Source organism: Ambystoma mexicanum, chromosome 7p (genome assembly GCF_040938575.1).
Source record: "Ambystoma mexicanum isolate Mex_15411 chromosome 7p, UKY_AmexF1_1, whole genome shotgun sequence".
Lineage (NCBI taxonomy): Eukaryota > Metazoa > Chordata > Amphibia > Caudata > Ambystomatidae > Ambystoma > Ambystoma mexicanum.
Window position 1 is genome coordinate 755,137,622 of NC_090939.1, and position 1,153,433 is coordinate 756,291,054.

General features: G+C 46.4%; 2 protein-coding genes across 14 annotated transcripts; one reads left to right on the top strand and one right to left on the bottom strand.

Moving 5' to 3' along the window:
* Nucleotides 1–191,246: 191,246 nt before the first annotated feature.
* LOC138526302 (LIM and senescent cell antigen-like-containing domain protein 1) lies at nt 191,247–739,830 on the bottom strand. 13 transcript variants are annotated; one of them, XR_011283543.1, is made up of 12 exons: nt 739,759–739,830; nt 492,119–492,170; nt 348,009–348,168; nt 267,716–267,782; nt 266,636–266,756; nt 238,070–238,219; nt 231,402–231,552; nt 220,805–220,897; nt 220,399–220,447; nt 207,504–207,579; nt 206,516–206,713; nt 191,247–193,807 (listed from the first exon to the last, which is right to left on the bottom strand). XR_011283543.1 is itself a non-coding variant. In XM_069636882.1 (11 exons), the coding sequence occupies exons 2-11, from the start codon at nt 492,139–492,141 to the stop codon at nt 193,693–193,695; spliced, it is 1,005 nt and encodes a 334-aa protein (XP_069492983.1). In that variant the 5' UTR covers nt 492,142–492,170; nt 739,759–739,825; the 3' UTR covers nt 191,247–193,692. The 13 variants fall into 13 exon arrangements, 4 of the variants coding, with proteins under 4 accessions (XP_069492983.1, XP_069492980.1, XP_069492982.1 ...); XR_011283542.1 differs by lacking the exon at nt 739,759–739,830 and adding an exon at nt 560,292–560,601; XR_011283544.1 differs by lacking the exon at nt 739,759–739,830 and adding an exon at nt 550,138–550,213.
* A 196,130-nt stretch (nt 739,831–935,960) lies between these two features.
* Nucleotides 935,961–937,517, top strand: LOC138525994 (myb-like protein X). The gene has a single exon (XM_069636286.1). The coding sequence runs from the start codon at nt 935,961–935,963 to the stop codon at nt 937,515–937,517; it is 1,557 nt and encodes a 518-aa protein (XP_069492387.1).
* The last annotated feature ends 215,916 nt before the right edge of the window (nt 937,518–1,153,433 follow it).

Consider the following 1,153,433-nt stretch of genomic DNA (forward strand, 5'->3'; position numbering starts at 1 on the left):
CATTAAAATCCCAGTTTTGCCTCTGTTAATCAGTTCCAGCATATGATTCTGTAAATCTAGCATGGCAGTTTCAGTACTGTGCGCAGCCCGGAAAACTGATTGCTGCTCATGTAGGGTTCCTAGGACTTCAACATGCTTCTGGAGTTGATTAGTTGCTATTTTAGCAAGAATCTTTAGAATGAAGTTGGAATTTGTAATCGGTTGTAGGTTACCTGTGTCTTTTGGATCCAGGCCAGCCTTTTTGACCAGTTATTTGACCAGGTGTTATAGTCACCTCTTTGATTTGCCTAGGCACTATAACCTCATTGAAAGAGGCATTAATAATCCTAGTTAGAACTGGAGAGAATATTTCTTTATTATCTAGAATAATTTTTGTCGGGGGAATACTCTCTGGGCACGACATAGATTTCATTTTGACAAGTACTGAACATAGTTCTTCCTCTGAAATAGGTGAAAAACTGAAGTTGTCTTTCTTTCGACTTGGGACTATCTACTGAGTGCGCTATATTGCCTACAATTTCTCTGGCAGTGATAATGTTATTTCTGGCTTTCTGAATCTTGGCTGCAAACGCCTCTTGTACAACATCACAGTTCCTTTGAAGGGGCAAAAGAGGGTGTGAGCGTCTTTGGTTTTTCTATGCCCTTAATTATATCGAATATTTTGCTAGTTGCATTTGGTGCTGCTGCTATTTCCTTATTGTAATAGTTCTTATTTGCTTCTCTGACTTCTTTCCTGTACTAATAATTAAGGCGTTTCCAATTTTCTTTATTTTCCAAAGTTGGGGTATGTTGCCATATCCTTTCCATGGCTCATTTTTCCAATTTTAGTTTATTAATGTCCTCATTATACCATTTGCGATCATTATTATTGTCTCTCACCAATTTTGTTTTCAGTGGAGCAATTTGTTCCACCAGATCCCACATTAATTTAGAGTATTTCTGTAGCATGTTCTCACATCCATCATTATCTTGGATAGGCAAGATTTTAATTGCTCTGAGCCCAAATTTTTAAAGTGTCTGCTTAACACCTTGATGTGGGGGGTTTCAATTTGCTTAGCGGGATTATTTAGCAATATCTCGAAAGTGATCAAGAAATGATCTGACCAGATACAAGGCTCAGTTTTTACCTTCTGAGACTTCAGATTCTGGGTAAAGATCCAGTCTAACTGGTTTCCCTGTGAGGTTGTGGGTTCGTCGTTAATTACTGGAAAACCTATGTTCTTCATTGACTTCGCCAGTAATATTTCCTCCTTGTCTACCGTGTTCCCTCTCCATCTATTTATATCTCCTACTAACAAGGTAGATGTGTTAGCGGATTTGAGATTAATTAACTGAGAAGTGAGCTTGTTAACAAACTCGGAGACTAAGGATGGTGGTCTGTAAATGACTATAATATTGAGACAATCATTAGGTGTAAGAGTGAATTTCAAATGTATAGTCTCACAGCCATTGCATGTGAGATTGGCTTTGAATAGCTTTATAGTATATTTGGCTATAACCGCTACTCCTCCGCCGGCCTCACCCTCCCTATTTTTGTTATATATGATGTATCCTTCTAGTACTGCATTTTCACAGACTGGGCCAATAGGGCCTTTTAGCCAGGTTTCTGTTATACACATCAGATCTAGTTTTCTCTCTAAAATGAAGTCATGAATATTATGAGCGTGTTTATTTAAAGAGCGTGTGTTCAACAGACCCACCCTAAGCGTTTCTGATTATATGAAACTTGTGGTGCCCTCGTCTCTCGCTTGTTCAACTGCTGGAATAAATCTAAAAACGTCTTGTTTTTCCCCTTCCTCCTTCACACCCTTATGTCCCAAACTTCCACAGATCTTATTTAGGCTCTCCCCTCTGCCTCGCTTGGTAGTTAAACCCTTATCTGTCTCTAGACTGTTAACCTTACTTATCTGTGAAACAGATGTGACGACATAGCATGGGGGAAGGGCGTGTGAGAAACCAAAGGCTGTCTTACCCACCAGTCCCTGGAGATCTGTCATGCAGATGACCGTACACGGCCATCGCTTTTGGATCTAGTTCCTGGGGTTGGACCAGTGTGGGAGGATAACCTGAGTGAGGGGTCTTTGGGGAGTGGGAGTGGGACACTGGATGGTTAGGCACGGTATCCCCTTCCTTGTAACACCTTTACCCCATCCTACCAGGTAGGATATTTAGGAACTCTTCCCCCCACCCCACACCTTTTACAACACAAACACTTTCTTGTGGACAGCCTGCTATGAGAGAAAACAGACTAACACCCGAGCAGTATACCTGACGTATCCCAAAACAATGGTCAGGCGATGTAAGGCAATTACTGACGATCACTCACACCTGACTTCCATTACACTTCCCCACACGGATAAAAGGCAGAGCACGAGAGCATACCCTGAGCGAGGCAAAGCACTCGAGGAAACAGCAGTTTCGAGATGGCAGCTGAATGAGAAAGGAAAACCGGCAAAACCGAAGGGGATCGCAAGGAGGGAAATTCCCTTGACCTTTTCGACAAGGACCAGTTACTGTAAAGAGACCTCGAGAATAGAAAGCGTAAGACCAGGAAACTAGGCCGAAGAATCCTGTATTGTGTGTCAGAGATACCCCGGGTCCTCCAGCATCAATAATCAAGGTGGGGAGAATCACCAGCCGCTTTGGTTTCGACCTTGGCTCCAAGAACAAAGCAGCGTCAGCGAAATCAACACAGTCGGTGAGTTGGGGATACCGATATAAGACCGGTCTGTGTTGAAGCCAAGGTTGCAAGGAGCAATATTGTATGGCAAGCGCTGGAACGAACATTGTTAAAAAGCGTGTGATAAGAGGTGCAAGTGAAGTTGAACTGCTGATGAGTGATTGAACTTTAAAGCAAGCTACAATACCTTTGACAGAGTGGTCCAGCATCGTGTGGGTGCTCAATCGAAGGTCTCTGTAATCTACCCTGCTGAAAAGTGACAAGAGTAGATACATTTTGTCTGAGCCCAACGGAGGGAGATCAATTGCAAGAGAACAAATAAAGTTGAATCAAGGTGGTCCTGCGACGGGTCAAGCAAAATCATGCGCACAGTCGAATGTTTTTCATTTTGATGAAGTAGAGAAAGTTTGGAAAAGTACATGAATGTGGTACGAGCCCTACAGAGGGAGACCAATTGAAGGTTTTGTCTTAAAGGGGGTCTGAGCCCGGTGGAGGGGGTCCAAGGGCGAACAGTAAAACACCTGAGAAGTTGCATAAGTAAACATTCTGATACGAAAGGAACTTAAATGTTTTGTCGTGTTGCATCAGGCCCTGTAAAATAAGATAGTTTGAATGGCAGCGAGACTTTGACACAAAGGCCCTGATGCGGAAGTATGGAGCTGCATCCCCGTGCTGGAGAAGCCAGAGAGTGTGCTAAGTTCAAGTGTGCCGGCTTGTCCTGTGCTGAAAACGTGGTGCAGGGAATCTTACAGCTTGAATATCCTGACATATCATTTCTTGAATACTTTTCTTTTGCATATCATTGTTTCCCACATTATTTGTATTTAGAGGTAAGGATTGGCAATAGGTTTATTAGTATAGTCCCTTTTATTTTAACAGACTCGACTAGGACTGTGTTATTATTTGATGGTTGTAGCTTGCTCCCATCTTTAGATTTAGGATTAGATAGGCTTTTTTCAAACCTGATTGAAGTTCAATAAACACCCTTGAACTGTCATCACTTGTGTCTGTCTTACTGTTTGATCCCATGCCTTCCTCATAGTCACCACAAACTCTCTACTCTGAGCGTTACTCAAGGCGGCGCCTCTTCTCGCTGCTCCTCCTCTGTGCTCAACTCTTCCACGTCTGCTTCTCCTGCATCAGATCTGATTGAACGGATTCGTAATCTAAGCTATCAGCTCACGGTCGCCCTCCCCTAAATCCTTCACCATTGCAACCATCATCCCTCATTTAAACATGTACTTCTCTAATGTCAGTGCTGTCAATTCTGAATAAAATATTGCCCGCTCTCCATTCGTCGGTACTGTGACGAATCCCAGGGTATTGTCATCGCTTCCATGGGGGAAGCACCCTCCCATGGGGTCAGGGAGGTAAGGCCGCCACCCGGTCTTCGCCCTGGCGGAGGATTCAGCCGGTGGATCCCATGGGGAGGGAATTCCTTCATGGGACTAGTGAGGATGTTCCTGGCAGAACGCAGTATCCATGCACCGCTTTGGTGTCCCCACGCACCTCACCCCCACCTTCAGGTGCCTTTGGTCTTCCACACCACTATTGTCATGATGGCTGCTCCCGGGGAGCCAGGCCGGGCCCAGCGTCCCCGGAAGCAGACCTATCACCCACATCACCGGATCCAGCAGACCGCTACTGGGGCCCTTTGGACCACGTCCTGGCGCCTTTGGCGCCAGGCTCATAAAAGGCTTCAGTCCTGGCGCCAGGCTCATTTGGTCAAAACATGTCATAATGCTTGGGTGGACTTACCTGAGGCAGACCATGCTGCTTACTCACCCAGAGCAATCCAGTCTGGCTGAGGTCTCCAGCCATTTAGGCTGGGAGGAACTATTTTTCCTCTTCAGGAACTCTTTTTCTTACCTGGGTGGGGCCGGAGGAAGGATACTCACCTGAAGCACTCCTCTGCTATTTAAACCACGCCCGAAGGAATTCACGTGCTTCGCGTTATTCTGCATCAGCAGCAGGACGCTCACCGAGTCGGCTCCTGCATCCTGGCTCCTGAAACGCCCGCAGCTCCTGGAACACCTGAAAGACAAAAGGAGAGAAAAGACAAGCATCCAAAGCTTTACTCACCGGAATCCTGCACTAGGGAAACCTTCTTCCGACAATCCTACAAAAGAAAAGCACAAGGTTAGCAGCGCACCACAACGCTCGCCGCAGCGCCGCTTTCTCTTACCTTATCGTGGCCGTGCCACGTGCAGAAACGGCTACAAAGCTTGCAGCACCTCGGCACCTGCAAAAAGGGGAAAGACACGATTAGAAGCGCTCCGCTTCACCCGGTGCCACACCTATTCCACTTACCTTTACGAGGCCTTACCACGAACAACAGCGGTTTCGACGCCGGCAGCTAATCGGCTCCTGCAAAAGGGGAGAAGGTGAGCATCGGACTTGATACAGGAGGGAATACTCACCTAAGGACTTACCAGATTTTGGTTGAACTCAATTCTCCATTCGGGTCAGAAGGGCCTTTCTGCCTTTTCTAGACCCCGGCCCCGAAGGGGAAAAGACATTTAATATAATCTAAAGACTACATACTTACGGCAATCCCGAAGTGGGATCGAACAGCCAGAGGAATCGCGCCCATTAAATACCCCAGTGAAGTAACTGGAATCAACGCGCCCCTGTACCAGAAGCAGGATGGAGGGCTCATCCTTACAGAAAATAAGGTGAGAGCCCACAAAAACCGAACTAGCGACAAGGGGATTTAGAAGGGGGAGATAGGGGGAGCAGATACTCTTTCCAGCAGTTATTAACTCCCTCTTTCCCACCTACAGAAAAATTATCCTACGAGCCAGACAGACGAGATTCGGGGGAGGGCCAGTCCAGTCCATCTTCCGGGCCCTGCGCTTTACTGTAGAAGAATTGGTAGCAGTCCAGAACGGGTCAGCGCCTCTGTGGGAATCAGGTGAGCGTTACAGAACGCGAAGCCCACCAATAACCTCCTACCCAGGCGCTATGGAAACTTCTGAGACAGACCAACTGACTCAGCTATTAGGGGAGCTACGGGCCGAAGTTCATGCTGCCCGCCAGGAGACAAACGCCCTCAGGAGGGAATTGATAGTGTCCAAGGAACGAACTGATGATCTTGCCAGACAGCTGTTACAGAGTCAAGCGGGGCAGACACCTTTACCCAATTCAGGGGGGAATTTCACCCATGTGCCTGCAACTAATCCAGTTCAAATCAACCTGCCCGGAAATGTGCCATTGGCACCACCTGAACGTTTTGCAGGAGATCCCAAACGATTTGCAGTATTTATGAATCAATGTCGATTGCACTTTCTCTGCAGGCCTGGGGCCTTCCCGAATGACCAGACTTAGGTAGCTTTTGTACTTTCGTACCTCAGTGGCAGTGCAGCTGACTGGTCAATTCCATTGGTTACCCAAGATGATCCAATCCTTCGGAATTTTCAAGCCTTCCAGACTAGTATGGAAAGACTGTTTGCAAGACACTCCCAGGGGCAGGCCCTGGACAATGAACTCCTATCCCTACGACAAGGTAAACTGGACCTTTTGGCCTACATTGCAACCTTCAATAGGCTAGATGTAGAAACAAGATGGCCCGAGGACAAAAGAATCACGCTATTCCATCGAGGTCTTCGTGGTGAACTTAAAGACGTCCTTGCCCAGGTTGTAAATCCACCCTAGAACTGTTCAGAATATATTGACTTGGTGGTCCAATTGGATAACAGGCTTCAAAATAGGAAAGCAGATCGATCCAGGTTTGAAACTCGGGTTTTCGCGAAAATCCAGAGTAACTCCAAAGGCCTCGACGCCACTGAACCTATGCAAATTGGGGTGGTAAAAGGCCCCTTGACCCAAAAGGAGCGTGACAGAAGACGGCAAATGCCACTGTGTCTCTACTGTGGGTCGTCGGGGCATTTTCTTCGAGATTGTCCGGTGAAACCTCCCAAGAAGACAGTAGGTGCCTCTGATAAAAATCCTGTAGAGTCTGAGCCGGGAACCAACCTCGCCCGACAAGCATAGAGGTCCGCTTGCCGAGCTTGAAAACCAATTCTTTGACCTCGCACTTCATTATGCCAATGGTTCTCGTAAATCCGAAGCAGCCAGAACGATTGCATGCAATTCAGGCGTACATCGACAGTGGGGCTATAGCAAACTACGTGGATCACGAGTTGGCTTCCAGGATGAATCTGCCTCTTTGCCCAAAAACCATCAAGGATGTCATCACCACAGTGGATGGAACCGAGATCGCCTCTGGGCCGGTAACCCACTCAACTACCGAAGTGACATTGTTAGGTCAAGATGGGCATCGGGAGGCAATAGTGTTTGACGTGATCAAGGCCCCGCAATTTCAAGTAATTCTGGGAATTCCTTGGCTGGAAACACACAATCCTCAAATTGATTGGCGAGCAAAGACGATAACTTTTCCAGAGTGTGCACAAACCTGCTACCTACGAGCTTCGGGCACTGGTCTAGCTACAGTAACGGCTGACTGCTTGCAATTACCGCCGGAATACCGAGAATTTCAGGACGTTTTTCAAAAGGAGCAAGCCAATACCCTACCGCCCCACAGGTCATATGATTGTCAGATAGATTTAATACCCGGAGCAACTCCTCCCTGCAGCAGGATTTATGCTCTCACCGAGCCCGAGAATCTTCATTTACGTCAGTATCTGGACCAGTACCTGGCCAATGGTTTTATTCGCCCATCAAAGTCCCCTGCATCCTCGGCATTATTCTTCGTACCAAAAAAAGAAGGTGACCTCAGAACCTGCATAGATTACCGTGCTTTGAATCAGATAACAGTCAAAAACAGATATCCACTACCTCTGATCCCAGAGCTTCTTGACCAGGTGAAGGACGCCTGCATATACACCAAGTTAGATCTCCGAGGGGCTTATCATTTGGTGCGGGTCAAGGAAGGCGACGAATGGAAGACGGCGTTCCGCACCAAATATGGGTTGTTTGAGTACCAAGTGATGCCTTTCGGACTGTGCAATGCACCGGCTGCCTTCCAATATTTTATGAATGATGTCCTCAGGGAGCTCATTGACGTTTGTGTTGTCGTGTACATAGATGACATTCTCGTATACTCCTCTTCGGAAGCTGATCATCGAAATCATGTCAGAGCAGTACTTAAAAAATTACGTCAACACAAATTATTTGCAAAACTTGAAAAATGTGTTTTCCATGCCACCGAAGTCGAATTTCTGGGTTTTATTCTGGCACCTAAAGGAGTCTAAATGGACTCACGAAAAGTGGACGCTATCCTCAAATGGCCATCACCCAGTTCCGTAAAAGGTGTTCAGAGCATGTTAGGTTTCGCCAATTTTTATCGCCGATTCATTCCGGAGTTTTCACGAGTGGTGCAACCCATCACGGCACTCTTAAGAAAGAATAAACGTTTTGAATGGTCCAAAGAAGCTGAGCAAGCCTTTCAAGAATTAAAAGAGAAGTTTACTTCTGCACCTATATTGAAACACCCACGTCCAGACCTCCCTTACATCGTCGAAACTGACGCGTCCAGCTTAGCTATGGGAGCCGTTCTCTCTCAAAGAGACCCAGAAACCAACCAATTACATCCCGTTGCGTTCTGGTCCCGGAAATTCTCGGCTCCCGAGATAAACTACGCCATCACTGACAAGGAACTGCTGGCAATTAAATCCGCCTTTAAGGCCTGGCGTCATTATCTCCTTGGAGCAAGACACACCATCACAGTGATTACTGATCATAGGAATTTACAGTATCTGAAAACCGCCAGGGCACAATCATCTCGACAGCTCCGTTGGGCCCTGTTCTTTGCCGAATTCGACTTTGTAATCACTTACCGCCCTGGCTGTAAGAATGGTAAAGCAGATGCCCTTTCTCGAATTGGAATGGGGGACGTTATCAGTAACACTGAACTGGTACCAATAATTCCTGAGCAAAGAATCTTAGGCATGACTTCTTCGCAATCACTTGAAGACATTCAGGACAGAGTTAAACAACTCTTAAATTCAACTGATTTGCAGAACTGGATACAAAAAGGAACTGATTTTACCTTAACCAATGGCCTACCTTATTTCCGAGGTCGACTGTTTCTTCCACACTCTGAACTCCAAAAGCAAGTTATTACCTGCTATCACGACTCATTGATAGAAGTACATCCTGGCATAGCCAAAACAGAAGAAAAAGTGAAAAGACAATTCTGGTGGCCTTCGTGGAGAAAAGATATAAAAGTATTTGTGATGTCCTGTGGTGTGTGCGCACAAAACAAGGGTCAAAAGAAAAGACCGGCTGGTCTTCTTCAACCGTTAGGCATTCCACCATCTCCCTGGCACACCCTTTCTATGGATTTTATCACTGACTTACCCCCCTGCTCCGGGTACAACACCATCCTCGTTATTGTAGATCTATTTTCCAAAATGGCACATTTCATTCCGTTAAAAGGTTTACCTTCAGCTTCAGTACTAGCCAGAGAATTCCTTGAAAATATTGTCCGGTTACACGGATTCCCGTCGGTGCTCATCTCCGACAGAGGGAGTCAATTTATTTCCCATTTCTGGCGTAATTGCTGTCAGTTGGCCCAAATTGATGTAAGACTCTCAACCAGCCACCACCCCCAAACCGATGGTCAAACTGTGAGAACGAACCAGACTCTCGAACAATATTTACGATGCATGCTACAACAGTCAGAAAGCAACTGGAAAGACATTCTTTGGATAGCTGAATATGCATACAACAATTCAGTTCACTCAGGAACGGGGCAGAGTCCTTTCTACACAGTATATGGAACCCACCCTCGAACCTCCAACCTCGATCCTCCTCAGGATCTCGGAACATCCGCTGTGGATCAGCTGCACACTACTATTACCCAAGCCTTCAAGGAAGCAACGGCACACTTACAGCAAGCCAAGGAAAGATACAAGAGAGGTGCAGATCAACACCGGAGTGAGACACCTCAATACCAGGTTGGGGACCAAGTCTGGTTGTCCACCAAACACTTATCACTCAAAGGACCACGCACTTTTAATCCGAAGTATTTGGGGCCATATCCTATTACTGCTATAATTAATCCGTTGGCTGTTAAACTAGAATTACCAACTCATGTGCGAATACATCCAGTGTTTCATGTATCACTTTTAAAACCTATGCAACCTGGAACCAGACTAACTAAACCTCCGGGACCCATTCAAGTGGATGGAGAACCTGAATTCGAAGTAAAGAACATTTTGGACTCTAAGGTCATTAGGTCAAAGCTGTTCTACCTAATTGACTGGAAAGGTTATGGTCCTCAGGAGAGATCATGGGAACCCTGTGACCACGTCCATGCTCCTCGGCTGATTAAGAAATTTCATCAGACCTTTCCAAATAAACCAAAACCCCTAGGAAGACAGTCTTGGGAGGGGCCTTGAGGGGGGGTGCTGTCATGATGGCTGCTCCCGGGGGGCCAGGCCAGGCCCAGCGTCCCCGGAAGCAGACATATCACCCACATCACCGGATCCAGCAGACCGCTACTGGGGCCCTTTGGACCACGTCCTGGCGCCTTTGGCGCCAGGCTCATAAAAGGCTTCAGTCCTGGCGCCATAGGCGCCAGGCTCATTTGGTCAAAACATGTCATAATGCTTGGGTGGACTTACCTGAGGCAGACCATGCTGCTTACTCACCCAGAGCAATCCAGTCTGGCTGAGGTCTCCAGCCATTTAGGCTGGGAGGAACTATTTTTCCTCTTCAGGAACTCTTTTTCTTACCTGGGTGGGGCCGGAGGAAGGATACTCACCTGAAGCACTCCTCTGCTATTTAAACCACACCAAAGGAATTCACGTGCTTCGCGTTATTCTGCATCAGCAGCAGGACGCTCACCGAGTCGGCTACTGCATCCTGGCTCCTGACACGCCCGCAGCTCCTGGAACACCTGAAAGACAAAAGGAGAGAAAAGACAAGCATCCAAAGCTTTACTCACCAGAATCCTGCACTCGGGAAACCTTCTTCCGACAATCCTGCAAAAGAAAAGTACAAGGTTAGCAGCGCACCACAACGCTCGCAGCAGCGCCGCTTTCTCTTACCTTATCGTGGCCGCGCCACATGCAGAAATGGCTACAAAGCTTGCAGCACCTCGGCACCTACAAAAAGGGGAAAGACACGATTAGAAACGCTCCGCTTCACCCGGTGCCACATCTATTCCACTTACCTTTACGAGGCCTTACCACGAACAACAGCGGTTTCGACGCCGGCAGCTAATCGGCTCCTGCAAAAGGGGAGAAGGTGAGCATCGGACTTGATACAGGAGGGAATACTCACCTAAGGACTTACCAGATTTTGGTTGAACTCAATCCTCCATTCGGGTCAGAAGGGCCTTTCTGCCTTTTCTAGACCCCGGCCCCGAAGGGGAAAAGACATTTAATATAATCTAAAGACTACATACTTACGGCAATCCCGAAGTGGGATCGAACAGCCAGAGGAATCGCGCCCACTAAATACCCCAGTGAAGTAACTGGAATCAACGGGCCCCTGCACCAGAAGCAGGATGGAGGGCTCATCCTTACAGAAAATAAGGTGAGAGCCCACAAAAACCGAACTAGCGACAAGGGGATTTAGAAGGGGGAGATACGGGGAAGCAGATACTCTTTCCAGCAGATATTAACTCCCTCTTTCCCACCTACAGAAAAACTATCCTACGAGCCAGACAGATGAGATTCGGGGGAGGGCCAGTCCAGTCCATCTTCCGGGCCCTGCGCTTTACTGTAGAAGAATTGGTAGCAGTCCAGAACGGGTCAGCGCCTCTGTGGAATCAGGTGAGTGTTACAACTATATGTTATGGTAAAGTAGAGAGTGCCCTTGACAGGACTGGGACTTGGAAGAGGGAGACTTACCAAAGCTTGAGGCCAAAGACTATTAAGATGAAAAAGACTGAACAAGGAAGTATCAGCCCACTGCGGAACCAACATACACGGTATAGACATCAAGAAAGCACTCTAGGGGGGGTTTGACTGTGATGGCCGCCTTCTAGAGGAGCTCCGCAGCCTGGCATTGTGTAGGAAGGAATATCCTCTCTTCCAGGGTGCGATTGCTGTTCGAAACAAAAATACCAGCCAAAGAAACACACTGCAGCAATATCCCTGGAGTTGGACGTCCCCGTCCCCCGCCACACACCACGACAGCTCCACGACTCCTTGGGGACTGGAGGGAGAGGGAGTGTGATGCTGCACCCTGCCTTCCCCTCCGTGACCACGGCTCTGGATTAAGGGATGGACCGCACCTGCCTCCGAAGATACCCCTAACCAGCGTGCAGCGATTGTGCTGGAATTAACAACATCAGCACTTCCCAGCGAGAGGAGAACTTGCCGTGTCGACCCAGCTGCGCGGCCGGTTCTGCAGCTGTGATGCAAGCCGTCCCCGCCGGCTTGCATGGAGGACTGCACCGCCAGCGGCTTCTGGCCGCACAGAAGCTAACGCACCCTGGCCTCTGGTGCAGCCGGCCCCGTCGGTGGTGGGAGGAGCCAAGGAGAGACATGCACCAAACGTTGAGGGTGGCGATGGTGAGTGGGGGCCCTTACTGTGCGAGGAGGGACAAGAAACATCCCACCCGCACCTTGCCGAGGTTAAGGGTGGGAGATACAGCCACCCGCTAACCTGATAGCCCTTGAGCACTACAGTGTGCCCCACCTCAGGACCATCCAACCCCCAACCCCCAACTCAAACCCTTGCCTTGGGCCCCACATTGCTGGTTGCCAGTAAGCCTGCACTACTGAAGGCCACACTTTACAGCCTGGGACCTCACATCCCCTATTAATACCCCAACAGTACTACATTGATATGACATAGTGCACAGCTGCCCTATCAACACGCCTGCGTTCCCATTAATTAAGTGTCCTGCGCTGAGCCTGCCGAATGCAGCTGTCCCCTGTAACTGAACACTACAGGGGTAACGCAGTCTCCTAAACGGCAGCCTCCGCACCGACATTACTCGAATGGACTTGCGCATTTGCTAAACCTGGACCTGCTACACTTTGCTTCTCCATACTTACGCCGTAATATCCTGCAGCAGCATAACTTGAATGGGCAGGATAACAGCAGACTGTGAACCAAGTGTACATCACAAGACTTATGCCCAGGAATCATTGTTCTGAAGGCAGCCATGCGGAATCATTGAAAATGGTGCATTACTCTGGCTACCAGGGGGCGCATGGATGAGCTCCCCCTCCGTGTGAGCTCTGACTCCGAGGTCCGTGAAGTGGTTTTGAACCCCCACTTCTGGACCCCCCATGGCTGACGTGGGAAGGTGCCCCCCCCCTCCCTTGCCGGAGAAAACCCGAAGATAATTGGTGCTTTAATCCTGGAGAAATCGAGGCGTGACTACAATGGCACCAGGAACTATGGTGGAGTGAAAGTGAAACCGCCGCCGATACATGTCTGACTCTAAAGAGAGACTGTCCGACTCTGCGGCCTTGTCGTGGAGCCTCACCAAAGCACACCGGGAGACCCAGCCCTACAGTTTGCCCAGCACTGTCATTGAGGAGAAGGCAGCGACTCCGGTCGAGGGAAAAAGACGGGTGTTGCAGTAGAAAACCGCAGAGTCCTAGAGGCTGCTAGAGTGGACCCGTGGAGATCCTTCGCCAGGCGCCCCTCCCCCAGAATTGAGCGGACTGCTTCGAGATTCCCCCGGTCGCATGCGGCCACGGTGCACCTGTGAACCAGCGGATGCCTGTCACCGGCTCGATTGCCCCACAGAATGTAGTGTCATCAGGAATATACCCTGTGTACCTGGCCAACCCCTGACGGCCTGTACGGCTCTGCCGGCCCCGTGCTGCACACCCCCGAATATCCTGGTGTGTCGCACGGAGTCAACGCTGCATGGGGATGCCATCGGACTGTGCCGCAACATTCGTCTTGCTACTGTCGGCCTGATTCGAACCGTCTAAGGACACAGTGAGTGCCCACCACCTGCCCTCACTAATCCGTCGAACTCTCGGGACCAGTGAGACCACAAGTGTTACAGTTTCACCTCACATGGCACATTGGGGCGATGGAAAGGATGATTTGGGAGAAGAAAGTGCACTCCTGGTTGTGATATTGCTCACAGAGTATTGTTTATATCATACAGAGAGCTGCGCACCACACGCGCATGTGAGGTGGGAACACACAGAACCATCAGCCCCAGAAGTCGCGCTATTGATAATAGATAGTGTGGTGCACAACGGATGCCTCAACCACCCTGACTATCCGGAGCGCACAAAGGCGCCTGTTCCCCTACACCTGGGGGGAGAAGATAGCCAATTGAGAGCAAGCAGCCTCATCCCTCATAAGGTAACCCCGTTGCAGCAGCCCCTCCCATGAAGTTGATGCCGCTGCATTGTTACAGAGGAAGTAAAGTATAAACAAACTGGATCACCTGTGTTACGCCATGGATCTCGCCCTGAGCAATGGTCAAGGGCAAGTATAGTGGGGACTCTCTGTGTGCTAGCTGGTGCCCCCTACCTCCTCAGTGGTGCTCCCCTAAGGGGCCAATCAGAATGGAGCACCAAAGTTTCCCGGCCCCTGAGGCCTTCCGCCGCATCTGATGGGTGCACACTCCCGACCTGCAGTAATCCTGGAATCAGTCTGGGGACATTCAAACTTATTTACTCAGAGCTGAGGTAGCTTGGATTGATAGTGCCACGTAACATGGAACGCTGTGATCCTTTCTGAGCGTGATAATACAACGGACAAAAAGAGCGAACCACGGAAGACAGGTGACTATTTTTGCAACTCGGAGTCATCTCCGCGGTGCCACGTGCACTTCGCATTTCTCACAGTGTTGCCAAGTGACACCAACACCACGGGAGCGACCTGAGGTGGTGCACATCTCTCCCACGATTGAATCACCCTTACATGTACTACTGTGCTACCGACTGGAGCAGGACTGCACTCCGGATACACGACAGGGTCGCTCTTACACAGAACTCCTCGGATCAAGGCCCATGGGCCCCATGACCTCGCATGACCCTTGATCCCATAGTCGAACCCTACTCATAATCAACAACTCAAGTCTACCCACAGTGGCATGCCAAAAGTCCCAGCAGACTTACTTCTTTTCTTTCTGGACGCAGAGATCAAAGGGAAAATAACTGTCTCCTCTGTTGCCCTTGACTCCACACACCATCACAAGGGTAGAGCCCCCCTCCTTGCTGGGACGTATATCTGCCTCACTCCACCCAGGAAGAAGATAATGGATCGTATGTTGAAGTGCTCCCGCATATCTATTACAGCTCCTCTGACTCCAGTGAAGTGCACTCTACACGCATGAACATTAAAGAAAAGCTGGCTCCTTACAGGTTTTCCCCTCAGCCTAACTGCAACGATCGCCGTCCCAATGCTGAGATGGCTTCCTCTGGTCCCAAAGCCGCTGCAACCAAGGCCGATGTAGCCGACCTACTATCCAAAATGAAGAGCATGCGGGCTGATATAAGTGGAAAGATAGATAAAATAACACACCAAATTGATAAAATAGAGGAAAGGCTGGAGGAGGTGGAGCACAAACTTCCCTGTCCACTCTCTAAACACAAATGGATATCAGAATTGCAAGAATCGAAACGAGGGAGGAAGAGGTCTGCCTGAAAGTTGATGATCTTGAGAATCGTGAGCGATGCAATAATATTTGCGTATTTGGCGTGCCTGAGAGAGAGGGGGAAACAGAGCCTGACCTAAAAAGAACTTTACATATACTCCTGAAGCTGCTATTCGAAGATGATTCTACGGACAAACCCAAACTGGACCACATCCATCGTGCTGGTGGCCCGGCAGGAGGCCCTAGAACAATATTGGCTCGATTCCATAATTTCGCAGATAAAGCTTGTGTCCTTGATAAGGCCAGACATGGTACGCAGATCCTCATCGATACAGCTAGTATATCTATTTACCATGACCTCTCCTCCCTTACCTTGGCCATGAGGAGGAAATGCCTCCCGCTGATAAAACTACTAAAAGAAAAGCCGATAAGATACCGGTGGAGGTACCCCTTTGTCCTGACTTTCGAATGGGAAGGCAGCACAATAAGACTCAAAACCAAAAAAGACATCAGCAGTTGCATTGCGGACCTGGTTGAGGGGCAAGAGGGAGGATCGGCTCCTGAGGACGGCAGAAACAGAGACAGAGAATGGCAAATCAAAGGACCTAGGCGTCGGAAGATTCCTGGCTCGCAGAAGTTCAGGAGGATGAATACTTCCCCAGACATGGAACCCTGAATTTTCTATACCACATCGAAGACGTTGAGGTAATCTCAACCTGAGAGGGTACTCTGTTGCTTTCCACCTGATTGAGAGCTCCCTTCTCGAGGTTGGACTCTGTCCAGCAATGGAGCAGGACCTATAACTCAGTTGTAAAGTAAGATGATCATGGGATAGCAAGCGTTGTGAAACAGGGAGGTGGGAGGGCAGGTTTCAGGAGGGGCTCATTTTTACTAGAAGTGCTATGTTAACGGACCAAAAAGGTACAGTCCTCGCTGGTGGTCCAAGACTAACTGGGTGAAGTTAACCCAGATTGATCGGACGCCGCAATGGAAGGGAGGGTGGGAGGTGGGAAGGGGAATGGGGAACTGGTCAAGGCAGGTAATTGTGCAGGTACACACAGTGTCATAATACTGAGGTTAGAAGTTCACACGGTGGGGCCCACAGAAATACACTCAAATAGCGAATATGTCTACAATGGCTGATAACTCGGCAGGCAGATCTGGGTACATTAAAGCTGGCACCTTGAATGTTAAGGGACTTAATTCACCTACTAAAAGGTCATTGGTTTCTCTGGATTTTGGGAGGGCCAACCTTGACATACTCTTCTTACAAGAAACCAGGTACACGTGAGGAGAGGAACGGAAGGTCTTGCATGCCAAAAAGGGGTATGAATACTGGGGGTCAGGCCCATTCCGAAAGGCAAGAGTTGGCATTCTGATCCGAAAAGGCCTTAAGTTTGAAGTTATAAAGAATTGGTCTGATGTAGGAGGAAGAGCTATAGTTTTGGTGGGTAGATTGCAGAACACTACTCTCACTCTCGCATCCCTCTATGCACCTAACACGGGACAGCCCCGCTTTCTTCAGCACATGATCCCAAAGATTATGCTTGAGGCCGAAGGTGAGGTCATCGTAGGGGGTGACTTTAATATGTGGGCAGATAGACAAGCCGGCAATCCAGCCTCTAATGAACCAGTCGATGGAGGTCGCACGGAAGTGCTCAGAATGATAGATGTATATGGGTTATGTGATATATGGCACCCGCTCCATCCCCAACGTATAGGCTTCACATTTTACTCGGCTCCACAGCCCACATTCACAAGGATAGATTACCTGTATCTCACCTCCGGTTTGAAGAAAGCAGTATCTACCGCTGAGATTTCACTGATTTCCTGGTCAGACCATCACATGGTTACCACTGATGTAAGCCTCCTGGCTCTCCCACGCAAAGACTCGAAATGGTGCTGCAACGAGTCACTGTGGAAGGACCTTGTCTTTTATGAACGACTTGCGAGTGAGATCACTGAGTACTTTGAGCGAAATGATACAGGGGAGGTACCCAAAAATACAGTGTGAGAGGCCGGGAAAGCAACTGGGAGAGGTATATTGATTAGGGAAGGCGCAGACAAAAAAAGAGAGAGAACTCTAATAGAGAATAGGCTACTGAAAGAGATTGCACAATTAGATCTCCAGGCACAATCCAACGATGAAGATAGGAGGGATAGGATAGCTGAGGTTGCCCAAAAGAGGGAGGAACTGCGGCATTTGGAAGAGGGACTAGTCATCCGCAAGCTCTAATTCCTCAAGCAGAAGCATTATGAAAAAGGGGACAAAGCTGGTGTGCTTCTGGCCGCTAGGCTGAGAGGGCAGTGAGCTGAGCGTTGGGTCGCCACCATAGAGAGCGACTGCGACTCCCCACCCACAGACCCCCATAGTATCCCTGAGGCTTTCGTGGATTTCTACGAATTCCTCTATAAATCTGAGACCACACAGGAGGAGACAGACATTGAACGGTACATGGATGGGATAACCATGCCAAAACTCTCACTAGATGAGGTTCAATCACTAGAGTCCCCGATAAGGCCTGAAGAAGTTCAAAATGCTATTAAAAGGCTTCCCTTGGTGAAAGGCCCTGGGAACGATGGGTACACCGCAGGCTTTTATAAGACTTTCCTCGGCCCCTTCCTCCCCTTCATGGCGGACCTGTTCAACAACATCCTACACACGGGAAAAGCACAGAATCTTTTTCACAGGCACTCATCTCTGTCATTCCTAAAGACGGTAAAGACCCCAGACAGTGTGCATCCTACCGGGCCATCTCTTTACTTAATATCAATGCAAAAATCTACACACGAGTATTGGCTGCAAGACTGGAAATCCACATCCCAGCCTTGATACATTGCGACCAAGTCGGGTTTATCTTGGGCCAACAGGGGGCTGACACCATCCGTAAGACACTGCATTTAATACATGGAGCACAGAAAATGTTGTGCGTTCCCTCACTACTGTCTATAGATGTCGAGTAAGTGTTTGATAGAGTCGAATGGGACTTTTTGGAAGCAGTACTGCGCAAAATAGGTCTTGGCCCAATACTCAGGAAAGCGGTTAAATGGGTGTACACATCGCCCCGAGCGTCTGCAATGGTAAATTCCGAATACTCTAGGTGGTTTACCCTCGAAAGAGGTACGAGACAAGGTTGCCTTCTCTCAGTGATATTGTTTTCTCTCTCGCTGGAACCTCTTGACCAGAAACTTAGAGCTGACAGCTTGGTGGAAGGCTTGAGTGTCCACAGCAGGGAATACAAATTATCCCTCTATGCAGATGACATTTTACGCCATATCCAGAACCCATTAACTTCAGTACCCCAGACCATACAGCTTATTGAATCTTACAGCTCCTTATCAGGATTTAAAATAAACCGATCTAAGTCAATTTTGTTCCCCCTACATGAGCTCACTCCCGAGTCCTCTAGAGAACTTTCCTGTTTGGGCCTAGTGATGGGAGGTTCAACGCTGCAATACCTGGGGAACAACTTAAAGAGGAACCTTAATGAAATGTACGAGGCCAACTTCCCACAGCTCCTCTGAGCGTTTCACGCGGACCTGGCAAAATGGCAATCTCTCACAATCTCCTGGATGGGGCGGTTGAACACCATCAAAATGGTATGTGTCCCTCGATTTTTAAATCCTTTTCAGGTTCTTCCCCCGGAAAGACCCTGACAAATTCTTTAGAGAAGTGAAAAATGCCATACTACGCTTTCTCTGGGAGAGAAAAAGACTGAGGATATCCTACGGAGTATTAATACTCCCGAAGGACAAAGGTGGGGTGGGCCTCCCTGACTTAAAATTATATTACCAAGTGGTCCAATTGCAGGTGTTGATTCCCCCACTTGAGGGGTAGGAAAGATTTACAGTGGGTCCACCTGGATAATGATAATTTAGCCCCGGCCACACTGTCGGAATGGTTGTGGGTCCCCTGACCCAAACTCCTGCACAGGCTCCCAAATCATCCCATACTTGGTACCATCTGTAACATATGGAAGGAGGGGGTGGGCATGGTAGGTTTCACAATATGGCCATCTCCCTTAAGCCACATATGGACCCCAGGGATTCGTGAGCAGATACCTGAGCATCCGAAATATCAACCATGGTTCGATGCAGGCCTGGAGAGGGTTGGACAGCTCTGGAAAGATGGGGTATTACTGATGGTCCCGGAACTCGAGGAGGCTCTTCAATTGAACCCTATATCAGTTTTTCTTCATTTACGGTTTAAGGGTGTGATGTCTAGAATTGAAAATCCAGAGGGAACTGACACCGTTTGAGAAGCTTCTCGACTCGCTCACTGAGACCAAGGGCTTGATTACACACATGTATCGTACACTATTAGACACTGGCTCTAGTCCAATCACGAAACTCAAACACAGGTGGGAACAAAATTTTGGTAGGGAATTCGACCAACACACATGGGCCCGGATATGTAAAACTCCTTCACAAGTATCAATTGCCATGCAATACAAACTACATGCTATTAAATTACTACATAGATGGCAAAATGATCCCTATAGGCTATCTAAAATATTCCAGACCACTAGTCCTATGTGCTGGAGAGAGTGTGGAAGTAGAGCCACCTACTGGCACATGTGGTGGAAATGTCCCAGGGTGCAGGTGTATTGGAGTAAAGTCTTGGGTTGGATAAAGCAGATAGATGGGATAACGAGGAAAGCAACGCCTCTCCTGGTACTGTTTGGTCTGGAGGAGGACGAGGATGGGACGTCTAGGATTGGTGGACTCGCAGCCCCTTTGCTGCTTGCGGCACAAGCCTGCCTGGTGAACAGGTGGAAGGCACAGTGTCCCCCCTCTAAAAAGGAGTGGATTGGGGTGACTTCAAACATATGGGCAATGGAAGGAATCACTGCTGCTCTCCATGGAAGGTTGGCCCAACACGAAACGCTCTGAAACGACTTTGTAAACACGTTTGTCACCGTCCCGGGAAGACACATTGCATGAGTGCAAAAACAGCTGTTGACCAAACCTGTACCATTACGTGGCGAATTCGCAATAAGAGGCTCCCAGCAATATATGCAATGCCGAGCCGAAAATAATGGGATTTCCTGTAATGTTAGGCGAGTCTATCAAGGAGTAGAGATGGCCCTGTGTGACGTGGAGATATATGCTCAATAATGTACTCTGATTGTATCATTGATCTACAAGGGTGGGAGTGGGGAGGGATACGGGAAGTTGAATTATTTGTGTGGGTGTGGTATCTTCAGTGAACATTTTAGATTGAAGAGTGGATTGAAGGTTCTAATCTGATACTCATGCCAAGTATGTACTGTTATTCTTCATATTGTGAAAAAGAATAAAATGAAATTTGAAAAAAAAAATGCTGCATTACTCAAACTACAGGACAGTACAGTCCTGCATATTGGCGTGTGGCGTTTGCACAGGACGCAACTGACACGTGACCCAGTGGCCTCAGCAACCTCGCCACAAGCACTCCGTGACATTACTACCGGAGACACCTTAGCCGCAGGCTGAAGAACGCACAATGACCAAGGGGGCCAACAAGAAGCAGAGCTCAATAAATATGTCTGCTAAACCTGCATCTAAACCCGGGGAGGGAGCTGGCGACAACAGTGGTGCTTCAGGCAACACAGCTGAGCAACAGGAACCTAGTGAGCTGAATCGTATGATGGAATTTTTGAGAGAGGGGTTTACAACCATACATACCAAGCTAGACGACATGAGCAGCATGATGAGCTCCATAAAGTCTTGCGTGGACAAAACAGATACTCACATAATGGAGATCAAAACCAGGGAGAGCACCACCGAGGATGAGATTGTCACCCTGAAAGCGGACGTCGTCTCACACACGAAGCAGGTACTGACAATCGGCAGGAAGAATGACGACCGCGAATCTAGGTCACGGCGTAACAACTTGCGTATCATAAGAGTGCCAGAGGACAGTACAGTGGGGCCCATGGAAGAATGCGTGGAGAACACCCTATTATCACTCCTCGACGCCCCCAAATTGTCTACACAATTTGCAGTGGAATGGGCCCACTGCACGCTTACTCCTAAGCCTAAACCGGGAGCCCCACTGCCCGATAATAGCACGCATACTAAACTACAGGGACAGGAATGCGCTACTATGCCCCGCAATGGCCAAGGGCAAACTACTACTGGGCTCCAGTAGGATCCATCGATATCCGGACTTCGGTACAACAAGAACATAAATCCTTCATGACGGTTAAAAAAAAGCTCTGTGGCCACAACGAAAACTTTGCCATGCTTTACCCTGCCAAGCTGAGAGTGGAACATCGCAACAAGGTATACTTCTTCACCATGCCGAGTAGGCCATGAGATTCATAGAAGAGCACTTTCCCAGATGACCTTGCCCCACGCTCTCTTGGAGCCCCACTTGCTCTTTGCTTGTACCCTTGCTATCGATCCTTACAAGGCACTGAAATAAATGACAGCCTCTTGCTACGAAGGGGCCATCTACCCTGTGGTGTCTGCCACTATGTGCCAGACTAGAATCATCTACTTTGGAACATGCACCTGTAATCACCTCTAGAAAATGTAAAGCTTACTGCGCCAATGCTGGGCCGCAGCCAGCCAACGGCCCCAAGCAGAGTTGCAAATGTTATTGGGACGGTTTGAATGGGTTATTCATTCCTCTGATTGAGATGGGGATGCGGGTGGGGGAGAGAAGTTGCGGAAAAGTTATGGGAAATGTGCTTGGCATGGGTGTTGCTCCTGAGAGTAAACAATATCACAGAGCAGCGGCTAAACAGATAACTCTTAAACTGAACACGATGATACTCGGCATCCATGACGGAAAATCGACTAAATGATGCCTGAACCGATAACATTCATGAGCTGGAATGTAAGGGGATTGGGGAACCCAACGAAAATGCACCTGCTTCAATTATATGCCGAGCAACAAGAGGCGTGGGTCCTGCTTATGCAACAAACCCATGCACTGGCCAGTAGCAGCAAAAGGTTTGCTAAAAGTTGGGGAGCACAACGCTATTATACCTCATACTTGGCCCAATGCAGAGGAGTAATGACCCTCATCCACAAATCCATACACTACACACACATTAGACCGCTCCTGGACTCACTGGGACGCTGTGTGTTGTTGCTTTGCGTACTCTCAGGTCAGGAGATAATTTTGTTAAATGTTTATGGCCCGAATGTTGACAATGCTGAATTCTACACAGAAATTATGAATCTCCTGGCGCTCTACCCACTACCCGTCATTTGGGGAAGGGACTTGAACACCATAGTCGATTTAAGCCTAGATAGATCTGGCTCTAAGGGTCGATACCTGACTAAAGCCGCTCTGGTGATGTGCAGGGGCCTGGGTGAAATTGGAATGGTGGACGCCTGGCAGCTGCTCAACCCCTTGCCAGGTCAATATACCTATTATTCCACAGTACACGACTCACACAAACGAATAGACATGTGGTGGATATCAGACACACTCATGAATGGCCTCAAGAGTACTGATATACTCCCCAACACACTCTCTGACCACTCCCCAATGCTGCTGCAACATAGAAGCACATAGACGAAGACTGTGAAATAAATACTGGTACCATTGGTGGCTATGCAACCCTGTGGGAAGCATTTAAGGCACATATACGTGGCGTTGCACAATACGAAGGGATATACATGGCAGTGAAACCAAGCTACGCCAATTAGAGCAGACATACGCAACTGCGCCTGGTAAAGCGACCCTAGGGGATATAAAGATCGAACTTGATAGGTTCCAAGTGCACACAGACTGTGAGTTCAAATTCCAGGATAACACAAGCCTGGCAAGGAAATACGGTGAGGGCAAACATCCAGGCAAGTTGCTAGCTAAGATGGTGCAACAAACAAAGGTCAAGCACAATATACTGTTAATACATGATGCAACAGGAAAGGTGGTTCACACCATAGCTGAGGTTAGCCAGGTGCTTCTCTCATTTTAATCCAAGCTGTACACAAACTCAGATTCAGTAACTCTCCCAGACATAGAAACGTTCCTTGACAGTCTTCCAATATCGGTACTGACAGACAAAGCAAAAATAAACCTTGATCGCCCCATCACCCCTGAAGAAATCTCATATGCTATAGACGCCCTTCCATTTTACAAAGCCTGCGGCCCGGATGACCTTATGATGGAGGTCTTCAAGCACTTAAAAACCCACCTTGTCCCCAAATTGACAGCACTCTGAAATGAGGCCTGCACCTTGGGCACACTCCCGCCCACACTACTGGAAGCAGTTATCAGAGTATTACTCAAAGCTGGTAAGCCTCTTGAACTGTGTGGCTCCTACTGCCCCCTCTCACTCATAAATTCCGACGTCAAGATATTTGCCAAGGTGCTGGCGCTATGATTAGCCCCCTACATGGTACATATCATTCACCCAGATCAATTTGGTTTTGTCCATGGCCGATCCACAGCTCTCAATTTGAGATGTCTTTTGGCATCAACCCCAAAGCGCATGCTGTGGCTGCAGCCCTGTACATACAGAAGGCTTTTGACTTGGTATTCTAGCAAGTCATGGGGGCAGTGCTGAGGAAATGCAACTTTGGACCTGAATTTATATCATGGGTACAACTACTGTACACACTGCCCAATGCTAGAGTAAATGTAAATGGGGTGAACCAGAAATGATCTCGTTATATTCTGACTATGTGTTATTATTCGTGCGCAACCCAGAAAACACCTGGCACCAATTATGCGTGATTACGTCTACTTTGGGACCCTGTTGGGACTACACGTCAACTGTGCCAAATCCAAACTGTTCCCTCTCACAGACGTGACACCCGCTCCTACTGACCTTATAGGCTTCACCTGGTCCCCACTTGAAATCAAATACTTAGATGTCAAGTGACGCGTCACAAATCTTCTCTTTACTCCTGTAACTATGGAGAATACCTGCCCCAGTTAGTGCTAAGTTGTGCTCTTGGGCGAAGCTGCCACTCACAATAGCGGGCCGGGTGTCACTCCTTAAAATGGTAACTCTCCCTAAATGATTATATTATTTCTTAAACATACGACTGTAGCCTATAACAATATTGTTTGATGTGTTGAAAGTTGCGATAAACAACTTCATGTGGCATGCTGGGGCGGTCCGGCTTAAGCGGGGTACCTTGATAAAGCCCTACATACATGTTGGTCTTGCTGCGTCAGACCTCAAAAAGTACTGGATAGCCGCGCAAGCATATTATGCGGCCTACTGGTTCGATGAGAACTCAAGACACCCACACCTGAAGATTGAGCGTCAGGCGACCAGCAAACGCGAGACATGCTCGCTGGTGCTGCCTCCACAGTGGAAGGATCCTGAATCTAATGACCCAGCGGCCGTGATGGCACTAGCCTGGGGCAAGATATGGAAAATGGTGGATAACCCCCACCCATAACATAGAGACCTGACGCTGTGGAACAATTTTGCTTTAGCCATCCTGAAGACTGTTTTTGTTGAAATTGAACAATTTAGCTTTAACCATCGTGCCAAATATAAAAGACTATCTTTCAACATATTTTAACCCTAATAGTAAAGAGAACATTTTGCTTTGCCATCTTGGGGAAAATATCCAGGGAGAAGACACGTTCGTTATTTCTAAAAAGGGAACTTTGATAAAACAGAACATTTAGGAATTTCCTTTCTTGAAGCAGTTTGGGGGAACGGAAGCTGAACCTGGAGACAATGGTTGTTTTGTTGAAACTGTATAAATGTGATGTTTTGCACAATCTAATTGAAGTGATAATAGAAACTGCTATGTACTTGTTCTTTTGTTTCTATGATGAGTGAGGGATAGATGCAATTGGACACAAGGGCAACTTATTTTTGTTTTTGTAGGAAGGGACATTATTCTTTGGTTAGGTGTAGGTAGGCCTTTTACCAAACACCTTTTTATTTTTTTATATTGTGTTTATTATTTTCAAATGCAAACAGTACATTCAACAGTATCAACCTCCCCCCAAATAGGCCTCCCTCACTCCCCCTGGGGCATTATCGTCAGTCTGTAGGGGTTCCTTCTATCCGCTGAATATATCAGTTATTTTGATATAATGGGGACACCACTGTTCCATAAAGTCTGACTGTAAGTAGTCTTGGACCGTTCCCCATTCCTTTGCAAATGTATCACCTGTGCCTTGGATTGTGTGGGTCACTTTTTCCATTGCCATTTGAGCCCATACCTTCTGGAGCCATGTGTACGTCATAGGGGTGTCTTTCTTTTTTCCAGTACTGGGCAATTGTTGTCCATGCCGCTATGAGCAGGCCAATGAAGCTTCTCCATTGTGACTTACTATAGTTCTTGGCTGTTTGCTCTTTCATTCCGCATAACCATACCCTTTCCCCCAGTGGCTCTACCTCCGGAAACATTTTCCCCATCTCCACGTTTACCTCCTCCCAGAATGGTTTAATCCCATTGCAATCCCACCACGTGTGTCTCCATGTTCCCACTTCATCGCACCCTCTCCAGCACCGATTTGATGTTTGGGGGGAACATTGTGTGCAGCCTTTCTGGGGTATAGTGCCATTGGGTTACCACATTTCCCTTGTCTGTGCTGAACGGGTCATTTTGGAAATCTGTGCCCACAAGTCCCTCCACTGTTGTGTTGTTGGTTCCTCCCCCAGGGTATTCCCCCATTTAATCATATATGTCCATTTTATTTCCTCGTCCTAGGAGTTTATGAAGGAGTATAGTGTCGAGACCCATTTCTTCGCCCCTGAGCTTGAGGTGACGCAGGTTTCGAACAGTGTGAGATTTCTCATGGCTGCCTTTGTTATTGCTGGCGTCCTTAGCCAATGTCTGAGTTGCTCATATCTATATTTATCTCCCTTACTGAGGTGCAGGAGGGATTTGCCGGCCTCAAATGATCTGATTTCTTTGTCCTGGAACATTTCCCCAATTTCTGTATATCCCGCCTCCTCCCATTTCTCGAAGGCCCCTCGTTCCATTGTTGGGATTTGGGGGTTCCTGCAGATGGGTGTAAAAGGGCCTACCTCCGTGGTCATTGTACCCCTTCGTGTTTGGTTGTCCCACGCCTCCATTGTGGTCTTCATAATTTCACTTATCCCCAGATTGGGGTGTCTGTGTTGTTTCGGTTTCCACAGCAGTTCCACCAGAGGAGTTCTTGCAACTGCCCTGTCTTGTTTCGCTCATATTGTTTGCGGATCTTCCCCCATCCAGTCCCGTACCACCCTTAATTGCGCCGCCTGATAGTATTTTTGAAAGTGGGGGAGGGCCATCCCCCCGTCCTTGGTTGGTGCTGAAAGGATCACCCTGGCTACCCTCGGGGGCTTTCTTTTCCATATGAAGGATGTTACCTCCTTGGACAGTGCTTTGAAGAAAGATCTAAGTACCCCTACCGGGAGCGCCTGAAAATAGTACAGTATCTTTGGAAGGATGGTCATCTTGACTGATTGTGTTCTGTCCCACCAAGATATCAACAATGGGTTCCATCTTTCCAGGTCTCTGCTTATGTGTGTTTGTAGCTGGGGATAGTTATTTTCATATAACTGCCCTACCTTTTGTGTCAGCCTTATTCCCAGGTGCCTTATTCCCAGGTACATAATCCCATTTTCTGCTATCTTCAGATTGAATGCTGTTGCTTCCCTTTCTAATGCTTCCTTATCTCCTGCCAGTATCAGAATTTCTGATTTTCTGCTATTGATTTTAAGTCCAGAGATAGCCCCGTACATTTCTAACTCCCCGACCACTGCCGCCAGTGTCCTCCCTGGTTCTTGAAGGGCTATTAACATGTCGTCCGCGTAGGCAATTACCTTGTGTTGCATTCCCGCCATTTCAATCTCCTTAATATGGTTGGACTCCCTTATCTTCAATAGGAGAGGTTCTAGGAAAATTGCATACAATAGCGGGGAGAGCGGGCATCCTTGTTTTGTTCCCCTTGAGATAGCTACCTTTCCTGTGACATCGCCGTTGATGGCTATTCTGCTTGTTGGAGAGTTATAGTTGGCTCTAATCATTGCTATAAATTGTTCCCCAAAACCCATACGGTTTAAGATATTAAAAAGCATTTTTACATTCCATCCGGTCGAATGCTTTCTCCGCATCCACCGATAGCAAGATCGCAGGAGTGTGTGAGATTCCAGTTTTTTCCACTAGGTGTGTGAGTCGCCTAATATTGTCGTGTGTTTGTCTACCCGGGATAAAGCCAGATTGATCAAGGTTTATCAGGCTGGGGAGTAGTGGAGATATTCTTGCTGCCAGGACCTTTGTGTATATCTTTGCGTCTAAATTTATCAGGGATATCGGCCGGTACGACGCGAGGGATGTCGGGTCTTTCCCGGCTTTGTGGAAAACTAGCACCTTCGCCTCGTTCATTGTTGGGGTTACATTGCTGCTCTCCTTAAAGGTATTTAGGAGCCTGGTTAGAAAGGGGGACAGAATGGCTGCATACTTTTTATAGAAGGGGGCCGTGAAGCCATCGGGGCCAGGTGCTTTATTCATCGGGAGGTCCGCTATAGCCTTCTTCACTTCCTCTTCCCTGATAGAGCTCTCTAGGGCTATTCTGTCCGCCTCTGTTATTTGTGGGATGGGTAGGGTCTGTAGGTACGCGTCTTGTGCGACCCCATCTGGGGTGTCCGTGGAGTATAGATTTTGGTAGAAATCCCTAAATGCCTCCCCCATTTCTTGTGTGCGCATCAGTAGCTTGCCCTGCGTGTTTCGTATGCTTTTAATCGTCATCTCCTTTTGTTTTGCTCGGAGTTGTCTGGCTAACAATCTATCCACCTTATTGGCCTTAATGTAATATCTTTGTTTGAGATATAGCAGTGCTCTCTCTGCGCCTTTGGTGCGTATCATTTCTAATTGACCCTGTGTATGTCTTAACGATTTTTTTTAATGCCCTTGTAGGCTGTATCAAGATTTTCTCTTGGATGTCTGCTATTATTGTTTCTAGCTCCCTTTCCCATCTGTACCTCTGTTTGTCCTTTGAGCCCCTCAATGCTATCAGTTACCCTCAGATTACCACTTTAAACGCCTCCCACACTGTCCCCAGAGAGACCTAACTTGTGTCGTTTTGCTCGAAATATTCTTCTACCATCTCACTGATTGACTCTTCGGTTACCGGATCTAGAATTAAGTCTTGGGGTAGCCTCCACTTCCAGAGCCCATTTGTCTTCCCAGGTAGATTCACCTCTAGCCACAAGGGAGTATGGTCCAACAATGATATCGACCCCTTGTTCATCCCCTGAATCTTCCCCAAAATACCCACTGATTCCCAGAAGTAGTCTATTCTTGATATGGAATTATGAACGTGCGAGAAGTACGTATAGCCCCTCTGATCCCCCTTAAGCTCCCTCCACGCATCACATAGAGCTAACTGTTCCATCTGCTGCTTGAGGCATTTCGGTGGTGCCCCTTGGCCTCGTGAGTCCCCCGAACTTCTATCAAGTTGTGGGTGCCATGCCATATTAAGGTCCCCTCCCAGGATCACTTCTCCCTTTGCAAAGTCTTCAAGTTTCTGTAGTGTATCCTTTAGAAAGCCTTCTTGTCCTACACTAGGGGTGTATATCAATGCCAGGGTAATGCGGTGTCTCTCTATTACTGCATTAGCAAATGCAAATCTCCCCTCTTTATCTGTGTTCTTGTCTACTAGCCTGGCTTCACCACCCTCCTTTATGGCTATTAGCACTCCTGCTCTTTTTTCAGTTGCTTTCGCCTGCGCCCATATCTTGTAGCCCCTTATGCGTGTGTTCTGCTTGTCCCGGGATCTGATGTGTGTTTCTTGAAGTAACAGAACATCTGCTTTTTCCCTCTTAAGCAACTTCTCGAATTCTACCCTCTTCGTAGGGTGATTAAGTCCCCTAAGATTATATGTCAGGATGCGTATCTTCCCCATGGTATCATGTCCAGGTCCATTGCCCCCTCCTTACTGCGTTAACCTTCTTCCATGTCCCCCCACCCTATCCCCCTCCCCTGAAAGATGCCCGTCAACCAACAACAATGACCCAAACAACTTTCCCCCGAGCAGGGCGAGGGTTCCTAAGGATGCTAGGGTGTTGCGCCTATCGCTCCCTGCCCTCATTAAACTCGGGGGGAACTTCGCGGGGAATCCTAAACCCCACATTTTGGACTGTTCTTACTGGGTTCCAAGTCCAGGGTTTCTCCCCGGGCCGCCTTCTCCAATGTCTCACGCTGCTTCTGAATTTCCTCCTCCCGGACCCCCGAATGATTGACTTTGCTGGGTGCCCATGGAATCTTCATGGCGCTGGCCATGCCCTCACACTTTCTGTTATGGCGACATTCTGCGGCCTTCTTTCCCTGTGTTTTTCTTCCTTTGTTTAACCGTTTCCCATCCTCTCTGCCTTCTCGAAAGTTCTCCCCTTGTTTTTGGATTCACTTTTTCATCCTATCCTGCCTGGAGTTCCATTATGCTGAGGCCTTCTTCCCACGTGGTCACTCTTCTCTGTTTACCCTCCCATGTGAACAGTAGCCCGAAGGGGAAGGTCCACTTGTAGCGGATTTGTCTCACCACTAATGCTTTTATCAGGGGGGCCATCGCCCTCCTCTTTTGCAGTGTCACCAGGGCAAAATCTTGATATAATTGAATGTCTTGTCCATTCATCCTTCTGTGATCCATCTCTCTTGCCCTCCTTAGGATATGTTCTTTTTGCGGGTATGATGAGAGGGCTACCAGGATGTTCCGCGGTTTTTCCCCTGGCGCGCCTGATCTCTTCGGGCCCACCCTGTGCACTCTGTCTACCCCGATTTCTTCCGTATCCTGTGCTTCCAGGATGTCCCTGAATACTTCTTTCACCGCCATCTTGAGATCCTTATCTAGCACGGTCTCTGCCATGTTTTCTATGCGCATATTAGACCTTCTGGAGCGGTTCTCCAAGTCTTCACATTGGATTTCTAGATTGTGTGTCAGACTCACAAGGCGTTCGTGTGCTTCACTGATCTGTTGTGCATCCTCTTCCATGCCTTGGACCGATCTTTCTAGTATGCCCGTTCTTTCCTCTAGCTTTGACACTTCCACCTTCAGGTCTTGGACCACCTGTTTCATGTCAGCCTTCATTGGTGCAAATTGTTCTTGTACCGTAGACATTAACTTTTCTTGTAGTTCCATGAACCATGTTTGCATGTCATCTGTTGATGGTAGCCGTTGTTGTGGCATTGGGCAGATAGTTTTGCCTTGCCTGTCCTCCTGGCTCTTTCCTTTAGTTTTTGTTGCGGTGTCTGCAGACCACATCTATAGGATATCAGTGTGCTGCTTTAAGTTCTGTGGGGGCTGTTGTGCTGTGCCTCCTTTCCCCTTGGCCTTTGACATGATTGCTTGGTCGTCTGAGGACGTCCCTGGGCACTCGGGGGGGATCCTGCCTTATTACTGCTCTCCTTTGGCACCACCACTGCTGTCTTCTCTTTGACGAGCGGAGGGGGGGTTGCCTAGATCAAATCCTAGGACCGGATGTTCGGGTCGAAATTGCCCTCCGCCGTGACCGACCTCCTGCTGACTGTGGGTCTACTCCGGGACCCCTTTTCTTATTTGCTTCCCCCCTCTTCTGTTCCCAGAGGCGATATCGCGTCTTGGGCTCCTTCTCACCTTTCCCAATACCTCAGTGGGAACCTCTGCTGGGGGGAGAGCCTGCCCTCCTTTCTTTTGCAGTTGGTCCTGCTGGGTGCAGGGAGTATGCGCCTCTCCTGGGGGTGTTCACTCGTTCTCTGTAGTGTGGCAACAGATGGAGCCCTCCTTCTGAGTCCCATTATGTCCCCTAACTTTCCTCTTCGCTGCCGGTGGGTAGTTCCCACTAAGCCCTCGCCCCTCCTCTGCCCTCAGTGGGAGGGGGGGCCTGTGTCCTTTTGCTCTGCTGGCTGGAGGTATGCTTAGGGTAGGAGCTGGGGGGACCCACCCCCTCACCTCCCTAGGGGTTGTTGCGTTGGCCTTCTCCTGCCCAGTAGTGGGCTGCTTGCACGAAATATGCCACAATTGCCGGCGCTTCTGCCAGGCTTTGTTTCCCTTCCCGTCGCGGTTAATCTGTGGGATGGGCTGGGGAGACCCCCTGCGGGCTGGTGGTGCCTCCCTTAGCTGCCCGTGTCCTGCATAAGTATCCTCTTATGGCCCCTCTCTTGCCGTCTCCAGGGCGGGGGAGGGGTCGCCTCCCGGTCTCCCCTGCATGCGGATCCACATAGCCGGGCCCATCTGCCTCTCTCCCCGGGGGGCGTGCACCCCCAGTATCTCGCCTCTCGTTCCTTCCTCTTTGCGGGCCACCTCTCACCTCTGTCCCCCACTCTGCCAGCCAGCAGCCGCTGATTCAGGCCTGATGGGGGAGGGGCCGTCTCGCGCACCCGCGTCACTCCGTGGCCCCGATCGCGAGTCCAAACGCACAGGTTAGCCTCGCCGGTGGTCGTGGGGAGGGGGCCGAGGTTGCTCCGCCCTCCCGGCTTCTATTTGCACAGCATTACGTGTGCTTCTGCCGGCGGCCCGGGCGGAGAGTGACTCATTCGCGTCTCCTCACCCCGACGGCCATCTTGGAATGCGCCTTTTTATTTTTAATAAACATGGCAAGTATTGAAAATATATCAACTTTGTGCCCACCTTTCATTGCTGACCACTCACACCTTGCTATAAGAGGAATTTCCCTACTTAATCAAAACTAAGGATCTGTCCGTGCCAGAATGTCCAAAACAAACCTGTCCCATGTAAAATGTTCTATTCTGACCCTCACACTATAAACTAAATTCTAAGGTGAAGATGGAAATGTCTTTTACCTTGGTTTAGAAAAGTCTTCCTAAATGAAGAATAAATGGTTCCACCACAAACGTTCTTCAAGGATAAAGATCCTTGCTCCAGAGGGTGTCGTGAATCACTGATTCCGCCCCTTATGGATGACGTGGTCCCTCAAACACTGTAGTATTGCATCCATTTGTACATCCAAGATGGCCGACGCTGTGGGGAAACACACGGTCTAGTCTCCCAGTAATGCCTTTTGCTTCCTTGAAAAGAGACACGCCCCCACGGCTCAGCGCGTCTCAACGCTAAGCTTGTCTGTGCAGTTTGTTCCGGCAAGTTGTATCCCTGATTCCTTTCCTTGCCCCGCCTTCCCAAATCCTTTGGATTCCATTGCGGTTAGTCTTCCCGTCCTTCCCGGTGTGTTCCGTGCCGCTCCTCGCTACCTCTGCTCTGCAGAGCTGTGCAAGCTACTTCTATAACTTCCTGGACTCATTGTTTTTCCTCCTGGTTTGCTAACCGGCCTTTCCTGGAATCCTTCCTTCCTGGAACACTGAACGCTCCGGGCCATCGTATCCTCCATGGCAGGAACCTGAAATCACATCTACACATTATCTGCCTGCATACTGGCGACAGAGAAGACACGCCCGTTCCTGTACAAGACCCGGACTTCTATAAAGAAGGAGAAACCTGTGAACACAAGAAAGAAAATGTCAAGAAACAAACAGGTGAGCCAAGAGTCTGAGGGCTCAGAGGGTAGTTCCCTTCCCCTGGATTCCTCTTTACCTTCTGATGTTTAACAAACAACAGTTCCTTGTGCCGTCCTCGGCTGGCGACAACACTGACACAAAATGGTTTAGCCTTGTACTTGTGTCTGCTTCAAGATTCCTGGTATACATTTCTGCTAGGGGTTTGCTCCTCCTCTCCTGGTTAACATACTCCATTTCTTAGTCCTGATATTTTGTCTCAGGACATATTTCTGATTAATACAATCCTTTTCCTAGTACTGATGTTTCTTCTCAGGACCTCTCTTAACTCCTGTACAGTTCTTCAAACTGCCTGGTATGCTCTTCAGCTAGGGCTTTGTAATCACTCACTTGTAGTTGCCTGATATATTCTCCTGCCAGGACTTCTTGATTTCACACACTTGTAATTGCGTGGTAAACTGTCCTGCCAGGGCTTCTTGTATTCATATACTTGTAAATGCCTGGTATAATCTCCTGGCAAGGCTTCTTTTAGACCACAAAACTGTATGTGGTCCCTTTTGGATAGATGGTGAACATAATGTTGGCTAGGTATACCAGAGGGATTGGGGTTCACAGGACAAGCTCACCGTTCAAGCTTCCAGGGCCCAACCGCTGTTCCCCCATCCTTGCCTCATTGCGCCTTGAAACACTTGTGTATAGTCGCGTTACAAATGCCATATCATATCAATGAACCCTCTCCCAGTACACAGATGGAGGACTCAGCCAAGGGCAAGTTAGAACTGTTGTTTATTACACAAACAGACGGGGACCATACAAGACATTGAGAATCTCCTGAAATCCCTGCTCCTGAGATAGATTGTGCCAGGCAATTTTGCTCAAATACTGCGTCACAACATGGGGCTCTTCCCCAAAAACCAACAAGGGTACAGGATTCGGTAGTTGGGGTGATAATGCCTATAGACGGCACCTATAGAGATTATTCTATTGGCCCTTGCATGTCAGGTGGCTTACCTGACCCTTCCCCAAAACTATTTATTACATTATTGCAGAGTCAAAGGATTACCATTGGCCCTTGCCCCGTGCAATCTGCCCCTGGATTTGTGTTCCCTGATTGGCTGGAGCGGATCTCCCCAGGGCTGGGACCCAGCTCTGTTCTCAGCGCTCAGTGCACCTTCTCAAGATGATGAGAAAGAATATGTGTTCCCAATGTAACCGTCAGTATTACCACTTTTGCCTTTGAGAGTGCCCACAGGTTTGCAACGTTGTTAAAGAATCCATGTTTCACTTCATGTCTGTTTTCGCTGGGAACTGCTCATCTTCCCACTGTGAGTGAATGCCCATTGCCTGGCTTGGCTGCACCACGTGGTTGAGGGCTATGAAATCAAGCTCCATGGTCTGCAGTTTGTGAGGATTTCTGCTAGTATTTTGCAGGTTGCTCCTTGTCTATGAGGCACAGGAATGTTCTGTTCATCACTGACCTTAGCTGCGAGCCCTGGCCTGCTGCATCATACATCCTAATTCTGCTTTTCTTCGCCTCTCCTCCCGAGGCCTGCGGCCTCATGTAACCTCATTGCAGTTATACTATGATCTCTATATATGTATACCATGCTATGTTTCTTATAGGTTAGTAGTATGTGACTCTTCCATGCTCCTTATATGACCCTGCACTTCTATAGGGTTAGTTGCAATAAGTGACTGCAAGCTTGCTCTGCATCTCTTCTTTGCCTTGCGTTCTGCATTTGGCTAATGAGAGAAATAATAAAGGCTTTCAACAGTATGTATATGTATCTGTTTTCTATCTACAGAATTGTGTAAGCATATTCATGTGTCCGTGTAACTTCGTGTATGGGTGCGGGTTTACTTAATGACTAACGTTGCTATGTTGTGGTGTCACTAATAATTTCAGCACAATGGATTTCCATTATTGGTCAATCTGATCCAGTGAGGTGTTCGGATCCATGATCAGTGTTGTGGTACCTGTATCCATAAAGACGTTGACTGGATAAGGTTTGAATGGTTGTCTTAGAGAATATCTGTTTGCATGTGTGGATGTCACTGGCCCACCTGGGGGCTGTCCAAACAGTAAGTTGCATTGTGCTCTTCAGGCTGTCATGTTCATGTGGGTGAGGAGGGGCATTCCAGGGGGCATTCCAGGGACCCCCTCTTCAGTTCCCACCTCTGGTCGACTTGTCGACCAAACCACCATACTTAGTCAGTGTTGCTTTTGGCAGCCATATCTTTGTCACTCCCACAAGATGTCCGTAGTAATTTGCATGATCATTGAAACCCCATGTCAGTCTCCTTCTGGGTTGCACCATACCCATTTTGCCCCGTATTTGTTGTTGTCAAAGGGATCGTTTAATGTTATAATCTCAGTTGGGAACAGTGGGCACTCCTTTATCTTTGCCTTCAGGTTATTTCTCTCTTCTATTATCTTGTTCTTGTTTTCTTCAACATTTATATCTACCAACACTATCATCCTTATTGTTTTCTCAGTCATTTCGCAACATTGTGTAATGCAGATCTTGATCACACAGAGTCCTACTAGTACTAGGATCAGTGCTCCTAGTAGTACTTTAAATCCATCTTCCAGCCACGATGGCATCCAGGAAAATATGTATGACAGCCAGCTCTAATCTTTTCCTGTTCCTTTAGCTTCCTCCTACATCTTGGCATGCATTTTCGACAATCTTGTTACCACTTCTGTCAACAGGAACTCCCGATCTTGGCGCAAACACCTCCTTCCATTGCTGTGCGACGGTCTAAAACATATCTGTTTTGGATACCTATCAACCTTACTGCTCGGAGCTCTTATTTTGTCGCTTTCAAGCCATTTACTGTTGTGCTTATTGTCTGCATCAGCTCCCATCTCATTATCTGCAGCCATTTTCGTGTTTGTGTAGGTCTGTACAGCTGGAACTACTGACGTGAAAAACATTTCTGTCCTAGTGAACAGCTGGTGCTCAGGTGGCACATCATCCAGTGATGCTTCTGATGCTGATAAGAAATTGTTCTCTCTTTTCTCTATCTTTCTTTTCGTAGTGTCCATGGAAGTCATCTATTTTGATGTCCTTCTGTGGTACTACTAGTGCTGGCATGTTGATGTGTACCAACAAACGTACTCCTCCCCAGTTGGGGTTCAGCTTCCCGTACGCCTTAGATCCGCACGCCCAATAGTGATCCATTATCTACTATCGTGTCCTTGTTCTCTTCAACATTTATATCTACCAACACTTTCATCCCTTTTGTTTTCTCAGTCGTTTCCCAACATTCTGTAATGCAGATCTTGATCACACAGAGTTGTACTAGTACTAGGATCAGTGCTCCTAGTAGTACTTTCAGTCGATCTTCCAGCCACAATGGTATCCAGGAAAATATATATGACAGCCAGCTCTAATCTTTTCCTGTTCCTTTAGCCTTCTCCTACATTTTGGCGTACAGTTTCGATAATCTTGTTACCCCTTCCGTTAGTGTGCCATTTTCTTTGTCATTTGCAGGCACAGACGTGTAACAGGAACTCCCGATCTTGGCGCAAACACCTCCTTCCATTGCTGTGAGAAGGTGTAGAACATATCTGTTTTGGAGAGCTATCAACCTTACTGTTTTGGAGAGCTATCAACCATGCTGCTTGGAGCTACTGATGCAAAAAAAAATTCTGTCCTACTGAACAGCTAGAGCTCAGGTGGCACATTGTCCAGTGATGCTTCTGATGCTGATGAGAAATAGTTATCTCTTTTCACTATCTTTCTTTTCTTAGTGTGCATTTTAGGGAAGTCATCTATCTTGATGTCCTGTGGTACTACTAGTGTTGGCATTTTGATGTGTACCAAAGAACATATTCCTCCCCAGTTGGGTGGCAGCTTCTATATACAGCCCAATAGTGATCCATTAATACTGCCATCCCACTCTTCTTTGCTGGATGCTTTTCTGTGTACCTGCACTCATTTTTTCTCTCCAACCTTTGCTGCTCCATCATTCTGAAAACACAATGCAGTTTTGTTTCAGTGGTGTTATGGGCATTGGCCCAGCTTCATTGTCTATTCAGGTTGGTCAGTAACTTTGTGCTCGCATCCCATTCTTTCAGGCACTTGTCATTTTCTCCTTGTTTACTGGTGCTTGTACTAGGGTGTGTGCCTTGCTACCTACTACTTCCTCCTTCCATCCTTCAGCTGTATATACTTGTCCATACACAAGCATTTGTGGTGTTTCCCAACATCCCGGTACTCCTCCTATTACCTTGGGTCCTTTCTTAGGGCATGATCATTCTTTCAGCGTTATTGTTTTTGTCTCTCCTTTCTGTGGGCCGTCAGTTACATATTGTATAGCTTTGTCTAGTTGCCAGTAATTGTTCATCATGTCAAGTGTCTTTATATAACTGTCTTCATAGGGAAATGTTGCCTTGGACATCCATCTCAATGTTGATGTTCTCCCTTGGAATCTTCCTCCGGTTGTAACCATGGATAGGTAAATAAGGCATTGTGCTCTTGCTGCTGGTATTTCAGTTGCTATAAATGTTCTGGAGGCACTCATGGCAGAGGAGATTAGTGAGCAGACATATCAGCTCTCCCCAGTGGTTTCTTTACCTATGTTGGTCATGCACTTGTACCACATGTTGTTAGATAGTCAAGCAGTATCAGTGAGATAGAGTTCCACCCCCATGTCTGCATCTACCTCTCTTTAGTGTACTTGCATTGCTTAATTGTCCACCTGACATGGTCAGTCAACCTACTAGAGTTGGGGTTGTGTTAGAGGCTACCGCAGCATTTCTAGCAACATAGGATAGTCGCCAAAAGATGAGGACGAAAGTACTACATGGGAATAAGACACATGACACAATAACCATTCTTTTAATAATGCTTTCCATAACGTACATAATTCAAGCACTATAAACAAAATAGACTGCCATAGAAAGAAGGAATAGCTGTTCCCACACAGCTTTTATTCTGGGGTCATGGAGTACCAAGAGTACAGATGGATTTCGATGTGTGGATGTACTTGGGACAAATAATCTATGAAGACGTGGAAATACATGTCAGGGTGGAGTCTCCTGGTACTGTTGGATCTCCTAACAATTTGGACAAATTGGCCTTGGAAAGTTTCAAGGTGAGGATCATGGGGAATCATGGAACAAATACAATAAAAACAGTCACACTTTCACAATGAATGTGTGCGAAAAGAAAAATAATAAGCAGACAGTGTGCCCTCACTCTGGGTGTGTATGAAGTCCTTACTCTATCTCTCCTGCATGTGAACGAGTAACCATTGGATGTCCTCTGCTGGGTTGGGCTGATTCCAAGTATTGTTTTGCTTTTTTATTTGTGGATCATTGACCCTTTTAATATTGGTGCTAAGAGAGGCCATCGCTTTGTAGGGCTTGATGTCGCAGAGGTAGTTCCAAGTATTTTTTCCGACAAGTTTCACAGCTCGCTCAGTGATCAGTTCAACAGTGTGCAGTCCTGTAAAGCGGTATGTGTCCCACTTCTTGAAAAATTTCATAATATTACCTGGTCCCCCAGATACAATGGTGGCTGCTTAAGTAAGTCCTCATTGGCTACGGTATTGCCACTCTCTTCTCTTCCTTCAGGCCTCTTCCGTTGTATTTGCAGTTGATGAGAAATAAAAGAAGCACTAGCAATCAGGGAGCGGTGTACTCATACGTTCATTGACCCAATATCAACAATACTTGACGCTAGGGGCGTATCAACAGGGTTATGCGTTATATCGTCCACCCCACTTGAACCCTGAGAGTCTTCAAGCTCCCCTTCCTCCTCACCTGATGATGGTGAGAAATCCAACTTCTTCCCGCGGGATCGATGAATAGGGGTCCTCCTCTTCTTGTGTATATAGGGTCAGCCTCGGGAGGAAGCCAACGTGACCCTTTGGGAATGACTCAACGGTGACTCCCCCCCGCGACAGACAAGCGGGCAAGGGGAAAAGCCTAGCAGCACAAAAACCCCTTCGGAGCGTAGGAAGCCGATGAAACAGAAACAAGATGAGGATCCGAATCAGCTGAATATGGAGCCGGCGAACCTGGCAGGTATGGACTCCGCAAGGTATGTTGAGAGAACGGAACAGATGGAAAGCAATGGAGGGAGGAGGAGAGCCAGGGAGAAAGATAGATACTCAAGAGGGCAAAGGCAAGAGAGAAGAGAAAAGAGAACGAGCCAACCCAGCGCCCCAAGGAAGAAAAGGGCGCAAGGAGAGGAGAGAGAACGAACGGGATGAGAGTGGCAAACAGGTGAAAAAAGGACAGAGGCGGAACACCGCCAAGCGAGTAAACTACGGAGCGCTAGCAACAATGAGGAATCAGAAGTTGCAACGCGCCGAACCGCCGAGTGTAAACAGGTAAATACACTTGGCGGCGGCCATGATGGAAAAGACTAGACCGCTAACGACGTTTGGGAGCACAACGTGGCAGCACAGTCTGACGACCGCCATGTTTCCACCTCTTCCACAAATGCCAGGAACTCGCGGTCGTGACAGTATGGCCCCCTCGAAGGCGGGTTCCCCCCGGCTTGCTTGGATGCAATCTGTGAAACTGACGTAGTAAACGGGAAGCATGCACATGGGTCCGAGGTTCCCAGGTATCCTCAGATGAAGGATATCCTTTCCAATGAATAAGATATTCAAGGCGGCCTCTGTGGTATCGAGAATCCCGGATGTGGGAGACCTCGTATTCCTCAGAGGTAGAAGCAGGCAAAGTGTGTAGTTTGGGGGTATTCTGTTTTCTGCTTCCCGATACAAAGGGACGCAATTGAGAGGTATGAAAGGTCGGATGAATGCGGCTAAGATTCTTTGGCAGCCTGAGGCAATATGCCACTGGATTGATCTTGGATAGGATTTCGAAGGGACCAATGAATCGAGGAGACAGTTTAGAAGGACGTACCCAGCGGGGCAAAAACGTGGTGGACAACATGACCTTGGAACCTCTGTCCCAGTTGGGTACAGGTCTCCGGTGTTTATCAGCTTGTAGTTTGTTTCGGGTGTTAGCCCTTAGGAGACTTTGGTTGGCGGTGTTATGGGCTTCCTTTAAATTCGCCAGAGAGGTTTCTAAGGAAGGTATGAGAGTTTCAGTCCAGAAGGTGGGTACTATAGATTGAGGATGATACCCATAGGTACAAAAGAAAGGGCTGATACCAAGTGCGCTGTGTACAGAATTGTAATAGGTGAACTCAGCTGTGGGTAAAAGGGAAACCCAGTTATCCTGTTGTTGGTTGATGAAGCACCTCAAATACTGCTTGAGGGTCCCGTTTAATCTTTCTGTCTGACCGTTAGTCTGTGTGTGAAACCCGGAAGAGAGTGCCCTTTAGATACCCAGCAGTTTGCACAAGGCAGTCCCGAATTTTGAGGTGTATTGGCTCCCACGGTCTGACACGATCTTTTTGGGAAGACCATGCAACCTGAAGATATCTTTCATGAAGACTTCCGCCATAAGGGAGGCCGAAGGTAACCTGGGTAAGGGGGAAAAATGAGCCAGTTTCGAGAAAGAGTCCACTGTTACCATGATACAGGTACAGCCCTGGGAAAGCGGTAGATATATGATGAAATCTGTAGATATATGCTTCCAAGGGCCTGAAGGAATAGAGTCTTGTTGGAGCAGGCCAAGAGGACTTCGAGTGGAATGTTTATTTTGCATACAGGACAGACAGGTCTGGATATAAGCCCGGGTATCGGCTCGCATACTGGGCCAATAAAAAGACCTCTGAAGCAATTCCAAAGTTCCTCGTAAGCCTCTATGCCCAGCCACCTTAGAGTCGTGACACCACTGGAGAGCTTGTAATCTGAGATCTTGTGAAGGAAGGATAAGCCTCCCTTGAGTGAAGTACAGACCGTCGCTCTGATTGTTAAGATTCAGTTTACAGAATTATTTGTGGTTACTGAATATAATTAGAACGACACCAAAAAGGATACTCTAGTAAAGGATACAAGTTGAGTTCCTGTAGAGCTTCTCCCGATTGACTATTCTGAGTGTCTTCTAAGGAGAAGAATTTGATGATTGAAACCTTCCAACCAATGCCACTCTCAGACTATAATAAACAAACACAGCCTAAAAGAGTAATTAGTGGAAAGGTCCAGATATTGGATGGATTCACCAGTCTGTAGGATAAGAATAATATGTTTTAATCACTATTCAAGGGGGCGTGGCCTGATGTCCACGGAGTGAGGACGCGAGTTCCCTGAGCTCCGTCTGGGCCGCAGCAGTCCGATCCTTTTCAAGGTGATTCAGCCCACAGACACCGCATCCGAGGAGATCCACCGGCGGCCGAAGCGGGAGACCTTGTCTTCCACCCAACCCCGACGAAAATCGGGGCCTGAGAAGCTTCTACCGCGACCCGGCGCTGGCTCCCCCTTCTTCCCGGGCGAGGCACACAAGATGGCGGCCGCCTCACGTTGATAACCCAGCGGCTCGCACTGGATCCGGGAGCCAGCGACTCGCTGACTCGAGCAGTCCCTCCCTGCAGTCGAGTGCACCCCGGCTCGGGCCACTCGAGGGCACCGTCAGGACCCGGTGCAGCAGCCAAGAAGGGCTAGGAGGAAGATCGCTACGCGGCCGATAGACACGGGGGAGAGGGTGGCGACGGCATCAAAGAGGCAAGATGGCTGCCGCGAGGAACAAAGCCAAGCACGCTACTCTGGACCCCTTTGTAACATCCAAGCCTGCTGCTCAATCCACACCGAAGACCTCACCAGCACAAGATGCCCCTGGGGATGAGACCAGACATAATCAAGTGCTTGAGGCGATCGCGGCCCTGAGGACATTCATCGATACGAAAATCGGGGAGGTTAAGACGGACATACAACTTATCAGGCAAGATGCCCGCAACTTAACGGAGCGCGTCACCATAGTCGAATCCTCCCAGAGGGACATCTCAGATGAGACGACGTCTCTACAGAAAGAGGTAGCGGACCTCAAACGGAAAGTGCACTTCTTGGAGGCGAGATCCGAAGAAGCAGAGGGTCGGGCCAGACGGAACAATATCAGGATCCTGGGCGTACCGGAGGGGTCGGAGACCATGGACCCGACGGCTTATGTGGAGTCCCTGATACAGCAGGAAGTAGGGGTGTCGAAACTCTCGCAGGGATTCGCCATTGAAAGAGCTCATAGATCCCTCCAGAAGCGCCCCCCGCCTGGATCCTACCCCCGCCCCATCATCGCCAAGGTCCTCAATTTCCGCGACCGAGAGGTGATCCTGAAATTCTCGAGGGAAGGAGGTATAATCGAGCGGGGTGACTCAAAGATTACCATCTACCCCGACTATACCCAATCGGTGCAGAGAGCAAGGAATTCCTTTGTCCCCATCAAGGCCCAGCTGAGGACACTGAACATAAAATACATGCTGCTCTATCCATCACGACTAAAAGTAATCCACAATGGGCGGGCAATATTCTTGGAATCACCAGAAGCGGCCACTATGTGGATGGAACACAATAACCTTGCTGAGGCTCCCAAAGAAACCACGCTAGAGGAACGCACTTAGCACGCCCAAAAAGCTGACCGCATACTAACGCGGCTGGAGCACCCATTTCTTTGGTATTATACTCCAAACCGAACCGAGGCTATACCAATACTGAAGAAAAACTACCACATCAGAACGCTAAATGACTGCGGGCTCACTCGACCTCCCGCCCATGGACACAGACCACGGACCCACCGTTGACCAGTGCAGACCTCTTTCCTGCACACAACCACTCGCGCCAGAGACCTGGACTAGGTCGGACGGCGCGAGGGCCCCCGAGCACTCCACCCCGGTGGCTGAAGCTGGGTGCATTAGTTTTAGTTACTTGTTCCAAGTTGTTATTGTTATGACTGTCCCAACCCGGATGAATAAAGATTTCCTGGGCCTAGGCGGGCCTACCCACCCCACACAAATGGCTCATCACCCACCCTACAATACGGCTCATGCAACACTGGGAGAAGGGGTGGCACTCCCCTCATCGAGGAACCCACTTATGCAATGGCAGCAAGACTCAAGCTAATTACATGGAACGTTAGAGGGATGGGAACATACATAAGAAGAAACCGGATTTTTTCTTATCTAAAGAGGAAAAAAATATCATTGGCCCTCCTGCAAGAAACACATCTCACCTTGGAGGCCACAGACAAAATCCTGAAATACTGGGGAGGCCAGGGTAGCGGCGCATCCTTCTCAAAGTACGCAAGAGGAGTCTATACATGGGTGAGCCCGGACACACCATTTCAACAAATGGGAACGGAGCTGGATAAAGAGGGCAGGTATGCAATAGTGTGGGGCATGCTTGAGAACACTCCCCTGTGTATAGTAAACTCGTATTTTCCCCAGCACAATATACCCTCACACATCAAGGACCTATGCGCAAAATTGCTGCACTACCGAGAGTATACGTTCATATGGGGGGGGGACTTCAACTCTATTATGAACCCGGAACTGGACAGATCGACAGCTCCACGCATGCCCCATAGCGCCTCTCCTGGGGCCCTCCCCAGGATGGTGGCAGACCTACACCTGACGGACATTTGGAGAGACCTCCACCCCTCGGATAGATCATATTCATTCTACTCGGCTCCCCATAGCCTCCACACGAGACTGGACTACTTCTTCATCGCCAACGAACTAACCCCGCAAGTTGAATTGGCAGAATACATGGGCAGAACAATATCTGATCACTCCCCCTTGCTGTTGCAGCTCTCCCTCAAGGGCCCCCGCCCCCCCATCCCGACGTGGCGCATGCCATCAGATGCCTTGACCGACCCAGCATTCAAGGAAACCCTAAGAGAAAAGCTGGAAGAATATTTAGCGATAAATAAGGGTTCGGTCGAGAAGTGGAGCACGCTTTGGGAGGCGCTGAAAGTAGTGACAAGGGGGGAGATAATCGCCGAGGCGGGCGGGATCAGGCGACAACTGAGGAGAGAACTGGAGGTCGTGGAGGAGAGAATAAAGCGACTTGAAAGTGGCGCCCCACCAACCACCGAAAGGGAGGCTGAACTGAAACTGATCAGAGAGGATTGCAGGGAGGCATGGGAAAGACTCTCGAAGTTTGACTTCTCTGTGCGCACCTCGAAGGCCCACAGGGAAGCTGACAAACCGGGCAGAATACTCGCATGGCTATGCAGGAAAGAGCACCCGAGACAGGCCCTCAAGGAGATCAAAGATACGAACGAAAAGACCTGCAGAACACGACAAGAGATTAATGATACCTTCACGGAATTCTATAACGACCTATACACTCATGAGACGAAGGTCCCCATAGCAGATATAAAGGATACGCTGGCTGAGGTGGGACTGCCTAGGCTGAGCCAGGAACAACAGGACAAACTTGGGGAGCCTATTACGGTGGAGGACATCACAGATGCAATCAGATCCCTCTCCACAGGCAAGGCTCCTGGCACAGATGGACTCATCCCAGAATTCTACAAGGCCTACGAGGAGATCACCTCTCCTATACTACACGCAGTATATACGGAGGCATACGAGTCGGGCACTCTCCCTAACACTATGAGAGAAACCCTCATCGTCCCGATGCTCAAGCCAGGCAAACCAGCCGATAGATGTGACTCATATCGCCCACTGGCGCTCCTAAACTACGACGGCAAAATATTGACGACCATATTGGCCAAAAGGCTCTCGAGGGTGATCGGTTCCCTGGTACATGAGGACCAGAATGGCTTCGTTCCGGGGCGTAACACCTCCGCCAATCTCAGGAGGCTCCAACATATCATTTCACAGACGTCCGAAAGCGAGGAAGATCTAGCAGTACTCTCACTGGATGCCATAAAAGCCTTTGACTCTATTTACTGGGAGTGGCTGATCGAAACCCTGAGGGAGTTCGGACTTGGCGAACACTTCATCCGCTGGATAGAGGTCCTGTACAGCGACCCATTGGCAAGAGTTAAAACGGGTGTCATGATATCGAGGGCCTGGCCCATCCAGAGGGGTACCAGACAGGGATGCCCACTGTCTCCAATGCTGTACATTCTAGGCCTGGAGCCGGTGGCAATATACTTCAGGAAGCAGTTCTTTGACGCTGGCATCAGCATTGGAGGATCAGACAACATCATCTCGTTATATGCCGACGACGTCCTCCTATACCTGCGCGACCCCTTGGAGAATGCCCCGATTGTATTGGATGTTCTGGACAACTTTGCAAGATACTCGGGGATAAGATTTAGCAGGCAGAAGTCTTGCGCGTTCCCACTAGCAAGACTGAAAAATAAACCTGAGGAGGAGCTTCCTGAGATCGGGATCCGTTGGCAGGTGGACACTTTTCGATACCTAGGCCTCAACATCACACATTCACCAATATCCACCCACAAAGCCAACACGGAGGCCGCAATGGGCGGAGTGCGGAGATCCATACAGTTCTGGTCAAAGCTCCCGCTCTCCATGATGGGGAGGGCGGCGATAGCTAAAATGATAATCCTCCCCAGGTTCCTCTACTATTTCACCAACGTGGTGTATTACATTCCCCCACCCTTTTTCAGGACACTCGACTCTCTGATCAGGGACTTCCTCTGGGGACGAGCCCGGCACCGACTCACACTGAATACCCTCACACTCCCTTACGCAGAGGGCGGCATTCAGCTCCCCGACTTCCAGAGATACTTTCTGGCGGCTCAGTCGACACACCTGGCAAAATGGCTCTCAGATGAACCTTCAGCTGAGCTAGAACTTCTATCCCACTCCTCTTCACCGCTGTATCCCAAGGAGCTACTCTGGAACCCCCGACTTGGACCCCCCAACCCACCCACTATACTAGAGGTTGGAAGGCGGGTATGGAACAAGGTGAGATCCATGGCGGGCCTGCAACGCTCTTATACACCCGACACCCCCATGATGACGGATGTCTGCAAAACCTCCACCGACCTGGCAACTATGAGGAGATGGGAGAACCATGGTCTCTACACATGGGGGGACATGTTTCATGATGGCCTCTTCAGGGACTTCGAGTCGCTTCGAGAAGGAGATGGACTACCACTGGGCCATTTCCTCTGGTACCAAAAAGTGAGACATGTGGCCAGAAAGAACTGGGTCGCATGGCCTGAGGAACCAGAAACTCACCCCCTCCTGAGAGAAATGTATGACGTTGGTGACGGATGGAGACCGACGTCCAGGTTGTACACTCAACTGAACGATCGACCCAACCCAAAGAGCGCCCGGCTGAAGGTAAAATGGGAGGCAGACCTCCGGACTGAAATCACAGAGGCCGAATGGGCGAGAGCCCTGATATATCCAAAGGAGGTATCCAGAAACGCCAGGTTTAGACTGATCCAACTGAACGTACTCTACAGAACGTATATGACCCCTCACCGGATATCCACGTTCAACAACAAAGCGGACTCAAGGTGCCCCTGGTGCTCCTCAGACCTGGCGGACATGATTCACATGTTTTGGACCTGTTCCAAATCTCAGAAACTCTGGCAGGCCGCTGAACGGACCTGCAGGAATGCTGGCCTAGAAACTTACGAGTGGACACCCAAGGAGTGCCTACTGGGCACCTATCCGAGACTTGGTAAAATCAAACACTTGACGAAGCTTATGGATATGGCCTGCCTTCTAGTTAAGAGAACAATTGCCATGGCCTGGAAGGCCCCAGCGGGCCCCAGGTATGACCCCTGGATCAGGGAAATGGAAAGATGGACTACGGCTGAGACTGTAGCCTGGGAGGAGGGAAACAAATGTGGCGGCGACGATGTGAGCAATGTGCTGGAGGCCTGGAAAGCCCTCCTTAGAGACATGGTCTTTGCAACGAGCTACAAACCTCCTTGAACCCAACCCCCTTGCATCCTAGAAAGCAACAGACACTACAGATTAGCCCACCACACCCAAGGGCTCCACCCAGCAACTGTACTGAGGGAGCAAAGCCGATACCCGCCTCCGGACCCACTCCCCGAACCTGGCGACATTGATTAAGAAACCACACCGAGAGTTGGGACAGTCACTGTTACTGTTATTGTTATTTCTTTTCTCTTCTTTTCCCTTTCTTCCTTAGTTTGTTTGTTCTTTATTAATAGTTTTGTCGTTGGTTATAAGCTGATCACCATATCACATTTACGCCAGTTATTGCATTTTGAATGTAACTGCTTTCAGAATCTTATCCTTGTACAAGTTTACTCACAAATGCCAATAAAGACATTTAAAAATAAAAAATTAATCACTATTCAATTTCAACCTAATTCAATTTATGTGTCAGATTAAGGATATGCACTAACCTGTAGTGGTGTGGACTGGAGGACGAAATTGAGTTCCAGGAAGAATATTCAAAATAAAAACCAACGAAGGAAAAGGGGAGGTTAGTAAGGAGACTAACCCGAACGGAACGAGGGCCGCACTATAGACGGGTCGGTGCACACCGGATAGCGTCCATAAAGTTCAGTGCACAGTTCTTGAAAGTAGAAATAACTTGAGGATTTGGAATATGAGGTAATCCTAGAACATGAATGTCCACGATTGACTGAGACTGGCTGGGACCTTTGGAATGAAACAGGAGACCAGAAGAACAACAGCGTGGATCCAGCTAGTAGAAAGGAAAGGCAGTTTAGGAACCACCAGAAATAGCAGCGCGGATCCGGCTAGCAAAGGGTAAGCAGATTGGAAGCTGCTTAGAGGCAAAGTAGAACCAGGCTCCGGAACGGAGATCCAAGAAACAACGATCAGAAGCGTCGAATAGCGGGAGACTTCCGTTTAAATAAGAGTCAGCTGACGTACAATGCGTGGGTAGCGCGTTGACGTCCAGTCATGTGATACTCACGCATACTTATCGAATGGACTGATAATGTGTGCAGCGTGTTTGACAAAGAAGTTCGCCATGTTTTAGCGGAAATGAAGGCGTTTACCAGGAATCTTTCCCCAGAGTCGCCACCGAGTATAAAATGGTCTGGCTGATCTCTGGGCTGTAGATGTAGGGTGCTGAACTCGGACGTGAGAGGGCCCAGCAGGCATGACAGTGCCATCTCCCAAAGGGCGCGCCACCCCCCTGGAAATGTGGAACCGGTGCAGGAGAGCGGGTGCATGGATATTAGCGAGAGGTTCCCAAGAGCGGTCCTCCGGGCCATAGCCCTTCCAATCGATGAGGTAATGTGGAACCCCTGCACGCATTCTCATATCTAATATGGCCTGTACTTCATACTCCTCGGAACCCTTTACAGAGAGAGCCACAGGCCGAACAGGCAGCCGAGTTCCGGCCACGAACGGTTTCACTAAGGACACATGAAACACAGGATGTACTCTCCAATGCGAGGGTAGCTTCAAACGTATAGCCACCGGATTCAACACCTGGTTGATCTCATAAGGTCCAACAAAACGTGGCAGCAGCTTTCTTTTCCCCGGCATTCTCAGGTTCTTGGTGGATAACCACACCGACATACCCACTTTATAAAGTGGAGACGGACGTCTGTTTTGATCTGCGTATTGTTTGGAACGTGCCTGTGCTTTCTCCAGATTCTTTTTAATAGAAGAATGCAAGGATGACAATTCCTTCAATTTATCGTCAGCCCTAGGAACAAGGCCGGAAGACTCAAGGTCCGCTGGAATGGACCTTGGATGCTGTCCGTATAAGGCGTAGAATGGAGAAGTCCCTGTTGAAGAATGTACCGAATTATTGTATGCGAATTCGGCTGCGGGCAGTACTTCCAGCCAGGTAGATTGGTACTGCAAGGTCAAACACCGTAGGAATTGTTCCATTGTACCATTAACCCGTTCCGTCTGTCCGTCTGTCTGAGGGTGGTAGGAACTAGACATGCGTTCATCCATTAGGAGAGCTGTTGATAATGCTTTCCAGAAACGAGACGCAAACTGTGACCCTCTATCGGTGATGACCACTGAGGGTAAACCAAAAAACCGGAACACATGTTTCAAAAACAGATCAGCTAGAAAAGCCGCAGAAGGAACACCCTGACAAGGCAAAAACAAGGCCATTTTCGTAAAATAGTCCACCACGACCCATATCGTGTCGAACCCTTGGATAGGAGGCAATTCCACCACGAAATCCATGGATATCATAAACCAGGGTTTATGGGGTACTGGCAAAGGATGTAAGAGCCCCATTGGTTTCTGGAGCAATCCCTTACTTTGGATACAAACAGAGCAAGTATTGACATAGTCTATCACATTTTTGGACATGTCCGGCCACCAGGCCCACCTCCGGATTAATTCCAGTGTTTTCTTCTGACCAGGATGGGCCGCGACTAATGAGTCATGACCCCAGTTTAATGCCTTGGCACGGGTGTTTTCTGTTGGTAGATACAAGAGACCATTATAGTATGGGAGACCACCACGAATATCTAGATTCAGACGTTGCACATCTTGATGATTCTGAGATACCCAATCTATAATTTCTTGTTTCAAAGATGGTTGAACAAGGCAACTGCAAATCACTTTATCAGCCAATAAAGTCGGTTTGCTTGAATCTTCGGTAACAACCGTATGGAGCCGGGATAAAGCATCGGCTTTGGTGTGTTCTCTGGCAGGACGATATGAGATCCGAAAATCAAACTGGGCAAAGAATGAATGCCATCGGGCCTGCCGTGCAGTCAAACACTTCATCGTTTTAATGGCTTGAAGGTTCCTGTGGTCTGAATAAACACAAACCGGATATTTGGCCCCGAGTAGATGATGCCGCCATGTCAGAAAGGCATCTTTGATGGCCAAAAGTTCTTTCTCCGTGACTGTATAGTTTCTTTCATAAGGGGCCAATTTTCGGGAGAAGAAAGCCACAGGATGTTCTGCTCCAGTGGATTTGCAGACCTGGGAAAGAATAGCACCAATTGCCATGTTGGAGGCATCCGCCTCCACTATAAAAGGCAAACCAGGGTCTGGATGCTGTAGAACCGGTGCAGTGGCTTCTGATTCTGTTAAGATTCAGTTTACAGAATTATTTGTGGTTACTGAATATAAGTAGAACGACACCAAAAAGGATACTCTAGTAAAGGATACAAGTTGAGTTCCTGTAGAGCTTCTCCCGATTGACTATTCTGAGTGTCTTCTAAGGAGAAGAATTTGATGATTGAAACCTTCCAACCAATGCCACTCTCAGACTATAATAAACAAACACAGCCTAAAAGAGTAATTAGTGGAAAGGTCCAGATATTGGATGGATTCACCAGTCTGTAGGATAAGAATAATATGTTTTAATCACTATTCAATTTCAACCTAATTCAATGTATGTGTCAGATTAAGGATATGCACTAACCTGTAGTGGTGTGGACTGGAGGACGAAATTGAGTTCCAGGAAGAATATTCAAAATAAAAACCAACGAAGGAAAAGGGGAGGTTAGTAAGGAGACTAACCCGAACGGAACGAGGGCCGCACTAGAGACGGGTCGGTGCACACCGGATAGCGTCCATAAAGTTCAGTGCACAGTTCTTGAAAGTAGAAATAACTTGAGGATTTGGAATATGAGGTAATCCTAGAACATGAATGTCCACGATTGACTGAGACTGGCTGGGACCTTTGGAATGAAACAGGAGACCAGAAGAACAACAGCGTGGATCCAGCTAGTAGAAAGGAAAGGCAGTTTAGGAACCACCAGAAATAGCAGCGCGGATCCGACTAGCAAAGGGTAAGCAGATTGGAAGCTGCTTAGAGGCAAAGTAGAACCAGGCTCCGGAACGGAGATCCAAGAAACAACGATCAGAAGCGCCGAATAGCGGGAGACTTCCGTTTAAATAAGAGTCAGCTGACGTACAATGCGTGAGTAGCGCGTTGACGTCCAGTCATGTGATACTCACGCATACTTATCGAATGGACTGATAATGTGTGCAGCATGTTTGTCAAAGAAGTTCGCCATGTTTTAGCGGAAATGAAGGCGTTTACCAGGAATCTTTCCCCAGAGTCGCCACCGAGTATAAAATGGTCTGGCTGATCTCTGGGCTGTAGATGTAGGGTGCTGAACTCGGACGTGAGAGGGCCCAGCAGGCATGACACTGATCCACCGGAGTTCTCCCCACATGCAAGAGTGATTCTTCTGGGGAAAGGGATCTTCCCCTCACTTCTTCCAAGAAAGATGATACAGCGGATATGATCTTGATATGAGGAAACATGAGCTCTTTCTTATATCCCGGAGAGGTCTCATCTCTGCGAGACAAAGCGTCAGCAACCTGGTTTTGGGTACCAGGTATGTATGTAATAAAAAAATGGAACTGTGCAAAGAAATGTGCCCATCGGGCTTGCCTGGTGTTATAACACTCTTATTGACGTAGGATCTGTAGGTTTTTGTGATCAGTACGTATCAGGAATGGGTGTAAGCTTCCTTGAAGCAGATACCTCCATTCTAGAGAAGCCAATTTCATAGCTAAGAGTTCTTTTTCTATGAATGAATAGTTCAGCTGACTAGGGTTCAGAGTTTTGGAAAAATAGGCAATGGGATGTTCTTGGCCCTGAATAGATTGTAGGAGAACGGCGCCTACCGCACCAGCGGAGGCGTCGGTCTCAAGTACAAAAGGTAGCAGTTTGTCAGGCTGTCTTAGAATGGGGGCAGAACAGAACCTTCTTTTCAGACAGACGAAACTCTCCTCGACTTCCTTGGACCAGCAAAAAGGCATGGAGGATTTCTTTAGTAAGGAGGTGATAGGCAGAGTGAGGCTGGGAAATTCGGGAATAAACTTCCGGTAGAAGTTAGCCAGGCCTAAAAATCTTTGAATCTCCTTGACCAATGAAGGGGAGGGCCAGGCTAGAATGGCTTTGACCTTCTTAGGATCCATGGTGATCCCATCACTCGACAAAATAAACCCCAGATAGGAGACGGAGGATTTGGTGAAAGCACATTTTTCCGGCTTGACCAACAAATGATGTTGCTGTAGCCTGTGTAATACTTCCTTCACATGTCGGGTATGCTCTTCGGTCTGACGGGAGTAAACCAGAATATCGTCTAAGTAGACAACGGTGTTTTGGCCCAACAGATCAGAAAATATGCGGTCCACAAACCTTTGAAAGATCGAGGGAGCCTTGACCAGTCCAAACGGCATAACCTGATATTCAAATAGCCCATAGGGAGTGCGGAAAGCCGATTTCCATTCGTCGCCGGTCCTGATGCGGAGCAAATGATAAGCATTACGAAGGTCGAGTTTGGAAAAAACAACCGAGCCTTGGACAGCCTCCAGGATCTCCGAGATGATGGGCATAGGATACCGGTCCTTGATGGTGAGTTGGTTAAGGCCTCTGTAATCGATGCAGGGTCTTAGGTCCTTGGAATCCCTCTTGGGAATGAAGAAGAGAGATGCTCCTGCTGGTGATCTGGATGGTCGGATAAGTCCGTTGGCTAAGTTGTCATCTAAGTAGCGTCTAAGGACTTCCTTTTCAGACAGGGAAAGGGGATACATCCTGCAGAACGGAACCAGAGCCTGAGGGACTAGGTCTATCCTACAGTCCTCAGGCCGATGAGGAGGAAGTTCCATGGGTTGTTGGTTTTGAAACACAGTAGAGTATTCCTGAAGACAGGCTGGGATACAATGGATCGTGCTCCTCTCCGGGGCACACACCGTCTTGACGCTTTCGAATGAGGGTCCTGGAAGGCACTTCTCCTGGCAGTAAGCAGAACGAACGGTTAGAAGATTCGCAGACCAATCTATGGTAGGGTTGTGTCGTCGGAGCCAAACAATCCCCAATATGACTGGGAAATGTGCTGCACGGATGATATCAAAGTTCAGTACTTCAGTATGTTTTTGAATGGATACCCGTACCTCCTCTGTGGTGTGGGTGATAAGGCCGGAACATAGAGGGGTACCATCTACACCCTCTACTTTCTGATCTTCCGTCTTGGCTATCCTGCGAAGGCCTACCTTGTCGGCCCACAAGGTGTCCAGGAAGTTCCCTGCTGCTCCACAATCAAGCAGGGCCAGGGTCTCGATTTCCTTTCCTCTGAATTGAAGCTGGATGGATACCACCATTAAACGTTGGTCTTCCGAGGGTTGGGCTGAAGTAACAGAAAGAGTAACGTAGGAACTGGGGAAAGCCCCTCGGTAGTCCGTCCTGCCAACTACCGAGGGCGTTCGTTTCCCTGACGTCTGGGGGGTACATCTGGGCAGTCTCTCAAGAGGTGAGTGGGGGAGCCACAGTAAAGGCAAAGGTTGCCCTCCCTTCTCCTCTTCTTTTCTTCCACTGTCAAGGGAGCTCTGGTAGTTCCTATTTGCATAGGTTCTTCCCGGGAGGATGGACGAGTGGCAGGTGAGGAGGTAAAAGGGTGAGTCTCTAGATAAGAACTAGAGTTACGGGTCTTTCTCTTTTCATTCTTCCGTTCAGTCAACCTGAAATCTATCCGTACAACCGCCTTGATGAGATCTGAGAAAGAATCGGGGCGAGGGATCCTCGCAAGCTCGTCCTTCAGCTCTTCGCGCAAGCCCCTCCTGAAGATGGTGTATTGAGCCTCTTCTTGCCAGCCTGCTTCTGCAGCTAGTCTCTTGAAGGAGGATATATAAGTGAGTAGGTCTGAACTACCCTGACGAACATCCAACAGGTCTTCACTAGCCAGATGAGCGCTTTCAGTGCGAAGAAACGTCTGCTTGAGAAGATCCTTGAATGCTACAAAGTTCTGTAGCATTGGGTCGGACTGGGACACCAATGGGGTAGCCCACGCTAGGGCATTACCAGTCATGTGTGTGATCATAAACCCCACTTTAGCGTGATCGGAGGAAAAGGTGTTCTGTCTGAAAGCGAAATGGATATTACAGGCTTCCAGGAATTCTTTGACTTTTTTTTATCCGATCCATCGAATTTGCCTGACACTAAAGGCAAAGGGGGTAGATCTGTGACTTGCTGTTCTCTGGCGGTAACTCTCTGTTGGAGAGCGGTATTGGCAGTCTGAAGAGCTTGAACTTCCAGGTTTAAGTTTTGTACTGCCGCAACCAATTCTTGAAGTTGCTGGGGAGTTGCCATGTCGGTATCTTGGCATTGCAAGCTATCAACAATGCTTGACGCTAGGGGCATATCAACAGGGTTATCCATTATATCGTCCACCCCACTTGAACCCTGAGAGTCTTCAAGCTCCCCTTCATCCTCACCTGATGATGGTGAGAAATCCAACTTCTTCCCGCGGGATCGATGAATAGGGGTCCTCCTCTTCTTGTGTAGATAGGGTCGGCCTCGGGAGGAAGCCACCGTGACCCTTTGGGAATGACTCAACGGTGACTCCCCCCCGCGACAGACAAGCGGGCAAGGGGAAAAGCCTGGCGGCACAAAAACCCCTTCGGAGCATAGGAAGCCGATGAAACAGAAACAAGATGAGGAACCGAATCAGCTGAATATGGAGACCGGCGAACCCGGCAGGTATGGACTCCGCAAGGTATGTTGAGAGAACGGAACAGATGGAAAGCAATGGAGGGAGGAGGAGAGCCAAGGAGAAAAATAGATACTCAAGAGGGCAAAGGCAAGAGAGAAGAGAAAAGAGAACGAGCCAACCCAGCGCCCCAAGGAAGAAAAGGGCGCAAGGAGAGGAGAGAGAACGAACGGGACGAGAGTGGCAAACAGGGGAAAAAAGGACAGAGGCGGAACACCGCCAAGCGAGTAAACTACGGAGCGCTAGCAACAATGAGGAATCAGAAGTTGCAACGCGCCGAACCCCCGAGCGTAAACAGGTAAATACTCTCGGTGGCGGCCATGATGGAAAAGACTAGACCGCTAACAACTTTTGGGAGCACAACGTGGCGGCACAGTCTGACGACCGCCATGTTTCCACCTCTTCCACAAACGCCAGGAACTCGCGGTCGTGACACCCAATACATCAGATATTTTTTCTGCACCTTTGATTGCCCCATTCGGAGGAGCCAGGGGAAGTCGCATGTGCCGTCCTGTCACCACCTCATGTGGGGTTAAATGGTGGTCAGACGCTGGTTTATTGCGCAATGCTGACAATACTAAGGGAAGACAATGAAGAAGAGTCATTTTAGTTTTTGCTATACTTTCCTTGAGCAAGCCAATAAGGCACTCACACATGCTTTTTGCTTGCGGGTGATAGGCACAAGAGAATTTGAGCTGGATTCCTAACAAGGTCGTAATGTGCTGGAATATTTCATTGGCGCAGTGAGGGCCATTGTCAGACTGAAGAACCTCACACACGCCCCATTGTGGGAATATCTCCCAAACTAGGAATTTTGCTGCTCTAAGGGCATCAGGATGGTAACTTCGATCCAATGGGAAATTGGCATAAAACCACTATCATGTAGCGGTAACCTTGGCATACTTAGGTCATGTTGACATAGTCGACATTCAGGTGTTGGAATTGTTATTGTTATTTATTCAGATTTGTAGAGCGCACGTCAGCCCGGGGGCATCGTGGCGCTTGTTACAGACATATCTTAGTTGCATATACACGAGTAATACATCATTTACAGGAGCAGGTATGACATTTGTACACATTTACAGTGCAGTATATTTACATATGTTAGTGAGTGTCACATATTATTGTGCAAGGAAGGAGGTCTTAAGTTTCCTACGAAAAGTCGGGAGTGAGTTCTCTGCTCTAATGTCTGCAGGTAGAGCGTTCCAGGACTTGGCAGAAATGTAGGGGAAGCTTAGGCCACCGGCTTTAGCTGTTTTGATGCGTGGGATATGGAGTAAATTGGTATATTGTGTCCTGGTGGGACGTGAGGAGGAGGGTTTGGAGGATAGGTAGGACGGGGCGGAAAGAGAGAGGCATTTGTTTGTGAGGGTAAGGATTTTGAGTGTGATCTGCTCTTTGACCGGGAGCCATTGGGCTGAGTGTCTGGCCTGGGAGATAGGCTCTCTTCTTGGGATGCTAAGAGCGGCCCAGAGAGCATTGTTCTGTGTGACTTTTAGTCTGTTTAGGTTTTTGCAGATATGCCTTCTAGGAGGGCATTGCAATAGTCCAGTTTGGCTCCAATGGTTGCTCTGCTATTGGAAGGCAGTTAGGTTTTGAGAGGTATGGCTTGATGGCGTTTATAAGTTTGGTGGTATGCGCAGATGAGGAAGTGATTGCGCTGAATTGTCTGGTCATTGATAGTGAGGAGTCTAGGTAAACTCCCAGTGTCTTGACAGCTGTGGATATGGGGATGATGGAGTTGTGAATGGAGAAGTTGGCATACAGTTTGTCCAGTTTGTCTAGGGTGCTCTGTTGACCTAGTATAATTTTTTCAGTCTTGTCTCCATTACGGCAGAGACCATTAACTGCCATCCAAGCCTGGATGATGGAGTAGATTGTGTGGAGTGCCTTGGCATCTTTGTGGTATGATCCTGAGAGAGGATGAAGTACTTGTGTGTCGTCCGCATAGTTCGTGTACGTGATACCAAGTGAGTCAGAATGGACCCACTGAGTGAGGTATGGCTCCACTCACTACCCCCAATGTATGACCTGCATTGCATTGTTTACACATTAGACAATTAGTTATGAATTCAGCCACATGTTCTGCCAAATTAGGACAGAATCATGTTTCTCCAATATGAGCAGCAAGCACCTCCTTCCCTATATTGGTTGAATGGTGTCAGTGCAGTGTGCAATAATGAGAATAGCATTACCACTTACCCTGTGTTATGTTGCTGCCAAAAGGCATCTGTCACAGACACTGTACATCCCCTCTTTATCCATAACTTTTCTTCCCTGGGTGCAGCTCCCTCAACTCCATAATCTGTCACTGGTAAGGTGTTATAACCTTACTTTAGTATCGTTGTTTGTGCATAATTGCACGCTTGGGACGATGCATCCATTTCTAAAATGTCCCCAAAGTAGGCTTTGTGTTCAGCTTACGCGTCTGCTGCTTCATTGCCCCTGCAGATGGGGTCCTCCCCCTTTGTGTGTGCTTGGCACTTTGCTACTGCTATTCACTGTGGGAGGTCTATTTCCTCTAATATTCTGCCCAATAGGAGTGCGTGCTGAACTGGTAACCCATCAGCACATCTGAAGCTCCTCCACAGCCAACATGGTAGCCCCGAATGCACTGTGGATATCAAATAGGCAGAATCCAAATACACGGTTACTTCCTCCTCCCTGCTGTGTTCTAGTGCCAATAATAAAGCGACTAATTCTGCTGCTTGTGCTGAAAAGTGTGATTGTAGACGTGCGCTTGTCACCACCTTGCTTGTCCCGTCCTCTCTCAATCTCACTACTGCTGTCCCAGTATGTCTTTTCCCAGTCGCTTGGTCAATTGTTGATAGCCTTTCAATGTAAAGCACGTCTCCTCCCCTCAAGTGTGTTCTCCTGTACCTTGCGAGTGTCACTGAATTGTTCTATGTTTGCTGTGCAGTCGTGTGCATAGTCACCTTCATGTAAGATGTCAGCGATGAAAGTCACAGGGTTGACAAGTTTGCATCTCACTATCCTGATAGCTGGGGTTGTCAGTAACACCTTGTACCCTGAAGCTCTTTGTGTTAATGTACTTGTTGGTCTTTCCAGTATTGCAAAGAGAGCATGCTCCACATAAAGAGTGGTGCTGCATCCCATGGTAATACTTGCGGATTTGTCCACTGTTCCTCTGTCTTGCTGCAAATCAATATGTCATCTACGTACTGTATAACTGTGCCCTCTGTCTGTACTCTGTTGAATATGGAAGGTGATTCACAGCCTTGAGGAAGTCTTGTATGTTTCCACTTCTTATTTCTATATAGAAATTAAGGTAAGGCCTGTGAGTCTGGGTGTAATGGTATAGAGAAGAATGCATTCTTCAAATCTTTGACCGTGAACTAGGCAGCTTCTGTGGGAATGTTACACAAAATCTTCACTGGATTCGGAACTAAAGGAAACTCTGCTTCTGCATTGTGGTAAAGAGGCCGCAAGTCCTCTATAAAACACCATGACTCCTCCATCCCATCGCCTTTTTGCCAGGGTACATAGCCGTGTTGCATGGTGATTCTGATGGCTCTAGGATGCCCTGCTTCACTAGTGCTGCAATGGTCTCATAGATGCCTTTGTCTGCCTCCCTCAACAGTGGATATTGCCTAACTCTTAGTAAAATGGCTCCTGGCTTCAGCTACATTTTCACTGCTTCTATCCCTTTTAGATGCCCCTCATCATAGGGACGTGTGGTCCATAAGATGCTGGGGGCCTTGGCCAAGTCTTCCTCAAGAAATGCCAGCAGTGCTTTTTGCATCATCGCCATTCTGTGTGGTACCTCTCTGTAATGTATTCTCACCCAATATGTGATGCTCATTCTGAATACCATCTCGTGATCTGATCTGTTGTCTTTGAATTGTTCGTTTGTAACCGTAGTCAACCTGTATCCTCCTGACACGTCAATCATTGCTCACCATGGTCACCCTCTGTCATCTTTACCATGCACTGCTATCCAGTCATCCCCCACTATTACTGCCTCTAATTCTAGCGGCACTATCGTCCCTTCCTTCTCATCTAATGGTATTTCTGGCCTCAATAAGTGCTCATTTGGAAGGCGCCACATTTTTCCTGACTCCCTGGGAGCCATGCTACTATTATTTCAGTCCCATATTGAAACAGTGCCTCTCCTACCTACTGGCACCCCCCTCTGTACCGTCTGTCTACAATAGGCTTGAATAATCTCACATCAAGAAGGTGTATCCCTGGTGTGGAACACACTATCCCCTTGTCAGTGAATAAAATGGTCATGTTAAGTTTGTTCCTGATATCCTTCCCCAGTATGTTTATGGGTGTCTGTCAAGAAAATAGACTGGGTAAAGCTAAGTCGTGTTCCCCTATAGAAAGTGCAATATCGGTTGTTAAAGGAACCAATTCCGTCACCCAAGAGAACCCTTGAACATTCATGGCATCACCTGACATACTATTCTTCCCCTCCTGGATGCCGGATCTAGTCGCCCCTTTGTCTACAAGAAAGGAAAAAGTGTTGTCACCTATCGTCACCCCTATGCATGGTTCCTCTGCAGGGTTGCGAGTAATCGATAGGATGGAACACATCAAGTCCATCTGTGGGTTGTCCTATTGAGGGTATAATGACATTCCGTTTCCCAAGAATGGGTTGCTCCCCACTACAGTGACCCCCATAGTTTCCTAATGGAAGGCGTCATCATGGAGTCTGTGCGTGCCACTGTCCAGTCGTTTGGTAGTGTGCTGTTCTGCATCTGTGGTGTCTGCTGTGCAGTTTATATTTTCTGCATGTTACCCTGCATCTGCGGTATTTGTGGTTCCTGCGAATATGCGTTCAGTGTTTGTTCTTGTCGCTGTATCTGGTCCTGGGAATAGAACTCATTCTGTTCCCCTGGATATGTTAGCTGGTATTGCATTACCCCTTTCTGTTGCATCCCTCCTCTGCTTCTACATACCCTTGAGATATGTCCTATTTGTCTACACACCCAGCACTGGGGCGGTTCTCTCACTTGCCTCAGATTCCCTCCAGAAAACCTTTCTGGACCCTGCTGCATCTGTTGCCCATTTCCCCAATAGCCTCCCGGAAATCCCCCTTGGCTTGGCTGCATTTGCTGCCCATACCTGTGTCCCTTTAGTGGCCCCCCTCTTCCTCGAAACCCATTCTGTGCATCCCCCACACCATGAACCCTCCCGTCGGTGGTGGTGCATACTGTGTCCGTGGTGCCCCTTGTCCTCCTGTGATTGTTAATACTGCCCCTTTCATGGAGTATTTAGACAGCGTCTCCTGCACTAACTTTGCCTCCTCCCGCTTTCTTTACTCATGCCTTTACCTGTTCTGGTAACCCTTGGCATAGTATATGATAGAATAATGCCACTGATTTATCCCACGGTTCTCACATTTCAAGGTGCCCTAACTCTTGAATAGCCTCAATATATTGTAAGGGTTTTATGTCTTCCCTCATTCTGCATGCCATAATCGCACTAATGTCCGACGTGTCTGGGTACTGCATCCGCAGAGCTTGTCATATGGCTCCAGCAAACCATTGTGCACTGTGCTACTCCTGGATATACCGCCCTTTCCCATACATAATAAGCGGCCTCTCTGAGGGTAACCACTAACCACTACTTCATGGCTCCTATTGCTAATTTCTGTCCTGCCATCATCCTTTCCATCTCATATACCCATTTCCCCACACCCGTGGTCAACGAGGGTAGCCTCAACCTCAAGTTTTCCTTGTCTACATGCTTCCATGGTATGTACCAAGGCTGCCCCCTCCCTTTTCCAGTAAGGGCATCTGTGTGAACCCATTCTCCAGGTCCAATCCTCTTATCAACTTGATCTCCCCCTCTAATCTTCAGGTGTCTTTGGTGGTGTTGAATGCCCTTACTATTTCCCCTCTCCTTTATGCTGGGAGGTCCCTAAACCTCTGTGCATATGGGGTTACCCAATCCAGGCAGTGTGATGTATCCCTGGACCATTGTGATCTCTCGTCCTTGTTTCCCCGCAATTTCCCTGCATCTCTGTCTGCTCCTCATGTCAAGCTTGGATCGGTCTTATTCACTATCAATCGACAAATTGGTTGCCCCATTCCATTGTACTCACTCTCTACCGCGTCGTCTTCTGACTCAGTGCCTCCCAGGTCACTGTCAAAATTGTCATGGAAGCTCAGTCTGCTAAGTACCTTGCCTCCCTGTAATTTCCCTTCTAAGTCCATCACGTTCCTGCCATCTCCTCTCATGGGGGACCCTGTGCTGGTTTTGTCTGCCAGCACGGCTGCCTTATCATACGTCTTGCTGCGATCATGCACCGTTTGCCTATCCCTTCCCGCGTTATCGTCAGACGCAGTCAATCCCTATTTTAGTCTTATGTCTCTTACTGCGCACTCCTCCTCCTTGCATTTGCGCTCTCTTGCGAGCCACTCTAGTTCCCACTTTCTTCTTTCCCTTCTTACCAAAACTTGAGTTTCCTTCTCGTCTTCCTCCCTTTGCCTCTCTATCTCCTCAAGCTCCCTCTTTCTCATCTCTTGCTGCTCCTGCTCTTTCTCTTCTTCCCTTTGCTTTTCTCTTCGCACCCTCTCACTATCTTCCTTCTCTTCCTGCCCTCCTACCCACTCATTTGATGCTATTCTTTCCAGCCCTTCCTTGGCGCTCATCTGGGTCTCGCTGTGTGCCCCTCTTCCACCACCTGCTGGCGGACCCCTTTCTGCCCCTCCTGGTATATGGTGGAGGTTCAAATGTTGGATTTGTGTACCCTCTGTTGCTTTTTATTCCCATATAGGGTATAATCCCTGTGCTTCTGTTGGAGCCCCTTCGTTCTCATAGTCAGGAGGAGGTGAGGGAGCGTTGAGTCGAGGAACCTGCACCCCGGGGGGTCTCCTGATGGCTCAGCATCCATTGACGCCTCGCTACTTCCCCCTCTTCCTCTTGAAACATTTACCAGAGCTTGAGAAAGAAAGAGAGAAAGAGAGAGAGAGAGAGAGAGAGAGAGAGGGAGAGAGAGAGAGAGAGAGAGAGAGTGCGTGTGTGTGTTTGTGTGTGTGTGTGTGTTTTTTTTTTGTAGGGGCGTATTCCCCCCACATTTCCCCATATACATTTCATTATACTCACTTGACCTCAAGTCGAGGCTTTCGACAGTTCCGTTGTTATTCAAACACAAAAATACTTTTAATCTTGTTTTTCTCAAATTCACAAATACCAGTTCTTTTCAATTATCACAAGCCTCGCTTGCTCCCAACCAACCTTTTCAGGCATGCTCCGCGCACCGTCCTTCTACAAGTCTCTGCCTCCTCAGGCACACCCACCAATTATGCGCATGTGCCTTCTGTGCACTGCCACTGAACAGCTTATTCCGTCAATTGTAAATTGCAAACACCGACTTCTGTACCTCTTCGTGCACTCCTAGTCATATGCACAGGCCTTATGACGTCATCGCTTCACTAAATAAGGGAATGATAGAAATCACTAACAGAGCTCACAACGCTATGGTTCCATCACACAGACATGTTCACGAACCCGACATATAACCACAGCTGTCTTCCTGCCTCCTAACAGGGGATACCAATATTTCTCGTGCTCAGTCTGTACCTATGGCGTCACCTTCTAGTTAAAATGCCTCTGCAAGACTTAACCAGAAGAACACCTTCACAATTTAAGCTAGCTCCATTCGCTAAGCCCTTTACACAGTGATACCAACATCCATGACCCGAGCTAAAACGCCCAATCCACAGGAAATCCCATATTTATATAACTTTTGTCATCCGCACCCTTAAGTCAATAGTCTAGGTTATTCGCCTGACCCTTTCACCTCAAGATCGAATGTTCCCTAACCACAAAAATGACATCCACCCCCACTCCTTTCCCTACTAAACCTCACACTACTCGATGATACTCAACGCCAGGGCTTCTTGTATTCACACACTTGTAATTGCCTGGTACACTCTCCTGCCAGGACTTCAGTTCATACTGGGTTTCCGCCCTCTCCCACAGTTGCACATATACTTTGTTGATTATGTATCTTCTTGATAAATTATCCTATTTGGGTGTCCCATATACTTGCACTGCATTCATTCACATATTTTTAAGGGTTTTGCTTGTAGTTCAATTCCCTCTTTAACAATAAGTCCTTTATTTGATGATATTGATTATTCTTACTGATTGTGCCAATTAATATGAACTATTGAATTGTATTGTATACTCTTCTAATCCCAATGATATTATATCATGTATATTGTGTATAAATTATGTATCTGTATTTTACCTTGTGTGTAAAGGTTTGTGTGAACCATAAACACAAATAAATAATCAGTCCTTTCACTTTTTCTCTCTCTTGTGCTTTATTTACAATTAATCATAATCGGCGTGGCTGCTGATACGCCCTGGTCTCCTCGTTGTCTCTGGGTGGACTCCCTGGCTCTTGTTGGTGTTTCTGGATTCTCCTGTGGTCTGCCGGTGAAGCGTTTCCATCTGCTTCCTTCTCACAACTGCTTCCTCTTTGTTTTCCCATCTCTTGAGGATTCCACTCGACATGTCTGCTTCATTACAGGCTCTGGTAAATGAAGCAGTGCTTTCTGTCACCTGCGAACGCCCAGGAGTCTCTAGTTGGCTCTTGGCGTTCCTGCAGCATGTCCTTGTGCAGCTGCTTCTTTCTCCTTGGTCTGTGAGCTGTCTGGCTACACCATGCCGGTCTCAGCCTTTCAGTTTCTCAATCCTTGTGGAGAGACGCAGCTCTCTCCCGCCAGCAGCAGACATTGACTCTCTGCTTCTGCTCTTTAAATTTCCCAGACACAGTTGTATGTGAGCAACAACTAGAGTGCTTGCTGCGCTTGTGGCCTCCTTCGCTCTGCATTGCTTGATGCTTCTTCCTCGTCCGAGTATTATGGTACTTCTGGGAAAGTTAATTTTTGACAATTGGTTCGATAAACATTCTCATTGGTTTTCAATTGCAAGTTAGCCCTGGATGATTGACGAGTGGAACTGGAGCAGGCAATTTCATAAGTTTCACAAGGCAGACCAAAGTTGGAAGGTTGGTCTTTCGGTATTGGGGAAATATTTTCCCTATTCTTCCTAGGAGGATGAGTAGATATATGACAATAGGCAATGAGGGTAATAGATTTGGGCGGGTTATCTTCAAATGGCGGATACCATGGGGAAAATGGGGGATACCATGTCTCACCCGATTAAGCCATGACATCTCTGAGGAGACTGTTTGCGCTCATGTGATCCTCCCTTATGTAGCCGCTCTCAGGCTCAGGATCGGGTAGCGGCTTGCGTCCCCTTGCCACATGGGAGGGGGTGACTGCTGGAAAATCAGTGATGACTCCATCGGATTCATCACATTTCATGGGTTGCAAAGTCTTTTTAGGTATCCTGTGGACTTTTTGCCTGGAAGACCATTCATCATCCATGAACAATCCTGCTGCTTCACAATCGACCACGCTTGAGCAAAAATGGTGGTGCCAAATTCAATTGAAACAATGCTTGAAGAATCAATAACATAGGACCATCTGTGCTGGGGATATGTGCGCATAGATCCCGGGGACAATGCTTATTCTTCCGGTCATGTGTCCCCATTAAGAAAGGGAGGTGGCGTTTCCCAACCTCCAAGGACGTACAATGGGACAATCACAGACTAGATGCTCTAAAGAGGCGCAATACATACTGTGACGAATCAAAGGTATTTGGGCCCTTCTCCCATGGGAGAGCCACCCCCTTTGAGACTAGGGAGGGGAGCCCACTCGGCAAGACCCTCCCTAGGGGTCTGGGCAAGTGGGACATCACTGAGATTGGCTCCCCCTTAGGGGACAAGAACTCTCATTCCCACAAGGAACTCTACAGAACCCACCATATTTGCAGATATTGGCCTGCCTTCCATGAAGAATAACTCTTTAAGAAGAAATCTGTAGACTGCGATGAGTGGATCACAAGAGGAGAGAGAGAGAAAGAGAGAGAGAGAGCGAGAGAGAGAGAGAGAGAGAGAGAGAGAGAGAGAGAGAGAAAGAGAGAGAGAGAGAGAGAGAGAGAGAGAGAGAACAGTGTGACCTAATCACGTCATGGAGAGGCAGACCCGGAGCGAGCCGTAGAACCTGCAACAGTTTGAAAAGCAAAGAACGCCATATCAAGACGCCAGAAGCCCAGCCAAGCAGACAACAGGGAAGCAATTGTGAGGATGGGGAAAGAAAACCTGTCCAACGTGGTGGCGTGACCACGACCATGTTGTGGTGGGCCAGATGTCCATCCAACCACATTGAGACCATTGCAGCAGGGAGCACTGATAGCTCCCACCCGCAACTGTGCCTCGATCACAGGAGCTGATGGACGCAAGGAACGGAACGTTGGAGAAACCCAAGACCAAGAAGTGAGAACGCGAAGCAGGTTACCCGAGCGAGTGCCAAGCCCCGAAACATCACCCTGGACAAACAATAGTACAGGGGTGTACTGAGAGGTGGGAGGCCGCTGGGGCAAACTTCTGCAAAGAGAGGAATGCGTGAAAGGCCTGAGGGCGACATTCGAAAAGTAAACACGAATAAGTCGATATGTGAGGATCAAATAAAGCACTTGACAATGAGGCTGAGTGGGGAAACAAAGGAAAGATGGAAACGATTACCTGGGGACAAAGGAAGAGTGGGAAGACACTCCATATACAAGTGTAATAAGAACTGTGATTTGAAACTGCCAAGTGTAAGGAATGCATGGTATCAACAGTAAGACAGACAAGTGACCACAGTTCACAGGCGTTTACTGTACTTCAAAAAGGGTGTTGCCTTTCTAATTATAAATCTATAATAATAAACCTATTGCCAATCCTTACCTCTAAATACAAATAGTGTAGGAAACAATGTTATGTAAAGGAAAAGTGTTCAAGAAATAATATGTCGGGATGTTCAGCCCATTGGCCTCTGTCATGATCACTTCCAGGGTTTCTGGGTTAGGTTCTGGTGTCTGGGCCAGGAAGGAGTCTTGGTACAGACCTGTAGGGGCTAGATGGGTTTTAGCATGGCAAACATGGCATTCTCACATTCCCCAGTACTAAGGTGACAATGGGCTCCCATAGAGATCCAATGGTGTACCAGTCCCCTTAAGATAGCCCCCTATGGGTCACTGTCTAAGCAGTCTTTGAGAACTAGTTGCTGGGCATAAAGGACGATAAAAGCCCAGCCCCCGAAGTGACACACGCTTTGCGTTAGTTCCGTTGACAGCGGCGTAACGCTACCGGCACTCAGCTCACAGACCTACAGAATAATAGAAAAAAGTCATGTTATGAACTCGAATAGCTAACAGAAAATCCACAGACCTTAGTCGTCAACGTACCTGACCACGGTTTTCTGCAGCAGTAGTCCTCTGACAGGTGACTTCATTCTCTGTAGTTCCGCAGTTCAGTCAGCAGTCTTCGTCCACGGCCGCAGCTTCATCTTGAAACCTTCCGACCTCCGAAAACCTACAAAGACAAAAGGTACCATAGTTAATTAAAGACCATTGAAGACTAGTAGTGAATGAAAATAACCATATGCGCATACGTACCTGAAGCTCTGACGAGCATTTTCCAAGTATTCCAATGCCTTGCCTCACAGAAAAGAGCCATGGCTTAATAACGTAGGCACGCTGTGCCACGTGCCTTTACTGAACTATGCTTGCATACTTACCTCAAGAGAAAACCCAAAGCTGGGTAACGAAGGCAGCCTGTGCTGCGCGCTTTTACCAAACTACGCGCACATATTTACCTCAAGAGAAGACTTCATGTTTTTTCTTGGATGACGCCCAAGCTCCTCAATTGAAACTTCTTTCTTCAGAGAACCTGCTAAAGAAAAAGAGAGTTGTTAAATCATCAAGAGAGATCTCTCCAACCTCAGAACCTTTTTTCTCTCAGAGACTTCAGCGCTCTTCTGACTAAAGACTAAAGACCCCTCCAAGAATATAAACACTCACCTTCAGAGGCTCTTCCCGTTCTACAGCATGAGTATCTTCTGAGCCTCACCACCAACGCACCCCTGCTTGAAAATCAGGACGGAGAGCTCCCTAACAACACAACACAGTTGAGGAGCGTGTGGGCCTTAGGAACTATAGGGGAGCCACTCGGTGTAGGAAGCGGTGAGAGTCATAGTAGATTTACCACATTATATTGATCCCAGTTTCCCCCTTCTATTTTCTCACTCCTTTATGACAGGGGAAAGTCCTATTTAACCAGTGCTGTCTGATCACCAGGGTTCTGGACCATTTACGCTACTGAGGGGACAAGGTAAGCGTTACAGTCTCCCTTCCCCATGTTTTCAGCTCTGGATAGGGTGGTACATTGGCGCTTAGCACTGCCTCTGGCTTCTCTAGCACAAGGGTGCAAACCAAACATTAGCATCAGGGTCCGCTGTGCCCAAGTCTCTTTGCCTTTCAAAGTCTCTTCTTTCCGGGGCCTGATGTGACAAACTAACAATAAGTTCCTTTCCTCTTATGTTTTCACACATACTCAATTTCTCAAGTGATTCACTATCCACCTCGGAATCCTCCTCAGCCGGGCTCAGATCCCCTTTAACACAATGCTTGTCAGATTTACACATACCCAATTTCTTGGGTGATTCGCGATTCACCCCGGAACCCCTTCAACCGGGCTCAGATCCATTTCAACACACTGTTCAATCAGTTACAGTTCAATCAGTGTCCCTCTGCTGGGATGGGACCAATTTTAATTCACTTTAACACAAACCTGCTTTAACCGCAAAAGCTGATCAATTGATCCTCCCCTCGTTTGGGCTTGGACCAACTTACTTGGCAGTATCAACATGAAAGACTTTTGATTGTGCATGTGATTTTGCTTGACCCACTTTCTCAACTCTCAGTTGGATACCTTACAGAGACCTGCAAATGAGCATGCACGCGGGGCCAGACCACTGTCAAGGGTATCATATCTTGGTTTCAAAGTTAAATCAGTCATCTGTTATTCAATTTTTACTTGCGTTGCTTATCACATGCATTTCATCCACTGTTCGCTTCAGCGTTCTCCATACAATGTGGCCCCTTGCAATGTTGGCTTCAACACAGACCAGTCGGGTATCAGTTTCCCCAACTCACCATCTGTTGTTATTTCTCTGGCGCTGCTTTGTTGTAGGAGCCATGGACAGTACCACGGAAGCAAGTGATTCTCCCCGCCTTGATTATCAACGCAGGATGGTCCAGCGTACCTCTGACACACAATGCAGGATTCTTCAGCCTGGTTTCCTGGTATAACGCGTTCTATTCTCGAGGGTTTGTGAAAGTAACCGTTCCTTGTTGAAAAGGTCAAGGGCAATTCCCTCCTTGCGATCCCCTTTGGTGTTGCTGTCTTTCTTGTATTAAACTGCCATCTTGCAACTGCTGTTTCCTCGTATGCTTTGCCTTGCTCACAGTCTGCTCTTGTGTGCTGCCTTTTATCCGTGTGGGGAAGTGTAATGGGAGTCAGGTGTTTGTGATGGTCAGTAATTTCCTGACCCCGCCAGACTATTGTATTGGGACATGTGAGGTATTCGGCTCGGGTGTTAGTCCGTTTTCTCTCATAGCGAGCTGTCTGTGAGAAAGTGTTCATGGTGTGACCGGTGAGTGAGTTGAGTTCCCAAAAATCCTACCTGTTAGGTTGGGTTAATCGGTTACAGGGAAGGGGATACAACATTTCGCCATCTGGTGTCCCACTTCCACTCCCTGAATACCCCTCACTCAGGTGATCCTCCTGCACTGGTCCGCTGGTCCGCCCGCAGGAAATGGATCCAAAAGCGATGGCTGGGTCCTGGCCACCTGCATGACAGATCCCAGGGGAGTAGTGGGTGAGGTACCTTCAGGTTTCTCACACAAGTGAATTAAATAACAAGAGAAAGAAACTAGTAGAGAAAATCCAGGAGAGGGGATTCCGAAGACAGATAAAACCTTACAAAACCTAAGAAGGATTGGATCACAAGAACGTGAGAAACCTGAAAGCAATTCAGAACTCTTCAGGAGAATCGTTATAAGCATAACACCAAAGAGAGTAAAAGACTGATGAACAGTCAGGATGAGCTACACAAGCTCACGAAAGAAATTCCAAGAGGGTGTCACAGAAGATCAGCAGAGGCAACATATTTCTAAAACAGTCACATTTTGTTTACAGATAATATAAAGAGCCAAGATAAAAACCCTGAGAGAAAGCCGCAGCCAAGAAGGCACAAAGGGAAACGACCAGGAGATGAGAGACATTCTTTCGACCGACTTTAGTTGTTTGTGTTAGTAGCAGGGTCAGGTAGAGTTAGGTTTTTTACTGAGGACATTTACTTTGGACTTAGTTACTTTAGTAAGGCAGGGAACCTCCTCTAGCAATAGGGAGAGATCAGCCGTTTTTTTTATAATTTCACTAAATGAATGTCAACATGTCCAGAGCAGAAATGTCCTGATAAAGAGTCTGGCGAATGAGATTTTTTAATGGCAACACCCATTGATAAGCTCCAACCCATAGGGCATTGGAGTATAAAACCATCATTGGGCGGGAACACAAACCTAGTAGTCCAGAATCTGCAGCATTCACTTCCAAACTCCCTAAGCACTCTGACAAGGAGCAAGAAGTGGGAGTCAGCAATTCAGAGGTTTTCAAATCCCATCTAGAGTAAATCATAAGTCACCAAATGCAGTTCGATCAATGTCTTCAAGACACCTTGAACTAACTAAGAGCAGTTCCCGCTCAGAGAATAGCTTCCCATGGTGTACTGCAACCTTATCATGAAGGGGAAACTTTGGTGTGGATTCTTTATAAATTTCGAAAAAATATCCTCCCAATTTAATTGCGATGACAGTTTAAAAATATATTATCTGGCCCCGTTGCTTAGGGGATAAATACAAGGATCATACAAAAATGTCAATCCCCGAGGGAAAACCCTTTTCCAAAATAAAAAAGACCCTCTTAGAATGGGTTTGACAGACCAAGACTTTTTCTATGCTGAAATTTCAGAACCTTCATTTACCATCGAATGAAAGTCCACTTGAATTAGCAAGCCAGTACCAAAATGTTCTTACTCAATGGCTGGTAAGAAAAAACCCTGCCGGACGTTTTGAAAGCACTGACCTTAGACCAGTTCATAAGTGCCCTACCCTCCTCCGTCCATCGAGGTATGCTAGGACAGTCTCAACCCTCCCTGGTGACCACCATTCAAATTGCTCATGCCCATTCAAAGGCCTACACATATCTTAAATATACAGGTAAACTGGTAGACTCAAAAAGAGAATGTAGAACATCCCCCAGGTTCCTACTCTGTGAAAAAATGATGGCTGAAAGGTTTAGAATTAATCTTAACCTCTGGCAAAACTCTGGACAACCCGACAGATGATAGCTTTTCACCTCCCAAGCCATTACAGAAAGGGGAAAGACCATATGTAAATCATGCTTGGTCCCACCCCTAAAGGGGCAGTCCAGCCCAACTGCTTGGTCATATCCCTTATGCACGAGACCACAAGCAACCCAGACATGCTTCGGCTGAAATATGTCTAGGGTTGCTTGTGGACTCGTGCAGAAGGGATGTGATCTAGCAGTTTGGGCTGGACCTGTGCCCCCATTACTGCTGAACCTTCTGTTACCCCACTACCAACGTTTGATGGGGGTCCTCACTTTTACCCTCTGTTGTTGTGACCACCACAGCACACCCACCTACCTTGCACCTCGGCGCTGTAGCGGTCTTCCGGCTCCCCCTTCGGGGTCCACCCATGCTATGACCCTTTTAGCCCCTTATATAACCTCTCCCTTCCCGTGCAGATGGAGGAAAATAAATACTACGAGAAAACTCAGTTTGCTTGGCTGATGGCAACTGTTGCATCACGCACCATCCAGTCAGGTAAAACCAACCTTACCATGGCAACAAATGGCCAAACATAAATACAAAAACATAATTTGAGAAAAACACTTTGTACATTTTATTAGGAATAACACAAATGATTCAGACGTAGGAAGACAACACTAAATCCAATAGTAAGAAGTATGAGCCAGAGGTATCAGACACTACAACACTCGATAGTTTGATGCATTCTTTTAATACACAATCTAGTAACATGAACAAGATATTACGTAAAATACTTCTATGCCAGCATCCTTCTGCATTTCACCAGTGTCATGAAAATTGCACATCACTTGTCCAAATATTGTTGTGTGTAATTGCACCTACTGCTCATCTGCAATTTCTATTTACATTCCCATTTAAGGTAGGAGGACAACAGCGCTCTCGTGCGAATATTGTAAAGATTTGTGCTTTTTTTGTTTGTGTGTGCTGCTAGAGTATACGGGAGTGCTTTTGACTCTGCAGCCATTTTTGAAATGTCAGAGCTGGAATACTCCCTTGTGCCTTTGCCACATCCCTGACCCCCCACGCACATCTCTGTCCACATGCTGGCAGTGTTCTTAGCATGCATGTCACAGGCTGCCTTTGCTGGCACCATCAGGCTGTCCACTGCCTCCAACTGTGGTGTGTGACCCTCCCAAGTGTCTTGCCCCCTTAAGGGAATGTGTCCCTCCCATCTGTATTGCCCTTTTAATGTGGGCCATGACTGTGTCATGGCCCAAGCTAATAAAAGGAGCCCCTGCAGGCACGGGCATTAGAACGGCTGCAGACTCCCAAAGAGGAATGACTGGCCCGTCTCTCATTTAGGCCTGCAGGCCCACGCCGTGTGAGCACGGGCCTGCAGGCCATGATGCCCTGAGACCCTCGAGCCAGCAAGGTGGCAGGAGACTGCATGGTCATGGGTCTGGCCTGCCTCCTGCCCCCACTCAAGAAGACTGGGGGTCCCCCGGCAACCCTCCAAGTTGCTGATGAGACATGGGGCCTGCTGGATGCCCATGGCAGGCCCCCCATATAACAATGGGGACAAGGAAGAACCCCTGTGGGGCTCCCTCTCCCGGCAGTTTGTACGTTTTATTCTTTCTTAATTCTTTTTTTTTCTCGATGAAGTAAAGGAGCAGAGTAGCTGTCCCCTGCTGGGGAGAGAATGCAGCATCCAGCGCCGGGAGGACAGTGCGGCCACATGGCATCCAGCGGTGTGATGAGGAGGGGCCTTGCTGACTGATCTTCCCTGGCCACGGCCCTCTGTGAAGGGTAAGACCATATATGGAATAAAGGCACAATAACCATATACTAATGAAACGCCAATCATTAGGTTCGCTTCCCAAACAGGTCTGGTTTATTTTCAGAGTATCACAGTCGGCCGACCGGGTCTCAACGCCTCACAATGTGTGTTCCCAGACACCGTGCGAGGAGGGAGAGCGAGCCACAGTAAAGCAGTCATATATATACATAATACATTATCTTTCTACAGTATTATTGACAGTTATGCACGTAACGTCAATCAGTCTAAACATCAGTACTTCTAGCCAAGGCTGCAGAGACAGTTTTCTATTATGGGGAAAATGGGGCATCAGCACAAGGAAGGATATCATGTTCTAGCAGGAAGATATTCCAACCAATGTTATCTGTTCGCTGCGCTCATGGGCTAAGGGTCAGACAGTTCTGAAGCAGAGAAATACCACCCTTTGTGAATGAGCATCATTAGTTGCATATAAGTCTCATTTAACTGCCTTTTACAACACTGCTTTCAAGACAGGCTGGCACCTGGGCATCTGATTAGCCGCAGCCTTTGTACAGCTTCAGGTCTTTACCGAATAGAAAACAAAATATTTCTGCAGGGTTTCACATTCCTGTCTGTGTTAGCATTCAGAGTTGAAGCTATGGCCTCGCATCGTGTGTGGGTCTGAAGCACAGAATATGTTTGCAAAGCGTTACAGAAAAGAAAATGGCAGGCATTTACAAAATGGACTCCCAAAGGTCACATTCATGATTCATAGTTTGCAATGTTTGTCACATTATGCGATTTGCTTCTGGCCAACATACTATTTAGGCTATGCAATTACATTTACAGTTTCACAAACCCTCCTTTTGGCCTTAAGCCAATAGCATCATCATTCGAACATTGCGTCCTCATCAGACCAAGTGTCACTTTCCGAACTACCCATGTCGCTATCATAATCATCATCAGAGATATTGATTGCCATAAACTCTTTGATTATTTAATTTTCATGTTTGAGATCACCATTTAACATATGAGGTGTGGGTTTCACAATCTTTGTACTAATTGTCTGTACACATTAATTTGTAATCATAGAGCAAATGGCTGGCAAGCATTGTATGCAACAACAGCCGAATATAAGGATACTAAATGTCATAACCAAAGTTGCAATTAGTTTCCATCCCCAGGACCGTAACAGTTCCCAGAACCATTTACTCAAATTTAGACTCTAGCCACCTGTGGAAACATGGATTTCAAAACTTAGAATGTGTAATTTCTTAATTGCTTCAAATATTGTAGGGGAGGAGCCACTTACGAAAACACAGCACGCTGATCCCACTAATTTGCATACACCTCCACGGTCAGCCAAAATAATATCAAGAACCATTCTATTCTGAAGTGCAACTAGCCTGATTGCTTTTTGTTCCAGTTTCATGTTGTATGGTATGTAAGTGGTTCCATTAATTGTTTTTTCTAACACCCTGGACAGTTTTCTAATATTCCATGAGTTTATTGCCTGTCCCCAAAAAGGTATAAAGGATTTAGCTGTGTCCCCAAACATGTGCCCAGCAGTATCATCTCGTTGTGGCCGGGATCTGGAGAATTTTGCTATTTCAGAGGTTTTGGCGAGGAATATACCAGGTAAAAGTATCCCTAAATAACAGGTACCTTCCCAGTTTCTTGGTAACCATGGGTAAGATTTGTACCTGCACACAAAATAAACAGAACCACATATATATAATGGTTTCTCTTCGTGCTCAAGTACAGCAGTATTCATACATCTGGAAAATGTTCCCACCGGGCGGGAACCTTTTTTTCCATAAACAAAATGGAACAGAATGTGTACTATGGTTAATAGTATAGAAGGGAGGCAAGGCATCTTTGTTTCCAACCAGAGCCATTTTGAAAGTAATTAGGGATTGCTAAGGCCTAGAGAGTCTATCAATGGGACTAATCGATATAGTGTTCATTTTGCTTCTATTTGTAAACACGGAACAACCCAAAGGTGTCAATAACAATCTTTCGAATTGAATTATGTTCGTTCCATCAATATTTCCAGTGACACTGTAATTCCATCTCCCAAAAAATAGAGCTCTTAATGATGCATAACAGGCAGTACTGAGGGGTAGAGTATGTAAATACCAACCCATTCCTCTTTCCCCATGCTGAGGTAAATGCGAACACACCCAACAATTAGATCAATTTAGGATAGCATGTGTCATATTCATAATCAATAATAGAGCACTGTTATTGTAACCTTTTCTGTGTTTAACATCTCGTGAAGGAAGAGTGTAAGAAAACACATGCGCTGGGGTCTTTATAGTGGGAGTACTGACAGTGGGCAATAACGTGTTCATGGGATGTATAATTTCCAAGTACCAAAACATTGGAATTAGTGTAGATACAATACAGATAGATATAATAACCAGGAGCAGTTAGTCTTCGTGGACCAAGTCTTTCTCAAAGTAGATTCAATGTCAATGTCTATAGTTCTATTAGTGTCCTCATTAGCGCAGGTGGCAGCAGGAGCGAATACAGGCATGATCTATAAGGGCTTATTTCAAAAGTTTCTCAATTTCCGTTGAAAAAAGTCTCCCACGGCAACACACGTTTAATCTGCAGAGTTCAAGCAAGTTCAGTTCAGCCTGCTTAAAATGGCAGCAAGCTGGTGTTAACTTCAAAGACTCCAAAAGGCAGGAGCAAGAATCAATATCAACTTTTCATAGTGTCGGTACCTTTGCCCCCGCTTGTCCGTGCTAGGTTGCAAAGCCCTTCACTTTCAATGATAGCACCGGGAAATTGCGTGTCAGAGCTCTCATCTGATACAGCTAATACGCTCCCTTTCCCTAGGCCTCCGTTTCCAGCTCCGTCCGTGAGCCAGAAACAAAGGCTGTTTACAATTACTTCAGAATTTGTGGACGCAGATTGTACCTTAAAGCTCCAGGTAAAGTGTGATCAATGAATAATGCACTATTGTTGTTTGCAGCAAATGCAGAAACAGTGCCAATCAGCGATTCAATTGGTGAGGATGAGGCAGGAGCCAAACAATGTTGAGATAACACTGATGTTTCAATTTTCGTTGTAATCTTCCCAGGCCCCTTTTCTGGCTCAGGAAGTGGTTCTGGCTCGATATCGGCAATGTCTTTGTGATCAATCAAGGCTGGTTTACTCCGGAAGTCAGAATCATCAGTCTCTTTCTCATGTGGCAAAGGGAACAGAATTATTTTTGTGTGTGTTGCATGAATCCAGTGCTTTCGACTGTTCACTCGAACTGCAGTCTGCATGGCCAGTAGTATCTGGTACGGTCCCTTCCACCACGCTGCAAGTGAAGATTTTCTGTCAAAGTTCTTCACTAGGACCCATTTCCCTGGTTGCAGACAATGTCCTGGGCCCGTGTATCTGACAGAAAGAGCCTCCTGCACCTGCTGATGAATCAAACGCACATTTTGAGTCAACTGTTCACAATATTCAGTAAGTAGCGGATATTCTGTATCCTTCAATCTTTTTGGACGTGGCACATTCCATACATTGGCTGGCCTTCCCATGATTATCTTGTACGGGGAAGAGACCAGTCCTTGCTTGCACCAACGTGCGCATGGACAATAAGGTTAGGGGTAATGCATCGGGCCATTTCAAATTATTTTCGGTGCATATTTTTGCCAGATTATTTTTCAAGATACCGTTTTGCCATTCCACAAGACCAACACTCATCGGGTGTCTGGCTGAATGGAATTGTTCATCAATTTGGAGACCTGCACAAATCTGTAATATCACGCCCGCTATAAAATGTGGGCCATTGTCTGACCATATGACACAAGGTAGCCCAAACCTCGGAAAAGATTCCTTTGCTGAACAGTCTTTCAGGAGCTAGGCCTCTACCCATTTGCTAAATGCACAGACCACTACAAGGAAATATTTAAAATTGTGGCATCTCTCCATTTCTATGAAGTCAAAATGAATGACCCCAAAAGGCATTGAGGGAGGACCAAAACTTCCTACTGGTGTCACTGTTCCTTTTCCAATGTTATGTTGTAAACAAGTCATGCAATTTTTAACCAATCTACCTGTAGTTTTCATAATATTGTCATTGTACCAAACAGAATCAAGGTGCTAATAAATCTTTTGTATGTGTTGGACCATTGGACATAGTAACCATTGCCATAACATATGCATTCGGCAACATCCATCTACTGTTTTCTTTGTCTACCCAACAACCCTTGGGATCTAATTCTGCTGGACCCTCTGACCATTGTTTTATTTCCTCAGGAGTGGCCTCTGCTTGTATTTCTTTAACAGTCTCAATTCCATCCTCTGTCATGCAGGACACCCTCTTTGTTGTGTCAGCATACATTTTTGTGTGCAAATCAGTGGTAGTTTGTTTCGCGATTCTGTCCGCAAATGCGTTTCCCTTTCCTACGTTACACGTTATCTTTTTATGGGCATTGCATTTCATTATAGCTAATCACTTGGAAAGCGCAAGTGCTGACAACAGTCTCACTATTAAAGTGCCATGTTGAATCTTAGTTCCATGTAACGTCAGAAAACCCCTTTCGGCCCATAATCGGCCAAAGTTGTGGACCACCCCGAAGGCATATTGATTGTCAGTGTATATGTTCACACTAAGGTTTTCAGAAAATTCACATGCTCTGGCTAAAGCTATTATTTACGCAGCTTGTGCTGAGTTATGTGGGATTCTTTTGCTATCTACAATTGTTTTTAGTGTAGTAATGGCATAAGCAGCAGTTGATATGCCATTCGGTCATTTAAAACAAGAGCCATCACAAAACAGTTCTCCATCTGGCTCTTTCAGGGGTATATCAGTTAAATCAATTCTTCCTTTTGTCTCTTGCTCAGTAATAATCAAGCAATCATGTGATAATTGTTTCTTACTCCCTTTTTCACTTGGAGGAGGCAATAACTTGGCTGGATTCAAAGAGCAACATCTCTTAATTTGAATATGCGGTGCAAATAGGATTAATTCATACCTTGTTAGTCGGGCGGATGTGAAATGTTGCATCTGCGTTCTATTTAAAAGTACGTCTACTGAATGGGGCACCATCACGGTTGAAGAGTGACCTAAAACCATCCCCTCAGTTTGTTTCACTGACGCAACAGCGGCAGCAACAGCTCGCAAGCAACGTGGCAAAGCACATGTAACAGGATCCAACGTGGAAGGGAAATAACCGCATATTCTATTTCTGCCCCTGTGTTCCTGAGACAAAACAGCCAAAGCACATCCATCGCTTTCATGTACAAACAACATAAAACACTTCTCATAATTTGCCGTGCCCACAACCGGAGCTGAGCATAACGCAGCTCTGAGCAGGTCAAAAGTTTTTTGACACTCCATGTTCCATGGCAAAGGTAAGGTAACATCCTTCCTTGTCAATGCCACTATGGATTTCACAATCATGGAGAAATTGTGAATCCACTGCCTATAATATGAAGCCATGCCAATTAAAGCACTGGCTTCCTTTTGTCGTATTTGGAGTAGGCATATCAGAGATGCTTTCTATACATTCTGGTGTCAATCTTTTTCTCTCCTTCGATAGGAGGTAGCCCAAATAGGCCACCTCCTCTCGACAATACTGGAATTTCTTCAATGATGCCTTGTGACCATGTTCCGCTAAATGTGTCAATAATAAGACAGTGCTTTCTTTGCAAATGTCTTCTGAATCTGCTGCTACCAGCAGATCCTCAATATACTGCAATAATATGCTGCCTGTCGGTAACTCAAGCATATCTAGTTGTTCCTTTAATGCTCTACTGCAAATACTTGGACTTTCAGTGTAACCCTGTGGAATATGTGTGAATGTGAATGAATGCCCTCCTAATGTAAATGCAAACAAATATCTACTGTCTGGATGAACGGGAATACAAAAAAAGATGTTTTTCAAATCAATGACACTAAAGTGTGATGCAGAAGCTGGGATCATAGTTAAAATTGTAGTGACATCGGGGACCAGCAGAAATTGTGGAGCAGCAATTTTGTTCACCGCGCATAAATCAATTATAAAACGGTAAGGGATTTCATTACTATCTTTCTTGTAAACTGGAAGAATCGGACTATTGCAAATACTACCAGAAATCTCCTCTGTTACATTTCTGGAAATTAAGTCAGACACAATGCATTTCAAAGCTTTTTCACCTTCAATTGAGATTTTGTATTGCGGAATACGCTGTAAAGTAATTCCTTCTTTCAAAATAATTTTTACTGGTTCTACTTTTAAACATCCTACATCATTATTATTTACTACCCATATACAAGTTGATACTTCACTTAATTCAGTCGCTAATGGCAGAGACAAAAATGGCAATACGGGAGTTTGTTGTGGCGAAATCGTCAAGTACACTCCATCAGGAGAACAACAAATTACTGTATTCAATTTCTTCAATTGATTCAATCCCAACAAATTTTCGCCACAATTTGTCGTCAAAAGAAGAAGAAGAAATTGGCAAGATTCAGTGAATGGACCTAGTGTGATTGACACTGGTTGTGTAACTGGACTGTAACTGGACTAATTACTGGTGTACCTGAGAACCCTACTGAAACATTTCTATGCCTTTACAGTGGTATATTTGGAACCCGCTGATGGTCGATCGAACATTTCTGTGTACCTTTGTCCACTAGAAAAATGCGCTCCCTATTCCCTACCTACATTTCTACGTAGGGCTCTTTCTTTTTTTTAAACAACTTTTTATTAGTGGTAACAGCAGATACAATAGCTCCCTCTCAACATCATTTCCAGCATATCATACAATGGTACATCTTATAAGCACTTAGGTGGTATACAAATTACATGGAGGTTTCATTGTCCAAAAGCAGTTCACATAGGTACACCATGAAAGGGCCCCACATGTCCTTTGGCTGACTCGTACTTGGTTGGGTCAAAACGTACTGTTCCTCACTTTCATTAACATATGTCAATTCGTGCAAAAAAGTGTTCATGCTTGGAGGTGCGGGGCTTTTCCAAGCCTGTAGGATACATCTTTTTGCAACAGCGCATGATACATTAAATAGCCTTCAAATTTTTTCAGAACATTTACCAATATATCCGAACAAATATTTTTGAGGAGTCAGATATGGGGGTATTTGCGTAATTTCCACCAACATTTTGGCCACCATCCCCCAGAACCGCAACACCACGAGGTATTCCCAGTACATATGAAAGGGTCCCGCTTGCGGGGAGCCGCATTTGGGGCAATCGCTTGAGGTATCTGGTGCAAATTTGGCTATTTTAGCTAGCGTGTAATGTAGTCTATTCAGAATTTTGAATTGTATCTGGCGCAGGCCAGCATTAAGTGATATATTTTTCATAAGTGCACAGTATCTACCCCATTTCTCATCAGGTATAGATGCGGCATGTCTGCTTCCCACTTTTCTTTAACCCGATTTGTCGTGGGGGTGTGGGCCTACACTGATACATACAGTTTGGAGATTCCCAGCCCTCCTCGAGTTGTGACCAGTTGTAGGCATGGGTGTGGGAGGGGCTTGTCAGGGAAGAGTGGCCATTGTGCCTGGAATGCAGATCTCATCCGGTAGTATTGGAGTGCCCGGAGCTGTCCTCCTCCCATGGCTCTAGTGGAATCTGTTAGAGTTGCAAACTTCCCTTCTATGAACATGTCGCCCATCCTCATTTCACCATTAGGGTCCCAGGTTTCCTGCAAACCTGTGTCAAACGTGGCAGGAATATTTGGGAAGTTCCATAGGGGAATCTCTGGGTTATAGGGTGTTTCCAGCTTCAGCCTCCTGCATATCGGCCCCCGAGCTTGAACAGAGCAGCTCACAGAGTCATATTCCCATGTGTCTCTGTGCCATGGGTCAAAAATGACCGATCATATATCTGTGGGTGCAACAGTGTGTGTTTCTATCCATTTATGAGGTGAGTTGTCTGTATCATCATACTAGTATTTCGCAAATTGTGCCTGAGCAACCAAGTAGGAAAGCTCAAAGTCTGGGGCTGCTATGTCACCGGCACAATATGGTTCTGTCATCTTTTCCCACCATATTCTGGCCCTTTTCCCATTCCTTAGAAATGTTATTGCCACTGATCGGAGTTTGGAGAAGAAATCCCTGCCTGGCCATATGGGAACATTCACAAATAGATATAGTAGTTTAGGGAGGACGATCATTTTGAGGACCGCAATTCTGCCATGGAGTGAGATAGGGAGGTGTCTTCAGATCTGTAACTTCGTAGTAAGTGATTGTAATGCCTGATCATAGTTGTCAACATATAGGGTTTGTCTATTCCTGGAAACCAACACCCCCAGGTATCTATTATGTATTTCCGACCACTTAAGTCCACATGTCACCTCGGAGCACACCGTAGAGGGGGTAAGCGGGAACATTTCTGACTTAGCATTGTTCACGGTGTAACTGGAATAGTCAGCGAACTCGTTTATGTCTGCCATTATAGGTGCAATGTTTTTGTCGGGCTCACAGATGTATAATAGTGTATCGTCCGCGTATAATGAGATTAATTGGGTGGAGCCCTTCATTGTGATACCCTTGTCCCTGTGTCGCAATCTAACAGCAGCTGCCATGGGTTCTATCGTTAAAGCTGTCACAGGTTTCCCCCTTTCTGACCTGTTTTCGTTGCCTGATGACTTCTTTAGGAGGAGTCTTCTTTCGTATGGTTCGGGTCTTATACAAGCCCACTCGGCCGTCCTCGGCTTCCAGTGTTCGTTCAGCTTCGATGTCCGGGATCAAGGGGAAACTCCAGGAAACTCAGAAAAAAGGATAAGGAGCACGGGGAGGCGGTGCAAGGATTCCAGGAAGGCTGGATAAGAAGGAGGGAAGGTAGATTGGAAGAAGGGTTTCCTGGAACCAGGAAACAACAGAATAGTACAAGGAAGAGTACGGAGCACACGTCCGGTCACAGCTAGCAGCAGCGTTGAAACGCGCGGGGCCGCGGGGGTTTGGCCTCTTTATAGAGCACACTGTGTAGAACACGAAGACTGGTGAGCAACGTTCTGGGCTTGCAGCCATGTTGGTAGTATTATGGAGTGTAGACCCCGACGTGTCAGCCACCAGGAGGCCCAGAAAGGGCGAGTTTGAAGGTTCATGACAGCATGCCTCCTCCGAAAACCCGTCCCGCCGGGTTTGCCTGGGTGTATGAGATGAAACCTTCTGAGTAACCTGGGGGTATTTAAGTTTGAGATAGGTTCCCAAGTGCGTTCACTGGGGGGATATCCCTTCCATTCCACCAGGTACTGGAGTTGGCCAGGTCTATATCTGGAATCACAAATTCTGGAGACCTCATACTCCATTTGGTCATTGAAGAGCACTGGGTTAGGCCGGAGGTTAGTTCGAGAGGTCTGGACGTATGGCTTCATTAAGGATGTATGAAAGACTGGGTGGATTTTCTTCCAGGAGTCTGGTAATTTGAGTCGAAAGGGTACTGGGTTGATGATTTCCTTTATAGGGAATGGCCCATAATACCGGGGAGCCAATTTATTTGGTCGCAGATGCCGTGGCAACAGCTTCGAGGATAGCCATACTTTATCCCCTATTGAGTAGGAAGGCTCGGTCTTCTTTTGGAGTCCGCATACAGTTTGGTCAGGGTCCTGGCCTTCTCTAATTGTTCTTTGGCTTCTCTTTGTACATTAATGAGTGTTTCAATCCAGGAGTCGACTGTGGGAACTGGTGTAGGATGTGGAAGGACAGTAGGTAGAACCGAAGGGTGGAATCCTTGGCTACAGAAAAAAGGACTGGTCTTAACGGCCGAGTGATCCGAGTTGCTATAAGCAAATTCAGCCACTGGTATTAAAAGGGACCAATCGTCCTGGACCTTGGTAGAGAAGCAACAGATATATTGTTCCAGGGTTTGGTTTACACGCTCTGTAGCTCCATTGGTTTGGGGATGGTAGCCTGAGGAGAGGGCACATTGAATTCCTAGTATCCGGCAAAGGGGTTTCCAGAACTGAGAAATGTATTGAGGCCCTCTGTCCGATATAATCTTGGAAGGGAGTCCATGTTGTCGTAATATGTGTTCCAGGAAAATTCCAGCAAGTTCTGACGAGGATGGCAGTTTATACAGGGGTGTAAAATGAGCCATATGAGTAAACAAGTCAATGGTGACCATGATGGTTGTGTATCCCCTGGAAGGTGGTAATTCCACAATGAAGTCTATAGCTATGAATTCCCAAGGCCTTGTTGGTAGTGGAGGTTGTTTTAGTAGACCCGCCGGTCTTTTGTTGTCGTGTTTGTTTTGATTACAGACAGAGCATGCCTGAACGTACAGTTGTACGTCAGCTTTCATTCCGGGCCACCAAAATTGCCTTTGTATTAGTCGGAGGGTATTGGTAATACCACGATGTCCGGAGTAAAGGGTATCGTGACAAAGGTTTATTATCCTATGTTGTAGTTTTTGTGTTGGGATGACCTAAGCGTTATCTTTGAACAAGTATCCATGCTTAGTCTTCAAATTCCACTGGTTCTTGCCCGAGATGTCTTTCCAGAACTCAGAGGATTGAGTTTGCATGCAGACTTCATCTAGGACACTGGTTGCCTGAGCTACAAATATTGTATGGGGAAACATCTTAGGAAATGTTCGGTCTTCAGGAGGTTCATAGTCAGGACGCCGAGACAGGGCGTCAGCGATTATATTTTGTGTTCCAGGAACATGCTGTATCTGGAACTGGTATTGGCCAAAGAAGAAGGCCCAACGGGCCTGACGGCTGTTCTTGCATTCCAGGGCGTGTAATACTTGGAGATTTCGATGGTCCGTGCGAACCTGGACAGGATGTTTAGCTCCTAGAAGTAAATGACGCCACTCGGTGAAGGCTTGACGGATGGCTAGCAGTTCCTTTTCTAAAACCGAGCAATGAGTTTCACTGGGGGTCAATGTCCATGAAAGATAGGCAATAGGGTGTTCCAGTCCGCCATCGAGTTTCTGTTTCAGAACTGCTCTGATGGCATAGTTAGAGACGTCTGTTTCCACTAGGAAGGGTCGATTTATATCAGGTTGAGCCAGGATGGGGGCTTGTGTAAACTCTGTTTTCAAGAGTTGGAAGGCCTTCTCCTGGACTGATGTCCAATGAAAGGTAGTATCTTTCTTCAACAAGGCAATTATCGGCTGAACAATCTCGGAGAAGGATGGTATGAACATTTGATAGAAATTAGCTAGGCCCAGGAAGGACTGGATCTGTTTTACAGTGGTCGGAGTTGGCCAGGATAGAATGGCTTTAGCCTTAGATTGATCCATTCCTATGCCGTCTGGGCTAAGGACAAATCCTAGATAGTGAACAGTGGAAACATGAAAAAGGCACTTCTCGGGTTTTGCTAGAAGCTTGTGCTCACGTAATCGTTGTAATACTGTCTTAACATGTCCTTCATGCGTGAGAGGATCCTTAGAAAATACCAAAATATCATCCAGGTAGACGATGACGAAGAGAAACAGCATATCCGAAAACACCCGATCCATAAAGCGTTGGAAGATCGCCAGAGCATTAGCGAGTCCAAAGGGCATGACCAAGTATTCATAATGTCCAAAGGGTGTTCTGAAGGCTGTCTTCCATTCGTCTCCTTCCTTAATACGGATCAGATGGTAGGCACACCTGAGATCCAATTTGGTGAATATTACGGCTCCTCTTACGGCTTCCAGGATGTCTGAGATCAAGGGTAATGGATAATGATCCTTAAGGGTGCACTGATATAGACCTCGATAATCAAGACAAGGTCTGTGCTCTTTGGTATCTTTCTTAGGAACAAAAAATAGTGAAGCTCCGGCTGGAGACTTGGATGGGCGTATGGTGCTGTTTTCTAAGTTAGTATCTAGGTATTCACGAAGGGCCTTTTTCCTGGGTTCAGACAGAATAAACATCCTTCCAAAGGGAATCACAGCTGAAGGTTCGGTTTCAATAGCACAGTCTTCTGGTGTATGGGGTGGTAAGGCTTGGACAATAGCAGAAGAGAACACATCACTGTATTCCTGGTAGGCTTTAGGAACCTGGACGATGTTGGAGACCGTGAGAGGACCTTGCTGGGTTGTTGAACGTTCTTCCGATGGTGTTGGAGAAGGATCCGGGAGTAGACAATGAGACATGCAAAATTCAGAACCTAGGAACAGGGAACCTGCTGTCCAATTGATGTATGGATTGTGTTTTTGTAGCCAGGGCATTCCCGATACCTTGGGTAATGGGCAGATTTTATGATGTCAAACTTTATCTTCTCTCGATGATGGTTTATTGCAAGCTCGGTTTCCTTGGTCTGAAGGGTTATAGGTCCAGAAGAGAGAGGTCTCCCATCAATTGCTTCTACGGGTTGCAAGATAGTCTGGGATTCATAGGGAATATGATGTTTAAGGACCCATTTTTGATCTTTGAATATTCCCATGGCCCCACAGTCCACTAATGCCAGAATGGGGTAGGTTTCCTTCTTGGATGGCGATAGAAAGGCCTGTAAAATTACCAGAGAGTTTTGTCCAGGAGAGTTCAAGGATGGTATAGATGTGGAACCTACATCTCTCTCCCGAAACTGAGCTCCATCTAGGATCGGGAGCTGGCGTTTCCCGAACGCCGTGGAGGGGTTATTGAACATTCCCTAACTAAATGCTTGTCCGAGGCACAGTACATGCATAAGCCAGTATGGATCCTTCGCAACCTTTCTTGGGAGGATATGGGTCCACGGAAGGCCCCTAGTTGCATGGGTTCGGGTTCGTTTGTAGGGACAGAAGGATCTTCGGATTTCGAGGAGGTCTCTAAGGGGTTCTTCGGGAGTGGTGACTTGGTCTTCCTTTTCTCTGCCTTCCTTTCCTGGATGCGAAAATCAATCTGTAGAGCAAGATCCATAAGTGCCTGGTAAGAACTTGGACGTGCCACCCTGGCTAATTCATCCTTGATATCTTCATTTAGCCCTCTTCAAAAGAGAGTGAAGCAAGCTTCAGAAGGCCAACCCGCTTCTTTAGCCAGTTGCTTGAATCGAGTCACATAAGTGAGCATGTCCTGAGAGCCTTGCTGGAAATCGAGTAAAAGTTCTTGAGCACTAAAGACCTGTTCTGGGTGGTCAAACATGGTTTTAAGTGCTTGGATGAATCCATCATAATCATCCAAAAGGGCATCTCCGGAATTAACTAATGGTGTGGCCCAGGCTATTGCGTTCCCGGAAAGGTGTGAAATAATAAAGCCCACTTTAGCCCTGGGGGTGGAAAAATAATAAGGTTTAAAGGTAAAGTGGATCAAACAAGAATCCAGGAATCCACGGAGGGTTTTTGTTTTTGCAGAGCCATCATATTTGTTAACAATGCCGCCCAATAACTGTCCTTTGTGGCAGAGTCACGGGATAGTACCAATTGTTTTAACACAGCGTTCTCAGCTTTCAGGTTTTGTACTTCAGTCGTTAGTTCTTGCATGCCGCGCATAAGATCCTGGATGGCCGCCTCCATGTCTGTATCGACTTCAGTCAAGTCGCGTCTCAATCTTCTGTCACAGGTTTCCCCCTTTCTCACCTGTTTTCGTTGCCTGATGACTTCTTTAGGAGGAGTCTTCTTTCGTATGGTTCGGGTCTTATACAAGCCTGCTCGGCCGTCCTCGGCTTCCAGTGTTTGTTCAGCTTTGATGTCCGAGATCAAGGGGAAACTCCAGGAAACTCAGAAAAAAGAATAAGGAGCACGCAGAGGCGGTGCAAGGATTCCGGGAAGGCTAGATAAGAAGGAGGGAAGGTAGATTGGAAGAAGGGTTTCCTGGAACCAGGAAACAACAGAATAGTACAAGGAAGAGTACGGAGCACACGTCCAGTCACAGCTAGCAGCAGCATTGAGACGCGCAGGGCTGCGGTGGTGTGGCCTTTTTATAGAGCACTCTGTGTAGAGCGCGAAGACTGGTGAGCAGCGTTCTGGGCTTGCAGCCATGTTGGTAGTATTATGGAGTGTAGACCCCGACGTGTCAGGGACCAAGAGGCCCAGAAAGGGCGAGTTCGAAGGTTCATGACAAAAGCGAATAGAATGGGCGAGAACGGGCACCCTTGTCTGGTGCCCCTGCCCAGTTCAAACATTTCGGAGATGGTTCTATTGGTGCATACTCTTGCCCCTGGGCCATTATATAGCAGCCTGACATATCTGATTAAATTGGGTCCCACTCCAAATGCCTCTAGTACTGAGAAGAGGGATTCCCATGAGACCGAGTCAAACGCCTTCTTGGTATCGAGGGACACAGCGACCGTGTGTCTAGCCGGGTCTATCTGCACCATTACCCCAAAGAACCTTTGTAGATTTAAGGCAGTGGATCCCTGAGGGATAAATCCACTCTGGTCTGAGTGGACCAACGTGGATACTATAGGTTGCATTTGGTTCGCCAAAACTTTTGCAAAAATCTTTACGTCTACGTTTATGAGTGAAAGAGGTCTGTAAAATGACATATCATGGGGCGGGCGAAGAGGGTTGGGCAATACAGTGATTATAGCTTCTCTCATTGTCGGGGGCAGTGTGTGTTTTTCTAGAGCTTCCTCCCATGTTTTCAACATTATAGGGACTAATTCTTCATGGAACTCTTTATAGAATTCGGCCCCCAGTCCATCCAAACCCGGTGCCTTACCAGATGAGAGATCCTTGATTGCTTCGGCAATTTCTTCTATAGTGACGGGCTGATCGAGAGCCACTTTATTTTCGTCTGGGAGTGTCGGGAGATTGAGCATGGCCAGATAAGCTTTTATCTCTGCGGGGGTTTTTTGGTCTTTGTTCGCATAGAGTGTTTTACAGAATTTGACAAATTCGTCGTTTATGCCTTGTTCACTCGTAATTATTCAATTTTGTGCCGTTTGGATGGTAGTGATAGGGGTTAGTTGTCTTTCATGCTTTATCAAATTAGCCAATGTTTTCCCCGCCTTATTTCCTTCTCCTATTTCCTTCTCCGTACCTGCGTGCACGGTAGGGGCCGCAGTGTATCATATCTCTCTTATGGCTAAACTGTCAAAGTTTCTAAGGAGCTTGTGAATTTCGGCCAGGGTATCCCTATCATGAGTGCGGCTGTAGGTTTCTTCCAGTTTGTTTAATTCCCTTTGCACCCCTTCAAGTTCCTGCAGTACACCCCCTCAGAAGGCCCGTGGTTTTCGACATCAGGACCCCTCTAACCCAAACTTTCAAGGTTTCCCATATTGTGGAAGACTGGTCCACCGTCCCCATATTGTCTGCAAAAAAATGTGTTATTTCCAAATGAAGGGCCTCGACCACATTTGCATCTCCCAGTATTCCCCTAGGCATTCTCCATCTTCTCGCTGGTCTAGGGGTATATTTCAACATGAGTCCCAGCAGCACCGGGGAGTGGTCAGATAGCGTGCAGCGCAGAATTTCGCAGCATTTTAATGTATTTGAGATATCTGAGGATATGAACCAATGATCTATGCGTGACTCACTGTCATGCACGGAGGAGTAATACGTGTACCGGCTGCTATCGGGTATAGGGGGTGTAGTACAAGCCATGTAGCTATTAATGACAATTAATGACAATTGTGGAAGAAGTTGACCCAAGGTTACTCCCGTCCTAGTGGGTGCCCTTGTCACCGTGGTGGATCTATCCAGTGCGGGGTCAAGTGCCACATTGAAATCGCCACCCCATATTATATAGGTCATTTCTTGTTTGTTGAGGGCTTCAAATATACTTAGATAAAAGTCTGGATCATCTATACTGGGGCCATAGGTGTTTACCAGGGTCACTTGTTTACCAGCTATTTCCACCATACCAGGACGTATCTCCCCATTGGGTCTATCTTATGTCCTTTGGTCTGAAACCCCAGTGTGGGGTGTATGAGTGTAATAACCCCCCTGGACTGAGAGGAATAGTCTGTAGTAACGCAGTTTGCCCCATTAGGGCAATATGTTTGTGTTGACAGAGCCCTGAGCATGTGTTTCTTGCAGCATTAGAACCTGTGGTCCGTGCCTGGCGACATAGTCCCCCACTTTCCTCGCTTTCATCAGGTTGTTTAACCCCCGGACATTCCTGGATAGTAAGGTTATCTTTAACCCGTCACCTGGCTTTCATGTATATGCACTGTATCATACCACTGTTTCCAGCAGATCCTACATAATATGAGCGGTGGCAGTATCCGCGTGACCCTATTTCAACCAACCTGAACCTTTTAGTCATCCAGCCTTCCCCCCCGAGACCCCAACTCGTCTCGGTAACAACAACATTTTACAACGTTCCCAGTCCCCAGTCCCCAAACCCCGCCCCCACCCACATAATCTGCCCCAACTAGACGATGAACCCTTAGAACTTGTAGGAACTTTCCTGTGGGTGCCACGTTGCCTTCACGAGGCCAAGAGAACGGGCTCACAGCCCGCCTTTAGCTTTACTTGGAGCCCCCCGCAGGAGCCGTGCACTGTTACAGATCAAAAAGTATATGGGTGTGTTCCAGATCACTTAGCAGGGTCTTGACCTCTCGCCACAGGTGGGGATCTTACGTTCTGGCCCGGCCCACGGCCCCTGGGGGGTGGGGGTATGGTGGCCTCTGCATATGCCAGAGCAGCAGCAGGGGTTTTGAAAAAATGCGCCCTTCCTCCATATTGAATTCGCATCTTGGCTGGAAATATTAGTGCGTATGGGACCTGCCGTGCTCTCAGAAGTTTCTTGACCGGTTCATGCGATCTTCGGCTTGCCTGCACTCCTGCAGTTAAGTCCGGGTAGATGTGTATGCGGCTCTCCTCATATTGTAGTGTTCCAAGCTCTCTCGCCATTCTGAGGATTGTGTCTCTGTCTCTATAGTTGAGAAGCCGAGCAATGAGCGTGCACAGTGGGGCCTTGGTACAGGGGCCAGAGTGCCGTGGGCCGGCTCGACCAGAAATTGATTCGAGAAGGAGTTTGCCCCAGAAAGGTTTTTAAGGAGTGTTTCCACCTCCTGTTCCATTGCACCCTTCCCAAATTTTTCCGACACCCCCACAATCCGTACATTGTTTCTTCGGGATCGGGATTCAAGATCCTCGCACTTATTTTGCAGCTTGTTCATGCCTTCTCTAAGCTGGGCTATGTCTCTGTCATGTCGCGTGATGGTATCTTCATTTGTGCCAATCCTGCTTTCCGCCTCAGTGAGTCTCAGGCTCTCCTTGTCCACTCTTGTTTTCAGTGCCCCAATTGTAGTGACAATGTCATCCAACTTAACATTAATGTATAGGAAGCCGTTTTGCACTATGGTGGTCAGGCGTTCAACCCTGTTGCCACCGTCCGCATCGGGGTCAGATACGGATGTTGCTTGTGGCTCCTGTTCATAGCCCACTGCCTGGCTGCTGGTGAACGAGTCCATCGGTCCCTTTTTTCTGGCGCATGCTCCCTCTGCCGCTTTTTCTTGTTTCTGTGTGTTCCCCATGTCGATCGTACCAGCAGGTATCCCACCACGGCCTGTCTGGGGCTATAGCGACTGTGAGTCAGCAATTCAGTTAAGTGGGTGTTAAGCCCTTATAGGCCACACAGGTATTGTCCGGCCAATGCACTCAGGCAACCGGGATGTCGGGCTAATGTTACACAGGGGAACACCCGGACCCTAGCACTCCACTTTCAGTATCTCCTGCAAGTATCTATGACTCCCCGTGTTATCAGGCCCAGTTTTCGATCTCCCCGTATGGCGTGCGATGGACTGTGCCCTCCCACATATACACGTAGTGATTTTAGAACATTCCAGACAGTGTATCGCTCAGCACACTTTGTCCCAATGGATTTTTGTATGCGGCCACCCCGCCGGCTGCCAGCGCTCGACTCACAGTTTTAGTGTCCACAGATGATCAGGTAGCCAGTCCGTGTAGTTCATAGGGCCAGCAGGCATATCTGCGCAGATGGGGCAGCGGACCAAGTTCTCCCGAGCGCAATCCCAGTAGTTTAATGAGTTTGGACAGTGTATGACTCAGTGCAGTAGCCTCCCACTAGCTCCAGCGTGCCGCCTCCACACTTGTTACTTGTGCATACCCCCAGCACAGCGCACATGCATATTTGTGTGTTAATTCAGCGCTGTTCGTGGTGTTAATAGTAATAAGGGGAGTGGGTTTTATTCCCCACCTGCCAGGGTTAATGAGCACCAGCTGGTATGTGGGTTAAGTCAATTGTGTTCCAATAGTTCCACAATGTGGCCCCCGTACTGTTTAGCTGCGCATAACTCACGGTTTTGGTGCGTGCTCTTGTTGTTATGGCCTTTCCGTGTTGTTTCACTCAGCACTCTTATGTAAGGTGATGCAATGCTTGGTGTCACCCAGTCTCCGGAAAAGACGGATTTCTTTTTTCGTTTTACTGCGTCGTTTTTTCGAGTCTGGATTGGGCCAGGCCAGGGCGCCCCTCCGCTCGCCGTTGCTTCATGTCCTCACCCTGGGGGAGTGGGGTCAGGCCGGGAGATCTTGCAATGCGTAGCGGGCACTCTTCTCGCCCAGGGCCTAGCGTGCCCGCTCCGCCTAGCTGAACTCCGCCGCTGTCGCGATTGTCCGGGCGCACCCCACAGGTCCCCCTTGGGGCAGCCCCTGTCAGCAGGATCCGCTCTCGAGATCTCTGCGGCCCGTGCACTCCACCAGTCACAGCCCAGGTATCAGGCACCGAAGGGGAGCTGTTTCCGCCAAGTTGTAGTCCTCTCCACCGCGAGTGCCGTGCAACACTGTATTGTGGCTCCTCCTCCTCTCTATGCTCCGTTAGTCTAGAGCGTCAGCGGTGAAGGGTCATGGATCTCTGAATGTTTACCACGGCGCATCCTCCAGCGTGGTCCCGCTCAATCTGCCGCACAGCATATTTCAGTGGTCTCAGCTCCGACATTCCCAGGATTTTCTGTGTGTGCACTACACAACAACACACCTCGTCCTCAGCTCAGCAACCCACGAGAGGCTCCGAAAAACGGATTAATATGCATACAGATGTTGATCGGGCCGGAGTGCTTGCCTCAGGCAGCCATCACAGTCGTGTGCAACAGCGCCCCCCGACGTAGCGCGCTTTCTGATCAACGGCAACAGGCACTGGTTTCAAACTATGCTTCGGGCTGTCCTAATGGAACAGTAGATAATCAGATGTAAAGTCTCCAGAGAAATATGCATTGGAAGGATTATCAAAAACATTTGCACCATTCATGGTGTTCTGTTGTTGATTCTGATTAACCTGATTATCCTGAAATTGTGACTGCATCTGACTTCGGTTCTGGCCCGCTATTCCAGGATGACCTCTAAATGGTCTTCTCAAAATAGACCTATTTAACCTCTGTAATTGTGGGTACTGTGCTCGCCAATGACCTTCTTGTCTGCAATAGGCACATTGATTTATACCTATCGGATCCCCTTGCATGTTGGATGATAATGCAAATTGGACTCTAGATGGTGTGTTTCCGCCACCTCTGTTACCCTTGGTTACCTGCTGCAGTAGCACTCTTGTTTTCAAATCTCCTTTCTTCCTTATTTCCTTATCCTTTTCTGAATTTACTCGGTTCTCATAATATTGGGCCATATATAATACTTCACTTTGTGATTTTGCTTGCCATGCGCTTTCATAGGTCATTATTAATGTCTGAATCTCCGGTAACAAATAATCTCTTCCCAGGTTCGGTACTTAGATATTGACCACTAAAATCTGCAAATACTTCTTCAAACCGGTTTTAAAAATCTGTTGCTCCTTCCGTAGACAATGTTACGCTCACCTGGTATCCACAGGGACACCACCCAGCCGGGTTACTCGCTGGTATGCTTCTCAGCTTTGCCCTGATGTGGTCTGTGGGGAAGGTTCTGCTTGAAAATACAGGCGGACTGTTTTCAAGACTGACCGACTGGGGTAGGTATCCTCCCTCCACCCTCGTGTGATTTCAGTCCCTCTGGCGCCCTCTCCTCACCTTGTGGTAGAATTAGGCGTGCTCTCCGTCCTGCCTTCTTTGCAGGGGCGCGTTGTCTTTTTTGGGCGAGTGTGGTCCAGTTACTTCACTGACACCGGCCGGTTTGATATTGTTCAGGTAGGTCTTATTGCTGTTCTTTAGTTTTGTTGCTATCCTGCATGCCTTTCTTTGTTTAAAAATGTCTCTTTTTTTCTCCCTTAGGTATGCAGAACTTCAGCGCGGTGAACTGGCTTGGTTGAGCCCCGCTGGTAAAAGATGGCGCATTAAGAGCGCTATGATGTGGTAAGAGCTATGTGCAGCGCTGCAAAGTCTTGTCTTTGCTAACCTGTGTTTTCCTTCCTTGTAGGTCGCAGTATTCTTCAGTGCAAGTTGAATGCCCGGAGTGGTGCCAGCCGAGAGGCGACCAGCCAGGTAAGCCGTTTGAGCAGTTCGTAATTTGTAAATGTCTCTACTGCTTTCTTTAATGTTGCCTCTATCTTCCTCTTTCAGGTCGTTCTGTCCGGGAGGCATGCAGATTCGAGGAAGCTGTTCTCAGTAGCTGCGAGTGTTTAAGGATGAAGACTGCAGGTAAGATGCTGCTGCTAATGATGTTCCTTTTGTCTCCTTGCAGGTTCTGCTTCTCCGAGGTTCGAGGGAATAGCTGGACACGGTGAACGTCACGTTGCAAGCTGTAAAGTAATGCGAAGCGTGTTGTCATGCTCGTGTGTGGTTTAAATAGCCCCAACAAAATAGTCCCGGTAAAGTAGTTCCTAGGCTACCACACCCAAAACACTAGACCGCATAGCTTGGTTCTTCACAAGATTTGCATACATCAGATGAATTGATAAATAAGATACTAAATGAGCGAAGAAATGATCATCCAAGTACTGACCCAGTTGCATCGCCTTGTTATGTATCTCCTCCTGTTGCTATTCCCACGCTTCCATCTGCACCTGCAGTAACCGTCCCATCTGCGCCCATGACATCTTTTCCTCCACCTCCTACAGAGCATGAGTTATACGCTTTAGCTGGCAGTTCTGCACCAATGGGGCCTGAAAGAGGAAGTTTTAGGAACCAAGCAATGTGGATGCCTCCATGTTGGCTGATAATACAATAAAGTAGTTCCCAGGCACATTGTCTTTCATGGTGTATGAGCCTGGCGCCACAGGCACCAGGACTGGCCCCATGAAGACTTTTGAAGAGGATGCCAGGCTCTAGAGGCCCGAATCCTGACTCTACCTGGCCAATGGGTTTGCCAGAGGGGGTTTTGGGCGAGGGTAGTGACAGACAAGCAGTCAATTTATTCCAAACTATTCTCTTTTCAGGCACTAAACTTTTCAATTTCGCTACTATTCGTGAGAGCAAAGTTAAAATTACTTGTGGAGGTTTCTCCCCAGCCTTTCTCACACTATCAATTCTGATCAAGGTTTCCCATGTATCACCTAACATCGGCGCATCATTTATACTTCTAATTTGCTTCCATATGTCAGCAGGAAAAATCACAGGGAACAATAAATCAATGTCACTCAATGAGAAAACAGATGAATTTAAACGGATTCAATTTCCTTATAAAAACCAGCAGGATTTTTCCTAATGTCAGGGACTGTCTGTTTTATAGTGTTCACTTCTTGCCTAGAAAAGGGGACATGTACAAATTGTGCGATATAATGGGCTTCTATCGCTCGCGCTGGAATTTGTCCTAATGCAGCAACTTCTACTTTCGGGACAAACGTGGGAGGCACCTCCCTCATAGGTAATTGCAAAGTAGGGGATTCTACATCTGTGCGTCTATTAAGCAGCAAAGCCAAATAAAGGGGAAAAAGCAGCTGTTTCGGTGTCAGGCGAAAATGCTCTTTTATAAATCGTCATCAAATCGGCAGGACAACAAACTTTCTTCTTCATGCATTCATCCTGTAAATATTCCACCATAACTTGTAACACCTTGCTTTGCATTTCTGGTGTGTATTGACTAAACGTATCATGCACTTCAATCGGGGGAATGGCGACATCCGTAATCCATCTAAGCGCATCTTGCATACATAATCGCATCTCTTCACTAACAGGTTTCAACGGTGGAAGAAATTGTTTCTGGACATATGACGTGGTACACGCTTACTCATTATATCTTTATGCAATCAATCAAGTTCTCGCTTAAACACAAATGTTCGCCCTACATGTTCTCGTATTTTTGCTGCATTATCTTGTGAATTGGAAAGGACAAACAAATCACGCAACTCTTGCGGTACCACTGTATCAGTTAACTCTCTCCATACCTTAACAAGATAATCTCCCATATATTCTAACAATACCTGTTGTTCACCAAGGCCTCTATGATCAGATATGGAACTTTGCACAGCCACTTCAATGCCATCATCAATATACGTCTCAGCCCTCTGTTTTAGTTTGTCTTTTCGTTCCTTGCTAATCGTACTACGAGTCGTTCTAATACTTCCTCTTTCAGGCCCCATTGGTGCAGAACTGCCAGCTAAAGCGTATAACTCATGCTCTGTAGGAGGTGGAGGAAAGGATGTCATGGGCGCAGATGGGACGGTTACTGCAGATGGAAGTGTGGGAATAGCAACAGGAGGAGATACATAACAAGGGGATGCAACTGGGTCAGTACTTGGATGATCATTTCTTCGCTCATTTAGTATCTTATTTATCAATTCATCTGATGTATGCAAATCTTGTGAAGCATATATTTTCTGTATGTCTAATTGGAAGGCCCTATCCATGTTCTTAATGGCTTCTGTCTGCTTCGGTTGATCATGATCTAGCACTTTCTCTATGTTTGACGTGTGTCTATGTGCGTGTTTCACTCTACTCTTCAAGCGTTGATTTGCCTCCTTCCTCCAGTCCCTTACAACGTCGAAAGCTGCAGTTCTGGCCTTTTTCTGTAGCAAAACTGACTCCAAATGTTCTATACGCGCTAGTTTGAAGCTCCCATTATTTGGCCACTAAAGGTCTGATACACGTCTGGTCTGCCTATGCCAAATCGCATTGAACACTATTGCCCCTATACCCTATTTAATGTACATATCATATGCCGGCGACCCCTCGGGTGGCACGGGCTGGCCAGTTTCCAAAGACTGTCTACCGTATCTACCGCAGTGAAAAAATCTCACTGGACAGGAAGACAATGTCCCAGGCATGGTTAACTCTTACCTCTTTTACCTGGGCGTTTGTACTTGCAAGTGCAACACTCAACCAATATCAGGACATTTAAGAATCGGGGCAAGACTCACCTGATCAATCAATTTGTCCCTCAGGATGCAATTCGCTAGTATACAGGCGCAATCAAGAATCGTTACGACCGCGTGACTGGCACAATTTGCCTCGCTTCCAGGACCCTTGCCTTGATGGGGCCGCTCGTCGATCCGGGATCGGCTGTGTACAGATCTGCGGAGGAGTCTCTAATCACTTCTGCAGGGGCGCCCCAAACACCTTCCGATCCAGTCCGACAGCTTCGTCCTTGACTCGTCCTTTCCTTCAAAGTATGCGATGGAACATCACACGGAGGGTCCCTATTCGGACGCCATTTTTGTAAGACCATATATGGAATAAAGGCACAATTACCATATACTAATGACACGCCAGTCATGAGGTTCGTTTCCCAAACAGGTCTGGTTTATTTTCAGAGTATCACAGTCGGCCGACCTGGTCTCAACGCCTCACGACCTGTGTTCCCAGACACCGTGAGAGGAGAGAGAGCGAGCCGCGCTAAAGCAGTCATATATATGCATAATACATCAATATTCTACAGTGTTATTCGGTCTGCCCCCATACGTGACATACAAGCTAGGGTTCAGTAAGTGACAGTTATGCACGTAACGTCATTCAGTCTAAACATTAGTATTTCTAGCTGAGGCTGCAGAGACAGTTTTCTGTTATGGGGGACATGGGGCATCGGCACAAGGAAGGATATCATGTTCTAGCAGGAAGACATTCCAACCAACGTTATCTGTTTGCTGTGCTCATGGGCTAAGGGTCAGACAGTTCTGAAACAGAGAAATACCATCCTCCGTGAAGGAGCAGCGTTAGTTACATATAATTCTCATTTAACTGCCTTTTACAACAGTGCTTGCAAGACAGACTGCCACCTGGGCATCTGATTAGCCGCGACTTTTGTACAGCTTCAAGGCTTTACCGAATATAAAACAATGAATTTCTGCAGGGTTTCACATTCCTGTCTATGTTAGCAACCAGAGTTCAAGCTATGGCCTCGCACCGTGTGGGTCTGAAGCACAATATGTTTGCAAAGCGTTACAGAAAAGAAAATGACAGGCATTTACAAACTGGACTCCCAATGGTCACATTCAGGATTCATAGTTTGCAATATTTGACACATTATGCGATTTGCTTCTGACCAACATACTATTCATACTATTCGGGTTATGCAATTACATTTACAGTTTCACACAAAGTCTGCCAAAGAGGAAGGGGAGCTGCCAACTCAGTGCGTCATGGAGGCAAGAACCTTGTGCCCTCCTCCCGCGCTATGGGGAAGGTGACATCCTGGTCCCGCTGCTGTGGGAGGTAAAGCGGCTCCTGCCGTAAGGTTGATGGTGGGCGTAACACGGGCGTGGTTGCCACGGCAAACCAATTTCTGTAGCGGAGGAGGGACGGTGATTGCACCCCCGCCAGCTGCAGAGTCAGCCTGTGTGTCCCCACGTCGCCGGTGCACCAGCAGTACACCCAGGCCATCCGGCGGTGAACAGTGAGGATCTCTGCCTTGGAGAGCAAGGTGAGTGAATATTATTCCGGGTTGGGCGGTGAAAGAAAGTGCAAACTCTGCCCAAGCCCACTCATCTGGAAGGGCAGCACTCTGCTAAGCCAGCAGTCCCAGCTGCTGTAGGACCAGGCCGCCGGCAGTGAAAACAGCTCCAGCTCCATGTCGGAGCGGTGGTAAAACAGTGTATGGTAATGAGCTCTGTCTCGGAGCGAAATGGAAGATTGAAATCTTCCATGCCGGTGCTCCCTTTTTTCCCGGGCCCACCAGGCGGTGACATTGCGCTTTGTGACAGCGCTGGAAATAAAGGATGCCCCTCTGCAGATCTTGGGCCTCCAGTGGTGTGATTGGGGGCATTCCGGTCTCAGAGCTTGTGAAGAGGAAGAGGTTGATCCCGACCCTTATGATTGTGGGAATACTTGCTGCTGCCGGGGCAAAGCAAGCCTGCACGTTGCCATGTGCCATACTGACATTGCCACACACAGTGATGAATGCAACAGCCCGCAGCACAGGGATATCCCGGGCCGCCCTCTGGTGAGAAAGGTGTAGCGCCTCCATGTCGGCGGTATGGAACACAAAGACAGCCCATGACCCCACGATGATCCGGGGCGCCGGCGGTGAAATCAGCAGGAAAATGCTCGTGTGTGGGAGCTGGGAAAGTGGGAATCTTGGGGCTCACCAGCAGTTAGAACATGCACGCTCTAGACCAGAGCACTGAAAATGCAGAAGGCCCATGCAGGATCCGGGGCCATCGGCAGTGAAGTGCCCAGCAGTTCCAAATTGTCGGAGCATGGAAAAGAAATGCAGAATGGGCTAGTACATCCCGGGCCCATGGGAGGTGACTAGACAAAAGCAAAACACCAGGAGTGGAGCGTGGACAATAATTAAAGATGCCCACTGTGATGAAGGCTGTATGGTCGCAGATAGAGAACTGCAGAAAAGAAATAATGTCACTGGACAAGACCATGGGTGTTCCTCCTACACCAGGTGCGGCAACAACAAATAAGTGCAAGTCTGTATGGAGATGTGCTGCCTTGCGAGACTAGTGTGCGACATACCTGCACAGCGTACTATGCAAATACGGTGGCGCTGAAATGAAGGAAGTGGCGAGAACCTGACAGCCTGCCACCAGTGTCGCCCTGCCTGCCTAGCAAGTGGCCTCATCGCCCTGCCACTGGTGTGCACTCTCTACTGCTGGCAGTGCAATACCGACTACTCCTGCCTGGGGGTAGCTGAAGAAAGAGGTGGCCCTAACACCCTTCCAGCTGTGATACCCTGCCCCCAGTGTCACCCTACCACTGGTGGGTGTCCTCTGCTAATGGCAGCTTCCTGCACACACTCCTGCCTGGGGAAGAGAACTGTGCAAGTGGGCTCATCGGCCTGCCACTGGTGTGCGCCCTGACGGGTCCGCCATCCATGGACCAGGCCGCTGTGGTCCTCAGTACGATCCCTGCAAACCCCGAACTGGGACATCACTTGCACCGTCAGCAGCAATGACTCCTGTCTAGGGGAGGAGAAGAAGTGGACCAGACACCCTGTCATCTGTGTTGGGCAAACCAACGTCTTGCAGCCCTCAAACCCACCAACCAGAAGAAGTGCTATGAAGCAATCGAAGGTTGCAGCTCTGTACCAGTGCTTTTGTGCCCTCCTATCCCACGACAGTGAACAGATACTACTGCCTAGCGGAGTGTGGACAAGAAAAAGGGAGGTGAGTAACATGCCGTCATCCCTGCCCTGTCGACATCCGGTGGCGCATTTTACACGCCCTGCTACCCAAGTCTTGCTGCCTGCCCCAACATCAACGGACTAAGCCGATCGGGCCCTGGTGCCCGAGGTGCAGCTTTACCGGTTGTTGAATTGTAACATCAACAGACCTGGACCCATGGAAATGACTATCCTGAACGGACGCTGGAGCGAAGTGAACTGGTCTCCTGCAGTCCTGCAAGTGCTATGAGAAGACTCAGTGGACATGTGTTTAGATACTGGAGGCCTCCATGTAAATAATGTGTTTCAAATGTGTTTAAAGTGTTCCCAGTTAAATAGATGTGAAGCTGTGCTCCCGTAAGTTCGTAGGCACGCTCTAAATGGTGGCAGCAGCTAGGAATGGCGTCATTCAGTGGTGGAAGTTCTACTGACCGCAGGTTAATAAAGGGTTTGTAACGTGGTCGAACTGCCAACCGTGACTGTCACCTGCGGGTTATGTGTAGAGTATGTCGATATGTGTTTTGTAGGTCTATAACCAAGTGAGCCCCATGTGTGTAGCAGTGGCATATCCTATTTGTTGTCGATCCTACGATGCTGAAGTAGCGCAAGTAATGTCGTTCTGTAATGGGGGGAGGGAATCATTTATGTTTTAGTAACATTTGTTTGTTTGTTATGAAAAAGGAGGAGTGTGGTGTATGACCCTCCCAAGTGCCTTGCCCCTTTAAGGGAATGTGTCCCTCCCATGTGTATTGCCCTTTTAATGTGGGCCATAACTGTGTCATGGCCCAAGCTAATAAAAGGAGCCCCTGCAGGCACGGGCATTAGAACGACTGCAGACTCCCAAAGAGGAATGACCGGTCCATCTCTCATTTAGGCCTGTAGGGCCACACTGTGTGAGTACGTGCCGTGGGACCCTCGAGCCAGAAAGGTGGGAGGGGTCCGCAAGGTCATGGGTATGGCCCGCCCTGCCCCCACTCAAGACCGAGTGTCCCCCAGCAACCCTCCAAGTTGCTGATGAGGCATAGCACCCTGGGGCCTGCTGGATGCCCATGGCAGGCCCCTCCATATACCACCAAACTTGCAGTATCCCGCTTCCCACACTTTAACTACATTAGCACCTTACTAACAAAGCTTAAAAGCTTTTTTAAGTGGTTATTTAGGGTTATTGCGCCCCTGGCACCCTTTCTTCGTTCTGCCGTGCAGAGGTCCTGTAATAATTTGCATCCACTCATCTCTCTCCGTTGCATTAGCTAGGATTTTCCATGAATGAAGTCAAGAGGTGGGCTGATGTAATGCACATATTCCAAAGGGAGGCATCCGTCTTCATAAAGTAAAGACTTCCTTCAAACATGTCTTTGCCAGCTGAAGAAACAGGGGTTATTACGCAGCTTTGTTTTGCCCTGCTTTCAGCTCTTTTGTTTGGGGGTGGGAATACGCTCGGATATTAATGATGTTTCAGGTGTGGCTCATGTTAGAATAAAACCGGGAAACTCACCCCTTGGAACTTGCATTAGGAAACATGCTGTCCGGGACTCGATGCACCTGAACTCGGACTAAGTTTACGCGCTTTGAGACTTTTACGGTGGTCGCTGGCGCGGTTCAAAAACTCCAATAATTATGCATTTTAACAAAGGTCCCACATGGCTGCCTTAGACAAGTGTTCCCAGCTGCAGGCAAGGCGGGCCCCAAACATCATTTTGAAAAGGGCTCCGAGGCATGTTCAGCCGCCCTGAATACTGCTCGCATGGGGCCTAACTCCCCGCAGCGAAATGTATCTGCCCTCTTACATACAGCTAGTTCAGGAAGCATTGCTGCGAACTGCGCGTGTGATGTCAATGACAGGTGTCTGCCACCTGTTCAACACACTGCTAAAAATAGTCTCGCGCCACTGTGGCTACTCCAGGAGCGTCAACAAAATCCACATGGCCCAGATAGAAACCTCACCGGTAGCGGTTTCAGATTTCATCAGAAAGCATTTACACATTAATGGTACCAACTCTTGCTTGCAACCTTTATCAATCAATACTTTTCAACGGGAGACATACCCTGAAGTGGGCCACTATTAACCAGGGAGCTCACAGATGTTTTGCAAGCCCCTGTGCAAAAGATTTGGCGAGGTCCTCGTGCTGTTTTTTGTACTGACCTTGCACCACCAGCAGGAGTTGCTGAAACGCACCCTCTTCGGTTTATGTATGTCTGAATTTAGTTGATTATGACTGCAGATAAAAGAAAGCAACGTTTCTCTTTGCATAATATGCATACGTAGAGTTATGCACATTTTAATTTAAAAAGGGCATTTCGTAGTACCTTCAGATTTAAGCTCAATGTACATGATCTGCAATGGATTACAGCAAAAAATACGTCTAGGAGCAGTGGTGCGTCAACGTTTTCCCCTCTGTTTGTAACAACTTTGTCGGATTCTACTCAATACACGGATAGTGCACCAGACATTCCTGTGCATGAAGAGACCCACAAGTGTAAATGTCGAGGAATAAGGCCTTCGGTCCCACTGCCCAGAATGTTCATTTTTTTTTTATTTGAAAACCCTGTTCCGGTAGTGACGAAAGGCAGGGTGATACTGTTAAGACGAGTTTACATCTTCACATGTAGATGCCTACTGCTTGTTAACGATCTGGTAATTTTATATGATCACTCAAGTAAAATCTTTGTGACCCTGGGGGTGAGCTCGAACCCCCAAACCTACAAGTAACACCCACAGGCATTGATTGTGTCACAGAAAATGCTTGGCAAATTGCAAGGCATGCAATAGCAATCAGAGCAAAGCTCCTTTGTTTTTAACATGCTTGCATTCATAGCCAAATCCACACAGTGTTTATCCAGGGGAACGTCTGGAATCCTCCTCTGCCAGGCTGCCACACACACCTTTTCCCACTACTGAACATTGGTCATGGTAGTGTTGGGATGCATGTACAGCTCCCATGCACAGCCAAGCGATTCAGGCTAAGGAAAATCAATAAGCACACGATAAAGTGAAGGTGCACGGCTGCAGGGGCGGTGGGGCGCGCAGCTGGGACTGACAAATGCATTGCTAACATAGATATAGAGGCTAAGGTAGGCCATGGGTGATGCGTACCAGTAGTGGAATATAATGTGTAACGTTTACGATGTAGACACAGGGCCCTAGTGCGGCAAATAATGAAGCATTGCCATATTGGAAGTGAGGCCAAGCATTTTGTATTCCCTGTTGGAGGTGTAGTAGCGTGGCATAGTGAAGAGTTCAAATAATCTTCCCTTTCACAAGCCCCAGGAGTGAAGCTGAGGACTGCGCCATCCCGAAGGACAAATACACGGGAGCCAACTTAGAGGTCTTGAGCTACAACAACGAGCAGTGTAGATCTTGGGCACTAGCGCCCCCAGGAAAATGCCCGTCCTATTTGAACTGCCAGGCTGCTGGAAAATAGAGTATGTAAATCAACTTGAATTGGTCCTCAATAGAGCAAGGAGGTGTACAACAGGTGGGCAACTGAGAACGTGGCAGCGAGGAGCAGACATCCTGTTATTTGTGATACGAAGAGCAAGAGGTGATGCCAACAAATCTAGTGCAAAGCTGAGGGGCATGACTGGGGCACATACGTTTCTGGTATCAAGAGAAGCGCACTATTATTTCAAAGGGACAATTTGACCTTAGAGTTGTCCACTGAGCTCACACAAACAACCAGGTGCACACCATGTGTATAGGCCGATGGGGTGGGAACATTACAGGTAATTCGCCAATCCAGTAGCTGCAAACCAAGGTGATGGAATAGGGTAATCATGCGCTAGAGGGTAGGGGTAGATTAAGATGTGGCCAATTGGTCAAGGGACTATAGGGGACTGGTAGTATGCACATAGGTGGTAGCCAAAGAGGGTGGGGGAATAACACTGTATATTGTTCACGCCATGAGTGATGATTTCTTTCCTTAATAACCTCGTACTTGCTTTAAACTAAGAGCTCCGTATGAGTTTGGTTCTACAGGACCTTCTGATACCATTTTCCTTTATGTACAGAAAATAAAACTTGTTTTCCTTGCAAAGCGGTGCACCAAACCTTTTTCCCCTAGAGCAGTGTTTTTTAAGGTCTGGTTGTCTGGAGGTCTTGTCTTACAAATTGGGTGCATCCAACAAGATCCCAGACCCTCTGTGGTGAGAAAGAATTCCTGGGCGCACATTCGGAGGGGTCACACCCACCTGCAGTGACCAGTCCCCTGTTCACAAATTGGAGAGGTTTACAGGAGCAGTGTTCCATGAATTTCTGTCTGCTCTGTGGAGCGGGGCGCTGCTCCGGGATTGTGCAGGCCGTTGATGGGACCCTGTGACAGAGGAACTAGGGAAAGCACGTAGATGTAAGTGCACCTTTGTGGGAGAAAACAATAAGGGGAAGGGGCGCGAGTGTTGACGAGTGTGTGTGTGTGTGTGTGTGTGTGTTTGTGTTGATGGTGAAGTGGATTTGGAGTGGAAAGAGCACATGGCATTATATATATGTTTTTAATTATATGAGGTAAAAGGACAAGAGAGTAACCATATCCTCTCTGATTGGGGGAGAAGGCAGTGCTGCAGAAGGAAGGAGAATAAGAGGAATAAGGGTAGAGGCCCAGTATAAAGAGAGTATAAAGGGATGGCCTGGGATCTCTCTGCCCAATATAAAGGGGGCATCAGGACAAATAGTTTTTGTGTGTGTTTTTATTGCTTTTTATTGTGGTGGTGGTATGGACCGGGGAGGGGTCCAGCTTTGTTGTATATATAATTTTGTGGAATGACAGTAATGTGTGTACGGTTAGTGTGAGAGTGTGTGGATTATAGTGGTGTGGTGAAACGAAGTGTGTGTGTGTGTGTGTGTGAAAAGGAGAGAACGGGGGAAGATATCAACAGGAACGGTGTGGGGATGGGGGCGTTAAGGCACCACTGGTCAGAGCCTGGGTGGATTTAAGACGTTATGAGCAAGTAAGGAAAGCCAACATGGCACCGTCAACTCCATTGGAGTATATGTGCACGACTCTCCCCCTTATATCAGGAGAAAATTAAGAAGTACCATAACAAGTGAGTGGACGAGATGAGAGGAGGAATGTATAGGCCATGGCCAGAGCAGGGAACAAATAACCTAGGACATTTTGGGCCATATGTACATATTTCTGGCAGCCATGTGTAAGAGTGAAGAAATTGAGGAACAGAAAGGTGGTACTAGAACTATGGAGGATGGTGGAAGATTGGAGGATGTACCCCCAGCCCCTCTGAAAGTAGAGAAGCCCCTGTCCACTTCTATAGCCCCGAGCATCCAGGGGTGCCCCGTACCTCCTACCATAGCCTCCCCCAGTAGGGTGTTATCCCACATGTGCAGCGGCAGGGTACACAAATCCTTCATATGTGTGTCACGACCCTCGCCCAAAACCCCCTCTGGCAAACCCATTGGCCAAGTGGAGTCAGGACTCGGGCCTCTAGAGCCTGGCATCCTCTTCAAAAGCCCTCATGGGGCCAGTCCTGGAACCTATGGTGCCAGGCTCATACTCCATGAACAACAATGTGCTTGGGAACTACTTTATTGTATTGTCAGCCAACATGGAGGCATCCACATAGCTTGGTTCCAAAGAACCAAGCTATGCGGTCTAGTGTTTTGGGTGTGGCAGGCCTGGAACTACTTTCCCTGGTACTACTTTACCTGGGCTATATAAACCACACCCTGACTGCAGAACATGCTTCGAGTTACTTTGCAGCTTGCAACGTGACGCTCACCGTGTCCAGCTATTCCTTTGAACCTCGGAGAAGCAGAACCTGCAAGGAGACAAAAGGAACATCATTAGCAGCAGCATGTTACCTGCAGTCTTCATCTTTAAACACTCGCAGCTACTGAGAACAGCTTCCTCGAATCTGCACGTCTCCTGGACAGAACGACCTGAAAGAGGAAGATCAAGGCAACATTAAAGAAAGCTGTAGAGACATTTACAAATTACGAACGGCTGGCACCACTCTGGACATTCCACTTGCACTGAAGAACACCGCGACCTACAAGGAAGGAAAACACAGGTTAGCAAAGGCAAGACTTCGCAGCGCTGCGCATAGCGCTTACTTACCGCATCATAGCGCTCTTAATGCGTCATCATTTACCAGCGGGGCTCAACCAAGCCAGTTCGCTGCGCTGAAGCTCCGCATACCTAAGGGAGAAAAAAAGAGACATTTTAAACAAAGAAAGGCATGCAGGATAGCAACAAAACTAAAGAACAGCAAAAAGACCTACCTGAACAATATCAAATGGGCCAGCATCAGTGAAGTAACTGGACCGCACTCGCCCATGAAGACAACGCCCCCCTGCAAAGAAGGCAAGACGGAGAGCATGCCTAATTCTACCACAAGGTGAGGAGAGGGCGCCAGGGGGACTGAAATCATACGGGGGTGGAGGGAGGATACTAACCCCAGTCGGTCAGTCTTGAACACAGTCCTCCTGTATTTTCAGGCAGAACCTTCCCCGCAGACCACATCAGGGAAAAGCTGAGAAGCATACCAGTGAGTAACCCGGCTGGGTGGCGTCCCTGTGGATACCAGGTGAGCGTAACAATGTGCCACTGTCTGCTACTGCCCCTCCCCCTTCAGCGCCTGCACAATACGAGAATATCCCAAACCATATAGCATCTGTTTGAGCACCAGTGCATAGGGAACCAGAGCAGAGGCCACATAAGGATTTAGAGACGGCTTTAAGGAAGACAGAAGAAGAGTTCACTAGTCTGAAGTTGGACAGAGGAGATGGATGAAGGGCGAGAAAGGGAACATTTTGTTTAGAATTAATAGTATGGCAATTAGGGATGTGCATGTGGAAACAGAAGGTAATGGACAGTATTATGAAGGGCAGCATAGACAAAAGCCAGGGGCCGGGAGTTTGGATTATGGATCGGTTTGGTACCGATTATGCCGTAGTTGTGAAAGAAGACGAGTGCGACATGGAGGAGGAGCAGTGGAAGGACGAGGCTGCGCCCATGATAACGCCACAGGTTGAAAGTTTGTGGGGACCCCAATTGAGATCACACCACAGGCGCATGGCATTAGTGAAAGGGGAGGCCGGTAGGGGCACAGTTCCCATCATTGTACAAAGGTTCTAGAAGGGCACAATACGTACCCTGGCCACAAATGGACAGGAACAATCTGATAAAGGTGCTACCATCCCTTACTGCAGGTGCAGGTAAATGGAAATACGCCTTTGAAAAACAGATTGCTGGCATTACACTAGCTGTGGGCGATATGAGAATTTGTTCGCTGCAGTATTAGGAGACCAGGCAGATGACATTTGGTTCAAGGCAGGGTATCTCGGAGTATAGATAGGGCATGAAAGTCATAACTGGCCCATTTTAATGACTGCAGGGCCTGTGTGTGTGGCAGCGCTGCAGCACGTGTACCCTGACATGCCAGATCGCCATTTGATAATGGCACCAACTATGCAGGACGATGAGGACACAGCACAGTATATATTGCAAGCACAGGAGATGTAGAGGGAAGAAACAGGGGAGCCATGGGCCTAATCCATAGTGTTCTTTTACTAGATGATTAAGCAGGGCCTCCCCAATCAGGTACAGAACGCTTTAGATAAGGTGGTAGAAACTGAAGCAAAGGGGTGGGTGGAGATGCAGTCAATTATTGTGCACCATTGTAAGAATTGAAGCAAAGGGGTGGGTGGAGATGCAGTCAATTATTGTGCACCATTGTAAAAGGAGGAGGGAGAAGGAAAAGGAAGTGACAGAGATGGCACAGACAGTAGAACTGAAACTTTTACAGAAGAAGGTAGCTAAATTGATGGTGGAGGGAGTGGTAGTAATTCACCACAAGGAGGGCAGACAGAGAAGAGTGTGATACCGGTAGAGGTATGAGCAGGCAACACTTGGCAAGGATGGTATGACTGGAATATTGGGTATCAGGGTCAATAGCAATGAGGGCCCTAAAAGGGGTGACAGGGGATTTGCAGGATTCTTCGGGGGCAGAGGAGGATTTGGAAGAGTGGGCCCAAGGTTTTGGAGTACAGGGCAGTGTTAAAAATTTGTGAGGATGGGCTGTTTTTCATAGGAATGTACGAGCAGACAAGCAGCTGCATATGACCCACGCATGCCGCATACACACCAGGGGGATCAGCCCCCTATCCCCTGCCATATGCCATGGCACCTCTGAATGTTCCGTATGGTGCACCACTCACGCTCCACCTAATGTCCTGTCCCATTCTCTGCAGATGTCCATACCAGCGGCCAACAGTGCACAAGTTTATGCCCTACATCGGCCACCACCGCAGGTCCCTACAGTGTCCCATAACAATGGACTACCCGACGGGACAGTCACTAACTACCAAGGGGCCAGTGTGGTAAGTGGGAACCCATTTACATTTCCAGGTACGAACACCTACCCAGAGTAGGACAGCCCACAGAGATCCTTAGCGTGTACAGTCCTGTCAATCACTGCCAACTCAGAAGAGGAACCATTGCTGGGTGTGGAGATCAGAAACAAAATTAATTTTCATGGTAGACACCGGAGCAGTGGAGTCATGTATCAGGGAGGGGCATTTCCCCTTATCGGGTGAAGTAATGGACATACAAGGGTTCTCTGAAGCAATAAAATCGGTTCCAATCAGAGACAATACACAAAGGAAGGTAACTGAATAATATGAACCCCGTTGCTTTCAACCGCATCCCCTGTGAATTTGCTAGGGAGGGATGTACTAAGCAAACTCAACATGACAATATCATTCACAGAGGAAAGTGTAGTGTGTTTGTCCCCAGGAATATGTGAGGGCCATGGTCATTGCGCTTGCATTAGAAAGTGAGAGATCAACCCTAGGAGTACCTGTACTCCCAGATTTGTTCACATATGGGGTTACAGTCTTGCTTAATGCAGTGCCAGGTGTGGAGGGTACATCTGAATTTTTATCTCAAGCAGAAAAGCCCCAAGTCTATGAAGCAGGGACGATTATTACACTAGAGCTGGAAGGGGTGGTGGTCACAGGAGACAAAATTGTGTTGATAGGGACCGATGTAGAGGGAGGAGAGTGGCACACAGTCCAATGCATTGAGCCAACCCAACCATTGAGGGGGATGTCAGACAGGCAACTGTTTGAGGACACCGACAATGATGGGGGAAATAATATTGGAAGTATGTGTCCCATGTGAACTAGTGATCCAATATTGCAATGTCCCATGTCCCATCATGATAGCTGGAAATATGTCATCATTTGCCCAGGACAACATAGCACAAGTACCAGACGGTTTATGGAAAGTAATCCCATTGACGTAGGAATGTTAAAGTGTGGCAGCAGTGCACAATACCCTTAAACAAGGAGCAATATTACCCAAAGTAAAGCAGTACCCATTGTCCAGGGAGGCAGATGAGGGGATACATGACACCATCAAAGCTTTACTGCACCAGGGCATTATGGAGCCCACCAGAGCCCCCCTGCAACACAACCAGTCAAGAAATCAAAGGGGTATGGCTGGAGGATGATTTAGGACTTATGTCCCCATGAACAGTGTGGTTCAAGGTGAATTCCCGGTTGTACCTAACCCAGCAACTATCATTTGAAAAATACCTACCACAGTGACTCACTTCAAAGTTATTGATTTAAAGAATGCATTTTTATCCATCCGGATTCACCATACCTCACTATGTTTACCTGTTGCGGGATGAGATTCCAGCATACTCGGCTCCCAGAGGTGTACTGCAAGTCCCCCCAGTATTTTTAACAGGGTACGCCATGCTGACTTAGGGAACATACACGTGCCCAGTATCATAATCCAATATGTTGATGATTTGTTGGTATGCAGTGCAAGCAAACAGCAGTGCAGAGATGACCCCATCAAATTGTTGACATTTTTAGCATACAAAGGGTACAAGATGGACAGGGTCAAAATGCAATGCTGTCAACAGGAAGTGTTATATTCAGGACAACTAATTTCCGTTGATGGCAAGATAGTCACACCTGAGCATGCAGCTGCAGTAAACAGCACCCCACAGCCAGCCACAGTTAAAGAAATGCAGAATTTCATAAGGTTGTGCAACTGAAAGCAGGGCATAACACTTTAACTACAACACAGATATAAGGCCATTATTATTATTTTTTTTACAAACTTTATTTAGTAAGTAATGAAAAACTGAAGCATATTGAGTGCATACAGCATTTCGAATATGGACAGCATTCTTTGGCTCCCCCCTTTGTATCATGTAACTGTCAATGTTCAAAACATTTCATACTTTGTATTCCCCCTAACCTCACATCTCCCTCCCCGTCCTCCCTCTTATCCATCCAAGCCTCTATGTTGGAGGTAGGGTGATAAATCCTCCATATTGCAGTTCTAGTTTCACTTATTGTATCAGGTCCAATGTCATTGAATACTGGCTGTTACAGGTTACTGAAAATGTACGGAGCACCGTAGGCCTAAAGTAGTTCTGCTCTTTATTTGCCAAAACTTCATGGAATGGAGCCAAGTTGCCAAAAAACTTTGATATGTGCCATTAATCTGTGCAGTCACTTTCTCCATTGCCATCACTCCCCACAGTCTCACCCACCACATAGCCACAATGGGCCCCTGTTTGTTTTTCTAAGAATGGGCCAAAGTGATCCTTGCTGCAGCCAGCATGTGGGTGATAAGAGTGATATGGTTTCCAGTGGAATCACAAACTCCTTCTACCGTGATGCCCAGTAACACCACCACTGGATTTAGAGGCAGTTGCACCTTTGTTATATCTTTGATGTGGCTCAAGATTTTTTCCAGAAAACATTTGCCGTGGGACAGGACCACCACATATGTAACAAGTCCCCAGTTTGGACACAGTCATGCCAATATAAAGGAGAATAGAATTGATGGAGTGTAGGTGGTGTGGTGTCATGTACTACCTGAAGCATATCTTATACGCTGCTTAATTGACACACATTTAGAGCTTTTCAGCGCACAGCACCAGCTCTGATCCCACATTTCCTTGGTTATTAGTTCCCCTAGGTCTTGTTTCCATTTGGACATGTATGGTAGAACGTCCCCTGAAGCTGCGCCGTGCAGCAGATGATATAGTCTCGAAACCCCTTTCTTTGCTACCCCCTCCCTTATTGTGAATTCCAGTCCAGTGAGTGCTCTAAAGGCCGTTTCTCTAATCGCTCTGTTTGCAATCTGGGGTCTAATTTGGACATAGTGAAATCGTTTGTGCTCTGGGACCTAGAATTTAGTTTTACAGTCTTCAATGTCAATAGGTTCCTGCCGGAGTAGAAGTCCTAAAGTGTCTGTGTTGGCTGTCCAGCCCAGTGAGTCCAGAATTTGGGGTATCTCCCGGGTGTGAAGTCAGGGTTATAAGTCATTAGTGTGAACCCCCCTCCCCCTAGTTGTATTTTCTTACTTTGTAGTGCTTTGTCCCAGTAAAAGAGTGTTTTTTGTGGTTTCTAGCAAGTTCCCCCCAGTTCCCCTGTGCCTTTGTCCCAGAAAACACAGGCTCTCCACAGGGATGTCAGATGCATCCCTTTCTATGTTGCTCCACCCATTTGGACCTTCTCACTGGGTCCATTGTAGCATCGGGGCCACCAGTGCAGCATCAGATACCGCCTCACCTCTGGGTTTCTTTCCACTCCAAATGAAGTGCAGGATCTCCCACTGTACATTTTTAATGGGTAAGGTCAGTATCCGAATCGGGAGTGAGCTCATTATATATAGACATTTTGTCATCAAAGACATTTTTATGGCTGTTATACACGTGACCCATGAAAGTTCTTGCATGTCCCATGTCTTGAGATCCTCCGATAAAGTTTTCACAGAATATTAGCACCATACAGGCCGTCGTATGTGGGAGTCATGTTTCACCCCCAGATAGTCTATTGCTTTCTGTTTCTATGCTAACGGGTAAAGTTTACACACAAGGCCATTATTACAAGAACTGAAGGAGGCCAAAAGGGCAAAAAGCCCCATCACATGGACAGAAGAGATGGCCACATGCTTCCAAGAACTTAAAGACGTTATCAGTAATGCCCCTGTTTTAGTAACCCCCGACTACAGACAGGGGTTTTATTTGTTTTCCCATTCAAATAGGCAGATGACGACTGTTGACACAGAAAAGTACCATGGGTCATAAGCCCTTGGCCTATTATAGTGGGATGTTGGACCCAGTGATGAAAGGTCAGTTCCCATGTGAGCAAGCCTTGGCAGTGGCAGCTTTCGACATTGAAAAATCTCCCAAGGTAACGATGGGGTGCTCAGTAACTTTATATGTGGAACACACAGTATTCGCAATTGTTGAGAGGTCCAAATCCAAACTCACTACACAGAGCATCGGCATATGAAGTGATTTTATCAAGCCCACATTCACATTGTTAGGTGCAGAACTGCCAATTCAGCTACCTTTCTCACTAAACTAATTAATGAGGGAGACGAAGTGCACAATTGTGCTACCTGTGAGTGCCCAGAGGATGACATACCTAAGGCGAGGGACTGTGCTCTTGAGGAGGGGTAAGTATTCTTCATTGATGGTTCAGCGACCATAGAGCAGGAGACGGGCAAAAGGCACACAGGTGCGGCAGTAGTTTGCCTAGTAGATGGAAATCACGAGGTATTGGTTCAGAAAAAATTTCCCATGCACTACTCTGCCTAAGATGCAGAGTTTATTGCCCTAATGGAAGCACTGGAAGCATCCCATGGGTGCCGAGTGACAATATACACCGACTCAGTGTATGTCACCCCTACTGTGCATTCAGGATTATCTCGATGGAAGAGGAGAGGGTTTTGCAGGGCTGACAGGTCCCCGGTGCATCTTGCAGCACTATTAGATTGATTTATGCCCTCTTGTAGCCTACACATGTCACAGTGGTCAAGTGCACCACCCACACGAACAGCACATACCCAATTTTCCTCAGCAATGAGGCAGCAGATCAGGCTGTGAAAGCAGCAGGTTATCTCCCAGTGCCTGAAATTCCAGTTTATCCAGAATTAGCAAGTTGACAAGTACAATTAGAGGTCCCAGATACTGCTCAACCAGTCACTCAAATTATTGAACTACAGGTACAGGGACCCCAGGAGGAGAACGAGTTGTGTCAAAAAAGGGGATGTATGCAATCGCCTAATGATCTTATCTGGAGACAGGTCATCACAAGTAAAGTAGTGATACCCTGAGAGTTGGTAATGGTTGCTTTTGAGCAACTGCATCACCCAGCGCACGCATCTAAGCAGCATTTTGTCAGTGTCATTCAGGAGGATTGGTTTGTTTCGGAGCTCTAGGAATTATTGAATGTTTTTGTAGCAAATTATACTACATGTCACATGTATAATAAGGGGCAAACATTGAGGACACTTGAGGCACAGCAGTGGAGTGGCAGAGAGTGGCAGTCCTGCAGGGGAGACTGTAAGAGCTGAGAATGAATTCCTGGTAACGCCATGAGGAATGAGCTCTTGAATCTACCTGCAAGGTCTGCAGGCGGCTTATTCGCTCTGCGTTCTACTCATCCAGCCAGAAGCTTGTAGCTTCAAAAATCAAATCCAGCGCAACAGCAAGTGTGGCAGTGGATCACAATGGTGGTGGGGAAAAGGACTCCAGGGTGCGGACTCGTCCCAATAAGGTTACCACTCTCCGACTCCCCTGGCCGCAAGCAAGGACATTCTAGCTTCCAACATCATGCTGTATTCATTTTGTAACTTCTGCCTACAGTTTGGTGGGAACAACAACCACTGTCTGGCTCAACTAAACAGGCTTTGTCTTCCAGGTTCAGATCACTTATGCAGGGACCACAAACTTAATTTTCCTGCTTGCTTTTGTGGGGATTTTCAGCTTTTACTCTGGCAGGTGTCCTATCTCTTTTGTTAACTTTAAACTTTCTCTGTGTCCTTGGCAAGGCTGTGCACGATAGCTGCGCACTGACAGCCTGGCCTGTGTTTTTCAATGATATCAGTGTGCCAGGCCTCTGCCTGTGTTCCTGAGCCTCTTCAGTGCCTTTCATTCCTTTCAATGCTGCTGTGGCTTCCATCTTTATTTATAGGGCAACTCATGTTAGTTGCGTTTAAGCATCAGCAAGCAATGCATATGTATTCTTGTGCAACTTGCAGTTAGTACATAGTGCCGGTGTGTCCGTCCTCCAGCAAAGTGAGCCATAAGCATGTTCTTCGTGTCTAAGAGAAATGTGGCCTACGTGTCTGTGTAACTTTATGCAGGAATGAGTATGTGCTTCATGTCGAACGCATCTACCTGTGTGTGTTCAGCCATGTCACCTCTTCATGAATACCTCAGTGATGTCATTGAGTGGTACTATAATTTGCCCAAAGCAAACATCTTGAGTGGAAATGTGACCAAACCTACTGAACTAGGTTCTGGCTAATTCCTTGAAGCAGGGTCTGGTAGCATGATATGAAAAAACAAAAAACATAATACCAAAGGTAAAATTACGGCCTGTCTTCATGTGGAAGCAGAAGGCCCACCCTTTAGATGCAGGAGCCACAAATAACATAATGGTGGCGGTCCATGCCATTCCCCCCTATCACCAGGGGTAACACTGAACACAATGGATCAAATCTGTGAGATATTCACAATAACTCCCTAGTGGGCATTCACTCTTTCCTGCAGCAGAGCATAGCAGCAGTGGGTATAACATCTGCCCCAACTAACACGACTAACTGATGTGAAGTGGAGACAAGAATGCCAATAATAGAAAACAAAACACTCAGAATAATAGACTCTCAGTTAGCCCAAATCTTTTCCAATGAAAATTCTATTGGAATGATGTGGGAAAATTCACAAAAACCAAAAATGGACACAATTTGCATACTGAATCCACCGGTAGCCACGCACGGAGCCGAAAATAAACCAAGCAATAATGGAAAAGGAAAAACAGTAGAAATTAGGTCTACTAGAAGGGATGCTACCTAAAGTTCAAAATCTGCCGGCCTGATCCTAATAGAAAACACCTCAGTAACATCTGAAACATCCGAGATCCATCTTTCACATAAGCAGAGGCGGATGGCTCAACGACAGCGATTAAGTCGTAATAAAAAAAAGCAAGCTACAATGAATCTGAACACAGCAATAGTGCATCCCATCAGAAACGTACCAAAAAAAAGCAAGAAAAAAGGAAAAACACAAAAAGAAGCAGCTATCCACAGATGCAGGGGGCAAACTAGCTGGCTCTTAATTAAGCCTAATTCTAATACCAGTATTTATCCAGATGATGAAATTGAATATATTGAGGCGGGGGCAATATCTCGGATGATAATAGCAAGGACGGCATAGAACATTTTTCCGCAACCCAATACAAAAGCAATACTTAGTAAAACACTTGTGATTAAAAAATGATGCTAAGGTTAACATGGACATGAAAAAAGACACAAACCGATTTACTATAAAACAGTTGAATAAAAAAAGAAGTAATAAAAGGATCAACTCCTTGGACCTGCTGAAGCTGTTACAACTAGTGCCCTCCTTATGTGTGTTAAAATCTGATGACTTTGATTTTGTGGAGCCGCTCGAGTGTGCAAACTCCAATGTCACACGAACGGGAATGTTCCTACCTAGCAAACTAAAACTGTCCAAATGTATCTGCCCCTCAAACTAACACATATAACAAAAGTGTAGAAGGTAAATGTATCTGATTTCAGTTCAACAAAACTGTGCAAAAGTTCAAACTTGGAATTCTCCCAAAGCACTCTTTGTGACCAAGGTTTGGTTCCCTTCCCCTGGATCAATTCAGGAAAACCCTTGAAAAAGTTCTGATTCAACAGAATTCTGTTCAGTTAAAAAAAATGTCTTTTCCATCTAGTACGTCCTTACACTTGGCAAAGTAAATATCTCTTTAACAAAACACTTGCTCAAAAACCAAAGCAATTGTTTCCTATACAAGGTATCCTTCTCAGGATGTAAGACAGATGTAAGAATATCACAATTATTCTGCCAGTGGAATAATTTTGTCAGGACAGCACAATAATGTCTTTTGTGATGAAACAGTTTGTCAGGTTGATAAAGTTAAGTTTCTTTCGACAACACTTAGCCACAACCACATTTCTTCAAAGCAACAGTTTTTTCCCCAGTATACTTGCCTGCCAGGACCAACTACAACCAATCTATTTCCTGGTTTACTCGCCTGCAAGGAAGAAAAACTCCTACAACTAAAATTGGTCACTTCTGTTAGTGGCAATATTTGTTCCAGGGTTCTCCATACCAGTATCCCATGTGAGGAGGTTTACCAATGGTTGCCGGTCTTTATAGTCTCTTGACTGGTAGCAATAGGTACCCACAACTGGTATTTTAGTAAAGGAGAATTGCACCTGTGTGGTCCTTTTATTTCCCTGTTATAGACTCTTGGCTGTTGGCAATGCAGGTTACAGATTTCCCCTAATTAACATCCCAGAATTGCACCCTTTTTGGCCTTTTATTCTACTTGCTCGGTATTAGAAATGTTCTGTTATTAATAAATGTTCTGCTCAGTGCGCCCCAAGGTTACCTTTTCCTTTAGGCCAACTCACCAGCTTCTTTTGGCATCTCTGCGTCAATCCTTGCTACTGCGGCGTGCCCTCTACGGTCTGGCAATACTGTTGACAGCTCTACTGTAACTGCTACTGCCTGACTGGCCCTTCTCTGGAGCTCCAGCAGCTCTCTCAGGTCTCGGTGTCCTCCAGCACACCTGAGCGACTCACATCGGGAGCACATCTCCTGCACAGCTGGTCTTCTCTCCTCGCTGCTGTCCACGACTCTGCTTCCTGCTGCACATACTCTGCAAAACAGCGTGCCTTCTCTTCCCGCATTGGCTTCTGCTGGCGCTCTCAGTCCTACTTCAGCTCCAACCATTTTTCGGCCATCAGGAGCCTTCCCAACTTCATCTGCCTCTCTCCCGACTGCTTCTGCTACTCCCTTCCTCAGCTCTGGCTCATTCCCATATTTAAATGTCCCGCTTAGGTGCCCTGACTTGTAGCACCTTTGATCCTCATTCTTTGTCCCTCTTCTTGTACCAGTATCACAGGCCTTATGGACCATCATGTCCATAGTGGTTTTGATTCTTTCATGTCTCTTTAGTTCTGATGGATTTGTGAACTGAAAATTATCAGAGTTGGGAGATGTTATGTGAATGATATGTGATTTAACACTAGGGTTAGGACTTCTACCCAAGACAGAATCATGATAATTAGAGGATGTCACATTTGATTAATGAATTCCCGAAGTATAAAACATATTCTGTCTAGGTGACTGTTAAGAAGAATTTGCATTTCTTTGCTAATTCCCTTCACCCTTAGCGCCCCCGAGCTCTTTTGCCGGACTGTAGGACTTTTAATTTTTATGCTGGAGTGAGTGAGACCTTTTTCTCACTCTCTCATGTAGTTTTGATCTGATTTGAACTCTTTTGGTTTTGGAGTCTGACAAACTCCATGGGCATCACCTTTTGTATTTTGACACACAGCACCTTCAGTGCAATGTCACCGAGAAGTCCTTTGGATTTCTCTTAAGGTTTAAATACCTTCTCTTGGGTAAACTACTGTTCCCAAAAGTAGCAAAGGGAAATTTACTTTACTTACCTGTTTTTCCTATGAAGGTCCACTACAACCCATCTTATGTGGAAGTACTGGGGGGTTACTAAGTAGCCTCTTTTCCTACCTACTCATGTAACATTTTTTATGTTACCCTCACGACTTTTAATGGCTGGTGGCAGTGGTTGAATTTTCCTACCAGTGTGCGTTTTTACCGCAGACCAAATCCTCAGCTGCAGTATTGCACCCATGGGTGCCCATTTTGTCAAAATTGCCCCGGTCTTCTTTCTTCACCATTTCTTGCTTGTGAGGTCTTTCTTGGGTTTTACTCAGCATGCCAAACCAGGTTTGGTTCCTTTGTTCATTTTGTCTTTGGCGGGCTTCAACGCTGAATCCCGCCTCTGGCTCTGAGGTGTCTGGCAGGGCAGGAAGCGAGGGTGGTGCCCGAAACACTCTGTCCTTAGTCTCCATGGTAACCTCATTGCACCCAGTGCTGGTTCGCTGGCTGGCTGTCTTTGTAGGACAGCCACCCTGCTTTGTGAGTGACAGCTAGGCTGCAAATTAATGGGAGAAACCTGCATAAAAGGCAAGGTCTCTTGGACAGAAGGCGGAGTAGACCACTGGACGAAGACTCCGAAGAAAGAAACTAGAAGAGAAGCTTGCTGCATCCTCCTGGTCGTTGGTTTGCCCGTTGAGGTCCTGCTGCAGTGCTGAAGCTCTGAATTTTGTATCGGCTAGAGAAGCCCGGAACAGATGACTTCTTCCCTTGGGTTGGTGGGACCAACTGACCCCAATGTTATATCTGTGATATATCCTTAATATCCTTAATAATGCACCAACATATGACAGACTCCTCCGTGGTATGTCTTCAATCCTTTTATTCATCCCACAACTAACTGTCCTTCTCCAGCCCCAACATTCCTTCAGCCCACATAGTTCCATGTTCCACATTCCAATGTACTAGAAATGGTATTACATAACACTGTGACACTCTATGTAACATATTATTATATGTTTATTGTTAAAAAAAGCAGGGGTGAGGCGCGCACTCCAATTCCTGGTCAATATATAACCTGAACAAGTATCCAAAAACAATCACAAGGTTAAATCCCAAAGTGTCCAAAATATTCACAGGGTTAAATCCCAATAAAGTTCACAGGGTTAATTCCCTTCTTGCACTGTTGTACTCATCTAAGCACTTTCGTATCTGCAATACTCATCAGGGAGACTGAGTTGCCATTCAATTCAAGTGAAACCAATATAAATGCAGTTGCAGTTTCTAGGAATTATGGTCAATGTAGTGAACCCATTTAAACAATTCAGGAGACCAGTGAAAGACTCCCCTCCAACACACACATCATACCCTTAGCAGGGGGAGGGGGAAAACCATGATTATGGCTCTCCAGCATAGGGCAAAATAACCCTGGTGCTGCAGCCTCTGGAGTCCGGATCTCCACAAGTTAATTGTTCAAAAAAGCAGGGGCGAGGCACGCACTACAATTCCTGGCCAATATATTACCTGAACAAGGTTCCAAAAAACAATCACAGGGTTAAAACCCAAAGTGTCCAAAATATTCACAGGGTTAAATCCCTTCTTGCACTTTTGTATGGATTCCAGAGGTCCTAGAGTATTTAGAGTCCAAGATTGGACCTAGCTTGGTCCTAGAGTATTTAGAGTCCAAGATATTTGTGACTTCGAATTCTGGTTCTCCGTCAACAAGTATGGGTTTAGCTGGTGTCCCAATCCATGTGCTGGGTTGCATTGGTTTCAGGAGGGACAAATGGAATACCGGGTAGATGTGTAGATTAGGTGGTAAATCCAGTTTCACGGCTGCTGGGTTGATAGTTGCCTTAATGGTATAGGGTCCTAAGAATCTGGGATGAAAGGTCCGGGTTCCCTTGATGGGTACGAATTTAGCGGCTAACCAAACTTTGTCTCCTACTTGATAATCAGGGGCCTTTTTACAGTGTTGGTCGGTGAATCTCTTGTTTTTCTTTGGCATGAATAAGGTGTTCCTTTGCCCTTTTGAAAGCCTGAGTAATGGTTGTGTGTAGAGCCTTTACCGCTGGCATTTTCAAGCTGGCTGGAAGGTCTAGTTCAGAGGTATGTGGATGTTTGCCATAAAGGGTATAGAAGGGCGTTTGTCCCGTGCTTGAATGAAAAGAATTGTTATATACATATTCGGCCATAGGTCTTTCCAATTCCTTTTTTCGTGGTGCAGCATGCACAGTTAATATTGCTCGAGTGTCTGATTGGTTCTCTCGGTTTGGCCGTCTGTTTGGGGATGGTGACTGGTAGATAGCCGAACATCGATCTGCGCCATTGCACAACATTTTTTCCAGAAGTTTGAAACAAACTGGCTGCCTCGATCAGAGACCAGAACCGAAGGGACGCCGTGTAGCTCAACCACGCCCTCCAGGAACACTTTTGCTAATGTGGCTGCATCAGGGAGGCCTTTGAGAGGTATAAAATGGGCCATCTTCGAGAATAAGTCCACAACTACAAGGATGGTGTTGAACCCTTGGCTTGGAGGTAGATCAGTGATGAAGTCAAGAGAAAGAGTGTGCCATGGAACTGGAGGAATGTCAATGGTTGTAGGAGACCAGATGGTTTTTGTTTCTGTGATTTATTTTGTGCGCAGACACCGCAAGACTGAATATACTGAATGATGTCCTTACGCCAGGTAGGCCACCAAATGTTCTCTTTCACCTTAGCTAGGGTTTTGGCGATCCCAGGATGCCCTTCGATCAGTGAATTGTGATAGTTTGAAATAATATGCTGTTGTTATTCCTTCTTGGGTACATATAGGCGATCCCTAAAAAAGGGTAGAAGGTCCTTGATGGTATATTGTTCTCCTTGAGTTTGCCATGCGAGGTAGGCATCAGGATTCATTGTCCGTTGGATTTCTTTTCGTAGTTCTGCTTGTGTTAAGGCTGTCGTGATACCCAAGAGTTTGTCTTCAGGTATAATAGGTACTGGGTCTGGAGTTGTATATACTATTTCATCTATGCCCATGCGAGATAAGGCATCCGCCTTTCCGTTTCTGACTCCTGGTCGAAATGTGATTACGTAATCATATTCGGCGAAGAAAAGGGCTCACTGTAATTGGCGCGAGGACTGGGCCTTGGCTGTTTTGAGATATTGCAGGTTTCAGTGGTCTGTGATGACTGTAATGGTGTGTCTGGCCCCCAGAAGGTAATGCCTCCAGGCTTTAAAGGCAGATTTGATAGCCAGGAGATCCTTGTCCGTGATGGCATAATTAATCTCTGGAGGTGAGAACTTTTTCGACCAGAAGGCCATAGGATGTAGCTGGCCGGTTTCCGGGTCTCTCTGTGAAAGGACAGCCCCCATTGCGAGACTGGACGCATCAGTTTCAATGACATAAGGGAGGTCAGGACGAGGATGTCGCAGGATTGGAGCAGAGGTAAACCTTCGTTTAAGTTCCTGAAAGGCTTCTTCTGCTTCTTCGCTCCAAGCAAACTTTTTATTGTTTTTTCGTAATAGTACTGTGATTGGGTGCACAACCTGAGAGAAGTCTGGGATGAACCGACGGTAGAAGTTTTCAAAGCCCAGCATGCTTTTTACCCCTTTCAGAGACGTCAGTGAAGGCCATTTCAGAATGGCATCTACCTTGTGCACGTCCATTCTGATGCCTCCTGGTGTAAGGATAAAACCAAGAAATTCTACTTTGGTGACGTGAAAAAAGCATTTTTCAAGCTTTGCAAACAAGCAATGTTGACGGAGCTTGGTGAGGACTGAACGAACATGCCTGACATGATCTTGTTCCGAGGCTGAGTATACTAAGATGTTGTCTATGTACACTAAGGTGCACACATCAATTAACTCCCTTAAGACGTCATTCATGAAATACTGGAATGCCGCAGGAGCGTTGCATATCCCAAAGGGCATGACTTGATATTCAAACAAGCCGGACTTAGTACGGAAGGCGGTTTTCCATTCATCTCCTTTTCTGACTCGCACCAGGTGGTACGCTCCTCGAAGGTCCAATTTGGTATAAATCTGGGCATCTTTAACTTGGTCTAGCATCTCAGGGATAAGTGGCAAGGGGTAGCGGTTCTTCACGGTGATCTGGTTCAATGCGCGGTAGTCAATACAGGTTCTCAAGTCTCCTTCCTTTTTCGGTACGAAGAACAAAGGACTGGCTGCGGGGAACTTCGAAGGATGGATAAATCCGTTTGCAAGGTACTGGTCTAAATAGGATTTCAAATGAAGGTTTTCTGGTTCTGTGAGAGCCTAGATCCTGCCGCAAGGGATTTGTGCACCAGGAACAAGGTCGATCTGACAGTCATAGGGCCTGTGTGACAGCAATGTATTGGCTTGGTCCTTTCTGAAAACATCCTGGAAATCATGGTATTCACTTGGCAAGGTATTAGTTGCTCCCATGGTTGATACTGTCGCTCCGGGAGTCATGGGGATACAGACGTCGGGTTTCTCCCCTTGATAATAGCAGACAGGGGAGCAGTCACCGGGGAAGGTTAATTTTCGTGCCCGCCAGTCTATCAAAGGGTTGTAAGTAACCAATCATGGCATCCCTAGTGTTAGCCTGAACTGAGGTGCCTTGATGAGATCGAATGAAATAGACTCCCGATGTCTGTCCTGGCTGTTACCTTGGCTGTGCACTGGGTTACTGGTCCGAAAGCGATTTCTGTCCCATCCACGGTGGCTACCTGTCCATAGTTGGCTTAGAACACAAAGGAAGCCCCATCTCTGCTGCCAGTTCTTGATCAATATAATTTCCAACCGCTCCGCTATCGATGTATGCTTCAACGGCATGCATTCTTGACGACTGTTGGTGGTTAATTAAGATCACTGGTATTGCAAAGTGCAAGGTCAGCAACTCTTTCTTCTCACTCGACAAACTGACCTCTACGTTTGTCGAGCTTGGTAGTTTTCCGATTTCTTAGCTTCATCGTTCTCTGTGGCCCCGACTGTTCTTCTTGGGGGTTTTACTGGACAGTCCCTCAGGAAATGTCCTGGTTTCCCACAATACAAAAAACAGAGCTGTGTTGTCTTCTTTTGTCCCGCTCTTGTTTTGTTAATGGAGGCTGTATCCCTCCAATCTGCATGGGTTCTACAGCATTTTCAGGTACACGGGTGTGTTTTCCCTTGGTCAAACATACACGGTCCGAGGGTCCGTCTTAGAACAGTCTGCCTTTCGGTCCTGCAACCGGTGGTCTAGCTGCACAACCAGATTTATTAATTCTGTACAGTCTCTGGGTGGATCAACCACCTGGGCTAAGACGTCCTTTAATTCGCCTTGTAAGCCTCGATGGAATAACGTGGTTCTTTTGTTTTCTGGCCACCTAGCTTCGGCAACCAGTCTGTTGAAGGTAGCAATGTACGTTAACAAGTTCTGATTCCCCTGTCGGAGGGACAAGAGTTCATTGTCTACTGCTTGTTCCTGGGTATGGCGAGCAAAAAGTTTTTCCATTTCTCTCTGGAACCCCCTATAGTCATGTAATAGAGGATCGTCATGGGTTACCAACGGCACCGACCAATCTGCTGACTACCACTCAGGTATGATAGGACAAAAGCTACCCGAGCTTGGTCGTTTGGAAATGCTTCAGGCCTACAAAGAAAATGAAGGTGGCACTGATTGATGAATGCCGCATACTTCCGTGGGTCGCCTGAGAACCTTTCTGGTGGTGCCAGGGGCACTGTTCCAGATAACGTGATCTGTACCGAGTGGGTGGTATGGCAGGGTTTTGCATTGTTAGATTGCTTCCAGGTAGAGGCGTCTGTCCTGCCTGTGATTGCAAGTATTGCCTGCTAATCTCTTCAGTGCGTTCTTTGGTCACTATTAGGTCTCTCCGGAGGGCATTAGTCTATTGTCAGGCAGAATGAACCTCAGCACGAAGCTCTCCTAGTAATTGGACCAATTGGTCAATTTCTGATGTCTCCATGGCGCCCAGGTGGATTTGTTATGGCAGGCTTCGCGTTCTGTTACGCTCACCTGGTATCCACAGGGACACCACCCAGCCGGGTTACTCGCTGGTATGCTTCTCAGCTTTGCCCTGATGTGGTCTGCGGGGAAGGTTCTGCCTGAAAATACAGGAGGATTGTGTTCAAGACTGACCGACTGGGGTAAGTATCCTCCCTCCACCCCCCGTATGATTTCAGTCCCTCTGCTGCCCTCTCCTCACCTTGTGGTAGAATTAGACGTACTCTCCGTCCTGCCTTCTTTGCAGCGGCGCATTGTCTTTCATGGGTGAGTGTGGTCCAGTTACTTCACTGACGCCGGCCCGTTTGATATTGTTCAGGTAGGTCTTATTGCTGTTCTTTAGTTTTGTTGCTATCCTGCATGCCTTTCTTTGTTTAAAATGTCTCTTTTTTCTCCCTTAGGTATGCAGAGCTTCGGCGCGGCGAACTGGCTTGGTTGAGTCCCGCTGGTAAATGATGGGGCATTAAGAGCACTATGATGCGGTAAGTAAGTGCTATGCGCCGCAGCGCTGCAAAGTCTTGCCTTTGCTAACCTGTGTTTTCCTTCCTTGTAGGTCACGGTGTTCTTCAGCGCGAGTGGAATGTCCGGAGTCGTGCCAGCCGAGAGGCGACCAGCCAGGTAAGCCTTTATCTTCCTCTTTCAGGTCGTTCTGTCCGGGAGGCATGCAGATTGGAGGAAGCTGTTCTCAGTAGCTGCGAGTGTTTAAAGATGAAGACTGCAGGTAAGATGCTGCTGCTAATGATGTTCCCCTTGTCTCCTTGCAGGTTCTGCTTCTCCGAGGTTCGAGGGAACAGCTGGACATGGTGAGCGTCACGTTGCAAGCTGCAAAGTAACACGAAGCGTGTTGTCTTGCTCGGGTGTTGTTTAAATAGCCCCAACAAAATAGTCCAGGTAAAGTAGTCCCTAGGCTACCACACCCAAAACACTAGACCGCATAGCTTGGTTCTTAGGAACCAAGCTATGTGGATGCCTCCATGTTGGCTGACAATACAATAAAGTAGTTCCCAAGCACATTGTTTTTCATGGTGTATGAGCCTGGCGCCATAGGCGCCAGGACTGGCCCCAAGAGGGCTTTTGAAAGGATGCCAGGCTCTATAGGCCCGAGTCCTGACTCCATCTGGCCAATGGGTTTGCCAGAGGGGGTTTTGGGTGAGGGTCGTGACACTACATTAGTAGCATGAGGAGCTACATTGAATGTGCAGGGCTGAAATGGGTGGAAGGTTACACTGTGCATAGAAAGGCAGGGCAGAGGTCCATGTTTAGTAGCTAATAGAGACCTGTATTTGTGTGTTTGAAGCACTATATAGCACCTGCCTTGTAGCATTATGGCACTAGCTAGTGAAGCGCAGGGCCGGTAAAGCTTGCCCACTAGGGGTTAATAACAAGCTTCTCCTGGAATATTCTTTCTTTGTGACCGTGGCGCTGCCCGCCTTGGTAAACAAATCCTCTTTCGCATGAGAAGGAATGGTACGGCCTTGCACGCGCTGATACCAAACATTCCTTAATTTGCAGATGGACTTTGGGGGGAAGGAGCATTTTGGAGAGCGAGCAAGTGGGTTTTTTTCCATCGGTAAACTTGTTTGTGCTGAGCAAGGTCTAGAATGTTGTGTCACACGGACTGATGGCACGAAGGTACAAGAATGCATGCACACATGACTCAGTGAGGTATTCTTCCGTGGACTCGCTTCGAGCAAGTGCCCGGAGCGTGGTGATGCCCCAGGTGGCTCCTTGTGGTGCTGTCATCTACAGAGCTGGCTGCTGAGGAATGCTGAGCAGCAGTTTGTTTTAGATGACCTGGGTCCCACAGCGCTAATAACAACATACAAGGAACGTAAGACTGTGTTTTTCTAATGATGTGTGATTTCTCTAAATTGAATTCCATTATTTCCAAATTACTGCTACTGTCACACCGCGGGGAATCTGGCGGCTGTGGAATAGGTGGAGACTGCGTCCGCCTTTGCTGGCACCATCACGTCCAATGAAAACGTGAGGTGTCGGTCTAGTTGTTCCTGCAGCCTCCCGACACCGGTATTTATACATTTCACTTCCGGGGTCGGGTTGCGTTGCAACGTACAGTTTTCGTTCTGTCTCTTGCCTGCGCTATCTCTGTTTGGTATTCCCTTTCTGATTATCACTGTTTTCTTACATTTTTTCCTCCCCGCCTGTTTTTCTGATCCACTCAATATTCCCTTCCACCCTCCCGTCTTCCGTGAGTGCGCTTCCCTTCGTTTCTTTCAGTTTACTTTTTCCTGGCTACCCTGGTTCCTTCCTCCCTCGCGGAGTTTGTTCTCCTTCCTTTCTCCTTCTTTTCTTTTCTCTCCACTGATTTCCCGGTTCCGACTTTTGCCTGCATATCGGATCGCCCTGCCTCGCCCATTCCTGCTTGGATTTACCTGTTGCTCCTCCCGTGTATCGACCATTGCCTGTTATTCGGATTGCCTTGCCTACCATTTCTGGCTGGAGTACTTACGGGTTCACTCTTTCTGAGTACCGCTATCTGCCTTTCTTGTCAGCACTTCCACCCTCGCTGTGTTGGATCCGTTCCTACTTCACTGCAGTATCCTTTGGAGTCATAATACTCGAGCTCCCTTCAGCTGCGGAATCTCATCTCTTCCGGGGTTTTTTATGCCTTTGGCTTTTTCCCCAGTACTCGGCAACTGCGGAGGGTTGCCACAGCTCACCCTTTGGGTGTCACTGTGGCGTCCTACCTTGGTCGCCTTCATCTGCAAAAAAAAAGGAGTAAAGACTCGAGCAAAAGACAACCCAACGCTGTCACAACGCCGGAAACTTCAAGGTGAGGTGGAAAGGGAGGAAGGGAAGTCGGGGGCATATTCGGAAGAAGAGGATAAGTTAGACCAAACTGACAGTTTGCAACGCCCAGAATCAGATATGGCTACGCCGCAACATGTCCAGGAATTGATCGCGGCGGTTCAAAGCCTGAACTTGGAAGTTCAAAACCTCAAGAGCGCCAACGTTGCGCTACAACAAAGAGTAGCGGAGCGGGATCCACCCACTGCTGACTTACCCCCTTTGCCACTTGTGTCTGGGAAGTTTGATGGGTCGCCTAAGAGGTTACAAGAATTCTTGGATGCCTGCCACCTGCATTTTTCTTTTCGGGCTCATGCCTTTTCTACGGGCCATGCCAAGGTGGGATACATGATAACTCATATGTCTGGCAATGCCTTGGCTTGGGCCACCCCATTGGTTAACAGAACCGAACTGGTTCTCCAGGATTATGAGGCTTTCAAAACCCTGATGAGACGGACATTTCTACGAACCGAAAGCACCTACATGGCCTCTGAGGACCTCTTAGATATCAGGCAAGGAAGCTCTGACCTGATGTCCTACATTACCTCGTTTAAGCAGGTCGCAGCAGAAGCGGGGTGGCAAGAACAGGCCCAGTATGCCATTTTTCGAAGGGGTCTTCGAGAAGAGTTGAAGGATGAACTTGCACGTATTGAACGTCCCCTAAACTTTGCAGATCTGATCACTGCAACACTTCGGATCGACTTCCGACTGTCCGAACGTCGAGCGGAGCGCCGCAAGATCAAGAGTGGTGGTGCCATGCCCCTTGTCCCTCCTTCTTCGATGCCACCTCCCTCTACACGTCTTTCACGAGAAGAACCTATGCAAATCGGAACCACTCGTTCCCCTCTCACTACTGAAGAACGCAGACGACGAAGAGAAGGAAATCTATGCATGTATTGCGGATCTTCATCTCATTTACTTCGGGATTGTCCGACTGTTCCTCCCCGGCGCTCGGGAAACGAGCACCCTCGGTAAACTTAGGGACTTATTACCGAGGGAGTGATTCCAGTCCCTTTGTTACTCTTTCAGTCACTACTTCAGACCGTTCAGATGATGCCCGACTCATGGTAATGGCCGTTACTCTTTTGATTGGCAAGAACTCCATTCAAACCCAAGCACTCCTTGATTGCGGGGCTGCTGGGAACTTTATGGATACTCATTGGGCAGAAAGCCAGGGCTTGTCACGGATTGCTAAGACGGAAGATCAAAAGGTGGAAGGTGTTGATGGGGAACCTTTGAGCTCAGGCCTCATTACTCATGCCACTGAAATCCTCACGATGCACATCAGGCAGCATTCCGAACGTCTTTCTTTTGATTTAATCCGAGCGGCCCACTTTCCCCTGATTATTGGCATTGGATGGTTACGTAAACACAATCCCACCATAGACTGGTCCAGAAACCTGTTGAGTTTTCACTCCGAGTACTGTAAGACAAACTGTTTGGCAAAACCCACCTTTTCTACCATCCAAACCTCCTGTGGAGAAGAAGAAGCAAAGACCATTCATTGTTTACCAGCCTATCTCCAAGAATATACCGAAGTGGTTACGGAAAAGATCCCTTTGGAACTCCCCCCCCCCCACCGACCAGAAGACTGTAGCATTGATTTACATCCAGGTGCTTTGGTCCCGTTTTGTCGGATGTATCCTTTGACGGTATTAGAAAGACAGTATCTACGAGACTACCTTGATAAGAATCTGGCCAACGATCTAATTAAACCCTGCAGGCGCTTCTTTGTTTTTTATACCTAAGAAAGACACCCAGGAGCTACGCCCCTGTATAGACTACCGGGGACTGAACAAAGTAACTATCAAGGACAGGTACCCGATGCCCCTGATCTCAGAAATCATCCATGTGGTAGAGTCAGCCACAGTGTTTACCAAACTCGATCTCCGTAATGCATACCATTTGCTTAGGATACAAGCAGGGGACGAATGGAAGACGGCGTTCAGAACCCCTTTCGTGTTATATGAGTACCAAGTGATGCCATTTGGCCTGGTGAACGCGCCGTCTACATTCCAATGTTTTATGGACAGACTCTTTTCGGATCTCTTAGGACACTCCGTCATCGTATATCTCGATGACATTTTGGTCTTTTCCTTCTCTAAGGAAGAACATGTTGCACATGTCAAAGAGGTGTTCCGCAGACTTGAAGACAACCACCTTTCTGTCAAGTTGGAAAAATGTAAGTTTTCTGTAACATCTATCTCGTATCTGGGTTACGTTCTTTCTTCAGAGGGAATATCGATGGATCCTCAGAAGGTTAAATCTATCTTGGACTGGCCGTCCCCATAAATCTGTGAAAGAGATCCAAAGATTCCTTGGATTGTCAAATTTCTATCGGAAGTTCATTCCGAACTTCTCTCAATTAGTACTCCCGATGACCACACTCCTTAAAAAGTCCTCCCTACCATTTCAGTGGACTTCTCAAGCAGAGAAAGGATTTCTACAACTAAAACAGGCCTTTTGCTCCGCTCCCATACTAAGACAACCTGATCAACACAATCCCTTCATCGTGGAGACGGACGCCTCTTCAGCTGCAGTAGGAGCAGTCTTGCTGCAGGAATATCAGGGTAAAGAACATCCAGTGTCGTACTACTCTAGGACACTGAATTCTAGCCAGAGTAATTATTCTGTTATAGAGAGGGAACTGCTGGCCATGAAGTTAGCTTGCACTGAATGGCGACATCTCCTTCAAGGTGGTGAACACCCTTTCACCCTTCGCACAGACCATAAGAATCTACAAGTGTTGCGTCAATTTGAATGTTACAATACTAGGCAGGCTAGGTGGGCTCATTTCTTTGCTCAGTTTGACTTTAACATAACCTACATCCCGGGAGAGCAAAACGTTGTGGCTGATGCCCTGTCCCGACGTAGTGACTACTTGTCCGAACAGGAAACCACCGTTGAATTGATGTTTGCCAGATCTCCCTGTATCGGTTTGGTATCGACTTTCCTACAACAAGTCAAGGATGATTCTAGAGAGAGATTTGAAGATGAAATGCAGGGAGAGAAGCCGGAGTACGTTCTGAAAGATGGGCTGTATTTAGTCAACGCAAGGTTATACTTGCCAACCCCATCCTTGAGAAGGACGGCCTTGTTCTGGTGTCATGATACCAAGATAGCAGTTCATCGTGGAGTAAAAAACACTCAAGATCTCTTATCGCGTTATTTCTTCTGGCCAAAGATGAGGGAAGAAGCTAGACTATACGTACAATCTTGTATCACCTGTCTCCGTAGCAAGTCTTCTACCCAAAGACCATTGGGATTGTTGGAATCATGCCCGGTTCCCACAGGCCCGTGGACCACATTATCAACCGATTTCATCGTGGAATTGCCCGAATCTCAAGGATGCACCTGTATAATGGTGGTCGTTGATTCTTTTACTAAGATGGCACATTTTACACCTTTACCCGGAGTGCCTTCAGCCTCCAAGATGGCAGGTGTGTTTCTCAAAGACATTTTTAGACTACACGGTCTGCCTACCAAAATCATTTCTGACCGTGGCACCCAATACACTTCGCATTTTTGGGCAGCCTTTTGTCGGCGGTTGGGCATAGAAAGAGCTCTGACCTCTGGGTTCCACCCACAATCAAATGGTCAGACGGAACGTCTCAATGGTACATTAGAGCAGTATCTTCGATGTTTCGTCAATCAACAACAAGACGATTGGGTCCAGTTACTTCCTACTGCTGAATTTTCGTACAATAATTCTTCCCATTCTGCCATCGGTACCAGCCCTTTTTTTTGTACTTACGGTTTCCATTCCCGTATTTTTCTACCATTGACTGACATAGAGTCCTCAGTCCCTTTTGTTGAAACAACATTAGCAACCATAAAAGAGGCCCAAGACCGGGCTAGACAAGGACTCAAAGATACACAAGACAGAAACAGGTTCCAAGCCAACAAACACCGGAGACCTGTCCCAGATTGGACAATCGGTTCTAGAGTGCTTCTCTCCACTAAATTCTTACCACGGTGGGTGCGTCCTTCAAAATTGTCTCCTAAATTCATCGGACCATACAAGATAACACACGTGGTTAATCCAGTGGCCTTTCGTCTCCTATTACCCACACAACTACGCCGAGTGCACCCAGTGTTTCACACCTCCCAACTAAAGACATTTGTTGAAGACAAATGGCTTCGGAAGAAGGGGAAGATATCTGTACCTCCGGATCCCTCTAAAGATTTTTATGAGGTCTCCCGTATTTGCGACTCTCGTTATCATCAAGGTCGATTGGAGTACCTAGTCCACTGGAAAGGCTATCCAAGCTCTGAGGACACATGGGAACCCAGATCCCACTTACGTACCCCCTTCCTTCTACGACAGTTCCATGCCAAGAACCCTTCTAAACCTGGGGGTGTGGACCTGGGGAGGGGGCATACTGTCACACCGCGGGGAATCTGGCGGCTGTGGAATAGGTGGAGACTGCGTCCGCCTTTGCTGGCACCATCACGTCCAATGAAAACGTGAGGTGTCGGTCTAGTTGTTCCTGCAGCCTCCCGACACCGGTATTTATACATTTCACTTCCGGGGTCGGGTTGCGTTGCAACGTACAGTTTTCGTTCTGTCTCTTGCCTGCGCTATCTCCGTTTGGTATTCCCTTTCTGATTATCACTGTTTTCTTACATTTTTTCCTCCCCGCCTGTTTTTCTGATCCACTCAATATTCCCTTCCACCCTCCCGTCTTCCGTGAGTGCGCTTCCCTTCGTTTCTTTCAGTTTACTTTTTCCTGGCTACCCTGGTTCCTTCCTCCCTCGCGGAGTTTGTTCTCCTTCCTTTCTCCTTCTTTTCTTTTCTCTCCACTGATTTCCCGGTTCCGACTTTTGCCTGCATATCGGATCGCCCTGCCTCGCCCATTCCTGCTTGGATTTACCTGTTGCTCCTCCCGTGTATCGACCATTGCCTGTTATTCGGATTGCCTTGCCTACCATTTCTGGCTGGAGTACTTACGGGTTCACTCTTTCTGAGTACCGCTATCTGCCTTTCTTGTCAGCACTTCCACCCTCGCTGTGTTGGATCCGTTCCTACTTCACTGCAGTATCCTTTGGAGTCATAATACTCGAGCTCCCTTCAGCTGCGGAATCTCATCTCTTCCGGGGTTTTTTATGCCTTTGGCTTTTTCCCCAGTACTCGGCAACTGCGGAGGGTTGCCACAGCTCACCCTTTGGGTGTCACTGTGGCGTCCTACCTTGGTCGCCTTCATCTGCAAAAAAAAAAGGAGTAAAGACTCGAGCAAAAGACAACCCAACGCTGTCACAACGCCGGAAACTTCAAGGTGAGGTGGAAAGGGAGGAAGGGGAGTCGGGGGCATATTCGGAAGAAGAGGATAAGTTAGACCAAACTGACAGCTACATTTACTGTTCTATAATATTATACTTTATGTCTAATAAATGCTACATTTATTCTGAAGGTGTTATATCTCCAGTGGTGAGTTCATGGCCGTCGCATGGGAAACCTTTATAGGGGTGTGATAGGGTTTTATTGCAAAAAGGGCTGGTCCCAGGAGGTGAAAATACCCTTTTCAATAAACTGCTTCATGGCCAAACTCATGGACTGCACACCATATAAGCAACTCAGCCACTTCATTGAAGCCAACAACCTCCTTGACCCTACCCAATCTGGCTTCAGACCCCTCTGAGGAATGGGGTCCTCCCTAGTGTCCGTTTGGGATGACCTAAAAAGAACAGCGGACGCTGAAGGATGATGCACTCTTCTCATTCTCCTTGACCTCTATGCCGCCTTCGATACCATTAACCACACCATTCTTCACTCTTTAGGAATCAGAGCCACTGCCCTCACTTGGATCTCCTCCATCTCTAATCGCTCGCAAATCATGCTCCCGCACTCTTCCACCTCTGCATCCCTCCCAGTATCGAAAGGTGTCCCACAGGGAGCATCCCTATTTCCCCCTCATCTTCAATATCTATCTGAACCGAGTCCCTGCACTCATACGCTCCCACAATCTTACCTGCTACAACTACGCAGATGATACCCAAGTCATCCTTAAAATCCCCAAATCACCGGGCTCCACTCGCCAAGATCTGTCATCATGTCTCTCGGATATTGACCACTGTATGATGACCAACCACCTCATCAACCGAAATCCTATTCTACAGGAAAACTGTTCTCCTGCCCCAACCTATCTCCAGGCCGCACCTGCTAGGTCCCCAGACACCCCCGGGCAACCTCCACCTCAGTGAAAAAACCTTGGCTGCCTACTGGACACTGATTTATCCCTAACCCAATGCATCAACTCCGTATCCAGAACACGTTTCTTCCACCGACACATCCTCAGGTGTATCTTCCCATCCCTCGTCTATCCTCACCCTTTCTCTGCCATCATCCTCTCTCACTATGACTATGCAAAATGCCTTTATCTAGGAGTTCCAGCTAAGGAAACGGCAAAGCATTCCAAACGGTGCGGTCCTTCTGCTCATTGGCCTCCCTCCCAAAGAACACATCAGCCCTACACTAAGAGTCATCCACTGGCTCCCTATTGGTTGACAAACTACCTGTAAAGCCATGTGCATCACTCACCATGCCATCCACAACACCGGCCAAGAATTCCTCCAAGACAAACTCACTACCATCCCTCCAGGACAAGCTCCGGCCATCTGGAACTCTCTGCCCCTCCAGATCGACAACATTGACAATCACCTGGTATTCTAAAAGGCCCTCAAAACCTGGCTCTTTCCTTCCTCCTCTTGAAATCTTATCGTACTGTATGCACACAGAAGCACTGGCCCAAACCTGACAACACACCAATTCCCTCAAACATTTGCGGATGCCGCCAGCGTTTGCAGCGGCACACCGTGATAAACTCGGCCTCCCGTCCCTCCGCACCAACAGACTATCATGCATCACTACCCGTCCCTCTGGGCCCCCTTCCACTGCTCAGGCACTCCACCTAGAGTCCTCAGCTGGCGAAACCAGCCAATCGCATTGTACCTAGGAAAGCGACATCAAAGATGAACTCCATCCAAGTTTAAGGTATGTATAACTTGCACCACATCTGTGGACACATGCCGCAGGCATATCCACCCATCCATGCACTATTTTATGCAGCTATGGCTATGCAAATCCAGTCCAGCAGCTAGCATAGCTGTCCACACTGAAACCCCCGATGTGCCTCAACACCTCTGCCATTAGTGTACAGCAATCACCTATGAAAAATGTCCGTCTAGCTGGGCAAACAGTCTACTGCACTAGCACTTTATCCTAAACCACCAACAGCACCCACCCACGTGCCTGACCTCCGGGCTGCTTACTGGAGCCTAGCCAGCCCTCATAAGCCCTAAGGCACAGAAGATGACACAAAGACAGACAACAAATGGGAGTAAATGGACAAACACATATTAACATAAAGCCCTAACCTACCCAACCTGTCAGACTAGAGACAAAGGAGAGAACATGAGGTACATCTTCATTTTTTTTTAACTTGGCCAGAGTTTCTTCCCCCCTAAGCATAGACAGGATAGAATTCTAGAGTCTGGGGTCTGCCGTGTAAAACACACTATTATCGATTTACACCAGTTTGACTCTTGGCACAACTAGCAGATTCAAATTGTCTGATCTCAAGTTTTTGTCTGTAGGCTTTTTCATAATCCTCTCGGTCATACATTGCGGGCTAGAGCCATACATGCGTTTGTGGACTAGGGCCAGCTGCAGAATTGTATCCTGGCATCCACCGGGAGCAAGTGGAGACCCCTCCTAGATTCTGAAATGTGGTCTTACTTTTTAAATCCGATAATAGCTCGTACCACAGTCTGGCAAGTTCACCTTTATTGACTTCCACCAGCAAGCTACTACAATAGTTTATTTTAGAGCCTATTATAGCTCTACCAATCACCTCACTACTCTTCGTGAGGTAGGGGTGTATGTGGTCTAGAAGTCTTGTATAGTAAGAAGCGGTAGACACAAGATTTCTAATGTGCTTTCTCATATTAAGGTTTTGGTCTAAATAGACGGCAATTGTTTTTATTGTGCTTTTTATAGGGAGTTTACACTCAGCAATGCTGAACTCCTCATATTCAGGTCACAGTCTGGTGATTCTGGTATGTGTGCCTATAATAATGAGCTTGGTTTTTTTCATTGTTCTGTGCGAGCCCATTCTCCACCAGCCACCCTTGGATAAGTCCTAATATCTAATTAATATTGCGTGTGTCCTTGCAATAGTTGCCTGAAAGGGGTATGATGCACTGCGAATCATATCCGTAGTTGGAAAAACAAACACCCTTACTTTGCAGTAGCAGACCCAGGGGGGCTGTGAAAATGTTATACAACGAGGGAGATAGGCAAACTCTGTGAGGCACGCCATAAGGCACAGAGGGACAGGACAGGCTTCTGCATCATGACTGCAGACCCTGACCACTCTCATCTTCCAAAAAGGAATGTATCCATACCACTGCATCATCACTGAAGTGGGCAACTTCCTTTAGCCTATGCAATAGGCGAGAATGTTCGACCAAATCAAAGGCAGCTGACGGATCCAAAACTATCAGAAGCATCGTTTGGCCATTATCCATGCTGTGTAACATATTTGTCTTCAGATCCAGGAAAGCTAGCTCTGTACTAAAGCCTGGCCTAAAACCTGACTGCCATTTGTTAAGAATGTCATACTTTGTCAGATGCTCCAATATTTGTTTGTAAGCCACCCTATCCAAAATCTTCAACAGAAATGGTGAGTGTGTGATGGGTTTGTAATTTTCTGGTATACTTGGGTCTAGTCCAGGTTTTTTAGTTGCGTTATCCATACACTTTTAAGATCCCTAGGCATGTGGCATTTGCTCACTGATGTGTTCACGATTTCTGTCAACGTGCATCTGAGCACGCTTTAACCACCACCGCTGGGCATATGTCTCCATTACAGCTTGTTGGTTTAAGGTTACTTAAAAGAGTACCAAGTTCGCCTTCCGTTATTGTTCTAAACTTAAAGCTTGGGATTGCCCGTTTTTGTGGATCCACTATGGTGGCTATACTACCATCTCTAGGCTGCACTTCAGTCTTATTGGTCACTGACCTATCCTTCTGAATCTTACCTTTTATACCCGCTAGTTTTTTAAACATGGCATCCTGTACTAGGGTGCACCAGACTTTTTCTTTCCCAGGCCCTTCACATAAATTGTCCATAGGTTTTTCTAAATATTTTAGAATTGTAAACAGTTCCCTCGAGTCATGCTGGGCTTTCTCAATTCTAGTTTAAAACTAAACGTTTTTGGCCTGAATCACTGCTAATTTATATTTATTTGCATCCCTACTATATGTCAATTTATCATCCTCTCCTTGGGATTTTTTCCATGCATAAAAGCTTTTCCTTTTACAAGTCAGCTTGGCCAAGAACCAGGTATTAGATTTCTTAGGCGCCATCCATTTGGTTGTTAGAGGGGCTTAGGAGTTCATGGCATTCTTCATAGTCTCTTGGAAAGATAGAACTAGTTGTTCTGAGGACTGCATGTTGGGAAGATCATTACTCAGAGGCAAAATCCATTCCTGCATACTCTCTGGATTCACCTTCCTGATGTTTCTTAGGGTGACCCAAGGTCTGGCCACTACCCAAGGTTTAGTACCACAAAGCGCATTGCTGCCATACAAATGGGGAAATGACACTATTTAAATGACCAATATAATGTCTCTCATTGCCTATAGTGAGTATAGTGTGAAGCATCGGTGTGGTTGGAGGGCCTTCTGGTATAGTGCTCCATTTGGACGCAAAGGCCTTTGTTAGCCTTGCATAATTCAGGAATTGACCCCTGGGCAGCTGTAATTTCTCAGCCTATCGCGTGAATTGTAGTCAGTTTCTCACCCACAAAGAAACCTCAGACTGTTTGGCATTCCACTGATGTGCATTTGGCATCACCTATATCTTTTATTATCGCTGCCACCCTAGCGTCTGCTCTTCGGGGTGTATTGCGCCTGTAGCCCTCACCCATCTGCAGCTTAGTGACCGCGTCCTGTTCCATGCCTGTCTGACCGCCCAGCTTAAACAGGATGCCTCTGACCCAGCAGTCTCTCTCCAATGTAGTTCCATCCCAGTATGATGTCTGCTAGGGTTCCCCATTAATATTCGGTCTGCCCCTGCATCCATGACCTCCCATCGGGCGGTGTGTTGCAATTGAAATCCTAATAAGCATAGCTCTAAGTCAGGGAGGGATAGTTCTCCCCCCTCTTGATACAGTCTATGCTGCTTACTAAGAACTGTCCGTGTGTCATCCCCCAGGCCCACAATAAGTCTGCTATCTTACTGTCCAGTATCATGAAGAAGGGGTCCGTGATCATATGCAGGATATTTGCAAACAAATGACAGCAGTCTGAGAAGGATTACCATTTTGCATATCGTCATTTTGCCCATTAGAGACAGAGGCAATTTCTTCCAGAAAGTTATCCTGTCATCTAAGCTGGAGAGTGCCCTGCCCACGTTGTACTGGAATGTGGCGACCCCAAAGTGATGATCTGGATGCCCAAGTATCGGAAAGATCCAGTTTCCCACCTAATCCCCACCACCGTGAGATCCTTTATCGCCCTCTCTCTAAGCGAGCCTAGCGGGAATAACAGCGATTTCTCCATGTTAATTTGAAAACTTGTGAATCCCGCAAAGTTTTTCAACACTTGCAACTTATAAGGAATGGGATTGTGTGGTGTCCAGTCATAATATCGAAAAAATAAAGTCGAATGACAAAAAAGTCGAATCAATAATGTCGAAAAAAAAAAAGTCGAATTTGTTTTTTTATTATTTATATATTTTTTTTGGGTTTGGTAAGTAAAAAAAAGGGGTAAAATCAAAAAAAATAGAAAAAAGGGGGGTTGGGGGGGGGGGAACCCCCCCATTTCGAATAAAAAACGTATTAAAACAAAAATTCGACTTTTTTTTTTCGAGATTATTTTTTCGACATTTTGACTTTCGATTTTATTGATTTCGATTTTATGTCTAGGAACCGGATTGTGTACATAGAGAAGGGCATTGTCTGCACACAGGGAGATCGTGTGTGGTCATGTGTCTATCACTGCATCACAGATTTGTGTGCTGAAAATGTTCGCAAGGGGTGCCAGAGCTAGTGCAGATAGGGGAATAGGGCGAGTACCCCGCTCCAATTGCCATCTGCAAGAAATCTCCCTACTCGTCTTCACCTTTGCCAGTGGTTCCCGGTACAATAGTCTAATCCATTTTAACATATTGGGAACTACCACATTCTTCTCTATGATGCAGAAAAGCCAATCCCATTTGACTGCGTCGAAGGCTTTGACCGTGTCCAGGGAAACCGCTGCCAATTCTTCCTCCCAAACAGAACAAATTAAGGTCTTCACATACTCTAACAGCTAATTATAAAACAGATGCAAGTCACTAGACACAGATTCTACAGGAGGGGATACATGAAAATCGCATTAGTCGTCCATAAAGGACCTCATAGGGGCTGAGCCGCAACTTCTTATTTGGAGTAATTCTCATGCTGAACACCACTAATTTGAGGGCCTCTGGCCATTGCAACCTTATCTGTCGAAAAAGTGCAGCCAATCAGTTTTTTTTAAGGCCATTCCTCCTATCTACTCCCCTGCAAACTAGGGGTGGTGTGGGCAATGCAGATTGTGCTGTAATTTAAGAGTACACCATACTGCTTGTACAATATTTACAAAATATGTGCCCTGGTCACTGTTAATACAAATGGGCACCCCAAATTTCAGAATAAAACCCATCAAAAGTTTGACTACCCTTATTGCATTTGCCCTTCTGCTCGGGAGAGCTTCGACCCATCCAGAAAACACATCTACAACTGCCAGTTGTTATGGGTACATTTTGCCGCACACATATGTGGCCCCCAACAGGTACACTGCATTTCATTTTTTAATACACTTGAACCCACCCCCCACATATATTTGCGGTACATTTCAGTAAAATAAATTTGATGAAATTGAATTAGATTAAATCTTCCACGGCAAAATCTTCCTATCTGTTGTTACCCCACAGCAATTGCATGAAATCTATTTGGAGGCCCATAAATCGACTGTAAAGAGGTAAATGTGCCCCCATGCTTAGGTGTAACTGCCTTGCAAACATTATTCTGCCTACAAGTGATACATCTCTGATAGTATACCTGAGACATTTTAGTCAAATCTGGTGCCAATCAACAAATGATTCAGCAACATCACCATTCCATCCTGCCCACATGAGATTCTCCATGGTAAAATCTTACTAGATTAGAAACTAATATCTTGCAAGCCACTAACTGGCTCTGGCTGCCTCTCGACACCATGCCTTTGTGTTGCTGACAACCTTTTTGCATCCAGTTGTCTCTCAATGGAGGGGATATTCTCCTGAATCAAAGTGAATGTTTCTACTGTTCGATATGGGAAAGCTTGTGGATTGGCTTTAACTGGCAATATGTAAGGGGAGGGGGGATAGCACAGGGGCAATGTATTTGTCTTGCAAGCCACACAATGCAGCGCAACACAGGTTCGAATCCCGCTTCCACGTATAGAAACCAATATCTGCTATTAAAAAACAATTATAATTATAAGCATCCAAAGTGTCAAGTGTAATGCATTATTAAGGCCTTTTTTCTCTGGGCAGTTTCTGACATCACCTGTGAGGTTGTCGAATAGGACTTGAGGTGTGTAGAAGGTGGTGGATTTCATTTGTTGAACTATGGCTTGAATCAACGAAGTGTTATGCCATTTGGGCAGAGCTTGAGGAGCACATGAGTGGGGGGTGCGCGGAGCATGCTCTTGTTGAAGGTGGTTAGCCGGAAAGGTTGTTGGAAAGATTTTTTGTATTGTTATGGTTTGGAGAAATGGAATTAAAAAGTAATGTCAATTATGTAACTTGCAAAGTGACATGTTAAATTGAATGTGGCAAAATTCTGATTTGAGGTCAAGTAAGTATTGATGAGTACAAAACGTGTAATTGTGTGCAGCAACATATGACCACATACTTACATGCAGCTTATAAGGGAATTAAGTAACCGGTTGGCTATATTGGAGCTATGGAAAATGTTTCAGGACGAGTAAGGGGACTCAATTCAAAAGCGACGTGATATGGAAGGCGAACCGCCTTCGGCTCCCCCTCCTTCTCATAAAACAACGGACAAAGCCCCAACAGCAGAAATACCCCTTAAAGGAGTGGAAATCAGCAGCCAGATACACCAATCCTATCTTGGGCGTACACCAGCGAAGGCACACTTAGTGGCGCGAAGCAGGTGAATAAAAAAAGAGCAGGTTAATAGTGCCTAGCATAAGGAACGCAGCGACTTGCAAGTGAAACGGAGAGACAAGAAGAGACGGACAGGACATAGTGGGGATCAAGAGGCGATAGTCCTGACAAATGAATGGGTAGGTGGACCGATATTGCTTCAACTGGACAGGAAGACTACAGGCGAGATGGGGTGTCTAATACAATACTGGCTATGTGGAAGGATGTGTAGAATCAAGTGCAGAATGCAACAGAATGGCGGGATGCCGCATCTGGCAACATATCAGACAGAGCAAACCGACTATTATGCCCAGGATCGCACGCAAGCGCAGGCATATGCATCACACACACAAAACATGCAAGTGTAGCCATATCAGCCCATAACTCATGCACCGCAAGCACAGGAACCCATGCAGCCACCTCAACCAGCACAGCAAGCACTGATGCAGCAGAACATTGTAGCAACAACACACACAGACTCCATGATGCAGAGTCCATATGAAAACTGGGCGGGGTGACTGTAGTGGGGGGCTGACGGGAATCCGTTTATGGGGGACAGGAATGTCATTGTATCCATAATAGGACAGCCCACAGACAAACCTGATGTGTTCAAGACTATCCATTACACCCACCCCGAATGAAGAACCACGTATAGGGGTGACAATACTTTCTCCTTTCTCGTAGATACGGGGGCGACTCGATCCTGTATTAGGGAGGGAAGATACCAGATGTCAGTCATTGCCATGAATGCACAGGGATTCTCTGGTGCTACAGATTTGGTTCCTTTTACTGATGAACACCCGATTTCTGTCAGAGAACACGACGGGTCTACGCCATTTGTGAGAAATCTGACCGTGTTCTCTCTCCTACTCCCCTGGGATCTTCCATTCAAGTGGCCAGGGAAGGGCCATCACTTTTGGATCTCGATCCTGGGGGTGCACAAGCGTGGGAGGATCACCTGAGTGAAGGGTCTCAGGGGATTGGGCAGTGAATACCTGAGGGCGGGACATTGTATTCCCCCTGTCCCAGTTTCCCATCTGTGACCCCTTCCTCAGCTTTCGTGGGGTATCTGCAATCCCATTCCATCTCCCTCTCCTCATTTCCGACAAATACTGGGAAGAAGAAGAGACAACCGAGAGTACTGAGGATAACCTGCATGAAACACCTTGACAAACAAAAGGAAGTCTGCTACCTACTTCCATCAGGTTGTCCCATTAAAAGGGTCAGGCAGGGTCAGCATTTCACACTGACCACTCACACCTGACTCCACTTGACTCTTATGTTAAGTATAAAGGATGTGGTTTTGCACAATTAGGAGAGCGAGCTTTGAAGGGAGCTGAAGTGAGAGGAGTCTGGAGGATCTGGAGGAGAGCTGCGTGTCGCAACGCCAGCATGGAGCCTGTGAGGGGCTGCAGCGTGGCTAGGTAGCCATGTTCTGAGGGAGCCAGATTGAGGCAGCCAGTGCCCTGCTGGCGCTGTGTGGAAAAGTGCTCATTACCTTGGGACGTTTGCCAGTCCCAAGCGGATCTGAGGGGCAGGTGGTGGGACCCTGACCTTGATCCCATATGCCCTGAGAGGACCACTCGCTGAGAGGAAAGCAAGGAACTCAGGGCTAGCTGGAGCGGGAAGGGAGAAAAGGCAGAATCTGTAAGCGGCACAAATCGGAAAGCTAGAAATATAGCAAAAAGTAAAAGGAAAGTGAGAGAGGTGCGCTAAGAGAACAGAAAGGAACAAAAAGGCTTGAAGATAAATGAGAAGGGTGCGAGTGACCCGAAAGTGAAGTGAAGTTGCAAGTGACCACCAGTGAATGAAACAAGTGTGCAAGAGGAACGGAAAGGAAAAGGACAGTAGCAAGGGTAAACAAAAGCAAGGAAATGAATGTGAAAGAAGCACTGTGGAGAGAAAGTGAACTCAAAGGGAAAGTTCCAAGGGCACCGCAAGCCGAGAGAAAGCAAGACAAAGAAGGTGCAAGTGAACACAACAAATTAGAAGATAACCAAGAGGTGCAGGAAGCACCTGGAAGAGGAAAGGATAGCAGAGAAGCAAATACAGTGAGGGGCCAAAGATCAGAGGTGTCACGCTTAGGATAAGCCAAGAACCTAGCGTTTTGAAAAGTCTCTGCTATTACCCCCATGAGAAGGTTGTATGCGAAAGGAACTGTGTACAAGAGAAAGGCACATCTTGACAAGTTGCACTTTTGTTTTAAACTGAAGGGGCCTGAGCTTGGGGAAGGAAACCCCAAGAGGCCTAACAGAGGTGAACTTTTATTTGGGAAAATAAGGAAACATAAGCTTGGGGAAGGGAACCCCGAGAAGTCTGGAAGAAACAGTGTTACATTTTTGTTTGATTTGAAACTGGGAAGGAATGAAGCTTGGGGAGGGGAATCCCCAGGAACTAAAGACATTGGGAACATGTTGAGCAGAGTATACAAACTCTGTGGAGAAGAGCTGATGAACAACTTCTTTTGATTGTGCTAAACTTTGATGACACTACCCAAGCCACACCTGGTGAGAAGACCACCTAAAACCAGCCTTGTTATATATTTCTTTTTGAATCACTATTTTCCCTTTAAAAATACTTCCTATCACATTGTATCAGAGAGTGCCGGCAAGCATAGTTTTAGACACAGATTTTGGTTTTGGACTTTCAGATATCGACGGCTCATCGAGACATCAGTTGAGGGAACCATCCCTTTAGAGTTATGGCCAGTTAGGTATTACACCAACCCCAGCATTGTAGTAAATAATGGTTTGAACCTATAACACTTGAGTCTGTGTCTCTCTTGATACCATGCCTGCCTCACACATTGTTATATTCCCGACAGACAACAGGAAACCTAATGGGTAGGGACATGGTGAGCCGACGCAACATGATCATTTCATTCACTGACCAAGGTACAGTGTGTCGACACCAGGAATTCACTACATGAATTTGAGTGAACTCATCCAGGAATATTGCGGGCAAATTGTACAGAGGGGGGTGCCAGCAAATCGCAAGCTTTTTCAATATGGAGTGGAAGTGCTGATAGAATGGCTTCCAGGGATACAAGGCAAATTATTATGCATACTCAACAAGTTCTTGTTCAGACCAGAGGTTCCCCTAGATGAGAAGGAAAGACAGGTGATACGATAAAGGCAGTTATAGTAAAGGATGAGAGAATAGTATTGCATGGGACGGAGGACACAGGACAATCATGGAGGACAGTAATCGCAGTGGGGGGAAGGACACAGGCTGACTGACTTCACAGATGAGGAACTGTTGCAAGATAATCGCTCAGATCACGAGACTGTGTTCTTCATGAGCATTACACATTGGGTGAGGATTCATGACAGGAAAGTACCATAGAGAATGGTTTTGCTGCAAAATGCACCACTTCTCGAGGAAGACTTGGGGTGAGTACCCAGTGTCCTATGGACTAGCAGTCTATATGATGTGGGCCTGTCAGATAGGAGCTGTCAAAATAAAGCTCAAGCCAGGGCCTATTTTACTGAAGGCAAGACAATATCCCCCATCAAGAGAGGCAGACTAAGGCATTTATGAGACTATCGCCGCTTTAGTAAAGCAAACCATTTTACTCCCTTCAGAGTAACAGTGTAACACAGCTGTGTACTGTAGGGGAGGCATGTTATCCCTAGTATGGCAATGACACAATGGGTACAGTTTGTAAAACCTTTATTGAAATTGTTGGGGTTGGAGAAACTCCTACTTTGCCATATAACCAAGATGGAAGTAGTCTCAATCATCAAATAATAAATAATGCAGTCCTAGTGAAGTCTGTCAAATGAAAATGGCCTATACTGACAAAACCTAATGCCTGCCCTATCTCTTCTACAAAAAAGCATAGCAAGGAGAAATGTATGCAAAAGGAAAAATCAGTGTTCAAATGGAAAAAAATTGTTCGAACCAGCTCTCCAGGCCTCAAGGGGTAAGGCTATCCCTGTAGGCAGGATGAGACAATGGCTCAGCTTCTAACACAAACAGTTCAACAGGTGGATCGAGGCCCATCTGGCCTTCCACTTTTTAAGTCTCTTTTCTTCTGCTTCAAAAACAATGTTTCCTCAAAACAGTTCACAAAGGTCCCTCTCTTTTGGGATCAAACCTTGTACCCCACAGTTCTCATGGGCACCCCTCTGCTGGGCTCAAATGTCTCAAAATAAAGTTCAACACAAACAAGCAAGAGGCTCCCTTTCCCAAGCTTATCTCACTTCGGGTCGCCCTCTGTCGGGCTCGGACCCCTTTCAGATGTCAAAGACTTTCAAATGTGCATGGTTTTTTTCAAAGACCACAAGAGGACCACTTCGACTAAATGTTCACAGTTCAACTTTCACTTTCCCCTTCTCTGGGAGTTTCCGTCTTTATTTCACTTTTGCTGTTCATACGCTTTATCGCTTTAAACAATTCTATTTTCACAGAGACTTTCGAATGGGCTACCTCCCTTCATTGGACCACTCAATTTCTTAGTATTGCTGTGTTTGCAGCTGTCTTTTACTTCAAAGTTCATTCGGAGGTCTGCCTTTCCTTGTGTTCTATTCACACGTGCGCACGCAGCCTCCACTTCCGATATAATGTTGCTACTTCAAATCTTCCAACACACACCGGTCTTTCAGATCGCTTTCCCAACTCACAGGCTCTGTGCCTCTCTTCTTGGTTTTTTATGATTCTCAATTCACAAGCCAAGGTTAGTACCTCAGGCTTGACCTCGCCTCCCCAACTCTGCCATTCACCCGGGAAGGTCGCTGGCATCTTTAGAACACAATGAAATCTTCACTTGCGGGATCTGGCCTTCTCCATGTGTCTTTTGTGGCTTGTCGGCGGCAACAAGCTCCAGTAAGGAGCTCTTGGGGTTTCCAACCCACTGCTCCTGTCCCTTGGCCCATCGTTCTGCTCCAGTAGGTTTGCCTTCATCCCGGAAGCCCTGCTCAGACTTTTGTTCTGCCTTGCTCAGAGTGTGTCTTTGTGTGCTGCCTTTTATTTGTGTGAGGAGAGCAAATTGGTATCAGGTGTATGCATTTAGCATCACTTGTCTGACTTTGTCTGACCTGATTAGTAGGACATGTCCAGTATAATATGTGTAAGTGGATAGTTACTCTCAGTCACCTTCTTCCTCTGCCCAGTGTTTATGTAAAAAGGGAGGTTGGGGAAGTTGGGACCTTTGAGCATCCTAAACCATAAGATGAGTTGGATAAACAAAATACGGGAGAATACTGCATCTCATCATCAACGGCCTCACCCCCACTCCCCGAAAACCCCTCACCCAGGTGATCCTCAGACACTAGTCCACCGCGAGGAACTGGGTCAAAACGTGATGGCCGTATCAAGGCCACCTGGATGACAAGTACATCAGAACTAGAGTGTGAGACGCCCTTTGGTTTCTCATAGTACACAGTGAAGAAAGCGACAGGGGGATCATGATGTTTTATTCAAGATTTAGGTCCTTTGAACCAAATTGTTGAGGCAGAATTTCTGTTTGTACCCAATCCAGTGAAAATTCTATGTAGCATTCCACCTGAAGCTACCCATTCCACAGTAATAGATTTGAAGCACTCCTTCTTTTCTATGCCACTCCACGAAGAGTCACAGGACTTGACTTCCTTCCTATGTAGAAACTGGAAGTGGAAACACACATACACAATTACCACAGGGGTACTGTGAGTCACCCTCTATCTTTAATAGGGTCCTCCAAATAGACCCCGGCAACATACAGATGGAGAGTACCGTTATTCAGTATGAAGACAACATTTTGATTTGATTTGTAGCAAATCTGAAGAGCAGTGTTGAAATAATTCAGTACACTTGCTGACAGTATTAGCAGAGAAAGGTCACAAGGTAGACAAGGCGAAACTACAATATTGCCAGAAGGAAGTGTTGTACATTGGTCAGTTGATATTGCAGGAAGGCCGAAAGGTAACTCCAGATAGGGCGATCTTCAGAACATCAATGCCAAAGACAGTGAGGGAAATGCAGCAATTCTCGGGCTTCCATAATTATTGCAAAGCCTGGGTATTTGACTACAGCACACATACGAGACCCCTATTAAGTGGGCTTTGTGAGGCACAGAGAGGGGACAGTAACCTTTTATGGATACAAAAAACGATTGAAGCATTTGAGGAGCTGAAGAAAGCTATATGCACAGCTCCAGTGATATGGATTCCCAACTACCATGACAAATTCTACCTGTTCTCACACTCCAACGGAGTAGTGATGACTGCGGTGCTCATGCAAAAGTCAACCTTCGGACATAAACCAATGGTTTACTATAGTGGGCGTTTAGACTCAGTGATGAGAGGACATTACCAGTGTGAACAAGCTTTGGTCGCTGCTGCATTCGCAGTAGAGAAGTCGGTGAGTATCACAATGGGGTGCAGCACCACACTTTACGTGGATCATGCCCTCTTTGCAATCCTCGAAGAACCCAAAAGCACCGCCCAGAGAGCATCTGGATAAGTGGTAATTATTTTGAATCCAGCGATAAATGTAGTAAGACGCAGAATGTAAACAGTGACATTTTTAGCTGAACCAGTGGAAGAGGGAGACTATGTGCACAACTGTACCGCGTATATGGAACAATATGACGACATTCCTAAAGTAGGGGAGAATGTCCTTGAGGGGGAGAAATACTTTATATTGATGGGTTTGTGGCGATAGACTAGGCAACGGGAGAAAGGCATACTGGGACGTCAATGCTGAAACAAATTAGATGGCACAGCCAAAGTAGTAGCAAGCTCCGGATTGCCTCCACATTTTTAGGCGTAGGCCGCAGAATTCGTGGTTCTCATAATGGCATTAGGAGCGTGCAAGGACAAGGAGGTTACAGTGTATTCCGATTCGGCCTACGTGACATTTACAGTACATGCTGGACTGCCATGATGGCAGAGGGGAGGCTTCTGACGTGATGACGGCACACCAGTGCAGCACACACCCCTATTGGGCAGACTCAGATGTGCTTCAACTCCCATCAGCCATAGAGGTTGTGAAGTGCCAAGCACACACAAAGGGGAGGACCTACTCTCCCGTGGCAATGAAGCTGCAGAAGTAAAAGCATGCAGCATATTTTGCAGAAATAAATGAGTTTGATACGCCATCGAGCACACGTATACGCGTGTGAAATATGATCTTGAAGGAAGGGTATAGTTCATTACCTGCCACACAAATAATGGCGTTTCAAGGAAAAGCACTGGTAGTAGAAAAGGAACTATGGTGAAGAGGGGTTGTTCAATATCCCTTACAGACACATTATAGCGACGGGAGAGCACAGGCAAGCTAGTGATCCCAGAAGCATTGTTGCAGATTGTGCTTCCGCAATTGCATCATCCAACTCATCTAGTTGGGGCGACTCCCATTTGCTCCTCTCCCACTAGAGCACTGACAGATGCCCACAGTTTTGCTGTTGTCTTAGGAGATGAAATGCATGATTGCATTGCTTCGAGGATGGCTAGTGCCTCTTATCTCTCGACAGCTTCAAACCCAGCGGAAGAGGTCAAAGAAGATTGAGCAAGACAACACACCAGAAACAAAACAAGAACTTTTGAAAGCTCGACTACTTTATCCAGGGGACACTTGCAAAACTTTGTTAGGCCATGGTTCAAGCCAAGATTCGAGAGACCCTATTTTGTTGAGCAGGCCACTAATCACGCGGTTAAGCTGAGTGGCAAAAAGGCCTGGAATTATATTGGAGAAGTCAAGCCCTGCGAAGGTGAGACCTTATCCGGCCAGAAAGAAACCACTTTGATGCAAGAAGAACAAGACAAAGGAGAAGCACCACAACAAAGAATGACTAGGTCTATGGCTAGAGTTAGGGAACATGAACAGAGCGACACGTTGTGAATGAGGCCGCCGTCCAAAATAAAGGAAAGTAAGAAAGTGAATAAACCGGCCTCATCAAAGTTCTCTGATAAAAGAGTAGGGCTTCCTACGCTGTAAGGAAAATGGTACAAAGCTGTTTAATGGCATCAGAATAGAAGAAATTCACCTGAAAACCTGCCCAGTATCAAACATTAAGAATAAGAGTGTCTGTCCTACAAAAGTAGGGGTATATCAGATTAATTCACACATCAAAAAAAAGTTCCGTCCTGATGAAGGCTCATTAAACAAGCAACCAAGAACATTTGGGAAAAATGTATTGCTGCATAGGAGCAGAAACACGTGTAGACAAGATCACGGCTGGAGTTACCAGTCGTTCCTGTTGCTTGAAAAAAAGGATACATGAATATTATTGTTTTTTGACCTTGTTGAAATATGTCAAATCTATTTTGGAGATATGGTGCGTCATGGGTCTTAAAGTCACCTTCTACTAATCCCCGGGGGCAAAATATACGTTTTAGTATGCTGGTGTCTGTCTAAATGCAGTTGTAATGTATTTGTTAGTCTTGTACATTAGTTGTAAACCATACATGTTAATCTAAATAACAAAAAACTATTAATGAAAACAATGAATACATTTATATTTTGAAATAAGAAAATCTTCTGTTTAACCAGATGCTTAAAGTGAGTAAAGCATAAGGTAATACAACTACAAGTGTGTGTGATCCATAGGGAGGGATAACCAGTTTCAATTTATATATTAATAGAGTTAGGGAAGGACAAAATGCACAATTAGATTGGGCACACTATCTTTTCTTCACAGTAGGTATTCATTGTGAAAGTAAAAGGACTGCTTTAAATACATGATTCTGTATCTGCACACAGCCGTTGAGGAGTACTTTATTAGATTTGTAATTTAATCAGAGACTGATGATCACCCCTAGATTGTTCTTTCATGTTTTTTCTGCTTTATGTGCCACAAACCTACCCACGTCTGACCCACAGAGACCCCTCTGTCATAAAGTTACTAAGTATTACTAGGATCCGTTTACTGTGGGAGCGGTTGTTCTATGCAGCGCTCCTCCAATACTTTAGACAAAGAGCTTAACCTAACACACTAAACAATAATCACACATTTTCTAGGCTCTTCAGGCGATTTTTACAGATCTTCGGAATAACACAAGAGGACATTCTGTATTATAAAAGTGGGAACTGTAATTCGAACTGCTGTATTGATGTTTTGTGCCCTCTGTCGTCTCTACCCCTTTACCCACCTTGCATTACGATGGATTTTACTCTCGCATGTACATGCTTTGGCCCCTACTAATGCAACCCCGTCCTTGCTTTTACTTTCTAACTGATTTGGCCCATATCTCTAATAACATGTGGTACAAGCATATGACCAAGGTGGGAAAAGAAACTATGAAGGAGAGCTGTTATATATGCTCTCTCATCCCCAATGCCACGAGTACATCTAGAACATTCGAAGCAACTGAAATTCCAACCGCCAGAGCACAATGACTCGTACATTTGTCGCTCTGCACCACCAGAGGCTGATTTCAAGGGAGATGGGCTACATTAAGATTGATGTCGCAGAAGACGCTCCCGTATGAAGACAGTTATATCAAGACTCAAGACATGATAGATGATTATTGGAGCACTGACAAGACAATAGAATACATCCCTGATGTCCCACACAAAGGAGATGCAAAGATAGTGACACAAAAGGAATTACAAAACCCCAAGACAGGACAACAGTTGGTAGGAGGAATGGCAGGATGCTGGGAAAGACCACAGCTATTAGAATATGGAGAAATCTATACAGCAGAAGGGTGGAATAGGAATGGTTGGAAGTAAAGCACACACGCTTCTAACAGTTCCAGTAGACCTAGTGCAAAGAGCAAACAACTGCCTCAAGGAACGGAAGGCAAGCTCAAAGTTGCTCACATGGGTAGAAAATGAATTGTATTTCCAGAACGATGGTCCAGTCAAGGCTGGAGAGAATAAAGGATGCAAGATAATCTCAAAAGATACCAGACATGAAGGTTGGCACTGCCATACTAATGGACCACTACTGGGCTGTTACGCTCACCTGGTCTCTGCGGAGGCATTGGGACACGGTTGCCGCCCTCCCTGAACTTGAATCACCCCCTTCAGGCCTCTCCCTCAGTAGAAAAGCTGTGAGCGGTGGTACGTGGTGATACTGCTCCTGCATGGAGATAACACTGTGTGAGTGCGCCAATCTGTGATTGTTGTACCTCTCAAACCCTTCATCCCAAAGTACGGTTTCTGTGAGCATACGCTGGCCCATAAAGCTCACCTGTGAATTATGGAAGATAAGCTCTCCGTCCTGCTACTTCTGGCAGGGGCACGTCGAATGGGATCTAGTTCCTTCACTGATCCCTGATAAGGACTAGTCCAGTCCAGCTGCGACTATGATACTCCTTATGATTTGTAAGTCTTTCTTGGGCTCTTGTGATGCTTTTCGTTCTGGTTAATGTCTTTATATGTTGCTCCTATTTATGCCAGCAATAATGTCTCTCTTCTATTTTCTTCCCTTAGATGGAAATGTGTCCTCTATGCAGCTGTGAGACACGAGACGTGGACGGATGGAAGATGGATGCTATCGCAATGTTCAACATCAGGTAAGTGATGGTTTAAGAAAAAGCGTGAAGTGTGGCGAAGCGCAACCTTAAACTGACTGTTTTTTTCGATGTCTAACTTTGTCTTCTGTTTTTCCTTGCAGGCGCTGCTGTCGACGATGGAGCGTGTCATGCTGCGGTGCCAAGATGAAGATTTTGGTATTCCGGAAAGTGTAAAGATGAATACTTGGTTCGCCGAAGAGATGTACAGGTGAGAACAGCTTCCCCCAGTTGGTAAGTATGCTGGCAGGAAGCAGGATGTCCAGGAAGCAAGATCTTCAAAGGTAAGTCTGACCTCAGGTGACGGTGAGCATTACGCTGCTTGCAAGTGCAGAATAACGCGAAGCGTCTGTCTTGAGGATCGGGGCAGCTTATATAGCTGAGATCGTGGGCACGCCTATTAGGGCCGGTTTACCAGCCACACCCTGCCACTCCTAGAGAGTGAGCACGTGCAAAGGCAATCCATTAGCAGCCACACCCAAGAATACACTTGGGGCTGCTTAATGGATGGAATGTTCAAGGTTAATGCAGCCTGCTTAATGGATGGAATGTTCAAGGTAAATGCATCTGAAGTGCTATGTCCATAATAAAAGCTTATTGGTGTTAAATGGATGTTCTTGTTTACTTTTGTTCATGAGCCTGGTGCCAAAGGCGCCAGGACAGTGTCCACTCAGGTCTCCTGTGCATGCGACCCCTGCATGCCTGTGCCCCTGACTTCATGACCATGACATGGGCCTGCGGAGCAAAGGCATACATGCAATTGCCCACCTAACTGGGGAGGGATATGTTCTGTCGTACAGCTAAAAACACCATCTCTAGTAGTACCCTGGAAAGATATACAAGTAGATGGATTCCCTAAGATGGATGCTCAAAGGAAGTAGAGATCTGTAGAGCTGACAAGAGTGAAGAAAGGGAAGTATACATCATCAAAAATGGAAGATGCACTGCACACCATACTGCCAGAAAATAGGCTGTTCAGCAGGACTGAGATGTTCTTTGCGTCCATCGTTCTGGCAATTCAAGCGATTCTAAATGCCAAATGGCTCCAGATCACACAATAGGAACTGATGCAGAAGATAAATTCAACAGTTAAAGGGTTCAATGCCATCAAAGAAGAATTGAGAGCGGTCAGGTTAATGGCCCTACAGAACCGATAAGTTCTAGACCTTCTCACAGCAATGGAAGGAGGCATTTTCACCAAGATTGGGCCTTCTTGCTGTGCATTCACACCTGCCCATGATGAAGAGAACGGGACCCTGACAGAGGCTATCACCCAACTATCAGAACTGCACGCTAAAATTGAGGCAGTGACGAACATATCAATGTTTCATATCAATGCATCTGTCTCGGGAGGATAGATCAGGGACAACGTGCTCGCCTTGGAAACAAGACGACACGGAGCACCATAGGTTCGATCCCTGTGTCTGCGCTTAGGAACCTCTGGGTATTTTGCGCGTTATAAATAACATATCATATCATAACACCATAGGAAAGTATGACGACTTGTTGTCATACATCTTCTACAGGATACGATCATGGATGGCCAATGGACTGAAAGTACTGGTAGCAGTATTGGTACTAGTGTTACTTGCCTTCTACTTCATCAGAGTAGCCATCTCACAGTGCAGGAAGACTACTGAAAAGACTATAGGGATGAAAGTATCACGAGACCGAAAAAGACTAAGAAATAGACACACATAAAGCGCTGAAATCACAGCTGATGCAATGTCCTCTGTTTCCAGCAGGAACAGCGTTCGAGTTTCCTTTCAACAAATGTGAGTATTGGGGACAATGGTTATGGTGCAACCCTAGTGGAGATTGCAGTCATTTCACCTGGAGTTTGGACGGCCATGCAGAGTATCATGGACACCTCAGAGGAATAATCAAGGTTTGGCTCCAGAAGCTGTATGGGAATAGAGAGTCGTCTGGGTAGTGTGGTCGACTTGTCGACCACTGGGGCGATTGAAGACGGATGTCCATGTGTGGCCCTCGTAATCCCCACCTGCCCGAAGGCAGGGAATTGATATAGGTACATCACTCTTGGGGCCTTCACCACCATTGTCGATGTATCGCAGATGTGAGAAACATTACTCGCTCCGGCAGCCATTCAAACCATACCTGACTGATGATATGGAGGAGATAGAGTTGTCAACAATCGAATAAGTTGACAGACTACAACCTTGAAATCTAATGACATCATCACTGTCATTACTGGTATCATGATGTAGGTGCACGTAGACATGAAGTATATAGGCATCCATGCACAAAGCTAAACGAAAACACATTAGTTAATCGCAGATAGACCCAAAACAAATGATTATGACTCACGCAGATATATGACTGACACACACATATATATAAATATATATAAATTCTTTGCTAAAGCGTAAACAGCAAGATTCCAAGAATACATATATCCAGATTGCACATGCTTAACTGCGACTAACATGGAAAACCATAATAACAAAGATGGATGCCATAGGTGTACTGGAGCGAAAGGGGGAAGATGAGAAACTTCAAATACACGGAAAGGCCGACAGACTGATTCAGCTAAAGATAGGCACACAGAGCTTCCAGCGTAGACACAGTGCACATCCAAGCCAAAGACGAGCAGAGACAGAATGTTTCCAGTTTGACATGGCGATAAGACACATGCAAGGAATATAGTTTAAAATCCTCATAACTACAAGTAGGAGAACTCCATTTTGTTGTCTCTATACATGTGACCCGGAAGAACAGGACAATGCTTATTCACTCGAGGTAGATGGAGGAAGGATGTTCCCATCGAACCAGAGATGGAAAGATACAATGACTACACAGGTTCAAAACTGGTTGTACTCTCTCAGGGCTTAGGCGATCAGCAGTGGCAACATGAGGGGAACACACAGCACCTTTGTGATCATTTCCATTGCCTTGAAAAAGGTCCACTCAGCCTTGTAGCGTTCCAAGGTCCCAGGGTTGGGAAGACACGTTTTATCCAATCCTTAGCTACCTTTCACGTTAAGGCAATCTTATGGTTGAAACGGTGACACACGTATGGAGGACGAGAGCTCTGGAAATTAGCTGCTACTCTAGTGTGATCCCTGACATTTTGTTGGATAATAAAGACAGTAAATGTTGCCCTATGGTTGAGTCTTCCATACTTGCAGCAGGGGCCCAAGCATCCACTTTGCTGGTAAACAGTGTAGCTGCTAAGAATGCCCCTGCCGCTCCTTTACACTATAGCAGTAGTGGTATATAATGTGTAACGATGATGACAGACACAGGGCCGGGGTGCGGGAAATACTGAAGCATCGCCATTGGGAGTGAGGCTAGCATTTTGTATTCCCTGTTGGAGGTGTAGTAGCATGGGATAATGAAGAGTTTGAATTATGTTCCCTTTCCCATGCCACAGGAGTGAAGCTAAGAATAACAGCATTGTTTAATGTTATCAAGTTGTAGGACTGTGGAACAAGATTGGAAAGTGACCGGCCGAGTGAGGGTAGGGCTGCGCCCATCCCGAAGTTCAAATCCATGGAAGCCAAGTTAGATGCCCCTTAGCTGCCAAAATGCTCAGTGTAGATTTAGGGTTCTAGTGCCCCTGGGACAACAGCCATCCTATTTGAACTGCCAGGTGGCTAGAAAATAGAGTAGGTAAATCCATTAGAACTGGACCCAGTAATGTGGTCTTTGAGAGAGCAAGGTGTACCGCAGGTGGGCAACTGATAACAGGCTAGCGTGGAGCAGAACATCCTGTGAGTTGTCCACTGAGCTCATGCTAATGACCAGGTGCATCCCATGTGACTAGGTCAATGGGGCAGGTAACATTCCAGGTAATTTTCCAATCCAGAAGCTGGAAACCAAGGTGACGGAATAGGGGAACCACATGTTAGAGGATAGGGGTAGAATAGGATTTTGCCAATCGGTCAAGGGATTATAGGGGACTGGTAATATGTATATAGGTGGTAGCCAACGAGGGTGGCGGAAATAACACTGTATATTGTTCACATGATGAGTGACTATTTCTTTCCTTAAAAACCTCATACTTAAAATAATGGCCACTCTGCTGTTGCCATTTATGCCACATAGTCCACCCGGACCAAACAGGGTTCATCCCTGGGAGGTCCACCACACTAAACCTACGGCGACTCTTCAATATAATGGCGTAGATGGATCGCAGTGTGCAGGCGGCAGCGGCTGCGCTAGACATTCAGAAAGTGTTTGATTCGGTCTCCTGGCGGTTTATGTATGCTGTGCTGTCGAAATGCGGATTTTGACAAACGTTCCTTTCCTACGTACATCTCTTGTACACAAACCCGGTGGCCAGAGTGAGTACCAACAGAACACTATCACTAAAACATGAGCTAGTAAGAGGCACTTGGCAAGGATGTTATTTGTGATTGCTATTGAACCACTTGAAGATCTGGTACAGCATAAACATAGGGGAATTCGGTTGTCAGGGCTGCCTGAAATTATATTGCTCTATATAAATGACACATTAGTTTACGTTAATGGCTCCCTGTTGCCTCCCCACATAAAAAAATAAAATGGTGCCACCCGGGGAAGGGCCTCGGGTGGCTGAAAAAGGCGGGTAAAGAAAGTATATTCTCGCCTGCTGTTCCAGCCACCCGATTGGCTCAGGGCCCTTCCCCGGGTGTGAAAAATAAACACATGGGATTTCAAGGGCAACATAAGCATTCCACTGTGGAGGTGTTCGTGTTTTAGCATTGGTACTGGACTCGATTTTGAGATCAAAAGCAACAAAGAACGTACACATACCATTGGCAGTGGATACAGGTAAATTACCGGGAAGGTGTACAAATCCAAAGATACACTGAAATTAGAAGAGGGACATTTTTTTCAAGGGGTGTTGTCATGAGTGAGCCAAGAAAGAAATGACTATGATGTGGTAAAGCAATACATGAATATTTCACTAGAAATTTTGATCAGCGATGGCTCTACCCAGAGGATGTCGGAGGGCCTTAGAAGGTTGAAAGGATAAAAAAGAAGTTACAAAATGTTTTCAGAATTGGATAGAACAATTAGGATAGACAGGTAGTAGCAGGGGCGATGGAGGTCACTAAAATAACATAAGAAGAAACACTGTAACCAGTTAAGCAATTTACCCTGATCAGTAAATCACTTAGTGAAGAATGTTTAAATATTTAGGGACTGGACATTTTGACAGGTGATACATTCAGATTAAATATGCTGCCCCTGACCATACACTTTGATTATGTGGTAAAGCTGGGATTTAAGCACAGTATACAATGTCGGCACTTGACTACATTATTTCCTAATTCTTGTCATCCAGCAAGGTGCAATTGCTGTCTCTTTTGATGGTTTAAATACACCCAACAAAAGACAGCGTGCAATAAGTTCACATCCTTATAGTCTTCGTTTAACATAGACATGTAGATTGCTAGTAATGAGGTGAAGAACATTTGAAATTCTAGACAAAAGCTAATAGTTTGGGTCAAATAAGCTCACTGGAGGCCTTTGCCATTTGGCCTAGGTGAAAATGAAGCGCAGGCAATCGGCTAAAGAACGTCAACAGAATATGAGAAAGAAAACCTTTTTACTGAAGATAGTCCAGTTCTTTACAACCATTTAAGTGAAACCAACCAAACTGGATGTGCTACAGTGTACAGGGAATGCATTATTGGATCAGTTAATCAGAACTGAACTTAGTTGTGACAACAGCCAGGACAGACTACACTAAATCACCCAGGACACGCATCTGGACAGCATCTTGTCCCGGGGGGATAGCTCAGCGGCAACGAGCTCGCCTTGGAAGCAAGAGGACACAAAGCAACACAAGTTCGATCCCCGGATCCGTGCTTAGAAACCTCTGGGTATTTAAGCGCGTCGCAACTAAAAACCAAACAATTCCTGTAACAGCGCCTCGATGCCCGCGGGCTGTTTGAGCGCTTTAAAAATGCAAAATAAATCTGCCACAATATTAGATAAAGCAGTCACAGTGCACAGACAGCAGGGAGGCCCATCCTTCAAACCACTAGACGAGCTGAACTCCACAGAGAAATGATCTTAGTGTGCATCTGAGGCACTTGATGGGAACTGCCTGTAAACACGCTTATTTTGTAGTGAGCGAGCAGCCAGACATGGCCCGGCTTGAGGCTTTGGCACGAATGGAGAGTAATAAGGTGCTAAGGGCCTCAGGGAGTTGAGAAGGCCAGCCTGAGGAAGCCAGCAATGCAGCGATGACCCCATAACATGCTAAAAAGCAAGCATGCATACAGAATTGTGTGTTCATAGGCTTTTGCATACAACTGCAGAGACAGGATCGTCAGGGCTCAACCTCGCCCCATAATACTGGTGCATTCCCCTACCCCTTCTCCCCCTGTACTCCCCTCATGACAGTCCTGCTTAATAATGTTTAACCTACCTATCAACCTCTGCCCACTCTGGATGCCGAAACTTCTTCAGAATGTATTTTTCAGTCAAATTCAACCCTACCTTGAACACTCCTCCACCTTGGTTGTCTTTCAGATTTGCTTTTACTATGACAGTGATACTGAAACAGCCTTCTTCATGGACCTGGTTGGGGTGGAGTCAGACGCTCTGGTTGGGTTGGACTTGAAGTATGTCATGACATCTTTACCACAATATGATGTTGGTTCATGTTGGCGCCGTTTCCAGAATTCAGGGGATTCCTTTGGGCTGGTACTATTTGTTCATTCGCAACAGCCAAAAGAAGACACAATGTGCCATTTCTGCACCTCATTTATAGACGTCATTCAAGTGGGTTGCATGTTAGACAAGGCCCCCTTTAATGTCCATCACTGCCCCCTTTTTCATTACCGTACCTCTCTTGGCCCCCAGTATTATTCATATGTGAATGACACACAGATCTAGCAGAGCGTCAGTGGTCCCCAAGAGCACATTGGGTTTGTATCCTCAGGCTTGACAACGGTCAGCAAGTGGAGGAGGGACAGCTGCCTTAAACTGGGTGCTTTGAAGACTGAGGTACTTCTGCTGGAAACCTACCATCTCTTCCAAAAATCCTCTTTCAGTACTTGCCCCGTACCCCTAACATCCTTGGACATGTTCTCCCCTTTTCAGACAATGTCAAGCACCTAGGAACACTTAGGTTAGGATGTCAAATGTCAGCTTGGGCCCATAGATAAATATCGCTGTTAAGGGTTATTTCCTCAAGCTCCGACAGTAATGTTGCATCCCCTCTGATTCGCACTCTGCGGCAGGTGTCTTGTTGGACTATTCATGATGTTGGTCTATATACTTTGGTTCACTTGTCTAACAGACTCCGTGCCTCGAGAGTTTACAGAACGGCACCACCGCCTTATTTTTGGTTTAAGAAAAAAAGATTCCATTAGCCTGCTTTGTGGATTTTATGCATTGGCTGACAGTCCGAAATCATATTATGTTCACTGTGCTTCACCTTTGAATGTCTTCACAGGCCAGGCTGCCTCTTAGTTGGCAACTAAATTATAAGTTACTCACCGTAGTGACTAACATACTCTTAGTCCATAGTCCCCTTTCCTGCATACTCTAAGGGCGTCCTTTCCAAGGGACGGGGGACAGAACCTCTTTCACCAGAAAAAACCTTCTTCCCCTTTAAATTTAGAGGCACACGGGGTGCGGCGCAGGGAGCATGCGCTACCCTGACTCCGCCCTCCAGCGCCATACCTCAGTCCACATTGACGCATCGACAATAGAGTTAACATTGCCTATTGACACCAGTATTATTAGGTGGGACGTTGGTGGGACATATGGAGGAAAGGGGACTATGGAATAAGAGTATGTTAGTCACTACGGTGAGTAACTTATAATTACTCTTATTCCCGTCCCCTTTCCTCCATACTGTATGGGTGATTACAAATGAATGTAGCCCCAGGGTGGAGAGGAGGCCCTCCTTAAGCAAACAGGTTCCTGAGAACCGCCTGTCCAAAGGCTGCATCAGACCTAGAGCCAGCATCTAAACAGTAATGCTTACAGAAAGCCGAGGGATAAGCCCAAGTGGCCGCCCTGCTTAAAACCTGCAAAGGGACATGGTGCTGGAATGTGATGGCTGTTGCCCTGGCTCTGACTGCGTGGGCATGCATGTTAGACGGAAGTGGCTTGTGCTGACCCTCGTACACTTCCTTGATGGTAGAGACCATCCAGTGGGGTATGGAAGCCTTAGAGGCCGGATAGCCTGGTCTTGACCCTCCAAAAGTGACAAACAGGGCGTCCGACTTGCGGAAGCCCTTGGTCCTGTCCAAGTAGAATTTCAGGGCATGCCTGACATCCAGGCAGTGCAGCATTCTCTGTGCTTCATCATTGGGATCGGGAAAACACATAGGAAGAACTATTTCCTTGTTCAAGTGGAACGCAGACGGAACCTTGGGCAGAAATGTCGGGTGTGTCCACATGACTATCTTGTCCTTGTGAAAGGTGGTATATGGGTCTGAAGCAACCAGCGCCTGGATCTCGCTGACTCTAAGAGCCGAGGTAAGGCTGACTAGTAAGGCTGTCTTGATGGTGACCAGCCTGATGTCCACGGACGTCATTGGCTCGAATGGTTTGTGCGCCCGGGCGCCTAAGACTATGTTAAGGTCCCACGTAGGGTGCAATCTCTTGGCGGGCGGGTAGAGCCTAGCGAGACCCGTCAGATGTTTCTTGACTATAGGGTTGGAGGAGGAGAAAATGCCCTCCTCCGAGTTCCTGTAAGCCCCAATGGCTGCAGGTTATGGGCGGCAGGTGTCCACCTGCACGCCTGAATGAGCGAGGTGCGTAATAAAGGAGAGCATTTCGTCCAAAGTGCATGCCAAGGGGTCGATACTTTTGGAGTCTGCCCAGTGGCAGAATCTGGTCCATTTGCTTTTGTACTGGGCCCTGGTGGCTTCGCTCCGGGCGCCATGTATGATCTCCAGGTTGGCTTGTGAGAGGATAAGATACCGAAGCATTACCTGCTCAGGTACCAAGCTGTGAGGGCGAGTTTCCCTGGGACAGGGTGGATGACTCTGCCCCCCTGCTGTACCAGAAGATGTGCTGGGCCCATTGGAAGGTGAATCGGGGGCACCTCCGAGACGCTGAGAAGCTCCGAAAACCATGGTCTGGCCGGCCACCAAGGAGCTATCAGAATCATGGGGAGTCTGCGAGACTCCTTGATCTTGCAAATTACCCTGTGGATCAGGGGAGTGGGCAGAAAGGCATAGACATTCATGCCTGTCCACTGGAGGTGAAATACGTCGCCCAGCGAGCCGGGTCCCTGACATTGCGAGGATGCAAACTGGGGATACTTCTTGTGCAGGTGGCAAAGAGATCCACGTGGGGGAGACCCCACATGCTGAAGATCTCCTGAAGAATGAGATTGTTTAGCTGCCACTCGTAATTGTCCGCTCCCAGCCTGCTGAGCCTGTCCGCCTCCAGCTTGGAGTCTCCCGGGAGGTGGACTGCCGTGAGGCAAGTCATTTTCTAGGGCTCACTCCCACATGTTGATAGCCAGGCTGCACAGAGGCGGGGATCTGGTGCCTCCCTGCTTGTTGACGTAGTACATGCTGGTCGAGTTATCTATCTGGGTGAGGACAACCTTGCCCCTGAGAAGCGATAGGAATGCTCTGAGCGCTAGCCAGATGGCGCTCAGCTACAACCAATTAATGTGGTATTCCTGCTCCTGTCGAGTCCAGGTGCCGTGGACTGAGAGGCCATCCAAGATGGCTCCCCAGTCCTCGAGCGAGGAGTCTGTGGTGATGGTGGCCTGCGGGAAGGGCGGCCGAATTGGGCTTGCCCAGCCATAGGTTGCAGTCCCTGGACCACCATGTTAGGTCCGGGTGGAGAGATGGAGGGACGTTGATCCTCTCAGATTGAGAGCCCCTCTCCTGGTTCAGTGAGGCCGTGAAGTGCAGCTGAATCCTCCTCATCCTTAGTCTTGTGTGCGGAACGGCCAATAGGATCGCTGCAAGTAGACCCAGGAGATGTTGGTACCACCATGCTGAGGTCACCTCTCTGCTGAGGAAGTGGGCAATGGCCTTCTTGATGACCAAGATTTTGTCCTCCGACGGGAAGACCTTCTCGAAGCACATGTCCCAGATGAGGCCCAGGAAGGTCAGATTCCTCGTGCGGCTGCAGCTGTGACTTGAGATTGAGCAAGAAGCCCAGATCGTGTAGAATGTTCATAAGGGCATGGGAAGAGTGGTGAACTGCCTCCGGAGATGTAGCCCTGACGAGCCAGTCATCGAGGTTAGGGTAGATGTGGAGACCCTGCGCTCTGAGGAGGGCCACCACAGCATTCATGGATCTGGTAAAGACCCTTGGGGCCGAGTTGAGGCCAAAAGGAAGGACCTTGTATTGAAAATGGTAGCACATGATCCTGAACCATAGGAAAGAACGATGGGGCTGCCAAATCACGACCGACGTGTAGGTACGCGTCCTTCAAATCCAGGGAGCACATGCAGTCTCCCTTGTCCAATGTCTCCGCTATAAAAGCTGGCGTAACTATCTTGAATTTTTGCAGGGGTAAGGAGAGGTTGAGGGTGGAAAGGTCCAACACAACTCTCAGGCCTGCCTGGTTCTTCTTCTGAATGGTGAAAATCCTGCAGTAAAACCCGAAGCCTTGCTGGGAGGCTGGGACTTCCTCCACTGCCTGGCTCTCTACGAGCAACAGGATCTCCGCCAAAAGAGTTGCTTTCCCAACCTGTGGGAGCGGAGGGAGGAGAGGCTGGGATAGGAAGACGGTACCTTGTGGATACTACAGAGAGGATCCAGAGGTTTGAGAAATTCTGGCGCCAGAAATGTGTATGGCGAGCAAGCCTGCCGCTCACCAGAGACACGTGGACCCAAAGGGACGCGCCATGCCTTCTTTCCCTCTGAGTCTGTTGAGGAGGGGGACTGGAAAAAGCCCTTAAACCCCCCCCCCCACCCCTTTTTGTTGCTTGCACCGGTTTTGAGACGGCAAGCGGTCTGGCTGCCTGGATCTGTATTCCTGGAAGCCACAGAACGTTCCATACGTACAACCTTTTTCCGAGCGCTGCTGAGATTGGGTGTACGATTTGGGCACGGTCTTTGTCAGGATAGATACAGACTTTGCTGTTTGAGAGCTGTTTTTCTTTTTGTCCAGCTCCTCATCCATAGAGCAGTGGAAGAGGCCCCCCCTCGAACGGTAGATCTAGAATGCGCTCCTGGACATACGGATTGAATTTTGTTGCCTGGAGCCAAGCTGTTCTTCTCATGTCAGTGGCAATACAGATGGCACGGCTGGAGGTGTTGATATGAGTCACTGTGGATTCCATGAGGTCATGCGCCACCAGCTTGGCCTCTGCTAGCCCGCCTTAAAGCGTGATTGGCTGTGGGTGGGGAGTTTCGGGAGGAAGTCTGCAATTTCCCGCCATAATCTCTGGTTGGCAGCAGCCAGCATGGCATCAGCGTTGGCCTGACATAGATGTAATGAGGCGTTGGAATAGAGTTTCTTGCCAAATGCCTCCAGGAACTTCTCCTCCTTGCCTAGTAGCACCGCAGAGGAAGAGGCCGAGGATGACTGAGGCTTGGAGTATAGTGAGGCAGTCGTGATCACCGAAGAGTGTGGTTGAGGATGTGCCGACAGCAAGAGTGTATCTCACTCCACCTGGCTGTACTTGGCGTCCAGGCGTTGATTGACCAGCTGGGCCAAGTGGGGTTTGAGCCAGCCCTTCTTGGCCAGGGAGATTACATTGGTCTGCATAGGAATCCCCGATTTGGCAGAGGGGCGTCGCATGAGGACTTCAGCCAGAACCCGCTCTGCCAGCTGCTCGAACTTGGGTTGGGATAGGCCCAGGTACTCCACCAGCCCAGCAAGATGTTCGTGGAAGGCCCTGCCTCAGGATGGCGTGTCCAGATCCTCCTCCTCGTTCGGATCCTGCAGATCTGGAGGATCCTGTGGAGGAGAAGTAGATGGCGCCGGAGGCTGGGGTACAGGGATCGCAGCCAGAGGCTGAGGAGGCGGCAGAGGTTGCAGAGTTGGCTGTGGAGCTGGAGGAGGTTGGCTGCACCAGGACCTGGGGGCCCGATGGAGGCGTCTGTGGTGCCGCTAGCATGGTGGGAATGACTTCTCTGATGGCGTCTTTAATGATAACCCCCATCTGAGGTGACTTCATGAGGCCGAGGAACTTCTCGAAGAGCACCTCCTCACTGGCCAAAAAGTTGGCGGGGGGGGGGGCGACGGGGAAGGGGGGAGCTGCATACCCTGTCCATATGGACGCCAAGGAAAGCCGCCTTGCGCTGAGGGGTATACTGTAGTCTACGTACCTGGTTGAGGCCAGTCCCACCTCGACACTCGTTTTTCAGCGAATTCCTGGAATGGCGTCGGACGGGTGCCTCTTTCTGGCACAGCGGCGATTTTGTCGAGCTGCCTGCTACATGTCTGCGGCATGGTGCTCAGCCCGCTGGGCCCGGCCTCGTCCAAGACTCTTGCCTGTGGATCATGAGGCCTACCCTGCTCCTTGGGCCTAGGCATGGTAGGTGTGACACCCTCGACCTAGGGGTTGGTAGAGCTGCGTTTAGGCACCCCCTCTGACGTATTGCCGGTATTAGGGCATAGCCCCTCTGCCATGGTGCCGGTAAGAGGGTGGAGCCTTGCGGTGTAAACCTGGTAAACCTTCCGGTCCCTCAGCACTGCGCCCAGGAGGATCCCAGGATCCCTCGACCAGAAGGCCGGTAGCTCAAGCAGCCTCGGTGCATGTGCCGGTAGAAGGAGCTGATCGGTCCCTCCCACACAGGAGAGTCCCTGGGAAGAAGTATCCCTCGTGGGGTGCGATGGAGAATATAGGTCCTACCTTGGGCCTGGTTCGATGCTTCACAAAGTTCTTGAGATCCTCTGCAGGCGACCTCTGGAAGAGCTCCCTCCACCTGGCTAGTTTGTTCTTCAGCACCTTCAAGGACAGCGAGTCACACGCCGAACATGATTGCTAACCGTGGTCTGGGCCAAGGAGACGTAGGCAGAGGGCGTGGGGGTCTGAAGTTGGGAAGAACCTGCTGCAGGATGGACACCTGCTGAGCCCTGTAGAAGTTGACATGTGCTGTGGAGGAGCGTGACGCCAGAGGACCGAGTACCTGAAAGATAGATAAGACAAAAAAGACAAAAAGAAGAAGTATCCGTGCATGGAATTACATGGCTGAAACCAAACCCAGGAGCGCTGGTGAGTTTAGCCCGTTCCCGTCGACGCGGAAAAGGGGACTGAGGTGTGGCGCCGGAGAGCAGAATCGGGCAGTGCATGCCCCCTGGGCCACTCCCCCGCGCGCCTCTAAATTTAAAGGGGAACAAGGATTTTTCTGGTGAAAAAGGTTCTGTCTCCCGTCCCTTGGAAGGGACGCCCATACAGTATGGAGGAAAGGGGATGGGGCATAAGAGTATGCAGCTTTACCTTATGTGAAGAAGCCCTCAGGCACATGAGTCGTCATTTTATGACTCCCGACCAGGCTGGTGAATGTAGAACGAACCGCATATTTATTATGAGGGAGTAACGGGTGCGACGATTCAGGGAATTCCTTCCCAATGAGGATAGGGAGGTGAAACCGCTACGCAATATTCCCTTTAGAGGTGGTGGAAAGTTGGACCTCACAGGGAGGGACTACACTCCTGGGGATAAGGACTCTTTCCTTTAGTGAACTCCCCAACACCCTCTCATTGTAAGTCCAAAAATAAACCTAACCTCCCAACATAACAATCCCAGAAGCGGTAATGAGGCACCATATATTTCTACAGTTCACAATAGTACAGAGAAGAATAGGAATCCAAAAATAAAGATTATGGTTGGCAGGTAACCATACTGGAACTAAGAAGACTAAGTGAGGAAGAGCGCTCATGAGGGAGACAAAGGACTATGGTTCTACACTGGGGAGGGACTGGTACTTCTTAAAAACAGAAGGACCAAAGTATGATGTTGTTGGAACCCGGAAGGTTTAAAGCTGGCAAGAGCGAGAGACCGGAGAGCTGTGGGAGGTCCTCTGGGTGAGAGGATGCCAGCAACCACGAGGAGGAAGAAGCACAGAGAAGGAAGAGAGCCAAATTGTATGCCCAAGAATGAGAATCGGTGGCGTTACCCTGAAAAGGTGGACTGGCTGATCCTCGAGCAATGCCGAGACCGCAACTGGAAGGCCTCCACTGAGCCACACCCTGGTGCTGGAAGACAGAAGGCACTAGACGTGCAGAGGAGGCCAGGGGCAGCCAGACCCCACAAGAAGAACTGGTGACACCAATCTATCAGAATAGAGGTAACGGGAGTCGGAGACCCGGAAGCGGAACACGGCAGAAGATCCTCAGGGGACTCCTCATACTCATCCCAGTGGTTGTGCATACTGTCATGAATCCAATGGAGTCCTCACTGAGCTCCTGGTGGTGACAGCAGCAAACACAGAAGTGTGCTGCTGTCTCTCCTCTATCCTGGCAGCGTCAGTTCTCTCCCTCTATCATGGGTCCGAAATGGTACCACAGGGTCCTTTTTCTTTTTAAATAGTTTTTTCTTTATTGTCCCTCGCTTCCATTTAATAGAAGCAGGGAAACCCCATCAAGCCCTGACACCCATTACGCCAACTAAGGGGAGCAGGGACACCCCTGCGTCCCTTAGTCGACGTAATGTGATTCACAGTTTTAGGACTGTGCAAAGGCGCAGTAATAGTACTGGTCGCAGTTTTTAGGCGACATTTTGGTAGCAGCCCTCCTGACCTTGGGGGCAGCTAAGAGGCAGGATCACATGAGAGGAGACAACCTTCGAGGAGATGGCATGGTGGTTTCATTGGATGAGACATGGTATTCCTAATTTGCCTGTCAAGATAATCCTCCCATTCCCAAGACCCGTATGGCCTATTGTCATTCATCTACATCTCCCCCTTTGAAGAATGGGGAAAACCTTTCCCCACATCATCAAATGCGCCGAACCTCCAACCTTGATCTATCCTGTAGAAATTACAAGACTGCCTTCATGTCTATTTTTCAAGCATCCAAAAATACTTTGCCATTTAATACTATTTAAAGTGATTATTCAAGCTTTGGAAATCAATCACCAACAATAGACTTTTTGTCACAGAATCACTTAGGTACCGGGGTGAAGAAGAGGGAAAGAATAATGCAGAGCAGGAGAGGCTGCAAGGTCAGCGAGCGCTCTAGTCTTACCCCTCAGACACCTGTGCCCGGGAATTATTATTTTTTAAAATATATTTTATTTTTTTCAAATACAAACTGGGAACTATTAACCGTCCCCCAACCCCAACCCCGCCCCCTCCCCTCCCTTCTCCCATCCTAGAAAATCTTCTGATTGTCTCTGTTGTTCCTGGGAATGTCTATGATCTGAATATGTCCGATATTCTAATATTGTGCGGGCACCATTGTTCCATGTAATCTGATTGCAGATAGTCCAGAACCTCTCCTCATTCCTTTGTGAAGGTTTCTTTTGATCCCCGTATAGTGTGTGCGAGCTTTTCCATGGTCAGTTGTGACCATACTTTTTGGAGACATGTATTTATCAATGGAGGTTCCTGTTTCTTCCGGTTTTGGGCTATTGTCGTCCATGCAGCTATGAGTAGGCCCATGAAACTTCTCCATTGTGATTTCCCGAATTTCTTGGCCGCCTGATCTTTCATTCTGCATAGCCAAACTCTTTCCCCTAGTTATTCCACATCTGGAAAGATCTTTGTGATTTCCATCTTTATTTCTGACCAGAAGCCTTTGATCCCCCCACAGTCCTACCAGATGTGTTTCCACATGCCCACTTCTGTTCTGTGCAGCCTCTCCAGCATGTGTTAGATGTTCGGGGGTACATGGAGTGCAGCCTTTCCGGCGTATAATGCCATTGGGTTACGATTTTTAGCCACATTTCCCTTTTTTGGACTGATCGGGTCATTTTAGGAATGCTATTCCACAGGTCCCCCCACTGCTGTTTATGGATATCCTCCCCCAATGTCTTCGTCCACCTGATCATGTAGGCCCATTTGACTTCTTCTTGGGAGTTGATGAAGCTGTATAGTGAGGAGACCAGTTTTCTTGCCCCTGAGTTGGTTATTAGAAACTTTTCAAATGGCATGAGGTCTCTTGTGGCCGCTGTTTTCACGTCTGGCGTTGCCAGCCAGTGCCTAAACTGTTTGTATTTGTATCTGTCTGCTTCTGTTAATTTTAGTAGTGTTTTGCACTCTTTGAATGTTCTTATTTCTTCGTTTTGAAACATTTAACCTATTTTTGTGCATCCCGCGGCCTCCCATTTTTCATATGCTCCATGTTCCATTCCCTGTGGGAATTGGGGGTTCCGGCAGATGGGTGTGAAGGGACCCTCCACCGTGGTCATGATGCCCCTCCGCGTTTGTTCAACCCAGGCCTCCAGGGTGGTTTTCATGATCTCACTTTTACTGAGGTTGGGGTGCCTATGTAGTTTTGCTTTCCAAAGGGTTTCTTCCAAGGGGGATCTGGCTACCGCCCGGTCTTGTGTTACCCATACAGTTTGTTGGTTGTCTCCCAGCCATTCCCTCAGGACCAAAAGTTGTGCTGTCTGGTAGTATTTGCGGAAGTGTGGCAGGGGCATTCCCCTTGGCCTGGTTGTAGCCGCAAGGGTCGCTCTGGCGATCCTTGGGGGTTTCCTGTTCCATATATAGGACGAGACAGCTTTGGATAGTGCTTTAAAGAATGATTTGGGAACTTTGATTGGGAGAGCCTGAAAAAAGTATAGCAGTCTGGGGAGGATGTTCATTTTTACTGCTTGGATTCTGCCCCAGCATGAGACCATTAGGGGGGTCCAGCGTTCCAGGTCCGTCTTTACCCGTTCCAGGAGAGTGGGGTAGTTCCAATTGTATAGTGCTTCTATCTTGTGTGTCAGAGTTATCCCCAGGTATTTGATTCCTTTTTCAACTATTTTTAGGTCTAGTGTTGCTGCTACCCTTTCTATTTCTGTTCTTTCTCCTGCTAGGAGTAATAGCTCTGATTTTTTCTTATTTATTTTGAAGCCTGAGATTGCCCCGAATGTCTCCAGCTCTCTAGTTGCTATGGGTAATGTCGTCCCCGGGTTCGCTAGGGCCAGCAGCATTTTGTCTGCGTACGCCATTACTTTATGTTGTGTGCCTGCCAATTCTATCCCCGTTATGCGGACTGACTCCCTGATTCTGATTAGGAGTGGTTCCAGGAATATGGCGTAAAGAAGGGGGGATAGTGGGCATCCCTGTTTGGTGCCTTGTGTTATTTCAATTTTATCGGTGACCTCGCAATTTATGCCTATCCTGATTGTTAGGGAATTGTAATTAGCTTTTACCATCTTTATAAAGTGTTCCCCAAATCCCATATACTTTAGAGTTTTCAATAGTATTGACCACTCCACCCCTTCAAGAGCCTTTTCGGTATCAAGTGAGAGCAGAGCTGCCGGAGTGCGTGAAATCCCTGTTTTTTCCACTAGGTGTATTATTCTTCTTAGATTATCAGATTATCGTGTGTTTGTCTCCCTGGGATAAATCCTGACTGGTTAGTGTTTATTAATGAGGGGAGAAGTGGGGATAGCCTAGTTGCCAGGATTTTGATATATATCTTGGCGTCTAAATTAATCAGTGCAATGGGACAGCAGGAGCTGAGGTGGGATGGATCTTTCCTTGCTTTATGGAATACCAACACATTTGCTTCATTCATTGACGGGGTCACATTTCCATTTTCTTTGAAGGAGTTTAAGAGTCTCGTCAAGACAGTGATGAGTAGACCTGCATATTTTTTGTAAAAAGGGGCAGTAAAGCCGTGCCTTGTCATTTGGAAGTCCAGCTATTGCCTTCTTTACTTCCTCTTCGCTGATCGGGTTCTCTAATACTTTTCTGTCTTCTTCTGGGATTTTGGGGATGGGGGAGATTGTAGGTACGTGTCTTGGTCAGTTTCATTTGGGTAATCTGTCGCATATAGTTTTTGGTAGAATTCTCGAAAGGCCTTCCATATATTCTGGGTTTGTGTTTCTCCTTGTGAGTCTCGAATGCTCATGATGTTCGTACATCCGCTCCCTCTTTTATTGCTATCAACACCCCTGCCCTTTTATCTTTGGCATTTGATTGCGCCCATATCTTATATCCCCTAAGACGTACTTTCTGTTTGTCCTGAGTTTTTATGTGGGTTTCATGAAGTAGGAGAATGTTCGTTTTCTCTCTCTTCAGCATGGTCTCTACCTTCTTCCTCTTCACCGGGGAGTTCAGATCCCTTATATATTATATGTGAGGATTCTAAGTTTCCCCATTTTGTATTAGGCCGTTGTGACGTTTAATGATTCCCTGTGAGGTGAGTTCTTTACTTCTTCCGAAGGTTTTCCCTCCCCCACTCCCCACCTCTCCCCCCAACTTCCCACCAACTTTAAACTTCGAAAACAAATAACTTCCAGAGGAGGGCCCGTGTACCTAAGGATGCTAGGGCGTTCTATCGCTCTCGGCCCTCAATGAACTCAGAGTCAACATCGCGGGGGTTCCTAAACCCTGCATTTCCTCAGACCTTCCTGAGTTTCAGTTCCAAGGTCTCTTTGCCGAATGTCTGCGGAATTTGTGTATTCCGCAGACATTCTTGGAAGTTCACTTCTCTACCCGTTTTGCTTCTTCTTTTGACGTATCTCTTCCCAGCCTCTCAGCCTTTTGTGGTACCCTCCGCTTGATTTGTTGGATAATCCCGCCGCTCCCTCTGTTTGTATGTCCATTATGTGTAGGCCTTCATCGCAAGTGGTCACTCGTCTTTGTTTGCCTTCCCAGGTGAATAGACGGCCAAACGGGAATGTCCAACTGTATCGTATTTTCCTTCGCCATAAATTCCTTAACTAGCTGTGCCATATCTCTACTTTTTTGCAAAGTCACCTAGGGAGAATTCTCATAAATGGCTGATTTCCTTTACCTAAAGAGTACCCCAGCAGCTTTGCTGGATTTCTAGGATTTATTTTTTCCACCTGGTAAGAGTGTGAGCCTTTTTCCCACTCTTACATGTGTTTTTCTGTGTGTATTTTCACTCTTTGTGTGATCCTGGGCACTGGAGCCTCACCTACTCCATGTGCACCTTTTTTATGTGTGTTACACAGCACATTCAGTGCAGTGACACAGGGTTGTCTTTGAGACTTCCCAATGACTCAATTTTTCTGGGGCTGACTACTGTTCCCCAGAAACAGGTAAAGTTGCCATTAACTTTATATAGTCACTTTAAACTGCAGACCCAGTACACCCCATCTTACATGGAGTACTGGAAAGGGTTAATTCTTATCCCTTTTGTCTGTGCCTCTTGGAGCCTTATTTCGCTCCCTTAACACTAAGACTTGGCTGGTGGCAGTGGCATCCACCCTAACTTTCCTACCGCGATTATATTATATAAATGTGGTATTGTTCCAGGCTATAATATTAGCCTCGAACATAAACCTGCTTGACCAAAGACATTTTATTTTGGTCCCGGCTGGGTTTATTTGCCATTTCTTTTTGTTAAAGTCTTTCTCGTGTTTTTCTCTGCGTGCCAAACCGGATATGATTCCTTTGTTTGCTGTCTTTTCTGCACAGAAGCCCTCCTTAAGGCACCTGATAGTCTAGGTGGGCAGGATGTGAGGGAGGGATCTTCGGACCCCTGCCATAGGTTGCCTTAGTAACCCAAGTCACACTCTTGTCTGATTGGCTAAGGGGACTGGCCTTGCCAGGCCAGCCGACCTGCAGTGTGATTGACAGCCAGGCTGTATGAATGGGGGAAAACTGCATAAAAAGCAGGTTTCTGGGACTGGAAGAGCAGAGTCGCCACTGGAATGACAGAACCAATGAGGAACTGGAATAAGAGGATCCCTACAATGACTGAAACGCCCGGTGAAGCCCTGCTGCAGGTCTGAATCTCCAAATCTGACGACAGAGAAGATCCTCTAGGAAACTTCTTCCCTTGAGCTGGTGGGACCAACCAGTTTGCCCAAACGCCAAGCCAGGACCCCTCCTCTGGTCGAATTCGCTGTACAGAGCTACAGCGGGCCGGATAGCCAGGAAGGTCGGACCATGCTTGGGTTTTAAGGAGCACACCTTTTATTCGTTGTTTTGCTCTGCTGCTGGTTTCTTCCCTGGGTGGCGCAGGACCCACTAGTCTTCCTACTTCTGATCAGTCCGACAGTCGCTTCAGGATCCGTGAGCCTGCAGGAACCACCAGGAACGTCCACCTCAGCTATAGCTCCCTCTGTGTTATAAGGTACTGTGCAAATCCGATTGTCCGTTTCGGTCAGCCGCTGTGAAAGTGTTTGAAATCTTTCTCCAATCTGAGGGCTTGTCCTTCTCTTCTCTTCTCTTTGAACTAATTTTTCTGCCAACCAACCTCGTCCGGAATCCGTGCCACAAACTTTACTGTGAACTATATTGAACCTATTATCTTGAGCAAAAGACTTTTGAACCATTGACTTTGGCCCTAATCCTTTTCTATCTGATTTAACCTTGTATTCTCTCTGTTTCACTTGCTCTGATTACTTACCTGTTGGTGTTGCCTAATTTCTAATAACTTTGTCGTTCACTCCCTTTTAAATTGCTGGAGTGCCATTTTGCTCCCACTTCATTTTGTAAGCTTAACTTGTCTGGAATTTAAGGGAAGTGGTGTGGTGTATTTATGACTGTGATTTTTAACTTGCTAAGAATAGTGAAATGTTATACAACGGTTGAGTAAATAAATATATATTCTTTTACTTAGAAACCTGAGTCAGTGTTTGCCTGAATCATAGTAATTGCTGTCCTTTGTGCAACTATTTGTACTGCTCACTTACTCTTGAGATAAGTCTGGCTGCTTCGCTACTGCTATCACTATAACTGTGTAGTACAGGCTTGTACCAAAGGTGAAATTGTACTGTCACTTGTAGTCTTAATTTTGTGTAGTGTTCCCAAAGGGGACTGCATATAATTCTGCCTAACAAGGCTGCTGTTTGAGAGACGTTTCACCTCTCCAGGAGACTCGCAGGCCCAAAAAACAGAAGCAGGTGTGGTGGAGCTAGGCGGCTCACCAGCAAATAAGAGATGCTGAGAGAGTGGGTCATGATACTGGGACACCAGGAGTCAAGGAAAGACTCCTGTTGTGCGCTGACCTCCACAAGCATCCCATTTCATGAGCCTGAGGCTAAGCAGGCAAGTGTAAGAGGCAGGTCAAGACACAGGAAAACAAATAGGAAACAGCCAAGGGAACCCAGATGGCGAACCTTCACCAAACAACTGCAAACGAGCCTGAGAACACCAGCAAGAGTCGGTGAGTCAGCCCAAAGACAGTGGGGACCCCGGGGCGTATCAGCAATTGCGCCCAATACCAATAACAGTAACAAGAACCACAGAAAGAGAGAAAGCAAAGAGACTAAAAAAGCGAAAGAGAGTTAAAACCCTTGTCAGTATGTGAATGCATGGAATGTAAATACATGGGACACTAAAATGAAATGTATATGAAGAGGATATATTATTTAACCAGGTAAATAAACAATTGTGGAAAATGATAGAAATCATGTGTGGATGCAAGAAACCCTGGCTGGAGACTACACTAAGAAATTACAAGTTTGTGAATACGAGAAGTACTGGCAGGAAGGTATACAAGGCAATATACAAGTGTGCAAGAACAAGAAGCCCTGGCAGGAGCGTATACCAGGCAATTAGAAGTGTAATAGACCAGGAAGCCCTGGCAGGAGAGTATACCAGGCAATCACAAGTGTGTAGGGAATATGAACTTCTAGGTAGAGGAATTTCAGAACTGTGTTAAGCATATGAAGAAAGCCCAAATCCTGACAGAAGGATTTACACAGCTAGGGAGCTTTGGTTGCAAAAGTGCTTTCATGGGCCAAGAAAGACACAAGGAGAAGGGAGCCCCCTTTTTTGGAACAAGACCTCTTCCTATATAAAGAATGTTTTCATTCAAACTATGTATTCTTCTTCTTTAATGAACACTTTTCCAAGAGCTTCAAAGTTTAAAGACATGTCCCTGTTCACCTTTATAATTTAGTTTTAGTGTGAGGGTCAGAATAGAACGTTTGGACACAAGGACAGTTTGATTTTGATATCCTGACACAGACAGATCCTTGATTTTGGTAGGGAAATTCCTCTTTGAGCAGGGTCAGAGAGGCCTTTTGCAAACCCTTTTATTTTCAATAAAAGTCTTTAACCAAAAACACGGCTAACTTGTGTCTGAGTTTCATTACAGATAACCATATAACAAAAGCACTCCTCTAGGTGAAAAAGGCTTGGTGCACCGCTTTGCAAGGAAAACAAGATTTATTTTGTATACAAGAAGGAAACAGTATCAGAAGGTCCTGTAGCACCAAACTGACACAGAGTGTTAGTTCAAAGCAAATACATCGGTTTAAAGTAAAGAAATCGCCACTCTTGACGTGAACAATATAGAGTTCTCCTAACACCCTGATTGGCTATAAACTATATACATACTACCAGTCCCCTACAGTTCTTTGACCAATTAGCCACATTCTAATCTACCCCTACACTCTAACACATGGTTACCCTACCCGTGGGGGGGCACTAGAGTCCTAAATCTAACACTCCATGTTGGCAGCTCAAAACCTCTAACCTGGCTCACATGGATTTGTCATTCGGGCAGGCTGCAGCCCTACCCTTGCTCTGCTGTTCACATTCCAATCTTGGTCCGGCAAGGGCCTGCTGCTGGATATGATGAAACAGTTATATATTTGGCATGAATGCCACTCACAACTGGGGCTTGGAATGGGAAATCATCCAGAATCTTTGCTGTGCCCCACTACTGCACTTATAACAAGGAATACAAAACTTCCAATATGGATATGCTTTAGTATTTCCCTCATTCTGGCCTTGTGTTCACACAACCAGTCTCACTCTCGCTAGAACTATAATTTCACTAACGCTACACAATACCACCTGTGCCCTATACTTCGGCCTACCCACGACACCTTAAAGATACATTTGATGCCTTCTCCATATTCTCATATACAATCATGTGGCCAGCTCCCAACTGTAATTTCTGCACGTCTGCTGCCATGCACCTTTACTTTCTCGTGTGCTAATAGATTTTCCTCAGTCTGAATTCTTTGGCCATGCTTGAATGCTGCATGTACATCCCAAAATCCCCCCTTTAGTTAATCCACCATTAACCAACCCAGGTGCTTCCCTTCTATAATCATCTTTGGGCACCCATACTCTGCACACATGACGTAACTGTGCCCATCTTGGGCATATTTTTCTGGGGTAGAGCTGAGGTTAAGAGAATCAATATCCCCAGCTAGGTCAACCCAATGTCCCACATTATTTTCCAGATCTAGTGCGGGCGAAGTTAATGTCTGCAGAGGATCTATAGGACTTTCTATTCTCACCATACATGATTGGTTTGTCACCTCTGGGCAACTATCGATAGGAGGAGCTCCACCTGTATCAATACCATCATCATGGCAAGGTTCGGGACAGTCTTGATGCAACATCAAAGGACCATCGTGTATGTGCAAAAAATGAGCAGTGGGAACCAATATCATCCTCTCTATGTTCCCATAATGCCATTTTGTATGTCATTGTGAATCCCTTCTTTTATAATATGTATGTGCTCATGGCTTTGCAATGGGAATGCCCAGATTAAAGTTGGTCATGACTTCCCACATCCCCTGAATTACAAGGGTTTTGTTGTGTGAAATCTGCATAACTTAACTGCACCTTAACTAAGGTTATTTCAGTGAATTTCAAGGATGGTATACCTTCTTTTTTTTATGTGCTACTAACCATGGCCAGTGGCCACGGGCTTAGGTCGTGCCCACTGTACATGTTCTGCCGATGTTTCTTTTGGACCCACTAGGTGGCCATGACCACTTTACATATCTTTCAATCCCACTAGCCAGGGCTGCTTGGCCGTGCCCACTGTATATTTTAAAACACTACCGTGTCACTAGCCGTGTTCCCCCCAATAGGTTTCTTTTGGATCCACTAGGTGGCCAAGGCCTTTCGCCGTGTCGACTGTACATGTCCCCCCCAATATGTTTCTTTTGGACCCACTATGTGGCCACAGCCACTATACATGTCTTTCGGGCCCACTAGTCCGGGACTTTAGCCCTGGCTCGTGAGCATGTTCTTTGTGCTCACTGGCCAGGGCCAAGGGCTCAATTGGTCATATTGCACTCCTTGACATGTTGTCCTAATAGGTTACCTTACACCTCACTGTAGCTGTGAAACTCCACTTTCTTTGTATTAATCTCATTTTGTTAACTCTTTTAAAAAAATTAAAAAACAAAACGTTTTTCACCATAACTGCGGTTATATTAGCAATGGACTACAAATAATCCTGAATATTTCAAAAATATCTGCAGTTATTATATGTGCGACACTCTCTCCTCCCCCCCATTCTACCGTAGCCCTGAATATGCAAAAAGGACCCTGAATATGCGAAAACTTTCAAACTCTGAACTTGGTCCCAGCCACCCCCCCCCCAAACTACCCAATTTCACAAGGTCCTCTCACCCCCATCTCTACCCTTGTGACATTTTATAATTTTCCCAAACTTCTCTCACATTGAACATTAAAAAAGGCAGCTTTTTCATTTCTGATTAGCCTCTATGTTGCAAAGCACCATAGGAGATATAGCTATATTTGTGGGAGAAGGAGTCACCCCCTCAAGTTGCTCCGTACCTGGTCCAATTCTGTGCAGAGGTTTTGACTGGGCACTGGAGTAACACTTTGACTTTTTCTCTGGGAGAAAAGGAATGGGGACTAAGCCGAAACAGCTTTTTTGTTTACTTTGATCATTTTATTATTTTTATTTTATTTTTTAATGTCAAGCCCTCGGGGTGCAGGATGGTAGCGCCGGGGGTTTGGGCCGTGACAAACCTTTTGTTTGCTAAATTTCAGCCGTCAAAAGTTATTCGCAATTAATTTTTTGGGTTCCCTATGTATCTCGATACTCAACTTTAGTGTAGCGACATGGGATACATTACTCACCGTAATCGTATTTATGATGCTTGTATCTGCTTTTATACACACGCTATGCATAGGCCGACATCTAGTGGTAGCCGCAGGGTATTACATTTTTTGTTTTCGATACTTGAAAAGGAATGTCGACAGGGCATGCCAGGAATACTATCCCTTCTGTAACGTCTCCTGTACCCATGGACCATCCCGCGTCAATGTCCCTAAGATTGTTTGGTTTCTGACATGAGGTAGCATGAAGTGTAGCGTGAGTACAGATTGTAATAAAGCAGATAAGAGTAGCTAAAGCCAGAAAACATCTATGCACCTTCTACTCTACAGGGGAGGTAGGGTGGGCGCATGTGAATCTAAGCAGATACAAGCATCAAAAATACAATTATAGTGAGTAATGCATCTCTTTTGAGGCTTGCGTATCTGCTTAGATCACATGCTATGCATAGACTAGCGAGCATTCTCTGGAGAAGGTGGTGGGATGTGAGAAGGTACAGCGGCAAATAGATGTTTTAGCAGTGCATGTCCCACCTGTGAATCTGCTTTAGAATGTGTGTCAATGCAGTACTGCAGAGTAAAAGTATGTATGGAACTCCATGTAACTGCTTTGCAAATGGCGTCCAGAGGAATGTTTGCAGTAAAGGCCAAGGTAGCTCCTCTAACCCTGGTAGAGTGAGCTTGTGCTGTGAAAGGCAGAGTTTTGTTTGATAGGGAGTAGCAGAGTGGTATGCATTTCATTATCCATCTGGAGATGTTGTTTTCGAAACGTGATCACCTTCCCTGCCAGGTGTTATGGAGATAAACAGTTGGTTTGTTTTTCTTTGCGGTTTTGTCTTGTTTACATAGTAAAGAACTGCCCTCCCTACATCTAGTGTATGGAGGTTCTTCTGAGCTGAGTTTGAAGGATTTTGAAAGAAAGCGAGTAGTTCAATGGATTGGTTAAAGTGGAACTTGGATATGAATTTAGGGGAAAACCTAGGGCGTGTTCTTAGTACCAACTTGTCTTTGTGGATAACAAAAAAAAAAGGGTCTTGCACTGACAAAGCCTGTAGCTCACTGACTCTTCTTATGGCGGTGATGGCCACCAGAAAAGCTGTTTTGTATGTTAAGTGATTAAGGCTGGATTTGTGAATAGGTCAGTTCTAAGCAACAGCCTCCCACCACTGTGAAAAGTAGACACTTGTCTGATATGACCCATTCCATGCGCGGGTAAAATGAGAAATGCAATCTCCTACTGGAGAGGCATGGGAGGGGACCTGGAGCGAGTGGTCATAGCTTTGGTGGGCTGGAGCCTCTTGAGGAGGATCTGCCTCTACTTATCGACCTTCTGTTCCCCCTTTGACCATTTTGTTGGCAGGATTGCCCCTGCGAGGAACCCCAGGATGATGTCTGCCTGCCCTGGTTGTAGTTGGAGGACCAGTGGGAGTTTTGTCCTCTAAAACGGTGTGTATTAAATGCACGCCTCTGCACAAATGTTTTGTTAGTGAGCTGCCCTAGGGATGTGAGGGTGTCACACTCCTCCTTCGCTCTTTTTAGTGAGTCCTCGACTGCTTTCCCAAATAGGGTATTATACTCAATTGGCATATTTAAAAGGGTGGCTTGGGTTTCCAGCTTGAAACCTGATTGACATAGCCATGCATGGCGTTTAGTGAGGGTACCCTCAGCTACTATCCGGCCTGCATTATCTGCTGCATCCAGATTATTTTTCAGGTTGCAGCTTGCTATCCATTTACCTTTAGTTACTGTTTGTAAAAGCTGTGTTTTAGGGGCTACGGGGCAGAGTATTTGTTGCGAGATCTTGTCCCACTTGTGGCAATTATAACTCGCCAGGAGCCTAGTGTTGTTGGCTGTCCTTACTTGAAAGGAAGCTACTTTCCAGCACCAGTGTGTAAATCATTTTGCTCTCCTTGTCTGGAGGGGCTTCATCTGAGGCTAAAGGTGTGCCCGTTCTTTTCCTTGTGGTGGTCACCACAAGAGTCAGGCTTTAGCTGGCCCTGGATGTACAATGGGCCTGACGGGCAGGTCTAAACATCTTCTCAATGCGAGGGTTGACCGCCCTGGTCAGGTTGTGGGTAAGCAAAGAAGGCTGAATGTGCCTTTGGATAGATTGTAGCAGTGGAATGAACTGTGCTGCAGATCTCTCATCTCCGAGGATGTCCTCTACACAGTCTTTGTCGACTTGAGCCTCCTTGATATCGATTTTAAAATGTTCTGCAGCTTTTAGGAGGAGCTCATTGCACTGCAGCTTGTTATCCACAGGGGAATCAGCCACAGGTTGGTCAACATGGTCTGTATCCTCTATGCCCTCTTGGTCTGCTATTGAGCCAGGGTCCTGTGAACCTGTGGTGTCAAAATAGTATAGGTCGGATATGTTTTGACAGGTAGCGGTACTAGGCTGTGTCACGTCTAGGTGGGGTCTTTTGGCGTTGGGCTCTGTATTAGCTGCTTCACCGGGGGGGTGGCCCTGGAGGTTGGTATGTTGATCACAGCGTTGATCAAAAACATTCTCCTCATTACTCAAACTGTTCAGGGGTCCATTGAGAGGAGCTTGATAAAACTGTGGGAAAGGCTCTGGTGCAGGTGCCTGTGTGGTGCCTTGCCCCCGAGAGGGTGTCTCTACGGGCAGAATCTTTTTTAACCATGATTTTGATGATAGGGGCGTCAAAGATTTTGAGTTTTCCGATGTTTTGGGTTTCAGGAGAGTGTCTGGGATGTGTTTTTTTTAATGAGTTCTCTCATTTTTTAATTGTTAGCAAGGGCAGTTTATGCGTCTCATTTCCCTGTGGTATCAGAAATAGACTTCAGCGTCTGTTTTAGGGGCCTGTCATGTGGCGAAGGCAATGGCCCAGAGGACAGGGATATTTCAGACCTTGCCTTCAACACTGCGTGTGACTTATCGGTCAACAGCGCGTGCAGTGTGGGTGCTTGAGCCGCCGGGTGTCATCTCCGTAGCAGAACCGCCGGCCTGCCTTTTGGAGTCGGGGGCTTCCATGAAGGAATCGGTCGGGTCCCGACCGCCCTTGGTGTCACTTAGGGCACTGATACTGCCATTGCTGGAAGCTCTCTCAATGTCCATGGCGGCTTAGGCCTGCACGGCGTGGTGGGCCAAGCGTTTAGTCTTCCGGTCCTTTAGTTTCTTGGGCCCAAACAGTTTGCAGGACTTGCACCGTTTTCAGAATGGTCCCTAGGAAGGCAGAGATAACACACCCTGTGTGAATGCTTCCAGGGAAATGTCCTGTTACACGAAGGACAACATTTAAATGGTGTGTTTTCCATAGTATGGAAAGATGGCAGCTCGTCGATGCAAAAGGAAGAATAGGGAAATAGGCATTCTCTAAATGCGATGAATTATGACCACCCCCACTCTCCCTGCTGTGCAGGGCTGAGGCCCGTTGGGGCCTAGATAGGCTGCAGACAAAGTGCGTTGAGACGGGTGAGTCGGTCCCGTCAATTAATGGTCTTGTCCTCGAAAGCCGTTGCCAGAGAACATGCGGTGTACGGACATTGAAAGGATAGGAATAAAGTCTAAATTTAAACTTGATATAAGTAATAGCGTTAGCTAGAAGAAGGAATTCTGCAACTTGCGCCAGACTATGATGGCAGATAAAAACAATCTGAGGGACCTCGATGCGTGAAGAACCATGGGTACAGGAGACGTCACACTAGGGATAGTATTACTGGTACGTCCTGTCAACGACCCGTTTTGAGTTTAGAAAATAAAAAATGTAATACTCCGCGGCTACCACTAGATGTCGGCCTATGCATAGCATGTGATCTAAGCACATCCACAAACCTCAGAGATTATATATTCGCAAAGAAAACATCTTTAGTCGCAGGGATGTTAAGGTGAGACCGTAACACAACAAAACCCCTGAAATTCTGCTAAAGCCACCTTAACTGTGTACCCCCTGTTGCATAACCTATGACCGCGAATGATGACAAAACAGTTTTCAGTGGCCCCTCATTGTGGTAAAATATACAGTGGCCACAGCCAAACATTGTTGCCACTGCTCACAGCTGGTTAGTATTGGAATGTAATCAGTGATAGATTAGGTAATTAGTCGTCATCCGGTATGTCAACTGTGATGTTGTCTATGGGAAAATGAATGGGGACTAGGCAACTGTTTTTTTTGCTTTCTTAATAGCTTATTTTGTAACAAATCATTCCCAAAATGTGCAGTCAGGAGAGGGCGGGGAGGAATGGGCATACCTAGTTGTCTTAATTTCGAACAAACCCGTCGCAAGAGTCAAATGTTCTTAGCAATTCATTTTTTCGTGTTTCCTATGGGAGTTCCACTCACCTTACCGCTCTATAAAATATATACTCTTGTATATAAAAGTAAAATATATTAACAAAGTTACTCACCATAGTGGCTACCTTACTCCTAGTCCATAGTCCCCTTTCCTCCATACTTTTGGGACATTCTGTCCTGTGGGACGGGACCAGAGCACTTTTGTAAAAAAGCATCAAATTGAAAATGTGTCCTTCTCTTTTTACGTAGGGTAGCACACAAAGCCGTAACCCCGCCCTCCTCAACTCCGCCCCACGCATCGCCCTTCAGTCCTTTTCTATCGCCATGTCTGAGATCATTTAAGCAATAATTATAAGTTACTCACCATAGTGACTAACGTACTCTTTGTCCATAGTCCCCTTTCCTCCATACTGTATGGGCGTCCCTTCCAAGAAAAAACCTTCTTTCCCTTTAAATTTAGAGGCACGCAAGGGTGCAGCCCAGGGAGCATGCGATGCCCTGACTCCGCCCTCGAGCGCCACACCTCAGTCCCCATTGGCGCATCAACAATAGAATTAACATTGCCTAATGACACCAGTATTATTAGGGGGGAGGTTGGTGGGACGTATGGAGGAAAGGGGACTATGGACTAAGAGTATGTTAGTCACTACAGTGAGTAACTTTTAATTACTCTTACGTCCCGTCCCCTTTCCTCCATACTGTATGGGTGATTACAAATGAATGTAGCCCCAGGGTGGAGAGGAGGCCCTCCTTAAGCAAACAGGTTCCTGGGAACCTCCTGTCCATAGGCTGCATCAGACCTAGAGCCGGCATCCAAACAGTAATGCTTACAGAAAGCCGAGGGAGAAGCCCAAGTGTCCGCCCTGCTTATGACCTGCCAAGGGACATGGTGCTGGAATGCGATGGCTGTTGCCCTGGCTCTGACTGCGTGGGCATGAATGTTAGACGGAAGTGGCTTGTGCTGACCCTCGTACACTTCCTTGATGGCAGAGACCATCCAGCGGGTATGGAAACCTTAGAGGCCTGATAGCCTAGCCTCGAGCCTCCGAAAGTGATAAACAGGGTGTCCCACTTGCAGAAGACCTTGGTCCAGTTAAAGTAGAATTTTAGGGCATGCCTGACATCCAGGCAGTGCAGCACTCTCTGTGCCTCATCCTTGGGATCGGGAAAGAATGCGGGAAGGACTTTTTCCTCGTTCAAGTGAAACGCAGATGGAACCTTGGGCAGAAATGCCGGGTGCGTCCGCATGCCTACCTTGTCCTTGTGAAAGGTGCTATATGGTTCAGAGGCGACCAGCGCTTGGATCTCGCCGACTCTGCGAGCTGAGGTAAAACAGACTAGTAAGGCCGTCTTGATGGTGACCAGTCTGATGTCCAGGGACGCCATTGGCTCGAATGGTTTGTGCGCCAGGGCGCCCAAGACTATGTTAAGGTCCCACACAGGTGCGGTCTCCTGACTGGCAGATAGATCCTAGCGAGGCCCGCCAGATGTTTCTTAATGATAGGGTTGGAGGGGGAAACAATGCCTTCCTCTGAGTTCTTGTAAGCCCCAAAGGCTGCAAGGTATGTGCGGGGGGGTGTCCACCTGTACGCCCGAATGAGCGAGGTGCGCTGAAAAGGAGAGCATGTTGTCCAAAGTGCAGGCCAGGGGGTCAATTCCCTTGGAGTCTGCCCAGTGGCAGAATCTGGTCCATTTGCTTTTGTACTGGGCCCTGGTGGCTTTGCTTCTGGCACCCTGTATGATCTCCAGATTGGCCTGTGAGAGGCTAAGGTGCCGAAGCGTTACTTGCTCAAATACCACGCTGTGAGGGCTTGTTTTCCTGGCGCAGGGTGGATGATTCTGCCCCCCTGCTGCGCCAGAAGATGTGCTGGGCCCGTCGGAAGGTGTATAGGGGGCACCTCTGAGAGGCTGAGGAGCTCCGAAAACCACGGCCTGGCCGGCCACCATGGAGCTATCAGAATGACGAGGAGTCAGTGAGACTCCTTGATCGTGCAAATTATCCTGTGGATCAGAGGAGTGGGCGGAAAGGTGTAGGCCTTCATGCCGGTCCAATGGAGGTGAAATGCGTCGCCCAGAAAGCCGGGTCCCTGACCTTGCCAGGATGCGAACTGTGGACACTTCTTGTTGTTCCAGGTGGCAAAGAGATCCACGTGGGGGTGATCCCACCTGTTAGACCTCCTGAATAACGATGTCGTTTAGCTGCCACTCGTAATTGTTCGCAGGAGTGAAAAGACGCTAGAAATACATCCTCATAGGGTCAGAGTGCATGAGCATCTGAAACTTTCCAAAAAACTCATCCTCAGCTGGGGGCTTAGGAGGATGGTTGCCAGGAGGGTCCATCCCTGGCCGGGTCCACATAGATCAGAGGAGCAAAAGTAGGAGGGAGCAAGACAGTATGAGGCAGCGAAGCCCAAGCACGCCGATCAAAGAAGTGCGGAATAGGTTACTATTGCCGAAAGGAATGCTCCCAGCACCAGACGTTGCAAACGTAGGTGTAAGGGAGGTATCAAAAACAGCCGCCGTAGGCCATGCAGGTTGGGCCGCCATTTTGTCGTCACCTGAAGAGAACTGCGTCACATGCATAGCTGAGGCAATTGCCTCCTCAGGAGAGTCAGGGGGCTTAACTAACACTTTAGCCTTACAAGGAACCTCGCAGAGCCGATACTGGGTGGTCTCGGGTGCTTAGTCGACATCTTCGAACCAGTCTCAAAATTAGCCTCCAACGGAGGAACCTCGGACAAGCTGGTACCAGAGGGAATGCAGTGACTCCTCCTCTTTGCCCTCTCGACAGAACTGGTTCCACTAAAACCCTGAGCGCGGGACGGTTGAGGACAATACCTCACAGACAAGACCCTCAGAGAAGGCCTCTCAAATCTGTCGATATGGACTTTAGCCTCTACAAGAGGAACCTCAGGTTTCAACCTGGTACGCAAAGATACCTTAAAAAGGGGACTCGAGTCGGGACTCGGTACAGACTTTAGCCTTCACAAGAGGAACCTCAGGTTTCAACATGGTACGTAAAGCTCCCTTAAAAGGGGCCTCGAACCGGGACTCAGTACAGACTTTAGCCTCCACAAGAGGAACCTCAGGTTTCAACCTAGTTACAGCGGGGAAAGCTCCAGAAACTGAGACCTCAGGGTGAACCCTGGTATCCCAGCACTCAGTCGAACTGGGCTTAACTTTAGCACTGTGATGGTGAACCTCGGAACAATGTCTGGTACTGGCAGGTTTGTCAGAACCCTCGGAGGAATCTCTGGTATGCCTGTTAGGCCCCTGGGGCACCTCAGGGGAAACCCTGGAGACAGAGCTACAAGAAAGGCTCTTAAAGTACTCCCTCATGGGGTCAGAGTGCATAAGTCTCTGAAACATTCCGAAAAAGGCATCCTCTGTTGAAGAGGCTGCCAGGAAGCAAGACCGAATGCGGTAGTGGCATCCAAGCATGCCAGTCATAGGAAGGGCGGAGCAGATTCACACTGTCGCATGGAAAAGGTTGTCCACCGAAAAGAAGATTCCCAGCACCCGCTGTCAATAGCGTGGTTGTGCGGGAAGAATCCAAAATGGCTGCTGTAGACCACGCGGGATGGACCGCCATTTTGTGAACATCTGAGGAGAACTGTGTCACATGTGTAGATGAGGCAGTTGACTCCACAGATTGGTCAGGGGACTTTACACAAACTCTCCCTGTGCCCCCTCAACAGAACCGGTGACTCTGCAAGCACAGGAAAGTTGAGGAATCCACCTCACAGACAAGGTCTTAACAGGTCTCTCAGTTCTGTTGGTACACACCTTAGCCTCGTTAAGAGAAACCTTGGAACAGAGTCCGGTCTTAATAGCTCCCCCAAGAGGGGCCTTGAAGCGTGGTTCGGTACAAAAAGCCTCAACAGAGGGCTCAGGACGCACCCCGGTGTCTGTGTGGGAAGCTCCCGACAAGGAGACCTCAGAGCGGTACCCAATGCCTCAGCACGACTATGCTGGCTATTATCACCTGATCAGTGAACTTCGGATGGTGATCAGGTATAGGCAGGCCCCTCGCGGAAACCCTCAGAAAACCCTAGTACGCCTATTAGGCCTGGGAGGCACCTCAGGTAAAACCCTGGTAGGAGAGCTTTTGAAGCCCCTCCCGGACCTGGAGGATCCCGCGAAGGAGTCCCCCGGCCGGGGTGCCCAGAAAAGTAAGGAACTTATTGGGCATCTCTTCTTTCAGTTGATGAAGAGTTGGAAATGCGATGGAGGAACCTTCTGGAAGATCTCCTCCAACCGACGAAGACGGCGCTGAAGGGCCCGGACCGAAAGGGAGTCACAGAAGAAACACAAGTCCCAACAGTGATCCGGTCCCAGACACTGCAAGCAGAGAGAATGGTGATCCGCCCTAGCGAAGCGAAGTTCGCAAGAGGAACAAGTAGAAAATCCCAAATGATCCGGCATAGACCAGGACTACGCAACCACAGAACTGGAGCAGGAGAGAAGGACAACGGGAAGGAAAAAAAGGTCTTCCCGGTGATGCAAGTGCGTCCAGCCCCAACTGCGCGGAGAAAAGGACTGAAGGGCAATGCGTGGGGCGGAGCCAAGGAGGGCGGGGTTACAGCCCATGCGGTACCCCGCTTAAAAAGAGAAGGACACATTTTCAATTTGATGCTTTAACAAAAGTGCTCCGGTCCCGTCCCACTGGACGGAATGTCCCAAATGTGTGGAGGAAAGGGGACGGGATGTAGGAGTAACTCTTACTCATTGGTGCCTTAGCAATTGCCTTGCAAGTCAAAATTGGGTCTGCTTGGTAAAGTCAAATTTACTGCGATTGGAAAGTCAAATTTGGGTGTCTCTCTGTAAATCAAAATTGTCTGTGTTCTTTTTCTCACCTTACTTCAGCCCCCAATTGTAACCTGCTAAGCCCAGTGACTGCGCCATACCTCTGAACTTGTACATTTCTCCTACTGTCTCCTCTCTCTACCTGCCCATGACGTTATCTGTTTCTCCTCTATTCCAACTGTTTTGTTATCAACTTTCCTTCCCTTCTCACTAAGTCTGGTAAGAAGAAATTCAAAAAGGATATCTTGGCTTCCAACCCTGGTCTCCCCATCGCTGATACCTATTCCAGCGCCTCTGCCAGACAAACCCTCACTGACATCCTCTTTTTCGTTCCCTCACCAGATCTCTGGACCCCTCATATGATCTCTATGCTCTGTCTGGTCTCATCCTCTCCCATTAATGTTGGCTCTCGTTGGGAAGTCTGTATGGATCTCTTGGACTCCTCCAGAGTCTTCATTAATGTCCATCTAAATGGTACTGTCATGGTGCAAGGCCCTCAGGCTAATCTCCTCCTCTCTGATAGGAGGTTCCTTCGCATCATCAACTTCCTCCCTTCTCCAGCTGTCCCCTACTCTCTTCCCCTCACTACCTTGCCCTCTTTCTCATCCTCCTCTGCCCCATCTCAAGCTCCTTCTACACCTCCGAAGGGCGTAACTCTGATCTGCACACCTCCCCGGAAGGTCTTTAAGGCTGGCAACCTTCTCCATCTCGCCACTCTCAATTCTCGCTCGGCTGTTAAACACTCCTCCGACATCTGTCACCTCCTTGAAGAACTGGACCTCGATGTCCTCTGTCTCACGAGACGTGGTTCACGGCCAGCTCTGTCACAAGTTTTGACACTCTCCTCCCTGATGGCTACAAGATCCTCTCAGCCCCCAGATCCAACCGTCCTGGAGGGGGTGTAGCCCTGATCTTCCCTAAGTGGATTCCTGCCTCTCTCATTTCCGTTCAAGCTTACTCCTCTTTTGAATGCCTAGTCTGCAGGCTCTCTCTCTCTCGCCTAGCCACTCTCTTACCGCTGCTACTCTCTACCGGCCCCCTGGTCAAATCACCTGTTTTCTCTCCGAGTGGGCTGACCTCTCCTCCTCTCTCTTGGCCTCAACCACTCAACTTCTTCTCCTTGGTGACCTCAATATCCATCTTTTTTTAACCTTTATTTTGTACTTTTATTCACATAAACCAACAAACAACCAATAGAAACCCAATGGAAACCTGCCCGCCAGCCCGGTCCCCACTCCCCCCCCACCCAGCCCCTTGTGCCCTCGATTTCAGAGTCTGCGACCTATGGTCACTTGTTACACTCAGTCACTGCCGTGCCGCCCCAGTTTGTCGGAATATGACCTGCCGGGATACAAGCCGTACTCATGGCGTTTCCGCGTCTTCCTGTGAGGGTGAGCGGTCTGGCCGTGTGAGCAAGTAGTTTACAAAAGGACTCCATATGTCTGGTGGACGGGCACGGAGGGGCAGCATTCTGATAAAGTCAGTCTCTTCGTCATGGCAGTATGCCACATCCCTGAGCTTGCGTTGGAGATGGCCCACAGCCCCACAACATGGCGACCCAGCGTTTTGCCAACACTATGAGCAGGCCTACTTGTTTCCTGGCTGTCGGCTGTATCTCACGGGTGTATCCCAGCATGGCCACCATCGGGTCACTGATGATGTGCTCTAGGGCTATTTCCGACATTGTGATTAATACCTCATCCCAGAATTTCCTGACAAATGGACAGTCCCACGCCAGGTGTCGAAAGTCTGCGGGGGAGCTTCTGCACCATTGACAATCCGGAGAGACAGTTTTGAAAGCGGTGCAGTTTGCTCGGCATGATATACGTCTGATGAAGAAAATTGAAATGGATCAGTTTTAGTCTAGAGTTCAACACAACCTTTTGGGTCTGCCCTTGAATATAGGACCATTTGGCCTCATCTATAGAGCGGGCCAGGGAACTTTCCCATCTCGCTTTCGGGGTTTGTGGTTGGACTGTTGTGGCGAGTAATTCTTTATAGATGAATGAGACAAGTTTTCCCTCCCCATTTGCCTGAATAACCTGATGTTATAGCCGCCAAGTAGGAGGACGCGCCAGAAACATTGAAAACTGCTTTTTGAAGGCGTGACAGAGCTTGAAGTACACAAATATGTCCAGCGCTGTGACTGAGCAGCGGTCCTCGATTTATTGAAACATCATAAAACTGCCGTCCACGAACCAATCGTCTATTGTTATTTGGAGTTTGCTCATTAGTTGGTAGTACACCATTTCGGTGGTTATCGGCAGTCCTGGAATAAATTTCGCTGGCAGGAGCGGGGAGCATCTGCACGGTATACCTTGTTTTTGAGCCATCTTTCTCCAGATCTCACAAGTGATTAGCATTATGTTCATTGTTTTCGGCGGGGCTGGCTGATCTCCGAGGATCACTGCTCTCAGAAGATTGGGGGTGGCGAGGGCCCTGGACATGCGGTCTGATAAATTGGGTCATGTACCAAAAGCTCAGAAACTGAGCTTGCACAGCCCAATAATAGAGTTCCAGATCCAGTAAGGCCAGACCACCTTTTGCGATGGGTTGAATTAGTGTGGTGTACACCACTCTCGCCGGCTTACTCACCCAGATCAGGTCAAGGACAAGCGCCCGCAGCCGCTGGAAGAAATGGTGTGGAAGGAGCAGGGGAATATTCACAAATAGATGATAATAATTTTGGAAGGATCACCATTTTGACAATGGATATCCGCCCCCAGAGTGTTAAAGGTAGGTGCTTCCACCGGGAAATCTTCTCTGAGATCAATGCCACGACCCTGCCATAGTTATCGCGAAGGACCTCGTCGCAATCGCCGGACAGCACGATTCCTAGGTATCTGACATCAGATTTATCCCATCGAAACTTGAAGTCGTCAGTGAATTCTGCCATGCTGGGAGTTAGTGGGAAAATTACCGATTTGCTGTTTATCCTGAGGCCTGAAAATGCACCAAACTTAAGAACCTCACGCATTGCAGGATTGAGATTGGTCTCTGGATCGCCAAGGAACAGGGCCACGCTATCTGCATTAAGGGAGAGTATCAGTTTGTGCGGCCCAATAGTGATCCCTCTGTCCATAAATTTGCTCCCGAGGTTGGCTGCAAGGGGTTCCATGGCCAGGGCAAATAGTAGGGCCGACAGGGGGTAACCGTGCCTGATGCCTCTGCTCAGTGCTATGGGGGCTGATTTAGTGGTTCCCAAGGAAATATAGGCCCTGGGATGCTGGTATAAGAGTGCTACCATCTTTATAAAGAAAGCACCTAAGCCCATTTTGCGCAGGACGGAGAACATGAAAGGCCATCCCACCGAGTTGAATGCCTTTTCCGCGTCTAGTAGAACTGCGATGGCCTGCCTTGATGGGTCCAGAGCTTCCATTATGCCGAAGAGGCGTTGAAGGCCAAAAGTTGTGCTCTGGCTCGGGAGGAAGCCTGCCTGGTCAGCCAGCACCAGACTCTGCATCAAGGGCAATAGTCTGTTGGTCAGGAGTTTGGCCAGAATGTTGTCCATGTTAACCAATGAGATTGGCCTGTACGAGGCACAGTCCTCGGGGGGCTTCCCCGGTTTATGCAGATGGATGCGATTGGGTTCTCTCAGTGTGGGCGGCAAATGCCCGATTGCTGCGGCCTCATTGAAGACCGACAGGAGAAGGGGGGTAAGCAAGGGACCCATCGCCTTATAGAACTCGCCTGTGATGCCATCCGGGCCAGGTGCCTTCGAATCAGGCAGCTCCTTTATTACATTTTGGATTTCTTCGGCGGTGATTTCTCTATTAAGGTGTTCTCTCGCCTCATCTGGAGTCCAGTACAGCTCAGTCTCTTCCAAGTATTCCCGGAGCGCCCAGTGGTTCCTGTGGCTTTGGACTTGTACAGCTCTTGATAAAAGACTCCAAAGGCCTCAACGATTTCCCGTTCTGTGTAGACCAGAGTGCCTTGGTGGTTGCAGATGCAGTCAATGACCAGTGGCCTTTTGTCTGCTGCAAGATTTCTGGCCAGGAGTGCCCCCGGGTTTCTGACCCTCGCCATACTGACGAAATCATATGGCGTCTCGACAGGTAGCGACTTTCACGTTCTGCCTTTGCATTGAATTCATTCAATTTGGTTTTAATAAGGGCCAGGGTCGATTGGTCGCCAGTGGCTTTAAACGTACTTTCTAGGTCTTTCAGACGTGATTCGTTCTTCTGGAGGTCTCTCCGTATAGTCTTTAAAACCGCAAGTTCCTTGGCTATGCAGACTCCACGTGTGTAACACTTCAGGGTTTCCCAGAGGACTCCATGGGTTGGGGTGAACTCCAGGTTTGCTGACAGGAAGAGTGATATTTCGTCTGACAGCACTTGGGCGAACACCACATCTTGAAGGGCACCAGACTTCAAGTACCATGTAGGAGACCGCCTACTGCCGTCCGCCGGGACAGCATCCAGGGAAACCGGGTAATGGTCTGACAGCGTCTTAGGAAGGATCTCACATTCGCCCCACTGTAGTGGCCCTGATCTTGACACTAGCAGGTAGTAGAGTCGGGCGCTCGTCCTGTGAACCCAGGAGTGAAACGTAAACTCATGGACAGTTTGGTGTGTTTGCCTCCATATGTCTACCAGTTTGTAGGTGTTGCATATTTCTTTGATTTGGGAGGAGGCCTTAGACTGTTGTCCGCTAATTGCATTTGATCTATCTAGTGTCGGATCCAGTACAGTGTTGAGATCACCACCCCATATAATCGTGGCGAGACCCGAGTCTGCTAGATTCTGTATTACCCAGTCGAAGGAATTGGTGCCGTCCACATTAGGGGCGTATGAGTTGACTAAGACAATGTCCGTCCCTGCCAGGAACCCCCACACCAACAGCGCTCTCCCCTCCTTGTCGCAAGACACTATCGTCATTTTAAAGGAGATGTTCTTGCTAACTAGGATTGCAACCCCTCTTGCATATGAGTAGGAAGAGTAGTAACGGTGACAACCCCCGAGCAGGGCCCACTGGTTTTCTGAGGAGTGTGTTAGGTGGGTCTCCTGGATGAGTGCAATGTCTATTTTGTGTCATCTCAGGTAGAGGAAGATCTTCCTGGTCTTTGCAGGGGAATTAGCTCCTCTAATGTTCCAGGTAATTATCCTGAATGGGATGCCGGTGGAAGATATTTGCGGAGACGATGTAGAACTTGTGTCAGGTAGTATACAAGTGGACGGGCACCCAAGCGACTGCAGTGACTGTAACCAGTGCAAGTGGGTGGAGGTGGACCCGTCCAGGGCCGAGGCAAACTACTGAACATGATCCCCCAACTTCTCCCTTTCCCTCCCAGCTGGACAACCCCCAACTTGCCCGAGGATCCCTCCAACGTATTAACCTTAGTAACCATTAATAGTGCAGAGCGTGGGGCACTGGTGAGTTCCAAGGACTAGTACCCCCATTGAAAGGATACGTCTGCATGCTCTCATAGCGTGGATGAGCCTACTCAGAACTTGTGGCGGCACAGGCGGCGTCTCTTCACGGGGCACTCTCCCTCTGTCCCGCCTCTGTGGTCTCGGTTGGCCACGTAGGGGGCCGCAGCCAATGCCGTCAAGGAAGGAGTTGGCCTCTTCGGGAGAGGTGAAGAGCTGGGTTTTTTCGGCATGGATAATACATAATTTGGCAGGGAACAGCATGGAGTACTGGATCTGGCTCTCACATAGTCTGCGTTATACTCCGTAAAGGCTCTCCGAGAGGCCTGCACAGCTGGTGAGAAATCCGGAAATATTTGCACCATGTCACCATCATATTGCAGCTCGCCTTTTTCTCTCACCAACCGAAGGATAGTGTTGCGGTCTCTGAAATTAAGGAGCCTTGCAACGATGGGATGGGTCGGGGAGGCGCTCCAGGGACCGGGCGGTTGGAGGGGACCCTGTGCACCCATTCCACTACGAACAGATGTGAGAACGCCGCTTCCCCGAAGATTTCTTTACACATCAACTCCACAAAGTCCTCAATCCTCGACGGGGTTTGTTTTTCACGCATGTCCCCCACCCTTATGTTGTTGCGGCGGGCCCGCCCTTCTAAGTCTTCATTCTTGTCAACTGCACCTTTCATTTGTTTCTCAGGTGTGGCGACTCTGGTCAGTGGGTACAAGGTGTTATCATCGAGATCTGAGACCCGCTGTTCTACAGAGTCAAGCCTCTCACCTTGTTTATCCATGTGGTGCTGTAGGAGATCAACTTTAGATGACAAAGTGTCGATTTTGGCGTCCAGATTCACAATACCCGCCTTGAGATCCAAGAGGATTTTGCGGATATCAAATGCTGGTGACTGCTGGGGTTCTTCAATTTGCTCCATTTCAGGAGGCCGAGGCGACGTTTGCTGCAGTTGTTTTGGGGGTTTGACCACAAAACCAGTTTCAAACGTTAGTTTTTTCTGCTAGGAGGTATAGTTATGGTCGGTGGCTGTCACTCCAGTGGGGCTGATGACTTCACAGCGTGCGTGTCCCTAAGCAGGGAAGAAGACGATCCGGACGCGCAGAGCTGGAGGGTACGCAGAGATAACTTTCTCTTGGGTGCGCCCATAGAGTGGGTGTGTTGGCTACTGCACATTGGAAGGAGACAGGTGGATGCATAGCTGGTAATCCTAACCCTCCCTGGCTGTTGGCTGAGGGTGTAGCACTCCCATGTCCCGCACCAGAGGCCCACTTCACTGGCCAACCACCAGGTGCTCAGGGGTGAGGGGGGATGCCCGAGTCCTGCACCCTCCCGGGCAACGACTGTGGAGGATTAATTCAGGGGCTGCGGAGCGGCAACTGATAACCCATGCCGGGCGGGGCTGCAGTCTATGACTGAAACACCTCACTGTATACTTCGGCTTCCTGAGGTGCAGTGGGAGCGGGATAATGTCAGGTGCCACTCACGCTAACTGGGATGCCGATGTTCCAATGGTCCTCAGGGGGCGTGATGATCTGGCATCTGCTGCTACACGGCAGGCGCCATGGGCCGCTGCAGGGCCCAGGTGGAAAGCGGCGGCGGGGAGCACGAGTCAAACCTTCATTTGAAAGGCAGCAGGCCCGGCTGGGCCCAGCAGCGTCTCCGGCTCCTCCCTAAGCGCTCTGTCACCACTGCCAACCTGCTCACATCCCCAGGCACTGCGCTGCTCGGCAGGTAAGATCCCCGGTGATGCGGCTGCCCTCCACACTGGAAGTGGTGTTCAAAGGATCGCCTAGGCGGGCCAGGACCGGAGCTCCTTCGCCCCTCGGGGGTGCAGGTCTCAGCCAGCCGACGTCACTAGGGTATTGCCCAGCGCACTCCGGTGATCCACCAGCCTTCCGCTTCTTTACGCGGGCACCGTTGGAGCCCGCGTCGCTCCAACTCGGCGACCCACTGTCCCGTGAGCCACCACGACACTCCAGCACCAGTACGCTCTGGTCTCGCCCACACCTTGCTCGCCGCAGTCATAACGCAGGCCCGGTCAGCAGGGCTCCTGATATAAGCACACCGGATTTTGACACAGGGCACAGGGGGCTGCCTAGGTGTCTGATCTTCCTTCACTGATGAAATAGGATGGGGCATCTGCTGGAGCATTATTTTCCAAGGATTTTGAATGGGGCCAGAATGGAGCTCTTAGTGAGCTGCCATCTTGGATGGCTTCCTAGCGCCCTCTACTCAATATCCATCTTGATTCTACGTGTCCCTCATCTGCACTCTTTTGTGACCTCTGTGATTCACTCTCCCTCTCCATCATTCCCTCCGGCCCAACTCACTCTGCGTCTTGATCTCATCCAGCCTCCTCCTCCTCTCTATCTCCCTACCCCCTTACCACTCCTCTCTCCTGGAGTGATCACTGCCTCTTCTCCTCATCTCTCCATCTCCTCCCTAAAGTCAAGTCCACTCCTAGATTGCCACCCACCTTCTCGGATATTCGTCCCATGAAGTGCGTCAGTCGACCTTCTCGGCCCCCCTCCTTCACCCCAGGCTGGGGGCAGACACAGCCCTCTCTCTTCTCTACTCCTCTATTTCTGCTACTCTTGATACTCTTGCCCCCGTCATGAGGATCTGCTTGAAGTCCAAGTGCAATTCTTGGTATGACTCTGACCTAGCTACACTTAAACGTAAGTGTAGGGCGGCAGAGAGGAAATGGAGGGCTTCTTGCTCATCCTCTGACAAACTGGCCGCCTGCTCCAAAGGCAATACCGACTCACTGTCTGCACTAAGAAGAGAGTCCACATACAAGCCCGCGTCTCTGTGGCATCTAACAATTCGGCCGAACTCTTCAAAATCTGCAATCTGGCCAACCCTGCTGCAGTCTCCACCCCTCCTCTCACCTCCCAGGCCCTTTGCAATGCCCTTGCCTCTCACTATCTCCAAAACCCAGGACATCCTGTCCACCCTCTCCCCCGCTGCCTCTCGTCCTCCCCACTCTCCTAGTCTTGCTGACCTTCCTTCAGCTACCCCCTTCCCCTTTCTCCTCCTTTCCCCCTGATGAGGTAGCTAGACAAGTCCGATCTATGAAAACCTCATCAAAACAGGTCCATTCTTGTTCCTCTAAAACCATTAAGGACCAGAATGACACCCTTGCCGATTTCTGCAACCTCTCCTTTACCTCTGGCTCTTTCTCCTCCACTCTTAAGCACTCCCTTGTGCATCCTCTCCTCAAGAAATCCGCAACTGATCCATCATGTGTGGCAAACTACCGCCCAATTTCCATTACTCCCTTTTTGGGTAAGCTCCAGGAAAAGCTGGCCATCTCTCAGCTTTATCTTCATTCCGACTCTGTTGGCTCCCTCCATGACCACCAATCTGCTTCAGAGCTGCCAGAAGCACAAACTGCTGCCCTGAACATCCGTGAATACCTGCTCTCCAACCTCGATTCTAACATTCCCTCTGTCCTCATCTTACTTGATCTCTCCTCTGTGTTCGACACAGCCAACCATACCAACCTGCTCAATCGTCTCCGTGACAACCTGGGTATTACTGATCAGGTTCTGGCCTGGCTGACCTCTTCTTTCTGATCGACCCTCCCAGGTACAATTTGGTTCTTTTCTATCTTCTCTTTCCCTCTCCACATGCGGTGTCCCCCAGGGGGCTAACCTCTTGCCCTGGCTTTTCAACCAATACCTGGCAACTCTCGCCTACTTCATCTCCATTTTCTGCTCAACTTTCCAGTGCTATGCTGACGACACCCAGCTCATTTTCAGGCTTCCTTCAGCCTCCTCCTCTCCTTCCCTCATCTCGGATTGTCTAATCGCCATTCAAAATTGGAGTGCTGCCAACGATCTATGTCTAAATGCCAACAAGACTGATATCCTCCTTATTGGTACACCATCTCCATCCTTTCCTCTCACTCTCTGACCGGCCTCCCTTGGCCCTCCTCGTACCTCCACCTGCGCGACCAAGAACCTCAGGGTTTTCTTTGACTCTACACTTTCCTTCTCCGCACATATCTGACATCTCCAATTTTATTGCACCTCCTTAGAGGTACTCTGCATTTTCTCTCCTTCCCTCAAAAGTCTCCCAAGCTCTGGTTTTCTCAAGACTAGATTACTGTAAACACCCTCTTTCTAAATCTTCCTGCCTCCACTCTCCGCCCTTTACAACTAATCCAGCACAGGACTGCGAGACTGGTCCTTGGCCTCAAGCCCTGGCATCGTATCTCTCCAGCTCTGAAATCCCTTCATTGTCTCCCAGTGGATGCAAGGATTAAATGTAAAACCCTCTGCATTGTCCACAAGACTTTCTGGGGCCTGGGTCCAAAATACCTCCAACTATCCCACTGTAAATACCTACCGCTCGAGCCCTTTGCTCCTCTACTTCTAACTCCCCCAGGGTTACTCGTTTTGCAAAGAAACGAGCTGAGGGTAGATCTCGGTCTTCTGCTGGTGCCTCCCTTTCGAACAGCCTTCCATCCACCTTGAAACTTGAGGAAAACCATCTGCGGTTCCAGAAGCATCTCAAGAGCTTCCCCTTTGCCTCTGCCTTTGGCCCCCTTCTCTCCTGTTGATCTGTTTCTTCCCTTGGCATCGTGCACCTACCTACCCTCTGTCATTCAGACCCAGGTACCTGCTCACCCTGCCACCCTCCTGTACTGCCTCCAGGCCACCCTCTGCGCTAGGGTTCTGTATCTGTACCTATACAGTCCCCCTCCCACTTTTCTTCTGCACTTATCAGATATACCGTATCTGACCATCTTTCACCTGCCACTTGCTGGCTGCACTACCCAGGTTTTAATCACCCTTATTTATTTTATTTAATATTTCTTCTGTTTTTCTCTCCTCTGCTCCGCACTTTCCACCCCCCCCTTTTCCCTTTACCATGCACTTGCGCTTTCTTAGATGTCACTGGGCCTAGAAAGATTGCGGTTTTATTTTTTGTTCCCCTTCCTTTTTGCCTGGTCGCGCTCTGAAAAACACTTCTATACGAGCGCGATATAAATAAAATATCATTTCATTCCATACAACCACTTTCGACCACACAGCCAAACCGCTTTAAAAACCCGCTTTAAAAACAGGAATAATACGAAGGTCTAAAATTATCGGTTTCCATTTTCTCCAGGATGATAAATGTCTGGTATCTGAATTGTGAAGTTTGCAAAGAGCATTTGAAATGCTGTAATAAATATGGTGTTACAGAAAACAATTATCGTATTGCTTGCATTTTATATATTTTATTTCTTATATTGGAAAATATCTGGGAGATATAGATTATATAAAGACAGACATGAGATGGAGAGAAGGACAGTAGAGGAACAAACATGGATTGTATGTGGAGAAGGTATCTGAAAAAAGTTTTCATCTTCGTGTCCGACCCTCTTGAATTAAGTGGTTAGCCTACCAATTTTTTATAAGCATATTTGCTTGCCTAAGTACTTTATTGTATTGTCAAAATAGAAAAATGATACTACCATTATACTGACCATTAGGAAGTACTAGTACCGTAAGTAAACAGATCCTCGAGAGCCATATTAAGGGCTCCGTTTTCTAAGAATACTTTAGTAACGGATACAAAAAGTAAAATACATTGTACAAAAGAATCTTTTGTCTCCAGTCCACAACACACAATTCCAGCAGCTTGTAATAAGAAGTTAAACAAGCTTTAAAACGGTGATAATGCCAATCCAGTTTGAAGGATTTAGTATCAAGGGCACAGAATTGCACAGCTTGTTGAGTCTTCAAGTTTAAACTCATGGACGGTTACAAAACCCATTTTCCAACTCCAGTCACAAACGTCACTTTGGTGCTTAACAACAGCACATTACAAGATCATTGTTGCATCAAAACGTGCTTCTTGTATCACGATGAAGGGCTCATTTAAGTGTTCATCTTTAGAAATGGATAAACGTGAAAGCAGACCATATTGGTTCCGATTCAGTTTCCTCACCAAAAGCATACGCCAAAGATTTGGCAGCCACTTCAAGGAGGAACGTGATTATGGTAAGGCTTTTTCCTTTCGTCACATTCCTACATGAAACCGTATTCCAGAGGAGCTTGTGGCTCCAACTCTATACCTTAATCCCATTTGTAAACGTTAGCAAGGCACTGTGTTTTGCACATGTCACCAACTAATGAGCTGCAATGCGCTCAGAGCAATGTTATTTCCATCATTGGTATGTTAAACACAAGTGGGGGTTCAAAGCTGGGCATCCAGCTAAACATTACAGCACCACAATTTCACTAGAGGTTTCAGAGGGAGATCAGTATAACATTGCAAATTCAATAGCTGGCAGGCCCCATCTAATTCTGCATGCAGGCACCACATGATTACATTAAGTTGTAGTACCTGGAGGTCATGAAATGGCAAAGTGCACTGTCCTAATGAAAGGCTACTATCTAGGCATTTGAAATGGTCTCAGCCGGCGTTGGCCCAAATGGAAAAGGAATATTAAAACCATATTTCCAAAGACATTAACATGAAATTCATATCTGGGAACTGTGCATTATTATCATACATTAGGAACTCTGGCTGCAAAGAGGAGCAGGAGCACTTGGTATTTTTTTAACAGTTTTTTGATGAAGGAAAGGAGCTAAGGCATAAATGTTGAAAGATTTCTAAAACAAATAACTTTTTGTCACGAGTATTCTGGATTAGGAGGCAGGTCTCAAAACTTTGGTTCTCCAGGCGTTTTCAGACTACGATTCCCAGCAGCCCTGCTAGCGATCACAGCCAATCATGATCATGGGCCTCTTAGTTCAAAGCAGCTGGAGAGTTGCAGGCTGCAGATACCCCAATGCATGTGCTCTGCCCGCGAAGACTATATGATTTACATAAGTAAATCGACTCAGAGATGATCTGTAAACATATGTGAAAACAAAAACTGTATATCTAATAAGAAGTCGCATGGACTTAAATGAAAAAAGGTTTAAAAAATATATATCTGACCTTGTACACACTTTAGCTAATATTAGGTTATATCTATAAAAAAAGAAAAGGCAAAAACTGAAAAGAGTAAAGCACAGAAAGCAAACGTAAAACGCATAAGGCATGAGGACTGGATTATTTTAAACACCAGAATACCAGAAATTCTATTAATGCCTTAAATGTGGAACATTTAATCCATGTTGTCCCCGTTTGTGAAATGAGTCCTGATGTACAATACAATCACATTTTCTTTCTATGCAATACGCTTTAAGGCACTAGGTTATGCATAGGTATCGATTTCTGCCAATCCCCATGGCAACATATGCTTCATTATGCACTTTTTGAAATTAGATGTACAATCGTTACCTTTTCTTACAAAGTAACATATCTGCAGAAAATATACACATTCATCGAAATGGGAACGTGAGATGCTGTTTGCATTATGCTTTAAAGGGTTATGGTACTTTTGCAAGCTATGGGATTTTTTATGACAGTATAAAATAGTAATGCATTTTTTTTTAGGGATACAGTGAAATGGAAACCGGTGCTATCATTGTCTAAGTACATACACGTGCGCACATATATATATATATATGAATGAAATATATTTTCAGTTTGGACCCTTAGTGCAGGTTTCTGCTTCAACATATAGAGCACCATGTCCAGTAACAGTTGCGATATTTTAAAATTTCATTTGAGTGGCAACCTTCCAGCGTAGACACACCAGCTGGAAAACCAATTATTTTCTTCCCAATGTGTCAGACAGTTTCTTGAGGCGTTTCTTCAACTCTAAGGGGAACTTCTCGTAGCATTTCTTGCACACTGGTTTCATGTCAAACTCCACAAATTTGTTCCTAAAAACAAAATATGTATGCATTAATAAAATTAAAAAAACTTTGCAGTTAACATCTTCAATGCTTTGAATGCCATCAAGGAGATTACATTTGGCCATACAGAAATTGATGGAAATAAGGACATGCAGGCAAGAGTTACAGTCTGAAGGGCACCTGGTTTGTTTTTCAGTGGTTTGAGATTATTTAATGCTTTGTCCCACTGTGCTAGTTGGGCATATAATCATCTCTCACCATATGACTGTCAAACAGGAGGGCTTCCAAACATGCTTTTCCACATCAATGCCATTAGTAGATGCCTAGCCCGATAAGTACATTCTACACAGCAAACTTTTTTCTAGGAGCTATTCAATTTCCCAGAGCGGATACACATCTAGAATCACCAGGTCAGCCCTGTGCTTGTGTTATGTGCAAGGGATTTAATTTGACATGTCACTGACTGAACGAAGTGTTGGCTCAGTTGTGTTTCCCACACCAGGGTTTGTTTTTATTCATTTGGATGGACCCAAGGCTCATGTGGCCCACTGCACCACCGCCTGCCCACGAGACAGTCCCTGCTCCCAGGTTAAGTGGTGCTGGTTTCAACCATCATCTAGAGTTCAATACCTATTTATTTCAAGTGCAAAGTCATCCAACTCAAGCAATGCTTGGGGAATGGCAAAAGAGCATATAACGACTTTATGGCAGCCCTGCTATGGGGCCAAGCTACTGATGCTAAGCTGGCTATTGGTGTTAGACCCTTGTTAATGGAATATGTTCATGGTATCAATGCTTGACCATCTCAAACTCAAATTAAGCGAAAATGTGATTTAGGGTGGAGGGATGAACAGAATTTAAATATTTTATTTTGAAAGTGTCTGCTCTTAATTGACCATGGGCATCAGATAAGGAGTTTACTTGCCTATTTGACTTTCCAAAATCAAGGAAATTCTCCCAAAAATGAAAACTTCGTCAGCAAGCGGTTTGGTCGGGCAAGGGAAGAGATACTTGTCCATAATTGGCGACGGGACACAGACCGACCAAAACCCTTGCCCATTGTGGAGGCGCCGCGTGTTAAACTGTCAAAGGGAAACTATTTCACTTAGACCGTTTATGTTCCCCAGCGCGTAGATCCAATGGGCCATGCACGGCTGGGGGCGTTTTGCTTCCCCAGGCGTGCATGGTCCAATGGATACGCAGGCTGGGGAACTGCATGTCTGTATGTGTGAGGGGGCACTCCTGTGCTTCCCCACACAGCCAGACAACAGGGTTCTGGCAATGTGTCGGACAGTTTCTTGAGGCGTTTCTTCAACTCTAAGGGGAACTTCTCGTAGCATTTCTTGCCCATTGGTTTCATGTCAAACTAATTTGTTCCTAAAAACAAAATATGTATGCATTAACTTAAAAAAACTTTGCGGTTAACATCTTCAATGCTTTAAATGTCATCAAGGAGCATGTTCAAGATGCTACATTACGTTTGGCAATAAAGAAATTGATGGACCTAAGGACACGCAGGCAAAACTTCCAGTCTGAAGAGCACTTGGGTGTTCTTGAGGGATATTAATAGTTTAGTTTGAGGTGTGTCAATAAAATGAGACCTGTCCACCCTTGTGATCTAATATAACTCCCCTGGTGGACGACGTCCACTATTCAGGCATCAATCATTCTCCCTGATGTGCCATTGCACTGCACTGTAAGATGCTGTGCGCAGTGTGAAAAAGCTACAAAAAGGTAAAAGACAAAAAAGGGAAACAGTTTCTCAGCATCAGTTTCCCCATATTAAATTAGCAAAAGCCACTGAATGCGAGGCTGAAGGCTTCACTTCCCCTCAGAAAGTCAGAACCGGTTAAAAAACAAAGCAAAAAAAGATTGGGGGTCCATAGAAACTATAGAGGGAGTTAAAAAAAATCTTTCCCAACAATGTTATTGATGTAAATGAGATAATTGTGTCAGGAAAGTCAATGCAAGTTACTCACTGCGAGGTCTTCTGTACTACTAGCCACAATGTATTTTCCACAACACTATAGTTTTGTTCCTGGGGAAAGGGATGGCCACCGAGTACCTTGACTGGCACAAAAATCAAAACTGTGATACGTTTCAATATGCCCACGCACGGCAATGCTCCACACGCACATTTCATGCATAGCTTAAACTGACCAGTAGACTCATTAGCAGAGATGAAGTGATGAAAGCTATATGGAGTAAAGGGGAGCTTGAACGAGGAATACAGCAGTGAGTGGAGTGTCCTTATTCCAACACGCTGCCATCTTTGTGCATAGCGATGGGAGACTACCAAGCACTGAAGAATAAGATGGGGTGAAATCACAGCTAGAAGGACTCCGATCTGCTATACTTTTCGACTGACCAAACTGAATGCAAATCATGGAATTAAACCCTTTGCACAAGGCATATAAAGTGGCCCATGAAGGCAACTTGCTCCAGCTGCTAGAAGGGAACCAAAGCTGCCCTGGTCTGCACCAGGTGGGTATACATTTGCTTGGGGGCTGGACAACCTTGGCAGCAAGAGAATTGCAGAATGCAGGAGAAAAGCCCACCATCCAGCCACAGATGCGTTAATTGCCACAGCACCAGGATTTTGATCAGAATAATGGTCAGGCAGTCCAGTCCGTCCATGTACCCGACATGCATGGATTGAGCCAGGTAAAATGTAAAGCCTCTAATCAAATCCAAATTGTAAGTGGCATTTCCACCCTCATTTGAAAAGATGATAAAAAAGCACCAGGGAAACATTTCCTGGTTGAGGTGGAACCTTGGAAGGAATGAAGAAATCATCCTTAGGCTACCATATCCATATAGAAAACGTTAAAGGGTTTGTCTGACCAATACATGGATATAAGTAATATCAAGCTATAAAGTTGGCACATAAACAACTTTAATTCAACAGATGCCAGAAGTTTAAACAAGTTTGTAAAGGATTTTAAAATCATGCAGGTATCAAACTGAATGGGGGCACTTAACATGTGGAAACAAATTGGCAAACCCCGTCAAAATGCCTCCTAACAATTAGGTAACAACTCTGTTTACAGTAGGCTCCTTTGATGGGCAAACCAACCAAGATGATGCTAAACGATATCCCCAAGAACATGCTGGTTAAAAACATTGATTGAGGGGGCAAGGTGCGGTTGAACAGTTCTGCTAGGCAACTAGGTCTGCCCATATTGGAAGCCAGTAGGGAGAATGCTGCACTATATGCCAAAGGTCCAAGAAACAAAATCTGCTTGCCCAAATAGAAGCCACTGAATCTGACAAGAAGAATGACTTTCCCCTCTAGGAAAAGCAGACGGAAAACCTAAATGAGTTATCCATCCCAAGTGAGAAGAGAGAAGAAATAAGTCACTCGAACACCTCTTCCATGCCAGTTTGTGATTCAACCACCAGAGTCCGCCTGACTAGCTGGAAAGCCTGTAGGACGAGTTCTCATTCATGAGGGGTGTGCAGATTGAGTACAATCTTGTGTTGAGGGCACCTAGTACATGAGCAGATACTGGCAAAAAAAAAAATGGCCAATAGCCCAAAACTGATCTGGTCACATATTGCATGATCATTGTAGGACAGAGCAATGGTGCTGTCCGTCAATAAGCAGATCTCTAACTCGCAGAGGATGGCTCGCTGCTAGGAATATATCCTTTGACTCTAGGCTACTTCTGTACATCTTGCTTGCAAATGGACGCCATAGATGTCAGAGTTCCCATCCATGCAGGAAGCAGAAATGAATCTGTCAAAGACACATGATTATTGGCAATACAATGAACACCTCCGCCCCCAACTTGAAAACTGGTTTCTTAAGACCAACATACGCTGTTCCTCCTGACCGCCTTGGTGACCAGAACCAATCCAGCTGGTAGGCCATGGATTTCCTGTTTCCAACAAGCAGATAGGTAAAGTAGCGCTGGTCACATTTAAATTCTGGCATAAGGATCCAGCAAGAGAAATGATTAAATGCAGAGCCAGCACTCGTGACTGGATGAGAACAGGAACAGAGAGATGAGGGGCAATTCTGTTACAGGCTATTTTTTTTTTTTAAAAAATATTTTTTATTGGTTTTACAACATGAACAATCAACGTAACCCCCCTCCATCCCCCCTCCCTTTCCCCCCCGGAATGTCCACCGTTCTATTTAGCTTCTGTTTGCAGAGTCAGTGACTTATCTGAACATATCAAGAATTCTAATTTTATGTGGGAACCACTGTTCCATATAGTCGCTTTGTAGGTACTCCAAGGTGTCCGACCAATCCGCTCTGAATTTCTGATAGTTCCCTTGTAGGTTGTATGTCATATGTTCCATTGTTATTGGTACTATGCTCTTCTTATCCCGTCTATTGCAACGGGCGGGGACCGTTACTTCCATTTTCGGGCGATTTCCAACCACACCCCAACTAAAAGACCCATGAAGTTTCTTTTCGGTGTTTTGGAGAGGGTTTTGTCCTTCGGGTTCCAAATCCCACATAGCCACACCTCCTCCCCCAGAGTCTCGGCCCCCTGGAACATTGAGCTCATGTGGTCTTTCACATCTGTCCAATATTGTTAAAGCTTTGGGCAATCCCACCAAATGTGTCTCCAATTCCCTTCCCCTCCACATGCCCTCCAGCATACATTGGGAGAGTCCCGGAACATTCTGTGGAGCCTCTCTGGGGTATAGTGCCATTGTAGGAGAATTTTCATCCACATTTCTTTTGAGTGGATGGCCCTCGTTAATTTAGATATCATCCCCCACGTGTATTCCCACTGTCCCCTTGGGATCGTCCTTCTCAGGGGTTTTTTCCCATCTCTTAATATATTGCCAGGTGACCTTTTCTCCTACGGAGTTGATGAAACCATATGTATTTGATACAAACTTTTTTTTGGACCCGTCGTTTGACATGATGTATTGCTCAAATGGGGTTAATTCTCTGGTAGCTGCTTGTCTTATTCTCGGTGTGTCTAGCCAATGGTACAGTTGGTCATATTTATACCTATCCGTCCACTTCAGGTGCAGTAGGGTCGTGCAATCTTCAAAGGTGCTGATTTGTTGTTCCCGATATATATATCCCCTACCATGTAGCAACCCGTTTCCTCCCACTTCTGGAATGCCTTATTCTCTAGACCTGGCGGAAATTCTGGGTTTCTAAATAGGGGCATGAAAGGGGCTGGGTCTTTAGTTAGTGTACCTTTCTTAGTTGCACCGTCCCATATTTCCAATGATGCCTGCATGATTTCGCTTATGCGTAGATTGGGATGTCTGTGTGTCTTTCCTGCCCATAGCATGTGTCTTGTCGGGGCGTTCGCCACTGCCCTATCTTGAGCAACCCACAGTTTTTGGGACTCTTCCGGAATCCATTCCTTCTGGACCCATAATTGGGATGCCTCATAGTACCTACTAAAGTGGGGTAGAGCGCAACCCCCTTCTTTTCGTGAGGCTGTTCGTACCGAGCTTGAAATTCTAGGGGTTTTCCCTTGCTAGATGTATTCCTTGACTGCTTTCGCTAGGGATTTGAAGAACGCCCTCAGGAGTCTTATTGGTAGGGCCTGAAATAGATAAGAGTTTGGGTAGGATGGTCATTTTGACGGCCGTTATGCGCCCCCACCATGATATCGATAACGGGTTCCACCTTTCCATGTCCCGTTTGACTTGTTGCAACAGGTTTGGGTAGTTTTGGGAGTATAATTGCTGTATTTTATGTGTTAAGGTGATACCCAGGTATTTGGTCCCTGTCGTAGCGATTTTTAGTTGGAGGGAGCCTGCTACCGATTGAATTCGAGTTGTGTCTCCCGCCAGTGTCAGTAATTCGGGTTTTCTATTTATCTTGAGGCCAGATATAGAGCCATAGTTGTCTATCTCTTGGACTAGTATAGGGAGAGAGTTTTCGGGATCTCCCAGCGTTATTAACATATCATCAGCATATGCCACAGTTTTGTGGGTAATACCTCCCATGTCTATTCCCTTTATGTTTTGGTTGTCTCTTATTCGCGCTAGCAGTGGTTCCAGGAAAATTGCGTATAATAGGGAGGATAGTGGGCAACCTTGTTTCGTCCCTCTCTCGATTAGTATTTTATTAGGCAGGAATCCATTCACCGCTATTCTAATGCTGGGGGATTTGTAATTAGCTTTTATCATAATTATGAATGTTTCTCCTATGCCCATTTTCCTCAGTATGTGGAATAGGAAGGACCATTCTACTCAGTCAAACACTTTCTCTGCGTCCAGAATTAGTATCGCTGCGGGCGTGCCCGTTATTCCTATCTTTTCCAGGAAATGGAGGACCCTCCTACTATTATCGTGTGTTTGTCGTCCGGGGACGAAACCAGACTGGCCTGATGGATCAGTTTTGGTAGCACTTGAGTAAGTCTGTAGGCCAGGATTTTAGTATACAGCTTGGTGTCTAAATTTATCAATGCTATTGGTCTATAGGAGGTCGGAGAATCGGGATCTTTCCCCTGTTTGTGTATCACCAGCATCTTGGCCTCGTTCATCGTTGGGGTGAGGTCGTGTTTTTCTTTGAAGGAATTAAATAATTCAGTCAAGGTCGGGGCCAGTATGTCCCCATATTCCTTGTAGAATAGCGCCGTGTAGCCATTAGGGCCTGGGGCCTTGTTTCTGGGGAGGTCTCCGATTGCCTTATTGACCTCTTCAATCGTTATGTCCCTATCTAATGTGAGTTTTTCTGTGGCGGATAGCACTGTAAAGTCCACCCCCTCCAGATATGTTTTTTGGAGATTTTCATCGGGATGGTCTGTGGAGTACAACGTTCTGTAGACCCGCTCCATTATCTCCCCCATTTCGGTTGTTTGGGTCTTTCTATTCCCTTTATCGTCTCGGAGGGCCAATATGGTCCTTTCTAGTTGCTTCCCCTTAAGTTGTCTAGCTAGAAGTTTATCAGCTCTGTTGGCCTTAGTGTAGTACCAATGTTTTAACCTCAGTAGGTGCCTTTCTGCTTTCTTAGTGCGGATCGCTTCTAACTGACCTTGGACGTGCCTCAGGGCTTTTTGTAGCTTTATAGTGGATTTCAGCAGTATTTCTGCCCGAATGCTCCCAATTTTGGCCTCCAGCTCCCTCTCCCACTGATAGTTGAGCTCTTTTTGGGCCTTCAATGCAATTAGGTGTCCCCTGGTTACTGCCTTTAGAGCTTCCCATTGTGTTTCAATCGATATGTCAGGGTGGTTATTACTTGTAAGGTATTCAGTGATTCATTCTCGGATTTTATTCCCCATTACAGGATCTCTAATTATGTCCTCTGGGAGTCGCCATTTCCATAGCCCAGGCGTCCGTGGGGTTAGTGCTATCTCCGCCGACAAAGGGGCGTGATCCGACAGTGATATGGACCCGATATCTGTCTTTCGTATTTTGCCCAGGATGCCTGGTGAGGCCCATAGGTAGTCTATCCTAGACATCGTATGGTGTACATGTGAATAGTATGTATATCCTCTGAGATTGGTATTTATGTGTCTCCAGATGTCCCCCAGAGCCATATTAGACATTTTCTTTTTTAGGGCCTCCGAGGGAGGGCTTTGCCCCTGCTGTCTGGGGGTCGATCTGTCTAAAGAGGGGTCCCATGCGATGTTCAGGTCTCCCCCAATATTATCTCCGCTGTGGCGAAGTGTTCCAGCTTCTCAAGCATGTCCTTCAGAAAACCCTCCTCTCCTGTGTTGGGGGCATATACTGCAGCCAGAGTTAGAGGGCAACCTTCTATAATCGTGTTGGCTAGGAGCTATCTGCCCAGAGTATCAGCCTCTGTTTGGAGCACTTGTACCTTTATGGAGTCCCTGAATGCGATCAGGACCCCCATCTTTTTGTCCTTAGCGTTTGCCTGTAATATCTGGTTGTAACCCTTCAGCCGCACCTTTCCCCTGTCCTGTCTCTTTATGTGTGTTTCTTGTAGCATAATGATGTCGTACTTGTCTTGTTTTAGGTAGTGTTCCACTTTTTTCCTTTTGACAGGGGAGTTAAGGCCTCTGATGTTATATGTTAGTACCTTGATACCCATCCCATCCATAAATGGAAAGACTCTGGTTGAGCCTTATGATCTGAGCTATGGTGGTTCCCGGTATCCCTCCCCTCCTCCCCAAGGCATGCCCCAACTTGCCTTCCTTCCCCCCCTGCCCCCAAAACTGCCCTGTGATGAGCCCTGGTTCCTATGTTCGCTCAGGCGTTTCGCAGTGTGCGCCATGCTCATCTGACCACAGGGGTAACTTGTAGGGTATTCTAAGACCCTCTGAATTCCAATAGGTGTCGCCGGAGCCCTCCTCCCCCCCTCCGCACCTTATCTTTTGGAAAACATCGTCATCTGCCGTCTTGTTTTCTTCATTTAAGTCTGCATGGGCATGCCGTATTTACCCCGATGGGGGCTTCTGGAGCTTCCCCTTTTGTTGTCATAACTCTTTTGGCGTAAGAGCTCTCCCCTTTTTCTCTACTCTCGTCCAGTGCCATTCCGATCTTTTCTGGGGTCTTTTATCTCTGTTCTCCATGTTCTACTTCTCGATCTTGCATGCCCATTAGTGGTTTCCCTTCCTCACATGTCGTTATTCTCCATTGCTTGCCTTGCCATGAGAACAGGAGTCCGAAAGGAAATGTCCATTTATATTTGATCTGTTTTGATGCTAGGAACTTCACCACAGGACCCATTTCTCTGCGTTTCTGTAGTGCTGACTGTGCCAAATCTTGGTATAGCTGTACCTCTTCTCCATTCATCCTGATGTGCTCCATTGACCTGGCTTTCCGTAATATTAGTTCTTTCTGGGGATATAAGGAGAGGGCAACTAGTACGTCCCTTAGCCGCATGCTAGGTCCGATCCTCTTTGGACCCACCCTGTGGACCCCGTCGATTCCTACTTCCTCTTCCTCGTTTGCGTTTAAGATTTCTGTAAAGACCTGTTGCACTGCTTCTTTAAGGTGTCCGTCCTCCACCGTTTCCGCCATATTTTTTTATTCTTATATTCGCTCTTCGTGATCTATTTTCTAGATCCTCGCACTGTAATTCAAGGTTATGAGTACGGGTCAAGAGTTGTTCTTGGAGTTCCGCATTCTGACGTGCCTCCTCGTCTAGGTTTTGGGTTATTTTTTCCAGGATGTCCGTCCTTTCTCCCAGACTCATGATCTCTGTTCGTAGTTCTTGTATGGCAGTTCGCATGTCTTTTTTCATGGCTTCGAATTGTGACTGTGGTTGCTAGGAATTGCCTCTGGAGCTCCCCGAACCACGATTTCATGTCTTCCTTAAATGCCATCCCTGTGTCCTGCGAATCTGTGCTTCGTTGTCGCGGAATGGACCTCTGGGGTCTTCTTCCTAGTGGATATGGAAGGATTGGGGTGGGTGTTCTGGCCCCCACAGTTGCGTCAGGCTCTGATCCCCTCTTTTCTGTGATGCTTGCTGGTCTTGTTGCGCTGCCCTCCCTCTAGATTTTGACATAGGTGCGGTAAGATTCTTCTGTAGTATCGGAACTGATTCTCTACCGGGGGTATCCGCTTCTCTGTTTCAGGTCTGCCTGGGGTCTCCACCTGCGTACTGTGCGCCCGGTCCCTCTGCCCCCTTCTCTGCGTACCTGGAGTGTAGGAGATGCCCGTGTTCCCGCGCACTGGTCGTCCCCTCCAGGCCTCGAGGCCTCTGATGTTGTCCTACTCCGTCCATTATATGTCCTGCACTTAGTGCCGCCTTGTATACGCTCCGGTCCCCGGCGGGATCGGGTCGCTGCTACTGCTGTCTGGAGGTGGTACTTCGGTGCTGCGTTCTTTCTGGTACCTTCTGGAGCGTTCCTTGCCTTCTGTCAGGGCCGTCTCCTGCTGGAGCGCGACGGCGCCACTCCTCGGCCTGGAGGCGGCGCGTCTGCAGTTCTCCTCCTCGCGGACACGATCCTCACAACTGCTGTCTTGGGAGCCCGGTCCTGGAGTCGCAGAGTCTCGGCGTTGCCCAGCTGGGGAGCGGCGGGGCCTCTACGGTCTGCCTCCCGGGAATGTGCTCCGGCGCCCTCGACGCGTCCCCGCCCCAGGGAGTCGCCTGCAGCGGGGTATGCCACCGGGCTTGGGTTTAGGTGGTCTCGATGTACTCCCAGTCAAGCGTAACGTTTGCTGCCCACGGTGAGTTCTGCCACAGACGAATGTTTCCTCTTAATTGATGTGCTTTGCTGGCGCGGCCTAGTGGGGGGACGGAGCGCGTCTCACACACGTCCGCTTCCCAGCGCCGCCATCTTGGAATCTTATAGGCTATCTTGATAGTTAAAATCTGTTCTGAGGGTGGGAAGGTTTTATCCCTCTGCATTTCCCTGGTGTAGTCAATGAAGCGTATCCTTTTGGAGGGAGGACATTTCATGCTGACAAACAGACCAAATGAAAATGTAATGTCCGGAAGCATATATGGAAGCATCTTCTAGGCTGGAGGTCCTGGGTAGCTAGCCACCAAGAATGGGACCCCAATGAAATGAAGATGCAACTGCAACCACCACTTCAGAGACTACTATGGGAGCCATGCGGATGGTGGAGGAAGCCCTTGACAATTGCGGTGCCAGTCCACCAAAAAAAGTCAGAGGAATATTTGATGCTGTTCCTAATTTGGATGTGTAGGTTAAGGCCATGGGGAGGGAGTATGAATAGCCAATGTCCTACCTGAGGAGAAGACCAGATTCCCACCATCATAACCATCTTGAATTTGTTCTTGAGAAGAAAAGAACAAAGCCAGAGAGGTTCAAGATAGTGCTGAGCCATGCATTGCTTTTCTCCGCTATAAAAAAAAAACATGGGTACATCTCACCATGTGGTACTAGTTCTCGGACTGTCTTAAAGAATAGGTTATCGATCATGCCCATCTGATCTGTCAAAATAGGATTTGATGGGGAATGTGGGAGAGGTGAAAGTTGGTATCACCCACAAACATTCATCCCTGGGTCCTGCTAAATAGTTGAGATCACTGCGGTCCAGTCCACCCTCTTCTCCAACATGTGTCTATTAGGGAAGTAGAACCCTCAAATGTCCTCTGCAGTTTATACTTTGTCCTTTGTCATTGATGGGTTCAGCAGCAGGCCATCCAGTGGATCCCGAACACAGCTGGCCATGAATGAGCTAGGGGGAGTGGGCTGCGAGGTGTTGTGAGGGCTCTGGGCCTGAGACATTGGAATCGGAGGAAACCACAACCAAGGCTTCTGCATCTTTGATCATCATAGTCATTGGCCTGAAAGTCCTAAAGTCTCCCTGCCATCCATGATAGTCATGTCTATGCACACATTCAACTGTTGAAAAGGAGGGCAGGAAGCAGCACCTTCCAGCGAGCAGCCACATGCTGCTGTACAACGGTTGCTGCACCACTCCACTATACGGTCTTCTTGCACATTTAAGCCCCTCTGATCTAGGCCTCGAGCTGACCTGGTTACTGTGGAAAACTTTGAAATATTGGATTATTTCTTATGCCTTACTTAAAAACGATCTCCAAAAACCACAGATGTTAGCCCCATTTTGAAATAGGCGCATTAATATGCTGATCATCTTCATGTTTCAGTCAATGAGAGGAACAGGAGCATAGTCTTTGCTTTTACACATGTCTAAACGCAACAAACCTGGCGAATATGAAACTTTAGCAAAGCATTTTTTTGGTTTAACTTAAAAAAACTGCATAGAAAAATAAACGTCATGTTTAAAGCTACAAATAGATTGTTCAACATTCTAAAGGATGGGGATGTATATGGAATAGGTTTCAGGACATATACAGACAACAAACTGTAGGACTAGAGAATATTTGCATATGGTTTTGCAATTTCAAAAACCTGTCTGTTCGATGGGTTGACCTGCCCCTTTCTCACAGGAGTACCTAGTGTTGCGATTTGTGTTTGTATATGGCCCATTACAATCAAAATCAAATTGTGATAGTTGGAGCGGATTAACATTTCACTGACAACGTGGAATTCAATTATGTAACCAGTTGTGCTTTTGGTGTTGTGAGGTCAAAGAAGACCTGAAAAACCTTGCCAGAGTGAAAACTAGAAGTTCAATAACTTATCCACAAATTGCAAGTGATTAAGCAAATGACGTTCACCACATGAAAACAAAATGAAACCAGTCCAACACACTCCAACACACACACACACACCCCGCCCCTCCCCCCGCCAAAGCTGTAGAGCAAATGTAACTAAGAGCTACATCAGGCAATCATAATTTGACTGGATAGAGCCCCTGGCTTCAGTCGTTCATATTCGGAGTAACCCAAGCATGCCGACTTTTGTTGCTGCGATTCAATACGGACAGTTGTATTCATATTTACAGCAAGGTTAGCAGCACAACAGGCAAAGAAAGAAATGTTAGTGGAAAAGAAACATGAGAATGAAACCGGTCATGCAGTGAAAAACCGTCATAGGTTGAAATTCAATTATAGTGACACACAGAGAAAACATGAATATAGCGTTTCCTCGGCCATTTAACACATTTTGTGCATACACTGTAGAAATGTTTTTGAGTTGAATAGTTGTTTCCGATGGGCAGCGAGAATATAAAACTACCCCTTTTTGGATGCTGTAAAGTTGCCTATGGCCATGAGAACACTGAAGCCGTGTTCATCTGTGTCCAATGTATGTGAAACTTAAAGTCCCACATTTGAAAGTAAATCTGACAGGATAAGAAATGTGATAACTGCTATTTGTGTTTGCAAAAGGTTCATGTCCAGAGGAAACTGCAGGTTTGGGACAGTTTTAAAACGCGTTGCTCAACCACCGATTACCAAGACTCATGCAACAAAACAAATGTACGTCCTAAAGACTAACCAAAGATGAAGGGTGCAAGAACTGGTGATGAAAGTGGGGGAAAAAAAAGTTTACAAACAGAGCGGCTTTTTCTTTTTCTGCTTGTCTTTATCCTTGGCTTCCCGCTCACGTTTGGCAAGCCGGCGCTTAAACTCTTCAGGCATATTCTCATAACAGTGTCTGCAGACAGGTTTTAGGTCAATCTCAACAAATTTATCCCTTCAGACAGGATAGGAGAGATAGAGGAAAGAACAGTAAGAGTTATAGAGTCACAGACAAGTAGCTTTAAGACACAGAAAAGTAACAATATTTCCTTTATGGAGAGGGGCACACTGCCAGCTTTTACTGAAAGCTAGCACTTCCTTAACCCATGGTCGTGATTGCAAAACTAGGACTTAAGTTTGAATGCTTAAACAACCTGTATTAATCAAGACTTATTTAATCCTCTTTCAGAAAGGTTGCCGGTCTTCATTAGACTGAAACATCGGCTAACACCAGTGCTTTGCTGCTAGTAGACATATCTGCTACTCACCTAAATACCTCTCTGGGCAACAACCTATTTATTATCTGTGCCCCTTTACTGAGGTATGCTCCAAATGTGTTCAATTGTATATTTCTTGTCGGAGTGCATCTGTTCCCAGCCACTAAGCCTTGAAGTAGTCTTACTTAGGATGGGATACTCTATAACGATGCGAAAAGAAACAAATATTTCTCAAATGGGGTTCTCAAGAAAGAAACACTGACGAGCAGTGCCAACCAGAACACCTCAAATTTAGAATGCTAATGCTGATGACAACTGGGGGCTTACCCACTCTGCACTGCACCGGTCTCTGTCTCAAGCCTCCCTATAAAGGGTTCGAAAAACTGGAAGGGTAGACCGTAAAACGTGCACGTTGCAACAGGAACGCTAACTGTATTGGGAGAATGGGGAGGAAGTATTCACACCAAGAGCTGTCCAACCCAGTTGCGCAAACCCAGGTTTCAATCTGATCGTACACAAAATACTTACTTGAGTGTAAGCTTGGTGTTGCAAGTTGAGCAAGCAAAACAGTTCACACACCAGGCCTTGTTTAATGCAGATACAACTAGGAGGAAAAATACAGATATCAGCAACTTGCAGGGTACTGCCATTTCATCTTCTATAATAATTAGGACGAATGACATGCTTGATACAGGATTAAGACACTTGGCCTGTGTGTAGAACTGCACAATAGCATCTGCTGCTTTGGCGGGTGATTGATTCAGATACCGGTTGGCCTTCAGAGGTATTACAAAAACACTTTATTTCTGCCAAAAAACACACACAAAAAAAAAAATCACACAACTGTAAAAGTCTAACACACAATAAAGGGTCATTACAAGTTTGGCAGTAAATCCGCCAAAATACCGGCAAACTATTACAGTTACTGCCACTTCGCCTGGTGGAATTTCCACCGGATTACGAGTGGTGGTAGACTGTGTTGATCTCCATTCCATGGAGTCCCATTGGACTTAATAAGGGGGGGGGGGGATTACAGGCGCCTGTAATACGGCCGTTTTTTGCTGGTACGGTAGTGGAATGACCTCCCCACCACTAAACATGGAGTATGCCGGTCCGGAAACATGCAGGTAAACAGAATTACTGGCACGTTAATTTCGCACCAGCATACTTGTAATGAGGCCCAATTAATTAACTTTCAGCAAGAACAATACTGATATAAATAAATAAACTATACGTTTACCTTCAAATCCACCTTCTCTCTTTCCTCAGTAGCCCAAGTAATAAACTGATTAAGCGCCCAACATGCCATGCAGCAATTCAGTATGTCGCACAAACTGCTGTTCTCAAAGTTTAAAGTTGAAGAGAAGCATACTAGGATTCAAGAGGAGGTTCACACCCGCTTTCTCTTCTGAAACGCATTGTGTGGATTAACGCAGAGGGGCTCAAACACAAAAAAAGTTTCTTTTAGGACTTGAAAGCTTTGGGGGCAGAGGAGAATCTTCCTCCCAGACAGATTCCCTGTGACCGACGCCCACCCCCAGGCTATCTGCATCACTGGTGCTCATGAAGCCACCCACGTTGTTCATTCCTTAGGCAGGCAATGTTTCCCATGCTCTCCATAGGGTTTATAGTCAAAAAGTCGAATTACATATTTTCGAAAGTCAATCTCGAAAACAAAGTCGAAAAAAAAAATTCGAATGTATATTTTTTTATGTTTTTTGTTCGAAATGTCCCCAACTCCCTTTTTTGTATTTTTTTTATTTTACCCCTTTTACTTACGAAACCCCCCAAAAAAAAAACATTCGAATTTTTTTTTTCGACATTTTGTTTGACATTTTTGTTGGTCAACTTTATTTTTTCGAGTTTTTGACTGCACACCTCTCCTTAGGCATTCATTCCCTAGACATGTGTGTGTGTCTGGTTCATAAACAGGCTCTCCCCACTGGTCTGTCCCAAACCTAGGGTCTCCAAGTCGGTTCTGCCCAGGCATATTCGTCTGTGACACCACCAAGCACCCACTACCCACTTTACTGTTCTTTGGTTCCATTGTAGTTGGAAGTCTCACCCTAGACAAACTGTATGCTCGAAGCCCAAGGATCACAGTCAGTCTGAACAACTTTGACTTCCATGATGGGCGATCTAAACACCCCCACGAACCCAGGGATATTTGTGTAGCCTCTTCAAACTTCTGAGGATAGCTTGGTGGCTGGATTTGCTCTGCATACTCCCTATTTGACTTGACCCCTTGCAGGCCCCTATTGAGCTGCTTAAGGAGCTATCTCCCATTCATGAATGCAGCTTTTCAATTCAAATATTACTCATCTCAAATGCTTGATCCAAGTTCACTGCACAAAATACCTAGTCATATGTCAACAGTATCCGTTGCAACCCATTCAGATTTGTTTTGCAGAATATTTGTGGATGGGGGAAATGTTGCAATGACCGGTTCAGCACGCAGATCATAAAGACTTCGGTTAAGGGAGCAGATCAGAAGAGCACATAGATTTGCATAAGGCCTTGATCCAAGTTATAATGTGCTGTGAAAAAGGCATTTTGTAACATTATTGCCCATTGATATTGCCAATGAACATGGACATATGCATTCTCAGCATCAATCATGACACAGAGAGAAAGACCATGTTTGTCATGGTTACCTTTTTAGTTCGATTATTAGGTTGCTCTAAAGCGCCGCCTAGAAGCTGAAACTATTGCAGTGCAGTACAGCTAGGGGAAGACGGCATAGGGAGGGACAAAAAGCTTGTAGAGTTTGGTTATTTACCCATCCATTGACTGCCCATGGTCATGCTATGGACCTTCGCACCCACTTTTGGCACCTCTCCGCTTATAACACATCCTACTGGGATCTCTTTGGGCTAGGTTATCAAGCCTTAATATCAACCTTGGCACTCTAATTGCATGCCCGTGTTATTTCAAAGCAGTCTCCTGAGAGTTAATGGCTTAATTGGAGCTGAAAACTGTATTACGGGTGTAAATGTCTTACGCAGGTCGGCCTTCAGCCACTTAAATTATAAGCAGTAGGTGTGTCCTTCACTGAAGTCCTGTAAAAAGAAAACATGCCAAATCCATTATCTTTGGCTTGTGTATAGGTATTAGATCAGCATTTACCAGGCACTTCTATCACATGCCCAAGGACTCACACTGTTTTGCAGCTTCTACAATTAGGACAATGTCTTGGGAGGATAGCTCAGGGGCAACAGGCTCGCCTTGGAAGCAAGACGACACGGAGCACAACAGGTTCGGTCCGCGCTTAGAAACCTCTGGGTATTAAGCATGTTATAAATAACCTATCATAGGTACAATTATGCAGTCCCAGGCCTACCCAAAACTGTTGCCATTGCCAATGCTCGGTTGTTAAAGAACACACTTTAACAGGGTCAGGAAGGTGACATGGGGGGGTGCGATATGGGCACTTTTCTTCTGTAAGGGTTTTTTTGTTAAGTCCAGTCTGGGTCAAGCCTTTAGAAAGCACACCCTTGGTGAAAAGGGGTTATACCCCTTAGGTTTAACCTGAAATACCCAAAGGCTTGGTAGCAATGGCTGAGCAGCCAGGCTTAATCTAGGAGGGAGGAGGGCTGTGGTGGGGCACACACAACTCAGAGTATATACTTAGTTGAATCAAACTCTTAGAAGCTAGGAGTTATATGAAAAAATAGGTATTTATTTATAAGTACGGTAAGTACTATCACACAATAATGTAAAGGAACAGTTGCAATATTCAGAGTTGGATACTTCAGAATAGCAATAAAACACATCACAATCAAATCTGAAACAAATATGCAAACCTATAGAAACGTTGATAACTTTGTATAACTTAAGCTTAGCCTATCTTAGAAAGTGCAGCTCTGTCTTAGGTGAATCTCACAAAGTCAGAGGGTACTGTAGGGTTGGCATGGTATCACAAGTATGACATTGACACAATGGGTACAATTTTAAAAAACTTTATTGAAGTTTCTGGAATTTGGCAAACTCCTACTCTGCCCTATAACTAAGATGGGAGTAGTCTCGACCAACAAATGATAAACAAAACAGTCCTAGTAGAGTCCGTCAAATCAAAATGGCCTATGCTAACAAAACCTAATGCCTGCCCCTTCTCTTGTACAAAAAGTGTATAGAGGGGAAATGTATGCAAAGGAAAATGCAGTGTTCAAATTAATAAAAAAAGGTAGCTAAATCAGCTCTCCTCCCCACTTTAGACCCCACGGAATGAGGCAGTCTTTGTAGGCAGGATGACACACTCTTGCTCGGGGGTTGGGAGGGGGTCTTAGTACAATAAACGGTTCCAAAATGTGGATCGAGGCTCATCTGGCCTTCCATGTTAAAAGTCTCTTGTTCAGACCTCCAAACAATGTTTCAACACAAAGTTCACGTATATCCCCCTCTGTCGGTCTGAGACCTCTTCAAACACAAAGTTCAACAAAACTTACAAAGGGGCTCCCTTCCCCAAGCTGATTACACTTCGGGTCACCCTCAGCCAGGCTCAGACCACTTTCTGGTGTCAAAGACTTCCAAATGTGCGTGGTTTTCTTTGCAGACCTCCACAGGACCACTTTGACTTATAGTTCAAGATTCAACTTCCACTCTCCCCTTCTCTAGGAGATAATTCTGATTATTTTGCTTTTGCACTTCATTTTCTTTATCATTACAAACAATGTACCTTTCACAGACACTTTCGAGTAGGCTACTTTCTTTCACCGGACCACTCCGTTACTCAGTATCACTGATTCCACAGCTGTATTTACTTCAATGTTCATTCAGAGGTCTGCCCTTCTTTGCATCTCATCCACAAGTGCGCAGCCTTCACTTGCGATATAATGTTACCACTTCACATGTAACACACACCGGTCTCTCGAGGCACTTGCCAACTCACCGGCTGTGTGCGATTCTTTCTTGGTTCTAGGTTATCCAATTCACAAGTCAAGTTTAGTACCACAGGCTTGGCCTCGCCTCCCCAACTCACCCGGTAGGGTCACTGGCTTCCTTGAAACACAATGCAGTCTTCACTTGCAGAATCTGGCCTTCTCCAGGTGTCTTTTGTGGCCTGACTGAGGCAACGATCTCCAGTAGGGAACTTTTGGGGTTTTCGACCTGCTGCTCAAGTCCCCTGGTCAGTCGCTCTGCTCCAGTGGGTTTGCCTTTGCCATGGAAAATCGGCTCTTACTTGTGTTCCGTCTTGCTCAGAGTGTTTCTTTAGGGTTTACCTTTTATCCGTTTGAGGAGAGCCAATTGGTATCAGGTGTATGCACTTGAAGTCAAGTGCCTGACTTTGCCTGACCCGATTAACGGGACATGTCCAGTACGATGTACGAGTTAGTCTTGTTCCTCTCAGTTGTGGAATCTGATAAAATGAGATGCCTGGATTTGTTATCATTAGAGAATCAGTACTCTGTTACAGAACCATTACTCATCAGTACCCATTGTTAGAGAACCATTATTTAGTAGTACCCCTTTAGGAATGATTGCATCATGTTTAGTTATCCATTATTGCATCCTGTTCTGATTATTACATGAAGAAGTAGCATCATTACACTATCCACATATTAGACTGCCACTTTTGTATGCATTAGCCATTTGCAATGGAATGACACACTGTCAATTTTGAAAATGCCATGTAGAACCATTTAGAATGACACATTGTTATGCTTTGTAGTTACACATTTAGAGATATGTTTGACACGTATGTATGTATGTAGAGTGTGCACTTAGAATGAGTTTGCATTATGTAGCGCTTGGATTTGTGAGAGTAAGCACTAAATAGAATGAGGCCTAAGGATCCTAAAGCCATTTCTGATGGAAACAGAGAAGTTGTTTGCGCCGTGGTGTGCGAAGATTGTTTTGAGTTAACAGTGTACAAGTATTCATAAACATTGACAGAGAGACACAGATAACACAAACCTTTGTCCGTGTGGAGACAGCCTGGCTAATCAGCTTGAGCTTGTGTGCAGCGGAGACAGCAATGGTGGGGGCAGCGCCATGGAGTGGGGAGATGGGAGAAGTGCTTTTTGCATGAGGAGAGATGGCCTGTTCTCTGGAGGAGAGAGGATTTCGTAATTCAGACAGAGCCAACAGTGGAGTGAATGGAGAAATAGGAGGAATAGATGGTGTTTTACAGGCACCACACACGGAAGGCCCAGGCAGAGATATGATGTCCTATATCAGATTGACACAGAACACGTAGTGACCAGAACACGAGACAGAACATAAAACAGACTGGCAGGCACTGCCTGAATATAGAATGCTGACAGAGTGAAAGACATTCTTAGCTTAGAAAATGTATGTAACCATGGGAAAGAGTGCGTCATTGGAAAGTATAACCAGAAGCCGAGAGAAGACAGAGCTGTTAGTTGCTGTGAGGGAGTTGCTGTTAGTTCTTGCTGGTAGTTGCTGTTGGAGAATGGGGTTAGATAAAGATGGAGCTGCTTTCTGAGAATACGGGAGAGATGTCTTGGTGCAGCAGAATCTGATGGCTTTGGGGCAGAGCTTGGCAGAAGCAGTTCGAGTGACCAGATCTTGAGGGGCCTGCCACTGCTGACTGGCTGATTGTCAGTCTCTCCTCTATGCACAACTCTGCAAAGACAGAGTGGGAAACAGATGCACAAGCAAATGGGAAGTATGGTCCATGGCCTGGACAAACTGATTGATTACAACCAGTGGGGTGGCTTGGCTGATGGCTTTGGGAAGGACATGGCATCTGAAGGGGAGGTGCCTGAGCCAAATGAGTAGGGACAGAATGTTGTGCCATGGAGGTTGGGGGGACGGGCATTCCCTGCTCACCCCCTAGAATTACGACAATGGTAGATTTGCACCAGAAGCATAAAAGGTGCAAATTCGATATTGGCTAGAGTTTTAGCATTGTCTGCATTATGCTTTGCTGTGCATAAATAAATGTATTCCATTGTTATAATTGAATCGATTCATGTGTTTTATTTGTGTCTTGTGTCAATAGGAGTAAGATAGGTGTATGTTATTAGAAGTAAGTTAGGAGTAACACATTGCACATACGGCGTGAGATACAAAAGCAGAGGAGTGTAGGGATCCACACCCCCCCCTGGGGGATTGTCTAAGACCGGTGCATGGTTGCCCAGGGGGGTGGCAAGACGATGGCAGGGATTTGTTTTCCAGACTAACACAGTCACCATCTTCCTCGGTCCAGTGTTTGTGTAAAAAAGGGGTGGGAGAATTGGGACCTCGCAGAATCCTACAAAATAGGATGGGGTAGATTAACAAAAAAGGTGGGAATACTGCATCCCACCATCGGCTGCCCCCTCACCCAGGTGATCCTCCCACACTGATCCACCCCCAGGAATTGGATCAAAAGTGATGGCCGTGTACTGGCCACCTGGACCACAAGTCCCAGAGGACTAGCGGGTGAGACACCCTTTGGTTTCTCACAGGACACTGGGGTACCTGTGACCAAGGGCTGGGGAAAAAAAGGCAAGAAAGCAGAGTTCAGGGATCAAAGAAGCAGAGTCCAGCAGAAAGCTTTGCAGGTTGGTAACAGTTAGGTTTACTTTGGCAAGGAAATTAGCAGTTTCCCTAGCCGGATTGCACCAAGGACAAGTGTCCCCAAGAGAGCACAATGGGTTGTCCACGCCAACATAGCGCAAGGTAGGCTCTGGAGGGGTTCAAGGATTAGTTGAATGCAGCCCCAGAAGCAAGATAACAATGCAGCAAGTCCAAGGTAAGTACCTAGGAGCAGGATAGTAGTGTTTCCAAATTAAGAACAATGTCACAGGACGGTCTATAAGGTACGGAGACCGAAAACCCCCATTCGGGTTTCTTGGCCTTGGTGGCTGAAGAAGGAACTTTGGAAGGATCAGCCGGATGCACTCTTGCTGCAGGATGCCCAGCAGATCTTCACGGCACTGGCTCGCTGGAGCCCTTCGCACGCTTCAGGACAGTGACGTTTCTCGCCCAGCAGACTTCTCTCTGGTTCTCAGTTCTCAACTTGGCTGAGGGGAGGTCTAGGAGCAGGAAAGAGTCACTGCAGTCCCAGAAGGATGCCCACAAGGTTTCAGCCAAAACTGCGCGTCACAAGACCAGGCACCGCAAAATGGCACAGGTCCCAGAGTACTGGGAGTTTGCAGGCCCAGGAGGTTAGAGCTCTTCAAGGAATGGCATAAAATGCAGGTGTCTTGAAACTGGTTAGGCCCACCAGTCCAGGGAAGGAACTGGTCTTCAGGACATCTTCCCCTGTCGCTCAGAATGCAGGGTCCAGCCAGAAGCGGCTACTCAACGGCTCTGGAGTTCGCTTAAAGTTGCTGGATACGTCCTTCTACGAATTACTCTTTGGCTCTTCAGTCCAGTGGTCGACTCAGTTTCTGCTCCAGGACACTCGCCTTTTATGCAGGAAAACGGCCTGAGCCCACCAATCACCAGACATGCATCCATTCACACTTGGGGGCAGGCTGCCCAATGAGGAAAGCCAGCCTCCCAGCACTAACTGATTCCAGGCAGACATACTGCAGGACAAAGACCATGGGAGTTTTGGTCACCTCACCCACTTCTGTCTTGATCCACTCAAAGTCTTGGCAGGCTTTGCAAGGGAAGCCTGCCAAAGACAAAAGACCCATCAAGACACCCCCCCCCCTCCCCACTCAGGTAGGTAGAAGGTGGTGCAAGAAAGAGCAAGCCATCAAGAAAAAAGTATATTAAAAGTTTTAGGCAAATGGTGACCCTTGTGTCCCTTATCGCAGCTGCAAAGGCAGCCTGCGACAAAAGTCCAGAAAAGGTTGTGCACAAAGCTACACTGCCACCAACCCGTCACATGAACTTGGAACAGTAACTAAAAGTTACTGGAAAGGCAAAAAAAGGGAGACAAAGTTCCCCCCTCAGCACTCCACTTAAGGTGGGGGATGCTGATCTCGCAAAATAAAATACAGGAGGGGCAAAAAGTGTCCCCCTCTCCTGGTAACACAAGTAAAATAAAAAAGAGAAGCTCAAAGCAACGATTCACAGAAAATGTAGTGTATTGCAATAATAAAAAGGTAGATGACAGAAAAGATGGAGGAAAAGAATAACTTCATAGAAGTATAGAAGAGGAAAAACGTGTTCCCATGACTAGAGTAAAAGAATGGGTGTGTGCGAAAAATCCCACTCACCCAGGAGAATCAGTCCAAAAATCCAATAATACAGCAAAAATGCAAGTAGGGAGAATTTCACTCAAAAAAGGAAAATCTACCTAAAAGGATTTTCAGCAGAGTCAGTCCTGCCCCAGGGGCGGTGTGAGGGAATTGTGAGGGCCCCAGTCACTGCCCCACTCTATGTGTCTAGTTACAGGTGGGTGGTACCACAGTCAATCCCCAATGCCTGAAGTCTTTTTCCGACGCCATGTGCCAGCACCGCATCATGTGCAAGTCGCCACGCTTTGGCAGAAAAATGAGCCAATGCCAAGTACAAGACAGATAACAGCATGGGCCCTGCAAACCATTTCTCCATTGAAACAAAACTCACTGCATCGCTCAAAAGCAACAATCACCGGAACCCATATCAAGAAGACAAACACTACAAATCAAAATGGGGCAGGGCTAAGTGGGGATTTTAATGTTTTGCATCGCAGTGACACTCCCTCCAGGAAAATAGCAAGATTGTATGGGCTCCAAGAGAGGTCACTCAATGTTCCAATGGAAAGGGGAGCGAAGTGCCACCACAGGAAGGGGCGGGGGATAAAAACCCTGCAGCAGACAAGAGTGTGGGTGGTTCGGGTGAGGTCAGGTGGAGTAGAGGTGGATCAAGAGGAAGTACAGTTGAGATTGTGGCAGGTGAGATGTTGGTCATGAGAGAGAGTGCTACCTGGATATGAGTGCGTGTGAATGGCTGTTGGAAGGTGTGAGCAGGAATTAGAGAGAGTAGAAGAAGAAGTGAGCGAAAGTAAGAAGTGTCTGAGGCAGTATAAGAGGGAATGATTCAAAGTGGAAGGAGAGGACGGGATGACAAAGGAACGGTAGGCAGACAGAGGGCAGCAAAGAGTAGAGGGGAGAGGAGGCAGGAGAGGAAAGTAGAGGAGACTAGACAGTGGGGGAAAGGAGAGTAGAGGGGAAGGTAGAGAGTATAGGGGAGAGGAGATCAGAGGGAGACTGAGTGGAAGAGTGGCTAGATTTTGTGATCATCAGAGGAATTAGCGCAGAGGAGGGGAAGGGGAAAAGGAAGTGGAGTAAAGGAAAATGGGAGGGAGGGAGAAAGGAAAGAAACATCAGGAACACAAATGCAAGGGGGTAGAAGTCTTGAGTCAGAGCAACTGGGCACTTGGAAATGCACCAAATCTTACGGAAACCCATTTCCACGGGGATTCTTGGGATAGGTGTTCCCCAAGAACAGGGGTATGCAACCTTTGTCTCTAAATGTTGTCACCTACAAATCCCATCAAAATAGTCAGCATAGTCAACAGTGAAGGAACCTGTGAATCAGTTCAAAACACCTGGAGAGCTGTAGGTTGCGGAACCCTGACCTAGAAGAATTCCAGAGGGATTCAGAGGAAAGCCAGGAGGGGGTTTTGGCCATCACTCTAGCCAGAACTATAGTGACTGTTGCAAATCTCCTCGACATGGGCAGAGACTGCTTTAGGGAAGCACCACAACATCTGAGCCATTATCAAAACTCTATGTTCCATGCTTAAGCTGCACTGAGTGGCGAGTATTGTAAAAACCACTGGCACTGCATTGTTGTAACACTGATGACATGAACCATTGAAAAAAAAAAGGAAAATTGTAAAAGTATGTTATATTATATTTTTAAGATGAGATAAATCATATACAACTGAACATTGGCTTTTGCCAGTAAAGATTGGCTTACTCTTGCTCTGGGAACATAAAATCACATGGTCCCACTTGACTACTTATTTCATGGAACATGTATAGCTGGGGTTCAAAATAAGGTTTTAATCATATGTTTTACATTGCTCATATTAATGCTAAAGGATATTTGTACTGTGCACCATCACCACCAGTGTGGTCACCTGGCGCTCTGGCGGCTCTGAAAAAGGGAGGGGGGGTGAGTTAGTGGGAATGAGCTGGAGAAGTGCAAGAGAGCAGTGATGTGCTGTTGGCAGCCTCAGCCCGGTGGGTCTGTTGGCTGGGCTTGGGGTGTTTCGGTTGGCAGTTGTATGCTGTTGTGCCAGTCTATGTGTGGTTTGTTTTGTTGTTGCAGTGTAGTGAAGTTTGTGCGGTTTGCTGCGTTTAAGGGTTGTGTTTGGTTTTAGTTTGAGAGGTGTATGCAGAGGAGTGAAATTGTTAGTGAGTTGGTTATTGATTCATGATTGTATGCTTGGTCTAGGCTTGGCAGGAGAGTCGTTTATCAATCATTGAATAACCTCTCTATCTAGATGCGACGCAGGCTACGTTGAGGATTCCAACTAAGTGCGGCATATGCTGACATTTACAATTCTGTCTAGATGTGGCGCATGCTAGGCTTAGGAGTTCCATCTATGTGTGCATATGCTAGTATTCACAATTCTAACTAGATGCGAGGCAGGCTACGTTGAGGATTCCAACTAAGTGCAGCATATTCTGACATTTACAATTCTGTCTAGATGTGGCGCCTGCTAGGCTTAGGCGTTCCCTCTATGTGTGCATATGCTAGTATTCACAATTCTAACTAGATGGGAGGCAGGCTACGTTGAGGATTCCAACCAAGTGCGGCACATGCTGACATTTACCATTCCATCCAGATGTGGCGCATGCTAACGATTATTACACCCGTCAAAGGTGACATGGGCTGATCTTGACCGTTCTGTATGGGTTAGTAAACATAGGCACTAGTTAACATTGGCTGTGCAGCCCTATCAATGATATACAAATGCCAGCAGCATAACAGTATGTTAGTGCATAGTGTAGTGCAACTTTTATGATCGTCAACGTTATGGAGGGGTAGGTAGAGTGGCAAGGGCTTTCTGGAGTAGAGGGATTGCTCTACCCCCACTCATGCCACACTTAGTTTTGTTGGTGTCTGTTAGCTGCTGGCTTCCTTTGCTTCCCCTGCGGACACCGGCAGACATCTTGGAGCCGCCAGTGCTGGAGCCGCCCTTTGCCTTAGGGTCCTTAGCCGCAGGTCTGCCAGGCAGAGGGCTGCCTTGGTTGGGTTAATTAATGCCAGTCAGCCAATCACAGCGGAAGGAGGTCCGGGAGGCGGGCGAGGGAGGGGAAGCCAGGGGAACAGGATGAGCGCGGTACGAGGGGGTGTAGGGGTGGGGGAGGTTGTCTGAGGCAGCATGGGCAAGGAATGGGGTAATGGGTCCCTGCAGCTCACCTGAGGTCGCTGTGCTGGTAATGGCGTTCTCCCAGGTAAAGCTGCAGGCCCAGGCACACAGCAAGGCCCAAATGGCCAATCACAGGGGAGGGAGGTCCGGGAGGCGGGCGGAGGGACGGGAAGCAGGGGAACGGGATGAGCACGGTATGAGGAGGTCTGGGGGTGGGGGTGTGTCTGAGGCCACATGGGCTAGGAATGGGGTAATAGGTCCCTGCAGCTCACCTGGGGTCGCCGTGCTGGTAATGGCGTTCTCCCAGGTGAAGCTGCAGGCACACAGCAAGGCCTGAGTGGCCAATCACAGGGGAGGGAGGTCCGGGAGGCGGGCGGAGGGAGGGGAATCAGGGGCAAGGAATGGTGTAATGGGTCCCTGCAGCTCACTTGGGGTCGCCATAATAAATTAAGAAAACATAAATTACATATGTGGGGATGACCACCATAATTGGGCATAGAGTATGAGACTTATTTTGGTACAGGATTTAGATCCTATTCTCAATGTGTTTGGGTCCACCCCCTTCTTCAGTTGCAGTCTCTGGTAGCTCCCAGCTTCGCCCATTTCAACTTCCTCAAGAAAGCCTTCTGGCTGCCTCGCTTAGCTCCATCTGTAGCCGTTTTACCCCTGGACAGTCTCCCTGTGTGTTTTGTCTCCAGCCAACACTTTCAGAAGTGGCCAAAAGCAGATTCAAGTGCAGGGAGAAGGAGCGCTTTCATGTGCCACAGCTGCAAATGAGCCAAGAGCAAGAGGAGAAGAAGAGTAGCAAATAAACCCTATACAAGGCCAATGATTGCACGTCTGCCTAGGTCTTTAATGCGCTGTTAGCAGAACAGATAGGCATTCAGAAGTGTGGCTAGTCACAACACACCAGTCATCTGTCAGTATAGTTTAAGGGGCTACTAGCAAGGAGTTAGGCTCCAACATCAGACTTGGCTCTACAATGTATAAGACGGTGAAGGCATACTTGCTCCATTCACCACGCTAAACTGCTTTAGCAGTTCTGGGCATTCCAAAATCTCACAATAGCGCATTAAACCACCACCTAAGATGGGACTTGCAAATGCTCAGCACCAACAAGTAGGCGGTGGGACGACGATATCAAGCCCCTCTATTATAAGATGCCATTAAGAAAAGGTCTAAAAGACAACGTAATCCAACATGACTGCTTACCATCGCCTTCAATCACACGGTTACAGTGGAAACAAACATCCCCGAACAACTGTAGAGAAAAGAAAATGAATAGTATACATGAGAATATAAACGCTCACCCATTCCGAGGGTTTAAGTGATTAAAAGTAGACAGTAGGTAGAACCTGTAATAAGGGCATGGACAACAATGCAGGTAAAATCAAGACCTTGTTTTATGCCCATTACAACAAAGTTGCATGATAAACAAGCACCCAGAGCCCATGTACATCCAGTCCAGCTGAGGAACCCTACCAACTCCCTTCCATAGTACATCACAATCAGCTGGCTATAACCCATTCAATTACAAATATTTACAGTAGGGGAGGTCTTCTTATAAAGTTAGTCAATAAAGAGTTGTGTAGTATTGGACGTTGATCTTTTACGTTACCTGATTGTAATGGGTTTCACAGTATGCCAGCCCCTTCCGTTCATAATGGCGGTGCCCAAGGAATGGCTTCTCACACTTGGCGCACACAAAATGCTGTGGAGAGGACAACGTTAAGTCAAATGCGTTTCATGGCGGATGGCAAAACGTCCCTTCTTCCTCCTCAAAGGTAGCGCAGTCCATTTAAAATGCCATAGCTGCCAACTAGAGATTACACTTAGGTCAAACACTCTACTTCCATGTGCCCCAACTTCTAACACCTTTCAAATAAAACAGAGTTTTAGGACCTTTGATTTGATTGATGCAAATCTTGTATGGATATTAATCTGCAAATTTACTTCTGGATTAGAATGGACATGCATGCTTTTCCCTTTACACTTAACTCTGGAAGAAGCCAGACACTTTCAAGGACTCCCGTGCTGCACATTTAGCACCATGTCAACACCATCTTCCAGTTCTGGGATAGGTTAATGACTGTATTCTGCTCTTGTCCTTTTCATTTTGCCTCTTTATGTTGTTCTTCCTATTTTCATACTACGCTCGGAAAATACTTTAACATATTTGAATTTCCTTCTTGTAACCATTAGAGGTGTGTATATATGTGCCTTCTTTTTTCTAAAAGTAACCCATTACTTACAAGAAGATAAACTATCACAAAAAAACGAAAAAACTTGGGCGAACCTTGCGCCGTTCGCTGCAACGTTATCCTTCGGGATCGTATTCTGAACCCGGAACAAGTTTATTCAGTATATGCAGCACTGTTCCCCGTTCTCTCGCAAAACACCAAAGTATGCATGGATTTCATTATGGAGAACGAAGCGATCCCAGTATGCAGAAGCAGCATGCTCGAATGTTGAACAGACACGTTTTTATATAGACAGGCCGTGGAATTGCATGTACAGTCAAAAACGTCCCAGATAATCCCAAAAACGTTTTAAACATGGTTTCCAACAATTTGCAAGAGCTGAATAGTCAATTTCAACTAGGAAGCACACATGCTCCAGCACCACTACCGTAACCTGCATTGTCGGTAAACAATTTTGCTTGAAAGCATACACATTTGCTCCATGTGGATGCATGCTTTCCAGCTAAATTGTATACCCACAATGCACTGCTCAGAGGTTCAGAATTGGAGGTGAACTTCCACGGATGGCATTGGCTACTAGGTGGTGCTGTGGCATTTTTGCTCGTTAGCTGAAATTACCTTTTCTATTCTTGCACTGTAGGTAGGTTTTCTTAAAATACATTTTTAAGCCACCATAACCTTGACGGCGTTAAGTATTTGCAAATCTCAGCAATTTCAACAACCCCAAACCTATGAACCATAGGTTGCTAGAGTGAGCGCCACAATATTTGGTGAATTTGAAAACAGACACTATTCTGCAAAGTTAAGGAACATTGCCTATTGACATGAGAAACCGAATTAGCCAACAGATTAATACTCTCAAATAAAGTAACTTAAGTGTTGCCACTTAACCGTGCCACACGGAAGTCTGGCAAATGTTTTCTTTCGCACGTTATAATTTTTTCGACTTGATAGTGTTAGGCCTCTGTTAGACTTGTAAGTTGCATATGTATTCAAAAGAGTTTGCAAAGCTTGTGTGGTGCATGCCATTAAAACACTACCATCAACGTACAACAGAGCTGGAAGAGATCGTCAAGTTATTTGAGAAGCTCACCTTCCCTACACACCCTTGCCTTCTATACTAATACTACCAACAACTGTTAAACTCTTCAGTGTATTACTCACACAAAAACACTATACACAAAATACTTTAAATGCAACCCAAAAAAAAGTTCGACAAATAAGGCCAGACATATTGGCTTTGTAAAGAAGTACTTACTAGGGGTCAACCTAGGAATGGGTGTTGATCGGCTTCCCCTATGTAAAAGGACAGTGTGACGAATCCTAGGGTATAGTCACTGCTCCCATGAGGGGGAGCCCCTTCCCACGAGTACAGGGAGGTGACGACACTATCCGAGAGTGCTCCTGGGGGAGGAACTCAGTTGGAGGATCTCATGGGAGTGAAGCCCCCTACAATATGATCTGGGACCAGTGACGACTATCATGAGACAACACTGTATTCCCCATCCTCCATCCCCATCTTCCTCATCCTCCTACTTCATACCCACCTCTGTATGTTTCAGCAGGGTAGAGGACTCCATCCTCGTATGACATACTGAGACGAGGAAGAGTAGGGACTATCCATATAGAGCACATGAAGTAACTTAGACAAGGAGATTCCCATCTTACCCAGTGTAAAGTAATAAGGATTACACTGGGACGAAGAAGATCTGCAGAGGAATAAGGAGCACAACTTGAAACGAAGGTACACGTTCCATTCAATATGGACGCTATAAATATGTAAAAAGGGAAGGAGGACTGCAAAGTTCGTCAGATCCTCCCTGGAGGAGCCACGAGAGCCAGCACGGCCCACGAGGGAAGTAAGGCGACCGGGATGCCGAGAAGGAAGCAGGGAGCTCCGGGCCGATCCGGGGTGGCAGAACCACTCGACAGGATAGAAAATTACAAATGAGGGGCACTACAAGTGTAATCAATGTACATACATTCTGAACGTACCCTAGGGTAATATGTAATATGTCTTTATGCGGGTAAAGTAACTTCTGGTGCAGCAGGGTTTTTTTCTCCAGGCCTGTGGAAACTCAATCCAATATGAAAAACACACCCAGCCCGTTGTTGCCAATGGGTAACCCTGTTGCACTCCTGGTGGATCCAAGGTCCCACGTACAAATTTGTTATTTCAAGTTGATGATATCACTAAGTGTACAACCAACCAGTCAGTCTTCAAAAAATGCATTCAAATAGAATACACACCACACTGTTTCAAAAAGACTAATTTCTGAAGGGATGTTCGGCACAATTTATTAGTGTTGCCTAGGTACAAACCCCCTAGAGCAACACACTTAAAACAAAATAAACCCTGATGGGAAACAGAAAAAATATATTCCTAGTAACATGGTATTTCATACAAAACCAGAGGATATGTCAACCAGTACTCCTCGACTTTAAGACATATTTAATGTAACTTTTTTTGTATTGTGGCATTGTTTAGAAACCACAGCCATTAGATATTTGGGCCAACACACTATAGTTCAAATCAATAATTTACAAAACACCAAAAAGCTTTGCTTTTATATACAAAGTTCTCCACCGCGTTTCGGATTCAAAAATCCATCCTCAGGGCTTGAAGCTCAATGTTCATATCATTTAACTTTTTAGATCATTACACAGAGCGGCAGGAGGACTCCATCCTCGTAAGACATACTGAGACGAGGAAGAGTAGGGACTACCGACAGAGTACCTGATGTTTCTGAGACGAGGAGGTTCCCATCTTACCCAGTGTAGAGTAATAAGGATAACACAGACGAAGAAGATCTGCAGAGGAATAAGGAGCAGAACATGAAACCCAGGTTCCACCCAATATTGACACTTTAAATAGGTAAGGAGGGAAGAAGCACAGCAAAGTTCGTCCGATCTTCCTTTGAGGAGCCATGAGAGCCAGCACGGCCCACGAGGGAAGCAAGCCGACAGGATGCAGAGAAGGAAGCAAGGAGCTCTGGGGCTGGTCCGGACTGGCAGAACCACTCGACAGCCCAGCCAAGGGAAGCTCCAGGTGTTCCTTACCACAGGACGGTGCGAGAACAGAGAACCGCAGAACCCAAAGAGAACTTGTTGCCACAGCAAGACAAGACCACGAGAGTCGGGGAAGCCCCACCGCTGATTGCAGACAGCAGGGAGGTTCCGGGAAGATCGCAGACTGCGAGAGAAGGTACGCTTGTCGCTGGGCCCCATAGACGGTGGTGGAGAGCCCAAAAGGAGGAAAGGGCAATCCAAGAATACAGAGTCAGGGACATGACCAAAGGGAAGAGACAAACAAGTTACTCTCTTACCTGGTAACATTCTTTCGATGGGATGGTCCGACGACGTATTCCATATCTATGACAGGTAATGTCCACAGCTGTGCTGCTTCGGAAAATTTTTCGGCGTCTGCGTCCTGCGTCGATGCGCCGTCCCCGAGGACCTCCTCCGACGGCCGACGTCACCCGATGTGATAAGTAGGACGCACGACGCCCGTAGCCTCAGTTGTAGTTTTTTCCCCCAGAATGTGTGACACCAGTTTTCTGCCAGTCAGACACACAAGACCTTGCGGAACGCAAGCTGCAATCGCATAAGAAATTCTGCAGCGGGGAAGGTACGGAGGGAGCGACATGGAATACGTCGTCGGACCATCCCATCGAAAGAACGTTACCAGGTAAGAGAGTAACTTGTTCTTCGAGGGAATTAGGTCCTCCGCCGTATTCCATATCTATGACAGACTCCCAAAGCAGTACCAAGCAAGGAGGTGGGAAAAGAATTTAGAACACAAATTTAGCATGCCCAATCAAATTGCAGAATAAAGGACTGCCTTGCCAAAGGCCAGATCCTGCCCTCGGATGGAATCGAGGGAATAGTGATGTACAAAAGTATGTACCGAAGCCCAGGTGGCTGCATCACAGATGTGACGAATAGGAACACCCCTCTGCAGGGCAGTAGACGCAGCCACTCCCCTGGTAGAATGGGTACGCAAGCCAGCCGGAGGGTCCTTACCCCGCCAAGCGGTAGCACTCAGAGATAGCTAAAATAATCCAACGAGACAAAGTCCGTTTCGTCACAGCTTGTCCCAAACGCTTTCCAGCGTAACCAATGAAAAGTTGATCGTCCACTCTGACCCGGGACATGCGCGAAATATAAAAGCTCAACGCTCTCCTAGGATCAAGCCTATGGAGCCTCTCCTCTTCCTTACCAGGATGTGGAGGAGGATAGAATGCCGGAAGAACAACCTTCTGGCTCAAATGAAATTCCGAAACCACCTTCAGAAGAAAGGAAGGACGAACTCCAAGGACAACCCTGTCCTTATGAAACACAGTGAAGGGTGGCTTAACTGAAAGTGCCTGTAACTCACTCACTCTGCGAGCGGAAGTAACCGCAACCAAAAACACAGTTTTCAGAGTTAACAGTCTCAAAGGGCAAGAATGCAAAGGCTCAAACGGAGCACCCATAAGAAACTTAACAACAAGGATCAAATCCCAGCCGGGCACCAGAAAAGGTGACGGTGGGACCACATTAGTGAGCCCTTTCAAAAACTGAGAAATTAAAAGGAATCTTAAAATAGGAACATTCTTCAGACGAGCGCTTAAATATGGACAGCGCCGCCAGGTAACCTTTAATGGTCCCCACTTGCAAGCTCCTGTGGGCCAAGGAAAGCAAAAAAGACAGAACCATGGGAATGTCACACTCAAAAGGATCCACATTCTTAACTCTGCACCAGTCGCAGAACTTACGGCAACGGTACAGAGACTTTGTTGCCGGCCGCCTTGCCGAGAGCAACACCTCCATCACGTCTTCAGGGAGGTCCCAATCCCCATACCTCAACCTTTCAGAAGCCAAGCGTGAAGGTTGAGGGATTTGACCTCTGGATGGAGAACCTGACCCCCCTCCCGTGAGAGCAGATCGTCTCGGTAGGGAAGACGACGTGGAGGGCAGATGGACAAGTCGAGAAGGTCCGGGTACCACGTCCTCCGGGCCCACGCCGGAGCAATGAAGATCATCCGGGAACCGAACCTCGGTAACCTCCGCAGTACTTGCGGAATAACGGGGACTGGAGGAAACGCATACAGCAGTGGGAATGACCACTCCACCACGAACGCGTCTCCTAAGGCTCCTTTTGGAGGAAATTCCCGCAAGCAGAACCTTTCGCACTTCCGGTTGACACTGGAGGCGAAGAGATCCACTTGAGGGGTCCCCCAAAGGGCAAAGCCTCCAGGAGAATCTCCTGAGCCAGCTCCCACTCGTGAGAGATCGTGCTCTGCCTGCTCAGAGCGTCCGCTGTCTCGTTGTCATCTCCGGCCAGATGAACAGCCGAGATCGAAACTTCCTGCTGGATGGCCCAGAACTCAAACTGCATCGCCTCCCTGCACAGAGGAAGTGACCCTGCCCCCTCCCTTTTTGTTGAGGTAGTGCATGGCCACTGTGTTGTCCGTTAGAATCAGGACACTCTTTCCTCGCACAGTCGGCAGAAAAGCCTTCAGGGCTAGCCTGACGGCCCTCAGCTCCAACAGACTGATATGGAGTCTGGACTCGGACGGAGACCAACGACCGCTGACTGTCAACTCGTTGGCATGAGCTCCCCATCCCGCGAGGGATGCGTCCGTCACGATCGTCACCCCCGGCCAGGGCAGCCAAAATGACAGCCCACCACAGAAGGTCCTGGGCGACCGAGGGCGGCACCTGAACAGGGTCCGACATCCAGCCGGAGGACAGACCACTGGAGCTTGAGTGCCCATTGCAAAGATCTCATCCACAACCTGGCCTCTGGCACCAGAAGAATGCAGGATGCCATGAGGCCGAGCAGTCTCAAGAACTCGGACGCTGGGAGAGTCTGGGCAAGTTGAAACTTTTGCACCATCTGCTGAATGTGAAGAGCTCCACCTGGGGAGGAAAACACAGCCCCGGGGATGTGTCGAGCACTGCTCCGATGTACTGGAGCCGCTGTGTTGGCATCAAATGGGACTTCTTTAAATTGAGGGAGAAGCCCAGCCTGTGAAGGGAGTGGCAGGTGACGGACAGATGATCCAGGACTTGCTCGGGAGAGCTCCCCCTGATCAACCAATTGTCCAGGTAGGGGTAGACGTGAATCCCCCCTTTCCTGAGATGCGCTGCCACCACCACCATGAGCTTGGTGAAAACCCTCGGGGCGGAGGTCAATCCGAACGGCAGGACCCGAAACTGAAAGTGCGAGTCGCCAACCGCGAACCTCAGGTACTTCTTGTGCTTGGGATGGATCGGCACATGAAAGTAAGCGTCCTTGAGGTTGAGAGACACCAACCAGTCCTGAAGTTGAAGGGCCTGGAGGACTTGAGAGAGAGTAACCATCTTGAACTTGTCCTTCCTGAGGAGTTTGTTCAAACCGCGCAAGTCCATGATGGGTCTCAATCCCCAGTCTTTCTTCGAAATCAAAAAATAAGGGGAATACCATCCCTTGTTCCTCTCCGCTACAGGCACCAGTTCTATGGCGCCTTTCTCCAGCAGGGCTTGAAATTCCTGCGCAAGGAGCGGATCCGGACTCTTCAAAGAGAGATTTCCAGGTGGATTGTCGTGAGGCCTCTGCCGAAAAGGAAGACAGTAGCCGTGGGTTATGATCTCCAGAACCCACACATCTGAAGTAATGGCACGCCACTCTACAAGATGCTGCGCCAGCCTTCCCCCAACCGGCGAACCATGGGACCTGGCCTCATGACTGGATAGTAGCGGCTGCGGCGTTGCCCGAGGGCAAAGAGGCAACTGCCCAAGCGGCCTTGACACGTCAAGTACCCCGTTTTCCACCTCTGGCACTCTTACAGTGACCTCTTTGACTGACAGTTCCTCTCGCTTTACTGAAGGACGAGTAATAGCGAAAGGAACCTCCCCTCCATTGCTGTCCCCTAGGACGAAAAGGTGGAGGTTGTCGAACTGCAGCGCCCAACGACTTCGCTGCAGCTTTGGAGGTCTGCAACCTCTCAAGGCTTTCGTCAGCCTTGCTGCCAAAAAGATGTTGACCATCAAAGGGCATGTTGAGGAGCCGGGACTGCACATCAGGAGCAAACCCAGACTTCTGCAACCACGCAAACCCGCGTATTACGGTGCTCGCCGCCATGGACCAGCTGACACAAAGTCCAAACCTGACTGAACGGCCTCACACATGGCATCCTTGCCATCCTGAACCATAGCAAGGAAACCATCCCGTTCGTCCCCTTCGGGAATATGTTCAGCCGCTAATGCAACACAGTTCCACAGAGTGTGTGTGAAATGAGACAAGGCACATACGGAGTTGGCCGCCTGAAGCGCCATACCCCCTTGAAGAAAACACTTTCTTCTCCCAGCCATCAAAACGTTTGTCTTCCCTATCCGGAGGGATGGTAGGATACGACGCCCGCTTTGCCGGGGCCGTAGCCGCCTGCACCACCAAACACTCCGGAGTGGAGTGCCTGGACAAGTAGCAGGGGTCGCTACTGGCTGGACGGTATTTTCGCAACAAAGACTTGCCCACTGCCGGGAGACTCTCCGGAGCAGTCCAAACTGCCGCCACCCTTCCCTGCAGAGCCATATGAAATGGCAGTACCGGGTCAGTGGGGGGACCAAGATCAAGGATGTCCGTGAGCTCATCCTGAACAAACTCCCCTGGGTGAGCCGACCATCCCAAGTACTCGGTGACCCGAGACATAAGGCGCCGGTACGAAGAATCGGCATGAGTGCCAGGCTCCGGCCTACAAAACTCCACCTCCGGAGAGGTGTCCAGTCCACTGGCATCATGCAGTGACTGCCTCAGGTCATCAAACTGGCTATGGCCCGAGAGAAGCTCATCTGGCACCGTAACCGGAACCAAGCCTTCATCAGAGCCTTCATCACCCTTTGAAATGTACTCCAGGCGGTGAGAGGAAGACACCTAGGGACCAACGCTATGCCTGACCTTGACCAGAGCCTTTCTAGGGGCTACCCCCGTGCCATGGGGCCCCTCTGACACCACCGCCTCGAAAGGCGTCGAACGAGTCGGCGCCGGCGTCGAGAGAATCGGCATCGACATCAGCTGCAGCGCCGCCAGCATCGACGGCGTCGACACAGGCCTCGAAGCTGGAGCTCCGAGCGTGTCTCTCGATGGCCTAGGCCCCGACAGCGTCGACGACCCCCTCGGAGGCGGAGCCTCGAGAAAGATCGTCGACTACCTCGGCACCACAGGTGTCGACGTCTTCCTCGAAGACAGCACAGGATCACGCGGTCTCGAGCGTGTCGAGGCCTGGGACCTGGAACAGGCATGGCGAGAACGGCTACCCTTGTCCGAGCGGGACCTCTACCGCGAGCTGTGCCGACCACCCAAGCCCGAAGGCATACGAGCGGTGTCTCTCGACCGGTGCCGACCGATCCCACTCGGAGGCACGGCCGGACTGGTGCCCTGCGATTCGAGAATCACCAACATTTTCTTCCCGAAGGAAGCCCATTCCTCCGGTGTCGCTTGCATGGTGGGATAAGCGACCTGCCGACGGGCGGAGTCCTCGGAAGAGGAAGGCGACCGATGCCGGCGCTTCCGTGAATGCCTCAAAGAGGCAGAGGAGTGGCGAGACCGACTCCTGGAAGGAGACCCACAAGACTTCCGACGATGACGCAGAGCGTCGCCTCTCGAGTCATCCGTCGAAAGCCCCGTAGACCTCGACTTCCGGGGCTTAGACACCCGACCTACCGACAACAACTTCTTGTGCTCCCGCAAGACCTTGGCCTTGAGCGACTGGCAGTCGACACAGTCGTCCGTATCGTGGGCCTCCCCGAGGCACCAGAGGCAGGCGTTGTGCGAGTCCGTGACCGACATCTTGGACCCAGTGCCCGCATTTCTTGAAGCCCGGACGCGGGGTGGAAGACGAGGTAGACATCGTCGCGAACAGGCTTTTTTCACAAAAACCGAACAGGTTCAAAGAACCGAGAGGAATACAACAAACTCCAAAGAGTCGAGCCGTACCGAGATTCACGAAGCGAACACGTTCGCGGAAAAAACGGAACTGAGGCTACGGGCGTCGTGCGTCCTACTTATCACATCGGGTGATGGCGCATCGACGCAGGAGCCGAAAAACTTTCCGAAGCAGCACAGCAGTGGACATTACCAGTCATAGATATGGAATACGTCGGAGGGCCCAATCCCCTCGAAATCATATCTTGGGTCGCATGATACCACTTGGCAGGAGAGTAAACTAGGTCTATCAAAACAGAAGGCCACACAAGAGGAGAGAGTCTGGAACCCGCACCTACAAGAAAGCAGAGAATACAGGGTCTGGGACCCCGACCCAAAGAGACGTGTCAAGCCTTGGGGCGCAGGATAATACTTTGAAGGGGATTAACCAAGTCTATCAAGAAGGAAAGCCACATGAGAAAGACTAGGAGAAGTGAGGCATTCCCCACCAACATTTAACTGTCCAAAGAGCCTGAGAAAGGCCAGGGGAAGGGAGACATTCCCCCAACAGAGACTTGAGCAACCAAAAAAACCAGAGGAAGGTTAGGGGGTCAACCCCCTGGTCAAGAAAGTTGAGGAAATATATATCCCTGAAGACATCATAGCAAAGACAACTCTGATAAAGAAGGAACACCGATTGTGAACTAGGTTTAAGAAACCTATTGAACCTGGAATTTCATGTTACTTTTGAACGAGACTACAACCTGAGGCGGGGAGTTGTCCTTTCAGAATACACTATCAAGTTGCAACTATTGAAAACCACTCCGTTATGTAGTCCCATTCATACAATAAGGGAAGGTAATAGGTTTTTGACACCGAACGGTTGACATTTTACTTTGAACATCCCGATTGAGTCCGTAGTACCTTTAGTTGAGGTAGGGATAGTTAGGGTTTTCCTCCTTTATTGTCATCTAATGAAAGCCTTTGCAAATCGCCATGCCACCACTATGTCAGACTACTACTTCTGCACCCCTTAAAACAATCTTGCATTAAGACAATTAGTGATCAGATTCTTAACATAGGACATATAATAATCTGCGTCATGAATAACAAAATAAAAGAGCTACCTCTACATGCCACTGTTTCCCCATGGCATTGACTACACGTCCTTCAATTGGCCGTCTGCAGGCTCCGCAAATCGGGACACCCATCTTGTCATGGCATGGCAAACAGTATAACTCACCCTTCAGCTCCCGGGCATCTGCCGTAAGTTCTTTGCTGGTAAAAGAAAATAAACCATATCAATCAATCAAGTTTATTTGCAATGCATCGATTCCATAAAATGGCATAAGGAATACGTTACTTACCTGTAACTCTGGTTCTCCAGCATTGGTATCTTTCATAGATTCACATGCTGAGAATATTCCCAGTCGTCAATGCTGGATTCCACTACTACATGACATGATTATGGGCAACAAGTGAATTTATAACTAACGCTGCAGAATTCTCATATGCAATTAAATGTTATTGTACAAAGAAATGGTTTAAATCTTGGTAGCCATCTCAGCAGAAAATTTGGTGGTAAAATCAAAAAGGAACCTCTGGTTCCCTTCATCTATTTTTCACCCGCAAATCCATACTAGTTCCCTGTGAACCACTCCAAGACATTGCAGCCACCCTAGAGACGTGGCCAGGTCAGATGCTCCCTTTTCTGCAGCTAACACTAGCCAGAGTATGCAGAAAGGTTTACACATAATCGCATCCTTATGTTTTGGGAGTTCTCAGTGGCATGACATGAGGCATGCTAGCAATTTACATGATTGTATTAAAAAGTCAATTTTGGTCCTATGGTAATGATATGGTCACACTACAATTGGCACGACATTCCCATGTCGGTACACGGGTGAGAACTGAGGGGGGGGGGGGGGAGGAAGTACCACTGAAAAAATAAAACTGTTCTATAATCCAGAGGACTAATCCATCAGCAGTACATCGTACCAGGGCAAAGTGTGATTGGCTACTGAAGTCAGAAAGCTGATCAAGAGTTTTGCTCAAGAGTTTTGAAAGATGGCGCAGCTGGTAGGAAAGCAGCATCAGACGTTGGGGCACCGAAGTCATCTTTACAGTCCGTAAAGGGCTCAAACTAGTGCTGGCGGGAAGAGAGCTCCCCGGCGAGTTTGAATATTACTTTGCTGACATCAGGCTCGTCTTCTCCTTTCAAGAGAGCAAGACTGCTTATAGAATAAATGAAGCAGCACAGCCCCAGCCCGAGTGTTGATGTGCAATTTCCACTTCAGCACATTAAGAAGTAATGGGGATGGAGGTTGTGGCAATCTCATCAACTCTCAAAGGGATCTGTTGTCTGTACAGCGGGGAAGAGGTTTACACTGAGGGGAGACAAAGGAGGCACCTTACTTTTTTTGTTTTGTTGTTGCAGTAGCTACAGTCCTAGGACTAGGCTGAACGCATGCGTTATGAGCAGGGGCTTAGCCAACATGCATCATATTTCTTGCACCCTTAAGATAGGCAAGCACGTATGTCTAGGGGAGCCATTGGTACTACCTTCACTAAGCAGTCATCCCTTATGCGACTCTTTCCTGGTACAAAGCAACTGGTGTCAAGACAGCCACCCACTCCGTAGACAGTGGGAAAGCTTTCACTTCATTTGTATCCTGAGGCACAGATTTTTCTGGTCGATTGAATGGGTCTTCATTGAACAACAGTATGCAAACTTTCACTAACTTAGGTTAAACTGCATCCCAGAGAACACCAACCGGGCTGTAAAATGCAGTCACAGACTTTGGCTGTAGTGATGATAATCTTTTGTTATCTACAAGTGTCCCATGGGGTGCACCCACTTCTTTCATGACCACATCCAAACATAAGCCCAAACTTTAAGTAGTCACTGGAACTATGGCAAGGAATGACTTGGACTGGTGCATCATAGACTTCAGTTTCTGCACAAAGCGGATGGTCCAATGCAGAGGGCCTGGGATCAGCTGCTTCAAGGGATTACTTAAAACATATGCCTCCCATACCATGACATTTGGCGATCTTCCATATCGGATACAAGATGGCCTAAATCACTTCATGTTTTAAGGCAGAAAGGATGGGAGATCGCCAACAGCATATGGATGTGCAAACAAGGATGATGTATTGACTGAAGATTATAGCTCTCCATTGACGTTTACCTGCTATTTTCTTTATAACATTTGGCCTTTGCTTTTTAACCGTTCAGCTTAGGTTTTGGCTGCTTCATCAGCAGACTCGACTCAATTAGTCCCTCGGTTAAAGATGCTGTGAGGTGACCTTGCCCACTGTAGATGGAGCAGTCACGCTATTCAATATAGTGCTTAGAGTTCCTCATCTCACTGAAATTACGAGTCTCAGGGGTTCCTGAAATATAAAAGCAATTTCTCCTGACTCTTATTAAACTTTCATTGATTAAAGGTTTAAATACTGTTTCTAGGTTTTACTTTTTTCTTTTACTGTAGCACAAACTCCGACTTTTCTCTGTTGGTGACGGTTTGTTGAATATTGAAAATAAAACAGATGACATGAAACTAAAGTGCACTCTGAAGAGGACTGCATCCAACAAGTGAAAATACCTTCCATATGCCGGTTCAGGATTATTTAGTGACTGTTCCAAGGTAAACCTCGTTTTCAAGGTAAACCTCGTTTTCTAGATAAAAGCTACCTACTTTAAAGTGTCTGCTTATTTGTTGTTATATACTTTCAAAAGGTTAGAATTTTACACAAAAGGCTTTCAGCAGTTCACACAAATCTAGACCATTTCATAAAGTAGCCAAACAGTCAAGGATTTGGAAGTTTTAACAGCCGCATCCCGAGATGTTCTCGCAAAGGAATGCGTCAGTCAAAAAATTAGGAAACCTGCTGTGAAGCCAAGTTTAGCCTAAGGGCTTGGGAGGAGAACACATGAATCAAGTGACTGTTAAAACTTCGTACAATATGCTCCAGTCTCCTAAAATAAGCTCCGTCTGGCTGAGGCGATATAAATGTTGTTAGGAGGGCTCCCTTTACCAACAACATTCCTTGCCTTTGGTGCAAATCTGCAGTTTCGCTTGTAATGTAGTGCTACTTTAATAAGGGCATGGCGATTCTTGAAGAGACACGGGTCATCACTGTCACACATGTTAATAAAAGGGGCCACTTCAGGCACGTGCGGCACTGCAGTGGATGCCCAGTTAGTGGCAACTCCTGTCTCCTGTCATTCTTGTGTGACCGTCTGTGTGCCGAGTGCTCTCAGTGACCATAGAGCCTGGCCATTGTGTGCTGGGTGCCCTCAGTGCGCGATCCGCAGCTGGTGATCCCGTGCCAGAGGGTGCTCCCTCTTGTGTTCTGTACAGCGTGGCCGCTGTACACCCAGGTGATCCTGGGACTCAGAGTCCTGCTGCGGTGTTCTGGAGCGCCCCACAACATTGGCGATCAGGTGGCACCCAGCCCTGGGCCCCCGTGCTCGTGGTGCGGGCTGCCGAGGGGCTGTTGGTGCCCAGTGTGCAGGAGGTGTGCCGGCGAGAGACGCATGGCCACAGGAGCACCGAGCATCGCCAAGCCCCCATGCCTGTCGGGCACGGGCTGCTGGGCGCTGTTGGTCGCGAGGTGAGGAGACCTGTGGGCGGAGAGTGCGGCATCCGATGCAGAAGGAGCGCAGCAGCAGCGTCGGCCGTGGAATCGAGGGGCCCGTGGGCAGTGTAAGCGGCATCCGCTGCTGAGGTGAGGGGGCGTGGCCGCAGGAACGGGGAATCCTGCTGCCAGGCGCGCGGCTGTTGCAGTGACCCCCAGGAGGGGCGAAGCCACGAAGAACCGATGAGCGGCACTAGCCGCATGCTGCACAGAAAGGATTGCAGGTCTCCCGGGCCGCGGCGATGATGAGAACAAACGCAGCTGCGTGAATCTGCTAGGCCCTGCAATCCCCACAGAGGCAGAGTCATGGCCTGGGCAAGACGCTGCTGGCGCACATGCGCTTCCCCAGCAGAAAAAAATAAGAAAATAACAAAAGGAGTTGAGCGAGAGCGGAAGCAAAGGGCAACACCTTCCAACCCACAAGAAGCACTCTCCTAGCCCACCAGTACGGGGGCAACTCCTTCCAGCCCACCAGAATTTTTTTCCAGCCCACCAAATCATTTCCCCACCAACCAGAACCAAAAGGGGGCGACAGAGGCATGCCCTTTCTCGATCAATCACCGGAACAGTAAAGAGGGGAACACAGAGGCAGTTCAACAAGGACATCACAGGTGACATACCCAAGCAAACCAGAAGTGTAGCGGCTCCTCCCGGGAAAACTCGTGCACCCTTCCGTCAGCGTGGTGACCCACATCAGGACCCATCATGAGTGTGGTGGACGAGGATGCCCAGCGGTCATACAGACAAAATGTACAGCTTGCCCCATTACGTATCTTTGACATGGTGGGAGCACCTGCCAGCTTGGGCCCTCGGTGGGTGGCGTGGGTCGAAAATCTGGAATTATATTTTGTGGAGGTAAGGGATAAAGCAAAACGACCAACCCTCCTATATTCGGGCGGCCCGCGGTCCAGAGACTGATTAAAACATTGCGTCCCGGGGACCAATCGTATGCAGCAGCAATTGAACCCTGAATGCGTACTTCATGCCCATGGTAAACCGGGACTATGAGAGGTTCAGAATGCGCAGCACAAGACAAGAAGGGGACAGCCTGGACGCATTCCACGGGAGGGGGTTTTGCACCGTCTTGTGCCCTAGGAAACTTCGAGGAGGATGAGTTGAGAGCACAAATATACGGGTGCAGCTCCACCAAGCTGCGCAGGCAAGTTCTCAGGGAACCAGGGCTGAGACTAGACAGAATCCTGGAGTTAGACCATCCCAAGAGCTGGCGGAGGTGCGCGTGTCAGTCATGGATAGCTCGAGGCAGTTTATCAAGCTCGAAGGGCCCTTACAGCGAGTGAAGCTGTAGGAGCCGTGCGCTGTAGGCAGGTGGCAAGGCGGCATAACCGCCAGAAGAGGGGAATGGCCGCGGAAGGAGGCAGGCAACACGTGTCCCCAGTGCGGATGGGACCTGCCGCACGCCAATGAGTGTCCTGCAAAAGGGCACACATGTGGCAGGTGCGGAAAAGATGGACACTTTGCAAGGGTGTGCCTCACACCAGCACCTGCCAGTGCAGGGAAGCCGGCACCCAAGGAGTTAGGAAAACAAGGAAAAATGCCTGGGAGGAAGTCACCGAAGGACGAAGTGGTTCATGTAGATGCAAACCAGGAGCATCAGTACATGCTCGAGGACGAAGAGGATGTGTTCCTCCTATCGTGGGGCGGCACCTACGACCAGCGACAGCCTTGGCGAAGGTCTGCTGGGAAAGGACCCGTCCCGCCGGGACAGTTTGACCCTGGGATACAGTGAGCAGCTGCCAGGAAGGAAGCACTCATGTGAGGGGTGCAAAAATGTTTATTATGAGTTACTGTTGGTTATAAATGGTGCGGACTGGAATACACCAAATATTTTGGCGGCTTGTAGGCCTGTGTTAAGTTAGTTACGTTTGTTTCATCATAATAAAGGAGGGATGTAATGTAGTGCCCGTTTAATAGGGGCGTGGCGATTCCTGAAGAGGCACAGGTCCTCACTGCGTCACAAATGTTAATAAAAAGGGGCCACTGCAGGCACGTGCAGCACTGCAGTGGAGATCCAGTTAGTGGCAACTCCTGTCTCCTGTCATTCTTGTGCGACTGTGTGCCGAGTGCTCTCGGCCTGTACCGGCCCTGGGCCTGTGTGTCAACAGAGCCTGGCCATTGTGTGCTGGGTGCCCCCAGTGTGCAATCCGCAGCGGGATTCTGTACAGGTGAATGTGTTACTAAAGAAATTATTTTGCAATAATGGCTTTTGAATTTGGTTGGTTTTGCCTACTCTTTTGGTTATTACAGGGCTTCGCGCATCACCCTAGTAACCACTATTTTAGGTCTCCTACCGAACACCTTCTCGGAGGAAATCTTTCCTGAAATGTTTTTTTAGGTCGACCATTTTCAGTACAAGCTATTGAGAAAGTCATTCTTTAGAAGATGTTTCGACATGTGGCCCCTCTTGCCTTGAGACTGAGCTCTCAAAGTACTGCTAAAAGTGAGACAACACCGTCGGACCTTTGGACTGGCTGCCTACTAAAATACTCCCAGAGCTGGGTGGACTACTTGTCCTCTGTTCCAATACCTTTGCTGCGCGAGCACTCTAAGCTCCCCACCCGGCAGTGTAAACTGTTATAAAACAAGATGCATTAAAAAATTAAAAGTTAATTGTTTTAATTTTGAATGTTACAATTCTATTGCAATTCTTCTAGAATTATATTAAGTAGAGAGAGTCCAAGTCTGGCTCTGTAGTTGTGCCTAGGCCACAACGACCATCACATGTTATTTAAGGTAAAAGAAGGAATACAAGATATAGGCTAATGGAGAAAATAGGTAAAAGCAGAAAAACTAGTAGAGAACACAATGTTGTATTCTATTTGTGGTAGAAGAGCAATGATCAAAAGGGCGACACTGGACGCATTCAGGGAAAGAAGACTGAATATATTCTGACATGTCCTCGCAAACTAATGCGGTTACTGCTTCCACTCAAATAAATCACTTTGAAGTGGAGTAGTGCACAGTTTTGAAATTAAATTAACAAGCAAGACAGCGGTACTGACACAAGGATGCTGACTGGATGTAAAATGACAAGAGTTTCGAAGGGGAAACTAAGGAAACGGGCACAAACAAATATATTAGCAAGGACACGTGCACTACAGTTGTGCCAGGTATCTGGAAGAAATGCACTTACCCACAGTTGGCACAGTTGAAGTGGTCTGGATGGTAGGGGTCATTTTTGAAGATAAGGGCTTGCTCGTCAATGATGGCATGGCACTTCTGGCAAATGTACTTTCCCAGACCCCGGGCTTTCTCTCGGTTGTGACAAGGGCGGCAGAGATGTCTAGAATGTAGAAAGCAGGGTCATAAACAGGATAGGTAGAAAAACAACTTTAATACAAATTAAAAAACACATTATTTTCGTGCATCTGTTAGGGAACAGGTAAAGTCATGCACACAAAAAAAAGGAACATTTTTGAAAGTGGAACAGATTAGCAGAAGGTGATTACTTGACCTTTGAGCTACCTGTACACATTTTGGTTACACTAGTTCATTTAACCCAATGGTTTGTTTTTCTGGAAAAATAGGTTTCTACATATGCTTCATTAGTGGTTGTGCGCCACCTCATAAAATGGGTGACACAACATACAGCAAACCTTTAATTTATTTTTTAACTTTATTTTTATTGCCATTTTATCGAATGAATATATTTTCAAAGAGACACTCGGTTACAAATAGAACCCCTTTAAACTTATAACAGTCTAGATCCCCTTTCCCCCCTTGTGCCCACCCATCCCCTGTTTTAACTCAACTTTTGTGTTCCTTGGTGCGAGGTATCCTAGAAAATGTCTCAGTTCCGAGGGTCATTCTCATGTCTGTTCGTAGCGCCCATTGGCTCCCCTCCTGGGCTCCCCTCCCCTCACCCTCACCCCCACCATTTTCCCCATGGCATCAGTTGCACCCATTGGATCAGTCTGTTTGGCCGCCTTCCTCCCGCCCCCACTTAAGCAGTAGGGCCTACCACTCAACATGAAATTCCTCCAACCTGTCGTTCACCACTGCTGTGAGCTTTTCCATGACCAACATATGTACTTTTCCTACCCACACCTTCATGGGGAGCGTGTCCTTCTTCCAATATTGAGCTACGGCCAATCTCCCCGCTCTTAAAATAGCTTCCCACATCTTTGGGAGCCTTTGATCCTCCCTGTCCTTATGCGGGAGCCCTAGTACCAGCTGCAAAGGGTCTAGCTCTAACCCTATCCCTGTCACCTCTTCCATCCAACTCAACACTTCTTTCCAGATCATTTGCACCTTGGGGTACCACTTGGGCAAGAAGGGGATACACCATGGAACATTATTGACAATTTCACCAGGTCCCAGTGCCGTCCCATCAGCATTTTCAAATTGTGCTCTATCGCAGAGGTGAACAGCCCTCCCAGGAAGACCACACCTTATATTTGTAACCATTCCTCCTCGGAGATCTCCTCCCCCACCAGCTACCCCCAGTTTGCCTGACCTGTAAACATGATCCATTCATCACCTTGTAAAGTTTGGAGAGTATTCCCTTCCGCGAGACAGACTGGTCCAGGACCTTTTCCACAGACATCAATTTCCTAGACACCCCTTCAACCCATTTAGGATCTGTCGGGATGCCCTTGATGCAGAGGTAATCAAAGATTGGGATGGAGTCCTCTCCCAGCGTAATCCGCATTTTACCCCATTCCAGGAGACTCCGACCTTCGAAGAGTTGCCTCACCCTATCAAGGCCCACATCTGACCACCTCTGCAAGTGCAGGAAACCCTGTCGCCCCAGGTCAAACTGGGGTCCCCATATTGAGGACATTGGTGAGGGTTATGATGTTTAACCCTTGTATATCAAACGAGTCCCTCCAGACTGACCAAAATACTCACAAGCGTTGGGTTTGATGCTGGCGTTCCGGAATTAATCTTGGCGGGCCCCAGAAGTAATCTCTAACCTTCAGGGGGTGCACTGCCAGATGCTCCAAGTCGGTCCAGTACATCCTCAGATCTTCAATCACATGTTCTAATATCCTCCAGATTTGTGCATCCTGACAGTATCTGCGTATGTCCGGGACCCCGAATCCCCCTCGTCTCTCGGAAGGGTTAATGTTGCAAATTTCACTCTTGGAGCCTTATTACCCCATATGAATCAACGAAGCTCACCTGTGACCTCACTGTAGAACTTGCCTGATTCGGGATTGCTGTAAACTGGTACAACAACTTGAAAGTACATTCATTTTCATGGCGGTCATCCTTCCGTACCATGTCAGTATAGATGAGCTCCAACACTTCAAGTCCGCTGACAGCTGTGCGCGGAAGGGCTCAATATTAGCCGTCAATTTCACCCAACTCCCTCATCACCCAAATGCCCAGGTATCGTATGCCTTACTGGTTGACCCTCATGCCCAGGTAACTTCCTTTTGTATCTAAGAGCGGGCTCCTTGCCAATAATGGCAGGATGGCCCATTTCCCCACATTAATTTTGAGCCCCGAAAGGAGGCCATACTCCTCGATCCGTGCCATTAATGCTGGGTGGGAAACCTGAATATTTGTGAGGTAAGCCAATACATCTGCGAATATAGAGATTTTGCATTCAAATCCCCCCCCCCCGCGACACAGCTGATCTTGCCATTCATCCGTATTGCAATTGCTAGCAGCTCCATTGCAACGGATTACAGCAACGGGGAGAGGGGACATCCTTGCCTGGTGCCTCTCGTTAGCTCGAAGGTCTCTGTGAGCCCGGTGTTTATTCACACTCTTGCCTTGGGCCTATTTTATAGCTCTGTTACCTATTTCAATAAATGGGTTCCTATCCCCAGCACCTTCATCATGAAAGGTCACTCGACTTGTCGAAGGCCTTCTCTGAATACAACGTCACTAAACATGCATCTAGCCCTTCCCTTTGCAACCCATGGATGAGGTTGATTGTTTTCCTAATATTATCTGACCCTTGCCGTCCCTTGATAAATCCCACCTGGTCCCTGTGCACTTAAGCAGCATTTCCCCCCTCAAGTATCGTTCCCAGGAATTTTGCCAGGATCTTCACATCTCCATGAAGGAGATTGGCCTACAGGCGGCGCATCTGGGCTGATCATCCCTTCCTTTGGGATAGCAACTATGACCACCACCATCATCATCATCATCATCATCATGTGGGGTGGGAGGGACGGGTTCGCCCTCCAAGCATGCATTCAAAACATTTGCTCAGCGTGGCGCCAACAGGGATCAGTATGGTTTGTAAAATTAACGGTGAAACCATCCACAGAGGCCGACCCTGCTTTCATTCTTTCGATTGCCTTCATCACTTCCTCTGCAGTTATGGGGTTACTAAGACTTTCTGCCATCTTCTTTGGGAGCCCCGTGATTGGTACGTTTTTGAAAAACATGTCTATTTGGCACTCCTCTCCCTCCCACTCCGATGAGTATAGGGTTTATAGTATTCTACAAACTCACTCTCTATGCTCTGGACAACGTCCAGGAGTCTCTTGTCCTGCGTCCTGATAGACCCTAGGGTCCTCTTCTTTTGCTTCCCCTCAGCCTCCATGCCGAGATCTTGTCCGCCCGGTCCACCTTCTTGCGATATTTTTGTTTCAGGAACAGGAATTCCCACCCCCTCCCCCCGTTTCCTGTGTCAGTAGCGCTTTCAATTGGGTCTTATATTTTTGGAGTTCTTTCGCCCTTGCGAGTGACATGTATTGCCCCTGGTTATCTCCCGGCTGTATCTCCTTTATCTTCCTACAGAGCTTAACCTCCTTCTCCTCCCAGAGTCTTTTTCTCAGCGCCCATCCTCATAAGGGTTCCTCTCATGGTAGCTTTCAACCCGTCCCAGACAGATTGGATTCTCACCTCCCCCGCACCATTAAATAGGAAGTATTCGTTAATGCCCCTAAGCAGCTACTGTTGCACCTTTGTCCTTAAGCAGGAAGTCATTGCATCTCCAGTTCTCCCAGGTCGCTCTCTCAGGTTCCCCCTGTCAACTGTGACTGCTACCATATCGTGGTCGGACCACGGAATCAGCGTTACTTGGGATTGTAGCACCCGGTCTCTCAGACTTTTGTCCACCAGGATCAAATCAATTTGCGAGAAGGAATCACGGACGGCTGAGTAGTAGGTGAATGGTCTATCCCCTGTTGGCGCCATACAAACGCAGGACCTCACTGACCCCTTGGATTTACCCGGGTTGGACTTACTCACCCCCCATCCTTTTGCTATCCCTCTGTGGGTCTAACACCATGTTGAAGTCTCCACCAATGACCAGTTGACCTTCTGTGAATTGAATTAATTTATCTCGGACCGTCTCCCAAAAGTCGCATTTCTGCACGTTCGGGGCATAAATCGAATCAATCCTAAACTTAGCCCCACCCAAGAGACCCTTCACAAACAGATATCTCCCATTGGGGTCTGCCAATTCTGCTTCAACCCTAAAACTCTGCCTTGTCGAGACCAGGATAGCTACCCGGGCGTTAACGGAGCCGATGCACATATCACCTAAGCCAGACTTCTTCTTTTCACCTAACCAGCTCTCTTTTCACCTCTATCCTGAGATGGAACCGCTTTCGGGGCCTTTTGACCCCAGTCTCCATACCACACCATTAATTTGGAACATTAACTTCTGGAACCCAACACCCATTCCCACCGTCACTTACCCACCCTCCCTTCCTCATCTCCCCCTCAGCATCCAACCCCATCTGGAAACCTTTCCCCTGACGAGATTGAATCACCAGTGGTTTTCTCCCCCTTGCGTCCCGGCTCACTTAAACTCTTCGTTTCGAGCCCCCCACAACTGTTTCTCCATATCCTACATGAATGATGTTTTTTCTTCCGATTTCCCCCGCCCCTCAGCTTAAACATTGAAATACTTTCTCATTATCCCCTCCCGAGCCATAGACTCAAGAGGGGCCTGCTTGGGGCGAGCCCAGCTTCCTGTATTTTTTGGAGCCTGGGACTTTACGTCTCTTCGGGCCCTTCACACGCCATTTACCTTCTGGGCCTTGTTCGTCGTTTCCTGTTTCGCTCAGTCTCCTTCCAATAACTCTTCCTTGACCCTTTGTATGTCCTTCTCAATCGCGAGTTTATAGTTGTACTCCTCCACCTCAAAGGAAATGGAGAAGGGAAATCCATATAGATTCCACACCCACTTTTCGGCGAGCCACTTCATGAGGGGGGCACAGAGGCACCTCTTCACCAGGGTCAGTGCGGCTAAATCCTGGTATATTGCCACTTGCGCATTTCCTAGGGCCACTGATTTCGCCCCCTGTGCCATCTCGAGACTTTTGTGCTGGTCTGGGTAGTTGTGGAAGCGCGCTAGCACCGAACACGGGCCCCTCACTGTGGTGCCCGCTCTATGGACCCTTTCCAGCTTGGGCTCAACCAAGTTGTCAACGCCGAACAGGGCTTTCACCACCTTATGTATGGTTCTCCTAAAGTCCTTCTCCGTTTCGCCCTCTTTCTCCGGTATTCCGAAAAATCTCAAATTGTTCTTTATCACGGTTTTCTAAATCGGCCATATTTAGAGCAACCTTGCCCTCCCTCCTCTCCAGCTCCGCTATCCTCATGTCCATCTAAGTTTCCAAGGTGTCAAGGGATGTCTGATTATGTTCCACCACCTGTAGTCTCTTGTCCATGTTGTCTATTCTCACATTTATTCTGTCCACTTTTCCGCCAATGTCCATCCTCATTCCTCTAATCTCCTCCAGTAGAGAGGCAATATCTCTTTTATTGGACATCACATCGCTCCCTGCCTCTGACATGCTGGGGTTGGAATTTATTTTCTCCACCGTGGGTCTCCAGTACTCAAATCTCTCTAATTTTGCCCTCCCGTCCATATGCAATTCAGACGCCCCAAGGGTTTGGGGGACTAGGGGGGTAGTGGCACTGCGCCTGTCACCTCGCATTATGTCTCCCTTCTTGGTGTTGGGGTTCGCTCTCCCTAATTCCGTGGGCTCTAGCACCGACATTCACCTTCGTTGTTGTCTATGCTGTTGTACAGGCAACCAGGTCGCTGGAAGGTGGGAGAGGGGGGCCTGTACACTGACCCCCATCCTTCCTTCCTCCGTTTTTCTGGGAGCCAGTTATAACCCGCCCCTATGCACTCTCCTCACATCATGGACCTCCTGCAGCAGACTGCTGAGAAGGGCCGCACACGCCCCAGGAATGTGTCCTGGGGGTGCTCACCCTGGTCAGTTCTGCCTAGCCGCACTTGAACTTCACTAAGTGTGCGGGTGGGGGTGGCTGAACTCCAGTCTGATCCTTCTCTCCTGCCGTTTCCTCACTCTCCACTCCGCGTTGAGGCTTTTTCACTGTGGGTCGGTACCTAGCGGTAGATCCTCCTAGAGGTGGGCACACGCCCCAGGGAAGAGCCCTCACCTCTGCCACCTTCCGGATTGGGATCTGCTTGCTCTGCACTTTTCTTGCCTTCAGCGATGAGCCCTGGGCTTGTGTGAGGTGTTGGGGGAGCTGGGGGGAGCGTGCCTCAGTCCGTTCAAGCCAAGCTCCGGCTAAGGGCTACCTGTGGTTTGTTTTGAGCCTGTTGCTGCCCTGAGTCTCAATCCAGCCAGCTCATCCTTTCCTCCGTGCTGCAGCTAACACGTTGCCTGCTTCAATTCCCCCCCAATTGCAAGATCCACTGGACTGGTTTGTGTTTTTTGTCTAGGGGGAGGGGGGGGGAGACTGCCCCTGTTTTATGCCCAGTAGCTGGGTCCCTGCATGATCTCCCGCCATAAGAGTCGTGCAGCGGGTTGGGCCGGGGGGCAGACAGCAGTGGCCTCATTCCCCGCCCCCCGTTGAGTTTTTTGCGGTGGGCACTGTGCCCTCCAGATCCAGTGCTTGCTACGGGGCCCCCATAAACGTGGAATATCTCTCCCCGGGGCGGCCATCAGGGAGACACCGACCATCCCGAGACCAGCCCCGGGGCCTCCCCCACACACACCACCTGCTCTGCTGGTGGATAGGGGCGCTCCACCAACACCACTTCTCCGTGGGCCAATACTTCATGCCGTGGGTGCAGGTTGGTCTCCTTTCCTCTTCTGTTCAGCACCTCAGTCCCTCTTTTGTTGGCCTTTCTCTCTGAGTTTTCCTTTCTACTCGTGTCCTGGCCCCAGTGTGAGGAGCTTTCACTTTCGGAGGCAGCGATATTCGTGGTAACTCTGCCACAAAAGGTCAAAATCCTCTGCTCTTTCGCCCTCAGGTGCCCCCAGTAGTTGTCTGCTTGGGGGTGACAGTTGCCTTATTGGCGGGGGGGGCTCAATCTACTTTTGCTCTACGCCGCTGCTGCTTTCATCGGCGTGCCCCCTGGTGGCCTCCACCCATTTTGTTTTTGAATTAATCAGGTGAATATGCTAAGATTTCAACCACTCTAAAACTTTTAGATCATACAGTACTCCTTCATAAGATGATTTGGAACAATTGATAGAATCTCTTGCACAAGTATGCAGCACAGCTCCAACATACAGAACATGAAAAACCCCTCTTGCAATTGATAAGTTAGGGGTTAGTAGTGATGTAGCTGTAATCGGGGTCTGGAAGCCCATTTTAGGCCTTCATTCACCTTGTAGTATAAACAGTAGGAGGATATTCTGCCCCAGAATGAACAGGATAGAACGGGATCTGAAGAAGCTACTCTTCAAAGAAACCATGGACAATCCCTAATAGCTCCAACTCCACCCTATTTCTCCCACACTGGAGTCAACCCCCTCCCCTGTTAAGCTAACCACTCCAGATGCTCCGCCACACCCGCACCCTACTTGCAACCCTTTATGAATGTCCCCTGTGCTCCACTGCTTCCCAGCTAGGTTTGCACTTTATAATTTCCATGCATACATAGCACACATATATGCTGTTTTGCTTTGGTTGAAGCAGATTTCCCCCACCTTTGCGATACATTGAAGCTACATTTCAGGGGGTCAGAAAAGCAGAAGGCAGCCCAAATGTCTTTAGCTGCATGCAATTCATTTTTCATGTTTCGTTTGCCACTCTGGCCCAAAGTCATGAAGCCTTGGGCCACAGTGGGTAACATCTCCGGATTACTTTAAAATGCCACAAAGGACCTCCCAGTATGCACAAAGATTTGCTGAAATGCTTACCCCCACCCACAATTAAAACGGATCTGTATTTAAATGCAACATTGTTAAACACGTTTTTTATGGTTTTTCAAAATGGGTGGCTACCCCCATAACCTATTTTGTTTATTTTTCTAGTCCCACATCCCCTTTTAGGAGTCTCCTTTTTTGGTTTAAATATTAAAACATGTTGCTTCAAATACAATACGGTTTCACTGCTGCAAGACTTGCTAATGGCGTTCAACGGATGTAAATCATTCCATGATGTAAGGTTGGATGACAGGAATGCACAGATGAAGGAAGCTTTCCTTCAACACATTTCTAAACCTGCACAAAACGTGACTACCTAGGACTTTGAACGCTCTTTTCAAGCTCAAGTACTTTGAGATGGAAAAGGTAAACCTTAAACAATTCACATCGGACTGTCCCGATCCCTCCTGCAATTAAGAAAAAGGCTGAAGGCTCCTCTCTTCAGAGGATCATCTCACTCGTCTCAGCTCTTCAGAAAAGACAAGATAACCTGGGAAGTCTCTCTGGCCCAGACTGCACCCACGTGTCCCTCCTTAACCTGTATCCCCAGCCTGCAAACCTCACTCTCCCTTCTTTACATATTCTCCTAGCTGTCCCCCCAATACTCTATCCTTCTTAGTGTAGCCCACAATATTATAAACTATGATATATGACATTTATAGCGTGCCTATATACAAGTGTTTCAAGGCGCGACGAGGCCGGTGAGGGGAACAAGACACCGATTTTACTAGGCCAAATGACACAGATTGTGCAAGTGCAGGGGAGAGGGAAGGGGAAACGTGCCTGGGGAAGGGGAGGAAAAGCAAGTGCAAGAGATAGGATCAAAACATCGAAAAACATGAATGACTCAATCTTCTTGTTGAGCAGCGCTCAATTGCTTCCCAGCAAGCTTATTGAAAAAAAAATGTCGACTCCTACATAGCAACATTCAAGATCACCCCTCCACCCCCTGGCCTCCATTTTAAGTATTTCATTGAAGGTTCTTCATCGTCTAACAGTGTTCCATTTTATAACCCCCCCCCCCCTCAGCCTTTCATATCACTGAACAAAATACCCAGCCAACATATACTCGGGCTAGCTCCAGACAGAATGTGTGGGAAAGTGCTCTATAGTGGGATAAAAAAAAAACTCAATTTTCTCCCAACATGTTTTTCACAGGCGATATCATTGGACACCCTCTGGGTCTTTCCAAATAGGTCCACTATCATGTCATCCTTGAATTATCCGTATGGGTCAAGCTATGGATTGATCTTGGTAGCAGGTTTCCCCCAGTAATATGTTTGCTATCTCACCGGCTTGCCCTGCGGTCATAGGGATGGTTTGGCTTTTTTTTGGTGGCACAAATCAGTTTATAACTGATCTCGGATCAGAAAGATAACATGTATTTATGAGTAAGGGTTGGGGGTCTTATACCCACTTAAAACAACATTTCCACTATAGATCGAGGCAAATGAGGAGGGGTGGCAGGTGTCTAAGCACTTCCTTTTGTGGTTTATTATCCAGGAAGGGAAAGAAAATGGCAAGCTACCCCACCATCTTATAGTCAATAAAACATATTTTTATTTCTTAGTTTATGCCTACATTTCTCCCCATTTCGCTTGCTTGCAGCTGTACATAGGCGTGTGCCCCTTTCTTGTATTACCATTTTTTTTTGTCTTTTTCTGCTGACAGTAGCCAAATTGATCAATTCTGACAATTTGTATCTCCTGCACTTTTTCAGACTCAAATGTTCGATCACTTCTATGCTGTCTTATTACACCTGGCATAGGTTAAGCCCCTCTTGTTCACAGATGCTATTTCCATATAGCCTCTTAAAGTAGCTGTTATCACCGATTGTTCAAATAGGAGGCTGCCCTGTAAACATTTGTATATGTTTTAACCTGTCTTGAAAGTGAAGTGCCGATTCTTAGCAAAACAGGGTGCCATTGCAATTTGGGACTGCTGGCTTATCAGGGAACTACGTCCTGAATGAGAATGCTGATGACTCCAATTTAATGTTGATGGCTTGTTTCTGTAGTACAGGAGTCTGTAATCTGTGGCTCCCCAGATGGTTGGGAGTACAACTCCCAAGATTCCCCCTAATCGACTGGGCTGACTTGGGGTGGTGGGAGTTGTAGTCCAAAGCATCTAGTGTGTCCAAAGTCGATGACCCCCTGCTCTAGTAAAACCATCGGCTCTCAAAGTGGGTATGGCCCAATGTAGCAGTAGGGAAATCTAAACTGAAGAAAAGGATTAAAAAACAAACATGTGCACTACATCCTGCGCAAAGCATTTAGAGACAGACGTGGAAATGTGCGATGTTAACAGCCCACCCACAACAAGAGTATATGTACAAATTAACTGACAAGACCCGAAATAAGCCTTATGTCACCAGAAAGGATCTAGAAACAGTTTATTAAATGGAAAACAGTCAATCTGAGATGAAAAGCACATTTTATAGAAAAGTAAAAAAAGCCAAATCAATGGGGGCCTACATTTTGTATACAAGACTGAGAATTAGCTTTGTATGAAGAAACAAACTGACACATGAAATGTAAATTGTTTCAAGGAGTTTGAATGCAAATAAAAGGTTATAATGTTGTCCTGTTTAAAGTGAAAATTACAGTGGGGGAATGGGGACAAGAAAGACATGCTACATTGTGAATAAAACAACTTGGCATAGGGAGTAAAATGGCAATTACGTCCCAAAAAGGCATGTGGGATGCCTTAGCCAAGAGAAATGAAACGATGAGCCTTTGAAACTGGAGAATGAAACCTAATGACACTTCCTGGATTAAACCACTGCCCAAATGCTCTCTCTTCTGGGACAAGATCTTGCAGAGGAAAACACACATACAAAGAATAGATGCTGAGCAGTGGTCTGCCCCTTAGGTAACCAAATCTTCCCATCAGCCAGGTCCTTCAAGAAGGAAACAATTCACACTTTTGGAGACCCTGAGTCTGACACATGGAACAGGCAGATGGTGGAATCACTTAAGTTGGCAGGACCGTGTCAACAAATGGCCCGGGACAACCTAATCTCAGAGAACCATCTACCAATGAGTCCCATGGGAACCACATTCTCTGGAGTCATAAATTGCCAGCTCTGAGCGTCAAACAGAATGACACCAAATGTTCTGTTGTCAGGCAGGGGATGCATAGTATGCCATTTCATATTGTGATGCATCTCATTACATATAAAAGAAAACAGTAAAATCACTATTTAAATTTTACATATGGAATCACATTGTTGTTTGCAACTTTTGAAGGAAATGTCTTAGAAGCTTACTTTTAAAACAAATGTCAGGATTAAAAGCGATCCGCTAAATGTAAAAGGATATTTTTCTGATAATTGTTTAACTATGCAAAGAAGACGAATATAGATATTTTTGCACAGAAACTTCACACCTTAGTAGTTGATATATCCGAGCGGCCGTGCTGGCGAGCCAGTTCTGTTGAGGACAGTATTAATATGTGAAGGGATCAGGCCAGGAAAAGCAAAAATCAGTCACACACACATTACATGCCTTGCTGAAATCAGACTAGCATCGTTGGATTTGCCTGAGTGAGGGCAATCTGACGAACTGATTAGTAACATGATCACATGTGAGGAACATGATGTTTCTGAAAATTACAATTGTTTAATGTAGAAAGCTATCAGATGACATCACATCAAATGGGAGGAAACTGGGTTTAGGAGGTACTCCCATTAGACTGTACTCATTGGGCATGTTAATGTAGAGGGCAAAGGGGAAGGTTTATAGTGGGATGTCACTTTTGAAACAGACTGATCATTTAGATTAAAGACATATTAGATATCTCTAAAGATAGGGGTTTCTACTTGATAAAAGTCAGTCAACCAAACACAGATACTGGGACACACACACACCCACACACATACATACCACACACACACACACACACCCCCCCCAACACACACTGACAGGTGGACTGATTGATGGGATGAAGGAGAGAAAGCAGAATTGACAAAAACAGAAAGGGGAAAAGAAAAGGTTGTCTTACCTGGGACTCATTTTGGATTACTAGCAGTGAACTGTAAGAGAAACCAGGCTGTGGAGGCAAATTGACCCAATCTTGCTGACTGATGCCCATGTGTTACCAGAAGGGAAGTAGGGAACCAGTCCTTAAGAGGGTGCCCCACCTTTCTGTGAGACAGCCAAAAGACATTTTTGATCAAGTATAAATTACTCACTGTGGTGACTGATGTACTCTTAGTCCATAGTCCCCTTTCCTCCATCCTGCATGGGGCGTTCCTTCCAAGGGACGGGAGACGGAACCTTTTTCATCAGAAAAATCCTTCTTCCCCTTTAAATTTAGAGGCGTGCGGCCCAGGGAGCATGCGCTGCCCTCACTCCGCCCTCCGGTGCCACACCTCAGTCCCCATTGACGCATCAACAATAGATTTAACATTGCTGAATGACACCAGTATTATTAGGGGTGGGGAGGTTGGTGGGACATACGGAGGAAAGGGGACTATGGACTAAGAGTACATTAGTCACTACGGTGAGTAACTTCTAATTACTCTTACGTCCCGTCCCCTTTCCTCCATACTGCATGGGCGATTACAACTGAATTTAGCCTCAATGTGGAGAGGAGACCCTCCTTAAGCAAATAGGTTCTTGACAACCGCCTGTCCGAAAGCCGCAGAGTCGGCATCCAAACAGTAATGCTTGCAGAAAGCAGAGGGAGGGGCCCAAATCGCCGCCCTGCTTATGACTCGTCAAGGGACATGGCGCTGGAATGCGATGGCCATTGTATTGGCCCTGACTGCGTGGGCATGCATGTTAGCTGGCAGCGGCTTGTGCTGGCCCTCATACGCTTCTTTGATGGCCGAGACCATCCCGCGCGATATGGAGGCCTGATAGCCTGGTCTTGAGCCTCCGAAGGTGACAAACTGGGCATCCAAGTTGCAGAAGCCCTTGGTCCTGTCCAAGAACTACTTCAGGGCACTCCGGACATCCAGGCAGTGCAACACTCTGTGCTTCATCCTTGGGATCGGCAAAAAATATAGGAAGGAACAAGTTACTTACCTGCAACTGTTGTTCTCCAGCATGGGTCTGGCATGGATTCACATGCTCATGAATATTCCCCGTCGTCAGGCCGGAAATCCTCGGTATAGAAAAAAATCAGTATCAGTTTCGTTTCTGATCTGTCTTTCTTAGTAGTAACCAATCACTGGTCTCTGGGTCATACTGCCCCCAGCCAATGACTGCCCTCTCCCTAAGCCCTGCCTCCGGCAGCCATCCTCAGATTTGATAGCACGTAAAGTGGCAGTATGACCAAGTGAAGAGCCGCAGAGCGGTAGGGTTCGCATGTGAATCCATGCCAGACCCATGCTGGAGAACAACAGTTACAGGTAAGTAACTTGTTCCTTCTCCAGCATGGGGTCTGGCATGGATTCACATGCTCATGAATAAGAGAATATATAGCAGTACACACATGCACAACCACGGGAGGTGGCAACAGGCTCAACATCAAGCAATACAACAACTCAACATTAAGCATCACTTACCTCCTCACCAGGCTCACCTTAAGCGAACAGGTTGCGCAGCACGGCTTGGCCGACCCTGGACTCCTCCCTGGAGTCCCGATCGACGCAGTAGAATCTTGTGAAGGTGTGTGTCGACCTCCAAGTCGCAGCCCTGCAGATGTCCAGCAGAGGCACACCAGACAGGAACGCTGTGGTAGCAGCAATCACTCTGGTCGAATGGGCTCTCGGACGGCCGGGCAGCGGTCGGTTTGCCAACCGGTGACAGTGCATGATGCACCCGGAGAGCCATCTGGAAATGGAAGTCTTCGAGAGAGCCTTCCCTTGATTCACAGTCCCAAATTTCACAAACAGCTGTGATGTCTTCCGGAAACTCTTTGTGCGGTAGAACTTCAGCGCTCTAGCTACGTCCAGCGAGTGCAGAGTCCTTTCAGCCGGCGCTGAAGGAGACGGGAAGAAAACTGGCAACACCAAGGGTTCGTTGAGGTGGAAGTCCGACGGCACCTTGGGCATGAAGGAGGGGTGCGTCCTCAGCACCACCCTTGTGTCGTGAAACGTCATGTATGGTGGCTTGCAAGATAGGGCCTGGATCTCTCCCACTCGTCGTGCGGAGGTGATGGCCACGAGAAACGCGGTCTTCCATGACAGAAATTTCAACGGTGCCGAATGCATAGGCTCAAATGGGGACCCCATGAGCCTGGTCAGCACCACGTTGAGCTCTCACGCCTGGGCAGGGGCCTTCAACGGCGGGATTGATCGGAACAATCCTTTCATAAATTCCTTCACCAGTCGATGAGACCACAAGGACGCCCGTCCTGTAGTTCTGGTGTATCGCGAGATGGCGGCCAGATGTATCTTGATGGAAGCGTGAGCTAGTCCTGGAAGTCCGACGGCACCTTGGGCATGAAGGAGGGGTGCGTCCTGAGCACTACCCTTGTGTCGTGAAAAGTCAAGTATAGGGGCTTGCAGGAAAGGGCCTGGATCTCTCCCACTCTTCGTGCAGAGGGGATGGCCACAAGAAAAGCTGTTTTCCATGACAAGAACTTCAACAGAGCCGAGTGCAGAGGCTCGAACGGAGGTCCCATGTGCTTGGTCAGCACCACGTTGAGCTCCCACGCCGGGGCCCGAGCCTTCACCGGCGGGAACCATCTGAACAGTCCCTTCATGAATTCTTTCACCAGAAGATGAGACCACAAAGACATCCGCCCCGTGGTTCTGGTGTATCGGGAGATCGCAGCAAGATGAATCTTGATGGACGCGTGCGCCAGTCCAGCCTTGGCCAATGACAGTAGGTACGGCAATACTTGAGGGGCCGTAATCCGCAGAGGGTTAATCTTCTGTGCAAGGCACCAGACAGAGAACATCTTCCATTTATGCCCGTAGCACTTGAGAGTTGAGGACGCCCTGGCCTTTGCAAGAAGCTCTCTGCAGTCGGCCGGGATGTCGTACCCTCCAAACTCTAGTGCTGCAGGAGCCAGGCCTGCAAGTTCAGTGACTCCGGGTTGTGGTGAAAAATGGCGCCTCCTTCTCTGGAGAGAAGATCTGCGTCCGTCGGCAGCTTGACTGGTGTGGACACTGACAAGTCCAGAAGGTCCAGGAACCAGATCTGTCTCGGCCACGCCGGTGCGACGAGGATCATCCTGCACCGGGACCACTTCAGCTGGAGCAGCAACGGCAGCGGAGGGAACGCATAAAGAAATAGGCCGTCCCAGGGGAACGAGAAAGCATCGCCCATGCTCCTCGGCTGGGGGATCCTGCTGGCAAACCTCCGGCACTTGGAATTCGTTGCTGTCGCGAAGAGATCGATTTGGGGTTCGCCCCATCGTCAGAAGAGTCGATCCACTTGATCCTGGCGTAGTTCCCACTCGTGGCACGAGCGCAGCTCTCTGCTGAGTGAGTTGGCGATCGCGATTTTTATTCCTGCCAGATGAAAAGGCACCAGAAACATCCCTTGCCACAGATCCTGGGCTTCCTTGGATAGGGCAGGGGATCTGGTTCCGCCCTGCTTCCGGATGTAGAACATCGTGGTGGTGTTGTCAGTGAAGATCCTCACCACCTTGCCCTTGAGGGACAGAAGAAAAGACCCGAGGGCCCAGAACACTGCTTGGAGCTCCAAGATGTTGATGTGGAGTGACTTCTCCTCCGGGAGCCAAAGGCCTCTCGCGTGAAGATCTCCGGAGTGCACTCCCCAACCTCCCAGGGAGGCATCTGTCGGCACCGTCACCTGGTGAGCTGGGGTCTGAAAGTCTGTGCCCGCCGACAGATGAGAGCGGGTACCCCACCACCGGATCGCCTGACGGAACATCTCATTGAGAGGGATGCTGTCCTCGAAGCTGCCCGTCGACTGGACCCAGCGGGTGTCGAGGAACTCTTGTAAGGGGCGCATCCGAAGCCTGCAAAGGTGCACCAGATAAATGCAGGAGGACATCATCCCGAGGAGGGACTTGATAGATCTTACTCTGGCCATGTCCGTGGCCAGCAGACGCTGCACCTTGCCCAGAATGGTCCTGGTCCTTTCCTCCGACGGCGAGGCCAGCCGCGCCACTGTGTCGAGTTTGGCTCCCAGAAACAGGGCGACTTGCGACGGAACCAGGTGGGATTTTGGAAAGATGATGGAGAATCCCAGGTCCGTGAGCAGCTGGACGGTCTTCGCAGTGTGCTCCACGGTGAGCTCCCTTGTCCTTGCCCGGATGAGCCAGTCATCCAGGTAGGGGTAGACGTGGATCCCCTGTAGGCGCAGCCGCGCCGCCACCGGTGCGAGGCACTTGGTGAACACCCTGGGTGCCGACTTCAATCCGAACGGGAGGGCCTTGAACTGGTAGTGCCGCCCTTGGACCACGAACCTGAGGAACTTTCGGTGCCTTTTTAGAATGGGTGTGTGGAAGTACGCATCCTCCAAGTCCAACTACGACAGGAAATCGCCCTCCTCCAGCTGTCCCAGCACGTGCTGGAGGGTGACCATCCGGAACATCTGTGCCTTGATGCACTTGTTCAGTCGTCGCAGGTCCAGGATGGGGCACCATCCTCCTGTCTTCTTTTTTACGAGGAAGTACCTTGAGTAAACGCCGGAGCCCCGAAGCCTCTTTGGGATGAACTTGATGGCACCCTTCTTGAGCATCGCCTGTACTTCCAACAGTAGTTGAGGGACGTGATTTTCCTTCCTGGCCACGGGTGCAAGGCGAGGGCACTTCTTCTGAAACTCGAGGGCGTGCCCTTGGGCCAGGGCGTCCAGCACCCAACGGTCGGTGGAGATGGACTCCCACACGCTGACGAACCTCGCCAGCCAGCCTCCCACCGGGGTGATTCGGCGGGGGCCCGACCCCGCGGTCGGTTCAATCTTGTTTGGAGGCCGCCTTGCCTCCTTGACCTCCCTTTCGACGACGACGGGCACCACCTGACTTGCCGCGTGCCCTGTAGGCTTCCTGGGACAAAGATCTTGCCACTTGGCGGTACGTGGAGGAGCCACTGCCAGATCCCTTGGAGGCACCTTGTCTGCCTCCGGAGCTCCGAAAGGACAGCCGTTGTTGTTGGAGCACTCCCAGTGCCTGGGCAGTCTCCGTGTCGGTCTTGATGGCCTGAAGGGACTCATCAACCGCCTTCCCAAACAGGTTGTTCCCGTCAAAGGGCATGTCCAAAACCTTGGTTTGTACGTCCTGGCGGAAATCCGTCGCCTTGAGCCATCCTCGTCGTCTCAGGCAAATGCCGTTGCCCAACTGACGGAAACCGGTGTCGGCGATGTCCGTTGCCACCGTGATGGCGTGGTCTGAAGCAATCTCACCTTCCTGTAGGATTTCAAGGGCCTCAGCCCTTTTGGCGTCCGGAAGGAAGGCCAACAGAGGGGCGATTTTGAACCACAACTCCCTGTCGTAGCGGGCTACGATAGCCAGGGAGTTGGCCGCCTTGATAGTCGTCGCTGCGGATGAGATGACCCGTCGTCCCATCGTGTCCAGCTTCCTGCCCTCGCCGTCCGGCTGGGAAGTTGATGTCGAGGCCGATGCCCCCCCCCAGCTTTCTTCTTTGCCGCCGCCGAGACGACCGAATCCGGGGTAGGTTGCGCCCAAAGGCACAAGGGGGCAGCGTCGGGGATCTGGTACTTCTTCTGGTACCGGTCCCTCTTTGCCGGCGCCGTGGCAGGGTTCTTGAGGAGGGCGACCCCCTCATCCCAGATGTCATCAAGAAGTGGCACGGCGAGGACCGTCTTCCTTTTAGCCTCGCGCTGTTGGTAAAGGAACCCTTCCTTCTTCTCTTCTGGGTAGAGCTGGAAGAGCTCGGATGCCCTGGAAATCATGGCATGAAAGGATCCAATCTCGTCGGGCGGGGAAGCCCGAGCAGGGGGCGACAGGGGACACGTCCCTTCGTCGCCTCCGTCGTCATCTGTACCTGTAGTAGCTGTGTCCGTGCCTGTATCATCCCCATGGGTAGTAGACCAGGGGGAAGGCAGAGCAGGCTGCAGAGGTGGGAGAGGTGGCGTAGGATGCGTCCTCTTATGCGGTGGACTTTCCGAAGGTCCCGGCTCCGGTTCCCCTGTCGGGTCTGGCTCAGGTACCTCCGTCGGGGGGAGGGGCAACCTTGTCCTTATCTCCGAGCATAAGGACTGAATCGCTGACAAAATGGCTGCCGAAGTGTCCTGTGGCGCCGGAAACGACGGGCGCGAGGGCTCTTGAGGAACCTCGTCAGCGACAACATCGCTCTCGTCGTCGCCCTCGTCGGGATCCTTCCCGATGGGCTGGGCCTCTTCCATGACTTCGATGAGTTCTTCTTCCGAGGTCGTGTCCGTATCCACGATGGCCACCTGCCCCTCCCCCACCTTTTCCAACGAGGACTTTGTGGGGGTCTTCTCAATGGGCCTGAAAGACGACTCCCTCCGCGGTGGCAGGGAAACTCTGGGTCCTGAGGTCGCCTCCACTGGCGTAGCCTCCACAGGCTGAGCCAGGGCCGCTGCGACATCCTCAAGCGAGGTCTTAGCAGGGTGAATTAAGGCCATCGTCGCCTTCTGTACGCCTGGGACCTTCACCTTTGGGGGAGGGTCTGAGCCTCGCTCCCCCTCTGCCGGAATCTTCGAGATCGACTGGGGCCTCTCCAGAAGCTTCGCCGGGTTCTCGGACTTCCTCTTACCCGAGCCAGAGCGTTGGCTCGTGTTTGATGGCGCCGGGAAGGATGCGCCCTGCCTGGCAGCCAAGGAGCCTGACCGTTCGGCGCTCCCGATGCCCGCGGACTCGCGGTGCTTGGCCTTTTGTTGGGCCCCCGGCGCCGGGGCGCCCTCACAGGACTTCGAAGACTGCTCGGACTTCTTTTTCTTCTTCTCGCCTGACGGGCTCTTCCCTTCCAGCCAGTTGGCGAGACGGAGGTGGCGATCCTTCCTGGTCCGCTCCGACATGTTCGCACAAAACGCACAGTCCTTCTCTGTGTGCGTCTTGTCCTCATGGAGACAGTAGAGGCATAACAAATGCTCGTCCTCCTTGAAAACATTCTGAAGCTGGCATCCAGGGCAGGTCCTGAACAGCTTCCTGGGCGTCGAGCTTCCTTTCTCCTGGGCCATGTCCGGGGTAGGCCTCGGAACTTCTGGAATCCTCCAAAAGCGTAACTCGACGAAATCTTCACCCTTGAGGGGCGTAGAAAACTCCGAATCGGATCCCCGTTGATTGGATGTAGAAACGGTGGAGCTTGAGGCTCTATTTAACCAAAAAATGAGAAAAATCTCCCGAAAAAGCGCAAAAACGCAGCAAAAGCTCGAGAGCTACAGCATGAGGACTCCCAATACTTGAACGTGCGGTAAAAATCTGAGGATGGCTGCCGGAGGCGGGGCTTAGGGAGAGGGCAGTCATTGGCTGGGGGCAGTATGACCCAGAGATCAGTGATTGGTTACTACTAAGAAAGACAGATCAGAAACGAAACTGATACTGATTTTTTTCTATACCGAGGATTCCCGGCCTGACAACAGGGAATATTCATGAGCATGTGAATCCATGCCAGACCCCATGCTGGAGAAGGACTATTTCCTCTTTCAAGTGGAAAGGAGACGGCACCTTGGACAGAAATGCTGGGTGTGTCCGAAGGACTACTTTGTCCCTGTGAAAGTTAGTACATGGTTCCGAGGCGACCAGCGCCTGGATTTCACTGACTCTACGAGTTGAGGTGAGGCCGACCAGTAAGGCCGTCTTGATGGTGACCAGCCTGATGTCCGCGGACGCCATTCGTTCAAACGGTTTCTGCGCCAGGGCGCCCAAGACTATGTTAAGGTCCCACAAGGGGTGGATGACCCTGCCCCTCCCCCACCCCCGGCTGCGCCAGAAAATGTGCTGGGCCCGTCGGGGGGTGTATCGGAGGCACCTCCGAGAGGCTGCGCAGCTCCGAAAACCATGGTCTGGCCGGCCACCATAGTTCCACCAAGAGACCCAGGAGATGCTGGTACCACCAAACTGAGGTGAGGTTTAGTTTATTTACTTAAATAGCGCAGCCCACCCAAAGGGATCTGGGCGCTTTTACTTAGGTACATGGTAGTTGCAGAAATAATACACAGGGCCTCAAAAAGCAGGGGAGGAGGTGCGTTACAGATCACCTTACAGGCAAGAGCAATGAGAAACTTAGGGGAAACAACTATGCGGTCAAACATAATTACATACAATCACTAGGCCCAAGTCACAGTTGCAGAGGAAAGAGAGCAGTACACCTGGACCCCCTGGAGACACCTGTCTGCTGAGGAAATGAGTGGTGGCTTTCTTGATGGCCGAGATCTTGTCCTCTGATGGAAATACCTTCTTGGAGCACAGTCCCAGATGAAGCCCAAGAATGTCAGTCTGCGTGAGCTGCAGCTGCGACTTCTTGAGATTGAGTGAGAATCCCAGATCATGCAGTGTTTTCATCAGGGCATGCGAGGAGTGGTGAAACACTTCCGGAGATGTAGCCCTGACAAGCCAGTCATCGAGGTATGGGTAGATGTGTAGGCCCTGTGCTCTGAGGAGAGCTGCCACCGTATTCATGACCCTGGTAAAGACCCTGGGGGCCGAACGGAGGCCAATGGGAAGGACCTTGTATTGAAAATGGTAGCCCATGATCCTGAACCGTAGGAAAGAACAATGGGGCTGCCAAATCGGGACGTTTAGGTACGTGTCCTTCAGATCCAGGGAGCACATCCAGTCTTCTTTGCACAATGTCTCTGCTATAAAAGCTGGCGTAAACATCTTGGATTTTTGTTGGGGTAAGGAGAGGTTGCAGCACAACTCTCAGGCCCGCCTGGCAGGGGAGTTTGCTAGGTCTGGAAAAGACCCGGGGCTAAGCTGATGTCGGTACTGTTGGGACTGGGGGCTAGCTAGTCTTTTGGCTGTAGCTCCTGAGATTCTATCCGGGGCTACAACCAAAAGATCAGGGGCTATAGCCCCCTTAGCCCCCCCTAGCAACGCCCCTGCCGCCTGGTATTTCTTCTGAATGGCGACAATCCTGGAGTAAAAGCCCAAGCCTCAGTGAGAGGCTGGGACTTCCTCCACTGCCTGGCTTTCTACAAGCAACCAGATCTCTGCCAGAACAGTTGCTGTCCCAACCTGAGGGAGTGGAGGGGAGGAGGGAGGAGAGGCTGGCATGGGTAGGCGGTACCCCGTGGATACCACAAAGAGGATCCGGGGGTCCGCAAAATTCTGGCGCCAGAAAAGTGCATGGAGAGCAAGCCTGCCCCCCACCAGAGACGCGTGGATCTGAAGGGGAAGGTCATGCCTACTTTCCCTCAAAAGGCTGTCGTGGAGGAGGGGGACTGGAAAAAACCCTTACTCCCCTGCTCCCCCTCCCCCCTTTTTGTTGCTTGCGCCGGTTCTGAGACAACGAGCGGTCTGGCTGTCTGGATTTCCGTTCCTGGAAGCTGCAGAACCCACCATACATACGCCCCCTGTCGGAGCGCGGCTGTGACTGGGTTTACGACTTGGGCATGGCCTTTGTCAAGATGGATAAAGACTTGGCCATTTGTGAGCGGTTTTTCTTCTTAGCCAGCTCTTTGTCCATGGTGGAGTGGAAGAGACCCCCCCCCCACCGAACAGTAGATCTAATATGCGTTCCTGGACGTCTGGTTGAATTTTGTGGCTCAGAACCAGGCTGTCCTTCTCATGTCCGTGACGATACAGATGTCACGGCCAGAGGTGTCAATATGGGCCATGGTGGATTCCATGAGGTGTTGCGCCACCAACTTGGCCTCAGCCAGCCCCACCTTAAAACGTGATTGGCTCTGCGTAGGGAGTTCCGGGAGGAAGTCTGCAATTTCCCACCATAACCTTTGGTTAGCAGCAGCCAGCATGACATCGGCGTTGGTCTTACGAAGATGAAGGGATGCGTTGGAATAGAGTTTCTTCCTGTATGCCTCCAAAATCATCTCCTTGCCTAGCAGCGCAGTAGAGGAGGAGGAGGCGGAGGATGACCGAGGCTTGGAGTATAGTGATGCCGCAGCGATCACAGAGGAATGTGGCTGAGGATGGGCCGAGAGCAAGAGTGTATCCCCCTCCATCTGCCTGTACTTGGCATCCAGGCGTCGATTGACCAGCTGGACAGAGTGGGGCTCGAGCCAACCCTTCTTGGTCAAGGGGACTACATCGGTCTCCAGAGGAATCCTGTTTTGGCAGCGGGGGCATCGCGTGAGGACTTCAGCGAGAACCCCCTCTGCCGGCTGCTCAACCTCGGGTTTGGGGTAGGCCCAGGTACTCCGCCAGCCCAACAAGACATTTGTGGAAGGGCCTGGCTGAGGATGGTGTGTCCGGATCCTCCTCCTCACTCGTGTCCTGCGGATCAGGAGGATCCTGCATAGGTGGAGGAGTAGCTGGAGCCGGAGGCTGAGGCACAGGAACCGCAGCCGGAGGCTTGTACGGAACCGCCTGAGGAGTCGGCTGGGGAGCTGGAGGCAGATGCTGCTGCACTGGGACCGGCGGCAGAGGCGTCCCTGAGGATAACCCGCATCCGAAGTGAATTTATGAACCAGAGGAACCTCTTGAAGGATCCCTCTTCACTGGCCTGAGAGGCGGGACGGGGTACTGATAGGGTAGCCAGGGGCTGCTGGAGCCGCTACATACCCTGCCCATATGATATGATATGATATGGCATTTGTAACATGCCTATACACAAGTGTTTCAAGGCGCGACGAGGCAGGGAGGGGGGAACAAAGGGAAGACAGACAAGTAAGCTGCCCTGCACATAAGAAGGATAGGCTGTAGGCCACGTACCTGGTTGAGGCCAGTCCCACCACGACACTCGTTCTTCGCCTAACTCCTCGAATGGCGTCGGACGGGTGCCTCTGTCTGGTGCAGCGGCCATCTTGGCGAGCTGCCTGCCACGTGCCTGCGACGTGTTGCTCGGCTCGCTGGGCCCAGCCTCCTCCAGGACTCTTGCATGTGGATCACAAGGCCTACCCGGGTAGTCGGGCATAGGCCCGGTAGGTGAGACACCCTCGACCCGGGGGTCGGTAGAGCTGTGTTTAGACGCCCCCTCGGATTTATTGCCAGTACTAGGGCGTAGCCCCTCTGCCATATTGCCGGTAAAAGGGCGAAGCCCCTAGGATGACAATCTGGTACAAGAACCTTCCGGTCCCTCAACACTGCCACCGGGAGGATCAGAGGATCCCTCGGGCCGAAGGCGAGTAGCTGCAGCAGCCTCGGTGCACGTGCTGGTACAAGGACCTGAATGGTCCCTCCCGCGCGGGAGAGTCCTTGGAAAGGAGTATCCTTTGCGGGGTGCGATGGAAACTAGCAGCCCTTCCTTGGGCCTGGCTCTGTGTTTCACAAAGTTCTTGAGGTCCTCTGTTGGTGACTTCTGGAAGAGCTCTCTCCACCTGGCTAGTCTGTTCATCAGCGCTTTCGATTACAGCGAGCCACACGCTGTACAAGCTTGTCAACCGTGGTCTGGGCCAAGGCAACGTAGGCAGAGGGCGTGGGGGTCTGAAGTTGGGAAGAGCCTGTTGCAGGATGGACACCTGCTGAACCCTGTGGAAGTCTACATGCGCGCGGGGAGGAGCGTGGCACCTGAGGACAGAGTACCTGAATGATAAAAAGACAAAGAAGAAGTATCAGCGCGTGGAATTACATGGCCAAAGCCAAACCCCGGAGCTGGCGAATTTGGCCCGTTCAAGTTGGCGCGGAAAAGGGGACTGGGGTGTGGCGCCGGACTCAGGGCAGCGCATGCCCACTGGGCCGCACCCCTGCGCGCCTCTACATTTAAAGGGTAAGAATGTTTTTTCTGGTGAAAAATGTTCTGTCTCCCGTCCCTTGGAAGGGACGCCCCATGCAGTATGGAGGAAAGGGGATGGGACGTAAGAGTATGACTGAAGGGAAGTAAACTTGGAATAGATTAAACCCTACCCCTTTTTATTTGTGAAAGTACTGAGGAGGGGGTTATAATTTGACTGTACATCCTGGGAAATGATTAACTTCAGAAGCATGTGCGCTTCTGGTATGATGGGATTTCAGTAAATGGATCCTGTGGTGTGCATATTAGAAGGTCCCCCCCCCCAACCACCCCAACTCCTTCTCTGTGTAATGTGCAATCACAAAACAATTATTTTGGGAGGCAAAATAAAATCTCCCTGTGTACATGCTGTAGGGGTCAGTAATGCAAGGCGGACAACTGTGTGCAGTTCTCAAAATATGACATTTTATTTAAGTAAATGTTTTGAAATAAAGCCTTGCTTGCCCTACTCTGAGGAATTGCCTACCTAGTCTACAGGCTAGGGGAACAATCTCTAGCATGAATAAACCGGCCCTCATTCTAAACAAAACATACAAAGAAAATTCTATAGCAACAAAATGCAATAAACAATATCTTAATAGCCTTCACCTGTCCTGGGTAAGATCCCTTCTCCAGGCTTTAAAGTCAACTTCAAAATGCTCAAAGGAAAAGAAGTCTTCAACCAATTCTTGTCAACTCCAAACCCAAGCAAAGGTTCTTGAAACAAAAATCCACTGGTAACACTTCTTTGTTACTGGATGAAAAGATCCCCTTCCAATTTGAAGCAATTCTGCCAATGGTAATCCTGGTTTTGACAATAAATTATCTTCTTAAAGATAATTTGTCACAGTTCAAAAGATGGTGCAGTGTTTCCTCAATGACAATAATACACAGTTCTTTAGAACCTCTTATATGACAACCTTACATTTGGTTAGGACTTCTTCAGCGTACTTAGTATATTTGCCAGGATGCTTCTCTTTGGGCTGCTGATTCCCTTTGAACAACCACTCTTCTACTGTTGATACTATGAGAACAGTCACCTTTGTCCCACAGTACTTCAAAGCACTTCCATGTGACATCTGCCTACAACACCACAGTTCAAGTACTACTACCACTGCTTCGTACGTTTGAGTTATTAGGCAAAATCTGACAAGAAACTTCGACCTCTTCAGGTAGGCAAGGCACTCATTCCTTTTAATGACTTTTTCAAAAAAGGGGTAGCCTCATTGGTTCTTCCATCTGTCCGACTGCCACCAGAATAACCTGCTTCTGCCCAAAAGACAGACTTTCCTCTATCTTCAGTAGTCTTAAGTACCACAGGTTCTAATTTACTTCTGCGTGTTCTTCACAAGCATTTAACTCCCCTCCCCAGCTTTACTCACACCTCTTCTACCCAAGTAATTATCCAGGAACCGTAGTTAGACTCTTTCAGCTGCAGGTAACAATGCCGCACTTGTATCGTATGCCACTTGACGGTTGACAGCTTTACAGTGTAGGTGGTTAGCTCTCTAGATCTTAGCAAAACTACAAAAAGGGGCTTACTTTTGGCTTGGGAAATGCTCGTTTTTCTCTTCAGTATTTTAGACTCTTTACTTCTTGAAATTAGAAAGTATGTCAATTCTGTACACGGTATATGAATCAGTCTTAAAGGGATAGTTCACTTAACAATGGTATGGTTTAAAATGATGCATCATAATGAAAAATATATATAACAAAACTAAGTTGCTATGTCAAATTTGTGAGAAATGAGCCTCAAAGACTGGATTTTTTTAGCACTACTGGGCATCCATTTTGTGAAATGAAGTAGCCTCCTCTGCTCATGTTAAGCTCTGATCTCGCAGCACTAATCAAGCAAAATCCCCCTACTGGGAGCTTTTGCTTATTGCTGCCGGAGAGAACAGAATGCTGGCAGGCTGCAGCTGGAGGACATGCTTCTGGTGAGTGCTACCTTTACATTATTATTCCATTTAACCCCGCCCGCCGCAATCCTATATTCATGAACTCTGGTTATCAGAGCTCATGAATATAGAATTGCAGCTCGGGGTGTAGTATTAATAATTTTCGGTAATTTCTTATTAGTTGACCCGGGCTCGTCTGGAAACTAAAAAGGGAAGAACTGGTAATTATAAATACTATGCCGCTCGCTGTCATAGCAAAATGCTGGTACTTCTGCTTTTAGTTTCCCGGGCTCGTCCGGAAACTTAAAGCAAATATACCGGCATTATAAATACTATGCCGCCTGCAAGAATTGGTGGCCGGCGGAGTCTTCTTAAATGCTGGTACTTTCATTTGAAGTTTCTCGTGGTGCTTGGGAAACTTAAAAACGAAGGTCCGAGCAATTACGAATACTCATAATTGCTATGCCTTTCATTTTATATTTTCTGAGCTTCCCTGGACCGGGGGAGCAGAGGAAACAAAAAGAAAGTCACAGCAATTATGAAGACTCCAGCGGCGGCCGGCGAATTATTCATAATTTCCGGTAATTTCTTTTTAATTTTCCCAGGCTCACCTGGAAACTTAAAGCGATAGTACCAGTATTTATGTAGACTGCATCACCCGGCACAGCGGGCGGCAGTCTCTTCATGAATGCCAGTACTTTTGCTTTAAGTTTCCCGTGCTCTGCAAACTTTAAACGAAAGTCACGATAATTATGAATAATAACACTGGTGGCCGGCGAAGTATTTATAATTGCTGTGCCTTTCTTTTTATGATGTCTGAGCTCCCCTGGATCGGGGAAACAGAGGAAACAAAAATAAAGTCAAGGCAATTATGAATATTGTGGTAGCCTCCTCTGTTCATGTGAAGCTCTGCTCCCCGGCAGCAGTAAGCAAAAGCTCCCAGTAGGGGGCTTTTTGCTTGATTAGTGCCGCGAGAGCAGAGCTTCACACGAGCAGAGGAGGTAGCTTCATTTCACAAAGTGGATGCCGCCATGTGAAAACTTTGAAGCTCATTGCCCCCAAATGCTACATAGGAACCTTAAAAAAAAGATTATATATATATATATACACACACACACATATATATATATCCCATCTTTTTAAACCATAACATTTTTTGGGTGAACTACCCATTTAAGTGAAAGCAAAAATGGGCACACACACCTTCCTTTGATGTAGTTTTCACTCTGGGTTACTTGTAACTGGTGTAACATCAATGTTAGGTCTTCAGGAATTGTCTAGCAAGCGTTCCTATTCAATTAAGGACACGCAACCACTCCATGAGTCAGAAAATAGTACAACAATGGATTTAATTGCTTTCTGCTTCCCACGCGAGTGTTAAAGCTTTTAGAATAAGCGCAAGTGCTACAATTCCATTGTAAACCAAACTTCACTATGTCGACCAACTTTTACTCACTTCACACAGTACACAAGTTACTTAGGAGCTGGCTACAGTTACCGGCAAGGCTTACAAAGTATATCTGAATGCCATGCTTCACTTACCAGCTTCTGCAATTGCGGGTTGCTCCGCTTCCCCAACTTACTCGACTACTGCTACTACTTCTGGCTCACTTGGGACGCACACCCTTCTCCAACAAGGGTGTCTCCGGTCCAGCCACTTCAATTGGGCGTTCCTTTTCCTCCTGAGACCCTTGGCTTGCCTTCTGCTTCTGGCCTTGGTCTCTTGCACAGTCACGTCTCTGCAAAAGCAGCAACTCAGTTCACAGTGGAAAACTCAGCTTCCAGCAAGTCTTCCGTTGCACAGCCTCTGCAATTCAGGTTTTGGGAGAACAGGACCCTCTCGGAACTTGCAGATGAAATCTGCTGTTTCCATGCTCTGACGTTCCTTCTGTGCTCCCACTTCTTCGTGACTTGCCAGCCTCATGCTTCTCCTCTGCTACTACTACTGCCAGCCTTCCAACTCCTGTTCCAGCTCCTTCTACTCCTGCTTTCCTGCTGATGCCTTTTAGGCTCCACAGGTTTAGCAATAGTTTTAGGTGCAGGCTGTTCAGCCTTAATTGCCCGATTACTACAATGGCTACTGGGCTTAATTGCCCGACTACTGCATACCTTTCACCCCTCTTCCTCATCTCAGTACCTATAAGATTCCGGGACATGTTGTTCTTTTCCACAAAGTTCGTTTTTTTCTACTTCTGAATTACTTGTAAGGGTAGATTTAATTCCCTTAAGGTTTTTAACAGAGGGGTTGTACAATTAATCTTTTCCAGAGGAAGGTGGCTTAGAGAAAATAACATTTCCATAATCCTTTGCATTGCACCCTTGGGATTGAGGAGGGTATTTAATTTGGGATACCAAAAAGGATCTTTCTTTGGGTATAGCGTGCCTGAATTTTATAACCTTAGAGTTCACAACCTTATATTTAATATGAGGTTTAGAACTGGCGATAGGCCATAAACTCTTTAGGTACATTACGAAGAATCTTCATATCGGAGGAAAAATAATGTGTCATCCCATCGATACTCCTCACTACCCTGAGCCATGTCTCTTCCCAGGTGATCCACCTGCAGAACACCACCCCCAGGGTTGGGATCAGGAAGTGTCTGCCTTCCCTTGGCCACCTGGGAGGAGACTTCAGGCAAGGGTACAGCGAGGGATCTGTAGGATTCTTAAATACTTAGAACAATAATGTAATGGAAGTCATTCCTTCGTTACATCACCAAGCAGAGTAGTTCTGTTTCTAGCACTGAACCACTCAAGAAAAAGGGTAAAGGGTTAACCGCTACCCATGTTCCAATCTTTAAATAGCCCATGGAAAACACACATGTACACATTACCACAAGAGAAACCCCATTGTAGGGAATGAATGCTATTAAACTGGCATATCTCAGGCTCATAAAAAGAACTGTTTAATAAATACAAATTGTGCGCGCCTAGTTTAAGGTGCGTGGAAAATTCCCCAAACTAGTTTTTGCCCAGTTAAAAAAATTCTACAAAGCACTTGAGATGGATTTGTTCCCATAAAAACCTGTCAGTCTGGTTTCTTCTCCAGTATCATAGAGGACATGCATGCTTACCTGCCAGCATTCTTCACGAAGCCTATGTCGGCGAGCACCTGCTCACAGATGTCGCAGCAGAAGCATTCTGGGTGCCAGCTGTTATTCATTGCCTTAATAACGCGGCCAATGATGAACTCTCCTGGAGACCAAACCCCCCCCCCAAAATACATTAATGCAAAAACACAAATCGAGGTTCACATGCCGCAGAAGCAAAATCGCACTTTTGCCATCTACCGTCCCCCATGAATACGGACACAAGACATTATGGCCCATCCCACTATGGCACAAAGTGAAAACTATACCCTTTAATCTACAGACATTGGCTACCTTCGTGGCACTCAGATACAAATACCGATTACGATCATCCCAAAAAAGGGCAACTCCACATACAGGATACACTTGCTTCTCCTATTTAAAAAATGTCATGTCTGCACAGAGCATTGGGATAGGCGTGGGAGTCTGGCATGGCACGGTTACACAGAACACAGCCAAGAAGTTTTATCACTTCTAAAATTAACTTTTACGGAGATTGCAAATGTCTAAATTCAAAGTGCTAAGCAATATGGAAGCAACATTCAACACCCTGCACCCCACCCACAAAAAAATAATTCTCTAGTCTACAAACAGTGCGGCTGCCCCCACATCTCCCACTCTCAACTTCACGCCCCGGGTGGGGAAGTAAACTCTTTAAAAGAAGAGGGTTGGTTCTGCTTTAATGAAACACCATTACCACGGTCAGTGCTTGGGTGGGCCCGACAAACATTTTACTCTCTCAAAGGGCCTAGGCACAGGACATTAGGCGACATCTACTCTAGGGTTGGACTCTAAACTATTGCCCACCCCTGTCATCAGTGGAGCAACTTTGCTGAAAAAGTTAGGGGGGAAGGGGACATGACATCTGAAGAAAAGGTGCCCCAGCCAAATGAATGCGGACAAAATGGTGTGCCATGACAGTTGCGGGGCGGGGCAAACACCCATGTCCCCCCCTAAAATTACACCCATGCCTGTCATCCCCACAAGAACACACTTACATTTTGTGCTTATATGGTCAAAAGTCTAGAGAAATGGTGTGTGGCCTTGTGTAAAAGTTAAACTTACCACACTGATGGCAGCAAGGTGCAAACAGCATCTGGAAATCATGTTCGCAGTACTTCCTTCCCTCAAACTGAGAAAGGAAAGACATGATCAGAAACCGAGTCCACAGAAGGGTAACCGCATGCTCCATACATTCACACAAAGTGCTTTCATGAATCGTTTAGGACTAGAAAGAGGGGAACACTGGTGCAAACGTCAGTAAAACCATCTCTCTCCCTCCCCCGAGACTTTATTGTACATATTTACACGTACACAGATCCATGGAGCACTCGAATACAACACTCGCCCAACAATCTCCTGAGCAATCGGAACACTCGCCAACATTCATCCATGGCCAGAAGGTGAGGATAAGACTAGACATACATTACAACACGGGCTACTCCCAACATCAGAATGCAACATTTGGTCACCTAGAGTATCATTTTATTAATTGGTTGACAGTGAACATACAAACAGCATGAGAGGGACTCTGAACTGCCTACTTTCTCCCTGTGCAATCAGGAAAGGGTCAGCAGTTGCACTCAAATACCTGCTACACCCCATTTTAAACCCCCCCCCCATGCAGACAGCAACAAATGTTCTTTGAGTGTTAACTACGGGGGAGAGAGAGGACTGGAGGAGGACCTCTGCTATCCAATGACTTCTCCATGCCCCTTACCTCTAAACACAAGAGATGGCATCAATTCTTCTCCCCCACCTGGTAGACCTTTGTATTGGAGGGGTGGACAGCTGCTACTCTGTAGCTGGACCCAAAACACAGCCTCCACTGTTGCCACCGGCAGCGTGTGGTGCTGGGAGAGGCAACTGATTGACTTTAGCTGTGTAGTAAAATTAGATTCCAAAGACCAAACTGACTGTGTGTGAGTGGCACCCATCCTATGGAATTCTCAGCCTCGGGATTTAAGTTGATCAACATGTCCTTCTAAATTCTAAGCAAGACACTATTCAGAAAGCGGGGGTTGTCCCCTGAAGGAACCTCAATGTCTTTGTGGGGAAAAACACGTTCACATATTCTTTCACATGAATAATTAGAATCAATGTAATTTCTTACAGCATATTAAGAGATGGATTCAATCATAACACAATGTGTGAAGAAAGGGAAGCACGATGCATTCACAACTGTACACTATCACACACAAAAAAAACCTAACAGTGCGCTCAAAGCACAGCCCTGTGTATTCATGTGCTCGCTGAGATCTGTGTAGGTCATAGGTGTGAATGGCAGATAGTTTGGACTAGGACTACCATCATTACTCACCTGTTACTATACTGGCCAGGGCTCGATTCAGTTCGTATTACTGAACGTGTGCATTCATAAAAAAGGAAAAAGTTAAATATACGAAAACTGGGTGTACACCAGTGTGCGCTAACAAAGGGCGGTGTGAGAAACCTGAAGGTGTCTCCCGAACTAGACCCTGGGGATCTGTCATCCATGTGGCCAGGACACGGCCATCGCTGTTGAAACCCGTTCCTGGGGGTGGACCAGTGAGGGAGGATCATCTGGATGCGAGGTCATCTGGGCGTGGAACGGGAATACCTACGGGTGAGAGGCGGTATTCCCCTTCTGTTAACCCCCCCTTTCCCGTCTTGTTACATAGGACGCTCAACCTCTCTACACCACCCCTTTACTAACAGGAACACCTTTGCACACCACAAAAGAGCACAGATTAATGTTAGAGCCTGTTACATAACGTGTTCAAACACAAGGGTCAGGCAATTTTCCTGAATCACAGACACCCGACGGCCCTTTCCCTTCCCCAGAGGGATAAAAGGTGGAGCACAAGAGCACAATACGAGCAAGGCAGACTGTACAACGAGGCGGCTAACCAGGCACGGCAGTTCAAGAGAAGGAGAAAGACGGCACAAACCAAGAGGGTGACAAGGAGAGAAGCGACCTTGCCCTTTCCGACCAAGGCCCGTGAGACCTTTGTGGAACGAATTGTAAGACCGCAAACAATAGCCTAAGTGTGCTGCAGCAGATGTCAACGGTACAAGTAGCGTGCCTATGATGATAAGCAGGACAGAGTGAGATGTCTGCTACCGTGGTAAAAGCCTTTACTCTCGATAAAGAAAGCCAAGCGGTTCATCACAGCCGGTGAGTCGAGGGGAGGGCCGATAAAGAAACCAAACTGTGTTGAACACCTGTTAGGGAGAATTCTCTCTTTAGGCTGAATTTCCTAACCTAGTGAGTCCCCCAGCAGCTTTGCTGGATTTCTGGAGTTTGTTTTTTTCCTCCTGCCAAGAGTGAGACTCTTTTTCTCCCACTCTTGGACATGATTTATGGTATTCCTTTGATTGGTAATGTGTTTTATGGGCTATGGGGTCCTTTACTCCATAGGGTCTCATGTGTTTTTCCTATGTGTGTTACACAGCACCCTCCGTGCAGTAACACAGGGGTGTCATAGTGACACCCCACCATAGACTCCATACCTTGGGACTGACTACTGTCTCCCACGGCATGTAAAGTCACCATTGGCTTTACTAGTCCCAAATTATTAACAGAAGCCAGTACGAACCATCATATTGTGGATGTACTGGTCGGGTCAATTCGATTGTCCCGGGGTCTGTTAGTCGAGGGGGCACGTCTCCGTCCCCCTTGATCGAGGTTTGGCTGGTGGCAGTGGAAAATACTTTATATTCGACCACGGATATTTCCCTATGGGATTTTCCCATTGTTCGAGGCTACCAACTTTAATTATTTAATTCTTATAGCCTCGAACATACCGCCGGTTTATTTAATTAATATTAATTCTCCGGTTGGTATTTTTTGCCAAGACTCGATTCTAAAATGGCGTTTGTGTTCTCTTCTGTGACTCCAACCCAAGTCGAGCCCTTTGTTCCACTTATTGGGGGGCTTCTCCACAGAAGCCTCCAAAAGTGGTGCCACTCTGTCTGCGTACCACAGGGGGTATGGGAGGGGGTTTAGGCACCCTGGACTGAGTTACCTTGGTAACTCAAGTCGCACTCTTGTGTGATTGACCCAAATGGTGAGCCGGCCGACTCACCACTTAGCATGGTCGAGTGACAGCTAGGCTGAATGAATGGGGGTATGCTGCATAAAAGCAGGGCTTTGGGGACTGGAACTTCAGAAGTCGCCACAGGACCTGAGAATCCGACGAGGGAGAAGCTGAGCCGACCTACCACGATGACACCACCGGTAGAGCCCTGCGGAATCGACTCACCACTTCCCCGACGACAGAGAAGATCTCCCGGCTGGAGAGGCTTCTTCCCCTGACTGGTGGGCACAACCAGTTTACCTTTCTTTCTTCGCACCCCAGCCCGGTTTGTGGTCGAACTGCCCATGCCAAGCACCCCGGCAGCCGGATAGCCACTCACCACTGAACAGCAAATCACCGGACCACCCCTTGTACCTGAGAAACTCTGCGGCTGGTTTCTTCCCTGGCAGTGCAACAGACTCCTGTCTTCCTCCACGACGAGATCCTCTCTTCCCCCGGACGAAGCACCGACTTGCATCCGCTGCCAGGAACAACTGCCCCCGCTGGAGCGTTCTCACCACTTTAAGGTACCGTGCCCGCCAGGCCTCCCTTTCTAAAGATTGCAACAAGGTAATAATAACTCCTTAACCTTCTGGACTGAGCTGGCCACCTTGACCCTCTAACTGTTCCCTTTCTTTGGTCCAACTCCTTTTTGAATCATTCCAAGACTTTTGTGCACTGCAAACGTGTGACCTTGGACACATTTCGTTTCGATCCCCTTAAAGTGGATCCGGCCTACTGACTCTGAATTCACGGTTTTACTTTGCCTTCCTCTCTTGTTATGTTCTTGTAAAAGTGTTGGGATCTGTTTCTCTACTTTTCTCTCCCTTTTTAAAACAAACTATTAGAGTGCCATCTATGTTAAGCGCTCACCGCTGTCTGAAAAAAAGTGGAGCTTTACTTAAGACTGGTCTAATATTCTTTTAAGGGAGTGTATATCTTTTAGTGACCGTGTTTTTGAATTGCTTATTATTAGTGCCTGTGTGTTTTTCTAGATGTGGTTTTAAATAAATAATGATATCTCTTTTACACTAAACCCTGGTCAGTGTTTACTTGTTCTTGACCTATTGTGAATACTCTGTATACTGCCTAACTCTTCTTGAGAGAAGTCTGACTGCTCAGCCACAGCTACTAAGTGAATCTGTATGGTACAGACTGCTACCAAGTGGGTTTACTGCCAAACACCTGTAGTCCTAAATCTTTTGCAGTGGTCCCAGAGGGAACTGCACAGGTCTCTGCCCAACAACAACTGATTGCAGAATGTACAAATAACGGTTGATGTAAAAGGGGAACGCTAACTGCAGATGAGCCAAGCACCATGTGGGTGCTCACTCGAGAAACTCTGGCCGATTACCTGATTGTTGAAACTACTATTACCAGAAGGCCTTAGGAAGGGCGAGAAGAGGGTCAAAGTGGTCATACGGGGGTCTGTCAGGCACACTCCTTGAATCAGCCAACTTCACCCCAGTCTCCCGAGTGCCCCTTACAACCTCCTGCTCACCTGTGATCTCCTCGTCCGATTTGATTCCAAATCTCTTTTTCCACAAAGCCTCTTTACTGGAGTGTAGATGAGGTCCTCGAGAGGAAGCCACCTTGACCCTCAAACCCGGGGCCAATGGGGCTCCCCGAACCGGGGCAGACCGGTTTAGGGGAAAAAGACGAAAGGCGCAAAAAACTCCTTCCTTGCTGATAACGGCGACAGCTTCCTAGGCAGGACTGCGTGAGTTAGAAGGATCCAGGTGTTCGGGATATCCGCAGAGAGTAGTGTTTGGTAGCAGTTCCAAGGGAATATAACACTACTGGTGATTGAGCACTAAGTGAATGAGCAGAGAGGGGATGAAACAGGGGAGCCAGAGCGGGAGAGAGAGCCAAGGTAAGTGGAGCGGAGAGAGGAGCTCCCACAGAGTGAGGTGGGCAGAGAAACAGAAAGAATGCCTGGAAGGCAAACGGGAGAGGAAGAAAGAGCGGCAACTGGAGCGGAGGAAAGAACTGAGGCGTACCAACCCGGAAGCCTAACGCGAATAGGTTGCAAAGTGCGGGCTTCCGGGTTGCCGCACGTAAAAAGACGCCGCTGGTGGGGAGGCGGAAAGGCTGGACCGCTGCAGTAGGATGCGTGCAGCGTGACGGCTCATGTCAATGGCCGCTCCAACGCCAGCGTCTCCACAGCTGCCAGCGACCGCCGTGCGTGACGGTCTAGTAAAATCTTCTGTACAGTTGAGTCTTTGACCGGTAGATGATCGTGAATAAGGGAAGTGAATACCTCATTTTAAGAACGTAGAAAGAGCTGAGATTGGCAAAAGTGAACTCGAACGAAGGATGCCGATGAAAAGGGGCAAAATCTAAAGTCCCAAAGGGAACAGTGTGTTGACTAGAGTGAACCCGGCAGAGGGTGGTCCACATTGAATTAATACTAGTGAAACACTGAGGGGAAAATATCCCGCTTAATAAGAGCGACGGAAAGCACTTGGGGGCAAGAGTGAACCCGACTGAGGGACGTCCAACAGTGTGTTGTAAAAAGATATTGAGACCTGTGAAGAACAACAGGTGAAGGGATTTGTGAAATACGAGGGAGGTGGATTGTCCCCCTTGGGACTCAGCAAATGGAAGAGTGAGGAAAGAAAGCCAGAGTTAACCCGACTGGGGGAGGCAGATATTCGAGAATGGTCTGGGCCAAGAAGAGTGGGACCCAAGAGTGAAAAATCATCACCCCAAGTGTAATCCGAAATAACTTTTTGTTTGATTATTTGAACCATAAGATCCTCGGAAGCAAGAGAAACAACCTCTGAAGATCCTGATATTTATAGGAACTGTTTGAGGGGTCTGTGTCCGTAAGAGGTGGATCCAGGGGTGAAAGAATCACCCCAACGTGCAAGCAGAAAGGAACCTTTGTTGTAATTTGAAACGCATCAGGCTCTCAAAGGCAAGAGACTTTTTATAGAGCAAGAGACTTGGCCATCGGAGATCCTGATAGCTGAAAATGGAACTGTCGTCTCGTGCTGGGAAAGCTCGAGCGTGTGCTGTGCTCCAGAGTCCCGCCTTGTACTGTGCTCAAAAAGTGGGGAATGGAGACCACGACTACCACATCCGGACATATTTTTTGTGAACACTTTCTTATGAGCCCTAGCCCACACTTTTGTATTTTAGCATAAGGATTGGCAATAGGTTTTTCTTAGTATAGGCCTTTTTATTTGACAACGTGCCACTAGGACTGCCTTATTTTGATTTGATGGTCGTAGCTTGCTCCCATCCAAGATTTAGGTTTAGATTGGGCATTCTGCCACTCTACCTATACAGTTTAATAAAGACCCTTGAACGGTGATCACTTATGTGTCTAGTCTTGATACCATGCCTTCTTACAGCGGTCATTGTCCCTCATGTCCCCCCTATCTTCTTAACTTACAGTGGCACCCATTAGTGCCCCCAGCATACCTTTGTGCCGATATATTGGCTTAATGCTCTCCTGCAGCGTAAAAAATAAGGGCATGTTCCTTCAGAAGCCTACAATATAATAGAACGTAACACCCACCCTGCAAGGAAAGCACACATTTGCAATGTACCACCCCTGGGACTTTGCCTCACATACTCACCAACTTCTTTTCATCATAAACCTAAGTCACAGATATTCTAAGCAACAATGCATGATTGCATTCCAGTTTGGAATTCAATCATGCAGTAACAGTAGATACACACAGGGCTCCTCTTTTTTTGGCTATAAGGTGGCACTAAAGCGCTGCATATAAGTCAAACTACTGCTGTGGGGAGTGAAGCTAGGAGAGAGATGAAGAGGGACAGAGCATGTGGGGGTTTGATTATTTGCCCACCATTTGACAGCCCATTGTCATAGTATACTTTTATAGACCTGCAGCACCAAGGGCGGTATCGGGCGTTATGGGCCCTGAAGACAGAGTTAACGAGGTTTGAGGGCCCATAGTGAGGGTACAGCCCGAGGGCGATGTCTATAAAGCTATTAGAACCCATGGGCAAACACAAAAAGTTTGTCAAAATATATATTTTCTTTCTTATTTGTTTTTTGGTGGTAAATATTCCATGTGGAATATTTAAGTTTATAAAGGGGCACAGTAGAGGGCTTGGAACCATGCCCTCAGCGGGAGGAGTTAGCAGATGTGCGTGTGCAACAGAGCACAGAAAGTTGAGACCAGAGGAGTGCAGGAAGGCAAGCGAGGACCACAGAAGAGTGAGGGACAGAAGAGAAAGGCTAGTTGAGGGGGGTGAGTGAGTGCAAAGTGAGGAGTGAGGGACACAGGGAAGGTAAGTCAGGGAGCATAGCCGGAGGTGCATGCTCTGGCTCACGGAATGGAGGGGGGGGTGAGCAGGGCTGGCCTTAGGGCAGGGTGGGCCAGGGAACCGCTTGGGACACCGTTCCCCCAAGGGTGCCATTAGCCCCCTGCCACACCAGCTCAGGGGAGTTTTTTTTCAAGGGATCCCCCGAGTTGGCGTAATGGGAGAAGGCGCTGCAGGCGCCCTTTTGCTATTTAATGCGTCTGCCCGGGGCGCATTTGATAATAGGGTGCTGATTCATGCAATTACCTCCTTGCTCCGACGTGAGGCGGTTTGCTTTGGAAAAGAGCACTCCTGCATTAGCATGAATGCCCTATTCCAGTGATTAGCTCCCAGCGAGGAGCCGGAGAGGGGAGGTAGAAACATTTTTTGGCGCATCCTGCATCACCCCCTGCCTTGATCAGGGGCCCGCAGGGTTGGGGGTGTCAATTTGTGCAGGGTGCTGCTGCCGCTAAGGCCAACCCTGCCAGTGAGGGACAAGTAAAGGGGTCCCTCTCAGACTTCACTGCGACCCCTAGCTGTCATGCATTTAAAGAAAACGTAAAAAGCATGTTTTTTGTAGGAAAATGATTTAAAGAAGGCCACTAGAGGGGGTGAAGTACTGTTTGTGCTCGACTTTCCGAGCTACAAAACAAGTAAAAGGCCAAATTGACCAATAGCGAATGCGTATTCACTGGCCCAGGGTTCTAATAGTCCCTATAGCCAATCCCACCAAAAATGCACCCACGAGAGATCTCTGCTTTCTGAGCAGCATTCTGAAAGGTAATAGTTTAATTGCAGCTATAAACCAGCCCAAACAAGTTCTTGATGTAATGAAACGGTATTGATCAAGTGTGCCTTCAGCCACTTGATTTACAAGCAGCAGGTGCCCTTACACCTGTTCCTTGTACTAAATTCCTGTTAAAGACTCGCATTGGCTCTTGTATAAGCATTAGATAGGAATGTGCCAGTCACAGTCATTACATGCACAGGCACCAACACGATTTACAAGCTGTTGCCATCTTATGGCAACGTAGTACTGTTATGGCAGTGCCTGGAAAATCTGAATCCCAGGCCAACACAAAAGCCCAAACTCTTGCCTTTGAGGATACTTACTTCAGGTCGGGAGTAAAATTGTTTTTTTAGGAAGTGAAAAAACGATTTCACATTTTTCACTGGGGGACTTCCTAGGTAAGTAAAAATAGGTTTTAACTGTAAAATTGGTATCTTTCATAATCCATATTCTTTGCATCTAGTAAGTCGTGAAAATGAAAAGATCCATTTTTGCCAATGTCCTCCATTCAGATAAGGCACCAATAATAGAGCACCTTCCTGTGGCCACTACCAGTGCCTCGGATCCAAACATATCCGTGGAGCTGTGCGAGTGTAAGCAGGGGACAGGCTCATGTATGTCGGTTTTCTTTTTTTTTAGAACCTTTATTTTTGTTTCAAGGATTAGGACTACGTAATAGTCAACAGCATACAGTAGGAAGCAAATAAAATACTGCAAACCCGCAGCTTTTGCTCCGAACATTATACTAAGCATAGCCACGTTATCGTTTCATTTTTCTTAAATTCAGATTTCAAGTGAGAAGAAAAAGTGCGGAACACTGCCCTTTTATAAATCACTGCAGTTGCGGAACAACGTTCAAACTTCATATGTTACGGTTATACACATCAAATCATTCTACGCTTCGAGCATCCCTTTAAGTTACTTGTTTCCTGTAGTGCACTACGCTCTAGGCCAGGCCAAGAGATTTAGCTACTTTCATTCCCAAATCTCCCTCCGATCGATCTCAACCCAATATTGCCCTTTCTGGAGGTAGGGGGCTGGAAACCGGTCACCATTGGTATTGAGCTAGAAACTCTGAACCATAGTTGGCAGATTTAGAAAACGCCCAAACTATGCCTAGAAAGGCACCTTAACCTTGTGCCAACATTCTCTTCAACAACCCTGCCAAAGGGTCAAACGAACGTTACTTACCAAACTGGTAACGTTCTTTCGATGGGATGTTCCTCCGACGTAGTCCACATCTATGACATGCAATGTCCACAGCTGTGCACTTTAAACATTTTTCGGCAGAGGGTATCTTGCGTCCATGGCGTCGAGCCAATGTCCCTCGAGGGCCTCCGTCGAGGGTCGATGTCACCGGATGTTATATATAGGACGTGCGGCGCCCGTTGCCTTAGTTTAGTTTTTTCCCTCAGAACGTGTGGCACCAGTCTCCTGCCAGTATAACCGCCTACAGTCTTGCGGAAATTGAAGCTGCAATCACAGAGGAAATTCTCCAGTGGGGCAGGCTGGGAGGGCGATGTGGAATACATCGCTGGACCATCCCATCGAAAGAAAGTCACCAGTTTGGTAAGTAACTTGTTCTTCGAAGGAATTGTGTCCTCCGACGTATTACACATCTATGACAGACTCCCAAAGCAGTACCAGACTATGGAGGCGGGAAAGAATTTAGAAAGTGAAATTTAGAGTACCCAATCAAATGGCTGAACAGAGGACCGCCTTACCAAAGGCCAAATCCTGCCCATGGATAGAATCCAGGGAATAGTGTTCAACAAAAATATGGACAGAAGCCCATGTGGCTTCTTCAAATATTCCGAATAGGAACTCCCCTTTGTAGAGCAGTGGAGGCAGCCACACCCCTAATGGAGTGAGCCCGTAAGCCTACCAGATGGTCCTTCCCCGCTAAACGATAGCACTCAGTGACAGTTAGGATAATCCATCTGGACAAGGTCTGTTTGGAAACAGCCTGACCCAAGCGGTGTCCAGCATCACCTACAAAGAGCTGATCTACTCTGACCCGGGACATCCGTGAAAGATAAAAGCTCAAAGCTCTCCTACGATCCAACCTATGGAGCCTCTCCTCTTCCTTACCAGGATGCGGAGGAGGATAAAATGCCAGAAGAATTACCTTCTGGTTCAAATGAAATTCAGACACAACCTTCAGAAGAAAAGAAGGTCGCACCCGCAGGACAACCCTGGCCTTATGGAAAACAGTAAAGGGTGGCTTGGCAGAAAGTGCCTGCAATTCACTCACTCTGCGTGCGGAAGTAACCGCAACTAAAAATACAGCCTTGAAAGACAACAGTCTCAAAAAGACAAGAGCGTAAGGGCTCAAACGGAGCTCCCATCAGAAACTTTAAAACCAAATTCAAATCCTAACCCGGCACCTGGAAAGGGGACGGTGGAAACCTATTAGTCAGTCCTTTCAGAAACTGTGAAATCACAAGGAATCTTAGATCACTCCTCAGACGAGCGCTTAAATAGGGACAGCGTCGCCAAGTAACCCTTAATGGTACCCACTTGAAGGCCGTTGTGGGCTAAAGAAAGCAGAAAAGACACCACCAGAGGAATGGAACATTAGAAAGGATCCACGTTCTCTACCCTGCATCAGTCGCAGAACTTCCACCAATGGCAACGCTACAGGGATTTTGTTGCGGGCTGCCAGGCCGAGAGCAACACCTCCATCACGACATCCGGGAGGTCCCAATCCTTGTATCTCAACCTTTCAGATACCAAGCATGAAGGTTGAGAGACCTGACCTCTGGATGGAGAACCTGACCCCCCTCCCGTGAGAGCAGATTGTCTCGGCAGGGAAGACATGTCGAGAAGGTCCGGGTATCACGCTCTCCAGGCCCAATCAGGAGCAATGAGGATCATGCGGGAACCGAACCTCCGCAACACCTGATGAATGACGGGGACTGGAGGAAACGCGTACAGCAGTGGGAATTACCACTTCACTATAAACGCGCCCCCTAAGGCTCCTCTCGGGGGAATCTCTCACACTTCCGGTTGACACTGGTGGTGAAGAAATCTACTTGAGGTGTTCCCCAAAGGGCGAAGATCACCAAAAGGACTTCCTGAGCCATCTCCCATTGTGAGAGACCGTGCTCTGCCTGCTCAGAGTGTCTGCTGCCGCGTTTTCGTCTCTGGCCTGATGAACTGCCGAGATTGAGATTTCCTGTTGGATGGCCCATAACCACAGCTGCATCGCCTCTCTGCACAACGGGAGTGACCCTGCCCCCCCTTTTTGTTGAGGTAATGCATAGCCACTGTGTTGTCCGTCATAATCAGGACAGTCTTCCCCCGCACAAACAGCAGAAAAGGCTGCAGGGCCAGCCTGATGGCTCTCAGCTCTAACAGATTGATGTGGAGTCTGGACTCTGAAAGAGACCAACGGCAGCTGGCTGTCAACTCGACATGAGCGCCCCATCCTGTGAGGGAAGCATCCGTCATGATCGTCACCTCCGGCCATGGTTGGCAAAACAGTTTCACCTTCATCAGATTTCCTTTGTCGGCACACCATAGAAGATCCTGGGTGACAGAGCGGAATCTGAACAGGATCCGACATCTTGCCAGAGAACTGCGACCACTGCATCTTCAGAGCCCACTGCAGGGATCTCATCTGCAGTCTGGCCTCTGGCACCAGAATAATGCAGGATGCCATGAGGCTGAGCATCCTTAAGAATTTGAAAGCCGGGAGACTCTGGGCACGTTGAAACTTGTCCACCATCTGCAGAATGTGATGAGCCCTCACCTGGGGAGGCGAACACTGCCCCAGGGACGTGTCGAGCACTGCCCCAATGTATTAGAGCCACTGGGAAGGTGTCAAATGCGACTTCTTTAAATTCAGGGAGAAGCCCAGCTTGTGAAGGGAATGGCAGGTGACGTTGAGATGATCCAGGGCTTGCTCGGGAGAAGGTGCCCTGATCAGCCAATCGTCCAGGTAGGGGTAGACATGAATCCCCCCTCTCCTGAGGTATGCTGCCACAAGCAACATCAGCTTGGTGAAGACCCTCTGGGCGGAGATCAATCCGAATGGCAGGACCCAAAACTGAAAGTGTGAGTCGCCAGCCACAAACCTCAGGTACTTCCTGTGCTTGGGATGAATCGGCACATGAAAGTAAGCATCCTTGAGGTCCAGAGACATCAACCAATCCTGGAGTTAAGGGCCTGGAGGACTTGAGAAAGAGTGACCATCTTGAGCTTGTCCTTCCCGAGGAGCTTGTTCAACCAACGCAAGTCCATGATGGGTCTCAAACCCCCGTTTTTCTTTGGGATCAAAATAGAAGGGCAATACCATCTCTTGTTCCTCTCCGCTACAGGCACCAGTTTATGGCGCCTTTCTCCAGCAGGGACAGTATTTCCTGCGCAAGGAGCAGATCCGGATGCTTCATAGAGAGCTTCCCGGTGGATTGTGGTGAGGCCGCTGAAGGAAGGTAAGGCAGTAGCCGTGGGCTATGATATCCAGAACCCACGCATCTGAAGTAATGGTACGCCATTCTCCAAGATGCTGCGCAAGTCTGCCCCCAACCGGCGAACCATGGGACATGGCCTCATGACTGATGTGGAGCAGCTGTGACAGTGCCTGAAGGCAAAGCGGCAACTGCTTGAGTGGCTTTGGCACCTCGAGTTCCCCCGACCACCACAGGTACTCTTTCTTAGGCCCCTTTGACTGGCAGCCCCTCTCAATCTACCAAAGAAGTAGTAGAAACGTAAGGAACCTCCCCTCCATTGCTGTCCCCTAGGACGAAAAGGCGGAGGTTGACATACTGCAGCGCTCAAAGACTTTGCTGCAGCTTTGAAGGTCTGCAACCTCTAAAGGCTCTTGTTAGCCTTGCTGCCAAATAAATGAACACCATCAAAGGGCATGTTCAGAAGATGGGCTTGCACATCAGGTGTAAACCCCGAATTCAGCAACCACGCAAACCTGCGTGGTACGGTGCTTGCAGCCATGGACCAGCTGACAGTCTGCCGTGTCCAAACCCGACTGAAGGGATTCACACATAGCATTCTTGCCGTCTCGCATGAGGGCTAGGAAGCCATCCCTTTCCTCCCCCTCGGGAATATGCTCAGCCGCCAAGGACGCACAATTCCACAGAGTAGGTGTAAACCTTGCCAAGGCACATGTGGAGTGGACAGCTTTCAGTGCCATGCTCCCTGAGGCAAAGACCTTCCGAGACCATCCGTCGAAGCACTTGTCGTCCCTATCTGGAGGGATGGTAGCGTACGCCTGCTGCCTCGAGGTGGCCGTAGCCGCCTGAACCACCAAACTCTCAGGAGTGGGGTGAATAGACAAATAGCCGGGGGCGGTACTTTTACAACAAATTCTTATTCACCACCGGAAAAGATTCCGGGGTCTGCCAAGTCGAGGACACCCTTTTTTGCAACGTAAGATGAACGGGCAATACCGGGTCAGAGGGGGGACCATGGTGCAAGATGTCACTAAGGTCATCCTGAATAAAATCCTTAGGAGAACTGGACCAACCCAGATATTCGGAGACCCTAGACATGAGCTGCCTGTAGGAAGAGTCTGCATGAGCCCCTGGCTCCGGCCTACCAAACTATCTCTGGAGAAGTATCCAGGCCACTGGCATAATGGCGGGCCTACCTCAACTCCTCCAAGGGACTGTCACCCAACAATCCCGGAGCCTGTGGAGGGTTTTGACCCATGTGGAATCATTAGACGGGGTGAATGTGGGGATTAAGCTGTCGCTGCCCATCATTTTGCCCCAGAACAAAAATAAATCGTTGGAGTGGGTAAAGATGGGGATGCGCTGTCGCCGCCCATCATTTCATCCCAGAATCCAGGAGAGCTGCGCAGTTGTGCGCACACCAAAATGGTTACCTAACTTGCCACCCACCAGTGTAAAGAAAGGTCTTTGTTAACAAAATCCACTGTTACTGATGTCAAAAAGTTGCTGAAATCGTGACTCATTGGACCACTTTAAAGATTCAACCCTTTTTGTGGGGTTCCACATAACCATCTTACTATAAGGAGCCCCATCAAAACAATGTTAAGCAAGGATTTACTACCATGTAAGAACCATTCCTGTTTAGAATGCAGTAATCCAAGAAAATTCCAAAGTTGCATGCAGTGCCAACAAAATCCCGATGGTGGCGCTAGCGGTCTAAACTCTGACAGGAGAGCTGTTTTGCAAGATTGTCTAAATGCAAAGAAAAGGGGTCTTATTTCATCAAAGGTTCAAAGGGGTTGCCTGTCTGGGAACTATTGACACTTCAGAACTCAACACAAGAAGCCAGGAAATAACAGGGTTCTGTTAATTAAATGCAAAGTGGCCCCCTGGCCTCCTGATGTGAGCTTGCCGGACACCACACAAAGGACCCTTTCCTCTGAAAGGAATATGTTAATTCTGAAATGTTTGCTGTCAACAAAGATCTGCCAGCCAGCAGAGATCTGTGACTGACCCACCCAAGTCTTGGAGGCGGACCTCAACACTCTGAGGACTGAATTGGAAGTAAAATATATATTTTACAAAAACACTGATAACTCTTTGTAATCAAATGACAGAAATGTATAACTTTGAGAGCTTTAATTTAAAAAATGTACCTTTAATTCAAGACTAAACTCGAATTTGTGTGATGTTCTGGGGCAAAACCCCATTGTTTATTAATATTACAGACTCCCTGTTTCAGCTAGACAAACGAAAATGCATTGGTATGTGGGTAGATATGTGAGGAACAGTTGTATAAAATTTAATGAAGATCCAATGTTGTTTAGCACATTAAAAAGTGCTAGAAGTTGCCATTTGTGAATGCAAGCTCCTAGAAACAGCAGATTTGGACAGAGACATGGCTAAATTCAGCCACACCATGTATATGTAATTTCAAGCAACTGTGTAACTCTGAAGTATGTATTTTGATCATATATAGATTTGGGTGCACAGATGATAAGGGAGGTTCTTCAAGAGATCATAAATGGCTGACATCACTCTGACACAACTTAGTTCGCCAATCAGGGGACGAATGAAAGTTTGACCAATTAGAAGCTGAGAGAGAGGTAGGGTCAGTGATGCTAGAACACACCCACATTCTAAACACATAAAAGCAGACAGACAGGACAGATAGGGACCTTCCAAATCCATCTGCAGCGGGACGCTCTGCCGGAAAAATCCATACTTACCTTCATCAACCTACAGAAAGCCAAACTAGAGACTTCAATCTATCCAGACCAGAGAGAAAGCAGTGCTGTACTAAGAGACCAGACCAGAGAGAAAGCAGTGCTGTACTAAGCGACCAGACCAGAGAGACCCAGACCAGCAGAGAGAGTGACCAGAGCCCAGTCTAAAACCCTGACCAGATCCGTGATGAGGCCCATTTAATCCAAGAATATAGTGTGAGTACCCAGCAGAACTGTGTAGAACCAATCTCTTAGTTTAAATTCATCTAATTCAATCTATTTAACCTAAGTAGAACTGCCTCCTAGCTGTCACCTGTCATTTCTAGTTGCAAGCTGCACTTGTCATTTTGAGCTTTTGAAATTTGCAAACCCAAAAACGACCTTTATTAAATCGCTCATATCTCCGCGACCGTTTGGGCTAGAGACTTGCAGTAACTTTCCTCTGATAGCTTAGAATCGTAGCTTTGAATCGCACCAAGAACCGCATTCCTACCCCTTATAGTTTTACCGCAATCGCGGAACACGCATCCGCGAATTTTACCGCGATTTGCAATTTCTTCACATGTAAAAACTGCTGCTGTTTGCTTTCCATTTGCCAGAAATTCGTTTAACCTGCTAACTATCCCTGCATCATTGCTAGTGTGAGCCTGGACTAATATTAACTAGATACCACTCACCCTGAACCTCTGAAAGGGAATTAAAAGCGTTTCCAGCATATTTCTCATTCATTGCCAGCACATATCAAAGCAATTTGGGCCTGTGATTTCAAAACTCCTATCTGTGTTCTGTTGTCTAAGCTTGCTGGATTGAACTGATTACATTGATTGCATTTCTGAGAACTGTGTGCTTCCTTCCATTTCCTTGCATTGCATAAAGAGGGGGGGAGTGAATAGCCAGAGAAAAGTGATTACATTGTTTGGTTGAAATCATATTGAGTATTTTCTGTACTGCATTCATTGAGTATTGCATTTCCTTGAACCCTATAAAGCATTCTCTACCACATTATCCTTCTGTACCTATTTACCAGTGTGCTACCTTATCCATTTCATCTCAACTCCTTAGTAATTATAAAGAAGTGGGCTAGTGCCAGATTCTCTGTTGTTAATCTGTATCATATCAGATTAAGTGTGATATTCAATTATTAATTTATTATAAAGTGTCATATATATATCTATTGTTTAAATTATCAAATAAACCCTTTTAACTTGCAAAACAGAACTACTTCGTGGCTCAGTGGGGTCAGGGGGATTCCAAGAGAGGGGTGTTATACAGGGGTAGTCATCCAGAACGCATGAACTGGACCTAAAGATATATCAATAAGGGTTTTCATTCAGTATTATAGACTAGGCGTTGACTTAGCTGTAGTGTTGAATTGAATCCTCTTACAAGCCTCATCCTGAGAAACAGGATCTTCAAGGTCTGACTTTTCCTCCTGTTCAAAATGTCAACCAAAGGTTTGGAAAACCCAGCCAAAGGGACAGAAGAGGGTCAGGGGCCCAATACAGGCCTCCCAGACTTGGAGGTAGCCTTCCTGGGCCGATCCACCTCTTCAGGGAACTACCCAGACACATCACGCCCAAAAATCGCAGATGGCGCCGAGGGCTTCGAAACTGGAACCTTCGCCGCGGGAGTCCATGCCGAGACCTTCGGCGTCGCCGCCGCTACAGGCATAGGCTTATAGGACGGCAAAGTGTCGTCCGAGTCCGACTGGCGTTTATACCTCCACAGGCAGCAACGGTCTCGCTGGGGACAAGGACCTGGACGCAGGTCTCTTGTCCGGATGGGACCTCGAGGGCTCCCTGTGCGAGTTGCGGTGCGAGCCCGAGCCGAAGGCGTGCGAGCCACGGTTCGAGATCGTTTTCTGCCAGCTTTGTGAGAAGGCGCGACAGGAACCGTGCCTTGCGCCTGGAAAATAGCCATCATTTGTTCTTTAAAAGCTGCCCACTCCTCCGGAGTCGAGGACTTCGTGGGGCAGGCTACCTTACGCACGACACCATCCTCAGAGGCAGACGGGGAAGGCGACCGGTGCCGGCGCTTCCGAGAGTGCTGCGAGGAGGAGGAATGGCAGGAACCACTCCGGGACCCGAGAACCACGAGTCTCCTCCTGACGCAGAGGGTCGCCCCTCGAGTAGTCGGTGGAAACTCTAAACTTCGATCCGGACCTACGGGACTTCGAGGGCCCCCTACCTACCTTGAGCTTCCCCTTCCCTTCACGCAAGGCCTTGGCGGTGAGAGACTGGCATTTCGAGCAGTCGTCTGTGTCGTGCGACTCACCCAGACACCATAAACAAATATGGTGGGGGTCGGTCGACGACATCTTGGACTTGCAGTCCCGGCAAGCTTGGAACCCGGACCTTGGAGACGGAGGGGATCGAAGAAATAGACATCATAAAAGTCGCTGATACACAGGAGGCGTGGCGAGTTTCACGAAGCTGTACACTTTCACTGTCGTAAAAACCAGAACTGAGGCAATGGGCGCTGTGCGTCCTATATAAAACATCCGGTGACGTGGTACCTCGACGGAGGCCCTCGAAGGACATCGGCTCAACGCCACTGACACAAGACTCACTCTGCCGAAAAATTTCCGAACTGCACAGCTGTGGACATTACATGTCATAGATGTGGAATACGTCGGAGGACACAATCCCTTCGAAATGCACATTTTGAAGGATATCAGTTGACTATAAACAACAGATACTAGCTTCATATTTGAGTCCATCAAACACGTATGCCATACTCTACCAAACAGTCCTGATGAGCTATTTCTATGCCCAAGTCTCTAGACTTTGTGTCCTCAATTCTTCCATCGGTTCACCCTCACTATCGATTCAGGTTTTCTTCAAAATGAGGTTGATCGAGACATTATCTTAGGCCCCATGTAGTGTCTGAACTGCAAGTACTTCCAAAAGTCTTCACTCTCTTTTTGAGAGGATGCCAAAAGACTTTTGGAACTTAAAAAGCACCCACTTAAAATGAGGACGCATTTAGAGCTCACTGATTTAGAAGGACCACCCTTTTCATAAAAACAACAGAAGCCAGTGGAGGAACGGGGTTAGCACATTTCTTTGCACCAATCTAGTTCTTCATTTCTGCTAGCTAGGAAGCCTGGGATAGCACATTCATCTGTGGAAGTTTACAAACGCTGAAGGACAAGGGACATAAGTAAGAAATATTTTCTCGATTATAATTAGGCGTTGTGTTTTCTTCCGAGATGTGCACTGTAATCGCGCGATTCAATCTTGGAAGGTTGGACTACGCTGTAAAGGCTATACCCTAAATAATAATGATTTGTTATTTATACAGTGATTTTGTCAATGTGCTTTACGTATAACATGGTTATTCAACATTTATTACCGAAACAAAACTGGTAAGCATTTAACAAAATCAGAAGACTGAGCTGGCACTGTTGGGATTCGGAACTGCAATCTACAGAGTACACAGAACTCAGTAATGAGTGTTTTACTAGCTGAGCTCCATGACCCAACCCCTAGTTGACAGTCTAGAGGCACTTAACCTTTCCCTGCATGACACAGGTCCCACCCTCACTTGCAGCCACACCCACAATGCAATCTGCAGCTCCTCCGACTTCATCTCTGTATCCAGTCCTAAACCCCCTCATCTGGACAGACCACCCAGCCATCCCTTTCTCTGTAAGCATGCCCCCCCCCGTTCCCCAAGGCCCACCCTGCCCCCACACATGACCACAAATGCTGGAACAAGGTCAAGATCCTCCCGGACCTGGCTGAAGCCCTGCTATGCACCCTACCAGCCCGGCTGGCCTCAGATAGACTCTTGCCGATCAAACAGCCTTTGAGTGCTGGCTTAAAGAATCACTTCTTCCTCTGACCCTCCCCTCCCGCCCTACTTCCACCCGATAGGACCATCCCCCAAATGGTTCACGCCCCACATAAAAGGTTTTCAAAAGCCAGAATCACTCCCCCGAATGCAAATGGCGTGCATCCAAAACCCCTCACAGCAAGTCCGTGTTCACCCTCCATCACCGGAACTACAAATCTGAAATCTGAAATCTGAAAGGCCAAAAAAACCTACTACAATAAAATAATCCTAAACTGCTGCAGCAGCAGCAGCAAAGAGCTCCACAGGATAATATCTGAATTTGAGAAGCCTGCATGCACCATCCCCCCCGACCATGCAAAAGCTCTGTGACTCCCTTTCCCAACACTTCCACAACAGCACTGTACAGGATGGCCAGCCTTAATGGCAAACTTTCCATCCTCACGCCCTGCTCAACTCCTGCTCCGTGAAATTCCACTGTTCCGACCCCCGTAATGCCATCTTTCAACTCCCTCAGACCCTTCTCAAGCAAGGAGTTCCTCAAACTACTGTCCAGCAGCAGACCATCCACCCCCCCCTTGACCCTTGTCTCCCCCCTCTCCTCAAAGAAATGTTCTCTTCCACCTCTGTAGGAGAACAAGCAAGGTCCATACTTCACGACGCCCTCACCTCTGGCATCTTCCCAGAACCTTTCAAAGTAGCATATATTAAACCTCCTCTGAAAAAAAACATCTCTCGATCCCTTCCTGTCAATGAACTACAGGCCCATCTCCAGCCTATCTCCAACACACCATTCCTGGCAAAACTTGAATGGCCTGCATACTCTCGGCTCATCCACTTCGCAGAATCCAACAACATACTTGACCCCACACAATCAGGGTTCTGACCACGTCACTTAAAAGAAACAACTCTGATCTCGATCTGGGTTGACCTCAAAGTATCTGCAGATTCTGAGGGATGCGCAGCACTGGTCCTCCCGGATCTCTCAGCGGCCTTTGACCCCATTAACCACACGATCCTCCTCGAACAACTCCACTCGCTTGGAATCGGAGACTTGGCACTCGATTACCTCTTTCCTCAACAGTAAACACATCACCTTCCTACCCCCTTTTCTCTCGACCGCTCGAACACTGGTGTACCCCAAGAAGCCTGCCTTTCAGCTCTTCTTTTTAACCTCTAACTGACCCCCTGCTAGGCATCATCTAGGTACACAACCTCACCTGCTATAACTATGCTGACGATACCCAAATTATCCTGATAATTCCCAAAACAAGCATCTACCAATGACCCGACATAGCAGCTTGCCTCAGAGATATAGACCTATGACAAGAAACCACCTCCTTCTGAACCCAGCCAAAACTGATCATGGTGTCCAGCAACGTAGCTCTACTCCCGCAACCATTTCCATGGCCCCTCGGCACTCCCCTGCCTACCTCCAACATAGTCAAAAACTTTGGCTGCACAATGGACTCGGGCCTAACCCTGTCCCACCAAATCAATGATGTATCCAAATCCTGTCACTACCACCTCAGACTCATGAGGTGCATTTTCCCTTACCTCACCTACCCCAACAGACTGGCTGCCATTATGTCCATTGTCATGTCCAGACTAGAATACACAAACTCCATTTATCTGGGTGCACCGGCTTACCAACTTAAACTCCAAAGAGCACAAAACACTGCCGCCCGACTCCTAGCGTTGGGACGAAGGGACCACATCTCGCCCGCTCTCCACACCCTTCACTGGCTCCCTATTGGACGAAGGGCCACTTTCAAAATCCTATGCATCAACCACCACGCAGTAAACACCGGCCCGACATACCTACAAGAAAAGATTGGCCCTACCTGCCATCACGCCCCCTAAGATCTAGCACTGCCCACCGACTAGTGATTCCTACCTCCAATTCAGCCAGGATTGGAGGGTCAGCCTTCTCTACCTTGGCACCAACACTGAGGAACTCATGGCCTCCCCACATTCGACACAACTAGGACCTTCCATAAAGCATTGAAAACCTAGCTTTTTCCCAAAACATTTAAAGGGAACGCCTAGAACCGCCGAAGCACCCCACCAATGACCTGAATTCGGCCTATATGTCATTACCTCAAAAATAACAGTTGCTGGCCACAGAAGCCGACCAATAATGACACCATCACGGAAATAGGTACAGGCAGGGCTCGAAAGCCAGTTTTACCAACCAACAGGGTCTACGACATGCAGCCGATGACTCTCCGCACCTTTGCCAGACTACAAATCGTATGCTTCGTCCTGGCATGCTCATCTCCACCAGAGCGGACATACCCCACGCTCTAAGAAAAGAAGATGTCTGTCTGTATATATTATCCAGGAGCCCATAGCTCAGCAACACCCATAACGAAGCCGAACCACCATCTTACCATAAGGAAGTACAGCACTATCCCCCGGGAGATGCAAACCACAGGCATACTACCCAATCTGCAGATTCGGCACCAATGCACTCCCAAGCGCAATCTGCCCAACTAACAGAAAATGCGACTGTGCCTGCCCTTACCAAACGTATCCATCCAGATATTAATTTGCAAAACAACAATCGCAGGTCTCTCCAGTCATCCAACCACGAGCTGTCCGGTTTCTGTCAACCCTGGTCATGCTCTAGCTACCAGGAATCTACCCACAGTGCCACCTCAGCAGAGCCTGAAAGCACTATGCTTCAAACATGAACAGGCCTCATCATGTCACCCACAACTTGTATACAATGGTGGTATATTGCTCAAGTCAGGCAAGCAAAGCTATGAATGACCTCGCCTGAGGCTGAATACCAACTATACTGTAGAGCCCTGTGTACTCTGTTCTCTAGCACCCCTGCCTCGATGAGACTATGTTGTTGCAATATATTTTATATAATCACCATCATGGCAACAAGTTACCAGCCCCCGCCATAAACCATGACCAGAGACCCGGAAGACCGGCCCTCGGACTCTTAAAACAGAGCCTAAGAATTGGGGACCCGACAACTGAGCAAAGAGAACATACACGCACCATCTGAGAAACTGACTCTGAAATCCTATACCACGAACCACCAGGACTGTCAAGGCATGCAAATTGCACTCCGAAAGTAATCCGAATCAGAGGCCTCCTATCAGTAAGCACAGTCACTCATCACTCATACAATATGCTCACACTCCACTTTACACCAACAAACAATAGAGCGCAGCTATACCCCTCGATTAATTTCGGCCTACCTGCACACTTATCTACACTGCTCCATGAACACCTCAACAGCCAGATCGAATGCAGTTATATCCCATGAAACAAAAACCGGCCTAGCCGCACACAACTCTCTTACACAGGCACAAGGCCGCTAGAATGCAGACTCCGTCATCTTCCTTGCTGCTCACATTGCACTGATCTCTCACAACCACCTTGTGCCAGAATGCAGCCACCGACGTGCCAACCGCACTGGCTGCTCACACACAGAGTGCACCCAAGCACTATAGACTACCCTGCTCTCTCCACTAATCTGGACTATGGTCCCCAAGGGCGTTCAACCCACAAGCGCTTTGAGATCATACCAATGGTATATAAGGCACTATATAAACGCGCAATAACGTAACATAAAAGTCTGAAACAGTAAGAAATATTACAGCACTTAGAAGTGGGCAAACACGATCTTGTGAAACACTTAGGTGATCCTTAGAAAAAAATTATACTCCGTGCCTAAACGCGATTTTAGGCGATGCATGTCTTGTTTGAGCCATCCCAAACAGTATAAAGCCAATAATGATTGCAAAGGGTATGCACAGATTTCCAAGGACTGCTATGCAGGCTTCTGCTAGAAAGAGGTCACCGAGTAGTGCTCCAGCATCTTCTTTTCAGCCAACTGAACGCAAAGTGGGTATTCTGGGAACATGGTTTGCCTTCTAGTAACAATCTTGTAGTGAATCAGTATTAGGAAAGAGGATGTTTTTGCTAGTAGACAACTGGACCATTTGCAAATGTATTTTTGGAAGTCTGCATCAACATGAAGGAACCCACATTATTATTGTGCATAAGTGGGACATTAACCACTGTTTTGATCCACACCCATGACTTCGAGCAGTTGACAACAAGGACATTAAACAAGTGCCTAAATAACTTCTATAGTAATGTGATAAAGTAGTCCTGATACACATCTGGTAAATGTCCCGCAAGGGAACCTGTGGATAAAGGCTTTCCCTCCTGTGGATGGTGCCGTAAGCTTTTCAAATACTTGTTTGATGGTGGTAGACTGCCAGATGTCATTGTCTGGCGCTGGTGGTATACTTTCCCTGGTAATTCTATTTCTGGGCATACACCAGTTACACAATTAACCAGGTAAAAGGTTTCTTCACTCTCTGCCTTCCTCGATTAAGCCATATGCATACACCTCTTAGTTTCCAGTTTCAATAATAGTTATTTGAGGTTATTAGATGTTTATACTGTGCCCATCACCACTGCAGTGGCCTAAAGGCACCTGAACTTGTCAGAGGTGGCGTATTGGGACCCTCTCCCAGGCATTTCCAGAAGTTAGTCTGTCAGGAAAAAGGAAGGAGCTGAAGGGGGTGGAGATAGAGGAGTGTCAGCTAAAAGACAATACAAGTTTAGTGGGGATGATGATACGGGCGTATGTTTGTATTAGTAGGGATGCATGTTTAACGGATGTGCCCAAGCCAGACCTATTCGTTTAGATGCTTTCACCAGCTTATTTGCAAGAAACCATCCCTATAACCAAGGAAAGTGCTAGGTTTGCCAAGCGAGCTGAGCAGACGCATCAACATTTGGGCATGTGTAGAAGGGTGTGTGTGTGGTGAATAATATTAGGGAGTTTTACAAAACTCCCCCTTATTTAAGACTTTAGAAGATTCACACTTGGGACACAGGGATCCAAATCTTAGTGTATGCCTGAACCATAAAGGTTTTGTTGGTAGCAACGGCTGAGCAGCCAGGCTTATTTTAGGAGGGAGAAAGGGTTGCAGGTGGTACAAATGTTCTATACACATGGGCCCAAATAAACACTGACAACTAAAGATATATAAAAAGAATGGTTAATATACACTAAGGTAAAGGTAAAAGTTAAGTACTATAACACACAATAAGCAACTTTAGAAACAAACCATGCATTATTCACAGCAAGTAAATCACTTTCAGAATGGCAGAATGCAATTCAAAAGGCAAGTACATAGAAAGTCCAAAAAGTTCCAGACAGTCTTTAGTAACAAGTAAGTACACTCTTTGTTGGTGAAAAGAGTCAGGGACTTTGGAGAAGGCTCCCTGCAAGCACACAGCCATTAGGTCTGTGTGAACGTGTATGGACGAACTCCCAAACTCACAAATCCGCACTCCAGCAACACAGGAGCAGCAAAGCAACTCTAGGTACGTTTTACCAGGAGTCTCAATACCTTAGGCTCACCTGCACCTTCCTTTCCAGTCACTCTCTGGCCGCCCACTCTGGGCCCTCTTCCTACTCCCACCTGTGAGGCTAAGAACCTCTGGTCATCTTCGTCTCTACACCTTCTCTCCTCACATCTCTGACGTCTCTAAGATGTCAAGCTACCAGCTGCACCTCCTCAGAGGCATTCTTCCTTTCCTCACCTTCCCCCAGAAGCTCACTGCCTCCAGAGATCTGGTTCTCTAAGCTGAACTACTGCAACAGCCTCTTTCTAAATCTACCTGCCTCTATTCTACGTCGTCTACAGCTCATCCAGAACAGGACTGCAAGACTTGTCCTTGGCCTCAAACCCAGGGATCGCATCTCTCCAGCCCTGAAATCTCTCCATTGGTTCACAGTGGCAGCAAGGATCAAGTTCAAGACCCTCTACATTGCCACAAAGCCTTCTAAGGCCTGGGACCGCAATACCTCGAACTCTCTCGTCGGAAATATCTTCCTACTCGAGCTCTTCGCTCCTCCATCTCCAACTCCTTGAGGGTCAGTTGCTTCTCCAAGCAAAAAGTTGGGGGCAGATCTCTGGACAGCCTCCCTGCCTCTCTGAAACTTGAGCAGAACCATCTCCGGATCTGGGAGCACCTCAAGACCTTCCTCTTTGCTTCTGCCTTCCCTCTTCCTTTCCCCTGCTGATCTCCTGTCAGATAATGCACTGGTTCACCTGGCTACAATCTGAACTCTGGCCCAGGTCCCTGCCTGTCCAGTTGCACACCTGCACTGCCACCTTGCACTTGTGGTCTGCATCTGTAACCCTACAGTCCCCTTCCTGCACTTATTAGACACCTGTTGCCTGCACTTTTCACACTCGCACTTGCCACCTGTTGGCTGCACTATTTGTATTGATTCCATGACCTGCACTTGCCCATCCCCCTCGACCCCCCGGCACTTCTCTCCTCCCGTTCCCCTGCACTTGCGCAATCTCAATGTCACTAGACATAGTAAGATATATATATTTTTTTTCTTCCCTCCGTTCCCCCTCATTTGCCTCGTCGCACCTTGAAACACCTGTCTATAGGTGCATTATAAATGCCATATAATATTGTAAGAAGAGGATGCAGCACTACACCCCCACGATGCAGCAGCAGCAAACCCAGCTACCGGATTATTGGTCATGCAGACAATGGACGGGATCTTGCAGAAGCAGTCGAGTGAAGAGGCTCTCAGCAAAGTATTCTTCTTGGTTTTGCGATTTTGGTGCCTTTTGGGAAGCACCAGGGAAGAACGATTACCGCCCGGTCGATTTGTCTCACCTTCTCAGTCCAGCACTCTGGTGAGTGGACTTCCAGGAGTCGAATCTTGCCTCTGGAGGTCTGCTCAGAGTCCATCAAACTTTTGGGAAGATTCAATCTCCAGAAGGCGATGTACTGCACAGTGGCCTCAGGTCCCAGGGTATTGGCGGTTTGCAGCCCACGAAGGTCACAGCTTGTTTTGGGATGGCTCAGAATGCAGGTTGTTTCAAGACTGATTGGTCCCACCGGTCTGATGGGGAGAGTAGTCCTCTTCGGAGTTCTCTTGACACTTGGAAGAAGGAGTTGGACAGCAGAGATTACATAGAAGGCATCTCTGGTCATCGGGAATCGGCTGCTGACATCTCTCCTCGTTGATTCTTCTGTTCCAGGGGTCAGCTTGTCTTCAGCCACTGGACTTAATCCTTTTATGCAGGAACACAGCCAATCAGCACCCAGACAGTATTCAAACTCTAGCCCTCAAGTTGGAACTTATTCCAGGCAGGCACAGCTGAAGAGAGAACAGCTGAGTTTGAGTCCTCCCCTTATTTGTTGTCCTCAGACACACTGAAGTTTAGCAAGATTCACAAAGGGATACCCCTGAAGACAAAAGTCAAGCCAGGATCTCCCTCCCACCCTGCATGGCAGACGAAGGACCAAGAAAGGACAAGCCATTTTGAACTGGCAAAAAAGACCACTTATCATTTTGGGTCAATAGTGACCCTTCTGTGCACTATTGTGCCTGGGAGTAGTAAACATTTCACACAAGTAGGGAGGATAAAAACACTGCCACCAGCCATTCAGATTAGCTTGTAACGAAAAAATTACAGGAGCAGTGAGAAAAGGGATACTGTAAAACCCTTCAGCACCACATAAATTGGGGGTGTGCAGATCTCACAATTTAAAAGATGGGAAGGATACTAAAAGTTAAAAAAAAAGAAATGCTAAAGTATCCCAAAAGATAGGTTAAAAGAATGAGCGTGTCTGGAAAAAGTTCCCACTCACTCAGGAGAACTGACAAAAAAATCCACAAGTCCAGCAAAAGGTGCTGGAGGTCTCACACGTGAAGGGGATTTTGCATAAAATGAAAATCTACCTAACAAATAACATGGTGCAATGGGTAGATTAGAGGAAGATGAGAAATTCTGGAACCGAGATCAGTTCAATTAGATTCTATAAGCGATGACCTGACTGGAAATCATTTGAGTTTAATGTGCAAGAGATATATAAAATGCTAGTAATAGCCAAATACAATAGAATTGCGATAAGAAAAGGAAGTATGTTTGGCGTTGCAAGGGTTAGGAAGACAGGCGTCGAATATAAAAGGACATACTGAAGGGGGGGCAATTATAATTAGATTTCAAATATAAAATATGAAGAATATGAAGTAGATCCGCCTCGTGAGCCATGTGTGGGGATTAATGAGGTGCTATGCGCCGAGTGAAGGGGGAAGCAACAGGGTTTAGAGTCCCTTTTATTTGTTTTGTAGCATGTTCTGAGTACGAGTTTATCTTCCATGTACGTATCACCAATTAGTTACATTATTCTTCAACTAAATATTAAATTCAATCTTAAAATGCCCTTTTAATACCTTTTCATTGCATTTCAGCTTCACTGTGGAGTGTTCAGACACACACTCACCGATAACAAGAGGCCTCGAGTGGATTGAGCATTTGTTCTTTACTATGTGACATTTTTGTCAGGATTTTTTTTAACTTCATGCAGTGTGCGATTTGGGGCTTTGAAGATTGGTGCACACAATACTAGTGTTGAACAAATTAAAACGGGTCTATTTTTTCATAATGTTGAGATGAATTTGGGAATATCCTTTTTGTCTGGCGCACGGGTTGATTAAGGCTACCCCATTTCATGCGTGCAGTGTGAAGTGCTCACCTTGCTGGTGTATGGGCTGCCGTGCCTGCAAACGCTTGATTCCCCTTAAAGAAAGGTACGGAAAGTTCGTTGTGCTGCACTACTCAAGTCACATGCACTGAAGCATGGGGCAGGCACGGTCTCCATCAGGGGACTGACTCCAACACGGGCAAAAAGAAAGCGGACCACCCAAACACTTTGTGGAACTACTACATTACAGAACAAGAACACTAGATTTTAAAAGTAATACATTGAACTTATAAAGAGCAGTCCTTTCGTCAACGTGGCATCAAATATTAACAAAGGAACACATCTTCCAGCTATGTGGATATCTCCCAACTGTTGCCACGGAAAACACATCAGAATCCGCAGAAGGGAAACGAGGTTGAACATTATTAAACTAACACATTGAAAACAATACAGCAGGGAAATGAACCCTTGCATCCCTCTTATGTGCTACACTTCCTGGAGGTAGCCTCTTCGCAGGAGCGCGTGCAGAGGTTGGGTTCCAAACCAAAGACGCGCGCCAGAAACGCTTCCACAGCCAAATCATGACCTGGCTACTGTTGCCAGAGGTTTTACAGGTACAAGTAGTTTAACCACCCCAACGAAGTAAAGCCAGCAAAATAGGTGCTCTCTTGTAACTGGAAGGTTTAGACTATTGATCACTAATGGGAAACTACTAGGGTTGACCAGAAACCGTTGACAGGCAAAAGCATAAAAGAAACACTAGCACACCAAGCCCATTCAAACGCACAACTCCGTAGTATTCCCCACTCCCAATGGGATCATGCATTAACACAAATATTTACCAGCACTTCATAGATAAACTGCAGGTTTACAAAATTATACGTCACTAGAGCACTTTGAAGAGCTTTTGCTTTCATTGTTACAGGCTTTTCTATGCTTTATTTATAACCATTTCCCATGGCGCAATCAGTAAGTGCATATGGCTATAAACAAAAAGGTTGTAGGTTTGAGCTGTGGTGTCTGACAAAAGTGCTAATATGAAAAAAAAGTCTTGAATTGCTGCATTTCTGCAGCAGCCATCCCCCTTCCCAAAACCTGACGATTTTTTGAAAGTAAAATAACTCTCTGGCTGGGGGGGGGGGTTATGCAGGACAGGGACTTATTCCAGTTCGCTCCCAGCAGAACTGCGACATCTGGCCACCCCCTATGAAGGAATGAATTGTATAGGCACTATCACATTATGTTTCAAGAGGTTTTGTTGCTGGATCCTTGCCAGATAGGTGTATTTTATGGTTAGCCCTAAATGTGGTCTAATATTAGGGGAAAGAAATGAATGTTCTTAATTGCCTTTTCATCACCCTAATGAATGGGTTGTATCCGATGCAAAAACGGGGTAGTTCTTTAATAAGAATTATATATGACCCCCGGTCTTCCAAGAGACCAAATATACTGTGGACGTTTTTAATTTCTCTATTAAGTCAATGATGTAGAGAGGCAGATGTACATGTCATTTATAGAGCCCACCCACTCACCTCCGTCATATTGGAAGAAAAGCAATAGAACACTGTAAGGCACATGGTATCATCCCATACCACATCTAAGGTATGAGAGACGTTATGCACTCAAACAACCATATCAAATGTATTCCTGAGCTGATGCAGTAGACACGACCCGGCAGACAACACTGAACATAGAAGAACTATAAGTAAAGTCTGACCGGTATGAATTGAAGTCATGAAGAAGAGAAGATACATGGGTGCACTAAACCTGAAGCACAGATATCTAGAGAATGAAGATGTGACTAAAGTGAACAAGAAAACATATATGTGGATATGAAGACAACGGTTATAGGTTAAAGGATTGAAAAAAAGGGGTTGAATGGTCAAAGGATCGACTCAAAAGTACCGAAAACAAAAGGAACACATTTTCTTTTTTTGGGGGGGGAGAGGGTGGTCCTCCCAACCCCCTTTTTTTGGTAAAAACTATTTTTTTACCTATACGAAAACCAAAAAAAAAAAAAAGATAATTAAAAAAATGTTTTCGATCCATTTGTTTTCGGCCCTATTGTGGTCGATCCTTTTGGATTCAATCCTTTTTCATTCGATGCTTTAACTGGACAGCGAAGACAACCATCAACACTTAGAAGATAAGCAATAAGAGACGCAGTAGATTATATGTGCAGAAATGCAAGGTAGAAAAGACAATGTAGAAGTTTACTAAAGTAGCAAATCTAATGAGTAAAGCAGCCATGGTGAGAAAATTGACGTTGCCATTGTTTAATAGTAAGCAAGAAGCCGCAAGAGGGAAATCCAATGCTGCAAAGTGGGCAGGCGCTTGAATACAGATCTGTGCAAGAACAAAGGATGTTGGCTTGGCTTAGAATCAAGGATGCTGCAACAAGAAGCAACTGCAGAGCACAAGAGGAGTCAAAGAGGATAAGCTATATACGGCATGGAGGAATACGGTAGAAACCTGGAAGATAAGTCATTGTTTTTAGTTTGAAAGTGACATATAATATAATTTGCCTTTTTATGAGCATATTTGTGGCTTGGGATGAATGGGGTGTGGGTAAATTGGAATATTTCAGAGAATTTAACGGTTTATTATTCTAAAATCACTGTATTGGATGAATATTACATGTTTTTGTTAAGACCAAACATTTAAATAATAAATTCAAGAAACAACTGCAGGGCACAAAAGGAGTCGAAGAGGATAAGCCATGTACGTAAGACATTTCTCTTAGATTAAGTAAAGGAGTGAATAATTGTGATTGCCAAGTGTTGAACAAATAAAGAAGCAGAAAGCACACGCAAGACATAGCAACCAAGTCCCAGAAGCCAATGAGAGTAATAGCACCCAATATAATTGAATCAAATAGCACTAAATTAAAAAGACAGAATGACAAAATCATTGTATTCTCACACGTGGTACAAAAACAGAAGACAAGGCCTATTCACAAAGCTCCAGGCAAAGATCACAGTATACCTTCACTCCCTTTAAAGCTCCAAGGAAGAGAACAGTCAGCAAGGGCAATTACAGAGAAGAAGCATTTGCTTAGGGTCTATCTGATGAGAAATGATAGGCTAATTAGCCAAGGAGGGTAGTTGTCTGATGATGTTCCCTTGCACCTGTTTTTCATTGCTTAAGTGCTGCTAACGAGCCGAATGTTCAAGGTTGGAAGAGAGTGCCAACTAATCACGAGAGCCTATGTAATGGTAGAACATACATTGGTGCAGAAGCCTACCCGCTGCGGTTATTCCATTATCAGTATTCTACATAGTTAGAGGTTGTTCAAGGCTTGCCTATAGGTATATACGTTCCCTTAACCAATCCCTCCACACAGTGGATCGTGTACTGTTTGCCATGTACTATGACATTATAGTTGACGCATGTTAAGGTATAAAAACCTTTTGCGTAATTGAAATGTGTTGAGAGCGTGTGAGATACAATCCGTTTGTTCGCCAGGTTTCCCTACTTTACTGAATTGATAATAAAGTAGTATTTGCCCATATTCTTTGAGTCTGTCCGGTTATTTGGGCCCGAAATAATTTATTTTGCAAATCCCATTCGGCACTTGGAACGCTCTAGGTGCTACTGCACATTGATTTGGCAGAAACTCAGGTGAAGTGGTGCTGATAGCAGGATGTTTTAATGCCAGTTGAGAATTTTGGTTATGAGGAGTTTGCAGCTATGATCCTGAAGGCCATCTTGAAACAAAGATGAGATTATTTTTGTGCATCATATTTCTTGAAGACTGTGCGCATTCTGCTTCATATATGAAGGACATTTTTAGATTTGCTTCAGCAATTCCGACTGCAGCTTTTTTGTGAATCCATCTGAACCCTAACAGGATACTTCCCAAATGTTCTTTGGGAACAGAACATGTGGAGGTCGATGTGGTGAGATGGAGGACAGGCCTCCATTTGGGCAGTCATGTTCTTAGTGGAGAAAACAATCACTTCTTTCTAACGTCACACTTTCCTATGTAGAATGACACCACATATGATATGGGTGGGCAAACCCAGAGAAGGCTTATATGAAAAACCAAAAAGGGTTTGAGAGGTGCAAGTAGATATCAGGACAAACAACAGCTAAAGCCGTACCTATAATGCTGTCTCTGTTCAGGTAATTGTTGGGCATAGAACAGCACAGAGTTGTCACTCAAGACACAGACTCCTTTTAGGGACACCAGAGTAATGTTGGTCAACCCCGACCCCCGAGTAAAATCATAAATCTCGCCAGTCTTGTGAATGAAGACACCAACATATCGCCGTCTGGCTCGTGGTTGCCCTCATAAGCTTGCTTGAATCCTATTTTTACTATGGGAAATACTTGACAAGGTAGGAAAAACAATACTTGGATGAGAACAAGATTGGCTCGGTCCTCTTAGACAAAGCATTACCTGGAGAAAAAGGTTGGCATTTGAGCTAATTTGCATACCCAAAATGCCTTGCTGTTGTGGCTCAGAACTGGAGGTGAACTTTCAGCGATAGGTGGCATTATGGAATGTGTGACTTGGCTCAAATGGACTTTTGTATTTTCACATTTCAGGCCAAATGTTTTTTTTCAAACCTTTTAAACCCAGCATAACTTTCTTGGTGTTATATATATAATTTCAAGAAAGTTATGGTGGGTTTAAAAAGTGTTCAAACAAGACTTTGATAAGGAACAAGTTACTTACCTGTAACTGTTCTCCAGCATGGGTCTGGCATGGATTCACATGCTCATGAATATTCCCCGTCGTCAGGCTGAGAATCCTCGGTAAAGAAAAAACCAGTATCAGTTTCGTTTCTGATCTGTCTTTCGTAGTAGTAACAAATCACTGATCTCTGCGTCATACTGACCACAGCCAATGACTGCCCTCTACCTAAGCCCCGCCTCTGGCAGCCATCTTCAGATTTGGTAGCACGTGAAGTGGCAGCATGACCAAGTGAAGAGCCGTAGAGGGGTAGGCGGGAGGGTTCGCATGTGAATCCATGCCAGACCCATGCTGGAGAACAACAGTTAAAGGTAAGTAACTTGTTCCTTCTCCAGCATGGGGTCTGGCATGGATTCACATGCTCATGAATAAAGAATACATAGCAGTACACACCTGCACAACCACGGGAGGTGGCAAAGGCTCAACATTAAGCATTACATCAAACTCAACATTAAGCAATTCTTACCTCCTCACCAGGCTCACCTTAGGCGAACAGGTTGTGCAGCACTGCTTGGCCAACCCTGGACTCCTCCCTGGAATCCCGATCGACGCAGTAGAATTTCGTGAAGGTGTGCGTCGACCTCCACGTAGCAGCCCTGCAGATGTCCAGCAAGGGCACACCAGATAGGAACGCTGTGGTAGCTTCGATCGCTCTGGTGGAATGGGCTCTCGGACGGCCAGGCAGCGGTCGGTTTGCCAACCGACGACAGTACATGATACAGCCGGAGAGCCACCTGGAAATGGAGGCCTTCGAGAGAGCCTTCCCCTGATTGACAGGTCCAAAGTTCACAAAAAGTTGTGACGTCTTCCGAAAACTCTTCGTGCGGTCCACGTAGAACTTCAGCGCTCTAGCCACATCCAGCGAGTGCAAAGTCCTTTCGGCCGGCGACAAAGGCGACAGGAAGAAAACCGGCAACACCAAGGGTTCGTTGAGGTGGAAGTCCGACGGCACCTTGGGCATGAAGGAGGGGTGCGTCCTGAGCACTACCCTCGTGTCGTGAAAAGTCAAGTACAGGGGCTTGCAGGAAAGGGCCTGGATCTCTCCCACTCTTCGTGCGGAGGTGATGGCCACAAGAAACGCTGTTTTCCACGACAAGAACTTCAACGGAGCCGAGTGCAGAGGCTCGAACGGAGGTCCCATGAGCTTGGTCAGCACCACGTTGTGCTCCCACGCCGGGGCCGGAGCCTTCACCGGCGGGAACGATCTGAACAGTCCCTTCATGAATTCTTTCAGACGATGAGACCACAAAGACGTCCGCCCTGTGGTTCTGGTGTATCGGGAGATCACAGCAAGATGAATCTTGATGGACGCGTACGCCAGTCCAGCCTTGGCCAGCGTCAGAAGGTACGGCAGTACCTGGGGAGCCGTAATCCGTAGAGGGTTAACCTTCTGTGCGTGGCACCAGACAGAGAACCTCTTCCATTTGTGTCCATAGCATTTAAGAGTTGAGGACACCCTGGCCTTTGCAAGAACCTCTCTGCAGTCGGCCGGTATGTCGTATCCTCCAAACTCTAACGCTGCAGGAGCCAGGCCTGCAAGTTCAGCGACTTCGGGTCGTGATGGAGGATGGCGCCTCCTTCCCTGGAGAGAAGATCCGCGTCCACCGGCAGCTTGATTGACGGGGACGCTGACAAGTCCAGAAGGTCCGGGAATCATCTGCCTCGGCCACACAGGTGCGACGAGGATCATCCTGCACCGTGACCTCTTGAGCTGGTTGATGAGCCGGATCAGCAATGGCAATGGAGGGAACGCGTATAGAAACAGGCCCTCCCAGGGGAACGAGAAAGCATCGCCCATGCTCCTCGGCTGGGGAAACCTGCTGGCGAATCTCCGGCACTTGGAGTTCGTCGCCGTCGCGAACAGATCGATCTGGGGTGTGCCCCACCGTCGGAAGAGGCGGTCCACTAGATCCTGTCGTAGTTCCCACTCGTGGCACGAGCACAGCTCTCTGCTGAGCGAGTCAGCGATGGTGTTTTTTTATCCCTGCCAGATGAAACGGCACCAGAAACATCCCTTGGGCGACGGCCCAATGCCACAGATCCTGCGCCTCCTTGGACAGGGCTGGGGATCTGGTCTCGCCCTGTTTCCTGATGTAGAACATGGTGGTGGTGTTGTCGGTGAAAATCCTCACCACCTTGCCCTTGAGGGACGGAAGAAAGGACCCGAGGGCCCAAAACACTGCACGGAGCTCCAGGACATTGTTATGGAGGGACTTCTCCGTCGGAAGCCAAAGGCCTCTCGCGTGCAGAGTTTCGGTGTGCGCTCCACACCCTTCCAGGGAGGCATCCGTGGTCACTGTCTCCTGGTGGCCGGGGGTCTGGAAGTCCATGCCCGCCGTCAGATGCGCGCAGGTGCCCCACCACCGGATCGCTCGTCGCAAACTCTCGTCGAGTGTGATCCTCTCCTCGAAGCTGCCCGTCGTCTGGATCCAACGCGCGTCCAGGAACTCCTGCAACGGGCGCATCCGGAGCCTGCACAGGCGGATGAGATAAATGCAAGAAGACATCATACCGAGGAGGGACTTGATGGACCTCACCCTGGCCGCGTCCGCAGCCAACATCCGCTGCACCTTGCCCAAGATGGCCCTCGTCCTTTCCTCCGATGGAGAGGCCAGAAGCGACACTGTCGAGCTTCGCTCCCAGAAACAGTGCGTCTTGCACGGGCACCAGGTGGGACTTGGCGTAGTTTATGGAGAATCCCAGGTCCGTGAGCAGTTGGACGGTCCTTGCCGTGTGCTCCACGGCAAGCTCCTTTGTCTTTGCTCGGATGAGCCAGTCGTCCAGGTAGGGGTAGACGTGGATCCCCTCTCGGCGCAGCTGCGCCGCCACCGGTGCGAGGCACTTGGTGAACACCCTGGGTGCCGACCTCAATCCGAAGGGAAGGGCTTTGAACTGGTAGTGACGCCCTTGGACCACGAACCTGAGAAACTTTCGGTGTCCCTTTAGGATGGGAATATGGAAGTAGGCATCCTCCAAATCCAACGACGACAGGAAATCGCCCTCCTCCAGTTGACCCAGGACGTGTTGGAGGGTGACCATCCGGAACTTCTGTGCCTTGATGAATTTGTTGTGTCGTCGTAGGTCCAGGATGGGACGCCATCCTCCCGTCTTCTTCTTCACGAGGAAGTATCTTGAGTAAACTCCAGAGCCCCGAAGCCTCTTTGGGACGAGCTCGATGGTGCCCTTCTTGAGCATCGCCTTTACCTCCAAGAGAAGTTGAGGGACGTGATGTTCTTTCCTGGCCACAGGGGGAACGCGCGGGCACTTCTTTAGAAACTCGAGCGCGTGACCCTGAGCTAGGGCGTCCAGCACCCAACGGTCGGTGGAGATGGACTCCCACACGCTGACGAAGCTCGCCAGCCGGCCTCCCACCGGGGTGCTTCAGTGGGGGCCCGACCCCACGGCCGGTTCAGTCCTGCTTCGACGAGGCTTTGCCGCCTTGTCCTCCTTGGCGACGACGGCGGGGTCCGCCTGACTTGACTTTCCGGGCGTCGAGCTTCCCTTCTCCTGGGCCATGTCTGAGATGGGCCTGAGAAACTTCTGGAATCCTCCAAAAGCGTGGCTCGACGAAATCTTCACCCTTGAGGGGCGTAGAAGAATCCGACACAAGTCCCCGTTGATCGGATGAAGAAACGGTGGAGCTTGAGGCTCTTTTGACCGAAAGAGAAAATTTTCCTATGAAAAAGCGCGAAAAAAGCACTAACGCTCGAGAGCAATAGCACGAGGATCCCAACACTTGAACGCGCGGTAAAAATCTGAAGATGGCTGCCAGAGGCAGGGCTTAGGTAGATGGCAGTCATTGGCTGTGGTCTGTATGACACAGAGATCAGTGATTGGTTACTACTACGAAAGACAGTCAGAAACGAAACTGATACTGGTTTTTTTCTTTACCGAGGATTCCCAGCCTGACGACGGGGAATATTCATGAGCATGTGAATCCATGCCAGACCCCATGCTGGAGAAATATATATATATATATATATATATATATATACATACAGACACACAAAAATTGAACATTTTGATATTGCATCCATGGCTCATAAACTCCATCAGTGTGCATCTCCCAAGAAAATCCTGGAACGAGCATACATGAAAGCCTGTGAGAAAGATAGACCATCACTTTTGATATCTAATCAACCCTCTCATACTGGATTAGTTGAGCAAGACTCACGCATCATCCTGACCTATGACAATAGTTCCAGTGCAATACGACGGATCATCAGTGGACACTGGCATGTGCTAAAGTTGGACGAGCACCTTAATGGGATATTAGGCGAAAGAATGAACATTACTTTCCGAAAATCTGATTCTCTTAGGGATAATCTTGTATCCAGTTATATGAGGCCTATGGCTATTTCACGGGCTGAAAGTTGGCTCAATACTCAAATTCCTGCTTTTCTCAAATGTACTAAATGCAAAGCATGCTAATATGACTAGCTTCCGTCATCCCATTTTAGTCTCTGATGTACCAATCACATCTAGAATTACTTGTGATACAGCCTATGTGGTTTATATTCTTAGCTGCTCATGTGGAAAATGGTATGTGGGCAGTACCATAGGCAAACTAAAATTGAGGACCTTGCAACATATTCGGGTCATATAAAATGTAGATCCAACTTATCCCATGGCAATACATTTTAAGACAATTAATTGTGGCAAATTGGATGGCTTTTCATTTTTTGGGATACAGTCCATTCCGGTACCATTAAGAGGCAGTAATAGAAAACTCTTTGAGACAATGTGAGACCAAGTATATTCGTGATTTTAAAACGAAAAAACCCAAAGGGCACAATCTTGATGAGGAGCTCTAGACATTCTTGGGGACACAAGAGACTCATGACACATTTATTAGAGTCTGTACATTTATCGGGCTCTTCTTTTTCCTTTCCTCATCTAGATGTTGGTTTCAGAAACAACTCTTAATTAACCAGCATTCCATTTACATCTTGGGATTTTTCCGTTTTTCTTGATCTTCAGTTTTGATGTTTTAATGACTAAGAAATATTTTTTTGTTCTCATCTCATTTGATTTTCTTTGACTATTGTTATTTATGAATTGTCTTGGGTAAATGTACGCTCTTCCTTGCTTCCTATTTTGGGATATTACTTTCCCTTTTCTTAGTCTATCAGTCTGTTCTCGCTGAGGATGTTATTTTAATGTATTTAACATAGGTATTCGGCCATTTTTGTCTTTGTATTGAGCTTATTGGTTGGGAACATTTTATACGTCTATAAGGACCTATGTGTTTGGTTAGTTTGAGGATTTTAGATAATATTACTGTTATGTTTGCTATTATCGAGCACTATGCACTTTATTTTGCACATACATTTTTGTGCAGCTATGTCCAAATTAGCTCTAGTGTAATGCTGGTTACTATCATGAAGCACTATGCACTTTATTGTATGTAATGTATTGCAATTTTTAGCACATGCATGTTTATGCAGTCAGGTTTACATGCAGATTTTTGCACATTCCACTTTGTCATCCTATCCAGATACTCTCAACGGTTTTGATCAAATTCAGCTCTTCGTGTATGAACATGACTTGTTTTATATCGGTTGGTTCTGTTTGGGCTTAATATCTGCTAAACTGAGCATGCATTATTGAAAACATATATCATGGATCAGCACTATGCTGTTTATTGACTTGGTTTTGACTTAATTTGGTTCAGAAACAGTCATTCCACACTAGCTGTTTTTACAATTTAAAAAAAAAGATTTAGCTGGAGTTTTTTTTTTAATCATGGATGACATTGTGGTGAAATTTGGCACTTAGCACTTTATCTGCATATTTGCACTTGTGTTTTTAGCATTCATGCATGGGCTTTTGGACTTTTGTTAATTGCACATTAATGCAGTCAACCAGACAAAATCAAATCTCTATTGCTGTATACAGCACTAAGTCCTTATGGCAATATGGGTTCTGTCACTGTGCAGAGTGCATTTCTGCAAACGTTGAACATTTTTGTACAGGACTGTGCTTTTAATTAGATTAAGCTACGATTCATGTCCCTTTGCTTAAAACAATATATAAATATATATATATATATATATATATATATATATATATATATATATATATATATATATATATATATTGTATGTGTAACATTTAGTTCTACTTTTACAATCATGCTTTCTGTGTACTGGATGTGCTGTTATTTAACCATTTCAAGATTCTGCCTGGACTACCGATTTACAAATGCCAATCCTTTTTGTAAGTCTATGTTTATTATTTCCCAGAACCATAGACCTGGAACTTCAGTTTCAAATACCCTGTTTTGCACATTCTTCATGTGATCAAGCGGCTGGACAGCTGTGAAACGCGTCAACTGCTAAGCATTCTTTTAGTTCCACTGCACGCACCAATAAAGGCTATATTTTTCGGTTGGTGTGACTCGACAGTACCTTTCTTTGCAGCTTGCATATTTCGGCGGGCTGCTGCTCTCTGGAGTGCATTCCGCTCTCTTGTACCTCGGTACATTGTTGTTCTTTGAGAATATATATATATATATATATATATATATATATATCCCCCCTGACTGGACATTTTCATAAAGATTAGTTAAAAAATACAAAGTTATTAAGCGTGACAAAAAACCATTTTGTCGAAAAAAAGTGCAGCCTACTTTGCATTCATTTTCCCATAAACAAACAATGTCCATTTTTCTCAAACCACACAGCCCAAACCACTGGACGGATTTGGACCAGGTCTGAAACAACTTGGGCACCAGGGGCGTTGCTAGGGGGGGGTAAGGGGGCTATAGCCCCGGATCTTTTGGTTGTAGCCCCGGATACAATCTCAGGAGCTACAGTCAAAAGACTAGCTAGCCCCCAGTCCCAACAGTTCTGACATCAGCTTAGCCCCGGATCTTTTCCAGACCTAGCAACTCCCCTGTTGGGCACGAAGCGTTGATATGCGATCCATACCTGGTTTGGGGTTATTCTGTGCAGTAGTTTAGTTTTTTAAATATTTGATTGAGAAGGGGTATTCCCTCCCCAAAAAATAGAGATATCTCAGGGATTTACCCAAAACCAAAGGTTTTAAGAAATGAAATGACTGCCTTTTTGTTTTTCTCTCGATGGCAGAGATTTCTGCTGCTATAGCCGAGGATATGGGTAAATAAAAAAGGCAGGAAAAAAGCTCTTTTCAGGTAAAGAAACATGCAAATGACACAGGTGGGGGTGGCTAGAGGGCACCAAGTGAAATTTGGGAGTTGGAGGGGGGGGTCTAGGGACTGCGTTTGCAACACAAAGCTTTCTGTAACCTTGGCAATAGCCTTGAATAGCCGACATCTCAAAGCAAACTGCGTCACAGAAACACTGTGCGTTGTGGGGGGAAAGCACAGGGGATGTGAGGAGGCCATTTGGGGAGTGGGTGGAGCTGGCGCAGATGAGAGGGCACTTGGCGAGGACCTGGAGGGGAAGAATTTTTTTTCCTGCCATATTCTGCCGATATTCGCAGCTATATGCGAGGCTATGAAGGACTAGGGGTAGCCGAGGGTATGTGTAGTTCAGTACCCACAGTTACAGGTTCCCCCCACCCCAAAACATATTTTTACAGCTATAGTGACGTTGGGGTGAAAAATCACTGGCTGCTGGCGACACAATTGCCATCCAGGTCTCCCATCCATGCAGTAACCAGGACAGACCCTGCGTAGATTCAAAGTGAGGAAGGGGCCAGCCTCTTCAGGCCATGTTGCCCGACCACTTAGAGAAACAGGCCAGCCCTTTCCTTGCTTTGAAGCTAAGCAGGGTCAGTCCCGGTTACTGCATGTATGGGCGACAAGCATCCCAATAATTTTATTTTTTTAAACCGTGCAACTGTCAGTCCTTGAAAGTTTTGCACTCAGAGACCATTTTTTGTCTTTTGACGAATTGCATTCTGTTAGTTGTAGTCTCCCAGTCAATAAAACAAAAAATAGATATGTTTACAGCAACAGTGCGTTTCCCATCCCACCACTAACAGACAAACCCTGCTTAGGTTCAAAGCAGGGAAGGGGTCAGCCCCCTTAGGTTATGTTGCCTAATAAATGAGCAAACCTTCAAGACCATTTAGAGAAACATGGCCTAAGGGGGCTGGATCCTTCCCCGCTTTGAAACTAAGCAGGGTCGGTCCTGGTTACTGTATGGATGGGAGACAGTCCCAAATGCCATGTGTTTTCTTAGTTAAAAATCTCATAACACACGTCATCCGCATTGTTTTTAAACCTTTCTACTGTCATACCTTCAAAGTTTTGCACTTAGACGATTGTTTGCCTTTTACTGAATTGCATTCTGGTAGTTGTAGTCCCACAGTCAAGATGGGGGGAATAATGCCACAATTGTACACTTTTTGCCTAACATAGTTCTATAAGGATTTATATATTTGAGCAACACTAGCTTTATAAAGCAGAGTGTTTTTGGAAGCTAGACATGGGGGTGAAAAGGGGAAATGATGGGGTGGGGGAAGTAAATCAGGCATATTTGCTCACAATGTGGCAAGAGAGTTTGTAATCCTGGACACTGGTGCAGTTATTTTCCCCGACTGTGGCTGCTTTTCATGGCACCAGTAAAGGACACATGTGGGTGGACAGCATAACTTTTTTTTTTAAGTTGGCAAGTTTGCTCTTGGCTACCAGGACTTTACTCAGGTCGTCATGTGCAGACGCTTACTCACAAGGCCACAAGCACTTGTTTCGTATTATTTAGTTTTCCAGGGAATATTTCACGACAGATTGCTGGGTTTAAAAGGTGAGCACCTTTTATACTTTAAAACCATTGGTTGGAGAGAGGCCCAGCTAGTTTTGGATTCTTCTGTTCCATTGTGCTGTTTTGCTTACACCAAAGGCTATTGAGCCTAGGTCTTTCTTTTTCACCTTTTATACTTTGCCAGCATATTTATTGGACCATTTCCTCTCAGGTTATTTTTCTGGTGTTCATAAAAGTCCAACCCTATTTTGTCCTGCACACTTTCGTCTAAGGAGTAGGTATATTGTACTAAATTTGTTTATTTCCCTTTCAGATAAATGCTCACTTACTGTACAAATACTCATGGGTGGCAACTTTGGATTTTCGCTATGGGGGCAAAAGTACTTGGTCATATGTTATTTTTGCAGATGGTCATTTTTGTTCCCTTTCACGTGCTGCTTAAATGTGGTTCGTTCGGGTTGTGAAATGTATGACAACAGTCACCAATGGGCTGGCCATAAACCAAGGGGCTTGTAGCACGCTGCTTAAGCAAAGTGTGTGATCCTCCGCAAATAATTAATCGCGCAGGGCATTAACTGCAAACATTGAGAGCTCTCAAAGCCTGCAATCTTTTATACTTAATAAAATAAAAAGAAATAGATATTTTTTACAGCTACAGTGACATTGAGGGTGACCCTGGGTCTCCCATCCATGTAGTAACCAGGACCGTCCCTGCTTGGCTTCAAAGTGAGGAAAAGGCCAGCCCCCTCAGGCCATGGTGCCAGCTTTTGATTTCCCTATGGGTGCAGAAAGTACTTGGGCATATGTTATTCTTGCATTTTGTTCCCTTTTCTGTGCTGTTTAAATGTGGTTAGTTGGGGTCATGCGATGTATCTCAACAGTCACCGGGAGACCGGCCAGAAAACAAGGGGCTAGAAACACGAGATAGGATGTTTCGGCGTGGCCAGTAAGGTGCACGCTGATTCGGTACAACAGTTTCGCTGCAGGTCCCGTTTGGGCATGCCCAGTTAGATGCAGCCAGTTGGGCGCAGGGACCTCTCGGTGCAAGGATGTTTTGGCGCGAGAGGTCGCAACTGGCACAGCATGAACCTGCAGGCAATTTGCATTTTGTATCTCTCGGTGCAAGGATGTTTTGGCGTGAGAAGTTGCAATTGGCATGAACCTGCAGGCACTTTGCATTTTGCAATGTGGATTAAACGTGAAAAACAATTTACTGCAACTTTATACAACAGGATGGAACATGCAGTACACTGTCTCCGGGCAACATTATAAAACTGAAAGAAATGAAATAAAAACACATTTCTGCTGTACGCTGCTTTCGAGAACCCTGGCCTGCAGGAGTTTGATACACAGCACTTAACCATTATGCTACAATTATATTATTTGGATTCTCACAAGTTTTATATTTAGCCTTTTACAATTGACAATATTAAATATTAGGCACCATGAAGCACTAAGCAAATGCGGAGTAGTGGTTGAATGCTGGTTCTTCAACTCTGGCAGACCATGGTTCAAGACTTTAAAAAAAAAATGTAAAACAGTATATTTTGGTAAACACGCTGTATTCTGGCCTATGTAGTCTTAACAGGCATGCCTTTGATCCATGTGGCCTCCTTCATGGAAACATTCACCCAATCACTGCATGATTTTAAGAAGGTTTTTTAAGATGCACTACCAATGGGTTACTAATCGTTTAATCCCTGGGATTAAAGAAAATGGGAAAACTTTGTTTTTTCCCGGAATGGTTTTTGGGAGGGGTTAGATGGATTGGAGACCTGCTAAAAGAAGGGAAATGGTTTACGGCAAAAATGAGGAATAAATGGTATATTACACATTTTTCAATCATGTATTACCGGAGGTTAAAAAAGGCTATAGGAGAGGTGGATTTAGAAAAACGACTAAATCCTGATGTTTTTTCTGCTCTATCCAAGAAGGGTGAAGGAGGTCTGGCAAGTAGAATTTATAAGCTGATAGTTTCAGAGTATAAGGAGAATAGGCAGTTACATGGAGATTGGAGTAATAGACTCGGTTGTGATATCTCTTCAGGACTACGGTCTAACATGTACAGTAATGTCAATCTGTGTTCAGTCTGAGTGAAAGGTCCCGACAAATTAAATTTTTTAACAGAGTCAACTGGACCCCGGAGAGACTCTACACGGGAGGTCTTTCTGACGCAAATGACTGTTTTGGGTGTATGCATCTGACTGGAACTCTATAGCATATGTTAAGGGAATGTGTGAGAATACATGATTTATGGCTGGATATTTGTGTGATATATGATGAGATCTTGGGGGTGAGGTTTGCTTATGACTTAAAACTCTGGTCTTGGTTGGAGATGAGATTTTGGAAGAGTTGACCATCTGCCAAAAGAAATGGCTATTTAGAGGCGCGGCAATAGGGAAAAAATGAATGCGAGGGTGGAAATCGAAGGTGTCCCTGAAAGTAGATGATTGATGAAATGCATTAACTAGCTGAAATGGAGAGTGATTTACAGGAGGAAAAGGAAATAAAATACTCTAAATTGGGGGAAATTCATGGATTTATATTAGTCTCAGTCTACTGTATGAATGTATTTTTAAAGGGAAGTGGCTGTGGGGGTTTAGCAATGTTTGTATATATCTAGTGGTTTTATGTACATCATTTACTTTGTCTATTTCTGTGGATTTCATATGCTATTCTATTTGAACTGATTGATTTATTCTGTTCATGTATTTCTTACTTGCATAAATTGAAAATAAATAATTTTTTTTTAAAAACTCAAGGGAGGGGCTTGCCACACAGTCACATTATTCCCTTAATATATTGCACTACTTTTAGACTTTGAAAGCGGCCGGGGCAAGTAGACACCACTCCTCTCCAGCCACTTATTCTTTCGCCAGCAAAAAAACACATTTTACTCCCCCCCCCCTCCTCTGAGTCTACACTATGTACACCCTCATTCAAACTCTTGCAGGTTCCCTACTGCCATTCAACCAAACCAAATCGAGGTGCATGAGAAATCACGAATATAGCCAAGTTACATGTGTTGTATATATTGTTCTATGCCACAAGTCCCTTGTTATTTGGAAGATGATCAGATTTTCTTTTTTACTTTGCATTTTGGGACTTTTAGCACAGGACATTTGATGGACAAAACAAAACTAAGTCACAAAATGCACCAGAAATAAACTGGATGGCAGCTTTCGAATCACATGGTGACATGCACACACACTGAAAACACACTTGACGTGTCACAGACAAACGGGGGCACACACACACACACACCAACACTTGCCATCACGGAGCAAATGCACACAATCACACCATGTACACACACACCAAACACACACACACATTGCATACACACCCTCTCAGATGACATGCACACCCTCACACCACACATTCCCCCTTACACTGCACATATATTCAAAGAGTGGGACTACACCATTCTGGGCAACATTACAAAACAAAAAAAATTAAGAAAAAAAATAGAAAATAAAAATAAAAATCACATTTATGCTGAACACTGCCATTGGAGAACCCTGGACTGCAGGAGTTTGAGATGCAGCACCATTATGCTACAATGATGTTATTGTTTGGATTCTCACAAGTTTCATACCTAACCTTTTATCATTGAACATATTAAATTATAGGCCAAATATGAAATGTATGCCCTGTAAAGCAGCAAGCCATTTTGGCCTAGTGGTTAAATGCTGGGCCTTGAACTCTGACAGACCAGGGTTCAAGGCAGTAGGTTTAAATGTATTTAATTAAAAGAAAAGCAACGCAACTGTGAGGTGGCAATGCTTGTTGCAGTGCAGTCCTGTGATCTTATTTGGCATCAGGGCACTTAGACATGGCTGTAATGTCAGCCACACCCACACATCTCTCGCGCCAAAATAACTGTGCCGGAATTGCTTTCGTGCCCTAAAGGGTATGCCAAAATGGCTGCGCCAAATCGGCATATGGCAAAATGACGGCGCAGAAAAGGGGTGTACCGCTTGGGGCACGCTACTTAACCAAAGTGTATGGTCCATTGCAAATAATTTAGTCTCACTGCGCATAGCCTAAAAACATTGCGAGTCCTCAAAACCTGCAATCTGAAGGCCATGGCTGGTGGTCTGGTAGCATTTTAAAATAGACAGTGGGCACCACTGACCACGGCCAAAGACCAAGCTAGTGTGGTCTAGAAGCGTTCTAAAAATCTATGGACTAACAAAACCCTTGAAATTCAAGGAAACATCTTTAGTTGCAGGAACGTTAAGTTGAGGACTTAATGCAACAAAAACTCAGAAATTCAGCTAAATCCACCTTAACTTCGCACTCCCTGTTGCGCAGCCTGTGACCACAATGTTGACATCATAGATCACATCACCGATGATATAACCAATTACATGCTCTATGAGAACACTGATAACATTACAAATCACATTACTGATGCCATCACTGGTGACAGCACTAATTACATTGAATATAACTGATTGCATCAATAATGGAATTAGACATAACGTAATCTATAAGTTAGCTCATGAAAGGTTTGATTACCTCAATAACAATTTAGGCCGACCATGACAAACGCTGGGGTCACTGTACAGAACCAAAGGCCATAGCTAGTAGTCGGTTAGTGTTAAAAAATACCAATGTGCATGGTTAAAAGCCATGCCTAGTAGACCATCACAGTTTTAAAATATACCATGGGTAACATTGAAAGCTGTTGTCAGTGGCCATGGCTAAATGTTTAATATGTTAGAATATACAGTCTGCACAGAGACCACTGGCTGGCGTTGTTTTAAAGACCATGGCTAGTGGTTGGTTAGTGTATATAATATGCAGTGGGCATGGCCAAAGGCCATCACTTATTGTATTCTATTATTTTAAAATATACAGTGGACCCTGCCAAAAGATGTACAAACTGATCAAGGTCAAAGGCCATGGCTAGTGGCTCATTTATATGTTAAAATATATAGTGGACACAGCTAAAGATTGTGGCCACTAGCCAGTATTGTGCTAGAGTCCATGGCTAGTGCCTGACCAGTACATATAATATACAGTGGACACGGTTGAAAGCTGTAGCCACTGGTAAAGGCCAAAATCTATGGTTGGTAGACTGTTAGTGTTTTCAAATATTCAGTTTACATGAGCGAAGGTTGTGACCTCTGGCCATAACTGAAGACCATGACTAGTACCTATTCATATATTTGCCCATGCACACCGACCATCGCTGAGGCCATGCTTAATGCCAGGTACTGTTGTAATGTAATGTAATGTAATTAGTGATGTCATCAGTGATGTGATCTGTGATGTGATCTGTGATGTGATGTGATCATTGTGGTCATAGGCAGCACAACAGGGGGTGCAGGTTTAAAGTGGCTTTAGCTGAATTTCAGGGGTTTTGTTGCAAAGTCGCACTCCACAGCGATCCTAGTAGCCAACGCTGGATGTTCACCTCCAGTTCTGAGCCACAACAGCAAGGCATTGTGGGTATGTAAATTAGCCCAAATGCAGACCTTTCTCTCGAGGAAATAGTCTTTGTCTAAGAGGGCAGTGCTACTTTATACATAGCTTAATCAACCCAAGACAGACATTTTGAAAGGCTGTCAGGACAATTACATGATTTTCCTACTTTCAAATTTCAGGTGAAAGGTTTTTTGTCAAATCTTTTTAAACCCACCATAACTTCTTGGTATATATGATCAAGCAACGTGTGTGTCGCGGAATGCGTTATGCTGCCAAACTTTTGGGTTCCACTGCTTGTGGGAACACCATATGCAGATGGCTTTAAATTTTTCTTGGATGCAAGAATAAAAGCATTTTTGCTACCTTTTCTGGACTCAACTCCTGTTTAAGTACCATTGTGACTCTGAAGAGTGCCACTCATTACCTGTTGCTGGCTCAGCAGTTATATATTATATATAAAAAACGTTTGTTAAGTTGACCAGATTTAACACAACAAAACCCTTGAAATTCAGCGGATGTGGGAAATCATGAACAGCTTACTCTACACACTCACGTATGTGCTCATGGGCTTTGCAATGGACAGATTTTTCATTTTTTGACAAATTGTTTCCCTTGGTCATGAAAATGTCATCCAAATCCATCCAGCAAGTCAAAGGTTATTAGCCTCTTTGCTGCAGGGCACCAATATAAAGGTACCCAGTTCTGTCAAATATTTTAAAAACTAAACAGATGGATTTACCCCCAAACCAGTCAAGAAGTCAACGCTTTGTGCACAAGTTGTTTCTCACTTGGTCCAAATCTGTCCAGCAGTTTTTGCGCTAAGGCTGTTCAAAAACAGCCCTTTTCCTCTATGGGAAAAATGAAGGGGCTGAAAAGTGAAGAACTGGCGTTTTGTTTTCTTAATAACTTTTTCATTTTTATAATATATAGTTACCAACATTTGAAGTTTGGGAGGGCCCTCGACAAACTTTGTTTAAAAAATGTCATCCAAAGCCACCCAGCAAGTCAAAGGTCATTAGCATTAGAATCTTGCAGAAAAATTGCTGCTTTTTCATGTCTGAAAATCCTGTCAGCCTCTCTGCTGCAAAGCACCATGCGAGATATAGCTATAGTTTTGGGAAAAGGGGGCAGCGAGCACAATTTAGTTAGCAAAATTCCAGCCAAATCCGTCCTACGAGTCCAAATGTATTAGCAATTCTTTTTTCGGGTTTCCTCTAGAACTCAATGCTGAACTTAACTATAGTGAGATGACCGGGTATGGGGACCTATTGGTATGGGGACCTATTGGTAAGGGACCTATTGGGGGGTGGGAGGAAGAACCCACAAATTATTATTATTATTTTTTTATTTTTTAAAAAGAGGTTGAATTCATGACGTCCACAACTGCATGGGTAAAATAAGGTTGCATTAGAACCCTTAACATTCTTGGCTATCAACATTTAAATAAAAAAGTAATCTCCATGAACGACTTAAAATGTCCCTGTTTTTCTGGCAGAGCACAGATCTGAGACACCCGCACTGCAGAGGGGTGTGGGTCCCGAGAGTGCCCGTAGCAGTAGTAGAAGAAAAATTTGGGATGTGGAAGCAGCCTGCAATCGCAGTGACTTTGGAGCTGGTGATTAAAGCTCCGTACTCCAAAGCACTCAAAACTCCTGCCGGTAACTGTAACCAGCTGAATTTAGGCTTGTGTATAAGTAGAAGCGAGTTTAGCTGTTCGTGGGAAGTCAATTATCACAAAGGGAATTCTATCATGCGCTTATACGCACAAGTTAAAGTGCTCACGTAGAAAGAAAACCTTTATTTTTCTCTTTGTTGCATTTAAACTATTAACTGGAGTGGTTGCGTGTGTCCTACTGAGAAGGAGAACATTGCTGGTAACCTTTTAAAGAAGTAGAAGCTGACTTTCCTGAAGTGTTACATGACTATCCAACATCAAAGAGATTGCGTGTATGAAACAGTTTCCTGATTCACTTTAAAGCAGAAGGCTGCACGAACAAAAAGGGAACACAAGACTTTAAGTAGAAGTTTATCAAAGAGATTACATGTAGCGAAATTCGTTTCTAAAGTGAAACCGGACTCAACATTCAGAACAATTAGTTGCAGAAGTTGCTTAAGTTACAAGCATTACCCAAGTCAGTAGGCAGATCCTTTCTAAACCTGAACACCAATGCTTTTAAGTTTTTGAAGTGGTTATGAACCCAGAGCCCACTGATACAAGAGTGACAAGGTTATCCAAGACTGGAAGAGTGGCACTACAGCTTTGGAGTAACTACTGGAAGCTGGAAGGTGTGCATAAAACTGGGGAAGGGAGATGGAGTCTTGTTAATGGATTTAACAATCTGTGAAGCCGAGACTTTTGAAGCGGAGAGTGGGAGAAGCCGTCTAGAAGCTGAGACAGATGTTGTGGTAGCTGTAAGACAGACAGAAGCGGCAAAGAGGCTGTCCTTTCTTATGATACATGAAAGAAGAATTGCTCCTTACCTACCTGTAGAGGTCGAAGAGTCTTGTCCAAGTTGCCTAAAATATTTACAAAGTATCAAGTTGCTGCAGAAGCAGTCAAACTGTGGTTTTCTATAATTTTGTCAGAACATTTCCATTTGAATGTAGACGAAGTAACAGACTGAGGCAAAGGAGCCTGCTTTCACAGTATCATTGGCAGAAGTGAGTTGCCACGGAGAAAGCAACCCCCTTTGAAGAAGCATCCTGACAAGTTATATTAAAGATGCTGCAGAGGGCACAGAAGAAGTATGGTTAAAGCAGACGTAGTAGTTTTGTTTGAACTTTATCCATTCTATCCTGGAAGGAGGTTATCCAGGATTACCATTGGTGACGTTTTCTTTGTGGAACCAGTGGATTTTTTTTTTAACTTTTCAAGAACTCATTTAAGACTCTTTCCCTTGGAAGAACTTAATTTTGGACATTCGAGGGGGCTGAGACCTACCTAGGGCAGGTAGAGACCATCCAAGACACTGGTTATTTGGTAATCTTTCATTTATGTTGTTTATACTTTGTTTTGTTGTTTAGTGTGAGGGCCAGTTTTGTGTATGCTAGGTTATTTTCCCTTAAATTCTAGACTAGGGAGGGAATCCCCTGGTAGAGTAGGCTCAGTTAGGTTTACTTTTCTATTTTTGTGTACACTAAAATGTCAAATATTAAGAAAACTACAAGCAGTTGTCTGCCTCGCATTACTGACCCCTCACATTTGTCAGGATGACAAAAAGACTAGTTTTGACCAAGAGATTTCTCAGTAGGCACACATTCATAGGAGTTTGTGTAGCTTTCCTGAGTAAACAAAAAGCATACTTGTTTGATTGTTACGCTCACCTGGTATCCACAGGGACGCCACCCAGCCGGGTTCTCGCTGGTATGCTTCTCAGCTTTGCCCTGATGTGGTCTGCGGGGAAGGTTCTGCCTGAATATACAGGAGGACTGTGTTCAAGACTGACCGACTGGGGTAAGTATCCTCCCTCCACCCACCGTATGATTTCAGTCCCTCTGGCACCCTCTCCTCATCTTGTGGTAGAATTAGGTGTGTTTCCATCCTCCTCCTTTGCAGGGGCGCGTTGTCTTTCATGGGTCAGAGCGGTCCAGTTACTTCACTGACGCCGGCCCATTTGATATTGTTCAGGTAGGTCTTATTGCTGTTCTTTAGTTTTGTTGCTATCCTGCATGCCTTTCTTTGTTTAAAATGTCTCTTTTTTTCTCCCTTAGGTATGCGGAGCTTCAGCGCGGCAAACTGGCTTGGTTGAGCCCCGCTGGTAAATGATGGCGCATTAAGAGCGCTACGATGCGGTAAGGAAGCGCTGTGTTCAGCGCTGCGAAGTCTTGCCTTTGCTAACCTGTGTTTTCCTTCCTTGTAGGTCGCGGCGTTCTTCAGCGCGAGTGGAAAGTCCGGAGTGGAGCTAGCCGAGAGGCGACCAGCCAGGTAAGCCTTTTGAGCAGTTCGTAATTTGTAACTGTCTCTACTGCTTTCTTTAATGTTGCCTCTATCTTCCTCTTTCAGGTCCTTCTGTCCGGGAGGCGTGCAGATTCGAGGAAGCTGTTCTCAGTAGCTGCAAGTGTTTAAAGATGAAGACTGCAGGTAAAATGCTGCTGCTAATGATGTTCCTTTTGTCTCCTTGCAGGTTCTGCTTCTCCGAGGTTCGAGGGAATAGCTGAACACGGTGAGCATCACGTTGCAAGCTGCAAAGTAACGCGAAGCGTGTTGTCTTGCTCGGGTGTGGTTTAAATAGCCCCAACAAAATAGTCCAGGTAAAGTAGTCCCTAGGCTACCACACCCAAAACACTAGACCGCATAGCTTGGTTCTTATGAAACCAAGCAATATGGATGCCTCCTTGTTGGCTGACAATACAATAAAGTAGTTCCCAAGCACACTGTTTTTCATGGTGTATGAGCCTAGCGCCTTAGGCGCCAGGACTGGCCCCATGAGGGCTTTTGAAGAGGATGCCAGGCTCTAGAGGCCCGAGTCCTGACTCCACCTGGCCAATGGGCTTGCCAGAGGTTTTTTTTTGGTGAGGGTCGTGACATTGATGCAGAAGCCAATGCAAAAGCCACAAAATGCATGGTAAAGGCCTTTTTTCCATTTATGCCCAAATCACATGATCTAGAGTGATTTATCATAGGTGTTTAAATTATCAGTTAAAAAACAAATACAATCAATCACAATTCCATCAACTACCACTAGCATGTAATAGAATTTACTGGTGTTTGCAAATGTAATAATATTTTTGCTGACCAAATAAGCACTTTCTTAATTTTGTATTTGGAATGATAGTTTGCACGCATTTTTAAATTCCACCTGTTAAGGATATTGAATTTTAAGCAATGTAGTGTAACATTTTTATTTGATATTGGTTAACGACAGAACAGGGTGTTGAAGATTGGAAACCTACTTACCCACAGCCAAAAGAACCAGATCCAAGAACCATGCAATGCAGACCATGGATGTAACATGGTCAGTTGCATCTTAATTAAGTTCAACCGCTAAATCTCATTTAGTCGTCAATTTGAATAGGAGTATTATGCGTTGGCATATCTTTATTGTTAATGATTGAATTATCATTGTTGACATGATTAATAATCTATGGATTGTAATGTGATTGCTACTTGTAATGAGTCAGGTTTGATAATAGTATACACCATTTTGAGGTTTTATTTGACTGTGATGATGTTCTATGGATTAACGTCTACCAGAAGCTACTTTTGGCCTTATAGGCCAACTGATGTTGAACAAATACACCTAGTTGGATTTAACTCTGTGCATTTGGGGGCAATCTATAAAGGAAACTTTTGGACACGTCTATACAACATTTAAAGCATAAGGGGTCATACAAAATGGCCAAATGCTATGATTGCATCATATGTGGAAGTTAGATTTAAGGAACGCTATGCACTAGCTCTTCGTTCCACAGTGGTAACTCCTGGTCATTGGCTAATGTTGAATACCCAGGAGATACTTTTAGTTCCTGCTTATCCAATCGCAATTTCATTCCCTGTGACTGCTTGTCAGTCTTAAAGATGCACATCATGAATCTAAACAGGGTTAGGCAGGTAGTAATAAACCTAAACTGGAACAAAAACAGAAAACTGGAGTAGACGGGCAACACAAACAGCATGCATCGAATCTTGTTGGTAGGCGGATTCTTTGGTGCTAAAAACTTTGAAAGAGTGGCAAAATATTTGGAAGACAATGGATTTCAGTGCCATGGTAAAATTGTTTCAGCATAGTACCAAGTACAAATACTTTTCTTTTTACTTGTGTGATGCAGATCAAGAAGAAGCAATAGACGGGGTTGTGAGAAAGCCACCTGCAAGGAGGGACTACACTGCCCTCATGCAATTATTGTAGCGCAAAATGACACTTGTAATTCTGCCTCTGAAAGCGAACACTGCTAAACACTCGCTTTCATAATTCCCCATGCTCAAAAGTATAGTGCAAGCATGTAGACCAGTTGAATCTCACCGACACCTCAGCAGCTGCCCGGTAATTTGGTAAAATGGCAGTTAAAGAGTAACATTGCATTCCATCAGGCTTGTTGGCAGGAATGCACAATTTCCAACTGCCTTTAACTGTGGAAAGTGTCAATCCAAATTAGACAATTGTGTACACCCAGGGCCCAGTGGCAGATGAATAACTGAATAGAAGCCATGTTTGTAGCATGGTACCATGTGGGAATCTACCACTATACTTGCCAAAACCCTTTTGTGTGCTTTTATTATCAGCTCTGTTTCTAGTGACATCTTGTATGGGCTTTCTGTGTACTCCATCTAGGACTGCGTTTCATCCCAGACATTTAGGATCAGTCCCAGCAAAGCCTTTGCTCTCTCAAAGACTTGTCATCTTCCAATAGAGCATGATTTCCCTCCCAAGGGGCAGGGAGAGGGATCTGTGATTCAAAGGACAGGCTCTGCCAGCCAGAGGAAATGTACACCATGCTGGTAATTACTAGGGACTGATGCAGGACAGAAAGGAGAGAAGTTGGAGAGTAGCCAGCAGAGGACTTACTTTACAGTCCAGAGAAGGGTGCCATCATCTTGGAATCTTCCCGGGAGCCTAAACTTCCTGTGCCCTCTCCCCATGTCCTGAAGACAAAGCACTCGGGGACTGACATCACCAGGCAAAGACACTGATCATAGCACCTAGGAATTGACCCTTACTGAAGGCTTGAAATGGGGCTATCAGCAGTGACTGATTCACTATTTAAGGAGTTAAGACACCGCCCCCTTTAATTAAATCATCTTTGGACTTCAGAAGAAGGATTTCACCTTAACCTCTATTGGTGTATAGTTTGGTCTAATGCCCCAAGATGGTAAAAATATCCTCCCCTCAAACCATTCCAGAGGACCATTTGGGGTTACCTGCTTTGTGGACAAGGCCTGCCTGCTGCCTGAACACTGGAATCGCGATCCTTCTCAGTACAGTTGACAGTCCCACCATGTGCAATCTGGCAATCTTCCTGGGTACAAAGGGCAAAACCAGCACTCCTCATCCCTGGCAACCCTAGATGGGGTTCCCCAGCAACCCAGGATCCAAGGACCCTGGGCTCTGTTTCCCATCTTGATGCGCTTATAGGCGGACTTGCACGCCTTAGAGTTGTTCGAGCTGATGCAGATGCACCCGCCCCATCCCCAGAACTGCCTTTGACACCGTTTTGTTTTACCCCATTAGAGCTGTCCAGACGCTAGCATCACCTTTCTGCACTTCAGCCATTTGAGCTGATCACCAATGAAGGAATGCATTGGACGGACTTGACCACTTCGGGACGCTGAATACATCTGCCTGTTCTGTTTAATCAAGATGACCGCTGCAGGACACATCTCATTGCTCGACATTCTCTACTACACCATCTCGATGTGCCTCGATCCATCGGAAAGAACCAGCTATATGCCTTTCCGGTAATAATTAGTGCAGTCCAACTGGTGTGGGACTACACAAAAACGTATCTCTTGGTATTATGTAACCCACCTTTTAATATAGGCCTGTACTAAAGTTGATATTGTGACTGAGCAGCCTGGCTTATCTTAAGAGGGGTAATGTGAGCTGTACAATGAAATCAGTAAATCCAAGTATCCAATTAAACACATACACACTGAAAGTTATATAATACATTATTTATTTATACACAAAGATAAAGCATTCTTTAAAAAGCAGTAATTCGCTGTAACATTAATCCCAAGGTAGGATTCAATTACAAAAGTGAACACTAAAGCAGGTGAGCAATTCATTCATATGTTACGCATGTTCCAGCATGTCATTGGTGACGTCATTTGAGGTCAGTATAGCATTTATATAGTATCACCTTTGCAATATTGACTTTTTAAGGAAGAAAAGGTCATGGTTAGATCAGAACAGACTGATAGGTTATAGTTATAACAGTTCGATTCCTTCAAAGGGATGCAGGCAGTCCATTATCCCAGCATTAAAGTGTTCAACATTTAGAGGGAACAAGCACTGCCAACGCCAATATGTTCAACGGGAGGCCTTTAGGGAGCCAGGACAGCAAAAGTCAATGGACAAATTCAAAGTTCTGATGCTCTTCTTCTTAGAAATATGTTCTTAAATAGTCAGTGTTCAAAAGGAAAATCACAGCGCTGAGGGGGAGTTATCTTTGGAAAGCATAAACTGTAAGGCCAATGCAGGTAAGTTGAGGTCAAATTAGTGTAGGGTTAAATCACGTCCCCAAAAATAGGAAGCACCCCAAATGACAAAAGGATAAAGCACCCCAAACCCCAAAGTACTTTGGAAATGAAGAAGTTGTTCCAGCTGGTTGCCTTCACGATGCAATATAGTAGACCATTGTTCCTGGTCCTTGGTTGTGGTGACGAAAAGGAGGACGTCTGGGGGGCTCCTGCAGAAGCACAAGAGAGGGACTCTGCAGCAATGGATTTCCGTCAATTCAGCGGCTCTTTGTGATTTTGGGGGCTTTTTCTCAGTGCCAAAGAAGAACAAAAAACTCTGGTTAGGATTTCCTTGATCCCTCGGTCCAGGACTCTGGTGAGGGGACTCTGGATGCGGATGTCTTGCTTCTGTAGGGTCCCCTGGATGCTTACGAAGATCCGGCTGGATTCGGACTTCGACCACTTGTGAGCGCATTGTCTTCCGAGGTACCCTGGGTATTGGGCTTCTGCAGCCTTGGAAAGTCACAGCAAGTCGGGGGTTGCACCAAAATAGAGTTGGTCTCGAGGCTACTTGGTCCCATCAGCCTAAGGGATGAAGTCGTTCTTTACAGGTCTTCCCTGTCGATTTGAAAACGGGGTCAGCACAGCTGCATGGCTTCACCAGGCACTTTGCTGTCCAGGAGGGTGCTGCTGGCATCTTCTGCTTCAGATGTTGTCCTCCAGTGGTCGAATCTGCTCTTAGTCCCAAAAACCTTGCTTTTAATACAAGTTCCCATTCATTCACAGCCCTAGGCTGTCAATCACACAGCAGGGTGGCTGTCCTCCAGTACAGCCAGCCGGCCAATTGGAACTGGTTTCACTCAAGCACACCTAGGGACAAAGGACAGGGAAGTTTCACGACCCTCCCTCACTTCCTGCCTTTCTAGACACCGGAGCCTGGGCGGGCTTTAGGGCTGAAGCCAGCCAAAGGCAAACTACACAAAGGACTCAAACCGGATGCAAACAAGAGTATAAAAGCCCAGAAGAAACTAACAAGAAATGGCAAAAAAAGAAGATAGGCCAGTTTGAGAAAAATTGTCACAATTGGGTGCAGCAATACAGCTGAGGTATCAGCCTGCAGATACATGTCACTAGGTAGTAAAAAGAAAACCACTGCCACCAGCCATTGAAGTGAGTTAGTGTAACAAAATGTTACATGAGGAACAAGTTAAAGGAGTTACTACGTAACCCCCCCCCCCGCTTCTCCCCTGAGCACTCCAAATAGGGTGGTGTGTGCTGGACCCATAAAGTAAAGGTAAGTAAGACGGGTCATCTTACTATACTTGGGAACAGTAGTTCACCCAATAAAATGTAGTTAAACATTTCTCAGTGGCACTGCACAGAAGGTGTTGTGTGTCACAATGCAAAATCAGATGCATATGGAGTTTACCAGAATCCATAAACCAGAACGGTAAGGAACATAGAAAATCATAGTCAGGAAAACACCCGAGTGAGTTAGTGAGAAAAAAGGTCCCACTCACTCAGGAGTAAAAATTAAAAAGCCCTAAATCCAGCAAAAAAGCTGGGGGTCTCGGAGGTTAAAAGGGAATTAATTCTCCCCAACAATCCCAACAAAAGCCATTCCTTTAAAAAAAGAAAAAAATATTTTGGCTATCAGAAACGCATACATTTATCACTGCACTACATTTATAGGCACTAACATAACAGACCGATTCAATGAAGAAGCAGCCTTCGCTGATCTTCATCCAATCAACATCAATACAGAAGCACCCCGATTGAACAACCACAAACCAAAACAAGGAACAAATAAACAAAACCACACCGAAAATATCCATTGCAATCTAATTAACGCAAGGTCAATGTCCAAACATGCCACCGAAATCTACGACCCAAGTGACGAAGGTATTGATATCCTATTTGTAACTGAAACATGGCTAGATGACAATTACAAGATCACCCTAAACTGCCTGCCTGATAACTTCAAGTGCGTCCAAGCAAACAGGAAAACCAAAAGAGGTGGTGGACTGGCAATCATCCACAAGGAAAACCTGGAAATTAAACTGCAAGATCCATTAAACATCAATTTCAGCATATACATAGCTGAAATGATGATGAGTGAAGAAACCAATCCCGGATCCCACTACGCAACCTACTACAAACAGAATCTAAGGAAGACATTCTACGACATACCAAACTCACCAACTGAGAGATAGTTACGACAGGATGAAACTAAAGATTGAATACACAGCAAGACCAGGACGGAAGGACAAGGACGATTTATCAGTAGCACCCTGGCCTCAAAATTACACACAAGCACCAACAGACCACCGATGGAATAGATTGCCAGGGAGTAGGGGACTGCTAATCTACAGCACCAATACCAGAAGGGGGTGGGGAGTGGGGGGATTAGACACACCCTGTCTCATTTCACGAAATTCAAATACAACATAGCCAGGAATGTGACATGCCGTCAATCACAACAATTAGATGGACAAGAAAGGAAAGTGGCAATTAAGCTTACCTACAGGAATGCTAGATAAATATAACAAGATCTGCAAGGACTAGGATATATAACCTACTAACCCAAGCTCAAATCTCTGCATACCTAATTCACCCGAAAATCCACACAACCATTTCTCGCCCAGCAAACCGCATGAACTTCACCACACTGCAACAACAAACTAACACATAAACTGCACCAACAGCACACAAGGTCTCGCATCTGTCAGATACTCACACCAAAGCTCAGTGCACAGTGAAAACTGAACTGAAGCTGCTAACAGCACACCTCTTCTCTCACTTTCCTACCCCCCTCTTCACCAGACTAACCAAACCCGCACGCCTTTTGTTTTACAGATCAGCCTGAACGCCTGGGGACCAATTCTGTTGGTGGTGGTGCACTGCATAAATACCTTTAACATTTAACTGCAAAGTCACAGTGAATCCTTTGGCAGTATGACCCAAAAATCAAACTCAAACCATCCCACCCACCCGCTCACACAACTGCCCCCCACACCTCCATTTTCCATCCGATTCCCTTCTCCAGGTCCACTCCCAATCACTGGTGTATCTGCTGTGTCTAGCCAGCCATAGGAAGCAGTTTAATCATGTATTATAAAGTCTCTTTACATATGCCCCCTAGAAACTCTTATTCAGTGTACCATATGCCCTTCATTGTGGCTTATCATCGGAAGGGAAAACTGTCACCTGTGTCAACACATTCCAAGCCAGCAGTGTGTCGTCAATGAAAACCATTCTAAAGCATCCAGAAGCATGTCTCGATGCGGTCGATCCTCAAGAATAACCAGGAATCGTATGTGTATTTGTGCAGTCGCCCTGACCTGCCTTAAAGGGCCCCAGTGACATTTCTTTTTTAAAGACAACTGCATTGAACATGAACATTATTGCTAAAAATATTGGCGGTCTCCCCCGTCTTAAGACCCAGAGTGCCACCTTCATTTTAAAGCCTGCATATTCTGTGGCTTCTCTAATGGGTTGAGTTGAGGTTTTTATTAGTTGTGTGAATTTCCCAAAATACCATATGCAGTATTTTTGGTAATCTGCAAGCATTTTATACTTTAAAAAAAAATAAAATCAATTGCCTCATTTTGAGAACGGAAATGATGTTGGTGTAGCAGGGCCTACTGATACTGTATAAAAAAATGTTAATGTACAGAAGGCAGTGGTAAACATTTCACTAGTTAGGCATAAAAAGTTACTCGCTCCCTTCATTCACAAAAGATGCATTTAGTGTATGGGCTCCCTTTAAGTACAGCCTCATCAGTTTGGCTTTCATAACAATGCAAGTATTGTACATACAGGAATGTAATTCCACCAAAATGCCAGGGGTAGCGGAAGTGACATTGCATGACCCTTGACCTCTGATGACATCACAGAAAGTGAGGTCATTTGAACCCACCCCAAAGTGGCAAAAAGGGAATCGATGGAACATGACCTTTCACCCTCTGACAAAGCAGGAAGTGGCATAACATAGCATTGTTTCTAAGTACACTACAAAAAATATGGTTACGTTATGACTGTAAAGTGATATACATTTAAACAAGAATGGATCACCATATGTATTATTAATATCAGTGTGTATAGGCTCATATTACCAAATTACTGTGAATGCAAGCAGACGTCCAAGGCCAAACAATAATGATGTGTTATTATATAGCACATATGCTTAAGTGCTTCATATAGAACAAATATACATGCAATATTACCCAACCTGTGTTGGTACTCCTTTATCAACCTCAGCAGGATGAAAGACTGTGGACCTTGCCAGGAGTCGAACCTGAAACCTGCAGATCACACACACATTGCAGCAGCGAGCGTTCAACCCATGTAGCCATCTTAACTGCTACAGCTATAAGAAAATCAGCCACTCCAGAAACAAAGACACATGCTACTGGCCACAGCCCAGGAGCCTCGATTTCCTTTTTTTTTTGTAAAAGAAAAAAAAAATGTATTTTCTTTAGCTTTTATTTTTACGGGTAGCAAGGGAGACTACAGGGGTACAAAGGGAGACCTCAGGGGTCGCAGGTGCGACTCCTCGCGACCCCCAAAAGATGTCCCTGTGTACATATTTGCATAACCTGTTTTTCATGATTATGTACGATACCCGCATTGTACATAAAAACCAGATTCTTGAGACTGTAATTAAAGGGAGCAGATTAAACATGTATCTTTGGTTCTTTTTTTGTATCTACATCTGCTTATTCAACGACCTGACTGTTCATTGAACAATATGTGAAATAGGAGCCGTATGCACATGCATTTTTCCTGCTGTTCGATCAGGACAAAGGTTTGTATACAGATGTGAAAAGATGATACAGCATGTCTCATTATGAATGGATTGTGTTTAGTATGCAGTTAGCATTAACACTGTGTACAACGTTTGCATTTTAAAAGCAGTGATTGATTCTATTTAGTGGTGTTGTGTTTATTTTCTTGTTTACATTTAACACTTTCATTTTCACCTTATTTGTAGTTAACTTAGTATTATACTGCAAGATAAATCCGAGGTGGAAATGTTTAGTGTATTTTTTCCTTACTCTTCCGGTTACCGTGTTCTCATGGCTTCCCGTTTATAAAGTCATCATGCACGTTCACGTGATGACATCATTGAGCTCTACGTGCACGCACATTTTTGGGCTAGCATTCTTAAAACGCTGGCTTTGAAATGTTCCCCTCAGTTTTTACCGAATCTTGCTCGATACGCCACACATTATGTGACTATTCAATTTAATCGCTATAATGACATTTTGTATCAGTATTTCCAGCTACTCAGACATTGCCGGTTTTGCATTCACTTGGTATTTTACATTTGTTGTTCTAGGTTCTGCTTCTTTTTTTGGGCTGTGCATCTTTATGGTACTTGGATTTTCATGTTTTTGGCCGCAAATCAAACCGTTATGAAATCCAAATTTAAAATATACTAAAATAATTGCACATGTCCGTACCACTAGATTTTTTTCTGATTTTGTATTGCATTTTATTATTAAACATCTACACATCATTTTTAAACAAATCCCAGACAGCCAACTGAGTTTTTATATACACACCAGTTGGCTATTTTTTTCTAGTTTGTCTTTTGAGATCATATTTATATATTTTGTGTATATTCTTTAGTCTGCCTCAGAATTGTGCATGCTCGAGAATATGTAGTCAAAATTTAAAATAAATACAATTTGTATACAATAATTGAACCATTGTATTTGATTTAAGGATTATAGCACAAGTTATTGGAGTGCAACCAGTTCCGAGGAGTACTTCCTCAGTTTCTTACCCCATTTTGATTTACCACATTATGTATTGTGGATACTGGAGGGCACCTTCTACTACTATGTACGTTATCATTTACTGGGTGTCCCATTCTTTCCTTCATGGTGTTGCCCACTTCCTCTCTTTCTCTTGTTTTGGGTTAAAATCAGTGCCAGACGACCAAGGCACAAAAATGCCCTCACAGTTGAACAAGTCACTGTAAACCAGGCTGAAAATAAGACACCAAAAGGGTTTTGGCCAGTGTAACTGTATTCCCATGGACCACTGTATGAAACTAAATATACCTTTAGGGGGTTCATTTAAAGGCCCCAAACAGAATTCCCTTTAACAGGAATAGCAAGATTTTAAACACTGAAACCAAAACAGCCTGGCTTTTGTTTTTGTTTTTCAAGTAAAGTTAAAGAGCCATGTGGAAAGGGGCCATCTGTCATTACTAATGGACAAGCAGCATTTTAATTTACAAAAGGAGAAGTCAAATATCCCTGTCAAATGGAAAAAAGGATTTTTAAACATTGGAAACAAAAAAAGCCTTGCACATGTGTGTGCAAATAAAAACGGCTTTCAAAAGCAAACGTGAAAAAAAAATTACTGCTCACAGAACAATGTCAGGAAAACAAAACATGATGTGTGGGGGTTGACAAAAGCAATGTATATTAAGTTTCATCTACAAAACTCCAGTGACATTTGAAGAGCCACTTTGTCTTCGTGGAAAATGTCAGCCCAAGGCAGACCCTGTTTCTGGCCGTGGGCAAAGCTTCACAAAGGAAAACTCCCACTTCCAGCCTGGATGTCACATCTCCCATCTAATGACCACCCGCAATACAAAGTGTGCTGTTAAAGGTGTCGAAATACAGTATTCCCTAGACCTGCTGGCTCTGAAAGCAGGGACTTCAAGGAAACTCACCCTTGGCTGGCGCACGACGAATGTGTGAAAATGGGGGCATCCATTTCAATGGCCAGTAGACTAAGTTTCTGGCTGATCTGAACATGTTCCAAATGTGAGAGTTGGTGAGTCAGTGGAAACTGAAATCGGTGATATGCTTAATAACTTACATATTCATAACTGTTGTGCTTTTTATGGAAACGGCAGAAATGTGCCACATGGCCATGCTACATTAGTCAGATTTGGTGGTCGGCTTATCGGATTCTCCATGATCTGCTAAAACAGAAAATATGTTTGGTATGGCAGATGCCATTAAAATTATGAAGTTGTGATACATAACTTGTTTTTGCCAAAACGTTGAAAGGAGATCAATGGGGCGATTACAAATAGCAATTGTCATAAATTGCTCTAGACCCCTAAACCAATCCTGGCTTAGAAGCTGTGTTGGGAGCGAGATGGGTAACTGTCCAATCCTAGTGGCAGGGATTATTGCAGGGTACTTCCAAGATTGTAAAATTGGTGGGGTCATTGCTGCTATATAAGGCGGACTGTACTAGGACAGATGCACAAGCAAAAACTGGGGAGACAGAAAAAGGAGAAAGACAGGAGGACAGAGAGAAGAGACAGACCAGGAAGGCTGCTGAAACTTACCATGTGACAGCTGTAAGGAGACACCAGAGGAGATTGCTGAGAGTGCATCTGGGTGGAGCGGTCTATTTCTAGGAAGGCCTCAAAGCTGACTGGGTCCTGTGGTGGAGAGCGGGAGGCCATCTTGCAGAGTGGATTGACCAGTCCCCTGCCCTATCTTTCCATAGTGTCCAGAGATGCAGATGGCTTTCCTGAACCTTAAACAGAGGCTTGATATGTAAGTAGAACTAAGCCCTGGAAAACCACAAAATGGGGAGGGGGGGTCTGCTTGCCTTGAATCCTTTCCTTTTATAGTGGGTGGGTGAGGGGCAAAACTGTGTAGAACCTTAGCCTATGTAACTATATATATTAATTCCCCATTTGGCAGAACAATGTGGGGTGAATTTTGTTAAAATTCGAAATTAACAAAGCTCACTTTCCAAGGTGTGCTGAAAACTACAGCCTCGAATTAATTGGGTAATCCTTGTTGTCCAGTTTACCCTGACTTCTTTAAGGCAGAGGGGCGTCTTCATTCTTAAATTGGTACAACCTTTTTATACAGCTTCACCAACACAGGCCTTTCAGTAAGGGGGTCTGAAATCCAAAATTCCCCCAAGCATTCCAACTTTTCTGTCTGACTTCCCAAACCTAGACCAAAGCAATGGTGTGGGGCTGAAAAACAATGGAATAAATCACCCTGTTTTTTTAAACCAAAAGTTTGGGCGAAATTATACTATTGATCAGTGTAATTATTTTGTGAAGTGAAATTGGCAGAGAGAGTGTACAATTGTTATGGTTTTCTTTTTAAACTCACTTTTGTGATTTATGCTGAGAGAAGTTGATTGTGTTGTGCCATGGATAGTTTTTTTTACATTTTCATGCTAATCTCCATCATTTTTTAAATACCAATATATTTCCTGTACACCGGCCTGGTTCTTGGTTCATTGTTAGCTCAGGGGCGAGAGATCGAAGGGGCATGATATGTGTCTTTGATAGGGCTAAAAAAAAAAAGAATCTGTTAAACAGTTTGTCAAATAACCACTCGAGTGGTGAGGGAAGGGACTTCCTGTGTGGAGGGTGGCTTCTCAATAAACCGTTACACCTTATAATTACTAATTAACTGGCACCAGGCCCTGATGGTACACAATTGATGTACAATTTTGTTCAGGGGTGCCCACTGTTAAAGGCATCCTCCTGGGCATGGTGTTCAGGGGATGCACATGTAACTCTCCAACTGCCATGTTGCCAATCTACAGGCAGCTGATAGAGGTGTCAGAAGATAGTGCCAGCCGAGAAAAGGTTGCACTATACTTTTCAGCAGTGAGCATTATGAAAATGAGGTTAAATTAGTAGATTTCACTAGAGAGATAGAATGACGGGCATCAATTTGTATAAAAATTTTTAAAAAAGCTCAAGCTTCCACACACTCACAGATGCCATTCTCATGGTACTGTGCATGCAGAAATTGTAATGTGAAAGTGTTAAAAGTACGTTTCTTATAGCATGGCATGGATTGTGGCATATTGGTTGTAATTGGGACATGGCAGTGGTGATGGTCACATTCTGATGGTGTGTTAATGCCATGGGGGTGGAGGACATAATGTGTAATTTTCCTGTGGTAATACGTTGAACGGGTGCCTGCTGTTATTGTATGAGCTCATAGTGTGTGGGTTTGTATTAAGTGGTTATGCTGTGGCATGGTGTGCTGAGGTTGACGTCTGCTTGAGGGTGCAGTGTACATTTGTAGTGTTGTTTAGTAGTGTTGGTGTGTTTACTGTGTTCATTGTGCCATTGTAGGAATTTGATGCATTGAAGCAGCCGTGTGCGTTTAGGTGCATGTTGTGTAGAGAATTGTGTGGTTGTATTTAGACTTGCGACTGTTGCCAGTGGTTTGTAAAATGCCCATATGTCACTGGCATGGCCTCATGTACAAGGTATGTCTTGGAATTCAATCTTGAACCAACGTGCTGAATGTTGCACTTGGGGGGAGGGAGGGTGCTTGCTTAACGTTGTGCAAGCAGAGGTTTGAATAGTGTGTTATACTGTGGTGCGAGTACATGTGTTGTGTAAATCTTTGTTCACCCTACAATATACTGAGTCCCTGTAACAAAGAGGAAAGAAGGTTAGGCCAATGGTGGGAGTTGCGATAATGCGACGTGCTGCTGTTGCGGAGGAAAGTGGTCTGTGATGCGTTTGTTAACCTGTACTTGTTTAAGTTGCTCTGCCTTAAGATTACGCTACTGCTCTGCGATTTTAAAAATTGAAGCAGAAAGTGGGCTTTTCCGCTGTAGGATTCATGTGCCCATGGGGGCTACTTGTATTTTCATTCTGTGGTGAAACCCCCAAATAAGGGAGTGGGTGACGTTGATCCTGCATCACCGCCACGTTTAGGAGCAGTTCTGGTGAAGATGTTGCTACCACAGTATTGGCTGGAGTGTACCAGGTAGGCGGGGCACTGTGGGATTTTATACTAACTAGCATCTACGATCTGGGTCCTCTCAGCTTGTTAAATTGCTCTAACACCCTTTGTTAAGCACAATATAGACAGCCAAAGAACTATGTAACCATCACCCGAATCACAAATCTACATGACCCATAAAACGACCAAGCCTGGCCATTAATCAGGGGGATAGCCACCTGGTCCTTTATTTCCAGCCTAGCTGGGTACTGCAACTTCAGGACCAGTATCCCACCAGAAACTATTGTTCTCGCTTTGGGGGAGCACAGATCTACAAAGATAAAGATAGCAGACAGCGCAACGGTGGTGGGACATCTGCATGTCTCACACGGTTTATATTCATAATGTCGAAAAAAAAATGTCGACAAACAAAAATGTCAAAATTTTTTTTTCGAAAACATAATGTCGACATCCTATACTTCTAATGTAAAAAGTCATTTTTTAGAAAAAAAAAAATGTCGACAAAAAAAATGTCACTTAGAACTATCAACACCTCACCCAACACCCCCCTGCCACCCCCCCACACCTCCCACCACCGCCCTCCCACCCCTCATACTCAACACATTTTAATTATATATTTATTTATTTTTTCAATAAATAACCAAAAAGAGTATCATTTACTATTGGGGGGGTCCCCCCAACCCCCCCTCACCCAACACCCCCCTGCCACCCCCCCCCCACACCCCCATTCTCAACACATACTAATTATATATTTATTTATTCAATAATTAAATAAATAAAAAGAGTATCATTTACTATGGGGATGTCCCCCCAAACCCTCTCACCCAAGACCCCCTGCCACCCCCCACACCTCCCACCCCTCATACTCAACACATCTTAGTTATATATATTTATTTATTCATACAATAAATACAAAATTTCGAAAAAATATCGAAAAAATGTCGACATTATTGTTTGTCGACATTATTTTTTTCGACATTTATTTTTCGAAATTTTGACTGTCGACATTATGACTGCCCACCGTCTCACACAAAGGTGGAAGGACCTGAATATGTATCCTTTAAAGACGCAGCTAGGGATGGAATTGGACAGGCATACATGGTATAAGTAAGGCGCACATTTCTGCAGATGTGTAGCGATGGAACAAGGGAACACTTGCCAGGTGCGGATCAGCAGCAACAAAGGATGATACATGCACAGACCAGACTTCTAGCACGGGCAGCGAGGGCACGGGCAAAGGCCCAATTCTAGCATGCATGGGACAAGCTTGGGAATAATCATAGAAGAAGAGCAAAGGTAGAGTTGGGGACTAGGCGCAGACTCTCTGATGCTACACCAACAATGAAATGGGTGGACTAGATCTGCCCAATAGGACGTTTTTAATAGGTTTATGTGTCTGCATCGATATCAATGCAGCCATTTATGTACATTTTAGTGCCCAGGTCTGTTTGTACTAAACCATAACAGACCATGGCGTTATACGCTCCAAGTAGTGCGAAACCATTCAAAATCAAGAGTCTCATTAAGGAACTGTGTGGGAATCCGAACCGAACTAAGATCCACAAAGACGTGCATTTTTTTTTTATAGCGCGAGAAACAAGGGAAAGTAGAATACATTTTGGAAAAAGCCAAGCAGAAAAATAGTTAAGTGTGTATAAAGGACTACAGGGAATATGAACATCAAGCAAAAATAATGCCACTGGAAAAAATCCCAAAGCACCGGAAACCAAAAGAAAAGAAAACTGAAGATCGCATGCCGAGACCACATTTGAAACGGCATAGCATGGGCGACAGGCACCTGCTGCCGAACTGGAACGAAGAAAAACGCGTGGAAGTGGAGATAATTGGAATCAAAAGAGTGCAATTAAAGTAGACACGCTATTTCATGTTTAATAAACACTTCAGGGAAGAATGATTAACCGCGGAAAGGAATCCAAGCCAAACGATGAATGCTAGTAGCTCACGGGAGGCTGTCACGTGCTTCACTTGCGCCATCGGCGGGAGCTAGAGAAGCACACGCATGTATCGCTATGAGCCCCCGCTGATCATTCCAAGCCTCGCTTCCGCGGTCACGTCAGCCCACGTCTTCACGAGGGGATGGAGGGCATGCAGTTTGACCCGCTGTAAATGCCCCAATGGGCCTGCAGCGACTCTGGTTATGGGTTCCTTGTTGTTTAGAAGCCGGTCAATAGGCACAAGAGCAGCATCTGGCCTCTTTTTTGGAAAAGGCTTGACACTGCTCCTTAGGACAGCCTTATATGGGAAGCAGAATTCCTTTAGGCCCATGTTTATTTAAGCTTTATGGACCGTGGAAGCGGTCGGGTTGGAGGTATAATGAGCCCTATGGAGGTCTAAACAGGCTTTAAGCATCATGTTAACATTTTTTCCCTCGTTCTCACATGTGCTCGAAACGGGTAAAATGTTGACAATTTTTCTCGGCAGAGATAGCCACTGACAGAATCTGAAAAGGGACATCAAAGACACTTTTCATGGTTTGTTATTGGTTTGGGAGCAGGGAGAGCATTGTGTGGAGTACCGCGGGGAGAGAGGCAGTGCGGGGACAAAGGTAAATTGAGTGTGGAAGAAGGCAGCAGAGAGCCACAGTAGATTGAGCAAGCCTGGTGAGGTTCGGGCCAGCCCAGGCAAAAATGGGGCTCTGGCGTGACTCTCCCATCAGGTCAGTGCCTGCCCAAAGCAGGGGAAAGCCACACGTTCCACCTGCTGCCTGTAACAAGGAGAAACGCATTTTTAAAAAACCTTAGCCGATGTGAAGTTCAATACAGGAGCAATGTTGCCCTACTTCCTGTCCCAGCCCTCATGGATTGGCTGCAGTGGGGAAGGGTGTCTATACATTTATGGAGTGCAGCGTGATGACTTTGAAGCAGGTAAGTGCACCTGGTTTTCCACTCCCCACACCCAGGACCCCTAGCGCAGTCATCCTCCATGCTGTTCCTGTTCCTGTTCCTTCTCCACCATTGCCCATGCACCACCTTCAACAATCCTCCCCAGCCCAAGGGCCACTAGTCCCTTTTCTTCCCCCTTTCCCAAGCACCAACAAAATACCAGCACAAATTCCACCAAAGTACCACTACACCCTTTCTTGCCCTCGGCCCCTTTTGTTGCCCTCCTGTCGTTTTTGTAACCCTTGGTCCACTTTAGCCCCTTTGTTGCCCCTTTTGTTGCCCCAACCCCTTTAGCCCCTTTTGTACCCCGCCCAGATCCATTTACCCCCCTTTCTTGCACCCTGTAACCCCTTTAGCCTCTTCTTGCCCAAAGCCTTTTCTTCACCCCCTCAGCGTCATTTCCCACCCCAGTCGCTTCTAGCCCGTTTTGTTGACTCCTGCCCATTTTCTTTCCCTTAGCCCCCGAGATAGGCCCTTTATGCGTTTTGCATGGCCATTTCCTTGTCTTGGCTTTGGTGCTAAGAGCCAGGCCAGACCCGTAGGCTCTGCCCTACCCATGAATTCCCTCGCTCCCCCATGTCTAAGTCACGGCAGGATGAGTCACAATGCTTGGACTGTATTCTATACATGTAGAAAGAGAGCACCTTCCGAACATTCTGATTGGCATGGATGTAGTCTAACTGCCGCTGTACTTCAGGTCTGCAAGAACAAACACGCCAGGATTCATGCCAGCCTCCCTCTCTTATCCCAATAGCTACCAACCACTTCCCCTCTTTTCTTGGAGAGCAGCGTGCAACAAAGCCCCCAAAATGGTGGTAGTGCAGTACGCAAAATCATTTTACATTACTTACTATAAATGATGTTGATGGCCAAAGTAAAATGTTACAAAACGATGGAAATGAGCAATAATTGCAGAGAGGTTTAAATCGACAGACGAATACTGTGGCCACTGATCAAAAGCTCGTCCACCCACACAGGATTGAAAAACTATTTTCTTAAAAACAGCACTTTAGTAAACGTCATCAAAACTCAGAAAAGGAGGTCTACTTTGCAAGTTGACTCATGCCGACTTGGACCCTCTGATTTATTTTACTTTTCTTCGCCACCTTTCTCCAACTACTCCACATTTCCCTAAACACGAACCCTAAGAAAAAGTATTCGAGTGTGACAAACATGTTTTCAAATATTCTACTCTTTGTATGCAAAAGCCAGCGCCTGAATTTAATGAAATAAAACTAACTAATCAGAGTCACTGTTAGCCTAGTATTCTCAGATTCAGGAATGAGGTTAATTTCTCCAACTGTACTTGTGTAGCGAGTTACGTCAACTTGGAGGCATAGACAGAAAAGTATGCAAAATAGTTAAACGGTTAAATTGTAAACACTACCCATGGTACACAAGTCCTTCCATGACATGGGTTCAATATGACCCAGCACACTAAAACAGTCCTCATACCATTATTTATTCTGAATGGTTTTGTAGCGCTGCCTCTTAAGTGCGCCCTTATTGTTTAGAACCTGCCAATAGACGCAAGAGCAACAAATGGCCTACTCCATTTATAAGGCACAGTAGTAGGCTAGAAAACACTAACGTAGTTTCTCATTTGTATCTACAAAGGAGTTGCCCCTCTATGTTGTGGAATGATAATGCTTACCAACAGCATTTACCAGTTTATCAGTTTTACTTTATTAAGTACAAACACCCTTTTGCCCGAAAAAGATTCTGATAAGTGATGCCATTATTCTGCAGCTGTCACCAAGGTGTGGCGTGGATGTAAGAATACTGTAGGTGTGTGGCCTTTCACTTCACTGCTTATTTGTTTCGGGGTACGGATAAAATAGCCCACTCAGTCGGGCATGCGTATGCTTGCATTTTTTTCTACAACTGCTATCAGCCCATCACAGGATATTCAATGGCGAAGGATAATAGGAGTTGGTCCAAAAAAACCCGGTCAGCTGCAGGTGGCGCACTCTGCTTTCCTTGCTTCGGTGAATGAACGCCAGCATAATTAGAAATACAATAGGTTTAGTGATGTCAATTAACAGGACTTTTTTCATCTCCGCTCTGCCCTCAAGCCAGATGAGTGATCCCCTTATTCTTTGCAACTATTTTCCAAATGTTTTTGACTAGAACTCCCATTTGCCCCACCCTGGATATTCGGTAGGAGGGATGACGGGAGTTGTAGTCTGCAACATCTGCTTCCCTTGCTATGCATTTGCAAACAAACAGTATTAATGTACAGTGTCATTTAACTTAATACCAACACGATGTGTCGTTTCAGTTCATTCAGGACTACATCAAACCCTGTTGAACAACGTGACCACGTTCCTTTTTGTCCATTTGTGGGTAGTGATGCAACATGGTTTCATGGTTTTTAAATGCTCAGCTTTCCTTTCGGGTATCTGTCTATGTAGCTACTCCAACTTTCCTCTTCACAATTTCGTTTGGTTGTTACTGATCCACTGTATGCTCAGTCTCTTAATCGCTTTCGTTCATACCAAGTTCTCGCTCCTAAACTCTGGAGTACCCTTGCTCGATCTGTACATTCTGCCCCTCCCCTACTTTTGTTCCCCTCTTAAAGCTAAGCTTCCTGCTTCTCCTTTAATGGAATTTTCACTTCATTTTTTTGTTACTGCTTTTAATTATGTTGTGGTAAACATTTGAAGGTGCACGGTATTAACCAGCCATAAAGAGACTTGCCACGTCAATCCTACAAACACACAGCACACCGTTTGTTACCAGCAAAGAGTAAATAATGGTAAATGGCAAGCGAAAATTGAGCCCTGATTATTTAAATAATGTGTGTTCAGCGCTTTGGCGAAAGGGATCAAATATAAACAAAACGAATGCATACATAAATATATATATATATATATATATATGAAGGAGGATCCATGAAGACATTCGTTCACAGTCATCTGGGAGGGGGTGGTCCAGTCCTCAGGAGGTGGTGTGCATAGGTCAATCATGGGTTGGCCCGAGGTGGATACAAGAGATACTTGCCTGACTAAGTAGGGGAGTGAGAAAGCAGGCACATGGCCATGAAGAACTGGCATGTTGGTGTATCACTTGCCAGAATGTATCCTGTTCTTAATGTGCTAGGTTGGTTCCCCCCGCGAAGCCTGCATGTGCAAAGGACAGTATCATGGTTGTCAGATTAAGATTAGGGGGAAGCAACCTTTCCAGACCCACCAAAGTTGACTTTATGATTTATCATTCTTCATACTGTTAAAAGGTGACCAGCTGTTTTAACAGTAATTGCCATCCTTCACAGGCAATGTTTGCAAATGCTAAACAGCATCTGTTTATCCATTGGGTTAATTGCTTGCAATGGGTAGGTAGTCTGGCAACAGGGCTCCAGTACCCTTTTTCCTTGGAACCCTGGGTTGGTTGGGGCGAGATATCGATGCTATAATGGGGAGCAACCATGGCAAGTGTGTTAGTGGGATGTTGATGGCCAATAGTTAGGATTGCGGTGCTGGGGGTAAAGCTGCTGCGGGCGACGCTGTCAGTGCGATAGATGTTATGATGCATGCTTTGAAGGGGGCAAGTCAGGTCCGATGGGCTCTGTGTCAAGGAGATGGAGGCTACTGGGAAGATTGGTAAAGGTGTACATGGGATGACAGCCCCAAGATTGCTGGCAGTGTCATTCAAGAGAGCCAGGTTTTTGGGGCACAAATCATGGAATCTTGCGGTTACACGTCCTGGTCATGGGCTTTTCATGGTGGGGTTCTTCCTTGACTTTATTATGCAAATGTAATCAGACAGTGCACCATGTTGCCACTGGAGAGGAGCTCACAGCCCCCAGTGCTGCTTTTACACTGTCCTCCTAAGCGGGCATAGATGATTTAAGAGGCACAAATCCCACTTCTGCGTTTCCAGTTCTGAGTAAACCCTCTTCATCCAGGAACGCAAGGTGCGGGTGCCAGGCTGTTTTGCAGGGCAACCAAAAGCACATCAGCCTCATCATCGAAATCCACGTCTTGCACCTCTATCCAGTCACCTGGACCGTAGGATGGTTGATCTGTCCCAGTCTGTTGAGGCCACATGCCAATGGGAAAATAACAGCTAGTACTGCACTCCCATACAGTATGACATCCTGCACAGGCCAATACAGACATGGAAAGTATTTGTTGGCAAAGGGAAACGAGGCATGAAAGTGACAGGTTGTCACAATCAGCAATAAGCCTAACATATCTAACAAAAGGCTTAGGCTTCCCACTATCGTCTGGCACCAGTGGCGGTTCCCGTGGCTCTTAAGAGAAAGTTCTGCAATGCCGTCTTTGCGTTCCACTCTCTCGCGTTGGGTTGGATGCACCGTGTGGAGCCTACGCAACCTGATGAACTTCAAGCAGCGTATTTATTCTGAATACTTCCGGGAATCAGTGCTTCTGACTGAAGTTACACCGATACCCGTAGCTGTTCATTCCTTGCAGCTATATTCCTTTTTGTTCAAGAATTTGTCTGGTCTACTATTTGGACTTGCTTGCCGCCTCACGGCTCTTTCACACAGCATCACAGTTTTTGGGAACCCGCTGCCTTGCAGCTTCATTTTCTCGCTGCTCCTCGGTTCATTCACTCGCCGCCTCACGGCTTTGGATACCGCCAGCCCTGCAGCTGCATTTCCTTGCTGCTCCACCGCTCATCCACTCGCCGTTTTGATTCTTGCCACCCTGCGGCTCTCTACCTCAACAGTCCACGGCACTCCTCGCCACCCTGGGGCACGCAAACATTTCTTCAGCAACACCTTAACTCCTCATTGCTGTCACACAGCAGTTTACTTTCAGCCGGATACTTCACCATTGGAAACGCTACAACCCTGCAATACAGACCTCAACTCCGACACTGGACAGTCTTATTGACCTGGAATTGGACTTCTCTGCCTGCAGTTACGCCAAGTCCTTGGGACTCTTTCACAGGATAAGACGCTTTGCTGTGACCTGGGCTTGATGATCTGTTACAGTGCCCTTGTTCCGTTCGGGTAGGTCCTTATTAACCTTCCTTTTTCTATTTTATCCTTTCGATCTCCTGGTTTGCTCTTGTTGGATTTCTATCTCTTCAATGGGAAAGCCGCCATTCCTCTTCCTGCAGTAACACCAAAGCTAGAGCAGTTTTACATCCCATAGGATAAAAGGACACAGCGCACAACATTCAGATCAGTCCCTTTCCTATTAGTTTGATCTATTTTCTCATCAAATACAATTACTTACCATCCACCTTTTTCCTTACAGCTTGGCGTTTCACTGGGTAGTTATCTGCTTTTTTACTCTAATTGCGTTCCTGTCTGTATATATAACAGATAGGGGGATGTATAGCGGAAAAGGTCACCCTGTTATCAGGAGACCCCACTTAGGGGTTAAAGAAAGAAGCTAGAACACCATTCTATACCGTGTCTGAGTATCCAACGAAGATACGCTGTAACACAGGTGCATCGTAGTAGAGCATAGCAACTTACGCAGGGCAGTACGCAGGACCTGCTGTGAATACGTTGGTCTTCTCCTTTGCTTTATGAGGTCCCTTCCATTTCATGACAGGCTCCATTACAGCATCCCAAAGTTGCTCCATCAAAGAAGGCAAGCTTTCTGCATGCTGTGGTCCGCCTCTCGTTTGAGAACCTTATTGACCTCAATTTAGAGATTGTTGTATTGGATCAGGTCTTAGCAAATACTGTGATTCTAATTAAGCTAGCAGCAAAGGTGTACTGCGCAATCCCTCCGGATGCATGGGCCAATGTCATATTAACAGAAGTTATATCATCAAATGACTTACTTTTTTCTGCTTGAAGTGCTGACATGCTATGGGTGGAGTCACCTTGAGCAAATCGATCATATTCCCGAGGGAAGGTACGGTAGTGCAGTGGTGTCAAATACCTCAGATAGCCCCAAAAAAAAAAAAAATCAAATCACCATCATCACTCAACAGGTATAGAAGGGAAGAGAGTAGCGGGGGGAGTGGGAGGGTAGTTTCATGTCATCAATTAATTTAACAAAGCTCGTCCTTTAGAGGAGGGGGTTCGAGAAGTGCAGATTGTTCCTGTATACAGTATGGGATGCTTTTGCAACCACCTTTGCAAGTTCTAAGTGGTAACAAAGGTTGCATTCTAAAATTCAAATCTCACAGGTATTTTTGCATTTCTCCTGGAATTACAGTACACCAAGTACTATGCCTTCTAACCAGTTTCTGTAAGCATTAGTGGGTCACAGGCAATGCACTTGTGTCTCCTTACAGAAACCATCAACAAAAAGTGATCAAGGCCTCCATGTCACACACCATCCACCCCATTTTGCTTAGCAATTCAATTCTATAAAAAAAAAAAGATGTTTTTTTTTCACAGGTGAACACATATAACGGAAGACATACAATAACTAATGCAGAGATCAGCGTAAATGAAACAAACGTCAAATCATACAAAAACACATGAAAAAAGATAGATTGAACATCAATCCAAAAAGCAGAAAGCAAATGACATACATAGGTGGCGTTGTGGAATGTGGTGGGCTCAAATGGATTTTCTACTTTCACATTTCAGGTGAACGTTTTTTTTTTTCAAACCTTTCTAAACACACACACACACACACGTGAGAGTTGGCTACTGGGGGCAGCAGCACAAGCCAGACAACGCTAACAGTTGCTTCTCCACCACTCTTCATTCGCCGCCCCAAGCAGCCGACTCGTGGGTGCAGAAACGGGCCGATTACCATTTTAGACGTTGTTCTTTATTTCGAGGATTCTCATGCCCTCTTGTTCAGGCCCGTTTTAAATCATGCAACTGCTACTTGTAAGGGCCAAAAGGCAACCATATCCAATTATGGTATATAGTTCAAATGGCACGAGTCACAAAAGGAAAAAAGAGGAATGCATCTACAATTCCACAAACCATTTCAATCTCTTTTGTATAGGGTGCCTTTTAATTTTGGGTAAATTGCACATTCAAAGTGCGTGCATAGGGAAAGCCACATTTTGTGGGTTCCCTAGGTCAGCTTCACTTTCACGTTTGACATACATTTCCTATCATTAACACTGCTAGAGCAATTGGAATATTACGAGGAAAATGTCCAATCACCCAAGCTAAATTATTAGAAAACAGCCTGCAGGGGTTGGTTGTTGGAGTTTAAAACATGCACACATTTTAACGTTTTCAAAAACACTATTAAAAGACAATATCCTCTCTTGATTTGTGTGTTGATTTTATGAAAGGCAAATGCCACTCGCCCTGTGCAATTTGGGTAGTAATGCAAAGCCATTTTAATGAAATATGCCTAGCTCACCTTGTTATGCTAATTTCTGACGACGTCACATCGCATTGCGTTTTTGAGTCGCCCCATTTTAACCTGCCCACGCAAAAATGACGAATATGTTTTGAGAAAAGGAAAATAATAAAAGCTAATTCACAGTGACAACAATTCAACTGCTCAAGTGTGAAGGACGCAACAGAGACAATTGGTGGTTGAAAAAGAAACTGCAGCATGTCCCCTTTTCCAAGGGTTACCAGAAAAGCAATCCTAAACTAGCGCTGGAACAGACCACTACTCCAGTTGATACACTAACGATGGCTCTTCAGAAACATTTTTAGATGTAAAAAAAAAAAAATAATAATAACCCTGCCCGATGGTCCTCCGAAATAGCCTCAACTTGCAACAATTGTGATGAAATCCATGATCCAACCACAACAAAACGACCGCCACCCCCGCCGCCCCGCTTTCAAACCAAGGCCTTTTACTTTGGCAGTATTTCACCAGTGCCCTCCCAACAGTTCAGAGCAGCCTACGGACTCTGCATACCTCTAGCCATCCTCCGCTTCACTGAAATCGTTCGTCATGGTCCTTGACCACACACCAGTGACTACTGGAGAGCTCTTTGCTGCCGCCAGGCTTGGTTAGCGTTAAAAACAAAAACCAACAAGTAGACAACGCTTATGGTCTCATGAGCTTCTTTCAAAAAATAATCAACAAGGCGAAACCATACATTTAATGTGTATGTTCATGGGCTTTCTTTCCAAAAGTTCACAATTCCTGCCAAGGCAGATGCAACCTCGTGAGTCACCACGAACCCGAAACAACCCCAAGCAGCCTTCAGGTCCGCGCACAGAGCAAAGTCCCCAATATGCAACAAAACCGGCCCATAACAACCACGCGCCTGAAACGCTTGGTTTTCTGGAAGCCAAATAGTGCCGATCTAGAATGGGAGGGCGCCTAGTTGTGTTGAAAGTAGCAGCACATGTTTTTAAGTCGGACATGCTGTTCCAAGTCATTTGCAGGTTGCGGTTATGTTTAAAAGCACTTGTGTGTTGATGTCACGTTTGTAAAAGGAAATGGAAAATTAAATGAGTCCTTTTCCTACAGTTCCGGAAAGGCAAGGCAAGGCAATGCGAGCTTCCACCTAGTTCTGTGGCTAAAACAAAGGCAGCGAGCCCTCACAGGAGCTGCCCGACACAGTCAGGAGCGTATTCCATGACTCGGTTCCTCTTCCACCCCACCTGTTCCTCTTCCGCGCTTTAAAGGCTCCCCGGGCAGAGACGTACACCACGTTGCTTCCTCTCCCCCCCCCAGTGTTTGCACTTTGAAGAGGCAATGGGGCAGCATAAGAAGAGCGATACAGACGAGCAATCCTGGGAGGATAGCTCAGTGGCAACGTGCTTGCCTTGGAAGCAAGACGACACGGAGCAACACAGGTTCGATCCTTGGGTCCTGGCTTACAAACCTCTGGGTATTAAGCGCATTATAAATAACCTATAATATCATATCCACACTCCTGCCCCCGACCCCTTTCTTGCCCTTCCTCCAGAGTGCTTGGAAGCATGCTTGAGGGGAAGCGTTGGAGGTGGAGGAGTACATTGCTTGTTAAAATGCAAATGACAGAATAGTTCTTCAAACATATTAGCAAACTGAGCAGGTTTTCTTTTTTATGGATTTTTTGGTCTGCATACTGTGCGGTGATCATTTAAAACCTTAAACAAGATGTTGCCGATTTTGTATTTATTCAATATCACGCGCAACGGCCGGGAACCATGTCTTTGACTGTGAAGCTGCACAAACCAAGAGAGTGGACTACATGGACGCTAACACGACTAGGTAGGCATTCTAACAAGGGAAACAATACTTTCTACTGTCATTCAGGAAAAGTGTTCGCTGGATGAGTCCTTGGCACATTTCCCTGGATTAGGAGCTCATTTTTAAATACTGGAAAAGCTGGAGTTTCAGGGGTGTGGGATGAGTTGGGTGAACAACCCAACACTTACTGATTGGACATCTTTTAAAACAAGCAAAGTAGACCAATGAAAAATGAAAAGGGGGGGGGGGGATTTACAAATACATCATTGCAAAATTCATGCATTATATAAAACAAATGTTCTGATAAAACAGAAATAGTGCAGAAAGACATTTATGAAATACATTTTGACATGGTTTAATACAGACACGGCTGGACTATGTCAATTTGGCATATGGCTCTCATGCCCGCATTCACTATTCAGTGATGGATCAGATCGCACACCCAACGCACAGAACTGCAAAATATAACCTCAGTGTAGTAGTCATCTCTGCCCAAAATCGTCAAACTCCTGAATCATAATGCATTGAATCACATGATAGCCTTCCCTGCAATGAAATGTTCAGTTAACATGCACATTCAGGCAATGATCTGCCCGATCAAATAACTTAAAGGGCCTCGAGAACGCATTATGCTATCAAACGCTTGAAAAGCACAATTGTCGCAACTGTGGCAACATCTTGGCGCTGAAGGACTTCGCCACACAAAAAGGAGAATTTTGCTAAAACAGGTAATCAGAGCTGATAGAAATATAGGTTTTTGAGCCCATTTCCACCTTTTGAGCGAGTGCCTTGCCGACAAGGGGCGCTTGTTCCATGTCTTTGCAGCACTAACAGAGAACACGCAGTTCCACTCATTTTCCCCCTTTTAGTTCAAGACGGAGAAATTGCCTCTCTGCATCGTAAGAGTTGTTCAACAGAAAACGTGGCGACTAGCTGCGCTGGCAAGCCCACAAAATTCACTATTGACTTAGTCAAGATGCGCTAGAAGTAGAGATCATAACTCTCTATGGGGAAAACCCTTTTGCTACTTTTCAGAATGTCAAAGCATTTACTTGCCAAGCAAACGTGCAGGAAGGAGTTCATTGCAAGATCAGCGTCCATGGACGTTCTAGATTATTAGCTGTACCCAGTGGTCGGGCCAGACGCCACACACCCAGCTGGAATGGTGAGCTCTAACAAACATAATACGTCTAATCTGGATCCACTTTGAGAGGATTTTTTGACACCAGTTATTGATGGTGAGAAAGCCCTGTGCAAACCCTGGGATGGGATTTTTTTCTGTCCCAGATGGATTTAAAGCTGGGCATCATCAGCATAATTGTAGGCTGAGATACCTGTGGCAGAAATCAGACCAATCAGGAGGGACATACAGAGGTTTAAGAATACCATTGGAAGTGAGGAGTAAGCAGGTTAATTTAGTTTTCGGTAAATAAGATGCCTGTTATTGTGTAACACTACAGCGACTTCCTCTGCATAAAGTCTGGAGACCACCTTTATTTAATAAAATGTGTGTTTTGAGCAAACCGTCCGTTTTTTGGATAGAAATTGAGGGGTGGGAGTGTATATCGGAGGGATGAGATTGGGATGCCCACTTAATGAGCAACGCAAATATTAACCTATCAAAATAGGTCTTACCCTAAACTAAATGTTACATGCATTTTAATGGTGCATAAAAATGCAGTCTCACAAAGCAGAAATGGATCAGTAAGACTGAATTAGATCATATTTATTGAAGTGATATCTGCCAAGTGGCGCAGAAGTATCGGCCCAAACAAACAATTACAAAAGTTGATGTGACAGTGGAAACATGCACACTAAAAAAAAAAATTAAAAAAAATAAGCGACTATCAGATGACACCAGATGAAGTTGTTAAATAGACTTGCAGATACCAACAGTGATATTTTAGGGGGACTGCTGAAAACATGACATTTTAGTAAGGGCAAGGTTTAACAATTGCACAGGTTTTCATGGTACCACGTTTTAAAGAAGCAGGCACTATCGTTTTGTTTACAAGCAGCATGTCGCAGATACCGGCACTCAGCAAATCTGATCTTCCGACTTTGCAGAGGGAGGCCAAAGCATGAAGGGGAGATCTCGCTCAACATTACCATGAGTTGCATTAATTTAAGATCTGCCACTTCAAATAGTGCGTTACTAGAACCAATATAACAAGGTTCCCCATTTTCCTCATCACTGCAGCGTTTTGTAGCAGCCCGAGGTGGCATTAACCCTTTACAGGAAAACGGTGCACCCTGACATGTCACCAGGGCCACCATGGTCCCGCCCTGAGCTTTCGTTTGTCCACAAATACACTCTGGGAGTTGTGGTCTAGTTGAATAAAACCGAATGAAGTAAAGCAAGAGTAAAGCCAAGGATTGGAGTTTGATATCCCTTGTGACAGTCCAAGGCATAAATTAGATTTCACAAATTGATTAGCAGAGTTTGCAAATTAAAGATTTTTTGATTAGCAAAAAGACCCATTTGATTAGCAATTTTGTACTAATAATGTTAATGTCACCAGATGTTATTTGTACCGAAGACATGAAGTTAGCAACAATGCAGCAATTTTGCGTACTGCTGAAATAAGACATTGAGAGGTTTTAGCCTTGCAGATTCTTTAAACTTCAGCTAGACCTGCAGGTTGGGTGAATTAGTTTACCTATTCGACCTAAGAGAAATGCACCCGATCCATAGCAACGGAGGACAACAAATTAAAAGTGTGGTTTCTGTAAGATGGTGCATGTCACTGCATTCCCACTTTACATTTGTGTCACTGCTGCCACCGAGAGGCCAGCCATGCACAGTGAAACATTTGACATTTACTGCAAAGTAAATGTTAAATAAAAGTTTCAAACATCTCTTGCAAATGCTACTCGCCCTTCTACTCGACTACATGAGTGGGTGAAAACACTTTTGTGAGCCATAGATGAGTGTGTGTAAAATGTAAAAGGTTAGCTGCATGAAGGGACACACAAATAGATATCATAAAAAAGGCTCTGACAACAGTTTGGCCAGCAGTGTCCTGCAGGTTGTAATATATAATACAATCATAATCACAAAGTAAAACAAGCTCTGGAGGCTAACTACAGTGTTTGGTATTGCAGTAGATCAGTAGAGGTACAGCCTGGATGGAACTATTGATCACTATTTTGCGTAAGCATCTAGTTTGCTTTGTGTATTGATTATGTAAGAGGAAAGAAAGACTAAGCAGAGTAGATTGTGTAGCAGGCAGAGAACTGGGCAAACTAGGTGGAATATTGTAGTTTGTGGTCATCTCACTTTCAGGGTACCTGGTATAAAGCAACAGGGTGAAATATAGAATGTCAATTAGTACGGGTTTGTTCATGTGTTGACCACCAGTTGCAAGATGTATGCAACCTGCAGGTTACAGAACTGGGTTTGCCATCAAAGGAATTTGATCATGTGATCATGTTCATTTTCAAAAGAGTTCACTTGTCAATATGGTGCATCTTCCCCAACAAAATTAAATATAGTTGACACCAAGATTTAGATGCACAAACCCAAACCTGACTGTAATGCATGGAGATGATGCAGTGTTTTACAGTATCAATACTGTAATTATGCAACAACTTACATTTTAGGAATGGAATTGCATTACTGGAATGGAATTGCATTACTGTCTTTAAGCAGTGACACATACTGTTCTTTGCCAGACGGAATATAGAAAACTTAATAAAAAGTATCACCCTGATTACTTCTGGTTTGCAAACATTTTAAAAATAAAAGAAATTGTTGCTTAGCACTCCTACACATGCCTTTGGCATTTAAGAGTGGAGGGGATGATTACTGCTGCATTTTCTCTCCATTAGCGCTTGAAGTGAACAGAGACAATAGGGCGAAGAGAGCACCGAGGGCAAGAGAGGAATGCAGGGCGAGCCGGGCTTTCATTGAAGAGGGAAACTTAAATAGCTAACGTTGGTACACAAGTGCCCATTTGATTAGCAAAACTACAGAATTGCATAGCAAATTGCAAGGCATAAAATAAGCAGTGTCGCATAGCAGTCACCTGGTAATCTTGTCCCATACCCATGATCCTCTTTTCCCGGTTAGCTTTCCCACTCCGGTTCCCTGAACTCTTTTTGGACGCAGCCCCAGAGCGAGAGAAGCCGCTGTACAAGCAACCAGCAAGCCAAGGAGTTGTGAAGAAGCTTACCTCATAGAAGAGTCCTTCTGGGAACTGCTGGAAGCACTGGGCGCACACAAAACACTGCTCATGGTACAGCTCCCCATTGCTGTTCACAATCTTCTCTGCCGCCGCAAAGCCGGACCGGCACCTCCCGCACATGGCATTGGCAAGCGCATTTGCCATATTGCTGTAACAAGAGTGGGCCAAGGGTTAGTAGTGCATTTTAGAGGCGTCATGAACACAGTTTCAAAACACGAGTGAGAGTGCAATCAAATAGTATCACTAAATACATGATCTTTGTAATAGGACAGTAAATGAGCATAGGTCCCAGTCTATCCCTTCACTTAAAAGAAATGGTAGAGGGCACTCTATTCTGTGGCACTGGAGTACAACAACCATCACTCCATGGACATGAAGCAGCCTTCAAATATCAATACAGCCATCACATTTGCGTAAATGGTGGTAGCCAACTTTGACAAATAGGTGGCAGCCATCTGAGTCTCAAGACTCCTATTTGTTAATGTCCATGTATGGTTCCCAGACTCTGACATTAACAACAACAGTAACAGAGTCTGGGAACCATGCATGCACATTGACAAATAGGAGTCATGACATTTAGACAGAACTATTTGTCCAGACAATAAATGAATGTCTGGCTACATATGAGCAAAAGGAATATGGTCTATAGGGTAATTAATAGATTTAACAGTTACTAGTGAGTTGGATACAGACCTTGTACTAGTCTGTACATCAGATAGTTAACAGACTTTAAAGTTAATCAATACTGTGATTAGTCCGTACACCTGAGATGTCCTAATAAACACCTTCATTAGTTCGTACATTAAATATATATCAGACAGGAACACCAACATTTTAGCATTACTAACACAATGAGGGGCTCACACGTAATTAGTGTAAATATAACATTCACACAAGATTAGGAGGATTGACATCAATTGATAGTAGGCGCCCTTGGGTATTAATAACGGCATCTACAGTGCCCATTGATTCATTCATAGTGATATTAACCGTGCTAAGAATACAATGTAGAACACTTCGAGAATGGCTATACGTTAGAGTTGTGTAAGATGGCTGCCGCTGTCTTAGCTATATGGCCATCTTGTCAGGCATCATCACCAGGACAACGTACAGTAACTAACATTAACCTAAAAGCACAACAGTCACGTTTGACTGTAGACGATCGGGCTCGCGTTCAGCTACACTGACAACATTAGGTAAGCGATGGGAAGAGAGTTTATATAAACTAGTATTATTCACTATGGGAATTGCATTCTAAGACCGTGGCATTATCTCTGGTTCGAGATACAGGCAAACAGCGTTCGTAGGAGAGGTTAGATTGAGTTTTGTACTAATATGGAGTTTTGCACCAATATGGAACGTGAAGGCTTTTGACCAAGAGTAAGACTAGTGGTATTGTAGTATAACCGCGACATTATCTTTATAGAGCGCACATGTTCAAGAAATACACCAACAGCGTTCGTAAGAGAGGTCAGGTTTATTATCAGGAACATGCATGCTTTGGACTAATCACATATATAACAACAAGGTTAAAGAATAGGATGCTCGTTGGCATGGAGCACATTGGGAATGGAATCCATAACAGTGCGTCTTGAACTCCGCGCACGGGTTGCATGTGGACTCACACATATGGGTCTCATCATCTAGATATCAGTCACTAAATAGCATGCCACAAAAGGCATCTCACTTTATCATACACAGAGGCACATGGACCACGGTCCAAGGAGATACAGGACACAACAGCATGGCATACAACGAGACACATGGACCATGGTGATTTCATTGAACACCAAACTCTAACGGAGTGTTAAGGGATTAATAAGACATTCTTTTAAAATGACAGACTTGTTTGAATAAATCTATACGTCTTTGTTATGTGTTCGTTTTGTGAGTACCCTGTAATTTGCGATTTCATTGCTATGTTTTTGAATATATATGCACATGATTGATCTGAATGAAACTTTGTGGTAATATGTACATATTCTCATTTTGATCCTTCACGGATATATATGTGTTGATGATCACTATAATCAGACAAGGCCCTGATGAAGGGCATTACGTCCAAAATGCATTGGCCATATATTCACGTTTGCTAAATTGCACGTTTTTGGATAAATTAAAGTATTACTTTGAACAAATTGAAGAGAAGAAGAAGTGTGCCAATTAATGACCAAAAAGGATTGAAAGAATAAAATGAACCCCGAGTGGGTATAAGGGTGTGCGGCCCACACCGAAGGCTAACAAGCCTTGGTCTTTTTTCTCACATGGTAGGGATACATACCATGAAGTAATTCACTTAAGGTAACTTGGGGATTTCCCATAGAGGCACTTATGGGATCTCCAGGACCAACTGAGTATCGTCTGCATAACTAGTCCAAAATATCCAGATTCTTGTAAGAGGCTGCATAGAGAGAGGATGTATAGGTTAAAACAGTATCTGGGCAGGCATGCTCCTTGTGGCACCCCACAGGTGGAAAGAATGGGATCTGTGGTAGCATCCCCCCAGCAGAATTGAGATTTTCTTCGAATCAGGAAGGAAAGTATCCATTTGCAAGTTATTTCAGAGCAGTGGCTAGTGTCCTTTTAGATGTGTATGAGTTGGTTGTGATCGAGCAAATCAAATGCGGCCGATAAATCTAGTAAAACCAGAAGGCTGGACATGACCCAGTCCATGATGCTCAGCATGTAGCTCTGGAGATCAATGAGGGCCGTCTCTGTGCTATGAGCAGGGCAGAAGCCAGACTGTCTTGATTGTAAGAGATTGGTGGTTTCAATGTGGATCTGAATCTGGAGAGTAGCTTCTTTATCCAAGACCTTCAAGCATGTGATGGGTCTTAAGTTTGCTGCGTCATTGGGGTCCAGTCCTGGTTTTATTAGGAGGGGAATAACAGTAACATTTTCAACTCAGTCAGGTACTGAGTGCGTACGAAAGGAGACATTGATAAATCTTGCCAAGAATGGGGAGAAAATATCCTTATTGTCTTGGATCATTTTTTTGTGGAGGGTAGGGGGGGGAGGGATTACATTATCTGGTCCAGCCGACGGGCGCAAGTTACTCAGCGTACACAACAGTTCTAGGCTAGACACTTGGGTAAAGCTAAAGGAAGTGCAATCTTCTAAAGGGGCCAGGGATTGGGGGGAGGAGGGGAAGAGGTGGGAGTGGTCTGAGGGGGTATGCTTGGTAGGTTTAGTCACGCAATGATCTGGTTTTGAATTTTGCTCCTAGCCTTAAGTATTTTTTCTTGGAAGGCATTCTGTATTCTAGGGCAGTCTGCACTGGAAGGTGTAAATGTCGTCAATTGAGCTTCGAGCTTTTTGAGGAGCTTTAGTATCTCGAGCAGTTTCTTTGGTTTATTATTAGGCTTTGGGATTTGCTGATTATAGAAGTTCTTTTTTGCCTGTGATCAAATTAATAGGTTTTCTAAAGAGTCTTCCATGTGTTTTTATTGTCAGATGAGGGGAATTAAGCCAACAACTCTCTGCCCTTCTTTTTTTAATTTTCAGAGATCCAAGTTCAGGTGAAAACCATATTTGATGGTTGTGATTGTTCTAGACGGCTCTCCATTTGAGAGAGGCGAGCTCATCCAGAAGAGAGGTGAATTTTATGTTGAAGGTCTCAATTAGTGCGTCGGGTGAGTCTGTCTCCAAGGTCGAGGACATGATGTTTGTGATGCATTCTTGGAGATCAGGAGTCATGTTTCGATTAGTGACCATTTTAGGAGGGTTGGAAAGCTTGGATGGACGCTTGAAGGTGGATATCCAAGTTGATCAAGAAATGGTTTGACCAGATACAGGAGGTGGTGTTATTAATCTGGGCCTTAAGATTTTGTGTAATAATCCAGTCCAGGATGTTACCTTTGGTGATGGTTGGATCGCAATTCAAGACAAGATGGTTGATATTATTTAAGCCGGGCTCGAGCAAGATGGCCTCTTTGTCAGAGGGATCCCCTCGCCAGTGAACGAAATCACCCAGGAATAATCCCACTTATAGTGCCACTTTTAATCCCTTTAAGGTCTCCTAGGATATGTAATATTTCATCATTAAAAGAGTTCATGATAGCTGGAGGGTGGAAGACCAAGAGGAAATGTATGCAGCTGCGGGGGGTTGGGGTTAGATTAAGATGTAAGATCTCACACCCATTACAGTGGCTGGATGAGTTAAATAGCGAGATGCGATCTCTGGCAATAAATGCCCCTCCCCCCACCCCTGCCTCTATTTTTACAGTAAATGGTGTAGCTGTCTAGGACCACAGGGGTTATCATGGGTCCACTGGTCTCGGAGATCCAGGTTTCGGTCAGGAACAGTAGGTCTAGCTCGTTGTCAGTAATGTAGTAATGGATTTCAGAGGCGTGTTTATTTAACTATCGTGCATTTAGCAGTGCTGCTTTGAATATTCCCCCTCCCTCCATCGGCCTAGGGCCAGTGGCCATGCAGATGCCATCTGCTATACTGTTTGGTGAGGTGGTGTAGAAGAATAAACTCATTTTAGGCATATGGGGGGGGGGGCTTGTTACCAACCACACACTCCTTTAGGTCTTTTCCCCACTCTCGACCATCCAAGACCTATGTGTGCCACCTGCTGCTTTCACATTTGTATGCTGGGGACAGGGGAAGCTCCCTTAGAGCGCAAGCCCACTAGCAACTCGGTTTACCGCTTACTGTTCCTTCCCAGACAGGAGGGAGAGTGCCAACTCAATGTTACTTATTGGATTAGCCCCAGAAAGATATATTAATTTTCTGGCACATCCAGGATTAAAACTTGTGACCCGATGCTTGCAAACAGATTGCTCAAAAGTATATTCAAATTCTGTAGGTTTACCTCCTTGGGGATAGAGTAAAAATAAAGGTTTATCAAAGAGAAACTTAATTCTTGAGGGGAAACGGAGTAAAATCGAAAAAAGGAATGCAATGTAACTGGGGGCTTGTATATTGCAGCCCGTTCCAGTTGGGCAGCTGCTTCTCACTACAAAACTGATGGATGCAAAGCCGATTAATCCTGATCACTATCGGTGCCCTGGGCAGCTTTCCATGGCATCAGTTTGTATCCTGTCTGCCCCATTACAGAAGGGGACCAACCAGTTGCAAACCAGCCTTACGCCTGCAACCAATGTGTGGAATGGAAGATTGCCTAGAACAATACTACTGGTTAGGATTCATTTCAAATCTTCTATCCATCATTTGTTTTTAGTGTTTGTGGAAAAAAGACAAATTAATAAACTACTACCCAGTGTGTCGCCCAGAAGCACGTGCCTGTGAGGTCATTTCCTTTGATGTTACTTCCCATGACAACAGCTGGGTGAAATGTTGCACCTTAAGGTTCAGCCTGCCACCTGATAAGGATGGCAATAGTGGCCAAGGACGATTACCAATCACACCAAGCTCCCCTTAATTGCGGTGTTCCGCAGAGCTCTTGCCGATCAATATCTATTCAAGACCTCTATGTGATCTTTTGGATGGTCTGCAAACTATGCGGACGACACAGATCCTGGACTTATCAGGGTCGTATGCAAACGATCTGGCAAGGGTTAATGAGGTCTTTGGCACCATAAAGATATGGATGGTTAGAAATTCACTGGCTCTGAACGATAAAACGTTTTGTTCTGGTATTACATACAATACTGTCCATGAACCTGCTTCCTTGCCCGGTCAACAGAATCAAAATGTTTGTGGTTGTAGATGTATTACAGGGCATTTGGGGGATTATTAAAATCCTAATTAGTGTTGTAATTCTTCACCTGTTGCCATCTGGTTTTGTGGTTTATTTTGTGAATACGATCGTTGCACACAGGTCTCTTAACCATGGGCCGTTACCGCTCTAATATTTACTTGTTTTTAATGGAAAAGTTCTAGAGCGGGCTGCATTAATGTCGCCTTTTTTAGGTGGTTTTAGGAAACGTAATGTTAAACACTGTGCACTATGTGAATTCAGCGAATTCCATCATGGATGCTAGCTTTACCACTCCATTTGTGTAGTGTCTTGTTCTAGTTGTTGAAATGATCCTGTTGGACGGCTGGAGGATGATTTTCTATTTTAAAAGCACGCTTTCACTGGTTTTTCTATGTGAACAAGCACCAAGCAGATGCTCAACGCATCGCATCGTCTTTTGCAGCTTCCCTTTTTTGTGCTGCTTTTGGCTTTCCTGCAATAAAAAGTTTAATTCCAAATGATCTTGTCAGTGTCCCTTTTAAAGAATGAAACGTCAATTTTTAAAGCGGTCAGGCTCTTGCCTTAAAAAAAAAGGGGCACGATTGTAACAGCTTATTTAATTTATTTTAATTTTTTAAACAAAGTTGATTGCAGAAAGCCCTATTTATGTACAGGTTATCAGGATAATGTAGTATATGAAATTTGATGTCACAGCAACAGGGTGGAATACCTGTAAAAGCTTAAAAAGCTATCCTTGAATGCCACAAAACGGAAGTAGCCATGTTTGCCCAATACAATGGTTTAAAAGACACTGCTATACGCCGTCCCCCCGGCCCCGCGTTATGGGCGAGTCTTGTCTATGTAGCCGAAATAAAGAACTTGGGCTGTATTTAGCAAGCAAATCTTGCGAGTGAAAACCAGGTTGGTGCCAAGGTGCAGTCAGTCTTTCATTCTCTACGACTATTGCATCTAGCCCTCCCTTTCATACCGCAAAAAGATCATGCTGCAGTAGTGGAAACATTGGTCATGTGCCGCCTGGACTATGGTCATAGTCTACTTGCAGGATGCCCACAGAAACAATTGTCTAGACTTCGGCGAGCACAGAACACTACAGTTCCACTAATTTGTAAAGTTTCTGAAATAACTCCCCATCTCACCCTACGCAGGCCATTACATTGGCTCCCGGTGTTAGGGAGAATTCTCTGTTAAGGCTAATTTCCCAAACCCAGCAGCTTTGCTAGATTTTTGGGGTTTAATTTTTTCTCCTGCTAAGAGACTTTTCTCCCACTCTTGGGCATGATTTGAGAATGTCCTTCGACTTTGAATGTGTTTTATGGGCTATAGGGTTTTTTACTCCATAGGGTTTCATGTGTTTTTGGTATGTGTGTTACACAGCACCCTCAGTGCAGTAACACAGGGGTGTCATAGTGACCCCCAAACATAGACTCCATACCCTGGGACTGACTACTGTCTCCCAGGGCATGTAAAGTCACCAATCGCTTTACTAGTCTCAAATTGTGAACAGAACCAGTACAAACCATCATATTGTGGAAGTACTGGTAGGGGTAATTCGATTGCCCCTGGGTCTGTTTTCCAAGGGGGCACTGTCCAGTCCCCCCTGGTCGAGTTCTAGCTGGTGGCAGTAGATACCACGCAAAATATTCTACCAGAATATTTCTTATGGGATTTTCCCATTGATTTTAAACACACCACTTTTTGGTGCAATGTTAAAGATACTGCTGAGTTATTTATTTAATATTAATTCCCCGGTTGGGTCTCTTTGCCAGGACTCGGTTTTAAAATGGCGTTTGTGTTCGCCTCTGAAACTCTAACCCAAGTCGAGCTCTTTGTTCCACTTTTTGGCAGGCTTCTGCACAGAAGCCCTCCAAATGGTGCCACTCTGGGGTCTACAGGATGTGTGGGAGGGGGATTAGGCACCCTGGACTGAGTTGCCTTGGCAACTCAAGTCGCACTCTTGTGTGATTGGCCCAGCATGTTTGAGTGACAGCTGGGCTGTTGAATGGGGGGTTTTCTGCATAAAGGCATGGCTTTGGGGACTGGAACTTCAGAAGTCGCCACAGGACCTAAAGAATCCGAAGAGGGGAGAAGCTGAGCCATCTACAACGACGACACCATCGGTGGAGCCCTGCTGTACAAACTCACCACTTCCCCGATGACAGAGTAGATCTTCCAGGAGAGTCTTCTTCCCTTTGAGCTGGTGGGACCAACCAGTTCGCCTTCCTGGACGTCTCGTGGTCGAATCGCCCGTGCCAAGCACCCCGGCGGCCGGATAGCCACGCTTCACCACTGACCGCAAATAAAAAGGGTCGTACCTTTTAATTGGGAACTCCGCGGCTGGTTTCTTCCCTGGCAGTGCAACGACCTCCAGCTTTCTTCCTAGTCGAGATCATCTCTTCCTCTGGTCAAAGCCACGACTTGCACCCGCTGCCAGGAACAACTGCCACCGCTGGAGCTTTCTCACCATTTCAGGTACTGTGTCCCGCCTGTCTCCCTTGCAACGGATTGTCAAAGGTGTCCCATAAATCCTTGACTTTCCAACTGGGTTGACCTTAGACCTGCTAACTTTGCCCTTCTGAACTGCTCCAACCTCTTGACATTTTCTGCAAAGACTTTGAGTGCATTTCACTGTGTGATCTTGGGCACATTCCGTCTTGCTCTCTTCAAGAGTGGGCCTGGCCTATGAACTTTGGCTCTACAGTAGACCCTGCCTTTCTTGACTTGCTGTGGTTTCTTAAAAGTGTTGGTACTGTGTCATTCCCATAGTCTGCCTTTTCTCTCCCTTTTTAACGAATTATTGGAGTGCCATCTAAGGTTACGCGCTCAACTCTGTTTTGCTAATAAGTGGTGTCTTAACCTAGACTTGTCGAATAATTAACTAGGGAGGTGTATATACTTATAGTGACTGTGTTTGAACTTGCTTGATATATTAGTGCCAGTGTATTTTCATAAGTGTTTTTAAATAAATAATGATATACTTTTAATACCAAAGCTCTGGTCAGTGTTTGCTTGTTCTACTGTGTTATTAGCCCTATTGTGTATACTCTATATACTGCCTTACTCTTCTTGAGGGAAGTCTGACTGCTCAGCCACAGCTACCAGGTAAATCTGGGTGGTGCAGACTGCTACCAATTGGGTTTACTGCTTACTCCTGTGGTCTTAAACTTTTTGCAGCGGTCCCTAAGGGAACTGCACAGGTTTCTGCCTAACACCCGGTAAAGGAGAGAATCCATTTGAAGATTCTGTGTTTGGTTTTCAGGTGTTTGCACAGCTTTGCACCTTCATATCTTACTGACAAGCTGAGATGGTGCTTGCCACGTTCACCCCTTCGATCTTCTGATCAGTTGTTGGTACCACCACCGTTCCGCTATTGCTCCAGGGGTGACTGGCGGTTTTTCGATCTACAGCCCCAAACTATGGAATTACTCTACCTTGGCAATTAAACAACATCACAGAACTAACTGGTTTTCGAAAATCTCTTAAAACATTTTTATTTAAATACATTTTTTTACTTTCACGGCATCATAGAGATGAAATGCTTGATGTACCATCTGCGCCCAGATGAAAGTAAGTCTTGCAGGATTGTAAGCGCTATACAAATCTATCCAATCAGATTGTTCAAGCACATTTGGCAATTGTATTAGTGCAAAAGAGTAGACACCTGTTTGTGCCACCAACAGTGCTTATTGATTGAAATCATTTAAACAAAGTGAATTTTGAACCATACATGTTCGATTAAAGTTCTGGGTAGGGATTCATATACTTCAAATGGTAGGATGACAGTGTACACTGGCATCTCGCTGGCGCCAGTTTCCCAAAGTGGACATTTCGTCAGTATCATACAGGAAGCAAATCTTAGACCTATTGTGCGGCCTCATACCTTTGAAGCCTACAATTCTCAAAGGAAAATGCACGTTCAACATACTCCACCTAATTATCTGCAACGTTGTGATTGAGGAGCGCCAAATGGCAGGAAACATGTTCTATCACTAATAAAATCACCATTTGGAAATGGAAACCGCATGACTAAGCCATGGAGTAACTTCAAATACTTCACGGCAGCCCCAGGTGCCCCATACATTCCTAGGCACGGTTTTAAAACAATCTACAGGGAACCAACTAACCATTGCACCCTAGAGTTGCCTGAAGTGAAATCGGAGGAGAGATGCCTCAATGCTCTGCAGCGCGGTCACGCTGCTGAAGTACCTGCGCCCTGTACCAGCTACCTGGCCAGGGGTGGACTGGGAACTAAAAGAGGGCCCTGGAAATAATGACTGGGGACCAAAAGAGGCCTTGGAAATAATGTCCAAAGTGGCCCCATATGACGCATTTTCAGCAAGCCCAATGTGTTTCCTATGAGAACATTTGGAAATACCACACAAAAGAGGCCCAGGGTGCAGAGGTCCACCGGGAAATCTCCAGAGTTCCCTATAGGCCAGTCCACCCCTGAACCTGGCTTTACATCGCCTTCGCGATAAGAACGTGGGCTTTCGCTGCTGGTGGGTAGGGAGCTTGGGCGTGTATGCTTTATTGGACAACCAACAGTTACATGTCCCTGATGGGGCAGTGACCGCGTTGCGCACACAGTGCGTTTACTCCAATCAAGTTCCAGTACATGAACACCAATCAAAATGGAGTAGCTACTTGGGCATTTACCCTTCATGGGACGTTGCCAGAAACAGAAAACGAGACATGTGTACCTAAAGAGACGCATTCCTGCCACATAAGCCAGGTAAAAGGCCACGCACGCCAAATGGGCAGCACAGCCTAATGGAGTAGTAACAAAGCCTTGCAGACCGAGGGAAGGGTCTTGATCGTGGAAAAATGACCCATTGCTAAGCTGTTTCCAGAGGCAAAGCGAAAGGGCTGTAAAAGGGGGAAGGCTCATTATCACAGGCGATCAGAACTGCTCCCCAGATCTATAAAGCTATTGGCACTTGGAGTTGTGCAACTAAAGAGGAAAGCAAATGATGTCGGACTGCTGACGTCAGAATGTTTGGAATGAGGACCACAGAGACTGTAGACTGGATTCCGAGCATTCTGATTAGCTGACAGGTGTACTACAATGGAATCCACGTGCTAAGGAGCGATTTAGACCTAATATAATAGTGGCCACCCAACGAGGCTGCCCATAAATGGAAGGCAACATCGACATCCTCTCAGTTATTAAGGTACTGAGCGCATAAGACCACTGCGTAGCACACACACATCCAACTCAACCACATGCGCTGAATGGGGAAGGAGGCAGGATGTAGAATGACAGCGAGCATTGCAAAAATGATTACACTTTGTGTAAATATTTGCAGACAGCAAGTCATTTCAGATAGTACAATCATATCTGCATTGTGAAATCGTTTCCTCCGACATTAACCTGGCAGAAACTTGCTGCTGCCTTTATCCATCTCATTCGGCATATGGTCTAAAATGTCAAAGGTGAGCTTTTATTTATTGAGACCATAAACTCAGTGGGGGCGGTGGACCACAAAGCTCCCTTCATGCTAACAGTCCATGAACTGCATACACTGCAAGACTGCAACCGACTGTCCAAGCCGCAGTTTCCCTCACTCCCAAAACACCTTGTTCGTCTGTAATAGTAGTGTGATGAAGCCTGTTTTTTTTTTAAATAGGCTTGTATTTTTAAGGGGTGTGGACGCTGGAAATCCACGAGGCAGGCTGAGGAGGGTTGGCAGGACCCCAACCATTTGTCTTTGACGAGGAGGGTTGGCAGGCCAATGTAGATCCACACCAGGCATTTGGTGGCTGCCAAGTGCCATGAAGAGGGCACAGATTCGCTCTGTCTTTATTAATCTGCTTGCATCCATCTGAAACACTGCTGAAGCGCTCCTTATACAACACACAACAAACAACGTTGAGGGTCTCCATCGGCCTCAGTGTTTGAGACCACGTTGCGGATCAAGAGCCACCCACAGTGGAGAAGCAGTTCTGTATAATACATCATTCCTGCTGATTATACGTGGGAAGATCTCATGAGGTCCAATACTAAGACCACACTAGACCTGGGAAGCACATCCAGCCCAATTTCAAATCTTCAACATCGTCCTCACGGCCTTCATCGAAAGGAGGACTGGGATGCACAGAGCAGTTATGTATCCAAGCAATCTCGATGAAGGCCAACTTGAGAGTAATTCCTAATAACATTTCAGCCCCGAGTGCACGCAACCAGCGAATCAGAAGACACCTGTGCTGGATGTCACAGCTATGGAATTGTGAACTAGGAGCACATTACCCTTTGCAAAATGTATTCAATTGCCCATACATTTCGAAAGTATATGTATCCAACGCTGTGGCCCAACAAGGATATTATACCCCTATAGCGGTTCTTTGGGTCCTCCTCCAAAATTGCAAAATACGACAACGCACAGTTTTACGAACTCCAAATTCTTGCAAATAATAGTACAGATGCAAAAGTTGTGATTGCCACCGTGAAGAGGCAACCTGGTTGAAACCTTAGTTGCCCTGGTTTCCACAGCTGACCACATCTCTGGATGCAAAACATGGAACGATTGCCAATCGCGCAAGTCACTCACCACCGAAATCATTGATAATGTGTGGTGATAAATATACTCAATTGTTCATCTCTTTATGCCAAAGTAGCAAAAAATGAAGTTGTCCCCAGACATTTTAATCCAATGCACATTCACAGGTTGGGTTGGGGTCCACGTGTCCCAGAGGATGCAAAGCCTCCTACGATACCCCCATTTAACTTGGAAAAGAAGCCGAGCTCAAGAACGCACAAAAGATCTCATTAGAAAAAAATGTAGTGTCCCTTCCCCACCCCACTGCATCACAGTGTTTCTCATACTGATCAATCTTCTACTCTTTCAAACTGGTTTATTGTCTGCTGGTCTTTTTCCTCTACTTAAATCATGGCTATTTCCGTGTTCTATAACCATACTCTACTGCAATGCTCACCGTACAACTTCAAATAAAAAACACAAACTACAAACACATTTTCAGTTCATAAATGTTTTGGAAGCGGAGAAGGGGCACCAGACACATGCAGAAGGCCACCTCTGCACCAGACGGTGCAGCCTGGTTTATGTAAAGAGAGGTTCTACCAGGCGCTGCCAAACTCCCAGGAAGATTCCATTCTTCCGCCACAAAGCCAAAGGGGTACAGCAGAGCTATGCCGATATACTCAAGTGTAGTTCAACCACAGATGGTCCCAAAACGTACATGTTTAAACAAGTCCGCTCTTCATTCGTTTCTGATCTAAATAGTCATACCAAAGTATTGTGAATTAACCAGGCGCCGACTGCATCTCTCTCTGGCATTTATAAAAGCACTTTCACTAGAAAATTCCCAATTTAAGAATGCACAAATGTTCATGCCAGATTCACGTTGCAAATTTGTTAATTAAATCATTTTCTATACTTCAACCACTAAAAAAAGCACTCTGCAGTGCCTCGAAATGTATTCATCCGGAAGGAGGGATTATGGCACAGGAACAGGAACAGGATTTAGTGTAGAATGTATGCATTAAATAGCACCCCTTAAAAAGACTACATTGATCAAGGCTGCCTACACTGTGCTAAAGAGACTTCCAAGCAACTCCTAACAGTGCCAAAGATGTAACTTACAATCTTGCATAGAAGTCACAAATCTCTTTGTAGACTTTTACGTCACTGCGCCTCCGCTGTAGGTTGGACACTGGTTTCTCGCCTTCGAGCCCATTTTCTTCTGTGGTGTTGTGGTCACCGACAATTATAGCTTCCTCGTCCTCCGGAATCGCATATGGGGGTCCCCGGGGCTGGAATTCCATCCTTGCTAGAAGGGCTTGTCTTGGAAGCAACGTCTGTTGCTTGCGATGGTCAACAAGGCCCTCGATAATCCCCCCCCAGCCCCCTGGTTTCCTTGCACGTCGAATGATTCGCAAAGTTTCAGGTTGCTGGACGGGCCCCGGCTCTCCAGAGTGCTCCACTTGCTGCTTCGAGCTCGAGAGCTCAGCAACTCTGGCTGTGTGCGCTGGGATGCAGTGCAGGCAGATGGCTACATTCCACTGCCGGGATGTCTGGGCACTGCACGGCTAAACAATCCACACTGCTGGTGTCAAGAATTCCAATCATGGGCAGTGGAAACTTCCAACTGGAAACGACGTCACCCCCCCGTGCCAAACCCCCGGGATTTAAATCACCTTTTTTAGCCGGGAGTGTAAACAACCAGCAGCTCTTTAGAACGGCGGCATGTTTTCCTGGGAAGCGAGTATCTCTCACAGTGTTCCATACTAATAATGGAAAACAGCACGCCCCTTACCGAAGTATTACACACAGTAGTGGTATATTTATTTCCTCTCTTGTTGTCAAAACACTTTAGTTACCCTTCAGCGATTGTAGAGCATTGTACTCACTGTAACGTGTGGGGGATGTTGTGCAAATCTTTGTAAACTGAAGAAAATGCATCTCCTTTATCACAATGTGGCTGGCCCCGGGCTGGGGGCAATATTTCGTCACCTAGTTCAATTAAAAGTATGCGCTGTGCATTTAGAAAGCGGGATATCACCCACAATCTAATCGATAGGTTGGAACCCTGCAACAAAATCACTTAAAGGTGTTCATCCACCATACCAGCAGGAATAAAGTTCAAGTTTCAAGCTAGTAGCCAGCCATAAAAAGTCACTTGCCACCTCTATTCTATATATATACAAACAGCACAAGATCTCTTACTCGCCGGAAGTCAATTATCACTAGCCAATCACTAGTGCAAATTCTACACCGTCCACTGTACATTTTAGACGCATCTGAAGAATTGGTTGCACCTTAAAATAGTTTATGGTTTATCCAATCTGTTGGTGGCACAGACAGGGACCCACAATTGTAGCTTCTGGCTCCAATGATGCCAGACTTTCATTGACAGAAGATACTTCACCCATTCCCATGATCAAGGAAGCCGATGACTGGAAATTGAGTGGCATTCTCCAGAACTCTACTTCTAAGCAGAATCCTACTAATTGAAATTCAGAAAACTCCCAAGGACAAAACCGACTATTTACAGGAACAGACATACGTATCATCACATAAACTATTCAACCACACAAGTCCCAAATTACAAACACTAGAGCAAAGATATATCCACTTTGCTTACACCACGGCATTCAAACACTATATTAGTGTAAGAAGGGATAAAAAAAAATATGGCCGCCATGCACAAAGCAATATTTGCCCCCTCCCCCCCGCACCCAGTAAAGATAAATAGGTCAGGGGTGGCTGGAGGTAATTTTAACTCCCATTAACACATAGGGCAAAGGAAATGATGTGTTTATTTTCACTGAAACAGCGCAACGTGTTCCCATGGGTTCCTGTAAATAGATGAATGGGTTATTGAAGTGGCCGGGGCTCATCTAGAATCTCCTCCCTGGAGGCCGAGCCAGTGAGCACATGGAGGTGCACGGTCCATGAGCAGCATTGCTCAAGGTCAACGCCATGTGTGAAACAGCAGTGAAACTGTGCCCTGTTCTCAATCGCTGATGGGCTGCATTTCTGGGACTTTATTGCCACACAGAAATAGTCCCCTGAACAGCACGAATAGCCGACTATAAATGAGGTCAGGGGACCACGGGTCCAGGTGACAGCCATCAGTCAAAGAGACCCCAATGGACACCAATACAACACAAAGGCAGAAGGTCAGAAGCGCACACCACAGGTTTTATTTGCTGCATTGTGGTCTACCACAACTCACACTGGAAGCAGTTTATAAGTCATATCTACTAAAAAAAGGATCCCCTGTGTCCAGTCTGCACAACATGGATATGTAATAAATTGCATTGGTAAGTCTCTTCGCCCAAAGTCTGCGTACAGTGGTCAGCTACACCCTGAGGCGTGCCTCTAGAATACAGTCATGATGCGGGACTTCAGGAATCGCCCTGTAGATGAAAAGGAAGGCCACCACCCCCCAATAGTGCTGCTCTTACCCTGTGCACTACTTGATCTGCAGCTCTGCCTTGATTCTTGCATAAGTTTGAACCCCTACATTAACCCCCTGCTTTTTTGGATTCGGCCACTGACTTTGCTCCTTCACTCCTATGACCTTCAATAATAAGTCCCACGTGACACAGCATCATCCACCTACTGTATTTAAGTCAAAGAGGTAGGTAACCAGCGATCATATCTTCCTTCGTTCTATTCCTTCAGAGCACAGATTTAAGTCCATGCTTCTCTAGATGGGGCATTGCCCATTTTGGCAGCTCTCCTCTGGACTGCCAGCAATCCATCTATCCTTTGGACAAGCGGTCATCGGAACAGCACACAATATTCCAGTAGAGCCATAGTATGGTTAGTGACAACACAACAGCTTTCTTTCTTCTCGGTCTAAAATAACCCCTGGGCTCTGTATGCTGCCTGGTGGCAATGGCTGGAAATGCAGACCTACAGGCTCAGGCTGGTCTAGGATATAAGGACTGACCGGCCACCCTAGAGGCCAGTATGGGCTGGTGTAGCCCAGCTTTATGGGTGCTCTGCCACTGGTCGTTATAATGGTTATTGGTGCAATGCGCTTAAAGATGCACCATTTGCACATCTTTTTCCCCAGTGTATTACTTCAACCAGTTTGTGGCAAAAAGTCATGATTTGTAAATGTAGGCCACTTTCTAGGTTCTCACCCAGTCCGATGCTCTAACTGCATGTAGCCTTCTCCCATGTATCACCCCCACCTTGCCCCGTCCCTGGGTGTTTGAAGGTAAAGGCAGAACTTCACACCTGAGGGTGGTCAGACAAACATAAGGCAGGTGACGGGAGACCATCATCGCTTTAATGGCTACAAAACCTGGTAGCGCTAATGGGTGCCTCTAACAAACCCCCATTAAAAACCATGGCATCGAACAAAACAAATCCCCATTTCAATTTTCAGCGCTGTTACTACTTTTTTTGAAGAAATTCATACACAAGTGGCACTATATACACTTGAAAAAAGGTCAGCAAAAAAAAAATTCCCAGTTGAATGGTAAACAAAGGGAATTGTGTGTTCCATTAGTAAATTGTTGTGTTGGGCAAAGCATCGGCCTTGGACTCAGCTACCCGTAGGTGAGACTGCCCAGGCAGGGAGTTTATTAATATCGGTTTTCTTCGGCTTGCACCTTCCACCAGATGCCATCGGGGAAACTGCTAATAGAACAATCCCCAACATTATTGACAATTGTTTCTTGAGGCTAATCAAGTGACGAAGCTGAAAATACCATCTGGAAATCACATTTAATACCATCCATGCAACTACGAATATGCTGCAATTTAAGGCAGCACTAAACAAAAGCAAACTTGAAACCAAAAACAGGACTGGAACAAGAAGCCACATTCCATAAGCTCATGACCCTTCAATGTATCCTTTCTTCAATCCATTGCAAGGAGGTTTTGCTTCTTGTAGAGTAAAGCTAGCATTTTTTAAAATGTTTTTTTAAAACCAAGGTGGTGGCCCGATCGCGCGCCGGTGTGTTTGATTAATTCCAGTTAACGCTGTAGCCAAAAAAGGTAATTTTCAGCTGCCCACGAACAGTACATCTGGACAAGATCACAGATGGTTTCATCCATCTATTACCACAGTTTAAGGATGTCGATGTCCCTGGTTTTCCCAAAGGTGAACATCACTCCTTATACCATCAACTAGCTCCATCAAAGGCAGGGCAGGCTAAAAGCATGGCAGCAAAGACAGCCAGAAAGCACCAGAACAGTTACAACCGAGCACCTTCACCAGTGACCGTGAGTGAGGCATCTGTGACTACTGTTATCTCCGGCCATTGTTGCCAAAACAGTTCTCCCTTCAAGATGTTTTTCTGGCAGGCCCACCAATGAAGGTCTCTAGCCACCTTGTCCAGAACCTGAAAGAGGTCTGTCATTCTCCCTGAGAATTGTGACCACTGACTTCTCAGTGCCCACTGAAGAGATCTCATTCTCAAGCGAGCCTCTGGCACAAGGAAGATGCAGGATGCCATGAGGCCTAGCAACCTCAAAAAGTCAAAGGCTGGGAGACGTTGGGCATTTTTAAACTTGGTGACCATCTGCAGAATATCTTGAGCCCTCACTTCTGGTGGCGAGGCTTTTCCCAGGGAAGTGTCCAGGACCGCTCCAATGAACTGGAGTCTCTGTGATGGTATCATCTGTGACTTCTTTAAATTGAGGGAGAAGCCCAGTTTGTGAAGGAAGTGGCAGACATAATCTAGCTGAATCTGAGCTTGTTCCGGAGATACAGCTCTGATCAGCCAATCGTCCAGGTAGGGGTAGACGTGAATCCCTTCCCTCCTTAGACTTGCAGCCACTACCGACATTAGCTTGGTGAAGACCCTCGGGGCGGAGGTCAGCCCAAATGGCAGAACTCGAAATTGATAATGAGAGCCGCCAATTGCGAACCTCAGGTATTTCCTGTGTTTGAGATGGATTGGCACATGGAAATAAGTATCCTGGAGGTCCAGTGATACCAGCCAGTCCTGGAGCTGGAGGGCCTGAAGGATCTGAGAGAGAGTTACCATCTTGAACTTGTCCTTCCCGAGGAACTTGTTCAATTCTCGTAAGTCCAAGATAGGTCTCAGTCCTCCGTCTTTCTTCGGTATGAGAAAGTAGGGGGGGGGGGGGGGGGGGGGAGTACCAGCCCTTGTACCTCTCTGCTACAGGTACCGGTTCTATGGCACCTTTCTCTAGCAGGTCTACAATTTCCGGCAAGAGGAGTGGGTCTGGAACTTTCAGAGAGCTGTTCCCCGGTGGATGACTGAGGGATGCGTAGAAAAGGCAGGCAGTAACCTTGGGCAACTGTCTCCAATGCCCAAGCATCTGACGTAATAGCCTGCCATTCCGCCAGATGTTGAGTTAACCTGCCCCCTACTGGTGTCTTGTGAGGAAAGTCCTCAGAGCGGTTTGGAGGCGGCTGATGCAGATGCCGAGGGTAAAGAGGCACCTGCTGCTGCTGCGGCTTTTGTATTTTTAACCCGTCCACCTCGGGTGAATCTTTTCTGACCCCTTTGAACCGGCTGTCTTCTGCCTCTTCCGACTGCGGAATAGAAGCGAAAGGACTTACCTCTCCAAGAGGGTCCTGAGGGGCGATATGGTGTCTGACGGATTGCAGCTCCCAGGGATTTTGCTGCTGCCTTTGATGTTTGTAGCTTTTCTAAACTGTCATCTGCCTTCTTACCAAACAAAGAAAAGCTGTCAAAGGGCATATTCAAGAGTCTGCTTTGCACATCTGGAGTAAAACCAGACTTTTCGCAACCAAGCGAATCTCCGGGTTGTTGTACTTGCCGCCATGGCCCTGCTGATGCAGTCAGCAGAATCGATGCCAGTTTGAAGGGATTCGCACATTGCGTCTTTACCATCCTTAATGATGTTTAGAAACGCTTCCCTTTCTTATCCCTCTGGGAGGCAGTCAGCCGCTGATGAAGCACACTCCCAAAGTGTGTGGCTGAACCTTGCGAGTGTACAAGTAGCATTGATGGATTTCAACGCCATGCTACATGCAGAAAAGACTTTGACCATAGAGTCATATCTCTTGTCATCCCTGTCCTGTGGAACAGTGGGGTAAGCCGATTTACTACCCGACGAAGTTGCTTACTGAACAACCAGACTCTCCGGAGTTGGGTGTCTGGATAAATATTCAGGGTCAGCAGTAGACCCTGAATTTAGCTGATAATTTTTTGTTAACTGCCGGGATAACCTCAGGTGTTTCCCAGTGTGCCAACATTTTCCTTTGTAATGCCGCATGAAATGGCACCACAGGATCCTCCTGTGGACCTTTAACCAAAATGTCTGAGGTTGTCTTGCTGAAAAGCAGGCGAGGGAGTGGACCACCCCATAAACTCCATTATCCTTGCCATCAAGGTTCTATAAGGGGTTTCAGCATGTTCCCCTGGGTCTGGTTTGGCAAATTCCACTTCTGGGGAAGTGTCCAACCCACTTGCTTCATGTAAGGATTCTTGGAGGTCTTTTAACCTACCTTCCTCAGAGGTAAATTCCTCTGGTACAGGAGTTGCAGATCCCTGGAACTCAAAAGGTCTTTCCTGATCCGAATTCTCCCCTTAGATGATAAGGCTCTGGAATGATCAGGTCTTGGAAATGGTATAAATCCCATTTCCAGAGCAGAAGGGGCCAAATTCGTCATAATTGGCTGAGAAAACGTCGACGTCGTCGACGTGGACGTTAAAGGCTTCAAAGCCATCGAAAAAGGCGTCGAGAAAGTTGGTAGAGGCCTCGAGGAACTCGAGAGAAATCAGAATTCTACTCAAGGTTGTCGACGACATTCTCGTGATCGAGGCTCTGGCCACTGGTTGTGGGTTTGTCCTTTCTCGGCGTCGGCGTTGAAGACGGCGTCGAATCGACTGACCCATTTGTCGAAGAACCCTTTGATAATGGCATCGAAGACGCAGATCTATGCGTAGAAGGGACTTTCGACGATGGCGTCGAAGACGCGACCTTGCCTTTGCTCGAGGGTTCGTGACGCTCGAGTAGCTTCTTTCGCCGGGTGCTGCGACTCGCAGCATTTTGATTTTTTTGGGTCTTTCACCCAGGGTATCACCCTCAGCAGCAGTTTGAGGGGGTCGAGGCCGCTTTCTCGAAGACGCTAAGCATCATTTTCCTGAATTCCTTCCACTCAGCCTGAGAGCTATGTTTTGTGGGGCAGGAGACCCTTTTTGGGGAAATGGAAGACGACGAGGAAGGGGATCTTCGACGTCTCTTTTTTGAATGCTTAGATCTCGAAGAGTGATGGGAACTGCTTCGAGACCTAGAACGAGAATGTCTTTTGCGATGGCGAGGAGACAAATGTCTCGACTCCACCGGGGAAACTTTCAAAGAAGTATTAACTGCCTTACCTCTCTCGGGCTTCCTCTTACGCTCCTTCAAGGCTTTCGCCGCCATGGACATGCAGTCCTCGCACTCCGAACAATGGTGCTCGACTCCCAGGCACTACAAACAGATCCTGTGAGGATCCGTCAATGATATTTTCTTTCCACAGTCTCGACATTTTTTGAAGCCGGACCGTGGAGTCGTCGGTTCGGATGAGTAAGCCATCGAGCACGAGTCGGTATTCGAGGAATAATGAAGTATAATTGACTGAAGAACTGAGCAACGATATTCCGAGGCCCCACAAAGCGCCGAAAAACGGAACTGAGCAACGGACGCTGCGCGAGTCTATTTATACGCGTGATGACGTCAGCGCCGATACGGTGGCTGTCGAGGGACATCGGCTCGAGGGACGTCGACGCGCAGGGCCCTCTACTGAAAAATGTTTGAGGCCAGCAAGCTGGAGATGATCTATCAAAGATAAGGAATATGTCGGAGGACACAATCCCTTCGAAGAAGGGTTACTGAGCGGCAAGACAATGTGGTCTTCTGCAGTGCAACTTCTGTCACTTTGGGGGGGCTGTAAAGGAAATTCATAACATGGTATGGGGAGGTTACCTAGTGGAAAGAGATTGGATAGATGTGGCAAATCTGAAGTCAAAAGTCCAAGAATCTGCTTACTGCACTCACACTGATCATGGGTGTAGGAATACTAAAATAATGTGTTCAAACCTCACAGGAAGATACTAGCTATAGTTATATAATCGGCTATGCAATATTTCACAGAAAAAGGTTTCGTCTTACATGTGCTCTCCATGGTGACTTCATCACATCCACCCTTTCCTGCCTCGGTAACACATCTAGGGCTTTGGTCGGGCACCGTCGATTGAGGGCAAGTACAGGGGGTGAGGGGGGTAAGAACTGAGTCGTCACCCAACTACTGTGACCAGACTCCGCTTGTTCAGGCCACATGGGAAGGAAACATATGCGTCAGACGATTAAAAACGCCTTGCCGAACTTCAGATCCTACCTACAGACAACAGATGAAAGTAGAGCAGAAGACTGATGGTGGGGCAGCAGCGCTGCATTCTGCCCAACCTACGGTTAAGCAGAGTACCACATATACAATGGCAATGTCAAAGGTCTCTCCTCTATGGTTAGTCTCGCACTAGACCTTCCAAGTGCCTTTGGAGTCTGTGGAGACCTCCCTAAGACACTTGTAAATCAGCCCCAATTACTGCTAAGCCTTGATGCTCAAACGTGCAAAAGACCTGCAAAGACCTCATCAACCCGGAACTAAAAGCCCTCGACTGCTCACACTGGAAAAATGCATTCCCTTTGCATTATCCACCAAGGTTATTGGACTTTTGAGCCTCCATATCACAAAAGAGCGGTATTTCACTACACACAATCATGGAACCCCTGATTCGTTGGTGTAGAAAAATGCAAGTGCAGCTAAAAATGAAAAGAAATGAAGGGGCAACCTGTCCTCGAATCAAATATGGAAGAAAAGATGCCCCAGAAGGTCAGGAAAGCTCTGAAGACTGTCAGGTTACAATTAGCCTTCAAAGATACGCCACCAACTATTGTTTATGCTAGAAACGCATGTGGTTACAGTTGTTGGCACGGTCTGCTGTGTGCTTGTCTATGGTCAGGGATTCAGCGTACTGTAAACCCTAGTTCCACCTGCTAACAGGTTTACATTAAAGAAATCAATGGAAACATTTTTGTAAAGTGATGTGCTATTTGCTAAGTTTTGTATCTCAAAGTGGTTCAATTTTAAATGTAAACAAGCAAATCGGGTTAAAGAATCATTGGTCTCTTCCCTGCCGTACACCAAGAACACGTTATATGTATTACAGCCATCTGATTAGGTTGCTGGAAAGCACACTAAATATTTGTTCATATTTAATGGGGAAACATTTTAGTTAATTTAAAGGAGTCGTGATGGGAGGAGGTTAATCAATCTGCTCAGTCGTTGACCAACATATTCATGTGCAGCTTTGAATAAATCGTTGCTTTACCCACAGATTTTCAAGAAACAAACATGGTCAGATGGCAACAACACACAATGATATATTCGTTATCAGGTAATAAAATTGCAGCAAAAATGTCGCCGGTAAAAAAAAAAATCGTGGTTTGACCGGGTAAAGATGTACCCCATTATACCATTTAAGGGGAGCGGGAGTTGCAGGGGTGTCCCGCGCATCCTTTACACGATTGTGGCGCAAAAGACCACAGCATTTTTGCTGCAATATTTTGTATTCACAGCCATTTTTGCTGCGATTTTAAGACATGGAACCATATATTCTTGGCATGGCAGGGCAAAAAACAAGAACACAGACTATGTATAAGTAGTAAATAACTTTCAGAGAAATCTCACAGTATCACAAGCCTAAAATCACATTTTTAGATCTGGAAAGCTATATTATGGACAATCGCACTATGAGCAAAACATACAGAAAAATGTGGGTAGTTAAATCCTTGTTACAAGCGATCAAAACATTTTCATTAATAACTTCCTTTTTAGAGAATTTATAAGAGCACAATTAAATTGTAGACCTGAATTGGATTAGCAGGTTCGAAGAAAAAAATGGAACAATAGATTCTGCGAAAGGTTGAATGACACCAATATAATTAACAAAACCTCTAACTGCTAGAAGATATGAGAGGTAAGATCTACTAAGCCCCACGCAACATAGGCACTGCAACTGCAGTAACTTTCTGCCAAATGTTGAACACTGGCAGGTGCTTACATGATATGATACAGCATTTGTAACGCGCCTATACACAAGTGTTTCAAGGCAGACAAAGAACACGCCACAGACACACAGGAAGACAACAAACTTGCAGAACAAACGAAGATTGGAAGACAAATAATATTTAGAACTAATCATGGCTTTCAATTAATTTACACTTCTACGTACTAGTAATTTCGTTCCTCATGCACAGAGCAAAACATCTATTTTTGAATATGGAAATGCCAGAACCATTAGGATTAAAGAGTTTATCACAGAGCATATTATGCGGTTTATATTATACATGCACACAAATAATTGATACGTTAGTAGCAATGAGCACCAGTTGAGGCCCAGAATTTACAAACTTATCAAGACATACCAATATTTGAGAGGACTTAACCTCCACCTCACATTTGGATACATCAACACAGATTTAAAGCTAAGAAGTTCTTGGGATGCAAGGAATGACAAGCCATGAAAGAGATGACAACAAATAACCTTTCTTGCGTCAAAAGGAAGTCAACCTTCTATTTACCATGCAAACTACACTAAATGGATTAAAAGAGGCGGGGAAAAAAACATAGCTTCAGGCTAGAAGGGGTCTGGGGACAAAGTTAAGAGCACAAACATTTTCTCGTAGCAGCAGTTATTCAGCGGGATAACCGCGGCTACAAAAGAAAACGCGATTGGAAATGAAAGTGCATCACAGAGAACAACAAAAGTTTGGGGCAAGGGGGAAAATGGGAGAGTCATGCATCTTCCTAAAACTGTTTATGCTGTAAAAGGATATCCAAATAAAGACCCTTTCAAATGCCTTCATGTCATCCCTTAACCTACCTATTCTTTACAACTCGGGTTACCTAGTACAACACTGGCGTGGATAAGCTTGCATGCAGTGTACCAATATGCACATTACTATCTGTCCTCAGTGGCACAACAGGGCAGGTACCAAGCCTGGCCCATAAATGCACAATGCTTATTGTTGGCTTTGAATTGGCATGGATAGTTCTCACTGATGGCGGCCATCTTGGACAAACGGTCGTCCTGAAGTGGCAGCACAGGTTGACTCTTGCTCAATCACTGGTTTTTAGAAGAGCAAATAAGCCCAATGTGGTTCTTGGTCCCTCAATTAGTGCCACAAGTTAGGTACATGATGAAGCAAATGGGTCTTACCAGTTCAGCAAATGCTGTTTCAAGTAGTACGTTTTTTGCTTGAACCGCCATCAAGCAGAAAAGGTACAACAAGGGTACCAACTGTGGCAATGTCTCCACCCACTATTCAAAAATATTTAATGCGTCAGATAAGAGGTCATCAGTTACAATGGGTGGAAAGGCTAGAGTCATCAAATAGGGTTCGAATAGCCAGGCTTTAAATTGTTCAAGAACATCAGCTGTGTGCATGCCAACTCAGTGACAATAATCCTTTATAGACTTCGGTCTTCAAATAGTGGTCTGTTCCGAGTTGCCCAAATGGGACAATTTCTTTTGAAGTAGAAATTCAAACATGTTCTCAGTGAGGCACTGCAGGAGCGTAAATGGAATAGAACCAAACCCTGAAACTCTAAAAGCATGTCTCTACTCTTCTATTGCACAAAGTGCTTGCTATCCCTGCGTTTCCACTTGTTGAACCTGTAGCCCTGTGTAGCAGAGCTAAGAGTTCAAGCAGGTCGCCGGGTAAGGTTGTGAAAGAGTATTTTTGCTCACTTTTTCTTTTTAATTGGATGTAAAAGTATTTTTTACGAAGCGAAACAAATAATTCCCTTCCCAATGGGGATATTTTTAAGGCAAGTAGAAACATATTGACTCCACAACAGACATGTTTTTGTAATGTATACTTCTCTGCACCTGCAAATTCAAGCAAATTAACAGATGCATTTTTACCTTAAAATTCCTCTTCAGATCAGACAATATTAGAGCTCCTTCCTGTGGTGCTACTCTACTAGAACCACTGACCAAAGCAGATTGTAGGAGCTGTACGGCCAGAAGCAGGGGACAGGTTCAAATGTGTTCTAGATTTGAGTAGTATTACTTTTTGGGTTGTTTCACCGCGGCAGAAATAACCGCGACGGAAATGACCGAACTGGGCCAACTCAGCCGTTTATGCTTTCAAGGTTCATTTATTTGCACTGAATGGAAGCAAAGCGTCACCAGTTAACAATTAGCATAAGGGCATTCAGCTTGTGGTGTGCAACCAATGGTAAATATTCAATTATTATCCTGCTTGACCTGTTCGCGATCTAGGATACAGTGGACCACTAGAGCTTGATCAACCGTCTACAAGAACTGTCAGAAAGCTGTAAGCACCTGGTGATTAATTCAATTCTTCCTTACTAATCCTAAACAAGAAATGTAGAAAGATGCACCCGGATCCACAAAGCGATAATGTACAGGAGGTAATGGGGCTTCTCCCTAACGCACTCACTGGTTAACATTTACATGCACAAGTCATTGCCACCTTCCACCTCTGATGTATGGGGAAAATACTCCGATCTCCTTTCGAATACACAAGAGTTTGTAAACTGGATGCTGCCGAACGAAGGAAAGATTTTGCTGCCAGACCACAGCTAGAACATAAGCTCAGGTTACTTAACACACAACTCCACCTCACACGTGGTCTTGGTCTCGAGAAGCTTTTACCCTACACATATATGCAGTTATTAAGGAAACAAAATTCACAGTGCCCATGCTCTTGAAAGTCTCCCGGGTGCTTAAATCCAACCGGTTTTTAACTAGGTTTTGTCATCTTTGAACCACATGTATACAAAGGTACCAAAACAGACAAACAATGCTGCAAAACCAGGCAGCCCTGATATGCATCTTATTGTAAAGGTTAAAACACAGCCCCTCCCACCCCACACGGATTTATCTCCACTTCATTCCCACAAGAAATTGTTGAATGAACCATATTGGAGAAAAAAAACGTGCCAAACAAGTTCAATTGGAAGACACAAAGCGGAGGATCCTAGAAAGTACAGAGCCACTGCTCTGCAACACCCAGGGTCTAGTACTAAAGGGGGCAAACAAACTACCCAACCACCAGGAAAGAATGCAGAAAACCATCTTCAGACAATCCATCAACTACTGAAATAACCGAAAAGGAAATGACCACAGTTCAATAATGCCGAATGGGATCTTAAAGTAACAACCCCGACTTAAGCTACTGCAAGTGCCCTTGGCTGTACCACTCTACTGACTTACTCCTGGAGTAACCGGTCACTGCCTTCCAGCATTGCTGTCCACCGCAAGCAAGGGCTTTTTATTCAGCTCCTTTAGCCATGCACCGCGAGTGCTCCTCTACCGCAGATCCTTATCCAAGTCAGTTGGCTCATCAGAGACCTCAAGACAACTTCCTAACAGCGCCTAAGGAGACTACTAGAGGACATCCCTGCACTTAAAAATAAATAACCAGATTATGTCAATGAAATGAGGGCTTTTCTAAACTCTAGCGTGGTCAATGGTTGACTGCCAGTCGTTCAACAAACAAATTTAGTACTATGACAGGCGGTGGAGAAAAAAAACAGACCGTCATGCGTCTCCGTCCCACCCCGCCTCCCCATCACTGGTGTACTGTGGTTTAACAGATTTGTGAAGCAAGATTAATATGCATGTTTGTCAGCATGCTCGGCGCATCACTCTTTAAAAATCATTACCTCGTTAAATATACAGAAGCATAACATTTTCTTTCAGAAGAGGAAAAGCTCAACAGTGGGGCACAAGGAAAACCAATGGCCGTGCCGGCTGATGGGGTTAGAAATCATCCAGGGGCAATGGTCACAGTGCGAAGGATGGCAGGGCCTGTCGGAAGTCATTCATAAAATGTCCTTAACCATCAAAAGCATTGCACCGGCAGCCGTTTGAACTGGAGAGGTGTGTAGCACATGGACTCGTCTGCCAGAATATCACATTTACAATACATCAGGCTTTCTGGGCAGTGGATGGGTGTGATTAACACATTTTGATTTATCCGACACGCTGTAATTTAGGGACCTGCGATTGCAGAAGATATTAGTAGGGAAAATACAGTCGAAAATAGAGTTGCACAAAGGTCTCCGTTGGCTAGGAAATGGGTTTGAAAAAATAAATACATTCTCGAATTGAAAAGGGATGCCATTTGAGTGCCCGTAAAAATAAACTTCCAGAGGCGCTCGCCGTATTTGGCGCGCTCATGTTTTGGATGCAGGTTGAGGGCATTCCCCAAGTGTTCTCAATTGCTGAAACGCTGTTAAATAGAAGGGGATTCCTGGAGTACACATGGGATTGCTGACAGACATCCGTCACCATGTAAGAGTGAGCCTTTAACTGTACTGAAAGGCTGGCAAGGTGACCAAGACCAAAGCACAAAGCAAATGAGAATCAGAACGTTTGTTTAAGACGGCAAATCAAGGTGCTAGGGCCTGACAAAAGAGTTTGATACCAATAAGGCGGTCAGGGTCGAGCGCATAGAAGGTTGCAGGCACCAGAGGCAAAATAAAAAGGCGCCCGCTCTACTCCACAGGTAGTCGGACACAGATGGAAAGGTAGACACTGATGTGCTTGGGGTGTAAGCCGATTCTAAGTAATTCCACATTTCTAAATAAAGTGTCGGAACCAACTAGTCATCACTCCCTGTTAGGGAGAATTCTCTGTTTAGGCTGAATTTCCTAACCTAGTGAGTCCTCCAGCAGCTTTGCTGGATTTTTGGGGTTTATTTTTTTCTCCTGCCAAGACTGAGACTCTTTTACCCTCACTCTTGGGCCTGATTTGAGTGTGTTTCTTTGAATCTAGATGTGTTTAATGGGCTATGGGTCTTTTACTCCATAGGGCCTCATGTGTTTTTGTGATGTGGGTTACACAGCACCCTCAGTGCAGTGACACAGGGGTGTCATATTGACCCCCCAGGATAGACTCCATACCCTGGGACTGACCACTGTCTCCCAGGGCATGTAAAGTCACCATTGACTTTACTAGTCTTAAATTCTGAACAGAACCAGTACAAACCATCATATTGTGGACGTACTGGCTGGGGCAATTCAATTGCCCCGGGGTCTGTTAGTCGACGGGGCACGTCTCCATCCCCCCTGATCGAGTTTTGGCTGGTGGCAGTTGATACTACTTTTTATATTCAACCGCGAATATTTTCCTATGGGATTTCCCATTGTTTTAGGCTACTATCTTTATTTAATTATTTACGGTAGCCTCGAACATACCGCCGGTTTATTTAATATTAATTCTCCGGTTGGTATTTTTTGCCAAAACTTGATTCTAAAATGGCATTTGTGTTCCCTTCTGTGACTCCAACCCAAGTCGAGCCTTTTGTTCCACTTTTTGGCGTGCTTCTCCACAGAAGCCCTCCACAGTGGTGCCACTATGTCTGGGGTACTTAGGAGGGGTGGAGGGGAATTTAGGCACCCTGGACTGAGTTGCCGAGGCAACTCAAGTCGCACTCCGTCCTGATTGGCCCAAGTGGTGAGCCGTAGCATGTTTGAGTGACAGCTAGGCTGAGTGAATGGGGGTTTGCTGCATAAAAGCAGGGCTTTGGGGCCTGGAACTTCAGAAGTCGCCACAGGACCTAAGAATCCGACGAGGGAGCAGCTGAGCCGACCTGCCACGACACCACTACCGGTGGAACCCTGCTGCACCGTCTCACCACTTTTTCCCAACGACAGAGATCTCCCGCCGGAGAGTCTTCTTCCTTTAACTGGTGGGGATAACCAGTTTCACCGTCTTTTCGCTTTCCCAACATATCTCGTGACCGCCTTGCCCGTGCCAAGCACCCCGGCAACCGGGATACCACGTTTTACCACGACCGCGAGACAAAGGTACCACCTTTAACCGGAAAACTCTGCGGCTGGTTTCTGCCCTGGTAGTGCAACTCTTTCCTCCAAGTCGAGATCTTCTCTTCCCCTGGACGACGACGCAACTTGCACCCACTACCAGGAACAACTGCCACCGCTGGAGGATCCTTCCCACTTAAGGTACTGTGTCCTGCCTGGCTTCCCTTGCTACCAACTGTACGGGGTAGATTTAGCCCCCGGCTTTCGAACCTGGGTTAGCCTGGGACACCCTGGCTAAACTTTTCTAAGCCTCTCTAAAATCTTTTCTGAACCCTCTGCAAGAATTTCTAAGCCTAGTGTAACTGTGATCTTGGGCGCATTTGTGCTCTGCTCTCTCTAAGAGTGGGCCCAGCCTTTGGACTTTAGCTCACCAGTGACTATTGCTTTCTGCCTTGCTAACAGTGTTCTTGAATCGTAGAGGGGTGTACCTCTTCATATTCTGTCTTTTTCCCTCCCTTTTTCACAAACTTATTAGAGTGCAATCTAGTTAAGCGCTCACCTCTGTATGAAAATAAGTGGTGTTTTACTGTGATTTTTCTAATAGGGAAAAAGGGGTGTATATATCATAATAGTAACTGTGTGTAGGATATTTTACAATAAGAGTGCTGGAGTGTTTCAAGTAACTGTTTTTAAATAAATAATTATATACTTTGATACAAAGCTCCTGTCAGTGTTTGCTTGTATTATTGTATCCGAGTGCCTATTGAGTATACTTTGCATACTGCCTAACTCTTCTTGAGGGAAGTCTGACTGCTCAGCCACAGCTACCAGGTAAATCTGGGTGGTACAGACTGCTACCAAGTGGGTTTACTGCCAACACCTGTAGTCTTAAATCTTTTGCAGTGGTCCCTAAGGGAACTGCACAGGTTTCTGCCTAACACTCCCATAACCCAGTGTGCGGTTTTAGTGGAGTTCTGTACTCCCAGTACATCTAGCGGCAGCTTGTCCAGAGATTGTCTAACTGACGTCTCCTTACGATATATGCCATTTATAACGCACCTGTACACAAGTGTTTCCAGGGGCGACAAGACTAGAGAGGGAAGACTGAGGGAGGACAAGACAAACTATCTTACTGAGCCTTGTGCCATTCAGATCATGCAAGTGCGAGAACGAGAAGGGGAAAGGGAGGCGAAAACAGGGCAGAAATGCTGAGTAAGTGCAGCCAGGGCAGCACAGCTCTGGGTAGTGCAAGGAGAACAAGGGACTCTAGGGTAACAGTTACAGCTCTCAAGTGCGTAGTTGGCCCGGAGGAAGTACAAGGGTGACTGATCAAGAAAGAGCCTGGTACCCAGTGAGACTCTGAGGGTAGCCAAGCAACCAGTCGGTACAGCAGACAGGTAGGTCAGCAGTGGAGGGAGAGAGGGAAAGCAGAGAAGAGGAAGGTTTTGAGCTGCTTCCGGAACTTCAGGTGGTCCGGCTCAAGTTTGAGAGGGTCAGGGAGGCCATTCCAGAGGGAGGCACACCCTAAAGGACAAGACAAGATAAACAGCAACTTCACTGACCAATAGGAAGGAGAATGAAACAGAGAAGGCAGCAAGTGGGAGATGAGGAATCTCTGACCAAGCAACCATGTAACATGATGTAACAGGGAGGTGTTCTGGTTTGCAACTTTATTGGGGTTTTAGAATGCATTAAACGGCGAGCATTTCTCCCTTACCAAGACTAAATGATCACTCGCTACTGGGGAGTGCACATTTTGGGGCCTGTCGTTCGTACACAACAAAGCATAACACAACCCCCATGGCACAACAAACCTAAGATGATCCAACTCATCTAGAATCTTACCAAAAGAGACTGCAAGTGCTTCCAAACTGCAAGCAACACCACATCAGGAGTTGCACCTTGCCTTTCCCTCTGCTCCCGCTAACAACCAGCAGCCAGCCTCTTGCAGAACAGCGCACCAGGAGGCTGTTGTAGACGTTGCTCCATGCAAGACTTATTTACATTGCAAGGCTAACAATTAACGTGTCAAACACATTCTACCTGTGGTTAGGAAAGATTTCCCTTTTAGGCATTTTTCCCTCCAAATCCAAACATGTCGCTTTTTTTTTTTGGACCTGTGCTGACTTTCAGTACTGTGAAACTAGGTTTCCCTTATCTTTTAATTGTTACCGGTTTATTTCTTACAGTGCACACAGTACAACGCAGTGCATGGGGATACTTTTGTATCACACTAGACCGATTTTTGGTTACTTATGTGCCTATGGAGTAACTGGTGGCAGCAGATACATTTTTGCAGTACCTTTAGTGTGTACATTCACGTTTATCGAGTCTGGCTACCAAATGTGGCTAGTGCCCTATAATGGCCATGCCAGAAGGTTTTTCGCTTGTCCCTTGGCCATATGGTTTGTTGGCCTTCTTCTTGCCGCCTCAGGTCAGGAAATCCCTAATGTGGTGATGCAATTCCCAGGGAAAGCTGCTGCTTTCACAGGCTAGTGCATGCCATGTGTGTGGACCCAGGAAGTGGGTTAGGACTGTCTGGCCCCAATCCAAAAACTGGTGCCAGTGAGTCTGGTGTGCATGCATGAGGAAAACCCACAGTAGTTCCCGATTTGACCACTGCTGGCTGAGTGAGTGGTACAGATTGTTGCTATTGGAGGGCTGAGTGATCACTCACCTGAATTTAGGGCAAGAGGATTCCTGCAGCCATTCCAGGAGTCCAGCAACAGTGGCAAGTATCATGTGTAGCTGTGCAGCCGACTTAAGACCCGTGGACGACTCCTGAAGAGGCCTGGTGATCTTTCCGGCAACTTTCCTGGTGTAGCCCTGCTGGACTTCCTAATCCGAGAAAGGCCCTTGTTGGTGCTTTGAACCTTGGACTGGTGGGACCAACCAGTCTTGAGGTCTTCTCGCGTTCCTGCAGCTGTGAGCCTTTGGAATTGTCCCTGGACCACCCAGGGGACCGTCCAACTGCAAATTGGGATACCACACCAGAAGTGTCGGCATTCCAGGTTTTCACCTGGTACTTAGGAAGGTGACTTGTAGAACTAGCCGACGACTACCGAACATGTTTAAGCTTGCCAGCATCAAGGGATCCTGTCCAGGAAGACTGTCTTTGTTCGCGACTGGAGAGATGCCCGCTGTCGCCCGTGTGTGAGGACTGTCGCTGGAACTGGCACCCCTCCATCTGGTAGAGTGTCTGAAGAGGCCTGCATCAGTGCCTGCTGAATATCTTTGTCGAAAAGGGTTGCCCTCAGCCTCTAGACCCGATCGGAATCTTCCCTGCACCGGCATCTCCCAGGTTTCATCTACTGGATACAATGGCAGGAAAACCAGCAAGGGCGGTGAGTAGTCGCAATAGCTGACCTCATCTCCTCCATTCTAAAAGTTTGTGAAGAACTTTGATTTATTCCTTTAAAAGCCATTCTAAAAGATAGAAAAAGTATCTTGCTTAAATGTAGAAGGCTTCTGGAACATCTTTCACCACTAAAGGAACATTTCATATCTTTGTCCCCTCTCCTAAAGGAACTTTGTGACTTTTGGGCACAAGGCCCCATTCAACTTAGGGATTGGACTTATAAGGTAGGGCTTCTAGTTCTGTGAACTTATTTTCCTATTGCATAACTACTTCCTTTCCTTTCAGGTGTTTAGGTAGATTGTGTGCATTTCTATAAACAAAAGTGACTGTATATTTAGAGTGTTGAGGCACCCTGCACCCCTCCTATGACATTGTCTGACCCTCCGACTACCCACCTCTTCTCACTCATCCAGTGTACCCCCTCATCCAATGCACAACCTTTTTCCAGTACTACATGCAGACAGTCTCAGTTGAATTTACTGTTAATCAGAACTGATTAAAGCTACTGTACATATGCACCTCTAATTTGCATAGATCCGCGTCATCCCCATCAAATGTTCCTCTGATGAGTACCCCTCACCGCCTGGCCGTTAGTAATTATTGCATCACCTGTCCTTCATAAACCACACTTAACTGGGACGACTTAGTCTCAAGTACAGTATTTCGGAACAAAATGATCTCTCCCTCTAAAAAATAAAATCTACCAACACAAACAATATTGTGTCGGCAGAAGGGCATGTTGCTAATTCAGGCAGGCACCTGGAACATCTAGAGAAAGTGGACTTAACTGAACTGTATTTCATGTCAGCACATACCCACATGCAGAATACATGAGCACAGTTTTGAGAAACTGCGTACAACTATACTTCATCTGACAAATCCACAGAATACAGGTTAAGCAGCTCTTTGTGCTGTTAGTTTAAACTATCAATTGTTCTTGAAATAGATTCAATGGCCCTTAAACAGTGGAAGAAAGTACCCCAAATCTATCTGCCACTTAAGATATAACGTTCATTCTAGTCTACTCTAGTCATGTTCGTTCCATCCAGCACCTAGAAGTTGCATAAAATCATTATGAAGCGCCATCCTAACAGCCCATCATCCGGATGCTTTGCCATGACGGTTGGTCATGTATATTTGGCAGCAATCATCCTTCAACGTCCATTTTCTAGATCCATTGACTGTACAAAGTTGCCCCTGGTTTTGGTTCCCAAACTCTGTTCACCTTAACATACAAAAGCATAAAAGCACAATAAATAAATAACTAGCATAAAGAATATGGAAACGTCCATTGCAGGATCAAGAGATCCAGTATGCACACCAGCTACAGAAACGCAGTGCCTTATGTCACAGATACTAGGACCTGGATGGTCTCAGACTGTCCAGCAACTAAAATTAATTGTTGGAGTGAACCATACACCCTGCCTGCCAAGGAATTCAGCTAGTGTGTCTATGGAGAGCCATATAGGGCCGCAGCAAGCGTCAGTAGCAGACTCTCTGGCTCTGGCCTGCATTCTTATTATAGGAATGACTGCAGCAGGGACGCCATGCTGGGCTACGACCTTCAGCAAAGCTGGAGCTGCCAAGGAGGAAACGGGGGCGGAGGGAGGGAGCTATGCATTGGGTCACCTTACAAAACAGCATGCTCGATTCCACGCAGACCACGAAAGAAAACAAACTCGAGCAGGGGAGGGAGGCACCGTGAGACCGCACCATGCAATAAGATTATTTTCAAACGAAATGAAATCTACCCCCACCCTCACGCCGCCCATCTCTAAGCTGGCATGCCGAGGCCTCGTGACAATTTACAGAGTGGCCAGGATTTGAAGCCACTGGAAAGTGGTCATGCGAAGTGATTTGCTTACACGGCAACAGCATCCATTCCATTCGGGAGGAGACGCTTGTCCAGCCCTGTTCCATTCTGCGACTTGTAGTCCCGAGTTTCCCCAATTGTAAATCGAGGTCTTGAAGTCCCCGAATGCAAAGGTAAAACCAGGACTGGACCGACGTCTCCTGAATGGAATGGATAATGTTGGCATTTATGATATACGCACAGTGCAAAGAATAAGTGGGGGCACTAACGAAATGCGCAACAGCAGAGGAAGTAAGTGAGAGGACGGGACATCACAGAAAGGCAATGCCAGCCCCTTTAGGTAAATGTCCTTCAGCTAGAATAGAATAGGTTTTCTCTTCAGCAACATAGTAATCTAAAGGGAAGTTGACTGCAAAGGAAATGCTGGATTCCAATAAACCGATTAAAACAGGTAAACTACTGCCCGCTTTTCTTACCCAACGTCACTCCTTGATCAGTCCACTTATTTTAAATAAGCATCGACAATGGCAACAGTTTGGGCTTTTGTGTAGGCAAGGCATGGGAAAGGCACTGTTGCAGTGGTATTGAACTAGCCATTGATGGCAGAAGGTGCAAAATGATCCGAGTACCTGGGTATTGTAAGGAACTCATGGTGGCAACAGTAAAGACAGACACAAGTGGTCACAGTTCAAGGGTGTTTATTAAACTGTATAAGGTAGGTTGGAAAAACGCGTAATCTGAACCTAAATCTAAGATGGGAGCAAGATACAACCATCAAACAATAATAAGGCAGTCCTAGTGCTGTCGTCAAATAAAAAAGGGCCTATACTTAAAATAAAATATATATACATTGCCAATGCTAAATACAACAAGCAGTGTGAGATAATGTTCACAAGAATGAAGATAGTGTTCACAACTAATAAATCAGGACGTGGTAGTTGGGGGTCTCCCTTCCCCACGTTTTCAGCACGGGACAAGGTAGGGCTTTGGACCACAGCACATGCTCGAGCTTTTCCAGCACAAGCTAATAGTACTGCTTTCAGCAATCAGGGCTTTCGGTGACCGAGTCTCTTTTCTAGCCAAAAAGCCTCTTGCCTGATGTATTCTAATAATAAACAAAGAGTTGATTTTCACATATTCATTGGGTGATGCCTTTCACCCCTGGAGCCCCCCTCTTCTGAGCGCAGATCTCTAGAAAGTTCCTTAATGATACCAGGACCTCTGATAGTTAGGTCGTCGTGCTTCTGAGGGCCTGTCAGGTTCAAAGTATCTGCTTCAATCAATGTTTTAAGAAGTGCCAAACACGGAAATAAAATAGACCGGTTTTAACAGCTTCTTTGTATAAAATGTTTGTTTTCTTGCATGCAGTACATATTGAGATTTGGCTCCGAGATACATATGGACGGATATAAATCTCAACAGTGTCACAGTGATGTGAGCAGGTTCAGGCAGTGAGAGGGGAGTTCAGCTGCACGTGCGTCTCAACAGCTTTGTAAACTGGTGTTGGGGGCATTAGAAAGTCGATCCTGTACTCAGTCTGCAAACCTTCCTCCCTGCTCCCCGAAGCGCCTGTGGACTCCGGGCTGCCAATTGGCTGCTAGAGTCACGTGTCCGGCCCTTTGCCCCATCACCAGATCCCACAGGGGAGACATGCCCGGCCAAACAACGAAAGGCAGTGACTAAGGGCCATGCCTATTTTAATGTTCCCTGGCTTACCCCAAGACTTCTCTGTCCCCTCCATGCCCCAAGGTACTACCAGTCAGCCAGGTATTGGGGTATTGCCCTAAAAGATTACACCACTACTTGAATAGACCAAGTCAAGGAGTCTACTGTGAGGTTTTCTCCTGGGTAGTGTCAACTGTGATGTATGTGTCCAGTTTGAGTCATGTGCAGCACATGCATCGATATTTGATCCTTGGTGGCCCATGCAGGATTTTTCTCCTCAGTTGGTCCTTCGTGATAGTTGCTCCTATGTGGGGTCCAATGTGATACTTGCTCTTGGGAGGCGGCAAGTGTGATACTTGCACCGATATTCGCAATAGGTGGGGTTATATGCAAGTTTTGCTCAAGGATAGCGTCATCTACTCTTCGGGGAAGAGGGGTCCACTGTGATCTCTCCGTCTTGAGGAGGCCCCTTGTGAGGCCTACACAGTAACAACGGATGCAATACTTCGAGCGACCATTGGCATTGAGACTGTGTACACTCCTCAATAGTCTCCCGCTTCCCATCCTACACTACATACACTGACTAGCCACTCGCACAAGGCAACTGAACTCAGCTAGCACCCCTTTCCCTTACCACACCCCAACACCATACGGTTACGACATTTCATCTAAAAAAATTGGTTGACCAGACAAATGGTCGAACCAATTTCGTCGAAAACCAAATGGTCGAATTTTTTATTTTTACCCTTTTTTTTCTTAAAAAAAAAGGGTAAAAAAAAAAAAAAAAAAAAAAAAAAAAAAAAAAATCGACCATTTGGTTTTCGACGAAATTACGTCGACCGAATGTCCTGTCGACCAATTGTTGTCGATGAAATGTCCGGACACCCACCATACCTCTCCCACCAGCGTATTTCGCTCCAGGGGAGCATGGAATTCTTCTGGATACACATACCTCCTTAAATATAAGGAATCAAAAATCCAAGCCATTATTCACTATACCCATAACTATGGCTTTGGCAAAAGGTTAGGTAGTGAGATACATCAACAGGTGCACTAGCATCTCAGTACATAGGTCAGGCAAGACAACGTTTCAAAGCCATTGGCACATGGTACCTGTTCAATTCACTGTGGCCGTTTCACCACTTGGCGAACGTCCGCTTCACCGCACTTTTTCACAGCATTTTTGAGGGGGTAGGGCAGGGTATATGTACATTTTCAATTGTTTTTTTAGGGTAGTGAGGTTTGGGGGCATAGAAGGGAGGTATGGGGACGTGCACAATATTTTAAAAAGATGCAGGGAAAAGGCCACATCAATGAGTTTTCTCCAATCTGCTGCACATAGTTGTGCATAAAAGTACTATTATTTCAAATCACTTAAAAACATAATAGCACACAGAGCCCAGCGTCTTCTGTTGTGCACGCAGACACTCAAAAGCAATCTTGCCCTGTTCCCTCTTGACCATGCCAACTAGAGCTGGGTGATCCCGGTGAGGCTGCGGCTGCCCCGGGTCAAAAATGGGGCTTTGTCCTCACCGCCCCACCCCCTTTCGGGTCAGTGTCTACTCAAAGTAGGAGCCAGCCACAAGGCCCACCCGCTTCCTGCGACAAGCAGAACCAATGCTTAAAAGCATCTCGACTTATTGATTGGCTGGGGTCCAACAGCAAATCTATGCATTTCCTTGAAGCAGCAACTTTAACACGGGTAAGTGACTCTGCTCTTCCACGACCCCCCACCATGGCCTCAGCGTCACCCAGTTTGACCCCATTACTCCCCCTTGCCCTCATCAACAATTGCCCGCCCTTCACCCAGAGTGCCGATAGCCCCTTTTCTCTTCCCTGTCCCACCATCCACAATTCCACCTCGCCCTGAGGGCCACCAGTCCTCTTTCTTCTCCACTATACACTAAAGACCGGTGCAACCCCTTAGCCCCTTTTGTTGACCTCAAACCCCATTTGTTGCCCCAGCCCCTATAGCCCATTCAGTCCCTTTTCTCCCGCAGCCCCCTTTTATGACTTCTTTAGCCTCAAACCTCTTTAGCCTCTTTTGTTGTGCCCAGGCCATTTAGCTCCTTTTCTTGCCCTCCAACCCCTTTAGGCCCTTTTATTGCCCCAACCTTTGCCTTTATACCCGCCAGCCCCATTTAGCTCCTTTTCTTGCCCCTTTAGCACATTTTCTTGCCTCCATCCTACTTCGCCCCTAAGTTCCTTTTTTGCAATTTGATGGGGGACTACGGCTTTGTGCACAATGTTGAGCTTTTAATTTTACTTGTGACCCACCTGGAGGCCCTTGAGCTCATTCTAGGTGCTTTTTGATCTCGGGCACACCTGTTGCCCCCATGTAGACAGGAATGATGGAGGAGGGTACACCTATACTTGCAGATGCATAAAGTATGAGGTTTCTCCCAAGGCCGAGGCAATTCGTCCTGCCTTATGAAATGTGACACTACCTCTCCTCCTTGGTTAATGGACCACACGTATTACTTTTACCACCAACTGTTGGTTGCACCCTGGGCATACACCCTGTGTGGCCTGGGTCTGGGCAGCGCCGCCTCTTCATGTTTTACTGTACCAAAGGGGACTTTAAACTTGCAATGCTTTTGACCTCCGACTGACAGCTGCAAAACGCATGGAACCGCCCCATCTTGTAACATCATCTTGCCAGCAAGAGGTCCTGCAGCTTGCCCCTGGATAACGATATCCGATCTTCAGTGCACTCGTAACTAAACATCCCAGCAGTCATGGCATATAATAAATGGCCAGCAAATGCCCCAATATAATGCATGAACCCCCGGAGTCTGCGATGTACTTAAAACACTACTACAAATGTTCCACTTCCGCTACCTCAAGCATTGAAATGGTGCTTCTCCCGATCCATTTTCCACGAGTTGACTCTCGCTGGGTTCAAGGGGGGAGCCATTCCCGAACCACCGCTGAAGGAGTCGAAATGCATGTAGATTTTATAAAGGGAATGAAAATGAAACTTTAAAATTGGTGAGAAAGGAGTCACCACATATGGCACAGCAGTTCAAATCCACACACAAGTGGTGAAGACACGTTATTCAGCACGCAGCCTTATTTTTAGGTACCATTTCAAGGCGGACTGGGGATTCCTGCCACTGGTTTCTGGTTGGTTAGTAGTGGTGATGTTCTGAACGGATAGTTACAAGACTAGCAGCTTCTGCTGCCTGGTGGGACCCGCTCACATGGAGGAGGGTGGAGTGACCTGCGGTCGAAGACCTGTGCCTCAGTTACCCCTATTTGTAAAACATGGGAGCGGGTTACCTTCTGGCCACTGCAAAGCTCTCGCTGAGCAGAGTTGGAAATGGTGGTATAATTAGGACGCCCTCTCCACCTTTGTGATAAGGCAACCCATCCAGGGCAGGAAACGAGAAGCATTAGCATCAAATACTCTGTGAAAGACTGCAGGTCCGTTTGTAAATTGGTAATGGCTCAACGATGATTAAAAACATATTCATCATTAAATCATAATCAATTCCGGAACCGACCTCTAGCCATACCTCGGTGGAAAAAAAAGGCTATAAACATTGGGAACGCCGAAAATAAGATGTATCCTGTTAAACAAAAAAAAAAAAAAAAATTAACTCAAACTAAAAACAACATTGCTGAAATGTTAGCTCCACACTAACAGTAGTTTGTGTTTACTTTGTATACGGATGGCGTATGTATTTGTTGGGAGTTTGTTGCTTGGTGCGAAATGTGCTTTGCATAAGTTATTAAGAGTATATGTTTTGAACTAGTTATTTTAGTAATTGTCTGCGTGTTTCGAGTTCATTTAATTTAAGATGCAATTGTGGTTGTATGTTTTGAGGTAATTTAAATGGTTAATATTATATGATATGGCATTTATAACGCGCCTATACACAAGTGTTTCAAGGCGCAACGAGGCAAGAGAGGGGAACAGAGGGAAGACAGACAACGATCCTACTAGGCCAGGTGACATTGAGATCGTGCAAGTGAAGGGGGGGGGGGGGTGGAAAAGTGCGAGGAGGTATGGGGGGACAAAGGGGTGTGGTGGGGAGTGCAGTACAAGGGATCAACAGTGATATAAATAAAATAAAAAACAAATAAAAAGTATGGCCAGCAGGTGGCAAGTGCCAGGGTAAGTGCAGACATCAAGTGACAAGTGCTGGTAGGGGGCTGTAGGGATACAGAAAACAGCCCCCGAGAGCAAGGGTTGCCAGGAGGGCAGTGCAGGAGTGCAAATGGCTGGGAGGAGACCTGGGCCCCAAGGTCGGAGGGTAGCCAGGTGACCAGTGCAGATTGAGTCAGGAATTCAGCAGGGGAGAAGAAGAGAGAAAGCAGAAGCAAAGATTAATGTCTTGAGGTACATCCAGAACCGGAGATGGCTCTCCTAAAGTTGCAGAGAGGCAAGGAGGCTGTTCCAGAGGGAGGCCCCAGCCAAAGAACGAGATCTACCACCAAATAGTTGCTTGGAGAAGCGACTGACCCTGAAGGAGTTGGAGGCAGATGAGCGAGGAGCTCGACAAGTAAGATATTTACGAAGCGAGAGTTGAAGGTATAGAGGCCCGAGGCCCCAAGTGGCCTTGAGGACAATGCAGAGGGGTTTGAACTTAATCCTCGCCGCCACTGGGAGCCATTGCTGGAGCCAGTCCTGGAGAGATACGGTCCCTGGGCTTGAGGCCAAGGACAAGTCTCGCAGTCCTATTTTGGATGAGTTGCAGAGGGCGGAGAGTAGAGGGAGGCAGATTTAGAAAGAGGCTGTTGCAGTATTTCAGCCTAGAGAACCAAATCTCTGGAGACAGTGAGCTTCTGTATTTCAGCCTAGAGAACCAAATCTCTGGAGAAAGTGAGCTTCTGGGAGAAAGAGGAAAGGAAGAATACCTTGGAGGAGGTGCAGCTGGTCGTGTAACTTCTTAGAGACGTCAGATGTGAGGAGCGAAGGAGAGTGTGGAGTTTAAGATGACCCCAAGGTTTTTAGCCTCACAGGTGGGAGCAGGAAGAGGGCCAAGAGAAGCCGGTTGTTGTTGTACTGTTGGTGTACGCATTGTAAAGATTTAATCTTTACAAATCGGCATCCAACAACACAGCCAAACTCTTTAATATCTGCAAGGTGCTGGCCAATCCTGCTGCAGTCTCTACATCTCCTGTCCCCTGCCAGGCCCTCTGCACGGCCCTGGATTCACATTTCATCTCTAAAACTCAGGCCACCCTGTCCTCTCTTCCACTCCCACTCCTCCCTCTACTCCCTGCTCTTCCTCTGGCCTGGTTTCGGCAACCTCTCCTCCCTCTTCTCAGTCTTTCCCCTGTTCCCTCCCGACGAGGTTTCTAGACAAGTCTGATCTATGAAAGTCTTGTCAAGACAGTTTCACCCCTGTTCCTCCAAAACCATCAAGGTCCATATTGACACCCTGGCTCCTGCTCTGGCTGACTTCTGCAACCACTCCTTCGCCACTGATGTGCCCCCCACCCCCAAAGCACTCCCTTGTGCACCCCCTTCTTAATAAACCCTTCCTGCCCGGCTAACTATCTCCCAATTTACATCACTCCTTTCCTGGCCAAACTCCTTGAAAAGCTGGCCATCACCCAGCTTAATCTTCACACTGAATCTGTTGGTTGTCTCCATGAACATCAGTCTGGCTTCCGAGCTGCCAAAAGCACGGAAACTTCTCTCCTGAACATCCGTGAAGAACTGCTCTCCAACCTTGATTCCAACACCCCCTGTGTCCTCATCTTACTTGATCTCTCTTCTGTCTTTGACACGGTCAACCATGCCATCCTGCTCAACAGTCTCCTTGATCACCTGGGCATCACCGATCAGGCCCTGGCCGTCATCTTTCCTCTCTGATTGACCCTCCCAGGTCCAACTTGGGTCCTTCCTCTCCTCTATCTCTACCTGTGGTGTTCCCCAGGGGTCTACTAACCACTCTCCCTGTCTGCTCAACCAATACCTGGCACTTCTTGCCCACCGGATTGCCGTTCTCTGCCCCAACTTTCAGTGCTATGCGGATAACAACTCACTCCCAGGATCTGCTATCCAGGAGTGGTGCACTGCCAATGATCTCTGCCTTAATGCCAGTAAGACAGATTCTCCTCATCGGCACAGCTGCTCCCTCCTTTCCTGTCTCTGTAGCCGGCCTCTTGGCCCCCTTACTGCTCCCACCTGTGAGGCTAAAAAGCTCAGGGTCATCTTGGACTCCACACTTTCCTGCTTAGCACACATCTCTGATGACTCTAAGAAGTCACACTACCAGCTGCACCTCCTCAGAGGTGGTATTCTATTCCTCTATTTCCCACAGAAGCTCACTGTCTCTACAGCTCTGGTTCTCTCTAGGCTGGACTACTGCAAAAGCCTCGTTCTAAATCCGCCTGCCTCTACTCTCTGCAAATCATCCAAAATAGGACTGCAAGACTTGTCCTTGGCTTCAAACCCAGGGACCGCATCTCACCAGGACTGAAATCTCTTCACAGGCTCCCAGTGGCTGCAAGAATTAAGTTTAAAACCCTCTGCATTGTCCACAAGGCCTTCTGGGGCCTGAGGCCTCAATACTTTCAACTCTCTTCCTAAATATCTTCCTTCTCAAGCTCTTCGCTCATCTGACTCCAACTCCCTCAGGGTCAGTCGCTTCTCCAAGCAACAAGTTGGTGGTAGATCTCTTTCTTCGGCTGGGGCCTCCCTCTGGAACAGCCTCCCTGCCTCTCTGAAACTTGAAGAGAACCATCTCTGGTTCCGGAAGCACCTCAAGCACTTCCTCTTTGCTTCTACTTTCTCTCCTCCTCTCCCCTGCTGATCTCCTGGCTGAAACAGAAACTGCACTGGTTATCTGGCTGCCCTCTGACCTCAGGCCGAGGTCCCCACCCCGCCAGTTGCACATTTGCAATGCCCCCCTGGCAACCCTCGCACTCGGGGACTGTTTTATGTATCCCAACAGCCCCCTACCAGCACTTCACACCTGATGCCTGCGCAATCTAAACGTCACCAGGCCCAATAAGATTGTTGCCTCCGTCTTCCCTCTGTTCCCCTCCCTTGCCTTATGGCGCCTTCAAACACTTGTGTTTAGGTGCATTATAAATGCCATATCATATCAAATCAATCTATATAATATATTGTATTTAGTTCTATCAAGAACTTTACAATCATACAGCATGAATTCACTTAATATAACATTAAAAATCAATAAATTACAACCTTAAATATCCATAAATAAAACAATGCATTTAAACATTAGACAAGCAGACAAAACAATACCAAAGGAAGTATTAAATACGTCATCAACTCATTCCCATTTCATTAAATAAACCATTTACTATGTGCAGATGTTACTTGCTACTTGCCATTTGAAAAGAGAAGTGAAGGTTCCAAAAATGTGTTTATTTTACATTACCTTTAGTGTTAATGTTCGTTTTGTGTTTAGTGATAGGTTGCACATTACACTGGCATTCCAAATGTTTATAGATTTACACGGATTATAGAATGCAACCGGGCAATATCCTGTTTTTTGCATTTCATTCTTCACGTGCATGTGTTTGTACATATACGTTTTATAACTGAATAGGGCGTGAGCTTTTTTGGGGTACTGGCTGTAGATGTTCCTGTGTGTTTGCAGTATATTTTTTATTCCGTTTTTCTGACCATGCCTACTGGACATGTATTAACATATCAATTATTTTTGACTAAAAAGTCAATCCCGAGTTTGGCTCACCATATTTTAGTGCTATGCATACACACTCCTCCCTCCATCAACATGTCCTGCCACCCCTTTGTGGCTTTGAAGCACTGTAAGAGGTTTACTCACTACAATAGACCACATGCGGTTGAAAAAAGGCTGCCCCGTCACCTCATCGCCGAATTCGATGGCCACCTGTGTCCTGCACATTTACTCACAGTAACCTCACCGGTGGCAAATCTACCAACAGATCTTGCAGAAGATTCCTCAAACCACCAAGCTGTGGTAATAGGTTTGGCTGTAGCTCGGGCCATAGATGGAAGGCAAGCCAGACAGCTCTGAAATCAAAAGATCTTCTTGGACCCATGAAGGCCCCTCTTTAATAAACATCAATATTGTGGTTGTAGGTGGATTTGTGTCCCGTGTAATAGAAGGCGTCAGAAAGTGTTTCTGAAGAAAGATCGGCATGTGTACACAAATGAGGGCCAATAATAATGGTGTATAAGTTATCAGGGCTGCGATCGCCAGGCAAGGAGAGGATTGTTAGCAAAAGGAAGACCACATGCAGTTAAGCAGAAACAAATCTGAAAATCCCAGTCTGAAATGTAATCGAGCTGCAGCTCTCCCATCCGGAGAGCAAAGGCATGTATTGCACGTGTACAAGCCAGATGTATGTTAAGAGGTCGAGTACCAAAAGATCGAATTCCAAAATTGTGAACCCCACTGGTTTGCATTTAGTCCCCTGCCATGCATGTAATGTATGCAGGGGACACCCCCAATCCCCATGTTCAGTATTTTGGGATTCAGTCTTTTCACCCATTCCGAATTGTGCATGGAGTCTTTTTTTCCGGTCTTTTCGGGCAAACCTGTACTAGCCAGGGGGCGGTGGGGGTGACCCCTGACACACATGCGCATTAGAAAGTGCTCTTCATCTCTCATTACCCGCATCCTCGTTTGGAAAGTGATCTTCCTGCTGCTTGCTGGTTATGTGCAGTACAGCGGCCAGTTTGTCCCATCAGGAACCCTGCTTTACTCGTGACCTATGTAGGAATCTTCAATAGCTGGTAAATGACCCCCCTCGTAAGAATCGCCTGCATAGAGATGGGGGAGCCAGATCATTTATAGATGGAGTCCAGAGTTGAACCAGGGAGGTCCCAATCAGAGCTGAACTAGAGGGCCCTGTCTTCACTCCAATAAGTAAACTAGAGTCAAGCTGGCAAGCAACACATATATGATGTTCTACCAGCACCAAAAAATCTCTCTCTCGGCACTGGGGGACCACATAAATCACACCATAAACCAAACCGATACATATATATATCCCCTAGGCATGCTCTGACTATGGGGATACATCAAGCAAAAAGAGCATGCCACTAGCCTTTCTCCCTCCAACCCTGAGGGAAACAATAGAAGCTGCAGACAGTAAAGCAATCTCAGCCCAAAACATCTCTTCTGGCTTCTGCAACTGCACCTTCAAGACCACAAGGCACACAACATTGAAAACAACTAAACTCGGAGGGCTTGTCACAGACAATGGTCTTTCCCTATTCACTGCTGTGCCCCAAGGTTACTATCACCATCATGCCCCCCCATAAGACTGGCAGCGATGCGGAAGAGAGTTGGCAACAAAAGTTAAGCATTCAGCATCAAAAACATGTTACCCATAGCCAGCCCGAGATAGATAGTGTTGATAGTGTAGATAGTGTTGCTGCACCCAGATGACACGCAGACTACATCCAAGGCAATGGTGGCAGGATAGACCCCGGCCATAGTTTCCAAGTGGGTCCATGTCATGAGATGGTTTCAGCCAGAGGCGTTGCTGGGGGGCTGGGGGGCGGCTATAGCCTCGGGTCTTTGGGTTGTAACCCTGGATAGAAGCTCAGGGGTTACAATCAAAAAGGCTAATTAGCCCCGAGTCCCGACAGTCCCGACATTAGCGCAGCCCTGGATCTTTTCCAGACCTAGCAACACCCAGCCAGTCTTCACTTTTCAGCCAATAGCACTTTGCTTTCTTGGGCTTTAAATGCCATGACTTGTTGGCCCAGGTTTGCAATGGGGTAAAAGAAATGTAAAGTGCTGGCTGAGTGACAGGGCCATTTGGAAGCCATGCTCAGCAAATCACCAAATTATTGATGTATACATGATTGTATCTAATGAACTCGCCCGTCCAGTTGAGCATGCACAATTGACATTAAGTCCAGAGTAACACACCCTCAAACACCCCAAAAAACAAAACACAAAGAACACTTTTGCACATGGTGGAGGGAGAATTTTCTTTGATCTGTTGCCAGTAGGATTGCTCAAAGCCAATTGTGTATCTACTATGACTATACGTAGGCCATCCGTTGCTAGTCCCTTGTCATATTCGTGAGAATCTTGCAGCGCTCGGGAATTTCCGCATCAGAGGTTGAACTATTTTGTGAGAAGCCAGGAATGTGAACAATGTGTTCATTTCCTGTCAGGGAACCACGAGGAAGACAGAATTCCCACCAAAGAGAAAGTTTGAGCTCCACTATAGAAATAAGAAAGCATATACCAGAACGTGTGCAGTAAATAAATACCACCATGTGTGGTAGTACAGTCAACCTCCACATCTACCAAACTCCCAGTCAAAGCACCATTTCCCAGAAGATAGGGGGATGGCATCTGCTAGGCAAGGTTCTGCAAACTGTCTCTTGAGACGTTTGGGTCTACAATACCCACCTCCTCTAATCAGCATAGTCAATGGTGTGGGGGCATGGGAGTTGCAGTCCAAAACATATGGAGAGCCACAGATTGCAGACACCTGCCCTAGGGTCGGGGAGGGCTGGATCCAAGAGAAAAGTTCAACTCTCCACTTGGTCCACTGTAGTAGCCCATGCCCCAAAAGGGTCTGTGGAGGAGTTGAGCAAGGCTTGTTGAGTGGAGGGGGAGCTTTGGTACCACAGGATACATATGGGCCAGGTGGTGAGCAAGGCAAGGGAAGTTCACCAATGCATGGGTCCATGTTCTGTTCACCCAATGGAGTACATGCCTCCGGATACAGCTGGTTTGTGTTTTTGAAGAGGGTTGTAATACCCCTTTCCCATAGATCAATTGGGGAAGGTGGTGTATGTGGTCAAGCATGAGCCATATTTAATCCAAGAAGCAGCAGTCAAGGTGGTTTTCTGAAGATAGTCATGACTATTGAGAACATCGAGGCGGAGCTCATGTTAAGGATTATTTAGGAGTTTCCATGGGGAGTGAGGAAGGAAGAGGCAACACGGTGAGAATGCGCTGGTGGGTTGTTTGGGTGCGAGGGGTAGGTTTGTAAGGGGCTACATTATTTTGTTCAATTTGGTTGGAGTTCTGCCAGGAGATTAGATTTGTAGAGGGGGGTTTGTAGAGTCAGTATTTACTACACGGGACTGATGTATTGCCCTTGTGTAGGTGTTTAGGCCTTAACAAGTGGAGGGTGGGACCAAGGAAGGGGCGGATTAGGCCCACAGCAGGGGAGCAGCACATTTTGCTGGAGTGTCTGATCACCCACTGAGTTACTTGCCCTCGGGGTAAGGAAGGCCGGTGGCATTTAAATGGTTTTTAATCCATGTCTCAGTTTTCACCACTGACTTCTGGCACCCCATTAAACAATATCATTTACACACTACACTGTTCCGAGGAAAAAATATATCTCGAAGTATTAAAAAAAAATAAAAAAAATACACCTAGTATTTGTGGATCAAAACATTGTTCTCACTCACAAAAGCCAGCGCACAATCTGCCAATGAACGAAAAGCACCCTGGATCGTAAGCTTCAAAAATACACTGCTGGAGCACAACGGTCTGATGGGTATCTTTATGTGTAAACACACTGCGATAGGACTGACGTTTATACAAAGGATTATCCGGAATGATGCAAGAACCAGTGGGCAGTCAATTGGATTCCAATTGGCAAAGCCCTGTTGTGATCCTTATCTGCAACATCGAGCCCCCATTCTGCCCACACGTTTCAATGATGGCCGCGATATTAAACATTTTAAAAAGCTACACTCTTGTGCGTGTTTATGAAACGGGTGCTCTCGTGAGTGATACAGCAAAAAATTGACCCATCAGAGCAGCTAGTGGCTATTAGTCTGACGGACAGAAACGACCACAACACTTGCGAGTAGAATCCCTCACGGGTTTATAAGCGTGCATCGCCTCCTAGTGGCAGGAACAGAGGGCAGTTCAAAATACAAAGGAAACGTGTATTCCGGGCATGTCTTTACGAAAACTTAATTCTCGCTTTGCCCACTAGTTCCGGATTAAATTAATACTATTCACGTCGCCTGCTTGATCCAAACTCACATTCAATAACAGACTGAAATGCCAATTAAATTTCCTGATCCAGAGACAAAAAAAACAATTAAAAAAAAAAATAAAACACACACTGGGCCTAAATCAGCAATCAGCAGTCGCATCGCATGGTTAGCAGCATGCTGAGATAGCAATCTCAAAAAACGGACTCCAATCTTGGCCAAAGCAACACATTAAAAATATGGTTTATAGTCATAAAACCGAAAACAAAAATCCCGAATACAATAATCTCGAATCCAAAATCTCGAAAAAAAAAAAGTCGAATTTTTTTTTAATGACGTTTTTTGTTCGAAATGGGGGGGTTCCCCCCCAACCCCCCTTTTTTCTATTTTTTTTTATTTTAACCCATTTTTTTTACTTACCTGACCCCAAAAAAGCATATAATTAAATAAATAAAAAATTCGACTTTTTTTTTCGGGATTTTGGATTCGAGATTATTGTATTTCGAGATTTTTTTTTCGGTCTTTTGACCGACCACCTAAAAATATATATATATGTATACATCTATATAAAAAAAGCAGGGAGAAAAAACGGATTACAGCTTTGCAGCGGCATTCGCCTCCATGTATAAAATATCAGCCAGACAATGGAATCTCAGTTTCGTTAGTCCTTTATTCTTCCAAGAGGTGGAAGAAGTAGACAGAGAAACAAACAAGAACGCGTTTCACCCTTTCGGGCTTCGTCAGATTGTGAACATACAGAAGGGGTTTCCTGCTTTAAGCATATTAGGCAGTTAAGTTTTTTTTTTTTTTTTTTTTTTTTTTTTTTTTTTTTTACACACACTAGTAAAACTGACTAAATTAGTTTTTGGTTCTCATGTGCGCCATATTGGGTGTAACCATCATGTTTGATGTTGTTCATTTAGCAACCTACATCGGAGCCATTTATAATTAACTTCAAAGTAATTTAACAGCACTTATTTCAATTGCTTTTTGCGGAGATGAGGCCTCAGAAGATACCGTCACTAATGACACATGATACATAATTTTTATAGCATATATATTCATGCAGACTTAAGTTTCATTGTCAAATACGTTTTGTACTTTTCTTTGTGTTTTGCCAACCATATAAAGATAATACTAGAAAGGTGATACGGCACAAGGGCCATATATTATTTACATAACATGCATAGTGCAATAATGAGATGGCTAAAGAAAGTACTTATGTGCAACTTGACATAGTGCTGCTTGCTTTGACAAAGTGCGTTGCGCAAAAATACAGTAACATGTTATGCTATTGAAAAAGTGTATAGTGCTTAGAACATGATGTCATTTCAATTTCTGCTTGCAATTAAAAACAAAGAGTGCTTAGTGCTTGCAATTTAATATATGCTAAAATCAATGGCATTTTGTGGAAATCAATACCATAAAGTGCTCGTGTGCATATCTGATCATATATTTTGAACTTTGCCAAAACATGAATGAAGTTGGCATAGATAACATTGAGGATATGGCAACATTTGGCAGTCTCATAAACCTGGGATCAGACTGTGTAGCATCTGAGGACAACAGTGATATAGACTAGAATTCCATGAACATATACACAGATTGGCCAGGGACCAGTCAACTCAGGTGTAAATCCAGATTTAATCCAATGTTTAATCCGGGAGGACACAGCCACAAAGGAAACCTTACCCGCTATGAACAAAGTGTTCTGAAAGATCTCAGTACTTTATTTGACTGTATCATCAAACCTTCAGACAAGGGTACAAACGTTGTGATGAATCAGGTCGATTACAGTAAGGAGGCTTCAAGAAAATTGAATGATCATTCCTGCTAGGCCAATTTGGAAGAAGATCCCACTGAAGGTATGACTATGAAACTTTTTGACTTGTTGACTGCATACAAAGATAAGGGGCTACTAGAGGATGACATGTGCAAGTACTTACACACGAGATTCCCTGTTATGCCCACCATCTACTTTTTGCCTAAAGTACACAAGAACATGAGGAAACCCCCAGGATGTCCCATTGTGACACTCTGTGGGGCATTGTATGAGAATACTTCCAAATTTGTAGATGAGACTTTGGTGTCTTTTGTGACCACACTTACATCTTATTTGAGAGACACCAAAGATTTTTTGAACACAATTGATGGCATTACTTGGGAACCCACTTACTTGCTCACCACCTTAGATGTAGTATCCCTGTATACCTCCATAAGACACAAAGATGGCCTACGAGCGTGCAAATACTTTCTTCACACAAGGTCCATGAACTTTTTAATCACACAGTCGAATGATATTGGACATGATTCATCTTTGTCTGACAAAAAATTGCTTCTTATTCAACAGAGAATTTTACGTGCAGCTTCAGGGCACAGCCATGGGGACCACATTTGCTCCTTCCTACGCCAACTTGTTTATGGGTTGGTGGGAAAAATGTGTTGTTTGGGGCACAGAGAACAATTTTTATACAGTTAAAATAATACTCTGGTTGCGGTACATAGACGATTTATTCATTATCTGGGATGGCACAAGCTCAGAGTGGTTGGAATTTGTCAAGACACTGAATACTAATGAATTAAATCTTCAGTTTACAGAAAGCCACAACAAGACTGCTATCGTGTATCTTGATATTCTTGTTAAGGTGGCTCAGGAAGAACTTATTACAGAACTGTATTGTAAACCAACAAGCTCTAATATACCGCTACACGCGAAAAGCAATCATCCCACCTCCCTTAAATGGTCTATACCATATGGTGAATTTATTCGTATCAGAAGGAATTGTTCCAAACTGGAGACATTTGATGCAGAATGTGCATATATGGCTCTCAAATTTAAACAAGGTGGATACCCTAAACGAATACTTGAAAGAGCCTACCATAAAGCCAGGGAGCAAGATCGTTCCACACTCTTAACAACCAAGGTGCTGTCACCATCAGATGAGTACACTAGTCAGACTCAACTTATTCTCACTTATGGCACCAATTCCCAACATATACGACAGATCATGCGTAAACATTGGCATGTCCTACAGCTGGATGAACATTTGGGGACGATTCTGGGCGACAAGATGAATATTACATTTCAACGCTCTGTCTCCCTCAAGGATAATCTTGTCTCTAGCTTCATGAGTCCATCTATTGCATCTACAGGCTCCACCTGGCTCCACATACCAATTGCAGGCTTCCACAAGTGCAGGAAATGCAAGGCCTGCAAGTATGCCAGAGATGTCTCTAACTATGAACATCCCATTTTGGCCAAGAGTATTTCCATCGCGGCACGAATCACCTGTGACACGGAGTACGTGGTTTATGTGCTTACGTGTCCCTGTGACAAGTGGTACATTGGCAGTATTATAGGAAGACTCAAGCTGCGTATGCTCCAGCACATTAGGGCCATTAAGAACGTGGATGCAACTTACCCCATGGCTGTGCATTTCAAAGAGGTACACAATGGAAAACTGGATGGCTTTACATTTTTTGGCATTCACACCATAGCCAAACACCCAAGGGGTGGAAACAGAGAATTGGCATTGAGATAATTGGTAACGAAATGCATCCTGGACCTAGAAACTAAAAACCAAGAGGTCACAACCTAGATGAAGAACTCTATACCTTTTTAGGAACTTAATTATGATGATTTTTTTTTTGTAATAATACTTAACCATATAGATGTTCTTTCCATGTGGTGCAATTTTGTCCATGCATTTTCTCCTGAGATACTTACAACTATTTTTTTCTTTTCCGCCCTTTTAGTTTTCCTTTTGGGTGTTCTTTTCGGTATTTTTCCAGTCTACTAGATTTAGTGTATAGTTTGATATTTAGCTGTGCACATTAACTCTGGTTGAAGCGTTTGCTTTAGAGGTTTTGATGTTACAATATTAGGTCATAACTGTAGTTTGTATACTCTATATTTTCTCACTTTCACTTTTTCTTTCTTTCATTTTCTTTTTTAATTTGTTTCCCTTTCCTATGGTCGAGTCTCCTCTTGCCTTAGGTCACTAAGGTTTTTTTTGACTGGTGGGTTCGCTTGTGATCGCACTGTTTATGAAATGAATTGGGGTAACCTTTTTGATTCACATTTTAGGTTGGTTTATAGTGATCATTTGACACTGATATCCTTGTTATACCCGTCATAACAGAGGAAAATATTTATGTTTAGCTTTTAGAATTTGGGCATATCGTTTTGTGTCTGATTTTATTTTTTATTTTCAGTTCCTTTGATAGTGCATAAAGGCTCGTAACATATTGGGAAATTTCTAACAGGTATTCCCTTTTCTCCCTTGTTTTTAAACAACTACTCTTTCTAGATTCCATAATATCTATTGGCTTTCTTTGCACATACTAGTGGTTGACGTTGTGGAACTAGGCTGTTCTGATTTTGCTGCTTTATGTTAATACTGTTTTAAGGATTGGAATTTAGGTGTAATAGGAAGACTGGCATTACACACTTTTTTGCAATTTTGCACATGTCTACTGTTTACTGCCGATTATATGTTTACATGCACTAAGCACTTTATCATGTAAATGCACTATGCACTTTACAGGTTATTACAAACTCGGAGTATTACATCCGGGATAATGCTGCTTTGCATATTTGCACAGGGTAGCTGGTTGACAGTGCTATCCAGTAATGCACTAGGCACTTTATCTGTTGATGCCAGTAAAGAGGTCTTCCCTCTTTTCTTTTTTTTTTACCCTCCGCTTTCATTTCAATCTGCGAATGGCCAGCAACATTGCTGTTAGTATAAATATGGTGGCTATTAAAGCCCATACTGTTTACACATTCCAGCAGTTTTCCTGGGCAGCCTAATAAGACGTGCTTAACGGCTCAGATGGTATTTTTCCATATTTTTCATTAACAGCATTTCTGGACAGCAGTTTCAAGTGTTCCACTGCCCATACATTTTCGGGTATATAATTGAAGACACACACTCACGTTAACATGAAAAGCAGGCACAGACTATCAACGCCCGACAAATGCATTGTAGTTACGAACATTGGGAAATATTTTGCACTATGCATTAACTCTCTCTAGTAATGAAACTGCTCACACGAGCTTTGTATTCAGTCTACGATAATAGAAACTAATGAAATGAAGTGGCGTGATTACAATATGTTTCACATGTTTTAACTAGCCTGCATGAATTGTGCAGTCTTTTGCTTGTGTTAAGATGTCAGCCACGCAGGAATCGCGTTAGTATTCAACTACCATGTAGACACTATCTCTAGTGTTGGGGATAGAGATGTATGAGCCTTCTTATAGTCACCTTGTCTATGTTTGCACTTTTCTACGTGACCAAGCGGTTTGTGTACCGTGAAACGCGTCGTATTCTGTGCTTTTTTCCTTACCATGCTGACTTGAAAATAAAGGTATGCTCAGTGTAGAGAGTCACCTTGGCTTTCTCTACTGTTTTTGGGAGTGCATTCCGCAACTTCTTCCCGTTTACATCACGGATCGGGTAATTTTTTTTTATATATATATATATATATATTTTTTTTTTAAATAAAGGTCTCCAACAAAGTGAGCATCAAGCAAGCAACACCGCTCAATGAATTAGCGCATGCCCGCGACATCGGTCTTCAGCCTGTAATGTCAACAGAGGTTTCTTCCTCAGAGTGAACCATTCACAACTTTGTAAATTGTTTAAGATTCCTAAAATAGCACATTTGCTGTTCCTTACAGTCATGTAATTTAGACGCTACCGACAAGCTTAAGATGCCAATAACAACCCCCTCGCTGTGCCAAACGTCCATGTCATTTTGACACAACAGACTAGATATATAACTCCCCAAATAGTGTTCTACAGAACACGGCGTGAGCTGCCACTAAGTCTCTACCACCACTGAAGCAAACTATTCTCCGTTGAGGATTTGGGAACTGCCCCATTACTGTGCTTTACACGTTACAATTGACAGAGCCCACTTCGGTCCTCAACATTAAGTTTAAACAGAGGAACCGCTAGCACCGAGGAAGGCTGAGCAGTACACTACAATTGGCACAACAGTCCAAAACTTCATTTGGCTTCATCAAAAGGAGCACAAAAATCAGTCACCGGCTGATTTATACAATGTCGTTGTTTTACTAAATAATTAGTGAGTACCGTAATGAATATTGGACTCTGCTTTGATGATCATTCGACTGTGCTCGGATTCTCTTTCTCTTTGTTTTCTATGGTCATTAATTGTCTCACTCGCGGTGTTGAGATAGTCGTGGAGGGAGAGGGCAAATAGATTTTAAAATGAAGGACATTTTCACTGGATTGATTTTTTAATGTATTTATGTACCCTTCAGCCATTTTTAGGCTGTTTTTAGAATGAACACATTTGGATTACATGGATTTTGCTTGTGAATGCACTTTGTCCACTCTTTCTTATAGAGTTATATTGCAAAATATTCTTGAGGGGTCTGTGGATGTCCCACTGGGTTACCCAACAAACTCCCACTTGAATATGGAGGTAGAGGGTCGCCCTCCAAGTCTTGCTGTTTGGTTCAGCCTGTGGTCTTATATAAGCACTTCTGCCTTGTTGGTTGGCCTCGTTTGTGTTGCTCTGAGAAGGCGGTCTCAAGTAGGACAGCTAAAGAGGCAGATGCGAAGTCTATGGTGTCAAAGGGTGCAGTTCACAAGTACCCGAGACTGGACTACAGCTGGGATTCTATGGGGCTGTCAGAGACACGTGGACATATGCGATCTGGAGACCACTCAATATCTCAGACTAGGATGCCCTGGGTCTAGATAGCCCCGACATGAGCGTGTGTACTACGGATGCAGAGTAGAGCTTGGTTATAGCATGATTAGAGTTCCAGTGGTAATTGCTAGGCCTGCGTTGGTGTGTGTGGCGGCTTTGTGTGCATAGTGTATTGTGGTAGGAGATTTTACCAGTGAGTCGGTTAGTTGGGGAGAAGTGGGTGATCGACAAATATGGAGCAAAAGAGGTGGGGTTAAGAAGTGTTGGCACACCATTCTGTTACAAGGCAAGGAGTACAATCTGCAAACATTATTTGGGCAGGCGCATACAATCCTGCAACCTCACAGCAAATCATAGCATGACAGCAAGGTAGGGAAGTGATCACATGCAGATGCAGAAAGCACCAGAAATCACAGCAACACTTGTAGCTGGCATTACAAGGGAAAACAACCTGGTGTTCTCCAGGAGATCTCACCACTGGCCTCTTTCACACAGGTCCCATTTCACTTTCCCCACACTGGCACTATCAACGGCCTCCTTCTCCTTCAAACAGATACATTGTACCCACTGTCTAACAAGAAACTGGTAATTGGCAGATGAAGGAAGGGGCAGTCTGAAGACTCCAATAATTAGCATCAGATACGTGCTGAGGGCTATGGGAGACAAGAGCCTTTGGTTCAGTGAAGCAGCTGCTTGAGGTAGGCAGCCATTTGCCGTTCCTTACTATGTTGGTTGGCAGTTGGAGAGTGTGGTATCCTGGTATGACTGTGATGAATGGCTGGTATCCTGGTATGACTGTATTGAATGTTTAAGTGGAGCTTGGAGTGTGGGGGGCCTGCGGATTCTAGAGAGTGACGGTTGGGACTGGGAGATGGGACTAGGAACCAGGGCAGAGGCTTATCACCTACTCTTCTACCTCTTATACTATGCTATGTAACTAAGAAGAATAAAGCCTGTTTCCTTTTACACTTACCCGAGTCAGCCTGGTTCCTGCTCCCTGTCATCACTGGCTCAGGGATACATCAGAGAGCCATCTCAGGTGCTCTGCTCACTAGCCAGCTGGGACGAATACCCACCAGGGAAGCAAATGGCATTTTTAGGAGATTAAATCGGGGGTCAAAATCCCCGACAGTTTCTCCCAGAAGTCTACCCCAGTATCTCACACAGCCACAGGCCAAAATAGACACCCTACACCCAATCCAATACACGCCACCACTCACTTGGTGTTAAGTCAGCTCCATAACTCACATTTCAGAACGATGCTGAATCCTTTGAGGGGTTTTCATACTGAAAGGAGGAACAGGAAAGATACATGGTGGAGTGTGCATTTCATCAAAGTGCCCTATGAAGCTGGGCACGCCATCCCTTGGCCTAAAGGGTGTGCTAATGATGCAAGACGTCACAAAGGGGACCATGAAAAAGGGGTTGAGGGGCAGTCCAATAGCACTGCAATCGGTCGGGAAGAGGTTTGAGAACCCAGCACTCAGAGGTTCACCATTCTAAATGTGATAAATGTCCCTATTATAGAGCTTAGAAATACTGTATTTAAAATATAGTTCTGGACATTTCATGATCCCAGAAAGAACGCAGCCTTCGTCCCCATTCCTCTATTTAGTCACAGAACACCTCAGTGACTTACAATATGCTTAATAACGAACTGTTGGGGGCACTTTATCACATATATTAGAGGCTAGTTGGAACATCAGTACTATCCAGGATTAAGGAAATGACATCCTACTGCTCTGTAATCAGTTATTACGCTTCATTTGTGACATCACAATGCCTGCTGCTTGAGTAAGCAGAGAGCAGAATTCCAACTGTTGCTGCAGCACTTCAAGCCACCACAAGCTTTTCAGAGCCCTTTCTTGTAGAATCACTTTCTGTGATACTTTACAGCCATTAACTGATCAGAGCGGTTTTCTGCAGTACGTTTTGTGCACTGGTGGAGTTTAACACAGGAGAGCTAGAATCTGCATGTTATTGCTAATGTTTAAGCACAACACGAAAACGTTTTAGATGCATTTTATGGAACTGCTTACACTATTCTTTGCAGCACAATAGGAGCTGCATATTTCTCAATTTCTTTACCAAAACAGATTCTTCAACAATTTTGTATCAGCAATTGAAATATCGCTTACAATAAATTAAAGCAAGTAGCCAAGTATTTAATACGAAGGTCCGTGACCCGATAAGGGGAATCTGCCTGTGGCCACGTTCCTCTGTGTGGACAGGGAACTCCTCAGTGACTTGCAATATCCTTATAAAGTGCGATAGGGCGTTCTTTATCACATATACTATTATTATTTAAGCCGGTCAAGTGGCACAGCGACTTGCTTTGACATCCGTGCAGAGCCTGCTAACGCAGGTTCGATTCCCGGCAGGGCCAACGTGGGTAATAAGCAGCGCTCAGATGCCTCAAGGTTCGTAGTGCTATATAAGTGCCAAATTATTATTATTTATTTCTGATCCAGAGGAAAATGAGGCAAACAAATGAAGCAGCAATAGAATTACAAAGACACCATGATGTTTACGTCGTAGCGGGGAGGCAAGAATGCAGCCTCATCTTAACGTACTAGCAACTTTCTGTTCCAAGGTTCCATACGGCATACCTTTCTTACCTGCAAGTCGCTCTGAATGGCAGACTCTATTGGGTGCTCATACTTTTGGGCCTCCTGGAGTGAATAGATCACTACCCATACAGTAGTTTCACTGTACCTCAGTGTCGCTAATATACCCTCCGATTAGGTGGCATTCTAAAAAATAAGAGGTATTTACAAAACTACAGGTTTTTACTGTTGGTGCTTTCTTGGTTTACTATTTGTAAACAGTTTCAGCTGAAAAAGCGCCACAGACAAGTTCTTAAGAGATAGTTACGTTTTCTTCGGTGGAGGGAACAGGCTGCATGACGGGTTCTACAGTTATGTTGCACAGAATGCTCCCATCCGATGGGAGTGGGTTTAGAACATTATGTAAACCATGCTCCCTGCAAATGATTTACTAATTGAAGGTCATTGCCTAGTTCTGACGACTCCACTCCGTACAGATGTCAATCGGAATTTAAAAATAAGAGCCCCGTTGCACTCCCTTGAAGAAAGAGGCTGGTTTTGTTGTGCAAGGTGAACTCCTCTCCTGCAGCTTGACAGGGCCACACCGCATTCCACCAATGTTATGCGCTCTTGCCCCGCTTATGACACATAATGAACGTCTCAAGAGGAAGTTACACAGCGCGGTGCCCTTGGGCAGGTTTGGTAAACAATTCAACAGCGTAAACTGTGGCCATGACGTAGCGGCACTCCCGGCGAGCCCCAAGCAAAGACTTTCTCCCCGCGCAGTCGTCACAGTATGAAGCGTGCAGTGTTCAGGCATGCTCCTTTGCGTTACAATTCATGTGGTTCTGGTGTTCTAGAGTGCGAAGGACAACAGCCGAGCTCAGTGCACAAGAAAACTGCTCCAAAGTGCGCCACACAAACATACAAAAATGGGTTCACTATAAAGTTATTGTTCGATTTCTTTTATTTGGACGTCTGTAAAGCGCCAGCATGCAGAGGGGACCGCTTAGTAGCAGCCAATAATAAGAAAAAGTCCTAAATAAGAACTAATGAATTTATAAATTAGTGCTACATTTCTTGCTTTATCAGAAGTATTCTTTTTGTGTAACAGCAAAGTTATACTATGAATTCATCACCAATATTGTTTTGCTGGTAGGCGCACTGGATACTCAACATAAACATGCTTGCACCACAGACACATTTTAAGCAATACGAAAAAGAAAAAAAAAGAAGAAACTTCAGTTTAAGAAAAACGGCAATTTCACACCAGGCGGAAACCACCAGCTATGTCTCATTGCAATATGCTTTGACTATTTGTTAAGTGCCCGGGAGGATAGCTCAGGAGCAATGCGCTCGCCTTGGAAGCAAGACGACACAGAGCTCGCCTTGGAAGCAAGACGATGCAGAGCATCACAGGTTCGACCCCCGGGTCCGTGCTTGGAAACCTTTGAGTATTAAGCGCGTTATAAATAACGAACAACAATTACAGTCTCAAATCTTGCCACGTTGCCATCATATGCCTAGCCTAGTCAACATATGAAAAGATACAACCCTACGTGCACAGCCATGTCTAGCCTCAAAAAGCACCAATAATGTGCTTGTGTATAGCCAAGCAGGGAATCCTTGAGCAAGTTGCGAGTCACACAAGTGCCCTTTTGTCGGGAGCTCTGTCGAATTTTTACCAGAAAATCTTTTGTCCAACCTAAAATGAAACTCACTTTTTAAATATCTTTTTCCATACATCGATATATTTTACTCCAGTACATCAGAGGAAGAATCACATATCCTGCATACACATTTAGGTCAAAATCTCACGATTGTCATTTTAAATAACTATATTCACAGTGTCAGAGTACTTCATAGTAGCGCCAAGGCAGCAGAAACAAGTAGCTGCTAGATAAAAGGAGAAGTGAGGGAAAGAGGCATGCATGACAAACGTAAAGAAGAGAATCTGGAGGCAGCTAGGTGGTGTGATGGGCAAGGCAGCCCCCGGCTGCAACTATCCGGGATCAAGTATATGAGGTGCAACAATCAAGCAGCAGCATAGGAGATGTAGCAATCGAGAAGTAGATGAGGGCAAACATGGCACAGCTCGGGCCCAGCCGGACCCTGTAGCTCACACAGACTAGGATCTTTTGTAAGCCACTGCCCCAGTAAAACCTCGAGAGGAGTCGTGCTTGCTCAGCCGCCCAGCCAGCAAGCCCACATTCCGTGAAAGAGACATGGAACACGTGAGTACTCCCCCCCCGCCCCCTAATGGGAATAGATGAATGGGTGGGGGTTCCTTTGTTAGCAAGATGGAGATGCTGAGCTATGCATCAGCCCGGGAATTGAGCATATAGGTTGGGAATGGCTGACAGTTGTAAAAAGTCGGTTGTTTCCAATCATTTGCAGACATCCAACAAGACTATGGTGTACCCAGACTGTTCTGCAATTTACAAAATGGTAAGGGCGCTGCCGGGAGACTAGCCACACCATCCAGCTGAGCTGCCAGTGTCTACCCTGAAGGTGGAGATGGCAGAATTTGGAGAGGGACAGAGGATTATTTCAGTGATGTACCAAACCCTAATTAAGCTGGAATGCCATGACTGTGTGAGAGCGAAATGGGAGCATGACTCCGGTTTGGATTTTATGGAGCCGAAATGGGCATAGACATTAAACACCCCCGACCCCCAAATATGCCTCTTAAACTGGTACAATTTAAGATTTTGCACATAGCATTCTGCACCCCAACAAGAATAAATATATATTTCACCCCGTGGGCTTCCCCAGCAGGTCCTAAATGTAGACATGTGTCTACTAATCTTACACATGGGTTGCTGTTGCTTGTACCATTACAGAGTGGGTGGGTGAAGGTGACAAACTATCTTACTGCACAAGCAGGTTGACTCACTTCTTCCAATTGAAGACTTGGACCCAAAGCTACCTCTTGAACCGGAAGAAAGATGAGGTGTGCGAGGGTGGGTGCATTGGGACAGATTCTGTGTAAGAGGCTGATCAGTCATTACTGGATGCCATTTTCCTCCTTGATATGAAATATGGACGAAAGGTAGGATTAGATGGCCACAGTTAAGGAGATCAGTTATATGGAACGACGGGTGAGGGAAAAGGGAGAAGTGTCAACAAACATATGGGCAGAGTTTCATCTACACTCTCAAATTCATGAGGAGGGACTGCAGTAAAAGCATTACCTCATCATCTAATTCACCTATATCTCAAACTAGCAGTACCCCCCTGGCGTTGCCAGGGTCTCTAGCTGACATGCACGTGGGGGTCTGCTATAGCCTTGTGTATGTTATATTGTGTCCTGACTTCATATTTTTTAAAAATCACAAAATCGGCAATCTCCCGAAATCACCTATACTGATAAGCACAGGGGTGGTACCTGCCAAACACACAAATATATAAATATATACATTTTTTTCAAGTTTGTATAATTCATGCTGAATGTAGATTGGGTGGCCTGGAAACTATGCTAAAGTAATGGCATGGCCGCTAACTGGATTTCATGGTTTACAATGTATATGATCTACTGCTCGGTGTCCGGTCAATTGGTCGACAACAAACTGGTCGACTGCAATTTGGTCGACACCATTTGGTCGAATTTTTTCTTTTTTTTTATATATGTGTTTTGTGGGTTTTCGTGTGGGGAAAAAAGAAAAAAAAGGGGGTTGGGGAAAAGGGGTAAAAATCGACCATTTGGCATTCGACCAAATGGTGTCGACCAATTGTCCTGTCGACCAAATGTTTTCGACCAATTGACTGGTAACCCTACTGCTCTCATGGTGATATTTAATGAAGTTGGAAAATAAATACAATAATGGAGAGGGTCACAATGCAGACATGCACGCAGCCAGGCAAGATTTCTTTTTCTTTTTTCGTTTCTCCAGACAGCAGGTATGGATATTCTGCTGGAGGGTCTGGGGAGGGGGGGGGGGGGGGGGTCAGGAGGGAGGGGGTAGTGAGGCAAGAAACAAGGAAGGAATATTCTGCCTTGCAGGGGGGCGGGTGAGGAAGCAGGAATGTCTGTGGAGAGATGTGTGCTCTGGGGAAAGGGAATTAGGGAAGTCGGGAAGCGGGATGGAAGGTTTAGCTATTGTGCTGTCTGAGAAGGGATTGGGAGAGCAGGAAGCTCCGTAAGAGAATTAAGATTGGAGGGAGTTCTGTGGGGTGGCAGAACACCCGGGAGGGTACATGTGCTCTGGAGTGGGGGTTAAGGAGGGGCAGAGCATGGTATGGAGTCAGGATGCTAGGTGTAGAACTGGCATACTTGCGGTAAGAGGGCTGGAGAGAGTTTTCAGGTAGGGGGTCTTGCGCTGTGTTTATGGGGATGGACGACGACCAGGATGCCAGGAAAGAGATTTGTGGGATGTGAGTAAAGGGGGTTGGGCAGAATACCAGGTAGAGATATTGTGTTCTGGGGGAGTGTGATGGATAAGGCAGGTTGCTAGTCAGAGGCATTGCTATGTGGAGGGCTGAGCGGACTATAGTCCCAGGTCTTTTGGATGCAGCCCTGGATAGAAGATCAGGGGCTACAGCCAAAGGGCTAGCTAGCTCAGAGTCCTGAAATTCCTGGCACTAGCATGGCCCTGGATCTTTTCCAGACCTAGCAACACCCCTGTTCTTAGTGTTAAGAGATTGGAGGAGGCATGATGGCCAATATATGCCTCATGTTGGGACATGGGAAGACACGAAGTCAGGCATGGCATCTTAAAAGCTTGACTTCCGTTTGACCCTAAGAGCAAAGCACGGCTTGGCTCTGGGTCTACCTCTATCGAGGAGTAATATATACCATGAAGCAATCTAGGAGTAAAACATGAAAAGGAGCAATATGTAGGATGCAACAATCAGTAGATGAGATGAAAGAATCTGAAATCAGTGTGAGATGCAGCAGTCAAAAAAGCAATATTTAGGAAGTAGCAATCGGGATTCGTATATGGAATACTGCCATCAAGGAGCAGCATGTAAGGTGAAGCAATCACTCTATGCGTGTAAAAATGAGGGCACAATTGGTAAGACACAATAGGAGAAGCAACCATCAAACAGCACTTAGTAGGATGCAGTAATATGGGATCAGTGTTTGAGTTGGAACAATCCTGTATCAATATGCTGCATGCAACAACCAGGAATAGTTGCATGAGATGCAGCTATCAAGGAGTAGAGTATCGGATACAATAATCACTCTATGTGGAGTGGCAAAGAAGGAGTGAGAGATGTGGTGCATCGTTCACTGATGAACATGAAGTCGCATTCTTGGTCAGTGTGGGGCTGGTTCCAGGGCTATCCAGGGTTAGGGAAACCTGGTTCAGGTGAGACAGCAAAGAGGCCTCACCCTTAGCCAGTCCATTTACCTCACTGCCACTCAAGGTTTCAAGGTGAAGTGAAAGACCCATTAATGTGACTGATTGTGGCTGGCCAATGTGTCACTGGGGAGTGAACACAGGAATTAAAATAAGGCTTTGAATGAATAAAAATAATAATGACTCGGGGCAGGCTCCTTCCTTTCCTACATGTTATTGAAGATGAACATTACTCCATATGTGCTGGAAAATGTTACCATTATGTATGCTCCGAAGGACAGCCATCATGTATGCGAGTGTTGTGTTATACTTAGACGACCTTTAGCCTGGGTAGTTCCTTCCCACCCCCAATCAAGGAGCCCTGCAATGCTGGTTTACGTTTAAACGTTGGCCTTGCTGAAGATTCCTATAGTCACACAAATCTCCTTGTGGCCAAAGTGAGCCAAGACTCAGACCAAGATGTAGGAAATGTGTGTATTTATTTGGAAGATCGGTAATAGAGATCACACTAAAACGATGCATGCCACCTCCTTTGTGGCTCAAAATGAAACCTCTTATTACACATATAAATCACTCAAGTTGTTTGGGGAAAACACAAATCAAAATACTTTATACAGATTTCACTTCAATAAATAATCAAACTGGTCAATGAACAAAAGCAATTTACATTTGTAGTGCAGTACAATTTTGATTTTCCAGCACACTAAAAAGGCTAGCAGTTTGGTTTATGATTGGTACAAATGCATATGGAAATTATGATTTCACCCACACTTTTGGCTTAAAATAAACACATGATGATTTAGCAGTGTGTTTTCAGACCCCTCCCACCCCTCACTGATAGGTCTGTGCTGGGGAAGTTGGACAGTACACATGTGGATGATCTGAGAATTTTGGATTTCAGACCCCCCCTCCACTTAAAGGCCAGTGTTGGGAAAGCTGGACCCAAAGGATTACCCAATTAAATTACAGTCTTTAGTTTTCAGCGCACACTGCGAATGAGCTTTGTTAATTTAAAATGTTAAAATTCACCCTGCGGTGTTCTGCCAAGAGGAATTAATTAAATTATTTTTTTTTAGTTAAACAGGCTAAGGAGCTATACAGTTTTGCCCCCCCACCCGTCCACTCTGAGGGGAAAGGATTTATGCCTTTGGTTTCAATTGTCCCAACTCTACTCACATTGAAAGCCTCTGTTTAAAGTTCAGGAAAGCCAGCTGTATTTCAGGACCCTCTTGGAGAACAGGGCAGGGGTCTGGTCACTCCACTCTCAAGGACGGTTCCTCGCTCTTTACTATAGGAACCCTTCAGCTTTTAGGCCTCCCCAGCATTAGAGAGCTCCACACAGATAATCTCAGCAATTTCTTCTGGGGTTTCCTTGTGGCCGTCAGATGGTCATTTTCAGCAGCTCTTTCTCTTCCGCATAGTGCATCCACTTTATATACCAGTGACAACACCATCAAGATGTTAATGCTGGGCGATGCTCTGCCAGAATTCTCACAAACAGGGTTGGACAGTTACCCTTCTCCTTTTCCCCCCACCCTCTCCAAGTCCAGCTTCTCCCTAAGGATTGGTTTAGGAGTCTAGAGCAGACATAGCAATTCCCATTTGCAATCCCCTTTCATTTTCATTTAAAATTTTGGCAGAAATCTAGTGGTGTGTATATATATATATATTTATTCCCCTTCAGCTAATCATGGGGAATTTAATAAAAAAACAACAGCCGTGTCCAAACCATGTTGCATGGTCGTTTGGCAATTTCCCACTGTTTTTACAAAAAACATAATAGTTAGGAACATTTAATTTACTCCCCACATACCTAATTATACCCTCCACCAGCATGCCCATTCTCAAATTGGGGACATGTTCAGCACAGCCGGGAGCACCTTTTAGCTGGCTGTTACAATTCAATAAGTCACAGGTGGATGAATATTATTTCAACAAAATCACCTGGAAATGATACACAAAAATGAAGGCAGTACGACTTGTGGTTGCTGAGAAAAATGTTAAATAATAGTCCTTTTAAACCAATGCAAACCTTGTTCTGCAAATTCTAGCTTCTCCGGTTTTCAGGTCATTTGCCACTCTGGGTGAGACTGTGACCAGATCTTTTTTTGCATTAGTCTTTGTTCTTTGAAGTGTAGGCTGCAGATCATAAATGCCCGGGATGCACCGGCCAACACAGAGAGCCCCACTGCAGACATCTGATATCCTGTCCGCTTCTCTGAAGGGGACCACCTTTTGATCGGAAAAGCTTCTATTGTCCTGTATTTTCTCAGAGTTCAGCCTTGATGGCAGCCACTGTTTTGCAACCTCCCCTGTACATTCCAGTCATTCACCAGCTAGGCCCTGCCCTGCACGGAAATGAGCTTTCAGAGACTCCAAGTCTGGGGGACACTTGGTTTTAACACTTTTCAGGCAGGCCACATTTTATTGCAGTTTTAAACAGTTGGGATAAACAAACCAGCTTTCATTGTGGGGAATCCTTTGTGAGGTTTGCCCAGCGACCCGCCATTTGTCTGTGGCTGAAAGGAACTCACATCTTGCATTGTCTAACATCAGCATTGATTCTTTGACATAGTGTGTTTTATAGATCAGGGTTCACTTTGCTTCTGCGCTGAAAGTACAAGGCTGTTTCTTTCAGTCATTAATAAAAATATAGCAGGTAATTAAAAGTGTTTGTTTTTCTGTCGAAAAGTGGGTCTGAATTGTAACAGTGCATCATTTGTTGATGAGTGGCAGTTTCAGTGAAAATGCTGCATTTATTTCTCATCCAGTAATGTGATGTGCTTTTCCAATCTGCACTTGGATTACAGTTTTTATAGCTTTCTCTTGATTTCAACTGCAGAAAGACACCCACATAGTCTGCCTAAGTAGGCCCCTTTTCAGTGTGCAGGTTTCTGAATGCTGGCAGGTCATTTTCCCAGTGGGCCCTTCAGTTCTGTTTGGTTGGGGTCTTTGATTGCAGCCCACACTAGGGATACCTCTAATTTCTTATGCCTTTAAGTAATTCCATCATGTGATCAATCAGGGGTGTCTAGGGGTACAGGAGACTTTCCTCATTTACTTCTGAGCGTACTCCATTACTTGTGCCTGAAAGCATTTCTGCAGCTAGCCTGAACAGTGCCAAGGAATGGTGGCCATAGACTGGCAGGATACACAGTCATTATTAAGACTTATGAGTGCTGGCAACAATCCTAATAATTTTAGGGTATGCTGGCAATGCTCCTTCAAGGTGGGCAGCCACTGTTAGCAAAAACATAATCTAACAGGCATTTGTTCTGCAGGAAGCATATACATCTTTTACTGGGTGCAGCTCTAGCATTAAAGCGTAGGAATGATCAGTTTTCTGGAGGGAGTGCAAGCAGTGCATGCGAGGAAAAGGCAGATCGCAAAGAGCTTAGAGCACCATGACCAAAGGAGTCTTGCTGGAGTCCAGAGACAGCTTTCTCTGCCTCACTTTTCCCCGTTTCAGGGGCAAATTGCAGTGTATGCTTACAGGCTGTAAAGGGGCTACACGTGTAGAAGGAATGCTCCCTTGCCTTTCACTCTCCAACACAGACACCTGCTGTCTTCTTCCCAGCCCACTCAAGTCTTGGGAGTAGCCACCTGATATTTTCTTCCGAAGTAGCCTGGGAAGGTGGAAATGGGGGGGGGGGGGAGATGTAGGCAACGTAATGGCAGCCTAGGCGCAAGTCTTAAAAGCCAGTGGCTCCAGTTACACATTACTCATAACTAGTGGTCCAATGGGGAAAATCTAGAACAGAAGAATGCCTCTAGGCATCTGTCCCAATAAAGGTGCAGTTTGGCCATCCTGCAACTCCCAGAAGTGGCCACTGAAAAGAAAAAAACAAAAAGGCCCAATGATTTGTCCTGCTGGACTTTTTGGAACATCACAGCTCAGTATTTCAAACTGAAGAGGAACAGCAGAGCCACTATCCATCAGCATCATCTGTGCCCCAACCTCGATGAAAGCCAGGCTCCCTCAGCAACTCACACCCTTGGGAAATGCTGCTCTCAGCTTAGAGAGATCACAGTCTGCATTCTGCTATACAATTCTCAAGTCACTAATTCCCATTTTGCACGGCTGCTCGATCTCACTACTTACACCTGCTGTCCCAGTTAAGATCTGTTTCCACCCATGCCCCCCACCAGCCATTTTCCCAAAACAGTTGCTTTCTTAACCTGAGCAGCAGTCTGCACCAGAAGAAAACAGGATGCTGTCTTTGCTAACGGACCCCCCTCAGGGTTGGACTTGGCCATAAATCTGTCTCGGGCACCAATGAAAAAGTGGCCCACAGTTCCAAATGGCTTCATTCCTTTTGTGGCAGACTGTTTGAATAGTACACATTGGGGAGTGATTTGATAAAAATATGATGCAAATTGTGAATTTTAAAGATATTTATCAGCAACACCGGCCAAAACTACAAGCTGCATAAGAAAGTAACTCATCAAACTGGCCCACTTTGACCAAAAAAGCTGGCCCACACCAGCATTTTCCATTTTTATTTCAGCCATGAGCCAATTGCCCTATAGGCTAGTCCGAGCCCGACCCCCCCCCCTTCAATCAGGCTGTCCCATCCATCTGTAGAGCCCATACACGAGGTAATTATTGCCCAAGAAACCAATGCCAAGAGGCCATTAGATTTTGAGGCGGAAACCCCCTCTCTAGATTGTGATAACTGCCAATCTTGATCGAAGTCATCAACATCTCAGAGGCCTTTGTTATTTTCTCAGTTTGAATTGTTTCCCCGCCCTCCTGCAGACACCCACTTCTTCACCTTTTCCTACTGCTTTATATACATAGATTTGTTTTGCGTTGACCTGCAAATAACAGACAGCGATGGAAAGATGGACACAAGAGGATTGTTGGCAATCGGCTCTTCATCTAGAAAAGACAGACCAGCCATTTACTACCAGGGAGGTAATCGCGATGCAGACTTCCACAAAGTCAAAGGACTTGGAATTGCGATGGCCTGCACTGGCCCCTCATTTGGTGAGGCATTTTCGTGGCTATAGCTTTGAAGAAGAGCGCAAGTTGGCACAAACTGGCAAATATATACAAACTGATGAAACTAATGCGAGATTAGCTAGTTATTTTTTCTCGAATGGATATGTGCGAATCATGTAACAAGGGCACAATGGTGCACAAGGCTGAATGGAGTTGGTTGCTGAGCATGACACATTTGCTCTGTGTTTTGAACTATATTCTGTAACTATTGAACAGCACCCAATGAAAGCACAGGCTTCACGCATTTACAAACAGTAACATGAAACCTGAAGAAAACCTGCTTGGCAAGGAACTGGCAGGAGAAAGGCCTGGCAACCCTCTCCATGTGGGATCTGAAACCAAGTACAGATGCTGCTGACCAGAACATTTGTATTCAGACAATGGCACAAAAAGCCAAAAACTAGAATAAATTATAAAAAGTAGAAAATGTAAACATAGGAGCAAAAGCACTTATTACACAACTAAAATGACACCCCCTTCAACCGTTGGAAATGGAACGTGTCTATTAACTTGAATTGTAGCACCAAGTACTACAGAACTTAGAAGCAGGGAGACCAACTTGATTTAAATTAAAAAAATATCACACCAATTAATGTATTAAAATAATTTACAATAAATTATAAATAGCATTTCTCCTTTAGCCCATAGAAACGTGGTTTACAGAAAACCTTGTTTTGGTCAGAATGGTTTCTGGCGGGAGTGCAGTGGGTGGGTGACCTCTGAGAATGGGAATTGGCTGACTGCAAAGGGATTACAATCTAAATTTAATATTTCACATTTCAGTATGAGTGATTACTGTAAAATCCAAAGAGCTGTTGGGGATATTGACTTGGAGCAAAGTCTGGATGTTAACTTATTATGGCAGGAATCTAAAGTAGGTGGAGGTGGTCAGGTGAGTCGGGTCTATGGTTTGATTGCAGGAAAATCTGAAAGCAATGTTTTGTTGAGGGAGGAATGGAGTAGAAGGATTGGGAGGACTATTGAGGAAGATCACTGGTTACGTATGTGTGCTAATACAAGACTATGTTCTTTAAGCTTAGTGGAGAGGTCCCGACAGATTAAAATCATCAAGAGAGTATACTGGACTCCTGAAAGGTTATTCAATAGAGGTATGTCAGACAGTTCAGATTGTTGGTCGTGTGTTCATGATATGGGAACTTTTGAACATATGCTTTGGACGTGCACCAGAGTGTGAGGTTTTTGGTTTGAATTTGGTAGGATTTGTGATGCTGTATTGGATGAGAAAATAAACTTTGATTTTAAGACTTTGATACTCGGTAGCAATGTTCTTTTGGAGGATCTACCAATATGTCAAAAGAAATGGATTTATCGAGGTGCGATGGTGGATAAAATAATTATTTTGAGAGGGTGGAAGACGATGAATCCTGTTTTAATTGAAGTTTGGATTGATGGAATGCATGATATGGCTGAGATGGAAAGGGTTATATTTCGTAGGAACAGGAAACTCATTGTATTTGAGAGAATATGGGGGAGATTCCTTGCTATGTATTGATTTCTAATTCATGATTTGATGTGAACCCTGGTTGAGGGTGGGGGGGTGGGAAAGGTTTTATAAATATGTACAGGTTACATGCTATGTGCTAATTGTTTTTTTGAATATTTCGTATTTGCTAATGTTATAATCTTAAAATAAAGTTTCAAAACAATTACACCATAACGCTAGTCACTTAAGCGTCAATCATTGCGTTTTCTAATTCCTCATGCAAGAGAATCAGGATTCATCATATCGAGGGCTCTCCTAGGCTGAGACCGAAAACACAAATGTTCAGAACTAGACTGATGGATGTACGTGGTTTATTATGACTTGTGAGGCCTTTTGTTTGACGGAGGAGGAATGCGAGGAAATGTCAGACCACTGCACTGGGACCAGAGAATGGGGCGGAGCGCAGAGGGAGCAGTCTGCGCGGTATTCAAACCCAGGGGCAAGAGAATTTCTTACCAGCTTTTTTTCTGGAGTAGTTCCTGCACTGCACCCTCGGGTGCCGAAATGTCCAACTTCTTTGTGACATGAAAAACAAACTACTTCAGACAGAGTTGCTGGCTCGGACCGGGCACAAAATTGGCTCCCGCACCAATGAAAAAGTTGTCCGACAGTCACAAGTAGAAATGCATTTCTTTTGTGACAAGAATATCACCCACGAGGGTGGTTATTTTTTTTAATGTGTTGCAAATCTTGCATTTTACTGGCCCACTCTGTCCAACAACATAAAAACAGCCCACGCTACCAGGTTGAGCCTGAACTCCAGGGACTACCCTGCTGCCCCCTATAAGCCAGTCTAAGCCTGGAGAGTTGGTGTTATGAATTTGGGAAGCACCACTATAGATGTGGTTACATACATTTTTTACACCTGTACTCCAACCTCGAATGCGCCAGTCAGCCTGGCTATTTGTTCTCTTTTAGGGAGGCCAAGTGTTGCTTCCTTTACAAGAAGACATTAACTTTTCCATCTAACTGCTAAAGCTACAAAAACATTAACATTTTTGGTGAGCTTGGGGCAACAGATGGTCAAGAGTAATGTTTGCATGAGCAGGAATAACTGTTGTGATTATATTGACTTCTGGGAGATGTAGCATCACAAGAGTTCGTGCAGGGGTCACCCAAGTAAGGGGGTGCCTTGGACTTGTTGATCATGGGATTAGAAGCAAGGGTCGATGAGGGTTGGCAAAGTCCTTGTCAATTTCATTTTAAATTGGTGAGGCGAGGGCTCCCTGAAAACTCCAAAACTCCATTTGCCGGACTATAAAGAGCTGCAGTAGTTTGCGAAAACTATTTTTTTCATTTTTTAACAAAACAGGGCCCATGGGAAGCAGCTTGATCAGTGCACAGTTTGAGTTTACCAGCAAAAACTATTTTACATTGCCTAATCCCCACAGAACATCCTGCCTAACACTAATTTTTTCGGGCATGAAAATTTAACACCAGAAGCTTTATTAAGACTAAGAAAAAATTCAATTTTGTTTAATCACATCTTTTTTGGGCGATTTTTTCAAAGCTTAGATATCAAAACGACTATTGAAAAGATAAGTTTTTCACAACCCTTATTGAGGGCTGTACAATCTAAGCTGGAGGTGAGGCAGAGCACTCAGCCCAAAAGGGAAGACGAGCCTAAAAAAAAAATGTTAAAAAAAATGGTAGAGTCGTATACTTGGCCCACACACTTATCCATAGAAAATACACCACGCTGGTATACTGAAAAGGTGGCATGTCTTAGTCTGGCTGCAAGTGCTTGTTCAAGTCAGCAATTATCAAACGATTATCAGAAATGGCACGGGAGAAGACGGCAGGCTGGGGAGCCACCAGCATCTAGGATAAATAAAAAGCAACTTGTGTTGGGGTATTTGAAGACCTTGAACTAATGAATATACATTCTGCACACTTCTCAATCAAGCATTCACTGTCCCAGACTGCATGCAAGTCTAAATAGATAGACAAGGGTTACTGGCTGGATTATACTGAATGGTAGCAACAACGTCATTAGCATCTAGGGATCAAGTCTTGGGGGCTAATGTTGACTATTTTTGTGAAGAGGGGCTTTGACAAGCACCACTGACACGGTTTCTCCACAAATAGAGTAAAAATACAATGAAGCTGGTCACCAGGCACTCGAGAGCTCGCGGATGGGCCTCTTTACCATTGTTCTAGCAGCCTGCAGGAGAATGAACATCGCCAGATGGTGGCGGCAAGCAGGCAGCACGGTAAGTGGAATTTAAATTTAGGTGGTTAACTCTTGGAGGGGGTGGGGGTGTCCTGGCAAGTACAATGGAAGAGACAACTACACTAAGAATGTGGCTGTTATGGTTGTATACAAATTGTTCGTTTTACAACTGTTCGAATTACAATTGACCGAATTGTGAAGGAAGGTCAATTGTAACATATATGCGGGGGAAACCCCCCGCAACATATTTATATATATATAGATATATATATAGTAAATTGTGAAAATGTCAATTGTGACCCTTTAAAATCGGTCAATTGTTCATTCGAACAATTGTAAACAAACAATTTGGGTAATACCGCTGTTATCACTGGATTCAGTCTGCGGTTCGAGCAGGGATAGAAGTGTACCAAAGAAGTAGTGGGACGATGGCCCCGGCAGGGGACAAAGTAGGAAGAAAAGGAGCAATGAGCAACACATTTCTCAAGGGTTGCAGTCATGCTGGTTGACAGCCAATTGAGTGGAAATAGATTTCAGTTTATCTGCAACTGGTGTCCGGTGGTGAAGTGTGCTTTAGCTTCATAAAAAAACTGTTCCGGAATGGTGAAAATGGTTGCAAAAAGTAGTGGAGCTGTTAACAGTAAAAAATCAAAGTAGTGGAACACTGCTCCCGACTGTTCCCACTCACTTTGACCACTGGGTTCGAGCAAGCAGACTGGATCCAACCCACTCATAAGGGTCTAATGAACATCATGGCTATTGAAAGGTAAACATCAGCAAATCCACCCAGTCTGCATTTCCCAGCCTACTTCTGCCAAACAGATTCCACGTGGTGCAAAGGTGCATGAAGGACGCAGTCCTACGGATGGTTGCACTGTCTCTTTATCAAGGCAAAGTTCACTCAATTTCGCTGTAAAGCCCTTCTGTGCATGCACCACCCATGCTGCCCAAAAGGTTTCTAGGGTCCTTCCGAGCCTCCCCTTCGACCTTCATGCAGCTTGAATTCCAGGAATATTCTACCACTGCAAAAACCTTTGGTTATTGCCTTCAGAGATTCAAATCTCGGTCACGGCACTTCCTGCCCATCAATCCACCAATGTATATGTGGCTCAGGTGTTGACGTTTTACCTCATAGGACTTGTGGATTGAAACAAGCACCATTCAGTACCTGCTCTCTGCACAGTCTAGGCTGTGTCTTCAACCGTCAGAGTAATACTGAGCGGGATCTGGTAAATTGCCACAATCTGAAGTATTTAACAGGAACAATTTTCGGAAGGCCTGCTTTTTGGTCATCGTTTAGATACCAGAAGGATTCTTACCCAATGCCCATTTCCCCTTATGATACGCCAAGTTTATTTTAGGGTAAACACCAGTTCACTGTGCAACACCCACCTCTTCCTTGGCTCCATCTCTTGGAAGACTACTTGTATTCTCCCTGCCATCCAAGACACTGGACTGCAGTTCATGCCCCGTCCAACCTGTCGAACAGCACTGAAACTCCACTTTCACAACATCCAGCTGGGAACTCCCAGTCACGGACCATGACAAAGACACCAATGACTCAGCCTGTAAATAGAATTGGTTCACATCCCGTTCCTCCAGATCTTTTAATGGATTGATCCGGTTTATGTTTGCATGTAACCTCCACCTTAACCTGACTCACTCTTTGGAGCAGTGCTTTTGATTTTTTACCTTTGATTTAACCCCTTGGTTGCTTTTGCAGGGACCTTTTTTGTACAAGATCCGACCACTTGTCCGCGAATTCAATGATCTGTAACAGAGAGCTCAGAGAGCCAACGCTATACTGCAGCCATCTTAGTCTCTTGGCTTTTGGATGCTGGTTTGTTCCTAAATAGAACTACCATGTTTGACATATTTCAGAAGACTTTCCTAATAAAAAAATATAAAAATCATGGTTTTAGATTTTATTCAACTCTATTTGAAAGAAATGTTACACTTAATGGTACTTTTAATTAGTTCCTTAAAGTCGCCTCATCTCTCAAACACATCTTAATGGGTATGCAAAAATCAAACGAAACTTTAATTAGTACCCTGGAGGGAAAGGGAGTAGGGGGGTGGAGAGGGCAGGGGTTAGCAGCTTCACAGACAATTAGGAGGCTTGGAGCAGGGCCTTCTCCACACGTTACAGCCACCGCTCCGAGCCGCCTCAGAGCAGGAAGCCACCATCTTCCCTCTCCGGTTTCCAGATAAGTGCCCTTCATGTCTGGGTATGCTTGTGGTCTCGTGCAGAAGGGATGTGACCGAGCCTGATTTGATATGGTCTTTCCCTTTCTGTAACGGCTTAGCGGGCGAAAAACGATGGTCTGGAGGGTTGCCCAGAGCAGTGTCAGAGATGAAGATTAATTCAAAACCTTTCAGCCATCACCTCTTGTGTTTTGCTATAGGTAAATGCGCTTCCCCTGTGACCCGCCCCCCTCGTCCCATCGCCACACCCACCCTTTTACACTCACGTCACTCACCTCCCCACTTACCTTCAACTTCCTTGTTGGTTGCTGGCGCCGAGGACAGTAGTGTTCCCGGTGCAGCTCAGACATCCGAATGGCCTCCATTGAAAAAGAAAAGGGGACTACGTGAAGTCCCTTTTACCCGATCCATGGCGGGCATCTTTTTTTAAATCCATCAGTTCACAACTTAAAAACACTATTAGTATCTTGGTACAAGCCGGGATACTGTTGCAAAAAAAAAAAAAAAAATTAAAAAAAAAAACACCTCGCTGGGGGGCCATTACCGCGTCCGTAACCAAGCTTCGTGTAATTATGGCCCGGGGCATTACCCAATGCGGTAATGCCCCCTCACCCCCAGCTCAGGGATTTATTGTTTGAATACCTATAACCAGCCACATTGTAAAATAAAAGTTGTGTCCTAAATAGAAATACAACCTCAACAAAAAATAGGCAGGCTACAGAGCCCTGACGACCAATAACCAAGGATGGGTAGGTCCTCACAAATGTATTTTTGCTTTACGGGACCTACTCGTGTCCAAGCAAGTTAATTTTGTTATTCGGTGCTTACAAGAGCACACTTTTATGTTCCCTGCCTAAACATTAAATGTTTGCTTCCACTGTCAAATGCAGCAAGAATGAACATGGGCACAGGATTGCAGTTTGGCAGGTATCGAGAATGGGAATGTCATACACGAGATTGAAGCTCAAGTGGACTAGGACTTCACTCGAAAGCCCAAGGTACAAACCATCGGCTGTGTTGGACATTTACCCACCTTCACTGTTCAGTATGCCCCCCCCCCCCCCCCCCCCCCAAGGACCCGCAGTGGAAGATTGGAGCAGGGAATCCTGATTAAGAACCACAGACCATAAAAGAAAATACCAGGTGCCTAAGCCCTCCTCCCCCCGCCTCCCACCAAAAGGAAATGCTACCTGGCCTTCTGGAACCCCCTTGTGTGCCTTCATCCTCAACCTCTCGCCCCCACAAAATGTACATGGTGTCCCGAAAACCATGTTCGCCTTCATTAGCTCCCCCTAACCTCCCACCATGCTGCTGCTTCAAACAGCTGGAGCCGCAGGTCTCCCTTAAGAAATTGCTTACGGCTCCTTCGGTGTGCGTCAGGCAGTAGCCCAATTCTCTGCCCGTCACCATGACTGACACCTGGACTCTTACACTTCCCTCGGGTGTGAGGAGACCCAAGGCAGGCAGAGAAGACGACTACTCTTTGCCATGTTACGGCATTGAATAAACATTTTCTGTAGTTACCATCAGGGCCGGCCTTAGGGCAGGGCCACCCGGGTCACCATTAGCCACCTGCCACGCCAGTTTTGAGGGGGGGGGGGGGTATTTCAAGGGCTCCCCCAAGCTGGCGTGGAGGGAGAAGGTGTGGCAGGTGCCCTATTGCATTTAAATGCACCCCGCTATTGTGCTGGCGCCAGGTTTTCCAGTGCTGGAGCGGGCAGGGTGCATTTAACAATAGGCGAGTGGGGGGGGAGGGGTGTTGCACATTATTTCACTGCCACCACTAAGGCCGGCCTTGGTCACCATCATACAGGGACGGCATCAGGGCCTTTCAACCCGTTCAGCTTAAAGGGGCCTCGAGCTTCAGGGGGTCCCTGTCAACTTGCCCCATGTTGCAAAGTCACTCTTATAATACTTCACTATATTCCTTTCTATATGACTTTCGTTTTGGGGTTTTAAACTGCATTTGCTGGAGCCCTTCTGGCCGTCACATCCCTCGGGGTATACAGAAGTGTTATAACCTCGTTTCCTTTTAACACAGGTTCTTCCAGATCAGTCACTTGCTGACAAAGGATTTATAGTTTTTCAGTGGGCATTTAGTGTTTCAGCTCCCTGCTGGCTGGTAGTCTCATGATAATCGGCAGCTATTAACTCCCAGCTGTCTTTTTTGAGTCCATTATATTGTATGCACCACATGGGTGCCTCCGGCTGTTTTCCGCTTTAAGAAAGGGGGGCCCCCTCAAACGTCATGTTGAAATGGGCTACCACACAACTTCAACAGGGCCTGTCAGGATAGCACCGGAAGACATCAGTTGGAACTCTAGGTTGCATAAAAAAGAATGGAAGCGACACACAAAAGTGCATAAACAAACTCAATACATTTTAATCTACAAATGGCACCATTGATAAAGAATATTTAAAACAGCTGGTTTCTTTTTTTTTACATCGTAAAAAATGAAAAAACACTTGCTTGCATCATTCAAACGATCTAGTGGATTGTAAATGTCACAAACCTGCCCAGATGTAGCTCGCCTGTCCCACACTCCCACAAAACATTCATTCAAAGCTAAGGGGGTGTGAGAAATCATTCGAAAGCAAACGGCGAGTTCTGGTTCTAGAATATTGCAGGGGGAGACATTCCACGTGCGACGCACGAGCCAAGACCGAATGCCTGGATGCAATCTGGCAGTATCTTCTCCAGAGCTGGGCAAACAACCCCGACCGGAGACAGGCAATGGCAAGCACGCAGCCCACGACAATGATTAATCCTACATTCAGGCCGACTAGTTTCCTTGGCAGCCTGCGCAGGGCAGCTCCAACACCTGTGCCAATCCTATGACGTTTGTTGGATTTTACTTCAACCGAAAGTGGATAAACATGAGACTACATAAACTGGCGGTTGCAAGATGGCTACTCAAAGGGAACACCCCACAAACAAAATATTTTTGAAATGGAGCTCGGGGTTTCCTTCTCCTTTGCGCAAGGTCTTTTTTTGTGTATATAGCCTTGATCTCTCTGCCAACCTTTATGGAGGCATTTCAGTGGTTGGACACTTTTGGTTCTTGGGTTAGCTCCGTTAGGCCTTTGCAGTCCCTCCCCGCCCCATGACTGAAGGCCACAGATGCCAACTTTGCACAGAGGGCTCGAGTGTTACTCGTTTGTTCATGCCCCACGTCCCTTGCTCTCCAGAAAATTACATATTTGGAGTGTTTGCATAGGCCCACCCACCAGCCTAAAAGGACAAAAGCCACTAACAGGTGACAATTCCTTAGTGAACTCGGATCTGCTATTACTTTGACATGTGTGCACGTAGAGGTCACACTCCGTGGGTGTCTGTCGGTACGGCATTGAACTTGTGATTTCCCATTTTGCCCGATAGAAATCACAGATGGGTTGTATGGTGTGGGGGTTAGCGGAGGCACAATATCGCTATCACAAGCACTAGAAAGTGCTGGATTGATCGCAGTGCTTGGGAGGTTGGCCAACAAAAACTGTGCTCCGGGATTTTGTGTGTTACTGGAATTCCACATTGGCGAATGAAACATTCATTTTTAGTAACATAACTGTCTGGATTTAGGATTAGCCAAATTGTCTAATCCGCCCTGCAGTGCACTGGTTTTCAAAGCCGACATTTAACTTCAAGTAGGCCCCAGTTTGTGAACTTGATTCACCCAACACACGCATCGCTTGTTTTTCTGGTTATTTTTTTTTTTACATTCTTGATTAAGTTGAGCCAAGGCGCGGCTTTTGAGCTGCAGGCCAGGCGAATTATTGTGGGGTGCTCAGAGTTCACAAGAGGTCAAAGACCTGGGAATATATTTGGAGAAAACACAGATCTCCATAGCAAGTGGAAGGCAGGTTTGATTTAGACTTTAAAAGTCACTGCCAAAGGAGGCGACAGGATTCCACAGCCTGCTCTGCTGCTCACGTGTTTTAGGGCTTTGCGTGTGAATTTATTGTGGGTTGAACCCACGGTTCGCGGTTCACGTGACCACTATGGAGGGCGGTTCGAAAAAACTACCGTGGGACATTGTAGTAAATCAGGGTGCACAAAACAGTCCAGAGAATAAGGGCAACGATCCGTTCCATTCCATATGCTCAGATTGTACGGACTTTGGAACAATCGAGTAGAAAGGAAAACTCCTAACTTCGCTGCCAAATCTTTACCCCCTCCCTTACCTGTAGGGGAATGATCTGCGGATTACCCGGCACTCCCTTTCACTGGTTGGATGTACACCCAGAGAGGGAGTCTTGCCACATTTCCCATGGCAGATGAAACATTCGTCCCACTCACCCCCTGCTCATGAAAGCAGAAGGTAGCCTTTTCCAGAGGGCCAAAGAGCTCTCAAAGCGTCAACAGTTAATGCATGTACTCTCTCAAATGGATGGGAGGGAAGCCAAAATACAGGACACGGGTCCCCAGGCACACAATTCATATTCACCAATCCCCACCACACTTAGACCTTCAGGCCAGTTTGCACTGTACTAAGTTCAGCAAGTTTACTGGCGCCTTGGGCCATGCTGTCTTGGAGAAGCTCTAGCGTTGAAATTAAGGTCTTTTGACTGGACTACGGGGCGCCTGGCACCTTAATGTTCAAAGTACAAAATAGGGGCCCACATTAAATTTTTTGGTAAATTAGCTCAGATGCTGACACTCACAGTCTGTACCAAAGTACTCTGGGCACACTCAGCAAACGTGTATGCCGTGTGGCTGCTAGCCGCAGGGGGCTGCCATGTACACCATGAAACTAGATTCTTATCAGTGTTGATGTGTACTTCAGCGCTTTGAGAACATTCTGGAACAGAATGTGGCATACACAAGGAGCTAAAACCCAATTTGCAGGATTTATGAGAGATTAGACCGAGGTGCAGAGAATCACAAGGTGGGGAAAGGGGTATTGAAGGGTACAGGTAAGCTGTACAGGAAATATACACAGAAGAAAACCTTGATGTTCCCAGTCATTGTCTCCTGAAGGTACAACGTCCTTTCATTGCGGGATGTTTTTTTGCTGGGTTTTTTAACTGCACATTTTTTAACAAAAAAACCCATCCATTTTTTTAGGGGGGTTATACAATTATGTATATGGGGTGTGGGTGTATGGGAAAACAAACAATTAAAAGGGAATGGGGGAACTCCCCAAAAATAATTTAAAACAAATTCAATGGGTTTTTCGTTAAAAAAAAAAAACACGGTAAAAAAACCCTGTGAAAAAACATTGAGCGAAGAAATGACATGGAACCCTCCTTAAGTGGGTAGCCAAAGCGGACTGGCCTAAAATGCTGAGTGTACAGAATGACATGCTATCTTGAGGACACTTTGAATCCTGCGCCTGGTTCTTCATACAGTGTTCATTAACTTTCACGCAAAAACAGTCAATGCTATACGAAGATCATAAAGCCACAGTAGCTTCAGTCTAGGTTTGTCCACTTAGTATATTCAATTCTAGTCAGCCCCAGCAATGGTGAAATGCAGGGAGCCTGCTGGGCTACATGGAGACGATTATCAAGGAATGCAGCCATTATTTAAGCAGCCTGGGAATCGGAGCTACTACCAATGTCGCCCTAACCATGTAATTTTATCTAACTCTTAGTCTGCTCGTACAAATAATTTGTTTACTCTAAAGAGTGAGACTAGGAATGACTAAATGAGAACCACTTATGGAACCAAGACCATGCAGAGCAGTAACAACTGGATATATGGTCCCGTGCTTAGATGGGTAATGCAAAATAGTTTTTTATATCGCATATTATGCTGGAGTCCAGCCTCTAAGTACGGGACCATGGGCCTCATTACAACTCTGGCGGTAGCTGTGCCGTTAGAAACGGCACGGCTGCCTCCAGAGTTTCATTTTTTCCAGCACCCGCGAATGGGCAAGAACCAGGTCATGCCAAGCTCGGCAGACCCGGTAATTGCCCATTTGTGGGTTCCGGAATCAAGGGCCTCCCAATCCCCATTCTGCCCCATTGGGGATAAACTCCCATAAAACATGCAAGGCACGAATTAGTTAAAACAAAGTAAAATGGATTTATTTGTACAGTTCCAAAATTATATCATTACAGCTATAACCTTTGAACGCTTTACATGTGTGTGAATGAATATATTAACATATTTCAATAACTTTCTTGTATTGGCAGTTTTTGGAACATGAAGGATGTCCATGTAGACAAAATGTTCTTGGGATTCCAAATATATAGACATCAATAACAGTGCAGGTACATAATAGAAATAAGGAAAATATACATTGCAGCCAATTTGATCATAGCTCTGGGCGTAGGAAGAGAAAAACCTCCCATTGTCATATGGCAAAATACATTGGCCCAATAGGCCCGGGCAATGAGAAAATGCTGCATCAAATTTAGTTGCATGGGTTGAGTTTAAGTATTTAAGGTGAAACACACAGGAAACAAGCGAGTTCTTGGGACATTTGTAGACCAAGGGAACTTGTCTCACAAGAGAAACAATTCCACCTGGCTATAGCTCATAGAAATCCTCCTTCAGATGGCCTTTTCCAGAGGGCGCCTGGTACAGATTACCTGAGAGATTTTGAATACAGGGGACAGGTTCAGAGTAGAGTTTACTTGGCAGAGCTACAGAGAGCCACTGCGGTTCCTGCCTCTAATGGGCCTTTAAAAGACAGGCCAAAAGTGGGCACAGTGAGCCCAGTGCATTTAGATATATGTCCCAAGAACTAGTTACAACCCTGATAGCAATTGAAAGTTACGGGAATCCTTTACAAACTACGCCAGAGAATGGGGACTGGGCTGCAAAGGAAACTTTATGGAGATCTATTTAAATCGTATGCACAAGAAAGTATTAATGTGCATGGACATAATATTCTCCGACAGTAGCCAAAACAACTAATTCCAGAATTTCCATATGGGCAATTTATTCCTGGATTTGTTGCAAGGTGTACCATGCGTTTCACAGATTTGCATCATAAAAGGAGAAATTCTGAATAGAGCTGTATAGCCCTTAAAGTGAACAGGAAGGAGGTTATTTAATCCCCTTTATTCCCAAGTAAACAATGTCAATTACAATACCCAATGTAATTTTAATAAATAACGTTGCACAGAAAAGAAAGGATTCTGCCTAAAGTGGACTCCTAATGGCAAATGGAACAAAGTGTGCATTCCTTTCTTACCTTCAATGTATACATGGATGACTATTCAAAATCTTATGCTTCCTAAAAAAAGAAGCTTCTATCCTAAACGCAAGCTTGTAGACAAAACATTTCATACCCTTTATTTGTGTATACATGGCCAAGCTCAATACCAACAGTGGCCTTTATCTATAGTAGAATTAACCATAGACAAAGAAAACCATATCGAAATCCAATATTATCTGATGCCGACCCTAGTCGATGCTGCCAGAGAAAACTAAGTAAAATATTTGTTGTACATTTCTGATTATAATAATAAAAATGTTTTTTCTTTAAATGGGATGCCAACAAGCGTGATAATTTGATAATACATATTGGAAACAATTACACATTTTTGTCTAGAATAGTTATTCAAACTTCCAATGGATGTGTGTGTGCATCGTCAATATAAAATACCAGAGACATAATAGACATGTTGCGGGTCTCTTCTGTATACAAGCTGCCTGTATTTGTATGGGTGATTGTAGGCGAGTTCCCCAGAAACGCTATAGAACAAACTGATATTTTAAATAAAACTGAATATTCAGATTAAAAAGTGAGTGGGATTGTCATTTTAGATCAGGAGAAGTTTCTCTTTAAAAGAAACTTCAAAATAGATATATTTTATTATGTCACACTACTGGAGTCCAGAATTTACTCTACAATACTGATCTCCAAGCGCTCAGCTGTTTTGGAAAATAAACTAGGGGGGCCCACCTGAGCCTCAGGAGTGGAGGGAAGCGAGTCAAACCACCTGCCCACCTCACATCTTTTTGGATATCGCAAGCAATGCTGGAAGATTATGCAGAATGCAAGCCCACGACCCAAATGGGGAAGAGTGGTCAGACATTAAGGAGTCACAGTTCGATTTGCTGTCAGAGGAGGAAGGTGGAGCACTGGGACCCTTTGGAACTAGTCTCTCTTGCATTATCCTCTGCTAGCTTGGGAAATCTGTTCTACATTTTGGGATGCCTTTGTTGGAAGCCACAATAGCACACTAAATGAACAGGACCAGTCAGGTCTTAGTGGGTGCTGGATGAGAAGGATTCTGAAATTTTAGTACTGGATACCAGCGTCTTTGGCATCTGTGTGGACATTTTTCTTTCTAGTCAGCTTTTCAAAAAGTCATCAAAAGTGGGACCCAATATGTTGTTCCGAATGTTGACATTAAATTTGCCTGCATGCATCGATTCTTGGTGGTACATAGCAGCAGCTATGCGCATGTCCCTACCGGTCGTGTATGATCTGATGGACAGATGATATCGGAATGTGTGTGGCTCAGAACATCAGTGGTTTCTTTTTGGGGGGTTGGGAGACATTTTTTAAAACTTGCCAACATCTCTGCAGGAATGTACTTTACAGGATGACAGAAGGGCGTCAGCACTAGCTTGCCTCAGTTTTGGTACACCTTACAACAGATCCTGTTGTAAGGAAGGTGTGTTATCCACAGTAAGACAGACACAAGTGCCCACAGTTTAAGGGTGTTTATTGAACTTTTCACAAGGGTGTGATAAACCTCCATCTAAACCTAAATCTACAGATCGGAGCAAGCTACAACCATCAAATAGCAATAATTCAGTCCTAGTGGAGTCTTGTCAAGATAAAAGTCTATATTAAGAAACAAGAAAATATTGCCAATCATTACCACTAATTTACAAATGTGGGGTAATTTTCAAAGAAGTGTTCACTAAATTATATATCAGGATGTTCGGGCCATTTCCTTCCCCATGTTTTTAGCACAGGGCAAAGCGAATAGCTTGAGCAAAGCACACACTCTGTGGCTTCTACGGCACGAGGATACAGTTTCATTTTCACAGTTAAGGACCTTCTGTGTCCAAGCCTCTTTATTTCTTGCAAGTGTTTTAACACAGAGAGCCTGGTGTACAACACACAAACTTTCTTTCCTTTTACCAGTATTCAATTCGGGAGTTTTTCCTGGACCCCCCTCAGCCTGGCTCGGATCCCGTTCAAAACAATGTTCAAAGAATTCTTTCTTGGGCGACTCGAAATTCACCCCGGATACCCACCCTCAGCCTGGCTCAGATCCCTTTCTTTCACTCAATTAGTCTCCCTCTCCCGGGCTCAGACCAATTGTGATTGACATTAAACTATCGGGTTTAGCTTAATCAGTTGCATGACCACTTCATCTCAATATTCCTTTTTCCTCACACTCAGCCTCAGTTGGATAACTAACAGACTTTCGAATGAGCACCCACGTGACGCCGGACCACTGTCTACGGTATCTTTTCTTGGGCTCCCAAAGTTCAATTATAAAGTTCAACCACTTCTTTGGTTTCCAATTATTTGCGTCACTCGTTACAAACGCCTAACACACTGTTCTCTTTATACAATGTTGCCGCTTGCAACCTTGGTGCAAAACACAAGCTTGTTTGGTATCAGTCTCTCTGACTCACCGACTGTACTGTCGTTAGACAGCGATTTGTTGTTGGAGCCAAGGAGTGAAGGACCATACCACAGCGGCAATCGCTCCTCCCCTGGTTATCGATGCGGGAGAGCCTCAGAAACCTCAGACACACTGTGCAGGTTTGGTTCCTGGTCTTAGGTTTCTTACTTTACAAGGCTCACAAAAGTAAGTCTTTTAAGTTCAAGGGTACTTCCCTCCTTGACACCCTTTCTGGTCTTACCGTCTTTCTCTGCAATCTTGGAACTGCCGTTTCCTTGTGTGCTTGGCCTCGCTCGGAGTGTGCTTTTGTGCTCCGCCTTTTAGCCGTGTGGGGAAATGTGATGAAGTCAGGTGTGTGCAATGATCAATAATTGCCTGACCCTGCCTGACCATTGCAGTGAGACATGTCAGGGGCTCTGAGGTTAGTCGGTGGTCGTTCATGGTGAACTCTCCAGGAGAAAGTGTTCATGTCGGGAAGGGGGGTGGGTTGAGTTCCTAGCTATCCTACCTGTACCTAGTGGGATGGGGAAAATGTGTTATAAGGAAGGGGATACCGTGCCGCACCCTCCAGTGTCCCACTTCCACTCCGCAAAGACCCCTCACCCAGGTGATCTTCCCACACTGGTCCACCCCCAGGAACTGGATCCAAAAGCAATGGCTGTGTCCAGGCCACCTATATGACAGATCCCCAGGGACTAGCGGGTGAGACAGCTTCAGGTTTCTCACATTGTCCAGTGATGTCTTCCTTAGTCAGGACAGCTGACAAGGAAGTGTCTCATGTGAAAGTCCATTTGTGCAAAAGAGTGGCAGCTGCCACCAGAGAGTACTGTGCCAGTGGCTGGGTAGCAAGGTTTTTGCAACTCTACCACTCCATTACATGATGTCAATCTTGACTGCCTGTAAAGAATGATGCCTCCTAAATTCTCAGCACCTCCTTAACCATGTCTTTCTGTATATGATATGATTGGTTATTTATAACATGCTTAATACACAGAGGTTTCTAAGCGCAGACCCGGGAATCGAACCTGCGTTGCTCCGGGTCGTCTTGCTTCCAAGGCAAACACGTTGCCGCTGAGCTATCCTTTCGAGACGATGAATACCTGAATGGACTTTGGATTTGTTGCCAATAACTCAAGACGGCTCTACTTCCTCGAACATGGAGTTTTCCGATACTGTGAGCAGGACCTCATTCCCTGGGTTAGATTGTGCATCCGCAGTATCTTTCTGTGGTTCACAAGGAACCTTGCTGAAGTGGTGTTAAAGGATGATGCTCTGAAGGAGTTGGGGAAGGCAATGTGGCCTGAATGGTTGATGAAACTGATGTGTGTAGGGGCAGAAGGTTGGTGGAAGTGAACGACTGTTAACCTGCAGTAGCGGCCCTATTGATCGGGCAGCAGTGTGCCTGTGGATGAATTTAACGTCTTCATGAGTTCCTTGAAGCACTCCATCGCTGACAAGGCCATATTCTTTTGGAGCTTTGGGAAAATATCTATCCTCCGCAGAAAGCTGGAGGGGGAACTGGAAGAATAATGTCACCCTGATCCTCGGGGGAGGATGGCAAATGAGTCATGGATTGACCTCGTCTAGCAGACATTATAGGAGTCCAGGAAATCAACTGAAAATGTGCGCTTCCCGGACTTTCCTAATGCAGGAGGGTAACACAAACCCCAGATTTCCAATGTAAACAAACATTTCTCTGAGCAATTTGTGGTTAAGATGGCCTAAACCACTCTCGTCATGTCCTGATGAAAGGCCACTTGGAAAGGCCAGAGCAAGGGGGAGTTTCAATGAACCAAACTACCATTGTGCTCAACACACTCACATGCGAGTGTTGAAAAGGTAATGTGTTGTCTTTGGTGTTTGGTCAACTATTGAGTCTATTGATGTTTACTGTATTTTGAGTACTTGCCTTACCAACTTTTGTACAGCTTTTTCTTTATAACCCAGCGCAGGAAACGGAGGTAGTCGTTTGGTATTTCATCTTTTGCTGCGGGGTGAATTGCAGCTCTCCCTTGGTACATGCTGCAGGGCTACTTGCATCCAATTGAATAAAAAGGCTTCTTTTCACCAGACTATCTGCACTGGTTCCCGAACCAAGTCACATTTTAAACAGCAAATTATGGAAGTCTGAAATCCTAGCACTTACATTTCATAGCTATTGGGAGGTGGGGGGGGGGGATAAGATCCATGAAGCATGGTTTATTTGTATAAAGAAAAGCCCCTCCGACTGAAATTATGTCTTTCCTGCATGAGGCCTCCACATCACAGCCCTTTCCTCACCGAAGGCTGCCAAGCCACGCTTGACTGAGCTTTTTTTAATATCCCTTTCTGTCATGGGGAAATCTTTAATTGCTATTTTTCCGTTTCGACAATAGCAACATTGGCAATTCTATTAGAGAGAATGCAGTGGCAGAAAGCAAGAGGGGCTGGTTGAACTTGTTCCAACGTTTCGCCTTTGTCTTTCCCTTGTTTAAAACATAATGTTCTACCCTAAAAGGGGGCTGGGGTCTTTCTAATGGCCATAATGTCCTCCTTTTCCGGCCCAATACCAGGTGAGAATGTCCCTTTGGCCTTGTTCAAGAGGACCAATGAACTTTGGCCGAGCGGCCCTCGGAATGCCAGATTTTTGCTCAACTATACCGGTTCCATAAGTTGCTGGCCCAGCACACCTCCTAAAGTATTATACATGACACTTTTGTTAAGCCCACAAAATCAACCCAACAATTATGAGAGCCCAAGGAACAGAGGAGCACTACATATCTGGAGAACTATATTGTTTTTAAAAACTGCATGAAAACGGCACACTCAATTTAGGGTAGTGAAACATTACAGAATACAGTGGTATGCTTACAAAGTACGGTCCTCGTGTTTACAAATGCATATCATTCATTATACGTGGATTTTGTTTATAATTTTGCAACAAAATGTGCTTTTCACGATTAACTTGTTAATGATTACACACATTTTGGCCCACTGAAAACCTACGAATAGGGATAGTTTGCACTGTATCTATCTATATATTGGTTCGCTTTTATTTTTCCTCACATTAGGTTTTGCATCAGTATTTTTCATGGGTCTTGTAGTATTTTATTTCAGATCATGATGACCCAGAAATGACATGGCCAACTCTTCAGCTGGGCAAAATAGGTGTGCCCCAACGCGGCATTATGGTGAAAATTACCCCAGGCTAAATGTTGCGAGTGGTGCAAAGAAGTTTATGAAAACCGTTCCCTGGTCTAACCGTGCTAAAACACAGGCGAGCTCCAAGGTGTTTCACGGTACGAATTGTGTGTAGAAGATACTTCACCGATACTCCGAACCTAAAAGCACGAACAGCGTCCTACTCCAGGCCTATTCTTCCCCTTCCCCACTTTATTTGCACACCTTTGTTGAATATACAGGTCACACAGGTTCCGGAGGCCCTCCTGCAAAGGCCTTAGCTTTTCCACAACTGAAAATGCAAAGCTTTCTGCTCAGGTGGCTGCAGAAATCAGCCTCCCTGCACCACCTCTCCCACCCATTCTCCCGCCTCGCCCACTGCCTTGCTCTCGCCCAGGCAGGGCAAGTGCCGAATGTCAGCAGGTTTTATGACGCAAAACGACCCCTATGGTTTATAAACAGCGCTCCACTACAGCACCTGCAAGGGCGTCATACTAGGAATGCGAGAGCAGCCATGGTGACAAAGCAAGACTTCACAGAGCTACACTACCCAACTTTTGTGGATTTTTCCCACCTTAACATTAAAATGGTTTGCTGCTGGCATTCTTCCAAGTAAAAAGTGCTCGGGCACTGTCAAAACTGCACATAACTAAGTGCCTTTAAAACTACACAGTTAACGTGTTCTACTTCATACCAAAAAGGAAGAGGCTGGGCGAATTATTAAAGTAACATTGCCAGGGAATCTAAATACTGTAGCTCTCTAGTCCGGGCCATCACAGGCTAGATAAGATTGGTGGGGTAATTGAAGGTACGGTTGTTTAAGGATAGTTGCCGTAGCAAGAAGACCACCTAACCTTTTACAATTGCTACACAGGGCAGAAAGGGTCAGCAACCAAACTCATCAAAATAGAGGTCATACATCTTGCTTCTGGGTGAATATAAAATCATTCCTTCATTTTATGCTTCTTCTATTCTTTAACATGGACAACATTTCCAGATAAGACAGTTGCTCGAATAAACAATTATGAGGCATCTGCCGCTAGGGCTGCTGGCACAATGAAAAGTGCCAACTTGGCTAGGGAGGCTTTGGCCTCGAGATGCCGTGCAGGTAAACAATGACAATGTTGTATGTGATGAAGAATAGATGGGACTATTAACCGACGGAAAAGTTCCGGAGGTCAAGCATTGCAGGCGCTCGACGCCATTGGGCTAACCGGGCGTCAACGACCCCGAAATGTGAGTTGAGTGGCAGGGTTTCAGCACTTGCTTTTTGTTAGGCAGAGAGGTGAGGGAACCCTTTCCTGAAACTAGTGCTGTTAAAACGAGCTAACCTCGAACACCCTTTATGTATGTATGTTTGCATGCATGTTTGCAAGGAGGGTGCATACATATTATGTAGTGTGTGTGCCCATGAGTGTATGATATATGGGGGGCTGGATGAGCGTGTGCATGGTGAAGAGGGGTGCGAGCGAATGGTATACTTAAATGAGTGAATGTTTTGTAATTGTGTGTGCGCTTCTGTGTAATGCTGGGCCCGGGGAGGGGGAGCCGATTCTAGTGGGTGGTGGGAGAGGGACGGGTGGGGAACGGGATTTGGGTAAACATGCCATTTTAGCGGGCAACCATGATAAAGTAAGCTTTGTATGTGTTATGTGGCTAGAATTGCATTTTGGTGCAGGAAGTCTCATGTATTACTGTGTCATTATTATTATTATTTTAACGTGACATGGCGTGTTACTACGTGTCTAGACTGGCACACATTGTGCAGCCACTTTGGACAGGTTTTCTTACTGTGAAATGGCATTTTTAATGGCAAAGCCACCAAAAGTATGTCCTTACGTGTCGCTACTGTCATATAATGGCAGAGCCCGTATGGACATATTTTCTTGCAGTATAATTACTGGCATTATGGGCAAAGCAAACATGAGCAGGTTCATAAATGGGAATATTGGCATATTTTGGTTCAGCCAGAATTAAAACGTTTTTATGCTGGTATATAATGTACAGAAATCAATGGTTTGTATCTCACGTGAAAGTTGTATTTGTGGCACACTGTACATCCGCCTGGTCGCTTTTGCTTTAAGGATGATGTCTGATCGATACTTGGGCTTTAGATATAAAATCATCCCAGCTATTAAATGTGTAGGTTATCTTTAAACAATCGCTGTCATTCTCACTAGCATACTGTGCCTTAAAATGTACCATTTGATACTTGGACCCCATGCCAGAAAACCCTTGGGGTAGAAAAGAGGGGCGGCGCCTCAAAGTTTGCCCCACCCAGTTTATGAAGTGGCCCCTCCCATCACCCGTTAGCCCCCTTACCTCCTCCCAAAATGTAGGTTTTGTGGCGCCCCTGCCTCGAAAGTTTGCTTCGCATGATCAAACGAAGTGGCCGGTGCACCAGAAAGCAAAGACAGAAGTAGAAATGGGTCCCTAAAGCTAGCTGCAGCATGTTCCCATGGCTGGCAGCCCCTTCAAGGACGAATCATTGTAATAAGTACATGCACCTGGGAGTAAAAAGACCCAAAACAAAAACAGGGCGACACCTAGGAGCCTGTCCTGTGATTGCAACCAATCAAACATCAATACGGATAGGTCAGATCAGTGGTGCCTGCACGACAGAGCTCTACTACTACTGCATGATCTGAAGAGGATCTCCAAGGTCATTTCTTTTTAAAAAAATATATATACATAATTCGCTATATGTGCATAAGTCATTATATGTAAAGTAGCATGTATTACAAAAACAAAGGATTCATTTGGTAGCGCTCAATAACATATTTGCTGTTGAAGCATATTCCACTTAGTTCTCTCTTGAAGTCAGATCATCTGTGGGCAGCCTGTAGGTGCCATTTTACTTGCAGCGTGGCCTTTTTCGAATGTTAGAACAGAAAATGAGCTACAGAGAGCTGTGGAAACCCCCCATTGCCTTTGAACACTCCTCAAACTGTTTCGCCTTATACTCCCGACCAGAGTTCAGAACTGCCCCCACACCCAATCCTCCTCCTGACACAATGGTGCCGGGGAAAGGGTGATGTCAAATGGGAGCTTCTAGGGGAACCCTCTCAAGCGGGTTTAAAGAGGGAGGAGAAATACACTTATACCAGAGTATGAGAATACTTTGGGAGGTGGGGCGATTCGGAATTATTGTTGCATAATTGGATGGTTTTTCAGTTTTCTTTTTGTTTCTTGTTGCTCTTTTCCTTGGTTCTTCCTTTCCTTAGTACTGTTCTCTCCCTTTCTTTCTTATTTCTTCATTTAATGAATATCGCATGGTAACATGACATGTAAAACTGCCTTCTGTCTCTTTCAGAGACTTATTGCTCAGGCTGGTTGCCCTGCTTATTTGAAAATGTTTAAAATACTTTAAGAGGGAGGAGACAAGTGAATTTTAATTGTTTTTTTTTATGACATGCATAATACCAAAGTTCGGTTTCTAAGCGCAGATCTGGGATTCAAACCTCTGTTGCTCTGTGTGGTCTTGCTTCAAAGACCAGCACTTTGCCCCTGTGCCATACTAAACAACTCAAATTAATGGGAAACACGGGTTGTTGTAGCTCTTAGATAGATACTTTCCAAGTTTATGTAACATAATTTTAAACACGCATTAATTGCATGTTGCAAACCTTTTTGTTATAAATGGCTTCCATCAGCTGCAATATGACAAGCAACAAGAAAATATGTAAAAGGAAACCATGCTGCCAAAACATTTGTAGGCAGGACAGGTGGAGTTAATTATCCTCGTGCTACACATCGGAATGCACTGGGAAACACATTGAGCAATTAAAAGATTTTAGCGGTGAACCGTTACATTTTTATTTAAGCCTGCCCAAATAAATGTAGCATTATCTAGTTTGCACTAGTCACCCCCTGCACCTCCTTGCTACTTTCCACCAAAAACGAAGATTTCCAAGCCAAAAAGTTGGGGTCAAAGGAAAGCAAAAGGAAGTTTGGAAGGAAGCTTTTTAAGCATTGCAGGAACAAGGCTGAGAGGTAGGAGCGCACAATTCTGAGACGGGAGGAAACAGAATGCTACAAACGCTGGGGAGCTATTTTCCAGATTAGACATGTCCAACTCAGACTGCCAAGACAAGGGGCAAGAATCATCCCGAGGACAGTCGAGTTGGTGATGATTTTTGGCATGCCTGCAGCTACGAGGAGGCCGCCTCCTTGCAGTGCCCATCAACTGAATGATGGTAGGATACAGATTTCCCTTGTGTGGGTAGAAGCGCTTAACACATTGCTTCACTCGGGCTGTGTAAATGGTCATCGGGGCTTTCTTTTCAACTGTTCAGTTTCTAGCAAGAAAGAAAGGAGGCGACGGGTTACGCCCCTGCTTATCCATTCATGTAGGTGCACTGCACGGACGTAGGTCTTGTGCTAAATATGCATCAGCACGTACCAGATTTAGGCGATGGGGGGGAATTCTGACCCAGCAAATTCTACTTGCTATGCAGCTCACTTGCAAGCTCCTGCATGCTTGTGGTCTTGTGCAGAAGAGAAGTGAGCAAGCAGTTTGGGCTGGACTGCCCCTTTTGGGGTGGAACCAAGCCCGATTTGCATATGGTCTTTACCCTTTTGCAATGGCTTGGCTGGCAAAGAACGATGGCCTGGAGGGTTGCCCAGAGCAATGCCAGACGTTAAGATTAATTCTAAACCTTCCAGCCATCACCCATTAGATTTTGCTCTCATTGGGAAAGAGGACATACACACATCACCCTACCCTACCCCCCCCCCCCCCCCCCCAGGTGTTCCTAAAACTGGTACACGTTCTATGCTGGTTTTGTTTGATGGATACCTCCTCGTTGTCACAGTCACAGGGTTCTGATGCCTGGGTCTGTAGCAGGAAACAATTTGGATGGAAGAGCTTATTTGAGATTGTCAGGCCTTTGAAAAGAGAGCTGGAGAAAGATCAGGGAATTGACAAGTGTCAACAAAGACAAACATATCCACACCTAAATCAGCCTTTGATACATGCTTAACACCATATACAGACACGAGCATCAGAAACTCCATTGGGAAGAGGATGGGAGAGAAGAGGGTTGTGGGGGGGGGGGGGAAGAGAGAGAGAGAGAGAGAGAGAGAGAGAGAGAGAGAGAGAGAGAGAGAGAGAGAGAGAGAGAGAGAGAGAGAGAGAGAGAGAGAGAGAGAGAGAGAGAGAGCACAGGCTACCTCCAACAGCTCCTCAGTTGCTGGTGTATCACCAGATATTTGGTGTTTCCAGCAGATTTAGAGTATTAGTATACAGAGTGGTTAGAGAGATGGGTGGCATTGCAGAGGGAGACAATGTACACTGGTATCCTTGGAGTGCACCGTTTTGTGCCCCTTTATGCTGCTTTCGCGCCACTATTAGTTTTGGCTCTCGACTGGGGCTTTAGTGTCAAACAGATTGAGCCCAGCGACAGTGCAGTGACACCACACTCTTCTACCATGTCCATGCTTCTTCAACCATAGAGGCCACCTCTCCAATCTCGCTGCCTTGGACATGGGAGAATGTCTTCCCATCTAAAGGAATTTCCTTTAGAAAAGTCAAACTATTGGACATTTTCTTTTGCTTCTAGTGAAAAGGAGTTACAAGATGAGTTCTGAAAGATCTGACCAACTCTATATAAAGCCATGGATTACCAGGCACTAAAAAAGTGCAGAATGCATCTGGTATTATGGGAGATTTGTGCAATTTCAAGGTCTTCCCGTTTCATGAACTATACTTCTCGATGTAAACTGACTATTCAAAAGAACGTGCATTACAAACATAGGATTTCAGAGGTAAACAAAACTGCTTTCATTGAGGAAATCAGTCTCTAGGCACAGCTCACTGTACTGGGTGTCACCTCAGTCAGCGCCGGTCACAGGATCCACTCTTCCTCCCTCCGGGGACAGATATTCTAGCCCCTCAGGCCCCCACAACCCAATTTAGTACAAAGTGTCCTGAAGTGTGTTTGGTTAAAGGGGTAGTTCACTCAAAAAATGTATTCTTTAAAAAGATTGCCCACATTAGAAAATATATATTAAATTGCTATGGAAAGTTTTTGGCAAATGAGCATCAAAGGCCAGATTTTCTTTGACTAGGAGGCATCCATTTTCTTAACTGAGGCAGTTGAATGTGCTTCACTTGAGCTCTGCTCCCGTGGCAGCAATAAGCAAAACCCCCCTACTGGGAGCTTTTGCTTATTGCTGCCGGGGAGCAGGGCCTTTTTCAGCAGCGTGTCTGGGTGCCCTGCTGAGCCTGCCTACCTAGGAGGCATCTGCCTGAGAGCCGAGTTGGGTCGGGACCCTGTGGCAGGTAAGAGCAGCGCAGGTCCTGGAAAGACTTTACTGAGCCCCCTGCTTCAGCGGGGGAAGCTGGGGGCACAGTGATCTAATCTCCATGTTTTTTTTATTGTATTTACAGGCCCCGTTTGACCTGTCGTCACTCGCGCATTTGTAGGTTCCATTTGCTTAGCGTGTTTTCGTTCTTGAGGCCAGAAAGATGCACCATGGGAATCAATGGGCCATGACTATCACTGGGGTAGGGGCCATCACTGATAAAAGCAGGCTTCCTAAATGCTGGGCACAGTATTCTTTTCCAAATGTGCATATTAAGAAAAAGAAAAAAAGGAGATGATGAAAAAGGCTCTATTCTCCAGCAGCAGTAAACAAAAGTTCCCAGTAAGGGGCTTTTGCTTAATTAGTGACTTGAGAGCAGAGTTAATGGAAAATCAGGAGGCTGCTTCATTGCACAAAACGGATGCCTCCTAGTGCAACCTTTAAGGCTTATTTCCCGAAGATTTTACATAGGAACTTTTTGTAAAAATATTTTGGATATATATTTTTCATTTTGGCCAATCTTTTTAAACCCTAACAGTTTTGAGTGAACTACCCCTTTAATCACAGATGGGATGTGTATGCTGGTGAGGCTCTCCATTACTGAGCCCAGTGACAGAGCCAGGGCGGCCACCCCTATGGGCTCCCCATGGTGCCCAGTGCACCCCCAGCCTCCCACTGGTGCCCCATTATCCACCCCTACCAACAAAAGCTGCCCCTGCTACGGACTGAACCCGGGGAATGGACAGCTCTTTCAGGATTGCCCCACCACACTTAGAATTGGATGGAAGGTCCTGAAAGTACAGCTCATGAGCGATGTCCCGGGTGCCAGCGATCCTTGCCAGGGAGAGCAGCACAACCAGCTAGCAGTGTAGACGAAGTTCTGACCACCGGCGGACTGGGACGCCACTCACCGAAGGAAGGCTTCCTATGAAAGATGAGCGGTGGCAACCCCCTGTATCCAATCCAGGACAGCGACAAACCCATCAATATATTTCTGCAGGAGGAAAACCTATGTGCAAAACATCCACTCACCACTCTACATGCACCCATCCAACCGATATGATGTGCATCTCCGGAACAGATATGATGTGCATCTCCGGTCAATGGTCAAAAAGAGCTATAAAGCAGTATATTGCAAATGAGAGGGGCCTTTCTTCATCCATATGCGCCCTTCTAGAGATTGCTTGGTACATATGTCAGCAAGAAACATGAGGAGCAGTGGGAAAGGGTTAAAAAAAATCTCTGGAATAAACCAGGCAAGCAAGATTAACTGTTTTGGCCAGCATGCTATAGGAAACGGAGGCGAACCCACCACAGAATACAGCTGTGGAAACGGGAGCAATCGTCACTAGACATAGGATGGGATAACAATACACGAAAAAGAGCTATAACTGCATTGACCTACTCTGTGGGGGTAGAAGAGTACAGTTGCCAATGGCGGTACTTGTAGGGTGACCAAACGTCCTGGTTTTGCCCAAGTGTCCCAGAATTTGGTGGTCTGTCCCCCTTTCTCAAGATTATGTTTCCATTGGAAACTGCAGTGGGCCCGGTTTTTGGTAGCAGGTCCATAGCTGGCAGGCAGGAATTCAGTCTCTCACAGAAGAAATACTGCATTTTACGACTTAAGATGGTGCTTGTTTGTGATACATTATATGTGTTTATTTGAACAGTAACACTTAAACCCCCTTCTCCTCCAACCGCTACTGAAGTGTAGTGCCTTGACAGCCACTTTCAAAGGTTAGTCCTACTTTTATGTTAGTTGCCATGTCCCAGTTTTTTACTTTTTAAATGTGGTCACCCTAGGTACTTGAGCCTAGAATGACTTGGCTGTGAAGGACGATGTAGGCAGATTCACAGTTGCCCAAAAGATTGTACTTTTTTGGTACGTGTCCTTTGGTCACGATGCTCTACATTTCAGCAAGAATCTCTATTTTGAATGGGAAAGTGAGACAAGAGGGCTGTGGGGATTTGGTCAATGTTGGGGACCATATACCTTTGTGTGTACACATGTTCAGGGACTTACGCACGGAGGTGGGCTTACTTTCATTGCGCCTTTGATCCGACCTGGTGTTTGCATGGGACTTGCATATATAATAGCGAGCAAGTGCAAACCATACAAGATAAAACTAGGTACAATGGTAGCTGCAAGAATGAGAGCTGGAATTCGAGGGGTTGAAATTCTGCAAGTAAGCAAAACAGGGTATTTGCTGAAATAAACAGTGGGAATCTAGATTTAGCGTTTATCCAAGAATCGCACCTTACACTGAAAGATCAACAGGTTGAGGCGTAAGGAATTTCCAGCCCAGATACACGCTAGCATCGATTCCATTGGGCTCGGGGGTGGCCATTTTACTGCACTGGAAGTTCCCAATTACAACTGAGGGGTCAGTGGCGGATGTGGGCAGGAAATACTGCATTTTCATAGGCAAGTCATGAGAATGCACCCTACCCAATGCTTAAATCTATTGGCCCAATAAAGGGCAAGATATTGTTTTACTTGAATTACTGAAAGTTTGTGGGAAGAGGGTTACTGAATGTGTTCTGGATTTGAATCAAGTGATGAATTCTGAGAGAGAGAGTTGCCATTTGGAGGAACAGGGGCAATGTAACGCAGGCTGAAGAGTAGACTGGCAGATTTAGGATGGTAGTCGCTTGGCTGCATGAGTGATCGATACAAAGGTTATGGGAATGATGGACCGGTAGTCAGCATACGGCAAAGGTTTCCTTGTGGTGTGTCGACAGCTCTAAAATGGCCAGGATGAGCAAATGAGAGACGGGGAGTGTGGATGCAGGTAGATAAGGTTGGTAAGTTATTGGGGGCATTTAGGCGGCCACCCCCAAAGCGTGGCAGAGTTACGGGATGGTCCTAGACGGGGAGGAGTTTGGCGGTGCGGTTTCAGCAATGGGTGGTTTCCCAATGGCTGCACCCAAGCCAAATTCGGACGACAGGCACAGAGACACTTATGGACAGTTGAGACTCCTTGTCAACGAGATTCTGTGGTCCCGGGAAATCACTGCTCGGAGGTGACAAGTGTCTCCTTGGACAATAAGAACTATTGCAAGCCCGAGTAAAACCCTAAAGGGCCCCTTTGAAGTCTAAGAAGATTGCTTCACTTAGGGCTGGGACCGCCCCCAAGTTGTGTAGGACTCCAATAAATGTGATCTTGCGTTTCCAAATTCTCTACACATTGTCTGTGTGATTATTACGAATGTAACCATTGCATCTATGTCTTGGACCCTGGGGGAAAGAGGGGCATAGTATGGGGTGGCAGTGCTAAGAGTTTTACCCATTACTCGTGCCTGTATACCTGCAGAGCAGTAGCCCTTTAGTCACAGAGCTGGCACAAGTGCTGTTGGCTTGAGGGGGTGTGCGAGGAGTGCAGTGCTACTTCTAGCATTAGGTAAAGCACTTTAACAAGAACAACATTTCTTTATGCTTCGTTGCGCTCCTCCCCCCTCCCCCCGACTACTCCCTTAACCCGTTAATGTCCACCCTCATTCCGTCCCCTGCACGAAGGGAAGAGGGCAGGAGCCCCTTCCTCATCACAGAGGCCACGATCGCAGCTGCTGGCTGTGCGGCATCATTCGAGGCACACTGCAAGGCCTGCCTGTCCTTGTCTCTTCGCCCTGCCTGACCCCCGCATGCCGGGCGCTTCACGGCGCGAAAACGAGGCTAGGCCTCGCATTTGAATAGAATTTCCCGCCGGCAGGCGGATCCGACGGCGACGCACACGAAGGCCACACAAAGGCCTGTTCCTGCGCCTGTTCGGAGCATTCTGAGCCTGGCCCAGAGACGCTGCCCCTCACTAGACCCTTCTTGAACAACTTCTGAACCCTCTGACTACAACCATATAACTGTCTAGGGCATCCATTAAATCCTGCATTTACCAACGAGGCGCCAGCGATGATCCGTCACAACCATGCACCTGTATATCCAGTCTCCTAAGGAGCCTGGGGCCCAGTACTCTGCCCTCCACGCAGCCCCAGGTAAGCTCACCTTCCAAAGTGCTGTACACAAAACTAACGCACAAAGCTGCAGACCATAACAATAAACAGTGCATAGACCACTAAACCTACGCTGTTCTATATTGATCTCGGCCACTCTATTGTCTCTCCTGTTTATCCGCGCACTTAGCCTGCTTAGTAAATACTTGTACCAACTCTGTATTACCCATTTACACCACCATGCTATTGCTGATACAATGTTCCACCCAGCTGCACACTAGCCCTTTGCATTACTAGCGCACTGAGATTAGGTTTACCCAGATTGTACTTGTATTTTTTGCCACCTGCTATCTACACCATCCTTCTCTAGCCAGATATCCTAGCGAAGCAAGGGAAGTTAATGGCACCAGTTAACCATACTAACTACCATGTGCTGAAACCTAACCTTGACCCTCACAACGAGTCGCTTTCAGACCTTATTGTAATTGTGTTGTGCCTTATGGTCGCTTACAGACCTTATTGCAATTGTGTGGTGCCTTATGGTCGCTTACAGACCTTTATTGTGATTGTGTTGTGCCTTATGGTCGCTTACAGACCTTATTGCAATTCTGTGGTGCCTTATGGTCGCTTACAGACCTTATTGCAATTGTGTTGTGCCTTATAGTCGCTTTCTGACCCTATTGTAATTGTGCCTTATGGTACATTGTGCCTCACTATTGTCAACAATGCATTGCACCCCGACCACTTACCCACAATGCCCATTACCAGACACCATCTCATAAGCCGGGTTTTCTGCCACGGCCACATTCTGCCCTTCATTTACTGTACACCACCCTGCACACCATCTTGGCCTTAACCACCGCGCAACCTGGTCCCCACTATGGCTATTCAACATAATCTGGCGACCACCACTTCCACCACCCTTCTGCGCTCACCCTTATCCTACCTCAATGATCCAGCCCTGTGGCTACGACACTTCGCCTCCAAACCCATCCCTATCCAACCGTGCCATACACCCATCAGAAATGCGAGGCTTGGCTCTCGCCTACACTACTCCTCAAGAACACATTCTACACCACGGCACTGCATCACTTCATTCCTGTCTGATACCAATAAGCCTACACCCACAGCAGACGAACCCTCATCGCCAGGACCATCTAGCTGTTTAAGCCCAAGGCTACGTAGCAAACCATGCGTCACCTCAGTTCGTAACCTAAGACTAGCAACCAGATGTCACCACTGGTCCTATCACGTGAACACAGACAATAGGGACAATCCGGTCAATTCCATCAAGAATAATACCTCTACCCTAGCAGCCCCTTCAACGGCAGAGGCCCCCCCCAGCCAACACCCCTAATACCCAAGCTAAACTCAAAGGTGCGCTCAAAGGTGCGCTCATCAACGCCCGCTCACGCGCTAGACATCGCAGACTTCATTGTGACCAAAAACCTTGATTTTCTGGCTATCACAGAAACCTGGTTACACGCGGCTTCAGGTCCTGCCTTGACCCTTGCCATCCCCGACAACTACTCCATCATTAGGTGCGACAGGGACACTAACCAAACAAAGGGGGGGAGGATTAGCATTCATATTCAAGAACTCTCTTAATCTGAGAGCTGTGAACACCCACCAGTTGCCCTCCGCCGAACTACTCTCAATTAAACTCCCAATCTCACCCAACCATACCGCTTCAGTGCACCTCATCTACCGGCCACCTGGTCCCATTTCCACATTCGTAGAGGACATCTCTGCCATTTTAGCAGCTAGCATCAAGCCTAAGTCCCAAATCATCATACTTGGTGACCTCAATTTGGGCTACCTGGATCCAAACGATTCCAAAGCCTGCGACCTACCAAGTGTCCTCTCTGACTTTGGCCTCACCCAACATGTCAATGAACCGACTCATATCAAGGGACGCACACTAGACTGGGTTTCAGATTTGAATTGCGCATTAAACATAATCTCAGTGTCACCATGTGCATGGTCCGACCATCATAAAATAACATTCTCTATCAACTCCTCCTGCCAACCCATAGACAAACATTGCACCGCACCACCTACCCTCACTCGCAACAAGAAGGACATCACTATTGAGAAATTACTCCCACTCATCCTCCCCTTATTGAACTCGGTCTCCTCCACCTGCACCGACCCCACTGTCCTTGTGGACACTTACAACCGAGCGATGTTAAAAGCACTTGATTCGATTGCCCCTATCAAACAACGCAAAGAAAAACTGCGCAACCACCTTAACTCATGGTTCACACCACACCTTCGAGAACTGCGCAAAGATAAACGTAAAGCGGAGTCTCTCTGGAGATATTCCCCCTCACCAGTAAACAAAATTAACCTCCTATCCATCACCCACTCGTACAAGGTAGCCATACTAGCGGCTAAAAAAGAACTGTACAACAACAGGATCATACAAGCACAATCCAACACTAAAGAACTCTTTAAAATTCTCAAGGAATTAGAGTCCCCAGTTGCTCCTCTCGACAAGTGTACCCCCAACGTTGAATGGTGCGCTAACATACAAAAAGCACTACTAAACAAAATCACTACACTCCAAGCTAAAATCAATGCCAAAAAAACCCACCTCCTTGACTCAACAGGTAATCCCCAATCCTATAATATCCCACCGCCTAAACACTCCTTCCAACTTTTCAGCTTCTCCCCCCTCACCATTAAGGAAGTGGAAAATATCATTATGAAGTTAAAACCATCCAATTGCCAAGGTGACGCCTGCCCAGCTCCTATCGTAAAGGAAGCAGCACACGACCTTGCCCCTTTCATCACCGCCGTCATCAACTCCTCCTTCAAATCTGGCATAGTACCCAACAACCTCAAGGATGCTTGGGTAATCCCCTTGATCAAAAAACCTAACCTAGACCCTAGCAATCCCTCTAACTATAGGCCCATCACCACGGTACCCTACCTCCTCAAAATCTTGGACCGCGCTACGTATCTACAAATTCAAGATTACCTTGATACCAACAACCTACTAGGCCTCAGACAATCGGGCTTCCGCCCGAGACACGGCACTGAGACAGCTCTGATAGATCTAAAAACCCAAATTGAGGACATGAAAGACAAGGGTAAACAAGCGCTCCTACTCCTACTGGATCTCTCTGCGGCCTTCGACTTGGTTGATCACCAAATCCTTTGCCAGCACCTCAAAATTGCCGCCCACTTCTCTGATGCAGCCACCCCCTGGATCAGCTCATTCCTTGCAAACAGGTCCATGAGGGTCTTCTCACCACTCGCCGCCGCAGACCCAGCTCACGTCCCCTGTGGAGTCCCTCAAGGCTCATGCGTATCACCCTCGCTCTATAACGTATTTACGAAACCACTCTTCGATATTCTTGACTATCTGGGTGTCACCTACACAAATTATGCGGACGACACCCAGATACTCATCCCTATCACTGGGGATTATGTAACGGACACCAAAGCGCTTAATGCCGTCTACACTGCCAACCAAGCATGGATGGCCCACCACGGGCTTTGCCTAAACGACGAGAAAACGGAGCTACTCATCCTAGGATCTCAGCCCAAACTCTCAAAACTCGACCGTAAATATGAGGCCTTCAACATTGATGGCAACATTATCAAGGTTACTAATGTCACCAAAACCCTTGGTATTTACCTAGATTCCACCCTATCACTCAACAGACAAACCAACTCAGTAGTCTCAGCATCCGCGTACACGTGTAAACTGATCACAGCTTGCGTCCCTTCTTAACAACGAACAACTGCCTTATTCTCGCCAGAACCCTCATCTTATCAAAAATTGACTACTGCAACGCCCTTTACCTTGGTACGAGCCAAAGAAACATTGATAAACTACAGGTAACACAGAATAACGCTATCAGGGCGGCCCTAAACATACCCAGGCGCGCCAACATCTCTTCCACCAGACGCAACATACATTGGCTCCCCATTGCACGGCGTATCGCCCTCAAAACACTTGTTCTTAGTCACAAAGCACAGTATAACGCTGCACCGGCATACCTATCAGCGCGCTTCAGCCAAAACACAGCCTCCAGACCGTTAAGATCTGCACAAGCGCACACACTTATCATCCCCAGTTTCAAACTTCAAACTGCCAGAGGCTCGAGCTTCCCAGTCCTTGTGGCGAAACTCTGGAATTCCCTACCCAATGAACTTAGGAATGTCCCTTCCCTCCAATCCTTCAAAAGGAAAACAAAACACTGGCTCCATGAGCAAGACGCTATGGCGGCCAATCCTATGTAACACTGGCTGCATGCTGCACCTTCAGGCTACCTTGTATATAATGCATCTGCATACTATCCTTGTAAATGTTGTACATAATTTATATATGTTTATGTATACATAAGTGTAACCTCTAACTACCTGTTGTAACACTTTCTTGTAACCACCTTTCTAAACATGCGCCCTGATGCCCGTGGGCAGGCTGCGCAATACAAATAAATAAAATACAAATACAAAATACAAATACTAGCGAGTTAACTTGTGGCCTCAACTTGTTACGTGTGATTAGAATAGAGTGAGCGGGTATACAAGTACATATGTTTGTGTTGTTGCCAACAACTAAACTATTGGGTGGCCCAATATCGGTTGCATGGGCCAGCGCCAGCCCCTGGGGCTTGGGAGAGCTTACACCCTCCCACTTTCTGGAGACAGCATTCCACCATGATGCTCAGGCTTTGGCTCCCATGAAAAGGAGCCGGTCAAATTTCTCACCTGGGAGAGTAAAGCATTCACATTTGAGTAGTCATTAAAGTGGCAGCAGCAAACGCACAGAGGATAACAACCGGCCTAGGCCGATGTCAGTAGTTCCCACCTCCCCCCGCCCCCATGATGCCATGATGGGTTAATGACCCCACTCACGATACGATTTCAAAGAGGTTACCCAGCCCCCTCCCGCCCCTCCAAAAATAACATTGAGGCTGGATCATCCCCCAGTGTTTGCCAATGTGTGCATGGAGGAGTATGCTGTGGGTTTGCGTCAGAGAAGGGGTTCGGGGACAGCCCTTTGCTGCATCTCACAACAACCCATGAACTTTGTAAAGAGGAGATCCCAAATCCACCAGGGAACTGCCCCCCTGCACGTTCCCGCTTACCACACGCGAGGGTGTGTGACAGGTGGGCTAGCAAGGCAGGGTGGTGGGGGAGCACAGCAGAGAGAATAGTGGGCCGGCTAGCATGGGAGGGGTCCCCAGGACGTCACAATGAGGGGCGTAGGAAGACTTCCAGGAATGCAGGGCACGTCAGTGGGGTTGGGATAGACACGAGCAGCTAGGCCTCAGATTGCCATGGGTGCGTCAGTGTCACTAGGTTTCAGGTGCCTGTCGTAGCACAGTGCATGCATCCGTTCTCGGCTTTTGTGATATACACAAGCGAGTGCACCGGCTTGCACGAAGCCTGAAGGGCCCAGGGCTTTCTACAGATGCCAAGGGATCTGTGCGGGCCGCCTTTCCCGCTCATTCCCTCTTGGGGATTGCAAGGAAGGGTTCGTTTTATTATTAGCATCATTATCTGGCGGGGTCTTCAGACCTCTCGCGACCATGAATCATGCAATGGTCTTTGCTGAACTCTGCGCGTCATCAACATTTGCCAGCAACTCCCTTTAAGGCGGGCATGGAATCTTCAAGATTCGGAACATTTATGCAGATGTGTAAGAAGGCAACATTTTAAGTCATTTACAAAAACGGTTCAACGAATATTCGCCCAACCTGCTAATAGTACGTGAATGCCCAGGTACCGTTGGTCCATTTTAACGCGATGAAGTGCGCACCTAGAAGAGCAGAGCAGATGCATTTGATTTGGTTAAAATAAACTAGCAAGCAACCAGCGCTGAGCAAAACCAAATGGAAGGGACAGAAACTGCAACTACAATGTGAGGGCGTGGTGGGAAGGCGGCGAAGGCCTCTATGCATTGTTGTCGTCGTCGGCACTGAAACTGGAGCCCCTCGGGTAGCAGAGTCGCCTATTGGGGGGAGGGGCCAGAGTCTATATCTCCTGCGATCACTGCAGAGCTCTCGAGTTGCCCAGTGTCAGGCACGTGTGTGGGGCACGCTAAACCTCCACTGCCGCTTTGATTACAGGGCCACATTAGAGCGTGAGCACCTGTAACACGTCGGGATGTCCAAGCAGGGTGTAGTCTTGACGCCAGTGGAGGCAATAATGAGATTGGAGTCAAAACCTCAGCTTGGTCCCTCTCTTGGATACAGGGTAGAATTGGCTAATCGCTTACATTTTCCCTACCGCTCTGTCCCTGAATGATAAAATTATGATCACGGCTATGCAGAAACAATTCAGAGCACTCCATCAATCACACCTGCAAGTCACCATATCACACACTAGAACATGCCCCATTCAATTCAGGAGATGCTAATACAGGTCTGTGTTTTTGTCCCTTTGCATGCTAGACCTTGCACCCGTAGATTGGCCCATAATAAAACCAGGACTACCTATCCCAGAATGCAAAGATTAGCATCTCGTGAAGGAAAGGCAGCATTTGGATCTGAATGCATGCAAGGTACCAGCCACACCCATTCAGTTGCACACCTGAGCGATTGCTGCCAATTATACCTTCATACAAGACTAGAGCGCTGAAAAGTCCCGCCAATAACAGCTTCACGCTATACAAGACAGAGTACATACTGAAACACTGGCCATTTCCGTATCTCCTTGTACTGGGGCCGAATGGTTGCAGGAATGCATCTTTGCTTGAGAAGTCTCCCGCTAGCGCTATATTTCTGGCTGCCCTGCTTCTCTCAGGTCACAAGTGGTTCTGCTGCATTCTTCTGCCCAAAGCCGCTTCAATCACCAAGAATTTCCCCAATGGAAACAGGAAGACATGATCTGACAGGCCAGGCCGCGCGCCGGGTTTTTTTTCTCTCCAGAGGGCTACAGATCGGCGTGTGCAACGCACACACAAACAGCTCGTTTTTTTTTTTTTTAAACGCATGCCTGGAAATCAATTGAACTAGGCAGCTTCCAGGTCCGAGCAGCCCAACTATGGAATTCACTACCACACCCTCTACGCGAGGAGCAGCCTTTTCGGAAATTTAGATCCAACTATATCGATCTGCTGAAGGCTGCCAATGCTCACTAGCTCTTACTAAACTCATGATACCTCCTACTGTATATACACATTTACTCAACGGCACATTTGTACATCTCCCCTTTCTGGCTAGTGATTTGACGCCCTGCTAGTTCCTGTATATAGTCCGTTTCTGTTTCGATTGTAACCTGTAGCTGACCTCTATGTCCTGTATATATTTTGCGTGTATCCGTAACTAACTATTGACTGCTTGTATTTATTTTGCTGTGTATATAATCTGTAACATCAAGCCTCCTCGCACTCTGTACTGCTGGGGTTTGGTGCGCATTATAAGTGAATAAAACAAACTCGGCGACATAGCTCAGTGGGTTCATGCGCCTTCTTAGAATTCTAATCGACCAACAGAGGCGTGAGCGCCACAACCACTATCGAATAATGCGGGGAGAAGTTGAACCATTGCGTTATGTGATGTAGCACCAGATATGTTCTGCTTTACAAAGACGAGGAATTGTGGCAATTACGTAAACACGTGTCATTGGTGCTTGTAGTCCTAGAGCTGACGTGTGAAATGCAAGCGGTTTGGGAGTGTGTCAAAGCCCAGGGTTCAAGGGGGGGGGGGAAGCACAGGAAAGGCGAGGTTCCTCTTCCTAGGTACAATGTGCTGGAGGAGGTCGCCACCGGTCCCCGCCAGTGACTGGTGCGGCCGGGAGCCCATCTGTTTCCTGTCACTCAGCAACGGCACTCGCGTGCACTGCACACGCAGCTCCCATGAACACGATCAGCACCGCTGTACTAGCGGGGGCACCGCACAAGGGAGGCGACAAAAACACACCGGCACACCGTGCAGTTTCAGCCAAGGTCTCGGTTTGTCCCAGGTGGGGAGCTACTAGCTCACACCCAGTCCCGTTCCAGGCATTTACAGCACACTTCACCTGACTCGCGATAACGGGCCTTATTACTGAAATAACCGCCCTCTCCGCCCAAAGGAATATTTAAAGTCTGAATGGTCATGCAGGGGGGAAGGTGTAATATTGCTCTACACGCCGCTCCGCAGCGAACGCACAAAGCACTCAGCTGCTAACATTCCGACCTCGACCGTTCACTTTAGCCATTAGAAATGCACGCTTACAGGTACCGTGGGGTAGATAAAAGGAGGACCGGCTGAGTCGCAGCGGACACGGAGCCTGCAGCAGGCCACCCTGCGCTACTGATGCCCGCCTGGCGCGCACTCACCTCAGCCTCTCCTCAGAAAATCCGTTTAGACCCAGGCTGTCGGGCCGGTCCCGTCTCCTCCTGTACAGCCCCGACTGCGATAGCTCCTTCAGCTGCAGCTTGTTCATATCTCCTCGGAACGGAGTGTGTTTTTTTCCCCCCTCCGAAGTTTTGTCGAGCGCTCGGATTGCCAAAGTGCCTGGAGAGGGTATGGGCGCGCGCACACCTGCAGCAGGCGCGGTCTCTGGGTGTACGGGAGAAGCCGCGGCCTGGCTTCCTGTTCCTCGCAGGTACACACCCTCTCTCCCTCTGTGTGAAGGGCACCGCCGTGCGCTCCCCTTATCGCAGGGCCTCGCACCTCGGGCGCTCCGGCGACAGCCAAACAAAAGCCCAGGGACCGGGCGCAGAGGCCTTTGTCCCGCCCCAGGTCCGGGGCATGGGGAGTGCGACCGTGCACAAGTCAGTCACCCACTTCTTGGAAAAGAAGAACCGGTCACGGGACGCCTCAGTGGCTGGACGCGTGCACTTAATATTCTCTAATAAGTACAACAATATACGCCTTCCTAAAATGGTATCGGTGCGAGAAATCAGTGCCAACAAAACACGGATAAAACAAGGCACACACCTATCCCACTGGGCCCTCCGGGGCTAAAGAGTGCAGACACGCAGCGCAACCGAGCCCCCTCTCCCCTGCACCCATTTATCCAGAAGCCGTGCATCAAAGGCCTACATTGACCTCATCGCCTCTTCCTATTGTGCGGGGACGGCTTTTCCTGGAGGGGTGTCTGCAAAATGTAAATTGAAAAAGGGGGGCTTCCTGCAACACAGGAAAAAGAAGTTTGCCGGGCAACCGACACGTTTTATTTTATCTGTTTTTTTTTTTAATGGCAAACCAATGAAAACGCAGCTGGAAGTTTGACACGCCATGAGCACAAACCGCGAGGAAGTGCCACGTTTAACAATAAGGGGACACTGCCGTAAAGATGCACGCCCTACACTTAAAATGACGCCCTACGGTTGATTCTATGGGATTTTCACGCTGCCAAACAGATAATAACATTAATCTTTGAGTTCTGGTTGGTGCGAGGGATGTGAAGGATTAACGGTTTAATACACTTATTTGCTAAAACATACTCTGTGATAATTTGCCGCCTTTGCCAAATCTGCCCATGTCAGCAGGTACATCTTCATCCAGCCTTGGCGCTTAAGCGAACAGCGCTCTGAGTGCTGGAACTTGAAACCCCATCCTTGTAATGTCAACACCGACGGTATTAAATCAGAGCAAGCAAAGCGCACTTAACCCCAAAATGGTGTAGCCGGGTAAAGGGGATTAGTGACATGACACAGGGGCCAGTTGGCGACTATGTTCTACATGACCCCAAGGCATCCAATGACTGAAGGTGGAAATCCTTAAAAGCCCAAGCCAAAATGTATGGGAATTACCAAAACAAAAGCTAATGGCTTCAGACGACTGCCTGCGAGAGATGCCCACCTGGCAGACAAAGCCGCATTTAAAAGGGCCGCCGGGCTGAGGTTATGACAGTGTTCAGAACCTTTACTGAGGCAAGGCCACTTTTTTTTGCTTTCATTAAAGCAAACGGCTGCAAGACTAAAAGCTTCTGCAGTTGCTTCGACCCTGGGAAGAACTCCTTTGATGAACCCCAGTCGTGGGATGTATGATGTGTGCAGATCACGGGTGCAGGGAATCCTTACCTGCCCCCCACCACCCCAAAAAACGCCCCAATTGCTATAATGGCTTGGGGACTAAAACCCCATTTGTCGCGACCTGTGGGCAATGTGTAGTCGCAGGTTGAAATCCTGTCAAGGTAACGTCAGCCTTTCATCCTCCTGTGGTTTATAAAATGTGTACTACAAAAGCTCATTTCCAGTGGTAGAAGTATACCAAGAAAGTAGTGAAACCTACCTCGGCTGCAATATAGAACCCGCGTTACGAGTTGTAGGCAGGGCAGGTTTACAACCAAGTGGGTGGAATGGGCAAAGAAGACAGTCCACTCGCATTTATTAATTTTTTTTCTTAGTAGGTCAGTCCTTTGCACAATTAACATGCCTACTTGCGGACCTAAACTCCACTCAACCCCCTACCTAATACCCACCCAAACCAATGCCTCCAATAAGGGCCTGAAACTAGGAAAATGTACCCGACATCAATAGTCGGATCCTCCAGAGAGCAATGTTTCCACCGTGGGATATACCATGTGATGCCATCCTTAAGGTAGGCAGGAGCATCCCGCATGGATACATTTTAATATGATGCACACAACTGTAAGCTGAACCCTCAACTCTACTGCTCTCAGAAAGCTGCTGTGCCTTCCAGTAGAGTCAGTAGAGACAGGATTACTCCGTCCATTTGGAAGTCTGTTAATAAGTTTCACTGAAGTGGAGCCCAAGAGTGCATCGCTGTAGTCCAAGCGACTAGTCACTGGGGCTCCTTCTACAACTGCTCACGTGTTCAGTGCCAAAAAAAGTAAGAATGGAACCAGCACATTCTATTCAATGGCCACCGCTTATTTAAATGGCATCCCTTTCCCTTACCAATGGCCGGGATCCACATCAACAATCACTTCAAGCATTTAACCAGAGATAACTTGCACGTTCCCCCCCCCCCCAAAAAAAGTTGTGGGATGCACCGCCCACATCTAGTCCTGGCTAAAATGATACCAGCTCAAGTCCATCCTGGCTGCAATGTCACCCAGGCGTCGTGAATTTACGGTCAAACACATTTCACTTTAGTTCTAACTGCTAAAAGGGTGGCAAAACGGAGGACATATGCTGTAACTTAAATGCATTGTACGTAAATGTGTTTTTAAGATAGATTTATACAAGTCATCTTGGTACAAAATAAAGCAGATATTTTTATGAGAAATTAATAAGTTCCATGGCACTGCTTGAAAAAGAACTAAAGAGGGGAGTGTGACAATAGCCTTGGCGGGTCTCGTTTTGTCTACCTGCTATATGAAATGACATTTGTTAATATTTTCCAGAACACTAAAATGAAAACGCGAGTTTACACACATTGGCACAAGCACAAAATCCACCGACGCATAGGTTGCACCATGAATATAGCCAGCGGTCCTTGGACTTCACAGGAGAATCAGGTTAGCAGATCTCTAATGAGCACACGTGTGCACTCTGAGATGGGGGTTGGGCCACAACAGTCAACCATATTTCCCTTTTTACTTTCACCATGGGGCATTCCTCCAGTGCCAGGACATATTCTCATCTGCCCATCCCTCACCCCACACTCCTTCAATGGGTCCAGCTGATAGTCCAGGATGTTGTGTGCGTGTTGCGCTGTGTGCTGTGGCAGAAACACAGAGCACAATTCAGTCTAGGTGATCAGTGACTAGATCAGGCAGACTCCTCTTCAAAATTACACAGGTCTTCCAAAACTGCACTGTCACCCCCATTCAATGGCAGCTGGTGAATTTTTGAACTGGAGGGGCGTAAACGTCTGTGCCCAATATGCAGGAGCCGAAACCCAAAAAGCAGGGTTCAACGGTTCGCCACCCCCCCCACCCCTGAGAAAATGTTTAAAATATTGGGTTAACATGGTGCATTTAACAGCACGGTCTGTGAAAATTGGTTAAAAAACCAGTTTGCAATCCCGTTTTGTATGGTAGGGCATGAGAAAAATAAATAAAAAAACTGATGCAAGTCACCAACAGCGCACACAACCAACAAACCTCCACAATGCCTACACCATATGCCAGTATATAACATTTTCATGCTGGCTGTGCCCATACATGTCCATGTAGGCTGCATCAATATATCAACAATGGACAGTATACCACCTAATCACACTTCTGTTGGCTTTTACCTTGATGTAAAGAGCAAAACTGGCAACAAATATATGGCCAAACTGGAGCCACCAATGTAAGCCAGTCTAGCCACATAATAACATTCATGTTTGCTTTACCCTTGATCCCAAGTAAAACATGTTATACCACAGTAAGAACATAAACTGACACCAACACCATAGGCCAGGCTAGCCTTGCAAGTACACCAGGCTTGGAAATTGTGGGGAGCGATTTAGCTCCTGCTTCTACCCTAGGAGAGTCTTGTTAGGTTGAAACAAACCGCTACCTTTGGCTCCACGGGGCAATGATTGCCTTTCAAACATGAATATGTTAAATTACCCAAGTGTTTGAGACGGTAAATAAAGAATAATTGGGACATATCTAGTACACATTTAAACATAATGAATCATACATAATGGCCAAAACTTCAAAGCGTGCATCTCAGGTGGAAGTTAGATTTGCAGTGCGCTGTGCAATCGCTCCTGGCCTCAGCAGTAGCTCCTGCTTGCTGGGTGATGCCGGACACCCAAGAGCTACTTTTTAGCGCCTGAATCTTAATGTCAACGGCCGGACACCTATGTTTGCTTTATCCTTAATGCCAAGTAAAAAATGCTATAACACAGTAAGAAAGCATATATAGACTGACCACTCTAATGTGGTGTAAATTAGTAGTGCCAGTCTGCATATATTTACTTAAAGGTGGCATGTCATTTTTTTACTTAAAACCAATGGTAAAGCAAACAAGTGTTATTACATGGCTAGGTTGGCCTCTATTCACTGTGGGCCAGTCAAGCCATGCAATAACACTTCAAATAACACTTATGTTAGCTTTACCCTTGATACACGGTACTGTGCATCAAGTGTAAATCAAAAAAGGATTTCATTGGCACAGCAGCCACGACCCTTAAATTTTGGGGATGGGCTGACAAACACGCACACATACAACACTTTCTCCCATCAGTCAAACAACTCCTTGCATATACACATTCAGAAAAACAAAACACCAAGATACACATTATATTTAAAAAAAAAACGCTACCTTACCTGCATGCACCCTCCACACATTCCACGTCATCTTGGAGGAGAAGAAGGCACTCCCGAGTAGACTCGCTGACTGATGGGCAAGGATGTCTCTCCCGTCAATCAGCGCGTCTATGCTGTTAGCAATAATGAGGGGCGGCTGGGCCAGTCTTCCGCTGCCTCTCATTATTAAGCGCTACTTTGTTTGCGGAGCTCTTTCGGCTCTGAAAAGCAAAAATGCATAGCAGGTGAATGCGTCCCTGCTCAGAGGATGTCAACACAATCCCCCGTGCAAAGAAAGCACAAAGGTGGACTGTGCTGCCTGCCACATGGGAGGGGTGCCACTCATGTGAAGGGACTGGGACCCCCCGCCCATAGTGGTGGGCCACCACTGCCCCCATTGCAGATGAATGGCGAGTGAAAATAATGGGGAGCCCAGAAATTTCCCAGAGACCTTTGCTGCTGTGGATGAATGGACAGGAGGCAAGCAGGGCTCATTCCATCACCTCCACCCCCTCCGTAGACTGAGCAGCTCACCATCCCCAGCATTTGATACATTCAACATAGAGGAAGGGCTGGACAGATCAGGTGGACAACAGGTTTAGTCAAGTCGAGACTAATCGAGACCCCACAGGGTAACCATACTCTGTAAAGACTGCATGAGACATCAAGTTTTCATGAAGACTGAAAACCTAACAGAGTGAACACCACACCATTCCATACATGCCAGAGCATTACGAGGCCGCACCACTGTCAGACGTGTGCTAGGTTGCACAGGAACCCATACAAGAACCATTTGCTGTTCTGCCCATCCCATAGAATGTGCTGGTTCCATTCTTACTTTTTTGGCACAAACAGTGTCATTTATAGATTATTCAACCATTTTTTTTCACACTTCAGGTAACCACATCTGTTTAGGGGTTCCCAGATCTCCCCTCTTCCAGGGCCAAGTTGGAGCTCTTGTGGGTCTACTTCAACAATATGGCCTCAGCTCCTGAACAAATGCTGGTGTGGCACCCAAAGATGTTGCCTTTTCAGCAGGCCTCGGCAATAAATCTGCAAGAGCAGTTTGCGGTGAGGAACATCAGTTTATATGACATGCATTACTTACCGTAAAAGCATTTCTGATGATTGTATCTGCTTAGATTCACATGCTGAGCATATGGTCCGACATCCAGTGGTAACCGCGGAGTATTGCATCTTGTCTTTCGGGGACCGAAAGGGGACGTCGGCATAGGCGTGTCTGAAACACTATTCCTATCGTGACGTGTGTAGTACCCAAAATCCCTCACGCGTCGAGGTCCCTCCAATTGTATTTTTTCTGCCATGAGGGAGCCCAAGGCTATAGTGAGTGAGTACATGAAGAGAGAGAGAGTAGTAAGAAGTCTATGTTCCTTCCACCCCGAGCGGGGAGGCAGGGAGGGCGCATGTGAATCGAAGCAGATACAATCATCAGAAATGCTTTTACGGTAAGTAATGCATGTCTTCTGATGCTTGTTAATCTGCTTAGAATCACATGCTGTGCATAGACTAGCGAGCAGTACCCAGAGTTGGAGATGGGTTGTGAGAAGGAACAGTAGAAAAAAAGATGTCTTAGTACTGCTTGTCCCACCTGAGAATCAGACCTAGAATGAGTGTCTAGGCAATAGTGTTTTGTAAAGGTGTGTACAGAACTCCAGGATGCCGCTTTGCAAATGGACTCTAGGGGAACATTTGCAATGAATGCTATGGATGCCCCAGTGCCTCGAGTAGAATGTGCTCTAAGCTTGAAGAGCAGTTCTCTCCTTGCAAGAGTGTAACATAGTGTGATGCATTTGACAATCCACCTTGATATTGCTGATTTAGAGACAGGGTCCCCTTCTCTACCAGCTACCACTGAAACAAAGAATTGTTTAGTTTTCCTCAGTGGTTTAGTTCTATCCATGTAGAACATGACTGCCCTGCGCACATCTAGTGTGTGAAGGCTTCTTTCGGCCATGTTAGTAGGTCTCTGGAAGAACGTGGGTAGTTCGATTGACTGGTTCACATGGAACTTTGAAATAAATTTCGGCGCAAATCTGGGATGAGTGCGCAGAACTACTTTATCTTTGTGGACTGTAACAAAGGGGTCCAAGACCGAGAGGGCCTGTAGTTCGCTAACTCTTCTGATAGAAGTGATAACTACTAGAAAGGCTGTCTTGTAAGTCAGGTCTTTCAGACTAGCTTTATGCATAGGCTCAAAAGGGGGTCCCATGAGCCTAGTTAAAACCACATTTAGATCCCACCCAGGGGCTGGGTGAGTGATGGGGGGGATAAATTCTTTTAACCCCTTCCATAAAGGCTTTAATCACAGGTATTTTCCACCACAACACCTTTTGCTGTGACGTGGTGTAGGCTGACAACGCCGCTAGGTGAACCTTTAAGGAATTGAAGACCAACCCAGAGTCCAACAGATGAGTTAGATCTAACACAATGTGTGAAGGCGAGCAATTTGTTGGATTGACGCCCTTGGAACTGCACCAAATTACATAACGTTTCCATTTGCTGGCATAGCAATAACGTGTATTAGGCTTTCTTGCTTCCCTCAGTATGTCTATGCATCTTTGAGGGAGTTGCAGATGTCCAAACTCTATGACTTCAGGAGCCAGGCTGCTAAGTTCAGAGTTTGTGGGCATGGGTGCAGAGTCTCCCCCCTGTCCTGAGACAACATGTTGTACGGGCAGGGCAGCTTGACTGGTGGGGAGAGGGACAATTCCATCAGGTGCGCGAACCAGGGTTGGCGGGCCCACATGGGAGCCACCAGAATCATGGTGACTGGTTCCTGGTGCATCTTGTGCACTATCTTGTTCAGAAGGGGAGTCGGGGGGGGGGGGGGGGGAAAGCGTAAACACATTTCCCCGACCAAGTTATCCAGAGACCGTTCCCCTTGGATCGGTTCTGGGGGTACCTGGAGGCAAAATCTGGGCATTGGGCGTTCTCCTGAGTAGCGAATAGGTCGATCTCTGGAAACCCCCATTCTGCGGAGACGTTGGATACAATGTCTTCGTGCAGACGCCATTCGTATTCTTCTGGCAGAGGAAAATCTCTGCTGAGTACGTCTGCCAGAAGATTGAGTTCCCCTGGAACATGTTGGGGTATCAGGAACATCTTGTGTTTGAGAGCCCATATCCAGATGTTTTGGGATAGCTTGGATAGCCCTGGAGAGTGAGTGCCCCCCTGCTTGTTCAGATAATACATTGCTGTTGTGCTGTCGGTTAGGACCAGCACGGTCTTCCCTTGCAGTTGCTTCTGAAAGGCTTTCAATGCTTTGAACACTGCTAGCAGCTCCAGTAGGTTTATATGGTGGGACGCTACCTGAGGGGACCACACTCTGTGCGCTGTCTGTTGAAGCAGGTGAGCCCCCTCCACCCTGTGAGAGATTCGTCTGTCGTAAGAGTGGCTTCCACTGCAGGAGTGGTGAAGGTTTTCCCCTTCAAGAGGTTCTCCCTCGACCACCACTGCAGAGAGAGAACAAGGGCTGGCGAGACAACTAACAGATCTTCCTACTGTCCGCTGGCCTGACACCACTGGCTATTGAGCCACTCTTGCATGGGACGCATGCGCAGTCGCGCGTGGGGGACTAAGTATATGCATGATGCCATCATCCCTAGCAAACGCATAGCTTTGCGTACCGTCACCTCTCGACTGGCTACATACTGAGGAACTTGAGAGAGCATGTTCTGAACCCTCTCGCTTGAAGGGAAGACTAGACCGTCTTCCGTGCGAATTAGAGCCCCCAGGAACAGTTTTACCTGGCTGGGGACTAAGCTGGATTTCTTTTCGTTGATAGAAAATCCCAGGCTGAACAGTAGGTCTACTGTCTTTTGGGTGTTCGAAAAACAAATGTCGAACGAGTCCTCCGTGATGAGCTTATCGTCAAGGTAAGGGTAAACTGGAACTTTCTGCGCTGGTGTGCTGCTGCCACTGCCAGGACCTTGGTAAACACCCGTGGCGCCGAGGCTATGCCGAAGGGGAGTACCTTGAACTGGTAGTGTTTGTCCTGAATCACGAACCTTAGGAATTTTCTGTGCACTGGCAGCATTGAAATATGAAAGTATGCATCTTTCATATCCAATGTTGTCATGAAGTCCCCTTGTTTTAGCAATGGGATCAGCTCTTGAAGTGTTACCATGCGAAACTTCTGGGGCTTTATGAACTTGTTCGCCGGGCGTAGGTCTAGAACAGGACGCATGGTGAGATCCTTTTTGGGTACAAGGAAGTATATTGAATAAATACCCTCGTTTACCTGAAGAATCGGGACGGCTTCTATGGCGTCCTTTCCCAGCAGCGCCTCCACCTCTTGGACCAGGATCTGCAGATGTTCCGGTGAAAGACATTGATGTTTCGGCGGTCTGAACTGTGGGGGTTGGCCGAATTCCACGCAATAACCGTGGGCGACCGTATTTAATACCCACTGGTCTGAAGTTATCCCCTCCCATGCTTTGAGGAAAGAAGTTAATCGCCCCCCGACTGGGGAGACATGGGAGGGGACCTGAACTTGGTGGTCACTTCTGACCCGAGGCCGACGCACCTCTGGAATTGGAGCCTCTGCCTCTATTCTTTCCACGCTTCTGACCCCTCTGGGGGTAGTAAGTGGGGCTTGCAGCCGGTTTACTTGCATTGAAGTTGCCCGTGCCGAAATTATTTTGAGCGGCGCGGACTTGTCCTCGAAAGGACCACCGAGAATTGCTGCCCCTCTGTGAAGAGCGTTTTTGGGAAATCTGGTGCAGCGACTTAATAGTCTCATGCTCCTTCTTGGCTGTCTCCAATGCATCGTCTACCACCTTCCCGAAGAGGTTGGCCTCTTCAATGGGTTTATTGATGGATGCCTGGGTCTCAGGCCTGAAACCCGACGTGCGCAGCCACGCGTGTCTCTTTAGGAGAGTACCCTGTGCGAGAGACCTGCCTGCTGTCTCTGCGGAGTCCAGGGTATTCTTTACAACATTTCGATTGGCAAGTTTGCCCTCCGAGACAATGGCGAGAAGCTTGGCTCTGGTTGGTTCCGGAACCTCCTGGAGGCCTTCCTGGAGTAGGTTCAATTGGGCGTCGACGTAGCTTGCCAGTAACGTCGTGTTATTGGCAATCTGGACGGTATAAGCAGCCGCCGACGTGACCCGTTTGCCATTTGGCATACAACCTTTTGGACTCCTTGTCCGGGGGTGACTCTCCCGTGGCAACGGGAACCCCTACTCTCTTGCCAGTGTTGGTCACCACCAGCGAGTCCGGGATTGCGTGTCCTTTGATATAAAGCGGGTCGGTGGGGGAGGGCCGAAAGTTTTGACCCTTGGATTCACAGCCCTAGTCTGAGCGGGTGTGAGTAAAGAAGGGGCCAGCCGTCTCTTTACAGTGCTTAAGAGAGGAATAGACTGGCTTGCCGGAGGCTTGTCATTAATAATGTTTTCCGCGAAATCCTGTTCAGGCAATGCCTCAAGAGTGGCAATTTTAAAGAATTCCGCTGCTTTTTTCAACGTATTGTTGAAAGCCATTTGATCATCCACCGGGGGAGCTTGCCGAACCGGTGTGGATGGGGAAGAGTCGAGGCAAACGATATCAGAATTGTGATCGTCCTGCTGGGGGTCCTCCCAGTTGTCCGTTGCGCCTTGATCTTCCCCATAATTGTCCAGAAAAGAAGTCTCCTCTTCTTCTGTATAGATGTCTCTATACGTGTCCTTCTGGACATCTTCTTGATAATCAACATAGTGTTGAGCATCTAGGTGTTGGGCAACTCGTGTGCGAGTGTTGGGGTCTACCCGAGCTTTTTTCGGCAGAGGTTGATCAGAAGCCCCGAAAACCTGCTCCAGCCGATCCATATACCCCTCAAATTGTTCCGTAGTCCACTTGGATGACCCAAATGGACCCAGCTGAGCAGGAACAGGGTCCTCCGCCCTAAGGCGTTCAGAGGATCTCCTCAGGGTGCTTGAGAGGGGTACCTGGCTCTCTTCGTAAGAGTCCTCAGGATAGTCTTCCAAAACCGTGGAAAACCTTTAGGCGGATTGGCCCATAACTGTGGGTGAAACCGGTACTAGGCCCAACGCCGTGGCAATCCTATTGATACTCTTACTGATGGTTACTGAATCTTCGGGGGACAAAGCCTCCGATGATGGGTTTCTCGGGTAGAGGCCTACTTGTAGTTAGAGGTCTACTCGTAGTTTTCGGGCCTGCACGGGCCTTGGAAACCTTGAAACTCGAAGTTTCTTGTTCAGAAACTTCGGAGTGTGTAGTTTGGGGAGTAGCGCCTTTGTTATAATAAGCCCAGTCGTCATGCGCTGCTGCGGATGCGGGGAAGGCTTCGGATCAAATCAATCCGATGGCGCTTGCGCCTTCTTCGACGAGGTCGTCGAGAAGGGCGCTTGGGTTGTGTGTTTTGTGCGGTGCAATTGAACGCCCCTGCCACCGGGTGTGGTCCCTGTAGCAAGACCGGAGTCGAGCCTGGAAGGGTCGGGGACGGGCGTGGCGGCTCTAGAATCGTCCGCCTCAAGGTCTACAACGTCTGCATTGGACGTTTGGTCATCCGATGCACCCCCGTCAATCTCGGCTGGTGTTGCGGCAGGGGAGGGAGACTCCACGTGTGACATACCGTGCGCGGCCCACCGCTTCAACCAGCGCTCCTTTAGGGATTAGGTTTAGGAGTTTAACGCTGAACACCGCTTTAGTGCTCTAGTGGGAGACAAGCGTACACGAAGTGTGCTCGTCTTTCCACGGATATCTGACCCTTCACAGAGGGCAGAATCTAAATGGAGTCCTTTCCATAGCAGAAGGGAAGGGTGACCAGACCAAAAAGGAAAGAAGTGGAAAAGAGGAAAGACATCATAGCAGTATGGCAAACCCAGAGCCCACTCTCCCTACTGTGTAGGCCGGCCAGAAGACCCGACCACGTGGAGGTCCGAACGCCAGATCTTAGGTACCGGAATCCACAGCCGTAGACGGTACACCCATAGTCTTTGTCGAAAATGTTCTTGACAGGTGAAGTGACTTAACAGGGATTAAACCGAAAATTCGGTAAAATAAACAATGTCTCATGAAGAGCTCCGCTATAGGGCGACCAGTTATCTGGGCGGAAAAAACAATCTGAGGGACCTCGGCGCGTGAGGGATTTTGGGTACTACACACGTCACAATAGGGATAGTGTTTCAGACACGCCTATGCTGACGTCCCCTTTCGGTCCCCCGAAAGACAAGATGCAATACTCCGCGGTTACCACTGGATGTCGGACCATATGCACAGCATGTGATTCTAAGCAGATTAACAAGCATCAGAATCTATCTTAACCACCTACCCACTAGTCCAATGAGTCTTGGCTGAGAGTACATGCGCTTCATACAGCTATTCTAAAGTGAAGAAGGTGAACACACGCACCCAATATCCCTTTGTGCATTGCACTAGGGCCGACATTTTGCCCAGATTAACTTTGATCACGCCTGCAGGTGTGATAAACCGCAAAACGAAACATACTGAAGTGCAAGGAGCATTGTAATGAGCTCCCCAGAAACCAATGCAATAAAGCGGGCAATCCAAATGATGCAAATATTGGACAGGCTTACATTGAATGCGATTTGTGCACAAATTCGATCACCAAAATAAAAGGACCGAAGAGATAAAACCATAGAAGCTAACCCAACAAGGGCTTAATCTAATCATTTGAGGAAATGCATGTACAATACTACATGCATAACCCTACCACTACTATCTTTATATATAAAGCTGTACGTACGTACGTACGTCCGTCCGGCTACACATCCACACCGTTGACCCCACATCTACCAAATTCTGCATGGATTGCCTTTTTGTCTGAAGCAAGATCGTAGTCAATGTTTGATGCAAAAACCTTATATGCAAATATTTTTGGGATGTGTGCGTGTAGGTTTATCCGGCTATACAAATCCACACCGTTGAACCCACTGCTACCAAATTTTGCATGGATTCCTCATTTGTCTGGGGCAAGATAGTAGTCTATGTTTGGATGTAAAAAATTCACTACGTAGACAAAATGCTCACACAGATTCACTACAGTAGGTACTAGGAGGAGGCAAAATTTTGAAAAGTGTCTGAATCAAAATGTTCGATGCGTTAGTACAAACATCACTTGCAAAAGCTCCATCTGATGCAAAGCGGAAATCACCATCAAGAGCTTCTGAAACACAACAAACAGCAGCACGACTTGCCGACCAGAGGACAGGAGCAACTTTCTCCAGGGCAAATGAGATGCCAGAGCAAACTGAAGCAAGACTTGCGGACATGAGGACAAGAGCAACATCCTCCAGGGCACATGAACCACTCGATCAGGGCACAGGCAATGCCGGGTACCCCAGCTAGTTGGCTATATAATTACATTGATTAAACAGTTTACTATATGCCATGATGATCACATATTTAAACACTGATAGATTACATAAAAAAATGGAGTGATGGTAATTTATCTGCATTTCAGATGAAAGCAAGAAAATGCCCCATGTTGCAACTTACTTAGTTTATAAACATATAATCCTGGATTATCACATAGGCAAGAAAAGGTCTTGTTGCAAGGGATTCCAGATGACCACAAAGAAGCAAGGGGATGCCTTTGGTACTGCTTATTCAAAATCAATGCAAGTGAGGAAGCGCCATGGAAATGTGCTCCAGAAAACACGCTGCCCCTCGCTTTCCCACTCCCCTTATGTCCCCACCATACACATACAAACCAGCGACTACACTGAGCATTCCTCACACACAAGCATCTTTGGTGATCAGCCCACCATATTATGAACCACAATGCTTACGGGGCTGTACTCACTAGCAAGTGGACCACCACCACCTGGGGCATCTCTCTGGTAACACAAACTCAACATGCCAAATCAGACTCCCCTAGAACCTCACCAGCACACACAGAAAGAGTGCTTCTGGTCTGCACTGAGACCTCAGGTTTCATATCTTGCCTCTCCTTCACTCCTCAGTAATTCTAACTCCTCCCTTACTGGGCCCAGGAACAAGAAGGCCCCACAAATGTCATAATTTGTGCTAATCGATACTCCGCTACAAAAGGAGATCGGTTTGTCTTGGAATAGTTAATTTTTCTGAAAAAAAGGCCCAGGGGCTTTGGATGGAGTTGGTTTGTATTTCAGATTGGTCTATTAGGTTTTCTACAATCCAATTTCTCAAACAGAACTTGAGACGTCTTTCCTCATGTATTATGGAGGAAAGGTTTTCCGCCCACATATTGCTGCCCTAGAAAAATGTGCAACCTCTTTGCATATTGTCTCTAACTGCAGCCTACACCAGAAGTAGGACCACAAAGGAGAATAGTGGTGCTACGTAAGCTTTCACGACACATCTCATCTCCTCCTGACAAAGGTGTGATATAACAGTGAAACAAGTTGGAGTGTGTGTTCTATTTCAACACTAATTGTGCAAATATAAAGAATTTGGATTCGGTCTGCGAAATTGGACTGTGTAAAACCCAAGCAGATACGGTGGAACACCAACTAACCAACTCTGAAAAGGACTTGTGCATCTATTTTCTAAAGTTAACACCATACGCAATCAGTGCAAGACAAACCCATCCCTTCTTTGCGAACACTCAGCCTGAAACCTTGGTACAAAGCTTACATGTGTTTGCATGTAATGTGTTTGCATGCATGTTCAAGGGAGAATCTTGTATTTCCCATGCACTTGCACATTCTCAATGTCACGGGGCCTAGTAAGATTTTTTTGTTCTCCCCTGTTCCCCCTCCCTTGCCTTGTCGCGCTCTGAAACACTTGTGTACGAGCGCGATACAAATAAAATATATCATGCAGCATATGTTGCCCCTGGTTCTTGAATTCAAATAAGAGTACCAACACCAGCCTATTTCAAACTAAGATCCAATTAAGTTACATTTTACATGCTCACAGGAAGGAGATACATTTTTTTGCTCAAAATGTATAATTGATATCGGGGAGTAATTTTTACCTCTAAAGAAAATGCAGCAGGTAATGACAGACGACACGTAAAACAGGTTTCAAAAGGATTTTTTTTTAACTCTAAATGAGTGGGGAAGGCGAGGTTCCAGATTTTGTCAGATTGAAACAAATCAGACACTAGGGAATCTAGAATGTACGTAGAGGCCTAGAACTCCATAGTCAAAATCGCAGACCTTTGCAATGGTTTCACGAAAACTACTCAATTTCAAAAAGACTTGAACGTAACATTTGTTGCCGTTTTGGTTAAGAATTTATGAAGACTAAACACTAGTCTGCAAGGAATTAGTCTGTTTTAAATAAAGTACAGCACTCGCACCTGAAGAAATATACAAAAATATGCAACATAATGTGCACATTAACACAAAGCAAGGAGTTTGGTCAATAAAGGAGGAGTTACGACAGCCAGCCTTACAGATAAGGGGTGTAGCAGCCACATTTACTCCCTAAAAGCAACTACTCCCCACAAATAAAAATGGGGAGTAAAAATACTCCCAGCAAAAAAAAGGAAAACGGATACGTAGAACCTTGTGCCCCTACTTTCACCCACAAAACTCCATCTGTATGTTTGGACTAGTAATAGTAGTGCACGTAGTACCACAGGAAGAAACTACTATTACTGCCTGACCGGAAGAAGTAAACCTTTATTTTTTTTTTTCAACCAAGACTTTAACAGAAAGTAAAAACACTTGTTTCATAGCCAAGAGAATATAATTTGCCTTACCGATAAGCATATCAGTTACACAACTTTGTCAATTTATATATCATCCAAATGGCAATAACAAAGGTCTACATCATAATATCGTCAACTCCCCCATTGTCTATGATGCCCTGCCCCCTTCATGGCTCGATCAAACATCAATTTTCATCAATATTCTGTTCATTATTCACTTTTCTTCCTCTGGTTGAATGTCCAGCAAACGCAGCCTTACGGGGATATGCAGTCGGTCGGCATCCTTAAAGGCATACTCTATATAAAGGAAGACCAAACTTTCCCGAACCACATTAAATCCTCATGGATGGCTGCTGCTACTACGTTTTCCACACTAAGGATTGCCCATGTTACATAGTACCAGTGTATAATTGAGGATGACTCTTCCGCCACTGCCTCGCGATACAGCATTTGGCACTCATTACCAGGTTTGCACATAACACTCCCATCCTCCCCTGATCATGGCGTCTCCCATCGCAGGGATATTAAGCAACACCAAGGCCAAGTCGAAGGTGAAGGTGAAGCTAATCTCCAAGATCTTGCTCCCCCTCAACTTCACTTCCTGCCAAGAACTGTTTCAATTGAGAGTACCCCACCAGATGTGCTTCACCGTCGCCTCCTCCACACTGTCTCGCCAGTTCAGTGGGGAGTTCGACATATTCATTTTGTTCTGTTCTTTTGGTGTGTAGTGCTACCTGTGGAGAATCTTGCATTTCAGTTCTTGGCTTTGTGTGGATGTGTATGGTCCAAAGACCTCATGCATTTCCTGTTCCACTCCTGGTCTGTGAACTGCCTTCCAGCATCCAATCCCCATCTTGCCTGTGAACTGCCTTCCAGCATCCAATCCCCACTTTATCCTTGATGTCAGTGGCCCTTGCTCTCTTTCCCTTGTTAATATTTTGCAGTTTGCTGAAATGAGACCTTGGTTAGTCTTACCATCTTAAATGGTCCTCTCCCACTCAGTTTGCATTCTAGTCACCCCTTCTCTCATTGCTGGGGTTTATACCCAATGTTTGAGCTGCTGAGAAGTGAAAATATCACTTTTGTTTAGCCCAAATTCCAGGGAGCATTCATCAAATGTCTTGAATCGCGCCGCGTCATACAGATCTCTAAGCTCCATCAGGCCCCCTACCAGTCATCGAGTGAATCTATTTTGCTCCCTACCTGGCGGAAAAGCTGGATTCCGGAAAAACAATTGGTGTTCTTGGCGATGGCCATGGTGCCAGGTAGCACTTCATATTCGCCTTATCCCAAATCTAATGGCGATCTCGTTATGGGGTTCTCCCAAAGTCCCATGGGCATATCACCTCTTTTTCAACCAAGGGATCATCCATATGTATTCTCCTGCCACCGCCTGCTCATCTGCACCCAATGCTTTATATTGCCCTCCCTTCCCCATTCCGCTAACACACGACACCTGCGATTATTTCATTACGTTTGGCCACCCTACTTCCCCTTGTTTTTTGGGTTTCTCCCGATACGTGGCTTCTTCCCATTCCAGACGAAGCTCATGACCTCGTCTTGTACCCCCTACAACAATGCCCGTGCCATGGGATAGGGAGTGCCTGGAACAAGTATTGAAGTCTGGGCAGGATGTTCATTTGACGATCGCTATCCTCCCCAGCCATGAGATATACAGGCCTTTCCATCTAGTCACGCCCTCCTTGATCTGATCAACTAAGAGGAAGGATAGCTTACTTTAAAAAGTGCTTCCAACTTCGGGGTTAGGTTCACTTCCAGATATCACACTGGGCCTTCCACCCTGAGTGTAAAGTTCCTCCTTCTCCTCCGGCCCCACCAATAAGTTCAGTATTTCAGATTTAGAAAAGTTTACCTTGAACCCCAAGACCCTTGAGAACCTGTTAATTTCCCCTAGGATTTCTTGCAGCGAATGCAACGGGTTGGTTACCATTAGTATTACAGCATCTGCAAACAGCTCTATTTTATGCAGCGACCTAGCCCATCTGACCCCCTGCCCCTGTATCGCTGGGTTTTCTTTTCTTTTTTGTGTGAATGGCTCCATCACTATGGGAAATAGAAGTGGGTACAAGGGACTACCCTGCTTAGTTCCCCTAGTTATAGGAAAGGGTCCAGTGAGCCTACCGTTTGCCTTTACCCTGGCTAGTGGGTTCTGATAGTTAGCTTGAACCATCTTTAGGAAATCCTGTCCGCCCCCATAGTTGGCAATACCGTAAACATATAGGTCAAGTTTACTGAAACAGCGTTCAGTGCCAAAGAAGTGTGGGGACCGCAGCTGCTACCCTGGTAGCTTTATCTACGATATGGTGTATCCTCCTCAAGTTATCAAATGTGTTGATCCAGCAGGAGCCCCCCTCCAACCTTGCAGCTAGCCCTCGCATGTACTATTTAGCGTCTATATTGATTAGCACTATTGGCCTATGAGAGGAGCACATTTGCAGATCTTTGCCCGGCTTTGGAATCACAGTGATGAGAGCAATTTCCATTGATGTGGATATTTGGCCCTTTCCCCAAAACTTTTTTTTAAAACTTGTTTTTGTCATATAAACACAAAAACAACCCCAGTACAAAGACAGGTTCCCCATAGTGACAATTTTACCATCACATGTCGATTCAAACTTCCCATGGGCCATTACCATTCCCTTCAAACCGGACCACCCGGCCCAACTTAACCAACCATTGTAATATTGTTCATCGTCACTTTTGGCCACACAGTCCATTATTAGTCTCCGTTGTCCTCCCTGTCAGGCCTGCCACCCATCATGTGTTTATTCCGGATCCTTGGCTTTGGGGCCAAACGTCCTTTGTCAATGCATTCCAGGCTTCAATTCCCTCACTTCTTTCGTGAATTCTGCCAAGGACCATCTTTTGAAGCCCGCTCACCAAGCCTTCATTGTAGGCTCTTTAGGATGTTTCCACGCCATTGTAACTCTACGCTTCGCCAATATGCAGATTAAATCCTTCATTTTAGAGAGATGAGCGACCCGCCTCCCACCCCTTGGGAATAGTCCCAGTCAGCAAAACACTGGTGCCATGTCTGCATCTTGATACCTCTCCCCTTTCCACTCTCCCGACTACCTACCCTCAGAATTCTCTAATCACTGGACATGCACAAAACATGTGCATCATGTCCGCCCCCTCCATCTTGGGCAGGCAAGCAGCGCTCCCTCTCTCTGTTATATGGGATAGCCTGTGTGGTGTCATATACGCTCTATGCACAATTGAGTTAGTTTGAATCTGGTGTTTCCCGATACCAGTTTGGTGTACTGCAGTACCTTTCTCCATTCAGTATGTGAAGGCTCTCCCTATGTCTTTCTCCCAGTTCCCTCGCACTTTAGCTGCGTAAATGCAAAGCTGCCTAAGAAAAGGTCACACAGTCTGGAGACCGCGTGTCCTCCCTCTGACACATCGTATATGGTGTCTAATTTTGATGTTTTTTGAGTTTATACAGTGTTTTACACCAAAGTGCTTTACAGAATAACAACAGGTACAGTAATGAATGAAGCATAATTTACAAACATGAAACAAACCAGTGGTACAGTATTTAGAACAATTTACTCAGAGGGGGGAGAGGGGGCCCGGGCGATCTCCTACACACTATGGTGGTTACAGTATCCAATTTGAGGTCATCAGGATGAGGGGAAGGGCGGGCAGGGGTATGAGGGGGGAGAGAGGTAGGGAAGGAGAGTTGGGGTGGTGGGGAGTGGAGAAGGGCTTTCAGAGCGGAAATATGGGTAGGTGAGGGTGGGGTGAAGAGGGAGAGGTAGGGCGTTCCAGGGGAGGGGGGCCAAGAGTTGGAAGGAGCGGAAGCGTGAGGAGGCACAAGGGGGTGGGGGTACAGTGAGAAGGTAGAGATCAGCTGAGAGTGGGAGGGAGAGTAAAATGAGAGGGAGGAAAGATAGGGGGGCGCCAGGTCATGGAGAGTTTTGTAGATAAGGCAGAGGAATTGAAATTTCAATTGTGAGAAGAAGGGGAGCCAGCCGAGTTGAGAGAGTGAGGTAGAAATAGAGTCTTGGGGGCCTAGAAGACAGAGTGCGGATAGAGGAGTGGTAGATGGATTTTAGGGGAGTTAGGTGAGAGACAGGGAGTCCAAAGAAGAGGAGCAGTAGAATAGACGGGAGAAAATAAGGGAGGAGATGAGTTTAGAAGCGTGGAAGGTGAGGGAGGAGCGGATTTTGCAGATGTTGAAGAGGTGGTGCCGACAGGCACGAGATGTTAGAGAGATGTGGTTGGAGAAGGAGCGAGGAGTCAATATGGAGGCCAAGGTTGCGGGCATGGGTAGAGATGGGGAGATTGGAGGGAGGAAAGTGGATGAAGGGAGGAGGGGAAGGTGAGAGAGTGCTAGGAGGGAAGAAAAGCACTTCAGTCTTGTCGGTATTGGGAGAAAGGAAATGGGATGACATCCAATTTTCTATGACCGTAAGGCAGGAAGAGAGTGTGGTGGAGGTCAGAGGTGAAGGAAGAGAAGGAGAGAAAGAGTTGGGTATCATCCGCGTAGAAGTGATGGGAGATGCCGAAAGAAGAGATGACGGGGGCAAGGAGGGAGGTATAGAGCGAAAAGGAATGGTCCGAGTAAAGAGCCCTGGGGAATATTGGTCTCCACTGTTTCTTGTGGGCCAAGCCACCACTTCATTATCCGTGTAGCAATTCCTAGGTATAACGAAATGTGTCCCTTGTGCATGCCATATTCGCTTACCAATGTCTGGAAATCGATTATACTGCCTTCTCGTATTAGGTCTCCCACCGTAGCTATTTCTCCACTTTCCCATTGCCTCGTGTACTGACCCACGACACTCCGCTGTTCTCCCATCACTCCTACCAGGGGGACATGCACAGAGCAAGGATCCAAAGCTCACAGGAACTTCCAAGCCATGCACCATACCTCTCTGCCTAGGGACAGTAATCTAGAGGGTCTATTTAGGGCAAGTTATTTCACCCATAATACTGCTTTCAAAAGGAGCAGCGTTCTTAGCATTTGCTGCAGCAACAGAGTGTAATGCGAGGGCTCGTCTACCAGCCAGTTTACTGTGAACAGCAGTTGCCCTGCGAGATAGCACTCGAAATGTGGTATTTTCATCCCACCCTCCGCGTAGTCCCTTTGCAATGTGCACAAGGTGACTCTTTTCCTTCCTCCTCTCCCCTTCCATCCATCCATCCATCCATCCATCCCTCCCCCCCCCCGCCTCCCTCCGGAATTCTCTAACCATTGCATCCAGTTGTTGGAAAAAGACTGTAGGTATATTATAGGGTATATTAGTGAAATAATACAGGAGGTGTGGGAGTACTATCATCTTCAGGAGGGCTGCTCTGTACAGTACCCCAAGGGGCCGTTTTTTACAAAACCTCATTAAGGCGGCCACCCCAGTCAGGTACTTTAACGTGTTGTCCCTGTGCACAGCTGCCGGGTCATGCCATACATTGATCCCAGGTATTGAAAAGTATTGGTCGCCCACAGGAGGGCGAATTGTGGCAGTTCCCGCTCACAGAGTCCCCTGTGGGAATAAGCAGGATTTCTTCTGAGTCACCTTAATGGCTGAAAACGCACCCAGTTGTTCCACAACGTCCAGGAAATATGGCAGATTCTCCGTCGGCCAACAGACAAATGGCAACATGTAATCTGCATACAGGGAAATCAGATGTTCCACCCCGTTAATTGTAGCTGCCGTGTACTCTCCCCTAAGAAACACTGCTAGTGGCTCGAATGCCAAAATGTACAGAATCGACAATAGGCGGCCCTGCTTGGTTCCCTCATCTCCCATGCTTCAGATATCTGCCTTCCCGTCCTCACTCTTGCCATGGGTGCGTTGTAGATTAATTTCACCCAGCACAAGAAGGTTTTGCCAATCCTAAATCTTGCCAAGGTCGCCAGCAGCCAGTCCCAGTGCACCGAATCGAAGGCCTTCACTGCATCCAATGAGGCTACACCACAATCTTCCGACATTTGATTAGTGCTCTCTAAGATATTCTGTAGCCTCCGCAAATTCCATGTGGTTTTGCGCCCCGGAACGTACCCAGTTGGTCCGTGTGGACCAAGCCTCCTATCAACTTCTTGAGACTGTTCTCCAATACTGCTGTCAGGATTTTGCAGTCCTTATTTACAATCGAGAGGGGTCTGTATGACCCACAACTCGATGGGGGCTTGCCCGGTTTAACGATAGGCACTATGATAGCTTCCTGCAAGCTGTCTAGCAGCACTCCCAGTTCATACACTGCTGTAAAGACTTCCAAAAGTATGGGTGCCAGCATCTCTGTACAGGTTTATAAAATATCTGAGGGAGTCCGTCCAGGCCCTGGGTCTTGGCGCTCAGGAGTTCTCTTAACACTTATTTTATTTCCTCCAACTCCAATGGTGCATCAGGCAGTTTTGCCTGCTCCACCGCAAACCTTGGAAAATCTATTTGGGTCAGCGATTCTTCTAAGTTCCTGTCTATCCTAATTGCCTCCATAGAGTACAGGGATTTATAGAATTATTTATTTACATTTGTAGAGTGCACAGCAGCCCGTAAGCAACGTGGCGCTCGTTACATGCAGGATTAGCTTAGTTACATAACATCGCAAACATATTGTTCAACATCGTGAACAATAGCGATAATACCTTGTTGAACCCACATTGGGTCCTAATCATATCTCCATTATCGTCTGCAAAGGCGCCAACCAGGTCTTTTGGTTCCTCACGCCCGCACAACTATGCAGTAATCTCCCTGGCTTATTCCCTTATGCATGCATCCTTTGGGTATATTTAGCGATGTCAATCCGTTCTCGCCTGTCCCATTCCCCTATGCACTTTTGCCTCAGTTTCAGCAGCTTTCCCGACTCACTTAGCGACCCCTCTTCTTTACCTTTCACTTCTACTATCCCATTCTCAGTGTCTTCTAGAGATTGCAGTGTTTCTTTCTGGAGGCCTCCCAATTTTTCCTATTGCCGCCCCCCTCATGACCACCTTCAGTGTATCCTAGAGCGTGCTTGTTTTTGCTACACTATCTGTGCTGGTGTCGAAATTAGCAGGTACTCATTAAGGACCTCGTCTTGTAGGGCTTCCTACCTTAGCCACCAGTTAGGTATCCAGGTATCCTGCCATTCTGTTTTCAACAGGGCATGGTTTGATAGGACCCTGGCCCTGTACTCTATATGTACGAACTCTCCCAGAGTTTCCATTCCGGTCAAGATGTAATCCATCCTCGTGTGGACATCCTGACGGGATGAAAAATGAGAATGACCTAATGTCATCATGTATTTCCCGCCAAATATCTACCAGTCTTAGGTCCCGCAGTAGGGAGCCTAGCACTTTAGCCGACGGCATAGGCTTCTTATATTTCCTGTCTGACCTATCCAGACTGGCATTAAGGGTGCAGTCGAAGTCCCCGCCCCGAATCCATGCAGATTCCCTGTATGTTGACAGTTGAGTATAACGACTTGAAAAACACCCTGTTTTCTCAGTTCATTCACCATGACCATACTGTCCTCATCTTTCTTGAACTCCAGAAGGTGGAAGGCAGCAGCCGGATAAATCAAAAGGAAAGCTCCTCTGGCGTATGCAGAATAAGGAGAGTCATACAGCTTGCCTCCCCATTACCTGGCTATTGTCGCTTGTCTGTCTGCTGTGAGATGCATTTTCTGCAACATTGCCACCTGTATGCCTTTCCTGGCCAAATATGTGGGCACTGGTAGTCTTTTCATATAGTTACTGCCTCTTACATTCCAGGTGATTGTGCTCACGACTCTATTCCTAGACATGGGTGTGTATCCCCGGCCGGGCCCACCGTTTCCCATTGCCCCACCAAACTGCCTACTAAGATAGCCTGCCTTGGCGCATCCTCCTCATTCCGATGTCTATGGTTAAACCAGTCTGAAAACACTGCAGCCCCCTCCACTCCAACTTGCTGCTCACCCATCTATCACTCCCAAACGTCCCACAACTTTGTGCACCACACGACAACATGCCACACCAACAGACTCCAACTCAACAGCTGGTCTTCTGCTCATGCCTTGCTGCTTCTCCCATTCCTACTTCACTCCGCCCAGGTGTTGTACAGCAGATTGTTGTCTTAAGACTGACATAACGACATTCTGTTCATACTGGTCCTTTTGTCCGCTGCCCCTTCCCCTCCCATCCTAACAAGCCATAGCTTCTGTAACCATAAAATGTCTCAAATCTTCAAACAGCTCGTTCCACGCTCAGGCGCTTCTCCCGTACCCTCGTCACCTCCCCCGGGTAGCACGCAGCAGCTTTATGCCTTACAACTGGCATCTTAAGTTACCACGGAGGAATGAGGAAGCCACCCTCAGTGGTCATTTGGCAAGTCACTTGGTCTCGGTGTCTCTGTGCGGTGTGTAGGTCACGGGTGTCTGTACAAGGGCCAAAGAGCAGTCTTTGTGCATGTTGCTTCTTTGACACATTATGCCACGTTGTTATTTTTGCCCGGCAGTTGTGGAAACCCCTGCGCTTCCATCCAGGAATGAGCATCCATCGCTTTCTCAAAGAAATGTGACCTGTTATGTAAAATCTTCAATTTCGCCAGGTAGATCAACATGTACCGTAGATTCGCTCTGCTTAAACATTCTTTAGTCTGGCCAAACATTGCTCTGCGTCATTGCACCAAGGCCGTGTAGTTGGGGTATATCGCTAGCTTGAAGGACCCCCTTGTGATGCCCCCCCCATTCTCGAGAGAAGGTCCAAATCCTCTATCTTTATAGTTCATAATTTTGGCCATTACCGGTCTCGGGGGGGGGGGGGGGGGGGGGGGGGTTTGGGGGTGGCACCGGGAGGATTATTTTTTTCGGCCAAGGAGCCATGTGCTCTCTCAACGGTGAATCCCTGTGTTAGCATGACTGGGCCCACCTCCTGCAAGAACATGTTTGACGTATGTTGTGGGGTCTCTACCTTCACCTTCTGGGAGCCCCAGTATTCCGATGTTATTCCTGCGGGCCCGCCCTTTCACATCTTCCGCTCGATGTTCCAGGGTCTTTACTCAGTCAAGTAGGTCCACCACCTGTGTTTGGGTGCCAACAATATTAGACGTGTTGTCCCATACTTGTTGATCCGCTGTACCTAGACGATCAGCCATCACACATACGTGCTGGCGTAGTAGTCCGACATCCATGATGACCACGTCGATTTTATGTTGCAGTGTGGCTTTCAGTGCCACAATTGCCACAATGATGGGTCCCTCTCCATGCAGTCCCACCTGCGGTGGCCCCGCCGCCGGCTGTTCCTGTGATGCTATTTCGTTCCCTTCCTTACGGGTGTAGGCCTCCATTACCATCTGTTTGGCTTTACCTTTTCGAATCTTGTCCGGCATTTGAATTTAGTGTTCTTGTCAAGCTGATGCAAGAGTACTGTGATACAATTGGTTCTTGCTTCTGCGGTTGTGTTCTGCTAGTGGCGGTGCCTCTAGGCACACCGGCCACCTCTTAAGTGTGACTCCAACCTCACTGCCATTCTCAGTCGTCGTTTTGTTGCCTTATTGTTCACTATGCTTTGCATCTTGTTACCACTTTACACTTCCCAGAGTCCGCTGCTACATGCACCTCGACCGTAACCAGGGTGTCTCTTGGCTACTCCTGCCTCCTCCACTGCCCAGTCCTTCATGATGAGCTCGAGTCTCGTTCCACCACCCATCAGGTCCTCACCTGTTTGGGTGCCACCTGCCACCTGAAGGATTTATTGTGCGTGCATGGCTCATATTCAGGATTTTACCTTTGCCCACTGGGTGTGCGTCCCTCGCCCAAAGATTCACATCTGCGTTGTCTCCAGTGGCCTCCTTTATGGTTACTTTAGTATGCCGCTTCCCCCTGATGGCTCTGTACGTAGTGTGTAATTTGCATGCTGCCAATAGGCTTGAAGGTGTTTGGTGTGGCTAGTATCCGTTTGGGTTCTTCATTCCATTGGCATGCCTTTACTCAACCTGCAGCGTTTCACTCTGGTATCATGTCCTTAGTTACAGATGGCAGCTCATTTCAGGTTAGGCTTATGCCTCTGCGCTTAGTTCAATCAGCTGGGTGTTTTATTGTTTAGACCCATGTTTCACTGTGGCCCGTGCACACAACTGCGTCTTGCTATGACATCCCAAGTGGGCCTCACCAGGTGGTGTACACCTCCTGCTAAGCAGTGCGTCTCGGTCCCTGGCATCTTGCACTTGCTGAGTAGGATACACAGAGGTGGCCGCGAATCAAATGCCACTGTGCGTTGCTTTCAGCGCACTCAAAGGCAGTGTTTTAACTACTTGTGCTTGGTTAATCTTTATGCGCTCAGTGCAGCAGTCCTTGTATGAACCCCCATCTCGCCGCCGCGATCTTCACTCATGTCCATGGGTCGTGTGTCCACACGCGAGCAGCGTGCTTGTTGTGCCAGCGTCACCCCACTCTGGTCTGTGCAGCGTTAGGGCTGGGGACCCACTGCAGCTCCACTCTTTCCCTGTATCTGCGTTTTCAGCACTGCCAGTCGCACGCCCCACAGCGTCTCACTGCAACAGATTTTCAATCACTCAGGTTTGATCCTCCTTGGCGGCAAGTTGGTTGCCTTCGCCGTAGGACCGCCTCTTCTCTCCAAGCGGTCACTGCCACTCTCCCAATCATAGTCAGAGGTCTTCAACTGGTGCGGCTGAGGGCTTGGCTGCCATTTTCGGTACCTCCTGCGTGTTCTTACAGCACCTTGTTCTCTGCGATTTTGCAGCTTCTCCACACCAGTTTCTCAGGCAATGGTCCTGGACACCATAGCTTCCTATTCCTGCAACAACCACCAAAATCGTATGTATATAACTATCTTTTCTAGGATCAAACGAGAGCTCTGCTGTTTTTGCTGACTCTCTACATGGCAGCTGGCCACGCCCCTATACATTTTTATGTAGCTTGAGTCGGTTCTATGTGATTTCATCGACAGACTTTTCATCGCAGGGTTTTTTTGCTGCAGATTTTTTTTTCGGAAAAAAAACGCATTTTCTTTTGGGGGGGGGGGGTTACCCCCCAGTCCCTCCATCCGTTTATTTTAATATTCCCCTAGACACATCACATTTAATTTTTAATCCCCCCCAAAAAATGTTCGAAAAAAAAAAATCACGGCAAAAAACCTGTCGATGAAATGACGGTATACCGCTTGAGTCTACCTATAGCTCACCAGACCTCTTCCCTCATTATCAGTGCTTCCAAATAGTTCTTCTGCTCACCGGATAGCCTTGGTTCTGTCCAGTTCCCTAGATAGGCATCCTGTTATCTTGTCACACAGCTCTGTACTATTCAATTTTGTGAAAAAGTCCTCCCTTAACCTTTTTTTGCCCCCGCCGCCACGATCACTCACTCTCTGGTCCTTTAGGCCCGCTATGAAGCATCTCTGCACACTTGCCTCGCTAGTAGATTTCCAACTTTGTTCCTGTGTTCATAGAAAGGCTGTCTACATTTTAATATGGTGCTCTCCACTGACCTATTGACCAATGGTCTTAATTTCTCCCTGTGAGGAATCTGAGAGCGTCCTCACTTCTTTTCCCCAGATATCCACCTCCCAGGTGGCCAGGGAAAGGCCATCGCTATCGGATCCTGACCCTGGGGGTGGATATGCGAGGGAGGACTACCTGGATGGAGGAGAGTTGGGGAGTGGAGGCGAGGCACCCTTGGGTGAGACGCGGTATCCTCCCACCCCCCAATTTCCCTTTCATAAGGAGTCCGACATCCTACAAGCTTTATAGGCTATTGAAAGTACCTCCTCACCCCCGGGATGAGGAGGCACGCAAGAGCAATGCAGAACTCCCAAGCCGGGAATGAGCAGCCTAGTCCTTTTTGGACCAATCAACCTGGCAGGAGGTTTAAACGTAACAAGAACGGTGATATTCATATCTTCATTAGGTGTCTAGCGAGTTAGGTATTTAGGTTGCTGCAGAGAGTTTACTTCCTAAAGACATTGTCAAGTGTTAGCTTGCTGGAAATGAACCCTACTTACTAAGAAAGACATTCTGTAAAATACATACACTGAGCCTGATATTTGAGCTGCATGCAAAGAATCCTTGCTAGTAGAAGTCATGCTGGCTTACAACAGTGTGGAAATGTGTGGTTAAAAAACTGAATGAAAGAAGACATTCTTGCCTGCATGTTTTTAAAAGAAAAAGTCAGTGCAAGAGCAACAGGGTTAATTGATACTTTAAGAACTCTGCTACAATACCTCCAAAGGGAAGTGAAAAACGCTATGTCCAGGGTTGATTACAGGTGTTGCTCTGTTTAATCATGAGTTGAGATTTGGGTTTTGCTGGCTGTGCTTTCACTTACAGGCAAGACAGGAACATGATGGAGTTGGAATGTCATGTAGTTGCCTTTTGAGAGGATAAGGTGTTTTACTGCAATTTGGAACTTAAATTTCCTTCAAAAGAATCCAAGTCTAATTGCAGGATACCCCAAGAACTCATCAGAATAACCAGTTACTTACAAGTGCAAATAACATCCTCCAAGTTGTTAACGGAGGGTTAACAGGTAATGATCCTATGAAGTAGTTTTGGATAATAGACTTTGAAGGTTATGCTGTTTTCTGATGAACCTTTTTCCTTCCCTCTGCAGATTCGCAGCCATTCAGAAGTTGGAGCCTGTCTTATTTTCTCCACTTCCCCTTTCCCTTGGGAGTGTTAGTTCTTCAGCTGGTAATTTACACAGTTGTTGATCCAACAGTCTTGTGGGATCTGTAGGGTTCAGCAGCTCCCGCTGGCAAGGAAAGTCAGCACCAGACATGTATACAGAGGGAAGCAAGGCTGGAGGCCTGTGCCGGACTATGGAGAGGGAACTGGCATGACCAGGCAACGCTGCAGAGTGAGGCCCGAGCTGCGAGAGATGTTGGGTGCGAAGCCATGGAGAACCGCTGTGGAGATGGAGCGAAGCGCTGCACGAGAGAGGGCAAGCTCGTGGATGCTTGAAGCCTCGCATTAACGCTTTAAGCACCGACTGTTGAGTCAGCCTGGGCAGAGGGACACCGGGACGGCAGGCAGGTCAGACCTGTGAGAACGTTAATGAATGTCGATATAAATGAAAGCAAGCGTTTTGTTTAACCGATCTGAATGAAAGCAGTTTTGTGGAATCTCATGATATAAAGGAACGTTGTACTTTGGGAGACCAAGCATGTACGAATATGTGAAAGTGCAATATGTGAATTGTGGAAAAACAAGCAATGGCAAAGCATCATGAGGACGTGAAATAAGAATAAACAAAGTACCACTGCAGAGCTGACAACATTGGCAACAGGCATATGAAGGAGAAGCAAGTCAGGTGTGTCTGTTGCATGACCTGTAATGGGTGGACCGTGTTGTCCAACAACACCGCTTAGACCAAGGAGACCCACCTATGGAAAAGCCACTGAATATACCTGCAAGGAAGCTTGTGATTAAATATAAAGGAAATCTTGTGTAAACTGAAATTAAGGAATTGCACTTCATGAAATTGGTGAATGGTAACCAAACCAGAAGATCTGGGAAGTATTACAAAGAATCATGTTTTTGGAAAAGTTGAAAGACTTGAAAGCATGGGCAAGGGAACCCCTTTGCATTGTGAACTATTTAAAAGCTTGGGGAAGGGATACTCCTTTTTTCATTGTGAACTATTTTGAACCTTGGGGAAGGGAAGCCCTTTACAACCAAGAGCTGGAAGAAGCTCTGAACTGCTGTTATTTGAACACTTTATTTTTAAGCCGACATCCCTACACATTGCATACAAATAGATGTGAGGACACGACAGACAGACTTTTACTTTGGACCTCCCGCCATAGAAGTGAAATCCCACCTTTGCAAAGGGCAAGCTTGGTCTTTTCACACCCTTCTTTTTGGTTTAATAGAAATGTATAGCTCAAACTGGAGTTCAGTTGTCGGTGTCATGATGCCTTCACACCTCTCCTATGTGCCAGTTGCCTAGCTATCTTAGCAGTCTCCCTGCCTCCAGTTCAGCTATTTCTTTCTCCAATTCCTGTTCCTCCCTCCTCGCCTCCCACTGCTCTTTTGCCACTTTAGTTATGTCATTTTTAAGGTGGTCTTTATCTCGCCCCCTATGTTTTTTGATCTCTCCCTCTACCAGATTCCTAGTCCCTTGTCCCTCAGTAGATAATCTTCGAGACTCCGTTCCCCCTTTTAGTATCCACCCCCCCCTTCCATTCCAGTGATACCGGGGCATGATACAAAATAGTGATAGCCCCAATCTGCGCTTTATGCCCACAGTCATGATTCCTTGAGTCATTAGTATGTAATCAATTTTTGAATAGGTCATGTGCATGGAGGAGTAAAATCGGTAGTCTCTGTCCTGCGGCTGGCCTACCCTCCAAACGTCTAACAATCCTACCCCAGTGAGCCTTTCTCACATCTGCTTTAACAGAGCCCCTGTAGCATGCCCACTTACTCCTCCTGACCTGTCCCACCTCGAGTCAAATACCAGGTTGAAATAGCCCGCGACCACCCACTCTCCCCTCTCTGAATCCCCCCCCCCCACCAATTCACCCAAACATGCTGCCAAGAATTTTTCCTGCCCTCGATTGGGCACGTACACTGAAGCAAATGTGTTATGTCCGTCCCTTTATTTTCCCCTTCACCATCGCATACCTCCCGAGTGGATGCTTCCTGACTTAACTCTTCCAATTCGAGCTCCCCATGTAAGAGGATTGCTACCCCTGCCTGCTTGCCCTTGGAATGCACCTGGAATTGAGTGGGGTATTGCTTGGTGTATAACCTCCCTGCATCCTCCCTTTTTAAATGCATTTCCTGCAGGCATATGATGTAAACCCCTCTGTTAATGTCCCTCAATACACTCAGATTCTTGTTTGGGCTGTTTACGTTGGAATCATGGAATGTTCGGGGACTAAGCATCATACTTTACACCCGTGCTCTTCCCGCCTCCCCCCCTTTGACCATCACATCCCGATCGATACCACAACATTGCAAAGAGTATTGATCTTTCCCTTTTTAAGACCTGCCCCCTCCCCCCTCTTAGTGTCGTTATGATTGTCCCTGGAGCCTTCATCAAGGTTCTGGATGTGTCCCCCTCCTGTGAACTAAGACCAGATTTGGCCCCCTCCCTCCCCACCTGACAAGCCCTTGCATCCTCCTTTGACTTATGAAACAGTAACGCGTAGACGCTTCACAGCGCTTTCATATGGAAAAAGAAGACAGGATGAATATTTAAACTTAATAGTAATAATGATGATGTTCACCATTACGATCACACATTACAGAATGTGCTTGTTGGTTGCAGTTTCCAGTGCAGGAGGAGGAACAAGTTACTTACCTGTCACTGTTGTTCTCCAGCATGGGTCTGGCATGGATTCACATGCTCATGAATATTCCCCGTCAGGCCTGGAAGCCTCTGTAAAAAGAAGAAAGCAGTATTGCTTTAAAAGAATACTGCCTTTCACCCATTATCCAATCACTGAAGACTGGGTCATACTGCACCCATCAAATGATGGTCGTCTCCCTGAGTCCCGCCCCAGGTGGCCATCTTTAGATTAGAAGCACGTGAACTGCCAGTATGAACCCAGAAGAGCCACTGCAGGGACCGAGGGAGGGTTTGCATGCAAATCCATGCTGGACAACAGTTACAGCTAAGTAAATTATTCCTTCAAGATTATACAGCAGTAACAAATACACAACCATGGGAGGTGGCAAGGCTCAACAGAAATACTGCACTTACCCCTGAAACTTGCGCAGCACTGCTTGGCCGACGCTGGACTCCTGCCTGGAATCCCCGTTGACACAGTAGAATTTCGTGAAGGAGTGCATTGACCTCCACGTAGCAGCCCTGCAAATGTCAAACAGGGGTACCCCAGAGTGGCTCTGGTGGAGTGGGCTCTCGGCCGGCCTGGTTGGGGGGGCAGTCGGACAGACGATGATAGTGCATGATGCAGCCGGAGAGCCACCTGTATAGGGAGGACTCGGACAGGGCCTTCCCTTGATTCACAGGACCAAAGTTCCGGAAAGCTTTCTAAGGGGCCACATAGAACTTCAAGGCACGAGCAACGTCCAGCGTATGCAGTGACCATTCAGCAGCCGAAACCGTATTCGGGAAGAATACTGGAAGCACCAACGATTCGTTGCGGTGGAACTCAGACGGAACGTTTGGCACGGAGGGGTGAGTACTCTAGTAGGCAGCGGACTTGCAGGAGAGAGCCTAGATCTCCCCTATTCGCCTGGTCGAAGTAATGGAACCAGGAACACAGCCTTCCATGAAAGAAACTTGAGAGGTGCACGATGTACAGGCTGAAATGGAGGAACCATGAGCTTCATGAGGACATGGAGCTCCCACGCCGGGGTCGGAGCTTTCACTGGAGAGAAAACCCACAAGAGACCTTTCATGAATTCTTTCACCAGTCTGAGAGACCAGAACAATGGCCTTGTAGGTGAACAGGTGTATCGTGAAATGGCCGCCAGGTGCACTTTGATGGATGCGTGGGATAAACCAGACTTGGCCAGCGAGAGCAGGTACGGCAGGAGCTGCGTCTTGCACCACACTGAAGCGCTTCCATATGTGACCGTAGCACTATAAAGTAAAGTAGAGGGCGCCCTGGCCTTGGCAAGAACGGCTTTGCACTCCACAGGAAGGTAGTAGTGGCCAACTCTAAGGCTACAGGAGCCAGCCTGTGAGGGTCATTGATGCTGGATTGTGATGCAGAATGGTTCCGCCTGCTCTGGAGAGCAGTTCTGGAAGAGGAGGCAGCCTGATGTATGGCGCCGATGACAGGTGGAGCAGGTCTGGGTACCATATCTGGCGGGCCACAGTAGGGCGATGAGTATCATCTTGCAGTGGCATCTTTTCGGGGTGTTGAGGCGTAGCAGGATGGGGATTGAAGCGTACAGTAATAGACCCTCCCACTTGAATGAGAATGCGTCCAAGGTCCCCGGTTGAGGGAACATGCTGGCGAACTGCTTGCATTTGCAGTTCACTGCCATGGCAAATAGATCGATCTCGGGATAACCCCATTGATGGAACAGATGGTCACTTGGCCCTGCTGCAACTCCCATTCATGATCAGACCAAAGCTCCCTGCTGAGGGCATCCGCTATGGTGTTCCTTCTACCAGTTAGGTGAAAGGGTACGAGGAACAGGTTTTGAAGGATCGGCCAGTGCCATAGGATCTGTGCCTCCAAAGACAGCGCGGGACAGCGGGGGACACCCCGGTTCCGCCCCGCTTCCTGAGGTAGAACATTGTGGTGGTGTTGTCTGTGAAAATCCTTACAACCGGACCTTCCAGCAGAGGCAAAAAGGACTTCAGGGCCCAGACCATGGCCCGTAGCTCCAGCACATTGATATCCAAGTTCTTCTCTGGTAGCCTCTGTGGGCACCCCATCCGTCCAGAGAGGCGTCCAAGGTGACTGTTGCTTGAAATGGAGGGGTCCAGAATGGGGAACCATGCGTAAGGTGAGGGCGCCACCACCACCATTGGATGGCTTGTCTGACTTCCAAGTAGAGCTTCAACTTGTCCGACCAATTGCCTGTGGCCCGGTGCCACCTACAGTCCAGAAACTCCTGGAATAGCCTCATCTGCAGCCTGCAGAAGGGAATCGGATGTATGCAGGAGGACATCATTCCCAGCAGCAACTTGTCAACCCGGATAGTCGCAGATTTGATGGCGTACAGACGATGCACCTTCCCCAGGATGGCCAGCTGGCCAGCACCCGTTCTTCTGAGGGGAAAGCTAGGGATGCAACTGTGTTGAGACGCACCCCCAGAAACAAAATGTCCTCTGATGGCGATATGCAAGATTTTCCATAAATGATAGAGAATCCTAAACTGGTCAGCAGGCGTATGGTCTCGTGTGTGTTGCAACGCTAGGATTCGAAAATGTGACCAGATAAGCCAGTCGTCCAGGTACGGGTAGAAGTATATGTCCTTGAGGCTCAGATGTGCCGCTACCCGGGCCATAACATTTTGTGAACACCCTTGGTGCAGACTTCAGGCAGAAGGGCTGCACCTTGAACTGGTAGTGGTTCCCTAGAACCACAGAGCGAAGGAACATTCAATGCTTTGGGTGAAAGGGAACGTGAGAGTAGTCATGTAGTCCCCTTCCTCCAGTTGGCCAAGTACTTGTTGCAACATGACCATCCTGAACATTTGGGAATTAAGGTATTTGTTGAGATGCCGTGAATCCCCCCGCCCCCCATCCTCGACTTCTTCCGTACTAGAGTATACTCCGGAGCCCCAGAGGGACGGGTTCTATTGCGCCCTTTGCCAGCATTGCTCAAATTCATTGCAGTAGCTGGACAGGGTGTTGTTCCTTCCTAGTTACAGGTGGAATACGAGGGCACTTGTGTTCGAATTCCAGCGTGTGTGACCGTTCTGCAGAATCTCCAGCAGTTGGTGGTGCTGCTGCCTCTCCAAGCATCGAAGAAATTTGACAGCCGGCCTCCCACTGTGGTCCGGAAGTGGGGGCCCTGGGCCAAGTCAGGACTGCTTGGTTGTTTACGGTTTCCCCTGCAGGCGACAATGGCGCTGTGAGCCACCTCTGAAAGCATGGGATCAACCTATGTACGATTCCTGCTCTGGGGAGTAGGAAGAAGAGGCGCAACCCTTGGAGGATCTTCCAAATGTACCCCTGGAGTAACGAACGGAAGAAGAGCGACGCTGCTGCAGGGTTCTGAGTGAGCTTGCCGTTTGTGTCCGTCATGATGGATTGCAGTTTTTCATCCACCGCCTTACTGAAGAGATTATCGCTGTTGAAAGGCATATCTACCACCTTGGCCTGAACCTATGGTCTGAAATTGGTCACCTTCAGCCAACCTTGTCGCCCGAGTGCTATGCCATTTCCCATTTGGCATAACCTAGCATCCGCGACGTCCATAGCCACAGTGAAGGCATGATCAGAGGCCAACTCCCCCTCCTGAAATAGTGCCAACGCCTCAGTCTTGTCGTCCAGCAAGAATTCCAGGAGTGGGCTCAACTTCAACCACAGCTCTCGATCATACCGGGCCAGAATGGGGAGAGCATTGGTAGCCTTGATGGCAGATGCAGCATATATGATTGGTTTACCCGACGCATTCAGCTTCTTCCCCTCTTGGTCTAGAGCGACCATAGACTTTGAGGCTGGGTTCACCAACCGCATGCTCGCCATGGTCGAAAACCACTGAATCCGGGGATGTTTGTGAGAGAAGGCATTTGGGGGCCAAGTCTGGCACTCTATTTCTCTAGTCGGACCCGCTTTGCCGGTGCAGAGCTCGGGGACTTGAGGCCAGTTCCTCTTCCCACACTTCGTCCAGTAGCGGAACAGACAACATTGTCTTCCTGGCTGAGGTACGTCCTGGTAGAGGAAACCTTCCTTCCTCTTCTCCTCTCCTCTGGTACCAGATTAAACAGGGCAGAAGCCTTAGCCATTATGGAATTAAATGACCAGTCTTCATCTGGGGGTAAATATGTGGGGGGTATCCTCCACACCTGCTGGTAATCAAATTCATCCGTGTCTGTTGTACCAGTGTTTGTGTTAGTTGCCGTATCAGTGTGCAGTGCCTTACCTGGCAGTGTTGGAACAGGCAGTAGTGACGGTGCTCACCTCAGGGTAGCCAAGCGATGCCTGTGGGTGGCCTTGTACCCAGGGTCGCTCCCTGAAGGGCCCACTATGGGCGGTAGCCGCTACGGTTTCTCTGAAACCAGAGAACTGAGCACTGTGAAGATGTCTTGGGACACATCTCTCCAAACTTGCGGAAGCACCCTTGGTGGTATGTTGCCGTGTCTCAATGGGTTTGTACTCCTTAGGCGAATCCACGCCTGCATGGCTGTAGCCCCTTTCCTCCAAGCGCTCATGTTGTGCCCCGTCATCGGAGTGGGCACAAGGCTGACTGCACCCTCTGTGTATGGTTCACCTGGTCTAGCTGCTTCCCTTAGGGCTATTGACATGACCGCCGCCTTTATCGACTGGGTAGAAACAAAGAAACAGCCGTGGATGAAGAAACAGCCGTAGATGAAGTAGCTGTTGACGTCTTTGACGCAGATGAGCTCCCTGCCGCTGGCAGCGATGTAACCTTTGACGAATGCCTGGTCGACACAGTCGTGGCTGTAGATTTTGCTGTCGTTGATGCCACAGAAGCAGCCGTCGCTGAGGCCTTTGAGTGTTCCTTTGAAGATTATTTTCAGGAATGCTTCTTCTCCCGTGAGGAGCCGCTGTGCTTAGCAGACTTTGTGCTGGCCACTGGTAAGCTTACAGTAGACTGGCAAGGAGACTGGGAACGTGTGTGCCCTAAACTAGGACCAGCAGCAGCTTCTTAAGCCGGACCAACAGCCTGGCGCTTGGATTTACTGAAGCTCTCCGGGGCTACGTCCTCGGCCAACCTGGATCTTTTACCAGGTGGAGAGCACTCTGGAGAGCGGCCCGATCTGGCTTTTGCCTGGGCGTGCCGGAGGCCACGCCAGGGACCCGGTCCTTCAACCACGCCACCAACCGCCAGTAGAGGTCCTTCGTTTTGGCTGAAAAACTTCAACGGATGTCGCATCGGTCCTCCTCATGGTTGGGATGCTGACAGTAGAGACATCTAGTGCGTTTGTCCTCCACATCGATGTTTCACAGGCCACACCGGGAGGAGAGCCTGAAGAGACTTCTTCCTTCCCCTGGTATGGTGCGGCGTGAAGGAGCCCTATCCACTTGAACACGTTGTGTAGATCTTTGAAAGTTAACCGGCAACAGAGCCCAGTTACAGGAGCGGACTAGTCGTCAGAAGTCGTAATTTTGCAAATAAAACAGAATTTGCTCTCCAAGCCTTTTTTTTTTCATACATTTTTTTTTTTTGTTGGAAAACTCAAGGACTCCCTGCACTGAAACATGCAGTAAAAGTTTGAAGATGGCCGCCAGGGGCGGGACTCGGGGAGATGACAGTCATTGGATGGGTGCAGTATGACCCAGTCTTCAATGATTGGATAATGGGTGAAAGGCAGTATTCAAGCTTTTAAAGCAATACTGCTTTCTTCTTTTTACTGAGGATTCCTGGCCTGACGACGGGGAATATTCATGAGCATGTGAATCCATACCAGACCCCATGCTGGAGAATATACATAAATACTCAGAGCACATTATGGAAACATGCTGGTCTACAATGTTTAAAATGAAGTTGATCATACAGTGCAGGAGACATAAATACGCAGATCACTGTATGAAAATTGTATTGCAACAATTCTATTTGATGAAGTTACCATGAAGTGCAGGGGAATGCATGAATATCCATAGCACTTGGTAAACCGGGTACTGTGCAAGTTCTATAATGGAATTTAACAGAGCGCAAGGGGATATTTCAGGTTCTTTCTTGTGAACTCCTCTGTGACGAGTTTGAATGCTCTCAGTTTGGCGAACGTCAATTGTGCCCCCGGATCGTTCCTCCTTTTGCCCACAAAGTGCACGCTCTATTTCCATTTTCTGTGCCTGTCCATTATCCACAAGACCCATCAACAGTTCCATAACGCATTCTGCTAGATCGGTTCCCTCCACTCCTTCCTTCAAGTCTATGATCCTAACGTTCCCTCCTTGACCTGTTTTCGGTCTTCAAATTTCTCTTCCAGCATCAGTATTCTATTCTCTGTGGTTTGTGCCCGCTGCGACAATTCCGGGACCTTCTCCACCATTTCCGTGAATTGCCTCTCCATTATTCTCTCTCCCAGGCCCTCAATGTGCGCCCTGTTCACCGCCATAGCTTGGGACAGATCCACCTTAATGTGCGCCGCCTCCACCTTGACACGGTTTCTGTAATGTCGCTTTAGCGAGAGCAGATTCTAAATCTTCCTTTGTGAGTGGCATTTCTTCGGCTCCCCTCTTCTCCTGGGGTGCGAACCAGATTGTAGATTGTATAGTGGTATTCATCTGTCTTTGCACTTCTCGTTTTTTGATCTTCCCAGTCTGCCTCTTCTTTGGTCCCATTTACATACTGCTCACTCAACTGGGAGTTCAAGATTTTTGGGGATAGGATGATATTTGCCTGCTTGCAGCTTTTGGGCACATCGTTTTACCGTCTTCTGGGCCTGTTTTCGTCCAATGCTTCTTACCCAACAAGGCCTGATTCAGGCCCAGGGGTTGTTCGACCACACTCCTTCAGTCACCTCCTGAGATCACTGGATGTTCCTAGCTCCACAGTCAAGCAGCTGTGTGCCGGCCCCTCACTCCCCTAGACTCCCTCTTTCCACTTCTGATGCAGCCAGGTTGCTCTTGTACCCTTCTTTGCTTCAGGCTCAGACACTTGTAAGCCCCCCCTCCCCCTTGGCTTCAGTCCTTTGGGAGCCAGCCAGTCAGCAGCTTGCTCCCGCTACTCTACACTTATCTCCCAAGGGCCGCCTCCCGATCTCAGATCTCATCTGCACTCTTTGCCTTGGTATTTCACCAGTTGCACCCCTGTACCCCTTCACCAGGGGCATACCTCAGGCGCAAGAAAGTCAGATGCCTCTGAATTAAGCTGGCGCAGGAGCACCAGGCACCGGTCTCCCCCTATCTTGGGAGTCCTGTGTTGCACTGTTGATAGGTAGCCGTGCTGCACCGCTCTGACACTTTCACTATGTGGATCTGAGATCTCCCCGCTCCTCCTCTGCTGCCAGGCCGCTCCGATGCTCAGTCACTGCAGTCCCCCGCATTTGCCTGCTTGCGGCCAGCTCCTCCTCCAACACCATGTCTCGCCGCCGCATGCAGTCACTCGCCTTCTGCTCCAGTCCACACCGTCCCACCTGGCCTTCCTGCCAGTCATCTCCCTGGGGTTTCAGGAACTGTGGGTCACCGCAGCCGCAATATAGCCGTCACTTTCCGATCGCACACCCCTGGGCCACTTCAACTTGCTGGTGCTTCCAGCAGTCCAGCACACCTTGTGCTTAAATAGCGATCCACTTTTTCAAAATGTTTGGGGGATTTAATGACTATCGCTCGTCGGGATGCAAGGTCTCGCCGAACGTACACTCAGCCCGGCACCTTTGCCACACCCCCATACCTGTACATTTTAATGTGCAATAACTAGGTGCAATGAAATAATGATTACAAAAACATATTTTACTGTCTTCTAAAATACTCCCATTATGAATTGGACTTACATTTTTACTGCCTGAAAATCATTTTACTCCCAACTTTGGAAGTGGGAGTATTTTACTCCCTATTTTTTAAATTTCATCTGGAGCACAAACGCCAACAGAACTGTACATAGGGTAAGATAAATAAGAGGCACTCTGTGTTGAATTTCGAAAAAGTCACTTTCCCTTTGGCCTTAAATGCAGGTTGACCCCTATATCCGCTTGAAGAATAATTTTGAAATCTAGTTATTTGTTCCCTTCTCAGAGTTAGTGGAATTTGCAATAACATGTATTTCAGCTCCCTTTCAGCTATTCAGTTGATTCACCAGCTATGAAAATTGGTCTTCAATGGCAGTCATGGAAACAAGGGCTTGTTCTTGATCACTGCTCGTTGACTTTGGGAATACCCACCTCTTGGAATGATAGCTTGGTAAATTAAGAGAGACGGCGATAAATCCAAATTAAATCAGCTAATCTCCCCTTTATCAATGCTGCGAAGCTTCATCCAAGCTTTCCTTTTTTCACTTTGAAAAAAGGCACCAGCTGTAAAATTTGGATTCCAGTAGCCAAGTAGGGGTTGTGAAAAGAGGTAATCCACCGTCATGGCTTGTATACGATTAGACTTTGGCAAAACAGATCTTAAGCACATACTCCTGTTAGGTGGGATATACAGATTTTGCCGCCACCTTTATGGGATAAACCAAATTATTATTGAAGAATCTGCACAGTTATAGCAAACAATTGCCTTTTGTCCCTCCTGAATCAATTTCATTCCGAAAACTGGATGAAACGGATACAGGAAGGCAATGCCTGTGTCGCAGCCGCACGGAGGATTGGATTCATCGGCCAAAGCAAATGGGTTCAGAATGAAGATGACAAGTAGAACAGGGGTAGTCCTAGAAGCCCCACAGCGAAACCTTAGTGTATTCTCAACAAAATACCTCTTAAACAGCAAGAAAACTCAGGCTACAGATAAGAGGTCAGAAATGAGCCTTCTTTAAGTGATTTTACAATGGAGTCATAACAGAAGCTGTGAAACAACTGCAACTATCTGGGCTTTTAGGTTTCAAAAGTGGCCACATGAGGCAGACCGGAGGGCATGCAAGCAAAGCACGTTTTCATGTGGCCCAGGGTTTAAGTCGATAAGGGCCTGGAGGGTAGGGTCACAATTCGGTCCATATTGCAGCGCTTTGCATCCCCGGTGTTAGCAATGGCATTATATGAATCACAGAACTGGGGATCTAGTTGAACGCTTATTCTAAACAACCACGAGGGGGAGGTTTTGCTAAAATGCGTTAGGAACATTTTCAAAAATACTCAGTCTTTCCTCATCGGACTAAACTTACGAACTAGAGGATTGTAGCAGCATGGATGAATGGTGCCTTTAAGCTGCAACATCTGAAAAGAAAGAAAATAACTATCAGGAAGAGTGCACATGACTGAACCTCAAAGTATTGCACGGCCTTCTTATTCTCCAAAAGGTGGAAATATAGCTTGAAGCCACCAACTTTCTAATATTTTATTCAAAGCCACTTTATTAGTTCCTCTTTACCCTTTTACTTAAAGTTGCCACCAATGGTCAACATGGCTAGAGCAAACTGGTATTACGAGACATTTAGGTGCGCGCCTCCTACTCCACCTACAGTGACTTACTGTGGTAATGCAACCACACACCATTTTACCTAGAAGAATGGGGTTGCCCCAAAGTGTATCATTGGTTTATAGTCTCTGCAGGGAATTTCATAGCTTCTCATTGGATGGTAAGGACCCAATGCCAAACAATCGACTTACACTTTAACAGAGGAAACACCATACCTTGTTTGTCCCGAGTATTCCCTCTATGCGGCCCTACGGATTAAAGTCCTTCACAATCTGCATTTGTTGGATAACCTGGCCCACCGGCAGGATTAATTTTGTGGTAAGGTGATAACCATTATAGTTATATGCCGTAACTGACCTACACACAATCAGCATTCCACTACTACTCTATGATAAATCTATACTTTGGTAATTCCAGCTGTGTAAACCGTGTGATGGTTGCCACTGTATTTTCTGTCCATCTCGGTTTCCTAACTATATAGATCCTAATAAATTGTTGCAGGTCTTGGGTAAGAGTTTTACAAACATGCATTTGCTATTGCAATCTTTTTCGGCATCAACAACTTCCGATTTTATGAAGAATGGTATTATCTCTCATTGGAATAATGGTCAATTGTAGTATTTGTAGTGGGAGGCTGACTTCATGCTTTGAAGTGTTTAGAATGTCAGATACCGAGTTGTCTGTGCTAGCTAGCGTTTGGTGCAAGCTTTGTTCTGGCCACCTAAGAAGAGTCAACCCACCAATCCCGATCTGTGGTCAGGACAAATTATTAGGAAAGCTGCGCATAGATTTGAAGGTGCGGATCGGTATTCCAACTAATATTGAACACTCCTGCATGCTATGTTTTTGTACCGAATGACACCAATAAAATCAGTCTCAAATCACAGGGAATAAGTGGCATTTAAAGAAAGGAGAACAAAAAGAAAGTCTGCAGGTTGCAGCATCAGGGATTGGGAACTGGTGGATTAGACCATGCAGATGTGCGGGGGGCACGGGGGGTCTAGTGTACATTACAGGCGATCAAATATAACGAACTAGGTGGCTGACGCAGCAAATAACTGGCCCAGACCACTATGCCCACACAAATTAATAGTTAAAAGCAACTTGTTTCGAGGAGTTTATCAAATTTCCCGATCCGGCAGGAATCCTAGATTGTGATAATTAGCAATTTCTAAAAATCCAACTTTATTAAAAAGAATAGAAAATATTCCAGTCACTTTTTTTTTATTTGAAGTTATGTACGTGCAAGAAAGACCTTTAATAAACATCAGTGTCCAGTCAAGCAGGTCTGCCAAAGTCATTGCCAGCACAAGCAAGATTGTTCTGTACATTTTAAGAAATGCCACCTATGTTTCCATGGAACCCATCTCCATGTTGGCTTTAACAACAGAGCAATATAGTTGGCATCTATGAACAGACATCCAAAGACCTGCAGATCTGGTTTGTGAAATTTCCCACAGCACAATACTACACCGAACACTGGGCACTACACCAAACACTGGTTAAAAAAATATATATAGCATTAACAATTTAATAAAATAAGCCATCTTTGGATCAGTAACATGCATTGGCACATTCATTGGGCTATGCAATGAAAACGGGTCCATAAGCAGGGATTTCCATTAACTGAAAGGGGACCTTTCTCTTGCAATTAAATGTATGTAAAAGATAACTCCCACCAAAAAACCCTGAACCCTCGAGTGCAACTTCTCAGGGACCTTCACCTCTTCTGTTCTTGAGGTACGTGGAGAAGAGTACTACTTTAGAACTGGTGCTGAACTTCGGTCACCAGCAGCAAGCAGACACCATTTTACTCTATTTGGGACCTTCTTGGTTGCCGACAGTGGTGGTCAGTCAGTGCCATCAATAATGGCGTGCCCTTCCCAATAAGTCTGCATCCTGGCCAGTGGCAGCAAAACGGGATAGGTGCGGTTGTCTGCGTTGTTCGCACAGCTATATGAAGATCCATGGGTGATCCAGGACAGGTGGCGGCCAGTGCCTACTTTCCGCTGACTAATTGCACATTTTTTTGTTTTAAGGCAGGGAAGACCAATGTCGGGGGTAGGCAGAGGCAAAGGGATATTTTCGTACACATTCCTCACTAATGTGTTTGCTTACTTTTTAGTTTTGATACACAAAAGAAACAGAACATATGACAAAAAAAAATGATATTTAATGTGGAGTGCTATAAAATGTATATTTATCGATGGGGTCATAAAAAGTAATTTTTGTAACTTGGTGAGACTCCAGAATAGAAAAGCAGACACGTTTTAATGGACTAAGGCATCAACTAACGGGAAACCCTACAAACTATAAGCTGACTTGGCACGCGTTTCTGACAATTGTGGAGCTGAACAAATATGCCTGTAGCAGGGCGAATACAAACATAAATGGGTTGAAACACTGTGCGGCAACTGCACCACTTGTTTGAAATCAATTTCAAATATGGCAAAGAATACGTTCAACCAACACTGCAATGCAAAATGAAAATCATAATCAAACAATGTTTTTAAATGAGGTCTTATATGATATTACTAACACAATATACATCGAGAACATGATCATTTTTCATTTTCCTGTGCATGCAAGGACTGCTCTCCTTCCACAATGGTAACAAAATGGCTTTTCTTTTTCACATTGGTAACTAACACAATGGGCCTCATTACAAGTCAGCCGGTCGGGAAACAACTGTGGTGGTAAATCCGCCACCACCGTTCTGGCCAGACCGGCTGATTTTGAGTCCTGCAGGCGGGAGGTGTCACTTCCGCCAGGTCTGACCAGGCGGGAGTAACACCACCTGCCTGCAGGCAGACATGGAACACTGGCTCTGTTATAGACCGAACTCCATGGTCCCCATTCCCATTGGAATGAGGATCTACAGAATACCGCCTCCAGAATTACCGGGTCTCCGGGGTTGTAATGCCCCAGTGATTCCAGCAATCATGGAGGCAGAATGGTATTACAGGTCTGGCGGCAGCCTGCCGGTTTTTCCGGGACAGCTACTGCCGGACTCGTAATGAGGCCCAATATACATTAGTAACCGAATGAAGGACTTTGCATACAATGATTTTTCTCGTGCACCAACACGGGTTTCAACATTTGGGGTGCTTAGAACCAATATGAAAATGTCACTCAATAGGTAATGATTTCGGCCAGTGTTGTTACATTTCCAGTAACAGAGTTCCTGGCTAATAGTGATTCCCTGCTGCGTCTTAGTCAGTGTGCTATGCATGCTTTGGGAGATCTAGACACCAAGTAAAAGCCGTGTTCCAACTTAATCGTGCTCAATATATGTATGAGACGTTTCGAATCTCATACATATGTTGTCAATTGTGTCACTAGTGGCTGTAAAAATCGGCCATTATATTTTGAGATGTTCTCAGTGATCCAACAAATGCCACCAAGGATAGGTCTCACCTCTGGAAAATGTTGAACAGTGACATCAAGTTAATACTCTGACTAAGGTTATCACGCAGTTACAGACCAAGATCATACACCTACGCATGGGCATGACCACGGTCATTAGGCGAGCCAAATTGCCGGCATACTTTGATGTTTTGCATGACTCTAAAAATACGGAATGGAATTAGACTTTGATTTTTGGCTTCATATTTGGGTTTGCAGATTGAACAGCATTGAGGCAACTATATTAGGATCTATGGAAACGACCTGTTGCTGTATCACCTTTGGCCTATTTGCCCAGTTAGCAAAAAGGAAATCCTTGGAAGGTAACATAACGAGCACACATGTTCATTTGAAGGTAGCATGAGCTCATGTATGGTATAGAATGGCATATGAAGCCAGAGTATACATTATATCCCCCCCCACCCCATTCTCTTTTTTTCAAACAAATATTTTAACTTAACATTGCTTCCCGAAGGAGTTCAGTTATGTTGGTTACGAATGGATGAAGTGAATGTGCAATCGAATCGAGTTAGATATTGTGATGGAAACGTGCAGTGTCACCTCTGTGTTTCTGGTACCATCACCGTAACATTTTGAACAAGTCTAGCCTCTCTTATTTTGTTTTCTTTCCCTCCTCCTGACTTTATTTACATTTTTTTCAAATATTTTACTGATTTTATGGTTTGTTGTCGTATTGTGATCTCAATGGATGCACTACTGGTGTTTTCCCTACCTGTACTACTCTTGTGCACATTCCGACCGGTATGAAGAGATTAGTATTTAGCCTTGAGAAAGCCCCTACTGGGTGAAACTGATGCCCATGGTGTTGGCAAATCTTATTTAAGCAGATTATATGCTTACAGTATTTGTGTAAATTGTAATGGTGCAATTGATGCACTTTAAACAACTTTTTCTTTTTGGGTTCTCTGAAATTTCTGGTACAATTCATGCCTTAGCTTTTGTTCACTAGGAAGGAAGTCACCGTACTAACCAATACACAACAAAACTTATCTTGTCTTCGAATTATTTTGTTGGTGTACTATTTTCTCCAATCTTTGAATTGAACAATCTATGTTTGATCAAACCAGTTCCTACCAACTTCAAGTTGTACTCGGACTTTTAAATGAGCAGCGCTCGTCTGTTGGGATAATCACTTATTTTATAAGGGTCCCTCTTAATTCAAGGTCTGTCAGCAATCATTAAGGCCTGTGATGAAGTCCCCTGGTTGAGGTTGGACAGCCATGGGAGGGGCATGGGGGGCTCAGTGTCACTACTTCCAAGCAAGACTGGGTCTGGGAGCAGGGTGGGGAAGATCCCCTCACTTACACTACCATGCACCGGACGTTTGACTGATAACCATGTTCTACTTACAAAGGAAAAATGTTTTTAAAAGGCACTTAGCAGGAGCACACAAGATCAGTAGACATAATGCTGAGTAGCAGAACACCCTGCTTACCCTGTGAAGCCACACAGTTCCTTAACTTGTGACCGGGCCAGCGTTGTGGCCACCACTAGCCCACCAGAGATATTTTAAAAAGGCGCTAGGCCCTTGAATAGGCCTTCTTTAAAAACTAGCCCACGAGGGAATTGGAATTCAAAGTAGGTCTGTCCCCAGACCTAGACGCAAGGGAGCTGGTTTCCTTTCGCCAACTACCAGGTCATTGGGAGAAATGCAGTAGGAAGGGGGCTTGGCTTACAACGCTGTAAGAAGCCTCCCAAGACACACCCATTTGAGCCAGGTAAACTATTCGCTAAGGTAAATTGGCCAATCATGGGAGGCGGTGGGGCATTTAAGTAAGCCTGTATGAATGATTTAGTGTGGATTAGTTGAGTGAGGACAGAAGGCAGTGGAGGACGTCCAAGAAACCAGAGGAGGAGAGCAATGGAGTTAGGACAAGAAGCAGAGAACCCAAATCTGCAGACTGAGCAGCAAAGAAAGTAGTGCAGGGACACAATCCTTCCAAGACTGAGTGACTGAGAAAGTGAAAAGTAGCTGGAAGGGGACTTCCAGACAATGGACTACGAAGTCCAGAGACTTGGTGGCTTTAGGTTACAAGCCTTCAAACTTTATTGGTTGTACCAGGAGGCAACACTATTTTCTGGTTATTAAGCTATCATTTAATTCATGAAAAGTGACATCACTGCCCTGATAAGTGTTTCTCATGTGCAGACACATGACGCTTAAAGCCTTGGGGTTTAAGCAAAGGTGAAGTCACCATGATCCAGAGCCACCAAAAGCATGAGTGGCCTCAGCGTAACCAACAGAGTGGAGTGGTCCGGTCATTTGCAGAAGGCAGGGGTGTTGCTAGGTCTGGAAAAGATCTGAGGCTACGCTAATGTCGGGACTAGCTAGGCTTTTGGTTGTAGTCCCTGAGCTTCTATCCGGGGCTACAACCAAAAGACCTGAGGCTATCGCACCTGCAGACCCCTAGTAACACCTCTGGCAGAAGGGAAGCTCTGGGATTAGGAAGTGGCTATGGAGCATTGTTCCTTTAAATATCTTAAACTAATTTGGTTTCTGTGTGATGTTAACCCCTTTTGGCTTTGTGACATCACAAATCAGGAAATTAGACAGGATGACTGTAATCATACAAAGAACTACTTGTCTGAGTGACCACTGGCTGCCGATAAAAGTGACCGAAACAGCAAGTCCAAGAAATGTAGAAGTAAACTCAGAACAGCATTCAGGCAATGCATTCCCCATGAAATGAAGTTTCCAATGACCAAACAACAAATGCAGTAATTAAACTACGTCTGAGAAAAAAAGGCACCCAAAAAAACAAACTCCATGGAAAAGTTGTGCTGTAAAAGTCTGATTTTCTGTTCCCATGAATGGCACTTTTTCCAGTAAACATTGCTAATGTTTCCATTTCCCCGAGATGAATGTACGCAGCATGTAAAATCTAACTGATGGGTGCGCTCCTTATCTTGTTTCCACCCGGGGTGGGGTTGTAGCCTGGGGCGCTTCCTGGATGAGTTCACACTTGTCACATTAAGAACAGTCCTGCATTTAATACTGACGCTAGCCGGCTCCTCATCTACATATACGTCTATGGCTCAATGGGAATGGAATTTGGAGCACCCTATATCTCAGGAGACTTGGGGGGGCATCTGGCAGAAGGCAGGGGGCAGGGGGCAGAGGGCAGCGACCTCGTCCCGGTGCGTTAAGAATAAATACAATTGTTAGAAGATCCTTACTGGTGGTACCTATAATACCCTGCTCGCCTTCATAAATTTGACGCTGCAATATCCCCCCCAACCCCCCCAAAGTGTTGGAGGTTGCGGCCAGGAGGGGAATTTCTTACACATGTGGTGGCCTTGCAGGGAGGCTCAGGCCTTTTGGAGCAAGGTGGTAGCGCTCATTACAGAGATTGCGGACTCTGCCTTGCCGATGGACCCGGGGGAGATTCTCCTGGGGGAACCTTTGGTTTCGATTTACCACATGAGTGGACATAGAGCTTCTCTGATAGCTCAGTCACTGCTGGCCGCACGCGTCGCTCTCGCCAAGTCTTGGAAGGTTATGGAGGGTCTGCAGATTAATATCTGGTGGTGTATGATCTGGGAGGTTGCAGCAGCTGATCAGGTTGGGGCCTTGGCCGAGGAGAAATATGCCAGATATGCATCCACATGGCTTCCTCAGCATGAGTTTTGGCGAGAACTTTTTTTAGAGAGTAAAAAAGTTAAGTCCAATTCCTGATTGGAGTATTTTATAAGCGAGTAAAATAATGTTTTAACTGAAACTAAATGCTTTGTAATAATTTCTTTGTAACTAATTATACATGCACATTAAAAGATAGAAGTTTACTTCTGTGTACTAGGCAGTAATAATAGTAGTTCCTTTCTCTCAAAGAGGGTGGAGGAACCTGCACGCCGCAGACCCCAGTGACTGAATAAACAAACGTGGATGACAGACCAGCAAATTTGGCCTTTGCAGCAAGACAAACGGAGTGGTAGCCAAGATGAGAGGAAACCCACGCTTCCCATTCCGAAGCTGGCCGCCAGTTCCTTCCCACTTCTGTGGTCTACTTTTTAATATGGCGGACCCTTATGCCTTCAACCACGAGATGCTTGCAGCCGACTTCCTGGCTGTTAAAAGGTTAGGCCTGGAGTAAGCCAACTATGCTTCTAGAAGACCCTCTACCCTACTCTTGTATGCCCATTGCCCACCATTGGAGAGTCTTCACCTTTTGGCGCATTTATGGCCCATCTGCTCCTCTCACCGTGCAAGTCCATCCAGTTTGCTAGATGCTAACGTTTTTTTCAGAAGGAGTTTAGAATGGGCCTGGTAGTTTCGTCTTTGAAGAACAGTTTCCAGCCACCAGGACTTTGTCCTGGCTTTCCTTAATTCTTTTCGAGGGTCTGGCCCAACATCTTAGGGGGTTTGAGATTTGCCCTGGGGTTTGGTCCACTTTCCCGTTTGGGACCTCCCTTTGGGACACAGGGCCATGTTTTCCCCTCATTCTGATCCTTTGAAGGCGGTAGCCCCAAGAATTGTGTCATAAGCTTCTTGTTCGAGGCAGTTTCGGGCTTACATTTCCAATGCCCCCTACCTTCAATTTGTCCCAGAGGGACTGATCCTTCGACTTCCACAGTCTTCCGACCAACTGGGATATTGAATTTTCATCTCATGTGCGTCACAATAGCTGCGATCATTTACCTGGCTTGCATGGTCGCCTCTTGGCAGTATGGTGCATGGTTTTAAATGTTATGTCCCATGTTGTCTGAGAAGAAATGTACCACTGCAACTCTTAGCAGATATCTCGGATCTGCCATCACCCTGGCCGAGGAGGCCTCTGGTCAGTACAGGGTTGCTCCCCTTAATACTGGCTCATCGCCCCAGGCTGGTACAAGGAAGTAGCCCTGGGTGTTATATGCAGAGTGTCTATGTGGGCCACGCAAGACCAAGAAAAAACACACACACACCCCCCCCCCTCCCTAGACCTAGCTTTGGGACTGCAGCCTAGTCTTGCATTACCAAGTTAATCTGTATTCCTTAATAATTTGGGGGTCTACTGGGTTGCAGTGCATAACTTTTCAGGCAACAGCATGTTACTGCTTTGTATAAACTCATATGAATTTGGGTGGGGTGAGAAACAAAGAGGCAATGCATATAGTACTTACCATTAATCCCATTACTCTGGTGCCTTCTCTTCTCAGTCCCTGGGTGGATATTGCCGACAATATGGTTGGTGGGGTATAAACAGGAAGAATCGGGTCTCTGAACCGTTCAATTTTTAAGAGAATTTGCTGAGGGATGCGGATATCTGAAGGAGAGTTCCCTTCTACTAATTTGAACTGAGACAATAAATGGACTAGACTAATGGGCTAACCAGCAATCCCATTACTCACTGGTAAACTGACTTTCCTGCCCTTATCACGGGCCTACCCTTGCAAGTCAAAGTTGTTTCAGTGAACCGGTTTACTCTACCTTCATGGCCTGGATAGACAGCAGGTGGCCTCTCTGTAATTAGGCCGTTTTCAGATGAGAGGCCCCCTGGTCGCGACTCACCTTGCCTGCTGTTCAGAAAAGGGGACCTTTGTGGCGTCTGCTGCTCCCCACATGGCTGCTGTTGAGTCGCACTGCTTAGCGGGTTTCCTACAATGTTACCTGCTGTCCTTTATGTGCAGGGTTTGGGTGGGTGCAGTTACTCCTGCCTAATACCACCAGCGCTGATGATGCCTGGGAACCCCATTGGCCAGACTCATAATAGGGGGCCAGGGTGCTTGTGTGACGGTGCCTGGCCCTGAATGACCGCCATATTCGAATCCAGCGGGAAGTGCGGACATTAGAGGAGCCCTCTAATGGAATGCGGCTTGGAATCGCACCTGGGCAAAGTGCACTATAAGCTCCTGTAGGGTTTGCCCTCCAATGCTGGAGATTCTTGGTGCCCTTTCCCTCCCTTCTTCCTTCCTTCTCAGAGATGGAATGAGATGTCTTCAGATGACTCTCCATCGCAGAGACCTGCATCGATTCGGTCTGGGAACATGCTTTGGTTTTACCCCTCTGATTCTTTGCTCCCTTCTCCTTTGTGGTTGGTAACTGGGCCTTTGCCTTACCCCTGTGAATAGGTGTCAAACCTTCGGAGCATACACCTTCCTGGAGATTCCTGACCCAGGGATGTGGTGAGGATAGGGACAGGAAGAGATCGTGCTTAGATTGTTTCCTGCCTTAGCTGCCCTGTGGAGGGCCTCAGACTTCTTGGACCCTATAGAAAAATGGAAGCAGGGCGGCGTACCTCGGGCCGGTTCAACACATTCTGCTTCTCATTCTGGCCACCATGTAGACGCTGCGCGACTTCCAAGACAGACGCAAAGCTAAATAAGCTGAAAGAAGCAGTTATACAAATGGAGAGCGGGACGAACAAAATAGACCAAGACCCTAAACTAATGCAGAGAAGATGTCCGGAAACGATGCTTGGGAGGTCAAGAGAGGAGAACGTCAGTGCCTCTTCAATTAAAGAAAATTGAGTGCATGGAGTGTGTGAGGAGTGTCCAGTAATGTGGCAGAGAGATTGCCCCAGAAGGTGAGAAGGGATTCGTGTAATGCCAGCATGTGGAAACAGCTGGACTTTGACATGGGCTGGGCAGGCCAGTGTTGTCCGATGTCCCCGCTTGCCACGCAGATTTGGGGTGCATACGGAGGGAGGGAGTTCTGGCCAGACCATTACGGCCCAGTTGAGCAGCATCCACAGAGGGAATAGGTTTTGGAGAATGTAGGGTATTTTGCGCTGTGCCAAGAAGGGGGTTTATGCTTTCCCGGATGTCAGCGAGGCGACCGGCTGAAGGAGGAAGAGGAGGAGGGAAAAAACTTGGGGCTGTTAGGAAGGCTTTTGTGGAGCAGCGATTCGGAATGGCAATACTCTTCCATGCAAGGCATGGAGCAGTGCGGGGAACGGAAGATGGCCGTCTGATGCGGCCGCAAAGGGTCAAGCGGGTGCAGAGGTCGCTCCTGGGGAAGGGCGAGTGGGAGCAGGGAACAGCACACGTGTGGTCATGGTCACTACCATTTGAGGGATTGTCTGGTTAGGCGGGGGGGAGAGGGTGAAATGGGCTTGGGGGTTGGATTCCGCTATTATGGGGTGTTCTTCAGCCGACGATGCCTGAGGTGGAAGGGAATGCCATCTGCTAATGTTGCCAGTCAGCAGTCTTATTGTACGGGTATAGATTCCTTTCTCCGTTATGTTCGTTCGAGAGCTGTAACATGTGCTCTTTGCAGTGCTCGCGCTACAAGCTTCATTTGCAGTAGCCCTTTAGGCCGTTACTTGGATGACCTGTAGTGTTGGGGGTCTCTGTGTGCCCCCGCTGCGTGCCCGCGAGCCCATGCACGCACAGACTGGACACCAACACGTCTGTACGCTTCGGGCTCCCCGGTCGCTCTGACGCGGCCGGGAACGCCCCGTTTATTTAAGGCGCACGCGGCGACGTGCAACGTCACGCCGCCGCGTGCGTATCCCCTCACGGGGCAGCACCACACTCCTCCTTTTTCCCGGGAGGAACAACAACAACAAACACATCAAACATGTCACTGCACACACTGTCAGTTGTGAACTCACAAAAACCCCAGGCCCCCTTTTATTAACAGCCTCCCGGATCCCCTTCACTCCGGAACACAGTCAATCGGCCCCAGCACGTAGTCTCCGAGGTAGGCAGGTCTCCCTCGCCCAGCCCTCTGGGGGTACCTCCCACCTACCTCCGTCGCCGGACTCCCGGCTGCTCCAGTGTCTCGTGCTGGTGACCCCACGCATTCCCCCCGGGGGGTGTCATCGTCCGGGAGGACCGTCTCATCCGGGTCAGGCGGGAGTTCAGTCCGAGAGTCCCCCAGTTTCTTGAAGAAACTCACATTTCGGGTGACGGCCGACTTCCCATCCGATGCCGTCACCATCGACCCCTTCACTGCCACTACGTCCAGCGGCTCGGGTTCATATGGAAGCGAGAGTTTCCCATGGGGATGCCGATTCCTAATCAACACTTCGTCGCCCGGTTCCAGCCGCTGCGGACGAAGACCCCTCCGTAGGTTTTCCTGATGGGTCCTTGCCAGTCGCTCCGCTTCCACCCTTTGGTCGTCTATTACACCGGGTACCTTCTCCTGCACCTCCGGGAGGAGACCTCGGGGGCACCTGCGAAATAGAGCCTCAGCCGGGGCCACCCCAGTTGAAGCATGTGGGGTAGTGCGGTATACTCTCAGGAACTGGTATAGCGCCCGCTGGAGAGGCTGGCCTTGTCCCTGAGCTATCCGGAAAGTCTTGTTTAATGTCCTCATCAGCCTTTCTGCGTCCCCGTTCGCGCGGGGCCACAATGGGGACACCTTTCGGTGGGCCACTCCACAGCTTTCGAGAAATTCCGAGAACCTCGCGCTCTGGAATGGGGATCCATTGTCCGAGCACAGGGTCACGGGGAACCCATGGGTGGCAAAGATTTTCTCCACAGCGCCCACCACGTGCTCAAATGCCACCGACTCAACGAATTCCACCTCCGGGTATCGCGAGTACTCATCGACGATGGCTAGGAAGTGAGTACCCACGGCTGTGGATCCGAAGTCCGCATGCACGACTTCCCACGGGCGGGTCCCCCGTGGCATTACCTCGATCTCGGGCTCCCGTTGTACAGGGGAAGCCGCCTGGCACCATACGCAGGCCGCTACGAAGTCGTCCACCTTCCTCTCCAGCTCGGGGAACCACACCTTCAGCCTCAACCTCGCCTTCGTTTTGGCGGCCCCTTGGTGTCCCTGGTGTGCCAGGTTGATGACTTTGTGGACCTTGGAGCCCGGCACCACCAGGCGATCACCCCGCAGCAGCAGACCCGACTCCGTGAAGGACAGTTCATCCCTCACCTTCCAGAGTTGCTCGAGGGTCACCTTGGCCTCTTGAGTGCGCCCGGCCACCAACTCCAGCACGGTCTTCCAGGACCCCGATTGCATCGAGCTTCTCAGGATGCGGAAGCATTCGTCATTGGCTGCTGCGCTCTCCAGTTCGGGCAGCGGCATTGCATTGGGGGTGGCACTCTCGACCACCATGCTCACGTGATCATCGGCCTCCTCGGCACACGACTCTTGTGCGGGCCCATCCCTGCCCACCGGATGCCTGGACAGGTAGTCCGCCGCATTGTTGGCCCCTGGCCTATAGATGAGGTTGACGCCATATTCCAGGAGGGCCAGCATCCATCGCTCGATTCTGGCTGGTGGTTTGGAGGAGGATCCAGCCATGATTGGAATCAGTGGTTTGTGGTCCGTTACCACTGTCACGGGTCTCCCCAGCACATATAGCCGAAAATGCCGGCACCCCCACAGAACCGCCAGGGCCTCTCGCTCAATCTGTGAGTACCTCTGCTCGGTCTCGGAGAGGGCCTTGCTCGCATAGGCCACGGGCCTGATTCCCCCATCTCTGCTCACCTGGGTGAGGACTGCCCCGAGGCCAAATGGGCTGGCGTCCACAACAATCTCCGACTCCAAGGCGGGGTCAAAGAAAGCCACGGTGTCCTCTGCTGTTAGGGCACCTTTAATGTCCTCGAATGCCGCTTGTTCTAACGGGCCCCACTGCCAGACGGTGTCCTTTTTCGTCAGGGCCCTCAGAGGTTCCGACCTCGAGGCGAGATTCTTGATGAAACGCCCGCAGTACGTCACCATTCCGAGGAAGCTCCGCACCTCTGATGCGGACTCCGGGGGTCGTGCCGCCTTGATGTCTTGGACCTTCTTGGGGTCAGGAGACACCCCGCCCTCCTTGAAGATGAAACCAAAAAACTCAATGGTCGGGCGGAGGAACTCACACTTGTCCTTGTGGAGGGTGAGCCCCAGCGATTGTAGCCTCTCGAGAGTCCTAGCCAGGCGTTTCAGGTGGTCTGGTTCAGTCCTCGCAAAGACCAGAATGTCGTCGCTAATGTTCAGGACGCCCTCCAGGTCTGCGAGAGCGCCTCGGATCAAGTTCTGAAATACCTCAGCTGCAGACGACACTCCAAAGCTCAGACGCTTGTACCTGTAGAGTCCCCTGTGGGTGGTGAAAGTCGTTATATAACGGGACTCTGGGTGGAGAACAACTTGGTGATACCCAGCCCGTAAGTCCAACTTCGAGAAGAAACGGGCCCCTTGCACCTCCGCAATGATGTCATCAATCGTCGGGGTCAGGTGTCGTTCTCTCCTGATGGCCTTGTTGGGCAACCGCATGTCCACACAGATTCGGACGGAGTCCGGTTGTTTCGGTTTCCTCGCCACGACAATGGGGGATACCCAGGGTGTGGGGCCCTCCACCTTTTCAATTACGTCCAGGTTCACCAGGTTATCGAGTTCCCTGTCCACCTGGTCCCTTAGATGAAATGGGATTCGCCTGTGCTCCAGGGCTATGGGCTGTACCGACTCGTCGATGTGGAGCCTCACGGGGTCGCCGTTCATCCTCCCGATCCCTTTGAAGATGTCAGCATACTTGTCTAGCAGGTCGTTGATGTCCTCCAAGTATACTGAATAGGCGAAGCTGACTATTCCAAGGGCCTCCGCTGCCGCACAGCTGAGCAGGGTGTTGTTGCTCACTGGAGTCACATAGAAGCGGGCTCTGATTTTCGACCCGTCGTGTTCCACCTTGGCAATGAATACCCCATCGAGTGGCAAGGGCTCCCGCCCACCAAACGCGAAGATACGGGCCTTTGGCGTCGCCAGCCTCGGGGCTGGGTTGAGCGCAGCATAATGTCCTCTCGCCATGACATTGACAGAGGCTCCCGTGTCGACTAGCACTGGGACTGGCGAGCAGTTTACCTCCACGACACACCTCGGCTGTCTTCTGCTCCTTCCCTTGAGGACCTCCATGCTGGAGACGAAGAAGATGTTCTCCTCGTCCTCCTCCTCCTCCACTTCTTCCGCCAGGGCCTCCTCTGGTTCCACCTGTTCCACCTGAGCTACCTTCGGCGGGCGGTACTGCCGCGGGGCCCATAGACGGGGCTGTCCTCTCGGGATAAGTACAGGCAGCGTCGCCCTGCACACCCTCGAGAAGTGATCAGGCACCCCACAGCGTCCACAAACCTTTCCTTTGGCCATGCACTCCGATGAGTGGGGGAGATCATAACCGCATTTCTGGCACGACTCTACCGGCTTCCCCGCTCTGTCTCTGGGAGGTATACCGGGTTTTCGCACCCCTCTGCCGCCCCGCCAGACGGCGCACACCTCCTCCGGTTTCACAGTGCGGGAACCGGCCTCCATTTTGTTGGCTCGAGCCTCCGCCACCTCATGACACCTCCCGAGCTCCAGGATCCTGGCCAGCGTGAGTCCGGGCTCTCTTAGGACTTGTCGCCTCAGCTTGCCTGACGAGCATGCCTGGATCAGCATGGTCCTTATCATGTCCTCCGCATCCCCCCATGCACACCCTTGTGACAGGCGGCGCAGGCGGCCATAGAAGGTGTCAAGCGTCTCCTCTTCCTTCTGTTTGGCCGACAGCATGACGAATCTTTCAAAGTCGACATTGGCGAGGGGGATGAAATGTGCCAGGAGGGCTGCTTTGGCCTGATCATATGAGTTACCCGCTGGAGTCAACGATTCAAAGATCTCTTGCACAGTCACTCCTGCGGAGTAGAGCATCGTGGCCACCATGCTGTCATCGTCCGTGACCTGGGCGGCCCGAAAGTACATGTCTAGCCTTCCAATCCATCTCCTCCATCGGGGCCCCAGGCTGGATGGGGGGCCCGTAGCATCAAACTCCGGAATTGGCTGTAGGGCCGCTTGCGCTCTGGCTTGGGCCATGGCCAGGGGTGGTGGTTGGATTGGAGGGGGGGCGGCACCCACCGGTTGTGCAGGCAGTCCAGACGTCGTCGGGCGTGGGGGGTTCTGCTGGAACAGGTCTGTTAGATCTTCATCCAGCGAATCCTCCGAAGCCGTGGCAGTCGCACCCTCCAGGGCACCAGGATCGCTCATAGGCGCAAGCGCACAGGCACCCTTGTTCCAATTCTGAGGGCCGCAACTTGCACCACTCCCCACACTGCCACCACCCGCGTGATGATGAAAGGGTTGACGGAGAGTACCTCAAGACGCCTTATGTCCACGTGGGCCGCAGAAGCTGGAGCGTCATCCCCCACGTGATGATGATGAAGGGGTTGAAGAGGTTCCTGACAAGGATCCGTGGATGAGAGTGTCCAAAAATTGAGCTTCAAAAGGAATGGGCTGAGAAGGCCCAGCCACCTCAGTCCATCTTCCAGCTACAACACGACGTCACCGCCTGAAAATTCACCAAAATGACAAAATTCTGGCATGGGCCTGCGGGTTGTACTGCCCGCAGTCAGTTACTCCAAAAATTAGGCTTGGATGGCCTTCGTGCTCCAAACCGGAGCTGTTGGAAGATCCTCCACCTCGTGGGTAAAATGGCCGCCAGCCGCGTGTGGTCCGCGGCCTCGGCGCGGTGCGAAACATCCACGGATGCTTCACTTGAAATGAAAAATTCTGTCCGGGATCGCGCTCACCGCCGGGCCCGGGCATCCGACACTCGTCGCCACTGTTGGGGGTCTCTGTGTGCCCCCGCTGCGTGCCCGCGAGCCCATGCACGCACAGACTGGACACCAACACGTCTGTACGCTTCGGGCTCCCCGGTCGCTCTGACGCGGCCGGGAACGCCCCGTTTATTTAAGGCGCACGCGGCGACGTGCAACGTCACGCCGCCGCGTGCGTATCCCCTCACGGGGCAGCACCACATGTAGCAGCAAATTAAGTTTGTAACACGTGGGCCGTAAAGCGCACATTTAAAGCAAAGAAAAACGCCCATGGTTAATAGCTGCCGGCAGGGAACTGACACACTACATGCCCAGTGAAAAAAAGCTAGGAATTCTTTGTCAGTGGGGTGGGGGAGGGCAAGGGGAGGAGAGATCGAGTTGGAGAAACCAGTGTTAAAAGAGGAGGGTTTATGATCAGTGGGCGTTTAGTGTTTCAGCTCCCTGCTGGTTCGCTGTCTCGCTATAAGTGGCTGCTATTAACACCTGGCTGTACTCGTCAACATTATAATGCCTCAGACCGTTTCCCGCTTTGAGCCGGGGAGTCTCCCAACCATCATGTTGAAATAGGCCCCCGCACTTCTTCAGCCGGTCTTGGCCATGACCCTTTTAGACCCACGACCCTTTTAGAAAGACGTTGCACACGCTACTTTAGGAAAAGTTTCAGAAAAAGGGGGGGTGGTGTTCTTCGGTGTTTGAGTTAGGAGTCGTAGCCTATAACTTATGGTTCGGTAGATGATACGTAATTCTATCCGTGGAAGGTCTCCAGTGCTGTGCGTTTACTTTTCACATGTATAGCCAAACAAACATTCCGTGCAGGTCTTTGCACCAAGGTATCGGTCGCACATCCTCGGTTGCAGCCATCGGTTTCCCAAATAACTCCTTCGACGGAGATAATCCAATCACAGCTCTAACGTCGCCACCTGGTGGCTAGATTTGTGTAATGGAAAAGCCTTTGCATTTTTATGGAGTGCTACGGTGGAGTTCTGCAAGGGAACATTAACTGTATTGGTTTCTTAATGTTACACCCTCATCGCTAAAATGCTAACACAAAGGATACCATTCATTCCCACTTTCATATTCTTCTGGCCATGCAGCAATCCTGGAATAGGATGCTTTGAATTGTCCATTTAGACAGGTGCCCCTTAGGTTCGCTGTGCAGGCATTCTACCATGAAATCAGTGCAGTTTGTAGTCCATTTGGTGCCCAGGGCGAAACATTAAAAGTGTGGGTGGGGAGTACAGCAATCACTGTATTGCAAAAGCCCTGCCACTCTTCTTACCGGCATAGTATACCAAAATTACCCAGCTAGTAAATATTATTTCTATCACTGCTGTGTACCAACCTTAAGGTGGTTTCATTTTACTGTTGTGTACCAGACACAGGCGTTCTCCCTCTATCCAGAGATCTCAAATCTAGGTGCCTTGCATTTACTGTTGTGCCTCCAATTTAGAAGTTCAGCCCCTGGCCAGGTGAAGGTTAACAATGCGCCACACACACCCACAGAATTGTGGAGAATATGGATATGCACTATGCCATCAAACCAGGGTGTACCAGTGCTTGCAAATCCCACACATCTGGAATTCCCTACGATGAACTATAGCAAGGAACGCTCTGGCACGTATCTGTTGCTAATATAGACTATCTGGGTATGTCCAAGATGAACAGCTATCGGGGGGATCTACTGACCGAAGATAGTGCTAGAAGCTGAGATAGTGCTAGAAGCTGAGATAGTGCTAGAAGCTGAGATAGTGCTAGAAGCTGTGCATTAACAACTTGACCCATCAAGGGAAGATTCCACGCTCTTGACAGGCACTGGAAGCTGAACTGAAACAAGTTCCCACCGGAAAACACACAGACTCAACAACACACCACTATGCCAACTCTTGCCTCTGCACGAACAAACAATTACTATGCATCTACACCCCTCGAATAATACGACCTAGCTGCACACATACTTACACACCTCCACGATCACCACAACAGTCTTTAGAATGCAGCTATACCCCTCGAATTCAGCCTAGCTGCACACATAACGTTACCCTCAATCACCAGCACCGCCAGAATGCAGGCACCATAGTCCACTGGTCTTACTGCACACATTCTCACTAAGAGGCCCATTCTCACTAAGAGGCCCTTTGCTCACCTGAGGTTCATCTCTAACTCGAAGCCCATCCCTGCACTTGCTGGGATAAGAGCTAGGAACCATGTAAAATGCTGGTTTATAGAACACTTTCCAATAAAATGAATTCCTACAACATTCATATTTTGGATAATTACAACAAAAATGTATAATGTATTTCTTGTTTAGTATTATAAAAAATAACATCCCCCGAAACGTACATTAGGTCAGCAAAGGTTGCAATTCTGTGCCTTTTATGGCTCAGAAGCCCCCTCTGTCTTTTAATATCCTTATAATGTACAGTTTGTAGTTGACTATGTTATTGTGTGCAATGGTTAAAAACAAAACCTCAAGCACATACCTCCATATTAAAAAACAAACATTTATACAATCATATTACAGTCATTAAAAATATCACCACATTATAAAACAATACATACATTTATAGTTACCATATTACATTCAATAAAATAATATCACTGAAATAATAAACTACATAGTTTATATTATATTCCTTTAACCTTTAAAAAATAGTGCAATGTAAGGGTTGTGGAAGGCGTCTATCCATCAACTTCCGAGCCGCTTTCCAAACATAGAAGGCCGCTGCCATGATAACAATTGACCTAGCAAAATGAATATTATTTCAGAATTGATCACTCAAAACAAACCATTGATGGTTTTGCTGCACAGAATAGCCCTTCTTGTAGAAATCCGAGCAGCTGGTGAATACGTGGTCTCGTGTTTCGGTTTACATAGCCTTTCATCACGAGGAATACCCCACCACCTGCCTAGATGTTCGTAAGTAGGGACGATATTGAACCTTACTTGTGAATGAGAACATTTCTTTAGGCAAGTGCAAGGTTTGCAACCTGAATAGAGAGAGTACTTTTTTCCTTGCCAAACTTGTCTGGCACATATCTTTCTCCCATGCAGCGGTTTTATTTTTTAGTAGGTCCATACCCCTGGGATTATGCATGACCTCGCCAAGTGTCATACCAATTGCAGATAGAGGACGCCTTAGAGTATCCTGAAGGTCAATAATAAAATCATTGGGCTTGGACTTTAACTCTGCTGCCAGTCCCTGCTCAGAGGGCAACATAAAGCACCATAATTTACCCCTGGCAAGCACCCATGTCGATCTTAATGATTGTAACCCTAACTCTAGCCCGAGGGCCTCCAACGGTACTGACTGGGAACTTTCAGAATGGACCTCAGAATTGTCCCTTCCATCGTTTCTAGCCAGGCACTCCTATATACAGATTAAAAAAAACGCTCCATATAGTATTGGGGAACAATAGATGCGCTGTGTCCTGTAATCATACCATCAACATTAGATCCCCAGTTTCTACATATACATTTCTTTAAAATCAACCACATGCTCATGATTTTTGGCATAGAAAAGTCCTTGAGGAACATATTATTTTGATACAATCTGATAAGAAAACAGGTGTAGATCATCACTCACAACTTCAAATCGGGGGGTATTGAGTCTCCAGACAAAGCTGATATCCTGGGTTACTTTCCTGCTTAAATGCAGAATTTTTGTTTTAAATTGATGTTCATTACTAAATTACTCTGCTTAGCATAGGAACTAAGAGCGTCAATCGAGCGCTGTAAAGAGATCGGTGTGTGGTCCATTCAAATGGTATTGTCTGCATAACATAACTAGGGGATAGTTAACCCATCTAAAGAGGGGCGAAGATTTCTTGCCTTGTTCATCACCTGCACTATATCAGAAGTATACAGGTTATATAATATAGGAGCAAGCGCACATCCCGGTTTCAGTCGTCATTCATCTCAATGCACTGTGTCAAATGCCGCTCTGTGGTTGGAGTGAATTCTGACTGTGGCATCAGCGTAGAGGGACATAATGAGATAATAAATGCGGATCAATATTCCAATTACTCAATTTGGCCCATAACAGATCGGTTCACTGTACCGAAGGCCCTCGAGAAATCTATAAAGCATATATATATATATATATCTATAAAGCATATATATATATATATATATATATATATATATATATATATATATATATATATATATATATATATATATATATATATATATATAGATGCTTATTCATACAACCTTCGATATTATATTTACTAATGCGCTGATGTTCTGTGCCGTCAAAAGTTTTTTTTTCGAAAAGCCAGTTTGAAAAATGTGCAAAAGTTGATTCTTCTCTGCCCAAGTATTAGTTTTTTTTCCCAAAGCAACAATGCAAAAATCTTAGAACTACTGTCTAACATGGCTAATAGCTGATAGTTCGACGGATTACTCCTACAACCCTTCTTAAATACTGCAATCAAAATAGAGGTTCGCCAGCTGGGGGGGGGGGGGGGGGGGGGGAATAATACCAGTTCTCCATACCTCAGCCAATAACTAAACAAAACGCTTGACCACATGTCTGGATTTGCCCTAGTCACTACGTTGGCAGGCCCGTCTGGTCCAGGAGCTCTTGAGTTCTTTAAATATCAGCAGAATATCTATTCGATCAAATTCAATCACTTATATCCCAGAGGTCCAACTTTACAGCGATTATCTTGAGCAGGAGCTTTAGAATACAGAGCTTTAAAAGTCACCCATTTTTTCAGATACTGCAACATCCTCACATTTGGGTTTTTCATTAAGGGATTGCCTAATAAAGGCCCAAAACCTTTCATTGTCATTTGACTAAAGTAAGTCAAATAGGAGCATCCAATGGTGCCTTTATGCATTTTTACCCAATTTGTATATTTGGTTACCAGCTTACCAAGTATGCTTTTCTTCTCGTGGTCAGCCAATCCCGAACGATTTAGGATGGCCACACAAGAGGGTCTAAATTCACGTTTTTTTTCTGAATAGCCCCATCAAATGGAGCACTTCTTGTGCTCACATAGAAACATCCCACCTGAACATACTGAGATGTTGCCCCAACAAATTCATCAGGGCTTGGAAGTTCCACACGTTTTAGCCAATTGAGTGTGGTTGAACTATGTTCAATAAAAAAAATAAAAAAAACGAGATCATCTACCTACATTCGTGTCTGACCGGATAATACGATTGTTTTGGTTGTCGATAGAAAGCTCAGTGCCTACGTAGGTGTGGATGATGGGCCTGACCGTCACAGTGTTCCATTTGAGGATCGCATGGTCACTCAATGCATTATGTTCAATTTTCATAACCCCACAACGATTCCAAAACAATCGATCCACCAGCACGTAATCCAAACAGGAATGAGAGACATCATTTGACCATGTATCCTGTATACTCTTGCCATTCAGTTCTTTAGTATTTAGACATGTCAAGTCATGCGCTTGAATTAGACCACCCCATTTAGTACACCTGTGAGAAAAAGTTCGCCGTTTTTTCCCCCCATATCAGAATCATACATGACCTTAATAATAGGGTGACTGTATAACGTAGGTGTATTGAAGTCCCCTGCAAGAATCAGGGGACCATTTGGACATACCTCCTCCCAATCAAACATCAATTGTTCCATAATATATAAAAAGAAACATAGTACTAATTTCATGGTGTTGGGCCACAATGGGCATATACACATGGCTGGTCTGGAAACGTCATTACTGCCGGTAGAACATAGGAATCCTTGGAATCTCGTGAAAAAAAGCTGCTTGTCAATGTGTGATCTAGCTCCCAATGCAAATCCACACTTCGGGCCACCACTTCCCAGCTTGATGGCCTTTTGATTCAAAATTCGAAACCCATTCAAACGGAAAGGTCTAGTAAATCTCTTGCAGGAAAAACATGTCAGTTTCTTAAGATGGGTAATCCCCGCTTGATGCTTGATAAATGAGCCATGACCCCTTGTGTTCCAACATAGTGCAGTAGCTACTTTTTGTTTGACAGTTTCAATTGTTAACCACCACCTTCAATGTTTCGGGCAGCGACTGGACTCTGCCAACTAGCATACCTGGACCATGTTTAGTTGGTCTTAGTGAGGCTCTCAGGCTGGTTATTTCGGTTCCTGAGGCCCCTGCAAGATGCCCCATGTGAACTATTGTATAGATCAGGTATGGGAGGCCGGCATGAACCGGTGGTGCACTTGGACGGTCCAATTTTGCGCATTAACATGTGATAAAGAAATGGCATCGCAATTCTTCTGTAAAAGCTGATAACAGCTAACATCTTTAAGAGCATAAATCCAAAAGGCACTCAATTGAGCGGATCACTTTTTTTTTTACCCTTTGTGTGACTTGCTATAATGTAATAGTTAAGTGCCAGGAGCGCTGGTCAGGAAACACGGGTGACCCTGTGAAAGACAAAAAATCCCATGCCGCAGCATTGAAGCAGTGCTTCACACAATACAAATAATTAACAATCACCCACATTGCATCCAGCGGTATGAAAAGATATCCAGATGGCCGAAGCGCATGTATATTTTTTTTTTTGGGCGGAGGACGGAGGTTTATGACCCACTACATCTGCGTAGACTTGCTTCCGAGCTTGGCTTTGACGTCATTGTGAAAGAAACAGCCAGCTTGATTCTGGAAATCAAAAGGTTTTCGGTGCGGTGCAAATCTACAAAAAAATGGTGGCCCGGGCTCAGAGAGTCTCTCTGACTCACGTTATGTAGGTCAGAAGAGAGAAGTAGCTGCTGCTTCTGCCCCCAGGGCAATCGCGTCCCCCAACCAGGGGAAAAACAAAATAAAAAAATAAAAATAACGCACCCCACAGGAAAATGTCACCGACCAGGGCAATTGCGCCCTGGTCAGCTGCTGGCTTCGCCCGGCCCAATAAACAGGCCTGCATGAAATGAATATATTTGAGCACAGAAGATGCACAACTGAAATTATGAACACCATCTCTGGTATAGGAGGGCGGTGTTGACAACTAGCAATCTCTAATTAGCACCATGCTGTCATTTTGGTGCACCCTGTATTGGTGTGGGGCCCTTGTCACACATCTGCCACCCTAGAGCCCCTTTTGGCACAGCTTCGGGGATACGGCAGCCAACTCAGCACTGCTTATTTGGCACAAGGGTGATTTAGGCGTAGGTGACATTACATCCGATTTGTAAATAGCCCTCGCAATAAAAAGAGATCTGGTTTTGACATTTTTTTGTTGTTGAAAGTATAAGAAGCTGCAGAAGTGGGACTCCTGGTAGGGGCGCAACGAAACCTACATTTTGGAGGACGGGGGGGGGGGGCTAGCTTGTAATGGGAGGGGCAACTTTATAAACTGGGCATGGCAAACTTGGAGGCTCTGCCCCATCTGTTCAACCCCAAAGGTTGTCTGGCAAGTGGCTCAGGTATCAAATGGTAGCAGCGCAGCATTACACATAGGCGCACGCGTTATTACACATTCATTCACTTAAACATCCCATTCACCATACACTCATTTAGATGCGCACCCAGCCACCATACACTCACACACACGCATTCATTCATTCACACATAGATTACATACACACTCCTTGCACTCATGCATACATTATGAGATCAAACACAACACCCTTTAACACTGCTACTCTCGGTATAGGCTTTCCTCACGTCTCTGCCTAACACCAAAAGTGTGCACATCAGCCCCCCCCCCCCCCCCGAGATGAAAGAACAAATAAGGTTGTTATATGTTCGCTCGCATCCGTGGGGGGTGGGGGGGGCTGATGTGTGCATTTGATTTTTGTTAGCCAGAGAGGCGAGAGAAGCCTCTCTTGCAAGTAGCAGCTTTAAGTGTTGCTGTGCGGTTTCAGAAAAGGGTCATTTCCCCTCTCTCACGAACAAAAAACTATTTCCTGCAACACCATTGAGCTAATCGGGCTACAGCCACTCTCCTCAGCTCACATTTCGGGAAGGGAGGGCGTGGTGGGTGGGGGGTGGGGGGGGAGGGGGGCAGACGCCCGATTAGCTCAATGGCGTTACACGCCTGACCTTTGGTATGCGAACCCAGGTGGCACATCTACAAGGCGGGCCCTCAACCACCGAAGCCGTATGCTGCATTTTTCACGTTGTAAAATCTACTCGGTTTCCTTTTTGACGGATACAATGCAACTACTTTAATTTAATGACAAACCGTACCCAGTTTGTAACATTTCAAATACACATTGTTTAATTATATGATGGCCGCCCTAGCAGGTTTCACGCGCCGAACCATGCCGGCGCCAATTTGCCCAAATAGCATGTCCCTCAAAGGAATCACCACGAAACATCCTGCTTCTTGTCATTTTCCAGTTCTTTCAGCTGGCCAACAGCGCCCTCTGCCGACTTTTTCCAAATAGGACAACCAACGAACTTTGCCATGACGACAACATATAGCATGTTTTTCTCCCCGTTATATAAGCGCACCATTTAACATTATACTGGAGGCATCAACATATAAAGTAAAAAGATAAAAGTATTCGTTCTGGCCTCGTTGACCCATAGAATTATACAATCCAGTGGAGTTTTCGGAATGAACCAAAAAAATAAGAAAATCTCCACTGAATTTGTGCTGCACGTCACTTTTGCTCCTGAACTTCTGGTTCACCTCGCGAGATGTGACTTTTTGCTCCACCACAGGCACACGCGATGCGTCTGAGGGAGAGATAAAGATCCCCGAGAGATTTTGAGGCAAGTGTCTCGGTGGAAGGCAGCTCAGCAGGGCACTACCATTTCTAGTAGAACAATGGCGAAGCGCTAACAGTTCTGACAGATAGTTACGTTTGCTAGCAGACCCACGCCCCCATCACAGTGACTTTGAGAAACCATTCAAACGGGATGGATCGCCGAGTTTGTCGCCAACGACGGAAAAGAACAACAACAAATGGAGGAGGCAGCATTTTAAATGCTGCCGAGTCATGTCGCCTGTAGCCTGTTACCCTCCCCCTGGGAAAAGGGAGGGCAGGGGGCGGAACGGCGCCAAAGCGCCAAAACAACCCAAAAGCCCGCGAAGGGCTAAACAAAGGAAGGGGGCGTGGCGAGCCGCCTTATAAGCAGCAGGGACGACTGCAGAAATATCTCGTTCCTGCAGTGGGCCCCTCGGACTTGCCAAGTCCGTGGCAGAAGGATTTCGTTCGATAGCGTTATTACTTTGTGGCTCGAGGTGCTGACAGAGGACCGCCCAGCTGTAGAATGTAAGCGAGCTGCTGTGCGCCGAAGGAGAGAAGGAACGGCGGGCTTGGGCTGGTGAATTGGGGCCTCTACAGGAAGCGTGGTGAAGTACGAAAATGGAAGGAGAAGGAGCAATGGAAGAAGACACGCGGCGGAAGGCGCAGCGCTGGTGCCTGGGGACGCCGCATGATTCGTACGGAGAGGAAGCCACAAGGAAGCCAAGGATCGGAGCGCCACATGGTTATTCAGAGGCCGGTCTATAGGCATTGGGTGAACAGCAAGGAGCAAGCAACTCGAAATAAGATTTGGCTACTGCAGCGGGGGAGAGGGGAACACGCAGGCAGCGGTGCACAGACCCCTTGTGGTCAGAGGGTGAAATAAGGTACAATGCAGAAGCGCTAGCCTCCCAGGAGTGGCAAGGTCTCATTTGGGCATAAGAGGGCTGTTAACGGCAGGGGCCAGCATCGCATCACTGCAAGGATGCGGACGCATGTTTTCGTATTTTTGGTTCCGTCAGGGGAGGCAAGGGCAAGCCCTAACAAAAAGCTTTTATGGGTGGCACGCCTGGGGGAAATTTTGCAGGGTCGAGTTGTCATGAGTACTATTGTTTCAATACAAGAGCCCGAACCAAAAAGAAATAGGTGCGCATGCTGGTTGAAGGAGGTGTTGAGTAATTTAAAGATGCAGCTGGCAAGGCAGCGGAGAAATCTGCGAGGGACACAACTAAGAAATCAAAGGCGTAAAGAATGGGTACATAAAGGAGGTGTGGGGAGCAAACGTAGCCCAAATTGGAGCGAGAAACGGCGCCAGGAGTCTTTGTTAGTAGTTCGACCATGCGGTCGCCCGGTTGCGCCGGAACTAGCATGAAGATTGTGTGGTTTCGCGTTTGGCAAACATGGGAGCGTTGACGAGGGTGGCTTCAAGACAAGGGAGTTTGGTAATGGGTTAACGGCCGTGAGCACCGGGTCCCCCTGTTGCATGGCAGTGAGCTGCTGGGGGTGAACTTCGGGGGGTCTGAGCAGCGGTTTGCATGCCGCGGGGCACACAGATTTGTCCGCCGCCAGCCTGCGGCCCGTGAACAAGATAAAGGGGGGTGTAAGGATGATAACGTACTGAATTACTAGAATGCAGCATGTTTCCTGGTAGTTGAGGTACAATTGCAACAAGGAACAAGTTACTTACCTGTAACTGTTGTTCTCCAGCATGGGTCTGGCATGGATTCACATGCTCATGAATATTCCCCGTCATCAGGCTGGGAATCCTCGGTAAAGAAAATACTCAGTATCAGTTTAGTTTCTGATCTGACTTTCGTAGTAGTAACCAATCACTGATTTCTGCGTCATACTGACCACAGCCAATGACTGCCCTCTCCCTAAGCCCCGCCTCTGGCAGCCATCCTCAGATTTGGTAGCACGTGAAGTGGCAGTATGACCAGGTGAAGAGCCGCAGAGGGGTAGGAGGGAGGGTTCGCATGTGAATCCATGCCAGACCCATGCTGGAGGACAACAGTTACAGGTAAGTAACTTGTTCCTTCTCCAGCATGGGGTCTGGCATGGATTCACATGCTCATGAATAAGAGAATACATATCAGTACACACATGCACAACCACGGGAGGTGGCAACAGGCTCAACATTAAGCAATACAACAACTCAACATTAAGCGTCTCTTACCTCCTCACTAGGCTCACCTTAGGCGAACAGGTTGCGCAGCACTGCTTGGCCGACCCTGGACTCCTCCCTGGAATCCCGGTCGATGCAGTAGAATCTTGTGAAGGTGTGCGTTGACCTCCACGTAGCAGCCCTGCAGATGTCCAGCAGGGGCACACCAGATAGGAACGCCGTGGTAGCTGCAATCGCTCTTGTGGAATGGGCTCTCGGACGGCCAGGCAGCAGTCGGTTTGCCAACCGATGACAGTACATGATACAGCCGGAGAGCCATCTGGAAATGGAAGCCTTTGAGAGAGCCTTCCCTTGATTGACAGGTCCAAAGTTCACAAAAAGTTGTGACGTCTTCCGAAAGCTCTTCGTGCGGTCCACGTAGAACTTCAGCGCTCTAGCCACATCCAGCGAGTGCAAAGTCCTTTCAGCCAGCGACGAAGGCGACGGGAAGAAAACAGGCAACACCAAGGGTTCGTTGAGGTGGAAGTCCGACGGTACCTTGGGCATGAAGGAGGGGTGCGTCCTGAGCACTACCCTCGTGTCGTGAAAAGTCAAGCACGGGGGCTTGCAGGAAAGGGCCTGGATCTCTCCCACTCGTCGTGCGGAGGTGATGGCCACAAGGAACGCTGTTTTCCACGACAAGAACTTCAACGAAGCTGAGTGCAGTGGCTCGAACGGAGGTCCCATGAGCTTGGTCAGCACCACGTTGAGCTCCCACGCCGGGGCCGGCGCCTTCACCGGCGGGAACGATCTGAACAGTCCCTTCATGAATTCCTTCACCAGACGATGAGACCACAAGGACGTCCGTCCCGTGGTTCTGGTGTATCGGGAGATCGCAGCAAGATGAATCTTGATGGAAGCGTGCGCTAGTCCAGCCTTGGCCAGCGTCCGTAGGTACGGCAGTACTTGCAGAGCCGTAATCCGTAGAGGGTCAATCTTCTGTGCGTGGCACCAGACAGAGAACCTCTTCCATTTGTGTCCGTAGCATTGAAGAGTTGAGGACGCCCTGGCCTTTGCATCCGTGGTCACTGTCTTCTGGTGGCCCGGGGTCTGGAAGGCCATGCCCGCCGTCAGATGCGCGCGGGTGCCCCACCACCGGATCGCTCGCCGGAGACTCTCGTTGAGTGTGATCCTGTCCTCGAAGCTGCCCGTCGTCTGGACCCAGCGAGCGTCCAGGAACTCCTGCAACGGGCGCATCCGAAGCCTGCACAGGCGGATGAGATAAATGCAAGAAGACATCATTCCGAGGAGGGATTTGATGGCCCTCACCTTGGCCGCGTCCGCAACCAGCATCCGCTGCACCTTGCCCAAGATGGCCCTCGTTCTTTCCTCCGACGGCGAGCCCAGAAGCGCCACTGTGTCGAGTTTCGCTCGCAGAAACAGTGCGTCTTGGCGTGGTTTATGGAGAATCCCAGGTCCGCGAGTAGTTGGATGGTCCTCGCCGTGTGTTCCGCGGCGAGCTCCCTTGTCTTTGCTCGGATGAGCCAGTCTTCCAGGTAGGGGTAGACGTGGATCCCCTCCAGGCGCAGCCACGCCGCCACCGGTGCGAGGCACTTGGTGAACACCCTGGGTGCCGACCTCAATCCGAAGGGAAGGGCTCTGAACTGGTAGTGCCGCCCTTGGACCACGAATCTGAGAAACTTTCGGTGTCCCTTTAGGATGGGGATATGGAAGTAGGCATCCTCCAAGTCCAACGACGACAGGAAATCGCCCTCCTCCAGCTGACCCAGGACGTGCTTGAGGGTGACCATCCGGAACTTCTGTGCCTTGATGAATTTGTTCAGTCGTCATAGGTCCAGGATGGGACGCCATCCTCCTGTCTTCTTCATGAGGAAGTATCTTGAGTAAACTCCGGAGCTCCGAAGCCTCTTTGGGACGAGCTCGATGGCGCCTTTCTTGAGCATCGCCTTTACCTCCAAGAGAAGTTGAGGGACATGATGTTCCTTCCTGGCCACGGGGGGGACGCGCGGGCACTTCTTTAGAAACTCGATCGCGTGACCCTGGGCCAGGGCGTCCAGCACCCAACGGTCGGTGGAGATGGACTCCCACGGCCGGTTCAGTCCTGCTTAGGCGAGGCTTTGCCACCTTGTCCTCCCTGGCGACGACTGCGGGGTCCGCCTGACTTGCCTCGTCCCCTGTAGGCTTCTTGTGACGACGAACGGGCCGCTTGACGGTAGGTGGAATATCCGCCGCCGGAACCTTTGGAGGCACCCTGCTTGCCTCCGGTGCTCCGAAAGGGCGGCCGTTGTTGCTGGGGAACACAAAGAGCCCGGGCCGTCTCCGTGTCCGCCTTGATGGCTTGCAGGGAATCGTCCACTGTTTTCCCAAACAGGTTGTTCCCGTCGAACGGCATGTCCAAAACTCTGGTCTGCACGTCCTGCCGGAAGTCCGTTGCCTTGAGCCATCCACACCGTCTAAGGCACACGCCGTTGCCCAACTGGCGAAAACCAGTATCAGCGATGTCTGTCGCTACCGTAATGGCGTGGTCCGATGCCACTTCCCCTTCCTGCAAGATCTCCAGGGCCTCAGCCCTCTTGTCGTCCGGTAGGAAGTCCAGCAGGGGGGGGATCTTGTACCACAACTCCCTGTCGTAGCGTGCTACGATAGCCAAGGCGTTGGCAGCCTTAATCATCGTCGCTGCCGATGAGATGACTCTGCGTCCCATCGTGTCCAATTTCTTTCCCTCGCCGTCCGGGGAGGAAGTTGACGTGGAGGCCGATGCCCCCCCCGCTTTCTTCCTGGCCTCCACGGAGACAACGGAGTCCGGGGTCTGCTGTGCCCGAAGGCACAAGGGGGCCGCGTCCGGGACTCGGTACTTCTTCCTGTACTGATCCCTTCTCGCAGGCGTTGTGGATGGGTTCTTGAGGAGGGAGAGACCCTCATCCCAGATATCGTCCAGTAGGGGTACAGCGAGGCCTGTCTTCCTCTTGGTCTCGCGCCGTTGACAAAGGAAGCCTTTCTCTTCCGGGCAGAGCTGGAAAAGCTCGGATGCCCTGGCGATCATGGCATGAAACGATCCAATGTCGTCGGGCGGGGAAGCCCAGGGAGGAGGTGACGACGGAGGATCCTCGCCGTAAACTTCGTCGTCTGTACCCGTCGCGGCCGTGTCCGTCCACGTGTCATCCCCCCAGGTCGTGGACGAGGAGGAGGGCTGAGACGGGCGCGATGGTTGAAAAGGAGGTGGAGGATGAATCCTTCTCTTAGGAGGAGGGCTCCCAGAAGGGCCCGGCTCCGGGTCCCCCGTCGGGAGCAGTTCCTCCGTCGGTGGTAACAGTAATCTCATGCTTATCTCCGAGCAGAAGGACTGTATAGCCAAAAAAATGGCCGCCGAGTTGTCTTGCGGCACTGGTTGAGGGGGTTCCGACGGGCGGACAGGAACCTCGTCGGTACCCTCGACGTTCTCGTCGTCCCCCTCGTCGGGGTCCCTCCCGACGGGCTGGTCTTCCTCCACGCCAATGCCGTGGTTTAAGACTTCGATCAGCTCCTCTTCAGAGGTTGAGGCCGAATCCACGATGGCCTCCTGCCCCCCCTTCTTCTCCGTCGGAGGTTTCACGGGGTCCTGTCGATGGGCTTAAAAGAGGACTCCCTCTGCGGTTGCAGGGAGACTCTGGGCCCTGAGGTCGCCTCCACTGGTGTAGCCTCCTCAGGCTGAGCCAGGGCCGCCGCGACTGTCTCGATAGAGGCCTTGGCCGGGTGGATAAAGACTTTCGTCACCTTAGGTGCGCTCACTGCCTTCTCCTTAGGGGGGGGTCACCGCCTCGCTCCCCCTCCGAATTGGCCTTCGAGCTCGACCGGGGCCTCTCCAGAAGCTTCGCCGGGTGCTCGGACTTCCTCTTACCCGAGCCAGAGTGTTGGCTCGTGGTTGATGGCGCCAGGGAGGCTGCGCCCTGCCTGGCAACCGAAGAGCCTGACCGTTCGGCACTCCCGGTGCCCGCGGACTCGCGGTGCTTGGCCTTCTGTTGGGCCCCCGTCGCCGGGGCGCCCTCAAAGGTCTTAGAAGACCGCTCAGACTTCTTTTTCACGCCTGACGGGCTCTTCCCTTCCAGCCAGTTGGCGAGACGCAGATGGCAGTCCTTTATGGTCCGCTCCGACATGTTCCCGCAAAACGCACAGTCCTTCTCCACGTGCGTCTTGCCCTCATGCAGGCAGTAGAGGCAAAGGGAGTGTTCGTCCTCCTTGAAGACATTCTGAAGCTGGCATGCAGGGCAGACCCTGAACAGCTTCCCGGGCGTCGAGCTTCCCTTCTCCTGGGCCATGTCCGAGATGGGCCTGAGAAAGTTCTGGAGTCCTCCAAAGCGTGGCTCAACGAAATCTTCACCCTTGAGGGGCGTAGAAGAATCCGACACGGGTCCCCGTTGATCGGATATAGAAACGGTGGAGCATGAGGCTCTTTGACTGAAAAAAGAGAACATTTTCCTATGAAAAAAGCGCAAAAACGCACTAAAGCTCGAGAGCAATAGCACGAGGATCCCAACACTTGAACGTGCGGTAAAAATCGGAGGATGGCTGCCAGAGGCGGGGCTTAGGGAGAGGGCAGTCATTGGCTGTGGTCAGTATGACGCAGAAATCAGTGATTGGTTACTACTACGAAAGTCAGATCAGAAACTAAACTGATACTGAGTTTTTTCTTTACCGAGGATTCCCAGCCTGACGACGGGGAATATTCATGAGCATGTGAATCCATGTCAGACCCCATGCTGGAGAATAACGTGATCTGATGCGGTGTGGGAATGTCACGGCGGTTTTTTAGAACACCGTGTTTTGGGATTTAAGGTACTTAACGGGTGGTACCTGTTGGCATCACGTGTGCAGTATGGTTATAGTAAGGATGGGCATCACATTGTGTTTTGAGCGGCGCATTTTAACACGCACATGTATAGCAAAAGATATTTACACAGAGGGCGGTGGTAGAAGCGAGCCCTATACGATTTAAGGTAGGCACTCTGGTTCACCAGGTGTAAGGATTGAAAGGGTGAAACGTTGCGATCAAGCAGTATAGTCGTAGGGAGTATGGGCATCGCATTGTTTGTATGGACGGCTGCAATTGTAGCATGCAAAGGTAGAACAGAAGCTAAATACACGGAGGTGCTGGGGTAGAGGCTATCCCAATAGGAGTTGATGTGTGCACTCAGGGACACCACAGGTAGGGATTGAAAGGGCAAAACTTTATAATCAAGGTGGTGGCTTCCGCGGGTATGATAGTAGATGCACTTTGAAATGGAAGGGCCAGCAAGTAGTCCGGTAGCACAGCGAGTAGAGCGCTCACGTGGACAAGTTTGCAGGGCCAGCTGATGCAGATTCGAATCCCAGCAGGGCCAAACTAAACCTGGCATCCTTCCAAAGTCGATAAATGACCACCACATACCGGGGGAGATAAGCAACGCCCAGAGGTCTGAGGTGTCATAGCACGATATGTATGCTACATTTTTGTATTGGTCGATGGCTGGCGCTTTTGCATCAGTGATTTCTAGCGACATAAGCGGAGTTCTGGTCATAAAGGGGGCAAGCATGCTGCACGAATAATGACAATTAATTGGCTGGCCTAGGGCGATCACCAACTGAGTGTCTTGTTAACTACAGAAGAAACAGGCAAGAGCATTGGTTTAGAAGCCGGTTGTGCAGAGAATGGGATTGGCCTTGAATTATCCTTATCAGAGGGAGGTATACCTGGGGGTACAGACCTTACAACAAGGAGAGGGTCTGCGGTCACTGTTGGGAGAGCATTCAGCCGCCGATTGCGGGGGAATTCATGAAGCAGCCACAATTACCAGGTAGTTTTTCCTGGAAGGTGATCTGAGATAGGAGCCCAAAAGCATTGCCTCCAGGGGGGGCCTAATAGTTTCAAGGAGGGTTGAATCATGTTATGTGGCATCTAGTTTCAGTGGACAGCAGAAATGGTTTTGTTGGGGGGTGCTGAAGCCACCAAGCGGTGGTAAGCGGGTCTGCAAGAACTGTGCTTGAGAACTGCATTTGTGTTTTGGGTTGCACAGCTGGCTAATGCCTGATGGCGATTATTGGGATCGCGCAGCACTGATGGGGGCATGTTTACAGAGTCATTGTGGTTGGTGGAGGTTGCCATGTTGAGCTTCGGGACCTCATGGCTACTAGTGCACTCCTGTCCTGGAAACCATGGGCTAGTTGGCAAGCGGTTTCGCAAGAACTTTGCTTGGGGACGGCATCTTGTTTTGGGGTTTCACGGCAGGCTAATGCCTGATGGTGCGGTTATTGGGAATCTGCAGCCTTATGGACCCCACTTCGTTGCCCTCCTCAAAGTTGTACCGGATTTCGTCTTGCTGCTCCCAATTTAATATACTAATATTAAAGCCCTTCCTCCCTCCGGACAGCTTTAGATCCACCATTCAAGCACTGGCCGTATCCCACCTGGGTGGGCGCAATGCCCTCCTCAAAGGCCTCCAGTCATCCTCCCTCGTGCCCATGATAGTGTCCTACACGCAGCTGCATGCCTCTGATGAGGCCTATGCAGATACGACCACATCACCCCTGCCCTCATCGACCTTCACTGGCTCACAATGCAAGCATGAATCAGCTTCAAGTCTTGCTGCATCATCCATAAGGCAGTCGCCCTAGATTCAACCAGCTACCTCACAGAGAAACGCAACATCTCTGGCAGACACGGCCCACCATAAGCCAGGACATGTGCAGACTTGAAATCCGCTGATGCAAAAAGGAAAGGACCAGAAAAACCAGCCTTCTCTGCTTATGCCCCAAGACTATGGAAACTCCTCCTAATCTGCAACACTCGCCCCCACGCTCCTACATTTCAGAAAATAACTCAAGATCCACCTCTTCAAGGAGTCTCTCCTCAACACTTAGGCCATCATGTCACCCCTGTGCCAACTGACTTGCTAGATGCCGTCCACCCTTCTCGCCGCCACCCTGTACAGTTGTATCCTTCCTCTGAATCCTAGCCCCCTACTGTGTACCTGTTCTGTTACCTCTAAAAAGTGCTGTTATGCATCTGTACTGTTGTATACCACTAAAGCGCTCTGTTGTGCATCTTTATTGTTGTATACCTCTGTAAAGCGCTTAGCGCTCAGTTGCTTCTCGAAGCTAGTTGCACACTCAATACAATAATAACTATGCAAATCGCCTCTGCCTCTCACATTGCAGGGCAGGCCCCAGGCGTATCCCTTTCCTTCTTACAATGAACATCTCTCAACAAACCAGGGTTCAAAGCTGATGTAATCTTTTCAGCCACTGAAGAGTGTTAGCTTGACACCAATTGCTACTTTGGACTCCCCAGGTTAACTGGCGTCATACACATGTTCCAATGTGAAAATCTACTAGGGCATGTACATACAGGTGCAGTGGGACACCTATAGCAAGACATACAATAAGCAGTGTCACAAAGCAATTTGCTATGCAATTCTGTAGATTTGATAGTTAAATTGACACTTTTGTGTAGCAAAGCTAGCTATTTAAGTTACCCTGTTCAAATAAAGTACTGCGCACACGGTATACCCCTCTTGCCTGCAAGCCTCTCTCAACCCTCTTTTCTCTGTTCACTGCAAGTTCAAAGGGGCTAATGGATAGGGAGAGGGAAGGAGAGAGAGGGGGGGCAGAGAGTGGGGGAGGGAGAGGAAGAGATTGTGCAGCAGGCACTATCTCCACCACTCAAGTGCCAAAGGCCTGTGCAGGAGTGCAAGGCAAGATTTCATTTTTTCTTTTCCAAATAACTGCAAACCAGAAGCAATCAGGATTATCATTTTTATTAAGCTAACTATATCCTGTCTGGCAAAGACCAGTATGTGTTCACAATGTTTTATATAATTAGAATTACAGTACTGCTACTGTAAAACACTGGATTGTCTCCATACTTTAAAGTAACATTTAGGCTAGTGTATCTAAATCACACAGTGTCAACTATTTCATTCTGTTGGGAAAGATGCATCACATTGACGAGTGAGCACTTTGAAAATGTACACGGCCATACAGCCAAATGCTTTTGATGGCAATCCTAGTTCTGTGACCTGCTGGTTGCATACAACTACCACTTGTGCTCAACCCAGGAGCTGTTCCCATACTCATTGACATTCGGAAAGCTAACTAGATGGTTACGGAAAGTAGTGTCACAGATCTACTGCAATACCATACACTGGGCCTCACTACAACCATGCCGGTATTCTGGCGATAGAGGCGCCAGGATACCTGCAAAGGCTGTTACCATTTGCAGCACTCGGTCCAGCGGCATTGCTGCCAAATTGCGAGTGCCGGCGGTGCGGTGTAAATCCCCATTCGTGGAGTCCCATTGGACTCCATGAGGGGATTTGCGGTCATTACCACCGAGGGCTTTTATTGCCGGTAGGGTACCTACGTAACCTCCATATTTTAGCTGGAGGTAAGCCAGAGTGCCCCACCGGCAAACCCGTAGTCGGGGGGCGGTCTGGTAAAATTCTGGTATCTGCAGATACTGGCACTTTTTAACAGACCGCCCGACTCGGAATGAGCCCCACTGCAGTTAGCCTCCAGAGCTTGTTTTGCTCTATGATTAAAATTGCATTATATATTTGCACCTGCAGGAGAGAGCAGGCCAAACGGTTTTCAGAGCCTTATCATAGCGATTTGTGTCCATTAATGCAGCTAACCTTTTGCAGGCACTCATCCAGGGCTTGCAAAGTCTGCTCGCCCAATCGCAGAGTGGAGTAGAATTGATCAAGGGCAAGCACCATGTGCAGGGGATATTTAGAATTTACATTTACTTTGTTTGCAGTGTACGTCAAATAAAAGTTTCACTCTGAATGGCTGGCAGCAGTGTGCCAAAAAAGTGGGTTTGTAGTGAAACGTACACTTTTACAGAAAGTGCACTTACATTTGTTGTCATCCGTTGCCATGGGTCGAGTACATTTCACTTCGGTGGAGTAGGTGAAATAAGTTACTTGACCTGCTGGACTAGCTGTATTTGAGAAAATGTGCAGGGCCCGACTCATCACGCCATGGTCTTCAAGGGTACAAAAGAAAGGCTGTACTGATGCTCATTTTATGTCTTGGGTACAAATAAATATTAGTACAGCATTGTTCATCAAATAGGTCTGTTTGCTAATCAAGACAATTTTAACTAGAAAACTCTGCTAATCCATGTTTGAAAAATAAAGTATGCCTTCTATAGAAAACAGGCATGTGCATACAGATGCAGTGGGACAGTTAAAGCACAATGGACCATACGTAATTGACAAAGTTAGCTTGCAGGCCATGTGGCATGCTGTGTTCTAGTCCAGCATTCTCCAGAGGCAGCTTATGCTTATATGGTGACTAACCAAATAAAAAGCTACTACCTTTATCTCCTGAACATTAAATCTTCATTTTGAACTATACATATTAATGATGCACTTGGACCAACCATCTTCGACCGTACATGGAAAAAGAAAATCATTTACATATTTATTTGCATTTTTAAAGCACTCACACAGCCCGGGGCATTGAGGCGCTGTTACAGGAAAATGTCTTAGTTGCGTATTTATAATGCACGTAATACCCAGAGGTTTCGAAGCGCGGACCCGGGGATCGAACCTGTGTTGCTTCATGTCGTCTTGTTTCCAAGGCGAGCAGGTTGCTGTTGAGCTACCCTCTCATATGGCTCTACTAAAAGTACTGCACTCTTGATATAGCTTTATTCCTGTAAGGAAAACCTACTGGGGTGGAGCCGCACAGCGTCCAACATGACAGCTCTTTTCTAATCCCCCTGATCCTCTGCTCTCAGACCACGCAGCGATCCTGAAGGCCTGGGATTGCGGCCTGGGAGACCAATAAGTGGCAGAAAAACAAGTGTGACAAAGCCTGCCGTTCAGTTTGAATAGCACAGTAGTTGAGTGTTTCAACCCTGCTCTTGCCTATGGCCTCCTGGGGATTCCAAAATGGCACCATCTTACATAAAGGTTTAGAGACACAGAGGATGCGTAGAGCAATGGAAGGCTCTGAATGGTGGCAGTTCCCTGGAAGGACACCCCGATTAGCGGTGCTGGAAAAGCATCGATGCAAGGTCCTATAGCGCACAGCGGCTGAACCGGGGCTTCTGCACTATAATATCCCCGGCGACACCAGCCAGATCTTCTGATGGCAGAGTATGAGCGAGTGGAGAGAAGCTGCTATTCTGGTGCACTGTGGTTATGTGATGTGTTGTGATCCACTGGCCCCACATGAAGTCCTGAGGGATATTGGTTTTATGCTGCAGCAGCACCTGAGCAGAGCTTCAGGAACATAGATCAGCAGAGCATTCTCTGCGTAATACAACTATAGATGATTGGGCCTAATTTAGGACGCCAAGACCAGTACTGCACTTAAGAGGTGGTAGGATAGCGTTACTATACAATTACCAAGAAATTGTAACGACACATGCTTGCTTAAGGAAGACTTCAGCGTGTACTCGTCTTGAGAGGGTGTCCTAGTATCCAACCTTACCTATAGCAAGGTCACCAGGTATAAAAAGTCATAAAAATCATGATCATGTTCAATAGATCAGGCGCAATATCCTGCTTTAGGATGTGGGACAGTGATAAAATTAACTATCAAGTGCTGTTCTAGGCAACAGACTATGCATCAAAGTATTTATGGAGGGAGGCCAACCCCACCCTAAAGACTATGTGCAAAAGGAGAGCAAGTCATTCCTCAGGCCAGGCCATAAGCCTTGGCAACAGGACCGTGGCACGGATTACACAGTATTGCTGGGAGGAGACTCTCAGAAGCTGGATGCAATGGACATTTCCAGCCTCTGCGAAAGACTTCCTTTTTTCCTCAGAAGCTTGGCAGCGATCGTGCATATCTGAAATGCCTCCTTTCCGTTTAGATCCACGGTCCACTGAAGCATGAATTATATAATACAATGTTCCACAGAAGTCCGTTTACGCATCATTTGGACACCAGAAATAAACCATGCAGGCGCCGTCAGCCCAGAGCTCAATCATTGCTCTGTTCCAAGGAGCGTATCCGTGCCTTTTTCATCAAAACATCTGGAGGCAGCGCTCGCGCATCCCCATTCGTGACCCAGCTGTTCGGTACCAAATCCGGCAGCGCCTGGGCTCGACGTTTTTCAGCAGCGGTGCACAGCACCACAGGGACGGCACCCGAAATGTGCAGATTTAATAACTTCTGTTACGTAGTGCTTGCTGCGGCATTTGTCAACATTAGTAATGCAAATTAGCGGTAAGTAATCGGAGCAGCACCACCACGTCCTCTTCTTCCTCGTGCCAGTTTAAGTCATGAAGTACCAAAGCGAGCAGGAATAAAGACGGGACGCGATCTATTGCAACATCCAGTGCTGCTGTAATAGCAATCACAATATCAATCACGTGTGGATACATGGCATAGACCAGAGTCATAGAACCATTTCTTTTTTTTTTTAACTCTGTTTATGTTCATATGGCAGTTATAGCACTACAATAGATGGAATTAACCTCCTGTACAGACAAAATTAGAACCAAAAAAATAAACAATAGCTTGACATCAACTACAAACAGGTGATTTTTTTTTTTTTAATCCCCAACCGTAAACAGGTGATATTGAGTCATAGGGTACATTTCCCCATTACCATTCTTCAGGTGCCCCACCTTCATGAACCCCTTTCACATTCAGTGTGCCTCCTAACGAGATACCCTTCTCTTATCAAAGATAACACATTAGTAATTGTTTATTGCAATATCAAAAAACATGTTTAGGGCGGTCTGTCATCCAAAGGATGAAACAAACCCTGCCTACGAGGAATCCAGGCCATTATATCATCATCATCATCAACCTTGTGCGCTCTCCTATGCTGCACCGTGGCCTCTGCCATGGATCACCTCTTCATATCCTCCGGCCACACAGCAAATATCAGACCGGATCGATGCCCTCTTCCATTTCAGAGCCATCCTTCGTTTTGCTAATACACAAGCCAGGTCCATCAGTTTCGTCACGTGTCTTGTAGTTCTCGGGCGGGAGTATATGCCTTATAAACATGCCTCAGGTGTCCACTTACCAGTAGTTACACCCACCCCCTAAATGTTCTGACAGGCAGGTCCCCAGAAGCGCTGGATCACTGGGCACATTCAGAACATGTGCATGAAGTCGGCAACGTAAAGGCCACATCCGGGGCAGCAGGGAGCGGTCATAGGTCTCATGAAGGACGTTCAGCTGATCAGATGTTCCTGGAGAACTTCCATGTATTTATATGAGGGCCCTATCCCAAACTGCTTCCTCTACACCTGAACCCAGGTCCTTCTCCCATACGTTTATTATCTTGTGCCCCCCCCTCGCCCCCATTCAGCAGGGACGTCATGGGGTCGAAGGTGCAATCCCAAGCTCTTCCTTGCTACCCTCAAAAAATAGAATACAAGTTTTTTTGGTTTTTAAATTGAAGCTCCTGGGCTATGGCTCTTGGTTCCAGGAGAGCCTGGCTTTCTTGTTCAGGCCTCTTAAATAAACAAGGGGTTCCACAAGTGTAACACTTTGCACCAGACCTGAAGATGAACTGGCCTACTGTTAAATCTCAGCTACCAGTTTAATGGTGTCCACTGCAGAGTGTAATTTGTTTTCCGATTTTGAGAACATTCAGAAATGTAATTGCTCATTTCACAATAGCCGGTAAATAGCTATAACCGCTAAAATAGCTCACTGGGTTGAGCGCTCACTGCTGCGATGTGCGTTTTATCTGCAGGTTCCAAATCCCAGCAAAGACAACTCAGCCATACATCCTTCTGAGGTTGATAAATTAGTACCAACACAGGTTGGGTGATATTGTATGTATATTTGTTCTATATAAAGCGCTTATGCGTAAGTGCTTTATATTGACACACCATTATCATTTGGCCTTGGACGTCTACTTGCATTCACAGTAATTTGGTAACATGGGCCTATACACACTAATATTAGCGATACATATGGTGATCCATTCTTGCATGAAATGTACATTACAGTGATATTGTACCCATATTTTTCGCAGTGTACTTGGGAACAATGCTATGTGATGCCATTTCCTGTTTTGTCAAGCAGTGAAAGGTAGTGTTCCATTGCTTCTCATGTCACTTCGGGGTGGCGTCAAATTACATCACTTCCTGTGATGTCAGAGTTCAAGGGTCATATGATGTCACCTATGCTACCCCTGGCATTTTGGTCAAGTGACGTCTCTGCCATTCAGGCCAGACAGCAGCCTCCCATATATCCTCGACACCAGTCTCCCGTCATGTTCCAACTCGTATAACAGCGAGTGCGTCTCCACCTTCGGTTCCTTTGGTAAATCCAGTTCCTTGGTTAAATCCAGCCACTGTCTCCCAACCAAATTAGTCTCATATACATGTCAACAATTGTCCTGAACGTAAACCATAGTCCTCGGCTACCTCCAGAAACTTCATTAGCATCCCATCTGTAAATACACCACCCCATGTGGCCAGCCCTGTAGTTTCCCAACCCCTCGTGAGTCCGAGATCCCCAGTGTGCCTACATAGGATGACTGTCAATGAAACATTCAGGGGGGATGGTGGGGAGGTGGGCGGGGGCTGAAATAGTACAGATCTCGGGTCTCTAGCATTCGCAGTGTTTTCTGCCATAAGGTCCTACCCAAAACCAGAAGGTAAGGACGGCACAGCAGACACCCACCCTCTATCCACAGGGCCTCCTTCAAAGTCGCAGCACTACTTGTGGTCACTCTAGTCCGTTTCCAGGGTACATCACCAGGCCAATGGACATTTCACATCATAAATCCTCGAGAATATAATAAAAAGTAGGCGCTGAACTTATCTTTCTACAATTTTACTATAATTCCCCATAATAGTGTTGTAGCCGCTAGGACAGAGTCGTAGATGTAGGGATCTTCACAGCATAGAGGGAATGATCGACACGGATGATCAGACCACCCCTGGGTCAGCCTTTAGGCACCCTGATTGCAGGAATATTGATCGAATGACAACTGCCTATTTCCAAATTATCCATCAGACAGATTTCTTGAAGAGTCACTACTAGGAGTCTAGAGATGAAATCAAGTAGGCCATCAGGTTCGGAGTAGTGAGAGAAACCACGGGTGTTCCAGGACAAGATCGAAATAAAACTGCCAGGGGCCTACGAAGGTTGTGGGGTTGTAACAGACAACAGCCATTGCCAACATTTACGCGAACAGTTGGTTTTTCTCCCAGAGTTCCAGGAGTCAACAGCAATAGTGCAGGGTTCAAACGGGGGACAAAGTTAGTTTTAAATTGCGGTAAAATTGTTCACCAATTTCAGTTAGTCAGAGCCCGAGAAGTGGACAGGGCATGGGTCTCATGTTTCCGTGTCTCCCCAGCCCATGTCAAGTCAGATCCCTTCAAAAGAAAATTGAGCAATCATAGCAAAGTTTTCCCAACCGATCATCATTCAGTAATGAAATAGACAATAGCACATTATTCAATCCCTTGCCATGAAGAAGTTATATACATTTTTCAACACTTTCCCCATTATGAGGGTTTGGGGGGGGGGGGGCAGGTTTTAGGGATGCGTCAAAGATTCTGCATCATATTCGCACTCGTAGTGCCAAAACGGCTGGGCTTGGTTACACAGACATTAATACCAAAAGGGATTTTTCCTTAAGAAGTTGTGATTGCGATGGCTGTCCTGGCTAAACATAGACGCTCACTCAGCTCTGCCATCCACCCCGAGTGGCATGTGGCATGGACTCAAAAGGTAGGCTCCTGCTGTAAAGGCTGGAGGGGGGGGGAGGTCTGTACTCCTGCTCTCTATATGGTAGAGGAGAGGCACAGAGGACCCCAGCCAAGATTCTCTATTCAGGTAGCAATGGACGAGCAAGCAAGGCCTAGCTTCTCATGAGGTGATGCAGACTGGTTCTGAAGTACAGTGTAGTCCCCAAGCACCCACAAAGGAGTGTCCACACACTGGATTACTTAAAACACAGTCTTTATATAATTAAATTCAAGGTTATGTACACAATCACAATAACTCACTTTGTGCTCAGTGAATCTACAATGGCAAATATATATAGTTCTAAGTGGTACAACAATTATTATTAGATTCCTTTAAAGTGCATTAACAACTGTACTCAGGTTAAATGTCACACAAATCACTTAATAAAAGGTAACCAACAATAGACATAGGAGGAAAGCAGTTGGTTAGAACAATTGGCAGAATGCTGGCCTCTACCGTTAAACACAGTTCTGTGTGGAGATTCCCCCCACCTGGGCAACCTGTAAATAAAGATATATCACAAGCCCAGTCCATATATTGTTCTATGAGCCTTATTTCCTTCTAAAATAGTTCTACAACCCCAATGTACCTGGAATAGCAGAGTTCGACATCGGGTCGTCAACAGATCCTTCTTGAGCGGCTCCCTTTAAAGCAGGAGCCACGGATCGTTGAGATCCCATGAGGAAAAGGGTTGAACGACGACGGGGAGGTGGCGGCTTCGTTCCTAGCGGTGCTTGGCGATGAGAGCGTTGACATCCTGCGAGGAAGAGGCGTGCGGGGCACCTCGGTGATGCTAGTTCAGTACCCCAAAGAGTTTGAAGAACTGTGGCCCAGCAAGGGCGTCGAGTCATCGGCGTCTGTGGTCTTTAGGTGGCGGGAAACACTTATGGATGCTCCTCGGCGGCCTCGACTTTCTCCGGTGGGACAACGAGGTCGACGGTGCAGACGAGAGTGTCCTTGGATCAAAGGTTACTTAGGCAAAGGGAGCACAGTGGCTCCGGTCAGCAATGGTGATGGACAACAGTGTTCAGACACTTCTCCTTAGGATTCCGCGGCAGTCCCAGTCTCCGGTCGGCAGCCTGTCGTAGGTCTACCAGGGAGCTTTGGCAAAGATCACCTGGTGCACGATGGTCCCTCGTAGCTCGGGAAGGGGACGCCTAACCAGGTCCTCTCTGGGTCAGTCCTTGAAGATACAGCAGTTTTCAAATCGACGAAGTAGAGCAGCAGCAAGACATCTCTTCCAGCAGGGCTCCAAGGTTAAGATTCAGTTTCGACTCCAGTTTCTCTTCAGCTTCTGAACACGAATTCTAGCAGTGAGAGGCCCCCAGATATACTAGTTGATCTCCCATTCTTCCGCTGGGTCACACTCAGGCAACCAATCGGTCACAAGGGCATTCATGCAGGCAGGCAGCCAATCAGGTGCATAGTGCATTCAGGCCATTCACTTCTCTCCAGACACTCGCAACAAGTTATGTGTATTGGGACAAGAACCCAGCCATTCAACACTCCACACTGCATTCATACCAGTTTCGAGCAGGACTGTCTCAGTCATTGTGTCAAACACCAGAAACTAGACATCCACAATAAGTAATGCATATTGGTCACACACTCCATTCACCCAGGTCCCACCCACAGGGTGTACCCACAACATACAGTCACTGGGAAGGCTCCAGTCAGTCTGGCCTGGACTTCAAAACAACACCATATATGGAACTTCCACCCAACAGCCAGTCAGGGGGAAGGGGCAGAGTCAGGGCTTCCTGGGACTTTGGGAAAACAAGGTAACGGGCAATAGAAAGAAAGAGGCCACAGGGGCCTACTTGTTTCCCCATCAGGAATCAACTGATTCCAATGCCAGGGCCTGGGTATCCCAAAATGGAGGATAGTCAGAGCACCTGTCAAATTCAGCATGGAGCTGCCACCAGCCCATACCCTGCTCTGTCGGCCACACACAGGTGCCCAAAAACATACACTAGGGGCACAGGGTTGCACCCCCACCCAGGGGTGCCATAAGGGTATTCCATGGGTCTGTACACCAAAACCAAAAACAGGAAGAGCTGCACTGCCAGGAGTCCCACATGGACTCCTGGGCAGAAAACAATACAGAACACAAATGAAAAAAGAACTACAGTACTAGGACAGGGAAGCCCTATCCCTCCAATGCATTTCCAGCATCAACCTGCCAACAGTTGAACGTACACAGAAAACTCAGATCTCATGGTCGGGTGAAAACAACCAAACCGTCTGGCTGCATGAAGAGGCCTCATTGTGGCAGAATCTAGCCTTACAGATGGACAATTAAATGCTTTACTGGAAAAGTTGTATTACTGAAGGGGTGAAGTGGGGGGCCCCGTAGTGGAATGCAAATCCCCTTGAGCGGGCTGCAGGAAAAGTTCCTTGTAGACAGGCGGACAGGAATTGGCCAAGCACACTTCCCTACGGAATATGATTATGCACCAGCATGAGCCGATTAATAGCCCCTTAAAGGGCAAGCCTGATTTTTGTGGGATGATTGACTCCCCGCTCGGATGGTTGCCATGTTTAACACACTTCTGTCTGAGAAAAAGGCACTCACAGATGTGTGGGACCGACTGAGGGAGAGGATCTGAATTGCGAGGTGCCAGTGGAAAAGTGCGAGGAATGGGCAGGTAATTTATTTCACTCCTCACGAGACCCACACATTATACAATAGAAAATGTCTTTTGCCGGTATTGGACCACCTATGCGGCTGCAGGAGGTGGGTTTACTTGACAGTGATTGTTGGAGCGGAAGCCAAGACAGGAGACCTGATACATATCCTCTGAATGAAAGGCGTCAAGGGGTTACGGGCATAGGTTATGAACTGTGTAAACCAGAAATCCATGCAGAAAGGCACACGGCACTGGCTATCTTTCACTCGTGAATGGATAACCCAAATGTCGACCATGGGGATTATCTATAGCCAAGAAAGAAATCTCAAAGGTTTGGAAGACTAGTTAAAAAACGGAGTCAAGCTGTGGATTGGGGGTGGAGTGGATCTCCAACTTCTATCTGAACACGAGAGGGTGATGGATGTAAAATGAGACCGACATTTCTGCATTTAGGGCAACCACTGGTAACAAAAACTCCTACCAGATGCCCGACAGAGCTTTGTACAATCCTATTAAAACCCTCTTTACGTATACATTGCATAAGGGCCCTTGCACTAAAAATTAACAAAAGGACATTTTTCGTAATGAGAAACTCCAATAAAAACCCTGTAAACCACAATACAAGTGTCCTTCATGCCGCCCTATCCACTGGCAATCCCTGCAGATAGAGACAGATATTGCTAACTGAGCACAAGTAACAATAAGAGCACTGTGCTCCATGTCACTAGTTTAATGTCACCAGTGGCCCAAGTTTAAAAACTTGGAAGTTAAACCCTCACCATGTTGAAACCCCATTTTAGATAATATCTACTCAACAGGTGCGCCAATCTATAATTCAGACAAAATGACTCAACTGTAGAAGGATCCATAACATCGAGACAATTAAATACATCAAAACTACTACCTGGGAGGGTGGGGGGTGTTCCCCTTAAGCACCAATGGCCAAATGTTCAGAGTTGCATGAGTGAGCTGGTAGACCAGTACAGGTCAAGGAACAGAGATGGTGCAAGTCAACAAAACACGGGTCGGATCAGAGGAACAAGAGAAACCAGTTAACAGACTTAATCCCTCCATCCAGTCCCTCATTGCAAAACCAGAGCCATCTGCTCCAATATTGCGTCCTGGTTGATACAGTGGTCCTGAATTGTAAGGCCTATGTACACACGGGATAGAGCCTCCAATTACAGAATGTTTCAATTAACAGGCAGCGGGGGGGGGGGGGGAATCAATCCTTTTGTGTATGCTGAACGGACAAGAAGAAATTGGCTTCTAGAGTTAAATGGTTTTATCATCTTGGAAGAACAGGAACATTTTCAGATGCTGACTCCTATGTCTTGTGTTCACTGAGATAACAACGAGATACCTCCTCTTCAGCCGTGAACAGGGTCTTGTAGGTACAAGTTAATAGTCATGCTTGGCTGCCTCAACCTGCTTCTTGCGAAGTGGTCAGTCGGTCAAGTTTTTCTGCCTGGGTACCTGTTGGACTTCTTATTCAGAAGTCTCTGGAGAAATAGGCACCAGAGAATCCAGGGGCATACAGCACACTCACACTTTCTTCATGTTCGAATGCCAAAAAAAGTATGCCTTGGATATTTCCCTCCCCAATCATCTTGCCATGGTTAGGCTTTGGCATCTCCAATAATACAACTGGCCTGCCTTTGTGTCCTCCTAGGGGATACATTGGTAATCAAACTTACTCGGTTGTCCACCAATTGCCGACTTCTAGCTCCGTAAAGGAGTTCAATGGGGCTTAGAAGGTGTAGCAAGGGATCAATGGTACTTGGGATCCATTAAATCCTTGACTTTAGAGTCTCACCTATGTGACCGAGCCCCCTCCTTAAAGGATGAGCTTTTGCTATTTTTTAAGTCTCTTACCTGTGATGCACCGGTTTTCTGAATTGTATATCAAAAAATATTTGAAAACACATTACTGCTCCTTCAACCATTACTCGGATCACATTTTTGTTTCATAGCAACTCCTAGCTGCTTCATCGCACTAGGGTTTCTGTTGCCATCCTCTCTAGTCTCCCCCACCCTTTTCCTGGCCCTTCTGGAAATGATCAGAGGCTAGTCTAGGAGACGCCCTTCTTGAACTGATCCGAGCATAGTCTACGGGAGCATCTTTTCTTCACACGTACACAGATTCTTCTTGGGCATTCTTTAGCCATTGTATTTGTTCCTGAGAGATACTTCCTTTTTGCAAGATGGCATCTTTATACCATTTCAAAAAAGGTTCCTCACTCAAAATGTAAGCTTAATAAAACATTAGGCTTTAGAACTCCTGCCTGGAACTTCCCATCTTGTGTGCGAGTTTGCATCTTTGCCACAAGAGATGGTCTTCACCCAGGTCCCTTAGTGACTGGACACAGGAAAGTGATGCGTACCCCTTCATACCATCCCATTCAAAGAGACGGTTTGACCAATAAAGGCTGGGCAGATTGAAGTCACCAAGTCAGAAAATGAAAAAACGGCTGGGCCCATTGGGAACTGCCATGATCAAGTATGGATAGATCAGATCATACTTAGATGTTATCAAAAAATTCAATCATTGGGGGTGCTCGAGAGCCCGAGCAAAATGGCCACGGGCTGACGAAGCTCCAGAGCAGACCGAGATTTATATAGATCTCCCCTCATAAGGCTTTGTTTGCACAAATGATGGATCCGAAGGTTGCGTACTTGGTAGCGTAATGAGTAGCTGTTTGTCCGAATAGACTACTAATGCACATGGAGTCTAGACAACGGAGATGTGCGCCGCTACAAATGGAAGGTTTCCAGTGACGACTGCGCTCCATTCCGAGTCTGGATTGAAGCTGCTGGTGAGCACCGGCAAATAATGCTGACACCAAGTGCAACTCTACCGACTGCACACCTAACTATATGACGGACAGCTACAGGATCGCCAGTACAGGAGACCTATGACGGAGTATCGGGTGAGTACAGTGAAACTGCAAATGGCTCATTAAATCAGATGCCGAAAAAGCTTCAATGCCATCTTCGACACGCTTAAAGGCACAAAGCATAGGCACTATCTCAAATCCCCTGCGGTCTTGTGCATGCAATAAAGACAATGGCACTCTTTCGATTAAATGGGAGGAGGCACGGTGCTTTTTGCGACACCAGAACCTGGTGGTCACAGACTTCGACCATGTGGGGACTGAGGGAGCACAGGCACTGCCTCCTTCCCCGCCTCCGGAGAAGAGGGAAGTGGCAAAAATCAGGCAGGTGCCTCTGAGGCCCAGACCCCAGACAGAAGGGGACAGCAAAATGATCATCCGCAGGGACAAATGTCACCATAAGTGCATGGACACTGATTGCCAACCAAAATGTAAGAAGGGTGCAGACCCAGTATCAGAGACTCTGCACTTACCTCATAGGCACCCTTCATTTCGGTGCCCTGTCCAGCCAGAAACAGTAGGCGAGCCCGATTTGAAATGATACCATGCATATGGGGGGGTGGGGAGGGGGGAGAGATTTATGTTTATGTACACTCACATATATTGTCTCCTTTGGCCAAAGGTGACCCCCGCCCATGACAGACTATGAATAGGACCATCACTATGACTAATTACAATTATACCATGCCCCTCCAAGTGGGAGCGATGAAATGCATGGGGAAGGAGGCTGGCCCGCACTGCCAACTCTAGGACTGGGCTTCATTGCCATGTATTAGGACAGAAATGGCCTATCCCAATGTTTTTCTTGGTTTGGTTTCAGTTAGTACTTTAGTTAAGGGGTTAGTTATTGTTGACGATCAATGCATGCTCAAAATACACACACGCACAAGTATGAATATTGCAAGCAGCACATATCCGACCCAGCGGGAAGGGCCCCCGCACTAACCTCAGATGGTTGCACTTAGATTGATAACATCAAAACGTCCATGGCCTGGAACACCCCATTAAGAGAAGACATGTGCTGAATCGCATGATTTTGTATTTCTACAAGAAACCCATTTAAACAAATCGGAATAAAAGAAACTTGAACTTGGATGGGTGGGGGTGGCAGTACATTCCACATAACACGCAAAGAGGGGTGTCTCAATACAGATCCACAAGCAGGTATCATCAAAATCCAAAACACCATCACAGACAAGGAAGGCAGGTATGTCCTCCTACAGGGACGCAATCATCTACGCCCCATCCCCTTATTAAACATGTACACCCTCACAACGGACACCCCCATGTTCTTTACCCATACCGTCACAGTCTGTGCACACCTTATAGGGAATCTATTAATTGTGGGATTTGATTTTAACGTGGCCATTAATCGCATCCTCGATCGGCAGAGCGCCAACACAAACAACCCAGGATGCTTGAAAAAACAAATCTACAGGCGCTAATGGTAGATCTGGGCTTCAGAGGTTCATGAAGACATGAACACAGCAATAATAGGGACTACACCTTTTATTCCCGCAGTCATTGTAGCTACTCTTGAATCGGCTATTGGTACTCCTCAGCTAATGCTCTATATGACAGAAGACTGCACTATACTTTATCGGACCATACACCGGTATGGCTCCGTATAACTCTTCCTGAGACAATACGCAAAATCCAGACATGGCGCTTCAACATGAGGGCGCTTGGTTCCCAGATATTTGGGAACAAAGAGGGGACATTCTGGCTGACTAACCTAAACCCTGACTACAAAGCATACACCTGCCGGGATGCCTTTAAAGCCTACACAAGAGGCCAATGTATCTCGAGGTGGTCACACAAACTTTAAGTCTGGGGAGAAAATGAAGCACAGTTGCACAAAGATCTCGCCATTGTCGAAAAATGACATAATCACACAAGCAATCAGCAGACCCTGTCCCAAATACATACACTTAAGGCAGAAATCAAACAACTGTCATCTGCATGTGTCCAAAAATCCTATATAAACTGGACTCAAGCATACTATCTTGAAGGTGACAGACCATTGCATCTGATGGCTCTGGCGCTGAAACGGCGACAAGCTCACAAACTATCACTGCAGTACACGACACCCACAGAACCCTCCTAAAGGGAGATAAATGTATCAATGTTCGATTCATGGCATACTATAAAGGTACTATACACAGCTTCAGTACCGACCCCAGGTCGGAAAATGCATCACATTTTAGGGTCCATCGTCCTACCTAAAATCTATGGCACCCAGCGGGACTGTCTTAACGTCCCCATCACTGCAGCAGAGATTGACCACGCAATTCAATCACTCCCTTCGGGTAAGGCCTCTGGGCGGACGGTATTCCGACAAATTTCTACAAAGTCATGGCGAATATACTGGTGCCCAAACTGGAAACCATACTTGCGGAATCGACACATCGAGGACAGTTAACACAGACGATGCTAGCTGCAAACAGTGATATTTCATTAAAAAAAAAAAAGAGCGATCCCGACTAGTTCAGCTCCTATCGTCCAAGATCACTAATTCTGATGCCAAGATTCTGGCAAAATGTTAAGTGCAAAGGATGGAGGGGATTTTACCATACCTGATCAGACAGGCTTCATCCACAAAAGGCACTCAGGGGTACTACACATTCTTGCTGATGACCCGGATCCGGTCAACGCTGTCCTAGCAGTTTATGCGGAAAAAGCGTTTGAAAAAGTCCAATGGGAATATATGTTCCTAGTCTTGGCGGAACGCTGTTTTTTTGTCCTTGTTTATTAACCTAATTCATCTATTGTATGCCGGGCTTGTGGCATCAGTGGTTACAAATGGTATAGCATCAACCCTGTTCGCTCTTCAATGGGATACACATCAAGGATGCCCACTTTCACCCTTTGGCCATAGGCTGCTGGCTGTCAAACTGCGTACTGACACGGATTGGGCGGGCAGTAGGTGTGGCGCAGAAGAGCATTGTTGTCCTTATATGCCGACGACTTGTAAATCTGTAGATGCCGAGCTTCCCTTCCAAGGGTCCGGCATCTCCGGCAGGAATTTGGCCCCATGGCAGGATATAAGATCAACTGGGGAAAATCGGAGATGCTTCCATTACAACTTGACATCCCATAGGACCCAGGGGGAGTTATTCCCTTCCAACTACACCTGCACCAAATTGAATATTTAAGGGTCAACATCAGTGTCTCTACCCATGTGTTACACCATACACTGGTCACCTTACGCACACGAATACCCGTGCAGTCACTAAGCCCTCCATCTCATGTCCTGTTCTGCCTTCCTCTTCTGACCTCATGTCCTCACTCCCTCAAGCACAACGGCAGCGGCGCACACAAGGGCATTTAACGCGCTATGGTCATATTCACCCATTGCAACGTTGGCAGCTGCCCTGGCGTCTTGGAGACAGTCGACGGAGATGCCGTTTTTTTTCCTTTGCTCCGTCACGCCCTCAGGAAGATCCGGCACCGGCGTTTTGGAAACTTGGGTCATGTGACAAAGAAACGTGCTACATCATCGGTCACGTGATGGGTCATGTGACACTCCTAGGCCCCTTTAAAACCAGAGAGGGAACGCTGATTCAGTGCTTGACAGCTGACCCAATCAGGCACTGTTCGGCGTCTTCCTGTCTCCGCATCTTGAACCTGGACTACGGACTGTTCTTTTTGGATTCCTCTGTCAAGCCCTTGGATATTGTTTTGCTCTGCTGTTTCAGGACCTTTGAACTGTGCTATTGGACTCCTTTGGATTACCCCCCTGGTTATGATGAACTTGGCTGGCTTTTGACCTTGGAACTCTTAACTGATTGTTTTTGGATTTTCCTCTTCTGTTACCTTTTGGAGTACCCTCTCCATACAGGTTTTGCAGTGCCTATTTCCATACAGGTTTTGCAGTGCCTATTTCTACAACAATCTACGCCTCACCGCTGCCGCTTGCTACACTCTGCAGCCACATGGAACACTTCCATTTTCATCTTTGTTCTTCCTGTCCCCAGACCCTTGGTAAGCCCCTTGATATTTGTTACCTCGCTATTCAGTATATTGTTTGCCATTGTACTGACCCATTGCTTGCCTTACAGCGGTCGAGGGGTCACCGGTGTTCCTGGTTCCTGGCGTTCTTTGGCACTCAAAAAACCTGTGGCCTAAAGGATTGCTCAGGAAGTTATCTGTATCTTTCTGAGCAGAACTTGTGGACAGAGGCCCCATAATCTTCACGACCATCAAGTCATAACACCATGAGCTTCGGGACCTAAATTACTCAAACTTTTAACCAAATTCGTCTAGACAGGTCGAGATGCGAAAACGTGTTCCTTTCCTTGACGGACAGAATAAATACCCTCAAATTGAATTGGATGACAAAAACAAATCCTCGCTATGATGTTACCATCCATCCCTGCCCTAAACTGTTTAAAGATCTGGATCTCGCCATGTACAGGTTTATCTGGAGGGGGGGAAAAAAAGCATGCCTGCAATCAGCAATCCTTCAAGCGGCTAACCCGGACAGGGAACTGGCATTACCCTTGTGGAGGGGCTACTATCAGGCAGCACAGATCTGCTGGGCGAAACGGTGGCTGGATCCCAGCGACACAGCTAGCTGGAGGGCCATAGAGCAGGCCATAACGGCCCCCTTGATCCAGGCAGAAGTTATGGCTATTCCCCGACTAATATATACCATCAAAAACCAAATTGCATCATGTAATAGGACCGAGAATCACACAGTGGCACAGATTGTGGGCCCAACAGGGATTTATCACCAAAATGGCGCCTACATGGATCAGTGTGCAAGCGCTATTGTCGATCAGGCTCAACTACAAGCTTCCTCCTTGACAGGACACGCTATGGTCACAGATTGGGGTGATGGATATATGCAAAGGAAATGAAATACTACTCTAACAAGCTGCGCAAGACAAACTAGGCCTTACGGTGGGCAATTGGCTCCAATATAGGGCGTTGAATGCCGTGATAATAAAACAAACCATAGATGCCACTCGGCAAGTGACCTCAGCCCCATGCGACTTCGAGATGGAACAAAATCTAGACACATTCACACGTTCTATGCCATGGGTATCCCGAACAATGTAGGCAGGAACCACCCTTAGGCGACCGCATATTCCAGTGACCTTGGCATCCCAATAGACACTAGAGATATATATGACTACTTTGCGGCCATACCCGAGACCTCCCTGAACATTAAAAATGGGGAAAATACAATTTAAGATTATTCAACAAATGTATTGTACCCTGGCTACGCTATTCAGGATGGGCCGAACGCAAACCTCAGCATGTTGGCGAGGCTACACAGAGATGGTCACTATGGGGCATGTCCTTTGGTCCTGCCCGCAACTGATGACCTATTGGCACATGATTCACCACACATTTGTATAGCGCACAAACAGCCCAGGGGCATCGTGGCGCGGGTACTTGTAGGAAGCTTAGTTACAATGGGGTCAGAATTCACGCATTTTACAATTATTATACATATTATGCATTAAAGGTCATTAGTACAGTAGACTAGTTGCAGTAACAGAACATTTGCAGATTCTCAGAGATGAGGCAAATAGTCACATCAGCCAGTTGGAGTTGATCAAACGAACAGGGTGGTTTGCTGGACCATACATCTGACAGGCCAGAAATTGCCACTGCCCGGAGACACGCGCCATTTACTACAGGGTCGCTTCTCCATTATACATACACCGTGGACTTGAGCCCCATGGTACATCCAACGGGCTCCCATTGTCTTCACATGTACCACCATTGCAACACAATCTATGCTTGTACATTTTTTCTTGCTGTAACATGAATTAAGCATGCACCGGGTTGGGGAGGGCAAGTTGGCCCTGTTGTTAGAAGGGCTCATACATGATTTGGGTGGGGCATAATTGTACGTTGTATTTTGATCTGCTCATTCACTGGGTGTAAGCCCTACCGCATTCATGTTGGTTGCTATATGGAAAATAATAAAAAGACAAAAGAATTCCATCATTAAGAATTTCCGTTCCAAGGCTCATAGAAAATACAGCCTACAGAGGAATACAACAACATAAGCACATTAAAATGTAACTCAAAACTACAAAAAAAGCACAATAAAACTAATATATATGACAGAAGAATATATACACACACACACACCAATACCACAATTAGGAATCATTAACTCAACAACATTAAACAAAATACACATTGATTTACATACACAATTTCACAATTAAATATGTATACAAAAAAATAGGACAAGACATACAAAAAACTGGGCAGATTAAATGCATCAGTATCTTCGACCAGTCTCGACAGCATGCCTAATCAGTGATGACCAGGTTTTCCTCAGGAAAACAACACTACATACACTTGATAGTTGACAATAAAAAAAAAAGAATTCTGATATTAGAAATGGATTAAGACTTTATTCTGTAGCAGTCGATGAAAATTTGATAAGCCATTGTTCATTCCTTGCAAGTGAATATCAATCTAAATCTGGAGTACCAGGTCAAAACCAAATGTCTTAAACGTTTCAAAAATCTCTCGCCCAATTACATGAGGGCTGGAACACAGCACTTATGAGGGAGAGGGAAGAGAACTCCAGCCTCGAGGAGAATTTTCTTGAAATCCTCTACATACCCTTATTCTAGCTCTCTAGACCTGGATTTAGTGGGCACTGTGTTTGATGGCTTGTCTGGTTTCATTTGCATATATGTTAGTTAAGTAAATCATTGTGTTTAGCAATGTAAATCCATGTGAATTTAGTTCATTATCACCCAGACGGGCGCCACAGCCAATCAGTTTACTTGGATTGAGGGCTGAATCCCATGATCCAAGCAAGCTGGCAGCTCAGAGTGCCCCCCTGCCCCCACCTCCATCTCCATCTCCTCTAACTTAACAGATTCCTCTGGCGGGGGCGCCACCACGGCTCCCTAATGCAGGCCCGCCATGCTTTCCATTTCCATTGTGGCCATCTTAGGCACGTATTTCTTTCAATGAACAGGACAATGCAACGCTGGACCTGTTCATTCAAATAGATTGCCATCCGCAACCTGGAAAAACAAAGGGTGCCAATAGCAAGAATATCCTCGCTGGCAGGCTGGATCGGGTGGAACCGGAAACCTGGGCTGTTACTGCCTAATCCAGGCCACCGACTTGCGTATTATTATAAAGCTTTTATACTGCACCAAACCACCACCATAGTGGAATTAGAGTACTACCTAGGTTGGTCTTAAAGTTGGCATACTGTGCACCCTTCCCCGATAGCCAGATCTGTAGAGAAAAATGGAGCAGGGAAAGGTGTTTAGGTGGCACATACAATGGGATTGCAGGATACAGCAGGGGAAAGAATGTTATGTAGTAGCTTGGGTGCATGTCCCCCAAATGAGGTGGCGCATAAATGAAGATTGCAGAGAAAATATTGAGTAGATCTCTGTGAGGCAGGTTCGAAAAGCAATTATCAATAAAGAAAAGTTATATTGGCTCAAGAGAGCCATTGAAGTGTAGTTCCTTTTTTTTTTATACACTTTAACTTTTAAATTTTTCTGCAGGGCAAACTCCAGAATAATAATTAAAGGTCCTGCTAAGCCTAGAGGGCAAGTGTGGCCCAGTCAAGAAAAGAATGTTTAAAAAAGGTAAATGTAGGTGGATGGCAAGCAGGCAGCGATAGTTGACAGATTCGCATACATTGACACCCAGGCACCCTTTAAGTCTGACATGTCCTCGCGTTAGGACTGAAGTGGTAAGGCATGTCAAGCCTTTTTTGGTCCCAAATCAACCACGCCTCCCTTGTAAGGGCAATTCTTATGCCGTGCATGGACTACTGTAATGCTCTCCTGGTTGGTGCAAATAGCAATAGCCTAAGGAAACGCCAAATATTACAGAACAACACTGAGTGTTTGTGATATACCCAGAAGAGAACACGTCACATAGGCCAGAAAGTGACTAAACCAGATGAGAGGGTCAGTCAGAATCCACTTCAAGACACTACGAGTGGTCCATAAATGTGTGTTTGGTAATGCTCCCGCATTCCTGAAGGACAATTTGAAACGGTACTCCTCTGAGCGTCAGCTCAGCTTAGGATCGTGTAGCTTGCTGTCTGTGCCCAGAGCCAAAAGAGCAAGAGGCCTTTGTATTGTTCTGACCTCCCTATAATGGTACTCACTTCCAGTAAATTTACGCTTGGAAACAAACTACCAAAAGTTTAGGAAACAATTGAAAACCTCCCTGTTTGAATAATCTCTGAGACAGATTAGGGTCGAATCTCATTAGCACCAATTTTGTTAATGCACATAACACCGTTATATGCCAAATAACTAATGAACTGCGTGGCAAGCACGATGCTGGTGGTGGGGAAAAAAAATGTGTTCATCGCCGAATGGCAAATCTATTGCGCTGACACATTTAACTTCATTGAAGTATGAGCCCAATATACTCAACCTGAAGCCCAACTACGAATTAAAAATCAAAAACAAATCAAAGCTTTGGGATCGAGCCTAGAATGTAGATGGAATTCATGATAAAAGAAATCATAGGGAATTCTCATTCCAGAGTGTCACATTTTTTACCCCGCACAGCTATTTGATCAATCACTACTCTCTCTATTGCTTAAAGCTTTTTATTTTGCTCTTGCGGCTAAATTTGCTCCCAACAAAAAAGGTGACGGGATCTTGAGAAAATCTCCACTGTCAGCACGTCATTGTCGTTTATGTAGGGCCCACGTGGAGACTAGCCGCCATTTATTCTCGGCATGCCCAGCGTTGAGGGCTAACTACACGAAAAGATATTCGAGTTTTGTCTAAAAGATGGAGGCCTGGTCTGGTGATCAGTTCTGGTCGACTATTGTAGGTGAGAATCTATAGTAATTCCTGCCACAGGATACGCAGTGTGGAAGGAGTTCTTAAAAATAAAATCGATCGCATTTGAAAAATAAAAAGTACATTGAACAGTCATGCAAATAACTGTAAATACAAGTGGATTGCTTTATATATTTTATAATGACGACATTTTGTAACACCGTTTTTATCATTCTAAATGTAATTGTTTTATATCTGTGGTTTTTGTGATTTATTTGCCAAAAAAATTGTTAAAGGCAAAATATAAAAAATAAAAAATACATTAAATAGAATAACCTCTGTACTGTGCGCCCCCGGCTTCTACCTTTCTTCTCCTCTGGTTGTCCTGTCTTTTTTTCTTGTGTCCTGTGCGCCTGTGTAGCATCCTGGTGTCTGCAGGCTTTCGGCGCTTAAATAAATACAATTAAAAAAAGTAAGCTGTGTTCATGTAAGCTAGGGTGGGTATCCGTGAGCCCACGAACCAATAGACCTTCTAGCGACTAGCTTGACAAACTCATTAAAGTAGTAATGCTAATTATTAAGAGACCAAGCGATCGTAACAAACCAGCCCTCAAGGCTCTACACCAGCTGCCAGTGGCATAACCAGTGTAGTTCAGAGGATTGCAGAGTTTCTTAGAAAACGTGGCACTACCATGGACAAAGAAAGGGGACAAAAACAGACTAAAAAAATTCTATGATCCACATAAAAGCATCAATCGGTGCCAACAAGATACTAAGAAAAAAGGTCAAGTGGCCACACTGCATTTATTTGCGCCCTGCACTTTCAGCTTAGAGCTATTGGAGATTATGTAACTGGCAGATTATAGGAAATTGAGAGCTAAAGATAAAATACGCCTCCATGCATTGATGTACTTACTGCCCCATCCGGCACCCCAGGCGCAGTGACTGTATTTTGAAACCACCTATGTGGACGTATGAAGTACAACTCAATTCTTACCCAATACAATAGTACATTTGGCCTCACGCCCATAGCACTTGAGACTGCCCAGTTACTTGGGTCAGAAGCAACAAAACTTCTAGCAAAGGCTGGACCAACGATGCCGAGAGAGAGACTATCCTCTATCATAACAGAGTACCATCATTCAAAGAATGCAGACTACTTCTGTGCATTTCCTCTAAAAAACATATTGCACTTCACATCTGGATAACTGCATCTCCACCCACCCGCCCCGCCACACTAGTCACGTGCCCTGAGCATATTGGGAGCACATGTGCGAGGCATTGACCGGCTAGCATACACAATTAAAAGAATATGGTTTAAGATACAAACCAACAATGTCATTTTAGCACTGCATGACCAAATACGACTGGTTTTAACTGGCTCACTTGGACACAGTGAACACAAGCAATGACTAGAGAGGTTACACCCAAGTGCGTCACACACTCTTTCCCAGGAGTCACTCCCACAGAGCTAGTCCTTATGAGTGAGAAAGGGATGCTGGACAGTGCTGATTGGGGCCATGTGGTGCACAAAGACAACCATACCTGCAAACACTACAGCGACGGAGGGGTAGAAAAACGGCCGAAACACGTCATCCTCCACAAACGACCAATGGAGGACGAGTCGAGAATGAAGTCCTACATACAGTGCTTGAAATTCAAAGGGCATCAGCACACCAAGGGCACCATCCACAAAAGCCAAACGTGAAGCAGCGCGCATACATTCGAGCAAAACGAAAAACCCTGGACATTCTGAAACCTTTATCACAGCACAGGAAATGCAGGATTCGTCAGAATAATCAGTTACTTGTAGACGAGAGCAGATCCCCATCATCTGTGTATTTTATAGTCACGTACCTTACAATATTACCACCAGTCAGGCTGGGAGCGCCGGGGGCCTTCTTCAATTAATTTCGTTAATGCTAGCATGCTGCTCTCGAGTCCCGACACACAATTCTGCATTGCTGGGGGGACATGTTGGACTGCGGCAAAGTGATGCTGCAGCTACTCCTAAGAAAACCACCACGATACACCACCACCGCTTGGTGTTCTGGAGAAGTTCTTCAGCAGCGAACAGTCGCGAGAAAACAAAGGCGTAGGAACTCATTAGGAAACTGCACAACATGCCGCAAACACATCCTCTCAGCTACTTACCTTTGTTCAAGGAATCTACCCAGGGAATGGCATGCGAGTGAATGATTTCTGCAGCACCACTGGCGATTTTCCCCATACTCTCTGCCTGCATCTCCACAGGGGCTTACGGATGTTGATAATGACCTACGTGACTCAACAAACCACATGACTCAACAAACCACTTCCTGAATTCAGGCCGCAAAAGGCCTTCCGTACAGTAAACAAAGTAAACTGAGCAACATCAAAAACAGAAAAAGGGGCCGCCAAGACACTCGGAGCTTACGATGCCACATATCGGACCCAAGAGAGGTGGCCTACTACTGGTGGACCCACAGTTGAACCAGTGAGAAGTGGGCTACCACGCTGAAGATGCACACCTAAACCGGAGAGAGTGGTTGGCCTACCAAGGAGGGGGATACACAAACGAAACCGGAAAAAGCAGGCATTTCAAAGCAGAACCATTAGAGAGGCAGCCTTCTATGCAAGGCATCCACAGTTGAAACCGAGATGCAGTCTAGCAGACTGGGGGTGAGACGTTCAAAGCTGAACCTGAAAGACACTGTACCATGCAGCTGGCCACTAGCAATCTGCATGCGTTATTTTCCACAGCTTCATTATTCTGCAGCCCGTGCTTAATGGTGTGCACAGCCAGCAGGAAGAGGCATCCCTACAGATGAGGGGAGTATCAGCCACTTTTATGCCCTAAAAAAAGGCAAATACTCCCAAAAAATAAAAATAGGGAGTAAAAATACTCTCAACTAAAAAAATAGCAAAGAGACACGTAGAACATTGTCCCCCTGCTTTCACCCACACAGCTCCATGGATACGTTTGGACCAGTAGTGCATGTAGTACCACAGGAAGAAAGGTTTAAGTTAAACTCCAATTTTTGTTCACCAGCGTGGGTCTGGCATGGATTAACATGCTCATGAATATTCCCAGTTGTCAGGCTGGGAATCCTCGGTAAAAGAAAACAGTTTCACTTTCACTTAAAAACTGAATTTCTCCTCGAAACCAATCACTGTCCTCTGGGACATACTGCCGGTATCCAATGATAGTCCTCTCCCTAAGCCCTGCCTCTGGTTGGCAAGCACGTAAAGTGGAAGTATGACCAAGAAGAACCGCAGAGGGGCAGGTGGGAGGGATTGCATGTGAATCCATGCCAGACTCGCGCTGGTAAACAATAGTCACAGGTAAGTAACTTCTTCCTTCTCCAGCATGGCGTCTGGCATGGATTCACATGCTCATGAATAACAAATATATAGCAGTACAACATTACACAACCACAGGAGGTGGCAAGGCTCAACAGAAGCAAATTACTCTTACCTCCGAAACAGACCAAGTTCAAGCAAGCAGGTTGCGTAGCACTGCTTGGCTGTCTCTGGACTCATCCCTGGAATCCCTGTCGCAGTAGAACGTTGTGAAGGTGTGCATGGCCCTTCATGTAGCAGCCCTGAAGATGTCCAGCAGGGGCACACCAGACAGGAACGCCATCATTGCAGGGATCGCTCTGGTGGAGTGGGCTAACCGATGACGGTTCGTGACACAGCCAGAGAGCCTCCTTGAGATGGAAGCCTTGGACAAGGCCCTCCCATGGTTCACAGAACCAAAGTTCACAAACAGTTGAGAAGTCATCCGAAAACTGTGTGTGTTATGTAGAACTTCAAGGCACAAGCAACGTCCAGCGAGTGCAAGACCCTTTCCGCCGGCAATGAAAGAGGGGTGCGTAAGCAGTACCACCCTTGATTCGTGGAAAGTCATGGATGGCTGCTTGTAGGATAGGGCCTGGATCTCACCTACATATCTGGCAAAGTTAATGGCCACAAGCAAAGCAGTCTTCCACAAGAGTAACATGAGCGGGGCCTGATGCATCGATACAAAGGCCCCTCCCACCCCCCATGAGCCTCGTCAGAACCACGTTTAGTTCGGAAAGATCGGAAAAGCCCTTTGAGAAACTCCTTGACGAGTTGGTGGGACCAAAACAAAGATCTTCCTGGGGCTCTGGTGTAGCGAGAGATAGCTGCCAGATGCACCTTAATGGAGACATTCGCCAGAGCAGCCTTTGCCGGGGATATCAAGTATGGAAGGGTCAGTGGGGCTGTGACCCTCAAAGGTGTTAATCTTCTGTGACTGGCACCATATAGAAAAACGCTTCCACTTATGGCCATAGCACATCAAGGTCGACGACGGCTTGGCCTTGGTGAGGACTTCCCTGCAGTCCGTTGGCAACTCAACCTCGCTGCAGGAGCCAAGCCCTCCGGTTCAACGATCCTGGGTCGTGATGAAGGATTGCGCCTTCCTCTCTGGTAAAAAGATCCAGAGCCACCGGCAACTTGACTGGAGGAGACACTGACAGGCTGAGAAGGTCCCGATACCAAATCTGCCTCGGCCACGCCGGGGTGTTGAGCATCATCTTGAACTGACACTGTCGGAGTGTGTTGATGACCTGTAACAGGAGAGGGACCAGAGGAAACTGGTACAGAAACCACCATTCCCACGGGAAGGAGAACACATCCACTGCTCCTCGGCTGGTGGAATCTGCTGGCAAACTTCTGGCATTTGGAGTTTGCCGCTGTCGGAAACAGACAAATCTGGGGTTTGCACCACTTGACAAACAGAAGGTCCACCTGATTCTGACAAAGTTCCCACTCGTGGCAGCGGCACAGTTACCTTATGAGGGAGTCTGCAATTGTATTCTTGACTCCTGCTAGGTGAAAAGGGACGAGGAACATACATCCCTGTCCAATGGAACAGTGCCACACGGCCTGCACCTCCTTGGAGAGCACAGAGGAACAAGTGCCCCCTTGCTTCCTGGTGTAGAACATGGTGGTGGTGTTGTCTGTGAAGATCCTCACCACCTTACTTTCAGAGATGGTAGGAAGGACTTGAGGGCCCAGAACACTGTCTATATGTCCACGATGTTGATTTGCAGATCTTTCTCCTCTGGCAGCAACAGGCATCTAGCGTGCAGAAGTCTGGTGTGCGCTACCCAACCTTCCAGGGAGGTGTCCGTGGTGATCGTCTCCTGGTATGGGGGGTTTGAATTCTCATGCCCGTGGTGATGTTGGAGCGGACACCCACCACCCGATCACCCATTGGAATTCCTCGTTGAGGGATATTGTCCATGAAGCTTCCGAACAACTGTATCCAACGGGTGTCCAGGAATTCCTTTAGAGTCTGCATCTGCAACCTGCAGAGACAGACAAGGGAAATGCAGGACAACATCATGCCCCGTAAAAACTGGATGACCCGCACTGTGGCCATCTTCGTCAAGCCGTGGTACCCTTCTGTGAATGGCTGCTAGCCTGTCCTTCGAGGGCGATGCCAGGCAAGACGCCGTATTGAGTCTGGCGCCTAGGAACGTGTTCTGCGATGGCGTAAAGCAGGACTTCAGATAGTTGACGGACAATCCCAGATTCATCAATGGTCAGACGGTCCTCTGTGTTAGTCGGTAAACTCCTGTGAGTGAGTGCGTATCAGCCAGTCGTCCAGGTACCGGTATAAGTGTATGCCCTATAGACGTAGCTGCGCTGCCACTTGTGCCAGGCATTTCGTGAACACTCTTGGGGCTGACTTCAAGCCGAATGGTAGGGCCTTGACCTGGTAGTGCTGGCCCTGCACCACAAAACCGACATTACCAAAGTTTCTTGTGAATTGGGACATTATGAATTTGTTCAGACGTCGTAGGTCCATGATGGGTCTCCAGCCCAGTCTTTTCTGAATAGAAGGTACCTGGAATAGACTACTGAGCCCCACCCCAAAGCCGTTGGGGAACTAGCTCTATCGCTGGTTTTCGCAGTATGGCTTGTACCTCTTTCAGAAGCTGAGGGATGTGCCGCTCCTGACAGGGAACCGGAGGGATCCACGGACACCTGCGTTAAAACTCCAAGGTGTGCCCTTGGGTGAGAGCGTCCAGTACCCATCTGTGGGTGGTGATCTTTCTCCACTCGCTGAGGAACCGTATCAGCCGGCCTCCCCTCTGGCTGCACAAGGGGGGGCCTGACATCCTGGCCGGTTCAGACTTGCTTGGGCACCAAGGTCCTGCCCTGCTGGGGACGGCGATCCTGTCCTCCGCGACCATAGGCAGCATCTGTAGGTTTCTTGAGTTGAAGATCAGGCAGACTGGCTGTATGACATGGAGAACCCTTTTTAAAGACCTGCTCGATTTTCCTCTGGAGAAGCGAAAAGAAGACGAGCAGTGCTGCTGGAGAGTGCACAGGGAACTGGCCGTCTCCATATCAGTCTTGATGGCCTGGAGGGACTCGTTGACTGCCTTTCCAAACAGATTTTCTCTGTCAGGGCATGTCCAGCACCTTCGCTTGGACCTCCCGACAAAAAGGAGTAGTTTTCATCCATTCCCGTCGACTAAGGCAGACACCATTACCCATTTGCCCGAACCCCGTGTCTGCGACGTCCACTGCTACTGTGATGGCGTTATCACAGTATCGTCCAGAAATGGCACCACCATGATAGTATTCCTCTTGGCCTTGCACCTTTGATACAAGATTCCCTCCTTCTTGGTTTCCTCAGAGGCCCTGGCGATCATGGAGTGGAACAAACTCACATCATCCGGTGGGGACACCCTATGTGGGGCATTCAGATGTGGCAATTCACTGTCGACTGCGAAGAGGTCTTCGTCGTCATCCGTTGTTGTGGCCATATCCATTCCCTTACCCGTGTCTGGGTCTGCTGGGGGAGTTGCACCATGTGATTGGGGACCTGGGGGACCACAGGTACTGGCGCCAGAGGCATTCTCATCCACAGCTCTGACACCAAGGTTTGTAGAGTGGATAGAATATCCAAAAGAAATGTCCCCCGGCTGAGGAGGCAGAGCAGGAAAATGAGGCCCTGCGCTCTCATCGCCATCGTCCTCGTGGACCATATGCAAGAACTCCTGATCTTTGTTGTCCGTAGACGAGACCTCCATAGTTTAGGCGATTACCTGGGAGGGCTGTTTCGAGGCTTCCTCGCAACCCCCCTTTTTTCCTCCTTGATGGGTTTGAACACGGACCTAGGCCAGTTTCACCCCTTCTGGCGTGCCTGCCAAAGTCTCTGCGACGGAGTCATGCCTTGGGGGCAGGACCACTTCATGCACCGTGGGAGCTACCCTTGTGGGATCAGTGCCCGCAGCTGCCACGGTAGTAGTAGCAGTCAACAGTCGCTGATGAGGCCTTTGCCTGTGTCGGTTGAGCCTGCTTGTGCTGTGTTGCCTTCTCATCTATCCGCGGCTTCTCAGATTTCTCCCGTAACTTAGCCAGGGTAGAGGACTTCCTCTTTGAAGAGGAGTTTGATGGTAGGCTGGCAACAGAGGCGAAAGTGGATGTTGATCGCACCTTATCCACTTTGGGAGCCGCTTCAGCGGTCCAACCCGGTGGATGCGGACACGCGGCTCTTGGCCTCATCTTGGGCCCCCACAGATTGAGACACCCTCAAAGGACTTAGAAGACCGCTCTTCAGTCCAGCCGGTTAGTGTGAAGCCATGTCTACAGCCTACTATGCCTGTCCTTTGTTGTTTTCTTAGAGAAGCAGAGGCATATCTCGCACTCCGTTTTGTTATGGTCTGGGTGCAGGCAGTAGAGGCATTGTAGGTGCTTGTCTCCACAAACACATTCCGTAGCCCGCATTTGGTGCAGGGCTTGAAGGAGGGATCTTCTATGCTTTTTCTAAGTCATGGTCACAATGCGCGAAGTAGGCCCAAGATGGCCTTCTAGAATCTTCGATGGATCATCACCCGTGAGGGGTGTGGAACTTCACTGACAACGGGTCCCCGCTGTCGGCAGTTGAAAAGAGCACATGGGCTCGTTGAAACAAAAATGTAACTTTTTCCATTAAAAAAAACATACAAATAGCTTAGAGAGCAATGCAAGGACTCAACACTGAATCGTGCAGTAAAAATCTGAAGATGGCTGCCAGAGGAGAGGACCATCATTGTATGAGGGCAGTATAACCCAGAGGACAGTGATTGCTTTAGAGGAGAAATACAGTTTTTAAGTGAAAGTGAAACTGTTTTATCTTTTACCGAGGGTTCCCAGCCTGACGGGGAATATTCATGAGCATGTGAATCCATGCCAGACCCCATGCTGGATAACTACTACTACTACTGCCTGATCGGAAGAAGTAAACATGCATCTTTACATGTGCATGAATAACTGGGTGGGTAGAAATATTTATTACAAAAACAACATTTCTGTTTTCTAGTTAAAACATTTTTACCTGTTTAAGTTCAATTTCCAATGGGAATATACATTTTTAGTCTCTAAAAAACATTTTGCACCCAGCTGTAAAAAAATAGGGAGTAAAATACTCCCACATCCAAATCTTATCTCGCGCACTGGGAAGAGGTGCGTATGGCTGTGCATACAGATCGGTTGAACATGGCTATTCTTAAGCAAAGTCTGGTTTGGGTGAGCAGTGTCTGGCTGAGGGTATAGACAAATGCAAGATGCACTTACAAACTGTTGGCACACACACAGCATTTGTGTTATAACCTTGCGCAAACAGTGCGGAGGCACTCCCTATAGTCTGGCTCTAGCTTGCTTCTGCATGCCTTATGCAACCTTTGGCTCTCTGGATGTTGTGAACTGTAACTCCCATCAGCCCTGTCTTGCAGACCTTTGAGGTGAGCATGTAACTCAAGCACCAATTAGGAGATTCTTGCAAAAGACGGATCTAATAGATAGGCAGTAGCTTGCCTCACGGAGGATCCTTCCCCAGCTAAAAAATATATGAATTCATCTTTCATAACGCGCTTGGATTTAGACCTGTGTTCCTCTGCATTGTCTTGCTTCCAAGACAAACACGTTACTCCAGAGCTATCCTTCCGCCCACATATAAAACTGATGGAGCACAACTGCGATTGTGAAAATGCCATAACTGTGCGTGTTTCATTAAATAACAAAATCCAGTTTTAGGAGAAGCACTCATCCTGGATGGTCACATCAGGAACTTCCCCAGGCTTTCCGTTATCCTCAGCCACCGCCAGTATTTTAGTGTCTCCTATGCCCCCCCCCCCAATACTACTTCCAAGTCAAAATACACAAACCGCAAAGTGGCAATGCTTGTATAGGTCGGCTTTAATCTATTGCCCCTGTACTATTACTTTTTTAAAAAAGGTCCTTTTTTTACATTAGAGGTGTACCTTCTACCGCATTGTCACCAATGCTTCAAGCACTTCTACTCTAGCTGCTGCATCAGGAGTGTTTCAGATACTCTTATAATCAAGTGGGTTTATTAGAACTCAGGAGCTGTGTCTGAGCCAATCACATGGCTCGAAACTCTCATTCCAATCCTTCTAATTGGCTCGGCGCACCTCCCCTTTTTTCCCTCTCACAGTGCTCGTCTCACCAACCTTTCGTCTGCCCTCCCCCTTCTCCGCGCATGCCTCAATTTCCAAATTGATTGCCCTATGTTCCATTGGCTAGATCCCCACTCCACACCTTCTAGGTTTTCTCAGGCCCATAACCTGGTAAGCGGTCCTCAATCGGATCGATTTTCTGCGGTCTTCCCCCCCGTCTTCTTGCTCTACGTCTTTGACATCATTGTGCGGCTGCATCTTTCCATGTACTGCCCCCACCACCACTTGCTGTGCAGATGGCCTTCATGAGAACCAGTGGGAGCACGAGGCCATCCCCCAAATTGCTCCCTCCTGTGACAATAGCGCGCAAATTCAACGGGAGCATGATATACCAGTCATCTATGGGACTGGGGAGCGGGTTAGAATATTGTGCAGGGCTGTAAATGGCCCTTATAGCCCGCTCCTCCAGGAAGTCCACAATAGACCATGTTTCCATCCTCCACTGATCTCTATCCCATTGTAAACCCATATCATAATCTATGTTACACTAGCACCTCATAGCTAGTTTGCACAGATAAGGAGTACTGAATGTAACATGAATTATTATTTCTAAAAATAAAAAACACTGCTAATTTTAAACAGTGAAAAGAAGCAAAGCGAAGCAGCTCCAGAAGCTTGAAGGTATCCATGTTTTGGTAGTTGAACAAACCGCTCCGTTTTAACAATTGTGCTTCTACAATATATTTTGCAGAACTAACTCAAATGGGTCTGAAGGACGGCGGTGGGCATCAAAGGAATATCATAGGTTTCTAGATTATGTTTGACTCTGTAAACAAGTGTTGACTGGGTGTAAACAGAAGTAAAACAGAGCCTAATATTGGAAGCACGGTCCATGAGCACACCTGTTCGACTGGCCCGCAACTGAGGGCCGGTGAAAAGGGGCGGGCATTAACCATATCACAGAAGGCAAAGATTCTGGGAGTCCTATTCAATGCTTAACCATAATTCGCACCTCACATGGACTCAATGGCATCGATGCTCAAAGGTCCTGGCCCAGAAAAGCATTCAATTTCTCCAAAAAGGATAATCATATAAAGCCGACCAAAGTCCCGGTGATCGCATGTCTGGGCTACTCAAAGATCTACCCGCGAGCAACAACAATGGGAGACTCGGACAGCCAGGATGTGTGTAAAGGAGATCACATGCAGCCAGGCGGCCTACATCCACATTTCTTGCCCATAGGCGCTTACGAAATTGGGCAACTTCACACAGACACGATTTGGACAATTACTACGGAGTACTTTGCATCGCTGTGTAAATTGTATTACAATCAATCTTAATATTCAAATAGAATGTTTTAAATTGCATTTGGGTGCAGGGGAGGAATACAGACCATGACACGAGGTCGTAGAGAAAAACAAGAGGCCAATCTATGGACCCTGCCGTCCCCTGCACACCCTGGTACTGACAACAGTCAAAGATTTCAATATATATTATTTATGAAATTTCTAATCCATAAAGTACATGGTTCAAATGTTGTAATCTTCAAAGCATATTTTATTCAGTTGTGATTCAATGGGGAGACCAGTCCATAAACTGAGCTTGGCGCGTTTTGGGGAAAACTTTCTGGCAAGACGATACAATGCGTGGCAGAGTCGGAGTGAAGACACAGTTTACCTTAGAGTCCTATCCATCAACACCACACCTGTATGACCCAACATCCACTGCTGGTAGCCAGAGGACGTGCTTTTAATGTGGCGGGTGGCTACAGGGGAAAACCGAGATTCTCCCCCAGCATCAGGGCAGGAGAGAGAACCAACAGCCAAAAGCATCCTGGTACAGCTGGTGAGAGGAGAGGGGCCTGGCATAAATGGCCAGATAGGTGGCGGAAATGGGGCAGTAATGTAGGGGGCAAGAAAGGTGGAGAAACAAAGTGCAACGATATGTGGAAACATTTCCATCCATAAGACTAATAGAAATTTAAAAAACAAGCATTGGCAATGCCAACTGTTCGGTCTTTTATAAAGGTGTGGGAGAGGCACTGCCATAATGGTAATTACTGCCCATTGATGGTAGCAGGTGTAAAATGGTGCGAGTGCCTGGGCATCTAATAGAGGTGCCTAGCAAATGCCTACTGCGCTATACACAGGACTCTAAAATCCACGCATAGTGCTTATAAATTGAGTGGCTGAAGGCAGACCTGGTTGACATTTTCATTACACCGGTAGCACATTGACAGCTACAATTAAGTAATTAGCTCTCAGAAGACTGCTTTGAATAAACACTGGCAGGCATTTCCGTGAAGTTTGATGGTAATGCTTGATTAAAACCAGCTCAAAGAGTTCCCATGGACAGGTGTTTTGTGCCAGGAGCGGCAGGAACTGTGTTGGAAAGGCCATAGGGATTAGTGTGGCCGTGGGCAGTCAGTGGGTGGGTACATAACCAAACAAAGCCAACAAGCTTTGTGTCCCTCCTCATATGCCATTTCTCCCTTTCTCGCTACCTGTACTCTAATTCAATAGTTTCGGCTTATAGGTGGTCAAAAGGCCACCTAAAAGCCCAGACTAAAAATAGAGCAATATCCTCACTTATCAGAGACAAAACCCTGGAAAAGTGCATTAATCTGATGGACCTGTACAATTAGATAGTTCACAAACATTGTACATCAACTTCACAAAAACAGGAAGCCATCAAATGATGAAGTATTCAGCAGAAAGCGTAAGAAACCTCCACCAATGGCTGAGTGGGGGCAAATTCCCCAGGGCCAATTACCTGCCCCACTCCTTGGGATCAATCATCAATTTCCCGGTGAACAGATTACAAAGCACAGATAAGGAGGGCCGTGCTTCCGCAAAGATATACAAACACAACAGGCGACTTTACCTCAAAAGCAGCCGTCTGCAGCGCCTAGCCTCAGCACGCAGTCCGCGAGCGTCTGCGCACTCGGTGTAAATTAGCTTCCTGTGGCACGAGTACACACTGGGGCCTTTGGAATGCGTCCGCAGCAGCTGGTCCAAGCTGGACACCACTCCCTAGCCGATTATGATTAAAAATGGAAATTCCTGCGCACTGCCAATCCATCACACATTTTATCTGTATGCTTTGCCTCCCCACATCACACGCTGGACGTCTCGCAGCCCTTCAGGACAAGCCGCCTGGCTGCAAACCGGGTTGTGACCAGAAGCCGCTTTTTTGCAGTTACATTTACATGATGATAATCCAATGCCGACATCTGTTTCCCGTCAGCCATTTCCTCAGTTTAACTGTCTGTCTCCCGCCTCCATGCCGGTCTATTGTAAACAGCTGGCGGAATGTACAAACTCAATGCATATTAAAGGGCCGGCCTCTGTATGTACACAGCTCAACCACGCTCGTAAGAGTTAAAGTCTTTCACAATTCAGTTTTCTGTAAAAAGTCCCATTTGGACAACTAGGTTTCCTTTTAAGGTAACATCCTAGGACTACACCATAACAATCAACGCTAAAGGAGAACCTGGCTTACAAAACACAACTGCGAGTCAGATGGGTAAGATTTGCAATTGCAAATTCAGAAAATGTAAAAATAATTATCCTATGAACGACTCATCTTTACTTAGAAAACCACAGCATAAAAAAAGTTCACTGTCAAATTGGTGCGCTAGGACACAGTTTCTGCCTACTGCAAACACGTCAAAAAGTGGGGTTGTGGAAGTTGGCTTAGAACTTCACCCAAGAGGGTAAAATCATCAGAAATTCCACCAAGAAATTAGACGAATAAAGGCGTGCATCTACCGGAGATTTTTTTAAAAAAAAAAAAAATCACGTGTTGGCGCACCGCTGGCCAATGAGGGAGCGAGGAATACCTCTAGTGCCGCTCCCGGTCTCAGAACTGTCGCCATCCTTTTTTTATCCACCCAACCCTCGCACAACCCCCTTTCCCCCCCCACTACCATCCGATTGAAACGCCCTAGTTAGCTACACCTGCCTTAAAAAAGAGGGAGTGTGGGGGGAAGGGGGGGGGGGGCAGGGGTGAATCCAAGAAGGAGCATTTACCGATCGTAAACATGCGAATGCAGGTTACCTTCTTAATATAGTTGCAGTTCTTTTAGTTAATTATATATTAGTGGAATATGGAGCGTTACCTTCTTGGCTATTCTTAAAGAGCCGAAACGCGCCGGGAGGAACTACATTGCTTGATCCAGGAATCCATATACTTTCTAATATTGTTTTTCAACTAAAGTTGTGCTATGAACATTTTTGAAATGTGCATCAATTCACTGTACCATACAAAACAGAAGGTTTTGGATTTCATTGTAAAAGGAAATGTTTTGAGTTTTTTTTAAAGTCAAGGACATTTCTGATGATTACATCAGAACTAAGGACACCATAATGTAGTGAAATCTAATGCATGTTACACATCATCAGAATCTCTATAAAATGTATTTGAATAAAACAGATTAAATGAATCTTCATCATCCACATCCTTTATCGGTGCAATTGTGGTCTTCTCATAGCTGAGGTAGCAAAAACTGTAGCCGATGCATTTTGGACCACAGGTCCATTGTCAGGGCTAGTTATACAAAAATACATAATACATAGAATTCTCAGATGTATACACCTAAAGTCTTGAATACCAATGTTCTTTAGACAGAACTACATCCTATCTGGCCTTCTAAGAGAACTGTAGCACCCAAAGATGTTGCAAAGCCTAATAACACAAAATCGAAACAATAATAGTGACCCAAGTGAGAACTGACTATCCAACTAAAAAATAAAAAAGTAAAATTAAAGGGTTTCAAAACATGTTGCTAAAAGTAGCTGCTCTATTCATGAATATCCTACCTGATGATTCTAGGGGAAAATCCCCTGGATCCTACATTCCTTTTTATTCTACAGTAGATGCACACAAAAAATTAACCTAAAAAATCAGAACAAAATCAAGTAAGGAAACTCGAAGAGCTCATGTATGAAAGTTACCAGAATGCTGAAGGCAGAACTACATAAATCTTATCTACAAAACTCAATCCAGGTCATGGAATTGTAGCAGTGATCGCGAGAAACCTTACCTCAGGTTATTTGAAATGTAAACAATGAAGAAGTTGCCATTCCTACCACAATGGCGGATTCAAAGTGCGACTTACCAGACTGTTCCAATTGTTAACATTTTCAGCATAACACAAACGTGCATGGATCACAAAAAGTACAATGCAACATATCAACTGTATAGACCATTGATATTTCGGCATGTTCAATGTTAGTAAAGCAGTCTAGCCAGTGGTATGCAAAGTTAAGGGATGGCACCTGAATATAATGAAAGTAAAATGGTGCGCAATACCATCTTTATAGTACACATTTGCCCAGCCATTCTCAATTGTATAAGATAATCTTATGGAATAGTAAGAGCACATGACAGTACATCATTGTATCAAAAAAATATCCTAGCTCATATACTTCAGCTCCAGGAAAATATGGCAGAGACGGAGAACTTTCAAACCAACAATACCTTCCACCGGAAAAAGAATACTGGATTTGAATCATGCATTCTTATTTCAAAAGGTGCTTGTGATAAGAGTCCCCCACTAGCCACATGTATAGTATGGATGAAAACAAATTATTAGATTTCAACACTACTTATTCATAAATCCTCATGTGTGTGTTCAGCAGTTTGAACATAAAATTCATCATTAAAAAGTCAACTTAATAGTGGTTAGAGAAATAATTGCAAAATAAACAAACTACAAGGAAGCTTAAACCCAAAGTGAGTGATAGGCCCTAAAGGAGGTGCAAGAAAAGGCCCTAAAGGAGGTGCAAGAAAAGGCCCTAAAGAGGTGCAAGAAAATAAGAAACCAATAGGTAATGATAATTGAGGAAAAGAAAAATTGAAGAAAGGTAGTTAAATTCTCTAGTGATCAAAGAATCGATTAACTACTCATATCCTTGATAATTTCATCAGTAGTGAATTCGAAGTAATACATTAATTTAAAGAACACAAAATACCTAATTTCAGACAGCGAACTTGAACTTATTCTATGTGATCAAAATAACATGCAGTAGGAATCTCCATGTGTGTATGATCAATGTACATATATATCACTCCCACACTTCCTAGTAAATGCATATCATGCACAGGAGAAGTGGTGATCTGCATTACCACATAATATATCAACTGTTCAATAAAAAGTACACAACAATTGACTATTCATGTCTGTATAATCAACTCACATCTCGCTTGTTAACAAGTAAATACAGTGTTTGTACATAAAAAGTAAGCGGGTAGAAAGTGGATAGAAGTTGGCTTGTGTGGTTTAGTTTTTTCATCATATCCTTTGCTGCAAGGAAGAGCCTGCTACCTGAGCTTTACTACTGAGACTACTTAACACCCATTGCAGAGCAGAGCGCAGCACAGGTAGAGAGTCGACAGAAGTGGTCTTGCGTGGTCTATCAGGGACGGGAGAGCCAGGGAGGCTGCCTGCTGTCTGAGCATCTTCTGCGGTCAGCACTTAACTGTTCTTCCAAACTTGGTAAGCAAAGTTTGGCAAAGACTGCATGCAGCACTGATTTAGTAGATATCAGCTGCCTGTATTTTTTATATTTTGCCGCTTCATCTCACTGACAGGCCACTGACTGAGGAAAACAGAGTTACAACCGTTTCTTTCTTTATCCTCCTCCCACCCCACGGAACATATGCCGAAGCGGCAAGCACCCGGAACAATTGCAACATGAACGGCCAAGCGGGCCACGGTCACAAAGCAGGGAGTCATGGTAACCCAGCTCCAGATCTTCCTGCTGCTTCATGCAGATATGGTGGAGGGGGAGGCGGACAACGTAACATCGACCCAACAAGCTTGGTCTGTCCTATTCAAAACGATGGGGCCTTGTCAACCATGCTGGGCGGCACGCCTCGCTCCGCACAAGACAAAAGTCACAGACTGTCATCTAGAGTATGTCCGCAACGTACAGTTGCATTGGGAGACGCTACAGGGGGGAGCAAATCAAATGCAAAATTACAGATTATTATTCATTACTCCATGACAATCTGCTACACAAGACAGCTGCCATTGAGGAACTATGTACCAATTTAACAGAATAGCTTTCTACCTTGCTCCCCTATCTGGGCACTAGGGCCATTGAGAGTGTAGTTAGGGCCGTGATAACACCGGGTGTTGAACAAAGCCCAGACTTTTCAGTTGCAATTACTAGTTCACCATTACAGGGTACGCCTCCAACTTAACCCAGTAGCGATCGTCTCTGATGAAGGCGACTCAGAGGTGCAAGCTTTTAATTTGACAGGGACCGAGATTGGGGCCGAGCCTCAACACTTCACTCAAAATTAAAACATCATCAAAACCTTTTCAGTAAGTCTCTAATAAAGAATATGCCACTGAATAATAGATTGTCATCTGAGGGTGAGCTACTGGAGGAGTTGAATTATACGCCACAAGCGAGGGACGCCTGCAGCAATGTTCAACATTTTGGAATCTTTGCTCACCCAATTAAATACCAAACGCAACGACATTGCAGCCAGGCTGAATAAATGTTGTCCTTACCCGGAAACAAATAACGGGCTGTCGGAACAAATTGCCCAATGTTACGAAGGCCCTCAATAGTTTGTTGGCTAAAATAAATAAGAACATGATGGGACTAATAAAAGTGCCTTCGGACAAGTCGTATGCAGCAGGCGCTATGTTGACCCCAAAATCTCAAAGGGTTGAAGTGGACTCAGCCATATGGTATGAACGAAAGAAGCAAAATGGTGTGAAGGTCATCGTACAGGATTGCTCGTTTGACAACAAAGGAACGGGAAGTACTCCCAAATATTGGCTCTAATAATCCCTTGCGTTCTCTTTCGAAGCAGTAACTCCAAGTCTAATCTACAAGCCCCACGCAACAAGCTTCCATGCTTGTCAAACTGTGCTACAATGGTTACACAGGCGATTCTGGATGAAAGTGATAACGCTCTTACCGGTGGCAACAACCAAAAACCGTGTGCTGGTGCCACCAAGCGTCCAGGTCGACGGCAGCCTAATTTGCTTCAAGCAAATAAATGCCAGGGCACTAATGAGCAACATATCTTTGAAAAAGGACAACAAATTGTAGATACAAAAATTGGAGAGGCTGTGGAAGAGTCAATATATAATCTTGAGGAGTTATTGGTCAACCCGACTCCTGCCAACATGGCCATGGTGGGGCGAACAACGACACGGTCCAGACTGACATGGGAACCGCTTTACACAACACTTTACTCGAGCCATCAGTCTCAATACATGGCGCTAATATCAAGGCTTTACAAATTAAAAGTATCTTTTGTAATGGCAAAAGATAATTCGCGACTAATAGAGCTTCTACAGACTTTTATTCCACTTCGTCGCATTAGCAGTAATGAAATCTGCATTGTGGACATCTGCAAAAAAGTTAATTATGCTACATCTATTGTATTTCTTCACGCTGATGGCAGTCTTGCATATATAATGGACCACTGTTCCGCTTTTTACAGATTGGGTTAGGAATGTACACTTACTGAGGTGGAAGACAAGCAGGGGAGCAGATTTATCATTCCTGCTGGAGGGTCCAAGGGCGGTAACAGGAGAGGTCCTGCACCGCCAAACCCACACAACATTTTGCACAAAGTAATCTATTGGAAGAACCTCAGACTGGTGAATGCACCAACTTAAGCGGCCTTTCGTCTGGAAATGGGGTAAGAGGGAGGAGTTTCATCAGGCATGGTTAGCCAGTATGGTGGAGCGGCGTTGGTTATCATGAACCTAGCTGTGACTTTAGCCCCTCTTTTTTGTTTTCAAGTTGGAACACTTGTGGTCCTTGCCACTTGTATGAACAGGATGGCTTGTTGGACCACATTGACAGATTCAATGTGATCGCGCTCCAGGAGACTTGTCAATCACAAAGGGTTTTGTGAGCCGGGTGGAATAGGATTACTCGCTTAGCCGGGGGCCTAGGGGCTGCCCTAAGGAGGACTAGCTCTGGGCACCAAGAAACCATTGGGTCTAGTGGAAGTCCCCTGTGCATCAGAGTACGTTCTCATTGGTAGAGTAACTCTCCCAAGGGAGGCTGCTCATATGCACAGGAAAGACACCGTGATTGTCAACATATACGATCCCCCCTATAAGAGACATCACGCTGCTATAACTAATGAAATAGAGGCAATAATTAATAATTGGAGGGAGGCACTTTTGCCCTTATTTGCAGGGATTTCAATGCAAGGACTCCACAAGATCTCCCCCCACCCTTTGGGCGGGGGAACTGGACCCACTCTCCTCTTCTAAACTGCAGGCTGTCAATTCAGTTAGGGCCTGTCAGCAGGGAAACAGTTGGTGTTATATTCAGCTGGCTTTTCTATGGTTAACAGTGCCTACTCCTCCGATACTTCTTATAAATTCACATGTATTGGAAACAGTAGCAGCAGAATCCTCGACTACATCTTTGTTGCAAATTCTCCTTCTTTAATCGGAGATGTGTGTGTGCGCCAACGTCACGAAAGTTATCACTACCCCTACTCGCCTGTTTGAATCTGCAATCAGAGCTCTATATTCCTATCTCTACTGGGAGATTGAACATCAGTGCATCATTGAATCGGATCTCCTGGAGTGATAGTTGGATTGGGCAGGCGTCGGTTGTGACTACTGAAACTCTTGATGCTTACTAGAGGGCTAGTTCGTCGATTGAAGTAAAGGTCTCCAGACAAGCTGCAGCTACAGCTATAATGGTCTATGAATGTAGCATGAACAAGATAATAAATGATTTCATAGTTCAGTGTAATTCCTACCGTAGGGCTGGTATTGGCTCTAATAAATCACATTGACATACATAGATTAAGGATATTGAAGAGAGAGAAAAAAAAAAGTGTCCAACGATGTGAGCGGCGTGCCTTGGCTATCTAGAATCTTAATTCAATACAACATACCCGTGAGGCAAAGGCTATTAAAAATACTTACTATAAATGGCTCAAATGAGTTCTAGATCGAAAGCACCCATTGGCGGGCTGTGGTTCATTTGTCTCTTACTAATAATCCTATTATGTTTTGGAATCTGGTAAATGGTAATGTCACAAAGAACAGAGACATCAATGGCGTCTCGGAGACGAACTGGACATTCCACGTGGAGCTGATTTTTGTTGGGGGCGAGGTGGGAAATTCCACTGTGGCTGAGATAGCCACAAGTTGTATCTTTTCTAATATGATTCAAGACATCCATTGCATCAGAAGGGCCAGTAAGCCCTCCAGGGCCCCCGCCCCAGACGGGATCTGTAGCACGTTAATCAAAATCGACTCCTTAGCTTGAGCAAATGCCTAGCATTGGCTTTTTCGTTGGATCAGTGTGACCCAATCTATCCCTACATCTTGGCGGGACAGCATTATTTTAAGGATCCTAAAAAAAGAAATCACGCCGATACACAAAATTTTCACTTATTAACAATGATAGATGCTCCGGCAATGATCTTTGCCCGAGTTCTTCTAGCTCAGCTTGAATAATAAAATCATCCCGTTTAACCAAACCAGGTTCCGGAAGGGCTTTAATACCACTGTCAACAATTTAACCCCAACTACCAACATACTGCAGGTGTGGTTGATATGCAAAATACCAGTATTCGCGACTTTCATCGACTTAGATGCCACTTTTGACACAGGAAATTCCCCTAGGTTTATTAAAAATGATCATTCAGCTGCACGATCATACTAGGGTGAAGGTTCGCCTGGATCAACTTGTTAGGACAACTGACTGGATAGCGAGCCAAAAAGGCCTTAAGCAAGACTGTTTTAGCACCAGTGCAGTTTAATTTCTATTTGTCCGACTTGAGAGATACCATTGTCAATTCATCTGTTCCCCCGAAATTTGGGGGTACTCCTCTGCAATAGATGGGCTAGGAGGATATCATCCTATTGGACCTGACCCCTGCAGTTGTCCTTGCATCATTTCAAAATCTACACTAACCATAATTCAATAATTGTGAACCTTGCCAAAATGAAAATTATGGTTTTTAGTCCAACACAAAGAAAAAACTGAGGTGGGTGCTGGACGGGGTAGCAGTTGTAGTCTCTGAGTATTAATTTGGATAATAAATTACACGGAACAATGCATTTGGAACAAATAAATTAAAAACTGCCAAAATAACAGGTTCGATTGGTTCCCTCGTGCTTACAGATGGGGGTTATTTTCTCGGGGCACTGATTCAGTTGTATCACGCAAAGATCATACCCATTATTTTATATAGGGCCGAAAATTGGGTTTTTGCAAATCTCCAAGACTTTGAAATTGGAGAGTTATATACTAAAGAGACTACAGAGATTGCACCCCGATCCCCCAATACCGTGATCAAAATGATTTACTTGGAATTCGATGTAGCACCTATTCATGTAAAGCTACACCTTTGTTTCCCAGACTCTGCTTTGAAAACTGGCAAATGCCCCAGCTGATACATTGATGAAGGTATTATAAGAAGTAATCTTATCCAAAGCAAAAACCATACCATCAAGCAACATAGTACAAATATGGTAAACTGCAGCTAAATGGCTTACCATGGCACCAGAGTATGCTTTGAGCTGGCTGCTTAATAAATAAAAATTAAAAAAAACACATGAAGAATATACTAGTTGAGCAGAGCCAGGAACAACTAATTGTTAATTTGGCCACAAAACACTGTGCAGCATTATATGTGGAATATATACAGTATACAGACTCGAGAAGTAACAACGAGATCTGTTCAAAACTTTGTGGCAAATAGTTTGGCTTGGACTATCCAATTTTAAAATGTAATATCGTAAAGACTAGAGGGGGATAGTGGAGGCTTGGACTAACATACCAATTCTGTTGGCTGTCTCCATGACCACCAGTCTGGCTATAGAGCTGCCAGAAGCACGGAAACGGCTCTCCTGAACATCAGTGAAGATCTGCTCTTCAACCTTGACTCTAACATTCCCTATATCCTCATCAAGCTCTCTTCTGCCTTCGACACGGTCCACCATACCATCCTGCTTAAAGGTCTCCGTGCTAACCTGGGTATCATTGATCAGGCTCTGGCCTGGCTGACCTCTTTCTCTAATCGACCCTCCCAGGTCCAATGTGGGTCCTTCCTATCATACATCTTCCTCTCTACCTGTGGTGTTCCCCAGCAGTCTAATCTCTCGCCCTGGCTTTTTAACCAATACCTGGCAACTCTCGCCCACTGCACTGCATTTTCTGCTCAAATTTCCAGTGGTACGCTGACGACACAACTCATTTTCAGGCTGCCCTCGGCCACCTCCTCTCCCGCTCTCATCTCCGATTGCCTAACTGCCATTCAAGATTGGTGTGCCGCCAATGATCTTTGTCTGAATGCCAGCAAGACGAAGATCCTCCTCATCAGCACACCTTCACCATCCTTTCCCCTCACTCTCTGGTCAGCCTCCCTTGGTCCTCCTCCTACCCCCACCTGCGAGGCGAAGAACCTCAGGGTCATCTTTGACTCCACACTTTCCTTCTCCGCCCACATCTCTGAGGCCTCTTAAAAGTCAAACTTTCTACTGCACCTCCTCAGAGGTACTCTGCCTTTCCTCTCCTTCTCCCAGAAGCTCACGGTGTCCCAAACGCTGGTTCTCTCTAGGTTGGACTATTCTAACAGCCTCTTTCTAAATCTACCTGCCTCTACTCTCCGCCCTCTGCAACTAATCCAGAACAGGACAGCGAGACTGGTCTTTGGCCTCAAGCCCTGGGATCGTATCGCTCCAGCTCTGAAATCTCTCCATTGGCTCCCAGTGGATGCAGCAAGGATTAAATTCAAAACCCTCTGCATTGTCCACAAGGCTTTCTGGGGCCTGGGTTCAAAATACCTTCAGCTATACCTCCGCAAATACCTCCCATCTCGAGCTCTTCGCTCCTCTAACTCCCTCAGGGTCAATTGCTTTTCAAAGAAACAAGCTGGGGGTAGATCTCCGTCTTCAGCTGGGCCCTCCCTCTGGAACAGCCTCCCTGCCACTCTAAAACTTGAGAACCATCTCCGGTTCCGGAAGCACCTTGCCTTCGCTCCCCCTCTCCCCTGCTCAGCTGCTCTCTTGGCACCGTGCACCTTGGCACCGTGCACCTGGCCACCCCCTGTCCTCAGGGCCCAGTTACCTGCTCACCCTGTCACCCTCCAGCACTGCCTCCGGGCCACCACTTGCACTGGGGTCTGCATCAGTACCCATACAGCCCCCCCTTATTTTCTTCCTGCACTTATCAGACCTAGCCTGTCCCCTGCCTTAAACCCAACACTTGCCAATTGCTAGCTGCACTACCACCGTTTGTTGCCTTTATTATTTAGGTTTCTCCTTTGCTCCGCACTTTCCACTTCTCCCCCCCTTCCATGCACTTTTCCCCTCCCCCTCACTCATGCACTTGTGCGTTCTCAAGGTCACTGGGCCTAGTAAGATTGTTCTGTTCTCCCCTGTTCCCTTCCCTTGTCGCGCTCTGAAACACTTGTGTACGAGCGTGATAGAAATAAAATATCAATATCAAATAGTAGACCATGTCGGAGTCTGTAAGACACCTCAGGACCAGTTGCCTTTCTCTTTAGCACTTACGGTTGAATGCTCTACAAGCAGCAGGTCTATTAAGGAGGACATTGGCGGATGGTATGTGAGCCATGTTTATGAGGGGAGATTGCGGAACGTGTATTGTATTTTTCACCATTTTTTGGCGGGAGATTGCCATCATACTGGACACATTACAATGAGGAGACAGTGTTACAGATCCCGTTTAAACTATCCTGCATATGAATAGGGACCCGTGTTTGACATCATATGTCATGTAACCACTGTTTATTTTCATTGATAGATCATATGTGGATTCAATTCTGGAATTGCGTTTTAGGTTTATGATTTTGCTGTGCTGGCTTGGCTTTTGCCAACTGTATAATACGGTAATTAAATAAAAAGTAAGCACTTGTGTGATAATCAACATTGCCACATTTGTTTAGAAACGCTAGTACAATAACAAGCGCATAAGGATGTAGATGCATGTAATGGCAAGATGCCGCAATAGAGATGGCCAGCTTCTATCCCTGCAATATGGATCAAAAGGATCAAAACAGAAGCTGCCGATACATTATCGATGGTGATAGCATGGTGTGTCCCACATGTACAAACATGAGTCATCAAATTGGGTCGGATCTAAATCCCCATGAATGAGCAAAAACGGCTACACCTTACAACTGCAAGTAGTCCAATGAAATAGATAAACCATGTGAACATTGCGGTTATGTTAAAGGTATTTATTTGTACTGCACACCGTCGCAACCTGGAAGTGGTCCCCAGGTTATGCATTAGGGGTCCAAAAACCCTGTAAATCAAGTCTAATACTACAAAGATTTAACAATAATAATCCTGGTTGTACTGATGGTGTTCTACAATGAAATCATCTGAAACCGAAATACATATTAAGCATCTATGTATGCACCAATACCTGACAAAACATGTCAGTCATCTTCGACTCCACACTCTTTCTCTCCTCACATATCTGACGTCTCTAAGAAGTAACACTACCAGCTACACCTCCTCAGAGGTATCCTTCCCTTCCTCTCCTTCCCCCAGAAACTCACCGTCTCCAGAGCCCTGGTTCTCTCGAGGCTGAACTACTGTAACAGCCTCCATCTAAATCTTCCTGTCTCTACTCTCCGCTCTTTGCAACTTATCCAGAACAGGACTGCGAGACTTGTCCTTGGCCTCAAGCCCAAGGACTGTATCTCTCCAGGACTGAAATCACTACACTGGCTCCCAGTGGCTGCGAGGATTAAGTTCAAAACCCTCTGCATTGTCCACAAGGCCTTCTGGGGCCTTGGGCCAAAATACCTTCAACTCTTCCGAAATATCTTCCTTCTCGAGCGCTTTGCTCATCCACCTCCAACTACCTCAGGGTCAGCCGCTTCTCCAAGCAACGAGCTGGGGGTAGATCTCTCTCCGCAGCTGGGGCCTCCCTCTGGAACAGCCTTCCTGCCTCCCTGAAACTTGAGGAGAACCATCTCCGGTTCAGGAAGCACCTCAAAACCTTCCTCTTTGCCTCCGCTTTCTCTCCCCCTCTCCTCTGCTAAAAACACTGAACCTACACTGACTCTGCTATCGGGCCACTCTCCGATCTCTGTCCTTGGCCCAGCCACTCTTCCCTCAACTGCCTACCTGCACTACGGGACAGTCTCTGTATCCTACAGCCCCTTCTCCCGGCACTTACCTTGCACTTGCCACCAGCTGGCCCTATTATTTATCTTGTATTCTACTAACCATGTACAGCACTTTCCCCCTCTCCCTTCCCCTTGCACTTTTTCCCAGTCCCCTCTACCCTTGCGCGATCTGAATGACACCTGACCTAGTAGGATCGTTGTCTGTCTCCCCTTGTCCCCCCCCTGCCTCGTCGCGCCTTGAAACACTTGTGTATAGGCGCGTTACAAATGCCATATCATATCATGAGCAGTGTATACAGTACTGTACTAGACCTACTTCCAACTTGACGATCTTGCAGATAACAATACAAACTCAGTTCTTCCTTCCATTTGGAAACACGATCTAATCTGACAATCCAGTGCAACTCTTTGTTGCAGTTTCTTGTTGATGTCCATCCTTACATTTTTAAAAACACAAGGACCATGGAAACCTCCTACGGTTCCACCTTGTCACTTGCAGAGAAAACTGCCAACAATTACTATAATGTTGTTCAATTCAAGAACGCTATCATATCATAAATGGAACATTCAATGAGATCTCAAGGTTGTATTTAATGAAGAGACAGGCGTGTGGTCAATGTCCAATGCATTTTGGACTTTCATAGTCTATAATCGTGGACCTGACCAGCCTGCTCGACTTTAAAATGGGTGTAAATTGTATAAAGAAGAAAGTTTCCATTCCTGCTCGCTAATTTAATGTGAGAAAACAAGAAGTAAAGTACTCCACAACTCAATTGAGCTTTTGCATTCATGCTGAACATCAATCCTAAGTGAGGAAGCAAATCCAGATCCTTTCTGGTTTAGAAAGGAGCAGATCATTCCAGCTGGCCCTGCCGCTGGGCACGTGAAGAGTTGCCTGTGCAACTCTGGATGCCTCCATGGGGCCATCAACAAACTTATAATGGAAAAACACTGAGTTGAGGTCGAGTTTTGTTTCAGGAGTTGGTGATATATGACACATTTCCAATATTCACTGGTGCCCTGGCTGGTGATGGGCACCATCCTATTTTAATGATACTATTGGAAGAGTGGTGATCATTCTGGAAGTCAGGGTGGAACGGAGTGTCTGTGTCAGATAACAAAAGATACACCCATTTAGAATGGCCGGGTGGCTCTCATCTACCATTACATTTTAGGTTTCTGAATCCACCAAAGGGACAGCTCTGCTCTTGCATTTTGAATTGCAGGCAATAATGGAGACCTCTTTCAGCAGATCAGTCTCCCCTGGGAAACCACACGAGAAACAACTTAGACTACGTTTTCTGCTAGACTTAAGGTTCCATGAACGACCCAACTCTGCTAGCGACCTTGTGATGATAGATTAGCTTGAACTGATGTCTAGATTCTGTTTTAATAACCACATTTATTTCAAGTCTGGATAAATGGAATATCGATGCATCTGTATGACAATTTGTCATTGACCAGCTTTCAGGAAAAAAAGACAAATTAAGTAATACTAAAATAAGCTTGAGCTTTTGTTGGAGTTTCTTTTTTTTTTTTTTAAACCGTTTAAACCGTGTACTTTAAAGGGGGTGTGTCTTGACCCTTCAAGCAAACGACTCTCTTGGCGACCTTTGCCCTCAGAAGAGATCTACTTGCCCTTGGACTCGAGGCAGAAACAAGAAACAAGAGGACGAGGAGATCATGCTACTGGAGCTGTAGCTTGGACTGAGCCACAGCGGCCCTCACTTAACCTTTGATTGCCCTTGAAATGTGGATACATATGCCCTAAAAAAGTGGTCTTGTTTTGCCACAAGGCATATTTCCTAATTTATCTGGGGAAGTGGACAGGGGCGGGAGCTGCAGTAAATCCTGCGTCTCCCGAAGTCCTGGGGACCCCAGGCAAAACATGACTGTTTGTCCAAATAACTCTGGTACTGCCAGGGCGAGGGGGCAGACACTCCCATACGGCTGACCATCATCTATGGCGAGTCTTAAGGACCCTTTCTGGATCAAAGTATCTGCAGATCAAGCCAGTATCTCCTGCAATACTCTGTGTGTGCCAAGCAGTTTCCTTGGCCCAAAGTAAGGAAACCATGTAGAATAAGATGAACTTCTTTTTTTGTATAGAGCTTTCTGCCAGTGGTACCCCTGTATATAAAAAGGTCTTATGAAAACCAATTCAATCGTCCGAATATCACCAACATCAGAAAGACAAAGGCCAGTAAGACCCTCACCGCCCTGGATGGAATTCGATTCTGTGACCTGGAGATTTAACACAGTGAGTCAAGTGCTCACTGCTGAGATCGGAGTCGTCAGACTGGTTATCATTCGGCGAGGGGAGGGATGCAGCAGATTCTGGAGGCTCACCATAGAAAAACCATCAATAACCACCGGTTTGGGAGAAACAATAATGTGTTACTTTGGTGACGACGGTAGCTGCATGCAACGGACGGTGGCAACCTGGCAAGACCATCTATTACAAGAATATTGGACAGCAACCAATCCTCAATGGAGCCACAGACATCTTCCCTTCAGAGACTATCGGGACTGCAAAGGGGAGGTCAGCAAGTAGCACAGCATGCGTCCATGCGCCAACTCTCCCTAGAGCAAGCCTGTTTGGCAGTCCTATACCAGTAAGAGCTCACCAAGTTAAGCGCTCTCTCGTGACATCAGTGTTCAGCCTGCAGGACTCCGGTTTAGAATCAAGGGAGGGGGGACACTTAGCCTTCCTCCCCCCCCCCCCCCCCCCCAACAGCCCCCGACCCAAGGTTAGTAAATTAAGTACCATGAAAAATTAGGTAATAAGTAAGAGCTGGAAGAATTCGGCATGAAGCACCATTTAAAAACTTCACATCATTATTATTATTCCTCTTGGCGCTAGTGGCATTAGAGCAGTCCAGGTGATGCAGCCTGGATCCTCAACACTGGCTGAAGTAAATCCCATCTGCTAACAAGACCCTGGGTTTGCAGCCAGGGTCACCCAAATGAGATGACCCTGCGCTCTATACTCTCCCAGGATCAAACAAGGTTCCTACAATCGAAGTCACTATTACTGGGCAAACTACCTACAATCAAAAGGATTTTTATAAGATAGAAGTTCTAAGCCAGGGACTGAGCTAAACAAAGCGATCTTGCATCAGAAAAAGGCCCAAAGGCTGAATTCAGACAATTTTCTGCACAATTACTGAGCTAAAAAAGAAGAAACACACGCACAAAAATATCACCAAAATGAGGCAATGGAGGACCAGGCCAAACACCACTGGTATGGTCCGATAAGTACATTAAATGATTAGAAGCAGCCCAAGGAACAAGAGTGCTGCAGGTACATCGCCATGCCGACATGGTAGGGAACAGGAAACCATTTCACACATTTTGTATTTGCAGCATCACAACACTCCCAGTGGTCAGTCAGTGCTTCGGGACTGTAAGGTCACATATCTAACGTGTCCCACCAGTCTGAATCATCGGCAAGAAAACAGCCCCAAGGAGTAGGCTGGGTACAAAGAGCATTCTTTAATGGTAGAAAGAATGGTGCAACTATCCTCCATCTTACCAACTATGCCTCCAAGGGAGCGTGTATGGGCATGCATAGCACCGATTTTGGTTTGGAGAGTTTTTAAAGGGTTTATGGTCCAGCCATTGGGGCTGTATTCAGGACTGTAGTCTTGAAACAAACCCACAGGACAGAAGACCTACGTTCCCATCTCTTCTAAAATGTCTTATGTTTTCTTCTGATGGAAAGGATAATTCTCCCACAGATTCTAACGCTGAAGAAAAATAGAACCAGGTGCAAACTGCATACTGTTAAAGATTCCAATCGGGCGTCACACACTGGACCAGGACACTTGGTCTTGGCCTGGGATGTGGTGATCAATAGGAATGCTTTTTCTTTAATTTCAACAAATTCAAATTGAGCCGGTACCCGACCCGTCTCACACCCACTTTTACAAATACCCCGGGTCACAATGGACCATGAACCAGGCCGGTTGGGGAAAATACAATATTTATTTTTAGAGTTCACAAAAATCACACACTTTAATATTGGGCAGCAATCATCAATGGGGCGATCATGACAATGGAAATGGAAGCAATGCACTTGGTAAACATTCTAGTAAAACATATCCAAAGCCCAATTGAATAGGAACACTTTTTGAATTAGGATAGATGGCACCCAAGTTAAGGTTTCTCCCTGAAATGTTCCCTCAATGCACAAATGATCGAATTCCGAGTGGATAGCAAGAAGCAGCAGATAATCAGGGATAAGAAGCAGAATCAAAATCCGACCTTCCCTCACAAAATAAGAGGCTCACATTTTTACAAATAATTAATTAGAAGTGTGTTTAAATAAGGATATACATATATTTTATCAGTATTATGGATGTTATATCACTATCAACCATATGGTAAGGTATCACAAAAGCATACAGTTCACAAAACAGATTGAAATTGAAAACCCAGTGCAGCCGAATTCACACATGGAAATGTAGAATTTTTTTTAGTTTGCAGTTTTAAATGCCAAAACGTTTTTTTTTGTTTAAACTGGTGAAAAACACAATCGGAATGCGGTTTTTGGGCAGAGTGAGAGATGCACACCACAGGGACAATATAGAAGTGAAAGGAGGGCTATAGCTGTTGAATTGCGAGGAATTTGGAAGGTAGAATGAGGTTATTTTTTAGGAAACTAGAGCAGTTCAAAAGAGAAAATAGGTTTTAAAAATGTATTTCGACTATATTAAAGAAAACCACGGTACATTCAAAGATTGAATCACGTCAACCTTTTCCCGCCGTGTTCTGATCTATGTGGGAATTAATTTAAATTACTCCAAATATTACAAATGAGTTACAAGATGAGACGAAGGAAATCATTGTGCTAACACTAGGAATCAAGAACAGGGTGCACAGAAAATTAGAACAGTCTAGACAAGTTATCAGGATATGGATAGGGTTGCTTAGAGAGTGGCACAAAGACAAAAGTCAAGATGGGGTAGACTATGTGTTATGGGGTGGGGGATACTCACAGTCTGCTCTTAAATTTGGGATTAGGAACAGTCAACCGGGTTCTGGACTCCAGGGCTCGGGTCACCAGGTGGTGGCGGACTCTCCTAGCAGAACAGCTGGGCCTGTCTGGTCACTGGATAATCAGGACAGTTGGCTGGCAGGGTTGCAGCGGGCATGTAGTTAGTGGGCAAAAAGCCGGTCTGGTCTCAGTATGCTTCCCAAAAGAATACCACAGCTTTTCCCTTTGGTTATTGGGATATTTAGTGGGATTTCTGGATTGAGGCCTTGCTGGGATGGTCAGCAATGCTTTGGCCTTGCAGTGGAATCTGGAATCAGCTATGCTTTGGCTTTGCAGTGGAATCTGGAATCTGGCAAGATGAATATAGAAGATCAGGAACACAGGCGCAGGAAATTCAGGAAAGTGTGTCTAGAGTTCTGCCAGCCACCCTTTTTATAGAGCATGGAGACATCATAGAATTACATGGTAGGGCATTTTGTTTTCTTCAGCTACCACCAACTGTCAATTCAGCCCAGTGTGGGGAGAGGGTTTACCAGTTTGATTGAAAGTTTATGGCCCTCTCCACTTCACAGGTTGGTGTCCCAGAAGTTCCATTGTAAGAGGCCTCAACCCAGACAAATGTCTGCCAAGGTAGCAATTGCACTTGTGTGTTCTAGCATCTACTGTGAGGGGCCTTCTGTTGCTGGCAACCACCAAGCAGAAACCTGTGTTGGGCTGATTTCCCCCCCCCCCCCCCCGATGTCTCCCATATAGGTTTCACAGCACAAAGCCCCTTCACATTGCTAGATAATGGCAGGGCCTTATCCAACATACACTTTTAAACACGTATTTCTCTTTACTTGAAAAAGTACATTTAAACATGTGGTGACTGCTGGCATATTCCTTTCAAATTCGATTTTTCCCTTCCCTCTCAATTTCCAGTGTTTTGTAGTCATAGTTAGTTTCTTAAATGCAGCAATTTGTTTAAAGCACAGATGCACTGAAATTGACATAGACCCAGAGAGCCAGGGCCTTTTTTTGTTGTAGACGCATTGATCTTTGATATTTTGTAGCTCCAAATGTAAAGCGTTTCCTGTGTAGCTCAAGTAAAGCTTCTATTGATCTCTTCAGAGCTTAACAACAGCATGTCATTCAGGGATCCTGTTCTTGTCTGCTGAAGCACAATGTGAACATGGATGGGCATGGCAGGGTCTCATTAATAAAAGTATTGGGATGAGGAACAGAAGAAAAAGAGCATCAGAGCAGCATCATTTTAAAATGTAAATATTTCACTTTTTCAATGGGAACTTGGGCTTGCAGCAAAGCCGAGCTGCTTTTTCACTCCCCTTCTTTTGTACATGTAAGAACACACTGGCAGGCTTTCTCAATGTGCCCCCTTGTCCCATCCTGCCCAATATATGCTTGGCAAGATGGGGCAGCCATCTTTTTGTAGTTGGAAAACAGTTTTGCTGCAAGGCAGTGGTGCTCACGGGAGCCAGCATAGTCATTTTGCTGCTTCTGCTGAAGTGCAGGTTTCTTGTGGAAGGGAGTACAGCTGGGTGGGTAAATATATCCCACAATACTGAAATTTTTAAACCGCCCCTAAAGGGCATCGCAGCAACTCTGGGCAAACTGTCAGAGGCATTGATGCCATTCAGACTGGAAGAGATTTGTTGGGTATTTTTATGACACTATTGATTCCCCCTCAACAGAGTTACACCCAACAGTAAATATCTCGGCAAAGGTAGACGACCATTGATCAGAAAGAACTAATGGATCCCTTCCTCACACGGATTCATTTCACAAAATGGGGAGAATGGTTTTTAATGAACTGGAAGCTGCTAACAAAAAACAGTTGCATGGCATCTTCGTGTACTAACTGGGCCATGCCTTACGTTCGTTCTGATCGTGTTCTCATCCTGCACACAAGACCTGAAATGTGCTGTGCAATGCCCCTTTGTACCACAATAGGGGCATCTTTGGTTAACGCCCCGACAATCTTCAATTTTCAAAATGCTCAGGTTTCCCCCATTGGAAGCATGCCAATATCGCCAGTTCCGGTGGTGAGGGCAAGGTTTGTGTTCTCTTCGGCGGCTGGCTTGGTCTTCACTGCACTGACCAGATGTTTTGCACTTCCATTTCCTTCTCACTCTGTTCCTGGACTGTCCTGGAACACAATTTGGCTTGCTCTACCTTTCCCAGGACAGTCTCTAATGTGGCATTTCCGCACATCCATGGCCACTCCTTCAAGGCATGGTTATTGGTGTGGATTATGATTTGGTCACCAATTCATTGGCTCCCACATCAGTTTCCGAAGAAGCAGAACGCTCCCATTGAATGGCAGAGAGGTAATCCTCGGCACATTGTCCCATATCGTTTCCCCTCCATAAACGTTGTGCCCGTTGATTGCAACATTACTTTTGGGGAAGTAGTTTATTCAGACCCCCTGTACTTTGTTTGACCTTCTCGACCCAAGAAGCAGAAACTTCTTGCCAGGATTAGTCTTTGTGGGCAATGACAATCAAATAATTCCCCTTTCTTTCCATTCCAGCCACGGAACAACAGGTTTACCAGGTATTGGTAGGAAGGGTTCAGGTGGATGTGCGGTTAGGTGCTCAGCCTTTCATCCTTCCGAGGTTGACAAATGAGTATCAATTTTGATTGGGTAATAATAGTAATGCACTGTCCTATGCATGGCACACTAACCCTCTAGCAAATCTATTGTATGGTGGTGTAAACATGCACATGTGACATTACCTTTGAGCGTTTAGAATGTAAATAAGCAATCAGCACATCTACATAGAATGGATCATATAGAATGGACAAAAGGTTAAGTGTGCATCTCATGTGGAAGTTATATTGGCAGCACGCTGGGTGCTTGCTTCTTGTTCACCAGTGGTAGCTCCTGCCTACTGGGTGATGCCTAGCAGCTTGTTTTAGCTCCTGCTCATCAAATCTTTATGCAGATTCCTGACAATGGCTTGGATATTTGGTTTTGAATGCCCTGTGAATGTGCCGAGTTGAACGCTGGGTGTTCTGATGGCTAATTGTTCTGTATGGCCAGGGAACATTTTAAAAAATAGGCGTTCAAAATGTGTAGTACCAAAGACATTTGGAGACGGTGCTGCAGCCTTCAGAAGTCTCTGAATGTCTGATGCACTTGCTTGTGCAAGCACACCAAGGCCAATGTGCGTGTGCACACTCAGCATAAAGTGGCATGCAGATTATGGCATTCTGCAGTGTTCCAGTAACTAGGGTTTTGCAAATCGCATCCCTAGGGCTAGTAGTGGCGTCAGCTGCAGGCACACAGGCTTTAACAGAATACTCAAAGCAGGGGTGGAGTTTCCTGTATGGAATTCCCGAGATTTCCCGGTAGTCCACCTGGATCTCTTTTGTGGGGTTTCCAAATGTTCCCATAGGAAAAGTGTTGGGCTTGCTGGAAATGTGCAATGTGGGGCCACCGTGAAAAATATTTCCAGGGCCTATGTTGGTTCCCAGTCCTCCCTGGACTCAAAGTCCTTGAAAGTAGCTGCTCTGAAGGGGCCAGAAGTAGCCCAATGATTCCATTCCTCCCCTCATGGAAGTACCGTAATATGCCTGGCCATGCAGTGAATAGAAGTGGGGAGGGGCTCATGGGAGATCGCACTCGGGAAGTTGCGCTCTCACTGCCTACTGTTGGGGTTTTGCCATGTTTATTCTCTGTCCACCAAGAACTTTGCTCGCATGACCAAGACAAGAGTCTGTCTGGTGAAGCAGGTTGGGCTTTGGTGCCAATACCACCAGCAGGGTGCTCCACACGTCCGAGGTTGTCACCAGTATGCCATCACAAATAAACTGCCGCAAGTTCCAAGGTCCGTTTTATTGGCGGTAATCCTACAAAGAAGTCAGAGCCTGGCGCTGCTCACTCTACCTTCATTTTGCGGTCAACCTCGTAGGCTCTCCCGTACCTAAGCCAGAACGGCCATTTCTTCACTACCGCCTGAGACATAATGAACTAGAAGTGCCTCCAAACTCGCACCTTCCTATACTTGTAAACCTCTAGTCCGCTGCATAACCATTACTATCCGAATTCATAACGGTTATCCGCCCGGCATGACTGACCACTAGAGTAATCATCGCCTTGCCGCAACCTGCCTCATAGTGTAACTGTAACTAAGCCCACCTCGTACCGCCTATTAACTTTACTCTCCAATTGCACAGAGAACCCAATCCTCTGCTACCAAATCCCAAACTGAGCGTGGTACATACACCCTTGCCCTATTGTAACTGCTATTTATTGCTCGAGCGTCTAGTCTACTTTGCCAAAATGCTTCAACCACACATAGCTATTGTAACTGCGTCCCATTGCACAAACTGTAGATTTTTCTGTGTTACAGTGTATTAACTGCATTACCTAACGTAGCACTAATTGCATCAACCTCTCTTCATGTACCGCAAAGCTATCCTTCCCGGATACCCTTTAACCTTACAACATCACAGTACTGACTGCTCTTGTCACCATGGCCCATTATCCTTGGACCTCATAGTCAAACACAGATGTACATGCGTATTGAGCCTTATACGCACACGCTCTTACTCAACTACACCATATTCCGTTTGTACCTCCGTTATCCTTGCCACCTAGTACCGGCTAACTAGTGTCAAGTAATACGCACCTACTGCCTTACTTCCAACCGCAACAACCCCCAAGCCTATCTCCACTTACGCTCAAATGTGTTCTGTCAATCGTTACACACACATACTGCCCACCTATGAATCAATACATGCGCATGTACCATACACCAGACATATCCAACCCTTATCCCTGCTGACTGAAACCTCCACCAAACACCACATACAAACTATCACACAAACTATGCCGCCCAACCTACCGGATCCCTTTACCACCCACCCCACACACACACATCTACTACCTCCTAACACACTCGACCTCAGCCTGCTTCAGAGGCACAGCCTACAAACCCGTCTTACCAATGAAACTGTAGGAACCAAACATCGTCTAACGTCACAGCTTAAACCGAGCCTTGGCCTACAATGCCCGACTCATCAGAAACAAACTTGCAACCCGAACAGTGAGGTGCAGAAGGCTCCTAGCCTCTTCTACCATCCCCTCAACCTCCCGGAGGAATATACAACTTTAGAACCCCCCCACCCACATCAACGAGACATACAAACTCCTCACCAGCAGCTGTAACAATTAGAATGCACCGACTGATGGCCGACCCACCGCCCGTATTAACGCACCTAATGTAAAATCTAGCAAACCTGACTCTCTAACAATGGTGCAACTACAAAATACAGACGCTACCATACCCAAACTCATAACCCCAACTCGGAATCAGCAGTGCTCCAGGGTGCTCTCGTCAATGCAATATCTCTCCTAGCACAAGCCTTGGACATTGCAGACCTTATCACATCCAACAAACTTGACTTTATAGCCATTATCGAATCTTGGCTCCCCGCAGCGGCAGGCTGAGCACTCTCACTCACAGTCTCAAAAAACAATACCGTCTACAGGACGGACAGACCCAAAGCCAAAGTTTAGTTTCATTCATTTATAATGCGCACCAGACCCAGAGGTATCAGGGCGCAGCAGCTACAGATAATGCAAAGCTTAGTCAAAGGTGGCGGAGTAGCAATTATTGCTAAAAACTCTCTCAACATTGGGGAAATTCCCAACACCACCTTCAACTCGGGCGCGTTACTCTCCATTAAACGTGCAGTCTCACCCACAACTACTCTGAACATGCACTTGATCTATAGTCCACCCGGCCTAATATCCTCCTTTGAGGAGGATGTAGCACAACCCGGGTCTACAAACACTGAGCCTAGTTCACAAACCCCGCTATTGGGAGACCTTCATTTGGGTTTCAACGACCACAATGACATCCAGGCCTTGGCTCTTGCCAACACGATTATGGCCCTATGTTTGACACACCGAATCAAGAACCCCACACATCAAAGGTCGCTCTCTCGACTGGCAAGCAGACCTCAACTGTAACACCAACATCACATCCAATTCCCAATGCTCGTGGACGGGCCATCACATCATCACGTTTAACATCTCCAAGTACTCGGGGACTAACAACCCTCCCCTCCACCCCGGACCCCATGGCAACAACTGCCTTGTCCAGAAACTCACAACATGTCAGTAAACAATATCCTACCTTTGTTACACACCATCGCGGCACCCCAAGAACCTCGGACTAATGACCCTCTCCTTCTTGGTCAACTTGTACAACACTGTCCAAGCAGCCATTGATAAAATAGCGCCTTTAGCCCTGTGCAACGCTAAACCACTAGCCCACCTCAATTCTTGGTACACTCCTAACCTAAAAACTATGCACATCCAGAAGAGAGCAGCTGAGCTCAACTGGAAAAAAACTCCCAAACAAAATGAACAAAGCAACCTTTGCCGAGGCCTCCAAAAATGATAAGCAGGCTATCCTTCACACTAAAAGTGCCACATATAATGAAAGAATCACCAAAACCAAATCAGGTATGAAGGAACCCTTCGCCATCCTGAGAAAACTTGAGTTGCCAGTGCCACCACCAGAAGTCTGCCTCAAAGATATGAGCTAGTGCACAGGCATTCAAAAAGCCCTTTTTGATAAAATAGACCTCCTACAAGCTAAAATCGAAGAAAAAAAAATAACCTTAAACCCTCCCAGCCTCAACCGAGTGGTAGTCATAATAATAAGATTATGCCGAGCTATTCGAATCTTCACCTGTCTCAAACATGGACGTCCTGAAAATCAGATCGTCTAAAACCTTCTAGATGCCAAGGCGACATCGGGACATCACTTATTTAAGACTGTTCATATGAACTGTCACCGTTCATCACAAAGCTAATCAATGCCTCTTTTGAAAGTAGTTTCGTCCCAACTAACCTCAAAGGCGCTTGGTCCTTCCCCTGCTAAAAAACCTAGTCTGGACCCCAACATACCAACAAACTATCGACCTATTAGTACAGTGCCATTTCTCCTTAAAAATACTGGATAGAGCTGTGTACCTGCGGATCCAAAACTTTCTGGAAACCAACAACCTCCTTGGCCTACGTAAATCCGGCTTCCACCCCAGACATGAGACAAACAGCGTTATTGGACCTAAAAATACAAATGGACGAGCTGAGACAACGGCAAGCTAGCTCTTACTATTGTTGGAACTTCTGCAGCGTTTGACCTAGTCAATCATAACATACTCTATCATCTAGCTTCAGCGGTCCACTTCATCAAAAGCCATCCAGTGGGTACAATCTTTCCTTATGGACAGAACCATGAGAGTTTTCTCACCGGTCTCCGCAGACTTGCCGGCCCCGGTCACCTGCGGTGTTTCGGAAGGCTCCTGTGTCTCACCTACACTTAATATATTCACAAAATCACTATTCGATTGCAGGGGTGTTGCTAGGTCTGGAAAAGACCCGGGGCTAACCTGATGTCGGAACTGTTGGGACTGGGGGCTAGCTAGTCTTTTGGCTGTAGCTCCTGAGATTCTATCCGGGGCTACAACCAAAAGATCAGGGGCTATAGCCCCCTTAGCCCCCCCCCTAGCAACGCCCCTGTTCGATTGCCTTGATGACTTGGGTGTCACGTACACCAATTACGTTGACACCCAAATCCTAATTTTTCGATCCTACAACACAGATTCCAAATCACTCAACGCAATAGATCAAATTATCCAGTTTTGGATGGCCCAAGATGGATTAGGACTTAATGATGATAAAATGGAACTCCTTCTCATAGGCTCACAACACTGTCTTCACAAACTGCATGACTCCTTTAAATTCTTCAATAAAGACAGCATCTAAATAAAAGGTCTCAAGGAAGTGAAAACACTGGGGTTTTTACCTAGACTCAATCATTTCCAAGTCAATGCTATGGCTTTGGCAACAGCCTACACTTCTAAGGTCTGCAGGCATTAGTCTGCAGACCTTGACTTACACCAGACAGCTGCATCACGCTAGCCAGAGCCCTCATCTTGTCCAGGCTGGACTATTGAAATGCCCTCTACGCTGGTACCAAGATCAGTAACATTAAAAAACTTCTGGTGATTCGAAACAATGCCTTAAAAGCAGCGCTTAAACATAGCTAAAAAAATCTCATCTCCACGACTAGACAGAACACCCATTGGCTACCCATTAAGGAGCGAATCCTCTTCAAAACACTCACTATGACGCACAAATGCCTCCATAAGAAAGCCCCCCAAATACCAGATAAAGTCAAAACCTACCAAAATAACAGGCCCACACGCTCACCTGATCTCCAACCCCCGATTTAAGCTTCAGAAAGGCGCAGGCAGTAGCTTTCCAGTGATAGCTGCCAAACACTTGTACACATTACCAGTCGCTTTAAGGTCAGAAGCCGCCCTCTGGACCTTCTTCAAACACCTGAAAACATGGCTCTTCTTCTATACAAATTACTTAATAAATAAATCCGTCCCCTGGGAGATCTTCCCCTCACAATCTAGAGTTTAATGCCCGGGGATTCAACGCCTTTCACTTCCTAAGTCTAGCAAAAGACACTCTAATGCCCCGCTGTGGCAGTTTGAAGAATTTCAGAACCTGTCTGCATCGGCAAACATTTCAGAAGATGAGCCATCTCTGGGAGGAAGGGATTTTACAGGGATTTTGTCCTTTCTGGAAAGAAAAAATGACTACACAAGGATTGAAAGGTCAGTTGGACTAATATGCTTCATGACCATAGCGGAAGCAATGTATAGTGCTGCCTGCCTCAGTCTTGGCTGCTGTATAAACTCAGGCCCAAAAAATAAAAACAATAACTGTTGGGCTTGTGAAGGAAAGGTATTATCAGACACTGGGGCCTAACTTACACCACTGCAATAAGATGGGGTTTCCCATGGTTGCATGTGAGAGGGGCCGGGGGTGATTGACGCAGAAAAGGTGCATGGCTGCGTTGTCACACATTTTCTGTTACATCACTGTTCAGATACCGTCAGGTCAAAACAAAGAATGGACTCCTAAACTAGGGTAACCAGATGTCCCAATTTTGCCAGGACCCAGTCCAGGAGGTTTTATTAATTTAAAAGAGAAAGGGAGGGTGGACACTGCAGAAATGCAACCACTTAAGCCAAACAGTTTTCCAGCTTTCCATTATCATCTTTGACAGACACCCCAGGGTAATCTCGAGCCTCCAACCTACTTGTTGATAGAGTCGTAGCTAGGATTATCTAACAAGTGGGCCTGAAGCTAGTACAGTTAGGCCCACCAGAGCGGCATTAACATCTGTAAATGCCCGCACAGCGCTGCCGATAGGCATTCACAGACTTTGCGTGGGCCTTGTCCGCTCAGGCCCTACCCCATCTACGCCTCTGGTTCATAGCCAAATGCATTTACAGATGGACACCGGTTAAGAAACAAATGTAGAAAAGTCTGGAGCAACAATCAAAGGAAAAGGTCCTCAAAGGCTCTGGTATAATTGTGTGACCCTGCAGTTTAGGAGACGCGCTGGAAATATGTATTTCAATGCGTGATAGAATGGGTGGAGGTGGGGTAGGGCAACAGATGTGGTAGAGGGGAGAAGTTTGAATGGGATTGGGGTGATAGTCCTACTTTTATATGTTTTTGCCCTGTCCCGTTTTTTTTGGTTCAAAACCTGGTGACCCTACCCCAAGCAGGAGATTAATTTAAGCGATGAGGGTATTGCAGCTTGGTAAAAACGTATCATAATAAGAGTACCTGTGGGACACAGTAGATGGGGCTAGTCCGCTTCCATGCACCTTAAATTCGTGCACAGAAATAACGACTACATTAAAAAACATGCACAATAAGTAAGATTTTACAATCCAGCATTAAACTCCAAGGGAGGATGTATAAACGTTAACCAAATATTTGCACTCGCAGACTTCAGATTCTGCACAAAAAGTGGAAAAATCCCAGATCCAAAAGTTATTTCATACCTTTATTTTTTAAATGGTTGACAAAACCCCGATGCTATTAGAGACGATTTTTGTAACCGTAAGTATCCGAGGGATTGGTAGACGGGGTTCCTAGGCTGCATTACTCGGATGTCAGGCTCGGAGAGAGGGCAGGGGTTCCTGTCTAAATTGGTTCCAGATGTAAATGCAGTATTTCTGGTCTCAGGGCATCTGCACAGGAAATCCTTGATCAAGAGGCAGATTGTGTGGGAGGGGGAACTGGCGGGTAGAAGATGAGTCAAGACACGGAAAGGCGGCTCAGATTTCAGTCAGAAGGCGCGCGAGAACGGCCATGCGCAGAAGAGCACACCCGGAGCAAATACCAGATGTAGATTTACAATCAGGGCAGAGCGAGCGCTGCCCAATAAATGAGCGTGGCGCGAGGACTGCCTGTGACGAGGCCCTTAAAGGCGGTACACAACTCGGATAATTAAGAAGAAGAAGAAGACTCCAAGCACCGTGAAGCACGTCGTCAACAATCTCCAGGAAATTAGTCAGAAAATAGATAAACCTAAAAGAATAACTAGCAATGAGCCTCGTCATAAGGGTACCCTTCAACCAAACTGCAGATTTTTTTGTTTCTGGGACTTGTAGTTTCACTTTTCTCAGGAGCATTTGTATTAAATGATACTGTTGGGTAAAACGAACAGTGTTGGCAGAAGGGCATAGCTCTCACACACCTTGAACGCAGATGAATCACCCGCCAAGTCCCTCATACGCCATTCACTTCTATGGGCCGGCCACCCGCCAAAAAGAAAATCGCGTGTTTTTCACCCGCCTTGCTGACAAAAATGGTTGCGAGCTATGCAGAAGGTAACCGTGGGTTGGTAGCTAAGCTACATAGGGAGATAGGGCAAAGCATGCACATTTCAGGAGAAGCGCCGCAGTCCTTTTTGGTTAGTTGGTTTCGGATGACAGGAGAACTGTTCCACGGAAGGTGTGTGGCAACCTCCTGGATGGTGGGCTGTGAACTGACAGGTGAGAGCAATGCACTGCAGACAGTTAAAATGCGGCAAGTGCACAAGTGCTATTAAGCACTGGTGCACATGCAGCCAACAATTCAGGGCACACAGGTCGAGGGTACACGGATACGGGCCCGCTTTTACCACCCCGTGTATTTTTTAGGCTTGAAGTAAAAACAAGCCGGTTTGCTCGGTTTAACCTTATTTTAAGAATAAGGTCTCTATTCACAACAGTGCGCCACGGATTCGAACTACATCCACCAGTTTTCCAGTCTGAGCACCTCACCACTATAACATATTACCAGATGAAAGGTTAGCCTCAACTGTACATAATAGGTTATGATTTTGTGACTTTACAGTCCAGGGAATACATATTTTGGAGTGTACACACCTTTTGCAATTTCCTTTATTGGGTTATTTTCCCAAAACACTGAGTTATGCAAAGCCAATTGAATTAAATTAGCATATTTAACTTTCATGTTAAGTTATGGTGGCGTCATGATGAGGCGAGACTATATATTTCGGAGACTTTTATTCAAGCCTGCAGAGCGCAGCTACTCCTGATGTCCAACTCCACCAAGTGACAATTGCACCAACAACAATTCTCGAACTAAAATCGACATAGAATGCAGAACAGGATAACTCGTAAGCAAGATGGACATAAACAAGAAGGACATAAATCTTCCCCTCTAATGAGAGAGCTACAACAAAGTGGAGAAACCAGAATAAAAACTAGTAACAAACTCAAGGAAAAAGGGGTTGACAATTTGAAAATGAAATGACAACCAAGGCTGTCAAAATAAAATAACTTACAAGATGACAGAAGCAAGTGTGAACATTGTCATAACACATGGTCATTACCTAGACAAAGGCAAGGTGACAGAAGCAATTGTGAACCTTGTCATAAAATATGGTCATTAACCCAGAACTCTCTTTGCCTTTCCGCTGACACCATCCGGGCCTTCCAGCATATCTCCCCCCCCTTAACCTCTGGAGAAACTTTGACCAGGATATCACTTTTGGCTCCCCACTCTCCTCACTATCACTTGCCAACACAGCATTTCTGAAGGGTGCCAATCTGCCCATTGACTATAATTCACCTCCTTCTACAATTACTACATTTCTCACAGCAGTCATTTTGGGACCCAGAAATTTGCTTTCACATAATTTTGCACCCACGCTGGGATTCTTCACCAAGACCAAATCACCAACAGCCCACATGCGATCTCTCACAGCGTGAAAATCATCGAAGACACTTAAAATTGATCGTGCCTCTCTTTCACCACCTTAGTCATCTTCTCATGGTCCACCCAAACTGGAGTGCTGAGTCCATCCACAGAGGGCATAGCTTAGTTCCTGGCTCACGGCCCTTCAACAAAACAAAGGGTGATACCCTTGTCACAGAGTGTTGGGTGGTATATCCCCAAACCATCTGTCTCAAAACAACACGCCACGCCAAGGCAAAACAGCTCTGGGATGGTATAATGCTGCACAAACATGTGAGATGGAGTAGTCTTCTAAAAATATCATTTCGGAGGAAAATTGGACACCATTGTCAGTCACCAAAACTCTGAGAAAGCCTTCTCTGAAGAACACATTCTCCAGAAACCTGACCAGTTCAACGGTTGTTGCTTCTCTTGCACATTCCCATTCCACCCACTTGCAATGGTAGTACACCATAACAACAAGTATTTAAATTCATCTCCCAACCCTTGAATCAGTCCCATCACGTCCACAGCAATTTTCTGCCAGGGCTGGGCCGTCACTTTAACAGGCATTAAAGGTGTTGCATGTCGCTCAAGCATTCCCCACCTTCTCTCACCAGCTTTTCAACCGAACCATCCATGTTAGGCCACAAGCAGCTATAACGAAACCTCCTTTTTATCGCATTCACACCCATATGACCTTGATGAGCCAACTATTAACCATCCTCTGACCCCTTCCAGTGAACAAACTTGGTCACCCTTCTAACTCTCACCCCCACTAAGGATAGTTCACATTTGACCTCAAAACGGTTGGAATTTTCTGTCCAGCATCTCTCGACTGGGCCATCATTTGACCATCCACTAAGCAATCACCCTCAGAACCTCACCCTCTGCAACCGCATGCTTCCACTCATCCTCGTCAATTGCACCTTGTTCAATGTTTGCCACAACTACTCCTTCTGTAGTGACAGAATCCTCCTTTTCAGCCAAACTCACTGGTAGTCTTGACAAGCAGTCCACCACTGAATTATTTTTTTACCCGGTAGATAACATACATAAAAACCATGCCCTTCTAAACCCAGCAGCCACTTCGAAATTCTGGGAGACCCACTGCTCCAACCCACACTATACATCATTTGTACCAAGGCTTTATGGTCGTACCTGAAACGCTGGCCCATAAAAAAAATGCAACACTGCGCAATACACAGCTAGGGCTTCCCTCTCTACACAGCTAGGGCTTCCCTCTCTACTATGGAATAGTTGTTCTCTGCACCTCTTAGGGGTCTGTAGGCTCTTAGGGGTCTGTAGGCAAATGCCACCATGCGTTACTCCTCCCATGCCACCACTCTGGGTCAATGATGCTCCTAAACCGAAAATGCTTGCATCAACGGTAAGGTATGTTCTGCTTCTGGCTGAATATGTCCCCAGAGATGAGCAATGGCAGTGCGCACCTTAATTTTCTCAAACGCTTCCCTACATTCCTCTGACCACACAGCTCACCCTTCTTTTTTAACAATCTAAGGGGTGTTGACAAAACTGCAAAATTCTCTACAAATTTGTGATAGTATTCTGATAAGCCCAGGAAAGAGTGTAGGTGCTCTTTATCTCTCGGCCAGACTTATCGCTTCAACCAAGCTGTGTTTTGGGGCAATCTCTTCAGCAAAGATGCAATGAACTAAATACTCCACACTTGGCAAACCAATCCTACATTTGCTCCTTTGTACAGTAAGTCCCGCCTCCTTCAATTTGCACAATACCTCTCTCAGAACCATATCAGACAGAACTGGCATGAACTAGTACATCATCTTCGATCACAATGACATTTCCTACACCCTCCAGTACCTTTGGCTGAAAAACAGCGGCCGCCGATGATAGCCTGTTGGGCATTCTACGATATTTTCTTCTAGTGTTAAGATGCAAGTTCTTGTCAGTCATCTGCCAGAAGTACCCAATTGTAAGCCGCACAGGGGTCAATAACCATGAAATGTCTGGCGTCTCCCAAAAGAGCCAACACTTAATCACTGGCAAGGGATGCCTGTCCACCAATATGTGTCTTTTCAGATCCCTGTGGTCTACACACAGCCTCAGACTACTATTGGGCTTCACCGCCAGAGATAACCATTCCGTATATTCAACTCGTTCTATCACGCATTTCTGCAACAGTGTGTCAAGCTCATCCTTCATTGTCCCCATAGATGGGGAGCGGCGGAGTATACTCCATGGAGGGCGGGAACGGCATTTTTCTTCAGCCTAATAAGGTGTTCAAAATCTCAGAGCCTCCCCAGATTGGCAAAGAAAAGTTCTGGAACTCGTTGGCCCATTTATCTTAAGGGCTGTGTTTGCTAAGCGTGCGCTTCAGCACGTTGAGGGGTCCTTTCCTTTAACCCTGCAGAGCAAAGGCACACCGCATTATGAGCGCTCACTGAGCTTTTGGGCCCAGGGCTTTGTGTTCGTGCCACAGGGCTCCCAAATGTTACTGCGTGCAGGATTGGGGCATGCTTCTTAACCCCATCGACTTACGTCCTCGAACTCATGGCGCCTCTTCCATGATGTGCGAAGAAGCCATGCACATCAGTCACTGCGCAAAAGGGAAGGGGGGCCTCTGCAGGCTCAGTCCGCCACCTTCAGGGGTACATCCTCCTCTTCGCCATTGAGGAGGTGAGACTGCGTATATTTCAGAGACTTTTATTCAAGCCAGCATAGCGCAGCTTTTGCTGCTGGCCAACTCCACCAACTGACAATTGCACCAACAATTCTCGAACTAGAATCGACTTGTAATGCAGGACAGGATAACTCGTAAAGAAGATGGACATAAACAAGAAGGTCCCAACACGTCACTTCCCATTCCATATGTTAAACGAGGCTCTCCCCTAGTTTTTTGTGGGGCTTTTGCCCCGGCAAAGATGCAGCAGAGCTCTCCTCATTTTGGAGAAAAAAAAGCACTGGATGTGTGTAAAACCCCATTCTCATTCGAGCTGCCATGCCTGGACTAAAAACGCTCTACTAATGCAAAGACGACAAAATCCACCTGCACCTCCAGACAAAGGACATACTCTGCTGACCCACTCCCCACCCCTTGCCAACTTTCACTTTTAGCAAAATGGAGAAGATGTCACGCTAACCTCTCAGAACTCCCAGCTCTAAAGTTACCCAACAAGTTTTGTGATGTGGACATCTAGAAGCAGATTGAAAAGAATACATATGCTGGTTTTATCAAGAGCGTATTCATGGCTCAGGCTCCAAATTCACATTCTGCATCAATCCACCCTCAAGCAATCGGTCCTGGCAGGATACCCGTGAGTCGGGTAGAAGGCTAAGCCAGCAAGACAGAATCGTGAATCAGTAGCTTCACCAATGCCACATAATGCAGGTGGGCCAATTGGTGTGGCTGTGCCAAAAGGAGGATGCGTCCAACCAGTGTCTTATTGCTTAATGGACAAAAGTTGTTGAAATGGATACATGATTGTATTACACTTTCCTCGGAAACTGGCTTTACAAACCTAGCATGAAACTTTAATTAGGGGTTGTGTTGAATCAGAGATGATTCCCACTGAAACCCTGGCCTGGGGCCCCTCTCATGTGGCCAGGAAAGGCAGATGCTTCCCGTTACTAACCCTGGGGGTGTTGGTGCCTGGGGGGGGGGGGGTGAACAAATCACATGATGGGGATGAAGCAGGTCAGGAAGAATGGGAAAGCCCCTTTATCAACTTCCCCAAAGATCCTACTCCCCTAATGCATTATTGTAAAATTAAAACTGTGGGAAAAGATGATTTGGACATTGTGCACTTCAAGTCCCACAGTGCCCGAAGTACTGGGACAAAGAAAAGGGCTGCAGAGGCAAGAGACTGCAAGTTGCAGCCTAATGGTGTTAATGACCCATACCTGAGGGAGACTAAACTGAAAGGCATAAAAGGCTACCCTTAGGTGCAGACCATAAAGCGCAGTAGCAGGAGGTGGAGTAGTCATGGAACTTCCATGTCGGAGCAGAAGCTGGACGACGCCGGGACCGGTCCTCAGAGTCTCTGCCTCTAGAGACATTGATTGCAGAGGTCGCGCAGCGGGCAAATGGGATTTGAAAGCTTTTCCCCTGAAGACCGAGGTCACGCGGCAGAAAGCGTACAATTTAAAAGCTTCCCACAAAGTGAGTGAAGATCCAGAGGCAGGTGAGCAGCGGGGAGCGCTCCTTTAGCGACTGGCGCAGACCACAGGGAACCAATAGAAGCAGGTTGCCGGGCCATGCACAGCAGCAGAAGACCCGGAGACCGCGGAGCATGCAGAGGAGTACGCCAGACCCTGCGAGTTCACTATTGTATTGTGACCCCGGAGCGCTCGGTGATCGCCCACTGGCCAAGTCTGGGTGCTTTAACTTTGAAACTAACATAAAAAAGAGTGAAGTGGCAAAACACACATTTTGAATACCGAACCGATATAAAGCAGAATAATAATCTGTTCGAAAAGCAAGCTGACTTAAAGAGTAAAAGGTGGCAGAATAAGAACTGGACAAGCTGACCAGAAAGGTGCGATTGTATTTATGCGGGTCAGAATATTTGCCAGCAACAAGGGAGGGCAATATTACAAGAAACCAATGCAAACAACGATAACCAAAGCCAAAAGAGTATAATACAAAGTCAAAAATAAAAACCAACATTGCCAAAGCCAAGAGATGGCAATTAAGAATCTAAGTGTTTGTACATCATGTTGCCAGAGTGAAGGAGGCTGTAAGAGGAACTAGCTTAAACCACATTGCCCAAGCCAAAGAAGTGTAAGGGAGAGGAAATCATTGTCAGCATTTGGTTAATGCGGAAGAGGGTAAACAAGAGTGGCAAGAGGGCTGTCCTTCTGACAGAAGATATTCAGGAGGCGTGGAACATAACCTGCATGGTGTGTGGCAATCACAAGAGTGTAACAAATAGCACCAATATGTTTGTTTTCCCAGAAGTAGTTCAAACTGATGTTGAGAAACAATAGACATTGCCAATTTGTTGGAAGAAACATTTAGTACTTGCAGTAGTTAGTAGTTTCATTGTGTCCTGGCAGGAGAGTACAAAAGGGCAAATGATCTTGTAGTAGTAGACCTGGCAGGTGAGTGGACATTATGGAAGTACTGTGGTGTGTTTAAAAATCACCCTGAAGTGGCAGAATCACCATAGTGTTTTTATGAACTGCTGCAGAATCATCCAATATCGTTTAAACAAGTGGTTTGTGAACTATTTCAGAACTATCCTGACAGACATTTTTGTTGATCCTAACTATGGAAGTATTCTTGGTTTATGAGAAGTTGCTTTGAACTTTTGATCACAGGTGGGAAGAGGAAAAACTTGAACATTGTGAACTGTTGGTGGAAGTTCAAGTTGGAACAAAAAGAACTGTACTGGAACGTTAGTTGCAAGACCGGATTTTCTTACTCCGTTGTGGATTGGAATCCTGCTTGAATCTGCGGAAGGGGAATTCACAGATTATGAGGAGAGACAGTTCCCAGGTTGTGAATATAACTTATTTGTGTTACATTTGAATTGCTATATATTACCTTGTTAAGTTGATGTATGTACAAGTGTGAGGGACAGAAACCTTTTGTTAGTGTTTCCTTAAGTTTATTTTGATAGGCAAAGAAGAAATCCTCATGTCAGGGCGGTGAGACGTTTAGCCAACCTTTTGAGTAAATAAAATGGCATCCTTTTAAAAACCTTCACACAGTTGTTGCTCACATTTCTGACCCCTCACAGGGTAGCTTAATAGTTTATTGTTCAAATTGGTATGGATGGGAGGATGGCCAATGTGGCCACCCACTCCGTGCACCCTCTCCCTCCTGTTGCTTCTTTGATCCTAGCCTCTCCCCCAAGTCAGCTTTCCCAAATAGTTGTGCTGACCAAGCGATGCCCTTTGCAGATCTGGGAGAATAAAAGCTAGTAACCTGAGAGGGTCACTGGGCCCCAATTCATGCATTGCACTACTTCTAGTGAATAGACTACTGAAATAACCAAGTTTGACAAGAGTTTGGAAGCTTCTAATGAATGGGATAGTTTGATAATTCAGTGATATGAATTAATATGAACACATTGTGATAATACGGACCGATTTTGCCCATGGGCAGAGTAAATAAGTTAGTAGGATTCGAACAGTATATACATGTATATATCTCCATCCCTTCCCCTCTTCACGTTTCCACTCGGGTCACTGGCAGCTCACCAGCAGGCATAGGACTCTCTCCACTCCCTCCCCACAACGTTATTACACAATTTAATCTTACGCAACTTAATGACTGCAAAGGATGAAGGAATGTGTGGCCTTGCTGGAAAGCAAACTGGCTGCAGGTTGGTCCCATGCCAAAAGGCAGGCACTTAACTTGCGAGCTATCTACCCAGCGTAATCTGAATGTACAATTGTTTTACTTGTGCTAAAGCTGGAAAAAGAATGAACTTTTCCTTACCCTCCTGGTCCCTGTCCCTGCACTGCCAACCTGATTACGACATTTATTAGTTTCCGTTTTTCTAGCTATGCCAGAGGCCAGTTTAAATGGCGTTGCTGTGACAATTTCTTTCACCGACTGCAGTTTAGAATGTGCTGAAAGGCGATTGAGTAGTTAAATGGTTTTGAAGCGTTTGAACAATGAAATACACAATGTCCGGTTGGTTGGTCCAATGTTTGAGGAGTTGGTGGAGTGGAATGGAGCCACCACCGTGAATGTGCCTGCATTTCTGACCAATCGCAGTGAAACCCGCTCAGCAGGAGTTGTACAAACTTCTCCCGCTCATTCTATCCAGTGTGAGCTTGCTTTATATTTTGTTTTTAGGCTCCAAAGAGTCCCTTTTCAGGTGGGGCAGAAGTGATCCTGGATCTCCACAGCCATTTAGGCAGGCAGGGCAGCACCAAGGGCACATTGGGTGCAGAGGCACGATTGCATTAAGGAGACATGCAGACATGCCTACATTTATTTCTGCAGTTCGCGGCACATAGCTTACACCGCCCATACAGTTTAAAAATGGATGCACACCTAAATACAATCTATGAATAGCCATATGAACCATAAAGTACAATGCGGACATGAGCCAGCAACTAAATGACTGGATCCAGTATCGCATTTGATGGGCCGACTTTGAATGGGACGTTGAAGCGTTAGTTTGTTTACTGAGGAACTCTTACCGACCGTGATTGTAAAGCAGAAACGTTTCCTTTACAGTTAACTTGCATGTCTGCACATATCACGTGCTATTTTCGCACCCAGACATGTGTCGTTTAATTTGTCATGAATTAAGATGCTCATCACTTCCCACACCTGCTGAATTACAAGGGTTTTGTTTAAATTATCGGATCGCCTTTAGTCTCTCAACTGAGTTTCCAGGATTTTGTTATACTATATTTTCTTTGGGGAACACTAGCAATGCCTTCAGCCGTGGCCAGTGTACCTGTTCAACCAATTATTTTAAAGAGGGAAGACCACTGCCATGGCCTTGAACCAGGTGCTGCTTATTACGTTTTTAAAATGTTGCTTTTATCCCCGACATTACATTTTTGTGTTTCGCATCTTAAACAAGTGTGTTGAATTTGAATGCATTTCTTCCTTTTCATTCATTCTTTTCGGCCCGATATGACTCGCTGTGCTTATGTGTGGGAGCGAGCGGCCGCGCGCATAAGGCAAGCCCATATGTGCCTGCCTGGGCCCTGGACGGCCTTTGGAGGGAGAATACTGCCTTTGATTCTCCCGTCCGGTATATTCTCCCTCTCCTTCCTTCCTTCCTCAATTCGCCCCTCCTGATACACAAAGGTCTTTCTTGTGTGTAGATTCCAAACAGACCAACCTCCTGAGAAGGTATTTACCTTGTCAGATGAAGTCAGCTGTTTTCTACTCAATGTTAACTCTTTAGTAGCTCGTGCTGTTCATGGTTAGGACCTGTTAAATGATCACTCCCCAGAGTTCGGTTTCCTTACCGAAACCTGGCTTCAGGATTCTTCTGGCCCTGCTCTCGTTCAAGCCCTTCATATGTCTTATGATATTCTGCGTGCCGATAGGGTAGCTCAACATCCAGGCGGTGGTTTGGCTTTTATATTTCAAACTAGATTGGATTGTGCTCTGCTACCTTGTGTCCATAATATGCAGATGGAGGCCATCCTCATTAAAATGTCGATCTCTGGCTCTCAACCCTGCATTTTCTATTGGTGCATCAGCCTCCTGGGCGTTACAAATTTTTCTATCCTGCGTTGTTCTTGAACTTGCTGCGGCTCTCGCACCGTTTCTCAATTGTGATCTTGTTGGGAGACTTTAATTTGCATTCTTTGCAATTGTCAAACGTATTATTTGATAGTTTGTCTGCCATGTGTGATATTTTTAATTAATTTGTAATTCATTGGTCCTACTCACTACTTGGGCAGCACGTTATATCTGATTTTTTTCTCCGACATCATTGACAAAGGTGTTTTCTCCCTGATCTGATCACATGATCCTTCCATTTGTAATTCTTTTGCCATCCGCTTTTGTGGCGCCTGCTTTGCCTCGTCCCCCTAGCCATAGGTAGTTTGCTACCGATACTTGCAGGATCTCTGAAGAGCTAAAAATTGCATGCATCTCTCAGCCTACTGATATGTCTTTTCTTTCTCAGGCATTCACTACAGAAGCCCATCTCCTGGCCCAAACTCTACCTTCTAGGCCCTGGGCTCTTCTTGGTGAATGTTGAATGTTTAGCCGAGCTAGGTCTATGTCGCCGGCAGGTGGAAAGAAGGTGGCGTTCTAGCTATCATTCGCCGGCCCAATTGGCTTTTCAACAAGCTACTCAGGCCATTTTTTTTAGGACAAGCATTATTATTTTGCGTGCCAAATTGAATTAGCTCTAACTATTCTAGGGAGCTATTCAAAACTGGGAAATTAAGGTGGGTTAATCCCTCATCGAGCTGTGTACCTCTTTATCATAACAGAGTCCCTATATATCGGAACAACACCAATGTATTTGGGTGGGTGGTTTGCAAGTACTGGTCGAAGGAATATGACCCTAACCCTGAGTCATCAATTAACCAAGAAAGAAATGAAGTGATCCATCAACCGTATGCGCTGCACCCTTGTTATTGAACGTACTGCCTCCAACGTTTTAGTCCTACAAACGGACACGACTCGTAATCGGTTTTCAAAACATTTTCTTATTGTTCTGGTATGCAGCCGACACATGTTTTGGCCCCTAGGCACAGGTTGCCCTCAAGGCCTTGCTTATTTTAGCCATCTTAATGAAAATTAATACGCTTCACATTTTAATTTTGTTGTGCATTAGTTTAATTACAAAACTTTAAGCACATTTATAATTATCAAAAGTCTAAAATGAGTAAACAGAACAAAAGACATTTACAATTCACCATAAAAGCCTACAGCTCCATCGTAAAATACACAATAAAAACAATCTCACATAAGTTATATCATACAATCAATGTTAACAATTCATTGTCTTTTGAGGGTAGAAAATCATTGTGGGCTTTACCTCCCCCATTTTTCTTTAATGATGATCTTCCAAATAGCAAAAGCCTCCATGTTGATCGCAACTGATGTGCCCCCACCAATGTAGCCCAAAATGTATCCCCACTAACATTTTCCAAGGAGCTGACAAAACCCCCATATCCCTTTCTATAATGATTCTCCAAAGCCAAACAAGAAGTTAGTACGTGACAGCAAGTCTCAAGGTTACAACACCTACATAGCTCATCTTGTGTAGTGGCGTTTTTCCAATGACTAGTAAATTCTTTAGTCTGCAAGATATTGAAGCAAAGTTGCATTGTAAAGCACCTCAACTCTGAACTAGACCATTTGGTTAGGCAGCTATGAGGCAATCCACCCTTGGAGCTTTTGAGTGAGTATTCCCTGTATCTTTTATGGTTGAGAAGTTAATCAATGCTAGATGCCAAATCCCTTTGCCGGGTTTTGGGTTTAATTACGCTTTCACAATCTGGATGTCTTTCAAACATTACCATTTGGAAACCCAAATCTAACAAATGCTTTATAGTAAAGGTGTGAAGTTCCGTAATGAAAGAATTCTGGCGTTCTACATGCATCTCTTGATCAAACATGTCACAAACCATCGAACTCGCCCCTTCTGGGCCTCCTGGTCCCCGACACGTCAGGCCTTACACTCCATAATACTACCAACATGGCGGCAAGCTCAGAACGCTGCTTGCCAGTCTTCACGTTCTACACAGCGTCCTCTATAAAGAAGCCACACCCCCGCGGCCCTGCACGTCTCAACGCTGCTACTAGCTGTGATCGGACGTGTGCTTCGAACCTTCTCTAGTGCTACTTGCTATCCCCTGGATTCCCTTCTCACGACTTCTTCCCTCCTTCCTAACTTCCCGGAATCCCTGCGCCGCTTCCGCGTGCCCCCAACTCCTACTTGAATACTCCTGGAGTTTCCCGTGATCCTGGACATCGAAGCTGAACGTAATCTGGAAGCCGAGGACGGCCGAGCGGGCTTATTTAAGTCCCGAACCATACGAAAGAAGACTCCACCTAAGGAGGCCATCAGGCAACATAGACAGGTGAGAAGGGGGGAAACCTGTGACAAAACAGTTGTAGCAAAGCATTAGAGCTACAGTCAGTTTTACGCAATTCGTCATATAGCAAAACTTTGACAAACCACAATGAATGCAGGGATTCAAGATCATATTCGAGCCTAAAAGCTTCCACTGGCACAGCTTTAATCGATCGCAATAATTTTGCCTCAAATTACTCCAACCAAATTGCATATACTGATGGTAGGACTTCCAAAGCATATTATATATAGCGAACAATGCTAACTTTATTGATCTCAACAAATCCCTCAATGTTTCGTCCCCCACAATGCTCAATATAGTTTTTAAGGACCAACCATCGGTTCCAGATTTTCATATGAATTAAGGCCTCATAATAGGACGAAGATGGTCTGATAAGTATCAGAAAACTCCACCTGCCCTTCAAATTGGTCAGCTTTTTGGGACCCAGCTAGGCAAATTGTTCTGGTCTTCGTTTTATTTATAACATTTTCTCTGGCATAATTGGATAGCACAGTCAATGTTCACTGCAAGCCAATTTGCATCTGATTGAATAGGATACCATCATCAGCATATGGCATGCTGACAACTTTGATGCCATTTATCCTTGGTGCAAAATTACATATAGACTTAAAGGCAGGTTCCAAATCTGCAGTATAGGCATTATACATAATGGGGCCCAGTACACAGCCCTGCTTCAGACCCAGATTTGTAGATGTAAATTCATAGTGATGACCCTCAGAGCTAAGGCGAATAGCAATTGATATATTTTTATCCAATCTTTATATACAAATACAACAGTTGAGGGTCTATACCCCATTTTTCCAATTTAGCCCATTACTTTTGTCTTGAGACCAGTCCGAAGGCTTTGGTAAAGTCCACGTAGCAACAAAGTAATCCATTTTCCCTTTAGTTCTTGAATCAGAGGGGAACTGTAGAGTGGTGATGATAGTAGTGGTATTATACCTTTTTCTAAAACTGGTTTGGAAAATGCCCAAGATGTTCTTCTCTTCCATCCAATGAGTGAGTAGCTCCAGGAGTAGATTTTCAAAAGTATTCTGGCTGGAATCCATCATTGCCAGAAGGCGATAGCTTGATGGCACTAATCCATTTCCTTTCTTAAAGATCATAACCAATATGGATCTCCGCCAACTATCTGGTATAGTGCCAGTCTGAATTATATGAAAAAATAATACCTCTAGAACCCTCGCCCGTAGTGACGGATTATCCTTGAATACTGTATTCGGGATTCACTCAGGGCCTGGGAACCATTAAGCTTTAGACTTACCAATCAAATGTATCTCCTCTGCAACTTGTAACTGCCTACTAAACATGCGCCCGCAAGCCTCCGGGCAAGGTGCGCAATACAAATAAATAAATACAAATACAAATACAAATATTAAGTTTTCCTCCTTTACATCAGATCTAAACAGACCGCAATTCTCTGCCTCAATGTTCATAGACTCACTATACCAATCTGGCCTAGGTTCCAGGGCGGAATTAGCTGGGATAAAATAGAATTGTCGAATATATGATAACCAAACCTCCCGAGATATGGGATTAATTTCTGTAGGTGAAAGGGAGTTCCAAGAGTTGTTATGATATTGCCAGAATGAACTTATATTATGCAGTTGTAACCAGTGAAATAATTTCAGCCGATTTGATCCTCTATAGCTTGTGCTGTTTTTTGCAAATTTCTATATTTGGTAGACAAACTGGTTCACATTTAGTTGAAATTGGTTCTAACAGCAACACGTTCCCTACGATATATTTGTGATGTTACTCGTTCTGGCTCTCCACTTTGCATTTATAAGTGGTTGTATCTTGGCAATAACCATTTTCCCCAGGTCTCACTCTGCTGCAGTTGGCAGCCACCAAACTGGGTAAATTTTGATTTATGACCCCATTTATAATTTTGACATTTCTGGTTGCCCATTGGAGTCGATTTCCCACATAGTTTGTCAGCAGCATGGACCATTTTCCTGCAGGTGAAAGGGCACTTTTTAGTTTGATATTCCAATGGTAGAGCCCCATGATCACTTAACCTATTGTCAATAATAGTAACATAACTACAGAGAGCACTTAGCTCCGGATTGGCGATCACAGTCAATAAAAGACTTTACAATGTTATTAGACCAAGTATATTGAGATTCATGATCTCGAGTAGATGACCAGTCCAGACAATTTAGATCATAAAAGTCTGATTTTAAGCCAGGATTTGTGACCCCTAAAAAAGGAACCATCAGACAAATGCAGGGCCCTTTTATTAAGGTCGCCCGCTAACACAAGATGGCCAGTTGGTGATCTCTCAAACCAATAAGAAATAGCATTTGTCAAGATGTTCTGTATGGTACTGGTTTGAGCGCCTCCCGGGGTGTCGTAAATGTCTATAATCAAAATGTCCTCTGATTGAAATAGGGGAAATTGCAATATTCTCATTAAAACATTAGAAGATTTCTTGACATTTGGAAAGGGGATCTGTTTTAGCTGTGCTTTTGCACCTATAGCTAGTCCACCACTAGCCCTCTCCTTCAAGTGAATAGCATTGTTAGACAAAATTTGGAAACCATCTATAAAAATGGGTACAGTGCACCATGTCTTTTGTAAAAGAAATATATATGCGCCCTCTAGGGATTTGTGTCCCTCTGTATGCACCAAGGAAGAACAGAAACCCTGTGTATTCCAGGATAACGAGCGTAAAAAGGGTGTTGGCTCAGATGATCAATTAGCACCGTTTTGAGGGCACACCGGCATCCAATATTCGATATCCAATGCTTTTTTACGTGCTTGGGTACTTTGGGTTTGCAGGGCTCTCAGCACTGCATGCTCAGAATTTCTCGTAATAATTGGGATAACCCGTGCAGATTCTCGTTTTGCTTCAAATTGGATAGGTCTTTTAATTTTTATGCATGCAATCAGAATATATAGTGCATGCAACAAAAGCTCTTCGTGGGTGAGATGCAAATTCTACCAATGCCCAGTTCGTGGAACTATTCCATAGAGGTAGCTCAATCGTTAATATGTCCATCGTTTGTATTACGTCAAGATATGGCAGAAGCTTAAAGATAGACAAAAGAGCATTCAAATAAAATTTCCTTCTTATCATGGAAAAATCACAAAATACCCTCTAAAGTAATGTTTGAGCCAAAAGTGTTGGATAATTCTCACAACTCAAAACGTCTTTTACGGGGCAGTCAGCCTCCTCAATGCCGGTTGGCCAAAAAGCGCTGCAATCTGCAAGAAAAACAAAAACATATTTTGAAAGGAGTTGTGAGAATTATGCAACACTTTTGGCTCAAACATTACTTTTTTGGTGCATGGAAATTGGGGAGATAAATAACTTCCCCTGCACCTGCTCAATATACCCACCAGCGCGGTTTGTTCTGCCTCTGACTTTTTGATTCAGGTCCTTAGGTTCCATCTGACTAAGATGGGTGGCTGTGCCTTTTCTGTAGCTGCTGCAGTGCTTTGGAACAAGCATCCCTGCTCTCTTTGTGCAATTGAGAATCTTATTTTTTGTCATCTTAAAAGCTACCCTTTTTTAGTTTGTTTAGCTATTCTCTGTTAGTTTCCTCTTCAGCACCATGATGCCTGTGTGGGAATAGTGCACTTTACAAATGCAGTTAACAGAACATGCCCTTCATCCATGGACAATGGCCCCGGCCTATCAGACACGTCCCATACTGCCCCCTCCTTAGGTTATGGCCATCTAGAGGGATTTGTTTATGAACTAAGTCCATGGCCAGCAGCCTCAGGGTCCACTGCTCTTTAACCTTTGTTAGTGGCCAACTAGCCATGCCCTTTGGCCATTTCCATGAACGTGGGGCACCAATTATTTTTCTTTTTTTTAAAGGCCCATATACACCGGATTCCACTTTCGTGCAGGTTGAAAAGACAAATCACCAAATCCCAGTGGCCCATAGGCTATTGGTTACATGCCCATTTTTATGCCGATAGTGCTGCGGTTCTCGGGGAAATGCAGAGTATGCCGATTGCGGAGGTAACCTTAAAATGCTCGAAAATGTAAGTCTTCCCCTGTCCTCCACATTCACACCATGTGTCCCCCCCCCCACCTTTTTTCTTGGTCCCACCACGCCTCTCCCTTCCGTTTAACCTCCCTGACCTCTCCGACTCTTCACTTCGTGTGACACATTTTCTTTTCCGAGAGCGCCTTGTGATATTAAAGCATAACCAGTCAGATCCCAGAATTGACAGATCCTAGAGTGTACCGAGTGCCACAAACGGCTGCCACTGTCTAAGAACTGCCAAACTCTCAAAGTCGCTGTCAACTCAAGGTAACGAAAAAATAAAAAATGTGCATTTTATTATACTCCGAAAAGGCAGTGGCTTCACAGAAAAGGAAAAACGACACCAGTGTCGTTTTATACCAGCATCATTTGGAAACAAAAGCATTTAAATTAATTACAATGAAGAACAGGGCCGAAGAGACAACACAAGCCTTTTAGTGTGATTAAATTAGCAAAGCAGTGCTTTTTCTACTGGGGACACTGAAGCAGCAGGCGATTTAATTTCCTGTGCGATCCCATTAAGTGTGTCTTGCGAGCAGGGTCAAGGGCCATGTGCGCGCAAGGAGACGAACGGAGAATATTAATAGTTCCACCCACTGAAGACACGATCTATGGCTCTGCATTAACCCGAGCGACTCCTTTCCTCTCCCCTGCTCAATCCACTTCCATTACCACGGGCTTGTTAGAACAGACACTGGGCTGACCTCCAGATCAAGCATTGTGCACAGTAGAGCCACCCCCTCAAAGCACCATGGAGCCGACCCAGGGATCATGCCAAGACCATCCAAAGTGGTCGGTCTCTTTTGGGTATCTTGACTTCTTCCTTACGAGTTTAAGGTTCCGCGTCTGTGAAAAGCAGGAGCAAAGATTAGTTTTTCTTAAAATTTAAACAGGGCTTGCCAGTTATTTATGTTACTAACTAAGCCCACCCATTGATCTGGCCAAGATTTTAAGTGGGATGGGAGTTTTTACTTTTGAAGGGCACTTCATGCTCTCGGAGGGCACAGAGATACAGTTGGAGGGCAAAGGGATGCTTTTGGCGGGCACACACAAGATCTACACTCAACAGTGAACGATTTAGGTAGATCACTTTGCCACATCTGAACAAACCACCGCCCCGTTAAAATGGGGAGTTCAGTGACCTAGCACATGAGCATTGCATACTTGTAATCTAGAAGGCAGTCCTTTTGGTTATAAAGTAAGATTATACCTTATAAAAAACTCCAACTGCAATCATCAAGAGGAACTGAAGCTTCTGCCTCAACGGTCAACTTACACGCAAGGACATTGCATTGGAACCTTTAGAAGGTCATTGCACACACACAACTATTAGCTACTACATTATATGCTTCTCCTTATATGTTGAAAAACCTATTCAACTGAAAACACATTGCACAACTAAACTGCACAACCAAACGTCACAACCAAAGTAATACATGACAAATGTGTTAAACTTTACCGATCTTTTCCTTATGCGTCCCCCAAAACCACCTCAAATTACACTGGCTCTCTTCACCACTGCCCCACTCGGATCATCCTCACACAGTTGCTGTACCGCAGCAGTAGCTTCTCTTTATGCACGCTCCACATTCACTAGTAGTGCCCCATGGTCATCCATCTCTCCATGTCCATCATTCCGCTGAGTCTGTACACAAGACTCAACCAGATTCCTCAACCATTCATCTTCCATGTACCTATCAAGACCATTTCCTGTATCTTCCCAGGTGAAAGTCGCTGCCCCTTTGTTTCTCATTACTGCCACACAATCTTTGTTCCATCCCCCCACTGCACCCTAATCAATGGTCTCGGCATGTCTCTCTCCAACTTCTCTGACTTGCATAGGGTCATAATATTGTGAACAACCTTTTGGTACCTTAAATGGCTTCTTCACCCTTACTATGTCCCCTATAAACAGTGGTTTTCCCCCACTGGTTTTCCACCTTCATATTTTACTCTCATCATTTCTACCAAAACACTCTCCTTTACTGCAATTCATCCTCTGTCTCTCCACCATCATCCAATGTGGTAATACCATCAATTGCATTTTTCTCCCCATCTTCTCAAATGGGGATATCCCATCACCAAACGGGGTGCATCTCTGTACGCAAACATCTCATGCACCGTCCCCTTCCAGTCCATTCCATTAGCATACGCCAATTGTATAGACTCCTATATTAGCCTATTCACCAGCTCTAACAATCCATTTGCCTTTGGATTGTATAACGCAGTTCTGCGATTTGCCAAATATCTCCTCATCTCGTGTAAAACTAGTTGTACCCCATTGTCAGACACAATCTTGGGATAACCCTCTCTCCTGAATACCTCTTCCATGAAATCAATCACTTTCCTCATTCTAATATTGTCCTCAAACCACTTTGATGCATAATCTACCATTACAATTGCAAACCAACTCTCCTGACCTCGCACACCCATCAGCCCCATAACATCTATTGCAACTTTTTGCCACACTCACTCAGGTATCTCAACTAAGAGTTTCCATTTGTATTAGTTTTCAATGATTTGTCACTCATCGCACACTGAATACATGCCCCGACTCGTCCACTACCATAGCATCCATCCCTGGCCACCAAAACGTTGGTCTCAAACGCCTTTTTGTTAAACTTCCCCCATGCCCCAAAGTGTCCTTTATGTGCCAATCTAATGCCTTCCTTCCTGAATTTACACAGTGGTACGAGTCTCTCCCCGCCCCCACCACTCAGCTTATCCCTTACCTTAAAGTACACTGAGGTTTTCGCTCCCTTTCCACCTTTGGTGTATATGCAACATTACCGTTGCTATTTCCTGATATACTCCCATCTCATTTAGCCATGTTGACTGCTCCATAATGTTATCTACGGTTGCTTACGTTGCCCTATCGCCACCTGGTAATCTGGTCAAGCAATCTTCTACCTGACTGAATTTTTCGGAATACGTACCACTTTATTCTCTTGCATTGCCACTAGTCATCTCGCTATCCTCGGAGATGCCATCCCCAAACCTCGTGTTCTGAATAGATTCATCAACGATTTGTAATGTTTTCAAGCCAGATAGCACGCGAATGCCTCCATCACTATGGTGGAATATTTAGACTCACACTCAGTCACCACTCTTTTAAAAAATATATATATTTATTCAGTGTGCCAGTACAACATCAACAAAAACAAAATACATCCTACAGCTTCATGTATATAAAAGGCAGCAAGTGAAAGAACAGCAACCAAAACATAGCATAAACATGTATGATTCATATAGTTAAGTGCATCTACAATTTACATTTGACCATTGCCATCTCCATTCGGGCTAGGTATTTTCACAGTAGCATATAGCAGCACAACACCATACTCCACGTGAGATAACAGGAGTTAGACAAGGCCGTAAGAATACTTGAGAGATCGAGGTCGACTGTTTGGGTTACTCTCAACTAGATCGCTTCTGAAATAACACCATATGCCCCTATGTTTGTCAGCGTGCGATACATCACAACACGATAGATCTCTACTACATTGGTTTTCACCAATTCATGGATCCATTGGTTACCAATAGGTGGTATTTTGTCCATCCAACATAATGCTATACAATTCTGTGCCACATGCAGAGAAAGCATGGTAAAATTACCAAGGAGGAACTGGAGTTGAGAGGGAGACTCAATCAGCAGGACAAGGAAAATGTTATAACGTCAGTGGCAGTAATTACCGCAATTTTGTTTTTCACATCAGACCAGGGTTCACGATCTTGGAGCAGGAGCATGCCATATGTATACAATCTGGATCTAGTTGCTTTCTTTTTAGGTAGGCCTCAGATGCCGTGGGGTCACATTTTGTCACCTTTAGTGGAGTGTAGTATGTCGGATGCAAAAAGTGATGTTGTAACCCTCAGTGTTTATAATTCTAAGAAATAAACCTTGATTGCCAGCATACCTTTTCCCAACTCTGCTCCTTTATCGCACAGTTTAATGCAGTCTCCCATCTAGTTTACATTTTTGTAGTGTCCACATTAAGTATAAGCATGGCCTGACTATATTGTGTGGCGACTGGTCTAGAAGTAGCCTCCGATGTCATCAAGTATTTCAGAAGGTAACGATTAGGTTCTTATGAGCTACAAGAATATATTGCTTTCAATTCCCCCTTCATGCATGTGTAGAGTAATGGGTTAGTCATGTTAGAAGGCATACGCCCAAGTAATTTGTCTACGGTAATCAGCCTTCCATCAATAAATAAATCTCCAAATCTAGTGAACCCTGCTCTACACAATTTACATAGGATACCCTGGTCAGTGTATGGGATCCCCGGTACATTATCCAAAGAGAGCAAAAAAGGTGCATATGGTGGCGTTAGATTACATTGCAACCAGTTTAATGATGCCCATCTGGTATTCTACAGGCTCCAGCAGCATTCGGTTACAAGTCCCCACCAATGTTAGGGACAACTTCTAAAATGTATAGCAAAGCAAGCATTCTCTCCAACTGTATGCATTGAGGTATTGGTAGAGAGGTGGGGAGCCATACAGGTCCATACAGACCCAAGCATATACCTCAGAATTAGGGATATTCATCCCTCCTCTGTGATAGGGCAGATGCGTGGCATCTTCCAATCCCAAATAAAGTTAATCAGTATAGATTTGAGTGCCCCAAAAAAGGAGGAAGTGAGATGAATGGGAATGTTAACAAACAGGTACAAACATTTTGGGAGAAGAATAATTTTGATAAGAGATCCTTGCCCTAAAATAAATAGGCATTTTAGACCATCTTTCAGCCGCAAGAATGGGTCATAATTCGGAGAGTACAGCAAGGATGTAGTATGTTCAACATTTATCCCTAGATATCTAACCATTTGTGGGGACCATTTGAAAGGCTCACAGAACTGCCCCTGTTGCGTAGAGCCTTTTAACAGAAACAGCTCTGATTTGCTCCAGTTAACTCGCAGCCCAGCGTTGCATCCAAATTTGGCTAAGTCCTTCACTACACGAGTAAGGTTGTGTTCTGGTCATTTGACAAAAACCACAAATCATCTGCATATAGCGATAATACCACAGCTTGATCAAATAGCCAGAGGCCCCTGTCCACATGGTGTTCCCTAAGGGGGGGTGGGGGAGGTGGAGCCCTGGCATGTTCCCCAAAAATAGTACAAAACGATCAGAAGCGATTTCATACGCATAGATCCTAGTAGTATGGTTAGTATATAATAATGACATCAAATACAATCCCACCTCCAGTCTGGTAAACACTCACAACAGGAACTGAACAACCATCCTAATGAGTCATCAGTGTGAGCTACACCAGTTTGTTGTGATAGTCATTCAGTTTCATGAAAGCAAACGTAGCTTAACAGTGACAGCTGTATGGGCGCTCAAGCAGGTTGTGCCAGTACTCTGCTCCAGTCTGACTACATGACCTTGGTGCTGCTCGACTACTATCGTAGCAGTCAGAGCTGCTGCAGCAGGGTGGGTGCCTTGGGCATGTGGTGCAGGAATCAGCCAGGTAGCTTTAATAGCAGGTGCACATGACCGCCTTCCCGTTGCATGTGCCAGCATAATGCTGCTTTAATGTGACTCGCTGCACAGGCACTGAGAGGTTACATGCAGGATCTTGTTAAGATGGGCACTTCCCCCTTTTTCTTCTGGTATGCAGCCAACATGGGGTGCACCAATATGCAGGTGCATGCCAAGCTGCCAACTCCCTTAGTATTAAACACACTGGCCCCCAGTACAGAGGACAAGAGCACAGTCAACAAGCAGCAGTACAACTAGAGCAGCAACGACAAGGAAAAGGCCACTGCTAAGAGGCGCATATGTGCTGAATGCCGACCTATATATCGTGCCAATGTGCATGACAACCAAGTTCAAAAATGCAGTAATAATTTTATGGGTCATTTGTCCATCACTCATGATAGGAAGGAAAGCCCTTTCATTTTACTTTCTGCGGAGAGACAACATTTCACGTGTGCGACGAATCCTTAGATGTCGTCCCTTCTCCCACGGGGAGGGGACCTTTCCCATGGGGCCGGGGCGATGCAGCCACAGTCCAATAGTCCCTCTGGGGGTGGTACATCACAGGAAGATCACATGGGGAGGGAAACTCCTTCTGGAATGAGGGACAACATGGTAGCGAGAACCACCCCTTTAAAACCTCCATCACCCCCTTAACCTAGGCAGTGTAACGTAGTACCACATACATCCATCTATATGTGTAAGGAAGACCATTCCACCTCACTACCCTATACTGAGACGAGGAAGAGTAGGGACTACCCATGTGAATCTTATAACACTGGGACGAAGAAGATTGGGATGAAGAAGAATTCCAGTAACCCAGTGGAGAACAGCAGCATGCATACTGAGACGAAAAAGAGGCGCAGAGTGCTAAATAGCACCCAGCGGAATCACAAAGAGTGGACTAGTCAATATGGACAATCTATTGGCATCTGTGGTATAAAAAGGGAAGGATTGAGCCCTCCCAGGAGGAACTGCGAGAAGCAGGAAGAACAGACCAGTAAGCTGAGCAGAGCACTCCGCAGCTGACCCAGAGTGACAAGACCACTTAACAAGCTGGCGTAGTGGAGCTCTTGCAGTCCTTGAAGCACGGGAAGAGCATCATCCCTCTTGTTCGTTGCAGTAACTGGTGAGAGAAACAGGTCTGCCAACAGGGGTCTGGGGTACACACTTTAAGGAAGCCTGAGAAAGGAACCAGGGGGAGTTCCTCCTGGTGGTGACAAGCAAAGGAACCAGGGGAAGGGAGTAATTCCCCTGGTGCTGTGGGAAGGGAGACATTGCGCCTGGTGCCTTTTCCCAAAGGAACATTTAATCCTCCGTCCAGAACAAGAGTCATTCTTCTGGACCCAGCAGAGACTTTATCCTTAGTTGTTTATAAGTGTAATGGAAGGAAATAGTATTCGACATGATGGTGGACACTTATCATTTCGGGAATTCTGACAATCTCCTTAGCTTATTATCTGAGGCAGGGAATCCCCCTCTTAGCATTAGGGATAGGTAGGTTTTTTCCCCCTTTTCTTCCAACACAAATAAAAGTCTATAATAAGCAATATGCCACCTTTGTGTCGGTCTCGTATTTCTGCACCCTTACACCAACCACCTATAGAATTAGAGGAAATTGATAGAGAGGATGATACATTGACAATGTTGGGCGTAGCAGTGGGGGCATGAGTGGGTGGCAAGCAGCTACACAGGTGTGCTATAAACTATTTGGGCCCTAGCACTTATTTACAAACTAAACACTGAGCAGGGCAGGTTACTACTACCACAGCTACAAGTAAAAAGGTAAGACAGCTACGAATATTCTTGGAGCTGCTGACAGCGGGGGTTGTGTGGCCGGGTTCCCCAATCAAAACCATTCTGACCAAGGCCTTTGTATCTATCGGAGTGTGTGCAATCTCAGTGGCACCCCCACCATATTTTGCAGGGGTCTCCTCTATCACTGTGTTAGGGCACTGCATAAAATCAAGATACTTGCTTATTTGCAAGAGGATTTCTTTGGCATCCGGTACCTGCATGTTTTTGCGGCCCATCAACAATTACCTTAAGTGTTATCCGTCAAGCGCAGCCTGGAAAGGCACAGCACACTCGCTCCGCAAGCTTGATTTAGTGGAACACAGTCATAATTTCAAGGACTTGGCAAGAATCAATTTTGTGGTGCTCATTTAGCCAAGATTTATAATGGTGCAGCACCTCCATTACTCTGGCTCTGTGATTCATCCTGCCAAGAGGCAATTTTCAAATCTAGAAAACTATGTACGTCAGCAGGGCAGAGTCTGCTTAAAAAAAAATATCCACTGGCAGCAGCCTATTTAAAATCTGGAATAATCTTCTGTCACGGCGAGAGATGCCCAACAGTAGGGTAGGGGGTCACATTATGGAATTGGCATTTGTATAACAACTATCGGCCATTGATATGCTGACGGTTAATTGCCAGAAAGAGCATTATGCACAGTGCTAGGTTTTGGGATAACCTAATCGGACTAAAGGCAGGTAACGTAGTCCAGAGGATGTTAAGCCTGTGTCATGCGCGATAGGCCTCAGCGTGAGCATCAGTGAAGTGGGGGACGGGGGTCTGCCAATTCTGACTAGAGGATAATATGGAGGTCATATGCATTACTGTGCATACCATGTGTGCCCCAAACAGTTCATAAGGGGAGATGGGGAGGGGGTTGGTTGGATTCTTAAGTAGATATTGCAAACAAGGGCAGGGAAGAGAATACAGCTAAGTGGTACAGCGCACATGCTAGAGCAGGGCCAAGCAAAGACTACTATTTGGGATCGGATGGTGAACGGTAGGCTCAATGTGCAATTGCCAGATACTGGATGTAGCCGCCGGCATTCATTAATTTTCTATTTTACAGGGCGTACCCACCGCTGGATCTCTGCCACTCCTCCTTCGCCCCACCTTCCACACCTCACCCTTAGCAACGGGGCTGGAGGGAATGCCATTGCATAGCCAGTAATTTCCCCCAAGACTGAAATGTAAATTACGGTGGTGACGTGCATAGTGCAATGGACAAATAACCATGTATGTTTTGTTGTCTGGTTTTTATTATTACACAAGCATTCGAGCAGCATATGTGCAAACTCATCCATGCTTCACCAGCAGTTACTTCACACTGGCTTCACCGTCACCATGAGAAATACACAGATCCTAGGCCTACATTTGGCAGTGTTGGGTGGGGCACAGCTGCCACAGTGTGGCATAATGCTGCCTGCCCTCATCATTACTCTTCGACCAATCCGATATACGAGGATATAGTCTGCAACTTGCATTTTAAGGCGTTTTTGTTGGGACTGCTTTGGAGTTGGTGGTGGCTGTCTTGAACATGATGTATGCTTGAAGAGGCAGAGTAGGCAGTGCAGCTTCTTGAGGACAGGAAGGATGTTGAGATTTTAGTTCTGTGATGAGGTGTGAGGCAACATGCTGGACAGCTTTTAGAGGGGTCAAATGGGCATCTAATACTCCTGAAAGTAGGACATTACCATTGTCCAGGTGGGAGATTACCAAAGCGTGGACAACTCTTCTCGGCAAAGTCAAGTATTCTATCCCTGCCCTGGGTCTGAGTGCAAGCTGAGGGTTTTTGCATTAGGTGTGATCCGAGGTGTGAATCCGCTGAGCTTCATGTTCTCTAGCCAATTTCGACTTGGGCTTGGTGTGGTTTCCTCTGAGAATTAAATTGTTCTTTGTTGGGTTTAGCTTCAGGTAGGCACTTGACACCCACGCTTGAATGAGAACAGTTCTTGAGTCGATGAAAGTTGACAATGCAGCTGATCTTTAGGTAAAGCTGTGTATAATTAGAACATGCTATATCTTTTTTTTTTTTAAAACTCAGTTTATTGTCATTTTACAATAACCGTCACAACCAGTTAAGTCTCATTAAGAAAACCTCACAGGTGTCCTAATAGTTCAATACCTTTTCCTCTCAGTTATACACTAATTATTCACACACTACATCCGATGGTTAGTTGCCATTGGCGTTGAGACACAGGGTACCTTAGTTCGACAATGGGCCATTATTCCCTTTCCCCAGTATTTTTCATTACGATGTTGGGACCTGTGTGATGAGGAAATTAACGTATGGTCACCAGATATCTCTGGGTTTTGCTAGGGGGTGTTTCTATCTACCATACCCCACCTCCAGTTCATTGCAGTATAGGATATCTTCCCGCCACATTTTCACACTCTGATGTTGGGCTCCACCCAACACCATTGCCACCCGCCTCTTGGCCAGGAGCAGGAGTAATCCGGTTAACTTCCACCCTCTGCCTGGTATTTGTCTGGTGTAGCTAAATAGTGCAGTGATCGGGTCAGGGTCTATTTTCTCGTCCACAATGTCACTCAAATGTCTCAAACAGCTCTCCCCAGAAACATAAGATCCCTGGGCAGCCCCATGCGAAGTGCTGAAATTCTGCCGGTATAATGCCACGCCACACCTCACCTCATACAGTTCTCTGAGGTGTCTGGAAAGCATTTGTGTGACAAGACCGTCGTGTAGTAAAACTGATGCAGGTATTTTCAATTACTTGGCTTGTATTTCGTGTTGTTCAAAGTTTCATCTGACAACCTGCACCGCACTGATTTTTCCCCATCTTCTCTGAGAGGAGACGCCCTTCTTTCTAGAGTCCAGACTCCTTTTGTATAGAGTAGAAACCATTTTAGCATTATGAGCTCCCTTAAGCAGTTTGTCTAGGATAGGAGCCGCTTCCAGTTCCCCAGGGAATGTTGGGATAATCTGCTTTAAGGACTGTCAGCCTAAATTATGAAAACACATCCAGAGGTGCAAGGTCCCCTTTGGTCTTAATTGCATCTAGGAACTGACCATCTGGGAAGAAGTCTCGAAAGCATGTTATGTTCACCCTTTCATGCAGTGCACATAACTTCTCTCGCCAGTCAGCGGGATCCCTGGTATGTAAATGACTGGTAATTCTGGGGAGTATATTATTTCCCCTTTGATTATCTGTTCTATGCGAGTCCACGCCCTGCAAGTCAGTTCCACCATATCTGTAACCTTAGAGGCACGGTCAAGTGCTGTCAGTATAACTGACCTTAAAAGAAAGGGGGCCGCCAGGGCCCGTTCTACCTCTACACGTCTATCCTATCTATCCTGTCCCCAAACCAGTAAAGGAGGAACCCTGCCTGTGCCGCCTTGTAATATATTTCAAAGCCTGGAAGCGCCAGCCCTCCCTCATCTAGGGGCGCTACTAGTTTCTCCCACGATACCCTCACCTGCTTACCCACCCAAATAAACCGTAATATCGCCGATTTCAGGTCCCTAAAATTCGCCTTGGGTGGCTACAGGGGCACATTTAGAAATGCATATCGGAAGCGTTGCAGTAGCTACCAGGGATACACGCTGATAATTATGGGTGTATAACTCCCCTGGAGTCCATGCTGTGCTAATCCCCAAGTACCGTGTGAACATGCCATGCCACTGCAAGCCCCATCTGTCAACAAAGTGTTCGGTTATATCGGTTAGTGGGAATAGGACCGATTACGTAGCATGGTCTCTTAACCCAGAGAAGTCCCCAAATAACATTACATCCGCCATTATTGGATCCAGGTTATGCTGCAGATCCCAGATGTAGAGAACCACCCATATCATCCGCATAAAGGAAAACAATCGCCTCGTCTCAGCATAGTTGCACTCCCCTGTAAATATGACGTTCTCTGACTATCAGAGCCAGAGGCTCAATTCCCAGTGCAAATATTAACGACAAGAGGGGACAACCCTGTCTCATGCCCCTCTCTAGTGGTATAACTGCCATGAGTTGGCCATTCACTCTGATCCGGGCATTAGGAGACGTGTACCACAGCGACACCAGGAAGATGAAGCGCTCCCCCATCCCCATTCTGCGCAAAACTGCAAACATAAAGGGCCACTCTACTGAGTCGAATGCTTTTGCGGTGTCCAACAATGCTGCCACTACAGAATCATTCTGCTGCACCATGGACATTAGCCCACATACTCTCTGCAGCCCGTAGGAGGTATAGAGTCGCAGTATAAATCCCGACTGGTCAGCTTTCACAGTTCCAAGCATCAATGGCGCCAGTCTAGAGGCTAGAATCTTGCCCAGAATCATATTATCCAGATTGATGAGGGATATGGGCCGTTAGGAGGAGCAATCATTTGCTTCCTTGTCTGGCTACAGCAGCACTACCACCACCGCCTCCCTAAGGGAATCCGGCAGCCGGCTGTCCGTTAGACTTTGATGGTATAGCTCCAATAAGTGGGGAGCTAGCTTCTTAGCGAAGTGTTTGCAAAATGCAGAGCCATGTACCCATCTGGGATGGGAGCTTTACCAGACAATAGGGATTAGATTGCTGATAAGACCTCCTCCAGTGCCATGGGGTGGCCTAGCCATCCCCTCTCTCTCCTCATCTGAGGAGCAGTACAGTGCAACTTGATTCAAATATTGACCAATCTCATGTTGTGAACCACATATCTGGGAGGAATACAATGGTCTCTAGAACATACAGAATTCTTGAAAAATCTCAGTCTTCCCCCAGCTCGTTTTTAACTGATAGAGCCCAACCTTTACTCGTGTCCATACTTGCAGCTTTCGCTAGCAAATTACCGGGGCGTTGCTCCTCCCCATACCGCCTCACTGCACTTTTCCCTAGCAGGAATTTCACTTTGCTTTGTGCCAGCTCCCTAAACTGCAATTGTACTTTGATCTCGGCTTGCTCTGCCAATGATGGTATGGACGCCGCCCTTTGCGATTGCTGTATTCGAGCCTCGATTTCAGCAAGTTGTCTACGGATCTGCTTCAATATCCCCGCTTCATTCGGATATAGACTCCCCCTTGATCACACATTCAAAACTCTCCCACACAACTTCACTGACCCCACATTTATCTCAAAAAAGGTGTCGATGACATTAGAGAGCTCTTCACAGAAGATTCCATTAGTTCGACCTTCGCTTTTAAACCTCCATGGTGGTCTCCACTCTCCCTGACCAGGTATCTCCATAACTAACAGCACCGGGGCATGATCTGACAATGTGCGTGCTAATATGGACACCTCGGAGATCCCACCCATCAGTGCGTTAGATGTCAAGAAAGAATATACTCGGGATGAACCAACGAATGCAATGTATATTCTGCCCTCTATGGATGACTGGTCCTCCAAATATCATGCACTACCCATGTACAACACATATCTCGTAGTTTACAAGTCACCTTTGGTGTCTGCCGATGGGTTCCCCCTGTTCTTTCCTGGTCTGGTCTACCTCCATGACGACATTAAAATCCCCAGCCTACAAGATTTCCCCAGGTACCGTACCTTCTAGTTGACGGTCAATCCGCCCCAGTGTCTCTGCTAAGTCTTGATTAGCAACATAAAATTTTACCAGGGTAAATTGCCGCCCTTGAATACGTCCATGCACCAAGAGGCCTCTCCCTTCCTGGTCTTTAGTCTTGGATGTCAGGCAGAACCCAACCATGTTTCGCAACAGCATACACACCCCCCACTGGAGTAGGAGGAGTAGGACGAGAAATAACAATGGCTCCCCAGCTTTGCCCAAATTTTGATTCTCCCCCGGGGTTAGATGTGTCTCCTGGAGGAACGCCACATCCACCCCATGGTGCTGCATATATAATAACACCTTGCAGCACTTGGACGGACAATTCAGGGCTCGGACGTTCCACGTCATACATCTAAGCGACTTGACCATAACATTTTCTTTGCATCCATGTGGTCTTCGTGCTCTCCCAGAATGTAGTTCGTACGGAGACTGTCAACCATATTCTTTTGAGGAGGAACTTCTATTGAATCCACTGTGTACCTTGAACTTCAAACTCCATAACATTCCCCTCCTCCACCCCCACCAGCAACCCCAACCCCAACCTGCTGGTTACCACCCACCCCCGTTTTCCCTATAACAATCATGTGCTTACGCTCGGCGGTCCGAGCAGTGGCCAAAGTGTATGAAAAGAAGTAGTGGAACTATGTTCCCTACTGGCCTGCACCCACTCTCCACAAACCCCATCGCCACACCCTCTCTCACACACAATACAAACCCCCAAACACTCGCACCTGCCGTTTAAGGGAATGTTCAGTGCAGTGCACTGAAATTGCAAGCTGCAACGTCTCCCTATACTTTTATTTTAAAACCAAACCAACCGGAACAGTTTTTTTAAAACTAAAGTATAGGAGCTGTAAAATGTAATTTAAAAAAGGAGGAGTACCGCTCCCGACCGCTCCCTTAGACCACTGGGTCCGAACAGCCCTCATCGATAGACATCATCCCAACTGCTAGTGTACAGTAAACAACACCAACAATGATGTTGCATGGCACCCACATCACGCGAGACCTCCTTTCCAGTCATTATTCCCTTTGTGACGTGGCATCCTTGGCAGGGATTCGAGGAACAAGTTTGCCTCCTCAGGAGTTTGGAAACAGTGTACCCAGACGTCATGCTCAACTCAGTTTGGCAGGGAAGAGCATAGCATATTTCATATCCCTTCCCCCCCCCCCAATTCTTCTCTTAACATAAACAAATGTTCTCCTAAATGTTTGAGAAGTCTGGGAACAAAGAGATTGATGTGCCAGGGGGGCCATTTTCTCTGGCTTTTTGTAAGGCAATGTCTCTGTCACGATAGTTCAAGTGGCCGGGCAGGCCCTCCTGGTATCGGTTCCCTCCTGCTGGCTATAGGGTGGGCCCTTTCCACGATGAATACTGCAGAGAAGTCCTCGTCACCCAGGACCTATCATTAGATTCTCCACCAGCTATTCCCTATTGCGTTGATCCGCCACCTCAGGCACCCCAACAATCCTCAGATTATTCCTCAGAGTTCTTGACTCTAGATCATCCTGTATGTCAGTTCTTTGATCGCTCTCTTGGTTGTGACTAGGTCCCCTCCCACCAGCACTAGTTTTCATCCTCAATAGTGGATACTCAACCCTCAACTTCATCTAGGCGTTCTCCATGCTTATCTAAATCGGACCTGCATGTAATCTACCTTGCGGGTCAGGATGCCCATTTTGCCATCTGGTGATTGTATGCTTGCCTGTACCTGCCCAGCATGTTCTTGATATCACTGAGCACTCCACCAGGGTTCATCAAGGCGGTCTGTAGAGCACTGTTTGGGGAGCATTCTTCGAATATTGATGGCCTTTCTGGGGTCAGGACATCAAAGTGCAGTTTCGACTGTGGATTCCCTGACTTTTGTGACTTTTCCATAATGTTGTTAGCTAGTTCGTATCAGTCCAGCTGTGTAATAGGGCCGCAAGGCTCTCCAGGGTCACCCCTATCCCGACCTAGAGTAACACTCTGGCGGGCCCCCCCGACCAACCCCCCAGTGGCAGTAGCCTCTCACAGCTTTACACATTGTCGCCCCAGAGCCTCCTGGCTAGCATTGAACCCCTCACTGTACGTGTGAACCTGGTCAGCCCGGATCTGGTGTTGCCAAGGAGGTTGCTCCCCGCTTCTCAATATGCTGAGTGGGCTTATGTGCGGTTTGTCCGAGACACTGAATCTCTTGTTGGTGCACTTCTTCAGGGGGTTGCCACCTGCGCTCTGGCCTTTCCAAGTCCCCCATATATGGGTTAATAGCCTGTTCCGGGTCACTGTGCACTTGTGTAATGGCCCCCACTATCCACCCAAAACTCACTGCAAGCTCTCCATTTTGCAGTAATGTATGGATGTCCCTCTGATGAGCCCCTGTCTGCGACAAAGGGGAGTTTGGTATTTCCCGGGGTGGAGTAGGCTTTCCCCAGCCCCAGGGGGGAGGAGCCGTCTGCCACAGCATGCAGCTCTCCTCAATCAGAACACCATTGAGCCCACTGCCGGGAACATGCAGGGGAAGGGTGGGAGTCGCCCTGATCGATTCTCCTTTCTGAACAGATGTTGGTTTTTGCAGGGGCTCGGCGCATACCAAGCACTCCCCGCTGCTTCGGATCCTTGCCGGGTGCCTCTGGGATCAGAGCTGCTGTTTGCAGCATACTACCTCATCCCTCAGAGGGGGCTTAGGGGCTGGTTCTCTGCTTTCTGTTGTGGCCTTCACGGCTGCGTCTCGTTTCCTCACGGAGGGCCCCCCTCTAACTTTTCAAGTGTCGCCATCTCCACCACACAGACCACTCAAATTTCATATGGAGATCCTCTAGGTCAGCGCGCACCATGCAGGACTCAAATTACAACCTAAGCATTGCGGGTTGTTAAGGATTCAGACCAGATATTCGGGCTGCTTGGGAGCTCACAGGCATGCAGCCATCTTAGCTGGGCTCTCTAGCGCGCCCCAGAACATGGTATCTCTTGATGTCGGCGAGGAGATCCCACACAGGTTGCATGCAGAGGCTGAAGATGACAGGGGACAGGACAGGGCATTGTATAACTCTGCATGTTGCTGGGTGGCCCTAGTATCTGTTGGGGACCATGTGGAGGAGATGATCTCTGTGGAGTGGTATGATCCAAACCTCCTCAGGACTATAACATTCAAGCAAATGTGCATGGTGAGTCTTTTCAAGAGGGCTTTATGAAGACAGCAGAGAATAGGATGAGTAAACCAGTGTGCTGTTTGTCCTGGGGATGTGGAGTGTCACATAACTTGGATTCTCAGTGCTGTGCTGCACTGTGTTAGGAATCTGGATTGGCATTCTTATACGAGATTGTGCAGTGTGATCCCTTCTCTTTCTCCTGTGGGGGAAACAGGTGGATTGGGGGTGGGGGGGGATTGTGGAGGAGGGACCAACCCATTTTCAGTGCATCTGGGACGGCGCCTTGCTTGCGGAATGCACAGATGACACAGGAGTTGTGCGAGTGCTTCTCCTAGGATGACTTCCACAATGACGATATTGACTTTGTAAGTGGTTGGCTTAAGGGCTGCAAGAGGGTTGGTCATGCTTTCTAGTGTACGCCTGGCTCCCAGCAACCAGATTGTTGCTGGGAGCGTAGTTCACAGCGATATGGCCTCAATCGGGCCAGCTCTGAAATGCACACAAAAAAGTGAATAAAAGGCTCTCGGGGGGAGGAGATCTTCTACTGAACACATTGTCTGTGGATGGTGCGACTGATGTTAAGTTCCTATGTGTGGTAAGGAGTTTTAAAAAAATATATATATTTGTTTATTTATTTGTACTGTGCCGTTAGCCAGCAGGCATCTGGGTGCGGGTGATGGGTAATGCCCTTGCTGAAGGCATACCATGGAGCAGGGGGAAGCAGACCCCTTCCAAATTCTAAAAAGGCCAAACAGGAATTGCTCTTGTATTCGTCTGCCCCGACAGGAAAAAACAGGATTTTACATGGCCTTTGTCTGCCCTTTGCTTTGGATGCCCAGGCGAGATACATCCTAGGATCTAAGTTAAGAGAAAGAAAAGGTGTGGAAGCAGACAAAAGGAGCAGAAAAGGATTAGCAGGTGGGCATGGCACTGGTCATGTGACCATGATCCACTTTCAACAGCTGACTAACTGCAAAAGAAAAAAAGGCTGCAATAAAGTAGGATTATACATTATGGTAAAATATAATTTTTCCTAGAAATTAGCAATTTTTTCCTATCCACTGAATCACAGCAGAATAGCTAAACTCTACAATAAATTACCCTTCCAGGTCGTTTTAAGCCCTGGATTGATTTACTTTCCATCTAAAAGAGCTTAAAAAAGATGACCAGGCCTTCTTGGAATCTGCAGTTAACATTACGCAGCTCAAGTAAAGTGCACACATTAATTTCTCATTGTCAACCACAGAATGTCCTTGTGAAGAAGCCAGACATCTTTAATGTTACTATATATAGAACAAATAGCATCCAGTCTGCTCATACTCAATTTGTATTCTACCTTCGATATTGCATGTAATAACAGCATAATTTAGGATATGTTTTTTCAGTTTACAACATAATTTTGTTTTTAAAACAATAAAATAAATATTTAAAATTGAATAAATTCCAGTGAGGCCTCATCGTAATGTTGCACTGTACCAAAATTGGAAGCGACCACACTTCATTAAAGTGGACACACGATACGAAGCGGATGGTCGTTTACCTTAAAGCAAGCTGGGGGGTGGGAGGGGCGCGATTTAAATTGAGGGGCATTATCTAACCCATTTCAACTATGGCTCGGCTGGAATCACCATACCGTGTGCCCTACTGATCTTGTACCCATTTTTTTTTATTCATTAGATTTATAATACGCCCAGACTCTGAGGTATCACGGCGTAGTTACAGTCAAATCAGGTACAGTAATAATGGTGCTCTTTCCAACAAAGTACAGTTTTGGTTAAATTTCTACAAAAATATACATTTATATACAGTGCGGATACAGAGATGGTCTGGGAGAAGGGAGACTGGGTTGTGTTAAAACTGGTTAAATAACCTTGTTTTGAGCAATTTTTTAAAGTGTGGGAAAGAGATTTCCTTCTTGATGTTGATGGGTAGGGTGTTCCAGTGCTTAGGGGCGAGTACTTTGAAACTGCTACCCCCTGCTTTTTCTCTTGTATCGTGGGATTTCGAGGTTGTCACTGTTGTTGGATCTAAGGAGTCTGGTCTGGGTTTTCTTAGTGATTGTGTTGAGGAGGTATTTAGGGGCTTTGAGGGTAATGCATTTATGGGTGATGCTAAGGGTTTTGAAAAGTATTCTAGCTTTTATGGGCAGCCAGTGATGTTGCCTCCTGATGTTGGATATATGCTCTGGATTTTTTTTATCCGAGAGCGGCACGGAGGCCTTTGTTCCGCATGAGTTGGAATAGGTTAGTGTTGGACGTTCCTAGGAACAGGATGTTGCAGTAATCAAACTTTGAGAGAATGAGTGCTCGTGCTAGAGTGATGCAGTTTTCTGGCATCAGGAATTTGTAACAGAGAGATGAGCTTGGTTGTGTAGGAGGTGGATGAGGCTAAGGTGTTTACTTGCTTAGACATGGTTAGAGTCGCGTCAAGGTACACTCCACGTGTTTTAACTTGTTTGATAACTGGTATTGTGGTGCCGTCAATGATGAACGATGCGTAGACAGGCTGCAAGGAAGCGATTTTGGATGAGGAACCTAGTATGAGTAGCTCTGTTTTGTCGTCATTAAGGCATAGGCTATTATTGACCATCCAATTTTGGATTAATTAATAGATTTCATTGATGAGTAAGGTATCTTGCTCATAGTTGCCTGTTGGTGGAATGAGGATCTGGGTGTCATCTGCGAAGTTGGTGTAGATGACATCCATGGCGTCCAGGGCATAGCAAAGAGCAATTTGGTGTAGGCATTGTATAATGTGGGGGATAGGCAGGAGCCTTGCGGGACGCCTATTGGGACTGGTATGGGATCTGCTGATTCTTTCCCAAGGACCACTCTTGAGGTCCTGTCTGCGAGGAATGATTTAATCCAATCTGTGGCGGCTTTGGATAGATTGAAATTGTTGTTTGTCAAAGTTTGTCATGGTCGACCAAGTCGAACGCCGCAGATACGTCTAGGAGCATCAGTAGGCAGAGTTTACCAGATTCTCTCATGGCATCCATTTGGATCTTTAGGTCGAGGAGGGCTGTTTCTGTACTATGGTTGGGGTGGAACCGTGACTGCCTGTCCCCTAGTAGTTGATGGTGTTCTAGGTGGTTTTGAATTTGGGAGTAGGCTATTTTGTCAATGATTTTCAATAGGAATGGGACGGTAGTTAGTGGGGATGGAAGGGTCCAGCGATGTGTTACCCATGCCTTTTTGATGCTGGCAGGAACTGTGTTTGATTTGAAGGAAGCGTTAACAAATTCGGTAATCAGTGGTGCTAGGGTGTGGGCGCAGAGTTTGACTAGTTGAGAGGGGAATTGGTCTTCTTTGCAATTAGAGGCTTTAAGTTTCGTTATGGTGTCTAGTACTTCTTTGTTGGAGATTGGGGTGAAGCAGAAGAGGGGGCAGGTGATGGTAGTGGGGGTTGGGGGTTATGTGGTAGGTGTTTTCTCGGCAAGGATTTTTTGCTACCGATTTTCTTTTGCAGTAGTATAATTTTAGAAGCTAAAGCATCTTGTATTGTGGTGCACCAAGTTTTGCTAGTATTGTGGGGTGCTGTCACTTGGCAAGGGTTCTCAAGCTCTCTAAGGATGGAGAACAGTTCTTTGCTGTCAGAATTGGCATGGTTATGCGTGTGTTAAAGGCATTGGCTTTATGGGAGATTATGGCTGATTTGTACTATGTTAACTGTTTGGAAGGCCTTAGCTGATTCACTGGTGTTGGTTTTCCTGTGCAGGTGCTCGAGTGCTCTTTTGGTGAGTCTAAGGTGGACAAGTTCTTCTTTAAACCAAAAACATGAGCGTTTGTCTGGTTTGTGGGTTTTAGTGATGATAGGGGCAAGTGAGTCAATGGTACGGGTGAGACTTTGTTTGTAAAAGTCAGCTAGATAATTAGGGTTGTTAATATCAGGTGTGATATTAGTGAGAACATGGTGTAGAATAGGGGAAAGGTCATCTGTAGTGAGTTTTTTTTATATTTCTGTATTCAAATGTGTCAGGTGCCTTGGGATTGGTAGGATTCGAGCTGTTGAATTCCAGAGTGAAAGAGGTGGTAGAGTGGTCTGACCATTCTACTGGAAGGATGGAGTCTATGGTTAATTGAGAGTTGAGGGATAGGATCCAATCTAGCATTCTGCCTTTGGAATGTGCAGTTTCGTTTACTAACTGGGTGAAATTTATGTCTGCCATAGCTGTGTGAAAGATGGCAGCGTCTGCATCATAGGGGTCGCTGTAGCCTAGGTTGATGTCCCCAACGATGATCCATTTAGTCTTACCCTTGACGAGTGGAGTGATCAGTAAGGGGATGTTCAGATTGGGGTGGCTAGTTTTGTCTGGGGATCTGTAGACTACTATGAGGTTGGTGGTGGTTTTGGGGGAAAATTTGGCTAGCAAACGTTCATAACCCTGAATTTTCTCCAATAGGCAAGCTCTGAGTTGGAGTGTAGTTCTAGCTATTAAGGCGACTCCACCTCCTTGGGTGTTGTTCCTATCTGATCTAATGATGGAGTACCCCGAAGGGATGGCGATAGTTAGGATGGGCCTGCAGCAGGGTGGAGCCAGGTTTCTGTGACTGCTAGAATGTCAAGATCTTGATCTATAATGAGGTTATGGATTTCTATGGCGTGTGCAGCAAGAGAACGAGCATTGAGGAGTGCTCCTTTGATGCTTGGGCTGGACGCTGGAAGAGAGTTGGGTGTTAGAATGGACAGCTGAATCATGTTTTTGATGCCTCTAGTTGGCTTGTTCTGTCCAGTAGAGGAGTCTGTGGGATGTCTATTAGATAGTGTGTATTTCGTTTTGGTACAGGTATCACTGGCTTTAGTGGTTCTAGGCAGATAGTGGTTGGGTCTGGTTCTAGTTCGGAGTCTGTTAAGCCTAATGAGCCCAGTGGAGGGTGTAGTTATGTGGTTACTTTTGATGTTAGGGGAGGCTGGTGATAAGTTTAGGACGGGAGTAGATGGCGCATCTCGGTCGATGGTGTTGGATGAAGTATTGATGCGCTGATGTTAGAAAATGGGGAGAGGGATCAAAGGAAAGGGGTGGGGCAAGGGATAGGGTGGTGGCGCTGGCAGCCTAGTCGTGCAAGGCCGTCTTTGAGCATGGTGAAGTGACCTCCTGTGCAGGGCACAAAGTGGGGCATTATGCAAAAAGGGAACATGGTCATTAGACACGCTAACATTCTTGGATGTAGTCGGTTTGTTCGATACTGGTGGTTGGCGGGCTAGCGCCAGGGGAGGTCCAACTTTGTTCGCTTAGCTGATCTGAGTTGTGGCTGTGGTCAAGGCACTTTAGTTAGACTGGCTGGTAACTACAGGTGTCAGGATGTCGGTTGGTGCATTTTGGGTAATAGCAACAAATTGTGGCAACAAACTATCGCAATCTGCGAAAGAGGCCAGGACATGGACTTTAGTGGTAGTATTGGTGGCTCTCATCTAGATACGGGCAATCTATCTATATTAGATAGCAGCATTGGCTAGTAGGCACAGATTTGGATAAGTAGTCATAGTGCTATAAACAATAGTTTAAGCAGTCAGGGGAGAGGGGTGGGTCGGTCTAGTTGTGTTGGCATGTGTGTTGGTTAAATAATGACAGAGTGAGGCATTATAAGAACAGCATCTAATCTAGATACGAGATAAGACATATCGAGGTGCAGTCTAAGCCTTCTCACTGCAGAGTGGTATCATCTGGGTGCAATCCAATTGCAGAGCAATACAATCTAATTGCAGAGCCAGAGCAATACCATCTAGATGCAGAGCAATACTATGTAAATTGCAAAGCAATACCATGTAAATGCAAAGTAGTAACATCTAAATGCAAAGAAATACCATCTAAATGCAAAGAAATACCATGTTAGTGTAGAGAAATACTACCTGAATGCAGTGCAATACCATCCTAATACAAGGCAATAGCGTCTAAACACATTAGATGCAGGGTAAAATCATCTAGGTACCGGGTAAAACCAACCCAGGTGCGGGTTATGGACAGTCCTTGTGCGGACTGGAGTCATTCGGTTGCATGGACTAGACAATCATGCATTGAGGTCAGGGGCAACGTGGGCACAAGGTAGTATATAGATGGTTGGGGCCAGTTTAGGAGAGAGGCGCTCAGCGATTCACCCAGGTTGCGTGGGTGCCGACTCTTTAAACAGACAATTGAGACCGTTTTAGGCTGAAAGAGGAGTGCAGGGCGACACGGAAAGTTCGAGTCAAGTTGCTGTTTGTCACAGTGATATTGCAGAGGGGTTCTGGAACGTTGTTCGCCGCGGTAGTTAGTGGATTAGATTAATCACTGATTTGGGTGCATGGAGGGGGGGTGGTCTTCTGACTGATGATTGTAAAGCATGATGGAGTGTAGAGGTCGACCAGGGTTCCTGGGCCTGGCCTCGGATGTCTCGTGACAGACTTTGGACAGGCCTCGATCCTTATGGAGAGGATCCTTCGGGAGAGGGCTGACGTTCGCCTGCCGGCGTGTGATTGGCTAAAAGTAGTAGGTATGAGCCAATGATATCACACAGGCAGGTCATGTGGAAGGAAGGAAGGCAAAGCTGGGTCCGGCAGCCATCTTAAGTAGGGAACACCTCGTGTGTTCCAATGGTGGCTCCAATAGGGCTCAAATCGCGCTAGAATACTCAAATTTGCGGCAAAGGTCTTTTTCTAGGCAGTGCCTGTAATTATGAGGATAATTTCAGCGGATTTCGTTGCCGTTGATAATCAATCCGCAGGCTGCTGCAAAGTAGATGAAAATAGGCAGAGTGCCTACCTTAGTCCTCGGGAACTATGCAGGGAGATTGGCCCACTGCTCCTGCAGTGGGAGTGCTCCTGCACCTCCAAGGTCCTGGTTGCAGTAATCAACAGGCTCTGGACAGGCCTCGTCACTATAATCTTTCTCCATGGTGTACCACTGTAATATGTGCCCTTCCATAATTTGAGCCCCACTGTGATTTCACTTTCAGATATCCCACTATAATTTGTTCCCTTGTCCACCATGATGTCAGACCTGCTGATAGTGCTCACTGGTTTTCCACTATAAAAATCAGCTCTCTGGTTGTCAGTCTAGAAATACGGATACCTCTAATTTGAGACCGCAAACGCATTTTGGTGGCCGTGGACCAACCGTCTCATGCACGATACGACAGAATATAGGTTTTCGAGTTTGCCAATGAACGGCCATTTTGATGTAACAAGAATCACAATTTTGTTTTCCAACGATTGCTCATTGCTTTCTGTTCCTATTGCTTTGCAGTATATTTTCCGCTTACACTGCTCGACTGTGGAACATTGTTGTCTGTATGTGAAAAGGACAAGGCCGCACGGCCGAGAGGATAACAAGAGTTCGCTGAAACACACACGTAGGCAGCGCCAGGAAGTATGCCCGGCTCCCTCCTTAATGTAGCCTTGAAGCAGAGCTGCAGGGCATTTAATCATTTCACAGCTGCCAGCCAGTCTCGTTATATGGTAGAATAGGTTAGAATAATACCGCTAAAGGCTTGAATTGTGCTTTTCTAACGGCCCCCCTTTGCTGAGCCCGCTAAGAGCATGTCGGCTCCCAGGACGCGAATAGCACCTAATAGATAGCAAGGTCTGGAATGCAAATCCCTCCCCCGTATGTAGTTCGCTTCCAAGAACAGAAGCGCCGTGTTCTATTCAATAACCGAAAGATGCCTATGCACTCACAAATTGCAAATTGTTACTAGAATAGATGTTTGAAGGTGTCATAGTGGTCGGAGATGTCCATCATCACACCAAGTTCAAAGAAACCCAATAAAGAGGGGTGTTAACCATGTCATAGCTGATTGTTTGATATGCATTTTGTATATAACCGATGTACGTAATTCGCTCTCTTGCGTCCCTCGAGGTCTAGAGATACACGTCGCGGGGCGTGAGACCGAGTTGGCCAACTGAGACTTTTGCTTTGCAATAAAACCCTAGCTTTGGGAATACAACCTTGTGTCTGGCGTCTCTATCGTGTGTGGTGACCCGCCTTGTTTCCATAGACGTCAGGGTCCCCTATGGGCCCCTTTCGAGATGGCGCCCGAATAGGGACCCTCCCCCACTTGTTCCTTCGCATAACGTAATTGAGAAAGGCAGAGAACGGCGAGGACGGGACGATCGAGCCGGGATCAAGAGGTGTCCGGGGCGCCCTGTAAAAGTGATGAGACTCCTTTGCAGATCTGCACACATCTGATCCCTGATCGACGTGCCTGGCTAGAGAACAAGGAGACGAGGCGGAAGCCAAGAAACGCAGACACGACGTCCTTTGGTGCGTCAGTATACAGACGACTTGATTTATCAGGTGAGTCATTCCCAGATTCAAAGTATCCTGATATTGGTTGAGAGTGGACTTTGCAAAATCAAACGCCCTAGGTAAGGTTGATTAACCAGGGGGAAGGTTGAAACATGCCTGGGGTATTGTCCACCTTAGCGGGGTTCTTCCGCTGTGGTAGACAATCTTTGGAAAATGGCCAAATTGTACCACCTGTGGGAACGCCGGCATATCAGATGTATGTGAAGTATGGAGTGGGTGCGATAATATTCTGTGAGACTTGGCATAGGCAAACCAGAAAGCAACAAGACCATCAGTGGCCGATTAATGGTAGTTTTGAGATGGCGGGGATTGATAACTTGGAAAGGGTGTTGATAAGAAAGAAAGCGTCTCCTGCAGCATTTGAAACTATTGAAGACTGGAGAAAGGAAGCAATGCTCCGATTTAAAAGCAGAGCAAAGCATGCGCGCAGGCATAAATCAAAAGGTGAGGTAGCGGAAGAAAAAGAAGGAGGAGTGGACTGAGAGTCTAAGAAGGGCAGGCAGGCATGACCAGTTGAATATAGAAAAGATATACCCACAACGAGAATTACACATGACAGATGAATTGATAGAAAATATATTGACCCATACGAAACAAGGCCCAAGATCAGAAGTAAGACCAGATATGTCAGTAGCTATTGCCCAGACCCCGCCCGTAGCCCAAGCTCCCTCTCCGGTAGCTCAAGCCCTCCCACAGCCACAGACAGCGCACGTAACACTTCCTACTAGCCAACCAGGCCCACAACAGACACTCGCTGTTCCCATTGTCCCATCCGCACCTCCCGCCTTAGACACAGACTCGGTACCGTCCGTTCCTCCTGGGGTTGAAGTTGAAACCACGGGGGCAAGAGGTGGGACTGACCAACGGTAGTGCACGGGGGTAACCCGCAGCGCAATCAGCAAGGAAAGGAAGGTGGAATTGCAGCAACAGGCAGAGATGTATATAGACGGGAATGATGGGACGGCAACATTGGCTTAGATATATGACTTTCGTAGAAGCAACGAAAGACAGGTAGTGTTGGAATGCATGGGTGAATATTTGGTGGAGAGATAGGTAATTGGGAAATTACCACTGCTGCAATTGTTAGATTTGAATGCATTAGCACACTGTAGGGAGAGGGATGAAGAAGTGAGAGAACATGTGTATAGACTTTTTGAGCTTAAAGATGAATTAGATAAGGACTATGCCGAAATGTTTACTACACCCGGGTACAGGAGTAAAGATATCGGGAGAAATAGAAAGGAAACTGTAGAGTCATATATACAGCGACGACATTCGATGTCATCAGTACAAAGGGGCGACAAGTTAAAAGTATGTATGCGAGAAGCGTTTAGATGGATGTCAGATCCTAGTATTCCCATAATGGAGATACACAAGATATTTGATGAATATTCCATGCCTATGAAAAGAAAAGTGCTGCAATCGATGCTTGAACTTTTATTAGATAAAGATATAAAAAACGATAAGGCCAGCCCGCCTGAAATAATGGCAGTATATAGAAGAGCATTAGAGCGAGGGGCAGGAGAAACAGTGCCATCATTGGATCTGGGAATATTGTTACATCTAAGAGAAGGGGGAGGGACGGTAAGTGGGGCATTTCCTATGAGAGAGGTCCCACCTACCTTTGTACCCAAAGTGGAGGTTCCCGCAGTGGGCAATGTAGCGGCGCAGGTAACACCAGCCCATTACACCGCCCAATATGTACATGTCCCCTTTTCCAGACAGGAGGTGAACAACATAAAGCAGACGATTCCTGATATAAGAAAGAATCCTGCAGGGTTTTACAATGCAGTAGAGTCCTGCCTACAGTCATCCGGGCTTACCATGGGTGATATAGATCTAATATTCCCGGTGATTCTGCCAGCAGACATATGGAAACAAATAAGGAAGGTAGATGACACAACTGCCTTTGGCACCACATGGGCGGACTTAATAATAGAAGATAGAAATAAAGCGGTTGGAGGAATACCAGGACCGAACCTGGTGGCATTACCAGCACGTATAGTACAGAAGTTAAAAACAATGGTCCCAGAGAAAAGAATCCAATGGGACAAATTGAGTGCATGTGTAAAAGGCAAAGATGAGTTGGCTATAAATTATTTTAATAGATTTGAAGAAGTATTCACAGACTTCAGCGGGCAGGATGTGGGTTCAGAAGCAGGAAAGAGGTTATTTGTTTACAAATATGTGAGGGGGCTAAAACTTCCAATTCAGGATCTAATAATGACATCAGAGAGTGCATGCAAGCAGAAACATTGGGCGAAGTACTGCATATGGCCCAATATTATGAGCGCAGAGTGACTGCAGGAAAAGAAAAAGGAGAGGGATAGGGTAAATCTAAAGACACGAGTATTAATGCAGCAAGTAGGACATAATAGAGGGCGAGGGAACGCACAAGGAAGGAATAGTTCGAAAATGCATGGGGGAACAGTGGGGCCGAATCAGTGTGCATATTGTAAAGAGGAAGGACATTGGCGAGCGCAATGCCCGCAACTACAGAATAGAAATGGGTCTGGTCAGAGGAGACAGCATAGAGGACACCCAGGAGCGAATGGACCAAATAGGAATAGTATGCAGCAGCATCATAATAACGGAGGTAATCAAAACCAAGGCCAAAACCAAAATGCCCCAAACCAGAGTCAGGGACAGCAAAATCAACAATATGGAAATCAGAGTGGGGGAAATAGAAGGAAGAGTGGAAATGTTTTCGATACACACCCAAACACGTATTACAGTAATAATAATGATTACACATCGGACGATGTGTTATTTCCCCAATAGTACAGGACAGGGGCCAGAACCAGTGTCTATTCCCGTGAATCAGAGAGGACCCTACGTAGAAATGAGAGTCAGGAATGAGGAGCACCGCTTTCTTGTAGATACAGGAACACAGAAGTGTTCAATAGAGCATCACTTGGTTCCGAATATACCACTGTCAGGGCAAAAGAATATTTCCGTAGGGTTCGCAGGTACACCAGTCATAAACCCAGTGTCCAAACCAGTCCCAGTTACCATAGGACCATTTACCGAACATTGTCCTTTCCTTCTAACAGAAAATTGTGGAGAAAATTTGTTGGGATTAAATTTGTTGAAAAAACTAGGTTCCGTTATACATTGCACGACAGACGGAGTGTTTCTAACGATATGGCCACACGATGCCCCTGTGTCAGAATTCATGTCCGAAGCGTTACCAGGGGAACTAAGTAAAGTACCAACCTGTATATGGGCAATGCATGACAACAATGTGGGATGTTTAAAGATAGAGCCAGTAAAGATTATTTTAAAAGAAGGTGTTACCCTACCGCGAATACCCCAATACAAAATTTCAGTTGATGGTGAGAAAGGTTTGAAGAGTATTGTTACCGATTTGGTGAAATTAGGGGTAATGGAGGAAATCACAGGCAGTACATGTAACAGCCCGATTCTTCCGGTTTATAAAAGAGAAGGTAATGAGGTACCCTACCGTTTCATAATTGATCTACACGCATTGAATAAGGTAGTAGATCCACAATTTCCTCTAGTGCCAGACGTCACTACAATATTGACAATGATACCTGTTTCAGCAGAATATTTCAGTGTAATAGATTTGAAAAACGCATTCTTTAGTATTCCAGTGGACAAGGACAGTAGATATTTGTTCGCGTTCACATTAGGAGGACGATCATTTACATGGATTCCGCAAGGTTATACGGAAAGTCCAAGTATTTACAATAGAGCATTAAAAGAACAGCTAGACATGCTGGAATTACCCGTGGGTTGTGTACTTTTGCAATACATAGATGATTTATTGCTAGCTGCAGACACAGAGGAGATTTATAAAGAAAGCACTGTATTACTACTGTCACACCAGCGGCACACGGCCATAAAGCTAGTTTGAAGAAATTTCAGTATAATCGAAAGGAGGTAGCTTATTTGGGCTACCTACTTTCGAAAGGAGGGAGAAGACTAACGCCAGAACGCATAGAAAGTATTTCTTGTATGCCTATTCCAAAGACACAAAAAGGAGTCAGAGCCATAATAGGCATGGCTTCACATTGCCGACAATGGATTGGTAATTTTGCGTTAATTGTGAAACCATTAGTGAATTTGACTAGAAAAAAATGCGGTTATGCCTTTGCAGTGGGATGAGGAATATCAGAGAGCATTTGATGGATTGAAAACTGCATTATGCTCGGCTCCAGTTTTGGGTACGCCGAACTATAAGAACATTTTTAGACTATTTGTGTGTGAAAGTGAAGGATGTGCATTGGCGGTTTTGACACAGGCCCAATTTGGAAGACCCTGTAGCGCGCACTACCACGATGTTTGCGATCTTTCGCAGCGGCTGCTGCGTCAGTGAAACAAACGGAAGGGATGGTATTGGGGCACACCTTAATTTTGATGGTGCCACATTCCATAGATGTTCTATTAAATAGGACACAGACGCAACACCTCACCTCTGCTAGATTGAGATTATCTTGTTCACGCCCCATATCCAAATTATGAGGTGTAGCGCTTTGAATCCTGCAGAATTAATGCCACTACCCATAAAAGAAATTGGGACGAATGAATCACCCCCCCACGATTGCTTAATGGTCACTGAGGAAGAAACCAAGGGGAGAGTTGATTTAAGTGATATTCCACAGAAAGAGCAGGATGGAGGAGTTATTTTGTGACGGCTCATGTTTTAAATTACCAGATGGCACGACAACTGCCGCATACGCTATCACTACCCTAGAGAGTGTTGTAGAAAGTAAAAGAATCCCCTATAATTCAGCACAAGCCGCGGAAATAATAGCAGTAACCAGAGCCTGCGAGATTTCTGAAAATTTGAATGTGAATATATATACGGATAGTCAGTGCGCGTTTGGAGTGGTTCATAACTTTGGTCGACTCTGGGCTGAGAGAGGGTTTCTGACATCACATGATGCCAGAATTCAACATGGCCCTTTGATTGTACGATTGCTGTCTGCACTCACGTTTCCAAAGCGCCTAGCAATAGTGAAATGCGAGGCACATAAAAAAGTTAAATGCAAAATATGAGAGGGGAAATGCATTTGCAGACAGGATTGCGAAACAAACTGCCACTGATTTGAATACCAAGATGATGACGGTACACACAGAGGAAGTACCCTGTATGAAAGAAGATGGAGTTGCGACTGTCAAAGAAATGCAGGCCGAGGCTACGGCCGATGAAATACAGGGATGGGCAGAGCGATCTGCTGAGTTGGATTTGGAGGGTTGTTGGGTGGACAAGGGAACTAGAAACTGGATGTTGCCAAATTCATATGCGACTGCAATGGTCACAATGGCCCACAGCCCTACGCACATCTGTGCCAAGAAAATGATACAGCACCTTTCTACAGTATGGCAGAATGTAAACATAAAAAAGAATGCAGAGAGGTTGGTGCAGAACTGTATCACGCGTTTACAACACAATGTAGGAAAGGGAACAGTGACACCAACAGGCAGTTTTGGCCCGCCCTCCATGCCGTTTGAGGTAGTTCATTTTGATTTCATAGAGATGGAGGTGCCAAAACTTAAAATACATCTTGGTGGTAATATGTGCATTCAGTAAGTGGGTGGAGGCATATCCTTTAAAAGATTGCACAGCAATGACTACGGCAAAAGTAATGTTGAAGGAGTATTTTTCCAGATTTGGCTTGCCCCGTGTCCTATGGTCCGATAATGGACCACATTTTGTGGGTGCAGTGGTGTTACAGATATGTGCAGGTCTTCAGATTGATAAGTGATTCCATAGTTCAAGGCATCCGAGTTCTGCCGGTCTTGTGGAGAGGCACAACGGGATTCTTAAATCAAAGATTAGCAAGATTTGTGCGGGAAGCATGTTGAGTTGGGTTGATGCATTACCAATAGCACTATTATGCATGCGTACGTCTGTACAGGCTAAAACTGGGCTCTCCCCGTACGAGATCGTGATGGGGAGGCCGGCAAATGTTTGGTGCGCACCTCAGCCAAAACGACTTAGTGAGATAGAACATCCTGTGCTTAGTACTTATTGTGGCCTTTTAATGCAGAAATTGCGTTTGATTCATCAGCAGGTGCAGGAGGCATTACCCGTATGCTATACCGGTCCGGGGCACGCGCTGGAGTCAGGAGACTGGGTACTGCTAAAAAACTTTGTAAGAAAGTCATCATTGGCACCCAGGTGGCGCGGTCCCCATCAAGTACTTTTGGCGATGCAGACAGCAATACGGGTGGATGGAAGGAAGTCGTGGATCCATGCCACCCATGCCAAAAAGATTCCAACTGCACTGAAAGTCTTGCCTGACACTGCTGACCGGAAAGAGACAGCGGTCCCAGAAACGAAAGAAACTGTTGCCAGTGAACAGCCACCTGATCTGCCAAAACGTGAAGTGAAACTCGAAACAAAGCCTGAGACGATTGCCAAAAAGGGGGAAGGGCAAAAAGGGCCCCAGCGTTGCCCAGCAGAATCAACATCACTACTGACCGACGTGAAATCTGCCTTGCAGATACCAGCCAACCAAATCGTGTACCCCTTTGGCGCCCACCAGCACTTGCCAGCACGCCAAAAAACAGATTTGCATCATTGGCGCGGCGCACACCAGCACCTGCAGTAGCGCCACAGGCTGACTTCAAGCCTGAATCTGAAAGTGCACCGGCACTGTTCACGGATCATACGATACCAGGAGCAAGGCGATACAACCTGCAGCCTCGGAAGACAAAGTGATCCACATTCTTTTTCTTTTGGTGTTTATGTCAACCTCTGGTTCAGCTCATGGACGGAGAAGGAACCAGGGCTGCAGATGAGAGAAGCGTGAGAATTGTGTAAGTCGGACAATTCAAGACTCGCGGCTCCTCGGTGCGATCATAAAAAGTACATGTGTCCTGAACCAGAATGGACAAGCTGGGCGCACATGGTACTATGGCAAATGAGATAATTGATTAACAGTACATGTGTCCGGAACCAGAGCGGACAAGCTGGGCGCACATGACACTGAGGCGAAAACTGCTCAAAGGTCCTCTAAGCAGTATAAGAAGGGACAAGTGATCTCGCCTAAAAACGAATAATCGAATCCAGGCTAAAAAGGACAGGCAAAATTGAATTGTGAGAATTCCATTGAACTTAGACATCAGAGCAAGCGCGACGAAGAGAAATATCCACAATGAACTGTGATAAGGAAGAAGGATGACGAGAAACATGCCGGGACCGGTTCCAGCCTCCTCCTGCACTACAACCGCTGAGAATGAGTCCGTTATAAAGACTATAAGTTTAAGAAAAACGCATGGTAAAACAAATTGTATGCTGACACGAACTATAATAATGTGCTTTATGAGCGTGGTAGCACCAATATCGACAGCCCTAATATGGTGGGTAGAAACAATACACCCATTTGAAATGTTTTTACCAATAATTAATATATCCACTACTGAAAGCCCGGTTCAGGTGATCACTTATACCCTACCCCCATGGGAAGAAAAACACAGGGAAGGTTTTAGAAATAACACCTTACTTCTGATAATGAACATGACACATGCAATCCTAAAGAAAACAAACTGCTGGGTATGTGCCCATTTACCACAGCATGCCGGGAAAGGAATAGGGTGGTATGTGCAGCCATTACCATTAAGTTCTGCATGTAGTGCATCTTTAGGAGCAATGTTCTATGGGAAGTGGAATAAGAGTAATACGGGTCAATTAGACAGAACCAACATGAATGAGTTTGAGGAGATAATAATGAAGCCTGTGGGTTGTTCCATTTTCCATAAAGCACAAGTAATAGCCCCAAAACCCACGAGGAAAGGTACACGGAAGATACTACGACAAAATAGACGAGATAGATTGTCCCTGCCAGAAAAAACATCTGTAATGACGTTTCGTGTAAGAATAGAAGGGAACAAAGATGCAATTCCCCCATTTTACACAGTGAATTATAGCCCAAGAACGGTCCTTTTTTGTCTAAAAAAGAAAGGCTCTTTTTCAGTCGGAACATATACTTGTTGTATGAATACAATGGTACTAAAATGGGAAATAAAACCAGTATACGTAGGTGACCCAGTTTATTTTATATGTGGAGAGAAAGCATACCCTTGGTTGCCCAGAAACCGGGGAGGTACATGTTACCTAGGGCTACTGTTCCCAGGAGTATTCCTCTTAGAAACAGCAGCCATGGCCAGATTATCCAGAACTAGTGTCAAAAGGACTGACGAATGTGTTTTAATAGCAACTGATGTAGCCAAATCATTCATTCCATTCTTAGGACAGATAGTGAACTCCTATAATATAAGGCAACTGTCCAGAATCCTAAAGAATACAATAAACACAACAGATATATTATTTAACATAACGTTGGAAGAAAGAGGAATCAGGTTAATGACGCTGCAAAATAGAATGACTCTCAATGTAATCCTGGTTGATCGTGGGGGAATTTGCAAAATAGTGGGATCAGCATGTTGCATTTATGTCGATGACTATTCCCCCACGATCTTTGAAGCAATAGAGAAAATGCACGTTCTAAGCTCTTGGTTTTGGGGAATACTACGATCTTGGGGATGGAAGTTGATCTCAATATTAGTAGTGGTGTTCGGAATATTCCTAACGTGCTGTTGTTGTATACATTGTTTACCCATAGTTTGTGCAGAGGTAACTGAGGGATGTACGGAAGGATGCATGCATATGATAAAGAAAAAACAACCTCATGATCGAACTAGCCCAGACCCAAATGAGATGAGTAGTGAAAGAGTTGATGGCAATAGATATTGATGAAGACAATGATGTCCACGATAGCATGCGAGACTCAGACATAAGTACTTCAGATTCATCATCACTAGAGGAGGTTTCAATAAATAGATGAGACGTTTGGCATACGGCCAAAGGAGGGTTTGTCAGTCTAGAAATACGGATACCTCTAATTTGAGACCGCAAACGCATTTTGGTGGCCGTGGACCAGCCGTCTCATGCACGATACGACAGAATATAGGTTTTCGAGTTTGCCAATGAACGGCCATTTTGATGTAACAAGAATCGCCATTTTGTTTTCTAACCATTGCTCATTGCTTTCTGTTCCTATTGCTTCGCAGTATATTTTCCGCTTACACTGCTCGACTGTGGAGCATTGTTGTCTGTATGTGAAAAGGACAAGGCCGCAGGGCCGAGAGGATAACAAGAGTTCGCTGAAACACAAACGTAGGCAGCGCCAGGAAGAATGCCCGGCTCCCTCCTTAATGTAGCCTTGAAGCAGAGCTGCAGGGCATTTAATCATTTCACAGCTGCCAGCCAGTCTCGTTATATGGTAGAATATGTTAGAATAATACCGCTAAAGGCTTGAATTATGCTTTTCTAACGGTCCCCCCCACGACGCGAATAGCACCGGATAGATAGCAAGGTCCGGAATGCAACTCCCCCCCGTATGTAGTTCACTTCCAAGAACAGAAGCGCCGTGTTCTATTCAATAACCGAAAGATGCCTACGCACTCACAAATTGCAAATTGTTACTAGAATAGATGTTTGAAGGTGTCATAGTGGTCGGAGATGTCCATCATCACACCAAGTTCAAAGAAACCCAATAAAGAGGGGTGTTAACCATGTCATAGCTGATTGTTTGATATGCATTTTGTATATATGTAACTGATGTACGTAATTCGCTCTCTTGCGTCCCTCGAGGTCTAGAGATACACGTCGCGGGGCGTGAGACCGAGTTGGCCAACTGAGACTTTTGCTTTGCAATAAAACCCTAGCTTTGGGAATACAACCTCGTGTCTGGCGTCTCTATCGTGTGTGGTGACCTGCCTTGTTTTCCATAGACGTCAGGGTCCCCTAGGGGCCCCTTTCATGGTGGCTCACCGGAATTTGTGGCCTACAGCGATATTTCACATTGGTGTCCCACTATAATGTGTACTGTGACGAATCCAGGGTATGTGTCCCTTCTCCCCAAGGGGAGGGTTGCCCCCCCCCCCTGTGAGGCTAGGGAGGTGAGCCCGCTCCGCAACACCCTCCGTGGGGGTCATGGCAATTGGGACCTCACCATGAGAGACTACCCATTTGGGGACAATGACTATCGTTCCTATGAGGAACTCCCCAAGCCATCCCCAATGGTGGCATATATAGAATTATCCAATATAAAAAAAACTGAATAACGCTCTGAAGCTTGACCAAGGATCATCATACACATTGGTACAGATAAGGAGGAGTGGTCTCTTTAAAGAGAGACCTCCATTTAACTAGGACTAAGAAACTAGAAGGACGACATGCTGAGCCACAGTGGAAGTAGAGTGGTGTACGCAAGCAGGGGAAGCCCCCGAACAGCACAACACCAGAGTGGCAACCCAGGGAGGGTGGCGGAGTGTGCAACCTTAGAAAGTGCTCCAGATGTAAGAGCGAGACACTAGAGGTCCGCATCTAATCGGACGGAGAAGCCAAGGAGACGGGAACACAAAAGTCTGAGGTGGAGTGACCATGAAAGCTTCATGGTGGGCAGTGCACCCGTATAACAACGCTGAAACCACTCGCCCGAGGAATCAGCAAGACAGCTGGTTACAAAAAGTGATACGAGACATGGCGAGAGGGAGCCGACAGAAGCAAGAAGCCAGAGAACAGGAACGAACCAAGACCACCCACGCAGGCACAGTCCCCGGAGACGTTCCCCTGCAGATACCAATGTAACAGGGAGATTAGGAGGCTGCCAGGGAGTCGTTTCCAATCAGGAGAAACTCGTCCCAGTGAAACTGATGAGAATTGGAATGTAAAGTTAATGAAGTGGAACTATAACATTCAAGGAAAAAAAAAAAAAAAAAAAGCGCCTTCTTTAAGCTTGAAAAACAAACTATTGAAACTGAGGCAGCCAGTACTCTGGGAATAAGGGAAAATACCAGATAATTTAAAGGCTGAAGAGCAAAGTGACTCAGAGGGAGAAAATACTCCCATAAGAGAAAGAATTCTATGAAGTAAAAGCAAGTGAAGCCTATAAGATCAAAGAGGCACAAACCAAATCACCACAGGAGGGGCAGACATTAATGGTCGAGAAAGCATATACCCCATAAGAAAGTGGCTGTTAAAGAAATCCAAAAGGCAAATCAGCCTAGGACAAAGTATAAAGCAGAAAGCTATGAGTGATTCCTGGAATTCAATCCAAAGGGAAGAAAAACCCTAAGACCCTATGAAAGAGCTGCGAGAACTAGTACAGAAGGTGACAGATTATTTAAAAGTAGCCTACTAACAATATCCTTGAAACTAAGAGGAACTCTATGAAGGAGACAATCAGGAGAAAAGTGACATTCTTCCAACTTCCTTTTTGGTTAGAATAGTGGTAGAGTCAGTTAGTATTCGTTTTTGGACGGCAGACTTATTCTTTTTGTTTGGTAACCGACTGACGGGCACAGTTGTTATTTATATAGGCAAGGAATACCCCATTAGCAATAGGGAAAGATAGGCCATGTGAATGTTGTTTAATAAAATCAGTTGAAATGACATCCCAGTGTCTGCCTCCTTCTGACACGCCACCAGGCCTCCACATAAGGTCCGTAACAGGCCTTTTTACGCATGAAAATTTTGTAAATACAACAGCTTTATTTTCCTGTGTACATTTACACACAGGTTTAGAGCAGAAATCAGTGCAAAGGTCAGGTTTCTTGACAGAAACCAGAAGGCTTCTTTTGATTTTTATCTACATGGATGCAATTACAAGCCATGAAAACAGAATGAATTTCTCTGAAGCCTTTCAGAAAAATAAACTGCACACTGTGGTAAAAGGAATGGCTTCTTTCCATTCAGCTTCTGATGTGTTGCTGCTCATGGAGCAAACAGAAGCACTGTGCATATAATAAGATGGAAAACTAAGTTGCTATTGAGAATTTATATTGTCTAACAAATTGTGCTTTTTTTCCAGTGAAAGCAAACCAGTATTGCACCATTGTATTTTTCATAGTTCCTGTGCACATAATCATGCTAAGGCAGATCATGTTTATACTTATAATTTAATGTACACTCTAATTATAAAAACAGTGTGTAAAAGTATGACTATGAATAATCTAGTTTACATCCATTCAACCTTGCAGTCAATGGGGTACATTACTATAAATGGTCAGTGGCAGCAGAGTCTTTGATCAAAGGTGAGTGATTGTCATTACACCTATCACAGGTGTCCTAGCCTCTCAAATCTTCAAGACTACAATTAAAACATCCAAAACGTGACTTACCAGGAAGGGAAGAGCTGCTGAAAAAAAAAAAACTAATGAAAGTTACATTTGTAATTGAAATAGAAACTCAGCAAAACCAGTCCCTGTGATAGTCCAGATAGGTATTTAACTGTATGTAGCGCTTCATACATGGTTCATCCAACATCTAGGCATTGTGATTATTATACCTCAGTCGATACTCAGTTAACCGACCTCTGAAGGATGTTACCCAATAAGATAGCTCAGCAGGTTGAGCACTCGTTGCTGCGATATAGATGTGATCTGTAGGTTGCAGGTTCGAATCCCGGCAAGGCCATCTCCGCCTTTCATCCTTTCAAGGTCGATAAATGAGTACCGACTTTGGTTTGGTGATAATTGTGATAAATATGGTCTATGCAGTGATTTGCCAAAAGCACTATATAAAATAACCATTTGACCATGAGATTAGATTATGAATTTAGCATGTAGTTCTTACCTGTCTGCAATGTTGTATCATAACATTGGCATACCAGTAGAAATAGCTCCAGGAAATAAGGACTTTCATTAAACATCAAAAGACAATTCTGCTATCGAACCTCAAAACACACAATACAATTTGTGCTTGCTTTACTATGTAATTGGCTAGGTTTTTGCATTTAAATATATACAGGAGAGATCAAATGGCCAGACCTTAGAGAAATAAATGAAAGGTATTCGGTCACAATGCAGAAAGCTGCCGCATAGTAATGATTTCCATACAGTTTTTGCACACGTCGGCTGTATGTCAGATACATTTTACTCTGTTGCAAAGGAGAAGCCATTTTTACTCTTAAAATATCATTTACTCACAAAATTTAAAAATAGGGCGTAAAATACTCCCACCTCAAAATCTCATGTGGAGCACTGCCCGCCACAGTACCCTAGTGTGATGTAGCTCCTTGGTGCTCTGCTGTAACCTGCTCCCTGACCAATACAGAGTCTCCCACTATCCTTCCTGTACTAACAACATGCATACCACCTAAGTCACTTGCACATTAAAAAGTATTATCCCTGCCAACAAACAGCATAACACTTTTACAAGCAACCTACATTCCTACATTCCACAGCCATCCCCAGTGCACCATACCACCACAAGCATAGGAGGCTCCCCTCAGGATGCACATGCCTCTATGCTCTCAATAGAGAACACCTTGAAACAGACCCACTCAGAGCTCGGGTATTTCCCTTCGGCGCACATCAACACAGCAGCAAAGTTATCTTGCTTTCCCCCCCAATAGTCTAACCAATCTTCCCCCCTCCCCCCCTTGGATTTCAGAGCCGCAAGAGTTAGTGGAGACCATACAAGTGGCAGCGTAGTGCGTTATAAAGCCAAGTAATACAACAAAACATACCCTTATTATGTGCTAGAGGTGAGGTCAGAATCTCAGTGTCTCCAACCCTATCTTTAGGACGGTATGGGTGTGCTTTATGAGTAAGGGTTCGAGCTTGTAAACTACTGCAAACCTGTGTCACATCCAGCAAGTCTATGTGAAGCGAGGTTGAGGCAGCATGTGTGATATTGTACTGGAATCTGGGGTCTTGGAGGAGGTATCAGGTGGAACGTTTTTCCCCCTCGAAGAATGAGTAGTATTGATATAATAGCTAAATGAAATGAGTAAGTATCACTTGTTTTTTTGGGATTTCTATAGCAATTGAACAATGTGAGGAGACCCCCAGGCTCAATGAAATATTGTGCCGCCCTTTAACGGACAGTGGTGGGGCACAGTTGTATTTGATGTTAGATGCCCTTATGAAAGTCCTACAACCACTAGCACGAGGCAGGCTCCATTGCAAATGAAGGGTAACTTAACTCAAGATACAAGATGTCAAAGTACGCTGACGTTTGAAGAACTCCAAACATATACCCAGATGGGAAGCAGGGGAGGCCCCTTTTTAAGCAGCAGGAGGTGCGTGTGCCAGGAGACTGCCGCCGTGAGGAAATCATCACACCAGGAAACGTGGAAGGCTGGCTGAGGTGTATCGGGCAGAGAGTGTGCTAGTTTGGCTGCTGCTGGGAGGAGCGCCGTCTCACGAGGCAGCCCTCCAAGTGAGGGCGCGGGGCACAGGCCGGCATACGTTCCATTCGCAGCAGCACCCTAGTACGGTTGGAATCAGCTGTACAGCGAGGGCCGCAGGCTCCACGTCCCACTTCTTACATAGTGAGGGTGAAGTGTCACCAAGCGTAGCTGGGTGATGGTCCGCGGCAGATTGTTTTGGGACCATAGAATACATGGTGGCAAGGTCGGAGCAACGAATGCAACCAGAGGACCACGTGGAGCAACGTTAGCACGCCAGACTCCAGATCAGAGGGCTGCGTGTTCAGATCACGTTGGGGGTCACTTTCACAGTTCCCAAAGCCCTCAGCAAAAGCAAAAGATGGAGACACAAGGGGCAGGCAAACCAAGAGGAAGCAGTGCAGAAAAAGACCAAGCAATGTATGCAAATGGCAAGGATGGCAGCAGCCAGACAAGGGGCCAACCGGTTACAAAAAGTTGCAACAGAGCTGGAAGGTGGAGTATCTGGACCTTTCAAGGGACAGGTCGCAGTCCCAATTGTTATGGAGCTGGCTATGCAGGAGCTGATTGCAATGGGAAAATAGGGGCCAAGAGGAGGAGGAGGAGGAGAAGGAGGAGGAGGAGGACACTGATGGCGAAGGCAAAGACAATCAGGCAACAAACTGCAGCCGCCAAGAAAAGAAGCTGGGAAAACAAATGGGGGAGACGGAGGTAGAGGGAAGAAGCAGGGGCCTGTTGCCACTCTGGTAGCCCCTGCTGTAGATGTTCCAAGGGTGAGCAGCAGAGGACCCAACCCGCATGCAGCCATCACGGCAGTGGAGGCACCAGAGGGAACTGCATCCTTTGAGCAAGCGAAAGGTATAGTAATGAAGTGCTTGCAAGCATGGGGCAATGGGGTTAATGGGCAAATGCAGTGTGGGGAACGCTAATGCGTTTAACAAAGTAGGGAGGAATGTAGAATCTGTTCACCAGCACAGGGATTCTCAGAGGGGGGCGGTTAATGGCCTAGAAGGGGCTTCTGGCGCTGGCACACCAGGGAAAGTAGGTAGCGTGCCCGGGATACTGCTGCAAGAGGTAGTCACGCAGCTACAGCAGGTGCCCACAAAGGCATCCAGCGGTCAGGGACAAGGGGTGGTGTCAGGGAATTGTCCCAATTATGGGAGAGGGATGCCAGGGTTTGCACCAGTGCGGGCATAGGGGAACGCGTTAGTGTGGCATATCCCAACACTGTTCAAGGAAAGGATCTGGCAAAAAGAATGATATTTTATATAGCGACCTTAATAGTGGAGGCTGCGGTATAAATAATCCTGTTGCCTATCGCATCCAGCTTCTTCCGCTCCTGGTCAACGGGCACCATGGCGGCGGCAGGGTCTACAAAGTCAGGAGAAGGCTGGGCCCTCAAGCACTTGGGGGCCGAGTCCGGAAGCCTGTACTTCTCGATCCTATCCCGCTTGGGAGACTCAGTGCTCTGAGTTTATCAGGGCCAAGCCCTCCTCCCAGACATCCTGCAAGTGAACGGACATGATGGTCTTCCGTCTGGACTTGCAGAGCTGGACGAGGAATCCCTCCTTCTTAGTCTCTTCAGGAACGATTAAAGAAGTCCAAGAACATGAACATAATGGCATGAAAGGAACCAACCTCATCAGTGGAGAGGCCCTTGTAGTCCCGTCCGCACCAAACGGTTCGCTGTCCAAAGTCATCGGCCTCGTCAGTGTTCGTCACCGTAGTAGCTGTATCTGTGCCCATGCCCGTGTGCGGTGGCATCTCCTCAGCAGGAGTCAAACTGCGATGCAGTAGTGTTGGTTGATGCCTCGGGCCCGCTGGGCCTTTCGACTTACACTTGGGCCGGGGTGGGCTCCCAGATGAGGCAGGCTCCCGTGTGGGGGGCAGGCTTTGCTGGATTTCCAACACTAGTGTGTGCAGGGTCATCAGTATATCCAATGGCATGTTCCTTGGCAGAGGAGTGAGAGGAGCAGGATCCAGGCTGATGCATTTCCTTGGGCAGGGGTGAGAACTGGGCTCAGCCTGTGGGGACCCCCCTCTGGACACTGCCCCACGACCCCCTTCATGGTCCGAATAATAGTCCTCAGGCAGATTATTGTTGCCTTCATCAGAACTTGAATAAATCTGCGCCAGTTTCTCTTAGGGTCAGTAGGCAGGATCCATCGCCTTCTCCAGAGCCTTCTGAAGTTGAGTGGCGAGAGGAGTTGTCCCGATACCTGGGGTGCCAGCGGCCTTAGTTGGAACTGTTGCAGCCGCTATATGCAATAGTGGCAGGGACAGTCGCAGATTGGCCACAGTCGTGACAGTGGACACCACCTTCATGGCCAGGTCCCCTTTCGACGAAGAAGTGATGGTCGTCCACAAGGTGGTTGCAGAAGCCTTAGTCGACGGGGTCGTGATAGTCGACAATCAAGTGGTTGTTGTCTTGGGAGGCTGAGAAGCCGATGGAGTCGCTGACTTGGACGATGTCATCACTGACAGGGTCAAAGAAGGGCCACCTGCAGATGTCGGTTTGTCCTCAGATGGCAAGCAAAGCTTTGAAGGAGTCAGGAACTTACTCTTAGATGGGGGGTGGGGCGGGGGAACCCATCAAAGGGTATGCTAACCGTGGAAATAGTCTGCGACTGCGACCGCGTCCTCCCCGAGCTGGGAACCGCATCTGCAGTGAACCAAAGGGGATTGCCTTCGCGAAGCCTTGCCTTCTTTTGGACCCCCGAGAGAGGGGCGTCCTCAAAAGACCTCAACCTCTTTTCTGAGGGAGTACACATGCGGGACCAGCCGGTCCTGGGTGAGGCATGACCGTGCCTGGAAGCAGAGTCAGAGACCTTCCCCGACTAGAGCCACGAAGACCTTGCATCCCCTCCTCATCATGGTCCGGATGCAGGCAATATAAACATTTATGGCGCCGATTCTCGACATACACATTTCTCAATCCACATTTTGCGCAGAGTTTGAAGCAGCACCTCTTCTCCTAGGCTCGAACTAGGCCCAAGCCCATGCCTTCTCGAAACTTTGATGGAAGATCCGCAATGTAATTTGATCTTCGCCGACAACGGGTCCCCGCTGCCGGTAATCGAACTTCGGTCAAACGATGAAGCAAAACAAAAAAAAAAAAAAAATCAAAAAGACATAAAATAGCTTGGAGAGCAAGAAGAGGACGCTCAACACTGAAGGATGGAGTAAAAATATGAAGATGGCCACTATGGGTGGAGCTTAGGGAAAGCACTGTCATTGTATGGGGGCAGTATGACCTAGAGTACAGTGATTGGTTTAGAGGAGAAATGCAGTTTTCAGGCTTTCTACCTGATGACTGGGAATATTCTGCTGGAGAACTGTGTTTACATGTGAAAAGGGCAGAGAGCCAAACAAGACCCCAATAACATATGAGCAAAAGGATTGCAGATGTGGGGCTGGGGGGGGGGCATAAAACAGATATACCAAACCAAAAGGGGGAATATGTATTTGTGAAAGTAAAGAGAAACTTTGATGAACGCGAGAAAAGTCCTGGCAAGAGAAGCAAAACAGGCATTTTAAAGTATACAAGTGAAGTCCTGGCAAGAAGCATATCAGGCATTTGAAAATACACAGTCCTGGCAGGAGAGTATACCAGGCAGCTGGAAGAGAAGGTATTTTGAGCCAAGAGGAAACTTGTGTTAAAGAAAGACCATCAAAGACAAAGTTTACCTAACACGAGTATTGTGGGACAAGAAAAGACAAAGAACTGTTCGACAAAAATACATTTTTTAAGCATTCAAGAATCCAGGGGAAGGAGTCACCCTCTGGAGTCAAGGTTTTTCCACCTTGAAGACTACTAAGTTGGAGCTATTCTATTTTTATTTATGAAAACCTTTGTCAATATCAGGTTGAAGGCATTTCCCTTACAGCTTTGTTGTTTCGTTTGTAGTGTGAAGGTCAGGATCAGCAACGTTTGGACACAAGGCCGGCTTTTGATTTTGGACATCCTGACACCGACCGTTCCTTAGTTTATTGTTTTTTTTTTTTTTTTTTTTTTTAAGGTAGGGAATTCCTCTTAGAGAAGGGCTAGAGAGGCGTTTTCCCAACCCATAACATTTAATAAAAGTCTTTAACCAAAAACGACAACTTTGTGCCTGGCTTTCTTTTATGACTCCTCAAATACAGTGCATGAGAAATTGAATGTATGAGAGAACCGTATGTATAGTATCAAAAGGGAAAGAGGAAAGGGAAAGGAATTTTCCTTAAACTTGTGAAAGCCTATAAAGTGGAGAAACTCAAGCGAGAGGTTGTACAAGTTGAAGTTGTACAGTACAGTACAGTCTTGGAAGGAAAGCACGGGTGGACAAGAGGAACATCCCCATCTCTGTTGAAAAAGTGTAACATCTAGAAGAACTTTGTTATTCCTTTTCTTTCTGCAGGTTAAAAACCCTTTACGTTTTGGAACTCTGAAGGAAAGCTACGAGGGGATAGCTTATGTAAAATCCCCTTGTACACAGAAGGTAAAGGTCAGCTTAGAGTTTGTACACAGGAAATAGGACACTTTAGTTTGACATCCTGACACAGACGTTCCTTCATATTTTTTTTGAGGCAGAGAATCCCCTCCTAGGATTAGGAATAGATAGGATTTCGCACCACCCCTCCCTGTTGAAAACAAAAACCATAAGGCAGATTGAAACCGATTACTTGAGTCTTACTCTTGGTCCCTTACACTATTTTCTGACAATATTATATGGACTTTAACAAACCCCCAAAAATCCTTGCCCATCATAGAGAAAGAGCTCCACTGTCATAGTCGGGTGTCCGTCTTTATCTGGCAAAGTCTGAATTTTGGGGCTCACAAGGACCTCACTGGAGCCCAAGTTTCCATGTGTTTGGGCTCCAAAGAAGATAACCTATTTGGGAGTGAAAATCCCTGCTAATCTTAGGGATCTTTACAAAGCCAACTATCCGTCCCTTTTCACGAAATTGAGGAATTTGTATAAAGGGAATTCACTAAAACTGTCCTGGTTTGGCAGAATGGCAATTGTAGAAATTAACATACTTCCTCTGCTTCTCTATTTCTTCCAGCCAATCCATGTCCCCAACTCTAAAGCCACTCTTGAGGAGTGCGAGTCAATCCTAGTAAAGGTTTTGTGGGGAAGATGGGCACCTAAGGTTAATAAGCACACTTTCTATGAGACTAGCGACAAGAGGGACTTGCGTTCCCAAAGCGCTTACTATCAGGTGGCTCAGATACGTCAGATGATTGAGTGGGTACAAAAATACCTGAGCGAAGTCTGGGTGTTCATGGAACAAACGGTTTCAGGTTGTCATCTCTGGAAGCAACCCTGGCTATCTCACCTACAACGAGCACCAAGTGTATACTATAACCCGGTGACTAAGGCCACTCTTGAAATTTGGGATGGGAATCATTAAGTTGCGGGGCTCCACCACTTTCCCTTCCTCCTTCACACCATTCATACAGAACAGCGACTTTGCTCTGGGCAGTACTGAGTCAGGATTGGAGGTGGGGCGAGAGGATGTGGCAAGATGAGAGATGTGTTCTCGGTGGGGGGCGGGAGGGGATACGCTCCTATGAGAATTGTAAAGCAGTCCTGGGCCTGGAAGAGGGGGACAGATTCTGATATCTTCACCTGAAACTGGGTCCTTCAGCCACCCCCCGCCCCCCCACAAACAAAGTAGATGCCACTAGAACCCTTATCCCATTGGTATCCATCTTCCAATAGTTGATAGAATCAAGGGGCAGGATCTCAAAGCTTTACAAAGCGGAAAATGCACTTACCACGCCTGAGCGACAACCTTACTATGCAGAATGGGAAAGAGGTGGGACATGGGAGGAGATATATGGATCATCAACCACCTCTTTCTGCTCACACCTGGCAGAGACGCAAACAAAGATTCTCGCTATATGGTACCGGACGCCAGCTAGATTGATAGCAAGCAACCCCCATATATCAGAAGTGACCAAGTGGGAATGCCATTACACATTTTATGGGGCTGTCCAATTATACAGAGCTTATGGCTCAAAGTCAGATCTAGACTAAAGGAAATGGCAAATTTTGAGGTGCCGAACGATCCTCCGATATGAGTCCATACAGGGAGTTATTCACCTCAGATACGCCAACCTTGTCGCCCACCTGTTGTGGTGGTGAAAACTTCAATTTTGCAAAACTGGAAAAAGACAGGACGCCCCCAACATTTACAATCTGGTTAGACCAAGCCTGGCACGTATTAGCAATGGTAATAGGACCCGTTTTTAGATTATATGAAGAAGGATTACAATGGACTCTCTTGCCCTAGTAAGTTAAGATCGATGAACTTAATAGAACTGCCCATAGAGATGTGTGTTCCATAACGATTGTTGTGTCTCTGTCACCACGTATACGAGAAGTGTTTATCAAGATGATCTTGTGTTAAGCAGAGGGTGCGGGGAGGAGGGAGGGTGGTACACATGTAAAGCTTGTTGCTTTACAATTGTATATGGCGATATTGCAGGCATGAGCAAAGATGTTAAAAACTATAAACATTTATGTGTAAAAATACACAAACTTTGTAGGCGTGGCATGAGAGCCATTGCACGTGTTATGGGCCTCAAAGACCAAGATAAGGAAAAAGAACGAGCACAGTGGAAGCATCTAATGCATTTTTATGGCCCATAACGCTTGGTACGGCTTCAGGTCCTATACTATAAAGCTATTAATACCCGCCTCACTTTCCCCAAAGTAATGGAGAAGGGACAAGAAGCAATTAAGTGGAGGAAAAAGATGTTTATTCTGGGTAATGTGGCAAGCAAGTAGTGGTGGTGGTTACTGCACCACCACCCTTTTAAATCTCTGAATCATTTACTATCCATGTCTCTTGGTGTTACGGAGGTCATTGGGCCGGTCCTCTGCATCACGCTGGCGAAGCTTGTGGTTCATCAAGATTTTTCAATGGGTATACATTAATATTACAGAATAGGGAATATCAAAGAATATTTTTCACAAATCGTCTTTACCAAAACAAATACTGAATTTGTATTATCCCCCCACCAAATAAAAAAAAGTCAGTAAAAATGTTTAGTTAAAAAAGTTTACATTATTCAAATATCACAACGTACAGACAATGCTAATGAGGAGCCTGCAAGGAATATGGGCACAGGATGAGGGAGCTGAAGCAAGCTGAGGAAAGCCTGAAGCACCCATAGTATAACGATGGCAGCACAGGGAAGCATAGCGAGAGGGACTGGACAATTTGTGAACTATACGAACTGGTTTAGCAAAGTGAGGTCATAAAGCTGCATTCCAGATCAATTCTTTGATTGGTCTCCTTTTTACTATGGTGAAGTCCATGTAAGCACCCCACAGAACCAACCGTGTTGTTGGATACTCCATTATAAAACCAAGTACAAATAAAATCTAACTTTTTATTTGTCCGAAGAACAATTCTAAGCTCTCCCCCAACTCCTGTAACAACTCCATTGGTTTACTAGGCTTTTAGAGGGTCACCAGAGTACAGTGTATGAGATGCAGTATATTTATTTATTTATTTTTAAAAAGGTAAACTGCTGTAGTGTGGTACCTCATCCAGCAACAGCGTTCCGTGTTCTGGTACTGGGGTCAAGATGTACAGATTCAGCAACCCTCTCCAACTGGGATAGTGGCAATCAATATTACATTATTCTGATCCTTGCGTGCGCAGGGAATCGTGACCATCCTGCTGGATCCAGAGAGTAAAGAAGCATGTCCGCTCTACTCTGCTGAGGGGACATGCTTTAGTGGCAACGTTTTCCAGGTGCTATACAAGCAGAACGGTGAGACGAAATGTTGTGTTCCAAGGCAACTCCCTTCATCTTCTTGTGTGCGGTTACCACATATTCCATAGCTGAGTGCACATATGGAACAAGTTAATTACCTGTAACTGTTGTTCTCCAGCATGGGTCTGGCATGGATTCACATGCTCATGAATATTCCCTGTCGTCAGGCTGGGAATCCTCGCTAAAGAAAAAAATCAATTTCGTTTCTGAACTGCCTTTCTCCAAATAACCAATCACTGGTCTCTGGGTCATACTGCCCCCAGCCAATGACTGCCCTCTACGTAAGCCCTTCCTCTGGGAGCCATCTTCAGATTTGGTAGCATGTAGAGTGGCAGTAGGACCAAGAGAAGAGCTGCAGAGGGGTAGGAGGGAGGGTGCGCATGTGAATCCATGCCAGACCCATGCTGGAAAACAGTTACAGGTAAGTAACTAGTTCCTTCTCCAGCACGGGGTCTGGTATGGATTCACATGCTCATGAATACAAGAATACATAGCAGTACACACATGCACAACCACGGGAGGTGGCAAGGCTCAACATTAAGCATCTCTTACCTCCTCACCAGGCCCGCCTTCAGGAGAACAGGTTGCGCAGCACTGCCTGGCCGACTCTGGACTCCCCCCTGGAATCCCGGTCGACGCAGTAGAATCTTGTGAAGGTGTGCGTCAACCTCCACGTAGCAGCCCAGCAGATGTCGAGCAAGGGCACACCAGACAGGAACACCGTGGTAGCAGCAATCGCTCTGGTTGAATGGGCTCTCGGACAGCCGGGCAACGGTCTGTTTGCCAACCGGTGACAGTGCAGGATGCAGCCGGAGAGCCATCTGGAAATGGAAGCCTTCAAGAGGGCCTTCCCTTGGTTCACAGGTCCAAAGTTCACAAATAGCTGTGATGTCTTCTGACGGGTCTTCGTGCGGTCCACGTAGAACTTCAGCGCTCTAGCCACATCCAGCGAGTGCAAAGTCCTCTCGGCTGGCGACGGGAAGAAAACAGGTAACGCCAAGGGCTCGTTGAGATGGAAATCCGAAGGCACCTTGGGCATAAAGGAGGGGTGTGTCCTCAGAACTACCCTCGTCTCGTGGAATGTCAGGTATGGAGGTTTACAGGAGAGGGGCTGGATCTCTCCCACTCGTCGTGCGAAAGTGATGGCCACAAGAAACGCAGTCTTCCACGATAGGAATTTCAATGGTGCCGAATGCAGCGGCTCAAATGGCGGTCCCATGAGCCTGCTCAGCACCACGTTGAGCTCCCACACCAAGGCCGGACCCTTCACCGGCGGGAATGTCCGGAACAGTCCTTTCATGAACTCCTTCACCAGGCGATGGGACCACAGAGATGATCGCCCCCGAGTTCTGGTGTAGCGGGAAATCGTTGCTAGATGGATTTTGATGGAGGCATGAGCTAGCCCCGCCTTGGCTAGTGACAGTAGGTATGGCAGCACCTAGCCCCGCCTTGGCTAGCGACAGTAGGTATGGCAGCACTTGAGGGGCTGTAATCCGCAGAGGGTTAATCTTCTATGCACGGCACCAGACACAGAACCTCTTCCATTTGTGTCCATAGCACTTGAGGGTCGAGGACGCCCTGGCCTTTGCAAGCACCTCCTTGCAGTCCACTGGGATATCGTACCCTCCAAACTCTAGTGATGCAGGAGCCAGGCCTGCAAGTTCAGCGACCCCGGTCGTGGTGGAGGATGGCGCCTCCTTCTCTGGAGAGAAGATCCACGTCCGTCGGCAGTTTGACTGGGGGGGGGGGGGAGGGGTGCTGACATGTCCGAGAATCAGATCTGTCTCGGCCACGCCAGTGCGACGAGGATCATCCTGCACCGGGACCGTCTGAGTTGATAAGTCGCAGCAGCAACGGCGGGAACGCATACAGGTACAGGCCGTCCCAGGGGAGTGAGAAGGCATCGCCCATGCTCTCCAGCTGGGGAAACCTGCTGGTGAACCTCCGGCACTTGGCGTTCGTCGCGAATAGGTCAATCTGGGGATTGCCCCATCATCGGAATGGGAGATCTACTTGATCCTGCCGCAGTTACCACTCGTGGCACAAGCGCAGCTCCCTGCTGAGTGGGTCAGCGATGGTGTTCTTTATTCCTGCCAAATGGAAGGGTACCAAAAACATCCCTTGGGCGATGGCCCAGTGCCACAGATCCTGGGCCTCCTTGGATAGGGCTGGGGATCTGGTGCCTCCCAGCTTCTGGATGTAGAACATTGTGGTGGTGTTGTCGGTGAAGATCCTTACCACCTTGCCCTTGAGGGACGGAAGGAACGACCTGAGGGCCTAGAACATGACTCGGAGCTCCAGGACATTGATGTGTAGGGACCTCTCCTCCGGAAGCCAAAGGCCTCTTGCTTGTAGATCTCCGGTGTGCGCTCCCCATCCCTCCAGGGAGGCGTCTGTCATCACCGTTTCCTGATGAGCCGGGGTCTGGAAGTCCATACCCGCCGCCAGATGCGTGTGGGTGCCCCACCACTGGATCGCTTGGCGGAAGGTCTCGTTGAGCGAGATCCTGTCTTTGAAGCTGCCCGCTGCCTGCATCCAGCGGTCGTCGAGGAACTCCTGTAGTGGTCGCATTCGCAGTCTGCATAGGTCATGAGGTAGATGCACGAGGACATCATGCCGAGCAGGGACTCCATGGACCTTACCCTGGCCACGTCCATGGTCGACAGCCGTTGCGCCTTGCCCAGGATGGCCTTCGTCCTTTCCTCCAACGGAGAAGCCAATCGCGCCACTGTGTCGAGCCTGGCCCCCAGGAACAGGGCGACTTGCGACAGTACCAAGTGGGATTTAGCAAAGTTGATCAAAAATCCCAGATCCGTGAGCAGTTGAACAGTCTTCGCCGTGTGATCGACGGAGAGTTCTCTTTACCTTGCTCGGATGAGCCAATCGTCCAGGTAGGGGTGGACGTGTATCCCCTGCAGGCGCAACCACGCCGCCACTGGTGCTAGGCACTTGGTGAATACCCTGGGCGCCGACTTCAATCCGAAGGGAAGGGCCTTGAACTGATAGTGTCGCCCTTGGACCATGAATCGCAGGAATTTTCGATGTCCTTTTAGAATGGAGATGTGAACGTAGGCATCCTCCAAGTCCAGCGACGATAGGAAGTCGCCTTCCTCCAGCTGTCCCAGCACATGCTGGAGGATGACCATCCGGAACTTCTGGGACTTGATGTACCTGTTTAGACGACGAAGATCCAGGATGGGTCGCCAACCGCCGGTCTTTTTCCTTACGAGGAAGTATCTTGAGTACACTCCGGAGCCTCTTTGGGACGAGCTTGATGGCGCCCTTTTCTTTTTTTTTTTTTTTAAGCATCGCCCGTACCTCCAGCAGCAGTTGAGGGACGTGGTTTTCCTTCCTGGCCACAGGTGGAATACGGGGACACTTCCTTAGAAATTCCAGAGTGTGCCCGCGGGCCAGGGCATCCAGCACCCAACGGTCAGTGGAGATGGGACTCCCACAAGCTGACGAAATTCGCCAGCCGCCCTCCCACCAGGGTGCTCAGGTGGGGGCCCGACTCTACGGCCGGTTCAGTCCTGCTTGGCCGCAACCTTGCCGCCTTGGCGATGACGAGATCCTCCTGTATTGCCACATCCTCTGTAGGCTTCCTGCGACGAGGAGCCGGCCGCCTGGCGGTCCGACGAGGCGCTGCCGCCGAATCCTTTGGAGGCACCTTGCTTGCCTCCGGAGTTCTGAAAGGACAGCTGTCGTTGTTGAAGAACACCCAAGGCCCGAGCCGTCTGTCTTGATGGCCTGCAGTGACTCGTCCACTGTCTTGCCGAACAGGTTGTTCCCGTCGAAGGGCATGTCCAGAACCCTGGTCTGCACGTCCTGGGGGAAATCGGTTGCTTTGAGCCAGTCGCGCCGACGAAGGCAAACGCGTTGCCCATCTGGCGAAAACCGGTGTCAGCAATGTCCGTGGCCACCATAATGGCATGGTCTGAAGCCACCTCACCTTCCTGTAGGATTTCCAGGGCCTCAGCCCTCTTGTCGTCCGGGAGGAAGTCCAGCAGGGGAGCGATCTTAAACCACAGCTCCCTGTCGTAGCGTGCCACAATCGCGAGGGCGTTGGCCGCTTTAATAGTCGTCGCCGCCGACAAGATGCCCCGCTGTCCCATGTCGTCCAGTTTCTTCCCCTCGCCGTCCGGCGGGGAAATCGAAGCTGAAGCCGTCGCCCCAGTCGCTTTCTTCTTGGGCGCTGCAGAGACGACCGAATCCGGAGACGGCTGCGCCCCAAGGCACATGGGGGCAGAGATCGGGACCCGGTACTTTTTCTCGTACCGGTCCCTCTTAGTAGGAGCCGTGGACGGGTTCACCCCTCGTCCCAGATGTCATCCAGTAATTGAACTGAGAGGACCGTCTTCCTCTTGGCCTCACACCGTTGGTAGAGGAAACCTTCCTTCTTCTGTTCCACGCCCTGAAGATCATGGCGTGGAAGAGCCAATTTCGTCGGGCGGGGAGGCCCGAGCGGGTGGTGATGGAAGGTCCATTCCGTCGTCACCACCGTCGTCGTCGTCGTCATCTGTCCCCGTCTTCGCTGTCTCCGTTCCAGTCTCATGCCTCGGAACAGGGGAAGGAGATGAAGGCTGTGAAGGCTGGAAAGGGGGAGGGGGTGAGTTCTCCTCCGCTTGCTTGGTGGGCTTCCCGACGGTGGTAAGGGCAACCGTGTCCTTATCTCCGTACATAAGGCCTAAATCACCATCAAGATTGCTCCTGAGTTGTCTTGTGGCATAGGCACCGGCTGCGACAGAAGTGACGGTTCTGTCCCCTCCACGGCTCGCGGTTCCTCGTCGGCACCGCTGTCGGTTTCTTCGTCCGCCTCGTCGGATCCCTCCCGTGGGATCGGACCTCCTCGAACTTTGCGACGCCAGCCAGCTCCTCTTCAGAGGTGGTATCTGTGTCCGTAATGCCACCACCCCCCCCCTCTTTTTCCGCCTGGGGTTTCACGGGGATCTTATCGATGGGCTGAAAAGAGGATTCCCTCTGCAGTGGCAGGGAAACTCTAGGCCCCGAGGTCACCTCCACTGGGGTAGCCTGCACAGGCTACGGCAGGGCCGCCACGACTCCCTCGATCGAGGCCTTAGCCGGGTGAATCAGGGCCTTCGCGACTTTGGGTGCGCCTGAGGCCTTCACCTTGGGAGGAGGGTCACCGCCTCGCTCCCCCTCGGCTGTCTGTCGGGATCGACCAGGGGGTTCTCCCGAAGCTTACCCGGGTTCTCCGATTTCCTCTTCCGAGCCAAAGCGTTGGCTCGTGGTTGATGGCGTCGGTGATAATGCGTCCTGCCTGGCAGTTGAGGAGCCCGACCGATCGGCGCTCCCGGTGGCCCCGGACTCATAGTGCTTAACCTTTTGTAGGGCCCCAGTCGCCGGAGCGCCCTCAAAGGTCTTAGAAGACTGCTCGGACTTCTTCTCACCTGCTGCTGGGCTCTTCCCTTCCAGCCAGTTGGTGAGTCGGATACAACGATCCTTCATAGTCCGTTCGGGCATGTTCTTGCAAAACGCACAGTCCTTCTCCACGTGCGTTTTGTCTTTGTGAAGGCAGTAGAGGCATGGAGAATGCTCATCCTCCTTGAAGACATTCTGTAATCCGCATCCAGGGCAGCTCCTGAACAGCTTGGATCCGGACGTCGCGTTTCCTTTGTCCTGGGCCATGTCCACGCGGGGTAGGCCTCAAAGATCTTCCGGAATCATCCAAGAAGCGAAACTCGACGTAAACTTCGCCCTTGAAGGGCGTAGGAAATTCCGAAACGGGTCCCCGTTGATCGGAAGTAGAAACGGTGGAGATTGAGGCTCGATTGACAGAAAAATGAGGTTAAACTCTTTGAAAAAAAACAAAAAAAAACAAAACAAAAACAAAAAAAATTATAATTGCAAAACGCAGTAAAAGCTCGAGAGCTATAGCACGAGGACTCCCTGAACGTGCAGTAAAAATCTGAAGATGGCTGCCAGAGAGGGGCTTAAGTAGAGGGCAGTCATTGGCTGGGGGCAGTAAGACCCAGAGACCAGCGATTGGTTATTAGGAGAAAGATGGTTTTCTTTACCGAGGATTCCCAGCCTGACGACGGGGAATATTTATGAGCATGTGAATCCAGGCTGGGTAAACAGAGGCCTTATAAGTACAGCTTGACCAATGAATTAACAAGGATGATGTCTGTATAGTAGCTACAGGAACTGTTGTGCTGAGAAGCAGCTTGTTTGGTCTACATTTACCTAAAAGGTGCATCGACATTGGTCCGCCACACAGAGCTTAAGCTTTGGGATATGATTTAATGTCTTTGTGTTTTCTAGAAACATGCATGAAAGGGAGCACTGGCAAATCCTCCATGGCATATTGGCGATTATAACTTTAGTGATTAATTTATGGGTCTTTGTTGCAATGTATATGCAAGGCTCCCTGTCACAGGGTCACCCGAGGCATTATTACATGTCTTGCACAATGACCCACCATGATGGGCTCGAATTATATTTGAATACACTGAGGAGTTCTTGTTCCCACCATGGAGTTGCTACTTTATTTCTATGCAATTTTCCCGAATGTATGGATATTTATGTGGCAAGATGGTATTTTGACAAAGTAATAAAATTTAGTGCAGTGATAAAATCTAAAAGGTCACCTGAGAACCCCCCCCCCCCACACCCCCCTCCCGCACTGACAAGTCTGATGTGGGTTCTCTGCCTTTTAGAACAAAGGGGTCACAAGCACTTACTATCAAGTGCTTAATGGACTACACATGAAGTGAATAATCTATGTAGTGCAATTCGTGTGTGCACCTCAGGCAGGAATAAGCATGAAGCGCATCCATTTACCTAGTTGATATTAAAAGATTGTGGTTGTGAAAGCCACGCCCTCTAAACGTGCCAGCAGGGCTGATGTGCTTAAGAATTTCTCTCAGAAGTGTGGTTAAGGGTCTGTGTCTAAAGCACAGAAAGGCAGGGGTGAATCCCTAAAAGCACTTGCAGAGAGAGGAGCCCCAATACTCCCCTTGATTCCCAAACAGCAGGTCCGGATAAAATTACAGACAAAGATAATGAATATTTGATCTGTTTTCTCAACTAAAGGTTTTTACCAGTGCTGTCGTTTCATCCTTCAATACTTTACCTCCTAACCTACATAAAGATTCCTGGTTTTCTAAAATGTAGGAAATCCATGTTATGGGAGGGCGTATTTTAATAGATTACGATTCAGAATGGGTGCCACGTAGGTGGCTCTTCTGTACTTTTTGTCCTGCGGTTTTATGAAAATGTAAAAAAACAAAATAAAAAAATGTAACTTTTTTTAAAAAAGGAGGGTCCTGGGAGACCCTCTGTCGGACTGTTATTCAAAAGATAATTGCCTGGCGTTTCGGTGCTGGACTGCCCTTGGGCAGGACAAAGACTGATGTGTTGTGGAAATTTCTCTTCTGTGAAAGGATGGTGAGCTAAACACTCTGGTTGAGACTCTAACCCGGGATATAGGCCGGTAAAGACACCCCAGGACCCCCCCTTCTTTTTATGGAAATGTATTCATTTAGGATTACATGGGTTTTGTCCATTAGTAGGATCGTCTTTCTTTCTTGTTCATTGCTTCTATAAAAAGGTTAATCGTTATGACTAGATATGCCTCATGGTGTTCAGCACTCGGGTGGCATCAGTGCTTTGCTCGTACTTTATACGAATGTTAAATACCCCTCCCTCGATGTCTATGGTGGGGTTGCCGCTTCCAGAGCCCAAAGTATGCAGCAATGTACTAAGTATCGCGCCCCTATCAGTCCCTTATCACCATGGGTGGAACAGCTCAGAGCCAGGACGCTTGCACTACCTTAGGGCGACCTTGCCCTACAGCATCAGCTTCATAAACGAGCCTAGAACAGTAGTCGATACGTAGAAATGACCTGAAAGACCCTTGAGTAGCGGCATTCACGGAGCATCATTTCCTTGCAACCACTGAATACCATTTTGTCACAATGGGATGGCGGCAGACAATACTGGTTTCTAGCGTGTGCGTTTCCCGCTACAAAATAAGTGTTAGTCACTGGAAACGGGGTACCTCTGAGCTACTTAGAATACAGATACCCTAGGGTGGTTCTGGAAGTTTCCACACAATTTAGGACGTCACAAGCGGGACAAGGTGGGGTTTTCCTAGCAAACAAGTTTTCCCCACAGAAAAAAACAAAACAAAAAAAAAAGTGCCTAGCTTTATCTATGCAGGAAAGTGGCGCGACAGGTCATTGTACCCGCTTACTTGCCAGAGGGGTTAGGACCCATTACACAAACAAAATACAACAGCAATTTTAAGCACTAAATATTCAATTGGGCTCTGCATTTCCCCCGTCATCAGACGAGCATGCACTGAAATGACTGCTTTGTAAATAGAGGCTAAAGCGTTCATTTAGAGACCACATCCCCTCCCCTTTCCCACTCACCCTGGCATTGCGGCCTCTGTGTGAGTGCTGGTGTGGTACTTCATTCCCAAGCACGGGCCCCTGCAAGATTCTTAAGGGGGCGCGACCCCCCTTCCTCCTGCTCAGAGCTGGTGCTGTGCAAGTCCGGCATGGGACTGCTTGAGAGAGCAGACTTCACACCCGGTTTCTTTTAAAATTTCAAGCATTGAAACCTATTTAGTGTGTAGTCCAACAGAAAGGTGAAACGCAAATTATGTTAACAGCCACCAGTACTTCTGAAATCACGAAAACTCACAATATCCAATTGTGAAATCTCAAACAACTCAGCAAAAAGCAGGCTTCAGATGCTTAACGGCGCACATTGTCCTGGCATGACGAGCTACAGGGATGAGCTCATTTCCGGAGGCGAACTATAAAAAAAACGCACAGGAATAGGGATTTTTTTCAGAAGCTATGTACTTTACGCGTGCCTTCGGGACAACCCTTCCTCGTTTGCTTTTGTATTAATTGCAAGGAAACACGTATTCCAGTCACACCAACACCACCAGAAGTGGCGCGAGTGCCTTCTAAAATAATTAATTCCACTTCAAGTTCTAAGAAACGCTGTACATTCATTTCCTACAGGCATTGGAGAGAAACGCAACGTAAATTCAAATTTGATTGCACACCAATTGTATTCAAAGTACTAGTTTCCAGGCTCAAATGTTTTTCTCCAATCAAGAAGGTATTTTCAAAGGACATAATTTAATCTAGAAAGCCGCCTCCAACCAATCTCCGATTATCCAAAGCGCGTCACTTTTTTACTGTGCAATTTTACTATGCACCAATATCGCTGTTCTGAGCCTCCGCTCAGCTAAACCTTCTCACATGGTGCCATCACGTGGGGTCCCCAGATCAATACATTCAAAAGCAGAACCAGCACAACGTACTTCGAGGCAAAGTTGAAAAACTAACAGTTTAGGTTCTGTGGCGTGTCGTTTCTTCAATATTGCAGGCATTAAGGCCAAAAGGACAAGGACACGCCCAGCAACATTTAAATTATACCAGGACCACAGCGTGCTCCACCTTACTTTAATCCGCCTGACGAATGTTCCAAGCAAAAGGGAACTGAAAAATGCCAGTGCTTCTGTCTGTCCAGAGACAGCCATAAGGACATCCTTTTTACAATTGTTAGCACTATATGCAAATTGGTACTGTCAATTCTGAATGCATCCAACACTATTGTCGCCTTACAAAACGTAAAGTTGTTTGGGTGTTGCTAGGACTGATTTTCTATACTCTGGCCTGGTGGACAAATGTATAGAAGGCCAACCTATATTGAGCCAGGGACAACTCTGGGAAGCTGTAGCCAAACCAGTTTAGGTAGCAGTGACAGGAGGTCTAGGCAAAGTTCTTTAGAGGTGGTGAGCTTGTAAGGGGTTCACAACGTGGTCACACAATGGGAGTCACAGATTACACTTAGACGGATGTATAAAATAAAAAAAAAAAAAGTTATTTATGGCCAAAACACACTATAGAAAAATGACTACTAGCAGGTAGACTTATCACACAACACTATCAAACTAAATACATATATACATTCATTTTGCTGTAGGGCACAATACATATCAAACTCCTGCAAAAGAAAGGTTAGACAAGTATAATGCACGTATGGTCCACAGAGATGATCCCTCACTAAAATTGCCCAGCCCTAAATTGTCTGGGGCCTTTTGCCCAATAGTTCAGGTTCAAGTTCCACAGAAGTTAGGAGGCATGAGCAAATACAGGTAGGGTCTCTGGAGTCCAGTGAAGGGTCCATAGGGTTGAAGTTAGACTAACACGCCCAAAAGTAGCCCAAACAGTCAGATATCTTGTGGAAGCAAGCAATGGCAAAGCCAATATTGTAATAACAAGCCCATTGACTTATAAAAGGAGTATAGGGGTAGGTTAGAAACTCCAACTTACTGCACAGTGGGCAGAAAAAAGGAAGAGGGTCCGACATTGCTTTTCCCACCGAAAGTCGCAGTCCTTGATTCACAGGGGTTGCAAGTACGAGCTGATCTCCGGTTGGGGTCTTTTACTGTTGCAAGGACTCTCAATCGAAGAATGCAGAAAAACTTGATGCAGCACCCCTCTCAGGACTGGACTAAGGTCAGGTAAGCTATTTCGGATGGTGGTCACCGCAGCAGGGTGACGCAATGACTCGGCCGCAGTCAGACTTTCCCCATCTATCTCGGGTCCCCTCGATGCTAGGCCGCCACCATTTTCGCAGGAGGTAGTCTCGTAGGGCCATGAGGATCCCCCATGTTTCAGGCCAGACTCGGTACACCAGCAGCATGGCAGCATGGCAGCCCAAAAACGAAGCTGGTCAGCAACAGGACGGTACCAGGGCACTTCCGAAAGCTTCCTTTGGCAAGCAACCGAGCAGACATTGAGAATGGATGGTCCCTCCACTCTAGTGGTCTGGCAAAGGAGCTGCAACCCCTGAAGATCAAGAGCAAGACAGGGCTCCTCCAGGACAGCAGCAGAAGTTGATTGCCAGGCCTCCTTCAATAGGGTCACACAGCTGGACAGGATACTTGGCTCCTTCAGGTTTCTCCAGGATCTCTGAAGAATGGGTGCAGGTGTCCTCTTCTTATCCTACAAGCCAGGTAAGAGCTACTGCCCTCACTAGTCAACAGCAGGACTAGCCCACACACAAATCCCAGCAGTGGTCCAATCAGGACCACTGGTGGGAACCTTCATGCATACCACTCGAACACACGGAAGCCAGTTTGTGGATTGGAGTCAGACAGACCCAGCCCACATCCTGCCAGCAAACACACACAGCCCTCCCGTAGCCCGCCAAAGCTCCTGCTTTCCCGGGCACTGGAAGTCCTTACAAGGATTTTCCTGGCCTCGCAGGCTAGGAAGAAGGCAAAAGAACAAGATGGCAAAAGAACAGGCGAAAAATCTTGTGGCACGGCCATGTTTGACCAGTAGCCACAGTTAGTAGTAGTTAGTAGCCAACTGCGGAAAACCAGTAAGGCTAAAACGAAAATCCCCAAAAAGTGGGGAAAAGTCACTGCTGCCACCAGCCTATCCTTTTAACATACCTAGAGTAACCAAAAATCCTCAGAGTGTTAGTCTGGGGCAAAACGAAAATGCACCCCATTGTACTGCAGTGTAAGCTGCACTGCACAATGATAAAACGTTACCAGAAGTGATACAAAAGTGCCAAAAGTAGTAACAGCAACACAACTAAGGGAAACAATGTTTCTCAGTACTGACAGCCTGAAGGATATATCAGTTTCCATATAATATATGAGCAAAGGCGAGTGCAGTGAAGCTTAAAGGGGAAGTTCACTCAAACATTTTATTGTCCCACAAGATGGGCAATAATCAAATATATATATAGCTGAAAGAGTTTACATGGGGCATCCATCCTGTGATATTAAGCAGCCTCCTCTGTTCATGTTAAGCTCTGCTCTGGCGGCAATAATAAAGCAGCAAAAGCCCAGGGAAGCACCCCACTGGGAGCTTATGCTTTCTGCAGCCAGAGAGCATAGCTTAACATGAAGAGGCTGCCTTCACTTTCATGTTATGTTTTCTGTGCTGCCAAGCCCAGGGAAGCACAGAAAACGTAAAAATGAAAGGCAGAGGGAAAACTAGAAAAGAAAGTTGCAGCAATTATGAATACTCCGCCAGATGCCGGCGAAGTATTCAGAATTGCCTGTACTTGCCTAAAAGAAAAAAGGCACAGCAATTACAAATACAATTTCGCTTCCAGTCTCCCGGGCTCCCCCGGTTTGTGTGTCAAGAAGAGCTTGTAAGTGAATATATTTTTGATCAAGTTTGCATTATGTTATATTTATTGTTTTACATAAATGATCATTTGGAACTGAATAGATAGATATATTGGCGTGTTGGTTAATCAGTTCAGGGGTGTATTAAACCCTGTATTGTATTACTGTATGTATTCACTGTTTGAATTGATTTATACGTTTTGCAATATAATCAAGTGTTTAAAAAGAAGTTTAAATTAAGAATGGGTTAATTTATACTAAATAAAGAAAATATTGGTTTCCTTAAGAGTTCATCATTTGGTTATTTTCACAGCACAGCTTACAATTGAAACTGGAAGATAATATTGTTCATTTTGTGGTATTTATTCCCGAAAACGAAACCTTCCTTTGGCAATTTAACCACACAATACAGGGTCTCTGTATTTGTCCCTGAATCCCTCGTGCTAACATTTAAGGTCACAATGTGGAGTGGAACCACAAAGAAATGATATTATAGGGAATGCTGAAATGTAACGTACGAAAATTCTGTTTCTATTCATAAGAGCTTTCGAGCGAGGCAGTCATTCAACTCTACATTGCTAGAATGGAAAATCGGCAAATAATTGTAAACTTTTACATGAAGTTTATGAAATTGCATGCTTCATAATTAACAATGTGCCGCATCGATATTCAAGTTGACACAAAGTGTACATTTTAACAAAAATCATACTTTTTAATTAACAGGTTGATTTATTGTCAAACTCATTTTTCCAACTGGGTACAGATATATATTTTTGCATTCTCAAATTTACAGTTGCATCATTTGGATGTGCATGTGCCATGAATACAATCTTCCCGTGGATGGAAGATAACCATCAGTAACGAAACAGTAATAACCATATTCTGGGACGATCGTGAGACACCAGTTTGCCCATTTGCGCTGCCAGTGATACGGAGTAACATGGCAGCATTTAGGGTATGAATATGTGGCGATGGCAAAGTGCTGCATTTCGACATAAAAGGAGACCTTTTTTTATCAATCACAAATGTAGCTCCATGTGCATCCATACAAAAACAAAGAAGGAACACAAGTGCATTGGATTTTAACACAGAGAACTTTACCTTCATCGGTCCGTCCTTGAATTGTGTATCTGAAACCTTTGAGCGGAATGTGGCAGTCAAACTATGCTTTGGAGTAAACAACATTTTCTTACAATCATTAAATCCTCCAAGGTTTTCATCGATTCCTTGGATGTAATCTTCTATGTTTAACTTGAATTAAAAAAAAATATAAATACTTGGAAAAATCACAACTCCTCGTAGTTTCTTAAAAGTGTAAGTTGTTTTCTTCTTTTTCTGAAAAGAAAGTTTATGCTGTTTGCGTGTTGTTGATATTTCTGGTTTTGCATTAGGAACCGTGATGACAGGGTACGTTTGGCTACACTGTCACCAACGTCATGAGAAGATTTGGAGCATATCGGTTTGACATGTCGGTGTCAACTCGAGGGGCGGGTGATCTGATTTACTGCTGCGAGGGCACTTGAACTTAGGGCGAGGGAGCAACGGATACGATTAGCACAAGAGGGGGGTTCCGATGCACGAGGTTTGCATGCATAAATGTGAGAAAACCGAAGATAAGATGCATTGGATTTTTTTTGGATCGATGGATATATGCTGAAACACATGCCCGATCAATTGGACCAAAAAAGTTCCTGCAAGAACTTCCCTTTTAAGGCCAAGTGAAACTTGACTCTTGAAGAAACATAGCATTGCTAGTGCGAGTTCTATCCTGCTTTCATTGTATTTAAGTACAATACAACATTAAAGCCAAGGGAGATTATACTTCATTGAGTAACAAAATTATTTTTCTCTGTGCATGTGCTGTGTAAAACAAGGAATATTTCCCAGCGCCGACATTGCAGCATATAGTAAATGACAGCTAAAATACGAATCCCTGTATTTTTCACAGATGTAGTCAACTTTGGGCTGTGATTCGAAGGCAGCCCATAGCATAACCTAATGAAGAATTGCTTGATAAAGTGTGATCTGTGAAAGCCATAGATAGTAAAAAGAATTTGGGAATTAGAGGGAGTTTAATTGGATCACTTTCACTGCCACAGAATAGGACGCTTATGTAAATTTCATTAACCCTCACTTTTGACCTAGCAGTGACCCAGTATGCTAAATTAAATGGATGGGCTAATTCAAAAAGAAACATTTTTTTTTAAACCCAAAACACACATTCTTGCAGATAGGGTGAGTGAAACTAGATCTGGTGGTGTTCCAAATTGATAGCACTGTTTTTGTAACCCAAAAATGCAGAAAAGGATTAAACTCATTTGGTCTCCATTAATGTGCATGCAACAAATCCACATTCACTCAATGGGTGGCAAATTAATGTAGATGTGTCACTTTTCTCTCTCTGCTACCAATACTTGTTTTTGATAGTGGCAACAAAAAACGTTTTTGGACTTGCTATATATTGGAAGAGAACTGGTCAAATGCAAGCAATATCATCTAGCATTGACGATTACGAGGTGACCTCAGATTAATCAGCGAGAGAGAGATCATAGCAAGATTATCAGAGGCAGGCCTACCCCAATTGTGCATAGAATGTCTAATTTCAATATATTTGATTGTAGTGGTTTCCCTTGAATAAAGTAAGTGGACCACCTTTGATTCATTTGGTTTGAATACATTCAAATTTAACAATAAAGCATACCCTGTTATTTTGTCCCAGAATTTGGGGAGGGGGTGGATGGGGGGGCGAACCACATTTCAGACCAATATAGTAACCAATTTCTTCAACAACATGGAACAACTTCACGGAAAAACGTATTTTCCAAAATACTTACAACAGCCCCTTGAGCCTGTCTCCCTTTGCCATGCTGCAATGCTTTTCAGAGCAAGACTAATTCCTGTCCAATCTAGGGGTGTCACAGTATTAGTTTTATGACGGTACGATAACCTTCTTGCAAAATGACGGTATATCATGGTTATCGCGGTATAGCAGGTGGAGTTAACCAATCTTAACAAATATTTTCTAAAAAGGTCATAAATTGTCAGATTTATCATCACAAACAAAACCCGGCACCCAGAGTCAGAATTGGGCTTTTCAACATACTTTTCACCGAAATGCCACCCCTTGCTTCCACCAAACACAAACATGTGTGGAGAGGAGGAGGAGGAGGAGAGCCCTGCTGCGACTGGCAAAGCAAACTGAATAGCTTTTCTTAAGTGGTCATTTAGGCTTTTAGCTCCCCCACTGGCTACTGGTGAAGATGAACATGTTGCCATATTTATAACATGCATGCCCCAGATCAATGGAGGCTGATGGTAGTATAAGCTTGTGCGCATACTCACACACGCACACGCATGCTCTCTTTACGTTACAGCCTTTAGTTTACTTGTGGGCCAAAAGGTGTTCAGTAATCAAGGACATGTCACCCTTTGGTATGGCAGCAGGGAATACCCACAGAGATGAGTGAATTTCGCAGTGTGACTTATCATATGTTAATTCAATGATAGAACCAGGGACATCCCCATTGTCATACGTTTAGCAAACATTATACATTATAAATATATAAACTCCTAAGCCGCCAACCCAAAGTAAACCCTTTTCCTTCTTGGCACTGTATTTATTCTTCCCATTGCTAACATATTGATTTTGTGTCAGACATGTGTAGTTTATGGAATGGCATTAAAAACTGCTCCAACTGAAACTACTTGGCAGATGGCACATCCAACAGTGCAAGACCAAGACTGCGCAGAACTTGCTTACTGCAGCTTTCCAAATCAGATTGAAAAGCACACTTAACGGTATACATGGTATACCGGTATGAACAATGCGACGGTTATTATTGTTCAATTGAGTGGTTCGCGGTATCTTTAACGGTATACCGTTATACCGTTACATCCCTAGTCCAATCCTTGCTGAGAGAGACCGTCTCAATCTCTCACAAACTCCTGCCTCCGCTCCATTGCAGATTGTCCTGCTCGACTTTTAATAATGACATATGTTGGCAATTAAAACTGATAGCTGACCAACAGGCTTCCCCCCCCACCACCACCACCCATCCAAGTCTCACCATTTGCACTCACCACTACTAGTCATTTCCTAGTGATAATTGTCTCTAGCGAGTAAGACATGATGTGCATGTGGCGAACTGAGGTGGCATGGGATTGCTTGTGCCTGGCTGCTAAAATGATTTTTACAACTAACCAGCACGCTCCACTGCTGAATGCCTACTGTGATGAATCCTGTGGAACCGCCACAAAAACCCTGCCTAAAGTCTCCTCCCAGGGGGCAAGGGGGAGGCAGCTGCTACCTGATCCTAACCCTGGGGGTGGGCTTAGCTGGGTGGATCCCGTGGGAGGAGAAGGCCCCCCCCAAGGGAGTAAGAGGATTCCATAAGGAGCGATTCAGTATTTGTCTTCTTCAGAGAGGGAGATGTATATGATGCCAGAATATTTGATGGCTTGTCAGAGTCATACTTCATTCACAAAGATATCCCCATTGAGGATAGAAAAGACTTATGGATATCAGAGAAATTATATAAATGGGAAGCAAGACATTAATACCTGGACTTCTGATAGATATAATTATCCCTTTAATATGAAACAAACATCTAATCCTTTAAAACCTTGTTCTAACAGTTCATTCAATAAACAGAGTAAACCCCATACTAAGTGCTTCCTTTGGAAGGAATACGTGAAAAATCACATTGGGGACTTCAAGTCACACAATGCCCCAAGTGCTGGTACAAGGAGGATGGAGTCAGAAGCACTAAACTGCACAATGCAGTCTAGTGGTTCTAATAACCCACACCTGAGCAGGACTTTTGAATATATAAGGCTACCTCAGGTGAAGGCCATTAGAACATGAGCGTGGGATTGCAGAAACCACCCGTTGCAGTTGCAGGAGATACAGAAGAGGGAGAAGAGAGGAGAGGAGACCCCGGAGCTGCTGCTTTTGATGAAGCGGTCCTGAGAGGGTCTCCGGTCCTTAAACCAACTTGCAGAGGTTGCACAGTGGAAAGCCACATTTCAGCAAGCTTTCCTTTGGCCTTCCTACTGGCATGCAGTGTCACGGTAGTTGGCGAGCACTGTTAGACACAAGGAGTGAGGGAAGCTCCTTTCCTGTTTGGCGCAGGTCACAGGACGCTGAAAGCAGTCTGCTGAGCAGACGGAAGTAGAGGAAGAATTAGAGTGAGCTGTGCCAACGGTTCGTATGTAGCAGAGCCGGCGAGTTTACCAGTGAAAGGCAATCCCGGTACGCTCCATATGAGACCGCTGACTTCTGAACATTAATTTGAATATCAAATTAATATAGAGAAAGCACATTGGCAAAATACAAACTCTGAAAGAAGGCTAGCAGTGAAACGTCATGACTACAGTCCTAAAAATCTTCCCGATTACCAAAGAAAAGAAAGGGCAATACTAAAGCAATAGAATCAGAACCAGTATTGCCAAAAGCCCATTAAATTACAATCAGCATTGCCAAAGTAAAAAGGGGCCAGTAATTTACCGATCTTATCATTCTTGTTGGATGAACAATAAGAGAACATTGTTGCAGGAAGATTGTAACTATTGTTGCCACACTGAGGAAGAGGCAGTAGTGAAACAGAAGACAAGCATTGCCTAATCCAAATAGAAGCAGGAGTAAGAAAGAAACATTGCCAATATTTTTCTGAGGTGCAAATGGCAGGATTGGTGCCCTTGAAGCATAACCTGCATTGCCTATGGCAAAGATAAGAGTGGAATGAACAACATCAATGTAATATGTTTCCCTGAAATAAGTTGTAAATGTCGAAGTTGCTGAAAGTAGAGGACTTTACTATTTGAAGTAGACCTTACACCACAGAGTACCTGCAGTAGCGTTAGAAGTTTGTTATGTGCTGTCAGGCAAATAGACCAGGATAGGAACCTTTTAGTAGTAGTCCTGGCAAGTTAGTGGATCGGGAAGAAGTCATAAAGTACTGCATTGGAGAAAGGGAAGGAGAAAGACAAAAAGAAAGACAACGACAAAAGACACACAAAAAAACTTTGCCATAAGTGAAAAAGACAAAGACTTTGCAACCAATTGAACTATTGGTTAAAGTTAAAGTGGAGAACATTTAGAATCAACAGAACCTTATGAGCTAAACTTGGTTACAAGAAGGAACCCGATTATTTGAATCCTTAAGCACAAATCCTGCTTTGAATCTGGGGAAGGAAAACGACCCAGGTTACAAGGATATACAATTCTTGGATCCTAGTTGAACTCAATTGGTATTTATGTTATGTTTGAATTGCCATGCATTTTCTTTATGAGTTTGATGTATTAAGTGTGAGGGACAGATTCCTTTTGTAGAGCGTTTCTTTTAGTTGCCTTGATAGGTAGGGAAATTCTCGTTAGGTCAGGGATAGTGAGGCATTTATTAAGTTGAATAAAATGGCATCTTGTGAAAACTCTGAACTAAATTGTCCGCGTCACATTTCCGACGCCTCAAACTACCTACACAAAATGAAATACTGCAGATTATAATGCAGTGTTCCCCACTCCACTAAAATAAAATACTGCCCCGCAAGCGCTTTCAAAATTACGTAGACCAATCCTACAGCAAAACTAAGCATAAACGAATTGGTATGCCACCCTTCAAATGCCAAATGTTCAAGCTAGTGTATTTAGTGGCATAGTTTTACTCTGCACCAGACATTCGCTTTTATTCTTCTTTCTTTAGGTGAAGACGCAGGCAGTTGAACAAGGGAATGGCGCATAATCCAAGTATCAATGCCTGCAACTGGCACAGGTCAACATTTAATCCATTTGACTTTATAGAAGGTTGATAACTCATTTTGAAATCGTAGTGTGTGGTATAACCAACTAGAGCTTATATATTGGGGAACGAAACAGTGTTGGGAAATATTTAACCTCCTTCCATACAAGTTGCAAGAAATTCATTTCCCTAATAGCACCGGTCTGCTTCCTATGGCTCCTAGATGTTTTTGACTGCAACTACCATTAGAACCAGCCAGCATAATCTGTGGTGTGGTATCATGTGAACCATAGTCCAAAACATTTGGAGAGCTGCAGGTTGCAAGACCCCGGACTTCTGGATCAAATCAATCACAATGGTTGCTCTGTGGTGACTCGTTATGTGGGCCCTCCAGATGTTTTGGACTTAAACTCCCATTACCCCTAGCCAACAGGGTCAGTGAAGGGTAATGGAACATTCTCATGATCCATAAAAAGAGCCCATGCCTTGGTTGATCAAATTGTCCATTTGTCATGAGGAAGATCAGACATAAATATTTGTAACCGGTCTACAGAATCTGATATTACAGCATGCTTTTACCAAGGAAGACATTCTAATCAAGATGCAAAAAAAAAGAATACATTTTAATGGTCTCTCTTGGCTCCCCCAATTAAGCACCTGAACAGAACTATGGCAATGGCCTGCACAAACATATTTTCTTTAATCATCAGAGGGTTCTGGCATAACACTGCCACCTGTACACAAATGTATCCTAGAAAGAAATTGTCCTATTTGGCCATTAATGAAACACACACACACAGTTTTGTCTGTGGCACTCCGGAACCCCGGGGTAGTTGGCACGCAAAGGGTTAACTAGAGGCTGAGTGTCTACTCCAAAGATGTGCCGAGCCTGGCCTTGTTACACATCTATGCTGCTCAAACAACTAAAACGAAGCAAAACATTAATTCAGAGCCACCTTATAGTTTAGTCTTCAAAGAGACAAACCACAGAAAAGGTTTCCTCAAAACGTTTGCTTTAGTTACATACTGCCGAAAGTTCAGAAGGAAGGCTGTTACAATAAATAAAGATCATCCACGGAAGAAACTCATCATTTCCAACACTCCCCATTATCCAGTTTGATTTCTGTCTGCAAAGTCATAACAGTACATTTCTTGGTCTATATTTACTTGAGGGGGTAAAAGAGAAAGGTGGGTCGCCTCCTCTGCTCCCTACGTTGTCCACTGGTCGTTCCAACCAGGTCAATGCCTGCAAAGAATGGAAAGGTGACTAATCCCACAGCCCATCACCAAATAAGCCAATAGGGAAACCAGGCAGTAAAGATAGAGAGACGATTTCCATGCAGCTGTGCAGAAATTAACAGGGAAACTACCAAGGGTGACTACGTTTCAATATTGTGACCTCCGAGCACAGAAAACTCAGGGTTTAAAAAAATAGGAGTCTCATACAGACGAGTCAGTATGATACATTGAGTCGGAGTCATCCTCTGACCTTGAAGGGCATGTCTTTACAGCATGATTCGAGACCTGTACAATTTTGTTCAACCTACCCATGTGACATCGCCTCTCGTGGATCATTTCATCACACATAAAAAGACCTTAGCATATAACTAGTGCCCATGTAATCACTATTCTGGTTCTCAGGCAGTTAAACACACCTTTAAGTGATGACGCGGACGTACAATTGGGCGTGCCTGCACCTCTGCCTTAAAACATGCCAGCACAGTGTGACAAGTCCCAGGATGTCATCGCTGCTTCCGCAGAGGGGGGTGGGAGGGAGACCCTTTCCATGAGGCCAGGGAGGTGAGGTCACTATCCGAGAGTCCCCCTGAGCGTGGTACTCAACGAGTTAATCTCATGGGAGGGGGAAAACCACCTTTGGGACCAGTGACGACCATATCGGGTGAACGCAGTAGTCCTACAACACCCTCACCTCTCCTTCACCACCTCCTCCCTCTCACTCTCCCTCTCCACCACTACCCTCCTAGGTCATGCATTTCTGTAGAAAAACAAAAGTGGTGCGTACTGAGACGAGGAAGATCTCTATTCAGTTGTAACATCAGGGCTCAGTCAGTACTGGGACAAGGAGGAGGCGCGGAACAGTAGAGAGTAACCACTTTGCCCATTCTAGCTGTTCTCCACAGCCGATTGGAAGAGGTCAAGTTAAAAGCAAAGAAGGACTTGACGAAGTGTCAAGCCCGTCCTGGAGGAACTGCGAGACCGAGTAAGCTCAGGGAAGGAGATATGCAGACCAGGGAGCCGAGCAAGAAGGTCGCTGTCAAGCCGGTCCGGTGTGCAAGGACAGTGCAGTAATGAAGACGCCCCCGGCATCCCAGTAGGCCAGCATCTGTGGAGGAAAGGGTTCATGCCGACAAGGAAGAGGCAGGCACAGTGGAGCCACTGGCACTCAGACAAGAGAAGGCAGCAGGGGAAGCCCTACCACAGATGTTAGGTGGACGGGATGTCGGGGGTACGCTGATGCAGTGAAGCGCTGGATGCCCTGCAGAGCGGCAGAGACCATTCAAGGAGGCAAATAACCCTAATAAGCCACATGATTGGGTCTGGGACCCTGTTGAATGTCAAAAGACATTCAGAAAACCTAATCAAAAGAATAATACTTGACAGAACAGTTAATCAAGTTTGGCAGTGTACTGGTCAGAAACCTGCAGTGCAATTCTGGGACCTGCACCCATAAAAAAAAGAGAACTGAATAAATGCAGTACTTAAAGGCGAGTAAACAAAGCCTATATTTGACACCACAGCTTGGGGGTGCATCCAAGCCATTCTTCCTAGTCGCAGTCCTGGTAGGAGGAATCCAGGTCTGCCAGGGTCAGGGACCCACCCAATTTTGAAAGGCATCAAAGCGCCTTTTCTTTGCAACTGTGCCTGGTGAAAGGGAACTAGGTCTGCCCGCCAGGGTCATGGACCTAGAGACAGAAGCCTGAGAAGGACCAACTAGGGAACAGTTTTCCTCAACAGTAAGCGGATTTCAAGCCGTAACCACACCGAGGAAGGGAGATCTTCCACCCGACGCTTCAAGATCTGATGATTCCAGAACTGTCTTTTGTCCAGGGGAACGGAATTACTCCTTCTGGAAAGACCTTTTTATTTAGTTTAAACTTGGAGTGTGAGAGACAAGAGTTAGGATTCTGACATTGGGACTTGTGCTTTGGACATTCTGACACTAGCTATTTCAGTTGAGGCAAGGAATCCTCTCTTAGTTAGGGCACGATAGGGTTTACTTTTCATTTCTACACTTGAATACAAGTAATAATCACCATAACCCCTCTGTGTTGGCGTTATTTCTGCACCCTTGCAACAGCCTTATGGGAACTCATGTGCGTAAAACCAACAATTTCCCGCTCTGCACCACCTCTCCCCAATCATCGATGCAGTTACTGCATGATTGCCACAGTATTGGCTGTGGTTTTGCTCAATCTGTAAATCCATGGATCCACGCACCAAAGTAAAATACTGCCGGTTTCGATAAAGTTTACCAGACTTGGAAGGGCCTGTAAAGCAATGGCTAGTGTTTGCCTTCTTTTTGGTAAAAACTGTGTTTTTTGGTCAAAAATGCCATTTTTTCCCCCCAAAGTAGGCCAGTATGACATGGCACTGCTTTAAAGGACACCATTTGCAATAACTACCAAATTAACCCCGTTGCTGGCACCGTCGCAAAAAACAAATCATAGTACAGAGAATGTATTGAAGGATCATGTAGCAGGCCAGCGCAGCACACGACATTTCAGGCACCCAGCACTGAACTGAGTGTTTAATTTGAAGACCTTGCGTAAAGAAAATGGTTGCAACACGTTTTGTCAGAGAGAGAAAAAACGTTGTGAATTAAACAAATATTGATGAACACAGAACTGCCGAAAAAACACATATCATGTAACAGGGGACCGAAACTCAATCCCAGTTACAGACTATTAAACGAGGCCACACAAGGGAATGCCTGATCGGGGGGGGGGGGGGTCCCCTGCTCACATGTCTGCAATAGACGGACACACAGGATATACATATTTCGTTTGAAACCTCAACTGCCAAGACTCATAATGATTGAAGATGTTCGGGGGGTTAATTAGTAACTTGTCTGACAGAGACAGGCAGGAAGGACTGGACACTATATTCAGCTAGTATGATGGTGAAAGCTAATGTGTAAACTATTCTGAAAGTATAGATCCTTGCGGGGTGGGGGGGGGGGTTCCATGGCGGGCAATAGGCGGCAGAGGTAATGCGAATGCTGTTCTCGTCATGATTAATTTCCAGTCACGAGGAAGTTCTCACATGCACGAGCTTGGTAATAGCACCGCAAGTGTTCCATTCAATTCTTTACAATAACAGAGGGAAAAAAGAAATTACATCATACAAAATACCACACATACATGAAAAAGCATAATTGGCTTATGCAACGAGCCACGTTAAAATAAAAAAAAGTCTGTCACTTAAAATGTCATTAAAATAGGCATTTTCTTCTAATAAATATGGTTGGGCATAACCGAACAGGTCAATATATCCAGCAAACGTAAGACAAGCGGTAGTGCAGCGGTAGTGCTGTCCGGCAACAAGTTAAACATTCAAAAATGTAGCCCGCGATCTCCTATAGAAAGGGCAACTGTCTCTTGTCAAAAGAGAGCATACAAGGAATGGGGATAATGAGCTACCCTTAAGTCCACTTGCCAAGCCACTCACGAAGCGGGAGACTGCCTAAACGCAACCAAGCAAAGCAAAGAGGGTCTCTTTCGCGGATGTATACCAGAAACGCATGGCAAGCGCTCCCTTACAGATGCAAGCAGTAACTAGGTTTCAGCACCCGGCCATGAACCTATCTTGCCCGTCTAAATTAACACTGGGCAATAACTGCTCTTTCATCGTGCCAAAATATATATCTATCAGGATTTTCGTACCACGCATAGGCGCCCCACGCAGATGCAAGCCAACAAGGGCATTCGATGCTGAATGGCACTCTTGCAAGCTTTGCGCCATGCAGCCGTCCAGATGCTATCCAGACCCAGCGTATGATGCCCAGAAGCCTTGACCAAGAACACACAGAATTTTGAATTCTTAGCCTGCTATACGCACCATGTACAAGATGCATCACAAGCATGAATGTGGAGACTTTTAGAGCAACAATCTCACCCTGCAACAGAAATCCCAAAATATGAGGATTGCCTCCACACAGAAGCCCGTCATGGGATGTCTCTCACATCACATCGCCATCAAGAGACACCAGGCAACTCCCTCTGACAGCACAACGGGGAATCCACGCAACTCCAGTGAGTGCATGATGGAAGCCTGGGAGGACCCCACTGGCCAAAAGCCATCAACTCCACCTTTGTTGCTGCGCTGCAGTATTGCATGGTCTGCAGTTCCTGAACTGTAGCGGCACTGATGCAGAACCGCACAAGGCTCCACACTACAAATTGTGTTGATGGCAACAGCCATGAAATCGGCGACATCCGAGTTCTGTTCTCCTATGGACAATCATGGCTGATCACCAAGTGGCCGCCGGACCCTCTTCCTTTACTTCCCGTCATGCAACCTTCACGCTAGTCCAGAAAATCCACATACCAGAGCATGCACTGGGCAAAAACTGCTAAGTAGGTGCTCATGACACGGCAGAAGCAGCGGACCTGGCTTGGAAACCTTCCGGGAACAAATGCCTGGTAAGCGCGGCCACATTGCGCTACTTTCTAACTCTGTTCTTGTGTTGGTCTGCCAGACTCTATTTTGCTTCATCCGGTATAAAGGCACACAAGTGCTCCGAGTTGCCCCATAAAGGCCTAGGCAACGTACACATGCATGCCCCTCAGCCTCTGTATCACTCTCTTGCTCATTGCCTTACTCTGCACCCACCTTGCCACCCTCTTACCCTCCACATATAGCCACGTACTCAAATACTTTGACGCACTCTAGCCAACACACAACCGTAACGTATATGAGCTGTGTTGTGCCTTATGGTCGCCCCAGACTACATTTGAACTGTGTTGTGCCCTATGGTCGCCCTCGACCACATTTGAACTGTGTTGTGCCCTATGGTCGCCCCAGACCACATTTGAACTGTGTTGTGCCCTATGGTCGCCCCAGACTACATTTGAACTGTGTTGTGCCTTATGGTCGCCCTCGACCACATTTGAACTGTGTTGTGCCTTATGGTCGCCCCTGACCACTTTTGAACCATGTTGTGCCTTATGGTCGCCCCTGACCACTTTTGAACCACGTTGTGCCTTATGGTCGCCCCTGACCACTTTTGAACCATGTTGTGCCTTATGGGCGCCCCTGACCACATTTGAACTGTGTTGTGCCCTATGGTCGCCCCAGTCCACATTTGAACCATGTTGTGCCTCATGGTCGCCCCAGACTACATTGCCTGTCCCTGACTGTATTTAACCTGTCTCTGACTGCATTTAGCCTACATATGATTGCTCCATCTAGCCTAGAGATACCTGACTCTTGCAAACCAACAGCCTAAAACCAGGCCACAATGATACTAATTTTTATTTACCTGTCAGCCCTTTGGACCACAATGCCTATAGTAAACCACTATCCGAGGCCCACACTACAGGGCATACCGCCTGTAGATGAAGGACTCTTAACTCCCCCCCTAGAGCCCAGCCAGCAACTTTCACACTCACTTATTACCCACCAATCACTAACACACCTTCCCTGTGACATCGCAAATAGAAACGCAAAACTACGCTCGAGACTACCTAAAATTTACGAACCATTAGCCAGACTCAATACCTCCTGCAATAGAAGTAACGCTAACATCCGAAACACTCCCCCTGTAAAAATTGACCTCCATCGCAACAACCGCCTAAATAAGCAGCCCAACACCAACAATAGCATACCAAAAAAGAAAAGTAATGCTACCCAGGCCACAGTAAAGCCGAACATCCAATTGAAGTGCGCCCTTATTAATGCCAGGTCACTAATAGCACACGCTACTGAAATTGCGGATCTCATTCAAATAGGAGACTATGACATCTTCGCCATAACAGAAACTTGGCTGCACAAAGCTGCAGGACCTGCCCTAATGCTTGCCTTACCCCATAATTACACCTTACTTAGAGAAGACAGAGTCAACTCTCGAGGAGGTGGCCTAGCTATTATTGCTAAAAATAATCTCACCCTAAAAATTGACTCAAGTTCAACAACTAACTCCTGCGAATCATTAACTGCTAAACTCCTCGCATCTCCCTCTCAAACTATTACTATTCACCTTATCTATAGACCACCTGGCCCTATTGGCACGTTCGAGGAGGACATTTCCACAATCCTCTCAAACAACCTAAAAACTTCATCCCACGCTATCCTTCTGGGAGACCTAAACCTAGGCTACAATGACCCTAAAGACCTGCAAGCAACTAATATCACTAATGTCATCTCAGAACTAGGCTTCTCCCAAAAAATCTTACAACCCACACACGAAAAAGGCCGTATACTTGACTGGGTTGCTGACTATAACTGCAATACAACGATTGTCGATATCACCCCACAAATCTGGACTGATCATGCACTGATAACTTTCCTCCTAAATGCTAACTTGGCCCTACCTATTGAAAATGTTCTGGCTCCCCCCTTGCCAACCAGAAACAAAAAACTTATAACTACAGAAAAACTGCTACCACTCATCCTCCCTAGATTAAACTCTCAACCTGACTCATTGGACACCTCATCACTAGTAAATGAATTCAACTCTTCTATGGCTACTGCTCTAGATACTATTGCCCCACTGAAACTGAGAAAGAGCAAGCCCAGAGCTCACCTAAACACCTGGTTTACTCCTCACCTTAAATCTCTAAGACTTGAAAAACGTAAATGCGAATCTGCTTGGCGACTAACCCCAACAGAGACAAACAAAATTACACTCATCAATGCCTCCAAGATCTACAAAAATGAAATAAAGAAAGCAAAAAGAGAAAACTTTAACAACCGAATACTGCAGGCCAAATCTGGAACGAAAGAACTATTCCTTATACTAAAGGAATTAGAAAACCCCATTCCTGTCCAAGATAATTGCGACAAAAATAAAATATGGTGCTCGAACATCCAAAAAGCGCTAAATGACAAAATTGCCACACTCCAAACAAAAATTGAGATAAAGAAACAGAATATCCCACCCTCAACTAACCCAAGAGGCAAACCACCAACCAGCACTAAACTAGACTATAAATTTAACTTCTCGAAAGTAACTATACTCGAGACTGAAAAGATAATACTTTCACTCAAGCCATCCAATTGCCGAGGCGACCCATGCCCAGCCCAACTAATAAAGGAAGCGGCCAGAGACCTCTCCCCATTCATTTCTAAGCTTATTAATGCCTCCTTTGCTTCAGGCACAATACCAGATAACCTCAAGCAATCCTGGGTCCTCCCCCTCCTAAAAAAACAATCACTGGACCCATCCATCCCGACTAACTACAGGCCTATCACAACGGTACCCTTCCTATTAAAAATCCTAGACAGGGTAGCCTACCTACAAATCCAAAAACATCTGGAGCTGCACCACCTTTTAGGCACAAGACAATCAGGCTTCAGACCCCAGCACGGAACTGAAACCGCGCTCATCGATCTTAAAACTCAGGTTGATGAGCTGAGAGACTCTGGAAAGATGGCCCTACTCCTCTTACTGGACCTCTCTGCAGCCTTCGACCTGGTGGATCATGATGTGCTCTGCACCCACCTAGAAACAGCTGCCCATTTCTCCACACATGCCATCGCATGGATCAAATCATTCCTAACCGGTAGAACTATGAGAGTCTTCTCTACTTCTGCTGCTGCTGACCCTGTATCCATCACATGTGGAGTCCCACAAGGTTCTTGTGTCTCCCCCACTATGTACAACATCTTCACGAAGCCATTGTTCGATGATCTAGATGATCTGGGTGTTACCTACACTAACTATGCGGATGACACTCAGATTCTCATACCACTTTCAGGGGATTATGAACAAGATTTGGCCTTGGTGAACAAGATTTATCTCATCATTCAGGCATGGATGGCCACCCACGGGCTATGCCTGAATGATGACAAAACGGAACTTATCATACTGGGGAACAAACAAAACATCAATAGATTAAAAGAAGAATACTCCTCCTTCATCATAGACGGCAATATTATCAAGGTGGCAAAAGAAGTAAAAACATTAGGGTTTTACCTTGATTCCCACCTCTCCCTAACCAAACAGGTGAACGCAATGGCATCCAGCACCGCATATACCTGCAAGCTGATTAGAGCCGCAAAACCATACCTATCCACTGCCAACTGCCTTACCCTTGCTCGAGCATTAGTGCTGTCGAAATTGGACTACTGCAACGCACTATACTTAGGAGCCAATAAACATACGTTGCAAAAAATTCAAACACTACAGAACAATGCTCTTAGAGCAGCCTTAGGAATTCCAAGAAGGGAGCATATTTCAGAAGCTAGAAGACAATCCAACTGGCTCTCCACAGTGGACAAAATCAAACTCAAGACAGCTTCTCTAACTTTCAAAAGTATCAACCATCTAGCACCCAAATACCTAGCCGCTAGATTCAACAGAAAAATCTCCACTAGACCCACTAGAGAAGCATACTCTAACCAGTTAGTGATCCCCCCCATTCAAACTAAGTACGGGCGGAGGAAATAGCTTCCCGGTCAAAGCTGCCCAGCTTTGGAACTCCCTCCCGCCCGGCCTGAGATCTACCCAATCCTACGCCCTCTTCAGATCTAACTGTATCAACTGGATCAAAGAAAATGGCCGATAGTCCCGCCCTACACTAATATAACTACTGTCCTACATTCGTACTATGTACATAACCAAATACTCTCTATTTTCCTACTGCATATTTCCTGTATATATTATGTTATATGTTTATATTATGCACAATGTATACTCTATTGTCCTGCATTATGTAATTTCTACTATGTTTAACCACCATTTGTAAGCATGCGTAACCTGTAAAGTTTAAAGTATCCTTGAACAACGCGCCCGGTTACCCTCGGGTTTGGTGCGCGCTATAAATAATAAACAAACAAACAAACAAACATGCACTTTACATTGCTTCAGGTAAGTGGCTGTCCGTGCCAAATGCATTGCTGAACACACTGCATTTGTGCAATAAGGCAATTACTTTTTTGTTTATATTTTATAAACAAACAATATATTTTAAATACATATGTTATATTAGAGGTCAAAAAGAAGCGCCCTTTTCTATGTGTTATGTTTATAATGGCGTGCAGAAGCACCTCATCCTTGGATTCCGAATAGAATAATGGCAACTTCTGTCGAAAAGCATGTCAAAACAGATCCCAGTTTTGGAATGCAATAAGCATTACATTATAAACGCCCAGGGGAGTCTTCATGAAGGGCAAAGCGTTTCTTCTTTTTTTTGTTTTGTTTTTTTTTACACATTCGGATTTCATGTAAACTTTTGATGCGAGGTAAAACTATGGTCTTGCACTCACTTCCGAGTTCAGCAAGTAGTTTCAGACGACAGAAAAATTACAATGAAAAAAAAAAAAACACACCACCTTCGAGAAATCGCAAATAAAGAGGTGCCAAGAAAACCATTGTCTAGACATGAGCAGAGCACGTTCCAACACTCAACGCAAAGCCCATTGGTCTGCTTAAAGCTGGTGCAGTGAAGCATTTCGCATAGCACAGCATTCAAGCCAGCACTGGCAGCCAGCCAGCCAGTACGGCTGCACTGCATTTGGATATTAGTGAAGCAGCTTCCAAGTAGGCGACAGGAGTGCGGCTCAACAACAAGTAAGGGAATCCGTGGTTTCCAAGGCAGATTTCGTTTATGGAGCTCGGGGCTGCAGGGAGTCTAGAGTGCTTCCACATCTAGCGCTCGTCAACTAGGCTCTAGCTCCAGAGCTACCGCTGTGGCTGCAGAAGGTTCGTGGTGTGCAGCCACGGCGGCAAAAGGAGAGGATGGGGGAGTTGGAAGTTGCCGACCAGCCTCGGGAGCATCAGAAAGCAACTCACCATACATACAAAGGAGGAGCATCGATGCCACACCAGAGGTCAAACACGAAAGTAAAAGTTAAGCCGATGCATAGTTCGAAAATAATAAAACGAAACATCAACTTCAGAACACATTATTCCGTGTCCACTCGCCAAAGGACACAGTACATTGCCACTTGTATTTGCCTTTAGATATGTATTGTCCAGTTTGTTTGAAATCCTAGTTAACGAACTCTGTCTTAAGGCAATTTGCTTACAGGTGTCATCCAAGTTAGCGCAGTGGTTGTCCATTACGAGAAGCAAACGTCTTCTAGGCGCTTCGTGCAACTTTAGCGGGCTAGAAGCAGTCATTTCCATAGACGATTCATTGTGGCTCTCTAAATTCGGTGTGCACAACTCTGAGATACATGATATGATATGATAGTTTATTTATATAGCGCCTATACACAATGTGTTTCAAAGCGCTTGAAGGCAAGGGAGGGAACAAGGGAAAAAACAATGACATTCTTACAGGCCATGAACAATAAGGATGTGAAATTAACTATCGTTCTCGGCCTGACAGCATTTCAGATAGTGCAAAAGCTAAAACATAGCTAAGGAACGTAGGGGGAGGGTGGGAAGTAAATGGAAACAGACAGGCGACTACCGTACTAGGCCTGACGACATTTCTGGTAGAGCCGGAAAAAAAACAAGAGGTGAGGGAGAGGGGTGCAGAAAGGTAGGGGAGGAATAAAACAAGCGCTATCATATTAGGCCTGACATTTCAGATAGTGCTGGAGGGGGGTTGGGGAGGAAAAAAACAGTAAGGGGAGGGAGGAGGAGAAAGACAAGGTTGCTATCATACTAGGTCCAGGGACAATTCTGATAGAGTAAGTGCATAGAAGAAAGTAAGAGGAGGAGATAGGAAAAGGGAGAAGGGAAAGGAGGAGAGAACAGAGAGTTAGCAGTCAAAAGAGTGGAGAAGCAAGAGGGGAGAGTGAATACAATTGCAGAAGTCAGTAGTAACACATCATGTTGCAAGGCATGATTCAAGATGAAGATGGGAACAGCATGATTCAGGGCCACCATGAGTACAAGATGCAAAAGAAGTTCAGCATGAGAGTTGAGAAAGCGTGACGCACCATGAACGAATGAAGTCCATAAAAGTCAAATCCAGCATTGTCCACAAGTCGGGGATGGTGAAACCAGAATGCATCAGGACAGACTCCTGCAGAAGTAGGCTTCAGTGGGGTGAAGGGGGAGCAGGGTAGAAGAATCAAGCAAAACAGGCAACACCAATGTGCGAGAATGTGGGGGCACAAGGGAACATCAGGGGGGACCGATTGGAGATCCTGAAAACCTAATCTGCGATGTTCAAAATACAACAGGTGTCATCACACCATAGTTTACCCTTCAAACGAGAAAGCTTTGGAGGGCCCTAGCTGTGTATTCCTGCTGTAAATCTAAACCCTTCTCTCCACTCCTGGAGGAAAGGACAAAAGCAAAGGGCAGAGGTCCTCACTTTTCTGCTTGAAAAATTAGGCAGGGATGAAGGGAGTGTTGTGATCAAGAAGCTTATTTCCTTATCCTTTCTATGGATCAAGTTTGTGCAAAAACTGTGTCCGCACTAGGCTGCCGGGCAAATTCTGTCAACTAGATGAAAGCTGAACTCTGGGAACACTTTTTCCAAACATCCGAATTACCTTCTCCCGTGCCCCACCAACACATTGTGCAATTAAGAAAAGATGAAGTTGGAAGCCAGCTTCCTCTGGTGGGTGTGTGCCAGCTTCCTCACATGAGATGTGCACGTTTCCGCAAAGGCAGGCCATGGACTAAGAACCTACAACTCTGAACACCATTCGTACTCTCCAGCCGGGCCTTCTTGCTCCAGGTTTTATTTAGTCTTAGTGAGGGCTGCAGCAATTTGTGTTCCACAGTCCCAAGAATGCTCCCCGATTAGGTTCTAATCCACTCTTCTCCACAGCGACCGGATGCAAGGCTTGCTGGAACACTTGGGGTGTCATCAGCTAAGCAGACCACTTCAAACGCATACAGTCATGAGCTCCTAGCATATGCCCTACGTTCATGCAGGTCTACAGCTCCGCAAACAGCTGCAAGCTCTTGGCAAACGATGCAGAGTGGCAGAACCAGGCCAGTGATTAACAAGCACATTCTTCAAGGAAAGCGTGTCTGAATGTGTGAGGGAGTCCTGAAACAACAGGGTTGCCTAAAAAGCAACCATCGCTCATTCCAGAACAAAAATGGAGGCTAGCCCCAGTTGTCTAAAGCATGTACTGCAGCCAGCATTTATATATTTCGACTCCATGGGAAATCCATCATAAGGAGCCCTTAGCCTGCTTCACCCAAGAACCAATGCTCCGGGTCGGGTTGCAAAGAAAAGGGGTTGAGTGCACATGGTGCCCTCCAAAGAAAAACATGCTCCTCAAGCAGAAGCTCAATAAGAAAACGCAAGCAGGTTCAAGCTACGCTTTACTGTAGCTGTCCTTCTTAAAGGCCAGCTCCAGAACCTCCCACAAACAAAAGGACAGCCAGACAGACATGAGGCGCTGAATACCAGCTAGTAGCTCCTCCAAAATTACAACGAAGCAGTGGAAAAAGATCACCCGTTCCCAGTGGTAGCGGAGTGCCTTGACCAATCAAGGTTGTGCGTTCAATAAAACAAACACCTTTGGGAAAAGCTACCGCGGCAACAGGTAAAATTAGGGACATCGGCTAAATGTGCGTGTTCGTTTGTGGCGGGACCATTCTTGCAAATTAGAATACACTTACTAGCCCAGTTGTGTAGGATAAGATCAACCTTCTAGAATGCAAGTCACACACATGGAGGGTTACGAGTTGACCCGTGTCACGGGCACATCCCGTTTGATTCCGGGGGTTTCAGTTAGCAATTGTGTGCATTATGTTTTGGTGTTGGCATATGTGTTAACAACCACTTGGCAGATTACTACGATTTGTAAAAAGGAAAGCCTATGACCGGAATAGTGTGCACAATAACACGGATTGATGCTTTCCTTTACCAGCAGTTGCGCCAGCTGTCATCTTGGTTCGCCTCAACTGATAGACGATTAATTAGGAAAAGTAAGGTCTCTTTCCAGACTAAAAAGCGCCTTTTCAGGCGACAGGATCGTGTAACAAACCAACGTTACCTGTAGGCGTATTGGTAAAATTTAAGTAAAAGAGAACTGCAACTGCCAGAATGTACTAGTTTGTTGAATGGAAGATGAGGGGGGAAGAGGCTAGGAAAACTTCAAGCAATGTGAACTGCCCCGCTTTTGCACATCACAAAACAGTAACAGCATTTCCCGTAAAAAATGGCCAGCAAACACAATTTGCAAATGTGCACTTAAGCGAGGGCCAGTTGAGCCTTTTCGTTGGTTGTGTGCAACACCATGGTGCCTCCATGCGAAAGTGGGAGTATTTGGGTGTGAGCAACAACTGTGTGGGAGCAAGCAGTCCCTGCCGGGGGAGGATGGGTCGGGTTACGAGTTTGGCAAAGCTGTAGTAGAGGCAGGCAAAGGGCGGCATGTAGAACTGCCAATATAGGGCAGGTGAGTTTTCAAAACAAATCGGTTTTGATGTATAGCCGTTGGGCGCCCTGCAAGACAATAGCAGGGCAACTGATGGGGTTAACATGGAAAGAACAGGCGTAATGCATATACACACCGAAATGCATCACCAGGGCCATGAGAAGACATATATAGCCTTCCAATGTGCCATCTTGTAACACCAGCCTGGGTATCTACACTGGCATTGGATCATGCGGCCATCGTAACGACCCCATATACAGTCTCGAAGATTCATCCGACAACCAAATGCATTCTAGAAGTTGTCTAGAAGTGGAACCATTTTAAATAACACCAGACAACAATGATTGCAGTGCATGAACCTTGAGCCTAGTTGTGCACAGATGCCCAATACTGAAGTGCCAGCTCTAGGCTATTGCTTTCACCCTTTCTGTACGCTTCAGAATACTCAAAAATATTTGAGGCCTCAGGGCACTCGTACCTTCCCTCTTCACCTCAATGTGATCCTGGTAATCAACCAGCGACCTCTGTAGTCGGCACTAACGACCCATCGGCACCTTTGTACGCTTTGAACGTTACTCGGACTTTCTTGGTCAAACTTTGAGATTATTAGAGATGATTTTAAGTCACATGAACATTTGTTAACAACTACAGTGTCTAAATTAAATTTTGTAGGCAGCTTTATTTTTGCCAAAACGCATAAAAAGAAGGTCTCATTAGACACGCACCATAACACTGGATGATTCGGTTACTGTCCCTCCTGTGGATTATATTGCTTCTGGTGACCAAGATCCAACGGGGCTTAATGAGAGCACGCAAAGTGCTGAGCTGTAATTGTGCGACAGTAGCTTCTTTGCTGCTGGGATACAGCAAAGTCAACCAATAAAAAGACAAAGGTTCACAATATTCAAAAAACCAAGCAACAAAAAGGTTCATGGAAATATCTACGCAAATAAAAAAAAACGAGCCACAAAAACGTATGAACTACCTACAACTATCCGAGGCAAGAGAAAGACACCTCCTAAAGTACAGACTAAAGAGAACAGTGAGGTGGCCTCAAGTGTTTAAGTTGAGGGACTTAAACCTCAGGGTGGAAAGGAGGGGGGTAAAAAGAGTTACACTTGCCAAGTGCAAGAACGCTAAAATATATATATCTTGAAACCTGCAGCGCCTCTTTGGGTTCAAGTACAATGACAGTTCCCCAGATGATATAGTTATGGTCCATAGCCAGAGTAGACAGAAAATAGGTTAACTACCTCGTGTGATTCTAGGGAGAACTAAGTAATTAGTGAGAAGTCAGCGGGTACTATTGGTGTCCAGTCTATTGGAGTACAGTAAACGGTAATAAACGTGCCTTATCCAGCGTCCAAGGTATTTTTAACCTTGGAAGAGTAGAGACAAAGAATTTTGGCTAATCTCAGACATCAACAAGACATAGGAAGTGTGCAGATGCGATCAAATGGGACTTAGAATTCCAAAGAGCACAGTTGTAGACATCATTTGGTTGTACTGCAGGCTCCAAATTCTTCAAAGTTTGAATACAATGGTAATGGTATGGGTCAGAGAATTGGGGAATTATACATTCCCAGCATAGAACGTGTGTTAGACCTAAAGGCTCTGTTTGCACTTTATATTTGGAACGATTATTTAAAGACAACCCTTGTATTCCACTTAACAGGCAGTATGTTTCGGCTTGAGGCTATGTTTTTTAAAAACATTTTTAACACTCAAACACTTATAGGTATCCACATTTTTAGTGTGGAAGCCGATTACTTATTTTAGTACCAGTTAATGGGTGACTTCAAAGAACTGTTTTCACAGAAGGTTCCTCAGAGTTCGAGGGGTTCTGTCCTTGGGCGTGGGATGTGTAGGGGCTGCTGCCCATCTAGGAGTCAGCAGTTTCATTTAGAAAGAAGAGGGAACTTGGGGCCACATCTCGAAGAGGAACTGTTTCAGATTTTATTGACCTTCATACGAAGTGTGTGGTCCCCGAGTCGTTGATTCACTCGGTGATCATTCAAAAAAAACAAACAAAATGTTTGTGGAGAATTAAAAGCAAGGACCTTCATCCATAGTATACCGTTGTATGGTCTAGTTCACAGGGTATCCCTGGTGAGTTTCTGGGATATCCTTAATTAAAATGTGGTCGACCGGTTTCGATAATTGCTGCTTATCATCTTCTTCAGGACCGTAATTTTAGCTTGTCCCTATCAGATCAAGGGTTGGGGAGGGGCACATACGCCAGTATCCCATCTGCCTAAGAGAAAAAGAAAACTAGAAATAGGTTTTGAGTCATTAGGTCACTAGAATTCCTTTTACTCAGTTTTAATCACGAATAATTTCCAGTTATTTTGGCAATTTCAAGAGATATGTAAGAATTTTGGGATATCTGAACAGTCTTGAAGGCTATTTTGGCTTATATGAGACTCTTTTGGCATTGTTGACTGTTAGTTACCTCTGGGACCAATCTTGCGGATGCAAAGAAGTTATTTGGTTGTTCAAAGGTGCAGTTTTTGCAGGGTGTCTCGTAGATAAGGTGGGGCAGGTTTTAGAATGTGCCCCCTCAGACGGGGTGGTTCAGATCCGTGCGTGTGCTTCATTGGGCTCACTCCTGTGTACTAGGGGGTATCCGGAGGCCGGAATGCTGGTGTGCGTCCGATTATCCGTCCCTTAACCAATTAATATAGCTCTTAGTTGTGTGAGCCCTATCCGGTTTTCCATCGTGGGTTCGGCCGCCAGTGTGGAATGCCGCCGCTCACGGTCGGGAAAAGTGCGGTTCTGTGCAAATGCTGGTCGCGTGCGCGGCCGCCTCAAAAAAAAAAAAAAGGGGCACACACATGCCGCGATGCACGATCGTTCCATCGTGGAGCTTTGTTTTTCTAAAAAAGCATGCATAGACTATCGGTTGTTATACATTAGCCATCGCAGTGTATCGCTGCTAAGCGGGGAGTGGAGTGTGTCTTTAGTTAGAAGACTCAGGGCCCTTTACCGTGTGACTTCAGTGTGGGCACTAAATTCGCTCGCAGTGCTTCGTTCTCTAGGGGGGCCCATGGCCATCATCATTATATGCATCAACCATCGCAGTGTATTGCTGCTAAATAGGGAGCATATCTTGTTTGAAAAGCTCGGCTTGAGGCTAATCAGTTCGGCTGACATTTCTCAGGCCGAGTTTGTTTGGGATGACCGTGTTGATATTGTTCAGTTGTACTTTCATTCTAACATGATGAGGAATGCTCCATTAGAAGCATCCATGCTTCGATCTTTGGGACAGTGTTTTTCAAACACTGGGTAAAAGTGCTGAAGATGAGCCAGCGTTTAATATCTAAGCGTCAAGGTGCCAAAACACATAACTTGTTTGATCCATTAAGAATCTGTATTTCAAAGCCGACTGTGCACCATGTACAGTATCTAACCCATCGACAGTGGACCATCTAAATAGTCCACATGTTGATTGGGCCACTATGGAGGATACTCTATGTGGTGTGGGTAATGCCCCATCAGTGTGGAATTGAGATGTATTAAAATTAGCCCCCTGGAACACCAGTGGATATTCTCACTTGCTGTTCTCATCTTTTGAGGAGTTTCATGGGGAGGGATATTCAATCGTTCGTCTCCAGGAAATTTGGTAGAAGATCTGCCCATGACTGATGGTTTTACAACTGTTTTGTGAAAGCCCATTGAGGTCATATCCTATGGGGAGACTTTGGGGCTCTCTTACGTGCAGTCGGAAAAAATATAGTGGGCACCATGGAAAAATGTGAAATTGTTCGCCATCACATTTTGTTGTTTAAATTGTTGTGGAGAGATACCCATTTGTTAATGAACATTTATTTTAATCCAGCAAAGGCTGTTTTAGATTTGTTCTTAATGACACCATCTGATTTATCAATGACTTGGTCTTCTGACAGTGGCAATCAAGTAATATCTTGAGGGATTTTAACAGTGAATGCTTGGACTCAGAATGGTATCTAACAGGTCTTCGCATGGAAACCTGCAGGGAGTAAAAGATCAGGGGCTCTTTATTCACCAAGATTTGGACTCTTGGGATTTGCAGCATTTGAACGGGTGTGTTACAGGAGATAATCCACCAAACTTTATTTGGCACAACATGACTACTTCTTGCACGTTAGATTATATTTTTGCATAGGGAAATATTTGTTAAATGTTGCATGATGGAAATATGTGATGTTGTAGAGTGATCATTGCATACCGAGCCTGGATGTAGTAGTTCAACTAGAACATGAGGAGCTCTCCACAATCAACATACCGTTGGAGCATTGGCCAATCGTTTTAATGAATCCATTACCAATTTATCACATTTCAATGTAGCCGATTTGATGAATCCTTATAAATAGGTCCCGAAGGAGCAGGAACTGGTGTGTGGGTTGAAAGTGGGTTTTCCCCTTACAAATTTAAGCATGTGCACGTTTTTGATGCTGCTATACAAAACAAGAAGAAAAAATTACGTCACAGCATCAAGATTCTTGAGGTAGTGATATTGAGACTCATGCGAGTGAGGTGCATAAACTAAAACAATCTTTTAAAAACTGAATGAAATGTCACAAAATGATGATGAACCAAAAGAGACTCTGAAACCATGTTAAGATCATTGGCAAACAGGGATTCTGGTGTCTTTTGGTCATTAAACACACAGGTGTCCAAGAATCGATTCAAGAACAGTCAATTTCAGAAGACGAGTGGGTGAACCATTTTTCGACGGTTAACAATTAATTCAAGCAGACCAAGGTATGCAGTAAATGGCATTTAGAATTTAATGATAAGATCATAGAGATCATCATAAAATGTAAACCCTCTAGGGGCCGATGGGTTATGTAAGGAAGGCATGGTATCAACAGTAAGACAGACACAAGTGACCTCAGTTCAAGGATGTTTATTGAACTTCAACAAGGGTGTGTAAATGCCGATGTTATCCGAAATCTACAGATGGTAGTATGCTACGACCATCAAATAATAATGCAGTCCTAGTGGAGTCAAAATAAAAAGCCTATACTAAAAAAAGTGATTGCCAATTCTTCCCTCTAAATGCATATAGTGTGGGGTAGGGTTTATGAAAAAGAAAGAAGTGCTCACAAAAATGGTATGTCAGGATGTTCAGGTCGTTGGCCTCCCTTCTCCATGTTTTCAGCACGGGACAAGGCGGTTCACTCAAGCTTAGCACACTCTCTGGCTTCCGGCACAAGGATACAGTTCCATAACCAGCATCAGGGGCTTCTGTGCCCAACTATCTTTCTTTGTCAAAATCTCTTGATTACGCAGGCCTCATGTACCAACATAAACAAAATTCCTTTCCTCTTACAAGTACTTAATCCAGGTGATTCACTCTTCACCCAGGATTTCCCCCCTCAGTCAGGATCAGATCCCTTTTATACAATGATCGTTACTTTGGATGCCACTCTTCCGAACTCCGATCCCCTTCTCCAATGTTTAAGAATATCCTTTCTAAGGTGACTCATGGTTCAACCCAGATCCTTCTCAGGTGGGCTCATATCTTTCCTTTTACACAATTAGTCTCCCTCAGCCGGGCTCGGACCAATTTCAGTTCACATTAACCATCGAAGACTTTCGAATGTGCACAGGGTTTAGCTTGCCCCGTTTCAGGACCACTTCGATTTCACAATCTCTTTTTACATTTGCCACGTCTCAGTTGGTGTCATGAACCATCGAACTCGCCCCTTCTGGGCCTCCTGGTCCCAGACACGTCAGGGTTTACACTCCATAGTACTACCAACATGGTAGCAAGCTAAGAACGCTGCTCACCAGTTTTCACGTTCTATGCAGCGTGCTCTATAAAGAAACCACACACCCCGCGGCCCCGCACATCTCAACGCTGCTGCTAGCTGTGACCGGACATGTGCTCATTACTCTCCCTTGTACTATTTTGCTGTTTCCTGGTTCCTGGATCCCCTTCTTCCAATTGCCTTCCCTCCTTGTCCAGCCTTCCCGGAATCCCTGCACCGCTACCGCGTGCACCTCATCCTCTTTTCTGAATTCCTGGAGTTTCCCTTGATCCCGGACATCGAAGCTGAACGCAATCTGGAAGCAGAGGACGGCCGAGCGGGCTTGTATAAGACCCAACCATACGAAAGAAGACTCTGACTAAAGAAGTCATCAGGCAACGAAAACAGGTGAGAAAGGGGGAAACCTGTGGTAGTGATAGTTGGATACCTAACAGAGACCTTCGAATGGGCACCCACGTGGTGCCAGACCACTCTATACAGTATCTATCTTGACTTAAATTTCTGTCACTTCTTTAATGTTCAATTCTATTTGCTTGATCGTCACAGACGCGTCACACACTGTTCTCTTCAGATTTCTTCATAAAATGTTGCCTCTTGAACCTTGGTTTTAACTCAAACCAGTCTGCTATCAGTCTCCTCGACTCATTGGCTGTGCAGACTTTACTAGCTCTGCTTGGTTGTAGGAGCCAAGGACAGTACCACAGCGGCAAATGCTCCTCCCGTCTTGGTTATCGACGCGGGAGAGCCCCGGGTAACCGACACACAATGCAGGTTCTTTCAGCTTTCATTCCAGGTCTTAAGTTGCTTATTCCCAAAGGCTTCTGAAAGTAACGGTTTTCCTCTGAAAAGGTCAAGGGCACTTCCCTCCTTGCAACCCTCTCTGGTCTTGCTGTCTTTCTCCACATATTAAACTGCCATCTTGGAACAGCTGCTTTCTCGTGTGCTTTTCCTTGCTTAGAGTGTGCTTTCGTGTTCCGCATTTTATCCATGTAGGGAAGTGTGATGAAATCAGGTGTGTGTGTGTAACGATCAGTAATTGCCCGACTCTGCCCGACCCTTGTGTTGGTATGAACAAGGGGAGCGTCCTGCCCTCCAAAATGGGATTGCAATAATTTATTTGCAAAAGTTGCCCAAACCTTCATGAAGATAACAGTTGAACAAAAGCACATTTGTATCACTGAGGAAAATCCATTAATACACACAATATAGTTACATCCGCCTATTTTATTTGGCTGTAGATGTAAGTGAAGGTTTTTGAAGTTTTTTTTAAAGTAACATACAATACATATACACTAATTAAATCATGTGGACAGTGCGAAACCTACATCTGATTGAGCTTATACAATGTCATCAATGCAATCAACCATGTATGGTTATTTTAACGCTACTGATACATTATACAGAGTATATACAGACAGTACATCAAATGGGTTACAAATCTAGTCATAGATTGAAACATCTACTAAAATACATATGTAACCATGAACTCATGAATCAAAATGCAACACAAATGGTCATATTGTGTTCACCATTCCAAACAAAAAAGCGCAAGATAGGAGTTAAAGCTGTATATACTACATAGTCTCTTATTGTTCACACTGGTGTCCTGGTGTGCTCATCACTTGACACAAATGTCAAAGAGTCCTTGAGACCTGCCTATTTAGATGACAACTACATGTAAAGCCCCAAGAATCTAATATGAGAACCCTCTAGGGGTAAAATGGAGACCCATGGACAAGGTCTACCAACGCCTGGCAAAGAGGTGACCAGAGGACTGGTCGACGTCTAGGTGTTAGGTTAGGAGTTCTTGCGGTCCATAATCAGGGCAAGCCGTGCAGGGGAAGCAGTGACCACTGACGTTTCGGCTCAACTGGATAAGAGCCTTCTTCTAGGGCCAAGTATTAGCGGGTCTCCCTGGAGGTGGAACATATAATAGCAAGGTGTTATGTATGGAACTTAGAAGTGCATACACAGATACAACATAAAAGGTTAAAAACCAATTACTCAAATTTAAAATAGCGAATTGCAGCTAGCCCTACATTCCTAAAACTAACCTTTGCAAGAGATCTGTAGTGATCTGCTAAAAAAATGGTTGATTGCGGAACGTGGCCCGAGTGTTCATGTCTGGGAGAGGGCATCCTCACCCCAACAGCACGGGCAAACGAGTCAGGCCTAATGAGAAAAGGGTGAAGAAAGTGAGACATTCATAAGGATGAATATCCAAGCAGAGGTGCATAGTAAGAACAGCTGGCCCTGATAGTTACCTGGGAGTCAGGAGGAAGCATTAATGGCTCCATGTTCAGGTCTGGTGTGTGAATCCGAGTTATGGCAAGCAGGACCGGCACCCTGTACAAGGGGAGAGGAGAATAGAAAATGTGTATAGCAGGGGGCAAACTGGGGTCCATTATCCTGGTAGTGCTCGAAAGGATTGGTATCTGGTAATTACCTTTAAACTGGGCGATGGGCTGAATGGCTGCCACTGTGTTAGGGAGAATTCTCTTATAAGGCTAATTTCCCAAACCTAGGGAGTCCCCCACTGGATTTTTGGGATTTTGTTTTTTTCTCTTAAGAGTGAGACTCTTTTACTCCCACTCTTAGGCATGATTTGAGGGTCTTTGACTCTTTGTGGGCTTATGAGCTATGGGGTTTTCCTTCTACTCCATAGGGTATCATCTATTTTTTTATGTGTGTGTTACACAGCACCCTCAGTGCAGTAACACAGGGGTGTCATAGTGACCCCCGAACATAGACTCCATACCCTGAGAGTGACTACTGTCTCCCAGGGCATGTAAAGTCACCATTGACTTTACTAGTCCTTAATTGTGAACAGAACCAGTACAAACCATCATATTGTGGAAGTACTGGAAGGGGTTAGATATATTGCCCCTGGGTCTGTTTTCAAGGGGGCACTGTCCCGTCCCCCCTTGTCGAGTTCCTGCTGGTGGCAGTGGTTACCGCGCAAAATATTCCACCAGAATATTCTCTATGGGATTTTCCCATTGATTTTAAAAGGCACCACTTTTTGGTGCAATGTTAAAGATACCGCTGGTTTATTGATTTAATATTAAATCCCCGGTTGGGTCTTTTTGCCAGAACTCTTTTCTAAAATGGCGTTTGTGTCCGTCTCTGTAACTCTGACCAAGGTCGAGCCCTTTGTTCCACTATTTTGGCGGGCCTCTCCACAGAAGCCCTCCAAATGGTGCCACTCTTTCTGGGTTCCACAGGAGGGGTGTGGGGGGGGGGGGGGGGGGGGGGAATTGGCACCCTGGACTGCGTTGCCTCGGCAACCCAAGTCACACTGTACTCCGATTGGCCCAGTGGTGAGCCACCCGACTCACCACTTAGCATGTGTGATTGACAGCTAGGCTGATGAATGGGGTGTTTTCTGCATAAAAGCAGGGCCTTTGGGACTGGAACGTCAGAAGTCGCCACAGGACCGAAGAATCCGAAGAGGGAAGAAGCTGAGCCATCTGCAACGACGACACCACTGGTGGAGTCCTGCTGCAACGACCTCACCACTTTCCCGATGACAAGAGAAGAAGGTGGGACCAACCAGTTCACCCTTTTCGCCTTCCAAAGACGTCTCTTGGTCGAATCGCCCGTGCCAAACACCCCGGCGGCCGGATAGCCAAGCTTCACCACTTTGACCGCGAATGAAAGGAACGCTCCTTTCATTAACGAACTCCACAGCTGGCTTCATCCCTGTGCATTGCAACGACTCCACGTTTCCTCCTCGACAAGATCCTCTCTTCCCCTGGTCGAAACAACAAACTGCAACCACTGCCACTACTGGAGCTTCCTCTCTGTTTAAGGTACTGTGTCCTGCCAAGCCTCCCTTTCTTCGGTTTGCCCAAGGTGACCCTTAAATCCTTGGCACCAGACCTTTTAACTTTACCTTCTTGAATCACCCCAACCTCTTTTGAACATTCTGCAAATACTTTTAGTGCATTTTTAAACCGTGTGATCCTGGACACATTTCGCTTTGCTCCCTTTAAAGTGGGCCTGGCCTATGAACTTTGGCTCTACAGTCTATACTGCCTTTATTCCCTTGCTGAGAACTCCTTAAAGTGTTGGGACCCGTTTTATTTCTATGCTCTGCCTTTTTTCTCTCTTTAACTGAACTATTGGAGTGCCATCAGGTTATGCGCTCGCATCCGTTTAGCAAATCGTGGTGTTTTAACTCTGACTTGTCTGATAGTTATCATGGGAGGTGTGTATACTTTACCTGACTATGATTTAACTTGCTTTTGATTTAGAGTGCTAGTATATTGCCTAAAGTGTGTTTTAAATAATTATATACTTTTTATACAAAGCTCTGGTCAATGTTTGTTTGCTCATCTGTGTTTTTAGCCCTATTGGGTATGCTCTATATACTGCCTCAGCCACAGCTACCAGGTAAATCTGGGTGGTGCAGACTGCTACCAATTGGGTTTACTGCTTACTCCTGTAGTCTTAATCTTTTCGCAGTGTTCCCCAAGGGAACTGCACAGGATTCTGCCTAACACACTGTTGTCGGTGTCCTGCTCGTACAGCAAAAACAGGAGAATCTGTGCGTGCAGGAGCCAATGCGCATGTGCAGAAGACTAGTGGCTTTGGGCATATCACATGCGGGCTGTGGATGGTGTTGTGCCACCATGGTTACCGCACAGAGACTGGAGTTCTGCTCTACGTGTAGCCGTACTGTGGGCTGTTGTGGCACTGGAAGCGCCTGTGCAAGCCACTTGTGTAGGGCTGGACATCGTAAACTGGGCATCTACCTCGGTGAGTGCACCCAGATGTTACTCATGAACTGGGGCAGAGCACTACCTGAAGTGGTGGACATGGACAAAACAATGCTGTGTGAGGGAACAAAGCTGATGTATCAACTCCTGCATATAATTGCCCCAACTGTGTACAGTAAAGCTACAACAGGGCCGTATTGGCACGTAGGCCCTGGCGTACAGGGGTACATACAAGTTAAGGCTTAGGTACTTGGGGACCCCACAACCTTATGTAGGTTGTATAAATGATAGCACAAATAAAGTAAGAATGCTGGTGGATAGCACCAAGTACAAGTAAGACCTGAGGTGCTGGCCCCGGGATTAGAATCAAAGAACACAGCCCGAGGCTACACGGCAGTGACAGGCAGCTACGTAAAGTGAGCCAGGGAGGCGAATGGGCTCTGGTGGATAGGAGGGCTGGCCTAGATAGTCATAGGTCGCCTGTGAAGGAGTAAATGTGGTTCTGAATAGTCCTGGGAGGTGTGCAGGCTCTCAGGACGCAGAGTAATATGGGGCAGGAACCAAAAATTTGGCAGAGCACATAAGTCATTAAACAGGATGGAATCCGGGGTCACATGCAGCAACCATGGGGGAAGGGCTTCATTAAGTCCTTTGGTGGTAGTCTGAAGTTTAAAAATCCACCAAGTTTCTTTAAAGTTTAGAGCGTTACTATTATTGGATGTATCTAGTACTCTGTCAATCACCCACCACATAAACCTATCTGGTCCATGCTGAAATTCCATGAAGTGGAATACAAGTGGTGCTGTGTGAGATTTGCAACGGATCCTAGATCTGTGTTCCCCTATCCTCTTGTGTACGGGTCTGGATGTTTGACCAACATATCGGAGGCCACAGGGGCATTCAATCAGATAAATGACATTGATCGATTGCAGCTGGTGAAATGTCTAAGTTCTGTGCAGCTACCACAGGGGTGATGGCCACAAATTTCACACATATTCCAGAGGGTGGATCTTGAGCATTTATGCCTGGTTCTGGTGTGTGTGAGAAAGTCTTTGAGATTCTTAGATCTTAGTGCCATCCTTGGTAGGGGTCCTGTTGGGAGGCCGAGTTGGACTACTGGCCAGCATATTTTAATCATGTCCTTTAGTTTGGATGTGGTAGAACCAAACGTGGAGACACAGGCCATGATGTTTTCGTAGACAGTGTCATGTTGTTTGGGTACGAGTAATGTTTCTCTGGACGTGTACAAGGCTCTCTTCTTGGTATTTTTCAGTAGTTTTTTCGGGTAGCCCCTCTCTTCCTGTTTGTATTGTAGAGTGGTGGCATGTGTTTTGAATTCCCCCGAGTTCTGTACAGTTCCTGCGAATCCTAAGAGATTGCCCAAAGGAGAGATTGTCACGTACATTTTTGGGATGATGCCTACTATGATGTAATATTGTGTTTCTGTCAATTTCTTTTTTGAAGATGGAGCATTCCAACCGGTTGTTCTTAGCAATGATATTGAGATTCAGGAAATGAATGGTCATGTTACTGTTGTTGAAGGTAAATTGTATTTCCTGGGACCGGCCATTAATCCAGTTGAAGAAGCCGTCTAGTTCCCGATAAGTGACCCTTCCAAATAAAAATGATATCAATATATCTGTGCCACAGGAAGATGATCTCATGAAATGGATTGTCTGTGTTGAGCACATAGCTTTGTTCGTACTCTGCCATGTAGATGATGGCCATACCAGGGGCAAAGGCAGCCCCCATGCCTGTCCCGTATGTTTGTAAATAGAAAGTCTAGTTGAACGAGAATTAATTATTAGTCAGTGCAAGATCAAGTAATTCAACAATAAAGTTGACCGGCACCCTCCTTTGGGTCATGTGTTGTGTGAGATGTCTTATACACTCCACTGCACTGTCCTGGGGTATGCTGGTGTACAGACGTTTTGTCCATAGTCACCAGCTGGTTTTCCATTTCGTTAAAGGACTGATGTTCAAATATGGAGATGGTTGCCATAGTGTTCCTGAGATACGAAGGCATTTTTTTGACACAGGGGGTTTAAGAAGTAGTCAAACTTTCCTACCGGTTCCAGGATGGAACCGCAGCCCGAGACCATCGGTCTGCCTGGTGGTGTGATGCTGTCTTTATGTAATTTGGGGAGAGCATGTGTCAAGTATACGGCTCGGGTGTTAGCCCGTTTTCTCTCACAGTGAGCTGTCCATGAGAAAGTGTTTGTGTCAGTAAAGGGGGAGAGAGGGTTGAGTTCCTATGTATCCTACTTGGTAGGATGGGGAAAAGGTGCTATAGAGAAGGGGATACTGCATCTCACCATCCAGTGTCCCACTTCCACCCCCCCTCCCCGAAGACCCCTCATCCAGGTGATCCCCCCGCACTGGTCCATCTCCAGAAACTGGATCCAAAAGCAAAGGCTGTGTCCTGGCCACCTGGATGACAGATCCCTGGGGACTAGCTGGTGAGACACGTTCAGGTGTCTCACAGTTATCAAATGCAACTTTGAAAACCGATCCAATTTTATGGGCAGCTATTTTGCGAGGTGTATTTTGTAATATTATATTGACACAATCTATCCCTCCTCGTAGAAATGTGCCTTAATTGTACTGGTGTTTAAAAAAGGTGATTATAGGATCCATTCTATCGACCAATATCATTGCTGGAAGCAAACAGTAAGGTATTTTCGGTAGGGAAAGGAACTTCAGTTATGGACTTCCTAGGCTGGGGTTCTGCAAAAGTACCAGACTGGTTTTAAAAAGGGTGTTGGTGGCCTTCGATATCTAAACCAATGGCACTATGTGAAGGCTAATAAAGCTGACAGACATAACCAGACAATTACAGAACAAACAATTCATACAAGCTATTACAAAATAAACAGGGGCTGGTAAAGCCAAGGAATAAGGATATAGGGGAAATCTTTAGAGAATATAACCATACCCTATATACATTAGACAACCCTTCTGGCCAGGATCAGGAAGAATATCTGTCGGGTTGAACACTTCCACAGATAGCGAGAAACAAGTCTATTAGAAGAAGAAATTGTTGAAGAAGTCAAAAAAGCAATATTAGAATTACCATTAAACAAAGCCCCAGGTCCACACGGATTCACAGCAATCTTTTATAGGAAATATAGCGAAATCTTGGCTCCAGTCCTTAATAGATTACTTAACACATTTAAAAATAAAGGAAACATTACCTCATCAATGAATAAGGCCAAAAGTGCTGGTTTTACTGGTACAGATCAGATCCTCCCTGGGTCCTACAGACCAATTGCGCTAATCAATCTAGATGCGAAATTATATACTAAAAGGTTAGCCAATAGACTCATTCACTTGCTCCCCATAATAATAGGTTCTGATCAATCGGGCTTCATACCTTCAAGACAGATAATACACGTAGAAGTGCCCATCTAATAATCGGGATAACCCAAAACCCTGAAATACTAGTTTCACTGGATGCAGAAAAAGCATTTGATAGGATCGAATGTGCTTTTTTGTTTCACATTCTAAAACACATGGGTTTTGAGGATAAATGTATTCAAATGGTGCTAGCCAATTACAAAACACTGGGAATTCGCATTACCCTGAATGGCACTAAACACGGCTGCCCCTATCTCCGTTGCTTTATGCAATCTACCTAGAACCCTTATTGGTTACAATTCAGGATACCGACCAGATTAAAGGAATAGAAATGGCAGAGAACCACAAAGTTGTAGCATTTGCGGATGACAAGCCGATTACATTGGTCAGGGTCTGTCAATCACTCCCGGTTTTAATTTCTCTCGGAAGATTACAAAGGAATGAATAGGCTGGCTACAAAAACAAGCAGAAAAAAGGTATTACATATCTAGGTATAACACTTACTAAAAAGATAGGGTAACTGTATAGTGCAAACTACCCGCAGCTATTAGAAAAAGACAGGATCTTGCTAAATGGAAGCCTCTTACAGTATCATGATGGGGGAGGTCGACATCGATAAAAATGATTATTTTACCAAAAGTAGTATATTACAATCAGAGTTCCAAAATCATTTTTTAAATCCCTCAATAAGGCAATCTCATTGTATATTTGGAAACAAAGACCCCACCACCCTATAGTAGCAATGACAAAGCTAACAGCCCCAAAAAATAAAGGGGGCATAGCCCTTCCACATTTTAAAAAAAATACTGCGATGCAGCACAGATTCAGGTCAAAGAATGGTCAGCGGAAGGCCTACACAAGATCTGGGCTAGAGAGGACAGAGCAGTGGCAGTATCACCCCTCCCGGGGTTGATGTGGTTAAACAAATAACACAAACACCCTTATTTTAAGATCAGTGAAGTAATAGGAGTTAGGGTGGATGTATGGGATTCTGCAGTAGGAAGAGGAGCACTAACGGTGGAGCCAGCACCATTCTGTCTGATGTTCGGGAACCAAGATTTCTCACCGGCACTGGAAAAGGGGGCATACAGGAAATGGGAGGAAGCAGGTTGTATAAAGATGCGCGACATGTACCAGGGACAACATTCGAGGGTTGTATCCAAGATCTTGGCATGACAGGAAAAGACCTGTTTAAATATTAGCAATTAAAACATTGGCTGACGTCCCCATCCATTAAACCAATGGCAACAAGACAACTAACACCATTTGAAACATATACAACGTCCCCCCCAGGGTAAAAGAACCCAGCCTCTCATCTCTATAGATTCCTGAACAATCAGGATGAAGAAATTCAATGGAACTATGTGAAAACATGGGAAGCAACCTTAGGGGAGACAATTTCAAAGAACCACGGGCAATACCTGTGGGGGGCAATCCCAAAATTAACACGAGTCATACAGGTGCGAGAAATGTGGATCAAGATCCTCTTACAATGGCACTACACCCCTGAGAGGATACACGCAATGTTCTCACGGGCATCAGATCGATGCTGGAGGGGATGCAAGAAAGTGGGTAGCTGGAAACACATATGGAGGGAATGCCCGGTGTTACAGATATTCTGGGACGGGGTGAAATCTTAAATGTAAGGGATGTTTCAGGGGGTAGGACAGCTGGAGCAAAAGGTATGGTTGTGTGGTATGTGGAAACCGAAGTCAAAAGTCAAACAAAAACACAGAAACGGGGGGTTCATGACATGGCTGGTGATCGTGCAAAAATGGAAACAAACATCTCCCACTCAACAAGACTGGTTGCAGAAAGTGTGGACTTTTATATTAATGGAATGGATAACATACAAGATCCAGGGAGACCAAGAAGGATTCAAAACGGACTGGAGGCCAGTATTGAGCTACCTACAAAATGACTATATGGTTCAATGGTGCCCACATAATATTAGAATATTGTGGGATCCCGAGATCAATGACACATATAGAACATGAGACCATACTTCCGGTGGCATGGGGAGGGCAGGGTTAACAGAGGTTGGGGGGGTTGTTTGTTGATGTACCAAACAAGATTTATTTTTTAAGGGTGTTGGCACTTCCCTGAACTGTTTTATGTTGCATTTATTAACGGCCCATGCTAACCTTACCACTATATATTGCATTTCTAGATCCGTCACAAGCTTTCGACTGTGTTAATCGACAGAGTAAACTCTGCTCAAAGCGCTGTCCAAATAAATTGTGGAATATTTTAATAGCTCTTCATTCTGATAGCATGACACACAAAAGGTTGGATCAGCAGGGTAACTTCTCTAGATGGATGAGGACACGCTGTTTGTGCCAAGGGTGCGAGCCGTCGCCATTTTTGTTGACGGAGGATGCTGTTGCAGTGATTGATCACATAAGGAGTCAGCTTCTTCATTCTCTTTAGTTCATGACAAAGTTCTGTTTAAATGAAGGTAGGTTTTAAAGATTATCCATCGACTCCTCGACCTATTCCTTCTGAAACTGGGGGATACACGACTTAAAAAAAACAAAAGCCCGTTTTTATTTTCTCATGAAAATGGGGGTTGCGGGTGGGGAGATTGCCCGCAAGATTATCACTTCCTCAAATTATAATACCAGCTGTGCACCATTTAGCAGCCAACGGAACAGGCCAAACGTAACTGCCCCGAATAATCCCTGCCAAGTAACTGGGAAAACACTGGATACAACCAAGCCCTGCCCTCCGTCAGGGAAGTCAGCCTCCATGCTTGGAGAGGGGGCGGGGCAGGCAGACTACAACCAAGAAAGGGGGAAGGTACCATTGAGCGACCAAAGACACACTTCAGAGGCACTGTCAAACTAACGATCTACTAACCAATTCCCCCTTCCTGCTCCTCTAACATAGCCAATACCACTATACACGTCCATGGGCTAGCCACATTACACATACACACTGAGAACTAAGGAAATCCTTGCACTCAACCAACTCTGACACACTGGAAGTAACCTTCGAGGGAACATACCATGCACACAGCCCATAAATTCATTGACACTACACAAATGCACACCAACACAATATAACAATGAACAGTCATCCTCGACTCTGGACCCCCTTATGGATGCAACCATCCAGTGCACACCACCGCACTCCAACCTCATATGATCCACACACCCACTAGCACTCATCTGAGGCACGGAGTCCTACGCATGCGGTTACAACAAGCGGGGCGCGCCACACACACACACACACTCACCCACCCTCATCCTCACCATCACCCTCACCCTCACCCTCACCCGGTTCTGAATCTATTCTTTCATCCTACCCCCTTCTCTTTCTTAGCCACGTAAGTGCCTGGAGGCTGCCCTTGGGTGGTAGCAGTGCGCGGTATAAATCAACATAACATAAGTGACATCGGCCCTGCTTTACATACTATTAACGCTCACACCCACGGCTGGCTACGGTGCAGATACACCTCATGGCTTACACAGACGATTTAATTTGATGTGACTTGACTCTAGTTGGACTGCACCGCTCTTTGGATGCTTTAAAACACATATTTAAAAAGACATTGATCTAAACGTTAAAGTGGACAAAACTAAAATCATGATAATGAATGCTAAATTGCAGATCAGTAGGAATTGTAGGTTCATAAGTGGGTATCTTGACAAATGTAGAGATGAGGCAGTGAACCAATTTAAATTTCATGGGGTGCTTGTATAGGATAAGATACGATATATGATATAGATAAAATGAGATAAGATATATGATAAAGCAGACAGAAGCAATCAAGTGTTTCCTGCATGTCAGCCAAGGTGGCGGCAGCTCAAATGCGTCTGTTCGATAGGCGATTCGGTCGCTTTACCACAGCCCCACTTCGCGATTTTACCATCAGAAAATGATACCAAACATCGTTTATAGTGCCGAGATCTCTATGAAATAGGTGGAGTGGGATAAAATTGAGGCATTGATATGGAGGCAGACGCTAGCTTTGGTCGAGGGAGTACATGAGTTTGGGCTGATTGTATGGCAAGCTTCATCTGCCAGTAGATCATCTGTTTCTAAATTTACATGAACAGCTAGAGTTCCTCTTGTAAAGGACTGGAATACTGGGTAACAAATTGTTCTAATATACTGGCCATTATGGATTCCAACAAAGAGGAGCTTTTAACATACACGGATAGTGTAAAAAAAAAAAAAGAAAAATGGATTAACAAGTATCATTGGATTTGTACAAGAGAACAGATCATGAATTATCACTAGTTTTCTCATTTTAGATTTGATATAAAAGCTTTTAATGACGTTCTTTGTAGACATCACTTGAGATTTAAACAAAGAAATCTATTTCCAACTATTAAAGTATTTTGAGCCAGAAAATGGGATAAAATGGTCTGAAAGATTATGTCAGTACTGTCATTTAGAAGAAGAAACTTTAAAACACTTGTTAGTCAGATGTGTATCATTGTCGTTGTTTGCATTAGTTCAACATGATTTTATGTTATTGATGGATCAGTTTTGGTATTGGATTTTAAATGCACAACAAATTTCATTATGTATTGCCGTTTTAGTTTTTGTAAAACAAATTTAAATTGTCGCGAATAAGATCTAAGTATTGTGTTTGTGAAATGTTTAATCAAAACCATAACACAAACAAAAGAACATAGTTGTATCCTGAATGTGGGCATGCTCCAAGATAAAAAGGCAACCCTTACAGATGTTTTTCCTGGATGGAAGCCAACGTTACAAACACAAATATCTCTCTGGAGGGTTTGAAGTGGAAGAAAGAAAATGTGGAGGGCGGCAAATGGGGTGGGCAAGCAGAGAGCTTGTGCAGCAGCCTGTTCGCATATCTGTTGGTCCCATGTTACTTGGGCTGACTGAGGGTCAAACCACAGGATTGGCTACTGCGAAAAAACTAGGCCCTGCAATCTTCTCATTTGCAAACCGTCTGTGTGAGAACAAAAACAGTGTGGAATTCTGTGCAACATTATGCGGACAGCATCAGATAAAAAATTAAAATGAATAAGGAGTTACCAAATTCATGCTCCCATCTCACCCAGCAGTTGGATTCTCAAGTGGCTTTTCAGTCAATTTTATTTGCATGCTAGACTTGTAATTTTCCCCTTTTCCTACATTTTAAGTGTTGCTTTAGAATTCCAAGCACGCAAGGCACTGTTGGGGGAAAAAAAAAAAAAAGAAAAAAAAAAGAACGGAAAAAATATGTGTTCATGATGAAATGTTGGCAACTCTGCAAAAATGAAGCATAGGTTGCCGAGACATCACACATGCCCATGCCATGGCATAATGGAAGCACAAGTAAGGCACCCTTGGGAGCATAGCTCAGCGGCAACATGCTCGCCTTGGAAGCAAGACGACACGGAGCAACACAGGTTCGATCCCCGGGTCCGCGATTAGAAACCTCTGGGTATTAAGCGCGTTATAAATAACCTATCATATCCGCACAGAGGACACAGCATGAAAACACAAAAAAAGGGAAATGAAGCATTGGCAATGCCAACAGTTTTAGATTTTTCGTAGGTATGGGAAAGGTACTTGCCAGGCCTTGACGTAATGGTACTAACTGGCCATTAATCGAGGCCGCTTGAAAATGGTGCAAGTACTTGGGCATTTGATAGCAGTGCCTGGCAAATGCCCATCTAATACCTATACACAAGCCAAAACGGTTGGCTTTGCTAATGCTCATTTTTAATGGACGTCAGTGAAGGACGCACACACTACTTAAAAATCAATTGGCTAAAGGCAGACCTGGTGAAGACATTTCTATCACACCAGTAGCACATGTACAACACCAACTAAACCATTAGCTCTCAGAAGACATACACAAACAAGAAAAGTACACTGGCAGGCACTTCTGTGCAAAGTTTGAGTTTAAGGTTTGATAGCTCAAAGAGATCCCAGGAGGGTGTGCTTTGGGTGGGTAAGGGCAGGAAGTGGGTGGGAATGGTGTGATGGATTAGCATGGCCATTGGCAAGTCAATAGTTGGGTAAATAGCCAAAATACACCTACGAGTATTGTGTCCCTCATCTCTCCCTAGCTGTACTTCAATGCATTAGTTTCGGCTTATATGGGGTTCTCACTGTGGTAAAATGTAGTGTCCACATCACAGGTTATTTGGTACTGGTTTAAAAAAGTAACGAAAGAGAGGGAGAGAGGGGGAGAAAAAAAACCCCATGGATACATCAAGCATTGGCAAATCCAACCATTTGGGCTTTTGTGTAGGCATGGAATAGGTCTTTGCTATGCACGGGCAGAATGACCATTGCAGAACAGCTGGAAAACAAGAGTGATTAGCTGGGCATATTAAGCTAGCTCGATCAAGCTGTAACAGCAAACTGTGGCCTGCCAGTGTTATTTCTAAGCATTCTGCAGGTTAATGGCTTAATTGTCGTTATAAATGCGCTTTTGGTGTAATAAAACGGTCTTAACCAAGTGTGCATGCAACCACTTGACGGGGAAGAGCAGAGCTGTTGCCACGCGGCCACGCATCTATGCAGCTGCGGTCATCCTGATTTAAGAGGCGGTCAGGCGTCCCTCTCCCTGGCCGAGAGGGCAGGCTACCAGTGAGAAGGTGGCAGCCCTGACTCTCAGCCCTGATCGTGCGGCAGAGACGGTGTAAAACAGTACTGCAGCATACGTGGAGACAGGCGCAGAGGCGGCAAGCCCATAGAGGGTGGAGGCAGGAGCAGAGCGCGTGCCGGGGGCCCCTGGGGGTGCAGTAGAGCCTCCGACTCGCTGAGTGGACTTGGTGCGGGTAGCACGGACGGACTGCGAAAGGAAAGAGCCACCTCGGAGGGCCTAGTGTGGAAGACCAGAGCGAGGGGGGAGCTGCAGTAGCAGAGCTGCCCGCAGGAGGGCTGAGAATAGCAGCTAGACAGTGGAGGAGTGCAGCAGAACCCCAGATGGGTGAAAAAGCAGATGGTTGCGGAGCTTGGAGCAGGATAGCAGAAAAGGAGAGCGCAGCAGCAGAGGACATGAAGAGACATTGCTTTTGTGGAAAGCCGTTTATGAAGTGACCTCTGGGCAAGCAGCAGGTGTAACAAGCCCCCAACTCACTAGCATCTTCAACCGCCTACACTTGTAAGCTTATCCGGGCCTGCAGACCCTTTCTATCCAAAACCAATTGTATCACCGTGGCTAACGCACTTATAATGTTGCGTCTGGATTATTGTAATGCCTTGTACTGAGGTGCTAACAAATACCTCACCGATAAAATCCAAAGGCCGCAAAACAATGCCTTAAGAGCTGCCCTAAATATCCCCAATGGAGAGCACATTACTAATTCAGAAGAAATGCCCACTGGTTAAATATAAAGGACAGAATCCTGCTCAAAACAGCTTCACTCACATCCAAGTGCCTGAACAATATAGCACCACCATATCTTTCAGAAAGAATAATCAGGAGAACCTCTACACGACTAACCAGATCTGCCAATGCCCATCTCCTAGAGAGCCCAAGATTTAAGCTAGCCACAGCTGGCGGATCTAGCTTCCCGGTCAAAGCAGCTATATCATGGAATGCACCACCTTTAGACATTAAAACTGAACAACCCTACCCTAAATTCAGACGCAACATACTGAATTGGTTACGTACCAAAGACTGCTAACAATCGCCTCACCTCCATAGCACTGCTCCAGATATCTGCCTCCCCATCTCTGCCTACATGACTATTATGTATATGTAACCATTGCACCACGTATTATGTATATGTAACCATGCACCACGCCCCAATGTAACCTGCAAGTGGTAGCAAGTCATCTTTGTATGCCTGTACCCACTGCATGGGTTGTAACTAAGCTTTAAGTACACTTGTCCTGTTAGCGTCCAGCAGCTACCTAAGGGTTTGGTGCGCATTACAAAATAAATAAACAAACAATTGGAAGGTCGAGAGGCAACAGGAGGACATAGCCACTGGTGATTCACCAGCTGCAGAGGCTTTTAACGGATTCAAGGAGTTTAAGAGACAGTCCCTGGGAGGGAGGGGGCGAGTGCAGCGCAGGTATTTCAGCACCTGGACCCCTGGGAGGGCGGACCCTTGAGAAACAGCCTTCCCTGGGTTTGCCGCCTAGATACATTGAGTCACTCACCCCGGTTGCCCCAAGCAAAAAGGAGGGCACTGGGAGGCCCATTGAGAGGACGGTCAGAGCAACCCGGTTGAGGGTGGTGTCAGTGGACAGGGCCACCTGCAGACAGAGCGAGAGGCGAGGACCCGAAATCTGCAGCAAGACCTGGAAGAGGAGGAGGAGGCAATGCAGTTGTGAGTGAAGTAGGGGCCCGAGCCGAGTGAAGTGCAGGGGTTGTCTCTGGACCACAGATACAGTGGAACCCCTCTGTGAGGTGGGAGCAACGGGGCGCGGGTAGGTGTGCAAAGGAAGCTGAGGGAGAAGGACAGATTCTGGAGACAAATCAGGGGGACTGCCAGGGCCGTTGCACGCTATTTTGTTGCACTAGGCGAACTGCCTGATAGGCGCCCCCCAACTTGTCCCCACCCCAGCCTCCAACAACCTGTAGATATAAAGATTTGCCATATGTTCAGATGCGTGCGAAAGAGAGGTTTCCACAATTGAGGCCGGGATGACTGAAAGGAAAGTAGTTACATACAGCAATTACAACAGAGACATACAGTAATTACGAGAGAGATGTGAAGTATGTGCCATCACCATATGCATGAATTGGTGAATGAGGAGATAAGGGTATGACTTAGTGTACCATTGTGCATTGTCGGTAGAGGGGTGGGGGGAAGACGAGATATATGGGTAGTAGAGGATGCGAAACATGGGGAGGGAGAATGGGAATGTGATATATGGAGTCCCTAGGTGTTCATCAAGTGGCGAGGGAGGCGATGGGGTATGTGTTAGTACAACAATGAAGAAAGAGTGGATGCAGAGCTGGAGGCTTTAGAGAAAGGGAGGAGAGAATATATTAGGAGATGGAGTTAGAGGAACGAGTACCGAGTGAAGAACTGTAAAGTGTTGGGTGAGGGGAAAGGAAGGGGAAATGATGGATAGCAGAAAGGAAGAGAACCGCATGGTAAAGACAAGGAGGAAAACAGACCTATGGGCAGAATCATTTAACACAAAAGAACAGTGTTCAAACTTTGTCAAAATGAAGAATGACAGCAGTGCTCTGTGGCATCTCTTTCGTGTACCCCTTTAACAACGCCACTATCACTACCACATGTGATTCTGGATGGCAGCGACTTTGTCACAGAACGTGCCTATTACATCCCAATCAACAATGCGTTGGACGTCAGAGATGAAGTCATCATAAAAAAAAAAAACATACTTCCAAAATGAACACAGTTGTGAGCATCCCAAACATGTGAACATGTGTATAAAACACAAAGTTTTACTGTTGCCCTAAATTAGACTACATGGTTTTGCCCAAAACATTGTACATCCAAATGACTGTCTTATAAGTTAAGGCCAATCCTAACTGAAAGAAACAGAATAATTTAGCTGAAAAACATTACAATTATACTAGGATCAATCTTAACTGATCAGTCAAGCTATTAGAGGCCTGATCCCGATTGGTATCTGCCACTTAGGAAAGACCCAAACCATTCCTCTTTGAAGCCTAATGTGATAATAGGATCGAGCAAACCGACCTACAATGGATATTACCGACGGCACCCCAGTGCTGGAGGTGTCCTGTGCGTACAAATGGTGCCTTTCCATCATACTGGACTTGCACGCTTGCAAAAAAACAATGAACAATTTCGGACAAACACAGAACACGGATATTCGAGTAATATTTGGACTCAGAAGAAATCTTAGTCAGCTGTCGTCCCGTTCCATGATCAACTTTAAGCTCCTTTGTTTTATCAGACAAGCCCCCATTGGACGGGCGCTCAAATTGCATCACAACCCTTGACAAAGTTTCATCCTCAAGTTGCTCTGGTCGACACAGCGTGCAACCAGACTGAAGCCCGCAAGATTGAGCCTTGTGCGATTTGGCTTGCATTACATTTCTATGTAAGGAGCAGAAACAGTGAACTGCCCGCCTCTCGACTTCCGGCAGCTAGCGTTTTCGGCTGTCTTTCGTGAAAACTTAAGCAGTAATCCTACTGCCAACTCCCATGTGAATGCTTGCCAGTCTGTATGTAACTTTATTATATTTAGTCTGCCAATGAATTGATCAGTGAGTCACTGACTGAGGAGGGTTGTATAACCCCAAACTGGGAACTCAGTCGGCCATATCCTGAAAACGTTTTGGAGTGCAAGTGATGAGACATGCTTTCACATGTCATTATTTGTGCCAAAAAAAGATGTACCCAATTCGAAAAAGGCATGTGAAATTGCCCAGAATAGTGTGCACATTAACATGCCCCTTTTTTTAACCCCATTTGTGCAAAGAGGGGGGGGTGTTTCGGTGGGCATCCTGAATTCACAAACGGAACGTGCACCTGTTTGGGGATGCGCAACACATGGCATGGTCAGAAATATATGCCTCAGTGTATGAAACACTGCTGTCACATGTATTTCTATCCCCCATAGAGGGATAGAATGTTTTTAATGGTTTGTTTGCATTTCACAGTAACGGGCCCTTGGTGAAATAGGGGCCCTTGGTGAAATAGGATCCCAGAACCAATTTGTGTGCTCAGAGACTGGTATACTAGTGTATGCAAGGGGTTTGGTCAGCTCAACTTTTGCACTGTTGCACAGCCTCCAAAAACGTTCAAGTCGCCTTTTTCAATAAGGTGACCTGCGCATTTCTTAAAGTGGTCTAAGTAAAATAAAAAGCCCATTCTGTGCTCATTTTTTACCTTGCGCAATTTTATGCGAGTCTTGCCCAAAGTCTGTAGCCACTACCAGGATGAGGCGGTGTTGGCATGAATTTGCAAAGAATTACATTTTCAGTCCGTTTTGACTTTCATTGACATTCCTGCAGCCACTATGGTTACTTTTTTTTCCTGTGGAATAGCATTTTTTTACTGAGCATCAGGGTTAAAGCAGACATGAGTACTATTATAGCGCTATACTGCCTACATTGGTGCAGCCATAGCTCTCAACTCACCTGCTTTTGGCGGGTGTCACCCACCTTGCAAAGGGCTGACTCACCCGCCAAGCCTCCTGCATGCCCATTCATTCCAATGGCCGTCTCACCCGCCAGAAACAAAATCGGGTGATTTCACCCGCCTTTGCGTGACAAATTGTTGAGAGCTATGTGCAGCTATTCTGTATATATTTTCTAACTGCAGCATGGCATTTTTTAACTGGCAAATCCAACAGGAGCATGTTCTAATACGATAAATCTGACATGTACGGGTGCAGCCAGCATGACATGTAGGTTTTGCTGGAATATATTGTGGCCAGTCATCAGGAAAATTAGTTAGAAAATGCTCTGTGCGCGGTTGGTGATTTGCATCTATTGGATTTTTCCATCTGTCACCCTACAAAACCAAATGTAAACGTTGTGGTTTTTGACCCAATCTTTCACAGAAAGTATGCTGCAAAATGCACCATTTTAACCCAATATTTTTAAAATGTCCCCTCCCCCACCTGAAACCTCTTAGCTTGGTTCTGGCTCCATCGCTACACTTGTTGACTTATGCACTTTCTTCGGCACGTGCACCTCATCTCCTGTGCCAGAGTTGTACTTATTCGGCACAATTTTGCAAAGCAGCAAAACATCCACAATAATGACGATGGTGGGGTATATGCAAAGAAAGCTGGGGCTCAGGTGGAAGTGGGAGAGCAAAAAGACCTACACGCAACAACGAGCTCGGAGCAAAAAGACAGCAGCAGGGCACAAAGACTAACACCACAGCTGGTATTTCTGCCCACCAAGGGTACTCTAGTGATCACATTGGGCTAGGGGAGGACACACTAGAAACTGTACTTTGAGCCACTAGGAGCAGAGGAGGTGCTGGCAGGCAGAAGTGCAGCACTGCTACCAATTGCTGTGGGCACTGAAGAGCTGAATATATTCAACACACCCCCCCCCACCTTGAGAAAAAGCCAGACAGCACAACTATCCAGGGAAAGCGTGAAGCGGCTTTCAAAAGAGTGGCAAAAAGATGCAACTCAAAGGCGAATGCAACAAAAAACACAGCCTGAAATGCTACGTCAAAAGACACAAGCTGTGGAGATGGTGTTTGAATCTTCACCAACAGCACCATAAGGGATTAATTCTGCATACATATGTAAGCACTGCAAACATACCTCCTGTGTCCATCACCAGCCGTCTCCTGCACACATCAAAGGACTGCAGCAGGAGCCTGCCATGAGCCAGCCAACCCGAGGAAGACAGGCGCTGTTAGGCAAGTTCATAAACAGCAGCAGTATCTGCGCGTGCGTGGGTCTGACCTGGCTCCACCACTAGCTCTGAAATGATTTATTCATTTAGTGTCCCATGACCTGCCAGTCACCTCGGATTCCTGACTGGCTAATCATAATTTGCAGAGCTTGCCCTACAAAGAAATTGAGCAATGTAGCATTCGTTTTGAAACCAAAGTGAAATGCTTCTGCTTTTTCGAGGCCTGAGCAAAAAAAATGCCTTAAATGCCACCCTAACATTCTGCGCTCTAGGCGAATGACTAACCTCGCCTAATGGACGCACCAGCCCTGGTGACTGCCCTGCAACGGAGAATAGAGCTCCTTGATTGGGTGCAACCCACTGGTCTACAGGGGCATTGAGAGCTGGAGGGGGCAAGGAAGGGACGGCCTGGCCCAATGAGTAGAAGGAGGGCATAGGTGGATGAGCTGGAAAGGAACCCTTGCACAGTATCGCTACCAGGACAGTGAAGAAATGGCAAAGGCCAAGGGAGAGGGGGACCTCTTCCCTGCCAGGCGGAAATTGGTACAATTCAAAAAGACATTCAGGCCATCCTGGAAGAGATGAGAGGGATGCGGACAGATATCGGGGCAAAGGTGGCAGATCTCTTGGCGAGGGTGGTTACCCCTGGAAGAGAGAGTGGAGGCTAACCAGGCCTCGATGTTGATCTTAAAAGCGCAGACAGAAGTGGAGAGACGGGAGGAGGAACTGTGCCTCAAGGTGGACGACATCAAGAACCAGGAGAGGCAGAATAACCGCCAGTTCTTCAGGATGCAGCAGGGGGGTGGGGTGGCGGGGGGTGCGGGGGAGTACCCCACTGGCCTGGAATGCAAAATACAGGAAATAGGAATGGTCCTGGGCTCCAAGGAGGGAGGGACAGCAACCCTGGACAGAGTGCATCGCGCTGGGGGAGGGAGCAGGGGGGCGCGATCGGTCCTGGTGTGGTTGCACTCCTACTGTGACAAGGTGAAGGTCCTCAGAAAAAGATTGACACATGGGTGATGTTGAATATGGAGGCTCCGAGGTGGCCATTCTGCAAGACTGGTCAGCTCACACGGTACTGAGGCATAATAAATGCGGGCCTCTCACTAAGTGGCTCCAGGAGAAGGGGGCAAACTATAGATGGGGCTACCCTTTTGTGCTGGTGTTTGAGGGGGGGGAGAGATATCACCTGGTAACGGAGGAAGAGGCTAAGCGTGCCACAGAGGAACTGGTAGGGTCCCTAGGTGGAGCCCTCCAAGACTGGGGTGGAAATGGAGCCAACCCTTGCTGGGAAACCCGAGGGCCAAAGTCAGCACTGGGAAGGCGCAAAGTACAAGGGGCTAGGAAGTTACAGAAACTGAATACCCCACTGCCCTGGAAAGACGGTACATGAAGGGGGCCAAGAGGACTGCGCTGACCCCCATGGTTTTGCTGGACCCTACCCCTGGATTGTTCCCTCATTCCGGTTTGGGTGGGGGGGGGAAACGGTCATTTGTCCGCTATGCGGCTTAAGATTTGCTTGTTGATGCGGTGTTTTGGGGAGGTGGGGAGCAAAAAGGGGATAGAGTTGGGAGTTAGTGCTGTGGAGGGGAACCCAGGTGATGCTGAGTCTGTCGGAACGTAGACGTGGTGGTAGCACGGGTGGCACTGGGGAATGGTAAGAGGCGGGGGAAGACAAGTAGTGCAGCCACGGCAGGGGACGCATCTCTGGTATTTCGGGTGGTGTTGTGGCGAGGATGGTTGGGACACGGTCAAACACCTCAGTGGGGGGTGGGCAGCAGGCAGGGGATGGCGAGGGGAGAGCAGAGAGAGGGCTCATGCAGTGGTTAACGCAGAAGGGGAGAGGAGGGTACCTATTGGGAGATCGGGAGGGCAAACAGTGAAAAGGGTTATGGCTGAGGTGCGGATAGCCACGTTAAATGAAAAGGGACTACTCCCAAAATAAGAGATTGCCAATCAGCAATATGTTCCGCAAGCAGCGACTGGTGATTCTCTTCCTGCAGGAGAACCACTATAAGCAGGGGGCGGAGTCCGCAATAAAGAGTAAAGATATTGGTATGGGTTATTGGGTCTCTCACAGGGATCGCATGAAGGAGGGGTTAGGTATGTTAGGAAAAGCATTTAGGATGACAGAGGTCCAGATTAAGAGTGAGTTTGAGGGGGCGGGGGGGGTCAGTTCCTGGGCATAAAAGGTCTTAGTGTGGGCTACATTGACCCACTCAGCAGAATCCCCATCCATGATCAAGCTGCAGCAGTTAACAGCAAAAATGCTGCGCTGGTTCCTTGAAGCACCACTGCATCAAAACTGTTTTTCAGATGCAAAATGATGGCTGCACCATCTTGCCAAACACCTATTGGGCAAGTTGGAACAGTGAGCACACCGAGAAAGGTGTCAGTGTGTGTTCTTGTGTGTACCAAAAGAAGTCAATTGCAAAGCAGCACTGCTCTGCTGCTTGCTAAAAAGTTCTCATTGAAAAGGGAATATTTTACATGAAAAAGGATGCTGCCCCGACGCGGTGTTCATCTGTTCATCATCACACTACTTTTATCAGCGAGACCCTGCCATGCCCATCCATATTCAGATTGTGCTCCAGCAGAAGAGAGCAGTATCCCTGAATGATAGGCTGTTCAGAACTGGGAAATCAAAAGAAGTTTTACTTTCAGCCGTGCGGGAAAACACTTGACTTTGGGGCTACAAAATGTCAAGAATGAATGCTTCAAAGAGGCCTTGGCTCTCTGGGCCTATGTTAATTTCAGTGCATCTGTGTTTCAAACAAATTGCAGTATAAAAGAAACTGACTATTGCTGCAGAACAATGTGGGAAATTCAGATGGAACCTTTTGAAGAGGAACATGCCAGCAGGCTTCATTACATGTTTAAATGTACTTTTTTGCAAATAAGTAAAATACCGGTTTTAAAAGTGTATGTTGGATAAGGCCATGTCCTGGCATAGCAATGTAAAGGGGTTTGTGCTGGAAAACACATATGGGATGTTCTATTCAACCGGCATGCTTCTGATGCAAAACAGAATAAAAATCAAGAAATAATGGCATTGGCTACACTGGGGAAATCTGCCCAAACAGGTTTCCTGCTGGGGCATTGCTAACAGACAGGAGACGCCTTCCCCTCCCAAAACAAATCACACTAGATTCTAGGGCACCTACATGTTAAATGCCACCTTTGAAAACTTTGAATGGACCAAGACAAAGAAATGTCACATGCTCGTCAGACATTTGTCTGGGCTTCAGCTTGAGACAATATCTATATATCTGGGACACCAATGTGTGGTGGGGAAAGTGACCATAAACATTGAATCAAACCCCCATGGCCACCCTGGGCTGAAACTGATGGTTGGTGGTAGCTGAAGTAAAAAAGTGTCCCAGTTGAAGGACAAAGGCTGACCATCTGTCTCAAAATACTATTGGAGGAATAAACTTTTAAGACTGTTAATTCTGTAACCATAATGTAAAAGTAGTACAGTTTAAATGTGATTTTCGTGGCTTCTAAACAAGATATAGCGGCCGTCCATAGCATGTATGGGACACAAACGCCAGGAGAATATAAATCATGGGGAAAGTACAGATGGTGGAACGTTAAAAATTAATAGAAATATGCCCTATGATAATATGCACACACACCTAAAAGTGAGGATTTTGGATGAAGCGATTCTCACTACAATCGCGAAAAACTATTAGAAGGGCGAAACAATGGCGTGCAAATGTGAACATTGGACTGCCATGCTCTGGGTAAAATATGTAATCTGCCTTTGCAATTTGTTAAGATGCCACAAATGTAAAAATGTGCCATTTATGTCAAAACTGGATTTTAGCTAAAGTAACTATGGGATGAGCCTATGCATTGTAAAGCCACATCATAAAGCTGATGTCATGTCTCTAAAAGTTCAACCAGCTGAAAGGCAGGCAGTAACGATCACCCCTGTCCAATCAAGTTGTTAGAGACGTGTCTAGCTTAAGCCTGCCCCACCATATAATTCTATGAGGTCACCATGCCGTATAAATAACTGTGGACGGACTCTCTCCTGAATTTCCAACGCCTGCGTACCGTGATCTTCTACATTCATCTTGCCAGAGTCCAGATCCCACTGCAAGGCCAAAGCATAGCAGACCCTATTCCAGCAAGGCCTTCATCCAACACTCCCACTAAAAATCCCAATAAACAGTGGGAAAAGCTGTGGTACCCTTTTGGGTAGCATCTCGTGACCACACTGGCTTTTTGTGTCCACTACCTGCATGCCTGCTGTACCTTTGCCATCCAGCAACCAGACTTGCCCAGCTGTTTGCTGTAAGGGGCGCCCACAGGCGGTGACTAGAATCCGGTTGACGGTCCTAAAATCCCGAACTTGTGGACTGAGTATTTCCCCATCCCATAGCAATATAGCCTACTCCATCTTGACCCTTTGTCTTTGTTCCACTCTCTAAGCAACCCCATCCATGACTTGGTAATTTGTCTAACTGTCGGAATTCTCTGCGCATCTTGTCTGCGATTTCCTAGTGTTAGCGACATTCTTTCATTCAACCCATCTTGTAACTCCTTAGCAATATTTTGAATAATGTAATTAATTTCCACATAAAGAGACACGCGGCGTGGAGCGGGTCAATGCAGCTGATTTAACCTGTTTCATGGGCAGCGCTATCTTCTTGATAAACTAGTATAAGTAAACTTTGTCTTTTTCTTTCCAAACCGATTTTGATTTTATTTCCTTCACTGCTTCATTTTACCAAAACCGAACCTCCGTTTATCTTGCAAATCTCATTCAGTTCCTCAGCTATAGCCATCCTTTCACTTCTATATTGTCCCTGTGATGTGAATCTATCCCCAGCCCAAAAACTACATTCCGATTTCGAGTATTTCACCAGTTTTCTTAAAAACCGGTTGTGCCATTTAAAACTGCATCCGTGTAAAATGCAACGTTCCAACGTGTGATTCCGGTTGCATTGTGTTCTTTACTTTCAACTTGTTTTTGAACTGTATGCCTTTGTTGATACTTTGCCTTGTGATTGCCAGTGTTTATGCATTCCTACTATTGTGAGAAATCATGTTTGCCTCAGATTTAACTGCACATTAATTGTCAATTTCCGAGTGTCATTTTATGCCATTGCAAAGGGCTTTAAAATCGTTTTTATTTTGTGAGGGAAGGTCGGATTTTGATTCTGTTTGCTGCCACATATCTCCCCCCCCCTCCCCGACTACCTGCTGCTTCTTTCGATCTACTCAGAATTAGATCAATTGTGGGTTGAGGGAACATTGCAGGGGGGACCTTAACTTGGGAGCTATCTATCCTAATTAAGAAAGTGCTCTGGATCTGTTCTGGTAGAAGGTTAGCCAAGTGTATTTCAGCGATTTTCATTGTAATTATCACCCATTGGTGATTGCTGCCCAATATTTAAATGTCTGATTTCTTTGAATTTTAAAATAAATAAATATTGCATTCCCACCAACCGACCTGGTTCATGGTCCATTGTGACCCGTGGTATTTGTAAAAGGGTGTGTGAGACGGGTTGTGTGCCATCTCAAATTGAATTGTCAGAAAATAAAGAGAAAGTATTCCAATTGCGTGCTACATCCAAGGCTAAGACCAAGGGTCCTGGTCCCGTGTGTGTTGCCCGATTGAAATCCTTAACACGAGAGAGTGCGGATCACACTGGGCCACACTATACGCACCCAACACGGGGCAGATGAGATTTTTGCACCAGACATTTGTGATGGAAAGTTGGCAGAGGGGGCCACGATCTTGGGGGAGAAGTGGGGGTTTCAACATAGTAGCCGACCCAGCTCTTGTCTGATGGTCAGCAGAAGGGGTTAGGGCCGAGGGCGGTGGGTAAGGAAAACATTTGCCCTAATTACAAGTTTGCCGGACTGCAAACTAGGAGTCTGCTGGCGGGTGCCGTTCCGCCCGCCAGGTCTGTCCCTGGCAGGCAGAACGGCACCAGCCAGCAGACTTTCACTGAAGCATTAACGTTAACGAAGTTATTAACGTTATTCCGTGGTCCCCATTCCCATTGAGTCTTACATTGACAGCTAAGAGTTGAGGGTATTAAAAAAATGCTTCTACCACCCACTTCTGTCCCACGGGAGCGTGCACCTCTCCTAATGGGTTTATAGTCGACATCCTGTCCCATTTATTTATCAACACTCCCATACTAAGGGTGCAAAATGTGCACTCACCAGTGATAATGACTCTGGGCGCGTAAGACATGGCGTGCTCTGTGTATGTGCAGAATTGAGGTAGCAAGTGACTTCATGTCTGCTAGTAGCTTGCAACTTGTAAAACCTGCCTCAGCAGGAGTGAAAAATCATTGACAATGTTTTTAAAAGTAAATCTAATACCAGCCTCCTGAGATCTGAGCTGGAGCCCTACCCGACAACTAATGTTAGGTTATATAGCATTTACATAGCGCACAAGAGGCCATTGGTATGCCTCAAAGCTCTGTGGGGTGAACGTCCTTGGAGGACTGAAGTCTGAGCTATGAGAATTGAAGAAGGAATTTTACAGTGCGTGTGCATTTCAGACAGCACAAAGGTAGGGAGGGGTGGCTAAACCTCTGATAGCAACCCAGAGGGATCTGGCTAGTGGATGGGTGCTGTGATAGACTGTCAGGAGAGCAGGCGAGTCAAGGAGACCGATTATGTACCCAGCTGGACTGAATTTTTGTCATGGAACTTTGCTGCATTCTAATGTCAGAGGGGACGTGCGTCACAAAGTCGAGTAATAAACTGTTGCTGTATGCGGGTTAGTGGCCATTCCCCGGCCGGGATACGGCCAAGTTCCATTGAGAAGGAATGCTATTTATACCACAGAGTCCCTGTAGGCTTTGAAATGCAAGCCTACAGCACTATCCCTTTCTGAACTTCTAATGGAGAAAATGCTCAGCACACTCTGAAGAGCAGGTGGTCAATATGGGGCAAGCTCACTGCACGGATGATGCTGCTCTATGGCAGGAATCTGCAAACTTTGGATCTCCAGCTGTTTTAGATTACAACACCCATCAACTCTAAACCAGTATAGTCAATGGTGATGAATCATAATAGCTGCAGTCCAAAACATCTGGAGAGCTGCAGGTTACAGAGCCCTGCTCAAAAGGCACAATAAGCCTCGCCTTATTGCACCCTTCCCTCTCTCGCACAAACATGAACCAGTTTCTGGGGACAAATGGGTCAGCAGATAACCACAAATCAGATATTGGGTGTCCAGGTCTCTTAGCAATGTATGTGTTAAATCAACATTCAAACAAAGAAAATGTGGAGGAATTTGCATTCCAAAAAATTATCCGAAAACGTTGCAATCTTTGGGTGCAAGCGCAGGGTCAGCCTGCTGTGTAATTACCTCCCAAGAAGTCTTCTTGGACAACAAGTCCCCAAGCAAGACAGTCAGAAATTGGTTGCAACTGTAAAATTATGAAGAACGTTGTGTTAATTGCAGGACACACACACCTGGAACTATTTCTATGAGGAATCCACTGGAATCCGTGGTACAGCAAAAAAATACACCCAGGGCCATTGCTGGATAGGATTGTAGCGCTGCACAGTGCCTTAGTGTGTTTTTTGTTTGACAACTACAGTATGAGACAGAGTCTGACATTTCTCCAGCTTTCCCGTGTCCATTCTTTAACTTTCCTCAGAAGTTCTCCGAGATTCTGTGTCGTGGATCAGAGGGTTGCTGCAGAACTGAAAGACGACCATTGTGGCATCTCCACTGAAGGACGTGCCAAGCGTGTTTGCCCTTAAGGAGAGTACTGTTCTAGGAACAGGAAATATCAGGTTTCCCCGACTGCTCTATGCAAACCCCCCCCCCCCCCTCAAGTGATATTGCAGCATTGTTTCACAAATAAGTGCCAAACAAATAATGTACATTTTGCTGCATTTATGCTCAAGTAAAACAGTTATAGGTAGCTACTAAACTTACATAATTCCATTTCTAGTGTCCTCATTGTATATCCAGGAGCAAAACAATCACTCACAGAGGGAGTGCCTTCAAATAAATGACGTTTGGGGTTTTGGGTTACTGGTGATTTAGTTGCAGATGACTTAAATACTATTACGTGCAGCTGTTTATAAGTAATCAAAAAATATTGTGACATTTGAAAGTGTCAAATTATGTGCTTTTTGTGGAGCGTGCAAAATCTCTATAATTTGGATGGTCCGTCTATGTTCACAAGCACATTTTCTGCCCTCTTGTTTAGCTGTTAACCACAGTACAGTGAAGGAGAGCAAAATCTAGTTACAGGACTAACTACTGCAATTTCTCTCCCGAGCCTTGCTGCTAAAAGCTTTAAAGGGGACTGTGTGGCCTGCATTATATATTTTTAACAAAACAAGCGGCATGGAATTTGGAATGGCCCGGCTGTAGCACAGGAATTCTAATGAAGGGTAATATTTTCCCCATGCACAGGAGTCACGATTACCGAGTTGTGTGCTCCGATACTAGGGATGTAACGGTATACCATTAAAGATACTGTGAACCACTTAATGGAACAATAATAACCGTCACATTGTTTATACCGTTAAGTGTGCTTTTCAATCTGATTTGGAAAGGCTGCAGTAAGCAAGTGCTGCGCAGTCATGGTCTTGCACTTTTGGATGTGCAGTCTGCCAAGTAGTTTCAGTTGGAGCAGTTTTTAATGCCATTCCATAAATCACACGTGCCTGACATGAAATCAATGTTAGCAATAGGAAGAATAAATACAGTGCCAAGAAGGAAAAGGTTTTACTTTGGGATGGCGGCTTTGGGGTTTATATATTTATAATGGATAATGTTTGCTAAACATATGACAATGGGGGATTTCCCTGGTTCCATCATTGAATTTACATATAATAAGTCACACTGCAAAATTCACTCATCTCTGTGGGTATTACCTGCTGCCATACCAAAGGGTAACATGTCCGTGATTACTGAACACCTTTTGGCCTGCAAATAAACTAAAGGCTGTAGCGTAAAGAGAAAGTGTGCGTGTGTGTGCGCACAAGTTTATACTACCATCAGCCTCCATTGATCTGTAGCATGCAGGTTATCAAGATTGCAACATGTTCCTCTTTAGCAGTAGCCAGTGGGGGAGCGAACAGCCTAAATGACCACTTAAGAAAAACTATTCAGTTTGCTTTGGCAGTCGCAGCAGGCCCCCCCACCCCTCCTCCTCTCCACACGTGTGTTTGGTGGAAGCAAGTGGTGGCATTTCAGTGGAAAGTATGTTGAAAACCCCAATGCTGGCCCTGGGTGCCCGGTTGTGTTTGTAATGATAAATCTGACAATGTATGACCTTTTAGAAAATATATTTGTTAAGATTAGTTAACTCCACCTGCTATACCGCGATACCCATGATATACCGTCATTTGGCAAGAAGGTTATCGTACCGTCATAAAACTGATACTGTGACACCCCTATCCGATACACATTTGTATATGTTACTACAGCAGGAAAAAATACTGCATTAGCACAAAGATGGTTTTAAAATGCAGGATCCGCCTACTAGGACTTTACAAAAGTAGAATTTGGCAGTGTATTATACTGGCATGACCTCACAGCCAGGTAATATGGCGCATCATCTTCCTCCCAAGTCTCCAGTACTGTAGGAAGGCAAGGTGGTTTGGCCCTAGAGCAGGAGTCTGCAACCTTTGGCTCTCAGAGAGGTTTCAGACTACAATTCCCATGCTATTTGGCTATTGACTAACCTGGTATGGAATGATGAGAGTTGTAGTCCAAAACAACTGGAGAGCCAAAGGTTGCAGACCCCTGCCCTAGAGAGGCGTGGGAGAGATGGCATGGATATTTATTTTGACCCACTTTGCCCAGGCATCCCCTTGCTTCCCTAATCCACCCCTGTACTTCTGGTCATTGTAAAAGCGCCGGGGGTGGGAACAGGATGTGGAGGGGCACACAAAACAAAAATCTATACAGGGGCACCTACCAACAACAGGACTCATTGCACCTTATGTTCTAAGAGACATTGTAGACAAATCAAGCTTTTCTTTCATGGTCTACGAGGTCACTCAGGACCCCGTGATGGAACCTACTGGTATTGTTAAATGTTACCCAGATAAGAGTCTTTGTTCTGCCTTGCGCCCGCATGCTGTGTGGCAAGCTACAAACTAATAAACAAAACATATAAGCTGAAATATTTAGATGTGGCTGTTACCGCGCACACAACCAATTTCTAACACTGACCCCCCAATAATCACTTGTACTTATTAAGCAAAGTATTATTTTTGTGAGTGCACGTTTACGTTTTTGCCTCCTTTTTGTCGAATTAGTTGTTTGGATAACAAAACTGCAGCTAAAGAAACTGGCGAGTTCACTCACTGAAATTGAATCTGTTTGCACTGCAAGATCATGAGACTTCCACTTTGCACTAAAAACGTTTCAAAGGACGAGTAGTTTGCAGCAAGTAGAAGGGTTTAAGGATGTGGCCTGGACGGGAGTGGCTTCATGGACAAGGGAACTAGGAAGGGTGTTTTCCCCCATCCCTTTATTCAATAAATAGCTGCTCCGGTCCACACGGCTTCAGCCGCCGTAGGCAGCAACAGGCTGCAAGCTGGTGTGGGTTTGCCACTGCTAAGCATTAAACATATATACAGCTTTGGACCGTTTCGTTGTTTGAGTTTGGGCTATACTGGTGAGCAAAATACGACTTTCAAAAGCCGTTAGTGAAGTCAGTGAATATTGCGCTCGCATTAAGTCTCCAAAGAAACAGCGTTCAGGGGCGGAGAGCCTTCTCAACTTGGGGGCAGTTTGGGCCTCCGGTCTTCACGGAACGACTTTCCAGCAGGACAATTTTTTAGATACCATCCTAGTGTCATCTGATGATCATCGAACTACACTAGAAGTCATTCCCACATGTTAAGGGAGGGTAGCATGGGGGCAACGCACTGATCTTGGAAGCAAGACAATGAAGAGCAACAGAGGTTCAAATCCCGGATCCGCGCTTAGAACCGAACTCGAATTTGGTATTAGGCGCGTTAAAAAAAAATAATAATAATAAAATAAAAGTAAAGTAAAGTAATCAGCAAATGTCTCAGAATGGTGGTTGACGACTTGGAATGAACTTAGGATGACTTATTGAATATGCTAGCATCATCCCTATTTTAGAAAACTTTGTTCCTGATGCTTTTAGGATGCCTTACTGACCAAGAGATTGCACGTTTGTCCCCGATGATTTGGGGATGACCTGTTAATTACTTCAAGAGCATCGCCATGAAACATGTTTGCTCTTGATGATTTGGGGAGGACTTGCGGATTACCATCCCATGGTCGGACCACCATAGCCTTACTTTCAGCCTTCCCATGCAGAGACCCATTCACAACTCCCCAACGCCCCTCCCACTGACCAGCACCAGATGCACCAAGAAGATCACAAAAAGAAGCGCTTGCTCCACATCTCTCACTGATAGCTAGGGAAAAACATGTCTCCTCCGACCCAAAGCAATTGGCAGACCTATACTCCAGAACTCACAAAGGCTCTAGACCTAGTAGCCCCCTGACCACCAGGAACCAGAAGCCGAAAGACCACCACAACATTTTGGTTCTCCGACACCACAACCCTTGGTTCTCGGACACACTTCTAGCTCCAAGGTTAAAAAAAAAAAAAAAAAAAAAGACAAGCGGAAGCCGCATGGAAAAAAAACCCCCCTGCCAACTCCTCCAAAAAAGATTTGTAAAAATCGCCCACGAATACAAGAAAGCAATTATCACTGCAAAAGATCTACAATACCAGAATAGCCGAAGCCAACTCCAAATCCCAAGAACTCTTTAAAATCCTAAGAAAGTTTGAATCCTCCATAGAACCCACCCCCACCCCAGCAGTCATCAAAGACCAAACTTGGTGTGCTAGAATCCAATTAGCAATGAGAAAGAAAATGTGCCTGCTACAAGAAAAAAAACAACAAAAAAAACCAAACTAAAATTATTATTATCACCCGCAAACAAAGCCTGGCCGCAACCAGCAACCCTCTGGTCCCACCAAATACCTTTCACACCCCACCCGTCAAATTCAGGGAAATATCCTAAGAAGAAACCAACAACCTCATTAGCAAATACAAACCCTTAAGATGCCAAAGAGATATCTGCCCCACCTCGATCATAAAAGATTGCTCCTCTATGCTCACCACTTTACTCACGAAATTCATCAATGCCTCCTTAACCTCAAACTCAGAACCTGCAAGTCTAAAAGAATTATGGGTCCTCCCGCCTCTGAAGAAACCCTCCCTAGATCCAGAACTCCCCACAAACTAGAGACCCATCACCACTGCCATTCCTACTAAAGATCCTAGGCAGGGCAGCATACATCCAGATTCATCACTATCTAGAACCCAATAACATTTTAGGGATGAGAATCAGGATTCAGACCAGGCCATGAATCCGCATTACTGGTCCTGAAAATACAAATGGATACCTTCAAAGACAATGGGACCTCTGCTCCTTTTGCAGTGGCCTTCGACCTGGTCAATCACAGTACACTCTGTCACCACATCACATCCGCAGCCAATTGAAGCAACCAGTTGGACTGCCTCCTTCCTAGAAGGAAGGACGATGAGTTTTTCATACATATCCAGCACCGACCCCGCCCTTATGCCCTACAGAGTCCCGTCCCCCAGGGATCATGCGTCTCATCCGCCCTATATAACATCTTTACAAAAACCACTCTTCGACCTCTTGGACGACCTAGGCATATCTTACACCAACTACACAGACAACACACAAGTTCTCCTACCTCTAACAGGTGACTGTCACCAAGACAATAAGTTTCTGAACAAAGTATATTGCTCAATTCAGGCGTGGGTGGAAACCAACCATATCTGCCTCAACAACGACAAGACAGAGATCCTCCTAGTAGGATCCCCAACCGTCCTCAAGAAACTCAACCCGCAATACTCAGCGTTCCAGATAGATGGCATACAAATCCAAGTCTCCAAAGTAATCAAAACTCTAGTGGTGTACCTGGACTCCTCACTCACCCTGGACAGACAAGTGAATGCAATTTCCTCCTCTGCAGCCTACACAGTGAAACCCATTAACTCAGCAAAACAATTCCTTACAGCCGACAGCTGTCTCACCATTACCAGGGCTATCACAGGCACCAGACTGGACTATTGCAACTCCCTCTTCGTGGGAACCTCTAAGCGCAATCTACAAAAAATGCAATTAATACAGAATAACTCTTGAAGAGCCGCACTGAGCATTCCGGAAAGAGATCTGTGGCCAGAAAACAAGTTCACTGGCTCCCAGTTAGGGAAAGGATCATCTTTAAGACACTTGCCATCACGCACTAATGCCTGACTCGCACTGCTACGCAGTACATACACCAGAGGATTTAAAGAACTCAATCAACAAGGCCTACAAGATCACACCAAGTCTTCAAAATCACCACACCACGAGTAAAGAAAGCCAAGGGGGGCGGAGTGAGTTTCCCAACAATCGCCGCACACAACTGGATCGCCCTCCCTGTAGGCCTCCGAGCACAAGAATCCTATGGAGCCTTCCACAAAAACTTGAAAACCTGGCTCTTTAACTGAAAGCTGCTCTTCCCTCTCCATCTCCCCCTCATATCCTTCTCTAAGCATTGAATGCAACTGGTCTGCAACAGCGCCCTAATGCCCATGGGCTTAGGCGCTTTACAAATGTAAAAATAAATATATATTACTTCAGTACATCAGCATTTGTACGACGATATGCAGACTATACAGATTTCCACTTTTGCTTAGTTGCACTTGTGCTCAATGACCCCCAATATGGCAAGGGTAAAGCCTGAGACTATATTGGGTGAAACCAGAAGCCAGAGGCCTAAACATAGCATGCACCCCCTGGGTGAGAATCCTTTGCCATCTCGGTCCAAAGCAGGACCCCAGAATCTTCATAATGAATACATTTCCATGCTGACTGCACCAACATATGCCAGTATTCACATATATTTGTTCACACAGTATTCATGTTTGCTTTGCGCATAAACCAACAATCAACAACCATAACCAAAAGGACCTCCAGGATAAAAACATCTCTTTAAAAATAAACATTTAGGATCCAAAAAAGAAAGAAGCAATAAACAAACAGAACCACAAAGTCTCATCAAACGAGGTCTGAACTACCCACAACCTACCAGATACAAGCAACAACGAATCGCAAACAGCGAAGTCTAAACCCAAAAGACCAGGAAAAAAAAAAAAAACACTAATCAAAAGAGGACACCCACTCAAAGGAACACAACCCACATATCATGCCTTGCCACAAGAAAGTCCAAGAAGCCAGAACAGACAACTGAGATAATAAGAACAGCCAAACCACCTCGAGAAGGCATGGACTAGCATGTTCCCACAAACCCAGAAAACTTGACAATAAACATCCCAGATGTATCAAGGAAACATAGAAATAACAGAGCAAAGACAGACTACATTGCTCGCTACCTGTCCACATACGAACGTGGTGAACAAAAACAGCACAGCAACAACAAATCGAAGTGTCAGGAATACGGACCCAACCAGGACACCAAACGGGACACAACAACTAATAAACCATCCCAACCCGGTCTCCACCATGGAAAATACCCCAACCAGAACAAGGGACAAGTTGGAATCCATCACACTCTACACCCCTTACATCACCAAGACTGGAACAACAGAGGGGTAGCTACCCTATTTACCACCTGGAACAAGCTGGAACCAACCAACCATGCCATAAACCTCTACTCGACAAAGACACACCAACAAAGAACCACCCCACCCAACAGACTCAACTGGGGAAAATCCAACTAGAATGGAAACCCAACCAATAACACACTAGTCAGAACAAACGATACTAACAACAACCCGAAAGTGAAATCAAGTAAACTACACTGCAGCCTCATCAACGTTAGATCCATGGCAAAACACTAATCCACGACCTCCTAAGCAAAGGAGGCACAGACGTGCTCTTCCTTACAGAAACCTGGCTATCAGACAACTATAAAGCCATCACGAACAAAGCAATACCCGACAATTATAAATGAATACACGCCTTGGAGGAGATAACACAGGTTCCCCCTGAATTGTCCCCCCAGAAATACTTGTTTGGCAAACGTTCTGAAAAAATTAGAAGACTGTTTAATATCACTTGTGCTGTGACCCAAAAATGTATCCTACAGAAATAGAAAAGTGCCGCTCCGCCCAGCATGAACCAATTCTTACAAGAACTAACACATGTTAATGAAGCAGAAGAACAGTTTGTTTCGACCCAACCTGCGACATGCAGACCCAAAGACATTTGGGGCCCTTTTAGAGTTTACTTGTGCAACATGATTGCTGATGATGACATGTCAATGTAACGTTGAATGTAGAAATATACCAAATAATGTACTCTTGTTATATATGTGAAATGAATTGTTCAATGGTGCCACATATCTTTTTGTGACCACTAATAAAAGGAGTTTAAAAAAAAATGAAATACACGCCAACAGAGAAAACCGAAGAGGAGGCGGAATCGCAATTATATACAAAGGACATGTCCGAGCATCTCGAATCATCACAACCAACGTTGAAGACTATGAATCCCTCCTCATCAAGCTAGAATAACGATCAATCCAGCATAGTATTCCTCCTGATCTTTAGACTTGCTTCTTACAACCCCAACTTTCCAACAAAACTAGAGGATGAGGCCGCCATGCTATCAACCCACCACGACTACGTAGCCATACTCGGAAATTTCAAAATATGATTTGAAAAAGAAAACAAATACACAGCAAACTCACTCACTGCACACACCTGGAAACTTTGCAATTTAAGCAAATAGTAAATGGATCCACCCACAATGCAGGACACACCCTGTATTTAGTTTCCTACAGGGAAGGACTATGCGCATCCGCACCACCTACAAGTGACCACAACTTGATACCATTCTACATCACACCACAAACCAGCCTACCGGCTGGTAAGACAATACTCCACACCAGCAAGAAAAAATACCATAAGAACATGGACCTAGCAGCCCTAACAAACCTTCTAAACGCAACTGTTGCAAGCAAAAGAAATCCCAGCAATGCAAACACAGATACACCAGAAGACACACTGAAAAATTGGATCACCAAGGCCCTTGACGAATTAGCACCAGCTAAAACATTCAAAGCAACACCAAAAGAACTGGCAGCAAAATTGTTCACAGAAGAACTGAAAAATACTAAATATAAACATCAAAATTGAGCGAACAATACAAAAAAAGGACAAAATAAAAAACCCAAAGACAACTCAAACGGTACAAAGCAACAGACCTCAAAGCAAAAAAAAAAAATTAAAAAAAAACACAAAAAAAAACAAAAAAAAACTCTACTACGCCACAAGAATAGAATCATCAAACAATCCACAGAAAGAATTCTTCAAAATCAGATTTAAAAAAAATGAAAATAAAAATAACTCTTCCTGCTAATATTCCATTACCCCTACACAAACACTTTGTGACAACATCCCCAAGCATCCGAGAGCAAAAATAGACACAATAAAGGAGACCATCAACCTAGCCGGGGCGAAAACAACAACCGCGACCACCGGACCACACACACCAGAAGAAACAGACTACAGCAAAAGATCTGCCTAGAACCAATCACAGGGGAAACTTTTGCCACACTGATCAAGGGCACTAACCTTGCAGGATGTCCAAGGGACCCATGCCCCCCGGATGCCTTCAAAGAAATCCTCAACAGAACCCCAGCGACACGCTTTCGGAACCTAATTAATCTATCACTCAAAAGAGGAATAGTACCGCCCTCCATCAAATCAGCATACATCAAACCACTGCTAAAAAAAAGTCAGAAAGCGCAGAAGACACAACCAACTACGGACCGATGCAACCCACCCTACCCAGCGAATATCCTGGAGAACCAGGTCTACAAAATCCTTCTTAAACACATCAAAACAAACGGAATACTCGTCCAATCACAAGTTGGCTTCAGAACGATATCGGACGACCTGAAAATAAATGCAGGCGACAACACCCAGTCAGCCCCCATTATATTGGGCTTATCAGCGGCTTTTGACACAATCAACCACGCAATACTAATAAAAAGATTGAGGAAATGTGGCATATAGGAATCCACACTAAAGTGGCTTACTTTATTCCTAATGAACCAAACGTACCTACCTACCACCATTCACCATAAACACCAAAAATATATCTTCCGCAGTGCCACAGGGTTCAAGCCTCTCCCCTCGACTTTTCAACATCTGCATGTGCCCACTGATGAAAATCATTTGATCCTACAGAATTACCGTCTGTAACTATGCAAACGACACCCAACTGATTTCACAAACAGAACACAGGACAAAATAACAACCTCAACAACTGCCTCACAGACAGACAATTGGATGACAACGAACAACCTCAAACTGAATCCGGCAAAAACAGAAATGGTGCTGCCACCCGCAGGATTCAACAAAGAGAACACACAACTGGACAGGCCAATCGGCATGGGAATGCAACCAGAGACTACCAATGTAGTAAACAACCTAGGAATACTCATGGACAACAGACTTTCACTGGAACCGCCAGTAAACGCTAAATCGCCTAAAAATGTCTTCCTCCTACAACTACTCAGAAGATTACTCACTACCTCCCCTTTCCCCACAGAACGCTCACAATCATATTCCAAATACTCACAAGAATTGACTACGCAAACAGCTTCTACCTAGGAATGCCAGCAAGACTCACCAAGACACTCCAAAGGGTTCAAAATACAGCTGCCAGGATCCTACTAAGATGAAACAGAAGAGACCACATTGCTCCAGCGCTGAAAAGCCTACCCTGGCTACCGGTAAAAAAGCACATCAAATTCAAGCACTCTGCATCGCGCACAAAGCCTTGCACAGACAAGGAGCGGAATTCCTCCAAGACAAGATTAGCCGATATCGCTCAGGAAGGGAACTAAGATCCAGCAACGACCTACAAATAAAGGCAAAAAACTATGAAAAAAGGAAATTCGACGGAACAGCTTTCTCACTTCGAATTACAAACACATGGAACAACATGCCCAAAGTAATTATAACCACAGAAGACCACATCACCTTCAGGAAACTGCTCAAAACCTGGCTATTCAACAGACAATGACAACCTAGAAGGGACACCAACATCAACACCACCACAGACAAACAACTAGAGAGAGGAGATGGGAAGGGCTGCAAAAAGAACCTGGCTAGATACCGTCAAGCGGCATCCAAAGAGCCACCCCAGAGAGAAAGAGAGACCACAACGAACTGACTGACTTTACCAACCCTCTTCCCTTCCTGCTCCTCCTACACAACCTACACCTCTACACCAGATCTTGGACTAGCCACCCTAAACATACTGAGAACCATTACTATGGCAATATCCAGAGTGAACCACCACATAGCCCAATACCATATAAAATGCAACACACCAAGATGCCAGACTACCTTACAGCTATGACCACCCGTGACTCTGGATCCCTTATGGACACTATCTAACCAGTGCACATGACCAACCTATCGTAACCACACAACACTAACACAAAACCCTACCACACACGGAGGCAAAGAATCTTATCCCTACAGTTACAATGCGCGAGGCTGCTCACACATGACCACATGCAAAACACACAGATGCCAGTTCCTCCTTGTTCTGAACCTATCCACTCACCCTTTTCCTCCACTCATCCTCTCGCCCCCTTTTTTGCAGAGCCACACAGGCGCCTGGAGACTGCCCCTGGGTGGTAGCGGTGCGCGGTACAAATCAACTTAACATAACATAATGCCAGTAATTATACTATAAGAAAAACATGCCCACCATGGCTCTGCCACACTCCTGTTGGCTTTGCCTTTAAAAATGTATTGTCACAACATGTCCAAACTGGCTGCACAATGCAAGCAAGTCTAGATATACGAAATAGTGCTCATGTTTGCTTTATTCTTGATGCCCAGTGAAAAAAGCCAAGCCACAGTAAGAAATGGCTTGACTGGCTCCCCTAAATGCCAGTCTAAACACATAATAACACTCAAGCTTGCTTGGTCATAGAATCCCAGTAAAAACAAAAATGTCATGACACAGCCAAGAATGGCAGAGTGCGTGCCCCAAAATGCCAGTGCAGCCACATAAAAGCACATATCCTTTCTATAAAAAACAAACAAAAAAATGGCATTTTGTACTGGCATCTATGGTGGATACCCATTAAAAAGGGCATTGTGATTGGGATTCCAGGCTGGCCCAGAGGGGAGAGCAACATGATAGCGCCCGGAGCCAAACACTATTAAGATAGATTAAAAGAGCCTTCACCAGGCAGGGATTTATCGATGTAGGCTGTGGTGGTGGAGTGCAGCAGCACAAATCGTTGGGGGACTTTGGCAGAGGTGGGTGTGCAGCCTTCCGTCTCTGCAGTGTCTGAGGTGCAGCGGCACCGTGCCTGCCGCCAATGCAGGCCATGCGGAGAGACACGCTGCCAGACCGTGAGCAAGAAGATCCATTCGGGGAGACCCGGCGCAACTGAGGAACCAGTGCGGCTGCAAGGCAGGGTGGTGGAAAGCAGCCACTGTCGGGACGTCAGAGGAGCCATGCAGGAAGTAGCTGCCGGCGATATTGGAGGGGTTGTATACTAATTGACCTTTTCACAATTGACCTCAGGAGAATTGACCTAATTTAGAAGGTCAATTAGAACATATATGCGGGGGGAACCCCCGCATCTCCCCACCCAATCCAAAGCCCCCCCCGCAACCCTCACCGAATCCCCTTATATTATTTATAATCCAAAACCAACCCAATACATATATAAAATAATATAAAGGTCAATTAGGACCACTATAATTAGATCAATTGTGCAAAAGGTCAATTGTAAAAGGTTAATTTGGGTAATACCAGTGGAGGTCCGCCGGGCTGGATTTGTGGAGCAGAAGCTCCTCTGCTGGTGAGCGCCAGTAGGAAGATGGAGGCGGGACCGAGCTGCCCAGGTGCCAGAGAAGCAGCGTCTCATCAGAGAGATCAGGAGGATCCGGAGGGGCCATAGCTATAGCCAACTGCTGAGAGCTGCGCAGCGGAGAGACCACCCGGAGCAGCTAAAAGGCCCGGGGAGGGGCCGTACAGCAAAAGTCAAGAGGCAGAAAGGCGGTGACGCTGAAGGGCTTGACTCCACACGCCCCGTTGGGTGAGAAACATCACAGGTCAGCGTGCGCCCTGGCCCAAGGAAAGGGTGCAGGGATCAGCAGGCAGCGATCACCAGCTTTGAGCAGAGTGACAGTGAGGAGTGAGGGAGCATGGCAGGGGAACCCTGCCCAGGTTTTGAAGCCAGCACTTTGCAGAGAAGACCAGGGGAGGCCCTGTGGTGTTATAGCTGGGGAGGCTGGAGGCCCATTTGTGGTCAATTTCGGATTTTGAAGCTGCATATAGTGCCTCAGTCAGCACACCCCCACCAAGAAGCACAGCAAGGGAAGGGAGCAAGGCGCAACACGCATAGGAGACAGTGACCAGTGGGGCTCTGGCCTCCACAGGCCAATCCTGAGGCCGAATAGAAGGCTAAAGAGTCCACCTACATCCGTGGTGGGCACGGAAGAATAAGGGAGAGGCCATTTGGTGAAGCTCAGGGCAGAGGGATCCTGGCACCAAGGCCAGAAGGAGGATCATTTGAAACCTGCGGAGGAGGACCAACAGTGGCTCACCTGCACACAGTTAAAGGGGAGTTCAACCCACCGGCACAGTCAAGTGAACACCATTCAATCGCAGTTGAGCATGATGCGAGTGGGACTGTCCCAATCGTTGCAAGAGGCGAAGGGGGGACGTAAAGAAACTAGGAGTGGGCCGGTGCAGCAGAGAGCGCTATACAAAAGGTCACAGAGGACACAAGCGAGATCGACAAGCTGGTAGAGTAATTAGCAAGGGTCACGCATAAACTGGAAACCCAGAGTGAAGACATTGAAACCCACTTGAGAAGATCCAACTTCAGAATAGAGGGCTTAGCTGAGGTAGACAAGGATCTACGCATTAATGGCGCAGAAAGTGTTTGCAGACCTGCTGGAGGTGGAAGGCTGGTCCAGGATGGAGCTTTACCGCATACACAGAGTGGGGCCAAAGAGAGGAGAGCCAGGGGACAGACCCAGAGATGTAGTTGTGGGCTTACACGAGTACAGGCAGAAGAAGAAGGTGCTGGTGGCTGCCAGAAGGGCCAGATCAATCAGCTACAATGGCTCAGAACTTCAGCTATTCCAAGACCCAACCCATACCTCCCTGGTGAAGCGTAGGACGATGATCCCGGTGGGGCGTACCCTAATGCAAACGGACATACGCTATAAATAGACCTTTCCCTTTGTACTACTGTTTGAATGGGAAGGGAAACAGCATCGGGTCACCACCTGCAGGAAGGAATGTTGTAGTCCGCCTGCTGGAAGTAGTTAGGGGAAAAGGTACCAGGGAGGTGAGTGCTACAGAAGGTCTTGGTCTATCTACATGGGTCTAGAGCAGCGGTATTCAAACTGTGGGGCGCGACCCCCAGGAGTCCGCGGGTGCATCCCTGGGGTGCCCCCAAGAGCTCAGCATGAAGTATAAAAAATAAAACTTTTTTTTTTGGGATTGGAAGAAATGGGCAGGGGTGGCTCACATGGTCAGACTGAAGCATGAAACTGTCCAGGCAACAATGAAAAAGTGGCCCGCAGTTGTAACTCGTACCGCCATAGTACGAGTTGTGCTCGTGGGTGCCTGACAGCCCGCCAGGTCTGCCTGGCAGGCCATGCGGCTCCCGCAAGCACAGCTCGTCAAATGCACCCGAGCTCCCCATTCCCATTTGAGCCCTATAGGGCTCAAATGGGAATGGGGATCTACCGGTACCCGCAAAAGGGCAATTATCAGGTCCGCCTAACTCGGCATGACCCGGTAATTGCCCATTCACGGGTGCAACTCCAGCGGCAGCCGTTTCGGTTTTACCAGCACAGCTACCGCCAGGGTTGTAATGAGGCCCACTGTTTCAACAGTACCCAAGGGGGTGCTTTGTGTTAAAATGCAAGTAAATTGTGATATATTCAGCAACAATGGTCAAAATTACTAACTGCATAGTTAAGTAACTCATCAAACTGGTTCATATTGGCCAAAATGGTGGCTTGTTTTGACTGGCCCACACTAGCATGTTACATTTGTGGTACAGGCATTGCCCTACAGGCAAGTCTGAGCCTGGCGGCTCATCCATAATGGTGAGGGGGCACCCATCCAGTGGCCCCTCACCCATTATGGAGGAGCCAAGGAGCCAGCCCAGTGAAACAGTGAGCACTCCCTCAGCTGCTTTTTCCAGCTGATGGAGTGCTCCTGGGCTGGCTGAACTGTCAAAGGGAAACACTGTTTCCCTTTGACAGTTTAGTTTAGGTCCCCAGCCGCCCGCACATGCTCACTGAGCCATGCAAGTGCTGGGGTGTTTTGCTTTGCCAGCATTGCATAGCTCATTGGAAATGCTGGCTGGGGCACTGCATGTCTGTATGTCCGAGGGGGAGCTCCTGCGCCTCCTCGCACATACGGACAGAACAGCCTGGAGCAGGGCGTTTCAGCACCCACACACAGGCCAATGCAGAAGGTACGTTTATGTTCATTGTTTTTATTTAAACATGTGTATGGGTGCGTGTATGCTTATGTTATGAGTGAGTGTATGGTGATGGATGCTCGTGTGAATGATGGAGTGATTGCTGTATAAATGTGCAGCGCCTTGCATACACACATAATCATGTTGATTGTGTTAGGCCCAGTGGGGCCCAGGGGACAGGGATGGTATCTTTTTACTGGACATCTATCATAGATGTCCAGTAAAAATGTCATGCCTGCCCCCTGGGCCGCCAGCCCCAATTGCAAACTGTTTGGCTATTTACCCATTTTTTTGTTAAAAGTATGCTCTACAATGTAACATTTTAACCCATTATTTATTTTAAAAAAATGGGAAACCCCCCCCCCCCCAAACCCCTCTTTATTGGTTCAGGCTCCCTCACTATGCTCGGTCGCTATTGCATTTTTGGGGGAAATAGTTATGCCCCTCCACTTAAAAAAAAATCACCAGCCGCCACTGGCCCTCAGACTGTGTTGGGAAAGGTATGGGGGGAACCCAGGGACTATGGTGGGAGCACAATGGGCGGGAAGCATGGGATAGTGGTGGGAGCAGAGTGGGGAGAGCCCAGGGTGTGTGATGGGGTGGGGAAGAGACCAGGGACTGGGTAGGAGTGGGATGAGGGAGCCCAGTGACACGTGACCAGGTGGTGTGGGACGCATTTAAGGCTACACTGAGTGGGGAGCTAATTGCAATGAAGTGCCAGAGGGACAAACTAGGTCTCTTAGAGGAGGAATTGGAAGCTAAACTTACACATAATGGCTCACATGGCAAATAAGGGGAGTATGCTGCAAACGGGAATACCGGTTGATTAGGGGGCAATTAGATGTTTTGCAGACGAGAACTGCAGAGCGTTCATTGCTCTACCTCCAGCAGAGGTATTATGTCAAAGTCAATAAGGCGGATCGCCTGTTAGCGAGGTTGATTAGAAAAAAGAAGTGTCAAGGACAATCCTTAAAATAAAGGTGGGGGAAAAAAAGCACTGCTCTACCTGACATAATTTCGGTCTTAACGGAATATTAATCATCATCATCCCTGTACACATCAGATTCCCCTGAGGAGGGAGCCCAAAGGGAATACCTGTCCCAGTACCCTCTCCCTAATTTCACTCCTCAAGAACGGGAATAACTTAATGGAGACATTACTCCCTAAGTAGTAAGAGCGGCTATAGCTGCCTTGGCATCAGGAAAGGCCCCTGGCCCAGACAGCTTTCCAGTGTGTTTCAACAAAACCTTTAGAGAGGCACTGATACCGCGCTTAGTCCAGCTCTTCAACTCTTTTGGGGGAGGGTGGGCAGGGTTCATCACCTAGACAATGGAAGAAGCCCTGGTTGTGCTGCTCCCAAAGTCGGGTAATGACGTCACTATGCGGTTCGTACCGGCTGAATGCCCTTATTAATCTAGACACAAAGATCCACACCAAGGTTCTGGCATCACGCCTGGATAAGCTCCTCCCCAAACTGATTGATCCCTACCACTCAGGATTTATTAGGCATAGGCAGACCTCAGATAACATTAGGCGGGTCTGTAATCTGAGGTATTCGACCGAGTCGAATGGCCATTCCTCTTCCATTCCATGGAAGTTATGGAATTTGGTTCCAAATTCCTTCAATGGTAAGAGCTAACTACCGAACTCCCTGCTTGCACCTGGCAATCAACAGGCAACTTTCCCAGATGATCACAGTCTCACAAGGCACTTAGCAGGTTGCGCGCTCTCCCCGCTCTTCTATGCCTTCCACCCGGAGCCGCTCTTGGCCAGCATTAAGGCCTCCTCGGATATTAGGGGGATTTCCTTTGGGGTGAGGAGCATAGATTTGCAGCGTTTGCTGATGACATGCTCCTCTTGATCACAGAACCAGAAACATTCCCAGGGATCTTGCAGGAACCTCTTTCTCTTTGGGGAGGTGGCAGGGTTAAAAATAAATGCCCACAAGTCAGAGTTATTAAACTGGACGGCCACCTAAGAAAAGGTTCATGAATTGCGGGGTATAGTACCCTATGTATGGGCGGAAACCAGAATGAGATATTTGGGGGTCCAGATTACTGGTTCTCTGGGTTCCCTTTACCATGCTAGCTACCCGCCTTCAGCGGAAAAGCTGCACCAGCTGCTGGCGGAATGGGTGCCCTTATCAAAATCTTGGAGGGGGGTAAATGCCCTTAAAATGGTGATTTTGCCAAAAACCCTGTTCTATTTCATGGCCCTGCCAGTGGGGGTTCCCCATGGTTTCTTCAGGACCCTTCAAAAACATTTGGGGTCATTTATTTGTAACCGCAAGAGACCCAGAGTAGCTATGAAGATGCTAATGTCTCCCAGAAGCAAGGGAGGGCTGTGAGCCCAAACTTCGGCCTCCATTTCCTTGCGGCTCAAATCAGAGTGATCCGGGATTGGTTCAGGGGCGATCGCAGGAGGGTCTGGTATCGAATGGACAAAGTGGAGGTGGACTGCAAACAAGTACCGTAGCAGGATAGGGGTCCTAGTGGGGGACTCATGAGATGAGCTGGTGCAGAGAGTGAACTTGAACACCTTCCCCTCCCCACTGACGTCGCCGTTTAGGAATCCCCAGTTCACACTGGGTATGGAAAGGGGTGCCTTCAATCGGTGGGAGGCGGCAGGGTGCCGCAAATTATGTACCCATGTTCTTGAGTCAGGACATTAAATCCTTTGCACAGTGCAAGCAGGACTTTGGGCTAGATGAGGGGGAGAGGTCTTGTTACTCTCAATTGAGGCATTGGCTTATGAACCCAATGGTCAGGTCAGCGGCCACCAGGGATCTCATGCCCTTTGAACGGTTCATAATAATGAACACAGGGACAGGCATTTGGTAGGAGAGTTATATGGAATTATACCAGAAGGGGCAAGGAGTGAGGGATGGCACTATATGGATCAGTGGGTTCAGATAATGGTCCAATGGAATCTCACCCCAGAAAAACTACATAAATGATACCCAACTTTGTCACCGCTCTGCTGGAAGCGATGTGGAGAACTGGGATTGTGGAAACATATCTGGCAGGAATGCACAGGCATAGAGCCTTATTGGGACATGATCGTGCTGCAATGATGGTCGTCCTGGGAATGGACGGGATTCTGGAAAATCTACCCTCAAAAGCTCAAAGAAAGACACATGTCATCCTGAACGTGGCAGCAACACTTGTGGTGGCACACAAATGGAAAATAAAAGCTTCCGCCACAGAACACGAATATATTAGTAAAATCTGGAACTTTGTGCCACTGGAGTGGGTGACCTATGGATTCAAGGGGATCACCAAAGGTTTATCTCGGACTGGGACATTGTCCTGCATCACCTGCAGCTGGACTTGCGGGCTCCATGGTGCCTAAGGAAAATGAGATTGCTGGGGCTGGTGTTAGCACTCGGTCCACTTGTGGAGGGCGCCTTTACAGGAAGCTGGAAAGGGATATGGCTGAAGTTTCTATGGAGGGTTCTCAAACGGTGCAAGGGCTCGTACACTGGCTGGCGAGAGAGCGGGCCACTCACAGAAACTTGGGACCAGGAGCCATCTACAGAGTTTATGGACTTAAGCGGGGAGGGGGACAGGAATGGGTGCATTGTTGGTTACATACATGTGTTGGGATCTAGGGAGTAGGTGGAAAAAGATGGGGGCCAGAAGCAATGGGGAGGGGATTACATGTGTTCTTAATATTGAAAATGCCAAAAAAAATACATGTTCTTAAATAAAGCACATTGTTACTGTGCTGCCATCAGGTCCCTGGCCCAGCACAAACAAGCGCACACACATTCGTTGACTCTACACTAATTTATTCACACAAAGCATTCACTCACTCATTGCATGAGAGGATCAGAAGTGACCTTCCCATACATTTTATACCCTCCTGCACTTGTTCCAAACAGGCACAGGGAAATGTTTTTTTGCCCTTTGCTTTTAAAAGAGCGCCTCTTTTGAAAATGCTCAGAACCCCACTTCCTTGTGCAGTTGTGCATTTGGTGGGAAAAAGAGTACCTCAATGTGCACAACTATGATGCACAGATTTAAATGTCCTTTGTGCACGGTTCACCACCTTTTTAACCCAAGTGAAGTTAATGAGCATCCCATCAGTTGCACCAAGCACGTTTTGAAAATCGTGGCACGATGGTTTATCCATACTGTTCCATTCTTTGCGCAGTACGTTAATTTCAGAAAGTTTGTTTGGAGGGGTCAGAGGGGAATTAGGAATTGGAAAAGACACACAAGAAGGAAAGGGTGTATTGAGTTTGTACTGTTTCTGCAGTCATTAACCCCAGATATGCTCATGAGCAGGTGTTGTGTTAAATACCATTAGCTCCAGTGCAGATACTGTGACTGGAATCGTTAGCCCCAGAGTACATACTGTGCATGTCATCATTCAGGTATTCTGTCATATGTAATGGATTAGTAGGTACTGTATCAAACGTCATTAGTTCCAGGGAAGGTACTGTGTCTGGAATCAGTATCCCAAATCCAGTACTGTGTCTGTAATTATTTACCCCAGGGTAGGTATAGTGAGATGTAGCTGATGAGCAGGTATTGTGCCTGCACTCATTCGCTCCAGCCAAAGGATGTGCCATTAGCGCTAGAGAAGGTAGTGTATACTGATCTTCATCGGTGTGTTGTTTATGTGTCTGCAGCCATTAGACCTAGAACAGACACTGTGACTGCAGTTATTAGCCAGAGAAGGGTCATTAGACCCAGAGATAGTACCGGATCTGCAGCCATTAGCCCTGGGGGGGATCATAGAGTAGGCATTGGAACTGGAGACAGTACACGTCTACAATCATTAGCCAGTGCAGGTATTTATAGTCACGTACACCAGAACAAGGTCTGTGTAGTAGCTGCACAGCAGTTACTGCCTCCACATGCATTCCAGCACCTGAACTGTACCGTAATGAGCTTCGGAGCAGCTACTGTGTCTACGATACCAACAATAGGCTGCCCTCATACCTGCCTAACCTCCTTGTTTAATTCGGAGACGGAGACTCCAGGTTTTTATGGTCTTCTCTGGGGAAGAGCGCAGAGTCTCTGGGTTTTCCAGTTCAGTCCCAGAGTTGCTGCACCTCCACCCATGCCTCCATCCAATTGGCTGCAAAAATACCCTGCTATTAGCCAATCGGATGGCGCGGGCGGGACTGACTATGCACGAATTTGGGCTTGTTGTGGGCTGCAGCGCTGCCCCTAGCTGCCGGTTTGTGCCCCATCATGGCGTGTTGTCGGCCCTGGCCCTGCTGTTGCTGTGCTCAGCTGACAGATGAGACTCAGTGCAGAGGCACTCCACTAGAGCAGATTTATCCCTCTTCTGGCCCCCTCGGAGTCAGCCCTCACTTCGGCGGATAATCATCTGCTGCTTGCAGCAAAGCAGTGCATGTGTGTGACCGCACTCTAAAGTCAGATCCAGCCCAGAAACAGTTAACTTCTACATTGGCAACCAAAGTACCTGACAGTGTAATGAAAAAACAGCACCAAAATAAAAAAAAAAACAACTTGTGAAACCACTGCATGATCGTCACCCGGCTAAATCGACTCCTCTGAGGCAGCAACTTTAGCCTATGCCAATCCGCACCTTTCTCCAACCAAAAACTGCTAATTCATAAATAAGTTTCCTGCAGGTCATCTGAGCTTTGTTGCCACAATACATATTCAACAAAAGAGCTAAGCTACTTGACTTCTCAATCTTTGCTCACTTTCAAAACTGTTTGGTATTTCCACAGTGCACAATTTATTAATCTGTTCTGATAAGGCATTTTAGTGGACTAATGCGTTCCCCTTTGCAGATGAGGCCGCTGGCAATAGGGACTACTGCAAATGCAGACCCTCCAGCTTATAGCGATTTTGCAAAAACAGATGTTTTTGCAAAAAAAAAAAAAACAGCTGCAAAAACGACCATTATGTAAAGTATGGCCAGAGCACAATTTGCGCTACAGCTCAGCCCCATAGAAATGCGCAGGTCACTCTTGAGACTAGGGTGACCTGCTCATTTCCAAAAATGGGTTATCTAAAATTAACATAGCCTCGACTCCATTTTTAAATGCCCAATTTTTTGAGGAAAAGGGTCCAAATCTACATTTTAAAAAAATTAAAATGGTCACACTACGAGACGAAAAGGAGAGAGAGGGTGAGTGATGGGTGAGATGTTAATTGATAGGCAAGAAAGAAGAGGGCGAGCAGTGGATTAGAGGAAGAAGCAGTGCACAAGAGAGCAGAGGAAGCAGTGGGACAGAAATCTGAGAGCGAGCCGAGGTACAGAAAGTAGAGGGAGCGTGTGCCCAGGGGGAGCAGTGGGCTGGATAGCAGAGGGGAAGCGATTGGCTGGAAAGAGGCAGTGAGCTGCAGATTTGAAAAGATGAAGGAGGAGTGCGATAGAATGGGGGAAATGATATAAGGTGCAGAAGCAGCACAAAAGAATAAAGGACTGTATACTGTGGGAGGAATTGGAGAGTGTAAGGTATGAGTTGGGGGCATGATTTGGAATGTGGCAGGGGCGTGCAAATTGTGACTTGGCAGTGTAACATAGCAGGTGAGCATATGTATGTCAGAGTGAAAGGTTCAGGAATGCAAGTTGTGATGGGGAGTTGGTGAGATAGGTGTTTTGGGGATTGGAGAACACAGAAGGGGAATATTTTCAGCATTACAACGGATAATGATCAATTTAGTTAATGCTATTAGGCAAGCAAATAAAACCAAAAATGTAGCCAACTGTTCTGCCAAGCCAGAGACATCTGAGACTCTTCCTATCAAATTAATTCAAAAGATACATAATAATGACACTCTAGCTCTCTTGTAGCCAGCATTCTGCCCCTTTCCTGCAATGTGACAGTCTAACACCGGCCAGTTAATACAAAAAGCCCTGCAAAAATGCTGCAATAAATAAAGGTTTGTGCAGCAAAATTTGCTGTTTTACACGCAAAATCCGGGAGGTTCTGAAATAGCTACCGGAAGGACATTGTAACCATTACATTACACTTTTTAGATCAACTCCATTCATTTAAATAATTTTAAAATTTAAAAATACTGGTTGTATTATAATGTAGTTTTGTTGTATTCAATTAACACATATGTTTAACATTTTGCTTTACTTCATATTCATATTTATTGCCTGCCGAACTGATCCTTTATCCGAGTTTTCTTTTTTTGAGATAAGGGCGGGGCATGTGGGCAGAGCCTTGTGCAATTGGGTGATTGTTGTGTGGCTATGGGCGGGGCATACATCGCAGTGTTTTTAATTTTCAAAAGTTGGCAGGTATGACTGCCCCGTGTAATTTGAAAACCAGAAGTTTTAAAAGTCACGTAGATAGCATTTTTTAATTTCAGCATGTGATAAGTACAATAGAACGAATTAGAGCTTCAGCCTCTCACTTCAACTGCATTTCCGGAGATTGCAAAAGGGCGTTTCTTAGCAATATAACAACACAGGAGTGAGAACGATCAAAGTTAACAGACGCTGAAAGAAATGCATATAAAATTCATTACAAGAGCTGGATCTCATGCACTCACCTGATGCTGCCTGGAAACTGAAAACGAGAGCTCGGTAAAGGGAGGCCTTATGTTGCATTCATTATCAATTGAAACACACAACTAAAGTCCCTATGAGACCCGATAGAATTGTGTAACTCTTTAAAAGTTTGCCGATATTTTCTAAAATGCCTTTAACCCGTCATGACGTATTTCACTTATTTCAGAAATGCTAAATCTACTTTACGTTTTCACGTAGCCTTAGGTCTTCTACGTGTTTGAAGAGAATCATGGAGGAAACAGGATGCTATGCCGTGCGCCGGCAGGTATTTATTTTGTATTGTGTATTTGTAAGCGCAAGGTATATTAAAGTGCCAGTTGGTTTGTTTTTGTTAATTTGTTTGCAACAGCGGGTGTGTCTTCTTGGCTGGTATTATCCCGGGAATAGAAGTGATTTATGAGTGTGGCGCACAAGAGGAGCAAATTTCCGGGCAGAATTTTTGTTCCAAATCCGGCTGTCAGCAAGTCGGATTTATTGTTTGCGTAACTGTACTCGCATGTCTTCCACCTCCAAATTGCAGTCGCTTTTTGCTGTATTCACGGGCTTTCTACAACACGGTGCATGTGTGTACGCCATCGTCTTCATCCTTATCTGCATAACACGGCTTTCACTGTTTCAACAGCAATTAACTCACCCAGTTTTAATTTAAGCCCCATGTCGATTCCATTTTTACCACAGTTGGGTGCACTCGGGGCTGCTGAGCCCACCTGTGCCGGGTGTGATATGTATGTAACCCTGCATTTAATACTGGGGTTAATAAAGTGCAGTTAAGTTGTATGTGTCGGTGAAGAAAAAATAAAGAAAAAAAAATATATATATATGATTTATTTCCTAATTTATGTTATAGCATTTGGGGGGGGGGGAACATTCAAGACATGTCTATAGGTTAATGTGTGTGTTGGGTTATGTATCATATGCGTTCTTCTTGGGGCCCCTATGTGTTTTTTCTTAATGTGCTGTGTTTGTCAGGGAATAAAATCCCATGTTTATTTGCTTTACACTGTCCGTTATCCATGTTGTGTCACATTGGGCACTGGAATGTTAGTGACATCATGGAAGGTGTTGGTGTCGACCACCTGCAGGGAGAGCATGTGTTTCTGTGAGGTGACTTCACCTCGCAGGCTGGGAGGACTCTTCCCCTCCCCCGCCTGGGCTTAGGGGTAGGGAGAGTCCGAGGAACAGAAAGCGTGCTTTTGGGAGAAGGAGGAGATCGGAGGGGAAGCCCACAGGGGCTGCTGCCCCATGGCAGCCCCCCTCGGGGGGCTGTAGAGACCTTGCCAAGCCCTTGTTAGTTTTTCCACCCCCCCCCTCCCCCGGAAGCATGAGGGGAGCTGGAGGGTTTCTCGAACCGTGGGAGTGTTCCTGACAGGCCACTCTGGTCTGTGATATTTAATTTCCCCTCACTGAGATAAAAAAAAAAACACACAGGAGAAACGAGGAGAGAATAAAAGGAGGATGCCAGCCCAAAGTTCTCTTCCCCCTCATGAGAAACTCTGGGGAGAGAGAACAAGGAGCCTGGGTGAAGGGAGGACGCCCATTTGCTGTCTGTAGGCCTCTGCATTTCGGGGTCATCCCTCGCTGTCAGGGTTTGTGATGTGAGGGAAAGAGTTGAGGGAGAGGGAGAATTGACAACCGACTTATGAACCCTGTGGCAAATGGGGGGGGGGGGTGAGGGGGGTTTAAGGACAATTGCAGCACTCAGAGGAGGGAATGCGGAGACCCAAGACCCTCCATTACATCATTGCCCAGTGTGCCACTGTGCTGGTTCTCGAGCAAATATAAAAGAACAAGCGAGGTGAGAAATATAGTGCCCCAATGTCTTTTTGGACAGTTTTTACATGTGCGCTATAAATAAGTGAGGTTTCAGCCTTCTTCTCTATCAAGAGTTAATTCCCCAAGGGCGTGTGACTGAGCCGCCGGAGGCCAGTGTGCTGCCCTAGCGTGGTATGAGGAATGGGCTGTGGCTTTCGTGTCTTTTTATCCTTCGATGGGGCCATAAATCCTATGTGCTGCTCAAGTTCACATGGACTGCTCTGTTAGCGCTTGTCTCGCCCAGCGCTCATTGGGAACAAATGTGCCAGAGCAGGTAAAGGCGCACTAGCAGTAGTGCAAACGGAAGTAAGGAGTTATTTTAGCTTTTGACTGCAAGCGTTCAGACCGTTTTGCGGTTATTTAGTGAAGCTGGTTGCTGGCTCAAAGAAGAAAATTAACGCTTTAACTTAATGTAGAAAGACCGTTGTAGTACACATCGATCCCAAGTCTGTGCATTCATTTTTACACACCTCTCTGAGACTTTGAATCTGCTGTATGTTTTTTTTAAATGTTATTGCACCTATCGGCAAGTGAGCCTGTATTACAGAATTGTGAAAGGAAAATATATACTGTAAGGCTGACGCCGTTCCATGTGGCAAACCAGGGTTTTTCTGAAAACTTGTTATTTAAAATAATTGTTTTTCTTAAGCAACTACTTATCGTTCAAGAAATTCTATTACTCACTGCTCTAATTTATTTTGTATAGGTAACTTAAGCCACCTCTATAAACATGCTAACCTATACTTTGTCTCTTGCTTGTTTAGGAAAATTACAAAAGAACAGGAAGATGGTTCTTTTGTAGTAATGTATTATGTTTATAATGCATTTGTTAAAGCGGGGATTACCTTGCCACTACTATATTTACCAACATAAAGGCAACTTGGTTCCAAGGCTGTTGGATACAGCTGAAATAAAAGTAATGTTTAACTTGTACATGTAGAACGACATTGTTTCCTTTTACAGGAGGATGATTCTGGGAGCTGGCCCCATCTTCTTGTGCCCAGTGGAGGCACTTATTTCCATTTAAGAAGCCCCAGTGTTGTGTTTTCTCTTGGCTTGTGCCCCGAATTTCCGAACAGACGCATTGTGCACAGTAAGGTGTATGACCCTTCCTCCTGTTCATCATGGGTGCTTGCTATAGATGGATGTATGTACAGCAAGTTTCTTTCCATTGCAAATAAGGTTAGATACACCTTACATATATGCCGCCACCAGAGCGGGGGAAGAGTGCAGCAGCAGCCCGGGGCTCTGGGTGAAAATGGGGGCGGGAGCGCTACGGCATGAAGATCGCTTGCCATGGTTTCTGTAACTTTAGTGCCCTCACCTTACAAGGTGAGGGTTCTGATTTGAACATTGTAGGGAGATGTGCCTGACTTTACCGCTCAGTGCTGCCAGGCAGTGCATTGAGCTGGACCAGCCAGAGTCTTTCTGTACCTCAAGATGTCATTGTTGATTTCCCTGCTCCCCCCCCCCCTCCAAGCATTTCTTCCACTGTTTGTATAGGACAGTGTTCCTTCATTTCTTTGTGTTGTCTCACTGACTAGATGCCTGCATGTTCATGTGCACTATGCTAGTATACAGTGAAAATGCAGACCCCTACTTAGTCTTGCCAGCAAGATCACAACTCGATTAGTATTTTGCCTTAAAACTAGCCATACTGTAGGCAGAGAGTCTTCAATCTGTGGGAGGCGTGGGCATGATCAGAACGTAGAGAAGAGACCCATTTTTTTTCCCCTCACTTATCTGTGCATGGTGTGCCACTGCCCCCCCCACCCTTCCATGCACATACTCGGTGCAAAGTGATGGGGTCGTGGCCATGAAACGGGAAATAAATGCAGCCTGGATGTACGCTTTCTGGCATTTGGACCGCACATTGCCACAGATTGCTGAAGCCCAGCAGTCTGCTGTGGGAGAGACGGCTATCGTACAACACCGGTCCCGCTGCTTTGGCTGCCCCTCTGTCTCGTCACCACTCTGGTCCATGAGCCAGCTCTGGCCGGGTATGAGATCTGGAATTGGATGTCTAGCTTGATCTCGGGACCTGGTCTGCCTCAGCCCTGACCAGGCTTAACCAAGCCCCCACTTTCGCTGGGGGCTCGGTGACATAATTTCGATGTGCTTCTTTACCCAGCCGTCACTCGCACATTTCCTGGCTTGGTTTGCTCATCCTGTTTGATTCCTGTGGTGTCCTTTTCAGGACAGAAGAAAACAATGTGCCATGAACATCACATGGGGAGTTAGAGGGGTGGGGGTGCATCACTGTTGAAAGCAGGCTTTCTACATGCTGGGCACATTATTGTTCAAATTTGCATTTTACACGTTCATAGGAAAAAGTCATTTCCAAGTCAAAAAAAGGCTGCTGAAACTTGCATTCACTAGTTTTCTTCACAATGTTTATTTTTTGTTTTTGCCAGAGCACCACACCAATATTCTGTAATTTATGTGCCCCTTGGTTTGTGTTTTATCACAGGTTATATTTATACAGATGTTATGTTTGTCAAAGTCGCTAATCACAAATGCTTCTGCTGTGCTGACAGCAGTTCTTGGGAAACTAAACTTGTGGGTGTTGGAGAGAATTCTCATAAATGTGCTAATTCCCATCACCTTAGAGACCCCCAACAACTTTGCTGGATTTTGATGACTTGATTTTTTTTTTTTTTTAGCTGGGTACAGTGTCTTTTTCCCACTCTCATATATTTTGAATGTGTTTTACTCTTGTGTTTTCTTTGGTTATGGAGTTTTAGACAACTCTATAGGCATAATCTTTTCATGTGTGTCACACAGCACCCTCAGTGCAGTGACACAGGAAAACCTTTAGGCTGTCCCAAGGTTTTAATACCTTCTCTGGGATAAACTACTGTTTCCCAGAGAAAGTAAAGTGAAATTGGCTTTACCAGTCTTTTTTCAAATTTCTAGACCCAGCACACCCTATCTTACAGTGCTGGAGGGGTTACCTAGTATCCACTGTCTAGAAACTCATGTAGCAGTCAAATGCTACCCTTTCCTCTCGAAATGGCTGGTGGCAGTGGTTTGACAATGAACTACCATGATTTTTCCCGACCGCGAACACTGGTAGCGTTAAATTACGGGAGCCATGTTTTCTGAGCCCCCTTTGTTTACGGGTCCGGTCTTCTTTTTCTGCCATTTCTTTTGGAAATGTCCTTCTAGAGCTTCTCTGCGTGCCAAACCAGGTTTGGTCCCTTTGTTCCTTCGCCGTTGGTGGGCTTCAGGACTCAAGACCGCCTCTGGCGCCCGAGTGTCTGGGGTGGGCAGGAAGTGAGGGAGGTGCCTGAAACTCCCTGTGCTTAGTCTCCTAGGAGACCCAAATGCACTCTGGCATGATTGGCTGGCTGGCTGGCTGGCTGGCTGACTGTCTGGCAAGGACAGCCACCCTGCTGGGGAGTGGCAGCTAGGCTGGAATGCACTGAATAAAAGTCTCTTGGCTTGGAAGGCAGAGTCGACCACTGGAACGTAAGAACCGAAGACGAGCTTGAGGAGGATGGCTGCTGCAACTCGTGGACCGTTGGTATGCCCGGAAGCCCTGCTGCAGGTCCGAATCAGCAATTTCATCTCGACAGAGAAGCCCTACAAGGACGACTTCTCCCTTTGAGTTGATGGGACCAATCAACTTGAACCGTAAGCCACCTGGATACCATTCTTGGGGCTGGTTGTATTTTCCTCAGTGTGCTGCAGGAAACCGAATAACCAGGGAGAGGGACACCAGTTTGCGTGCTTTACTACAGCTACCGGAAACAAAGATTTGCCAGTTCCCCGCTTTGCAACCAGTTTCTTCATTTAAAAGGTACTGTGAAACGAAACTGGGTGTACTTAAAGTAGCGTTTCGTGGTGAGTGCTTGAAACTTTCCCAATTTACAGGCCTAGTCAGCTTGTGATCCAACATATGATTTTTTTCTTTTACAAACTACTGAGAACTTTGGCAAAGACTTCTCCGTTTAACTACCAGAACTGCTTTATCCTATACAAGACTTTAGCCCATTGACTTTGGCCTAACCTATTGCATTGAATTAACTCCTGGTGAACGCAAAATATTTGCATTGTCTAAAAATAACTGTAATATTCTTTTTATTAACCTATGCCATTTTGCTCCTCGTTCAAAGTAGTTTAATTGGCTCAGAAATGTACAGTGTAAAGTGCTGAAGTATATTTGAGTGATATAGATTGCCTCCTTCTAGTGAATGTTTTGTAACTGACTGTGGACGTGTTTTACCGAGAAACCTTGAGTGTAAGATATTTGAATACTTGTGATTGTAGACCTCTGTGTAACATCATTACAGCTCACATTCCCCTCTTGAGATGAACCTGGCTGCTCAGCAACACTACCAAAACTGTGTAGTACAGACTTATACCGAAGGTTGCTTTTGCTTACACCTGTAGTCCTTCCTAGTTGTGTGTAGTGGTCCCAAAGGGCACTTCATACAAACTCAACCTAACAGTAGGTTCATGTGTGCCAACTTTTAATTTTCACGTCGGAGGCAGAAGTACCCCAGCCCATTGCCCTGGCCAAACCCATTTTATAGCGCTTCATTTTTTTAATGAGTAATTGCAAAAAGTCAAATCTCAGCAATGGTCTGTCAACCTGCTGAGCTACCCCAGTACTATAGAGCGAATCTATGCATCCCTTGATGTACTAAAAATCCCTGCATTACCAACAGTACTTTGGATGCACCACTGCCATAAAAGTGATTTAAAAGTAGAATTCATGTATATCTTCCTGTTGTGGGTGCCAGGCCTTCGCCTGCATGGGGCACCATATGTTGCAGAGAAGCCAGGGACCCTCGTGTCTGTCACGGCAGCCGCGGCGGAGTCTGCTGCTACTTCAGCACCATCACTGAACTGCAGTAAAGGCTAAATGGCTATTCTGTTTCCGAAAGTTAGCTCTGTGGGTTAAGCACTACCATGTCGGATTTTATGTAAGATATGTAGATTCATGATTAGAATGCCAGCAGGCTGGACTTCTCAACTATTCTAGGCCGAGAATAGAAAGGGTAAAATATAACCAGCTTCTCTTTCTCTCGCTCTCTATGATTTGTTTGTCTCAGTGACGAGTCATGTTTTCAGGTATGTTCTGACTGCTCTCTGTTCTGCCAGCTGAGGTGGACTGGGCTATAGGGAACTTTGGAGATTTCCCAGCAGTACTCTGCATACTAGGTCTCTTTTGTGTGTGGGGGAGGATGTGCGCTGACTAGCAGAGTATAGTGCGCAAATATTGGTAATGTCCATCTGGTAGGTCTATAAATTATTTTTTAATTTTTTACTGTACTTTTTCATTTGCAGGAACACTCTATCGTCCCATCTTGGACAACGGCTCTATCATCCCATCTTGGACAGCAAAGTCCCCAGCAGCAGTGGCTCCAACAAAAATCCTGACATCTGTAGTAGAACTTGATGAAGGTAAGAAGAAAAAAAAAAACTTTTTGCTGTGGGTGGAGACATTTTAAAGGTATAGTTGAGTCACAATCGGGCATTTCAAACCTCATGTCCAGTTTCAGGGGTGGGGGTAACTGAAAGTTCACGTTGCATGTGGGAGTGGCATTGACATTGCACTGTGTAGACTCTTTGTTTCCCAGCGTTAGGTCCTGCTTTACTAGCTGATGCCTAGCACCCAAGAGCTGGTTTTAGCCCTTTCACATCTAATCTTTTTCGGGTAGACCATGTATCCTTGACTACCTTTTGTTTTCATTGCAGCGGCATCGCTCCACGCGTCGGTATATCAACCAAAGCACCTGTGTCCCAGCAAGAAAAATCCAGTGAAGCACTTGACCCAGTCACGCAGACGGGTAAGGATATTTTCCCAATGTACCATGAGTTGAGTATCTGCCCTGTGCAATGTGCATGCAGGTGTGGTTTTTTGGCCACCATTTGTGGCCTGGTCAAGGACCACACTTAGCTAGGACTTCACGATCTGAACCGGGAGTCTTCTGGCACTTGTATCAATGTGGTGGTGTTTATTTTAACCAGTATTTCTGACCCATTTTTGCAACAGGCTAACCCCCCCACCCCTCCCACATCACATCCCCCTCCCTGCAAGCTGTTCACATGTACTCTTTGCATGTGGTGTTTGCCATTTAAACTTTAATGTTTTTGGAGGCATTTTTAATATTTGAAAACGTAAATATTTTTAAAAACGAACGTGGCATACACTAAAGTAGGGATTTGCAATGTTTTGACAGATTCAGGCTTGTTTTTGAGATGGATCATTGGTACTAAGTGAAACAATCTTTATCACTGTACTGATGAGAAGAAAGGTTGTTTTAAAAAAAAAAGACTTAACAGAGCTGTCTTCTCAATCAATTTCTCGTACGTGTCAAACCTCTGCCACATACAAGTGCGTGCAGCGGCAGATCAGCTCTGTGAGCCCCAGTCGTTGAAGGAATCTGGTGAGTTTTGGACTCTGTGTGCGCATATGTGTGGGCACAATGCGTGGGTTGATGCGGGAAGGGGGTGGTGAGTGGGGAAATGGGAGGTTTGTGGTGGGGGGGTTATAAACCCCCCCCCCCCTCCCCACCCCATTACGAGTGAATGAGTGTGAGTTGGGAAGGAGGGGGCAGTATGTTATATTTATGCATTTTAAAGCCAACACAAACAGAAGAAAATAATTTTTTGTGTTCACGCTTTAAAATGCAGGAATATCACAGTACTGGATCGTTTCCTAATGCCTAAGATGGTAGGAATCTCAAATGAAAAGCAGAAGTAGAGGTGGAAACAGACAAAAGAAATACAAAACACAAATTATGACGACTCTTATGTGGACTTTGTGTTCAACTGGATCGCAGTTGCTGAAGAAGTCGCAGTGTGGGGTTTTAGGCGCATTAGCAAATGACAGCCTGATGCCAACAAAATTAAGCTGTCATTTTAAAACCATGCTGATTTAGCAAAAAATGACGAGTGATTTCTTTATACGGCAGCTTCTAGGCATAAAAAAAAAAGCAAAGAAACACTGTTAAAAATGTGGCCTCAGCACCTGCAAATGATTTGGAAACTTCTTGCCACAATGCGTACCATCTGGGCAAAAACTAGCCTTTTACAGATGCCGAGAAAGTGATTCTGCCAACAATTCTTGCTATCAACCGGGTAATGCTTGGTGACGGTGCAGCAGAGAAATGCAAAGTATCCCTATGTCTTGACACTGCGATTTTCTGCTGCATCACTGACGTGTCCTCTGATATCAGTATAGAATTGATATCGTGCTTGAACAGTAGTTTGCCGTACCATTGGATGAGGGCACTGATATTTCAAAAGAAGCTCATTTGATTGCTTATGTGAGGTACTGCCATGGAAAAGACTTATTGGAGGATTCCTTATTTAGTAAACCAATTCAGGGCAGAGACACTAAGTTCCCTCTACCTAAAGTGGGAGGGGTGTGTTGGCATTTGCACAGATGGTGCTCCTTCAATATATGGTGCTAGAGCTAGGTTAAAAGCAAGTGTTGGCAGTAGCTCCACATATATTGTGGACACACTGCATGATAGGAAGCTTTGCATGTGCGCAATATGGGAAGTTAACTCTGAGGTGCTGTCTCCTGTTATTAAGATCCACCCCACAAGAGTCTGTCTGTTTGCCACATTATGTGCAGAAATGGGAGTTGAACATGATGTTTTGTTTCACACGGTCAGGTGGCTATCAAGGGGAAAGGGTTTTAATCTCATTTAGGAACTCTGGAACGACTTTCTCCTCGGTTTAGACCAGATTCATGCTGCCTTGTACCTTTTAGCTTACCATGGTGACCTCTTTGAAAAGCACATTTTTTAGACCTATCCCTGCAAGGCACAGAAACCATCATTTGCTATCAACGCAAAATTGTCAGCATTCAAGAAGAAGCTGGACCTTTGGAGGAGGAGGGTTGATATCGGCATTACCGATGTGTTTCCATTATTAGCAGATGCTCTTGAGGAGACTGAGTATGATTTCATTCGTTTCTGAACTAATAGGGAACCATCTTAGAACCAGTCTTGCAGTACTTTCCAGGGGCCAATTGTCAATGACGGGATGGTTCAGCCTTTCCTAGCAGAGTTAGGGGCCCACCTCCCAATACACCTTCAGGAGAAGCTAATGGCACTTCAAAGTGACTGCCTCCTGGAGAGCCAATTCAGAAAATTATATTTGGGTGGATTTTGGCCAAATGTGTCTGCAAAGTCCTACTTTATCCAAATGTACAGTCAATGTACTGTTATCTTTCAGGACCGTTGTACCTTTGCAAGATTGGATTTTCAGCACTTGAAGCCCAAAGACTAAATATCGGACAAAGCTAGAGGTGGAAGAAAACCTGTGGATGGCTATTGCAAAAATGTAACGCGATAGTGATAGGTTGGCTGCTGAAAGACTGGCCCACACTTCACACTAGTTTTCCAGTATGCCACTGTCCAACTAACAAGTGACTACATTGATAGTAATCTCAAAGTTGTTGTACTTAAACTAATTGTTACATCAGTTGCATGTCAAATGTTACTGTAGGACAATAATATTGGCTGTTTTCTTTTGTGTGAAATAAATATCCAACACTACCTTAGTCAAGTCTTCTATATTGTAGGAAAACATTCGGAATGTTGTGTTAACAATTATGTCCTCTAATTTGAGTTATTGCAAGCAATGATTTAGAAAGAATTTGGTATTTGGCAGTGGCACCCACACCTCCATTTGGAACACCATCATGTGATAACTGTTAGCAGACGATAAACATTTTGGAGTCCATGTGCATAGGGGGGCCCAGGCCAGGTACATTTTTCATGGGGGGGTGGGGGGAGCTTGGGGACAAAAATGTAAAGACCATCTTGTTATAAAGAAACATTTTTTTTTTCTTCTTTTTTTTTTTTAAAGGCGAAAAACATATTGCTATCTTGCTGGCACTGTTATGTTAACATACATTTTGATTGCTAGTTTGGTAGAGCACTTGGACCCTCCCCGATCTCTAGGGGACAGTGCAAGAGACGGCTTGAGCGGCAGAATAATGTACTAAACAAACCTTCTTTGCAAAATCCCTGGTTGCTTTTTACTTTTTAAAGTGGCCCATTATCCACGTGCTTGCGGTGTGTACTTGTGTGCGACGTTTGTGTACGGTATGGTGCATATACAACTTGTACACATGCCTGCACCTTCAGTGGGTATCATTCCAGTGCTTTACTGTGAAGGAAAGTCACGCGCCCAGCAATATTCAAGATTTGACTTGCTTATCTGCTTAAGAACATTGCAGTGTTGTGTAGTCCATGTGAGAATGTGCCTATTGTACATAAAGGGCACAGTGGTGCTATGCTTGTAATTTTCAATAGGTTGCCCACGCAGCTGCATGCCGGTGCACAGACGCCCGCTTACATATATTTCTCTTGTGTGAAGATTGTTGATGTGTGAATTTCGCAGCATCTTCAATATTCCTTAATTCTGAAGCAGGGTGCCAAGGGACACAGTTTTATTTGGCTGGCATGAAGGCTGACTACGTTTTGTAGATTGTGGCAGACTGTTCCGCTGTGTGCTGCACACACTGCCAGGTGTAGTCTCAGGCCTGGGATGCTTGAAATGCCCTGATAAATGCGCTCCTTGATTCCTGCCTTCCTGCTTGCCTGCTTTTGTTGGCACAGGGCGATTAGATTTGCTGTTGCTTCTGCGTACTGAGAATGGTTGCAGATATTAGGCCATCCAAGCTCTCATTAAGAAGGGAGGGGGAAAAAAGGCTTCTCTAACCAACAATGGATAAATGCCCCCCCCCCCCCCCCCATCTATTTATTTCTCTTAATGGTGCTTGCAGCCTGATCATTGCTTTCACTTAAGACATTGAACACAAGGAAAAAAAAATGTAAAAACACACAACGCCACTATTAGTGCCATCCATTAATTGTCCAGCAACTGAAAGAGATTTGCATTAAAGGACTATATGCATCAGTTTGAGATTTGTGTAATTTGTAAAGTGTACAGGACAGGAACTCTGTTCTCAAGTTAGGTTCAAGGTCAAAGCACCCCTTAAAAAAGTTCTGTAACGCTGACCCTCATAAAAAAGTAATTCAAAGACTGCAATTTTGTATTGTAATGCTTCTAAATATTATTTGTTTTCACTGATGGAAGTTACGGATGCTATACCCAAGAGGCAGAGCTGTTGTATTGCTTTTACGCTATTTATTTTAAAAAATATGAGCTTGTTTACCCCAGTTCACAGAAGGGCTGTGCAGCTTTTGGATGCAGGGGACATTGTTCTAATTCCCCCCATGACTTGTGCTGTCCATCTGCGTTTAGTTGGTCTGTGGAAATCGCTACATGATTTAATAAATACAAATCTGAGTTTCAGGGACTCGGACAGATTACTGCATGTTCTAGTTATACGTATGTCCTATTCTCTATATAGGTTGATGAGGTTCCTGAAGGGTTTTTATTGCCTCTTCAATGCAGATTTGTTTTTCCCCAAACATTGCACCTCAGCAGTTAATTGAAGATGTTTTGCCTGTAAACCTTATAACGTATTTATTGAATGCTTGGCAGGGCCAGTTGTGATCACTGTCACAATATTTTTTGATCATTGTTTATTATCTGGGTTGAGTGATTTTTTTTTTTGTCTTTATTTGTTTCCTTCTCTCTAACGATGGGACCAGTTCATTCTCGTTTGGTGTTGCGCAGCTTGTTTGGTGTTTACTTTGTTCCCATAAGGCAGTGGTCTTCAAACCTTTCAATGTTGAGCCCCAGCCCTCCCCAGCCACAAATGCTTATATTTTTTATCAAATGCTGTCACCATAATGTTTTAAAGAGCTTCAAGGTCCCTATAATTTCCTGCACATGTTGCTGTCTGCAAGCTGGGGCACACACAAAATGACTGCAGCATTTTAGGTACAACAGCTCTGCAGTTAAGAACGTATTGCCTCTCTGGAACACCCACCTCTAATTTTATTTGCGAGCAGATGGAACTAGTTGAAGCCACAGTTTGAGTCTTGGAGGAAGTTACCAAGCACCAAGAGACGCTTCACTCACAAGTAGGGACACATCAGGCAGGAACATACATAGCAAGCCCACTATAAATGAATGGTTTTGGGTACAGACACACTTCACAAATAATTGGAGCTTACTAAGGTTGTTTTTATTTTTTTTCCCCCCTCTCCTTTTAGGCAATAATTCAAATCATGGCACTCTTGATGTGCTTTTCTTTGATTCGACAATTCTGTATCTTTGAAAGGATGGGGAATTTTAGCCTTTGGCAATTCCTGGTGAAATAAATTTTAAATGGCTGATGGAGGGTCGTGGAGAAAATGATTTCAAAGCAGTAGTGCTTTTCGAGTCAGCAGGTAAGCAATGTAATTTTTTTGTTGGCCATTTATTTGATGCTTGGGGGAGAGAGGGTACATCCGACGTCCCTATGCAGAGGCATTTCCTTTTCCACACATAGAGGAGTTCTGCACCATGCCCACCACTCTTTTACAGCATCTTTCCTCTAGAGTGTAACTCTATTATAGGTCGACTACATGATTTCTCTCATGTTATTGGGCATTTGTAGAGCGCCTTTTACCATTGGTATGATCTCAAAGTGCTATGGGTTGTGACAGCCCTTGGGGACCGTAGTCCATGTCAGAGTATGTGCGCAGCTAGACTTGAGTTGTGGGTAGCTACATGGGGAGGGAAGGACGGAGGGAAAGCGCCAAGGTGCGCAAGAATAATGAAATCGCATGTGCAGGGAGGGAGAGAAAGTTCCAAGGAGTGCAAGAATAAGCGAAAATAAAACCAAGGGGACTGATATGATAGCGCTTAAGGTAAGTTGTTTACCACCGGTTTACATACATCTCAAGCAAAAAGTCTGTTCTATTGATGGTCACATTTTGAAGTTTTAACTTGCCTTTTCATACCCACAGCCAAGAAACAGTGTATTAAGACACAGGAACATGTTGGTGAAATAATGAAAACCTATTGTGCCGCAGAGAGACTAATTCAGGATTTAAAAGGAAGGCAGAGGAGGAAAAGCAGCTACTGGTGGAATCTGGTAAGCACTGGAAAGCAGTGTTGAACTACAAGAAGATGCTGCAGTGAAAAAACAAAAGAAAACTGAGAATTATATTGTAAAAGCTAATGTGTGGAAATGGACTATTCCCAAACTTAGTAATGGCTGTTCAGTTATGATCACAAAAGCTGGAAAACCCTGGCAGGGATGGCTAGTGTTCTTCATTCCTGCCTCTGTTAACTTCACCTGGACAATGAAAGACAGCAGTAAATGGCAGATGTCTGTGTAATGTTTCAGTTCCTAAAGATGTAACTGCGCAACAACTTCAAAATGTTGGACTATCAAGTAACTGCTACAAATCTTTTGTTGGACAGATCTAATTTGACATGCTCCACTCTTATATCACCATGTCTTCTCAACAGTGTGTCCATGTTACAGCATAACGGTTATGCCTGTTTGGACAGTGAAGTGACACCTACGCGGTCCAAAACACCTGCTCAATCATTCAGAGTACGGTCTTTAAAAACAATGGAATTGGAACATCACCACAACAGTTTGGTTATGTCAGCCCCTGCTACTAATTAACAACGTAATTTTAGCTCACATGTGACTGTGTGAAACCGAAGATGCAAGTGCTCTTGTGTGTAGAACTATATAGTTGATCTGGCAGGTTGGTGCCAGTGGTACATATTCTTGTGGATATTGTCTATGATTTCTGGTGGATAAGCAAGTTTAAAATAAAATATATATTTTGGGGGTGTGGTGAATGGTCAAACTAATTGTTAGCTTCTCATAGTGATATTGGGTGAAGTGACTGTTGACAGTTTGTCATGCAGGTAGACCTTTAACAGATTCTGTAGGTCACTGAAAGTGTGTATTTTAGTGCAAATTGTAGGTATTTATTGGGTGTGATGCCATGTTAGCTAGAGGAGAGTAAGGGAATTTACAGGTTGGTTTGTGACATTGTGGGGTGGATTTGTATACTAAATCGGCAAACTTAGTTAATGACATTTCAATGCTCTAGTATAGAAGGAAAGTGATGGCTGCAAATTCCCTTGAGGGTTTCCAGTACACCATGCATAGGTTGAATTACACCCACCCTATAGTAATACCACCCAGCTTACACCTAACGGATACCTCCTGTGATAATCAAAACACTTACCCTTCTGGGAGCATCATGAAATAACGCCTTCTGAAGACTGCCATAATCATTCACAATTCCAAACCCATCCTGAAATTGTCACATGGTCATCCTGGAGTAATCCCCCACCCCTCCTGAAGGTGTCATCCTGGAGTAATACAAGATCATCACTGGAAGTAATCCGAACTCGTGTAGTCATTTCTGTGATGACTCTAGAGTCATCTAATTTAAATATTTTGGCATATACAAATACATCAGGGTGGTTTTGGATGATCGCCATGGATGACTCGAGGATGGAGTCACTGGTTGATTCCAGGAAGATCTTCCTTTTTGATTTTTTTTTTTTGGGGGGGGGGGGGGGGTCTCAGTCACTGGGTCAAGTCGCTCCCCTGAGAGCAGTGTATTACTCTTGGTCAGAATCAATGGCCTCATTCACTTTAATGCAGCCCAGGATCCTCAAAGTTCTTGGCGCCTCGTGCAGGATTCTCACCAGTGCTACGAACATACTGCTCAAACGTGCTCATTTGGTCTGCCTTGACTCATTTTCACCCTCTCAACAAGCCTAGCATCCTTTGGAACAGCACTCCCTGCACAGATCACAACCACAAAACCTTAATCTTGATTGAATTAAATGGGGACCACTGTCCAACAACGTTTTCCATTCTCCTCCTGGGTTAACTATAGTTTGCAGAGTGTTAGGCTCACCATTGCACTTTAATAGAGACTTGCGCATGGGACCCAACCCACCAGGCTTTTGAGAGATCGTTAAAAAAAACACAATCTTCTTGGAATGCAAGGTGGATGACTAGTTTTTAGGCACTTCCATGGGATTAACGTTATGGTGTTTGCAGTGAAAGTGCAGTATGCAAACTGCTGTTTTGTAGCCAAACGTGCACCATTTTACTGCCGCCAAATCAATCAACACTGTTCTTGTTCCCCTGAGGGCAGACCTGAATTCTTACGTCCTGTAACCTTTGGACCGACTTCCTGTATCCCCAGGTGGCACATTCCCAGCATCGCCCACACACAACAGCCACTGAGAGGTGAAGTTTTTATATATATTACACACACACTCACTCACTCTATGGCGGGAAACCAGGGGGGAGAGAACCAAGATTGTGAGGACTAATTACAAGGCTCTGACAACACTTACACATGAAACGTGAAGGGCATTACGTTATTCAATCATGTGAGGAGATGGGAGAATAGAAAGGACGAGGAAACATGCATGGGAATGAGGGGGCAACACACTAAAACCAAAAAAGAAAGAACGTGAACTACAAATGAAAAACATTCAGAAACCTATACAAATGCGCAACAGGAAATGCAGTAAATATTTAATGAGTGGTGATTTAGAGAGGAGGGAATTGGATGCATAACATACTCGTGAAACTATGGGATGAGAGAAAAATGTGCACTTCTTCAAGAGACTTGATTGTATAAATAAAACGTGGGCACAGTTGCAAGCCCACATTGGAAGAGTATGCCTGCAGATGTACTCATCAGGAGGAGAGCCCAGGGTGTGCACCTCTGTATGCGATAGAGGAAGCACAATTGGCATGGTTTCTCTTCTTACTTGTTCATCATCCCCACCAGGGCCAGCATTTGAGCGGTGGCCCGAGGATACCTTTTTGGTATCCCCTGGTCTTTGGCACCCAACCTTTTCACCACTGACACTGCATTAACCCTGTGCACAGTACACTGTGCACAGTCTCTGTGAGCCTGAACACCACAGGGATACTTTTCTGGTATGGGATACCGAATATTACACAACACGGCACCACTCGGAGAAGGGTGGTGGCGTGGTGTGTGCAGGTGCCATGTTGGACAGACATGTGTGGAATTTGTGAATGAATGGTGGCCACGCAGGCAGAACCTTCTAGTAAGTTAAAGCATCTTTGATCGTTAACAGATGTAAATGGCTAATGGACTTCTTGCTCATGGTTTCCAACATTTGAGGAATATAATGTAGGATTTATACAATCGGCATAAATCGTAACATCGAAGGGAAAAGAACAGCTGTCCTTGTCTATGTTGAGTTGATTTTTGTGGAATGGTCTTTGACCCGTGAATACAAAATAAAATCTGTACCATCATCCCATTAAAATGCATTAGAAAGGAACTCTGAGTGTGTCCCTTTAGCGATGGCTGGGTGGTTGGGGGGGCGCACACTACTTACTTGGTAGAAACGGTTGTTTGGTCTGTTGGAAAGATTAAGTGTGGCTTCAGGTGCTCTTGGTAATAATATCCTTGGCTAAAGGGATATGAATAAACGAGTGACAAAAAGAGTTTCTTGACACTAATAAAGGAAAAAACCAAGGCACTCCAAAGGACAAAATTCCCTATATCAATTTGATCATTCATAAATGTAATTATACTGCAGTTCAAAGAAAAAATGAGTCACAATTTTGAAGATAAAGTAATGTATTAAATTAGGTAGTGAAGCTCAATTTAGGATTACTAAAAAATGGTAAGGCTAGAGATTAATTCAATAGGTCTGAAAGCTACCGACCTGATAATGTTTTGTGACACCACTAAAAATGCTGTCTGTACTTAGCTGTATGAGTTCAATGTTTTGAAGGGCTAAGGAAAAGGGTGGAAAAAGAGGAGTATGACCAGCTAATTTGTAAACCACTTGTATCACAATAACAATTCGGGTATGAAAGTAAGAGGTGTTAAGGAGTTCAGCCTCACTGTTGCTGCGTTCATGGTAAAAGATATATATATAAATGCCAATTTGAATGGTGCAACTGCTCCAGTGGGATCTGCTTTATCGCACTGACAGAGAAATTTGTCGGGAAAAGACCTCAAGATAATACTGCACTAATGACATCCAAATGCAAGGTCAATTAGTTCTATGCATTCTGATTTGTGCTTACCTGCTTTTTATGGACAGATGGGCTGGAGTGGGACAGAAGATAGCTAGCAAGCAGCATCCTGTCCTGTGGCAACCCATATCTGTTTCAGCATCTCATCGGCATGCGTGCAACACGCTGCTCCGATGACTTGTCTATGGCAACAAGCCGATTGGTTTTAATGTGGCGGTCATCTTTGAACATAAGATTCAATGTGTACCCCTCTCTGATTTCATAGGTTGATGCGTGTTACCCTGTTAATAGATGTAAAGGAAAAGTATAGTGTCAAGACATTCAGTTACATGTGGTCAGATATTCTGAGGACTGAGTGGATTCTGATGGTAACCTCTCATCCACTACAGAAGTTACAATTGAAGTACATCACAATAAGGGTAACCTAGTCCATAGACATATACAGTTTAACATATGAGTTATCAATACTTCATTTGAAAATGCTTCAATCAGATAAATCCATTTGTATCAGTATATATGGATCTAATGATCACCCCAATCCAAGCTGTCTAGTAATATAAATCGGATTAAAGTGGCTACCTCAATTTACAGACTATGTGGGTACCTATATGACATTGCATGTCTGAGTAGGGTTATTCATCAGGTGATTGGTAATACTGAAATGCTGTACGGTGTCCATTATATTAATTAATATAAGTTCATATAGTAACTCCATTAATTAGTCCAAATGGGGTCTGTGTAAATGTTGCCCTCACCAAATGTATAGATGAAATTACAGATGACTCACATCAAATTCCGTATTCTTTCCTCTTGGGGATTGGCTATCCATCTTGTCAAACCACATTATAAGAGAATTTTACTGAGGTCTCTTCTAGGTAATTTGACTTGTTCTAGTATTATAATTTGTGTTGGGAGACTGGAGATTGTTCAGACTTTGTTCTAATATTCAACTTATGTTCAGTCCAGCACTTCAATGCTTTAAGTGTTGTAATGTCCATGTAATAGATGCCACATGGACGTATGCAGTAGATAATGTTGGTTGAATCGCAAGTGGCAGAGTGGTTTAGCTGAATAACCTTGACTGTGCATGGATGTTTTACTGTATTGCTCTTGATGATGTTACAATGTTGGCAGATGGCACATGGAGTTGTTACTGTTTTTGGTCCTTTGATATCTGCCTTTATTACCAGATCCCGTATGGCTTGGGTTTTTTTTGTATGCAAAAGTTGGTACTGTTGGAAAAAGATTCAACATGACTGGATCTAAATGTAGTATGTTCCAGTTCTTCTTTATGATTCTCTTAATTATTTGGAAACTAGTGAAAGTATGTAGTCATGTATACTAGATTCGAAGCGGTTTCTTTCTTTTTAGTTATCAAACTTGACAAACAAGGGATCTCGCTTGTTTCATGTGCTGCTTGTTCAATATTAGTCCTGGAATAACCTCTTTTGAGGAATTAGTTCACATGATTTCTGTACAAATTGTTGATTGTCTGAGAATACATTTATTTCAAATTAACTGAAAGGAATACTTTCAATTGTCAACTTAGGGTGAAAACTTGTAGCGAGTAAAATGCTATGTTTGTCAGTAGGTTTAGTGTAAAATGTCATTTGTAGTAGTTAATTTTTGTACATATACTTCAACATCTAGGTATGTCCATTACCAAATCCCATGGTATATCGGCCACTTCAATGATCTTCATGATTTTATTGACCCACATTAGCAGAATCCCAGAATGCGGATGTTCATCTGTTGATTTAAATATTTCGTAAGGAGGTGCAGCCTTTTGTAGGCACATTTTTCTTAGCATAGCAATTGATTTCCATTGTATGATTCCATACTGAGGCTCTTGGCCTAATTCATGTCTAACTGCTACGATAGCGGTGCCTAGAGGTAAGTTCAGGACCTTTCTCCAAAAAAGGCCCTCAAGTGAAGACCAGCTTTTTTGGTCTATGTTCAGACCAGCCTCCACTCCATGGGTTAGCGCTGGGATAACCTTCTGCATATAAAATGATCTTATTGGGGAGAGTGTAAATTTGCCATATTCAGCGTGCAACCTTTGACCTTGCATGGTGAACATTGCCATGCAGTGTTTTAGGTCTAATGTCCAATCCCATTCCCTGATTGATTTGTTGATCTGAACTCCCAGATTACGAACCACTGAGACTGATTCTATTGGTTCGCCAGCAACAGTCCATTTGAAAGATTTACTAGTGGGCTGTTTTGATCTGAAAGCTATAATTTTTGATTTGCTGGCATTGATGACAAGATCATTGGCTGTTGGATACTAGTTTCGTCAGAAGCCTTTGTAGACCTATTTCAGTTTGATCAAACAGCACGATGTTGTCAGCATAGAGAGCCCAACTAATTTGTTTGCCATTCACTTTGGGTGGAATACAACGCACATTGTTCAGGTCTTTGGAGATATCAGAAATGTATAATTTGAACAGAAGTGCTGCCAAAGGGCAGCCTTGTTTTACACCACTTGTTGTTCGCACTTCGTTAGTTAGCAGTCCGCTCTTATCAATTCAAACTCTGATAGAAGTTTCATTGTGTAAAGCGATTAGCGGGTGGAGTAGGGATGACGGGCATGCCCATGTTGATAATTTGTTCCAGAGTTTAGAGCGATTAAAAGTATCAAAGGCTTGTTTCATATCAATGAAAGCCATGAATAGTTTTCTGCGGGACTTCAATGCTTCAAGTTTTAGAAGATTGACAATAAATAGATTTAATTCCGTGCCAACTTCTTTGGTGAAGCCAGTTTGCCGGCAGTCAAACAGGCCGATGTTGGTGGCCCCAGCAGTGATCTTAAGTTGAAGGCATGTGGCGAAGATCTTACCTATTATGTCCATTAAAGCAATAGGCCGATAATTTGCTGGATCTTCCCTGTTGCCTTTTTTAAATATTGGAATAATGACTGCAGTCTTCCAGGAGACTGGAATTTCCTTAGATTTAGCTATGAAGGAAAATAACTCCACAATGAATTCTGCCCATGCTTCGTTTTTTTTCTTTTAACATCAGATTGGTCAATCCATCAGGACCTGCAGCACAGGCATTTTCCAGTTGTTGAATCATTTTTACAATGTTTTCATAGGATTCACAAACATTCCAATGTTCCGTGTCAGTCTGAGACAAGGAATCATGACAATCGTGACCTCTATTGAAAACACTTTTGAAGTGTTTTTCCCAGGATGACATAGAGATCCCATTTGTTGTTCTTACTTCTTGATTTGCAGTTCCATTTAGGATTTTCCATATTTCCTTGGAGTTGTTTTCGATGATCAGAGACAAGATGGATTCTCCTTGTTCTTGGTCTCTTATGATCTTAAAAGATTTGAGCCAATTACGATATTTCTGTTTGCGTTCCTTTATCGCACGAGAGATGTTAGAATCTTGACTTGTCCTTTTTTATAAATCTGATCTTCGTGTTCATTTTCTTTTTCTCATAACTCACTTGAGCACTAAAGGTATATTTCTTTGACTGTGTCTGGAACTTCAGTGAGTATGTTTGTGCAGTGCTGAGTCAGAAAAAGGGCATAATTCATTCTGAAGAATGTGGAACTTAAATTTTCATTTAAGTTTTGTCTCAGTAAACTTATGTGGCTTTCATTGATTGAGTCTATTTCCCCCCTGATTCAGTTCCACCGGCAAAGTGTACACTTTTTCGTTTACTGCCCGTAGGAGTGACCAAGTTAGATCCAATAAGTGATGATCACTACTGGATGTCTTATGAATTTTCAAGTTGTTGATTTTTGACCACTCAGATAAAGACAGGCAGATGTAATCCAACGTTTTCTTTCTTTGATGTCTTTGCCATGTGGGACCTGCTGGTATGTCGCCTTTAATTGAGCCATTTAGCATCTCGCAATTTCTGATTTGTAATGCCTGTCTCCATAAATCTCCTCTTACGGTGCAAATATTGTTAGTGGAGGAACCTGTTTGATGTACCTCAGACCAGGATAAATTCGGATCACCGCAGATTATTATCAAGTTTGAATAAGATATCAGGCATGGATCGATTATCGAGGTGACTGCTCTTATAAAGCCAGATGCCGAAATCATTGAAGGGTTCCAATACGTATTTATCAGAAGTAGATGTTTCCTTTTGATCCAAGTTCCGAGTAGGAAGATATGCGTGTCCCCTGGATTAAAACATAAGAGTTGTTCACCATGGTGATAAGACCAGAATAGGGACGACCTCAGAGATTTGTTCGTGCCTTATTTAGCAGGACAGTATAACCATCTTTGATTGTAGATTCCCGCAGCCAGGTCTCCTGTAGACAGAGGACAAAGTTATTCTCTAAGGACAGCGGGAAATCTGGAAAAAGATGATGAAATCCCCTGGTGTTCCAAGATATGATCCCACATAGTTGTTCTACATAGGATGCCTTTAGTTATGGGCGAGTGTCTCTGTGAAGACCAGAGCTTTTAGTGATTGGATTTTTGTCTCTGCGTCGAATTTCAGTAGTTGACCGTGGAGATTTTGCATTGAATTGTTGTCTCAATAACTGACGACTTAATTCAGAGGGTGAAAGTACTTCATTGGCCTGTACAGATGGATCATCTTGTAATTGAGGCTGATCTTTTTCAAGTTCAATGTCAAAACCAAAAAAGATTTCTTCTTTGGCAGCTAACAGTGTTTTTTCCACTGCTGTTGATCTTATATGTAGAAACACCTTGTCAGCTGAATCTTCTGATATATATTCCACAATTCCTATGTCATCCGAAGTTATTGTACGTAATGAAGGTATATTATGCAATAGCCTCATCACATTTCTTCTATTGAGATTCACATCTTTCTTATCTGGAAACAAGTTTTCTATCCGGATCCTCCAAGCCGAGCGATTTGGATCTTCTGTTCGCCTTCGGGGTGCTCTAGGTTGAATCTCCTTTTGATTTTTCAATTGAGCTTGTGTCATTTTTGGATTAAGATTTATTAAGGATTTCTTTGATGAATGAGCTCCTGGAGCTAGAGAGATTGGAGCGACAGCCTTGTTTTTCAAAATGGCAGCACTACTATGACCTACTTCCCGGGCACCAACATTCTTCTTACTAGAGAACGAGACCTTAGATGGTTGAGCCGAATTGCTCGATTCTAGACTCAGATTTGAATCATGTTTATTGAATACTTTTTTTCGTTGGATTCTTACTGATTCTTCTGAACTCTGAGTCAATAGAATAAGTAGAATATTCACATAATTCCAGTGATTTATCCTGTGTATCACTTGTATGGTCTTCTGAGTCTAAGCGAGCCCACTTATTGGGATTTTGTATTTGCGAAACAGACATAGTATCTCTACATTTTGGGACATCAAGTGTGTCTGCTTTTTTACTTGATTGAAGAACCACTTAAGTGTGCCACCTTACTTGAAAATGCATCCTAAATTCAATGGCATAATTGCCCTTAGAAATGTTAACTTTCTGGTAAAATTTACTTGGGCTTTGAAGTATTGACACATTACAAAAGTGAACACACGTTCGAGCCAAAACGGTTTGGTGCCTAGAGAAATATTACTTTTTAGTCGAAAGGGAAAGACACATAAGCGATGAACACGTGAGAAATGTATTAAATTTGCAAACTAATTTCATTCATCAGTGATCGATCAAAGTTACGACAATGTAGGAGAACATCTTGAAATGTAGTCTCAGTGGTCAGAATTACATCACATCTAGAGCATACTTAATCGTTACTTGGATTGTGAGAGTGAAGTTTGTGCATAAGCACCATCATAATCCTCAACACAGACCTTGTGAGGCAGGCTGCCCTGAAGTCATGCAGCTAGGTAACGCAGGTAGGTTGCCTTCTTAAGCTATGTAGGCCAAGCAGCCAGAGTTTTCTTGGCAGCAGCAGTTCTCCACCTCGGTTGTCATGAACTCGCAATGATTGCAGGTACACCAGGTGGAAAAGTCTTCCATGCAACTAGGCTCAGGCAATTAATCATTTCCACTTCTTTCTCTTTCAATTAGTTCCTCTTCAGAATATTCTAGCTTGTACTAGTAGGGCTGTATTGTTGCCATAGTTCCTGAAAATTGAATAGGTACAAAATCCACAGCCAGAAAAATAAAAACGTTTTTGTTTGTATGTAGCAACTACTGGTCAAGAAGAAGAAAATACATTGTAATGTTAAAAATATGCATAGAGCATAAATGCACAATCTTTGACCTTTCCGAAATTAAATAAGGTTTGGTGAAGACATTGATACATAGTATATGACAAATATTCAAAATAAGATGCAAGTAACAAGTTAAATAATTTCTCCTAATGGAAGTGCCTTTTTTGCAGGGTGTTGTACTGGGAAGGTAGCTGAACAGAGCAGAAACGAGTCACGGGCGATCGAAACTAAATGCTGTGAGATGATTGAATAAAGCAACTGCAATTTTGTCTGCTCATAAAGGTTCTGTTTATACTTGTTGAGGAAAGAGGTGCCGTGGAATTTCCATGGAGACGTGTCCATAGCTTGAGCACAGAGACCGGTGACACGAGGCGTGCATTGGCATTGTGGTAAGGGGCGTAGGCGTCAAATGATGTCAGTTTGAGGGGTGGGCGATCTATATTCTTGCAGCGAGGGCACTTGAACTTAAATCAATGCATCACTGGATAAGATTAGCACAAGATGGCGGCGCCCAATCTGTTGTTTTCACATGTGTAAAAGTGAAGAAAACTAAAGTAAGATGCGTAGGAAAAAATGTTAAGATCAATTACAGTATGCTTAAAAATACATGCCTGAATGATGGGGTCAATAAAATTTTTGAACAAACTGCCCCCTTTAAGCTCATGGTCCCGGGCCAACCGTCCGCAAGCAAGAAGTGAGAAAAGAAAAGACACATAGTGTGGGTGTAAGGTACAGATGATGCTAGGTTCCCACTCTGATCCCTTGACATCTGGGGGATTCCATGTAGTTATGCATGAGCATGTCCTTTTGCATCTTTTTATTCTAATTCTAAAGAATGGGATACATCAAGCATGAAATGCTGCTACAAAATCCTTTTTCATATAGAGGGGTAACTGAGTAAAGATGACAAGTTTTCTGTAAGTGTTTCCTTTAAGAATGACAGTGGAAATGTCCACTTTATGAAAGAGGTCATTTTGTCATATTAAACGTGGACCATGGCGCTTATCTTCCTTGAAGTGGAAAAGTAATGTGTAAATATCATCCATAAAACATATATGCATTAAGTTTACTTTTCATTTTCATGCATTTGTATGGCAAACATGGGCGCGGGTGGTAATTTACGATTCCGCCCTCTCGTTTCTCTCCCTCATACAAATGTGCCAGCATTCACACCAAAATGACATTTTCATAGTGGTGTACATTCTGTGGGTTCCTGTGAAATCCATTGTTAATGTTGCCTGCCATGCGTAAATGGCAGGCAACATTTGCACTATGAATTGCAAAATGGAGGCATAAAGACAATATCACCAGGACTCTAGACCACCCCTTTTGCACTCACTCATACATGCATAATGATAAAAATTACATGAAGGGGACCTGTTTGCACAAATGTAACTGGTACCCTCTGCGTAATTTACAGGGTTTAAAAATTAAAAAATGAGCCCCCTTATGTTTCTTACCTGCGGGATAATAATTGGTCACCAGTACATTTATTACAACTCTAAATAACTTGAGGATGTAAAACCCATAGGACTCTTACCCTGTACCTATTGGATATTTTGAGGATTGGCAATTGCTTAAAACAGAAGGCTATGATGGGGAGAAAAAAAAAACTATGCAGATATGTTCATTACGAATGGGCCTTCAATAACTGGCGGGATGCTTGACGAGTAGTTAGGGTGGGACATAAAATGCAAGTAACAAATAAAGCAAGCATAAGACTGCATACTGTGTGAAAATAGAAGATGGATAGCCACATTAACCTCGTAGTTGCAGGAGAAAGTCCAAAGAACAGGGCAGGCAATGAAGCGCTTGTTTAGATGACCCCTCCCTCCCTACGGCATAGAAGAAAAACCACAATGGGTAAAGTGGGTAGTCCATTCAGAATGTCAATCGATACTGAAATGGGACAACTAGAAGTGGCAGCTACTGCTGAAAAATACTTTGAGGTCTTTGGTCAGTTTATAGTAGGAGCATGTCCAAAACAAATGCTAAGAGAAAGTCATCTCTAATTGCGCTCACATTGCTACATTTCACCTGAAACTAATACATAATTAGCACAACATTGCATTTTTGAGAATAGAAACTTAGGACCATTAGTGTATTGTTAATTGTTAAGGCTGTTAATAAAGCTTTATCGTCAAATCAAGTTTTTAAACCGGTCTCAACGTGCCACCAGTTTCTTTGATAGTATAACTGACTCCTGGAGAGTAAGAACTGTTGTGCAGAATGCATGTTGAGAACTTGAGGCCGACTAGTAGCCTGCAACTTGAAATTGCCCTCTATTCCCATCGATTCACTCTCCACATGAATATCTTCCTTGTAAATGTACTATTTAGTTAACATACGGAGTTCTTCATATAAACCAACCTTGATAGCTGGTAAAATTAATTCAGTGTACATGGAAATATTTCCCCTTTTGTAGGATTGGGTCCTGGAGACTGGACACACTGATGGAACCAAAATGTTTATCATTTTGATGAATCCCACTGGTGTCTCTGCAAAGCACTGATGTTAGGAATGGGGAATCTTATGCCCTGGATAGGAAAAACATTTGTAAACCTCTAAGTGACTCCTGTGGGAAACAAAATAACAGCCAACAGTCTTTGGAACTTGATCATTATGAATGTAAGCTCCTTGTAACCATGTGGAGAGCCCTGCAAGAAGAAGTAGGGTTATCTGAATGGAAAAGCGAGAGGCAATCGCACAACATTAAAAACACACTGAACTTTTTCCGTCTAGGAACATAACCCATTATGGACATAACTTGATAAGTTAGGAAGGCGAACATTTGTAACCGATCACTCCTGTATGTTAGGGAACACTCTTCAGGAAAGAACTAGGAGCACCCAAGAAAAAAGAGGAAACCCTCGGGAAGGATGCAGAGATAAGACACGTGCCTCTTTGTCTTTGATAGAATTTAAAATGCCTTTCACGATGGTGAGGGAGTTAGCCATTCTACGTCAACATAGGAGGCTTCCTATCATGCAAGTTTAGAGCTTAGTAAATACTCCTAATTGTCCTGTGTTGGGGAAATAAACACAAAAGTGTGTCTGCTAACCAAGTAAATAGGGTTAGTCCTAAGCAAGCAGTGTTTTTCCACACAAGAGGACTAACACAACTGTGCAATGTTTGTCTTGCAACAATTATCACATTCACCCAGATGGGGAAAGAAGAGGTTACACTCAATCGCTGAACACTGGAAAGAGACACAAGGATAGCATGAAGTCTATCCTAAAACTGCTTGCGGTAATACTAAAACTAGGTTTTACTGATGTGCTGCTTATCTAATAGAAGACAGAAAAAGGAAGGAAACAAAACATTTTTTTGCTGTTCAAGCTTTTGGCTCCAGACCTCTTCTTCCCATTGAGGGATCTCAATCATACACGTGTGGGAGAGGGCGCAGTCTAAACGTCATTCACTTGTCTATTTATGGTAAAATGCAACTTTAATGACCTATAGACAATGTGGGAAAAACTCCCATTATTTATCAAAGAAATTCTAAAACATCCAGAAATTACAAAAACATTCAATTAGTAGGTTTATGAAGACTGCAAAGCATCTGCACTAATGTGCCGACCCATGTGGAAAAATAGGGCTGCACGCATTGCAAAACTGCATAGTGGAGTAGCAATTTTACCCCGATCACAGTTTATACTGTCTACTGGTTTTAGTGGTTAATCAAAACCTGACCCACTTTCATCAGGACAGTCTTTGCTAACAGTGTGGTATACTCGCTACCCTCTGGATTATAATTGGAAGGTGTTGTGTCTCTTGCCACACTTACATTCTTATGTAATTGTTGGCCCTGTAACAATCATTTTTATAGGTACTGGATCACACTTTAGTTGCAAGGCTAATTCAATAGGCATCATCAGTTGCAGGCTCTTTAAAGCATTTTAACCAACTCTGTGCAACCTGCAGCAATGGAATGATGGAATGGGAATTGTTAGATAAGAAGTGTGCATTTACGGAATGTGAGAATACTCCATTCCCTAACTAATTGAATTAGCCTTGCAACTAAAAAAATTGTTTTTTTGTTACAGGGCAACCAGTCGCATAAGGCAGTCGATGTAGGTGCGGTAAGAGACAATATATACACTAGGAAGTAAAGACAAACCTACTAGGCCTTGTGAGTATTTAAGATGTGAAGTGCATTGCCAACACTTGGGGGGGGGGGCGGGGGGTGAGAGAACCAGGAAAGACAATGAAAAACCAATGCCCATATTTGAGGAATGAAACTGCGTTCAGTAATTTGATGTTGACAATGTTTTCTGCAGTGGAGAACAAGCGTTCTTCAAGCAGTCATAAATGGAAAGGAAAAGTCTGAAACATATTCAAAAATGTTAAACAGAATAGCCAATGTTACAAAACCGGCACAGTACTTTTACCTGCAAAAAAAGAGGGGTATTTATTATTTCACAGTTGAAGTAGGAATAACTGGCTCAGTACACCAGCAAGGGCTGAGAGCTCAGGAATCTCTTACACAAAATCATGATGTGCAGGGTAACCCAGCATAGAAGCAGGAATGTGCAACCGTGGGAAACTGGAACAGTGCCAATGATGGCTGTAAGACTCCTGGAAAGAATTGTTAAGGGAACATAAATGGAAGCAAAAAGGGGGCAAGAATGACTTCCAGACCCCTCTGGGAAGATAAGTTATTTGTACAAATGAAATTAGCCTAGAGAACATTGAGCAGTCTGCCTTGCCCACGGGCCAATTCTCTCTCCTTTTCTTCTATACCGAAAAACATATGTGCCTGGACTCTTAAAAAAAAGGAAACTGGCCACATCTACAAAGGAAAGCTGTATGTACCAAATGGCTCCAAGGCAAATAAGTCAATAAATGCATGCAGATGGATGTCTGCATTCCATTCCTAAGAGGGATGAGACATATGGTGGGGGGTCATGGAAAGTCTCCCTGGTAGGATAGTCGGAGTTGATAAACAATGTATATATGTTGATAGTAACTGAGCAGGGATTGCTTCCATAAACCCAAACCTCAACTTGTAGAAATGTATACAAGTAATATTATTCAATAGCGATTGTCTGCATAACAGAAATATTACCATTCATCAATGAATTAATGAATCCCAACATACTTATTGTTTCCCTTTGAGGCCAGTATTTATTGTATAACAAAAGGGAAATATGTCTGTATTGCACTAGGTGTTCTGCATCAGGGAAATGTGTTCAGGATTCATCAGTGGATACCGATTGATTTGTCCGGGAGAGTGAGCAGCTCTATGGACCCCATCTTTCCTTGAGGCCAATACCACAAAGTGATAAGTGGGGCAAGCTTTCAGTCTTATAAAACAGCTCTGACAATGTCCATCTAAATTCAGCATTTTAATGTATACACTCATAATGCTGCAAAATCTCTTGCACAATGACAAGTCTTGGCAAAGCCAACAGTTTGGGCTGTTGTGTAGTGTGAAGTCACCAGGAAGTAAACGCAGACGACAAGAGTAAAGTTTGGGCTACACACTTTTATTAAAATCACAAAGAGGTTGGGTTAAGGCCTAACCTTCCCTAGGTTAAGGTGGGATTTCCCTACTTAACTAAAACTAAGGATAGTCTGTGTCAGGAAGTCCAAAGTAAATTTCTGTCTGTGTCCAAAACCTATATTTGTCGTCCTATCTATTTGTTCAAACTGTGGAGGGATGTCTGCATCAAATGGAAAAAGTGTTCAAACAAATGTTGAGAGCTTTTCCAGCTTTTGGTCGAAAAGAAGCTCTCGCTTTCCCAGGATTCCAAACAGTTAACTTTCAATCACAAAGTGGCTCCCTTCCCCAAGCTTTCAAGTCTCTGTTTTTACAACACAAGTCTTCTCAGCTTTCAAGTTTATCTCTGTTTTCACAACACAATTCCTCAGAGTTCTTCCCATCTTTAGACCTTTTTGGCTCTTTCATCAGTATCATTAAGATCAACTCTTTCAGTTCTCAATATGCAAGCTTTTCTGTATATTCAACCATAAACCTATAGATGAGTCAAGTGGTGACTCTTTAGTGTGGGGTGCTCAGTCTAGGCAAAGTTATCAGACCACATGGTCCACCCATTACAGGTCACGCAGCCAACATGCCCGATTGACTTCTTTTCCACAATTGTATCACCACTGCTTCAGATCAACAGTGGTATTGAACTTAGATTCTTGCAGTTCCTTTCAACACTTATTTTGCCACCATTCACTTGTTAGATTAAAATTGCAACTTGTACAGTTTCTCTTTTCCTTATGGCTCTTGCCAATGCTTGCATTCTCTTAACTTGTTCACAGTTGTTTAAATTCATTAACGATGCTTTCTTTAGTTTCCATAATTCACAGTTCCTTTGTATCAGGTAATGCTTTTCTCCACTTTCCACTTGTGTGGCATTCACTCATTGTTGCTTTCCTTTGTTTCAGTGTTCAAAATTGCATCTCATTCATATCTAAAAGAACATACTTGCAAATTCCCAGTTCACTCTCCAACTGGGAATTTGCAATCTTCTCATAGGCTTCTCTTTCAATTTCAAGTTTACTGCTTTTCTGGCCAACCTAATTTTGCAACAGTTCTGTATTCACAAACTGTTCCTTTTCATCACATTGCAGCCGTTAAGCATAAGTGTTTTACATTTTCTGTTCTGGCAATCACAATAGCTTCCGCCGTTGCTCACTCGCAAGCTCTCTGACCTTCCATGCGGCTCGCACCGCAGCGTCCTGGAGTCATTCCGCCTCAATTGACTTACTGGGTACGCTGTCTTCATGTGCCCTTCTCCACTTCGGTCGGTCCTTTGCTACTACAGCTGTTCCCGGCTCATCAAGCCCCTTGTCCTGGCCTCCAACACCTCGGGTTACCAGAGCTGGAATCCTCTTGTCTCCACAAGGTCAGCAGTCGAACCCTGCCTCGAGAGGCCTTCCGACAATGCCAGCCACACACTGCTTCCACTGCAGGGACTCAGCGCTTTAGACTTGCGTCTCCCTGCCTTTCCCTCCAGTTCTCTGTCTGCAAGCACCTTCTTTCCTTCTCCTGCTCCATTAGGCTCACCTGAGCGGACCATTTATGGAAGAGATATACTTCAAGTGGCTGAAGGCACACTTGGTTAAGGCATTTGTATTAAACAAATAGCAATTTACAGCTGCACTTAAGCCGGTAATTGTGAACAGATTGAGCATAATAATGCTGGCATGTTACTGCTTGATGGAGTGAGTGTAAAGAGATCCCAGGAGGTTCGATGGTTTGGGTGGGATGGGGCAGGTAGCGGGTGGGAATGGCCTTAGGTATTAGCATGGCCATGGGCAGTCACTGGGTGGTTAAATAACCAAACACCCAGAATCTGTGTCCCTCTTCACATGTCATCTCCCGGGTATTAGTACTCCAATGCACTAGTTGTAGTTTGTAGGTGGAGCTTAAGCGACACCTAATAGCCCAGACAAAAAAAACAACCCAAGCAGAGTTCAGGTTACGAACTGGAATTGATGACCGTAATGCTCATTAGGCCCTAATGGTGTTTGCCGTTGTGCGGCTCAATGAGCAAGCCACTCAGTATCCAATCTTTCATTGAGGACAGCACAACGAAGTAGAAGATCTGGTAAGACTTCAGTGTTAAAATGCAGAACTGACAAACGTCCATTTGAAGCTAAACATTTGAGATCAAATCATAATCTTGCCAAATTCTTTGTAGGAGGGTGTGTGCCAAGAGTGGGCCCAAAAGATCCTGTCTCCGTCAAACAACATCAGAAAAATGCCAGAGGGGGCAGTGAAAGAAGGGATTAATATTCAGAGCTGAAAAATAAAGTAAAAAGATGACTAAATATAGTATACTATCAAGAAGGGGTGCCCTGCGATCACAATAGGAAGTAACTGTGTGAATGAAGAAGTATTATGATGGCTTACTACAAACAAGCCCAATCATTGGCAGTTTTCTTAGCAACACCTGGTAAACCTCCTGTAATGTGGGTGGGTGGTTATGGATCAGATCATTTGAAACTTATTTAGCGGCACATGATGAAGAAACATATAAACCTGAAAAGAAAGGCGCCTTGCTGATTAATGCATTGGGATTGGAGGGGCAAACAGTTTTCCATCACATGCCCAGGATGAAGATACAAGATGTGGACCTAAATGAGTGTGAGGAGGCTGTTCTGCCGCTGCTCAAACAAATGTTATATTGAGAGGCATCAATTTTACACTCGTCAGCAGGGTGCAAAAGAGTCACTTGAAGAATATGGAGTGGACCCACAGATGTTAGCATCAGGCTGTGAATTTGGCTACCTTGTGTATCTGCATATTGGAGATCAAATCACAGTTCAATGCAACAGTACAATAATACAGGAGAAACTATTGAGCTACAGGGAATTGATTCTGGACCAGGAGAAAAATATGTAGGCATCCACAGTTGGGGTGAAAATATTGGACACACTATGGGGGTAAGTCATGGATTAGTTGCGCCGAATCCCGTTTTTTTTGGCTCAAATAATCCATGAATTAGCCCCAAAGTGTGAAACCCCATCATGTGTGCATTGAAATGACAAAGCTGCAGGGATGCTAGTGGGCATTGGAGGAGCTGGCAAGTGAAGAGCAGGCAGGGGCATTGTGTGTGACACCAGAACATGCTAACGCTGTGGCAGCATTGGCCATATGGCCTATGGTAGGAGGGGTCCAGCATAGAACAAGGAGTGTAGCATATGTCATTTTGTAAATGTATGCTTCATGGCCAGGAGCAACTGTGTACAGTTTGTGGCAGAGTAGGAAATGGACGATACCTGGAGCACAGAGAACATGATATGATATGATAGTTTATTTATATAGCACCTATACACACTGTGTTTCAAAGTGCTTCAAGGAGGGAGGGGACATAGGAGAATACAGTTACATTCAGCAAAGTCCTTGAAGCAATACAGAATGTGAAAATAACTATCATAATAGGCCTGTCGACATTTCTGATAGTGCAAGTGCACAGAACAAGTAAGGCAGGAGGTAATGGATAGGAAGGAGAACAAAGCAAGCAGTAACATTACTATGTCTGACGACAATTTACGCAGTGCAGGTGGTAAACAAGAGGCAGGGGATGGAGGGGGAAGGAAGACAAGGCACGCTACTAAGCAAAATGTCGGCGACAAATTTGAAGAGCAGGGGAGGGGTAGAAGGGGAGAACACGGGGGGGGGGGAGGAGGGGAGACCGACAAGCTGCTATCAAGAGTCAAGGAACCGATGATAGGAGTAAGTGCTAGGAGGGTGAAGACAGAGAGGAGGGAGAAAGAAGATGGGGAGGGGAGTAGGAAGGTAGTGGAAGAGGATGGAAGTGAAGGAGGGGGGAAGGGAAGGAGGCAGGAAGGGGGGTGAAACGCAGAGCAAAAAAGGGGGGGCAAGCAGGGGGGGCACACAGACACTCACGGCAGGGCAGGGGGGCACACAGACACTCACGGGTGGGGCACACAGACACTCACGGGGGGGCTCACAGACACTCACGGGGGGGCAGGGGGGCACACAGACACTCACGGGGGGCAGGGGGGCACACAGGTACTGGTGTCGGATCAAAACCAGTGGTGAAAAACACAAGAAGGATATCGTGGAGCAACGTCATAATCTGTGGCAAGGGTGTAGACTTGGCAGACAATTACGTCACAGTGCGACTAATATCACAGAACACCTACAGTCACTTGTTCAACCACAAGAAGCTTGTGAAAGCATGGATCAGCCGAGAGCAATCTGAAGGCAAAAGGATATCCTTGATGGAATATTTCCTTGGAGAGTTGAAGTGCAAGTGAAAATTTGATGAGGATAAGATGTATGTTGCCAGCAAAGGAATGAGGCTAGTCCTTGACTCATGCAGTGAAGAATGAGTGCTAGTGATGAACAACGAAAATGACTTTGAGAGTGTTTTACAAGCACACATACCTATTTTTGAAGTCAAACTAGGAAGACTGAAGGATTTTGTGCACCAAATTAAATTGAAGCAAGGTGCGGTGGCAATAAAGCACAGGGTTCATGCATGCCTTTTAGTGTGAAGAAAGCTGGCTGCTCATTTGGACTGTATGAAGAAGGGAATATTCAAACGAATTGAGTCGTCAACATGGTTGTCACTAATGGTGTTGAGAAAGAAAATTGGCGACATTCGTTTGTGCGTAGACTTAAGGGGACTAAATGCAGTGACCTGTATGGACTGCCACCCATTGCTGAGGCTGGAAGAATTGTTGGCCTTGGTGGCTAATGCAAAGTATTTTTCAACACATGACTTGAGGGTCCTATTGCACCAGATTGTGTTATGCCCTGACTCTATGCATCTTATAGCCTATGTAAAACTAGCAGGGGTATTTCAATTTAGGTGGACACCCTTCAGATTGGTGTCAGCTTCATCAGTGCTTATGCAGATTATGCATGAGATGTTCAATGGCATGATGGAGGTGGTAGCGTTTCAAGACAATCTACGTGTGTTTAGATTCACCGAAGAGCAGCACAATAGGATTTTGCGTGAAGTTTTAGTGAGGTTGGAGGAATGGAGGATGACCGCGAAAGGAATGTGTGTGTTTAAAAAAAACAGCTGTGGAATATCTTGGGAATTGTGATGGATCTGAAGAACAGCTCGCACACATTGGTAGCATGTTTCTGAATAAACACTTCTAGTCAATGATAGTTGGTTAGACAAATGCCTTAATGGTAGGAGTGGTTTCCCTGCCTCAAAGAAAACTAGTGGTACCATCAGCAAGTCCAAAACGTAGTCTTTCAATGTCATGTGCAAAACATATCACTGCCCCTAACACTGATAACTTAAGACAACTGCCAGGGTAGTCTCTTCAAAATTAAAAAAGCTGGTTGTGTTCTCAGACAATGATACTGTTCTCATCTTCGCTGGCCGTAGAGGTGATGCAAAATAACGTTTCAAATAAACAAATTTCCCCAGAAGAAGATTCTGTGAACCCTTGATTTGTAATCCAGGGGGAATCACTTCCCACCCCTGGTACAAAAAAGAATGCCTAGGGGGACAATCCCCCTCCCCTGCTCTTTCCACTTCTTAAGTTGTCTTGAACAACTGTAGTAAATGCTTTTCATTTTCGTTATGGCAGTCTTGGTTTTCCTTCCTTTCAAGTACTGTCTATTGCAGTTTTTTCCTTTTTACTGTGATGATTAAGAGTATCGCTCTCCTTGTGAGCCTGGGTTTACTCTCCAGCCCAGGGCTGTTTGGTATATCCAGCACTAATTCCAGGTGATGTGGGTAGTTTAGTCATGCTTTTGCCGTGCTTTCTTGTCCCCGTTCCATTTCACCTTTTTCCAGCGATGCCTTAATTTTACGAATCCCCACTCCCTGCGGAGACTGTAGCGGTTTGGGCTGGTCCGTACGGACCCTCGCTTGTCCTCCGGCTGGATCTGCGAGGTGTCTGGGGATGCGGCTCTCCTGCACCTCTTGTTGCCAACTGTCGCAATCTTACCCGCCTGTCACCCAGCACCGCTACATGTGCACATTCAGGGACTCTAGGTTTTAACTGCGCAATTATTCCATAAACCAAGTGCCTCTGCGTTAATTTACTTGTTTTACCACTGCAGTTTTGGACTAGTCCAATTTCATGTTCCATTCTGGGTTTTGGGTTAAACCAGCAGATGCCTTCTGGTACATGTAAGCTGTCCAAAAGGCAAAGGGCTGGAGGAGGCATACTAAGTACATTTGTTTGCAGCAAGCTACTAAGAACTGGAGAGGCCCCGATTGCATTCACCTGTTCCAAGCCACTACAGGCTAGGCTGCTGAGATAAAGAGGCTTTGATTACAATCCACTGCTGCAGGCTACTGAAGTAGGGGCTGGATGTAATTGAACACAGCTGCTTGAGACTGCAGTCAGCTCCACCCTGTTGGGCTGTTGGCCTGGAGGGCCTTTGTAAGCTCACTTTGAACAGAAGCAGTTGTTTAGTCAACTGCTTCCACTGGGAGCTTGTGCTTTTGAAACTTTTCTGATTTTTGGCTTCTGAATCCTGTTTCTTGTTGCTGCTTTTGCAGTCTGCCTGTTTTTGAACCATTCTTTGATTTGCAGCTTTTAACGTCTGAAACCCAGTCCTGTTTTGCTGGTAAACACATTCAGTTCTTTACTGATATCTTTTCTGACTTTCTGTAAACACCCTGTTTTCTGTAAGCATTTCTGCTTCACAGACTTGTCCCGTTTCTGCCTAGTTTCTCTCTTTCTGCAATCCCAGTCTCTTTAAGTTTCCTGTTTGTTCTTTGCCTGTGACACTACCAAACTATAGTGTCTGTTCTTAAGTACTCTGAATTTCCTCAACCCGTTGTATTCACTGTGTTGGCAGCGACCTGTCTTGTCTGAGTCCTTTGCCTTGTGTATTCTGATGTTCCAGTCCCTACTTTGTTTCTCTTGCCTGTCCTGTACCTCGTTATTTCTTTCTATGCTACTTTCCGCCTGTATTAAATCTTGGTCCACTGCTGTGCCTCCGCTCTGTACCGATTTACAGTGTGACCCCTGGGTTGATCTCCATTCAGATCACATAAGGGAAAGAAAGCAATGAACTGTGCCGGGATGATGACAAAGTTGAGATGGGTGGGCGAGAAAGAAAGGGAAAGTAGGCACAGTACGACAGATCACCTGAGGCGCAAGGCAGGTTTGCATAGCAGGTTTAAAGATGTTTTGTATTATGATTAATGGTTCCATGTGTTAATATCCCTGCAAAAATATCGCCATATTTTTGTGGCGATATTAACGCATAGAAACTGCGGGGGAACACCACAGCAATCCCTCAATTATTTTTAAAGGGGCGGGGGACACCCCTGCAGCCCCTGCTTCCAAAAACCCCAAAAATGATCCCCCCTCCCCCCAAAAAATATCGCCTATGGGTGTTCCAGACGACCATATATATGGCGATATTTTTGGTGGGGATATTATGTAGTGATACCATGATTAATACAGTTTTGTGTTTATTATTGAATTTCATTGTTAGTGAATTCAATGTTTTGATAAAAGGGACGTGTCCGTGTAGTGTAGTGTTCCACAGCGCGAGGTACGCAACCGTGCCACACGCCATGGAACACATAGAGAAAAGAATGTTGGGAGCATGGAGACTGGCGGCTGGGGAAAGGGAGAGGATGGTGACAAGCCCAGGCCTTCATAAAGGGAACTTTTCACATACCTGTGGCTCTGTTATCATTACCCTGTAACATGGTTCTCTCGATAGGTGCAAAGCACTCCGTGACAGCCAGCTCACGGGGAAACAAATCCTCTGAGTGATTTGAGAGCTGCGGCCCCTCCCGCACCAGGGCCACACTCAGGTCAAAGTTGAAGGAAAACACCTGCCTCCATCAGACAGTGAAAGAAATCTGAAGCATGTGTGCTAGGAGCAGGAAGAGCACTAGTAAGCAAATTAATCAGCAGTACTAGAAAACATGAACCGCCAAAGCTTTTCAATGAAACCACAGTGTCCAGTGGTCATTAAATACCCTTAAAATGTATACTATTGAACCTGCTAAAACATACATTATCACTGGACGACTAAGAGAAATTGATTGTACCAGTAGTGAGTCATCCAAATTCAAGATACATTTTGAGTACCTATCTGCTAAGACCAGCAGCCAAGAACAGGAAGAGAGTCTGATAGCATAACCTTTATGGTATGACCTGCTCTCATTGGCTGTTGCAAAGCTTTGTTTCATGTTCTGTCTTGAAACTGTAATGTGTTTTTCTTTCCTGGACAGATGAGTATATAAAAAATACGATGCATAACTGGATGCCTGCACTTTTGACATGGAAGAGAGGGTTTCAAAAACACAGAAGATCTCAATCCGAAAGCCAATCCATGCATGCAGAATTCCCTTTTATTATCTGCCATGTGTCTGTGATGAGGCAAATGTTGTGTCAGTGCATGCATGCAGGTATGCTGGAGAGCAGGGCCCTGTGAAAGGCGATTTGCCATTTGAAGTCAGAAATAGGGAACAAAAGAAAAAGATCATCAAGCATCTTATTGAGGAGGCATAGCCTGAGAAAAAGGTGAACTGCACAGACGCATACCTGTACAAAGGGGTGGGGGCAGGAATTTGAGCCTTCTCAACTGCCACCCCTCCCTTGGTGTCTGTGATGAGGCAAATGATGTGTCAGTGCATGCATGCAGGTATGCTGGAGAGCAGGGCCCCTGTTAAAGGCGTTTTGCCATGTCAAATTAGGTATAGGGAACAAAAGAAAAAGATCATCAAGCATCTTATTGAGGAGGCATAGCCTGAGAAAAAGGTGAACTGCACAGACACATGCTTTTACAAAGGGGTGGGGCAGGAATTTGAGCCTTCTCAACTGCCACCCCTCCCTCGGTGGTGAGACTGGTTCTGTATCTCTTCCCGGTCGGCATCCCACCTGCAGCTGAGGGGGGATCCCGCTGCCTCTTGACAAGGCTAGGATTCAGGCCTTGTTACAAGAAATCGCTCTTTTAGGTCCAGCTTAAAAAGGACAGTGGTACCTGCTAGGACAGTAATCGGGCCATCAATGGTGGATGTGATGGTTAGACTGTCTGGCTGGCCAGGTGCATGTTGGCACAGAGGCTCATCTGTGTTGGCCTTGCTTGTGACCTCGATCAGCAATAACCTATGGCATGGTGCCCTGCATCTGCTCAATAAATCCAGCCTTCTTCGGGTTCAATAGCTGCCTCTGCAACTTTAACTTCTGTGTGAAAGTGTTAGGAGTCTGGCCATGGACCACAGAGCAAAGGCTATATCTAACAGTATGCACTGTAGATTAGGGGAGATTCCGAAAGCAGTGTTAGCATATAACAGAAACAGGGTACATACCAAGCTGATCTGAGTAGAAACAGGTATTCACAGGAACTGCAGGGGCATAAGCTGGCTGTAAACAAAGAGACAGAGAGAAAGCAAAGACAAGCAGATATACTGGGCAACATGGATTGATCAGAATAAAGGGTGTACCGGAATATGATAAGGGGTCTCCAGGGATTAGGGAAAGATTTTAGGATGGGTACCAGATTACTCTTAATAACGGTCATACAGCAGAGTCATGAGTTAGGCGTGCCGAAGATACGGTTGTACTCAGAACAGTAAAACTAGAGACCATATACTAAGGCTGCTAAAACTTCAATGGACTAGGCGAAGGAAACAGAAGTCTTTCCCTAATCTGATCTGAATGGATACCAACCCTGGGGTCACACTGTAGACTTATTCAAAGCGGAGGCACAACAGTGGACCAAGATGTAATATAGATAGAAAGCAGCGTTGAAAAAAATAAACAGGTACAGAACAGGATAGGGAAACAAAGTACGAAGCAGAGGCTGGAATATCAGAATAAACAAGGCAAAGGACTCCAGCAAGATAGGTCGCTGCCAACACAGCAAATACAAGGAATTCAGGAAAGTCAGAGTACTTAAGAACAGGCCCTAGAACTATGGACTGAAGTCGGGGAATATCGCAGGCAAGGAACAAACAGGAAAACTTCAAAAGGCAGGGAAAGCAGAGAGAAAAGCTATGCAGAACTAGAACAAGTCTGAAGCAGAAATGCTTATAGAAATCAGGGTGTTTACAGAAAGTCAGAAACAATATCAGTAAAGAACTGAATGTCTTTAACAGCAACACCGGACAAGGTTTCAGAAGTCAAAAGCTGGAAATCAAGGAAAGGTTGAATAACAGGCAGACTGGAAAGGGTGCTGCAACGGCAAACAGGAATTAAAAGACAAAATGAAGATTTTCAGGAAAGATCAAAAACTGATAACAGAAGCATGAACTCCCAGTGGAAGCAGTTGACTGACATCTGCTTCTGTTCAAAGTGAATTTATAAAGGCCCTCCCAGCCAACAGGCCAGCGGGTGGAGCAGATTGCATTCTCAGGCAGCTGTGTTCAATTAAGCCCAGCCCTGGCTTCAGTAGCCTGCAGCAGTGGTTTCTAATTAAAGGCTCTCCAGCTCTCTGCAGCATAGCCTGCAATAGCTTGGAACAGGTAAATGAAATCAGGGCCTCTCCAGCTCTTAGTAGCTTGCAGCAAACAAATGTACTTAGTATGCCTCCTCCAACCCTCTGCATTTTGCACTGCATACATGTACCAGAATGCATTTGCTGGTTTAACCCAAAACCTGGAATGGAACATGAAATTAGATTGGTCCAAAACTGCAGTATTAAAACAAGTAAATGAATGCAGAGGCAGTTGAAGGTTTTAACATTGCAAGTATACCATAAACAGAGTCTCTGAATATGCGCATGTAGCGGTGCTGGGTGGCAGATGAGTAGTATCATGACAGAAAGTGCACTATTTATTGCTCTCGGTTGAATCATCTTGTTGATGACTGTGAGTAACATGTAAAAAGAAGGGGTATTCCACAATAACAGCTACCTTTCCTCACACCGTCGGGTGTTCAATATCCACTTAACAAAGATATGCAAAAAACGGTCAGGTTTGATTTAGACAGTGGTACATAGACTTAACATATATTTATGTTTTAGTATGTGTAAAGATTAAAATATGTATAATATTTTAAGTCTACATTCCTCTCTAAATCAAACCTGACCGTTTTTTGCGTATCTTTGTTAAGTGGATATTGAACACCAGAGGGTGTGAGGAAAGGTAGCTGTTTTTGTGGAATACCCCTTCTTTCTGACATTTTAGTCCTCTTCCACACAGCCCCTTAAAAAAGAGGACAACGTGGCTCTTGTTTAGCCGATGTGATTTACATGCAGCCAATAATGGTGAAAGCTGGGTGGAACTCTTTGAGCAGGTGCTTCAGGCTAAAGGCAGAGGCTGAAGGTTAGCCTTGTGAGGTCTAGTCTTGCTGTTGCGTTGTAGCGGAGCAGCATATCTGACCCAGTCTAGACAACAACTCTCTTACAAGTCTACTGTCCTATGTGCTATTTTTCCGGGGGAAGACACCTAGCAAAGGCAGACCAAATGTGCGTAAGAGCGGGTCAGATTGGTCAGGGAAGGAGGACCAATCCAGAAGGGAGGGGGAATATAAGGGAGTAGCAGGAAACAGAAAGTGTGGGTTACCCGGGTTAGGTCAGAGGAAGAGAAGGGGAATTCCCAAGAGATCAGCCGGGGGAGGGGCCAGAGAGGGTGGAAGGGAAGAAAAGAGCAGAGGAGCCTGGAAGTGATTTTTGAAACAGGTGAGGTATTGGCTGGTGATTGAAAATGATACTGTTGTGTGGTTTGAAAGTTTAGTGTAAGGAGTGACTGAAGTGGATGGTACTGAGTGAAATGAGGGTGTTGAGTAGATGGAGGGAGGAAGGAGTAGCAGTGCTGAGGAGAGAGTAGTAATGCGGAAGAGGGATTGTAAGAGGTACAGATGTAGGGGAGTGGAGGCGAGAGTAGTGCAGTGGAGAAGGAAGTAGTAGTGTGGAGGAGGGAGTACTGGTGTGGAGAAGGGAGTAGTAGAGTTGTGGAAGGAGGAGTAACATCCAGGAGTGGAGGCGAGGTCTTGAGGGAGTGAGACACATCATAAAGTTAGAAGACTGGAGGGAGGATTGAGACCAAGGGAGTAAGAAGGAAGAGTAGGAAAGGGAGAGCATGCTGCAGGGAGGACTGAATCCAACGGGGTATCTGTAAGGCACCATTCCCCCTATCCTAGCAGAACTCTAACAATCGGATATAGTAAGGAAAATTAGGAAATCCCTCAGAGAGTTTAGAGGGACAAGACATTCTGCCGGTAGATCCTCCCAGCTAGATGATAACAGAACTAGACAATAGGGGTCAAACCTCTATAAATACTAACTTGGGGTAAGGGACGCCTGGCTTAGGGAGGAGGTTTGACACAAAAAAAGAGACAGGGGGAAGGCAGCAGGGCCCACAAAGATTTAAATAAAACCCCTTGAACCACCTGAGATTTGGAGGGATTATTGTGCCATCTGTGAAAATCCCTTCAAAGTGAAAATTGAGTCATATCATTAACTAACATTTTGTACTCATACAGGCCTCCTAAGATATCAGAGCCTGAATTCTAGCATACGCTTTGCAGCAGAGGTCTTCCAGCACAGAATACACAACCCAACAACAACATAAACAATGACATCTGTGCATACTCCTGCACTGAGAATGAGAGCATGTTAAGACTGAGTGCCTTTTTTGCAATGGCAAACAACAGCGAGACAACTTTGCACAAGAAGAAGTGTGAACTCTTCTAAGACAAGCTAGAATTCTTTGGGAATGGGTCCAGCCACCAGGTTATCACAGCATATCCCTAAAGGGGAGAGATGTCAAAGTAGTATTCTTGCACAGTCTGGCCCTGAAGTGTGCTTGGCCAACTACTGCATGAAATTCTTTCTGTAGCCCGGCAACCCTCACAGAACCACTAAGCAACCTCACCAAAGGCTCAAAAGAGTGGAAATGATCAAAATGTCTCCTTCCTGGCAGACCCCAATGTGGCCTTCGACATAAAAAAGCAAATATCCTAGTATACACCGGACCATGTGGGCTCTGTCCCAGCTCAGACCGACACTTCTAGAAAATGTCACACTGTCATATATGCCAGCCATTATGCTAATTAATATTGAGTTACTTGGCACTTCTGTGAGCCCTGCTCTCCTGGTATGAGCTGGCCTTGATGCCAGTCATGCACTTACCGAAAAATATCAACAGTACTCTCAAATAGACAGGGAAGCCATTACGGTAATGTTGAGATCAAATAATTCCATGCATAAGTAAACAGGCAGTGGTTCAAAGCTATCACAGACTACAAACCACTCAGACAAATATTTTCAGGAAATCACTTTCAGACTCCCACCCTGGACTCAAAAGTGAATGCTACAGCTACCAAGGATACTGTTTGAATATGAATACTGTCTGGGTGCCAAAAACCTCGATTTCATGTCCAGTTCATGTCCAGTCACCCAAGGCCAGCTATCCCCTGGATGTGAGAGAAACTGATAAAACACAAGTTATGTAAGCATGGGCATAGAAATGGTGCTTCCAAAGGAACTAGACTTGAGTAAAGTTTGGACAGGGACATACACAGATGAATGTATACCAAACATTCTAGTTACTCACCACAATGACGTTAAAAGAAACATTGCAGCAATGGCGCTTTAGTCAATTTCTCCTAGTGCTGTGATCAGAGTATGAGGTGAAAAAAAGCTAAGAAAACCGGGTCTTTCGTGAAAGTTTGTGTTGCTCTACTAATGATAACTGTCAATGGTAGACTGGTTGAGCAGTCAAGGCCAGCTCATACCAGGAGAGCAGGGTTTACAGAAGTGCAATGTAACTCAATATTAATTAGCGTAATGGGGGCTCCACACAGAGATGCAATGCAAATATAATCTTTTTGTTGTGGGAATAGGGAGATGTTAGTGCTGATATGATAAAAGAAGGATATGTAAAGCCCCAGAGTGTCTTTCACACACTAACTGTTCAGAGTCCTCCGTGTTCTTTGTGATGCTAGCTTGGGGGACTTGCTGTGACATAGTTATGTCATTGCAGCAGAAAGAGAGGGGTTGAGTACACTGTACGGTGCACCCAAAAACTCTACCATGGATGTGCATAGAACTGCTATCTCCAGACTGAACCAGCTACTAGGTGTCTCTCGTTGAGTATCACCTTTTCATCACTAATGCCTGTGAATTAAACAATGTAAACCCATCTTTCAGAGGGCATCAGGTCTTAGATGACCCACGTTGGTCCTTCCGTAACCAAAGGGCATACAGTATCCTACCAATGCTTTTTGGTACTATACTTCCGCCTCTTCGTGGCACATCTGCTCAGGGACAAGCAACAAGACTCAGAAGAGCAAAGATTTTCTGAACCGGCGACTTGGTTGTGCCTGCTGCATCAAAGGAAGAGGACACTGCATATGGCATCTCTTTGGTCAAATGAAGAGCTCCGGTTTTCTCAAACACTAACAGAGCTTCCCCATTAGAAATGTTCTTGAAATGCAGTCCAGCAGAGCTACGTTATTTGTCTTTGGGTGACTTCTTCTTTTGTGCTCGAGTTTCAGGACTGTCTGCAAGTTCACCACGAATTGCATGGTTTGACCCAGCGCAGGTGCAGACTTTCAGTTTATAAATGAGATGATGAACTGAGAGTGTGTCAGCTCTCAATGGTAAGGTTGCATCGATTGAAAAATCTGGCAGTCACCCAAACAGTGCATGATGCGTATTCCAAATTTCCTGGAAATGTCCCAGATTTTCACTCAGGTGTGGAATCGAAGTTATTTCCAGACACCATTCAAGAGTCCTGCATTATCCAGTTTTGGCAAATATAGCCCTGGCTCTCTGAGGCAGACATGGTCCATAACCATATATTGCAATATCTGTGTCCCACTAACTCTCACTAGACACAACTCTAAACGGTTGGACTTAGGTTTCTACAGGTGTACCCTGTAGGGACTACCTTGTGGTACATCAGACTGCACCCCCACTAAAATCATGCAGAAAGGTCTGACACCATCCAGTGCCATAGTCAGACACATAAGGCTTATGCAGGGAACAGGATGCCTACTGGCCCCCTTAAACTTGCAAGTTTGAAGATCTTGCATTACCATATTCAAAGTTGCCTCCCAGAGAAGGGTGTTGATGAGGATTCTAAAGGGAAATGCCTGTGTATCCAGCGTGAAAAAAAGTAAAAACCACAGGATACCAGAGGTGCATAGAAGGGCGTTCAATCCCACAATGACCACCATTAATGAGAGACTGTCACTGTCTGATGAAGAACTGCCACTGAGGGTATGAAAATGATAATCTCTGCATCCCTGGCCATGAGAGTCATTATGCTTGCACACAAAGGGCATCAAGGCATGTCAATATCAGATTACATGTACGGAAGAATGTGTGGCTCCCACAAGTCTATTAGCTAATGGTAGACGTTATCAGCTACTGGATCCTTTTCCACACAGCTACCTGTGGGGATTGGGCTCCTTCTATTTGCTCTGTGGCAAGTTGACTGAACTCTCCATGTTATTATGTGAGGGAGGCGAGACACTGGGCCTCATTATGACCCTGTCGGTCCGGAAACAAGGGTGCCGTTAAGCTTACTGGCACCATTGTTTCCAGACCAGCATATTACAGGTCTGCCTGCCGGAGCCGGAAGTCACAGTGCCGGTGCTTCCGTGTCCCCATTCCCATAGAGTCCTATGGGACTCTATGGGAATGGGCATTTACAATTTACCGGCGCCTGACTTTCCGGGCCAAAAGGGTTGTAATCTCCCAGTGGCACCGGAATGTCAGGCGCCAGTAAATATTTACAGGTCCGGCAGCAACCCGCCAGTAGCACAGGCATGGTTACCGCTGGACCCGTAATGAGGCCCACTGACTTCCCAAGCATTATAAGTTAGGGGACCACTTTTAATTCTTTGATGTATTATTTTAAGCAAAACCAAATCTTCAGATCAAAATGTGCCTGTTTCTTGTCTCAGATTGTGTCCGTAAAAAGAATCGCTATAAAAGTAAATGTATTCCTTAGATATTTCTCATTACAGCACTCAAGCGAGAGACTGCCAACATTGTGAAGAGAGGAGTACTAATTTGTATTCTCTGCCCGGTGGTATACATATTCTGGTATCCGTGCACAAATACTCATGAATCTCAGATGTATAGGCACCAAAATCCACAAGTGTGGCAGCAGTGATACTGACGGTTAAAAAACTCCTAGTAAAAAGGGAATCTTCCAACAGATCATGACAGACAATTGGCCACCATGCCAAGGGAGAATATTCCACACTTACTTGGCCTGACTTGGTCTCAAACATAAGGCTGGGTAACCATACCAAGCCACACAGTCGCTCTCTGTTTACACCCAACCTGGGTTATGTAAGTTCTTAATTTGTAAAAAGTAGTTGAATATATTGTGCTCAAGTTCACTCGACTTAATCAAAAAATCAAAGTCATAATTCTTCTTCAAAATAATATGTATCCATAAGGTTTATATTCAAATTGAGTTCACTAATCATTTCTGAGGAAGCAGTCAACATATCCACAATAAGTGATTATTTTGCCAATGCTTTTCAGAGTTTCCTCCTTCATCAGGGCGAATCTTGTTTAACACAATTAAATCAGTGATATATCCATGGTATAAAATAAAATGAGATAATATGAGATAATAAACAAAATGAAATGTAATAAAGGTTACAAAACATACCATGTCCATAATGTTGTCAAAGTGTCATCAGCGCATGAAATTCAGAAATGAAAAAATAAATAAAAAAGCAAGTAAGTTAAATTAACCTAATTACTTGTTTTAAGTAAAAGAAAAATGTTACACTAAGCCGGTTACCTGTGTAATTGTTGAACTGTGTGCATTTGTTGAACTGTGTGCGTTGCAGGAGTAAGTTCTGATATTTACTAAACAGTGAGTCCTGCTGTAAGCTCAACAATGTGATAGCTGTGTGGGATTCACTAATGTGGCAGAAGCGCCACAGTAATTTCAATCTGTATTGCAAAAAGATAATAATAAATGAGTATATTGGTGTGTTGTTAGGACGTAGATGTATGACTATTATGAATGTGTATACGGACGCACCTAGCACTGGGAATAGTCTTTCCTTTCCTCTCCCTTCTGAGCTTGAACAGAGTCCTGAATGCGCTAGCATTCTTTGAGTAGTTCCATTGTCATGGCGATGGAACTACTTTGTGTGCTCGGGACTGCGTTATGCAGGTAAAGGCAAACGCTGAGCGGGTAACTATTGGAGCTGACACATCTTACTACAAATATTAACCATACTGGCAATTGTAAGTTGCATGTAATATATGAAATATGCAATTGTAAATGCAATGTAGTAAATAGCTAGATGCCGTTGGCTGGCAACTGACAGAGTAACTGCCTATCTTGTCAATCCTATGTGTTCTGCTCGAAACTGAGAAAATACTTCCAAAATAAACGAGAATAGTCGCGGCATGAACAGTCACCACTCACATTTCCAGTCTGGACCAAAAAACAAAGCCAACGATCAAGTTATCAGTTAAGAAACCACCTGCCATTCCTCTGAGCCTAAAGGACTATGCAAAACGATGCCATGAGCTGTTGATCCTGGACACATTTGGTCAAGTAGATAAGACATGTTAGCCAAATTTCATGCCCTGTTTAAGAGGATGTTATGTTTGAATCTGCCACACGGCTTTGCCTCTCTGCGTCTCCCATAGACACACACCTACACTCACCCAGCATCTACAGGCATGACAATGTGATTTTGCACCCTGGAAATAAATTCCCCGTGCTCAAGCAAGTGTTTGAGGTAGGGGTCTGACAGTATTTGAAGTGTCCTGTGTATCAGCCCTGGGCCATTCACTGCACTCATTTTGAATCAAACCATTTTATTTTACATAGACCCAGAGTGTCCTTCCATACCCGTCAACTGACTCTTTTATGCAGGGTGTCACTTGCCTTGAATCTATCCTCATAGTTTTCTCAACCTGCTAGATCTTTTCCTCTCCATTGATTCTACTGAATTCACTGAAAGGAAACATTTTTGTTGAGTCTATAAGTACTGTTGACAGACCCTCTTCTCTTTTCCCCCTTTCATTGGAAGGGATTGTGTCCTCCGATGTATTCCTTATCTTTGATAATTCGTCTCCAGCTTGCTGGCCTCGGAAATATTTTTCTCACTAGAGGGCTCTGCGCATCAACGTCCGTCGAGTTGGTGTCCCTCGACAGCCACCGTATCTACGCTGACGTCAACATGCCCATAAATAGCCACGCGCAACGTCCGTTGCTCAGTTCCGTTTTTCCGCGCTTCGTGGTGCCTCAGAATATCGTTGCTCAGTTCTTCAGTCAAATATACTTCATTATTCCTCGAGAATACTGACTCGTACTCAATGGCTTCCTCATTCAAACCGACAACTCCGCGGTCCGGCTTCAAAAAATGTTGAGACTGTGGAAAGAAAATGTCGTTGACGGATCCTCAAAGGATCTGTTTGTGGTGCCTGGGAGTCGAGCACCATTGTTCGGAGTGCAAGGACTGCATGTCCATGACGGCGAAAGCCTTGAAGGGGCGTAAGGGGAAGCTCGAGAGAGGTAAGGCAGTTAAAACTTCGAAAGTTTCCTCGGCGGAGTCGAGACATTCATCTCCTCGCCATCACAAAAGACATTCTCGTTCTAGGTCTCGAAGCAGTTCCCATCACTCTTTGCGATCTAAGCATTCAAAAAAGAGACAACGAAGATCCCCTTCCTCGTCTTCTTCTTCCGTTTCCCCGAAAAGGGTCTCCTGCCCCAAAAAACATAGCTCTCAGGCTGAGTGGGAGGAATTCAGGAAAAAGATGCTTAGCGTCTTCGAGAAAGCAGCCTCGACCCTCTTGAAGACTGCTGAGGCAGATACCCTGGGTGAAAGACCCGAAAAATCGAAACGCTGCGAGTCGCAGAACCCGGCGAAAGAAGCTACTCGAGAGCGTCACACACCCTTGAGTAAAGGCAAGGTTGTGTCTTCGACGCCCTCGTCGAAAATCCCTTCAACGCATAGATCTGCGTCTTCGACGCCATTATCGAAGGGTTCTTCGACGAACAGGTCAGTCGATTCGACGCCGTCTTCGACGCCGACATCGACGCCGACATCGACGCCGAGAAAGGACAAACACACGGTCATCCCACAGCCAGTGGCCATACCCAGAGCCTCGATCACGAGAATGTCGACGACAACCCGAGGCCTCTACCAACTTTCTTGACGCCTTTTTTCGATTGCTTCGAAGCCTTTAACGTCCGCATCTACGATGTCAACGTTTTCTCAGCCAATTATGACGAATTTGGCCCCTTCTGCTCTGAAAATGGGATTTATACCATTTCCAAGATCTGATCATTCCAGAGCCTTAGCATCTATTTATGAAGAAGGGGAGAATTCGGATCAGGAGAGACCTTTTGAGTTGCAGGGATCTGCAACTCCTGTACCAGAGGAATTTACCTCTGAGGAAAGTAGGTTTAAGGACCTCCAAGAATCCTTACATGAAGCAAGTGGGTTGCCAAACCAGACCCAGGGGAACATGCCAAAACCCCTTATAGAACCTTGATGGCAAGGATACTAGGGTTTATGGGGTGCTCTACACCCTCACCTGCTTTTCAGCAATACAACCTCACAGACATTTTGGTTAAAGGTCCACAGGAGGATCCTGTGGTGCCATTTCATGCGGAATTACAAAGGAAAATATTGGCAAACTGGGAAACCCCTGAGGTTATCCCGGCAGTTAACAAAAAATATCAGCCAAGTATAGGGTGTCTACTGCTGACCCTGAATATTTATCCAGACACCCAACTCCGGAGAGTCTGGTTGTGCAGGCAGCAACTTCATCAGGTAGTAAATCGGCTTACCCTACTGTTCCACAGGACAGGGATGACAAGAGATATGACTCTGTGGCCAAAAAAGTATTTTCTGCATGTAGCATGGCGTTGAAATTCATCAATGCTACTTGTACGCTCGCAAGGTTCAACCACACACTTTGGGAGTGTGCTTCATCAGCGGCTGACTGCCTCCCTGGGGAAGATGAAAGGGAAGCGTTTCTAAACATCATTAAGGATGGTAAAGACACAATGTGCTAATCCCTTCAAACTGGCATCGATTCTGCTGACAGCATCAGCAGGGCCATGGCGGCAAGTACAACAACCAGGAGATTTGCTTGGTTGCGGAAGTCTGGTTTTGCTCCAGATGTGCAAAGCAGACTCTTGAATATGCCCTTTGACGGCTCTTCCTTGTTTGGTAAGAAGGCGGATGACAGTTTAGAAAAGCTTCAAACATCAAAGGCAGCAGCAAAATCCCTGGCAGCTGCAATCCATCAGACACCATATCGCCCCTCAGGAACCTCTTGGAGAGGTAAATCCTTTCGCTTCTATTCCGCATTCGGAAGAGGCAGAGGATAGCCGGTTCAAAGGGGTCAGAAAAAATTCACCCGAGGTGAACGGTTTAAAAATACAACAGCCGCAGCAGCAGCAGGTGCCTCTTTACCCTCGGCATCTGCATCAGCCGCCTCCAAACCGCTCTGAGGACTCTCCTCACAAGACACCAGTAGGGGCAGGTTAACTCAACATCTGACGGAATGGCAGGCTATTACGTCAGATGCTTGGGCATTGGAGACAGTTGCCCAAGGTTACTGCCTGCCTTTTCTACGCATACCTCAGAGTCATCCACCGGGGAACAGCTCTCTGAAAGTTCCAGATCCGCTCCTCTTGCAGGAAATTGTAGACCTGCTAGAGAAAGGTGCCATAGAACCGGTAACTGTAGCAGAGAGGAACAAGGGCTGGTACTCCCCCTACTTTCTCATACCGAAGAAAGACAGAGGACTGAGACCTATCTTGGATTTACGAGAATTGAACAAGTTCCTCAGGAAGGACAAGTTCAAGATGGTATCTCTGGACCTCCAGGATGCTTATTTCCATGTGCCAATCCATCTCAAACACAGGAAATACCTGAGGTTCGCAATTGGCGGCTCTCATTATCAATTTCGAGTTCTGCCATTTGGGCTGACCTCCGCCCGAGGGTCTTCACCAAGTTAATGTCGGTAGTGGCGGCAAATCTAAGGAGGGGAGGGATTCACATCTACCCCTACCTGGACGATTGGCTGATCAGGGCTGTATCTTCGGAACAAGCTCAGAGCCAGCTAGATTATGTCTGCCACTTCCTTCACAAACTGGGCTTCTCCCTCAATTTAAAGAAGTCACAGATGATACCATCACAGAGACTCCAGTTCATCGGAGCGGTCCTGGACACTTCTCTGGGAAAAGCCTCGCCACCAGAGGTGAGGGCTCAAGATATTCTGCAGATGGTCACCAAGTTTCAAAATGCCCAGCATCTCCCAGCCTTCGATTTTTTGAGGTTGCTAGGGCTCATGGCATCCTGCATCTTCCTTGTGCCAGAGGCTCGCCTGAGAATGAGATCTCTCCAGTGGGCACTAAGAACCCAGAGGTCGCAGTTCTCAGGAAAAATGACAGATCTCCTTTGGATTCTGGACAAGGTAGCCCGAGACTTTCAATGGTGGTCTTATCGAGAGAACATTTTGAAAGGAGAACTGTTTTAGCAAGCATGGCCGGAGATAACAGTAGTAATGGATGCCTCACTCACGGGGTGGAGAGCCCACACCAACGGTCTGACGATCAGCGGTCGTTTGTCTCCATCGGAGTCCAAACTACACAGCAACCTTTCTGAGCTGAGGGCGATCAGACTAGCGCTGAAGGCCTTTCTGCCCTCTGTATGGGGAAGGAATGTCCTGATAATGACGGACAACACAGTGGCCATGAACTACCTCAACAAAAGAGGAGGCGTGGGATCACTGCCACTGTGCAGAGAGGCAATGCAGCTCTGGTTTTGGGCAATTCAAGAAGGAATCTCTCTATCGGCAGTTCACCTAGCCGGAGAGAAGAACTTGACGGTGGATGCTCTGAGCAGGCAGGGCACAGTCTCCCACGAGTGGGAACTAGCTCAGGAAGTCCTTCAGGAGATCTTCGCACTTTGGGGAACCCCTCAAGTGGATCTGTTTGCCACCAGTGCCAACAGGAAGTGTGATCTGTTTTGTTCAAGGGAATTTCTCCCGGGAGGAGCTCTAGGGGACGCGTTCGTAGTGGACTGGGAGTTTCCACTCCTGTACACATTTCCACCAGTCCCTGTCATTCCTCAAATGATCAGGAGGTTGAGAAGATTCCGGAGGACCATGATCCTAATTGCCCCAGACTGGGCCAGGTGAACGTGGTACCCGGATCTTCTGGACATGTCCATCTACCCTCCAATTCGCCTTCCACTCAAGGAGAATCTTCTCTCACAGAAGGGAGGTCAGGTTCTCCATCCAGACATCAGAACCCTCAACCTTCACGCTTGGCTTCTGAAAGGTTGAGATACAAGGATTGGGACCTCCCTGATGACTTCATGGAGGTGTTGCTTTCGGCCTGAAGGCCAGCAACAAAGTCTTTATACCGCTGCCCTTGGAACACATTTTGCAGCTGGTGTAGAGAAGAGACTATCGACCCCTTTTCATGTGGTACACCAACGGTGTTATCCTTTCTAATCTACTTGGCAAATTCAGGCCTTCAAGTTGGCACTATCAAGGGCTATCTCACAGCGCTATCGATCTTCAAGCGCACTGCAGAGGAGCCATTGTATTTCAAATTACCATTAGTAATACAATTTCTAAAGGGATTAACTAATGTCTATCCTCCAAGACCATTCCAAGTTCCCTTATGGGACTTAAATTTAGTCTTAAATTTCCAGATGGGTACTCCTTTCAAACCACTCCACTCTTGTTCGTTAAGATTTCTCACCCTTAAAACTGTCTTATTAGTGGCACTAACATCTGCTAGAAGGGTGAGTGAAGTGCAAGCTCTATCTTGTAAACCCCCTCATACAATTTTTCATAAAGACAAAGTTATCCTACAGGTGAAGCCTAATTTCCTTCCAAAGGTGGTTTCTGAATTCCACATCACTCAGAAAATTACCTTACCTTCATTCTATCCTCTTCCCCAGCCAGGGAAAGAGGAAGAAATGCTACACAGGCTGGACCAAAGGCGGGCTTTAAGCTTTTACATCAGCAGACTTGCTAGGATTAGGCAAGCAGACCAACTATTCGTAGGTTACTCAGGGCACAAATTGGGACTACCGATAACAAAACAGACCATTTCCAGATGGATTATTTTGGCCATTCTGGAATGTTACAAACTAGCAGGGAAAGAGCCTCCTCAGGATCTTAGGGCTCATTCAACCAGGGGTATCACAGCCTCTTCGGCCCTCCAAAGAGGGGTTCCGGTTCGAGACATATGTTGTGCGGCTGCCACATGGTCGTCCGCACATACCTTCACAAGATTTTACAACCTGGATTCCTCCTCTAGTCAAGAGACTAGGTTTGCCAAAGCCGTATTACATTCTGTTCATTCGTAAAGGGAAACATGGGGTTTTTACTACCACCTCCAATTACATACCACTGCTATGGGAGTCTATCAAAGATAAGAAATACGTCGGAGGACACAATCCCTTCGAAGAACAAGTTACTTCTTACCTGGTAGCGTTCTTTCGATGGGATGTTCCTCCGACGTATTCCTTATCGCCCCTCCCATCCATCCCCATAGTAATACTTCCCTTGCGGTTGCAGCTTACGCTCCTTCAAGGTCAATAACCAATTCATGCATGACTTATCTTGTGCTACAAAACGGAACTGAGCAAAAGACGCTGCGCGTGGCTATTTATGGGCATGGTGACGTCGGCGCCGATACGGTGGCTGTCGAGGGACACCAACTCGACGGACGTCGATGCGCAGCGCCCTCTACTGAGAAAAAAAATTCCGAGGCCAGCAAGCTGGAGACGAATTATCAAAGATAAGGAATACGTCGGAGGAACATCCCATCAAAAGAACATTACCAGGTAAGAAGTAACTTATTCTTCTTGATGTTATTATTGTAAATTCAGTTCATGTCTAATTTTCATTAATGAGTCTTAACTTTTTACTTATGGCTTTTTGAAAATGACAAAACGCAAGGCACCTACTCCTCTCTCACTATTTCATTCATCTAAAAAATCACCCAAAACTACTAAACCTATATCAGAGGCCAATATGTAGATTGAGACCCTACTTTCAACATTTCATGTTTTACCATCTTCTGCCTCCCAAAGAGCTTCCATGGAGGAAGTTAATCAACCTCTTCAGCACAATGGGCTGCCCATGAGGCATTCACTACTTCCATTTAAAAGCCTTAGAACTCTAGCTTCGAAGTCAGTGAATCAATCTTTAACTGTTATTGATGATCAAGCTTTTGTTATTCTGAATAAGGTGGAAGATACACCCAATCGGAAGTTCCTCATAGTTTCTCAGTTTTGACAAAATTACCTGTAATATATAATGTTGATGAACTTGCGATCTATGAGCTAGGAAAAAGAGTGGATCAGCTTAATGGTTGTTCATTCTGTATTCCTGCCCAATTTTATAGTACATCTTTGTCAGAGCATGAATAATGCCATTTATATTAGTAACTAGATCCACTAAAAACGTTAAGGCTGGTCAGTCATCCTCTCATTGTGTTACTTTATCAAATAGATTTCCCCGTTAGGTGATCAATCACGCTGTCGCTGTCTGGACACCAATGATGATATTGTTTGTCGTCTGGTAAAAATGAGAAGGTATCTAAACTGATAGGTGTCTGTAGAATGGTACATGACGTTACAAAACTCCTAGGTGGAGTAGTACATGACATTGCATTACTTTCAGTGGAGGCAGTGAAATGAATGCAAAATGTTCAGTATTATAGTGAATCTGTCATGTGTATAGTGTGCATTGAATAAACAAACCCAAATTAATTATTCCCTATTAAATAACATTTCCCCATTAATTAAAAAATTAATTATTAATTAATTAATTAATGTACCCTGTAACATTGCAGTGCAAATGTCTCAGATGGCAGATTCTGTTTGTTTTCAGTGGAAATTTAAATTTGCAAGAAAATGCGTTAGCTGTCTTGTTCATTTTGAAAGCGCTATTGTACTTTGCAGGAAGTAGGTTGATGCAAAATGTGCTCGAGGGATGGGGCTTGGAGAGAGAGAAATGCCGTGATTCCTGAAGGGAAATGGGGTGACAAAAGACGTCAAGAAAGAGGCAGAGTTAGTAAAGATTTGACAGGTCTATGGTATAAATCTAGCTAGAAGACGGGGTGCAGTCAGTCATCATTTTGCGGAGAGAAGAGATCAAGCTGGGCTGTGCATGGAGGGCATAGCTAAACTGTACAGAGAGAGACAGCAAGATAGCAGGCGGCAGTCTGAAAGGCCGAAGTGAGGTTGCTGGCTTTCACTGGGCTGCCAAAAGCTGCAACATTTGCAACATTCCGCTTGCAGATAAGATGATCCAGAGAGGGGCTCCTTCAGCACAGAAATCCTACACATTAGATGTGAGTGTTGTCGAATTTTGAGGAGTGTGCAGATAATGGTGTTTTGCATTTCTCATCAATTAGGCAGTCAGGATGAAATAGTTATTTTTAACAAAATCTTTGCTGTTTTTGTCACGCGTGTGTAATGAAGGGAAAGTTTACATGTTTTGTGTTGTGTGCATTATACTTTTTCTCTTAGACGAGTACACTCTGTAACCACATCGATTTTCAAGGTTTTGGTAAGAAAAAAACAAATGTGTTCCTTGTGAACAAAAATGACATGTATCCATTGTAACTAATTTTAAAATGTGCATTGCAAAACCCATTTTGACAATTTACAGTATAACGCGTACATAAAATTGCAAAACTGAATGAGAGAGAGAGAGAGAGAGAGAGAGAGAGATTATATTACAATACTAAAACCCACCATTTTTTTTACCACAAGTCTAAATACCACCCAAATTATGTAATAGCCCTCAGACAAAACACCTAACATATTTTGGTGCGTTGGCCTTCTGGGAACAGACTGTAAGGTAGTCACTGGGTGTGGCAAGTGTTAGCACAGCCATTTGGTGCATTTAAAAGGGAACTAATTCTGTGAGGTGTTAGTGTGTCATCATGTCCCAAATAAGGGCCACATTTTCTGAGCTGCTGAATTACCTTGAGGCAAAGCTATTTGCTCATGGGGTATGGTCATCAGAAAATGCTGTCCTTTGGCGAGATCGCCTTTGTGGGAGGTGCAAAAAGAGCCATTAAATGACATTTTGAAGAAGGCAGCATTATCCAAGTCTGCCTTTTGAGGCTATTTAGAGCTCCAGACAAAATGCTTGAAAAGATTGCTTAATGAGGCTATGGGCAAGGATTGGGTTCTTCTTAAATCAGTCCTTAAGAATACAGGATAATGACAATGAGGTAATTATCAAATTACAGATCAGTTTGGATAAGGCAAGTGAGCAAGCAAAAAGTTTAAAATCGAAATTAGAGTCACGTAACACAAGGTTTCAGTCCAAATGCAGCAAATCAGATGAACAGTTGTCTCGGAGAAGGAGACAGTTTGAGGAGAGTGAACAGGAGTTAAAACAATTAAAAGGAGTCAGAGACACGGTCCGACAGGAAAAAGAGGAAACCATTTTAGAGATGCAAACTCACCAAAAGACTAACATGGAGAGAACAAGAAATGGCTAAAATGTTGGATGGAAATGACGATAAGGATAGGGAGTTTAATCAGTGTCAAGTGCAAATAAATGAAATGCAAGCCATGATTAATAAGATTAATAGTGAGAACTCTAACCTTTGTCAGGAAATAGACCAACTTCATAAAAGATGTGAAGATTTGGAGCAGCAAATAGCTGGTTGTAAATCTCAAGAAAAGCCCCAAGGCACTACATTTAATAGGATTGAGATTAGCCCCAACACTGCACGAGGGAATAATTTACTGATGGCTAGGCCTGATTGTAGCCCATTTGGGGGGTTTGAGTCACCCGTCGGTGGTTACCATCAACCCTGTCCACCTGAGAAAAGAAATGAGCGACAAAATAATGCATCCCCGAATAGTGTGCCAATTAGCCCAATCAGGATAATGAAATCCATCAAAGCTTTGATTAAACCGTTTAAAAAGGGAGGCGATTGTTGTATAGAAGATCACTTAGAATCAGTGCATGATATAGTTAGTCCTTCAAATACCTAGGAAACAGTATAGACAGTACTTTCACCTAACTCTTGATTCGGCAACTGCGAGTATTATCAGGGGACTCGATGAACAAGAAAACTTCTCATGGGCAGACTTTGCAAAAGAGGTCAGACACCATTTTTCACCATATCAGTCGATGCAAGATGTCAAGAAAGTGGGATATACAATGACAGCAAGGCTAGCTATGTCACCTCGCCGGTTTCTTCAAGAATTAAAAAGAGCATTTTCCCGTTTTGATGTGTCTTTTGATCCTAATTCTGTAGACTTCAAGATTGCAAACGTTTATGGTCTGCAAAAAGACATTATATCACAGTTAATTCGTGAATTTGATCGGGAGAAATCGCTAGAATGGATTGTTGAACAGGGGACGAAATTATATGAGGTAATCTATAGTAATAGAGAGACAAAATCTAAAGAGTCCACCTCATCAGTAATGGAGATAAAATCTGCCAAAATGTCACTAGAATCAGCCAAGGAAACATATGACACCTGATCAAAAGGGTGCGCCACCACAGAGGATGCCACCCCAAACACCTATGTTCCAATCACATGATCCAAGCAATGGAGAAAATTACATCAGTCCTAGATATTTGAGCGACCGACCTAGGGTGGGATACCGGCCTGATATGTCTGGCATGAATAACAATCAAAATCAGAATCAAAGACACAATGGCCCATACCAGACGCTGTGGTCATAGATTTGACCTTAACACTATGGTGCATGGCAATCAAGACAGACCACGATATGTGGATCGGTTCATTGAAAATGAAAATCAGCATAGGGGACAGTTCCTACAAAATGAAAGACAAAACATGAACTATGTCCCGCGCCATTATAATCAGTCACCACCACCGGTCGAACACAGCCAGAGGATGGTCACATCGCGCGCTCCACCTCCTATGAATCAAGAGTTTAGAAACCACTCAAATAGGAATCAATCTCCTGAAAGATACCAGAACAGATCCAAACAGGTTGAATTTAACCAGTACCGGCATAGGCTGCAAAGAGAAGATTCCAGGGAAATGGACAGATTTCCATGCCCTCAGGCCCAGGTTAAACTGTTATCTGAGCAGATAGGAAAGCTCTGTGCAGTTCAAAAGCAGCCACAAAGTGAGGGTGCACAATGTCAAAGGAGTGATCTTGTGCGTTCGGACAACAAGTGACTATGTAATAGCCCCTGCAATGATAAAAGTACATAATCCCATGAACCAGTGTTGCGTAACAGTCCTGAATTGCTTGATGATTGAAACATGAAAATGCCCATTGATGAAAGTGAAGTAAGTGGTACATACCCACCCAAAAAGGGAGTGTGGTTCAATTTGGAGTTGAACCAGACTATCGAAGTGTGTGCAAATGAAAGACAGAAAGGAGAAAATAAACAAGAAAATCCAAAAGGGCAGACAGACAGATTCAGAATGGACATCATATGCCATGATAAAACATCTGATGAAGAGGTAGGATTGATTGTTAAAACATCCTCCCTTGATAGTCAGAATACTGATGAAATGCAGACAGGAGAAATGAGTGCTCAAAAGGAGGGTGCAGGCCAGTCACCTGAATAGTACTTTGAGCCACACATATTCCAAGAGACATAGAGGACAGAAACCATGCAAGATGCAAATAGGTGTTCTGAGCCAGAAAATGACAAGCTATCACATGATTTTTGTGAGGATGTTCAGTCAAAAGACTGCAGTGTGAACACTGATGGTCCCCGATCAGAGGGGCAAACAGTGGCTACACTCCAGATGGCTTCTGAACACGGAAAGATAGACAAACATTCCCAAAATGAAATGGGCAAAAAGGAGGGAAAGGTATCAATTCACTTGCCCCTGTGTTTGGCAAAAAGTGAAAAGGGCCTGAGAAAGTTGAGTCCTGAAATAAGTAAAAATTCACACTTTTTGTGTGTGCTGGAAGAAGTTGAGGACAGGAATTATGTTTCTATCACCGTGGAAGAAAAGTGCAATGCATTTGTAATGATTGACACAGGTGCAAACGCTACGATCATGTCCAAAGAATTGATGAAAAATATCAATGAAGGGAAATCCCCACAGAGTCAGGTTAAAATGAGACAAAGTGAAGGCCCGGTGCACAATTTTAATGGTGAATAGATCCCTATTGAAGGTGTCACTGAGGTTGACCTGAAGATAGGAAAACATAGAATGAGACAGGAAGTGTTGATGACATCTCTCAGTGCAATTCCATTTCTGATGGGGACAGATTGTCTAAAGAGGTTGTCGCCTCTCATTGATGGGGTAAATGGAGTCTTGTGGTCCCCTGCAAAAAAGCCATTGAGGCCTAAGAAAGTAAGGTCACAAAACAGTATAAAGGAATGCCATACAGTGGCTAAATCAGATGATACAGTGGAAGTGTATCTTCAGAATGGCTGTGTGCCTAGTGTCACTGTCATTCTAATGTGTCAGGGTGAAATGCGAGGTGATGAAGAGAAACAGTCTCTAGAGATTTATTTGGACCACAAGAAAAAATGGCAAACTGAAATAGATAAGAACACATTACGCTTTTTCTTAAAAGAAGACAAATGCAAGCCATCTGTCATTTCAGAGCTGAACACAGAGAAACACATTTCAACCCTTTCTGAAATACACATGGGAGATGGGCAGCCATGGATCCCTATCTGTGTGAATGGTCATTCTGAAATGATAAAGGTCACTTTAGCACCTGAGCAGGAAAGAAGTTTCATTAATGAGAAAATACTCCAGTGAATAACTGACAGGGAGGCGATCCCAAAATTCAGAATAAAAAACCAACACGTTATTGGATTGGATGATCCGAATTCAGGGAACAGAGTTGTAGGAAGATGCATGTTAAAAGTTACCATTGGCCCGAAAACTATTTGCCACAATGTGTGGATAGTGAGTGGGACACAGACACACTTTTATTTGGGAAATTACATTATGCACAGAATGTGTATGGTGTTGGACTTCCTTAATCAAAAAGTGTGGTGCAGGTTAGGGGGACCTGCACCTGAGTTTGAAGACAAGAGACAGGCTTATCATTGTGCACAGTTGGTGCCATATGCAATTAATCTACAGGTAAAGAAGGATGTAACCATTCCTGCATTCACCAGACAAGTTACAATAACGTTATTACACTGAAAGGGACAGCAGATGAAGGATTCTGATGCATTTGTGTGTCTAAATGAATACATGAGGCAGGATGGGTTAGAATGTGAGTATACGCCACTGGTTGAGATTGGAGATGGACCCATTAAGATACTGGTGGATAATAAAGGATGTCAAGATATTGATTTAGAAGAGAATTCAACATTAGGAATGGCAATACAAAAAATCACATACTGCAGAATTCAACAATGCAGTGATTGGGAACATTTGTGAGAGATATGTGGATGCGCAGGGGGAGCTGCCAGAGTCTCTGGACTCCCAACCTAAAGGAATATTCAAAATTCAGTCTGTGTATTCTTATGATTCAAGTGAGACAGCGTGCTGCCACCAAGAGGATTGCATATTATTTGATTTAAATTAAAATGAAACAGAGAAACAGCGTATTGAAATGGAAGCTGATATTCCAAGATATTTAAAAGTGGAAACTCTACAAAGATACAGCCAAACGGTTAGAGGAGAGCACAGAAGTTCCACCATTGGAGGATTGTACAGAGTTTTCAAAAATGGTAGAGGAACAGGTACAGGGTGCAAATGCATGTACCAATGAAGAGAAACATTCATGGAATTTAAAGAGGTTTTTGCCAAAGTGTACAACGTCCTTTCATCGCCTGCCTGTTCATCCCCAGGCTTTTTAACGTGCACATTCCATCGAATGTGCTCATCGAATTTTTAATGGGGGGTGGGAAAGGGCAGATAAGGGTTTGGGCAGGTGGGCAACAGAAAAAAATAAGTGTGGGAGGGGGGTTGGGTGGAAACCCCCCAACAAAAAAAAAACTATGAGCACATTCAATGGAATGTGCACCTTAAAAAGCCTGGGGATGAACAGGCAGGCGATAAATGACATGGAACCTAGCCAAAGATGCATATGATTGCGGCCTATTTTATTTATTTATTTTATTTTTTACATTTTTATAGCGCACATACAGCCCGAGGGCATCGCAGCGCTGTTACTTGTGGCAGGCTTAATTACAAAATTACAGAGGAATACAATACATTGTCTGAGCATACTCGTACAGTAAACAAGATACATACATTCTGACGATCCTGAACAAGTGTAGGGTTTTGGTCAGTATGTTTTTTCGGGCAGGACTTAAGTGAAGAGCAGAGTTTTCATAGTATTGCACAATGCCAGGTGGGAGACTTCTCCTCACAGGGGTGGTGGTCGGGCGTTCCATTGCAGAGCTGATAGGTATGGGAAGCTAACACCTCTGGCTCGGGCACTCTTAACTCTGGGGACCATGAGCATGTTTGCGTAGGGTTTTCTGGTCGGTCTTGTGGAGACTGAGGGGTGAATTCTTTCAGAAAGGTAGGGTGGAGCAGTGTAGTGGATACACGTATGAGTGAGGGAAAGCGCTTTGAAGAGGACTCTTTCTCTAACTGGGAGCCAATGTGCCCGAATCCTAGTGGCGGTGATGTCCACCTTTTTCGGGATTCCTGTGGCTGCACGCAAAGCGTTGTTTTGTATTATTTGCAGTTTGTCCATGTTTTTGGTGGAGGTCCTCAGAAACAGTGCATTGCAATAGTCTAGTCTTGATCCTGTGATAGCTCTGGCAATAGCCTAACTGATTTGCATGTTTCCACATTACCAGAGGGACATGGTAGGGAACCTGTGTTTGTGCGTCAATATCGGTTGCCACTAGCATGTTTGGAATCATTGGCTGAGATAATTAAACATTTAGAATCCAGAGAAATTATTAGGCATAGTACCTCAAACACTCCTATCTTAGGTGTGTTGAAACCAAATGGTCTACGGCGTTTGTGTGCAGACTTAAGAGAGTTAAACAAAAGAGTGCCTATTTCCAGGTGGCCACTTCCATTTATTGATCAGGGTCTTGCACAGGTCCACCGCTCAAAGGTGTTTACCACATTGGATCTTATAGCTGGATACCGGTGTGTGCCACTGGCTGAAGACACACACAATTTGTTCACATTTTCGTTTTATAAAACCCAATATGCCTGGTCCAGAACACCCTTTGGGTATGTCAACAGTGCGAGTGAATTTGGGATGTTTTTGAGGAAGGCGCTCCCGATGCAGCAGAAAGGGGGACCATAGTTTATGTAGATGATGTGCTGATTAAAAAATTAAAAATCGAAGAGTCATTTGTTTTTTAAATATTTGTTTATTGACAACATACATAACAGGGAGGGCTGTGAGGCCTGTCCAGTTAGCAATAGAGAAGTTAAACAAGAAGAAGAGCATATTGTCAGTAACATTTTCCGATTGGTTTCCCCCCCCCTCCCGCTGCCCAAACTCCCAACCCCCCTTCCCCCCTCCCGACCCCTCCCCCCAACAATTAACCTGCCAAGTTCGGAGAAAATGCTAATGCTATGAGCTTAACAGAGTACACTTGCTTAGCATACATTAGTAACGAATGATCCTTGAAACAGTGGGGAAAGACCCCTAAGCGGTTGGGCCGAGGTAGGACCAAACCTCTGAGGAATGAGTGGGCCCATGCCATGCAAACCTTCGTACCGATGCCCCATTATAATCGCATTGAGATACAATCGTCGTGCAGCAGCACTGCTGTCCATTCTTGGGTAAAGTCTGACATAGCATTGTTTGCTATTGCGGCGAGTTTATCGTAGTTGAAAATCACCCTAAGTTTGCAAAGCCATTCCTCTTTAGAGGGAGCCAGGGCACTCTTCCATTTTTGTGCGAGCGCCACCCTCCCTGCCCGCAACATGGCGCCAATGACCTTGGGGAAGGCATTCACCTCGGACTCGGGCAAGGGGGAGCCCAATAGAATTTCCAACGGGTGCAGCGCTGGAGCGTAACCCTCTATATCTTTGATCCAGCTAAGTAGTTCCGCCCAATAAACTTGTATGAGCGGGCAGTCCCACCACATGTGAAACCAAGTCCCCCGTTGGTGGCACCCTCTAGGGCAGAAAGGGGAGACGTCCCGGAACATTTTGGACAACAAGGCCGGGGGGCGATGCCATGAGTGAAGGATTTTAAAGTTATGTTCCATAGCTGCTGTGTATAAGGAGCCCGAGAAGATGCACTTAAAGACCGCCCTCCAAGTGTGGTCATCCAGTGACATTCCCGTCCTCTCTTCCCATATGTGTTTGAAGGGTTGTCTGCCCTCCAGGTCCGATGTAACCAGTACTTTATAGAACCTGGACAGAGAGCCTTTTCGTGATGTACTTTTGGCCAAAATGAGTTCGAATGGGGTGAGGGGGCGGCTGAGCTGCTCGGACCACCTTGGTTGAGTCAGTATCCCCTTCAATCGCAGGAATTCGAAGACCGTGGGGGGCCTATCCACTAGAGCCTTTGCCAAGTCGGCGTGTTCAATGAAGCCCTCTTCTTGTAAAAGTTGGGAGACTCTTTCCAGGCCCATGTCAGACCAGGCCTGGGTAACCGGGAAGCCCCTCATGTCTAATTTGATGGGCGGGCCCCAGAGCGATGACAGCGGAGAAGGCCAAGTGGTAAGCATTTTGTTGGCCCTGTTGGGTCTCCACAGCGCCCAGAGAGCAGCTAAAATGGGATGTGTCCTGAGCTGTGGGGGGAGGGACCTGGGGGAGGCCCAGAGGTAGTCTCTGACTTTTTTTGGGTGAGCGTGGGTATCTTCAATATACGCCCAATACGTACGCATGTCGTCCCTCATGTGCTCCAGTAATACCCTAAGCTGGGCTGCTTTATAGTAAAGCCTGAAATCGGGGAGTCCAAAGCCTCCATGGGATTTCGGGAGAGTAAGGGTGGATGTTTTGATCCTGGGTCTTTTGCCATTCCAAATGAAGTGGGAAATACGGGACTGAAGTACCTCGAAAAAGGTCTCGGGAACCACAGTGGGGAGAGCAGAAAAGAGATAAAGGAGGCGAGGTAGAATATTCATTTTAACCGTTACCATGCGTCCAAGCCAGGAGAGAGTGAGGGGAGCCCATCTTTTAAGATCGCGGCTGACCTGGGCGAGAATTCCAGGGAAATTACACTGGTATAGATTTGTCAGGTCTCTGGGGATGGTAGTGCCCAAGTATCTTGTGGATTCTCGCTCGATTCTAACCCCCAGAATGTCGGAATTGTTCCCGATGTCTTGTTCCCCCGGGCCCATGGGCATGATGCTTGATTTGGATGTATTTATTTTAAGCCCCGAATAGGAGCCAAAAGAGTGTATGAGATCGAACAGTCTCGGGAGGGACTGTTGAATGTTGGTCAGGTAACCTAGTATGTCGTCTGCGAATAGGGAGAGCTTAAATTCACACTCATCACACCGTATTCCCATGATTACCGGGTCGTTCCTGACTGCTATGGCGAGAGGCTCCATGGCTAGGGCATATAGGAGGGGCGATAAGGGACATCCTTGTCGGGTGCCCCTGGAGAGGGAAAAAGGCTCAGATGTACCACCATTAACCAGTACTCTCGCCGAGGGCGAGTTGTACAGTGCTGCGACCCACCCGCAAAAATTAACTCCCAATCCCATCTTACGGAGAACCTTGATCATGTAGGGCCATTCGACGCGGTCGAAGGCCTTTTCTGAGTCGAGTGAGAGGAGGTATCCCTCCACTCCCTGCTCGGACGCCAGATGCATAAGGTCGAGGGTTTTTCTTATGTTGTCTGACCCTTGGCGCCCCGGGATGAAGCCCACTTGATCCCCATGTACCAGGGTAGGGAGGAATTTGGCCAATCTATTCGCCAGTAGCTTGGCCAGAATTTTAACATCGGTGTTTAGGAGCGAAATGGGGCGATATGATTGGCATAGAGCGGGGTCCTTGCCTTCTTTAGGCAAGACCACTATGAGGGCCGACATCATCGTGGGCGGGAGGGACCCGTGGCTAAGTGCGATGTTGAACATCTTGGCCAGAAAGGGGGCTAGCGTGCGAAGAGTCATTTTAATGATTAGACATGTGCTTGGCCAATTACAGAATGCGGGAGCCAAAGTATCTTTGCAGAAAGCACAATGGGGCAAAAAGAGAGTGAACTTCTTGGGTCATGAGGTGACTGAGTATGGGTTGAATCCACAAAAGAAAAAGGTGGAGGCAATACAGAAGTTCAAAGATCCCACTAACTTTTTTTAAAAAACTTTTATTTTTGTTGGCAGAGGCATATAGCATACACATACATCAGAGCTGCCAAGACATTTGATACATTTATAAATGAATACAGTAGTATACAAAAACAATGGTACAACAGCAGGTGGGGAATGCAGTATCACGGAGCATCACTATGTTTCAGCACTTAAATGAGAAGCCTGGGAGGAATTGTCCATAGAGGAGGGCTTGTCCAAGCTATTCAGGTAGCTGTTAAAGGCAGACCATATGTTTTTGGGGCGGGAGCAAGCTGGGATCATTCTAAGGAACTCCTCTTCACAATTACGGGACCAAGTAAGTTTAACCATTTCTGGAATGAGGGGCGGGGGGCTCTTCCAGTTCTGTAAGACACATTTCTTAGCTACTATACAGCTCACATTCAGAAACGTGGCCATACGTTTAGCCCCCTCAGTCTGCCACACCCCAAACAGAAGTCCCATCGGGTGCAGGCCAACAGCGCCACAGATTTCAGATAGTGTTTCCCGGGTCTTGCCCCAGAATGCGGCCAGCCTCGGGCAGTCCCAAAACATGTGTAAATGGTCAGTGCCCTCTGCGCCACAGTAAGGGCAGAGTTGTGGGTCGGAACGTGCAAACCCAAATATCCTGTCTGGGTTATAACACAGCTTTTTTAGCAATTTGTACTGTATGGTTCGATAGCAGAAGTTTAGGGAGACCCTGTTGGTGTGAGAGCACATCTTTTCCCATAGGTGGTCAGTGAGCATCAACTCCAGCTCGGACGCCTAGACATCCCGGGCCCTGGAGGGATGGGGTGGGGCAGCAACCAGCAGAAGCTTGTACAGTGAAGAGACCACCCCACGGGCGCCGCCTGAGTTGGCGATGTAGGCAATCCCAGGGTAGTCCGGGGGTTCATTGGAAAAGTCAGGCCAGGCATTTCGGAAGGCGGCACATAGTCTATAAAATTGCAGAAGGTCCAGTGCTGAACCTGAGTGACCCGGGCTCCACGTCTGTGGTGTTATGAACTGCCCATCTGGGTAGAAATCAGTTATAGCAAGGTCACGCCAGGGCTATGTCATGTGTGGGTTCCAGCCCGGGAAATCGCCCGGCGGTGAGCCACTTGTAGTATGAGTGCTGTTTGGCACACATCTCGAATATCCGACCCCAGGCTTGCACAGTGGATTGGACCGGGTCAATGGGCGAGTCCGGTTCGTACTGCTGGTGTAATATTAATGACATTACGTTAGTGCCTGCTGCCGCCAGAGTTTCAAGATTGACATGGGGGCGAGGAGGGGGCCCCGGATACCAGTAAGAGGCGAATTGTGCCTGTGCTGCGATCCAGTACTGCCGCGCCGCATATCAGGGGCGGTGAACCCCCCTCTATCGTAGGTAAGTGTCATGTCAGACCTATTTTTTGCACACAGCACCAGAGTGCCATAAGAACTGAGTGCACAGCTTGTGTAGATTTGTAAAGTATTTCTTTCCGGGCAAAATGGGTACGTTACTGAATATGTACAGCAGCTTGGGGAGCAATATCATCTTTACAAGTGAGAGTCTCCCGGCTATTGATAGTGGAAGGGAGCGCCAACGTGCCATTTTGGCTTCAGCTTGCTGTGCCGCGGCCAGGTAGTTGTCTGCTAACAATGTATCTTTGGTCAGGGACACTTGGACTCCTAGATACTTAATCCCGTCAGGGGACCAGCAGAGCGGGTACTCATTGGCGGGTTGTAGAGTGGAGCTGGTGAGAGGGAAGAGCTTGGATTTGGTATAATTTATAGTGAATCCGGAGTGTGTGCCTATGCGGGTAATGTCACATAAAATTGGGTCAAGGTGAGCAGCGGGGTCTCTGATGAACAATAACACGTCATCCGCATAGAGCGAAATAATTTCAGGAGTATCTTGCGCCGTATCCCTTTGCGTGAGTGGCGCGCCCTGACATGGTCCGCCATTGGCTCTATTGCCAGGGTGAACAGGATCGGGGAGAACGGGCAGCCCTGTCGGGTGCCTCTAAAGAGAGGGATCAGGCCCGACGTCTGGGAGTTGACTCGAACTCTGGCCACTGGGGAAGTATATAATAACTTATAATAACTTGATATATGCAATCATGTTAGGCCCTATGCCCATAGTTTCCAATACTAGCCACATGTACCTCCAGGACACCATGTCAAATGTCTTCTGAGCATCAAGTGTGACCGCAACTGCACTCGCGCCCTGATCAATTTGTGGATGTGGATCTCCCAGGCACGAAGCCTGACTGGTCGTCGTGGACCATATATGTCATGACCGGAAGGAAGCGATTGGCAATTACTTTGGCGAAGATTTCAGTGTCCAAATTCATTAGCGAGAGGGGCTTGTATGATCCGCACTCATCGCTGGGTTTACCGGGTTTGAGTATGACCGTTATGTCGGCCTCGCGTAGTGTTGGGGCACGGACCCTAGCTGGAGTGACTCGTTCCATACTTCAAGTAGTTTGGGGGCCAGTATAGCTACGTGCTCCTGGTAAAATTCTGCCGTTAGCCCGTCAGGGCCCGGCGCCTTTCCCTTAGGGAAACTGGATATGGCCTCAACTATTTTGTCTAGTAGGCTTGGGGAGTCCAGTTGGTCTCTGGTTGCGGGGGAGATACAGGTCGTGGGTATCTGCTCGAGGAGGTCTTGCATTTGGGAATCACTGTGCTCGGGGGGTTGGGAGTATAGTTCCGAGTAGAAGTCCATAAAGACTTCCAAGATCTGCTGGTCGGACCACTGTACTGCCCCCTGACAATACGTGACGCAAGTGATCTGACTTTGGCCCCACTCACCCCTAGCCAAAGCGGCCAGTGTTTTGCCGGGTCTATGACCCTCTCCATATTTCCGCACAGCTTGTGGACGGCTAAAGTATTGGACTTCCCCAGTGGCCTGTTCATTGAAGAATTGGAATTCTTTGCTAATTTGGGAGAGGGTAGCAGGGTCAACTGACGTCGGGTGAGTCCGCTCTAGTTCACATAGTTTGGCTTCGGAGTGGCTAAGGGCTGCTCTTATAGTTTTGAGGACTCCCACCTCCCTAGATATGGACATTCCCCTGATAAAGGCTTTGAAAGCATCCCAACAGACTCCCAAGGTGGTGGACTGGGGTGTTTTATGCTCAAAATAGAACTGGATGTCGGCAAGGATGTCTGCCTTGAATACGATATCCTGCAGGGCGGAAGACTTGAATCGCCATGTGTTGATGGTAGGGGCAGGTGTTCCCAGTTCAAGGGATATCAAGATCGGTGAATGATCCGATAGAATGCGAGCAAGTATTCGTGTTTCAACCACTCTACCCAGCATTGCGCTAGACAGTAGGAACATGTAAATTCTAGAGGAGCTATCGTGTACTGAGGAGTAGTGAGTGTACTCACGTGTTTGTCGATGCAGTGCCCTCCATGTGTCTCGAAAATCAAGCGTTGTGCTGTGTGCTAGCAGTCTACGTGCCGCGCCGGACAGTAGTCTGGGGGCTGTGCCTGTTCTGTCCAGTATGGTGTCCAGTATGAAATTCATAACCCCCCAGATGATCTGCACCCCCACATAGCCCAGCAATATAGATACCACCAGGTCGACAAAGTTGGGGGAGTCCACATTAGGGCCATAAGTATTCACCAACCGGTATTCTCTGTTAGCTATTGCGCAATGCAATATACGGTATCTTCCCTCCGGGTCTACATAGCTCTTGTGGAGTACAAACTTAAGTGATTTATGAATCATTGTCAACACCCCTCTCGCCCGGGTGGAGTATGAGGTGGAATATCTGTAGGGTCCCCATGATGGTGCCATACACTTAGTCAGAGGGCCCGTGGAGTGTGTTTCCTGCAAGAGTAATATTTTGAAACCATATCTATTAGCGTAGGTCATGATTTTACGAGGCTTGGTATAGTTACTGAAACCCCGAATGTCCCAGGACATCACTGTTGTAGGCATTCTAAGAGTCTAGGGTACATCCCACCACTGTTGTCGTAGAGTACGTTTAAGGCGGGATCGCCACTGCGCGGGCCCCCCGACGTCCTGTGGTCTGCCAGTCTGCCTCTGCCTTTTCCAATAACATTTCCCAAACCAACCCCACCCCCCTCCCGCACCACCCGTTCCTGGCAGGAGGTGTATCCACCCACCCCCCTCCCTTCAAACCCAATTCCCCCACAATAGAGGGATCTGCGGGCGAGACCCAACGTGGGGAGGACGCCCTCATCATGAATGGTAAGTGCCCAGAGGTAGGGGAGCAGTTGAGTGAACACAAGAGCAGCAGGTATGAGTGAGTGTCAACAAGTAGGCAGGGCCCAGTGTGGGACAGTTAACGGGCTCTGGTGTGGAGCCTACAGTTGTGATTGTCTCAAGTGACAAATGCATATGCGTAGTTGGTCCAGGAAAATGTCGTTACCATCAGCACATTGGAGGATAAACAATATTGACCAGACTATACAGGTTCTAGGTGATTGAGGTTCAATCGTCGACCACTGGGCCTCCATTTGGATTATGAGGTGGCATTTGAGACTCTATGAATTTCACAGCTTCCTCCTACGGGGAAAAAGTACAGTTTTCCTTGAAGGTAATCTTTAGCCGGGCCGGAAAAAGAATTGCGTAGGGAACGTTGCGCTCTCGCAACAACTTTTTAACTCCAAGGAACTGGTGCCTCTCTTGTTGTACCCCAACAGAAAAGTCAGGTAATATATGGATAGTATGTGAGTCCAGGCGCAGGTCACCTTTCTCGCGGGACAGTCGAAGGATAAGGTCCCTGTCTCTGTAGTTGAGAATTCTAGCGATGATGGGCCTGGGAAAGTCTCCTGGTTTGTGGTGCGGTGACAATGCCTGTTGAGCTCGCTCGACCGTGAAGTATGGGGACAGGGCGGGATCGCCTCGTAGATCTTCAAGTAGGATCTCGACAGCCATTTCCATGCGCCCCTTAAGGGCATTTTCAGGGACCCCATTAATGCAGAGGTTGTTCCTGCACGAGCGGGACTCAAGATCATCACACTTCGCCTTAACCATTTTCATATCTCGGGTTAGAGTGGCCACGGTGTCCTGCAGGATGTGCAGCCCGTCCTCATTTGCCCCAATTCGATTCTCGACCTCAGTGATTCTGGTCCCCGCCTGATCAACCCTAGACTTGAGGGATGCTACATTGCCGTTGATATCGTCCAATTTCTCATGGAAAGAGGCAACATTTTTGGCCATAGATTCCATCATCGCAGTGAGGTCAGGGGTTAGTGAACTGGAGGTGGGCTCAGGTTCAGGGTCCTCCTGGACAGGTGTTGTAGCTCCCGAGTCTGCTCGCGGGGTGGCCTTTGCAAATGTATCCATGGCACCCACCTTAACGGTCCCTCTGGATCTGCTAGACATTACAATGGGGTTGGGGGTGCCAAGCGGGTGGGACCTAGCCCGGCGTTGAAAGCGGGGGTGTAGCACCAAGTGTTAGTGCCCGGTGGAAGAGGTAGGGATAGCCGGTGGCACAGCAGCTGTACTCGGGGTTGGGTGATGATAAGGCTGCAATGTTGAGTCAATGGGGTCAGTTATTCATGCAGTCCTCCAGCATTAGGGATATCAGGGGACTGGAAGGTTCCGGTGCCGAGTTGTCAGCGACATTAGGGGCAATGGGAGACGTAGGGTGAATGATGGATCAGCAATGCCCAGTTGAGAAGATAATGCTGAAGTGGGCACCACAGTTAATTGCCCAGAGTGTAGGTGCAACCCCCTGCCCTGCAGCCAGAGTCGGGCTTATGTTGTCACTGGTTTCTGGGGTTAAGCATAGGAGGGCTGCCTACAGGGGGAGCGGAGTGTCGCCCTCTGAAGGGCATGAGTGGCCACCAAGCTGGAGTGCAGTGGTAGGCAGTTTTCAAGGAGGATGGGTGTTCACTGTGGGGGCTGCAGCGCATGGGCACCCAGGAGTCAGATGTATCAGGGACCGCAGCCCAGTCCAAGTAATAGGGGCAGCCGGGATGCAGCACCAGGAAGGTGTCTGCGCGCCGGCGGCAGCGCAAGGAAGACAAATGGGGGAGAGTCCAGCTCCCCCCCAACTCCTCACCTGCCCCGCGGGTGCGGCCCATGGCCCGCGTGGTGCGCTGTCAGATCACGTGTCCACTGGTGTCTACCCGTGGGCCGTCGGGCGAGCACGGCCACGGGATGTGATGGGCCCCTCACAGGAGTCGTCAGCCGTCGCACGGCTGGCACGGCCAAGCCAGGCCGGGAGGACGCGGGGCAGAGAGGAGGGGCGGCCATGGCCTCAGCAGGCACAGCCCGGGCCCCCAGTGAAGCGCAGCCCGACGGCCGGAACGTTGCAGCACTCGGGGGGGAGGAGGGAATACAGCTGCAGTCGCTCGCAGACGACGAGTGTCAGGGAGAGTCAGGCGCGGACCAGGCAGGCCCACGGCAAGGGGTGCGGCCTCCTGCAGATGGAGTCCTCAGCCAGTCCTCTGGCAGTGTCAGGGTCAGCCCGCACCTCCAGGCCCCAATCTTCAGTGTGGTTTAGCGGGTCTCACAGAGGCCGATTTCAGCCGAAATTTGATCGGCACAGGCAGCGCAATGTGGGCAGTAGTCTGAGTGAATTTCAGGTGGCGGGAACAGCTCAGACCACCAATGTGGCAAGATTCGGGTCCACTCTCCACGGAGCTCAGCAGCTAGGCAGCCATTTTTGAGCTGCTCAACAGCACCCCCCCCCCCCCAAAGATCCTACTAACTTAAAATGATTGAAGAGCTTATTAGGGATTACAGGATATAACAGGAAGTTTATTGAGAATTACGCAGAGATCAGGCAACCCTTAACCAAATTGCTGAAGCAGGGTGTACCCTAAGAAATGGGAAAAAGAGCAATGTGAAGCGGTGGCTAAACTGAAAGAATGTCTCAGGAAGGTGCCGTGTTTGGCCTATCCCATAAAGAACCAGGATTTCTTTGTAGAAATAGGATTCAATGACCAATGCATGTCAGCTGTATTATCTCAGAGGCATGATTCAAATCACGAAACTATTGCCTATGCGAGCAAGGCCTTATCCCAGGTTGAAACTAAATTCAGTGAATGTGAGAAAGTACTTCCACCCCATCATTCAAGGAGAAAAGGTCATTATTGAAACAAATCACCAACCCCTACAACTTTTGCAAAGTAAAATAATTAGGTGAGGTAATTTGGCACAGTCCAGGATTACCTCCTGGACATTAGCATTGCAGGGATTCTGTGGAGAAGTAAAATATGGTCAAAATAAGAAAAACCCAGTTGCTCAAGGGCTGGCAGATCTGCATGATTGTGCAGCTAGATGTATGTCTGATGAAACAGAAATAGAACCCAACTTGAATGAATTTGAGTAATCCCCACACAAAGCTTTTAATGAGGAGGTGTGTAGAGGTTTGCCAACAGTGTATGTGGATGGGTCTGCATATCATGTGAAAAATAATGAAGAAAAACAACTTGTGGCAGGGTTAGGAAATATTTGGTTTTAATGTGAGACCAAGAGCAAGCCTGAAAATTGGAGCTAGGAGTAGCCAAGCAGCAGAGCTGGCTGCCATTTATAAGACAATTGCTACTGCGGTTGAAAATAAACTCAAAGAGATAGTTTTAGTGACTGATTCTGATTATGCACGAAACAGTTATGTAGTGTATTTACCTGGCTGGAAGACAAAAGGTATGCTCACATATAGCAACAAACCGCTTAAACATGGTAAAATGATTCAAGCCATAGACAAATTAGTATCAGAAAATGATTTAATAGTACACTGGAGAAAAATCTGTGGCCATTTAAAGGCGCCAGATGTGGATAAGAAGGGGAATGACAAAGCAGATCAGTTGGCCAAAATTGGTGCAGTAATGGGAGAGTTCTTTCCTATTGAACACCTGCTTGGCGAAATACAGGTAGATGCGATCACATGATCCAAATCTCCAAAAGAAATCGAACAGCCTGTAGTGCAATGGAGGTATGATACCCCAAATGAGGATCTGACCAAGGAGCAAAAAGAAGACCCAATTTTAGGCCTGTTTTATAATCATTTGGTAGATGCAGAACAAAATCCTCTGTCTGAAAAAGATTGCAAAGGAAAATAAGAATTGTGAGTGCTATTAAAGAAAAAAAAGAAAATTAGATTGCAAGATGGTTTGATGATTAGGGAGTCTGTAACAGGTCAAATCCATTGGGTGGTGCCTCTGTCATTTTGGTGACTGATGTTACACCATGCACATGATGCAGTAACTGCAGGACATAGGGGTTCACAAAAAACTTTGGAAATTTTAAAGGATTATGCCTACTGGCCACATACGTCCCAAGATGTTGAGCTATATACCAGAGGGTGTCTAGTATGTGCACAATTTCAATCTGCTTCACCTATGCATTGGGCTCCATTAATGAAAAGAGGTTTGACCCTTCCATGGTCGGATTTGCAAATTGACTATGTTGGACCTGTAAAAAGATCCGCTAGGGGAAATAAAAATGTATTGACTGTGATGTGTATGATGTCTAAGTGGCTAGAGTGCATTCCTGCACCGGATTGCAGTGCGCTAACAGCAGGCATGTTACTAATAAATCATATATTTTCAAGGTTTAGATTACCTCAAAGAATAGAATCGGACCAGGGAAGTCATGTCACTAGCGCATTGATGTGTTAAGTTTGGCAGATGTTAGGTGTGAAAAGGAAGCTGCACATCTCATATTGACCATCTTCAGGTGCGGTTGAGAGAAACAATAGATCTATAGTAGACACACTGAAGAAATTTGTAGCTGAGGCAGGCTCTAGTTGGGATCCTCGGCTGCCATTGGTATTGATGGGCATTAGACCAACTCCCGCTAAGGTAACAGGTATCAGCCCTCACAAAATATTGACAGGGAGAAAAATTGTATTGCCACAACATTTACTGTACAGGACGCATGAGCAAACACTTGTGAATGCCTCCACAATTCACAAATATGTGGAAGAATTGAGGAAGCACTTACAACATGCATGCTGCTGATAGTGCAAAACCTATTATGATAGGAAAACATCTGTAAAAGAATATGAAATAGGTGACCAGGTTTATAAATACCACTTTGGGAGAAATAAATATAAAAACTCTAAATTTCTAGGAGCATGGCAGGGGCCATTTGAAATCGTAAACAAGGTCTCCCCAGTGGTATATAAAATTGTCAAAAAAGAAGGTGAAGTGACAATGGAGCAGTTTGTTAATGTCAATCAGATTAAGCCCTGCCACCCAAAGCATGAGGTGAGAAGGCTTGAGCAAGTTGAGACTAGTTGAATGAAAATAATAGGTGCAGTGAAAATTAAACTAACAGAGGAATTGAGGTAAACACGACTGTTTTTCTGGAGATAGAACATATAACAATAGTTTTCTTGCTAGCATACACATTAAACAGAGGAGGATTTGTAGTACATATAACACGCAGTGACACAAGGGCGAATATGATGGAGCATGCAAAGGATTTTCATTCCATGAATAAACAAACACACAGCCTGTTGGGTGAGCAGAGATGAATAGAGCCACACATGACATTTAAAAGTGGTTTCTTCTCTTCATAATATGGGTTCCCTGACATTTTGTAGCGTGGTGTCTTTCTGCATGGGTTTCAAGCGGTTAATGGGAAATGGTAAGGTTTTTTTTTTAATGAAAATATAATGGGCGGGGTGTATTTTTGGACTCATTTTAGTTGCATGATGTGGGATGTTGTTTTGTTTTTGCATAATGATTCATATAATTTCAGGTGTTCTAGTGTGACAGACCAGTAGTCATGGAGTCACTATATATTAACAATAACTCCAGTTTTATTTTCAGGCCTTGTAGCAGAAGAGGGATAGAAAATTGTTTTATGCTAGGTACTTAATCTGTTTTTTTTTAATTATCTAGATGACTGATTCCTTGCCGCGGCAGGGCCAGATCCTTGGAGCGCTAGACCCTTGGAGGATGCCACAGGATCGTAGGCCCCGGGAAAGGCCCGGACCGAAGAATGGGGGTGAAGATAAGGAGCCTGAAATGCCAGAGAGATGACGCCTATGTAAGATATTGCATAAAGTGCAGGAGTGTGATGACGCCTATGGAAGTGATTCAATGAAGTGCCGGACTGGAGGAGTTCTGCTGATGACAGCATTGTGCGAAGTGGTTGCACAGAGACTAATGGACAGGACATTCCGGAGGCGTGGTCTTGTACTTTCTGGGTACCAGGAACTAAAATACATAATCTTCACTTTGTTTTGTTCATCTTCACTTGTGTTTTATTTTCCATTTCTGGCTTTTGGAGCATATTACTGTGCTGCGCTCCACTGATCAAATTGTAGACAAAAGATGTGGTTTTAAAAAAAAAAACGAAAAGGTGGGGTGCGGATTTCTCCTGTCCAAATTATTGAGACATTTGGCTTCCTAAATAATATACTAAAAACAGCTATGACCCGTCCTCCAAGGACTAATTCCTGCAAAGTCATCGGCAAAGTCATGGGTAAGACATGGTTTCATAGGGACTATAAGATAGAAAAAAGGAATCTTCGACTATGCTTAAAGGATGCGTCTACGATTAGAACGAGTATCATTAAAGCTAGATACAAGTATAGATCAACCAGATTGGCCTGGGGAAGGCCAAACATCTGGCTGAAAAGGTCCTATTGGATCAGCTGTTATCCGCTTCAAACTCTAAAGACTTAAAGGTTTTTGAGACTGGTTGCTTTAGATTCTCAATCACATAATGTTGTGGATGCACCACAGGATAACATCTCAGGTGTCACATGGTTTAAGTTCTTTTCAGAGACTTATAGGACTCAGTACTCACATTATTCTTGAAATATAGATATTGGGGGTCATTACGAGTACAGCGGTAAGGATGCCAGTGCCGTTAACCCCCTACCGCCGCATTCTGAGGTCCCTTAGCGGGTCCCACTAAGGTCAAACCAGCCATCCTTAGCGGGAGCCGCTAAGGGACCAGGGAGCTAATAACAGGCCTGTAATTTATGGGCCCATTATTAGCTCCCTCCCCATTCCCATTGGGCCCTATGGGGGCTTGAATGGGAATGGGGAAGGTTTTTTTTTTTAATGGGGACTTACCTGGTCCTCCAAGGTTGGAATGACCCGGTAAGTCCCCATTCAGAGAACCCGGACACGACTTTGGAGGCTGCCTCCAAACTCGTAATGACCCCCGTTGTATCTCCCCTGAATACTCTAGCCAATGAACATACAGTTGACACACTATCTTCCAATATAAAACAGCTTTCCTTGTTGAAAACACCATGACCTGATGGAGTGCCAGAGGACTTAAATAAGTCAGATGTATTATTATGGGCTGCCTTATTATGTAACCCATTTCGCGCAATATTTTGGTCTCGAAAGTTGTCATCCAAATGGTTGACTTCAGATATAATTCCGATATTTAAAAAAGGTAACCGTGAACAACCAAAATGGCACAGATCTGTTTCCCTGACTGATGTCTCTTTAAAACTGTTGGAGAAATTTCTGAGAAACCTGTGATTTGGACTGAGGAAAATATGATTTTATCTGATCTTCAGTTAGGTTTTCGCAAATCTCTTGGGACCACAGAACTCTACATTTGGCCTTGATTGTGGACAATTACTGGAGTGTCAAAGGTGAACATCTGTACCTAGCATTCATAGACTTCGCCACAGCCTTTAACAGTTAATGGATCCTTATTGTGGGTGTGGGCAAGGACGTTTTGAATCTTCTTCTTCACCTGCATATTAATATTTTTGTTACATATGAAGAAGATGGTTCCAAAACTGAACGTTTCACGATTGTTCAAGGTATAAAACAAGTATTTGTGCTTGCACAGCTTCTTTTTAATCTGTATTTGATTGGCTTAGAAGATAGCCTTGCTATCCACACTTTGGATATATCAAGGTTGGTGGGAAGACACAAACCCTGCTTGTCATATGCGGATTACCTTCTGCTCACTGGTCATACGCCAGCTGCTCTGCAAGCTCTCTTGAATGTCTATACCTTTATGGCCACAGGACAAATTATTATTATTATAAAATGTGTAGAGCGTGAACTGAGGCCCAGAGGCATATAGGCGCTGAGAAGAGCAGCAAACCCAAAGCATTCAGTTACCTCAACCTTTAGCTAAAATGAAGAAAAAACTAAAACAAATAAGTCTTCAGAGCTCTTCTGAAGGGAAAATAATCAGCCACTGTTCTCTAGTAAAGCGGGAGGGCATTCCACAAGCTAGGGGCCAGGACAGAAAAAGAGCAGCCACCTAGACGCTTTCGATGGTATTTTGGAATTTTAAGAAGCAAATGAGATTCAGAACGCAGGTTTCTCACTGGGCAGTACCGTTCCAGTTTCTTTTTAAGGCAGTGAGAGCCCACATTATGCACTGCTCGATGAACAATACAAAGAATCTTTAACTCAATCCGCACGGGCACCGGCAGCCAGTGCAGATGGTGTAAAAGGACCAGTAAGGGAGTCAGTAAGGGAGTCAGACAAGGCACCTTAAGAGCCAATTGCCATGCTGAGTTCTGAAGGACTTGCAACCGCTGAATCTGGTATTTCGGCTGTCCTAGATAAATACCATTGCAATAGTCCAAAGAGTCCATTATGGTGGATGTCACCAATATAATGCGATTTTCCGGAGGAAGCAGAGGGAGAATTTTCCTCAAGGCCATCGGCCTTCCAAAGCCAGCACTACAGATAGCAGAGATCTGAGCCTCACGGCCCAAGTGACGAAGGGCAGTATTGAGAATTCCAGAGGTGATCTCTCCCCTGAGGCCTGACCACCAAGGCTTCCATTTTGCTTCCATTTAATTGGTTCCAGATTGCCGGCATCCAACTGCCAACTTTCTCCAGACAGTCTCACAACTACTTGGTGGACGCAGCTTGGGAGGAGTCCTGCCGGAATACCAGCTGCATATCATCAGCATTACAGTAGAAAAGTACTCCTCATTCTGTAATGAGGTCAGCCAACAATCAAACGTACAGATTAAAAAGGAGAGTGGAGAAGGCTGAACCCTGCGAGGGCTCCACAGCATAACTCCACAGGAGGAGAAAAAGAAGCCTGAAAGGAGACAGTTTCAGAGCGGCCTTGCAGAAAAGATCTAAACCATGCAAGGGGGACCCAATAAATCCAGCTTGCTGCAGCCAGGTCAGTAGAATTTCATGATCTACCATATCGAAAGCCGCAGAGAGATCCAGGAGAATCAGTACTCCGGTCTCTCTGCGGTCCTGAAGCAGCGCAAGGTCGTCTAACAAAGATATCATTACAGATTCATTCCCCGTCTTGGGCCGAAACCCAGATTGAAACGGATGCAAGCAATTATTCTCCTCCAAGAATTTAGAGATCTGAGGGGTAATCACTGCCCCCAACAGCTTCATCATTACTGGAAGCAAAGAAATGGGCTTGTAATTTACAGGCACTCAAGGGTCTAATTAGTTTTTTTCAAAAGGGGCAGGACTACTGCATGTTTGAGGGCAGTTGGAACAATGCCCATTGAAAAAGAATACTGTAATGCATCAGTCAATATGCTAATAGCCCTTTGAGGAATAGTTTCCAAAATATGGAGAGGTACCGCATCTAGAGAGGAGGCCGATATAAGGCTCAAAAGAGCTTTCCAAACAACTTTGTCATTTATTGGATCGAGCCTGAAATTGTTTACCAGAGGTAAAAGGGGGTGACCATTACTGGGCAAATTCTGCGGAATAACCTCAACAGTTTGGCGATCTTTAATGCCCTTGCGAATATCCCAAAAAATGTCATGAAAACAAGTGCTAATTTCATTACATTATAGCTGGGAGTCAGCAGTTTACGGTTTAGCTGAGTTACCTGAGGGACACACTAATAAGTCCTTGGCTACTTAAAAAAGTTCTCTAGAGGCACAGGATGCTTCAGTTATCCGAGTGGCGTAGTATTTAGCTTTTTTTGCAGAACAAATCATTCGATGGTAACCAAGCATAGCTTGCTTATAGATGTTGCGTGTATCAGTGTCATACTTTAGCTGCCATTTTCTCTTGAGATGCTGACAAACCTATTTCTGAGATCTAAGTTCAGGAGTATACCACGCCTCCGAAGCTTCATTCTACTAAAGTGGGGGAGACTAGGAGCTACTTTATCAGCTACTATCTCTAGGGAGTTTACGAGGGAGGACGAAGGGTCATCACCCTTCTCCCTCAAAATCCTATATTTCTCAAGTAGTAAATCCGTCATGTCAGACAAATCCACTTTATGCCACAGTTTGCGAAATTGTAGTCTGTGAGATGCCTTTGGAGGACAGAACGGAAATCCGACCAGGAAGGGGACCAAACAATTGTCAGACCAAGCAACTGCAACCGGGGTGCAAATAGAGACCATTCCAGCCTCAGCAAAGATAAGGTCAAGCGTATTACCACTCTCATGAGTGAGGAGATGATTGCACAGACCTAAAGAAAGATCAGAGAGACAGGTCACTAAGTTATTTGCATGGAGGTCAGGAGGGTCATTAGGATGTAAGTTAAAATCACCCAACACCACCAAATTAGGGTGTACCAGAGTGAGATTAGCCACCGCCTGAGCAAAGTTGATTGCAAAATCAACTTGATTAGAGGACGGTGGTCTATATACCATTAGAAAGAGGACAGTTCTCTTTACATTAACCTGTGCTCTGACCAGCAACTGTTCACAAGATAAGGAATGGGCCACTTGAATAAGAACACACTGATAGGAATTGCGACAGATTATTGCCAGTCCCCTGCTCCTGCTGGGAGGGTGCTTGCATTTCACAGTGCAGCATAGGAGGTGGGCATTCATTGACAATGGCCATCAATGCTGCAAAATCCAAAGGTTATGACTCATAATAATAACAAGAAAATGATGTTTGGCCATTTTCCATTGATAACTAATTGCTCGAAATAGTAAATATTTTTGTTTTCCTTGGTATAAGATTTTCAAATAGTAATAACCGGAGAAATCATATTGACAAAATGGCAATTAAAATGAAACAAGCGGCCGGAGGAGTGTGACATTTTAATGGAAACCATGGTAGAGGTGGAATGAGTCTGTTGCTGAAGGTGTATGATGCTAAATGGTGTTGTATAGTTAGATATGCTGGTGGTGTCTGGGCTTTACCTTTACGCTCACCTTTAAAAGTTGTTGAACAACAGTTCTCTGCTGAGGGTACGTTTCTCGACGGCCAACAAATTATTATATTTGGAAGCTCAGATATCTCCTGTATCATATCACTAGACCTGACATTAATGCCAGCTCTTCCATGGTTAACGATCTGGTTAAACGATAAGGCCATACTGAATAGGGACATTCTTGCAGATGTGTTGGCACTGGATTATTCTAAGGCTTTAAAATGTCCTGTAAAATAGAAGTTGTTTTCTATGTTAGGACTAATAAGCTACGTTTTGAAACCTTCTCTTATAACACCTCAGGTCAAGGGGGCCTAAAGAAGGCCTATTCAGATATAAACTACTCTAATTTAATGGCCTCTTGCCAGCAAAAATCATCGGTAAATTCTTTTCTACCTCATGCTTATGCTAAGGATGATCTTGTGAATTATAAGATGTATGTTTCTGACTCATCCTTTTAGCATTATATAGCCTTTTTTTCTGTATGTATCAACTGCATTTGGCTGCTTATACAGCAAGATGGTCTTCCGAAAGATCAATGTGATTTCCAGAAGATATTTTGAATTGTATATTGTTTGTCCTTTTTATGAAACCGCTAGATCAAAGTATTTAAAACCTTTACTTAGGCTTCATGTGTTTACTCAATGCTGTGTCACCCTATATTATCTATTAGATTCAAAGGATATTTCTTTGTGCTGGAGTCTGGGTCCTTTTTTAATGGCTGTCTTGAGGTTAAGAAAAAAAGGTATCTAATTGATATGATACTTTTGATATATTGGGCCTCATTACGAGTCCGGCGGTAACCGTGCCGGAAATTCCGGCAGGTTACCGCCGGACTCGTATTCCCATTCTGCCTCCGTGATTGCCGGAATCACTGGGGCATTACAAACCCAGTGACCCGGTAAATCTGGAGGCAGAAATCGGTAAATTCACATTCCCATGGAGGCCCATAGGACTCCATGAGGATGAGGACCATGGAATCCACTGGCTCCGTCTATGACAGAGCCTGTGTTTCCATGTCCGCCTGCAGGCGGGTGGCGTTAAACCCGCCAGGTCAGACCTGGCGGGAGTGACACCTCCTGCCTGCAGGACTCTTAATCAGCCGGTCCAGAAAGAACGGTGGTGGCGGATTTACCACCACCGTTCTTTCCAGACCGGCATGGTCGTAATGAGGCCCATTGATTTTTATCCCGTTCTATCAATTGTATTTTACTATTATTGTCTGTCTGCTTAATGGTATTATTTCGGATAAAGCATTCTTTCATTCATGCATGCATTCATTCATTCTAAGAGGGTCATTAAGTTTGAGCCTTTCATTAAAAGGCATTTTGAAGACATTTGGCTAAAGGCATAATATTATAGATGTGGCGCAAAGCAGTGGGGCATGTCACAGTAAGCTTGTCCCTAACAAATTTACCAAGGTGGTAAGGGCTCACAGCACACATCAGTAGGAGCTTGCAGTACTGCGATCCCTTGTGCTGCTTTGTGAGTACGCCCCGGAAAAAAGGTGGCAGGAATAAATTAGACAATGGTCCGTGGACGCTGGGTCATCGAAAGAGCAAAGGGAGGAGTCCAGCAAGGGAAATATGGGCAGATGCAGCTGGTGTGGTCAAAATGGAGTACAGACAGTTACAGAGTGTGGTGCATGGTGTAAACCAGGGACGAGGAAGTCTAATTGAGGAGGGGCAAAGTGGCCATTTGGAGAGTAGGCTAGGTAAGCTGTACGGTGGTAAGAGATAGATGGCTCACGAATAATCAAAGGTTCACACAGGGTTAACAATGACAGAACTCATGGTTATGGGTATTTTGCGTTCTGCAACCACTCTGGCTTCTCTCTAGATACTGCTCTTCCTTCAGTGCTGTGGTCTGCAGTTCTTCCAAAGGTGAGGATCACCGTCTGAGTGAGTCAAACAGTCACACACTGGGGGTCATTCTGACCCTGGCAGTAAGTGGTCAACGGCGCCTGGAAAAGGTGCCGGAGCCATCAACCCCTTACCGCCTCATTACGAGTTCTGCTTGCGAGACCCGCTAAGGACACCTGGTTTTACCAGGCGGCCTTAGCGGGTCCCACAAGCAGCCCAGCACGCTAACAACGGGCCCGTTATCAACGGGCCCGTTGTTAGCATGCTCCCCATTCCCATTGAGCCCTATGGGGGCTCGAATGGGAATGGGGATGTACCAGGTCTGGATCCTTGAATGAGGAATTACCGGGCCCTCCAAGGTCGGAATGGCCCGGTAAATCCTCATTCAAGGAACCCGGACCCGGTACCCTGTAAGGGGGTAGCCATGCCACTAATAGCGGCATGGTTACCTCCTACCTCGTAATGACCCCCGCAGTCTCTGAGAATTTATATTGGTTTGAACACATCTTTCTTGGTCATTTCCAAAGCATCAGAGTCAGGCGTTGGAGCACCTGGACTGTCCTACCAGGTACCCTGAAGTCTTCTGATGGGAGTCAGGCATTGGGCACTGCACAGCTAGTTGAACCCCAGAGTACCTCCAATTTTCCCCTCCCATTTCAACACACCATATTGTTTCCAATCCTAAACTGTGCACAATATTTAGGTGTGATCCCTGGTCCTTTCTCCACCACTACACCCAGATCTTAAAGGGAACCACACCCTCTCCATTTTTTCTTCCTTTCTACTCTTTCCATCTCCCTTTCCTATCTCCTCCCCTATGCTCTCTCCTTCTACTTTCCTCAGCCTCTCCATTCTCTTTCCTTCTCTTCTCGTCCTCAGCCTCTCCACTCGTTTTCCCTCTCCTCTTTGCCTCCAACTCTCCCCTATGCCTCTACCTGTCTACTTTTCCTTCTCTCCATGTTCTCTCATTTTCCTTTCAGTCTCATTGTCACTGCCATGCTCTGCACTCCGCACCTTCCCTGCAACTCTTCCATCTGAATCCTAAATCCCATACCTCCCCTTTGACTAAAGCTCCTTTTATACTGGGCTCGGTGATTGGTGCAGACTAGGACAGACTACAATTTCCCCAGCTGAGCTAGCTTGTGTGGCAGACCGCCCCAGAGTGCCATGCACCAAGATTATTTTAAGGACAGATGGCAACTTGGTTTTCGACAGCACTTTGCTCTTGGAAATCCAGCTTCCCGAAGCTCTCACTGACATTTCATCCTGTTGTTTCTGAGTGACTCTAGTCTTCTGCAGTCTGAAACTGGCAAGGTTTTCCGTGGCCTCTGTGAAAAGGGCCAGTAAACCTTTTTCACTCTTGTCACCTGATGTTTGCTAAAGTCACCATGCAGGTCCTCGAACAGAGTGGCCTACGTTCTCCAGGCTCAGGGAGACTCCATACTCCAAACCCCAGTTATAATTCCTGGGCCACAATGGGGTTCTGGAGGTTTGCCTAAAGATTTGACATACTAGAGTAGGTATGGAGGGAAGGACCTGAGGGATCCCTCATATACCGCCTCCAACTGGGGCCTGCTTGCCCCTCCCTGCCCTGCAGCAGCCATTGTTCGTGCCCCAAGAACCTTCCCACCCTCCGCCAACTCCATTGGTGTTCCTGGAGTCATGTGACCCAGAACAGTGATCTGCTTTGCAAGCAGTTAGCGAGTGACCCTCAGTCCAGGGATGGTGGGCCTCTCTCCACCATGCAGCAATCATGGCAAGTACCTCCAGGAACCTTCCCCTTTCAGTCCCCCCACTTTGACCCCTTTTCTGCCTGTAATCCCTGTGTTTCACCTCCCTGCCCCCTTCCCTAGAGGCCTCCCATATTCTCCTCCTCATTTCCTGTCTTTCCCCGACTCCATAGGCGTTCCTGGAGTCATGGAGTCATGTGACCCGGAACAAGGATCTGCCATGCAAGCAGCTAGCGAGCAACCCTCAATCCGGTACCTGCTTGCCCCTCTCTGCCCTGTAGCAGCCCATGGTAAGTCCCCAGGAACTTCCCGTTTCAGTTTTGTCCCCCCTCCATTTATATCCCTTTTCTGCCCGCAACCCCTGTGTTTCAACTCCACGTCCCCTTCGAGGGAGGCAGCCCATTCTCTGCTCCTTGTTTCCAGCCATCCCTAGGCTCCATTGGTCTTCCTGGAGTCATGTGAATGCTCTACCCTCTAATCACATCTTTCCATGGCAGCCTGTCCGGGCAGCCAGCGAAGGACATAGGTAAAAGGTGCCTGCTGATTGCCTGACGCCTCAGTCATACAACATTTACTCATCCTGATATCTGCAACAATCAGGTAAGGGACGACAGCCCCCTTCTGTCCCGCGTTTTTGCTCCTAAACTGCTCCCAAGTCTGTAACTTATTCTACATAGCGCCTTATACTGTCCCACAGTACTACCCAATTTGATCTAATATTATTGATCGAATGGTACATCTGACGAAATTCAGCCAGTACCATTTGATTCTATCAAATTGGGTAATAAATACTGAATATGGGGAGTGGGGTTTTTGGCCTTGGGGGTTCCAGGAGTGTCCCTCACCTCAATCTTCAGGAAGCAGGGGACACCCCTGCAACCCCCAAGGCCAAAAGGGGTCCCAGGGCCATCGAATCCTACCCGCGTTAGAGGGACAGAATTGTCACTGCAGGGTCAGGAAAAACAGCAGATGTGTAAAAGGTAAGTGGGGGATGGGAGGATGTATTGGGAGGGTGGGGGACATAGATTTTGTGAGTTTGGCCACTGTAAAATTGTATTTGCGGCAACATTCACTACGGTCAGTTCCACTGCAAACAATTCTGCCACGGCCAAACACCACAGATCCCTGTCCCTCATCTAGACCTCTATGAGAATCTAGTTTTGCCCTCTTTACTCTTGCTTCCCATCTAGGTATTGCATCAAAAGCACACTGCACTTGTTCCTATTATGGCACACAATTATTACTGTCTCAGCTAGGTAACTCCCATGAAGTGCATTGCATAATTGCACCAATAATTATGAACATTGTTGCAGTCGCAAGCCTCCTTGCAAAACAAAAAGCTAATTATGTTCTTTGCCTGGACTGAACACTGTTTCTAGAGCAATACCTACTGCTCCCCGAATCTTTACCCAGGAACAGTGGAAACCTTTCTTCATCATTGGAGTGTAAAATGCACCTGCTGCTGCAGAAGAAATGCATCTGGGTGTCTGCAATCTGAGGCTCTCCAGAGACTACAACTGCCATGATCCCTCCCCATTAACTATGCTTGCCAGAGCTGATCGGCGTTGTCCAAAACACCTGGAGAGTCAAAGGTTGCAGCTCCATGATATAGATAGCCAAAATACTCCTGTGGTAAAGTTAAAGAAAACATTTATGATGTTAATTTTGTCAGTGGTCGGGATTAGCTCTTTCAGTTCATTCTGGGATTTCAGCTGCCATTTCACAGTATGCAACTCTCTTAGTTCACTCTGGCATTGCCGAATCAGTCTCCCGGCATGCAACAATCAAAGAATAAGTGGCTTTCTAAGTTCACTTTGGGAATTTTGACTCAATATTCCAGCATGCAGTGCTTTCAAAGTAAGTCATTCACTCAGGGAATTAGGGTTTAGGGGAGGCAATAAAGTCTCAGAAGGTTTTTGGGCAGGAAAAGGGCTCCAAAAATCTACTGAATAGCCTAGTGGCAATGCAGTGTTATTTCTGGGATAGCACTGGCAGTATTCTAGACATACCACTTTCTGTTTTTCTTTTTATACTTATTTCCACTCTCATATTGAGAATACAAATTATATTGTAAAGCAGTGGCTCATTCACTATTGTACACTTTTTAAAAGCACACATGAGTCAATTCTGACCCTTTCCTGCATTAAATGGGAAATGTGGTCAGAGAGTGGGCCTCAGTGATGCTCACTTTCTCACCCCATTCCAATATACCCATGTAAAAAGTTGCTTCCTGGGGGTGTGGCTTGGAGCGGCCGCGAGTGGCATGTCTCCCTTGGAGCTCCTGGCAGCCACTGCGCACAGGACGATATATCGCCGGCCCATCGCCCCGTTCAACTCCGATATTCGAGGAGATGCCGTCGGAATGCCTGGGGCAAACTTCACCTGGAAAGGTTTTTCTCTAGAATTATGCTTATCCCAGCATTGGGGCAGCGTACCCTGAGGGCTCGTGCCATTCAGAAAAGAAAATGGCGACCTCCGTAGAGCAAGATGAACATCAGCTACGAGGGGGATGGGCAAGCATGACTGAACGGCCCTGACCGGCCAACGCAACCTCTTAAAGCAACCATCCTCAGGTCCCTGTCTTCGGAGCTGAGATCAATGAGGAAGTAGCATACTGTGACCATCATCGGCCTCTCCTGGAGCCTGCTCTGCCTCCCGCCCCGTGCAGCACCCTACCGAGGAGAGACAACTTGCAACCCCTACTCGCCACACGGAGCTGTGTAACGTGGGAGGGCCCTCACATCTGCCTTCAGCTGCTCCGGACCTCTGCTGCCCGCGGCCCCTGGTGTGCCGCCCACTTGCAACTCCAGTGATTTCTGCCCTGTTGGGGCCGCGCCGAGGATCCAGCGGAGCGCCAGAGGCTCCTCCCTCGATGGACCTGCAAGGATGATCACTGAGGTGAGCGGAGGGAGCATTTCGGACCCAACCCCCCCCATCCAGCAGCAGGCGAGCGCTCCCTCAGCCATACTCACCAACACACCAGCACTGCCATAGGAGTCCCAGCCCACGGACTGGGCCCTCACTCGGTGGTCTCTGCAAGATCATTCCACAACTTGCTCAGCCCCGGTGGGTCCGGAGCCATGAAGGCAGCAGCCCTCTGCACGATCACCCTGCCAGCAGAGCTTGCTTAAGCCAACTCTTTGCCGCACACTGCAAAAGCGGGCCATTCTTCCAAGAAACATCATATCAGTGAGGAGTCTCCAACCTGGGCTGGTGAGGGACGAAGCAGGAAAGTCCCAACAGTGAATATGTACCGGGAACACAGATCTGCAATCCCCACCCAACTCTCTCCCTTAGGGGCACGCTTCCCCCATCACTGAAGGGAGGAGAAAACACAAGCTCAGTCTGGCTTAATTGCCTCAATACCACTAAGCCACATCAGGGAGCGCCAGTGGAGAACTAGGGACTGGGGATCCTGTGACCTCAACCAGCGGGGCGATTTTGGGCTCCCTGGACCCCCCTGTACCTGCGACAGAAGGTCTGGGCACAGATTCTCTGAGGGAGTAAACTACAAGGTTAGTGGGATGACAAACTGCGGATAATGATGGGTGCTGGGGGGCTTCAATGGCCCAGCCATGTAGTGATTATGTTTAGATATAGGTTCATGGTCAGATCAGAACAATCTTCTTTGTGCTTAAAACTTATTGCTTTATTATTGCTTTTGCAATTCCACACAGTAAAAATGAAACATCATAGTGGCAGATAACGACAGTCATTAACCCATTGGTGAGTGCAAATTGCTGATGCGCGTTTCGACCTAAGTCTTTTTCAGGGCAAGTAGAGCAGTAAGATGAGCTCTGAATAGGGCTGGTGGCTGGTCCTCCCGAGTCCGGGTGCCAGTTGGGCTGATTAGCCTGATCTGATGCTGTGTCCAGCGGAGGGGAGCGTGGATCCTGTAGCACGAATAAGCGAGAATGTTAACTACAAGTTGTCACCCACTGGAGCATAACTCCATGCACCCGGGAGCGATGGCAAATAGCGGGAAAGCATCCAGGCAAGCGGACATTGCAACTTTAATGAGCGGGAAAGCTGCAGAGAAAGCAAAGAAGGGGGGCCCGTCAGGAGAACTAACCCCAAGCAGTGGCCTGGCACCAGAGGGTCTGGACTCAACACAATCGGCCACTAAGATCTGAGAGACTTATTAACCGCCCAGACGAGAGAGATCAAAAAGGGTACCGAGGAGGTCACACAGAAGATCAACTCCCTTGACAAGCGGGTCTTGGCGGTAGAAACCCGAACCGCTGAGATCGAGAATGAACTTTGCAACCAGAAATTCGAATGGGAGAAAGGGATAGACAAAATAGCAGCACTCGAGGTGAGATGTGAAGCACTGGAGGCAAAACAAGAGGACGCAGAAAACAGGTCACGGCAAAACAACATTCGCCTCTGAGGGATCCCCTCCTCAATCCCAGACGCAGATTTGAAAAGCTATGTGTTGGATTGGTTCAGATTTATCATCACTCTTCCCAACGATTCGCCTCTGGAACTGGACCGAGTACACAGAACAGTCTCGAAGCGGGCATCCTCATCTCCACCCGACGTCCTCGCAAGGGTGCACTTCTACCATATCAAGGAAGATATCATGCCGGAAGCCAGGTCAATGCAGCAAATCACCTTTCAGGGCTTCTCAATCCTACTCTACCAGGACTTGACAAACACAACCCTCCAGAAGCGGAAAGTGCTTAAGGTGCTAACGGAGTGGCTACGTGAAAGGAAAACCCCATATCGGTGGGGCTTCCCAACATATGTGAAATTCACCTGGGAGGGAGCTAGTCAGGAGCTTCATTCCCTAAAGGAAGCAGAAAAATTCATGGGGGTCGGAGAAGGAATGGAAGAGTCGGAAGCAAAAGAGACAGCATGAAACAGACCCAGGAAGCAGCCGGGGACATCTTGATCCAGAGTGAGCCAAAGGCGTACATACTTGCCAACCCTACCGATTTAGACGGTAGGCTGCTGCTTTTTAAGCACTCCTACAGCCTACAGATTAGGGTGTTTGATCCTACCTCTTTTTAGTGTGTCTGTGAAGTTGCTTTATGGTTCCCCACCCCAGGCGCTCATGTCTCTGAGTGAGATCAAAACACAGAGCCAGTAGCTGTAGAGCTGAAAAATGAAAGCGTTCGATTTCGGCTGGTGGGTGGGTGTCAAGTCATTTATTTGATTTACGTGATGAACTGTGACTGACCTGATGTAACTCTAGGCACATGTGTGCAGAGAACATCAGGTTGTCACTGGGGCATTTCACCTCAAGTGTGTTCAGACTGATAAGGACTTGTGCATTTGAACTCAAGATTTAGTGGCTTTTGTCAAGTTTCCAAAAAGGAGGAGATTTAGTGGCTTTTGTCAAGTTTCCAAAAAGGAGGAAACAAAAAAAAAAGCTGTGGTCTCAAGTGAAGGTAATAAAGCAATGATGTGAATGTTGATCAGTTGTGCAAGAAGCACAGATGGAATGGGACGAGTCTCGTTCTCTGACAATATCATTTAAAGGGCCAGATAAGCATATTATTAATTTGCTAGAGGAACAAATGTGCAGTGTTCTTTTTTGACTTTCCAAATGATATTCTCCCAGAGCAATCGCTTTGATGATTGTTTTTAAATGCCCCACCTCACTGTTTTCAGATCACCCTCAGCTATGGGGGGGTGAATGGAAGAATCGGGCTGTAAAGTGTAATGCTGGATGCTGTGCTTAGGCAAGGAATTATGTGAAGAGGAGTTACAGGCCTGGGGGCACAGGAAGTTGAGTCAGCGTGCTTTGCAATTAGCTATGTTTTACTATATGCTCGATGCTTACAGTGGGCTTTTGCATGACAAAATGTAAACGGTACAGTATTTTGCATATTGCCTAAATCATTGGTGCTCGTAGCAACGGAAAATACACAGGCTGCAAGTCTCTCCCCCATTTTGATCACAGTATTCCCCTAATTCCGTGAACTATTGCCTCCCCAAAACTACATTTATTCAGAGTGAGCACTCTTCCCGGCTACCTCGAGTGCTCACTGGGAAAAGTTTCCTTCTGTTTTTACTTATTTCTATATCCTGATCTCCCTGAAAGAACTGTACTGCATTATTTCGTCTGGGACTTTAGGGGCATTCAGAAATACAGCATATCTGGGTAAGCGAAGCACAAGTCCATGAATACAGAAGCAAGTAGAACATAGGAAGTAAGCTAACTCCAAAGGGTCTGAGGTAGTAAATTAAACATGCCCAGAGTTTACATGATGTGTGCAGAACAGAGAACACACATATGGTGGGTATGGAACACAAATGAAGCAAGCATACAATGACCGTGGTTGATGTGTTAGGCTACTAGCTGTAGAGTGACGTAGTAGCCCCCGAATCACGTGATATTGCAGTTGGGTTAGAACAGAGTTGCACGGAGCACATGCAGGGTATTTTTGATGGAGCACGCAAAAAAGACTATGGCCTGCATGCAGATTCGGCAATAGAATGGGTTGAGTGTATTTCAGTGGCATCGGCTGGTGTTAACAGTGGTTGTGCTTGGATGGGCCCGCTAGAGATGTGTGAGGGCCCATTGCAACATGACAGTTGAAGTGGGGACCTTGCCTTGAGCAGAAAAAAGTCCAAGGCACCAATGGGGTGCATACATTTTAATAGAGACAAAGAAATACAAGGGGGGGCTTATTGCCAATGATTATCATGAGACTTCCAGCCATCAGGGAGACGAAACAATAAATGCCCACTGGAAATCTATAAAACCTTCTTTGTGGCTGATGCAGAGGAACTGGTGTCAAAGGCAACCAGGTGATAACACTTTGGTATACCCAACCATACATGCAAGATTCCGAGGCAGCTGTGAGGGAGATTTTCTCTGAGAAATCGGGAGACTTAAAGTTTCCCATAGAATATTTTAGGCGGGAGAACGTGAAAAATATCAACATTTTTCACCGAAAAATCAGTATTCTCCTGACGGGAGGGTTGGCATGTATGCCCATGGGAATTTATGGTGGGAAGGGCTCCAGCAAGTACAGTTTGTAAGGCAGGCGCGGCAAAGTGCACATTTGAACCATTAACTATGCTATTTATTTCAAATTGTTATGCTTAGAACCTTGTGGTTGAGTGCCATATGACATGTGATGCTATTTCCTGAGATTTTATCTGGTCATGTGATGTCATTTCCCATGAAGTTATCCCTATGCTAATTACCATTTTTCGAACTTAAAAAATCCTACAGCTTTTTGGTCATAGAATGTTGGCAAGTATGGGTGTAGGATCCATGGGCCTCCCCGCAAGGCGCCTAAACCAGTCTGACTAACACCACTTCAGCTTCATTAACATGGTTGGTGGACTTTAGCCAGGAATTCAGGTTTCTGTAGGAGCACCAACCCAGAGTGGGGATGCGGGCGGAGGGGTGAACACATGGGGGCATCGTTGACACGAGCCCCAGGGGACTCTTAACTCTTGACACACCCATCCTTATGCCCTAAACCTGAGTTGTCATGCTACACCACAGCTTGTGCATTGGGCCCAGTGGGCCAGTTGATATGTGCAGCAGCACCGCCAGTTACCCTGTTAAGTCAAATGAGTTTTATCCTGCTAGGTTCAAGGTGGGGGAGGGGTGGAATTGGAGGGAGCGGGGAGTGGAGGAACTGGGAAGCACGGGAAGAGCAAATTCATCTAATCCGCCATCGCAAATAGCCACACAAAACAGAACACCATCAGTGGAGAGCACCCCTATGCGATACAATCAGCAGGCTGCCACACGCATGTTTCACACCAGCTCTAGATTTGACGGGTCCAGCGCCATGCTAGCTGCTACCCCTCACGAGGATGGCTGATACAAACACAATCATAATCCTCACCTGGAATGTACAGGGCCTTAATTCCCCAAGAAAGCGCAGATCTGTGGAACACAGGCTGGGGCAAGTATCAGGAGACATAGTGATTCTTCAGGAGACCCACCTGCTGCAGCCGGACGAAAGTCAAATCAGATTTAAAAGGTCCATGAAAGCATTCTTTGCATCCTCCGGGCAGAAACAAATGAGGAGTAGCAATTCTTCTGAGTGATAGAGTCCACCTAACAAAAATCGTGGTTAAAAGGGACCCGGGGACAGATTCCTGCTATTGAAGCGACTATTTGTGGAGCAACCCATTACTATCGTGGCCGAACACTGCCCAGAACAAATTCATCACGGATCTGATCCCGAGTATTTTAACATTTAAAGAGGGATTCCTCCTTATAGGTGGAGACTTTAATCTGGTTCCCAACCCCCAAATAGAGAAAACTCTGGCACCCACCAATTCGGACTTCGCGCATGCGCTCTCACTAGCTAAGACCCTAAGGGAAACCGAAATGGTGGAGGCATAGAGATTGGTCAACAGGGGTACGAGGGACTACACCCACTACTACGGGGCACACAGTGGTTTCTCGAGAATCGACCTCTTACTATTCTCCAGTGTCCTGTTTCCCTGCCTAGACAAAATAGAGATCCACACGCTCATGATCTCGGACCATGCCCCAGTCTCAGCTAACCTTAGCATTTCCAGCCAGACAGACCCCCCCCCCACAGTGGCAATGGAAGTTGCATGACTCCATATTGCTGGATGACTGCATCAGAAGGGAAATCGGGGAAACCATAGGGAACAATTTCACTGAAAATGCGCACACAGACACATCCAAAGGTGTAACCTGGGACGCCATGGAAGCGGTGGTCAGAGGCTCCCTGATTAGCGCTGGGGCGGAGCAGAGACGGGTCTCAAACATTGCTGCAGCTAAGCTGGAAGAGGAGGTGAGGTTCTTGGAGGCAGAGCTGCAATCTCGGAGCTCTAGGAAAACTGAAAGGGTAATAAAGAAAGCCAAAATTGCACTCGAGATCCACTGGGCTGACCGCACTGCCAAATCACTGGCCTTCACTAAACAATTTTATTATAGCAAAGGAAATAAAGCAAACAATGTCCTTGCATATAAACTTTAAAAAGTCCACAGCCGGAATAATATCCCGAGACTTATAGGAGCTGACGGCAAGGCCAAATACACTGAGACAGATAAAATGGAGGTACTGGTGAACCACTATAGAACAACTATGTCGGGGCACCCCACGCCACTTGCGGACCTGCCCAGATAGCTTAGTCCCATCCACCCTCAAAATAAATCTCTGCTAACACCGCTAGAATCCCCGATCACACCGGAAGAAATAACTGAAGCCATCAAATCTTTAAAGATTACGGCCCTGGGCCCAGACTGCTTCACGGCGAAATTTTATAAAGTCTACACGAGCATACTGGTCGCGCACCCGACGGCCCTATTCAATTCCTTTCTATCCAAACGCACCATCACAAATTCCATGGCGGAATCGCTCACAGTTCTCTCCATAAAACAGGGAAAGACCCCAAGCTGGCCTCTTCCTATCGGCCAATAACCCTAATGAACAACGACGGGAAAATATACTCAGAGGTACTAGTGGGTAGGCTGGGCACGATCCTGCCGGATATAATTGATCAGGACCAAATGGGATTTATACCAGGGTGGGGGACACACGACAACATAAGACGCATGATAAAACTAATTGAGAGCGCCCACAAGAAGGAAGAGGGGATGGCCGTAATATCTTTAGACGCACACAAGGCCTTCGACCGGGTGGACTCGGGCTATATCCGAAAGGTGCTGGAACATTTTGGGTTTGGTCCAATTTCACCAAATAGGCCATGGCCAACTATCAAAATCCCACCACACAACTTCGGGTCAATGGCAACAAATCTGAAAGAATGAAGATAAATGAGGCACACGGCAGGGATGCCCCCTTTCGCCCCTGATATTTGCTCTCTCTATGGAGCGTTTTGTTGCCAGAATACGGCAGAACCCTGGCATAAAGGGGTTGAGGGTGTGGGGCCATGAATATAAACTTGCCCTGTACGCGGACAACGTCCTGGTAACTATAACTGACCTGGGTGGCTCTCTCGGCTCCTTTTGGAAGGAAATCGAGGAATCTGGGGTGGTTTCTGGGTTCAGGGATAACCTAGATAAATTGGCTGCCCTCCCAATTAACCTCTCTAAGCAACAAAGGGCGGTCCTCGGCCCACTGTTACCAATTCCCTGGTCCAGAAAAATGATCAAATACCTTGGGGTTGCAACTTCCTGGGGATCCCTCCCGCCTATACCTAGACAACTTCCCGCAGCTACTTAAGGACCTCCGTAGTGACCTAAAGAACTGGGGGAACCAGGATATCTCTTGGTTTGGGCGCATCACTGCCATAAAAATGTATTTAATCCCCAGGCTTCTGTAACACTGTGCTGCTCTCCCGGTACGCATCCCAAAGAACGAGCTGCTCTCCCTGCAGAGGAAAATACTGGAATTCGCCGGGGGCGGGGTGGGTGGGAGAGGCCCAGAATAGCTAAAAAAAATCATGATCCGCGAAAGGACTCTGGGAGGGCTGGGGGTCCCCGATGTAGCGAGATACGCCCACGCAGCCCAACTCTCTCATGCATACATCTGGACCCAATTGACGGGCCAACCACTGTGGAAACAATTAGAGAAGACCTGGTGCCTGGTACCGCTGACTGATCTTCCACACCTCCGGCCATAAAATCCCAGGGTAAAGGTGGCCCCCTTTCCGCAACTAGAGTAACCACGGAAAGCTGGAAAGCTGCATCGCGGAAATGGGGCACCCGAGGAACAGTAGGCCCACTAACACCCATTTGGAACAACCCTGGGTTCTCCCCGGGAGATCCGCTGAGGGGCTTCGAACCATGGAAAGAAGGGGGTTTACAAAAAGTCGCAGACTTTCTGGAAGGCGGCTCTCGCATAACGTTTGAGAGATTCAAGGAAAAGTTTGGGGTGGGAGAGACAGAGAGGTTCCACTACGCCCAACTCTGGCACTGGTTGTCGCACAAAGAGATCAGGGAAAAGGGGTCCAGAGACTTAACAGCGTTGGAGCATTCACTACTGTCCCCAACCTCCAAAGGAAGAATCTTGGGGCTTTATCACATCCTGGACAGAACTGACTCTTCTACAAAAGAAAGATACATGCTGGACTGGGAGAAAGACCTGGGCCGAGAGTTGGATGTGGAGGAATGAGGGAAAATTCGCTCTAGACTCCATAAAAGCACGCAATGTATCTCGAACAGAGAAGGCGGCTATAAACTTTGCTACAGATACTACATCACCCCAGAACAATTACACAAAGCCAAGCCCAAAATCCCGGCAGACTGTTGGTGAGGGTGCTCAGAACGTGGCCCATTGTTCCATATGGTATGGTCCTGCTGAAAGCCAAAAGATACTGGAGGGAGGTGGTGGGTCACATCAATGAACTAACTGGGGTAACCATCCCTTGGGACCCCCGAATAATTCTCCTGGGAGAATCAGGGAGGGGGGGCGGACTTCCCGCTTTCTGGACATATCCCGCGCCTATGCACCCACCTTCTCCTGGCGGCAAAAGTCACATTAGCACGGCTTTGGAAAAACGCAGAGCGCCCATCAATCCCCTTACGGTGGTCGAAGTGTTGGGAGATCGTTGTAGCGGAGAAGGTCACAGCAATCTGCTCGAGCCACTTAACAACTTTCTAAACGTGTGGGCCCCCTTCATGGACTACGCTGAAAATTTCCCAGCGCTCACTAAGAGACCCCCTCTCATGCGCTGGCTCCAGAGTGATTTGATCTGCTAAAACGGGTCTCCATGGGGGGCATGTGTCCAGGGCCCTCAGACATCCTGAGGGGAGGATGGAAGAAAGAGCAGAAGCATGGCCAATTTGACCTACTGACACTTCTGGAGGGCGGCCCCTAATGCAATGCTCGAACTGTGCTGAAATATTGTTGTTGATGGCACTGATGATGATGATATTATGTACCTTTGTTGATTGAAAACCTAATAAAATGTTCGGTGAAAAAAAAAAGTTGCTTCCCTGAATGGACGGTGCTTTCCTTCTGTACAGTAAAAACACCCTGAAAAGAAACTTTGAGGCATTTTAAAAATGTATCCTCCACCCCTGTAATAAAAGTAAAAATAGACAGGTTTTCAGGATGAAAATCCACTGTTCTAGGATGTTGACGGTATACCTTTGGAATATTGATGGAGTTATACACCTCCGATCCTGTAATCCGGCAGGAGGTAAAACTTGGGGAATTTTGCGATTACCTTCGGTTTGACCAAATCCATCGAGACTGCAGTGCCCTCTGTAATTTGCAACTCTTCAGTGGCTTCACAGCAAGTGGTTTTCTAATTTTGCTCTGGGAACTTTTTCTGTCTCAGTATGACAGGATGCAGGGTTTTCCCAAAACCTAGCTTTCTCATTTTTACTTGGGAATGTAGACTCGATTTCCCATTATGAAGTAGTTTAGCAGCTTTCTAATTTGTCCTTGAAATTTGGGCCCAATATCCCAGTATACAGCAGTTTCAGAACAAGTCTTTTACTCAGTTCACTCTGCTACTCTGGACTCAATATCCCAGGATGCAGCAGTTTTCCAGAAAATAGTTAGTTTGCTCTGGTGATTTGGACATAATTTGCCAGAATGCATTGGTTTCACAACAAGTTATTTTTGCCAGTTTGCTGTAGGACCTTTGACTCAATATCGTAGGGTGCAGCGGTTTCCTAACAAGTAGCTTTTGCAGTTGACTCTAAGAATTCGGACTGACTATCCCGGTATGTGGCAACAAGCAGCTGTCTCAGTTCACTTGGGGAATTTGAGCTTAATACACAAGCATGCAGCAGTTTCAGAACAAGCTGTTTTCTCAGTTTGCTCTGAGACTCTTGGTACAGACTGAGGTGCAGACGTGAAGGCCGAAGGAGCCCAAGCAGACAAGCGAGAGCTGGAAAGAAACATCAAAGAGTCTGTTGGGGGCATGCTACAGACACTGGGAGAAACCCGGTTGAGAGCCGGAGATCCAAGAGCGGCAACCTATCAAGATCTCTAACCATTAGCCAGATGGCCTGGGCCCTGAAGGGCAACCCTTGGCTATTGGGTAACCATAACAGAGCCTGAAAAAAACCTAATCAAGGAGGAAGCAATACTTGCTTGTGAGAGTTTTTCAAGCTTGGAGCCATACCCCTGATCATTTTAAATTGCTGAGAATCATCTGTGAGGCTGGAGATTGAGTATATCTGTGCCTACCATTCACTGCTAACAAGGGTGCAAGCAGCTGGAGGGTGAAAATATATGTGCCTAAAATACACCCTAAACAAGTGGGGAGAAATGCATGCTGGTTAGGGTTTGGTCAAGAAGCAAGCTGGGCGCTGCAATCCTGAGGCTGTAAGTTCAAGAAGTGAGCCAGGGACCACAGCCTAGAAGTGACAATGTTAAGACCACTAGTATGTGAACTCATATGAGACCATTATTCCCCTAATTAGGAGCGTGAAAGCATTTGAGTTGACCCAACCCGGCCCTTATATGATAGCAGTTTCTTTTCTTTGTAGTTAATGTCGCTGGATGCAGTGGTTTGACGACACTTTTCTCAAAGGTTCTTCAAATGCTCTCCCCCCTTCAGGTCCTGAGATGTGGTGTTGCTCTTTGAGCTTCTATCTTTCTTTTCTACTTTGCTGTGCTACTTCCCCCTTGTTTCAGTTTCATGTTCCGCAGCCTCTCACTCTAGCCTCTCAGTCTGTTTCTTGTAACCCCTAGCTCTTTTGCCCTATGTGACTCATCAGGTCAGAGTTTAATATTTTGTTGACCTACAGCGGCTCACATTCCTCTCAGTTCTGCAGTTTTCTCTAACCGTAAATGTTTAATTGGACTCTTCTCTGTTGGCAGAGGTTGCTTTGTCGTCCTCCTCCAGGTCCACTTGGTTGGTGTCAAACATAATATAATATTACTTGTGTCAACATTTCTTCCCAGGTTCAGCTCTCAATAGCAAAGTGTCCGTTTAATTTCCTCACCCATCACCTACACTGCTCTTCTCTAGTGGGAAATGTGCAGATTATGCAGAACGGGACAGTCATGGCTCCGTTCCTTCCTCATAACGAGTCGTTTGAAGAAGCAGCTGTGCCACGTTTTGGATCATATGACCTCATCAGGGTCAACAGACCCGAAAACACCTCTTGGCTAGATGTCATTAGGATTCATATAGTCAAAGGGAAAGAAAGAATATGCAAGCACAACCTTGGGAGTTCTAGAAGACCAGCTGAAGAACGTCTTGAAGACCTAAGAACATTTTATTCAGATAACATAACGGGAGCTGAAAGTTGCTATCTTTTGCTATGACACTAAGACAATTGAAAATTAAGACTGAGTAATCTGGAAGTATTGTCAGATTGTATTTATTGCATGTGGGCCCTGAGCAGTTTATAAATAAAAATAGCATACATTAACATAACATGGTTTAAAAGGCAAAGTCGCAAATATTCAAAGAACGGTAAGTGTGGTTTCCTACCTTATGTATTTTCAACAGTTCCAAAGTTCTTTAACGCTAGGAACTATCAAGCAGATCCATGGCCATAGAACCCTTTTCAGGCTCCATGTTTGACATTCCTCTGCTTCAGAGAATGTTGACTAAGAGAAACGTCTGTGTGAGACCCAACTATAAAAACCCACAACACTGATCCAGTAGCTGTACAGAGAAATCTCAGTGTGAGGGCCGTTGGACCGTGTGAGTGAGGGATGTTTACCTGATTGCTTTCAGGTACACTATTATTGTTTTAAAGTGACTTTGTCAATTGGAGCATCTACTATCTAAGCAGGTGTTTGGGCTTTACTTTGCTTAACTCTCCCCCTCGCCTGCCGGTGCAACGGTGCTTCACTTGACCTTGGACTGTCGACGACATCAGGAGAAGCAGCGCGGGTCGGTGAATTACTGGAGGGAGTGTGACAGTATTCTACTGCCAAAGCCCTCAGCCTGACTCCTGCTGTGTAGTGCTCCACGGTTTGTGTCATCCTACAAATTGGAAAGTAGCCGGTAGGGCTTGGACCTAAGAAATACAACATGCACTTCGAGAATGCCCAGCAAAGCAGCTGGCCGTAGTAAAATGTCAGGCACTCGTGGAAAAAAATCTTATGGCCTTCATTCCAGCAAACAGCTAACAGCCGGCACAGGGAATAAGGTGGCCGCTGATAATACAGGGGTAAAGGAGCCGTTTGATAAACCCAAGGCTCCTCAAAAGGGCGCATTAGATGCTTTCTTCCCTGCAAAAACGCCAGAAGGGGGGCCCACTTCAGTCCACACACAGCAAAGAACTCTGCATCCTGAGGGCGAAGGCAGCTACTTGCCTTTGGATTTGGGCAACGATTCTCTGCTGCAGTTGTGTTACGCTCTGCAAGATCGAGTGGCACCACAATTGGGAGAGCAAGTTGGGGGAGTGGTACTAAATATATCTGCAATGAGTTGCCCTGTAGCAGAAAAGGGAGAGGTGGAGGGGGTGCCAAGCCCACGGGCTAAAATGCAAATGGATGAGCAAACATTGGGGACTAAGGTGAACCAGGATCATCCCATTAATTTGCCACTGATACCCCCGATTGAGGCACCTTACCCCTCACCCCCTGCCATGGCACCTCGCCTCTCCGCCAGTCCTAGCATGCTATTTCACTCAGCTAATCCAACCTACGAGGCCACACAAGAGGAGTTTAGTACGCATGACACCTCACAAACAAGCCATGCGGTACTTAGCTTCGCTGTCAAAATACTGCTGAAATTGGGTAGAACTATACATGAAGATTTGAAAGCGCAGGGGAGGGTGATTGCTTCACTTTACAAACTTTTGGTAACGTCAAACAAGGCCATACTTACGCCTATTAGCGACCTGAGGGGAGGTATACCTCAAACTAATCCATCTAGTAGCCATGACAGGGATGAAATCGCACCCATTACGGCCAAGGAAATGTTATCCATTTCAGGTGTGGCTGGTTCCCCCTCTGGGGGAAAAGGCGCGGTGCCTGCCTTGGGCCACCTTTCTAGGAGACAGACTAGACTGGCAAATAAACGGCTGGCAAAGGTCCACATTCAGCCAAAGCCAGACCTGCCACCCTTGGAAGAGAACCCGCAGGTGGTTCCGCCCCCACTGAATTCCACTCCATGTCCATCTGGCAATAATATCTCTAAAAAACAACGCAAATGGGCGGCCCAGCGAAAAAGAAGATCTGCCCAGACAGTGGGAACTCTAACGAGCTGGCTCTTAGAGGAGCAGCCGAATCAAGTTCAACCAGTGCCCACAGAGCAGCCGGTCCTACGTCCCGGTCCAAAGCATATTCCCCCCCCAATCGGCCTCGTTGTCCTCTTTTGAGTCCGAGGAACAATCATGTCTGGCCTCCTTGAGGTCCCCATGGGGGGATGCCTCTGGTACCTGTAACCAAGGTTGATATAAAAAAGGTGATGATCTCGCCTGTGGACAGCAGCAAATCTGGTCCCCAGCTAAATCGGCCCTCACACTTTGCCCTCTTTGAAAAAATACCATCTCGTCGAATCCTTAATTCCAGCGATGTTGACTTTGTGGAACACTTACGCCTGCCCGGTGTGAAATTTACAAAAATTCATTGCTGCTTGCCTGAAACTGCCGCAATGATAAGGGCTACTCAGGTGTCTTTGGGGTACCTGGGTTATGTATTGGATTCCCCTCTTCCAAAGGGCCCATTGCGTGACAGCTGTCCGAAATGCAAGTGTGCTCGTCCCACTAGATCCTCTCCAGCATCCTCAGCAAAATCCACGCCTAAGCTCAGTGATGAACAACGGTGGGAGTGGCTTCAAGGAATGTTTGCCCAAAGGAAAATGGGGTGACATTTTTCTGTTATGAGCTGGAATACGAGGGGCTTTAGCCACTAGTTAAATGTGGGGGGCACCCGTGACTTGTTACTATCAGCTGAGATATTTCTACTGCAAGAAACTTGGGTCACATTCGATATCGAATTTGACAGATATGTCACCTTTCAATCCTTGGTAGCTAAGGGCAAAAGGGGTAGACCAGTGGGTGGTTTATTGACTAGTGTCAAGTACTCCTACAACCCTAGATGAATCTCTCAGGACAACACAGGGGGAAACTTACTGGTAATTCAGATATCTCCTCCAGGAGAGTGGGGGGGGGGGTTTAATGACATTCTGATAGCCAATGTATATGACCCCCCGGGTGCGTTGTTCACGGAGGCGCTAGGTGATAAATTGGACTCACTGACCCTGCTCCTATGGTATTATGTGGAGATCTAAATGCCAAATGCCTTGATCTTGAAGTGTGTGGTAAATATGCTTGTGTTTCGGATATTTGCAATTTACCTTTAATCAAGAGTAACAACAAGGGGAAAGTGCGGCTGGACATTTGTAAATACTGGAATTTGACAATCCTAAATGGTCGCACTATTCGAGGTGTTCTGGGCAGCGCCACCTGGGCAGTGGGGTCCAAGTGTACAGTGCTTGACTATATGGCTGTGACTGAGTGTCTCTTAAGTCATGTTTTACAATTACATATCACATTGAATAACTATAGTGATCATGCACCCTAATGTTATGTGTGGAGGGCAGAGGGAAGGTGGAAGGGTTGGATGCATGTAGCGAGGTGGCACCAAATCATGCTGGAAATAGGATCCGGTGGACCCAGCATAACATTGAAAAGATGAATGCCCTCTCCTTCCCTATCTGCACAGAAATCAAACAGTGGCTGTGGGGGAAAAATCCAGAGGAGATCGAATTCTGGATATTGCAATTAACTCAGGCACTCTTTAAGGGTAGCCCAGCCCCTGGGATAAGATGGAAGGCGGGGGGTGTCTCAGCTTTTGATGTCAACATTCGGGACCAGAAACGTGGTATGTGCCGAGCTATTCGAGCCCTAAGAGTGCCAGTAAACTCCGTAGTAGATTATGGCCTGCTGAAGGCTAAGGCTAAAGAGATAAAAACGAAAGGTTTGCTCCTGGCTACGATTCTATTGTCTGTCCCTACAAAGAGTTCAGTGGCAGAACTTTGCCGAAATTCTTTGTAGTAGAAACAGCCATAGAATCTGGCACTTCCTTGCCCAGGCGGAGTGTGAACAGAAGCTTACGGTCTTGATCGCTACACCTGGGGAATTATGGGTTGACTTCATCTCCAACACATTTTCTAAGGAGAGGGCAATCACCACTAGTCGCCCTGTGGGGGTAGAGACCTGGCTGCTCCACCTTAGTCATAAAATTGTGAAACAGGTTATTATGAACTTAAAGTCCTCCAATGCTCCGGGTCCCTATGGCCTAGCCAATTCTGTGTTAAAAAGGGATCCGAATAATTGGGCTCAGGTACTGCTTACGCTATACACTCGAATCTGCAGAACCTGTCAGGTGCCTTCTTCCTGGAAAAAGTATGTGCTGATCCCTATGTACAAAAAGGGGGATAGAGGTGTGCTGCCAATTATCGGCGGTTGTCAATGCTTGACGTTACAAGCAAAATCTTCACGACACTGGTTCTCAAGGAAATAGAAGCCTGGGTCTCATAAAATCAGATCCTAAACTATGCACAGACAGGTTTCAGACCAGGGGCGAATACTACCCATACCATCCGGGTCCTTGACCAGTTAATTAATAACACCACTAGTAGCAAGGAGGCCACCCTGTACATAGCTTTATAGATTTCACCAGTGCTTTTGACCTAGTGGTGCGTGACACCCTGTGGTCAAAACTCAGTTCTATGAATTGCCCTGTCTGGATAATGCACATATTAATCGCCCTCCATAGTAATACTTCCACCAAGGTCCGTCTCAATGATAATGGAGACATGTCCTCCACAATTTATACTAACATATAGGTAAAGCAGGGATGCGTAACTGCACCCATGCTTTACAACCTTTACATTGCGGACCTGATACCGCGCATGTTGCTAAAGTCAAATTGCCCTCCCAAACTGGGCGACACTCCTATGTTTGGCATGCTCTATGCCGATGATTTAATTCTATTTGATCGTACACTATCAGGCATAAAGAGCATGCTAAATGAGCTGTCAGACTACACATCTCAGTTAGGCCTAATCATCAATCTGGAGAAGACAAAAATAGTGGCTATAGCCAGAAAGGGCCCTAGTCGCTCTGGCATCGATACTGATCTGGGTACAATTGCGGTGGTGGAATCCTACCCATATTTAGGCTTGGACTTCAAAGCTTTGTCTAATTATGAAGCCATAATTAGCCCCAAAAAATGCAGAGCAAAATTGCTTACTCTACAGGCTTGTAAATTCGCGAAGGGATCAGCTGGCTTTAGCATGGAAGGTATCTTAAAACTATATGAACAGTGTTTTGTTCCTGCCATCCTTTATGGTTTGGAGGCACTGGCCATGCAAGATCTGAAATGGTTGAACATCTTGTTGTGCACTGTACTGTGATTAGGGCCATCTGTACAGTTTCTGCGACTGGATTTGAGCCTCATTTCATTGAGAAGCATGGCATTGCGCGTGAGAAGCATATTCTATCTGAAAGCGCACTCTGATACTAGGTGTACATTTCTGAGACTGGCTGGTGACAATTATGAGTCAGAGAGGCTCCCACGTGGGCTGAATTACAAATAACTAAACAAATCCCTGTTTGAGGAGATTGATTGGTCTTATGGCAATAAGACACACTTGCCCTTTATCCACCAGAAAAAATAATTCAAACAATAATTCAATAGATGGGATTGGAGTATGAACTCCATCCATCTGTCCAAGTTGTGTGGATATGAGGCTGTATCACATGTTATGTATAGATACCAAAAGCCTCAGCCTTATTTGCTTTTGTGTCCGGCACCAGAGGTGAGGCAGTTTTTATTAAGGCTATGGACAAATCATCTTCCGGTTTTGGCGATCACTGGGCCTCGCTTGAAGGTGCCCCCTGAGTCCAGGTACTGTCGAATTTGCCAGGCCATAGGACTGCTGAAATCCACTAGGCATGTCCTGACCCTTTGCCCCAAGTTAGGACCACTATATGTGTATGCATTTGGGAAATGGGTCCATAACTATGGGGCAATAACTGAGGAAGCCTGTTGGCATATCTGCCTTAATTCCGAATCTTTGGGATTTCAGCTTGATCTTTTTAAGGTATGGTCCCACGTTAAAATCTTGCTCCCAGACTAACTAACCATTGAAGCCAGAGTGGCTTGCCTGGTGGGCTTTTGGAAATTGCTAACATGGAGTGGGTTTTATATACATACTTATATTTGACAAAGATACCCTTTTACTTGATTTAATGCCTTATACCAATGTTTTTACATATCGTATCAGGTAACTATGAGCAGGGTATGGGTAGCATGCTCTGACGCACGGTGGGTGATGTAACCCTTGTAAGAATGTGTTGCTGCTTATCCTCTTTCATTGTGGGTTGTATGCAAATGCTATGGGATGCTCTTACGTTTTAATATTTGTATGTCTTATGTTTTGGCCTATTATTTTTTCGGGCTAGTATTGTGGTACTGTCCTTACATTTTAGTCTCCTATTGAAATATCTCTATTGCCTCTACTGTTTTGTCCTTGTTTAATTGCATTGTTGTCCTATTTTATTCTATTATGCTTCGTATGTTTTAAGATATGTGTTGTATAAAATCCTAATTTTAGGATTGTATCACAATAAAGTAAATATATATATAAATCTATAACACTGACCCAGCAGCTGTACAAAGAAATGTCTGTGGGAGGGCCAACAATAAAAACCTACAAAACTGATCCAGCAGCTGTGTATTCTGCTTTTGCTTTGCCTCTTCTTCCTGCTAGATTTTTCTTCACTTCAAATTTGTTTCATCAAAGGCTCCCTTTAAGTTGATCCGAGGCTGCAGAACGCACTTCAGACATTGCCTGCTATGAAAATCTGCTTAAGTGAAAATTAGCTATGAATATTCTTTCAATTCTGAAGGTAGCGTGAATTCACGCAAGTCAGTGGAACCAGAAGGGACCAATGTCGCTTACACAATGCTATCCCCATGGAAGATAAGTTACCAGATCCTCTTACCATAATGTAAATAAATGTACAAAAAACTTTTTGACTCAGTAGATTGGTCACTAGTGTGGGCTGTAATGCAAAAGAGAGAATATGGCATGGGCCCGGTTGATGTACACAAATCCACTAGCCAAAGTAAGGTCAAAGGGCAAATGTCAAGGGCATTTCCATTCCACAGGGCAATAAAGAAACAGTTTCCTTTTTCACCACTCTTTTTCACCGTGGCCATAGAATCATTGGCAGAATGACTATGCCAGAGGCCGGTTATTTAAGGGGTTAAGGTGGACAAAGGGAGGGAGAGGATTGAGTCTCGCAGATGATCTTTTACATTATTTGGTGAGTCCAAGATGACCAGGGCCCAGAGTTATGCTCATGATCAGAGAAAATTGGCTACACACTGGCCTCAGGAATAACTGGGGCAAGTCAATCCTTTTTCCATTAAAAAGAGGGGAAGAAGCGATTCTGAGACAATGTAATTTGCTCACTGCCACAAGTTCCTTCAAAAATTTGAAAATGCAGGTGGTTAGAGATAAAGATGCATTCTTACGGCTGAATCTGGAATCAGCCTAGCATAGATTCCTAACTGATATTGAAAACTGGGCAAATCTGTCCGTAATTGATAGTGCAGTGATGCTTAAAATGAGGACTCTGTCAAGATACCTCTTTGTTCTGCAAAACACCAGTTTGACATCCCCAAATCGGAATTTGATAGAATAGAAAGGGCAAGCGACTTATCTGGTAGAATGTAGAATTGCAGGTGATGCTCTGCACCTTCTATAGATCAGTGTAAGAGGGCAAATTCCGACCCACCCATTTTGGATGAGCCACCACTAGAGCCTAGTAAAAACACTAAGCGCTCCCTTAGCTGCAAGAAGCAGCTAAGGGAGCTCTCCTGGGCAGACATGAACTGTCAAAGGGAAACATAGTTTCCCTTTGACAGTTCATGCACAAGCACGGATGTCCAATCTGCTATGCAACGCAAGGGATCTTTTTTCTTCCCCAGCCTTACATGGCCCATTGTAAATTCAGACTGGGATTCTACAACTCAGAATTTGTGAGGGGGTGCTCCTGCACTTCCCTGCACCTTCAGAGCTGCTGGGTGATACTCCAGGGTGTGTCCTGGCTCCTTCATGCATATGCAGGAGCCAGGAAGCTCTTCGTGCTTCCTGTTCTTGTTGCGCGGAAGAACTGTCACCTGTCCTGATGGAAAGTCGAGGATTCTGGGCAAGGTGAAAGTGTGCATGGCTGCATATGCAGGAGTGAATATGTTTGGATGCATGCATGAATTAAAGAGTGTATGTTGTGTAGGTGCATGTGTGAATGAGAGTGTGTATGTTATGGGTCTGTGGGTGAAAAATATTAATGCTGTTAATGTGTGTGTGTGTGTGTGAGCGTGTATGGGTGCACAAGTGAATGTGTATGACTGACTGACTGACTGAAAAATGCACTCACTATCCCCAGGCCCCCAAATTAGAGCCTGCTCAGCAGCACAGTGAGCAGGACTTCGATTTGATGGTGCGGGGTAGGTGGTGCCTCCAAATAAGAGGCCCGCCCAGTGGCTGCTGCTCACTGTGTTAGTGAGCAGGCCTTCGATTTGGGGATGAATTAGCGACCCCATCATGAGGGGTTGTGGTGAGAAATGTTCTGATTTGGGGGTTGTGGTGAGAAAGCTTCTGATTTGGGGGCACCCACTCCCCCACACTTCAAAATCAGTGGGCTTTTGATTTGGGGATGTAGGAGAAGGGGTGCATTTTTTACTGGGCATCAATGTTAAACCAAACATGATATCCTGTTTGCTTTAACTATGACGAGCAGTCCAAAAATACCATGCCAGAAGCATAAAACATAACCAGATTGGCTGCAGCAATACAGCCCAGTCTAGCAATGTAGCAATACTTATCATGTTTGCATGATACATGTTATGTGGCTACACTGGCCTACATGGCTGCTGGCGTGGTATTTGGTTTACTGGGCACTCAATGTATTTATCATGTTTGTATTACCTTTGATGCTCAGCAATAAATGCCATGCCAGAGTCAGAAAAAGTAACCAAATTGGCTCCAGCAATGCAATCCAGCCCAGCCACATAACAACGCTAATCTTGTTTGAATGATTAGTGTTGTTCGATGGCTAGATTGGCATGTATTTCTGCAGCCAGTCAGGTTGCAATGTCTTACTGTGGCACTGGCATGGCATTTTATACTATGCATAATGATTAAAGCAAACATAATTGTTGGCAAGCATTTTGTCTGGCAAAACCTACAGGAGCATGTTATTGTATAGTATTTCTAGCAAGTATTGGTGCAACTTGCATGGACATGTATTGGCACTGCCAGCCTGAGCCTGTTTTTATACTGGCATGTATTGTGGGCAAAGGCATCATCAAAATGAGCTGGAAAATGCTTTGTGCACTGTTGGTGTGGTGCATCTTCTGAATATTTTCATTTATTACCCTACAAAACCAAACTGTGTGGCTTCTGACCCTATGTTTCACAGAATCTATGCTGCAAAATGCACCTTTTGAACCTGTTATTGTTAGCATGTTCTCGGGGGAGCACCCTACCGTCCCTCCGAGCCTCCTTTGATTTGTTTGGGGTCCCTCGCTATTCTCAGTCCCTCATGCATTTGCGCAGGAAAGATTTACGCACCTCCAATTAAAAAAGCCACCATCCGCCACTGGAAAATATGATTGAGCCTCACAAGTATTTGCAAATGAATGGCTTCATGGGGCTAGAACAGCATCACACATACAATTTGGAGGTGGGCCTGATTTAGATTGGTTCCTTGACAGCATATGTGGACATCAAGGACGCGTTTCAATTGCAAAATTCTGTAATGTATTTACATTTATGCCATGCCCTACAGACACAGTTGGGGGGGAGGGGAATAGCTGACTGAACCCCCATCCCCCACCCAGGAAAGCCAAAGTGTTGAGGGAGGGGATTCAGCAAAAGCTGATTTTGATGCTACACAAAGTAGTCATAGGTGTTATGATGGAAACCATTAGTTAACCTAGGGCCAAACTGGGAAGTGAACATTGGGCCCTGTAGGGGAGGCATGGTATCACAAGTATGACACTGACACAACGGGTACAATTTGTAAAACCTTTATTGAAATGGTTGGGGTGGGTGAAACTCCTAGTCTGCTCTATAACTAAGTTGGGAGTAGTCTCAACAATCAAAATGGCCTATGCCAACAAAACCTAATGCCTGCCTTAATTCTTGTACAAAAAGTGTAAAAAGGAGAAAGGTATCCAAAAGGAAAAATCAGTGTTCAAATAAGTAAATATGGTTGAACCAGCTCTCCTCCCCACTATAACCCCACAGAGTAAGGCTGTCCCTGTAGGCAGGATGACACACTCTGGCTCAGCTTCTAACACAAAAACAATTGACCACGTGGATCAAGGCCCAACTGGCCTTCTACGTTTAAGATTTTTGTTTGGCTTCAAAAACAAGGTTTCATCAAACAGTTCACAAAGGTCACCCTCTCTCGGGCTCAGATGTTGTTGCACACAGTTCTAGTAGGTTCCCCTCTGCCGGGCTCAGACCTCTCAAACTTAACTCAAAATTAAAGTTCAACACAAACAAGAAAGGGGGCACTCCCCGCCTAAGCTTTTCTCACTTCAGGCCTCCCTTGGTCGACCTTGGACCCCTCAACATATATAATTGAACACAAACCAGCAAGGGGGCTCCCTTCCCCAAGCTTGTCTCACTTTGGGTCTCCCTCTGTCGGGCTCAGACCTCTTTTAGAATATAGTTCAAAACGAGCAAGCTAGGGGGCTCGGCTCCATCTCTCGGGTTCGGACCCATTTTCAAGATTTTTCTTCAGTTCAAGCAAGTCGAAGACTTTCGATTGTGCAATGGATTTTTGCTATGACCTTCGCAGGACCACTCCGACTAAATGTTCACAGTTCAACTTTCACTTTCCCCCTTCTCTGGGAGTTCTCTTCTTTATTTCACTTTTGCTGATCTCACGTTTTCTCTTTTAAACAATTCACTTGTAACTGAGACTTTCGAGTGGGCTACTTCCTTTCACTGGACTACTCCATTACTTAGTATCGCTGTTTTCGCAGCTGCTTTCTACTTTAGCGTTCATTCACATGTCTGCCTATACTCGCGTTCCATTCACACGCACGTAGTCTCTACTTGCGATAAATGTTTCCACTTCAAAACTTCTAGCACACACCAGTCTTTCAGATCGCTTTCCCAACTCACTGACTTTGTGCGTCTCTTCTTGGATTTTTACAATTTACAGTACACGAGTCAAGGTTAGTACCACAGGCTTGACCTCACCTCACCAACTCTGCTGTTCACCCAGGAGAGTCGCTGGTGTCCTCGGAACACAATGCAATCTTCACTTGTGGGATTTGGCCTTCTCCATGTCGTGTCCTGTCGGAGGCAACCACCTCCAGTATTTATTTTGTATTTTTTTATTTTATATACTTCTAAAGCGCCGCAAGCCCACAGGGATCAGGGCACAGAACACAAAGCATACAACAAAGACAAGACTGAGACAACTAGATTAGCATCCTATCCTACAATCTAGACTTGGTTATATGAACAAATGAGTTTTGAGGTGCTTCCTAAAAGTCAGGTAATTAGATTCAAGTCACAGGGATTGGGGCAGCTTGTTCCAGTGCTGAGCTACCAGCAGTTGAAAAGCTTTGCCTGCGCCCACAGTTCGGCTAATGGAGGGCACTAAGATTCTACCTTGTGCTTCTGACCTCAGTGACCGATTCTGAGTGTTTCTTAAAATTGTTTTCCTAAGGTATGCTGGCGCAGCGCCATGCAGACACCTATGCACTAGGTTCAAAGATTTAAAGTGGATCCTATCTTCGATCCTAAGCCAATGTAATGCTTTCCTTCCTTCAGATACATGGTCTCTTTTCTTAAACCCTTTGGCGCGTACAGCATTATTTTCCATAATCTGTCATCTCTCTAAGCCTTTCTTCGTGGCCCCAAGCAACAGTGAGTTCCCATAGTCCAGACGGGACAAAATAATGGCCCTGGCAATGGTGGCGGTGCTCTTCTCGCGCAGGAATGGACGAATTGCTCTCAATAAACGTAAGTAATAGGAGTTGTTCTTATGTAGGTATTTCACCTGAGCCTCTACCCCCAGGGATGCCTCCATCATCGACCCAGGGGTTTTCACCTGAGCGGACACTTGGATACGTGAGTCTTTAATATTGAAAGACTCATATTTTACCCCTAATTTAGCTCTTGCTTGACGGGTGCCAAAGATCATCATCTCAGTCTTCTTGCTGTTTAGGCACATCCAGTTGCCCTACATCAATTTTTCTATAATGCCGTATACTGCTGAAATTTTGGCGCTTTCTGTTAGATGATCACCTTCCAACTCCAACACCAGTTGTGTGTCGTTGGCGTAATTTGTAAAAAAACACGCTGACGCTTTCCAATAGTTCACACAGACACTGTATATATAGATTAAATAGCAGGGGAGCCAGACTGGCTCCCTGTGGAACCCCATAATTTATGTGGGCTGCCTTGGAAAACTTTTCCCCCCTATGAATTTTTGCCTAGCGATCTTCCATAAAGGAGGTCAACCATACCAGTGATACCTTAGAGTATCCGGCCATTTTATCCAGGACCTGATGTAGTAGTTGATGGTCAACCTAATCAAAGGCTGCACTTATGTCCAGAAGCATCAAAAGCCCTGTCTTGACCTTGTTGAGGATGCCAAGCATAAATGTCTGCAAATCTAACATGGCGTTCTCCGTGCTGTGTACCGCACGGAAGCCCGATTGCTGCTCATGTAAGATAGAATTGTCTTCGACGTGTACCTGGAGTTGAGTAGTTGCTATTTTATCCAGTACTTTTAGAATAAAATTACAATTGGTAATAGGGCGCAAATTGACTGGGTCCTTAGGGTCTAAGCATGGGTTCTTAATAAGGGGAGTAATGGTGACGTCCTTTATGCACTTAGGTACTATACCTTCTCGAAATGATGCATTAACTATTTTGGTCAGAACTGGGGAGAAAATGTCCTTATTTCCCAATATGATTTTAGGTGGTATTATGTTTTCCGAACATGAGGAGGTTTTCATGTTCATCAACACTTTAACCATCTCCTCTTCAGAAATGGAATGGAAATTAAAACTCACTACTTCCCTCTCTCTGGGTTCAGCAACAGATATGGGTATATCCTCATTTAATGCTTCTCTGGCCACAGTAATAGTGTCTCTAGCTTTCTGTGTTTTAGCTGCGAAAGCCCTTTGCACTAGTTCGCAATCCTCCTCAGTAGGGGCATATGGTGGGCATAGTGCCTTAGGTTTTTCTATAGACTTGAGAATATTAAAAAGTTGACTTGTGGAATTGGGGGCTGCTGCTATCAGCCCATTGTAATAATTTGTTTTCGCTTCTCTAATGCTCTTTCTGTATTTCGAGTTGATGCATTTCCAGAGTGCTTTGGTGGCTAATGAGGTTTTTTTGCCACTTCCTTTCCAGACTTCTTTTCATTATCTTGAGCTTGGTAAGCTCACTATGGAACAAATTGTGGTGATGACTATTCTTCCTGACCAATTTCGATTTAAGTGGTGCCAGCTGTTCCATTAAATCTGAGATTTGGTCTGAGTATTGCCGCAACATGTTGACACAAGAATCAACATCCAGAAAGTTATTCTGCTCTCAATTCTCTCTCTTTCTCCCCCTGGGAGTGGTGGCTGGGTCGCGCGTGTGCAGTGCTTCTTTGCTGCACAGTCTTTTTTTATTTGAGTCCATCAGGCTGGGCTGGCAGCAGAGGAAAGAAACAGGTCCTCATTTTCTTTTTTTTTTATTTGCCACCGTTTTGGAATTTCTGCCAGAGGAAGTTTTTCAGCCTGTCACAGGAAGCAACGCTGCAGATAACCTTTATTTAACTAAAGAGCAACCCCACTTGTGCATCTGACCCTTGGGAGAGCCCACTGAATTGCAGACTCCCTGTGCACCTCCTCCCCAAAGATGTCTTACCAAGGAAAGAAAAACATCCCTCGCATCACGGTAGAGAACTTTAACTAGAGCAGACAATGCTGCATGTTAAACTCAGAAGGCACAGAGGCTGGTGACTTCCATTATAGCCCTGAGGAATGTGGCTTATCAACAATGCACCACAGAAGCTGGTCGGCTTAAGAACATCCTGAACTAGTGCTAAAAACAACCCGCACAGTTGCAGCTTGTTCCTTGTAGGGATTTAATACTAAAACGAATTGGGATCCAGCATTCTAAAGAAACCTCAAGAGAGGAACTCACCGAAGAACTTTTCTTCCTTGTTTTTACAAAAACCTGCACCTGCTCAACAGAGAAAACCCATTAAAGATACCGTTTTTTCATCTGAATAGCAGCAGACACATGCCTAGCCCTTGGTGGACTAGCATGTGCCTTTTAGCACGACACAGTGCATCCACATGAGTTTGAAAGCAAGGCCAGAGACGCTGGCTCCTCCTAAATTACATCATCAAGCAAGCTGTGTGTTTTTTCAAGCGTGACTATTGAATTGGGCAACCCACAGTTGGCAATCCCTAAACAGTCTTTTGTGTTACGTATGGGCCTATTGTGAAGGCATCATGAAGCAAGACACAGACAACAGACTTGAAGTTCAAAATAAGATTATTTATTAATGCAAATGTCAGGATGCGTGGAGGCCTAACTTGCCCTGTCCTAAGGTGGGATTTCCCTACTTGAACAAAACTAAGCAAAGTATGAGTCAAAGAGTTCAACTTAAAAGTCTGTCTTAGCCCAAAACCAATTATTGCCCTCACAACTAAAGCTAAACGATGTGTAGGGATGGTAATAAGCAAAGCAATAGTGGCCAACACAAAGTCTGACCTTCTCCATATCTTAGCCTCTTTTTCAGCTCCTCTTTCCCAAGTTGAAGAAAGTTCAACAAAAGTCTTAAGATTACTTTTCTCAAATTAAAAATAATACAGTCCCGCAAAATCCTTGGGGTTACCGTCTATAAGTTCCAATCAACACAGTTCAAAAGAAAAAGGTCTTGATTCTCTGTCCTCAAGACAGCGTTTGTAGTTCCTTGGATCTCAGGGTTACCTTCCCTAAGACTTCAATACCACAACTGATATTACTTTCAGTCTTTCAAAGTTCAACACAACTCCAAACCAACTTAACCCTCCTTCTGGTTTACATCACCAGCTTACTTGTGCTGCTTCTTCTGAATATATTTCAAAATGTCTTTGGCTTTCACACTTCAGGATTCCCTGGTCTAGGTGCAATGGTCAGACCACACAGTCCGCCCATCACAGGTTGTGCAACCAGAAACCCAAGGCTCTTAGCCCACACAGGTTGTCAATACCTGCTGTTTCCTCCCTCCCTTCACGTGAGACCTCCAGTGACTCCTGTTCGGGGGTCTTCTTTTTCTTCTTGGAGTTCTTCTGAAGAGGGTTTCCTTTATTTTCCTTCCTTTGAAGAAGATAGAGTCTCTCTCCTCAGGATGCCACCCTGTCGGTGGGGTGCTCCCCAACGGGGTGGTCTCCCCGGGAGCTAGCCCAAAATTACAGGGAAAATCCTCCAGGCATAAAAACCCTGTGAGTTTTAGCCGGAAGATCCTTAGTCTTAAGGAGACTGCTGATTGTGTCAATGAAGATCAGAGTCCGTTCCTTAATGAAATCTTCCACAAGTAGATCCCAAGGCACTTGTAAATCTGACTGCTGGCTTCCACCCTGGCAGGGCGGAAGGAAACCAAAACAAACATAGGAAAGGTACACAATACCGGAGGCTGGGGACAGAAGGAGCCGCCGATGGGCAACAAGCGGAGAAGTGAAGAAAGAAAGAAAGAACAGCTGAAGCTCGGCGCAACAGGGAACCACAGGTAAGCAAGAAGCAACAGGATGTATGAAACGAAAGGAGAGAGAGATAAGCTAAAAGGAAGGTACCGAAAGGCCAACAGGAGGAAAAACAGGGAGAGAAAGATAGCAAAGGCAAGGGAGATAAAGGAGCGTAACTCGGACACGAAGAGAGAGGAAAAGAGAAAGTGAGGAGGAGGAACCGAGCATGAACAAGGGCAGAGCCCTAAAACGGAAAGAAAAACAGCTGCAGCAAGGCAAAAGGAATGAGAGCGTGTAGCACGGAGAATCTGAGGTGCAACACGTATAGGCGAAGCTGAGTTGTGTGTTTATTCGCTGGCGGCGGCCATCTTGGAATAAACTAGACCCCTGCAAAGGAACGTGTTAAGAACGTGATGGAACTAATAATGGCGCCGCCAACTTCCCCATAGTTTCCAGGACGGCATGACACAGGTTCTTCTGATTCATTCCTGTGTACTGATTCACCTTCACTTGACTTCTCTTTGTCAGCCTCTTGGCTTTATATATAGGTTGACGCTTTCCTGGCTTCTCTTTGTCAGCCTCTTTACTTTACCATTATGTGTTACACACCTTTGTGCCAGTCTTTGGCCTTTTAGCACTCTACTCATTTGTAAGGTTCACTTGTGGTGATCTAAACGCCCCACCTTTCTGTGACAGTCTTTTGCACTTGCGCTCTTTTGTGAAGGTTATGTTTAATTGGGCACTTTCCCGTTTATTTTTCATCCGTTATAAGTTTTGCCCATATTCAATATGCATAACTTGTTCTTGTTTCACGTTTTCATTCAGTTTGGTATTCAATATATTTATAGTTCAGGGTTGATTGAAGTTATCATTCAGCTAGGTGTTTAAAATTAATATTTTATCTTTGGTTCGGGATTTCATCCAGTTTGTCATTCAACATGTATATTGCAGCTTTGTTTCATGGTTTCATTCGGTGTTCAATAAACATTGCACAGCAGTTCATTATCTGTGTGCAGCCTTCCCGGGGCGCCCTGGCTTCAAGTGACCTTCCCGACAATCACCGGCTTTTGGCGTTCTCTACGGCACCTCCTCCTGCCTTAGTTCTGCTTCTCTCGTCGGTGTACCACCTCCTGCGAGCCTCGCTCGCACTTTGTGTGCTCGTCTGCATTTGCCGGGGCCTCCGTTTCCCCTGACACGGACGTGGACGGCGTCCCTTCTCCTTTCCTGCTTGTCAGCAGGATTAGCACCATACTTCCCAATATTGAGGCTCCCAAATCTACGGTAGCCCCATGGCTGAACCGGTCTTGGGTTCCACAGCTCCTTGGGTCATTGGCTGGCATCCTGGCTTCCTCGCAGGCCCCACCATGGCCTTCTCTCCAAGCCACGTGTCCTGCTGGTTTCTCCCCCTCAGGTCTCCCTGCTGCTCCCTCTACTGTTCTCTGGTTCTCCATTTATACACCTACAACCACTTGACAGGTTGCAGGTATGGATTCCTAATTAGAGTTGCCTGACCATAGTTAAAGGGACATGCCTGACCCTCACAGCTCTCTGCAGGCATCTTATTTGTCCCAGTACGAAAGTGGTAAAATGGAGTTTGAGTGTTTATTGTTCTTAGTCGCCTCTTCCTCGTCCCAGTACTTTCAGGGTTAAAATGTGGGGAAATGAGGTAGGCTGATTTATAATAGCCTAAAATGGGGAAGGATGGTCATCAATGGGGAAAGGGGCACACCACTCCCACTCCCCAAGGACCCTCCACCCAGGTGATCCTCCCTAGCTTCTCTACTTCCAGGGTCAGGATCCAAAAGCGATTGCTTTTCCCTAGCCACCTGAGAAGAGGATCCAGGAGGAGCATGAGTGAGAATATCCTCAGGTTTCTCGCACTATCCAACTATAAAAAGCTTTTTGTGTCCACACCCAAGGGGGTCACTAAAAGAGACAATACAGCAAAATGGGGGCTGTGGATAAACCATGCAAGAAACCTGAAGGTGTCTCACCCGCTAGTCCCCAGGGATCTGTCATCCAGGTGGCCAGGACACGGCCATCGCTATTGGATCCAGTTCCTGGGGGTGGACCAGTGCGGGAGGATCACCTGGATGGAGGGGGGTCCTCAGGGAGTGGAAGTGGGACACTGATGGGTGCGATGTGGTACCCCCTTCCTTTAAACACCTTTTTCACATCCTACCCCGTAGGATATTCAGAAGCTCTACCCCCCCTCTTCCCCCTTTCTGACACAAGCACTTTCTCACACCATGAAAGACAATGGTCCTCACTACAACTCTGGCGGTAGGGCTGCCGCCAGAGTTGCATTTTTTCTGGCACACGTGAATGGGCAAGAACCGGGTCATGCCGAGTTAGGCGGACCCGGTAATTGCCCATTTTCGGGTGCTGGAATCAAGGGCCTCCCCATCCCCATTCTGCCCCATAGGGCTGAATGGGGATGGGGACGTCAGATGCACCGGCACATTCAGAGTTGTGCCGGTGCATCCGACGTGCTCTGCTCACGGGTGCCGTTACACCTGCGAGGAAAAACCTGGTGGGTGAAACGGTTCCCGCAAGCAGAGCCCGTAGTATGGTGGTCTGGGAAGTACAATACGAGCATGCTTACCGGTACCGTGCTTCCCAGATCGCCATGCTCATAATGAGGGCTGATGAACTTACACCAGGGCCGTTTACCTGACATATCCCAACACAAGGGTCAGGCAGAATCAGGCAACTGACAATAGCTGCACACACCTGACAGCCCTTTCCCTTCCCCACAGGGATAAAAGGTGGAGCACGACAGAACACTTTGAGCAAGGCAAAATGCAAGAGGAGGCAGCTGTTCCATGACGGCAGTTCAAGAGGAGGAGAAAGGCGGCGAGACTGGAAAGGACGATAAGGAGGCAAGTGTCCTTGCCCTGTTTGTCCCAGACCCACGAAGCCTCCGAAAGATGAATTATAATACCGGGAGCTACAGCTAGCGTGTGGTGTAACAGGTGTCAACAGTGCTCGGAGCCCTCCCACACTGATGACCAAGGCAGAGAGAGGAGCTTGCTAATGTGTGGTATCGTCCTTGACTACGGAGATAAGAAACGCCAAGTAGTTCAGCGCAGATGGGGAGTCGGAGGGAGAACCGATAATAGTCCAAGCTGTGTTGAGCCAAGGTTGCAAAGGGCAACATGATTTGAACAAAGAACTTATCTGTTACTGAACTTTTAAAAACGCAGGGAAAGACCAGCTGCAGAGTGGTCCGGCGCCCGTAGGCGCTTATTCGAAAGACTGGTTGGACCCCTTTTGTTAAAACTACAGATACCAGGAGGCCCTAGGAGGGGCCGACGTAGGAGGTCAAAGTGGTCATACAAGGGTTGAGTAAAACGCCTTGTACAGTCGAAAGTCTTTGACCTGTAACCAAAAGGAAAGCCAAGGGAAGTGAATTGCATATTGTAATAAAGCAAAGCGAACTGTGTAACTGGCAAATGTGAACCCAGCTAAGGAATGCCTGCAAAGCGGGGTGAAGCATGATAACCCAGTGAACATTGTGTTGACATCCCTCAGCCGGGTTCACTCCTGTCAACAGTGAAAGGCTGTTTAAAAGTACATTGAGACTCATGAATACTACAGGTGAAGAGATTGTGAGTGAAAAGCTGTGGTGAACCCAGTGAAGGGGGGCTAACATTCTAAAGGATCGGAGCCCGGCTGAGGGGAATACAGGGGTGAAGTGTCATCACCCGACGTATAAGAGTACTGAAAGGAACTTTTGTTATCGTTGATACATCAGGCCGCTGGCACTAAGAGACTTTGTAGAAAAGAAACTTAGGCACCAAAGGTCCTGATATCGCTGAAAGGAACTGTAACCTCGTACTGGGGAAGTGCAGGAGTGTGCTGTGCACGAGAGTCCCGCCTTGTCCCGTGCTAAAAACGTGGGGAAGGGAGACCCCGGGTATAACATCCTGACTTATCATTTTGTGAACACTTCTTTATTTTCTTGTGAACACTATCCCACACTCTTTTGTAACTTAGCAGTAAGGATTGGCAATCGTTTAAAGTATATGCCCTTTTTTATTTGACAAGATGCCACTAGGTCGTTGCTCGCTCCCATCTTAGATTTAGGTTTAGATCAGGCATTTTTCTTACCCCTCTATAAAGTTTAATAAACACCCTTGAACTGTGATCACTTGTGTCTGTCTTTAATGTTGCCACCATGAGTTCCTTATACCCATGAAATTGCCATTTGGAAAGAGGGTGTAAACAGACCCATGCACTTGAACAATGAATATATAGGTCTAACAGTGTCTGGGGAAACATGTAATACTGTGGATTCAGTTGGGTGAAATGGGTGGATCCAGAAAGCGCCTTCATCTGCACAAGAGCACCAAATAAAAGTCTGCATTAGATGATTTGGGTACTTGCATGGGCTATTGAGGAAATATATGGCGGGTCATTTTCTGTATCCAGCTAATTGATAAAAATGGCAGTAAAAGTGGCAGTACACTTTTACCTCCATGTGTACCGATCTACAGGATTTTCCACAATTGATCAGACGGAGTTCAGAAGCAGGACATACTTTACTCACCCACCAACCTTTCCTACTCTGCCTGACAAAAGTCTGCATTATTGCCAGCATGCATTTTTCTGCGTGTGGTAATGCTATAGATTCCTATGAAATTCATCTAAATTTTCCACGTGGTAAAAGCAGGTGGATTTCAAAGGAATACATTGTAAATGCTTCCCACATTGGATCTTTTATAGATTCAGATGCTTGAATATTCCCTGTCATCAGAGCGGGAATCCTCTGTGATTTAAATAATTATTAAAAATGTTAAATACATACATTATTTCCACAGAAATATGTCTGTGGATTGCCCATTATGATTTATGAGCCATTCACTTGTGTAGTCCCTCCAGCTGATTTTAGTCCTTTATGGCCCCAACCAATGAGGTGGCAGGGCTTAAGCTCCGCCCCAGACACCCATCGTTAGATTTTTCACTGCAGTCTAACAGACAGAGGGAATCCTCCGTCTCTCTGAGCTTTTCGTATATTTTTTCCTGTTAGGTATATTTGTTTTACACAAATTATACCTTTTTGAGATCTCCTGTTCAAGAGCTTTCTGCTCTGTGTTTCTGGGTCAGAAAACACTTTGGGGGTAATTTATAGAAATCAGCGCACAAGTGGCGCATGCGGCTGGCGCACAGTGTGCTCGTGCGGCAGTCTGCACCAGCCGCGTGCGCCAAAACCCATTTCAGCGCACAGCGTATTCATGGATTTCAACATCCATGACCAGCCGTGGCGCAGAGTGGCACAGCGACCCTGCAGCAGCGCCAGTTACGCCCCCAGTCCCGCCCCGTGCGCCATGAACAGCACACCAATCCAGTACATAGCGCAAAGGCCAGTGGACCAACATACAGCCCCCCCAACCATGAAAACACATGGAAAACTCCCTGCGCACCCCTCTGAATACACTGTTACGCTCACCTGGTTCCCACAGGGGCGTCGATCGGACCCGGACAGCTGCTGTCTCCACCAACGTTATGCGTAGTGCAGAGATAACAGTCTGGGCTGGCCCGCCTAATCTTGTCTGCTGGACTCGTAGAAGTATTCTCCTGCAAGTGGAGAAAGGGATTTAGCCACCCGTGGACTTTAGTAATGGCCCCCCAACTGTTCTCGTACTCCCCACTAATCACCTCCGATATCCCCTCTTGGTAACCTCACCTTATGTTTTTAAATGATGAGCTCTCCATCCTGCATGGCATGCAGGGGCGCGTAGATACCAGTTACTTCACTGGTTTGAAGGTACTGGAGGAGTTCCGGAGGAATACTGACTCCAGTGTCTATAAAGTTCAAAGAGTTCAATATGTCCGATGTTCACTCTTGTTCCATTCCCTCGTTAGGTTGCAGCTGGGTCCAAAAGAATATTGCCTGGAGGCAGCTGATGGCGTTCAGGTAAGAGTCTGTATTACCAAACACTGTCTGGTAAAAGTTGCATGAGTTTAACTTGCTGTTTTCTCTCCCTTTATAGGTGCAGTATAGGAAGATGCGGCGAATTAAAGGATAATACCTCCGGTGGTAAAGCAGATAAGCCTATGGTGGCAAGAGATTGTCTTTGTCGGTTTTCTCGGCTCACCTTGTTATTCCTTTTGTTTTCCCCCCAGGTGCTGGGTTTCGAGGAAGAAAATGATGGAGGCAGCGCCGAGTCGAAAGATGCGGTGGACTGGTGAGTATAACGTGGCGTTGCTGCTGGCGAAGGGACGCGCGCTGAAATAATGTCCTTTCCAGGCTCGGAGCTGTGCTGGGTCCGGAATCAGGTAAGGAATCAAATAATGTCCGTGATCTAACCTCTTCTCCTTTCTTTTCCTTTTGTCTAGGAGCTCCGGATTCAAGGCGGGTGTGGCAGAAGACTGGATGCTGACTTGCAGACACGGTGAGCGTTACGCTGCTGGATGCAGAATAACACAAATCATGGGCTGCTGTTTGGGCGTTGGTTAAATAGCCTGCAAAGTAGTCCCAGGTAAGAAGTTCCCCAGAACCACACCCAAGTGAAAAATAGTCCCTGTAATAAAATAGTCCCATCCAGGCCTCATGTTGGCTTTGACTAATTTGCAGCATGGTCTGCATAAGGTAAGTAAAGTCAATGAGCCTGGCGCCTATGGCGCCAGGACTGATTTCTATGATGAGCCTGGCACCTAAGGCGCCAGGACTGAATCCAAACAGCCCCCAGCCGGGGCTGTTGGGGTTTTAATAAGTATCTGGATGCCTGCTCCCGGGGCTGATGGACTCGATCCGGATGCCCGTGGGTAGGCATCATGACAGCATCACCCCAGCATCACCCCAGCATCACCCCAAAGCCCCTCCTAAAGTTTTCTTCCCCTTGGCCCTGGCTTGTCTGGGAAGTCCCGATGGAATTTTTTCACCAATCGAGGAGCATGAACGTGGTCACTAGGTTCCCATGACCTTTCTTGTGGTCCATAACCCTTCCAGTCGATTAAATAAAAAAGTCTTGATTTGACCATTTTAGAGTCCAGGATGTTTTTTACCTCGAATTCAGGTTCTCCATCTATTAGGAAGGGGTCAGGTGGTTTGGTTAATCTTGTCCCCGGTTGAACTGGTTTTAGAAGTGAAACATGAAAGACAGGATGAATCTGCATATTATAGGTTAATTCTAATTTGACGGCCACCGAGTTCCTTTCAGAGGTATATGTCTTGCAGCCAGCCAAACTTGGTCTCCGATTCGATATGATGGGGTCTCACTTATATGTTGATCAGCATTTTCTTGTATTTCTCTTTTGCTTGTTTCAAATGTTTTGTTGCCTCTTTAAAAGCTTGTGTAATAGTAGAATGCAGATGAATTACTGCCGGCATTTCTAAATGCTGGGGCGAATCGAGTTCTGAGGTTTGAGGATGATGTCCACATATGGTATAAAAGGGGCTTTGTCCGGTTCCTGAATGTACAGAGTTATTGTATGCGTATTCAGAAATCCATAAAATGTCCTTCCAATTACTTTCGGTTTGGTGGAGCATACAACGTAGGTATTGTTCAAGAGTCTGGTTGGTTCTCTCCGTCTGACCATCGGTTTGGGGATGGTGACTGGTTGATAACCTTATGTCGATTTGTGCTAATTGACAAAACTTCTGCCAAAATTGCGAAATTAACTGACTACCTCGGTCAGAGACCAATAAGGGAGGAAATCCATGTATTCTAACAATATTTTCGAGAAATTCCTTGGCCAAGACTGAAGCAGAAGGTAATCCATTTAAAGGAATAAAGTGGGCCATCTTGGAAAAAAGATCCACAATAACTAGAATGGTGTTGAATCCATTACATGGCGGTAGATCTGTAATAAAGTCTAAAGACAAAGTGTGCCATGGTGTGGGTGGAATATCTAAAGGTTGTAAAAGACAAGATGGTTTCTTCTTTTGACTTTTGTTCTGGGCGCAGATGCCACAAGACAGTACAAATGGCTTTACATCTTTTCGCCAGGTGGGCCACCAGAATTGTCTCTTAATTTTAGCTTCAGTTTTTGCGATACCTGGGTGCCCTTCCATCAGGGTGTCATGATAATTGGAGATGACTTGTTCTTGTAGTTCCTTGTGTGGTAGAAATAGACGCCCTTGATAGTAAGGTAGGTCATTGACAACTGAATAATCTTGGCCCTTTTTAACCCAGTCCTGCAGGGCTGCTGAATCGAAAAGTTGTTGGATCTTTAAATGAATATCTTCTAAGGTCTGCAGAGTAGTTATCCCAAGAATTCTTTGTTCAGGATTTATAGGCACCGGTTCCGGGTTCGAATATGCTTCTCCCATCCCAATTCGGGATAAAGCGTCTGCCTTACCATTCTTACAACCTGGTCGATAAGTGATCACGAAATCAAATTCGGCAAGGAATAAGGTCTCAGATTCAGTCTGATCCTTGTTATCTCCACCAACCCCCTCCTCACCTGAAGTCTTAATGGCTGAGATACCGTCTGAATCAGAGTCCCAGGATTCATCCGTTGGTATCTCCTTTCTTCTCTGTCTCCAAAGGTCGCTGGGCTTCTTGTGCGTCCTTACCCCTGGTTTGGTGCGATGGGTATGGGCTCCACTAGAGGCCACTTTGCCTGAGATGCAATTTGCCTGGCAGTCTGGACCCCAGGGAGCCCACCCCAGACCAGGGAAAAAGCCTTGCCGAAAAAACCCTGGTAGGTTGTGATATCTTGCTGGGACTACTGATCCCAGAAAGCACTGAGAAACTGAAGGAGTAGGCAAAGTACACAATAGCTCCAAATAAATACTCAAGAGAGCAGCAGCAGGATGCAGGGAGTCCGGAGGGGCTAGGTTGCAGAAGAGTAGCAAGAACTGCGAGCAAGGAAAGAGGGAGTTTCCAAGAAGGTAAGCAGTAGAAAGCATACAGAGGAACAGCCGTCCGAGAACGGCAGAAACGGAAAGGGGAAGCCGTTCGGAAAGCGGCCAGGAGGAAAAAAGGAAAATTACACGCGAGCGCTGGGAAACACTTTCCAAAGTACTGGAAGTTGCAACGCGAGTGCGTTAGCAACTTCCGGGAATATAAAGTCAAAAGACTAGAATGCGCACAGCGAGTCCAGGGAAGGAGTCCTTCTACCTCCTTTTCAGTCTCCATCTTAGGTATAGTCTCCACGGCAGGCGAGTTGTGACAGTATGACCCCTTCTCAGGCCTCCACCCCCTGGTTTTCCGGGATGAAGGCGATGGAATCTCCGTAGTAGACGAGGAGCAGAAATGTTCTTAACAGGTTCCCATGTGCATTCTGACTTTGGGTATCCCTTCCAAAAAACCAGGTATTGCAGTACACCTCTTTTGTATCTGGAATCCATAATGTCGGAAACTTCATATTCCTCAGTGGTCTTTGTGGTCTTTTGAGGGGATCTTTTTGTCTCTTTCGGGAATGAGGGTCCTCAATATATGGTTTAAGGAGTGAGGTATGAAAGACAGGATGAATTCTTTTGAGAATCGGGGGAAGGTCCAGTCTATAAGCCACAGGATTGATTTTGGCTGAGATACGAAAGGGCCCAAGATACCTGGGTGCAAACTTTCCTGGATGAACCCATCTGGGTAAATACTTGGTGGATAACCACACCTGCCTTCCTACTTCCCACTGAGGATTTGGGCTTCTCTTTTGATCTGCCCATCTTTTACAGTCTTGTCGAGCTTTTGCGAGATTGGATTCTGATACTCGGTGCATCCTCTGTATGGTATCCAGTAGATGATCCACTGAAGGTGTGTTTGTAGGAGGGATACCAGAGAGAGGTATATGCTTTGGGTCATAACCATAGGTGCACTTGAAAGGACTCATACCTAGGGAGGTATGTCTTGTGTTGTTATAAGAGAACTCGGCCATGGGCAGAAGATGGAACCAGTCGTCTTGTTCTTGGTTACAAAAACACCGTATATACTGTTCGAGAGTGGCGTTCAAACGTTCAGTTTGCCCATTGCTTTCCGGGTGGAACCCTGAGGAAAGAGATCTCCTGATTCCTAATGTTCTGCACAGAACTGTCCAGAATTTGGACGTGAATTGAGCGCCTCTATCTAAGACTATATTGGTGGGAATCCCATGATGCCTGACTATGTTCTTCAGAAAGACTTCTGCAGTCGTGCTGGCAGTAGGGAGTCCTTTAAGAGGAGAAAAGTGAGCCAGCTTGCTAAAGGAATCGATTGTGACCATTATGGCGGTGTGTCCACAGGATTCCGGCAGCTCCACTATGAAATCCGTGGATATCTGTTGCCAAGGTCCTTCGGGCTGTTTTTCTTGTTGTAGAAGTCCTAGGGGTTTGTGGTAATCGTACTTGTTTTGAGCACACACAGGGCAGGCCTTTACATACTCCTTCACATCCTTAGCCAGGGAAGGCCACCAAAATTGACGGGATGTTAACTCTAGTGTGGCTCTTTGGCCCTTGTGTCCAGCAGAGGGAATATCGTGACACCAGGACATTGCTTGTACTTGGAGTTCTCGGGTTGGTACATACAAAGCTTCCTTTCTAAATAGAAAGTTGCCCTTCCCTTTCAAATCCATTTTTGAGCTCCTATTGTTCTGTTGTTCCGCCTTTACCCGTCGCAAAAATGTGTTTATGGTGGCGATGAATGTCTTTCCTGCTAACATGAGTTCCTGTTCGGGTAGATCTCCCGAATCTTCACCCATACTCCGAGAAAGGGCATCTGCCAGAGTGTTGTCCTTTCCTGGGAGATAGGTGATCACAAAGTCAAATTGTGAGAAGAAATACGCCCACCTGGCATGTCGTGAGTTGCGGCATTCCATCTTTTGAAGGACTTTAAGATTTTATGATCCGTACGGACCAAAAACGGGACTACAGAGCCTTGTAGCAGATGTCTCCATTCCTTGCACGCTTGTCGGATGGCCAGGAGTTCCTTTTCTAACACGGAATAGTTGCGTTCACTAGTGGTCAACGTGCGTGAAAAATAAGAGACAGGATGTTCTAAGCCGCCTTCCTCCTTCTGTAGTAATGCTGCCCCGATAGCACCGAGGGAAGCATCAGTTTCCACTATGAACGGGCATGTTTGATCTGGTTGTCTGAGGATCGGAGCTGTTACAAAGGATCTTTTCAAAGTTTGGAAGGCTTGTTCAGTGTCGGAATCCCAGAGGAATTTCACCCCCTTTTTCAGAAGATTGGTGATAGGAAGAATAATCTCAGAGAAATTGGGGATAAACTTTATATAGAAGTTCGCTAGTCCTAAGAATCGTTGGATTCCTTTGACATTAGAGGGTACAGGCCAATTTGTAATGGCATCCGTCTTGGCTGGATCCATCTGTATGTTATCTGCAGATAATATAAAACCCAAATATGGTACTGTGGATGCCTCAAATATGCATTTTTCGGGTTTAGCTAGTAGACTGTTTCTCCTTAAACGTTGTAAGACTTCTGTTACCAAGACACGATGTTCAGCCAGAGTGGCAGAAAAGACAAGAATGTCGTCTATGTAAACGACCACTGAGGAGTAGAGCATATCCGAAAACACATTGTCCATGAATCGTTGGAATTGTGCCGGTGCATTGACCAGTCCAAAAGGCATTACTCTATATTCGTAATGTCCTAGAGGTGTCCGGAAAGCCGTCTTCCACTCATCCCCTTCGCGGAGTCTTAAAAGGTGATAAGCTCCTCTCAAATCCAGCTTGGTGAAGACCCGGGCACCCTGGACGGCTTCAATGATGTCCTTCATCAATGGCATAGGGTATCTATCTCGCACCGTAAGACTATTCAGACCTCTCTAATCTATACAGGGACGTAGTTCTGTTGTTCCTTTTTTGGGAATAAAAAAGTGAGAAGCCCTGCTGAGGAAGATGACTCTCTAATAAGGCCGTTCTCTAGGTTGGCGGCAAGGTACTCTTTCAGAGCTTCCTTTTCAGGTAGTGACAACGGAAACATTCTCCCGAAAGGCACAACTGCTTCCGGTGTCAGATCGATCTTGCAATCTTCTCTGCGAAGTGGTGGTAGAAGACGGGGCTGTGTGTCTGTGAATACATCTATGAATTCCTGATATGGAGCTGGTATCATGTTGACACTGAAGGAAGGATGCAGTGTTGCTTGAATGACCGGGTGATTTCTGTAGTTAAGCAATGTTGATCGCAGTACTGTGATTTGAAGTCTACTGTGTTCAAACTCCAACCAATGTGGGGATTGTGCTTTCTCAACCAGGGAATTCCCAGTATTACCGGAAAATGTGCCGCCCTGATCAGATCGAATGAGAGGTATTCCTGATGATTAGCCATCTTTATCTTCAACTCCTGAGTTTCGTGACTAATGGGGCCTGATGTTAGTGGGGTACCATCCACTCCTTCCACCGGTATAGATCTGATCTTCGGTCGTCTGGGTAAGAGATGTTCCTTGGCCCACTTGTCGTCCACAAAGTTGCCAGCCGCTCCACAGTCTAACATGGCTATGCACTCCACGGACCCTGTCGGTTCCCATTCTATTAGTATCTTGATCACCATAAGACTGCAACAGTCCAAAGCCGAAGGCTGTGCTAAGTGACAGGGATTTATGGTGTTCACCCCTTCCCTTTCCCTGTTTAAGGTTGGGGTCCTTCGTTTCCCTGTCTTCTGGGGGGTACTTCAGGGCAATCTCTTAAAAGATGGCTGTTTGACCCACAATACATACACAAGCCGAGGTCCCTTCTTCTCTTGCGGTCTCCAGTAGATAGAGGTCCTCGTGTGGTTCCAATTTGCATAGGTTCTTCCGTGGATCTCTTTTCAGGTATCGAAGAGGGGTTTGGTCCTGATACAAAATTGCGTGGTCTTCTTCTTTCTGCCTTCCTTTCTGCCATACGGAACTCTACTTGTAAGACTAAGGAGACCAGGTCTTGGAAAGAATTAGGTCTGGCAACTCTCGCCAGTTCGTCCTTAATGTCTTCGTGGAGTCCTCTTCGGAATATAGTCTGTTGGGCAGTTTCAGGCCATCCTGCTTCTGCAGCTATCCTTTGAAATCTCACAAGGTACGTTTGGACATCCGATGACCCTTGTCGTATGTCGAGTAGATCTTCAAAGGCGGAATACAAGACCTCCGGTCTCTCGAACCTTTCTTTTAGTCGTTGTGTGAATAGGCCGTAATCAATGAGAACCGGATCTGAAGTAGTAACAAAAGGCGTAGCCCATGCCAGAGCGTTGCCTGTCAGATTGGATATTAAGAACCCAACCTTGGTTCTGTCTAACTCGTAGGTTCGGGGGCGAAAGGTGAATTGCATTGTGTAGGCATCCAAGAATTCTTTTAATTTCTTTGGGTCCCCATCATATTTCCCACACGACAAGGCAAGAGGAGGTAGTTCTCCTCTGTTATCATCCCGTTGAGGTGCCTGTTGTCCCAACTGTTGAACCTGTTGCTGTAATGCTGTATTGTCAGCTCTTAGGCACTGTACTTCAGCCGTCAGGGCCTGGATGGCATTTACCATTTCTTGGTATTGTTCTAGGGAGGCCATTATCTCTGGGCGTTGCAATCTCTCAGATTCAGTCTGATCCTTGTTATCTCCACCAACCCCCTCCTCACCTGAAGTCTTTATGGCTGAGGTACCGTCTGAATCGGAGTCCCAGGATTCATCCGTTGGTATCTCCTTTCTTCTCTGTCTCCAAAAGTCGCTGGGCTTCTTGTGCGTCCTTACCCCTGGTTTGGTGCGATGGGTATGGGCTCCACTAGAGGCCACTTTGCCTGAGATGCAATTTGCTTGGCAGTGGGGACCCCAGGGAGCCCACCCCAGACCAGGGAAAAAGCCTTGCCGAAAAAACCCTGGTAGGTTGTGATATCTTGCTGGGACTACTGATCCCAGAAAGCACTGAGAAACTGAAGGAGTAGGCAAAGTACACAATAGCTCCAAATAAATACTCAAGAAAGCAGCAGCAGGATGTAGGGAGTCCGGAGGGGCTAGGTTGCAGAAGAGCAGCAGGTACCTCGCAAGAACTGCGAGCAAGGAAAGAGGGTGTTTCCAAGAAGGTAAGCAGTAGACAGCATACAGAGGAACAGCCGTCCGAGAACGGCAGAAACGGAAAGGGGAAGCCGTTCGGAAAGCGGCCAGGAGGAAAAAAGGAAAATTACACGCGAGCGCTGGGAAACACTTTCCAAAGTACAGGAAGTTGCAACGCGAGTGCGTTACCAACTTCCGGGAATATAAAGTCAAAAGACTAGAATGCGCACAGCGAGTCCAGGGAAGGAGTCCTTCTTCTACCTCCTTTTCAGTCTCCATCTTAGGTATAGTCTCCACGGCAGGCAAGTTGTGACATAAGGCCCATCGAAGTTGACGCGATGATTGGGCCTTGGCTGTTTTTAAATACTGCAAGTTTCTCTGATTGGTGATTACAGTAATGGTATGCCTAGCACCAAGAAGATAATGCCGCCAAGCCTTGAAGGCGGATTTGATGGCTAACAACTCTTTATCGGTAACCGCATAGTTTAATTCGGGGGCTGAGAATTTTCTGGACCAAAATGCTATTGGATGAAGTTGACCGGTTTCCAGATCCTTCTGGGACAGGACAGCCCCCATGGCTAAACTGGATGCATCGGTTTCAACTATGTATGGGAGCTCGGGGCGTGGATGCTTTAAGACGGGTGCCGACGTGAATTTCAATTTCAGTTCTTGGAAGGCTTTTTCAGCTGCTTCGGTCCACAAGAAGCGTTTGTTTTTTCGCAAAAGTGCTGTGACGGGGTGTGCAACATATAAGAAGTCAGGAATAAATCTGCGGTAGAAATTAGCAAATCCAAGCATGCTTTGCACCCCTTCAACTGAACTGGGTGATGGCCACTTGAGAATTGCGTCCACCTTTCGAGAGTCTTTTGGAGTCAGGATAAATCCAAGGAATTCAACTTCTGTAGCATGAAAAACACATTTTTCCAATTTTGCATATAACTTGTGCTGGCGTAGTTTCTCAAGGACTGCACAAACATGCTTAACATGGTCTGATTCTGAGGAGGAGTACACTAGAATATCGTCTATGTATACAACAACACAGACGTCAATGAGTTCACGAAGGACATCGTTCATAAAATACTGGAAGGCTGCTGGTGTATTGCACAACCCGAAGGGCATCACCTGATATTCGAATAATTCGTACTTGCTGCGAAAATCGGTCTTCCATTCGTCGCCCTTCTTAACACGTACCAGATTATATGCCCCTCGGAGATCTAATTTAGTGTAGATGCAAGCATCCTTTACTTGGTCTAGTAGTTCGGGGATCAGAGGCAATGGATATCGGTTCTTCACCGTGATCTGGTTTAATGCGTGGTAGTCTATGCACGTTCTGAGGTCACCTTCCTTTTTGGGCACGAAGAATAAAGCTGAAGATGCGGGGGACTTAGATGGACGAATGAAGCCATTAACAAGGCATTGGTCCAAGTATTGTCGAAGGTGACGGTTTTCGGGTTCCGTAAGGGCGTAGATCCTTCTGCATGGAGGTTGTGCACCGGGTATGAGGTCGATTGGACAATCGTATGATCTATGAGGTGGTAAGGTGTTTGCCTGTTCTTTTTGGAAAGCATCCTGGAATTCTTGATATTCCTGAGGTAACTGCATGACTGGATTAGCGACTGTGGCCAGGCTTTTGTTCAAGGTTTTTTCCGGGTAACAGGTGTGTGCACACTCCGGGAAGGTTACTCTCTTCTCTCGCCAATCAATACAAGGATTATGTGTTTCCAACCAAGGTATCCCCAGTATTATTTGGAACTGCGGGGCTTTGATTAAGTCAAACACAATAGTCTCTCGATGCCCATCTTGACCCAACAGTGTCATCTCTGTGGAGGAATGAGTTACAGGCCCAGAGGCAATTTGAGTTCCATCGACTGTGGTGATAACATCCGAAGTGGTCTTTTTGCAGAGGGGTAGATTCATCCTAGAAGCCAATTCGTGGTCTACATAGTTTCCTACGGCCCGCTATCAATGTATGCTCTAACTGCGTGCATACGTGATGGCTGCCTTGGATCAATAAGGACCATTGGTATGATTAGGTGCGAGGTCTGAGTGTCCTTCGTTAAGCTCGGCAAGCGGACCTCTACGTTTGTTGGGCGTGGTCGTTTCCCGAATCAGGCCCTGTTTGATTTCTATCAGCAACTCCGACTACTTTCTTGGATGGTTTTATAGGGCAATCCCGTAGAAAATGTCCTGAAGCCCCACAGTACAGACACAACTGCATCTGTCGTCTCCTATCTCTTTCTTTTTGAGTTAAGGGTCCCTTAACCCCCCCGATCTGCATTGGTTCTGATGCATCTGTTCCTTTGGGAGTAACATTGGGTTTAACCAATACCCGATTCTCGAACTTAGCTCGATCGGCTTTTCTATTCTGAAGTCGGTGGTCTAGCTGGACCACTAAGTCTATATATTCTGCGCAATCCTGAGGTGGGTTCACAACTTGGGCCAAAACATCTTTGAGTTCACCCCGAATGCCACGATGAAATAATGTAATTCGCTTTACCTCTGGCCATCCGGTTTCCACCACCAACCTATTGAAGGTTGCGATATAAGTTAGCAGGTCCTGGTTTCCTTGTTGTAGGCATAGAAGTTTGTTATCCAGGGCCTGTCCCTGTGAATGTCTGGCGAATAGTCTTTCCATGCTCAATTGAAAACCCTGAAAATCCCGAAGAAGAGGGTCATCCGGGTTGACTAATGGAATTGACCAATCCGCTGCGCTGCCACTAAGGTATGACAGTACAAAGGCTTCTTTGGCTTGGTCATTTGGAAAAGCTCCTGGTCTGCATAAAACGTGCAAGCGGCATTGGTTCATGAACACGGCAAACCTTTTCGGGTCCCCAGCAAAGCGTTCGTGTGGAGCTAAAGGAATGCTCCCTGGTAGAAGCACTTGCACAGGGCTGCTCGATGAAACGGGGTTTGAATTCCCCCCAAGTCCAGGTAGTGGTATTTGCCCGGCTTGGTTTTGCAGCAGTTGTCTGGCAAGATCATCACTGCGCTCCTTTGACACAATCAATCCGCTCCTGAGGGCGTTGGTGTCTTGGCACGCGGAGTGCACTTCTGCCCTAAGTTCCCCTAACAATTGGGCTAGTTGGTCGGTTTCTGAGGTCTCCATTATGCCCGGGTGGGGATTTGTAGATAGGCTTCGTGTTCTGTTACGCTCACCTGGTTTCCTCAGGGGCGTCGATTGGACCCGGACAGCTGCGGTCTCCACCAACGTGATGCGTAGTGCAGACATGACAGTCTGGACTGGCCCGCCTAATCTTGTCTGCTGGACTCGTAGAAGTATTCTCCTGCAAGTGGAGAAAGGGATTTAGCCACCCGTGGACTTTAGTGATGGCCCCCCAACTGTTCTCGTACTCCCCACTAATCACCTCCGATATCCCCTCTTGGTAACCTCACCTTATGTTTTTAAATGATGAGCTCTCCATCCTGCATGGATGCAGGGGCACGTAGATACCAGTTACTTCACTGGTTTGAAGGTACTGGAGGAGTTCCGGAGGAATATTGACTCCAGTCTATAAAGTTCAAAGAGTTCAATATGTCCGATGTTCACTCTTGTTCCATTCCCTCGTTAGGTTGCAGCTGGGTCCAAAAGAATATTGCCTGGAGGCAGCTGATGGCGTTCAGGTAAGAGTCTGTATTACCAAACACTGTCCGGTAAAAGTTGCATGAGTTTAACTTGCTGTTTTCTCTCCCTTTATAGGTGCAGCATAGGAAGATGCGGCGAATTAAAGGATAATACCTCTGGTGGTAAAGCAGGTAAGCCTATGGTGGCAAGAGATTGTCTTTGTCGGTTTTCTCGGCTCACCTTGTTATTACTTTTGTTTTCCCCCCAGGTGCTGGGTTTCAAAGAAGAAAATGATGGAGGCAGCGCCGAGTCGAAAGATGCGGTGGACTGGTGAGTATAACGTGGCATTGCTGCTGGCGAAGGGACGCGTGCTGAAATAATTTCCTTTCCAGGCTCGGAGCTGTGCTGGGTCCGGAATCAGGTAAGGAATCAAATAATGTCCGTGATCTAACCTCTTCTCCTTTCTTTTCCTTTTGTCTAGGAGCTCCGGATTCGAGGCGGGCGTGGCAGAAGACTGGATGCTGACTTGCAGACACGGTGAGCGTTACGCTGCTGGATGCAGAATAACACGAATCATGGGCTGCTGTTTGGGCGTTGTTTAAATAGCCTGCAAAGTAGTCCCAGGTAAGAAGTTCCCCAGAACCACACCCAAGTGAAAAATAGTCCCTGTAATAAAATAGTCCCATCCAGACCTCATGTTGGCTTGGACTCATTTGCAGCATGGTCTGCATAAGGTAAGTAAAGTCTATGAGCCTGGCACCTATGGCGCCAGGACTGATTTCTATGATGAGCCTGGCGCCTAAGGTGCCAGGACTGAATCCAAACAACCCCCAGCCGGGGCTGTTGGGGTTTTAATAAGTATCTGGATGCCTGCTCCCGGGGCTGATGGACTCGATCCGGATGCCCGTGGGTAGGCATCATGACATACACATACCCCGCTCGCACCAGCGAAAATGCGTGTAAAATTCCCCATGCACGCCCCAGAATACACATACCCCACACGCGCCAGCGAAAAATGTGTGTAAAACTCCCCACACCCCCCTCTGAATACACGTACCCCACTTGCGCCAGCGAAAACGCGTGTAAAACTCCCCACGCACGCCCCAGAATACAGATAAATTGCGTAGAAAAAGCACCCCCCCTGTGGCGTGGGCTGTCTGTGGGCCATGCCCAGGGTGGATAGGGTGCCTGCATATATTTGGGGGGGGGGGGGGTATGCAGGAAGTTTCACACGCGATAGGCCTTGTGCGAGCGGGGTATGTGTATTTGGGGGGTGCGTGGGAAGTTTCACACCCGATAGGCCCTGTGCAAGCGGCGTACGTGTATTTGGGGGGTGCACAGGAAGTTTCACACGCGATAGGCCCTGTGCGAGCGGGGTACGTGTATTACTGGGGTGTGCAGGGAGTTTTACACGCATTTTTGCTACTGCGAGAGGGGTACATTTATTCCGAGGGGTGCGCGTTCAGTTTCACATGTGATACTCCATGCGAGAGCGGGGTATGTGTATTACTGGGGTAAATGGGGAGTTTTACACGCTTTTCCCCCACGGCGAAAGGGGTACGTGTATTCTGAGGGGTGCGCAAGAAGTTCCACACACGTTTTGGCAGTGAGGGGCCTCCCTGGTGTGTCCCTAAACCCCTCCCCATGCCCTGCAGGCAACCCACACTACAGGAAAGCACCCTACACCCCTGGCCATGCCCCGCAGGCAGCCCATCACCCCTGGCCATGCCCCGCAGGCAGCCTATCACCCCTGGGCATGACCCGCAGGTATCCCGCATGGCACCATGCACCTGGGAGCCTTGACACATGTTCCCCACCCCAGCCACCATTGATGGGTACCTGCCAGCAGGCCCCGACTCATGTCCCCCCACCCCCAGTGACTGGTACCTGCCAGCAGGCCCCGACTCATGTCCACCCCACCCCCAGTGACGGGCACCTGCCAACAGGCCCCGATACGTAGCTCACCAAACAGCATGTTCTCTCAAAACAGACCCATGGGCCTAATGCCTACACAAATGCCCCCTGCCCCCCAGTCCAAGCACGCAAGCATCCACTGCCCCCACTCACAAATTACACATGCAAGCCTCAAAAGAACCACCATGGGCATGCATAAATGTAAAACAGAGCCACAAAGTGGCAACACATGACAGAGGCAATGCTCATTGAGCAATGCTCAAAACCAATGAGAGTACACAACACCAATAATGAATAAATATGATGTGTATTAAAATACGTAATTAAAAACACAAAGAAAAATCAAACTAGTAAATGAAGAAAAGACAAATTAAAAAATGATGATGAATCCAATGTAAATCAAAAAAACACAAGAGGAAAAAAGGGAAGTGGTCCATTTCAAATGTTCAAATAAAGTACTTTAAAAAAAAAAAACATTGATCCATGGTGATGACAGAATAACCAAAGTATGTACAAGTCTTGAATTATATACACTGAAAGTTTGAAGGGTCCATGATGGCCAACCAAAAGGAAACCTGCCAAAAAACTCTATAAAAATAGCTATTTGCATAAAGTGGAGCAAAGTCCATGAACTCCAAAATAAAAAAAAAACAAAGGAAACCTAACAGTAATGAACTATATACAATGGCGGCGGGCAAGTCCTACGGCTCACTAGTTGATTTCCCGGGCCAGGGCATCATCCAACTCCTGTTCAATGTCCTGGAGGCGGGCCTGTTCCCTGGCCCGAGGTCTCGCAGGGATAAAGCCATATCCACCTCAAACTCCATGCAAATTCCCTCGAGGCACTCAGCGCCCTGCGCATGGAGTTTTCCGCCCTGACCATAGTGAGCCGTGCCTCCTCCGCCCACCGCCGCTCCGCATCCATTCGCTGGCCCAACCGCTGCCACACAGAAGACACTCCCATTCCAGGGTCCTCCTGCCCTCCGGCGATGCCTGCCCCTCTGATGTAGATGGCCCCGCGCCATGATACCTCCAACGTTGAGCCTGCCACTGCCTCCGATGCAACTGCCTCTGCCAGCACAATGGCATCCGGGCTGATGGAATCCACCAGCACCGTCGTGCACGTGCCTTGCCCGATGATGCCGGCACATCCTCCATCTGCTGGGGTCCAGTTGCTGGGGTGTCCACCCCTGCTGGCCCTCCAACTCCCGACTGTGGCAGGGATGGGATCTCCACTGAGCTGGCTGTGTTGGTCGGGGCAGGTCCACAGGGGGCCCTGGTGGCATCTGGGCCGGTTAGACGGCATGGAGAACGACTGGTGCATAGTCTGCACAGAGGAGGAGAGAGCCGCCAGAGTGCCCGACACATTTATGAAACCCCCGACCATGGCCCCTCATGTTGGCACGCAGCACTTCATGACGACGTGCGTGCCCTCCCCCAGGAAGCACGGACGTCATCACAAATGTCACGTGTGCGCAAAGCAACACCAATCAGGACGGTCTCCATACGGTCACGGGTCCCCTCATCCACAGGTAGAGGAGTGTCAGATGACGTGGACCTCCCCCTACCTGCGGACGGGCCTGGGATGGGGCATCCCTGCTAGGGCATCCCTGCTGGTGCATGGTGGTGCAGTCACAGTGTCAGGGACAGTGACATGAACAGGCCCCTCCACGGCGACCTGTGCTGCCTCCTGCCCCTGGACTGCACCACTTGCCTCAGTGGTACCACCCCCACCAGGCCCGATGTGCGGCTCAGTAGCGGCCTCCTCCTCCTCTGTGCAAACCACCAATCTGGATGGCTCCACACCGTCTTCTGCTGAGGGCTCACCCACCCCTTCCGCTGCAGCCGTAGTGGCAGACGCGGCAACAGTCCCCTCACTCCCGGATGATGGTAATTCCTGGGAGGGTGACTGGGCCTTGCGTCGCCGGCCGGTGGAGGCATCCCCGCCGCTTTGCTCCACAGCACCATCTCTGCCCTCTTCTTCACTCGCCGCTGTGTAGAGGGAGACATAGAACACAAGCATCAGGGTACTGTACAATAGGCCCCTAGAGAGGAAGCAATAGCACATGAGTAGCACTGTCAAACGTCACTTCCATCATGTCCCTCCACAACACATGGGTCAGTGCAGGCAACACACATGCAGAAACAGGCATGGCACATGCAAAGAACATTTGCATACATGTCCAAGGAACTGTTGAAACATACAATGGTGGTTTGAAACTTACATGCATCATGGGTCATACTGATCACATGCACACACATCACCATAGTTCCATCCATCTGGCCTCGTACACCCCAGACACAAGGGATACAAGGATGACTAGGCTGCATCAGTGAATCAGAACATTGTCACGGACATGTGTCATGCATCCATGGCGTTTACAAGTCACACACACGCTACTCAGACTCATAGACATGTACACCATACATGTCCTTGACATCAGCACCCATCTCTCACACCCCATCCATGTCCAACAACAGAGACAGGCATGCATTCATCTGTGCATTCCGCAGGGGTGGGAGTTTAGGTGAAAAATGTGGCCACAAGCTGGGTCCGGGCTGCCTGGCCATGTGTCCTATCCCCTCCCATGGGCAGCGCCTGTGCCTGTGGTTGGGGATGTGGGGTCACCACAATGTCCACCGGTACACCCTGCCGTGTTGCAACATTGTGCAGGACACATGCTGCCACCATGATCCTGTACACTAGTGGGGGTGCATATAGTAGCTGCCCGCCAGAGCCGTCAAAGGAGCGGAAGCGTGACTTGAGCACTCCGAATGTGCGCTCCACTATGCCCCTGGTTGCAATATGGGCAGCGTTGTACCTTACCTGGGGTGGTGTGGTGGGGTTCCGGATTGGCGTCATCATGTGGTTGCTCAGAGGGTAGGCACTGTCCCCTGGGGAGGTGATAATGGTTGTGAATATTAGGGTTTGTGTATTTGTCTGTGTGTGACATGCATGCATGTGCACAGCCATTTGTACTCACCTAGGAGCCATGTGCCGCCATGCTGCCAGCTTCCAGGGCCCGGCTCAGGGCGGACATTCTGTATATGAAACTGTCATGGGTAGAGCCAGGGTAGTTTGCATAGACAGAGGTGATGATTCCCTTTGCATCGCACACAACCTGCACGTTGATGGAATGCCAGTGCTTGCGGTTTCGATAGATGTGCTCAGTGGCCCTAGGTGGACGTAGGGCCACATGGGTGCAATTTATGGCACTGAGCACTTTAGGGAAGTGTGCCACCCTGTAAAAGCCCTGGACCATGGCCTGCCTTTCTGCGGGTGTTCTGGTCATGTATATGTGCCTGCGGACTGAGGGGCACACAGTCATGATTGCCAACACCTGGTGCAGGCAGCGTGACTGCGTGGCCTGTGAGACCCCACCCACTATGGCAGTTGTCCGCTGAAATGACCCAGTGGCCAAAAAATGCAGGCCATTGAGCACCTTCTCCAAGGGGCTCAATGCTTGGGAGCACAGGGTGGGGGATGCAAGGTCATCTTCCTACTCCCTGACCAGGTCTAGGAAGATACGAGGTGGAAACCTACACCTGCCATAGTCCTGGTCGTCAGGCATCCCAAAAAGGCTAGTCCGGGGGAAAAAATGTGGGCCCTGGCTATTCTCCTCCTCCTGCAGTGTCCCACGATCAGTGCTGCGACAAATGGGGCATTTATCGTAGCTGTATATATGTGTTTGTTGTTTGTGCGCACTTTTATACTGTGCATGGGGACGCTTCCGCCTGCCTTCGTGTGGTGGATGTGTTGATGCCTGTGTGCGTCTTTGAGCGTGCGCAGGTTTCCCGTATTCGATTCCATGAATACATGTTGTACGCGTGCGTGTGGGCGTATTTCCCTGTAGTACTTCCCCAGTTACCCCTTTTTTTCATGCGTTGTTCCCCATTCCGCGTTTTACGCCCCGTGTCCTGCCCCCATTTTTGGTGTGTGCACCGATGTTGTGCGGTTTCCCTGTGCACATCGCGCATAGCGTTCGGGATGTTTCAATGGGATGTTTCAATGACGTGTGCGCCACGCACAGATTTGGCGCACTTCCCAAAGGAAACCAGCGCAGGACCTTCCATGAATCGCACGCGTGCGCCTTCTTTTTTATGCTTGCGCCAGCTTGCACCAAGATTTTCGGTGCACATTGGTTCCATGAATCGGCCCCTTTATCTCATCATAAAATCGTCGAGTGAAATCCTCTTCAGAACATAGCTGAACTTCCAACTGCCAAGAAGCCTTCCCTATTCAGAAACTGCACGAGGTGCATGAAGAAACTTGTCTACATGAAGGATCCTCTTGATCAATGCATCAAAGGTCTATCTTCTGATGAAGAATCTGACAAGACAGGTCCTGTACATTCTTCTAAACCATCTGAAAAACAAACTTCTAAGAGAAGGGCCTCTACAATGGAAAGGAGTGTCTGACCTTCTCACAAAAGTAAAAAGAAGGTGGATATACCCCTTTTTAAATCTGGGGATGACACAAAACAGCATCCTGAAGAAAAAACCACCTCCAAAGGTAAGGAGGTGTTTTAAAAAAACCCGGGGGGGGGGGGCAACCGTCAACGGAGAAACCACCTATGAGCGGTCATGGTAATAGAGGTCCATCGACAACCAAGCCGTCGCCGAAACCCGTAGCGTCCACGATGATGACACTTCAAACCTCGTCGTCAAAATCAGCTTCCACAAAGCATTTGACAACGAAGGAGTCCCATCACTCGTCCACAACTCTCTCGTCCACGAAGATCCTGTCAATGGATAAACACACTCAACCATCGACAAAGTCATCTTCCATGAAGACACCGTCGACTAAGTCATCGTCGTCCATGAAACCACAATCGTCAAAGTCATCATCGTCCACGAAACCACCATCGACGAAGCCCATATCGGCGCAGTTGACGACAAAGTCAACTCCCATGGAGAAACCAAAACCCAAAACAGGCGCTGCAGACGCCACTGTTACACCATCCAATAAAAAGACAGTACTCCCTTTATGCGATGAACCAATAGGAGCACAACTTTCCCCTTTGGGAGACATGACAGAACTCCCAGACATCATTCTTCAGGAGGAGTTTTCAGACACAGAATTTGTTAGCGGGCAACCTTGTCTCACCCCCAAGGAACATAGTCCTCCCTGGCAACCAACTGTGGAGGAACCTGTCGATCTGTACGATCCAGTCATCATAGAAGCGATGCAAAGGATCATCGAAGAATTCAACAGACTTCAAGCGGAAAAGAATAAGTCATCCATACCAAAAGAGGTAACACCTCCTCAGAGCATTTCACCATGACATAGCATGCATAGACAGTCTCCTTCCAGGAGCAGGCTACGTAAAAGGACACTTTCACCTGAGCCTCCTCGCAGATCCAGGAGCAGAACGCTCAGTGCTTCACTGACAAGGGTCCCATCTCCTAGATTATCACCTAGGCCAAGGTCACCTGTTCGAGATCCTACTATTGTGCCTTCAAACGCATCCGTCTCAGACTGGCAAGAGGATCCTTTCTGAGAATTTCCTGACCCCGAAGAAGAGGAGATCACTCATGAACCTGACACTGAGAGTGACTGGGGTGATTACATAGTTGAAAAACTCTCCAGGAGATTCTTCACCACCAGACGATTTGGTATCTTTCCATACCATTATTGGCAAAGCTGCAGACTAGTTCAAGCTTCAAGTCACATCTGAAGAGAAAAAGGCAGTGCTTTCTGAGCACAGGGATAAATGCAGAATGACTTTCACGACCATTCCTCTTCTTGATACCATATGGAAATCGGGGTTAAAGATATTGGTTACACCTTTATCTACTCCCGTTCTGATTTCAAGACCAGAAAAGAAATACAAAGCTCCTGACACGGTGCCGCTAAGTCTAAGGGGATACACCAAAACAGATTCTGTCATCACGGTGGCAGCGAGAAAAAAGTTGTCCAATCCTGCATCGCCCTTATCAGCACCTCCTGACAAGGAAGGAAGTAAGTTAGAGGCCATGGGCCGGAAGGTATCTTCGTCAGCCTCTCTCACCATCAGAGCGGGCAACGCACTAGCCATGACAGCGCATTTTGCCCACGAACTATGGTTGCATATGTCTAAACTAACCAGACATTTACCAGCGGATCTCCAGGAAGAAGCCAGATCAATCATAGCACACGGGGAAACTACCTCAGATCGTATGATTGACGCAGCAGTGGATGTGGCAGAATCAGGTTTCAGACAAATGGCTCACGGAACAGTACTGAGGAGACAGGCCTAGATGAAGGCTATACATTTCAGACCGGAGTTCCAAGATCAAATATTGGACATGCCCTTTGATGGGCAAGCCTTATTTGGCAAAAAGATTGATGACCACCTCAAAGGAATTAAGACGGACATGGACACGGCTCGAGCCATCAGTTCCCTTAAAGATAAGGACATAGACCGCAGATCCTTTTGCTCCTTTCGAGGCTCATCCTCCAAATTCAGAGGTTTCAATCGTCCGATTTCTCCATCGATGGCAGTCAATAACATTGGACAAGTGGATGTTATAGGTGATCCGAAAGGGTCGCACTATAGAATTTCTAGATCAACCTCCATCCCTTGCTCCCACACCTCGCAAGGTACATCTTTTAAGACATGTCTTGTCCGAGATTTGAAAACTGCTCCTAAAAGCAGCCATCGAACCAGCACAAGACCAAAAGAAGGGAAGAGGTTTTTACTCATGTTTCTTCCTGATCAAGAAGAAAAACAGTCAGTGGAGACCTATTCTGGATCTAAGAGCGCTCAACAAGTTCATCAAGCGCATCAAATTCAAGATGATATCCCTGCAAAGTGTCTTACCTTGACTAAACCAACATAACTTCCTGGCCACACTAGATTTGGAAGACGCCTACTTCCACACCCCCACTCACCCTGCCCATAGACAGTTCCTCAGGTTCGCAATAGGGGAGTTACACTTCAAATTCCGTGTTCTCACATTCGGCCTAAAATCAGCTCCAAGAGTTTTTACCAAATGCCTTGCACCGGTAGCAGCAAAACTCAGAAGGACAGGAACGGAAGTCTTCCCATATTTGGACGACTGGTTGATAAGGGCAAGCTCATACAAACTCGCACACTTGGCAGTCTCGAGAACAATAACACTCTTAAAAGGGTTAGGTTTCTCCGTCAACAAAATGAAATTCTGCCCAGTGCCCAGCAAATCAGTTATCTTCCTGGGTGCGGACCTCGACACCTGCATCTCAGGATAAGACCCTCTGCGGACAGAATAACAGCTATTCTCCACTTGACTTCTTGGTTCCTCAACAGAACAGCAACCACGGTACACTCTTACAAATCTCTCCTGGGCATGATGTCCTCATGTATATTCCTCATGCCAAATTGCAGGCTTCACATGAGACCAATCCTGGAGGCCCTGGGCCACCAATGGAAACAGGCACGTGGAAGGATATAGTCCAACTACCGCAGACATTACTCAAAGCACTTCAATGGTGGAACTCACCTCAAAACCTGTCACAGGGAATGCCCTTTCAGGCTCCAACATCTACTCTTCTCCTCAGGACAGATGCCTCTCTGTCCGGCTGGGGGGCCCATCTAGAGGACCTTCAAACCAAGGGCACTTGGTCCTCTCAAGAATCTCAACTGCACATCAATGTCTTAGAACTAAGAGCAATACGGTGGGCACTGAAAGCCTTCCTTCCGGTATTAGCCGGCCAGGTGGTTACCATCCAGACAGACAATACGACCTCCATGCATTACACAAACAAACAAGGAGGTACCAAGTCAAGGCAAACTAAGCAGAGAGTTCACAACTTCTCACAAGTGGGAACTAGACGAGAAAGAAGTCCAATGGATATTTTCCAAATGGGGTAATCTGCAGATCAACCTGTTCGCCACCAAAGCCAACAAGAAATGCCACGAATTTGCCTCCAAGTACCCAGAACATCGCTCAGTAGGAGATGCGTTCCGGGTGGATTGGACAGGGAAATTCCTTTGAGCCTTTACCCCATCCCTCTCATATCAAGAGTGCTACGCAGACTGAAAGAACAGAATTGTTCAATGATCCTGATAGCTCCGGATTGGGCCCAGCATATCTGTTACTCAACTCTACAACACCTCTCCCGTTGGCCCCCGATTCACCTCAAAGCTCATCAGGAGCTTTTGACGCAGCAGAACTGCAAGGTCCTCCAGCACAATCCTGCGAGCCTATCTCTCAAGGCCTGGTTCATGAGCAGTGACAATTAATGAATCGAGATTTACCTGCAGATTGCTGAGATATTATCAAGGGATCTAGAGCTCCTTCAACTCGAATTACCTATACCCTAAAATTGACCCGTTTCTCCAAGTGGTGCGAAATATCCTTGGTAAACCTTCTCACAGCATCGGTCGAGCAAGTGCTACCCTACTTACTGCACTTGGCCAAAGCAGGATTATCTATATCTTCTATCAAGGTTCATCTATCGGCCATAGCGGCATATACAACGAATCCATATAAGCAGTCATTGCTCACTCTACCAGCCGTTAAAATCTTCTAAAAAGGGCTTATGCGTACTTTCCCTCCTACGCCTAACCACCTTACGAGCCTATTCATAGATGCAACATGAAATTCTTATTGTGTAAAACAGCTTTCTTGATAGCCATCACATCTGCCAGGAGGTTCAGTGAGTTACAAGCTTTATCATCAGAACCTCCTTTCACTTTGTTCCACAAAGACCGAGTCATTCTGAGAACACATCCGAAATTCCTTCCCAAAGTTTTGTCGGAGATGACTCTCATGGAGCACATTGTCCTCCCTACTTTCTTCCAGAATCACACATCGGAGGCAGAAAGATCCCTATAATCTTTAGATGTGGCAAGAGTCCTAAAATTTTATCTACAAAGAACTAAGGAGTTTCGCTCCTCCAACAGATTGTTCATTGCTTTCTCTGGACGCACTAAAGGGCAACATATTTCAAAACAAAGCTTGGCACATTGGGTCTCTCTATATATCACCCACTGTCATCAAGCCAAAGGCGCCTCCCTCATCAGACCTCTTTTGGCGCACTCCACCAGAGGGAGAGCAGCTTCATTGGCTTTTCACGCAGAGGTAGCTTTGTAGGACATTTGCAGAGTCACTACCTGGAGCACTCTGCACACATTCGCCAAGCACTACTTCCTGACAACAAATACCAACAAAGAATCTGCAGTTGGCCAGGCAGTGCTCCGCCACCTCTTTGCATAAGGTAGGATCAGCATTCCTCCCGCCTTTCCCTGGGGATGTAACCTTGGGGTTGCTGTATGGCAAAGGCTTACAGAAGTTTTTCTGCATATTTATGTATATATGATGTGGACAAGTTTTAACTGCTTGGTATTCTATTCAAGCATCTGAATCTATGAAAGATCCAATGCTGGAGAAATCTTAGTTACTTACCTGTAACTGTATTTCAAATGGATTGTGTCCTCCCCCGGATCCCTCATCTTATGATAAATTGTTATCTCCAGCTTCGCTGCTTCGGAAAAAATGTTTCTCGCCAGAGGGCGCTGTGCTCGAGGTTGCGGCATCGAATGTCCCTCAACGGGCTCCGTACTCTGTCGACATCACAACGCCCGTTGCTTCAGTTCTGTTTTTCCGATCGCTTCGTTATCGAGAACGGCGCGCTTCAAGTTTTTCTGAGAGAAAAATGTCATCTTCTTCTACACCTTCGACACCCAAGACTGGGTTTAAGAAGTGCTTCGATTGTGGATCGAAAATGAGTTTGTATCTGGTCCTCGGTTCAAGTCATCGAACCGACGACTGTGGTTCCTGTCAGTCTATGACGGAGAAGGCCCTTCGTGAGAGGAGAGGTAAACTGTCAGTGGGGAGGGAAGCTTCTAAAGCTAAGGCAGTGTCCCAAAAGACATAAAAAATAGACCGATTCAAAGGAGTCGGATCGCCGTAAACATTCCAAGAGATCTCGATCTCGTAGCAGGTCGAGACGCTCGTCATCTTCTTTGTCTAAAAAACTGAAGAGGAGACATAGGTCTCATTCATCATCTTCTGAGTCATCGACCGAAGGAATTCGATGTCTGACAAAATCGAATTCCCCCAGAAAATGGGAGGAATTTTAAAAAAAAGATGATGGAGGTATTCGATAATGCGGCACGACCCCCTCATATAAACCTCAGAAGAGCCCTACCCCTAAAGTCGCTCCTTTGGAAGACAAAGGGAAATTGAAAACTACTATGGTTAAAGCCAGTAGTGTCGAGGATACTTGAAAAACTCGAGTCAACGCCAAGGCGTCGAAGACTCTTCGAGAGTCGAGTACCTCTCCGGTGCCACATAAAAAACATAAGTTGTCGAAGGATCCCACGACTTCGTCGGCGCCATCGGCGTCGATCGCTTCGGCATCAAAGCCAAAAGCGTCTTCGACACCTATATCGAAGTCTTCATCGAAGTCATCGAAGATTCCCTCGACAACTTCGAAGGATGTTCTATTCCTTCGACAAGTATTGTGGAGGAAGTGAGGAGATTTACTCCTTTACCCAGAACTGACTTTTTTAAGTCTATGACCTCAATTTATGAGGAATCTGCCTCAGAGGATGAGGAAATCTCTCCTTTTGGAGCTCAATATGGCACAAAGCAAGTTCCAGAGGAACTTATAGATCCAGAGTCTAAAATGAGAGACCTGAGGGATACCTTGCATTCTGCCAGTGGCATTGACACGTCACCAGAATTAGAATTTGCCAGACCTGATCCTGCAGAACATGCAGACTCAAGGTACAGGAGTCTTATGACTAGAGTAATTGAATATATGGGTTGGGGTAACACTTCACCCGTTTTCGAACAGGATGATATGACAGATATAATTGTCAGAGGTCCTCAAAAAGATCCAGTTCTCCCTTTCCATAGGGCTCTTCTGAGGACAGTGGAAAATAACTGGGAAAATCCGGAAAGTATTGCTGCTGCAAACAGTAATTTTCACAGGAAATATAGACCAGCTTGTTCTGATCCTGAATACTTAAACAGACATCCGACTCCAGAAAGTCTAGTTGTTCAGGCAGCATCTACATCATAACAAACAGCATATCCCACTATCCCTCCGGATAGAGAGGATAAAAAAATGGATGCTTGGGCCCGTAAGGTTTTCACTTCAGGCAGCATGGCCCTTAAATCAACCAATGTCACCTGTACCCTGGCCAGGTTCAACCATACCCTGTGGGACTGTATTTCAGCGGCCGCTGATCATATTCCGGAAGGCGAAGAAAGGGAAGAATATAGTCAAAGATGAGAAGGAGGCAATGGGGGAATGTCTCCAGTCTGGACTGGATACTGTTATAGTATCAGCAGATCCATGGCTGCAAGCACGGTTCTACACAGATTTGCGTTGTTGAGGAAGTCGGGGTTTGCACCAGATGTGCAGGCCAGACTTCTCAACATGCCCTTTGATGGCTCGAGGCTGTTTGGCAGTAAGGCTGATGAAAGCCTAGAAAAACTCCACACCTCAAAAGCAGCAGCTAAATCTCTTAGTGCCTCCATGCGCCAGCCTCAGAAACCCTATTCCAGCTCATCTTCCTAGAGGGGTCGTTCTTTTCGATACTACTACTCTTTTGGTAGAGGAAGAGGACAGGCTTTTCAAAGAGGCAAAAGAAATGTCCCTTGTGGAGCACGAGGAAGAGGTGCAAAACCAGCCTCAGGAGTGGCATCTTTGCCCTTAGTCGCTCCTGCAGCCGCCTCCAAATCACTCTGAGACCTTGTTACACAAAACCCCAGTGGGAGGCAGGATCTCTCAGCATCTGAAGGAATGGCGGGGCATTACCTCAGATGCTTGGGCACTGGAAACAGTAGCTCAAGGTTACTGTCTCCCCTTTCAAAAAAGGCCTCAGAATCATCCACCGGGGGCCAACTCAAAATTCCAGACCCGCTCCTGTTGCAGGAAATATTAACCCTGCTAGGGAAAGGTGCTATAGAGCAGGTACCTGTAGTGGAGAGGAACAAGGGTTGGTACTCCCCATATTTTCTCATCCCAAAAAAGGACGGAGGATTGAGACCCATCTTGGATTTAAGAAACTTGAACAAGTTCCTCAGGAAGGACAAGTTCAAGATGGTGACCCTTTCTCAGATCCTTCAGGCTCTACAACTCCAAGACTGGTTAGTATCATTGGACCTTCAGGATGCTTACTTTCATGTGCCAATTCATCCTAAGCACAGAAAGTACCTGAGGTTCGCGATTGGCAACTCTCATTATCAGTTTTGAGTTCAGCCATTCGGGTTGACCTCTGCCCCGAGGGTTTTCACCAAGCTGATGGAGGCAGTGGCAGCGAGTCTCATGAGAGGGGGATTCACGTCTACCCCTACCTGGGCGACTGGTTGATCAGAGCACGTTCTCCCGAACAAGCTCAGGAACATCTTTCGATCACCTGCCACTTCATTCACAAATTGGGCTTCTCCCTCAATTTCAAGAAGTCCCACATGATACCCTCCCAAAAGCTCCAGTTTATCGGAGCAGTCTTGGATACTTCCTCGGGAAAAGCCTCGCCTCCCGAGGTGAGAGCTCTCCACATTCTGCAGATGGTGACAAAGTTCCAGAATGCCCAACATCTACCGGCCTTTGATTTTCTGAGATTGCTCGGCCTCATGGCATCCTGTATTTTCCTAGTGCCAGAAGCCAGATTGAGAATGAGATCCCTTCAATGGGCACTCAGAACTCAGTGGTCCCAGTTCTCAGGGAATATATCGGATCTTCTGCAAGTCCCGAGCGCAGTTGTTCAGGATCTTCTATGGTGGGCTTGCAATGACAATATCCTCAAAGGAGAATGTTTTTGGCAACCATGGCCGGTGATAACAGTTGTGACGGATGCCTCACTCACGGGGTGGGGAGCACACACCAACAATTTGACAATCAGCGGTCGTTGGTCTCCATCGGAGTCCAAACTACACATCATCCTATCGGAGCCGAGGGCAATCAGACTAGCGCTGAAGGCCTTTCTGCACTCTGTGCAGGGAAAAAATGTTCTGATAATGACGGACAACACAGCGGCCATGTATTATCTCAACAAGAGAGGAGGTGTAGGGTCACTACCACTGTGCAGAGAGGCAATGCAGCTCTGGTTCTGGGCAATACAAGAAGGAATCTCTCTATCGGCAATTCACCTAGCTCAAGAGCAGAACACGGCGGCAGACGCTCTGAGCAGGCAGAGCACAATCTCCCACGAGTGGGAGCTAGCTCAGGAAGTCCTTCCGGATATCTTCACCCTTTGGGGAACCCCTCAAGTGGATATGTTTGCCACCGCGATCAACCGGAAGTGCGATCAGTACTGCTCAAGGGAATTTCCTTAAAGAGGAGCTCTGGGAGATGCATTCGTAGTGGAGTTGAAGTTTCCACTGCTGTACATGTTTCCTCCAGTCCCTGTGATTCCTCAAGTAATCAGGAGGTTGAGAATGTTCAGGAAAACAATGATCCTAATTGCCCCGGATTGGGCCAGGAGGACGTGGTACCCGGACCTTCTAGACATGTCCATCTGCCCTCCAATACGTCTTCCGCAAAGAGAGGATCTTCTCTCGCAAGAGGAAGGTCGGGTTCTCCATACAGAGGTCAAGACACTCAACCTTCACGCATGGTTTCTGAGAGGTTGAGATATAAGGATTGGGATCTTCCGGATGACGTAATGGAGATCTCGCTTTCGGCCAGAAGGCCAGCAACAAAATCCCTGTACTGGTGTCGGTGGAATAAGTTCATTAACTGGTGCAAGGATAAAGATGTGGACCCTTTTCAATGTGGCACCCCAATGGTGCTTTCTTTCTATTGCATCTAGCCAATCTGGGGCTCCAGATAGGAACAATTAAAGGATATCTTGCTGCGCTGTCCATTTTCAAGCGCACCTCGGAAGAGGTTTCACACTTCAAAATTCCATTAATATAACAATTCCTAAAAGGACTTACTAACGTATACCCTCCAGTACCTTTTCATGTCCCAGCTTGGGATTTCAATTTGGTACTTAAGTTTCTGACTTGTATAGCTTTTGAGCCTCTATATTCCTGTCCATTGAGACTTCTAACATTAAAGACTGTTCTTCTTGTGGCCTTATCATCAGCCCACAGGGTTAGTGAACTTCAGGCTCTCTCATGCAAACCTCCATACACTATTTTTTTATAAGGACAAGGTAGTTCTCAAATTTAAACTTTCCTTTTTACCAAAAGTGGTTTCCGACTTCCATTTGTCACAAAAAACTATATTACGAACTTTCTATCCTCCTCCACATTTGGGCAAAGAAGAGGAGAGACTACATAGACTGGACCCCAACAGGGCTCTTACCTTCTGTATTTCAAGGATGTCAAAGTTACGCCAAGATGACCAGCTTTTTGTGGGTTATGCTGGTCATAAACTGGGTTTATCAGTGACGAAACAGGCCATATCCCGCTGGATCATTTTAGCTATACTGGAATGCTACAAATTAGCAGCAAAAGACCCACCAGATGGGCTTCAAGCCCATTCTACAAGGGGAATGGCTACTTCTGCGGCTCTAAAGAGGGGAGTTCCTGCAGCAGACATGTGTTCAGCTGCAACTTGGAAATCAATGCATACTTTCATCAAGCATTACTGTTTAGACACTGCTTCCTCCAATGAGGGGCTATTTGCCAAGGCGGTACTTCACTCAGTCCATGAAAACAGTATTTAGTACTCCCACCTCCAAAATTGACACTGGGAGTCTATCATAAGATGAGGAATACGTGGGAGGACACAATCCATTCGAAGAACAAGTTACTTACCAACTGTAACGTTCTTTCGACTGGATGTTCCTCCCACATATTCCTCATCGACCCTCCCATCCTACCCCGCAGTACAGTTTACGTTTTCTTACATTTTCCTCTCATGAAGAGTGCATCAGTCATGAGGCACGCCTAGGTGTTCCTCCTATCGTTTCATCGAAAAAACAGAACTGAAGCAACAGGTGCAGCTCGAGCTATTTATACCATCAGTGACGTCGACAGAGTACGGAGCCCGTCGAGGGACAGTCGACGACGCAACCTCGAGCACAGCGCCCTCTGTCGAGAATTATTTTTTCCGAAGCAGCAAAGCTGGAGATAACGATTTATCATAAGATGAGGAATACTTGGGAGGAACATCCAGTCGAAAGAACGTTACAGTTGGTAAGTAATTTGTTCTTTTCCAGCATTGTATCTTTCATAGATTCACATGCGCCCACCCACCACCTCTAGAGGTTGCTCCAATGCTCAGCATTCATCATACTGTAGTCGCTACGGTTCAAAATCGGAAGATGGCTGTCTGGGGCGGAGCTTAAGCCCTGCCATCTCATTGGTTGGGGCCATAAAGGACCAAAGTGAGGTGGAGGGACTACACAAGTGAATGGCTCATAGATCACAATGGGCAATCTACATTCATATTTCTATGGTATGTATTAGAATAATTATTTAAATCACTGAGGATTCCCGGTCTGATGACGAGGAATATTCAAGCATATGAATCTATGAAAGATACCAATGCTGGAGAAATACAGTTACAGTTAAGTAACGAAGACTTTTTCAATGTGTATAGTTTAAAAGTAGCGTAAAGGCAATTTCGCCTGTGTTTTACTCTTTACTTTTCCAGCATTTGACGTAAAACTTAGAAATTACTTTGAGGGGCCCTTCTGCACTTATGTAAATAGAAGTGGTCCCCAGAGTGCAATTAAGGTATCCAATGAATAGGTGGCATATTGTGTGTTCATTTTATGGTTATTGTTTCTGACTGCTTCATGATTATTTGCTATATTTGCAGATGTCTATTTTATATTCTGACAGAGATATTGCAAACAGGTGGATTAAGGAATCAAGTGTATTATCATCTGTAATAGTGCCTTGTGATTTTAAAAATGTGATAATGACTGTTTTGAAAATAGAAAACCCTAAGGTACCATTTACCAGATAGCCCAACTCCTAGTTAAATCTGCCCAAACACCACAGAGCCTGGAATGTAGCTAAAATGCCAAAATGTCTGGTAGGAACATTGAGAACAATTTCTTAAAATGATACATCCTCTCATAAACTTTCACAAACTCCTCATTGAAACCAATGCAAAGACGGCGCCATTGACTTGTATCATAAAAAGGTTACTTTTATTTTTATATTTATATCTCCTATACACTACCTCAAATCCTTATTGTCACGTAGTTACTATGTATGTTTACTCTTTTTATATCCCCATATCCTCCTATTTGTTTATGGCCCGGCAGCCCAAGTTATGAAAGTGAGGGCGTATAATGAGACACTGGGCCGTTACCCCTGTTCTAGCCTTTGGAACAGGTGGTTAACACTATTAGGAATCTGGTTTACCAAAGCAGTTAGCCGGGGTGCTAAAAAAAAAGTATTTTCATTAATTCAACAGAACGCTGCACGTGTCCCGTTGAATGAATGAAAATACTTTACCAAATTGGCCGCCATGGTTATAGAAGGCGGAGACCCTCTTCTATGACCATGGCATCCAGAAAAGGGAAGCTGCTGAGGGAAGCGGTGCCGCTGCTGCCACAATCAGGTAAGTGGGGATGGGGAGAGGGGTTGCACATTTTTGTAGAAAAAAAAGAATGATAAGGGAGGGTGGGGGAAGATGGTGACCCACGGTTAGGGAGGCAGCCTGCGGGCTCTGTGGAATGCAGGCTGAGATTACAGGTTTCAGCTTGCGATCCATGGAACCTGATTGGCTGCGCCTCCTGCCCTGGGTGCTAATGTGTTACAATGAGCGATTAGCAAAAAGAAAATTGACAGTGCAGAAAACCCATATACAAATAAACCAAAGTGAGTGGAAATGGGTCGCCCTCGACAGATTATACTAGTCCTAACAAAGGTCAGCCCAAAGGAGAACATTTTGAGAGCTCCCGGAGAAAGTGGTATTGCTTTATGTGGGAATGAAGCGATTTCTGTGTTTTCAGACTTCCCCAAAGATGTGGTGGATAAAAGGAAAACCTTCAACAAAGCTAAGGCACTAGCAAAGGAGAACAAGTCAAGATAATGCTGGCCATACCAGCTGTCTTCAAATAGTTTCTAGCAACTGGAGTCAAATCACAGAAGACCCATCTGAAGCTTTGGTGTGGTTGAAAAAAATCCGACCCAGCACTTCTTTATAGAAACATGGATATACAAAGGATCAAAGTGCGTATTAGTCAGCTGCTTGGATATATTTAAGACTTTTATACTAATATTTGTAATAGTTTTGACACATTGAATATTACTATTATACATATAAATGGTAAAGATGGTGCCATCTCTTAACGTAATTTCTTACTCTGACTGCTCACTGGTTCATACATCAATGGAGAAGGCTTGTTCCGATGAAGGAGGCAAGGAAGACGATGAGTGTCGGCTCTTTACTCTAGATACTATGTTCATGCCGTTACGTTGTACATTACATTTAACATGATGTGTAACAAGGGTTCGTAACTCAGAATCACACCATGAAAGAGCCGCGATCAATGCAACTGCTGCATTCAGATATCTGAACATTTGGAACCGGCGCACATAGAGGGAATCCAAACGGAATGCTCCTTAGTTTTATTTATCCACTGGTGAGAAAAAAGCGTCGAAATCAGGGGATGCATTATCCATGGGTCACTTTCCTATAATAATATATAGATATTGATGTATGTGGTTGGTAAAATTATAGCTCATTCACATTTCTTGGGAGTGGCTGGGAGGGGCTGTATTTACTGAACCTACAGGCTTAGGTGCTGCTTTGTGTCTAAGCAGACACCACTGCAGGGTGAATTATTTAATTAGCGACCTAATTTACTTGGACCCTGTGAGAAACCATAAGGTGTCTCACCTGCTAGTCCCCGGGGATCTGTCATACAGGTGGCCGGGACACGCCCATCGCTTTTGGATCTAGTTCCTAGGGGTGGACCAGTGCGGGAGGATCACCTGGGTGAGGGGTTTTCAGGGAGTGGGACACCGGATGGTGAGATGCAGTATCCCTATCCCTATAACACCTTTACCCCATCCTACCATTAGGATACTTTAAAACTCAGCCCCCTTCCCCATTCCTGTGCAAAACACTTTCACACGGACAGCCCGCTCTGGGAGAAAACAGACTCACACCCGAGCAGTGTACCTGACATGTCCCACTACTGTGGTCAGGCAAGGTAAGGCAATTACTGACAACAACATACACCTGACTCCCATTAGACTTCCCCACACATATAAAAGGCGGAGCATGAAAGCATGAAAGCATACTCTGAGCGAGGCAAAGGACAAGAGGGAACAGCAGTTTGGAGACCACAGCTGAGCGAAGGGAGAAAGACGATAAGCCCGGAAAGGTTTGCAAGGAAGAGAATATCCTTGACCTTTCCGGCAAGAACTTGTTACTCTCAAGCCTTCAAGTCAAAAAGCGTAAAATTAGAAAACCAGGCTGAAGAATCCTGTATTGTGTGTCGGAGATACCCATGGTCCTCCCATGTAACTTATCAAGTCGGGGAGAAGCAGAAGCCGCTGTGGTACCCTCCTTGGCTCCAAGATCAAAGAAGCATCAGAGAAATCAACACAGCTGGTGAGTTGGGGAGACCGATACAAGACCACTCTGTGTTGAAGCCAAGGTTGCAAGCAGCAACATTGTATAACAGGCGCTGGAACGAACATTGTTACAAACGTGTGTGATGAAAGATGCGAGTAAAGTTGAACTGCTAGTGAATGTGTGAACTTTGAAAGGGATAGATACGAGACCGTGGTCCAGCCCTACGTGGGTGCTCAATCAAAGGTATCATTTAAAGAGATTGTAACGAGAAGAGAACTGGTGTATCGAAGTGGTCTTGGAAAATGAGATAAAGTGAACAGAAAGTTACCCGAGAAATTAAATGTGTTAAAGATGGTCTGAGCCCGATTGAGGGAGACCCATTGAGAACATTGTGCTGAATTGATCTGAGCCCGGCGGAGCGGGACCCTTGGTGAACAGAGAGTCAACCGAGAAATTGTGCATAAGAAAATCCTGAGAAGAAAGTAGCTTTGAATATGTGTTTGTTAAATCAGGCCCTCTGTGATGAGAGACTTTGAATGCTAAAGAGACTTTGGTACAGAAGGCCCTGATCCTAAGGTTTTGAACTGCATCCTCGTGCTAGAGAATCCAGAGTTTGTGCTAAGCTCGAGTGTGCCGCCTTGTCCTGTGCTGAAAACATGTGGAAGGGGAGGCAACTACTTAACTATCCTGACCTGTCATTTCTTGAACACTATTCTTTTACATAACATTGTTTCCCACACTATTTTGTATTTAGAGTAAGGATTGGCAGTAGGTTTGTTAGTATGGGCCCTTTAATTTTGACAAGGCACTACTAGGACTGTGTTATTGTTATTCGATTGTTGTAACTTGCTCCCATCTTAGATTTAGGTTTAGATAGGTGTTTCTCAAACCCGATTGAAGTTCAATAAACACCCTTGAACTGTGGAAACTTGTGTCTGTCTTACTGTTTCATACCATACCATGCTTCCTTACAGCCCTCAGCATGTATACTGGTAAACAGGAATAGCCAGATACTAATGAACACCTGTGCACCAACGGAGATAAGGGATGCATGGAATGTCTGCCCTGGAATGTCAATAAGATTAACTGTCTGTCCAAGAGGAAGAAAGTACTGACTTACTTAGGGAAAACATTTGTAGACATTGCACTGTTACAGATCTCCCATTTACCAAAGGATGAAACTGCAAAATTATGTAAAAACTGGGTAGGCCAGGTTTTTGCCTCCTCATATAATTTGAGCTCCAGAGCAGTGGTTATTTTAATAAGAAAGAACTTGCCTATAACAAAGGTTTCAAGTAACAAAGACAAAGAAGGGAGAATTGGCTTTGTTGCACTTAAGGCACAGGGGAAATATGATGATTTTTAATATTCATGCGCCTTCAACAACTGCAAAATAATTCTAGAAGAGATATACTGTTACGAGGGGAGTTATTCGATCCAATAATAGACAAAATCAACAATACAAGAATGAATATAAAAATCAAAAATTGAGAGGCACTTGGGGCCATGCTTAAAGAATGTACTTTGTTGGATGTGTGGCGATTATAACATCCTAATGATAGAGATTATAGTTTCCACTCAAGCGCACACAATACATACTCACAAATAGTTTATTTTTTGACTAGTGGGAAAGTAACCCAGAATGTGATAAAAAAAATGAGATAGATGCTATCTACATTTCGGTCCACACGTCATTAACAGTGGAACCATCCATAGACTTTGCTTTGATTAAATCTGGAATGTGGAAAATGAGCGTAGGCTAATGGTGTGATAAGGAGATTGTGGAACGAATAATGAAAGAAGCTGAGCTGTTCATAGATACTCAGAAAAAAGAAATAAGCACTGCTGCACACCAATGTTACTATCTGTTGTAGAAAATGAGGGGAAGTAATGAGGTGCAGAGGAGAGGGACACAACCCTGACACTAGGTTGTGATGGTCAAAAGAGCAAAAAGACAAAGTGTGTCCACGGGCAGTGGATCACTCGCGTCCCCTGCACACTCAATGTTTTGTCCACTGATAAACGATAGGTAAGTGAATTTCACTAATAGTTTTCAAAACATATTCTGGTTCGGAAAAATTAGATTAGATAAGTAACGGTTAATAATGTTTCTCCAATGACTTACTAATTCCAGACTAATTTAGTTAGATAAAGCTTACATCAAAATGTTGCAATCATTTCTTCTAGACAACTTTCAAAAATATATACAATTTATTACTGTACATGAACACCAATATTGATTTGCAGAAGAAATAGCATGTATTAATAAATTGTATATATTTTTGAAAGTTGTCGAGAAGAAATGATTGCAACAGATATTGTTTGTCTGTGGACAAAAAATGGAGTGTGCAGGGGATGCGAGTGATCCACATCCCATGGACATCCTTTGTCTTTTTGCTATGTTCATAGATACTATCAGGAATAGTGAGGTGGCGGGGGGGTTTGACAGTTTGGGAGATGTGTAATGCTCCATGACGGGTATACTTATACGTATAGGCCTTACTAGTAAGAGACAGAAGGAAAAAGAGAAGGAACTTAAATCCCTGGAAATAAATATTAAAATCCTTGAGAAAGAATACTGGAAGGTCCTGATGAAATGAGAAAGAAAGTACTTATGAAGAAGAAATAGGACCTTAATGTGTTACTGACAGAGAAGGCAGAACACACATTAATCAGAACAAAATGAATATATTATGAAGGGTGGAGAAAGGCAGATGATTACTTGCACATAGACTGTGAGTAATGGAGAGTGAGAGGGTTGTAAGTGTAACTGAGAAAAACAGCATGAACACAATTTCAAATGACCCTGAGATCATTAACAAAGAATTCAAGGAATATTCTGAACTTCTATACTCTACTGATAATTTGTCTATTGAAATAAACTGGCCCGGTATATGGGAGAATATCATCCCACCAGAAGGGTTGCATTAAGATTTAGAAGTGCTTGAAAAGGACCTTTCTGTTGGGGGAACTGAAAAAATCAGTACACATCCTCAACAGTGGGAAGATCCCAGAACCGGATGGCCTGCCCGCAGAATTTTACTTAATCACGCTCAACAATGTTAATGGCAGATATGTTCAAAACATCTAGAGAAAAAGAAATACTATCGGTGACCGTTCGTCATGCTAATATATCGGTAATACTGAAAAAAGAAAGACCACCACATTTGACAGGAAGTTATAGGCCGATCAGTTTAGTTAATAAACAATAAGGTCTTGCCGAAGGCATTAGCACGACACCTAGAGGTAATATTACCAAAATTGGTAAATGAGAATCAAACGGGATTTATAAAAAGAAGAGCGCTGCAGTCAGTATGAGCAGGCTAATAATGACAGTACTTGAAGGTGGCAAACTGGAGAAAGACATGGTTGCATTGTCATTGTATGCAGAAAAAGCCTTCGATTGTATTGACTGAAAATACCTCTTTCACACTCTTCAAAGGATTGGACATGGAGAACAATACATCTCATGGATTAAACTTCTATATTGCTTGCCGACAGCATCAGTAGTGATGTATAACATTTGCCCAGACACATTTGAATTGAAGAGAGGCAACAGGCAGGGTTGCCCACTGTCACCACTGTTATTTGTACCAGCGATAGAACCATTAGCAATCTTAATAAGGAACAACACACGGATCAAAGGAGTGAAATTTGGAGGTATAGAACAAAAACCTTGGCTCTACGATGACAACGTACTATTGGCGATGCAAGATACGGCAGACTCCCTGCCGGTGTTAATGGAGAGGATTGACTTTTTCGGAACATTCCCTGGTTACAAGATAAATTGGCCGAAATCTGAAGCAATGCCAATATCCCCCCTTTGCTGTAAAACAGAGACGACAAATACAGGATTACATTGGTTGTTAACAAAAATGAAATACCTTGGGATCTGGCATACATGTGAAGAGAGGTGGATGAATTTGTCCCTAATGGCATCAGTCCCTCGCTTGTCTCGACGTTACAGGAATGAAAGGTGTACATCGTTCCTGGCCCCCTCCTTCCCATCACCACTGTACCACAGATGTGAGAAACGCTATTCACTCAGACAACCATACAGCCCCTACCCTGAGGATGTCGTAGAGGAGATAAACTTGCAGGCGATGGAGCAATTGGACAATCGTGACCGTGCAGGGAGCCAATGACGTCACAACTAGGACCGAGACGTAGATGCGTTAGACATGAAGCATATACTCATCCATCACAAAGGTACACAGACAATAGGCCACATTGCACATAGACATGAAGAACATGCTTTGACCCACTAAAATAGAGGACATATACTCTTTTGCTATGCTGGAACGCAAGATGCATGAGAATACACATGAGGCTTGAAGAACGCATTTAACACAAGTAGTCTCGACAATCAAGATGGAAGTTGCGGCCACAGTGAAGTGGATGAAAGCACTGGGAAGGCTCAAGGACGCAGGGAGAGGCCTGACCCACTGATTTAGCAGAAAAACAGAGGCCAGAATGCTCTTGCAGGCGGTGTACATATTTTCGCCAAGGCTATCAAGGGGCTGGGGGGAGCCACTCATCAGCACCCAAAGGTACAGACAAGGGCAGACATAAGAAACGGTCTTCTTTGATTAATAAAGAAACAAATGTTGCTGTAAGGACAGAGACACACCCAATCAGACTGAACGTGACCGAATGGTAGCTCGAACAAATCTCTAGAGGGCAGAGAAGGTATGACACCTGCATGTATAAAGGCTAAAAATCTGCCTAAATGCTGAGCAGGAAAACCAAGCCTGTGGTCTCTACACACGTGATCTGAGACTGAGGGACAAAGCCTATTCATTCAAGCAAGACAGAGACCGTTGTTGCCATCCATTTTAGGACACATGATTCAAAGTAATACTAAGTTGAAAGCTAAATGTCCTGACTCAAGGCCTAGAGGATCGGAGATGGTAACCTTTTTGGTACAGACAGCACCATTGGGGCTGTTTTCATCACCATGAATTGTTGATCACGACCTGGTAACCTTCCAAGGCACCAGGGCTGAGAAGACCCTCACTGACCAATTCCTATTCGCCTCCGGCACCAATTGACACTTTATTGCATCGACCAGTTTTAATGCACGAACCTGACATGTCTTTATTTGCACAATTTAGTAGGTGGTTGCAGGTGGAGACACCAGATAATGTGTAACCAATCAGAATACTAACCCTGTATGGAAGCTATGTGAAGTTTACCCCACCAACCAACCCAAGTCTACCTAATGTCTTTTGGAATAACTTGTCATTTCTGATGTCATAATCCTTTATAAACTGTTGACAAGCCTGCAACCAGTAGAGAGCATTGGAAATACTGAAATGTCCATTACTGTCCCTGTTTTACAATATCTTGTTAATAAAGCAGTGGTTTTGGCACATTTCTGGACTTTTTTTGGATTTCTCCCCGAACCAGACATCTTGCTTTAACAGTGGGGGGTTTCCCACCCCTCCACTACACATGCGATATTGCACAAATGATGAGAAAGAACATGAACATGGCAACAACTATTTCGAAACAAGATCTGGATAGATCTGCGAAACTGAATTTAACATTATGGGGTAATGGGGTAAAGCGAGCGTGCTGAAATGACAACCACACCTAAAGTAAACTAAATTCTAGAAATGATTCCCCCTTACTCTGTGCAAGTGTACTTTGACAGAACTAGAAAGGATTATGTAGAATTATTTGTGAAATAATAAGCAACTCAGGATGAAATTGTGGAAAATGCAACTACCTGGCAACAAGGGTGTTATGGGGGTACCGAAATGTTAAATATATTATCTCGCATTCATCCCACAATGCATAGTACCCTTCTTGAGCAAGATCCTGGATGAATGGACCAAGGTCGAAGCTAAGATGGTCTGTCCTCTGAAAAGTAGAGAAATACTGACCTCTAGATCAGGAACCAGAAAAGAATATTACCGACCAACAAGATTTTTGCAAAACTGATGGATCAAACTGTCAATTATTCTGGGCACAGACCCGTATCAGTCTAAGAAGGCAACTATTTGATTAAACCTGAAAATAAGATTGAACTAACATGCTTTTTTGGCCCACATGGTACATGGAGGGAGTGAAGTAAGGGGAAGACCTGATGGAGAACAGAAAATTGATAACCTTTGATAAACTTAGACGGGTTCATAACCTACATGAAGATGCAAAAAAGGAATACTGCATTTTGAAAAAGATAATGGGCTTTTCAGGTACTTTTATGGAGGCAGATGAATGAACAACATCATTTAGCATCAGATACATATGATCTGGTAATCAGAGCTAAAAGAGGAAACTCCATGTTAATTGAGACATGGTCACATAATCTTACAGAAGGAATGGATGAAAAAAAATGGTGATCGATCTGTAGTAATATACCACAAATTAATATCAATTGGGGAGCAAGAGCAAGGCAGATCACACTTTTAAATAGAACCTTTTGAACTCCCGACAGAATGTTTAACAAAGGTCTATGCATATTTAAATTGTGCTGGGGTTGTAAACACTTCGAAGGGACACTGGAACATATGATCTGGAGATGTAAAAGAGAGAGGATATTTTGGGAGGGTGTTGGATGAATGATAAATAAGGTTCTGAGAGTAGATCAAAAATACAATTTTGAAGCAATAGCAAGGCATAAAATAAGCAGTGTTCCGTAGCAATTTGCTATTCAATTTTGTAGGTTTGCTAATTAAATTGGCACTTGTGCAGCAAAGCTAGCTATTTAAGTTACCCTGTTCAATGAAACCCTGCAATCCTCTCTTGCCTTCAGGGCTCGCTCCACCCTCTTTTCTCTGTTCACTGCAAGTTCAAAGGGGCTAATCGAGAGAGAGCACAGCAGTGAACCTCTCCTCCACTCTTGTGTGCCAAAGGCCTGTGTGGGAGCGCTACACAAGAATTTTCTTTTCTTTTTCAAATAATTGCAAACAAGAAATAATTGGGATAATATTTTTACTAAGCTAACTGTATCCTGTCTACCAAAGACCAGTATGTGTTAACATTATTATTTATTTGTTACGCTGACCTGATATCCCCGGGGGCGTCTGGAAGGCTCTGAGATCTGGAACCCTGGATGCGTAGTTGCCCAGTGCTGAATAATGAATCTGCAATTACAGAAGGGAGGATTTGTGATAACTGTCTCTAATGGGTGACTCTCCCACCTCCCTCTGACCGATTCCCTTCCCACTGGGTTCTTTTCTCACCTTAGTTATTTGCAGGGTGAGCTATCCGTCCTGCGTTTCTTGTGCAGGGGCGCTCGATGTTTATTGGCGAGCTGCCCGAATTGCTTCACTGGTGCAGTACGCCTTCCTTGGCCCAGGCCTGCTGTGACCCCGAATCTGCTGGTAGGCAGGTAGGTTTGTTAATTGTAAGTCTTTGTTCTGTTGATGGTGGGAATTCGTTAATGTCTTTATCTCCTTCTATTGAGGTGCAAAGGTATTGAAGCTGGCGTGCCGGATGGAGAGGCACGTAAGAGAAAGCGCAAAGCGCAGCGCCTTTATTGTCTTTTAAAGCTAACCTGTGTTTTCTTCTTTTTCTCCTCACAGGCCGCTGTGGTGCTGCGAGTGGATGAGAGCACGATGAAAGACAGGCCCCCAGAATCCGTTAAGGTAAGTACAGCGCTGTGCGGTTGTTTAATATTGAAAGCGAACCTGAATATGTCTCTTTTCCTTTGCAGATGTTGCTGTGGTGCTCCGGATGGAAGCGTGGCGTAGCGTGATGGAATTCAGGTAAAACACTTGGAATTCAATGTTTTGGAAGCACACGTTCTAATATTGTTTTTCCCTTTCTCGTTATTGCAGATCGCAATGTTCGAACAGCAGCTGTGGTAGTGGTTCGCCAGAAGTCCTTAAGCTAGTACTCACAGGTGAGTGGTGTTTCTTCTTCTCTCGGTTTCCACAGTTTGCAGCCCAGTTGAGATGCTGAGTGCTGGATGGGGTTTTCTCAGGTAAAGCAGAATAATCTTGTTCTTGTTCTTGTTCTTGCAGGATTACAGGAAGATGCTGAAGACCAGGAGCTGGACACGGTGAGCATCACGCTGCGGGTTGCAGAATAACTTGAAGCGTGTTCTGCTGTCAGGGTGTGGTTTATATAGCCCAGGTAAAGTAGTACCAGGGAAAGTAGTTCCAGGCCTGCCACACCCAAAACACTAGACCGCATGGCTTGGTTCTTAGAACTAGACTATGTGGGTGCTTCCATGTTGGATTTAAAGGCCCATGTACATAAATGGGACCTAATGTGAACAGCTCTTCCTTCCTACATATGAGCCTGGTGCCAAAGGCACCAGGACTGGCTCCAGGAGCCCTTTTGCAGTGGTTTTAAGGCCCTCAGGGTTCTGGTGGGAGCCTGCTTGTGGCACAACTTTTGCCCCCTCACAGTGGTCATGACATTATTTTAAAATAGTCATTCAATTCCATTTCTAAAAATGTAATTTGTTACATAATACATAATTACAGTAGTGCTACTGTAAATCACTGCATTGTCTCATGCTTTACAGTGAAGTGCAGGTTAGTGCATCTAAATCTCATAGTGTCAAATATATTTCATTTTGTTGGGAGAGGTGCATCATGTTGAAGAGTGGACACTTTTGAAAATGTGCATGATCACACGGACAACTGCTTTTGATGGCAAACCTTGTTCTGTTGGTTATACATAGCTTACAACTGATGCTCAACCCATGAGCTGATCCCTAACCCGTTGACGTTCTATCTTATCAGCCTGTTGCTTTATATCAGCTAGCCGGAAAGTTAGATGGCTGCAAACTACAATATTCTACCTAGTTTGCCAAGTTCTCTGCCTGCTAGGCATCCACTCTGCTTAGTCTCTTACTTTCTTTCCCCTCACATAATGAATAGACACAGCAAACTAGATGTTTACTGATAGTCGTAATCAATAGTTCCACCCTGTCCGTACATCTATAGATCTACTGCACTACCATAGACTGTTGTTAGCCTCAGGGCTCGCTTTGCTCTATAATTATTATTGCATTATATATTAGCATTTGCAGTAGAGGGAGCTTGCCAAACTGTTTTCACAGCCTTTTTATCGTATCTATTTGTGTCCATTCATGCAACCTTTTTTACAGGCACTCATCCAGGGCTCACAAACTATTTTTGCACACTTGCATAGTCGAGTAGATTTTAAGAAGGGCTAGTACCATTTGCAGTGAATGTTTGAAACTTTTATTTAAACTTTACATTGTTTGCAGTAAATGCCAAATATAAGTTTCACTGTGCATGGCTGGCCTCTGGGTGACAGCAGTGTGCCAAACTAATGTTGGTTTGTGGTGACATGCACCATTTTACAGAAAGCGAATTTAAATTTGTTGTCATCTGTTGCCATGGGTCTAGTGCATTTCTCTTTGGTCGAGTGGGTAAACTAAGTTAGTCGACCTGCAGGTCTAGTGGAATTTTAAAGAATTTTCAAGGCCTGATTTATCCCACTAATCGCTTACTTCAAAACTGCTGTGCTCAATTTAGGTACACGTATCTTCTGGTCTGGTGGCATTACAAATATTAGTACAACATTGCTAATCAAATGGGTTTGTTTGCTAATCAAGAACATATTAATCAGCAAACGCTGCTAATCAATTTTTGATAACTACGTTATGCCTTGCACAAGTGCTGGGAATGGACACCATTATTGAAGGCCTAACTAACCTGCAAAAGAAATGGTTGTTCAGGACAGCGATGGTTGAAAAGAAATTGATTCTGCAAAGCTGGAATCAGATAAACCACAGTTAAATGTAGAATGGGTGACAGAGTTAAGTAATATGTGTTTGTTAGAAAAAGTGATATTGAAACAACAAAATAAGAGTCACCTACACGAGAAAATATGGGGCAGATTTCTGGAAGTTGTTCTATAATGTCAGTAGACTTAATAGCGCTCATTTTCTATAAATGAGTAATTTGACGGCATGGAGCCATTGGGTGTACACTGTAACGTAAGCGGCTCCCTGCCACCAAACATTTGTCATTTGCACTGCAGGCTGCAAATGTAAAGGGCAAAAGGCGGCGTACAAGCGTATACACTGCCTTTTGCCCTTTACATTTGCACTCCATAGAGCAAAGTGAGTAAACCCTGCCTGGCATGCTGGCATACCAGAGAACGTTTGCTTTTGTTTGTGAGCACCGTTTGCCATGTTCACATGGCAAGCGCTGTTCACACATGAAATGAAACCCTCCCCGAAATGTTTGCACGGCACTGAGGATTTAATGTCAATCTAGGAACACTGTAAAGCACTGTTTCAAATTGAAAGTCAATCCTCCCTGATGTGCGAGCATGTCAGGGAGGGTTTAATTGTGATTGTACATGTTCCCTGCCATGAGGTTGTACAATGGATCCCTATGGGGTCCGCCTGCTTCATGCTAGTGCATAACGAACATGCATTGGAGCTCATGTTTGTGGGGGGCGTAACGTGTTTGGGGGTTCGCCAGCATTTGCACCGGCATGAAAATCCATGCTGGCACAAATGCTGGAGCATTTGTATGACAGTGAGGAAGGAGGTGGTGGAAACGCAAGTTGCGTTCCGCCCCACCTCTCCGTATAATAATGGAAAATGGGGCATGGCATGAATGAAAGGCGTTAAAGCCTCACTCAAGGCTTTTATGCCTTTTATTCACGTTACGCCCCCCACAAACATGAGCTCCAATGTATGTTCGTTACATTTCCGGTATACAGGTTTGCAAGAGGGTGGATGGATTAATGAATGAATTATTGATGTTTCGAACAATATATGAGGAATAGTAAATTGAAAAAATAAGAAATGTAAATCATAACCCTTCGAGGAATACCATGAATACTCCCAAAATTCTGAAACGTTTTTCTGGTAGATTATTCCTTGCATAATATAAATTTGCCCAAACTATTATTCCCTTTAACCTCTTTCTGCACTCCATCAAGGTGGCTAGAAATTTTGATTTGACAGCTGCGGTCTCCACCCATGTGACGCATAGTGCCGAGATGAAGGACTGGACTGGCCCACCTAGCTTTGTTTGCTTGGCCCCTAGAAATATTCTTCTGCAAATGGAGAAAGGGAATTAACCACCCATGGAGTTGAGCGTTAACCCCCCCACTCCCGCTGATCACCTTTGATGTCCCCTCTTATAGTCTCACCTGATGGTTTGAAAAGATGAGCTCTCCATCCTGCATTGAGCGCAGGGGCGCGTAGATAACCAGTTGCTTCACTTGACTCTGAGATTCCCAGCAAGACGCCATAAGTATGTAGTTCGTAAGAGTTCAAATGTCTGACTTTCACTCTGTCCGATTCCTTGCAGGTTGCAGCTTGACCCTAGCGAAGAGTTCCTCGTGGCAACCGGTAATGTTCAGGTAAGGATTTGTATTATCCAACAAAGTTCGATAAAATAATGTCAAAATGTAACCTGTTGATTCCTCCCCTATTCAGGCGCTGAAAGTATGAAGTCTCGGGGAATAATGCCTCCGGCGGTAAAATCAGGTAAGTCTATTGTGGTGATGAGGTTTCCCCTTGTTTGTCCATTTGTTTCACCTTGCTGTCCTTTTGTTTCCCCTTAGGGGCCGGGGTTCAGAGAGAATGCAGTGGAAGCTGCGCCGACCCGTAAAGAGGAATAGTACCCCCGGTGGTAAAATCAGGTAAGTCTATGGGGGGTAACTAATATTGCCTCTGTGTATTCCCTTGGCTCACCTTGCTGTTCTTGTCTTCCCCTTAGGTGCCGGAGTGCGGCAGGAACATGCAGAAGGATGCGTTGGAATGTGAAGATGCTGCGAAGGCCGGTGAGTTCAGCGCGGCGCTGCAGCAGGCGAGGCGACGCGCATAAAATAACTTCTTTCTTCCAGCTCGAATGTGCGATGGATCGGAATCCAGGTAAGGATCAAAGGTATTGGTCTTGTTCTAACCTTTTCTCCTTCTTTCTCCCTTTTTCTAGGAGCTCCGGACTCGAGGCGGGCGTGGCAGAAGACTGGATGCAGATTTGCAGACACGATGAGCGTTACGCTGCTGGATGCAGAATAACGCTAAGCGTGTGCTGCTCTTCGGGCGTAGTTTAAATAGCCTCCAAAGTAGTCCCAGGTAAGTATTCCTCCCCAGCCCCACCTGAGTGAAAAAATAGTCCCTAAGTAAAGTAGTCCCTTCCAAGCCTCTTTTGGCTTGGAGCTCTTGCAGCATGGTCTGCATCCGGTAAGTTTGCAGCATGGTCTGCATCAGGTAAGTTTTAACCTATGAGCCTGGCGCCTATGGCGCCAGGACTGACTCTCCATATGAGCCTGGCGCCATAGACGCCATGACTGCACCCAAATAGCCCCTAGCAGGGGTTGTTGGGCTTGCTTGGAATAGCTTGATGCCTGCTTCCGGGGTTGCTGGACTTGGTCTGGGTCCCCGGGGGTAGGCATCATGACACCAACCCGAGGCTCTTCTTTCCACAATTGTCATATCTCTCGCTGTCTCTCTCTCTCTCTCTCTCTCTCTCTCTCTCTCTCTCTCTCTCTCTCTCTTTCTTTCTTCTCCATTCTTCACTGATCTTGGTGTTCTTCCTTTTGCCTCCTTCACCTTCCGTTCTCCTTCCTCCTCCTGAATTCATCCTTCATCCTGTGAGCTCCTCTTTTAGCGTGCTCTCCTCCTGGTCATTCCCTCATCCACCTCGTCTTTTAACTCTCGCTCACTACTCCTGACCACTCCTCTTCACCTTCTCTGCCCTAGCGCCTCAAGCATCCTCGTTCTTCCTCTCTAACACTCTCTTTGCACTTTCCCTCCTCTCCATTCTACAATGCACTAAACATCACCTTCTGCTCCGTACTTCTAACTTCTGCATTCCTCCTCGCTTCATGCTTCCTGGTAGGAAAACAAATGGATCATTTAATTGAGTAAGTGTTGTCAGTTGACTTGTGTGAGTGAGCATTGTGATTGGCGTTCACACCAGGGAATTACAAATCTCTCATATGTCAACAGTTTGTGATTGGCACCTGACAGGATTCGCATTATTTAAGACTCCATCTTGGATTTAGATGGTCAACTACGGTGTTTGCCGGCACTCAGCATTGTCAAGTCCTTTGAGTTCTCCCTGTTCGTTAAGCAACCAGTTTATTTATGCATGCAGGGCTATGCCACAGCAGTACAGGCACTCCTGAAATTACCTACCTCTGTCAGAATCTGTTAGCTGACCCAAAGACTCCATGATCTATAATTTGCAATGATTCATGTGTCTATCCTTCAACACCTCTGGGGAATTTGTATTATTCTACAGGGGCGGATAGACATTCAGTGGGGTAATTTAAAGTTCACTGGAAATCCAGCTCTATATATCACAAGGATATTTGATATAATCAGCTATAGTGATTGCAAAGGAAATATCGTTGGGGGGCATTAAACATGATGTATTATTGCATTATATGCGGACTCCCCGGAATATAATACATCTCAAATATTGTAAATGTAGTTGCCTAGTTTTACATGTCCCAGAGAGCCCACCTTCCCTGCCCTTTGGTGTACTTGAACATCATCTATTTACTTTACATGACCTTCCCAGTGACAAAATCTGTCTCACCAGCTATTAGATGACAAGAAATCTGGAATCTACATTGCAAGGGAAAGCCTGAACCAGAAATAAACTTTAGAGTGAAATCTGAATTTTAATTAAATATATTTCTTCTACAATAGTCTATGGAAGTTGACTGATCACTGCTGGTCCACCTTTCCCAGTACTTGCCTTTAGTTTAGAGTATCTTTTGTGGATATCATTAGAGCGCAGCATTTCCTGGTACCTTTGACAATTAGAGTCTCTTTGACACACATTTGAGCTCACTCTGAGATTGCAGTCTTCAGGTCTATCTCAGTTTTGAGATTGACCTTATTCCGTGCCCTTGTCCCAGATTGACAAAACACATGCCACAAGAGATGTGTTGTATCATTATAAGTAGTGCTAGAACTGCCAAACTGAATTACTTTTATCACCAGTGGTAATGGTAATTTTATCGCCTGATTATGAGTGTTTGTTACTCCACATTCTGAAGTTAGATATGACTTCTGCTAGCACTATTACCATCATTGTGGGATTACCTCCACTCAACAGCAGGCCTTTTTTTCTTATCAGTTTCTCAAACCCATAATTAGGGTGGAAAGGAAAAACAGGGGGTATTTTGAAATACTAGCAGTATTACCTTTACCGCCATACTCATCATGAAGTCCTTGCTGTCAGCCGTAGTTTATAAACGAAAAAAAAAACAGGTCATGGTTTTCTATGGCTTTAGCTACAACAGAAGTGAGTATTCCTCTTTGGAAATGTCCTAAGTAAAAGGTGACAGTATGGGTTCAACTATAAAGTGTCATGGTCTCCAGCAAGGATACTGGTTCTCCCACCATGGTCTCTAATCTTAGCACAGTTTCAGGAAGATAAGACCCAGTAGCTTCTTGGTTCCATGGAAAGTCACAGGAATATAAAGCCCAGCTGCTTCTTTGCGACTCATTATCTTGTTATGATATAGCGCCAAGCTCACCGTTTGCAATCCAGCCAGGAGGATAGCGCATGGTCCACTTCTTCTTGTTCTAGGATAAAAGTGCCCCGGGTGACTGAGAAGGGATGTAATGCTCTTCCAACTGCTCGAGGATCTACTGTCCACTCTGTTGGACATGGGCTCCTTCTTATTCTCAGTACGGGATTTGGTGTCCTTCTTGCACCTAAGTGATTTGGTGCAATTGTTCACTGTCTGGAAGAGACACGATTCCCTTCCTACACTTAAAAGGGACATGCTGGGATATAGTTATAAGGGATATACTTATAAGTGATATGTCACGCACACCCGCAAACCATGCAGCCCTTCTCGGGATTCCAGGAGGTCCAGCTCCTAGAGCCTTCCCTTTCTTACTCCACACAAGTTTGGCTAGTCTGTCAGCCATGTTTTATCTTAGAGTTATTAGAGATTTCATTTGCATAAAATGCAAGGTGAAAATTCAAAGTGCACCACGAAGATAACGTTGGCTGACCAGCACACACCTGCTTTATTTGAAGTTTTCATTTCTGAGTTTTGGAGTGCTTTACTAAAGATACATAATTTAAAACCAAAGTATAATGTATGTTTTCGGAGAAAAGACACATCACTCATTTTTTCCATTAAATATCTACTCTATGTGGCTTTTCAGATCTAAATGAGGATTCATTTATAATTGGGATTCTGAGATAAAAAGGGATGTTAAATTCTGGATTTATATTATTTAACTGCAAAACGCTAACCCCTTCTGTGTTTATTTTTAAGTATTTTAATGGTGACTGTTTTAGCCAGTAGTGGAACAAGACACAACCTAACAGTCTGTAAAGAGCAGTTTGTTGCAGTTGATAACAGCAAAGCCAGGGTGGGGGCTTTTTAGTTCTTGTAGGTCTTCCTGTAGGACGAAATGGTTCTTGAGGGGTGCAGGTGTGCAGAGTAGCAGGTAGCTAAAACACTGAATCTAGAGGTGGGAAAGTGGAGATTGGAAGGTGGTGAGATTCTTTTAGGTTGGCAAGCATAGGAGGTGGCTAGGGTTTTATTGAAATTTGGTAGAGCGGAAGGAGGGAAAGGCTGTGGTTGTTATGCATCGACGGCGGACTTGGTCGGTTTGGCACCGTTGGCGTCACATCTCGTCAACATATCGCTTTAAACCCAAGTTGACGTATAGTTCTTCCAAAATGGCGCATCAAACTGAAAGTAACAGTCTAGTCCTGCAGAATGGCGGACAAGAGGCTCCTCCCTCTTTCCTGGAGACGGTACATCTGAAGCAGAAGCCAGGAGGAGGGTGCGTTGCTACTGCTTACTGTAGCTACGTTACGTGAGTAATCGAATAGTTCCGAACTTTCCTCCTGCTTCCCTACCTTTCCGCAACTCCTCTGCTTCTTACCTTTCAACTCTTTTATATTTCCAGGTTTTCTTTTCCTCCGCGCCCACCGAGCGCAGAGAGTACTCCCACGGCCCCGAGCTTATCGCAGGAACCCTTTCAAGCAGCGTTCCCCGTTGTTAAGGAAGATTCTTTTCAAGTAGGTTGCGTACCTCGTCAGATACTTGACTCCCATCAGGCTACTTTTTGCTGTTAGTAATTCTCGACCCTTTCAGGTTGTGTTCCTTTCTGCTAACGAGGATTCGTGGTATCAGACTACATTTCCCATAACCCCTTCTCCACAAGTCACGAACCTTGTCCTCGTCAACTTAGGTAAACTAAACTCCTCAATAGGTATTCTGAGTAAGACTTCCTACTCCCTTCTTGCAAACCTCTCTTTTTCCTTACTCTTTTACCCAAAGGAGTCAAGCGTGTTTCAAACAGAAGGACTTCCCATCCGTCTATTCTCCCGTTCTAACAGAAATACAGTCCGGAAAGGTATCCTCATTTCCTATATCCTTTGACATACCTTTCCATCAAAAACATCTTAGTAATTCTCTCCTTATATTATAGTTACCTCCATGTGAAGTAGAATACACCTGCTAGACATTGGGGATCAAACTACGCTCTCTAGCCACGCACCCCAATTTCTATTGACCAGCGCTCTCAAGCAGCCCAGGGTTTTTTTCCCTTTCGAGGGTTTCCCTGCTGTGGTCTCCAAGAGCTTTAATTACAAGCGCGAGGAGAGTGCAGCAGGTGAACTTTCATCACTTCCTGCAGCTCCGAAGACAAGGTAGGCTGTACTTTGATTGTGTTACCCATCGGCCAACATCAAGAGTGAGAAATAGATCATTTGATTGGTATCCTATAAGTTATTAACAGTGGTTTGATTGGACTGCCAGGGTGAGGGATTGTATAGGGCTTTGTTCCTTAAGCAAACGAATTGCAGGTACTCTGAACAACCACACCCTTTTCTTGTTTTAGTGCAATTGCATTTAGATTATAATTCTATGACAAGACTGGAGGCGAGCATTATGCTTCAACTTCATTTATTACTACTCTTCAGCAGTTTCAACAAACTACGACCAAAAAACAACAACATTGAAATGTCCCAAGTGACTTTCCCACTTTTGAACTACGAATCCCATAGTCTCTGTAGTCCTCCATACTCCAGCTCAGCTATGACCACTTCCTGTCCCTGAGCTCCTCCTCTTCTTTTGCTGCTCTTCAAGCAGATAAGTAACGTTTTCTTTCCCTCCCAGTTTACCTAGGACTTTGTATATCATTATCTTATTGTTTAGAGGGAGAGTATGTATGAAGCATGGATCATGCAAGCGTAGCATTATAGAGCGCGTTACATTAGAACTGCGCAGATAAAACAGCAGTACAGCATTTATTATGACGTTTAAGACCATAAGAGGCACCTTTTTTTCCGTTAAATAAGATTCGACAGGTGTTTCGGGAATATTGATCGTATCTTTAAATCTAAAGGACACTCCAGCGGCGCTTTAACCACATGCCGTATGGCCATAACATCAGGGGTTATGCCAATTAGCCGCAGAGCTCACAGCCCCTCTTACGAGGAAAGGTGGGCAGGAGCGTAAGCCTCCTCGCAGGCTGCCTCCCTTGTGGAGGCGGAATCGGGCGTGCAGGAGCATGGGCCCCTTCCCTTGCAGAGGCAGAGTCAGGCGCCGAAGCGCGCTCAGAGTAAGCCCTTGTAGAGGGCTTTTGGAGAAAGAGCGCTCCGGCCCCCACCCTCTCGTGGGCGGAGCCAGCCAGTGTGTTCACGCCACGATGCATTCACTCTGCGATGCGGCCCCAGGCACACCAGAGAGGAACGCTCGAGCGAGAAATGAGCCATTAGCCTGCAGAACGCATCAATTATAAAGGATTGTAGAGCTCAGGCAGCTCACGGAACGGAGAGGGAAGTCCTCTCCACAAAAGTCCTAAAGCCGCAGCCCCACGAAGAAGGAGGCTGGGAGGAGCAGTGCACATCAGAAGAGCAAGCCCTTTCAGCATACACAAGGCAGCAGTCTCACAGTAAAAGGAAGGGGAAAGAACATAAGACACCACAGGCATAAAGAACTGTATAAAAGTCCAGTGCAGGTCACATGTAAATGAAAAAAAAAAATAAAAAAAGAAGACACTAGAGATTTATCTCAGAAAGGCATCTACTAGGAAGTGGGAAGCAAAGACACCTTCCATCAGGTATTAAAGCACACAGCACACTCCTGAACATGTCTGAGTTTGAATGGAGCGAGGAGGAGCAGTCATTAGACTTGGTCGCCAGCTTCAAGGAGGTGCTGGGGAATTCCCTAGTAGATGCAGTGGCTCAGGGGGTCAGACCCCTACAAGAAAGACTGGAGACCTTGGAAGCGATGCTTCACCAGCCTAAAGAGAGCACCAAGAGGACAAACAGCACGCCCATCGAACCCTCTGGAGCAGGGTCTAAAGAGAGTACTCAGGCCCGCAAGAGGTGAGCCTCTGCAGACCCCCAGGGCCCTATGGAAGGGGAGAAGGACAAGGCCCCGGAGGTCACCGTCGCCTTTGCAAAGCTTACGGAGGCCTATTTGCAGCGTCATGCAGTGTCAGACCTCACGACCCCCACTCCTGGAGAAGACAATGAAGGAGCAGAAGACCTAGGCTCGGAAGATGAGCCAGCAGAAGGGGACCTCTCCCCCCAAGAGTAGGAAGAGCCAGTCGAAGAGGAATGGGCAAAACCCAGCAGAGGAAAAAAACCTGCAAGGAGAAGCACCTCGAGGAGGAGCAAGATGACATGTTTGATCCAGAGACCATCCGTAATCCGAGATCTTCCGACTGGCAGCCATCTCCAAGAGTGGCACAACACATGACAGCGAGGCTAAGAAAAGCCTTAGACAAGGAGGTTAGACAGCGCCTCCGGGCAGAATGCCCTCGTCCAGACCTGCCAGGGAAAGTGGCAGAGATCCCCGAACTAGACCACAAAATGCTTACCTTTGTTTCTAAGACCAGCAAGGATCCCCAAAAAGGTATAGACAGGTCATGGAAGAGTTTCCAGGAGAAAGTGCTAGACCTGGCTGGCCCTCTCGCTAAGATCATGGACTTGGCAGAAAGAGCGAGAGACACGGGGGAGGAAGTGGACGCAGAAGCCCTAGCAGGTTGGGTGCAAAGAGCCGTTTGCCTTTTGGGGAACGCAAATTGTGCTATAGCCTCAGAGAGAAGGAGAGGTCTATTGCTAAAAATAGACTCGAAGCTCAGCGACCTACCATCCTATGAAGCAGAAGAAGCAGCTCAGGGCCTCCTATTCGGAGAAACTTTCGGAAAGGAAATGGGCCGCTTTGTGGGCACTTACACATCGCTGGAGAAAGCCTAGGCATCCATTCAAAAGAATTTCCCGCATAGAGTTTTTGCCGGGACCGGCCGTTACAGGGGTCGCACGACCGGTCGCCAACAAGGAGGGAGAAGACCCCCCAATCATAGAGCCCAATACTGGGAGAACAGGCAGCAAGATGCGTTCTTCCCAGCCAGAGGCGTAACACCAGAGGGCGCAGAGGCAGAGGTTTCGAACGGGTACAAGGATTTACACCAGGTAAGGGCGATAACCTACCCACCAGTAGGAGGGAGGACCAGTATGTTCTGGGAAAACTGGCGTGCACTTTCCAGCGATGCCTGGATTTTGCAAACCGTCAGCGGTCTGCAGGTAGAATTTATGCAGACACCAGTGCAAATCTGAATACCCCAGCGCCCGCGCCTAGCGATAGCAGAGCAGGAATCCCTGAATGTCGAATTATCGCTACTAGCGAAGAAAAGAGCCATAGAAAGGTGCCCGATTGCCCTGAGTTTCATAAGCAACATGTTTCTCATTCACAGGAAGGAGAAGGTACGACCAGTAATAAATCTGAAAGAGTTGAACAGATGGCTAGTCTACCATCATTTCAAGATGGAAGGGATCAACCAGCTCAGTCATTCCCTGCGAGAGGGAGACTGGCAAACCAGACTAGACTTAAAGGATGCCTATCTGACAATTCCAGTGCAGAAGCAGTTCAGGAGATTCTTAGCTTTTCACTGGAAGAAAAAGCTCTGGCGATTCAAGACAATGCCCTTTGGGCTTGCGTCAGCACCTTGGGCTTTCACCAAATTGATGAAACCCGTAGCAGCAGCTATCCGAGAAAAAGGCATAAGATAATATATCTAGACGACTTTTTACTCCTAGCAGAGGATCGAGGAACAATAGAATATCAGACGAAGGGGGTCCTAGATCTATTTCAGTCCCTAGGTTTTCTAGTGAACATAGAGAAGTCAGATACCAAGCCAGCACAGAGACTAGATTTCCTCGGCTTCGGTTTAGACACAAGGAAAACCATGCTAGAACTTCCAGCAAGGAAGTTTGCGATATCAAGAGAGAGATCAGGATGTGTCTGAGGAAGAAAGTGATTTCACTGAGAGTCCTAGCAAGGATAGTGGGCCTCCTAGTGGCTTCCATACAAGCCATATTTCTGGGTCCCTTACACTATCGATACTTACAAAGGTTATAGATAAAGCACCTCCAGCAAGGACTGAAATACCATCAGTCGATACCATTGGATTAGGAGTCCGTCATAGAACTGGAATGATAGTTGCAGAATATGGATGCCTGGAATGGGCGTGCCATATTCAGACACCGTCCAGACCTGATCATAGTGTCAGACGCCAGTCGTTTAGGCTGGGCAGCACGGTGCTGGGAGTTGCACAGGAGCAAAATGGAGCGAAGAAGAATTAAACTTACACATAAACTGCCTAGAACTTCTGGCAGGCTCCTTCGCGATAAAGACATTCACGAGAGACAAAGTGAAGTCGTGCGTACTGCTGAAGATGGACAACATCTCAACACTGCGTTACATAAACCACTTAGGCAGAATGAGATACAGGATGCTAGCAGAGCTGGCGAAGGATTTTTGGCACTATTGCCTGCAAACAGGAACATCAGTGACAACGGAATACTTGCCCGGAGCACTGAACGTAGTAACGGACTGGAATTCCCGATACCTCACAGAATCCAGCGACTGGTGGTTGGATCCAGCAGTATTTCAGATACTAGATCAAAGGTGGGGTCTGATTCACACGGATCTGTTTGCGTCTCGCCTCAATGCGCAGACACCCAGTCACTTCAGCTGGAGGCTAGACCCAGATGCAAGCGGTACTGACGCATTCCTGCAAAATTGGGCAGACGGTCTCCATTACGCATTTCCTCCTTTCATGATGCTGAGCAGAGTGCTAGCGAAATGTCGGAGGGAGAGGGCAGAGCTGGTACTAGTAGCGCCTTTGTGGAAATCACAAATATGGTTCCCGACGCTGATGGAACACTTGATAGACCTGCCGAGAGTCCTCCCCGAAGGAGAGCGACTGCTCACGGACCCAGCTGGGCAGTGTCATCCTCTGAGTGTGAGAGGGACACTCCCACTCATCGCGTGCAGGATATCAGGAAACGATGGGAACTGCCAGGCATTTCGATACAAGTTGCAGGACTCATCGCAGAATCCTGGGCTCCATCGACTCGGAGGAGCTACGACGGCGCTTGGGCCAAGTGGACTAACTGGTATAGAAGGAGAGATATTCATCCCATTTCAGCACCTGTAGTACCTATACTGAATTTCCTAGCACAGCTCCTGCAAGACGGGAAAGCATTCCGCACCATAGGAGTGTACAGATCAGCGATCTCAGCGGGGTACCTACCGATCAAGGGAATTCCAGCAGGAGAACACCTGGCAGTTAGTAGGCTCATCAGAGGAGCTAGATTTAAGGTACCACCGGAACCTAAATAAAAGGTCTTATGGGACATGACAATAGTGCTACGGCTATTAGAGAGCTGGCCAGCAAACAGATATCTATCTCTCAAACAGCTGTCAGGCAAACTAGCGATGCTGCTGTGTCTCATATCTTGTAAACGAGTGTCGGATATCAAAGCATTAGCTATCAATAGGAGGACATTTGGGCCGGAAGGAGTAACCTTTGTAGTAGTACAAAGGACTAAGACAGGCACTTCCACAGTGCACTACCCATATTTTCAGAATAACATCAAGAGGTGTGTAGGAAGCTGCATCAAGGAGTACGAGGCGAGAACAGCAGAGAATAGAGCAAAGAGTACGACTCAATTGCTGATAGCGTGTAGGAAGCCTTTCCATGCTATAAAGACAGCTATCATCGCGAGATGGGTCAGGGAGATAATGCAAGCAGCAGGGATTGATTTACAGAAGTATGGGGCCCGATCCGTAAGAGGAGCGATGGTGTCCAAAGCATATACGACAGGAGTACCCCTGCAAGACATTATGTCAGCAGCAGATTGGGCAAATGATCGTACCTTTAGGGAATTTTACTTTAAGCCTGCTGAGAGTATAGCGGTTACTGTGTTGGGATAGCTTTAAACAAGCATAATGCTCGCCTCCAGTTTTGCCATAGAATAAAGATTACTCCTGCTAACTGTGCAGGGAGTATTAATTCTATTAAAGACTAGGAGGCGAGCATTAGTTCCCACCCACTGTTATTTGTTAATCATATATTCTGTATGCATATTTCGTGATGATATGATAACAAAGCTAGACACCACCCTGATATTCTGTTTTATATTTTCCTTAGGGGAAGAGCAGAAGAATAGTTGAGTGAGGCGGCTAGTAAGGAGAAGGCGAGAGCACAGCTGGAGGAATTGACACCTAGTTGGTGTGGAAGAAGTCTTCGTTCTGTTGGCGGGACGAAAAGTTAATGGTTAAAGGACATTGGGAGCATGTAAAAGAGAGGAGGAGCTCAGGGACAGGAAGTGGTCATAGCTGGAGTATGAAGGACTACAGAGACTATGGGATTTGTAGTCCAAAAGTGGGAAAGCCACTTGGGACATTTCAATGTTGTTGTGTTTTGGTCATAGTTTGTTGAAACTGCTGAAGAGTAGTAATAAATGAAGTTGAAGCATAATGCTCGCCTCCTAGTCTTTAATAGAATTAATACTCCCTGCGCAGTTAGCCAGGGTAATATTTATTGTTGTGTGCATGATCTTGCTCACTCGTGCCATGCCCAATCGTCCACATAGTCCAAAGGTAAACAATTGCAGTCCTCTCTGGTATTGACTGTAATTCATGACTGAAAACGTATTCATTTGGGAATCAAGATTATTTTTTTAGTCAATCAAAGAAATCATGGTAAAGCAACCATAATTAAATCTAGTTACATTTGAAGTTATGTTTTATATAATCGGTATCTCGCGCCTTGAAATACTTGTGTATAGGCGCGTTATAAATGCCATATCATATCATATAATGTAAGTGCGCATTTGAATTCTATTGACGTCTTTCATACACTTGCCGCCCACAGTGTAGGGGCTTGATCCCTTGTGTTTTTTTAATGTTTGGCAGTTCAAAAGAACTTTTCAAATCAAAGCAAAACTAATTATTCATCTACAAATACTGTTATATTGTTGTATACAATTATTTATATATTGTTCTAAAATCCATTAAAATATCACATTCAATACAATTAAAACACAATATAATTTCATAATGTCCCTTGAGTCGGAGGCTTACTCCACCAGATGAGGTGGAGAAGCAATAGAGTGCGAGCGTGATCCTTGCTGGTGGTTTGTTTGCCCGATAGCGGTACATCTTACTGCAGCTTTCTTTTCATGGCCAACCTTACACGTCATTTTTAAAAAAGGAGGGGTTCACAGGGCTCTCCATTATGATCAGAAAGACAAGAATAAAAAAGAAACAAGCAGCACAAGCATTAGCTACAGGGAGCAGAAGGGATAAGAGGCAAAGGGGTGCACCAGCAAAAGAATGCTGTTTTATGATGCCCTTAATCTGTTTGCCCTGAATATATTTTTCAAACTTTAATATTGGATCTGTATTGCTCATCTGACAAGCATTACTTCTTTTCTTGCTCTCACATCGCTACTAGTGATTAATAGTTGAGATTAATGACAGGAACCTTTGTTTTAACTTCATTTGATCCTTTTCTCTACCTTGTGCTGCGGGTTTTTTTTAAAACTTTCTTTATTGGCAATTTACTCAACAATACAAACAACCCCCAAAGCCCCCCCTCTGTCCCCTGCCCCCCCCCAGTGCTTTCACAAAGGCATGGTAGCATTCCACAACACATCCTTCCAGATACAAAAATAAACATGGAAGGGAAGAGATGACATTTAACAATAAACACACCCTACCAATCGGCAGTCCGGGACCAGCACAATGTGAGCGACAAGCCCAGCACTCCCCAAGTGGTGCCTTCAGGATCGCCCAGACGTACCCAAACTTCTGCTTAGTCTCAAATCCGTACAACAGCACGATTCCACAGTTCTCCTCTCCATAGTTCATAAGTGGAACATCAGCTAATAAGCGAGCTACTTCCTACGGGGTGAGTCAGGGCAGACCTCCCTGCGACGACAGGGGGCCGGAGTCCCCTCCACTCAGCTTCTTGAGAAGATATAACGTATAAGCATCCCACATCTGCCTATCACCCCAGCACTTCCCTTTCATTGTGCCCCATCTCGTTTCCATATCATGACAGTACAGAACATCCTCAGACCATTGGGCAAAAGTCGGGCCCCGCTTCCTACCCCACCCCATGGCCACATGGCGCTTAGCCAAGATCAGAAGGAGGCTTGCCAACCTCCTGGTGCCCCTAGGAATTCGTTTGGTATACCCCAGTAGAGCAAGCATGGGATCAGGCGCAAGCTGCTGCCCCACAATGTCATCAAGTACCACAAACACCTGCGCCCAGAAGTGCTCCAACTCCACACATTCCCAAGCCACATGCAGAAACCCCGCCTCCTCACGCCCACATCTAATACAGGCCCCCGACCTATGGGGAAAGTAATCTTTCAGCTGAGCCGGGGTATAATAACATTGATGCAAACATTTTAAGTGAATCAGCTTGAAATTGGTGTTGACAGCCCCCTTCCTCATCATTTCACAGCAATAGTTCCACGTGTTGGCTGGAATTTCCCTACCCAATGTCCTCTCCCACATTTCCCGGGATGACGCTGCGGCACCGAGTCTACCTCTCAGGGCCATTGCATATAATTCCGATAAGACTCGCTGCTCCATACCACCCCTTATCATTTTATCAAGCAATGCAGCCACTGGTGGCGAGTCGGGAAGGGATGGAAACAGCCGCTGTAGCGTTACCCGCATCCTATAATGCAAGAACATATCTAACCCCGAGAGGGCCCCCTTCTCCTGTAATTGGTCAAGTGAGATAAATCTTCTGCTCGGGAACAGATTGCCAAATTTAGTGATACCCAACGTCTTTACCATCGCCACATACCCTACCTTACTAGACAGGGGAACACCAGGGATGAATATAGTCGGGAGTTCCGGCGAATAAAGAATGCCACCCGTGGATGCATGTTCCAAGAGTGACCAGGCCCTGCATGTCAATTCCACTAAATTCCGCTGTGTCCGCAAGCGGCTCGGATCGGTCAGAATAACCGACCTCACCAGCGCCGGCGATGCAATGGCCCTCTCTATCTCGACATGCCAATACCGGAGAAAACTAGCCTGAGCTGCCGTGTAGTATAGTTCAAAATCCGGCAATGCGAGACCCCCCTCTCGAACCGGCGCAATGAGCTTATCACAGGAGACACAAGGCATTTTACCGGCCCAAATAAATCTCGTCACCAGCGAGCGAAGGTCCCGAAAATATTTTTTGGGTACCTTTATAGGCGCATTAAGAAACACATATAGAAGGTTGGGCATGATGGTCATCTTAATTACCGAGATCCTACTATATAGATTGAGTGGGAGAGAATCCCATCGCAACATAGCCAATCTGGCCGACTCAAAGGCGTCCCCATAATTGCTCCGAAAGACTACCTCCTCCTCCCGGGCCACTATAATCCCCAGATAGCGCGTGCTGGTTAAGTTCCACTGGAATCCCCAAGAATCCTGAAATTGACACACCCCTCCCGTCAATGGGAATATAACTGACTTGCTGGTATTCACCTTCAACCCCGAAAGCTCACCGAACTGCTGAACATCTTCCATAATTGGGTCCAGATTGACCTCCGGATGACGAACAAAGAGGACCATGTCATCCACATACAACGAGATCACCACTTTATGAGTAAACAATTGGACCCCCCGATGTAGGTGTAGCTCCCTCACCCTCTCAGCCCAAGGCTGTATTGCTAGGGCAAATAGCAGAGAGGATAGCAGACAACCCTGGCGTGTCCCCCCCTCAAGAGTTATTAACCCGGTGGACTGCCCATTCACCCTTACCCTAGCCACCGCCTTTGTATATAATAGTTCCACCAAGGAGATAAAGAAACTACCCATGCCCATCCTGCGTAAAACCGTGAATAAAAACGGCAATTCAATAGAATCAAATGCCTTAGTGGCATCCAACAAGACAGCCACCACAGGATCATCCCTTGGTAATGCCGCCATTAAGCCAAACACCCTCCGCAGCCCAAACGAGGTCGACCGACCAGGAATTAACCCCGCCTGATCCCCCCTCACCATAATCGACATCAGCGGTGCAAGCCTTGCTGCTAGGATTTTGGCCAAGATTTTATTATCAAGATTGATAAGCAATATTGGGCGAGACGATGAACAATCTCGCCCTGGCTTCCCCGGTTTCAACAGCACAACCACTACCGCCTCCCTAAGAAAGTCTGGCAACCGACCCATAGCAACTGCCTCCTGATATACTCGCAGCAGATATGGTGCTAGCTTGTCAGCAAAGCATTTATAAAATTCGGCCGTAAAACCATCTGGACCAGGGGATTTCCCACCTGGCAGTGACTTAATGGCCTCAACCACCTCCTCTAACGTCAAAGGCTTATTCAACCACTCCCTGTGCTCCTCTGAGCACCAATATAGCCCCACTTGATCAAGATAACCCTCTATATCAACCTGCGCCGACTGAAGCTGGGATGCATATAGGTGAGTGTAAAATTTCTGAAACTCATGAACTATCCCCTCATCTTCAAAATGATCCACCCCCTGCCCATTCGTGATCACTGCTACCCTGTTCTCTTGGCCCGGCAGCCGGGTGGCTCTAGTGAGCGACCACCCAGGGGCTTGACCCTCCCCATACTTCCGGGGGGCTGCCCTATCCCACATATATTTCACTTCCCGTTGGGCCAGGACATGAAATTCCTGAAATTTCCACATAATGTCCCCCTGCTGCTCTTTGGACGGAGAATGGGCTCCCCCTTGCAAGGCATGCAGCTCCCCCTCCACAACAGCCAGATCCCTCGGTATCTTCTTCAGAATCCCCAATTCCTTAGCTATGCACTCCCCCTGTATCACGCATTTGAATCCTTCCCATAAGACGCCAGCCAAAGCCACTGACCCGTCATTAACCTCAAAGTACCCATCCATAGCCCTTGCTAATTCCTCCCTGAAGACCACATCCAGGAGCTCGTCACTCTTAAATAGCCAAGGAGGTCTCTCCGCCCCTTGACCCCCCATGCGGAGAGACAGAAGAACGGGGGCATGAACCGAGAGAATGCGGGCCATGATATCCACCCCCGCAGACCGACCCATTACCGCATGAGACACCAAAATAAATCTAACCGGGCAGCTGAGTTATGTGGTGTAGAGTAGTGCGTGAACTGGTTCACCCTCGGATGTCTCACCCTCCAGATGTCTTCAATGCCCCACACCGTGAGCATGCCCCGGATTCACTCAGAGCCCTTGCTACTCAATCGTGCTATACTGCCCACGCGGTCCTGTTGTGGGTCTAAAACAGAGTTAAAATCCCCTGCCCGTATAATCTCCCCTTCCAGGTGCTCAGCCAACTGCCTCTCCACCCAGTCCAACGAGCCTGTTGTATCCAAATTGGGGCCATAATAGCAAATCAGTGTATGGAGCTTCCCTCATATAACCCCCTGTACCACCAGAGCCTTGCCCTCCTGATCCCTCACGACTTTAGTGAATTGAAATCCCACTGAGCCATGTACCAAAATACAAACACCTTTGGAATAGGAAGAATAGGAGGAAAAGTACCTATGGCACCCCCAGCTTTTGCCGAATTTAGATTCAGTAGTCGCTGTCAAATGGGTCTCCTGGAGGAAGGCCACCTCAACCCGATGCCGCCTCAGATATTGCAGCACCTTCTGAGCTTTGGCCTGGCCATTAAGGCCCCTGACGTTCCACGTCATTAAGTTCAGCATCGCCATTAAGGAATGTTGTTTTACACACTGACCTGGCACCCCCTACCCCCCTGCACATCCACACCTTCTGCACAGGTACATGCAGGGCCTTCCGAACCGCAGACATCTCTCCCGAGAACGAAGTTGCCACGTCCTCGACTCCGGATATTCGCCCCTACGCCTCATCCAGTCTCTCCCCATGCTTGTCCAGGCGGACCTGCATATGGTCCACCTTGCAGGTCAAAGTATCAAGCTTGCCATCTAGAGACTGTATTCCGGACTGCAGCTGCGTAAACATGGCCTTTATGTCCTGAAAAGCAGACGCAGGGTCCGGCTCAGACACCACCGAGGCATCCATTGTCGATTATATTTGCCTGGGGTGGCCATCTCGAAGTGCAGCTTCGACTGCTGCTTACCACCTTTGCCCGACTTAGACATGGCCCACAAGACAGATGGGTGAATCAAGCTGTCCACCAAATGGTAAGGCCAGGGCGACGGCACCCCAGTAGTGACCGCCTCTCTCCTCTCAGGGGACCCGGCTTAGTCCTGCGGCAAATCCCCGGATCCGCTGCAGCTGACACAGGCAAAGGGGGAGAAGCTCAGAAACCCACAATGTCCTTACACTCAGAGAAGCCGGATCCCCATGATTCCAAAACAGTCCCCCAACGGCCAGCTCCTACCGCCCACTCAGCAAGTGACCAGATGTGTACCCAGGTTCCGGGGGTACCACGCGCCCTCCAGGCACTATCACAATGCACCCATACGCAAAAGCTGGGCAGTGCCCCAAATCCCAAAGTTCTGGCTGCAGCACCCTCTTAGCCCAGCAGCAACAGTTGTAGTGCCCCCACAGTCCGTACAGAGGTTAGGCAAGGCGCATATCTCAGGATTTCGGCCGTAGCATCTGCTGAGCCCAGGTCTGACACAGTCGCCGTCAGCCGAACACCAGCATCTGCAGGAAGCAGCACCAGCTAATCCCCGCGCCTGGGTTGCAGATTCGCAGCGCGCTCACTACGCCCGCTCTCAAAGGGTGGTCGCGGGACCCGGAGCCCATGTCAGATCCCCTCTCGCCATACCTCCGCCGAGGGCCCGCACCCCCCTCCGGGGCCCCACCATCCCAGCCCCACACGGAGGGCCACCGCCACACTGACCAGCCGCCCCGCGGGGCTCAGTACAATCCGGCAAGCCCCCCCTGGGGGAGGAGCGCCCCCCCAGTGCCAACCTCCAGGGGCAGACGACCGGCACAATAGCCGTCCAAGCCGGGCAGCCTCACCAAAGCACTCCTCCCCTCAGCCGCCGGGCCAGTCCTCAGCCCCTCCGGCACATTCCGCAGCTCCGAGCCGGCACAGTTCCAGTCTCCCCCAGCTCACTGCCAGTCACAGGGTGTCATCAGCGCTACGTGGCTCCACGGGCAGAGGGTACACACCTCCTCGGGGCCGCAGACAAACACCTCCCACAGGACGGTCATCCACTCCGGCGATGGGGACAGGCGCCCGCCGCACCAGGCACACAGTGGGCTCACACCTCCCCCACTCCCTGCAGCGCAGCCCGCGGCTTCTGCTCCACCACGCCGGTTCACAGCGCTTGCTGCACAGTTTCGGCACAGAATAGCGTCCCCAGGTCCACAATACCACCAGGCAGCTAGACACTTGACATGAACAACGATTCCACCTCGGGGACCGCCAGATAGCAGACCGGATTGTTATGGTGCGGGAGAGCTTCACGGGCCGACGGCCATCTTTGCCGGGCTCTCTAGCGCCCCCCCTTGTGCTGCGGGTTATATGACTCTCCATATTAGGTGTGTTAGGTCTGGTAAATGCCCTGATTACTTGACACTAATCTTCATTACTCCAAGTCCTAATCTCCCTCGTCACAGCCCTGCATACTCTTTCCCTTTCCCTTGACGATGTGGCTTGGATATTTCAGAATGAGGGTAATAACTGGTACTTCTTTATCCAGAAAATGGAATGAAGAATAACAGGCAAAGAAGGACTAAAGCAATGATTTTAAAGTTAGTCTTTCTTTTATGCTGTTGAAGGGGTGGCAATAAAGGACTGAGTGCTCCTCATTTCATAAGGCCTGTAGAGGGACGATGGAAGAGATCGTAATGAATATTTCCCAGGTTTTATGGTGTTGTTTGTTTCATGCAACTGTGCAATATTCAATATTGAGGACAATCTGAAAAAACGGGAGAGTTATACACATTACTAGCAGAATACCCAGTGCCAGAATATGGCCCAATTTCTCTGGATTCAGCATCCAGCAAAAACTGTCCCTACAAATTCCGAATCCGGGGAAACACAAAGCCCCTGCCCTTTTGGAGCCAGTAAAGCCATAAAACCAGAGGAGGGGTGGAATTACCGATCGGGTAATGCCCCAGAGGGATTAGTTACAAGCCTGAGCAAAGCATGAGTTTTAACGTACCCCTGGGGGCATTACCTGACCAGTAATGCCCCCTCCTAGAGTTCTATTGCTATTAGTACCCCGGGACATTGTAACAGGGTCCTAATAGTATTTTTACACGAGTTGAGAAATGGCGAGTCAATCGTTTCTCGACTCGAGCCACAAAAAAAAACATGAAAAAATGGCTGCCATGATTCCCTTCTCCCTTTCCATGGCGGCCATTAAAACAATACAAACAAAAGAAAATGGCTGCCATGGAACGGGGAAAAAGGACTACACATAGTGCATTCTCCCTTTCCATGGTGGCCGGTGAAGAAAGGAAAGGAACTCCATGGGACTCTGCGCTCTGATCGGACTGCAGCGGGTGAGTCTTTGTCGATTTGTAACAATCTGGTTGTCCCTCGTGGGGTACTAATATAATAAACTGTACTGGCAGTGAGCAGATGTTTTCAGTGTCAGGAGAAAATCCTAGCTTGGCTCCGGCTTTTCTTTTCTTTTTGTTTTGTTCTGCATTAAATTGCAGTTCAGGATAGATGGGTGCAGAAACAGCAGCGAGTGTACAGTTAGAATATCTTAAGAAGTGTGAATAGATAGGTGTTAAAAATGGGAGGGAATCATTACCATGCTCATGGGCACAATGACTAAAATCAGTTGCATGTTGTTTTGCTGTATCCCTTTCCAGATCCACAGGCGATTGTTTTTAGGTTTAGATTATTCTACATGCTGGCAACTGACTCTAGACTCCCATCAAGGATGGGGGAAATGACAAGAGTCAGTCTTTCTACTCCACTGTATTATCAAATCAAGCTAGTTGATGTCCTTTGTGCACATTTCAAATAATCTCTAAAGCGTAGCGTTATTTTAGTCCTGTGTTTTAGTACCAGCTCCAGCCCACACTCTCAGTACACAGAAGGGCACAGAGGAAGGGTACAGCTGTACCGGGGGTGAGACAGGGAGGAGAAGGGCGGGTATCAACCACTGGGAGGAAACTATTAAACTCTAATTTCTTTGAAGGCGCCCAATAAGCTGCCCTGCCACGCCGAGCCTTGGTAAATACATGTTCGTATAATCAGCTTGTTGACTCTCAGGGATGACTGTTCAGTCAGCATAGAGCTGCGCCACGCCCTCCTTATTCATCAGTACTTTATTGGTCGCTGTATGGCTGCCAAGTGGGGTATAAAACAATGGCTTATTTCATCAAATGAGCACACGGTCACGCGCCAAGTCGCATTGCATCATTCAGCCTGGAGAGTTAAAATATTGCTTTAACTGTGCCCTTGGGTTGCGAAAAAAGCAGCTACAGTAGCAATTGTGTGCCTGCTGAATATTCGCTTTTTAAATCCAAGTACGCACACTTTTGCTGACACAGACCAAAAGATATATTGCGCTCAGCCAAATGAACCGCGAACCAAAAGCAGCTCTGCACAAGAAGACAGAGCGCGCGAGTGTAGCTAGCAAACGCGACCTTGCTCAGTCGGGTTTTGGCGCGGTTTCCATTCAGAAAATGTTGGAAGAAAATGCCCCAAACAAAGCCTTATTTCTCTGGAGTTTTCCATCTACACTGGGTAAAAAGTCATACGTTTCTGAAGAGAAACAAATTGAATATTCCATTAATTCATAGACTCGCACAGTACCCACGGGTCGTATTTCTCCATTGCAGCATTGTGCGCCTATCAGAAAATGGTGTGCACCACAGAAGTGCAGGGACACGTTTTCCCCTTCAATAACCATGCCAAAAGACATACCGTCCATTTCAAAACGGGAGACAGACCATCATACTTTCTGTGCCAGGAAAAGCAAACAGAACTGATTCTATGACAAGACTGGAGGCGAGCATTATGCATTATGCTTCATCTTCATTTATTCTACTCTTCAGTAGTTCAACAAACATATATAACAAAAACCATGAAAAGTGTCCTAACAAACTTTTCTCCTTTCCAAAAACTACAAAATCCATGAGCCTCTGTAGTCCATGCTCACTCCACCCTTCACAACCCACTTCCTGTGCTTGGACTCACCCTCTTCTTTTACTGCTCTTCAAGCAGATAAGTACTATTCCTTTCCTCTCCGAATGACGGTGGTAAACTGACTGAGTGAGAGGGAAAGTTTGTTAGTAAAGGAGATAAATAAGGTTTTGAGAGTGAAAGGACTTTGATGTGAGTGTGTGAGAAGTGGCTTTAGCACTTGTTTTCAGGTTTTATTAGGAATTTGTCACAGACGCGCGTTCGCGCACTAAGTTAGACGTGTTTTCGTATCTAATCGCCGCGGGGTTTAGCTGCGGGATCCGGAGTAGATTTATTTAATGCATAATTTCAGCAGCAGTCAGGGCACCGGGAGCAGCTGCGCTCGAGAGGCTCGGGCCCCCTCCTTTGGGAAGAGTGACTATTGTTTGTACAACATTACCGGCGCTCGTATGAAGTAGCGCAGCCCTATTATTGATTTTAAAAGGAGGGAGAAGCGATCTCGGATCGCGTGCGTCGTGCTTAGCCAAAGCACCATCACTGCAATTCAGCAGCCCCTCGATATAATGGGCATTGATAGACTCGGGTCTGTGGACCCTTACACTGCCGAGGAGCAGTAGAGTGACGCAGTGAGGGCGAGGACCCTCACAGGAGCCAGAAGGCTAAGCAAAGTTAAAGGTGCAGCCACTGAAAGAAAAAAAAAATAATAATAATTAAAATCATAAGAGAGCAGTGGGCGTGCTGAGAGACCTGATCCAGGTATTTTAGGCACACAGCACAGTAGAAAATGTCTGAATTTGAGTGGAGTGAGGAGGAGCAGTCCCATGACCTCGCTGCCAGCTTTAAGCAAGTTCTGGGTAGCTCTCTTATTGATGCAGTGGCGGAAGGGGTGAGACCCCTACAGAAGAGGCTGGAGTCGTTGGAAGCTATGCTTTCGCAGCCGGATAATAGCACCGAAGTTGATAGGCGTACGCCCACAGAGCCCTTGAAAGAGGGACGAAAGGGGAGTAAGCTAGCCCTCAAGAGGAAAGCCTCTGACGACCCCCAGGGCTCATTTGAAGAGGCGGTAGAAAAGGCCTCAGAGGTGCCTGACGCTTTTGCGAAGCTTAAAGAAGCTTATCTGCAAAGGCAGGCGGTGCCGAACCTCACAACCTCCACTCCAGGGGATGACAACATCGGAGAAGACCCTGGCTCGGAAGAGGAGCTGGTAGAGGATCAGGCCTCCTTAGAGGAAGAAGAGGCCGAGGAGGAAGACTGGGCTAGACCCAGTGGGGGGTAAGAGAGCGAGAAAGGAGAAGCATCTCTTAGAAGCGCAGGATGATATGTTCGACCCTGACAGCATCCGCAATCCGAGGTCCACCGAGTGGCAACCATCCCCCCGAGTAACCCAGTATATGACGGCAGGCTATGCAAACCACTAGACAAGGAGGTGAGGCAACGTCTTCGGGCGGAGTGCCTGCACCCAGACCTGCCAGGAAAAGTGGTGGAAGCCCCCGAGCTCGACCCGAAAATGCTGACCTTCGTGTCCAAAACGAGCAAGGACCCCCGTAAGGGAATTGATAGATCCTGGAAAAGCTACCAGGAAAAGGTATTAGATTTGGCAGGTCCTCTCGCCAAGATTAGGGACCTCGCAGAGAGGGCGATGGACACTGGAGAAGAGGTTGACCCAGAGGTGAGCTCATAGTCTGCCTTCTCGGTAACGCAAATTGCCCCATCGCGTCAGAGAGAAGAAAGGGTCTATTACTCAAAATAGATTCAAAGTTGAGCGACTTGTCATCGTATGAAGCTGGAGAAGGAGCCCAAGGCCTCCTGTTCGGAGAGACCTTTGGGAAGGAGATGGGCCGATTCGTCGGAACATACGCTTCTCTAGAGAAGGCGCAAGCATCAATTTGTAAAATATTCCCCAGTAGAGTTTTTGGGGGGACCGGCCGCGTCAGGGGTCGCGCAGCCGGTCGTAACCAAGGAGGAAGGAGACCCCAAAACCCCAGAGCGCAATACTGGAAGAACAAAAGTCAAGACACGTTCTTCCTGTCCAGAGGGAGGTTCCCGAGTGGCTGAAGGTCCAGAGGTTCGGGACGAGGTCAAGGATTTACACCAGGTGCGAGCGATTCACTATCCTCCTGTAGGGGGGAGGACGCGCATGTTTTTAGAGAATTGGTGCGAGCTTTCAAGCGATTCCTGGATATTGCAGACCGTCAGAGGTCTGCAGCTAGATTTTATAGAGGCCCCGGTTCAGCTGTACAGGCCGCAAAGCCAGAAATTAGCGCAAGCTAAACAAGCATGCCTAGACAGAGAGATAGCGCAGCTTGTCGGCAAACAGGCGATAGAGAAATGCGAGACATCCCCGAAGTTTGTGAGAAATATGTTCCTGGTGCACAGGAAGGAGAAGGTACGCCCGGTTATAAATCTCAAAGAGCTGAATGGCTGGATCGTGTATCGACACTTCAAGATGGAAGGCGTCCATCAGCTAAGAGACTCCCTAAGAGAAGGAGACTGGCTGACACGTCTAGATCTGAAAGACGCCGATTTTACGGTAACTGTTCTCGAGGAGTACAGACCATTTCTAGCTTTTCGCTGGCGAGATCGATTCTGGCAATTCAAGACAATGCCATTTGGGCTGGCCTCTGCAGCCTGGGCCTTCACGAAGTTGGTGAAGCCGGTAGCAGCAGCGATCAGGGAGAAGGGCGTCAGGCTGATCATTTACCTGGACAACCTCTTGCTCCTGGCAGAAAATCGGGTGGTATTGGTATACCAAACAAAGTGGGTGCAGGACCTTCGGACCTCCTTAGGATTTCTGGTGAACACAGAGAAGTCGGATACCACACCAGCGCAAAGGTTAGACTTCCTAGGATTTGTCCTAAACACCAGGAAGGCGACTTTGGAACTTCCAACTCGGAAGATGAGGGACATCAAGAGGGAGATCAGAGAATGCTTGGAGAAGCAGCAAGTTTCTCTCAGGACATTAGCAAGAATAGTTGGACTACTAGCAGCCTCGATCCAGGCCATTTTTCCTGGCCCCCTGCACTACCGTGCGCTGCAGAGGTTGAAGATAAAGCATCTGCAGCAAGGTCTGAAGTACCACCAACTGGTACCTCTAGATCAGGACTCTATTACAGAGCTAGAATGGTGGTTAAAGAATATGGATGCTTGGAACGGGCGAGCCATATTCGGAGACAAGCCAGATCTAGTAATAGAGTCGGACGCCAGCCAGAAAGGCTGGGGAGCCAGATGTGGGTCTCTACAGACCAGAGGCAAGTGGAGCGAAAAGGAGCTTCGTCTGCAAATAAACTGTCTGGAGCTTTTAGCAGGATCATTCGCGATCAAAGCCTTTACGAAAGAAAGAGTGAAATCTTGTGTCCTACTGAAGATGGACAACATATCAGCGGTGCGGTACATCAACCATTTAGGTGGTACGAGATCCAGGATGCTCGCAGAGCTTGCGAAGGACCTGTGGCATTTCTGCCTACGATCAGGGACGTCAGTGACAGCAGAGTACCTGCCAGGGACACTGAACAAAGTAGCAGATTGGAACTCTCGGTACCTAACGGATTCCAGCGATTGGAGGCTGGATCCAGCTGTATTTCAGAGACTGAACAAGAGATGGGGACCATTGCAGGTAGACCTGTTTGCTTCCCGGCTCAATGCGCAGAGGAGCCTCTACTACAGTTGGAGGCTGGATCCTGAGCGCAAGGAACAGATGCATTTCTGCAAGAGTGGACGGGAGGTCCGCACTACGCTTTTCCCCCCTTCGTGATGTTGAGCAGAGTATTAGCGAAATGTTGGAGGGAGAAAGCGGAGTTGGTATTAGTAACACCGTTATGGAAGTCACAGGTGTGGTTTCCCACCTTAATGGAAATGGTGTCGGACATACCCAGTGTCCTCCCCGACGGGGAGCGACTGCTCACAGACCCAGCTGGGTCGTGTCATCCTCTGAGAGTGAGAGGGACACTCCCGCTAGTCGCGTGCAGGATATCCGGAAACGGTGGGCACTGCCAGGAATTTCAGCACAAGCTGCTCAGCTCATCGCTGAATCCTGGGCTCCTTCCACTAGGAGGAGCTATGACGCAGGTTGGGCCAAATGGACAAGCTGGTGTAGGAACAGAAGTGTTCATCCCGTTTCAGCACCTGTAGTGGAAATTCTGAATTTTCTAGCGAATCTATTGCAGAGCGGGAAGGCTTTCCGTACAATAGGGGTGTATAGATCAGCGATTTCTGCAGGTCACATGCCGATAGAGGGCATCCCGGCAGGAGAGCATCCTGCGATAATGAGGCTCATCAGAGGAGCAAGATTAAGGCGCCACCGGAGCCCAAGTATAGCACAACGTGGGACGTAGCTGCTGTGCTGCGCCTTCTTGCAAGTTGGCCGGCAGATGAGTACCTGTCGCTTAAGCAATTATCAGGCAAGTTAGCTATGCTATTATGCTTAATTTCCTGCAAAAGGGTATCAGATGTGAGAGCACTAGATGTTAACAGACGGTCCTTCGGACTGGAGGGAGTCACATTCTCCATAGTCAGAAGGACTAAGACAGGGACCTCTACAGTGCATTATCCGTATTTCCCGAACAATTCAAAGTGGTGTGTAGCATGATGCATTAAGGAATACGAGATTAGGACTGCGGAGTATAGAGCAGCAAGGACTACTCAGCTGTTGATAGCGTGCAGGAAACCCTACCAAGCAGTTGCAGCAGCTACCATCGCAAGATGGCTCAAAGAGGTCATGCATGCAGCAGGTGTGAATGTGGACACGTATGGGGCCCATTCTGTGAGAGGGGCAATGGCCTCGTCGGCCGCGAGAGCAGGAGTGCCTTTGTGTGAGATAATGCTAGCTGCAGACTGGTCAAGCGATAGAACTTTTAAAGATTTTTACTTTAAGCCAGCAGAGAGTTTGGCTAGTACGGTGTTGGGTAAGCTTTGAACAAGCATAATGCTCGCCTCCAGTCTTGTCATAGAATGAAGATTACCCCTGCTATCTGCGCAGGGAGTATTAATTATATTAAAGACTAGGATGCGAGCATTAAATTCCCACCCGAGTATTGTACTGTGTATAATATGTCAATGCAGTATTATGAGCTAGTGCGTTACGTAGACACCACCCTAAAGTATCCTATTGTTGTTTTTTCATAGGAGAAGATCAAAAGAATATCTGAAGGCAGCACCATGGCAGAGAATATCAGGCGACCGAGAGTACTCCGGCAGTTGAGTTAAAGTTCAGGAGAGTCTTCGCACCGTTGACGAGGATCAGTTAAAGACCATAACAGACTGTCAGAGCGAGTAAAAGCAGAGGAGGAGTCCAAGCACAGGAAGTGGGTTGTGAAGGGTGGAGTGAGCATGGACTACAGAGGCTCATGGATTTTGTAGTTTTTGGAAAGGAGAAAAGTTTGTTAGGACACTTTTCATGGTTTTTGTTATATATGTTTGTTGAACTGCTGAAGAGTAGAATAAATGAAGATGAAGCATAATGCTCGCCTCCTAGTCTTTAATAGAATTAATACTCCCTGCGCAGATAGCAGGGGTAATCTTCATTTTTATCCCATGCTCGGCTACTTCCACTATAACATGATGAGTTGTTTTTAAATATTTCAGCCTGCTGCCAATTAGATTACGACAACAGCACAACGGCATGGTCCAACTGGGACAGAAAATATGCCCGGGAAGCAATGAAATAGTGGCCCAGAACCACAAATCGCTTTTCATTATTCTTTTCCACAAACTATTTGAGTAGAAATTATAGGGCAATTGTTGGAAACCTTTACAGCACAATGTGACTTTCAAGGGATATTGGGCTACTAACCTGGGTCAGAACTACAGGCTGCAGTGCAGTAACTCAATAAATTGGCCTACGTTGTTCAAAAACACTAAGAAAAGTGTCCTTCCCTTGCCAGATGGGCCATCCCTTTGCATTACACTGTACTACAGGCCTGTCTGAACCTGCTCAAGGGCCAGAGGTTGCACGACCATGATAGATAGAACTATCAAGACTGTGTTGCTGCTGCTTTAAGGGAATAGCATACGGCGGAGTGATGTTGCACTCCACCGCATGCCCTATAAATAAAAGGGGCGTTCCTGGCCGCGGCTTTGCGACCGGGGAGCCCGAGCCTGACGCATGTCTCCGTGTGAGTGCTTGGGAGCGGAAGGGCCTGGGGCTCACGGAACAGCATGGTGTGGGCCAGGGATTCCCCCACAATAGTGGCCACGAGGCCAGAGACATGCCTGGACCTGGCGGTGATATTTAAAAGCAATTCTTTCACAGAATGAGGGATGGATCTCTCGTTCTACGCTTGGGGGAGGGGCAGCCCCCACAGTGGTGGCCATTTTGTCTCCTGAACACGGATATTTGATAGAGCTCTGGTGGGGCCTGTGAGTGCCATCCAGGCAAAATATTTGGACGCATGTATAGCAGACTGCTGTCCCTACAAGGACATGCCTCAAATTTGCATATTTTTGTAATTTTAAGGCACTTTTCACTGAGTGAAGTGGAGGCACTGGGGGGAAACTAGCTATTCTGGAACTCCTACCTTAGGCCTCACTGGCTCAATTTTTGGACACTCCTCAATGCTGGACAATCTGGTGACTGGCCACTGGACCACTGCTACTGCTGAAAGCTGGTGAGTGCTTGTGTGCACTGATGAAGGACTGGTGGGGAGTTTTGAAGATCAAGGAGGCCTGTAGGGCTGTGATCCTGGTGTGGAAGGTGGAAGAGCAACCTTGCTGTGTGAAGAAGGATCAAGCTAGGTGAGTTGCGGCCCCTGTGTAATACTGAAGGGGTGTCTGTGCGCTCGGACCCATGAGTAACCCAGAAAATCAGGACAGGGCACAGGCTGTCCCACAACAGCAAGGAACAACCCAACCCCCACCTCCAGCAATGGCTCAGATGAGGGCTCCGGTGGCTCTCCCACCCATACCCGAGTTTGACATGTCTGGCCCCCCTTCGGGTCTGGGGCCTAGGTGGAAGTGATGGATTGATCGCCTTGACATGTACTTTCGGGCAACAATGGAAACCAGCGACAACAGCAAGCTGGCCATCTACTGTATGCCACTGGACCAGCTGTACACAAGATCTTTGACTCCCTCCAGCCCACGGACACCACTTATGCCGCAGCAAAGACAGCCCTGCACAACTATTTTCTACCACTGGCCAATGCGGACTACGAGAGGTTTGTCATGCTCTCCAACAAACAGAAAGAAGACAAGACCTTCGACACATTTCATGGTCGTCTCAGGAGACTCTCTGTGGCATGTGCATGGGACAGTGCTGATGATATGGTCAGAAATAAGATCATCCAAGGGTGCTCCTCAAGCAAGTTGAGGAGACAGGTGCTGAGAGAACCGGGGTTCACCCTTCCTCGCATTTTAGAGCTGGGCCGATGCCAGGAGATTTCCGAGGTACGTGCTTCAAGGGGTCCCACGCAGCCAAGTCAGAAGAGGTCTGTGCTGTGGGTCGTGGCGGCAGAGGTGCCCGGAGGCCAGCTGGCAACCTCTGTGATAGGGGTGAGAAGCCGGGAGAAGCATGCCAGAAGTGCGAGTGCGACATGCCCCACCCCGGTGAGTGCCTAGCTGCACGGAGGCCATGCGGACGGTGTGGCCTGATGGATCATTTTGCAAGGGTGTGAAGAGCATCCCTGCCGGTGTTGGTACCGAGAGGCCCAGTGTGATCTGGGTTCTTCAGACAGTCCCGCCCACCAAATGTTGCCCAAGTCGAACAGGGGGAGGAAGGTGCCCGACCTGATGAGGAGGAGGAGGAAGAGGAGAACATCTTCTTTGTGTCAAGTATAGACGCCCTCCAGTCCAAGAGCCGAAGACAGCCAAACTAGCATCCCTCTCCACCAGCAGGAATCGCAGAGCAAAAAATGGGGAGAACATTGCAAGGTGCGTATAAGCAGTGACAAATCCGATAAAGGTTCAGTAAATTAAACTCCTGGCAAGTATGCCGAAATTAAATGGCAATTCATTATTGATTATCTAATGCATTTTATTGTCTGATCATGTGTGTCTTTTATGTTGGCTGATATGCTGCCCTGAAGAGACTTACCACCGGAACTAGTGCTAGTAGACATGTTAGATGCACGTTATGGTTCCTTGGTCTGTATTTTAGGGGTGCCCTAGTAGACATGTTAGATGTACGTTATGGTTCCTTGGTCTGTATCAGCCCATGCCTCCATAAGTTAACACATCATTGTGAATTCATGAAACAATACGACACCGGTTATTGGAGGTAAAACAGGCTGCATTTTATTAAAACAGAATTATACACATCAAAACTGACAGGAACCTACAGATCTTTTACCATCATCATCCATCATCGGTTACCATGACCTGACATTGTCTTTAGCAGTCCCGTCGACCCGCCAGCTCCAGTCAGGCCCACTGGCCCCAGGGTTATTTTCAGAAAATCCAGCGTCCACCCGGACAGTTCAAACGCCCAAGACTGGGCTAAAAACCACCCAATAGGCAACCCGAGGGGCCATGCACACTATCCTCGCCTGTCTGGCCTATTGAATGCGAGTGGACCCCTCAAACCACAACTCGGATAGCAAATTCGTAGATACTGTTAGGCCAATAGTTTGGTCATTGTCCGAAACGTATATGTAATCCGTCAGCCAAATGCGTGGGCCGGTGGCGGGAAGGAAAGAGGGGGATCGGGTGGGCCCCCCTCTTTAAATACTCCCCAAAGACCGGATGCAGGTCAGGAGACCCCACCTGCCACCGCCGTGCCCCACCCCTCAGCCATTCCCGGCAGCCCCTGCAGAGATCCCGAGGCCAACCCCTGTCACGGCCCACGATGCAGCCCCTAATGGCGCCGCTCCTGGAGGGCCATGGTGGCGCTCCCAGTTTCTCTTTTTGTGTGATGGTTCAGTTTGTGTTGCCATTGGATGAGGTATTTGTGATTGTATTATTGTATATAAAAGAGGGGACATTTGTAGCTTATGGAATTCATTTTCTATGTTTTCTATTAAATTGTTGAATACACTGTTTATGTTGTGTTTTTGACTATATGGTGGTTCGTTTTTGAAACTGTAAAACTGGCATTTGGGAACTTTCTGTGAGAAATGTCAATTACATGTAAGGCGTGTTCAAATATTCACTGGCACTGCTGATAATACAATGCTCAATATGCCATCCTACAGGTGGTGCTGCTCCGATATGACCCAGTTCCACTAGATCTACAGTCTCTCAAGGGAAATGAAATAGATCCACTCATTGTGCTTGGGGGCTGCTCACTGTGACCAGAGAGCTTTTCAGGTTGGTTATGTTATGTTAAAGGTTCTTATACCACGCACTGTTGCAACCTGCATGGTTTCTTGGTGCTCTGGTGGATCTGTAAAGCAGGGGGGAGGGTAAGTTAGTAAGACAGTGCAGGAGAGCAGTGAGGTGCTGTTGGCAGCTTCAGTTCGATTAACACCGTTCACTGAGCATGGGTGCGTTTTTCGGTTGGTTGCCACCATGTGCTGTTGGGCGAGGCTATGTGTGGTTTGTTTCATTGTTCTGGTGTAGTGAAGTATGTGGGATTTGTTGTGATGTTGAGGTATGGCTGTGTTTAGTTAAGAGTTTGAGAGGTGTATGCAGAAGGGTGAGTTTTTAGTAGGGTTGGTTAGTGGTGGTAGCCTTTCCTATCCCCGCTTTTCTAACTGTGGCCCATATCCCTTCCCGATGTACATTCTGGTGTGCAGCAATTACCACCCCCACAGGTTCATCCAGGGGTGATGTGTTACCTGTGCCCCACGATTCGTCCGTGTGAGTTATTGCTCCCTAACCAGCTCACCAACATAAATGGGCCAAGTGCGAAACACTGCTTTCCAACACTGCCGGGCCAAAAGTGTGGCAAGGCTCCCTAAGACAAATGGGCTAAGTGAAAGATATGGCTCACTAATACAGATGCCCTACACTGATGATGAAACACCTAGGTTTGAGATGCCCCAGCAGTCGGAGATAAATGCTACATTTGAGACACAGCAATTAAAAGAAAATGCCCAGATTTGAGAGACAGAATAAATACAGACGCCTACATTTGAGAGACAGCAATAAATAGAAAATGCCTATGTTTGAGACACAGCAATAAATAGAAAAACGATGGGTATTCACTGATGTTATTATGGGCAGACATTCATTGTGGGGGAATGAAGAGTAGAGTAGGAGCCCCCTAACTTAAACATAGGTGAGGGATTCCATGTTTGGCAGCAGTTTGAGTTGGGATGATGGTATCGAAGGTCAGTAGATTTATATGGCTGCCTTGCACTATGATGGTCCCATTGTCGTAGATAGTGACGGTTAGTCTTAATGCTATAAACGTGCAATACTGTGGTCCCCGCAGACAGTTATGGGTTAGCTGCTCCATCACGTTTTCCACTAGGGGTGCTAGGTAGACTGAGCTTAACCCTGTTGCTTAGTTGTGGCTGGATCCTAATCAAATACTGAATAGGCATTTCTTCCTGACGAATGTGGAGTCTGGACGGCTAAATTCGAAGGACTTACTTCAGCTGGCTAACGCGCTTCCTGGAGGAGGCGGAGCTGAGTTCGGTCACGTGACCTGGCACGTGACTTTTTGTGGCTAGAAAACAGCAAGGCCACCAGCACAGCGGCGCATTTCTTCCTGACGAATGTGGAGTCTGGACGGCTAAATTCGAAGGACTTACTTCAGCTGGCTAATGCGCTTCCTGGAGGAGGCGGAGCTGAGTTCGGTCACGTGACCTGGCACGTGAATTTTTGTGGCTAGAAAACAGCAAGGCCACCAGCACAGCGGCGCATTTCTTCCTGACGAATGTGGAGTCTGGACGGCTAAATTCGAAGGACTTACTTCAGCTGGCTAACGCGCTTCCTGGAGGAGGTGGAGCTGAGTTCGGTCACGTGACCTGGCACGTGACTTTTTGTGGCTAGAAAACAGCAAGGCCACCAGCACAGCGGCGCATTTCTTCCTGACGAATGTGGAGTCTGGACGGCTAAATTCGAAGGACTTACTTCAGCTGGCTAACGCGCTTCCTGGAGGAGGCGGAGCTGAGCTCGGTCACGTGACCTGGCACGTGACTTTTTGTGGCTAGAAAACAGCAAGGCCACCAGCACAGCGGCGCATTTCTTCCTGACGAATGTGGAGTCTGGACGGCTAAATTCGAAGGACTTACTTCAGCTGGCTAACGCGCTTCCTGGAGGAGGCGGAGCTGAGTTCGGTCACGTGACCTGGCACGTGACTTTTTGTGGCTAGAAAACAGCAAGGCCACTACCCTTGCGGTGCTAAGCCCGTCAGGTGCAAAGGACGCTGACTGTTCTACGGCTGTTCGGCGCGGACGGCGCGACTTGTGATCGGGGGTCCGCTACGGATAGCCACAAAGACACCTTGCACAGCCAGAAGTACAGGGTAAGTAGACACGGCGTAATAACTGATCACCTTACTAAATTTCCCTCGCCGTGTATGGATGAGAGCATGCGCTTGCGAAGCACCAAGCAAGGGGAAGAGTGTCCACTCAAAGAAGATCCAAGGTCTGTAATGAAACATGTCCCACATCCTCATGCACCATGTCGAACCAGCCCACAAGCGATGAGAGCGGAGGGCAGTCTTACCACCGCTATCACCTCACAAAAAATCTACTTACTAAGTGACCTCCCAACGGAATCAGTACGCTCAGTGGCGGTTAAGGACACAATCGGGGAGAAAGAGACACAGGTCTGAAATGAGACTATACAAATTACACCACCATCTGAGGCAACACATGGCGCAGTGAAACTGGCCGAGTCGCAGTCTTCCGGAGGGGAGACTAGACAAAGCCTCACCTGCGACCCTGTGCAAGCCAGGAAGTGTGATAAAGACCCAAGCATTTTACTGGGTCCCAGCAGCAAAGCGCTCACGAAGTCATACCGGAGCACAGTGGCCTCATCAATCAGTACTGATGGCCATAAAGACAACGTTGAGCATAAACAGCAGCAGCAAAATACAGGAAATAAGCACAGTTTAGCTCTAACAAGCAACGTGAAGGCACAAGTACATGCTTCCAATGACGAAGACAGTGCACAAGTCTTGTCAGACCAGACAGGGATACCACCAGAATTACATATAAACATTTGTGCAGTCAGTAAATTTTCAACGGATCATAATTGCAAAAAGAGATCAAGAGATAAATGCACAAAAAGCATTAAGAAAAAACCATTCCCACCTAAAAAACAACAAGCTAGCAGAGGCAGCACGATTAAAAACCTAACATATACAAAACTGCGGAAAACTCAATCTCTGCGAATTTTGACCGATTTTTTCGAATTCCAGCCACACACAAAAATCAATATGTGTGACGAAATCTCTGACGCGGAAATGCTCGCAGTAGAGACTAATTCGCCACCCCCAGCAAAACAAAGAAAATGCGAGCATATAAGTAAAGACTTCCCTGACTTACCAACAATGCCTGAAGCTCATTATGCAGAAGTAACGGAGCTGCGAACCATGGAAAAGTCAGATGGACTTATTAACAGAGAAACAGCTCCGGAAATGCCTGCTCATAGTGGAACTCAACCTACGAGCAATACTCAGGATCAACAAAGCACGGAAAAACAAACGAAAGATGAGCAGCAAACAACACAAAGTGAGATTGGGGATGAAAACACCACACTGAGTAGTGATCTCTCACTCACAAAAGATAACCATACTAGGGCGCCTTCGGTACAAGAACCAACACCAACAAATACACCGTCAGGACACATGGAAGGTTCCCTAAAGAAAGTAAACTTACTCTATCTCCCAGGCATTGACAACAGTGAGAATCCTACTGAAGGTGATCGACAACACCCCACAACCCCTAAGGATTTATCAGAAGCACAGTTCAATTTCTCAACAGATGCACAAGTGCATGAGCTTGGAAAAGTGGCCACCGATTCTTTGACAGTTATATATGGACACGCAACCCAAGAACATTCACTTGTGAATCCAATCACTTCCGCGAAAATAAACAGCACCCCTAAAGATAGGAGGGCGTCAGTAGCAAAAGAACTCATATCCAACATACAAGAATCAAATATATATCGACCATTGACAAACACCATGGCTTCCACAAACATAGAGAATGCAAGTCAATCAACACAAACACCAAGTAAGCGGTACTCTGAGTCTGGGTTAATACATCACGAAAATATGAGTCAGCAAACAGTACACTCATCACAAGAGATGAATACAAAGAAAACGGATCTTCAAGGCATAATGTCAGTGATAACCATCGCACTGAACCCTTTCTGCAAACTTTATGAAACACTGCATGAAACGGTGAAAGATCAGCAGGTGATGTTAGCTATGATCCTCACAAAAGTATTGTACTTAGAGACCTATATAACAACAAAGGAAACTGTTTCAGAGCCAAAAGACAAGCTAGATACACAAGGACCATATTTAAAAAACAAAGGCGCAGCACCATATCTTCATGCCCAAACGCAAACAAGGAAAGAAAACACTGCATATGAAATTGGAACACAAACTAACATAGTTATCGACCTTACAGAAGAAAAGCGCGTCAGCAGCATGAAGGCAACGCAAGGTGCAGTGCAAAAGCAAACTGACAAACTCATTCTCAAAGGAAAGTCGCCACTGCATTCAACATGCCAGGCCTCCAACACACTGTTTGTCTTAAACAAGGCGCCTGAAGCAATCAGGTTGAAAAAGACAAAAATGAACTTATCTACTCCATTTTTGATATGACCAACGGTAAAGACAAACTGAGTCTGGAAAACCCAATAGCAAATGCAAACCATAAACTTACTATGAAAACAAAAACAAGCCAGAAGGCTACTACTACCAACAACACAAAAAACTCAAAACTGAACGAAATAGACAAAATACATAATGACAGAAGTAGTTCAGCGGCAAGAAACTATTCGTCTGACTCCGACCAAGTAGACGCATTATTAGATCTTAGCATCTATCCTGCTGACGACTCTTGCTTAAGTATCACACCTGATCAACCTAAAAACAAGGCAAGATCCCATCATAAAAATCAGCCCGCAACTTTGGGAACAATCAATAAATCTAATAAGGAGCGCGACTTCGAAACCCTAGAAGAAAGGCGTACTCGCCTAGAATATCATTTCAAATCTAATGAGGCAGAAAAGCGTACGAGGACAACAAACAAGACAACAAAAATGTCAGACAAAGAAATAACCCAGAAGAAATCCAAAAGCGATAGCCACAGACAAGAGAGGGACAAGGAACGTAGAAAAGGGACAGAAGAAAGACGTAGGCAAAACAATGAAACTTCAGTAAAAACAAAGAAATCGGAATCGTCGGATCAAGTTGCACGTTCGATCTCCTGTGGTGCTCAAAACAAGACATATAATAAACACACAATGAAAAAGCATCAAGAGAGAGATGCAGACATTAGAAGTGACGAAAAAGAAAAACACAGACTAAGTCCCCGTACTCAAGCAAAGCACAGGACCAAGAAACAAACCTCTGGAGATATGCAACATAATTCTAATAAACACACAAAGTACAGATGGCTAATAAAGATGGCACAAAGACGCTCAAACACAGAAGACCTCATTTTGAACAGGAGAACTGTCATGACCATATTTAGCAAAATTAGCAATCTACGCGAAATTCACACGGCAGACATAAAAATCGTGGAGCCATGGCATGACAGGTCGGGAGCAATCACTTTACTCCATGTAAACTCGAACACAGTATACACAAGAATCCTAAACCAAAAACTTGACATCTATAGACAGGGATTCTATATTGAGGATGTTTCAGTCCAGCATGGAAGTCGCGAAGCTCCATCCCGTAGACGACAAAGTGCCTCAAAAGACAGACATGAGAACCCCGGACAAAAGTTTCCCCTAAATCAAAAGGGGGAAAGAGAACATCAGAAAACGTTAAATGTAAAAAAAAAACCAGTTAACCGAGAATCACATTTGAGTAAGGACCAAAATAAAACACGCAAGGATGAGCAACAAAACTCAGAACGTAATTACCCAAGAGAGAGAAGTCGGAACAGAAAAGAACAAAAATCAGACAACAGTCGCAAGCTAAGCAATGAAAAGGAACACAATCAAAAATTGTACAATTCAAGGGAGGAAAGTCGAGATAGAAAAGAACAGAGACCAGTCAACAGTCAGAAACCCACAAGCACAACGGTTTTAAAAACATCGGAGCTGCAGAAGAACGCACAACCAAAGATAGACATATCTCGAAACATCAAAACAGGACTATGGGCTTGGTTGCCCAAAATGCTCACAAATCATCGGACCCAATAGCCATCCATGAAAGGAGATCCATCTACATGCGACACGCCAAATGAAAGGCCGACACGACTAACCCTATGCTCCTGGAACACCAGAGGTCATTCCCACCTAACGATGCCGGGTGGCCCAAACTTAGGGCAATATGACATCATTTGCCTACAGGAAACGTGGCTTCAAACAACTCCAAGATTGGAAGGATATCAAATCACTCTAGTCCCGGCCGTCAGAGGAAGTAAGGGGCGTCCAACCTCAGGATTGCTGATAGCATGTCGTAACGGAACTAGAATTCAAATTGAGAAAATATTACTGACAAATCAATTTTTGTTAGCAATTGTAATCTCGGTGCAGGTTCACAACAACCAAAATGCACAATTCAGAAACATAATTATAGCCAACGGATACTGGAACCCAGCGGCGATAACAACAAAAAGATTCATTGATTTGTGTGAGAATCTACTTGTAACTGCAATGATTGCCTACCCTGCAGCAGACATCATCATGTGCGGCGATTTAAACGCCACTTGTAATGAGACAAAAAAATCAACAACAGTAGCACAACAGGCTTCAGCACATAGAGGAAAAGAATGGCTAAAGTTTTGCGAGCCACATGGTCTTCATAACCTAGACGTTGCATTTCCAGCATCAGACAGACCACCCACGTGGGAGCGTCTACCCGCAATAGCCACTATTGATTACATATTTGTATCTCAGTCGCTATTACCAATCACTGAAGTCTTCGCGATACATCGCACATCCATGAGTGACCATAATCTACTTGAAACAGCCTGGTCCCTAACTAGTAAAATAAACACGCATTATAATACTCAAATTGAAGCCAACGCGCAAGGCCTAAGACTAAGAATAAAACCTGCAGAGATTCGCGAAGTAACAAAGAAATACATTGGAAACAAAATGTCAGAAGTCACTGATGGAATAAATTATCAACCATTACTGATTCCATATATGCATCAAAAACGAGGAAACAGATCAGCCAATGACCGAAGTTCCAAACATGTCTTCAACAAGGAACTAGTGGAGACAAGGCGCAACTACAGAAGAGCGTTAAGAGAAATACGTAGGGCACCGAACATAGACATCACGCATGCCACAAATGACATAAAGAAAAGGTACAAGGACTGGGTGAGATTTCATCGACATAAACTATACCAAGCGGATGCAGAGAAGATAACCAAAGCCCTTGTCACTAACAACAGCCGAGAATTCTGGTCTCTAATAAAGGACGCAGACAAAACATCAAATAATCAGATCTTAAATAATATCAATCAAGTAACCTGGGTAACGCACTTTACCAAAATTTTTCGATCAGCCTTATGCACACCTGATAAAGAGCAACAAGTACACACAGTACCTTGGGTTGACTTACAACAAGAAGATGACATCATGAATATCATCACTAAACTAAAAAACTCCAGAGCACCAGGCCCAGATGGGATTTCAAACGCAGAGTTAAAAAGCCACCCAAAAGAGTGGGCAAGTCTAATGAGTGTCATATTTCGGCGTTGTACAGAAACCCAGTCCATACCACACTCTTGGACCAAAGCGATAATCGTCCCAATCTATAAAAAAGGCAACATGAACAATCCCGAGAATTTTCGCCCGATTGCCTTACTGGATGTAATGGGTAAGGTGTACGCCTCACTCCTAATGTCCAAATTTCTAAAATGGGCAGCAGGAGCTAAATGCAATGACCCCTTTCAAGCAGGATTTAAGAAAGGCGCAGGTACAACTTGCAACATCCTATTATGCAGTACGCTGAAAGCAAATACACTGCAAAACAAGCAACATCTATATGTTGTATATATCGATTTCACTCAAGCCTTTGACCGAGTAGAAAGATTAACATTATGGGATAAATTAAAAGCGTGGCAATGTCCTGAGGCCCTACTTGCTCCAATTCAAGCACTACATCGCGACACCTCAATGAAAGTTCGTTTGAATCGTAATGGACTGCTATCAGACGAAATTTACAGTGAACGAGGTGTAAAACAAGGATGCCCGTTAGCTTCTGCACTCTTCTTGACTTACATTGGAGATATTAACTGCATAAATGAAACAACGAGAGCATTTCCGCCAAAGCTGGGGCAAACGAAGATCGGGCACCTTTTGTACGCTGATGATCTAACCATATTCGATCAAACGGAAATAGGTCTGCAGCGAAAACTTGACGCTCTTCAAACTTACGCCACAAAAAATCACTTGGAAATAAACACGAGTAAAACAAAAGTCATGATTCTTCAAAACAATGGCAACAAAAAAAGAAATCAACAAAGAAATATCTTCAAATGGCATCTGGGAGAAATCAATCTCGAGACCGTTGCCCAATGCAAATACTTAGGAGTATTAATGGACAGCTCTCAAAAAGAAACAGCTATGCAGGCAGAACTTTACGCAAAGACCAAAAAATTAGCTGCCCAAGCTAAATTTGTGGATGGCAAATTTGGAAAATTCTCTCTAGTACCAACCATCAATTTCTATAAAATGAAAGTGATACCGACAATCACGTATGGTGCAGAAGCAATGCCCACCTTACCAGCAGGTTTGTGGTCCAAGTTGGAAGCGCTGTTTTGGCGCATAGTACTACATCTTCCACCGTCAGTATCAGGGTCAGCAATTAGGCGTGAATTGAGCCTACTATCGTTAGATTGCACAGTCCTCTGCAATTCCCTCATGCTGTACAGAAAATGTCTAATTGCACATAATAACGAAGTCTTTAGACTACTAAAATGCGAAATGGACAGCAGAAAATGCAAAATGCTAAACGACTGGCAAGACAAAAACCAACTAATTCTGAAGAACATCGCATCTGAAGATCAAGAGCTCATAAGCAATCCGTGCAAAATACTAAAAAAACTAAAAGACAACGATTGGGCCATGACTATAGATAATGCATCCAAACTAAAACTCAACTTGCATCTCCCTAGTAACACTCTAAAAAGGAATGAGTTACAAAGATATGTCAATCAATGCCCAAGCAAAAACGTACGAAATGCAATCCTGCGTGCACGGCTGAACTTGTATAAAACAAGGGAGATCCTACATATTCGCGGAATAGTTACAACAAATGGATGCCGCTTCTGCGAAAACACCTCTGACCCGCCAAAAGAAACATTAAGGCACTTAATCATGAGCTGCTCAGCCACAGCTAGCATCAGATCACAATATCTTGCCCCGATGGCAGGGTTTGATATTTTGGCAGAAGAAGAGACATGGTGGGCTCGATTAATAGGAGGGGAAAGAACAACATGGCAAATTGCAATGGCACAAATGGTCCGACACATCGAATTCATTCTATTAAATGAAAACGATAAGTAACAGACAACGGAACCAGATGAAACGGATGCTGTAATAATTTAGACTAATTTAGACTAACGCTGCGCGAACATATCAACAAAAGAGAGAAACACCCTGGCAAAGACTCTGATAACGATGATGATAGAATTTGCAGTTTGTATTGTAAAATCATATTTTTTGATCAAACAATAAAATAAAATAAAAAAAAAAAATACTGAATAGAGTGCCAATTGGAACCTGCCCAATGACATTCCCAGTCTAGCACATTCAACCAAATTAGCTGGGACTCCCTCAATGTGGTTCCTCATTGATTGCAATCAGCATCTAGTCTGGAGATTGTTGGCTTGCATTTATACCCGGAAGTTTTTCTGCCACCCTAGTAGTTTATCCTTTGGTCTACTCTCTACTGCTCAAAATGTAGAACCCTCTTGACTCATCTTGGCCCCTTTAAAGCTGTTCAATCCCCCTTCCTGTGGACCCCAGGTGTGAGATCCTAAAACATTTGCATTCCACAGAGCACATGGAATAAATTGGCACTGTCCTGCATTTACTGTTTCCATGGGGTGTCCCGAAATTCCCAAGCACATAGCTTCTACCACGGAACACTGATTTACTCTGAAATATCTTGTGACCAGAGAGTATGCTGTACAATGGAAAAACTCTGCTCCAGCCTGTTACATTTCTGGTATTTCGAGGGGCCGCATGTCAGCGTTCTGTAACCCTGGCTTACCCAAGTTACTTTGCTAGGTTAGTCGCACTGATTCTTGGCCTGATGGTAGGACTAGTACAAGTGACCTTTACGCTGGGAATACTGGTTTTATTATCTCATGCACCAGCTCTGCATGTGGTGTTATCTATAAAGTTTAAGAAATGACGCCATGTTCAAGGATGTAAAGTACACATTACCATGCCAGTAATCCACACTGACCCCAGCATGTTTCCAATAATGCAAAAAGGCCCCACTGATGATAAGGTACCCCAGTGAGGTACGCACCCGTCTCTGACATCTAAGGGAAATATGCACTCATAGATTTCAAATCCCAGGTCAGGCTCAGCCTTTCATCCTTTTGATCTTGATACATTTAGTACCATTAACTTGAGTAATAATGATATCTATTAATGTTTTTTTATGGGGAAGAAAATTGGCACTAGTGCCATGTCAGTGATTCATATAGCCCGCAAGAGGTAAATTGCCACAGCCAGAAGGCCACATAGCCCTTGTGACGAAGTCCCCTGCCCGACTCTGTTGGTGGATGGTGGGGTCTCCAAGAAGGCTGAGTGCTGCCACAAGTGAAGCAATGCTTGACCCGAGGGCAGCATAGGACTGGAAGGAGCAAGACCAAGAGAGCTGGGGAGAGAAAGGTCAAGTACGTTTGCAGGAGATTGACACACAGGGCTAGGAGGAGAAAGACAAGGGGGAGTTCAAAGAAGAATGTGCCCAAACGTGCGAAGGAGGTGGGAGGGATAGAAGAGAATTGGGGAATCTTATTTTTTGAAATAGAAGTACCCAAAGTGAAGAAGCAGAATGTGGGAGTGTTAGAAGTGAGTTTGGGAAACAATTTGTATAAGAGTAGTACCACAATGGGTGTAAACGAGGCCAAAAAGGGTGGAGAATGTGAAAGAGTTAGAAGTCAACTGGGATACTGTAATTATTATAAGAAAGGTGCCCAAAGAGGTGAAGAAGATTTAAAGGAGAGTAGATGACAAGTGCAAGAAAACAGTGGTGAGAGCGGGATATGCAAGGAACATGGAATAAACGAAAGAGATGAAGGGTTGGTGGAAGATTTGTTGAAAGAGATGAAGGAGGAGGTGCTAGAAGAAAGGGGGGATGTTTCACTGTGAGGAGGCTGTCTGGCTGCGAGGTTGGAAGATTGGGTTCTAAGATAATATGCTGCCAGATATTCAGGAAAGAGATATGATGGATCAATCTTTTTTGTTGAACACCATAATAGCGAAATATACAAAGGTCAAGGGTAGCCGTGACTCGATTGATGGACATTTATTATGAGAAAAACTAGATCAAATTGGTGTTCCCCTAGGGATCCTGCAGTTGATTCAACTGATGTTATGTTATGTTATGTTATTTTGCACTTATATAGCGCCTTATATACCATTGGTATGGTCTGAAGGCGCTGGTAGGTTGAACGCCCTTGGGAACCGAAGTTCTTGTCAGTAGAGGGAGGAGAGAGGGTCCAATAGGTGCGAGTGCGCATCTGGTATGTGTGCAGCTGGTGCGAGAATTCCTGTGGAAGCTGCTTCATAGCGGTAGGTGTGGTGGCTGAGAGGTCTGGAGTATGTGTTCGAATCTGGCAGGAAATTATCCAGACCGAGAGTGGCAGCGTAAGGCCTGAGGAGAACGCCTGGCTGGGGGTGCGAGACCAGCAGTGCTTACATAGAGTGATGTGGAGTGAGCAGCGTCAGATGTTGATATGAGAACAGTTATACCGAATGGTGTCATAGTATCTCTGTGTTCTAGTTGGGTGGTGGTGTAAGGAGAGAGTAAGCGTGGGGTGTGATATGAGGTATGATCTTTTTAAAGGATCCATGCACATTCGTCGGCCCTCCACCCGTCCTCTCGCCATACACGTCCTCTCGCTACACATGTCGTTTCGCCACACACGTCCTCACGCCACACACGTCCTCTCGCCACATACGTCCTCTCGCCACATACGTCCTCTCGCCACAACACGTCCTCTCGCCACAACACGTCCTTTTGCCACCACATGTCTTCTCGCCACCCACGTCCTCTCGCCACCCACGTCCTCTCGCCACCCATGTCCTCTCGCCACACATGTCCTCTCGCCACACATGTCCTCTCGCCACACACGTCCTCTTGCCACACACGTCCTGTCGCCACACACGTCCTCTCGCCACACACGTCCTCTCGCCACGATGCACGAAGACACGCCAGTAGCAGTTTGTTGTTTTAGGGCAAAGGAACATTCAGAGGACTTTTCTACTGATAGGGGGGTCAAGCAAGGTTGTCCTTTAGCTCTGCTTTTACTTACTTAGTTCTTGCCAGATTTAAACCCGTATAATTCGTTAGCCAAGCTTATTCCACCGCAATTAAATGGGATTAAGCTCAGTGCTCTGTTGTATGTTGATGATACAGTTTTAATTGATCTCACTGCAGGAGGCTTGCAGCAGAGCTTTCTATAAGCAGGCTAATATTTTAGGTACCACGGCCTGAAACTATATCTGTTAAAAGCAAATATTGTGGTCTTTGGAAAGGAGAATCGAAAACGAAAAAACAGAGGTGGTCCAATTCTACAGATATCTGGGGCTTGTGTTTTCTCATAATGGCAGCTGGCATTCGCACATAAAGATGGCTGCAAAGCAGGCTGAAGTGCGTTTTAGGGGACTTTTTACACTTTTATTATCTCTTTGGGGGCAGGAGATTGGATAAGTGTCTCTCAGTATTGAAGGCTAAAACTCAAGTGACAGTTTTACATGAAAGTAAGGGGATAGCAACCCTCAGTAATTTATCCAAACTACAACGGAAAAGGTTACTTAAGATTGGGCTGCAGAAGATGAACATGGTAGAACCCAGTCCAGTATTTAGAAGTTGTCGTTGTTAAAGCTCTGTAGTAAGGCCTGTGTTGATATATCGCCAACTAATTTTATAAGTCAAATTAAAATGTCGAAGGATTGCCCTGATGATTAGGTTAAATGTGCTCCCTTTAAAGGCCCGAACGAGTTGGATGGGCTCAGTTATGCTGTGTGTTTGTGGATTGGGTAAAGACAAGGATCTTATAAATATCTTATTAATTTGCACGCTTTTTACTGATCTGAGAAGGAGATGGCTCAGCCCGCATTTGATTAGAAGTGACATTAGGTTGTGTATGGATGCCATGCTTTTTGTTCATGTATTATAATGATGAAGAATTTATGTCTAATTTTTTTAATTATGTCAAATCGGCTTTTAGAAGAGGTTTTAGACTATTTTGAGGTTGTTAGGATAGTTTCGATTATTTATGATGTGTATGATATTTTAAGTGTCTTGTTATTTATAAATTTGTTATTGGATGTATTTGGAATAAAGAATATTACAACTACTTCAGGAGGTGATAGAGGGAGATGTAGATTACGAGGGAAATATTGTTAAGGAAGAGGTGGAAGAATCTGCTTTGGAAGAGACAGGAAATCAGGAGTGAAGAAGAGGAGATGGCAGACCCTAAAACCAACAGGGGTACACCTTAGCTACAGACAATCTAGTTCAAACCTTTGTAGGAGTAAGACCTGATGTGATATGTCATGGAAGAGAGTGGGATTGGGATAGGTGGTTGGAGAAGCAGGACCCTGGCAGAGAGGGAGACAATGGGGGACACAGTAGGAACCCTGCCCCAGCTTTATGGTAACCTCCTATCCTTCTGGGGCTCTGCTGCCTGCTGGAAGGGCCACTACCCATGGCCCTACTTACAGATTTCACCAAAAAGGCTTCAAGCCAGAGCTAAGACTGGGTTGGATGCTCTGGAACACAAAGGAAGTTTTAACTCTGGGACACAGGGTGCAGGAACCCTTAAACCTGGAACTAAGAACCAAGAAGAAGAGACCCCAATTACTGTGGGGAGGGGAGGGTAAACCTGCAACAAGAAGGACTAAAAGAAGGCCTTGAGAGGCCCGAAAGCCAGAGAATGTAAGTTCACTACTTATTGGATTGATTTGTCTGGGGAGACCCACTCCTGTACTTGTTAAGAACTGGGAGAACCTTTGATTTAGCACATTCTACTTCTCTGAGACAATTCCTCCTGTCCAGTGTTCCCAGAGTACTACCCCATCTTTGTGGTATACACTGCTGTCATCCCTAAATCTGTTAAATACTGCCCTCTCTCTGCTGAACCCCCTTATTCCCTTCTCTTCCCCCCTGTTTCACCTTCCTTCCCCTCCATAGCTTACTCCACCACACGGCATCTGACCTACTACCAATGCCCTCTGCTGCTTGCACCACCATTGCTGCATCTCTCCATCTGCCAGAATTAACCTAAGAATTAATTAATGTTTTGGTTGGCTGCTAATTCCCAGTGCCAGTATATTGACCAGTCCAAAACAGTACCATCTCTTGCAGTTTACTAGGAAAAAATATGGTTTTGCAAAAGGCCAGTCCACCAATGTGCTCATCTTTTAGGGAAACTTTGCAAACATGCTGTTTTTTATTGGTCATGGGCAAAACCCAACAGGTGTCTCTTGTGGCATGAAAACTAAGTTGAGAGCTCTTCATATTTTAATGTCCTAAATCCGACACAAATAGCATAAACAAATTGTACTAATGGGACACACATTTCTGAATTCCTATAATATGTAGCTGTAATCTTCATTACTCCTAATCCTACTCTTTCTTTGTGTCATATTCCTCACAAAGTTTGGTGAATCCCTTTTCCAAGACAGGAATCCCTCGTACTGTTTGTTTTCAACTTTTCTGACCCGCTCACACCTCCAGTTGAGGTATCAAGAGAACAGGCTTTCTCAGAAATCTCCAGAGTGTTAACAAAGACTTCCCATTCTGCGCCCAACCCAGTGACCCTTAGGGAGGGTTTTTGGGTAAGTAAGGACAGTGGAGAGGAGGACATCGGGTAATGAAGGTCACTTGTAAATACTTGATGTAATGTTATTCCCCTAGAGATTAAAGTATGGGAGAATGAGAACTGTCACTTCGAATGATTGTGTCCTCCAACGTATTCCTCATCTTTGAGGCGAACCATTACTTCAGATTGTTGGGCTCTGGAGACAATAGCCCAAGGTTACTGCCTTCCATTTATAATGCAGCCTCACAACAATCCACCGGGGAAACACTCTTTGAGGATTCCAAATCCGCTCCTTGTGCAGGAAATTTTAAACCTGCTAGAAAATGGCCAATCTATCTCAAGCACAGGAAATACCTAAGGTTCGCTGTTGGCGGCTCGCACTATCAGTTTCGAGTCCTGCCATTCGGGTTGACCTCCGCCCCAAGGATCTTCACTAAACTGATGCTGGTAGTGGCAGCGTATCTCATGAGATGGGGGATTCATGTCTACCCCTACATGGACGATTGACTGATCAGGGAGCGCCCTCCCGAACAAGCCCTGGATGATCTCAAAGTCACCTGCCACTCCCTTCACAGACTGGGCTTCTCCCTCAATTTCAAGAAGTCACAGATGACACCTTCTCAGCAGCTCCAGTTTATCGGATCTGTATTAGATACATCCTTGGGAAAGAGCTTGCCACCCAAGACGAGGGCTCAATACATTCTTCAGATTGTTACCAAATTTCAAACTGCCCAGATTCTTCCAGCCTTCGATTTCTTGAGGTTGCTCGGCCTCGTGGCATACTACATTTTTCTGGATCCTGAAGCCCGCTTGAGAATAAGATCCCTTCAATGGCCTCTAAGAACTCAATGGTCCCAGTTCTCAGGAAAGATGACGGACCTACTTCAGGTTCCAAGCAGGGTCACACAGGATCTTCTGTGCTGGGCCTGCGAGGACAATATTCTGAAGGGACAACAAATTTGGCAGCCGTGGCCGGAGATTACAGTAGTGATGGACGCCTCACTCATGGGGTGGGGAGCCCATGCCAGCGATCTGTCAGTCACCGGTCGTTGGTCTCCATCAGAGTACAAACGACACATCAACCTTTTGGAGCTGTGGGAAATCAGACTAGCGCTGAAGGCCTTCCTGCCCTCGGTCAGGGAAAAGAATGTCCTGATAATGAAGGACAGCACAGTGACCATGCATTACCTCAACAAAAGAGGAGGTGTAGGGTCACTACCACTGTGCAGAGAACCACTGTGCAGAGAGGCAATGCAGCTCTGGTACTTGGCAATTAAAGAAGGAATCTCCTTATCAGCAGTTCACCTAGCCAGTGAGGAAAACACAATGGCGGACGCTCTGATCGAATGGGAACTAGCTCAGGAAGTCCTTCAAGAGATCTCAGCCTTTTGGGGAACCCCTGAAGTAGACCTGTTTGTGACCGGGATCAACCGGAATTGCGAAAGGTATTGCTCAAGGGAATTTCTTCCGAGAGGAGCTCTAGCAGACATGTTTGTGGTGGATTGGGATTTCCCACTACTTTACGCGTTTCCACCGATCCCCGTCATTCCTCAAATAATCAGGAGGTTGAGAAGGTTTGGAAACTGCATGATCCTAATTGCCCCAGATTGGGGCAGGAGAACGTGGTACCCAGACCTTCTAGATATGTCCATCTGTCCTCCGATTCGTCTCCCGCAGAGAGAGGATCTTTTCTCACAAAGGGAGGGAGAGGTTCTCCATCCAGAAGCCAACACATTCAACCTTCACGCTTGGTTTCTGAAAGGCTGAGATATAAGGATTGGGATCTCCCTGATGACGTCATGGAGGTGTTGCTTTCGGCAAGAAGGCCAGCAACAAAATCCCTGTACCGTTGCCGTTGGAACACGTTTTTTTGCATCTGGTGAAGGGAAAGAAATGTTGATCCTTTTCTATGTTCAACTCCAGAGGTGTTATCTTTCCTCTTATCATTGGCAAACCAAGGTCTCAATGTTGGGACCATTAAGGGTTACCTAGCAGCGCTCTCCATTTGTAATTCCCTTGGTGATTCAATTTCTTAAAGGGCTCACAAACGTGTTCCCACCTTCTTCTTTCCAGGTCCCAGTTTGGGATCTTAATCTGGTTCTAAAGTTTTTAAAGTGTGCCCCATTTGAACACTTGTACACAGGTTTTTAACCTTCAAAACCATTTTGTTGATTGCATTGACATCTGCACGTAGAGTGAGCGAGTTGCAGGCACTTTCCTCTAGGCCACCCTATACTGTATTCCACAAAGACAGGGTTGTGTTAAGGGTAAAACCCACCTTTCTACTTAAGGATGTATCTGATTTCCATTTAAATCAGAAAATTATCCTGCCGGCATTCTACCCACTGCCGCATCCTGGTAAAGGGGAAGAAATGCTCCATAGGATGGACCCTAGAAGAGCTTTAAGCTTTTATATTTCTAGGTTCTCCAAACAGAGTGGATGACCAACTTTTTAATGGTTACACCAGAAGGAAATTGGGTCAAGCTGTTTCAAAACAGACTTTATCAAGGTGGGTTATTCTTGGCATCTCAGAATGTTACAAATTGGCAGGCAAAGACCCGCCAGAAGGCTTGAGAGCTCATTATACCAGAGGTACAGCCTCTTCTGCAGCCCTCCAAAGGGGCATACCTATTAAATCTCTCTGTGACGCGGCAACTTGGTCATCACTACATACATTCACAAAGCATTACTGTTTAGATGCTTCCCACTCTGAGGATGTTGCCTTTGGTAAGGCGGTACTGTATTCGGCCTTATACGATGCTGACAACTTAAAATTGTACTCCCTCCACCAAATTCTGCATACTGCTTTGGGAGTCTATCAAAGATGAGGAATACGTTGGAGGACACAATCCATTCGAAGAACAAGTTACTTACCAACTGGTAACATTCTTTCGACTGGATGTCCATCCAACGTATTCCTCATCGCCCTCCAAACCTACCCCACTGTAGAATTTCGTATGTTATTGCAGCTTCTGTTCTCGACGGGCTGACTACTGCTTGCCTGGGCTGACAGCACAACATGAACAGAAGGGAAAAACAGAACTGAGGACAACGGGTGCCACGCGTGCTACTTATACACTCGATGACGTCACCCTCGAGGCCTTCGAGGGACATCGACTCGACTCAACGCCATCGACACACGGCACCCTCTGGTGAGAATTATTTTTCAGATAGCAGCCGAAGCTGCACAAGATATCAAAGATGAGGAATATGTTGGAGGAACATCCAGTCGAAAGAATGTTACCAGTTGGTAAGTAACTTATTCTTCTGTGGACCTGTAACAGCAAACACAAAATCTTGGGGCTCCCTGTGAGTCATTCTGAGTGACCTCCCCAAGCTGCTCAACAAAGCACCGGATGCACCACACTCTGGACTGGCCTGAACCACCATGTGTGCACATTGTCCATAATGATCATGCCACTGCAGGGGCAAAAGCGCATTGCACTACGTTAAAGATATAAATATTTTTTTTAAACCAGGTTTAAATCTTTCACCTAACATTGAAAGAAGGGGCGGTGCCCGTATGATTTGTTTTATTGGAGGGGCCTAAATATTGTCAGTAAGGATGCAAGAGCGCTCGAGCACAGGAAGGGAGCCCAAACCTATGGGGAGGAGGTTCGGGGGTATTATCCCCCCAAGAAAAATGTTTTCAATAATGTTTTAAAATGGTGCATTATACACCACACCTTCTGTGAGAAATTGGATAAAAAGCCAGACAGTTTGCAATTGGTTTTGTAAGGTAACTTATGAAAAAAACAATATATGCAAGCCAGCAACAGTGCACAGAAGCATTTTCATGCCTTTCATCATAAAACATCCATAAAAATGTTTACGCTGGTTGTGCCCATCCATTTCCATGCTGGCTGCACCAATATATGCCAGTATTCCTGTATACGTATATAGTCATGTTTGCCGTGCCCATAAAGCCAGTAATTATACAATAAGAAAACATATCAAAGTGGGCTCTCCAAATATATGCCAGTACCACCTCGTAAAAACATACCCTTGTTGGCTTTGCCATTGAAAATGGCATGCCACAATAAGAAAACATGTCCAAACTGGCTCAAATGTAGGACAGTCTAGATATGTAAGAACACTTATCACACTTGTTTTAAAATGTCATGCACCTATAAGAAATAGCTTGGCTAGCTGCACGAAAATGCTGGTCTAGCTACATAACACTTATCATGCTTGCTTTATCAGCCAGTCCGATAGTACAGTGAGTAGAGTGCTCGCTTTGACATCCGTGCAGAGCCTGCCGCCATAGGTTCAAATCCTGGCAGGGCCAAATTCATCCTTCTGAGGTCGATAAATGAGCACCACACACCGTGGGTAATAATAAGCAGCACTCAGATGTCTGAGGGTTTGTATCCCTATATAAATGCAAATTATTATTATAGATGCCCAGTACAAAATGCAATGACACAGTAAGACATGGCTAGACTGGCTGCTGCAATATTCTAGTCCAACCACATAAAAATACTCATCATGCTTGCCTTATAATAGATGCCCAAAATAAATGCCATGTCACAGTAAGCAGTGGCTAGACAGGCTGCAGAAAAAGGCCAGGCAATCCATGTAATAATACACATCAAGTTGGCTTTGCCCAAAAATGCCAGTAAACTTTACATGCCATGTTACTTAAGAAAACAAAGCTCCAGTGCTACCCAGGTACCTTAATCTCCCACATAATCACATTCATACCCAGTTACTCACCCATACAGCTTCTCTCCATTCAGTCACACGCGCACACAGATAATTGACTCTACATTCTCGGGCACTGTGGTGGATCAGAAGGAGGACACTGACTCTTTGTAGCCATTTCAATTCAGGTTTTATTAAAGAATAATCAAAATGCCTACTTGTCCCTATTTCTATTGGGTGTTCCCTACCTATTAAACTAACTAAGGTGCTCGTCAGTCGTCAGTGAATATCCCAAAAAAAGTGTCCACCATCCGAACTAAACCTCGCTGACCCTACCACTATTCTAACAACTAAAGATAGAAGAATGACTCCCTTCTCATTCGGCTTGCTTCCTGCAAGTTTCCTTTTCTTTCTTCTCTTTTAGTACGTATATTTAAGTAGTCCCTTGTGACTCCTTTTATCAGTTCATACATTTCCTTCAAGGCTGTAGTTCAATCCTTTCCTTTCCTGGAATTTGGGTTCTTGAGACCTGAATAATTACTTGGCTCATATAGGGTGACGTTCCCCTCTTCCCACGGTACTAATACCCAGTCTTTGATTTTCTCTCTTTAAATCTCTTTCTCTTCAGTTTCTCTGGCCTTTGATAAATATTCGTGGTTGCCCTTTTCCTCAGACATGCTTCTCTCACTACTTAAGTGACTCACGGTCCCTATTGCATTCATATTTCTCTCATTAATTACTCTGGTTCTTTCCTCAGGTTTTTGTATCAAGATTAATTATACACAGGCTTCTTTTCTCATCATCATTCAATTTTGTTACTTTCATTCATACTTTCATTTATAATACCGGGACAAGCATGTTTGTTTTTTTGTTTTATTATTTATAGTGCGCACCAGACCCGGGGGTATCAGGGCGCAAAGAGCATAACAAGGAAATTCTCAGCTTGGGTACAGTGCTATACAATACATACAGATAGAATGAAAAAGGCATGAGCAAATTAGGAAGCTGTGTGAGGAGTAAGGGGGAAGTGGAAGGCATTTACAATAGGGACAGGATGACGTACACATAGACGTGGATGGTATTGGTCAACCGTAGGGCACAGGAGAGTAGTTCTATATACAATATATACAAGCCAGTGAATGTCAAGTGGTTGCTCAGGGTTTAGTGGTCATTATTTATAAACCAGTTGATAATATTATGTCAGAAGTGGGAGTGTCACGAAGGCCAAATCCCAAGGCGCAGGAGCGACGCAGTACCAACCACCCCCACTTTGGTCACGGAGCCCGCAAGTCAGAGCTTACACGGCTTTCCTGGACCAGAGCAGGGAAGGAGGGTTAGGGACTCGATGGTTGGATAGGTAGGGGGAAGTTAGGTAAACCGGATTGAGGGGAAGGTAGAGGTTATGGGTAGGAATGGGGAATTCTTAGGGTAGACTGATTGCTGCGCACTTTAGTTCAGGTGTCCTCAGCCCTTACTTTGCTAGTCTTACATAAGCACCAATTTGCACATAAGAACGCCCTTACTACCCTAAGTCAACAGACCAGTACCAAGAATTAGCAGGCAAACTTAGCTCTGGTCTTCTGAGTCCTGTCCGTGAAGGGCGGTCGCGTCCTTGAGCACATCTGAAGTGTTGTCTTCAAGATGCAGGCTAAAAGAAAACGACAAGCATTAAAACATGCCCTCTGAATTTGTCAGCATTCACCTCATGCGACATCCGCACACACACACACATGAAAGTGCCCCTTAGGGCCTAGATTGTTCTATGCAAGATGCTGCACAGCGGTCTTCCTGCAGACCCCTGCGAATTTTGCCGTAGTAACTTTTCACGAGCGGTCTTCCTGCAGACCCTCGTGATCGATCGTATTTCCAAGATCGTAATGAGATTTCTTTGGTACAGTGTTTTCGCCTCGCGGGCCTCCAGTGGTGTCCAGGAGGCGGAAACACCCCTATGATAATGCGCCCCCACATGGGTTAATATTCCCCAAAGAATGTACGACCGGCGCGTAGGGCGCCAAAGTTATGCCCACTTAGCTTTTTGCATCGGTGCAGGGGCTCTGGATGGGCTTGTGGTCGCCCCCTGCACTTCCCCCTCGATCTCCTTGGGCGCTTAGCAAGGAGAGGTACTTATCTCTGCTGCTCGGGTGGGGCTGGGCCCCTCGCGTATGATTCTCCTGGAGCTCCGGTCCGCACGTCCTCTTGGCATGGAGTCTCAAGCGCAAGCCCCGTGCTTGGGGCTCTGCGCATGCGCGATGGGGCTGCCGTGCCCTTCCTGGTCCCTGATTGGCCCAAATTGGCCCTTGGCATGCTGGGGATTGTAGTTCTTAGACGCCGGCTGCTGGGTAATGTAGTCTTTAGCTTTTGTTTCCTGCACATGGGGCAAAGCAGCCTTCTGTATGGTTGCAAGCTTCCCTGAAAAGTCGACTTCCCCACAACAGTACCCACAACAGCACCCACAACCCTCCTGTGCCCTGGCTGTCCATGTTTCTGTCTGCCTGTAGTCCTGACAGGGAGTAAGTTTGGTTTGCTCTGATGGCAGGGGGCAGTGAATTCCACAGCTGAGCAGCTTTTACTGGGAAGCTGTGTCCTCCTGTTCTAGAAAGTGTGAATCTAGGTACATTCAGGGAGTTGGTGTTGGCTAGTCTAGTGGTGCGGTTGGAAGAATGTCTCTTGAATGTTTGTGAGAGGTATAAAGGGGCTGCATTATTGAGGCATTTGTAGGTGAGTGAGGCTGTTTTGAGAAGTATTTTATCATTAGTTGAAAGCCATTTGTTGGTTCTTCTAATCTCAGAGATATGCTCTTTTTTGGTTAGGCCTAGTGCTGCTCTTAGGGCGTTATTTTGCAGGGTCTGGATTTTATTGATAATGTATTTGTTAGCTCCTAAATAGAGGGCATTGCAGTAGTCTAATTTTGACAGAATTAGAGCTCTAGCTAGGGTGATGCAACTAGGAGTGGAGAGGAATGGCTTGGCAGTTCTAATAACCTGTTTGGTGAGAGACAGGTGGCGTCTAAGTAGAAACCTAATGTTTTGACTGATTTGGAGACACTGATGGTGTTACTGTCAATAATGAAGCTGGAGTAGTTAGGGCCTAGTTTGTTCAGATTAGGGATGGTACCGAGAATGATGAGTTCCGTTTTGTCATCATTCAGGCATAGGCCGTGTGTGGCTATCCATGCCTGAATGATGAGGTACACTCTATTCACCAAGGCCAAATCCTTGTCATAGTCACCCATCAATGGTAAGAGGATCTGCGAATCATCTGCATAGTTGGTGTAGGTGATACCAAGATCATCAAGATCATCAAAGAGGGGCTTGGTGAGAATGTTGTACTGAGTCGGGGAGACACAGGAGCCCTGAGGCACTCCACAGGTGATGGGGATAGGGTCGGCAGATGCTGTAGGGGAGACGACGCGCATAGTCCTATTGTTAAGGAAGGATCGAATCCAGCCTATGGCTTCCTTCGAGAAATGCGCCGCAGAGTCGAGGTGACTGCAGAGGACTTTATGATCTACTAGATTGAACGCCGCTAAGAGGCCGAGTAGTAGCAACGGGGCAGCTTTGCCATTGTCCCTAAGTGAATCAGTTTGCGCCTTGAGGTCTATCAGTGCAGTTTCAGTCCTGTGCTGGGGTCTGAATCCTGACTGGTGCACTCCTAGTAGATGGTTTTGCTCTAGGTGTTGCTGAATTTGCAGGTATGCTATCCTGTCTAGAATCTTGAGCAAGAAGGGAACAGTATTAATGGGTCTATAGTTGGTGGGGATCAAGGGGTCTAGAGTTTGTTTTTAAGGAGGGGGAGTACCTACAACTCCTTGAGATTAGTGGGTATGGTGCCAGAGGAGAAGGAAGCATTGACAAGTTTAGAGGTAAATGGGGAAAGTTCTCTTGCAGTGTCTTTAATTATTTGTGCCGGACATAGATCACCTTAGCAGTTTGATGGTTTTAAGTTGAGGATGAATTTTTCAACTTCCAGAATGGTGACTTGGGAGAAGCTGAATCGGTGAAGAGATTTGGGTGAAGGTGATGCTGTGCTAGGGGATCGGGCGGAATTGTGGAGGTTGGATTTTCTATTGGCAATCTTAACTTGAAGGGAGGCTACTTTATCAGTTAGGGCTTTTTGAATGCGTGTACACCAGTTTTTGCCCTTCATGCAGTTGTCAGGTATAGGGACAGGAGTTTCATTTTCTTTAAGAATTGTAAATAATTATTTTATCTAGAGTTAGCTTGCGAGATTCTTGTATTGTAGGAATCTTGTTTCGTATGGAGTATTTATTTTTTGTATCTATGGTCCCATAACAATGTCTCTTATCATCATCAGTCTGTTGTCTTATTCTGTCGTTTATATTACTGGCTCAAGTTTGAATGGTTCCACAATGATTATTCAGATTTCTCTTGTGATCATCATTCTCTTTTCTTATTATTTCATCTATATTACTGGGGTGAGTATGAATGGTCCTGTGATGATTACCCTTAGGCATCCCGGGTCTCCCGCTTTCCTCGTTATCTGTGTTTGTCTGGGATAATGTCACTGAGGCTTTGGTCTGCTCAGCATATGCTGGTTTCTTCATTCTCTCTTGGTCCCACTTCACATTTGCATCTCGATACCCGTATTTTTTCTCCATACGGTTTCTCAGCTCCTCAGTTAACCTTCTGGTAGGCAGACATATCAGCCTACTGGTTTTGGCACAGTGTAAGGGACCCTTGGTCCACCACAGGATATCCGTGGTGAAGCCACCACCATTACCTTCCCTGGTCTTGGCTCTCTCTGGAAACTCTGCAACTTTCAAGCTTGCTGGCTTTGCCGGCGTTAGAGTCTCCTCCCCTCTCAGGTATTTCGTCTACCTGGGACTTTCCCGGATGACATATGCGTCTCTCCGCCTCAGCTGACTGCATCGTCTCTCTTCCCTTCAGCTTCTGCTTCCCATAAATGGGAACCCCTATTTAAAGGGACATATGCATCTTCTGGTTGAAAATAACAAATGGTAACATCTTCTTCCTCCCAGTTTTTACCTTGCGTTTCCTTCACGTTCTCTGATATTTCCAAGTGGGCCATAAACGTATTTGGGAGTGCCTCAGATGAACAGGACTCATTGAGGTCCCGCTTGCCTCGACCCCTAGGGAGGGTGTTGCAGAGCAGACTCACCTCCCTAACCTCACAGGGGCAGGGCTCCCCTGGGGAGAAGGGATGAATTCCCGCCACAGCACCCACCCAGAACATTCAAACACAATCACATTCATATCTATTCATCCACTAGTCACTCACCCATACACCACCTTCTATCACATTCACTCACACTGTATTGTCCTCATAGGCACTCACCGAGAGCATTCAGACAATTGCATTGTTATGCATTCACCCACTAGTCACTCACCCATACATGGTCTGTCACATTTACTCACATTGCATTCCTTTCTCCACATACGGGTTCCCAACCACCCAGAACATTCACACACGCACACACACACAATCGCATTCATATCCATACACATTCATTTAACATGCATGCACGCGTAATACACAAAAAATCTTTCTTACCTGTTTCCCACTGCAGCTTTGGTCCGCCAGTTCTCTGTGTCACTCCAGGGAGAGCTTCCTGGTTCTTGTATGAAATGGTGTGCCAGGGAGCTAGAGAAGGAAACGTCTCCTTGCCGCGCCGCCAGACGCAGTCTGCCCCAGCCCAGCCCTCACCATGAGGGTTATGCCCTGCTAGGCCTGTGGGAACCTGTGGAGTTGATAGTTCATCAATAGGGTGACCAGGCATCCTGTTTTTACCAGGACTATCATGGAAGTGGATGACCAGTCAAGGAGTTTCCCCCTTCTCACCTGAATCCGTTCTTTACCGGTGTTCTTGGAGGCTGCCTTCTTTCGGATTGAATTGGGTTTTGAAGAAGGCAGCCCGTGTCTCTGCCGAATCCAGAATGCGTTCAGTTTTCCAGGAGGTCGAATCCAGGAATCCAGGAGGCAAGGTAAGTTCGCTAGAACTAGAATTCAGGAGGAAGAAGAGGGGGGGGTTCGAGGAAGGGATAGCGGAGTGGAAAGGAGAAGAATCGCGAGCTACGGAGCACATGTCTGGTCGCTAATCGCTATAGCATTGAGACGTGCGGAGCTGCGGAAGGCGTGGCCTAGAAATAGAGAAGGGTTACGTCCAACGCATGGAGCGAGAAGGGAATGCGTTGGACGTCCATATTGGATGTATTAGTTTGTTTAAGACCATTGTGACAAGGACCATGAGGCCCAAAAGGGGCGCGCCCTGCGATTCATGACAGCATGCCTCCTCCGAAGACCCTTCCCTCCTGGTTTGCCCGGGTGGATGAGGTGGAACCTTCTGAGCAGCCGTGGGGCCTTGATGTTTGAGAGAGGTTCCCAGGTTCTTTCGCTAGGAGGATATCCTTTCCATTCAACCAGGTATTGAAGCTGGCCCCTTCTATACCTGGAGTTACAAATCCGAGATACCTCATTTTCCAATTGGTCATCGACCAGTACAGGAGGAGGTCTGGAGGGTTTTTGGGAGGATGGATAGTAGGGTTTCAACAAGGATGTGTGAAACACTGGGTGTATCTTCTTCCAGGATTCAGGCAACTCGATCCGATAAGAAACAGGATTTATAATTTCCTTTATGGAAAATGGACCATAGTACCGAGGGGCCAGTTTACTAGGCCGTAGATGTCAGGGTAGTAATTTGGAGGACAACCAGATCCGATCACCGACTGCATAAGAAGGGCCAGGTGTTCTTCTGAAATCTGCATATATCTTGGTCTGTTTCCTGGCCTTCTCCAAAAATTCCTTGGCTTCTTTATGTATGTTGACAAGGGTTTCGATCCAGGAGTCAACTGTAGGTACTGGTGTAGATTGGGGAAGAACAGAAGGTAGGACTGACGGATGAAATCCTTGACTGCAATAAAAAGGGCTGATCTTAAGTGCCGAATGGTCCGAATTATTGTAAGCGAATTCAGCCACGGGTATCAGGAGCGACCAGTCATCCTGGATCTTGGTGGCGAAGCATCGAAGATACTGTTCCAGGGTTTGGTTGACACGTTCTGTGATTCCATTGGTTTGAGGGTGGTAACCTGACGAAAGGGCACGTTGGATCCCTAGGCATTGACAGAGATATTTCCAGAATTGAGAGATGTATTGAGGTCCGGGATCCGAAATGATCTTGGAAGGGAGTCCATGTAAACGGAATATGTGTTCCAGGAAGATTCCTGCAAGTTCAGAAGAGGATGGTAATTTACGCAGGGGCGTAAAATGAGCCATATGGGTGAACAGGTCTATGGTAACCATGATGGTGGTATACCCACGGGATGGTGGCAGTTCCACAATGAAGTCTGTAGCGATAATCTCCCAAGGCCTAGTTGGCAATGTAGGTTGTAGTAGAAGGCCCGCTGGTTTCTTGTTATTGTTTTTATTTTGATTGCAGACAACACAGGATTGAATGTACTGCCGTACGTCGGGTCCCATCCTAGGCCACCAGAATTGCCTTTGTATTAGACAAAGGGTATTGATGACACCACGATGTCCTGAGTGTAGGGTATCATGGCGGAGATTCATTATTCTTTGTTGTAGTCTTCTTGTAGGGATGACCAACAGATTGTCTTTGAACAAATAACCTTCCTGGACCTTTACATTCCAAGGATTTCTTTTGGATGTGTCCTTCCACAGATCAGAGGATTGGGTTTGGGCTTGGATTTCATCGAGGAGGTTGACTGCCTGGGCCACAAAGATCTTGGGGGAAAACATCTGAGGATATGCATTGTCTTCAGTGGGCTCGTAGTCAGGTCTTCGAGATAAGGCGTCGGCGATCAGGTTTTGTGATCCAGGAACGTGAGTGATACGGAACTGGTACTGGGCAAAGAAGTATGCCCAATGTGCCTGATGACTGTTCCTACACTCCAAAGACTGTAGAACTTGGAGGTTTCGGTGGTCAGTACAGACCTGAACTGGATGTTTAGCTCCCAAAAGTAAATGTCGCCATTCAGTGAAGGCTTGGCGGATGGCTAACAATTCTTTTTCCAGGACTGAATAATGTGTTTCACTAGGAGTTAGAGTTCGTGAGAGGTAAGCAATTGGGTGTTCCAGTTTATCTCCTAATTCTTGTTTCAGGACTGCGCCAATGGCATAATTTGAAGCGTCTGTTTCTACCAGAAAAGGACAGCTAGTATCGGGTTGAGCCAAGATAGGAGCTTGCGTAAACTCTGTCTTTAAATGCTGGAACGCCATATCTTGTGGTGTTGACCAGAGGAAAGGAGTGTCTTTCTTCAGGAGAGCAACAATCGGTTTATTAGATATGAATTTCCGGTAGAAATTGGCGAGTCCCAGGAAAGATTGAATTTGTTTCACAGAAGTAGGAGCGGGCCAGGTCAATATGGCTTTTACCTTTGAAGGGTCCATACCGATTCCTTCTGGGGTAAGAATAAACCCTAGGTAGTGGACGGAGGTCACATGAAACAAACATTTTTCAGGTTTGGCTAGGAGTTTATCATCTCCGAGTCTCTGCAACACTGCCTTCACGTGCTCTTCATGTTGTTTAGGATCCTTGGAAAAGATCAATATGTCATCCAGATATACAATAACAAAGAGAAACAGCATGTCAGAGAACACCCTATCCATAAAGCATTGGAAAATTGCTGGGCCGTTAGCCAATCCGAAGGGCATGACTAGGCACTCAAAATGGCCAAAGGGTGTTCTGAAGGCAGTCTTCCATTCGTCTCCTTCCCTGACACGGATCAAATGATAGGCGCCCCTGAGATCCAACTTGGTGAATATCACTGCGCCTCTCACGGCTTCCAGGATATCCGAAATCAGGGGTAACGGGTACCGATCCTTGAGGGTACATTGATTTAGCCTGCAATAATCAAGGTAGGGTCTGAGTTCCTTGGTATCCTTCTTGGGAACAAAGAATAGAGAAGCAGGAGATTTCGAAGGTCTTATGGTGCCATTTTGAAGGTTGGTATCCAGGTACTCTCTTAGGGCCTTCTTCTCGGGTTCGGAAAGAATGAACATCCTGCCGAAGGAAATCACTGCAGAGGGTTCCGTCTCTATGGCAAAGTCTTCAGGTCTGTGTGGGGGTAAGGCCTGGACAATGGCAGTCGAAAACACATCAGCATAAGCTTGGTAGACTTCAGGAACTTGCATGACATTGGATTCCATTAGTGGTGTCTGTTGTTCCTTTGTCGGTTCCTTTGGGTGTGTTAATGGAGGTTCTAGGGATAAACAATGAGACATGCAAAACTCTGAGCCTAGGAACAGGGAACCCGCAGACCAATTGATATATGGATTGTGTTTCTGTAGCCAGGGCATGCCCAATACCAAGGGGTAATGAGCTGACTTAATGTCAAACCTGATCAGTTCTCGATGGTGATTTATTGAAAGCTGGTGTCATGATCACTGCTTCCAAGGAGCTAGGACCAGCCCAACGTCCTTGGAAGCAGGCCCCTAACCTTCATCATAGGCACCAGCCGGTCCCCACTGGGACCTTTTGGACCTTGTCCTGGCGCCGGTGGCACCAGGCTCATCAAAGTCACTGGTCCCGGCACTGGAAGCGCCGGGCTCATAATTTGTATGAAGATGCTTGGGTGGACTTACCTGCAGCAGACCATGCTACTTACTTACCAGCCACATAGGAATCCTCTGTGAGCCGGGACTACTTTCTTACCTGGGTGGGGCAAGCTCCACTCCCTGGATACAACACTGGAACTCTTCTGGAACAGGAACTCTTTTCTTACCTAGGCGAGGCCGTGGAGGAAGATGCCTCATCACTCCAAGGCTATTTAAACCACACCCGATTGATGAAACGTGCTTCGCGTTATTCTGCATCTGCAGCAGAACGCTCACCGTGTCTGTTCCAGTTTTCTTCTTTCCGATCCTGAACCTGCAAGAACAAGCGCTTACCATTCCTGTATCCAGCCTTCAGTAGCACCTGCAAAGACAAGAAACAACAGGTTAGCACGGCGACCTTCACGCGCAGCGCTTTCCTCACCTGATCCATCGGCAGCTACCATCTCTTCACGCTGCTCCTCCACCTGTGAAGACAAAAGCATAGTTATTCCTGTGTGGAATTACTTACCGGCACTCCGCAAATTCCGGTTTTCTTCAACGCTGCAATCCTGCACCTGAAAGACAAAAGAAGAGACATTAGACAGGTATTTTACTTACGCGCCATTGCGCCCGCCACAATAGGGCGCCTGCAAATACTCTGGCGTTTTCCAGCGTCTCTTCAACACCCGAACTCACAACTGCAAGGGAAAAGAGACAGTTAGAGAGCTTTTGAAAAGCAGGCAACCGGCATTTACTTACGCATTTCCAAACGCTTCATTCCAAGACTCTGGCTCGAACTTCGGCTTTCGTCACACCATCTTCTACCTCAAGAGCCCTGCAAGACAAATAGAAAAAGCATTATACAGAGCCCTGTTCCACATAAACGTGCCCACGCACCTAAAGACTGTAAGGACTTAAAAGGTGTCCGGAAACTCACTGTTCGTGCAGTTAACGACGGTAGCAATCCTCTGATGTTAAGAGGCCTACGTTTCACCCAGTGAAGGAACTGGCAACGGCACCCTGCACCAGACGCAGATGGAGAGTCCACCACTCACCTATCTAAGGTGAGCACGTTGACCTTGGGGCTCCACGGAAAAGCGAGGAAGGGAAAGGGAGAGAGATACCCGACAACCCCAGATCATTAACCCCATATTCTTTCACCTGCAGATATCTCACTCTTCGAGTTAGACACACAGTGCGAAGAGGCTCAGCCCCGGAAGCCAATCGAGTCCTGCACTTCACTTTTCGAGTCACAGACACCATCCTGCCAAGACCGGCGCCTCCGTGGGAATCAGGTGAGCGTTACAGCTGGATCTCCTTGGTCTGAAAGCTTATGGGTCCCGATGTGAGGGGTCTTCCGTCGATAGCTTCCACATGCTGCATGGTGCTTCGTGACTCGTAGGGAATCTGATGTTTATCAACCCACTCATGATCGATGAAAATTCCCATAGCTCCGCAGTCAACCAGGGTCAAAATGGAATAGTTTGTATTCTTGGATGGTGATAAAAAGGCCTGCAGTACCACCAAATTGTTTTGTCCAGGAGAGTTCAGGGATGGAATGGATGTGGAGCAAACATCTCTCTCCCGAAGCTCTGCTCCATCTAGGATCGGGAGCTAGGGACACTCCCGAACGCCAAGGGGGTGCTAAGGGACACTCTCTAACCAAATGCTTATCTGAGGCGCAGTACATACACAAACCCGTATGAATTCTCCTAATTCTCTCTTGTGGGGATATGGGTCCACGAAAGGCCCCAATCTGCATGGGCTCGGATTCTGAAACTGGACTTGGGTTGATTTCCAGTCTGGGGGTGATACCTTGGAAGGAGTTCCCCTGGATTTCTTCTTTTCTGACTTCCTTTCCTGGATACAGAAGTCAATCTGCATGGCAAGATCCATTAATGCCTGGAATGAGCTTGGTCGTGCCACTCTGGCCAGCTCATCCTTAATTTCATCGTTCGATCGTCTCCTGAACAGGGTTAAACTCGCCTCAGAGGACCAGTCGGCTTCTTTTGCCAGTTGTTTAAATCGGGTCACATACGTGAGCATATCCTGGTTCCCTTGCTGAAAGTCTAACATGCGTTCTTGTACACTATAGACCTGCTCAGGGCGGTTAAACATGTCTTTTAGGGCACGTATAAACCCATCATAATAGTCTAAGAGGGCATCGCTAGAGTTAACGAGGGGAGTGGCCCAAGTTAAGGCATTCCCAGAAAGGTGAGAGATTATAAAACCCACCTTGGCCCTGGGGGTCGCAAAATAGTAAGGCTTGAAGGTAAAATGAACCAAGCACGAATCCAGGAATGCACGAAGGGTCTTTGCGGAGCCGTCGTATTTATCCACGACTCCGCCCAGTATAACACTCTCTTTTGTAGCAGAATCCCGGGATAGAACCAATTGTTTGAGAGCGGCATTCTCCGCTTTCAGATTCTGTACCTCGGTTGATAGTTCCTGCATACCACGCATCAAGTCCTGCACGGCAGCCTCCATGTCGATATCGCTTTCGATTGGGTGGCGTCTCAAACTGTCAACGAGTTCCTCCCTTCTCACCTGAATCAGTTCTTTCCCGGTGTCCTTGGAGGCTGTCTTCTTTCGGATGGATCGGGTTTTGAAGAAGGCGGCCCGTGTCTCTGCCGAATCCAGAATGCGTTCAGTTTTCCAGGAGGTCGAATCCAGGAATCCAGGAGGCAAGGTAAGTTCGCTAGAACTAGAATTCAGGAGGAAGAAGAAGGGGGGGGATTCGAGGAAGGGATAGCGGAGTGGAAAGGAGAAGAACCGCGAGTTACGGAGCACACGTCTGGTCGCTAATCGCTATACCATTGAGACGCGCGGAGCCGCGGAAGGCGTGGTCTAGAAATAGAGAAGGGTTACGTCCAATGCATGGAGCGAGAAGGGAATGTGTTGGACGGCCATATTGGAGGTATTAGTTTGTTTAAGTCCGTTGTGACAAGGACCATGAGGCCCAAAAGGGGCGCACCCTGCGATTCATGACAAGTCCCACATTGTGAGAGTTTTTACATTAAAATCCCCGTCCCAGTTTTGGGAGAGGGTCTTCAGTGGCTGTGCTACCGACAGGAATGAGCTTCTGTCGTGACTGAGGCCCCAACTCATGCAGCGTGCATGCTACATAGGCTAACAAGCTCACACACCTCCTTTGTGTGGCTTTGTAACACTCCACGACGGTCACAAACCGATGGATGGAACACACTAGTACACACCTGTCTGTCGGAACTCCAATCCAAGATGGCCATCACCCAAGTCACAGCAAACAAGAAGAAACTAAATCCTGTGAGACTTCACTAAACAACAGGTGCAATGTTGAATGCAAGACTATTTAAACCCCACCCAGGCACTAGCATGTGCTCCGCATTCACTTCAGCAATGCAATCACAGTACGTGGAGCACTGTTCATCCAAGCAGGAAGTTACATTACAAGAAGCTTGTTGAAAGAAGGAAGTTACATTGTGAGCAAAGAGATATTTGCAAAGCAGCAAGTTATAAGAGGTCTGAGGAGCCAGCCACAGCAGGACTTGGCTGTTAAGACAGTGAGGTAACTGTTTTAAGGAACAACTCACAAGCCATTTGCACACTTCGGTGAGTCACTAATTCTGAGGGGGGCACGTTTCCACAGTTGGTGGGAGGCAGTCACGATTCACAGCTGATCATACCTCCTCTCTATATTCCAAGGGCAACACCTGCATCCAAGCATCGTCCCACAAGGGTGCAGCCTTCACCTTACACATCCCCATCCCCTTCACCCTGACTGTGCCAGTGCACCTTTAGAGTGCCAGCCGTGGTCACAGTGGGAAGTGGTGCGGGCCAGTCACGCGGTTCCAGGACGGCCCACAAGACCCACAGGTGAGCGTTACAGCATCATCATGCACATATGAAATGGGTTGCAATGCACGTTTTATAAATCACCATTATAGTTTATTTGTCATGCAATACATAGATGTCATAATTGGTGGTTTTACTGTAACACTCAAAGCCGGGTTCAAACCACCAAACCTTCAGTTAACAGCCATACACACTAACCGATTCTGCCACAGAAACTATGTGCGAAACAGTCCAGTTTCACAGATAAGCCTGGAATATCAATCAGAGCAAAAGCTTTTTTGTGTGTAGCATTTTGAGCATCACATGTAATTCTGTAGATTTTGTCCAGGGAGAATGCCTGGCATCACACTGTCACATTTTCCCCCCCTACTCAAGTGTAGTGCTGTCAGACACTGTCAAAAGATAGTCCTATTTTTATGCTGTTGGCCTGGTGACCCTAAACATAAAGAGGTACAGAGGAAAGGAGCGACTTATCCCACTCTGGTGACAGAAGGGCTAAGAGGGCTAGCCCCCAGTCCCTGACATATATCTGAAAGGGAAATAAAATACCATTCATCTGTATGGTGCCTGTCATAGACAGGAGTCAGAACACCTGGCGTTGAGGAAAAGTACCTGTTTTTTCTTTTGAATTACCTCCGCAACACTCAGGCCAGCATGTGCTCCACTCAAGCAAGTCCGACTGGCTAACTGAAGCAGTGTCCCCTACTCTATTGACCCTTGCTGCTGCCAACCAAATGTGCCTCTGTCAAGGCCCTCTTCAGCCTGTGACATTGCTATCTGGCACCTCACAATAAGCCTGCCAGGGTGCTGCTCACTCCAGGGTCTGACGTGAACTCATGATGCGCCGTCTGTGGCACTGTTACCCAAGGCAGCCTGACACCTGAAGTTTACCCAAGCTCCTGACCCTCCTCCTGCCTTTCATTTGTGACTGCCAGTGACCTGCATCCCAGACAGCCTCCTATATCACTGGCAACTGGGACCTGCCTGACTGGACCCCTGCCACCAGATGGTGAGACCACCAGCTCGGTGCCACTAACATTCCACTAAGGCTCCTGCAGCAGTGCCCATCCAGTAGGAGTTACCAAAATGCTGCAACTCTTCCTGCTGTGCACCTGGCCGATACTGGAGAAGTGTCCACCCCTTACTTACACCAGCTCTTCCAGTGCTGTGGAAATGTGAGCTAGCCTATATATGCTACATCAGTATTTCATTCACCACCACAATTATGGCCTGTTTGTACTATGCAGGGCTTGCTGGTCCCTACTCCTTCTAGCTCTGACACTGTGCCCTACTGGCTACCCCACCTCAGCTGTTGTCAGCCACCTCCAGTCTGTTTCCACTACCAAGCGGGTGACACCTATGTGAAGCACTCACACCAGCTTAGGCCTGTATGGGCACCAGTACAAATAGGTCATGTTGGTGACGGAGATACCTTCTTAATGGCCCTGCTAAACATCTACAGTGATTTCAACTGACTTGCCCCTCCACAGAACAAGGCACTCCTCCACTTTTCTGGGAATCGTGACAGAAACACTGAGTGTTTCATGCTTTTTCAAACAAGAGGATGGCTGCTTAAGCTGGAAGCTCCAGTATCCAAATTAACCCTGCATTATTCCATTGCTATGGCATTGTTGCGGACCCTATCTGAAGTGGATGTGCCGTGGGATGTGCGGCTCTGATCCCCCAAAAAGATGGCTGCACCATCTTGCCAGGCACATGCTGGGCAGGATGGAACAAGGGGTAACACTAAGAAAGCCTGCCAGTGTGTTCTTACATGTAAAAAAGAAGGGGAGTGAAAAAGCAGTGCTGCTTTGCTGCAAGCTCAAAGTTCCCATTGAAAAAGGGAAATATTACATTTAAAAACTATGCTGCTCTAATGCTCCTTTCCTCTGATTCCTCATCATACTACTTTTATTAATGAGACCCTGACATGCCCTTCCACATTCCCATTGTGCTCCAGCAGACAAGAACAGTAACCCTGAATGAATCCATTCACTGAGGGCAGTGTGGTGCACCTCCGAAGATTGGGCTTTCGGTGGGAGGAGCGAGGCCCCAGCAACGCACCCCTGTGATCCAGCAGCCTTTCTCACACGTTCCCTAGGCTGGTGCTGCCAGGAGCACTCAGCGCAGCAAGCAATACCCTTGGAGGAGGCCCAGTACTCGACCCTGCCATCTCTGTTTCAATGCCGGCTGCAGCAACTTGACTAGTGAGTCCTGTGTGCCCCTGATCCCACCGGAGCCTAAGAGCCTCTACCCTGCTGCGTGTTGCCGCCACCACACACGCTGCGGCAGCCTTGTATTGTGCTTGACATCCTGACACTATCCCTCTGTGAGGCGTGCAGATGGGGGTGGTGCGTTCCGCACAGGTTGAATATCCAGTCTGTCGCCCTGCTGGGGCCATCGGGACTGTTTTATGTGGCTCCCTCATCGCAGCCTAGCCTGCTGGCTGGATCCTGCACCTCCTGCTGCGGGCAGAGCATTGTGCCGTCACTCATTGAGCTCACCCTTCTTGTCCCCTGAGTGAGTGGAGTAGTTCTAACAGTTTAGTGCTTTGACACTGGTGCCTGCGCAGAGGGACGCAGTGGTCCTCTTCCAGCTGGATCCTGCATAGTTGCTTGATGTGCCCCATGCTGTGGCCCTTATGGATTACTGGGGAGCCTGGCCCGTGGGGCCTGTGACAATTTTCATTCCGGAGCTTCCGCGGTCCTGCACGTACCGGGGTTAGTGCTCCAGTGACCACAGGGATACCTTACAGCCATTCCACCGCTCATGTGGGCGTAGAGGAATCTGCCATTGCACCTGTCCCAGATCTTATCTACCCCCGACAAAGGATTGATGCTCTTTCAGTGTGGAAGCCTAACTTCATAATTCACCCAAGTCAGTCCCAGTGGACAAAACATTTGAGAAGCCAACTGGGTGACCTCCTGCTCGATGGCAACTGCAGCATTGCTCCACCTTTTCCAATACCCTTTCCAACATTTCCTTGATCTGGCCAACATGCCTACTCACACAGCATCTTTCACCATGGTATTGCAGGAGGGCAGCATGATGAAGAGATCCGGTGGAAAGAAAAAAAGGGCCTATGGACTCTTTTAGCCCCACCAAGCCCTCTGGGGCTACAGACCCAACCGTTGATGTGATCATGCCTTGACTTCTGGTGCTTCGCGTGACGACCACTCACTGGTGGCAATGCAGAATGGGTTTATGGCAGTCAACATGAAGCTTGATGATATGGTGTGCACCATTGAACCTCTGAAATCTAAGTTGGAGAAAGAAAGTACCCGCATAACTGAGGCAGAGACAAGGATCGGTGACACAGAGGACAGGGTCGGCAGTCATGATTGCGACATAATGCAGCTGCAACAGGAGGTCAATACAATCTGCAATAAATATGAAGACCTAGAGTCACGCTCCAAGTGCAAAAATATTTGTATAGTTGGGATTCCAGAGGCGGCTTGCAAGGGGCAGATGGAAACCTTTGTCAAGAACCTGCTAAAATCATTATTTGATCATACAAAGTTCTCCCTGCACTTCCTTGTGGAGCGAACGGACTGAGTTTTGGCTCCTGTCCCCAAACCGGGGCCCCCCTCACACCACCTTGGCCAGATTACTTAACTACCGGGATAGAGATCTAATTCTATGCCTGGCTAGGGAGAAAGTCACGCTTCGGTATGAGGCCTCTGTCATCCACATCTATCTGGACTTCACTGCCAATGTACAAGCCTTATGGAAATCGTATGATCCTGTCAGGAAATTGCTGCGTATCAGACAGGTCCCTTATGCTCTGATGTTTCCGGCCAAGTTACAAATTTAGCATGGAGGTTGTGCACATTTCTTTGAAAACCCAACTGATGGCGCAGCTTAGAGGCATCTATTTCTATTCCCCTACCAAGGCACGGCAGCAATCACAGCCACAGCCCTCTCCTGCACAACAATGGACCAGACATTATGGACAATGATTGACCAACGAGGAAAATGTATTAGGCCTCTCCTTTCATGACACCGTACATAGATTGCTGTTATTTTAGTTTATTGTGATTTTATTCATATTTTGTTTGCATTTGATACATACTGTGTTTTAATTCTGGTGTGTTAGCTGTGCTTAATTTTATTCATTCATCCTTACCTGCCACGTGTGCTAGCTAAACCTGTTTTCTTTCTTTTACTGATCTACAGTGCGATTCGAATCAGAGTCGTTAACCGTACTCTGTACGCACTGAAATCCGGGAAACTACAAGGCCCAGAAGGATTGTAGTCCAGAAGCGTTCTTTTCCACAAACCCAGCACGAACGCGCCAGCGCAGACGGGCTTGCCAATCTGTGCCAGTCCGTGTTAGGACGTGTGGACGTGGTGAGTTACAGTTTCATTTTTTACCGTTTACATGGGTATTGCTGATGTCCTCGAGGTCGTTGCAAAAGCCAGAAGGCAGTCTTACACTTGCACAGTTGTGGGATATATTTACCCACTCAGCTGTACTCCCTTCCATAATCAAGCTGCACTTCAGCAGAAGCAAAATGGCTGCGCTGGGAGCACCACTGCCTCACGACAAAACTGCGTTTTCAACTACAAAAAGATGTCTGCACCATCTTGCCAAGCACATGTTGGGCAGGTTGGAACAAGGAGTAACACCAAGAAAGCCTGCCAGTGTGTCCTTACATGTAAAAAAGAAGGGGAGTGAAAAGGCAGTGCTGCTTTGCTGCAAGCTCAAAGTTCCCATTGAAAAAGGGAAATATTACATTTAAAAACTATGCCGCTCTGATGCTCTTTTCCTCTGATTCCTCATCCTACTACTTCTATTAATGAGACCCTGACATGCCCATCCACATTCCCATTGTGCTCCAGCAGACAAGAACAGTAACCCTGAATGACAGGCTGTTGTTCAGATCTGAAGAAATCAAAAGAAACTTTTCTGCAGCTACACGGGAAACACTTTACTTCTGGGCTACACAATGTCATGGACCAATGCATCAAAAAGGCCCTGGCTCTCTGGGCCTATGTCAATTTCAGTGGATCTGTGTTTAAACAAATTGCTGCATACAAGAAACTAACTCTGGCTAGAAAACAATGTGGAAATGCAGAGGGAAGAGAAAAACCAGATTTGCAAGGGAAATGTCAGCAGCCACCACATGTTTGAATGTACTTTTGCAAATAAGAAAAATATGTGTTTAAAAGTGTATGTTGGGTAAGGCCCTGCCCTTATCTAGCAATGTGAAGGGGTTTTGTGCTGTGAAACATATATGGGATATCTTATTCAACAGGCTTTATTCTGATTTATAACAAAAATACATAAAATAAGGAATTAAATTGCATTGACTACATGGGGGAAATCAGCCTCAAACAGGTTTCTGCTTGGGGGTTGGCAGCAACAGAAGGCCCTTCACAGTAGATGCTAGAGCACACAAGTGCTAATTGCTACCTTGGCCAACTTTTGTCTGGGCTGAGGCCTCTTACAATGGAAGTTCTGGGACACCAACCTGTGAAGTGGAGGGAGCCATAAACATTCAATCAAACTGGTTAACCCCTTCCCCACACTGGGCTGAATTGACAGTTGGTGGTAGCTGAAGAGAAACAAATGGTTCCAGTGAAGGACAAAGGATGCCCATTTGTTTGAAAAGACTATTTCATTAAGAAACTTTTAAAGACGGTTATTTTTGCAACAGAAATTCGCAGGAATGTAAAAAGTTAACAGTTTTAATGTAATTTTGTAGGTTTTAATTTAAGACGTTGTAGCCTTCACTGCCACCTTGGGAACAGAAATGCAAAGAATTGGGTATTCCAAGGAACGTCTACATGATGCCAATGTAAAATTCAATACTGACATGCCTAATGATAAGCCATACACACATGTAAAGTTATAGAATTTTAGGCCGAATATTTAATATTAAAAATGAATAAAAATTATCAGAAGGGCAAAACAATGTCTCACAAACTGGAGAGTTGGACTTGTATGTTCTGCATAAAATATGTAACTTGCTTATGTAATTTGTTAAAAGGCCCCAACTGTACAAATGTGCCATTTATGGCAAAACTGGATTTTAGCTAAAGTAACTGTGGGAGGTTCTCGACATTGTAAAACTCACATCATAAATCTGACATCATGCCCTTGAAACCCAACCAGACGAGAGAAAGACAGTAACTATCTCCTCTGAACAATCCAGTTGTTAAGAGGTGTGCTTAGCTAAGCCTGCCCCACCATATAATTTATGATGTCACCATGCTCTATAAGAAGGGTGGCTGACAGAACTCTGGACACACAGACTCTTTCCTGAATTTCCTGTGCCTGTGTTCCTGATCTTCTACATTCATCTTGCCAGATTCCAGATCCCACTGCAAAGGCAATGCATAGATGATTCCAGATTCCACTGCAAGGCCAAAGCATTTCTGACCAGCCCAGCAAGGCCGCCATACAGAAATGCCACTAAAAATCCCAATAACCAAAGGTAGAATCTGTGCTATTCTTTTGGAAAGCATCCTGAAGCCAGCATGGCTTTTTGCCCACTAACTGCTTGCCTGCTGCAACCCTGCCATCCAGATGTCCTCATTATCCGGTGATCAGACAGGCTCAGCTGTTTCTCTGCACAGGAGAGTCCGCCGCCACCTGGTGACCCGAGCCCTGGAGTCCAGAATCCGGTTGACTGTGCCTAATCCCAAATTTAAGAGTATCCTCCACCCCATAACACATAGTATACCCCATCTTGACTTTTGTCTTTGTTCCACTCTCTAAGCAACCCTATCCATACCTTGATAACTTGTGTAGACTGTTCTAATTCTCTGCGTACCCTGTTCTTGTTTCATAGCGTTAGCGCAATTATTTCATTCACCTCACCTTGTAACATTAGTAATATTTGGAGTAATTTAAATTAATTCCCACATAGATCAGAACATGGCGGGAAAAGGTTGGCATTGCGAATCAATCTTTGAACATACTGTGGCTTTCTTTAACAATATAGTCTAGATAAATTAGTTTAAGTAAACTTTGCCTTTCATTTCTAAAACCGATTTTCTCTTTTTCACTGCTCTATTTTCCTAAAAACAAACCGTATTCTACCTTCCAAATCTCTCCCAATTAACCAGCTATAGCCCTGCTTTCACTTCTGTATTGTCCCTGTGCAGTGCATCTATCCCCTTGCCCAAAAACTGCATTCCGATTCAGTGTTTTTCACCTGTTTTTTTTAACAAAAACGTTTTGACATTTAAAACTGCAAACTAAAATAAAATGCAACTTTTCCATGTGCAAATTCGGCTGCACTGGGTTTTCAATTTCAATCTGTTCTGTGAACTGTATGCTTTTGTGATAACTTACCTTATGGTTCATAGTGATATAACATCCCTAATACTGTGATAAAACATATGCATATCATTATCTCAGCACACATATAATTCATTATTTATCAAAATCTGAGTCTCCTTTTATGCCCTTTCAAAGGGTTTAAAATCTGTTTTTGCCTCTGATTTTGTGAGGGAAGGTCAGATTTTGATTCTGTTTGCTGCCTCTTATCCATGACTACCTGCTGCTTCTATTCACTCAGAATTCGATTATCTGTGGGTTGAGGGAACATTGCAGAGGGAAACCTTACCTTGGGTGCTATCTATCCTAATTCAAAAAGTGCTCCTATTAATTTGTGCTTTGGCTATGTTTTACTAGAAGCGTTACCATGTACATTGCTTCCATTCCCATTGTCATTATCACCCCATTGGTGATTGCTTCCCAATATTAAAATTTGTGTGATTTTTGTGAATTTTAAAAATAAATATTTTCACCAACCGGCCTGGTTCATGGTCCATTGTGACCCAGGGTATTTGTAAAAGGGGGTGTGAGACGGGTCGGGTACCGGCTCAATTTGAATTTGTTGAAATTAAAGAAAAAGCATTCCTATTGAGCACCACATCCCAGGCTAAAACCAAGTGTCCTAGTCCAGTGTGTGACGCCCGATTGGAATACTTAACACGGTGTGCTTTACAAAAATACTAACCGTTCCCCAAAATATTGAACACGTTGCTGCTGGTTCAGACACCGCTAGCTTCATCAATGATAATGGGACAGCCTTTATTACATCCATCCACAGTTATCCTGGCGTGGAGAAAACAGGATGTGTGCTGCTTGACGGCATAGGCGGCCCAGATTACGAAAATGATACAAATGGGCAGATTATACAAAGCATTTCAGGCTAACCAAATTCCCATTTAAAGTGCTGAAAGGGAAATGGGATAAAAGAGTTGGGTATTGTAATAAACGATGAATAGCGGTTACGATGGTGCCGACTGACTAAATAAGTTTCCCTAAATGCTTGTTTTAGATTGATACAATGCACGATTTTAAATAAACTGCATTATACGCCTGCACGTATAGCAAGATTTGCACCAATGGCCAGCAAAAAATGCATGAAATGCGGCGTGGCTGCCGCAGACTCTCTGCACATGTAGTGGAGCTGCCCACAGATCGCCCAGTTCTGGAGATCAGTAGCAGATGCTCTACATGACATTACTGATATCCCCCCTTCACCTTCACCACCCAAATACCTGCTGGAGGACATTGGGAAGGTATCTGTGAAGATCTGCCAGCTATTAAACTTGGGATGCTTAATCGTCCCAAAAAATGCATATAGAAGTACTGGAAATCTAAAGCTGCCCCCGATGTTAATGTATGGTTCAGGGAACTGACCTATGCCAATGAAAGGGAGGAAAGCTACATTTCACTGATTGTACCCAGCTGCAGGCCCAAGGACATATGGGAATCATTCCTCGAGTACCTACGGAATACGACATTGTCCCAATGAATGCACTGTAAGATAACATATATTATGTACAGACCTGCGCAGACTGTTTGGTTGATTAGTGTTGTTTCAAAACAAGATTGTAACAAACTCGCATATGTATGTGTTTGAAAGTTGAATGTCTGTCACTGCACTAAATAAAGTTTTTTTTAAAAAACAAGAGTATTATTGGAGGCTGGTTGTCTTTAGCCCTCGGGAAGCAGTTAGACAAGAACCCCATTCTGCTGGCGGAAGTCCTTGAACTAGACACAATAGGAGAAAGAGTGGGCCTGCAGCAAGTGGACACAGAAACACCAAAAGGGTCCAACAAAGAACAAGTTACTTAGATGTGCAGATCTAAAAGTGCAAATAGAAGACCAGTGAAGAGACAGAGGAAGCAAGCCAGTAATAGACCTGGCCAAAAGTGACCAGTTCTGATCCCAATTTTGAATGACCTACTCACACCGGAGCACCTGCCCAGTCGCTCAACAAGTGTAGAAGAGATAACCACTTCCAGGTGACATGCAGAAGTGGAAAGCAACACAGCCCTCACTCCAGGGCGAAATCCCTTCAAGAAGGCCAGTCCAGTCAACAAATCCTACAGAAGGAAGTATGTAAAAAGGATGCAGATTCCACCATTCCATCTTTCCAAATAAAATCACCCCCAACCACTGAAAGGGTTCTGTCTGCTACCTCATATCAAAAAGATAAACACATCGAAATAGTGTGGAAGTTGAACTCCTCATAGACAGACCTCTTCAGGACATTCTTAATTAATATGGGGACCACGGTTTGCATTACATGTACCCACAAACATTATAACATACATAAACAGCCCTGTCTCACACTCGTCTCAACATAGCTATAGCACTGGGGGACAATTGGACTTCTATACTGCCTCAGAAAATTCAGAAGTGAAATTAAAGAAGAGAAGCTGCCATATGCACATAGGCATCAATTTACTGGAAGGCACTACCATGAACAAAAGCATTCTTAGCTTCCTCAAAGCTTGTTGGATGAACCTAATCAAAGTCAGCTACAAAATCTAGCAAAGGCTGGGAAATGACCAGTCCAGTGAAGCACGATAACAAAAACACTTCCAGAGTTTGGGGCAGCTCAAAGACACCAAAGTTAACCTACATAACAATGGGATGGTAGGGCCCATTCCACAACACCTATGGAAAGGCGGGATATATATGTAACAAGCAGTAGAAAATTAGCTGCTATCCCTCCTAAAAGATGTCATTATCAAAGAGGTGATAGAACACACATGGTTGATATCACCACTGGCCATCATTTGAAAACCAGACAGAAAAGTTCACCTGTGTGTTGACATGAGGTTACCGAAAACAGCCATTGAGAGGAAACATCACCCCGGACCATGCATTGAAGATATGATCATCCGCTTGAATAAAGCTGCAGTGTTTTTGAAATTTGAGATTAAAAAGGGCTACCACTAACTTGAGCTTGACCCACAGTCTAGATATATAAAAGCATTCTCAAATCATATGGAACATTTTCCATCAGCACTAGAAATGTGTGCTCATGAAAGCCAGGCACCTTGCCTATTTCAATTCAAATCCAGAGACAAAAATCACAGTGGGTGCTAGTCGATTAGGACTGAGAACAATATTCACAGAACACAAACGTGGCTAAGACTGGTGGGTAGCCTGACCAGCCCATGTTATGTGGGGTAGAAGGCTGCTAACAATGGGGTTGGTCCAGATGCTACATGATGTGCCTCCCCGAGCAAGGTTGAGAGACCAGAATTGAAACTAAGGTTTAGGCAAGACCTTTTTGAAAACCAGATCTGAATCAACGGTCCAAAGAGGATCAGTTGTGTAACCTGAATTTCACCCATCGTCCAGGATAGACAATTTATGAAAACCAAGAGAAACTAAAGCTCTAAGACGATACCTGGAACCAGCCCAGGTTTGTGAGAGACCGTCCCAGGAAACCTGTCAAAACCTCATCAGTGGAGAAGCTGAAAACGCTGAAGAGTGGAAAGACATCACCAGCAACCTGAAAGGCTGGTCAAAACGGCAAAACATCAAAAGATGAAAGGACCAGGAGGTCCAGACCAAGGTTAAGGTCTTGGGGAAGCCTAAGGTCTTTGGCAGGCCAGGCAAAGAGGAGGCTAGGAGGCCATGATAAGATTGTGAGCACATGTTCCAAGAGCCTACCCTGAAATTTGTTTTGTGTTTATTGGGTAGACTGGACCCTTGAAACATATGTTTTGGACATTTGTGTTGGGCCAATATGTGGGAATTTCTGTTACTTAGATTAGGGTATCCTGGAGGGGTAAGGACTGGTCAAGACATGGTTTTAACTTTAAGTTGGCCATCCTTTTGAGAAACCTTGAGAAGAAGAGAGACAGAGACTTAAAAGGATAGGATGTTTGGGGAGCACTGTTGAGCAGCCTAAGGAATTGGCCGCCTGATCGTGAAGCTCCGACCCCACTTGCAATCCTTATAATTTATAAATCCTTATCGTGCCTATTCCAATGCTAAAACCACTGGCAAGCAAAGATAACAACACCTAGCATAACATGTGCAAATATAAGACCCTGGGGCCCCCGAATAACAGAGCTGAGGCCCACTGACAACTGGCTCTGGAGGGCGCTGGCAACGGCTGCTGCTGCGACTCGTGGAGGGGAGGAGCCGAGACCTCTGACTGCTGACGGGAGCCAGGACCTCTGTCTGTGGATGGGAGCCGAGCACGGGAAGATTGGTGTGTGCGGTGATCGTAGATCCTGGGAACCCGACTACTCCGGGTACTGCGGAAGGGGTGAGGCGGTACAGAGAACGGACTAAAACCCTGTTCACAGCGACAAACACTTCCTCAGCCGAGACAGTCAACCCGACTCTGTGGAACGGAGCAAGGCACCGAGAGACAAGACATGCCCGTCTGCCAGGGAACACCGTTATCATCCTCGGAGTGTTCCTGTGGGGAAGCAGCACCAGCTCTCAACAAGCTGAAACGGTAAGTGTGGCCTGGATGACCTGACTTCCAGTGAGGGACAAGCGCCCTCGGGTCCGGAAGCGTTAAGGGCCCCAACACACCACACCTGAACAACGGGAGCACGCAAACCCCAGGCAACCTGAAGGTGCCGGGTGGGGGAGCTTGTGCAGACCACTTCAACGAGCAAGGACACCTTCATAAAACGTGCACACCCGTGGGCCTGGCCAGTTCTCGCATGTACCGGCTGTCCTGAAGCAGACGTTTTCAGACGCTGACAGTCTCATCTCTAGAGTACAACGTCCTTTCATCGCGGGATGTTTTTTTGCAGGGTTTTTTACTACAAATATTTTATGGAAATTTTTTTTTGGGGGGGGGGTTAAAAAATTATATATATGGGATGTGGGTTTTTGGTAATAGCTATAAACTGAAATGGAATGGGGTGTTGGGGGGACCACCGAAAAAGAAATAAAAAATAAATTCAATGGGTTTTTGCGATAAAATAATTGTGGTAAAAAACCCCACGAAAAAACATCCTGTGATGAAATTACATGGAACCATCTCTAGAATGGAGTGCCCAACATGAATAAATAAACAAGACCCCACTCCGCACTCACCCTAGAAATCCTACGATCTGAAGGAGGAGACCGATTGCAGTCGGTCTACATGTTACGAGAGCGAGGTTGATGTGCAATCCACCGGAGTAACTAGTACGTGCACTAGGGGGAATCAATCGTGATACACTGCCTCCACAGGGAACCCCATCGAACCCTAGAAAAGCTGCAAATGCACATACCACGCAATGCTGGATAGTGTTGGGGCTATTAACTGAACACCGATGCCGATGCAGCCCTGCAAATAGTTGTATTCATAAACACGCAACAAGAGCAAGGTAGACTTCCACACGGCCTGCACTCGGACCACTTGTGAAGAAAAGGCGAGGAAGCCAATCGACATTACAGACTGCAGGAAGATCGCCTGTGATGGTGGGTTAATACAACTGGGTGGTCTGACCGTCTACACAGGTATGCATAAGGTCTGGCTACAAATTGTGTGCTGTGCCCCCCTTACCCCTCCAATCTCAAAACTGAAAGCTTGACACAGCACCACCGGGACCTGCATATTCCTTGACTGTAGAAGGGTGACCAAGTTACACCATCACTATTGCTGCAAAGCAGAGGTTCCCAAACAAACCTACCATGCCACGAGCCATACACAGAAGACTTCTTAAGAGAAGAGGTCAGCACCATATTCGACTAGTGTTGACTGTCTAAACTGGGAAGCTTCCACAATCTGCTGTCTATACTAAGCCACACGCTTCCATGATATATTGTACGGCTGCAGACCTACGGGCATGGAACATGTAAAAGCTTACTAGTGAAGTAAAGTTGGTACATTGAGTCCGCTTGAATTCCAGTCGGACAACATAACGCAAACTCCTGCCAATAGTGCTGAAAATTAACAGGCCGAGCGAGCAGAATATTGGGGCCCCGGAATCCAAGTCAAGAATCCGCTGAGGACAAGCATTGATAAGCAATATTGTATCATCTTCCGACACTATGACAAAGGGCGCCAACAAAAAAAAGGACCAATGGATTCTTTCGCCGGCCCTCGACCCCTGGCCCCGGATGCGGCCACTCATTCCATCGCATGTCAGGACACAGAAACGGAGGGAAACACATGAGAAGACCACCTCCTTCACACCATGCAGAGTGGGTTTATGGCAATTAACGTTAAGCTGGATGATATTTTAACTACAATGGGATCCTCAAAGCAAAACTCGAGAAAGAAAGCGGCTGAATCAATGAAGTGGAAACAAGAGTCAGCATGGCAGAGGACATGCTTCATCAACATGATCGTGACATAGCGACCCTCAAAACCGAACTAACCAAGATAAGAAACAAATGTGACGACCTGGAATCGTTCTCTAGGTGCAACAACATATGCGCATGGGTGTGCCTGAATGTTGCATGCAAAAGCATGATGGAACCCTTTGTCGAGACTCTCCTAAAAACATTCTTTGATGCCTCCAAGCTGTCCGCGCAGTTCCTGATGAACAGGGCACACCGAACCTTCACCCCACGGCCGCGTCCGGGTGTACCTCGACGTACAATCATAGCTAGGTTGCTGTACTACAGAGACTGGACGCTATCCTGAAACTCTCTAGAGAACTTGGCACACTGCGTTACGAATCCAGTAACATCCACATCTACCCGGACTTTGCCGCCGGCGTACAGGTCCAAAGGAAAACATATGACCCGGTAAAGCGACTCCTTAGAGCAGGTAAGGTACCATATTCTCTGATTTGTCCTGCAAAATTAAGAATCCAACATGGGGCGCAGAGTGCACTTTTTGGAATCCCCTGCGGATGCACTCAACTATATTGAGGCTTACATACCTGCCCTACCACTGCTTCCTCGCAGGGAACCAAATAATCCACCAAGAGAGGGGAAAAATGTGGGTGTTGTTGATGATTGAGCCAGTATTGTGAGGACACAATTAATTAATGAGCAGACATAGCAATAGACATGTAAGAATGCTGTAACTAAGCCAAGTGGGCAATATCGGAGCCTAATTGGGAGGACATGCAGCCAACGAAGTGCCTCTGGGAGTATCCAAAGTTCAATTGGGAATACATCATCGAGTTGAGGTAGATGGTGCGGGCGGTGGGAGGGGGCGTGTTGATCAATTCAAGGTAATATGCTGTGTGTGAGTGGCATGGCTAAGTTAGGGCCACATGTTGTATGAGTATATGAAAACCAGACAATTTGCATTTGGGATGTGCAGGATGGCACGGCAGAGTGTTGAAAATACTGGGTGCCAGAACAAAATCCAGGTCAAGATGTACATGCTAGACAGAAATGGCAGATAACTTGAAATTAATATCATGGATGTGAGTGGATTAAATAACCCGATAAAAGCCAGGAAGGTTTGAGCCTATCTAAAGAGACACTCACTGAAGGTGGTGATTTTACAGGAAACTGATGCCCTTGACACAACACATAGCAAAATCGCACCGAAGTGAGCTAAGCAGAAATACTATACTTCATATTCCTCACAAGCAAGAGGTGTGATTACACAAGTCCATCAACTTCAACACTGAATCCACCCACATTGATCCTAATGGTAGGTATCTGATCGTCATGGGAGCTATCAACAACAAAGCCGTTACATTAGTTAATATATATGGGCCGAACACTGATGACCCTGCCTTTTATGCCCATGTGGCAACCTTGCTCAGGAAGACACCAGACACCCCTGTTCTGTTGGGGGGCAACTTCAATACCATTTTGGATATTACCATGGATAGGTCCAACACTAGAAACCGAGGGAACACTAGAGCAGCCTAAATGATACAGCAGATAATGACACAATACTCGCTAGTTGATAAATGGAGAGTAGAACACCCCAACAAAGCTTAGTTCACGTACTATTCCACAGTGCACAATGCACTATCCAGAATTGATTTTTGGCTGATCTCGGCAGCCTGGTTGGACAGACTGTGAGGTGCCACGATATTGCTGCATACTTTTTTGGACCATTCCCCGATAGTAATTCAGATAGAGCTAACACCTGAAATTCAACCCCATCCATTATGGCGATTGGCTCCTACCACGCTCACAGATACCGCTCTGGTGGAAACCCTAAGAACCGAAATAGATAATATCTTCAGTAATAATATGCCAGTATATGGGAAACATTCAAAATTTGGTTTTGCGGAATGATGATTGCCTCAACATCCGACATCCTGAAAAGCAAGAGGAAAGATCTAGGTAAAGTGGAAGTGGCTCTGAAGAAACATAAGACTGTGTATGGGAACACCGGGGACAGAGCCCTCCTGGGAATAATTAGGGCAACCTATTAAAATTCCGGAATTGGCGGACCAAGAGGTACGCTTCACATCCAAGATGACCCAGGCCCGTAAATATAATAATAATAATAATTTGCATTTATATAGCACTACAAACCCTCAGGTATATGAGCGCTGCTTATTACCCACGGTGTGTGGTGCTCATTTATCTATGGAGAAGAGGACAGACCAGGTCGTCTTGTTGCGGGAGTAGTTAGGGGAGAAAGGGAAACACAACATATTACGGGCATCACCGATCCGGAAAGCTCCCATGTCACCAATATGCGTGAGATAAATGAGACATTTAGGAACTATTATCAAACACTATATGCAAACTCAGATGCCAGAACTAAGTTTGAGGTAAAGAGATATCTCGATGAGACTCCATGACCTGTCTGCACCACAAAATGGTAGAAAAACTATATAACTAGATAACCCAATTACAATAGAGGAGATTACAGAAGCCATATCCCTGATGGGCTGGGGATTGAACTATATAAAACCTACAAGGATATACTAGCCCTCTGACTGTTGAAATTATGGGAGGAGTCGTGCCGCAATGGTCAACCCCATCTCCTCTAACCGAAGCAGTGATAACAGTGCTTCTGAAGCCCGACAGACCCCCTCGGAAGTGTCCTGATATCGTCCACTGTCACTGATAAACGCAAACATGAACATATTTGCAAAAGTCCTTGCAAATAGACTTCCCCCATGCATGCCAAGGCTAGTAGAGCCTGATCAATCAGGGTTCATTCCGGGTAGATCGACTGCATTAAACCTGCGTCCCCTATTCGGTATAATGTCCCAGATAGACCTGGAAGTTTCTGCCGCAGCAGTCATACTAGATGCCGAAAAGGCCTTCAATTCAGTTTCTTGGAATTTTTTATTCGGAATGCTGAACCGATTTGGCTTGGGTGACGGGTTTATAAGCTATGTGACACTGTTATACACAAACCCAACAGCTATAATATATACTAATCGTGATTATTCCACGCCTTTCGCATTGGTCGAGGAGCACATGGCAGGGATGCCCCTTCTCACCCCTTCTATTTGCTTTGACAATAGAACCACTTGCATGCCGAATTAGGGACCTCCATGGCCACAGAGGCATACATATATCCGCCCCCCTGCAGGTGATTTCACTCTATGCGGATGACACCTTTCTATACCTTCGAAATCCAAATGCAAACATTAAGCCAGTGCTGGACAAGGTTGGGGCATTCACATTACACTCCGGGTACCAAATGAACACAGCCAAATCAGAGCTATTCCCATTAACGGATAATATAAAGATACCATGGGCTATGATGGGCTCCGACCACCATTAAATATTTAGGGGTGATGGTGTCGCGGACACAGAAATTACTACCTGAAAGGAACCACAAACAAAACCTAAACATATTAGAGCTTAAACTAAATGTATGGACTAAATACCCAATTTCATTATATGGAAGAATATCACTCCTGAAAATGGTTGTGGCACCTAAACTATTGTATTTCTTCGACACAATCCCATTGTGGCCGGGTCAGAGGTTCTTTAACAGATTGCGTTCACTTGTCACACAATTCATATGGGAGGGTAAGGTTTGTCCACATGAAGTGGGAATCCATAACAGAACCGTATGACAGAGGTGGTTTTACAGCCCCAGATTTTGAACTCTATTACTTAGCTGCACAGGCACAGTATGCAGGGTATTGGTATGCAGCAGACACTGACATTCCACACAAGGCACTGGAGGGTTACGGGACATCCCCGATTGATCTTAGATCAGCTATACTAAGTGACCATTACGTAGACTCGTGTTCATATGACCCAGTGCGCTCTACAGTTAATGCATGGAACCAAGTATATAGGAGAATGGGCATGGCCATTCCGTATTGTAGTAGTATTCTGCTGTGGAACTGCCCGGGGCTACCTCCCACATTTGATAAAGACTTTCAGACAGCGTTGGACCCAGGTAAAGAAATGACTCTAGGGGACCTCTACCTGGAAGGCAGGTTTGTCAACATAGAAGAATTTACAGCAAAGTTGGGCGATAGCCCGGTAAGGGAACTGCAGTACTACTGCATACGTGCAGCTGTTAACAAGAAGGGGCCATCATTACCACAGGACCCGAAACTTAGTGAATGCATTGAGATGGTGGTGCGAGAGGAATGTCGTAGGGGGCTACAGTCTAGAATATTCGCTAAGGTACTAAACGGCAGTGAAATATGCAGCATGGTCAGACTAAATTGGGAAATAGACACTGGGGGTAATTCATAGAATTTAGCACACAAGTGGCGCACGTGGCTGTTGCACAGTGTGCACGTGCGAATGTCTGCACCAGCCGCGTGCGCTAAAATCCATTTCCACGCACAGCGTATTCATGGATTTTCGCCTCCAAAACCAGCGTGGCACAGAGTGGCGCAGCGACCCTGCAGCAGCGCCAGTTACGCCCCCAGGAACGCCCCTAGCGCAGGGAAAAGCCATCAAAATCCCCAATCCAGCGCAAAGGGCTGCGCTAACCCTGGACCAGTTTACAGGGCTGCCAAACAGCAAACGCCAAGCGGGGAACGTGTATTACTGGGGTTCGCGTGAAGTTTCACACGCGAAAGGGCCCGTGCGAGTGGGGTACGTGTATAACTGGTGTTCGTGGGAAGTTTCACACACGAAATGGCCTGTCCGAGTGGGGTACGTGTATAACTGGGGTTCGTGGGAAGTTTCACATGCGATTTCAGCAGGGTACGTGTATTACGGGGTTTCGCGGGAAGTTTCCCACGCGAAAGGGCCTGTGCGAGTGGGGTACGTGTATAACTGGGGTTTGCGGGAAGTTTCACATGCGATTTCAGCATGGTACGTGTATTACGGGGGTTTGCGGGAAGTTTCACACGCGAAAGGGCCTGTGCGAGTGGGGTACGTGTATAATGGGTTCGTGGGAAGTTTCACATGTGATTTCAGCAGGGTATGCGTATTACGGGGGTTCGCAGGAAGTTTCACACGCGAAAGTGCCTGTGCAAGTGGGGTACGTGTATAACTGGGGTTCGCGGGAAGTTTCACATGCGATTTCACAGGGTACGTGTATTACGGGGGTTCGCGGGAAGTTTCACACGCGAAAGGCCCTGTGCGAGTGGGGTTCACGGGAAGTTTCACACGCGATTTCAGCAGGGTACATGTATTACGGGGGTTTGCGGGAAGTTTCACACGCAAAAGGGCCTGCGCGAGTGGGGTACGTGTATAACGGGGGTTCGCGGGAAGTTTCACACGCAATTTTGCTGTCAGAGCGGGGTACATGAATTTCAGGGGTGCGCGGTGAGTCCTACACGTGAATTGGCAGTGTGGGTCCTCCCAGGTGTTCCCTCTACATCCCCCACGGCACCTGCAGGCAGCCCACACCACAGGGGACTACCCCCACCCCTGGTCATGTCCCGCAGGCAGCCCATCCACCATGGGCATGCCCCCCCAGCCAAGCCACATGTCAACTTGCACCCCCACCCCGCAGCAGTCAGGGGCACCTGCCAGCAGGCCCCCCCACATGTCCCCCTGCACCCCCACCCCCCAGCAGTCAGGGGCACCTGCCAGCAGGCCACCACTCATGTCCCACACATGTCCCCCTACACCCCCACCCCCCAGCTGTCAGGGGCACCTGCCAGCAGGCTCCCACTCATGTCCCACTCATGGCCCCCTGCGCCCCCACCCCCCAGCAGTCAGGGGCACCTGCCAGCAGGCCCCCACTCATGTCCCCCTGCACCCCCACCCCCCAGCAGTCGGGGGCACCTGCTAGCAGGCCCCCACTCATGACCCCCTGCACCCCCACCCCCCAGCAGTCAGGGGCACCTGCCAGCAGGCCCCCACACATGTCCCCCTGCACCCCCACCCCCCAGCAGTCAGGGGCACCTGCCAGCAGGCCCCCACACATGTCTTCCTGCACCCCCACCCCCCAGCAGTCAGGGGCACCTGCCAGCAGGCCCCCACTCATGTCCCATACATGTCCCCCTGCACCCCCACCACCCAGCAGTCAGGGGCACCTGCCAGCAGGCCCCCACACATGTCCCCCTGCACCCACACCCCACAGCAGTCATGGGCACCTGCCAGCAGGCCCCCACGCATTTCCCCCCCGACAGGTCATCACACTCCAGACCCATCAGGACTCTGTACAATGGACTGATACACACATGCCAGTTGCACATGAGTGGCAGTGTCAAACTTCAGACATGGCATCACAATCCCCAACACACATGGCATGTCAACTCACACACATGAGTAATTCCACAGCCATATGGCAACAGCCAGCACCATCCATACACATACAACAGCATGAGCAGCCAAAGGTGAGCCAGACATCACATGAAACACAGGGAGTGCACTAGACATGCACACACGCCACCACACTTACATGCATGTGTACACCTCCACCAACTGTCGCAGTGATGAGATCGGCATCCATGTCACATCTGGCAATCAGTCTTCTACATATCAGTGTCCCAAGCATCCATGTTGCATCACTGTTGCACCCTTGTGAAATACACACACATGCACATGTACACGGTGCAGATACATGCAGCTGGAACCGACATCCATGTGTGACACCACAACCATGCCAACTTACATACACAGTCATTCAAACATGTGTGCTCACACATCTGCATTTGGCATGCAAGCTTACACACACATGCACCATCCATGTGTCTCACACATGAGAGGACTTGCATGTGTTAGCCTCACGGCCCTGTACATACACATCCATACATGGCCCTACAAAACCACATGTGCAACCTGCACACTACTGGCACACCACCACACGCACAGTTTAAAATCAGTATGCATGTACACTTACCGCTCGACTCCAGACGGGTCTGCATCTCAAGGACCTGGACGTGGAGTGCTGGGGATATGCGTTCCAGGACCCTCATTTGATGTTCCAACAGGTGGCCCCGGCGCCCCTTAGCATCCGCTGCCTTCAAGAGGCACCGGGCCTTGTTGAGGGTCCTGGCCCTGAAGTCCTCCCAGCGCTTCTTGACATGATGTTGGAATTTTTTTACAAAGGTAGCGGGCGCCCCTCTCTCGCAAGAACAGACATGATAACCTGTTCAGTGGTTATTAACCACTTGAGAGTTCGTAGCCACTGCTTTTACTCACTGTGCCTTTCACAGATGGGTAATATCCATTTGCATATCAGTCTTTGTCCTGCCCAGGGGCAGTCCAGCACCGAAATACAATGGCAATTCCAATCTGAACGAGAGTACCACCAGCAACCCCATACACGTGTTTCACCCTTGTTGGGGATCATCAGTGAGGTGAAGCTGATGCCTCTCTAAGCACAGTGAGAGGGAGACCACGTCTGGTTGCCCCCAGGAGACCTAGGGTTACCAATCCCAGGTTCCTTAAAAAATAGTTTTACAAAGGTAGCGGGCGCCCCTCTCTCGCAAGAACAGACATGATAACCTGTTCAGTGGTTATTAACCACTTGAGAGTTCGCAGCCACTGCTTTTACTCACTGTGCCTTTCACATGATGTTGGAATTTGCAGACTGCCACCCTCTCTGCGTTGATGGCAGTCACGATGTCCGTCCAGATCCTGGTCCGTCCTTCCTTGTCGGCGCTTGATACGGAGTGATTTGGCACATGAAAATATTGCACGTCAGCGTGTAATTCGAGGAAAGGCCCTTAGCGCGTGAGCGCGTCAGCGATTTCATTGGACCAAAGGCCCTTCGCGCGTAAGTGCTTCTGTGACGTGGCGTGCGGGGGCGTGCGCGGGCGTTTCCCCCTGACGTGGGTATAGTGGATTAGCGCACGCACGAAAAAAATGCACGTCCCCGTGTGAATGCGTGTAATCCGAGGAAAGGGCCTATGCGCGTATGTGACGTGTCACGCGCGGGCGTTTCCCTCAGCATGGGTTAAAGGTGAGCGGGCCCAGCAGTTCGCTGTATGTGCCTTTCTTGGAGACCGACGTGTGTTGCTGCTTCGTGTTGTTTCGCGCGCCATCACAACTTCACAGCTATCAAGGACGTATCTCTTCTTTTGGCGGGGGTATTGGCTACGCATGGTTTTCTGCATCGCGCTAGTCAAATGGTGAGTCGCGCACCCTATTTTTCCCACTGCAGGTCCCCCTGTGTATCACACCGTTTTTGATGTCATAGTAGCCTGCGTATCCCAAGCGTACGCGTCTTTCGTGTTACTGGGTGCCACCGCGTACTGCGGGAGGTTGATTCCACGCACGTAGGCTGCAGGGTTGCGTGCACGGTTTTCCAGCAGTTTTGGGGTGCCTGAGCGTTGCGTGACCCGTCACTACATCACCGGGGTCACATACAGCCTTGCAGGTGCAGTGGGGCTGTTAACATCTTGCTTCCCACTCCCTTCACCCCAATTGCCCAGGTCAATTGTGGTGTACACAATCTGTGCCGGCACTACTACATCTGTGCCATGGTTGGGAGGACACCAAAGGTGAGGGGTGCCTCAGCTGGGCGTCCTCCTCATGGCGGGCATGGTCAGGGACGTGGCCGGGGTGACCAGGGAGTAGGGGGACTCCAGGGTGTCCAGGGCAGCCGCAGAGGGGGAAGAGGCAGGGGTGCGCCACTTGAGCACGATGTCGTGCCATGTGTCGGTGCAGTCATGCCACCACCCCCTGTGGTTCCGGGAGATGCAGCTTCTGCATCTGGCACTGGCGCCCGTGTGACCCGGCAGTCCGTTCCATCGACTGCCACGGGCTCAAGGGTAGTAGTAGCTGCAGGTGCCGCTGCGGACACCGCCACCCAGGCTTAGGGTCTGCCAGCGCAGCCTGCATTGGCACTTGAGGAGCCCTTGGAAGATATCCAACAGGCCAGGAGGGAAACCATAGGGGCACGCAGGGCTGCCCTGACCAAGACACGTGTCCCTGGGGCAGTTATGTCATCTGCTGCCCCAAACAGCCAGGTGTTGGCAAGTGCAGGGGCAGATGCACCCAATAACACCCCGGTTGTGAGTCTGCCAACCAGGACAGTTGCGGTCAATGACCCTGCCACAGCGGATGTTGCTGCGCAGGATCCATTAGAGGGCACCCAGCTGCCACTGACAGAAGTCAGGCCTTTGGTCGTCCCTCCACCTGCCACTCCCTTGGCTCAATCCACCAAACCCACTGGCCATACTGGTCAGCCAGGGTCGGAGCCACAATCCAAGAGGAAGAAGGTTGCACCTGCAGCACAGGCTGGGACCTCACACACAGCCACGACCTCCTGCATGTCGAGGAAGAAGCCTTTCTGCAACCAGGAACTGGACTTCCTCGTGGGCTACGTGCGGGGCCACAGCCATGACATGCTAGTGGGTGCCAATAGTCAGACTACGGCTGCCCAACGTGATACCCACTGGAAGCATGTTGCGGAACATGTTAGTACATTCGGCCATGAGGTGCGCACGGCGCAAGAGTGCAAAAAGCGTTGGAATGACATCAAACGCAGCGCTAAGGCTAAGCGTGCCTCAAATTACAACTTGACTCTGGTGACTGGCAGTGGGCCTGCAGCAGAGGAGGAAGTCCTCACTCCGCATGAGTCACTCGTTGCGGAGTTCATACCATCTGAGTCTGTCGAAGGAGTGGGAGGGATGCCGGACTTTGATGCCCAGTCCAGTGAGTGTTGATGCGTGTTTGTTGAGGATGTGTGTGTCTTACTTGTGTGATGTGTTGTGCATGATTGCAACTACATGTGACGTGTACATGTTTCGGATGTGCAAGTAATGCAATGCTTCCGTGATGCATGTCTGCTATGCTGGATGGTGGATATGTGGAGCAGACGGGGACTGTCGGCATCAACACTTTTGCACCCTACTCACATGCTGGTTACCAGTATGCCCCTCCGGTCCATGTCCCAGCTCACTGACCCTTCTGCATGTAGCGTGGGGTGACCTTCCTCTCAGCCCAGGCACAATGTCATAGCATAACTGACGTGCATGTGTCGTCTGCCTGCATGCGGGTACTCCATATAGGCATGCTCTCTTGCCCCTCCACCCCCCACTCTGCACCCCAATTCCACCTTTGCACTGGTCTGCTTCAATATTGCCATTGGGTACTTCCCTGTTAATGCGTCCTGTGTACATGCTAACTTCCCGCAACCAATCTGCCAGACATATGCTGTGTGGTACAGCCTTAGTTCTTGATGCAGGGTATCTCACTTGTACTGTGCAGAGGTCAGAAGCCCTGCAGGGACATGAGTGCCCATTCATGCTCCATGTGCATTGCACGCATGCCCCTATGTGTCCTTGACTGGATGATCACTGTAATACAAGTCCTGGGTGACATACATTGCATGGCATTTCATCAGCCTTCCCATGTCTACTGTGGCTCAATACTTGTCATGATCTCTGCTTCCAAAAGGTCAGGGTTTTCCCAACTCCCTTGGAAGCAGATCCATAACCCAGGTTCCGAGTGCCAACCAGTCCCAATTGGGACCTTTTGGACCCAGTCCTGGCGCCAGTGGCACCAGGCTCATAAATATGCCCAGTCCCAGCGCTGGAAGCGCCGGGCTCATAATGCTTGGGTGGACTTACCTGCAGCAGACCATGCTGCTTACTTGCCTGCCAGTTGAGCCTCTGATCCTCTTCTGTTTGGAACTACTTTTCCTGTTGGGTGGGGCAGGAGCCACTCCCTAGATTCAGAACACTGGAACTCTTCTGGAAAGCAGGAACTCCTTTCTTACCTATGCGTGGCTGTGGAAGGAGACACCTAAGAACTACAGGAGACTATTTAAACCACACCCGATGGATGAATCTTGCTTTGCGTTATTCTGCATCCTCTGCAGCAGAACGTTCATCGTGTCTTCTGCATCTGATCCTGGGCCTAAGGAAAAAGGCTTACCATCCTTAAACCAGTCTTCAGCAACACCTATAAAGACAAGAAAGAACAGGTTAGCATTACGGTCTTCAGTGACAGCTCTTCACTTACCTGGTCCATCGGCTGTCACCAACGCCTCGTGCTGCATTCCGGCATCTGAAAGACAAAGGCTTACCTACTCTTGGTGCGCTCCGGAGGTCTTCACACTGCATTCCGGCATCTGAAAGACAAAAGCTTACCAACTCTTCGCACGCTCCGGAGGCCTTCGGCGCTGCATCCCGCATCTGAAAGACAAAACAAGGTGCATTTAAAGACATTGGGGAACTTTAATACACACATGCCATTACTCCTTTCCACATCCAACCCAGTGGGTATTCCGGCACCCTGCAGCCGCTCCGAACTTGTACTTGCAAAATAAAAAGACAGTTAGAGCGCATCGTGAAGCAGGCAACAAGCGCTTACTTACGTGCTTCCAGGCGCTTCTATTCATCACACGGGCTCCATCGTGAAGCAGGCAACAAGCGCTTACTTACGTGCTTCCAGGCGCTTCTATTCATCACACGGGCTCCATCTTCAACTCACTTCAGCCCGTTATCCGCCATCGCCGGAACCCTGTAAAACAAGAAACATCATTACTAAAGACTTTAAAGACATTAGAATTACTCGAAACTTACCGTTCGTGCAGTAAACGACGGACAGCAGTCCTCTGAAATCAAGAGGCCTGCTCCCCTTATCCAGTGAAGAAACTGGTTACAGCACCCTGCCCCGAGGCAGATGGAGAGCACGGCGTTCACTTACCTAAGGTGAGAGCGTTAACCTTGGGGTTCTACAGGAGAAGAGAAAGGGAAGAAGCGAGAGACATTCAATAACCCAGTTCCTTAATCCCATATTTTCTTTCTGCAGACATCTTACCCTTCAAGTCAGACATACAGTGCACAGAGGTCCAGCCCAAAGAGCCAGCCGTGTGTTACACATCACCTTTGCAGATACGGTATACGCCCAGTCAAGACCGGCGCCTCTACGGGAATCAGGTGAGTGTTACAGAACGCAAAGCCTACCACAAAACTCCCGTCCAGGCGCTATGGAAACCTCGGATACCGACCAGCTAGCCCAGTCACTTGGGGAACTAAGGGCAGAAGTGCATGCAGCCCGTCAGGAAACGAACGCTCTAAGAAGAGAACTGATTATTTCCAAGGAGCGAACAGATGATCTCGCTAGACAATTGCTACAGTCACAAGCCGGACAGACCCCGTTACCCGCATCTGGGGGAAATCTTCCTTCTACATCCTCTATGAATCCAGTGCAGATCAACCTACCTGGGAATGTACCTCTGGCTCCGCCCGAACGGTTTTCTGGTGACCCAAAGAGGTTTGCAGTATTTATCAATCAGTGCCGGTTGCATTTCTTATGCCGGCCAGCAGCCTTTCCAACTGATCAAGCTAAAGTAGCTTTCGTGCTTTCGTACCTTAGGGGCAATGCGGCAGACTGGTCGATCCCTCTAGTAAATCAAGATGATCCGGTCCTCCATGATTTTCAAGCTTTTCAGCTCAGTATGGAAAAACTGTTCGCAAGACATTCACAGGGGCAGGCCTTGGACAATGAGCTTCTTTCGTTGCGACAAGGTAATCAAGACCTTTTAGCTTATATTGCGTCTTTCAACAGACTGATAGTGGAAACTCAATGGCCTGAGGACAAAAGGATTACACTGTTTTATAGAGGTCTACGTGGAGAGCTCAAAGATGTGTTAGCCCAAGTAGTGAATCCCCCACAAGATTGTTCGGACTATATAGACTTAGTCGTTCAAATAGATCACAGACTGCAGAACAGGAAGGCCGATCGTTCCAAGTTTGATGCTCGAGTATTTTCCAAACCGCCAACTCCTTCCAAAGGAGTAGACCCCGGGGAACCCATGCAAATAGGGGGTCTGAAAGGTCCTCTAACACAAAAGGAGCGGGAAAGGAGAAAACAGTTGCAATTATGCCTCTATTGCGGAAACTCAGGGCACTTTCTTCGAGACTGTCCGGTGAAACCTGCCAAGAAGGCAGTAGGAGCTGCAGTTACCAAAGGTACAAACTCTGAGCAGGGAAACGACCTCGCCCGACAAGAATAGAGGTCCTCTTGCCGAGCGTGAAAACCAGTTCCGTGACCTCGCATTTCCTGATACCTATGGTCCTCATTAGCCCTGATAATCCGGATCGATTACATGCAATTGAAGCTTACGTCGACAGCGGTGCCATCGGCAATTATGTGGATCATGAAATGGTTTTCAGGATGAATCTAACTCTTTGTCCCAAGGCTGTAAAGGACGTCATTACTACGGTGGATGGTACGGAGATAGCCTCCGGGCCAGTAACGCATACCACTCAAGAGGTGACGCTAGTAAGTCAAGATGGACACCATGAGAAGATCGTGTTCGATGTGATCAAGGCCCCTCAGTTTCAGATTATTCTAGGAATACCTTGGTTAGAGAAACACAATCCTCTGATCGATTGGCGAGCAAGAACGGTCCAGTTTCCAGAATGTGTCTCTACTTGTCACCCTCCACCTGGTGTTTCACTGGCAGCAATTTCTTCAGAGACTCCCCAGTTACCTCCCGAATACCTAGAATACCAAGATGTTTTCCGGAAGGATCAGGCTAACTCTCTACCTCCTCATAGGTCTTATGACTGCCAGATAGACCTGATACCTGGATCTACTCCTCCTTGTAGTAGAATCTATGCCCTCACCGAGCCTGAGAACCTTCACCTTCGACAATACCTGGATCAATACCTGGCAAATGGGTTTATTCGTCCTTCCAAGTCCCCTGCTTCTTCAGCTTTGTTCTTCGTTCCAAAAAAGGAAGGAGACCTTAGAACTTGTATAGATTATCGCTCCCTGAACCAGATCACCGTTAAGAATAGATATCCGTTACCTTTGATCCCTGAACTCCTGGACCAAGTCAGAAAAGCATGCATATATACAAAGCTGGATCTTAGAGGAGCTTACCACTTGGTACGAGTAAAAGAGGGCGATGAATGGAAGACGGCCTTCCGCACCAAGTATGGACTATTTGAATATCAGGTCATGCCCTTCGGACTTTGCAATGCCCCGGCCGCCTTTCAATATTTTATGAACGATGTCCTCAGAGAGCTCATAGATGTGTGTGTTGTTGTTTACATTGACGACATCCTCGTTTATTCTTCATCGGAATCTGAACATCGGAAACACGTGAAAATGGTCCTCGAAAGATTGCGTCAACACAAACTTTTCGCTAAGTTGGAAAAATGTGTTTTCAAAGTGACTGAAGTTGAATTCCTGGGATTCATATTATCACCTGGCGGAGTGCGTATGGATTCAAAGAAGGTCGATGCAGTTCTCAAATGGCCATCACCATCCTCCGTAAAAGGTGTGCAAAGCATGTTAGGCTTTGCTAACTTTTACCGCAGGTTTATCCCCGAATTCTCTCGAATAGTCCAGCCCATCACTGCCTTGTTAAAGAAAAACAAACGTTTTGAATGGTCTACCGAGGCGGAACAAGCTTTCCAGGATTTGAAGACTAAATTTATCTCTGCACCAATCTTAAAACACCCTCGCCCCGAACTCCCCTACATCGTGGAAACTGATGCTTCAAGCCTTGCCATGGGGGCAGTTCTATCACAAAAGGACCCGGTAACCAATCAGTTGCATCCCGTGGCATTTTGGTCCCGCAAATTCTCGCCTCCTGAAATCAATTACACGATTACTGACAAGGAACTTCTGGCTATCAAGTCTGCCTTTAAGGCTTGGCGGCATTATCTGCTGGGGGCCCGACACACCGTTACTGTGATTACGGATCACCGAAACCTGCAATATTTGAAAACCGCAAAAGCCCAATCCTCTAGACAACTCCGTTGGGCATTATTCTTTGCCGAGTTTGACTTCATAATTACCTATCGACCTGGTACAAAGAACGGTAAAGCTGATGCCCTTTCTCGGATGGGAGTGGAAGAACACTTGATCAACCCTAAACCTGTACCAATCATTCCCGAACAAAGAATTCTGGGTGTAATCGCCACAGAATCCATAGAGGAAGTTAAGGATAAGGCCAGGCAACTTGTAACTGCAGCAGACATACAGAATTGGCATCTGCAGGGAAAGGACTTTGCAGTAAAGGACAACTTATTGTATTTCCAAGAACGATTATACCTACCCAGCACAGATTTACAGAAAAAAGTAATCTCTTGTTATCACGATTCTTTAATGGAAGGACATCCCGGTATGGCCAAGACCTCAGAAAAGATCAAGCGCTAATTCTGGTGGCCGTCTTGGAAAAAAGATATCAGAGACTTTATAATGTCCTGTGGAGTATGCGCCCAAAACAAGAGTCAAAAGGAAAGACCAGCAGGCCTCTTACGCCCTATTGACATCCCACCTCGCCCTTGGCATACGCTTTCTATGGACTTCATCACCGATCTACCTCCATGCTCCGGATACAATACGATTCTAGTAATCGTGGACTTATTCTCCAAGATGGCGCATTTCATTCCGCTCAAAGGCTTGCCAACAGCAGCAACTCTGGCCCGAGAATTTCTCGAAAACATCGTCCGACTGCACGGTTTTCCTTCGGTTCTAATTTCGGATCGAGGTAGTCAATTTATTTCTCATTTTTGGCGAAGTTGCTGTCGGTCGGCTCAAATTGATGTGAGACTATCGACCAGTCACCACCCTCAGACCGACGGACAAACCGAGAGGACCAATCAAACTCTGGAACAGTATTTACGCTGCATGCTGCAACAAACTGAAAAAACTTGGAAAGACATCCTTTGGATAGCCCAATATGCCTACAATAACTCTGTTCATTCGGGAACTGGGAAAACCCCGTTTTTTCTTTTGTACGGCAGTCACACTCGAACCTCGGAGTTGGATCCCCTCCAAGATCTTGAAACACCAGCAGTAGACTACCTGCATTCTACAATCACCCAAGCCTTTAAGGAAGCTGTTTCTCACCTTCAAAGGGCTAAAGAACAATACAAGAAAGGAGCAGATCAACATCGGAAGGAAGCCCCTCAATATCAAGTAGGGGATCAAGTCTGGTTATCCACCAAATATCTACCTCTAAAAGGGCCACGCACATTCAACCCAAGATACCTTGGTCCCTATTCCATCACTACCATAGTAAACCCAGTAGCGGTCAAGTTGGACTTGCCCCCGCACATGAAGATACACCCGGTCTTCCACGTCTCTCTATTAAAACCCGTGCAACCTCAAACCCGACTAACTAAATCTCCAAAACCTATCCTAGTTGATGGAGAACTCGAGTTTGAAGTCAAAAGCATTCTGGACTCCAAGATCTCCAAATCTAAACTATTTTACCTAATTGACTGGAAAGGCTACGGCCCCCAAGAGAGATCCTGGAAACCTGCTGAATATGTCCATGCTCCTCGCCTAATCAAAAGATTTCACCAAACATTTCCTGACAAGCCAAAACCCCCGGAGAAGCCCGGTTTGGGAGGGGCCTTGAGTGGGGGTACTGTCATGATCTCTGCTTCCAAAAGGTCAGGGTTTTCCCAACTCCCTTGGAAGCAGATCCATAACCCAGGTTCCGAGTGCCAACCAGTCCCAATTGGGACCTTTTGGACCCAGTCCTGGCGCCAGTGGCACCAGGCTCATAAATATGCCCAGTCCCAGCGCTGGAAGCACCGGGCTCATAATGCTTGGGTGGACTTACCTGCAGCAGACCATGCTGCTTACTTGCCTGCCAGTTGAGCCTCTGATCCTCTTCTGTTTGGAACTACTTTTCCTGTTGGGTGGGGCAGGAGCCACTCCCTAGATTCAGAACACTGGAACTCTTCTGGAAAGCAGGAACTCTTTTCTTACCTAGGCGTGGCTGTGGAAGGAGACACCTAAGAACTACAGGAGGCTATTTAAACCACACCCGATGGATGAATCTTGCTTTGCGTTATTCTGCATCCTCTGCAGCAGAACGTTCATCGTGTCTTCTGCATCTGATCCTGGGCCTAAGGAAAAAGGCTTACCATCCTGAAACCAGTCTTCAGCAACACCTATAAAGACAAGAAAGAACAGGTTAGCATTACGGTCTTCAGTGACAGCTCTTCACTTACCTGGTCCATCGGCTGTCACCAACGCCTCGTGCTGCATTCCGGCATCTGAAAGACAAAGGCTTACCTACTCTTCGTGCGCTCCGGAGGTCTTCACACTGCATTCCGGCATCTGAAAGACAAAAGCTTACCAACTCTTCGCACGCTCCGGAGGCCTTCGGCGCTGCATCCCGCATCTGAAAGACAAAACAAGGTGCGTTTAAAGACATTGGGGAACTTTAATACACACATGCCATTACTCCTTTCCACATCCAACCCAGTGGGTATTCCGGCACCCTGCAGCCGCTCCGAACTTGTACCTGCAAAATAAAAAGACAGTTAGAGCGCATTGTGAAGCAGGCAACAAGCGCTTACTTACGTGCTTCCAGGCGCTTCTATTCATCACACGGGCTCCATCTTCAACTCACTTCAGCCCGTCATCCGCCATCGCCGGAACCCTGTAAAACAAGAAACATCATTACTAAAGACTTTAAAGACATTAGAATTACTCGAAACTTACCGTTCGTGCAGTAAACGACGGACAGCAGTCCTCTGAAATCAAGAGGCCTGCTCCCCTTATCCAGTGAAGAAACTGGTTACAGCACCCTGCCCCGAGGCAGATGGAGAGCACGGCGTTCACTTACCTAAGGTGAGAGCGTTAACCTTGGGGTTCTACAGGAGAAGAGAAAGGGAAGAAGCGAGAGACATTCAATAACCCAGTTCCTTAATCCCATATTTTCTTTCTGCAGACATCTTACCCTTCAAGTCAGACATACAGTGCACAGAGGTCCAGCCCAAAGAGCCAGCCGTGTGTTACACATCACCTTTGCAGATATGGTATACGCCCAGTCAAGACCGGCGCCTCTACGGGAATCAGGTGAGCGTTACAGAACTGCGTTGCACACATGTTTAGGTTCTGACAATCTGGGTGGGTCACAGGCATCAGCCTGTTTAATGGCCAATGACTCTGTCCAACTGGTGTAGTGTCCTCTTCACACGTCGGTGGCCTCCAGACATTTCATCATGTGTCCTGCTTACTGTCCCATCATTATTTGCAGTGTTGTCACTTGACTCACATGAAGCTGTTGATGCTAGTCAACACTGCCTTTTGATAACATGCTAGGCATCCATGCTTTTGTACTTGGGTGGAGGGGTGCTTTGCTTGTAGATATGCTACCCATTGAACGCACATTGCACGTGATGCCTGAAGTTGACCTTGCACTGCCTTCACATTTTCTAACACACACCATGAAGTACTTGTACATGTAGGTAGTGAGTAACATACACATTGGCTGCACTGCATAGACCCACTTCAATGCTCACTGCCACCTTTCAACAGGTCTGATCACAGAAGCAATTCCAAGTTGACCCAGCATGCATGCCAGGTTCTATTTTGTGTGTCACATGTCTGGCTGACAGTGTCAGTGTGTGTGTGTGTTGTGTGCTTCTGACATGTGTAGTGACAGTTTTTCTCTCTATTTTTCAGATGATGAAGCAATGGAGCCGGAGGATGGTGTTGTCATGCCAGGCACAGGGTTGGTATCACTACATCAACCCGGCACAAGTAGGGGTTGTGGTGCGGCAGGCCAGGAAAACCCCCAAGTGCTACAGGCCATCTTGTCTCTGGCTGCCTATGAGTCCAGCCCTGATGACGACTCTGACGTCCATGTCCAGTTGGATGAGCATCAGGTCCATGTGTCAGGGGTGAGTGATTCTGATGTGGACACTCCTCTGTCCGCGACACCTGCACTGAGGGGTCAGACAGTCTTGGAACCTCCGCCCGTGGTGGATCAGGACGCAGGGTCACCCTCCACACCAGTCACTGATGTGCCTGGGACATCACGTCGACGGGGGCATGTAGTCGTGCAGCCGCGGGCGGTGCCAACACGATGAGGACAACCGGTCCTTGGGTCCCTCAGGGGTCAAGCCCAGCAACGCAGTCACCGCGCGCAACCGCTGTATACTGAGTGGGAGCAAGACATGACTGCCAATTCAGAACGGCAGGGGGCAGCAAAGAGCATGGAGCGTGTGGCCCGATCCGTGCTCCCCCCTGCTAGGCAGGTGCTTCTCCAGCAGCAGGCGGCACGGTCCACGGCCCACTCGCTCAGGCTGGGCATGGCGGCCTCAGACAAGGCACGCCAGGCTGAAATGTCGTCTCTGCGTCAAGCAATTGCTGCTCATGCAGAGGCACACATGGAGGCCCTGAGGGAGGAATATGCTTCCCTCAGATCCACTCTGGGTGTCCTTCTGATGTCCCAGAGGGAGCGGTCAGAGGAGAGGTTTGCACAGCTTGAGCGTACCATCTCGGCTGAGCTACAGGCTTGCCGGGAGGTGCAGCAGTTGTCCAGCCAGGCCTTTCAGGAGGAACTCCGTGTTACACATGCTACCTTGCAAGAGGAAGCATGTGTATCATGGGCGGTTCTGCATGCAGACCTACAAGTCATCGCCACACAGAACCAGGCTCACCCGTCTGGCAGACTTGCTGCCGACGAGGGGCAAGCTGCGGCTAGGCGTAGCCAGGCTACTGTGCCACATCCTCCTTTTCAGGATGAGCCAGACTCGGACAACCATCTATCTCTCACATAGGTCGGGCTGTGCAGGCGTTGAGCCCATGGAGGTTTTTTTTGGCTCAGCATCATCGCATGTGGGTGTTGAGCAGCACCATGTACCTCCCCCATCCTGGGTGCCCTCCCCCCGGGTCGTATGTGGCCATTTTTGATTTTTCTTTTAGTTTAGTTAGTTAAGTTTCTGTTTGATAGTTAGTTTAATTAGGTAAAGTAGGTTTTTCTTAGTTAGTGTAATTAGTTAATATAGTTTAAAATTGCTTGTCTATTGTGCTTTCATGTGACAGTGTGGTGCTTTGTGGCTTTTGAAAGCATCCACTGTCTGTTCCAGCTGGGCCCTTCAGGCTTGTCTTGTGTATGTGTTTGCTGCTTGGGGTCCTTGACTCACATATGCCACTCCTGCTTCCCCTATCCATGGGCTCGCAAGGATGGTTCGGTGTAACAGCCTATTACACAAGGGCTTTGGACTGTCATATCTGTGGCATGTCTGCTGCTGTGGAACTTGTGTTAACACCCCTAGTGGGGATGATTGGGGTGTTATTGACCACTGTTCTGCTTTTGCTAGATGGGATGTTTCATGATTCATGTGTACATTCATTGCTATGCATTGTGTAGTATGTTTCTTATCTTTACTGTACATGTGCTTGTTGCAATTCATGCCGTAGATAGTGTGTTCCACACTTTGGCTGCGAAAGACGGACTGTGTTGTGATTTCTGATGTACGTCTCTGACATGGTCCAGTGATGTGATGCCTGAAGAGACACACACAGATGAATCTAATGCATTAATCATGTGTTTCATGCCCTTTCTGCAGGGGGATGAGCCTCCAGACCACCTTTGTCAGCAGACATGGGCCACTGGACGTCTGGAATTTGTACACGTTTGGTGGTGCCCACATGCACATGTGTGCGCAAGTAGAGGCACAGGGATTGCAATCATACATCCGAAAACTGCTGACGTGTTTCAAGGGACTCCAGGCAAGGTGAGCAGCACAGGGGGGCCACAACACAGCAAACCTTCCACCAGGCCAGTTGCACATGCATGCTTAGTAGCAGCACTGAGGGTGAGCTTGGACGAATATTGGTTTTGAAAAGCACAATACAGCTCAGATGTGTTGGTGGGCTCATGACTAGTCGATTGTAAGGTTGTCTGGGGCACCTGCAGGGGCAGTGGCACATTCCCTCCGGTCCACCATGGTCCATTGAAGCACTTGTATCACCCATGTAGCGTTCTAAGACATGGAAAGAAGCAGCTCAAAGGGACAGATGTCAAGGGACAGACTCGGGTGCAGTGCATTCCATTTCCATGTAGAATTTGAAACATGCACTGCCTACTTTATTTGGGTCATGGTGGAACACGACTTGTTTGGAAGTCATACCTTGCTATATGCGTCCGTCTGCTTACCAAGGGAACATTGCATGTTGCGTGATTCGTGACACATTGGTGTTCCATTTGCCACGCACCCACCGGCGCCTGACTTACTGCATTGACTGTGTATGAACCATCAGAGGGGTAATGTTACGTATGGGTACGAAGCATCCACACCAGATTGTCTGTTTGTAGAGTAGTTTGTTACTTTGGGGCATGTTTGGTGGTGTGTTTGTGTGCTATGGGCACGCACAGATTTTTAACTGTGGCTCTCTTTGCAGCATTGAAGTTCTCCTGTTACCGGATCTGAGAGTGCGCAGGCAGGAGGCCAGCAATCACCCCAGAGATAAGTTTCTCTTTGACTTCCATTTCAGTGAATTGCTGCTATGTTTATGATGAACAAGTTTGGTATGATTGTATAGGTATGATTGTGTATGTGTTAATGTGAGTACTACATTCTTGGCCATTCCCTACTTTCCCGTGTCAATCCTACTCCCCTCTCCTGCCCCTCATTCCTGTTATCCAGTATGCCAACGCCTGTCCCGACTCCATATACCTGACACTCCTTCCCCACCAGGGTCTCAGAGGCCTGTGTGAGTTTGACCTTGCAGCCACCCAGACCATGGCGGGGGTGGTTGGTTCGTGCCACTCCTGCACCTGTACACGGGAGCAGTGACAGTACACATCCGTTTGTGGTGCTTCATTCTATGTTATGTACCACACATGGTACACATCCTGTTGTGACATTGTTTTACTGTGCTACCTTGGTTGTTATGTCATTGTGGTAGTACTTGGCCTTTGTGAGGTACTGCTACTTCAAGTCATCTACTGGAGGCTGTTCTGGTTAGTTTTTCTGCCTTGGATTTTGTGTCTTTGCAAATGAAGGTGGACTCTGAGGGTGCAGGCAACTTTTTACACACAAGGTGGGAGATGGAAACAAAGGGGAAGGGTGATCCTGTGGCCAGGTGAAATTCAAGGATGAAGGCTCCATAACCCCGGTGCATTTTTTCAGTGGGTCATGGTGATTTGTGAGGGAGGGGTGGTGCTTGGTTGGTGATAGTTGCCTTGCCCTGCAGTGTGATGGGCACCCTGACATTGTAATTGTGGTATCCTATGTACATGATGTGTTCTGCTGATCAATGTCTGTCCATGTGTTGTGTTTACCTTTCAGGTGTGAGGGGATAGTTGTGGTTTGACATGCTGGGGTGTACACATGGTGAATGTTCACATGTGATGTGTATAGGACACTGATGGTCACTTGATTGCACATGCATATGTTGAGTGCATGTCCCTACTGACCCACACACTCGCACTATAAAGCACTACATGTACAACCACCCTTCCATGTCCACGTGCACACTCTGTTTTCCTTCTGGTGCCCACTGTGTCCCTGCAGCACATGTCCTATGACCAATTGTGGATCCTGGACATGCCTAATTTGCTTTTTGATGTGGTTTGTCGCTTAGATGTTATGCTCAGGGTGTGCATCACACGCAATGGCTGTTAACTGTGCTGTGCACTGAGCAGTGTGTTGCAGGAGGTGGACACGGCACACAGAAGCTGCAGTGTTGATTTTTCAATGCACAATGTGCATGTAGGCAGGAATTCATTGTTATGTTACAACTTCGACTTTTGGAATGCATTTGGGTATGACTTATTTTGGGTGGGAGGTTGTTGGTCAGTCATTTCATCTGATTCCATGTCAGGCATCATTGTCTGATGCCAATTTACATTTTTCACATGGCAATGTGTACCTTATTGGTACTGTGTTGGTGTATGGCTATTGCTTGCCATGTCATGTTGTGCTTTGGGAGGGTTTGAGTGACATACCAGTGAAAGTCATGGCCTGTTTGCAGGTGTGTGTGATTCACACCTTGCATGTGTGTCTTTTGGTCACACAGGATTGCTTGTGTTTAAGTAGCTAGGGATGCACACAATGTGGCACTTCCATGGCAACAATCTCAGGGTGCTAAGGTTGTGACAGTTGACTGTCTCTTTGTCATCATCGATTGTCACCTGGTATGTGCCAGGCCTGTGTGCACTCCACAGGGGTGGGAGTTTAGGTGAAAAATGTGTCCACAAGCTGGGTCCGGGCATCCTCGCCACGTGCCCTATCCCCACCTATGGGCAGCGCCTGTGCCTCTGGTTGGGGATGTGGGGGCACCACCATGTCCACCGGTATGTCCTGCCGTGTTGCAACATTGTGCAGGACACATGCTGCCACAATGATCCTGCACACTACTGGGGGTGCATAGAGTAGCTGCCCACCAGAGCGGTCAAGGGAGCGGAAGCATGACTTGAGCACTCCGAATGTGCGCTCCACTATGGCCCTGGTTGCAATATGATCCGCAGTGTATCTTACCTGGGGTGGTGTGGTGGGGTTCCGGATTGGTGCCATCATGTGGTTGCTCAGAGGGTAGGCACTGTCCCCTGGAGAGGTGATAATGGTTGTGATTATTGGGATTTGTGTATTTGTGTGTGTGTGTGACATGCATGCATGTGCAAGGGCATTTGTACTCACCTAGGAGCCATGTGTCGCCATGCTGCCCAGCTTCCAGGGCCCGGCACAGGGCAGACATTCTGTATATGAAACTGTCATGGATGGAGCCAGGGTAGTTTGCATAGACAGAGGTGATGATTCCCTTTGCATCGCATACCACCTGTACATTGATGGAATGTCAGTGCTTACGGTTTCGGTAGATGTGCTCAGTGGCCCTAGGTGGACGTAGGGCCACATGGGTGCAATCTATGGCACCGAGCACTTTGGGGAAGTGTGCCACCCTGTAAAAGTCCAGGACAACGGCCTGCCTTTCTGCAGGTGTTCTGGGCATGTATATGTGCCTGCGGACTGAGGGGTGCGCTGTCATGATTGCCAAGACCTGGTGTAGGCAGCGTGATTGCGTGGCCTGTGAGACCCCCCACTATGGCAGTAGTCTGCTGAAATGACCCAGTGGCCAAAACATGCAGGACATTGAGCACCTTCTCCAAGGGGCTCAATGCTTGGGAGAAAAGGGTGGGGGATCTAAGGTCATCTTCCCACTCCCTGACCAGGTCTAGGATGATATGGGGTGGAAACCTATATCTGCCGTAGACCTGGTAGTCAGACATCCCAAAAAGGCTTGTCCGTGGTGAAAAAATGCGTGCCCTGGCTATTCTCCTCCTCCTGCGGTGTCCCACGATCAGTGCTGCGACAAATGGGGCCTTCATCGTAGCTGTATATAAGTGTTTGTTGTTTGTGTGCACTTTTATACTGTGCGTGGGGACGCTTCCGCCTGCCTTCGTGTGGCGGACCCATTCACGCCTGCGTGCGTCTTTTGCCGTGCGCAGGTTTCCCGTATTCGTATCCATGAATACGGGTTGTTCGCGTGCGTGTGGGCGTTCCGTGTAGTTCCCTGCAGTACTTCCCCTGTTACGCCTTCTTTTTCACGCATTATTCCCCATTCCGCATGTTACGCCCACTGTTCCGCCTACTTTTGTTGTGTGTGCTGCGCTATGTGCGCTTTTGCTGTGCGCGTAGCACATGCCGTTTGATGACGTGTGTGCCCACGTGCGACATGCACCGATTTGGCGCACAACCAGTGGGAAACAAGCGCAGCGCCTTCCTTGAATCGCATGCGTGCACGTGCACTTGCTTTCTCACGCTTGCGCCATCTTGCGCCTGCTTGCGCTGGGATTTTCGGCGTACGTTTGTTCCATGAATCGGCCCCACTGAGTTCACCATAGAGGAAACCACATGGCAGAAGTACTGCCTTCTCACAAAAGAAGTCTCGATGAACTTGCGACTCCGTCTCATACAATTTAAGGTACTGAATAGTTACACTATACAACGGAGAAAACCGCAAGGTTCTCTCTCAACACTGAGAATAAATGCATGAAGGGGCAAACACCATACATATGTTCTGGGGCTGTCCACGAATATCGAAGTTCTGGCAAAAAGTGACTGAGGTACTGCACCAAATAACTGATATCCCCCCAACAATGCTCCCTCTAAGGTACCTATTTGGAGATATGGGGAAAACGAAAGTAACGACCCAGCGATTCTTTAACATGGGGTGCATAATAGCTAAAAAATGTATTTTATTAAAATGGAAAACAAACATAGCACTGACAATACAAGACTGATTTAAAGAACTTACCTTTGCAAATGAAAGAGAGGAGGGGTGTGTGAGTACTATTTCAACTACATGCAGACCTAAGGACACGTGGGGATTATTCAGTGAATATGTAAACAAAATGTAAAGCTGCTCCGGAATTACAACAATACTTAAGAAAGTACCATGTAATGTCATTTCTTTTCTGTCCGGATGGATAAGCCAATGCAGGTCGAGTCAGACCACAACGTATCCATGCAACATGTCCTTAATGCACTGGAAAAAGAAAGAAAATGTATGTCGATGTCTACCTATAGCCCAATGCAAACAAGTTAAATAAAGTTTTTTATTTTTTTTAGAAAGGTTGGGATGTGTTCCCGCATGTGGGAAATACTGGATGTTCTGGATCCCAGCAGGAAACCCACTTTGCGTTGTCCCCACCTATTCACTCTCTCCATAGAGAGAGCCTTATTAGTATTAGTTTTGCTCTTATACCCAATAGGAGTTCATCCAACCCACTACCTGTGGAAAACCCTTCATAAAGCATGAGAGTTAAAACATGCATATGTTGTCTAGTTTATGATTGATGGGCCTACCACAGTGCACAATGGTTTCTTGTGCAAGGAGAACTCTGTCAGGGCAAGAGCAAAGTCATAACCCCAGTCCAAGAAAGAACCCTTGACACCAGCCTGGCTCTTCAGGCATTCTCATCATGTCTCCTATTGCAAGCCATTCATCCTCATCCCAGATCACCAGGCATTAAACATCAAAAAATGTTAAGGCAAAGATGCCTTCTTGCATTGAATCCTAGGGCTTCGGACTGTAAGACAATGATCTTTGCATTGTGCACGAGACGAGACACAAGACGAGAGCACAATCTTCCTGAATACATGTCACGTCACCCCTTTTTCTCTCTATTTTTCAGATGATGACGCAATGGAGCCGGAGGATGGTGTTGTCATGCCAGGCACAGGGTTGGTATCACTACATCAACCAGGCACAAGTGGGGGTCGTGGGCTGGCAGGCTACGAAAACCCCCAAGTGCTACAGGCCATCTTGTCTCTGGCTGCCTATGAGTCCAGCCCTGATGACGACTCTGACGTCCATGTCGAGTTGGATGAGCATCAGGTCCATGTGTCAGGGGTGAGTGATTCTGATGTGGACACTCCTCTGTCCGCGACACCTGCACTGAGGGGTCAAACAGTCTTGGAACCTCCGCCCGTGGTGGATCGGGAAGCAGGGTCACCCTCCACACCAGTCACTGATGTGCCTGGGACATCACGTCGACGGGGGCATGTAGTCGTGCAGCCGCGGGCGGTGCCAACACGACGAGGACAAATGGTCCTTGGGTCCCGCAGGGGTCAAACCCAGAAACGCAGTCACCGCGTGCAACCGCTGTATACTGAGTGGGAGCAAGACATGACTGCCAATTCAGAACGGCAGGGGGCAGCAATGGAGAACATCGCTGAGAGCATGGAGCGTGTGGCCCGATCCGTGCTCCCCCTCTGGTAGGCAGGTGCTTCTCCAGCAGCAGGCGGCACGGTCCACGGCCCACTCGCTCAGGCTGGGCATGGCGGCCTCAGACAGGGCACGCCAGGCTGAAATATCGTCTCTGCGTCAAGCAATTGCTGCTCACACAGAGGCACACATGGAGGCCCTGAGGGAGGAGTATGCTTCCCTCAGATCCACTCTGGGTGTCCTTCTGATGTCCCAGAGGGAGCGGTCAGAGGAGAGGTTTGCACAGCTTGAGCGTACCATCTCGGCTGAGCTACAGGCTTGCTGGGAGGTGCAGCGGTTGTCCAGCCAGGCCTTGCACGAGGAACTCCGTGTTACACGTGCTACCTTGCAAGAGGAAGCACGTGTATCACGGGCGGTTCTGCATGCAGACCTACAAGTCATCACCACACAGAACCAGGCTCACCCGTCTGGCAGACTTGCTGCCGACGAGGGGCAAGCTGCGGCTAGGCGTGGCCAGGCTACTGTGCCACGTCCTCCTTTTCAGGATGAGCCAGACTCGGACGACCATCTATCTCTCACATAGGTCGGGCTGTGCAGGCATTGAGCCCATGGAGGTTTTTTTGTTGGCTCAGCATCATCGCATGTGGGTGTTGAGCAGCACCATGTACCTCCCCCATCCTGGGTGCCCCCCCCCCGAGTCGTATGTGGCCATTTTTGATTTTTCTTTTAGTTTAGTTAGTTAAGTTTCTGTTTGATAGTTAGTTTAATTAGGTAAAGTAGGTTTTTCGTAGTTAGTGTAATTAGTTAATATAGTTTAACATTGCTTGTCTATTGTGCTTTCATGTGACAGTGTGGTGCTTTGTGGCTTTTGAAAGCATCCACTGTCTGTTCCAGCTGGGCCCTTCAGGCTTGTCTTGTGTATGTGTTTGCTGCTTGGGGTCCTTGACTCACATATGCCACTCCTGCTTCCCTTATCCATGGGCTCGCAAGGATGGTTCGGTGCAACAGCCTATTACACAAGGGCTTTGGACTGTCATATCTGTGGCATGTCTGCTGCTGTGGAACTTGTGTTAACACCCCTAGTGGGGATGATTGGGGCATTATTGACCACTGTTCTGCTTTTGCTAGATGGGGTGTTTCATGATTCATGTGTACATTCATTGCTATGCATTGTGTAGTATGTTTTTTATCTTTACTGTACATGTGCTTGTTGCAATTCATGCCGTAGATGGTGTGTTCCACACTTTGGCTGCGAAAGACGGACTGTGGTGAGATTTCTGATGTACGTCTCTGACATGGTCCAGTGATGTGATGCCTGAAGAGACACACACAGATGAATCTAATGCATTAATCATGTGTTTCATGGTTTCTTGTGCAAGGAGAACTCTGTCAGGGCAAGAGCAAAGTCATAATCCCAGTCCAAGAAAGAACCCTTGACACCAGCCTGGCTCTTCAGGCATTCTCATCATGTCTCCTATTGCAAGCCATTCATCCTCATCCCAGATCACCAGGCATTAAACATCAAAAAATGTCAAGGCAAAGATGCCTTCTTGCATTGAATCCTAGGGTTTCAGACTGAAAGACAATGATCTTTGCATTGTGCACGAGACGAGATGAGACACAAGACGAGAGCACAATCTTCCTGAATACATGTCACGTCACCCCATTTAGAAACCTTCCTTGTAACTGATGAAAAAGCAGAGAAATACCTCAACTTTACAACAAGCCAAGCCATTCTTCGATCCCATTGCTTATCGAGATTGCGGCAGCCACCGCCACCAATGCTTGTCTATCCACTTTGAAGAGAATGACACATGAGAAAAAGGGGAGACACTCAAGCAGTACACAACTACACGCTGGGTATATACCCCAAGAAAGTGGAATGCTAACAAACAATGTACAGAGAACTAGCCAAACGAGGAAAGAACTCTTTATACCGGGCACAAGAATAATTGTCCTGACCATGCTGAAGCAAAATAATGTAGCACATGAACGGCACTGCGGCATCTGACCCACCAAACATCTTCTGAAGGGCAGGACCTGATTTCCAAACATAGGCACCATGAACAGACCATCAAGACACTTTACATATGACAGTGTACTTGCACGGATTCCTCACCGCCTCCACTGTGTATGTCCCTGCTGCCCGACTATATGTGGCATAAAGTAACCATTAACGTCTATGAACGGCTAAAGACAGTGAAATACAGCTTCATTGCTGTAGATAAATACTCCTGATTTTCAGTAATGAGAAATACATTTGTAGTGAATGAGAGGATCCAAGAAGATGTGAAATCAGACAAAGGCCCACCTTTCAAAGGGCATTATCTCCATCGGTTTGTAAACTTACCAGGCTTCGGACTTTTGAAGTAAACCAGTTAAAAGCCCCATAAATGTGATCTAAGAGAGATTTTAGGCCACCATCAAGAAAGCAATTCAACAATCTGAGATAAAAAGGACTCTTGATATGACCGTGCCTCTTTGGGGACCTATGGCGCTATCACAATACGACCCATGAAATAAAGTAGAGGATTCCAACGGAATGACCAGAGAAAGAGCTTGTCCTTCAAGTAGTGGACAAATACATTGTGGGAGGAAAATACATCCAGGAAACCGACAGCAGGTTCGAACCCCGACCCATGTTGATTACCCATGCACAAGACACAATGGTGAAAGAAGAGACAGGTGCAACCACAAAAACCAGGAATTAATCTCATTGTAAAAAGTCTGTGAAGAAAGAGAAGATGTTCCATCTCCGATGTCAGACACAAGGGAATGAGGGAGAGAGCAACATTCTCAAACAACAAGAGTTGAAAGATGTAAAGACTGGAGTGGGGTGTATGTACTCCTGCTCTCTATATGGCAGAGTGGAAGCACAGAGTACCCCAGCCAAGATTCTCTATTGCGGTAGCTAAGGTCGAGCAATCAAGATTTAGCTCTCAGGAGGTGATGCAGGCTGGATCGTAGGTACAGTGTAGTCCCCAAGCACCCACATAGAAATGTCCACACACTATGTTAGTGAAAACACAGTCTTTATATAAATAAGGTTCACGTTATATACACAATCACAATAACACACTGTGTACTCCGGCAATACTAAAATGGCAAATATATACAGGTCTACGTGGTACCACTCTTAACTATCGATTTGTTTAAAATGCGTCCACGGCTAACAGCCCCAATAACATACAAATCAGATGGTGAGATAAATCAATGATAGACCACAGAAAGAATGCAAGTTAAATCAAGCAATGGCAGAACAGTCCCCCCTCTACCTAGAGACAGTTCTGTGTGAGGACCCCCCCCTGGGCACCTGTAAATAAAGTGTATTGACAAGCCCAGTCCAATTATGCTTAATATGGTCTCAATTCCTTCTAAAGGTTCTACAACCCCAAAGTACCTGGTTTCGTAGAGTTCTTTGTTGAGTCGTTGATGGGCCCTTCTTGAGTGCACTCCCTTTAAGGCAGGAGCCACAGGTCGTCGAGAGTCAGTGAAGGAAAAGGGTGAACACTGTTGGTGCGGCAGCAGCTTCGGGTCTTGTGGTGCTTGTTGATGATCATTCCGAAACGTCCTGCAAGCTGAGGCGTGCGGTGCACCGCGACGATGAGTGTTCATTGCCACAGAGAGGTAATGAAGAACTTTGGCCCAGCAAGGGCATCGGGTCGTCCGCGTCTCTGCATTCTTCCGGTGTCGGGAAACCCACTGGTGGATTCCCCTCAAATCATCCAAATAAACAACATCTAATACATTTTTTACCCTGCCCTCAACCAGAAATGTGGTATGGTTTCCTGATTTTCAAATGTATTTATTTATCAAACTATAGACCAATTGCTTGTATTGTATACCGATGTGACCTTGACATTTTTATTTGGATGATTTGTTTTGTAATAATGATTGTACTTATTGTTGGACTCTACAATTTTTGGCATCTTTTTATCTGAACACAACAATGTTCTGTATATAACTTCAGCCTTGACAACGACCAGTGTGTCGAAACACATGTCGGCTGTTCGCAACTTGAATTAAATTACACATGATTCTCACAATTTTGTGATTGATAGTGATTTGATAGTGATTTTTCATTGAAACTAGTTTTCATTTATACATCATTTGGTGTCGAGCGCGTATCACCATCCCACACCCCAAATTCTTATATGACACTCAGAGCACCTGTCAAATTGAGCATGGAGCTGCCACCAACCCATACCCTGCCCTGCGGGCCACACAAAGGTGCCCAAAAATATACTCTAGGGGCACAGGGTTGTACCTCCACCCATGAGTGCCATAAGGGTATCCCAAGGGTCTGTACACCAAACCAAAAAGAGGAAGCGCCGCACTGCCAGGAGTCCCACATGAACTCCTGCATGGAAAACAAGACAGAACATACATGATGAAAGCATAAATGACAAGGATACGGAGACCCTGTCCCTCCGATGCATTTCCATCATCACACAAGATCACCTGTCCCGAGGCCTTTGACAAAAGAAGGTACTCATGCAAATCAAGACATAAGAAGACCAAGGCCCCTGATTGGAGAAAGGTGTTAGAACAAGACGGTGGAATATGTGGCATCCCCTGGAGGCATCCCTAATTTGAGAATGAGGAGGATCAGAGGAAAGAGGCAACCCTAATTTGAAAAAAAAACGTGTCAGAGGAAAAGAACTACACATCCCTGTCTGGAAACAGACAGACTGAGAGGTAGTACCCCAGTCACTGGTATATCTGCAAGGGAGATAAAATACAGCTAAATTCACACAATTCATCAGTGTGGGTCCCATCCTTGCTAGGGTCAGACCAGGCATAGGTTTTACACACCTCTTCATTCTTTCAGTCCGTACAAATGAGAGAATACTTAAACAGTAGACTTCAAACCAACCAAAAAGAAATAAGGATACTGGACTGCAACACTGCTATGCTCTTCATTTTATTACTGAATACAAATATATTTATCATCTACCAGAAGCACTCTGATTTTAAACATGACTGTCTCAGATTACTCAAAGTGCATAAAAAAGAATGTGAGAGAGCACAAGGATCTGCATAGCAAATGTGAACAAAGGGAACATATAAAACTACAACCCATTAGGCAGGAATTTCTATGAGTGATCCGCCCACCATTCAAAAAGAACGTCCCCATTCTCCTGAACATGCATGAAGGTAAAGTTATCTGAATCCCTCTCGAAAATCAGCAACTCGGGATCTGTGACCTTGACCAACCAAATGCCACACACCACCTTCTGGATGGCAAAGAATGACTTTCCCCTCAGTGCTAATCAGAGGGGAAGGCAAAACTGTTAAAGTAGTAAACAATTCTCTTAATGGGCGAGGTCAGGTATTCGATCGGTTAAGGAAAGTTCATAGGAGATCATTGCAGTCTGTAATGAGACAATTTGGTCAGCGAAAAAAGGAGACTTACTTAAGGGGATTTTGGCTCATTTAAAAGGTGGAATGCCACTTTTGTAGGACATTTATCCTTTCCCACTCTGACGGAACAGAGCGTAGCCGTTGCATGTTTTAGTACTTGTTTATAAGTCCTGAGGGATGTTAAGAAAACTTGTTTGTCTACATCATTAGACCTGCATCTCCATATTTGGTCTTGCTTTTTTTAGAGAGAGGTGCACCAAACAATACAATTCACGTGATTACCATGGTTTGGACTGCTGTTGTTTCATAGAGTAGCTAGTATTTAATGTGGCAATTTCATATAGAGAGTCTAGCAATTTACAATTAAAGAGGGGAAACAATATCCTCAATCTGGCCAGGAGTAATATAATGGAGGGGAACATATAGTGATTTTATAGCACTAAGGGTCATATATTTCCTAGAACATGGTCCTTGATTTAATGGACTTCGTTACTTGAAATAGCAGATGTGTACAGATGGGAACTCAAAATGTATGACAAAGTGATTAGCAGAGGTAAGCGAGATCATTTGGTCAAGATGTTCACCATTAATATAGGTTGACATTGTTACCAAAGGACTCGGGTCGACGGTGGATAAGGATCTTTCATGAACTTAAATAGAAAGTTTGAGTCAGAGTCAAACCATGCATTCAGGTCAGCTAGGATTACTGGTGCCAAAGCTTCAGTAGGAGAACCGCAATGAGGTTACCCATAGATGATTGAGACAAGTGAGGAGGATAGTCTATTACTAACAGGTCAATGGGTTTAGCATCTTTAAAAATAATCTTCCCCTCTGTAAGGAAGGCATGGTATCAAAGTAAGACAGAAACAATTGACCACAGTTCAAGGGTGTTTATTGAACTTTATATAGGGTGTGAGAAATGCCTATCTAAACCTAAATCTAAGTTTGGAGCAAGCTACGACCATCACATAATAATAATGCAGTCCTAGTGGAGTCTCATCAAAATAGAAGGGCCTATACTAAAGAAAACCTATTGCTAATCCTTACAGCTAATTTACAAATAGTGTGGGGGAATGTTCATGAAAAAGAAAGAAGTATTCACAAAATGATAAATCAGGATGTTCAGGCCATTGGCCTCCCTTGCCCACGAATTCAGCACGGGACAAGGTGGTTCTCTCAAGCATAGCACACTCTTGGGCTTCTTCGGCACAAGGACACAGTTCCATTACCAACATCAGGGCCTTCTGCACCCAAACCTCTTACGTTATCAACATCTCTTGATTCAGAGGGCCTGATACCAAAACAAATCAAAAGTTCCTTTGCAAATACTCAAATCAGGTGAGTCACTCTTCACCCTGGATCCCCCGGAGCTGAGCTCAGATCCTTTTTATGCCACAATCTTTTAGTTTGGATCCCTTTCTTCTGGGCTCAGATCCTCTTCTCCAATGCTTATAGAATATCTTTTCTCAGCTGACTCACGGTTCACCCCGGGTCCCCCTCAACCGGGCTCAGATCTCTTTTACACAATTAGTCTCCCTCAGCCGGGCTTGGACCAATTGCAGTTCAGATTAGCTATCAAAGACTTTCGAATGTGCACAGGGTTTTGCTTGACCCGTTGCAGGACCACTTCGATTTCACAGTTCAACAGTTTTACACTCTCAGTTGTATACCGCACAGAGACCTTCGTATGAGCACCCACGTGGTGCCGGACGACTCTGTATATGGTGTCTATCTTGGTTTTAATAGTTCAGTCACTCCTTGGATATTCAATTATCTTCGGGTCGTTCATTACATACACCTAACACTCTGTTCTTTGCAGATTTCTTCATACAATGTTGCAACACATATATGTGTTCCTATCATTGGAGCAATGCTGTCAGACCCCGGAACCCAACAACAGTAACAGAGACATTTGTGCTCCATGTCTCCATGTCAGAGAAGGTGAAAGGAAGGACTCTGCGCACCGAAGGTAGAATGTTCCAGCCAGCCAATGTGGATCTGCCACCCTTATGCTCCTCAGTAGTCTAAGCTATGAGCAGATGAGTCTCCTGCCACCATTGAACTGGGACATTACCGACCCTATCATCCTGCCAGCATGAAGGGACGGTGGGACAGGCCAACCAACACCGGCGGCCTTGACACCCTGCCTCTACAATCACCCTGCCTGCCCTACACGTGGCCTCGACACCACGCCGCTGGTGTTCCCTGCTACACTGTCGAAGAACCAGGGAGCTAGTGGCCCTGCCTGCCACACCACCTAAGGACCAGGCCAATACAGGCCCAGGGGTGATACTTGCTGGCCCTCTGAGCTGAGCCAACGACTTGTGTCTGGTGACCGACACGTGCGTCCTTGACACACACCACCAAGAAGCGGTGCAACGGGCAAGGTAGGAGTTGTAGTTCCTCACGAGTGCTTGTGCGCCCTCGGGTGCCCCTGGAGGAAAGAGACACTCCTGACTCGGGAGCATGGCCAAAATGGGGGGTGAGTGTCCCGTTACCCCAAGCCCTCGCAACATCACAAGACAGCCTGGACACCCTGCTATCTAAGTCCCGCTGCCCTGCCCCAACATTAAGGGACTATGCCGATGTGGCCCCTGCTACACGCCAGGTGCGGCTTTGCCGGCCTGTGAACAGTACCATCAATGGACCTGGACCCGGGGAAGGGACTGCTGAACGGACACGGATAGAAAGGAAACTGGTCTCCTGCAGTCCTGCAATTGCTTAAAAAGGACTCAGCGAACATGGGTTTTGATGCTGTGAACCTGCATATTAGACACATGCTAAAAGTGGTCTTAGTAAGGAACAGTGATGTGAAACTGTGATCCCGTAGTTTGTAGGCGTGATCCATATGGTACCAGCGGCTACCCATGGCCGTAATGCAGTAGTCTTAATTCCACACCCCAGGTTAATAAAGGGTTTTGTAACGTGTGGTCCAACTGCCAACCATCCACTGGCGGCTCGCCCACTGTGACTGTCACCTGAGGGTGATGGGTTGATATGTATATATATACGTGAGCCCCATGTGTGTAGCAGTCGCATATCCTATTGGTTGTTGATGCCATGATTCTGAAGTAGCCCAAGTAATGTCGTTCTGTAACGGAGGGAGGATATCATTTATGTTGTGGTCGCATTTATTTGTTTGTTATGAAAAAGGTGGAGTGTTGTGTCGGGACTCTCCCATGTGTATTGCCCATTAAAGGGGATGTGTCCCTCACAAGTGTATTGCCCTTTTAAGATGGGCCATGAGTGTGTCATGGCCAAGCTAATAAAAGGGAGCCCTGCAGGCACGTGCAACAGAACGACTGCAGACTCCAAGAAGGAATGACCGGAGTCTGTGTCTCATTCAGGCCTGCAGGCCCACACCGTGTAAACACGGGCCTGCAGGCCATGTTGCCATGAGGCCCTCCTGCCAGAGAAGTGGCCATGGTCTGCATGTGCGGGTAAGGCTAACCCTGCCCCTTCAAGACTCGGTGTGTCCCCCGGCAATTCCTCGAGTCACAGGGCCTCTGTGGTGCTGGTGTCCCATTGCACCCCAGGGGGCTGGTGCAATGTCCATGGCCAGTCCCCCCCCAATCACAATGTCTATACCCCACGGGATCTGGGAGCTTGGCTGCACATGCTCCCGAAAATCATTACAATTATGCCTGACATGACAATCCAAGCATGTTCTGCCTTTCCCCTCTTCGTTATGGAGAGGATCGCGCCCACTTCCGTCCATGCTTGGTACCAGGTATGCTATTTATGTCTGCAGGCGGAGAGCCCATATGCCCTCAGCAGAGCCAGCTTCCCCGCTTCCCTGCGTTTATCTCTCAAGCCACCACTCCTCATTTACCTGCTGACTCAGGGGTGTTGCTAGGTCTAGAAAAGACCCGGGGCTACGCTGCTGTCGGAACTGTCGTGACTGGGGGCTAGCTAGCCTTTTGGTTGTAGCTCATGAGATTATATCCGCTATAGCCCCTTAGCCCCCCCCCAACAATGCCTCTGCGCTGCTGTGCTCCTAATGGTGAAAGTTGCTCCTTCCTTTCCTCATTCCAATCATTTTGCAAGAGCCCTACATACTTTTTCGCCAGTCCAGCCATCCTTTGAGCCTGTATCAGTGTTCCAAGACGACCTCTCGCTCCACAGACACTGACAAGAGTATTATTTAGCCAGCCTTTTGTTTCCTGCCCAGCAGGATTTCTAGGCATGTTCGAGATTTTCCTGCAGATTTCCAGGTTTACTGTCTCGAGGACAGACAGGAACGTAAATTGTGGATAAAGGCCATTGTTTTCCCACCTTGATATGTGGGGGACAAGTTAAAATATTTACCAAAAAAAGAAAAAAAGGTTCTTGTCACGAGATGGGTTCACCTTAAACATAAGGATGAGAAAAAGGTAATACTTTGGTACTGCATTCTGGAGCCAAACCTTGAGTGGGCTGGTTCCAAACTGCCACCAGGAACCACACTCCAACTAGCACACTCTCACAACGTCGATCGTCCCAATCCTTGCTGTGTCTTGTCCTTAGACATCACAGATGTTACGTGTGGGTCTAGTTGCTTGAATGCGAGAGAGCGTCATGACCTCATCATGACGCCTCTCTAATAAAAGAGGCTCTGATGGCACGCATAAAGCAGTGCAGCAGAGCCCCAGGAAGCAGCAACTCGTGTCTGTGTATTATTACTGGGGTTGTGCTTGCCACGTGATCGTGGCCTACTGCTGTGGCCCGGCCTGGGTGTCCCCACGGCGGCCGAGACCGCTATGTGCTGGGTTCCCCCAGCACGGAAGGGCCAAGCAAGGTAATCCCTGTCTCTGTCCCGGTGCGAGCTCGCAGCTCTAGGGTCCTTGTTGGGTGCTCCCAACACATGCTGAGGGCCACCCCGGTAACCGGAGGCATACCCCCAACAACAAGTATCCAATGGAGTATATTTTAGATCTAAACAGTTTTGTTTGTAGAATACGTTATGCATGTTTGGGGTGCAATTTACACCTTATTTCTTCCTTTTTTGTGTGAGAATTCATTGGGACAAAAATTAAACCCCCTTCATAATTTGTTCCCTCAGATATATCTTGATTTGCTCCATTAAATTGGTCGGAGGTGTTTTTATGTTGTCTAGTTTGTAATATTTGTGTTAGTATTCACAGGAAAACGGTAAAGAAGAGGTCCCCAGAGCAACATGGCAGTTTGCACAGACCAGACCTAACTTCCACTAAGTGAAAACCCATTAAGAAAGAAAACTGAAAGAAAAATGTATAAGAAGAGAATACTGTATTAAGTATTAAACAGGCCACAGCAAACCCGAACACCACAGACAAATGTAGGAAGTAGTTACCCTGAAGCGAGATGTGTGCAACCGAGATAAAGCTGTGCTTCAGTCAAAGAGGACCAGTGTCTCAAAGGCCCACCTATTCGAGAGGACCACAGGCAGAGCATAGCAGTCCCCAAAGGGCCTAAGTGGGCCAAAGATTTAAATGTGGCTCGAGGTGGTATCTAAAGGTGTCCTGCAGGCATTATCTAGGAAATGTTCCCCTGTGAAACATATTTTTGGAAAGGTGGCCATCTTCTTTTCACATGCAGCTGACATTCTTCCGAGCATAACAAGGTCCACCACTAGGCATACGTGATTTAGCTTGCATTTTTCCAAAGAACGAAGTTGTTTTAAATAAATTATTATAGTAATTTTTTTCCAGACAATGGGCCTCATTACGACCCTGGCGCTAATGGGTTAACGGCGCCGTAAAAGGCTGCAGCGCCGTTAACCCATTAGCGCCTAATTACGAGGTCCCTTTGCGGGATCCGACCTTAACGGCTGGTCTAGACCAGCCGTTAAAGTAGGGACCCGCAAAGGCACCTTCGCGGTAAGTATGGTACAGCAATTTGCGGTACCGTACTTAGCGCCTTCGCCATTCCCATTATGCCCTATGGGGCAAGAATGGGAAGGGCCATGGGGAAATGGGGAAATACCGCCCGGCAACCTTGGAATGGGGCGGTATTTCCCCATTTCACCATGGCGGACAAGTTACGATACCGGCACCAACCATGGTGCTAATAGCCCCATGGTTTAGCGCCGGTATCGTAATGAGGGACAATATTTGTAGAGAATCCTCTAAGCTCCCTTTTGATGTTTACTGAAACCTATACGTTGGTTTTCGGGATCTCAAAATAACACCCTGTGTGGCACAGATGTAACTTGGAAAATGGAAGTTGACGACACAGAGGCCATGATTCAGAAAGCCTTTTTCTGTGGTGTTTTCCCATTGAAAAAGCTCTGTGAATCAAGCCAAGAATACTTTGTTTTTAACTAATAGGTTGTCTTTATATACAGCAACCTGGAAATGTTTTCAGTACAAAGATAGGTAGGTATTTAAACCAGGATGTGATCGCAGTCATGAGAAGCAGAAAGGAAGCAGGAATAAGACCAGACAATCTTACCCCATATGTTTGCCATATTCCTTCAAAGGCCTTGAGCTGCCAAAACAGTCCACACAGATTTAAGCATTAGAGCCTCTCAGGAGGGTATGGGTCCTATTGAACCGACAGATGCTCGCAAAGAGCAACCCTAAATCCCTCACAATTCGATTGATTAGTGTCATTCTGAAGAGATCCAAGTGAAGGCCCCGGTAGGGGTTGCTGCTATGGGGGGAGCACAGAGTGTGCTGTCCAGTGATTTGTATCACGAGCTGCATGGGGTGATGCCAACAAATTTAGTTCTGCGCTGTGGAGACATGGCGGGGGCGCCTGCGTGTCTGGAATCTGAAGAAATTCCTGTCATCGCCAATTTAACCTCGAGAGTATCCATTGAGCCCATGTCCAATTACCAGGTGCACATCACATGAATTGTCCATGGAGCGGGAAACCTCCTTACACGGTCCGCCAATCATGTTCATAGAACCCAAGGTGGCAAAGCCAAAGACCACATGGAATGGGACTGGCCTAGGATAATTGTAGCCAATCAATCGAAATTCTGTAGGGGACCGGTGGTATGCACATAGGGGATAGCCAATGAGGGTGGGGAATGACACCATATACTGTTTGCGACATAAGTGAAAACATTGCCCTTTATAATTTGCTGTTTGCTTTGAACTAACCAGTGCGCTCCGTATCAGTTGGGATTAAAAACCCCTACTGTCATGTTTTTTCCTTTCTGTAGAAGAAATAAAACGTTGTTATCCTTGCAAGAGGTGCGCCAAGCTTTTTTCTTTAGAGGATTTGTTTTGACTGTGTGGTTGTTGTTGGTCTGCCCTACAGATTTGGTAACCCTGACGTGATCCCAGTCCCAGACCCCTCTGCAGGAACGGAGGATTCTGGCTGCATATCCGGGTGGGCCGCACCCATTTTCAGTGACCAGTCCTTTGTGCACAACCTGGAGTGGCTTACAGTAGCCGTGTTGCTAGAATTTCTGTCTGTTCTTTGGAGCAGGGCGCTGCTCCTGGATTGTGCAGGCCATTGACGGGACCCCATGACGGAAGAACCTGGGAGAGCATGATGATGTAAGTGCACCTTTTGCGGGAAAAACAACTTGGGGAGGGGAGAACGGGACCAGCATGACTGTTGGGCAGTGTGGAAGAAAGTGGTGATGCATCAACTGAGGTGTGGGTGTTTAGCAGAAAGACCATGTGGCTTTTTGGTTTTTTATATTTTTTTTATTGTATGAAGTTAGAGGATGATGGAATAATGGGATCCTTCCCAATTTCGGAAAGAAGACCACGCTGTATCTTTAAGGAATAAGGAGAGGCTCCATATGTTGAGTGGGTCTGGGATCTCCCCGTTTGATATAAAGGGGGTGTGGGAATGAAACTTAGTAGTTTTTGGTGTTTTATATTGACTTTGTTATTGTATTGGTGCAGACCGAGAAGGGGTCCAGGTTTGTTGTGTAGAAGTTTGTGGAGCTGTGTGGAGTGTGGCTGTGAGTGGTTGATGTGTGAGAAGGTGGGGGTGTATTGGTGCGAGATTGGAGTGAGGAGTGAATAAGTGACGTGTGTGGGATGGGAACTGGTGACGGTATTGGAACGGCAAAGTGTGGGGCAACGGGATGACACAGGTGCCACTAGATCGGATCCTGAATAAACAGAAGGTTTTCTTATTTTGATAGGTTTTGGCAGGAGCTAAAATGGAGCTAACAAACCATTAGAACATATGTGTGCAGCTTTACCACTGTATAAGGAGAAGATTTTGAAATACCACCACAAGTGGGTGGCAGAGACAAGGGGGGAAGTGGACAGTCCAAATGTGGCCAGAGCAGGGAACGAATAACAAGGTGGTTCTAGGACACATGTATCCATTCTTGGTATCAAAATATAAGGGGAAGAAGTTAAAGAATGGAAAGGAATTGTTGGAATTATGGAAAATAGTAGAGGATGTCGCTCCGGGACAGGCGAAAACATTAACAGGACTGCCAACGCCATGTGTCCCGACCACGCCCACCGCCCCATCCATTCAAGAACTCCAACCCCGCTGGTCCGCTCCAGAGCCGACAGTACTAGCTTCATAGGTACACTGCAGCCCCCGTTAGGATGTTACCCTACCCGCACAACCTAATGGTACACAAACCCAGTCTACGTCCCTCTGCCTGCCACAACGCCACCCCATCCGTTGCCACAGGCCCAGTATCAGAACTTCCTTAACCCTATAGCATCGGCAGCTGTACGGGCGCAAGAGCAGAGAGGCCAAGATCGGAAACCACAAAAGGAATTAGAAGATGCGTTGAGGAGGACACAGGAGGTGCTGGCACGATTGAGGAGGGATGGGCAGAAGGCACCTATTGAGTTGGACATATGGAAGGCAGGGGACATATTGTTTAGGATTGATAGTACTGCTATTAGAGATGTACACATTGAGAAAGAGGACAGCGGGAGAGGAAGACAGCAGATGGGAAGCTTGGAGTATGGGATGGTGCAGTTGGAGGATGTGATGGGAGGTGAACCAGGGGATGAGGAATGGGACGCAGTGAACGAGGTAGAAGAAGGGAAGGCTCCACCCATGATATCACCACGAGTGGAGAGTTTGTGGAGCCGCAGGTTGAGGAACAGGTTTGGGCGTATGGCAGTGGCAAAAGGCCAACAGGTGGACAAGAGGAAGGTGAAAAAGGTGATGGGGACGCAGTTCCCCCTGTTAAATCAAGGACCATGGAAGGCACAGTATGTACCAAGTCTGCACATGGATACAAATAACCTGATTAAAGCCCTGGTATCCCTCATAGCAGGCGCAGGGAACTGGATTTACCCGTTTGAAAAACCAACAGCCGGTATCACTCTGGCTGTAGGAGATTGGAAAAGCCTATTTGTTGCAATATTAGGGCATCAGTCAGAAGACATATGGGTGAAAGCAGGGTACTCTGGATTGTGATTAGGGGGCAGTATTCATGTCAAAGCCCACTTTATTGACATCAGGATGCAGGTATGGGTGGCTTTACAACACGCCAATCCAGACACTCCAGTCCTCAAGTCCATCATGCAACACAAGATGCGTAATGATGAAGATCCCGCCCAGTGCATTTTATAGACGCAAGAGATGTGGAGGGCAGAGTTGGTCGAGTCATGGTATCGATCAATCCTATTCTTTTATTTTGTGGTTAAAAAGGGCTTCCCAAGGAGGTGCAAAGAGGCCCTCAACAAGACAGTAGGGATCAAGGCAAAGGGGTGGGCAGAGATACAGTACATAATTATACCCCATTGCAAACGGTTAAGGGAAAAAGAGATGGAAGCGGACCAACGGGTACAAACAGAGGAAGAGAAACTGGTGCAGAAAAAGTTAGCGAAGATATCAGTAGATGGGGCGGTAGTAGCAGCATTACAGGATGTGCAGACAGAGCACAGGGCGGTACAGGTAGACATGAGGACGGCCCTGCATGGGGAGGAGGATATGAGTGTAACAGTGGGTTTCAAATGCAGCATCAGGTGTGGCCTGAGGAAGGGTACCCATGGGGAAGAACAGGGTTCACAGTGTATTGAGTGGGGGGAGGAGGTCTTGGGGGGATTGGGCCAAGAGGAGGAAATGCAGGAACTGTTGGACATGCAGGAGGATGGGACATTTCTCACAGGAATGTAGAAGCAGACCAGCAGTTGCCTATAATCAGATTCTTCCATATTCCCTAGGGGGGCCGGCCCCATACCCACAGACCTATGCTTCTGGACCCACAGTGGCCCTGCACGGCCAGCCCCACCTGCTCCCCCTCCACAGTTTCCGCAGCTATAAGTACCAGTTCCCAATGGCGCAGGTCCGTACACAGTGCATTTTGCCCCGCTTTAAGTTCCTGAAGCACCCAACAGTAATGCAGTTCCCAATGGCACTATTACACACTACCAAGGGAATAGCATGCTGGGAGGGAATCCTTTAACACCTACCCAGATTAGGACAGTCCATAGAGAGCATTATCATGCCTATTCCTGTCAGTCACTGCCAACCCAGAAGAGGAACCCTTGGTGGGCGTGAAGATAGGCGATACACCCTTTATTTTCTTGGTGGACACAGGTGCAACCAAATCATTTATCAATGAGGGGCACTTCCCTTTGTCAGGTGAGGTTATGGACATGCAGAGCTTCTCTGGGGCAGTGAAAACGGTTCCATTTACAGAAGAATTAGCCATCAGTGGGGGGCAAGGTAGTACGGGCCTGTTGTTATTTTTGACAACGTCTCCCCAGTCAACGTGTTAGGACGAGACATGCTCAGCAAGCTGAACATGACTAGGGGAGTGGTGTGTTCAACCCCAGGGATGTACCGCATAAAGGCCATGAAACACTTGTGTATAGGCGCGTTATATATATCATAACATATCATATTATGGTAATTATTCATGACTTGAGGAGCGAGACGGCAGCCCGGGAGATCCCAATCCACCTGGATTTGTTCATCTATGGGGTTACAGTGTTGATAATTGCAATCATTTAAGTGGGTAATGAGTGCTGGCGAATACCCTCCGACTTCCTATTCAGACCCACCCAGCCTCAAGAATATGTAGCAGGGACAATCCTCACCTTAGATATATAAGGGGTGGTGGTATCGAAGAATAGGATTGTCCTGATAGGGACAGATGGAGGTGAGTGGCGCACTGTACTGTGCATAGATGCCCAACCATTGAAAGAAGTAACAGACACTGACTTGTTTGAAGACAAGGACGGTGATGATGAGATAGTACTGGCCTTGTGTGTTCCCTGTGAGATCATGATACAGTATCACCAGGTCCCTTGTGCCTTGTTTGTGGCAGAAAGTATCCCATCCTTTGAACAAGAAGATCTCGCCCAGGTACCTGACATTTTGTGGACAACCAATCCCCATGACGTAGGACTCCTGTGGAGCGTTAGTCCAATTCAAATTACCCATAAATCAGGAGCAGTATTGCCCCAACTGAAACATTACCCACTGTCCAAAGAAGCAGAAGAGGGAATAAATGATACCATCACTGCACTCTTACACAAAGACATTATTGCACTTTCTAACTCTCCCAGCAAACATGGCTATATACCCCATCAATAAATCAAAAGGATCTAGTTGGAGGATGGTTCAGGATTTGTGGCTTCTGAATGACATAGTGCAATCTGAGTTTCCAGGAGTCCCCAACCCTGCAACAAAACAATGCAATGTACTCACGACGGCGACCCACTTTACTGACTTGAAAAATGCATTCTTCTCAGTCTTATTGCACCCTGACTCCCAATATCTCACAGCGTTTACGCATGGTGGAAGGCGATTTGAGCACACATGTTTGCCCCAAGGCTCCTGTGAGTCCCCCAGTATCTTTAATAGGGTGCTACATGAGGATTTGGGGAACATAAATGTGCCAATTACCATTATTCAATATGTGGATAATTTGTTGGTGTGCAATGCTGATGAACAACAGTGCAGGGATGATTCGATCACCCTATTACAATTGCTAGCTGATAAAGGGTACAAAATGGACAGGGCAAAACTGCAGTACTGTCAACAGAAGGTGTTATACCTCGGCCAACTTATTCATGTTCATGGTAAGAAAGTAACACCAGAGCGTGCTGCAGCAGTGCACAGCACACCTCAGCCAGTGATGTCATGAGAGGAAAAAGGCAGTGGATATGGCAAGGGAAATGTGTACAAGATCACACAGTGAATAGCTTTGTGTCAACAAACAAATATGCACTCAGGAATAAAGACACACGTACACTAAAACACAGGATGTGCAAGTAGAGCATGATAAGAATACACGTATACGAAAAGGGATGTGGGGTAAGCAGTAAGAAGCTCCATATGATTACAAAAAAGTCGGCAAGCTCCTTACCCTCAAATGCTGTTACAGGTTCTGTCAGTGATATGCCCACATACAGGGCAAGCAACAACAGGATCTGTGAGCTAACACTCTTGATAGCATTGTATAAGGTAACTTAAAGACAGTACTCACAAGCACAAGAAATACCACCTGAAATGTCAGCAACGCCCACGGACCCTGTTGATCAAACAGGGACCCAGAAAGGCTATAACAGCAAAGGGAGGATCACTTAATACATCAGACTCCTGGCAAGGGACAAGTAGGAATAGTGATTACAGAATAGTGAGGAAAACATAGGCATTCACACAGGAGCTAGTGTAACGCTCACCTGGTATCCACGGGGACGTCACTCAGCCTGATCTGACCTCTTACAACCTCGAACCCTTCCCTGGAGGCTATTCGACTGGAGACTGGGCCTGAAACACGGGCTTGGTAGAGTTTAACTCCCTATTGTCTCTGTGTGCTTGAAACCCTTCTTCCCCGGGGTCCAACCCTTCCCTTTGATCCACAGCTCACTTTGTTTTCTTGGATAGTGTGCTCTCCATCCTGCCTTCAGCGCAGGGGTGCATCGATTGATGCAGGCTCGTTGCTGCCTAGTTACTTCACTGGCCAGAGTCCGACAGGTAAGTATAATGAGTCTTTTGAACAGTTCTCTAACTTCGTTCCTTTCCTTCCTTAGATGATGGCCGGCGTCCAGGGATGGTGGCGTGCTGCTGAGATGAGCAGCGCTGAAGGTGAGTGAGAGTGTGATGTGTGATGCACCCCTTTTGTATTTGCATTGAACTGAGTTCTTTTTCTGTGTCTTTTAGGTGCCGCGACGTTTTCAGCGTGGATGCCGGTTATGAAGAACAAATGCGGTGGGTAAGCGTGGTATGCAGCGCCTCTAGATGTCTCCACGCTAAGCTGGAGTGTCTTTTCCCTCTTGCAGATGGATGAGAAGTTCCGGAATGGATCAGGAAGGGAAGTAACATGTAAAATTAGGATTTTGCTCTCCTAATTCACCACAGCACTGTCGCAGAAGGAAAATCCAGCAGGGTATAAACCCCAAATCAGGCTCCCAAGTGGCGGGAACAGGATCAATGGGAGCGAATCGTGACAAGAGAGTTAAGGACATGCAGAAATTCCTTTGTTGTGTAATTATTGCAGGGCATGGGTTTTTGACTACATTACTTACACACGACCACTGCTGCAGGCACTCAGATGCCCAGAAAACAAACAGCACAATTACATGGACAGAGAACATGCTCACCACTTTCCAAGAATTGAAAGAGGTTATTGCCACCCCCACTGTTCTAGCAACACCTGACTACAAACAAGACCTCTATCTCTTTTCACATTCAGAAGGGCAGATGATGACAGCAGTACTAACACAGAAGAGTATGATGGGCCAAAAGTCCTTGGCATACTACAGTGGCATGTTAGATTCAGTTATGCAGGGCCAATTCCGGTGTGAACAAGCTCTAGCTGTAGCAGCAGCTTTTGCTATAGAGAAGTCAGACACTATTACAATAGGGTGCTCAGTGACACTGTATGTACCTGGAGCACGCAGTATTTGCCATCTTGGAATGATCCAAATCCACCCAAACCACACAGAGGGTGTCAGCCTATGAGGATATACTATCGGGCCCTAACATTCACATAGGACAGTGTAAAACAGTGAATCCAGCCACTTTTCTAACAGAAACGATTACTGACACTGACCATGTACATGACTGTGCCACCTATAAGGGCCCTGACGATGACATTCCAAAAGCATGAGATTATGCCCTTGACAATGGAGAGATGTTCTTTGTTGATGGATCAGTGACTATTGATCAGGAGACGGGTAAGAGGCAGACGAGGGCGCAGTAGTCCGTTTGGCAGATGAAGAATACAAATAAAAAAAGTGCAAAAGAGGTTACTAATACACTATTCAGCACAATAGGCTGAACTTATTGCATTAATTGAAGCTCTCGAGGCATTGCAGGGGTGCTGAGTAACAACCTATTCTGACTTGGCCTACGTCACAACCACGGTACACTTAGGGTTGTCCCGATGGAAAATAATGGGATTTAGGAGAGCAGATGGGTTCCCATGTGCAACATGCTGCTTTGCTGGACAGACTCATTTTTGCTCTGTCGTGGCCCACTCTAGTAGCAGTGGTGAAATGAGCTGCCCATACAAATAACAATGACATATTTTCTCTCAGCAACGAGGCAGCAGATGCATCAGCAAAACTAGCTGAGTATTTTCCAGTACCAGACATTTCATAATACCCAGAGATTGCGAGCATGCAAGTACAATTGCCAGCTCAATATACTCCTTTGCCAATTACCCAAATCATTGAATTACAAGGCCGAGCACCACACGATGAGAAATTGCTAAGGCAAAAGAGAGGGTGTGAGCAACCCCCCCACATGCACCATGAGTTGGTAATGGTCGGGCTTAAGCAATTGCACTATGTACGCAAGCAGCATATCGCTGCTGACATGCAGGAGGACTGGTATGTGCCCCATCTGCAAGGGTTGTTAAATGTTTTTATATCAAACTGTTTAGTATGCCAAACATAAAATACCGGGCAAACATTTCAGACGTTATGAGGTACATTACCTTGCCTTAGCAGGCTGTTCAGTGTACTCCATGTTCATCACGCCGATATGGGAGAACGGTAATTGTAGTGGTGTGCCCCTTTCTTCCGTTGGGTTTATTTTTTTATTTATTGGTCATTTATTAGCACCTATACACTTAAACAAGCTTTTAAAAGCACTCCAATGCAGTGAGGGTGTGAGCAAGAAGATTAACATTGTTAGTAAGCAATGGTATATTCCGAACGGGCAAGAGCTGTGAGTATAGTGGTACAACATGGTACAGGAGAAAAAACATACTGAAACAAGACAAATGACACAAACATTGCAGGTGCCTGACGGTCGTTACAGTAATGCAAGAGCTTTACATGGAATCAGGGGAGAGGGGATGGGGGATAAGGGGTAAGACGAACAGAGCAAATAAGTGCAAGAGACAAATGCAGGAGGGGAGAAGGGGGTAAGATGAGCATCACTATGCGAGTCCTGCCCAATGGCCGCAAGGGAAGACGCCTACATTCGATTTTACAGCAAGACACACTGAACACTGGTAGACCATGGTATGCAGCAGATGAAAATGCCTAAACACGAATTTACAGCAAGGCACACTGAACACTGCTAAACCAAGGTATGCAGCAGATGAAAATGCCTAAATACGATTTTACAGCAAGGCACACTGAACACTGGTAAATCAAGGTATGCAGCAGATGAAAACGCCTAAATACAAATTTACAATGTATCACATAAGGGGGTAGCCGCCAGACAATAGTTAAACCATACTTCTGATTCTGTATGTCATAATTTAAAAAGGAGGTATTTGTGGTGTCTACAAAGATCGCTGTTAGGCCTTACTTGTGGCAGAGTCTAAAGGACCCTATGGGGTAAAGGCTGCAGGTAGGAACATTCATACATGTAAGCATAGTACTAACACAAGATGCTTTACGTAGTGTACATTTATTACATGAAGCTCCTATTCACAGGCCAACTACATTGAAGGTAGGGCCTCCTGGTATTAATGAGAAACTTCAAAACATGTATCTCGGATGTGTTATGCAGTAAATAATCTGCAACATTACAATTTGTTCACATTTAGTTATACTTTGGCAAAACACATATGTTGTAGACTGAAAAGCATAAACGTGAAGAAGAACAGAACACACATTTTTTTCCTTTTAGACAATTTTAGGTGAAATGCAACATAGAAATAGACTAAAATAAGGCAAAAGCAAGTCTATTCAGCATCAATTTTTGGTGCACGCACAGGTTATCAAAAAAAAAACCGAGAGTGCTTGTCCTCGCAAAGTCAGGGCAAAACCTGTGCTTTTAATACATTAGTCTGTTGACTATAGGTGACCAACCCTTGGTCTACGTCGGGAACAGAAAGATGCCCAAAGATGTAGTGGGGGCCAGCAGAGATGAGGCTGAACCCTGGGACATTTCGGCTAATGGAATTTGATGCCTTCTTCCGGGCCAAAGGATGGTGTCTCCGTATGGATGGTGAACACAAAATGAGGGAGTTTTTTAGACTAAGCACAAAGAAAGGTGTGAAACGGGGTGCCAGTAGAGACTACAAGGACACCCACCTGTCTAATTAAAATTGTGAGACAACAATCTCATATCTTCTTTAAAAACAACTGAGTGCAAGCCAACTTTGAGCTGGAGTCCAGGGGGGGTGGGCAGGAGATTTTAAGTTGTAAATTATCCTGTTGTGATCATATTCAACCAGCGTGGGAGAGACGTGCACGCCACAGAACATGGAGTCCAAGGAGCAGGCAAAGTCATCGGGGACCTGCTATGAAAAGAATAGGAGAGGGAGGGGGGAGAAAAAGAGTGGGGAGGTGAAGTGTGCCACTGTTAGTACTGAGGATACCTATCGACTGTATAGGGATGCCAAAATGCCAAGAAAACATGTAATGCGGAGGAAGGCCGCTTACCTCCGGGTCCTGGGAGGATGTAGAGGGTCCTTCAGGAGATCGTTTTGTTGCGTATGTCAGCAGCTGGGATGCTACTTGTGGGACAGGGGCGGCAGTGCCTAGGACTCCTGGCCGTATATTCAAGACCACGGTACTAAAAACTAAAAATAAAAGTAAGCCAGCTGGTTAGACGATCAATCTGCAGACTGTGATACGAGTAAAAGGACCAACCGCCAAGCCATATGGGCTAGGGAGTGTTAGGGTCCTGGAGGATGATGCACGTTCAGCCGCAACGTCGGCGGAGCGATACTCGAACGCGCCAACAGGTACGGACAAGTATAAGTGAGCAGGGCAAGTGGGAGTCAGACTGCGCCACGGCTCGGAGAGCTGTCCACGTAGACTTCGGCCTGCAGGGGCCATGCAAGGCGCAGATCGCGGGGCCGTGGCAGCTGTAGTGCCCCTGGCCAAAGTGCCTGCTTACCTCAGCTTGAGTCTGCTCGCGCGTCCTGGAGGGGAATGGCGTACAGCCCTGTCTGTGGAGCTCTATCCATACCGAGTGTGAGGAAGCGGTGCATGCCCGGAGGAGCAGAGGCTGATCCACGGCGCATGCGCAGAACAAAGAAAAACATGCAATAGTTGAGCGGGGCTGAACCCGGCATAGACTGGTAACCTAGGCGACGCGCGCGCCGTTCCATAATATACAATTTTGTGACTAACTTGTAGACTGCAGAGGGGTGCACAGATCACTAAACCACAACGATGCAGTATTGGAAACGTGCAGGTGCTGACAGGAGGCCATATGTAGAAAGAGGCGCGGCCATTTTGCAGGACGGTAGATCAGGGACAGTGAATTTCTAAGGCCCAGAAAGGAGTTTGGAACTGCGAGTGCACTGAAGTGAATGAAATAGGGGTGGCAGATGGTTCAGTAATGGCGATTGTCGAGGGGCATGACTTCATTAAGCCCTTTCTCAATGGACCGCAACTTAAAAACCCACCATGCTTCTTTATAGTTAAGAGCATTTTGTAGGTTCCCTGTGTTTTGGATTTTGTCAAGCACCCACCACTTCATTTGATCTTGATTGTGTTGTAACTCTACGAAGTGGGAGACCAGAGGGGCTGTTAATGTCCGGCATCTGATTCTGGACCAGTGTTCGACAATGCGTTTGTGTACTGGTCTGGTGGTTTGCCCCACATACCGCAAGCCACAGGGGCATTCTATTGCATAGACCACGTTTGGTGTTTTGCAATTTGTGAAATGGGGCAAGGTCCAGTCCTTGCCTTCAATTTGAAATGTCTTGGTTTTAATAGTGAATCGACACACTGTGCAAGAGCCACAGGGATAATATCCAGTAATCTCTCTGAGGTTCCACGGCCCTGTCCTGAGGGCTTTCTTGGGGAGTCTTGCATGGGTGAGCCATTCGCTGATGTTCTTGGACCTTTTCAGGGCCATTCTGGGTAATGGTTCACCAGGAAGTGCCTGGTGGACCAGTGGCCAGATTGTTTGATGATGGACTTAACCCTGTTCATGTTCGGTCCAAAGGTGGTGACACAAGTAATGTGGTCTGTCTCTGAATTTCTGTTCTTGGGTTGAAGCAAGGTCTCCCGAGGGATGCACATGGCTCTTTTTTTGGTGTTCTTGAGTAATTTTTTGGGGTAGCCCCGGGCGAGTAATTTTGTTTCCAGGATGTCTGCATGATTTCTGTAATCATGGGTGTCGGATCAGTTTCGTCTCAGACGTAAGAATTGACCAAATGGAAGGTTGGTTTTCAGGCTTTGCAGGTGATTGCTCTGGTAATGGAGCAAGGAATTTCTATCGGTTTTCTTTCTGTACAGAGTACAAACCAGTTTACCTTCATCCGCCCTTATTGTTAAGTCCAAAAAATTGATTTCTGTCTTGCTAGCCATTCATGAAAGTCGATGAGTGCTGAGGCAGAGCCCTTCCAGATAAAGATTATATCATTGATGTATCAAAACCACCCGGTGATGTTATTCCAAAATGGGTTGTGGTGGTTTTGAACATGAAGGGATTCGAATTTGGCCATGAAAATGATTGCCAGACTGGGGGCAAAGGCTTCCCCCACGGCTGTCCCAGATATTTAGAGATAGAACGTGTCATCAAACATGAAAAAGTTCCTGGTCAGGGCGATTTCTAATAGTTCCAGAATAAAGTTGACTTGGACCCTCTCCTGTTCCATGTGGTGAGTGAGGTGGTGAGGGATGCAGTTAAGAGCTGCATCTTGAGGGATGCTGGTATATAAAGCTTTTATATCCAATGTCACCAGGATGTCTGTTATATTGTCAAATGCTCTATTCTCAAAAATATTGATGGTGGACATGGTATCTTTGAGATATGTGGGGGTGAGTTGACACAAAGGTTTCAAGAAAAAATCGATGAATTTACAGAGTGGTTCTAGAATGGACCCGCAACCTGATACAATGGGTCTTTCTGGGGGCTGTGTTGCATTTTTATGTTATTTTGGGAGTGCGTAAAAAGCTGGTGTTCTCTCCTTCGAGGTGTTGAGAAAGGATTCCTCTTTCTCTGTGATCCATTTATGTTCGTGGGCATACCTGGTGCAGAGCATAATTTCTTGTTTGATGTTTGATGAAGGGTCCTTGCTTAGTACTCTGTAGTTGGTTCTGTCATTCAGAAGGTCCATCACCATTTCCTTAGTACTCTGTAGTTGGTTCTGTCATTCAGAAGGTCCATCACCATTTCCTTATACTGGGTGATGTTTTGTATTACGATGCCTCCGCCCTTATCTGCAGCTTTAATCACAATGTTGTTATTTGCGGATAATTGCTTCAGGGCCCTGCGTTCAGCATTGGTCAGATTGTGTCTGATGGATGCCTGTGTTGTCTGAAGTTTGGCGATCTCTTGTCTGATACATCTCTCAAAGGTAATGAGAGCTGGTTCTATTTCATTGTCCCTGGGGCAGTAAGTTGATTTGGGTCTGAGTCCTGTATCTTCTGGTTCCTGTCTTTGGTCAGCGTCTTTAAAGTATGCTTTAAGTCTGATAGACCGAAAGAAATGTTGTAGCTCATTCTCTAACCCAAACCAGTCAGTCTGGTTGGTGGGGACGTAGGAAAGGCCTTTGGTTAGCACTGTCAGTTCTTCTGTTGCAAGGTGCTCTCCAGATAGTTTGAAGACTGGTAATGTGTCCAAATTGGTTACCGGCGTCGGTTGCGGCGCTGTCCTCTCGGTCTGTGCCACGGTGGGTATCCGAACAAGGTTGGCTTGCACTCCGTTGTTTCTAAAGAAGATATGAGATTGTTGTCTCACAATTTTAATTAGACAGGTGGGTGTCCTTGTAGTCTCTACTGGCACCCCCTGTTTCACACCTTTCTTTGTGCTTAGTCTAAAAAAACTCCCTCATTTTGTGTTCACCATCCATAGGGAGACACAATCCTTTGGCCCGGAAGAAGGCATCAAATTCCATTAGCCGAAATGTCCCAGGGTTCAGCCTTATCTGTGCTGGCCCACACTATATCTTTGGGCATCTTTCTGTTCCCGACGTAGACCAAGGGTTGGTCACCTATAGTCAACAGACTAATGTATTAAAAGCACAGGTTTTGCCCTGACTTTGCAAGGCCAAGCACTCTCAGTTTTGTTTGGATAACCTGTGCGTGCACCAAAAATTGATGTTAAATAGACTTACTTTTGCCTTATTTTAGTCTATTTCTATGTTGCATTTCACCTAAAAATATTGTCTAAAAGGAAAAAAATGTGTGTTCTGTTCTTCTTCACGTTTATGCTTTTCAGTCTACAACATATGTGTTTTGACAAAGTATAACTAAATGTGAACAAATTGTAATATTGCAGATTATTTACTGCATAACACATCCGAGATACATGTTTTGAATGTGTTTTGATGGTTCTCATTAATACCAGGAGGCCCTACCTTCAATGTAGTTGGCCTGTGAATAGGAGCTTAATGTAATAAATGTACACTATGTAAAGCTTCTTGTGTTAGTACTTTGCTTACATGTATGAATGTTCTTACCTGCAGCCTTTACCCATTGGGTCCTTTAGACTCTGCCACAAGTAAGGTCTAACGCCGATCTTTGTAGACACCACAAATACCTCCTTTCTAAATTATGACATACAGAATCAGAAGTATGGTTTAACTATTGTCTGGCGGCTACCCCCTTATGTGATACATTGTATACCTCAGCCTTAGGTTCCGCCTTTTGGGCTGGCCCTCCAGTTAAAACTAAATACGAATTTACAGCAAGGCACACTGAACACTGGTAAACCAAGGTATGCAGCAGATGAAAATGCCAAGTCTGCAGAGAGATTTCTAGTGCGAGAAGTGTTTCCCTGGTGGGGCCTGTGCAAAGGATTAAAATCAGATAATGGCACACACTTCTTCAAAAAGCTATTTTAGGAGAGAACAGCTCTGTTAGGCAGTTAGTATAAACTGTGTTCCATCTATCGCCTCAAAGCCAACAATGTTGTCAGGTGAATCAATGGCCTTTTAAAGGCAACATTGTCTAAACTATCTGTCATCCTCACGGCGAATTGGGTCCACTGTTTGTCCTTGGCCCTTTTCAGCATGCGCACGCAGCCCTGTAAGGCTCACCATCTCTCCCTGCACAAAATAGTGCATACATTATTGTTGCCAGTTAGAAGCACCTCTGATGCTCACAGGGCAGCATCCATTTTGGGAGATGAATTTAAAATGTACCTCTCTGCATTTATGAAGTCAACAAAACATATCTCTCGACAGACAGCACCATGGCGATCAAAAGACTACAACAACGCTGCACCAGGATCTGCGAGCTCACCACCCACCCAGCTGGCCTCAGCGGTCACATTGTATGTGTGGAATTATGTCCGCAGGTGAAGTGAGCCGATGTATAATGGCCCATTTACTGTTGTGTATGCCACTCCATTTACTGTCAAAGTAAAGGAATTGCGGTATTGGGTACACCTCTCAGATGTCTGTAGGTCCCCCCATACAGCACCTCCTGTGCCTGTCACAGCAAAACATGGCCCCCCAATACCATGACTGTCAATAGTTCTATGCATGTATAGAAAAACACAGAACCTTATCGATTATATGCTGAATTGAGCTGTGGACATTGCATTCGTTTTTCTTATGCATACATATCATTTGTATCCTTGTCAACGATCCTACCTCATCAGTGCCAGACTACCTCGGCTCATCCAACGATCCAACAGTATCATTGGCTCCAAAGAGGGGCAGCTGCTACAATTAATGTTTGCGTACTGTTACTACGGCACTCATCAAGTTAATGAACTCTTTTCAAAATGCATAAATATTTCAGGGTTAGACGCTTTTACAAATTTCTCATCCCTGCCTCTGAGTAATGTGTATATGTTTTGGTTTTATTTTAGGATTTAGCATTTGTACACTTGGCCAAGTTATATGGTTGAGTGTCAGGACCCCGTCCCGCTGCTCCATGGCTCCTGTAACAGGAGCGTCGAGGTTGCCATGGAGATGGTGGCAACGGAAGAGGAACGTTGCTATGCAGCATTCCTATTGGCACCATACACAGCACTCAGGGTCAGGCGGGACTGTGATGATGTCATCACGCTCGAAGGAAGATATTACAAAACAGTGCTTTTCGGTCACTCGCTGCTTCTCAACGTTTCTACCGAGGACAGTGTTTTTTCCTGCTTTCTACATTATTTCCTGGATTTTTGACCTTCCTTGTGGACATTTGGATTTCTACTTCTACTTGGATGACCCTTTGGTTTTGGTTTTTGGATTGAATGGTACTGACTGGAGTTTTGGAACTTGCTATTGTCTTGGTTTGCATATTTGGATTACCCCCTGATTTGGTGTTTTTTGATGTTTTTTCCTGTTACACTACATTTGGTTTTTGGATATTGGCTTGCTTGGAATTTTCTTGTGTGCTCGAGTACTTTGGATTACCTGGATTACCTGCAGCAGAACTGACATTGGTGTTTGAAGAAGGATTCACTTGGCCCCAGATTAGTTGCCTCTTACTAGCGTCCTCGTGCCGTTCGGTTAGCTACCTGCATTTCCACCTTTTTCGTCGGACTTTACAACCTACTGGATTGTGGACTACTAGATAGTCGCGCCCTCGTACCACCTGGGTTAGTTAGTTCCCTCTGTCATTTTTTGCTATGATCAAGGTTAGTTTGTTGAGACGCTGACATTGAGGCATATAATGCGGTTGTGCGATAGGGGAGTGGTGTGTAAATATGGGGTTGATCGTTTTGGGGATGGTACAATCTGAGTTAATGTCCTTATGGATGACCTTATTAATGTACAGCGAACACAAGCGGTAAACACAGTCACATTGAAATGGTCACACAGAGAGAAAAGGGGGGTGGATGAAGAAAGGGGATATGGCCAATACAAAGGGATTTGATTAGATACAATGGCTAACGTGCACCATCCAGAATTTAGCAAAGTGTGGCCAGGAAATGTTATCTCTAGAAGCCCAGTGCTTAGATAATTTAGTGCTATGTCGGATTTGCAGCTTATTCCAGGGGCACAAAGTGCGACTCGTGTTGATGGACAAAGACGAAGTAAAATGTGCCAAGAACAGCAAAGACCCACAATGCAAACCACATCCACTATTAAAAATAGAAGGTGTACTGTTCGTATCAGACAGATGGAAATAGGCGGTAGTAAGCTTCATGGCAGGGGGACTGGCAGCATTTGATGAAGAAGTAATATGGAACATGAACAACAAGTTCCTCACCATATGGGTTGCATATATTCTGAAATTGACATGGATTGAAACCAAAGAAACACCAGTGAAAGTGCAAGCACCAGAAGAATTTCAGTTGTGTTTTCAAGGGCTCAGAAATGTTCTAGTGTGAACCAACAGTAAATGCAACAAGACATTGGACATTGCAGACATAAACACAGGCACTGCAGCCCTCATGGACATTTATTGGCTGAAGAAAGCCCAACCTCAGTTCCCACAAGCAAGAAGAAAGAAGCACTCACTGCAAAGACAGAAGACGCAATCAAACTACCTGTCTGAAGACTCTTCCAAGCTGCTGAAAGAAATCCCAGACAAATGGCTTTATACAATAAGTTGTGCGATGATCCAGTTTTCGATTGACACTGAGCAATGATTGAACGTGATCAGGAGCGAAATGTGGGACAATCCAGTTGTCGACACTCCACAACCGATACATGTTAGACTTGTTGACAGCTATGGTCGGGGGCCTGTGCAAAGAAATGGTACTGTCTTGTAGCACATACATACTGCCAAAAGATGCAGATAATGGGTCCCTATCACACATCATAGGGACCCTGCACAAGCTGAAGAAAGGTATGAAAACCAAAGCAGGAGTTGAAGCTAAAGACTGGTTCGATACAATGTTCTTGTGGGCACCATCATAGCTCAGAGCACTGGCGAAGATATTGGTCCCTATCATAGCACTCCTGTTGGTGACGTTCTGTATGTACCAAATGATCCTTCCGTGCTGAGTAGACTCTCCCGAATAGTGCGATGATGATGGTTTTGAGCGAGTCAAGTAGTGCACCTTGTGGTACAAAAGATGGCATGCTCAGACAGATGACCCTAAGAAACCTTGTATTGTGAGAATTGAGAGAGCCATAGACCCCCCAGGAATGGTAACTACACCCCCACCGGACCCAGAGAATTATACAGAACATTGGGTCGGCCTATCAGATGATGGTATCTTACTTGTACCCCAGAACAATATGCCCAAGCGGGGGAAAGCTTGCACAATGTGTGTAAAGTATGGTTGCCTAAAGACGGCACATGTAGAGAATGAGAGGTGTCAGAAACACCAGTGTAGGATTGGCTAAGGGCGGAATGATGGAATGCATGTCCAACTCCCATGCCACCCAAAACGGTTCAGGTTGACGAAAATATATTAAGACTACAAAGAAACCAAGAGGCGTGGCTGTAGGGGGAGGGGGTAAACAATAGGCGACATACGGGTAGTGTGTGTGGCAAGGGCATATTGGATTATGTATCTTGAGAAGGCCCAAGGGTGGGGGGTGTACAGTGGGTTTATATAATATCGTAATAAGGTGATGAGAAGGATTATGGTAATAGCCAGCCCCTTCCCATGGCAGAAAAGCACTGAAGTTCTGCCATATTAAGATTGAGGCAAAGGGTGGAAAATGCTGCGGTAGAGGCAGCAGCACACCCATTTCCAAAGCTCTTTTCAGGCACCCGCCGTTAGACGTAAAGGCCATCAGTCCAGATAGATAAACCATCAACTGTCTCATGTTGCAGGCCTGTGAAATCAGAAAGGAATGTGAATAGCTGAGCATGGGTAGGGCTGCGCCCACTCCCGAAGGACGATCTCCTAGGAGCAAGGGCAGAGGTCTTGAGCTGCCAAAATGGTCCAACACAGATTTAAGGCATTGGCGCTCCAGATGACCACAACCAGCACCTTTAAATCCCTCACAATTCTATTGATTAGTGTAATTCTGGAGGGACCCAAGTGAAGGTCCCGGGAGGGATTGCTGCTAAGGGGGGAGAACAGGGTATGTATTACGAGGTGCATGGGGTAATGCCAACACATTTAGTTCTGTGCCAGGGAGGCATGGCTGGGCACCTGTGTGTCTGGGATCCAAAGAAGTGCCTTTCATCTCAGAGGACCAATTTGACCTCATAAGAATCCACTGAGATTATGTCCAATTATCAGGTGCACATCACGTGATTTGTACATGGGGCAGGAAACCTCCTTACACGGTCCACCAATCATGTTCATAGAACCCAAGTGGCAAAGACAGCATGGAAGGGGATTGGGCTAGGATAATTGTAGCCAATCAATCGAAGTTCTGTGGCAGCCGGGTGGTATGTACATACGGGGATAGCCAATGAGGGTGGGGAATGTACACCTTATAATGTTTGTTTCATGAGCTACAGCATCACCCTTTAAAATGTGCTGTTTGCTTTGAACGAAGCAGTGTGCTCTACTGTCGCATTTATTCCTTTCTGTAGAAGAAATTAAACTTGTTATCCTTGCAAGAGGTGCACCAAACCTTTTTCCTTAGAGGATTGTTTTATACTGTCAGGGTGTTAGTGGTATGCTGTACAGAACACACATAAAAGTGTCCCACATTGACCTATCGCAAAGTGCCTTTTCACAACAAACTGTTTGAAAAAGACTTGGAATGCATTGCTTTGGCAAAATGTGTGGAAAAAGCACCTTTTTATTGTACAGTGGCACAGTAAACTACCAGCTGTAGGTTCCATGTGTTAATATCCCCGCAAAAATATTGTGATACAAAAATATCACCATATTTTTGCGGCAATATTTACCCATGGACCCTGCGGGGGACACCCCCTGCAACCCCTGCATTATTTTAAAATGTGCGGAGGACACCCCCGCAACACCTGCTCCCACAAAATATCCTCCCCAAAAATATCGCCTGTGGCGAGACAAACAGATATTTTTGGTGGGGATATTTTGTAGGGATACCTAGCTGTATATCCTACCAAGTTAGAAAAGGTGCCCACATTGGCTTAGAAACAGGCCCACATTAATCAGTCTTGCTGGCCCTTCAGGCGTGCCCTATTGCGCTACGGGTCAGTCCAAACATGACTGACGAGCCGTTACAACAATTTTTTTGTAGCTCTGCTGCACACATTTAGGGATTTTGGTGTGATTCAGTTTCATGATTCATTGGTGTTGCCAATAGAAAAACAGGAACGTAACTTGGGAGGGATATTTCAGGCGGCGCACCCCTTCCGTTTGGAGCCCAGTCGGGTTTCTGACACTTAGGGCATCATTGCAAGCATGGCGGTAAGTTCAGCTGTAATTGCATCAACAGAATTACTGTTACTGCCATGGTGTTCAGCAGCGGAATTATCGCTATATCACAGGTTGACGGGAGCGTGCACAAACCATCAGAGCTAATGGTAATTCTGGGTGGAATGACTGCCGAAAATGTACAACAGTAAATTCACAACATTTCGGCAGAATTACTTTCCACTGGCGGAATTACCGCTGGGTGGAAATAGCATCATTTTGCAAAAGGAAAGCTCAGCGGCGGCCATCTTTAAAAACACAATCCATCTTCAATACACCATTTCCCTTTGCCATCCAGTTACCAAACACACTGGAAACATGGCAGGAGACAAGGGCAAGATGAGGGTGCCAGAATTGAGAGTCTGCAAGCCCAAATTCAGTTGAGGCAGAGCTGCAGGTATTGGCAGATAATGTGGTGGTCAATGCTGATGATCTGTTTGGGGCAAATCAGTGTAAACCATCTGTCCATCGCAAGAGAACAATATGGGTCAACATCAGGGAAAAGGTAGTGGCTGTGGCCACTGCACAGTGGGACGTTGAAGACTGCAGGAAGAAGTGGAAGGACCTCAAGGCGCGTGTCCACAGTCTCCTCACCACTCATCACAGTGAGATGACTGCCACTGGAGGAGGCACAGTGGAACCACTTCACCTTACCCCCTGGGAAGAGAGAGAGGCAAGCATCCTTCACATGGAAGGAATAGAGGGAATCGGAGCGGCAGGATCAGGAAGCCAATCCAGAACCAGGTGAGTACAAAAGCACACCCTGGGGGCAGAGAAATGTGAAGGCAGTGCATGTGCCACAACAATAGACTAACACAACACACAGGTGACAGTGGTGAATGTTGAGTCCCTTGCTGTCTCACCATGAACACTGCCACAGGAATGCATATGATGACACATTCCATGTGTACACCTGGAAGCTGCACCATGTGGCAAAACATATTAACAAATGTGATTACTTTAGAGATCAACAAACTAGTCACCTCATGACTCCTTGACAGCCAGAAATGCTCAATGTCACGACCAGTAACTCAAAAATACCCCTGGTCATGCACCATGTCAGATGATTTTTATGACCAGGCCCTCACACATGAGCCAACACATGCGCCATACAGCATCAAAAAAGGTATCCACACCATGGGTCAGAGTACTATCACAAGCATGGCAAGACACCTAGGGCTGGAAAGACACCCTCCACAAATATAGTCCTAGGACTGTATGACCTGCGTCAGCAACCCAGGGGACACAACCTAGCCATCACACCAGGGGACTGACGCACATGCACCCTGTATCAGTCATAGACCAGCTAAGTAATGTTGAAGGTTCATAAGCAACATACACCCCCGTGCACTGTGCACAGAACAAGCATGAGACCCAGATACGTAGATAGACCCAGGCTCCTGACGATTCACTATGTCCCGTGCATGTACATGCCACAGTATACATGACCACTGATTCTAGGCCTTTACTCTCATTACAGGCACAGAAGGCAGCCACAGTGAAGGTACCAGTGGCAGTGATGTAGCGCCTCCACATGCCGTGCCCATCAACACAGCGATAGGCCCTGCAACCCCAAGCACCTCTTCTGCCACACATTAACTCCAGACATTAGGCAGTCAGCGCAAGACCCAAGCCAAAAAAGCTGGATCAAAGGTGTACTTGGAAGCAGCTGCCAACTCTGCTGGCATTGTCACCCCTGTAGTGACCACTGCACTGGCCACTTCCACCAAGCTGCCTGCCCCTATCACCACCTCAGCTGCAATTGCCTTCGTGGTTGTACCATCCATCTCCTCGAATGCTAGCAGTGTGACTTGGTCAAGACAAGCAGTATTACCACTGGTGCCAACTAATGCCAGGCACCCTTTATCATTGTCCAGCATCAGCTCTTTTTCACCGGTCAGGGTTGCCGTTAACCTGCCCTTGTCCAGGCCACCCCTGCCAGGCATTGGTTCTCCTGTGATCAGTTTTCCCCAATCCCCTGTTGCTGTAGACCTACAGTCACTCACACAGCCTGATGACGGTGATGATGCATCAAAGGAGCGTGATGCAGCAAACTTTGAGAGTGATATCACACCCACCACCTGAAGGATAATAATCCCGTTTGGGTATGTATTTTCTTACCCATAGTGCCATTTAAGTGCTTCTTCTTGGACAGTTTCAAAATAGCAGCATTTTACCTACTTGGCGTGCCAATTGTAAGTGGTTAGGCATTTTTTGACTTGCCTTCTCTTCATTTTCCACAGATGCTACTTATTTGTGGAGCACTTCCAATAGTAGCCAATATGGAATGCAAGATTTGTTCTTGTCTGTTAACCAACATCGGTGGCAACAAAACCTTTTAGACCGGACGGTTCTGCCGCTCATGTTTGCAGCTTCAAAGATGACACCTGTTGCTGCCTTGAGGTCACCATTGATTATAAAATAGATGGGCTATCCCGCCACATGCAAAGTGAGATGGAGCTGCAGGCATAATACATCCATGGACTATTGGACATGGTGGTTGCATAACTATCCCTTCCTCTTTCAGATGTTTAGGTTAATGGTTGCTGAATCTATATTGCAGTTATGGAACAAGCGAGGGCACAAACACCTGCTCAATAATTCTGGCTCTCTCCATCTGCTTATATCATCTGATGTCTTCATGTTGCAGGAGACATGGCTTGATTGCCCCTTGGTAATAGACAGCTTTCATATATATCAAGAATTGGTCACCAAGGGGGAATGTGGCAGACCGTTCGGTGGCCTTGTTATTGCAGTTAGAAATAGGTACCGCTCCAAGAAAGTTTCCCTGGACTCAGTTGGGGGAAACCTAATGGCAGTGGTTGTTGAACAGGAGGGGAAGTCGGAATGGGAGCTGCTAATAGCCAATGTGTATGCCCCGCCAGGCAAAATTGGGCCTGATGAGATCCTAAACAACTTAGAGGATCTACTCACTAATACTGAAGGTGATGAGAAGCATTTGAGAGTGATGGGCGGGGATCTGAATGCCCGTTGTGTTGACAGCACCCTTAGACCCACCTGTAGAAATGTCCAGCCAAAAAGTACCATGCTTTAAGGGGCAGGGAACATTAAAGGTCAGAAATGGATCTCGTTTTTGGGTCTGTGTGATATGCGGATGTTAAATCGGAGAACTGTGGGGGACATACCAGGGGCCTACACCTGGGGAGGCAAACATTGTGTGGCAACCCTGGATTACCTATTTGGTAAAAACGCTTGCCTCCAAGGAGTTAAATCCTGTTCTGTAAACAACACTGAACATAGTGATCATGACCCAGTGATACTGGAAATGGACATTTCTACGCAGGAGGGGGGAAAGAGTGGTGTCAGAAACCTGAGAACAAACCATTCTGGTAATGTGGTGAGGTGGACTGAAAACAACTTATTGACATTAGATGGTATACTCAAATAATTTCCAAGCTTTATGATGCAGAAATAAGTATGAATGAAGTTGAGATAGAGAAATGGATATCCCAATTAACTAGAAAGGCGGGTAAGGTGGAAAAGGTGGGACTGGTTATCTGTAACAAACGTCACCATGGCTATGATAAAAATATTCGAGATAAAAAAAGAATCACGCATAGACAAATACACATGCTACAGGCAAAAGGTGGTAAATGCCAGGAGACAGCAACCCTCTGTAGAGAGGTCCGCAGAAAATATCAGGTTTGGTACAGAAGATGGAAACACTCAATTCGTAATGCTCCATGATATTTGATTAATAAACCTTTTGTACTTGCACTAAACGAAATATTTATGTATACCTGATTACCAGTTGTTCACTGAATTCAGGAAGAGCGCGTTTGCATGTCACTCCACCTTTCACAATTCGTAATGCTGACTGGCAGCTAATGATTAAAACCCTATGGGGTAATAACACCCGCGCATCATGGGAGATACTCTGAAAAGCTAAAGGGGACGTAAGAGAGCACATAGCTAATCCCATACAAGGCCATGTATGGAAGGCCTATTTAAAGAACAGAGGAGGGGATCCAATACAAAATACAATGCCTGCAACTGTGGAGGGAGGGTGGCCATTTACCTTCACTATTGAGAAGGTAAAAAAAGCAATTAGAAAGCTGAAAAATTCTAGAGCTCCCGGCCCAAACTGGTTGGCTAATATAGTGCTAAAGAGAAACCCGGACCAGTGGGCTATAGTCCTGAGGGCCTTATTTGAAAAGGTCTGTCAGAACCAGCATATCCTCGACACATGGCAACAAGCCATCCTATTACCTGTTTATAAAAAAGGAGATAGGATGACACCTGAAAATTACAGATTACTGTCTTTATTAGACGTGATGGGGAAGATATTTTCTTCCTTTATATTGGAGAAATTGTCATTGTGGATAGCGGAATCTAAAATTCTACATTATTCCCAAACCGGATTTAGGGCGGGTTCTGGTACATGCCACAATCTCAGGGTGCTAGATTCATTAATACGTGGCACCCTAGAGAATGGAAATCAGACATTATGCATACTTTTTGTAGATTTCAAGGCCACAGTTCATACAGTGGAGCGGCCTAGACTTATTAGTGTTTTGCAGGGTCTGCACCTTTCCACTAAGGCAGCCGTCAAACTTACAGATGATGGTGTGACTATGGCAATGATAGAAATCTGGAAAGGAGTGAAGCAGGGTTGTACTTTGGCACCGACCCTGTATAACCTTTATATGTCTGATGTGACAGATTGGTTGGGCCCCCTGCCATGTTTATTATACATTGACAACCTCATTCTCTTAAACCACACTTTTTTGAGGGTGAAAACCATGTTTATGGCACTTTGCAAATACGCAACTCTTAATAATCTAACGATAAAGATGGAAAAGACCAAAGTCCTGGCGGTATCAGCAAAGAGGAGAAAAAGCCAATACTCAAATGTGAGTCTGGAATAATTGAGTATGTGGAACATTATCCATACCTGGGGTTGGATATTAATAGTTCCAAAACCTACAGGCAAATCTTTGAGACAAAAAAGATCGAAGCCCGTAGGATGATTCGTTTAATTTGGAAATTTGCTAGGGACACGGCAGGGTATTCCCTTGAGGGGATAATGCTGTTGTACAAACAACGTTTTTGCCCAGCAGTGCTCTATGGATTAGAAGCCCTGTCCATGGCTGACTTATCCTGGCTAGATATCTTGGAGGGCTGTTTTTGGAAGCAAGTGCTGAGGCTTAAGCCCTCATCAACAATACAATAAATCAGACTAGAATTTGGCCTGACTTCTCTAAAAGGGGAACTGCTGAGAAGAAGAGATTTGTTGTATATCAAAACTCATACAAAACCTAGATGCCAACTACTTAGTCCAATGGCTGCCCCAACCCAGGTTAAAGATAGTTTTGGTAGCCTGGTGGTGTCACGTTATTGGTTTTATGGCGGTATGATAACCTTCTTGCCAAATGTCGGTATATCACGGTTATCGCGGCATAGCAGATGGAGTTAACTAATCTTAACAAATATTTTCTTAAAGGCCATAAATTGTCAGCATTTTGAAACTTGTCTCTGCACATTTTTAGCTGATCCTCCAGGAATCTAAGGCGGCTGTAGATTTGGTCTTTCATGGCGCTCACTCATTGATCGCCTTGAATGAAAGAGTGACTAGTGGAAGTATTAAAATGCAAATTCTGAGCAATGAGCTTGCTGCTCAGTCACAGGTCATCGCTTTGAATTCGGCCTCGACCTGCATTATTTTGGAACCACATGGCATGGGCATCATGACCCCTCGTTGCGATCAGTCATAAAAGTTTTGATCAGTCATAAAAGTTTGTTTTGATAATTCATGTGAGGTCTGAAAGCCCATGTCATTGTATTTCTTTTGTCAAAATGTCATAGCCAATACACACTCTCCGAAAGGTTGCATATTTATCAAATCACTATAGCTTGTTTACAATTTGCCTGGTGCATTATAAAGGTCTGATGTCACCGCTGACCATGTACTCCTAACAGGACAGCATTCAGTGGGGGCTGTTGATTTCTTTCTTGAGTCTTGCAATACATGTTCATTTACCTTCTTAAAGATAGTGGCACAAAATCTTTTTGAAAACGACAAAGTTAAAACACATATCGGCACAAATATGGCCTAGACCACCACATCACCACAGCCCCACCATTACCATTTTTCCCAGGTCTGAGCACATTAAGAACCATGTCATGTGAATTGAGATGGAGGAATGCTTTCACAAATCAAGGATAGACCTGAGAAATATCTCACCCACATTGCTCTGGATACTTCAAATTGAATGTAGAATCTGTCATACCTGCTTGAGTCCAGTGCCATATGCAAACGGCAGGGGAAGGATCAAGCGAAGCAACAACTCTAGTGCCAATGTGTAAATCTACACAGAGGACAGTTGGGGGATGGGGGGCAGTTTATATACTAGCACAGAGCACCGATAGGCCCAGTGTTCATACAGTCTACAGAGCTAACGTTTTTTGTGGACATGCATCAGAAGGGCATCCAGTTCATTCCCCCTTTGAATTCTGGGATGTGTAGTTCGCCATCTTTCAAATTGGTGGGAAAACTACAAATCAGCTGATCTTTAACCCGACTCTACTGATCACAGAGAAAGAGCTGTCACAGCATCAAAGCTGCATTTATTAATGTGGCCTCACTTTCTCTATGCTCTTGTTTGCCAAACGCCACATCCCACAGTGCAAGATCCAGAATGCACAGCACTTGCTTACTGCAGCCTTTCCAAATCAGATTGAAAAGCTCACTTAATAGCTGTAGGCCCTAAAACGGTATACCGGTATAAACAACATGACGGTTATTATAGTTTAATTAAGCTGTTAACGGTATCTATAACGGTGTACCGTTATACTGTTACACCCCTACTTGTGAATGACCTGTTTAATGACCTAGGATTGTATCCAATTTTATAAGGCATACATCCTATGAGACCTTGAATAGAGTCTTTTCAACAAAAGTCAGACTGTGGGACTGGAGTGCCAACTACCGGCATGTAGAGTCCCTCCAGAGCTATACACATATGGCAGGTGTGGTGCATAACTATTGTCAGCCCCAAGGGTATCTTAGACAATGCCCTAACATGGGAATGCAGGCTTTTAGATTAAGGATGAGGATATATCAGCTCCAAATTCTCACTCTAATTGGCCCACAGCTTGGAATTCCTAAAAAAGCCAGATTCTGTTGTATGTGTAAGAACCCGGCACACCCCGAGACAGCTAAACACATTTTTACGGAATGTTTAACGCTGGGTCCGGAATCTGTTAGGACCATTGGTACATGAGTATGAACACATTAAGAGTGATGATTTCTGGGCCTATTGACTTAATACGCAGAGTCAAAAAGCCCACATCGCCATGTGCGCCATGTATCAGTTGTGGTTAATTATCAAGAAACGCTTAGATAGTGTCACAAGGATAAGAAGCATTTGAACAAGCTAATGTGTTGTTGTCGTAAAGTTTTTAATACTGTTCAGGGATATTTGAATCTTTGGTAAAAGTGTATGATGTTGAGTATGTTTTTAATAATGTTTTCGATATACAGTGTTATTTTTTAAGTGTTTTGTAAAGATTCTTTGAAACTAAACAAATAAAGAAATAATAAATAATAATATTGCAGTTATAACTCTTCTGGTCCTTGGAGCTAGTGGCTAGGTAACTAGGTAATTCCTAAGTGTTGATGTTCCCTTATCACACATGGATAGATGTGGATGTGCATGAATGGTTATTGTTGGATTTGCAGTTTGGTAGGTTTAATTTTAGTTTGATGTTAGTAATGTACATTTGTGTACACTTCTTTGTAGTATACAATTTGGACTCCCTGATGTAGACGTGGTCAAAATAAACCAACACATCGAAACCGATCGGAAAAGGAAATTAGGTGGTTATGCGATCATAAAAAAAGCTAAACCATCATTAAGATCCACTCCAAAGTATGACGACTTATACAACATCTGTTGAACATTATGTATTTATTCATGTTGTCATTGAATTTCATCCAAAATGTATGTGAAAGCACTATTGCATGTGTATATCTGTATGAGTATGGGTGTTGAATGAATGAATGGATTGTGTAGAAATGACTAATACTATCTACACTGTTTTAGATGTGATTTTACCTGCAAACTAATTTTTGGTCCTAGTGATGATTAAACTCATGATTAAGTGTCATTTATAATTATTGTATCAGTTCAAATAAATCATTTTGATACAGATTTATTAAATTCAGTCCTTTGGACATGCTTTCAGTGTATATTGTTGTGATAATTCCATGGTTCAGAGTGTGGTGTCTCCCTGCTTTTCAGCGTACTACAGCCACCACCTCGCCTGTTCGCCCACCTGCTGCCCTGCCCAGTGATGCCGTATCTGCCATCTGGGAGAGGCTCACTGAAATGGAGCAGCGAGAGGCGAGGATGGAAGAGCTCACAGAGCTCCACCTGCAGCATGCACAGACAATGCGGTATGCCATGGACGGGGCCACAAGAAGAATAGCCATGGAAATGGCACGTTAGTGCCGACACCTATCAAAGTCTACAGTGGCAAAAACTGTGGTGTGCCAGAGGGTGCAGGAACTTACAGAGGCACTGTCATCTGCCTGGAAAATATGCAGAGGGCATTTCGCCTCATAATGCAACATATGTGGCCTGGAGTCAGCTCTGCCTCTGTTACCCCCTTACAAGGGTCACATGCAGGGAGTCCCCATAGGAGTTTCTTGCACACCGTCACTCAGACACCAAAGGTGCCTTCTTGCCAAGAGAAGCGCTGTAAAAAAGAATTGGCTGACACCAAGATGACATTAGGAATTGAGGTTAGTTGGGGGGCATGGGTGTTTAGGATTGAAATAGGTGTAAGGGCATGGGTGTTGGGGATTCAGGGAGGTGGAAGGGCATGGGTTTTGGGGATTGAAGGACACGGGAGGGCATGGGTTTTATTTATTAATTGTATATTTATAAGGCCCTTATACAACAAGACAGTGTTTCAAAGCACCACAAGGCACAGGGAAGGGAGCAAGGGAATAAAATAAACAGTGAAAGAGAACAAAGAATAAATAGAGAGTAAAGCGGTCCTATTAGGCCTTGTGACATTCGGAGTGTACAAGTGCAGTGACTAGAAATGGGCGAGTGGGGGTAAGTGCTGTTAGGGTCCCTTGGGGGAGGAAGTGCCAGAGGTGCCCGTTTGGCAGGTAAGTGCATGGGCAGGTCTACCTCCCAATAGTTAAGTGCAGGATGGAGATAGATCAACCAGCAGCTGGGGGTGGGCCCACAGGGCAGTGCAGGGAGGGGGTGTTGGGGCGATTGGGCCAAAGGCTAGGACCATATTGGACTCATGAGGGACCAGGCCACCAATCTTAGCAAAAGAGGGGATGGTTAGCATGGGAGGGCGAGAGGGAAGGAGGAGGAGAAGGGACAGGTCTTGAGTTGTTCACGTAACTTGAGAAAGTCTGGTTTTAGATGGAGAGAGAGAGAGGTTGACTGTTCCATAGAAGGGAGCCAGCTGAGGAGAGACATCTGCCGCCAGCTCTCTGCTTGGAGAAACATTTGATCAGCAGAGAGTTGGAGTCAGAAGATCGAAGGTATCTGGAAGGAGAATAGTTAGTGAGAGAGAGCTGCAGGTAGCATGGGCCCAGGCCCCAGACAGCCTTGTGAAGATGCAAAGGGTCTAGAATTTGATCCTTTCAACAACCGGGAGCTAGTGAAGTGATTTTAGAGCTGAAGAGATACGCTCCCTGGGCTTGAGGCCAAGGATAAGTCTTGCAGCCCTATTCTGGATTAGTTGAACCGGACGGAGTGAAGAGAGAGGCAGGTTGAGGAAGAGGCTGTTACAGTAATTCAGCCGGGAGAGGAACAGACCTCTAGAGACATTGAGCTTCTGGGGGAAGGTAAGGAAAGGAAGATTACCTCTCAGGAGGTGAAGTTGAAAGTGGGCCTTCTTGGCAAGGTCCAAGATTTGAGGAGTAAAAGAGAGAGAGGAGTCAAAGATGACTCGGAAGGTTTCTGGACTCAGTGGAAGGAGAGGGAGGTGAGCCCATAGAGGGTGGCCAGAGTGCAGGAGGAAAAAGGGGCGCAGGTGTCCCAATAGGAAGGATCTCTGGCTTACTGGCATTAAGACAGAGATTGTGGGAGGTGCGCCAAGATTGAATAGCAGACAGGCAGTCAGAAATGATAGAGCAGGAAGAGGGGGAGGGGAGCTTGCATAAAAGAGTTGTGTGTCATCTGCGTAGCACTGGAAATGAGGAGAGAAGGCAGGGATCAGGTGAGCAAGAGGTGCAAGGTAGATGTTGAAAAGCCAGGGCGAGAGGATAGTGCCATAGGCACACCACATGTGGAGAGAGTGGTGGTGGAGGAGAAGGAGCCCAGGAGCACCTGGGAAGCGTGGTTAGTGAGGAAGGAGGTCAACCAATCCAGTGCCCAGTGTGAGATACCAAGAGTACCTTGGATCCACTTTATGAGGATAGAGAGGTTGACCGTGCCAAAGGTGGAAGAGAGGTCAAGGATAAGGAGAACAGCAGGAGAGATAGAATCAAGATTTGCAAGCAATTCTTCACAGGTGTTCAAGAGAGCAGTTTCCATGCCTCTAGATGCTTGGAACAACCAACAAACTCAGTGTGTCCGGTTAGCTGAGGGAAGACCAACTTCTCCAGCTGTTTCCCAAGGAAGGGAGTAGTAGAGATAGGGTGGTAGTTGGCTGGACAAGAGGGGTCAGCTGAAGGCTTTTTTAGGAGGGGGTGCACGTTGCAGAAGTCAGCAAGAGCCTGGAGCGAGGGAGGAGATGTTGTCCTGGTTTTGGAAGAACAGGGAGACACCGGTTTGGATGAAACCTTCATGGAGCAGACTACTCTAGAAATCTCGTCAGTTGTGATAGATGAGAAGGCTGGGAGAGTGGGTGGGGGTCGAAGTGAGGCCAAGGGAGGCAGAGGACAGGAGAAATAGTGGTGGAAGGGGAAGGAGAGATAGAGATCAGAATGTCCTGAGGTTTAGAGGTGAAATGGGTGGCCAGTGCAGTACAGAGCACCTGAGAAGGAAGATGCGACGTGGAGACTGCAGATGGATTAGCAAGTTCCTTGTAGATTTTGAAGAGTTTAGCCTTGTTGTTAGAGGCTCCAGAGATACAGGCCTGGATGTGGGCACTCTTCTTAGAGTGGATATAGAGTCTGTTTTGCCTTTGGAGTAGGCGACAGGCCAGTTTGTCAGAGGATGAGCGTGAGATCTGCCACTTCCGTTCAACCACTCTGCACTTGCATTTCAGGGCGGCTAGATCATAGTTTTACCAGCTGTTACGCTTGGAGGCAGGTTTCAGGCGGTTCCTCATGGGGCAAGAATGGCAAGAGTGTTAGTGATAGCAAGATGAAGATTGGCAAGGACAGAGTAATTGGGAGAGTCAAGAGTAGGGGAAGGGGGAGGGATGAAGGTGGAGGCAAACGCAGAAGCTGACACTCGTTTCATTGATCGAAAGAATGTGGAGGAGGCTGGCAGCGCTGGTGGAGGCTCTGTCAGGGGGCCGAGAGGTCCTAGATGAGAAGAGAGGAGAGAGTGGTCAGACCAGGAGAGCGGGTTAGTGAGAGGATTGGGGAACGGGAGATCAGCATGGATCAAGACATCAAGAGAGCGTCCGGCAGAGTATGTCAGGCCGGAGGGGAGAATAGTGAGGGAGAGAGAGGTACAGAGATCACAGAAAAGTGAGGAGGCAGGAACAGTGGAGTCAAGGTGGATATTGAAGTCTCCAAGGAGGAGGAGTTTAGAAGTAGAGGTCAGAAGAGAGCAGTTGAAGTCAGCACATTCGGAAAGGAAGACAGACACAGGGCCAGGGGGCCGATGGATAGTGGCATGGCTAGGTAGAGAATTGTAGAGACACTGGGCATCATTATGACCCTGGCGCTCACGTAATGAAGGGTGCCGGTACTGGACCGGCACCCTTCATTACGTGAGCGCCCGGTCATAATGAAACCAGACGTCCATTCCGGGTCCCGCAAGGGGAAGAGGGTGCTAATAACGGGCCATTCGTAATGTGCCTGTTAATACCTCCCTCCCCATTCCCATTGAGCCCTATAAGGGCTCAAATGGGAATGGGGAATGGTTCCTTCAAGGAGGAATTACCGGGTCCTCCAATGTTGGAATGACCCGGTTATTCCTCATTGAAGGAACCCGGTATTGGAGCCTGGTTTGGAGGCTGCCATGGTGCTAATAACAACATGGCTACCTCCAAACTCGTAATGAGGCCCACCACCTTGCAAATAAGACTTTCAAAGGAGAAGTAGGGCTGGGTGGGTATAAGAGAGGTTGGGACACACTCTGGGAAGATCAGGGCTAATCCACCACCAGGTCGGTCGGGCTGAGGGTTGGAGAGGATCTCATAGCCGACAGGAACAAGGGAGTCAAAAGATTGACCTAGCTGGCATTGAGCCACGTCTCGGTGAGAGCAAGGACATTGAGATAAAAGTCTTCAAGAAGGAGGCAGATGTCAGAAGAATTTTTGACAGCAGATTTAGCTTTCAGAGTGGCTATGTGTAGCTGCTAGCCACCTTTGAAGGATTTCCGAGGAGGGGTACAGAGCAGTGGTACACCCATCGGAGGTGACAAAGGAAGTGTAGAGAGAGATAGGGAGGAGTAGCAGGAGAAGGTGGGAAGTCGATGAGGGCAGGCAAGCGCCGATCAAAGAGAAAAAGATTGGCCTCACCAACTGAGATGAAGAAGATCATCTGAGGCAAAAAGACTACTCCCAAGGCAAGTACTGGGAAGAGGTGGCACTTAGGAATTATGAAGAGTGGCCCAGGGAACTGAAAGAACCATTGTAGTGCTCTGCAGGCGAGTGTTCACTTAACTAACAAAACAACAGAAGGAGGACTGGCCAAGAGAGAGAAGGAGAGCAGCACAGGTGACAGCCTAGCCTGGGAAAAGCAGTGAAGATGCAGAGAATGCTCTGGAGAAGCTGAAGGCCGTCATCTACTGGAGACAGGAAGCAGGCAGCAGGAATCCTTGACCCGGTGGTGTGGAGCTGGTATTGAACATGGCTAGAGGCTGGGAAGCAGTGGTGCAACCTAGGAAGGTGGACTGTGCCGTCCTGCAACAGCGCCACACTGCCGGCCCAGAGTACTGGACGGAGACATGCAGAGCAATAGCAGCAGAGACACAGAATGCCTGTGCAACAATCCCAGGTGAAGCACGACCTCAGAAAGAACCGGCAGAGCGTCCTAGAGCCAGCAAAGGTAATGGGTGCAACACAGGAACTAGAAGGAGTATAACATTGGTGAATTAATGCAAGTTAACCGAAGATAACGATATGCATAATCTCCTTCATGGAAGTACTTGGCAGGAGAGTGAACTAAGTAGACCAAGCACAAGAGGGAAAGAGACAAGGGTTTGGGACCCAAGCATTATAAGGGTCTGGGACCTGAACCAGCACCAAGAAAATACTGATAGGAGTTACCCTCCAGACAGTGGCAGAGATAAGCCCACTGACCACCAGGAAAGGGTCTGGGACCATGTTCACCATACCAATGAGGTAGAGGAGCCCGCTGGCCACAGGGAAGGGTCAGGGACCCTGTCCACTGTAACAGTGGGAATGAGAAGCCCACTGGCCACCAGGGAAGGGTCTGGAACCCTGTCTAGCATAACAGTGGAAAAGAGGAGACCACTGGACATATAGGAAGGACCTGGGGCCCCAACAGAAGTAAACCAAAACATAGAGCAAGTCTTCCTAACTGCTGTGGTGGAGATAGGTTCACTTACAAGAGAATGGTTTGGGACCCCAATGCGAATGAGCAAAACTCACAAGGGATTCCTCCTCATCACAGTGGCCAATAAGAGACCACTAGAACCCAGAGAAGGGTCTTGGTTTCTTAACCAGATTTGAGACATTGTTCAAAACAAGTCACAGAGACAACGTGAATATCAAGCTGGAAGCAGTAAGAAGGAAATTTATTAGGCTTTACCAGGAGAAGGGAGTCATTCTCCTGGTACCAAAACAGAAGTTGTGATATAGATGCCAGGGAAAGGGAGTCATTCCCCCTGGCCTTTGTTTGAACTGTACCAAAACAGACCAAGAGAAGGGAGGCATTCTTTTGGTCCTGAACGGAGAATTGATGTAAAAAAGCCAGGGCAATGGAGACATTCCCCTGGCCTTGTTGTGAATTGTGCCAAGCCATACCTGGGGAAGGGAGACATTCCCCCTGGTTCTATTGAAAATTGTACAGAGCCACACCAGGAAAAGGGAGCCATTCTCCAGGAGAGAACTTTGTATAATGGCTGTCTGAAACCTGGTAAATTTGTTCTGAAGAAACATTTCATTGAAGAAGAAGAAGGACCTTTCTCTTAGTTGCCTTTTTTGTTGTAGTGTTAGGGACAGAAGTAGGGTTTGACATAGGACGGTGAAATATACTTTGATGAACGTTCTGACAGACCCTTCTAGTATTAGTTTTGAGGCAGGGAAACCCCTCTTCAAAGTTAGGGATGCTAAGTTTCCTGTTAGTTTCAAAATAAACGTCTACAGCCAAATCCATTCCACTTTTGTGTCAGCATCCTTCTTCAACACCCTCACAGTGTACTGTGGATATAGTTTTCAGAAAAAAATGTTCTATCAATTCATGATGTTGTGTGCACCCATCCCTTCCTTGTGCATAACCACATCCTGTGCTGGTCTCCCAGACCATGTCTAGCCACCCTCCTCCCCTCAGTCTGGCTGTGCAATGTCCTCCTCAGCAGGCAATGATGCATTCCCACTGATGCACATAGCATGCAGCATCACACACACAAGCACTATCTTCCCAACCTTCTCTGGACTCTACATAAGTGCCCCTTCAGTCCAGTGGAGGCACCAGAATCTACCTTCCAAGAGTCCCAATGTGCGTTCTATGCATACCCTGGTCCTTGTGTGTACGTCGTTGTGGCCAATTTCATGTGGTGTCCCAGGGTCCCTTATTGGAGTCATGAGTCATGATAGTAGTGGGTAGCCAGAGTCACTTGCAAGTGAAATGAAACTGTGTTACTTTCAAATAGTTAATGGCCGTACTTCCCTGTCCTAAGTGGTGCATGATTTCCAATTCCATTCACTCTGGTGCCATTGGGGTACATTTACCTCGCCTTTGGAAGTGCACTATGACTTGTGCCCATCCTGCACTGCAGCATATGTATGTGCCCCTATAGTTTAAATTCCCCAATCGTCCCTGCACATCCCAATGGTTACTTTGCATGCTGTGGCCTGTGCTGCCTTTTACTTTGCTGTCGGGGTGTATTTGATGTATGTCTGTGGCAGTGTGTTTGCTTGGCATTTTATATGTCTCTGGACTGTTGTGTGCTACAGGGTATGGCCGGGTGCCTTCCTTTCTGCTACCATGGGTGGCCATCTGGGCCCAGCATTATTACTGAGTAAGGGAGTAGGCACTCTACCACAAGAATTCATGTTCAATTATGGTGTCTTATGCATTCTGGGACTTGTGGTACCTTCAGTCCAAATGCTTTAGTGTGGAGGGGCCTGGCATGTGGTGTTTAGCAAGGCCATATGGATCATGTCCCAGGATACTTTGTGTTACATGTGCATTTTTAACCCCGCCCCTTCACCTGGACATTTACGTTTGTGGATACATATCTAGGATCCAAGCGTGCTTTCCTCTGTTGGTCTCCATTCATGCAGGAACAGTTCTGCTTTGTAGAACCATGGTGTCATGACCTGAACCTGGAAAACGGGCACAGCATTGGGTCACAGTGAGGTATGCGTCACAGGTAAATTGCACATTCAGGGAATGGTACTGTTTCCTGTTTCGAAACATATGCTCTGATACCTGGGGTTCCCCCAATGCCACATGCGTGCAGTCAAGAGCGGCTATTACCTTGGGGAACTGGGCAGTGGCATACAATCTGGCCTTCGTGGCATGGACCTCTGCCAGGGTGCTGGTCAGAAAGATGTGCTGCTGCACATGTTTCAGTAGTGCATCCAGTACTTCTCCCAACACTTTGGAAAAGGTTGGTTGTGAAATGCCATGCAGCATGCCGAGTGGTGTGCTGATATGTGTCTGTGGCACAGAAGGGCAGTATTGATACCAGCTTCACAGCGGTGGTATTGCTGTTCATATGTTGACGGTACTTTCAATGTCCAGCTGGATATGGGTGAGGAGGTCTGCAATTGTTTGGTTGATGAGACGGTACTGTGTTATCAAATATGCATCTCTCAGTGTCTAGGGTGACGGTCTGACTCTGGGTAAGGGTGCCCTCCTTCTTCTGTGACTGGGCCCTGGTGGGTTCCGTTGTTGCTGCTGGTGTGCTATCCTCTGTTGGTATATATACAGTAGGACTCCCTGAATATCATAGTAACTGCCATGGGCTGCATGGTGCATGGAAAGGGGTTTGAAGAAGGTGTGTTCCTTAGATACCCTGTTTGAGTCAGTTGGGCGCACCTGTGACTTCATTTTCTTAACCTGGATGCATTTACCTCCACCTGTTTGGTAGAAGTAACCGTGCCCACTTGTTGGTGGAATTACCGCCCACTTTTGGTGGTATTTCAGCAGTATTTACACTTGTAAAACGGTGGAATTGCCATTTTATTCCTGGCTGTAATTCTGCCAGCAGAATTAGCACTGGGGCTAATTCTGCAAGATTTCAGAGGTAATACGGCAGTGCTGATTTCGCCAGTGCTAATTCTGCTGGAATTAGCACCCATTTCCTGAAATACTTGATTCAGCGGAGTGGTACCACTTACCGCCCTACTTGTAATGAGGCCCTTGAAAAGGTTTGGCAGGATTTGTGTGAGTGTGAGCTGATAAATAGCTCACATGCAGTGTGCCCATGCTAAAGCCTCTTGCTGTTTTCTTTTGTGTGTCAAAGTTTTCCCATGAGACAGCAATTCATAGGATATGTCGCCAGGACAATGTTTTCTTCAGTGAAGGTTTTACGTGTTAAATTCCAAATCTTCCTGTAAAATGCTAATTGTCACTCTGTGATGGGACATCTGCATTTTAAAACAAGAGGCATATCACAGCCTGTAGTTGATTAATTTGTGGAACAAGAGGTAATGTAAATAATTGCACACCTTCAGATAACGTTTTGCCTGTAAAATAAGAAACGTTTACTTTTTTGTGGAACTGAACACTATTCACAAAATGTGAAACACCAAATTGAATGCCTGTTTCAAACACTGATGAAAAGCAAGTGATATTATTTTGATAATACACACTGCGCAGTTTAGAGAAATCTCAAGTTGCTTCATGCTATTTGTGGGTGGCAGCCGGCCAACCTTTCCATGTAGTCTGGACTGAGTATTGGTACCAAAGTAGCTGCCATGTCCCCATATTTTGCTTTATAGCCATTAGTACTTTGAATTTGAAGATTTGTGGATCCAATATTATTTGAAAAAGCAAAACTACAAGTCAAAGAATGCAAAGTGCCGTTGACTGGAAAGTCAGGGTTGTATGGATATTTACACATATAAATGTGTATGTGATTCTCAAACGTTGTTGGAATTGAGTCCCTTCTCTGTAGAGCGTCAGGAATGAGTTATGTTAGCTGGCAAAGGTGGGCCGTTGTTTGTCAACAATATTAGCCTCAAAACTATTCTAGATGAGTGATTACTTCACATGCAGAATACTATTCTGGGACTAAGAAATCCAATTTGCCACATTGCTAGTTGGGAAATACCATAGTTACACCCTTGGCTAAGATACAACTCTGTCACTAGTTCATCGCCCATTTGGCCAGAATCTAGCTGTTAATTTTCCAATAAGCTTGCAGAATTGGATCAAGTATATGCCAGTTTATGGAGAGTGAGCATTTTGCAGGTACGAAGTGCCAAAATGTTTTCACCCATACAAACAAGCCCCAAGACTTGGGGTCATTACACGTGAGCCAGGCTGGAATTAAGGTGCCGGTAACAACGTCAACGGCACCTTAATTCCGGACGGCTCACTCCCTGTTTGCTGCTAGGGGCTGTGACCAGGCAGGCGTGACATGCCGGTAGTTCAGGCCCCTACCGGCAGATAATTCACTGAAGCACCGGCACCATTAACAACAGTGCTGGTGCTTCAGTGGTTCCCATCCCCTGGCGTCCTATGAGACACCATGGGAATCAGGACCTTCCCATTCCGCTGCTGCCCATAATATCCCGGTAATACCGCGATATCGGATGGCAGAAACGGTAAGCCGAGGTTGCCGGTAAACTGCTGGTAGTACTGGCGGCTTAACGGCAACCTCGTAATGAGGGCCAAATTTGTCTCTGCGGGTCAATAAAAGGAGTTATTGTTATTACCTGACATAATGGTGCTTATGTTATTGCCTTTGGGCAATGAACAACATGTTGGCCATACTGAGATTCAAACATGTGAAATGGAGGTCCCACAAATCTCTGCAATGGTCAACCCACGAGCTATGTTACTGCCATTGTATATGTATACATCTGAACACACCGCACTAATCATTTACTAAATCCCATTTAGAAGTATGGTTTTGTCCCTAGGTTTGCCAACTTCTCAAATAGTCGCTCACTGTTAATTAGTGGAGCTCACTGCTTTATCATAAACGCAGTTGTTTCCCTTCCTTGCATTTGAAAATGTATTGTGGAGAAATACACTTCCATTTTTAAATTGCATAATTGACTGGATTGCCTTGTAATTAATTTGCAAACACACAGGAGCTCATGTTGCTCCTTTTCGTAATTTGACGGCGGGAAACTGGTACGTTTGCACTCAGGCGTAGCTTGGTCCCCACCACCAAATGTTCATCATTTGCACTACACCATGCAAAGTGAGTAAGCGCTGCCTGGCATGCCTGCATGCCAGGCAGCGTTTACTTTTAATTGTGAGCACTATTTGTATTGCTCACATGGCACACAGCGTTGACAATTACAATTAAAGTCTTCCCAACATGCTTGCATGTCAGGCAGCATTTCATTTTCATTGTGAACACTGCTTAGCATGTGCGCCCAACATGCCCACGTGTCAGACAGTTTAATTGTAATTGAACATGCTGCCTGTCCTGCGAGCAGGGCAGCCGGCATGTACAATTATCCCTAAAGCATGCAGACCCCATAGGGAGTTCCAGCATTTGCGGTGGCATCAATATCCTTGCCATACAAATGATTGTAAATGAGCTGTGGCGTGAATGGAAGGAATTAAAGCCTTACTCCAGGCTTTTACGCCTTTCATGCATGTTATGCTTATTGGAACATGGGCTCCACAGTCTATTGTGTTCTTCTTCCCTTGAATATTACTTTGCCTAACACATTTCTATTAAGAGTTTTTATATATTGTTAGGTTGATCTACCATATGTTTAATGCTTTTAAAATAGGTTTATTGAACGCAGGATAGCTTTTTAAAGACAACTATGCAGCACTATATGTGCACATCTAAAGATGGGAGGGGATGAAGCAAAATGTGGAACCAAGAAACATGGGCTCAAATTCCGGTTTTTCTTAAATGTTCATTATTGAAAAAGACTCACTCATGCATCGTTTAATGGACAACAGTTTTTCTCTATATATATGAATAATTACCATTTATACAGCGCATACAACAGGCAGAATTGTTTGTTAGTTCACTCATGGAACATCACTAGCTAGGGCGTGTTCTCCATTTAGATAAATTGATTAAATGATACTACAATATTAGGTGGGTTTTAGGGCTTTGAATTACCTGATTTTGAATTATGCCTAGGATGTCAATATAGGGGTTGTTATGGAGTGATTAAGGAGAGTCCTCCTTGAACGGAAGACGACCTTAACGGAAGGAGAGGGAGGAAGAGGAGGGGCTTCTAGAGTCCGGAAGGCAGAAGAATGTACAGGGAAATAAAGAAGTTTGTACCTTCAGCTCGTGCCATCTGTGTTATTGGGTACTCTGCCCAGGGGCACTTAGAACATCGTTAGCCTGTCCCCATAATTCAGGGTCCGGCCAATGGCCACAACAACTGGCGACGAAGAGGAAATGAGCGCCGTATTATGTGTCGGAATGAAAGCATTTCTCCACTACTACTGGAATAGGGCAATCCGCCCTGGTGTATTGAAGTCGGCAGTCCACCCCATGGAGGGTTAAGAATATAGCAGTCTGCTAGAAATAAGAGAGAAGGGCTTTCCGCCTGATGAGCAAAGGAAGACGGCATTCTGCCGCAAATACTAGAATGGGGCAGTTCGCCCCAGTGAATGGAAGTAGGAAGTCCGCCCCAAATACTGGAATAGGCCAATCTGCCCTGGCGAACGGACATCCACAGCAGTCTGACACATTTTTAACTTCATACTCGTATCTTGTTGTCTTCACAAATGGTAAAGATGAATAATGTAGACAAGAAGCAATGAATCACAGAGACTAATGCGGCACGTCTGAACCTTCTTTAATTTATCAGTCAACTGAACTTTAGGCGGTAGCCCCGCATCCTCCTTAACACGTGGGGCGCATCCCACAGAAAAGAGTGCAATAGAAAGGAGACTTGGCTCCTTTACAAACATTAATTGTAACAATAGAAATGGGACATGACATCTCCCCCTTGCTCAATATCTAACTGGGGTTTCTCAGTTCATTTCTTCTATCCATCTGGACGGTTTGCGTATTGTCCTCTGTGACGGGCTGCGTGCTGGCGGAGGTGCATGTGCAGTGATGTTGTCACTGTCACTATCCTCTGCATCTCTCTCTTCACCTCTATACTCAGAGTCTATGTCGGAAGATTCATCTGCTGCATCTTTGGTATTGTTCACAGGTTCTTGATCTCCTTCGAGAGTTCTGAAGAAAGATGAATTTCATGTGATGCTTCCTTGTGGACTGGCCGCCATTATCATAGATACATGTACATCGGTTACAGTCATGGGTTCGGGTTTGAACGCCGGAGTGTCCTTGGCATTTTGGTTTTGTCTGAACAGTACTTGGTCACCCACTTGAATAAAACTTGGTCCCGCTTGTCTCCGATGGTCAGCGTATTCCTTCATCTTCATCTTGCTTGTCTTGTCTTTTGCCTGTGCGTTGTCGATGTAGGTGGTGGGAAGTACAGATCCCGGGTTGTGAGGCAGCCTGGTTCGTATAATCAAGCCAAACATTAGAGCCTTTTGGCATTCACCTGTCGAGCTGTGGGGCGTATTTCTGTATTCCCGCAGCAGCATGCAGATGGCTTGCATGAACAATCCATTGGTGATGGAACAAATTTGTAGGGCCTGTTTTAGATTACTCATGAACTTCTCTGCCATTCCATTGGCTTGCGGCCATAATGGCATGATTTTCCTGTGTTGGAAACCTAAATGTTCTGCGAACATGGCGAAGTCATGGTCGCTAAAAGGGGGTCCATTGTCCGATTTCACGGTCGATCAAATCCCATAGTCTGCAAACGTTTTGTCCAGTGCTGGTATTACTGCCTGAGCACCCGTGGAGTGGATGAGGTGGACTTCAGGGAATCGAGGCATCTCATCAACGATCACTAGCACATACTTGCATTTGCGAGTGGTCCAAACATGCCGACCGCCACTTCTTCCCATACTTGGAGAGGCATTGCCGACGGTTTCAGTGGTGCTGGAAAAGTGCGTGGGGCAACAGCTTGGCATGCAAGACATTTGTTCAGGAGTGCGTCCACCTTCTCGTCCATTCTGGGAAACCACACTTTGGTTCTGAGCTGTCGCTTTGTTGACACCACCCCCCGGTGTCCTGAGTGAGTGATGGCTAGTATTTGCTCTTGTAGACAGGATGGTATGACGAGCCTGTTTTCCTTCAGTAGGAGGCCTTCCGGTGATGTGGATAGCGTGTGTCAGAGAAGCTTCAAGGTGTGTAGCTGTTCCTCTTCTTTTGACGATAGATTGTGTTCATGATTGCGCCTTCTGTGCCACTGGCCAGACTTCACACACTCCTGAACTGTCTGAAGCAGGAGGTCACTCTGTGTTGCTTCTACCAGTGGGCTGCTGTGATGGATTTTGGGAGCACATTTCCTATGAGGTAGCTGATGTATTGATTTGCCTTGATTGATTGGCGTTCATCTTGAACTGGAAGTGGGTATCTGGACAGGCAATCGGCTGAGATGTTGTATTTGCCCGGCAGTGAACGATCTTGAATGAATATTCCTGTAGTCTTATTCCCCATCTGGCTATGCGTGGTGTAATTTTGGCAGTGGGTTTGCCGTAGATGGTGGTGAGAGCCTGCTGGTCGGTAACAATCGTGAAAGGGCGCCCATATAAGAACAGGTAATAGTGTTTGCATGCCCATATGTCCACTAGGCTTTCCTTTTCTGGTTGGGAATAGGCACATTCGGTTGCCGATAGGCTGCGACTTGCATATGCCACTATGCGTCTCGGCGTGTTCGGTGGCGCTCTTGGTTTTGATTGCGCTAGAATTGCTCCTAGCCACACCCGGCTGGCGTCTACTGTTAATTTGGTGTCATAGTCAGGGTCATAATTGATTGATTGATTGATATTTTATTTCTATCGCACTCGTACACAAGTGTTTCAGAGCGCGACAAGGCAAGGGAGGGGAACAGGGGAGAACAAAACAGCAATCTTACTAGGCCCAGTGACATTGAGAATGCGCAAATGCATGGGAGAGAGGGAGGGGAAACGTGCATGGAAGGGGGGAGAAGTGGAAAGTGCGAAGCAGAGGAGAAACAGATAAATAACAATAAATAAATAATAAAGGCAACCAACAGTGGTAGTGCAGCCAGCAATTTGCAAGTGCTAGGTTTAAGGCCGCAGACAGGGTAGGTCTGATAAGTGCAGGAAGAAAAAGGGGGGGCTGTATGGGCACAGATACAGACCCAAGTGCAAGGGGTGGCCCGGAGGCAGTGCGGGAGGGTGGCAGGGTGAGCAGGCCCAAAGGACAGAGGGTGGCCAGGTGCACAGTGCCAAGAGAGAACAGATCAGCAGGGGTGGGGGGGAGTGAAGGCAGAAGAAAAGAGGAAGGTCTTGAGGTGCTTCCGGAACCGGAGATGGTTCTCCTCAAGTTTTAGAATGGCAGGGAGGCTGTTCCAGAGGGAGGCCCCAGCCGAAGACAGAGATCTACCCCCAGCTCGTTTCTTTGAAAAACGACTGACCCTGAGGGAGTTGGAGGTAGAGGAGCGAAGAGCTCGAGAGGGGAAGTATTTGCGGAGGGATAGCTGAAGGTATTTTAGACCCAGGCCCCAGAAAGCCTTGTGGACAATGCAGAAGGTTTTGAATTTGATCCTTGCATCCACTGGAAGCCAATGGAGTGATTTCAGAGCTGGAGAGATACGATCCCAGGGCTTGAGGCCAAGGACAAGTCTTGCAGTCCTGTTCTGGATTAGTTGCAGAGGGCGGAGAGTAGAGGAAGGTAGATTTAGACAGAAGCTGTTACAATAGTGCAAGCTAGAGAGAACCAGATCTTGGGATAACATAAGCTTCTGGGGGAAGGAGAGGACAGGCAGAGTACCTCTGAGGAGGTGCAGTCGGAAATATGACTTTTTAGAAACCTCAGAGATGTGGGCAGAGAAGGGAAGGGTGAAGTCAAAGATGACCCCGAGGTTCTTATGCTCGCAGGTGGTGGTAGGAGGAGGGCCAAGGGAGGCCGGCAAGAGAGTGAGGGGAAGGTGTGCAGATGAGGAGGATCTCCATCTTGCTGGCATTCAGACAAAGATCATTGGCGGTACACCAATCTTGAATGGCAGTTACTTAATCAGAGATAAGAGAGGGAGAGAAGGTGGCAGAGGGGAGCCTGAAAATGAGTTGAGTGTCGTCAGCGTAGCACTGGAAATTTGAGCAGAAAGTGGCAATGCAGTGGGCAAGAGTTGTCAGGGATTGGTTGAAAAGCCAGGGCGAGAGGTTAAACCCCTTGGGAACACCAAAGGAGAGAGGAAGATAGATGAAAGGAAGGACCCAAGTTGGACCTGGGAGGGTCGATCTGAGACGAAAGAGGTCAGCCAGGCCAGAGCCTGATCAGTGATACCCACTTTTTCACGCAGATGGTTGAGCAGGATGGTATGGTTACTGTGTCGAAGGCAGAAGAGAGATCGAGGAGGATGAGGACAGAGGGAATGTTAGAGACAAGGTTGGAGAGCAGATCTTCACGGATGTTCAGGAGAGCAGTTTCCGTGCTTCTGGCAGCTCTGAAGCCAGACTGGTGGTCATGGAGACATCCAACAGAATTGAAATGAAGGTTAAGCTGAGAGATGGCCAACTTTTCCAGGAGTTTGCCAAGAAAGGGAGTAATGGAAATTGGGCGATAGTTATCTGGACAAGAAGGATCACCTGTGGGTTTCTTCAGAAGAGGATGCACAAAGGAGTGCTTCAGAGGGGAGGGGAAGGATCCCGAGGCAAAGGAGTGGTTGCAACAATCAGCAAAGGCTGGACCGAGGGTGTCAATGTGGTCCTGGATGGTTTTAGAATATAATAGGCCATGCAGGAGGCTGATGCAATGCACCTTTTGATTTCCTGGAAGGCTTCTTCACATTCATTTGTCCATCGAAATTCTTGATGTGAGCAGTCTGAGGGGGGGGCTTACTGATGCAAAATCTTGAATATAGCGCATACAGTAACTTGCTATTCCGAGGAATGAGCGAACTGCTGACGTTAACGTGGGGGTGGGAGGTTCCACCAGTGCCTTTACATTTCTGGATCCAGTTGTAGGCCGTTGTTCGAAAATATTTGTCCAAAGAATTTTAGGGTAGTTTTGCTGATTTCGCACTTGTCTGGGTTAAGCGTAAAATGTGCATTTTCAAGCGCTATGCATACCCTTCTGAGAGTGTCATTGTGCGTTTCCTGAGTGGTGCCAAATATTAGGATGTCATCACTGTAATTTAGGCAATTTGGAATATGTTTGATCACTTGATGGATCTCATTTTGGAAAATTTCAGCGGCGGATGACACTCCGAAGCTGAGTCTTTTGTATCTGAATAGACCCAGATGGGTTGAGAACGTGGTGATATATCTCGATGATGGGTGCAATTCAAGCTGATGATAGCCTTTGTTCAAGTCCAATTTGGAGAATACTTTTGCACCATAGAGTAAGTACATCATGTCTGTCATTCTGGGGGCGAGATGCCACTCTCTTTCTATGGCTACTTTTGGGGCCCTCATGTCTACGCAGATGCGGATGTTGGTTTTATTGTCCTTTTTGGGCACGATTGGGGATACTCATGGCGTTGGTCCGGATGCCGGTTCAATAATGTCTTGTTGTAATAGGGATTGAATTTCATCCTCTACTTGTCTCTGAATGTTAAGAGGAATGCCCCTGTAATGTTGAGCCGTTGGTGGTGTATGTCGATTAAAGTGCAATTTGATTTGTCTGTCTTTTAGTTTGCCTAATCCTTTAAAAAGGGCTGGGAACATTTTTTGTATCAAGTCCTTCGGGTTGGTGGTGTAAGCAGACATGATTTGGTACATTTTGTGAATAAGACCCATTTGTATGGCTGACTTGAAACTTAATATGCTTCTGCCTGGAACTTCTCCCTTGATGACATATATTTTTACCTTTTGACACTGGCGCTTGTATTAGCACGTAGCGATGAACATGCCTTGACAGTTAAGTGGTTTGTTGGAGCCGTATGGGTATATTAGAGAGTCTGCTTGTTTCGAATCTTTCTTCATGGTGAGAGACCTGTAAACGTCATTGTTAATTACATTTACCGTGGCACCAGTGTCAATAAGAAATTCTTGATTTTGTCCATTTAATTGAAGCAGTAGCGTTGGGCTATATTCAACAGCTTCGTTGTTGCCAATAGCATGGACGTAAGTTCTCTTGCGGTGCCCGCTGGACGATGATGAGTGGGAGAAATGTCTCCCTTGTGGTGATTCGTTTAAATATCTAATTTTCCGTCTCGGCTTTCTTCGTTGTGAATCATCTCTGCTCTTATGGCGGCTGAAGCTGTCTCTCCGCTCATCACGTCGTCTGGAGGTGTGTGATTGTTCATGTGACGAGTTATGAGAGCGACGCCTACTGGCGGTAGAGAAATAACTCATGCAAGGATGCTGGCTTTCCCGCCTTGAATTTCGGCCATCTCGTCTCCAAGATTCTTTGCCGGAGTCTGGTGATTGAAAGAATTTGATGTTTCTGCAGACAGACTGGAAGTGGTTTTCACCACCGCATGTGTCGCAGTGGTGTCCTATTGCAGGGCAGGGTACAACGTGAGGAAATTTGCATCCGCACCTGTAGCATTTCTTTTGCTCTGTTGTATCTGCAGCGGTGCAAATGGGGCACACTGTGCCTGTTGTGACGGACTGCATAATTGTGATGTTGCCAAGTGATTCCGTCTGAAGTGCCAGTGCTGAGTCAGCTCTTGCTAGCTGGAGTATTTCCTCAATTGTCCTGCATTTCTGGAGATGTTTTTTGCGGAATTGTGGTGATCCACAGCCGGCAATGGCTTGTGATTTGAGGGCTTCATCAGTCGAGTATCGATCAAAGTCACAATATGTGGCCCTTTTCCTTAGCCTCATTACAAAATTGTCCATGTTTTCACTCTTTTCTTGCGTGGTAGTGTGGAAAATGTGTCTTTCATAGTCAACATTTCTCAATGGCGTAAAGTAGGTGTTTAATGAGTCAATTATACCTTGAAATGGGTCTGTATTGGATTCTGGCATTTCAAATATAATATCATGTACAGTGGGACCCAGTGAATGCAGTAGAACACCTCATAGTTGGCGTTCTTCCCTCACACCGGATGCATCGATGTAGATATGAAGTTCTTTCAGCCGCCTGGTCCACCTGGGTGCCAAACTACTGGTGTCTGACATATCGAAGTGAGGCACAGCTTGAAGCTGCAGGAACTCTGTGCCACCATCTTCTCTGGGGGTGGCATGGCATGGTGTGGAGCTGGACTGTGGCCTTTGGAGGCCACTGCATGCATTACTTTCAGACATCGTGTGATGAGGGAACAGAAATTAATTGATTTACTCAGCAGTGTAGTGTGGACACTGCCATCAGCGTCGTGACACGTTTTCCAGTGCAGCTGTCATGGCCACTAGTCATGGGGCCAGTCCTTCCTCATCCCCGGGGTCCCACTGGTCCCAGTCCTGGTGCCTCTGGCACCAGGCTCATCTTAAAGTGTGTTCTGCACACTCTACGCCCATGGCATGTGCAGCTGGGCCGAGGGGTGGCCATGGGTCAGAACTGGAAGGCACGTGCTACAGGACCAAAGAAGGGCAAGGTGGGGTTGGTAGGCAGCGCTAATGGGAGGGGCCTGAACCAGCCTATATAATGCCAGCCCATACACGTGCCCTTCGCTTCACTTTATTCTGCTTCCGAAGAAGCGTAACGCTTCCGAGAACACTTCTTACCTGCAGTCTTCCGCCCATCTCTGCGAACGTCTTCACTCCAGCTACTCCATCGCTGCAGAACGCTTCTTACCTGCAGTCTTCCGCCTATCTCTGTGAGCGACTTCCCTCCAGCTACTCCATCGCTGCAGACGCGTCTTACCTGGTGACGGCTGCTCCAGCTCCGGACACGCATCCTGCCTTTTACTAGCCTCAACATCACTGAGCGCAGCGCACTTCTTACCTGTTGTCAACCACTAAATGGCTGAGAGCGCACATTTTACCTGTTGCCAGCCGCTACACCGCTGAGCGCTCCAGTCACTACACCACAAGTGCCCCTCTCACCTGCAACTCGCCGTGGCCTGTGCCGGACTCTTCTTCTTGCCTCCATTCCATCACGATCAGAGTCGGAGATCATCATCGAGGAACCCGACACCATTCTTCGTTGGTGGCCGACATCTATGAGGAAACAAGAACAAACAGGTTAGGACTCATATGCATTTGCATGGCCGCATAGTACAAGAGACTAAAGCTCCCTTATAAAGACCATCTTACCTGTCACTGTTGGAACTCCATCAGCCTCTAAGGTCTCCGGATTCTCTTTGATCCAGATTCTATTCCCGCACCTATGGAAATGGAATGAGACATTGCAAGAATTACTTTTAAAACGGAATACAAACACTTTAATCGAACGAATTATAATCATATCAAAGACTTACATTATACATGGATTGGTTGCAGCTGGTCTGGATCAACACCCCCACGGACTAGTGAAGTAACTTGGTCCATTCTACGCGCCCCTGCTAAGGAAAGCAGGACAGATAGCTGTTCATCACAAAATTACAGGTGAGCGTCTATGGGAAAGTGCTTGCCCACCGTATTCTGGCACGAAAGGGCTGGGGGAAGTCACAATACCCCCACTCCATACTCATTGCATCTCCTCTTCATGCAGGGGCAACACCCAGCTCCAGAGCCGCAGGTTCAACCATTCTCAGAAGGGGAAGGTGATTTTGAGGCACCAGTTCGAGGGAGGGCTATAACCACGCCCAAACACCCCTGCGGAAACCAGGTGAGTGTAACAGCAGCAAATGTAAAGCGAGGTGTGCAATATGTCTTGGTTGTGCCTTTGCAAAGCATGAAAGTCTTGCCTTGTGGTGCACGTGCGCAGCGTGTGATTGGAACGCTCACGTGAGATTTCCTCCATGGCGGCATCCTTGAAAAATGGGCTTGCTCCGTAGTAACGCGCAGCATGTGATTTGAACGCTTGCGTGTTATGATTTCCTCCATGGCGGCACCTTTGAAGTAAAGTGTTTGCCTTAATGGAAAGGCATGTATCGTGGATTACGGAGGCTTGCGTGGGCACTGCGAAGTTCTCAGCGAATGCAGGGTTTCCAGAGCCTTGACAGTGGGTGCGCGGCGAGCGCACTTTAGTCGATCCTCGTCGCCATTGTTAACTTTATACCCGTATCTTGTTGTCCTCACAAAATGGTAAAGATTAATAATGTAGACACGAAGCAATGATTCACAGAGACTAATGCAGCACGTCTGAACCTTCTTAAATGTATCAGTCAACTGAACTTTAGGTGGTAGCCCCGCCTCCTCCTTAACACGTGGGGCACAGCCCACAGAGAAGAGTGCGATAGGAAGGAGACTTGGCTCCTTTACAAACATTAATTGTAACAATAGAAATGGGACATGACACACATGAAGACAACAATCGCTGAAATTGAGGGAGGCGGGTGTCTACACGCTGAACAGGAGAGGTCAGTGGTCAGCCGCAACGGATATAAGGTTGCGCTCTGCCACCCTGCAGAGTGCACCACTTTGCCACTTGCAGACCCCACACACGTTCCAGCCCGGGCCCAGTGTGCATAGGCCTCCACTGGCGCACATTGCCAGCCAGCTCCTGCAGCAGCACTGGCATACACTGATTAGAGGAAATAAAACAGAGGGAGGGAAAAAGACCACAGTCCACCGCATGGGTAACTGGCAATTCGCCCATGACCGATGGCAGTCCGCCATGTGAAAAAGGCGAGGGCCGTCTGCCCAGGGAGAAAGGAAAGTATGAGGCACCTCAACAGACTGCATTTGGCAACAAAAAAAATAGGAGGGCAGCAAGCCCAGAGGAAGAGGGCGATCTAGAGTGCGCACCGTGAACACAGAGGAAGCCATGTCCTGTCTGCTGTACACTGATAGTAGGAGACATGAAAGCAGCCTGCAGGTCATAGACATCCTGCCCAGACGCTAAAGGACGGACCCAGGGGTGCCATATTTCAACAGAAGATCAACTCACCGGCCACAGCCCTCGAGCCACTGCGGGTATATTGGCCACAACCAAAGAGACCACAAAGGACTCCAAGGCCCGGGAATAAGTAAGAACAAAAGAAAATATATAGTTAAAGTGGACACGAAGGGGAAATACAAGGAAAGTCCAGAAACCAGGATAAAGAGCATGCCCAGAGAGACAAAGAGAAAGCACAAAAAAGAGAAGACAGAGAAGGTATTAATAAAGAGAACTCCAGAAAAGAAGGACAGGGTGGACAAGATGGAGAGCAGAGGATCTCACACGTCAGCACTCCAAGGAATGAAAGTGCCTCCGACATTCAGACACCTCAGTACGAAAGAAAGGGCAAACAGTGCTCAACGACTGCCCGCTGACCTACTACTGCTTGGTGAAGAATCACCAGCGCCAACACACCCCGCAGCACCAAGGTCCAAGCAAAGGAGGAGGCAAGAGGGGGTGTTCCGAAAGACAGAGGAAAAGAGAAGAAAAAGAGTAAACAAGACCAAGAGGAAGGAAGAACAGGGAGAAACCGCAGTAGAGAGAGAATGTGGGAAAGGTACACCAAGGGAAAAGAGACAGGAGGAAACATGACGAAATTGGAAGAGGAGAGCGAAAGGGCCAGGAAGCAAAAGGAGAGGCCTTGGCTCCAGCATGAAGGAGGAGTGACGAGGGAAGGAGAGCAGCAGAGAGCAGGAAGTGAGAAAAGTACAAATAAGAAAGAGAAAGAGTGGGAAGAGATGGCAGAAGCAAACCCTGAGGACGTCCCTAAAGCAAGAGACAGGAAAAAAGATGGAGGACAGATCGCAAGGAAAAGAGCTTGATGTATACCCAGAAAACCACCAGAAGACAGCAAGAGCAGTAGCCGATAAAGAGGATAAGCAGGAGGGAGATGTTTGCAGTGATTAAGGACAGTCCTCCTTAAACGGAAGACTACCTTGTAGGAGGGAAAGGAAGGACTGGGCATGGGGTTGAGGGAGGAAGAGGAGGGGCTACTAGAGCCAGCGATGCAGAAGCATGTAGAGGGAAATAAAGAAAGTTGTACCTTCAGCTGGCTCCATCTGTGTTATTGGGTACTCTGCCCACGGGCACTTAGAACGGAGTTATCCTGTGCCTATACTCCAGGGTCCGGCCAGTGGCCACAACAGGGGTGTCAGAACATCCCCTCAAGTCACCTGTAAATATTCACCAATCACCCCTTTAAAAATCTAGAAGCCAACAAATATTTCTAAGTCAATCATAGAGCGAGCGAACTGTCATCTGGAATAATCTCCCGCTATCCATTAGGCAGCTGCCATCTGCCGCTCAGTTCAGGAGAGCCCTTAAAACTCACTTGTTTGATGGAGGATGATTTTGGGTCCTCTTAGCCCTCCCTTATCCCTGGACTCCGACTATATCACTGCTGAAACCGTGTTGTCTCCCCTGTCTATGTTTTCTGTTTGTATTGTTATGTGAGCGCCCTGAGGCCTGCGGCCGAGTTGACGCTTTACATAAATTTAATAGACTAGAATCATAAAATTCCCTTCTAACCACCGTCCCCTTCTATAACCTTACTTTCTTACCATGCAGGGTGGTGCCAGTGCTGATTGCCAGCTAGAAATGGAAGAGCACTCATGGGCCCCTCTTCTTGAAAGAGAAAAAAGTCTGAACTAAAAATTGAAAAAAAAACACTTTCTATTTCTAGCATGAGTGGGCACTGGAAATGGGAAATAAATCTACTTCTAGCGCCAGAAACCCACTCGAGACACACATTGTTTACAAAAGGATGCATGCGCTGAAAATAGAAAAGCTTTCATTATTTTTACATTGAGGGAGGATCTGCTCTTGCTACAGAGGGAAAACGTATTTTTTCTATTTTTAGCCTAGCCAGGTATTAAAGTATGAAATAGAGCAAAACAAGGCCCTGTGATGGATGGCAAGCTGCCTTCATCTGCAGAGCCCTTGTCTACTTTGAACCCTTGAAGGTTTTCAGCCATACATTGCTGAAAAAGTTGAAGGTTCCAGGAACCTCGAACCGCCTGAAATTTGACTGGTTTGACTTTCTTTTAAACTGGTTCAAGCATGAATAATTACAATATAGATATAATCTGGAAATGTTGAGCAAATTAATGGAAGATATGAAAGCACAGCAATAGTAATACGATAAAGATATGATTCAATTGAAAAGTATATGAAAAAGCACCGGTTTTCGACTCCTGCTGCTATAGTTGGATACGCTCCATTGCATGTTGGGAAATCTCACAATCACTGTCCCCCACCACCCAAATTTTAGAGTAAGCTACGCCCCTGTAGAAAAGTGAACGTTATGTATTCAGTAACATCTTCAGAGTTTGTTTTATTTACCGAAGCAAGTATTTCTTACTCCTAGGCAGTAATTTAATAAAGTCACTATTTTTTTTTAACTAATGAAAGAGTTTCTGATTCCTGGGCAGTAATTTAACAAATTGATTTTCGATCAAAGGTCCTCTCTATTTTCAACATCTACCTTTCTGCTTCATGTCCAATTTGTATTTTCACTTAAGAGTGTCACAGCCTGGGGTGACAATGGCTACACGCAGGTCATGCAGTATTTCAGGCTTATTCGTTTCTGAGAGTACAACTAAGTCACTAATAACAAAAAAAGCTAGGCTTTACTAAAGGCTGCAGAAACAAGCAGCCTCACACGTTAGCCATCAATGCTTACTAATGCGAGTGACTTATAGTGAATAAGTCATAGACAGGAGTGAGATGCGCCAAAGAAAGGAAACTCCATGGTAAGCAGAACAGGTTTTGGCAGCTCCTTGGTTTCAAATTCAGAGACTGCAGAATGATATATCATCTCACTAAAGTGTTTTGAGTGCACGCCTGTGCCAGCGGCCATAGATGTGGGACAGAATTGCAGTACTTAGGACTTGTTGGGGGGAGGAGAACACTAGATTAATTGTGCCCGTCACACAAAATGTGTAAGTGCACACCCACGTATGCCTATGGGCAAGCAATACCACCTTTTTGGGGTCAACATAACGGCACTGTTGTAGACTGCCTCTGTCTTGTGTGCTGAAATAGGGATATGTATACATTTTCCTCCTATCCTAAGAGATCACTGCACTCTGCTGTCAGCACTTTCAGTTCCTCCCTCTTTCGAAGGGAATATTTCTATTTCCATGATTAGCTCTTGAGCATGCTCTGTAAAGCATCGTTCGGGCCATCGGTTTGTGAGCCCATCTGAGGAGCATGGGATCACATCTTGATTACAGTGATTGATATAGTGAGTGGGCACCACTATTATTTTGTTACTTCTTGAATTCAATAATGAAAGATGGAGTTTCAATTCATTTCTATAAAATTGTGAGTGGGGTGCAACCCACTGTGTCGTGCCTCCATGCCAGACACGCAAAATAGCAATAACGAAATTTGATTCCCTACGTGACCTTCAAGATAAGAATTTGACAGTATTTTGTATAAATAAGTAGATGCTTTGAAATCAAAATGCTCAAACAACTATGTATTTAATCCAACATAGTAATTGCAGATTCAAGTAATTGCCAATGCTTTTAGGACTGTGATTAGTCTGGATTGTGTCATTGGAATAGCAGCTTTTTAGCTTGTCAAAGAACATGTTTGGCTTTATTTTGGTGTATTGAAAGTGTTAACGGTGGCTGCAACAGAAGAGAGCTTACATATTTAAATCTCACAGTTCAGTGTTTGTCATGTGACCTACTGGTGGTGTTTGATTCTATGGCAAGACTTGAGGCGAGCATTATGTTTCAACTTATTTTATTACTCTTCAGCAGTTTCAACAAATTGGGAAAAACTGAAAAGATGTCTTTTTTTCAGCACTTTTCTTTTTTCTTGTTCAAACTACAATATCCAATACTTCTATAGTCCATTTAGCACAGTCCCCTGCTATGACCACATCCTGTTCTTAGGCTCCTCCTCTTCTTTTCCTGCTCTTCAAGCACATAAGTACATCTCTTAATTACGCAGTAGATATTCTGATGTAGTCTAGTCAGAACGGGGAGTGGAGATTCATAGAAGAGTTAGGATGTATCAGATACTGTATAAAATTAATTTATAGGGGCTCATTATAAGCCTGTGTTTACTTTATAATTACGCCTGCGTCAGGCGTTGTATTTCGGCGAGAGTTCGTATTTAGATGTGGCGCAGCACAGTGCGCGTGCGTGCTCAAGATTCCAGTCAGAAGGCATTCATACTACTACTGCATGCGCGGTAAGCCCTAGACGTTCGGCAGTCGGAGGGGGACGAGCTCCGTGTCGCATTCTCGACACGCCTGGGGGCTCGTCCTCCCTCCTGGCCTGAACGCGAGGGTCCCCACCTTTTTGGGGACGGAGCAAGGGAAGAGAGTGAAACGGCAGCCCCCTCCTTTGGGGAGGCGTGGCAGTAGCCATGTTGCACTTCCCATCGACGCTTTCAGAGAGCCCGGCACCGTTTTTATTTTGTTGACAAACATTGCTACGGCCACGGAGGCGAGCGAATTATACCTAGGATTGAGACATTTCCCAAACAGGATAAAGCCCCAGACATCGCAGACAGGCGTGAAAGGGAGTAATCATTACGAGCACCCTCACAGCAGTAGGGCTAACGCTCAAACGAGCTGTTCACGCAGTGGGCAAGGAAGCCATCAGCAACAGCCAGAGTACACTGAGAGTCAGCAGAACACAGGTGCCAGCCACTAAGAAACACCAAAATAAAAAATAAAATAAAAAATATACAGCAATACATAATCCTATTATAAGTAGGATAGTTGATCCTAGGGCATTGAAGGCCTAACTCTGCATTGGGCTAATTTCATATTCGCCTTCGCCCTGATAAAGCCAACGCAGCAGTGGGCGTGCATTTGACACTGCAAAGGTAAAAAAGGCACACATCACTACCACTATGTCTGAGTTTGAGTGGAGCGAGGAGGAGCAGCCCCTGGACCTCGCCGCCAGCTTCAAACAAGTGTTCGGGAGCTCGTTGGCAGACGCAGTGGTGCAGGGGGTGCAACCCCTACACGAGTGGCTGGAGACCCTTGAGTCCATGCTGACCCAGCCCAGAGAGAGCACCTTGAAAAAGAACAGCTCGCCTACAGAAGCTAAGGGGAATACACAGACCTGTAAGAGAAAGGCCTCTTATGACCCCCCCCGGGTCGACGGCACGTGGTACCTGACAAGGCCCCAGAGGCTTCCAACGCCTTCTCCAAGCTTAAAGAAGCTTTTATGCATCGTTTGGCTGTGCCAAGCCTCGTGACCCCCATCCCAGGGGAAGAAAATATGGGGACTAATGACCTAGGCTCAGAAGAAGAGCCAGCGGAGGACGAGCGATCCTCGATAGAAGGGGACGAGAAGGAGGAAGAGGAATGGGTGAAACCCAGTGGCAAAAGAACCCGCAAAGAAAGGCACCTGGACAAGGAGCCAGAGGAGGATTTCGATATGTTCAATCCGATGATATTAGGAATCCGAAAGCCTCCGATTGGCAAACATCTCCAAGAGTGACAAAATACATGACCGCCAGGCTAAGAAAAGCCCTGGACAAAGAGGTCAGGCAGCGCCTCTGAGTATACACCCGGACCTACCGGGCAAAGTAGTGGAGACGCCGGACCTAGACCTGAAGATGCTGGCCTTTGTCGCCAAAACAAGCAAAGACCCGAGGAAGGGTATAGATAGGTCTTGGCGAAGTTGGCAAGAGAAAGTCTTGGACATTGCAGGACCATTGGCAAAGATGATGGACCTGGCCAAGAGGGCCAGAGACACGGGGGAGGAGATTGACCCCGAAGCTCTTGCAAACTGGTCCTGGGAAATGCAAATTGCGCCATTTCGTCCGAGAGGAGGTGAGGACTCTTATGTGAGATCGACCTCAAATTGAGCGACCTAGCCAACTACGAAGCAGGAGAGTCGGCCCAGGGACTCCTATTCGGAGATACCTTTGGGAAAGAGATGGGAAAATTTGTTACCAGGTACACCTCAATAGAGAAAGTGCAGGCGTCCATTCGCAGAATCTTCCCGAGTTTTTGCCGGGACCGGCCGCCATCGGGGCCGATCGGCTGGTCGCCACCAAGGAGGAAGAAGACCCCAAAATTCAGGAGCGCAATATTGGGAGTCAAAACAGCAGGACACCTTCTTCCCGACTAGAGGTTGTTTCCCAAGAGGGCGCAGAGGAAGAGGAGCTGGCCGCGGCCATAACTTTACACCAGGTGAGAGAAGGGAGTTATCCTCCGTTCGGAGGGAGAATCAGCTTTGTTGGGAGAGCTGGGGCAAGCTATCCTCCGATGCATGGGTGTTACAGACAGTGAGAGGGTTACACATAGATTTAATTCAAGAACCAGTGCAAAGGACTCGCCCTGCAGATATCCACCTGCAGCAAGCAGACCTGAACAAGCTACATCACGAACTCCATCAGCTCCATCTGAAAGGAGCCATAGAGCTCTGCAAGTGAAACCCATGTTTTGTCAGCCCTATGTTCCTGGCCCACAGGAAGGAGAAGGTGCGACCCATTATAAATCTAAAGGACACCTACCTCACAGTGCCAGTGCAAGCGCAGTAAAGGGACTACCTAGCTTTCCGCTGGAAGGGGCAACTGTGGCGGTTCAGTACAATTCCCTTCGGGCTAGCCTCAGCTCCTTGAGTTATCACCAAGTTGATGAAACCAGTAGCAGCAGCGATCCGGGAGAAGGGTATGCGGATGATCCTATACCTGGACGATCTCCTCCTTTTAGCTGAAGACCAGCAGACGCTGCTGTACCAGACCTCCTGGGTGCAGGAGCTCCTGCAATCTCTGGGTTTCCTAGTAAACAGAGAAAAGTCGCAGACAACGCCAGCACAGAGGCTGGACTTCCTGGGTTTCATCCTAGACACCAGGAAAGCGACTCTAGAGCTACCGACCAGAAAGATCAAAGACATCAAAAGGGAGATCAGAGGTTGCCTGAAAGATTAGGAGATTTCCATCAGGAGATTAGTGAGGATAGTAGGAATGTTAGCCACCTCGATACAGGCTATATTTCCGGGACCTTCGCATTATCGAGCTTTGCAGGGACTGAAGATCAGGCATCTGCAACAGGGTCTGAGGTACCACCAGAGAGTGTCCCTGGATCAGGATACCATCAGAGAGCTAGAGTGGTGGTTGAAGAATATGGACGCCTGGAATGGGCGTGCCATCTTTGGAGACCAACCAGATATAGTGGCGCGAGTCGCCAAGATTGGGGAGCAAAATGTGGGTCTCTGGAGACCGGAGGCAAGTGGAGCTAAGAGGAACTTCAGCTGCACATCAACTGCCTAGAGCTCCTGGCAGGGTCATTTGTCATTAGAGCATTCACGAGAGACAGAGTGAGCTCTTGCATACTTCTCAAAATGGACAACATATCAGCCGTGAGATACAGAAATCACTTGGGTTGTACACGTCCAAACTGCTAGCAGAACTGGCAAAGGACTTCTTGCATTCATGCCTGCAGTCGAGAACTTCGGTCACAGCAGAGTACTTACCAGGAGAACTCAACGTGAGAGCTGATTGGAACTCCCACTATCTGACAGATTCCAGTGACTGGATGCTGGATCCAGCAGTATTCCGACAATTGAATCAGAGATGTGGCCCAGTGTACTACGATCTCTTTGTGTCGCGCCTCAATGCGCAGACGAACAGCTCCTTCAGTTGGAGGCTGGACACAGTCGCGCAAGGCACAGACGCTTTCCTGCATGCATGAACAGGGGAGTTGCATTACGCCTTTCCTCCCTTTGCTATGCTAAGCACAGTGTTGGTGAAGTGTCGTCGGGAGAGAGCGGAGCCAATTCTGATAGCCCCGATGTGGAAGTGGCAAGTGTGGTTTCCGACACTGATGGAGATAACCGCGGACATACCACGCTTGCTCCCGGAAGGGCAGCACCTGCTCATGGACCCAGCTGGATTGTCTCACCCTCTGAGAGTGAGGGGGACACTCCTGCTGATAGCATGCAGAGTATCAGGAGACGCTGGGAGTTGTCTGTCATTTCGACTCAGGCTGCAGAACTCATTGCAGAATCATGGGCCCCCTCCACTCGGAGGAGCTATGACGCGTCTTGGGCCAAGTGGACACAATGGTGCAAAGGGAGACATTTTCATCCTGTTTCAGCACCTATAGTTGCAATTTTGAACTTCCTGGCACATTTGTTGCAGGATGGCAGGGTCTTCAGGACGATCAGAGTCTACAGGTCGGCTATCTCTGCAGGGCACTTGCCAGTAGAGGGCATGTCAGCGGGAGAGCACCCGGCAGTGGCCAGGCTCATAAAGGGAGCCCGATACAAATCACCTTCCGAGCCAAAATATAAACAGCCTTGGGACGTGACAGTAGTGCTCAGGCTGATAGACAGTTGGCCATCAGACAGATTTCTATCATTGAAACAACTATCAGGCAAACTAGCAATGCTGTTGTGTTTAATATCTTGTAAGAGGGTAGCAGACGCTAAGGCATTAGAGATCCATAGGAAGGTTTTTGGACCCAAAGGCGTAACTTTCTCAATAGTGAGGAGAACGAAGACGGGATCCACCTCAGTTCATTATCCTTACTTCCCGGATAACTCCAAATGGTGCGTAGCTAGATGCATTTTGGAGTACTAAACCAGAACTGCAGAGTGCAGAGCAGCTGGTACCACTCAATTATTAATAGCACGCAGGAAACCATTTCAAGCAGTGGCTACAGCTACCATAGCTAGATGGGTCCGTGAAGTGATGCAATTGGCAGGCATAAACCTCAGAGTACAGAGCGCATTCAGTGAGGGGAGCCATGGCGTCCAAAGCTTTCACGACTGGGGTAACCCTCCAGGATATAATGCAGACGGCAGACTGGGCTAGCGATTGTACATTTAAACAGTTTTATTATAAACCAATTAGAGGGATTGCAACAACTGTACTAGAGAAGCTTTAAACAAGCATAATGCTCGCCTCAAGTCTTGCCATAGAATGTAGATTACCCCTGCTAACTGCACAGGGAGTATTAATTCTATTAAAGACTAGGAGGCAAGCATTCATTTCCCACCCTCATATTGTACTGTGTAATAAATGTTGGTAAGATTGTATTATTATGTGAAACAGTACCGTAACACCACCCTGGCATTGTTACTTGTATGCTTCTTAGGAGAAGACCAAAAGAATACTTGAGGACGAGAGGCTCGAGTGACCAGTCATGGAAAGGTATTGAGCTCGCAGCGAGAGCCGCAGCAAGAGCAGCCACCAGTTCAAAGTGTTCATCAGGTTGTTGGACTGTTCGTTATCGCATGTTGAAAGGATGCAGTTCAGAGCACCAAAAGAAGAGGAGAAGCCTAAGGAAAGGATGTGGTCATAGCAGGGGACTGTGCTAAATGGACTACAGAAGTATTGGATATTGTACTTTGGAACAAGGGAAAAGAAAAGTGCTGAAAAAAAGACATCTTTTTCAGTTTTTCCCATGTTATTAGTTGAAACTTCTGAAGAGTAATAAAAGAAGTTGAAGCATAATGTTCGCCTCCTACTCTTTAATAGAATCAATACTCCCTGCGCAGTTAGCAGGGGTTATCTACATTATCTTGTCAGTCCAGTAGGTGTAAATGCAAAAAAGCATTATTTTGCTTTCCTTAGATCCCTGCGGTAGATGAACTTGAAAAATTATGGAAGTGGTTAAACACCCGCATTAGTCTTGTGCTTCTTTCGCATACCTTTGTTTAAGATGGTAAGTTTATAAATTCTAGATTGTATTTAAAAATGGCGGCTTTATAGAGCCTTCAATGTAAAACATCAAGAAAACTGTATTAAGCATGAGAAAATGAAGATAAGTGAATAGCAACATAGGAGGGTGTCAAAACATAGGCAACAGTAAAAAGGGGAACATTGTCACAGGGGAAGTTGCAATAAGCAGACAGAATAATAGATAACATCTTGACGATATGGTCCTCAAAACAGGAGCAACATAATTTGAGGAGTCTGGCCTTTTGCAAGGGTGATGGGAGATTGCTCCTTTTGGCCATACCGCATGTATATGGCGGATGAGACTGGGAAATCTAAATATAAAGAGGGAGTTCCTAAGGCAAATGAGACATCTTGTGGGGCCGAGGCATTGATGCAAAGTTCCTGGAATCAGTACAACGTCCTTTCATCGCGGGACGTTTTTTCGCAGGGTTTTTACTGCAAATCTTTTAACGGAAAAAAACCCACTGAAGTTTTTGGGGGGGTTAGAAAGTTATACATATGGGATGTGGGTGTTTGGGAATAGATACAAACTGAAAGAGAATCGAGGGTTGGGGGGGCCCAAAAATACATTTTAAATAATTGTTTTTTTCGTTCAGAAATTCACGGTAAAAAAAAGCAGCGAAAAAACATCCTGCGATGAAATGACATAGGGCCTCATTACACGGTAGGCGGTAACCATGGCGCTATTAGCGCCATGGTTGCCGCCAGTATTTTACCGTGTCCGCCTTGGTGGATGGCGGAATTACCGCCCTACTCCAAGGTGAGCGGGGGCGGTAATTCCCCATTCACCAAGGCACTTCCCCATTCCCATTTTTGCCCCCATAGGGCATAATGGGAATGGGGAAGGAGCTAATTGGTTCATTTCATCTCCATTCTTCTGGTCCACTTTGGATGATCAAGGGAACCCTCGAATGATGAATGTCCAAAGGAATTTTCAAGGATGAATTTTACGGATATCAGGTCTTTATCACAACTTAGGGATTTTGGGACATTTCTAAAGAGGATGAGAGTCCCGTTACTGGCATGTCTTAATGAAAAATCATAGCAAACAGATATAGAGTGATATGAGGCCCAATTTAAAGACATGTGCTTTATGTTGGCCACCAAGCACTTCAATGTGTAATATCATGAAATAGCATAGCAGAACTTGAACAAAAATGAGATTCCATAATGGGAGCAAACAGAACAGCCGCTTGACTTGATGTTGTGCCCAATAGTGGCCTTCTTTCCAAGGGCCGACCTCAGCTTGTAGATAATAAGTAATATAAGGAAATAAGGGGAAAGACACTGATTGAAGGTAAATCAAGCTTTCTTGTTTTAGATAGCTAATACATGGCATACAGAGGGATCAGCAGGGAACACAGCAAGCAAGTGTTCAAGCAGTTGGCACACAGAACTCTCTCTAAGACACCCAGCTTAAAGTGCAGGTTTATATAGCATATAATAGACAAACACTAATATGTTTCAGTACTTTTACAATGGGGCTGTTACTTGGCACGATATTGCAGACATTTGGCAAGAACTATCGACATCTCACTTGTGACCTTGTGACGCAGCACTGCAGGGACATTGTGTTGTATTATGGATAAGCGGCATTAGCAGAACCCCTTCTGTTATCTCCCATATATGGAACGACTGCAATACTTGTAGAGAGTAAGTGGAAGAGAAGATCTGACGTGCCATCTGCCACAGGAGGGGTGTGGGCGGGCAGTCCGGGGTTCTGCGTGCAGAGAGGCACAGAGGGAGGCAGAGGAAGATGACATGTAGGGTCTGAGGCCTAATTATATGAGTGAGCCTAATGTAGCATAGCATAGCAATCCTGCATAACATTGCATAGTATAGTAATCCTGCCACATCAACCCCTCGTTTGGTCGCCCCTGAACAAGGCGTAGACCACAGGGAGCAGGATTGGTGCATAATCACAATCAAAGATACCCAGGTATATGGGTGACATAAGGATACGGTGGAGAGGCACAGGGATTGCTACTGAAACAATGTTGTCAGAGACGGAAATTGTGGGCCTAAAGGCCCTCATTAAAAAATTCAGCCCAATCGGTATTGGACATTTGAAATGTCCATAATGTTCAACTTTTCTATTTCAAGTGGCAGCAGTCTGGCCTGGGTGGGCCAGTGAGACACCTCTCTAGTACAGCATGTCACAAGTCAGCGAATAAGAAAAACTATCATTGCAAAGGCGGCAATTATAACAACAATTATTATAATACCATGCAGAATGGAAGAGCCTGTGAACCCAAATTGTCTGAAAGCGTTGAAAGAGATTAGAGCATTTGGAACACATGCGGTCGTTCTCTTGGGAGGTTATGTATTGGCGTAGCTGTGGTAGAATAACCCACAGGGACAGAGGTGGGTCATATTGGGGCAAAAACAGTAATTCTTCAGACGGTTATAACACCATTCAGCAAGATTGAACGGGACGGGGATGAAGGGGATCCCCGCCCGGGCGTATATAGGAGTGTGGGAGCACGTGCAAACTCCTGTCCCAAAGAATCCCAAACAAGTCAAGCCCGACCTAAGTATGGAAGAAGAGATCCTAAATTCCAAAGACAACTGTGCCCCGCTCCTGAAAGTTGGTCGTGATGTTGCCTGGGGATTTACCGTTGAAGTTCACTCAGTTGGAAAGTAGAATGACCAAAGTGGAGGTGCAATCAGAGGATCTATTAGGAGAATTGACAGGAAACTTCAGAGCGCATAACAAATTAAAGGAGGAAATGTCAAAACTGCAAGAGGTGACTACTGAGTGGTGCAGGAATCGCAACCTACTTTTTATAGGAGAGGAATAATCAGCTGAAAGTGAGAAGGATCTGAATCAATTTCGGATAAAGACGCTCTCATAGATATACGGGCAAGGAGTGATTAATCCCTTGAAGATGGATGTTGCTTTTAGAGCAGGAAGGATGTTGGAGACAAAGCCACACAAGATTATCTTTACCTTAACTAAAATCAGTACCAAAGAAAAGATCACGTGAATTGCCAGAGAAAAGGGAAAGGTGATGTTTAAAGGGCCACACACATTGCAATTTACCATGACTTTCCTAAGACCATATCAGAGAAAAAGAAATCCTTTGGAGAGGTGAAAGCTCTAGCCAATCTCACAGTAAAGCTCAACAAACCAGCAAGACTGAGGATGTTTCTTTCTGAGGGGATCAGGAATACTGAAGAACTGGGAGAGCCAACGTAATGGTTAAGAGGGACGCATGCACCTATAAAAGTCAAAATAGCATAATATATGCAGTAATGTATTTATTCTGTTTGATAGTGCTGGGTAAGAGAATTGTCCAGTGGGGCCTGATTGACACAATTTCTTTTTTATTTGGGATGGGTTTAGCATGGCAATATATTGCACATGATAGTAACGGGAAAAATATCTAAACATAGGATTATAATAGATATCTAAAATGGCGCAGAGTTACTTAAGCCATTAAACGGATCTCTGGGGCGAGATATTTCTCGGGAGCATAACATAGTACCTATGTGGGTTTTGAAGCCCTTTTTTCTCACTTCGACAGACAACGTTGCATGGTCGTGGAGCTTAATGCACCCCTCCGGTAAGAAGTATTCAATAAGTAGAACACACTAAGTGATAGTATTTTTTTTTTCTTGCACTGGGGCATATGGGGGAGGGCTGATGGGCACGGGTAGGGGCAGGTATATGTCATCCTGGGTAGTTGAGCTGTAGGGTGGCGGCATGCAATGATGATCATGGTGGACCTACAGTCATGGCGTGGGTGCTCACCATCATCGTCTGCCATCACCACCCTAATTAGAGTGGGGAGGTGGATTAAAATACTGTGGCTGCTGGAGTGAGGTGCTGTGATTGGCGACTTGGGGTTGGCAAGGCACAGTGGATTTGTGCAAACTCTACTCAAGGCTTTGGATTGGGTCCGTTCTCCCTTTCTGTGACAGCCATAGTAAATAAAGAAGATGGCCACCATGGAACAGGAGAAGGGACTAAACATAGTCCCTTCTCCATTTCCATGGTGGCCATTGAAACGAATGAAAACAACGTTTTTAGAAAAAGCCTGGCATGGAACCGGGCAAAGGGACTATACGTAGTCCCTTTTCCCTTTCCATGGCGGCCTGACCGGAAAATGAAAAGGAACTGCGACTGACGTGCGCTGAATCCCTTGTCAGGTAAGTCCTTGTCGTCTGGTTAATGCCCCGGTGAGGGCCAATGAGCTTGGTTGTTACAAGCTCATTGACTCTCGCCGGTTATCGCTGGTTATTAACATTTAATCTGTTTGTGTTGATATTTTGAAAACAAGGCGCAAATCTGGCTCTCGATGACCAGGCATGTAGACCTGGATATAAAACGGGCAAAATAACTATCTGTTTTCCTATCAGTGGATTCAACAAACTCTCTGTTACTACTATGAATGCTGTCTGTGCATTATAGCAATATTAACAATTATATGTCCTGCCTCCTCAGAGTTCTAGAGTGCATTTGCCTTTCCTATTATTCCTATATTTGTGATGCTGTTTTTCTAACCTTACAAAAAAAACTGTTGGATGGGTATACTCCATAACTCGTAGACACCTGGGGTCAATATCACTGCATACAACAAAATGGTGTCCCACAGGAACAAAAGTTAATATTTATACAAATGTAAATCCTCATGGAAGAGCGTGGAGCAAATAACAGTGGCAATAGAATAATGTTATTTATTTTTATTTATTTATTTATTTTTTATTTAATTGTATAACAATTTTTACAAAACAGAAAAGCATTAGTAAACTCCTGTCTACAGCTTGTGTGAAAATGTCCTTGCTTTGGCTTGTAATTGATAATTAGTCCTGAGTCCATTGGACTTAATGTAGTGAGTTCAAGTTTTACTTTTGTCGCAGTTCTTCTTTGATGATGAGTCTCTATCCATACATTAAGATGGACCTTTCAAGAGGGATCACAGTTGGATAATGTTATTTAATCACATCAATTTAATGTATTGTAGAAAACATATACCAAACACATCATTAGATAAAAGTAGTACCTGATCATCATACTATGTACTCAACCATGGAATAAAGTGCAAATAATTCCACCCTATGTAAACATTATTTATGTGCAAAATACAGCATCACACACATCACATTACATGACATAAAAAATGTCAATGATCACGTTAGACCACACACTACTGAACATGGTCTGTCAGACCATTCATTGTAGAAACTGGTCAACTAGTGGGAGGTAAAAGAAACACCAAACATTACATTTCCATAGGTTTCCCAAACAATATATAGAATACCTTCCCTAATGCTAGTTTTGACAGGACAAAAAACAACTACTACAACATTATACGTCTTCTTCAGGACTTATGGAGCCAGACGGCAACCTCCCTTGACTTCTTAACCAAGGACTCATGCCTCATGGGATTCCTCCTACGTACTCCTTACTTGTTCTACAAAATACAAAAATTCACCCAGTCAGTCCATCTATGACTTCACCAGTTATTTGCCTCCAACTTCTCTTTCCTAATCTTATTACATAAGAGGATAATTAATTACCTCTGAATCAAATTTGACCATGGGTAGCTGCCATCATTTGAATTGGTATTTTATTAAATGTATAGAGCGCCTTTCGCCATAAATGTGGTTTGCAGGGTCAACATCTCCTGCACCATCGACTAGTTTGATGGTGGTTTGTTCTACTACAGATGCCATAGAGCGTTTGTTGCTCCATGAAGTGATGGAAATTTCCATGACGTTTTACACCCCTAACCTGCATGTGACCAGGTTGGGAGAATCTCACTAAGCAGGTACTATTTATATTTGGGTAAGAAATGTTCCAATATGAATTACACAGCAACTGGAGGGTTTTGAACCTATGTGCGTGCTGTGTCTTTGCAGGAGATGCTCCTGCAATTTAAACGTGTCTTTGTAATTGTAGCCTTTCCTCTGTATTCAGTTAAAATCATCTTGTTAGTGAAAAACGTATACATAATGGTTGAATCCAACTTCACCTTACAGGAATACCTGGAGACTGCAGGAGTGAAGAAGGGTTGACTGCAGAGGAGAGCTGGGGGAGGTGGTGAAAGCTGGAAGGTTGAGTAAGTAGGTGGTTACATAAAGAGTGGAGAAAATTGAGCTGGTATGATCAGGAGTGTAGAGAGAGGTGGTGATAATATCAGGAGTCGATAGGAAGGTGGTGGGAACATCAAGAGTGGAAACGAGGTGTGGGATAGCGTCATGACAGGAAAGAAAGGAGAAGGTGGGATGGTGACAACAGAGGAAATTATATCAGGAAGGGAGAGGAAATAACCAGACGAAGTACAGAGGTTGGTACGATGATAGAACAGTGAGTAAAAGAGCGGTGGCAGCTAAAGAAGTGGTGAAATCTGGACCAAGGGGTTATTTTTTTAGAGTGTGGCCAGGTTAAACATTTACGTTTTGTTCAACTATTTAAGGTGTCATACATTTGTCTATAGATCATAATGACATAGTTTGTGTTTTATTAGTTCTAGGATTTCCAGAATTGTTTTTCTAGTGGTTTTAAAAGAGTGTGCATTTATGTTTTTAAAAATAGTCTAAGAAAGGTGAAAAATCTACAAACTCACAAGACACCAGGCAGTACATCAGAGGCTGTTCAGCAACAATAACATGATACTTCAGCTTTGGCAACAGAAATGTTTTCTTACAGCACCTTACATTTATCAGAACTCTGGGGCACTAGTATAAATCACATTCTTTTCTAATCTTTGTATGCTTCAAGCACTATGCCATGCTAGAATTTTTGATTCTTTTTAATTTAAATATTTTTTTAATAAAAGGTGATGAGTTTCCCTGCATATTCTGGAGATCGACAGGAAAGTGACTCAGGGTGTGGTGTGACACCTTGAGGTTGTAGCTGTTGGGCCCTGGGCGGTCCCCCTGGTCACCATGCCTTCTACCCCAACACTTGCTTTGGGGCAGTCACATTGCCACATGAGGACAGACAGGCCCTAGGAGTTTTAAACTAATCAATCGCCTTGCAAGAATCTGCTCGATAAAGGAGGTGAACCCGCACCCCAAGTGAGAGAGCCAAAGCTCACTGAGCCAGATCCAAAAATACAATGCAAGTGAAGACTTTCCATTTAAGGGAAATGCTTACTGTTTGGTTATTGCAAGTAACACAGACAATAGTGCTATTGCCGATGAGGAAGAAGGTGGTAATATCAGGAGTAGATAGGAAGGTGGTGGTAGCATCAGGAGTGGAATGGAGGGAGGGAGGTGGTAACCTCATGAAATGAGAGAAAGGAGGTGGGGTGGTGACAAGAGAGGAGATGATATCCGGAAGGGAGAGTAAAGAAGCGCTAGTAGTAAAGAAGGTGCTACGATCTTAGAACCATGAGCAAAGGGGGTCGGGGACAGCTAAGGAAATGGTAAAATGTAAACCAAAGGATTATTTATTTATTTATTTAGTTATTTATTTAGCGCCTTTATTCGAAGTGCTGACAAACAGAGGATCTGGTGGAGGAAGTAGGCCCCCTGGGCAAAGGAAAGGGGTCAGCATAATAGCTTGGGAATGAGACAGAAGCAGTTGCAACATCAGAAGAGAGTGCTGGGGAGGAAGATGGGGAGGAAGCAGAGAATATCTGAGAATGGGGAATACCACAGCCTTGCCTGCTACAAAAGGCATGTTCCGGCATGTTAGGTCGGCCTTAGTCAGGCCCAGTGGGTGGAAAGAGGAACAAGATGGGGCTGGGGTAGTACAATCAGTTCAAATAGGGAAGAAAGAAAAAAGTCTAGAATTCAGTCACACAGCCTGAGGGACCCCTCCCTATCTCCTCTCACTGCCTGTTAAGAGCAATGACTCGCCTGCTCATGAAGACTGGTAACATCACCAGTCAAGGGTCCTGACAAAGCCAGCACCTAGAAACAACTGAAGATGAAGGTTCAGGAATCAGGCAAGCCCACTACACAAGGGAAGAGGGAGGTGATGCAATCTCCCAGGAACTTTAAGGTCTTGGGAACCAGGGGATTTGTGAACCATGTGAGCCCGCAAAGCCAGAGAAAGGGGAGGTTTAGCAACCTCCCAGAGGTCTAAGATGGGGACTTTCATACCTCAGATCAAGAGGCCTGCCACCCACGCCGGGAGGGAACCTTGCGTGGTGAAGACCACCCTGACTTTTATTACTGTTATCGCCTCCTTTCTATTGTATGCAAAGGTTCCACTTGTCCTTTAGTTCTCTCGTAGTGTGCGTAACACCCATTAGCACCCTGAGAGGGGGCATGGAGACAGCCATACAATCATGAAGCTCAGAAGGTGGGCTATACCTCACGGTATTGCCTGCCTTCCGAGCTTCCTCACAAGGAGGCCAGTATCTTCTCTGTCGGGCAGCAGGCGAGTCCTCCCATGACCAATTCTTCCCTTCCCACCTTCCAAATTGCCACCACCCCACCCCACCCCACCCACTCCATCCCTCCCACTGCAACCCCTGCCCCACTTACCTGTGGCTGCCTCATCCCTCACTGGCGACAGGAACACTCGCTGTTCCGGCACTTCTCCTCCATGGCAATGGCCACCATGAAAAGTGGGAAGTGACTACATGTAGTTCCATGACAGCCTATTTGTTTTTATAGTTTAACTAGAGAAACGGCAACCACATCTTTATCCACTTAAAAGAAAGCCTATTTGAACCTCGGAAAGCATGTCTGGGTGCTAAGAGCAACAAACCTCTCTGTAGGTGGGCATTACCAGTCAGGTAATGGCCCGTGGCCCACAGCATATTACTTACATAAATTGAGTAACATAATAATCATGGTATTGACATCCTGGGTGATTCTAGCATCCCTATAAAACACAAACCAGATACCATATAAAAACCAATGAACATAAACAAAATGACCTATCTATAACATTATCATACCTACCGTTGAATCATCACCCTCTCTTAACCATTCAAAAAACGTCTGTTATTTCTTGGCTAGCCTGCCATTTTGGGATAGCCAGTCTAGCCCTGTCATACTTTGGCATGGCATTTTTTACAGGGCATCTCCGATAAACCCAACATATTATGTGTTATTACTTGGCGAGACTGGCATTTTGATGCAGATAGTTTGGACATGTTGTCTTATTGTGGCAAGGCATTTTGAACGACAAAGCCAACCAGAGTATGTCATTACATGGGGTTAATGCTATATATTGGTAAAGCCAGCCTGGGCATGTTTTGTTATAATATCATTACTGGCATTATGCACAATGCAAATATGAGTATGCTATGGACATGTATGGGCGCAGCCAGCATGAAAGTGTTTTTCTACTGACATATATTGTGGGCAAAAACATCATGGAAATGTGTTTGTAAATGCAACTATACACTGTTGGTGAATTGTATCTATTGGATTTGTGGATTAGTTACCCTACAAAACCAATTTCAAACTGTCTGGCTTTTTACCCAATTTTTCACAGAAACAGAAAGTGTGCTGTCTAATTCACCATTTTAAACCAATATTTGCACGCCTCGGAAGAGCACCTCTGCACTCCTGGTGCTTCTGACTGCCATGACACTGCCGCACCTGCTGCCTGCTCGCCCTGGAAAGGGACTGCTTTGCTACCACCACCATTGTGCACGGAGCTTCTTCTCTGCTCCAATATGGCAATGTCACCACCAATGCTGAGCTGTATTGGACAAGGCGACGTAGAGTAGCTTTGTCAAGCCCTGATTGGGCTACCAACTGGATTTACCTGCCTCCCACCAGGACCCAGCTGGTGAAGTTGGACCCTCCCCATAGCCCCCTCCTAAGGCCATCTATGCCTGTTTGGGCTCACACAACTGCCTTGCACCCCTTCTGGCTGCCACAAACCTCTGGCACCCCCTCCCTGCTCGCCCTGGAAAGGGCCTGCTGGTCTGCCACACCATTGTGCCAGAGCTTCTTCTCTGCTCCATTATGGCTGCTGCCATCTCCAATGTCGACCTGCTCCTGACAAGGAGATGTAGAGCAGCTTTGTCAAGCCCTGGTTAGGCTACCAACTGGATTTACTCACCTTCCACCAGGAGCCGGCAGGCGAAACTGTCCCTTTCCTAAAGCCCCCTCTTAACACCATCTATGCCTGTCTAGGTCTGTCCGGGCATTCCCGGCATCATGTCCTATCTCCCAGCACTCACCACAACAGCTTCTCCACTGCCCATCACCAAATCTACACCTCGACACCTCTGGGGCAATGTCCATCAGCCCGCAATTTCCCCCACTGCTTTTCCGACCACCTTCCTGCTTCCAGACACCCTGGCAAGCCAGCGCTCGGATACAAGGTAAGCCCAACAGCCCTCCTCCTTCTATCTCACCACTTGTACCAATAGCCTCTCATACCAACTTTCCTGTCATTTCACGACCCTCCCCCTTCCTTCCAGGTATTACCAGACACTCTCAAGTCACACACTCTATTCAATATTGCACAACCCAGCTCCCAAGGCCAGCCTCAACCACTGCACCCCACATGCCCCTGGTAACAACCCCTTTCTACTCCAAGCCCTCCCTAAGCCCACTCATTCCTTCCCCGCCCTCACCCAGATGACTCTGTATTGCATTGCTGGAAACACACTGTTTTTCTTCTCCAAAAAGTGCACGGACACACACACACATATATATATATATATATATATATATCAAAAGGTATTTGTGCCACAAAAGACTGAAACCACTAAGCTCTTGTCAATGCTATAATTTAAATATGTTCTAATAAACCTCTAGGTAAAGGTTGACACTTAGTTGGAGCTCTGATGGAGATGCAACGGGCGGTTGTGAGAGTTTGGACCCTATGCCCAGAGTGATCAACAAGGAATTAAGTGCAGGGCTTTTTCAAAACCACATTGCGCATACACATAGAATTGGATAGAATATTTAATGCGAATGAAAATGGCTGACACGTGTTTCGACCACAAGGTCTTCTTCCAGGATTGACTGTATTCTATTCGCCACTTGTGGGAACTGAAGTTGTCTTGAGTAAATTATTTTACCAGCAATTACGCTGTTCTAAACTAAATCTGATGTGCCTAGTAGCTCGCCGTGCCTACACTCTCTATATGTATTACTTATCTTTCTCCCCTGTACTTTAAATGGAAAAACATTGTACACATGAAAGGCAATGATTTACACACACCCATTCAGCTAGATTATGAAATGGCTCTTTATGGCCGTTTATTACATAAATGAATCAGAAAACAGTACATTAAAAGGTTAATTATACATCACCGTTAAAGTACCAGACAATGAACTCCTCATCTCTGCCAAATCTGCAACGGGAAACTCCAAACCAGGCAACTAGAGAGATTAGTACTTAGCAGGCTATAGCAAGCAATACGTCTGGCCTTTCCCTGAAGCTTCTTCTGATCTCCTAATATGCTGCTCTCTAATTTAACCCCCCCACAAATGCAGAATAGTATTTTTCCAGAAGGTTCACCTATTGCAAGCCTTCATAGGCATTCAGCCAAAATGTCAAATGGAAAACTCCAAGAGGTAAACACTGCCCTTTCTCATGGGTGTGTGTAAATCATTGCCTTTCAGGTGTACAATGTTTTCTATTGAGTGTTAGACAACGTAGCTTGCTTTCGGCCCCTGCAATGTTATCAAGCACCTTTATTCAAAACAGTCCTTGGAACACTGCAGACTTACATAGATGAGAAAAACATGTTTTTCTAGTGATTCAAAGAATGCAAACAGTATTCAGAGCTCACATAAAAATGCAGCTTTCACTGAGTCTTGAGGAGAATGTCCACTGCTGTTCTGAGCACACCCAGAATCCATTTCAAACAGAGTCCATGTTGTTAGTCAATTGAAAAAGCATTACATTCCACCCTTGGACATTGGACTTCCATAACTCAGTGGCGCTAAATTCGGATTCTGAAACCAACAAAATTTTATAACTAACCTAGATATACATTGAACACAACAACAAAAAATGTAAATTAAAACAATTATGCAGGCAAAAGCATAGTGCACAAAAACACCAATATCTGGAATCCAATCAAACAACCAATCTCACCAATTCCTAGTGTGATAAGATGTTACTTGCTTTTTTAAATCCTTCAAATTTTAGTTATGGTTTTGCACAGACTAGGAATGGTCACTCAAATTAAAACAACCCATTCCTTCAAATGCATTACAACTTAAATTATGTTTCAACAACAACTAATCAATAGCAGCTCTGTCCTGCAAAACTGCCTTTCTCATAGCTTTGCTATCTAGAAGCAATTGTTCTAAGGCTTGGGAGGTATGGTTTAACCCCTTCTCTACTAAACATGCTAACATAATCAAATAGTTATAGTCCCAGCAGCTAATCCCCAAACTCCCACCAACAAATATGCAAGAGCCATGACTTCAGATTCCGATAACAAATTCACATTTGAATCACAGTCCGGGCGTAGCCCTATAGATTCAAACACTGATCTTTTGAGTCTAGGTAGTCTGGCTGCAAAGGAAACATCATGATGGAAAGTCATGTTAGTGCACATGGTCCTTGAGAGATGTTAGCTGGAATAAAAGTATAGGTTACATTTCCACAAGAAAAAAGCCACCCTACTGGAAGTTTTACATGGTCCAAATGACTGGCAGCTACAACTGTTTGATTACATATCATTGCATTATCAATGTTGGTGCATGTGCCTGGAAAACATGTACATAACTGCTCCTCGTACACAGTCTGGTACATTTCTTTGATCCTATTCAATTGTTCACATTTGCCAATCTCTTCTGGCTGACAAGTCATTAAAAAGCAGACATCACCGTGGGTAATATTGTAAATTACTATTTGGGTTAAATGCTTCAATTGTAGTTGGTTTCTGAGCAAATTTTACAGTATTCATAAACAGAAAATGGTTGTTCCATCATTGTTCTCCACTAAAGTATCCTTATGAATGATTCCAAAAATATGTCTCAAAGTTCAAGCAGGTGTTCGTATCGCTACCAGACATGTTGTCAGTAAGTCCATTGCATTATGCACTTCTTCCAAACAAAATGTGTAAAATGTTGAGAACTTTTTGAGCCAGGTATATCATATGTTCTCCATTTGGAGATTCATTGGCGTATATATTTGCTGTGCAGCTTGTACTTGGTTTATCCTCAGCGCTTTGCAAATCCGATTCTTCATGCCTGCTGGGGCTAGTATGTCAGTGTCAGCATCAGATGACCCACGAACCTCATTCCTCAGCATAATCAGATTCATATTGGTTGGATGCACAAATACAATATCTTTAGTTTGTTGCCGTGTGATGCTTAATCCTTCTGAATGGAGTACATTTAAAATTGCAAGTACAATTACACCAGCCAGGCACAGACTCTGGAAAGCAAACCCAGACAAGAATTTCAGTGTTGATAATCATTCTCTTAAATAACATTTGTCTGCTGATTCATAGTCCCCTTTCTCCTGCCAGGCTCCATTAATAAAACAACTTGGTTTCAGCCTGATGCTATGACATCTGCAGGTACAGGTGGGCCACTTGGTTTCCCTACACACACCTTTGCACCCGGTACCATGCGGTCTAATGAGCCAAAACCACAGTCCCCACGAATAGTTAACACTGTATGGGGCTCCCCTTTTCTGACTGAGGTCTATGTAGCTGATCAAGGTTGCATCTGCACAGCAGGTGTTAACAGACACATCAAAGGTGTTTCATTCTCTGCCAATGGTCGACTGTTTAGTACTTTCATGGCATCAAACACACATTCACGCCAGTCTACCAAACCATTGCCTGATTTGCACAATTGTTCTTTCAACAAACCATTAATTCTCTCAATCAAAGCCGCCCCCTGTGGATGATACGGTACATGGTAAAACCACTCTATATTATTCTCCTGAAAGTATTCCTGAATCAGTTTGCCTTTGAAATGTATGCCATGTCACTCTGAATGTGCAAGGGTACACCATAATGCAATATGATTTGATCTAACAACTTAATAGTGTTAAATTGTGTGCCCTCTTGCATGGTAGCACCACCAAATAACCAGAACATGTATCCACAATTGTGCATGCATATTTCTAACTTTTACTGATTGCCATAGGACCGACATAATTGATCTGCCAAATTTGACCCGGTAACTTGCCTCTTCGCAAAGTGCCCTGGCCAATGTGAGGGATGGATCTATGATGTTCCTCGCCCCACTAAAATTCATATTTCTTTTGTGTCAATGTATAAATTGGGGCCAAGATTTGCCCTAAATGTGGTATATGCTGTCCCCAAAATCCAAACAGCCCTATGAACTGCTGAGCTTGTTTCTTGTTCACTGGGGTAGTAAATTCAAGTATCTTTTGTCTGGCTTTCGGTACTATCTCTCGGTGCCCATTGTGCCATTGACTTCCCAAAAATATCACAGTCTCAGCTGGCCCTTGAATTTTGTTAGGGTTAATCTCCCAGCTCCCAGCTTTCCTTTTTCAATCCTTCAATGATTGTTTCCAATTGATTTTGCACACTCTGCTCATCCTTGCCCTGAACCAGAATATGATCAACCTAATGTGAGATTTGTATATCAGGCTTACATGGTATCTTGCCTAATGTTCTGCCACAAGTCGGTGACAGAGGGTTGGGCTATGCAAGTCCCCATGGGCAATCTTGTGAAGGTGTACTGACACCCACCCCAAGAAAATGTTAAAATTGCTCCTGGCACTCTTTCGGCAATTGGCACAGAGATAAAAGCATTTGCCAAATCCAACACAACGTACTAGGTTCCCTCAAACTTCTGTATGTTCTCAATCAATGTGATAGTATCTGGCACTGCAGAGACTAAAGGTGGAGTTTATTTGTTTAACTCTCTATAGTCCACAGTCATTTTCCAACTTCCATCCCCTTTTTTCACAGGCCAGACAGGATTGTTCCAAGCAGTAGAGACTGGGCACAATACTACTCCCTCTACATATAATTTAATGGTATCTGAAATTTCCTTATGACCCCCGGGAATGCAGTATTGTTTCATGGACACACGCTTGTGGCTAAAGGCACGTGCACTAGAGGAATTTTCAATTTGCCTACAATCACTGGTGTACTGAAGTCAATGCATTCACTCCAAACTGATAAGTTGTGCCTCCTAGTCCTAGACTCAACCCTTCTGAAATGTAAAATCCAATGATATATTCAGGTATCGGGACAATCAATACTTGTTATTTCTGTCTTTTCAAATTGCCTATCTTCATTTCCACTCCTGTTTGTAATGCTTGTATCTCTTTTCCTCCCAGCCCAGTAATGGTAAAGTGTCGATCTTTAAATCTTGAATGATTTCCATGAATCAATGAGGCCTCCCCCTGGTATCTATCCAAGCTCGGACCACTTGTGTATTCTCAGGCTTACAAAATATCTTAACATTAACATGAGGTCTTTTGTCAACTTTTATACAAGCAGACACTACCGGGACTTGGCCACAATCCTAGTAAAATTTAGAATTAGTGTACACAGACTCAGCCTCTAATATTGCACTCACCACCTTTCTTAATTTAGCATATGTTGGCTGGTACTGGGAATGGATCCCCATGGACCCATCTCCCAGCTCCTCGTCAGGAGGCACTGAAGGTGAGGTGCCCTTTTTCTGCTTGGTCAACACCTGTCTCTTTACTTGTTTATAGTGCTTTTTCTTAGCTATCCCTCTCTTTTCATAAAACTCATACATTTCCTTGGTTTCAATACCATCAATCTCCTCCCGTGGCACACCATCTTTCAACAATGCCAAAAACATGTCCTTTCTTGACACCCAGGAGTCTCTACTATCTTGTCTCCTGCCTTCTGTTCTTTTCTCACTGCGTCTCTCTCTCTCTCCCTCTCTCTCTCTCTCTCTATCTCTCTCTCTCTCTCTCTCTCTCTGTTTGTTCTCACCTTTGTCCCATTCACCAAGATCTTACCACTTCATCCATTGGCTTTCCAGTCATGCACACTAATAAAGTCATAATGACACTTTTATATGCGGGTGGGGCAGTTCTGATAACCATATTTCTGGTTGACACCGACAGGGGCACCACCTCCATATGTGCATGTTCATCCATATGAACAGCTTCTTTCATGGCATGTTCTCAGATTTGTTAACCTGCCTCCTTTAATGTATACCACTTCTTCTCTTCAGTGGGCCAATCTGTGGTAATGGGATATTTGTGGTTACACCCCTGGGCTGCTAGGTGCAATAAAGACACCACCAAAGCTTGGCCATTTTCATCAGGAGGAGGCCTAGCGGCAATACTTCTGGTATGTTAGTGTCATTGGATAAAGGCAGAAAATGTGGGGATTATGTGGAATCTACTAATAAGCCCCCGGCCCGCCATCATACATGCACATCATCCAGGTCAGTAGAGGCTCCCCGACCTTTTCCTCAATTGAGTAATAATCTCACCAACTTCCTGCTGTGTATAATCTTCCAGTGTAGTAAAATCTACACCACTCCCACCCAGATTGTGTGGATGGGAACCAGCTCTATGCCTAGTTACTGGCTTAGCAGTGACAGCCTTTTAATTCTGTTTTAATTCAACTTCTGCTTCCCCATGTGACCTACAGTCTGATTCAGTAGAATTCCAAATGTCGCCATCCCACAAATCTAGATTCCAATGAATATCTGCAAAAGTAATTACATCAGCAACCTTCTTCTTGTCAATTTTGACCCTGCGCTTTCGACATTTATATTTGGCAACCCGGACAGCTGCTCTTTCAGCAACTTCTTGATATTTGGGGGCCTTGTCATGCCAGATTTTTAACTACAATTGCTGCATCAGAGAAATCTGTTTCTCAGCCAATTCCTTCTCCAAACATGATACATCTGCTTCTATTTCTATATTTATCTGATGCATTCTCCTGTAAGCATGGAGTAGGACCCAGCCCCACCTCAATAGCGCAGCAACTTCATTCCCTTTCTGCACTGGAACTTGATGTAAACAAGTCAGAACCTCACAGAGATAAGCACAGTTCAAAGAGTCATCTCACAGTTCATCTAAACCAGCATCATAAGCCCACTCTTTAGCCAATAAATCATACGGACCCTTCGTCCAACCAGGAATAATAATATCAGAAGAATTTCCGCCAGCGGAAGGACCCTTATCTCGCTTATTAAACAAGGAATGCATAATTACAGCAATTTACAACAATCAATGTACAATAAGTAATTCACTGCAGTCAAAATGAAGTCACTCAAAACAATTGCACACAGAATGCTAATCAACCAAGCCAAGCTCTCACTTCAAAGAAAGGGAAAAATCAATGCAACATAAATCTTGCATTTGGTATGAGCACATATTTCTGGATGCCTAGAATTTAACAGCACAAGGCAGCCAAAAGGTTGTGACGCCAAATGTTTTGCTTTTCCAAAAAGTGCACAAACATATATTTATATTACTTATCTTTCTCCCCTGTACATTAAATGAAAAAAAACATTGTACACTTGAAAGGCGATGATTACACACACCCACTCAGCTAGATTATGAAAAGGCTCTTTATGGCAGTTGTTTACATAAATGAATCAGAAAACAGTACATTAAAAGATTAATTATACATCACTGTTAAAGCGCCAGCCATGGAACTCCTCATCTCTGCCAAATCTACACTGGGAAACTCCAAACCAGGCAAACAGAGAGATTAGTGCTTAATGGGCAATAGAAAACGGTACGTCTATCCTTTCCCCGAAACTACTTCTGATATCCTTATCTGCTGCTCTCCAATTTAAACCCCACACAAATGCAGGATAGTATTTTTCCAAAATGTTCACCTGTTGCAACCCTCCAGAGGCATTCAGCTGAATTGTCACATGGAAAACTCCAAGAGTTAAACACTTCTCTTTCTCGTAGGAGTGCGAAAGACAACATAGCTTGCTTTCGGACCCTGCAATGTTATCAGCACCTTTATTCAAAACAGTCCCTGGAACACTGCAGACTAACATAGCCGAGAACATAGGCGAGAACATATTTTTCTAGTGATTTAAAGAATGCAAACAGTATTCCAAGCTTGTATGAAAATTCAGATTTCACTGAGGCTTGAGGCAATGTTCATGTTCATTGCTGTTCTGAGTACACCCAGAATGCATTACAAGCAGACTGCATGTTGTTAGTCAATTGAATAAGCATTACACACACACCTATGCCCAATCCCACACCCTTCCTACCGTAGATGTCCCCTTTTCCACGGCACATCCCTTACAGCTCTCACGTCATCACATCATGCCCCGGCACAAGAGTAGAAAGATCTCAAAGACGATAGACCCGCACCACCTCTCCTAACTACATCGCCTAAACCACACCCATCAGATAGAACACACAGACTATCCTCCCGCATGCTTCCCCCTCGCCCCTCCACTCATCCAGCCCCACCAACCCCAGCAGCCCACTATTAAAAAGACAACTCGCACAGAACCTTCACACAGCTAAAATGTGCACTCATAAATGCTCACTCCCTCTGCACACATGCCACACAAATCCATGACCTCCTTTTTAGAACTGCATCTCGACATACTTACAGTCAGTAAATCATGGCTCCATAGCTCAGCTGGCCCTGATCTTTCTCTAACCATGCCCCCTGTCAGAACTCTGAAGGATTCTGACAGGGGATTCCTGATTGGAGTTCTGCTCCAGCAGTTGAACCCGTCGTGTAACCGACAAGTTATTTCTGCCAATGTACTCCTCAGGGATGTTAAAACAATCGCCGGAGGAGTTCATTGACCCAAAGATGGATGGACGCCACAGGATACCGCTGACCTGTAAAGGAAGGTCAAGATTAGCACCAACGTATGCACTTGAATAATTGACAGGGCAAGATCAATGAATTAGTACCTTTGGGTTAGCAGGTAATGTTCCAATAATAAGATCTATGTTCCTGAAGATGAGTAACAGGCATATGTCCAAGGGTGGGGTACTTCAGGTAGAAGTAGGCTTGGAGAGGAATGGAAGATGGGGAGATCTAACCTCTGTTACACAGTCCTTGTACCAATGGTGTGAAGAAGGCTCCTCCTAACACCCACCAGCACGAGGACGCCTAGCAGAGTTCCCAGGAAGCGGTCCAAGATCCAGCGAAGAAATGCTCCTCCTAACACCTGCCGGCACGAGGACACCTAATGTATTTCCTGAAGCAGTCCAAGTACATGTGGGGAAGAGAGTCACAAGGTAAGGTAGCGCGGGGGCAGTTATTGGATGAGTGCATGGACAGCACGCTGAGCGGGCAGGAAGAATGGTCAAGGGTTCCGGGTCAATATCCGTGCGGGCAAAAGAAGAACCGAATCAGCAGGGGTAGCGGGTCAAAAAGCGTTCCAAGGTCGTAAAATGCAATTCGAGCACAGACAGACAGGGAGCAAGACAAGAAGAATCCGTGGGGCGTAGCTGGGTAGGTAATAAACAAAGCAGTTCTAAACAAAGTTTAATGGCCGTAGAAAACAAATTCAAAAGCAGTGATTCCAGGATGGGCGGGGCATAAGTAGGAACCATGAATCATGTGACAGGGGAAAACAAGGTTCAACGTGAAAAAACACGTGACTGAATGAACACAGAAGGACCTCCTTTCCATGGTAACTTCCAACGCCGTTTCAGTGCTAAACAGCGGATGTTCATGAAGTTAGAAGTACTTGGCGCAGTTAACTGAGCGTGCAGACGAGAGGAGGAGTTATGGCTAGGAAATCTAGCCCGTAAATGAGTTATATTCTTGCCCACGTGTCGGGACCGAAGCAGTTTCCCGACACCCCTTGGCTTCAAATACTCTGATCTGACTTCTCTGATAAATCAGATGGAGGTGTAGCCGTCATCTACAAGTCATCAATTTCTATCACAGAGACACCCATACCACCTCAACCAGGCCTAGAAACACTGGTAAGATCTCCCTCAACCCCAAAACAACCATCAGCCTAGTGCTTATCTATTGGCAACCTAACCCCATGAGCTCCCCTGATCTCGACATCCCTCTACTCCTCTCCCCGCTCATTAAACCTAATACCAAATTCCTTCTCATAGGGGACTTTAATTCAGACTTTAATTCAGGCTTTAAAGACCCTACCGACTCCAAAGCAACCACTCTAGGGACCTCTCTGAACGAGATGAACTTTACCCAGCACTTCACAGCTCCAACCCACAACAAAGTCTGTACACTAGACTGGAATTTCACCATCAACATCTCAGCCAACATCGCAGCTGTCAACCCAGTACCCTGGACAGACCTCTCGCTCATTGAATTCATCGTATGACATCACACAGTAATACCATTAATTATACCAAACCCACACTTGCAACACCCAAAGACTTACAGAGGAAACACTCCCTCCCACCCTAGTTAAGCACCTCATGGACTTTGACACCAGTTCAGCTAACCCGTAGACTATTGCTGTTCACATTAATCATTCACACACATTAAACCAACACGCCCCTTTCCAATCCATAATTCCCAAACCTTGCACTCATTTTAACATCTGGTTCTTTGAAGAACTTATCTCTCTCTGCAGATAAAAACGCTCACTAGAACACCAACAACTTAGAAGCATTCAATTTAGCAGCCAAAGCCTACAAACATGCTTTTAACACCAGAAAAACTCATACAATGCGAGAATCTTGGAAGCTAATTCCAATGTGAGAGAACTGTTCTCTATCTTAAAAGAGCTAGAAAATCCTGTACCGCCACCACACCTGAGAACTCAGACAAAACTTGGTGTTCCACTATTCAAACCGCTTTATCCTACAAAATTGAGAAACTAGGAGAACAAATCTTGACCAAAAAGGCACAACTAGCTTCGAAGGCACCCAATACAATCCCCTCCCCCTTACCTGGAACAACCCCCACTATGCGCCGCAATTTCAATTCTCTCTGGTTACCATTGAGGAGATCTGAATTACCATCCAGCACCTCAAACCCTCGAACTGCAGAGGATTTCCTGTCCAGCACACATCTACAAAATCTGCACCCCACCGCTCACCCCCACAATATCTGACTTAATCAACGCCTCATTCTCCACTAACACAGTCCCCACATTCCTCAAAGAAAGTTGGGTCTCACCTCTCATCAAGAAGCCCTCACTAGACCCTTCTCTTCCTACCAATTACTGACCCATCACCACAGTACCCTTCCATCTAAAAACACTTGACTACATAGCATACACCCAAATTCAAGCCCACTTGGAACACTCACACTTATTAGGCACCAGACAATCAGGTCTTTGACCCAAAGACAGCACAGAGACAGCACGTTTAGACCTTAAAATCCAGCTTGACACAATCTGTAGTACAGATAACAGTGATCCTACTCCTTCTCGACTTATCAGCGGCCTTTGAACTCGTCGTCCAAAACATCCTGGGTCAACACCTCTCCACCAATTTGAACTTCTCACAAGATGACACTGCATGGGTCAAATCATTCCTTCACAATCACACTTCAAGAGTTTTTATCGCCGATGCCTCCGCCTATCCCATCCCCGTCCCCTTGGGCGTCCCACAGGGATCCTGCATCTCCCCAGCTCTCTATAAAACATACACCAACTTTGCTGATGACACCCAAATCCTTCTGCCCATTTCAGGTTAACTATACCTGGGACATCAAATGAATTAACCAAATATATTGCATCATCCAAAACTGGATGGCCTCGCACAATTTATGCCTTAACAATGACAAGATAGAGTTGCTAATTGTAGGCCCTCCGCACCGACTAAAAACCTAGATCCATCCTACTCGACCAACCCCATGGATGGCACTTCCATCCAAGTGTCCAAACACTTTAAGACACTGGGTGTCTACTTCGACGCAGAACTCTGTGGGATGTTTTTACCCATGCATCCGAGCCCTACCTCAAAAAACTGTGCAGTACTGGCATTGAAAACATCATGATGGCCAGAGCTTCCCAGAAAATGCCCAGGGAAGTGCATGAAGAATAGGCTGCCACCCATTTTGCCGATGTTAAGGGCACAGAAGGGCACTGCCTAAAACCACCATTGGACTACCCACACAGTAGTCTGAAACCATTGGGAATGGCAATGCTGACTGCCAAAAGCAACCTAGAATTGTGGGGAATTCATTTTCTTAAATCCCAAAAAGGGGTGCAGTACCAATACTCACCACTATCAGAAAGCTGGCGTTTTAAAACCACCAGATTTTGTTTAAAACTGAATAAATGAACCCAAGGCAAGCCAAAGAAAGACTTACTGAGAGGTGGATACAATCTAAAGTTATATTCTGAAGTGACTCGAAGGTTTATAACAAGACTGGCTGAGCTGTGGATTTCAGCAGTTCAAGTAAATTTGGACTGAAAGACACTAAAAACCTAAATGTTTAAAATAAATGAGTGACCTACTTTTGAGTGTCACATAGGTTGCAATTGTTTAAATGTCAAAGTTTTAAACTTAGAATCAGCATCCTAGCTGCATATGTAAAAAATTGTCTTGACTTAAACTGGGGAACAAAAGTGACATTAGCTGGGGCCTGGCTTAAGGAACTGAATTCTGCCCACCAGCTACCCCCGACAGGAGTTGAGACTTGCACAACAGCTGTGTTCCCAGGCCTATCTGCCTTTTGCTGCTCCCACCAAAAGGGATATGACACTTCCCTGATTGAATTACCTGGGCTCTGCAGGAAATTGAACAAAGCCCTGTCCTGACTCAGGCAAATGTTTTATTATGGGGGCTGTAAAAAGTGGCTTTCTCCTGGAAGTAAAGGGGAGGAGCACTGCCTGTGAGAGCAAGCTGGCTTGGCAGAACTGGAAAAACCAGAAATTCAACCTTGTGCTGGGGGGAAACCACACCCCTGTAGCCAGAATAGGGTTTTAGAAAAAGATGAATAACTCATAGAGCGGACTTGTGAAAATTATTTAAATGATACCATAATTCTTGTGATTTTTCTGCCCACATTTTAAGAGGTTTTTAGAACTGGTGGCATGATCTGGGGGCAAGCTAGCAGTTAAGAGGGTATTACTTAAAATGTATGCATGTTAAAAATCTGACACTTCATCAAGTAATGTCCATGCTCCTTGCACACATGTGTATAAATTTGGGGTAATGTCTGATATTGGTAACCTGATTAAAAAGTGAAATATGTTGCCATTTCTGAATGCAAGCTCCCAGGAAGAGCAGATTTGGACAGGGTATATCTCCTGTGATATTTGATGGGTGCATGTAATTTTAAACAAATGTGTACCTGTGCAAATATGTCTTTTGGATCAAATATAGATTGTGTGTAAAGTTGACAGGGGTGGGTTCTCTGTATCATAAACAGACCTCATCATGATGACACTTCATTTCATTCCCCCAATCAAGGGGAAGAGGATGAAGTGGCCAATGACAAGTGGAGAGGGGTAGAGCCTAGTGATGCTGCACACACACCCACTTTCAAAACACATAAAAGCAGACAGTCAGGACAGATAGGGATTTTCAAATCCATTTGCTGCGGGACGCTCTGCCGGGAAAATCCATACTTTACCTCCATCAATCTCTAGAGAAAGCTGTGCAGAAAGATCCAGACTTTAAATCCATCAATCTCCAGAATCCAGAGAGAGAGCAGACCCAGACCAGACCACTGTTAGCAGAACCAGAGAGCTGACCCAGATCACTGTGAAGTGCAGAGACCAGACCAGAGTCCAGTCTAAAACCTGACCAGATCCGTGGCGAGGCCCATTTAATTCAAGAATATAGTGTGAGTACCTAGCAGAACTGTGCAGAACCAATCTCTTAGTTAAAATAATATAATTCAATCTATTTTAATCTAAGTAGAACTGCCTCCTAACTGTCACCTGTCATTTGTAAAGCTGTCACCTGTCATTTTCTAGTTGCAAGCTGCACTTGTCACTTTGAATTTTAACATTCCAAATCCGAAAAACTACCTTTATTTAATCGCTCATATCTCTGTGACCGTTTGTCCTAGAGACTTGCAGTAACTTTCCTCTGAAGGCTTAGAATCTTAGCTTTCCTACGAACCTAGAACCGCATTCCTACCCCCGATACTTTTGCCGCAATCGCGAAAAACGCACTCGCGAATTTGCCGCGATTTGCAAATTTCTCAACGTGTGAAAACAGCAGTTTTCTTGCTTTCAGTTGCCAAAAATTAGTTTAACCTGCTAGTTACTCCTAGATCCTTGCTAAAGTGAGCCTGGACTAATATTAACTTGATACCACTCACCCTGAACCTCTAGAGGGAATTAAAAGCATTTTAGCATATTTTTCACTTCATTGCCAGCACATATAAACACATTTTGGGCCTGTGTTTCCAACTTCTGTAGTCTAAGCTTGCTGGGGTGAACTGAATTATAGTTGATTGCATTTCTGAGAACTGTGTGCTTTCCTTCCATTTCCTTGCATTGCATAAAGGGGGGAGGGGATTGCCAGAGAAAAGTGATTACATTGTTTTGTTGAAATCATATTGAGTATTTTCGGTATTGCATTTTCATTCAACATTATATCCATCTGAACTTATATAAAGCATTCTCTACCACCTTATTCTTCTGTTCCTATTCACAAGTGTGCTAGTGCCAAACTATCCATTATTGATTACTGCTCAGATTCAGTGTGATATCCAATTATTAATTTATTATAAAGTGTGATATATATCTATATTGTTTAAATTCTCAAATAAACCTTTTAACTTGCAAAACAGAACTACTTCTTGGCTCAGTGGGGTCAGGGGGATTCCAAGGGAGGGGTGTTATACAGGGGTAGTCATCCAGAACGCATGAACTGGACATAAAAATATATCAATAAGGGTTTTCATTCAGTATTCTAGACTAGGCGTTGACTTAGCTGTAGTGTTGAATTGAATCCTCTTACAAATTGGGGGCTCGTGCCGGACGTTTGGATTAGATCTATCACTTGTGCAGATTAATACAGCGTGCCAGCTGACCAGATACACATATCCGGTCGGAGCACAAGCTGTGTTACGCTGTAAAGCACTCCTCAAAGGAACGCTCTAAGGAAAAGGTCTGTTTTGCAAAAATATAATATAAACTTCTGTAAGTCAGGAAGGAACTCAAATTCCAGAATGACGACCTTGGTAGATATGAAAATAGCCAGAGAGCACTTCTTACATAAGTTATTTGTGAGAGGTGAGTGGACTCATCAGGACCAGACGGTCTGGTTGCAAGCAATCGCACCCCAGATCACGGAAACAGGGTCAGATATATGGAGAGATCAGGGTCCCCTACATGTGGCCCTGAGTGAACTATATTTGGCCCCGAAGGCTAAGGATGAACAAGACAAGATGGTTAGGATAGCGGCATACCTGTACCTATATATGGGAGACATGCAGGATAAATGTACTGAAAGCCAAGATCTGGCGAATAAGCAACAGATGGCGTTAGAGAAGGTCCAATCTGACCTGGTCTCTTCTGAGCAGAGGCTGCAGGGGAGCCAGGAGTCAGAAAATGAGAGTAGACAGCACATCATTAAAATAAAGAGGGATATGGACATCCTGCAACAGGAAAAGGCTGACCAGGATACCAGATTTCTGGCCCTGCAGAAGGAGTACCAAGAAGGTTTGGACTCCCTACTGCAGAGTCAGAAAAAGCTGGAGCAACAGTTAGACTTCAATAGGGCATGTGCTGAGCAGGTAGTCACCCTGCAAAGCCACCTAGATAGGGAGAAGGCAGAGAGCAATAAACTGATTTTGAAAGACCTGGATACCCAGGCAGAGTTTGACCAGGAGCACCAGAAAGCTGGTGCCTTCCAAAGGCAAAGGGACGACCTGGCGGCACAGATGCAGGCTCTTAGTCAGGAAAGGGATACCTTAGGCCAGGAAGTCTGCCACTTAAAAAGGAAAATGGAAGAAAATCACCTGGCCCTCCAGGGACTGGGTGACCTCCAAAAAGAACACCATAACTTGTTAGAGCACACCAGGAAGGTGGAGGATGCTCTGGCAAGAAAGGAGCAGCCCAATAGGGACACAGCTCAGGAGGTAACCCTCCTGCAGCAAAGACTGGCCCAGTGCTCCAGGACCAATCAGGAAACGCAGAGAGAGAATGAGGCTCTCTGCCAGCACAATGATAGGCTCCAACAACAGGTAGCGATGCAGGAGAGACTGATAGAGTCTAGTAAGGCCTTAACTGAGGAACTGAAGGCGCAGGCTCTTGCATTGCAACAGGGAGCAGGGGCGGATAGAGATGAGGTTCGCTGGGAAAGAGAAACTCCTGAGCATAACCCCAGGAGCCCTAGTACCAGAGGCCTTTATTTCTCTCAGTCCCTGGACTCTGCCACCCCCATGTCCCCTGGCGCACATGAGCACAGGGCCACAGGGATGGCAGATTACTATCCAGCCTGAAGCATGGGGCTCATAGGCCAGTACCACCCAGGAATGGAGGGGCGGGCATTTGGGTATGGGCACCCAAGCACAGTGCAATTTAATGGGAAACCCCAGGAGAGTAGGCCCATTAAGGGCATCCTGAAAACCTCTGCCCAGTTAGGTCAGTGGGGGGTTACCCATCAAATCCTGGCAGCAAGGAGGGATCTGAAGACTCCTCTGAGCGGTACAGGACACAGGAGACCAGGTCCCCACATTCTGCCAACCATTCCCAGGCTCGCAGAATCCAGGAAAACCTGGAAGAACAGACGGGAACCTCTGGGAGCAGTGCCTCTGAGTCAGAAGATGAATGGACCAGGGTTACCCGGACCAAAAGGGCCAATAAGACAAAAAGGGCCTTGCTTAAGGACCCCTTAAAGCAGATTAAGGCAATCAGGAGTGTCATCACGCCTTATCATAAGAACGCCAAGTACTCTGTTTGGGAACACTTGGAGCTCTATGAGCAAATGATGGAGACTTTCCATTTGAAGGACAGCAGTAGCTGCATCCAGTACGTCAAATGGACATTCTCACCAGAATACTCCAGTTTCTTTGCGGGGCTGGAGAACCAAAATCATTTAAGATGGTCCACCTATAAGGCGGCCATCTTGAAACATTTTTCTGTTCACAGAAATCCTCAAGAGGCTCGCAAGGCAGCCTACAATTTGCAATGTGGGGAGGATCAGGCCCCACAAGAATTCGTGCAAGAACTGAAACGTGCCTTTGCGCAGACCACCAGAAGGGAGCGCACAGACAGCAGAGAATTTGTTAATACTTTTTTCCATGCCTTGCCCAAATACATAATGACCCAGCTCGTGAGAGATTTTCATGAGAAAAGATCTTTAGAATGGGTCATTGAACAAGCCACCCGCATCTACGAGGTGCAGAAACCGGTGGAAAACAAAAACCAGCCTAAAAACCCCAAAACCAACAGCACCCCTGCTGCTGCCAAGGTGGCAGAAGTAAAGGTCACCCCCCCTTTTTAGATTTGGAGATGGGGGGGGCCTAAAAACCTACCTGCACCTAATAATGCTAGGCCCAGAAGGTCCTCGGGCCAGTCACAGACAGGGAGCCAGGGAGGCAGCCCCACAAATGGGGTCCCTCGCTCTCCTGATTATGTAAGCCCCCGTTACAAGGGAAACAGACCCATCCTGGGTTATGTGTGGACTCCTCCAGCCCAAGGGGGGGGATCCAGCCAAGCACCTAACCCAGGGAACTTCCCTCCCAACTTCCCACAGGAGGGCAGAAATTCTCCAAATCCTGGGCAGAACTTTTTCCCCAGGTATCCACCCAATTTCCAGCCCCAAAATCCTCCACCCTTCTTTCCCCAATTCCCTGAGCCCAGACAACCGAATCCGGGAGAGGGGAGGCCAAGGGTGGAGGGGTATCCAAATCTTCCTAACCAGGGGTACTACCAAAGAAGGGATAGCTACCCTTCCCGGGATCAGCCCAGGGGAGAAAACAGGGCCCCGTATCAGCCTGAGTGGGTTTCCCAGTTAGAGCGCCAGGTTCAAAACATGGCGCGGGATCTGGGTCACATACTGAGGGCTCAGCAGAACCCTCAGATCCGCATGCCGGTGCAGAACGCACCCAACTCTGGACCTGGTGCTCCAGAACAATGACGGGGGCAGCACCCCGATAACTCACCGGTTCCCAGGGAGGAGGCACAAAGGGAAGGGGTGTGTAAAGCCTTGGAGGAAGCTTCCTTCCTCACTTGTAAACAGCCCCTGGAAACCCAGGAACCGGAAACAAAATCTCTTGCCCCTGAAAGTCTGCCTCCTAAGGAACAGAGGGTGGGTAGGAGAAACAAAAGACCCAAACAGACACAGTTTGAGGAGGAGGTACAGATCTTCAAATTTGAGGGAGAGGGATCCTCAGAAGATCCTGGGAAAAGGATCTTCTCCTTCAGAGAGGGGGGAACTCCTCCCAAAGAAAAATGGGTCCCTAGGGATGCAAATCCAGACTGGGGAGATGGGGAGACTGAGCTACCGCCACCCACCATCTCATCCCAGAACCAACAGCAAGAAAATCCCCTGGTTCAAGCTCATCCTGGTGACTGCCTCCAAAAAGGGGGGGCGGCCCGGAACCGGAGCCAGGGGAACCCACAATGGCTCTGGTCTCCAGTTGCCAACTTTTTCTTTCAGATTCCCAAGGCTCTCCACAGAATTCTGCCCAAATCTCTTCGCTAGCGATGTCCAAAACCAGAAAGTTAGCCCACCAGTTGTCCAAAAATGTGCATTATCTGTGCCCCCTTGAGGAGAAGGAGGGAAGATACTATGCCCCGGTACAAGTACAGGGGCAGGGTACAATTTTGGCACTGGTGGACACTGGATCTCAAGCTACCCTTCTGTCCAGAAGGGCCTTTGATGAACTGAATGCAGGAAGGGGAGGGAATTACCAAATTCCTCTCACCTCACTTCCTGGACAACTCCAGAACTTTGACGGGAAGGAAATTCCCGTCGAGGGGACGGCAGACTTGGACATTAAAATTGGGTGACACAAGTTGAAACACCCAGTCATAGTTGTGACTCCAGAGGGCACCCCTTGTTTACTAGGGAATGACCTCCTGAGAAGGTTGTCACCCCTAATAGATTGCGTAAACAAGGTCCTCTGGACCCAGACTAGCCGACCAATAAAATTAAAACAGAGTGTCAACCATGTTAGTTTAAACGGCACCTGCCACATGGTTGAACAAAAATCTGACCAAGTAGAATTTCACTTCCAGAACAACCAAATTCCAGACGTGACAGTAATAGCAGTAGGACAACAGACCGGTGATGGGGGGTCCTCTCTATTTCTGAAAATCAACCTTCTTTCCAGTCTAAAGTGGTACTCCACGCTGGAAGGAAACACTCTGAGATTCTATACTAATCCACAATCAGAAACTCCCACTCCTATAGTCCAGAAAGATGTGAAATCAGCTCAGAGCCTGGCTGATATTCAGCAAATTGGAGAGCAGTTGTTCATCCCTGTCCAATTAAATGATGGGAAGGACTCTGTTCTCCCTCGAGTGTGTGTGAACAACGGTAAGAGCTTCATCAGCGAAGCCATGTTCCGCCAACTCCCAAAAGATCCAGCCATTTCCACCTTTAAACTGATAGACACATGGGAAATGGACCTGGAAGCACCTAATTCCAAACATCTCCTGCCAAGCAGGTGTATGCTCAAAATCTCCATTGGCAACAAGAGCATAGTCCACAATTGTTGGGTCGTGCGAGACGTCCCTGCCGCCTTTTACTTAGGCAGTGACATTCTCAATCGCTTTGCCATTAGTTTGGACCTAATAAACTTCAAAGCTTGGTCCCGATTAGCGGATAATCCCATGGGCTTTGATGATCCAGAAAAAGCATTTAGGTCAGCTCAATTGCTACCTTATGCAGTTGAAATTCAGATCAAAGAGGAAGTCACCATCCCAGAAAGGACCCGACAATTCTCCCTGGAAGTGAAAGTTAAAAGAGGACAATATTTGCAAAACCCTGATGCTTACATACATCTAAACGCTTCTCTCCAACAGCAAGGGTTAGGGGCAAACCCAACACCATTAGTCAACATAGAACATGACACCATTCTAATAGAGGTGGATAACAGCGACTTAAAGAGTATTACTCTAGCCGCAGGCACCATTATTGGAATGGCGGTTGATGACCGACATTTTTCCATAGATTTAGGTAATGAACTGTTAGGGCCAATCCCCAAGGACTGCTTTGACAGTGACAGTGATGACAATACAACACCAGACAGGATTTTTACCCGGCATGGGGGGAACTTCCTGGTGTACACTTCTTGCCCTTATGGTAAGGAAGATGTGACTTGTGACTTCAGGAGGGATGAGGTGATTTTCCAGGTCCATGAGGGCTGCCTTTCCCACCTGAAGCCTCCGGTCCAAATCAGCACTCTGACCAGGGACTTCTCCACCCAGCTGGAGGAGGCCGCTGAAATAGCCAAACCAGAAGTCTTTCCAGGCTTCAGGCAGATGGTGGAAGAGAGAGTCAACCTAGCTGATGCTTGTGTGACTCTGGAACAAAAGCAAAAGTTGAAACAAGTTTTCTTGGATTTCCAAGATCTCTTTGCGGTAGACTCATATGACTGTGGTCGCACTGACATCCACACAACAACAATCCCCACGGACCCTGGCATGACTCCTGTGTTTGTGAAGCAATATCGCTTGCCTCTCGCATCAATGGAGTCCCTTACTGAAATAATTAAGAACCTTGAGTCCCGGGGAATAATCCGTCCAGTCCACAGCACCTTCAATAATCCGGTGCTGGGAATATTGAAGCCAAACGGCCAGTGGAGACTCTGCGCTGACCTTAGGGAGCTCAACAAACGGGTCCATACTTCCCGATGGCCGTTGCCCTACATTGACCAAGGGCTGGCCCAGATCCAGGGGTCACAGGTATTCACTGCAATAGACCTGACCAATGGATACTGGACTGTGCCTGTCAGTAGGGAGGACCAATACAAGCTGGCTTTTACCTTTGGGGGCCAGCAATACACATGGACCCGGACTCCCTTCGGATACCTCAACTCCGGCAATGAATTCAACATTTTCCTACATAAGGCCATGCCCGACCTGGGTGCGAGGGGTAACCTGGCTTATGTGGATGATGTCCTCATCAAAAGTTCATCTGTGGAGGAACACATAGCAGAGATCCGTTATGTTCTGACCCAGTTGAGGGCCGCCGGAGCCAAAACTTTCCTTTCAGAAAGCACAGTGGTGTAGAACCCGTGTTAATTTCTTGGGGCATGAGATTACTCCTCAGGGTCTCTGTCCCCAGGAAAAGAAAGTGGAAGCACTTCAGAAACTGAAGGACCCCACAACTCTGCGGGAACTAAGGAGCCTCCTTGGACTGACTAATTACAGCAGAAAGTTCATTGAGGGCTACGCAGAGATCACCAGACCCCTGATTCATCTCCTGAAGGGGGGGGTCAAGTGGGAATGGGGTCCAGAACAAGCCGAGGCAGTAAGACAACTCAAAAGAAGCCTCTTACAAGCGCCCTGCCTAGCTTACCCGGTCAGAAACAAGGAGTTCTTCCTGGAGACGGGGTTCTCTAATACGTGCTTGACGGCAGTATTATACCAAAAGCATGACAAGGTCAATAAAGTAATCTCCTATGCGAGCAAAACTTTATCCTCTGTGGAGGAAAAATTCAACGATTGTGAGAAGGCACTCCTGGCAACGGTGTGGGCATTGAAGAATTACCGCCCGTTTATCCAGGGGGAACACATCATAGTGGAGACTCCACACCAGCCTCTGCAATATCTCCAAAGTGATAGAATCCTGGCCGGAAATGTGAGTAATTCCCGAATTACTTCCTGGATTCTGTCAATGCGAGGCTTTCCTGTGGAGGTCAGATATGGCCAAAACAAGAAGAGTCCCCTAGCGCAAGGTCTGGCTGACTTGCATGATTGTGCCAGAGAAAACTGTCTCGAGAACGAAAGCCTAAAAATCAAGGACAACACGGAGGCATACCTTAATTCCCCACACAAAGTCTTTGAAGAAGACAAGTGTGAGGGAATGCCCACTGTCTATGTGGATGGATGCTCTTACCATGTTGAAAACGACGGAGAGAAAGAACTGGTGGTCGGCGAAGGGAATGCATGGGTGAATGAGTCCCCAGAACCCTCCGCTGGATACAAAATTGGTCCCCGAAGTAGTCAGGTGGCAGAATTGATGGCTGTGCATCAGGCCATCCTCACTGCTGTCCAGCATCAACTCAGCGAACTGGTCATAATCACAGTTTCGGATTATGTAACGAACGTGTTCGTGGAGCACCTGGTTAATTGGAAAACCAGAGGCATGTTATGTGCTAACAACAAACCCTTGAAACATGGGAAGTTGATCCAAAACATTGATGATCTGGTCACCTCGAATGAGATGACCATCTATTGGAAAAAGATCAAGGGTCATTCCAAAGTAGAGGGACCAGGCAAAACTGGAAATGACTTAGCTGATCAGCTGGCCAAAACCGGGGCCATCCAAGGAGATCTAATTGAGATTGAGTCCCTGTTGGGGGAAATCCAGGTCACTGCTATCACTAGATCCCAGACAAATGCTCAAAACAACCTTTCAATTGCACAATGGAGTAAGGAGACCCCTGATGCTGATTTGATTACAGCTCAGAAGGGGGATCCAATTATTGGTAAGTTTTACCAACACCTTGAGGACCCTGAGAACTTTCCCCTGACGGATACCGATTACATTGGGAAAGAGGACCTAAGAGTGTTGATGAAATGTCCAAAAATGTTCCGAATCCAAGACGGTTTGTTGGTAAGGAAATCCAAAGCTGGCCACGATCAGTGGGTGGTTCCTACCTCATTCCGAAGCCTGATGTTAAGTCACGCCCATGATGCGGCCACCGCCGGTCATAGGGGGTTTCACACAACATTGGAAATCTTAAGAGAGGTTGCATACTGGCCACACATGGGGCAGGACCTCGACCAATACTTGAAGGGGTGTCTTGTGTGTGCACAATTTCAGCCATCATCCCTCACGCACCGAGCGCCTCTCCAAAAGAGGGGGATGACACTGCCATGGTCAGATTTACAAATCGACTTTGTAGGCCCCGTGATTCGCTCTGCTAGGGGGAATAAGTACATGTTGACTGTGACATGCTTGTTTACCAAGTGGGTGGAATGTCTCCCAGCCCCAAATTGCAAGGCAGAAACTGCAGCTGCCCTGATGATTAACCACATCTTTTCCCGTTTCGGTCTACCTCAAAGGATTGAGTCAGACAGGGGTAGCCACTTCACCAGTGAAGTAATGACAAAGATGTGGGAGATGCTGGGGGTCAAAAGGAAGTTGCATATCGCTTACCGGCCAGCTTCTTCTGGGGCAGTAGAGAGATATAACCGAACCATTGTGAGCATATTAAAGAAGTTTGTGGCAGATTCTGGGCCAAGTTGGGATATCCGATTACCTCTGGTCCTAATGGCCATCAGATCTACCCCTTCATCTGCAACCAAAATGTCACCATTTGAGTTGATGACTGGGCGCAAGATGGTGCTTCCTCAGCATTTGCTCTACAGGACCCAAGAGCAGACACTAATAAATGCCTCCACAACTCATGAGTATGTGGAGAATTTAAGGAAACACCTTCAACATGCTTTTGCTTATGCTCAGCGGAATCTAGAAAGATCAGCTGATAGCATGAAGACCCACTATGACCTGAAGACTTCCAGGAAGGAATATCAGGTGGGGGACTGGGTCTATCTATACAATTTCCAAAGGAACCAGGCCAAACAGCGAAACTTTTTGCCTACATGGAAGGGACCCTTTGAGATTATAGACAAAATCTCCCCTGTGGCCTACAAGATCCGCATCCCCAAAGGCGGTTTGGCAGAGGGGGAAGACAAGTGGGTGCACATTAACCAGTTGAAGTGTTGCCATCCCAGGCACACTCTGCAACAACTGGAGGAATCCTCTGGAATCCTAGAGGGTACTGTCTCAGATTAATTCAGTTCTAACTTAAAAGATCCTACATATAGCCTATCAAATTCTGTGTTTATCAAGTTATGTGTTCCTGTCTCTTAATTTAAAATAAATGTGCATGTTCATATCTGCTGAGTTCTAAAATTTATATGCCACCCCACTATATCAATGGTGGGGGAAAAATGTCCATGAATAGGTATTGCCGCTCTTCCTTTGTCGTCCTAGGAGAAAGAAAACCTCGAGACTGGCCAAGGAGGACGATCCGGAGACCGGGAGCAGAGACGCGGGGGGCCCAGGGTACCGCCAAATATTCCCATCAGGACCGGCGAGGAGAACCGATCGATCCGACCGGATGGAGGAAAAGATGCTGAACTGTGCCATCTATTGGAAAAAGATGAGGAAACATCCCAGGTCTTGCGAGTTCCATCAGTGAAACCGAATGGCCATCGCAAGAGGGGGGCTTGTGGGATGTTTTTACCCATGCATCCGAGCCCTACCTCAAAAAACTGTGCAGTACTGGCATTGAAAACATCATGATGGCCAGAGCTTCCCAGAAAATGCCCAGGGAAGTGCATGAAGAATAGGCTGCCACCCATTTTGCCGATGTTATGGGCACAGAAGGGCACTGCCTAAAACCACCATTGGACTACCCACACAGTAGTCTGAAACCATTGGGAATGGCAATGCTGACTGCCAAAAGCAACCTAGAATTGTGGGGAATTCATTTTCTTAAATCCCAAAAAGGGGTGCAGTACCAGTACTCACCACTATCAGAAAGCCGGTGTTTTAAAACCACCAGATTTTGTTTAAAACTGAATAAATGAACCCAAGGCAAGCCAAAGAAAGACTTACTGAGAGGTGGATACAATCTAAAGTTATATTCTGAAGTGACTTGAAGGTTTATAACAAGACTGGCTGAGCTGTGGATTTCAGCAGTTTAAGTAAATTTGGACTGAAAGACACTAAAAACCTAAATGTTTAAAAGAAATGAGTGACCTACTTTTGAGTGTCACATAGGTTGCAATTGTTTAAATGTCATAGTTTTAAACTTAGAATCAGCATCCTAGCTGCATATGTAAAAAATTGTCTTGACTTAAACTGGGGAACAAAAGTGACATTAGCTGGGGCCTGGCTTAAGGAACTGAATTCTGCCCACCAGCTACCCCCGACAGGAGTTGAGACTTGCACAACAGCTGTGTTCCCAGGCCTATCTGCCTTTTGCTGCTCCCACCAAAAGGGATATGACACTTCCCTGATTGAATTACCTGGGCTCTGCAGGAAATTGAACAAAGCCCTGTCCTGACTCAGGCAAATGTTTTATTATGGGGGCCGTAAAAAGTGGCTTCCTCCTGAAAGTAAAGGGGAGGAGCACTGCCTGTGAGAGCAAGCTGGCTTGGCAGAACTGGAAAAACCAGAAATTCAACCTTGTGCTGGGGGGAAACCACACCCCTGTAGCCAGAATAGGGTTTTAGAAAAAGATGAATAACTCATAGAGCGGACTTGTGAAAATTATTTAAATGATACCATAATTCTTGTGATTTTTCTGCCCACATTTTAAGAGGTTTTTAGAACCGGTGGCATGATCTGGGGGCAAGCTAGCAGTTAAGAGGGTATTACTTAAAATGTATGCATGTTAAAAATCTGACACTTCATCAAGTAATGTCCATGCTCCTTGCGCACATGTGTATAAATTTGGGGTAATGTCTGATATTGGTAACCTGATTAAAAAGTGAAATATGTTGCCATTTCTGAATGCAAGCTCCCAGGAAGAGCAGATTTGGACAGGGTATACCTCCTGTGATATGTGATGGGTGCATGTAATTTTAAACAAATGTGTACCTGTGCAAATATGTCTTTTGGATCAAATATAGATTGTGTGTAAAGTTGACAGGGGTGGGTTCTCTGTATCATAAACAGACCTCATCATGATGACATTCATTTCATTCCCCCAATCAAGGGGAAGAGGATGAAGTGGCCAATGACAAGTGGAGAGGGGTAGAGCCTAGTGATGCTGCACACACACCCACTTTCAAAACACATAAAAGCAGACAGTCAGGACAGATAGGGATTTTCAAATCCATTTGCTGCGGGACGCTCTGCCGGGAAAATCCATACTTTACCTCCATCAATCTCTAGAGAAAGCTGTGCAGAAAGATCCAGACTTTAAATCCATCAATCTCCAGAATCCAGAGAGAGAGCAGACCCAGACCAGACCACTGTTAGCAGAACCAGAGAGCTGACCCAGATCACTGTGAAGTGCAGAGACCAGACCAGAGTCCAGTCTAAAACCTGACCAGATCCGTGGCGAGGCCCATTTAATTCAAGAATATAGTGTGAGTACCTAGCAGAACTGTGCAGAACCAATCTCTTAGTTAAAATAATATAATTCAATCTATTTTAATCTAAGTAGAACTGCCTCCTAACTGTCACCTGTCATTTGTAAAGCTGTCACCTGTCATTTTCTAGTTGCAAGCTGCACTTGTCACTTTGAATTTTAACATTCCAAATCCGAAAAACTACCTTTATTTAATCGCTCATATCTCCGTGACCGTTTGTCCTAGAGACTTGCAGTAACTTTCCTCTGAAGGCTTAGAATCTTAGCTTTCCTACGAACCTAGAACCGCATTCCTACCCCCGATACTTTTGCCGCCATCGCGAAAAACGCACTCGCGAATTTGCAAATTTCTCAACGTGTGAAAACAGCAGTTTTCTTGCTTTTAGTTGCCAAAAATTCGTTTAACCTGCTAGTTACTCCTAGATCCTTGCTAAAGTGAGCCTGGACTAATATTAACTTGATACCACTCACCCTGAACCTCTAGAGGGAATTAAAAGCATTTTAGCATATTTTTCACTTCATTGCCAGCACATATAAAAGCATTTTGGGCCTGTGCTTCCAACTTCTGTAGTCTAAGCTTGCTGGGGTGAACTAAATTACAGTTGATTGCTTTTCTGAGAACTGTGTGCTTTCCTTCCATTTCCTTGCATTGCATAAAGGGGGAGGGGATTGCCAGAGAAAAGTGATTACATTGTTTTGTTGAAATCATATTGTGTATTTTCGGTATTGCATTTTCATTCAACATTATATCCATCTGAACTTATATAAAGCATTCTCTACCACCTTATTCTTCTGTTCCTATTCACAAGTGTGCAAGTGCCAGACTATCCATTATTGATTACTGCTCAGATTCAGTGCGATATCCAATTATTAATTTATTATAAAGTGTGATATATATCTATATTGTTTAAATTCTCAAATAAACCTTTTAAAGGATAGTTCCGGGACTTTTTTTTTATTGTCCCTACGGTTCGGCCATGTGTTTTTAAGCATAAATCGGTAGATCGTAGAAAACTTTCCTATGGACCTTACCCGACTTTTCGTCCATTAACGCACTCGAAATCAGCTGCCATTTTCTGATAATCCTATCATTTCCCCCCATCGCCCTGGCTCACCTGCTTTTGCGGCACTAAATCAAATCCCCCGCCCCTGAGCCTGACATCAGCAGACGCGTACCGCCCATTTCCCAACGCCAAAGCACGTTTCATGTCAACAATCGCTGCGCCTCAGCTAATGAAGTGTCGCCATGGAAATGGCAGGACGCCTCTTTCCTCTATAAGTATAAACACACCGTTTCACAACACACAGCAGCAGATTTTCGATTCCATTACTGTCTCTGTGTTACTTTGAGTATTCTGTGACTCGTTTCTGTGCTCTGGTCAGCTACCTTCGCCACTTCTAGGCCTTGTGAACACCTGTACCATCTCTGTAAATTATTTTACTTTCTTTACCACACAATGGCTACAATAATGCCGTATATGTACGAGCCCGAGTACACCGAGGAAGAACTACTGGAAAGGCAAGTACGCGAAAACGATGGGGATTCGGACGGCAGTTGGGAGGACCAGTCAACGGATGAAGAGCCTGGACCATGTCGCATGGACGGCGTCTCCACCTGGTGCACGTGCAATCGGTGCGAGCTAATGCCAACTGAGGAGGAGAACTGCTGCTGCCGTGAAAATTCCGGGTGCTTGGCCTACATTTCGGAAGGCGAGCCAAGTCCGCAATGCATCACCGAGCTGCCAGAGTTCAGGGAAGCCTGCCTCTCACGGACCGTGTTGAGGATGATGATGGTGCTTATGCACGAACTTCGCGGCACTGTTCGTCCGCGTAATCCGAGTAACGAGTAAGTATACTCTGGTTGTGATGTCAGTGATGCCACTACTATGTCATGGTCGTCTCCCACATATAAAATTACTTCTACATATCATTCGAATGCATGTAAATTGGTTCCATATTGTGCATTTTCTAGATAGAATTTTTTTCAAAGCAGAATGACATTTTTTACCTGAATCGACAGTGATAAGAAAGTTTTGTCATTTTAATACAGTTTGCATCTTTCATTTTCACAGGTGGTACAGGCTGGTGGCCTATCGTTGCTTCACTTGGTGGCTTCACGGGAGGCTCGGACACCGCGTTCGGAGAGTAATACCTGCCTGTGCGGTACTTGCCATTAGACAACATTTCCCCAGCGACAGTGGACAATACCGCGGATTTTCCCTGGATGTGCTGCAACCGGAACTTTACAATGTGTAATGTTTATTATTTATGTTCAATTGAAATTAAGATCTAAAATAAAACCCAACATATATTTTAACAATGGTTGTTTTGATTTTTTAAATGAATCTAGTGTGTCTCCATTGAATAGTCTTCCTGTGCCTTGTCTTGTCACACCACATGTCTCCGGCCAGCATCCTCCCTCACGCTGGCCGCCCACCTTCAATCCACATAACCGTTGAACCCATATGCAGCAGACATACATATGTTATTTTGCGGGTTGGCATCAAGCCTCCCGGCCTTGCCTCCTCCCCCAAAAATACTTACCACACCACTTTGTTCAAGCGTTGGCAATAAAAGGAAGGCCGTTGGATTTTATTGATACAAAACATGGTTATAGGTAAATAATCCATATGGTTGATCATAATAAATCATCCTTTTGGGCACCGGGTACAGAGATGACACCCTCTGGCCCGTGCCGCCTTGTCACCACAGGCCAGCCTGCTGCTGACTAACTGCCTAGGCATCCAGGGTGAACTGCTCCCATATATTCTCCTGGGAGGGTGAGGTATTTATAAACTCACCCCCCTGCCTTCCATGTACTAGATCCTGCAGCCTGCCTCTTACATGCAGTTAGATGGCCTCTCCTTGGTGAGGCCCTGCGGGAAACGAGTCTTGTTTGCACGACCACCGCCCCAATCCACCCCCCCCGCCCTATCAAAGGCAGTTCGCACCGGGGTACTTGTGCTGGCAAGTGGAGCTGTCAGGGAGCGATAAAGGCCAAGAGGTGCCAAAGACCATGTACACTTCAAAGTGGTCTATAGAGCATGGGTTGTTGTTCCCATGTCTACCTCCAGACCCCGTGTCTCCTGCCAAGCATCCCCCCTCACGCTGGACGGCCCCCTGCAATCCACATAAGTGTGTCTCCATTCACGAGTCTTCCTGTGTCTTGTCTGCACGACCACCGCCCCAATCCACCCCCCCCGCCCTATCAAAGGCAGTTCGCACCGGGGTACTTGTGCTGGCAAGTGGAGCTGTCAGGGAGCGATAAGGCCAAGAGGTGCCAAAGACCATGTACACTTCAAAGTGGTCTATAGAGCATGGGTTGTTGTTCCCATGTCTACCTCCAGACCCCGTGTCTCCTGCCAAGCATCCCCCCTCACGCTGGACGGCCCCCTGCAATCCACATAAGTGTGTCTCCATTCACGAGTCTTCCTGTGTCTTGTCTGCACGACCACCGCCCCAATCCACCCCCCACCCGCCCTATCAAAGGCAGTTCGCACCGGGGTACTTGTGCTGGCAAGTGGAGCTGTCAGGGAGCGATAAAGGCCAAGAGGTGCCAAAGACCATGTACACTTCAAAGTGGTCTATAGAGCATGGGTTGTTGTTCCCATGTCTACCTCCAGATCCAGTGTCTCCTGCCAAGCATCCCCCCTCACGCTGGACGGCCCCCTGCAAACCGCATAATGCCACGACATATACACGTCATTCATTCACAAACACACCCCTGTTTCGAATTCTTTATAACCCACTTCATATTTCTAATGAGAACTTCTTTGCGCTTTGCTAGTCAACCCGTGAAGGTGCTGGTTATCTGCTCTTCGTCTCTGTGAACTTCCGTGACCACTTCGAGGAAACTCGTCAGTTTGCAACCTGTGAACTGCTCCCTGTTCTACGACAAGAAACTACTCTGATCCCTGCATCTAACTGTTTGTTCGTCAAGGTAAGGCCATGTACCATAATCATTTTGCGTCCAATTTCTTTTCGTTCAAGACAGTACATGCAAGGAACTAGTCACATGTTCTGAGTTTAGTCAAATTATCTTTCTATTTTTTTAAAGTTATTCAAATACTTATCCGCATGTGAATAACGTGTATAGTTCCAAGAACCAAAACGAACCTTGCATTGAACCTTTTATGTGTCATTTAATTTTTTAACACATTGGTATTCATAGAGAATTGTTGATCTTTACTTTTCAGAACTTTCCACAATGCCTGCCTGTTCCATTGGCGGTTGCCCTTCGAAGACCCATAATAAATCTGAAGGTACTATAATGCATGTTTTCCCTAAGACAATAGATCAGATAAGAGAATGGGTCCGATATTGCGGATATCCACCGTCTGAGCTTGAAAGTAGAGTCCTAGAAGTCTTTGCGGACAAGAGGGGTGATCGATACCGCATCTGCAGCAGGCACTTTAGCTCAGACATGTACTCCACATCATTGCTAATAAAGAAGAACACACCGCGAGCGAGGCGAAAATTGCTCTCAACCGCTATTCCCACTCTATTCGTCCACATCCCTCCACTGGTGAGTCAAGTTTACGTATTTATCTCTCGGCCTTGCGGTAGTGTGTAGCATTAGCTAACAATAATTTCCCCATTTATGTATCCACTCAATATGAAGGCGGAAGATTCTCCATCCGTGTCGTTATTGCAGTCATCAGCCACTTCAAGCGCCTATCGGGTAATCTTACTTAGCTATTCTGCCACTGACTTGTTTTGGGCATGTAAATCAATAGTTTTAATTTATCGTGTGATTATTTTACCTAATGGTACACCCTTGTACTCGTCCTCTAGTCTTTGTTTTCAGTTATAATTATTGTTATCCAAAATAATGCAAGTACTGTCTTTCAGGGAGATGCTGAGGAGTCCAACGTATTGACGACAACCGTTGATGTCACTCAGATGCTCGAGGTACGTTTCCGGACAGTTCCATCAATGGAGATCATCAGATCTTGCATTCTTGTAGCGTGATTGTTACACACAATGTTTCTTTCGTTTTTAGCCATTGATATGTCCTTCTGTCGTCGCCCTCCTATGTGTCTTCTTTTTTCAATATTGTGTTCATTACTAATGAAAGTCCTATGTTTCAGGGAGTCGATGGAGCATTAGTCCAAGAAGAAGGGGGAGCATGCAGTTACAGGTCGGCGCAACAGCTTGCAGAAGTGTGCACCGCAGTTACTTCGTCCCTTGATGTTCTTATGCATTTCGAGGTATGGATACTGACAGTTCGATCAAGCGAAATCATATGACGTGATTACATCCGCTATACTTCCTTCTTTATTAACGCAAGTACTATGTTTCAGGGAGATGACGGAGCTTCTTCTACAAGAACATCACCCCTAGTAGTTGATGCAGATCTCTGGGTGGTGACACTTCCAACGATCGAGCAAATCGAATCATATTTACATATCCATTATTTATTTTAGACAACTGATCATTTGTGCAGGTCTATTTAGATGAGCCGTTGACGCCTGCACAAAGTTTATGTTCTTTTTAACAAAATAGAAAACCATACTAATGCAATTACTGTGTTTCAGGGAGTTACTGAAGCATCATCTTCAATAATATCATCAATGGAAGTCTATGAGGAGCCCGAGGTATGGATCTTGACAGTTCCATCTAACTAGATCAACAATGCGTGAATAATTGTCGTTTGAATGTTCTACACAAAGCGTTCATTCGTGTTTTGCTATTGAGATGTACGTGGGTATTGGTCCCCAAGTACATTTTGTGTTTTCAATATTATTATACATACTAATGAAAGTTCTATGTTTCAGGGAGTCGATGGAGCGTCAGTGCGTGATGGATGTGCTTATCATGAAAATATAGTCGTTGCAGCGCAAGAGGAAGTGGAGACATGCACACACGAGTCGGAGCAACAGCGTCCTGATGTTGAAGTTCGAGGCAAGAAAGTTTCAAAGAAAAGAAAGCAAAAGAAGTTTAGTGTCCTGGTCACTATATTATGTTGTTTTTCACTGTTAATAGTTCAATACTGTAAGTTGTGTTTAAACTGAACATCCCTTTTCCAATCTGTCCTCTAGTTGCGAGTGGGTGTACGAACTAGATCTACACAGACAGTGAAGCGAACGAGAGATGTTGCTTGTCAAACCTTTTGGCAGGGACTTGAGACTGGAGATGCATCGTGCCAATGGGAAGAATATGAAGTAATTGACAACGGAGCTATACCACCACCAGCCATTGATAGTGAATGTCCTCCTGGTAGTTCGGATGCAGTCGGAGATCAATTCACAGAATCCACACCCGCAAAAACTAAGACCGCGAGAAAGTTGAAGAAATTGTTTTATTCACCCATCGCCGGAGAAGGAACAGATGTTGCAATGGAAGAGAATGAAGTGGACGACAATGAAACACCATCAATATCACTGAACATAGCGGAAGACGATATCAGAGATTCTACCTTTCATGTGAGTGACATGTCCTCAACGTTACAGGCCGAACCAGCTGGGATGCAGAGTGACAGTATAAGGAAAGAGGCCAAATTCATTGTATTCGATAGTTGTTTGATTGATATTATTATTCGGATGAAATGTGGGCATTCGGTTGGTGGGGAAGTATGTGGGGAGCCATTGATTAATGTGACTCGTGCAATTCGAGGCACTAACCTTAAAATACATGCCACCTGTACAAAATATCATCCTTTCTCATGGTCTGCACAACCAATGCTGGGGCAACTGCCAGCAGGCAATCTACTTTGTGCAGCGACTGCACTTTTTAGTGGTTCAAGTTTTAAAAAGTTAGAGTCTTTCTTTCAGTTTGTGGGAATCCATTTCATTGCGAAAACTCAGTTCTACAAATACCAAACCGATTATCTATTTCCAGCCATTAGCGAAGCTTGGAGAATGGAAAAAATGTCTATTGATAGTACATTCGCGGGCAAACGGTTCAGGCTAGCCGGTGATGGACAGTGCGACAGCCCAGGATTTTCAGCCAACTACTGCACCTACCACTTTCAGGACATGGAAAGTAAGAAAATTGTGAGTTCGGTGGTCGTGCAGGTGTCACAAAGTACATCCTCAGTGGCCATGGAGAAAGTTGGCTTTGTAGCATCATTGCAAGAACTACAATCGCGGGGAATGGTGATCGACCTGATAGCCACGGACAGACACGTTTCAATTGCCAAGACAATGAGAGAAGAGTACAAAAATATAAATCACCAATTTGACGTTTGGCATCTTGCAAAAACAATCAATAAAAAAATGTCAGCTGCAGGTAAAAAAAAAGATATGCAAGGTATTTCACAGTGGTCCAAGTCAATCAGCAACCATCTTTGGTGGAGCTCAAAAACATGTGGAGGGTCGTTGGAAATTCTACTGGAAAAATGGCGGTCAGTAATTCTACACTGTAGCAACGTTCACCGCTGGACCACAAACCAACATTTCCACAATTGTGAACATGGCCATTTGTCCGCAGAGGAGGCACGGAAGAAGAAGTGGTTGATTCCTTCATCACCCACTCACAAAGCCATTGAAAAGATTGTATTTGATAAAACTATAACAAGAGATTTGAGGGGACTCACGGAATTCTGCCACACAGGAGATTTGGAGGTGTTCCACAATATGTGCCTAAAGTACAGGCCAAAACGATTGCATTTTGGCATGGAGGGCATGATAAATCGGACTCTTCTAGCGGTCTTGGCACATAACCATAATGTTGGCCGTCAACAAAGTAGGACGACCAGAACTTTAGGGACGCTTCGCTACAATAATGCCTTCACTAAAAGAAGTAAACAATGGGTTATCAAACCAGTGTTTGAGGATATGCAATATGACTTTATTGAGAGACTTATTGTTGATGTCCTAGATAGGCACATACATGGAGTTGTGAACGAACCTGTGCAGGGGACAACTGCGTTGCCACCCAACATTGCCTCTGTTCCATGTCCACCTAAAGAAGAGCTCATTGAGAAATACACATCACGGTTTAAATGATTGTAATTTGATTGTCTGTTCTCTCGAGTCTCCTCATGTCGCAGGCCCATTGAATATGTGTAGCTATGTATTGTGTAAATAAAAGTGATTGCTCTGTGAGTCCTGTGAGATGGCCTTACACTGAATGTAGCTAACTAGGAATGTGTGCTCGTTCAAAGTGAAGGTCAGCTGCTTTGATTTTTTTCTCGGGTGCCGGAATGGCCCACGACTCAGTATAAGGTTCTATTGTTATTTGACCTTGACAGGCCGGGACCATCCTGAAAGACTTCTTTTTGGGGGTGTGGGGCAATAACGTAAGAAACGATAATGAATATAATTTCAGAAACGAAAGCCATTTAATGTTCGTTCATTAGAAGAAATAACGTCGGCATAGAAGGAGTGGTATTTCGGGGCTGCCCTACGCACAGACACAATGGAAAATGCAAATATAATGTAAGTAACTCTTTAGATGAGTTTATACCGCAATTTAATTACTATACAGTAGCTTTAAAGACGGGTTAAGTTGTACTTGTTCGTTCTATGTGGCATATTGTTTTGTACCGCGCACTATCTTGAGGAGAACCATCTCCTTTTACGGAAGCACCTCAAAACCTTCCTCTTTGCTTCTGCTTTCTCTCTCCCTCTCCCCTGCTACAACTGGTCCACTGTCTGCGACCTCGGTCCTGGGCCCTTCCACTCTCCACCTGCACTGCCTCCCTGTCAACCCCTGCACTGGGGGACTGTCTCAGTATCCTACAGCCCCCCCTTGATGTATAATACCCAGTTGCACTGTCCTAGCTATGAAATAATTTCCCGACCTAATATATAAAATGAATAATTTTAATAAAGATCTGATGGTGAGACTAATTTCATTTTTTATGTTTTTAAAACAGGTACATCCTTCATTATTGTATGTGTCACGAGTACCAGACACCGGCGGATGGCTTTTATAACCGCCAGTTGCTTCTCCGCGTGAACAACGTTACCACCCTGACCATTTTATGGGACGATCGCCAAGTACAAGTATGCCCTTACGCGGTACTAACGGCTAGATGCAACATACAGACTGTTGTGGTGGCCTACTGCCTCGTTGTTGGAACAGCCATGCGATTATCAGTGCGACCGAAGAGCTTATTTTATCGTAAACCAACACCCTGTGTACTGCACACGAACATCGCTTGCCTCAAGACGAATTATTTTGGATCGAGAGCAAAGAAAAATGCAAATCGCAGAATATTCTCTAAACATTTGATGTCCAATAAATGTACTTTTCCAAATGGACAATCTTTCCGTTTGCTTTTAAACCCCAGTTTCATATTCCGAATTGTGGCGCTGTATTGTGAGATGATCTAAGACCCTGTGTACAGCAAAGGAACATCGCGTGCCTCAAAACAAACTTTTTGGAACGTGAGCAAATAAAAATGCAAATCGCTGAATATTCTCTAAACATTAAATGTACTTTACCAAATTTACAATCTTGCGGTTTGATTTAAAAGTACAGTTTCATATTCCCAATTGTGGCGCGCTGTGTTGTGAGCTGATCTGTGTTGGTTTCCGGGTTCTGTGTTTAGTCGCGTAGAAGACGCCTGGGCGCGTTTGCCTACGCAGCACAGTCACGTCACGGATAGAGGCGGGGAATATGAATGTTTTGATAAAGTCTGTTTCAGGGGCGGGGGATTTGATTTAGTGCCGCAAAAGCAGGTGAGCCAGGGCGATGGGGGCAAATGATAGGATTATCAGAAAATGGCGGCTGATTTCGAGTGCGTTAATGGACGAAAAGTCGGGTAAGGTCCATAGGAAAGTTTTCTACGATCTACCGATTTATGCTTAAAAACACATGGCCGAACCGTAGGGACAATAAAAAAAAAGTCCCAGAACTATCCTTTAACTTGCAAAACAGAACTACTTCTTGGCTCAGTGGGGTCAGGGGGATTCCAAGGGAGGGGTGTTATATAGGGGTAGTCATCCAGAACGCATGAACTGGACATAAAGATATATCAATAAGGGTTTTCATTCAGTATTCTAGACTAGGCGTTGACTTAGCTGTAGTGTTGAATTGAATCCTCTTACAACTCTCTATGGCAAAACATGCCAACAATCTCTCCTCATCCATTGCCTGTTCAGCCAAACCCATTCACTAAGCCGCAAATTCCTTTCCCCACCCAGCTGCCTAACATTAGCCTGCACACTCATAGTTAGTAAACTTGATTATTGCAACGGGCTATTCACAGGCCACTCAGCGAAAACACTGGCCAAACTTTAATTGCTTCGAAACAAACAATGCCCTAAGAGCTGCTATGGGTCTGAAACCATCTGAACACATCACCACCACCAGGTGCGAGGCACACTGGCTCCCAATTAAAGCCCGGATAGAGTTCAATACCCTATCTGTCACCCACTGCTGCCTCCACAACAATGCGCCTGCCTACCTTACACACCACATTGCCTCCAAAATCTCAGCGCGCCCTATCGGCCAGCATCACTCTCGTCACTCGCGGGTATATTTGCAAACAATCACAAGGCTCCAGCTTCTGCTACACAGCACTATTACTTTAGAACTCTCTCCCCAGCTTCAGCAGAAATGAACCCTCCTATAACACCTTCAGAAAATTCTTGAAGACCTGGCTGTTCAACAAACACGACTAAGCTGCCACCTACTTTTGTGTCTTCTATTCTGGGTCTTTTACATTATGTATAGTCTCTACCTACTATGTACAAGCACTGTGATACCTTCGGCTCTGTGCGCTACACAAATGCAATAAATAAATAAATGGTGGGGTTTATAGCACAATGGGGCAGTCAATCTGGCATGGAATGTGTTACTCACATAATGGGCAAGGCCAATATGATGTGTGTTCTTATGATGGCATTGCATGTTTTACTGGCATTGAGGGCAAAGTCAACATGAGTATTCTTAATTGGTGGTACTGGGGTGGGCAAAGATTTGTGCAGCAGCCAAAACATGTTCTGTTTCTTGTGCCGGGAGAGTTTTATTGACATTAAGGGCAAAGCCAGCAAGAGAATGTACGTACATTGAGATACTGACATTTACTGCAGAGCCAGGATGAACATGCTTTCTTATGGTATCATTACTGTGCATAATATCACTGGCCATGCATTGAGTTGCATGGTACATTTGGGTGTCAGGACTCATGAGCCAGGTGCAGCCCCCTTGTTTCTACGCTAGGTGAAAGATTTAAGGTTTGATTAAAAGACATACTTCCATCTTTCATCTGGTGCAGTGCGCAGCGTGTCCCTGCAGCAGCATGATCATTATGCACATTGCATATCCATAGTCATCCAGACCTGCCTGGAGTGTGGTGCAACCTGTGCTTTGTTGCCGAGCTTGTTTGGGGGTGGCCTTCAGCATGGCTCAAAGCGGGGCCCCCACATTTTGTGTTACTGCACTGCTCCTTCTCCTCCAGGCCTCTGCTGGATATCTCTGTCCCTTATTACTGCCATGGCAGCTTAGGGGAATCTTATCATTCAAACAGTATCACTTATTTTCCCTCAGTCCTACATATGCCAGTCATGCCCAATGAACACATGATTTATGTCAATTGGAATTAATAAAGGGCACCTCATAAACATTTGGCGCTCGAAGTTGCCTTGGGTTTTTGTTGGTTTACTGATTTGTGGTAAGAATGTCAAGATATGTCTGTACGGTTAGGTGAAGTAAAAGCTCCTGTCAGGAAAGTCTGATACCTATGGGCCCTTTCAGCTCCTGATAGTAGGGATCTCATGGGGGTGATGTGTGTGGTCAGACATGTTAGCAGTCTGAGAAGGGGTGTGAGTAAAGGTAGGCTGTTGTCTTCTCATTCCTGCCCAGGCTTGTTAGTCTGATGTATGAACATTGTTCCTGCTTTGTGCTTTTGGGTGGTGCAGGGTAGGTCAGGTATTCAAATGCCAGGCCCATCCCATGTCAGTAGGAATGCCAAGATGCGGTCCGTGGGGTCATGGGCTGAGTTAGGTACCTGCCAGTATAGTCGGAAACTGTATTCTCTCCTCATCTGCTGTCAGCTTGATTGAGGTAATGCACGTCTCTGTCTCTGTGATTCCAGGACATTACTGCAAGGGAATTAAATGTCTAGTATTGAAAGGCCCTCCCCACCTCTAACCTGTGGGAATGTCATGATTGGTGGTGGTGATGTAGGTCTGTAGTGAGGTTGATGATCCTAGAGCTCGGGTCTCAAGCCTTAATGTTCATTAATCTTCTCCAGCATTGTCTCTTTCATGGATTCACATGCTTTGAATATGCCCTGTCGTCAGACTGGGAATCCTCAGTAACCTCAGATTATGTTATATAATAAAGAAAAAAATTTCACTTGTGCAACCCATCACTGGGCCTCATTACGAGAACGGCGGCTTGAAGCGCTGCTAGTATTTCACGGAGTCATCCAGTGGAAAAAAGCTCTGTTTCACTCCAATGAGAAAGAGCAAAGTCCTCTATCCGATGAATAATCAAGATCATTTCCAAGAATACAAAGAGAGATGCACACTAAGGTTGATGAATAGTAGAGTAGAGGGGGTGGGGAATAGTGTTGTTATTAGGGACCTACCCCTGGGCGGCAAGAAGATGAACTAATGGCAAGAGTGTGCACAGAGTTGATCCAGGCTGCAGAGCATCCAAGTTCTGTGCGCCACACTCTCCAGATCCAGTAATGTAGTGTCCACAATCTCAGGGTGAGAACCAAGAAGCAACATAGCAATCGAAGGTAATCCAAGAGTCAAACCGCTACACAGAAAACAGGTCGTTATCAGGTATACTATAAGCAAGAAGGCGGAATCAGAATGCAAAAGCAGTGCAAGACACAGAATACAGGGTCAGAGAGGTTTAAATACAGGAAACATGGTAAAGGATATGCAGGCACTTACGTTTGTTCAGAAGCACCGGCGCCATTGCAGGATCTGTCACGACTTCTATAGCGCCTGCCTCTCCAACCCCAAACTCACATAGAAGAACCCCTGCAATCTCTCTTGGGGCTCATAGAGTTTCACTACACATTCCAAAATGGGGAACTAAGAAACCGCTCAGCTGGTCCAGGGCATGGTATACTTGGAACACTAACATGGAGGAACTTTATTCCAAAAGAACCAAGAGAGCAGTCTAGTTGCTGGGTGTGGCTGACTATATAAGCCACACCCAGATAGAACTCCGTGCTTAGCGGTATCCTGCCCAGAGGCAACGGCACACTTACCGCAGCTCCGGAGCAGAATTAGCAAAAGTTGGACTCCCGCTGCTCTTCACGCAACCGGGCAAGCTCTGAATCCGGTCGAGCCTATTACTTACCTGACTCGAGCCTCGGCGTCATCTGCGGCATCTCCAGGCACTCCAGTGCTCTCACGGAACGCCTACTCTTCTGCAGCTCCTCCAGGCGCTCTGTGCGCGCACAAACCGCCAGCCCCTCTTCAGCTTCTTTTGGCGCTCCGGCGCTTACACGGACCGCCGGCTCCTGCTTCCGTGGCGTCGGCCCCTCTCCAGCTTCTTCTGGCACTCCAGCGCTCACACGGACCGCCGGCTCCTGTACCCGCTGTGTTACAGCTCCACGCCCAGCATACACAGCCCGGCAACTCCCAGTCTGCTGGAATCTGCAGAAAACAAACAAGGACACAAGCCTAAGACAACGCACAGATGTGCAAAGACATTATACAGAGCATGCTGCATTGAGGGAAACTTCTACAAAGAACATACGGAAGGAAACCCCAGAGACAGCTATGAGGCAGGTGCCACAATCAAGGTCTACCAGCCCAAGCAAGTCACACCCAATCAGGGATTAAAGCAAGGGATTGGATTTGTTAAAGAATGCTTCAGCACCATCAGTGAAGTAACTGCTGGACAAAAGCGCCCCTGCTAAGAAAGAGAGAAAAGCAGGACGGAGAGCCCACCAATTAATCAGCCAAGTTGAGCGTACACACAGTTCATACACAGTGGGAGGTTGCAGAAGGGTGGCTGGGAGAGTTAGATCACAGACCCTAATTATTTACCATTACCCTATGTTTAATTCCTGATTTAGACACAGTCATACAGTCATCCGAAGAAGCGGCCCAAGAACAGACCTAGCACAGAGGATCCTGATACAACTGCAGAGCTAAGGTGAGCGTGACAGGATCGTGTTTTCTGTTCATGTGTGTGGGCGTACAACGTGCTGAAGTCGCACCTCGTGTCGAGTAACCATGGTGACAGGAGGTTGTACCTGATGCGAGTGCGCAATTGTTGAGGCATGTTGCATGTATGCGTGCCGTCGATCCAAACGCCATGGCAAACACCAATGCTGCAAGAAGGGAGCTGCAAAGCTACGTTGTTTGCATAGCAATCATTCAAAAGACCGTTGAACCATGACAATTTAGGAATGAGCATACGTGCTAATTTATTGATTCAAGTTTTTTTGTGTTTATATGTAGGATATACACGATGTTAGAAATGTAAAGTTCCTCCATGACCCCCACTAGTCGACCATATAGCTCTGTGAATGGCCTGCTATTAGACCATGAGTAGTTGTGAATGGTCTAAGTGACCATGTTCGCACATTCATGCCATTGTTGAATGATATGAGACATGGGGCCTCATTCCGAGAATGGTGGTAGCCATGGAGCAATTAGCGCCATGGCTGACTCCCATATCGGTACCGCCTCCGGCTTGGTGCAATGGGGACTTACCGGTTCATTCCGAGCTTGGAGGGAGCTGTATGTCCCCATTGACAAAACCATTCCCCATTCCCATTTCAGCCCCCATAGGGCTCAATGGGAATGGGGAAGGAGCAAATAACGGCACCGCAAATTGCGGTACCGTTATTGGATCCAAAGTCCCTTAACGGGTCCCGTCCATAACGCCTGGTCAGACCAGGCGTTAAAGGAGGGACCCGCTAAGGGACCTCGGAATTGGGCGCAAAGGGTTTCCCAGCACCGGTGTCCTTACCGGTGCCGGCAATCCCTTTGCGCCCAACTCGGAATGAGGCCCATGGTACGTTTTTATTTTTTGCTATATTTCGTACTTGCCTAGAACAGAATGTACGAACTTTATTGTGTGTTATTATTTGATGTCTATTTGTATGATGTATGTTGTTTATTTCCCATTATTGCTTTGAATTATTACTCCAACAAATATATTCCTCAAAGTAATTCACAGATTCCTGTGAGACACCATTTTGTGTTTACTGTTCATACTACTCATATGCATAAAGAAAATGAAACCCCTACAAAGGTAAGGATAACAAGGCACCATAAAGGCCACCAGCAACCTCCCAAAGAGGGAGACAACAAAAGCAGGCCTGACTTGAACAAACCATGGGCCCCTACAGAATGGCAAACACAGGTGGGAGAGAACCTCCAATACCATCTCAAACAATGGAGGGAAATAACCAAGGACAAGTGCGTGTTAGACATGATTTCAAGTGGACACATTCTAGAATTCAACAAGGCTTCACCACAAATGCCCCCAACCTTTCAACAACAACCACATCTGCACATCCTGCAAAACGGAGTAGACAAAATGCTACTCAAACACGCCGTCGAAAAGGTCCCAAAGGGCGAACAGGGCAAGGGAACGTACTCGCGTTTCTTTGTCATAAGGAAACCGGACAAAACGTGGAGGCCAATATTAGACCTAAGGGGTCTCAAAAAGTCCATCAAGAAACACAAATCCAAAATGATCACACTGCCTCATATAATCAAGACAGTGCAAAAGGGCGATTTCTTGGCAGCAATAGACCTAAAGGATGCATACTTCCACAAACCAATCCACACCGCCCACAGACGGCTTCTCAGGTTCATCGTAGGGAACAACCATTATCAGTTCAAGGTGCTGCCTTTCAGCATTCGATCGGCCCCATGGACTTTCATAAAGTGTCTGGCCCCGGTGGTAGTATACTTACAGAGGGAGGTGTATCACATGTACCCCTAACTCGATGATTGGTCAATAAGAGCAGCCACCAAACAGGAAGCACAGAGTGCGATGAAGCATACTAGAGGTATTCTCAGGCGGCTAGGATTCTCTGTAAATTGCAAGAAATCATATATAAAGTCATCCAACAATTAGGTTTTCTTGGGGGCACAGTTCAGCACCACCAACGGCTGGGTCCGCTCCTCAGAGGAAAGAGCAAATTCGATTCCTTATCTACTTATGCAGATCCAACCAGCCAAAAACATTTCAGTGATAAAATTCATAAATTCATGTAGCTACTTGGAACAATGTCGTTATGCATCCCGTTAATTCCCCATTGCAGGCTCCGCATGAGACCATTGGAGGAATTCCTATCAGACCGCTCGTCTCAAACAAGCGGAACATGGAACGAAAAACTAACAGTCACAGAACACCTTGTTCGCCTGCTCCAGTGATGCGTAAAACCCATTGCACATAATAAAAGGGATGCCCCTTCAGAAAGTCATTTTTCAACGAACAGTGATAACAGACGCGTCTCTAACAGGATGGGGCACCCACGTGGGAGATTTGTCCATCAGGGGCTAGTGGAGTGCAGAGGAATCAAACATGCATATCAATGTCCTAGAACTAAGGGCCGCATTCCAAGCCTTTTGGTCTTGTAAGCCAATGCTCAAGGTTAGGGTGGTCTGGGTGTTGACAGACAACACCGCCACCACATATTATATATACAAAAACAATGGGGCACTTGCTTCTAGGACATTGTCTCAGGAGGTGCAGGCATTATGGCACTCGGCGAACCGCTATCAAATAATGTTACAACCCTTCCACTTGCCAGGCAAGCAAAACGAAACAGTAGACCAGATCATCAGAGCCACGAATAACAAATACCAAGCACACAGCTGAATAAGGTATTTAAACAGTTGGGCTTGACTTCAATAGCCCTCTTTGCAACACAGGAGAACAAGAGATGTCCAAAATATGCCAGCAGATACTGACAAGAGGGGTCTCTAGGGGACTCCTTCATGCTCTCATGGGAAGGGATGTTTGCCTATGCGCTCCCCCGCCCCTCGATACCAGTAATACGCAAAGACCTGCAAATGATGTCGATGTACAAGTGCAAAATCATCCTCATAGCCCCAGTATGGCTGAGGCAAGCCTGGTATTCAGACATTCTACATCTAGCTCACGACCATCCCATCTCCTTGGGGTCGGCGCCAGACCTGCTATCACTACACAATCAACAGGGGCTTCATCACAATCTAGGATCCTTCAACCTCAAAGCATGGCTCGTGATTTTATAGAATTTGGCCACTTTCCAATCCAACAGAGAACTCCTTAATGTGGCAAGAGCGACCTCTACTAACAAATTGTTCTACTGAGAGTCACGGTGGTGCATCATACCTGTTCGCCGGGGCTCTTGTTTAGATCTTGAAGCCAGACTGCCAACTGTGGAATTGAGATGATAATGTAGAGCAGGGAACCAACACAACTCCCTCCCCTGATTCAGAAACAGGGGTCAGTGCTGAGTCGGCTTTCAATGCCACGGGACGGCGCTTCCCTGATTTTTGTGATGTTGGGACATCGCACACACTTACAGGGAAGGCCACAGCATATCCAATGGTAGAGTAGGCAGATGGTCACTCAGGTGGACCTGGAGTAAACTGGTGGGTACAGCCAGAAACGGCTCCACAGGTACACTGGCAGACTGAGTAGGCAGGCAAGGCATTGTGGGTATCCAGGAAGGGCTCCATGTCATTTCATAGTGGGATGTTTTTTAGCAGGGTTTTTTACCGCAATTTCTTTTATGAAAAAACCCAACTAATTGTTTTTTTTTAAGCTTTTATTTTTGTTGGCAGAGGTTTACAGTAAACAGATAAGTCAGAGCATTCAGCAAAGTAGATACATGCAAGAGACATAGCACATCAGCAGATAGAATAACATATGCACAGTAAGAGAAGTAGTCAAAGGTGACATCATAGTATTTGAAATCAATCCTGTAGAACCGGAGGTGAGTCACTTCCAGATACGCCCTCATCCCGATTCATAAGGTAGCTATTAAAGGCGGACCATATGTTCCTGGGGCGAGAGCGAGCTGGGAGCATGTTGAGATATTCTTCTTCACAATTCGTGGCCCAGGTAAGTGCGTTGAGCCACTTTTGGAAGGTCGAGGGGGGGGGGGTTCTTGGCTATCATGCATCCAATGTTCAGAAATTTAGCCATACATCTCCATCGAATTGTTTTAAAATTATTTTTGGGGGTTCCCCCAACCCTCCCATTTTCTTTAATTTGTATTTATTCCCAAACACCCACACCCCATATATATAATTTACTAACCCCCCCGAAAAAATGTTAGGGTTTTTTTGAAAAAAATTTGTGGCAAAAAACCCTGCAAAAAAACATCCTGCGATGAAAGGACGTCATACCCCAGAAAGACAGGCATCGAGGTAACCAGACAAAAGAAAGGCTGGGCAGGCAGAGGGAATCCCCAGAGAAACCTGGGCAAAGGCTAAGTAAGGCAAGGCAGGCAGGTAGAGCTAGGAGCCCCAGGAAGGAGACTACCCTGGACCAGAGGAAACAGGTGAGGAAGGAAGAGGACAGGAAGAATGCAGAGCAGGAAAAGGAAAGACCCAGCAGGGCTAGGATAGGACCTAACGGGCAGATCAAGGCAGGGCAAGGCAGTCAAAGAAGATCCAAGAATGCAAGGAGCGCAGGAAGCAGTAAACAGACTAGCCGGGAACCGCATTGAGACGCACTGAGCAAACCGTCAGAGGTCCTGAAACAGAGCTGCAGGGTGAAAGCAAAGCTTAGAGGGCAAGCAGAAGCAACCGCGTAGCCCTCAGGACTGCGCATGCACGGAACGCCGAACACGGCCATCCGCGCATGCCCAGTGTCGGGATAATGGTGGCGCCCAGAGGAACAGAACCCTGCAGGCTACCGGTGCGGAAAAACCACCAACGTGTAAACAAGTGCCAGACCAGGATCCTGCAAGCCCCCAGACGCCGCACAGGATGGCAGGTAAGTTGCATGACGCAAAGCTTATGGATACAAGTGGGCCTGTTTCTTTGCGTGGTGTGCTCAACAGCAGTAGGAACCCCTCCACTTCACGCCAAATCATCATTTTCCATACTTGTTAAAGCTAGCCAAGGAGAATCTGTTGCCCTGCTTCATTAAAGTGCATCTGTCCATGATCTCCAGATACAACAGGAGAGAGGGCCTAGCCCCCTTTATAGTGCAAGGATTTTAAAACATTTTATGAAAGGACTTTTTTGTACCTACTGTGAGCGTTCAGTAATGCGAGGCGGACAACTGCTTATAGATTTCTCAAAATATGCAATTTTATTAAAGAAATTATATTAAAAAAATACCTTGCTTGCCCTAGTTTACAGCGGAATTCCCTTCCTAGTCTAAAAGCTAAGGGAACATTCTCTAGCATGGGTAAACTGGCACTGAATGGCCTTCCCCTGTCCTGGGTAAGATCCCTTCCCCAGGATTCTAAGTTAACTCCAAAATGTTCCACAAAAGAAAAGAAAGGTTTTGCATCAGCTCCTGAAAGGTCAAAGTCAAAACAAAAGTTAATCAAACAAAAATACACTGCTAACACCTCATTTATTCCTCGATTAAATGATCCCCGCTCAACTTCCAGAAAAGAAATAGCACCAATGGTAATCCAGGTTATGATCATAAATTGTCTCTTCTTCATGACCATTATCCACAGTTCAAAATAAGGTGTAATATTCCTTAATGTAAATAATACACAGTTCTTTAAGACTTCTTCAGTTACAACTTTACATTTGGTATGTTTGTCAGGATCCTTTCTCTGTGTTGCTGCTTCTATTTTCAACAACCGCACTTCTACTGTTGGTACTATGAGAATAGTCACCATTGTCCCACATTATTTTACTGCTTCAAACCACTTCAATGTGTTATCTGCTGGCAACTTAATATACCATCACAGTTCAAATATTACTACTACTGCTCAGTACTGTTGAAATAGTTAGGTAGGTTTTGACCAGGCACTTCAACCTCTACAGGTAGGCAAGGTACTCTTACTTTTAATGGCTTTCTAAAAAGAGGCAGCCTCTTTCCCTCTTCCTTCTGTTTTACTACCACAGGAACAACCTGCTTCTGCCCATAAGACTCTCTCCTTTCTAGCTTCAGCAGTCTTTCACACCACAGGTTGTATGTTACTTCAAAATATTCTTCATCAGCCTTTGGCTCCCATTCCCTAGCTTTGTTCCCACCTTTCCGCCAGTTATCAGCCCATGTAATTACCCAGAAGCTAATGTGCCACTCTCTCAACTTCAGATAATGGTGCACTTGTTTCTTATGCCACTTGATAGTTAACAACTTTACAAAGCTCTTTAACTCTTGGCATGACAGATTTCACTTTGTAAAGGGGATGCCTTTTGTCTTGGGTAATGTTTGTTCTTTTCTTCAATAGTTTAGTCTCTTTACACATTTGAAATAGAACAAATGTAACTTCTGGATACAGTATAGAGTTCAGTCTTTCAAGTGAAAACACAACTGGGCACACGTGACCTCTCTTTCAAGCAGAATTTAAGATTTAAAATTGAATAAGGAATTGTATTCCCATGTAACGTTAAAGGCTTAGAGTCTGACTTCCTTTGGGAATTACAATTAGGCACACGCGACCTGCCTTTTATGTAGTCTTCACTCTTCTTAACTTGTAATATATAGTCAATGTTCGGTATTCAGTAATGGTTTATGAAGCATACCCTCTTTTTAATTGGGACATACGACCCCTCCGTTAAGTAATAACAGTCTTTAAATGCTTCAACAATGCTTTTCAATGACGTTAGCTTCTCATGCGAATGCTGATCTTCCACGTTATACGCGCTTGCTACAATGCCATTGTTGGTAAAACTTCATATAGAATGAACAGCTTTCACTCATGTTAAGTAATATGCGGGTCACTTAGGAGCTTGATACAGTTACCGGCAAGGCTCACACAGTGTATTTGAACGCTGTGCTTCACTCACCGGCTTCATTGACAATGGTTTTACGGGTTACACTGCCTTCCCAACTTTCTCTGCCTCTTGTACTACTTCTGGCTTGCTGGGGCCCCAAACCCTTCTCCAGCACGGGTATCTTTGGTCTGGCCACTTAATTTGGGAGTTCCGTTTTCTCCCGAGACCCCTGGCGTGGCTTCTGCTTCTGGCCTTAGTCTGCTGCACTTCTATGGCTCTGCAATCACTGCAACACGGCTCACATGGGGAAAACGTTGCCTTCTGCACGTCTTCCGCTGCGCAGCCTCTGCATCTAAGAGTTTGGGACAACAGGACTCTCAGAACTTGCAAGTGAAATCTGCTGTCTCCACGTTCCAGTGTCCTTTGTGTTCTTCCAATTTCTTGTGATCTGCCAGCCCTGTGATTCTCCTCTACTACTGCTGCTACAGCCAGCCTTCCAGTTCCCATTCCAGCTCCTTCTACTCCTCCTTTCCTACCGAGGCCTTTTATGCCTCACAGTTTCAATGATAGGCTTCAGGTGTAGGCTATTAGCGTTAATTGCCTGACTACTGCAATGGCTACCAGGCTTAATTGCTTGACTACTACATCTACATGCCTCTTTAGCCCTCTTCCTAGTCTCAGTACCTCTAGGATTCTGGGACTGGTAGTCCCATTCTACAAAGTTAGGTCTTTCCACTTTTAAATTATTTGTAAGGGTAGATTTAATTCTCTTATGGTGTATAACAGCGGGGCTCTAAAAATTAGCTTCTACAGAGGAAGATAGTTTAGTGAAGACAACATTTTCATAATCCTTTACATTGTACCCTGGGTTTGAGGAAGGTATTTAGTTTTGGATACCAAAAAGGATCTTTCTATCGGTATTGTTTGTTATGATTTTATAACCTTGGGGTTCACAACCTTAGAATAAGCCATAACCTCTTTTGGTACAGTGGTAAGAATCTTCCGGTCAGAGGAAAAATACAGTGTCTCATCCCACAGAATCTCCTCACCACTTTGGGCCCTGTCTCCTCCCAGGTGATCCGCCCACAGTACACTACCCCCAGGGTTGGGATCAGGAAGCGCCTGCAATCAGGAAGCACCTGCATTCCCCTGCCCACCTGGGAGGAGACTTTAGGCAGGGGTTCAGTGAGGGACACATAGGATTCTTCACATTACCCACCAAAAAGAAAGCAGCCACTACAATGGAGTTTAAAAACGGTCTTCGTGGCACTTATGAAAGTACCATTTCAGCCTATGGCCACTGCTCACATTAGGTATGTATCATGAAAAATGGCTTTTGTACTAGCTTTAACCACGTTCAGGTGAACGTCGGAAATACAGCCTCTATCAATAAAAGAGCCATACCTGCATTTCAAGCCAAACAAAGTAATCCTCAAATCTAATTCACCTTTAACCCAAAAGTGCTCACATAGTTCCATTTGCAAACGGAAATAATACTACTGTTTTACTTTGTTGTAATTTCATTATCAAATGTGACCATCTAAACTCCTCTATTATAGGCACTGAAATTCCACAAAAGGATTATTTTCACTTTTTTGAGCAAACGTGTAATGTATGCCATCAAATGTGCCTTTGGCTGATGTATATAGGTCAATCTACACGTAAACTCAAGGCTAGACTAGTGAAACATAAAAGTGATGCTTGCACCTTTAACACACATAAACATGCCAGTCATCGAAGAGCGTTTGTCTGGAAACTGTAAAATCCACATCTAGTTTTTGCATTTATATAGCTCTACGAACACTCAGGCATCTGAGCGCTGCTTTTTATTACCCACGGTGTGTGATGCTCATTTATCAACCTGGAAAGAATGAAAGGCGGAGTGTGGCCCGGCCAGGATTTCGAACCTTGTCACCATGTTCTGCACAGATGTCAAAGCGAGGCTCTACTCTGTGCTATCTGCAGCGTCGCGACAGATAATTGGAAGTACTCAAGTGTTAAATGTTCTGGATCCATTATTTACAGACTGAACCTCCATAATTCTTCGAGACAAATGGCAAATATTTTTGTGACAATATATGATATTTTATTTTATTTTTTGATTTATTTTCATTTCATATTGTATGTATTGTTATATTTCTTACATTTTACTTATGTATCCCTTTTTTTTAGTTTACCTGTCACCCTGCACCTTTAATCCGCTTTGCATTTGCACCTGCTGATGAGCAGTCGGATTCCACAAGAATCCAATAGTGAGTGTCATCTGTAAAGCAGGCGGTGTTTCCCTTTTTTTTTTACAAAGCCGGAGAGTAAAAGTGAAGAGTAATGGCAGTTTCCCCTCACTTTTCTTAATGACACTCTGCTTTCGAAATGTTTCAATTGCATTAGAGGGGAGCCAACAGTGCTAACGTTGGTGGACCCCTGCATGCAAATAACACTTTTACAGACTGTGCCCCCTTCTTTCTCTGCAGATTACGGACTGCGTGCAACAAGGGAAGAGTATATAGCATGCTCTAAAAACCCAGTGCATTTACAGATTATCATGACACGATATTATTATCGCGCTGGGGGCATAGATCCATATGATAGATCAAGATTGGGAATAACCAGTTCAAATAATCTGCTTTTCATGTTTTTACCAGTCTTGTTTACATATGCATTTGCCAGCTGTGTTAGTTATCCGAGCAGCTTGACATTTGAGCTGAACTGACTTGTACTCAGTGTTTATGAAACAGACACGCACCAACCAGGGGATCCTTACAAGACTAACACTAGACTCATTTCACCTGGGATGGCGGTCAGTGCTTGTAATCAAATGTCAAGGAGCCCCCAGTGCAGACTGTTTTAGCTGCTTGTCATTTCTCATCTGGTATTTTGATCCAAACATGACTTCGCGAGGGGAGGCCCATTATGCGAGGCAATGGTTCCAGAGAAATTCCCAGTGGAACCGGATGAATTATACATTATCTCGTGTTCAGCTGCGCTAACATCGTTAGATTTAAAAAAAAGACTTCAAATAACCATGCTTTGTTTACAGGGACAATACCTAATTGCTCTAATTCGATTACTCACTCAAATATGTATGTGGGATAAAAGCCTGAAAAATCTATAACGCATTAGAACAGCGTGTGATCCCATTTGTCATATTGACAAGTCCCTTTAACTAACGCATGCATTTGCTTCCCTGGATTGCTGCCTATTGATAATGGAGAATGCATGTAAAATGACTTTCTTTAAAAGCGTCCTAAAATGTATTTTGTTCTTTCCTAGATCTTTCTAAGATATTTTTTTCTGAAAATAGGGTTTGGGGTCTTGAAACCAGAAAACAATGGGCTCTCCCATGGCTCATTTCTTTTTTTTTTAACAATCATTACAAACAACCAGGAGGTGCGGACCGAGATGACCGTGTAGAGGACGAGCTCCGAGTTCCCCCACTCTGATGTAGTGTTAAGCAGCCGTGCCCTACCCGAAACAGGTTGCTTGATGGCTTCAGCGACCTTGAGTATAGCCTGGGGGGACGGCAGCTGGTGAAGAAGATTGATTTCTGCGTGTACCCCGGAGAGGATCAGAGCTGAGGTGGGCGCCTTAATGCGTGGTGGCACCTGAGGCAGTGAAGGCCCTGGGGCAGGGGCTGTGGCGTGAGACCCAGCAGGGCCCCTCTGGCCATCTGGAAGCTGGATAGCGGAGGCGGTGAATAAGGTGCGCCCGCGGAGCCTGGGCCTGACGTTTCGGCCATTGAGGCTGGCGTTGGGGAGGTGTTAAGCGGTGCTCTCGGTGATGAAGAAATACTCTAGAAGCACAGGTAGGGAAATACACTTCTTTACTGGGTTCGGGGTTGGAGGGTGACACAGCAGGTAAATCCAAGATGGTTAAGTAAGAAGGTACAAGAGAGACATCCACTGGCCTCCAGTCTCACAAGCTGCTTCACTCCAACTGGCAAATGTGGAACTTACAGGGGCACTCACATCACCACACTCTACAAGCATTCATCCACCAGGCATTCCATCAAGACCACATCCAGGCAGGGCCAAGGCAGGGAAAACACAGGACATAACATATCTCCCTTCTTAACAAAACCAAGGTAATGTGACCAAAGCAGAATGAAAAAAAAAACTCTGGCCACAACCAACCTCCAAACTCCACAATCCAAAACCAAAATCCACTCACTCCCTTCCGAAGAACAATGCGCCCAAATGCTCCCACCTAATTCGTCCCCTCAACGACTTACGGAGAAGCAAAACAGCCACACAGTACACTCAAAATCTGTTGCGGGCCCACAACAATCACTCCAGCGAGGGAACCAGTCCTGACACACAACACCCGACAATGCCACCAAAAATCACAACCAACACCAACCATCATCCACCTGCCAACAACTAAGATGCACTGAGACACAGCACACCCCTCCACACTGAGCATCCATGAAATCAAATAACCAAATAACTACTGGTACCGCCGGCACTACATCGCACTAACCGACAGAAGGGCAAACCCTTGGTAACCCACTCTCCAGAGTGTGGGTAGGAAACCCCCCCAAGTGCGGGTGTCCAACAACCCAAGGGATAGGCACGGGCAGAGATCTCTAGGTCCGCTACACCGTCAAGCAGGGTTTACAACACAAAACATACAACAAATATACCTCACCACACAAGTATTGGCAAATTGATCAGTAAAGGAATGGAAAACGAGAGAAATATTACTCTAATCATGTCCAAGGCTCCAGAGTTGCAAAGTCCTTTAACATTGTTGGTGCTGTGGAGGCAAAGTTTCACTCTCGGGAGGATAGCTCAGGGGCAACGTGTTCGCCTTGGAAGCAAGATGACACGAGCACCACACGTTCGATCCCCGGGTCTGCGCTTAGAAACCTCTGGGTATTAAGCGCGTTATAAATAATCAATCATATCATTATAAAACAAACATAAATGACACTGAATAGCTGATAAACATGGCTGATGTTCAATAACAGAGGCCACATCAGATATTCTCCAAGCACACATTCCAGAGATAGATGACTTAAACCCCACCAAAACCCAGTCGCATCCACTCCCAGCTATAAACATGCACAATACCATGACAAAAACCACGCATTGGCAAAGCCAACTGTTTTGGCTTGTGTACAAGTAGAAGACATTTGCCAGGCACTCCTATTAGATGCCAATGATTCACACCAGTTGGCACATGCTAACATCAATGGGCAGTTAATACCACCAAGGAGGTGCCTGCCAAATGTCTACACAAAATCCCCACATGTTAACCTTGCCAATCATCACCCAACTTAGTAGTGGGCTTACATTACTTTGCATTCAGGTAGTTGTATTTTTCCATTTAAGATGAGGGGAAATTAAGCTGCAATTGTTTTGCTTAATTGTAGATTTATATATGTGGCGGGTTGTTACGATTTGTGGACTTTTCAAGTCCACTTTATAAAATCAGGATTTTATTTTCAACAACACATTTCCAACAACTACGTCCAAGATGATTTGTGGCCACGCCGTTTAAATCATCTGTGTAGATTTGTACAGCACCCACTGAAAAACAGTTACTGCGTGGCCATCCCCTGCAAACAGTCCTCACATCCCAGCTTCACCATTTGACTAGAGTGCGTCTGTAACGTAAGGCGGTCATGTATCGTGCCTTTGTGCCGTTGTTGCAGGCCTCACTGTACGCAGCAGATAGGTGAAAAAACATGTGATATTTATGAGTGCATGTCGTAAGTAAAAGCCCAAATAATGTCATCTCGTCGTGCATGACCTGTAGGAATTCCAAACTGTGCAAACGCTGCATTGAAACTTATAGAATAACTTTGTGTTATGTTTTACCTATCCTGTGTGTGCAGCTATTGCCTGTCCATGTGTAAGTCTGTGTCTGGAATGTTAGCATCAGAGTGTTCCACCCAGAATGTTATTGTGTGAGTGCCTAAGTTCTGAATGATCAGTTGGAAACTGAGCTTGGCACAGGGGGACCGGTGGATGTTTCTGTAGTATGAACTTGTCCTTAATTGTAACCTGATTGTACTTTCCTATTGATGCGAACCTACTAAAACCTTATAACTTAAACAAGCATCTCGAGTACTCATTTCAACCCTGTGACCCCCATCTCAACATTGGCGACGAGGATTTATGAAACTGGAAGAAGCAGGAACTAAAAAGGAGCAAGGAAGTACAATAAAAGACTTGGACCAGGAAACAAAAGTGGCAAGGACGTTACCACTGGGAAGAAGCAGAGACCAGAAGCATCCACCGGCCCCCCCCCCGGCCCCAAGGTGAGCGCGCCCCATATCGCTGAATGTCTGGAGTGAGCAGGGATTACTGCAGTTATTTCGGGGGGCAGCGCAGCGCATCTTATATGAAATAGCAGCTGAGTGTCACAAAGCCACTTTTCTCAACCCTTTGCCACACATCATTAAAACGGATGAGCTCTGGAGAGCTGCGTAGCTGCATGGCAATTGAAATGGACAGTGGAGGAAGGGAGTAGCGGTTGACACCTTCAGTGTAGAGGGGGCCGGGCTGTGACTGAGTGATTTTGACATGAAACAGTAAAAGTCCTGTAAAGATGTGATAAGCGGGCGCAGTGCTTATTTTACAAGCCATTTTAATGATGTTACCGTGTCACGGAGGTTGAGCGTTTAAATTCAGTGTGCAATCAGTGGAGACATCGAGGCAGGCGCCTTGCGAAAAACGGTTGAACTGGGAGCTCTTCACTCATCAGGGGCTCACATTGTTATGGTGATGTCATCCAGCCAGCACAGGGTGATGGTGGAATCGTGGTGAGGGTTCCGTGTGAGTCTTCGAACATTCTGAACGGCAGGAGCTGCTTACGCAGAGCTTGTCCATTTCGGGAAAAAAAAAAGGACCTTTCTACGTGCGAGGCGTCCCTGAGAAGAAAGCGATGGACGCATCGCCATAACATAAAAGAGTTCCAACTGAAAGTATTTCAACATGCGTGTTTGGCAGCAATAAGTTGACAGGTGAAATGGATCCTATAACAAAAGATGCAGAGCCTGCAATACGAATTAATGCAGGATGTTCAAGAAGACTAACGTGATTCGTGCAAGCTGTTTCATTTTGTAATGTACACTGTGCTGTCCGCATTAACATTATTAATGCAATGCTATGCTTGGGTGTTTTCACAGTTGCCATAGAGAGGGCAGTGGATTTTACGATTTTACCTCTTGTTGTGGGAAGTTGTTTACATTATACACAGCTTATAGGATGTGCCTTAGGGTATGGCATGGATGACTCCATTGTGGGCAAAGTTTTTGTTGGTGTGGAAGCCAGTTAGTGGTTAGGTTTCAATTTTGTTTGTTGTGATTTCAAGGTGCAAACTTCGTTTGGCAAGTTTTTAATTGGAAATAGCGTGGACCTAAGGTTATGGTGCCAATGTGAATTTGGCAAGTTTCATAGGAGATTGAGTGGATGTTATGCAGCCAAAAGAAATGTAAATTATTTAAAAGTACAGTGATGTTTGCACTAAAACAACCATTTATCCACAGATACTTTTCAACAAAGACTATGCAGGTATAAAAATAAAAAAAAATAAAAATAAAAAAAATTGTGGGACTTTTATGTGTCACCTAAGCATTTGTTTGCTTAATTCATCTGGTTGTTTTTGGCGTGGACATTGTGATTGAGACCTATAGCATTTTTTTTTTTTTGGGAAGTTCATTCTCAAAATGTTTATTGAGAATATCCCAATTGCACTATTGTTGATAATGACAATTTTTGTTCACAGGAAAGTCACAAAGACAAATTGCCTAAGTGTAAATGTGATTCTGTGAGAGTGTGTGCAAAAGGAAGGACGATTGAGATTGAGTACACTCTGGTGTGTCAAATTGTGGGGTATGGAGAATCCCGACACTTTGGTGTGTCAAAATGTGGGGGATGAGAAATCCCGACTGTTGTGCTCAGCAGTCATTGGCGGTCTTCCTGGTTTCAGGTGGTCGTGCCGTATCTTGGGGGACTGGGTGTCCCGGCACTAGATGCCAGTTGTGGTGGTCTTCCTCGGACGAGGTGGTCGCGCCAGGTACATGTTGTGGGGGCTGTTGGTCCCTTTGGTGAATTGCGACACTTTGGTGTGTCAGAGATAGGGGGATCGAGAATCCCGACACTGTGGTGTGTCAAATGGTGGGGTATGAAGAATCCCGACACTTTGGTGTGTCAAATTGTGGGGTATGAAGAAATCCCGACACTGTTGGTGTCGAATATTTGTGCTCAGTGGTGGGCACAGTGCAGTTGGCATGTTTTGTTGTAATGCCAAGGCTTATGTGAGGCAGTTGGCATGCTTTTGGAGTGTTGCTATTGTAATGTGCTCTCTGGTGAAGCATGTTATTTTCAAAGTAGTGTCCATGCTGCTTACCTAGTATTAAGTCGACATCTACTTAGGTCAATGTCAGTGTTATATGAATGACATTGGTTTTGGTGCCAGGTGAGGGTGTTTAGTGGACGCTTTTGGTGGACGCTCGTTGGTGTCTACACTTCTATATGCTATAGGCAGGTAGAGGGGTATTTACCCTGTGGTTTTGTCATTAAACCTGGTAGTTGGTGAATGTTGACGTAAGGTTTGTTAGGTTGTTGTAGGTGGCAAAGTTGGGTTATTAGATGGTGGGCTGGTCCCATGGTGATGAGTTCCATAAGTGGCCATTATGGTTCTGGTGATTGAATTGAAGTGGTTTGGATATTTGATGGCCATACTATGGACTTGGAAGGGAATAGCATCTTGCTGTTAATAGTTTGCAGGATGGGTTTATTTGGAAAGATAGTTCTTTGAGATAAACTGTTCATATTGTTGACTTTTCCTTCTGTTTCCTTCTTTCATTGTAATGTTATGTAAAGGGGGAGATGTGTTATGTTTTACCTATCCTGTGTGTGCAGCTATTGCCTGTCCATGTGTAAGTCTGTGTCTGGAATGTTAGCATCAGAGTGTTCCACCCAGAATGTTATTGTGCGAGTGCCTAAGTTCTGAATGATCAGTTGGAAACTGAGCTTGGCACAGGGGGACCGGTGGATGTTTCTGTAGTATGAACTTGTCCTTAATTGTAACCTGATTGTACTTTCCTATTGATGCGAACCTACTAAAACCTTATAACTTAAACAAGCATCTCGAGTACTCATTTCAACCCTGTGACCCCCATCTCAACACTTTGTGCCTTTTGATTCTCAATTATTTACAAAACAGCTGTTTACGCTGGTGCTACAATCGTATAGGCCGATAATAGGTTGCATGGTTTTTCAGTCTGCTCCATAATTAGAAATGTTAGTTTGGCGTGTCCCTGCTAGTTTCTGCATAAAGGCAGTTGTGATGGGTTTTTCCAGCTTCCGTCGCAGGCAGCAGAAATCTAAAAGTTTATGATTTCAAGTGTAGACAGGTTTGAAGTGTTATCTGACCTTAAATTACTTATCGATTCGGAGTGACTTCATTTAAGGATACGCCTACATTGGTAGGAAAATCAATTGACTTACATTGTGCAGAAACTACTATAGGATTGTTTCAGCTTAGGGTTGCTAAATAGTGACACAAATTTAAAGTGGAAGGCAATTTGATTTCTCAAGGATTCTGTCAAGCTTCCTGTTTTACTTTTTACACATTGACATAAATATTTCTAATCCTTAGTTTGAAAATTAAAGAATGTTGAACATAAACTTGTAATATGTTTGGGAAGCTTAACATTTAGCTGTTTAAGGACTGACGATCAGAATGTTTCCATCAGTAAACGGTCATACAGCTATGGCCCAGCAGCATATTGTCCAAGACACCGCTTCAATGGCGCACATAGGGGACAAACTCTCACTCTCGCATAACAATAGTTATGCTTGGACAGTGGTATTCCCTTAAAAGGGTACACAGAAAAGGATCAGGGCCAGGGGTGTTGCTAGGTCTGTAAAAGATCCGGGGCTACGCTGATGTTGGAAATGTCAGGACTGGGGGTGAGCTAGCCTTTTGGGTGTAGCTCCCGAGGTTCTATCCGGGGCTACAGCCAAAAGACCAGGGGCTATAGCCCCCTTAGCCCCCCCTAGCAAGGCCTCTGATCAGGGCTTAATTTTTGTAGCTCCAATTGAAAAGGAAACCTACAGGTCACGCTCACGGCTCTCCATGCACGGCTCTCCAAGCACGGCTCTCCAAGCACTCCCACGAGATGAAGGCCTCTTCCAGCCAGCACGAACCGACTTCCAACCATAGAGACAGATTCTTTGCCCAACTGCCTTTGGAGCAATGTTTCTGTCTGGCAGAGTTGCTGTGAAAGACATACAATACAAATAACGTACCTATTGTAGGATGATGAAAGAAAATGACTGCTGTGAGTAAGCATACACAGACTGGAGAACCACCAACATCATACTAACATCACTCACAGCATAGCCAATCAGGTGCTGCTTACATCAAAAACATTACACCAACACCACACAAATCACTAGATGTACATTTTCAGTGCCATTTTAAACTAAAACATACTATTACACTACTTGTTTATTTTTAATAAAAAAAGAATGTAAAATGTGTAACATAACTTGTAAGCTGCAGTAAATATGTTTTAAAGCATCAATCAAGTCAAATAATATTTTAATAACATTACAACATGGTGGCCGCCATTTTGGAAGGAAAACTGGCTACCAAATTCACCACACAATAGAAAATCAGCCAGAGTGCAAAAAGAGGTGTGGTTGGAGAGAAAATTGATGGGAATGGGAGGCAGATCCTATACATTTCACTTAGCAATGGATGTTAAATGGGTGGGACACATAGCCAAACTACATATATCCATCCTCATATGTCAACCTGCATTGAAAATCCTTTCAAACCTCGATTGAAAATCATTTCAAACCTGCATCCAAAGCCCCTATTTCAAGCTCTTATGTTAAAGCTCTTATTTTAATAAGCTGGTCAGATAGCACAGCGAGTAGAGTGCTCGCTGTCCATACAGAGCCTATCGAGCCTGCCAACGCAGGTTTGAATCCTGGCTGGGCCAAACTCAGCCTTTCATCCTTCTGAGGTTGATAAATGAGCACCACACACCGTGCCCAAATGCCTGAGGGTTCATAGTGCTATATAAATGCAGATTATTATTTAATGACAATAGTTTCGGCTCAGGTGGTGCTGAAAGCACTACCTCCAAATAGCAAAAATTAAACAGGCCTCACAGGACAACTATGGTATGACCATGAAACCTGTTGATGCACAACCTGACAAATTATTTTCCTGGAAATGGTCACTAAATGGTTTAAATGGTTCCACACACCACCGTGCTAACATCACTACAAAAGTAGAAAGGGAAAAAACGCCCACACATAAGTTCATAAAACACTAGGGGATCAAAATTCCCTTCACGGAACAGAACTGCTGTAATATTCTTGGTCATACCGGAAACTATGCAAATTTTAACATTTACCTACCTCGGCTCGGCAGCAACGCAAAGGTAAATCTCACTGTAAATACTGTCAAAGCTTTAGAACTCCTTGAAGTCAGACTCCTTAAAACCCCAGTGCCTCTGGGAACCAACTGGAAAAAAAACAAGTACCTCACCAATGCCTGAGGCAGACGAAAAAAATGCGGCATACATAGTTCTTATGTTGGGATCTCATGAGACCCGCTGCAGGCAGTCTCGCGAGACTTCCGCGGCAACCCACGAGAGGCAGGAAAGTGCGCTGGGGGAGATTTATGGCACGACTGACACAGAACAAGCCGCGCTGCCACGCTCCTCATATGGGAGTAATTAAGAGACTTCAGAGCACTTAATTGTTTACACTACCCTGCACCATTTGCTTTATGCAGTTCTTGGACTTATAAAGCAACAGTCATATTGTGTTTCTACTGATATTGTTACTGCAGCATTAAAGTTGCTAAATCCAGCTGGCTTATCCCCTCCTTTTCTACTACATATTTGGGGACGAGGATCAGGACTTGAACCGGCGCAGCATCATGCAAGGAGCGATGCCGCCCCCGCCTTCTCTACAAAAGCTAGGCAGGCCTACAATTCCATGGCCACAACGGCATCCCCTGTTCACTACTTACCTGGAAGCACTAGGAGGTGCGGGGTACACAGCGGCAAGGCACAGAGCAATGTTATTAGGGTGGCGCTCAGGGTGGAAGGCCAAAGAGTGTTTGCAGGCCTTACGCCCGAAGTAGGGGCCGATGAAAATGATGTCTATGAAGAGGCCGTCAGGAGAATAATAAAGCGCTTTGCCAGCAAAAAAAATATGGTGCTGCACAGGATACGGTTCTACAATCGCAAACAAGAAACGTCTGAATATGTGGATGACTATGTGAATAAGCTGCGCGAACTAGCTGCACTGTGCAACTTTGGAAACAATGCAGAAGGATTAATCTGCAACATGCTGACGGTCCACACTAATAGCAGAAAAGTGCAGGACAAATTTATTTTGGAGAAGGAATTCCAACTGGAAAAGGCCATTGAGATTGCGAGATCGGTGGAAGAAACGGCAGGGCGATGGAAAGAATACGCAGGGAGATCTGGCGCAGCGTAAGTCCAAGCAATCACCTCTAGGAATAAGAAGGAGAAACAAGTGACTGGCGCAAGAGAAGGGAAGTGGGGGAAAAAAGAACCACTGATGTGTCACAGGTGCATCAGAACCAAACACTTGGCCAACGACAGGGAATGTTCAGCAAGAGACAAGGAATTCTCTGTGTGTAGAAAGATTTGACATTTTTCATTGGTATGCAGGTGGCGTAATAGAAAAGTTACAAACATTAACGTGGAACCAACGCAGAGGGAGACACTTCATCTGAAGAAGAAGGGAGACAGACAGTGTTAATGGTGAACAGCCCACGAGCCAGGAGGGAAAAGCCCCACTGTTCAATCAGAGTGAACAGCATGGAGACGAGGGTCATGGCAGATTCAAGCTGCGATTTGACCATACTGCCCCTATGCACATACAAAGAGATGATGGGCACCGAAACGGTTGTAATTCTCAGCACACGCCACAACGACCCCACAGTATTTGTAGGTGCGTCAGTTGACCTATTAGGATACATCAAAGGGAAGGTGGAGTTCAAGGGAGGAGAGACCACCACGAGAATATACTTCACCCAGGGAGGCTCAGCGGTCCTAGGATGGGACGACCAAGCCAAGCTGAAGCTCAAATTGGATCCCAGCACGGAATATCAAGTGTTAACAGTCTATACAAGAGGAGTGCTGTTGTTAAAAAGGTCTTCCCGAAGCTATTTTCGGCAGGGCCAGGGAAAATCAAGAACTTTATACACAAGATAATACTTAAAGCAAATGCAGTCCCGGTAAAGCATAAGTAAGGCCAGTGCCAGCGACAGCCAGAGACATACTCAGAACCAAGCTCAACAAAATGGTGAAGGAGGGTACAATCGAGAAGGTACAAGCCTCTAAGTGGTTGAGCCCCATCGTCCTTATCAAAAAACAAAACTTGCAAGACTTGAGGGTGTGCATTGACCTTCGCAGCCTTAACTTGTAGGACAATTGAGATAGATACCCCCTCCCCAGCATAAATGAACTCAGTATCATGATGAAGGAAGCCAGAGTGTTCTCCAAACTGGATATGAGGGATGCATATCATCAAATTCACCTGCACAAAGAATCCAAGCCACTCACAACATTTATCACCCCGGTTGGCATGTACCAAATAACTAAGATGCCTTTCGGTTTGTCGTCCACAGCTTAAGTGTTTCAGCGCATGATGGAGTTATTACTTGACATAGGAAATGTGTCCTACTTCCAAGACAATATACTGGTCTACGCCACGGACAAACACACACATGACGTCACTCTCAAGAGAGTTCTCACCAAATTACAGGATGCCGCAGTCAAGTTGAGATATGAAAAGTGTGTCCTAAGGGCACGTGAGGTTGAATATTTAGGGTACAAGATTTCTTCCCGGCATACAAGCCCCAAACAAAACCTGGCGCAAGCCATTTTCAAGGCTCTGAGGCCAACCAACAAGGAAGAAGTGAGGCCGTTCCTGGGACTCACAGAATATTATGCCAAATTCATCCCCAACTTCTCAGAAATTACGATGTCGCTGAGAAACCTACTGAAAAAAGGCGCAGAGTTCACATGGCTGGAGGCCCAGAAGGAGGCCATAGAGAATTTAAAAGGATGGATAGTGGAAGCACCGTTCAATCCAGCATGGGATACAGTCATCACCATGGATGCCATTGCGTGCAAACTAGGCGCCGTACTCACCCAGAAGATATGGGACACTGAACACGTTGTGGCATTCGCCTCTAAAGCCCTGTCCACGGCTGAGAAGAATTACTCAACAGTGGAAAAAGAGATGCTAGCCTGCGCATGGGCTGTTGAACATTTCAGGACTTCTGTATGGGGCACAAAGTTCAAACTGGTCACCGACCATAAGCCCCTCATTCATATGCTCAGTCCAGGTGGGACAAAATCATCCACACCCCAGTTGGCAGGCATCATGGCCAAACTGCAGGAATACACATTTGAAGTTATCCACATAGCCGGATGGAGGAGTGCCCAGGCGGACTATATGTCAAGGTTACCTGGGGACAAAGAGAAGGCCACCAGGTTCCTGGAAAATGAATGCATTATAGCACCAATCCAAGACCTCAGGGGCCCAGAATTCCCAGAATTAAGTGAAGGACATTGGAATAATGAGGACAGTAAAGACCCCACTATGGTGAGACTTAGAGAGTGGGTTAGGAACGTTTGGCCAGAAGAAAGGGCCATACCAGAAGGCATGAGGCCATATTGGAAAGTGGCGGAAGAAATTTCAGAGGTGGAAGGATTGATCATTAAGGGAGATCAAGTGATACCACCGGTGGGAATGAGAAAAGTCATCCTGTGCAGGGCCCACTCATGGCATTTAGGAAACACCATGAAGCTGCAAAGGGTGAGAGAGGCATACTGGTGGCCTGCCATGAACCAGGAAATATGCTCCATGATTGAGAGATTCCATGAGTGTCTCAACAGTGACAAACGCTTGAAGACCCGACAAGTCTCAACATTACCACGGCCACTGTCATAGAGGTCATCACATCCATTTTTCAGAGGGAAGGTCTCCCCAAAGATTTAGTCATGGACAATGGAGTACAGCTTGTGTCAAGGGAAATGGAGTAATTCCTGCACAAACATAGCATAAAACAGGGAAAGGCTGCACTGTACCATCCCCAAGCGAATGGACTAGTCGAGAGGGCAAACAGGTTCATCAAAGGAGCCATCCAATTAGCAACCGCTTCAGGTATGGATCCCCTCAAAACAGTCAAGGAGGCTGTTGCAGCCCAAAGATTAATTCCCAATGGCATCACCCAAATTTCGCCGGTTCAAATGCTCAGGGGGTGCCTCCATGGTTGACCAGAGTAAGAGAAGATGATGAAGTAGATATGGCTGAAGTAGTGTGTAGGCTGGAAAACAGCAAAGCATGCATGAAGAGATGGAGTGACCAGAGAAGAACAACCCAAGGTCACAAAGTCAAAGAAGGGAATTGGATCAAAATACGACTACCGAGCAAGGACCAAATGACAGGTTCGAAGTTAAGTCAACCAATAAAATTAATTCACAGAAGAACTAATCAAATTCGCACAGAGGATGGCCGCACGTGGAACATGGAGCGGGTAGCAATGTTTGAGCAGCATCGCGAAGCAGAAAGCACCCAAGAGGAACTCACCCCTTGTAAAAGCCCCTACAGAGATGCTACTAGAGAGCGAGAACTAGAAGTCACCATGAGAGAAATCACAGAGGGAGAGACAGAAAGAGAGGTGTCAGAAACATCCCATGAATCGAGTCAAGCACAGGACACAGGTGGTAGGAAGGAAGATCGTCCGAGAAGGGAGCACAGAAGACCGGTGAAGTATGATGACTTTGTAGTACAATAATTTTGGCTGTGTTGTCAAAGGGAGGTGTGTTGGGATCTCGCAAGACCCGCTACCGGCAGTCTCACAAGACTTCTGCGGCATACCACGAGAGTTAGGAAAGCACCCTGGAGGAGGTTTATGGCGTGAATGACACAGAGCAAGTCGCGCGCCAGGCACTCCTCATATGGGAGTAATTAAGAGACTTTAGAGGACTTCATTGTTTGCACTACCCTGCACCATTTGCTTTATGCAGTTCTTGGACTTATAACGCAACAGTCATATTATGTTTCTACTGCTATTGTTACTGCAGCATTAACGTTGCTAAATCTAGCTGGCTTATCCCCACCTTATCTACTACATCTTATTTTCTTTATTTTTACACCAACACCAGCAGCACTCATCCTTTTCCTCTGCATCGCTAGTTTTTGACTACTGAATAAAATAGGGTGTTCTAATCCATCACAAATTTGTGATAAAACTGCTCCTAGCCCTGTGAGAGAGGGATCAGTTTGTAACACAAATTCTTTCGATAAGTCTACTACTTTTAGGAATGGGTTCTGACATAAGGTTTGTTTTAAGATGTTGTAACATGCATCATCCTCATCAGTCCAATGAATCTTCAGGGGTTCAGTGTTCCTTAATTTGTCTGTCAATCTAGCTGTTCTATCCAAGAAATTTGGGATAAACCTACGGTAATAACCAATCAATCCCAGGAATGCTCCAAGGTCCCTCTTGGTCTTAGGCGTGGGGGTATCTAGGACTTTTCCCGTTGGTGCTGGACATTGCCATTCCTTACAAAGAAGCAGAGGTATTTTACGGCCGATTGAGACAGCTTACATTTGGATGGATTGCCAGTTAAGCCAGCTTCTCTGAGGGCTCTCATAATAGTAGAAAGATGAAAAAGATGGTCTTCCCAAGCCTTACTATAAATGACTATGTCGCCAATATAGGCCCCACAGAAATCGGAGTAGGCTGTAATATCCTGTCCATAAGCTATTGGAAAGTGGCTAGTTCCCATGCAGTCCAAAACAGAGGCCTTTGAACTGGAATAGTCCCAGGGTCATCGAGAAAGCTCTCTATTGCTTATCAGGTCCATGGGCTTCATTATAACTCTGGCGGTAACCGTGCCGGTAAAGACGGCAGGCTTCCACCGGAGTTAAGCTTTTTTTCTGGTGCTGGAACAAGTCCGTCCCCATTCCCATCCGAGTCCCATTGGACTCGATGGGAATGGGGAGGACGGATGCACCGGCACTGTGTGCAACAGTGCCGGTGCATCCGTCAAAGTCTGCGAGCAGGTGCCTTTCCACCTCCCAGGTCAGACCTGGTGGGCGGAAAGGCACCTGCACACAAAACTCGGAGTATGCCGGTCCGGTAACAACGGTGCCGGTAGCTTCCCAGCACCGTTGTTACCAGACCGGCATACTCATAATGAGGCCCCATGTACAGGGACCTGTCAATGTCCCTTGGTTAAGTCTAGGGTTGATAGAAATACCTAAAGTCTACATAAAACCTCCAACAATGATCAAGGTTAGTTACTAACACAATAGGGGATGGCCATGGGCTTGAAGAGGGCTCGATAATGTTTGCCTTCAGCATTTTTATCACTTCCTCAACCACTATTTTCTTTTGGGCTGCTGAGAGTCTATAGGGTTTTTAATGGACCACTTTTCCCTTTGAAGTTGTGATATAATGATAAGTATCATGTACTCTCCCTGCTTTCTCGCTGAATATATCAGGGAATGCCATAACCATGTTGTTTAAATCTTTTTGCTTTTGTCTAGAAAGTTCTTGGGGAATAAGCTCAAAATTGTCTAACTCCTCCGGTAACAAACAAGACAATATCGAGACAGAGGCAGAGGCAGCGGAAGGATTTTCTTTCCACTCCTTTAAGAGATTTAAATGGTAAATGTGGGTCTTTTGCTTCCTAACAGGTTGGGCTATTTTATAGGTACAGGTCCCTGTTTGCTTTAGTACCTCATATGGCCCATGCCACTTTGAGACAAGTTTATTTTCAGAGTTTGTGAGAGGGGAATAGGTGCCTCTTCCCAGGTCTCCCGGAGCATGTCTAAGACATCTCTTGGTTCTCTACCGTCAAGCAGTTCAAAAGGAGAGAAACAGGTGGATGCCTGAGGGGTCTTTCTTACTGGAAATAGAGCCCAGGCGATGATGCTATTCAAGTCCTTTCCATCCTTATCTACCAATTTTCTCAAAACAATCTTAAGGGTTTTGTTAAATCTCTCTACCAATCCATCCATTTGGGGTTGGTAAACTGAGGTTCTTAGGTGGAAATATGCAGTAATTCCTTGACTTCACCCATGAGTTTGCTCATAAAATTGGATCTCTGATCCGTCAGAATTTCTTTGGGGAAACCAACCCTAGAAAAGAATGGTAGGAGGTGTTATATGATTTGCTGGGTTGTATTGTTCTGCATGGGGAATGCTTCTGGGTATCGGGTAGCGTAATCAATGATTACAAGGACTTATTTATTACCCAGTCTAGAGGTTTCCAACAGTCCAATGATATCCATCCCAATTCGGGATAAAGGGACTTCAATGATTGGTAAGGGGTTAAGAGGGGTAGGTAAGAGAATCTGCGCGCTGGTTTTGTGGCATATTTCACATGTCTGGATGAAAGTCTTTATGTCAGCATGGATACCTGGCCAGTAGAATTTCCCACTGATGTGAGCTTGAGTTTAAGACTGTCCTAAATGTACCCCTGTCAAATGAGAATGTGCAATCTCTAGCACAATCTTACAATGGGTTTTGGGTATTACTAACTGAGTTTTACTTAGGCCTTCTCTGGAGGTTTCTTTTCTATATAGTAATCCCTGTTTCAGGAAGAAAAATGGGGCTCCCATTTTCTAGTCCTTCTCCCTCTGGAATCACTTGTAAGAAAGCCTCTGCGAGTGCTGGATCATTTTGCTGGGTGAAGGCTAGATTGGGAAGAACGGTAGGTTTTTGTTCCCTTTTTGCCTCAGTGGTGGGTGGTTCATCAGCCTCTCCAAGGCCTAAGCTAACTCTGTTTCAATGTCTTCCTTAAAACAGGAAAATAGAGCTTTGTCAAGAATTCCCAGTGAAATTTTGTCCCCACAATGTATTTCAAATGGAGTTTCACCAAGGTTCTGTAAAAGAAACTTTATGTCTCCCCGGAAGTCACAATCTATGATGCCGGCTAGGACAGCCAGACCAAACTTCCAAGCTAGGCCAGATTTTGGGGCCAATCTTATATAACAACCCTCCGGGGGCAATAAGACTAAATCTGTGGGAATCATCCCTCATTTCCCTGGAGGGATTGTAGCTTCTCTGCTGCTACAAATATCAAAGCCTATGGATTCCTTCGTGGCAGTAGAGAGGTCTGAGGCACTGTGACTAAGATTCTGGAATTTTAGGGTCCCGCAATTTGTCTCAATTGAGTCACATCCCAATACTGACACCACATTTAAGGAAGGCATGGTATCAAACAGTGAAGACAGACACAAGTGATCACAGTTTGGAGGAGTTTATTGAACTTCAATGCGTTGGTCAAACGCCTATCTAACCCTAAATCTAATGCTCGGAGGAAGCTACGACCATCAAATAATAACTAATACAGTCTTAGTGGAGTCTCTGTCAAAATAAAAGGGCCTATAGTATTAAACCTATTGCCAATCCTTACTTCTAAATACAAATGGTGTGGGAAAACGATGTATACCAAAGAAAAATGGTCAAGAAATAATATGTCAGGATAGTTGAGCAGTTAGCTTCCCTTCCCCATGTTTTCAGCATGGGACAAGGCGGCACACTCAAGCTTCGTACACATTCTGGCTTCTCTGCCAAGTGGAGGCAGTTCAAAACACAAGTATCAGGGCCTTCTGGATTAAAGTCTCTTTCCCAAAAAAAAGGCTCTTATTGCAGAGTTCCTGACGTACCAAACAAATATCAAAGTTCCCTTCCTCTCAGGATTTTCACATTCACAAGTTCTTTGGTGGTTTACTGTCCACAGGGGTCCCCCTCCTGTCGTGCTCAGACCCCCTTTATCTCCATGTTCACTATTGGACACCCTTGATCGGGCTCGGACCATTAACCACAATGTTCAAACTTGCTCTCACTCCTTCGGGCTCGGACCATTAAACAGAATGTTCACAGTTGGTCTGCCTTGATCGGGCTCGGACCATTAAACACAGTGTTCACTTTCTAAGCTTTCCTCTTTGTATCAAAAATCGAAGAATTTCGAATGTGCGATGGATTTGACTTAAGCCATTGCTGGACCACTTCAATTTACTTCATTCATCCATTTCATCTTTAAACGTTCACTTCTGCCCCTCCTTGGCTTGGTACCTCACAGCGACCTTCGATGGAGCACACTCGCAGTGCCGGAACACTCTGTTACAGTATCATATCTCTCTCTGTTAAAGTTCAAACATCCATCCACAATTGAGCTTTACTCGCGTCTTTCATCACATGCGCTAATAATGATCCTTCTTGCGCTCATTTTACAATGCTGCTGCTTGCAACCTTGACTTCAACACAGACCGGTCTTGCATCTGTCTCCTGAACTCACCAGCTGCGTTGATCTCTTTGGCGCTGCTTTGATCTTGGCGGCAAGGACAGTACCACAGCCGCTGCTGCTGCTCCTGCTCCCCCCCAACTCTGTCAGTCACGCGGGAGGGCCCCGGGTATCTCCAACACATAATGCAGGATTCTTCAGCCTGGTTTCCTGGTCTTACACTTTTTAATCTGAAGGTTTCTTGAAAGTAACGGTTTCTCATTGGAAAGGTCAAGGGTCTCTCCCTCCTTGCGCTTCCTTCTTGGTTTGCCATCTTTCTCCCCTTGTTCAACTGCCATCTAGAACTGCTGTTCCTTTGTGTGCTTTGCCTCACAGAGTGTGCTTTCCTGTGCCGCCTTTTATCCATGTGGGGAAGCTTAATGGAAGTCAGCTGTGAGCTGTTACCAGTTATTGCCTGACCTTGCCTGGCCATAGTAGTGGGATATGTCAGGTACAATGCTCGGGTGTGAGTCAGTTTTCTCCCAGAGCTGACTGTCCATGTGAAAGTGTTTGTGAAGGGAAAGTGGGGGGGTGTAAAGTCCCCAAGTATCCTACCTGGTAGGATGGGGTAAAGGTGTTACATGGGGGGATACCGCGTCTCGCCATCCGGTGTCCCACTCCCACAAGACCCCTCACCCAGGTGATCCTCCCACACTGGGTCACCCACAGGGTCTGGATCCAAAGGCGATGGCACTGCCCTGGCCACCTGAGCGAGAGACCCCCTGGGACTAGCGGGTGAGACACCTTCTGGTTTCTTACAGCTGGCAGTGATAGTCTCATTGTGACAAGAAGACAGAGGTACACTTTGGGACATTCTGGAGTCAAGCCAGTCTGTGTGGATAAGACCCCTGCAAAAGTACAGGAGGGTTGGCGACATGGCGGAAATGCAGGGCATGGAGAAACCCCCACCCCAGACTCGGGAAGGCGGCGATCCTATTCCCTTCACAAAGGATGATGTCAGGAACATACGGCAGGAACTTAAGGTGTTGAGTGGCGATATTCAGGCTTTGATAAAAGATCTGTCGGGCAGGGTGGAAGTGTTGGAAAACAAGGTGGAGGGCATGGAAAGTAACCACCTGAACGCAGATTTATTTGAAATGAAATATGAGGCGCAAATGGAGTCGAGGGAGGAGGTAGTGCAGTTAAAACTGGATAATCTCTAGATTTTTGGGCTGAGGGAAGAAAGGGGAAAGTCCCTGAGTGAGTTGCAGATAAAGGTTAAGGCCCTCATAAATATGCTTTCCCTGAACCTAGGAGGGAAGGAAGTCGAGTTACATACTTGCCAACATTCTGTTGCCAAAAAGATGTAGGATTTTTCAAGTTTCAAAAATAGTACTTCGCGTAACCATTACATCACAGGAAAATACCAA

Excerpts from the sequence above, each read along its gene's own strand:
- LOC138525994 (XM_069636286.1), top strand. The coding sequence starts at position 935,961 with ATGACCAACGGTAAAGACAAACTGAGTCTGGAAAACCCAATAGCAAAT.
- LOC138526302 (XM_069636879.1), bottom strand. The coding sequence starts at position 361,469 with ATGGAATTCCAGCCCCGGGGACCCCCATATGCGATTCCGGAGGACGAG. Across the intron at positions 267,783-348,008 it reads CAGAAGGACTCTTCTATGAG|TTTGAGGGAAGGAAGTACTG; the intron begins GTAAGCTTCTTC and ends TTCCTTTCTCAG. Across the intron at positions 220,898-231,401 it reads GGAAACAGTGGCATGTAGAG|CATTTTGTGTGCGCCAAGTG; the intron begins GTAGCTCTTTTA and ends TCCTCTCCACAG.